The 1,140,635-nt window shown below is 46.8% G+C and overlaps 2 protein-coding genes across 3 annotated transcripts; both read right to left on the bottom strand.

The window, feature by feature from the left end:
• Positions 1–254,708: 254,708 nt before the first annotated feature.
• On the bottom strand, positions 254,709–745,840 carry BTBD8 (BTB domain containing 8). Of its 2 annotated transcripts, XM_069232349.1 has the most exons (18): positions 745,569–745,840; positions 662,163–662,360; positions 632,216–632,487; positions 631,028–631,145; positions 585,370–585,459; positions 582,314–582,394; positions 548,556–548,652; positions 544,486–544,574; positions 542,749–542,851; positions 532,435–532,617; positions 468,739–468,876; positions 432,520–432,649; positions 358,734–358,795; positions 338,150–338,837; positions 306,636–306,723; positions 297,086–297,225; positions 257,124–259,244; positions 254,709–255,574 (listed from the first exon to the last, which is right to left on the bottom strand). In XM_069232349.1, the coding sequence occupies exons 1-18, from the start codon at positions 745,706–745,708 to the stop codon at positions 255,105–255,107; spliced, it is 5,208 nt and encodes a 1,735-aa protein (XP_069088450.1). In that variant the 5' UTR covers positions 745,709–745,840; the 3' UTR covers positions 254,709–255,104. The 2 variants fall into 2 exon arrangements, with proteins under 2 accessions (XP_069088450.1, XP_069088451.1); XM_069232350.1 differs by lacking the exons at positions 548,556–548,652; positions 585,370–585,459; positions 631,028–631,145; ... (1 more) ...; positions 662,163–662,360; positions 745,569–745,840.
• Positions 745,841–862,680: 116,840 nt separating this feature from the next.
• Positions 862,681–1,075,233, bottom strand: LOC138293939 (bromodomain-containing protein 4-like). The gene is made up of 7 exons (XM_069233214.1): positions 1,075,015–1,075,233; positions 1,073,289–1,073,321; positions 1,060,399–1,060,540; positions 1,050,815–1,050,948; positions 1,039,875–1,040,050; positions 1,011,216–1,011,396; positions 862,681–863,948 (listed from the first exon to the last, which is right to left on the bottom strand). Exons 1-7 carry the CDS (start codon positions 1,075,231–1,075,233, stop codon positions 863,880–863,882), a joined length of 954 nt encoding a protein of 317 aa, XP_069089315.1. The 3' UTR covers positions 862,681–863,879.
• Between the last annotated feature and the right edge of the window lie 65,402 nt (positions 1,075,234–1,140,635).

Here is a 1,140,635-nt window from a genome sequence, read left to right as displayed (position 1 = left end):
TAGAAACACAATAGCTCCAAATGGGGCTATCATGGCGTCATTGACGGAGTCGTTCCAAACAATTCGGCACCACAGGTGCCGCTCACGGAGGCACGCGTACCCCGAGGTTCAGTACGTTTGGAAAATGAAGAACAAGGACGTTGTACGGAGTCAGAAAGAGGCGTTGCTGGAGTCGGTGCGGCATCAGTCCCTTGAGGCGTCCAAGGAAATGAGGCATCGGTTCCGTGCTGCGAGGCAGGTGGAGGTGAGGTGCCAGTTCTGTCTAGATGCCGGGGGAGATGAATAAATTAGCCAAAATACAGTGGACATTTTGTTTTTTACAAAGAGAATGGGAAAAAAGGGCTGCAGAAGAAGGCTTGTGGTTTTTCCCCTGAAAATGGCATCAACAAAGGGTTTGCAGTGCTAAAATCACCAGCTTCCCAGCTTTCATGAACAGGCAGACTTGAATAAGAAAACCCAATTTTTCAACCCAATTTTGGCATTTTACTGGGAAATACCCAATTTTTACGATTGTTTGTGCTTTCAGTTTCCTTCCAGTCAGTGACAGAAATGGGTGTGAAACCAATGCTGGATCCCAGAAACCTAAACATTTCTGAAAAGTAGACAAGATTCTGAATTCAGCAATGGGTAATTTGTGTAGATCCTACAAGGGTTTCCTACAGAAAATAACTGAAATAAAAAATATCGAAATTGAGGTGAAAAAAACAGCCATTTTTCTCTGTGTTTTACTCTGTAACTTTTTCCTGCGATGTCAGATTTTTTTAAAGCAATATACCGTTACGTTTGCTGGACTCTTCTGGTTGCAGAGATATATTGGGCTTGTAGGTTCAAGAAGAACCCTAGGTACCCAGAGCCAATAAATGAGCTGCACCCTGCAGTGGGTTTTCATTCTATACCGGGTATACAGCAATTAATTTGCCGAAATATAAAGAGTGAAAAATAGGTATCAAGAAAACCTTTGTAGTTCCAAAATGGGCACAAGATAAGGTGTTGAGGAGCAGTGGTTATTTGCACATCTCTGAATTCTGGGGTGCCCATACCAGCATGTGAATTACAGGGCATTTCTCAAATAGACGTCTTTTTTGCACACTCTCTTGTATTTGGAAGGAAAAAATGTAGAGAAAGACAAGGGGCAATATCACTTGTTTTGCTATTCTATGTTCCCCTAAGTCTTCTGATAAAAATGGTACCTTGTGTGGGAAGGCCTAGTGCCTGCGACAGGAAATGCCCCAAAACACATCGTGGACACATCACATTTTCCCAAAGAAACCAGAGGTGTTTTTTGCAAAGTGCCTACCTGTGGATTTTGGCTTCTAGTTCAGCCGGCACCTAGGGAAACCTACCAAACCTGTGCATTTTTTTAAAAACTAGAGATTTAGGGGAATCCAAGATGTGGTGACTTATGGGGCTCTCACCAGGTTCTGTTGCCCAGAATCCTTTGTAAACCTCTAAATCTGGCTAAAAAAACACTTTTTCCTCACATTTCTGTGACAGAAAGTTCTGGAATCTGAGAGGAGCCACAAATTTCTTTCCACCCAGAGTTCCCCAAGTCTCCCAATAAAAATGATACCTCACTTGTGTGGGTAGGCCTAGTGCCCGCAACAGGAAAAGCCCCAAAACACAACGTGAACACATCACATTTTTCCACAGAAAACAGAGGTGTTATTTGCAAAGTGCCTACCTGTGGATTTTGGGCTCTAGCTCGGCCAGCACCTAGGGAAGCCTACCAAACCTGTGCATTTTTTAAAACTAGAGACCTAGGGGAATCCAATATTCGGTGACTTGTGGGGCTCTCACCAGGTTCTGTTACCCAAAATCCTTTGCTAACCTCTAAATTTGGCTAAAAAAAACACTTTACCCTCACATTTCGGTGACAGAAAGTTCTGGAATCTGAGAGAAGCCACAAATTTCCTTCCACCCAGAGTTCCCCCAAGTCTCCCAATAAAAATGATACCTCACGTGTGTGGGTAGGCCTAGTGCCAGCGACAGGAAATGCCCCCAAAACACAGCGTGGACACAACATTTTTCCACATAAAACTGAGGTGTTATTTGCAAAGTGCCTACCTGTGGATTTTGGGCTCTAGCTTGGCTGGCACCTAGGTAAACCTACCAAACCTGTGCATTTTTTAAAACTAGAGACCTAGGGGAATCCAAAATGGGGTGACTTGTGGGGCTCTCACCAGGTTCTGTTACCCAAAATCCTTTGCTAACCTCTCAACTTGGCTAAAAAAACACTTTTCGCTCACATTTCGGTGACAGAAAGTTCTGGAATCTGAGAGGAGCCACAAATTTCCTTCCACCCAGCATTCCTCCAAGTCTGCCGATAAAAATGATACCTCACTTGTGTGGGTGGGCCAGGTGCCTGCAACAAAAAAAGGGCAAAAACTTGTAGAGATTGAGGGGATAGCACAGCGAGTTGATAAGCACATATTCTTCTTTTATATATCTTTAGGCTGACTCTGCTTGGGGGACCCACACAAGTGAGGTGTCATTTTACTTGGGAGACTGAGGGGAATGCTGGGGAGTAGGAATTTTGTGCTGGAGCGGTAATCCTACAAAGAAAAGTCAGGAAAATATCCTGTTTAAGCAAATTTTGAGGTTTGCAGAGGAGTCTGGGAAAGAAAATGTTGGGGGATCCACGCAAGCCACACCTCCCTGGACTCCTTGGGGTGTTTAGTTTAAAAAAATGTCTGGGTTTAGTAGGTTTCCCTAGATTAAGGCCGCACCCAGGACCCAAAACATAGGTGACCCACCCCCCAAACTCAGGCAGTTTTGTAATATATCACTTTGATGTGTCCACATACGTCTGTGATGTGCCAAACAGTAAAATTGTGAAAAGAAACGCACTTAGGTTATGTGAAAAAGACCCCTCACCCACCAACCAAGTTGGTGGCATGCTTCATCATCGGGGGCCCACCCGAGACACCTAGCGTGTCACAAGTGTGCTGCGACACCTGATTACAGCAGAGCAGGTTTTGTCATTTTTACCACACATACTGGTTGGATTTGGCACAAGGGTGAGTGATGGTTCAGTAGATCAAATTTTATTAACAAGAGATTTCGCAAAAGTGAAATGCACTGTTAAGAACTGAAAGGCCAAAAAACTGAACCAATGACTCACAGTTTGTGAGCTGTAAAGCTGTGTCAAGGCACCAACCGTTTTACAGTCCATTCACACACCATTCATACATGACATGCACAAGACCATTCACACCGCCAGCCACGGGCCCAGCACATGACAACACTCGCATCGGCAGACAGCGCAACTCAAGGGCCCATTACTTACATACAGCCACATGCCTGATACAGCAGTCACACTAGTCACACTAGCTGATGGGAGTGTGTGGACTGACGTTTGGCTGGCACCGCCAGCCAAGCGCCACCCCACGCACACCGCCAGCCAAGCGCCACCCCAAGCACACCGCCAGTCAAGCGCCACCCCACGCACACCGCCAGCCAAGCGCCACCCTACGCACACCGCCAGCCAAGCGCCACCCCAAGCACACAGCCAGCCAAGCGCCACCCCAAGCACACACCCCCAGCAAAACACCACCCCACGCACACCAACAGCCAAGCGTCACCCCTCACACACCGCCAGCCAAGCGCCACCCCACACACACCGCCATCACTTTTTATGTTGTTTATAAACAACAAAGAAACCACTAACTAATTATAAAATAAAACATACTCTACATTTCTTAGTGGGCAAGTCTTTTTTGGGAGTGGGAGGAATGTGATCTGGAAAGTGATGATATTTCAATCTAGCCACATCCACCACCACTTCTACTCTAGGAACTCTTGCCAGTTCCACCACAATAAGGCTCTCTATCACTTAAACAAATTTCATCCTTTACTCAGGTAAACAATCCTTGAACACAATAAAAGCATTAAACGTTGCCAAATGAAATAAATGTAGGGCCAACTTTTTACACCAGATGTAAGACTTACGAAGAGCAGTGTAAGGTTCCAACCTCTGATCTACTCTATCAACACCACCCATGTGCCTATTGTAGTCCAAAATGCACGCAGGTTTGCGCACTTCGGAAACCTGACCCCAAACAGTCACAGGGGAAGTACTCTCATCATGGATGGTAGATAGCATGTACACATCCCTCCTGTCTGAAACTTTCAGATCTAGCAGCTCATTATTCGGCAAGGCACTGCACTGTCCCCTCTCAAGTTTTTTACAGACAAGCTCCCTTGGATAGGCTTTCCGGTTAGAAAGGATTGTGCCACAAGCAACAGTGTCCACTCTAAACAACTCCTTGAACAACTGCACTCAGTGTAGAAATTATCTAAGTACAAATGGTGACCTTTGTTAGTTCCTACACAATTTTTTCGCTAACTCCAAAAATGGGAAGACAACCAGGAGGGTCAATACTGGAATCCCTACCAATGTAGACGCGGAAATTATATATGTATCCTGTACTACTCTCTGACAGCATATACAATTTAATTCCATACCGTGCACTCTTACTAGGAATGTACTGCTTAAAAACTAAACGCCACTTGAAAAGGACTAAAGACTCGTCCACCCTTATCTCTTTACCTGGAACATAGACCTCTGAAAAACGATCTACTAAATGATCAAGGACAGGCCTAATCTTAAAAAGACGGTCACAATCAGGGTGACCTTGTGGCAAGGATAAAGAACTGTCTACAAAATGCAGCATACGAAGAAGAAGCAATAGCGATTACATGTCATAGTTGCAGGAAATATAGTCGTTGCCATCAAGGGACTAGTGGACCAATAAGAAGCCAGTGACGGCTTCCTTATCAACCCCATCAAAAAAGTCAAACCTAAAAACTTTTTCATCTCTTTCATATATGTGGGAACCCACTGAGTAGCTCTAGTCTGAGGCCTAAGTCTGGCAGTGTTGTCCCTCAAATATTGCTCCGCATACAAATTAGTCTGCTCCACAATCTCTTCCAAAAATTCATTGTCCATAAACAAGTGAAAGAAATTGACAGGCAAAAGATTTTCCGTATTGACTCTACACCCTGGGAGACCAGTAAATGCAGGTAACTGTGGTTGCTCCATGTTTGGGGCAATCCAAGTGTCAGGTCTTCTAATGGGAAACCCTTCAGCCCCAGGCTGCTGCACCCTTGGCACATCAATGTCCTCCTCTAAAACAGGCCCTTCATCTGCACTGAGAGTGGCTTCCTCATCAGAAGAATCATCTCGGACAGAAAACTCACTGGCAGAATTTCATCTCTCACTACCTCCTCTGCCTCAGATGCAGAGTCAGTCTCATAATAATGGTCTGAAGACGACTCAAAAAGCATGCAAACAACCTGCTGAGCGGTCACTCTGCAGCTAGCCATGATCCTTACTAACAACAAATGGATTGCCAACAACAACCAGCACTAAAATAAGTAATAAACAAAGTGTAGCTTTATCACAAAGAGTTATGTACTAAAAAACTATACCACTCAGTTGCCTGAAAAAGCTACTCACCAGCAACTACTCTGCACAAGACACAGCAATCACCAATGATATCCCACTAAAAAGAAAAAAGAAGTAAGCAAATTAGACATATGACAAAACAAATATCATTGTGCTCAAATCTAAGGATAATTTCACACACAATCCTGCATTTAGTTCACCACCAACAAACATGTCATTCATGCATGTCAACAATACCCCTTTGGAGTAAATTGCTTTTACTTACCTAAAACATGCAACTATGCCAAAGCTTTGAACTAGAACAAAAAGAAGAAATAAACTGTTATAATCACAAATACAACTACTTCGCCAGTTGACAAACACCCTGCCACCAAGAACTTAGAAATTGTCCCTGGTGCCTAAGTGGCTTCAAGGGGCAGATGGGCCTAAAATAAATATGCCGATCTGCCCCCAAAGGGGGGCAGAAATGGCCAACAGCTCTGTACCCTGTTTGGGGGGGCGACCCTTGCGAAAGGGGGCGCCCCCAGCACAAAACAACTAAGGGGAACAAAACAAATGAAAAAATTCCCTCACATCTTAGTGGCTTCTGCCCCCTTGGGGGCAGATAGGCCTTAAAAAAATAGGCCGCTCTGCCTCCATGGGGAGCACAAATGGCCATCCGTAATGTGCCCCCCTTTGGGGAGTGACGCTTGCCAAAGGGGCCGCCCCACCCACAGAAAACACACACACAAGATCCCTGGTGCCTAAGTCGATGGGCCTGAAAAAAATAGGCCAATCTGCCTCCAAGGGGGGCAGAAATGGCCAACAGCTCTGTGCCCCCTTCGGGGGGGGGGCGACCCTTGTCAAAGGGGGCGCCCCCAGCACACAAAAAACAAAGGCAACCAAAAAAAAAAAAATATCTGACATCTTGGTGACTTCTGCCCGCTTAGGGGCAGATGGGCCTAAATAAAATAGGCCGATCTGCCTCCAAGGTGGGCAGAAATGGCCATCATTAATGTGCCCCCTTTGGGGGGCGACCCTTGCCAAAGGTGCCGCCCTCCCCACACACACAGGATCCCTGGTGCCTAAGTGGATTCTGCCCCCCTTGGGGGAAGATGGGCGTAAAACAAATTGGCCGATCTGCCCCCATGGGGGGCAGAAATGGCCAATTCTGATTTTCCCCCCTTTGGGGGGAGCAACCCTTGCTCAAGGGGTGCCCCCAAACACACACAACACACACCACACGATCCCTGGCGCCTAGTGGGTTTCGACCCCCCCGGGGGCAAGATCGGCCAAAGACATGGCTGATCTAGCCCCAGGGGGGCCGAAACATATAAATATGTATTGCCCCCGGGGCAGCGACCCTTGCCTAAGGGGCTGCTGCCCAAAAACATAAGGAAAATATAATCCCTGGTGGTCTAGTGGTTTTCGACCCCCCCCCGGGGCCAAAACAGGATTTTAAATTGCCCCCCAGGGGAGCGACACTTGCCCAAGGGGGCCGCTCCCTGAAATAAAACGAAAAGAAAATCCCTGGTGCCTAGTGGGGATTCTTGCTCCATGATCGTGGGTGTGGAGCAGGAATCCACTGAAAACAGGCACAGGGGGAAAGGAAAAACTCTTTCCTTTCCCCCTGTGTCTGTTTTCCACCCCAACCGCCCCCCAGGAGAAGGACTCGCCTCTTTTGTGTCCTCTCTCCACTCTCGCTGGAAGCAAATGGCTTCCAGCACATCCTCTGCAGCTTCTGATGACGTGGCACGCTGACGTCATCAGATTGCCGAGGGGAAGGGTCGGGTGGAAAGGGTAGCGATTCCCCTTCCATCCTCGGCTGGGGGTGTGGGTGGGAGGCCCACAGGGGGAGCGCTAGCGCTCCCCCCATGGGCAGGGTGCAGGACGAGCTGGTCTCATCCAGGGCACACGGCAACCGTGTGCCTGGACGAGACCATCTCGTCCACGGCATGGGAGGGGTTAAATACCCAAAAATGCCTTTGAAGTAGGGGAGACTTCAAAGACTGGTTTTGAAGTGCACAAGTTCCCCTTTCAGTGCAGTCCTGTCTGCCAGGGTACCAGTAGGGGGTTTGGCAGTCCATTATGTGAGGGCAGGCCATTAGCCATTGAAATGTAAGTGTCAGACCCTCCACCCGTTCAGCCCAGGAAGACCCATTCAATATGCTGATGAGTGCAGGTCTGACTGAGTGTCCTGTGTTTGCGGTTGTCTGGGTGAAATGCACAAGGAAACTGTCAACCAGCCCAGATGTTGATTTGAGACAGGCTGTAAGGCACAGATGGTTTTTAGGTGCAGAGAAATGCTCACTTCCCAAGAGTGGCATTTCTAAAATAATAATATAAAATCAAATCTCACCAATAAGCGGGATTTTCTATTACCATTCTGGCCATACTAAATATGACCTAGGTACCCCTTTCAGATCAGAATCTACCACTCAAAAAGTATATGAGGACAGTCATAATGCTAGTCTATGAGAATGAATTTAGGACATATAAAACACATAGGTACATGCCCTGCCTTTACCTACATTGCACCCTGCCCTATGGGTTACCCAGGGCCTACCTTAGGGGTGACTTATATGTAGAAAAAGGGAAATGTAATGCTTGGCAAGTACTTTTAAATGCCAGATCGAAGTGACAGTGAAACGGCACACACAGGACTTGCAATGGCAGGCCTGGGACATGGTTAAGGGGCTACTTATGTGGGTGGCACAATCAGTGCTGCAGACCCGCTAGCAGCATTTAATTTACAGACCCTGGGCAAATGTAGTGCACTTTACTAGGGACTTATAAGGAAATCAAATAGGCCAATTGGGGATAAACCAATGTTACCATGTTTAAGAGAGAGGGCATAGACACTTTAGCACTAGTTAGCTGTTGCAAAGTGTGCAGTCCTAAAACCACCAAAAAAGTGTCAGAAGGCAGGAAGGCAAAACGTTGGGGGATGACCTTGTATTGCTGGCCCCAGGACTGCATAAACAGTCCAGCGGTTAGGTACATACCTACGTCAGGCTTCTGTGCAAGACCATAAACATGTCACCTGTAAAAATATCTTATGACAAAGGGCATTATAGGGGGTTCCAGCCAGAATTTCCATCTATGCTGCATGCCGGTTTTTGGCAGACCTCAGCCTTTGAGTCTCTGCAAAGCCTGATCTGCAGACCGAAGGCCTGACCTTGTACTAAGGTTGTGGGGTGGGTTGTGCTTCTCATAGACACTGCATTAACAGATTTGGCTTACATTGTCATGCTTTTGCTAACAGGCTAGAGATTAGGCTTTCAGGTAGGAATTGTATATGCATATCATTGCAATATGTTGGAGTTGTTCATATTTACATCTCTGATTTTCACAATCCTGATTTCGATATTCCTTATTATCCTAGTCATTGCAGCTCATGCATTTTATTGTAGATTGCAGTTTTTCAATAAATGTATTGAAAACTATCCTGCAACTCTTTTCTTGCCTATGTGTGTTTAACAGACTTGTATGTGGAGAGAAAAGGGCATGGATTGTTCACCATGATTTCCCTGAGGGGTCTTCAGAGTTCCATGCACAAGGCTGCCACAAATCACCTTTATCGGTTGGGTTTGGATGAGGTGCTCCTAGAGAGTCTGGACAGTTTAGCCGACAGCTGCCAATTGGTGTGCGAGTGACTCTGTTGCCTGCAAGCAGAGGTGCCGCCGCCCCAAATCTAGCAGCCTCGTTGATATGCAAGAGTCCTTATGACATCTGTGGCCTAGTGGTTAAGGTCTCAGACCCTGACACAGAAGGTTGAGTGCTCCAGTCTAGGTGTGTCGGCTGTCATTTCTCAGCTTTAAATTCTTTTCAACTTCAAATATTTAAGGTACATGCAGAAAGGTGATCTCATTCTTTGAGCTTGTCAAATAAATGTTTTTCAATTTGTCAGATCATTTCTCATTCTAAGTGGTGTGGGGTTGGGCAGTTATAGGAGGGTTGGCCGCAGGGGCCTGGCCCGGCTAACCCCTGCTGCGTAAGGCCAAAGTTCATCCCCCACGGTAGGTTTTGGTGGTTAAAGGGGGGTTGGCCAGAGGGCCTGGCCATGAGCCAGGAGAAGCAGCCAACCCCGCCTCGCATGGCTGAAGGCTGTGCGTGGCGCAAGGTTGGATGATTATAGGAGGGGTGGCATTTGGCCAGTCCCTGCAGCCAACCCCTGCTGCACAGATGGTGGTTGGATTAACGTATAGCAATTAAAATTACTTTACTTTAAAAAAAATAGTAATTCACTGAAAAAAAAACAAAATTACAGGGAAGTTATAGTTAGAAGAAAAAAATAGAAAAAAAATACAGAAATTCACTTCAAAAAACCAAAGGTATCCTTCATTAGGATTTCCAGTCCTATCCCAGTAATTGTGTGTTAGAAATTACCATCTTGCCTGGCATGTTACCCCCATTTTCACTGTATGTATGTTTGTTTTTGCCTTTGTGTCACTGGGATCCTGCTAGGCAGGTCCCCAGTGCTCATAGTGTATGCCCTGTATGTGTTCCCTGTGTGGTGCCTAACTGTATTTCTGAGGCTCTGCTAACCAGAACCTCAGTGTTTATGCTCTCTCTGCTTTCTAAATTTGTCACTGCAGGCTAGTGACTAAATTTACCAATTCTCATTGGCACACTGGTACACCCATATAATTCCCTTGTATATGGTATTTAGGTACCCAGGGTATTGGGGTTCCAGGAGATCCCTATGGGCTGAAGCATTTCTTTTGCCACCCATAGGGTGCTCAGGCAATTCTTACACAGGCCTGCCACTGCAGCCTGAGTGAAATAACGTCCACGTTATTTCACGACCATTTTTCACTGCACATAAGTAACTTATAAGTCACCTATATGTCTAACCCTCACTTGGTGAAGGTTGGGTGCCAGGTTACATAGTGTGTGGGCATTGTGGCACTAGCGAAGGTGCCCCCACATCGTTGAGGGCAAATTCCCCGAACTTTGTGAGTGCGGGGACACCATTACACACGTGCACTATACATAGGTCACTACCTATGTATAGCGTCACAATGGTAACTCCGAACATGGCCATGTCTAAGATCATGGAATTGTCCCCCCAATACCATTCTGGTATTGGGGGGACAATTCCATGATCCCCCGGGTCTCTAGCACAGAACCTCAGTACTGCCAAACTGCCTTTCCGGGGTTTCCACTGCAGCTGCTGCTGCTGCCAACCCCTCAGACAGGATTCTGCCCTCCTGGGGTCTGGGCAGCCCTGGCACAGGAAGGCAGAACAAAGGATTTCCTCTGAGAGAGGGTATTACACCCTCTCCCTTTGGAAATAGGTGAGAAGGGCTGGGGAGGAGTAGCCTCACCCAGCCTCTGGAAATGCTTTGATGGGCACAGATGGTGCCCATCCCTGCATAAGCCAGTCTACACCGGTTCAGGGGTCCCCCAGCCCTGCTCTGGCACGAAACTGGACAAAGGAAAGGGGAGTGACCACTCCCCTGACCAGTACCTCCCAGGGGAGGTGCCCAGAGCTCCTCCAGTGTGTCTCAGACCTCTGCCATCTTGGATTCAGAGGTGTTGGGGGCACACTGGACTGCTCTGAGTGGCCAGTGACAGCAGGTGACGTCAGAGACCCCCTCTGATAGGCTTTTACCTCTCTTGGTAGCCAATCCTCCTTTCTTGGTAGCCAAACCTCCTTTTCTGGCTATTTAGGGTCTCTCCTCTGGGGTACTCTTCAGATAACTAATGCAAGAGCTCACCAGAGTTCCTCTGCACTTCCCTCTTCAACTTCTGCCAAGGATCGACCGCTGACTGCTCCAGGACGCCTGCAAAACCGCAACAAAGTAGCAAGATGACTACCAGCAACATCTTAGTGCCTCATCCTGTCGGCTTTCTCAACTGTTTTCTGGTGGTGCCTGCTATGAGGGCTGTCTGCCTTCACTCTGCACTGGAAGCCAAGGAGAAATTCCCTGTGGGTCGACGGAATATTCCCCCTGCTAACGCAGGGACCAAAAGACTGCATCACCTGTCCTCTGGGTCCCCCCCTCATCCTGACGAGCGTGGTCCCTGGAACACAGGAGCTAGATCCAAGTGACCCCCACAGTGCAGTGATCCTTCAGTCCAAGTTTGGTGGCGGTAAGTCTTTGCCTCCCCACGCTAGACTGCAAACCTGTGTACTGCGTGATTTGCAGCTGCTCTGGCTTCTGTGCACATCTTCGAGGATTCCTTTGTGCACATCCTAGCCTGGGTCCCCAGCACTCCGTCCTGAGGTGCTCAACCCTCTGAGTTGGACTCCAACGTCGTGGGACCCTCCTTTTGTGACTCCGGTTACATCAAACTTCTAAGTGCCTGCTCCGGTACTTATGCGGGTGCTGCCTGCTTCTGCGGGGGCTCTCTGAGTTGCTGAGCGCCCCCTCTGTCTCCTCCTCAAAGGGGCGACATCCTGGTCCTTCCTGGTCCCCAGCAGCACCCAAAAACCTCTGCCGCGACCCTTGCAGCTGTCAAGGCTTGTTTGCGGTATTGCTGCGGGGAAACACTTCTGCAACATCCAGCACACCGTGGGACATCTTCCATCCAAAGGCGAAGTTCCTAGCCCTTTTCTTGTTGCAGAATCTTCGGCTTCGTCCACCCGGAGGCAGCCCTTTTGCACCTTCATCCGGGGTTTCATAGGTCTGGGGTCCATTCGTGAGTCGCATTCCACTTTTGGAGTATATCGTTTTTGTTGCCCCTAGACCTATGTTCACCTATTGCATCCTATTGTGATTCTACAGTGTTTGCACTACTTTTCTTACTGTTACTTACCTGTTTTGGGGTTGTGTACATATAACTTGTATATATTACTTACCTTCTCAGTGAGGGTACTCTCTGAGATACTTTTGGCATATTGTCATAAAAATAAAGTACCTTTATTTTTTTGTAACTCTGAGTATTGTGTTTTCTTATGATATTGTGCTATATGATATAAGTGGTGTAGTAGGAGCTTTGCATGTCTCCTAGTTCAGCCTAAGCTGGTTTTCCAAAGCTACCTTCTATCAGCCTAAGCTGCTAGAAGCACCTCTTTTCTACTAATAAGGGATAACTGGACCTGGCACAGGGTGTAAGTACCACAAGGTACCCATTATAAGCCAGGCCAGCCTCCTACATTGGTGGTGCAGCGGTGGGATAAGTACTTGTAACTGCTTTACCACTTTGTCATTTGGTACTTTTCATAAGAGAATCATATACCAAATAGTTCAGTATATGTACACTTAACCAAAAAAGTTTACTTTTCTATTCTAAAACTTTTTAAAAAGTTCTGAAAAGTTTTTGAAAACTTCTAAAAGTTTTCCCAAAGTTTGAAAACGTTTTTCTTTCTGTGCTTTCTAAAGTTCTAAAACTTTTTCTCTCACTATCCTTAAACATATACTATCATGTCTGTTGTAAAGCCCACTCCCAAAACTGTTAATGCAACATATGAGAGTTTAAACTGTAAAAGTTTGAGGGGTCTCTGCCTGGATAGAGGTTTGAGTATAGGTAAGAATCCTACAAAAGAGTTTCTCTTTAACATGCTCATTGTAGATGACCAGAACCAGTCTGGCACATCTCAGGAGAGGTTAGAAAATGGGGAAGCTTCCCAGTCAGACTCAGAGGAGTTCCATGAGGAAGCTGAGGAGGGTTCTTACAAAGTCCTGCCCCCTAGCAGGGCACCTAGTGACACTGGTAGTGTTAGAGGGTCCCCAACCAGTAGGGCACCTTTCACCTCTGGAGGCCAGGTTACTAGGGTCCAGACAGTTAGGGACAGGTCTCCCTCTGAAACTTCCCACATTTCCTCTGTGTCCCAACACACCCACCCTGAGGATAACTTGATGGAAAGGGAACTCAGAAAGCTGAGGGTGGAAGAGACCAGACTGAAGCTTAAACAGCAGCAGCTGGCCTTAGATAGGGAATCCCTAGACATAGAGAGGGAAAGACAGAGGTTGGGGTTAGTTCCCCATGGTGGCAGCAGCAGTATTTCTGATGGCAATCCTGTTAGAGAGCAAGATTCCAGGAATCTGCACAAGATAGTCCCCCCTTAGAAGGAGGGGGATGACATTAATAAGTGGTTTGCTGCGCCTGAGAGGGCCTTTATGGTACAGTTGGTCCCTCAAAGGCAGTGGGCTGCTATTTTGTGGCTATCTTTCACTGGAAAGGGTAGGGATAGGCTCCTTACTGTCAGAGAAAGTGATGCCAATAATTACAAAGTTTTGAAAGATGCACTCTTGGATGGATTTGGCTTAACCACTGAACAATACAGGATTAAGTTCAGAGACACCAGAAAAGAGTCTTCTCAAGACTGGACAGATTTTGTGGACTGTTTAGTGAAGGCCTTGGAAGGGTGGTTGCATGGCAGTAAAGTTTCTGACTATGAAAGCCTGTATAATCTTATTCTGAGAGAGCATATTCTTAACAATTGTGTGTCTGACTTGTTGCACCAGTACCTAGTGGACTCTGATCTGACCTCTCCCCAAGAATTGGGAAAGAAGGCAGACAAATGGGTCAGAACAAGGGGGAACAGAAAAGTTCATACAGGGGGTGACAAGGATGGCAAGAAGAATGATGGTAAGTCTTCTGAGAAGGGTGGGGACAAAAGTAAACATTCTGAGTGTTCATCAGGCCCACAAAAATCCTCTGGGGGGTGGTGGGTCCAAATCCTCTTCTAATAATCAGAAAAAGCCTTGGTGTTATTTGTGTAAAGTCAAAGGCCATTGGGCAAGTGATTCCACTTGTCCAAAGAAAAACACCAAACCTCCCACCACCACAACCCCTGCTGCAAATTCTAGTGCCCCTAGTAATAGCAGTGGTGGTGGGAAATCTACTACAAATAGCCAATCCAAGGGTGTAGCTGGGCTCACTATTGGCAATGTAGTTGGGGTTGGTCTTGTCAGAGGAGACCACAGACGCTGTTTTAACCTCTGATGGTGGCATTGATTTTGCCACCTTGGTTGCTTGTCCCCTTAATATGGATAAGTACAAGTAACTTCCCCTAATCAATGGTTTGGAGGTTGAGGCCTACAGGGACACAGGAGCCAGTGTAACTATGGTGATAGAAAAACTGGTCCACCCTGATCAACACCTACTTGGTCAGCAGTACCAAGTGACAGACGCTCATAACAACACTCTTAGCCACCCCATGGCTGTTGTGAATCTCAACTGGGGAGGGGGGGTTACTGGTCCAAAGAACGTTGTGGTAGCCACTGATTTACCTGTAGATTGTCTACTAGGAAACGATTTGGAGACATCAGCTTGGGCAGAAGTGGAGTTGGAGGCTCATGCAGCAATGCTGGGCATTCCTGGGCATATTTTTGGTTTGACAAGGGCTCAGGCCAAGAAGCAAAAAGGACAGGGAGACTTGGATCCTGGAACAATGGACCAAGTGCTCCCTAAAGTTAGGGGTAGAAAGGGTAAATCCCTACCCACTATCCCTCCCCTTCTACAGATGATTCCCCTTTGGAGGAAGAGGAATCCTCTCCCTGTACAGAACCTAACCCAGAGGAGCTGGCAGCAGACACTGCTGAGCTTTTGGGTGGAGGGGGTCCTGCCAGGGAAGAACTGAGTGTGGCACAGCAAACCTGTCCCACATTAAAGGGTCTAAGACAGCAAGCTGTCAAACAGCAGAATGGGGATGTCAGTGACAGTCATAGGGTATACTGGGAAGACAACCTCTTGTACACAGAGTCAAGGGACCCAAAACCTGGAGCTGCCAGGAGATTGGTCATTCCCCTGCAGTACAGAGAGTTTCTTCTCACCATAGCACATGACATTCCTTTGGCTGGGCATTTGGGCAGACGAAAACTTGGGAAAGACTTGTCCCCTTGTTTCACTGGCCTCATATGTCAGAGGACACAAAAGACTTTTGTAAATCTTGTGTGACCTGCCAAGCCAGTGGCAAGACTAGTGGCACTCCAAAGGCCCCTCTAATTCCACTTCCAGTGGTTGGGGTGCCCTTTGAAAGGGTAGGGGTTGACATAGTTGGCCCCCTTGACCCTCCAACTGCTTCAGGCAATAGATTTATCTTGGTGGTAGTGGACCATGCCACAAGATATCCTGAAGCCATACCTTTAAGGACCACTACAGCTCCTGCAGTGGCAAAGGCCCTCCTGGGAATCTTTTCCAGGGTGGGTTTTCCTAAAGAGGTGGTGTCAGACAGAGGTAGCAACTTCATGTCTGCATACCTAAAAGCAATGTGGAAGGAGTGTGGTGTTACCTACAAGTTCACCACCCCTTACCATCCACAAACAAATGGTCTGGTTGAGAGGTTTAATACAACTTTCAAAGGTATGATAATGGGACTCCCTGAAAAACTCAGATGCATCTGTATGGACACATTTTTAATTTAGGATTAATGTAACTTTTTGTGTGGGTGTCCATTATTATGAAGGCAGCTAAAATAAAAAGAGTATACAGGTGTGTTTCTTTAAATTTCTTAAAACACCACATTATACACATATGCATTGCATAGCGTGAAATATTGCTTGAATTAAAAATGCACAAGTCCAGAGCTAATGTGAACAGAAAATTCATAATGTAACATGTGAAAAAGACACTTACCTCTGATTCTGGCGATGACGGGGTTGATTTGCTTTGTGGTCAAGTAGCAGCAGCAAAGGTAGGACGATCGGGTTTATGATGGAAAGAGAAGTAGGAAAAAAGGATGCTTACAGAAGCCCCATTCTACCAACAATATGAACAAATTAAGTTCCCTAATGGACTATTCTGAAGACACTTGGGTGGGCACTTCATTAATATGAAGGCAGCTTGTACCAAATAGTAAATGAAAAAAGATTATACAGGTGTGTTTCTTTACATTTCTTAAGCGCCCAAATTGCACATCAGTGAAACATTGCTTGCAGGAGTGAATAAAATATTCAAAAGTTCAGAGCTATGGAAAACAGGCAATTTATAAAGTAACATGTGAAAAAGACACTTGCCTTCGATTCTGGAGATGACGGGGTTGATTTGCTTCATGGTCAAGTAGCAGCAGCAAAGGTAGGACGATTGGGCTCATGATGGAAAGGGAAGTAGAAAAAAAATGAAAGCTAAGTTTCGACCTTATATCCCTTCCAATCTGCCAACTCAGGTGTGGAGCTTTCCCCACCACAGTTATGTTGGTGGGAAGGCACACTGTGATTGGTCATGCGGACAAACTAGCTGTGGTCCTACCGACAGCCTCTTTTCCCTATGGCGCCATCGACGCAGGTATAAATTCTGGCGGGACGAGGACGGACTATCGTCTATAGGACCGCCAGCATCTAAATAGAGCAGCGGACCGCCAAATAGGTAGACGGATTATTCGATGAAAAGGCGGCAGAGAGACCAAATCAGACAAGAGCTAAATCAAGCCCTTGGATTTTACACACACAAAACCATAGAAATTCACCAGTTTTAGTTATCTGATCTAACTATAATTTACACCCCCACAATGCACTGCTTATGACCGCACATATTATATTACTCTTCATATGGTCAGTGACATCACTGATGACATCGCAGTATCACTTATGACATCATCCAGCAAAGTAAACTTCAATATACTTCATAAAATATAATTTCAATTTTTTTTAAACATAAAGAAGACACTGGTGGGAGATGTACAGCACAGAACTAGCTGTAACCTTATGAAGTACTATATTCAGTTGTCACAGAAGAGACAGTTCTTACTGGATAGTCCTTTCTCTTCTGAACCATTACTCTAAACACTAATAACCAAAGTAAAATGTCTAATCCTATAAGTTAGTCTATTGAAAATCACAACAACACCATTTCTAAATCTAGAAAGAGATTTTAGAGGAAATGTCAGATATACACAAACCACTATCACATACAACCAGTCGAGAGGTCTTAGAGGACAGGCCACTGTGTCACAACCCACTAGTCAAATGATTCTTCATTCTGGACAAAGGGGAGAGCAGTGAGGTGAGTTTGTTGTAAATCACTACTACACTGAACCATCACCCTAGAGGAAGGTCTGAGTCAACAGATGAATTTACTGCAATCTCGTACTACAGTCATTCATCACAAAAAAGAGGTCTAAGGAAATAGGTCAGTATGTTTTAAAACAGAATTTTACTGAGCCATCACTGTGGAGTGAAGTCTCAATGAACAGCTTAAACTGCCAGTAGGTACTACAATACACATATATCAGCCGGGGCATGTGTCAGTTTAGAGGCCAGTTCACTGATAAAGAGCATGTCCACCATAAAAATGGGATTATAGATCAGATGACATTTCAGAAATAGTATCACTTATCACTAGTACAGAAAGAATAGTCATTTAACGTATGCAGTACCTTAGTATAGAACTAAGGCCCTCATTACAACCCTGGCGGTCGGTGATAAAGCAGCGGTAATACCACCAACGGGCCAGTGGGAAAAAAAAAAAGGAATTTTGACCACAGCGGAAACTGCCAACACAGACAGCCACTTTAACACTCTGACCGCCACGGCGGTAGCAACAAGCACCGCAGCGGTAACCGCCAACAGCCAGGTGGAAGACAATGTACCGCCCACATTATTACAACAAGCCAATCCGCTAGCTTTTCCGGGGCAGTACAAACGCCATCAAAAGCACGGCGGAAACAGTACACAGAAGGAAGAACAACAACTCACCTCTCAACACTCAAGGAAGAATCACAACGCCATGGAGCCCGAACTGCAGATCTTCCCCATGCTGGTACAACTACTCCTACACCAGGAACACGAACGCCGGCGAAGACGACCACGGTGAGTACCGCACCTAGCATACAAGGGACGTGGGGAGGAAAAAGAGAGTGACACACACATGCAACACCCCCACCCCCACCACCATACGCACAAACAGATGCAACAACATTACATATCCACCCCGTACCTCTCAGGAATAACGCAAGAACAAAAGGAAGTGAGTAAAGCCAGTGTAATAATTTATATTTTGAGAAATAAGTCCTTAAAGCACAAAACAGTATCTACATTATATACAAATGGAGGGACAATGCCCAGTCCAAAATGGCCGTGGCACACAGGGCCATAACACATAGGCAAAGGCCACACTTGCCTCCTGCCTCAATACGGAGAGAACACTGCTGGGGCATCAGGTCGAAGATATACAGGCACCTCAGGGGGAAGGGGAAGGAGGGGCACCTCAGCCGGAAGATGGTGAAACACCACTGCTCATGGAGGGGGCTAAATGCCCACTGCTTGGTCCTGGGGACTGCAAAGCCACAGTCTATCTAGTGGGTGGTTTGCCCACTTCTTGGTCCTGGGGAGTGCAAGGCCACAGTCTCTCTAGTGGGTGGTTTGCCCACTGCTTGGTCCTGGGGAGTGCAAAGCCACAGTCTCTCAAGTGGATGGCTTCTCCACTGGTTTTGGAGAGGGCCTTGTGCCCAGTGTGCTTCATCCTGGCAAGGAGGGGATGAGTGGATGGCTTCTCTGCTGGCTCTGGGGGGGCCTTGTGCCCAGTGTGCTTCATCGTGGCAAGGAGAGGGTGAATGGATGTCTTCTTCCACTGGTTCTGGAGGGGGCTTTGTGCCCAGCGATGCAGATCCTGGATGGTGCAAGGTCACAGTCTCTCACCTTGGTGTCACACCTACAGTTGTTGCAGGGGCCAGGACGCACTACAGCCCATGTAGGCTCCACTACACACTGCCCATAGGCGGGGATGGCTGCCCAGTGGTGGCAGTTGCGGGGCTAGCGGCGGTGCTGCCAGTGGTGGGGGGAGGCTCTAGCTCTTCTCCTGCAGCCTCGGACGGCTGCCCACTGGGGCTGCTGCTGCCTCTGGCAGTGGTGCTGCTGGTGGTGCAGGTGGCGGTGCTGGCGGCGGTGCAGGTGGTGGTGCTGGCGGCGGTGCAGGTGGCGGTGCTGTCAGTGGTGGGGGGAGGCTCCAGCCCTTCCCCTGCAGCTGTAGACGGCTGCCCACTAGGGCTGCTGCTGCTGGCAGTGGTGCAGGTGGCGGTGCTGTCAGTGGTGGGGGAGGTTCCAGCCCTTCCCCTGCAGCCTCAGACAGCTGCCCACTGGGGCTGCTGGTGCTGGCAGTGGTGTTGCTGGCAGTGCAGTTGGCGGTGCTGGCGGCGGTGCTGTCAGTGGTGGGGGGAGGCTCCATCCCTTCCCCCGCAGCCTCGGACGGCTGAAGTGCCATGGCTGGTGTTGTTTGCCCAGATGCTGCTCCAGCACCAGGCACCAGATCCATCCGGCCTGCGGCGACTGTACCTTTTTCCTTGCCCTTGGCAGCTAGTGTTCCCTTCCTGCCCTTGGCAGCTGGTGGTGCCTCCTTGCATCTGCCAGCTGGTGTTCCCTTCCTGCCTTTGGTAGCTGGTGGTCCCTTTTTTGCCCTTGCTAGCTGGTGGTGCCTCCTTCCCCTTTCTAGCTGGTGGAACCTTCTTGCACTTGCTAGCTAGTGGACCGTTCTTGCACTTGCTAGCTGGTGGACCGTTCTTGCCCTTGGCAGCTGGTGCAGGCACACTGGCAGTGCTGACGGGTGTCTCCTTGGAGCCTCTCACACCTGCAGTAGCTGCAGAAACTAAAGTGCCCGTGGACTGGGTAGCTGAGGTGCTGGCCTCGGTTCTGCCCACCCTGGCCCAAAGTGAAGGACGGGGGGTGAGGGGCAGGGAATAAGTGAAGGGTGGAGAGGAAAAGCCTTTTAGGGACACTGGGGCTGGAAGAGGGTGAAGGTTTGGGAGTGGAGGAAGAGGGAGTGGTTGTAGGAGGTGTCTTGTCTGCTGTGTTTGGGTGCAGGTACATGGGCTGGCTGCTGTCTTCAGGTGGATGGCTGCTGGGTGTCTGAGTGCTTGCATTTGTGTACTTTGGGAGGAGGGGCACAGACACAGTGGGAGAGGACACAGGGGACTTGTGCATGGATATGGGGGTGGTGACTGCTAGAGAGGGCTGTATAGTGATAGGCGTGATGGTGATGGAGGTAGTGGATGAGGATGTAATGCATGCAGGTGTGAGTGGAGACACTACTGGGAGGGAGGAGGACAACGAGGAGGAGGGGGACACAGTGGAGGCAGTGGATGTTGGCGTATCTGAATCTGGATGGTGCTTGTGTGAGTGCCTGTGGGATGAAGTGTGGTGCTTGTGTTTGCCTGAGCCACTTGTGTGTGTTGATTTGGGTGCATGCTAGTCTGAAGGTGTGCTTGGGATAGGCTGGGGTTGAAGGGATTGGGACTGGGTAGAGGAAGTTGGAGGTGGGAGGCTAGAGACAGGGACAATGGCTGCCATAAGGGAGTTGGCCGGAGCCGGTAATGATCTCTGTTGGGCCGCCACACCAGAGTGAATGCCCTCCGGGAGTGCATTTGTTTGTTGCAAATGCCCGGCCAGCCCCTGGATGGCATTCAGTATGGCTGACTGCCCAACAGAGATAGATCTCAAGAGGTCAATAGCCTCCTAACTGAGGGCAGCAGGGCTCACTGGGGCAGGGCCTGAGGTGCCTGGGGCAAAGGAGATGCCCACCCTCCTGGGTGAGCAGGCACGGGAAACATGCGGAGGGGCTGCTGGAAGGGCTGTACCTGTAGTTGGGGTGGGCACAGAGGTGTCTGCCACCGCCAGAGAGGTTCCATCGGAGGAGGTGTCGCTGTCCGAACTGTCCCCTCCAGTCTCCGCTGTGGTGCTCCCCTCGCCCTCCGTCCCACTGGTGCTCTCACCGTTGGTGGATTCGGCCGCATGGGCCATGTGGGATGCAGCTCCCTCCGTCGCCGGTGCCTCTGCTCCTCAGCCAGATGATGCTAATGCACACAAGGACAGGGTGACAAAACAAAAAGGGGGGGGGAGAGACAGAGGATACACTTGGTCAATGCCAGCAACACCACCACCGTTGGCGTACACAACACACAGGGAACAGCCCTATGCACTAGGCCATGCACTACCAGTTACAATGCTAGTCACCAGGCTATGGGGTACAATGCCTAACGCCAACAGCAGCACAGCTGAAACCCACAGGACCCTGCCCAGTAGTAGATGCCCACTAGCATTTGTGGGGTACGAGTGCATCTGAGCCTGCCCATCATGGAAACTACCATGCCTTGTTCGTCCTGGCCTAGGGGCACCCACAGACCCATATCCCCCACCCAGATAACACCTCAACACGCACAATTTCATGATTCTGAAACTGTAGTCACCCCCTTGTGGCTGCTGTGATGCCTTCAAGTGCCCATTCAACTCCGGATAGGCCACCGCCAGGATGCGGAACATCAGGGGGGGGTCAGGGTACGATGGGCACCCCTTCCTTGTTGGGAGGCCATCCCCAGCTGGCCCTCCGCTGTCTTCCTTGCCCAGCGGCACAGGTCCTCCCACCGTTTGCGACAGTGAGTGCTCCACCTGTCAAAGACCCCCAGAGTCCAAACCTCCTTGGCGATGGCACGCCAAATACCCTTTTTCTGATGGGTGCTGACCTGCAGAAAAAGATACAAAGGAAAAGGTATTAGTCATACCGTCCGGCCTGTTACACTCATGGCCCACCATATCCCTCCCATCCTCTTAAGCACAGATATTGCCCACCATACATGCAGCACTCTGCCCAGGGCCCCTCAGCCACCCCCCCACATGAGGTTTACACACACAGCACTCCATACATTCATGCCCCATGCATCGTGCTCACAGTGTACTCCCTGTTGGTCTGGAGGACCATAAAGTAAACGGTACTGGGGTAGGACCCCATCCACTAGTCTCTCCAACTTCTCGGAAGTGAAGGCAGGGGCCCTTTCCCCAGATACTCGAGCCATGGTCGCTTCCAGACACAGGTCACAGCAGCACTTGCAGTGCAGGTCCTCTCATGCTGAAGGTCAGGTAGCAAGTGAGTGAACAGATAGAAAATGGCAGTCACGTCCGCGGTGGTGCGTACCATCACCGCCGGCGTACATCACCATTGGCTCCTGGAACCCTTAGGACCCAATGATAACCAATGAGGTGTTGCATGCCGGTCATCGACCATCTCCAGCAACGGCGCGCAACATCAACGGAATTACCTAAATTCCACTTGCTCGGAGGTCAGGCGGACGACATTTCAGGGGGGAACAGGCCATGGCACCTAACTGCGTCACAGCAGACATAGGCACATCAACGGACCTACACGTTCACATACTGTTTCTGTAACAAAATGCAAGGCATTTTACTCTGAGGATATCTTTGAATATGACCATCTGCTCACCGTTTTTCACCCTAGAGTTCAACCGCTGAGAATGAATAGGAGATGGAGACATACCCCCGTGTACAGACCCCTGGTGGACCTGGCGACAATGGAGGACAGGCACATTATCCTTACCTACCGACTTGATAGGGCCACAATCCAAGAGCTGTGTGCCCAATTGGAGCCAAACCTGATCTCAGCTATCCGCCACCCCACTGGTATCCCCCCTCTTGTGCAGGTCCTGTCAGTGCTCCATTTCTTGGCAAGTGGGTCCTTCCAAGTGACAGTGGCCATGGCAGCAGGGATGTCACAGCCTATGTTCTCAAACATGCAGACCAGAGTGTTGTGTTGTCATCCCTGATGAAACACATGCGCAGCTACATCGTATTCCCCCAGGTGGAGGATTTGGCCACAGTGAAGGCTGACTTCTATGCACTGGAACATATCCCCAACATCAAAGGTGCTATTGATGGTACACATATTGCCTTTGTCCCCCACAACGCCCCCCCAGAGAAACGAACAGGTGTTCAGAAATCGAAAGAGCTTTCACACTCTGAATGTGCAGATAGTGTGCCTGGCAGACCAGTACATCTTCCATGTCAATGCAAAGTATCCTGGGTCTGTGTATGATGCCTTTATCTTGAGGAATAGCAGCATTCTATGTGTGATGTCTCAACTCCAGAGGTACAGGGTGTGGCTAATAGGTTAGCCCATAGTCCCCACCCAATGTCTGTTGGTATATGGGTGTGGGGTTGGCCATAAGGGTGAGTGTCTGGCTAACAGGTATCCCTCAATATTTACAGGTGACTCTGGTTACCCCAACCTCTCATGGCTACTGACCCCAGTGAGGAATGCCAGGAGAAGGGCAGAGGAACGTTACAATGAGGCAGATGGACGAACAAGGAGGATCACTGAGCGCACCTTTGGCCTCTTGAAGGCCAGATTCTGGTGCCTCCATCTGACAGGTGAATCTCTGTGCTACTCACCCAAGAAGGTGTGCCAGATCATCGTTGCATGTTGCACAACCTGGCGCCAGGTGCCTTTTCTGCAGGAAGATGAGGCTGGAGATGGTCGTGTGGCAGCGGTGGAGCCTGTGGACAATGACGAAGAGGAGGCAGAGGAAGAGGATGTGGACAACAGAAGAACTGTAATTCAACAGTACTTCCAGTGACACACAGGTAAGACACTGTAACTTCACCTTCCATTGCAGTTTTGTGTTGGACATTGTACATGGCAGCCGGATTTTCCAAATTCTATGGCCACTTACTATACCCTTTGGCATCTCTATTTGCAGATATCTGTGCCCCACTCTGGCTCCTGGTGTGTTTACTGCTGCCCACTACAGGTCATACCTATGTATACACAACTGTACAGTTGAACTGCAATGTTTACAGCTTGTTAAACAAATACGTATTTCAATCAATTGACAGACTCCATACTTGTATTTGTTCCAAGGGTGTTTATTTATGTCTTAATAAGTGGAGGGGGTATTGCAATGGGCTGGGTTGCTGATGGAGGAAAGTCCAGGATAGAGTCCAGTCTATTGGTATCACAGGTGCAGTGTCCAAGGGGGCATAAGAAGTGGAGCAATGGCAGTTCAAGGTGGACAGGGTGACCTAGTGGACACAAGGGTGACATTCAGGGGAGTCTTATTTCCTGGTGGGTTCTCTGGCTTCTGCCTGGATCGCAGGGACCTCTTGCAGGGTGGTTCTCCTTCTGCAGGAGGAGGGGTGCTGGTGGTCCATTGTTCCTGTGGCGGGGCCTCCTGTCCACTAGCGTCAGCGGAGGTGGAGGGCTGTTCACCTATGTGGCTAGTGTCAGGGGCCCGTTGGTGTGCCACTGCCTCCCTCATGGTGTTGGCCATGTCTGCCAGCACCCCTGCAATGGTGACCAGGGTGGTGTGGGTGTCCCTCAGGTCCTTCCTGATCCCCAGGTACTGTCCCTCCTGCAGCCGCTGGGTCTTCTGCAACTTGGCCAGTATCTCCTGGGAATGGTGGTATGCTCCCAGGATGTTGGTGAGTGCCTCGTGGAGAGTTGGTTCCCTGGGCATGTCCTCCCCCTGTCGCACAGCAGTCCTCCCAGCTTCCCTTTTGTCCTGTGCCTCTGTCTCCTGAACCGTGTGCCCACTGCCACTGACCCCAGGTCCCTGATTGTCCTGTGTTTGTGGGGCTGCCTGGGGTCCCTGTAGTGGTGGACACACAGCTGATTGACGTGTCTTGGGGACGGAGGGATGGGCCCGCTGGGTGGGTGCTGTGGTGGTGTTTCCTGATGGTGGTGGGTTTGTGGTGGTATGGGACTGTGCCAGGGTCACCGACTGTCCAGAGCTCCCTGATGGGCCAGGTTGGTCATTCACATCAAGGAGTGCAGAGCTGCTGTCATCACTGTGGGCCCCTTCCGGGGGGGCAGGGGGGGGGTAGGTACTGGGTGTTGCTGGCACCTCCTCTCCAGTGACGTTGTGTGGGGGTCTTGTGGCTATATGAAAGCAGTGTTATTGTTACTGCATGTGACATCTTGTGCCTGGGTATGTTCCCCCCTATGGTTGTTATTACCAAGGCAGCTTTGGCTTGTGTGAGTTGTGATTTGGTTGGCTAAGTGATTGTCACTAGTGTGCATGCTGTGGTGATGGGTGTCCATGCAGGGCTGTGAGTGGTGTCCATGCATTTGTAGTGCATGCAGTGCTGGTTACTGGGATGGGTGGGTTGTGATGGTGGGGTATATGTGAGGTGGTGGGGTGGTGAGGGTATGTGAAGGCATGCAGGTAGGGGGGGTGAAAATAGTAAAGATTTGACTTACCAGAGTCCATTCCTCCTGCTACTCCTGCCAGGCCCTTAGGATGCATGATTGCCAAGACTTGCTCCTCCCATGTTGTTAGTTGTGGGGGAGGAGGTAGGGATCCATCGCCAGTCCTCTGTACAGCTATCTGGTGTCTTACAACCACGGAATGCACCTTCCCCCGTAGGTCGTTCCACCTCTTCCTGATGTCATCCCTTGTTCTGGGGTGCTGTCCCACGTCGTTGACCCTGTCCACGACTCTCCGCCATAGCTCCATCTTCCTAGCAATGGATGTCTGCTGCACCTGTGCTCCAAATAGCTGTGGCTCTACCCGAATGATTTCCTCCACCATGACCCTTAGCTCCTCCTCAGAGAACCTGGGGTGTCTTTGTGGTGCCATGGGTGTAATGTGAGTGGTGTGTGTGAGGGTGTGTGGGGTGATGTGTTGGGGTGTGTGCTATGTGGTGCGTGGATGGTGTATGGGTGATGGTGTTCTGTGGCTCTGGTTCTGTGGGTGCTACTGGCCTGTCTCTCTCTCTGTTGTAAATTGTCTGTAGTGGTAAAGGTTTGTAGGTAATTTGGGTGTGTGTTTTATAGTGGTTTGTGGGTATGGTGTGCGTATGTGTGTCAGGTGTGTGTAGTTTGAATGGTCCAATGTGGTGGTGTTTTGTTAGTGTGTGTGTACTTTGAGTGCAGCGGTATATACCACCAATGGTTTACCGCAGTTGAATGCCCGTCGCGGTGATTCGTGGGTCATAATGCTGTGGGCGTATTTCTGTTAGCGTAACGGTGTGGGTTTTGGTACCGCCAGTTTATCACTGACCTATAGGCTGGTGGACTTGTGTGTGTGTCTGTATAGTGGTGGATTTCTATGTGTGGGTCATAATACGCGTAGCGGTATACCGCTGCAGACGCGGTATGTTGGCGGCAGTCAGCATGGCGGTAAGCAGCACTTACCGCCAATGTCATTATGAGGGCCCAAGTCTCAAAAAAATATACGAAACAGACTCACTGGTTGATGTCATCAGTGATGTAATTTGAGATGTCATGAGTGATGTCATTGGCCATGTCATGAGTGATGTGTTATGTGAGATCATAAGCAGTTTACTGTGGGGTCCTAAGTTATAGTTAACTATAACTGCTGAATTCCATTGGTTTTGTGTGTGTAAAATTTAAGTCTAACCATAATGCCCATGTAACCTTTATTTTTTCAGTGAATTCCTCAGTTTTTAAAAATTGTATTTCCTAACTATAACATCCCTGTAACCTTTGCTAGCAAATATACATATACAAATTTATATGTATGAATATATACTGGCGGTCACTAGTTGGAACTTATAGTTATGACCTAGTTTCCATGGGAAGAACGTTTTTTGCTTTCTAAATAACTTTGGCGCAGCTTGATGAAACTTGATGACATTTCCTAAACTAATAAGACAGTCGGTTTAATTGCTATCTTGAAAGTTTCAGGGTGAGCGGGCCGAATAAAAGAGGGTGTCCCAAAACCCATTTATCCAATTAATTTTCATATAGGATATTTAGACATAACCTACAGGCCGAATCACTGAACGGAATTATACCAAAATTGTCAGGAAGCTAGATCTTGGTGCTCAGATTGTACTTTGTGTCATATGGTGTGAATCAGTTCAGTATTTTTTGAGATATTAAAGGTTAAAAAATATAGATATCTAGGGATGCGGAGGATTCACAGATCTGACTGTCCTCGTGCTGATATCTCATTGGCTGCCACCACTTCAACCAAGAGGTTACTGGTGGTTGACTGACGGGCCTGGCCACAGGCCAGGCCATGCGGCCAACCCCTGGCGGACACCATCAAAGGCCGTACGTGGCGTGGGGATGGGTGGTTATAGGGGGTTGAAAAAAAACATAGGAATTAGCTTTAACAAACAAAGTTTAGAGGGACGTTATAGGTAGGAAATGGCATTTAAAAAACATAGAAATTCACTTAAAAAAACAAAGGTTACAGGAACGCTATAGCTAGGCTCACTTTTTAAATGTACAAAACCACAGAAATTCAGCGGTTAAACAGCCTCCTAGAGACACCAATAAAATACTCGTCCCAATCCATGCCAGCCTCTCAGAGGTGAGCCTACTACACCTATGCTTCATGTCTCCAAGTCTAAAGTTTTCTATGACAGAACAGGAACCATACATATTGCATTTTAAATGAAACAATGAAGAAGACGTGCATAATTCTGATTTGTTTTAAGAGCTAACATATATGAAATGGACAATTCTTTCTCGCTGCATCCTTTTGAATGGGTGTAAGTTAAAAAGGCAAAAAGTCTGACTTCAGAGAGCAACAAAAAACCATGAGTAGCTGGTTGGAATTCTGTAACATTCTTCTGTGAAAAGAGGTGATATTTGTTGAAGAAAAATGTGTGCGCGTTTTGCACACTGCCAAATTAGGTGATATTTTATGAATGCTTGCAAATAAATTATTTTGTTTATCTTAATTACCATATGAAGTAATTACTTTTTGGATGCATATATTTACAAATTTACAAACCTTATTAAGTTAAGTTTGGTTTGGAATCACTTGGATAATGTAACCAAAAACAATCATTTATCACATTGCATAAACTCAACAAAAAATCGAAAGAAAACTTGCATTTGCCAAGTGATAATACCTAGCAAACCTTTATTCACATCTCAGCTACTCATGACCATACATACATATGATGTCACAGATGACATTCATTATTGTTAGAAGCTGACCTGGTTTGTAGTGGGTACCAGAGGTACTTCTACCTTGTTCAAGGTCCAGTGTGTAGGAAAGTACCATCTTGCCTGGCATGTTACCCCCATTTTTTTACTTGGGTGTCAGTTTGTTTTTGCCTGTCTCACTGGGATCCTGCTAGCCAGGACCCCAGTGCTCATAGTTGTGGCCTGAATGTGTTCCCTGTGTGGTGCCTAACTGTGTCACTGAGGCTCTGCTAATCAGAACTTCAGTGCTTATGCTCTCTGTCTTTAAAATTGTCACTGCAGGCTAGTGACCATTTTCTCCAATTCTAATTGGCACACTGGAACACCCTTATAATTCCCTAGTATATGGTACCTAGGTACCCAGGGTATTGGTTTTCCAGGAGATCCCTATGGGCTGCAGCATATCTTTTGCCACCCATAGGGAGCTCAGACAATTCTTACACAGGACTGCCACTGCAGCCTGAGTGAAATAACGACAACGTTATTTCACAGCCATTTTACATTGCACTTAAGTAACTTATAAGTCACCTATATGTCAAACCCTCACTTAGTGAAGGTTAGGTGCAAAGTTACTAAGTGTGAGGGCACCCTGGGACTAGCCAAGGTGCCCCCACATAGTTCAGGGCAATTTCCCAAGACTTTGTGAGTGCGGGGACACCATTACAAGCATGCACTACATATAGGTCAATGCCTATATGTAGCTTCACAATGGTATCTCCGAATATGGCCATGTAACATGTCTAAGATCATGGAATTGTCCCCCCATGCCAAATCTGGTGTTGGGGTGCCAATCCCATGCATCCCGGGGCTTCAGCATGGACCCCGGGTACTGCCAAACCAGCTCTCTGGGGTTTTCACTGCAGCTACTGCTGCTGTCAACCCACAGAAAGGCTTCTGCCCTCCTGGGATCTGGGCAGCCCAGTCCCAAGAAGGCAGAACAAAGGATTTCCTCTGAGAGAGGGTGTTATACCCTCTCCCTTTGGAAACAGGTGTTCAGGGCCTGAGAGTAGTAGCCTCTCCTGGCCTCTGGGAATGCTGTGAAGGACACAGATGGTGCCCTCCTTGCATAAACCAGTCTACACCGGTTCAGGGATCCCCCAGCCCCTGCTCTGGCATGAAACTGGACAAAGGAAAGGGGAATGACCACTCCCCTGTCCATCACCACCCCAGGGGTGGTGCCCAGAGCTCCTCCAGTGTGCCCCAGACCTCTGCCATCTTGAATGCAGAGGTGTGAGGGCACAATGGAGGCTTCTGAGTGGCCAGTGCCAACAGGTGACGTCAGAGACCCCTCCTGATAGGTGCTTACCTGACTAGGTGGCCAATCCTCCTCTCAGGGCTAGTTAGGGTCTCTCCTGTGGGCTTCTCTTCAGATACCGAATGCAAGGGCTCACCAGAGTTCCTCTGCATCTCCCTCTTCGACTTCTGCCAAGGGTCGACCGCTGACTGCTCCAGGATGCCTGCAAAACTGCAACAAAGTAGCAAGAAGACTACCAGCGACATTGTAGTGCCTAATCCTGCCGGCTTTCTTGACTGTTTCCTGGTGGTGCAAGCTCTGGGGGCTGTCTGCCTTCCCCCTGCACTGGAAGCCAAGAAGAAATCTCCCGTGGGTCGAAGGAATCTTCCCCCTTATAACGCAGGCACCAAACTTCTGCTTCACCGGTCCTCTGGGTCCCCTCTCATCTTGACGAGTGTGGTCCCTGGAACACAGGAGGTAGATCCAAGTGACCCCGACAGTCCAGTGGTCCATGTGTCCAAATTTGGTGGAGGTAAGTCCTTGCCTCCCTACGCCAGACAGTAATCCTGTGCACTGCGTGAACTGCAGCTGCTAAGGCTCCTGTGCACTTTTGCAAGAACTCCTTCGTGCACAGCACAGCCCAGGTCCCCAGCACTCCATCCTGCATTGCTCAACTTGCTGAGTTGACCACCGGCTTTGTGGGACCCTCCTTTGTAGTGTTGAGACGATTGCCGTGTTCAGTTTTCTTGAACCCGTGTTCAAGTGCTTCTGCGGGTGCTGCCCGCTTCTGCGTGGGCTCTCTGTGTCGCTGAGCACCCCCTCTATCTCCTCCTCCAAGGGGCGACCTCCTGGTCCTTCCTGGGCCTGGGCAGCACCCATTTTCTTCAACCGTGACTTCTGCAGCTAGCAAGGCTTGTTTAAGGAGAAGTTCCTGGCATCATCCGTTGTTGCAGAATCTTCAGCGTCTTCCACCCGGAGGCAGCCCTTTTGCACCTTCATCCGGGGTTTAGTGGGCTCCTGCCCCCCTGGACACTTTTGTGGCTCTTGGACTTGGTCCTCTTCCTTTACAGGTCCTCAGGTCCAGGAATCCGTCTTCAGTGCTTTGCAGTCAGTTGTGGTCTTTATAGAATCTCTTATCACGACTTCAGTGTGTTTCTGGGGAAATAGGGAGACTTTACTTCTACTTTTCAGGGTCTTGGGGTGGGGTATCTTGGACACCCTTAGTGTTTTCCTACACTCCCAGTGACCCTCTAAACACTACACTAGGCCTGGGGTCCCTAAGTGGTTTGCATTCCACTTTCTCAGCATATATTTGTGTTACCCCTAGGCCTATTGCATCCTATTGTATTCTACAGTGTTTGCACTACTTTTCTAACTGTTTACTTACCTGATTTTGGTTTGTGTGTATATTTTGTGTATTTTACTTACCTCCTAAGGGAGCATATCCTCTGAGATATTGTTGGTACACTGTCACTAAAATAAAGTACCTTTATTTTTAGTAACTCTTAGTATTGTGATTCTTATGATATAGTGCTATATGATATAAGTGGTATAGTAGGAGCTTTGCATGTCTCCTAGTTCAGCCTAAGCTGCTCTGCTACAGCTACCTCTATCAGCCTAAGCTGCTAGAACACTACTAATCTACTAATAAGGGATAACTGGACCTGACACAAGGCGTAAGTACCAACAGGTACCCACTATAAGCCAGGCAAGCCTCCTACACAGTGACCTGCCTTAGTGAAATTTAGGTAGTGTCTAGCAGCTTAGGCTGTCTAGCGGTAGCTGTAGCAGAGCAACCAAGGCTGAACCAGGAGACATGCAAAGCCCTTGCATTACCACTATATTCAGACAGTACTGATACACATGAAAGACAATACTCAGTGTTACCAAAAATAAAGGTACTTTATTTTAGTGATACAAGGCTAAAAATATCTTAGAGGCTATACTCCCTTAGGAGGTAAGTAATACACATAAAATAGTAACCAAATAAGGTAAGTACACAGTCAGAGAATAGTGCAAATAGTGAAAATCTCAATAGGTTGCAATGGGCCTAGGGGCAACACAAACCATATACTAAAATAGTGGAATGTGAATGTCGGTTCCCCCCGTAGGCAAGTGTAGTGTGTAGAAGGGTGCTGGGATTGTAAGAAAACGCCAAAGTTAAGTAAAATACCCCACCCCAGAGCCCAGGAAAGCAAGAGTAAAGTACAGCAAGTTTCCTAAAACACACTAGAAGTTGTGGTAGAGAACAGTGCAAGAATCAGAAGAGACTGCAAGACACCAGTGATGGATTCCTGGACTGAAGACCTGTGGAAGAAGGGGACCAAGTCCAAGAAGCACTGAAGAGTCCAGGGAGAACAGGAGCCCCTGCTAACCTGGATGAAGGTGCAAAAGGAGAACCACCAGTGAGAAGACACAGTCAGTATTGCACCAAAGAAGATAGATGCAGGTTCCTGGGTGCAGAAGATGTCCCACGCTGGATAGATGAATGCAGTCTGGTTTGCGTTGTGGGATTACATTAACAAGCCTTGGTAAATGCAAAACTCATGTTTCGCACAAAATTGTGCTGTTCGGGCACAGGAAGGACCAGGGCGACTCTACCCAGGAAGGGGAGACAGATGGGGCTCTCAGCAACTCGGAGAGCCCTCAGAAGACCAGGCAGTGTGCACAGGAGTCCCACAGCATGGGGACAAAGGAGTTGCAAATGGCGGTCGTTGCACCACTGCACAAAGGGATCCCACGCCGCCGTGGAACAACTCACAGAGCTGAGAGTCGCAGGATAGAGTGCTGGGGACCTGGGCTGCGCTGTGTATGAAAGATTTCTTGGAGAAGCACACAGAAGCCCTGGGAGCTGCAAAACACTTGGTGCACAGGGGTACTGTCCAGCACGGGGAGGCAAACTCTTACCTCCACCAAATTTGTTTATTGGCTTTCAAGTATAGAACATTGCATACGCAACACATCAAAATATTAGCATTACATTAAGAGACAGCTTACTCCATGTGCAGCGGTAAAAAAAAACTTAAATAGAAAATACAACTTTGTTTCCCCACAGCTGGCTCATAATACAAGAATCAAACGGTCCCAGGCCCCGTTACAGTATAGTCCCGGTCCTATATATCCATCTCCACTATAGGTTCGCCCCCATGCACTCAGTTCAAGTTCAGAACCTTCAAATAAGTCGGACATGTCAATTCTGAAAACTCCCCAGACAGAATTTGTAAATATGGTTGCCACAGTTCTTTAAAGTCCCCACCCCGCTGCTGAGAAGTCAGGGTAAGTTTTTACAGAGCAAGGATAAACCAGAGCTTGTGTAACCAAGAAACTACTGTCGGAATCTGGTCAGTCCCCCACACTGCTAACAACAACTGTATTGCAGCATTTAAAGCTAAGCCCATCTCAGGGGGAAAGTGAGACGGTTAGGAAGGCCCAACAAGATATACGCAGGGAATCTAGAGATCTGAGTGTTAAACGCCGTGTCGATAATGTCTATTATGTTCTCCCAATACCGATGTAATTTGGGGCAGTGACATAGTAAATGAACAAGCGTCCCCCTCTCCCACACCCCCTCCAGCAGAGACTAGATTTAGCGGGATCCCAAGCATGGATCCTTGTTGGGGTGTAGTACCAGGAGGAGGCCACTTTATAGGCTGTTTCGGTGCCTGCTGCGTTGTAAGCTGTGTGGTGCGTCCTATAGAAAACACTCTCCCATTCCTCTTCCGATAGGTCTCTCTCCAGTTCCCTCTCCCATCTCAGTTGACTCTTAGTCTTGGGCGGACGGGCCTCCCCCCGCAGGAGAGTGTAGAGCTCAGAAATCGCGCGCTTATTGTCCTTTTTCAATAGAATCCATTTTTCAAACGGTGTTAACGGCCTGTCTATTAATATCCTATTGGCTGGAAGCAGGGCCCAGTGTTGTATTTGGTAATACATCATCCTGTCAGCCTCAGTCAGGCCGAACGTCTCCCTCAGCTGGTCAAAGGGGATCCCCCCCTGCTCATCAAATAAATATCCCACCCTTTTACAGCCCCCCTCGTACCACTGACGCAGTGTCTCTAACTGGAGGCCCAGACCAAAATCAGGGTTCGCACCCAGGGGAGTCATTGGGGACGGGAAGGTCGTCAAGCCCACCCTGCCGGCCACCTGATCCCACACCTTCATCGAAACCTCCGTGACCGGGGATACATACAGCCCCGCGCTCTGTGACGGCACCTAAGCCAGGGTTCCTTCCATATATGAGAGCTAGCCACTGCCTGGTCCATGAAGCACCAATGTTTCTTGGAAGACGGCTGGCTCCATTCCAAGAGAAAACGCAACTGTGCTGCTTGGAAGTATCAAAGGAAGCAGGGGACCGCCAACCCGCCCTCCTGCTTAGGGCGGTACAGGACCCGTCGCGGTATCCGCGTTGCTTTCCCTTCCATATAAATCTTAGAACCGCTGTTTGGAGGGTCGCTATCGTTCGCGGCGGGGGCTCTAGCGGAAGCGCCTGAAACAGATACAATATACGTGGCAGGATGGTCATCTTAACTGCCGCCACCCTGCCCAACCAAGACAATTTGAGTCTCCCCCATTTCTCTAAGTCACGCTGCACCTCCCGGATTAGTTTCGTGTAATTCAGCGACGCTGTACGGGCAACCGTGGAGCCCAACTCAATCCCCAAGTATGGAAGCCCAGAGGAAGACCATTTAAAATGGAATCGGGCCTTCAGGTCCCTTTCATGTTCATCACTGATGAACTTGCCCATAGCCTGCGATTTTTGCATGTTCATTCGGAATCCCGATACCTGTCCAAATTCCTCTAATACATCCATTAGCAACGGCAATGAGGTCGCGGGATCCGCCAAAGTAAGAATGACGTTGTCTGCATATATCGATATGAGATGCTCATCCCCCCCCAAACTTCACACCTGTGATCTGAGGGTTATCCCGGAGCCTCTGCGCCATAGGCTCCATATAAAGCACAAACAAGAGGGGCGAAAGGGGGCACCCCTGCCGAGTCCCCCTTTGGACAGGGAATGGCAAAGAGAGTGTCCCATTAACTCGGACCGCCGCCCGAGGCGCCCGATAGATGGAGCGAATCCATGCCATGAAACCTGGGCCCAGTCCTAGCGCTCTAGTACCCTGAATAAATATGGCCAGTAAACCCTATTGAACGCCTTTTCAGCATCGATAGATAGAAAGAGCGCTTCCCTACGAGAGCGCTCAGTCTTGTCCAGTAGATGAAGCAATCGCTTGGTATTATCACTACACTGCCTATGCGGTATAAATCCCGCTTGGTCGGGATCCACAAGACCCAGATTGCAATAGTTGAGACGGTGTGCCAAAATGCCAGTAAATAATTTGGAATCAATATTCAGGAGGGAGATCGGCCTATAAGAGGCGCAATCCTCAGAGTTCTTCTCTGGCTTCGGAATAACCACGATAGTAGCATCTAACATGCTAGGTGTGAGGGTGCCAGAGTGACGAAAGGAGTTAAAGAGTCACACTAGAACGGGAACCAGCTCCATACAGAAGGATTTATAAAAAAGCACAGAGAAACCGTCAGGGCCAGGTGACTTCCCAGTCCGAAGCCGTGCGATTGCTGATTTAACCTCCTCTGCCCTTATATGTTGATCTAACGAGGTCGCCTCCCTCTCAGTCAAGGGAGTAATTGCTATACCCTCTAAGAAGGATTCCGGGGTTAAGGTGCTGGGCTCCTCAGCCCCGTATAATCCTCGATAGAATTCCGCAAAAGCCTCCGCTATTTGGTCGCTCGTATGCACTTCTGCTCCCGAGGGAGAGCGAACCAGTTTTATCATTGACGTTGCGCGCTGCGCTCTCAACCTATGTGCCAGTAGCTTCCCGCATTTATTACTTCCCGCATAGTACCTATGTTTAAGGCGGACTACCGCACACTCTGCCCTGTCCCAGTCCAATCTCTGCAGCTGCTTCCTCACTTTCTCAAGCTCTCGCCATGTTCTAAGTGCGCCGGTGTGCTTATGTGAACGCTCCAACACCCTCACTCGCTGCTCTAAGTCCTCCCTGAGTTGTCTCCTTGCCTTATTGTCCCTAGCAGAAAGCGACATCACTTCGCCCCTCAGCACAGCCTTCAGTGCCTCCCACAGCGTCGTAATGCTTGTTGCCCGATCATCATTAAAGCTGAGATAATCTATTATTACTCCCCGAATCGCCTCTAACGTAGCGCCATTCTGAAGCATCGAGTCCCTAAAACGCCACCCCGATATGCCTACCCGCTCCGTGTTCATATGAATCTCAACTGTAACCGGGGCATGGTCTGACAGGGCTCGCGGCCCAATCACCGAGTCCCCAATCCGGGAGAGAAGCTCCTGCGTTGCCAGAAAGAGGTCCAACCTAGCGTATGTTTTAGATGCTGCTGAATAAAAGGAATAGTCTCTTAACGTGGGGTGCACGCTTCTCCACACATCCACCAGACCACATTCACTCAGCCACTGACGACCAGCCTCTGACAAAGACCCCGTCTGCCCGTAACGGTGAACTGAACCGTCCAGGTCCCCGTCCATCACCAAATTAAAATCGCCCCCCAGCAGAACGGCACTATCAGGGGATTGGAGCAGCAGAGTCAAAGCCTGTCTTAGAAATATTTCTTGCTGGGAGTTAGGTGCGTATAGGGAAGCAATTGTGAAGGAAAAAAACCCCAGTCTCAACCTCATAGCTAAGAGCCTCCCTGGAACCTCGTGCAATATTGATATCACTTCCCCGGGGAATGAGCGTGCCAGAAATATCGCCACCCCTGCATGCTTTGATGGTAACGAAGACCAGAACTGCCTGGGGAACCACTTAGAGCGCATACGATAAGTATCTTTTGAGACTAGGTGCTTCTCCTGCAGAAGGCATATATGACTCTCCGATCTCTCCAAGGCAGACAGGATAGCTAGCCTCTTGGTGGGGTTATTGAGCCCCTGAACATTCAAGCTTAAACATTTAATAATCATATCCTATAATGAGGGCAACAAGCAACAGAGAAGGGAGCAAGCCAGAGGGCCACCTCCGCATACAAATCTAGACCCCCTACCACACCCGGGCCTGGGAATATCTCTACAAAGAGTCAATATCGCAGGGAAACCCAACAGCATTCAACTAACACGCACAACAGGTGCATAGAACACAGAAGTCCTCGATCGTCCATCTTCGCGAGGTAAAGTCTCCACGGGGCATTATATCCAACCATGTCTAGTAACCAAGTCCATCGCCCCCGCCACCCCGACCCTCTTCAAGAAACAGCATGTTGTTAGCAGAGCGGCCAAAAGCAGACCGGGGCTACCCATCCTAGGCTGAAGTTCCGGCAGCCACGCTGTTCAAAACAGATTCTCTCTCCGTCCTCAGCTCTGAGGCCGTTGGGCGTTGCAGCTTCCTTCTTTTCTCTTTCCACCGCCAACAGGGAGGACCCCCCGCATGCAAGGTCGCTTCCCCGTTCGCCTCGCGGCCTATGTCCTCCAGACCCAGAATATGGATGGCTTCCAAAATGGATTTCACCTGCCGGAGCTGATCCTCCCGGCAGAAGACCAAGCGGAAAGGGTGGCTCCAAGAGTACGACACATTGTGCACTCACAAGTGACCCGTGATCGGTTTGAATTCTCTCCGCCTCTGCAGAGTCCGCAGAGATAAGTCATGAAATAATTGGAGTTCACGCCCTCAAAAGAGTACCTGCTGAAGATTGCGGGCCCGCTGTAGGATCTTTTCTTTAAGAACAAAATTATGGAGACAGGCTAGGATATCCGGAGGGCGGTCTCCAGGGCCACCAGCACGTCCGACCCGATGAACCCGATCCAGGGCCACCTCCTGTGTCTCGTCCGGGCCAAGCAGAGAGCGAAACAGGCCCGCCACATAGTCCCCAATGTCCTCCTTTTCAGCACCAACCGGAGCCCCTCTTATACGAATATTTTGTCTCCTCGAGCGGTATTCCAAGTCCTCGACTGCTATCTGGAGGAGGTCCTGCTGCTCTCGGAGGCGGACTACCTCCTGTTGCAGGCCCGCCACTTCTTCACCACGAGGGATCTCACCATCTTCTAGCTGCGACACTCGGTCTCCCAAGGAGGTGACCTCTCCTCGCAGCTCCTTCACCTCATGCGAAATGTCCCTACGCAGCTCTTGGATATCGCTCCGGAGCGAGTCAAACAAGGAGATCAAAAAGCCCTTCGTAACGGTAGAACTCTGATCTGGGTCCATCTTCACCCGACTCTCCAGGCCCTTCGCCGCAGGTAAGTCCTCCGCCATGCTCCCCGATGTCAAGCGTGCCCCCGTAAGCATTTCTTTCACTGAGCGCACACGTTTGGATTTAGACATCGCCATGGCACGCTGGCCTAATCTCGATTCACCGGATCAATCCTACAAGGCCTCCAAAGTGTCCGTCTGAGACTGATCCCCAATTACCGCCGTGTCAGAGACCGCACCTGGGTCCCACGCCTGGCAGCCACCGCTTACAGTTATCCGCTTCAACTGCCTCTTCCACCGTATATGCGGGCCGCACTTAGTTGAGCTTCAGGCGATGAGGTGCAGCAGTATTGGGGCAAAGCAGCAGGGCCCCCCGTCTTCTCTCGGGACCATGATCCTTTACTCAGCCCCATTTATGTGCGCCAGGGTGGGGGGCACCAACCTCCAGCCCCCGGTCCAATTCCTCATATGAGGGCACCCCCCTCCTCCAAAGTGCTCTGGCTTTTCAGGGCCAAGGCCCTCGCCGCGATTCCGCCACTCCCAAGGCCAAGACTGGGCCTTCCAGGCCCTCCGACCCCCGCCGCCGAAATCCAATGGCCGCCGGGGGAGGGCCCACCGCGCGGCCCAGGTCGTCTCCCACGCCGCTCTGCGGCCCTGCTGCGGCTCCGAGGCCGATCACCGTTCTCCCCGCGGGAGCGACGCGGTTCCACTCAGGGCCACCGCCGGGTGCCAACAAGCCCATGGGGGTGCTCGCAGTTCTGGGGGGGCCTCCAGGCGTCCCCCCACCGGGCCGAAGAGCAGGTTTGCGGGTCGAGGTGGCGGAGCGCGGACGGGCACGTCCTAGCGCGCCGCCATCTTGGACACGCCCGCAGGGTCACTTTAGTCCACCATCTGTGCTCCAGGATCCACACTCGTCGTCGGGAGAGGGGACCAGGGTACCGGTCGCCGCTGCAGAGAGATGCCTGCTGAAGCAGGGAAGTGACTCCGTCACTCCACAGGAGATTCCTTCAATTGTTCTGATGCAGGATGAAGGCAGGCAATCATCAGAGCGTGCACAACATGGAAACTGTTGCAGTTGCTGGCAGGAGCTGAAGTTACAGAGTTGCAGTAGCTTTCTTGGATACTTTGTTGCAGCTGTAGAGTTCCTGGAGCAGTTCTATGGTTGATCCGATGGTAGAAGGTGAAGCAAAGGATGGAGAGGAGACCTGCTGTAGTCTTGCAATCCAAATCTGATGAAACACCCACAGGAGAGACCCTAAATAGCCCTCAGAGGGGGATTGGTCACCTTACCAGGTAAGGACCTATCAGGAGGGGTCTCTGACATCACCTGCTGGCACTGGCCACTCAGAGCAGTCCAGTGTGCCCCCAACACCTCTGAATCCAAGATGGCAGAGGTCTGGGACACTCTGGAGGAGCTCTGGGCACCACCCCTGGGGTGGTGATGGATAGGGAGTGGTCACTCCCCTTTCCTTTGTCCAGGTTTGTGTCAGAACAGGGGCTGGGGGTCCCTGAACCGGTGTAGACTGGATTATGCAAGGAGGGCACCCTCTGTGCCCTTCAAAGCACTTCCAGAGGCTCTGGGAGGACACCTCTCCCATGCCTGTAACACCTATTTCCAAAGGTAGAGGGTGTATCACCCCTGTCCCAAAGGAAATGCATTGTTTTGCCTTCCTGGGATTGAGCTCCCCAAGCCCATGGAGGGCAGAAATCTGTCTGTGAGGTGGCAGCAGCTGGGGCTGCAGTGAAAACCTTAGAAGACTGGCATGGCAGTACTTGGGGTCCATGGTGGAACCCCCAGGGTGTATGGAATTGGCTCCCCAATACTAGAATCAGATTGGGGGTACAATTTACGATTCCTAGACACCTCGCATGGCCATATTCAGAGTTACAACTGTGAAGCTACATTTATGTATTGACCTATACGTAGTGCACATTTATAATGGCATCCCTGCTCTCACGAAGTCCAGGAAAATGGGCCAGGGTGACGTGGGGGCACCTCTGCTAGTGCAGGGGTGTCCTCCCACACAGTAACTTTGCACCTAGCCTTCAGGGTCTGAAGGTTAGACATATAGGTGACTTATAAATTACTTGGTGCAGTGAAAATGGCTGTGAAATAGTGCTTACTCTATTTCACTCAGGCTGCAATGGCAGTCCTGAAGAAGTGTTTGTATGAGCTCCTTATGGGTTGCAAAATAAATGCTGCAGCCCATAAAGATCTCCTGTAACCCCAATGCCCTGGGTGCCTAGGTACCATATACTAGGGACTTATGAGGGGGGTCCAGTATGCCAATTTGGAGTGGAACACTGGGTTACCAGTACGTAAGTACAAATTTGGAATCAGAGAGAGCATAAGCACTGGAGTTCTGGTTAGCAGGACTCCAGTGATACAGTCAAGCATACTGACAAAACAGTAGAACTGATATATATGTCATAAACTATTGAGCACTGGGGTCCTGACTAGCAGGATCCCAGTGAGGCAGTACAAACACACTGACAAACAGGCCAAAAATGGGGGTAACCATGCTAGAAGAAAGCCACCTTCCTACAATTATGTTACAAGTCATGTCATAAGTAATGTAATTTATAATCTCAACTGTCACATAATATGTGCTGCCATCAGAAGTGGATTGTTGGTAGGTGGTATATGTCAGACACTACATTATAATAAATGAGGTTTTTGGTTGGTTATGTGAACTGTAATATAATGGATGATGTAATTTGCAATGTCACATTTGATCACATTGGTGAAAGTTGAATTTTAGACTTTGCATTGTAACTGTAAAGGCCCTTCAACTGAAGTTTTTAGAAGCATTTATTTTGATTCTCATTAAGAAACATTACATGTCATACTTTCCTTTAACAAAGGTTTTGCAATGACACCCTTTAGTCGTTTGCCAAAGCAAAAACCTTCTAAGAAGTAACTCTGGCCATGTGCACTGTACTGTGGGCATGATATGTCAATCAGCCATGTCCCTGTGTCTTGGGTACCCACTGTGCATGGTCTTTAGCTGTGTGCAGCATATGTTTGGTGCAGGACCTGGTCTGCAGGCAGATGTCCACACACTTCACTGCACATGGACTTTAGTAGGGTGCAGAGGGAATGTCGTATCCACAGAAAGGATGCAGAAGGCCTTGGGCCTTTTGTAGAGGACTGGGTACAGAGTCTGGATTTCTCAAAGGATACTCTAGTGGCAGCGAGAGGTACTGAAGCCTTTTCTGACTCCTTACAGACCATAACTAAAGGTCTATGTTACTGTAGTCAGCACTAGCTTTTACTAGACGCCACCCTATTGAGTTAACACAAAGTCTGCAGTACCCTTTATATTTTTTTTACTGAAAATTGTTTTTCTTATTCTGCTATAAGACAGGCCTCACAACACACTTCAGAAAGAAGGGGAAAGATCGGGGGCTGTGTTCCCTACAGGGATACCTTTAATGTAATTTTACCCTTTCTTCTCGAATGAGGACCTCTTGCAAGAAAGAGGTGTATTTGCAATTCGTTATCTAGGAAACGTTCGCTTTACAAAGTAATAAAACTACATGGGTTGAGTGCTCTAGAGGGCAGGTACTTGGGTTTGTTACTGGGTAAACTTAATTTAGTGCAACGCTGATAGACAATCACAGATCTCAGAATTTCCTCAATGAAAAGTTGCTCAAAAAAGAAGGTAGATCAAACATGCCTGCTTCATTGTCTTTTCCAAATCAACATGGAGACAGTGAGTGGGGGTCAATTACGGCCATCTTCTGGTGACAGTTCCCATAGGGCTTGAAGCAGAGGAGTTGAGAACAGCCTGAAAGAAAACCGTAAAAATGAAAAAAATAAAAGTGCAAAACTCATTGGTTTGAAATTCTAAGTTTGTTATTATTAGAAAAAAAGGAACTGATCTTATTGGCAGCTGGGATGTTTTATGGACTTGCTAGATTCTTCCCAGTGCTGTCTCACGGACCAACGCTTGGAGCCGAACCACATTATGCCAGTGAATCCACACTGCACAACAAAATGTCCAAATCCAGTTTGACGCCTAGCAAGAGAGCTCATAAAGGGAATCTACACGAAGGAGTATTCTTTTGTAGGATAACTAAGACCTATCTCGTGATTAGCATTTTCAATGACTTCACTGTGTGGTGTACAAGGCGTTTACGTGCTCCAAACCACCTTTATATTGCAGAGAATGACTTTAGGCCAGGGCCGGGAAACACTCTGGTGCTCGCACCAGAGGTTTTCCCTCTATAGGCACAACCTCAGACTGCTGAGGATGGGCTTCCCCTGCAGCACTGAAACCATCACTCTTGAAAGTGAAAGTAGAGTGAGCCAAGACGTAGACAATTGGCTCCTTCTCATTTCACTGTGTTCAGGGCTCTGGGACAGGGCTCAGGCTTCCCAAGCACTGATCACAACAGAAGCGGAATGGATGGAAAAGGTAAAATATTCAGGGTTTGTTTTAACAATTAGAAAAATGGGATGGGGGCTGCTCTGTCATGGCAAATGCTATATCGCTGACACTAGAGCCAAAATAGTCTTTTTGCTCCATCCTTAAGGCCAAGTACAGAAAGTCCACTAGGTGCCAGGAAAATAATTTAAAAAGGAATAGGTGTATGGTTTAAACAAGATGGCAATAGACGGGTACTCCAATCACTCTGCCTCGGCAAAGGATCGAGTGAAGCATCTCATCAAGTCTGATGACAGGCCTGCAGTGGTTTGGGGGTAGACGAGAGTGCCCAGAAAATCTGGGAAAGAATGCAGGAGGAGAGAGCCAAGTGGCACAGAAAGGCAGTCAATATGATCAGCATGGTGCTGAGCAAAGAGCACTGAACGCTCCTGAATACAGAGTCCCAGACAGGAGCTGCAACCTGAGGAGGCATGCAGGAGGCCACACACACGTGGACATCTATGAACGATAAGCAACAGAGGTAGCACCACAAACGGTGGTGTAAGCCCATGAAAAAAAGCAGAACAGGGCTGTAGGAGGCTGGACTGGCTTGTAGTGAGTACCAAGGGGTACTTGCACCTTGCACCAGGCCCAGTTATCCCTTATTAGTGTATAGGGTGTCTAGCAGCTTAGGCTGATAGACAATGGTAGCTTAGCAGAGCAGCTTAGGCTGAACTAGGAGACGTGTGAAGCTACTACAGTACCACCTAGTGTCATATGCACAATATCATAAGAAAACACAATACACAGTTATACTAAAAATAAAGGTACTTTATTTTTTATGACAATATGCCAAAGTATCTTAGAGTGTACCCTCAGTGAGAGGATAGGAAATATACACAAGATATATATACACAATAGCAAAAATATGCAGTATAGTCTTAGAAAACAGTGCAAACAATGTATAGTTACAATAGGATGCAATGGGGAAACATAGGGATAGGGGCAACACAAACCATATACTCCAAAAGTGGAATGCGAACCACGAATGGACCCCAAACCTATGTGACCTTGTAGAGGGTCGCTGGGACTATTAGAAAATAGTGAGAGTTAGAAAAATAACCCTCCCCAAGACCCTGAAAAGTGAGTGCAAAGTGCACTAAAGTTCCCCTAAGGACAAAGAAGTCGTGTTAGAGGAATAATGCAGTAAAGACACAAACCAGCAATGCAACAACTGTGGATTTCCAATCTAGGGTACCTGTGGAACAAGGGGACCAAGTCCAAAAGTCACAAGCAAGTCGGAGATGGGCAAATGCCCAGGAAATGCCAGCTGCGGGTGCAAAGAAGCTTCTACTGGACAGAAGAAGCTGAGGTTTCTGCAGGAACGAAAAGGGCTAGAGACTTCCCCTTTGGTGGACGGATCCCTCTCGCCGTGGAGAGTCGTGCAGAAGTGTTTTCCCGCCGAAAGAACACCAACAAGCCTTGCTAGCTGCAAATCGTGCGGTTAGCGTTTTTGGACGCTGCTGAGGCCCAGGAGGGACCAGGAGGTCGCAAATTGGACCTGCAGAGAGAGGGGACGTCGAGCAAGACAAGGAGCCCTCTCTGAAGCAGGTAGCACCCGGAGAAGTGCCAGAAACAGGCACTACGAGGATGCGTGAAACGGTGCTTGCCGAAGTTGCACAAAGGAGTCCCACGTCGCCGGAGACCAACTTAGAAAGTCGTGCAATGCAGGTTAGAGTGCCGTGGACCCAGGCTTGGCTGTGCACAAAGGATTTCCGCCGGAAGTGCACAGGGGCCGGAGTAGCTGCAAAAGTCGCGGTTCCCAGCAATGCAGCCCAGCGAGGTGAGGCAAGGACTTACCTCCACCAAACTTGGACTGAAGAGTCACTGGACTGTGGGGGTCACTTGGACAGAGTCGCTGGATTCGAGGGACCTCACTTGTCGTGCTGAGAGGAGACCCAAGGGACCAGTAATGCAGCTTTTTGGTGCCTGCGGTTGCAGGGGGAAGATTCCGTCGACCCACGGGAGATTTCTTCGGAGCTTCTGGTGCAGAGAGGAGGCAGACTACCCCCACAGCATGCACAAGCAGGAAAACAGTCGAGAAGGCGGTAGGATCAGCGTTACAGAGTTGCAGTAGTCGTCTTTGCTACTATGTTGCAGGTTTGCAGGCTTCCAGCACGGTCAGCAGTCGATTCCTTGGCAGAAGGTGAAGAGAGAGATGCAGAGGAACTCGGATGAGCTCTTGCATTCGTTATCTAAAGTATCCCCAGAGACAGAGACCCTAAATAGCCAGAAAAGAGGGTTTGGCTACTTAGGAGAGAGGATAGGCTACTAACACCTGAAGGAGCCTATCAGAAGGAGTCTCTAACGTCACCTGGTGGCACTGGCCACTCAGAGCAGTCCAGTGTGCCAGCAGCACCTCTGTTTCCAAGATGGCAGAGGTCTGGAGCACACTGGAGGAGCTCTGGACACCTCCCAGGGGAGGTGCAGGTCAGGGGAGTGGTCACTCCCCTTTCCTTTGTCCAGTTTCGCGCCAGAGCAGGGCTAAGGGGTCCCCTGAACCGGTGTAGACTGGCTTATGCAGAATTGGGCACATCTGTGCCCCACAAAGCATTTCCAGAGGCTGGAGGAGGCTACTCCTCCCCTGCCTTCACACCATTTTCCAAAGGGAGAGGGTGTCACACCCTCTCTCAGAGGAAGTTCTTTGTTCTGCCATCCTGGGCCAGGCCTGGCTGGACCCCAGGAGGGCAGATGCCTGTCTGAGGGGTTGGCAGCAGCAGCAGCTGCAGTGAAACCCCAGGAAGGGCAGTTTGGCAGTACCAGGGTCTGTGCTACAGACCACTGGGATCATGGGATTGTGCCAACTATGCCAGAATGGTATAGAGGGGGCAATTCCATGATCATAGACATGTTACATGGCCATATTCGGAGTTACCATTGTGAAGCCACATATAGGTAGTGACCTATATGTAGTGCACGCGTGTAATGGTGTCCCCGCACTCACAAAGTTCAGGGAATTGGCTCTGAACAATGTGGGGGCACCTTGGCTAGTGCCAGGGTGCCCTCACACTAAGTAACTTTGCACCTAACCTTTACCAGGTAAAGGTTAGACATATAGGTGACTTATAAGTTACTTAAGTGCAGTGTAAAATGGCTGTGAAATAACGTGAGCGTTATTTCACTCAGGCTGCAGTGGCAGGCCTGTGTAAGAATTGTCAGAGCTCCCTATGGGTGGCAAAAGAAATGCTGCAGCCCATAGGGATCTCCTGGAACCCCAATACCCTGGGTACCTCAGTACCATATACTAGGGATTTATAAGGGTGTTCCAGTAAGCCAATGTAAATTGGTAAAATTGGTCACTAGCCTGTTAGTGACAATTTGAAATAAATGAGAGAGCATAACCACTGAGGTTCTGGTTAGCAGAGCCTCAGTGAGACAGTTAGGCACTACACAGGGAACACACACATATAGGCCACAACCTTATGAGCACTGGGGTCCTGACTAGCAGGGTCCCAGTGACACATAACAAACATACTGAAAACATAGGGTTTTCACTATGAGCACTGGGCCCTGGCTAGCAGGATCCCAGTGAGACAGCGAAAACACCCTGGCATACACTCACAAACAGGCCAAAAGTGGGGGTAACAAGGCTAGAAAGAGGCTACTTTCTCACAAGGGCAGCACCCAGCAGCTGAGCAACCGCCCAGGACTATGTCAAACAGAGGCCTTAGAGAAGGACTGGACAGTAAGTCACAGATTTGATATAAGAGCAGAGAGCAGTGGGCTGGAAATAGTTAAAACTGACAACAGATACTCAGCCTTCTCAGCTTTCAATGTCATAAATTGGGTTGTTGGTTGACTCGGGTCTGAGCCCAGTAAGCAACAGCCACAGTCCCTCACAGGGTGAACCATAAAAAAGTCATTAAATTAACCATATGCTTAACCATGGCTAGCTTGGCACAAAAAAATAGCAAGGCTTAACTTAGAGGAAATGCATAAAATATGTATGCAGCACAAACACCAATAAAGTGAAAACACAACACTACAAAAATCCCAAACCAAATTAGAGAAACAGAGTAAGTTTTAATAAATTATTTGACACAGAAACAACAAAAATCCAATCAGTAGAACCATAGTTATGTCTTTTTATATATTGAAGTGCCAAAAAGCACAAAACGCCTTTGGAAATGGCCCCCTCTGCATACTAGTTTTTGCTGTATTTCTGATTGTTGACCTTAGGACACTGTTAACCACTGCTAAAGTGCTTGTGCTCTCTCCCTAAACCTTGCCTTGATTGGAATATACCCAATTGGCATATTTAATTTAGATGCAAGTCCACTGTAGAGTGGTATAACACATACCCAGGGCCCGTAAATTAAATGTTTCTAGTGGGCCTGCAGCACATATTGTGTTACCCACTTCAGTAGTGCCTTAACACTGGTCTGAGGCCTGCCATTGCAGACTGCAGGTAGTGTTCCACTGCCATGTCGACTTGGCATTTAAAACTTTGCCAAGCCTTAAACTCCTCTTTCATTACATATAAGCCACCCCTAAGGTAGGCCCTAGGTAGCCCATAGGGCAGGGTGCTGTTTAATTAAAAGGTAGGACAAACACTTTTTAGTTTTAAATGTCCTAGTAGTGAAAAACTCCCAAATTCGTTTTCTCACCACTGAGAGGCCTAATCCTCCCATAGGGTAACACTGGGGAATCCCTATTAAAATTAATATGTTGCAATTCCTAAACCAGAGGTGGTAGATATATAATGTTTGGGATCTATGAACTTGTAATGATAACCCCTCTTTAATGGTAAAAACTCTCTTCAAATGGTTAAATTGGATTTCTCTTTACAAGTCTGAAAACACCACTTTTAGAAAGTTGACATTTTTCTTCTCTTAGCCCTCTGTGCCTGCATGCAGCCTGTCTTAGGTCACATGACTGAGTGTAACTGACTGTTCAGATTTTGTAAATTCACCCCAGACAGTCACACAATAGTTGGATTAGCAGAGCCTGAATCTGCCATTAACTGACTTGATTTGGGGGAGGTGGGGCGGAGCTAACCACAGCCACCTTTACAGCTGAATAGGCTGGTCTCTGCCACCATACAATAGGCTTAACGACCAAATATTGTCCACGCAGCCAGCTAAGAGCCAGCTCAGAGGAGGAAGGAAACACCTGGAACTTCAGAGAACCCTTCTGGAAACTTCTCCCAACATAATGGAGCAGGGTACCAGGGTATAAAAAAAAGGGCTCCTCAGTTCACTACTGGACCTGTGGAAGGACTCTGAGGACTGCCTGCTGCAGTGACCTACTGTGTACTCTGCCAGACTGCTGCTGGACCAGAAAGGACTGCTTTGCTGCCTGGAGCCTGCTTGGAGCTTTCAGAGGCCAGCCTTGCTGTGAAGCCCTGCATCAACACCTGCACCCAGGACTTCACAAAAATTACTCCAAGGGCTAGTTTAGTTGGTCTCCTGTTCTGAGCCTCAGGGACATAACAGGCTCCCACTATCTTGAACCCGCACCTGGACCCAGCCTTCGTGAATCTTTAGCCCCCCCCCCCAAGAGGTCTCCTTCCACTCCCTCCTGGACCCTTGGTTGTGGTGCTAAAGGTATCCAGGTGGCCATTTTCTAAAACGGAGGACTTGCTATTTTGAACCTCAAACTTTAAAAAGGCATAACTCCGGTTCTACTAATTGGATTTTGATGGTTGCTGGAGTTCTGTCAGAGTAGTGTGAAGAATAGGTCAGGCTTTGCAGACAGCCAATGCTGCATCCCTATGCTATAGGTCCCCCACACTGGTCGAAGCTTTAGTGCAAAGGGTCAGGCTTGATGGTGCTTCGCCTTGACTCGCTGTTAAAGCAGCAAGGTCTTGGTGCGAACGAGCCCATCTGCTGTCGATAAGAGCCCAAAAGCTTGAATACAGCTCTCTGAGCCACATCAAGGGTCCAGGACATGAAGGTCACCAGTTGGGGCTCAGGAACTCAATTCATCTGGGTTCAGATGCTGGTGCAGGGTGTTGCAGAGTCTTTTATGTCCCTGGAGCTCAGATCATGGAGCCAACAGACTAGCCCTTGGAGTCACTCTGATAGCCCTGGGTTCAGGATGAAGTTGTAGGTCCAGTTCTTCTTCCCCAGGCAATAGGGCACAGGACAGAAAGGCAGAAATTCAGCAATGCTGCAGCAGTTCAGTAGTCCAACAGAGTGGTAGTCCTTTCAGAAGCACAGCAGTCATCCTTCTTGGTAGAGTATATACAGGTCCAGAACTGTATCGAATAGTTGGTGTCTGTTAAGTATATATATATATATATATGATATGTTTTAAATAATATGTGTATTACCTGGTGGCGGTCACCACTAAGCAGCGCTAGTTAGGACCTAGTTTCTATAGAAAGTGTGTTTTTGTTTTGCTATATCCTTTGGCACCGTTTTATGAAACTTTACAACATTTTCTCAAAAATGACGACCCTCACTTCAGCATCTGTCTCGAACGTTTTGGGTGATCCGTCAAGCAGGGCCAAGAAAAAAGGGGGGTCCCAAAATGCTTTTCCCATAAGGAATTTGAACTGGAATAGTGCCACTGGACGGAATAACACAAAATTTGGCAGAAAGGTAGCTCTTGGTCCAGAAAGCAACCTTTTTGTTATTTGTTATTTCCGCTCAGTAGTTTATGAGTAATTAATGAAAATCCAAATTTGTCTATATAGGGACGTGATGGCTCCGCAAAACCCTCCCGATCTCATGCTGGGATGTGATTGGCTGCCAACATTTCAACAAAGAAGCGTTGGCAGCCATGTTGAGACTCAGATTCAGCCAAGTCCCAGAAAAAAAGATAAAAAATAAGAAAAAAGGCCACAGTAGCGACACCATGGTCCTAACTATAACTACCTAGTGGCAACACTAGGTAATTACCTACTTGCGGTCGCCAGTAGGTAGTTATAGTTAGGATAGTTTTTTGACTTGCCTACATCTTTGGCACCATTTGACAAATCTTCACAAAATTATCCCCAAAAAAGTGCCCTGGTGATTCTTGTTGCGCAAGGAAACTTTTGGGGTGATCCGTCAGGCAGGGACGGAGAAAACCAGGAGGGGTTGGTCAAAAAAGTTCTGTTTCCATGTTAATTCCCATAGAACATTGAGACCGACTACAGCCCGAACCACTGGATGGAATTATACCAAGTTTGGCAGAAAGCTAGCTTTCAGTACGCAGATTACACTTTCGCTTATTTGGTGTAAATCCGTTCAGTAGTTTATGAGAAATTAAAGAAAATCCAAAATTGTATATCTGGGATCGTGAACATATCGCCAATATTTGCAAATTTATGCAAATGCGCGCATGAATAGAAGTGCTGTAATTGGCTGGCCACAACCTGAGCAGAAAGTTGTGGCCGCCATTTTATGTTATGGGAGACCGTCCCTGGGGCTGAAAAACAAAATGAAAAGTAGAATAAGGGATCAGAGAGAAGTTACCCTGACCCCAGGAGTGTGATAATGGGGTGCCTGAGGGTCAAATAATGGGTATAAAATGATTTTTCTTCATCATGCGCAATATTCATGATTAATCAAGAATAATCATGAATAAGCAAAAAACATTTTTTTTTTATTCACACTAATTCATTTACTCATACATGCACTCAGCAACTCATGTGACCACTCACACACCCACTCAGATCCACGCATAGACTCCTAAACCCACTTTCAGACCCAGACACTCACACACCCACTCACAGAGGAACTCAAACACTGATGCACCCACTCACAGATCCACTCAGACCTTCATGCACCCAGTCATAGACCCAATCAGACGCTTACAGACCAACTCAGACCCTCATGCACCCACTCAGACACTGATGCATCCACTCACAGATCCATTCAGACCCTCATGCACCCACTCACAGACCCACTCAGACACTCATGCATCCACTAACAGACCCACTCACACCCTTATGGACCCACTCACAGACCCACTCAGACACTGATGCACCCACTCATAGACCCACTCAGATCCTCACCCACACACCTTCACACCCAGGCAGACACTCTCACACCCAGAGCACCCTCCCACACCAATTCTCACACAAAGAGAGACAGACTGTTCGGCTGTGCATAGTGTGGGGTTGGGTGGTTATAGGGGTTGGATGCAGGGCCAACCCCCGCTATGCATGGGGTTGAGTGGCTATATGGGTTAGGCTGCTCTGGCCTGGCCACAGGCCAGACCCTGTGGCCAACTCTTGCTGCACATGGCCAAAGGCTATGCACAGTGTGGGCCATGCACAGCAGTGGTTGGATTAACATATACTAATGAAATTACTTTACGTAAAAAAAAAACATGGACATTCAATGAAATAAACTAAGGTTACAGGAATGTTATAGTTAGGAAATAGAATTTCAAAATTTTAGAAATTGACTTAAAAAAAACAAAGGTTACAGGGACGTTACAGTTAGGTTCTGAATTTACTTGTACAAAACCACAGAAATTCAGCAGTTATAGTTAAAGCTCTTTGAAGTAACTATAACTCGCACCCTAAGGTAACTATAACTCGTGCCTTTACCATGACTTGCTGATTACCCCACAAATTACAGCACTCATGACATCTTTGATAACATCATTGATAATGTCACTGTACCATCTGCAGTAAAATTATTGATCAGACAACTGTGCATGGCGGGGGCGCAAGTTATGGTTACCTTAAGGCGCGTCGCTCCCCGCCAGTAGCTGTTTTTTGGGAAAGGGGCAGGCCCACGGGGTGATGATCAGTAAGGTGAAGTGCACAGCACTCCCCCTCAGAGTGCATGTGTGTTTGGTCAGCTGTCTTGGGTGGGCTAAACACACATGCACAGTAGGCTCTCACTCTGCCTAGGAGCGCCCTAGCTGGGTGATCCCAGCCAATCCTGATGCTGCTCTAAGCAGCGTCAGGATTGGCGCAGGGCAGGCTGGGAGCCTGTGCCTGCAGAGGAGCGGCACAGAGGCGGAGACTACATGTTTTTAAAAATGATTCTTAATTTAATTCCCCCCGTGCCGCCCCGCCACTTCTGCTTGTCGCAAGCCGCAACTGATGATGACACTTTACTTGGTGATGCACACATGATAAATATTCACTTAAATCAGATTTTCACATGTTAATTTTTGCATACATGACAGTTTTAATAGTAAAACTGTATGTATGTGCAAATTTAGTGGTCATTTCAATGGAAAACGTGTTGTCTGTAAATGAGTGTGCTACTGCACAATGCTTTTGTTACAGGAGAAAGCAGAAAAAAAATCGCCCACCCCCTGTCCAATAACACTAGATGAGCTATGAAAGTTTGTCATTCTAAACAGTGGGTCGTGATTCTCAAAAGTTTAAAATACTGCATTACATAAAAGAATAGGCTGGCTGACGAGGATGTAAATGTCCGGTTTTTAAACAACATAGAATACTTGTACTGAGCATGTCTAAGCATGTTATTCACCAACTATGAAAATTACGCACGGGGATAGATTTGACCAGAATAGCACAATCTAGTTTATAGAGAAAGCTGGGATTCAAAACACATTTTATGATTTCACATTTAGTAACATATTCTGTCAATTGTATTCCTTTTTTTTTTTTTTAAATAAACAATTGTTAAATAAGAGTAATTAGTAGTGTGAATATAATGTGTCCTTGCTTCATAGAGCAGTGCTTCTCATATGCCCCATCTCTGTGCATGGGAACCACCCAGGAAGATACCAAAAATATAGTAAGCAGCTCTCATTGATGAAATCGTAGTTATTTTGAGAGGAGTGGGGGAGTTAGAGGGCACAGTGTTTCATTTATTTATACCTTCTGTGATGTTACATGTTACTAGAAGCCCCTTTTGTTTGGGAAACTGTTGCGGGGGTGGTTTTGCACGCATTGGTTAATTGAAGAAAATTAGTTTCCCTTTTCACTGGCAATGAAGTGTAGGTTCTGCCTGTCTGCTCGTGGCTGCCACCGACTTTACCTGGGGAAGAGGGAGTTGAAGGTTTGTTTAGGAGTGAACTTCTACTGGAGTCTTATATATGGGCCCAAGGCCAGGAAGGCATACAACCCTCAATTCTTGTGTCTTCGTGGAGTAACACGCTGCAATGTGCCCCCCACCCCATGAGAACTATCCACACCTATTTGGGAAAGAGGTGTGGGCTCTAGCGTTGAGAGGGGAATGCTTGTCTGCCGACATCATTAGCACCATTCCATGCTCACTGAGAGATAACCCTAATGTACATTTCTGCGGGAGGAACTTCATTGACAAATTAATTTTTGCTGGTAATATGGTGGGACACAGTTTAATACGTTGGCGGTGCTGCAAATATTTGAAGAAAATTTGTATGAGACCAATTATTGGGTCAAGCCCATCGCAGTTAGGGCAAGTAGATAATTCAAGTCACTAGACCTGCAGGACTGGGAATATTTTTAAGATCTTTTGAGGCCTGCTTTTCATAAATGCAGGGCCTTATGAGGCATTCCAGCACCCAGAGCCATATTTTATGAGCAGCCTCGCCACTTGTCCAAACGTCTTTTCTTTTTATAAATGTGCAGCTTCATGCCGCATTTCATCTTTTTCATACTCCTTGCCCTGGCCCCTCCGTTAGAACATCTGGAGTGTACTGCTATCTGGGCCATGCCAGGCCAACCCTACTCTGGCACTTGTCTTGTCCTTCCTCCATCTGCGTGGGTGGGATGATGTTGGCTGTGGAGTGAGACGGCGCTGATCTCTGTTCCTTTTTCCAAGGAAGATGGGGGTCCCCCACACCACTGTTGATTGTATCAGGTCCAGGTGGATGGGGTCCTTGGAGCCAGGGTCTTTTCTAGGAAGGGGGCCCCATGCACAACCACTCCCCTTTACCAATTTGCAATGGTGAAGGAGTATCGCCCCACTGGCTGCGCCAGCAGCTGAAAAATAAAACAATATTTTCATAATGATTTATTTTTCAGCTGCTGTGACAGCCAGCATGTGCAGGGAGGGGCAGGTCTGGTTCATGGGATGGAGGAGGAGTGGAGTCAATGCACTGAGTGTGCATGTACTGACATACACACTTATGTCTCTCCAACCCAGCTATGCAACACAGCCAGGTTGGCAAAACTGCACAGACCCCAGTTCACTGTCTGAGTGGCAGACCAAGCCGCTTAGACCAATACTGATGCTGCTCTTGTCGTAGTTGGGCTCTCGCTCCAGGCAAGACCGCTGGTTTAGGGATGACAGCACTTGTTTGTAGACAACTAAGCCACTCCTACAACAAGTTGCAACTGTCGGCAAGTACCCTCCCAGCTCACATGCAGTACCTCACCAAAAACCCAAACAGTAAAAGGTGATTTCTGGCAGTCTTATGCATGGACTCTAGATAAGACCTTTCAGGGAGGTTGTGGTGGAACAGAAATAATCTTTTTCTCACGTTAGCAACAAGTCTCACACAGGCAATGAAGGAGATGCAGGAGAGCTTTCAATAGTTTTAATGAACAGTAGAAGAAGCATAAGAGTTGTGAATACAAAGCCCCCACCATCTTGCAATAAACATGAGATGTAGAATCCCTAGCACAGAGAATCTAATCTCGAACCTAATGAGAGCTGGGTATGATAAACCCAATCTGCTAGTACCATGTCCATGAGAAGCACCCCCCCACTCTCGTTACCTTGGAATGAGGTCTTTAGGTCACACTCCATGGTGATACAAAGGTTGAGTTCTGCAGCAAGGTGATGTGCAGTATAGAAGGCATCTGGAAGGAATCCTCTAATGACCATGTCTATGTGAGATGTATTTATACAGATCATGCAGGACCCGTGATGCAGGTATGTTCCCAAACAACTGATAAGGAGGAAGACTTGTGGTGGCAATTGTATAATCAATCCCCAACAAGTGTACATTATGTTCCTCTCACACGTAAGTGAGAAAGGGAAATTATGTTAATACCTATGTACATCCCTGATCATGACGCCTTCACACAGTGGTACTGATAATGCAAATCAAAACATTTCTAAAGCTATAAACAATGGCAGCCATCTTAAAAGAAATAACAAAATAAATGAACTAAAACAGAGCAAGCTAAATAGGTTAAAAGTCACTAAGAGACGGGGTCACAGGCAGGTAAGCCAAAGGTCTAAGCTAAACTCCTGAGTCCCAATAAAAACTACATTGGATTCACCACATCCTCTCCATTGCCGGAACATGGATGCTAACACGCTATTGAGGGTGCATGAGTCCAAGCTAAAATGCTCTCAGCTAAAAAACAGGCTAAAATGTAATTAAGAACTAGGCAAAAAACATACAAAGAGATAAAGGGGGTCATTCTGACCCCGGCGGTCTAAGACCGCCGGGGCCAGGGTCGGCGGGAGCACCGCCGACAGGCCGGCGGTGCCCCGCAGGGCATTCTGACCGCGGCGGTAAAGCCGCGGTCAGACCGGCAACACTGGCGGTCTCCCGCCAGTGTACCGCCGCCCTTTGGAATCCTCCAAGGCGGCGCAACTAGCTGCGCCGCCGAGGGGATTCCGACCCCCCCTACCGCCATCCAGTTCCCGGCGGTCTGGCATGGGCACTGCAGGGGCCCCCGTAAGAGGGCCCCCACAAGTATTTCACTGTCTGCTTGGCAGACAGTGAAATACGCGACGGGTGCAACAGCACCCGTCGCACCTTCCCACTCCGCCGGCTCGATTACGAGCCGGCATCCTCGTGGGAAGGGAGTTTTTCCCTGGGCTGGCGGGCGGTCTTTTGGCGACCGCCCGCCAGCCCAGGGAAAAACTTAGAATACCCTCCGCGGTCTACTGACCGCGGTGCGGTATTTCGGAGGGGGGAACTCTGGCGGGCGGCCTCCGCCGCCCGCCAGAGTTAGAATGACCCCCAAAATGTCAACCATGACAAGCACAGCAGTTAAAATGCCAATCAAATTAATAAGGTAATATAGCATTAGGCTTTTAAACTTTAAATAAGGCCAATGGTCAAATCATTTAAAAATAATCATGATTTTGAAGAATGTCTCAGAAGTCTTCAAATGGAACTGCATCGAGGAAGGACTCCATATCGTCAGATCCATCACAGTATTGGCAGACGGATCCACGGAGCTGAAGTGTGCAGGAGCCTCAAGCACAGGATCACCGGCGAAGTCAGCACCATTCATAGTGCCTGATGGAGCTAAATAGTTCACAAGCCCTGGCTCATAAGTGGCCTCGTAAATCAACCTCAGTCTCATGGGGCATGACCGTGAATGAACCCTCATCAGGAACATAGGCAGTTCAATCCACAGGAGGCAATGGCTGAATAGAAATACACACCGAAGGTAAACACTCGAAAAGGCACCAGGTGCAATGAAAGACAGCTTGTACGCACCACAGGACTGGTCGGCACAACAATGAGCAATCATGCTCCAATTCTTCCAGCAACGGAACACCAAAGCACTGTACCATCCAATCACGACACAGCTGGGCTGGTGGTAGTAGCTCCATTACTCCGCTTTGCTGAGAAAGCACAACCACTGCGTAGTAGGAATTACAGCAACAGTAACATGCCAACCAGTGCCAAAAGTCACAGGAAAGCCGTCAAACACTCTTGAAGAGTGAATGGATATCTGATGGAATGACTCTGAAGTCAGTCTGGAAGATGGAAACAAATCCATATCCAACAGCCTTAAAGAAATGTACAAACCCTGCAGCGCTTGAGGCGCTGACAATTCTGAAGGCCAGCTCTACAAAGTGCTTGAGGAAGTTGGTATTTAATAGGGATTGTATCTCGGCTGATAATTTCACTATCTGGAGAGCATACGTCTCTCTGGCCGATATCAACGCCACTTGTTTTTGGAACACTAGTACTTTTAGTCTACTCAGCTTGTCATAATTTACATTATCAGTATCAATGTGTGGCCACATTTCTGCTGTTCTTATCTCTTGTGTAGAATAAAACATGTTCACAACAAGTTACAATTTGTGACACCAAAATTGCGTAGGCAATTCCTGGTCTCATTCCACAGCAACTCTGTTCATTCAGGACCACATAACTTCCGTTCGAACGTATATGAAATGCTGGACGAATCAAAGGGACAGGAATACCTTTTAGAAAGCAGGCCAAGTTTGTACCCCTGAATTGAAGAAACTGTGAAGTGACACTGGTTTGCAGATCATTGAATGACTAACAGTAGTCTCACATTCGCTTCTGCTTAGAAAGACCTCTGTTTCGCCAGTCAGACATTTTAACTCAAAAGGCAACTCCTACTCTTCTTTTATATAGCTAGCTCCTAGTCGCTTGTATCTGTCCACAGTAAAATGTTTCATTTTGTAAAACAAACGAAGGGTGGAAATAGGCAGAATTATAACGCTATGTACAGGCCATACTGTTGATGGTGTCTCTGCTACGGTGAAAGGCAGCTTTTCTAACTTTTCTATGTTGAGCATGGTGCAACTTGTTTACGTTTTAGCCATTATCTCTTGCTCCCTGGTGAAATCAAAAGCAGCAAACAAGTAACTTGATATATTTCCATGGGATGCTGCCATTTATCAGAATCTGCAATGTCCAACCCAACTGCATGATGAAAAGCAGCTGACTTTGTCCATGTTGTAAAAGGCACGTCATTCTGAATGACATCAATCGCTGAAGACATTATGGGCCATATTACGACCCTGGTGGTCCAATGACCGGCAGGGTCGTGGTGGCGGTTGGACCGCCACCAATGAAACAGTCTGACCGCTACATTATGACCGCGGCTTTAGCGCTGCAGTCGGACCCCCAGCACCACCACTTTTTGTCGACACACCGGTGTGGCGGTGCTGGCAGTCCTAATATGCCAGAGCAGCGCTGCCCTGGGGTTTACGACTCCTTTCACCTTAGAGGTGCCCCCTGCAAAAGCTAACCCTAACTGGCAGAGTTGCTGACTGGTTCCATCCAGCTGCCACTCCAAGTGGCCAAAATACAAACCTGGGAGAGAGCCATGGCTCTCTGGTGTGTAAGACAATGCCCTTACTGGGTTGAGGAGCTTACACCCCCTCCCTCAGGAACGTGCAACACCCTGGTGGTTAGCTTCAAAGGGCTACAGCTCCTGAAACCAGAGCCCCAGGCCTGCTCTAGCAGCAGAGGACTTCCCCCCCTTACAAAGCCCCCCATTTGGGCAGGAGCAAAGGTGGGAAACCAGACAAAAGGTAGCCTAAGGGCTTGCATGCGAAGTGGACCCTCTATCTCATTTTTCGCTATCTTGGAATGGAGTAAAACAGCCAATCAGGTTTAGGGAAGTGACCCTTCCCACAGGAAGTGGTCACTGTAGAGGGTGTAGCCACCCAAGGTTAAGTGTCCCATTGGACACTATCAGGTTCCCCCTAAAATGCCCACTAAATTCAGTATTTAGTGGGCTCCCATAGACCAAGTTTTCAGATTGAACAGGAAGCCCGCAGCAAAGAACCCGCCAGGACAAGAATCTGTGCTGCACCAGAAGAGGCTCCAAGACCCCTGCTTGCTGCACCAGAGTCCCAACAATTGCCACTGCGGAGGAGTTGACCACTGTACCGACCTTAAAAGCCCCAGAGGACCTCCAGGCTTGGCAAATAGCCTAAATCTCCCTCCTGAGTGGAGGCACCAATCAAGAAAATCAAGAAACCTACAAAGGACCAACAAACCAATGAAGGTCACTTCACTGAATCGGCGATATCTCTGTGACCGACAACCACCCGGACGTGCCCCACGTCTGTGCCAAGTCTGGTGGCACTGTGCCCTCTAGTGGCTGAGTTACAGCAATACCATGGGTACTGGTCAGCTGACAACGGACCAGCAGAAAACCAGCTCCCCTAGAGCTGAAAAAAGAATCAGGAGGAAGCCCCATTCGAGGGACTTCAGGAACACCCCGGACCTTCGACCAGAGTGCTCCCATTGTCCTGTAAGCCACCCTCAAACAGACTCACCTCCTGCTCCATTAGACTCCGATGTGCACAGCATCCAAGACCTCCAAAACACCCTGCACCTGGCCGCCATGGGCCTTGCATCGCGGGATCTGATGTGTGCCCATCCCCTTGCAACCTCAACAGCCCAAGGGGACCCCAAGGCACCATCTTTAAACCTGTAAACTAGCCCATTTTCCAAGTGGCCCCTCCAGGTGGCCCTGTGCCAAGAACCTCTCCAACGCTGCTCCTGCGGGAACCGGGAGTCACCCGTGACTCTCCAGTGGCACAGTGTGCCCACTGACCACTCCGGCCACCCTGCAAGAGGTGAGACTGGTAACCCAACTGTGTGATTTTAAATGCATTTTTAAAGGTGACTGTGCATTGATTCCAATGGTGTGTAATTATGCACAGAAAGACTAACTTTGCTAAAACTTTAAAAAGTCATAACTTGAAAAGTACTTAACGTATTCTAAGGATCTTGGTCTTAAAATTTATATAAAAGTCTGAAGTATTTTTATAAACTGTGGTCTTGAGTTATTCATTGAGTGTGTGTGATGCATGATTGGATTTGTGAGTACAGCAAATACTTAGCACATCTCTTGGATTAGCCTAACTGCTCGACCAGCTACCTTAAAAATTGGAGGTGGTCTAATTTTTACCTCTGGAAACCGTGTGGTTGCCTGAACCCTCTGCATAGTGTGTTTGGTTTTGCACACTGCATAGAGGGTCAGCCTCCAACAGTAGGAATATTTTTTAGGGTATGCTTCTGGAAGAAGTTTGCCCTTAGCCGAAGCTTTCACGGCAACCTGAATGTCATTATCCAATCTCGTATGAGAACGAGTCACTGCAGCAACAGAAGCTGTAGCTACTGCATATTTGGCCGCTTCATCAGCAAAAGTGTTTCCAATAATGTATACCCCTACACTTGGTGGCCCAGTGTATGTACTACAAGAACATCTGGTAGTTTATCCTTAAGATCAGCCACCCTCCCACACAGAGTTCTGTGTTTGGTGGTGTTCCCCTTTAAATCTCTGAACCTGTTTACCGCTGATTCAGATAATCATTGTAGGACTGGACACAGAAGTATGAATCACACACAATCAATGTGACTGTCCTGGATCCGTATGTTCCAAGATAAGAGCTTTAAGCTCAGCCAACTGAGCTGTGAAATCCCTCCAGGGTCTGCGTGTAGGTATGTTGAGGGTGGAATATACCATCCTTCATCACTCCGCTCACAGCTGCACAAGCAGCTGAGTATTGAAGGTTTGTACCTACAGCTGGTTGTGCTGAACCATCTGTGTGAATGACAGTGTGATATCTGTCAAGTGGCAAGATATAAGGAGGAGAGGGATACTCCTGTTCGTATTGGAGAAATTTTTTTGTTTTAAGTTTTGGATCAAAAATGTAATCAACATCAGTGGCAGTCAGGGAAGCTGCTCACTGAATCCAACGTGGATATAATGCTTTAGTGTTAGGAACGCTTGATTTGGTGACAGCCTCTAAGGCCAGCACCAAGGTAACGGCAATAATGCGTTTCCCTTGGGCAAGTGGCCTCTCCTTAATGACAGCTATCTGTACAGCAGTCAGAATTTTTCCGGTGGGTGCAAAGCGTTGTTCTGCGTTTGAGTACACTTGTGACTTATATGCTATAGGCACCATGTGGCCCTCATTAAAGGTGACATAGGTGAACCTGATGGCACCAGCAATTATTCTGATGACCAAATTTGTTTTGCCGTGACGTGTGTGTAAGTGTTCTAGCATGTCTTGCTGTAATCCTCTAGGGATGCATGTGTTTTCAACTGTCCAGTGTCTGCTTGAGAAATCTGGGCAAATTAAATCAGAGTGGGTCGATGCGTTGTGCATAATCTGGAATGTAAATTCTGCCAAAGTTAAAGAAACCAAGTAATAACTGCAGTTTCTTGATAGTATTTGGTGGTTTACGTTAAACACAGTTAAAAAGTGCAGGGCCAGACTCTTGCCCTCATCTGATAGCTCATATCCCAGGAACAATACACTGAGAAAGACTATTTTAGTTTTCTTGAAATTGAATTTGTAGCCAAGGGCTGCGAACCCTAAAACGATCCGATCGACCCAAGCAAGATGAATGTTGAGGTCGTCATCTGTGAGATGTCATCTACATAGGACAACACCTCAGGATCAATAATCATGCAATAGTGATGTTTCACGGGCTGAGAACAACTCTGGGCTGTACTTATAGGCCTGTGGCAAACAGCAAATGTGTTTTTGAGAGCCAAATGAGAATGCACTAAGGTCCTTTCATGTGCTACATTTTGGCAGAAAAACTCTTTGAAACATTTTGTATTGAGTATGTGCATGTGCAGTTTAGTATCTGTAATCTAAGACTATTCTATATGAATGGGCTGGTTTTGAAACTGGAATAATGGGTTACTCATTGCAGAAACACAGGGATCTGTTACTCCCTGGTACTCGATTTGAGTGAGGATCTCCCTCATTGGAGCTTTAGCCTTGTTTCTAGCAGGATAATGGGTTTGAGGCTGCGGTGTAGACCTGATAGGTATCACGTGGCAGGGGGAGTCCATATCCTACCCTTCATGGTTGAGGTATAGCACAGATGCCTGCGCCAAAGCTGAGTCAACAGCATGGGCTTCTTTTACCACCTCCGGAAAAATGACATCTTCCCCAGGTGGGAGCTTGCAGACATGTTCAGGTGGCCAGTCTCTTTCTGCTAATAGGATAGCACAATTAAGTTCTTCCCAAAACATTACACTAATAGTGCACTCTGTGTCTCCCTCAATATGGATATTTAAATCATAAACCCTGTCAAGGAAGGAGAAGGCACTCTTCCGCAGTCTCGACTGCAATAAAGTTGCTAGTTGCTGTCGCATCCAGATTATCTTTCAGACTCTCTCTGGCGACATAGCACGACTTCTGATGCGCTGTCCAGCAGGTTCACTGCCCACGGCTTGTTCTTCATCAATGTTCTCGAATTTGCTGGCATGTTTCATTGAAATTGCTGCCACCTTTTTCTTTTTAAATGATGGCTTTTGTTGTGGGGATTTGTTGTCAGAGTCACCAGATCCTCAGGGTCTGTGCACGTTCCCAACACGTCTACCACTGAACAGCTCCAAGACTCTGATAGATAAATCACAGAGGCTAAGAGAGTTCAAGAGTGGAAGAGGGGATTAGGAAGGGAACAGCTGGGAAGGAGACCTTTAGTAAGAAAAAGATTAGAACACACAATATGAAAATTATATCTCCTGAAATCAATACTAGACTATGATTCTAAGCATAGTCATTCTGAAAACATGAACAATCTAAGAATTAAGTTTAAAATGACTACGTTTCAAGATGGCCGGATACCTGTAAAGGAATCAAGATGGATTAAATGAAAACTTTCTTATTCAAGTACTTTCCTTTACATGAGAATCAGAAAAACATTCTGACTAAATTTTAAACCAGTCATATAAATCCTTTTTTGAGAATGCATACTAGGACCATACAATATTGCATCTAGAAACTCTGACCTTCTGTGTACTCTTAAAATGTTTCTACACAAATTGCGCATATTGTAGATTTATATATAGTAAACACCATAAAAGGATTGTGCACCATGAATAACACAATATGGATTCAGGAAACCAAATCACATAACTTGTCACCTCGAAGATTACCTGATAAATATCTTAGAATAGTGGCATTCAATAAGCAACATGAATTAAACTCGAGGAGAGAATTGTGCGTCTTGCCGATTCGAATGTCACCATGTAAAATGCCAAGAAATGGTAGCACGCAATGAATATCAAAGTCAAATCATCATTAAATGAATCGCGCGTCTTGCCGATTCGTAAACCACGATGTAAATGCCAAGAAATAACAGCTCACAATGAATAACAAGATCAAAGTACAATGAAACGAATCGCGCGTCTTGCCGATTCTTAAGCCACCATGCAAATGTCAAGAAATAACAGCGCACAATGAACAACTAAATCAAATCATTATGAAACGAATCGCACGTCTTGCTGATTTGTAAACTACCATATAAATGTCAAGAAATGGCAGCGCACAAGTAATCTGTTAATCATTGAAGAATTAAACCAAGAATATGAAAATTCTCGATAACGGTGTCCGGACAGTCCAGCCACCGTCTTACCGCCTGGAACAATGATCACAAATGAAGGATGAAGGGCAGAAGCCTGGAAGATCCAATAGGCCGCTGGGACAGGAGTTCAGGAAGAAGCTGTTGCTCTGCACCGGGACCTCTGAATAGTGAGCACTTGGAGCTGGGCTGGCTCCTTTTTAATCAGTCTTGGCCCAGCCCACAACCACACCCAGGCATGTTGCAGGGAAAGTCTCTAGAAGGCCCTGGAAAGGGACCACACCCTAACATGCTCTGAAAGCCTGCAGCAATACATTGCAAATGAACAGCATTTGTAAGCACTTTAAAAATAAGTCTTCAGGATTGAACTCTGCAATGCAAAAGGTTAAACAACAACATATCAGCACAATGCATAAATGACGTTGTTTTGAGAGTGCTGGGTTTTTGCATTCTGGTCGCCAATAGAGCGCGCACTGCCCTGGTGTTGACATTTGTCTTCTTTCTTGTCTGAACACCGCTGTAAGTCTTCCTTCTGTTTCACGTAGTCAGGACGATGCTCTGACCAGCCCACTCTCTCACTCTGTCTATCGAGTGTGTCCTGAAAGAACGAGAGGGATGTGAATCAGTATATCTCTCAGGAGCCTTTAAAGTGTCTCTATTTCTGAAATTATATCTCCTTTCGGAGCTCTTCAGATGCAGAGAGTCTGCTCTCTGACTACTTCTGTCTTTATTTTGTTTTTGTTTATCCCAGTATTTTTTAGAACCCTCTTGTGTTTGTTTAGTACTCTCCTTAGGGGTGAGACTCTAAATTTCAGGATTCTTCGGCTTGAGTTCCAAACTATCCCGTTCTATACTAGTATAGGTTTCAGGAAATAATTTTCAGTAGTTGATGCTCCTGGTCCAACTGTGGAATCTCCCGGAGCCTCTGGCGTATAGCCAACGCTATCGCTTCACCGTTAAAGTTACTTAGTATTATTGAGGAGACTGTGTCGAAGTTATGCATCAGTTTCATCCCCAAATCTAAGGCTGGAGCAGCCGATGATTATTTTGATTTTGTTTTAACACTTCCAGTAAATTGGCAAGTGTCGGGTAGCATGCATGGTAGTGTAAACTGAAGCAAAGACTGTACCCTATGTGGTTCAGTTGTCCACTGAGGGAATCATTCCGAATGGCAAGTACATTGTGAGAATTCTATGTTTATCTTGGGCTCCTGTATGGGGAAACACTGGTTTCAGCTGGATAATTCTTTGTGCTATCCAGAACGGAATCTTCTCACATTCTGTGGGCGCTTTGCCCATGATGGAATGTATTGTTTGTGGGTTAATCCCAGTAACGGCCAATTGGTGACCAGCTGGTGCAGCCTGTGCTGGGGCAGTTTTCAAAGTCCGCATAATGAATTGTACTAAGGCCCACATTTATACTTTTTTAGTGCTGCATTTGCGTAATTTTTTGATGCAAATACTGCGCAAACGTAAACAATACAATTGAACCAATTTTTATGTTCTTGATAGGAAAGCGATATTTCTAGATACTGATATGCTTGGTACAGCTGTGGTACGTTTGCTATTTTGTATGTGTGAAATATATATGTTGTCTCATCTTCCTCAGAAAAGGTGACTCAGGAATAGAATATTTCTGTATGTTAAGCTTCATGAGCTTCCACTATAAATGTGACATCCCCGTCCTCATCCATTAACCCATGGGTTATTAGATGTTGTGTTAATGCGTGTCTGACATTTTCCGGAATATCCATGGTGTTAACCAAGTTGAATAATAGGTGCAGAAATGGAACACCAAATGGGGAGAAATCCTTTTAACCAGTCAGGTGCCTTGGACGAGGTGACCTCGTCTAAGGCACGGGAACTGGGTGGAGCGCTAGCGCTCCCCCCGTGCTTCCCACCCACCCGCCCAAGGCAGAGATGGAAGGGGAATCCCTTCCCCTTCCAGCCCCTACCCCGCCACCCGCCACCCCCGTGACATCAGCGCGCGAGCTGATTCGTCACAGGGCCTCCCCCATCGCATCAGCTTCCAGCGCGATCGAAAGAGAAATGATCACGTGGGGGAGGCCCGGAGAGAAATGTATTTCCTTCTCTTTTAAGTCTCTCCGAGCGTTTCAAAAGCCGGATTGCTTGCAATCCGGCTTTTGAAACGCCCACTAGACACCAGGGATTTTTTTTTTTTTTTGGAAACTGTCATAAGGGAGCGACCCGTTGGGCAAGGGTCGCTCCCAATGGGGGGCATTTTTTGGAAGGCCCTTTCTGCCCCCAGGGGGGGGGGGGCAGAAACCTCTAGGCACCAAGGATCATTTTTTTTTTACAGATGGGGAGCGACCAGGGTCGCTCCCTTGGAGGGGAAAATTGTAGTTAGGCCATTTCTGCCCCCTTTGGGGCCTGATCGGCTGATTTTTGCTATGCCAATCTGCCCCCAAGGGTGGCAGAAACCACTAGGCACTGTTTTTTTTGGCGCCAATGTCACGCAGGGGGAGCGACCCCGTAGGCAAGAGTCCCTTCCGGGGGGTGGGGGTAAATTTATTTTAGGCCATTTCTTCCACCCCTGGGGCTGATTGGCCGATTGTTATTAGGCTGATCTGCCCCAGGGGGAGCAGAAACCTCTAGGCGCCAGTGCAAATTTTTTGGTGTGTTTTTTTGTTTGTTTGTTTTTTTAGAGATGGGGAGCGACCCATTAGGCAAGGGTCGCTCCCTGGGGGGTAAATTGTATTTAGACCATTTCTGCCCCCCTTGGCCGATTTTAGGTCAATCTGCCCCCAAGGGGGCAGAAACCACTAGGCACCGGTGATTTTTTTTTTTGCGTCAATGTCACGCAAGGGGAGCAACCCAGTAGGCAAGGGTCGCTCCCGGGGGAGGGGTTGGGGGCGGGGGCAAATTTATTTTAGGCCATTTCTGCCCCCCCTGGGGCCGGCTGAGGTAGAGGCCAAAATCCACAGGTAGGCACTTTGCAAAAAACACCTCTGTTTTCTGTGGAAAAAATTTGATGTGTCCACGTTGTGTTTTGGGGCATTTCCTTTCGTGGGCAATAGGCCTACCCACACAAGTGAGGTACCATTTTTATCGGGAGACTTGGGGGAACGCTGGGTGGACGGAAATTTGTGGCTCCTCTCAGATTCCAGAACTTTCGGTCACCGAAAAGAGAGGAAAAAGTCTTTTTTTAGCCAAATTTTGAGGTTTGCAAAGGATTCTGGGTAACAGAACCTTGTCAGAGCCCCACAAGTCACCCCATCTTGGATTCCCCTGGGTTTCTAGTTTTCAAAAATGCGCTGGTTTGCTAGGTTTCCCCAGGTGCCGGCTGAGCTAGAGGCCAAAATCCACTGGTAGGCACTGTTTTCTGTGAAAAAATTTGATGTGTCGACGTTGTGTTTTGGGCCATTTCCTTTCATGGGCGCTAGGCCTACCCACACAAGTGAGGTACCATTTTTATCGGGAGACTTGGGGGAACGCTGGGTGGAAGGAAATTTGTGGCTCCTCTCTGATTCCACAACTTTCTGTCACCGAAATGGGTGGAAAACGTGTTTTTTTAGCCAAATTTTGAGGTTTGCAAAGGATTCTGGGTAACAGAACCTGGTCAGAGCCCCACAAGTCACCCCATCTTGGATTCCCCTAGGTCTCTTGTTTTCAAAAAGGCACAGGTTTGGTAGGTTTCCCTAGGTGACAGCTGAGCTAGAGGCCAAATCTACAGGTAGGCACTTTGCAAAAAACACCTCTGTTTTCTTTAAAAAAATGTGATGTGTCCACGTTGCGTTTTGGGGCATTTCCTGTCGCGGGCGCTAGGCCTACCCACACAAGTGAGGTACCATTTTTATCGGGAGCCTTGGGGGAACGCTGGGTGGAAGGAAATTTGTGGCTCCTCTCCGATTCCAGAACTTTCTGTCGCCAAAATGTGAGGAAAATGTGTTTTTTTAGCCATATTTTGAGGTTTGCTAAGGATTCTGGGTAACAGAACCTGGTCAGAGCCCCACAAGTCACCCCATCTTGGATTCCCCTAGGTCTCTAGTTTTCAAAAATGCACAGGTTTGGTAGGTTTCCCTAGGTGCCGGCTGAGCTAGAGGCCAAAATCTACAGGTAGGCACTTTGCAAAAAACACCTCTGTTTTCTTTCAAAAAATTTGATGTGTCCACATTGCATTTTGGGGCATTTCCTGTCGCGGGCGCTAGGCCTACCCACACAAGTGAGGTATCATTTTTATCAGGAGACTTGGGGGAACGCTGGGTGGAAGGAAATTTGTGGCTCCTCTCTGATTCCAGAACTTTCTGTCACCAAAATGTGAGGAAAATGTGTTTTTTTAGCCAAATTTTGAGGTTTGCAAAGGATTCAGGGTAACAGAACCTGGTCAGAGCCCCACAAGTCACCCCATCTTGGATTACCCTGGGTTTCTAGTTTTCAAAAATGCGCTGGTTTGCTAGGTTTCCCCAGGTGCCGGCTGAGCTAGAGGCCAAAATCCACAGGTAGGCACTGTTTTCTGGGAAAAAATTTGATGTGTCGACGTTGTGTTTTGGGCCATTTCCTTTCGTGGGCGCTAGGCCTACCGACACAAGTGAGGTACCATTTTTATCGGGAGACTTGGGGGAATGCTGGGTGGAAGGAAATTTGTGGCTCCTCTCTGATTCCACAACTTTCTGTCACCGAAATGGGTGGAAAACGTGTTTTTTTAGCCAAATTTTGAGGTTTGCAAAGGATTCAGGGTATCAGAACCTGGTCAGAGCCCCACAAGTCACCCCATCTTGGATTCCCCTGGGTTTCTAGTTTTCAAAAATGCGCTGGTTTGCTAGGTTTCCAGGTAGGCACTGTTTTCTGGGAAAAAATGTGATGTGTCGACGTTGTGTTTTGGGCCATTTCCTTTCGTGGGCGCTAGGCCTATCCACACAAGTGAGGTACCATTTTTATCGGGAGACTTGGGGGAACGCTGGGTGGAAGGAAATTTGTGGCTCCTCTCTGATTCCACAACTTTCTGTCACCGAAATGGGTTGAAAACGTGTTTTTTTAGCCAAATTTTGAGGTTTGCAAAGGATTCTGGGTAACAGAACCTGGTCAGAGCCCCACAAGTCACCCCATCTTGGATTCCCCTAGGTCTCTAGTTTTCAAAAATGCACAGGTTTGGTAGGTTTCCCTAGGTGACGGCTGAGCTAGAGGCCAAATCTACAGGTAGGCACTTTGCAAAAAACACCTTTGTTTTCTTTCAAAAAATGTGATGTGTCCACGTTGCGTTTTGGGGCATTTCCTGTCGCGGGCACTAGGCCTACCCACACAAGTGAGGTATCATTTTTATCGGGAGACTTGGGGGAACGCTGGGTGGAAGAAAATTTGTGGCTCCTCTCTGATTCCAGAACTTTCTGTCACCGAAATGTGAGGAAAATGTGTTTTTTTAGCCAAATTTTGAGGTTTGCAAAGGATTCTGGGTAACAGAACCTGGTCAGAGCCCCACAAGTCACCCCATCTTGGATTCCCCTAGGTCTCTAGTTTTCAAAAATGCACAGGTTTGGTAGGTTTCCCTATGTGACGGCTGAGCTAGAGGCCAAAATCTACAGGTAGGCACTTTGCAAAAAACACCTCTGTTTTCTTTAAAAAAATGTGATGTGTCCACGTTGCGTTTTGGGGCATTTCCTGTCGCGGGCGCTAGGCCTACCCACATAAGTGAGCTATCATTTTTATCGGGAGACTTGGGGGAACGCTGGGTGGAAGGAAATTTGTGGCTCCTCTCCGATTCCAGAACTTTCTGTCACCAAAATGTGAGGAAAATGTGTTTTTTTAGCCATATTTTGAGGTTTGCAAAGGATTCTGGGTAACAGAACCTGGTCAGAGCCCCACAAGTCACCCCATCTTGGATTCCCCTAGGTCTCTAGTTTTCAAAAATGCACAGGTTTGGTAGGTTTCCCTAGGTGACGGCTGAGCTAGAGGCCAAATCTACAGGTAGGCACTTTGCAAAAAACACCTTTGTTTTGTTTCAAAAAATTTGATGTGTCCATGTTGCGTTTTGGGGCATTTCCTGTCGCGGGCGCTAGGCCTACCCACACAAGTGGGGTACCATTTTTATCGGGAGACTTGGGGGAACGCTGGGTGGAAGGAAATTTGTGGCTCCTCTCTGATTCCACAACTTTCTGTCACCGAAATGGGTGGAAAACGTGTTTTTTTAGCCAAATTTTGAGGTTTGCAAAGGATTCTGGGTAACAGAACCTGGTCAGAGCCCCACAAGTCACCCCATCTTGGATTCCCCTAGGTCTCTAGTTTTCAAAAAGGCACAGGTTTGGTAGGTTTCCCTAGGTGACAGCTGAGCTAGAGGCCAAATCTACAGGTAGGCACTTTGCAAAAAACACCTCTGTTTTCTTTAAAAAAATGTGATGTGTCCACGTTGCGTTTTGGGGCATTTCCTGTCGCGGGCGCTAGGCCTACCCACACAAGTGAGGTACCATTTTTATCGGGAGACTTGGGGGAACGCTGGGTGGAAGGAAATTTGTGGCTCCTCTCTGATTCCACAACTTTCTGTCACCGAAATGGGTGGAAAACGTGTTTTTTTAGCCAAATTTTGAGGTTTGCAAAGGATTCTGGGTAACAGAACCTGGTCAGAGCCCCACAAGTCACCCCATCTTGGATTCCCCTAGGTCTCTAGTTTTCAAAAAGGCACAGGTTTGGTAGGTTTCCCTAGGTGACAGCTGAGCTAGAGGCCAAATCTACAGGTAGGCACTTTGCAAAAAACACCTCTGTTTTCTTTAAAAAAATGTGATGTGTCCACGTTGCGTTTTGGGGCATTTCCTGTCGCGGGCGCTAGGCCTACCCACACAAGTGAGGTATCATTTTTATCGGGAGACTTGGGGGAACGCTGGGTGGAAGGAAATTTGTGGCTCCTCTCTGATTCCAGAACTTTCTGTCACCAAAATGTGAGGAAAATGTGTTGTTTTAGCCAAATTTTGAGGTTTGCAAAGGATTCTGGGTAACAGAACCTGGTCAGAGCCCCACAAGTCACCCCATCTTGGATTCCCCTAGGTCTCTAGTTTTCAAAAATGCACAGGTTTGGTAGGTTTCCCTAGGTGGCGGCTGAGCTAGAGGCCAAAATCTACAGGTAGGCACTTTGCAAAAAAACACCTCTGTTTTCTTTAAAAAAATGTGATGTGTCCACATTGCATTTTGGGGCATTTCCTGTCGCGGGCGCTAGGCCTACCCACACAAGTGAGGTATCATTATTATCGGGAGACTTGGGGGAACGCTGGGTAGAAGGACATTTGTGGCTCCTCTCTGATTCCAGAACGTTCTGTCACCACAATGTGAGGAAAATGTGTTTTTTAGCCAAATTTTGAGGTTTGCAAAGGATTCTGGGTAACAGAACCTGGTCAGAGCCCCACAAGTCACCCCATCTTGGATTCCCCTAGGACTCTAGGTTTAAAAAATGCACAGATTTGGTAGGTTTCCCTAGGTGCCGGCTGAGCTAGAGGCCAAAATCTACAGGTAGGCACTTTGCAAAAAAACACCTCTGTTTTCTTTAAAAAAATGTGATGTGTCCACGTTATGTTTTGGTGCGTTTCCTGTCGCAGGCGCTAGGCCTACCCACACAAGTGAGGTATCATTTTTATCGGGAGACTTAGGGGAACATAGATTAGCAAAACAAGTGTTATTGCCCCTTGTCTTTCTCTACATTTTTTCCTTCCAAATATAAGAGAGTGTGTAAAAAATACATCTATTTGAGAAATGGCCTGTAATTCACATGCTAGTATGGTCACCCCGGAATTCAGAGATGTGCAAATAACCACTGCTCCTCAACACCTTATCTTGTGGCCATTTTGGAAATACAAAGGTTTTCTTGATAGCTATTTTTCACTCTTTATATTTCAGCAAATAAATTGCTGTATACCCGGTATAGAATGAAAACGCACTGGAGGGTGCAGCTCATTTATTGGCTCTGGGTACCTAGGATTCTTGATGAACCTACAAGCCCTATATATCCGACAACCAGAGGAGTCCAGCAGACGTAACGGTATATTGCTTTCGAAAATCTGACCCTGCAGGAAAAAGTTACAGAGTAACACGTAGAGAAAAATTGATGTTTTTTTCACCTCAATTTCAATATTTTTCTTTTTCAGTTGTTGTTTTCTGTAGGAAACCCTTGGAGGATCTACACAAATGACCCCTTGCTTAATTCAGAATTTTGTCTACTTTTCAGAAATGTTTAGGTTTCTGGGATCCAGCATTGGTTTCATGCCCATTTCTGTCGCTGACTGGAAGGAGGCTGAAAGCACAAAAAATTGTAAAAATGGGGTATGTCCCAGTAAAATGCCAAATTTGTGTTGAAAAACTGGGTTTTCTGATTTAAGTCTGCCTGTTCCCGAAAGCTGGTAAGCTGGTGATTTTAGCACCGCAAACCCTTTGCTGATGCCATTTTCAGGGAAAAAAAACACAAGCCTTCTTCTGCAGCCACCTTTTCCAATTTTTTTTAAAAAAATGAAATTTTCACTGCATTTTGGCTAATTTCTTGGCCTCCTTCAGGGGAACACACAAAGTCTGGGTACCTCTAGAATCCCTAGGATGTTGGAAAAAAAGGACGCAAATTTGGCTTGGCTAGCCTATGTGGGCAAAAAGTTATGAGTGCCTAAGCGCGAACTGCCCCAAATAGCCAAAATAAGGCCTGGCACAGGAGGGGGAAAAGGCCTGGCAGCGAAGGGGTTAAAGAGTTCAAGCTTGAACAACCTACAGCCTAGTTAGGTGCTCCCTGTGCAGCTGAGGATGATTTTCCTTAAGAACACGAACGTCTCCGTATAATGGTACTTAGGATTCCTGCTGTGTTTGAGACAGAGATACTCAGGAAACCCGTAAATTAGTGCAAAAACACCATTGTTGGTGGGGCCATGTCGTAGTTGGACTCTCGCTCCTAGGTGAGACTGCTGGTTTAGGCATGACAGCACTTTTGTATGTAGGCGACTAAGCCACTCGTACAAGTAACAACTGTCAGCCCAACCCTCCCAGCTCACAAGCAGTACCTCACCAAAAACCCAAACAGTAAAAGGTGATTTCTGGCAGTCTTACACTTGGACTCTAGATAAGATCTCTCCGGGAAGTAATGGTGGAATGGAAATTATTCTTTTGTCTCATTAGCAACAAGTCTCATTCATGCACAGGTAATGAAGGAGATGCAGGAGAGTTTTCAATAGCTTATTGAAAAGACTGCAATCTACAATAAAATGCATTAGCTGCAATGATTAGGATAATGACCAATAAAAGAAGCATAATTGTGAAGATGAGAGTTGTGAATACAAAACCCCCACCATCTTGCAATAAACATGAGATGTAAAATCCCTAGCTAAGAGAACCTAATCTCTAACCTAACGAGAGCTGGGTATGATAAACCTTATCTGCCAGTACCATGACCATGAGAAGTGCCCCTCAGCCCTTGTTACCTAGAAATGAGGTCTTTAGGTCAGACTCTGTGGTGATACAAAGGCTGAGTTCTTTAGCAAGGTGATGTGCAGTATAGAGGGCATCTGGAAGGAATCCCTCTTATAACCTTGCCCGTGTGAGATGTATTTATACAGATCAAGTAGGACCCCTGACACAGGTATGTTCCCAAACAACTGATATGGAGGCAGACTTGTGGTGGCAATTATATAAACAATACCCAACAAGTGTACATTATGTTCCTCTCACACGTAAGTGAGAAAGGGACATGATGTTAATACCTATGTACATCACTGATCATTACGCTGATAATGACGCCTCCACAAAGTGGCACTGATAATACAAATCAAAACATTTCTATAACTGTAAATGATGGCAGCCATCTTAAAAGAAATAACGAAATAAATGGACCAAAACAGGGCAAGCTAAGTAGGTCAAATGTCACTAGGTGACTGGGGCACAGGCCTGCAAGCTAAACATCTAAGGTAAACTCCTGAGTCCCGATAAAACTAAATTGGACTCACCACACTCTGATGTTAGGTATAGCATGAGAGCAGGGTTAGGATTGCGTGGGGGGGGGGGGGAGCCTGTGCTGTCTCAGGGACTGCTGGGACACCAACATCATTGAGGGTAAAGGATCGAGGTGGCTGGCAGACGCGGCAACAGAAACAGGTACAGTTGTTTAAAATTATTATTTTATTTCCCCCATACCCACCACTTGAGATTTGCAGTGGCTGCAACTGGCTTTCACTGAACCACGGGGCTTGGTCCTTCACATGGAAATAGAAAGAATTTGTAGCAAAGTGGGGCCAAACTTCTAGGCCTTTCTAAGGCCCCCGGAGGCAGATTTTGACAAAGGAGGCGTTGTCCTCCTAGTGGCGAGCGCAAGCCACCAGCAGCATTATCTTCAGGCCTCCTGGCCTCCAAATTTTACTTTCCTCGTGGAGCTTGACTTTTAATGCTCCTGTACTTTTTCTAGGCTCCTGGTACCTGCTTTCACCCAAGGGCTTCTTCAAAAGCTCCTCCACATCCCAACAGCAGAGTACCCTCTCTGCTGCACTCCCCAGGCCCTTTCACTTTGGATGTTTTGCAGGGCACCTGTGTGTCAGGAGCAGAGTCAGTGGCCCCTCCCCGGATGTAAGACACCCAGCTGCAGGACCAGTCCACAAAAAAGAACCATGGGAACCCTCCTGGGTTCCTCCCATGTAGGTCCACCCCTCTACTGTTCATCAAAGGGGGCCATTGCCACTTAAGTAGGTGGAGCCAGGTGGAGTCTTTCCAACTGGATATTCCTCCAGGATCATCGCTCCCAAGTCCAGTAAGTCCCAAGTTCCTCTGCCTGGGCAGGTGTTAAGGGGGTGGAAAGTTCTAGAAGGTAAGCACCTCTTCCCAATACTGTGGTGTTGCATCACGTCGCCCCTTCCCCAACCCTTCTTGACAGCATTCTGATACATTTAGGCATGGCAGCCTGAAGTAGTCTATGGAAAAGCCTTCTTGGTGAGCTTCAGTCACTTCCCCAACTGACACAGCTGACTGCTCTTTTCCTACCAAACCTTCAAAGGAGAGTACTGCCTTTGTTTGACTCAAGAAGCCTGGCCTTCCTCCTTCGTTTCTGTGGGCTTGGCTTGCCCACACCAGGTGCAGTGTGAAGAGATAATTAACACATGTGTATCCCCCCTCCACCCCTTCCTTTCCCAGTAACTTAGTCAAGCACTGTCAAATAACTTTATTATGTGTGGAAGCCTTTAACACTCCTGCTGGCCAGCAGCGTAATTAATTTAACCCACAAAGGGGACGAAGGCATGAAATCCTATTATAAGCTGAGTCAGGGAAATATAAAAATCTTTAAAGTGCCATAAGGAAGACAGTTATGACGAAAGTGACAGTGGATCTGCACTCGGGATACAGTACATATTTTTAAATTGTACCATGGCCATATTTTGTGTAAATGTGTAAATCAGTAAAGCACACAGATCTTTCAATACTCACTGCAGATGTACACTGTTAGACCTGACACATTTGGGTGGTGGTCCCCCAAACTTTTTGCCTTCACCCCTCCTGTTTTGCTGGATTCGTTTTTGTTGGCTCTAAGACTAAATGCACTATACCACTGCTAAACAGTGCTAAAGTGCTTGGGCTCGCTGCCTAAAATGTGATAAAACACTGTAAAATTGGCTTACATCTGACTGGCACATTTAATTTACTTGTAAGTCCCTACTATATGGTACCAACAGTACCCAGGGCCTGAAAGCTACTAGTGAACCTGCAGCACCCACTGTGCCTCTCACTTCAGAAGCCCTGTAGCTCAGTTTTTAACTGCCATTTTAACCTGGCAAAATAAAGCTTTTGCCAGGGCTAAACATTCTTATTTAATACTTATAGGCCACGCCAAAGGTAGACCTTAAAAGCTCCAAGGGCAGGGTGCATGATTTTTAAAAAGTAGGACATGTGGGTGTAAGTTTTACATGTCTTGTTAGAGAAAAACTCCTAAAGTCGTTTTTCACTATTGCAAGGCCTGTCTATCCCACAGGGTAACATAGGGTTGCCTTGTGGGATAAACAAAGGGAGCAGATAGGAAAGCAATGTTTACACTCAGATGAATTTGAATTTAAAGCCCTTTTTAATGGCAAGTTCATATTCAAAGTCACTATTCTGAACATGGCAAATTTAGAAAGTAGGCATTTTCTTGTCTTAACCATTTGTACCTTCTGCCGGTATCCTGGCAATATGACTGTGAATGGCTCTGCTGTTGGGATGTGTGACACAAATAGGTACTACATGTGGGTAGGGTGGGCCATCCAGGCAGGATTCCTCGTGACAGAGTTGTGCCCTGTCTCTTGCTATTTCAAAGGGATGTGCTGCCTGAGCCCACAAAGGAATATGATCCAGGCCTAACCTGCCTTTTGTCACCCCCAACTTCTTGAAACCACAAAGGGAAAGGAAAGAACTTTCAAGGACCAGATGTGGGAGTAGTATAGGGAACTCCCACTTCAACAGTAGGTACCATGTATAAATATAGGACCTCCTGATCCACCTATCAGATCACTACTGGACTGCCCCAAAGTTCTATTTAATATGGTCAGGGAACTTTCGATCCTAACAAGACATCTTCGGCACCACTGATGTGGGAAAATACCTGCAAAGAACTGGCTAACTTTTTTGTTTAAAACCTGGCTGATACTATGAGGGTCATTCTGACCCTGGCGGCCGGTGGCCGCCAGGGCCACCGACCACGGGAGCACCGCCGACAGGCTGGCGGTGCTCCAATGAGCATTCTGACCGCGGCGGTTCAGCCGCGGTCAGAAGCGGAAAGTCAGCGGTCTCCCGCTGACTTTCCGCTGCTCATTGGAATCCTCCATGGCTGCGGAGCGCGCTCCGCAGCCATGAGGATTCTGACCCCCCCTACCGCCATCCAGTTCATGGCGGGAAAGCCGCCATGAACAGGATGGCGGTAGGGGGGGTCGCGGGGCCCCTGGGGGCCCCTGCCATGCCCATGCCAATGGCATGGGCACGGCAGGGGCCCCCGTAAGAGGGCCCCAAAATGTATTTCACTGTCTGCCTTGCAGACAGTGAAATACGCGACGGGTGCAGTAGCACCCGTCGCACCTTCCCACTCCGCCGGCTCGATTACGAGCCGGCATCCTCGTGGGAAGGTCGTTTTCCCCTGGGCTGGCGGGCGGTTTAACTGGAACCGCCCGCCAGCCCAGGGGAAAACTCGTAATACCCGCCGCGGTCTTTTGACCGCGGCGCGGTAATTTGGAGGGCGGGATCCTGGCGGGCGGCCTCCGCCGCCCGCCAGGGTCATAATGAGGCCCTATGTCTGTTTTTCCAGAAGCTCTATCGGCTGATATGCTGGCCCTTAGATCCACCTCCAATACAGGGAAGGAGGAAGCTAGCTCAGAAGGTACTAAAAGAACAAGTTATTTTCCTTCGGTAACGCATTATCTGGTAGAGACTCTATCTAGCTGCAGATTCCTTACCTTTGAATTCTCTGGCGTCATCTTCAAAACCGGAATCTTTTGCTGAGCAATATCCTACGTGTGGCATCAGGTGGCGCCATTCGGATCTGGTGCGTCATCCAGCTCTGCGTGGCTTCGTCAGCGTCGCTGGAGACATCTGTGATGTCACGGTCACCTATAAAGGTGCCACCCCGGCGCGTGTACGTCATTTCTTTTATCCACAAAACTTCCATGCCAGAAGCACAGAGTAATGGATAGAACCAACATTTTGCCTGTGAAAAACTAGGGCCCTGGCAAGGTATAACCCCTAACCCTACTAGACATATCCGCAGAGCGGGAAGCGTGGGTGGGTGTAAGGAATCTGCAGATAGATAGAGTCTCTACAAGATAATGCGTTGCCGAAGGTAATTAACTTGTTCATCTGATAGAGACTTCTAGCTGCAGATACCTTACCTTTGAATAGATACCCAAGCCATAACCTCCTGGCGGTGGGCTGCCGATACCTCTACTCACACTAAGAAGTCCTGTAGGACTAAACGGGCAAAGTACCCGTCTCTCCGTACCTGAATGTCCAGGCAGTAATGTTTTGCAAACGTGTGCAAAGATGCCCACATTGCCGCCTGACAAATCTCCAGGACTGGAACGCCCCGAGCTAACGCAGTGATGGCAGCTTTGCCTCTGGCAAAATAAACCCTTAAGCCCTCAGGAGGCTGCTTCCTGGCCAACGTGTATCAGATCTTGATGCAGAGAATGACCCAGCACAAAATGGTTTGCTTCTGCACTGCCTGATCCTTCTTTGCTCCAACGTACCCCACAATGAGTTGGTCATCCACCCAGAACTCTTTTGTGCAGTCAAGGTAAAACAACAGCGCTCTTTTTGGGTCCAGTAGGTGGAGTCCCTCCTTTTCCTTAGAGGAATGCGGTGAAGCAAAGAAGGTGGGCAAGGTGATGTTCTGACCCAGATGAAATGGGGTCACCACCTTGGGGAGATAAGAGGCACGAGTCCTGAGTACCACCTTGTCCGGATAGTGAGATAGGGTGGCTCTGATGACAGAGCTTGCATCTCACTCCCTTCCCTCTCCTAAGAAGGCTGTCTTGATGGTGAGCAGCCGGAGGGGACAGTTGTGCAAAGGCTCAAAAGGATCGCACATCATAAATGTGAGGACCAGTTTAAAGTCCCATTGGGGCATAGCAAGGGGTGTAGAGGGAAACATATGTACAAGCCCTTTGAGGAATCTATCTACAATGGGGGATTTAAACAGAGAAGGCTGATCAGGCAGCTGAAGAAATGCGAATAAGGCAGAAAGATAACCCTGGAGAGTCCCCAAGGCAGAACACTGCTGGGCAAGGGAAAGTATGAAGAGAAGAATTTCAGAAAGAGAAGCAGAAATATACAAAGCGTTTCCAATGGCAGGCATATACCGTTTCAGTGGAGGGACGCCTGGCTGACAAAATAACTTTACAGACTTTGGGAGGAAGGTCAAAAGCCATCAATTGCAGCTGCTCAAGCTCCACGCATGAAGGCGCAGAGTTGACAGGTTCTGGTGGAGAACCCTCCCCAGCTGCTGTGACAGAAGATCCTCCCGAATGGGCAGCCTGATCAGAGGATTGATGTTCATTTTGAGACGCTCTGGATACCAGACTCTTTGTGCCCAATCCGGAGCCACTAAGATGACCTGGACCCAGTCATAATTGATCTTCTTGAGAGCTCTGGGCAGAAGTGGTATGGGCAGAAAAGCATACCGGAGGTCTGAATTCCACTTGCGATGAAAAGCCTCACCGAGCAATTGCCACCTTGGAAACTCCAATACGAAATACTGCTGCCATTGCGCATTCTCTGCGGAGGCAAACAGATCTAACCAAGGCTCTCCCCACTTCTGAAAGAGGCCTTGCATCACCTCTGGATGGAGATACCACTCGTGATCTGCTAGGCACCGACTGCTGAGTTCGTCCGCCCTGGCGTTCAGAGATCCTGCCAGGTGTTGTACCACCAGGGTTATGCCCTGCTGTTCCGGCCATGTCCAGAGATGCACAGCCTCTTGACAAGGGATCCACGACCCCACACCGCCTTGCTTGTTGCAGTACAACATAGGGTAGTGTTGTCTGTGAAAACCTGCACTTGCTTTCAATGCCTGTCAGATCGCCCGGAGCTCCGGCACATAAATATGGAGCCAGGATTCCGCCGGAGACCAGAGGCCTCTGATCTCTGCCTCTCCCAGATGGCAGCCCCATCCCAGAAGTGACGCATCTGTCACTACTGTAAGATCTTGCTGGGGAAGGGAGACAAATCTGCCTCTGACCCAATCGCAGCTCACTAACCACCACTGCAGGTCTTTTGCAGTTCCCTCTGAGATCTGAACCGTGTCGGTAAGATTTCCCTGATGCTGTGTCCACTGGAACTTCAGGTCCCACTGCAGAGCCCTCATATGTCTTCTGGCAAGTTTGACTAACAAGATGTAGGAAGCCATGAGCCCCAACAGCCTCAAAGTCTGTCTCACCGAAATCCAAGATAGAGGCCGAAACATCAGTATCACAAGTTGACTATCATGGACTCACTGCTCAGGAGGATAAACCTGAAACTGCACTGTGTCCAGAACAGCCCAGATAAAAAGGGAGCTTCTGATGGGGAGTTAGGTGTGACTTCAGCATGTTTATAGTGAACCCCAGCAAATGCAGGAGGTCTGCCATAGTCTGAAGGTGGGTAATGAGAGCCTGGGGCGTAGAGGTCTTCAACAGCCAGTCATTGAGGAAGGGAAAGACTGAAATCCCTAATCTGCGCAGATGAGCTGCCACCACCGTCATCACCTTGGTGAACACCCAAGGGAGACTGGTGAGACCGAAGGGGAGCACGGTAAACAAAGTGCTCGGGCCTACCTTGAACTGCAAGAAACACCTGTGGGCGGGAAGGATGGGGGTGTGAAACTTCCCTTAAATCCAAGATAGGGCAAAGACCCTTGTTCTTTTTTGGAATCAGAAAGTAGCAGGAATAACAACCACTGCCTACTTCTGACATTGGGCCCCTTTCTATGGCTCATTTGGCCAAGAGTGGCAAAACTTCCTTGCGGAGCAAGATTAAATGATCCCCTATCAGCCATTCTTTCAATGGTGGGATAGAGGAAGGGAAAGAGTGGAAGGGAAGGAAATAGCCCTTCTTTATGATCTGCAAGACCTACTTGTCCGATGTTATGGACAGCCAGTGAGGGAGATGAAATTGAATCCTCCCTCCAACTGGACAGCAGGAGGGCTTGGGCGTTGTGTTTACGGACCTCAATGCCAGGCTGGAGGAAGAAAACATCTTCTTCCCAAGTTGATCCAGAAGAAAACATCTTCTTCCCAAGTTGATCCAGAAGAAAACATCTTCTTCCCAAGTTGATCCAGCCTCTTGGATTCCCTATCTGGGGGAACAGAAGGGAAGGCATCATGGGATGTGGAGGATTGGACCACCAAGCTCTCCGGGGTGAGGTGTTGGGTGAGGAAACTAGGATCGGTATGGGATGGTCGATGGCGGCGGCCAATTGTCCTATTTACAGGAGCCCATGTACTGGGTTTGGACCAGTTCCCCAGCAGGACATCAGTAAGTGCCGCATTAAAGGGAAACATCGGCTCCAATATAGCAACCCTGGGCTAAAGCACCTCTGTCAGGATGTTAGTCCTGGCCCGGCACTGTAGGCAAGTCCAGGTCCAAGACCTTAGCTGCTCTACGCACCACCATGGCATAGGACGCTCCCTCCTCCATAGCCACAGAAGGAGGTGAGAGCATACCAGCATCTGGAGAAGTATCCAGTCAGATGGCTTCCCCTAGATCCTCATACCATTCCTGCTTCTCTAATCCATAATCGAAAGGGTCCTCAGACCCCTCCCATTCCTCACCTGTGCATGGCTGTTCAAAATAAGCCTCAGGCACTGATCTGGGCCGTTTTTGCACAGTCAAAGTCAGAATTGGCGTTGCATGACTTTGTTGCGTATCATCTGGAATGAGGATGGGGCTCCCACCACTGGTGGGTACTAGCGGTGGGGGGATCGTCAACGTTGCACCCGGCGCCAGAGGATGCCAACTGTGTGGAACTGCTGCCAGTCCAGATCCAATATCGATCCCGGTGTCCCCAATGGCACTGAGGCTAAAGCAGTGGTGTCGAACCCGATGGGGCCCCTGCTGTCCCCGCAGGCTCCAAAGACCCAGCGCGGGAGCACCTCACTCAAAAGCGACGCGCATGGCTTCGAAGAAGTCTTTAATTTCACCGGGGGTTGCTCCGGCTCCCAGGTAAGGGGGGAGATGCAGAGTCGGGCCTGGCATTGGCTCTGTGGAACCGTGACGCCTCATCAGCCGACGGGCATGGCGAAGTGGAAGTCTGCTTGGACTTCTTCTGCCTCTTCCCTGAGTGCCCGAGGACCTCGAGTGCGAAGAAGAGGACTTGGGACTCTTGGAGCAGTCGTGCGACCTCCTCCTCGAGCGGGACTGTGACCTCCTAGGAGTCACGCCAACCGAAGTTGACTCCAGGGCTGCCATGAGCTTTAGAGACCACTCCCTCAAAGCTTTTGGGGCCATGGCCCAGCAGTCGGAGCACAACTTCGAGTCGTGGTCTCTATCGAGGCACCAGTGACATACCTGGTGGGGGTCCATCACCGACATGGCATGATTGCAGGCACCACACGACTTAACCCTGTCTTCCTAGAGGACATCTCCTCGCACAGACACAAAAAAGTCTTTGACAAAACGGTCAAAAAACAGGCTTGCCAAAAAAGGCAAATGGTAGCTCGATCCCGGACCTGTGCTTAACCGGCATGGAAGGAAAAGAACTGACGTATGTGTGCCAGAGTGATGCCTTTATAGGCAACCGTGATATCACAGATGGCTCCAACAATGCTGACGAAGCCACACAGAGCCGGACGACGCACGCAATCTGAACGACGACACCCGATGGTGCGCGCAGGGTTTTGCTCAGCAAAAGAGTCCAGATTCGAAGCTGACACCAGGGAATTCATAGGTAAGGAATTGGCATCTAGAAGTCTCTATCAGATACCTATCCCATTTGTGGCTGGAAGTTCAGGAACTGAAACAGTGGGCTCTGCTGGATTTTCCCCAATTCTTGGTCATATTGAGGTCAATTAAATCAGGATCTCCTGTAGAACCTTTCCATCCTTCTAAGCTAAGCCTCTTAGATCCTTAGGTATTTCAAAGACTGGTTAAAGTGGTCAATTGCTCACTAAAAGAGGGACATATCCCAGAGGCCTGAGAACATTCAATGGTTCTTCCTCTCCTGGAAAAAAAGTCTTGACCCCACTATTTGGGCAAATTTTAGACTAATCTCCTTGTTTCCCCATCCTTACAAACGTTTTGGAGAAAGCTGTCAACTCGCGGCTAACTGCCTTTGGGGAAAATCATTGTGGTCTGCATCCATCGCAGTCGGATTTCTGGGCTGGAAACAATACGGAATCCCATCTCCTGGAGGTCGCAGAACATCTCAGATGGAATCTGGATGAGAATGGAACGGCCACACTGATCTTACTTGATCTTAGTGCGGCATTTGATACTGTGTCCCATTCCATTCTCCTGGTAAGGCTTGTGTCTTTGGTTCTGAAAAGTACGGCGCTAGCATGACTGACCTCATTTCTTGAGAACTAATCATTTTAGGTCTTTTGCAGTATTAAATAAAAGGCACATGAATTAAAGCAGAATATTCCTTAGGGCTCGGCACTGAACCCAATGCTTTTTAACATCTATGTGCGCCTCCTTACCGAGTTGATGGACAGCTGTGGTCTGACTTTGTACTCGTATGCGAATGACACTCAGATCATCTTCGCTTTGTCGTCCACACAAGGTAGTAGCTCTAGCACCCCAGAACTAGGCCTGAGTGGGATCTCTGTGTGGATGAATTAAAACTCTCTAAAGCTGAATGGAAAGAAGACAGAGGTGATGGTCCTGGGGAAGAACCCCAGTTATGGGGCCCTCAGCACTGGCCCGATACTTTGGACCTCCTTCTGGACCTCTGAGTGAAGGGAATGAACCTTGGCTTCTGGTTAAATGTAAAGCTAATGATGAAGCCCTAGGTAGGCAAGGTAGCTTCCACCTGCTTTGCAGTTTTGAAGTGGGTTAAAAGAAATCACTGGATTGCTACATCTTTCTGCTCAGAAAACAGTGATCCAAGACCCTCATCCACTCTAGAGTTGATTATGGAAACATAAAGATAAGAAGGAGGGGGGGGGGGACCGGGAGATTGAACTGGTCCAGTGTACTCTCTCCCAACAATAGTACAACAACGAAAGTACACTGTTCCACGTAAGAAAAACTAGGGAGACCTGAACATTCAGGAGCGAAAACCCTCAAGCATCACAGTGGATGACTAGCATCATCATCGGGTAGTGCTCCACGCCAGGCTGGCAGTGCAGGGCCTGACGGGTTCCCCAACAGGGGGGCAACAAGCCGTTTTGTTCTTGGTAGTGACTGGTGAGTTCCAGCTATCTTAAGCGAGCATGTCTGCATTCAGGCACCAGCGCACAGAGGAGAGAACAAAAAAATGAAATAAAATTGGTTATTCATCACTACATATTTCATAATTTTAATCAATAGTCAGGGATGAAACCAAGATTAAAAACAAGGGAAAGTAATAAATTGAGTATCAATGCTCAATTACTTTCAAAAGCAGTAAACTCAGAGGGATATCACTCTGGAAATCCCCCTACACTAGGTCAACATGTTTCGCGTCGAGCGGTCCTTACGGATCCAATGACGCTTCATCAGGACCAAAATTCACAAGAAACGTGAGTCAGCTCTTCTCCTAAACAACAAAAATTATTTAACAATGTAAAAGTTCAAAATGTGTAAGCCGGTCACTTACATTGAAGTATACAAGCTTAGTCGTTGTCAGGTCGCCCTAGAAGAAAAAGTAAAACAAACACCAAAATATACCCAAAAGTGGTCACAGGTGTAAACATGCGAATGAGTGCATCATGAAAAATACTGTAGTGGCAAAAGACCAACAAAACACATGGGCTTACCGCCCCCAAGTTGAGATCAGGCTCCTTGGTAAGTACGTTCCGAGGACTCGGACAGTTACTAAATATAATAAACATAAAAACATCCACAAATATTATTGTGAAGAATCTGTCATGTAATCAGTTTTAACCAACCCTTGTTAAGGGGGTGTGTATAGTAATAGAATACAGGTCAAAACAGTCATTTTATGGAAAAATGTAAAACATTTAACAACCAAGCAGTCTTTAAAGTAAAATGCTGGTATAGACCATAATATATAGTAATGTTGATCGAAGTGGTGTCAAAACGGTAATTAACCTAGTGGATAGAGGATAATTGTCAAAATAAGTACATAGACGCTAAGAAAGTGACTCACTAGGTCGCGGAGCCGCTATGGTAACGTTAAAAGGCATCAATATAGTAATTACCCCTGTGTTGAAATAAACCATGGGTAAAAGATCGCTCCGTCGCCAGCCAAAGAAAAACAAGCCGAGTACTTACTAGTCCCGTTACCGGTCCGGATTATGGACCTACCCTCCGTGAACGCCGAACCGCAAGACAACGCGGTGTACGCACACAGAGCGCTTTAAAGGAACCGTGGCCCGGAAGTAACTCCGTGGCCACGGTACAATTGCGACTGAGCGCGTCCCGGTGCAAGGTGCTCGGGCGCGTCCCAGGATAACAAAAATAGAAAAGGGACTAAAGTAGTCGGCCATATTGGTTGTATAAGATAACAATTGAATTCTCATGAAGCATCAATGAGAGGTTCGTACACAGAGAGAATATAGAATTATAAGAAAAGATCCATCCTTTTACACAGAGAAACTCTGTTAGTCATATAAAAACATATGTTAGTCAAAAGTCGAAAATTAAAGTCAGTTCTTATACATCATGACACAATAAGTACAAAAGGTCATAGTACAAAAGTAAATATTAAGTCAGGTATACTGAATACTGGAGTTAAAGGTTATTAGGCAAGAGTAGTCCAAGGGATATCATCATTGAGACCCTGTATATTGGTACTCAATTTGAGATCCCATCTCTGTTCTACCCTGAAGAGGTGTCCTGGGTTGTTGGATCGGACACTGGGCGTCTCCAATACCACCCACCAAAGGTCATCAGGAGAGTGTTTCACCGCCAGAAAATGTGCACTAAGTTTAGTAGTGATTCTGTGGCATCGGATGTTGCTTTGATGTTCGTTAATACGGTACTTGACAGGCCTCGTTGTCTTACCAATGTAACGTAAACCGCAAGGACAAGTGATCATGTAGACGCAGTTCCTTGTGTTACAGTTGGTATGTTTCTTGAGATGCCATGCACCTATCGGATCAAGGTTAATAATTGATAGGTGTTTAGTAAGGAAACAGACATTACAGTTTCCACAAGGATGATGACCTGCAACACGAGGAGATCCCATAATGTCTTTTGAGTGTAGGTATTGGATAGTGGACGTGGTCGAGTGCGAATCACTATGTCCTTGATGTTGGCTGACCGTTTAAAAGCAACGAGAGGTTTAGAAATTTCACACCCTCCACTGGTAAGAATGGACCATCTTTTATTGATCAGTTTCTTGATTGAGTTAGATAAAGGAGTGAAAGTGGAGACACATGTTATTCTGGTTTGAGGTGTTTTGTCAAAAGTTGTAAGTAAAGTATCCCTATTGTTGTTTTTGGCCCTCTTCCGTGCTAGATTCACAGTTCTGGAAGGATAATGACGGGCCAAGAGTTTCCCTTGAAGAGCATCAGCCTGGCGTTCAAATTCTTGAGAGGAACTACAATTCCGTCTGAGCCGTAAAAATTGGCCTACGGGTAAGTTATCTCGTAAAGACTTTGGATGGTGACTTTCGTAGAGTAAGAGGGAATTGCGGTCAGTGGGTTTGTGGTAGATAGTGGTGGACAATTTGCCATTGTGGATATTAATCATTAAATCAAGAAAATGTAACTGCGAGGCAGATACAGTGGTTGTTAACTTCAAAAAGGGGTCAAGAGTGTTGATCCAGGTAGTAAAGTGGTCCGCTAGTCAGAATGTCATCTATGTAGCGACGCCATAATGTAACATGGTTCTGGTAGGGGTTGAATGGCGACAAAATGAATTTCTTTTCAAAATCAAACATATATAAACAAGCCAGGCTCGGGGCAAAAGTGCTGCCCATAGATGTACCACGGACTTGATGATAAAACTGATCCTCAAATTGAAAGAAATTTTCAGTTAATGCCAATCTGGCAAGGTGCATAATAAAGGTAACCGGAGTTGAGAGAGCATTTGGTGATTCTTGAAGAGCTGATTCAATAACTTGCAAAGTGGCCTCCTGTGGAATGTTGGTATATAGTGCCTCAACATCCATGGTGATTATTCCTTGTACAGTGCCAGATTCGTTGACAGACTCAATCAGATTCAGGACATCTTTGGTGTCCTTCAGATATGTCGAGGAATTTTTAACGAGTGTCTGTAAAAAATGATCGCAAAAAACAGATAGTGGTTCTAAAACTGACCCAATCCCCGAAACAATGGGACGCCCTGGAGGGGGTGTAATGCGTTTATGAATCGTGGGTAGGCAGTAAAAGTAAGGGACGCGGGGATGGGGAGTATCAAGGAATTCTGCCTCTTTGGGTGAAATCCAAAGATTATTCCTAGCTTCTTCAATAAGAATCCTAATCTGAGTCTGTAATCTAGTGGTGGGGTCATACTTAATCTTAGCATAGTAGGTTGAATCACTCAACAAGCGTAAACATTCGTGCTTGTAATCAGTGGAATTCATAATCACAATAGCACCACCTTTATCAGCCTGTTTGATAGTTATTAGGGGATCAGATGCTAGAGTGAGTAGAGCCCTCTTTTCTTTATTCGGAAGGTTGATGTATGGATGTTTAGGACATAGTTTATTGAGGTCAGCTAGTACTGCTTTCTCAAAGGTGGTAACTTCACTGGGCATGACCACTTGTGGTGGGACAAAAGTCGAAGGTCTCTTGAGACCCGAGTCGCTTGGTGTAGGTACTATTGTCTTGTCCTTGAAGAAGAAATGTAACCGGATTTTCCGGAAAAATTGAGCCATTTAATGTGTAGGCGGAAGAAATGGAAGATTATGGAAACACCATATACTTGGGGCCGAGAATGCTGTCACCTGGTGCTCGCAAACAGTACGAAATGCGACTGTCAGGCTACTTTTTCGTCTTCTGAAATATGCGTTGGTCTCTCATTTGCTTAACAAAATTCACTGGCTGCCCATAAACAAAGGCATTCAGTTTAAAGCTCTGCGCTACATACACAGGACTAGATTGGGCTCTGCCTGCGGTTCATTCAGGAACTAGTGTCACCTTATCAGCTCACTCACATGCACCAGTCATCTTCCCAGTCCTTCTACAAAAGGTCAAGAAATCACCAAACACGCGTGGGGGAGGGGGCTTTTTCACATATCTGGGTCCAAAGCTTTGGAATGATTTCCCAGAGTCCTTGTGGAGCTGCCCTTCTCTTACTGCATTTTGCAAGGGTTTAAAGACCTGGTTGTTTTAGTTTCAGTGTAGAGGCTGCACTTTCTCTACTTGGGTCGAGCGCCGGGAAACACTTTGAAGTTGTAGAAATAATAATAATAAAAATAATCATACAATAAAACTGGAGAAGTGCATTTTTGTTGCTGATACCATAGACCAGTGGTTTCCAGCCGGGTTTCCAGTCCGCGAAGCCTCCTCAGGGGGTCCATGACTACTTAGAAAATTAACATTAACAGATTAATAAAGTGTATATAAATAAAGTGGCTAAATGCACAATTTACATTTTTAAAACGTACTGTAAATGTCAAGGAATTTGAAATTGGAGGCTACAAATTAAATTAGTATCATCAGATTGATTTGTGGGAGCTGTGCCGGTGCATTAAACAGAATATAGTATGGATGATGTGAAGCTTCAATTGAATTTCGAAAATCTCCAACCTTCCTTTAACCCCAAGGGTGTCTGGGGCGAGCTGGTCTCGCCTGCACCCGGCCCATGGGGGGAGCGCTAGCGCTCCCCCCGTGGGCTTTCCTCCCACATCCCCGTTGGGGATGGAAGGCCAATTTTTGCAAGGCCAATCTGCCCCCAAGGGGGGAAGAAACCTCTAGACACCATGGATTGGTGTGTGTGTCTGTGTGTGTTTTGTTTGGGGGGGCAGCCTCTTGGGCAAGGGTCGCTACCCATGGGGGCACGTTACTGTTGGCCATAGATTGGCCTATTTTTGGAAGGCCCAAGGGGGGCAGACGGCCCACCAGAGACCAGGGAAGATTTTATTTTTCAAAATAAGAGGTTGGGGGTATGGCCATACCCCCACCTCAAATAAATGGGGCCAAGGTTGTTCTGGCCAGCAGACTGGGCAATTACCCCCGATCCACAACCCGGGGGGGGGGAGGGGAAGGGGTCAGAAAGTCTACTAGATGCCAGGGAATAAAAAAAAAATAATGGGGTGGTGGCAACCAACCAGTATGGGCCTGGTTATGCCCCCACCCGAACTGAAGGGGCTAACAGTCTTTCAGCTCTCCCTCGCACAATAAAACATCTTATCATATGGCAAGCAAGAGGACATTTGATTATTTTGGGTTTTGGTTCTACATTTGGGCCATGAGAGTTTGGTAACTCTTAAAATCGTCCCATTTGAATGGTGAGGGCTGCCATGTATAAAAATCCTGTGCTTCACATGCACCCTGCACCATTTCCTTACCCACAATGCCCTGCAAACATCAAACTTTGCTGGAAATCACACATTTTTCCCACATTTTTGTGATGGGACCTTCCAGAATCTGCAGGAATCCACAAAATTCCTACCACCCAACATTGTCTCATCTATAGCGATAACAATTCTGCTGCACTTGTCAGCCTAAAAATGTTTTTTTTCAAACTGCCCTTTTGGACCTGCTTTGGGTCCACCTCAATTTCAACATGTTTTTGTCTCTTCCATGTCACAGGCAGTTGGCCCACCTACACAAGTGAGATATCATTTTTACCGGGAGACTGAGGGGAACGTTCGGTGGTAGGAAATTTGTCCCGGTACGGTGATCCCACACAGAAATGTGGGGAAAATGTGATTTTTTTAGCTGAATTTGAAGTTTGCTGAGGATTCTGGGAAAGAAAACATTGGGGGATCCACGCAAGTCACACCTCCCTGGACTCCCTTGGGTGTCTAGTTTTCAGAAATGTCTGGGTTTGGTAGGTTTCCCTAGATGGCTGCTGAGCCCAGGACCAAAAAGGTAGGGGCCCTCCCCCACCGAAAAAACAGGTAGTTTTGTATTTCATAATTTTGATGTGTCCAGATAGTGTTTTGGGGCATTTCCTGTTGCAAGCACAGGGCCTACCCACACAAGTGAGGTACCATTTTATTGTGAGACTTGGGGGAACGCTGGGTGGAAGGAAACGTGTGGCTCCTCTCAGATTCCAGAACTTTCTGTCACTGAAATGTGAGGAAAAGTGTTTTTTAGCCATATTTTGAGGTTTGCAAAGGATTCTGGGTAACAGAACCTGGTGGGAGCCCCACAAATCACTCCATCTTGGATTCCCCTAGGTCTCTAGTTTAAAAAAATGCACAGGTTTGGTAGGTTTCTCAAGGTGCCGGCCGAGCTAGGTAGGCACTTTGCAAAAAAACACCTGTTTTCTCTGGGAAAATGTGATGTGTCCACGTGTTTTGGGGCATTTCCTGTTGCGGGCACTAGGCCTACCCACACAAGTGAGGTATCATTTTTATCGGGAGACTTGGGGGAATGCTGGGTGGAAGGAAATGTGTGGCTCCTCTCAAATTCCAGAACTTTCTGTCACAGAAATGTGAGGAAAAAGTGTTTTTTTTAGCCAAATTTTGAGGTTTGCAAAGGATTCAGGGTAACAGAACCCCATCTTAGATTCCCCTAGGTGTCTAGTTTTAAAAAACGCGCAGGTTTGGTAGGTTTCCCAAAGTGCCAGCTGAGCCTGAGGTCAAAATCTACACCTAGGCACTTTGCAAAAAACACGTCAGATTTCAATGTAAAAATGTGAAGTGTCCATTTTGCGCTTCCTGTCACAAGCATTAGGCCTACCCACGCAAGTAGGGTACCATTTTTATCAGGAGACTTGGGGGTACCCAGAATAGCAAAACAAGTGTTATTTCCCCTTGTCTTTCTCTACATTTTTTCCTTCAAAATGTAAGATAGTCTGTAAAAAAGACATCTATTTGAGAAATGCCCTGTAATTCACGTGCTGATATGGGCACCCCAAAATTCAGAGATGTGCAAATAACGACTGCTTTTCAACACCTTATCCTGTGCCCATTTTGGAAATACAAAGGTTTTCTTGATACCTATTTTTTACTCTTTATATTTCAGCAAATGAATTGCTGTATACCCGGTGTAGAATGAAAACCCATTGAAATGCAGATCATTCATTGGCTCTGAGTACCTAGGGTTCTTGATGAACCTACAAGCCCTATGTATCCCCGCAACCAGAGGAGTCCAGCAGATGTAACGGTATATTGCTTTCAAACATTTACAGGAAAAAGTTACAGATTAAAATGTGGAGAAAAATTGGTGTTTTTTTCAACTCAATTTCAATATTTTTTTATTTCAGCTGTTATTTTCCGTAGGAAACCCTTGTAGGATCTACACAAATTACCCACTGCTGAATTCAGAATTATGTCGACTTTTCAGAAATGTTTAGCTTTCTGGCATCCAGCATTGGTTTCACGCCCATTTCTGTCACTAACTGGAAGGAGGCAGAAAGCACAGAAAATCGTAGAAATTGGGTATGTCCCAGTAAAATGCCAAAACTGTGTTGAAAAATGTGTTTTTCTGACTCAAGTCTGCCTGTACCTGAAAGCTGGAAAGCTGGTGATTTTAGCGCCACAAACACTTTGCTGATGCCATTTTCAGGGGAAAACAAACACAAGCCTTCTTCTGAATCGCTTTAAAAAAAAAAAAAAAAAACTCTGGGTACCTCTAGAATCCCTAGGATGTTAGAAAAAAAGGACGCAAACTTGGTGTGAGTAGCTTATGTGGGCAAAACGTTATGAGGGTCTATAAGGAAATGCCTCCTTGGCATGATTACCCCCTGACTTTTTGCCTTTGCTGATGCCAAGTTATGATTTGAAAGTGTGCTGAGGCCTGCTAACCAGGCCCCAGCACCAGTGTTCTTTCCCTAACCTGTACCTTTGTCTCCACAATTGGCACACCCTGGCATTCAGGTAAGTCCCTTGTAACTGGTACACCTGGTACCAAGGGCCCTGATGCCAGGGAAGGTCTCTAAGGTCTGCAGCATGTCTTATGCCACCCTGGGGACCCCTCACTCAGCACAGACACACTGCTTGACAGCTTGTGTGTGCTGGTGGGGAGAAAATGACTAAGTCGGCATGGCACTCCCCTCAGGGTGCCATGCCAACCTCACACTGCCTATGGCATAGATAAGTCACCCCTCTAGCAGGCCTTACAGCCCTAAGGCAGGGTGCACTATACCATAGGTGAGGGCATAGGTGCATGAGCACTATGCCCCTACAGTGTCTAAGCAAAACCTTATACATTGTAAGTGCAGGGTAGCCATAAGAGTATATGGTCTGGGAGTCTGTCAAACACGAACTCCACAGCACCATAATGGCTACACTAAAAACTGGGAAGTTTGGTATCAAACTTCTCAGCACAATAAATGCACACTGATGCCAGTGTACATTTTATTGTGAAATACACCCAGAGGGCATCTTAGAGATGCCCCCTGAAAACATACCCAACTTCCAGTGTGGGCTGACTAGTTTTAGCAGCCTGCCACACACCAGACATGTTGATGGCCACATGGGGAGAGTGCCTTTGTCACTCTGTGGCCAGGAACAAAGCCTGTACTGGGTGGAGGTGCTTCTCACCTCCCCCTGCAGGAACTGTAACACCTGGTGGTGAGCCTCAAAGGCTCACCCCCTTTGTTACAGCGCCACAGGGCATCCCAGCTAGTGGAGATGCCCGCCCCCTCCGGCCACAGCCCCACTTTTGGCGGCAAGGCCGGAGGAGATAATGAGAAAAACAAGGAGGAGTCACTGGCCAGTCAGGACAACCCCTAAGGTGTCCTGAGCTGAGGTGACTCTGACTTTTAGAAATCTTGCAGATGGAGGATTCCCCCAATAGGATTAGGGATGTGACCCCCTCCCCACCGGGAGGAGGCACAAAGAGGGTGTAGCCACCCTCAAGGCTAGTAGCCATTGGTTACTAACCCCCCAGACCTTAACACACCCCGAAATTGAGTATTTAGGGGACCCCAGAACCGAGGAAGATAGATTCCTGCAACCTGAAGACAAAGAAGGACTGCTGACCTGAAGCCCTGCAGATAAGACGGAGACACCAACTGCTTTGGCCCCAGCCCTACCGGCCTGTCTCTCCACTTCGAGAAAAACAGCGACGCATCCCCCAGGGTCCAGCGAACTCTGAAGCCTCAGAGGACTACCCTTCATTAATAGGACCAAGAAACTCCAGAGGACAGCGGCCCTGTTCCACAAAGACTGCAACTTTGCAACAAAGAAGCAACTTTTAAAGACCACACGTCTCCCGCCGGAAACGTGAGACTGTCCTCTGCACCCGACGCCCCCGGCTCGACATGCGGAAAACTAACTCTACAGGGAGGACTCCCCGGTGACTGCGAGCCCGAGAGTAGCCAGAGTTGACCCCCCTGAGCCCCCACTTTGACTGTCAAACCTGTGAAACTAACCAATACTGACCTTCCCCAGGAACTGTTGAATTTTGCACAGTGTCCAATTTTAAAATAGCTTATTGCCATTTTTGCTAAAACTGTACATGCTATTCTGATGATTTAAAGTTCCTAAGATACCTGGGTGAAATACCTTTCATTTAAAGTATTGTTTGTAACTCTTGAACCTGTGGTTCTTAAAATAAACTAAAAAAATATATCTTTCTGTATAAAAAACCTATTGGCCTGGAATTGTCTTTGAGTGTGTGTTCCTCATTTATTGCCTGTGTGTGTACAACAAATGCTTAACACTACCCTCTGATAAGCCTACTGCTCGACCACACTACCACAAAATAGAGCATTAGAATTATCTCTTTTTGCTACTATCTTACCTCTAAGGGGAACCCTTGGACTCAAGTGCATGCTATTTCTTACTTTGAAATAGTACATACAGAGCCAACTTCCTACAGGGTCTAAGTGCGAACTGCCCCAAATAGCCAAAAAAAGGCCTCGCACCTCAGGGGGAAAAGGCCTGGCAGCGAAGGGGTTAAAATTAAAATGTTTATTTATTTGTATTTAATTTGTGTATGTGTGATGGAATGCTTGCTTCTGTATCTTTTGTTATTGTTTCGCGTTTCAAAACATTGACAATGTTTAGGCCCCAGTAATGACTCAGTGGGGGTCCCCAGATTCCAATAATGATTTAGGGGGTGTCCTTAAGCCCCAGTAATGATAATGTGGGGGTCCACAGAAGTAAAAAGTTTGGGAACCACTGCCATAGACTATTTGGGTCACACAATTACTAGTAATGGAATAGTACCTAAAACAGATTTGGTTGATGATATTTGGAGAATGAGCTTGCCAACTTTGCAAGAAGAGTTAATGAAATTCCTGTGAATGACCGAATACTATAGTAAATTTGTTCAGAATTTTGCAGAATTGAGTGTCAACATAAGCCGCTTGCTAAGAAACGGTTGTGAGTTTGTTTGGGATATGGCGTGTTAGCAAGGATTTCTACAATGAAAAAAGGAACTCAACCAAGCACCCAAATTAAATAGTTTTGACCCAAAAACAAAATCAATATAAACAACAAATGATAGCCTTAAGGGACTAGGGGTTTTATTGCAGCAAAGTGATCATGATGGAATAAACACAATCATGTTCATTTCAAGAGGGTTAAGGGTGCTGAAACAAGGTATTCAATTATTGAAAGAGAGGCATTTGCAGTGTATTGGGCAATAAGGAAACTGAAGAAGTTCTTATGGGGAGGACGTTTTGAGCTCAGGACTGATCACAAGCCTCTTTTTGAAATATTAAAAAAAGGTAATGAGTCAGTGTCTAGAAGGATAACCAAATGGGTTGTTGCCTTGCAGGAATACAATTCTGAGGTAAAATACATTCCGGGGGGTGAAAGCAAAGTAACAGACATACTTTCTAGGTTGATATCTAGAGGTGACCATGAACAGGAAGAAAATGCTAAGTTTAATTAAGAAGCAGAGTTTGTTTGTGAGGTGGAATGTGGAGTTATTTCTGACGGAAGATGATGTGAAGAGTTAAAGTATAATCCGATACTGAATGAAGTAATACAGTTAGTGTTTACCGGGTGGAACGATAAAAAGCAAAGCTGATGGCTGTAAAGAATTTAGGAGGGTGAAAGATGAACTGTCAACTTAGCTCATGAATGCCATCAAGGTGTGTCAAAAAACAAAGGAAAGATTCCGCACCTCAAATTGATGGCCAGCAATGGACCTGCAGATAGGTAGAATAGTGTGTGTCTGCCAACCATGTGCAGCTAGTGAAAAATCTAGGAAACCAAGGGCCCAACCTATGATAATCAGAGAATGCCCGACAGATCCATGGAAAGAGGTGGCTCTGGACGTTTTGGGTCAAGTATATGGAGATGGTCAGGAGACATATGTAACAGCTGTAATCAACATGTATTCCAGTTGACAGGGGTGTGTTTCACAAAAGGAACAGAAACTAGACATGGGACAACATTTGTAGGAGGGAGAACTCCTGGGAAAAGAAGGGTTTTCCTGAGACATTACCTACTGATAATGGATTTCAGCTTGTATCTAAAGAGATGGAAAAATGTCTTGAGGAAAAGGGAATAAAACACAAAAAAATTGCTCTTTACCACCCTGAGACAAATTGAATGGTGGATAGTCTAAATAAAGTTCTTAAAGAGACTACAACGTTGGGAGAGGTTAATTCCATGAATTGGAAAAATTAGGTGAAATTTACAGAATTACACCACTTAGCACAACGGGTAAAACCCCATTTGAATTATTTCGGGGTAACACCACTGTAGAACCATCATGGGTCAATGAGTATCAGTCTGACTTGGGGAGGAATGCAACTAAGAAAGACTGGTGTGTAAGAGTAGAAGAAAAGGTTCAAAACAACAAGAAAAAACTGTGAAGAGGACAAAAGTATCTGTGGGTGAATGGGTCATGATCATAAATCCGATAAGAAAGGATGGGAGTGGTGGATTTTCCAAATCAATACAAGTCATTAAAACATTTGAAAACGCTGTCAGGACTCATGACCATTGTATACGGAATCTCAACAGAGTTGTTTTGTACCCAGGGAAATTAAATATTCCAAATGATAGGAAACCTGTTAAGCAAATGGGAGAAAGTGAAAAGTATGTCATAAGGGGTAAATCTCACAGAACAATACAAAGGCCATATTATTTGAAGGATTATGTTAGTAGTATTGCATGTTACGTAATGGAATATTCTATAAATCATTAAGAATGTCATTAAGTCATATGGAATTGTGAAGACAGAAGATGTGAGGAAAGGTGGGAGTAGGTTGGATTGGATCTTCCTCTTTCAATAAAATACTTATCCGCGCTGGCACCTTTCCTGATTGATGATTCTACATTACCCCATTTTTACATTATCAGTTTATAGTTTTCAGTTTAGCTTAATCGGGTGTGTAGATTTGAGACGTCATGAAATCATATTGGAATATGCCCGAAAAATTGCTACGGAATGAAGGGATGAGTCTGATTATGCATCCGCTTTAGAGCCTACGAGTTTTAGTTTCTCTGACCACTCCAGATAAGTAAAACTTCTAATAACCCAAAAATCATATAATGGGCGCTTGCCACTTTGCCCTGTTATGGGCATTTGTGTGTTTAAGTGATCGGATGTTGGAAAACCTCCCCGTCATTCCTGAAAGTACTGCACACTGCAGCATGAAAAAAAGCAAGAAGAGATCGTGCTATCACGCTAAACACGTCTGCACTTGCATTAAAGTCCCAAATTATTGTGCCGCTATCTGGGGGGAGGGCGAAAGAAACAGAGACGCCCTCGCGTAACCGTGCAAGAAAAGCGTCACATTGAGTCCGCAGTGTCCTTGCACTGTACATACCTCCAGAGCCGAACTGACAATAACGGTCGTCGTCCACTTTTCTTTTTCCTGCCCTTCACCCTCCGCCATTCAGAATCCGTTGCGCGGGTATGTTTTTTGACGCACACTCCTGTAAGGTTGTTGCGTCTGTGGTTGGTTGCCTGCAAACCGTAACCTCTGACACGCGCTAAAGTCGTTGGTTTGCTACAGGACTGGAGAAACGTAAGCAATAAACTATTTTCTTTCGCACCCCGCTTCTAACAGAAACTGTAAATAGTTTATGGCATGCATGCATGCAAACAGGACCGATTCAGGCGTGGGACTCCGGATTTTTAAAGCAAAAAAGCTTTCTTTTGCAGTGGCGGCCGGCAGCTTTAGGAGATAGGGGGGTGGGCGGGAAGCACACACACACTCATTCTTTCATCACACACACACGCACATCCATTAACCCCTTAGCTGCTGGGCCTTTTCCCCCCCCAGTGCTGAGCCCTTTTTTGGCTATTTGGGGTAGTTCGCGCTTAGGGCTTCATAACTTTTTGTCCACATAAGCTAACCACGCCAAATTTGCGTCCTTTTTTTCCAACATCCTAGGGATTATAATGGTACCCAGAGTTGGTGGTTTCCCCTGGAGGAGACCAAGAAAATAGCCAAAATACAGTGAAAATTTAGTTTTTTCCAAAAAAATGGGAAAAAAGGGCTGCCGAAGAAGGCTTGTGGTTTTTTCCCTGAAAACGCCATCAACAAAGGGTTTCTGGTGCTGAAATCACTATCTTCCCACCTTTCAGGAACGGGCAGACTTGAATCAGAAAACCAAATTTTTCAACACAAATTTGGCATTTTACTGGGACATACCCCATTTCTACTATATTTGGTGCTTTCAGCCTCCTTCCAGTTAGTGACAGGAATGGGTGTGAAACCAATGCTGGATCCCGGAATGCTAAACATTTATGAAAACTAGACAAAATTCTGAATTCAGCAAGGGGTCATTTGTGTAGATCCTACAAGGTTTTCCTACAGAAAATAACAGCTGAAATAAAAAAATATTGAAATTGAGCTGAAAACAACAGCCATTTTTCTTTATGTTTTACTCTGTAACTTTTTCCTGCGATGTCAGATTTCTGAAAGCAATATACCGCTTTGTCTGCTGGACTCTTCTGGTTGCGGGGATATAAAGGGCTTGTAGGTTCATCAAGAACCCTAGGTACCCAGAGCCAATAAATGAGCTGCACCCTGCAGTTGGTTTTCATTCTATACTGGGTATACAGCAATTCATTTGCTGAAATATGAAGAGTGAAAAAGAGGTATCAAGAAAACCTTTGCATTTCCAAAATGGGATCAAGATAAGGTTTTGAGGAGCAGTGGTTATTTGCACATCGCTGAATTCCGAGGTGCCCATACTAGCATGTGAATTGCAGGGCATTTCTCAAATAGACGTCTTTTTTACACACTCTCTTATATTTGGAAGGAAAAAATGTAGAGAAAGATAAGGGGCAATAACACTTGTTTTGCTATTCTGTGTTCCCCCAAGTCTCCCGATAAAAATGATACCTCACTTGTGTGGGTAGGCCTAGTGCCCGCGACAGGAAATGCCCCAAAACACAACATGGACACATCCTATTTTTTTTATAGAAAACACAGCTGTTTTTTCCAAAGTGCCTACCTGTAGATTTTGGCCTCTAGCTCAGCCGGCACATAGGGAAACCTACCAAACCTGTGCATTTCTGAAAACTAGAGACCTAGGGGAATCCAAGGAGGGGTGACTTGCGGGGCTCGGACCAGGTTCTGTTACCCAGAATCCTTTGCAAACCTCAAAAAGTGGCTAAAAAAACAAGTTTTCCTCACATTTCGGTGACAGAAAGTTCTGTAATCTGAGAGGAGCCACAAATTTCCTTCCGCCCGGCGTTCCCCCAAGTCTCCCGATAAAAATGATACCTCACTTGTGTGGGTAGGCCTAGCGCCCGCGACAGGAAACGCCCCAAAGCGCAACGTGGACACATCCAAATTTTTGGAAGAAAACAGAGGAGTTTTTTGAGAAGTGCCTACCTGTAGATTCTGGCCTCTAGCTCAGCCGGCACCTAGGGAAACCTACCAAACCTGTGCATTTCTGAAAACTAGAGACCTAGGGGAATCCAAGGAGGGGTGACTCGCGGGGCTCGGACCAGGTTCTGTTACCCAGAATCCTTTGCAAACCTCAAAAAGTGGCTAAAAAAACAAGTTTTCCTCACATTTCGGTGACAGAAAGTTCTGGAATCTGAGAGGAGCCACAAATTTCCTTCCACCCGGCGTTCCCCCAAGTCTCCCGATAAAAATGATACCTTACTTGTGTGGGTAGGCCTAGCGCCCGCGACAGGAAACGCCCCAAAGCGCAACGTGGACACATCCAAATTTTTGGAAGAAAACAGAGGTGTTTTTTGAGAAGTGCCTACCTGTAGATTTTGGCCTCTAGCTCAGCCGGCACCTAGGGAAACCTACCAAACCTGTGCATTTCTGAAAACTAGAGACCTAGGGGAATCCAAGGAGGGGTGACTCGCGGGGCTCGGACCAGGTTCTGTTACCCAGAATCCTTTGCAAACCTCAAAAAGTGGCTAAAAAAACAAGTTTTCCTCACATTTCGGTGACAGAAAGTTCTGGAATCTGAGAGGAGCCACAAATTTCCTTCCACCCGGCGTTCCCCCAAGTCTCCCGATAAAAATGATACCTCACTTGTGTGGGTAGGCCTAGCGCCCGCGACAGGAAACGCCCCAAAGCGCAACGTGGACACATCCAAATTTTTGGAAGAAAACAGAGGTGTTTTTTGAGAAGTGCCTACCTGTAGATTTTGGCCTCTAGCTCAGCCGGCACCTAGGGAAACCTACCAAACATGTGCATTTCTGAAAACTAGACACCTAGGGGAATCTAAGGAGGGGTGACTTGCGGGGCTCGGACCAGGTTCTGTTACCCAGAATCCTTTGCAAACCTCAAAAAGTGGCTAAAAAAACAAGTTTTCCTCACATTTCGGTGACAGAAAGTTATGGAATCTAAGAGGAGCCACAAATTTCCTTCCACCCGGCGTTCCCCCAAGTCTCCCGATAAAAATGATACCTCACTTGTGTGGGTAGGCCTAGCGCCCGCGACAGGAAACGCCCCAAAAGGCAACGTGGGCACATCCAAATTTTTGGAAGAAAACAGAGGTGTTTTTTGAGAAGTGCCTACCTGTAGATTTTGGCCTCTAGCTCAGCCGGCACCTAGGGAAACCTACCAAACCTGTGCATTTCTGAAAACTAGAGACCTAGGGGAATCCAAGGAGGGGTGACTTGCGGGGCTCGGACCAGGTTCTGTTACCCAGAATCCTTTGCAAACCTCAAAAAGTGGCTAAAAAAAACAAGTTTTCCTCACATTTCGGTGACAGAAAGTTCTGGAATCTGAGAGGAGCCACAAATTTCCTTCCACCCGGCGTTCCCCTAAGTCTCCCGATAAAAATGATACCTCACTTGTGTGGGTAGGCCTAGCGCCCGCGACAGGAAATGCCCCAAAACAGAACGTGGACACATCACATTTTTTCATAGAAAACAGTGCCTACCTGTGGAATTTGGCCTCTAGCTCAGCCGGCACCTGGGGAAACCTAGCAAACCAGCACATTTTTGAAAACTAGAAACCCAGGGGAATCCAAGATGAGGTGACTTGTGGGGCTCGGACCAGGTTCTGTTACCCAGAATCCTTTGCAAACCTCAAAATGTGGCTAAAATACCACGTTTTCCTCACATTTCGGTGACAGAAAGTTCTGGAATCTGAGAGGAGCCACAAATTTCCTTCCACCCAGCGTTCCCCCCAAGTCTCCCGATAAATATGATACTTCACTTGTGTGGTTAGGCCTGGTGCCTGCGACAGGAATAGATCACACAACGGTCAATGTTGGTCCTTACGTGAGGCAGCTGTTGACCCTGGGGTGATCCATTCTTGACACAGGCACTAGGTGTAGGCACTCAAGTGGGGTAGTGTTTTTATCAGGACAGGTGAGGAGTCACTGGGTGGTAGGAATGTTGTGGATCCCAGCATATTCCTGTAGTTTGTGTGACAGAAATGCGAGAAAAATAGAGTTTTTTTTCAACATTTCAGCTTTGCAGGGTATTCTGGGTAAGAAAACTTTGGGGAATCCACACAAGTCACACCTCTGTGGACTCCCCCGAATGTCTAGTTTCCAGAAATGTTTGGGTTTAGTGTGTTTCTCTATATGGCCGCCGAATCCAGGACCAAAAACACAGGTGCCTGCCTTACAAAACCAGTTTGTTTTGCCATAGACAATTTTGATGTTTCCACAATATGATTTGGGTGGTGGAATTTGGGGCTGAACTAAATTGGTGAGCTCCCAAGAGAGCACTCTCTCTCTGCTTGCCGCCGCATTCACCTGCTCTCTGGGTTGGCCTAACCCAGTTGCACGAACAGCTTGCGAAGGGACAGCAGGACTGTCCTCATCACCTCCCTCATAATGTACTGAAAGAGGAGTTTTCGAATGGGACTCCTCTGACTGAAAAATCACTCCCAGAGTCTGCGCCATTGTCCTATCCCTCAGATGCTGTCTCAGTATCTGATGTCTCAGTCTCTGATCCTATGTCAGAGCGGTCCTCTATAACCCAAGTGCAGGCAGCAGTCATCCATCAAGATGCCATCTCTGCTATTGGCTAAACTGTTGCTCTAAAACACTAGCCTACGTAGACAGTCACAAAATCGATGGTGTGTGTGAGATACGTGCAACAGTAGAGGCCACCTTACCTGCGCTTCTTCCCTCAATCAGCACGTACTTTCAAGACACTCAAAAAACACCTTGTCACATACCATTCGTCACAGTCTTTAGCACCTCCTGCGCCCAGTCCAACAATCATTATTGGTGCTCCCACTCCCTCCTCCTCGGATTCCCTCATTACCACCCAGCAAAAGTGCCCTTCATCTCTCCATAGACTTTACTAATGTACTCAGCTATTTACATAAAATACAGATGTGCTCTTTGCAGTAGGCATATAAACCTTCTGCGCTTCTTTATGGCACTAAAACTGCCACTAGACAAGTCGGACCCTTTTCCCCCCACATATTGACAAAAGTGATGTATATATGACAGCCAACCACCTGAAACTCAACTCAAGCAAAACCGAAATAATCCTCTTTGGCCCACACAAAAACACCTGGGACCCCCCATGGTGGCCAACCACGCTAGGCCCTGCACCCACCCCCGCCAACTACGCACGCAACCTCAGCATCATCCTAGACTCCTCCCTCTCTATGACCCAACAAATCAACGCTCTTACCTCCTCATGCTTCAACAAACTCCGTATACTGAAAAACATTCAAATGGATCCCCACAGAGACCAGAAAAACTGTCACTCACGCACTCATCAGCAGCAGGCTTGATTACAGAAACGCCCTCTACGCCGGCACCACTCTAAAACTCAAGTGCAAACTACACGCATCCAGAACTCAGCAGCACGACTCATCCTCGACCTCCGCCGACACGAACACATCTCTCCACACCTCAAATCCCTCCACTGGCTCCCCATTGACAAAAGGATCACCTTCAAGATCCTCATCCTCGCACACAAAACACTCCACAACACAGGCCCTGCCTACCTCAACGAGAGTCACCTTCCACACCCCCACACGAAACGTCCGCTCAGCTGACCTCTCTCTCGCCTTTGTCCCCCGCATCAAACACACCATCACCGGGGGCAGATCCTTCTCCTACATTGCACCCAAAACCTGGAACGCACTCACAGGCAACATTCGCAAGACCAAAAACCTACTTCTTTTCACGAAGGGCCTCAAAACCTGGCTTTTTGAACAGTGAACCTCCAAGCCCCTTTCCTTCCCCCTGTCCCCCCCCCGCAGCGCCTTGAGACCCTCACAGGTGAGTAGCGCGCTTTATAAATCTCTTTGATACAGATCTACCTATATATATATATATATATATATATATCTACATAGATATATCTATAGATATATCCATGTACCTAGATATATCTATCTACATAGATATATATATATATATATAGATATATACATATATATTTTTTTTAGTTGCTGTATGGTTTCCTTGGGGGCCAAAATGGCCCCCAGGGAAACCCTACAACATCTAAAAAAAAAAATTGCCCCTGGGGGGGCGCGATCGCGCCCCCCCCCACCCCCCCAGGGGGCACCTACCTTTTTTTTAATAAAAAAAATTATGCCGGGGGGGGCGGCCCGTTTTCCGGGGGGGCCGCCCCCCAAAAGTGAAATCCCTGGTGTCTAGTGGGGTTTAGCTGTGCTGCGATCGGGGGCCAGGAAACCGTTTCAGAAGGCCTCGTAAGAAAGGGGAGACTCTCCCCTTTCTTACGAGGCCTTTTCAAAATGTGCACAGCTGCGACCGGGGGCCAGGAAACACTTTCAGGAAGGCCTCGTAAGAAAGGGGAGTGTCTCCCCTTTCTTACGAGGCCTTCCCGAACGTGTAAAAGGCCGTTTTCCCCATGAAAGCAGGAAGCGGCCGCAAGGCTGCTTCCTGCTTTCATGGGGAAAACACCTTTGCAACGTCAGCGTGCCTCGCGGCGCGCTGACGTCACAAAGGGGCGGGTGGGGGGCGGGGGGAGACACGGTAGCTTCCGTGTCTCCCGGGGGGAGTAAAAAAAAAAAAAATAATCCTCGGGCGCGACGCACCCGAGGATTTATTAATGCCCTTCCTGGTGTCGGCCACTGGTCGTGACCCGCACCAGGGAGGGTGTGTGGGCATCGGCCAGTGGCCGACGCCCGCACTCAAGCCGTTAACAACACTCATAACATTCAAACATGCAGGCACGCACCAGACATTAATTTTAAAAGATCACACACACTCATTCTTTCACACACAAGCACGCACATTCATTAACAACACTCATAACATTCAAACATGCACACATGACTGCTGACCCCACCCCACTCTGTGACGAAGTGTCACTGATTGACACTCGCCCTGGGCGCTTCAGGACTTAAACCTGAAGCACCCAGGTCAAAGTCAATGGGTGACGCTTTCCTCGTCACCCAGGGGAGGGCCTCGAGGCACCTTTGCTGAGCCGAGGAGGTCACGCCCCTAGAAGCTGTGACCTTCTCAGCCCAGCAAAGTTCAGCTCAGGCAGCCAGGAGTCTGCGCAAATCGCGCATGTCTGCTCCTGGCTGTCTGACCTGAACATGAAGAGTGTCTGTCAGGCTGACCTTCGTTCAGCCGGACAGAAACTCTTCATGAGGGTCAAAAGGTGTGGCCCCTCCGCCCTAAAGAACGGGCCGCGCCTGTTCTTTTGGCTGTCTCCCGCTTGAAATTGTATGTGCTTTAATAGTAGTTAATGGAGGAAATATACTCTTCAGATTAATGTTTTTTTATTTCCCTTTTTCTTCTTCTAAAATTTTGGCATTTATGGGCATAGGTACTTGTAAACATATTCCCAGGGAACCAAGAAGTTTGGTCTTCGATGTGCCTAAGGCCCCCATTGATGACACCAGGGTGGCTTTCGTGTTTTTTTGGGGGAAAATGTGGTGAGTTTGGTGGTAAAGTGGGTGTAGGGGAAGCGTAAAATATTCACTATTGGCTGAATTGCACAATGTGAAACAAGAAAACCTTTGATTATTCCCGCTTTCCCCACTTAACCAAATTTCATAGGAATTGTTTTTATTTCACGTTCCCTCCCTTTTCTATATTATCACATATAGGAGGACCTTACTACACATGACTTCAGGATGTGTGCTATAAAAACCTTCTCCTGTGTTTGCTTTAATAAACTATAACGTTTTAATTTATCATAAAAACCCAGGACACCCAAGGAGTGCACATAACCAGCTTGCTTATCAGTCCACTATTGTTGTAGCTAGGAGGCTGTGGGGGAGGGGGCAGGGGGGATTCGGTGAATACATATTTCTAAATCCATGTTTGAAACTATCACTTAAAAATACTTATCAATGCACTGAGAATCTGATCTAATAAGGTGAAACAGTTATGCATGTTAATGAAGTACACTTTTTGAATTCTAAAGAGAATTTATCATATTTCTACACTGTCTTTAAAGATTAAGGTGTCCCTAAAGTTAAGCAGTGCAGGACATCCTAGTGACTTCTTTTCTTTCAGATGAATTAACCTTTGAACCAATGCTTGCCTTTTTAATTTAACATCTTTTTGATGTAAGTGTTGAGCCAAGTAACCAGCAGCCCAGTAGTGCTGTTGACCAGGAGCCACATTTACAGGTCAGGAGGGATGCATTTGGCCCCAGGCTGTACTTTCAATATCACTGGCTTACAGAGAGACAAACTTCTTTTGATTTACGGTCAGATTAATTTACCTGCTGGGACTGTTTTGAGCAGAATAATTAATGGCTTCTTTTTGTCACGCTAGAAATGATTTTGTGTTAACTGGATCATTAATATCAATTCTGGTTCCTACTGCCACATGACTCTCGTGAACAGTGCAGTACACAAGAGCCATAATTACTAAACTAGTGGCGGTTATTATTTAGCATGGAATTTCCGTTCTGGGGAAAAAGGACTACACCTTCCTGAAGTTCAAAAGAATTATTAAGAGTGAGAACTAATTAACATACTTGAACACAGCCCTGCCAAGTACCCTGCATCTGTAGTCAGACTAACACATATTAGTGCTTGTGTCCTCAACACTGCACTAAAATGCATTATTCATGCACTATGGGGTCCCTCTGATCAACCCACAAGCCTCGCTGTATGACTAGCTGCATTGAAACAGTAATTGCGCTGGCAATCAGTGCACTGTGCAGAGAACAGCTGTGTCTCACTTGTTTACAGTGGCACACTACATAACATAATCTAAATGAATTATGGTGCTGCATGGGCAAATTAAGGTTTATTAGATGCAGAGCCTCAGCGTGTACCACATGTTTCTTAACATAAACAGTTGTGAACCCAGCAAAGTGCCTCACGTGAATCTGGGGTGGGGGGCTGTGGTAGCCAAACCCCAATAATTTACTGAACCCTGATATTGTGATCACCCCAAAATTTATCTCTGGTGGATTGGCTCCCGATCTTGCGATACAAGTCACCACCCTCTTCAACATCAGGTTCACCAATTAACTTAGCAGAGTAATAATAGTAACTGGGATCACTTAACAACTGACTTGTAGGTCAATGAAAAGTTCATTTTATCACAAGAATTTCAAAATTAAGCATTACAGAGAAATTCAAAATATATGCCTTAGAGGCTCAGATACAGAGGACATAGTCAGAAATCAAAATTATTCTGGGTCCCAAAAAGCAACAAAAAGTCATGAAGACAGCATTTCTATTTGAAAGGAAAATGCTCTCTCAAAATAGAATCCATAAAGAGCAATCATCAGTACTTTCAATTTGGAACTCTATCTTGTGGATCTTTTGGCAACCAGTGAGTCACTTCAATTAGTTTCAGGTTCTGTTTGTATCTCAGGCTTCCCTTCTCTTTCTTTTACAAGTTATTTTCCTGGGAATATCTTCCTCAACTCTTTCTTTCTCAGCAACAGTCTTTGTCTGAGTTTCTTTACTCTGCCAGTAACTTTGCCTTGAACTCAGACTTGAACTTCAACTTTGATCACCTTTATCTTTGTAACTTTGATCTTCATCTGCAACATCTCACTGCTTGGATCGGGGATTACATCTTATTACTGCCACTCTTGGTTTTGTCTTTTGTATTGCAGACAGCTCTCCACTCTAATTTCTGTTTTCCAACTAGACTTAAGCAATTTCAGGTACTTTGCCAGAGTGTTCACTAACCTTAAATGTCACCGTTTCAGTTGCTTTTGCTCATTGTCTTTACTGTTTAAAAGTTTTCAGATTCTTCACCCCCTTTTTAATCAACGGTACAAACTTGGGCTTGGCTTTTAGTTGGTCTCTGTACTTCAGTCTGTGTGCTTATTTCTGGAGCAGCTGATTCATCCAATGTTTCAGCTACTCTCACTCTGTTTGTGTGACCAGCATGGATCCACTGTGGCCCATCAGTGCATTTCACAGCTGTGTTCATTGTCATAATTACTTGTTAGACCCATTCCGGTGCTCATCTAAGTAAACCTTGTGAACGTGCATTTGGATTACGATTCAGTCACTAGGACTCAATCCATGGCACACAATATACCTGGATTCTTTTGTTGCCACACTCACTGATGAGACAGATTTCACCATATCAGCCAGACCCTTTCAATAATCTAGCATGATGACATCCGTTATTGAAACTAGTGCAGCTGAAGGTACATATGCAAACCTGATTGCTCTAACCATATTGACAAATAGATTTTATTGCGATGTCAGGAGTTCTTCTCATCAAAACAAAAGGAAGGGCACCACTTTAAACAAGTCGAAGCACAGACCTTTGCCAGTTTGTTCTTGAGAGTGCAATCTGCTCTCCCTATGCCACCAGAAGATTGTGGCCGATAACTACAGTGAATTCTTTGATTGATCTCAAATGCTGTGCAGATTATTTGCAAGATTTCTTTTGTAAATGGGTTCCACAATCAGTGGTATTTTCCCAGTACTTTTTAAATATTTATATTTATGCACACCTTTTACATATAAATCCTGATAATTTTTTTCGTAGGCTAGGTTCCCCCATTTTCTTTTCTCAATCTCTAGGGCACTATCCTGCAAATCTCTTAGTTCACTCAAATAAGTCTGCATTGAATCCATAAAGAAATAGTTTGCATTTTTTGCATTTTGTCCTGAATCAATTTTCAAGTCTCCATTTTCACCCTACTGTGCAACCATCTCATCTTGTAACGCACAATATTTTGCCACATGGTCCGCATACTTGTTTCCAAGTGTGACAGTATCTTTTCCAGCTTTATGAGCTATACATTTAACAATCGCAATTTTTGGGGGCGTTTGTGCAGCTTTCAACAAATCCAATATGTAATCTTGATGGGGCTCCTTAAGATCTCATAAACCCTCTTTGCGACCATAGATGACCATAGTACTGGCCAACTCTACAACCATACTGGCGGTCTGTATAGATCTATCAATCATAAAACCTAATGGGGGGATTCTAAGATCCCCTTTCCGGAAGGGAAGACTTTTTCTATACAGAAGGAATGGGGTACACTCTCTCTAGTCAGGCTCATTCTACCACAAAGTATCCCATACCTGATCTATTTGTCCTGAGGTAAGAATCAACGTCTGTTTAAGCACCCTCCTGGCACAGGGAAAATATTTTTTCTTTATTAGACTCTCACCCACTCTAGTAGTAGCATGCTTCATCATCGGGACTCATTGTGGTCCCTAAAGTCCAGGATGGGCTTCACTGTGTTCCAGGGAACACTTACAATATTTTTCTTGCTGGGGTTTTAATATAGTTAAAAATACCTCAAACAGCCAAGGTATGCTGTTATTCGTAGTTGTTTGGGTATGGTTAAAATATTATTTACAAAGGAGTAAGGATGTAATTGTCCTAATATCCTACATTCTTCGACATGCTTCAAGCCCCTAAATCAAAGGCCACTTGGCTCTAGGGCTTTCATCAGTACATACAAGCTACATTGCCCTGGTGTATTTTTTCAGTCACTTATTCCAAGCCACACACTCATGCATGCGTAGTGGGGCTGTTGGTTGCCTAAAACACGCTGCATTGGCGTTGTGATTCTTGTATTGGAATAAAAATATATAGCACACAAATGATTGCCAGTGATGCCATAGTAAAATATTTGTCATCTGTCACACTAAATTGGTGTCCATTTTGATTGAGTCATGCTCTCCGCTCAGAATACACAGTCAGATTTGCATGCAGTCCTAAAGTGAAAATTCACTGTACATTGTCTCCAACTGTGAAATATGTTTAGCTTTAGCTCTGGTCTGTGATAATTTTTCTTGTATCTTGCTTTGTGATTCAAAACATATGGGTTAGGTTTTACAGGCACTCACAATTCCTTATGTGATTTCATTGAAATGAAGGATGCTACTGAAAATATGGAAAAAGGAGAAGGCCCACTTTTGCTGATACATGAATTAGGAGGAAAATGTGCAGAATCGTACATGGTTAGAAAAGAGTACAGGCCTAAAATGTTCATGATGTCCAAATAGAGAGCCAAGGATTGAGAGGATGCTGGGGTGCAAGGACAAGGACGAGCAGAAACATTTATTCATAATGCAGCTGGAAGCAGAAGGCCACAACATGAAAGCTTGAGCCATAACTTGATAACACACTCACAGGGAGGGCGCACATTCTGATCCACGTTCACAAGGGAAAGTGTACATCATAGTGGTTTTGGTAAGGGAACACAATGAGCTTTGATGCTTGAAGGCCAGCAACTGTACAAGGGAGGATAGACAGAAATGTTTCCAAGCGTGGAATTAGCTGAGGAAGAACATACTGATAGGCTTCAGAACGTGAGATCAAAATCACAGTGATTATTAGCAAATGTATCCATGACACGATATACAGCAAAAATCATAAGTGGATTAATGGCTCTATGCAGTTGCAAGTCATCAGCTGTGAGAATACAGTGTCTACATTTTTTTCATTTTTAAAAAAAAGGAACTTACCCTCTAGGGAATCCCTTATAGCCACATGGGAGGAGAGGGAGGAGTGGCCCTGTAGTCACACACTTATTATTTTCAGAAATCATGTTATCAGACATGGGGAAGAGAGAAGAGAAACCCCGTGAATAGAAACACACACAAGGTATATCCAACAACCGTTAGGAAAGAAATAGCCGTCTCGGTTGAAATCAAAGTAAAGCAGTCAGTAGCCAAAGAAAGGGTCACTTACTTTGTCAAGGGAAGCATGCTGGTATTTGACTTGCTTTCAATCCCACATCTCCAAGCAACTCCATAGCTAGTCATCAATTCGGTGCTGGTATTAGTATACCAGGCCGTTTGTCAAGCCGGGCACTATGTGCATATGCTTGATTCCATGGATAAAAGCCTGTATGTTCCTAGAATCATGGGTAAAGTAGTTCCTTTTCTACTCCGCTTAGAAGAGAACATGAGGGGACATAGGAACTCCTACAGGTATGTCTCGTAGTGGGGAGAAAAATAAAATGAAGAACTCGTTTGCTGTTATATTTACTACAGCTATTTGTAAACCCAGCCATTTGGCAGGCACAGCTGAAGCAGACAAATACTTGTATGGGTTTAGAAGCATGGGAATTGTAAATCCCAAGGGTCACATTTCCAGCCTGCTTAAAGGAGAGTATGAGGAGACATGGGAACTGTAGTCTCCTACAGGTGAATCTACTAATGGGGAGAAAAAGTAAACTCATTTGCTGGTAAACAAAACAAGGAAGAATAACTACTATTGATGCCCATAGAAAAAATTATGTTTAAATGGCTGAAGAAATTAAATGAATATAGATTGTCAAGACTACATCACTGGAGTAGCAGACAGGGGTTGTTTAATTTATCTAAACAGAAACCCTCTACACTCTCTAATCCCAGTAAAAAATTAATCCAGGAGACAAAATCTATTTGTTCAAACCACACACGGGTATTTTAATAGAGGGAACCAATATTCATATAAACTCATGATAATGAGTTAAGTTAGTTCCAGGGGATATCATTGTTAAAACCAAAGTTGTGAGTCTGCAGTCTATATAGCCATCATTGTTCCCTTTCAAGTAATGTCCTTGTCATGTTGTCACTCTGCATTATTTTTTCTGTAATAGTCCAGTGTATGTTGGTATCTTTATGTTCTTTTTTTTAATGTAAATTGCCATTAGTTTCGCAGAGGATCTTTGTCACCTAATATTACTAGTCTTCATCAATCCTTATTTAATTTTTTTTCAAAGATATCTCAACATAGCCTAATTTACCTAGACATTCGGTCATATAAACTGCATTATTAAAATGTCAATTAGCATGTTTACATTGTTCCCATGGTGTTGATAAACCCAAATCTAGAGTATTTGTATGGTCTTTTAGGGGGCAGACAGAACAATGTCCGAAAGGGTAATGGCCTTTAACCATGGGGAGATCCTAAAGGATATGCCGACCCTGTAGGAAGGATTTATTTAGGTCTGGTATGAACAATGATGTCTTTAAGGCTTTTATTCCTTTCAAAAGAGAAGAGTAGACTTTCAAAATGTAACTGATTACTGGGTACAATTTGTCAGTGCTTCAGAATAACTTTTTTATTTGGTTATAAGCATTACTATATGTGCTTACTCAGATGAGAGCTTTCATGTCTTCTTATTTGTTATGCAGTAGTATAGTTTCTCTTTGTTTGTTGCATGCCCTTTTGTTTGCCTTCTCAATGATATGTGATGGATTCTAATAGTTTCTAAGTGAGTATTTTCGCTTCTGCTTTGTAATCCTGGATCTCCGAACAATTCCTTCTGATCTAAAGGAATTTCATAACAGGGAGATCTTTCCTTAAAGCCCGGGGAGGCACGCTTTTGAAATGCAAGAGGCTGTTCTTATCAGTTGGTTTAGTGTAGAGTTTTGTTGAGAGAGTACCTCTGTCGGCTTGGATGGTGACATCAAGAGAGGAGTTCTCATGCTTGTTGTGGTTCAAAGTAAACTTCAGGAACTCATTGCAGTTGTTCACTGCAGTTGTTCAACCATTCCAGGTAGCTGATGGGTTTTTCTTCGTTCCCAAGCCAGGTGACTAATATGTTATCTATATAATGGCGCCAAAGCCATAACTCTTGTCCAGAGGGGTTGTGGGTCCAAATATGTTCTTTTGCGAACTAACAGATGTACAGGCAGGTCACACTGGGGGCTAAGGTTCTTCTCATTGATGTACCATGTTGTTGTAAGTAAATCTTATCTTCAAAAGCAAAGTAATTCTTGGTCAAATCTATCCTTGCCAATCACATAATCCAGTGAATTGGGATTATAAGGCTAGTGCCTCTTCCTCAAGAGGTTCTCAATAATACACAGGCTCTCTTCATGCAGAATGATGGTGTATAGGGCCTACACATCCAAGCACAGCATTATTTCTGCATCATAGTTTAAATCGGGCAGGATGTTCAATGAGTGCTTGGTGTCCTTAACATAGTATTCTGTCTCAGTAACTATTGGTTTTAAGAACCAATCCACAAATTGTGATAAAGGTTCCAAGACAGATCCAATCTGTGACACTATGAAGTGGTCAGGAGGGGGAATCCTTTGTGGAGATTGTTGGCAGAGTGTAGAAATACAGGATTCTTAGTTTAGTCATAATCAAGAAATCTGCTTCTTTGTGTGTAATCCAGCCTTCTTAATTTGCTTCTTCAACCAATCTTGTAATTGCTCCTTGTAAGTGTTTTGGTAGGTCTGTCTGGAGCATAGCTTTTGTAATTCCTTTTGCCTCTTTGTAGTGTCAAGCATGGTTCGCAATAGCCATCCTGGATTGGATAACAATTGCATTGCCTTTGTCTGTTTGTTTAATGAGCAAGTGTCTTTTTTTTTACTTAATGAATCCAGTGCACATTTTTCTTTTCTTGTTAAGTTGTGATACTCAATCTTCCTAAAATCTAGGTTTCATATATCTTTTACAACAGCCTCTTCAAAGGGCAGTACTTCTAGAGGAATTGAAAAGGTCAGATGGTCAAGAAAGGGTTTTTCTCAAGTTAGTAGACTATTGATTCATTGTTGTTTCTGGTTCATCCAGAAAAAAAGCCTTGACCCAATTTTTTGAAAGAATTCTGCCAGTTTGCATCAAAGTTGAAATTTGTTTGTAAATATGTAGAGAGCCCCAGTCAGTTGTTCATTTGATAGATTAACTACCAAATTTACTATCTGCTTGTCCATGGTTGCAGCTTTCTTGTCTTCCTCCTTAACTTCACTTCTTCCTGTTCTGGTTCTCCCTAGTGTACCAGTTTATCTCCTCTTCCACCACATCTCCCTCTCCATCCTTCTCTTCCTAAAAAAGGGTCAATTCTGTTGGGAATAAGATTGCGGAGGTGGGGCCTGACAGACCCTGCCAGTAGCACATTTGCTCGAGCATTGGAACTTGAAAAAACTGGTGTTGGTAATTCCTTCCTCTATGCCTAGCCTGTCTACCTCTGCTGCTGTGACTAGAATTATCATTGGACCACTCATTTAAGTCAGTCCAAGAGGACCAAGTATTGTTCTTGTCATAACCTCTGTGATTCTCTGTTCTTTTTGGTGTAATTATCTTTAACATATGGTTAAACCTTTTCCTGTGAGAATTTCCTAATATCCTTCTGGCCTTTGTTAACTTTGCTGTAAATCAAGAACTCTTTGTAATCTCCTAATTCTTTATTAAACTTCATCCAATTTCTTTTTAAAGAACCCCTTTTCACCTGTGAAGTCCTCACTGTTTTTTTTGCTTTATCAGCATGGCTTCGGATAACTGTTTAGCCGTGTTGATTAGTAGGGTCAACCAATCACGGGAACATCCTCAAGCAATCAAGGGCCAGTCTTTCTTAAATTGTTTGTCATTCGTTATTAACCAATAGACCTGACGGTGCTGCATTAAACCGTAGATATTCTGTCATAGCCCCATGTAGAAGAAACTTGACTTGATTTATTTCGTGTTCATTTAATTCCTCAACTTTTTCTCTGTCTGTGCTAAAGCCTTATTTTTGTTGGTCTCCCTTTTCAAAGGTGGTGCTGACAAGATTAAGTACGCCATTGAGTCCATATATGACAGGCCTATTTGCTCTGTCATGATTTTTTAATTTTTCCCTCACCCTCATGGATAAAGCAAAAGTAATTAATTGCTTAGGGCAAATATATTACTAAATCTAGATCCCTACAGCTATGCGCTGCTTTTTAAACTATCAATCATAAAACCGAATGGAGGTATTACAAGATCCCTCATTCAGAAGGGAAGAGAGACTTTTCAATATAGAAGAAATGGGTTACACTCTCCCTAGTCAAACTCACACAAAGTATCAGGTACCTGACCTATTTGTTCTGAGGTAAAGAATCAACTTCTATGTAAGCACCCTGCTGTCACAAGAAAAAAAAAATCTTTGTTAGACCCCCTTCATCTACTCTAGTAGTGACATGCTTCATCATCAGGTCTCATCCTGGTCCCTAAAAACCATGATGGGTTTGACCATGTTCCAGTGAGCACTTTGAATCTTTTTCCTGCTAGGTTCTTGATATATATAAAAATACCTCAAGCAGCCAATGTATTCTTTTTTTGTGGTTGTTTGGATATGGTTAAAAGATTATTTACAAGGAGGTAATGATATAATGGTCCTAATATCTTGCAACCGTCAACATGTTTCAGCCTCTAAATTGAAGGTCACTTGGGTCCAGGACTTTCATCAGGACATGCAAGCTACATTGCATCTGTGTATTTTTGTCACTCATTCCATGCAACAGACTCATGCATGCATAGTGGGGTTGTTACTCGCCTACAACACGCTGCATTGGACTCTTGATTCCTGCAGTGAAATAAGAATATAGATCACAGAAATAATTGCCAGAATAATGCCATAGTACAATAATTGTCACCCACTGCGCTAAATTGTTGTCCATTTGATTGCTTCATGCTTGATGCTCAGAACACACAACTCAGATTTTCATGCAGTGAAAATTGACTGTATCTGGCAAGTGGAAGTGCCCCAATACATGATCTGGGGCACTACATTGCATTATGGGCCGCTGACGAATGAGACCATGCCCATGGCCTCAGATGTGTTAGTTACTCCTTCCAACATGGTGGCTCTGCTACCCAGTCTAGCTACTGTGGGAGTCCCACACCTGAGATGTTTTTTGCAGACCTGCACCTGGTTTGACAACCCTTAAAATTAACTCCTCTTGTCTTATTTCTCACTTCCATCCTGGCAAAGAGGAGTAGGTTAAGGGTTTAACACTGCCTGGGACCACGTGAGTACTATATATGCATTGATACTGTATATACTCCATTTTATTTTTTCCTGAACATTTTTACTCAATGGCAATTTACTGTTCACTGGTTTTCTCCACCGCCACACCCGCAGTCCGCCTAGACCAAAAGGCCAATACTGAATTATCAAACAGGGTAAGATCCCTACTCTAACCTTTTGGGATACAGTTTGCGAGTGTGCTCCATTTTCTGTTGTTTCTTTTTACATTGTGTGTGCAGTGTTTGTCACAGTTGGTCACCTGCCTGGCCTGTTGTGTCTTTGTCCCCAACTATGAAATTTGTTTAGCTTTAGCAGTAGTTTGTGACCATTTTTCATGTATCATGTTTCATGATCGAAAACATATAGCTTAGGTCTTACATGCACTCATAAGTCCTTATGTGATTTCATTCAAATGAAGGGTCACCAAGATCATGCATCAGTAGCTAAAGCCAAACAATATATAGTGAAAATTATAAATGGACTGAAGGCTTCATGAACTTGCAGGGCATCAGGTGTGAGAACACTGTGTCTAAAATTTTTAAAAAGGGACATATCCATTAGGGAATCCCTTATAGCCACATAGGAGGAGAGGCGGGGCTGCCCCTGTTGTCACACAGTGGTAGGTCTTTGTCCATTGGAAGCAAAGGCCAAGCATGATCACTGCACCAGGTCCTCTGTCTTTTTCCAGTACATTTCTACTCTGTGGCAATTTACTCTTCACTAGCTTTCTCCGCAGCTGTGTGCGGCACGCTGCCTAGACCTACGGGGCAATACTGAATTACCAAACAGGGTAGGATCCCTACTTTAACCTTTTGGGATACAATACCCGAGAGTGCTCCATTTTCTATTGTTTGATTTTATGTTGTGTGTGCGGTGTTTGTCACAGTTGGTCACCTGCCTAGCCTGTGATGTTTTTGCACACTGTTCACTGTGGGGCGACATTGCACTCCTGGCATGTTGTGTCTATTCACAGACATACTTTATATACTAAGGACATATTGCGAATGCTGTAGGAAGTATCAACCCACACAGCTTAAGGTGACACCACTCATGAAGCAGTTTTCTCTTTCTTTTCTTCAGATTGGAACATCTTTCTGTGTACTGCAGGAGGTATAGCAGACACAGGTCTATTGGGGATACCCATTTAACACACCACATATTCCATTTAGTTTTAGGATGGGGATTCTTTCCTGGTCCTGAAGAAACACCTAAGATAAAGTTGAACCAGAAGGCGGGAAACATGCTCACCCTACAACACTCACTGTAAAGCTATTAAGGTCCATTGAGACCAGTTGGCGGCATTCCTTTTTGTTTTTGTCACTGCCAAGGGGACCACTCCATTAAAATTGATTAGGCACCCCTTAGACAGTTTTAATTCACTTAGCACCCAACTTAGCAGGCCAACTTACACTCACCATACCCTCAAGGACATTCATCATTGTGGCAAATCTAAAGACCACTGACAAAGAGCCGCCCTACGGGGCCTTTTGGGCATTGCAGCGCCGGCTCAACGAACAGCAGCCCGATGACGAAGCATGACACCCATTTGGGTGTGTGAGGGATCTACCTTCTCATTATTAGGATTCCCCTCCTTCCATAGGGTTCTAACAGATAATTTTTCACCTTTCTATAGGAACAGCTCCCCTTTTGTATGATTACAATGAGATAGGAGCACGGGTGCTGGACCTTCATTAGCTCCTAGTACCCCTTTGGTTCTTAAGACCAATTGTTACTGAGACAAAATCCTATGTCAGGGATACCAAGCACTTATTGAACATCCTAGCATATTTAGACTATCTTCCAGAAACATAAATAATGCTATGCTTGGATGTGGAGGCCTTATACACCAGAAGTCCACAAGAAGAGAGTCTAAGAGTTATTGAAAATCTCTTGAGGAAGAGGGAATCACCTTATAATACTACAATTCACTGGATTATGCAATTGGCAAGGTTGTCGTTGACCAAGAATTACTTTGCTTCTGAAGATAAGATTTATTTATAACATTGTGCTATGTCAATGGGAAGCCCCTTTGCCCCCAGTATGGCCTGCATATACACCCGTAGGCTTGAGGAAGAACATGTTTGAACTCACAACCCCTTTGGACAAGAGTTATGGCTTTGGCACCATTATATAGATGACATATTTATCATCTAGCATCAGAATGAAGAAAACAAAATCTGCTTCTGGAATGGTTGAGATACAATGAGTTCCTGAAATTTACTATGAACCAATAGAAGCATGAGATCTCATGCAGAACAGATTGGTCAGGTATGGGATACTTGGTGTTAGTATGTGTCTGTATATATATATTGTCACATCCAAATTCTCTGATAAGCAGCAAGCTCTAGTCAGTGCAACTAATTCTGTCACTTGTGCGGAAGTTACTTTTGGCAGAGAAGATTCTTCTAGAGTTTCAGAAATAGAACATACAACATAGGCAGCTCTCAATGCTCCATAGTCTTCTCTCAAGCAAGAACCATCAACAAGCCATGTCAGATCAGCCATTTCCAAAGCTGTCTCTTCAATGTTTGATCTTGACTTTGTACATAACTCGGGCACCTCCAAACAGCTGTGACCTGGTTCATCATCGATTTCATCATTTTCCCTATTTTCACAACTTTTGTCTCAAATAGGAAGCAGTGTTGCTGTGTTCAGAACATTGCATCTCCGAGTAAAAATGTTTCCTGCTGCAAGTATGATCTGCTCAGTTTACTGTTCTTTACATGTTGGGTTCCTGCTCTTGTCAAATGCATACTGCCTAAATGTGGAACACATAAAAATCGAAAGTGCCCATCCTTTCCTCTCATGACAGAAAATAAAAAACTTTAAATTGGCATCGGGGATCCCGAGTGCAGACGCATGACACTAACTCTCTTTAAGTTTCTTAAATGCATCAGTGCATTTATCATCAGATGGTAATGGATCTTGGACATCACTGCATGTCAACCTAACTAAAGGCTTTGCAATCCAGGAAAAGTTTGGAACCCACTGGTGACAGTATCCAACAATTCCAAGAAACATCTAAACCTCCCTCCGGGTGGTTGGTTGACTCAATTTCATAATTGTAGAAATGCGTTCCTTAGAGGCTTTTCTCACACTATTTTCAATATGGTCTCTGAGACAGAGGTCTTCTTTTTCACAAAACTTCATTTCAGTTGAGGAAACCTTATGTCAATTTTCAGCTAAATGATTTAACGAGGCAATTGTATTGAATTTACTGTCCTCTTTTGTCTTAGATGCGACTAGTAGGTAATTAATATATTGCACCAAGACTGAATTGAATGGCAGTCTCAAATTCACCAGATCTTTCCTCAAGATTTGGCTAAAAATCGAAGAACCATATACCCTTGTAGAATTCTGCACCACATGAGATTGTTATTCAAGAACTTAAATGGAAAAAGAAATTGTGATTTCTTACGCAAAGGAATTGAGAAGAACGCTTGGCATTTGTCAGTGACTGTATACTATTCTGCCTCTAGTGGAATCTGAAACAAAATCACTGCTGGATTTGGTACAATGGGCAACATGAAACAACAATATTATTAATCTTGCAAAGATTGTGTATGATTCTCCACTTGCAATTCAGCTTTTTAATTCCAATCACAGGAGAATCTCAAGTACTACCAAGTACTTCCTGGAGGATTCCGTGCACAGTCATTTTTTTAATCACTGGCTTCATTCCCTCTTCTGTCCGCCTTTATTATCTCGTTCTAAGAAATAATGCATCAGTTTTAATCTTAAATTTGAATGGTGATGCCCTTTTAATTAATCCATTCTCCTTCCCAGAAAAATCCCATACTTCATTCATCTCTGACAATATGAAATTCAGAGGCAGGTGTTCTTTGGTTAGAATTCGGAAAGACTTTATTCTTGAATTGTGTGAAGTTATTTTGAACATAGAATCCTCATCTTGCATCTCGATCGCAACACCATCCCGTGTACAATACATCATACAATTAATTTTGCAGAGCAAGTCCCTTCTTAATAAGTTCACAGGTCTTGAATCACACAAACTAAATTGGCAATTATTCTCCATCTGACTTATTTTAACTGGACTTTGAACTTTTCTTCCAGAGAGACGTAGGTTTGGGACTTCCACAGAACAAACTGTAGAACAAGTGGCCCCTGTATCAACCAAAAGTGAAACAGGATGGGCATTAACTTCTCTGTCAACATATGGGGCACTTTGGTCCAACCTAGGAATGGTCCAAGAATGCAATTCTCCTCCACCCTCGGGCACCATCATTATGAACTATTCCCTGTGAACTGATCATTCAGAATCAATGGATTCTGCTGATTGCCTGCACTGCACTATAAGACATGTTGTTCCTCATGTTTTGTTGCATCACTGGAGCTGTAGGCATTGAAGTTTGAAATTATATATGACTCCGCACATTCTGCTCAGAATTTTTCTGGAACTATCACATTATTTCTCTGTGAAACGTGTTCTGTATGCCCCTGAACCCTGTTAGGATTCTGTTGGTATTCCCTTTTACAGTAATCCTCTCACAGAAGTAACAAGCTGTATTCATTTTCATAATTTCAACACTCATATTCATACCGTCCAGTCTATCACCATCTTGCACCTGCATTTGATTCATTCCATTCATACCAGACAGAAAAATAATAATATTTAAACCCATTTAATTTAAAATAATCCACTTGCTTTGTTTTGAGAAATCATCAGCTTCTCCTTAATCTTTTTCAGCTTTGTTACTATATAATCACTACTATATTTCGCCAGTTTCACAATTTAATCTATATTCTTTGTCTGCCCACATAATTCGCTCTGCTGAATGTGATTGCTCATGTCTGGCCTCAAACAATTCACGAAATCAGACACAAAACCGCTAGCCCCATCCCTTTTGGGGATATTGGCTCCGTTATGTCTCTTGAAAATCTACATAAGTCTCTCATAAAAGGCATGCACTGACTCTCTTTGCTCGTGTGAAGCTTGGATATTATTCCAATTTATATTCTTTTCAGGAACTTGCCTTTCCAAATGCTCAATTCCTTGCTGGTTCTCGCTTAGACCATCCAAGTACAGCCTTATACTCAGCTCAGAAGTCACTGGGAACCACAGTCTCAAACAGCATATTCACATCAGCCCACACCACCTGGGAAATATGTTTTAATTTGTGCATCTCTTCGTACGATTTCCCTGGATCTTCTCTTAATTTTGGAAAATAATTAGTAAATGCATACAAATCAGCACGAGTCCATGGCACATGTACAAAATTCCATCCATGAACTTCTCCCAAAAGAAATGCCAAAACTGCTCCTGTCCCAACTTCTGTATCACTTATAACATCTCCTGCCCAACCTTCTGTCCCTTTTTCTCTTTTTTTGCATCTTTCTCAATATTTCTTCAAATCACTCCAATCTCTCGTTTTCTCAATTACATCCTTAGTATTGGCTCTCAACGTAATTTAACTGATCTCTTTAATTTCATAGAGTGTCAAATCCATTTTGTAATTTAATTTCACATTCTTCATCTTGCTATTAACCACTATTTCATCAATTAATTCTTCAGATTTACCATGTGCTTCATTGGCACATCTGGGTATTTCTTTAATCGGATATCCCATTTCATCAGCATTGTAGGTCAATAGTCTGTTTAAATCAATATTTCCCTGCAGCATTTCACTAAATTAAAATTTCCAAAATGGCAATGTTAATTTGCTTAGGAACTTCTTTAACAACAACTGTTTTTACAGGTGTGGTAGTTTGAGCCTGTACTCCCAATTCTGTATCCATACTTAAGCTAGGCATTATGCGTGTACTGGGCATAGGTCACTACCTATGTCCAGCTACATAATGGTAACTCAGAACCTGGGCATGTTTGCTATCAAACATGTCGGAATCATACCCTAATACTGTTGCAAGTATTGGAAGTATGATTCCATGCACTCTGAGGGCTTCTTAGAGGACCCCCAGCATTGCTACCACCAGTCTTACAGGGTTTTCCAGGCAGCCTAAGCTGCTGCCACCCCTCAGACAGGTTTCTGCCCACCTGCTGCTTAATATGATCAAGCCCAGGAAGGCAGAACAAAGTATTTCCTTTGGGAGAGGGAGGTAACACCCTCTACCTTTAGAAATAGGTGTGACTGGCTTAGGAGGGGTTACCTCCCCAATCCGCTGGTATGCTTTAAAGGGCACATTTGGAGCCCTCTGTGCATAAACCAGTCCACACCGGTTCAGGGACCCCCAGTCCCTGCTTTGGCACGAAACTGGACAATGGAAAGGGGAGTGATCACTCCCCTGTCCATCACAACCCCAGGCTTGGTGCTCAGAGCTCCTCCAGAGGGTCCCTGGGCTCTGCCATCTTGTTTCCAAGGTTGGCAGGGAACTCTGGGCGCATTTGAGTAGCCAGGCCAGGCAGGCAACTTCATAGCCCCCTCCTGATAGGTGCTTACCTGGCTCGGTTACCAATCCCCCTTTCAGGGCTATTTAGGGTCTCTCTTGGGTGGTTCCTCAGATTCGGCTTGCAAGATTCTAGCAGGATTCCTCTGCAACCCTCACTTCTACTTCTGGCCTCCAGAACTGGGACTGGACTCTCCAGGACCCAACAATCTGCCTCGAAGAAGAAGAACTATTCTGTAACATAGTTTCCAGGGCTCCTGACAGCAATTGCAACATTTCCACCTGCTGTGCATCCACTGAGGGTGGTGTGTCTTCAGTCTGCACTAGAAGAAAGAAGGAATCTCCCTTGGAGTAAATGAGTCACTCCCCTGCATCCACAGGCCCCTGCACAACGACACCCAGCTGCATGGATCTCCTCTCATCCTGAGCTGCATGGATCCTGCGTTACGGGTGGTGGTCCGGAGCAGTCCACTTGGTCCTCTCTGCCAGCTGTCCAACTTTGGTGGAAGTAAGCCCTTGCCTTCCCATGTAGGACAGTACTCTTGTGCTCCGTGTCTCTTGCAGCTGCCAAGGCTTGTTTGCATCTCCTCAAAGAGATCTTCAGGTGACATGTAGCTCCAGCACTCCTTCCGGCGACGCATAGCCCTCTGCGTGGTTATCCTGCAGCATGAATCCCTTTTTGTAGTGCTGTATGGGTTCCTTCTGCAACTTCTGTGTCCCCATCCTGTGGGACTCCTGTGGGTGCTGCCTCTGCTCCTGTGGGCTCTCTCTGTTGCTGAGGGCACCCTCTAACTCCCTCTCATGGGTTGAATCCTCCTGCGCCTTGCTGGTCCCCGGCAGCACCACTTTTCCATTAACCACGAATTTGCCTTTGCCACGGCTTGTTGGTGGAATTCCTGCACCGACACCCATCTGCAATCTTCACTTCAACGTGGGACATCTTCTGCATCCATCAGAAACTCTTCTCCGGCTCCAGGGCTGCAGTGCTGACCTGTTCTTCCTCACCGTCGACCAACTCCTGCAAGTACAGCTGGGTGGGTTGTCGCTCCTACTCCTCCTGGACTCCACTGTGACTTTTGGACTTGGTCTCTTCTCTCCACAGATCTTCTTCACCAGGAATCCACCACTGGTTTCTTGCAGTCTTGTCTGGGTGTCTTCTTTCCTTTTTTTTCCTCCTTTTGGGTGGTTTGGGGAAATTCCAGCGCTTTCCTGGGACCTGGGGGGGTACTGTGTTACTTACCTACATGGTTTTCTAGTACTCCCAGCTCCCCTCTACACATTCCACTTATCTAGGTGGTGGTCCTCTGTTCGTTTTCCATTTTTTTAGTATATGGTGTGGGCTCCCCTAGGGTCACTATTGGTTATCTATATTTGCATGGTTTTCTAACCTTTTTTATGCCTATTGCTGTTTTTAGTGTATTACTTACTTCCTGTTGGAGGGTTGCCCTTCTAGTATTTTGTCGTATTGTGTTCCAAAAATAAAGTACCCTTATCTTTGTACAACTGAGAGTTTTCTTTCATGTGTGTAAGTGCTGTGTGACTACAATGGTTTTGCATGAGCTTTGCATGTCTCCTAGATAAGCCTTGGCTGCTCATCCACAGCTACCTCTAGAGAACCTGGCTTCTAGACACTGCGTACACATCACTAAGAGGGAATACCTGGACCTGGTATAAGATGTAAGTACCTTAGGTACCCCCCACACACCAGGCCAGCTTCATACAGAAAGCTACTGCAGAAGCCTGCTCCTCATGCCACCCATTACGCCACACTCCCCCGAGATCTGGGCAAGCACTATTCCACCATTCTGTGACCTAATTGGAAGAGAAGGACCTCTGTCCTGGGAGGAGGCTAGAGCGAGCACACTGGGTGTGCTGTTCAGAGATGGCATATTCATACATCAGCTGCAAACAGAGTGCGAGTTGCTGGTGGGCCATTTCTTGGCCCAAGGTGCACTAGCAGTAGAGATAGGTCATTCATGGCATATCACTGACACAGAACCAGAGCAACATATGTTAGTGCACACACTCAACGTCATGGGCAGTGGTTGCAGACTTATCACTTAGCTCACCAGGGCACTGGCACACACCACTCACGACCTCTTATTGGAAACCTGCAGGTCCTGGGAGAGAGGTATAGGCCACAACTTGACATCCAAGGAATGGGATAGGGCACTTTACTACCGCAGAAAATATTACAAAACTTTAAGTTTCAATACACACGAAATAACATCCTTCATAGAGCGTGTCTCACACTGGCAAGCTTACACAAAAAGTTTGGATCCTTCTCTCTCTATCCCAGATGACGACTGCTAAATTGATGTACATTTTGTGGAATTTTTCAGCTGTTGAGACCCTATTGGGGAGGTTATAGATGTATTGCAGGAAGTGACGGGTTGTGACAATCAGCTCACACTGGAGGGGGGTGTTGCTGGACCTGTTTAAGTGGAAGGAAGCTCAAAGAGTAACCAATCTTTTCATAGACCTAGCGTTACCCATTGCCGTCGATCCACTGCTATGCACTGGAAAGCAGATACAGTACAGAGGCTGCAACACTTAAATGGGGCAAGGCTAAAGCAGTAGCACTTGGGCAAGAGGAGGCACAAAGTTTGCGCAGGATCCCCATAGCACCATCATGGGACATACTACTGCAGGACATACAAATATTTAAAGAGACACTGATTAGTTCACACCCAAAATGGAAAAGCAAAGTATACCATCACATTACTGAATGTTATCTTGACCTTACTTCCACGGGTTTTTCACTCTCTTTGTCATTTGGTCAAGCCACTAGGATATGCGGGATGCAGGCTGGGAAAGCATGGAAAACATCACCCAGGGAGGATTAGCATAGTCAGTCAAGAGGTCATGTGAATGGGGGATATTTTTTCAGCACAGCGGTAATGATCTTCTTGAGAGAGACTCCCACTGTCATGGCCTAAAGTAATTGCTTATGTAAACATGTTAGGGACCAATTTTTCATATTAAAATACTAACCTTGACGTCTCTGTACAGAACATGTGTGGGGTTCAGCTTGTTGTAGTATATTGCTATGTATCACCAAGATGATCATCAACAAAATTGGTTTAAAAAAAATAACAAAGACGGTGCGCATTAGCAGTATCATACAAGCTAGGGTGAATCTGCGGAGGCAGCAACAGATATAACCTGTTCTAAAAAGAGTCCGTTTAAGTGTGAAGTTCATAACCCTAGAAACCAAACACATCAACCCCCATCAGCTGTCAAGGTCTTTGCCAGGAGTCCTGAATTTGGAAGATTCAGCACTAAGGTGCCCAGGAGCCTTCTGTTTTCCATGTGCTGAACCATTCATTAATGCTGCCTTACAACCAGTTATACAAAGAGAATGGGTGTTTTGTGATCAGAGGAAACTGGCTGAGGGATTAGGAGTTTCCCTGAGATCAAGGATTGCCCTTTTCAAATAGAGGAGTTCTTCACCACAGATTTGTCTGCCTCAAAATAAATTTCCAAACTCTGGTGTCCTTCATAACCCCTTTTTCCACAGGTATGCAAAACCCGTTGAGAGTTGCTTTGGAGAAGAACTAGGACTGCAAAGAGATACTGACAGAGATGTTATGGCTATAATAGATGTGACCACAGAAAGGCAAACAAGTTATAAACAGTTACTGGGTTATAAAAACGTAGTGGAGCTGTGGAGAGGAGGTATGTCATGGAATACATGTTGCATTTGAGATATGCTGGATTGTAGAGAGCTACTGGGACTGTGGTGAGATGTGGAAAGGTTAACAGATGCCCACAAACATTGAGATACTGGTGATGTGTAGAGATGCTTTGGCTTTGAAGACATATTGAAGTTGTGATTATTAAATACTGCAATTCTCTTGAAAAGCTTGTGATGGGGGAAATAAAATAAGTTACTTACCTATAACTGTAGTTCTCCAGTATTGGACACTTTCATAGATTCACATGCTTGAATACTTCCCCGTCATTGAGATGGGAGTCCCCGGTGGAATATTAAAGCAGGACTGAAGATGTATGCACACAATACATGAAGTAGGCCTCAATACAATAACCCATCATAGTCGTTTTGTAAGATAGACCCAAACTCAAACTTAAACCAATCAGATTGCCTCACCCCTCTAGAACCTCCTGTGAGGAGCTGACTTCCCTCAGATTTCCCGAGCACAAGTGCTGAAATAACCCAGCACACTGAAAAGAGAGAAGGTGAGCTCCTCCGGGGAGGCGGGCGAGCTGCATGTGAATCTATGAAAGTGTCCAATACTGGAGAACTACAGTTACAGGTAAGTAACCTGTTTCTTACTCCAGTATTGGAACTTTCATAGATTCACATGCTTGAATAGAGTAGCAAGCAGTAAGTAATACATTTTCTGTACCAAGAAATACTGTCTATCTCAATCATTATAAAGAGTGTCATTAGACAGTTACACGCAGAGCAATAAAATAACGTTGCACCGCGGCATCATGGAGCGATTCAGCATCCAGGCAGTAGTGCTTCGTGAAGGCGTGCGTTGTCCACGTGGCTGCACGACAGATGTCTGGAAGGGACACTCCAGAGAAGAGGGCACAAGAAGTGGACACTGCTCGTGTAGAATGTGCACGAACTTTATTGTCCAGCGGTCAACCAGCTTTTTGGTGGCAAAAGGCTATGGCACTAGAAATCCATCTGGAGATGGTTTGTTTAGAGACAGGAAGCCCTCTCCTGGGCGCACTAAATGCCATGAACAGCTGACTGGATCTTCTGATTGAGGATGTCTGCTGCAAATAAACTCTAAGGCATCGCTTGACATCCAAAGAATGCAGCGATCTTTCTGCCCCAGTCTGGGGCTGCGGAAAGAAAGTCCTTAGGACCACTGGCTCGTTGATGTGGAAATCAGTTGGCACCTTTGGGATAAATTTCGGGTTTGTCCGTAGGATGACTGTGTCGTCTGTAAATCACATGAAAGGTTCTTGGATGGTAAAGGCTTGAATCTCGCTTACTCTGCGAGCAGATGGCAACGCTAATAGGAGCGCTACCTTCCAGGTAAGATACTTAATGTCTGATTCATGAATAGGTTCGAATGGCTCCTTCATCAACTGAGTTAGGACTGTATTCACTTGCCAAGATGGAGGAGGTCGTTTGGCTGAAGGAAAGGATCGGAATAAGCCCTTCAGAAACTACTTTATCAGTCGATGAGACCAGAGAGACGATTCTTTGGATGGTCGTCTATATCTGGAGATAGCAGCTAAGCGGACCTTAATGGTAGTATGGCCGAGACCAGACTTCGCCAGGTGGAGAAGGTACGGTAAAACCTGTTCTGGAGCAGATGTAAGAGGATGAACACCATTCGAAGAACACCATAAACAAAACCGCTTCCATTTTAATGTATATGTCTTATTGGTGCTATCTGCACGTGCTTTAGCGAACACTGTTTGACAGTCCCTGAAAATATTTAGATGGCCAGATTCATTGAACTCAGGAACCATGCACATAACCTGAGATGCCTGGGATTTGGATTCCTCACTTGGCCCTGACTGATGGTGACAGGTCCGGAATGGGTGCTAACTTGATTGGAGGACATGAGGATAGCAACAGAAGCTCCATGTACCATGGTTGACGTGGCCAAGCTGGAGCAATTAGAATTATCTGGCAGGGCTCCGATTTGATCTTGCTGATGACCCGAGGGAGAAGGAGTATCGGAGGAAAGGCGTAAGCATAAATCCCTGACCATGCTATCGAAAGGGCATTTCCCCACGACCCTGGTTGGGGATGCCAGCTTGCATAAAACAGTCATTTTGCGTTCTGAGACGTCGCAAAGAGGTCCAGGTTCGGTGCCCCCCACCTGCGGAAGACTGCATCCAGCGTTGATTGGTTCACTTCCCACTCGTGTGAAGATGTGCTTAGCTTGCTTAGTGAGTCTGCTGTGGTGTTGCTGACTCCCGGGAGATGTTCTGCTCGTATGTGCACTGAATTCTGAATGCACCAGGTCCAGATGATCTGAGCTTCTGTGGAAAGTAAGCGAGACCAAGTTCCACCTTGCTTGTTTATGTAGTGCATGGTGGTCGTATTGTCCTTCTGGACCAGCACCAACGAACCTCAGATTCTCAGTAGAAAAGCTTGTAGTGCAAGGTACACAGCTCTGAGTTAGAGGAGGTTGATGGGCAGCGTCGCATGAGAATTGGGCCATCTGCCACTGACTTGCATATCTTGGAGACATGCTCCCCACTCCTCCAGCGAAGCATCTGTCGTGATGGTGAACGGAGGGATTTGATTCAGGAACTCCAGACCTACTGTAATGTTTGCAGGCGTTGACCACCACTGGAGGGATTGGACCATCCTTGGTGTAACATGAATAATATCCCCGAATGACCCTTGTGCCTGCTTCCACTGTTTGTCGAGCCCTTCCCGTAGAGGGCGCATCCGAAGACGACAGTGTGGAACTAGGTTCATACAGGAGGACATCATCCCCAGTAATGATTTGAACCTCTGAACTGAAGGAGACTTTTTTCTTCAAATGGAGTCTGCCAAGGTCAAAAGCTTGAGTTGGCGTTCTTCTGCCAGAAAGCCTTTTACCATAGTTGTGTCCAATATAGCACCTAGAAACACTATCCTTCTGGTAGGTTGAAGCTGTGACTTGTCTCTGTTGAGAGTGAGACCTAGTTGTTGGAAAAGACGTAACGTGGTCGTGAGGGAGTGACGTAGAGCAGAGATATTCGGAGCCATTAGTAACCAATCGTCCAGATATGGGAATACCCGGTGCTTGAGACGTCTTAGATATGCAGCCACTGGGGCTAAGCACTTTGTGAAAATCCAGGGGGCGGATTTGAGTCCGAAGGGTAGCACTCTGAACTGAAAGTGCTGGCTTGCTACCATGAATCTCAGAAATTTCCTGTGCTTGGGGTGAATGGGAATGCGGAAATACGCATCATGAAGATCTAGGGAAGCCATTTAGTCACCTCTGTTGAGAAGCTGTAGTACGTCCTTCAAAGTCACCATTCGAAAGGATTGCTTTTTGAGATATTTGTTGAACTGCCTCAGATCCAGGATGGGTCTCCACAGACGGGGCTTCTTTCTGATGAGGAAGAATTGAGAGTAGAAACCTCTTCCTCGCCGCAAAAAGGGTATGACCTCTGTAAGGAAATGCCTCCTTAGCATGGTTACCCCCTGACTTTTTGCCTTTGCTGATGCTAAGTTATGATTTGAAAGTGTGCTAGGACCCTGCTGTAGGAGGCTGACCTGACTTATAGTGGGTACCCTGTGGTACTTACACCCTGTGCCATGTCCAGTTATCCCTTATTAGTAGAATAGAGGTGTTTCTAGCAGCTTAGGCTGATAGAAGGTAGCTATGGCAAAGCAGCTTAGGCTGAACTAAGAGGCATGCAAAGCTCCTACTATACCACTTATATGATATGCACAATATCATAAGAAAACACAATACTCAGAGTTACTAAAAATAAAGGTACTTTATTTTTATGACAATATGCCACAAGTATCTCAGTGAGTACCCTCAGTAAGAAGGTAAGTAATATACACAAGTTAGATGTACACAAACCCAAAACAGGTAAGTAAGATTCAGAAAAGTAATGCAAACAGTGTAGAATTACAATAGATTGCAATAGGCAGACATAGGTCTAGGGGCAACACAAACCATATACTCCAAAAGTGGAATGGGAATCACAAATGGACCCCAGACCTATGGGAGCATGTAGAGGGTCGCTGGGACTGTAAGAAAACAGTGGGGGTGTCCAAGATACCCCACCACAAGACCCTGAAAATTAGGAGTAGAGTACACCTACTACCCCAAAAGAGCACAATAGTCGTGATAGTGGGATTCTGCAAGAACAACAAACATCAGCAAGGCACTGAAGGTGGATTCCTGGACCTGAGGACCTGCAAGGCAAGGGGACCAAGGCCAAGAGTCACGATAGTGTCCAGGGGGGGCAGGAGCCCAGAAAACCCCAGATGAAGGTGCAAGGAAGCTGCCTCCGGGTGGAAGAAGCTTGGAGTTCTGCAACAACGAAGAAGACTAGGAACATCTCCTTTGGATGGAAGATGTCCCACGTCGCGATGAAGGTTGCAGAAGAGTTCCCACGGTGAAATACCGCAAACAAGCCTTGCTAGCTGCAAGGGTCGCGTAGAGGTTTTTGGGTGCTGCTGGGGACCAGGAAGGACCAGGATGTCGCCCTTTGGAGGAGGAGACAGAGGGGGCGCTCAGCAACTCAGAGAGCCCCCACAGAAGCAGGCAGCTGCCGCAGAAGTACCCGAACAGGCACTTAGAAGATTTGTGAACCGGAGCTGGCTCAGAGTCACAAAGGAGGGTCCCATGACGCCAGAGGCCAACTCAGAGGGTTGAGCACTGCAGGACGGAGTGCTGGGGACCCAGGCTAGGCTGTGCACGAAGGAAATCCTGTGCTCAGGAGCCGGAGCAGCTGCAAATCACGCAGTACACAGGTTTGCAGTCTAGCGTGGGGAGGCAAGGACTTAACCTCCACCAAACTTGGACTGAAGGATCACTGGACTGTGGGAGTCACTTGGATAGAGTTCCTGTGTTCCAGGGACCACGCTCGTCAGGATGAGAGGGGACCCAGAGGACCGGTGATGCAGTCTTTTGGTGCCTGCGTTAGCAGGGGGAAGATTCCGTCAACCCACGGGAGATTTCTTCTTGGCTTCCAGTGCAGGGTGAAGGCAGGTGACCCCCAGAGCATACGCTACCAGGAAACAGTCGAGAAATCCGGCAGGATGAGGCGCTACAATGTTGCTGGTAGTCGTCTTGCTACTGGTTTGCGGTTTTGCAGGTGTCCTGGAGCAGTCAGCGGTCGATCCTTGGTAGAAGTCGAAGAGGGAGATGCAGAGGAACTCTGGTGAGCTCTTGCATTCGTTATCTGAAGAATTCCCCAGAGGAGAGACCCTAAATAGCCAGGAGGGTTGGCTACCAAGAGAGGTAAGAGCCTATCAGAGGGGGTCTCTGACATCACCTGCTGGCACTGGCCACTCAGAGCAGTCCAGTGTACCCCCAACACCTCTGTTTCCAAGATGGCAGAGGTCTGGGACACACTGGAGGAGCTCTGGGCACCTCCCCTGGGAGGTACTGGTCAGGGGAGTAGTCACTCCCCTTTCCTTTGTCCAGTTTTGCGCCAGAGCAGGGCTGGGGGATCCCTGAACCGGTGTAGACTGGCTTATGCAGAGATGGGCACCATCTGTGCCCATCAAAGCATTTCCAGAGGCTGGGGGAGGCTACTCCTCCCCAGCCCTCCACACCTATTTCCAAAGGGAGAGGGTGTAACACCCTCTCTCAGAGGAAATCCTATGTTCTGCCTTCCTGGGCCAGGGCTGCCTGGACCCCGGGAGGGTAGAATCCTGTCTGAGGGGTTGGCAGCAGCAGCAGCTGTAGTGGAATCCCCGGAAAGGCAGTTTGGCATTACCCGGGTTCTGTGCTAGAGACCCGGGGGATCATGGAATCGTTCCCCCAATACCAGAATGGTATTGGGGTGACAATTCCATGATCTTAGACATGTTACATGGCCATGTTCGGAGTTACCATTGTGACGCTATACATGGTTAGTGACCTATGTATAGTGCACGTGTGTAATGGTGTCCCCGCACTCACAAAGTCCGGGGAATTTGCCCTGAATGATGTGGGGGCACCTTGGCTAGTGCCAGGGTGCCCACACACTAAGTAACTTGGCACCCAACCTTCACCAGGTGAAGGTTAGACATATAGGTGACTTATAAGTTACTTATGTGCAGTGTAAAATGGCTGTGAAATAACGTGGACATTATTTCACTCAGGCTGCAGTGGCAGGCCTGTGAAGGAATTGTCTGAGCTCCCTATGGGTGGCAAAAGAAATGCTGCAGCCCATAGGGATCTCCTGGAACCCCAATACCCTGGGTACCTGAGTACCATATACAAGGGAATTATATGGGTGTACCAGTGTGCCAATGAGAATTGGTAAATTTAGTCACTAGTCTGCAGTGACAAATTTAGAAAGCAGAGAGAGCATAAACACTGAGGTTCTGGTTAGCAGAGCCTCAGTGATACAGTTAGGCACCACACAGGGCACACATACAGGCCACATACCGTGAGCACTGGGGTCCTGCCTGGCAGGATCCCAGTGACACAAGGGCTAAAACATACCTAAATACAGTGAAAATGGGGGTAACAGGCAAGATGGTACTTTCCTACACCTGCTAACCAGGCCCCAGCACCAATGTTCTTTCCCTAAACTGTACCTTTGTCTCCACAATTGGCACAACCCTGGCACCCAGTTAAGTCCCTTGTAACTGGTACCAAGGGCCCTGATGCCAGGGAAGGTCTCTAAGGGCTGCAGCATGTCTTATGCCACCCTAGAGACCCCTCACTCAGCACATGCACACTGCTTCACACCTTGTGTGTGCTGGTGGGGAGAAAATGACTAAGTCAACATGGCACTCCCCTCAGAGTGCCATGCCAACCTCACACTGCCTGTGGCATAGGTAAGTCACCCCTCTAGCAGGCCTTACAGCCCAAAGGAATGGTGCACTATACTACAGGTGAGGGCATATGTGCATGAGCACTATGCCCCTACAGTGTCTAAGCAAAACCTTAGACATTGTAAGTGCAGGGTAGCCATAAGAGTACATGGTCTGGGAGTTTGTCAAACACAAACTCCACAGTTCCATAATGCCACACTTGAAAACGGGGAAGTTTGGTATCAGACTTCTCAGCACAATAAATGCACACTGATGCCCGAGTGCAGCATGTGTGGTGCTAGTATGGCTGATAATTCATTGAGAAATGCGCCCTGGTCCAAGATAGGGGTGTATACATTGATCAGTGTTATGTCTCGTCCACCCAGTCGGCCAGCAACCAATACATATCGCCTGTCCTGGTCTATTAGCGTGTTAGTGACCTGGAACGGAACCCCCGCCCTAATCCATATCAGGGTGCCCCTTGCATATGCCGAATAAGTAGTGTAAACCAGCGGACCCCTCCATCTCCTCTGCAGAGCTGCTCCCTCAGCGACCGTCAAGTGGGTCTCCTGCATCATCGCTATGTGTGCCCCTCGTCTGCGTAAATAGGAATATACCTTGTACCGTTTGGACATTTTATGTATCCCTCTAATATTCCAGGAGATTATTTTATATCCCTGCGGTTCAGCCATTGTAGGAGAGTATTGTCCAACCCACCCCATACCGCCGCCCTTCAACCAGATGACCTAGATCAATGCTTCTCGCGGGGATTGACTTACCACAGGTAAAGCTGAAAACATTTTCCTCATTAAACAACCAGAACACCCTTAACTCCCCTTCCCCAGGACAGGAGGCGGAACATTTCCCCATCCAAACTATGTCAAACATGAGTTAATTCAAGGTGGGCAGGTAGGTGATATCCCCTGAGCCAGCCAAGGAGCCGAGCCCAGGCCCAGGGTTATTTTAAATACCTTACTGCATGCCTCTGGAGTTCTAGAAGTTGTGATTTTCGAGGCGTTAATATAAGTTCAAATTCAATTAAATCAAATCACGGGCCTGTAGCGCGGGACGCAAAAGCCAGGGCCGGCAGTCATATAATGCAGTCTGATGTTCCTGGTGTCACTTCCGGGAGTTCCAGGCTTGTTGTATTCGATCCTGCCGATTCCTCATCGGAGTCCAATCCACTGGTGCCTCTAATCGTTCCAGTCGAGCGTGGGCTGCCCCCCCAACTAAAGGAGGCCACTGCCGCCGCAGCTCTGGTTCGCTCTGCTTGCGCCTCCTCTTGTGTGGGGGCCACGGTACTCCGTCTATGGTCTTTTGTGTTCCAACGTCTGCTGTGGGGTCTGTGTTCCCGAGTACTCCTCTCATCCACTGGGTCTCTGCGATTCTCCAGCCAGTCTCTCGCCTCCTGTGGCTTTTGGAAGAATCGCGCTCCCCTGCCATCCGCTACCCTCAGCATTGCAGGAAAGAGCATTGCGTAGGAGACATTCAGTTGCTGGAGGCGTTTCTTAATATCCGAATACGTTGCCCTTCGCCTCTGCACCTCACTGGAAAAATCAGGGAAGATACGAATCAATGAGTTTTCGAGTCATATTTCTCCAGTTTTTCTGGCCTGGGCCAGTATATGATCCCGATCTTTGTAATGCAGTAACCGGGCTATTACTGGGTGCAGCGCGGTCCCAGGAGGGGGAGCCCTTGCAGGGTCCCTGTGAGCCCTTTCCAGTGCAAAAAAGTGCGAGAGACCCTCTGGCGCAACTGCTTCAGCTATCCAGCGCTCCAAGAACTCAGGAAGATTACTCTATCCAATGTTTTCAGGAAGACCTATGATGTGGATATTGTTTCTTCTGTATCTATTTTCCGCATCTTTGGCTCGAGCCACAAGGATTTCTGTTTGTTTCTCTAATTTAGTTACTCGAACCTCTGCCGCCGCCAATCCAGGGCTGATGGTGTCTAGCGTTCTCTTCGCCGGCGTTACTCTCTCTGCTAGGCGGCACTGATCTTCTCGGAGCTGGCCCAGGTCGACCGCCAGTGAATCAATCTTTGTCTCAAGACTGTCCCTGGAGTTAGTGATGGCCTGCATAATGTTTACTAACGATGGGCTTTCAGGTAAGTCTCTGCTCTCGTCGGTGCGTAGTGTTTCTGCTGTGTTGGGCGGTTCACCGCCCCGTTGTGTCTCTGTCTCCCCTATCGTGTCCTTTTTCTTCCCAATTTTGTCCATCTTGAGTTGATTAGGAGGGCGCTATGCTTAAGTCTGCGTCTCCGGCTGCTTTAAGCTAGTGTCGTATGGGGGTGCTGCGCTGTTCGCCTCTTTGTGCTGCCCTCAGGAAAGGCACCACAGAGCTCTCATTTCAGTCAGATACTTGTTTCGGCCCCAGTCCTCCCCAAGATCTAAGTTTATGTACCAGTGTCCGCTGGTCTGCAGGGCTCTGTTCTGGATGATCCCAGGGGGGAGAGAAGCAGGGGGAGGCACGTTTTGCAATGTCCCCTCGGTTCGTCCGAGAACCAGCTGCTCTCACCTCACTCTGTCGCAACCCCAGCAGTCCCCAGGGCCCTTTGCAGTGACAAAGTATTATTTATTTGCGTTGTGCACCTCTGGCCTTAGTGCACGTTCAGATTCTGCCTCTGCTCTCCAACTAGCTCAGGCCCCACAGTTATAAGGCGGCGCTCCGGTGCCGTCGCCATATTGGGGTCAGGCAGGTGCTGCTCTTCGCTGTCTTCTTACTCCTATTATGCTCCCTTGAACGTCGAGGACCTTCAGCCTCAGCAGCGTCAGGGGCAGCCTCTCCTCTTCCCCGGGTGCCCCGCTGTGTAGGATCAATTTAAGAGGACTATCTCTCCTCAGGGCGTCGCAACTGCCATTTTTGGGTCAGGTGGCGTGCCCTCGACTCGGCCTCCTCCTACCGAGTCCCGGTGCCTCTGCTCCTGGGGCTGTATTTCTTCCGGCTCTCGCATCTCAGCACCGCAGGCCCTCTTAGAGGCTAGCTGCCGTCTGCGGATCGGCGGGTTAAGCAGACAGGATGGGCTGTTTGCGGAGGTCCCGACAGGAGCTCCGTCTCAAGGCCGCTCACTCCATGAGCGTCAGGCCACACCCCCCCCTTTCATACAAATGTGATACTTTGAACAAGAACTATTTAGGAACATCTAATTTGCATGCGTAATTAAACATAGGTAATGAGAAATAATAGCGCGACATTTGAACAAGAAGTGAAACTGATATACAGTGCACTACATAGAGCAGACCCAGACAAGGACCTTGATTATGTTGCACATAAAGGAACACTCAGCACATAGCTTCATTGTCGAGATCATTCATACATTTTTAAAAGCCACATTTTCCTGCCACTACAAAACAAATATGAATGCAGGCCGACTTTGGCATAGTCACGTCAGCTGACGCCTGGTTATGCTAAGTAAAAGACGTGTAAATAACGCACTATTTTCTATTGATCAAAAATAGTCTAACACCAGTCAACTAGACCTAAATTTTAGGATCTCATATATATCTTAATAGACTGGTCCTTCATAAATGGGTGATATCAGGCCTTGAGGGAGGTTGCAGCATACCTCTTAACTGACAGTGAGAGAACAGGAACCAGAATTTGTCAATTTGATTAGCAATTAAGAGATGAAAAAATATTTCAACCAACCCAAGTGAAAAAAAAATTCAATTACATTTTCCATTGAAATTGATGGAGGATTTTGTTTGAGTTGGGGTGGTGTGTCAGAGGGGGGAAAAGTGGACTTAAGATGTCAATACCCAATTGGTAATTGTAAGAAATTGTTTTTTTGCTTGAGAGGGGTAAATACCCTTCTCAAACAACAACTACAACCCTTGTCAGGATGGATAAAAAAAGTCACTGTATTAACCTATGCTTACCTCTCAGGTAGATTGGCACAGCAATCAGGCTTAACATAGAGGTAATGTATTAAGTATTTATCCAACATTCAAACAATATAGAGCATAAACAACACAAGACAAATCCCAAACCAATTTAGAAAAATGTAGCAAATTTCAATAAATCTGAGACCAAAATGACAAAACTTGAATCAGTAGTATCAGATATTTGCATTTTCAGTGCTTTAAGCATAGTGTCCAAAAGAACAAAGCACCACTTGTGATTATCCGGTCGTGCCAAGCCAGGGGAAAATCACTGGTTACGGATGACTGCAATTGAGCTTTCGCCGGACTCAAGGACTAGATGACTCCTACTGTAAAAGTTCCTTCTCAAAGTCTGACGCAAGCAGGCCAGTTTGTGGTACAGAAGGCTGTGAGAAGGAGGGTGCGTGTCACGGATGGTTGTTGCTGTACCATGAAGAGCAGGCTGGGTGTTGCAGACGGTCGTTGCTGTAGTGTGAAGATCCTATAGGGTGTCGTGGACGGTTGTTGCTGAAACTTTGCATTGGCTGTCACTACGGCCTGTTGATACTGTAGCACCAAAAGCAGATCTTGCGTCACTGGAGCACATATGGGTCACGAAGAGCTCAAAACATAAGGATATCTCCTGTTCTTCACTTTCACTTCACAATCTTGTGATTTAATTTTTAAAACAGTGCGGGTTAGGTTGGACATTGTTTTTACTGTCTAGGAAATCATGTGTGGCAAGGATTCCTGAGTTCAAGTTCCTGACCTGAAATGTGTGGGGCATCGGCAAAGTAGTTAAAACTCCATAAGGTTAATGCATATCTCCATAGGTGGGGCGTAATTTGCACTGTTGCAGGAAACACACCTTATAAAACCAGAACTTGGGGAAGTAGAAAGGATACCAAGAGTACATTTAGAGCACAGTGTACTCTTGTTTTAAGCAGGAGGGATGCTCATCTGAGGCAAATCAGGTATTTCATTCATTTTACAGAGCTTTTATACTTTGGTGGACGGAATACTCCGTCACAAAACATGACGTGACGGATATCCCGTCTGCCGTATTACAATGGCATTACATCCTATGGCGATCGCAATACAGTGGTGACAGAATATTCTATCCGCCAAAGTATAAATCAGATCCTAAGTTCCTAGCAAGTCCCACTTCCCTTTTGGTTTCGATCGTACATTTGCCAGTTGTACTGGAAGGAGACTTTATATTTTGGGGTGGATGAGGCACTGTAGAGATCTAGATCACCCTGAGAGGGGCAACACCCTGCTAAATTGCAGGATTATTGTAAAAGTTAATAGAAAACCAGCATAAATTAGATAGTTGATAAAAAGGGCTCTGTGCAACAAGGAGTACTCCTACTTTGCGGCTGTATATGAGTTATTCTCTAAACTGGACATGTTTGTTTGCTCCTAGTACCTGAGAGGGAACACAAACAGGCTGATAAATTGACATGAACGGGCATGAATAGATCTACTCCTACACCTTAGGTATAACACAATTTATTTTTTGCTATTCAGCCATTTCCAAGTGGAGATTTACACCTAGGTGTAAAGTTGTGGCTCCACCCCTCCAAGGAGGGGAGGAATGCTCTACAACTTGATTTAAAGACTAAAGTAACTAATATTCACTTTTAACCTGCTGATAGGCACCACCTGTGCGGAACTCTTTCTATGGAAAGTTTAGGGAAATGTAATGAAGTTTATTTTAATAAAAAAAATATATATATTATAAAATATAAATGTAACATTTTATTCTTTCAAGGTTAATTTTTCATTATTACAACACATTGCCTATATAAATTTATATTAAATTCTAAATATGTAAAATATAATAATTGAAATGTTTAAGTTAATGTAAAACTATTCAGGTTTAATTCAAATATTTGTAATAAAGCATTTAATAAAAAAAAAATAACTCTATTCAATTTTTTTAGCATAAAAAATAAATATATAATTTATTTGTAAAATTAGTTCATGTTATTTTAAAAGTCCTATGAGGTGTTAGTTTGGTTACATGTCTCTGTTTGTATAGTGCATTGCAGTGCCAGTGTTTGGCCATTTGTGATGCTTGACTTACTCCAAGGCAGGTGTAGAGTCCAGGTAAGCCTCTTTTGACACTATACTGTACTACATTTAGAAGTATTTTTTGTGATTTGCAATATTTGTAATCTTTTGTGGGTGTTGTATCAGTATGTTCTTCCCTAAACCACTGCTTAACTTTCCCTTAGCCCCAGCCACTTAGTAGTAATTATTGCCAGTTTCCCAGCACTCCCCTCACTCCCTCTAACATTTACTACAAAAATGGGGTCTATAGCTGGCAGTGGTTTGCACCTTGTCCAAGTAGGACCCCTCACTCTAGTCAGTGAGTCATACAGCTAAGCTAACCCCTGCTTACCCCCTAGCTCGGCACAAACACTCAGGCTTAGCTCAGAGGCAATATGTAAAGTATTTGTGCACACACACACACACACAGAAAACAACATAAAGTACTCCACACCAATTTACAAATGTAGTAAATGTTTATCTGAGTAAAACAAGACCACAATGACAAAAATCCAACATTCGCAAGCAAAGATATGAATTTGCAAAGATTAAATCTTAGTATAGCACTCAGAACACAATAGCTTCAGGTGGGGCTATCACAACGTCAATGACAGAGTCATTCCCAACAGTCAGATGCCACTTGTGAGGGAGTGCAGGCTGGTCACAGAGTCGTACAGACTTCAGGTACAGTACCTTCGAAAATGATGAGGAACCAAAGATGTTACATGGAGTCGGAGAAGTGAGGTGTCGCTGGAGCCGGTGCTGCGTTGGTTCCTTACTGCTACCAGGAAGGTGAGGCGTCGGTTTCTTATGGTTGCAGGGGAGGTTGATAAATCCAGCAGGTCAAGACCTGAGGCGTTGAGTTTGCAGTGTCGCAATCACACCATGGGGCTACAAGTGCTGTGGGAGAGTCAGATGTCATGGACGTCGGTGAGACATCACTCGAGACTCATGCTGTGATGGGACTTCGGAGGTGCTGAAGCAGTGTCTGGTCTGCAGCATCGGTCACGGTTGTTGCACTCAGCGGGGACCAGGGATCCGGTGCAGGCAGTGGCGCAGAGTCGGGCAGCAGTACCAAAATTCCAAAGTCGCTCTGGAGCCGATGTGCCTGTTTCTTCTTGGTTACACCAGAACTCACTCCCAGGGACGCAGGAGCTGGATTTGGCACCACTTATCAAGTCAGGACTCTCAGCAAGAGAGCCCAAGTTCTGACGGATACACCTACCTGTGGATTCCTCACCTAAAGAATTCTCCCCTCGCGCCAGCCTCGACGGAAATTTCTTCTAGCTCTGCACGTCGACGATGACATCACAATCGCCCGACTCCACGCGACGCCACATGACGTCATCTAGGCAATAAGAAGCCCTCGTCGACGTGCAGACGTCAGTTCCCTTTTTTCCGTGCCCAAATAACGGTTTTTCTTCGAGGCTCACAGGGAGCTACAGTTTCGAACGACGGTTGCAATGTCGCAGCCAAGGAAATCCGGCTTTAAACCATGTAACCAGTGCGGGAGTCGGATGTCAGTTACTGATCCCCATGAAAATTGCCTCTGGTGCCTTAGCTCCGACCATGAGGTCGAGTCATGCGGCTCCTGCCAGCGCATTAACCCTAAGGCACTCAAAGAAAGGGAGGCAAAATTGTTCTTGGCTCGTTCCAAGAAAAGAGAAGGAGAGGTGTCATCGGAGGGAGTCCTCTTCAAGATCCTCGAGATCTCGTCATCACCATGGTGACTCTCAGCGCCGTCACGGTTCCCGACGTGGGAGATTAGCCCGACCGTCACCCCTCCACCTCCTACGACCCCGACGTCACCCGGGTCGGTTTTCGAGGTCGAGCCTCCCCAGAGGCCTCTCCTAGTAAGGAGTTACCGGGCCCCTCTTCGGCATCTATGCCGGCGCCGGTGCAGCAACACTACCCAGCTTTCCTGACTCCGGGAACAGATCCTGCGGCGTTCTTGAACGCCATGTTTAAAATTTTTACTTCCATGGCGCCGGGTGGAGGTCAAGCAGGTCCGTCTGGCCCTTTGGTCTTTAATTTGGGCGTTCCGGCGTCTTACAAGTCGACGCCTTTCACTCCCTTTTTGCCTGCTGCACCTGAAGCGGCGCCGATGCCCTTGACGTCGCCGAGGAGACCTGCTACACCCGCTACGGCGCCGTTGGATTTGCCTCGGATCCAATCCACAGTCAAGGTTCCTGTGGAGCCGGAGGGTCCGGCGTCGGATGGATCCGAGGTTCGGTGCCGACGGAGATCTTCGGCGTCGGCCGACGCCTTATCGACGCCGGGTCTGGAGTCAAGGCTTCGATCTAGACGTCTGGCTTTGCGCCTGTTGGAGGAGGAAGAGTATAGCAGGCAACACCTGGAAGAGGGTGAGGTTTTGGAGCCTTCTGGTGACTTTCAGGGTCTTGATACAGCGAGTGGCATAGATACCTCCCCGGAGTGGGATCTAGCTTCCCCTGGAGAGTTCACTGAGGAAGCTGCATCTTTCCATGCTGTAATTCGGAAGGCTGCGGACTTTTTAGACCTTCCCCTTCCAGCTGCAGAAGTTAAGAGAAACCTGTTGACGGAGGTTTTGCATCCAACATCTGTAACTGCAGAGCCTCTCTTGCCCTTTAATGAGGCACTCCTGGATCCTATTAAAGACATCTGAGGGAAACCTGTGTCTACCGCTGCTGTCAACAGGGCGGTGGCTCGTCGCTATCGGGCGGCACCAGGTGATCCTGTGTTTCTCTCCAAACACCCGACACCTGAGAGTTTAGTGGTTCAGGCCTCCTGTTCGTCCAGGTCCTCTCCTGGTTCGTTTCCCGGAACACCTGCGGACAGGGAATCGAAGAAAATGGACCATACTGCTAAAAAGGCCTTTTCTTCTTGTAGCATGGCCTTAAAGTCATCCAACGCGAACTGCATATTGGGCCGTTATATCCATGCCCTTATGGAGGAAGCGAAAGGCCACCTGAACTTGCCCCAGGAAATGTTGCAGTTACTGGCGGACGCTCAGGCGGCAGCAACCCAGGTGATCCAGTCGGGATTGGACACTTCAGACTCGGTGGCTAGAGCTATGGGCACGACCTTAGTTTCTAGGCGACAATCTTGGCTACGTTCATGTGGCTTCTCGTCTGACATACAGGCGACTCTTCTCGATCTACCCTTTGATGGCGAGAAGCTCTTTGGAACAAAGGCGGATTCGGCTCTGGAACGATTTAAGGAAAGCAGAGCCACTGCAAGATCACTGGGGCTTCAATCATCTGCCTCATCCTCCTTTAGAGCTTATAGGAGGTTTAGGGGATTTGGACGTGGCTCCTCCTTTCGTGGCAGATTTCAAGGACCACAACAAACTGCATCCACCCTGCCATACAGATCTTTCAGGGGCAGGGTCCGGACAAGAGGAGCCACCCAGCAGCACTCTGCCTCTTCCTCTTCCTCGGGAGGGGTGCAGCAAGGAAAGCAGCCGTAGTCCTCCTCCACTCCCTGTCCACTTGTCTCCGGTAGGGGGGAGACTTGCCCATTTTCTTCCGATGTGGGAGGTTATAACATCGGACTCCTGGGTCATCGACATTGTGAAGAAGGGGTACGCTCTTCCCTTTCGGGAATTCCCTCCTCCCTTCCCTCCCCGCCCATCCTTCTGTTCAGAAGACCATCTTCTCCTATTACAACAGGAAGTATTCTCCCTATTGGCAAAAGGCGCAATAGAGTTGGTTCCAGAGCAGGAGAGGGGTCAGGGCTGTTAATCAAGATACTTCCTGATCCCCAAAAAGGATGGTCGGTTGAGACCGATTTTGGACTTGAGGGCTTTGAATTGGTTCCTCTGGCAGGAAAAGTTCAAAATGCTGACCCTTTCGCAGGTTCTTTTGGCGTTGAACGAAGGAGACTGGATGGTGTCTGTCGACTTGCAGGACGCATATTTTCATATTCCGATCCTCAAATCGCACAGGAAGTATCTCCGGTTTGTGGTGGGATCGCAACATTATCAGTTTGCGATCCTCCCGTTTGGTCTTACTTCAGCACGTCGAGTCTTCACAAAGGTGATGGCGGTGGTAGCGGCAGAGCTCAGAAGAAGGGGGATAGCGGTATTTCCCTATCTGGACGATTGGTTAATCAAAGCCAAGATTCTGGAGCTCGTGCGGCGACATCTCCAGTCGACAACTCAGTTGTTGTACGACCTGGGTTTTTCAGTCAATATACCCAAATCTCACCTGGAGCCCTCTCAACGCCTCCTGTTCATAGGGGCAGTATTGGACACGACATTGAATCGGGCCTTTCCTCCGCCCCATGGGGTCCAGGAAATTCAGGCGTTGATTCCAATGTTTCGAAATGGAGCGGTAGTTCCAGTCCTCAAGGTCCTTTGTCTGCTCGGTCTGTTCGCTTCTTGCATACTGTTGGTCACTCATGCGCGCTGGCACATGAGGGCTCTTCAGTGGTGCGTCCGCAGGCAGTGGTTTCAGCACAAAGGGGATCTCGAGGAGTTGATAAAGATCTCCAGAGACACTGCAGTGGATCTTCAATGGTGGGCAGCGGTCGACAACCTGTCGTTCTCGCTGCAGTCACCAGTGGCCACAGTGGTAACGGATGCTTCCACTCTAGGCTGGGGAGCTCATCTGGGGGACCTGGAGGTCAAAGGCCTTTGGTCTCCGGTAGAACAGAGATTACACATCAATCTGTTGGAATTGCAGGCAGTACGTCTGGCTCTCAAGGCCTTCCTCCCTTCCATTCGCGGTCAGTCAGTCCAGATTCTGATGGACAACACTACCGCGATGTGGTATATAAACAAGCAGGGAGGAGTGGGGTCGTATCTTCTTTGCAGAGAAGCTCTTCAACTCTGGTCCTGGCTTCAGGACCACAGGATTTGCTTGGTAGCACATCATTTGGCCGGAGCTCTGAACGTGCGTGCGGATGTTCTCAGTCGACGCAGCTCGGTCAACCACGAGTGGCGTCTTCATCCAGATCTGGTTCTGTATATCTTCCAGATGTGGGGATATCCACAAATAGATCTGTTTGCAACTCAAGAGAATGCGCAGTGCCCGCTGTTTTGCAGCCTCCAGTATCCGGTGCAAGAATCTTTGGGGGACGCGTTTCACATGTCCTGGAAGGGTCTGTTGCTTTACGCGTTTCCCCCCATACCTTTGATTCCTCGAGTTCTGAGGAAGATCCGCCAAGACCGAGCCCAAGTCATCTTAATAGCTCAAGATTGGCCAAGAAGGGTGTGGTATTCAGACCTTCTCCAACTCTCTCAGTGCCCGCCGCTCCATCTCCCTTACAGGGTGGACCTCCTCTCGCAGTCGAAGGGGCAGATTCTACACCCCCACCTCCAGAGCCTGCACCTTCATGCCTGGAGATTGAACGGGGCAATCTGAGTGCTTTTTCTCTCCCACCAGAAGTGGTGGATGTTATTTTATCGGCCAGGCGACACTCCACCAAATCAATCTATGCAAGTCGTTGGGCTAAATTTGTATGCTGGTGTGGAGAGAACAGAATCGATCCCTTAAAAGCTTGTTTATCTGACATTGTCATTTGCTCTTTGTCTGGCACAAAAGGGTTGTGCGATTGCCATAGTCAAAGGTTATTTATCTGCGCTATCCGCTTTTCTGTGCCTTCCTAATCAGCCATCCTTCTTTAAATCTCCTATTGTTTTAAGGTTTCTAAAGGGACTCAGTAACAAATTTCCACCAACACCATTTGTTATGCCTCAGTGGGACCTTAATTTAGTTTTAGCGTTTTTAATGGGGTCCCCTTTTGAGCCAATGCATTCTTGCTCTTTACGGTTGCTAATTTTCAAGACTGTTTTCCTCGTGGCCATAACATCTGCCAGAAGGGTCAGTGAGCTTCAGGCTCTTAATGTTGAGCCCCCATACCTTTCTTTCTTTAAGGACAAAGTGGAGTTAAGGACCAAGGCGGCTTTCCTTCTGAAGGTTGTTACACCCTTTCACCTGGGGCAGTCAATTACTCTCTCTTCCTTTTATCCTCCACCTCACCCATCCAAGGAGGAAGAGAGGCTCCACCGGCTGGATCCACGAAGAGCGCTGAGCTTCTACGTCGACAGGACGAGGGAGTTCAGAAAAGATGGTCAGCTCTTAGAGAACGCTATCCAGGTGGGTCATTTTATGTATTAAGATTTGTTATTCTTTGGCGAAGAAAGAACCACCTGTGGGGCTTCGTGCCCATTCCACCAGGGTTAAAGCAGCTTCATCGGCTTTGGCTAGAGGTGTTCCTGTGGCTGACATCTGCAGGGCAGAGACCTGGGCATCCCTCCATACTTTTGTCAAACATTACTGTTTGGATTCTGAGGTTAGGAGGGATGGCCATTTTGCTCGCTCAGTGCTGCAGGATTTCTTGGTTTGACCATTCGGCCACCCACCTCCGGAGGTAGTACTGCTTTGGGACTCTATTCTTTAGGTGAGGAATCCACAGGTAGGTGTATCCATCAGAAGAATAAGTTACTTACCTTCGGTAACGCTTTTTCTGGTGGATACAGTAACTACCTGTGGATTCCTCACGGTCCCACCCACCTCCCCGTTGCCTGGCTGGTCATACTGAGAAATCCTTGGGTGAGCATCCTTGGTCTTGTATATATGTATATATCTGATTCATGTATATAGTTGTAATATCTGTATATACATTTCCTTTTCAAAATTAGATAGTTCAAGGAAAACATGTTTGGACTTGACTTATATATATTACTCTTGTACTAAGTAATTATTACCGTTATTTCACTTTATTTTGTTATAATAAATGTTCTATTTTCATTCAATTGAGATGAATATGTTCTCTTTAGGGTCAACCTGTTCGCCTCTATGGCACGTAAAAAATGGTGATAACTGACGTCTGCACGTTGACGAGGGCTTCTTATTGCCTAGATGACGTCATGCGGCGTCGCGTGGAGTCGGGCGATTGTGACGTCATCGTCGACGTGCAGAGCTAGAAGAAATTTCCGTAGAGGCTGGCGCGAGGGGAGAATTCTTTAGGTGAGGAATCCACAGGTAGTTACTGTATCCACCAGAAAAAGCGTTACCGAAGGTAAGTAACTTAGGGCCAGATGTAGCAAACTTTTGCGAGTCGCAAATGGCCCGAATCGCTATTTGCGACTCCGCAAAAATCGGAAATGGGATGCAAAAATCCCATTTCCGACTCGCAAAATGCGATGCGATCCGTTACCGACTCGCCAAATTTGCGACACCATATTGCGAGCCGCTAATAGGAAGTCGCAATTTGTGAGTAGCAAACCATATGCAATAGCAACTCGCAAATTTCGAATAGTCGCAAAAATCCCAGTTTGCATGTCCAATTTACCACTAACTCAGAGCAGGTGGTAATCATTACCAAAGTATAAAAGGGGACCCAGAAGGCATCTGGGTTACACAAGATGGCGGAGATATACCTGATAGCAATGAGGAGGAGAGCCCACGCAGCCCAGCAGAGGAGGACGAGGAGCGAGAGACAGGAGAAGATTTACAGAACAAGGCAGACTCTTTTCCAGCAAACTGAGGAGGAAATATATGACAAATACAGACTTAGCAGCGCAGCTATACTAGATCTAATAGAATTACTCAAACCACAGCTAGAACGCCAGAGTGTGCGCGGCTGCGCCATCCCTACACATGTGCAAGTGCTATGCTCACTGCACCTCTTGGCCTCGGGGAACTATCAGGGGGTCATTGCTGTGGCAGGTGGGGTATCCCAAAGTGCACTATCAAGGTTCCTCAGGGCATTCCTAGATGCCTTACTCACACACATGTCCCGATACATATACCTACCCAGGAATGAGGCAGAAATTAACAGCACCAAGTTAGACTTTTACCGAATTGCCAACTTTCCCCATGTCATAGGGTGTGTAGATGGGACACATGTTCAAATCTGCCCTCCTGCAAACCTGGAATATCTGTTCCGCAATAGAAAGTGTACCCACTCACTCAATATTCAGGTGGTATGTGACGCCCATTATGTCATCACTGACATGGTTGCTAAATTTCCAGGCAGTACTCATGACTCCTACATTTTTAGGCACAGTGGGATACACCAACGCCTAGAACGTGGGGAGTTTGGAGACGGATACCTCCTAGGTAGAGCTGCATGCACCTTGTAGACATGCACACAGATCAATGTGCAAACCAACCACGACTTGCTAACAGTGTACGTTTTGTGCCCAACAGGTGACAGTGCATATACACTACGGCCATGGATACTGACTCCGTACTTAACACCCAGCAATGAATGTGAGAGGCGATACAACAGTGTCCGTAAGAGGACCAGGAACTTGATTGAAAGAACCTTCGGACTGCTGAAAGCACGGTTCAGATGCCTCCACCGAAGTGGAGGTGCCCTCCAGTATACCCCCATAACGGCTTTCAAAATAGTTGTCGCATGCGCTATCCTGCACAACATTGCCACCCGACGTGGCCTACCTCTCACCCCTGCAGACCCGGAGGATGAAGGGCAAGAGCAACCACATCGCCATCATGGGGATAGGAGCATCGCAAATCAAGGTAGACTGAGATGGGAACACATTGCAACCCAATACTTTGGAAGGTACGTGCCAACTTCTACCATACTCACCAATAGAACAAACACTCCATGTGTTAAGTGTAACGAACAAATGATTTAATATGTGCAAAAACCAAACTATATACAAGGAAAAACTGTTCAGGAACTTCAAATGACCACCTGGCATGGGACACATTGCCATCATGTGCCCCAACATCAGGCACAGTGTTTAGCTCACAGCCTACGGCGGGCTCGGCCAGCCTGGCTGGTACCAGGTTGCTCAGCAGTGCTCTGCCTTGTACTCCCACTCCGTAGCACCCTGGTGTCACCAGCAGAGACACTACTGACAGTGGAGCCCTCCTCACTGTCTTGTGGGGTGTCACCTGTACCCCTGGACACCTGCCGTGCCTCCATAAGGTCTATTGCATGGGTGATCCGGCCCAGTCCCCGTGCCACATCACCCGCAAAGTGGCCCATGTCAACCTGAAGGCTGACTGTTCTCCTTGACAGCCCTATTGTGTTCATTGCCAGTCTGACGATAGAGGAGGCCATCCTGTCCAGCCTTTGGAGCAGCTGGCGGTCCCTGCGCCGCGCACCCTCACTCTGCGTTAGCAGTCCAGCCACCAGTTCGCGCATTGACAGGGCTAGGTCACCAGTGTTGTTCCCAATGACCTCCAGTTGTGCATGCACCTGCTGCATGCTGTTGGCATGGTTCCTCTCGAAGCGCTGCAGAACCCCACTAATCCACCCTAACTGTTGATTTTGCAGGCGTTGACCCCGTAGCAGTTGGGCCTCCGTGGGTGTTGTGGATGGAAGCCCTGACTCTGCCTGCTGCCCTGCTCTCCTCATCCTGCGTCGCCTGCGCACCGGTGGAGGCCCTGTGATGTCTGATGTGGCACTCCGGATTGTACCTGGTGCAGGCTCCAAGACCACTGTTGCAACAGGTGTTGCCAGAGAGGGGATGGTGTTGGTGGTGCAGGTGGGAGTGGTGGCTGGTCCTGTTGTCTCCTCTTGGGGCTGGCTGACCATTGGCACCTGGCTGCTTTGGCTGGTGGGGGTGTCTTGTGGGAGACCTGTGGGACATGGTTGAAACACTGTCAGTGTCTACTATCTGTTAAACACTTCCTAATAAACATTTGCTTATGAAGTGCCTACTTGACTACATTGCCCATAATGCATCATTCTGGTGTTTGCTACTCTGAAATGGAGCTATCTTGGTTGTGCATGCCCCTGTGTACATGGTGGTTGGGGGTATGGCATTGATGGGGGTACAGGCATATCACATGGTACTCACCGGTTGATGGTCCGGGCTCAGAGGTGTCCAGGGCTCCAATTCCAGTAACAGCCTCTGGCTCCAGGGTCTCCTTAACCCTTTCCTCCAGGGGTGTGGGTGGTGGTATGGAAGATGGTCCCCCTCCTGTGCCTCTCATCTCCCGGAGCCTTTCTGCCACCCTCTCCTTGGTCCGGGAGCGGAGGTCGTACCACCTCTTCTTTAGTTCATCCACACTCCTGTGGCTGACACCCAGGGAGTTTACCTACTCCTGGATTTCCTGCCAAATTCGTTTTTTGTCAGAGTCTGGCACATTGAGGGCTGCCTTCCCAAAAAGCTCATCATGGTGCTGACAGCACTCATCTGTGAGCACCTCCAGCTCCTTCTCTGCAAACTTGCGCTTTCTCTTCCTGGGAGTGTCAGCCATGGTTGCTGGTGCTCTGTTAGCTGTGCTGCAGTTAAAATAGTGTGTGGTCCTCCCTCCTCCCAGGTGTATTTGTAAACTTCCTGGCTGTGATGTCATCATCATGTGCCAGGAAGTGTTTTCCTGAGTGTTCTGGAGTGGTTTCTGGAGTGTTCTGCAGCACCTGCTTTCAATTTTCAGCACAGTCGCTATTTGCGACACCCACTCGCAAATTGCGAGTCCGTTTTTTGCGCGGTTTCAAAAAGCGACCTCGCAAACAGCGGACTCGCTATCTGCGGTGCGACTCCGGGTGCGAGTCGCAATTTGTCCGCGCACTTTCTACCTGCATTCCAGTTAGTGACACGGAAATTGCGAGTCGCTAATTTTTTTGTACCTACATCTGGCCCTTATTCTTCTGGAGGTTCTGGCAGATGAAGTCATTGATGTCCCTGAGACTTCTTAACAGGAGGCAAGCTCAGCCCAAGCCCATGGAGAACCTTTGGAAGCAGGATGTAGAAAGCAAAGTCCAGTCCTTTCACCCCCAGGACAGAAGCAGCAGACCAGCACAGCAAAGCAACAGGCCGAGTGGCAGTCCCTCCTAGATCACTCTCTCTTCTTCCTGGCAGAATGTCCTCTGTCCAGAAGGATTCCAACTTTGGTGGCCAGAGGCAAACTTTAAAGAGAAGTCTTTGTAGTGCACAGGACCCTACCTTTCCCTGCCCTGGCCCCAGACACACTCCAGGGGTTAGGAGACTGCTTTGTGTGAGGGCAGGCACAGCCCTATTCAGGTGTATGTGTCAGCTCCTCCCACCACTCTAGCTCAAGAAGACCCATCAGGATACGCAGGGAACACCTCAGCAGCTCCCTTTGTGTGACTGTCTAGAGTGAATACACAAACAGCCCAACTGTCAAACTGATCCAGAAGTGTATTCAGCAGACGGGCATAGGCACAGAATGGTTAAAATGCCCACTTTCTAAAAGTGTCATTTTCAAACTTCCAATTCAAAAACCAACTTCAACAAAAGATGCATTTTTAAATTGTGAGTTCAGAGACCCCAAACTCCTAATCTCTATCTTCTCCTAATGGGAAACTACACTTAAAAGATATTTCAAGGCATAGTCCTTGCAACAGTGAAAAATTAATTTAGCAGTATTTCACTATCAGGACATGTAAACAACACCAGTACATGTCCTACCTTTGAAATACACTTCACTCTGCCCATGGGGCTGCTTCGGGCCTACCTTAGGGGTGACTTACATGTAGTAAAAGGGAAGGTTCAGGCCTGGCAAGTGGACGAAATGGCGGTTTAAAGCTGCATATGCAGACGCTGCAGTGAAAGGTCTGAGACATGTTTGCAGGGCTACTCATGTGGATGGCACAATCAGTGCTGTGGGCCAGCTAGTGCAAAAAGAAAACTAGTAGCATTTGATTTTCAGGCCCTGAGCACACGTGGTGCACTATACTAGGGACATACTAGTAAATCAAATATGCCAATCATGGATAAACCAATCAACAGTACCATTTAGAGAGTACTTGCACAGCAGCGGTAAAGTGCCCAAAGTCCTAAAGTCAGCAAAAACAAAATGCAGCACACAGTCAAAAATAGGATGTCAGAGGCAAAACGTTTGGAGATACCCCTGCATAAAGGTCATTTAAAAAAAAATGAATACCTATGTGAGCAGAGCTCTCTATACAGAAAAGAAAGGCAAAGAAAGAGATCTCCACCCATAAATTTGTAGATGCATTTTTTAGCAAGTAAAGAGTTCTGCTAGAGCACTACTTAGTGTACTTCAAAATGTAGTTAGTGAATCGGACACACTGAATACTTTGTAGTATTACTTTAAACCACAACCCATTGTTGATAACTTAATGGTGACGTTAACCATATACATGTACCTGACCTGGAGACATCAGGCCATTACACTGGATGATGTAACATTTAGTGGGACGATAAGGGAGTCAGATGTCCATTACGTTCTTACCAATACTGACACAGTGAGGGATGCATTGGTGGTTAAGGAAGCATTTAAAATGTTTATGAAGGAGATATGAATTAAAACAACCTACTGAATTGCCAAAGTCCTAATCAATGAAATCTGAGTCGTAGAACGTAAGTTAAAACATCTCAAAGCGATGTACTAAGTAATGCAGCACTCATGAATTACCACAAGAAAATGCAATACATCACACAATTAAAACATTTGATTATAGAACATAAAAGATCGAGCAACACTCAGAAGGAAAAAATTGGGCGACTGTTGGCTTGACTTGTCCAATCTGACACTGAGTAGCTTTTGATAGCAGCCCCAGAGGCATCAGATAGGGCCTGGGTATGCTCTCAGCCTGATGTTAACATAGTACTTGTGAAATATTTCACAACACTATACTCCTAGGAACATACTGTACAATGTGCTACATTATGTGAATAAGGTGGCAATGCTGGAGTACGCACCATGTCCCCAGCCAGACGAAACAGCTGGGGCTCTCAATCACCTTGCAAGAGGTTAAGTGTACCATTAAACAGTGAGCCCCCAGAAAGACACCAAGTTGGACCTCATGGTACCACAATTACCTGAACTGTACACAGCAGCATAGGACAAGGGTTGCCTTGTCCTCCCACAACTAGAGGGCTACTGTAACCGTAGTATCTATGCCCTGGAGCGATCCCTTGAATGTCACCTTTACTGTTCAATTTTAAACCTGGACAGTAACATCTTTAGCAAACTCTTAGCTTCCAGACTGCTGAAGCATGATTTGTTTCATTGTTACTTGAACTGATTTGCCCCTGGTAGGAGCAGGTCTTCAAACAGACAACTGTTTCATGCAATCCATAGCAAGTTTACCACTGACCATGAGGCATCAGCTGGCTCTATCAATAGAGACATCGGGATTCCCATGGTCATTCTGGAATTTATACAGTTACTTTAGGTAGGTTGAACTGCTATAGTCTGCTAAAGGGGGGACTCCTTGTCTTCCTTTCTGTTTGCTTCTGCAGTGGATCTACTGGTAAATATTATTAGGAGCGATGGGACTGACATTGTATTGTACTACAGAATATCAACCACACAAATATGATCATATAGAAATATTGTTTAAAAATATTGTGGAACTAAATCTCGACCTTTATGGATGTCTATGTAATATACAAAAATATCAATTACAAGTCTATTGTAATTACAAATACTGAAAATAACAGTAGTGAGTAACAAAATATAGCGAACCACAAAGAGGACTATGAAACAACATATTGAAACCATACAAAAAGTTTTTAAAAAACACATAAAACACTGTGGTCTCCAATGTCATTACAATATTACAGAAAATATATCAAACTTGTATACCAAATAAAAGTCCCCATAATATAATGGAAAACAAATCATTTTATTCAGATTTCACAAAAATGAGTGCCTGCTATAAAAGGAAAGCCACAGAAATATTAAAATAAGAAGAAAACCAGTCATATTCAAAAGGAAAACAGTTAACAAATCAGAACACATTATCAATTACTAAAATAGTAAAAATAGAACATATGCCAAGTTGTAAATATACCTGCCCCCTGACTAAAGACGTAATGCTGCATGAGAATAATATACTGAAGCTTCACTCGTAGTATAATTACTGAAACTATTTAAACATCATTATTACAAAAAATCTAACTAACCAAAACATATTTGTATTACCTATTATATATTACACAACACAAACATCACCAACATATTTTACAGAGAAAAAGAACCAAGGAAGAAAAAGTACAGCTATACAAGAAGGCTTCTATACCAAAAATGGTAGGGAAAGTGAGAAAAAGTAATTTTAAAACTAAACAGTATCTATAACCGTACAGTAATATAATTAAAAGTGATCAAACAGAAGTATCACATATAACTAAAACCCTTCTCATTGCTTTTGAAACTGCATACAGAGCCCAAAATGTGTAGTGAGCTGATTGCTACCACAGCTGAAGAAGAGAAATCCCTTTTAACTTTATTGGAGGTGTCTACAAGTTCCATTGCACCATCTATATGCATTTAAAATCCACGTCAATGGACAACTTCCCCCGCTTGTAGTGTAAGGCACGCAACATTTCACAAAAGAAGAACAGATATCAAATGTTGAACTAAATACATTTTTAGAAATAGACACCCCCACCAATTCACACTCACATAATGAAGATGGGGATGCATGAAAAAAAGGCTTTGATTGTGGTCATCTTCACTGCTGTGCAGAAAAAACATAAAACAATTTCCCCCAACCCAAAACATTTCTAAGTGTACCCACAAAAAATGTAAGTTGAAAAACAACTGTAAAATACATACATTTACATTACAAATCACTTGCTAAAACTCCTGATACAATTGAAACATAACATTCAATAAATACAGTGAAATTAAGTACCACACACTAAATATACATCTGGACACCTTTACACACAATAAATAATCCTCAAAATTTCCAGTTAATGTAAAAATGCAAGTTAAAACTAAACTTATGTTTTCTGACGAGCTGCACTCCCACTTCTGTTGCTTCGACAACTGCTGCTCAATGAAGACAATGAAAAAATAATGTCCCATATCAATAATGATAAAATATAATACCAGTTTCCTTGAAATTGAAACTACTTTATATATATAATTTAGTGTGAAAAACATTGTTTTGCGTTTTCAAAATGTTTTAAAAAAAAGTATAGATACTAACAAAAATGCTTATTATTTTCTGTAACTACATTTAGAAATATGCCTAGAAAAATGTCATTACATTCTGAACAATGTAAAATAATTACATTTAATGTTAAAAAACTTTAACATGTTTTTAATTTTTTTTTTTTACAAAATATCAATATTCATATTAAACCTGTCCACTAATTCTGATCTAAAAATATGTTTAATACATTTAAAAATGTCATCCTTTTACATTCTGGAATTTTTTTTATTTGTATTTCTTTATTTTTTTTAAAAAATGGCTTTAAAGTAATACTTTATATGTTATAAATACATTTTGAATGCTAAGTTAATTTGTTATATAAATGCATAAATACATAATAAGTACAATTGTTTTGTTTATATTAATTAAAAAATATTTCTTATTAACTGAAAAACTTTAGAAGATTTATATTTTCTTTGTAGTTATATAACTTAAACATTAATAAAATGAGATTTTAACTGCTTCGCTGCCATGCCTTTTCCCCATCCTGTGCCACACCTTTTTTTGGCGATTTGGTGTAGTGTGCGCTTAGGCCTTCATAAAGTTTTGTCCACATAAGCCATCTATCGCAAATTTGCATCCTTTTTTCCAATATCTTGGGGATTCTAAAGGTACCCAGAGTTTGTGGGTTCCTCTGGAGGCCAAGAAATTACCCAAAATTCAGCTAAAATGTGGTTTTTTTGTGAAATTGGGAAACAAGTGCTGCAGAAGAAAGCACGTGGATGTTTTCCTGCAAATGGGATCAACGAAGAGTTTGCAGTGCTAAAAAAAACATCTTTCCAGCTTTCAGGAACAGGCAGACTTTTATCAGAAAACCAAAATTTTCAACACAGTTTTTCTGCACAATTTTTTGTGCTTTCAGCCTCCTTCCAGTTAGGGACAGAAATGGGTATGAAACCAATGGTGGATCCCGGGCAGCTAAACATTTCCGAAAAGTAGACAAAATTCTGAATTCAAGAAGGGGTCATTTGTGTAGATCCTTCAAGGTTTTCGTACAGAAAGTAACAGTTGAAATAAAAAAAAAATGAAATTAAGTTGAAAACAACAGCCATTTCTGTCTCTGTTTTCTCCTTTAACTTTTTCCAGCTATGGCACATTTTTTAAAGCAATATACTGTTATGTCTGCTGGACCCCTCTGCTTGTGGGGATACATAGGCCTTGAAGGTTCATCAAGAACCCAAGGTACCCAGAGTTAATAAATGAGCTGCACCTTGCAATGGGTTTTCATTGTATACCAGGTATACAGCAATTCATCTGGTAAAATATAAAGAGTGAAAAATAGGTATCATGCAAACCTATGTATTTCCAAAATGGGCACAAGATAAAGAGTTTAGAAGCAGTGGTTATTTGCACATCTCACTGCCGTACATTCAGAAGGAAAAAATGTAGAGAAAGACAATTAGCAATAATACTTGTTCTTCTATTCTTTGTTTCCACAAGTCTCCTGATAAAAAAGGTACCTACTTATTTGGGTAGGCCTAGTGCCCACAACAGGAAACGCCCCAAAACGCAACATAGACACCTCACATTTTTCCATTGAAAACTGACCTGTTTTTTGGACAGTGCCTAGCTTTAGATTTTGGGCTGTAGCTCAGGCTGCAGTTAGGGAAATCTACTAAACCTGTCCAAAACTAGACACCTAGGGGAATCCAGGTTGGGGTGACATGTGGGGCTCTCACCGGGTTCTGTTATCCAGAATCATTTGCAAACCTCAACATTTGGCAAAAAACACGTTTTTTCTCCCATTTCGGTGCTGCAAAGTTCTGGAATCTGAGGGGAGCCACAAATTTCCTTCCCCCAGCATTCCCCCAAGTCTCCCGATAAAAACTGTACATCACTTGTGTGAGTAGGCCTAATGCCTGCAACAGGGAAGGGCCAAAATCACAACGTGGACACATCACATTTTCATAACAAAAACAAACACGTATTTTGCAAAGTTCCTAGCTGTGGATTTCGGCCTCTAGCTCAGCCGGCACTTTGAGAACCCTACCAAACCCACATATTTTTCAAAACTAGATACCTATGGAAACCCAGAATGGCTTCACTTGATGGGCTCTCACCAGGTTCTGTCACCCAGAATCCTTTGCAAACCTCAAATTGTGTCTAAATAACACTTTTCCCTCATATTTCAGTGACGCAAAGTTCTGGAATCAGAGGGGAGACACAAACTTCTTTCCACCCATTATTAAGCCTCCCAATAAAAATAGTAGCTCACTTGTGTGGGTAGGCTTAGTGCCCGCAACAGGAAATGCCCCAAAATGGATTGTGGATACATCAAAATAATATATTACAAAAGTACCTGTTTTTGCAAGGGGGGCACCTGCGTTTTGGGTCCTGGGCATGGCTGTAATCTAGGGAAACCTACCAAACCCAGACATTTTTGAAAACCAGACACCCAATGGAGTCCAGGGATTTGTGGTTTGCTTGGATCCCCCAACGTTTTCTTACCCAGAATCCGCTACAAGCCTCTAATTTACCTAAAAAGGCACATTTTCCTCACATTTCTATGTAGGATCAATGCGCCAGCACAATTTCCTACCACCCAGCCTTCCCCTTGGTCTCCTAATAGAAATTATACCTGTTGGCAGAAATGGCCACCAGTTATGTGCCCCCTTTGGGTGGCAACCCTTGCCCAAGAGCCCACCTCCACACAAAAAAATAACACAACAATCCCAGGCACCTAAAAAAAAATAGGCCAATCTGCCCCTGAAGGGAGGCAGAAATGGCCATCAATGTTATGCCTCCTCCTTTGAGGAGTGACCCCTGCCCAACGGGTCACTCCCCTACACTGAAATTGACGAGCAAAAATATCCCTGGTGCCTAGTCGGCATTCCTGCTGCCTGATCGTGATGCTGAAAAGAGACATTGAGGGAAAGGAAAAGCAAAAGCCTTTCCTTTCCCCTGATGCCTCTTTTGGACAAAACACACCCCACCTTCTCCCCCCCCCCCTCCCCAGCTGCAGGAGAAACTCACCTGTTTCTCCTTGAACGCGCTGGAAGCAAATGGCTTCCAGCTCGTCCGGCAGCCTGTAATCATGTCAGCGTGCGGTACCCCGGGCAAAGGGAGTTAGGGGGTGGCAGCAGAAGCGCTTCTACTGCCATCCCTGCCCAGGAGTGTGGGTGGGAGAGCTACGTCCAGGATACCAAAGTGATTAAGAAGAGGACACATATGTACTATTTTAACCGCAGATCCACAAACATAGGGTAAAGTGTCGAAAATGAGGGGAGGGGCAGGTTTAGTATTCTAATTGCGGTGCAACTCACATTGGAGATAGTGTATAAAACTGGGTAAAATGCTTAAATCTGGGTGGGTGATTTAGACTACACCAACCCCTACAACTTGGGAGAAGTGATTAAAACTGAGGTGAGTGAAATATATTATTATAGAATCTAGTCCCATTGAGATAGTGGTTAGCATATAAACCTGGTTTGGGGGTGGGGGGCAAATTTACTATTCTACCGCTATCCCTTCTAACATTAGAGAAAACAATTAGAATTGAAATGAGGAGTGTTCAGCTTCACCACTATAACTCCACCTCCACTTACACTGGAAAAAGTGCTTAAAAATCGGTGGGTGAAAAGTACTAATCTAACTCCACTCATACCACACTGGAGAAAAATTGTGAAGGACATATTTACTATGCTAACTTTAGTCCCATGAATACTGGGGAAAGTGCATATATATTGGGGGGCAGATTTACTATTTTAACTCCAGTTCTAGTAAAATTGGGGAAATGCATAACATTTTGGGGGGGGGGGTAGATGTATTACTCAGATTTTAATATACTTCTAACCAGATTTCTAACTCCAAATCCACAACTGATCTAAAAAGTACTTTAACTTGGGTGGAAGAGATGTACTTTTCTAGTTCTAGCATGACTAATATTGGAGATGGTGCTTAAAATTGGGGTGAGGATGAGATGTACTATGCTAAAGTCAGTCCCACTAAAGTAGGGGTGAGTGCATAAACCAAGGGGGTGGCGGAGGATCAGAATTCAAGCCTTACTAACATTATGGTTAATGCTTAGAATTAGAAAGAAGAGTGGTTAGAATTACTATGCTAACTACACTCCCACTTACATTGGGGAGGTCAGATTTACTATTCAAATTCCAGACCTACTAATAGTGGGGAAACGGCATTACATCTAGAAATCATATTTACTATACTAAGACTAGTCTCACTAATATTAGGGAAAGAGTGTAAAATTGCGGCATAGGGCAGATATAGTATTCTAAATTCAGTCCAATTAACTGTGGAGAAAATGCTTAATATTGGGGTGGGAATAAAATGTCCTCTTCTAAAACCAGTACCACTAACAAAGGGAAAAGTGCATAAAATGGTGGGTCAGATTTAGTATTTTATTTCCAGTCAAACTAACATTGGAGTTGCTGTTTAGAATTACAATGAGAGGTAGTCAGGTTTACTGTTTTAACTCCATTCTCACTACCAGTGGGGAGAGTGCATACAATTGAGTTGGTCAGGTTTGCTATTCTAACTCTGGTCCTAAAACATTTTTTGAGAATTCATGCACTGAGGATTAACTATCTTTACTAACATAACTCTACTAACATTGAGGAAAGTACAGAAATGTCTAAAACCATCTGCGGAGTCCCCCAGGGATCCTCACTCAGCCCCACCCTCTTCAATGTCTATATGGCTCCGCTCGCCAACATACTCCGATCCCACGGCCTCAATATTGTCTCCTACGCAGACGACACTCAGCTCATCCTTTCTCTCACGAAGGACCCCGCAACCGCCAAGAACAACCTCCACACCGGACTCCACGCCATCGCCAACTGGATGAAAGCAAGCCGCCTCAAGCTGAATTCAGAAATGACCGATATCATCATCTTTGGCCCCAGCAGGTCAGCATGGGACGGACTCCTGGTGGCCTGCCATTCTGGGGTCGTCCCCAACGCCCACCACCCACGCACGCAACCTCGGCTTCATACTAGACTCTTCGCTGTCCATGACCCAGGAAGTCAATGCCATCTCGTCCTCATGCTTCAACACCCTTTGAATGCTCCGCAAGACCTTCAGGTGGACTCCAGTGGAAACCGGAAGAACAGTCACCCACGCCCTTGTCAGCAGCAGACTGGACTACGGCAACGCCCTCTATGCGGGAACAACTGCCAAGCTCCAGAAACAAATCCAGCGCATCCAGAACGCCCCAGCACGTCTCATCCTCAACCTCCCTCGCCACAAACACATCTCAGCCCACCTCAGAGACCTCCACTGGCTACCCGTCAAGAAAAGGTTAATCTTCAAACTCCTAATCCACACTCACAAAGCTCTCCACGACACCAGATCGGCCTACCTCAACAATCATATCAACTTCCACAACCCGACACGCCAGCTCCGCTCCGCCAACCTCGCCCTCGCAACAGTCCCCCACATACACCGTACCACAACCAGCGGCAGATCCTTCTCCCACCTTGCCGCCAAAACCTGGAACTCCCTCCGTGCCAACCTACATGTGACCCAGGACCTCCTGACCTTCAGGAAGCTCCTCAAGACCTGGCTCTTCGAGCAGTAGCACACCACCTCCTTCCACCCCCCGTGCCTTGAGACCCTTCCGGGTGAGTAGTGTGCTTAACAAATTACTGATTGATTGATCAGATGTCAGAATTACAACTTAACTCCAGTTTCACTAACATTTGGGAAAGTGCTAACAATTGAGGTGTGTCATATTAACTATTCTAACTCTGGTCCTGAAACATTTTTGAGAGTTCATGCATTGAGGACTAAATATATTTACTAACACACCTCTACCAATATTAGGGGGACATGTTACTATTTTTAGTTATCTCATTATACATATTTTCTGCACAAAAACAGAACATTCAAAAACATATTTTTTAATAATGATTATAGTCCAATATTATTTATACATCAAATTATTTAGTAACTTTTTTAAAACATATTACATTTAAAACCAAATTTGTATATATTTTTTAAGTTATGTATTTTAAACCATTTAATATGAACAACCCATTCACATACTTATTTATTTTTAATTCACTTTTCCATTATGATATATTTGTATTTGGGTGATAAGGCATAAGGTGATAAGGCATTATCATAAAAATATATTTGTATTATTAAAATAATTGTATTTCAGTGTGGACTCACATACTCAAATCTTTGCGATGTCCATTCACCTTGATCTCTTTTCATGAATGTTGTAAGAATAAAGAAAATAACATGGCATATTCTAAAAGAGTGAGGGTTATTTTAATGATATAAGCAACTGAAGATCATGAGAAACTGAAAAAATAAATTGAGGATTTTGAAGAAGATATTGGAAAAAAAAAACAGGGAACAGATTGAACAACAAAAACAGGATTTGAAAAAAGAATAGACAAAAATTAGAATGAACTAACACAAATAAAATGTTGGACATGTTTTAGAGATGATCAGGATTGTATGGAATTTGGGGGCATATTTATACTCCGTTTGCGCCGGAATTGCGTCGTTTTTTTTTACGCAATTCTGACGCAAAACTAACTCCATATTTATACTTTGGCGTTAGACGCGTCTAGCGCCAAAGTCCATGGAGTTAGCGTCATTTTTTAGCGTGGACACCTACTTTGCGTTAATTATATGCAAGGTAGGCGTTCCCGTCTAAAAAATCGACTCCGAGGCATGTGCGTCGGGTTTATACTCCCGGGAGTGGGCGGGTCAAAAAAAAATGACGTACGGCCGCTTTTGCGCCGTTTTTTAGCGCCTGCAAAAGGCAGGCGTTAAGGGACCTGTGGGCTCTGAAGGAGCCCAGAGGTGCCCTCCCATGCCCCCAGGGACCCCCCCTGTCACCCTTGCCCACCCCAGGAGGACACCCAAGGCTGGAGGGACCCATCCCAGGGACATTAAGGTAAGTTCAGGTAAGTGTTTAAAAAAAAAAAAAATTGTGGCATAGGGGGGCCTGATTTGTGCCCCCCTACATGCCACTATGCCCAATAACCATGCCCAGGGGACAGAAGTCCCCTGGGCATGGCCATTGGGCAAGGGGGCATGACTCCTGTCTTTGCTAAGACAGGAGTCATTTCTATGGGGGTTGGGAGTGAAAATAAATGGCGCAAATCGGGTTGAAGCGAAAAAATTGCCTCAACCTGACTTGCCCCATTTCTTGACGCCCAAGCCCCATATCCCCCTACGCCGGCGCTGCCTGGTGTACGTCATTTTTTTTAAAGCACACCAGATGGCGACGGCGCCCGCATGGCGCTTCAGAATGGCGTTAGCCGGCGCTAATGTTTTTGACGCAAAACTGCGTTAGCGCAGTTTTGCGTCAAAAAGTATAAATATGGGCCTTGGTGTTTATACATTTGCCAAAGGGTTTACAATGTTGACACAACAAAAGCAAATAAAAACTTTGAATAAAAAATCCATACACAGAGAGAAACAAGTGAATCAGAAACTGACTTAAGTGAGGGGGAGGAAACTTACTAACACACACAAGAAACACAACCAAAATTAGATTACCCTATGTAGGCAAACACACAAGAGGAAAAGGTAGGTGATTGAAGAAATGGTGGAAGAGGACGAGAAGGACACCCAGAGCAGAAAGAAAAGAAATCGTACATGAAAGAGTTGTAAAAAAAGAGACCAGCCATAATATGAAAACTATAATTAATGAGAAGAGACAGACAGAATAAATCAAATGTCTGCCTTTGGCAACTCTATGGTTTTGTGAAGGCTCTTACTAATTGCTTGTCCTCAGTAACACTCTTTCTGGAGAGTATTCTTTCTAACTGCACATTCCTCAGCGTAGAATACTTCCCAGATACCAGACTGGATCCAGAAAACATTTGTCATTGCAGTGCTTTTGCGCACTGCTAGGTGGCAACATGCAGCTTCTGACTGACTCCACACCCCCCCAGAAGTCACAGAGCAGAGATGCAAATCAGCACCACCTTTGCACACTGAAGTCAGTTTCTTGTATTTTTAGCTTTCTGCACCCTCAGACATGGAACGTGAATAATTGTTGGTATCAGTGTGAGGAATACAGACTTGGAACCTTTTTTTTTTTTTTTTTTTTTTAACTCTTTGTTTTTAAATGTTGACATAATAACAATGCAAGGTTACAAACATATACCCGCCAACAGTTGTGAAAGACACTATTAGCCCCCACTGGAGCCCCATGTAAAACAGTATATTCCAAGCATACAAAATATCATCCTAGATCATGGTATACAAAGAGAGTGAGGTCTATGTGCCCCAGATTTTCAAGTGTTTTTTGGCACATCGTCTCTGTTTATATATTTCTGATGGATACAACTACCTGTGGATTCCTCACCTTATGATTCCTCACCTTATGAATTCTCCCATGCACCAGCATCCAACAGAAAATCTTCTTCCCAGCTCTCCAGGTCGACGACGACGTCACAATTGCACAGCTCCACGCGACTCCGTCTGAGGTCATCATGCCAATAAGGAGGTCCTCGCCGGCGTGCTGATGTCAGTTCCCTTTTTTCCGTGCCTTCAACGCTAACGGTTTTCTCCTAGCTCTCGCTACTGTTACAGGTGTTCCATCTTGCTTCTGGTTACAATCTTGTTTCTGGTTACAATGTCTCCTCCGAGGAAGTCGGGATTTAAGCTGTGTCGAGAGTGCGTGGGTCGCATGTCGGTCACTGACCCTCATGATGATTGCCTTTGGTGTTTGAGCTCCGAGCATGACATTGAGGAGTGTGCATCCTGCCAGAGCAGGAATCCTAAGGCTGTGAAGGAGAAGGAGGCCAAACTCTTTTTGGCTAAGGCAAAAAAAGGACATAAAAGCCATCACAGGTCGTCTTCTCACACTTCGTCGAAGAAGCACAAGAGGCGATGTTGTCATGACTCCCGGCGTAGTTCGGGTCGGAGCCGTTCAAGGTCCAGGTCTCCAGCTCGACGGCGCCGTGCGACATGGGAGGTTAGTCCGACTGTGACTCCACAACCTCAGAGCCCTCAGGCTTCTCTGGCGCTGTCGATCTTCGAGGTGGTCATGCACCCAGAGAGTCCTCGCTTTTCACCTGTTGCGTAGGATTCGGATGCTCAACAGGCACAGGTGCAGCATGGAGACCAGCAGTATCCTGCCTTCCCAGCTCCGGGAGCAGATCCGGCGTCATTTTTAAATGCCATGTTTTCTATGTTTAATGCTATGGCCCCTGCTGGTCCCACTGGTCCTTTAGCATTTTGGTTGGGCTCCCCGGTTCCTTACAAGGTGGTGCCGTTTATGCCCTTGTATCCGGCTGAGGGTGCTGGTTTGGCGCCGATGACGTCGCCTCAGAGACCTGCGGTTCCGATGATGTCGCCTTTTAGACCTGCGGCGACGGTGTTATCACTCTTTCAGTCGATGCTGATGATGGAGCCTCAGGTGCCCACGGCACCAATGGGATCCGCTCCGGAGCCATCTGTCAACCTTCTTCTCCTGGTCTGCGCCTTTCAGTTCTGAAGCCGGTGTCATCGACGTCGGCTAATTCTATGTCAATGCCAAGGTTAGAGCCCAGTCTGAGGTCGCGTAGAAAGGCTTTGAGACTTTTGGCCGTTAACTGTCCTTCATGATGATCGCCTTTGGTGTTTGAGCTCCGAGCATGACGTTGAGGAGTGTGTATCCTGCCAGAGCATGAATCCTAAGGCTCTGAAGGAGAGGGAGGCCAAACTCTTTTTGGCTAAGGCAAAAAAAAGGACATAGAAGCCATCACAGGTCGTCTTCTCACACTTCGTCGAAGAAGCACAAGAGGCGATGTTGTCATGACTCCTGGCTTTGTTCGTCTCAGAGCTGTTCAAGGTCCAGGTCTCCATCTCGACTGCGCCATGCGAGGTTAGGCCGACACTGATTCCACAACCTCAGAGCCCTCAGGCTCCTCTGGTGCCGTCGGTCTTCGAGGTGGTCGTGCCTCCTGAGAGTCCTCGCTTTTCACCTGTGGTGCAGGATTCGGATGCTCAACAAGCATAGGTGCAGCATGGAGACTAGCGGTATCCTGACTTCCTGGCTCCCGGAGCGGATCCGGCATCATTTTTAAATGCCATGTTTTCTATGTTTAATGCTATGGCCCCTGCTGGTGCACCGGCTGGTCCCACGGGTCCTTTATCATTTTTGTTGGGCTCCCCGGCTCCTTACAAGGCAGCGCCGTTTATGCCCTTCTATCTGGCTGAGGGTGCTGGTTCAGCGCCGATAACGTCGCCTCAGAGACCTGCGGTTCCGATGACATCGCCTTTTAGATCTGTGGCACCAGTGTTTTCACCCTTTCAGTCAACGCCGATGATGGAGACTCAGGTGTCCACGGCACCGATGGGATCCGCTACGGCTCCAGATGGCTCTGGATTAGACCGAAGTCAACCTTCTTCTCCTGGTCTGCGCCATTCAGTTCTGACGCCGGTGTCATCGACGTCGGCTAATTCTATGTCAATGCCAAGGTTAGAGCCCAGTCTGAGGTCGCGTAGAAAGGCTTTAAGACTTTTGGAAGAAGAGGAGTACCAGAGGCAGTTGTTGGAAGAAGGGGACATTGTGGAGCCCTTGGGGGAATATCCGTTGCCTGCTGCAGAGGTAAAAAAAAATATCTTAACTGAGGTTGTGCATTCTTCTTCTACTTCGGCAGATCCATTGCTTCCGTTTAATGATGCTCTTACGGAGCCTATCTTAGAGGTATGGAGGAAGCCTGTGTTGTCACCAGCTGTCAACAGATCTGTGGCAAGGAGGTACAGGGTGGCTCCTGGGGATCCGGGATTCTTGTCAAAACATCCTACCCCGGAGAGTCTGGTTGTTTAGGCCTCTTGTTCCACGCGGTCTGCCCCAGGCTCCTTCCTGTGATTCCGTCGGACAGGGAATCCAAGAGGATGGAGCAGTCGGCGAATATAACTTTTTCTTCTTGCAGTATGGCCCTCAAAGCAGCAAATGTTACCTGTGTATTGGGTAGATATGTGCACACCCTGATGGATTCAGCTAGGGTAATTGTTCCGGACATGCCCAGGAGGTGCATGGACAATTTGGAGAACTTCTGTTGGATGCTAAGGCCGCAGGAAAGCAGCTGGAGTCTATAGATTTGGTGGCCAGGGCGATGGGTACCTCTATTGCTACCAGGAAGCATGCATGGTTGAGGTCCTCTGGTCTTTCCTAGGATGTCCAGACTGCTCTCTTGAACTTGCCTTTTGATGGGGAAAAACGTTTTGGTGCTAAAGCTGACTCTGCCTTAAAGCGCTTTAAGGACAGTAGGGCCACAGCAAAGTCTTTGGGTCTGCAGGCTTCTACTACCCCTCTCAGAGGTTCAGGGGGTTTAGCGTGGAGCCGTTTACTGTGGGAGACCCCAGTCCACAGTCCAACAGTCTACCAGCCTCCCTTGTAGGTCCTTTAGAGGGCAGGGGAGAGTTCGGACAAGATGGGCCACCCAGCATCATCCTCTTCCTCTGGAGGACAACAACAAGGGAAGCAGTCCTAGTTTTCTGCCCATTTTCAGCCATACTTCTCCTCTGAGGGGAAGATTACGTCTTTTTCTCCACGAGTGGGAGTTAATCACATCAGACTCCTGGGCTCTGAACATTGTGAGGAAAGGATATGCTCTCCTTTTTCAGGAGTTTCCCCCTCCCATCCCTCCCTGTCTCTCATTTTGTTCAGAAGACTCTCTCCTGTTGTTGCAGCAGGAGGTTCAAATCCTGTTATCAAAAGGTGGAGTGGAGTTGGTTCCGAAGCAGGAAAGGGGTCAGGGTTGTTATTCAAGATATTTCCTGATTCCCAAGAAGGATGGTCGATTGAGACCTGAGGATTTTGAATTGGTTCCTCAAACAGGAAAAATTCAAGATGCTGACTCTAACACAGGTACTTCTGGCATTGAACAGAGAGGATTGGATGGTGTCTGTCCACTTGCATGATGCTTACTTTCATATCTCTATACTCAAGTTGCACAGGAAAGTTCTCCGGTTTGTGGTTGGGTTGCAACACTACCAGTTTGCGGTCCTTCCGTTTAGTCTTACTTCAGCACCTTGAGTCTTTACGAAGGTGATGGCGGTGGTTGCAGCAAGTCTCAGAAGGAAGGGAATATCAGTATTCCCTTACCTGGACGATTGGTTGATCAAAGCCAAGTCTACAGAGCTCGTGTTGCATCACTTGCAGATGACAACTCAGTTGTTCAGTCTGGGCTTTTCAGTAAACGTGCCCAAGTCTCACCTGGAGCCTTCTCAGCGCCTCCTGTTCATAGGGGCAGTACTGGATACAACATTGAATCGGGCCTATCCTCCGCCTCGGTGGATTCAGGACATCCAGGCGTTGATTCCAATGTTTCAAAATGGAGCGGTTGTTCCAGTTCTCAAGGTCTTACGCCTGCTCGGTCTGTTCGCTTCTTGCATTCTGTTGGTCACTCACGCACATTGGCACATGAGGGCTCTCCAATGGTGCCTCCGCAAGCAGTGGTTTCAACACAAAGGGGATCTCGAGGAGTCGATAACGATCTCCAGAGACGCTGCAGCGGATCTACAATGGTGGGCTGTGGAAGGCAAACTTTCTCAAGGAAGGCTGTTTTCACTGCCGCCTCCGGTGGCCACAGTCATGACAGATGCTTCCACTCTAGGGTGGGGAACTCAGCTGGGGGACCTGGAGATCAAGGGTTGTTGGTCTCCAGTGGAAAAGACTTTTCATATCAATCTGTTAGAATTGCGGGCGATACGTCTGGCTCTCAAGGCCTTCCTCCCATCCCTTTGCGGTCAGTCAGTTCAGGTCCTGACAGACAACACCACTGCGATGTGTTCTATAAACAAGCAGGGAGGAGTGGGGTCGTATCTTCTCTGCAGAGAAGCTCTTCGACTCTGGTCCTGGCTTCAGGACCACAAGATTTGTTTGGTAGCAAATCATTTGGCCGGGGTTCTGAATGTACGTGCGGATGTTCTCAGTCGACGCATCTTGGTCGACCACGAGTGGCGTCTTCATCCGGATCTGGTTCTTTACATCTTCCAGATGAGGGGGTGTCCGCAGATAGATCTGTTTGCTACTCAGGAGAACGTGCAGTGTCCTTTGTTTTGCAGCCTCCCGTATCCGGTGCAAGGAGCCTTGGGGGACGTGTTTTAGATGTCCTGGAAGGGTCAGTTGCTTAACGAGTTTCCTCCCATACCCCTAATTCCTCGAGTTCTGAGGAAGATCCGCCAAGATCGGGCCCAGGTCATCTTGATAGCCCTGGAGTGGCCGAGAAGGGTGTGGTATTCGGACCTTCTCCAACTCTCTCTGTGCCCTCCGCTCAGTCTCCCTTACAGGGCAGACCTCCTCTCGCAGTCGCAGGGGCAGATTCTACACCCCCACCTCCAGAGTCAGCACCTTCATGCCTGGAGATTGAACGGGGCAATCTGAGTACTTTTTCTCTCCTGCCGGAAGCGGTGGATGTTATTTTATCGGCCATGCGACACTCCACCAAATCGATCTATGCAAGGAGGTGGGCCAGATTTGTAGGTTGGTGTGGAGAGAATCAAATTAATCCCTTAAAGGCTCACTTGTCTGACATATTATTATTTGCTTTTGTTTGGCAGATCAGCTGTTCGCGGGATATATTGGAAAGAGGCAGGGCAGAGCGGTCCATAAAAGAATGATTTCCAGGTGGATCATTCTTTGTATCAAGGTTTGCTACTCGTTGGCAAAGAAGGTTCCCCCTGATGGTATTAGAGCCCATTCAACCAGGGCTAAGTCTGCCACTTCGGCCCTGGCTAGACGGGTTCCAGTGGTGGATATTTGCAAGGCAGCAACTTGGGCGTCCCTCCACTCCTTCGCAAAGCATTACTGCTTGGACTCAGATGTTAGGAAGGACAGCCATTTTTCACGATCTGTATTGCAGGATTTCTTGGTGTAACCAGTCAGGCACCCACCTCCGAGTGCGGCACTGCTTTGGGACTCTATTAATAAGGTGAGGAATCCATAAGTAGTTGTATCCATCAGAAGAACAAGTTACTTACCTTTGGTAATGCTTTTTCTGGTGGATACACTAGCTACCTGTGGATTCCTCACACAGGTAGCTAGTGTATCCACCAGAAAAAGCGTTACCGAAGGTAAGTAACTTGTTCTTATTGTTCCACTTTAACCCCTTGGGTGCCCTGGACGTAACGGTTACGTCCTGGGCAGCACCGTGCCCAGGACATAACCGTTACGTCTAGATAGGGGCCCACAGTGGAAGCACTAGTGCTCCCCCTGGGGGCCTGTCATCCCCCTCCCCGGGGCAGGGATGGAAGGGGAATTGCTTTCCCTTCTACCTCTGCCCCCCCCGGAGCCTCCTGTGGTGTCTGATGAAGTCAGTGCGTGATCGCAAAAGCATTTTTCCTCCGATCACGTGGAGGGGGCGAGAGAGGCATGAGAGGAGAGGAAAGGCCTTTTCTCCCCTTTCATGTCTCTCTCTGCATGTCTGCTGCCTGATCGCAATGCGATCGCGCAGCTGAAATGCCCACTAGACACCAGGGAATTTTGTATTTTTTTTCTTATTGAATAAGGGAAGCGGCCCCTTGGGCAAAGGCAGCTCCCCAGGGGGGCAGTTTATTTTTAGGCCATTTCTGCCCTTCCCCCCAGGGCAGATCAGCCTATTATAATTAGGCCAATCTGCCCCCGGGAGGGTGGGGGGGCAGAAACCGCTAGACACCAGGGATCTTTTTTTTGTTTCTTTTTTTTATGTATGTGAGGAGTGACCCCTTAGGCAAGGGTCGCTCCCTTGGGGGCAGATTTACTTTTAGGCCATTTTTGCCTCCTTTGGGGGCAGATCTGCCTATTTTTATTAGACCAATCTTTCCCCAAGAGGGGCAGAAACCCCTAGACACCAGGGATATATTTTGTTTGTTTCATTTTTTTAAGCACGGGTCACTCCCCTGGTGGGCAAATTGTATTCAGGCCATTACTGCCCCCCTTGAGGGCAGTTCGGCCTATTTTTCTTAGGCCAATCTGCCCCCAAAGAGGGCAGAAACCACTAGACACCAGGGATTTTGAATTTTATTTTTTTATATGTGGGGAGCAAACCCGTAGGCAAGGGTCGCTCCCCTGGGGGGGCAAATTGTCTTTAGGCCATTTCTGTCACCGTTGGAAGCAGATCGGCCTATTTATGTTAGGCCAATCTGCCCCCAAGGGGGGCAGACATCACTAGCCACCAGGGATATATATTTTTTTTGCATCAATTTCATGCACGGGGAGCGACCCCTTAGGCAAGGGTTGCTTCCCTGGGGGGCACATTTATTCTAGGCCATTTCTGCCCCCTTGTCTTTCTCTACATTTTTTCCTTCCAAATGTAAGACAGTGTGTAAAAAAGACATCTATTGGAGAAATGCCCTGTAATTCACATGCTTGTATGGGCACCCCGGAATTCAGAGGTGTACAAATAACCACTGCTTCTCAACACTATATGTTGTGCCCATTTTGGAAATACAAAGGTTTTCTTCATACCTACTTTTCATTCTTTATATTTCAGCAAATGAATTGCTGTATTTCCGGTATAGAATGAAAACCCATTGCAAGGTGCAGCTCATTTATTGTCTCTGGGTACCTAGGGTTCTTGATGAACCTACAAGCCTTATATATCCCCGCAACCAGAAGAGTCCAGCAGATGTAACGGTATATTGTTTTTAAAAATCTGACATTGCAGGAAGAAGTTACAGAGTAAAACGGTGAGAAAAATTGCTGTTTTTTCACCTCAATTTCAATATATTTTTATTTCAGCTGTTAGTTTCCGTGGTAAAACTTTGTAGGATCTACACAAATGACCCCTTGCTGAATTCTGAATTTTGTCTACTTTTCAGAAATATTTAGCCTTCTGCGATCCAGCATTGGTTTCACACCCATTTCTGTCACTAACTGAAAGGAGGCTGAAAGCACAAAAAATAGTAAAAATGGGTTATGTCCCAGTAAAATGCCAAAATTGTGTTGAAAAATTGGGTTTTCTCATTCAAGTCTGCCTGTTCCTGAAAGCTGGGAAGATGGTGATTTTATCACCGTAAACCCTTTGTTGATGCCATTTTCAGGGGAAAAAACAAAAGCCTTCTTCTCCAGCCCTTTTTCCCATTTTTTAAATGAAATTGTCGCTGTATTTTGGCTAATTTCTTGGTCTCCTTCAAGGGAACCTACGAGTCTGGGAACCTCTAGAATCCATGGGATGCTGGAAAAAAAGGACGCAAATGTGGCCTGGGTAGCTTATGTGGACAAAAAGTTATGAGGGCCTAAGCGCAAACTGCCCCAAATAGCCAAAAAAAGGCCTGACACATGAGCGGAAAAGGCATGGCAGCGAAGGTGTTAAAACAGAAATTCATACCTCTTTGCCAGATGGAGAGGGTGGGTGGGGGTCTGAGGATCTCCAGTGCTGGGCTATGTCCTGTTTGGCTATTAATTATCCCAAGCCTGCAAATATCCTATGATGTCTATTAGTGGCCTAGGTGTCCATTATCCTAAGATGTGCCACCATAGGGCACAGTGCAGTAGTGAAGTTTAGCACTTGTTCAATCTGAGTGTGGATAGAAAACCAGTAGGGCTTGATGAGGGGATAGGTCCAGATTATGTGGTAGAAGGTCCCTTTGGGATCTCTGCTTCATGTACAGCATGCCGATCTTGGGTGGACCATCCTCCACCGCCTCCCTGGGTTGTAGTATATTTAGTGGAAATAATAAAATGGAATCAGGCGGAGGTTTGCGTGTTGTATTTCTTTATTAGAGATTTGTAGAAGCAAAAATCGATAACAGAAATATTAACATATTGCTCCAATCACTTTCAACATATAATAGACAATTGTCCTGTACGTAGACCCAACCCCTTTACAGAAACAGAAACGTAGGAGACTAGAATCATGCAAATTTACAACATGACCAGGGACATACGTTAAGCATAGTTTCAACACCAAGATCAGCATTCAATAATACAGTGTTACTAACATTTCAACACAAGCAGACTTAGAGTTGTAGAATGATACGTTCATGACTCCTAACATATCTCCATGACAGTATTCACAAGTTATCTAGATTGTTAGGCCATTCTCCAACTAATAATTAATTAATGAATTACCCCCCATTTTCCCTCACCACATCGACTACCGCTGTGGGTGGTAGAAGGGGAACATCGCGGAGTAAGGTCGCTAATGGAGATGTCTATGGAAGGGGATGTGTGGCTCACGTAGAACCCAGATTCTGTAAGGCAGAGGCAGATGATAAAAAAGAGAGAATGAGGTTAGAAGAGGGACAGGCCGATCCCATAGGTCTGGGGAAGCGGGTCTATGGACATGCTGAGAGGGTCGAGAAGAGAGAGATAAGTGGTGAGATAACTGGACTGATCGCCCTGTCAAGCACACACTGGGTAGTATTGAGGTGTTAAAGGGCGCCCCCACTTATTAAGCAGATTTTGAGGTAGTAAGAATCATGTTAGTGGAAGGGTGAGAGCAGTTAGTGCTAGACTTGGAGCCCTAAGAATAGTGAACGTCTGATGTGATGCTCCACTGCTCAAGGATTAGTTTTGAGCTGTAAGGTAGAGGAGCCAGTAACAGAAAGGAGGATACAATAATAGGGACACAACATTCGTGAGAGGGAAGAAAGAGGGGAAGAGGTGAAACATAGTTATGAAACTATGAGAAGGGTACAGAGAGGAGAAGAAAGAAAAGAAAAGAAAAAAACATATATATATAATAATAGGACAAACAATAGCATTGAGAATAACAATAATGAGAACAGAGACATAAACAAGAACAGCAACAAAAACAAGAACAGGGGCATTGGCTGGGGCAGAAGGAGGGAGAGGGGATGGGAATGTAATGGGGAAGGGTGAGGGAATGTATTGTGGTGAGTCCTGGGGGAGTATATGTGTGATAATAACTGATTCGGAGGGGGGATGGTAGATATTGGAGAGGATGAGAGCCCTATGAATGGGTAGTAGAGGAGCATATCTTATCTTATCCACAGCAGACCATTGAAGGCTCAAATGAGATCACAAGAGAGGGTGCCATCAGCTCCCAATGGAAAGGCATGGTGGTAGCCCGGTGTGTGGACGAGTAGCCTCCTAATCTCTCTGCGCAGACAGGAAGGGTGCCCACATCTGAAGGAAAACATCTAGCTTGTCTTGGAGACCATAAATAAGTTTCTCATGTGTGGCTGTCTGGTACATAGCAGCAATCCATTCCCCATGAAGAGGAACATTAGTCGTTATGCCAGTGTCTCAGGATGCACACCTTAGATGAAGCATGCGCAGTATGTAGAAGACGTTGTTGTGGTCGTGTTAGGCAGCTTAACTCAATGGTATCATGTAATAATAAGAGGGAAGGAGTGAGAGAGGTCGGTAATGGAAGTGAGAGAGCGTAGTTTAAATATTACATACTTTAGATGTGAAATGCTTATATTTACCAATGCTGAAATAACAAGACATAAGGTATTATTTGTCTGAATGTATTCTAAACATACTTATAAGAGTGAAGAAATTATTGTACACATATACTAATGTCGACTATAAGAAATAATTGCTTGCATTATGATTAATTGAATATGTTAACATCTACTAAGATTGCGTTTATTAGAATCCATAAGTCTTAAGTTAGCATGAGCTGAAAACTTAGCTGTTAGCTGTGTAGCTCCTATATTAAAGCATGTTTTTCTGTTTCTCCAGTGTGCTGATTCGCAAAAGGCCATGACCCAGCATGTGTTCTTTTCTTTGTTTTATGTTGCAAGCGAGGATTCTTCTCACCCGCATGCTAGCTGTTTTAGTATAAGTTTTATACGTTTTTGCAACATTATTTGAAACATCCAAGGACAATCGACCATGGAAAAGAGAACTTTTGACCCGAAGAACGTGCCAGAGAATGAAGTAACCCCGGATGTGCCACCTACGAAGACGTCAATTATGAAGACCAATCAAAGTGTTATAAATTATCGTGGGGTGACAATTGCATTACTTAATGTATAATTTGATAGGTTAAAGATAGTGGGGTGTAGCGACTATCCAATAGAATTTTGGGGGAAGGTATTGCAAAAGAGGAATAAAAACCCATGACACAGGAGACTCGAGAGAACTAGGTAGGGAATGATATTAATTGTATCCAGAAACTCTGTCACTCTGTTTGGTGATTTGAGACTTGAATAAACCATCCTTATCAATAGACTGCCCCATTATACTTTTCCTCCTTATGAGAGAAGTGTCCCCTGTTCCTTAGACGAAATAGGTTGACGGTGATCTAACTGATGTCCTGAAGACGAAGACTGATCCTGTATGCTGACTCATTCCGAGGAGGGTAATTATGACAATTGCTATTGTAATTCGTCTTTTTGCTTTTCCTTTCTAGGTACCAACTGCTGTATTTTTGGATAGAGACCCTAGTCAGATGTTTTCTAAATTAGTGTTCTAAACTGTTTTGCATGAAGTCCAACATGCTGATGCTAATTAGTGGTTAGATTAGGCATTCACCTTGACGAACGTAACCAACGCGACTGACTTTGTGCAATGCTGAATTGAGACGTATATGAGGTTTTATACATTCTGATCTGTGTATCTCTTACATTAGTGCTTTTATGTTTGTGATCTTTGCATTGTCAAAATCTTATCACAGTTGCCATATCGTGACTATGCGCTTTTGCTTCATGGTTTTGAGATTAATACTCTTGCTATTAGATTGTAATCAATAGGGAATAAAATTCACAAAACTCACATAAAGGTGTGGTTATTCATGACTGAAAGGTCATGGTTGCGCCGACAGTTTAACCAATGTCTAAAGTGAAGTATATTGTGGTGATATATGTTGATAATATCATTGATATATTGCTTGACATATTGATCAGTTACCTCGTTCTACGGTGTCTCACCACTGGGTCAAAAGATTAATCGGCCTAAAACGAGTCCTAATGTGTATAAATTGACATAGAGGGACGCGTTAACAGAAGTAACTCTCTGAGGGTATGCCCTACCTTCTGCCACAAAGTGTGTATAGCTGGGCAATCATGCAGAATGTGAGGCAGATCACAATGATCATGAGGGCATCTCCAGCAAGAGGCATGGGATAATAATCCTGCCGAGCGCAACTTCTGAGGCGTCCAGTACCATTCGTACAGTGACTTAAATAGGCTGAATTTTAGGCAAGTTTCTCTAGCCCCCCCCGAGCCCTGGCCACTATCATTTCAGCCCAATCCTCCAATTCGTATTCAGTCTGAAGGCGTGTCAGGTGGAAGTTTGGAAGGGATTGCCAAGTGCCACAGACCATTCTGGCCTCTTGCCAAACGTTCTCCTAAATTTGTTGACCAGTCAGTTCTAAGTTTAATCAAAGCATCTGGGGTGTTGAGTAGAAGCGATTGTACACTCCTTTGGCATCTGAGTGAGCCTGAGGTAAGTTTTCTTTCCAGGGTTTTAAATTTGGGCACCTCCGTGAGTATTTCCTGATATGTTTCTAGGGTATGTTGAACCTGCAAGTATTTATTTAAAGAATTGTGAGTTGTGCAAGTGAAACTAATTTTTAAGGTGGTTAAAAGAGACTATGTGGTTCTTGTCCCAAAGGACCTCCAGTGTTGAGATCCCTATTCAGTGCCAGCCTCTAAAACCGCCTATCTGAGCCAAGTGTTGCAGCCATATTCCCTCCCATGTGGGGGGTGTTAGTATAGTAAATATGACTTCCAGATGTAATGCTATTTCCCCAGTATTAGTAGGTCTAGAATTTGAATAGTAAATCTGATCTCCCCAGACATTTAATATGTGTAAGTGCTGCACGTCAGCATAGGAAGGGGAGTCTGGAAATTTGGGGTACGTTGGCATGTGGGCGGCACCCATAGAGGACATTGTGTATACCCCACTGTTCTAGTACTTGGAGTTCCAGGTGCCAGGAGTAGTTCTTAGGATCTCCAAATAGGTAATCGTTGATCGAATTGAGGTGTGTTGTCCAGTAGTAGAGACCGAGGTCAGGTGCCCCAAACCCCCTGTGGTGGGGTACATTTGGCGTCGGAGACTGGGTTGTTTGGCATTATAGGCTCTAGGTGGATGGGAGCCCGAATGAGTGATTTTGTAGGACATATAGAAATCTGAGGAGGACTAGCATCTTACAGAGGATTATCGGCCTGAGAGATTCGGTGGTAGGGATGACCAAGAATCAAGGTCCGATCGGGTATGTAATAGGACTGGGCGATGTAGAGACTCCAAGCTTCTTGTGGGGCCCTGGCAATATGTATCCCAAGGTATCTGAATTGATTGGATGTAATCTGCAGTCTAGTGTCAGTTAGCCTTGGGGCGCACCTGTTAGGTGAATGTATTGTGTTTTTTTCTAATTAAATTGGAGTCCGCCTGCATCTCTGTAAATGTCTAACATGCGGATGAGGCACAGCAATTTCGCCTGGGGATATTGCATATAGAGGAACATATCGTCCGCATAAAGGGCAACCCGGTCTTTATGATTAGAGGGCCAGGTGAAGCTATGGACCTGGGTGTACTCTCAAATGCATCAGGCAGGCGAATCAGGGACTAGAGCGAAAAGAAGGGCGACAAGGGGCATCCCTGCCTAGTACTTCTTTGTATGGGGAATGGTGAGGATGGTGTCCCGTTAACTCTGACTCTTACACTGGGAAAGCCGTGAAAATCCCTGATCAATGTGAGAAATTTAGGGTGGAATTAATTTGTGTATCTGAAATAGGAAGGGCCAATGTACCATATTGAAGGCCTTTTTGTAATCTACTAATAACATAGCTGTTGGGCCTTAAACTTGCCTTAAACTTCTCTTGGTGGGATAGAGCCCTTTGGTGCTGCACAGGAAGTGTTAAATGCACTTACTGGGCATAGAGCCATTTTTGCCCTTGAGTACCAGTCTTTTAATGATGGTGGCAAGTCTCAATGCCATTGTTTTTGCCAGTAATTTTGCTTCTATATTTAAGAGAGAGATCGGCTGGTATGAGGAGTACAGGGTTGGCGGCTTACCGGGTTTGAGGATAGTAGTAATGGTGGCATTTCTAAGGTTGGGAGGTTGTAATCCAGTTTGACTTGCCTCTTGGAAGAGGAGCAGTAAATGGAACACCAGAAAAGAGGAGAACTTTTTAAACAATTCGATTTGGGGGCCTTTTGTCTGCAAGTGTTTTCAGGGTGAAGGGTTCCTCAAGTGCATTGCATTGAGTCTTTGAGAGGGAATATATGAGGAGGTCCAACACTATTGGGTGGATTTTTTCTAGCTGTGGACGGGCTTTGTATTTGTATAAGTTGTGGTAGTACACTGCAAAGGCCTCTGCTACCCCCCTAGAGTGGCGTGTGAGTTTGCCGTCAGGGGGGTAAGCATTCTCGGGAGGATATGAGGACAATCTTGACTCTGGGAAAGCCAGCAGAGTAATTTACCGGCTTTATTACCATACTGATGGTATTGGACAATAGACGCTGCTGTGTGGTGGTCTTCTAGTTTCTGACAGTGCTCCGGAGCAGGGGGGATATCGATTGATTGTTCTGAGGAAAGAATTTGGCTTTCCAGGAGTCTTAGCTCCTGTTCTTTTAGGAATTTGTGCCTGCAAACCGCTGTGCAAGTCCGCCCATTGACTATAGTCTTAAATGTTTCCCATATGGATGCCGGGAGAGTCACTGAACCTTCGTTTAAATCAAAGTAGTCTGTGATGAACTTCCTAAGGAAACCTACTACTAGAGAGGTGAGACTCTGAGGTGGTAGGGCGTGGCGAGGCAGTGATCCTTGTATCAAATATATTTTTCACATTGTGGTGGACTCCTGTTTTTTATAAGAAAGTCGATGCATTTCAGCCAAGTAACTTCCACTCTCTTCAGGACCATATAAGAGAGTGTAGGAGGCTGTCCTGGTTTGTAGTGGGTACCAAAGGTACTTACACCTTATACCAGGTCCAGGTATCTCTTATTAATGAAATGTAGTCAGTGTTTACCAGCTAGGCTGTCTAGTGGTAGCTGTAGCTAAGCAGCCAAGGCTGATCTAGGAGACATGCAAAGCTCTTGCAATCCCACTGTAGTCACACAGTACTCACACACATGAAAGAAAATACTCAGTGTTACAAAAATAAAAGCACTTTATTTTTAGTGATACAATGCCAAAGATATCTTAGAGACTATACTCCCTTAGGAGGTAAGTAATATACACAGTATATACACTAAAATGCAGAAATAGCTGTCAAAACAGTTAGAAAACAGTGCAAATATTGAAAATCACAATAGGTTGCAATGAGCCTAGGGGGAACATAAACCATATACTAAAATAGTGGAATGCGAAAGTCGGTTTCCCACCTAGGCAAGTGTAGTGTGTAGATGAGTGCTGGGAGTGTACGAAAACACCAAAGATAAGTGATAGAACCCACCACAGAGCCCAGGAAAACAGGAGTAAATCACAGTACATTTCCTGAAACACACAAGAAGTTGTGATAGAAGATTATGCAAGAACCAGAAGAGACTGCAAGACACCAACGATGGATTCCTGGACCTGAAGACCTGTGGAAGAAGGGGAGACCAAGTCCAAGAAGCAATGAAGAGTTCAGGGAGAACAGGAGCTCCTGCTAACACGGATGAAGGTGCAAAAGAAGAACCACCGGTGAGAAGACAAAGTCAGTTAAGCACCCCAAGAAGACAGATGTGGGTTCCTGGGTGGTGCATGATTGCAGTCTGGTTTGCGTTGCTGGATTCCGCCAACAAGCCTTGGCACCGCAAAGCTCGCGGATAGCGGAAAATGGGCCTGCCCGGGACCAGGAAGGACCTGGTGGCCTCTACCCAGGAGGGGGAGACAGATGGCACCCTCAGCAACTCAGAGAGCCCTCAGAAGACCTGGCAGCATGCACAGAAGTCCCACAGTACGGGGACAAAGAAGATGCAAATGGAGGCCCACGTAGCACACACAAAGGGATCCCATGCTGCTGGAGAACCACTCAGGAAGCTGTGCATCGCAGGATGGAGTGCTGGGAGCCTAAGCTGTGCTGTGCATGAAGAACTTCTTTGGAAGGTCACACACAAGCCTTGGCAACTGCAAGTCAAGCGGTGCACGGGGTACTGTCTTGCGTGGGGAGGCAAGCTCTTACCTCCACCAAAGTTGGATATCTGGACCTTGGGACTGTCAGGGTCACTTTAGTCCACCACCCTTGTTGTTGGATCCATGATTGTCATCTGGAAAGGGAACCCATGCCACTGGTTGTCGCTGCAGAGAGGTGCCTGCTGAAGCAGGGAAGTGACCCTGTCACTCTACGGGAGATTCCTTTGGTTCTTCTGGTGCAGGCTGAAGACTGGCAGTCCTCGAGCATTCACGACCTGGAAACTGTTTCAGTTGCTGGCAGGAGCGGAAGTTACAATGTTGCAGAAGTTGCCTTGGGTTCTTTGTTACAGTTTGCAGAGTTCCTGGAGGGTTCAGCTGCTGTTCCGCCTGTAGAAGATGAAGCAAAGGATGCAGAGTAGTCCTGCTGGAGTCTTGCAATCCGAATCTTAAGAAACACCCAGAGGAGGGACCCTAAATAGCCCTGAAAGGGGTACTGGTCACCTAACAAGGTAAGCACCTATCACGGGAGGGCTCTGACGTCACCTGCTGCACTGGCCACTCAGATGCTCCCAGAGTGCCCCACCACCTAGGAATCCAAGATGGCAAAACCAAGGGACACTCTAGAGAAGCTCTGGGTACCACCCCTTGGGTGGTGATGGACAGAGGAGTGGTCACTCCCCTTTCCTTTGTCCAGTTGCATGCCAGAGCATTGACTGGGGGTCCTTGAACCAGTGTAGACTGGATCAAGTAAGGGGGGCACCATCAGTGCCCTTCAAAGCATTTCCAGGGGCTCTGGGAGGCTACACCTCCCATGCCTGTAACACCTATTTCCAAAGGGAGAGGGTGTAACACCCCTCTTCCAAAGGAAATGCTTTGTTCTGCCTTCCTGGGCTTGAGCTGTTCAAGCAACAGGAGGGTAGAAACTTGTCTGTGAAGTGGCAGCAGCTGGGGCTACCTGGAAAACCTCAGAAGGCTGGTATAGCAGTACTGGGGGTCCATTGTGGAGCCCCCAGAGTACATGGGATTGAACAACCAATACTAAAATCAATATTGGGGTTCAATTCCCAGTTGTTAGACATCTTACATGGCCATATTCGGAGTTACCATTGTGAAGCGGGACATAGGTATTGACCTATGTCCAGTGCACGCTTATAATGGCGTCCCTGAATAACGAAGTCTGGGAAAATGGTCCTGGACGACGTGGGGGCACCTCTGCTAGTGCAGGGGTGCCCTCACACACTGGTACTTTGCACCCACCCTTCAGGGTTGGAAGGCCTGACATATAGGTGACTTATAAGTTACCTGGTGCAGTGTAATTGGCTGTGAAATGGTGCAAGCACCATTTTACACAGGCTGCAATGGCAGTCCTGTAGAAGCCTTTGCATGGGCTCCCTATGGGTGGCAAAAGTAATGCTGCAGCCCATAAGGATCCCCTGGAACCCCAATGCCCGGGGTACCTAAGTACCATATACTAGGGACTTACAAGGGGTCACCAGTATGCCAATTTGGGATGAAATACAGGGTAACCAGTATGGAGTGACAAATTTGAGGGGAGAGAGAGCATAAGCACTGGGGTCCTGGTTATCAGGACTCCAGTGACACAGCCAAGCATACTGACAAAAACAGTGAAACATACTGACAAGCAGGCCAACTACCATAAGCACTGGAGTCCTGGCTGGCAGGATCCCAGTGACACAGTCAAAACACACTGACATCAGGCAGAAATTGGGGGTAACATGCCAAAAAGAGGGTACTTTTCTACAGATATTGAATCCTGAAACTTCTCCCACTAGGGGAGGAGGAGCGTACAACTATATTACATGTTCCTAAGTCGCTTGGGGGGGGAATGGGGGACGCTTCACTGTGTCCAGTTGAAGCCCTTGGAGATGGCACCAACTTCCATGTGAGATCAGCTGCCTTGACTGAGTCTGCGGTCGATCATTCCACGACGGCAGCAAAGGAGTCCACCACAAATATATTTGATACAATAATCACCAGCCTAATCACATTATATGTGGAATACATCAACATCAGGCAATTGGTACACTGAATTTTGAAGTGGACTACCTTGGAGACGGACCCAATGCAAAAAGTGTAAATTTGAGCCACTTGTGCTTGTTAGGTGTATATATAAGGATGGTGTGTGTTGCATGAAATTTGTACTAAGTATGGAATTTACTCCGAAAGAATGGATATACTCTTTAAAAATAACTGATTTACAGCTAATTCCTTGGAGGGTTTGAAATTATTAATATGATGAAAGATACATGATGGAAGAATGAAATGTAAGTCCAGTAATAACTGAGGTATTGTTGCAAAAAAGCATATCATCTATCCCCCATAAATCATATATTTTTTGTGATTTTAGTACGTGCCCTAGACTTAAGAGGGTTACTTTGGCCACCCAATGTTGTATACATTATTTGTTAATAGTCATACTTATCAGACAGCGTACATAGAACCACCAACATAACTAATATTCTGCCTTATATAAAAAACATTTTAATATGTAGTAATACTAACTGCTAACCTTGCATTATGAAGCAACTCCGTTTCTCATGTAAGATGTCCAAATAGTCATGGCATAAGCTTCGACTCCGCTTACCCTTTTAATGTGTTTGGGTACACCCTTATTTGCTGTTTTGGAATAATAGGTGCTTGCCTTTTTCATTTGCAGCAAAATCTCTTCATTTGGTAGATAGTATGTATGACCTGCTTTCAGACACAAACATTGAGAATCACATTAATTTTAAGCAACAGACAAGCTCACTGAAAGATTCTGACTTAACCCATTGCTTGACTTCACTGTGAGTTATACCATGCTGCCTTTTCACAAGCACATCTAAACAAAAAGTAGTTCCCTTCAGTACAGGGGACTACTATGGTAACATCATTTTTTGAGACCAAAACATTCTTTTTGTCTTTAGGCATTATTATTTTTTTTAGATTGATGAGGGTCCAGTAGCTTCCCCAACAAAAACGTTTTGCAAAAACCTATGAAAGAACAATTCAAGAATTGCCAGGGCCAAAAGACTGGCGGCCATACCAGACCTATTAACTTTCCCAATACTTATTTTGTTTAAAGTGTCTGCGCACCCCAAGTACCAGGAAATGTGGTACATAGGAAAAATTCTCTTTTTTAATCCATTGTTTGAAACATTTAAAATTCAAATTTCATTTTGAAACTTGAGGAGGAATGAACGTAAAGCATATTTTCAAGAAACAGGCAATTTTTGAAAATGTGCTTACATTTTTTATAAATACAAAATACGGGAACAAACATACTGGGCCTTAGGTCGTACAGGCTGTAAGGGATCCCCCTAACCCTCTCAGTGAAACATCATTGTGAAGCCAATCTCACCAAAAATGGCCAGTGCATCTTGTTGACGGTGCAGCCATTTTAAATGATGGGATCACCTTAAAATCCAATAGGGTTATGGTACTGTCTGCATTTTATAGATGTGCGATCTACAGGGGCGTAGCTTCAAGGGGGGTGTTTGGGGTTTTACACCCCCTAATAAATGTATTCTCTTATAGTTTGGCCCAGGTGCTTTCTGTCGGGTATTGTGAGATGTCAGTCGGATTTCAGCAGGAATTTTTACATACAAAGACAAAAAAGTCTTCAAAAATATTGCTTACTTTACAAAATACTGGCGATCTAACAAATTCAGTGCTTCTTTAATGCAGGTTATTTTCCTTAAGTCATGCCGCATTGAGTCAACCATGCTGAGTGATGCTGGCCCACATGGCACAAAACACTATTTTCACCAATACACCAGAAGAGGTTTCATTTACAGCATAATGTGTGTGGCTGGTAATTGAATATTTTACTCCTTTTGCTGTACCTGCAACCAGTTACTCGTTCCATCCAATGTTGCCGTATCATCTGTTTTTCTGTACCTTACATATTACAGAACAAGTTCTGAGATGGGTTACATCTATAATTTATTTAAGCTTTACTTTCAAGATTGTGCAGCATTGTATCTTGTGGACTTAGGGCCGTATGTACGAACACATTTTCCCATAGACACAGAATGGGTAAAACCCTTTGCTACATCTGGCCCTTAGTGTTATTTTTCCCATGACTGCACGGATATGTGGATAGACAGGATTGAGTTGCTGCCTTGTTCCACTAGTAGACAACCTTGATGTCTGCGAAGGTGTGCACTTCAGGATTAAATCAGGAAGTGTGCCATATTTTGAAGGACTTGAATTATATCACCCCCCCCCCCGGACCAAAGAAGCAGTTCCTGTAGATTTGGGCTCAAATTATTGAACCCCTGTCTTCATTGGACCAGAGCATGATCCCTGGGGATTTTAACTTCCACTTGGAAGATAGTGAGGCTAAAGATACCGCCACTCTTTTAGATTTTATGTCATGATTGGGACAGACCCAGATGGTTAGTTTTCCTACTCATTTAGCAGGCCATACTCTGGATGGCATTTTTACCACATTTAACACTCTTATAATAGGGGATTGTAATCAACTAGACTGGACTGATCACAGCATTATCTCGTTTGGGGTAACCCAGAAGGGCTGTAATAAATTTCCTCACCATCATACTTTGACGTATAGAAAATGGGACCAGATAAAGAGGGAAGATCTTTCTGCCATCTTAAAGAGTACTCAGCTAGAGCGTTTGAAGGAATCTGGATTCTCTGTTTCTGATTTCAATACGTGGATTAACAATGCTATTGAGTTGGTGGCTCCCTTGAGGGTAGTCCATCGCACAGAGAGGGCAAGAACTCCTGCCCCTTGGTTCACCTTTGAGCTAAAGACTGTCCAAAGGGATTGCAGAAGACAGCAAAGGAAATCAAACTCTATCCTACTCTATTAGAAAGTATTAAACTAAGAGATATTAGAAATCAATATAAATTAGCCATTAGATAGGCTAAGACTGTTTATTTTTCTCAGAAAATTTTAAAGGCTTCAGATTCCCCTCATGAACTGTTTAAAACAGCCAAGACCCTCTCTACTCCCCCAGTACCTGAAAGACTAGACAACTCACAATCTCTTTGCGATAAGTTAGCTAGTTTCTTTATGGACAAGATCATCAAAATCCATTCTGAATTTCAGGACTCACTATTTCTGATGAGAGACCAGGATTCAGATCTCTATCCAGAGCAGCCTGAGGGCCCCACCCTAGAAAATTTTGCTCCACTAACTTCAGAACAAATCAAGGTCCTTTTATCTAGGACTCATTCAGTGTCCCCGGACGATCCTTGTCCTCCTAGGGTGTTACAGTGGATTTGCGACTCAGTTCTAGGGCCTCTGGAAAAGCTGTATGCTGAAGTGCTTGAACGGGGTGCCTATCCTCTGGAATGGAAAGAAACAATAATTGTCCCTATAAAGAAAAAACCCGGTGGTGACTCCGAAGACCTGAAGAATTAGCACACAATTGCTCTTTTACCTACTCTAGCTAAAATCTCAGAGAAACATTTAAATCAAGAGCTTACTTCTTACTTGACAACTCATGGATGTCTAGATAGTTCTCAACATGGTTTCTGGAAACATCATAGTACGGAAACCGCCCTGTTGACAACTACTGATTCAATCAGAAAACAGGGGGGCGCAAGAGGGGGTGGTATTTTAATCCTACTGGATTTATCGGCAGCATTCAATACAATCTTGCCCCTCAGATTAACGGATCGTCTTTATGAGGTGGGAGTGAGAGGACCACCCTTAAATTTACTTACATCTTTTTTTCAGATTAGATCACTATCAGTTAAATGTGGCGACTATAATTCGGATCCTTTTCAGCTCCCTTGTGGAGTCCCTAAGGGCTCCTCTCTTAGCCCAACCTTGTTTAATCTGTATGTTGCACCTTTAGCAGAATTGGTGCGCTCCTTTGGGTTTCAGGTGTCCTCCTATGCCGATGACACACAAATCATTGTCTCCTTTGGGAATAAGCCGCAGGACATTGCTAAAACATTTCAGGCTTGCATGCTTGAAGTTAAGAACTGGATGGATCGTAACTAGCTTAAGATGAACGGAGACAAGACTGAGGTTATTATCCTTGGGGCCAATTCATCTGTCTGGGATTCTAACTGGTGGCCATAGTCATGTGGGACACCCTCAGCTACAGTGAAAAATCTTGGAGTCATCTGTTACTCTGCCTTAACCTTTGCCACCCAGGTCAATTAAATTCCAATTCATGCATCTTGATCATTAAGATGCTTAAGAAAATTCTCCCTTTTATACCTCAGGATTTGAGAGCAACGGTAGTGCTAGCCTTGATTGGATCAAGACTGGACTACTGTAATGCTCTTTATTTGAACATCAATCAAGCCTCATTAAATAAACTACAGCTTATTAAGAATTTAAGTGCACGTCTGGGTTTAGACAAGTATGCGTCTGCCAAAGATAGTCTGCACAAACTCCATTGGCTACCGATTAGGAAGCGCATTACTTTTAAAACATTGTGTTTGGCTCATAAGTCCCTCTACTTACAGGGTCCTTATTCGCCTCTTCAATCTATCAAGTGGTACATACCTGGGCGGACCCTTTGATCAGCTGACCGGAAGTTAGTTTACGTCCTTAGGACTAAAAAAAGTAAAATGGGGGGACCAAGCTTTTTCTACAGCTGTGGTTAAACTATGGAACTCTCTCCCTTTGAAAATTAGGAACATCCCCTTTCTTCAGCTTTTTTGCAAACAACTCAAAACCTGGTTAGTTCAGTTTTACTTAAGAGCCATTGCTGAATTCTGGTCTCACTCCCTTCATAGTGCTTTGATACATACATACATATGTGTAAAATACCGCCCACGGCTGGCGCTTTGTACAGCAACATTTTACGCATGGCCTCACCTAGAGGTGGTATTAACGTGAGTGACAATTCAGTTTTTGGCAGCACAGAGGTGCTTCCGGCAATTCATTCTGATATCCTTGGTTTTGGTGAACAACGTTTTGTGCACTAAAGCGCTGCGTTGTGTCACTGCTTGTTTAGCTTCTTACGACTGGATGCGGTTATGTTAGGGAGCCAATGTATAGTGTTTATGTGACTAATGACTAGCAATGGTGGGTGTTTGTGAAGGTCCGTAATCAATGAAACTTTTTTGTATTTACATTTTACATGCAAACTTCACGGACTCGATTATACAGCTCCTTTGCACGATTGGCCCACATTTACTCTTGGTTTATATCGGTCAAAGATCTTCTCGAGTCCCAAATGGACTTGGATGAATGTTCCCTTATCCCGGAAAGATTCTTTATGGGGTCCAGAGATCTATCTTGTATAATGATATAAGTAAAATGATAAAGTTAGCATTTTATTAGAGGAGTACACTCGTTATCAACTGCAAGATGTGTAAAATACGGTATCTTTGGAGACAGTAGTTTAAAAAACACAGTGGTTTCTAGAATGATACCTTAATATCAAGTTGTAGGAAGTTGGCTCTGTATATACTATCTCAAAGTAAGAGATAGTGTGCACAGAGTCCAAGGGTTCCCCTTAGAGGTAAATAGTGGCACAATTGGATAATTCCAATGCTTTAATTTGTGGTAGTGTGGTCGAGCAGTAGGCTTATCAGAGGGTAGTGTTAAGCATTTGTTGTACACACACAGGCAATAAATGAGGAACACACACTCAAAGACTTAACTCCAGGCCAATAGTTTTTACATAGAAAAGTATCTTTTCTTAATTTATTTTAGAACCACAAGATTCAAGATTTGAAGTAAATACATAAAATGCAAGGTATCCACATAGGTAAGTAAGAAACTTTGAACCAGAGCAGTAACATACACAGTTTTAGTTAAAATGGCAATAAGCTATTTTAAAAGTGGACACAGTGCAAAAATTAACAGTTCCTGGGGAGGTAAGTATTGGTTAGTTTTTCAGGTAAGTAAGGCACTTACAAGTTCAAGTTCCTGGGCATAGGCAGCCGACCGTTGGGGGTTCAAGGCAACCCTAAAGTCACCACACCAGCAACACAGGGCTGGTCAGGTGCAGAGGTCAAAGGAGGGCCCAAAATACAGAGGCGCCTATGGAGAACAGGGGTGCTCTGGTTCTAGTCTGCCAACAGGTAAGTACCTGCGTCTTCGGAGGGCAGACCAGGGACGTTTTGTAGAGCACTGGGGGGGGGGGACACAAGTAGGCACACAAAACACACCCTCAGCGCACAGGGGCGGCCGGGTGCAGTGTGCTGAGCAGGGGTCGGGTTTTGAATAGGAACCAAAGGAGGGACCCTGGGTCACTCTTGCGGTGCAGGCAGGGCACAGGGGGGCTGCTCGGGCCAGCCACCAACTGGGCTAGGCAGAGCGTCACCTGAGGGTCACTCCTGCACTGGAGTTCGGTTCCTTCTGGCCCTGGGGGCTGCGGGTGCAGTGCTTGGTCCAGGCGTCGGGTTTCTTGTTACAGGCAGTCGTGGTCAGGGGGAGCCTCTGGATTCTCTCTGCATGCGTTGCTGTGGGGGTCCAGTGGGGTCGTCTTGGGCTACTCACGAGGTCGCAGTCACCTGGGAGTCCTCCCTGTAGTGTTGGTTCTCTGGAGCTGGAGCCGGGGGAGTCGGGTGCAGAGGGTGAAGTCTCACGCTTCTGGCAGGAAGAGTGAAGTCTTTAAAAGTTGCCAAGTTGTTGCTGTTTGTGAAAAGTGCCGCTGTTCTCAGGAGTTTCTCGGTCCTTCAGGTTTCAGAGCAGTCCTCTGAGGCTTCAGAGGTCGCTGGTCCCTGTCGGATGCGTCGCTGTGCAGTTTTCTTTGAGTCTGGAGACAGGCTTGTAGGGCTGGGGCCAAAGCAGTTGTCGTCTCCGTCGTCTCTGCAGGGCTTTCAGGTCAGCAGTCCTTCTTGTTGTAGGTTGCAGGAATCTGATTTCCTAGGTTCTGGGGTGCCCCTAAATTCTAGATTTAGGGGGGGGGGGGTGTTTAGGTCAGGAGGGCAGTAGCCAATGGCTACAGTCCTGGAGGGTGGCTACACCCTCTTTGTGCCTCTTCCCTGTGGGGATGGGGGGCACATCCCTAATCCTATTTGGGGAATCCTCCAAAACTAAGATGGAGGATTTCTAAAGGCAGGGGTAACCTCAGCTCAGGACACCTTAGGGGCTGTCCTGACTGGTGGGTGACTCCTCCTTGTTTTTCTCATTATCTCCTCCAGCCTTGCCGCCAAAAGTGGGGGCAGTGGCCGGAGGGGCAGGCATCTCCACTAGCTGGGATGCCCTGGGGTGCTGTAACAAAAGGCATGAGCCTTTGAGGCTCACCGCCAGGTGTTACAGTTTCTGCAGGGGGAGGTGAGAAGCACCTCCACCCAGTACAGGCTTGGTTCCTGGCCACAGTGACAAAGGCATTCTCCCCATGTGGCCAGCAACTCGTCTGGTTGTAGCAGACTGTCAGAAACTGGTCAGCTTAGCACTAGGGGTCGGACTGGTATTCAGGGGGCATCTCTAAGATGCCCTCTGGGTGCATTTTGCAATCAATCCCACACTGGCATCAGTGTGCATTTATTGTGCTGAGAAGTTTGATACCAAACTTCCCAGATTTCAGTGTAGCCATTATGGTGCTGTGAAGTTCGTATTTGACAAACTTCCAGACCATATACTCTTTATGGCTACCCTACACTTACAATGTCTAAGGTTTTGCTCAGACACTGTAGGGGCATAGTGCACATGCACATATGTCCTCACCTGTGGTTTGGTGCCTTAGGGCTGTAAGGCCTGCTAGACTTACCTATGCCACAGGCAGAGTGAGGAGGGCATGGCACTCTGAGGGGAGTGCCATGTCGACTTAGTCTTAATCTCCCCACCACCACACACAAGCTGTGAGGCAGTGTGCATGTGCTGAATGAGGGGTCCCCAGGGTGGCATAGTACATGCTGCAGCCCATAGAGACCTTCCCTGGCATCAGGGCCCTTGGTCCCAGGGGTACCATTTACAAGGGACTTATCTTGGTGCCAGGGCTGTGCCAATTGTGGGAACAAAGGTACAGTTTAGGGAAAGAACACTGGTGCTGGGGCCTGGTTAGCAGGGTACCAGCACACTTTCAGTCATAACTGGCATCAGCAAAAGGCAAAAAGTCAGGGGGTGACCATGCCAAGGAGGCATTTCCTTACACAAGTCAAGTGGCATTGGAAACTCTTTCTCTTATTACAATACACAGAGTTCAGTAAACATCATAGGGGTTCCAACAACATGTAACATCGCACATTAAAACGGTATGGAAGCAGCAGAAACAGTAGGACATGACAACCTGCCCCTGTGGGTTAGGCTTGAGGTCATCTCTCAGGAACATTTTGAGAAAATGGCATTTTACAGTACATTTCCACATAAACCGGCTGAAAAACATGATTTACAAGGAATTTAGAAGGGCACTAGCGAAATCTTCCAATACTTTGGAATCATGAAATAACATCACATCACGAAAATTCCCTCTGGTATCAAATGCACAATACAGCAAAATTACTCCCCCGATCTGCATGATGTATCACTCAATTGTGAGCTAGAAATATTATTTCTCCTAATAACAGGTTGTCTTTTTCTGACAATACAGTCTGTGGTACCTTTTATTTTTACGTTTCAAAAACTTGAACAGTTTCATGTTTCTCTTTTATCCACTCACTCCTGCTCCAGCTTCTATGTACTAGCAGCTAGAAGGATTTGGTTGATCATTTTCCCTTTCAGAGCATGGAAAGTAGATGATAGTTTTGGACAGTCTCAATAATACTTATGTCTGTAGGTTTATCCAAGGCTACAAGTATTGAATACATTGAGCAAATGATCACAGAAGCAATCAATCCCACAACATTTGAAAGCAGAAATCAACTGCCCATTCTTCTAACACTCTTCCAACAGACATCAGGTCTGAAGGGGTATATTTTCCAAGGACTTTTGTTTGAATGCAATACTATTAGAGTATCTTGAGCAGCTTTTATTTCCCCTAAACATCTGTCACAACAGTTATTAGCTTTAATCGAAAGATCTTCCAGTCATCTTTCAAAATGTGTATAGTCAGTTCTCTACACTAAGGGGGTCATTCCAACCCTGGTGGTGCTTCCCTGCCCATTCTGACCGCGGCGGTAAAGCCGCGGTCAGAAAAGGGGATCCGGCGGTTTCACGCCGGATTTCCCCTGTCTGGGCTGCCATGGAGATTCCGACCCCCTTCCCGCCACCCTGTTTCTGGCGGTTATTCCCGCCAGGAACAGGATGGTAGGAACGGGTGTCGTGGGGCCCCTGGCATGGGCAGTGCAGGGCCCCCCTAACAGGGCCTCAGCATGATTTTCACTGTCTGCTTAGCAGACAGTGAAAATCTCGACGGGTGCAACTGCACCCGTCGCACCCCTGCAACACCGCCGGCTCCATTCGGAGCCGGCTTCTATGTTGCAGGGCCTTTCCTGCTGGGCCGGCGGGCGCTCCTTTGGCGGGCGCCCGCCGGCCCAGCGGAAAAGCCAGAATGGCCTCCGCAGTCTTTTGACCGCGGAGCGGCCAAATGGCGGTGACCGCATGGCGGGCAAATCTTGGTGGGTCCTTTGAGGCCTATTCTATAGAGCAGGAACTGCATTTTGATTGGATCATTATGTTAGACAGTTGGTTATTAGGCGTCTCTTTTCCTAGGTGATGCAACAATAACCCAATACCAAATTTGTGCATCTCCAAAATCCTATTATCAGTCATGCATTATGTAGGAGGCTGGCCTGGCTTGTAGTGGGTACCAGAGGTACTTACACCTTGTGGCAGGTCCAGTTATCCCTTATTATTGTAGAAGAGGTGTTTCTAGCAGCTTAGGCTGATATAAGGTAGCCATGGCAAAGCAGCTTGGGCTGAACTAGGAGACATGTAAAGCTCCTACCACTGGTGTCATATGCACAATATCATAAGAAAACACAATACACAGAAGTACTACTAAAGGTACTTTATTTTTATGACAATATGCCAACAGTATCTCAGTGAGTACCCTCAGTATGAGGATAAGATCTATACACAAGATATATGTACACAAACCAAAATTATGCAGGTAATAGCAAGAAAAGTAATGCAAGCAGTGTAAAATTACAGTAGATTGCAATAGGAGCACATAGGTATAGGGGCAACACAAACCATATACTCCAAAAGTGGAATGCGAACCACGAATGAACCCCAAACCTATGTGAGCTTGTAGAGGGTCGCTGGGACTGTAAGAAAACAGTGAGGGTTAGAAAAATAGCCCACCCCAAGACCCTGAAAGGTAGGTGTAAAGTGCACCTACTACCCCCAGAGAGCACAGAAGTCGTGATAGGGGGATTCTGCAGGAAGATCAAACACCAGCAATGCAACAACAGTGGATTTCCGGACATGAGTACCTGTAAGACAAGGGGACCAAGTCCAATAGTCGCGACAGCTGAGGGTGCAAGAAAGCTGCCACCTGTTGGAAGAAGCTTGGAGTTCTGCAAGAAAGAAGAGAGCTAGGAACTTCTCCTTTGAAAGATGGATGTCCCACGTTGCGACGAAGCTTGCAGAAAGACCGCAAACAAGCCTTGCTAGCTGCAAGGGTCGCGGTAGAGGTTTTTGGGTGCTGCTGTGGCCCAGGAGGGACCAGGATGTCGCCACTTGGAGGAGGAGACAGAGGGGGTGCCCAGCAACTCAGGGAGCCCTCACAGAAGCAGGCAGCACCCGCAGAAGTACCTGAACAGGCACTTGGAAGAAAAGTGAACCGGAGTCCACCCGAAGTCACCAAAGGGAGTCCCACGACGCCAGAGGACAACTCAGAAGGTTGTGCACTGCAGGAAGGAGTGTCGGGGACCCAGGCTTGGCTGTGCACAAAGGAAATCCTGGAAGAGTGCACAGGAGCCGGAGCATCTGCAAATCACGCGGTACCCAGCAATGCAGTCTAGCGTGGGGAGGCAAGGACTTACCTTCACCAAACTTGGACTAAAGAGTCACTGGATTGTGGGAGTCACTTGGACAGAGTTGCTGAGTTCCAGGGACCACGCTTGTCGTGCTGAGAGGGGACCCAGAGGACCAGTGATGCAGTCTTTTGGTGCCTGCGGTTGCACGGGGAAGATTCCGTCGACCCACGGGAGATTTCTTCAGAGCTCCTGGTGCAGAGAGGAGGCAGGCTACCCCCAGAGCATGCAACACCTGGAAACAGTCGAGAAAGCCGGCAGGATGAGGGGATACAAGGTTGCTAGTAGTCGTCTTGCTACTTTGTTGCGGTTTTGCAGGCGTCCTGAGCAGTCAGCGGTCGATCCTTTGGCAGACGGTGAAGAGGGAGATGCAGAGGAACTCTGATGAGCTCTTGCATTCGTTATCTGGTGAGATCCCCAAAGCAGTGACCCTAAATAGCCAGAAAAGGAGGTTTGGCTACCAAGGAAGGAGGAATGGCTACCAAGAGAGGTAAGAGCCTATCAGAAGGAGCCTCTGACGTCACCTGCTGGCACTGGCCACTCAGAGCAGTCCAGTGTGCCCCCAACACCTCTGTTTCCAAAATGGCAGAGGGCTGGGACACACTGGAGGAGCTCTGGGCACCTCCCCTGGGAGGTGCAGGTCAGGGGAGTGGTCACTCCCCTTTCCTTTGTCCAGTTTCGCGCCAGAGCAGGGCTGGAGGATCCCTGAACCGGTGTAGACTGGCTTATGCAGAGATGGGCACCATCTGTGCCCATCAAAGCATTTCCAGAGGCTGAGGGAGGCTACTCCTCCCCAGCCTTCACACCTATTTCCAAAGGGAGAGGGTGTAACACCCTCTTTCAGAGGAAATCCTTTGTTCTGCCTTCCTGGGCCAGGGCTGCCTAGACCCCAGGAGGGCAGAAACCTGTCTGAGGGGTTGGCAGCAGCAGCAGCGGCAGTGGAGACCCCGGAAAGGCAGTTTGGCCGTACCCGGGTTCTGTGCTAGACACCCAGGGGATCATGGAATTGTCCCCCCAATGCCAGAATGAGGTGACAATTCCATGATCTTAGACATGTTACATGGCCATGTTCGGAGTTACCATTGTGACGCTATACATAGGTAGTGACCTATGTATAGTGCACGCGTGTAATGGTGTCCCCGCACTCACAAAGTCTGGGGAATTTGCCCTGAACGATGTGGGGGCACCTTGGCTAGTGCCAAGGTGCCCACACACTAAGTAACTTTGCACCCAACCTTCACCAGATGAAGGTTAGACATATAGGTGACTTATAAGTTACTTAAGTGCAGTTGTAAATGGCTGTGAAATAACGTGGACGTTATTTCACTCAGGCTGCACTGGCAGGCCCGTGTAAGAATTGTCAGAGCTCCCTATGGGTGGCAAAAGAAATGCTGCAGCCCATAGGGTTCTCCTGGAACCCCAATACCCTGGGTAGCTCAGTACCATATACTAGGGAATTATATGGGTGTACCAGTATGCCAATGTGAATTGGTAAATGAAGTCACTAGCCTACAGTGACAATTCTAAAAGCAGAGAGAGCATAACCACTGAGGTTCTGGTTAGCAGAGCCTCAGTGAGACAGTTAGGCATCCACACAGGGAACACATATAGGCCACAAACTTATGAGCACTGGGGTCCTGGCTAGCAGGGTCCCAGTGACACATAACAAACATACTGACAACATAGGGTTTTGATTATGAGCACTGGGCCCTGGCTAGCAGGATCCCAGTGAGACAGTGAAAACACCCTGACATATACTCACAAACAGGCCAAAAGTGGGGGTAACAAGGCTAGAAAGAGGCTACTTTCTCACACATTTGCACCCTATTTGCTGCCAGAGATCCATAGGTCATTTTGGTAATACATTTTTTGTATCCAAAACACCATCCTAAGAAAACATACTGTTTTATTAAAAAAAAAAAAAAAACAGCTTTTCATGTTTAATAAAAAAGACAATTGTATCCACCACACATCAGAATGTATTTTATAAATATTCACTCTTCTGTGAATTTTGTCAAGTTTCAAGTTTATTTTTATTTATATTAGGAACTCTCAAAGAGATCCACATAAACAATTAATAGATACATAACTTCCTACAAAAATTACACATATAAATGTTTAAAAAGGAAAAAAAACTCAAACACAAATTTAAAAACACCTAAAAAATTCTAAAATCCTGAAACAAAACATTTCGTTAGGAGCTGCATACAATGACTGTAGTAACTCTGAGGCAGAGAGTATGGACGACTGGCTGCAAATGGGTCTCAACCATTTGCGTCAAAATGGTGAAAGTGCAGTACAAATAAATAACACATGATTTAGATCTTAGACTTTAGATCAACAGTGGTGGCAATCCACTGCAGTACCCAACCATTTCGCCAAAACAGCATTCAGCAGAAGCAAATCTTGTGCAGTAGGATCCAGAACCATCTAACCCAGTAGTTCCCAAACTGTGCGCCGCGGCACCCCGGTGCGCCACCAAAACTAGATAGGGGCGCCACGGTCACAGTTGCTTTGTAGAGTCCATTAGGAATTACACCGACTTCTGGAGTGCTTGCCGGGTGTGCTGCGTCTCATGCCCACTGGGTGGTGCACTTGCTGCCTCTAAAAACTTCTAGTATGAAGTGTTCCTTAAAGTATTTTGTTTCATTCTACAAATATAGAGCAGTATCTCAGACTTGCCATAGTAGGAAGGGATGGTGCCAAGTTATGCTATTACAAGTGTGCGTGCAGTACACGGATTCACTTATTGTTACCTGACATTGTTTTTACCTTTTCCACCGCTTTGCTAAAAGGGTGAATATGGCACCTGTACTGACGCTATAAGACCCAAAATCACGAAATGGTTAGCCAGAATCTGTAATTAACACAATGCATGTTGTTTTTCAAAACAGTGACATTTTGAAAAATACCGCTTTTAATGAAAAAAAATGTGTTTGGTAGCAAACTACTACAGAATGTGGCAATAAATACAGTTTGACTATGTGTTTACAAATTGCAGGAGATAGGAATTTGCGTGATGCACTAACTGGACCAAAGGCACCCTTGGGACAATTTAAGATCTTTTTACTTTTTTTCTGTGCTTGCAATCTTGGAAAAAGTAAAAGCAGCAACATGTCATGGAAAACGTGTTTCAAAAGACAGGATTAAATTATGTGATTATTACTCTATGTGAGTGCAATGAGATTTGATCAAGTCATTAAAAGAAATATACCCTTTGGAGTACAGTCACTCTGAAGCTGGTGGGAGATTTTTGTTACGCGTTTTAATGAGGAGGTAACACAAAATGACAGGACCCCTGCAGAATATGAAGAGCGTCCACCTGACCTTGGCATATGTTCATTAGTCTTCAACTAAATGGGGACCCCTGAAGTGCCCCTCACCCTGTGCCGCAGGGGTCTGTACTATACCCAAGCTTATTTCTTGAACCAGACACCCTCCTCAAAGTGCCCGCTATGCCTTGGGTAGGAGTCTGCCTCCTACATCTGCTTCATATTAATTGAAAGCTGTGTGCCTGCCACAACAATGTAATAGAGGCGTGAAGCCATTGTAAATGGGCTGTGCAAAGTAACAGTACTTGCTATTGTAACCCATCAATACATCTGACGGGCTAACCTGAGCAGCTAAAGCACCCCAGATACCCTGTGTAATCTGAGACACGGAAATAAGTAAAACTCATTCAGTTGGTTGGCATTGCTTCACACCACCAGGCCCATATGTAGTCCGATTTTAACATGCATACAGCCCCTATTAAGTACACATTCTTAGACTAATGCAGGGATTCAATACTTTCTGTTCAGTTTTTTTGTAGTGGATGACCATTTGGCAGAACTATACTGTGTCCACGTTCACTGGAAAATATATATATGGCTTTAAGGCGTAGCTATCTCCATATGTATTGATGTACCCTTTATTTTGAATAATGGCCATGGAATGGACTTTAATGCCACCCAGAGTTTATCCGCTCATCACAGGTTATGGGAAATCATTCCACTTTCTATTAAGTACTTACACTGGAGTGCATGATGGGCTAGTTTACATCTAAAAAGTACCTTTAATCATCACCTCATATTCAGTGTATCTCCCATGTGTATTATATGCAGAAGAAAATATATTTTGCTACTTGCCTACCATTACCCTAGGGAAGACCATGGGTGCACGAAGTTCATGCAAACAGAATTTATTAAAACCTTTGGCACTATAATGCCTGGCCTGTTGGCTTTGCAATTGCTTGTGCTTTCTGGGTTATAATTAATGGTGCTGCATTATAAGTTTTCATATTACTGGTGTTCTGAACCTTGTATCTATATACCCATAATCTGGAATTTTGAAATCCCAGTAGTGATACTAGGTATATCCTTTCTTCCACTCTTCTAGGTAGCTATGCAAATGCCTACATAAGAGTTGTAGAGTTCTTAACAAGTTATGTCATATCTAGCAGTCATACTGGAATAGTCGCCTGAATTTGCTAATGGACTTCAGTTTGGTAGAATATTGTGGATGTTTCTTACATTTCAGTTTGACTGCATTAATTATCCAAAGGTCCTTTGGCTTGCTGGAAAGGGAGTAAAGTCCTGTATTTTTATCTCTCAACTTGTGTTATCACTTTAGTCCAAGCAAGGGACCGGATTCCATTTTGCAAAACAGATTCATGAAATCCATTTTTTGACCTGCAGTGCTGATCATTGGATATGAACTGATCACCCATTTGTTCATATGAGTAATGTGGGGTATGAGCTTGTAACCCAGTGGTTCCCAAACTCTGCGCCGCAGCAAATCAGTGCCACTGGCTGGTTTTGGCTGGATGTTGCCAGCTCGAGGCTTAAAGCGCATGAACAGGAAACAGATGCTGTTACTGAGTGGCCTATGGGTGCACAAATATTGTGAAAAGAGAGAGCAGACACATCCTTCCACTGCACGCACTATTCTCCATACCTTCATCCTAATTATTATCAAGGATTAAAACAGAAGTACTCCCAAGGCTGGGTTTAAAGCTCCCACCCCCTAACATCCCCCCACACCGCACCGCCAAACAAAGTCATGTAATGGGGAGCCGTGGCCAACATCCAATTGGTCAAGGGGGCCGCAGGTCAAAAAAGTTTGGGAACCACTGATCTAACCCAATGCGACAAATTCCATATAATGTAGGGTTGCACTTTTTTTTTTTCTTTTTTACAAAATGGAGTCTATTAAGTTCTGAAAGCCTCTCTTTTTCAGGCACGCTTCCTTCTCCACTACAAAACGTAGGGGCCACATAGCCTGTTTTAGAATGGCTTTTAGTTGCAGCAATGTTATAGCAGACACCAAATTACGATCTAACTCTAGCATCTCTAAGGCGAAAGAGAAGTTTCTACAGATAGTAAACCTTCTGTTATTATTATCCGCCCAGATTTATTTCTTCAACATGGACCTTAATGTGTCTTCCTTGCTCCTTGCAATGTATACAACCCAGCATTCCACCCCTGCCAGATCATGGGCAAACGCACTTCTCAGGCTCATCTCCAACCTTAGGGCCGGCACTGAGGGAGCAGTGTTAATAGAGGTGAGCTTGCCAAGGATTCTACCTTCCACCAAGTTCAAACAGCCCCATTTAGAAATGTCATTCAATTCCAGACCATAAAGGAGTGACACCGGAATGTTTGCAGGTAGACTGCTAAAACATGCAAAAAGTTACTCCTCCCAATTGCCCATCATAAAGTCCTAAACTTCATGCTTGGGAACTGGCTTCACACATATTATTTTACATATGGGCTTTATCACTGAGATTCCCACACATTATCTTCCCCAGGAAGGTGTATCATCTCACGATTTGTAGCTTTTGTGCCCCGATGGACCTTTGAAAATCGCAATATTTCAGTTTCTTTTTTCAATGGAAGCACATCATTTTACTTTTTGAGATGTTAATCTTTAGAAAATTGGCCTCTGCGTACTGTTTCAATGTCTGGAGACATTTATTTAATCTTTTCGATTTAAGGTCCAGGATTATTATATTGTCCGCATATAACAGACAAACTACAGATTTACCACCAACTAGCGGAGCAAAGCCCTCACTGTGAGATAAATGAGTAGGAAGATCTAAAATATATAACGAAAAAAGTAGTGAAGCTAAAAGACACCCTTGTTTTCAATCCATTCAGAATAGATATGTCTTGAGACAGGCCTCTAACACCACCTAATATAACCCTGCCCCAGGTGAAAAAATGTAGCGTGATAACTAGATCTAATAGCGTGCTCAGCATACCCAGGTTAGAGAGCTTTTCCCACAGCAACACCTGATCCACTTTATAAAATACAGTCGAGAAGTCTACGAAGGCTGCATAAACCACTCCTCTGTTCCTTTTACATATTTTTCATTATTCACTTGAAGGGCTGTTATGTTATCCAAAGTGCTATGTTTACTTGTGAACCCCGTTTGCTCCAAGGGAGTGATTTTATTTTCTTCCACCCATTAACTTAACCAGGACAGTAGACATTTGGCAAAAAACTGTGCCCACCGCATCAAAAAGAGCGATTTGACAGTAATTACCGGGAGGGTTTTGATCGCCCTTCTTAAAAAGTGGCACTATAAATACTTCCCGTCCAGGGGGTGGGGGTGGGGGGGTTTGTTTGTTTTTGAAACAGCTTTTAAGGAATTATATCTTTCACCAGGAGCAGGTGTCTTCCTTTATCACTGAAACTGGTAATTCATCTGGGCCCATCGCGGCAGAGGAACGCATACCTTGAATAGTCAATTCTATCTCTTTTTCAAAAGGGGAATCATAAAGAAGTAAATCACCTTTTGCAATGGGCCATTTCATCAACTCCACTGGGAGCATAAAGGTTAGAAATAAACTCAGTCCAGCAAACCCTTATCAATAACTATGTGAAATGACCTCTCTTCTTGACCTGCATCCTTCTGTGATCAAGGACCTAAAACACCTCGCCTTCCCTTTGTAGGAAAGTGCCCCTTTTGGCATGGTTACCCCCCCACTTTTTGCTTGATATTGATGCTCACTTGACTGAGAGGATGCTGGGATCCTACTAAGCAGGCCCCAGCACCAGTGTTCTTTCCCAGAAACTGTACCATTGCCCTCACAGTTGGCACATCCCTGGCACACAGTTAAGTCCCTTGTAAAAGGTACCCCATGGTACCAAGGGCCCTGTAGCCAGGGAAGGTCCCCAAGGGCTGCAGCATGTATTATGCCACCCTGGGGGGGCCCTCACCAAGCACATGCACACTGGCATTGCAGCTTGTGTGTGTTGGTAGAGAGAAAAAGGCAAAGTCGACATGACACCCCTCTCAGGGTGCCATGCCTATTAACCACTGCCTGTGGCATAGGTAAGTCATCACTCTAGCTGGCCTTACAGCCCTAAGGCAGGATGCACTATACCATAGGTAAGGGCATAGCTGCATGTGCAATATGCCCCTACAGTGTCTAAGACCATTCTTAAGGATGGACCTACATCCTGGAGGCAGTTTGAGTTAACCATACTCTAAGACCTCAGGAGCTGAACTGCAAGATTAAGTTGCCTGGGGTTCGGATGCCTGACTATGCCTTGTCTGTGTTGAAATTTATAGTCGGTGGGGCAGTTTCTCGTGGAGAACTACACATAAGTTGGCAGATGAGAGCCGCCAGGATGAGAGGGCGGGACGTTTGCCAAAGCTTCTGAACCACAAATGGAAGGAGTGAGAGAGATGAAAACATGTATGCAAATATCTTTGACCAGTTCATCCATAGTGCACTGTCCATGGACTGTGGCTGTGGCTGTGGGAATCTGGATGCACAGCTTTAGCATTTGGCGATTGTAGAGAGGTTATGTGGGGAACCCCCAACAACATAAGTACAGGAGTAGGACATACAGATGGAGTTCCATGTTGTCTGGTCAGAACAGGACTACCTTGCATTGAACCTGACAGAAGAAGGCATAGTGAACAAGCTGAGTGGCCAGCAACTGCAAATAAGTGATGTAGAAAGCCCCACTGGTGGGGTGCCACACGCCCTGAACTGTCATATCTGCTGCAGCGCCAAGAAATCCTACCTATTACTTCAAACGAAATACTGGATTTTGCGCTAGAGATCAATAGATCGACACAACATAGATTTGAGGGGATGTCGATAATGAATGACATAATCAATAACAATAGTCATCATATTCAAAGATTTGTATGCCAAACAATAACCACACCAGTTTATTAGGAGGATTTGTGAATTTATTTCTCTATATTAACAATGCTAATATCACGAAAATAACACTTAAACACAAATGATAAGCATAAAGGATCAATAATGGCTGATTAGAACGTCTTATATATCTGAGTTTAATCAAAACAGGCAAGCAAATAATCTCCAGTATCATAACACTGATTAATAACACCAAGATTGGCAACAAAGTTAAAGTATATATCAGGACAAAAAGATCAAAATATGTCAATACGAATCATGAGCACGTGAAGGTAAATTCCCAAATTAGCATTAACATGTTGGACTTCATGTAAAAAATAATTTAGAAATACAAATTTAGAAAAATCACACTAACTCGGGTTATTATATTTAAAAAAAACACAATTATTATGCACCAATTAAACAATAAGTTGCAGCTGGTACCTGCAAAACGAAAGAGACACATATATCAAGGCAATTTCATACATTACCCATAGAACAACAACATGAAGTCTACTTCAGCAAGGGGACACCATCAGGTAAGCCTTCAGAGAATCGGGCCCATCGACAGACAAACCCACATCACTAACATGACTTGAACCTCCATTTTGAAAAATAAGAATAAGAATGAAGAATGAACGAATCACGAACTAATTGCTCTCAAGCGAGTCTCTAGGAGGCTGGCCTGGTTTGTAGTGGGTACCTTGTGTACTTACACCTCATACCAGGTCCAGTTATCCCTTATTAGTGAAATGTATTAGTATTCTAGCAGCTTAGGCTGATAGAGGTAGCTACAGCAGAGCAGCTTAGGCTGAACTAGGAGACATGCAAAGCTCATGCAATACCACTTATAGTTAGACAGTACTTATACACAAGTAAAGACAATACAAGTGTTACCAAAAATACAAGTATTTATTTGGGAGACACAGTACCAAAAATATCTTAGAGGCAATACTCCTTCTGGAGGTAAGTAGTATACACAATATATACACTAGACACCAAAATTAGACAAGTAAATAGTCCTAGAACAATGCAAACAATAGGAAATGCTATAGAATGCAATGGGAGAAAATGGGTCTAGGGGCAACACAAACCATATACTAAGAAAGTGGAATGTGAATCACAAATTCCCCCCTAGACAAGTGTAGCATGTGCAGAATCGCTGGGAGAGTAAGAATACAGTAAAGGTAAGTAAATTACCCCACCCCAGAGCCCAGAAATGCAGGAGTAAAGTACTGCAAGTTTCCTTAGGACACACTACACCTCGTTTTGGGGATTTTGCAGCAGCCAACCAAGTCTGCAAAGAACAACTGCTGGATTATTGGACCTGAAGACCTGCAAAGGAAGGGGACCAAGTCCAGAAGTTGAAAGAAGTTCCAGGAAGGACAGGAGTCCCTGCCAACCTAGAAGAGGGTGCAAAAGAAGAGTCCCTGGTTAGTTGAAGACTGCAGAAATGCACTCTAGGAAGTTGCCAGCGGGTTTCTGCATGATGCAAAAGATGTCCTACGGCATGAAGATCGTTGCAGATGAGATTTAGTGTTGGAAGGCGCCAACAAGTCTTGGCTACGACAAAAGTGCACTTTTCGTCAAAATGGCGCTGGATGGACACAGGAGGGACCTGCGGGCCTCAACTCTGTGTGAGGAGGAAGAGGGGGCTCTAGGCACTTTAGAGAGCCCTCAGGATGCCAGCCAGCACCCCCAGACGCCGCAGGATCTGGGTTAAAAGGAGGTGCAAAACGCAGTTGAAGCGGCACAACAAAAGAAGGTCCCAGGCTGCCGGAGAACAACTCAGCGAGTTGAGCGTCGCGGGGTGGAGTGCTGGGGACCTGGGCCAGGCTGTGCACGAAGGAATTGCACAGAGGCCTCAGGAGGTGAAGAAGACACAGTACACAGGGGTACCATAGTTCTCGGGGAAGGCAAGGGCTTATCTCCTCCAAATTGCATCAGCAGGACCTCAGGACCGTTCTTGTCAATGATGTCCACCCTCTGTGTCCTTAGGAGCATGCTCGTCATTGTGAGAGGAGTCCCAGGGTCCCAGTTGTCGTCTTGGAAGATGCCTGCTTGGAGCAGGGGAGTGACTGTCACTCTACGGGAGATTTCTTTGGTCCTTCTGGTGCAGGATGAAGACAGGGAGTTCCCAGAGTGTGCACTCTGTGGAACCTGTTGCAGTTGCTGACTTGGAGCTGATGTAGACACTTTGTTCGAGTTACAGCGGTTCTTGGAGCAGGCTGCAGTTGATCCGAGGTCAGAAGAGTCTGAAGTTGTTGCAGAGGATTCCTGAAGGAAACTTCCAAGCAAAATCTGAAGAGAACCCACAGGAGAGACCCTAAATAGCCCTGAGTGGGGGATTGGCTACCTTATCAGGTATAGACCTATCAGGAGGGGTCTCTGATGTCTTGTGCTGGTTCTGGCCACTCAGAGCCCTCCAGAGTGCCCCCACACCTTGCAAAGCAAGATGGCTAAAGTCTGGGACACACTGGAGGACCTCTGGGCACCACCCCTGGGGTGCTGATGGACAGGGGAGTGTCCTTTGTCCAGTTTCCCACCAGTGCAGTGGAGAAGGGGTCCTTGAACCGGTGTAGACTGGTTTATGCAAGGAGGGCACATCTGTGACCTTCAAAGCATTTCCAGAGGCTGGGGGAGGCTACCCCTCCACAGCTTGTAACCCCCATTTCCAAAGGGAGAGGGTGTAACACCCTACTCTCAGAGGAAATGCTTTGTTCTGCCTTCCTGGGGCTGGGCTGCCCAGACCCCAGGATGGCAGAACCCTGTCTGTGAGGTGGCAGCAGCTGTAGCTGCAGTGCAAGCCTCAGAGAGCTGGTTTGGCAGTACTGTGGGTCCATGGTGGAGCCCCCAGGATGCATGGAATTGGCTCCCCAATACCAGATTTGGAATGGGGGGACAATTCCATGATCTTCAACATGTTACATGGCTATATTTGGAGTTACGATTGTGAAGCTACATATAGGTATTAACCTATATGTAGTGCACGAGTGTAATGATGTCCCTGCACTCGCAAAGTCTGGGGAAATGGCCCTGAACTATATGGGGGCACCTTTGCTAGTGCAAGGGTGCCCTCACACTTAGTACATTAGCACCTAACCTTCAGCAAGTGAAGGTTAGACATATAGGTGACTTATAAGTCACTTAAGTGCACTGAAAATGGCTGTGAAAAAACGTGTGCGTTATTTCACTTAGGCTGCAATGGCAGGCCTGTGCAAGGGTTTGTCTGAGCTCCCTATGGGTGGCAAAAGAAATGCTGCAGCCCATATGGATCTCCTGGAACCCAAATGCCCTGGGTACCTAAGTACCATATACTAGGGACTTATAAGGGGGGTCCAGTATGCCAATTGAAATTTGCAAATGTAGTCACTGGCCTACAGTGACAAATTTAAAAGCAGAGAGAGCATAAGCACTGAGGTTCTGATTAGCAGAGCCTCAGTGACACTGTTAGACACTACACAGGCATACACATTAGGCCACAAACTATGAGCACTGGGGTCCTGGCTAGCAGGATCCCAGTGAGACAGGCAAAAGACACCGACATATAGTTTTTTAAAAATCTATGAGCACTGGTGTCCTGGCTAGCAGGATCCCAGTGACACAGTAAAAACACACTGACACACACTCACAAACAGGACGAAAGTTGGGGTAACCATGCTAGAAAGAGGCTACTTTCTCACAGAGTCTTACCCAGATTGTTATACTAAACTTCAAAAATATAATGATTGGTCAGTACATGGGGTGGTTTACGATTCAACCAATAGTTATTTAATTTGATAACATAAAATACAGAGACAACAACGTTAGCCAGGGCACAATAATAAACAGTAACTTTTCCTCCTTTGTCTCGTCTGTAACTCCACTGTTCCATCTCTTTTAAACTTCTCTTCTCAGGAAGAAACTTTTCAGCTCGCAACATTTACTTACATCATCGGTATTAGTGACAATTTTGAACAATAGAACATTCAAACTCGTTTAATGACTTAATAAATCTGACCTTATAAGACATAGGTGGTCATTACAACCCTGGCGGATGGTGTTAAAGCGGCGGTAAGACAGCCAACAGGCCGGCGGTAAAAATTTAGCAATTACGACGGTGGCTGAAACCGCCAACAAAGACAGCCACTATAACACTCCGACCGCCACGGCGGTACAAACAAACAGCGCAGCGGTCACTGCCAACAGACAGGCAAGAGACAATGTACCGCCCACACTATTACAACCCACCAATCTGCCACCTTTTCCGGGGCGGATTCACCGCAGATAAAAACATGGCGGAAACAGGGTTCCGAAGGTAAAACGCTCACCTCTACACACCCCACGAGGAACGAGGACATAATGGACCCGGAACTCCAAATTCTCCCTGCGATAGTCTTCCTGTTCCTCTACCAGGAGCACGAACGCCGGCGGCGAAGACCACAGTGAGTACTGCACCTACGACACGGGGGGGAGGGAAAAAACAGGGAAACACACACCCAACACCCCCACCCATTACAACACACACACTAATGCATATTAATACATCACAGTTACACCCCCCACCCCCCCAGAAGAATGCAAAGACAATAGAAAATTAGTGTAACCATTGTAATATATTAAAATCAAGTAGGCAAAAATATATATATACACCATGTACAAAATATATACCAAGCATAGTAGTTCAGGTAGTGCTCCAATTAAGTCCGTGGAACACTGGGCCCACACGGTATGGGCGAGGCCCACACAAGATCCCCGACCATGACGGAGAGAACACTGCAGGGGCATCAGAGAGCAACAAAACAGGCACCTCAGGGGGAGGAAAAGGGGGGGCACCTCAGCCGGTTGAGTGCACTGCGCCAAATCCACGAGGGGGCCACATGTCCACTGTTCAATCCTGGGGAGTGCAAAGCCACAGTCTCTCAAGTCTATACAGTGGGTGGGTTGCCCACTGTTCCATCCTGGGGAGTGCAAAGCCACAGTCTCACAAGTCTCTACAGTGGGTGGTTTGCCCACTGTTCAATCCTGGGGAGTGCAAAGCCACAGTCTCTCAAGTGGATAACAGTCTCCACTGGTTCTGGAGGAGGAATGGTGCCCAGGAGTGCTTCATCCTGCTAAGGACAGAGGTAGTGGATGGATCTCTCCACTGGTTCTGGAGGGGGCATGGTGACCAGAGTGCTTCATCCTGCTAAGGACAGAGGTAGTGGATGGATCTCTCAACTGGTTCTGGAGGGGGCATGGTGCCCAGAGTGCTTCATTCTGCCCGTGACGGACTCAGTAGTGTCAGTGCCCTTGGCGCTCATAGGCCAGCGGTGCTTGAGGCGGCGGTGCCCTGTTCAGCGGTTCTTGAGGCGGCGGTGCCCAGTTCAGCGGTGCATGAGACGGCGGTGCCCTGTTCAGCAGTGCGAGACGGCGGTGCCCTGTTCAGCAGTGCATGAGACGGCGGTGCCCTGTTCAGCAGTGCATGAGACGGCGGTGCCCTGTTCAGCAGTGCATGAGACGGCGGTGCCCTGTTCAGCAGTGCATGAGACGGCGGTGCCCTGCTCAGCAGTGCATGAGACGGCGGTGCCCTGCTCAGCAGTGCATGAGACGGCGGTGCCCTGCTCAGCAGTGCATGAGACGGCGGTGCCCTGCTCAGCAGTGCATGAGACGGCGGTGCCCTGTTCAGCAGTGCATGAGACGGCGGTGCCCTGTTCAGCGGTTCTTGAGGCGGCGATATCCTGTTCAGCGGTTCTTGAGGCGGCGGTGCCCTGTTCAGCGGTTCTTGAGGCGGCGGTGCCCTGTTCAGCGGTTCTTGAGGCGGCAGTGCCCTATTCAGCGGTTATTGAGGCGGCTGTGCCCTGTTCAGCAGCTCTTAAGGCGGCGGTGCCCTGTTCAGCGGTTCTTGAGGCGGCGGTGCCCTGTTCAGCGGTGCTTGGAGTGGCGGTCTCCATTGCTGTGACTCAGCTGCTGGCGGTCCTTCATGGCCCAGAGGGGCTTTTGCTGGCGGTCCTTCATGGCCCAGCAGGGCTTTTGCTGGCGGTCCTTCATGGCCCAGCGGGGCTTTTGCTGGCGGTCCTTCATGGCCCAGCGGGGCTTTTGCTGGCGGTCCTTCATGGCCCAGCGGGGCTTTTGCTGGCGGTCCTTCATGGCCCAGCGGGGCTTTTGCTGGCGGTCCTTCATGGCCCAGCAGGGCTTTTGCTGGCGGTGGCCTCCTGGGCAGCTGGGCTGGTGCTGGCGGTGGCCTCCTGGGCAGCTGGGCTGGTGCTGGCGGTGGCCTCCTGGGCAGCTGGGATGATGGCAGTCTTCTCCGCCGTGCTGCTCTTCCCAGACTTGCTGACTTTCTTGTGCCCCTTCCCCACCTTGGAAGGTGTCACAGCTGACTCCACACTCCCACCTGTACTCCTGGGAGCGGCTTTGGTGGCTGGAGTCTTCCCCCTCTCCCGCCGGGCACTGGCCAACTTCTGATGCTTCACAGGTGGGGGACTATCTGTGCTGTGGCTCCGTGCCACACTGGCTGCCCTGGTGGCCGGTGCACTCCAGATTCTGGTGACTACAGGCACCACTGGTCCCAGAGATGTTGTGGCTGAGGTGCTAGTTCGGGACCTAGGAGACGGACAGGGTGGGGGAGGTGTGGGAAAGAGATCAAGGTTGGACAGGAAACGTTTTTTGGACAGACTGGGACGGGTAGCTGGAGGGGGTTTGGGGGGGAGGAAGAGGTTGTGGTTGTAGGAGGTGTTCGTTTGCTGACTTTGGGTGAAGGTGCATGCGCTGGAGGCTGTCGTGAGGTGGATGGCTGTTGGGTGGGTGTGTGCCTGCGTTTGTGTATCTTGGGAGGGGGCGTCACAGACACACTGGGAGAGGACACAGGGGACGTGTGAATGGTAGTGGGGGTGGTGATTGCACGTGAGCGGGGTGTGGTGGTGGGTGTGCTGGTGATGGTAGTAGTGGCTGTAGAGGTAGTGCATGCAGGTGTGAGTGTAGACGAGACAGGGAGGGAGGAGGGAGATGAGGAGGAGGGGGACACAGTGGAGGCAGTGGATGTTGGTGTGTCTGCATGTGTGAGTGCCTGTGGGATGTGTGGTGATTATGTTTGCCTGAGCTTCCCTTGTGTGTTGACGTGTGTGCATGCTGGTCTGTAGGTGTGCTTGGGATAGGCTGAGGTACAGGGGATTGGGTCAGGGTGGAGGACGTTGGAGGGGGGAGGCTAGAGACAGGGACAATGGCTGCCATCAGTGCTGAGGCCAGAGTTTGAACGGTTCAATGAAGGGCCGCCTGACAAGAATGAATGCCCTGCAGGAATGCATTTGTTTGTTGCAACTGCCTTTCTACACCCTGGATGGCATTCAAAATGGTAGATTGCCCAACTGTGAGGGACCTGAGGAGGTCAATGGCCTCCTCACTGAGGGCAGCAGGGGTGACTGGGGCAGGGCCTGAGGTGCCTGAGGCGAAGGTGATGCCCACCCTCCTGGGTGAGCGGGCACGGGGGTGAAGGCTGATGTCCTGCTGGGAGAGCGGTGCTGGAAGGGGGGGAGGCGGCTGTACCTGTAGATGGGGGGGGCACAGATGTTGCCGCCACCACAAGGGAGCTCCCATCAGAGGACGAGTCCGTGTCACTGGTCTCAGCTCCTGTCCCCGCCGTGAAGCTCCCCTCGCCCTCCGTCCCACTGGTGAAGTCTGATTCCGTAGTGTGGCCCTCCATGGCCATGTGGGATGCAGCCCCCTCGTGCTCCGGTCCCACTGCTCCTCCGCCTGATGATGCTAATGCACACAAGAACAGGGAGACCACAAAAAAGGGGGGAACGACAGAAGAAAGACATGTTGAGTACATGCATTACCGCTACCGTTGGCGGACACGACAGACACAGAAGCCCCCTGCACTACGCCGCACTCTTGAGCTCCACTGTTCAATTCCTGGGAAATGGCCTACTAGGCTATGGACGACATCTGCACACATGGATGACACAGGGGCATGACTAGGTGTAGTTGGCACTCTACAGAGGTGCTGTGGGGTGCCACATGGCCTGCCTTACGGAGGGACCTTGCCTACGGAACTCGCCCTGGCCTAGGGAAACCCCCAGCCCACCTCCCCCACCCAGACACCTCCACTGCGCGCAAAATCAGCAGAATGCGAGTGTACTCACCCCCTTGTGGCTGCTGTTATGCGCTCAAGCGCCCATCCAACTCCGGGTACGCCACCGCCAGGATCCTGAACATCAGGGGGGTCATGGTGCGACGGGCACCCCTCCCACGTTGGGAAGCCATCCCCAGCTGAGCCTCTGCCGTCTTCTTGCTCCAGCGGCGAATGTCCTCCCATCTTTTCCAGCAGTGGGTGCTCCGTCTGTGGTAGACCCCCAGGGTCTGGACGTCCTTGGCAATGGCACGCCAAATATGTTTTTTTCTGGTGGGCGCTGACCTACATGATTTGTACAGGGGGAAGAGAAAGTTATTACCAACTGCACCGTCAAAGTGATTGGCCCCCATCCCTACCCTTGCCATGTGGCACATGCACTCACCGTCGTTTCATGCACGCCGCACTCTCCCCCCTTCCTTCTTACATCCACCGCTCTCCACACAGGCATAGCCCATACAGCATGCTCCCAGTGTACTTACCTGTTTGTCTGGAGGACCGTAGAGTAGCGTGTACTGGGGGAGGACCCCGTCCACGAGTTTCTCCAACTCCACCGAAGGGAAGGCAGGGGCCCTTTCCCCAGACACTCGAGCCATTGTCTCTTCCAGACCGAGGTCACAGCAGCACTTGCAGTGTAGGTCCTCTCCTGTCGAAGATCAGGTATAGAGTGATTGAACAGATAGAAAATGGCAGTCACGTCCGCGGCGGTGCGTACCGTCACCGCCGGCGTACATCTTCATTGGCTCCTGGGACCCATAGGGTCCAATGTTAACCAATGCAGCATTGCGCTGCGGTCTTCGACCGCCTACTGCGACGGTGTACAACGCCAACGCAGTTACCTCACATCCCATAGTCCCACTTTACAGGTCAGGCAGCCTCCATTTCAGGGGCCCACATGCCTACAATTTCAACTGCATCACACATACCTAGGCCTAGACTCAACACACATACAGGACACTTTTTAGATTATGAATGGTGTTCTGTGTATGCTGTGGGTACGTACCTCTGAGTTGTTTGACTCTGTGCCCGCTGTTGTCCTTCATAGGCACCGTCTGCTGGGACATGTGAGGAGATGGCTGCATCCTCCAGTGTACCGACCGTTGGTGGACCTGTCGACAATGGAGGAAAGACATGTGATCATCACTTACAGGCTTGACCGTGCCACAATCCAGGAACTGTGTACCCAGTTGGAGCCAGACCCATCCGCCATCCCACAGGAATCCCCCCTCAAGTGCAGGTGCTGTCAGTGCTCCATTTCCTTGCAAGTGGGTCATTTCAAACAACAGTGGTCATAGCATCAGGGATGTCCCAGCCTATGTTTTCCAACGTGTTGTCCAGAGTGTTGTCTGCCCTGCTGAAACACATGCGGAGCTACATCGTTTTCCCTCAGGCGGAGGATTTGCCTACAGTGAAAGGTGATTTCTATGCCCTGGGACATATCCCCAACATCATAGGTGCCATTGATGGGACACATGTGGCTTTGGTACCCCCCCACAGGAGTGAACAGGTGTACAGAAACCGGAAGAGTTATCATTCGATTAATGTACAGACGGTATGTTTGGCAGACCAGTTCATCTCCCATGTGAATGCCATGTTCCCTGGCTCAGTGCATGACGCCTACATCCTGCGGAATAGCAGCATCACTTATGTGATCTCTCAACTCCAGAGGCACCGTGTGTGGCTATTAGGTGAGCACCTGGAAGCAATACAGTGGGAATGGTTGTCTGGGTCTGGGGTTATCCCTACAGGTTAGTGTGTGTCTAACAGTTGTCCCTCGCCATTTGCAGGTGACTCTGGTTACCCCAACCTGTCATGGCTACTGACCCCAGTGAGGAATCCCAGGACAAGGGCAGAGGAACGCTACAATGAGGCCCATGGGCGAACTAGGAGGGCGATCGAGCGGACCTTCGGCCTCCTGAAGGCCAGGTTCAGGTGCCTCCATATGACAGGTGGATCCCTATTCTACTCACCAAAGAAGGTGTGCCAGATCATCGTAGCCTGCTGTATACTTCACAACTTGGCTTTGAGACAACAGTTGCCTTTTCTGCAGGATGGCCCAGATGGCGGTGTTGTGCCAGCTGTGGAGCCTGTGGACAGTGAAGACGAGGAAGCAGAGGAAGAAGACAAGGACAACAGGGACTCAGTGATCCAGCAGTATTTCCAGTGACACACAGGTAAGAATACAGACCTGCCTACTACATCTACTTAAACACTACTGCCTCTCTACTGTTTGTTGTTTTCACCCAGTGTATGGTCACTGAGTTGTCACTTTCTCTTACGATTTCACAGATGTGGGTCCCACTGTGTGACATCTGCTTTGATTCCTCATGGACTAGAGCTGTGTGACATAGGTATGTTGACATTACCAATGAAAAAGCTTTTTGCCACAGTTATTGCTAATACAGTATTCCGAAATCACAGACTGACTCCAGATTGTTTTGTGCTTTAAGGGTGTTTAAGGTGCTCAATATTGGAGGAGGTTGTAAAATGGTGAGGGGTGATGGCGGAGGAATGTCCATGGCAGAGCCCAGTCTATTAGTCTCACAGGTGCATTGCCCATATGGGCATAGGAAGTGGAGCTGGGGCAGTTTAAGGATGGCAATCTTGGCAGGGGTCTTGGCATCGTTCTCTGTCTTTGTCCTGGATCTCAGGGACCGTTTGCGAGGTGGTTCTCCCTCTGCAGGGGGTGGGGTGCTGGTGTGGTGGTCCTGTGGCAGTGCCTCCTGTCCACTAGCGCCGGCGGAGGTGGAGGGCAGTTCATCGTCCAGGTTAGTGTCAGGGGCCCCTTGTAGTGCCACAGTGTCCCTCCTGGTGTTGAGTACTTCCTTCAGCACCCCTACGATGGTGCCCAGGGTGGAATTGATGGTTATGAGTTCCTCCCTGAAGCCCATATACTGTTCCTCCTGCAGGTGCAGGCGCTGGGTCTCCTGAAACTTGGCCAGTACCATTGCCATCGTCTCCTGGGAGTGGTGGTAGGCTCCCATGATGGAGGAGAGGGCCTCGTGGAGAGTGGGTTCCCTGGGCCTGTCCGCCCCCGTCGCACAGCAGCCCTCCCAGTTCCCCTGTGTTCCTGGGCCTCCGTCCCCTGGACCGTGTGCCCACTACCACTGCCCCCAGGTCCCTATTGTTGTTGGGGTGGTGGGTTAGCCTGGGTTCCCTGTAGTAGTGGACACACAGCTGATTTACGTGTCCTGGGGACGGAGGTATGGGCCCGCTGGGTGGGTGCTGTGCTGGTGTTTCCAGAGGGGGGGAAGCTCTGTTGTGGCCTGTGACTGGGTGTGGGGAACTGACTGTCCCGAGGTCCCCGATGGGCTGGGCTGGTCATCTAGATCCAGTTGGACAGAGGCCTCTACCCTCCCCCCACCCACCAATTCATGGACTTACCTGATTTGACATCCTACCTGGTCCTGGAATAAATCAGAACTCTACCCCCTCATGGATGCCACTGCACTCTGTGTCCTGGACTACCCCTTCACCTAGTGTGACGATTCGCCCCAATACTGGAAACAGGAAAACGGAGATGGTAATTCATCTAAATTCAACAATGAAAAAACTTACCATACAAGTCAAGAAGTGAATGAAGTTACTGTTGTCCATTGCCAGACGTATCGCTATTATCAAAATGGTGTTTTTTGTACTTATTTCAGAACATCCCAATCTCCCTCACTAATATTTTTTTTGCTACCCCGTGAGGCCTCCTCATTCAGCTGGTCTGGGCAGGACGTCACCCTCAAATTCGTTGGGAGGCCCTCAAATTATCATATGAGTGCGGAGGTGTAGGAGGCTGGCCTGGCTTATAGTGGGTACCCTGTGGTACTTACACCCTGTGCCAGGTCCAGTTATCCCTTATTAGTAGAATAGAGCTGTTTCTAGCAGTTTAGGCTGGTAGAAGGTAGCTATGGCAAAGCAGCTTAGGCTGAACTAGGAGACATGCAAAGCTCCTACTATACCACTTATATCATATGCACAATATCATAAGAAAACACAATACACAGAGTTACTAAAAATAAAGGTACGTTATTTTTATGACAATATGCCACAAGTATCTCAGTGAGTACCCTCAGTTAGAAGGTAAGTAATATACACAAGTTATGTGTACACAAACCCAAAACAGGTAAGTAATAGTAAGAAAAGTAATGCAAACAGTGTAGAATTACAATAGGTAATTACAATAGGTTGCAATAGGCAAACATAGGTCTAGGGGCAACACAAACCATATACTCCAAAAGTGGAATGCGAATCACAAATGGACCCCAGACCTATGGGAGCTTGTAGAGGGTCGCTGGGACTGTAAGAAAACAGTCAGGGTGTCCAAGATACCCCACCCCAAGACCCTGAAAAGTAGGAGTAAAGTACACCTACTACCCCCAAAAGAGCACAATAGTCGTGATAGGGGGATTCTGCAAGAACAACAAACACCAGCAAGGCACTTAAGGTGGATTCCTGGACCTGAGGACCTGCAAGGCAAGGGGACCAAGTCCAAGAGTTGCGATAGTGTCCAGGGGGGGGGCAGGAGCCCAGAAAACCCCAGATGAAGGTGCAAGGAAGCTGCCTCCGGGTGGAAGAAGCTTGGAGTTCTGCAACAACAAAGAGGACTAGGAACATCTCCTTTGGATGGAAGATGTCCCACGCCGCGATGAAGGTTGCAGAAATGTTCCCACGCAGAAATACCACAAACAAGCCTTGCTAGCTGCAAGGGTCCCGGTAGAGGTTTTTGGGTGCTGCTGGGGACCAGGAAGGACCAGGATGTCGCCCCTTGGAGGAGGAGACAGAGGGGGTGCTCAGCAACTCAGAGAGCCCCCACAGAAGCAGGCAGCACCTGCAGAAGTACCCGAACAGGCACTTAGAAGATTTGTGAACCGGAGCTGGCTCAGAGTCACAAAGGAGGGTCTCACGACGCCAGAGGCCAACTCAGAGGGTTGAGCACTGCAGGACGGAGTGCTGGGGATCCAGGCTAGGCTGTGCACAAAGGAAATCCTGCAAGAGTGCACAGGAGCCGGAGCAGCTGTAAATCACGCAGTACACAGGTTTGCAGTCTAGACTGGGGAGGCAAGGACTTACCTCTACCAAACTTGGACTGAAGGATCACTGGACTGTGGGAGTCACTTGGATAGAGTTCCTGTTTTCCAGGGACCACGCTTGTCAGGATGAGAGGGGACCCAGAGGACCAGTGATGCATTCGTTCGGTGCCTGCGTTAGCAGGAGGAAGATTCTGTCGACCCACTGGAGATTTCTTCTTGGCTTCCAGTGCAGGGTGAAGGCAGGTGACCCCAGAGCATGCACCACCAGGAAACAGTCGAGAAAGCCAGCAGAATGAGGCGCTACAATGTTGCTGGTAGTCGTCTTGCTACTTTGTTGCGGTTTTGCAGGCCTCCTGGAGCAGTCAGCAGTCGATCCTTGTTCGAAGTCAAAGAGGGAGATGCAGAGGAACTCTGGTGAGCTCTTGCATTCGTTATCTGAAGAATTCCCTAGAGGAGAGACCCTAAAAAGCCAGAGAAGGAGGGTTGGCTACCAATAAAGGTAAGAGCCTATCAGAGGGGGTCTCTGACAACACCTGCTGGCACTGGCCACTCAGAGCAGTCCGGTGTGCCCCCAACACCTCTGTTTCCAAGATGGCAGAGGTCTGGGACACACTGGAGGAGCTCTGGGCACCTCCCCTGGGAGGTACTGATCAGGGGAGTGGTCACTCCCCTTTCCTTTGTCCAGTTTCGTGCCAGAGCAGGGCTGGGGGATCCCTGAAACGGTGTAGACTGGCTTATGCAGAGATGGGCGCCATCTGTGCCCATCAAAGCATTTCCAGAGGCTGGGGGAGGCTACTCCTCCCCAGCCCTTCACACCTATTTCCAAAGGGAGAGGGTGTAACATCCTCTCTCAGAGGAAATCCTTTGTTCTGCCTTCCTGGGCCAGGGCTGCCTGGACCACAGGAAGGCAGAAATTTGTCTGAGGGGTTGGCAGCAGCTGCAGTGGAAACCCCAGAAAGGCAGTTTGGCAGTACCCGGGTTCTGTGCTACAGACCCGGGGGATCATGGAATTGTCACCCCAATACCAGAATGGTATTGGGGTGACAATTCCATGATCTTAGACGTGTTACATGGCCATGTTCGGAGTTACCATTGTGAAGCTATACATTGGTAGTGACCTATGTATAGTGCACACGTGTAATGGTGTCCCCGCACTCACAAAGTCCGGGGAATTTGCCCTGAACTATGTGGGGGCACCTTGGCTAGTGCCAGGGTGCCCACACACTAAGTAACTTGGCACCCAACCTTCACCGAGTGTGGGTTAGACATATAGGTGACTTATAAGTTACTTATGTGCAGTGAAAAATAGCTGTGAAATAACGTGGACGTTATTTCACTCAGGCTGCAGTGGCAGGCCTGTGTAAGAATTGTCAGAGCTCCCTATGGGTGGCAAAAGAAATGCTGCAGCCCATAGGGATCTCCTGGAACCCCAATACCCTGGGTACCTAAGTACCATATACAAGGGAATTATATGGGTGTACCAGTGCGCCAATGAGAATTGGTAAATTTAGTCACTAGCCTGCAGTGACAAATTTAGAAAGAAGAGAGAGCATAAACACTGAGTTTCTGGTTAGCAGAGCCTCGGTGATACAGTTAGGCACCACACAGGGAACACATACAGGGCACATACTATGAGCACTGGGGTCCTGCCTAGCAGGATCCCAGTGACACAAGGGCTAAAACAACTTACATACAGTGAAATATGGGGGTAACATGCCAGGCAAGATGGTACTTTCCTACACAACACCCCCCCCAAACGAAGGACGATAAGACTAGCCATGACCTGATGAGTCTTCATTGTCTAAGTGGAAATATCTGGAGAGTCCATCTGCATTGGAGTGGGTACTCCCAGGTCTATGTTCCACTGTATAGTCCATTCCCTGTAGAGATATGGACCACCTCAACAATTTAGAATTTTCACCTTTCATTTGGTTTAGCCAAAGTAGAGGTTTGTGGTATGTCTGAACAATAAAGTGAGTGCCAAACAGGTATGACATCAACTTTTCAGTGCCCAGACCACAGCAAAGGCCCCCCTCTCTATGGCAGACCAACGCTTTTCCCTAGGGGTCAACCTTCTGCTGATAAAAGCAACTGGTTGATCCTGGCCCTCAGATTTCTGTTGTGATAAGACTGCCCCTACCCCTACCCCTAATTCAGATGCATCAGTTTGAACAATTAATTTATTGGAGTAACATGGGCTTTTTAGGAAAGGTGCAGAGCACATGGCCTGTTTGAGCTCCTCAAAAGCTTTCTGACAGCTAGCTGTCCATAACACCTTCTTAAGCATTTTTTTGCTTGTGAGATCATTAAGAGGGGCTGCTATGGAGCCATAATTCTTGATGAATCTCCTGTAATACCCTGTGAGGCCTAAGAAGGCTCTCACCTGGGTTTCAGTTGTAGGGGGAACCCAATCCATGATTGTCTGGATGTTCCCCTGTAGTGGTGCAATCTGTTCTCCACCTATCAGGTGGCCCAGATAAACCACTCTCCCCTGCCCTATCTGGCACTTTGAGGCCTTGATAGTGAGGCCTGCCTTTTGCAGGGCCTCCAAAACTTTCCAAAGGTGGACCAGGTGCTCATCCCAGGTTGAGCTAAAGACAGCAATATCATCAAGATACGCTGCACTGAAAGCCTCCAACCCTTGCAGGAATGTGTTCACCGACCTCTTGCAGGTGCATTTTTCAAACCAAAGGGTATTACTGTGAATTGGTAGTGCCCTCCTACAGTAGAAAATGCAGTCTTTGGTTTAGCATCTTCTGCCAATCTGATCTGCCAATACCCTGCAGTCAGATCAAAAGTGCTAAGATACTTGGCAGAAGCCAGTGTATCAATAAGCTCATCTGCCCTGGGTATCGGGTGAGCATCAGTTTTTGTTACTTGTTTGAGCCCTCTGTAATCTACACAAAACCTCATCTCTCTCTTTCCATCTTTGGTGTGAGGTTTAGGTACAAGCACCACAGGGCTAGCCCATGGGCTTTCAGAAGGTTCAATCACCCCTAAATCCAACATTTTCTGCACCTCTTGTTTAATGCAGTCTCTGATATGGTCAGGCTGCCTATAAATGTTACTTTTGACAGGCAGGCTGTCTCCAGTGTCAATTCTGTGTTCACACCAGGATGTGGTACCTGGTACAAGTGAAAAGAGGTCTGGAATTGGCTTAGGAGATTGATGCAGTTGTCTTGCTGTTCTGCAGTCAGACAATCTGCTAAAACTACTCCCTCCACTAAGGCATCTGCTTCAGTGATGGAGAAGAGATCAGGGAGAGGGTCACTCTCTTCTTCCTGTCCCTCATCTGTTGCCATGAGCAGGGTGAGATCAGCCCTGTCATAGTAGGGTTTTAGGCGGTTGACATGAGTCACCCTAAGGGGACTCCTGGCAGTGCCCAGGTCTACCAAATAGCTAACCTCACCCTTTTTCTCAACAATTAGATGGGGTCCACTCCATTTGTCTTGGAGTGCTCTTGAGGCCACAGGTTCCAATACCCACACCTTCTGTCCTGGTTGGTACTGGATCAGAACAGCCTTCCGGTCATGCCATTGCTTTTGCAGCTCCTGGCTGGCCTGAAGGTTTTTACTGGCCTTTTTCATATACTCAGCCATTCTGGATCTTAGGCCAAGTACATAATCCACTATGTCCTGTTTAGGAGCTTTTAAAGGTTGTTCCCAACCCTCCATCACAAGTGTAAGTGAACCTCTTACAGGGTGCCCAAAGAGGAGTTCAAAGGGGCTGAAGCACACTCCTTTTTGGGGTACCTCCCTGTAAGCAAAAAGGAGGCAAGGTAACAGGACATCCCATCTCCTCCTGAGTTTTTCAGGGAGTCCCATTATCATTCCTTTGAGAGTTTTATTAAACCTCTCAACCAGACCATTTGTTTGTGGATGGTAAGGGGTGGTGAACTTGTAGGTAACACTACACTCCTTCCACATTGCTTTCAAGTATGCAGACATGAAGTTGCTACCTCTGTCTGATATTACCTCTTTAGGAAAACCCATCCTGGAAAAGATTCCCAGGAGGGCCTTTGCACTGCAGGGGCTGTAGTGGTCCTTAAAGGTATGGCTTCAGGATATCTTATGGCATGGTCCACTACCACCAAGATAAATCTATTGCCTGAAGCAGTAGGAGGGTCAAGGGGGCAAACTATGTCAACCCCTACCCTTTCAAAGGGCACCCCAACCACTGGAAGTGGAATTAGAGGGGCCTTTGGAGTGCCACCAGTCTTGCCACTGGCTTGGCAGGTTACACAAGACTTGCAAAAGTATTTGGTGTCCTCTGACATGTGAGGCCAGTGAAACAAGGGGACAAGTCTTTCCCAAGTTTTCGTCTGGCCCAAATGTCCAGCCAAAGGAATGTCATATGCTAGAGTTAGAAGAAACTCTCTGTACTGCAGGGGAATGACCAATCTCCTGGCTGCTCCAGGTTTTGGGTCCCTTGACTCTGTGTACAAGAGGTTATCTTCCCAGTATACTCTATGGCTGTCACTGACATCCCCATTTTGCTGTTTGACAGCTTGCTGTCTGAGACCTTCTAATGTGGGACAGGTTTGCTGTGCCACACTCAGCTCTTCCCTGGCAGGCCCCCATCCACCCAAAAGCTCAGCAGTGTCTGCTGCCAGCTCCTCTCGTTTAGGTTCTGCACAAGGAGGAAATGTATCTTCCTCAGAAGGGGAATCATCTGTAGAGGGAGGGATAGTGGGTAGGGATTTACCCTTGCTACCCCTAGCTTTAGGAAGCACTTGGTCAATTGTTCCAGGATCCAAGTTACCCTGTCCTTTTTGCTTTTTGGCCTGAGCCCTGGTTAAAGCAAAAATATGCCCAGGAATGCCCAGCATTGCTGCATAAGCCTCCAACTCCACTTCTGCCCAAGCTGACGTCTCTAAATCATTCCCAAGTAGACAGTCTACAGGTAAATCTGAGGCAACCACAACTTTCTTTGGACCAGTAACCCCCCCCCCCAGTTGAGATTCACAACAGCCATGGGGTGGCTAAGAGTGTTGTTATGAGCGTCTGTCACTTGGTATTGCCGACCAAGAAGGTGTTGTTGAGGGTGGACCAGTTTTGTTATCACCATAGTTACACTGGCTCCTGTGTCCCTGTAGGCCTGAACCTCAAAACCATTTATTAGGGGAAGTTGCTTGTAATTATCCATATTAAGGGGACAAGCAACCATAGTAGCAAAATCAATGCCACCATCAGAGACTAAAACAGCCTCTGTGCTCTCCCTAACAAGACCAACCCCAACTACATTGCCAATAGTGAGCCCAGCTACACCTTTGAATTGGCTATTAGTAGTAGATTTCCCACCACCACTGCTATTACTAGGGGCACTAGAATTTGAAGCAGGGGTTGTGGTGGTGGGAGGTTTGGTGTTTTTCTTTGGACAACTAGAATCAGTTGCCCAATGGCCTTTGACTTTACACAAATAACACCAAGGCTTTTTAGGATGATTAGTGGAAGAAGATTTGGACCCACCACCCCCAGAGGATTTTTGTGGGCCTGATGAAGACTCAAAATGTTTACTTTTGTCCCCACCCTTCTCAGAAGACTTACCATCCTTCTTCTTGCCATCCTTGTCACCCCCTGTATGAACTTTTCTGTTCACCCTTGTTCTGACCCACTTGTCTGCCTTCTTTCTCAATTCTTGGGGAGAGGCCAGATCCGAGTCCACTAGGTATTGGTGCTACAAGTCAGACACACAGTTGTTCAGAATATGCTCTCTCATAATAAGATTGTACAGGCTTTCATAGTCAGATACCTTACTGCCATGTAACCACCCCTCCAAGGCCTTCACTGAGCAGTCCACAAAATCTGTCCAGTCTTGAGAAGACTCTTTTCTGGTGTCTCTGAACTTAATCCTGTATTGTTCCGTGGTTAAGCCAAATCCACCCAAGAGTGCATCTTTCAATACTGTGTAGCTGTTGGCTTCACTTTCTCTAACAGTAAGGAGCCTATCCCTACCCTTTCCATTGAAAGATAGCCACAAGATAGCAGCCCACTGCCTTACAGGCCCTCTCAAGTGCAGCAAACCACTTGTTGATGTCATCCCCCTCCTTGTAAGGGGGGACTATCTTGTGCAGATTCCTGGAATATTGCTCTCTAACAGGATTGCTATCAGGAATACTGCTGCTGCCACCATGGGGAACTAACCCCAACCTCTGTCTTTCCCTCTCAATGTCTAGGGATTCCCTATCTAAGGCCAGCTGCTGCTGTTTAAGCTTCAGTCGGGTCTCTTCAACCCTCAACCTTTTGAGTTCGCTTTCTAACAAGTTATCCTCAGGGTGGGTGGGTTGGGAATGCTTTGACACAGATGAAATCTGGGAAGTTACAGAGGGTGGATCTGTCCCTAACTGTCTGGACCCTGGTAAACCTGGCCTCTAGGGAAAAAGGATGCCTTACTGTGATGGGAACCTTTCTCACTACCAGCATCACTAGGTGCCCTGCTAGGGGGCAGACCCTTGTCATAACCCTCCCCAGCTTCTTCAGGGGGATCCTCTGAATCAGACTGGGAAGCTTCTCCCTTTTCTAATCTCTCATTTGATGGGCCAGACTGGTTCTGGTCATCCACAACAAGCATATTGAAGAGAAACTCTTTTGTAGGATTCTTTCCTATACATAAACCTCTATCCAGGCAGAGACTCCCTAAACTCTTGTAGTTCAAACTGTCAAAAGTTGCATTAAGTTTTGAGAGTGGAATCTACAACAGACATGATAGAAAAGGTTTAAGGATAGTGAGAAGAGAGAAAACGTTTTAGAACTTTTGAAAGCACAGAGAAAAAAACTTTTTCTAACTTTTAGAAGTTTTAAGAAACTTTTCAGAACTTTGTAAAAAGTGTTAGGCTTGAAAAGCAAACTTTTTGGGTTAAGTGTACACACACTGAACTGTTTGGTATATGATTCTCTTATGAAAAGTACAAAATGACAAAGTGGTAGAGCAGTTACAAGTACTTATCCCACTGCTGCACCACCAATGTAGGAGGCTGGCCTGGGTTATAGTGGGTACCCTGTGGTACTAACACCCTGTGCCAGGTCCAGTTATCCCTTATTAGTAGAATAGAGGTGTTTTAGCAGCTTAGGCTGACAGAAGGTAGCATTCGCAGAGCAGCTTAGGCTGAACTAGGAGACATGCAAAGCTCCTACTATACCACTTATATCACTTAGCACTATATCATAAGAAAACACAATGCTCAGATAATAATAATAATAATAATGGTACTTTATTTTAGAGACAAGATGCCAAAAGTATCTCAGAGGATATACTCCCTTAGGAGGTAAGTAATATACACAAAATATACACACACGAACCAAAATCAGGTAAGTAACAGTTCGAAAAGTAGTGCAAACAATGTAGAACACAGTAGAATGCAATAGAGATAAATAGGCCTAGGGGCAACACAAACCATATACTCCAAAAGTGGAATGCGAACCACAAATGGATCCCAGGCCTAGTGTAGTGTGTAGAGGGTCGCTGGGAGTGTAAGAAAACACTAAGGGTGTCCAAGATACCCCACCCCAAGACCCTGAAAAGTAGGAGTAAAAGTTACCCTACTACCCAAGAAAGACAGTAAAGTCGAGATAGGGGATTCTGCAAGGACAACAACTGACTGCAAAGCACTGAAGACGGATTCCTGGACCTGAGGACCTGTAAAGGAAGGGGGCCAAGTCCAAGAGTCACGCAAGTGTCCAGGGGGAGCAGGAGCCCACTAAACTCCGGATGAAGGTGCAAAAGGGGCTGCCTCCAGGTGGAAGAAGCTGAAGATTCTGCAACAATGGAAGGTGCCAGGAACTTCTCCTTTGGTCAGAAGATGTCCCATGGCGTGCTGGAGGATGTAGAGTTGTTTCCACGCAGAAAGACTGCAAACAAGCCTTGCTAGCTGCAAGAGTCGTGGTTGAGGATTTTGGGTACTGCTAGGGCCCAGGAAGGACCAGGGGGTCACCCCTTGGAGGAGGCGACAGAGGGGCGCTCAGCAACACAGAGAGCCCACGCAGAAGCAGGCAGCACCCGCAGAAGCACCTGAACAGGCACTTAGAAGATCTGAGGACGACGGTCGACTAAGAACAACAAAAGAGGGTCCCACGACGTAGGAGTCCAACTCAGCGAGTTGGGCAATGCAGGATGGAGTGCTGGGGACCTGGGCTAGGCTGTGCACGAAGGAAGTCTTGCAAAAGTGCACAGAAGCCCGAGCAGCTGCAGTTCACGCAATACACAGGATTACTGTCTGGCGTGGGGAGGCAAGGACTTACCTCCACCAAATTTGGACAGAAGGGCCACTGGACTGTCGGGGACACTTGGACCCAGCTCCTGTGTTCCAGGGACCATACTCGTCAGGATGAGAGGGGACCCAGAGGACCGGTGATGCAGAAATTTGGTGCCTGCGTTGGCAGGGGGAAGATTCTGTCGACCCACGGGAGATTTCTTCTTGGCTTCCAGTGCAGGGTGAAGGCAGACAGCCCTCAGAGCATGCACCACCAGGAAAAAGTCGAGAAAGCCGGCAGGATGAGGCGCTACAATGTTGCTGGTAGTCTTCTTGCTACTTTGTTGCGGTTATGCAGGCATCCTGGCGCGGTCAGCAGTCGATCCTTGGCAGAAGTCGAAGAGGGAAGTGCAGAAGAAATCTTGTGAGCTCTTGCATTCGTTATGTGGTGAGATACCCACAGGAGAGACCCTTAATAGCCCTCAGAGGAGGATTGGCTACAGAGAAAGGTAAGCACCTATCAGGAGGGGTCTCTGACATGACCTGCTGGCACTGGCCACTCAAAGCTGTCCATTGTGCCCTCACACCTCTGCATTCAAGATGGCAGAGGTCTGGGACACACTGGAGGAGCTCTGGGCACCTCCCCTGGGAGGTGCTGGTCAGTTGAGTGGTCACTCCCCTTTCCTTTGTCCAGTTTCGCGCCAGAGCAGGGATGGGGGGGGGGGGGGATCCCTGAACCGGTGTAGACTGGCTTATTCAAGGAGGACACCATCTGTGCCCTTCAAACGATTTCCAGAGGCCAGGAGAGGCTCCTCCTCCCAGGCCCTCCACACCTATTTCCAAAGGGAGAGGGTGTAACACCCTCTCTCAAAGGAAATCCTTTGTTCTGCCTTCCTGGGACCAGGCTGCCCAGGCCCCATAGGGGCAGAAACCTAACTGAGGGGTTGGCAGCAGCGGTAGCTGCAGAGGAGACCCCGGAAAGCTAGATTGGCAGTACCCGGGCTCTATGCTGGAGACCCGGGGATGCATGGAATTGTCACCCCAATACCAGAATGGTATTGGGGTGACAATTCCATGATCCTAGACATGTTACATGGCCATGTTTGGAGCTACCATTGTGACGCTACATATAGGTATTGACCTATATGTAGTGCACGCGTGTAATGGTGTCCCCGCACTCACAAAATCCAGGGAATTTGCCCTGAACAATGTGGCGACACCTTGGCTAGTGCCAGGGTGCCCACACACTAAGTAACTTTGCACCTAACCTTCACTAAGTGAGGGTTAGACATATAGGTGACTTATAAGTTACTTAAGTGCAGTGTAAAATGGCTGTGAAATAACGTGGACGTTATTTCACTCAGGCTGCAGTGGCAGTCCTGTGTAAGATTTGTCTGAGCTCTCTATGGGTGGCAAAAGAAATGCTGCAGCCCATAGGGATCCCCTGGAACCCCAGTACCCTGGGGGTACCTAGGTACCATATACTAGGGAATTATAAGAGTGTTCCAGTGTGCCAATCAGAATTGGTAACATTAGTCACTAGCCTGCAGTGACAATTTTAAAAGCAGAGAGAGCATAAACATTGAGGTTCTGGTTAGCAGAGCCTCAGTGATACAGTTAGGCACCATACAGGGAACACATACAGGGCATACTTTATGAGCACTGGGGTCCTGGCTAGCAGGATCCCAGTGACACATAGGCAAAAACAAACATACATACAGTTAAAAGGGGGGTAACATGCCAGGCAAGATGGTACTTTCCTCTAATGATGTGCAAGGGTATTGCTCGAAGAAAAATCTCCAGATCCAGTCTGACACCTGGGGAAAAATTCTAAGGTAAGGAACCTGGAACTAGAATATGACTCTACCAGGTATATTGTTACCGAAGGTAAGTAACTTGTACATTTGTTTGTTTACTGTCAAAAGCCAACCATGCTAATGCCACCAGAGCACAGATTTGATTTAACCGAGTGGCACAGAAACAATGTATCCAAGATTCAAAGCCTAAGATTGCTGGTTACCATAAAAATGTTTTAATCACCCAGGGCAGCAAACTAAGCTGTAAGTTGCCTGGGTCAGCCAGAGCGGCAGAGTACAGCAAGACCGCAGTGTGCATGGGTTGCTTTTAATAATAATAATTCCTGCAGCAGTCATCAGCGCTAAAATGCATTAGTCTATCCCCTAATGCGTTGTACTTGGCAGGTCTGTCGCTATCGAGCACAGGCTTGAGCGTGTTTGCCATGGTCAACAGGGAAGGAGACTGGTAGGTTCCACGTCATTCCTACAGCAACATCTGGATCTAAAAGTTAGTGATAACTTGAGTCTGACAATGGGTGAAGGCCCACCTAATTATCACCCCCGCGAATCAATGAGTTGTCTGGTTCAACAAGCATTCCACTATGGGAAAGCTTTGAGCTAAGATAGAAAGCCACTTGGACCATGGACACAGAGTGGCATGACCCTCAACACTTGGTAAAGGATGAAGAGCAACTATGACATTGTCAGCCACATAAGAACTGATAGCTGTATATTGGCTTGGAAAAGTACTGAAAAAAGACACTTGTTGTTTACAAAACAGAAGGCTGGGCAAGATAGCATGGACTGATTGAATGAGCCACAGTAGCCTAATGAGGCAATTCTGGCAAAGCCTCTTTGCCGTTATTCTGGAAAACCAAGAAAGTATTGCTCTGTTTGAATGCACATGGAATGAGAAAGGTGTGGGGGAATTTCTCTGATACATTTGGAAAATTCACTAGTCACTACTTGATATTATAAAAATCTGCTCCCATCCCCTTGAAGCCAGAATGCTGCTTGAATTGGGAAAGACCAGGAAAACAATATGGCTGTCAGAGTACCCTCTCCACCTAAGTAAGGATTGAGGAGTGAATTCATCTTCTTTTTGAGTTCCAAGTTCTGAAAGGTATTCTCATGGTCGGGAAAGCTGGTCACCTGCTAATCTACATGGAGAAGAGAATCCAGGGCACACAGTTGTAACACAGGCCCCCTGCTGGCAGGTGTGGGGGCAACCATTTCAGGGTCCCCTCTACCGATCAGAAGGCCCCAATTCAGCCCAAGGCAATGAACATCTATGAGAAATGGAAAACTCAGGGACCCTTCCTCACATTGTTCAGAAGACCCCATCCTTTTAGGTTACGCCAACACACCTTTGCAAGAAGATCCAGCAAAGCAAAATTGGACTTAACGTTTGAAGCCCTGAATGGAACTTGAAAAAGTCTGTTTCTCACTTCAAGTTGTTGTGTGGTGCCCATGGAAGTGTCCATGAGAAGGTGGGGCATTTAGAGCATCAGAGCAACAGTCACAAAACCTTTGCTACAAGTTGACATGTCCTTTTAGCAGCGATTTTGGAAACAATGACTTTGGTACATGTTTTTCTGGATACAAAGCGTTTTTGTCACCTTTAAATTACCGGCCATTGCTTGTTTTATGGCAAAAAATAAAGGCGTCGCTGAAGCACAGGTCACCTAACGCAATAAAGCGTCTTTATCGTCAATATTTCCACTCACACTTGCGTTTCTTAAAAAGATGCAAAATGCAGTTCAAAGTAAATAATATATTACCAAATATCGTAACAAAATGTTGAATACTTAATTTGCAACATGTATAGCAGAAGTATTGTTTGTCAGTCACTTCTAAGGGTGCCAGTGATGTCACTGACCGCCTTAACGCTATTCTTACATTGACTGATCTAGAGGAGGCACTTGTGTTACTGGCACGACTCCTTGGCTTCTCACATTAAATATTTGACCTAGTAAGCGAAAACCAGCTAAGGGTTTCACAAATGACACATGGCTACGTGGCAGCTATGCGACTGCGTGTTGTTCAGTCGAGCCAATTTTTCAAAGAAAGGTTCGAGGGATAGTCAGTAAGCAAAGAAAAATATGTTTGAGTCCCAGCTAAGTTGTTGGCTTTGGGTAACATGAGTTTTCAGACAAATTATGAAAACGCGGACGAAATGAGACTGAAAAAGTAGAATTACATTATTTTCATAAATTGACCATTATCTAAAAAAGAGAGATACATGTTATAACAAAAACTGACTTTGTATAAAAAATATTTTCACTATTTTGTAAATTTCAACAGTAATATTGTGTTAGGAAACGTCTGGTAATATGGCACATGAAGAATGTATTCTAGTTTTTATAAATATATTCTTTTTTTTAAATCACCTATAGATTTCACATTCATTTTTTCAATTAAACACAAACATAGAAACCGCAAATTAGGAAATACCGAACGCCAATTAGAAACAATGCTTATGTAATGATGACCACATTTTAAACAACCTGTTTTGCTTTTTTTTAAGCGGCATTTGCAGCTCAAACAAAACCAACCATTTTTTACCCCTATCATAAGATCACAATTTCTTGCACAGGGATGCATTACCATTTTAATTAAAAATGCATTTTACACGTTTTCTCATACTGACCCAAAGTAAATCACAGAACCTCGATATCCATACAATCTGAGGAAACAGTAAAAGGGATGTTGCAGGGGCAAACGATTTGGCAACATCTTTATGATAGTCTGGACATAACATACATAAATGGTAGAAAGGGCATAGTACTGAAAGCGTGGATGTGAACCAACAGTACGCAAGGGGGTTAACAAAAAGAAATAAAGAAAAACAAAAATATTTGCTAGTAGTTTTTAGGATTTCATAGAAAAGTTATGAAGAAGGGCCATCGATTGATTTTTTTAAAATTATTTTTAAGTCAAATGTACCAGATGATGTTCATTTATTCCTGCTAAGTAGCAGAGGGGATATCATGAAGTATGTTACTGTATCCTAGGAAACAGCACATTACAAATCAGGTTAGGCGGATCCTTTATGAAGCAAGTGAATGCACTGCTAAGGATTTTAAACTACTGTTTTGGTATTTATATAGGGCCTACGACCCTTGACAGGAGGAAGAGCCTCAGCACAAAACACTAAATACTTCCATATAAATTCCATCAAAAATCATTTGGGTCTGATCCAGCGACAGGAGTTCGAGTCCGTGCAGACCTAGTGAACATGAACTTTGTTAAATAGTGTTAAGCTAGATTTTAGGACAACGAGGTCATAGAAAATCCCAAATATTCCACTGACTCTGTTGATGCCATACGCACAAAAATCGGGGGATGAGGGGAAACGTAGTAGGAAAAGGGAAGCACTCGACTGCTTCTGAAAAATCTTCTAGGATAAACAGGTTCAGCAGCTAATGGTGTTTTGATGTTAACAGGACACACAACACTAAGAAAAGTGCATGAAAGAACAGCTCACTTACCTTCGGCAATGTCTTTTGTTGTAGACTAACTGCAGAATCCTCACTTTCAAATATTCCCTGGGCATCAGACTAGATCCAGAAAATCTTGAGCAGCACCTCTGCTCGCTGGTAGTTGAGGTGGCGTCGATCGGCTCCACGTTGGCTTTGTCCACATCAGAAGTAACGTCGCAGTGACCGTATGAGTGCTACACCAGTGTGCCCACATCAGTTTCCCTTGTGGCAATTTCGACGCCAAAAACCTGCAGTCACGTAGAGCCAATATTAGACCAGTGTGCAGAGTCTAATGGGATGTTAGGACGAAGAGCACAGTTTACAGAGCGGAGATGATGGGAGGGTCAGTGAGGAATATGCAGTTAGATAGTCTGCCAGAAAAAGCGATACAGGAGGTAAGTAACTTGCTCTTCTGATAGTGACATCTAACCACAGAATCCTCACCTTACAATTGATACCCAAGCAATACCGCCCTGGAGGTGGGTCTGCAAACTGGCTTAAACCAGAAAAGCCTGGAGGGCAAAGTGCCCTTCTTGATGGACCTGACTGTTTAAGCAGTAGTGCTTTGTAAACGTGTAGAGTGATGCCCACATATCGATTTGACAGATTTCCAGGACAGGTACCCACATGCCAACTCAGTAGTAGAGGACTTGACCTGGTGGAATGGGTCCTCAAGCCTTCAGGAGGCTGCTTCTTAACTAATGAATACAATCTCTTAATGCCGAGTCCAATCCATTGAGAGAGTTTGTGTCTGTGCAGCTTTGCCATTTTTTGCTCCAGTGAACCCAATGAAGAGCTGACCGTCCACCCCAATGGCATTTGTTGCGAGTAATGTAGAACAAGGGGGCTCTCTTCTTGTCCAAGAGATGGAAGTCTCTCCTTCGTGGAAGAATGAGGTAGAGAACATTTTTTAGCCACAGTGACCGACATGAAATGGGATGACAACCTTTAGCAGGAAAGAGGCTTGCATCTAAAGGACTAGTTTGTCAGGGTTAAAGCTGGTGTATGGAGGGTGAACCAACTGAGCTTGAAGCTCACTGACCTTCCAGGCCAATGTAAGGGCCACTAGAAACACTGTTTTGATAGTCAAGAGCCACAGAGAACAACTATAGGGGATCGAAGAGGGAACACATGAGAAACGTGAGGACCAGACTGAAGACCAACTTGTGCATCATGAAAGGGGTATAAATGAAGAAGTGCTGCAAACCTTTCAGAAAATGAGTCACAACTGGTGACTTGAACAGGGAGGGTTGATCTGGCAACCTCAGGTAAGAAGAAATTGCTAAAAAGTACTCTTCAGTGCCCAGTTCAAGGCCTTGCCAGGCTAAAAAGAGAACAAAAAGCAACATATCCAAAAGCAGTGCAGAAAGGATGTTCACATGATGTGAGGAACCAGCACCAGTGTTTTTTCCCAAAATCTGTACCTTTGTTTCTGCAATTTGCACACCCGTGACACACAGTTAAGTCCCCTGTAAGTGCCTACCAGCTCCAAACCGAGATGGAGGATTCTGCAGGGGGGGGGGGGGGGGGCGTTAGTCACCTTGTGAGAAAGTAGCCTCTTTCTAGCCTTGTTACCCCCACTTTAGCCTGTTTGTGAGTATATGTCAGGGTGTTTTCACTGTCTCACTGGGATCCTGCTAGCCAGGGCCCAGTGCTCATAGTGAAAACCCTATGTTTTCAGTATGTTTGTTATGTGTCACTGGGACCCTGCTAGCCAGGACCCCAGTGCTCATAAGTTTGTGGCCTATATGTATGTGTTCCCTGTGTGATGCCTAACTGTCTCACTGAGGCTCTGCTAACCAGAACCTCAGTGGTTATGCTCTCTCTTTACAAATTGTCACTAACAGGCTAGTGACTAATTTCACCAATTCACATTGGCATACTGGAACACCCTTATAATTCCCTAGTATATGGTACTGAGGTACCCAGGGTTCCAGGAGATCCCTATGGGCTGCAGCATTTCTTTTGCCACCCATAGGGAGCTCTGACAATTCTTACACAGGCCTGCCACTGCAGCCTGAGTGAAATAACATCCACGTTATTTCACAGCCATTTACCACTGCACTTAAGTAACTTATAAGTCACCTATATGTCTAACCTTTACCTGGTAAAGGTTGGGTGCTAAGTTACTTAGTGTGTGGGCACCCTGGCACTAGCCAAGGTGCCCCCACATTGTTCAGGGCAAATTCCCCGGACTTTGTGAGTGCGGGGACACCATTACACGCGTGCACTGTACATAGGTCACTACCTATGTACAGCGTCACAATGGTAACTCCGAACATGGCCATGTAATATGTCTAAGATCATGGAATTGTCACCCCAATGCCAAACTACCTTTCCCGGGGTTTCACTGCAGCTGCTGCTGCTGCTGCCAACCCCTCACACAGGTTTCTGCCCTCCTGGGGTCCAGCCAGGCTTGGCCCAGGAAGGCAGAACAAAGGACTTCCTCAGAGAGAAGGTGTTGCACCCTCTCCCTTTGGAAAAAGGTGTCAGGGCTGGGGAGGAGTAGCCTCCCCCAGCCTCTGGAAATGCTTTGATGGGCACAGATGGTGCCCATCTCTGCATAAGCCAGTCTACACCGGTTCAGGGATCCCCCAGCCTTGCTCTGGCGCAAAACTGGACAAAGGAAAGGGGAGTGACCACTCCCCTGACCTGCACCTCCCAGCGGAGGTGCCCAGAGCTCCTCCAGTGTGCTCCAGACCTCTGCCATCTTGGAAACAGAGGTGCTGCTGGCACACTGGACTGCTCTGAGTGGCCAGTGCCAGCAGGTGACGTCAGAGACTCCTTCTGATAGGCTCTTACCTGTGTTGCTAGCCTATCCTCCTTCCTAGGTAGCCAAACCTCCTTTTCTGGCTATTTAGGGTCTCTGCTTAGGGGAATTCTTTAGATAACGAATGCAAGAGCTCATCAGAGTTCCTCTGCATCTCTCTCTTCACCTTCTGCCAAAGGATCGACCGCTGACTGCTCAGGACGTCTGCAAAACCGCAACAAAGTAGCAAAGACGACTACTGCAACCTTGTATCGCTGATCGTGCCGCCTTCTCGACTGATTCCTTGGTGGTGCATGCTGTGGGGGTAGTCTGCCTCCTCTCTGCACTAGAAGCTCCGAAGAAGTCTCCCGTGGGACGACGGAATCCTCCCCCTGCAACCGCAGGCACCAAAAGAACTGCATCACCGGTCCTCTGGGACCCCTCTCAGCACGACGAGCGTGGTCCCTGGAACTCAGCAACTCTGTCCAAGTGACTCCCACAGTCCAGTGACTCTTCAGTCCAAGTTTGGTGGAGGTAAGTCCTTGCCTCCCCACGCTAGACTGCATTGCTGGGTGCCGTGTGATTTGCAGCTGCTCTGGCTCCTGTGCACTCTTCCAGGATTTCCTTTGTGCACAGCCAAGCCTGGGTCCCCGACACTCTAACCTGCAGTGCACAACCTCCTGAGTTGTCCTCCGGCGTCATGGGATCTCCTTTTGTGACTTCGGGTGAGCTCCGGTTTACTCCTCTTCGTAGTGCCTGTTCCGGCACTTCTGCGGGTGCTGCCTGCTTCTGTGAGGGCTCCTTGTCTTGCTGGGCGCCCCCTCTGCCTCCTCACGCAATTGGCGACATCCTGGTCCCTCCTGGGCCACAGCAGCATCCAAAAACCCTAACCGCGACCCTTGCAGCTAGCAAGGCTTGTTTGCGGTCTTTCTGCGTGGGAACACCTCTGCAAGCTTCTTCACGACGTGGGACATCCATCCTCCAAAGGGGAAGTTTCTAGCCCTCTTCGTTCTTGCAGAATCCACAGCTTCTACCATCCGGTGGCAGCTTCTTTGCACCCTCAGCTGGCATTTCCTGGGCATCTGCCCAATCTCGACTTTGTCACGACTCTTGGACTAGGTCCCCTTGTTCCACAGGTACTCTCGTCCGGAAATCCACTTTGGTTGCTTTGCTGGTCTTCCTTGCGGAATTCCCCTATCACGGCTTCTGTGCTCTCTGGGGAACATAGGTGCACTTTACACCTACTTTTCAGGGTCTTGGGGTGGGCTATTTTTCTAACCCTCACTGTTTTCTTACAGTCCCAGCGACCCTCTACAAGCTCACATAGGTTTGGGGTTCATACGTTATTCGCATTCCACTTTTGGAGTATATGGTTTGTTTTGCCCCTATACCTATGTGCTCCTATTGCAATCTACTGTAATTCTACATTGCTTGCATTACTTCCTTTTGCTATTACTGCATATTTTTGGTATTGTGTACATATATCTTGTGTATATTTGGCATCCTCATACTGAGGTTACCCACTGAGACACTTTTGGCATATTGTCATAAAAATAAAGTACCTTTATTTTTAGTATATCTGTGTATTGTGTTTTCTTATGATATTGTGCATATGACGCCAGTGGTATAGTAGGAGCTTTGCAAGTCTCCTAGTTCAGCCTAAGCTGCTCTGCTATAGCTACCTTCTACCAGCCTAAGCTGCTAGAAACACCTCTTCTACACTAATAAGGGATAACTGGACCTGGTACAGAGTGTAAGTACCCCTTGGTACCCACTACAAGCCAGGCCAGCCTCCTACACACCTCAGCTCTGGATACCTTAGGAGTGGTCACTCCTCCCTGTTTTCCCTAATTTACCCGTCGGACTTGCCGCCAAAAGTGGGGCTTTGTCCGGGGAACTGTAACCTGAGTCTTGAGCCTTTGAGGCTCACTGTCAGGTGTTACAGTTCCTACAGGGGGCGGGGGATGAGGGTATGGAGCACCTCCACCCAGAGTAGTCTTCAGGCCTCAGAAAGACCATGCTGTCAGAAGAAATAAGTTACTTACCTGTAACTGTAGTTCTCCAGTACTGGACACTTTCATAGATTCACATGCTTGAATCCTTCCCCGTTGTAGAGATGGGAGTCCCCAGTGTAATACAGAAGCTTTGCCCAAGGGCATACACAGATTAAGTGCATTAGGCCTTAAAATTACAAACACATCCTAGTCGTTTTGTAAAAAAGGACCTAAATCTAATGTCAACCAATCAGATCACACCACCCTCTAGAACCATCCTGTGAGGAGCTGACTTCCCTCAGATTTTCAAAGCACAAGTGCTGCAATATATAGATAGTACTAAGGGAATGAAAGTGAGCTCCCTAGAGGAGGTGGGTGGGTTGCATGTGAAACTATTAAAGTGTCCAATACTGGAGAACTACAGTTACAGGTAAGTAACTTATTTCTTACTCCAGTATTGGAACTTTCATAGATTCACATGCTTGAATCAGAATAGTAAGCAGTAAAGAACACATTTTCGATATGTTCAACAGCAACATAGCATTCTATATGTGAAAGAGCGTGACAATATTCTCATAAGCTTTTCCAGCGGTCTACAGCTTGGAAAGCATAAAGGCACTACTTTTATAAAAAATGTGAGATAATACAAAACAAGCGGATGGAGGGAAGAAAATTTAGCTCACCTTCATTGGAATAGATATGAGGACTGCTTACCCAATGGCTGCATCTTGAAGCGACTCCGTGTCCAGGAAATAGGGCTGCGTGAAAGTATGAGCTGCCCTCCATGTTGCAGCACAACAAATGTCCTGTATCGACACACCTGTGAACAGTGCACAGCATGTAGATATTGCTCTGGTGGAATATGCTCACACACTCGTATACAATGGTCTACCTGTCTTCTGATGGCAGAAAACAATTGTGTCCTTAATCCATCGAGAAATAGTCTGCTTGGTCACAGGGTGCCCCGTTCCTAAAGGCACCAAAAGGCTATGAACAGCTGGGTTAGTCTTCCTAAAGGACGTTCTGTTCAAATACAATTTGATGCATCTTTTAAGATCGAGTGAATGCAGGGTATTCTCCGCAGTAGTTTGAGGATTCGGGAAAAATGACTTTAGCACTACTGGCTCATTAATATGAAAATCCGAAGGCACCTTAGGAATGAATTTGGGATTGGTGCGTAGAATCACTCTATCATTTTTTAATAGCAAGAAAGGCTCCTGGATAGTGAAAGCTTGAATTTCGCTGACCCTTCGTGCTGAAGTAAGGGCAACAAGGAGAGCCACCTTCCATGTGAGGTACGTGATATCTGCCCTGTGAATGGTTTCAAAGGGCTCCTTCATGAGCTGGCCGAGGACAATGTTAAGTTGCCATGCTGGAGGTGGGGCTTTCACCAGACAAAAGGATCTGAAGAGACCTTTCAAGAATTGCTTTATTAATCTCAGAGAACATAAGGACGGTTTGCCTGGTATTCTTCTATATCAGCAGATAGCTGCCAGATGGACTCTGATGGATGCATGGGCAAGCCCAGAACGAGCTAGCTGTAAGAAGTACAATAACATTGTTTCAGCGGCAGAGGAGAGAGGGTGTATATTCCTGGCCTCGCACCACAAACAAAATCGTTTCCACTTTAGGAGGTACGATTTATTCATGCTATCTGCCCGTGCTTTAGTTAGTATGTCCCTGCAATCACTTGGTAGGTCTAAGCGGCCAAATTTGTTGAATTCAGGAGCCATGCCGATAAGCTCAGAGACTTGGGATCCAGGTGCCTTACTTGTCCCTGGTTGATGGCGAGCAGCTCCGGAATTGGTCTGACCTGATGGGTGGACATGAAGACAGTAGAAGTAACTCCGTGTACCAAGGGTGACATGGCCACGCTGGAGCTATCCGAATTATTTGTCAGGGTTCTGACTTTATTTTCCCGATCACCCTTGTGAGGAGATGGATCGGAGGAAAGGCGTATGCAAAAATCCCTGACCATGCGATCGAAAATGCATCCCCCCATGATCCCTGTTGGTGATGCCAACTTGCATAATATTTGCATTTGGCATTTTGGGAATTTGCGAACAGATCCAGATTCGGTTTTCCCCACTGGTCGAATATTCCATCTAGTGTCCACTGGTCTAATTCCCACTTGTGAGGAGAGGTTGCTAACCTGCTCCACGAATCCGCAATGGTATTCTGCAGGCCCGGGACATGCTCCGCTGTTATGTGCACTGAGTGCTGGATACACCATTTCTAAATGGTCTGTGCTTCTCGAGATCAGCAGGTGGGAATGCGATCCTCCTTGCTTGTTGATATAGTGCATTGTGGTGGTATTGTCTGTTCTGACTAGCACCGTCGATCCTCGAAAGGAAGGCTTGCAAAGCATAATACACTGCTCTCAGCTCAAGAAGGTTGATGAGAAAGATGGTGAGAAGGTGGCCATTTGCCGCTCACCCGAAGGTCCTGCAGGCATGCACCCGTTCTGGACAGTGATGAGTCCGTCGTTACGATCATTGGAGGAATCTGTGGCAAGAAGTGCAGACCTTTTGAGATTTTTTCTGGAATAGTCCACCAATCGAGAGAGAGAGAAGCTATCATGAGTAATGTTATGTGGACCATGTCCTTGAAGGATCCTTGTGCCTGCTTCCATTGTTTGTCCAGCTCCTCTTGAATTGGACGCATGTGAAGTTGGCAGTGAGGAATGAGGCTTATACACAATGACATCATCTCTAGTAAGGGCTTGTACTGACAAACTGAAAAACCTTTTTCTTTGGAATCTCTTTGCTAGGGAGATTCACTTGTTTTGCCTGTCCAGTGTTGGTTAGGATTTGGCCTGTTGTGTGTCCAATACACCCCCTAGGAAGGCTAACTGAGTCGAAGGTTGGAACAATTATTTTTCCCTGTTTAGAGCAAGTACCAAGTCCTTGAAAAGACGTAGAGTTGCCTTGACTAACCTGCGTGATGACTGAAGGTCGGGAGCTTTCACTAGCCAGTCGTCTAGATAGGAAAAACTCTGGTACTTCTTTGTTCTTAGGTAGGCTGCGACTGGAGCCAAACATCTGGTGAAGATTCGTGGTGCTGAGCGCAGCCCAAAGAGAAGGACCTTGAATTGGAAGTGTCTGCTGTTCACAACAAATCTCAGGAACTTCCTGCGTAGTGGATAAATGGGAATATGGAAGTACGCGGTCTGAAGGTCCAAGGACGCCATATAGTCTGCTCTGTTTAGAAGTGGGAGGACCTCTTGTAGGGTGACCATTCCAAATGTTTGTTTTTTGAGGTATTTATTCAGCTCCTGCAAGTCTAGGATTGGCCTCCATAAGTGAGATTTTTTACGAATGAGAAAGAAGCGGGAGTAGAAACCCTTCCCTCTCTGGGAATATGGAACAACCTCTATGGCCCCTTTGCTCAGCATGGTTTCCATTTCTAAGCTGAGCAGACGAAGATGTCTTTCTCGAGCCTGGGATGGAGGCATTAACGGGGGAATCAGAATGAACTCCAAGAGGTGTCCAAATTGAATTATATCCAGCACACATTTGTCCTTGGTTATTTGCCGCCAGCGTTGAATATGATGTTTTAATATTCCATGGAAGACTGTAGGAGAAGAGTGGGGGAGAACCGACTGGAGGCAGTCATTGGCTACATGCAGTTTCTTTAGATTGTCGCCCCAGCTTGCTCTTGTGATAGGGTCTGGTGTAAGCAGCGGGAGTGACTGCCTTTGTTGAAACTGTGGTCTAGAAGCCTGGAATGTGGTAGAATAAGATGGATATCTATAGTGCTCGTATCCTCCACAAAATAGGTTGCCCTCTGCCCCTGGCTCCACAAAAAGGCACCTTCCTGTACCTGCAGGGTGCCCAATGATCTGGCTGTCTCTCCATGTCTGACTTTATAGTCCGAAGTGCGTCATCGACGTGCTTCCCAAAGTGCGCCTCTCCGTCATAGGGAAGATCTAAAATTTTTGTCTGTACTTCGGGTGAAAATTAGTGGCTGTGAGCCAGCCTTGACGTCTCAAGACAGCTGATCCAGCAAGCAGCCTAAAGCCCATTGCTGCGATATCAAGTGCGCAATCAATGATTTCCGACGAAGATCGGTGTCCTTCCATGAGCACCTTTTTTGCCTTCATCTTGTAACTCTCCGAGAGTTCTTCTAAACATTGAGACCAAAGCTGCCTGTCATATCTACCAAGGAGTGCAAGAGAATTTGCAGCTCTTACCACAATGGCAGACATTGAGGAAAAACACTTCGCAATGTTTCTAGGCATCTCCCCTCTTTATCTGGCAGTGTGGTCAATGGTATGGAAGGATTCCTGGAACGACGTTGCGGAGCTTGTGAAATTACAGAGTCCAGTTTCCAGTGGCCTGTGAGGCAAGCAGGAGCATCATCTGTGGACTTATATTTTTTGTCTAACCTAGGCAGCACTGCAGGAACAGTTGCAGGATTCTGCATTATCTTCAAGCCCTGGCTCCAAACATGATCAATTATCGGGATAGCCCTAACCATTTTACTGTGAGGCTCCTTGAAATCGTAGAGGAAACAATCCTGCTGAGTCGCAGGCATTGGTAGATCAAACTGTGTGGCTGCTCTTTCTAGCAGGTTATGAAAGCCACTGATATCCTCTGGAGGAGACTCCACAACAGGTGTTGCAGGAGAGGCAGGCGCTGGAATAATAGTCATCCAATTCGTCATTTATTGTATGGATCGCTCCTTCCTCAGCATCTTGATCCTAAGAGGCTTGCCCCTGCACAGGTGTAGATTTTGGAGAATGTTGAGGCCTAGGCGGGGTTAAATGTTGTGGTTGTTGAAACTGCTGAGGGGTTGGTGATATTGCCCGAAGTGTCGGCTGATGGGCCGATGTGGGCCTTGGCAGAAAACGTTCCCTATCATCTGCTAACATTGCTTGTAAAACCGCCACCAAGCCAGGAGGGAGACCTACCAGCCCCGGTTGTTGCTGCTCATAATAGTGTTGGTCATAGTAAGAGTCATCATCATTTGAATACTCCTGACATTTGACCCATAACTCAGAGGGACTGCTGGCCACCCCAAAAAGGCCATCTTCTTCTGAGTCATCTTCATCCAACAGATGCAAAGGTAGTAAGCTCGAGACCTTACTAGGAGATGTTATTGAAGGGGTCACATGATGCTTTTTGACTTTCCTTTGAGCAGCCTGAGCTAAGGTAGATTGTCTCTGTATCTTTGCTGTTATCTTCACCACCGACGAGAGATGAGATGTCGTCGACGGTGGCGGTGTCAGCAAAGTGATGGTTGATGGAGACATTGTCGACGAGAGCGCCAATGGATTAAGCATCGTCGACTGTGAAAGCGTTGACGGTTGAAACGTTGGCCACGAGGCCGTCAACGGTAGAAGCGCTGTTGACGAGGTAGTTATCGGTAAGGTCATCGCCAATATGTCTCAGAGTGAACACCACTTTGGAAAATCCAATGCACAGAAGTGCTGGCATTGCAGATTCTCAGTGGAAGCAAACAGGCTGAGCCAAGGTACTCCCCATTCTGGAAGAGACCTCAGGTCGGAGAGATTCAACTGGTGCTGCCCCCACTGGAACTTCAGATCTCACTGAAGAGCCTGAATATCGAGGACTCTGCGCTCTTGGGGATAGGTGCAGAATTGGACTGTACCCAGAATGGCGCAGATGAAAGGGAGCATCCGAGGAGGAATCAGTTGTGACTTTGGCATGCTGATAATTAACCCCAGCAAGTGGAAAAGGGTTGTCGTTGTCTAGAGGTGGGCAACAGCTGCCTAGCCCACCTTCAGCAACCAGTCATCAAGGCACTGAACAACTGGAAGCCACAACCTCTGAAAATGAACTGCAACCATCACCAATACGTTTGTGAACACTGAGGGGCACTGGAGAGGCCAAAGGGGAGCACAGGGAACTGGAAACATTTGTGGCCCACTGTGAATTGCAAGTTGCATCTGTGGGCTTGCAGGACAGGGATGTGGAAATAAGAGTCTTGCAAGTACAATGCTACCAGTCTCCAAGGTCCACAGCAGATGAGACCTGAGCCAAGATGAGCATCTTGGAATTTCTCTTTCTGTAGAAAGGCCTTGAGAGGCCACAGATCAAGTACAGGACAAAGTCTTAGATCCTTCTTCGGGACCAGAAAGTAGCGGGAATAATAATAATGCCCTACTTCTGGTGCAGGTGCCCTCATGATGACTCCTTTGGCTAGAAGAGCCTGAACTTACGCATGGAGCAAAGAGAAATGGTCCAACATCAGCCGTTCTTGGGATAGTGGCAAAGGCAGAGAGATTTCCACAAATGCAAGGGTGTACAATCTCAAGCAACAACTTGTCGGAGGTAATTACAGACCATTGGGGGAGCTGGTGCCGGAACCTGCTGCCAATAGGATGGCTGTGCTGGAGAGAGGGTGCAATAAAGAGGCTTTGAGGCAGTGGCAGATGGAGGGGTAGGAACCTGGACAGCACACTGGGTGTAGCTCTTGCATCCTCTTTGGAATCTGTGAGCTCGTCCACAGAAGATCTGAGCAGACGGCTTGGGTATGGCTGGAATCATGGACATCCATGCATGCCCCAAACACAGCAGTGTTTGGGACAAAAGGACTGTTGTTGGGACAGGGCAGTTAGAGAAAGCCCAAGAGACCTAGTGGTGACCAGTCTCTCCGAAAGCACTTGAGTGCGGTTTCAACTTTGTCACCAAATAGGTGAGGGCCATCGAAGGCCATGCCAATCAAGGAGGTTTGGCCTTCCCCTGAGAATCCAATGGACTGAAGCCAGACACGGCGAAGCACTGCAGAGGCAGAAGCTCTACCTAGGGAGACAACGGTCCACACCTGATGGTCAACTTCACTACATCCCGACCGTCACTAGAGCTTGTTTGAGGAAGGCTCAGCCCTCCTCTGGCAGCATCAGGAGCAGTGGTGCAGCAGAGTACCACAACACATGAGAGTATTGGCCCAAGAGGCATGCGGTGTTCAAGGATTGCAAGGCTAGGCTATTGGAAGAGAAAATGTGATTCCCATAGATGTCCAGCTTCTTTTCTTCTGACCCAAGGTCCTCTGCTGGAAGACCAAACCCTTCCTCCTTATCTCCCTTTTCAGGAAAAAAGGTTTATCCAGGGGCAGTAAGCCCAGGGCTTGGTAGGGCCTAGACAGCGGCAGCATTGATGTTTAGCAGTGCTGGCTCAGAGTCGGAAATTATGGTCTCATTGTCAGAAGCAGCTGAAGGAGTCGGGTACAACGCCAGATAGAAAAGAACTGGGATGGAAAACGGCACCCGTGCCGGCGGCATTTTCGATCCGGGGGAAGGTCAAGAGGGCCCAGCTAGCTTCAGGGGTGGATCTGACAGCAGTAAACCGTTCATTCAGTGCACCTCTCATCTCAATGGGGCCCCATGGCACACAAGAGGGAGTTGGTGGCCCAAAGATGGCATGCATGACGTTGTAGAAGTCCTTCAACTTAGCAGAAGTCGCTCCGGATCCAGGAATCTCTCCGAAGGTGGGGAAGGACATCAGCTCTGCAGGTGGAGTGCGGGTGCTGGGCCTTGAAGCACAAGGGAGGTAGGGAGAAGCTGAAGAAAGTTTCAGTTCCATAGTCATGGCGCAAATTGCAATTTTCCACTGAGAATGGTTGTACTGTGCATGTGAAATTAACACCGCCCAAACACGCACAACGTCCGGTTTTCCGCAGTTTGTCAACAAAAGCTGTTAGGGCTGCAAGCTTCCCTTTCAGATCACTTACCTCTTCTAGACCCTGTGTAGTTACTATTAAACTAGGTTGTACTGCTTCTGCATCGTTAATCCTCGGTTTTGCTTTCGGGGCAGTGGACCCCCCTTGACACATCCTGATTGTACACGGTTGGTTAATAGATACAACAGCAAAGCTGTTTGAACAAACTATGTTTGGCTCTAAGGGAATGGTGGAACACGGGGCAAAATCACCGTCATTAGCACTTGCTGTGTTGACCATCTGTGACTGGTCCGGGATTGGGGCAGACAAGGGGGACGTATATGCATTGACGGTACAGGTGTTCCTTTTAATTTTTCCTCCGAATATGGATGGAATCTTGGCCGGGAGGTTCTCTTTCCTTTTGCCTTTGACTTTTTCGTTCCCCAGTATCGACTCTACTTCTTCTTTTAGAATGTCAATATCCTCGAGCGGTGTTTCCTTGGACTTGGGCCCTGTGTCAGTAGTTGTCAATTTGGTGCTTATATGTTTTTCCCTGAAACAACTCTGTTGCTTTACGTTTACCTAATAGAATCAGCAGGATATAACGGGTGTGGTGCAGTTAGTGCTAAGAATAAGGATGCTGATGGTATTATAGACGCACAAGCAGATGAAAGGCTCACCTTTCTGGTCGATGTCCAACAATTCAACAGAACTCCTCACTAGGTTGATTTAAGGGGGGGGGGCCCAGACCAGGCTTGAACGGCCGTGGAAGGGTGCAGATGGGCCTGCCTCTGTCCTGGTATGGCCCGCACACGTCCTGCCTGACGGAGTAGACAACGCACTAAATAGCACTGCGGCACGAGCAAACAGCAGGAGGCCTGACAGAGTAGACAACGCACTAAATAGCACTGCGGCACGAGCAAACAGCAGGAGGCCCCTCCACCTCAGGGAACATAGTTGTGAGACTTTGAGTCCCCTTGCAGCAGTTTTGGCAAGAAGCATCAAACAACTTTTTGTACTTGTGCGACTTACCCGAATTCGAAGATACCGCCTTGGAGCAAGAAGAAGAGCATCCAAAGGAAAGGCTCCAGGAACGCCGGCAAACTCCCTTTGGAACTGGACCGAGAATGGTGCAGGGCTTTCTTCTGCTGCGGTGCCAGACGATTCATCAACCGCTCGCAGATCGCCTTGTACTAGGAGCAGGTCTTGGGGTTCTGGCCCAATCCCAGGCACCAGAGACAAACTAGTAGGGATCCGCCACAGATATTTGTCAGTGCCAATTCCCACAAGGTTTAAAACCCATAGGTTTTGGAGGGTGTAAGTCCTTAAGCACACCCAGAGCAGATGCTCAAAAAAGGGCTGATAAAACATCAAAAAGACAGAGAAAGAAAGGGGCTGATGTCAGCGTGCAAGAGAATATGGGAATTATAGTCTGCCCTATCTCTTCATCCATGTCTTTTGTGAACTTCCTCTCTGCTTATCACGCTTCATCCCTGTAGGAAGTTAGCTCTGTATATACTATCTCAAAGTAAGAGAGTGTGCACAGAGTCCAAGGGTTCCCCTTAGAGGTACGATAGTGACATAATTAGATCATTCGGATGCTCTATTCTGTGGTAGTGTGGTCGAGCAGTAGGCTTTTCAGAGGGTAGTGTTAAGCATTTGTTGTACACACACAGGCAATAAATGAGGAACACACACTCAAAGACTAACTCCAGGCCGATAGGTTTTTATATAGAAAAATATATTTTCTTAATTTATTTTAAGAACCACAAGTTCAAGATTTGAAGTAAATACATAAAATGCAAGGTACTCCACACAGGTAAGTTAGGAACTTTGAATTTGAGCAATAACATACAGTTTTTGTTAAAATGGCAATAAGCTATTTTAAAAGTAGACTGTGCAAAAATCAACAGTTCTGGGGGGGGGGGGGGGATTGCAGGGGGTAAGTAATGGTTAGATTGTGAGGCAAGTAGGACATTTACAAGTCTCAGTTCCTGGACATAGGCAGCCCACCGTTGGGGGTTCAAGGCAACCCCAAAGTTACCACACCAGCAGCTTAGGGCAGGTCAGGTGCAGAGGTCGAAGAGGTGCCCAAAACACATATGCACCTACAGGTTCCAGTCTGCCAGCAGGTAAGTACCCGCGTCCTCGGGGGGCAGACCAGGGGGTTTTTGTAGAGCACTGGGGGGGACACAAGTAGGCACACAAAACACACCCTCAGCGGCACAGGGGCGGCCAGGTGCAGTGTGCAAAGCAGGCGTTGGGTTTTGTATTGGTTTCAATGGAGGGACCCAGGGGTCACTCTGGCGGTGCAGGCAGGCACAGGGGGGACTTCTAGGGCCAGCCACCACCTGGGCTAGGCAGAGGGTCGCCTGGGGGTCACTCCTGTACTGAAGTTCTGTTCCTTCTGGTCCTGGTGGCTGCAGGTGCAGTGCTTGGTCCAGGCCCCTTGTTACGGGTCCCTTGTTACAGGCAGACGCGGTCAGGGGGTGCCTCTGGATTTTCTCTGCAGGCATCGCTGTGGGGGTCCAGTTGGGTCGTCTCGGGCTACTCACGGGGTCGCAGTTGCCGGGGAGTCCTCCCTGTGGTGTTTGTTCTCTGGACCTTGAGCTGGGGGTGTTGGGTGTAGAGTGTGAAGTCTCACACTTCCGGCGGGAAGAGTGAGGTCTTTGAAGTTGAAGAAAAGTTGCACGTTTGTTGCAGGTTGTTGAGCAGAGCCGCTGCTCACAGGAGTTTCTTGGTCCTGGGGGTCAGGGCAGTCCTCTGAGGCTTCAGAGGTCGCTGGTCCCTGTTGGATGCGTTGCTGGTTGCAGGTTTTTGACTCAGGAGACAGGCCGGTAGGGCTGGGGCCAAAGCAGTTATCGTTGTCCGTCGTCTCTGCAGGCTTGTAGGTCAACAGTCCTTCTTTAGTTCAGGTTGCAGGGATCTGATTTCCTGGGTTCTGGGATGCCCCTAAATACTAGATTTAGGGGTGTGTTTAGGTCAGAGAGGGCAGTAGCCAATGGCTACTGTCCTGGAGGGTGGATACACCCTCTTTGTGCCTCCTACCTGTGGGGAGGGGGGTACATCCCTAATCCTATTCGGGGAATCTTCCAAAACTAAGATGGAGGATTTCTAAAGGCAGGGGTCACCTCAGCTCAGGGCACCTTAGGGGCTGTCGTGACTTGTGAGTGACTCCTCCTTGTTTTCCTAATTATCTCCTCCAGCCGTGCCGCCAACAGTGGGGGCAGTGGCCAGAGGGGTGGGCATCTCCACTAACTGGGATGCCCTGTGGCGTTGTAACAAAAGGGGTGAGCCTTTGAGGCTTACCACCAGGTGTTACAGTTCCTGCAGGGGGGGGTGTGAAGCACCTCCACCCAGGACAGGCTTTGTTCCTGGCCACAGAGTGACAAAGGCACTCTCCTCATGTGGCCTGCAACTCGTCTGGTTGTGGCAGGCTGGCAGAAACTGGTCAGCCCCACACTAGAAGTCGGGTTGGTATTCAGGGGGCATCTTTAAGATGCCCTCTGAGTGCATGTTACAATAAATTCTACATTGGCATCAGTGTGCACTTATTGTGCTGAGAAGTTTGATACCAAACTTCCCAGATTTCAGTGTAGGCATTATGGAACTGTGGAGTTCGGGTTTGACAAACTCTCAGACCATATACTCTTATGGCTACCCTGCACTTACAATGTCTAAGGTTTTGCTTAGACACTGTAGGAGCATAGTGCTCATGCACATATGCCCTCACCTATGGTATAGTGCACCCTGCCTTAGGGCTGTGAGGCCTGCTAGAGGGGTGACTTACCTATGCCACAAGCAGGGTGAGGCTGGCATGCACTCTGAGGGGAGTGCCATGTCGACTTAGTCATTTTCTCCCCACCAGCACACACAAGCTGTGAGGCAGTGTGCATGTGCTCAGTGAAGGGTCCCCAAGGTGGCATAAGACATGCTGCAGCCCTTAGAGACCTTCCCTGGCATCAGGGCCCATGATACCAGGGTTACCAGTTACAAGGGACTTATCTGAGTGCCAGAGCAGTGGCAATTGCGGAAGCAAAGGTACAGTTTAGGGAAAGAACACTGGTGCCTGGGCCTGGTTAGCAGGGTCCCAGTCCCAGCACACTTTCAATCAAAATTTAGCATCAGCAAAGGCAAAAAGTCAGGGGGTAACCATGCCAAGGAGGTATTTCCTTCCAATCCCCATGCTGTCGACCTCTCTCCTGAATTCCTGAAAGTATGCCCCCGGAAAAACAACTGTGTGAGGTTGTTGAGGGTACTTGTTTATTCAGGTATCAAACATGACATTTCCAAATCAACCATGGGGAATGAGGCTGACTCCCAGGAGTATTGTCAGATATCTTAAGTGTTTCACTCAACCAGATTATGAAATTGTCCATGACATGCCCTGGAGTGTACAAAGAACTCTTCTTCATATTCACAAGACCCGCTTTCCATGGTGGAAGTAGTGGGGTTTTGCCCAGCAGAACCAGCAGATTTCACACAAGAGATGACTACTGCTGGAAGAATTCACCACTTGTCTGGTGATTTGAGACCCACAGCTACTGACCAAACTATCTCCAAATCCTCAAAGGTACCTACACATTTAGGGGCAACTTTCTTGTATTGAAAAGAATTTAGAGGAAAGCCAAACCTTGTCACAGTTTGCAGGCAGTAAAAGACTGATTTTGAAATTGACCAGTCTGTTGAATCAATGCAGTTCAAAAATAAACCACACCGTGACAGCCATGAATTTTGAAAATGCTAACAGGAAGGTCCTGTATTTGAAAGATAAAAGAATTTTATCCTTTTGCAAAGCGGTGGGTATTTTTTTTTTTAAGGAGAATGAAGTGTCCCAGCTTGATTCAATAGTCCACATGCACCAATAAGGCACTATAACGAAATGAACCAGGAAGTTCTACAATGAAATTCATGGAAATCATGGTCTGTGGCTTTTGGTCGTGTCAGATGAGTTAAGAATAGTCAGATATAGCAATTCTTGGTCTGAGCATCGATAGTACAATGAAAAGTATTATTCTTTAAGAACGAGTAAGCTTTGGCCACAAAAAATAATGGCCCACTTCATATGTCTACACAGACTGACCAGCAGTTGGAAGAAGAAGACAACAGCCCATAACCCTGGTTTTGCAGATTCTCATCCAGAATAAAGAGATCTAATGGAAATGGAGATAACCTTTTCTGTGTCAGTTTCTTGGATCTTCTTTTATCTATGTATATTTATCCATTTCTTAAAGGCAAGGACAATGTTTATTAAATGAAACATCAAGAACATGTTTCATATAAGTGCTGATAGTCCAAGTGCTATGATAAGTGGAAGTCTCAAAAGCCTCTTCCTTAGGAGATAAGCTGTCTGCCTTCCTGATGGTTTCCATTTCTAGAAGTGATCTTGTAATAGAAGTGGATGAAGAACAATGACCATTGGGGATGGTATGCATTGGCACACTTCATACACAGTTTAACAAATGATTGTGATCTGTTCAAATTGTACTTTCATCAACTGCTCCTTCATGATATTGTTGCCAGTGTGCTAAAACATCCTTGATGGGCAGCAGTTCTCAGTCCTAAATAGTAGAGTTTCTTTCTGCCCACGAGAGAGTTCTGGAGTACAATGCTAAAGGGTCAAGGACTTAAGTTTATGGGTATCTTTGAATTAACACTGTTCAAATGGCATACGACGATGCATTTGTTCCCATGATTACAGGTAGCTTAACATCAGGATGCCAAAGGATTGATGCAGATGTAAATGCAGCTTTCAGAATCTTAAAGGCATGCTCTTGATCTTCACCCTGCCAAAATGGCCGTTTCTTCTTTGTGAGTTCAATTATGGAGATTACACAGGTCCAAAATTCCTGAATAAAGTGACAATAAAAGATTTCTTTGATGTTCTATAGTGTCGTCCAATCAAGGACTGATGTCACTTTGGTATTATCCACAATGATGGCCTCTTCAGAGATCTAGAATTATAAGAAGTTAAGTTGAAGTATCTCACTAGAAAGACACTTTCGAATTTGGCATAGAGTGAATGTTGTTGAAGGCGGGCCAAGACTTCACTTACATTAACTCTATATTTTTGCAAAAACTTTAAAAATGAAACATCTATATATATTACCAACAAGGTATCCAGATGTTTAAAAAAAACATTTTATAAAAGATTTATGACTGTCAACGTGGCGTCACTTAACCAAATTGCATGACCAAATACTGATAATGTCAGTACTGTGTATTAAGAGCTGTTTTCCACTGAACACCCTATGACCATAACAGCGGTGTAGTTTCCTATTCAAATAATCCTGAGGTCAACAGCAACTCCCTCAATTTCTTAGGGTTTCTGTTTTTGTTTACAAATGATCCTAAGCAGGGAATAGACCGCTCCTGGTGTTCTTGTCAGGATAAGTTGTTGGATGTAACCTGCCCCTTGGCTAACTGGGCAAATCTGTGAGCACGTTCAATTCAGGTGCATATGTACTGTGCTTGGTAGGGTGCTATCGGCTGGCTGTGCTGTTTTCTCAGCCTCCGCCAAAGGTTCAGACTCTCGAGGTGGACAGGGACAGGACCAGTCTAAGTTTGAGACCTTCTATCCCACCAGGTCTTACCCCAGGCATCGGGGTGCAAGAGGACATGGCAATGGTTCCTTCAACACTGCCCAAAGCAAGTGTTCAGGCCTCAACAGGCTTTCTTATTGGGGGCAGGTTGGGGGAATTCTTCCACAATTGGCAACATCTCACTTCAGATGCATTGGTCCTTCAAAAGGTCAGGGATTTTCAAATGAAGTTCTTCAGGACCCCCTTCCAATCCCAGGCCCCAAAACTCACTGTTTGTTATCTGTTCAGGCAGCTTTCATGAAGGCTGAGATCAGCCAACTTTTGGGGAAAGTTCTACATCCACATGGTTTTCTGATCAACCTTTTCCTAGTGGAGAAAAGGGATGGGGGTCAAAGCCCCGTTATCAGCCTCAGAGACTTCAACAAGTGGCTGATTTATCGCTACTTCAAAATGGAAGGCATTCACCTTTTCAGGGATTTATTGCAGGTGAATAACTGGATGGTAAGTTTGGACCTCAAGGATGCCTACTTGACGGTGCCCATCTTCCCCCAGCACAGGCGGTTCCTGCAATTTCAATGGAACTCACAGATTTTCAAGTTCATCTCTCTGCCTTTCGGTCTGTCCTCTGCTCCTTGGTGCTTAACCAAGGTGATGAAACCAGTGGTGGAACACTTGAGGGCTCAGGCTCATTATCTACCTAGACGATATTCTCATCCTCAATCAGTGTCCACGTCGTCTCTCTGCTCAGTTACAGCTTTAAATTGACCTCCTGGAATCCTTGGGTTTCGCAATCAGTAAGCAGAAATCTTCTGATTCTGGCCCAGTCTACTCAGTTTCTGGGGTTCCTGATCGACTCGGCCAAGGCTACGCACAGTCTTCTCGAAAGCTCTCCAAAATCAAGCACGAGCTCAAATGAACCCTAGCCAACCCCACGGTTTCTCAGTGTCATCTGGTTCGGGCAGTGGGCCGTCTTTCATTTTCAATCCAGGCTATATTCCTAGGCCCCCCTTTACTAAAGGGAGTTGCAATGCTTAAATATCTTCCACCTTTGGAAAGGGCTGTCTTATTCCCACTCCATTACCCATTTTTGCTTCTCAGCCCGATCTAATGATAGAATCGGATGCCAGCGGAGACGGTTGGGGGCACGCTGTGGAGAATTCTTCACAGGAGGAAAATGGTCTTCCGCAGAACAAGACCTCCATATCAACTGCTTGGAGCTAATGGTGGTGTCTTTTGCGGTCAGATGCTGGACCGGGAACAAGGCCCAATGCTGTGTTCTTCTCAAGATGGACAATGTGATGGCAGTGCGCTATGTCAATCATCTGGGTGGGACGAGATCCAAGACCTTATCAGATCTGGCTCGGTCCCTTTGGAACTACTGCCTGGACAACCAGATTTCGTAGGTAGTAGAACATCTTCCAGGCAAGTCCAATCAAGTGGCGGACTGGCACCTCCGTCATTGGCAAGATGGCAGTCTGTAGAGACTTCATCAAGCAGTGTTTCGGACTCTACATACACGTTGGGGTCCTTTCTCGATCAATCTGGTTGCATCCTGGCTGGACCATCAACTAGAGAGGATTTCCAGCTGGCATCCGGATCCCAACGCAGAGGCGACCAATGCCTTTGTACAAGACTGGAGCAAGGAAACAGGTTATGCCTTTCCCCCATTCTAAATTATCGTGTGATTGTCCACTCAGGTATGTGGTCAGTAGGCGTACACTGTAGTGATTAGCTAGATTTTTAGGTCTAAGTATGGTTTCCTGTTCTGATGGAACTTTCTTGGGATTTTCCAATCCTTCCACCCCTTTTTCCAGATCTCCTCAGGGATCCCCAGGGCAATCAACATCACCTGGTTCTATCTCATTCCCTTTGCCTCATGGCGTGGCAGATTACAGGGAATGTTGGAAAATCCTAGGACTTTCAGAGGAGGCTCCAGCTTCCTCTTCAAGGCCTTGGGCAGATTCCACAAACAAACTATACCGCTCCGCCTGGTCGAGATAGTTGCATTGGTGTCGTCCACAACAATTGGATCCAGTGGGGGGCAGACATTGCCTGTATCTTGAATTTTTTGGCTTCTCTGCCCTCAGAGCTTTCAGCCTATAGGTCTAATAATACTTTCCAGTCCGTCATCTCTTCAGGCCACTTTCCAGTGGATGGACATCCAATCAGCGAGCATCCCCTTGTATGTAAACCTCCGAGGGGGATTAAGTTGTCGTCTCCACCTCAACCCAGTTATTTTAAGTTATGGGATGTAAATCGGTACTCAACCTTTTTCAGGCTTGGCATTCCAATAAATAATTGTCTCGGAAACAGCTGTCTGCAAAACAAGTGACTATTGTGTCTGATATCTTGTTGAAGGGTTTCGGATGTGAGAGTTCTGGACTTATCAGGTAGAGTATTTACTCCGGAAGTAGTGACTGTCTACATTTCTTGGAGAATAAAGTGCAACTGTAGGGTGGTTAGGGGGCTGGAGCTAGCCAGCGGAAAGATGGCCGGCACGCCGTGAGGCTCTGCTCCGGCGGGGGCCCAGTTTGCTAAATTCTCCAGCCAGGACGGAGCTGGCCGAGTGATGAGAGGGCGGCGGCGCCTGATGTTGGCGGCTTCTCCCGGTTGCAGCGGCGGCAATTGCGGTGCAGGAGGTCGGACCGGTCTCTTCGGGGCGCGGCGTGCTCCCTGCCGCCACGCAGGACTGGTCTGCGCTTTCCCCCGGGAGCCTGGAGGGCCTCCGTGGCATCGCTCATTGGGGTGCTCTGGGGGGCCATATCAGGGGTGGTGTCGTGCCGCAGGCCCCCACTTCTCCTCCATGATTGACATCCTTCTCTCGTCACGCCTGGGGATCGCGGCCGCGCCTTGAAGGCCTGGACCGCGCGGCCTGGAGGTCAGGTGGCTGCGCGGACGGCTTCGGGCGTTGGATGGCCCGAGAGCCCCTCCTGCCAGGAAGGACAGGTGGCATAGGTGGCCGCCTTTGGAGGGGAGTGTCGCTGGAGTCAGGGGGGTTCCGGGGAGTCGATCGGCGGTCAGGTCGGACCGTTGAGGGGGGGTCTCCACCCTCCCCCTCCTCCTCTGAGTGGACTTGGCTGGCCAGGTGGTCGGCTGCCGGTGTTGGACCTGATCTAATGGGGCCGGTGTGGAAAGATACAAGGTACGGCGGACTGGCGTGACTTTGACCCTGCCTTCTGGGCCCAGATTCTGGAGGTTGGTGAGGCTACTGTGTCCCCCTGCTGAACTGATGTGTGGGCTGCTAGTGTGACGGAGTCGATTGTGTGGCCTGGAGGACACACTCAGACGGTTGAACAGTGGAAGTGGTGGGATCGTGGCCGGGGCCCGGAGGTGCGGTGTTGGTGAAGGAAAAGTCCGGAGTGGGAACTGGTGTGGTGGTGCTCTGACCGGGTGCCGTTGGTACAGCGGCTTGTCTGACGCCGGACATTGGCGACATCATAGCACCGCTGGCACTGGATAAAGCTGATTAGCAGGTGCCTGGTGGACTTTGTGAAGGTGGACTGAATATATGGCCTCCATTCCTGGACTTCCAGGGGGGGTCAGTGGAGTGTGTTCGACGACGACCCACTGGTTGAGTGATGGGCAAGGCGGAGCAGAGACAAGCTAAGCTCTCCTTTGAGGGGGGCCGACGGAAGGGGGGTGCACCCGCATCCCAGTCGGAGGGGCCTGCGACGGATGAGGAGAATTCAGATGGATCGGTAAAGGCTATGTTTCTGGACCTCAAAACCAGCCTGGCTGGCATAGATGGGAAGCTAGATCACGTGACAGAGCAACTTGATCGCATCAAGACTCGGGTGGACGAACATGACGCCCGCCTTGACCAGCTGGAAGTGTGTACCTCTGTTCTGGAAGACACGCAGCGAGGTGAGAGTGAACAATTGCTGCGCCTGGAGAGGGTGTTGGAGGTCATCCGGGCAAAGAACGAAGATTTAGAGGCCTGATCGCGTCAGAACAATCTCAGGTTGATAGGGCTTCCTGAGTCCACAGACATGGGCAGAATGGAGGATTTTGTGGAGGAGATGCTGTCTGATCTTTTCCCCGGCCAGCTGTCCCGTTTGCTGGTAGTGGAGAGGGCGCATAGATCGCTGGGGCCGCGGCCCCGTCTGGAGCTCCCCCGTGTCCTGTCATTATTCAGCTCCTGAACTATCGAGACTGTGACTCGATTCTGCGACTGGCCAGGGAGCGCCACCCGGTGATTTATAAAAACATTGAATTGAACTTTTTTTCAGACTATACCCCAGGACGTTCTTGCCGGTGAAGCGCTCGCTGGCCCAAACTGCTGCTAGGTTCTCGCTTATATACCCGGCGAAACTAAAGGTGCAACATGGTGGGTCCCTTCAGTTCTTTACGGATCTGAAGCTGGTGGCGAAGTATGCCAAGTCTCTTCCTTGGAAGTCTGAAGCAGTGCCGGTGGCTGAGAGTGCCGCAGAGCGAGAGTCGCTGAGCGATAATGACTGATCATTACTGATTTTTTTCAGCAGAGAATGCGCCACTGCAACTAGATGTGAGATGCATTTCTTTTTGTGCTGCTAGTCCTGAAGACACTCCTTTTGTGCTGGGCCCCAGCCTGCCCTCCCTGCCTGATACTAGGCAGGTTGGGCGGCTCGCTTCCGCCCTCTGGATGAGTCCCCATTATTTGCATATTTGAGTAATTGTGGTTTTTGGGGGGAGGGATATGTCTTTGACTCGTTTGGGGGTCTGTGTGGGTGGGGGGGGAGTGGGTTCTTGGGGTTGTTGTATTGTGTGCTTTTTTGTTTTTCTTTTTGTGTTTTGTGGTTTTGGGAGATTGGCCGGGATGGAGGAGTGATGGAATTGCGCTGTATGTTCGCTGAGTAGAATAGATGACACAGATGAGAGCGTTTCTGATTCGCTGCTTAGCATGGAATGTGCATGGCTTGAATGATAGACGGAAGGTGCGCCTTATGTCGGCATACGTTAAGAGGCAGAATATAGATATATGCATGCTACAGGAGACACACCTGGTGGAGAGTACCTTGCATTATTTAAAGGCGGGATGGATTGGGGAATGCCACGGGTCTGTGTACTCGGGTTATGCTAGAGGCGTGGCGATTCTGATACGCAAGGGGTTGCAGTGGCGCACTCGCAAGGTGATTGTTGACCCATTGGGGCGGTATGTTCTGCTCAGCGGAGTGTTGATGGATAAGCCGTGTCGCCTCGTGTCGGTGTACGGGCCTAATTCGGATGATCCTGAGTTCTTTAGTGAGGTCTGGCGACTGATTGAGTCTCTGGGGGGAGGAACTGTGCTTTGGAGAGGAGACTTCAATGTGACCCTTGATCCCATTTTGGATAGAGAAAGCTTGGCCCGGACACAGCGTACTTCTGCTGCTCGCGTTTTATTTGCTATTATGGACAATACGTCACTGGTAGATTTGTGGCGGATGAAACACCCTGCGGTACGGGAAGGCACTTGTGTTAATTATGTGCATAACAGCTGGTCACGCCTTGAGCGTTGGATAGGCTCTCGCGATGTGGCTTTATGGAACCGCTCGGTCGATCATATGGCGCGCACGCTGTCGGACCGCGCCCCGGTGTGCGTAGAGCTGGAAATACCTGGCGGACCCGCTCAGGCCTATATGTGGAGGTTGCCACCTGGGGCACTTAGAGACGAGTTATTCCGTGAGGAACTGCGTCGTGATATCAATCTTTGAACAGAATATGTGCACGGTGAAGTCAGCTGGTACGCTGTGGGAAGCCTTTAAGGTGGTTGTAAGCGGGATATGCATTTCAAAGAAACACGGCGTGCTGCGGGCGTTGCGTCGTGAGCTGGCTGAGTTAGAGGGCCGGATTGTGGATCTGGAGGCTCGACTGGTGTTGGACTGGTCCGGAGACACACTGGCGACCTTGAGGGCTGCGTTCTCCGGGTATGAAGAGGCTTCTTTGAGAGAATTACATTTTTTGGGGAAATTTGCACGGGCCAGGCGATATGGAGAGGGTGATAGAGCCGGACGCACTTTGGCGAATTTACTCCGCAGGCCGTGGGCTAGTGGTTATGTGACTGAAATGGATGATCCGAGCGGGGAGCGAGTGGCTGGTACGTCTGAGGTTCTGAGGGTCTTTACTACCTTTTCCAGGATCTTTATACTGCTCCCTCTGCTGTGCCTGTGGAGGTGATTCAGGGATATTTCTCTGACATTAGCCTCCTCTGGTTTGACAGGGCGCACAGGGAATAATTTGATGCTCCTTTTACTATAGAAGAGGTGAAGGCTGCTATTCGGAGCCTCCCTGGAGACAAGGCCCCTGGGTTGGATGGATTGACTTGGGCATTTTATAAAGAATACGCAGACATTTTGGTGCCCTATCTGCTGGAGGTTTATGACGAGGCCTTGCGGAATGGAGTGCTCCCGGCCTCTCTGCGCGAGGCGCTTATTGTCACGATTCTCAAGCCTGGAAAGGCTGCAGTTAACTGTGATTCGTACCGCCCCTGTCGATGATCAACATTGATAATAAGACATTAGCCAAAATGATCGCGGCGCGAATGCGGCCTCTTATGACGAGACTGGTGCTGCCGGATCAGACGGGGTTCATCCCGGGGCGGTCCACGGCACAAAACTTGCGTACGTTTTTTGCTGTTGCTGGCTCAGTTCCCGTCGATGATGGGGCTGTGGCGGTGTTCCTAGATGCTACTAAGGCATTCGACTCATTGCTGTGGCAATATCGGTTTGCGCTCCTGGAGAGAGTGGGGATGAGTAGTCGTTTTGTGAACTGGATACGTTTGCTATATTCACAGCCAGTGGCTTGCTTACGGGTGAACGGATGCGTGTGAGAGCCCTTCAAGGTGGCGCGTGGAACTAGGCAGGGTTGCCCCCTGTCACCATTGCTTTTTGCAATTGCGATGGAGCCATTGGCAGCCTTTATGAGTCAGCACCACAGTGAGATGGGGCTGCCGTTTCACCAGAGAGCGATTCTGATTTCCATGTACGCTGATGATGTGGCGCTGTATGTGCGAGATCCTGTGCGAACCCTGGATGTGTTGCTGGATGAAATTGTCAGGTTCGGAGGCATATCTGGAGTGGCGATAAATTGGACTAAGTTGGTTGTGCTGCCTCTGACGTCTGGAACGGCAATGTGTCAGTCCCGCTACCCTATTGTGTGGGCGGACAGCCCTGTTAAATATTTGGGCATCTGGTTGAGCTGTCATGTTGACACGCTCTGGCTTGCCAACAATGGTAAGGCCATGGCCTGGCTGGACGACAGAGTCATGCCATGGCGCTCCTTGCCATTGTCCCTGACTGGACGGATTGCGGTGGCTAAGATGCTTGTGCTGCCCAAGTTTTTGTATCTGTTTCTCAAACTTCTGCTGGTGCTTACAGCTAGTTTTTTGCAGCGCATTCGTTCCGCGCTAATCCGATTGGTATGGGCAGAGGGTTAGCCTCGCATAGCCTGGAAAACACTAGTACTGCCAAATGGCCAAGTGGTCTTGCGGCCCCTGATCTAGAGCTCTATTATCTCTGAACGTAGGCTCTGCATATTATTGGATCAACCAGATACGCTATCTGCCACACCTGGCTCCCGAAAGCGATGCGGTGTGGCTGGATGGGCTCGAGCGAGTATTGGGCAATCTGGACAGAGCTCGCCCTCGAGGCATTGATACGGTGGCCTACACGGTCCGGGCTTGGTCGGGTTTGCTGAAGCGTTCTGGGATGAGTGTGCTGTTTGCACCGTCTATGCATATGGTGGAGGCTTGAGATGAGGTGATGTTTCAGGACTCGCGGCTGCGGAGCTTCCTACGGGACTTTGATTTGATAACCCTTGATGATTGGTTTGTTGATGACAGATTGATGTCCCCGGAGGAGATCCTGGGGGATAGACCGGCCACTGCTCTCCACTGTTTTTACGTGTTGCGGATATGCGCTATGCTGCGTGCTTGCTACCCCTGCTTGCCTGCGACCCCGACTTCTTGCCACGCGTTGGAAGTGTTGTGGAGTGTGCGGTCACCTGAGAGGCTTATCACTAAGCTGTATAGCAGTACACAGGGGCAGGGAGAGGGGGCGGGGCTGTCTGTAAGGATGAAATGGGCGGAAGATGTGGGTGAGAACATTGCAGAAGATGTTTGGAGATGTGCTGTACGCATATGAAGGAGTTGTCACCAAACTATAGATTGCGCCTTATACATTTTAAGTTTTTGCACCGTCTGTATTATACCCCTAGAAGTTTATGTGCTATGGGGCTGCAAGAGGATGATGTCTGTGTAAGATGCTGGGCCCCTGCTGCTGATTTTATGCACTTGCCATGGACCTGTCTGGCAGTATGTGCCTATTGGGGGAGGGTCTTTTGTGTACTTTCTGAGATGATTGGGCTGGAGATTCCTCAGTCTCCCTTGATGGCGCTGCTGGGAGGGGTGAATGAAGTGCAGACTACAGTGCGGCGTCTGGTTGGCATGATGTTATTGTTAGCTAAGCGCAGGGTGGCAATCTGTTGGGGCCGGGCCCGGTCTCCCCAGATTTCAGATTGGCTGAGAGATGCCGCGTTTTGCCGGGAACAATTAACAAATTACTGGGAGTTGACTCCGGTTGGCTCCAGGCCACGGGACATCTGGGCACCTCTTCGATCCTATCTTGAATCTGCGTCTGTCTGAAGAACCTGTTGCGGATGTGTATGTTGATATGATGAGTGCTGTTCCCTCTACAACGGGTTAAGATTGTATAGAACGGTTGCTGAGAGTGATGCTTGTTCCTCCCGGCGTTTTCTCTCCCTTTATTTTTGAGGTTTCGGTTTCCTTTTTTCTGCCACATGTTTGGTCCTGCCCTTGGACTCGATGACCTGTTAGGTCCTTCCGGCAGGGGCATACTGCTATATGGACATTCTACAATGTTTTTGGGCTCCCTCTGCTTAATCTACAAGAGTTACTGAGACGTGGGACATGACAAACGCTTGGAGAGCCGAAGATAGATTAAAAGTAACTGATTGATTCATTATTGTAAGGGCCAAGGTGGCATTTCATATTTTTGTTGTTTACATAAAATTATAAATAAATATTTTTTAAAAAAACAACAAAAAAAGAACTGTAGGGTGGTTTCTTACCTGGCATTCGCACAGTCCAAAGTTGTCTGTAGTCAGGACCTGTTCTCCCGGGGAGAACCAACTTCTCATTGCCCTTAATAAAACTCATAGACCAGTATCCTCGACTACTATTGCAAGGTGGGTTAGAAGGGCCATGGAGGAGGCAGGTATCGACATTTCCCAGTTTGGGGCCCATTCCATTAGAAGGGCGATGGCATCCAAAGCCTTCTTTTTAGGGGCTAGGCTGAAGGATATCCTCAACGCAGCAGATTGGTCTTCAGATTTAACTTTTCAAAGGTTTTATTTTAAACCAGTGATTAATCTGGTGACCCTGGTTGTTGACAAGCTTTGAACTAGCCCAATCCTCGCCTCAAGGCCCTGACACAGAATGAAGAATTTCCTAGCTAACGTAACAGAAAGTTTCAATTCTATTAAGGACTCAGGTGAGGATTAGCCCACCCAGTTTTGTACTAAGGTATTGAGCCCTCCCCATGCATGTCTCCTCAGAGGAATTGAGTTGGCCTGCCACACTCGAGCCGCACCGACTCCCACTGACCACGCAAGCAACCTAGGATTCATCTTGGACTCCTCATTATCTATGACCCAGCAAATCAATGCCATCTCCTCCTCCTGCTTCAACACCCTCAGCATGCACCGAAAGATCGACAAATGGATACCTACTGAAACCAGAAGAACAGTCATCCAAGCCCTCGTAAGCAGCAAACTGGACTACGGCAATGCCCTCTACGCAGGAACCACAGTCAAACTCCAGAAGAGGCTGCAACGCATCCAGAACGCCTCCGCACGCCTCATCCTGGACATTCCCCACCCTGCCATATCACAGACCACCTGAGAAACCTGCACTGGCTCTCAGTCGACAAGAGAATCACCTTCTAACTCCTCACCCACGCTCACAAAGCACTACACAACACTGGACCAGAATACCTCAACAGACGGCTCTCCTTCTACACGGCATCTACGCTCCGCCGACCTGGCCCTCGCAACCGTCCGACGCGTGCACAGAACTACAACCGGCGGTAGATCATTCTCGCACCTCGTCACCAAAACGTGGAACACTCTTCCCACCCACCTGCGCCAGACCAAAGACCTCCTTACCTTCAGGAAACTTCTCAAGACCTGGCTTTTCGAGCAGTAGCTCGCCCCCGCCTCTCCCTCCCCTCCCAGCGCCTAGAGACCCTCACGGGTGAGTAGTGCGCTTTACATATTCCTGATTGATTGTACAGTTTTACATTCGATACAATGTTTCTTTCTTATGGTTTTAATATTTATAAGGCATTTGTTCATTCCACTGGATTCAGATATTTAGCTAAGTTGATTTAATTGTTGTGTATTTCCCTATTGTTTTAATTGCTTGCTTCACAGGAGTATTCCCTCTGATTCGCTGACCTTTATTCTGTCTGGGGCACAGTCCACTAAACAGGAATGATCTATCTGCGTTTTGGCTGTGTTTGCAGAAAAAAAAGGGAATAGAATGTCTCGTTGAGAAGAAAAAGGGACATTGCAGACCCTGACTGGACGAACTGTTTTTTGTGTTTTCTCCCATTGTTTCATGGGAAATTTAGTTTATTCTGGTTGTGTTGCATTTATAATGGCTGCCGGATTGAATAAACAAAGACAGTAAAGCCTAATCCTTGACTTTGAGTCCTTAATAGAATTGAAACTTTCCATTGTGTTAGCTAGGAAATGTTTCATTCCTAATGTTGACCTATAAGAGGGGCAGGCCTCACAGTAATGAAAAACGATTTTAGGAGTTTATCATTACCAGGACATAAACAACTTAAGGTACATGTCCTACCTTTTGCTTACATGGCACCCTGTCCCATGGGCTACCTAGGGCCTACCTTAGGGGTGACATATGTAAGAAAAGGAGTAGTTCTGGGATTGACAAGAGGTTTTAGATGCCAAGTCGGGATGGCAGTGAGACTGCACATGCAGGCTCAGCAGTGGCAGGCCTGATACATGTTTACAGAGCTACTGAAGTGGGTGGTACAATCCGTGCTGCCGGCTAACTAGTAGCATTTAATTTACAGGCCCTGGGTATGTGGTGTACCACTCTACAAGGGCCCTACAGGTCAATTAAGTATGCCACTTGTAGATACACCAATGTTGCCATGTTTTTAGGGGAGAAACACATGCACTTTAACACTGATTAGCAGTGGTAAAGTGCTCAGAGTCCTAAGGCCAACAGAATTATACAGCAACAAAACAGGAGGAAAAGGCAATATGCCTGGGGTAAAACCACCCTAAGGATGCCAGGTCTAACAAACTGGGAAATGGAGAAAATAATGAAGGTGAAGGAAACATAAAAATGGTGCAGAACTAGCTGAAATAGAATGCTATACAGCAAACAGACAGATGCTATGCTGAGCATGGAATTCCTGACCCTGAAGTTAGCCAGCAGGCGGACTGACAGTCTAGTTCTTGACCTCAGATCCTCCAACCCTATGTTCCACAGCTTTCAATACACATTTTAGACAGCTCTCCTAGTAGGAGCCAGGGAATATGTGAAATGCAGTCTACTGCATCTCTTCACTCATGTCTTCTGTGACCTCCCATACAATATTTCAATTTCCATGACCCTGCTGTTCACTAGACTCTCTCCTGAATTCCTGATAGTCAGATGTCAGAGCATGAACAGTAAATTCCAAGCAGAGTATAAGCAAAGATAATACAAGCACAAAAAAATTGAAACGAAAATAGCATGACAACACACACATTCATGGGAATACATTACTCAACAACATCCATATACCTCAGACTACATATAAATCTCATCACATTAGCTGCTACTTTGGCAAACTACAACATAGAAAGACATGCAAACCTAAAACCTCAGTCGCACATATGTAAACACGCAAACACAGTGCCAACCCAGATACAAAGTCCACAATGAGGCTCGCACAACCACTTCAATAACAATAATGTTATCCCCTTTACACAAAGGTTCTTGAGTGGCCTGTAATCCACATTTGTGACAGTACTGAAAGACAGCTCATTTAGTAGGCTACATAGAATGGAATCAGGTTATTGTGGTTTAAGTAGTTGTAAAGCACAATGTAAACTTACCTTAACAATGTAATTGCTATTTAGGTAGTGCCACTGATGTAGTGGTACCTAAAGGTGGACCGCAAGGTAGACTGCATGTTAGTAATATACAGTCAACAGCACATAATGCACAATGCACTAACAATGCAACACACTGTACTGATGCAACCTAATACGTATTGGTTACAGCTTTCACTTACCTACCTGTTAGCTCACAGACACATGATCTGCTAAAGCGAGGCTCCTCCAAACTATTCTAAAACAACTGTAAAAGGACAACAGGATATCAGGCACACATACAAGCAGCATGACTCAACACAGCCCAGGACGTTCTCCAGGCAAAATGCACTGATGAAACTGTACGTTTTCCTGACCCACTGCAGGAGAGGGTACCAAGATAGAATAAAGTTGCTTCCTGGGGCAGTAGTGTGGTAAAAGCTACATATGAACAAAATTCTGATTAAGACATTGAAAAGCAAGACTGACAAGGAAGGCACATGACAGATGCTCAAGGCAAAGGCAAATACAGAATTAAATGTATTTCACTTGGATTGTGTAACAGTACCCAGCAGATCCCACAGTGACAGTGCTTCCATATCATATCAAATTAAGAAGGGTACCTGCATCATGCAAATAAGTGCATAGCACGATGCAGAAACTATCAATAATTCTTCAAAATACACCAATGCTACGGAACGGTTTTGCAAGTAAATAAACCAACTGTAAGACCTCAGTGACCAGAATACCCCCAGCACTGAATGGGACCCAAATAGCCCAAAATGTATGTTACAAGCACCTGGCAAAAGGCTTGCAGGAAATCCCAACACTGTGGTAGACCACCCGGTCATCCCTGTCCCACCAGAAAGCTCAGAGGGAGGCATTCAGCCACTCCCTCTGCTCCTTTCATAGCTCTTATCTGTGTGCTAGCTGTAGTGGGTGAGTGCAGTAAGCAAGCAACAGTGGCCCGGGTCCATGGCAAGATGGATGTAATTTTATGTTGAGTAGCAGCTATCAGGAGGCTGTCCCCAAAGATTCCACTACTCACTTTTTCTCTTTAACAGCTGTTATGTACCTGGCCAGTCTTTACCCAGACTGTCCGTGATGCACCGCCCCTGGTTAGTTCAAAAGCCCTGTGCTCGGTGGTTGTCCTAGTATGAAGTATGATTCTATGGCATAATGGGAGCCTTGCCAGAAGTTGTTTGTGGGTCTTCCAGACAGTGAACTGTGTCTCAATGGGGAAGTTGACTAGCATAAAGAAGACAGGCAACAAACCCCAAGTCATCTACTTGTTTACAGCATGAATTTGATACAGGAGAATGAATCTGTGAGCACCTGGTCGGATCAATGACTTGACCTTGTCAAGGTATGTCCCTTGCTGCGATCACTTGATCCATGTTACACCAAGACTGTGGTAGGAAGACCTAAGGCTGGACTTTAGATGGTAACTATTGTCACCTAAAGAGGTTAAAATATAGTCATGAGCATTTGACGTAGGCAGAATGTGGTGTTTGTGTGGTTCAGTCACCAAGCAGGACAGAGTCTCAGTATCTTTGCCTCTGCTGCTTTTTAATACTTGACTGGCCACGAGGATGACCGTATCATGCAACAAACCTAATAAATGTTAAGAACATGTGTAGAAGCAATAGGTTCGAACAGAACGTTAAAACTGATGTATCATTTGGTGTTGCAGTAGACAGTGCAACCACAAGGTTTCTTAGTCTGGGCGGAGGCTAAGGTCTTCTGAAAGGTTCAATTATTCTGTTGACACTATGCTGCATCATGGCACCCTTGTGGAGGGTTGAAGCTGGTATTCTTTTCTAAGCTGCTCTAGTAAATAAGCGTACTCACATGCTTAGAATCTTGTCATTTGCTTTGCATTGATGTCGCTGTGGCAGATGTCACTCATAATTCTTATTCCACTTTGCATTGTGTCTGATGTCTTTTTGTACTGTGTTTTAACTTTCTGGGTCTGCTTTGCTCCGAATACAAGCAACTTTTTTTGTACGAGGTCCTTTTGTGTGTTGTGACAGTTTCCCAATCATCTAGGTGTGTTTATTGGCGGGAAGGATTATAAAACTTCCTTGCTGCGTGTTTTACATTTTGCAGCTGTCATGCCTATGTCTTGTTCTGCAAATTAGGTGTTAACTCATTTTGCAGCACCGTGTGTACTAATGGATTGCAGGTTTGAGCTCAGACATGAACATGCAATCACTCCAATCTGATGGTAGACTCAGAACTTAGTCGCCATTTTTTTGGGCATAGATGGTGTTACGAACTGCTCTTTGGTGCTGCTAAATTTGTACTTTGCTCTTTGTGTAGCAAAGACTGCGCAGTGCGGTCCATGTGTAAATGTACATTCCAACTTTGCTATTTTGGGGGATTTGTTCTAGTTGGTGTTTTTGATTTTTTTCGAGTTAAAAAAAATAAATCTTGATTTTTACAACATTTCGTATGCTTTCCTTTGCAAACAGTAAATGCATTATTTATGTCACACATAGGTCACTTTTTAGGTTTTGGCTCTAGGCGTTTATCAATACAAAAAATAAACGAATACATAATAAATTATATTACATACTTAGAAAAGGTATTTCTGTCAGTCTTATCAGCCATTGCTCTGCTGAAGTGATAGTCGCGTATTTGACCAGCCCACCTAGAGTGGGCAATGGGTCAGGCCTATTCAGACACTGGTTGCATTGCCATTTTTATTCAAATCGTGTTTCATCCCACGGGACAGCCATTGGGTTTTTGGGCTGTCATTCAGTGAGAGGGACGGCATTTAGCCTCTTTACACTTAAATTCGCATGCAGCATCTAGAGCTGAAATATTTACAAACTAGCCTCAGTGCACTGTAGGTATGCCTAACAAAGAGGCAAAGAACATGTTTTGAAAGTTTTACTTTTTCTATGCCAGTTTACCGGTATGATTTGGTGACTAGACACCGTTTCACATGCACCAAATTATTTTTCAACATCTACATTTTTCAGGGAAGGTTGTAATTGAAATGTAGAATAAACAGCCTACATAATTAGAAACCCTGGCACAACTACAAATAGATAAATGAAATTCTTTTATTTCTGAAAATTACAAGTCATCCTGTGCAAACCAAAAATAAAAACAATCCTTATTTTGCATGAGGAGCAAAAAGCACAAAACAATGTGAAAACAATTCTAAATGTTAGTTTCATTACAAGTGTTGTTCAATCTAGGAACTGTAGAAAATCATGCTCATGTTATGCTATAGAAAAACATCAATTTTAATTTACTTAAATATTTAAAAATATATTTTACTTATAACAATAAATAACCAGTGTTTACCTTGGCATACCTACACACTGCGTCAAAGTCAAGATCACATTTGAAATTCTTTACATTTTGTTAAACTTAGTAGATGTATTTTCTGGTCAGGAAAGAATCAATAAGTTAAGTAAATTCCATTAGAGCATTGCTGTTTTAATGCTGAGTTTCCAGTTCAAGGATTGTCCACTCTCCATGTGGTGAAGAGCAATCATCTGGAGAAAAACTTGTCACTGTGACGCTTGTGGTTGAGTCATCTAATGGCGACATTAGTTCAGTCCATCTACCAAAAGTGTCAAGATGTGCTTTACCCTGAGGTTTGGTGTTATCTCGTGCCAAAAGTAGCGTTTGGCTGATGAGATATTGTGCCAAGCTGTAATCTGCAGGAACTGAGTTTTTTACATCTAAGTTAGAATCTTGTTCAGACAAAAGGTGTCTCAGAAGAGTCCAGTCCCTTTCTGCAAAGTGCTGATCCTCAAAACTGACACCCAAAATGTGTGCTCCATCCTCCACTCCTTGCTCAAAAGCATCTCCAACATCCATCTCATATATAGGAGAAAGGGTTTTTGAAGGTCGATTCTCAAACATGCAGGTTTGTGCCAATGTTTCACAATCATCTATGTTTCCTGAAATAATTCATAATACTATACAATGTAAGAATGTTATATTCGTCCCGTAGCACTTTGTAGACCAATATTTAAATTAATACAGTGATGGCAACATATAATTAAGATGGGGAAAAAGTAGACTGTTCATAGAAAACTTTGATTGAGGTATTAGTTTTCCACGCAGTAAGAACAAAAATGGCTATTTAAATTAAATGAACAAACAACATGATCACTTTTAATGAACACTATACCTTCCGCAATTTGATAAATTTCTGATACAGAAAATATTTAGTGAAGTGAAAAATAAACATGTAATGCACACAAAACAACCAAGCCCATTACAATGATCAGGCCAAGTAGAAAACGACTTAACCCGCTAGCTGCTGATATATTGTTCAGTAGCTCTACTAAAAGAACATGTGAAATTATACTTTTGATTACACCAGTATTTTTATTTTGCTTCTCCTGATGCAGCCTACAAGTAATTTTCTGCAAATCCCACAAATCTGTGAGATATTGTTATAACATTTAAAGGGCAAAATAATCTCAATGTCTTCAAAATACAGTAGACATTTCTAATTAAATGCTCCTGAATTTACTCAGCCATCCAAATGAACGAGCGGCAGAAGTCCAAGAAAAATAAACGTAACCGAGCAATCAGAAATGACCCCAAACAAGAAGTCAAAATATCAGCAGCTACACGGGTAAACAATAATCTGAGGTAACTAAAGCTACGCAAGCTGTACAGAGAAGGAACACGTTTATTCAAAAGATTACTTCTATTCTACACATGCAAGGACTACAACAGGCACCAACACACAAACAAAACAACACAACATGTACAGCTTTCGAGGCTACATAAATGTTCTAATTTGTTATATATATAGTTAAAGGTTTAGTTGTGAATTGTCATTTAATGTATTTATGACTATCTACTTTAAACTGCTGACAGTAAAAAATAAACATACTGTATGTAAACGTAGATACAATTTTGTGTAACAAACTAAAGCTTTTTCACATGTATTCATTGCTTTTAAATATATTCTCTTTTTTAGGAAAATCTTAAAGCTGAAAAAAGGTGAGCATGTGTACCTATAATCTAAGCTTAATTTATTCTGTAAAATATTTTTTGAATACGTTGGGACACAAATGTTATGGTTCTATAAACTATGCAGTGCTTTTATTTAATAGTTTAGCAGTTTAATACTACAGAAGAACTTACTACACTGGGTATCTGACAGATGAAATAAAGCACTGAGTATCAGTGGCAAAATAAGCTAAACATATCTTTGCAGCTTGTAAAGTTTTGAAGTTGAAAATTAGTAGTAGCCCCTTTTCTATGTCCAACAGAGACAAAGTCTTGAATTCTTAGTTGCATAAGAAATATTCTAATTTAAATGCTTTGAATCAAACTATACTTCCCAACAAAGCAAAATGTTTGCTATTTACTTGATTTTAGCAGCTTCACAAGAATTAAGCCTTTGGAAGATTAAGGGGAGCTCCAAAATAAATCTACCCAACAGATTGTTATTTTGTATGATGTAATGTTCCAATTACAGTACATTACCTTCAGTTAAAGAAGTATTGGCATTTTCTGTGGATGCTGCCTGGTTGTCTTTCACGTGCTCTTCCTGACTCTGCAACAGATTCCTACTGTGTTCTTTAACTTTGGCAGAATTGTTCTGCTGTCTGTCAGAAGTGGGGTCTCTTTTATTGAGTTCCAGATGGCACGGTCTTTCGTGACATTTTAAGTCGTTGTCTGAACGTCTATTGTGGTCCTTGAATTCCATAAATCCTTCATTTTTTCTACAGATTTCCGACTCTTCGTTCAGACAAAAAGTTTCGTCTAGAGGCAACATCTCTGTTGCTTTATTTTCCACTGAAACTGATGACACACCCAGTTCATCTTGCCCAGCAAGTACAGTACACTGAGAATCCGAACTACCTTCTGCACACTTTTCTGACTGGTCAAATTTTTCGTATTCCTGATGCTTGTATACTGGTAAGCCATGTTCTGTTTCTAGTGAATATTTGCAATGCAAGCTACCACGAAGTTCATGCAAAGCACCATCAAACACTTCAGGGGATGTTAATGAATCCAGGGAGCGTGGCAGTGGAGTTTGAGCTTCTCCTTCATCAGACCCTAGCTCTTCACATTCATCAACAGACAGTAAAACTGAACGCTTAAATTTTGTTGCTGAGGGAAACTCTTGACTTTCACCATCATTTTCTGTTGCATCATCGAAAGCTAAATTGACAATACCTTGGTAAGGCTGCACTATGATGTCAGAGGAGCAATGATCTAAAGTAGGATCAGCTTCCGATTTTTCATCTTCTGTTTCATCTGCTGATGAGGAGACTTGGTCAACTTCCTGAGGAAACCCTAGAGTGCCACAAGTAGGCTCTTCATTGTGCCCAGTGCCAGCCATTAATATGGTTTCTTGGTGGGGCCAAACATCGCGTTTCTTTCTTGGTCGCTCATCATCACTAGTTGAGTTTACTCTGAAGCAGTCGCCACAATTCTCTTTTTTCATTTTCACTTCTATTCTTAAACTGTTATCATATACCTTCAGCTCCTCAGGAGTACTTGTATCACTGCTGCTTCTTCCAAGAAAATCATGGCATAGCATAGTGCTGCATTTTGAAATTCCTCTTTCATTTGAACCATCATCATCTTGTGATCCACCAGCATCATAATCTTCTGACCGTGGCTTTATGTCATCAGAAGATGTGGTCGCACTTGCACTGTCAGATTCAGGACTCTCTTTGTGATGTAAAATACCTGTTTCAAGACCCCAGTCATCTACAAATGGCATTTCTGAGTGTTCATGATTTGCTAGGGTATCCGTGCTATGCATGCCCTTAGGAGAAACTTCACTCAGTACCTGTCCTGCAAGAGATTTTGAATCCTCATCTAATTCTTCCGAATCAAAATCCTGATCAGCCATAGCAGATCCATTTGTAAATGTACCATTAACAAGTCCTTCATAATGTGACTTACAGAGATTGCTTCCATCTGAAAACAATGTCAAAGCACCACCAATACTAGATGAAAAGCCTGTGCTATGACCATTACAATCATCATCATTTAATTGGCCATTTTGCTTGAGAAGATCTTGTATTTTTTCTTTGGAACTACCTACTCCAGGATCTAAAACTGTTTGTATAACCTTAATATTCAATACTGTATTATGGTGAACAGAAGGCAATGAAAGCAAATCAAGTTCTTCATCATTTGTCAGTAGTCCATTTACTGGCTCTTCTCCACACTGACCAAGTGAGTATAGATCAGGTGATGCCAATGTGTTAGGTTTAGGCTTCTGTCCTGAATTTGGAACGCATCCAACTTTAGGTATGTTGCCATTTTTATTCCTCTGGATGGATTCCCTTTGTACATGCTTCTGGGCAGGTGACTGGGGCTTTGAGGTGGGCTGCCCTGTAACAATTTTTTGTTTAATTTCTTTAGTCACTATATCCTTTTTTCTTGAAGACTGATGCGCCAAAGGAGGCATTACTGTTTTGCCATTGCTTTTGGCAGCTGGGGGGTGGGTAGACTTCTGACTGTTTTTCTTAGATGGCATGTGTCTCTCTGAAGATGCATTATCAACATGTTTAGAAGTAGTTTTTTCTCCATTTTGTTTGAGAGAGACTGTAGATTTCATTGAATTTGTTGTATCTCCGTGTAATCCTATTGGAGATTAAAATAACATTGCAATTAGGAATATGTGAGAAACACAAGAAGTGCATTTAATGAAAAATAAGGATACTGATTATAATGACTCTTTACTGTCATACTACTGTACATGCTGCTTAACATCAAGCTCAACTTAGAAATGGACTGCTATTGTAACAGCAAAGGATTCTTAAATATAGTCTCAATTAAAAATACACAAGAGCAGTACATTTGAATGATTTACATGCTCCCAAACCAAAGCTATCAGAAAGAAAATCCACATAATGAACAGTCACTCTGACTCTCAGTGCATGGTTCATGGGCATCTGAAGTCAAATTTGAGCCTGTGTATTAGTTTCGATGCAGTGTTAGAAATCTATGAATTACAAGATGATATATAGAATTACATGGCACTCTAAATTAAGCAGAGACACTATAGCACTGCTCCCCCACCATCTCCCTTTCAAGAACCCTTGCCAGTTCACTTTTTGCTAGGATTACAGAGCTAGAAAAAACAATGAATTGTGTCTTTCTTGTTGCTCCAAGGCTCCATAGCTCCTGCCTGACTTAAGAAGACATGTTCAACCAAAGACCGTCACAAGAAAACAAATGAATTCTTGGAACCAGAATTTTCAATATCCAAAGAAATCCACGAACAAGGACTATGTAACTCCCTTGCTGACTGCTTCACTTAAAAAAATCTGGAACAATACTTTGAGGATAAAACCAAATAGGACCTACAGCCCAAACCACACACTACCTCAATGCTTGAATCCATGTCTCAGAGCCATCTACTAGCCTCAGCCGTATCTACCAATGTATTCCCCAAACACAACCATGGTGCATCTGTATTACTGGCAGACCCCTGCCAATATATTAAAAGACGTTTGCATGAAGAGCTCAGCTATCTTCACAGCCAAAACTATTATAAACCACTCATTAGTGTATCTGCAAATTTGTAAGGATCTTAAAACTTCCTCCATCAAACCTATCTTTAATAAAACAGACTCTGACCCAAAGTTCCCATTTAGCCATCACCCAATATGTAACTGTCAACACACAATTATCAGTTGATATTAAAGAAACGTATTTACTCTCAGACATCAAAGCAGAATTCCACCCAATTGCGAGAACATAATCTGCAGTAAATGCAAAATGAGACAAAGTCAAAATTACAGAGGACTCTAATTGGGTAGCAGCAATCCCACTATTGAGTCATTTTGCTACCTTTGACAGTAGTTTATACCACTCTGCTCTGAAGTTTTGAACTGGTAAAAATCCAAGGTGCTGTTCTCTACTGGATTGATCCCCTCCTGATTAACTCCATCATTCTTTCTCTCCCAATTTTCTGCTCTGTCGTCCCTCTCAACCACTGGTAGCTCTCATGGATCCACCACTGTCCCACTCTTCTTTAACCTAAATCTCAGCCAACTACTGTGAGCTCAGCTCCCTCCATCAAACTCAACTGCTGTAACTATGCGGATGACAAAAACATAACTTCTTCTTTCAAGGAAGATTCCCAAGACGTTAGCCAAAAAAACACATCTGGGATAATGTAATAAATTAATCACTTACCACCCATCCACCATCTGGCAATAAGAGTTGGTGCACTGCCTGACCAATCATCCCAATTAAGGAACCTAGGTGTGGTCATAGATCCGAAAAAATCTCAATATCTCCGGTGATCCAAGTAATAAAGGGAACAATCTATATGGGGAGATACTGCTGTGAACTGTCCCCTTACTCAAAAATAAAGTAAAAGGTGCAAGCCACAATCAGACTAATATATTCCTTAGAGCATTCCATGAAGTAATTATTAGGAAGCAACTGAAAATCCAAAATACAGCTGTGAGATTTTTTAAAAATCATTGTTATTTTTTATTATAAAAACAAACATTGTAGAAGCCAGTAATGCACATAAAGTTCAGGCAAAGCATTTATGCCCTCATCTGATCGATGTAAGGGAAACTGTTTTAGGTTTTCAACATTAAGTGATGTTGTGAATTAAGGTCTTTTACTAAAATAAATCACAAACCGCAAGTAACATTACAGGTGGAGGAACAAACTGTGTTTACAGAGTGATAGACAAGCATTTTGCCTATAAGGCATGTGTACAATCTTGTGACAGATAAGTTGGGAGCGTGAGCAGTATATGAGCAGAATGACTCTGCAATAATTCCAGATATATAATGTCTGGCTTCCCTTTTAGAATTATATATTGATTGGGCAATTAATCTAGTACAGCTGCCAGACTATTTCCGAACCTCAATATCTGATAATGAAGGTCTCAAACTACATTGGGTGTCTTTAGCCAGAATGATGCCTTATGTGCAGAGATCATCATACCACTCAAGGCACAAGAGCCTCATTCACTCTGCAAAAACATCATACCTACATCAATTTAGAGCATTTCATCCCAGGTGTGGTTCACTCCTTTCTGTCCATTCCTTCAACACATTTGGGATTGGAAGAAACTCCTTATCAATCTAAACTAAGATAAGTTGTGGAAGCTTCTTCCTACAAGGACAAGAGTAATCTGCAAACACCTAGACTTCTGGGAAGGAGTTAACATCTGGCTCTTCTCATGTGCATAACTCAAAATGAATAGGTAACCACATGCTCTAATCTGTCTATCCTCACAATGTTATGCAACACAAAAAGCTCAAGCACAGTTTACTGCAGGACTATATTTAGAGCATGTCATCTCCGGGGAACATTTACATCATACAAGACTTTCCATACTGGTCAATATACAACCAGCACCCTGTTCAACACACAATTGTGAAAATGCTCCTAGGACTCTGGTGCAATACAAGTGCTTCGCAACCCAATCAAGCATCAGGATCACAAAACATTATATAACTGCTACATTACAATAGACACATTTCTATAATTTTCAAATACCAGGTTACAGATGGCAATTCAGCCTTTTTCTTTCACTTAGTGTGGCATGTGAAGACACACCACTCTGTCAGTATTTAGCATTCATACTCTCACAACAAGAATAACACCACATTCCATCAGAGATCTTTTTAAAGGTTTTAATGAATCACACGAACTGTGACCAAGTTTGCAAGGTGGAACAGAGTTGTTTTTCTGGTGTGATTGAATAAAAAAAATCATAAAAACAGGATCTTTTTATAAAGTGCAGCGTAAAGATTTCAATGCTAAATATTAGGTACATCTCTTCCAACCTCACCCTCAATGTAGTAAGTCATTAATGTTGATCTCCAGATTACAGTAGCCCGTGCCTCAGGGCAGAACTTCATGGGGACTTCTTGGCCAACGGCATCACAGGAGCACAGATACCTTAACATTGTAACATAAATTTGCGCAGTTTGAGCTTAACCAATTCTTTCACTATTATTTTTTCATCTGAGAGTAAACTCTTATTAAGCCAGTATTACTTGCCTCCAAAAGAGCAACTGATTGTCATTTGCAGATTCTTTATTAATTTACAGATCAGTAAATAAAAACAATATGGTGGAACGGAATATCTTAATTTCAGTGATTTCTTGCACATTGTAAGTGACTAGCAGCATAGGCTAACACTGTTGGGGCCAAATGCATTCACCAATTATATTCTTAATTTAAAATGGCATCTTGAATATTACATATTCTGGCTCAGAGCTGTGAGAAAGTAGCCTCTTTCTAGCCTTGTTACCCCCACTTTTGGCCTGTTTGTGAGTGTATGTCAGGGTGTTTTCACTGTCTCACTGGGATCCTGCTAGCCAGGGCCCAGTGCTCATAGTGAAAACCCTATGTTTTCAGTATGTTTGTTATGTGTCACTGGGACCCTGCTAGTCAGGACCCCAGTGCTCATAAGGTTGTGGCCTATATGTATGTGTTCCCTGTGTGGTGCCTAACTGTCTCACTGAGGCTCTGCTAACCAGAACCTCAGTGGTTATGCTCTCTCATTTCATTCAAATTGTCACTAACAGGCTAGTGACCAATTTTACCAATTTACATTGGCTTACTGGAACACCCTTATAATTCCCTAGTACATGGTACTGAGGTACCCAGGGTATTGGGTTTCCAGGAGATCCCTATGGGCTGCAGCATTTCTTTTGCCACCCATAGGGAGCTCTGACAATTCTTACACAGGCCTGCCACTGCAGCCTGAGTGAAATAACGTCCACGTTATTTCACAGCCATTTTACACTGCACTTAAGTAACTTATAAGTCACCTATATGTCTAACCTTTACCTGGTAAAGGTTAGGTGCAAAGTTACTTAGTGTGAGGGCACCCTGACACTAGCCAAGGTGCCCCCACATTGTTCAGAGCCAATTCCCTGAACTTTGTGAGTGCGGGGACACCATTACACGCGTGCACTACATATAGGTCACTACCTATATGTAGCTTCACAATGGTAACTCCGAATATGGCCATGTAACATGTCTATGATCATGGAATTGCCCCCTCTATGCCATCCTGGCATAGTTGGCACAATCCCATGATCCCAGTGGTCTGTAGCACAGACCCTGGTACTGCCAAACTGCCCTTCCTGGGGTTTCACTGCAGCTGCTGCTGCTGCCAACCCCTCAGACAGGCATCTGCCCTCCTGGGGTCCAGCCAGGCCTGGCCCAGGATGGCAGAACAAAGAACTTCCTCTGAGAGAGGGTGTGACACCCTCTCCCTTTGGAAAATGGTGTGAAGGCAGGGGAGGAGTAGCCTCCCCCAGCCTCTGGAAATGCTTTGTTGGGCACAGATGTGCCCAATTCTGCATAAGCCAGTCTACACCGGTTCAGGGGACCCCTTAGCCCTGCTCTGGCGCGAAACTGGACAAAGGAAAGGGGAGTGACCACTCCCCTGACCTGCACCTCCCCTGGAAGGTGTCCAGAGCTCCTCCAGTGTGCTCCAGACCTCTGCCATCTTGGAAACAGAGGTGCTGCTGGCACACTGGACTGCTCTGAGTGGCCAGTGCCACCAGGTGACGTCAGAGACTCCTTGTGATAGGCTCCTTCAGGTGTTGCTAGCCTTTCCTCTCTCCTAGGTAGCCAAACCCTCTTTTCTGGCTATTTAGGGTCTCTGTCTCTGGGGAAACTTTAGATAACGAATGCAAGAGCTCATCCGAGTTCCTCTGCATCTCTCTCTTCACCTTCTGATAAGGAATCGACTGCTGACCGCGCTGAAAGCCTGCAAACCTGCAACATAGTAGCAAAGACGACTACTGCAACTCTGTAACGCTGATCCTGCCGCCTTCTCGACTGTTTTCCTGCTTGTGCATGCTGTGGGGGTAGTCTGCCTCCTCTCTGCACCAGAAGCTCCGAAGAAATCTCCCGTGGGTCGACGGAATCTTCCCACTGCAACCGCAGGCACCAAAAAGCTGCATTACTGGTCCCTTGGGTCTCCTCTCAGCACGACGAGCGAGGTCCCTCGAATCCAGCGACTCTGTTCAAGTGACCCCCACAGTCCAGTGACTCTTCAGTCCAAGTTTGGTGGAGGTAAGTCCTTGCCTCACCTCGCTGGGCTGCATTGCTGGGAACCGCGACTTTGCAGCTACTCCGGCCCCTGTGCACTTCCGGCGGAAATCCTTTGTGCACAGCCAAGCCTGGGTCCACGGCACTCTAACCTACATTGCACGACTTTCTAAGTTGGTCTCCGGCGACGTGGGACTCCTTTGTGCAACTTCGGCGAGCACCGTTTCACGCATCCTCGTAGTGCCTGTTTCTGGCACTTCTCCGGGTGCTACCTGCTTCAGTGAGGGCTCTTTGTCTTGCTCGATGTCCCCTCTCTCTTCAGGTCCAATTTGCGACCTCCTGGTCCCTCCTGGGCCCCAGCAGCGTCCAAAAACGCCAAACGCACGATTTGCGACTAGCAAGGCTTGTTGGCGTCCTTTCGGCGGGAAAACACTTCTGCACGACTCTCCACGGCGAGAGGGATCCGTCCACCAAAGGGGAAGTCTCTAGCCCTTTTCGTTCCTGCAGAAACCTCAGCTTCTTCTGGCCAGTAGAAGCTTCTTTGCACCCGCAGCTGGCATTTCCTGGGCATCTGCCCATCTCCGACTTGCTTGTGACTTTTGGACTTGGTCCCCTTGTTCCACAGGTACCCTAGATTGGAAATCCACAGTTGTTGCATTGCTGGTTTGTGTCTTTCCTGCATTATTCCTCTAACACGACTTCTTTGTCCTTAGGGGAACTTTAGTGCACTTTGCACTCACTTTTCAGGGTCTTGGGGAGGGTTATTTTTCTAACTCACACTATTTTCTAATAGTCCCAGCGACCCTCTACAAGGTTACATAGGTTTGGGGTCCATTTGTGGTTCACATTCCACTTTTGGAGTATATGGTTTGTGTTGCCCCTATCCCTATGTTTCCCCATTGCATCCTATTGTAACTATACATTGTTTGCACTGTTTTCTAAGACTATACTGCATATTTTTGCTATTGTGTATATATATCTTGTGTATATTTCCTATCCTCTCACTGAGGGTACACTCTAAGATACTTTGGCATATTGTCATAAAAATAAAGTACCTTTATTTTTAGTATAACTGTGTATTGTGTTTTCTTATGATATTGTGCATATGACACTAAGTGGTACTGTAGTAGCTTCACACGTCTCCTAGTTCAGCCTAAGCTGCTCTGCTAAGCTACCATTATCTATCAGCCTAAGCTGCTAGACACCCTATACACTAATAAGGGATAACTGGGCCTGGTGCAAGGTGCAAGTACCCCTTGGTACTCACTACAAGCCAGTCCAGCCTCCTACAAGAGCTCACTGGAATCAATAAAAATACAACTTGTGGTGTATCAGGCTCAAGATACCACTTCATGTGTGGTGTTTGAGAGTGTCAGTGTCATGTAACCCCTGGATCCAGCAGTATGGGATGAAAGGTACCCATGTAATGCAGTGGCAAATGTCTTGTGCTAGTCATTTAAAAGATGTGTCTCCTGCAAAGTAAGTCAGAGCTTTCATTTGTTTTGTTCTATTAGCGAAGGTTTGAGCATTTCAGGTCACATACCACAACAATTCTGTATCTACTGTGCCACTGATCTTTGTGTGTTCTCAGTACATTGGCAATCCGTCATCCTAAATGCAAACAATCACCCAATGGTTTCTCAGCCTGCAATATAACCCTCTCATTCATCTACACCATAGGCTGTTCCACTGAACATCTAGATATTCATCTCAATTTCAATTCAAGCTCTCAGCTCCAAAGAGTTTAAACAAATCCGAGTGTTACATCCTAGGCTGCTAGGTATCTTTGCTGGGAAGGAAGAGGAACAAGGGGCAGGTGAGAACACATCATCTAATTCGTCGAAAGCGAAATGCATACCATAAGTGTATTTAATGCAATGTCTTGACATCAGAGCTGAAAGAGTTAACTTCACCACCATGCATGCATCCATGTACGTATGTAACAGATTTCATAGCTCATTTTTAACATGTCCAAAAGCAGCATTGCTTAGTGAGGCCTTCTGTAGTTAGTTTGGAAAGCCTTTTGATTAATGCCATATGGGCACACTGCCATCTCCCACCGCTAACAATACTAAAATGAGCGCTTCGCTCTCAGGGATAAGCCAATAAAATGGCATCCAAATAGGTTTTCAGAAAGGTACAGGTTACCTCCATATCCTCCAGTGCTACAAACTGATTACGAAGTCATGGTAGAAACCCATCTAAATATTGTCAAGATGCCCATTTCCTGCATCTCTGATGGCACTAGGCATGTTATCACTTTCTCTAGGGTTGGTAATGATGGGGTAAGGATGATCACCAGGAGCTGGTTGTCTTTGTTGAAATATATTGTGTGCCCAGTTGAATTCTGATAGCTGGAGATTGCTGTGTCTCATCCACGTTTTTACTAATTCTCCACTCTATAAAGCACAATATTAAGATCAGTGCTGAGACTTTTTAAAGCACTTCTGCCTTATTTATTTTGCCAGAGAATGAGTGATGCCTACAGGTAATTGTATGCCTATGGGAATCAGTTCAACAGAACTCTATCTAGAGAGCAGTTATTTATTAAAAAACAGTGGCTAGCTCACTTTCACTGGCACATGTTCACTGCTTTAGATATTGCATGCTTGGTAGCATGACTGGTTGAGCTGTTTTGCTAAGGGCACAGCCTGTTCTAGCAGGAAAAGATTTTTTCTAGTGTTTACACTTTTTTGGATCAGCAAATGTTCCAGCACAAACTGAACAAAAATAATATATGTGAGACTTGTAAACATATGTGGATATCTGCCACAAATTGACAGAAAACTCAAAAACTGCCATCTCCCTTTCCCTGCCAAAGTCTTGAAAAAAGTAATCAACCGACAATTCACAAAATATCTGTAAAAGAACCTTCTTCTAGACACCGCCCAATTTGTATTCTGTGCCAACCACAGCACCGAGACTGCCTTGATAGCAGCCACTGATAACATCAGAGCTTTCCTCGACAAGGGAGAAACAGCAGCTCTGATCCTCCTGGACCTCTCAGCTTCCTTTAACACCATTATCTCATCACATCCTGACAGAAGACTGAATCACATCAGTATCCAAGGAAACACACTCAAGGGGATCGCCTTCTGGAAGAACGCAGAAGGTCTGCCTACCTCCATTCACCTCCAAATCCAAGAACATCATCTTTGGTGTCCCTCAAGGATCTTCAGCCAGCCACATCCTCTTCAACACCTACATGACCCACTTGGCCAACATCGTCGGATCCCATGGGCTAAACATCATATCCTTTGCAGACGACACCCAGCTCATCCTATGCAGACGACATCCAGCTCATCCTCTCGCTCTCAGAAGATCCCGCCCACACAAGAACCAACTTCCACAGATGCATGACAGATGAAGGACAACTGTCTGAAGCTCATCGTGGACAAAACGGAAGTGCTAATCTTCGGCAACACCACCACCACCCCTAGGAACAACTCCTGGTGGCCCTTGGAACTAGGACCATAACCCTAACCGACTGACCACGCCAGAAACCGCAGCACAATTCTGGACAGCAAAATGACCATGAAGTGCCAGATCCATGCAGTCGCCTCTGCCTGCTGCTGCACACTTCGCATGTTACAAAAAGTTATCAAATGGCTCCCCCTCAACAGCAGATGTACCGTCATTAAGGCCCTAATCACCAGCCGATTAGACTACAGCAACGCACTCGACGCTGGGATCACAACACAACTTCTGCAGAGACTCCAGACCATACAGAACTCTGCTGCCAGACTCATCCTCCACATCCCCACATCACCCCCCCACTGCAAAAAAAACTCCACTGACTCCCCATACTAAAAAGATGCCAATTCAAGCTGATGATCCACACCTACAAAGCACTGCACAACCAAGGACCAGCCTACATCAGCCGCCACCTGAACTTCCATCATCCTACCAGACATCTACGGTCAGCCTCCCTCTCATTCGCAAGATCCCCCGCATCCACCAAATCATCAGTGGAGGTTGCTTCTTCTCCTACCTTGCGGTGAAATCCTGGAATGACCTCCAACTCTCTACTGACCTCCACCTCTTTACTGGAATTCCGGAGAGCACTTCGAGATTTTGCTGTTCAACTGAGTTACCTGAACCATCACAACCCTGAAGTGCCTGGATACCCCCTCGGTTGCTTAGTCGTGCTATATAAATCCACTTGATGGATTGATTGACTGAAAGAGCTTGGAAAAAACAGGTTATCACCAGCATAGCATCACGACCCCATGTACAAGAAGAATTTGTATAAATCGATGATCCTAAGTGTCGAGCCTTAAGATTGCCAAGACATCTCACATCATTGAGATGAGCTCCCCTCAGCCTCCCCAGAAGTGATATGCGCTTGTATTCCTACCTCACTACATCTGGTGAAGTTTTGCACCTCTTTTCAGGCTTGGTGAGAATACAATCCGAATTGTTAGTGTAGTGAATTCTGAGGTTAGCAGGAAAAGGTACCATGGTTTATAATTGCTGGTGCACTGTACCCACGCACAGCAGGAGAAAGCTTGGAAAAAAGAAAGCTGCGTGAGGAGTAGCAGGGTCGTGTAGACCCATGAACCACACCTTCTCACATGCGCTGAAGAGAAGTCTGTAGTGCCAATGCAATGAAGGCTAATGGAAGTCTTTTGTATTAAGGGATAAGGACTGAAGCATCCCTGGGCAGATGTGTAGAGAATATTCTTTAAGGTGCACACTGTGAGTTTATAATGTAATCTCAAAATATCGATTGTACTTACTTCAACTTTCAGCCCTGTCAATTGTCACTCATCAGGGGTTAGACTAACGCATTCTGGGAATTTTCTTGCATTGCTGTAAGGCCCCAGAATGCTCACGCAAATCAGGTGTTTCCGTTGACCAGTGTTGTCAGTGTCTCAGACTGCAACCTCTTGCTTTTTTCCTTTGGTTTAGTTTCCCCTTGTCAGAGGCAGCCAATGGAGTAGCTATTCAGAACCATGCACGTGATTGCACCCCCCCCCAAATGTGCCAAAATTCTAAGTTGGATGCTTAGGTCAACTCACTCAACAGGACAAGCACTTTACGTACTGCGCAGCTATTGTAGCTTCCTTCATTTCTAGGTTGAGCGCAAGCGTTCGACCTCGTGTATACTTTTAAGTATACTTATACTGTGGGCTTAAAGCGATTTCATTTGTTGGTTGCAGTGACCTTTAAAAATCCTTGCTCCTTAGTGGTCAGTTCTGCCTCTTTTTCCCTCCTTCTTCTCTTTCAGAGCACGGACCTACCAACTACTGTATAATTACACTTTGTCCTGTTTATCTCATTTGTAGGGAACTTTTTTTCAATTTGTGCCAGCTCGTCTTACACTGTGGGTGTGGGTTTCAGAGCAACCACGCTTCCTCAGGAAAGTCCTCCAGCAGGTCTTCCTTTCCACTTACCTCCCCCTGCAAACATAAAACAAAAACAGAGGGTGGCGTTTCCAAGGACAGCTCACTTGCTCTCTGTCTTGTTTTCTTTACAGGTTCATGCCTCTTTCATACAGCAATTGATTTTGAGCAAAAGCTTGAAACAAAAAAAACAAAAAAAGAAATCAAAACGCTGCCCTGGCATGCTCAGGCTGCATTGTGGCTGACGAGGGAGATTTTGAAACAAGTCTCAAGTGGTGCCGGCCCGTTGCCATTGCTTGCTAAGGGGTGCTCGAGGGGTACAGGTGCACGCCCTGTGGTAGCACCATTTTGTCACCCTTTACATTGGGGAGGTCTGAGGTGACCGTAAGCGGTGAGTGAGGGACCATCTCGAGCGGGTGAAATACTTTATCGAGGGTGGACTGTCTATGGAGGAAATGTTATTGTGGGTCTGTGTGATGAAGAAAAAGAACGCGTAGTTGGCGTTTTAGTCCGAAACCCGTTTCCATACCGGCTTCATTTCTTAGACTCTTAGTTGTGATCGTCAGACTATCTACGTTGTGAAAAGACCTGCTTTGATTATAGAGCTTTGTGAGCTCAGATTGCATGTTCAGATTGAGCTTGTAAGCAGCAGGGTGTGACTCCGCACATTTTTTAGCACTGGTATTTAGCACAGCAGAGAACGCCCTTTTAGGGGCCGAGTTTGCGCCTTAAGTTGTATACATGTTTTATTGTGCAGTTTTGCCATCCCAGAGGCCTACAGGCTCCCTCATTGAGAGTGAGACTTATGTACTTGGAAGTCGAAGTCAGCTCTACGGCACAGCAGGTAAAATATTGCATACTGGGAAGGACTAGAGCCTGATCTTTAAATGCACCTCTTTCCGGAAGTCTGCTTTGGACACAGTTTCTCCCGGAAGCTGTTGCTTCAGACTGCACCTCCGGGGGAAGCCATTCTACAGACTCATTTGATGAAGAAGCAGATTTGGACATATAGGGGGTATTGAAGTGCCGCCTCCCAACTTAAACTATTGTGTATTAGAAGCCATAGCTTAAAGTCTGAATTTGACTAAGCTGCACTTAGCATTCTTTTCACTGACTTCAGAGAAATCCTGCAGGACTGAACGGCCAAAGTAGCCGTCCCTGCGTCTGACGGTCCAGGCAGTAGTGTTCAGTGAACTTATTCAGGGATGCCCACGTAGCTGCCTGGCAGTGGTTGTAGCATTTGCTCTGGTAGAATGAGCACGCAATGGTCTTTTTTACACCACCAATCCTTTCTTCGCACCCACCTAACAACAAAGAGCTGATCGTCCACCCAAAAGTCTTTGGTACAATTTAGGTAGAATGCCAACACTCTTTTTGGATCCTGACGGTGGAGTCTCTCCTCTTCACGAGAAGGATGTAGGGATGCGTAAAAAGTAGGCAAGGTGATGGATTGGCCAACATGAAAGGGTGTGACCACTTTAGGGAGGAAAGAGGCCCTGGTATGAAGCACCAATGTCAGGATGGACAGAGATGAAGGGTGGCTTTAAAGAAAGAGCTTGCAGCTCACTCACTCTACATGCAGAGGTGATGGCTACAAGAAAGGCTTTTTTCAAAGTGAGAAGCCGAAGAGGACAATTATGAAGAGGCTCAAAAGGAGCACACATGTGTAAAGTGAGTACCTAGTTCAAATCCTACTGGGGCATTATGAACAAGGTAGGCGGAAATATGTGGGTAAGACTTTTGAGGAATCTCCCAACAATGCAAGATTTAAACAAGGACGGTTGATCAGGTAGTCCGAGGAAAGCAGAGATGGCAGACAGATAACCCTTAAGAGTGTCCAAAGCACAGCCTTGCAGGGCAAGAGAAAGTACAAACAAAACAACCTCATACAGAGGTGCAGATTTGTTGGTACACCATGCCATAAATTTATTCCAACGAAAGGCGTATAACCGTTTTGGTCAAGGGACGCCTGGCTGCCAAGATAACATTACAGACTTCGGGCGGAAGGTTGAAAGCTGTCAACTGCCGCTGCTCAGTCTCCACCCAAGAAGGCAGAGACTGAACAGGTTTGGGTGGAGAACCATCCCCTGCGCCTGTGACAGAAGATCCTCCCGAAGTGGCAGTGTGAGTGGAGGATCAATGGCCATGCTCAGGATACCATACTCTTTGTGCCCAGTCCAGAGCCACAAGAATTTATTTGACCCGATTGTTCTTGATTTTCTTGAGAACTCTTGGTAGAAGTGGTATTGACGGAAAAGTATATAGGAGGCTTAAGTTCCACTCGAGATGAAAAGCGTTGGCAAGTGAGTGCCGCCTTGGAAACTCCAACGCGCAAAACAACTGACATTGCGCATTCTCTGCAGAGGCGAACAGATCTAACCAAGGTTCTCCCCACTGCTGAAACAGACCTTGTGTCACCTCCAGATGGAGATGCCATTCGTGATTGGCCATGCATTGACAGCTGAGTTTGTCTGCTCTGGTGTTCAGAGAGCCCACCAGATGTTGACCCACCAGGGATATGCCCTAATGTTCCAGCCACGTCCAGAGGCGAAGGGTCTCCTGACAAAGGGTCCACGACCCCAGCCCGCCCTGCATGTTGCATTACCATATGGCAGTGGTGTTGTCCATGAACACCTGCACAACTTTCTTTTTGAGAGAGGGAAGGCATGCTTTCAATACAAGCCTGATCGCCCTGAGCTCCAGAAGATTGATGGAGCCCGCACTCCGCATGAGACCAGATGCCTTTGATCGTCACCTCTCCCATATGCCCGCTTCATCCCAGGAGTGATGCATTGGTCAGTACGGTGAGATCTGTTTGGGGGAAGGGATAGGGATCTGCCTCTGACCCAATTGCGGTTCGAAAGCCACCACTGCAGATCTTGAGCAGTCCCCTCTGAGATCTGGACCATGTTGGAGAGATTCTCCTGATGCTGCATCCACTGGAACCTCAGGCCCCACTGTAGAGCCCGCATATGCCATCTGGCATGTGTCACCAGCAGGATGGAGGAGGCCCAATAGCTTCATAGCTATTCTCACTGAAATCGAGGACAGAGGCTGAAATATTGGTATCATAGCCTGAATATCCTGGACTCTGTACTTGGGAGGATAGGCCTGAAACTGCACTGTGTCCAGAATAGCTTTGATGAAAGGGAGCGTCTGAGAGGGAGTCAGGTGTGACTTTGGCATGTTGATAGTGAACCCCAGCGAATGCAGGAGGTTCACCATAGTCTGAAGGTGGGAGATGACAGCCTGGGGCAAATTTTTCTTCAACAGCCAGTCGTTGAGGTAGGGGAAGACTGAAACCCCTAGCCGGCGCAGATGAGCTGCGACTACTGCCATCACTTTCATGAACACCCGAGGGGCTCTGGTAACACCAAAGAGGCACACATTAAACGGAAAGTGCTTGTGATCTACCACAAACTGCAAGTAACACCTGTGGGCAGGCAGGACGGGAATGTGAAAGTAGGCATCCTGAAAGTCCAGTGCTATCATCCAATCTCTGAGGTCCAGGGCAGAAAGGAGCCAGAGTGAGCATTCTGAATTTCTCCTTTCTGAGGAAGGGATTGAGGGACCGGAGGTCTAGGACAGGGCAGAGGCCCTTGTCCTTTTTGGGCACCAGAAAGTAGCAGGAATAATAACCACAACCTACTTCTGACACAGGGAACCTCTCTATGGGTCCCTTGGGCAACAGAGCGTAACTTCCTCATGGAGAAGTGGCAAGTGCTCCTCCGTCTTCTGATCATGGTCTGGTGGCATGCCAGGAGGAGTAGTCCTGAAGTGGAGGGAGTAGCCCCTTCAGACGATTTGCAAAACCCACCTCTTGGTCGTGATGGATTCCTAGTGGGGCAGGTGATGGCGAATCCTACCTCCAAATGATCCATGATGGAGCAACGAACTAGCAAGGTCTGGAGGCTGCAGCGGGGTGGGGTGGTGGCGCAGGCTCCCTCATCCACGGGGACGTTAAATCCTGTGTCCTCAGCCACGCAGCGGCTAGGCAGCATGTGTGGCACAGTGGCTAGAGGGAAATGGGCGTGGTTGGGTCCCCCTCCATAGCCATGAAAGGGGCAAAAAATGGACAGCGGGGTGAGGAGTAGCTGCGAAGCCAAGGGGGCATGCTGTAGCCTGTGACTCTTTAAAGCGCTCAACCTTTGCCTCCGAAGAGACGGGTGCCATTGAAGTGCATGGGCATAAGCGATTGCTGGACATCCCCCAAAAGGCCAGGCGTCCTCAACTAAGTGTGGCACCTTAAAGCCACTGTCAACAAAATCGATCTGCCTAGTGAGTCAGTCATGTCCAGCCCACTACGAACTGCAAACTTGGCTGCATCTCTCCCATCAGCAACAGCTTGGAAGAGAACGGTCTGGGCCTCCTCTGGGACCGGTTGCAGCACCTGCATGAACCCAGAAGGCATGCAGTGTTCACGCAACGCAGTGCCAGACTGGAGGAAGAGAATAACTTCTTCCCAAGTTGGTCCAGTCATTTTGATTCCGTGTTCAGGGGTGCGGAAGGTAACGCATCAGAAGAAGAAGCCTGGATGACCAAACTCTCAGGCATGGGATGTTGGGTAAGGAATTTAGGGTCGTTAGGCGCATGCATATGGCAGCGGGCAACTGTCCTGTTGACAGGAGCCCCTGTGCTGGGTTAAGACCACATCTCCAGCAGGACATCAGTGAGGGCTTCATTGAAGGGCTCAGACGTAGAAGCCCTGGGTTGAAGCACCTCAGTCAGGAGAAGCTTGGAAACAAGTTAAGTCAGACTGATCATGGCGCTCCTCAGTTAAATTGTCTTGAGAGAAGAGCGGCCAGCATCCATGCGATCCTCAATGGGCCCATGTACCTGACCTAGGAGGGTCTCCACATTCAGAAGTTTATGGTTCCAACGTAAGATTTCAGTTATTGTTTTGCTTTTACTTTTGACTGAGCCAACATGCACACACTGAAAGGAGTTGAAAAGATTCTCTGGAATGCATTTCTTAATCTAAGACATTTATTTTAGCTTTTCGCAAGGCTTGTGAAGGAAGGCTTGAATAGGCAAAAGTGTACCTTTAAAATGTGCAACAATGAAGTAAGACTATGTACAAATAATCTTCTATCTATAAACAGCAAATATATACATGCAAGGATACAAATACTTATGTTGTTACATGTATACATATTCATACACAATGAAAAGCAATTAATTAATAAAAATGCATCACGGTAAGGCCTGTCTGGTGCTCCATTTTTCTCCTGCCAGCAAGTCGGTGACCCGATGTTCACTTGCAACAAGAAAGAGAGAACTCTACCCTCACTGGAAATATATCAGGCATTCAATGTCCAAAATCCTGATTGATGTCTCTGAATCTCCCACTGTTGACCCGGGTCTCTTATATATTTTAAACAAATGAGGAAGGAGCTTTCTGGAAAAACCCCTCCTGCTGCGCAAGAAGTATAAAAAAAATGCTGTCTATTTTAGGTCAGGGTTGAAAGAAACAGGTTGGAACTGGCCAGTTTCCCAAGGTGTCTCTCCCAAGCCTAAGCCGTTCCTTGCGTACCATAAACATCAGTCTAGTACATCCTTATTGTGCTAACCGACTGACTCCTCCATGTTATATCCTAGCTCTTCGGTGAGAAATGAGAAAAGAACACGGAAAATAAAAAAGACGCTGCATAACATGTTTTGTACGGAAAACTACTCGTACTTTTAACGTGACAGTGAATCTAAGGCTAAGCTAAATACAAAATGGAGTCTGTAACTGGTGATCACTAATGTGACTGTGGACAGCTAAGCCAAGTGCAAAGTGGTGTAACACGAAGTCCGTGATCAAAATACAAATATCACTACAAGGGGTATTTTTTTTACTCTCTTAGTAAGGATTAGGCACAACAAACAGGTTCTGAAGAATCGCCACATGATCCATATAACTTTATTAGGTGGGAAACATGTTGACTGACTAGCCTCTCGTCTCACCATCACTAAATATGAGTCTCTCTCCTATGTAGCCACGGTAGGGAAAGAAAGCATGCCAGCATCAGTGAAGGGGTCAAGATCACTGGCTTCACCCAATTCCTGAGCCCAGCCCACATCAAGGTAACCTGGCTGGTATTCCAAAGGGTCAGGTGACCTCTCCATACTCTCGCCGTACCCATAGGCATGAGGGTCAGGAGCAAACCTGGAGCGCAAGGTTCCCGTTGAAGTGTGAATCGGCATCAGGTGACTTCGTTCCGTCGGGAATCAGAATGGGGTTGACGTCGATCATGGGCCCGAATGAGATTGGGAGCGTTGACTTCTTTACTGGTGCCGGGGAAGGTTGAGATGGCACGACCGGCATCGGTGTGGATCTGGTAACTGATCCTTTGGTACCCAAGGGAGTCACGGTCCAAGCCACTGACGCGGAACCCCAGAGGGCCCCCGCTGACCCTGCTGGGCCCCAAGACTGTCGAACTGCCCAAATATGAGGCACATGGCCTTGTACAACTCTCTGAGTTGGGCAAGGGTGGGTCCAGCTCCAGAGACTCTGGAAGGCACGGAGTCGACCCCAGAAGCAGGCTCTGAAGCCTAGAGCAACAACGCTCCTCCCGCGCTGCATCGTCTGAGCAACGGGGTGAAGCTGAAGAACGTTTGCTCTTCTTCAACTTCTACTTCTTGTGAACCAAATGCCCCAACGATTTGGAGTGGGATGAGTGGTGATGGCTCCGTGAGCTGTCTCATGACTGTCCTCTGGAGTGAGACCGAAAGCGACCCAGAGCCGAGCTGCAATGAGCTTTAGGGAGCCTTCCCTCAAATCCTTTGGATTCATGGGCTGTCACTCGGAGAAAGACTTTGGGTCATGGCACCACAAGCACAAGAGGTGAGGATCCATCACCGACATCATGCGGTGACAGGAGTCACACGGCTTGAACCCGGTCTTCCGGGATGACATGTTGACACACCAGGTGGTCAAAAACTTCAACAAAAAGTTGAAAAGTCAGTCAAAAAATGGCTGAGGGTAACTCTTCTCAAGATCTGCGCGTAGGCTGGCGCAGAAAGAAAAGAACTGATGTCAGCACGCCAGGGTGGCGTCTATATACAACCGCAACATCACAGCAACCACTACGCCAATGATGGACGTGGAGTCGATTGACGCCACCTGATGGTGCGCAAGGGTACTGCTCGAAGAAAAATCTCAGAATCCAGTCTGACACCTGGGGGAAATTCTAAGGTAAGGAATCTGCAACTAGAAGTCTCTATGAGATGTGAACAATGTATAGGACACAATGCCACAGACCTAAATTTACAGTGTGAAAAGTGAAAATCTGGGTTGCCAAAATACAGTTTGGTAGGTACATATCAATATATGAAAATAATGTTGCTCAGGTAACCTGATGGCAAATTTAAAGGTCACCTCTCAGCAGCAGTTTAGGTGTGCCGTCAATTAATAAAATCTACAAAAAAAAGTGATAGCTGGAATGCTTGAATTAATTTCAGCCGCTGGTAATTACTAAGAGCAGCATCGAAGCCTATCATCATTTTGCAACACCATGCCACCTCAGTTTTTATCCAGCCATATGCAAATCAGTCTGGACCCTACACCAACAGGAACACTCCAGCCTGAACTGCCAGGCCAGGTCTTCCCTGAACCGAAACACAAGCAACTCAGGACCAGATTCACTCTAGTTAGGACTCACCAGTCAGGTTTTGCTTGGTTCCAGTGACTGAGGTGGAATGATGTCAAAATAACGAATGACTCTGATGTGTCTACCTATTCTTGCCCACTGCAGCAAAACCAAAGTCATGAATATGAGCATCTTGAAATTCATTCCAGATTTCATATTCACATTCTATTTGCTTAGACATTCTGGATAAAAAGTCTGCAATAATATTCTCCTTTCCAGGAACATAAACAACTTGGCAATTGTAATCCTGCAATTTAACAGAAAACCTTACTAACATAGGATACACATTCACAGTACTCTACGTAGTAAGCATCTTCACTAAGGGTTTGTGGTCACATCTGATCATAAAAGGTTATCCCCAAACAAAAGCTCTAAAATGGTGGAATGCCCACAAACAAGCCAAAGTTACCTTCTCAATGATAAAATACTTTTCGTCTGTAGGTGAAATGGATCAAAATCATATGCAATAACCATTCTTTACCATTTTGGGTTAACACCACAATCTACCCTTTGTTGCTAGCATCAGTGGTAATATTGCTTCTAGCATCATGGTCAAACCCTTTCAAAGAAAGAACATTCTCAACAGAATTCATAATACTTTGAACACCCAAATCACCCTCAGCAGACCATACAAACTTAACCATATTCTTGAGAAGGTATCTAACATGGTAAATTTTCTCAGCAAAAATAGGTATATAGTTTGAACAGAATTCTGCCATCCCAATAAAAGTTCTGACCTCAACTTTTTGCCTGCAGGAACTTTAACACTTGGTGGTGAGCCTCAAAGGCTCAGGCTTCCTGTTACAGTGCCCTAGGGCACTCCAGTTAGTGGAGATGCCCGCCCCACAGACAAAGCCCCACTTTTGGTGGCAAGTTCGGCAGTAAAATTAGGTAAAACAGGGAGGAGTGACCATTCCAGCTAGGACCACCCCTAAGGTGTCCAGAGCTGAAGTGAGCCCCTCCCTGCAGAATCCTCCATCTTGGTTTGTAGGACAGGGTCCAATAGGGTTAGGAGTGTGCCCTCCTCCCCAAAGGGAGTGGGCACATGAAGGGTGTAGCCACCCTCAGGGACAGTAGCCATTGGCTACTGCCCTCTGACCCCTGTAACACACCTAAGTCTAGGATTTAAGGGCTCCCCTGAACCTAGCTCACCAGATTCCTGGCGACCTGAACAAGAAGAAGAAAGAAGCAAGAAGGAGGACTGCTAAGCTGACCCCAGCAGAGAAGACTCCAGACACCAACTGACTTGGCCCCAGCCCTACCGGCCTGATTGCAGCTACAGAAAACTGTTACAAAAAGGTGACATCCTGCAGGACCAGCAACCTCTCCAAACCACCACAGGTCAGCCTGCCCACCAGAGGACCAAGAACTCCAGGGTACAGTGGCCCTGTCCAGAAGACACCCTCCAAAAGGACTCCAGAACTGGCCTGCATTGGCAAGTCCTGCCCACTCTGCACCCAACGTCCAGGCCCGTGTCCAGGTGGCCCACCGGTCCAGAGCAGGTCCCCAGGTGATTCTGACCTTGTGTCAACCCTGGGTTGACCCTTCCTGGCCAACACGACGACACCTGGGGCCTAAATCCGGAGGACCCCCACCCCGCCAACCGTGAATGAACCAGACAAAGCTTTCCTAAAGGGTCCCCTGCACCCAAAGCCCCCTGGCCTTAGGGAACCCGACCACTGGGTCAGCAACGTTCTGCAGGTGGCTCTGTGGTTTCCCAGAACCGATCCCATGGACCCAGCCTACAGCATCTTTGTGACCCTCGGGGTCCCCCTATTGTTAAGCATTGGGAGGTCGACGCTGTGTTTGCATCCTGCACCAGGCCGCCCCTGTGCCGCTGACAGTGTGTGTTTGGTGCTGACCTGTTGCTCCCTCCCTAACCCTCCCCCAGTGCTCGCCTAAACCCACCCCAAGGTCTGCCCTACGAAGTTGCGGGTACTTACCTGCTACCAGATCTGTTTCCGAATGCCCTCAGTCTCCATAGGATCCCATTCTACATCCAATTGCAACTTTGACCTCTGCACCTGGCTGGCCCTGTGTGGCAGGGAGTGTAAGTTTGGGGTCAACCTGAACTGCTACCGGTGGACATCTTAACCCCGGAAACTGGAACTTTAAGTCAAGTATTTACCTCAAAACTGCACTAACACTTCCCACCCCCACCCCCAGGACTGTTCTGAAAATTGCGCTGTCAACTTTTAAAAGTGTAAGTGTTACTTGCCTGTAAACCATTTTCTTTGCCAAATCTAAACAAAGTGCTATTTATGCATATGTTTGATACTTACTTGCAAATGTACTTCCCTGCAACAAGAACCTTCTGGTTCTAGAAATAAAGTAACAAAATATATTTTTCCAATATAAATACATTGGCCTGCAATTAGTCATTGAGTGTGTGCCTCATTTATTGACTGTGTGTGTATAACAAATGAGCCTAACTGCTCGACCACACTTCCACAAAAGAGAGCATTAGTATTATCTACTTTAGCCTCTATCAAGCCTCTGGGGAACCCCTGGACTCTGTGCACACTATATCTCATGTTGATATAGTATATATAGAGCCAGCTTCCTACACACTCTATAATGATTTTCACCAGGTTTTTACTAGGTATTAACAGAAGGGTGATATCATGCCAGTTGTTACAGATGGTTAATGCCCTCTTCTTAGAATTTTTACAATTATTCCTTGGTTCCAGTCGTCTGGTACTTTCTTTTGTTCCCAAATTGATTTAAACAACGGTTGGAGGATTCTGGTTGATGCTTCAGGGTCTGTCATGAGCATTTCAGCATTCAGGTTGTCTTGGACAGGAGCTTTTCCAGTCTTGAGAGATCGGATGGCAGTGACTATTTCTTCTTTCTGTCATGGGGTGGTGTTCACATCCAAGTCTGTCTCTTGATTCTAGGATGTCCGCTTTGCTTGTTGGTACTGGTCTGTTCAGATTTCTTTGAAGTGCTCATCCCAGTGTACTTCCTGCAGTTTTGAGTAGTCTACCTTGTTTGTCCATGATAGGGCTGTTGTATGTTGCACAAGATTTACCACTGACTATCTTTAAGACCATTGCCTGTTCTCTACTGGCTGATTCCTCTGCTTGGCTGGAAAGGTTATCCATGTCAACTTGCTTGTCTGTCCTTGTCATTCTTTTGACTGTACTGGCATTTTGCCTTCAGCCACATCATATATGGGCTCCCTGATGTTCTGGACAGTAACTGTAGCGTCTATTTCTTAGTTCAGCTTGCGGGGAACTATAAGCAACTGTAGCTCTGTGAGGAATTCCTTAGCTGCCACCTTCTGTCTTGCCCTAGTAGAGCACATGATAATGTTCATAAAAAGCTGTTTGGATGGCAATTTGAGTATGTAAGATTGCAGTTCACAGTGATGAGATAGGTACATGTGTGTTTCGCAGTACCAACAGCCTTCTTGTCCTCTCCTGTCGGTGTGAGTCCAAACTGTGTAAGTGTAAGCAGTATAGTTAAGGCAGCATAGTCTTTCCTTTAAGGTTGGCTGTTCCGCACATGTGGACCTAAGTGAGTCCCACAGTGCAGTGTCACCCACCAGGTTTCTCTCAGTTTGAGTGAGTGAATTCTCATCCTTTGCAGATCCTTCTCTACGGCTCTGCACACTTTCACCACTGCATGAATGCAGTGACATCTTGCAAAGATTTTGAAGGCATCCTTCCTTTTGTTCGGGAAGATGCTGTGCCATCGTTCTCCTCAAAATAATAGTGTAACTTCTCAGTTAGGGTACAAAAGAATGCTGCATCCTCCAAAATGGAGCCTTGTAGATGCTACAAGGGGATAGGAAGAAGTCTAACTCGAAGACTGTGTAATTTCCACATGTCTGTCAAGGATCATTATTTAAGCCAGTACACTATATCTTCTGCATTACGGACTGTCTGGGCCTATGAATGTCCCATGTACTATGCACCCTCCTGGTGAGATGTTCTGACAACTAATTCAAGAACGTGTTTTTTTCTGTGTAGGGGGCATAAATGGTACTCAGTGAGACTAGGGCTCCTTCCAGCCTACCCTCCACCAGAACAAATCTGCCGTCCATGTCAGACACAAATGGACTGGATCTAAGCAATGCCTGCCTTTACCCAGATCAAGGACACAGACTGTAAAATCAGTGGAAAATATTTGGCCCGGGTAACATTTCTGAAGTCTGGCATTTTCTACTAGTGAAATGCGAGATTCTTGGAGGCAGGGTTATGTGAACCCCTACACATTAGGAGAGAATATAATTGTAGGACGCTGTCTCTGTATATACTATACCAAAATGAGATATAGTGTGCACAGTTTCCAGGGGTTCCCTAGAGGCTTGACAGAGGGTGAAAAAGATGATATTAATGCTCTATTTGTGGTAGTGTGGTCGAGCGGTTAGGCATATTACAGGGTAGTGTTAAGCATTTGTTGTACACAAACAAAAGCAATAGAAGAAACACACTCATTAACTTCACTCGAGACCAATAGGACTTTATATAGAAAAATATGTTTTCTTTACTTTATTAAGGCACCAATCCCACACCCTCAGCGGCACTGGGCGGCCAGGTGCAGGGTGCAAACAAGGCACCGGGTTTCCAATGAAACTCTATGAAGGTACCCCAGGGGTCACTCAGGTGCTGCAGGCGAGGTGCAGGGGGGCGTCTCGGACACACCGCCTGTCGGACAGAGAAGAGGGGCACCTGTTGATTGTTGCTGCACCAGGATGTTGATTTCTCCAAGGCCTGGGGGCTGCGGGTGCATTGGGTTCTTTGGCGTCTGTTATCTTCGTCAAGAGCAGTCGCGGTCAGGGGGGGTCCTCAGGATTCCTCTGCAGGCGTTGTCGTGGAGGCGTGGAGAGGTCAACCCGGGATGGGCACTTGGTCGCCGTCGCCTAGGGGTCCTCTCTGGTCAGTTCGGCCACCTGGACTAGGGTCGTGGGCGTCGGGTGCAGAGTGGTTAGCACTCATGCTTCTGGAGTAAGGTGGGAGTCCTTTAGAAGCAGTTTCTTTTCTTTTAGGCAGGGCTGCTGTCCAAGGGATTTTCTTGATCCTCGGTGAGGCAGGCAGTCCTCCGGAGGTTCTTCAGGGGTCGCTGGACCTGCAGGATGCATCGCTTTTCTCTTGCAGGTTCTTTGAAGCAGGAGACAGGCCAGTAGGGCTGGGGCTGAGTCAGTTGTTGTCTCCTTTCCTTCTTCTCTGCGGGGTTTCCAGCTCAGCCGTTCTTCTTGTGAGGTCGTCAGGAATTTGGTGAGCTGAGTTCAGGGAGCCCTTAAATACAGGATTTAGGGGCTTTTTAGGGGTTAGAGGGCAGTAGCCAATGGCTAATGATCCTAAGTGTGGCTACACCATCCTTGTGCCCACTCCCTTTGGGGAGGGAGGCTTATTCCTATCCCTATTGGTCCCAGTTCTCCAAACCAAGATGGAGGATTCTGCAGGGAGGGGTAGTCCTAGCTGGGGGAGGGGGGTCACTCATCCTTGCTTTCACTAATTATCCAGCCTAACTTGCTGCCAAAAGTGGGGCTTTGTCCAGGGGCTGGTCATCTCCACTAGCTGGAGTGCCCTGGGGCATTGAAACACAAGCCTGAGACTTTGAGGCTCACCACAAGGTGTTACAGTTCCTGCAGGGGCAGGTGTGAAGCACCTCCACCCAGTGTAGGCTTTGTTTCCGGCCTCAGAGCACAAAGGCTCTCACCCCATGGGGTCAGAAACTCGTCTCAGTGGCAGGCTGGCACAGACCAGTCAGTCCTGCACTGAAGGATTGGGTAAAATACAGGGGGCATCCCTAAGATGCCCTCTGTGTGTATTTTTTAATAAATCGCACACTGGTATCAGTGGGGGTTTATTGTGCTGAGAAGTTTGCTACCAAACTTCCCAGTATTCAGTGTAGCTATTATGGAACAGTGGAGTTCGTTTTGACAAACTCCCAGACCATAGACTTAATATGGCCACACTGCACTTACAATGACTAAGAATGGACTTATACATTGTAGGGGCATATTGCTCATGCAGCTATGCCCCGAACTGTGGAATAGTGCACCCCGCCTTAGGGCTGTAAGGCCTGCTAGAGGGGTTACTTACCTTTGCCACAGGCAGTATTTTGTGGGCATGCACCCTGAAGGGGATGCCATGTCGACTTTGCTTTTTTCTCTCTACCAACACATACAGTCTGCAATGGCAGTGTGCATGTGTTAGGTAAGGGGTCCCTTAGGGTGGCACAACACATTCTGCAGCCCTTAGGGACCTTCCCTGGTCACAGGGCCCTTGGTATCACTGGTATCTCTTACCACGGTCTTACCTGTGTGCCAGAGGTGTGGCAATTGTGGAAACAATGGTACATTTTTAGGGAAAGAGCACTGGTGCTGTGGACTGGTTCGCAGGATCCCAGCACACTCTCAGTCAAGTTAGCATCAATGTCAGGCAAAAAGTGTGTGTGTGTTGGGGGTGGGGGGTACTGCAAACAAGGAGCCATTTTCCTACAATAATGTATGTTTCTTATTTGTAGTGACCAGTCCCCTAATAGTCCAAGTAATAATGGAGAAGTAGCCTAGTGCTTAGGAGTTATGCCCAGCTCACCAACTGCTCTAGTTAAAAATGCAATGTTGCCAACACTGTGATAATCTTAATAGAAGGATAATGGCTGCAGAGTCCTTAGGAAACCATAACAACGAAAGGACAGATGGAGATCAACTTACAGTCTACAAAAGCTAAGATTACCAGTCAATACCAGGTGGGGTGTGTTATGCAATCAATATAAAACTAGACCACTGCCCACATACTCCTGTCTGTTGCATCTGTGACAGCCATGACAGCTGTGACAGCGGGAGGCAGCACCAGTGGGAAAATTTGTCAGGCAGGACCTTTGGCTTCCCCTGCAACAGTGAAAAACTACACAAGTGAGGGCTAGCAAGTGCCAACCATGAGCCAAGGAAGGGGACAAATATGGAAAACTGAAACCTCTTACCTCTAGATATAAGCCATGAAGGGATTGAGATGTGACACAGCTTGAAACAGTTCAGACCCATCAGGCATCCTGAAGGAGACTCCTCCTGTTACAAGAGCTTGCCAGCAGTATAAGTGGTCATCTCAGGAGGGACTCCCAAGTCATGGATATATGTCAGATGGGATGAGCTGATGTCACTGTGTGAGGTGTTGGACCAAGTGGAGGTTGAAGCTTGAGGCAGGTCTCTAAGAAGACTGCTGCAACAAGCACTGAGTGTCTACTGTCCTGAGTCTGCTCCTGTGAAGGAGCTGCTATTGGACTCAAGAGTCCACCTGGCTTTGGCATGTGTCTCCTGCGTTTAAGTCTGACTGACGTTCCCAACAGTGCAGCACGTCTGCCTGTGTAGAGGATCCTAGGCACTCAGCCCAATCCAGAGTCACTTCTGTGTGACAAAGTGCCTCTTTTGATATGGTTAGCCCCCCCAATTTTTGCCTGGTATATGATGTGATTTCAAAGTTGTAAGTGACCAGGGCCCCTGCTAAACAGGTTCCCAGGTGGACACAGCATGAAATCAGCACTGGTGACAGTCCTTGACATCAGAGGAATTCCTGATCAAGGACGCTGTGCTGCCTTGATCATATTAGGCTTCTCTGTGGTTTTTGACTCTGTATCCCACTCCGTGTTAGTGGCCCACCTGTCTCAACTTGGCTAAGAGATAAGGCTTTAACGCTACTGTTCTTGTCAGACGGAATTCAAACTGTGGCATGCCAAGTGAAAGAGAACTATATTAAAAAGTGCAAGCATTTTACCATCATGAAAAACTTCTGGTTGGCCTTATGACTCTATGCAACTTACTACTGCTAACAGCCTCTCCCTCAGAAATAGGTTTACATGGCTTGGGAATGGTAGCCTTCCCGAGCCACTGGTATGCTTTGAAGGGCACATTTGGTGCCCTCCTTGCATAAACCAGTTTGCACCAGTCCAGGGACCCTCGGTCATCGCTCTGGCGTGGAACTGGAAAATGGAAGGGGGAGTGACCACTCCCCTGTCCATCACCGCCCGACGGGGAGTGCCCAGAGCTCCTACAGGTGGCCACTTGATTCTGCCATCTTGAATCCAAGATGGGCAGAGGACCTTGGGAGCATCTGAGTGGCCAGGTTAGGCAGTGGACGTCACAGCCCCCTCTTGATAGGTGGTCACCCTGCTAGGTGACCAATCCCCATTTTAGGGCTATTTAGGGTCTCCCTCTTGGGTGGGTCCTCAAAATCAACATGAATGATTCCAGCAGGACTCCTCCTCCTCCTGCAACTCCAGCGACGACTCCACTCTGCAACATTGTTTCTCCGGCTCCTTCCAGCACCTGCAACATTTCCCTGGCTGTGCATCCTCTGAAGGCAGGAAGTCTTCAGCCTGCACAAGAAGTAAGAAGGAATCTTCCTAGGAGTGAAGGAGTCGCCCTGCATCCGCAGGCACCAACTGCAACGATGACCAGTTGCATGGATCCTCTCTTCACAGGAACTGCGTGGATTCTGCATCCTAGTTGGTGGTCTGGAGTGGTCGCTTTGGTCCTATCTACCAGCTGTCCAACTTGGGAGACGGTAAGCCCTTGCCTCTCCTTGCAGGACAGTACCCCTGTGCACTGCAACTCTTGCAGCTACCAAGGCTGGTTTGTGCCTCCTCCAAGGGATCTCCGGGCTCCGTGTAGCCCCAGCCGCTAGCACTCTTTCCTGCAAGGCACAGTCTCCTGCCTGCTGCTCCAGTGACGTGGGACTAGTCTTCAGATACTCTAAGTGGGCCTCACTGTGACTCCTGTGGCTGCTGCACCTCAGACTCCCCTCCTTGGGTTGAGCCCCCTGGACCTTGCTGGTCCTCTTCAGCCTTGCAAAACCTTCTTGTCTGACTCTTATCTGCCAAGGCTTGTTGGTGGTTTTCCATCACCACTGATTGACTGCATCATGACCGTCGACATGGGACATCACTTGCATCACTTCTGGAACTCCTCTTCTGCTGCACTGTTGGCTTTCTTCATTCTCCGTCCACCTGGCCCGGCATCCACAGAAGGGCAGGTAGCGGCTCCTGCCACAGATGGAAACTCCAAATCAAACTAGACTTGGTCCCCTTCCTTTGCAAGTCCTCTCTTTCAGAATCCACCTTTGGTTTCTTGTCTGGGTCTTGCACAGTCCTTTTCCAAAGCTTTATTTTTGGTTTTGGGGAAAACCAGGTACTTACTTTTACTCTCCTTGTGGCTGGGGGGCACCCTGGTACTTACCTTGTGGGGTTTCTAGTTCCTCCAGCTCCCCTCTACTGATTCCACTTCCTTGGGTGAGGGACTGCCTTTCACATTCCACTTTTTCAGTATATGGTTTGCCCTCCCCCATTTACTATTGCTTTACCAATGCCTATTGCTTTCCATGCTACTTCCGGATTGCTAGGGTGTATATAATTGTGTGTTTACTTACCTCCAGTTGGGGTATTGCCTATACAGTAGTTTAGTATTTGTGTTACCATACTAAAGTATTTTTAGTTTTGTAGAACTGTGTGGTTCTTTCGTGTGTGTAAGTGCTGTGCGGCTATAGTGATATTGCATAAGCTTTGCATGTCTCCTAGATGAGTCTTGGCTGCTCATCCACAGCTACCTCTAGAGAGCCCTGGCTTCCTAGACACTGCCTACACTTCACTAATAAGGGATACCTGGAATAAAAGGATAACACCACAGGTGCTCACCACACATCAGGCCAGGTTCCTACACTCAACTACATGGTCCAGGTCATAGTGACCACCTGAACTTGGGGCTCTGCCCTTATCAGTGGAATCTGCAAAAAATCTGGGAGTAATTTTTGACAATACTCTTTCTTTTACCACAAATAAGCCTCTGCTACTTGCTTCTGTAGCTTACTGTCTAGAGGAAAATCTTTCCTGTCATCTCAATTTCCGACTGTAATACAGAGACTGATTGCTTCGTGTATAGAGTAATGTAATTCCTTTTGCTTTGGTATTAATAAATCTCTGGGCTCAAGATTGTGGGTGTCACAGAATGTGGCAGCTCACTTCATTCCAAGCATAGCCAAACGCCACTTAATCTCAGAGGTGATAAAATGGTCTATGTTAAAATGTCTCTGAATTGCCCATAAAGCTCACCAGAAAAAAGGACTGGGGTTCATTGCTGTTAAGTTTACTTGGTATGTTCCACATGATATTTGAAATCTTCTAACAGAATATATCACTTCAATACTGTTTAATTGAAATGAATTCAAAGCTCTGCTACTGTGATAAACACTTTGAACTGTTTATTTTGAACCAGTAGGCTAAAAATAACAACCATCAATACAGCTTAAAAAAAATTCCAAGCATTACATTAAGCAAGTGTAATCATAGTGATTAACCCTTTTCCCCAAACCCTTAACTCTATACACATAACCATATATATTTATCCCCATAACCATATATCTTTACCCTTAACCATAATCATATAACTAAGCCCCTTTTATCCTATTCCATTTGCCCATAACCTCAATAATACATATCTCCAAGCCCATACCTCACACCCTTAACCCTGAATCTCATTCCCTTATCCCAAACTCCTAACCCCTAACCCCTAGGCACTATACCATTTACCCTATGGCTCTAACCCCATTTTTCATGCACCTATACAGTAAAGCCCTACCCACTACCTTTAACCCTATACCCATACCCTTAACATGTATACCTTAACTAGATACCCCAAGTTGTTATGCCAATACTCCAAAACCTTAGCTCATAACCCTACATCTGTTACCCCCAAACCGCCACCTTTAATCACAAACCCAGTATCCCTATACATTATACCCCAAACCTTTAACCTTATATCATTAATCACATACCCTTAACCTTACACCCAAAGCTACAACCCTATACCTTTAGCTCCATATTCCTACCGCTAACCCAATAAACATCGCTCCTACACCATTTGCCCTTAACCCAAACTGTAACATTTTACTCCTTTCACATTGCCTTTCTTCAATATATTTTTGGAACGGACACATACAGGACATGTTCCTTCTACAACACGTCTTAAAAGAACTAATAATTGTGCAGTGCCATCTTCACTATGGCCTTCAGCCTTCTGTTAAGAAGGTATTCAAAAGAGGACAAAGGCACTGTAGTGCTGTGTGATAGCCAATACTCCCCAGACCTCCAGGTACACAGTCACATGTTTAGATTTATTTATAAAGAAGTTGGAGACAGAATAATGTCTGGAAGTGCAGTATGCATGCACTAAAAATGCTAGCGGTAACACTGTGATTATCATTATGTTCAATCATCAGGTTTAGTGTAGACATCAAGGATAACGCAAATGTACAGAGATGGAGAGAAAACTCCAAGTAATATTTTAATTGGCAAATTGAGGACAATGTAAAATGTTTATGGGGTTCAAGACTGTGTAATGATTTTACTTAATATAAAACAAACTAAAGTATTAACTTAATCTCACTAACTTGAAATATATTTTAATTTAATTGACCAGGAAGGTTAAATTGCAGAATATGAAGTCTGGTACTGACTGTACTCACAATGGCACTCCATGCAGGGCACTAATTCACTTCTCATTCTTCTGATACTTGAGACTCTTATATAATATCAGATATTTGGAGTTTGCTTCATGAACATTTAAAAAAGCTACCATTGTTTTAGGCACAGCACTGTGTCTGCTGAGGAAGCTGGCGACTTCCAGCAACACAGTCCTTCATTAGATTATACATTGCTAGTGAGATCACCTTTATTACAAGGCACTCATCTTCACTGTCCACTGACATACGACACACAGCTTGGCTAGCTGAGAAAAGTTAGTAATAATGTTATAGATATTTGCAAGAAAACCTCCCCTACATACCCAACTTGTATCACTTTGGAGGAAGACCTTTCACAGCTCTTGCTCTAATTCTAGTAGGGTTCTTCTATTAGGTTTGTTGGCTTACCAACTGTGCTAGTGTATCATTTACTCAGGGTAACCGAGAGGTCTACATCTGCAAGAGCCCAATTTGATATTCTCAAAAATGCAACTAAAATGTAAAAGTACTGTTTACCCATAGGCATTGCTTTCACACATTTATTAGGACTAATTAAGGGGCCTTAATGTACAACTAAATGGAAGTTATTGTCCATGAATTGTTTGAGTGACAATATAGGTTGACACATTGTGTATAAATAATCCACCATGGTCCATCAGACCATGAATCAAAGCACAGAACATTTTACAATAAACATGTCAATATGTACCAAGAAAAGAAAGAAACTAATGCTCTTTAGTTTCCTTGAATCCTGATGGGCAAATCTTTCATGCTATGTAGTTTCAGTGATGTTTTTATTACAACCAAATATTCAAGGAACAATTCTGCTAAGCATGTGCAGAAAATCTGATACAGGCTAATCACATTTTGCTTAATATTCTACGACCTCAGGGGTACATGCACTACTTGATCTGTGACCGATCTGATGATTGTGGAGTTTTGTTGCTTGTGCTTTATAAAATGGCAATAAACACAAGTTTTAAAAAACATTTTGCTTCACATAATGTAAACATATTAAGTAATTACTGTAAGTGAAAGAGAAGTATTTTAAAAAGTGTGCAAACATTTTACCATCATGAAAACTTCTGGTTGGCCTTATGACTCTGTGCACCTTACTACTGCTAACAACTGATAAAGAGCTTATGCTATCTTCTTTAAACATAGTAGAATTGGCTTACACCAAAATGGAACATTTATGTACTTATGAATCCCTAGCACAGTGGTATTACACATACCCAGGATGTGTAAATTAAATGCTACTAGTGAGCCTGCAACACCTATTGTGCCACCTATACAGGGTTGCCTTGTTAAACATGTCTCAGATCGGCCACTACAGTCTGTATGCAGTGTTACACGCCAATTCGATTTGGCAATGTAAAATTTTTGCCAAGCCTAAAACTCCAATTTTAATATATATAAGTCACCCTAGAGCAGGGCCTAAACAGCCCATACGGCAAAGTGTACTTTTTGTAAGTTTTAAATGTCCTGGTAGTGAAAAACTCACACATTTGTTTTTCAATTCTGTGAGGCATACCTCTCCCATAGGAGAACACTGGCCTACCTTATTACATTTAATAAGTGATCAACTTTGCTTGGGAGCAGGTAGAAAATTCATGTTTGGTGTCTAGTAAATTGAAATTTAAAATCCTCCTTAAAGATAAAAACGGATTTAAGTCAGAATTCTGAAAATGCCACTTTTAGAAGTTGGCATATTCCTATCCTAATCATTTGGTATCTGTAGCTTATTTCCTAGGTCACATGATAAGGTGTAATTGGCCTGTGTATTCCTCCCAGACAGACATACAGTAGAGAGACTGGTTGTTGGCAGGATGGGCCATTCAAGGCAGGATGGGGGGGGACTCTGCACAGCCCTTCTTGCATCTCAAAGACACTCCTCACACACAAAGATGTTCACACTAGCTTCAAGTGCCTGCAAACAGCCTGGGACCAGAGCAAGGAGGCAGGAAATTCTAAATACTTCTGTTGGGGAGGGGGGGGAGGAGGGGGGGGGGGGGGGGGACGGTCCAGGCATCTCTTTCACTTAAATGGGGGCAGCAGGTATACAAATATGGCAGTTAATTCTCAACCTGTGGAAAGACTTTCAGAGGACTGCCCCAATGAATATGGTCTTCTGGGTACTTCAGAGGACCGCCATGCTGCCTGAAGCCTGGCCTTTGCCTTGAGAGGACTGCACTGCAACTTGAGACTTGCTTTCCTGCCTGTACCCAAGACTTCCAGGGTGACTCCAAGGTCAGCTGACTGACCTCCTATTCTGAGCTACAGGCTTACAACAAGCTCCAGAGGCCTCCCTGCAACTACTCAGCTGACCCTGCCTGGACCTGCAACTGGACCTGGATGATCCCTGCTGGCATCTGTTGGAGTGAGATCCTGATCCCCAAGGAATGCCTCCCCAGGTCCTTGGCAGGCATCAGAAAGGACTCCTCCTGGCCTAACTGAAAGTTCCACCAAATCCAGCACAAAGCAACATGAAGCCTAAAAAAGCCTCCTTGCGTAGCTGCAAGCATCACTGGAACTGACGTTGACAATGCCAAGCCTGGCAAAGCTACGCCGCACAGACCGCGCACCAAGGACTTAAGGCACAATCCGCAGGGGGTAAAACTTGGTTCTGTACCTGGCCTGTACTCCATCGCAGTCAGCCTGAACTGGTGACTTTGCCACAATCTTGTGTGACTAGATACTGGCGTTTTGATCATTTAAGAGGTATTTCTCACTTTAAACCTTAAAAATTCCTAAGACTGGTTCCACTGATTGGAGTTTTGCCATTTTGGTGTCAAATCATTTATTAAAATGTACTTGTTTTTCTAAATTGGTGTGGGATATTTCTGTATATTCACTTTATTGCTGTTTAATTCATTACTGTTTAAGTGATGCCCAGATACTTTACAAATTCCATGTAAGTTAAACTTGACTGCTTTTGTGCCAGGCTACCAGATGGTTAAGCGCAGTTTAATTTTGTGACTTTTTGTGGTTCAACTTGACAAGGATTGTGGCTGTTGCTTCAGTAGGGTTTCACCCACCTCAACCACCAACTCAATTTCTCAAAAAGACATTATACAATAAATTGAACTATAAAATGGAAATAATTTACACAGTTATGTCAACTGTTCGACAGCATGAGATGAATCAGAGTCACTGTGCCCCTTTGGTGGAGACATAATCAACATCTATACATCAAGAAAATGCTTCTGTCAGCAGAAATGTATACTTGTCCAATTAACGGGTGATTATTTTTAGTTTTGATAAAGGAAATTCAAGGTTTGCTCAGAACACACTGGTTCTTTTGACTTTGTATATTGCACGTCTGCAATTTGGGCAGGGTTCCTTCAGTAGGTGTGTGACATATTAGTTCCTACTAATAAAGGATCGCAACCCAATGATGTAAAAATGTGTAGGTGGTGGTTAATAGTCTTAATCTTATAGAACCTCCCTATTACATGATTAAAAAAAGACAAAGGATAGTATGTTTCAATCAGTGGGGGGATGCACTGAAACATACCACCCTATGTCTCCATTCTTAGTCATGCAATAGGGAGGTTCATAAATGAACTAGGACTAATGGTAGTAACCATCCCCTAGGCCTATGCTCTTTGAAAGGATTCAGTTCTCTGCATCACATGGGTGGGGGCAGAGGACTCCTAGTTTGTGTATTTACTATTCTTTGGAGAAGGGTCTCACCCATGTGTTAATGCAATATATTTGCTACAGTGAGTTCAAACCCAGATAGCAGGTCTTTGAACGAATTGTAAATTAGTACATTATAGATTTTGGAGGCATATTTGAAGACTTCAGATGAAAATGAGCTACATCACCTCACTCATAAGACATGACATTACAGCAGCCTCTGTTACTTTTTCCAATGATATTCATGAATGCTGCCAGAAACTTGAGGAATGATGTACCAGATCCATGGGGGCACCACCTCCAAAAGACATTATGTCTGATGTTGGTAGATAAGGTCTATATCTTCTGATTACATGTCATTCTCATTACTAAGCTAGCTACGATATTTCTGCATTTTAATTAGGTCTTGAAGAAATAAGGTATAAATGAAAGAGGTGAATACAGGCTGAAACTAAAAAAACACATATTTCAAATACACTCTAAAATATTGTCAGCAAAGATGGAAAGTAAAACCTCTAACAATGCCTAATTACTGTTAAGATTTCTTAAAAGCCTTCATTCTGAAAACAACGTCATGAAATTTAAGTGTACAACAACAAAACCTCATTAAGAGAGCACTAGTCCCTACAAAATATCAAAGAAAAACACACTGCAATATTATTGCAAATCAGCACAAAAAGAAGGCTATTTAATTGAGATACACAGAACACTTACAAGTCAACTGTATAGCAACCCATAAAAACAGATCAGGATCCAAGTGATTTATGTGGCACAATGAACAGTGCAACAGGATATTCTTTTATTATAGAAACATTGTTATTTTGGTGACTTCACAGCAGTTTACAAAATTGTTCATGTCTAACATTTATTTAAATGTTGTTTCTTTAGAAAATATGAATATGTAACACAATATTATGTAAATTCTGCTGTTAGACCTTACGTAGAACAAGCATTATCTTGACACTGGTGTAAATAATCCATAGTTATGATGTGGAGTAGTTAATTCATATGCTGATTCATTTCTTTACAAACCACAAAATGCAAATTACCAACCACTGAGATGACTTAAACAAATGTGCCTTAAGATTAATTGCACGTAATCTACTTGGACGCTACAAATATATGATCACATATGGACAGTTATAGCTTTGGTTATATGCAGGAGGCGGGGGAGCCACTGAAAACTTGGACCCGCCTCAAACCTGGAGCCTGGCTCTGGCTGGGCTCGAGGTCCTCTTGGAACCTCGAGCCCATAACAAGCCAAGCTTTCATATGCATTTGCCTGTCTACTGCCCATCAGGATGTGGCGTTATGGTCAGAGCTGCCGACTGTGGAACTGAGGAAGCAGGTTTGAGTCTCTGTGTTGGTTCAACATCCTGTGATTCTGAGCAAATCACTTAATCTCCCTCTTCGTATAAAGAATGCATGGGACTCTGTGTAATACAACTGGTGCTCATGTAAAGTGCTCCAATACCTATAGGTCGAGTTTGCCGTATATTTTAAAAACTGCAGGAAAATGCACTAAAAGGTGAAAACAGAGCCTTAACATTAGGAGAGACAAATAGATATCCATTTGCTGGCTGATTTGTACAAAGTATAACCAGAAACCCTGAATAAGTTGCAGTTTCCCTGCTTACATATTTTATTTCACCAAAACTCTTTGTCTTCATCATTGCATGTCAAAGCACTTTCAAATATCTGAGTTCTGACCACCAGTTGTAGAAAACTATCACTTTTGATAAGTACTTCTGAGTGCTATAATGTCCCTATTAATGTCAAACCTTCCACATATTAAGGGAATAAACTTTTTGAATTTTGAAGATGATATGGTATTTTACATGATGTATGTAGGAAGTTGGCTCTGTATGTACTATTTCAAAGTAAGAAATAGCATGCACAGAGTCTAAGGGTTCCCCTTAGAGGTAAGATAGTGGCAAAAAGAGATAATTCTAATGCTCTATTTTGTGGTAGTGTGGTCGAGCAGTAGGCTTATCAGAGGGTAGTGTTAAGCATTTGTTGTACACACACAGGCAATAAATGGGAAACACACACACTCAAAGACAATTCCAGGCCAATAGGTTTTTATATAGAAAAATATATTTTCTTAGTTTATTTTACGAACCACAGGTTCAAGATTTACAAGTAATACTTCAAATGAAAGGTATTTCACTCAGGTATCATAGGAACTTTGAATCAACACAATATCATGTACAGTTTTAGCAAAAATGGCAATAAGCTATTTTAAAACTAGACAGTGCAATTTTCAACAGTTCCTGGGGGAGGAAAGTTTTGGTTAGTTTTTGCAGGTAAGTATAACACCTACAGGGTTCAAAGTTGGGTCCAAAGTAGCCCACCGTTGGGGGTTCAGGGCAACCCCAAAGTTACCACACCAGCAGCTCACGGCCGGTCAGGTGCAGAGGTCAAAGTGGTGCCCAAAACGCATAGGCTTCAATGGAGAAGGAGGTGCAGTTCCTGCAGGGGGAGGTTAGAAGCACCTCCACCCAGTACAGGCTTTGTTACTATCCACAGAGTGACAAAGGCACTCTCCCCATGTGGCCAGCAACATGTCTGGTGTGTGGCAGGCTGGCAAAACTAGTCAGCCCACACTGGAAGTCGGGTATGTTTTCCAGGGGGCATCTCTAAGATGCCCTCTGGGGTGTATTTCACAATAAAATGTACACTGGCATCAGTGTGCATTTATTGTGTTGAGAAGTTTGATACCAAACTTCCCAGTTTTCAGTGTAGCCATTATGGTGCTGTGGAGTTTGTGTATGACAGACTCACAGACCATATACTCTTATGGCTACCCTGCACTTACAATGTCTAAGGGTTTGCTTAGACACTGTAGGGGCATAGTGCTCATGCACTTATGCCCTCACCTATGGCATAGTGCACCCTGCCTTAGGGCTATAAGGCTCGCTAGAGGGGTGACTTATCTATGCCATGGGCAGTGTGAGGTTGGCATGGCACCCTGAGGGGAGTGCCATGTCGACTTAGTCATTTTCTCCCCACCAACACACACAAGCTGGTAAGCAGTGTGTCTGTTCTGAGTGATGGGTCCCCAGGGTGGCATAAGACACGCTGCAGCCCTTAGAGACCTTCCATGGCATCAGGGCCCTTGGTACCCGGGGTACCAGTTACAAGGGACTTACCTGGATGCCAGGGTGTGCCAATTGTGGAGACAAAGGTGCAGTTTTAGGGAAAGAACAACACTGGTGCTGGGGCCTGGCTAGCAGGCCTCAGCACACTTTCAAATCATAACTTGGCATCAGCAAAGGCAAAATGTCAGGGGGTAACCATGCCAAGGAGGCATTTCCTTACAATGTATGCAAATATTGTAAGGGCTCGGCACATGCACGGGCTCCAAGTGTTGAACCAGACGCCCAGCTCTCCCCGTTAATTTGTTGGCTTGCCCACCTCTATTATGTACTGCCTATAGACAATAATTTAATTGTCAATCATTTTTGACATTCAACAAATTCTGTCTAATTGGCCTAAAGTAATAGGTCACCAATGGAAGTAAGGTGTTGCTTGGGCTTCTTCCACGTAGCCGGAAAAGGCTGTATGGATGGCAAACCACACTGGTTTTATTTTCTCAACTCTAAGCAACGAATTGAGAATTGATGTTCTTAAAAATAAAACTTGAGGGGGCTTACATTCTGGTTTTGCTACCAGCACTGGATCGGGGAAAAGGGTGGAGCTCACTGACTACGTTCTCCAAATTAGGTGCAAGGTAGATTTCTGGGCACATGGAAGGGATGATTACATCGTGCTATCAAATTAGATGCCTTAAATTGAACATAAAGACACAAACACTCAGGTTGCTACTAGTGTTTTGCATAAGTTATGCAGCACACTACACTTGTGACTGTTTGGTCTTAATTAATAGCGAGTGCCTTCTTTGGGCAGGCAAAACTTGCCTTCTCTTACAACTCCAACAAGACCAAAACACGTGGCAGGAGCTGTTTGACATCTGATAGGTTTGTTTAGGTGGTACTTTACCTATGGAAACTGTAAGACTGTACTATGAAGAGAAAAAATATATATTTTATTTGCACAGCATGGACAGCAGTCCCTAATCATATGCTTAAAGACTTTGCTATAAAAAAAATGTTTTAAAATTAACAAAAAGTTGTAAAGGCATTGACTTTTTCTAGCTCCAGTGGAAGACATCAAGTTAATGCTATGCTTTAAACTTCTGCTAGAAAAACAAACATTTGAGATGAACATATTTCAAGTATCAGTGTTGGTGGTTCTGCCCTCTATGGAAAGGAATAGGTCTCCTCCTAACGACTCAGAGCTACCCAGTTTCAGCACACAAACATATAAATCAAAGACACAGTAAGATATACCTTGCTTTTTGACAAGAGCAGGGGGTGCGCTCTTTGCTCTCTGCGGAGCACTTCCATTACCATTCATGTTTGATTTCCTCTTCTGTAAGATCTGTGAGTTTGGATCAATACTTCCTTTTCCATTTGATGTCTTTGTGATGCTAAAAGAGAAAATATTTTTGTTACATTTAACATTTTTGGAATGTTAACTTATTGGTACACATTTAATGTTAGTTTTAATTAGACAACAATTTACTCTTTTCTTTTCCTTGCTCATAAAGTACAAGTTACTTACCTTCGGTAACGATACATCTGGTAGAGATATAGTCTAGTTGCAGATTCCTTACCTTTGAATTCCCCCAGGCGTCAGTCTGGATCCGGAGATTTTTCTTCGAGCAGTACCTCTGCGAGCCATCAGGTGGCGTCGGTCGACTCCGCAGGCGTCGTGTTCGCTGTGATGATGTCACGTTCGTATATAGGCACCACCCCGGTGCGCTGACTTCAGTTTCTTTTCACGACTTTCCTTGCCAGTAGTGAGGAGCCATGGAGAACACTGAGTGGTGCGCCAAAACTAAGGCCCTTAAGGGGAAGTTCCTGTCCCTATAAATCAGTTCGCAGTGCGGGAGGATGGGCGGGTTGCTAAGGAATCTGCAACTGCAATATGTCTCTACCGGATATATCGTTACCAAACGTGATCAACTTGTACATCTGATAGAGACTTCTAGTTGCAGATTCCTTACTTTTGAATAGATACCCGAGCAATAGCATCCCCGGTGGAGGGCTGTGAACCAAGATCACACCAAGAAGTCCTGCAGGACCGACGGGCCAAAATAACCGTCCCTGTGGACCTGACTGTCCAGGCAATAGTGCTTGGTAAAAGTGTGCAGAGATGCCCACGATGCTGCCTGACAGATGTCCAGGACTGGAATGCCCTGTGCTGGCGTTGGGGTAGCAGCAGTAGATCTGGTGGAGTGAGCACGCAAACCTTCAGGAGGTTGCTTCGTAGTCAGAGCATAGCACATTTTGATGCATAACAGCACCCATCTAGAAATGGTCCTCTTCTGCACCACCTTTCCTCTTCTTTGCACCCACATATCCCACACAGAGTTGATAGTCCACGCGGAAGTCTTTGGTACGATCAGACAGAACACCAACACTCTTTTTGAGTGCAGATGGTGGAGTCTCTCCTGTTCATGTGAGCGATGTGGGGGTGCACAAACGGTAGGCAAGATGATGGACTGTCCGACATGGAAGGGTGTCACCACTTTAGATAGGAAAGAAGCCCTTGTGCGAAGTACCACTTTGTCAGGATGTATTTCCAAGAAAGGTCACTTAGATGAAAGAGCCTGGAGCTCACTTACTCTGCGGGCAGAGGTGATGGCAACTAAAAAGACAGTCTTGGTGGTTGAAAGCTGTAAAGGGAAGTTGTGAAGTGGCTCGAATGGGGCACACATAAGATATGTTAATACTAGGTTTAGATCCCATTGGGCCATGATGAATGGGATAGGAGGAAAAAGTTGTGTGAGGCCTTTAAGAAACCTCCCAACAATGAGAGATTTAAGCAGAGAAGGCTGATCTGGTAAGCTCAAGAAAGCAGAGATAGCAGAAAGATATCCCTTAAGGGTGCCCAGGGTCAAGCCCTGCTGGGCAAGGGAAAGAATAAAGAGGATGACCTGAGAAAGAGGAGCAGATAGAGGATCGACAGATCTGTCGATGCACCATGCCACAAATTTCTTCCAACAACAGGCGTATACGGTTTTGGTTGAGGGACGCCTGGCTGCCAAGATAACGTTACAGACTTCGGGTGGCAGGTCATAAGACGTCAACTGTCACCGCTCAATCTCCACGCAAGGAGGTGGAGGGCGGACAGGTTCGGATGAATGACTCTCCCCTGCTTCTGTGACAGAAGATCCTCCCGATGAGGCAGTCTCATCGGAGGAGCTATGGACATGCTCAACAGTTCCAGATACCAGACTCTTTGTGCCCAGTCCGGAGCCACCAAGATTACTTGGGCCCAGTCTTGCCTGATCTTCAGAACTCTGGGCAGAAGTGGTATGGGCGGAAAGGCGTACAGGAGACCTGAATTCCACTTGTGAAGAAAAGCGTCGCCGAGCGAGTGCCGCCTTGGAAACTCCAACGTGGAAAACAGCTGACATTGCGCGTTCTCTACAGAGGCGAACAAGTCTAACCAAGGTTCTCCCCATTGAAGGAAGAGACCTTGCGCCACCTCCGGTTGGAGACGGCATTCGTGATCGACCACACATCGTCGGCTGAGTTTGTCTGCCGTGGCATTGAAGGAGCCCGCCAGGTGTTGAACCACCAGTGAAATGCCCTGATGTTCCAGCCAAGTCCAGAGGCGAAGAGCCTTTTGACAAAGGGTCAACGACCCCACTCCACCTTGTTTGTTTCAGTACCACATGGCAGTGTTGTCGTCTGAAAACCTGCACTGCTTTCCCTTTGAGAGAGGGAAGGAGTGCCTTTAATGCTAGTCGAATCGCTTGGCGCTCCAGAAGACTGATATGGAGCCCGGTTTCCACCGGAGACCAGAAGCCTTTGATCTCCGCCTCTCCCATGTGGCCGCCCCATCCCATGAGTGATGCATCTGTCATTACAGTAAGATCTGGTTGGGGAAATAAGAGTGATCTGCCTTTGACCCAATCCTGATTAGTTAACCACCACTGCAGGTCTCTAGCAGTTCCTTCCAAGATCTGGACCTTGTTGGAGAGATTCCCCTGACGTTGCGCCCACTGGAACTTCAGGTCCCACTGCAGAGCCTGCATATGCCATCTGGCCTTTTGAACCAGCTGGATGTCGTGAGTCCCAGCAGCTTCAGAGTCATTCTCACCAAAATCCAGGACAGAGGCTGAAACATCGGTATCATAGCGCTAATATCCTGGACTCGCTTTTCGGGAGGATACACCCAAAACTGCACTGTATCCAGAACAGCTCAGATGAAAGGGAGCATCTGAGGAGGAGTCAGGTGGGACTTTGGCACGCTGATAGTGAAGCCCAGCAAATGCAAAAGGTTAACCATAGTCTGGAGGTGGACGACGACTGTCTGGGGGCGAGTTCACATTCAACAGCCAATCGTCGAGGTAGGGGAAGACTGGGACCCCTAACCTGTGCAGATGAGCTGCCACCACTACCATCACTTTTATGAACACCCGAGGGGCACTGGTAAAGCCCAAAGGGAGCATGGTAAACTGAAAGTGCTCGTGACCTATCACAAATCGTAGGTAACGTCTGTGGGCCTGCAAGACGGGAATGTGGAAGTATGCGTCTTGCAAGCCCAACGCTACCATCCAGTCTCAGGGCCTCCGGGATCCAAGGTAGATAGGACCTGAGCCAATGTCAACATTGTGAACTTTTCCTTGTTAAGGAAGAAGTTGAGGGACCGAAGATCTAATATAGGATGAAGACCCTTGTCCTTTTTTGGCACCAGAAAGTAGTGGGAATAGCAACCACGACCCACTTCTGGCAACGGAACCCTCTCTATAGCTCCTTTGGCCAAAAGGGCTTGGACTTCCTTGCAGAGAAGCGCCATATAATCCTCCGATATGCGATTGTAAGAAGGTGGCATGGCTGGAGGAGGTGTCTCGAAGGGGAGGGAGAAGTCCCTTCGGACAATTTGGTGATCCCACCTGTCCGAGGTAATGGCTTGCCACTGGGGGAGGTGATGGCGAATCCTGCCACCAACTGGTTCCTGGTGTACCCGCGGACTATGAAGGTTTGGAGGCTGAGGAGGGGGCGGGGTGGACTGGGCGACCCACTGGCTCCCTGATCTCCGGGGGCGTGGGATCCCGCAGACGCACAGGAGCTGTACAGCATGCGCAGGTCGATGGCCAGGGGGAAAGGAACGTGGCTGGGTGCCCCTTCCATAGCCACAAAAGGGGCGAAAGGTGGACTGCTGGGGTCTAGGAGCAGACGCAAGACCAAGGGACTGGGCCATGGCTCAGGAATCCTTGAAGCGCTGGAGCGCTGAGAGAAGCCAGATGTCGTCAGCTAGGCATGGCATCTCAATGCCACCGTCGATGCAACCGATCTGCCCAGGGAGTCGGTTGCATCCAGTCCACAATGAATCATGAACTTTGCTGCATGTCCCTCCCATCTGTCACGGCTTGGAAAAGGACAGTCCGGGCCTCCTCCGGAACTCTAGGCAGCACTTGCGTGACCGTATCCCAGAGAGTATGGGAATAGAGGCCCAAAAGGCATGTGTTCACGGCGGTGTTCATGGACCACAGTACTAGACTGTTGGGAGAAAAAAACCTCTTCCCCAAGTTATCCAGTCTTTTGATTCCCTATCCGGGGGTGCGGCAGGGAATGCGCCCGATGAAGAGGGAGCCTGGATGACAAGGCTCTCAGGCGTGGGGTGTGGGTGTGGCATTGTGGGTCTGTCGGTGCGGGCCAACGGCAGAAGGCAATCGTCCTATTCACAGGAGCCCCTGTGCTGGGCCTGGACGAAGGACCCAAAAGGACATCTGTCAGTGCCATGTTAAAGGGAAGACGAGGTTCTGATGTGGAAGACCCCGGCTGAAGCACGTCGGTTAGGATATTAGGCCTAACCTCCACAGAGGGTAGTTCAAGGTCCAAGACCTCAGCCGCCCTTCGCACTACCATAGAGTATGAGGCGCCATCCTCCTACCCACAGTAGGAGGAGAGAGCATACCAGTTGTCAGGTGAGGTGTCTACACCACTGGCATATCACCCAAATCCTGCACCCAGTCCATTTGGGAGTCAAGCTTGTTTTCTAAAGGGTTCAGCATCCCCTCCATACTCTCCCCGTATCCTTTCTGATAAGCATAAGGGTCTGGATCAACCCAGGGCCCAGGAGAGCCCATAGAGAATGGAATCTGCATCGAGCGACGTTGTTACGGCTCCGGGTCATAGGTTATGAGAATGGGATCATCATTGATTTTGGGCCCAACCGACGTCGGGAGCGTCGACGTCTGACCCGACGCAGGGGAAGGGCACTTTGGCGCGACCGGCATCAGGACAGATCTGAGATAGGATCCGGAGGAGCTCTCCGGAGCCGTGGCCGAAGCCCACAACTTCAAACCCGAGGGGGCCCCCCCACCAACTCACCTGTGCCCGAGGGTGCAGAAGGTGGGTCGGTCTGCCCAAAAATGAGGTGCATTGCCTCATAAAACTCTTTGAGCTGGGCAGAAGTGGCTCAAGCTCCTGGGAAGTCGAGGAAGTGCAGAGCGGACCCCGATGAAGGCTCTGAGGACAGAGGCCTAGAACATCAACACTCTTCCAGCGCTGCATCATACGAGTGGCGGGGTGAAGTCGAAGAACACTTATACTTCTTCAACTTCTTTTTCTTATGACCCGAATGTCCAGATGACTTCGAGAACGAAGAGATGTGGTGACTCCGCGGTCGATCTCAAGAACTTCCTCTCGAACGAGACAGTGACCGCTGCGGTGTCGAGTGTCGGGCTACCATTAGCTTTAGGGACCGCTCCCTCAAAGCTTTCAGGTTCATGGCCCGACACTCGGAGCACAACTTCGGGTCGTGATCGAGCTCCAGGCACCAAAGACACATGAGGTGCAGATCCACAACCGATATCATTCAGTGACAGGAGTCGCAGGGCTTAAAACTGGTCTTGCGGGACATCCCTCAACGCATCCACGACCTTGTCAAAAAGAATTTGACAAAAATGTCCTAGAAGTCAAAAAGTGAGTGAGGTAGCTCTCTCCGGTTCTGCGAGTAGGCTGGCGTGGAAGGAAAATAGCTGACAGCGCGCCACGGTGGCGTCTATATACTATCGCAAAATCATCCTGGCAAACACGACGCCTGCAGAGCTGACCGATGCCACCTGACGGCGCGCAGAGGTTCCTCTCAAAGAAAAATCTCCAGTTACAGACTGATGCCTGGGGGAATTCAAAAGTAAGGAATCTGCAACTAGAAGTCTCTATCAGATTTAAATTATAATAAAAAGTTTGGCTTCTGGGCAAACAAGGACGTGTTTTTACAAGAGGATCAATCAGCTACTCAGGATAACTTTAACTTATTACACCCTTACACATTAATATTAATAGTCACAGAGGAAATAATAAACTATAGAGTAATTGCACAATTCGAAGAGATAATGAACCAGTGTATCCTTCAGCAGCTATTTCCTCTCTTCCGGTACTAGTATCAACTTAATGGTACTGACATGCTACACTGCTATGCCTTCCTCAGATAAAACCTGCAGCAGGTAATGAATGTTGCTAATCAGTCTATTAGAGGGTATAGCTGTAATTATAAGTACATGCCTGTAAGTGCTGTTGCCACGTTATCCCAAAATGTCAGACTTATCCAATAACCTGTGTAAATACTGCCTTATGGCAGAGGGACACTTAGACTTAAATGGAGGGCACTACATTCAGATCGGAATACAAATTATAGCTCAACATAGAGGGTAATGGCTTCCTGGCGAGGAGTGTCTTGATTTTAACTGTAAAATATGACTATGTGGCTCGCCTATGTCTAAAGGTTAGTGAAGGTGTTAGTATCTACTGCAAAGTATAAGGTAAAGATGCAGAGCTAAACTATTTGGATGTAGTTGACACAAGAGTAGGAGTTTAATCAGCTTCATTACAATAGTGAGAGCATGGTGTATTTGCCAACTGAAACTCCTTTGGGAGCCTGCGAGGGCATCTTGGCCTCAGGACACAATCATCTAAGTGGAGATCGGATTTCGTGATTAAGAATTAGGCTGGATGGCGTTTCAAGCTTCACTAGACAGCAGGGTGGCATTACGTCAATCAATTCCCATTCCATCACCTCTATTAGTCTAGTTACAATGTAGTTATCTCTCTCAACATCACAAACTTTGATTTGAGGTTCTAGAAAACGCCATTGTTATCTGGTTTATTGACTGATGGCAAGTCAAAGGCACCCGGTGCTCAAATCCATACACAGCATTTTCTTAGAGAAGATCTGATTTTTTTTTTTTAAATCTGTTTATTAATCGTTATCATTGTTTACATGTGGTAGATCATGTCTCCATATTGTTACATAAGCTTATCATTACATTCAGTGAGTCACCGGTATGTGCATGACATATCAACAGATCTACTGTGTATTTCCGATGAGAAATAAAGCAAAAAAGGAGATAAGAGAAAAAAGGGAGAAAAAAAATAAAAATAAAGAAGCAAACAAACATTTAACAGTAACAAATGCCGCCATTTGTGAGTCACGTTGCTCATATGTGGTAAAGGTCTTGCCTATTGTTTGTGTAGCATTAGCCTGGGGGGGGGGGGGGGAGGGGCGGGGCAGAGGGGTCATGCAGTGAGGGAGGTGGTTAATGGGCTGGTGCCTGGGAGTGGAGGGGAGGGAAGGCCTGTAGTCTGGGTTCAGTTGTGGGGGTAGGTCATCTTATTTCCATTTTTTCTAGGTTTAATGACTGAGGGTGTATGAATGTTGCTATTCCTAGTGCAGGCACCTGTCCGATTCAGGGGGGTCGGGTATCATCTTTTTGTTCCAGCTGTTCTATGATGGAGTCCCATATGTCTACCCCTTTAATTACCACTCCACTGTCACTTAATGTACGTAGCACTTGTATTTCTGCTTTTAGTCCAGTGTGACATTTCTTGCGTCCAGCGGTGTATGTTTGGTGCGCAGGGTGATTTCCACTGTGTGGCGATTAAGCGCTTGAGTAGGATAAACGCGAGATCTGCGCATCTGTGTCTTTGTTTGTCTATACCTTTTCACATGCGTATTCCTAGCAGGCAGGACTCAGGGGTGGGAAGAAGCGGTAAACCCGACCATCTAGCTGTTTGCGTCGTTGCTTCCTGCCATATACGATATATCGGTGGGCAACTCCACGTCATGTGTATAAAGTCTGCCTCCGGTATTCCACATCTGTGGACTATCATAGTTAATCTAAAAACAATTCCCCACACTAAAATATACAACCTGCTTCTGCAGACTGCAACATTAAATAAAGAAACCACAGAAAAATATAAGATACAGAGAAAAATTTCAAAAATGTACACAGCAGAAAACCCCCTTTATCAGCGATATGCCCCCGTGATCATAGGCACCTGTCAAAGTAGAAAGTGCTGTTTATTGCTGAGACCTTATAGAGTATCCTTATATCAGGAAAATTACCAAAAATACTTCACCAAGGAACATCGCACCTGACCTTCATGGAAATCCTTGAAACCACCAAGGAATATCATCTAAGAACAAGGATTTAGAACAATAGAATTGCTTGTACAGTGATTTTGAGACCAGCATGAACTCTTCCTCGAACAACAAGTATATAGCGAGGACTACTAACCTCATAAAATTGAAAATACTGCCAAATCACACTGTTAATATGGAGAGAATCTTTACTTTTCTCTTTGCTACAATGCGTCTTCATCCTCTGCTCATTGTAAAGCATTCCTACACATGGCTTGAGTTGACATGGCATGAGCTACACAAATAAATGATAAAAGCTTCAAGACCCAGGTTCAATTGAGAAGCTAACAGCATAGAAGTCATACATATGATGTAGAATAGACATTATTAATATAAGATTAGTATGTCTACTTTTGATGCCCAAAGCTAAACATTAATAGCAGTGTGATATTCAGACACACAGAAATGAGCAAGGCAAAACATTTTACACTAATGAGATCACCACAAATCAAATATTTTATTTTTAAATAAAGCGTATCTAGATGGTTTACAGGAGGCCCTGTTTCAGTATTGTGGGGATTCAGAGCAGGAACTGTGTCATAAGCTTTTAAAACAATAATACTATTCTATATGGTTTAGAAAGGAATTTCAAGAAAATCTAATTGTGAAAACAACCTAAATCAAAACACATTGAAAGGTATAACAATAGGGGTGTTATTCCAAGTGATATCATTTGCAATAAAAGAAAACTGGAGTTTTAACTGCAATGTGTTGATACTGCCAAAACACAATTTATATTGTCTATGTACCAGCCAAGAATACTTCCTCATAATGTGATTCCATGAACCAGCAGTTCAATGTGTAAGGAGCCATGGGGGCTCATAACACAACCTTACAAAGGGCCCCCATCAGATAGTAAGATAGCCCTCCACCAAGTCTTTCCCTTCCTTTCAATCCATTTTAGAAACTATACTGCTCTCCTATCATCATCAACCAAATCCTGCTGGTATTTGCCTCATTATCATAAGCCTATAATTATATATAACCTAGCACCACGGTAATTGCCCACTCTCCTTCCATCTCTTTATTCTGTGGAGGTACAGAAGAGGGCAAAGAAGATGAAAGGAGGTGGATGATCAGCCTCCTTTGCATTTTGGAGATCTGTGGGAAGTGGCAAATCAACATCTGCCATTTATCACTTTCCTTGGGTCTACAGAGACTTATGTGAGGCAAGGTCATAGGCTGTTGTACCGACTTCCCAGTGCTTGGAGGTCACAGCAACAGGTTTCATGCTTGAGAACAAACCCATTTGGAAACCATATACAGTGTAAGATTTCTGAAAGTTTCAAAACCTATTCATTAACCTTTTTCCCAAATCTAGAATATTTCAAAGTGTTAAATAGTTTTTCAATACAAATTTGCAAAATTAACGTTTTTTTAAGGTAGGTATTTACTCACCTGCACGTTTCACCATTATATGCAGTTTCAGTAATCTTCTTTTTAGTTACTAGACCGTTACTCAACTTTGCAGTTGATTTTGACTTCACTGTTGACAATAAAAACAGACAGTGGCATCAGTAGTAACATACAGTGGTGAACTATTAAGACAGTAACCGACATAAGACAGGCAAAAAATGTTATTTTCTTCCAGAAGACAATGATTACAATGAAATTAAGGTAATGTGAATTTATTTTTTCTTCAGTGTCTGAAAAAGATCGACATTTCTACAATGATTACTTTTTGTGCTTTACAAAACAGGTTAAATTGAAAAGAACCATTTTATTTTTTACTGTTAGGTCACAATTGATTTAATAGTATAGGTAACTGAGATAACCACTCGCTGTTAAGGTCTGTGTGATGCCAAAATTGGAATCTCACCCAGACGTGGGTCCCATGCTCACTGTGCCACTGGATTCATGCTAGCCTGGCTGATGAGGGATGATACCCCAAAACCAGTCACAAGATACTTGTTTTCGATCCAGGGAGGACCTGGCCTGACAGTTTGAGCTGGACTGTTTCCATGGGGAGCAGGGTCAAGACTGATTTGCACATGGCCGGGTCCAAACTGGCCTTTGGTATAGGCTTGGAAACCAGTTTCAGCATTGTTTGAGAGGCTACCTGCAGTGCGGCTCCATCTGAGGAGTGCTATAAGGAGGCACCTGGTTTGAATGGCACTGGGGAAACACACACCAGTGTTATGCCTGCTGGATGCCCTGCAGTTTCCATGGGCCCTTGGGGGCACTACAGAGAAAATGAAACATTATGGGAGAGTGCTTGCACAGCCTATGTAAATACCATGACCTGCACTTCAAATTCCAAATACAATGGAGGAAAGGTCGGCACTACATCAGTTCTTCCACTGTGATGTTTAGAAACTTCAGATCAGAGGAAGACTCAGTTGCTCACGGAAGGGAGGGATTCCCCCAAGACCTACCGTGGATAAGGACCTCGGAAGAGGCATGGTATTGTCTCACCTGTGTGGCTTCTTGTGTTTCTCTTTTTTTCTTCTGATTTGGACGAGGAAGAGGGTGATTATCTAGCCCTTCCCAGCCCGAAATCTTAAAACCCCTTAGTACCCTAGAAACCTAAAAGAATGCCTCATTTGTTTCAGTGACAAAAAATAAATATATATATATATATCACTCAAAAAACAAAGGTTAAGGTAAGGTTATAGATAGGTGAATTTGTCAGTGAGAACGTTTAACATTTTGTAAGAAAAAAACATAGAAATTAATCAGTTATAGTTAGCAGCACTGAATATAACTTGTGTCCCCCTGCCATGCACTACTATGACCTCACATGACATCGCTCATGACATGTTCGATGACATCATTTATGACATCACTGATGTACAGGTGTATGTATTACGGTGTGTACATCGACTGGCCTCTCCTGTCAGACCTCTGTCTGGGATAAAAGGTGCATGTAGTAGGTCTTGTACATGAACTAGCCTCACTTGTCAAATCTTCCTCTCAGATGAAAGTACTGCCCTCTTCTGTCAGATCTCTGTCTCAGATGACAGATGAGCGTAGTAGACTGTGGATACAGACTGCCCTCTCAGCTGAGACTTCTCTCTTGGATTACAGTGGAGTATGGTATGCTCTGTCTAGGTACTGTCCTCCCTGCTTACACCCCTCTCTATGATAATGCACATGCATAGCAGGGTGTGGGAAAAGACTATACTCTACTCACAACTCTTACCATGTCAATTGGTGTAAATAGTAGCCTCTGATAAACACCATCTCCAGTAAGAGTCCTTCCCACAGTACCAAGTGTGCATACTACAGTGTATTCAAAGATCACCTACTCCTTTCTACTTTTCACAATCCTGTGAGATCGTAACTTTTGTTGAAAATAAACATTAACCATCTACCTAAAACAGACTTATCTGTTATGCACTTCCTGCGAGATCCTAAAAACTAGTTAAAAACAAAAAACATTTATTTTCTTCACAGTAGTTATCCCTTACACACCTCCTCTAAACTTAGGGGGACAGCATGCTTTTCTGCTGCTTCCTTATATAGCTTTTTTATCAGTTTCCACAACACCTCAAATTTTCCACAGTAAGCAGCAATAGCAACCATTTAATTTGTAACATTTCAATAGTCAGTCAATCAGAGCACTGGGTCTTGCGAGGATCTAGGGAGAGGGTGAAGGCTCACTGGAAAACAGGCCTCTCCACCAATCATAGGCCTCTATTTTTGAATTTGCGCTTTTGCTGGAGGTTCACAAAAGTCTTGCAAGCCGAACTGCCAAAATGTACAATTATTTTTTACCTTTAATTTCTCAAAAACAACTGAACTGATTTGCACCAAATCACAAAAAGTTCAATCTGTGGACCGAGATCTAGCTTCCTGACGAATTTGGTTTAATTCTGTTGAGCAGTTTTTGCTGTAGCCTTGGGCAGGAGGTTGTCCTGGTTTGTAGTGGGTACCAAAGGTACTTGCACCGTATACCAGGTCCAGTTATCCCTTACTAGTGAAATGTAGACAATGTTTTAGCAGCTTAGGCTGTTTAGAGGTAGCTGTGGCAGAACAACTTAGGCTGAACTAGGAGACTTGCAAAGCTCCTGCAATACCAGTATAGTTACACAGCATTTATACACAGTAAAAGACAATACTCAGTGTTACCAAAAATAAAGGTACCTTATTTTCGTGACACAACGCCAAAAATATCGTAGAGACAATACTCCTTCTGGAGGTAAGTATTATACACAATATATACTCTAGTAACCAAAATCAGGTAAGTAAACAGTCATAGAATAGTGCAAACAGTAGACAGTACAATAGATTGCAAAGGGCCTAGGGGCAACACAAACCATACACAGAAATAGTGGAATGTGAATGTCGAATTCCCCCCTAGGCAAAAGTAGTGTGTAGAGGGGCACTGGGAGTGTAGGAAAACACCAAAGGTATGTATAGAACCCCACCCCAGAGCCCAGGAAAGCAGGAGTAAAGTACAGAAAGTTTCCTCAGGACACACTATAAGTCATGGTAAAGGATTTTGCAAGAACCAAGCAAGACTGCAAGCAATAAACAATGGATTCCTGGACCTGAAGACCTGTGGAGCGAGGAGACCAAGTCCAGAAGTCGAAAAAGAGTCCAGGAAGGACAGGAGCCCCTGTCAACCTAAAAGAAGGTGAAAAAGTTAATTCTACGGTCAGAAGAAAAGTACAGAAGAGCACCACAGAAGATGGCTGCGGGTTCCTGGGCGGTGTAGGAGTTGTCCCACGTTGAGTTGTTGGAGGCAGGCTGTTTGCGTTGCTGGATTCCGCCAACAAGCCTTGGTTCGAGCAAGTATGCGGTTTGCGTAAAAAAGGAGCTGCCTGGACCCAGGAGGGACCTGGGGGTCTCAACTCGGACTGAGGAGACATAGGGGGCTCTCAGCACTTCAGAGAGCCCTCAGAAGACCAGGCAGCACCCACGGGAGTCCCAGAACCCGGGGACAAAGAAGATGCAAAGTGCAGTTGTCGGAGCACTATACTGGAGGGTCCCAAGCCGCCGGAGAACAACTCAGAGAGCAGTGAGTCACAGGATGGAGTGCTGGGGACCTGGGCTACACTGTGCATGAACTTTTGGAAGACAGACACAGAAGCCCAAGGAGCTGCAGAAGACGCGCGCACAGGGGGACAGCCTGGGTCACTTTGGTCCACCACCTGTGTTCCAGGAAGCACACTCATCGTCAGGAGAGGAGTACCAGAGTACCGGATGTCGTCGCAGAAGGGTGCCTGCTGAAGCAGAGAAGTGACTCTGTCACTCCATGGGAGATTCCTTTGGTTCTTCTGAAGCAGGCTGAAGACAGGCAGTCCTCAGAGCGTGCATACCTTGGAAACCGTTGCAGATGCTGGCTGGAGCTGAAGCTGCAGGTCACAGGAGTCGTCCTGGATACTTTGTTGCAGTTACAGCGGTTCCTGGAGCAGTCTGCGGTTGTCCAACGGTCAAAAGCTGAAGCAGAGGAGTCCTGGAGGAATCTTGCAAACCGAATCTAAGGAAACACCCAGAGGAGAGACCCTAAATAGCCTTGAGAGGGGGGTTGGCTACCTACCCAGGCATGCACCTATCAGGAGGGGACTCTGATGTCACCTGCTGGCACTGGCCACTCAGAGGTCTCCAGAGGGTCACCACACCTTGAAATCCAAGATAGCTAACGCCAGGGACACTCTGGAGGAGCTCTGGGCACCACCCCTGGGGTGGTGATGGACAGGAGAGTGATCACTCCCCTTTGTCCAGTTTCGTGCCAGAGCAGCAACTGGGAGTCGCTGAACCCGTATAGACTGGATTATGCTAAGAGGGCACCATTTGTGCCTTTCAAAGCATTTCCAGAGGCTCTGGGAGGCTACCCCTCCCATGCCTGTAACACCTATTTCTAATGGGAGAGGGTGTAACACCCCTCTCCTAAAAGAAATTCATTGTTCTGCCTTTCTGGGATTGAGCTGCTCAATCCCCAGGAGGGCATAAACCTGTCTGTGAGGTGTCAGCAGCTTGGGCTGCAGTGGAAACCTCAGAGAGCTGTTTTGGCAGTACTGGGGGTCCCTGGTGGAGCCCCCAGGGTGCATGGGACTGGCCACCAATACCAGATTTGGATTGGCGGGTCAATTCCATGATCTTAAGACACCTCACATGGCCATATTCGGAGTTACCATTGTGAAGCTACATATATGTATTGACATATATGCAGTGCACGCTTATAATGGTGTCCCCGCACTCACAAAGTCCATGGATTTGACCCTGGACAACGTGGGGGCACCTTTGCTAGTGCAAGGGTGCCCCCACACATAGTAACTTTGCACCTAGCCTTCACTAAATGAAGGTTAGACATATAGGTGACTTATAAGTTACTTAAGGTCACTGAAAATGGCTGTGAAATAGTGTGTGCACAATTTCACCCAGGCTGCAGTGACAGTTCTGCTGAAAGGTTTGTATGAGCTCCTTATGGGTGGCAAAAGAAATGCTGTAGCCCATAAGGATCTCCTGGAACCCCAATGCCCTGGGTACCTAGGTACAATATACTAGGGACTTACAAGGAGGGTCCAGTGAGACAATCAGAATTGGAATATGGAGTCACTAAAGTGTAGTGACAAATTTGGTAAGTAGAGAGAGCATAAGCACTAGAGTTCTGGTTAGCAGAACTTCAGTGACACAATCAAGCATACTGACAACACACACAGGCCACAAACTATGAGCACTGGGGTCCTGGCTAACAGAATCCCAGTGAGACAGGCAAAACACACTGACAAACACTCACAAACAGGCCTAAAATGGGCATACCCATGCTAGAAAGAGACTAATTTATCACACCTTGTCTAAATAAGTCTATGGAAAATGTATGGGGATTTTACGTTTTGAGACACCCATTTCACTTCGCCTCCGCTTCACTGAGCAAACCAAACTTGCCAGAAAGAAGCTGAGGTGAATGAACTTTTTTTGGTAAAGTTTCATGAAGATTTGTCAAACTGGCCCAAACTTATTAGCGAACCAAGAAATGCTCTTTCTACGGAAAAGCTGACCTAACTACAACTACCTACTCGTGACCACCAGTAGGTAATACACATATTTCTGTGCTGATGTGTATATATATATATATATATATATATATATATATATATATATATATATATAATGAACATATATATAAATATACACAATTAAATATTTATAGATATACATACACACATGTATGCACCTAAACGTCACCTGCGTGATACCTAGAAGCTGTTATCTTAAGTGGTTCCAGAGTAATCCTCAGTAGAGGATCCAGCAATATCTATAAAACACTATACTCAATCAAGGAGATAAGGACTAGATTACATACTAGGTTTATTGTATCTGAAGGGCAAGATGCCCATCTTTTCTGAAAATAAATAGGAAGTGTTAGACCTGGCAAGCTTTTTGCTGTGTCTCCCCTGTCTTTTTGCCTTCTGACCTCCTGTTTTTATGGTATACTAGACTCTGTTTTTGCTGGTTTATTGTCTCTGCGCACTTTCCCACTGCTGATCAGTGCTAAAGTGCAAGTGCTCCATCTGTAAATTGTATTGGTGATTGGTTTATCCATGACTGGCATATTTGATTTACTGGTAAGTGTAGGAGGCTGGCCTGGCTTATAGTGGGTACCTTGTGGTACTTACACCCTGTGCCAGGTCCAGTTATCCCTTTATAGTAGATTAGAGGTGTTTCTAGCAGCTTAGGCTGATAGAAGGTGGCTATGGCAGAACAGCTTAGGCTGAACTAGGAGGCATGCAAAGCTCCTACTATACCACTTATATCATATAGCACAATATCATAAGAAAACACACTACTCAAAGTTACTAAAAATAAAGGTACTTTATTTTAGTGACAATATGCCAAAGGTATCTCAGAGGATACCCTCACTTAGGAGGTAAGTCATATACCCAAATTATATGTACACAAACCCAAAACAGGTAACAGTAAGAAAAGTAGTGCAAACAATGTAGAATCACAATAGGATGCAATAGGTAGACATAGTTCTAGGGGCAACACAAACCATATACTCCAAAAGTGGAATGCGAATCACGAATGGACCCCAGACCTATGGGAGATTGTAGAGGGTCGCTGGGAGTGTAAGAAAACAGTAAGGGTGTCCAAGATACCCCACCCCAAGACCCTGAAAAGTAGGAGTAAAGTTACCCTACTACCCCAGCAAGACAGAATAGTTGTGATAGGGGATTCTGCAAGAACCACAAGCATCACAAAAGTGTCCTGGAGGGGAGGGGGGGTGGACAGGAGCCCACTAAACCCTGGATGAAGGTGCAAAAGGGCTGCCTCCGGGTGGAAGAAGCCAAAGATTCTGCAACAACTAAAAGAGCTAGGAACTTCTCCTTTGGATGGAAGATGTCCCACGGCGTGCTGGAGGTTGCAGACGTGTTTCCAGGCAGAAATACTGCAAACAAGCCTTGCTAGCTGCAAGAGTCGCGGTTGAGGATTTTGGGTGCTGCTGGGGGCCAGGAAGGACCAGGATGTCGCCCCTTGGAGGAGACAGAGGGGGCGCTCCGCAACTCAGAGAGCCCCCACAGAAGCAGGCAGCACCCGCAGACGTACCGGAGCAGGCACTTAGAAGATCTGAGGACAGCGGTCGACTCAGAGTCACAAAGGAGGGTCCCATGACGTCTGATTTCAACTCAGCGAGTTGGGAATGCAGGACGGAGTGCTAGGGACCCAGGCTAGGCTGTGCACAAAGGAAGTCCTGGAAAAGTGCACAGAAGCTGGAGCAGCTGCAAATCACGCAGTACACAAGGTTTGCTGTCTGGCATGGGGAGGCAAGGACTTACCTCCACCAAATTTGTGCAGAAGGGCCACTGGACTGTGGGAGGCCCTTGAACCCAGCTCCTGTGTTCCAGGGACCACGCTTGTCAGGATGAGAGGGGACCCAGAGGACAGGTGATGCAGTAATTTGGTGCCTGCGTTAGCAGGGGAAAGATTCCGTCGACCCACTGTAGGAAAGTACCATCTTGCCTGGCATGTTACCCCCATTTTTCACTGTATATATGTTGTTTTAGTTGTATGTGTCACTGGGACCCTGCCAGCCAGGGCCCCAGTGCTCATAAGTGTGCCTGAATGTGTTACCTGTGTTATGACTAACTGTCTCACTGAGGCTCTGCTAATCAGAACCTCAGTGGTTATGCTCTCTCATTTCTTTCAAATTGTCACTAACAGGCTAGTGACCAATTTTACCAATTTACATTGTCTTACTGGAACACCCTTATAATTCCCTAGTATATGGTACTGAGGTACCCAGGGTATTGGGGTTCCAGGAGATCCCTATGGGCTGCAGCATTTCTTTTGCCACCCATAGGGAGCTCTGACAATTCTTACACAGTCCACGTTATTTCACAGCCATTTTACACTGCACTTAAGTAACTTATAAGTCACCTATATGTCTAACCTTTACCTGGTAAAGGTTGGGTGCTAAGTTACTTAGTGTGAGGGCACCCTGGCACTAGCCAAGGTGCCCCCACATTGTTCAGGGCCAATTCCCCAGACTTTGTGAGTGCGGGGACACCATTACACGCGTGCACTACATATAGGTCACTACCTATATGTAGCTTCACAATGGTAACTCCGAATATGGCCATGTAACATGTCTATGATCATTGAATTGCCCCCTCTATACCATCCTGGCATAGTTGGCACAATCCCATGATCCCAGTGGTCTGTAGCACAGATCCTGGTACTGCCAAACTGCCTTTCCCGGGGTTTCACTGCAGCTGCTGCCAACCCCTCAGACAGGCTTCTGCCCTCGTGGGGTCCAGCCAGGCCTGGCCCAGGATGGCAGAACAAAGGACTTCCTCTGAGAGAGGGTGTTACACCCTCTCCCTTTGGAAAATGGTGTGAAGGCACGGGAGGAGTAGCCTCCCCCAGCCTCTGGAAATGCTTTCATGGGCACACATGGTGCCCATTTCTGCATAAGCCAGTCTACACCGGTTCAGGGACCCCTTAGCCCTGCTCTGGCGCGAAAATGGACAAAGGGAAGGGGAGTGACCACTCCCCTGACCTGTACCTCCCCTGGGAGGGGCCCAGAGCTCCTCCAGTGTGCTCCAGACCTCTGCCATCTTGGAAACAGAGGTGCTGCTAGCACACTGGACTGCTCTGAGTGACAAGTGCCATCAGGTGACGTCAGAGACTCCTTCTGATAGGCTCCTTCAGGTGTTGCTAGCCTATCCTCTCTCCTAAGTAGCCAAACCCTCTTTTCTGGCTATTTAGGGTCTCTGTCTCTTGGGATTCCTTAGATAACGAATGCAAGAGCTCATCCGAGTTCCTCTGCATCTCTCTCTTCACCTTCTTCCAAGGAATCGACTGCTGACCGCGCTGGAAGCCTGCAAAACTGCAACAAAGTAGCAAAGACGACTATTGCAACTCTGTAACGCTGATCCTGCCGCCTTCTCGACTGCTTTCCTGGTGGTGCATGCTGTGGGGGTAGTCTGCCTCCTCTCTGCACTAGAAGCTCCGAAGAAATCTCCCGTGGGTCGACGGAATCGTCCCCCTGCAACCGCAGGCACCAAAGAACTGCATCACCGGTACCCTGGGTCTCCTCTCAGCACGACGAGCGAGGTCCCTTGAATCCACCAACTCTGTCCAAGTGACTCCCACAGTTCAGTGACTCTCCAGTCCAAGTTTGGTGGAGGTAAGTCCTTGCCTCCCCACGCCAGACTGCATTGCTGGGAACCGCAACTTTTGCAGCTACTCCGGCCTCCGTGCACTTCCGGCGGAAATCCTTTGTGCACAATCCAGCCTGGGTCCACGGCACTCTAACCTGCATTGCACGACCTCCTAAGTTGTCCTCCGGCGACGTGGGACTCCTTTGTGCGACTTCGGGTGAGCACCGTTTCACGCATCCTCGTAGTGTCTGTTTCTGGCACTTCTGCGGGTGCTGCCTGCTGCTGAGAGGGCTCCTTGTCTTGCTCGACGCCCCCTCTGTCCCCAGACGCAATTGGTGACATCCTGGTCCCTCCTGGGCCACAGCAGCACCCAAAAACCCTAACCGCACGATTTGCAGCTAGCAAGGCTTGTTGGCGGTCTTTCTTCAGGAAAACACTTCTGCACGACTCTCCACGGCGTGGGGGATCCGTCCTCCAAAGGGGAAGTTCCTAGCCCTTGTCGTTCCTGCAGAATCTCCAGCTTCTACTGTCCAGTAGCAGCTTCTTTGCACCCACAGCTGGCATTTCCTGGGCATCTGCCCATCTCCGACTTGCTTGTGACTTTTGGACTTGGTCCCCTTGTTCCACAGGTACCCTCGACTGGAAATCAATCGTTGTTGCATTGCTGATTTGTGTCTTTCCTGCAGAATTCCCCTATCACGACTTCTATGTCCTTTGGGGAACTTTAGTGCACTTTGCACTCACTTTTCAGGGTCTTGGGGTGGGCTATTTTTCTAACTCTTACTATTTTCTAATAGTCCCAGCGACCCTCTACAAGGCCACATAGGTTTGGGGTCCATTCGTGGTTCGCATTCACTTTTGGAGTATATGGTTTGTGGTGCCCCTATCCCTATGTGTCTCCATTGCATCCTATTGTAACTATACATTGTTTGCACTGTTTTCTAATACTATTACTGCATATTTTGGTATTGTGTACATATATCTTGTGTATATTTGCTATCCTCATACTGAGGGTACTCACTGAGATACTTTTGGCATATTGTCATAAAAATAAAGTACCTTTATTTTTAGTATATCTGTGTATTGTGTTTTCTTATGATATTGTGCATATGACACTAGTGGTACTGTAGGAGCTTCACTCGTCTCCTAGTTCAGCCTAAGCTGCTCTGCTAAGCTACCATTATCTATCAGCCTATGCTGCTAGACACCCTATACACTAATAAGGGATAACTGGGCCTGGTGCAAGGTGTAAGTACCCCTAGGTACTCACTACAAGCCAGTCCAGCCTCCTACATTGGTTGTGCAGCAGTGGGATAAGTGCTTTGAGACTACTTACCACTTTTGTCATTGTACTTTTCATAATAGAAAAATATACAAAACAAGTTCAGTGTATGTACACCTAACCAAAACGTTTTGCATTTCTTTTCTCACCTCTTTTCTAAAGTGCTGAAAAGTACCTCTAAACTTTCTAAAAGTTCTTAAAAGTTTAAAAAGTTTTTTTTTCTGTCTTTCTAAAAGTTCTGAAAACTTTTTTCTCTTTTTCTATCACTTAAACTCTTTCTAAAAATGTCTGGCACAGGCCAAAATGTTGATCTGTCCAAACTTGCATATGACCACCTTAGCTGGAAAGGAGCAAGGAGTCTCTGTATAGAAAGAGGTTTGAGTGTAGGGAAGAATCCTTCCTTGGAATTATTGCTTAAAATGCTTAGAGAACAAGATAAGGCCAAAAGGGCCCCATCTGTTGAAAAAGTAGCTAATGGTTCCCAATCTGATCCAGGGACCCCCCTAGGAAAAGATTCAGGAAAGAAACTTCATAGCCTGCCCATTACTAGACAGTCTAGCATAGTTGGTACTGAGGTTGAGTCACACCATACAGATAGTGTTGTCTCACATCATAGCAAAAGCATTCATTCTCACCACAGTAGAAGTGATGTTTCTGTTAACCAAGCTGTTAGGGTGCCTTCTGTAAGGGACAGGTCTCCTTCTGTCCATTCTCATCATACTTCTGTTTCAAGGCATGTCCCTCCCACCCACCCTGATGACAGTGTTAGAAAGAGAGCTCAATAGATTGAGAGTGGAACAAACCAGACTGAAGCTCAAGAAGCAACAGCTGGATTTGGATAGACAGACCTTAGAAGTAGAGAAGGAAAGACAGAAGTTGGGTTTAGAAACCCATGGTGGCAGCAGCAGTATTCCCCATAGTCATCCTGCAAAAGAGCATGATTCCAGGAATCTGCATAAGATAGTTCCCCCTTATAAGGAGGGGGATGACATTAACAAGTGGTTTGCTGCACTTGAGAGGGCCTGTGCTGTACAGGATGTCCCTCAAAGGCAGTGGGCTGCTATCCTATGGCTATCATTTAGTGGAAAAGGTAGGGATAGGCTCCTTACTGTGAAAGAAAGTGAAGCCAATGATTACAAAGTTCTTAAGAATGCACTCCTGGATGGTTATGGCTTAACCACTGAACAATACAGGATAAAGTTCAGAGAGACCAAAAAGGAGTCTTCACAAGACTGGGTTGATTTCATTGACCATTCAGTGAAGGCCTTGGAGGGGTGGTTACATGGCAGTAAAGTTACTGATTATGACAGCCTGTATAACTTGATCCTGAGAGAGCATATTCTTAATAATTGTGTGTCTGATTTGTTGCACCAGTACCTGGTGGACTCTGATCTGACCTCTCCCCAAGAATTGGGAAAGAAGGCAGACAAATGGGTCAGAACAAGGGTGAACAGAAAAGTTCATACAGGGGGTGACAAAGATGGCAACAAGAAGAAGGATGGTAAGTCTTCTGACAAGGGTGGGGACAAATCTAAAAATGAGTCTTCATCAGGCCCACAAAAACACTCTGGTGGGGGTGGTGGGCCCAAATCCTCTTCTAATCAAAACAAAGAAAAGAAACGATGGTGCTATTTATGTAAAATAAAAGGCCATTGGACAACAGATCCCAGTTGTCCAAAGAAAAGCACCAAGCCTCCTACCACTACAACCCCTACTGCTACACCTAGTGTCCCTACTAATAGCAGTGGTGGTGCGAGCAAACCTACTAATAGCCAATCCAAGGGAGTAGCTGGGCTCACTTTTGGTAACTTAGTTGGGGTTGGTCTTGTTAGGGAGGCCACAGAGGCTGTGTTAGTCTCTGAGGGGGCTATTGATTTAGCCACCTTAGTTGCTTGTCCCCTTAATATGGATAAGTACAAGCAGCTACCCCTAATAAATGGTGTTGAGGTTCAGGCCTACAGGGACACAGGTGCCAGTGTCACAATGGTGATAGAGAAACTGGTCCACCCTGAACAACACCTACTTGGTCACCAGTACCAAGTAACCGATGCTCACAACAACACACTTAGCCACCCCATGGCTGTTGTAAATCTTAACTGGGGGGGGGGGGGTTACTGGTCCAAAGAAAGTTGTGGTAGCCTCAGATTTACCTGTAGACTGTCTACTAGGAAATTATTTGGAGACATCAGCTTGGTCAGATGTGGAGTTGGAGGCCCATGCAGCAATGCTGGGCATCCCAGGGCATATCTATGCTTTAACCAGGGCTCAGGCCAAAAAGCAAAAAGGACAGGGAAACTTGGATCCTGGAACAATGGACCAAGTGCTCCCTAAAGCTAGGGCTAGTAGAAGTAAAGCACTTCCTGCTATCCCTCCCTCTACAGTGGATTCTAATTCTGAGGAAGAAGAATTTCCACCCTGTGCAGAACCTACACCAGAGGAGCTGGAAGCAGACACTGCTGAGCTTTTGGGTGAAGGGGGGCCTGCCAGGGAGGAGCTGAGTGTGGCACAGCAAACCTGTCCCACACTAGAGGGTCTAAGACAGCAAGCTGTCAAACAAGCTAATGGGGATGTCAGTGACTCTCACAGAGTTTACTGGGAGGACAACCTCTTGTACACTGAAGCAAGGGATCCTAAACCTGGAACTGCCAGGAGGTTAGTGATTCCTCAGGAGTACAGAAAGTTCCTCCTAACTCTAGCCCACGACATTCCCCTAGCTGGACATCTGGGACAAATGAAAACTTGGGACAGGCTTGTTCCCTTGTTTCATTGGCCTAGAATGTCAGAGGACACAAAGGAATTTTTGTAAGTCCTGTGAAACCTGTCAAGCCAGTGGCAAGACAGGTGGCACTCCAAAGGCACCCCTTATCCCACTGCCCTGCCTGTGGTTGGGGTTCCCTTTGAAAGGGTAGGGGTTGACATAGTTGGCCCCCTTGACCCTCTTACTACTTCAGGCAATTGGTTTATCTTAGTGGTAGTGGACCATGCCACAAGATATCCTGAAGCAATTCCTTTAAGGACCAGTACAGCACCTGCAGTGGCAAAGGCCCTCCTGGGAATATTTTCTAGGGTGGGCTTCCCAAAGGAAGTAGTATCAGACAGAGGAAGCAATTTCATGTCTGCTTACTTAAAGGCCATGTGGAAGGAGTGTGGTGTGACTTACAAGTTCACTACACCCTATCATCCACAAACAAATGGACTGGTGGAGAGATTTAACAAAACTCTCAAAGGCATGATTATGGGTCTCCCTGAAAAACTCCGCAGGAGATGGGATATCCTGTTACCATGCCTCCTTTTTGCCTACAGGGAGGTACCCCAGAAAGGAGTGGGCTTCAGCCCCTTTGAACTCCTCTTTGGACACCCTGTTAGGGGTCCACTAACACTTGTCAAGGAGGGTTGGGAACAACCTTTAAAAGCTCCAAAGCAAGATATTGTGGATTATGTACTTGGCCTCAGATCAAGGATGGCTGAGTACATGAAAAAGGCCAGTAAAAACCTTCAGGCCAGCCAAGAGCTCCAAAAGCAATGGCATGACCAGAAGGCTGTTTTGGTTCAGTACAAACCAGGGCAGAAAGTGTGGGTCTTGGAGCCTGTGGCCCCAGAGCACTCCAAGATAAATGGAGTGGACCCCACACAATTGTTGAGAAAAAGGGTGAAGTCACCTACTTAGTTGACTTAGGCACTGCCAGGAGTCCCCTTAGGGTGCTCCATGTCAATCGCCTTAAACCCTACTATGACAGGGCTGATCTCACCCTGCTCATGGCAACTGATGAGGGACAGGAAGAAGACAGTGATCCTCTACCTGATCTCTTCTCTTCCACAGAACAAAATGCTCTTGTGGAAGGTGTAGTTTTGGCTGATTGTCTTAATGCTGAGCAGAAAGACCATTGCATAAATCTCCTGGGTCAGTTTTCTGAACTCTTCTCTACTGTGCCAGGTACCACTTCTTGGTGTGAGCACACTATAGATACTGGAGACAGCTTGCCTGTCAAAAGTAAGATCTATAGGCAGCCTGACCATGTCAGAGACTGCATAAAGCAAGAGGTGCAGAAAATGTTAGAACTGGGAGTGGTTGAGCACTCTGAAAGTCCATGGGCTTCTCCTGTGGTACTTGTACCAAAACCTCATTCCAAGGATGGAAAGAAAGAAATGCGGTTTTGTGTTGACTACAGAGGTCTCAACCAGGTAACCAAAACTGATGCTCACCCTATACCCAGGGCAGATGAGCTCATAGATACACTGGCATCTGCCAAGTATCTAAGCACTTTTGATTTGACTGCAGGGTATTGGCAGATCAAATTATCAGAAGATGCTAAACCTAAAACTGCATTTTCAACCATTGGAGGCCATTACCAATTCACAGTAATGCCTTTTGGATTGAAAAATGCACCTGCCACTTTTCAGAGGTTGGTGAACACAGTCCTGCAAGGGCTGGAAGCTTTTAGTGCAGCATATCTGGACGATATAGCTGTCTTTAGCTCCAGTTGGGATGATCACCTGGTCCACCTATGGAAAGTTTTAGAGGCCCTGCAAAAGGCAGGCCTTACTATCAAGGCTTCAAAGTGCCAGATAGGGCAGGGGAAAGTGGTTTATCTGGGACACCTTGTTGGTGGGGAACAGATTGCACCACTTCAGGGGAAAATCCAAACTATTATAGATTGGATTCCCCCTACTACTCAAACTCAGGTGAGAGCCTTCCTAGGCCTCACTGGGTATTACAGGAGGTTCATTAAGAACTATGGCTCCATTGCAGCCCCTCTTAATGACCTCACATCCAAGAAAATGCCTAAAAAGGTATTATGGACAGCAAACCGTCAGAAAGCTTTTGAGGAGCTCAAGCAGGCCATGTGCTCTGCACCTGTCCTGAAAAGCCCTTGTTACTGTAAAACATTCTATGTCCAAACTAATGCATCTGAATTAGGAGTAGGGGCAGTCCTATCACACCTTCATTCTGAGGGCCAGGATCAACCTGTTGCTTTTATTAGTAGAAGGTTGACCCCTAGAGAAAAGCGTTGGTCTGCCATTGAGAGGGAGGCCTTTGCTGTGGTCTGGGCACTGAAGAAGTTGAGGCCATACCTGTTTGGCACTCACTTCATTGTTCAGACAGACCACAAACCTCTACTTTGGCTAAAACAAATGAAAGGTGAAAATCCTAAATTGTTGAGGTGGTCCATATCCCTACAGGGAATGGACTATACAGTGGAACATAGACCTGGGAATAGCCACTCCAATGCAGATGGACTCTCCAGATATTTCCACTTAGACAATGAAGACTCATCAGGTCATGGCTAGTCTTATTGTCCTTCGTTTGGGGGGGGGGGGGTTGTGTAGGAAAGTACCATCTTGCCTGGCATGTTACCCTCATTTTTCACTGTATATATGTTGTTTTAGTTGTATGTGTCACTGGGACCCTGCCAGCCAGGGCCCCAGTGCTCATAAGTGTGCCTGAATGTGTTACCTGTGTTATGACTAACTGTCTCACTGAGGCTCTGCTAATCAGAACCTCAGTGGTTATGCTCTCTCATTTCTTTCAAATTGTCACTAACATGCTAGTGACCAATTTTACCAATTTACATTGGCTTACTGGAACACCCTTATAATTCCCTAGTATATGGTACTGAGGTACCCAGGGTATTGGGGTTCCTGGAGATCCCTATGGGCTGCAGCATTTCTTTTGCCACCCATAGGGAGCTCTGACAATTCTTACACAGGCCTGCCACTGCAGCCTGAGTGAAATAACGTCCACGTTATTTCACAGCCATTTTACACTGCACTTAAGTAACTTATAAGTCACCTATATGTCTAACCTTTACCTGGTAAAGGTTGGGTGCTAAGTTACTTAGTGTGAGGGCACCCTGGCACTAGCCAAGGTGCCCCCACATTGTTCAGGGCCAATTCCCCGGACTTCGTGAGTGCGGGGACACCATTGCACGCGTGCACTACATATAGGTCACTACCTATATGTAGCTTCACAATGGTAACTCCGAATATTCACCAAGTGACTTATAAGTTACTTATGTGCAGTGAAAAATGGCTGTGAAATAACGTGGATGTTATTTCACTCAGGCTGCAGTGGCAGTCCTGCGTAAGAATTGTCTGAGCTCCCTATGGGTGGCACAAGAAATGCTGCAGCCCATAGGGATCTCCTGGAACCCCAATGCCCTGGGTACCTAGGTACCATATACAAGGGAATTATAAGGGTGTTCCAGTGTGCCAATGAGAATTGGTAAAATTAGTCACTAGCCTGCAGTGACAATTTTAAAAGCAGAGAGAGCATAACCACTGAGGTTCTGGTTATCAGAGCCTCAGTGATACAGTTAGGCACCACACAGGGAACACATATAGGCCACAAACCTATGAGAAATGGGGTCCTGACTAGCAGGATCCCAGTGAAACATATCAAGCACACTGACAACATAGGGTTCTCACTATGAGCACTGGGCCCTGGCTAGCAGGATCCCAGTGAGACAGTAACAACACCCTGACATATACTCACAAACAGGCTAAAAGTGGGGGTAACAAGGCTAGAAAGAGGCTACCTTCCTACAGTAAGTCCCTAGTAAAGTGCACTAGAGGTGCCCAGGGCCGGTAACTCAAATGCTACTAGTGGGCCTGCAGCACTGGTTGTGCAACCTACATTAGTAGCCCTATAAACGTGGCTCAGACCTGCCACTGCAGTGTCTGTGAGTGCACTTTTAAAGTGCCAGTTCGGCTTGGGAAGTGTACCCACTTGCCAGGCCTAAACCTTCCCTTTTACTACATGTAAGGCACCCCTAAGGCAGGCCCCAGGTAGCCCCATGGCCAGGGTGCAGTGTATGTTAAAGGTGGGACATGTACTTATGTGTGTTACATGTCACAACAGTGAAATACTGTTACATTTGGTTTTCACTGTGCAAGGCCTATCTCTCTCATAGGTTAACATGGGGGCTGCCTTTAAATATTAATAAAGTGCAGATTCGCTTTGAGAAAAGATAGAAATGTGGAGTTTAGGCTCCTTGAACTCACAATTGAAAAATACATCTTTTGGTAAGGGTTGTTTTTAAATTGTGTGTTTGAAAATGCCACTTTTAGAAAGTAGGCATTTTCTTGCTTAAACCATTTAGTGATTCTGCCTGTTTGTGGATTCCCAGTCTGGGTCAGTTTGACAGTTGGGCTGTTTGCACCTCTCCCTAGACAGTGACACAAAGGGGGCTGGGGTGTAGCCCTGCATATCCTGATGAGCCATCTCAGCTAGAGGGGAAGGAGGAGTGGTCACTTACACCTTAAAGGACTGTGCCTGCCCTCACACAATGCAGTCTCCAACTCCCAGTGTGTTTCTGGGGACTGGCCTGGACAAGGAAGGATCTTGCAAACACTTGAGACTTTGCTTTGAAGTTTGCCAACTTCAAAGGCAGAAAGGGGTATAAGTATTGGTCCCAAAACCCCAGACTTTTAGAATCTTTCTAGGATCAAGAGGAACCTCTGCCAAGAAGAAGAGCTGAAGAGCTGGAGGGGGAGTACTGTCCCTTTGCTGTGTTGCTTTGCTGGATTGGCCTGCAGTTGCTGCTTCTGCCTTAACAGAGTACAAAGGGTGAACTTTGCTGTGTATCCTGCTTGAGAAAGTTCTCCAAGAACTTGGAGTAGAGCTTGCCTCCTGCTGTAAGTCTCAGAGACACCAAAGACGTAAGTTTCCTTGACCTAAAGCACTGGGAACTGTGTGTTTTGTGCTGTACAAGAAGAAAAACCACTGGGCTGCCGCCTGCACCATGACCTGCCAACACCGCACAGAGTTGCACTGCCCTGCTTCGCACCGCGACCCTGGTCTTAACAACGCTGTCATCAGATGACTTCACTGAGCCGTTGCCCGCACCGTGACCTGTGGGCCCTGCACTCTGGCATCGCCTGCTCACACTGCAGCCTAGGCATCCCCAGTGACGCCACTCCTGCTGACACCGGTGCCACTGCCTGCACCGTGGTCCTTGGACACCGCTACACGAAGCACCATCCTGTCTTGAATCCGCATCACCGGTCCACCAACAGCAGCACCATTGATTCCAATGTCATCACCAGGCATCCCTGCCTGCACCGTAGCCTGTGGACACCGTTTGTGAGGGTCACGAAGCACCGTCCCATCCCGCACCACTGGCTTGCACCTACCGACGACAGCGCTTTCGCATCGACAATGCCGCTGCCTGCACCGTGACCTGGTGACACTGCACGTCACACCGCCCTGCTTCACACCACAGCCCTGGTCTCACCGACGCCACTGGACACCACCACCGAGCCGCTGCCTGCGCCGTGACCTGTGGGCAATGCACATCGCATCTTCCCGCTTCGCATCGCAGCACTGACTCCATCCACGCCAACGGTCCTGACTTCATCAGCCCAGAGTTCGATCCGCAACACATATGACTACAAGGGGCCAACGACCGCTGCACCAACCTCTGGAACCGACACCCCAACACCAGCGACGCCACTCCCCGGAGCTCACCGCGAGGATCACAATGCCCTGCAATTCTAAAGGTACTGTTTGCGGGTCTTCCCGAAACCGTAGCTGGCCGGAGACACCGCAGCCGGCCTGAACTGTTAGTTTTGTTGATCAAAACGCCATGTTAGCCCCAGGTGGAGCTATGCACTTCAAGGAATTTTTTTGAGTAAATCGAACAAAATCCATATCTTTAGCACTGTATGCTGGATTTTTATTGTTTTGGTTTTGTTTGATACAGATAAATATTGGCTATTTTTCTAAAACTGGTGTGGTGTCCTTTTGTAGTGTTTTCACTGTTTCTGTGTGTTATTTGCAAATACTTTACACATTGCTTCTGAGATAAGCCTGACTGCTTGTGCCAAGCTACCAAGGGGGTGAGCAGGGGTTATCGGAGCGGGTATCTCCTTTATCCTGACTAAAGTGAGGGTCCCTACTTGAACACGGTGCAAACTGACTGCCAACTAGAGACACCATTTCTAACAGGAACTCAAACTGAGTTTTGGATCCAAAGTGTGGTTTCAACCTTTCTACACAGGCCAAACTTTTCTGTTGATGTTTTATGATTAGTGGTTGCTCCAGTGTATTTCAGGGTGAGAAGTGAACTTAATAAGACTTGCAGGACGGTACTATTTCACTCCTTCATGCCAAAGTGTTTCCTGACAAGCAGTCACCCGAGATGTTACTTGAGTCATAGTTTCTTAAAGTCCCCCTTATGCTACATAAAAGTGTATTGTAGGTCTGGAAAATGTAGCTAGTAAAATCAAACAGATAAAGGTTTAGTCAAAATAAACTTACACATTCATATAATCAACAGGAGGGGATGGTCGGTATAGTTTGCAGAAATAACGCAAAGAGCATTCCAGTTTAAAGTAATGCCTAAGCATGTTATTGCCTTCAGTCTGTACAGTAATGACGTGCAGATACTTTACTATGTTAGCATGCTGTAGAATGCAAAGAAACTGTAAACGCACTGCAGCGTGAGGATCGTATTTTAATGCAGACAAATTACTGTTTGGTTTCACCAAATAAATAGATTTTTTATTTTTTACTTCTAACCTTTATGCATGAAAAAGTTCATGACAGAAAAGAAATGAGTCGAATTTTAGAAATCTTCATGGATTAAACCCCTCTCTGCTTTGATGGGTTAGAGGTCAGGTACCTAACCTACAGTCTGAATTTATAAACAAGGCTAAGGGTGAATTAGCCTTGCAAAGCCAAGACAGTGAGCTCCTCGCCTGTACATATCACAAATTACAGCTTCATTGTAGTAGGAAGTGGAACAAGCACATAAAGTCCTAACTAGTGAGGTTGACAGGGTGTGTACTAGGATTCAAACAGTATGCCTGGCTATGAACAGAGGGTTTATCTACAATCTACAAATTTCATCACCTCTGTATGTTCAACCACTGTATTATATTTGATCCTCTTGGTGAAGCAACAGTGACTACGATCAAAGGTAGATCTGGGTTCCTAAGTAACATTGACAAGAAGCAATAATATAAGCACTACAGTTAATGCCAGGTTCTAACCTCAGTGGAACAAAAGGAATGCCTGGGAAAAGCTTAATGATACTCTGCGCCCTACAAGACCTTCTCATTCAGCAGCATATGAGAGACAGCTATACGACTCCACAGTACCCCGTAAATAGCTGCAGCTACTGCTTTCATTTGGTATACATAAAAGCATTTATAGAGAAAAGAGGGAGCATCCCTGATTTGGTAAGGCTCACTTTTTTTCATTACAACGTTGAAACACTTGTTTGAAAGGATGAATGGGTGGAACTGGAATAAACGTGGGTAACCTCTGTATGGTGTCCTAGAGATCATAGTCGTGACTGTGTCAATACTATGAAACATTAATTTTTTTATACTTACTTTCCAATCACTCTTGAAGAGAAAGCACACAAGGAAGTAAGTGTAATTTTCTATTTTTTATTCAGAAAAATGCAATCTTATCACTCTTTTCATCGTAGCGTAATTCAACAAGTCAAGGTCTTGGTTATGGCACATTTAGTCTTGTCTCAAGTTCCCTTCTGATAGGCTTTTTTGCCAATCCAAATTAATTCTGTGTTTTCTCCATTTTGCCTAAAGCATCTTGAGCTTAGTAGGTCCGGACTTACTCTGTCCCAAAAGTTAACAATTTCCATTGACAATTTAGGCATGGGTGTTAGGAATTACTAAATAACACCCACGGAGGGGATGAAGTAAATTAATTGGTCTATCCTGGCAACCATGTGATTGACTTCTTAAAACAAGGCATAATTTTAGCAATGTTAATTCTAGCATTTATTAGAACATTGGAATGTTAGGAGCTAGGCTGAAAACAATGGAGAGCTCTGGGCTTCTAACGGCTGGTAGAAGCCCGGAGCTCCAACATTGCAATGTTTTTGTTCACAGATATTGCTGTGAGCAAAGGCCTCACGGAGCTCAGGTAATTCCAATCTACCTCCTCCCCCCCATCCCTTCCCAACTCTTCGAGGCCTTTGTTTTATTATAATCTTTCTGTAAAATGAGGTAATCATGTAAATCATCAGTTCACATAAAATGTTTCTTTGCGTTCTAAGCTTTTTGTTTGCCAAACGCTTGCTTATAACACAGGCCAGAGCAAATGTCAGCAGGGGACTAAATCTAGTAGAACAAAGGACCAATCAAACTCACTGAAAAGCGTTTTCTACATTAACAACTCCATGTGTTACCTTTTCGCAGTCTCACTATTTCTAGAATGTTAATTAAATGCCTTGTATTGTTAAAGATGCATCTGGTACAAAGGTTCCAAAATCGGTTGTGTGAATTCATTTTGGCTGCCAATCTGATCTCTCTTCCATTATGTAAAACCCCTCTGGACTAGTCCTGCTCCTTTCTCTTCCACAAATAACTCCATGTAGGCAGCCAAAATGCCTCATTGAACCTGCAATAGTTGACTGTAGTCATTTGGTTTTACATTGGCAGTTTCTCTGTAACGTTTTTCAGTCTCTCTCAACAACATTAGGCAGTCAAAAAACAAATCAATTAGCTATACCTGTTCTAAGGAGTAGCGATCTTGCCATGGAAGGACATCAATAAAACTATCAATTGCTAAGACATGGCTATCACAACACAAATGGTAACCTGTTTATGATATAAACTGTATATAGTCTAAACAAATAGGGTTTGTGATCTCCTATTTCGTTCTGACTTGATAATGTACTATCACGAAAAGCTATGTTTACCGAAACTGTTTTCAGAATACTGAAAATGAGGAAGACTAAACAACTCAAATCAAACTTAGCAAAGCATTCAAGTGATAAACCCACTGCTCTGTGCTGCTCTTATACTCAGCATTGATGGTTTTAATTTTATCTAACTTATATAAGAAGCAGTGGTGGTGAGAGGGATAATCATTCTGAATCAAGTCTTTTGCTGCAAAGTACTTACAAATCACTGCTCTTCCCATTAAGACTTCATTTTTTGTCTAGACCAGTGGTCTTAACCTTTTCACTTCTGTGGACCCCCAATGAATCATTACTAGAATCTGGGGACCCCCACTAAGTCATTATTGGAAGCTGGGGCACCCGGCCTAAGCAATTTCTATGAGTTGAACTTCAAAATATGACACAAAAATTAAAAAAAAAAACAAGTAAATACCAAACAGAGGCTCACATATTGAAATATTTTGTTTAATTTGCACTCAAATATAGAAAAAGTTTTCACATTTTCAATTTTGCTTTTTTATATTTGTACATACAAAATGTATTTTGATGTATTAGTTTTATTATTATTTAATTTGGTAACAGTCGCAGACCCTCAGGAAAACACTGAGCAAAAAGGTGGGAAACTTGTATGCATTCTTTGCATCAAGAAAGTAAAAAATTGAAACTCCTTAGGGTAATTTCTGTGCAAATATTCCTCAGCTCCCAAATGTAGGAGGCTGGCCTGGTTTGTCGTAGGTACCTTAGGTACTTACACCTTATACAAAGTCCAGTTATCCCTTATTAGTGAAATGTAGGCAGTGTCTAGAAGCCAGGTTGTCTATAAGTAGGGGGAGGCAGAGCAGCCAAGGCTGAACTAGAAGACATGCAAAGCTCTTGCAATACAACTGAAGTCACACGGTACTCACACACACGAAAGACAATACTCAGTGTTACCAAAAATAAAGGTACTTTATTTTAGTGACACAAGGCCAAAAATATCTTAGAGGCTATACTCCCTTAGGAGGTATTATACATAAAATATACACTAGTAACCAAAATCAGGTAAGTAAACAGTCATAAAATAATGCAAATAGTGGAAATCACCATAGGTAACAATGGGCCTGAGGGGAACACAAACCATATACTAAAATAGTGGAATGACTAGGCAAGTGTAGTGTGTAGAGGGGTGCAGGGAGTGTAAGAAAACACCAAAGGTAAGTAAAGTACCCCACCCCAGAGCCCAGGAAAACAGGAGCGAAATGCAGCAAGTTTCCTCAGAACACACTAGAAGTCGTGGTAAAGAATAATGCAAAACCAAGCAAGACTGCAAGACACCAACAATAGATTCCTGGACCTGAAGACCTGCGGAGAGGGGAGACCAAGTCCAAGAACAGCTGATGAGTCCAGGAGTAACAGGAGACCCTGCTAACCCGGATGAAGGTGCAAAAGTGGATTCTCCAGTTAGAAGAAAAAGTCAGAAATGCACCAAAGAAGACAGCTGCGGGTTCCTGCTTGGTGCAAGAGATGCCCAACGTCGAGTAGATGGATGCAGGCTGGTTTTCGTCGGTGGATTCCGCCAACAAGCCTTGGCTCACGCAAGAGACACATTTGGCGGAAAAGCTGCTACCTGGACCCAAGAGAAACCTGAGGGTCTCAACTTGGGCTGAGGAGACAGAGGGGGCTCCCAGCACTTCAGAGAGCCCTTAGAAGACCAGGCAGCACCCCCAGGAGTCCCAGAACATGGGGACAAAGGAGTTGCAAATCACAGTAGTTGCAGCACTACACAATAGGATCCCACACCACTGGAGAACAACTCAGGGAGCTGAGCATCACAGGATAGAGTGCTGGGGACCTGGGCTATGCTGTGCACAAAGGATTCCTTGGAGAAGCGCACACAAGCCCTAGCAACTGCAAAAAAAGCAGTGCAAAGGGGTACAGTGTGGCTCGGGGAGGCAAACTCTTATCTCCACCAAATTTGGACAGCTGGACCTTTAGACAGTCAGGGTCACTTCGGTCCACCACCTGTGTTCAAGGATCCACCCGTGTCATCAAGAGAGAGGATGCTGAGTACCGGTCGTCGCTGCAAAGGTGTGCCTGCTGAAGCAGGGAAGTGACTCCGTCACTCCACAGGAGATTCCTTCGGTCCTTGTGGTGCACTGCCTGGAAACTGTTGCAGTTGCTGGCAGGAGCTGAAGTTACAGAGTTGCAGCAGCCTTCTTGGCTACATACTTTGTTGCAGTTGTAGAGTTTCTGGAGCAGTTCTGCGGTTGATCCGACCGTAGAAGGTGAAGCAGACGACGCAGATGATATCTGCTGGAGTTTTGCAAAACTGAATCTGAGGAAACATCCAGAGGAGAGATCCTAAATAGGCCTGAGAGGGGGATTGGTCACCTAACCAGGTAAGCACCTATTAGGAGGGGTCTCTGACGTCACCTGCTCGCACTGGCCACTCAGAGGTCTCCAGAGCATTCCAACACTTTGGAATCCAAGATGGCTAATGCCAGGGACACTCCAGAGGAGCTCTGGGCACCACCCCTTGGGTGGTGATGGACAAGGGAGTGGCACTCCCCTTTCCTTTATCCAGTTTTGCGCCAGAGAAGGGACTGGGGGTCCCTGAACTAGTGTAGGCTGGATTATGCAAGGAGGGTACCATCTGTGCCCTTCAAAGCACTTCCAGAGGCTCTGGGAGGATACCCCTCCCTTGCCTGTAACACCTATTTCCAAAGGGAGAGGGTGTAACACCCCTCTCCTAAAAGAAATGCATTGTTCTGCCTTCCTGGGATTGAGCTGCTCAACCCCCAGCAGGGCAGAAGCCTGTCTGTGAGGTGACAGCAGCTGGGGCTGCAGTGGAAACCTCAGAAAGCTGGTTTGACACTACTGGGGATCCATGGTGGAGCCCCCAGGGTGCATGGAATTGGCCCCCTAATACCAGGATCAGATTGAGGGTACAATTTCTCAATCCTAGACACCTTACACGGCCATATTCAGGGTTACCACTGTGAAGCTACATATATGTATTGACCAATGTAAGTGCACACTTGTAAGGTCATCCCATACTCATGAAGTCCGGTAAATTGGTCCTGGACAACGTTGGGGCACCTCTGCTAGTGCAGGGGTGCCCTCACACACAATAACCTTGCACCTAGCCTTTAGGGTTTGAAAGTTAGACATATAACTGACTTATAAATTACCTGGTGCAGTGAAAATGGCTGTGAAATAGTGTTTACACTATTTCACTCAGGCTGCAATGGCAGTCCTGAAGAAGTGTTTGTCTGAACTCCCTATGGGTGTCAAAAAATGCTGCAGCCCATAAGGATCTCCTGGAACCCCAATGGCTAGGTACCATATACTAGGGACTTATAAGGGGGGTCCAGTATGCCAATGTGGAGTAAAATATGGAGTCACTAGACTATAGTGGCACATTCAGAAACAGAGAGCATGAGCACTGGAGTTCTGAGTAGCAGGACTCCAGTGAAACAGTAAACATATTGACAAAACAGTAAAACATACTGACATATAGGCCACAAACTGTGAGCACTGGGGTCCTGACTAGCAGGAACCCAGTGAGACCGTAAAAACACACTGACAAACAGGGAGAAATTGGGGGTAACATGCCAAGAAAGATGGAACTTTCCTACACTAAAGGATGAGAAATAGGAAAATGTGGGCAAAAAACATTCACACCCAACGGAATTTAGATGTTACTTTTTGCTAAAAAAAATAAATAAAAAAAAAGCTAGATCCACTCTGCTACATTATTAGGTGGGTAAGAAGGAGAGAAAAGATTGATGCAAAAAAACAAAAGTCTGCAAACTTGTGAGTAGTGAGGTCTGCAAGAAAATCTGTTTACAAGCGCAGGGATAACCGATAAAAGGGCATAAATTGGGGCACACATAAAAGATACAAAATATAGGTCCCAGGAAGGAGAATAAACAGTTTCCGAACTTGTTCTGGAGACTTTGCCGGAAACCTAACACTGAAAACAAGTAAAATATAAAACTGTGTCCTGGATCCTATCCCTCTGCAATCCAAAATTGATGTTAGGTAGCTTGCACACTGTCTATATCGAGTTCATTTTTCAGACAATAACAGAAATTTCATGAGTGGAACGTTTTGTAGTGTAGGATTTCCAGCCTCTAAGTCTGACAGTACAATGGATAGGTTTGGATGATGAATCCTCCACCCTCAATACGCATGACCACCCCCTCCTAGGTAAGAGGGAGAGGAGATCTGTAGAGGCAGTGCTAAGCTCCAGTGGTTCTGAGAACCATGTTTTCAGCACCATGTTGAGGTTATCTGAATCACCTTTTCTCACAACATCCTAATCTTCCTGGCCACCACATCCAGGACCACACAGAGAGTGGGCAATCCTAGACCACCAAAAACACACCTTGCCAAGAGCCCTCCAGTTGAAGCTGCCTGAAACAAAAGTTCCCATTTTCAACTACTCCAAGTCATAAAAATGTCCATCCTCCGAAGAGCAATTATTTGACTAACAACCTTCAAGTGCAACTTCCATTTCAGAGTTGAGTATTTATTTAGCTAAGAGTATCAGCACGGAAGTGCGGAGGACGAACATTGTGATCAATGACCCAGAATAAGTTTAATTTCTTCACTCACTACAAAGATAGAAACCTCACCCATTGTTCTCTTGATAAATTGCTACGATATTGCCAGTGAACAGCTCTGCACTAAGAAGAGTAAATCAGCAAGTGGCCAGTGAATAGCTGAAGTTGTTTTCCTACAAATTCATAATTTAAGTTTCATAAGCATGACTCAACGTCATGTCCCCATCATTTATCATACACATGCACAGAGATGATCTATGATTGTTCTTTTCCCCATCATCTGAATTGGAACAGTTTGCCAGAGGAGATGCAGCTGAACACTTAAGATGTGAAAAGTGAATAATAAATGTCAGAAAGCGAGTTTGCCATGTTTGTTACACAAGAGCCTCATGATGGACATTTTGAGGAGGGGTGAAGTTTAATATTGGGATATAAATTGGGTTGTTGATTTTAGCTATGTGCAGGATAAATGAAATAATATGACTAAAGTTAGCAGTAGGTAACAACACTCATGCTTTGTTTTATAGTACCAACCCAGAATATAACACATTGATAGTTGATATACAGCAACAAAATTATGTCATCAGTCATTGAGCTTAGCCCATAATCGCACTAAATAAAAGAATGGTGCAGTTAAAACAAGCTTACCTCACCAGGGTCATTTTTGCAAAAATAAGGTGCTTGGGGAGCTATGGAATAGGTGGTATATCATAATATCATATTGAGAAACTGTCAGATATATACTTCGTGTCCTATAGATTGTTTACAAATATATTTTCCGATGGGGTGAAGGTTTTCTATTAATAACTTTTCTTGGGGAAAGACAGAAAGGTGATCAATCAACCTTTGCAAAGGGGCTTCCACTGAGTGGTAGGATGTGGTCCTGCATTTTGAGTAGGTTATGAACTGCTTGAGCTAAACATTTTTTTTGTTAAAATCTGCAGATAATGCAGCAAATGATGGTGCAAGTGTAGGCTATGTTCACTCCGGTTGTATGATGGAACCATGCATGCAGGAACAACGCATGCCTTAACAACGCCGTCGGAACCACGACTGTGTTGTTTCCACGCATGCCTTTACAATGAATTTCATTGTAAAAGCATGCCTAAGTAAAGGCATGTGTGGTTCTTTCATGAAACCCCTCCCGCCCTGAGGCCCAAAACTACCCCCACCCCTAATACTTAAACTACCCTGATGCGCCCACCCGCCCGAGCACTTAAAAAAAAAAAAAAAAACACAACTATCTCAACCCCCTCCCCTAAAAACTAAGGTAACCCGTCCCCCCACCAGCCCTGAACCCTAAAAAAACAAAAAAACTGCCCGACCCCCCATCCCTGACCCTAAAACTAAACTACCCCAGAGGCGCACCCACAGCCCTAAAAAAAAAAATATATATATATCCCGACCCAGCCCCTAAAAATTAAGTTACCCGACCCCACCACCCGCCCTGAGCCCTAAAAACAAAAAACAACTTAGACCCCCACTCCTGTCCCTACAAATGAAAGTACCCAGACACCCCCATCCACCCTAAGCGCCAAATCCACCCACCACTAAAAACTACCCACCAACCCTGCTCCAACCCCACTTCTCACTGCATCTTTCCCCAATCCTTCTTCCTCTTCTCCCCTCCCTCCTCCCGCCTTTCCATAAACCCTCCCCACCCCTTAAAAAATAAACAACCCAGCCCCCACCCTAAGCCCTAAATAAAAAAATAAAAAAACTCCCCCACTCTTGCTCCTTAAAAAAAAACAGACCCGCCGTCCTAAAAAAAAAAAAGAAGAAAATGCCAGCCCCAACCCTCCACCCACTCCAATCCTTAATACACACCCCAAATCCTGCCCCAGCTACACTTACCTCACTGCATCCGCTCCCGAACAATGCATTGCTTTTTCTGTGCCTAAACCACGCATCTGCGTAGTTTAGCACATGCATGGTTAAGGCACAGAAAAAGCCATGTGTTGTTCCGGGAAGCGTGGTAAATGTCAGCCTGGTTAAGGACGTTTCCCTTCACGGTCATATCACTGAGGGTGAGCTGATGGCTAACCCTCAAGTGAGGATCAAGCATGACCTGCTCTGGTAATATATAGAAGGATGCCTTTGTCTTTCCTTAAATTGCTTAAAATCAACAGTCCTTATTTTTAAAAACAATTAGTATGAAAACGAAATATCATTATGAACTGATTATTTTAGTATTATGATGCTACGTTATGTGACTGGTATATAAGTTGAATAATCCTTATGATGATTAGAGACACAGATGCAAAATGAAGTCTTATGAGAAAGAGTGTGCATTACTTAGGGTATTAAGACATTGTATTAACTAGACAAAATGTTCCATTTAGTGCAAAACGTGTTTTGCTTGGAAGTGAATGTTTATTATTATTCATGAATGTTAATTATTTATGCCAATTTGTCTTGAGGAGAGTGTAGTATACTTTTGTTGATGGGAGACTGGGAGCTGTTTTTCCTAACCATTTCTAAACAGTCTGTAGCCTCCCTGTGCAAATCAATTGCTTACATGGAGCTAGATACAAATGCTAGATAGCAAACATTTCATGACACATTTTCATGTATTGTCTCTTGTTCTATATAAAACCTTTGTTATGTTTGTTTTTTTACCTGTGCCTACTTCTTGTCCCTGTTAGGTTTAATTTGTATATTTCTTTGAATACATATATGTAAATAAGAGACTACATTGTTGTGCAGTGATTGTTCCAGGCAATTATTTATTGTGTAAACAGGAATAGTATTTGAAAAGGATTTGGCGATCGAGGAATATACTCGAGGGTTTCTCTGGAAGCAACTGCTTATAGTGACATTTTCTGACACAGCATCCGGGGGTTTATTTGGCGCCTCTTTAAGTGCGTATATGAACTGCAGTATGAAGCGCTACATAAAACACATGAATACGTTTATTTCCCACTATGTGTGTGTGTGGTTAAGTGAAGTCAAATACCAAGATCTTAGAAAGGGATCTTCCCCATTACAGCTGGCTCACCCCTCTGCTTTGCCTCTCAGTACAGGTCAGAAAGAATGGTGCAGACCTGTGCAAAGCACACCACTATGCGACGATCCAAGGAAGTACACAATATGGAGAATAGAAGGGCCGGGAAAAGCATACAAAATGGCTTTACTATTTCTGTTAATTTTTCTGAAGACATCAAAATCTAGACCCTCTACTAAGACACTGAAGCACCTCGAAGACAATTGCCTTCTGCTCCCTAATGGCTGCGGAGTACATCATGTGGCAGAAATCACAGACCAAAGAGGTAATGTTTTGCCCAAGACCCTACAGCACACATAAGAGTATGCCATGAAAGTTTTATCTTCTGTATTCAGTATAGGGCTTGAAATTAGATTCAGGTAGATATATGGCCTAGAGAAACAATGAAGAAAGTAACTAAATGATGGATGTCACGTGGAGCAATAACGTCTATGATGCTTTGCAGAAACGTTTCTGCCTCAGTAAAACCATGACCAATGTCCATGCATCGGAGGAAGGAGCTAGGGAACAACTATTAGTAATGTCTAATATGCCCAGGGTACAGCCACATCTTCCTTCCCCTTTGGATATCATACCAAGTGTTTAACATTCTCCTTGCTACTGGGGTTTGAACTCCACATTTCTATTAAATGGATACCACCGCAAGTATTTTTGAAAACATTCACATTTTAGGAAAAGCTATGATTATTCCGAAACTACCTGTAATAAGGGGGAAGATCCAGAGTACTAAAAATCACAGAGTTTTGAATAAATCATTTTCATTTATTTTACCATTTTCCAATTAATCATATAAATGGGCATATGCAAGAGTGAAGAATTATGTTGTACTCCCTCTGTTTATACTACATAGCCCTGACAGCTTCAATCACACATAAAGGGCAAAACATTAAGATATTTTTTCCAAACGTTCTTTACTGATTTCCTTTTTCCTTGGCCAACCCATGTTTCACTATTCAAAGACTTATTCTTCAGAGCCTGGCATTCAAGTTCATTAACATAATTCTAAAAAATATATATGTAATCTAAACTAGTATAGAGCTATGCGATTGAGGTGAGGTGTGTTGATTACCCTTTTCTAACATGTTCCGTGAAATACGTTCTCCATTCTTGGGATGTTTGCTATTGCAAAAATATAGCAAAAAGGTGATTTAAAGAACACACACTATTTCATAAAACATTGATTTTAAATAACCTGGAATATAATAGTGCCTATGAATAAGGGTGAGTAGAATGTATTCTGTGTTCACCGGTCATGTATTCTCAGACAGAACCACTACTCCCACCATCCAAATACACAACTGCAGACATAGTTAAACTCACACAGACATAGCAACGACCCCTGCTGGGTCCAAATGCCCCATATATTCCTGGATCTTATGGTGTCAATAAGGGTTGTGTAACTCCAACCAATGAGAACAACCTACCAGCGTAGTCCACATCTGATGGGTCAAAAAGCAGCCAATCAAAATGGCTCAAGCACAAAGTGTGCGGAATCTTCCTGAATAAACATTTCAAGAGCAGTACAGAATTCTGCACATAAACTGTTGGAATTCCTGTCCAATCACCTACATTGAGACACTCAGCAGTGCAATGTTGCTCTCTGAACCTTTCCCAACCTCAGATGGTCAGGGAGGCCCCAAATTTCTGAGTGGGTGCACTGAATGGCCTAAACTCAGGAACGGATTCTGATTGGTTGAAAGGAGTTACATTGCTTGTAAAACAGCCAGGTATTTCAGGTAATTATTTCTCCCATCCCTATTAGATATTCTTCTATATTATAATTTGCAACAGGCAAGAAAATTTTGTGAAAAGCCATCAAACTTCAACCCTGCAACTGAGATCCTCAGCTGTTATTTAGGAGGTAAAACATACCTGTAACATCTTCGGAACAGTCCGCGTTAGCTTTTGACACATTCCGAGTAAGAGGTGAACAAGCAGATCTTTTATTAGATGGCAATGTTTGTTCATTTCCTGATGCATCCTCCTTAGTGTCCTCTGAACACTCGCTTGAAAGGAGAGGATCTTGGCTCAAATTATCAGACTTTTTGTTAGTTTTAGAAGCGCTCATTGGTGATGCAGGTTTTTTCACGGCTGATTTCACTTCGAAACTGGAACTGCCAGAACCAGTTTTTGGTCTTGCTCCTACGTTTTTGCCTTCTGAAAGCTTGGTCCCTTTGACAGTTGTTAAATTTTTTCCTAGGCTTGGAGTCAATAGCTTTTCAGAATCTTGTTTGGGCAGTGAAGCTTCAGTCTTGCTGTTTAAGTTTTCTGTTTTGGGTTTCATAACAGTTTTGGATTTTGCGCTTGCAGTTGCAGTTTTGTCTAGGGATTTGTGATCTTTTGTAGCTCTTGACATTGCTTTTTTACTGTCATTACCCTTTACATTTTCAGGTTTTGACACTTTGCCTGAAGCATTTCTGTTAGGAGTTGCAGTATGTCCAGATGCTCCAAGAACATCTGATTTCATCTTTTCAACAGATGAACAATTGCAGCTGGTCCCCTTGCTTTCCACTTTGTTGCCACTGTGCTTTAGATGACTTGCCTTAGTGCATTTGTTTATCTGCAAAAAAGAGAATATCATAAGTAATGTAATATTAAGGCAAACATGCATTTTTCTTAATGAAACATTGTTAATGTCTAATTCGCCATGCTATTTTGCGCCTCAATAATTGGAATTCTAGTTATACTTGTTCAGAGAAGGCTATTTTGTGTGTGTTGTTTCCCTGAATTACACACTGGAAAAATGATCTCCGGTCACAAGTAGGGCAAATTCCCCTTCAACAGGACGAACCACAAAAAATAACTAACTACATTTAAATTACTTCACCCAACACTCACCATTCTCAAACCAGAAGTCCACAAGAAAAAGCTAATTTGTTCATGAAAAGCATCCCTTTATTTCAAAAGATATTTATCTTTCCCTGCATTAGTGTTGGGATATAGTCAAATGCTCTGGAGTAGCCACAACAGTGGTCCTAGCAGCCCGTTTCCACACAACATTGTGGCATGTGTAACAACATTTTGCAGCATAAAAAAACTAATAATGTGCCACACAATTGAATATCTAACTACTTTTGTTAACGCCTCTACCCGCACAGTGGTGTGCTGACATCAAAAAACAGATATGAAAACCTGTTCTCCTGCTTCGTTCACTAAACCCAAACTCTTCATCTAATAAACCCCAAAGCCCTGGCATTCAGCCACCCCCTCTCCATATGTCCTCCCCAGCCCCCAAATGTGCATAAACTTTGTTTACTACCCTTCACCGACAAACAAGCTCTATGGCTCGTGGCTTGCCTGCCTACACATTAACTACTTGATGCAAAATATATTCCTTGCTTCCTGCCAGTCCCTATCATGCCAAACAAGCATATACACACCTACTGTCCTTAACAAAAACTAGTTGTCTGCCATTCCACCTATCCATACAAGTTTGATACCTGTCATCCCGCTGCACTCCCAGCACAGATGTGTATCCTGCTTCCATCCCCAAACACACACCTGCCCGCTATACCCCTCCAAGCAATCTATAGATCTGATGTCCTACTCTTCCAAGCAAACTCATGGAAGGTACCTTGCTCCCACATACACCTGGAACTCTGCAGTACCAATACTCCTCCAAAACAGTAAATATCAGCAGCCCTTACCTCTCGTAGCAAATACCTAAACACCCGCTGGTCATTTTAAATACTGCTTGTAGAGAATTCACTGCAACTCATTTCTATAGATCACTAGCCCTTTGTCTTTCCTTCACCAATCCAAAGCTCCTATACATGTGTATTTTGATAACCTGCACTTCCATCTCTATGTATATCCTTGGCTTTTTTTTGTTTGAAATATATTTATTAATAATGGATCTTGGTAGAAAAATAACATGTTAAAATCAGATGCTGCAGCTAAAATAATTCAGATTCCATAAATATAAATAATATTTTTACACTGAATTAAAGTTTGGAATACTAACGAGGCAGCCAACCCTAGACTATGCTATCAAGAAACTGCTCTGGACGAAAGTTATGCCATGTGACGATCTGCATCTTTAGTTGGCCACTAGCTATTGCAATTTTCTGTTCAAACATGATATTCGTACATTTCTAACTATAATCACAGCATAAAAGATAAGATCTTGTGCATGGTCCCTCCTATCACCGAGCAAAACTGTAGATAGAAATTGACTTACCTTCTAGTCTCTCTTCTAATGAAAACAAAAGATGTTTGCCCAGTAGTTCTTTACAATGTGGCACATTATAAAGATTTACGTTGTAATACTTCGCCAAAGCAAAAGTAATGTACAGATCACACAGCATGCAAAACTGTTTTACTGGTTCATTGGACCATTTATTGGTTAAGTTTGGAGCCTAAATCCGATGATTGTTGGGTCATTTAGCCATTAGGCACTGATGGAATTATGAAACAGAGGGAAATAACTTATTAAGGATCAAGCACACTACCGGAATGGTTTAAAGGACTACTTCTTAGAGGAAATGACATTCGAGACAGAATCTAATCAGCAATTTTAAAATATTTTCACTGGAAACAGGTCTTTAAAATTGGGCCTTCAAACAGCTTGCTCAACTGGGATATGGCATAAGACTACCACCTTCTAAAATCTCCATCATTAATTATTATAGGTTGCACGGAGTTACCCCAGGTGGCAAACCCACCCTGCAGATCAGGCATGCCTAAGAATATCCTGATTCTGGACCAAACCCAAAAGCACACCTCAAGCATAGCTTCTTTAAAGTATGTAGGAATACCAAACTTAAATAGATCACATTGTCCACCCTCATAAGAATATTGATGCTTGCCATCAACAGTGCCCTGAATAAGGCTCAAATGTTTACACTTCGAAGCCCAAAAGTATAAAAGGAGATCAGGTATGGGATTTGCACCCTCAATGATACATTTTCTCAGTAAGGCTTCCTATACAATGCAAGTAGTGAGGGGTAAATCAGACATTCCTATACGTTCCCTGCTTGACTTCAAACCTTAGTGAATTAATACCTCTGCCAGATATCATTTGGTTCATTACACAGCATTTCGGTCCTTCCGAGAAACAACTTAATGAACCTGGTTCACCTCATTACTTCTTGTAGGTAAGCTTATACCATGCTCTTTTGTTTCTCTGCAATGTCTCCAGCATTTAATTACAAGCTAATTAGTTTATAGCGTCACCAACGCTTGCCAAACACCACTGCCCACTTGCCACAACAGTTGAACTGCAAAAGGTTTCTTGCTCATATTAGGTATTTACAAAATGTGAAACAGTTAACAGTTGGGTCCCGTTGCCTTCTGGTGTTGCAATGCCTTTGGATGGTAATGTAAATTTTAGTGTCTATGGAGTATCTCACTTATGAGATCATATTACAAGACGTTTATGAGATCAGCCTATGAAGGATCTCCTGGGAAGAAGGGGCGAAGGGAAAAAAATGTAGCTGTTTCAGCTGCTGTAAACAGAAACTTACAAATTAGATCACAGAGGTCATAAAAACATAAATCCCACTTAAGAGACCCAGATTTCTCCGAAGTTGAGTTCTCTGTTTACATATGCTTTAGACAGCTTGCACAGGTCAGGCGCTTTGTCAGTTGTGTGCCCAGCAGAAGGATCTGTGTCTCATCTCCATTTAATTTGAGACCACAGTAGTTCTTCCATGTGGCTACCTCTTCTAAGCATATGACCCCATGACTTGCAGATATAGCAGAGTATCCTCTGTGTATGAATGAAATTATAATCCTTTGGATTGTGTAAATTCAAACAAAAATGTCATGAAAAAAACAGTATTAGCGCAAAGGAGGAACTTAATACTCCACCTTTATATGGATGATTGAAATGATCAGCTTGACATTTTGTGCTTGTTTTTGAGAAATGACTGGAATAACCTCAGTCAGTGTCAGAGACCATGGCCTCCAATTTCGGTCATTTAGAGAGCCTAATGAATTCAATATTATTGAATGATGTAACAGTGTCCACAAAGATGAGGGGGGATCATCCTCATATGATGCTTATCAAATCATTCAACAATGACCTCAACATAATATAGCTTTCTAATGTCAAGGTCTGAAGCTATAGTGAGGTTCATCTGAACATTTGTACTTTTCCACAAATTTCTAATGCATTGTCATACCTTAATCACCTACATTATATAGCCAAAGAAGACCTGCCTGATCCCTTTGCAAGACCTTAGGATCTTGGATAGCCTTTTTTTGAAGGGGGTGGGGGTATCAGAATTTTAAGGTATGACAAAACACCCACACTCTCTTAAGTGACGGATTAACCCGTTTAGAGATCTTATACTAAAACGTTTGCCTATGGAATGACCAGGGATGGCAATGCAAGGGCAGCAGATTCCAAACATGTGAGGCTGATATTCCTCAACAGTGACATCTTACTCTCCTTCACTCACTGAATGAGAATGTTTGATCACTTCTCAGGTTATTCCAACTATTGATCCCTAGCCTACCCAAGCCTTGTATATCTTGAATCCTTTTTAGCAAAAAAGATATTAAAAGTTGAGATGAAGGCTGTGTAACCGATATGCATGTAAGGTTGGTAACAGCCTATACTAATTATTTAGGTTGCTTCTTGAGAAGAGCAGCTCTTTTGCAGATATGTATTGTAGGAAGGTAGCCTCTTTCTAGCATTGTTACCCCCAATTTTGGCCTGTTTGTGAGTATATGTCAGGGTGTTTTTACTGTCTCACTGGGATCCTGCTAGCCAGGGCCCAGTGCTCATAAGGTTGTGGCCTATATGTGTTCCCTGTGTGGTGCCTAACTGTATCACTGAGGCTCTGCTAACCAGAACCTCAGTGTTTATGCTCTCTCTGCCTTTAAAATTGTCATGGAAGGCTAGTGACTAATTTTACCACTTTTCATTGGCATACTGGTACACCCTTATAATTCCCTTGTATATGGTACCTAGGTACCCAGGGTATTGGGGTTCCAAGAGATCCCTATGGGTTGCAGCATTTCTTTTGCCACCCATAGGGAGCTCAGACAATTCTTACACAGCACTACCACTGCAGCCTGAGTGAAATAACGTCCACGTTATTTCACAGCCATTTTTCACTGCACATAAGTAACTTATAAGTCACCTATATGTCTAACCCTCACTTGTTGAAGGTTAGGTGCAAAGTTACTTAGTTTGTGGGCACCCTGGCTCTAGCCAAGGTTCCCCCACATTGTTCAGTGCAATTTTCCCGGACTTTGTGAGTGCGGGGACACCATTACACACGTGCACTACATATAGGTCAATACCTATATGTAGCGTCACCATGGTAACTCCGAAAATGGCCATGTAACATGTCTAGGATCATGGAATTGTCACCCCAATATCATTATGCTATTGGGGTGACAATTCCATGCATCCCCGGGTCTCCGGCACAGACCCCGGGTACTGCCAAACTAATTCTCCGGGGTCTCCACTGCAGCTACTACTGCTGCTGCCAACCCCTCAGACAGGTTTCTGCCCCCCTGGGGCCTGGGCAGCTCGGTCCCAGGAAGGCAGAACAAAGAATTTCCTCTGTGAGAGGGAGCTACACCCTCTCCCTTTGGAAATAGGTGTGAAGGGCTGGGGAGGAGTAGCCTCCCCCAGCCTCTGAAAATGGTTTGATGGGCACAGATGGTGCCGTCTCTGCATAAGCCAGTCTACACCGGTTCAGGGATCTCCCAGCCCTGCTCTGGCGCAAAACTGGACAAAGGAAAGTGGAGTGACCACTCCCCTGATCAGCACCTCCCAGGGGAGGTGCCCAGAGCTCCTCCAGTGTGTCCCAGACCTCTTCCATATTGGATGCAGAGGTGTGAGGGCACATGGACAGCTCTGAGTGGCCAGTGCCAGCAGGTGACGTCAGAGACCCCTCCTGATAGGTGCTTACCTCTCTCAGTAGCCAATCCTCCTCTGTGGGCTATTTAGGGTCTCTCCTGTGGGCTATTCCTCAGATAACGAATGCAACAGCTCACCAGAGTTCCTCTGCACTTCCCTCTTCGACTTCTGCCAAGGATCGATCGCTGACTGCTCCAGGACGCCTGCATAACCGCAACAAAGTAGCAAGAAGACTACCAGCAACATTGTAGCGCCTCATCCTGCCGGCTTTCTCGACTGTTTCCTGGTGGTGCATGCGCTTAGGGCTGTCTGCCTTCACCCTGCACTGGAAGTCAAGAAAGAATCTAATGTGGGTCGACGGAATCTTCCCCCTGCCAACGCAGGCACCACACTTCTGCATCACCGGTCCTCTGGGTCCCCTCTCATCCTGACGAGCGTGGTCCCTGGAACACAGGAGCTGGGTCCAAGTGTCGCCCACAGTCTAGTGGCCCTTCTGTCCAAATTTGGTGGAGGTAAGTCCTTGCCTCCCCAAGCCAGACAGTAATCCGGTGTACTGCATGAATTGCAGCTGCTCGGGCTTCTGTGCACTTTTGCAAGACTTCCTTCGTGCGCAGCCTAGTCGAGGTCCCCAGCACTCCGTCCTGCATTTCCCGACTCGCTGAGTTGGACTCCGATGTCGTGGGACCCTCCTTTGTGACTCTGAGTGGACCGTTGTCCTCAGATCTTCTAATTGCCTGTTCAGGTACTTCTGCGGGTGCTGCCTGCTTCTGCGTGGGCTCTCTGAGTTGCTGAGCGCCCCCTTTGTCACCTCCCCCAAGGGGCGACCTCCTGGTCCTTCCTGGGCCCTAGCAGCACCCAAAATCCTCAACTGTGACTCTTGCAGCTAGCAAGGCTTGTTTGCGGTCTTTCTGCATGGAAACAACTCTGCATCCTCCAGCACACTGTGGGACATCTCCTGACCAAAGGAGAAGTTCCTGGCACCTTCTGTTGTTGCAGAACTTCGGCTTCTTCCACCCAGAGGCAGCCCTTTTGCACCTTCATCCGGGGTTTAGTGGGCTCCTGCCCCCCTGGACACTTGCGTGACTCTTGGACTTGGTCCCCTTCCTTTACAGGTCCTCAGGTCCAGGAATCCGTCTTCAGTGTTTTGCAGTCAGTTGTTGCCCTTGCAGAATCCCCTATCTCGACTTTACTGTCTTTCTGGAGTAGTAGTCTCCTGGAAAGCATGAGCAACATCAGCCCCAAGCAACTTGTCACTGACTCTACCCACATCGTAGAACACATGCTCAACCCCATTTTTATATCCAGTAACAGAGTCAAGTACAACCACGTCTCACAGCTCACCTGGACCAACCACTACAGTGCCCACACTTCACCATCTCAGGACCTACCAAAACCGGCTCTGTACTCCCCAGCTCCACATACAGAAACTAGAAAAAGATATCAGAAGGCTAGTGGAGCAGCGCTCTCAACTCCCACCTCCCAGACGCAAAATCCAACCCATACAAGACCACAAAGAACTTCTCCAAGTGGATCACAGAATGCGCCCAAACAATCGCCACCTCCAAGCCAGCCAAATCCAAGGGACCCACCAGAAGAACCTGCTGATTCCCTGCAAAGCTGAAATCCTCCAAATGTCACAGCCTGCAACTAGAAAGGAAGTGGCGCGCCAGCTAAGAGACAGGCGGCCATATAACCTACAAGACAACACTCAACTAGTACTACCGCCTCCTGAAAGAAACAGTGAAGAACGCTCTAGCAGAATGCATAGAAGCCAGCACAAACAACAGCAAGGAGATTTTCGCCATTGTGAAGGAGTTCTCCAACCCTGCAGCTGCTGAGAATGACATCACCCCCTCCAAATAACTGTGTGACACCGTGGCATACGTTTTCCACAACAAGATCTGAGTCATCTATGAAAACTTCAAACCCCAACCCCCACTACTGATAGCATTATCCTGCTCACACCCACAAACACCAACCCTGAACACTTGCTCACTTCACTGGGACCCTCTCACAACTTAAGCCACAATCTCCATCATGAACTCCGTGCACTCGGGAGCACCCAGGGACTCCTGTCCCCACTATGCCTTCAAACTCGAGAACAAGACACTTAGCGGCAAGCTCAAAAAGGTCCTTAACACCTAGATCGCCTCAGCTTCGTTCCCTAAGGACTGGAAACATGGACCCTTCCAAAGAAACCACCGACCCAGCAGAACCAAAGAACTACTGGCCCATATCGCTGCTCCCCTTTCCAGCAAAGGTTCTCGAGAAGGCAATCAACCTTCAGCTCACTGACCACCTGGAACATAACCTTCTGGAGCCCTCCCAATCTGGATTTCAAGCCAACCACAGCACAGAGGCAGCCCTGATGGAAGCCACATTCAACATCAGGGCCATCCTGGACCCTGGCGAAACAGTAGGCCTCATCCTTCTGGACCGGTCAGCCACTTTCAACACCATCTCCCATCACATCTTAATCAACAGACTCCACCACATTGGAATTTAGGGAGACGCCCTCAAATGGATTGTCTCATACCACACTGGAAGAACCTAGAGAATCTGCCTCTCACCGCTCAACTTGGAACCCAAGAAGATCATCTGTGGTATCCCTCAAGGATCCTCCCTCAGTCTCACCATCTTCACCACGTACATGGCCCCGTTGTCCAACAATGTCAGATTGCAGAGACTCAACATCATCTCTTACTCAGACGACACCCACTTCATCCTCTCACTGTTAGAAAACCCCTCCACTACCAGAACCAACTTCCCACAGCTATATGATGAATGTCACCAACTGAATGAAGGAAAACATTTTCAAGCTCAACTCGGACAAGACAGAAGCCCTCATCTTTGGGAACAACACCTCACCATGGAACGAGGCATGGTGGCCTGTTGAACTCTGTCCATCTCATGCCCCAACAGACCATGCCCGCAACCTTTGGCAGCATCTTAGACAGCAAGCTATCTATGAAGAAACAGGTAAAAACAGCCTCATCCGCCTGCTTCCACACCTTACGCATGTGCCGCAAGATCTTCAGGTGGCTCCCAGTTAACATGTAGGGCCCCATCACCAGCAGGATGGATTATGGAAACACTCTACATAGGAATCACCGCACACCTCCTGAAGATACTACAAACAATAAAAAAGCTGCAAGATTCATCTCGACCTCACCAGATGGTCCTATATCACACCCCACTGCAAGAAGTTACACTGGCTCCAGATCCAGAAGAAATGTCATATCAAGATGCCAACCCAAGCATACAAAGCCCTGCACGATGAAGGACCAGCATACATCAACAAATGCATGACTTTCCACCAACCGACCAGACACCGATGATCAGCCTCCCTCTTCCGTGTAGACATCCCCCCAAATCTGCAGAAGCAACAGAGGACGATGCTCCTTCTCACATTTGGGGGGACAAGCTTGGAACGACCTTCTCCTGCACCTCAGGACCGCTTCAATGCTTGGGAAGAACTTAAGACCTGGCTTTTTGAATGAACAGATGACCACAAAGCAGTAAGCAACCCCAGCCCCTTGAGACCATCATGTGTGATTTGCCGTGCTTTACAAATCCTCAAAATATTGATTGAGAAGGCCAACTCTCAGTGACATGTCCATCTCTCTCTCCAGGACTCGGGAGAGGGTCTCCTCAATTCCACCCCAAAATCCCTGCAGCTGGGGACAGGACCAGACTGCGTGTAAGAAGTAAGCATCCAAGTCAGAGCATCGAAAGCAAGCAGGATGTGAGAGCATCCCCTCATGCAACATGCACCAGGGTGTGAGCTAAGAGGCATGCAAGTAGTACAGCTGGGTTAGCCGCAGCCTGAAGGAGACAGAGATCTTTTGGGGCACCAACCGCGTATCCTGCCAGTCCCTGCCCTCCAGAGGACCCACCCATCTCTGCTTAAGGGAAATTAATTCCTCCAGGGCATTAATAACTAGCGTGCAATAGATGCAGGATATCACTCCCTTACCGAGAAGACCCATAAGGTGCTGAATCTAGGACAGGTGGTGGATTCCCACAGGTGGTTGGACAGGGAAAGGCGCAGCTGTAGGTATTTGTGGAATTGGGAAAGTGCCAAGGAGAAGTGCTGTTGGAAAGAGTAGAGATGTCTGCCGAGAAATCCCTTAGGTGAGCCCAATCCTGTCCCACTCTCTGAAGCCATCGAGCCACACCGCGTGTTGCAGCCAGCACCCAATCCGCAAGGGAACAAACTGGGTGAGTGTTTTGTCCCACCCCGTGAAGCACAAAGGTGCCCGTCATATCCTGATGATCACCACAGGTAGGCACGGAAGATAACGGGGCACTGGGTTACCATAGAGCAGTCCCTATAGTTCCGGTTTCGGCTGCCTCGGGGGAGCAGCTGCACCACCTGGAAATCCTCCTCCCTCCTTGAACTGGACTACAACTCCCTGCCACACAGTCATAGGGGAGGACAGGCGAATGCAGCGACATGGCCCTGTCCGGAGCACTGCACTCACTCGACTAATCGCCATGGGCCACAGCCTCAATACTCACTGCGCTGGTACCAGGGCCTGCTACCTATGTTGATGACACCATGACTTAGGTTCACCTGAAATGCCTCACGCAGCCCAGTTCTCCATGCATCAGCACAGTCTGAGCCCTGGGCCTCTACCTCATCCTGGCACACACCCGACAGGGTCCTGCATACTCCTGGGAACGCACCTTGTGGGAGCTCTGAACCTGTCCTGGCCAACCTGATTAGGGCCTCCCTCCTTTTCCCTCCTCTGCTCCCTCTCCAGGAAGCCCCACCAGGGTGTGGGAACTGTGTGCTAAGCGCTCACTTCTGCTTGATAAAATCTGGAGAATACACTACCCAGAGCCACTAGTCACAGAGACCCCCAATCTGAAGTCTTACTATACAACTCACTCTGAGCAACTGAACCATGCTGCATCACACTGTGGGCCCCTCTTTAGCTTCTCATGTGCCTCACCTCTCCACCACCTGCCCTGCTCCTGAATTGGGAATCAACAGCCGGCTCTCACCTGGCTGCAGACGGCAGTAGGTGGGTCAAGACCACCTGACTAGAGGCTGCGTTGATCTTATCAACATGGGAAAAGACAAAGTGGGAAGACCACTGCCCACATCCTAGCCCTCATTCACCACCTCCATTGGACCAACCGATCACCTGGACCTGGGAACATCAACTGGAGGGGATCTGGATAAAGTCCTGCACGCGATACACACCTCACAAACTGCAGTCAAAGCGAAGATGGGGAGATGTGCATCTACATAGGGCTTCTCCGCCAAGACCTCCGCAATGCCTCAGTCTGCATTACTGAAACAGAAGGTCACATCTCTACAGCTGAGGATGAAGTTGCTGACCTCAGAGCAAAAGCAGCCCACCGCCTGACCTGTACGAATGAACTTCATCACCGCGCTGAGGATGCGGTAAACTGCTCCTGCCGCAATAACTTGTGCTTTGTGGGATTTCCTGAGGACAGGGAGAACTCCTGACCAGCTGGAACACTGGATTAAAACTTGGATGCCAGCAGACAAACTGTCCCAGTGGTTTCCAGTTAAGAGAGCCCACAGGGCACGGACACCCAACCCCTCCTCCCGGCGTGCAGAGGCGACCTGTGACTGCAAGATTCCTCAACTTCAAGGACAGCATCCTCAGGAAGGCTTGGGTGATCCCGGACCTCCACCTCTGAAATTCCTGCATACTCATTTTCTGGGACTACACACAGGAAGTCCAGAATAAGTGCTGATTTTATGAATCCGTCAAACAGAACCTCAGAGAATACAAGTTATCTTACATGCTCCTCTTCCCGACCTCACTCAAGGTTATTCATGAACACAAATTCCATTTATTTGACACCACAGAGGCAGCCTGGGACTGACTAACAGAGGAGAAACTGCTCAAGCTCAAGTCCTAACCCTCGCTCCTGACCAACTTACATTCACCGGCGCAGGAGCACCCATGGAACCGGCATCAAAAAAGGGTTCACCCCCACTGGCAGAAAACTCGTACCATGTCGCCTTCTTTGAGTGCTGGCTCCCTGACCCCACTGCCAGCACAGAGATCCACCCAGTCACTGAATGAAGGGAAAGACATGCAGATTCTGTCTCAACTCAAGTAACGGCTGACCCAGACTCCCTTGCCTCTTTAACACTGCTAATGGCTAACTACATCATGTCTCCGGTGCGGACACGGTTTAAAGATCATCAACATATGGCGTCTATAGCCTCTCTGAGTGCCCGCAGGCACTGTACTGTACTGATCCTGCTACCTGGATAGGACCACCACTCTACACCTGCCCTAGAAATGTTTTCGAGGTGAGATGCTTCTGGGAGGGAAGTGTGAGGGGTGTTTGGCGGGGGGATTGGGAGATTTGGGCAGGAAATGTGTGCAGTTCAGTTCTGTTGCTTGACTCATGTTTTCTGTTTTTAGGTGGTCACATCAGTCTGTCACTATTGTTTCCAGGGCACACACCATGTTCTCTAATGCTCGCTCTAAGTACCCTGTCCAATGCCAACTGCATGTAGTTCAGAGAACCTTCTTGTCCGCACCTAACGACACTTCTCACTTCAACATAATCCCATATAAAATTATGTCCTGGAATATCAATGGTCTTTTAGACCAGATCAAGCCCTCTGCAGTGCTTCATCTCACTCAACACTCCCTCCCCTCAGTCCTGTTGCTACAAGAAACCCACCTTGTGGGCGCTAGGTGTCCTATGCTGGCGCTCCAGGTCTACAACAGTCTACCAGACATGATACATCAGGGTTGCCCAAGTAGAGGTGATACTGCTGCAACGCAATTTCCCCATGAATGTGACTGGGACATGTTCAGAACTCACGGCCATTAAATCACACTAGCGGGCAAAGTCAAAGGACGTTCCATTACCATCCTTTGTCTATACACTCCCCCTACCACGTTTGAGCCCTTTTAAAAAAAAACTCTTTGATGTAGTCTCACAACTTCCACCAGGCATCACAGTCATTGGAGGTGACTTTAACGTTGTCCTAGACCCAACCATCGACTCTACAGGTCCTCCTTCAGACACCAGCCGTGGTAGCCTACTCCACAAATGGGCCACCTCCTTACGTATCTGTGACACCTGGAGACTAGACAACAGCAATATACGCACATGTCCACGGCTCTCCACACACAAGCCTAAATAAACATGCTCTTCATTGTCAGCACCAGAAATCCTCTCCGTGTCCCATGTTCAGACTCTCCAACGTGGGATATCCGATCATGACCAGATTCTCCTACTAATCAGCGTCTCCGACTCGGTTAGGTGCCCTATTTGGAGAGTCAATGCCTGGCATCTCCTGGACGATTCCTTTGTCACTAAATTGAAGCAAGAGATCATACACTAATTCCAGACTAACGTTGGGATAGTCCAATTGGCCAGCACTCTATGGGCGGCATGTAAGGCCACCATTCGGTGTTATGCTAAAAGTGCCCTTAAACGGGCAGAAAATGAACAACACCAACGTACTGTGCAAATTGAGGCCCAGGCTCTTCACCTGGGACACAACTTTCTCCCACTACCCACACCGCAACTCAGTCGGCAAATAACCTTGCTCCAGGAGGGGATACATCTCTTCTCCCTGGAAGCAGCTAAGCAGATATGGTGTGCCTGAACAGCGCATGTTTACGGTTGGGGCGACAAAAATGGGAAACTGCTGTCCTGGCTGGCATCACAACCACTAGGCTTCAGAGCCATACCTGAGACAGTTTACGACGAGGGTCATCCCCACCACACCTCCTTCGCTATTGCCCAAGCCTTTGCCAATTACTACTCCCCACTATTTGTGGCACACCCAGGCCTACCAACGGAAATAGCTTCCCCCCTCCTGGATGGGGTGCCACTCCCCTGCTTGTTTCAGTAGAGTGGAGTGTGGTAGAGTGGTGTGGATGCGAGTGCGGTAGAGTGGGGTGGTGTAGACTGGAGTAGGGTGTATTGGGGTGGAGTGGGATGGGGTGCATTGGATTGGGGTTAGGTAGATTGAAATTGGGTGGAGTGGGGCGGAGTTCCATAGATTAGAGTGGAGTCGAGATTGGATGGAGTGAGATGGATTGGGGAAGAGAGGATTAGAAAAGGGTAGACTGGAATGGATGGGGTAGGCTGGAGTTGGGTACGCTGAATAGGGATGATTGAGTGGGGTAATTTGGAGTGGTATAGAATGGGGTGGGGTAGACTGGAGTGGATTGGAGTGGGGTTGAGTGAGGTGGGGTAAAGTGGGGTGGAATAGATTGCAGTGGGGTGGGGTGAAGTAGATTGGAGTATGGTAGATGGGGGAAGTGAGGTGGGGTAGACTGGGGTGGAGCGGGTTAGATTCGAGTGCAGTGGGATGGATTTTAGTGAAGTGTGGTAGACTGCAATGTGGTGGAGTGGGGTAGGCTGCAGTGAAGTGGAATGTGTTACATTTGGGTAGAGTGGAGTCTGGTAGAGTGAAGTGGGATAGACTAGGAGTGTGGGGTAGATGGGAGTAGTGTGGGGTAGATTGGAGGGGGAGAGTGGAGTACATTGGATAAGGGTAGATTGGGGTAGAGTGGGTGAGATATATAGGGTAGATTGGAATGGGTAGATTGGGGTTAGAGTGGAGAGCAGTGGATTGGAGTGGCGGGGGTAGATTGGAGTGGAGCAGACTGGAGTAGGGTGGAGTGGGGTAGATTAGGGCGGAGTGGGTAGACTGGAGTGTGATAGACTGGGTGGATTGCGGTGGGATAGACTGGAGTGAAGTGGTGTAGATTGGAGTGTAGTGTGGCAGACTGGAGTTAAATAGAAGTGCAATAGTTTGGAGCGGGGTAGCTTGGAGTGGGACATACTCAAGTGTGGCAGACTGAATGGGGTAGATTGGAGTTGGGTAGTTTGGGGTGGAGAGGGGTAGGATAGACCAGAGTGGTGTGGAGTGGGTTAGAATGGACAGGAATGGGGTATATTTGATTGGCAAGTGGTAGATTAGAGTTAAGTGGAGGGGATGGATTGGGTAGAGTGGAATGGAGTGTGGTAGAGTGGAATGGAGTGGGTGGATTGGAGTGGAGTGGGTAGTGGAATATGGTAGATTAGAGTGGAGTAAGGCAGAGGAGCTGGATAGAGTGGAGCTGGATAGATTGGGGTGGAGTGCAGGCAGATAGAGTGGGGAAGAGTGGAGTTGAGTGAGGTAGACTGGAGTGGGGTAGATTAAGGTGGGGTACAGTGGGGTAGATTGAGTGGATTAGAGTAGGGTAAACTGGAATGGAGTGTGGTGGGGTAGGGTAGATTGGGGTGAGGTAGAATGGAGTGGGATGGATTAAAACAGAGTAGATTTGTGATGCGTGTGGTAGACTGGAGTGGGGTACATTGGAATGAAGTGGAGTGGGGTACATTTGGGCAGGGTGTAGTGGAATTTGGTAGATTGGAGTGGATTCAAGTAGATTGGAGTGTAGTAGGTTGGAGTGAGATACATTAGGGTGGGTGGGGTAGATTGGAATATGGTAGAGTGGATTGGGATAGACTGGTATCGGTAGGAGCAGAGTGGGGTAGATTTGAGTGGAGTGCAGTAGATTGGTGTGGAGTGGCGTAGGTTGGGGTGGGGTTGACTGGGTTAGATTGAATGGAGTGACATAGTGTGGAGTATTCATGGTGTGGTAGCACACTGCCGTTACAGAAACACATTTCAATTGAAATGACCATTAGATTCACAGCGAAGTCAGTTTTACTGCGCATAAACGATAATGTGTGCAAATGTAATCACCTAGAGTATTGGTGTGTTTTGATTGTATTCAAATATTTGTTTCCACCACACTTCAGAATTACAAAGAAAATGTGCTTCATTTGTACTAATTATGATATATTCTGAAACAACAGCAATGATGATTTTTTTTGCTCTGGGCTAGGAAAAAAAACATCCCTTCTCGTATTACATGGGTACTCAGCAGGATTGTCACACAAATTCTCTCACTTTGAAATCAGAGAAAGAAAAATAAACACCATGATCCCTGGAAGAGAGAGCCTGACATCTGACCTTGGTCTATGAATGCACAGCAAATGTAACAAGATAAGAACAAGTTTTAAAGGCCTGTTTACAGAGAGCGAGTTCATAGAAGAATACAGTAGACATGGTTCTGGCAACGGGTGGGACGAAGTGAACCTTGAGAAACTAAAGCAAATAAAGCTAGCAAACAAACAGAAAGCCAACAAGTATGAGTTATAAACTACAAAGCCAATGGTAATCAACAAGAGGAATGCATTCCTAGGTCAACTCTCTGAAAGGCTCCAAGATGTCTTTTGCAAACTAGACAGCTGTGCTGTCTGGTAGGCTTCGACCTAAAAAAGGGATGGGGACACATGTTTGAAGTGTGTTGCCTCTGAGCAGTGTTTGCAGTGGATGGGGAGGAGTGCCATAGCAGACCAGACATAAGGAGAGCTGCCTAAACTGTTACAGTTGTAATACCTTGTACAATTGCTATAGGACCTGGGTATTGGAAAATCTGTATCACTATTATCAGGATGTATTACTCTTGATTGCTACGCTGAGTAGTTGTCGTCATAACATTATGTTGTATTTACTGGAAAAACCCAATAAAGTTAATTAAAAATGTATGTGTGGGTGGGTGTAGGAGGCTGGCCTGGTTTGTAGTGGGTACCACAGGTGCATACCAGGTCCAGTAATTCCTTATTAGTGACATGTAGTCAGTGTCCAGAAGCCAGGCTGTCTAGAGGTAGCTGTAGGCAGAGAAGCCAAGGCTGAACTAGGAGACATGCAAAGGTCTTGCAATACCACTGTAGTCACACAGTACTCACACACATAAAAGACAATAATCAGTGTTACAAAATAAAGGCACTTTATTTTTGTGACACAAGGCCAAAAATACTTTTACACAATATATACACTAGAAACCAAAAACACAATAGGTTGCAATGGGCCTGGGGGAACACAAACCATTTACTAAGAAAGTGGAATGCGAAAGTCGGTTTCCCACCTAGGCAAATGTTGTGTGCAGAGGGGTGCTGGGAGTATGAGAAAAAAACAAAGGAAAGTAAAATACCCGACCCCAGAGCCCAGGAAAGCAGGAGTAAAACACAGCAAGTTTCCTAAAACACACTAGAAGTCGTGATAGAAGACAGTGCAAGAACCAGAAGAGACTGCAAGACACAAACAATGGATTCCTGGACCTGAAAACCTGTGGAAGTAGGGGACCAAGTCCAAGAAGCACTGAAGAGGCCAGGGAGAACAGGAGCCCCTGCTAACCAAGATGAAGGTGCAAAAGAAGAACTACCGGTGAGAAGACAAAGTCAGTATTGCACCAAAGAAGATAGATGCGGGTTCCTGGTTGGTGCAGAAGATGTCCCACACCGGATGGCTGAATGCAGTCTGGTTTGCGTCGCTGGATTCCGCCAACAAGCATTTGTAAAAGCAAAGCTCGCGGTTAGCAGATAACGGCGCTGCCCGGGTCCAGAAAGAACTCAGAGAGCCCTCAGAAGCCCGAGCAGCGCACACAGGAGTCCCACAGCCTGGAGACAAAGAAGGTGCAAATGATAGCCCACGCAGCACGACACAAAGGATTCCCACACTGCCGGGGAACCACCCAGGAAGCTGTGCGTCGCAGGATGGAGTGCTGGGGACCTAAGCTGTGCTGTGCATGAAGAACTTCTAGGAAGGTCGCACACAAGCCTTGGTAGCTGCAAGTCATATGTGGGGGGAGGCAAGTTCTTAACTCCACCAAAGTTGGACAGCTGGACAATGGGACTGTCAATTCAGTCCACCACCCATGTCGCTGGATCCACGCCTGTCATTTGGAGCGGGACCCAAGCCACTGGTCGTCACTGCAGAGATGTGCCTGCTGAGCAGGGAAGTAACTTCATCACTCCAAGGGAGATTCCTTTGGTTCTCTTGGTGCAGGCTGAGGACAGGCAGTCCTCGGAGTGTGCACAACCTGGAAAACGTTGCGGTAGGAACTGAAGTTACAACGTTGCAGACATTGTCTTTGCTTCTTTGTTGCAGTTTTGTAGAGTTCCTGGAGCAGTCAGCGGTTGATCCGTCGGTAGAAGATGAAGTAAAGGATGCAGAGGATCCTTGCTGGAGTTTTGCAATCCGAATCTTAAGACACACCCAGAGGAGAGACCCTAAAAACCCCTCAAAGGGGGACTGGTCACCTAACCAGGTAAGCACCTATCAGGAGGGGTTTCCGATTTCACCTGCTGGCACTGGCCGCTCAGATGCTCCCAGAGATCCCTGACCATCCTGATAACAAGATGGCAGAACCCAGGGACACTCTGTAAGAGCTCTGGGCACCACCCCTCGGGTGGTGAAGGACAGGGAAGTGGTCACTCCCCTTTCCTTTGTCCAGTTTTGCACCAGAGCAGGGACTGGGGGTCCCTGAACCTGTGTTCCTGGATTATGCAAGGAGGGCACCAGCTGTGCCCTACAAAGCATTTCCAGAGACTCTGGGAGGCTCCCCCTCCATGCCTGTAACACCCATTTCCAAAGGAACAGGGTGTAACACCCCTCTCCTAAAGGAAATGTATTGTTCTGCCTTCCTGGGACTGAACTGCTCAAGCCCTAGGAGGGCAGAAGCCTGTCTGTGAGGTGGCAGCAGCTAGGGCTGCCTGGAAAACCTCAGAAGGCTGGTATGGCAGTACTGGAGGTCCAGTGTGGAACCCCCACAGTGCATGGAATTTTGCAACCAGTACTAGAATCAGTACTGGGGTACAATTCCCAGTTGTTAGACAACTTACATGGCCATATTCGAAGTTACCATTGTGAAGCTAGGCATAGGTATTGACCTATGACTAATTCACACGTAAAATGGCCTCCCTGCACTCACGCAGTCTGGAAAAATGGGCCTGGATGACATGGGGGCACCTCTGGTTGTGCAGAGGTGCCCTCACACACAGGTACTTTGCACCCAGCCTTTAGGGTCTGAAGGCATGACATATAGGTGACTTATAAGGGACCTGGTGCAGTGAAAATGGCTGTGAAATAGTGCATGCACTAGTTCACACAAACTGCAATGGCAGTCCTGTAGAAGCCTTTGCATGGGCTCCCAATGGGTGGCAAAAGAAATGCTGCAGCCCATAGGGATCCCCTGGAACTCCAATGCCCTGGGTACAGAGGTACCATACGCTAGGGACTTATAAGGGGGTCCAGTATGCCAATTTGGAGTGAAATACTGGGTCACTGGTATGTAAAGACAAATTTGGAACCAGAGAGAGCATAAGCACTGGAGTTCTGGTTAGCAGGCCTCCAGTGGCACAGTTAAGCATACTGACAAAAACAGTGAAACATACTGACAAGTTGGCCATAAACCAACAGCACTGGGGTCCTGACTAGCAAGATCCCAGTGACACAGTCAAAACACACTGACAAACAGGCCACAAATGGAAGTAACCATGCTAGAAAGGGGCTACTTTCTCACAGTGAGCATGGGGGCACTTCAGACCCTTCTCTTCCCCATCAGGCAACCTAGGCAGCCCTCTCTACAACGAGGACACTATGCTGCCCTCTACTGCAGAGAAAGTCTATCGAATTGACAGCTTGACAGAAATTTATCAGGGGTGGCTCCTCCGCAGTGGTGGAGGGGGGTCGCCCCTGTGGATGAGCCAGCAGGTGCAGGGAGAGGCAGGGCTGGGCCCCGGGGAGGTGGGAAGGGAAGGGAAGGAGGGGAGAATGTACTAAGTGCACATGTATGTTTGGCCGGCCGTTTCAGGCCAGCCAAACACACATGCACACTTAGGTTTCTCCAACCCGGCTGTATACACAGCGGGGCTGGAGAAACACCACTGACCCCACGCTTGTGTCTGAGCGGCAGTCACTGCTGCTCAGACCAATCCTGATGTTGCTTACATGCTATGCTTAGCATGTAAGCAGCGCCAGGATTGCTGGGGAGCCTGTGCTGGTGTCCCAGAGAATGCTGGAACACCACAAGAGGAGCGAGGCAGCAGGAGATGGCGACAGGCAAAAGGTAAATATTTTTTTAATTTTTTTTTAAATGTTTCCCCGTCGTCCGAAGTCAAATATCCCAACTTTGACATATGCGGTGGCCGCCCTGATATGTATAGATGGTCAGGAAAATAGCACTTGGTTCCATTTTTCTTGAATGCACGCAAAGAGTTAGAATAATTTAAATAATTAATTTCCCTCTGTTTGGGAACACCTAGGAAGGTAACGTGCGTGTAACAAGGCCCCAAAAACGCAAAGTTCACTTATGAAAAAAAGAAAAGGTTACCAAATTCGTCAAAGCCCCCAAGTGAAATGGTAAAAGGTATTCTTTTATAACGTGCACAAAACGTAAACAAGTTCCTCTCAAATGGTAAATCTATATGTCCAGCTACCCAATTTAAGTGGGACATTTACTACAAGAACGATGTTTCTCAGAATAACTGAACATTCTGAGATACATCTTTTTCCTGACAAAATTAAGAGCACACATGTGCAGATTACTGGAAGGGCAAAACCTGTGCAGGCATTTAAGACATTTCAGGGATATTCTTGAATTTTGATGAATGTAAACTGATCAAAGAATTTCGCGTATCAGGAGATACTCTAAATCACACATGCAATGTTTAATTTATATGGTCACACATTTGCTAGTTTAAGTTTAGTAACAAATTATCAACTGTATTTCTGTAATACGTGGCCGTGATCAACAATGTATTTAAAACCATGTTTACCTGAGAACTACTGAATATAGGTTTTTTGCCAAGTCTTCGATCATCACCTTTGTCGACTGCAGCTGCAAAAAAAACAAAAAAAACATTAGATTGGGGAACTAGGTTGACATCATACAAATTTATGGACTATTTCGATATGGGCTTAAAATGAGTTATAATTTATACCAGGTATGTTCACAAGTGTAACAAAGCACAACTCCACAAATGAGTGAATAACAAAATGTTATAATTCCAGTACTCCTAGTTTACAGTGTCTTTCTCGTTACTAATTTCTGGGTAGGTTACTAACCTATTGTCAGGCCGGTAACGGGAACAATTATGTTTCTTTAAATATAGTGTTCAGCGCATTCAAGTCCAACGTCGATATTCAAACATCCTGGCCAACGGAAGCTAGACACAATGTGCATGCCTAGCATCTCAACCTCAATTCTGACTGATAAACTATCATTACAGTTAGGGACAAAAAACAGTAAAAGCTAAGATGGAAATGTGAGACAGGCATTGACAATATTATCCAGTCTATGAAAACCGGATAAATCGTTATAATAATAATGTGCTTTATATAACACTTCATGCCACTTTTTGGCCTTTTCTAAGAGATCTATGTACTGTCAACAAACGCCTTGTTAGTCTAAAAGGAGAAACACTAAAAGAGGCTGCACTAACTTGATGAGGAGGAGGAAGAGTGGTTACAATTATATGGGAACATAATATATAGGACCCAATTCACAAACAAAGTAGGACAATTACGGAAGAGATCTCGGACTATATATGTTTTTCCTAATTTCAGGAATTCACAAAAGTTCCTAGGAGTACACTTGGTATGCTGGGCCAGGCACATTGCAAACTGGATCCTATTCCCACTGCGACATTTCCTTGAGTGGACAACCCCACACAGAAGGAATCTGATCCACTGGGAAAAAGCACCTTTTTTTCCTCTTCGAGGAAAACATTTTTTCCCTGTGGGAAAAAGCCCTAAGACTATACCCCAACCAAATCTGGATGTGATACATTTCTCACCCCACCCTGAAAAAGGGATTTACGCCAGTTTTTGGCAGCAATACAAATCTGGGCTTCTTTGGGGTGGAAAGGGAAGGAAATGAGTTTGTGGATGCAGACAAACCATGTTTGTGAGCATTCACAATGAAAGGCCAACACAACTTTTGGAAGATATGTAGGGCAGGTGCAAAGCACCAGCGTATCTGATACAAAACCATAAAATAAAACTGGGTTACCGTTTTACACTTAATTAGTGATAATTTCAGGTTGGGACGAGCTAGAGAAATGCTGTTTACACTTAAATGATTGGTAATTTAAAACCCTCTTTACTGGTAAAGTCGGATTTTAAGTCAAACATTTGAAAAAAAGCCACTGGGATTGAAGCAGTCTGAATGGCTAGCCCCATATGATTGAACTAATCTTGGGAGTGATCCTCAGGGCTCAGGAACCATCATCAAGATCCTCAGTATGGTCAACTGGAAGGCCTCAAACCAGAGCAAGACCAGCAGAGGGAGGTAGAAACTCTGGCTTCACTTTTTAAATTAGGATAAATGCTGACAATACGCAAGAGCCCAGGATTGAGGAATGACATCACTGTAAATCTCAACAGTTTTATGGTGGGATCATTTCCTCAATCAATTAATAAAAAAAAATTATAGAGCGCACTACTCACCCGTGAGGGTCTCAAGGCTCTGGGGGGGGGGGGGGGAGGGGGTGAGGGGGGGGGTTACTGTTCGAACAGCCATGTCTTGAGATTTTTTCTGAAGAGTAGGAAGTCTTTGGTTTTGCGGAGGTTGGTGGGGAGGGAGTTCCAGGTTGTGGGGACGAGATAGGAGAAGGCCCTGCCTTCTTTGGTGCTTCGATGGATGTGGGGGACTGTAGCTAGTGCGAGGTCGGCTGATTGGAGGTTGCGGTTGGTAGTATGGAAGTTCACTCTTTCGTTGAGGTAGGTCGAGCCGGTGTTGTCGAGGGATTTGTGTGCGTGGATGAGGATCTTTAAAGTGATTCGCTTGTCTATGGGGAGCCAGTGAAGAGATCTGAGGTGTGGTGAGATTCGTTCGTGGCGGGTGAGGCCAAGGACGAGGTTGTGTTCTGGATTCTCTGGAGTTTGCATTTGAGTTTGAGTGTGGTGCTGGCGTAGAGGGCGTTAGCGTAGTCAAGTTTGCTGCTGATGAGTGCATGGGTGACTGTCTTCCTGGTCTCTAGGGAAATCCATTTGAAGGATTTTTTTGAGAGTACGGAGTGTTTGGAAGCAGGAGGAGGTTAGTGCATTGATTTGTTGTGTCATGGAGAGGGAGGGGTCCAGGATGATGCTGAGGTTGCGTGCATGGTTTGCGGGGGTAGTTGCAGGGCCTAGGGCAGTGGGCCACCTGGAAAAATATCCCATATGTTTTTGTTGGGGCCGAAGATGATGATCTCGGTTTTGTTGGAGTTTTGCTTGAGGTGGTTAGTTGTCATCCAGTTGGCGGTGTCGAGGAAGGCAGCATGTAGGTTGGTTTTGGCGGTGGTGGGGTTGCGGGTGAGGGAGAGGATAAGTTGGGTGTCATCTGCGTAGGAGAGGATGGTGATTCCGTGTGGTCGGAGGATGTTGGCTAGGGGGAGCATGTAAATGTTGAAGAGTGTGGGGCTGAGGGAAGACCCTTGGGGGACTCCGCAGATGATCTTGGTAGCGGTGGAGTGGAAAGGTGGAAGGCAGACTCTCTGGGTCCGGTCGGTGAGAAAGGAGGTGAGCCAGTCTAAGGCTTTGTGGCGAATTCCTATGTTGTGGAGGCGTGTGCAGAGTGTGTGGTGGCAGGCAGTGTCAAAGGCTGGGGAGAGGTCTAGGAGGATGAGTGCGATGGTCACGCCTTTGTCGACTTTGGTCCTGATGTCGTCAGTGCATGCGATGAGGGCGGTTTCCGTGCTGTGGTTCTTGCGGAACCCGGATTGTGAGGGGTGAAGAGTGTTGTTTTCTTCGAGGAAGTGGGATAGGCGGGCGCTGACTAGTTTCTCGGCAACCTTGGCGGGGAAATGGAGGAGGGAGATAGGGCGATAGTTGGAGAGGATCTCCGGGTCGGCTTTTTTTTTTTTTTTTTTTTAGGAGAGCGGTGATTTCCGCGTGCTTCCAGCAGTCTGGGTAGGTGGCGGAGTCGAAAGAGGAGCTGATTATGTCGCAGAATATGGGGGCGATGGTTGGGCTGACTTTGTTGTAGATGCGATGTGGACAGGGGTCGGGGGGGATTCGGAGTGGATGGAGTTCATGGTGATTTCGGTTTCTTCGTGTGTGGTGGGGGCCCAGGTGGTGAGTGTGGTGGGGGGGGTGGGTTCGTGATTGGGGGTTGAGTTGGGTGAGTGAGGGGTGTGTGCGGTGTGTGTGTGTGGTATGAAGCTGTTGTGGATGTCTAGGATTTTGTGGTGGAAGTGGTTGGAGAGGGAGTCACGTAGGGGCTGTGTGTGTGTGGGGTCTATGTTGCTGGCTTTGTGTTTGTCTAGCTCTTTAATGATGGTGAATAGTTCTTTGCTGTTTTGAGAGTTGTTGTCAAGGCGTGACTTGTAGTGAGCTCTTTTGGCGGTGCGTATGAGTTGGTGATGGGTGCGGATGGTGGCTTTGAGGGTGGAGAAGTTGGTTGTAGAGGGTTCTTGTAGCCATATTTTCTCCGCTTGGCGGCATTTGCGCTTGGAATCTTGGAGTTCGGGGGTGAACCATGGGGCGTTCTTGATGTTGCGGGTTGCGATGTGTTTTCTGAGGGGGGCTAGTGTGTCTGCGCAGGTAGTGATCCATTTAGAGAGGTTGTGTGCTCCTGTGTTGGGGTCGTTGGTGTGGGGGGGAGGTTGTGAGCCAGTTGGGAGTTCAGGCATTCTGCGGGGATCGTGTCTCACATGCGGTAGGGTGTGGTGTGTTGATGGTGGTGTGTGGGGGGGGTTTGGTGAAGGAGAAGTGGACGCAGTGGTGGTCAGTCCAGAGGTGTTCAGTGGTGTGGGTGTAGACTATATGTTGGCTTGAGGTGAAAATTGCGTTGAGCGTGTGTCCTGCTGAGTGGGTGGGTGGGGTGACCAGTTGTTTGAGTCCGATGTTGGTGAGGTTGTCTATGAGGGAGGTAGAGTTGTGGTCTTGAAGGTTCTCCAAGTGAAAGTTGAAATCACTGAGAAGGATGTAGTCTGTGGAGGTGAGGGCGTGCGAGCTGATGGTGTCAGTGATGGTGTCGCAGAAGGCGGGGCGTGGTCCTGGTGGTCTATAGATTAGTGTACCTCTGAGGGTGGAGTTGTTGTTAATGTAGATTAGGAAGTGCATGTGTTCTGTGTTGTCGATAGTGTCTTGGGAGCTGGTGGTGACTTTGATGGTGTCCCTGTGTAGGATGGCGATGCCACCACCTGGCCTGTTGAGGTGGTCTTTGCTTTGGATTTTGTATCCCTTGGGGGTGGCGATGTCGGGTTCCGAGGAGGGGTTGGTCCAGGTTTCCGTGAGGAAGGCGATGTCAGGTGAGTGTGATGTGATGAGGTCCCACAGTTCTATGGCATGTTTGCGAAGGGAGCGGATGTTGAGGAGTAGGCAATTGAGGTGGTTTGTGGTGGGTGGTGTTGGTGTGGTGCATGAGGGTGTTGTTGCGGGGTGTGTTCTGGTTGTGGGGTGGTGTGGGGCGGGGTTGGTTGGTGGGGGCAGAGCAGGTGAGTATTGCGTTGGGGGTGTTGTGTTTGTTGTAGGGGGGGTCGCTATAGTTGGTGTGTGGTGTGAGGGATGAGGATCAGGAGAAATGACAGGTGTGGCAGGTGAAGGGCCCATGAGTGTGCGTGGGCTGGACAGGGTGCAGGTGGGGCGAGGGCCTGGGTTGAGTGAGTGGAGGGTGAGGGGGGAGTAGATTTGTCTGAGGGGGCCAGGGGGACTGGTGCTGGGCACGGTCTTGGCGCAGACGGGCTTGCTTTGGCGCGTCCGCGCCTGCCATAAATGGGGAGGAGGGAGGGAGTGGCAGCTGGGAGGAGGGAGGGCTGGGTGAATGGGAGGGCTGGGGGTGGGGCCGCAGGGGCTCGCAGCGGTGGGAAAAAAGGAAAGACGGGCGGTGAGGAGGGGGGGCGGAGGCGGGGGGAGGCGGGAGGGGCCGCAGGGATGCAGTGGCAGGGCAAATTCAAAAAGGAAAGACGGATGGAGGAGGAGGCGGCGCAAGGAGTGACCTGCTTGCTGGAAGCAGGGTCAAGGGTTGCTCCTCGCTACCACGCCGCGGCTGCCATAATTGGGGGGGGTGGGAGGGGGTGGCAGCTGGGAGGAGGGAGGGATGGGCGAATGGGAAGGCTGGGGGGGGTGGTGCCGCAGGGGATGGCAGCGGCGAGAAAAAAGGAAAGACGGACGGTGAGGAGGTGGGGGGAGGCGGGAGGGGCCGCAGGGACGCAGCGGCAGGGGAAATTCAAAAAGGAAAGACGGATGGAGAAGGAGGTGGGGGAGGCGGGAGGGGCCACAGGGATGCAGCGGCAGGGGAAATTCAAAAAGGAAAGATGGATGGAGGAGGAGGCGGCGCGGGGTGGCGGCACGAGGAGCGACCTGCCTGCTGGAAGAATAGGATGTTACCTTCCTATCACACTGTTTGTGCTTTTTTGGGAAAATCCCTTGTTTTCACTGTCAGAGGACTTAAGAGGAGGAACAATTTGGCCTCCTGCACATTCATGGCCTTTAGGTACATTTAGGAATAACAGCTGCAGGCTGAGGAGTTGTTATTGGTTACAAGAAACCACAGATTTTAAGGGCTCCAATAAAGTTATCAATGTCAACAGGATTTAAACTCTGAGAACTTATTCGTCAACATTTTACATAATCACTCTCAAAACCCTTAGGAATGTCATCACTTAGACAATGAGAGCGCTCTGGACCTGCACTGAAGATGAAGACTGATGCCAAAGTGTCAATCTGTGCTTAATATGCCCCGGTGTCACAACTTGACAGGTGAAGCCATGGCTGAAGCTGCTTCAAACCACCTTGTGGAGCTGAAGAGCTACTGTTGATGACAAATGTTGACCAATCTCACACCTGGAGGATATTCATGAACTCAAGATTCAGCCGGAAGATGCATCAATTAGAATGTCATAGCAGTGGGAGATACATATTATTATTAAGCGAAAGATGAAAGCAAGGAGAGCTGTTTGCTTAGAACATTTCCCTCAGAAGAAGAGAACTGGAGGAAAACTGAACTTCTGTGAGTAGTTACAAGAGTTAAACATTGTGCGTCACATTTAGGCTAGGTGACATTTTTGGACTGAGGATCTAGGAAGGGTGACTGGTTAATATTCTTCCTGGAGAGCGGGCAATATGACACTGCATAAGAAAGAAGCACTGGCTATACTAATATGTTTGACTTTTTTGTATCTGTATAGCCAATTTCCCATTCTAAGCATTGTGTGCAGCACAGTCAGAAGAAGTGCAAGTTCTATTGGCTGACTGCACAATTTGCAGAGTCTTGTCAATCACTGGTCTTTTTCAAGGAGGCATCACTTACAGTACATTAAAACATGTTGGCACAAATGGATGCCACAGTACTAGCAAATCATCCTGTGAACTGCTAGAATCCAAGGGTGTAAATATTTTCACTGCTTAGTGCAATACAATTACTCTAACTAAACAGAAACATACCTCGAGGGTGAGGAAGAGAAAGATGGCCAGATGCACAGGAGCCCACATATGGCAAATTACTTTTAACCACTCTGAAATATGTTTGGAACCAACTGCAATTAAAAGTGATGCAAAGACCATATTAAAATGGTGTAACTTATGTGGAACTCAATTTGTAGTTTTGTTATGGTCCATGTTTTTATAATAGTTATTTACGTTACTGTGAATGTACATGTTAGTTTTTTTTGTTTATTTCAAAAATGTATGTTTGCAGTCTGAACAGTTTTTAAAACGTGTATGTCTTTTACCAAAATACTGTTACCTGTCCAAAATAGGGCCATAAGTTTTTTTTCTTTTTCACTTCATCCTTCATCCTTAATACAACTACCTAATTATGTGCTTTTTTTTTTACATGCAATCTTAGTACACAGATCACCAATGTGGCGCTCCGGCTTAGCAATCTTCATAGGAGTCAAGATATAATCTTTTTTTTATAGCATCAATTTTATTGATTTTAAGGTTTGTGAGAAATAGCACAAACAAAACCAAGCAAGGCATCCAGTTATTGCATCACCACTGGAATCGGGTCGCGTGTCTGTAAGCATCATTTCATCCAACATCAAAATGCTCAAAAGCCCAAAATAATCCCACAAGCGGCTCCATCTTTTGGAATGTTGATCGGGAAAACTCCTGTCCATGGCTGCCTGCCATTCTGATAGTTTGTTGGGGGCTGGCAGTGCAGAGACTTCCAATAGCGAGCAATGTTTCATTTGGCCAAGATTGTAGCTATTCCCACTAGTGTATGCGCCCCCCAGGGGTTCCTCCCAGATCATTCAGGATACCAAGTAGAGCTATTTCCATCGGTTTCAACAGAACCTTGGTAAGAACCTTCGCAATACCTTGCCAACATTTAGTAATATTGGGGTACAACCAAATCATATGAAAGAAATCAGCATCATGGTCTGAGCAAAAGTAGCAAGCTGGTGTAGAAAATGTACAAGTATACCATAGGTGTTGAGGTGTGAAGTAGGTTACAGGTAAATACTTCAGCTGGATCAGCCTGAGATGGAAAGAGATTGCATTGGTCCATGGGCCATCCGAGCATCTCTACAGTAAGCGTCACCCAGCGGTCTCACACAACTCTCCAATTTTTGTATATTAGCTTTGAGTGGGCCATACCTTGGGGGTTCTGAAATTACCGAATGGTGGCTTGCGAGTGTGTGGCACAGCTGCAAATATTTATGAAATTGAGTTTTAGAGAGTCTGAACTGGGTCTGCAAGTCTGAGAATGACTTCATACTTGACCCCTGCCAGACATTTCCAAGGATGGTAGTACCAATACGGTCTCATTTAGCAAAGCCCTCCAGTTGTAGGGCAGGTGAAAGTAATTTCCGCTTCTAAAGCAGAGTCTGCTGTGTAGGTCTCATATCCCAGAAAGTCATACATGGCGCCAACCGCCAGATTAGAAACAGCAGTCTGGTAAGCCCTGAGAGATGTTGGGGCATGGGCTCCCTGTATAACATACCCATAATATTATCAAGGCCAGCAACAGTTCTGCATGGAAGGGCAGGTCTTCCCACCCTAAACTCAGCCAGTCAATCACCAAGAGCTGCAAGGCTGAGTAATACAGTTGGATGCCTGCCATTCCCATCCACATCATACACTGATTGGCAACATTTATCTAGGGCAGTATGAGGAGGGTGGCCCGCCTAAAGAAACAGGCAGATTATGGCCCTTAGATTCCAAAACCAGGTGGCTGGAATTGCCAACAGTAGGTTTTCAAAGACAGAGAAAGCAGAGAGAGTCATCATTTTAAACAGGGCTATTTTGTTGAGGTTAAGGAGGAGCTGAGGGTATTGTTGGAACCCCTGTTTCATTTTTGTCAGGAGAGAGGTTGAGGCTCCAGGTCCGGCCTGGTTCTAGCTCAATGAAAGTAACAAGGTATAGTAACTTAAGGCCCTTTATTGGACTAGAGGCCTGCCAGGGTATGACGGTGTTGTTGCCTTTGGATGGGGTTAACAATGATTTGGACGAACTAGTTCAAGTCCTGAGACTTCCTCAGATAGAGCAAGGATCTGTGGAACACTTGGCCCTGGTACGTAGGGAATTGTCAATTACAATAGTAAATCGTCGGCGTATAGTGTCACACTATCTTCATCACCTCCCTCCCAGGGCAAGAGTTTTATTTGTGCACCACACCTACTCAGATGAACTAGGGCTTCCACAGCAAGGGCAAAGAGGAGAGGTGACAGGGGGTAGCCCTTCTGAGTACCTCTGCAGATTAGAAATGGGTCAGAGAGCACACTGTTAATCTGCACTTGAGCAGATGGATCTGAAGTAAAGAGGGTTGGGGTACCTTCAAAAATTAGGTCCGATCCCCATGTATTCAAAGAGCATCTAGGAAGGACCAGTCGACAAAGTTAAATGTCTTTTCGAATTCCACAAGAAGGAGAATGCAGTGCTATCTGTAAGGGAGGTGTAGGAAGTTGGCTCTGTATATACTATTTCAAAGTAAGAAATAGCGTGCACAGAGTCCAAGGGTTCCCCTTATAGGTAAGATAGTGGCAAAAGTAGATAAATCTAATGCTCTGTTTTGTGGTAGTGTGGTCGAGCAGTAGGCTTATCAGAGGGTAGTGTTAAGCATTTGTTGTACACACACAGGCAATAAATGAGGAACACACACTCAAAGACTCAACTCCAGGCCAATAGGTTTTTATACTGAAAAGTATCTTTTCTTAGTTTATTTTAAGAACCACAGGTTCAAGATTTACAGTTAATACTTTAAATGTAAGGTACTTCACTTAGATACTTTAGGAACTTTGAATGAAAACAATATCATGTACAGTCTTTGTAAAAATGGCAATAGGCTATTTTCAAAGTGGACACAGTGCAAAAATCAACAGTTCCTGGGGGAGGTAAGTAAAGGTTAGGTTAGGAGGTAAGTAAAACACTTACAAGTCTCAGTCCTGGGGCATAGGCAGCCCACCGTTGGGGGTTCAAGGCAACCCCAAAGTTACCACACCAGCAGCTCAGGGCCGGTCAGGTACAGAGGTCAAAGAGGTGCCCAAAACACACGGGTGCCTATGGAGAACAGGGGTGCTCCGGTTCCAGTCTGCCAGCAGGTAAGTACCTGCATCCTCGGGAGGCAGACCACAGGTGTTTTGTAGAGCAGTGGGTGGGACACAAGTAGGCACACAACACAGACCCTCAGTGGCACAGGGGCGGCCGGGTGCAGTGTGCAAAGCAGGCATCGGGTTTTGTATAGGTTTCAATGGAGGGACCCGGGGGTCACTCTAGCAGTGCAGGCAGGCACAGGGGGGGCTTCTCGGGACAGCCACCACCTGGGCAAAGCAGAGGGTCGCCTGGGGGTCACTCCTGCATCGAAGTTCGGTTCCTTCAGGTCCTGGGGGCTGCGGGTGCAGTGTTGGTTCCAGGCGTCGGGTCCCTTGTTACAGGCAGTCGCGGTCAGGGGGAGCTTCTGGATTCTCTCTGCAGGCGTCGCTGTGGGGCTAAGGAGGGTCATCTCTGGTTACTCACGGGCTCGCAGTCGCTGGGGAGTCCTCCCTGTGGTGTTGGCTTTCTGCAGGTCGAGCCGGGGGCATCGGGTGCAGAGTGTAGAGTCTCACGCTTCCGGCGGGAAACGTGAAGTCCTTGGAAGTTGCTTCTTTGTTGCAAAGAAGTAGCTGGTTTTGAACAGGGCTGCTGTTCACGGACGTTTCTTGGTCCTGTAGTCCAGGGCAGTCTTCTGAGGCTTTAGAGGTCGCTGGTCTCTGTCGGATGCGTCGCTGGAGCAGGTTTTCGAAGTTGGAGACAGGCCGGTAGGGCTGGGGCCAAACCAGTTGTCATCTTCCTCCTTCTCTGCAGGCTTGTAGGTCAGCCGGTCCTTTTTTCTTAAGGTTGCAGGAATCTGATTTCCTGAGATCTGGGGAGCCCTTAAATACTGAATTTAGGGGTGTGTTTAGGTCTGGGAGGGCAGTAGCCAATGGCTACTGTCCTTGAGGGTGGCTACACCCTCTTTGTGCCTCCTCCCTGAGGGGAGGGGGGCACATCCCTAATCCTATTGGGGGAATCCTCCAAACTCAAGATGGAGGATTTCTCAAGGCAGGGGTCACCTCAGCTCAGGACACCTTAGGGGCTGTCCTGACTGGTGGGTGACTCCTCCTTGTTTTTCTCATCATCTCCTCCAGCCTTGCAGCCGAAAGTGGGGGCAGTGGCCGGAGGAGCGGGCATCTCCACTAGCTGGGATGCCCTGGGGCGCTGTAACAAAAGGGGTGAGCCTTTGAGGCTTACTGCCAGGTGTTACAGTTCCTGCATGGGAAGGTGAGAAGCACCTCCACCCAGTACAGGCTTTGTTCCAGGCCACCGAGTGACAAAGGCACTCTCCCCATGTGGCCAGAAACACGTCTGGTGTGTGGCAGGCTGTCAGGAACTGGTCAGCCTACACTAGAAGTCGGGTATGTATTCAGGGGGCATCTCTAAGATGCCCTCTGGGTGTATTTTACAATAAATTGCACACTGGCATCAGTTTGATACCTAACTTCCCAGTTTTCAGTGTAGCCATTATGGAACTGTGGAGTTCGTGTTTGACAACCTCCCAGACCATATACTCTTATGGCTACCCTGCACTTACAATGTCTAAGGTTTTGCTTAGACACTGTAGGGGCATAGTGCTCATGCACATATGCCCTCACCTGTGGTATAGTGCACCCTGCCTTACGGCTGTAAGGCCTGCGAGAGGGGTGACTTACCTATGCCACAGGCAGTGTGAGGTTGGCATGGCACTCTGAGGGGAGTGCCGATGTCGACTTAGTCATTTCCTCCCCACCAGCACACACAAGCTGTGAGGCAGTGTGCATGTGCTGAGTGAGGGGTCCCTAGGGTGGCATAAGACATGCTGCAGCCCTTCCCTGGCATCAGGGCCCTTGGTACCAGGGGTACCAGTTACAAGGGACTTACCTGAGTGCCAGGGTTGTGCCAATTGTGGAGGCAAAGGTACAGTTTAGGGAAAGAACACTGGTGCTGGGGCCTGGTTAGCAGGGTCCCAGCACACTTTCAATTATAACTTAGCATCAGCAAAGGCAAAAGGTTAGGGAGTAACCATGCCAAGGAGGCATTTCCTTACAGGAGGGACACAATTTGCTCAGGCCAAGCATGAAGAAACACTGATCCGGTGTGATGAGGCTAGACAGAACCTGAAGAAGCCCATTCACAAAGGCATTTGCAAATATTTTAATCAATGAGTTAATCAAGGAAATAGGCCTGTAGAATAGGCATTAATCAATGGGTAGCTTACTTTATAAGACACCACTATGGTGGCTAAGAGCCTGATTTAGCTCTTGGTGGTCGCACAACTAAGCCGCATTGGCAGCGGACCCGAGAAGACCATCAAGTCATAGGTTTTCCACCCACCGTATTTAGATGTTACAGTCCTTCAGGCGGTGTACTGGTGGCAGTTCGCTGACTAAGGGAGGACACTGCGGGACCCAATGGACAGCGGACAATGACAGTGGCAATGGAACAGAGGTAAGTCTCTCACTCACACACACACTGTACCTTTGCCACATGTGCCCCTCTACACATGAAACAACACACCACATACACACCATTATCCATTGCCATTCCACCACAACACATACATGCCGCAAAAACACATAGAGAGACATCCGTAACACAACTTACACACTAGTGACGCTCCACCCACACAACCAACACAACTACACACCCATCTACACAAACACATTCACGCAACATTACAATCGCACACATCACAACGACCGCCATACAACAACACTCACCTGTATGTTACAGGCAGCAACACAACACACACAACATCAATGCCATGTGCAAGTGGCACATATACTGACAGAACCATAGCACCGACTACACCTCCCTTCATCCCAACCAGCCAATCACATTACATAAATACAGACACGCACTGACACACACACACACACAACTTGAAGCACAACATGACAGGTACAGGTCCGCTTGCTATGTGCACACATGGACACAATCAACACAAATGGACACACTAACAAGTGTGATTGTACTGTCATTCTGGTGCCAGCATTCATTTGCCACTGAATATTGACACCATCATGACAGTTGTGTATGTGTTCAATATGTGTTGTGCAGCAGTGTGCCCCCCATCCGTGTCAGCCCCACTCGTGTCCCAGACATATGCATGTCACAGAAGTTTACAAAAATTATTGTGACATGTATATGTCTGCAGTGGTCCCGTGTCATTTGCAGTGCCCCCCCCCCCCCACCAACATACACAGCCAATGCAGGTTGCCTACCTTAGAGTCCAGCGAAGCATGGGTTGGGCTTTCCCTGGTCAGTCCTGTGGCAGAAGCGACAGAGGGTGTTGTCCACTCGTACCCAGCTGGAAACAGACGTTCAATCAGGAGAAAAGGTGAGTTTGCACCCCTTCCCCCCAAACCGCCAACTCAGACTTGGAGGTCGGACTGCCACTTTTTACTTGGTGGTAAGGCACATCCAAATCTGCACGGCGGAAAGTGTGGTTAGGGTCCGCCATCAGCCACTCTTTACTACTGCGTCAAGGTGGCCGATGGAAATCCATGGTGGAGTCAGCAGGACTCAGGCGGGTTTTCACCTATGAGACCGCCAACATCTAAATCTGTCGGGCAGACCGTCAAGGCGATGGACAGGTTTTCAGTCTGAAAACCGACAGCAAGACTGATACCACTGACATCTAAATCAGGCCCAAAGGCAAGGTATAAAGGGAATGCGCCTTTGGCCTCAGCCTCCATAAAGAGGTCTAAAACTCGGGACACGAGTATTTCATAGAATAGCATTAGTTAGGAAAGTGTGTGTGTGTGTGTGTGTGTGTGTGTGTGTGTGTCTGTGTGTGTGTGTGTGTGTGTGTGTGTGTGTGTCTGTGTGTGTGTCTATATATACATATGTGTTTTATAATGAGTTTTATAATGCACACAGCTACCCAAAGGGTTTCCTGGCGCAGGTGGGCGCAAGGTAGGATGTGCAGATCAGTAGGTTAGAGAGAGCAGTTGATTTTAGAAGAGATAAATAGAAGCCAGGTCTTTAGGCGGTTGCGTAAAGACAGTAGGGAGTTGCAGTTCCTTAGAGCTTCATGCAGAGTATTCCAGAGCTTGGGGGCCAAGTATGAGAAAGAATGTCCTTTCATACGTGCAAGATGAAATCTCAGTACTGAACAGAGACTGATTGGAAGATCTTGGGGATCAAGTGGGCCGGTAAGGCCTCACCAGCTTCTGAATGTAGTTTGGGCCAACTCCCTGTTTGCCTTAAACATGTAGCAGAGAGCCTTAAACTCAATTCATTTAGAGATCCTGAGCCAGTGTAATTCTGGCAGCAGGTGAGACATTGAGGTTGATTTAGGTAGGTGAAGTAGCATTGTGGCAGCTGCATTCTGAACTAGCTGAAGGCGATGAATAGTCAACTTGTCAGTGCCCAGACAAAGCACATTTCCGTAATCCAGTCTAGCTATAAATAGCGCTTGGATTAAGGTCCTCTGAGCTGAAAGAGGGATTAGCTAGATTATCTTTTTTTTTTTGCCATTTGAGAATGGCAAAACAGCTAGCCGTTACATTTGTCACATGCAGTTTTAGGGTCAAATTATAATCAATAAGGACCCCCAGATTTTTCACCTTCACAGCCAGAGTAGGCAAAGGCCCTAATGAAGCCAGCCAATGTTTGGGGTCCCAGAGAGCAGCTTTTTTGCCCTCAACCAGGAACTTGTCTCCTTGAGACCAAGGAAGTGTCTACTCATCCAGCCCGAGATTTTCCTCAAGCAAGTAGAGGATCCAATAGGGAGCCATATTTAATAGATTGTGAAACAGTTAAGAAAGAGGTGAGATCCAGAGAAGGTCACTCACTTAGTGACGCACTGTGTCTTACTTCAGATAACAGATAGTTGTTTATCTCCTCAGGTGGGTTACACACCTTCAGAGCTAAGTCAGTCTCTGCTGACAAGGAGTCTATGGCTAGTTGTAAGTGGATCTTTTCCACTTTTTGAAAAAAGAGAGTAGCTAGCTTATCACACTGGCTCTGGGAAAGAAAAGACTGGTCTGCTAATACTTTCACTGTCTTAAAAAGAATCTGCAGGCAATTCTGAGCATTGGTGATTTTTGCTTTATAAAATATAGCATAGGTCGTTTTGCATAGGGTATGGTAGACTTTCAAACCCTTCCTGTATTTAGTCTTAGCCTCGTCGGAGTATGACTTCCTGCAGAATCTTTCTACCGCTTTGCAGTGTTTCTTTTCCACTTTGAGGGTATCTGTAAACCAGGGAGCAGGAGGGTGGATCAGGCCAAAGTTCATATCTTATAGGGCATCAACTATTTCTTCTATTGTGAGAAGCAAGTATAGATCTTTCATTTGGGAGAGTGTTGGCAATGGAAGGGGGATGTTAGCAAGGACTGACCTAGCCTGCTCTCCCAGGAAGTGCAGTTGCTGAGCATAGAGGGACGGGTAATAATTAGCAAACATTGCATCAATGTCAGTGGCGTTACACTGCCTTTTGCTTGAGGGGTACAGAAGTTCGGGGGCTATCCTGAAGGTTCTCTCTCTGGTGGCCAGCTAGACATATTCCTGTGTTCTTAAACCCTCCAGCAGAGACAGGTCTTTTCCGGAGAGATTTGTAGCAGCAATGCTCTGTCCAGCTCGTGCCAAATGTCTAGGGATGACCAGGTCAAATCCTGTTGCTCTAGTTCGAGGACTTGAGCCTGCAGATCAGCCATTAGACTTTGCCTGTCCCTTTCTTTGGAGGTCACTGGCAATGTCTCTGAAGGTGGCCTTCCCAGCAGCCCATAATGTACTTGCAGAGGAGACCAACCTGTGGGTAATATCAAAGTAGGATGAATTTCTTCAGCCAGATATCCAGAGCATTTGGTGTATACCAGGCACCATGCATTAAGGCAGCAGACAGGGCTTTGGGTTATGGCGGCATTCCCAAAGTGAACGAGGATCTGGGAGTGTTCAGAAATACTTTGTGGAAGGACGGTCGCAGCAGTAGGAAGAAGTAGGAAGTCAATGTGGAAAAATGTCTTGTGTGCTGCTCAAGTGTGGGTATACTCTATATCTAGCGGATGCAATACCCTCCAAGCATCACAAAGCTCCAGTGAGGACATCCATGTTATTAGCGGTTTAGAGCTGCCTAGTCTATTCACTGTGGGAGCTCCTGTGGAGTACTTGTCCGGGATAGGAGAGGCATTAATGTATCTCCCAATAACAGTGATGATCCGGGGGAAAATTAATCACAACAGTTTTACATGCTTCAGAAGTCAATTTGGGCATCTGAGTTGGGACACAGACACATAGGAAGTTATACTGAGCCCCTTCAAGGAGGCCCTCCACTCCAATATATCTGCTCTGAGGGTCAGACTTCATTGCAGTGACCACTAGGGAAAGAACATGTGGAGGAGTATTGCCACAACGTGGGACACTCTAGTGAGCCCACGCACAAAAGACTATCATACCCATCCATAGAAAGGATGATTTCAAGTCCCGTAAGTGTGTATCTTGCAACATGTGATTCATAGGCATAGTTCTTTGGCTGTCTTCTTGATGACAAACTTATATCAGTGCAATAACCAGATGGGACCAGACTAAAATGCGCATGGATGGAATAGAAATCTTTCCTAAGATAGCCAGCAAAACTGTTGCATCCAACTTTCCAAAAGTTCTCATGCCTCCAATCCTGGACTCAAATCAACTGACTGGGAAATGACAAGAAACTGGCACTATTATCCATTCGGTATATCAGAGTTTTAGAGCAGGAAGCACTTTTAGTCCTGTTTACTATAGACACTGAACGACTCACTTTAGAAACTCTGCCATTCCATTTATTCAATTTAAAATGCAGGTAAGCCACAGAGACTAAACAGAGGCCAACGGAAAGAAAACAGAACCATACACACTTCTTGGAAGGAGTCAAAGAGTGACTGCTATTGGCTTATTAATGCTTAGTACTTGGCACACACTAAAGTATACAAAAAAGTGATAGAGTGCTCACATTAATCTCACCCACTGGTAATTTCTCAGGCCATATTCCAATCCATCATTATTGTGCACATTATGTCACCTCAGTTGGCCCCAGCTATATACAAATCAGTGTTGACCCTGCCCCAATTAAGACAGTCCACCCCGAACTGCCAAGCCTGGTCTTCCCTGAACAGGAACATAGGCAACCCAAGAAAATGAGATATATTTTTATGGACATGTGTTCCTACCTATAACTACCCAGTTGTGACTGCCACTGGGTAAGATATATATATATATATATATATATATATATATATATATATATATATATATTCCTAACCAAAGTCCACTAAATAATGCCGAACTCTTGACGGGTGCATCCATTATGTGCAAGTGGCAGCACATTATTCATTTAAAACAAGAAGGAATGGAGCACTCACGGGTACTTTAAATCCAATTTATTGCGCCACAGACGCGTTTCAGCATTCTTTGCCTTTCTCAATGTGATTTGCGCAAAAATAGAAAAACAGTCACCTGAGCAGCCTTTAAATAAATTACTCCATGCTTTAAGTGAAAAGACAGATGACGGACTCGCATTTGCTTCTTCAAACCTTGTCATCACGGTACCGCCATCACTCTCTGTGTTGTACTCATTATTTCAAATGTAATGCCCGTGCTTTGATATTCTGCAGTAGAGGTCACCCCTTTAAATGGGTACAGGTAATTACACAGTGCCAAGTTTACAAAAAGCCCAAAGAAATAATGCTTTCCACTTTGCCCAGCAGTTCGAGTTTTTCTTACTTGTCAAGTTGATATATAACAGAATCAAACATCCCTCGTCCATGCAAATGTAAATATATATATATATACATATGTACAAATAAGTACTGCAACGACTACAGGCTTCCTGAGAGGAGGGAGGGCGCATGTGAATCTGCAGCACTACATGCCACGAACAGATGTACATTGGGTAAGTGACATATTCCGTTCGATGGCATGTGTAGCTGCAGATACACATGCTGTGCATTGACTAAAAAACAGTCCTCTCAATAAAGCGGTGGCTAGCCTGTAGGGGTTGAAGTGGTTTGAAATAGTGTCCTAAGCACTGCTTGACCAACATTGGCCTGTTGCTTTGATAATACATCCACACAGCAATGTTTTGTGAACGTATGTGGTGTGGACCATGTGGCAGCTTTGCATATGTCTGCCATTCGTTTGTTTCCTAAAAAATGCCACAGAACCAAACCATCTTTTGTCCTAGTGGATTGTGCTTTAGGAGTTATCAAAAGTTGTCTTTTTGCTTTAATGTAACATGTTTGAATACATCTCACCATCCATCTAACTAATCCTTGTTTAGAGATAGGATTTCCTTAATGTGGCTGTTGGAAAGCAACAAAAAGCTGTTTAGTTTTCCTAAACTCTTTTGTTCTGTCAACATAGTGCATTAGAGCTCTTTTAAGGTCAATAGTGTGAAGAGCTCTTTCAGCAGTTGAGTCTGGCTGTGGAAAGAAGACAGGCAATTCCTCTGATTGGTTAATATGAAAAGGAGAAACTACTTTTGGCAAACATTTCTGATTTGTCCTAAGTACAACTTTATGTTTGTGTACTTGGAAAAATGGTTCCTCTATAGTGAATGCTTGTATTTCACTCACTTTTCTTAATGAAGTAAGTGCTGCTAAGAAAACAACTTTCCATGTGAGAAATTGAATATCACATGAATGCATGGGCTTGAATGGTGGTTCCATTAATCTTGCGAGTACAATATTGAGATTCCATGCAGGAACTGGTGGGGTTCTTGGTGGAATAATATGCTTAAGTCCTTCCATAAAGGCTTTTATAACAGGGAGTCTGAAGAGAGAAGTATGTTGTATGGTTTATAAGTACGCTGATATAGCGGTGAGATGAATTTTAACAGAGGAAAAAGCTAAATTTGCTTTTTGTAAATGAAGCGGGTAACATACAATATATTGTGTAGATGCTTTAAGTGGATCTATATATTTTTGGATTGACAGTAGTAAACAAACCGTTTCCACTTGTTAGCATAGCATTGTCTAGTTGTTGGTTTGCGTGCTTTAGGACTTCCATACATTCTAATGGAAGGTGTAAATATCCAAACTCTATGACCTCAGGAGCCAAATCGCTAAGTTGAGTACACTGGGATTGGGATGCCTGATTTGACCCTTGTGCTGTGTTAACAGATCTGGTCTGTCTGGAAGTTTGCGATGGGGTACTACTGACAGATCCAGAAGTGTTGTGTACCAGTGTTGTCTCGCCCATGTGGGAGCTATGAGTATCATGGTGAGAGAGGTGTGACGCAGTTTGTTGACCAGAAATTGAATTAATGGGAGAGGGGGAAAAGCGTAAGCAAATATCCTTGACCAGTTGATCCATAGAGCATTGCCCTTGGACAGAGGGTGTGGGTGTCTGGATGCGAAGTTTTGGCATTTTGCATTTTCGCTTGTTGCAAAAAGGTCTATGTCTGGTGTTCCTCACATCTGAAAGTACTGTTGAAGTACCTGTGGGTAAATTTCCCATTCGTGTATTTGTTGCTGCATCCTGCTTAGTAGGTCTGCTAGCTGGTTGTGCTTCCCTGGGATGTATTCTGCAAGCAAGTAAATCTGATTGTAATTGTCCATTTACATATTGTTTGGGCTAGAAGGGACAATTGGGATGAATGTGTCCCCCCCTTGTTTCTTCAGATAATACATTGCTGTCATATTGTCTGTTTTTATTAAGATTGTTTTGTGCCTGATCTGAGGTTGAAAAGCTTTTAGGGCCAGAAACACAGCTAACAATTCTAATTGGTTTATATGATAAGTTAATTGTGTTGAGTTCCGTTCCCCCTGTATGGTTAGGTTGTTGAGATGAGCTCCCCAACCTGTCATTGACACATCTGTTGATATTATGGTCTGAGGCACGCGAGTCTGAAATGACCGCAGTTTTATTAAGTTGTTGTGATTCCACCATTGTAGAGAGTTGTAAGTTTGGCGGTCTAACAACACTAGATCCTGTAATTGAACCTGTGCTTGAGACCATTGTTGTGAGAGACACTGTTGCAGTGGTCTCATGTTTAGTCTTGCTTGCAGTACTATTGCTATGCATGCTGCCATCATTCCCAATAGTTTAATTGGAGTATCCCCTGAAGACTGGCTATTGGCCCTTTTCCTTGCAGCACTAACTACAATAGAGTATGGTGGTACCTGTTGGGTGATGTACACTGGGTCGGCTGGCGTAGGCTTATATTTTTGTTAATCTATTCTTGGGGTTAAAACCCTAGCCTTGACTGGTTCCTTAAATATATCTTCAGCATGTCTAAGCATACCAGGCAGCATTGGTAAACACTGGTAGCGTGAGTGGGAGGAGGATAATGTATTAAAAAGAAAATCCTCCTCCGGTAGTTCAACATGCATCTGAACCCCATGGTATGCAGCTGCCCTAGAAATTACCTTCGTGTAAACCTCTGATGGTGAAGGTTTGAAGGATAGAGATCTGGGTTATTTAACGGTATAGGATCTGGGTCATACAAGTCCCAGGGGTCCACTGTATCTCCCTGTGTGTAGGTGTGGGAGTGTGTTGGTGAGGGCAGTGGTGGTGGGGTAGTAGATGGTGGAGAGAAAGAAAGCTGTGGCAAATGTAGTGGAGAGAGCTGTAGAGGTGGTGGCTTCTCCTTTCTTTTAATTTTTTTTGCAGGTGGTGGAGCAGTATCCAGAGTCTCTTGAAACACCAGCATTCTTATGGTCTATGGAGGATGTGAAGTAATCATTTTTCCTGTCTCCTTATGGATGCGTATCCTTCTTTGTCTACTGTCCATACCCTCCAAAACTGGCTGGATACCAGAGTTCTCAGAATGATATTCAGATGGTTTTATGCCTTTAGAGGGTTGTTCAGTAGTTGGCTCTGACATGTGCTTTAGTAGGCTCAAAAGTCCTGTCTCTTCTGTGTAGAAGGCTTTTTTCTGCTCCGAAATGGTACCTAGATTTTCCGGTCCCGAAGATACCATCTGAGATTTCGGCTCCGAAGTCGGATGTTGAATTTTCGACTCCGAAGAGTGTGTACGTCGGCTCGGGAGTGGAGCTTTTAATGTGTTTGCTCGACCCTGGCACCGAAACAGGCGTGGCCTGTTGATGGGGTGACTTGGCCTTTTTGGGCACATGAACCTGAGGGTCGGTCACCGACAAATTTCTTTCAGGTGGAACCATGGCTTTCTGGCAGTGTTGCACCCAAGGTCTTAGTAGGTTTCTTGCTAGTGGGCATAGGGGCAGGTGTACTCACATGATGAGCCGCAGTGATCAGTTGGCTGTCTTCATCTGAATCTGCTTCAGAGTTGGTGTCCTGAATTGAAACAGCCGTGTGTGCCTGCTCTTCCTCTAAGTTCTTGGTGGACTCTGTATACTTCAACGCCATTTCGAGTTTTCTTGCTCTCTGGTTACGCAGTGTCTTTTTAGACCGAAACTACCGACAGGCTTCACAATCGTCCTCTAGATGTTCTGGAGAAAAGCAAAGATTACATAACACGTGCTGATCAGTGTAAGTGAATTTCGCGTGGCATCGAGGACAGAATCAGAATGGAGTTGATCCATCAGGGTATGACGTGGTAGGCCTGAACAGGCCCAAGTAGGGCGCAAGTGCCCGAAAGGGCGTTTTCTTGTTCCCAACTGTACTATTGGATCGATTGCAGATAGAAACACGATTGAAACAATACTGACAGTAGAATAAAGTTGATATAAAGTTTCTGAATCGAAAGTCTCGGAGCGAGAGGAAACATGGCCGAACCTTACAGCGGAAAGAAAATCTAACAAAGGAGTCAATGCCCATGCGCACTATCACTGAGAGGAGGATTCATTCGATCCCATGACTCAAGAAAATACTTCTTCAAAGAAAAACAACTTGTAACACTCCGAGCCCAACACTACATGGTGGACTACTATGCACAGCATGTGTATCTGCAGCTACACATGCCATTGAACACACACACACACATATATATATATATATATATATATATATATATATGTATATATATATATATATATACACACCTAGTTACTTTAAGGCATGGTTTATAGTTGCTTGAGATAATTGTAACTGGTGAATAGCTGTGGTTTTGTTTAACAGTATGTTTTAACTGACATGTTCATCTAACTATAAAGTCGCTTTAATCTTTTGTCTTCTTCACTGAATTTATAAGTTTTTTTTAATTATACAGTAAGATATTATTACATTACCTAACTGTAACCTTATTTTAACCTTTATTTTTTTTTCAGTGAAAGCCTATTTGTTTGTAAACATTTATAAGATGTTTATCACCGTATGCACCATGAGGTCTGGCGCCCACCCACCGCTGTGAATGGATTTTGGCCATGTGACTTGTGGAGTAAGGTGCAGGGCCTGGGCTGTGACCAGGTCGTGCACCCAACACCCTACAGGCACACAACCATCTTGTAAAATTTTTGTGTGGTTCCTGGATCTGCGGATCCACTGCGATACCCAATGTGACACCCTTGGGGATTTGCTGTGGATTTGTAGATCCAGAGCAAATGCCTAGGGGTGTCACACTAGGCATTGTGGGGTTTTGGCAGAATCCCTAAAAATGTTATAAAAAGTTGACTGGGGAGTCCTTCTTGGACAACCCACCACAAGGCCCAAGGTGCCCCTAACCCTGCTCCTCTAGATCTTATTTTGTGTTATTTGTTAGAACTCAGGGACCGAGTCCACGAGTCCTAGGATGGATGCTGCAATTTTTCCTTCAGGTTGCAGCCAGCCAATAACAACATCTGTTTGAGCTCCCAAATCCATCGTCGATCCTCTGTGGATCCTCCATGGTGTGAAATATAGAAAGATTTTGAACTTTAATTTCTCAAAATCATCTGAAGAGATTTACATCAAATCACAAAAAAAGTACACTTTCAGGGCCAAGATTCTGCTTCCTGCCAAATATGGTGGAATCACATTGAGCTGCTTTGGTTGTCGCTGTGTCTAAGTTTACCATTGAAAAATGAATGGGGAAAACCCGTTTTGGGACCCCTCTTTTATTCTTGGATCCTGCTTGATGGATCACTCTAGAAGAGAGCTGAGGTAGAAGAACATTTTTTTGTAAACTTTTGTGAAGATTCGTCAAACTGTGCCATAGTTATTAGCAAATCAAAAATTGATTTTCCAATGAAAACATGGTTCTAACAGTAACTACAGAGAGGCAACCACACTTGTGCGACTGTGTATGTATGCATGTGCATGTATTTTTATTCAGTGAGTAATATGTTATTTAATGCCATTGTTGAGTGCGGGGAGAAAGCATGCCTCATGAGAGCAGAAACCTCAAGTGTGCCACGTTTCACTTCCTTCCCTCAAAAATGGAAATAAACTGCATACTACAGAATGCACATATGTGGTTTATACCAGGGTATTTTTTCCTGTTTTTTTTTTATAAATATGTAATTATTTCACCAAAACCAAAGTGCAAGGGGTTACATTTGTGCAGTATGACAAAAATCACATTAAGTGCCAAAGGGTTAGATATCTATATCATGATGCACCAAGAAACTCACCTCTAAGGTAACAGGGCTCCCTGGTTAGCTTGCTATGGGTACAATCAAGTTTTCCACTCAGGATTCTTACAGGGATTCCATGGCACTTGAACTCTTATACAGAAGTCCTTACCCTTTCCCCAGACCAAGATTTGGCTGGATCACTCGGGGAGACATACTGTAGTAACAGGCACACTGTATGGTGAAACTGTAACTCTAAACTGCTTTAATGCTCCTCCCCGTAAGGTCAATCATTCGTAGACTGCGAGATTCGCCTACGGGGGGACATCCTACATGGCTTAGCAGAATAGGGTGGAGAATAGAATGGCGTCATGGATGTCAGACTGGACAAGGGCCAGATAAGGGGAAGGAAGGGGACCGGGGGGAGGGGTATCTGCACACCCAGCATCCAAGTTCTTCTCCTTAACAACCACACTAGGGCTAACGGATGTATGGTGAACCCATAACCCCTCAGAGCGAGGATACACATATCTCTCCATGTCACATAACTCACTGTAGGCTGGATTACATCTTTGTGACAGCTGGAGATTTACAAGGGATATCACAATTAGAAATATTGGCCAGAGGCTCGTCAGACCACTCCCCAGTAATGACAAAACTTAAAACGTGACCCGAGCAAACCCCTTTCAGATGACACCTGTCGCCATGGAATCTCAGTATACCCACATAAAGAACTCTCCTTGCCCAACATATTAATGAATACTACAACCTGAACACTGGGTCTGTCACGTCGGTCATGACGCTATGGGAAGCAGTTAGACCAGTCCTTCACTGCATTGACATTAGTCATTGTTCAGACGAGAAGCGGCACAAGTCGCAAAACAATGCGGATCTAGAGTTACAAATTCATGTCCTGGAGGCACGGGATAGCCTTCCGGTTGGGAATATTGCCTGAAGACACCTGGGCATGGCCCAGCAGCAGATTCACCAGTTGTTAATGGACGCGGACAAATATCTACGACAGGCATCACAAAGCTGCTTTTTGATATGGGGGGGAGAGGGGGGTGGGACAAATACGAGCCGACTACTCCACAGGCTCTGTCAGGACGGGGGGGGGGGATGAAGGGGAGGGACAAATCGAGCAGACTACTCCACAGGCTCTGTCAGGACACTGCTCCGACTCCTCCTTTTAAGTAATTCCAAGATATACAAGGGACCCTCATGGTTGATCCCAAAGGGATTGCACACAACTTTGCGACATATTTCCAGACACTATACAATCGAAAGGAAATACTTCCATATGATAAATCTTTAGAATTTGTAAACAACCTGCCCCTTCAGACACTCGCTGGTGATGCCCGGGCCCACTCAGACGAAGAACTCACCAAGGCAGAGATTCCATCAGCACTGGCAGGACTCCAGTCAGGGAAGGCCCTCGGTCCAAATGGCCTTCCCCCCCGGAGTTCTTTAAAACTTTCATGCCACAACCTAGGAAATACTACATGCAAGCGATACATGGTGCCAGTGCCATTGAACCCCCGCCCCTACCCCGCCAAAAGGAATAGAGACACCCCAAAATTGTTGTCTTCCACAAACAGAGAAGCCATGTCATTGTATCAACTAATCTCCCTCCTAAATGTTGAAGCCAAATTATTAGCCAAGACCCTCGCCAATAGATAACTCCCATATTTACCTGACCTAGTTCACCCCGATCAAGCAGGCTGCATGCCAGCATGGGCCAAGCGCCATAACATCCGTCAAGGGGCCATTGCCCTCACACTAGTGGTTCTCCTGGAGTGACTGTCGGTGGTGCTCCTGGCGGATGTGGACAAGGCATTTGACTCTCTAAGCTGGGACTATCTACTTGCCCTACTTCATCGTTAACATTTTGGTCCTCGATTCATCTCGTATGTGCGTATTGCACACAAATCTGACAGCTACAGTTCGGGTAGCGGGTTACCGATATAGAGAGGCACCCATCAGGGCTGCCCACTGTCCCAGTTACTTTTTGCCCTTGTAGTGGAACCATTGGCTGTATGGATCCGGTTAGATGCCCAAGTATAAGGATTCAAATGGAGTCCATATTGCTCGGACTGCATCACGCTTTAGGTCAATGATATCCTCTTTTTCCTGACTGACCCAGACACATCCGGCCCATGCATTCTACAGATTATGTGAATATTCAGAGAGATGTGGTTTAGTCATGAATATCTCTAAATTGATGATTTTCCCTCTTAACGGATACATTGGCATCCAATCATGTGCGTCAGGGGCACGGCTGCAGAGAGGGGTTTCAAGTATCTGGGCATATATGTTTTGTCCGATAGGGAATCGTCATGGTCCCTCAATAGAGAACCAGTATTCACTGTACTAAAGAAGAGGTAAGGGTATGCTCGCTTCTCCCTTTGTCGTTAACGGGACTCTTGCAACAATTGCAAAATTACCCTTATACTATCCCCCAGTCTTGGTTCCAGAAGGGAAACTCCCTCTTGTCTGGTTTTCTCTGGAACAATGGTGCCCACAGCATGGCCTTAACCACATGCTTCCAATCCACATTTATAGGGGGCATAGCAGCCACAGACGTACTCCTATTATTCTGCAGCACACAATGATCATAAAAGAATGGTGGCATGATCATCATCAAGACAATGCATGTATGGCCAAGAAGTGGGCAATGGCCAGCACACTCTTATTGGATTACCTCTATGGGGCAACCATGATCGCATCACTGCTTCCGGCCACACAGGTGGTGCTCCAGTTGTGGCGTACTGCCTGCGACGCATGGGTTGGTGGAGGCGGTTGACGGAGAGGACACCACTTTGGCAGGGCACAACGTTGTCCCAGGTATCCAGTCTGGAGGGCTTCAGAAAATGGAACCTTATAGGGATTTCCACCTTGGGCGACCTAATGTGGAACATGGTACTCAAATAATTCCAAGACTTAGAGCAAGAATTTCAACTGCATCAAAGTTAGATATCTCCAACTCAGGCACGCTATTACCCCCGTATCAGAAACTTAGATTCACTCATTGAATGTAATCCGCTGGAGTGTAAGCTTCTTTTGGTGCCCCGGGGAACCCACAGAATATCGCAGATCTACCGATCCTTAGTACTCATACCCTGTCGGGATGCTGGGAGGCGGATCTCAGGCTGATGGATGATGACAAGTCAGACGCCTCTCGCATTATCCCCGGGAGGTGGCCATTTCTGCTCATCTTCACCTCATACAATTAAAATACCTACGCAGGGCATTTTACACAAGACACTGACTATGGAGAATGGGACTTATAGCCTCCACGCAATGCTTGCGCTGCCAATCTGAAGAAGGCATCTTCCTACACACTGTCTGGAGCTGCACGGGGCTGGCACATTTTTGGAGCGGGGTTGCTGTGTCTCTATGGGAGGTACTGGCACGGACCGTGCCTCTAGATCTCAAACTAATTCTCCTTCGTATTACAATGGGCTTCAGCAGTGACAGATATAAGCGTGCATTACTACTTCTGGGCCTCACCACTGCCAAAAGTAGGACATAACCAAAGGTTGGAAGGCCAACAGCACCTCCTCCCTTGCTGCCTGGAAACATGGTCTTGACTTCACCATGGGTATGGAGATAGCTGTGTATCAGGCGAGAGGTTGCCCTCAAAAGCATCCAAAAATCTGGCAGAGGTGGGTGGACTATAGAGTCATCACTCTGGCTCCTGTGTAACCACACACCGATGCCACAGATGATGAAATACATACTTTTGGGCTGTCCACTAAATGAGGCAACATACAATTCTGCCATTAGTCTCTTATTTCTTCTGCTATTTATATGGGGCGGACACTCTGGATGGGTGGGTCATTGGGACTTATTTGTGCCAGCTTTTGGGTTTTGGTTATTGTACTGTTCCAAACTTTTTCATAAATAACCTCCGGCCGCTTTGGCTGAGGTAACTGTAAAATTCTAATAACAATTTAAAAAAATATATTTAAAAAAAAAAAAATCACATTACGGAATGGGTCCACGTGCAAAGTAACTAACATGGAATGTATGAGGCAGTAGACTGTTTTGCTCATGTCAAAATCATCTACTGTGATAATGAACTACAAATTGACCTCTGCACTGTAGTATTAAATGTGTGAATGTGTTTTCATTAGTACAGAAGTCCTAAATAGCATGTTACTCTGCCACATTTGCTGTCACTGACATTGCAGAAATACTCTCTCTCACACACACACATTTTTGGTGCTTTTATTTCACAAAATACAGTGCTATAAAAATCAACATAACACAGCAAACTGTGAACTACGGAACATACCTTAAGGTTGTTTGTAAAATAAGGATTGTTTTATCATAATGACAGCCCTTAAACCACTCTGCAAAGCTTTGACATAGGCAGTGCTACTATGATCATGTGGCATGAAGGGCCAAATTACGTAGTAAGGTCATTTACTTTATGCGATAAAAAATGCTAATTATGCTGCACGTTCTCTGGCAGTAATATTTTCATCCCTTTGAACAAGCAAAATTTTGGTGAAATCCGCAAATTATATGGCAAATATGGTAAATCAATAGCTATGCAGTAAACTCTGCTGCCACAAAATCGCCTAAATCCACCAAACCTCACTAGTCCCCATAATAAAAAAAAAAAAAATCATAACGGGTAAACAAAACCTAAACAATCTAACTCCTATAAGTGCTCTTTGTTAGCTACAGCAGAAAATAGCTTTTTTAAGCTAAGTTCTTTTCGGCCTTGTGGTTTATGAGGTCACCAAAACCCTTCAATGGTAATATTGTACCATATTACCCAGTTACCACTAGAAATATATATAACTAACAGTGGTGGCTGTGAAGTTATACATATGTCAGATTTTGTGTAGGAAGAGCGTTGTTTTGCTAATAACTTTGGTGCTGTTTCATGAATCTTCATTAGACTGTCCAAAAATGTTCATCCACTTTAGCTGCTTCCTGGAAAGTTTCAAAGTAATCAGTTAAGTGGGGGAGGAGGCAAAAAAAGGGGGATGGGGTCCTAAAGGGCTTCTTTACCCATGCAATTTTAATAGAGAAAATTTAGACAATGAAACAGAAAAAACAGCTGAAATGAATTACACCAAATTTGGCAGAAGGCTATATCTAGCAGAAAGCATGCTTTTTAGGTTGAGCGTTAGCGTGCAACCTCTTCTATACTTTTAAGTATACTTCTTTTGTCAGCTTCCAGCTATTTTATTTGTAGTTTCAGTGTAATTTAAAAATCCTTTCCTGCTAGTGGTCACTCATGCCTCTTTGTCCCTCCTCCTTCTGTGTGGGAGCAGGGACCAACTACTGTATAATTACACTTTGTCCTGTTTACCTGGTCTTTAGGAGACTTTTTTTTCTGTGTTTCCTGCTCCTGTCCAGGGAAGCTTCACTTTTCATTTGCAGAGCATTCTGTCTCTAAGCTTAGCTACAAACAAGGCTATAAATCAGGATGGTATCTTGGTCACATTTGGTCTTTGTGGGCTCTCTGCACCCTCTCTCAGCTGTCTGACTCCCGCCCTTCCTTGGCTTGGATTTTCTTTATCAAGTGTGCCTGCCTGTGTGCTGAGAGCAAGGGCGGAGGATTGCTTATAATTGCTTATAGCCTTGGCAACCAGCTCTACCAGGGCTCCGCAATCCTCAGAGACAGTGCCCACTTCTGCTCCATACTAGGATCCTACTCACAGCTCTATCAGTGCACCTCAGTTCACACACTCCAAGCCCTCAGCCACACCAGTGCCAGGAACCCACACACGCTGTCTGCCAGAGCACCTAAGTTCTTGCAGTTAGTACACTCTGCTGCTCCAGTACTGGGACCTCAGGTGCAGCTCCATCAGTGCACCGCAGTTCACATACTCAAAGCCCTCAGCCGTACTAGGAACCCCACACACACTATCTGCCAAAGCACCTCAGTTCTTGCAGTCAGTACACTCTGCTGCTCCATTACTGGGACCTCGGGCGCAGGTGCATCATGCACCGCACTTCACACACACACACGCACACACGCGCGCACACACACACAAATACTAGGTTCCACACTTAGCTCCAATAACATACCTCACTTCTGACCTTGTGGGCCCTTTACTATTCCAGTACTGCAGCCCACATACAACTCTTTCAGTGCACCTCAACCCTAACCTGCAGTGCCTCATTATTCCAATACTAAGAATTACACGGCGTCCCGTTTCTCATTCCTCACCCGCTGCCTTTCTATTATTCCAGCACCAGGACGGGACACAGCTCTGTCTATAACCCAATCCTGATATGAAGCACCCCAATATTGCTTTATTGGGGTTCACATTCAACACTGCTAATGCACCTCCTGCTGTTCTGCAGTGCCCCCTGCTGTTCCACACTCTGACTTCTGTTTGAGGACGTGAGGGAGCCAATTAAATCTATTCTTAGTTGCCATCTTTATTTGGGAGAGTCTGTTTTACCTGTCTCACTCCATTCTTTCCTTTACGCTGTTTACTCTCAATGCTTTCTTTCTGCCCCACTTTTCTCCTTCCAGCTTTTTAAAATCCACATGTTAACAGTTTCGCTGTTGCTTTCAGCTATTTATTTCTACTCCTCTCTTAATTTCCCTCTTCCGCCTGCTACCTCTTTCAAACTTGCAAAAACTTGGTTACTTCTTTCCTTGTTTCGTTCCTCTCTTTTTTCTTCATCAGGTGTTCATTCTTTCCCTATTTTTTCTCTTCCGTTCATTCTTTGTTTTTCTTTTTTATTTGCTCTTTTCTTTGACTCAGTATGCGTCCTTTCACTTTAAAAAAAATAAATAAATTTCTTCCTTCCTTTCTCTGGTGTTTTTCTATCTTTATCTGTCAATTCACGTTTTACTATGAATCCCTCTTTTCCAGCCTGCATGTGGAAGCCATAAGTTACTTGTCAGAACTTACTTGTCAGGACCCAGAGTATCAAAGTGGTTTTCCCATTCTGTTTCTGTGGGAAATGTGTCAGTACATACATGCCTTGGTTCTTTGGCTGCTTGTTTCGCTAACCATCCCTCTTTTTTTCTATAATGTTAATTTTTTGCTTTCTTTTCACAGTTCTTTCATTATTTTTAATTCTTCATCTTTCGTTCACTAGCTTCCTTCCCCTTTTTCTTTTCTATCACACATTTGCTCCTTCTTCTCCTAGTTTTTTTTATTTTCTCGGGCTTTCTTCCCCCCTACGTTTATTTCTTTGCGACCCCTTCCCTTTCTTCCTTTTGTCTGTTGTTTAACTTCTCTTTTTCTTCCCCATCCGATTTCTCTCCTGAGGCCTAGTTATCAATGGAGCAAAATGTGCAGTGGCACCGGGGCCCGGAGACCTATAAACCTCACTCAACTCTAATTACTGCTGTATCTTCCTTCCAAAATTTTAGTCAACCATTTTTCTTTCTTACTCCAGGGCCCATGACAATGTTGCTATGCCACTTGTCATCTCCATCTTTAATCCTGACTCCTCCTTTCCTTTCACTCTCCAATCTGTCCCAAATTATATGTTTTGAGCATTACACTCTAATCCCAAAAGTTTATTTCTGATAAAGGTTTATATGATAATTGTATACGTTTTAAGATAGAGGAAGAAGGAAAATGGAAGTGCTTAAATGCTGGGCCACTGGAATTATATTGCAGGAAAAGACAAAATTATGAGGCAGGGTTGACCAATTTATGTGGCAAGTAAAGTCCAGTTATGAATTTACAATGCCAATAGCTCTAACTCAAGAAAATGGGAGACCTATTGCATTGCAGATGCTTGTTGTGATTTGGAGTGAATGTGTTCAGCCATTTTTGAGTAATTACGGTTTAAAACATAGTGATATCAAATGATGTGGGGAAAAACAACAAAAGAAAGCATCTTGATTGGTCAGTCCTGTGGAACCGAGAGCTCTGACTGGCTAGCAGTAACATGAGGAGAAACGTTGCAGCTGCCATTACAGGACAGGGAGTGGTAGGCGTTTCCCAAACGGGACCAGATTCAGGAGTCAAAAATAAAAAATATATATATATATATTTATTTTAGTTCTTGTGATCCCATGGAAGCCAACGCAAAACCCATGGGAGTCCTTTGAGAATGGACAAAATGTGGGGTGGTGGTCAGCTGCCTATTGGCTACTCATGGAGGCGTTGGCCCTGTGCCCAATAAGATGTTACTTTACATTAAAAAAAGCAAAGAAATTCACTGAACAAACAAAAGCAGAAGAGGAGTTATACAGAGGTATTTTAATAATAAAAATAATAATTATATAACCAAACAAAACACCGAAATTCACCAGTTATAAGTAAATTACCTAAGAATAACTTGCAACTCTATGATGCACTTCGGAGGACATCCCGTATTATATCATCTAAAATCTATGGCGGTGCCATATCAGAATTTTCCTAACAAGGTCAGATGTATTACTAAGAGGGCTACCCACTCTCTTTTCCAATGAGTTCAACAGATAAAAAAAAGGAGTCTGAGCCACAGATAAGAATCTGATGGGGCACAGCCAGGTGGCCTGGAAAAGGGCTCCTGGGGCTCCAAACAGAACCCCCACAAACTCCTGACATTATGATGACATCCGCTAATGATTGATGCATGGATGAAAAAGAAGAACTGCAATAAATAAATTGAGCACATTACCATTTGTCCTAACCTGTGCACATAGAAAATATAACCGAGGGAAGATCTGCTGGCAACGCAGCACCAGGCCTGCATGTGCTGGTTGCAGAGTGAGGCAGTTGCAGACCCATCCACTCCGTCTTCCATCTTCCATCCTGATCTACTGGAACTGAGAACAGCCACTATAGAGTAGTTTTGTGAAAATTCCTAGAGGGGCAACCCTCATTGAGGCCGGATGATAACTGTCTGACAGCATGCTAGAGAGTGTCATGCCCAGCAAAATGACCAACATTGATGGTGCAAAACAGGGACAGGACACTGACAACAGTATAGGCTCAGTAAATACACCTTTCTATGCAACAGGCCCATTGAAGACTAAGACAACTGTAGTAAGATGATCCAGTACCATACTACGCTATCCCAGTGGAGGAAAACAAATTGAAAGAGGTACTTCAAGTGGTGAAAGAGACAATATCAACTCTGGAACAAATAATGAACAAATCTTCCTGCAAACCTGACCAAAAGAAAATCAAAGAAATGAACATAAGCAAACAATATCTAAAGTCAAGGCAGAGGTCACACAAATGAAATTCACTATGTCAAAGTCTTGGAGGGCACTAAAACGAGGTTGTGGGACAATATTTGAATGGTTGGGCTACTGGAGGTAGTTCAGGGACAAATTACTGAGTTATTTTTTTGGAGGAATGGATCATGACGGTGCCTAAGCCCAAGGGTCTACCTAACTTCTTCTCGATAGACGGTGCACCACACCTTGGTCCCTCCGACGAGGACAGCGGCGCCCCAAAAGCCATCACAAACTTCCCTGTTGAATTATAGGGATAGGGATGTTAAACTGGAGGCCACAAGGAACCTTACTAAATTCAATATGAGAATGCCACAATACACGTCTTCCTCAATTTGATGCTAGTGGTCCAGATCTTTAACAAGGTGAAGAAAACACTGTGCAAAGCGGAACTAAAGAATATTATGTTTTTCTCGGCCCACCTACTTTTACTGGTGGAGGGAACATAGTGTCATTTTACATTACTAGAAGTGGCAAAGGAGTGTTTGGGCAGTGTTAGATAAAGGACCTCTAGTTGGCAGTGGTTTGGACCCTCTTCAAGTAGGAACCCTCTCTCTAGTCAGGGCAAGGGAGTCACAGAGCTAAGATAAACCCTGCCTCACCCCCTTGGTAGCTTGTCTCGGACAGTCAGGCTTATCTCAGAGGCTTGTGTAAAGTATTTTCACACAGACACACACACACTCACAGAAACACACACACACACAAAAGTACTCCACACAAGTTTAGAAAAATAGACAATATTTATCGGAGTAAAACAAGGCCAAAACAACAAAAATCCAACACAGGTGAGATATCACTCTTTAAAAGCTGATACGAGTGTTAATCCATAGGAATCAATGATTGTATCTTTTTAGCACAAAGTACCTGAGATGTGTCAGCGACAAAGACAATGCGTTGGTTCCTTACTGCACAGGGGAGGTGATGCGTCCATTCTTTCATCGCAGGAGAGGTGATGCGTGTGTTCCTTACTGGCAGGGGAGGTGATGTGCTGATTCTTCCCTTCCAAGAAAGGCGATGCTTTGATTTCCAGACACGCAGCCCCGGTTTCTTAATGCAGTGCAGGGTTGATGAGAAATTGATGTGCTGTGTTGATGGAGCTGCGGGGAAACAGGCGCTGCGTCGGCTTTGCAAACGCGAGACAAGGACTTCATCGATTCTTCAGCGGCGGGACAGGCGCTGCGTCTATTTTTCTGCCACAGAACGTCGGTGCATGAATTTTCTTCTTCAGGTCACCAGCTTACACATCAAAGGGCCCAGGGACTGGAGTTGGCAACACTTGGCAAGTCAAGACTCAACAGAAGAGCCCAGGCACTGGCATAGTACTTGATGTTCCTGAGACTTCTTAACAGGAGGCAGGCTCAGTTCAAGCCCTTGAAGAACCTTGGAAAGCAGGATGTAGAAAGCAAAGTCCAGTCCTTTCACTACCAGGACAGAAGCAGCAGGCAAGCAAAGCAAAGTAAAGTAACAGGCAGAGTGGCAGTCCCTCCTACAGCATACAGCTCTTCTTCTTGGTAGAACGTCCTCTGTCTAGAAGGACTATAACTGTGGGGTCAGAGGTCCAATACTATAAGTGCGCAAACTTCAAAGAAACGTCTTTGTAGTGCACAAGACCCTGCCTTTCATGCCCTGTCCCCAAACACACTACAGGGGGTTGGAGACTGCTTTGTGTAAGGACAAGCACAGCCCTATTCAGGTGCAAGTGTCAGTTCCTCCCACCACTCTAGCTCAGAAAGACCCATCAGGATATGCAGGGCACACCTCAGCTCCCTTTGTGTGACTAACTAGAGTGAATTCACAAACAACCCAACTGCCATCTTGACCCAGATGTGTATTCCACAGACAGGCAGAGGCACAGAATGGCTAAGCAAGAAAATGTCCACTTTCTAAAAGCTGCATTTTCAAACTTACAATTAAAAAACTAGCTTTACCAAAAGATGTATGTTTAAATTATGAGTTCACAGACCCCAAATTTCACACCTCTATCTGTTCCCAACGGGAAATTACTCTTAAAAGATATTTCAAGCAATCCCCATGTCACTCTATGGGAGAGATAGGCGCTGCAATAGTGAAAAACAAATTTAGCAGTATTTCACTATCAGGACATGTAAAACACAGCAGTCCATGTTCTACCTTTTAAATACACTGCACCCTGTCCTTTGGGTGCCTTGGGCTTACATTATGTAGTAAAAGGGAAGGTTTGGACCTGGCATGTGGGTGCACCTGCCAGGTCAATGTAGCAGTTTAAAACTGCCCACAGACACTGAAATGCCAGGCATGTTTACAGGGCTACTCATGTAAGTGGCACAAACAGCGCTGCAGGCCCACTAGAACTGGTTAGCAGTGGTAGTTTCCAGAGTCCTAAAGCCAACAAAAACAGGTCAGAAAAAATAGAAGGAGTGCTGGGATGGCTGGAGAATGAGACAATCATGTGGAGAAGTCAGCTCACATGATCTACGGACCAAGAAGAAAGCAGAAAAGGTGGACAAAAATGACAAACAGAATAGACACAGTGAAATCCTGCAGCAGACTACAACACCTTGAGTGAGCCTTGGGGAAAAGTTATCATAGTGAAACAATAAGAAATGTGGGATACAGAAAACTGAGAGGCAGGACAGTGCATCTAGTGGTGAGGAATGCGTAAACTGATTGCCAACAGAATCTGCAAATGTGAAGTGGAAACAATTAAGTTTAAATGATGTTTAAATTGTTGTTGAAAATGTCATACTTTGGCAGAGGTGGGACGTTGTTGAGCCGCAGCAAGACGGGACACATCAACATCGTGGTAAGTTAAGACCTTGATGCACAAATGAATCAGATTTACATTATAAAAAAGGATACTATTTTCTAATAAGGGAGGAGAAGTGAACAGAATCGGGCTCCAAACTCACGCTTTATGCCCTGCACCAGTCCCAACTGTAGGATACCAGTGTGGGCAGTATTACAGTGTTTTTCTTAGGCTAACTATTTGAAATGTTGAAGTGAAAGGCACATCGTACCTAGGGGCAATGGGATACTTTGGTCTCTTAGTGCGTACTTGTGTAGTGGATTCAAATGTTATTTATGGATTTTTGCTTATGTATATAGGTTATTTGTCTTCATCCTTAATGAGGTGATGCAGAAATAAGACTCACACCAAACCTAAAGAATTTACCCACACATTGGGGCTACATGATATATGGAGGAAAATGCATAGCATAGAGAAAGCATACATACTCATTCTACTCAGAAGCACAAAGACCATACTCAAGGATAGATTATTTCTTTCTGATTACTACTTACTCCAACAGATTTAACACATCCTCCTTTTTGACAAGAGGTGTGTCTGACCACCCCCTTAGTGATTACATTATTCATTCACCACACAAAACACAAGGTGGAGGACGGGCAACTGGCTCTTGGCACGTAACAAAACAGGAGCTTGTGAAGGGAGGAAAAAGACAACTAACGACCACTACTTTCAAGAAAACATAGGATCAGACCACAGTTGAGTGATATAGTCGGAGGCATCCAAACCAGTGATAAAAGGCAATTTGATATCTAACACATTAGGCATAAATAGGAAAAGACTCAACATATTCAAGGGCATGGAACAGGAGACAAACTCCAAGACAGCAAATTTGCATGATCCCATCACTAAGAATATAAGACAATTTCAGGCAAAATCGAGGAATACAGCACAATACTATCAAATGAGGCAGAGAATACTTGTCTTACCCCACAAAGGCAACTTCATGGCGTCAGAAACAAGGTAAGAAACCTACTAGCATGACTACGCAAGAAAGAAGTTAATAAATGACATATGCATAAGATCAGGACAGATAAGACCATACAGAAGACAAGTGACCAAGAAGTCATAGAGACATTCGCAGGGCATTTCAGAAGATTCTATGACACACAAGTAACAAGTGAGGTACAGGACCTGATGGGAGTTTTGACTCACTGCAGACTATGACATATATTAGCAGCATAAGGCAGGAAGTTGAACAATAAAACTTTGGAAGTGGAAACCGCAATCATTCAACTTCCATCAGGAAACACAATGATATCCACTGACCTGCCGATAGAAATCTAAATGCAAACAGTGCACAGTGTTGTCCACTGTATTCCGGATATGTTATTGGAGGCCAAACAAGGGGCTTACTACCAACAGACATGAGAGCAGCATTCACATCCTTGCCTCATGAGGAAGGAGAAGAACAAATGACTGTTCATTATATAGTCCTAGATCTTTGGTGAATACAGTCAGGGTTTCTACTAGGTAGATCAACTAGGTTAAACCTACAAATGTCACACCACAAACTGTCATATGCAGATGCAGTCACAAAGCATAGCATTGCTAGACACAAAGAAAGCATTAAACTCCATTAAATGGCCCTACATGTTTCTGGCTTTGGAAAGGCTCAGGATAGGTTCACGCTTCATTTCGTGGTATAATGTACTATATCATGCCCCACTGGTGAAAATAAGGATTAACAGAACCCATTCTAGAACGTTTCCAAAACAGAGGGATGCGATAGGAGTGCACACTAGCGCAATTACTATTCACCTTGGAGAAATAGCCACTAGGGGAATGGATAAGCCTTAGTGAGGCGTTGGAAATGGTGCAGTAAATGGGGATGAAAGGATCTCACTACATGCAGATGACATTATGCTACACATACCTAAGCCACATGAAGCCCTGGACAGATCAGAAAAAACAATCAAAATAAATCTGAGATACTCTGAATTCAACATAAATTGGTATAAATCATTATTGTTCCCTTCCAACGGGCAGTCACCACCGGGACAGCTCCTGATGCCACTGAGAGGGTAGCGGTCACACTAAGGGGATGATTTAGAGTTTGGTGGACAGGGTACTTTGCCACAAATGTGCCAGAGTAGTTTGTCCGATAAATTTGCAGTCCGCCGACCGCGTTTATAGACAGGCAGACTGTAAGCTTTCCATCAATGGAGCCCCAGTTGGCTCTGTCAATAGAAATCTTCCTCCGATGGCATAATGGAGTAGGAGTCGTTAGAGGAAGGGCATTACAAAGAAACTCCTTATTTAGGAAAAACCTGGTTGTGAGGAACATAAATAAAAAATAATGAAACCCTCACCCCGGGAGAAAACTCATTCTGCAGAGGTCATTTGTTTTTTGTTTTTCAAAAACACCAAGAGTTGTACCATTAAGGTAACTGCTGTGAAAGGCAGTTCCTTTCTTGTTACAGAGATGACTGCTGGGCTGGTGGTGATGTCTACATTTGACATACAGCTGTGATGGAGGAGATAATGTCCTCGACCCCCCGACAGACTATATTCTGTCCATCTCTTAATCGGTCCCTAATTATTTGGGTTTGTGGATCTCGTAAGATGGAGAGATTTTATGCGGACAGTTTATCCCCACTGCTACAAATACTGGAAAAGTAGGTGTCCAAATAGAAAAAATTCTCCATCTCACCACGGGCAAGGTCACATTACTTAAAATGATTTCTCTCTGCTGCATTTACATCTCTCAGAATTCATTGTGTGGAATTCCCAGTAGATACTTTAGGACATTAGATAACTTAGGGTCTCAACCAAAGTTCCTAGTTATCTCTGCGGGAAGATACGAGGACTAAATTTAACTATACTGTCTGGGATCTCCCCAGGGATAACCGGGATCACAAGTTATATTGTGAAGAACATGTGGACCCGGTACTAATGGGTCCAATTCTGTATGCTTTAGCCCCTTCCAGAGGAAGAAACGAGAGGAAACTGCAACCATTTACTGCTTGCTTGCAGCAGGTGACCAATGTTGCAGGAGTATTTTTCTCAGCAAGGGGGGTTTGGTCACGGAAGGGGCAGGAGGGTAGAGATCTTTTCACTTCAGCTATGGGGTGTTTTTTCTGTTTCCACAAGCTGATGTATGAAGGCAGGCCAGGGCCAGGTGTGGCTGCTGCCCACAGGACCTCAGGTGTCAAGGTCCAGTGTCTCCAGTGTTGGAATTATCAGATCTGAAATTCGAGGACCCATTACTACTGTCACCATAGACACCAGAAAATATATTTTTGCCTGGAGTGATTGTGCACCCCTCCCTTCCCGTCCCTCTGCGGATACCAACTATGCATCTCATTATGAGATCTTTGGCCATGTTTCCGAAAACAACAATATAACCGAGCCTCACAACTCACCATGGTGATTCCAGAAGGATGAATTGGCACTGCATATAGATAAGCTATACCCTTGGAAGGACGGAATACTTTCATGCTCTTTGTAGAGATAAAATGAAAGGTAGAATACCTTCAGTGACAAAACAGGTACTTCATACCTGGCTCCAAAGCAACAACATATGGGCTGGGAGGGGAAACTTTTTCTCAAAATCCAGTCATGCTGTGGCACCATACTACTGAAACTAATTAAACTTGAAAAATTGAAGGGATGTGACCAATAGGGACCTTCATTTGGCAATCCGATAAACATCAGAAAATGAGAACAACAGAAATATATTGGAAATGCTACATTCTAAAAATTTGATGGAAATTGATAATGCACTGCAGAGAATGTCTTTGTGTGCACTGCAACAAGCTATAGTTTAGAACTTGTATGAGGGTGATATCTGGCAACGAAAATGAATAAACTATAGTTAAACAAATATCAGATGATGAATCTTTTTGTTTTACATGGTCTGTTACATCTAGTATTAAAAAGCACATATCTTCTAATCAGGGAACTTGCAGGGACATATGACAAAGCTGGACTAATTAGACAGGACCAACGTCAAAGTCCTCATGGTCCATTAGGAATTTTAAACATTTATGATGGAACATACAAACGTCAACTTTGGGATTCAGGACAGAGGAGTATGTGCAAAAGGATAGATAAAAAGGTATTAGAGAACCAATATAGGGCCGTTCGTAATGTGCTAAACCTGGCATCAACAGAAATCTTTCTCAAATGTCTGAAATCAGCTCAATAGGAGAGGGATTAAATATAAATATGCTGCAAAGAGACAATGAAAAAATTATTTTCTCCTTACTGCGACAAACCATACCATTCTTATGCTTTGTTAAAATATTGAGATACCTGGCTACAAAATGTGGTTGCTAAAGTTATGGACATAGTGGAGTGTGGAACAAATAGCATTCATGTTAGCTGAAAAGAGTAGACCGGTGTTTCTCAAACTGTGGGTCACACGCTGATTTTTGATGGGTCGCTGAAGTCAAAGCAATAAATAAAGATGCCTTTCAATTTTGTATTTATCTTGTCACATTTGCTGTGCTTCAAAGACAGACGTCAAATGTTAGTCTATTTATTTTGACAAATTTGTCTGATTTGTTTTTAACATGGAGAATGGTGCTTACAAACTCCCCTCACTTTGTAGTCAAAGAAAAGTAAAGTGAATTACATGACAATCTCGTACAGAGTGTGTGAAAAGAAAGGCTGTGGGATGTCATTTTTGCAACACAATAAAATATAAATACATGTAAGTTAAGTGTACATATTCAGCAGTTAGGAGACCCAACCTGAAGCTAATTGTTTGTAATTCTGAAGTGTGACAGAAACAGAGATTTTAATAGAATCAGAACAAATCAATACACTTTACTTGGTGATGCACACATGATAAATATTTACTGCTTAAGTAAAACTCTAGACATGAGTTATGCAATATATACTTCCAAAACTCATGTCCGGAGTTTTATCTAAGCAAGCCAGATTAATTTCTAGATAAACCGACACTGAGTGTCTCAGCTATGAAGAGACCAGGAATTCTACTCTCTCAATACAGCGAGTCAGGAGTTTCCGAACCATTTGTAACGGATAGTGTGCTATCACACAACGCTTTAGTTATGTTAAAAAAAACTTGTCCGTCTCATTTCCATTAACTCTAGGTGGGTCACGCAAGTTTGTCGTTTGAGAAACTGAGCCGTGGTTCTGAAACTTTGGGAAGCACTGGGGTAGACTGTGCTAGAAAAGTTGAGGGGCAGTGCTCCTCTTCCTGGGCCCAGACTGCAAGAGCGTGATCTGTCCAGGAAGGTGGAGTGTACTCCACTTAATAGATTTGGAAGTGCTTGAGGGAAGGCCTCACTAGGCTTAAGGACTTGGTGCTAAAACCGATTACCAATTTACAAACTGTAAACTCTGATAATGCATTATTACCTGTCAAGTTATTCTAACAAGGTCAGGTGGAACAGATCAGTCAGCTAGCTGGGGGAGGTTTTAATGTCTATGCTTTAACATAAAATTTAAACTCACCACTTGTGGTGATGTTTACTTGGGAAAGCCTCAATAGAAATTACTGAAATGGAAAAGCAGGGGATTAGTTCCACTACTTTGCATTTACATTATCACCCAGAGGTGCACTGATCACGGCTTAATCCCGCTCTTCCACTCATGGTCCCTAAGGTATTATGTAATCAGTTAATGAATATTTGGAAAGCGTATAGAGAAGACATACAAAATATACCCACAAACACATTATGAAGTATAAATAATGATATATAAAGAATATCAGCACATAAGAAATTATAAGGGAAGTGACCCTGCAATGCCCGTACAGTATCTGACACAAGACTGTGCGGAGATCTCAGCAGTCACGGAAGTAAATTTACCTATAAAGATAGAATGATTCTCCGTAAGGTTAAATTCAAGGTAGTGCCTCTGATGAAGTTGGACCTTGCATAAGTTGATTCTAGGAAGTGAGGGGGTGCCACTGTCATTCAATTCGAAGCTCCAGAAATAAAATAAATAAAACAAATTCCATAATTTGTGAACAGAGGAGTCTGGACTTGTTCCTGTTCTGGGTGTGAAGTTTTATAATTTCTTTTGAATTCATTACTTAAATTAGTGGAACTAAAATAGGCAAAACTGACAAAAGAAAGTGTCTGTTTCACATGTGGAAGGAGAATATATTATATTTTCTGTTGCTTTGTTCCTAACATAATGTATGAACAAGCCCTTGACTAACTCCTAATATTTCTCAACAAGCAAGTGAGCTTCGAAAATCCACCACCTACCATACTTTGGTCATGCCTCTCTCTAAATTCATGGGTGCATCATGAAAGATGATGATCAGTTCCCTAAAGCTGGCCGGTTTCAGAATATAACATAGTTTAATGGTTAATTGGGACTATTATGTGTTTGTTAGCACCCATGAATCATTATTTAATGCACTTTTACTTTGTCTTCTATGTCTAGTAGAATCAGATGATTAATTAATACTGAAACTGAATTTTTGTGATAATAATTTGCACCAACACCTAGGCCCTCATTAGGAGTTTGGCTGCCCGACAAACTCGCGCAGGTCATGAGACCGCCAGTGCGGTCTCCTTTCCACTAGCCCTATTATGAGTTTCCCACTGGGCCAGCAGGAAACTCACAACATTGACGCTGGCTTGTAATATGGCCGGTGGCAATACTGTTGTGTGTCGGGTGCACCAGCACCTGTCGCGCAAAACACTGTCTGCAAAGCAGACAGTGATTTGCACGATGGGGCTGGCCAGGGAGGCCCCGGTTTGCCCATGTCAAGTGCCTGAGCAGTACAGGGGCACCCCTTGGGCCCTAAGCACCCAGTCTCTGCCAGCATTTACAAGGCAGTGAAACCGCCATGTAAACGCTGGCAGAGAGAGGGGTTATAATCCCCAGGGCAGTGCTGTCCTGGCGGATTGGGACTGCCAGCACCTACTGGCGGCCGAAAAATGGTGGTGCCGGCGGTCCGACACTGGCACTTTCGCCATGGTCATGATGTTGTGGTTAGACCGCCGCTTTGCTACTAATAACCAGAATTTAATTGGAACATTTTCTTGTAATGCAACTTTAAATGATTTATATGATTTTAATACAAATTCTGTTGTTTTCTAATATTTTAACTCTTCGAACAATCGGTTCTGATATGGTTTCTGAATTATCAGAGTGTAGTCTAGACAGAGTATGGGATAAGTCATGCCTCCGTCATGTGATCAATAAGCAAAATTGCAAAAGGCTTCCCATTATTGCTGACCACTGAGCTGTGCCTGAGGCTTATATGGACAAGTAGAGCTCCCACCTAATAACACTGATGTTTTAAACCAGAGTTGCTAAAAGGATTCTTCTTGTGAGCACTTGCAAATTCCCAGGAATAATTTCAAGAAGTTACTTCCGAGCACTGATTCCTAAAGCTAAAGAAAATCTCTATTTGCATAATATTTTTCAAATCCTGATGCTACTACCGATTCTAGAAGTGACCGTCAATTATTGTCCGAATAGTTGGTACTCAGGTGATTGAGACAGCAAGTCATTTTGTTATTTACACAACTTATCTGATTCTTTATACCAATCAGGGTGATGGTATATGGAAAGGGGCAACTTTAATGTTTTCTAATGTTAGACTAGGTGAGAAGATATATGTTGAATGTGAACCTTTCATTATCACAATTTACTACAATGCTCCCACATTAAGCTTGTTCTTTACCCTCCTGTTTAAATACTCTGCAGCTAGCATTCATTGGTAAATTAACAATGGGAAAAAACATAATGGTGGGCTTATGTTAAGCTGGAAAGTCTCCAGAACTTTCCCCAGACAGAGTTCTGTCCAAGTCACAGGATATGATCAGTCTTGAGGAAATTCTATTGGGAATTTTAATGAGGGCTCATTAGCTTTGCTAATCCATCTTAAACTCTCAGATGTCTTCGACCCGACAGATCAACTTGACCCTCGTGGACTGCTATGGAGAGTGGTGGGACATCAGAGCATAGTATGAGACAGTTTCACTCTATATATTCTAACAGGCATCAGAGGGTGAGCGTGGGAGAATGCTTTCGACACAGTGCTGGTATCCTATGAAGTATTCACTTTAGTTTCCCACTGGTATTGTTCTACTTAACACCTATACAAGAACTGTCATGATATAGCTGTGGAGTTTTGACATTGGTTTGCCAGTCCTATGCTGATGATATACTGGTATACTGGTATACTTGTGAATCTTCTACCTGGGGATGAATCAAGTCTTTGCAGTTTGGAAGTGATGAAACATGCATGTCCCAAAAATAACATACCAAGTCTAGGTATGTTCCAGACATCTGCTCAAAAACAAACATGATAAACTTGATTGCACAATTGTTCTTTGTCACTGTGGTAACCATCACGACCAAGGTAAAAAGTGAGGTGTCTGGAGACGACAATGAATCCTCACGTCAGTACAATGGGGGAAAGTACAATTAATTTGAAGACCTTGGAGAAAGTGATTCAGTTTATTCCTTCAGAAAGCCACAATGGGCACTGACAAAATATTTGTTAGCCTGCGCCAAAGCAGTCTACAAACATACCATATTGCACCACTGACTCTCAGTAAAGAGTCTAATTACTTTTAAAACATACATGATTTGGACCAAAATGAGAACATTATTAGCTATGTTACTAACAGAAACATAGGTTTTACAGCAGTGATACTTAACCTGTGGTGCTCTTGAGGACCACAAGAACTATTCAAGGGGTCTGTTACTGTTTTACAAAATTAAATAATAATACAATTAGTATATTAAAATTAAGAAAGTATATACAAATAAAGAAGCAAAATTGAAAATGTGAAAATGTTTTCTATAATTCCTTGTGAATTAAACCTATTATTTCAATATCTGAAACTTTGTTTAGTGTATACTTGTTTCTGTGTTTTTGTGTAATGTTTTGAGGTTCAAATCATAGGCATTGCTTAGGCCGTGGCTCTCTGGCTTCCAGTGACTCAGTGGGAGTTCTCAGAGCCCACTGATGATTCAGTGGGTGTCCACAGAAGTCAAAATAATCTTATCTGTTAATGATCTTTCATCCCAAATGTACTGATGGAGCAGAAATAATTTTTTCTGTTATTTTCCCAAGAAAAATTTATAATTTGGTTGTTTTAAACATGAAATGCACCCAGGACTTCCTTTTCAATTTTTTTCAATATTAACTCTAGTTCTTACTTATGACCTTGAAGATGTGTGACGTTTTATTACGGATCCCTGATATATTCTGCAACTTAATGTCCAGGTGGTATTTTAGCCATGCTGCACACTGCATGGTTTTTACTACTTTAAGGATAGAATTATAGGCCTATTTATGCTGCCTATTTGCACCTTTACCTGATGTTTTTAAAGTTCTTCTATAGGTGTACAGAAACAATATATTTACATTTTTTTGCTTTACAAGTCAATAAAAATGCAACAAACCAGAGTTTAGTTTATAGAGCCCTAGTGAGGGCAAGGCACAAGTAACAGAGGGAGGTGTGGAGATGTAAACATAGCAGAGTGGTGTGTACATACTCTAATGGTGAAAACTCCCAATTCAACATGAACCTGCTTTGTCCTATGAGATGAATTTACAACAAATTTCTGGATAACTTCTTTTCACAGCATTTGTATTTGAAGGCATGCGTCATGCATATGGTAACCGTCAAATAACAGCTAGAAGGTTGTCACAGATGTACCAATATACACAAGGCATAAGAATTTAATATTAGGCAGGCAATACAAGACGTTTTCCAAGATACCGAAGGATGACTCTATATTTTAGGTCTGCAATACAGAATGCTTTTCAGATCATAGAAGGGGATGTTGTATTTTGGTGTCAAAAATTTGAAAAACTCACAAGTTACTAATCTAGAGATGGGAACGTTAGATGACAGTGAGCAGAACAAGGAGCTACTAGAAAACCACAATGGTATAAACAATATTTTAAAACACTTTTACACAGGTTTAAATTCACAGTTGTTTAGGCCAGATTACAGCAAACATTGCTTGCTCAAGCAGCTTTGACTCATTTGACTTAAGTAATTTCAGATTAAGTATACAAGTAGGCTGGCTGATTGGTAGTGTGAGAAACTGGGTTGGAGTGGGGTCCTTCTCAAGCAACAGCCACAATTCTTGTCAGGGTGAACCATAAAAAGTTAATAAATCATCTTGTGGTTAACCCTATGGTAGAAAAGCAGTCAATTAAGTTAACTTAAAAGCAATGTGTAAAGTATTTATGCAGCACTTCAAACAGTAATAAAGTGAAAATACAACACAGGGAAAATCCCACGCAAACGGGGTACCCTATGGAACTCTACAGTACAGATGCTGAACGGGGACAGCAGAACCACACAACAGTGTTTCAGATATGGAAAGACGCAACAAAGCCTATAGGATGGAAGGAGATTTTCACCCTGGAGATGCCCTTGTGAGACTCGTATGTGCTTATGGATCTGAAAAACCTGACCAGCTTCTGACAGTGGAAGCGGATAGGTATTTCTAAGTTGGGGGACTTCTGGGGGCAGAAGGGCATGGTGTACTTTGAAGGACTCCAGGCGCAGTTTGGGGCTATTCAGCTCCCAAAGATTCAAATACATCAAGGTAAAACACACCCTGACACAATGCACAGCACACATGGAAAAAATACCTGACGAAACTGCATTAGAATACAACATCATGACAACCCCACTGCAGAAACATGCAATCTTGCAGATCTGTGCAACTAGGAACAGTCTACAACCCCTGGATAAGTTGAAGAAATTAGACCTGTAGACAATCAAGGATACCGACTTAGAGGAAGCAGGCAGGTACCTAAGGGAGGTAGGGACTAGAGCAGGTTTCCAGCTCACACAGCTAATGATACTATAGAAAGCATACTACACACAGACTAGGCTCTGCAAAATGTATAAGATCCCAATGACAGATGTCTCGGGTTGCAATCAAAGAGGGACACTTGTACATACTTTATGAGAATACCTGGATTTAGGGGTCTTCTAATTGAGTATAAGGGGCTAAATGGAGTGGGTGATGGGCCGACCAATTGACTTGTCAGCTAAAGCGGTGTGTTTACGAATGTGGGGGGAGCAGACAATACCCAGGTATCCCCTCATGTTTTGCAATGTGCCGCAGATGGTGGATGAAAGGGATATCAAACACAAATGATGGACGGAATGCGGAACAAATCAAACATTCACTCCCAGTCACAGATCTGGGTTAAATCCATCAATTCTTTTGCTCACCATGCCACCCCAGTTTAGACCCAGCCATATGCAAATCAGTCTTGACCCTGTTCCCCAGGGGAACAGTCCAGCCCGAACTTCCCAACCAGGTCCAACCTGGACTGGAAACAAGCAGCCTGGAACAGTTTCAGGGTATCACCCTTCATCACCCAGTGGCATAGTGAGCCTGGGACCCACATCTGGGCATACCCGGCGCACTTATAGACTAAACCCAGATCAGTGACTGGGGTGAATGTTTGATTTGTTCTACATTCCGTATATCATCTGTTGTTTTTGCATCTGTCTCCCTAAGTGGGAAGGGTATGCCCAAACTGGAATGGCATGGCAAGCAAAAGAGCTAATGGATTAAACCCAGATCTGTGACTGGGGGTGATTGTTTGATTTGTTCCCCATTCCAGCCATCATCTGTTTTTGCATTTGTCGCCCTAAGTGGGAAGGGTATGCTCATACGTGGGACCCGTGCTTGTTATGCCACCAGATTCAAGCTAGCCTGGCTGATGAGTGGTGATACCACGGTCCTCCCTGGACTAGCTTGTTTCTGGTCCAGGGAGGACCTGGTTTGGCAGTTTGGGCTGGAGTGTTCCCACGAGGAACAGGGTCAAGACTGATTTGCATACGGCTGGGTCCAAACTGGAATGGCATGGCAAGCAAAAAAAACTGATGGAGTAAATCCAAATTTGTGACTGTGGGTGAATGTTTGATTTGTTCCGCATTACGTCCATCATCTGTTATTGCATTTTCTTTTAAAAGGGATACTATGCAGGTATGGGGAGGTGGCACAGTACCATGAACAATTAAATGGGTGCCTAATATGGTTTGGTATTTACAAGTGAAGAGAACTGGGTAACATGAATGTGGGAGTCAGAAACAAGTCAATAACATAGGGGGCCCTAAAGGAAGAGATACGAAAACAGGAGGATAAAAAGGGGCTGGAGAGAACTGGCTCTCATTGCAATTAATAAATGGAAGGGAGGCATGGGTCACTAAGCTGATGTTATGCAGTCAGATGAGATGTGGGGTTGGGGAGGCAGATGGATTTGTGCTCTGGGGATACCCCCAAGATACCAGAATTATTTACCATATTGTGTACTACCAAAACCAATAAGATGTTTAAAAAAATAAATATTCCACACTAAATTAGAAAAATAGAGTAACATTTAATAAATTGACACCACAACAACAAAAATCCAATCAGTAGAACCAGAGATATATTTTTTTGAAGTTTTAGTGCAATCAAGCGTCTAAAAGGTCAAAGCGTTAACCGTGGACATCTTGCCATGTGACACCAGGGCAAAGTCTGACTTCAAACAGATTTTGAAGAAAAATGCCTGAGAAGGTAAATTTCAGCAGGGCAAGGCAACCAGTGGTGTCTGAGGAGAAAGTGTTGTCGGGAAGCTGCTGGATGGAGCTGTAGTGAAGATTTCTATGTTTGGACTTGGACTTAGTCTCTTTTTTGGGAGAGCCAACTTGGAATAAGAAAATTAGTTACTTACCTGTAACTATAGTTCTCCAGTATTGGAATCTTTCATAGATTCACATGCTTGAATCATTCCCCGTTGTCGAGATGGGAGTCCCCGGTACCTTAGAAAAGACAATGTCCCAAAGACATAACAGGTATAACATAATAAACTCTACATTTTCACAACCTATCCAAGTCCTTACGTAAAAAGGACCAAACTTGAACCTCAGCCAATCAGAGACCACCACCCTCTAGAACCCTCCTGAGAGAAGCTCCAGCACCTCAGATTTTCTAAGCACTAGAGCGCAAGTCAACGGTTGAACAAGAGATATTGAAGGTGAACTTCCCCCGGGAGGTGGGTGGGCCGCATGTGAATCTATGAAAGATTCCAATACTGGAGAAGCATAGTTACAGGTAAGTAACTCATTTTCTTACTTCAGTATTGGAACATTCATAGATGTGCATGCTTGAATCAGACTATAAAGCAGTATTCAGAGCACACTGCATTGATTCTACATCCTCCAACTTAATCAGAGATTACTGAGCTGTTCTTAATAGCATGAAAAACATTATCTTCCATACATATAATATCATTAATTTGTACACATACTTAAATGTTATGAAAAGAACAAATGCAAATGAAACATAGCAAACTTAACCCATGCAATGTGCGTAATAGAAAAGAAGGATGGAGGGAGGCAATGTGAGCTCACCGTTACTGGAACAGATGTTGCTGACCAATCGCTACATCTCCCTTAGGAATGGCATCCAGACAACAGTGCTTTGTAAACGTGTGAGTAGTCTTCCAGGTGGCTGCTCTGCAAATGTCCTGCAGGGGTACCCCCACAAACAGTGCCATGGACGCTGAGACAGTCCTCGTAGAATGTGCCCTTACTGAGGATTGTAAAGGCTTTCCAGCTGCTCGGTGGCAAAAGTTTATAGCAGCTACTACCCACCTGGCTATGTTTCTCTTGGAAAGGGCCTGTCCCTTCCTAGGGGCACTATATGCAACAAACAATTGAGTAGTCTTTCTAAAATTATTGATTCTTTAAAAGTAAAATTTGAGATGTCTTTTGATGTCCAACAATTGCAGAGCTCTCTCTGTCGGAGATGTTGGGTTCGGAAAGAAAGATTTTAAAACCACTGGTTGGTTAATATGAAAGTCTGATGGCACCTTTGGAACAAACTTGGGGTTCGTACAAAGTATCACTCTATCCTGTTTAAATTGGAGGAAAGGCTCCTGGATGGTCAACGCCTGGATCTCACTGACCTGTCTAGAAGAAGTAAGGGCTAGTAACAGAGCCACTTTCCATGATAAGTGCTTCAGATCCGCTCTGTGTATCAGTTCAAATGGGTGTTTCATGAGCTGAGAGAGAGAACCGTGTTGAGTTGCCAAGACTGTGGAGGAGGCCTGACCGGCGGAAAAACTTGAAAGAGTCCTTTGAGAAATTGTTTGATTAATCTAGAAGACCACAGAGATGGTGACGTACGTCTGAAGCGAGATATCGCAAAGTGCACCCTAATGGATGCGCCAGGCCTGTGGACGCCAGATGGAGGACATAGGGCAGTATTCGCTCCGGTGTTGATAGTGGAACAATCTGCTCCTTCTGACACCACAAACAAAATCTCTTCCATTTCAAAGAGTACGATTTGCATCCCAAAATATCTCGACACTCAGGACGAATGTTTAAATGGGCGAACGCATTGTGCTCAAGAGCCAGGCTGATAATTTGTGTGATTTGGGGTCCGGATGTAAAATCTGGCCCGTTCCTTGTCAAGAGTTGTGGTGAAACTTTCAGCGGAATGTGAGTGGCCTCCAAGAACAGGAGGAGTTCTGAGAACCAATGTTGGTGGGACCAGCACGGAGCTATCAGGATGGTCCTGCAATGCTCCCGTCTGATCTTTGCAAGTACTCTTGAGATTAGATAAATGGGAGGAAAAGCGTAGGAAAATATTCTGCGCCATGCCATCGAAAGCGCATTCCCCCCAAGAGCCCAGATGGGGAACCGAACTTGCATAATAGTGGTATTTGGTGTTCTGCTGGGTTGCAAAAAGATCCAGTTTGGGTTTTCCCCACCTCCAGAAGACCTGGTCGAGCACCGCCTGGGGTTCAGCTCCCATTCGTGACAGGGGGACGTCAGTCTGCTGAGAGTGTCTGCAGTCTCGTGCTGCCTTCCTGGCAGATGTTCTGCTCGTAGACTGATGCCATTGCGAATGGACCAATCCCAAATCTTCTGCAATTCCCGACATAGTAGGAGAGACTTTGTTCCCCCTTGCTTGTTTAAACAATGCATCGCTGCAGTATTGTCCGTCCTTATGAGAACTTTATTAGCCAATTGTCTAAGTAGGGGAAAATTTGCATTTTTTTCTTTCTCAAGAAAGCCGCTACTGGAGCTAGGCACTTTGTAAAGATTCTGGGGGTGGACTTCAGGCCGAATGGAAGAACTTTGAATTGGAAATGGCTGCCGGCTACCATGAAACAGAGATATTTTCTCTGGGCAGGTGAAATCGGAAAATGAAAGTAAGCGTCCTGTAGATCCAGAGACGTCATATAACCTCCGTGGTTCATACGGAGAAGAATATCTTGCAATTTGACCATGCGAAAGGTTTGGCGTTTGAGTTACTTGTTTAGGTCCCAGAGATCTAGAATGGGATGCCAAGATTCCCAGTTTTTGCGCACCAGAAAGAAACAGGAGTAAAAACCTTTGCCTTTCTCTGAAGAAGGAACTCTCTCTATTGCTCCCTTTCTGAGCATGGTCATGACCTCCAGCCGGAGTTGTTTTAGATGCTTCTGCAAGAAGGTATGAGGAGGACAAGAAGGTGGGCGCTGAATGAACTCTAAAGTATGGCCAAATCGAACAATGTTTAAAACCCACTGATCCGATGTTATTTGTTCCCACATCTTGTAGAGATGTGATATCCTTCCTCCTATTTTCCGGCTCTGTGGTAAGGTTGTAGCTGAAGCCTGAAACTTGTCATTGATGTCTAGCTGCCTCTCTGCCCTGACGCGGTCTTCCCCTAGGAGGGGGTCTGGAATAGGACGCCTGAGGTGTATTGAGGCAGAAACTGCTGCGTAGCATAGGAGGGGTAACAAAAACTCTGGTAACCCCTCAATATGTCGAGATTCCCTGACTTCAGAGGCACGAAAAGGCATTTTCCTTAAATGAAGTGTCCCTAAGGACCTTGCAATGTCTGTGTCTGATTTGATGGCTTGCAAGGCCTCATCCACATGCTTGCCGAACAACGCCTCTACATCAAAAGGAAGGTCCAACACCTTGTTCTGAACCTCTGAACGAAAGGAAGTTGCCCTCAGCCAGCCGCAGCACTGCTACACCAGCTAGCTGCCGAAAGGCTGTTGTTGCAATATCCATAGCAAAGTCTATCACCTCAGCCTAGGTGCACTCGTGCTTCAAGAGGATTTTTTTCACCTCTGCCTTAGAGTTTTCTGAGAGGTGGTCCAGATACGGGGCAATATTAGCCCACAGCTGCCTGTCATACCTCCCCAGGATTGCCAATGAATACACTGCCCACACTATTAGGCCAGACATGGAAGAGAAACGCTTCCTAATGTTGTCCAGTCTTCTCCCCTCTGTCTGGAGGAGCTGAAAGTGGCGTTGATGGATTTTTGGACCGCATATGCACTGCCTGGGTTATAACGGAGTCGGGTTACTAACAAGACATGGAGGGGCATCCTCTGGGGCCTTATACTTTTTGACCAACCTAGGCAAGACTGCCGTCACCGTAGCTGGATTCTTCAATACTTTGTGACCTTCCTCCCAGATGTAGCCTACTATCGGTATGGAGCAGACACTCTCTTCATACGGCTCCTTTAAGTCATATAGGAAACAATCCATCTGTTTGGATGGCATGGGTATCGCAAATCTCTTTGCCGTCCTCTCAAGCAAATTATGGAAACCCCCAATATCTCCTCGAGGAGAATCCACCGGAGCAGGCGATGGAGAAGAGGGTGTCGGCAATATATAGTTGTCCCAATCAGAGTTGTCCTGCAATTCTCCTTCTTCCCTCTCTTCGGACGAAGAGTCAGTAACCTGCGTGAAAGACCTTTGAGGGGTACTTCTGGCTGATCTAGGAGATGATCTAGGTTGTGGCGCTGGAGTGACAGGCATTGATGGAGGAGGCGCCGTTTGAATGTCCGATTTTGGCGCTGATGGAAACCTTGCTTTGTAATCTGACAACATACACTGTAGATCAGATATAAGGGAACTCAGAACACAAACATGTCCTCTGGTACATATGTCCGTTGTCGCTGAGAATAATACTGTTGAAAATATTCCTCTCCATCCTCTTGACACTTAACATGAAGCTGTGAAGGGCTACGGACTGCGGGCTGCCCCAAACGGCCCATCAGCATCCAAATCTTTCTCCAGAAGATGAGTTGGGATTAAAAGTGTAACCTTGCTTGGGGAAGTAGCTCTTGGAGTGATATCTCCCCTCCCATACACAGTCTGCGTTTTGACGGTACCGTACACAAGGTTGTCAACGAAGTCATCTCCGATAACCCAAGTGCTTCAGTCGACTGTGTCGCCAATGACAGCGTAGACGTGGGGATCCTTAGTCATCGGTGGTGTCATCGACGGAGTCGTCATCGGAATCATCGTCGACATCTTCATTTTCAACGTTGGCGGCCTAGATTTTGTTACCGTCATCGTGGAAGAAGTCACCATCGATAGACTAGTTACTGTCGCTGTCAATGCAGCCGCCGTGTATGTTCCCGTCAACTACGATGACCTTGTCGACTGTGGAATCGCCGTTGACTGTCTATCTTCAGAAGTTGAAGAAGGCTTTCTGAACACCGTCAACACCTTTGGAGGAGGTGTAGAAGGCTCTGAGGAGGACTTTGGTGCCTCCTTTGATGTTGAAGTTCGATGCCTGGACTTAGAGGAGGATCTTTTTCCTGAGGTGAGGATGAGAGACTGCGGCCTTCACCAGACCCCTGTGAGGTCTGTTTAAAAGTCTTTGAGGGTTGTTTTGAACCCTTTTCAGAATGAGGTGATCTTTGCCTCTTTTGTGACTTCCAAGAAGACCATGAACACTCCTCGCTGTCAGAGTCCGAGACAGATATAGTGAGAAAATCTTCCTCCACAAGAACAAACTGAGTAGAGCTCAGAGGAGACTCCCTAGCACGATGTGCAGTAGAAAATCTGAGGTGCTGGAGCTTCTCTCAGGGGGGTTCTAGAGGGTGGTGGTCTCTGATTGGCTGAGGTTCACGTTTGGTCCTTTTTACATAAGGACTTGGATAGATTGCTAAAATGTAGAGTTTTTTATGTTAAACCTGTTATGTCTTTGGGACATTGTCTTTTCTAAGGTACCAGGGACTCCCATCTCGATGACGGGGAATGATTCAAGCATGTGAATCTATGAAAGTTCCAATACTGGAGTAACTCTGGTAATCCTGGGTTCAAGCAGAAAAGTAGGTCTCAAGCAGCAGGGCAGTTCTCTGAGAGTCCTCCGCAGGTCCAGAAATGAAGTGAAGAGTGAGCCTGAAGATTAAAATGTTATACCTGCTGCCAGCTTTGAAGTGGAAGAAACTTCTAGAGTTGCAATTTCTTTCCTCCCTGCCTTGGACCCAGGATGTCTGTGAGCAGAAAAAGGCTAGTGTGCTGTTCTTTATGTGTGGGCTGAGGCAGCTTCTTTGAAGTACAAGTGCGGCTGTGCAAAGCTCCCCCCCTCCCACCCTGCCAACACTCAGCCCCCGTTTTGTGTGACTGTCTGGGAGAAATGCACAAAGGCCAACTGCCAACTACAGCTAGTCGTTTGCTGGAACAAACAGGCTGTTGGCACCAAATCGTTAGGACAAGAAAATGTCAACTTTCTGAAAGCGGAATTTTCAGAATTGGGACCTCAAATCAAACTTTATCATTAAAGAGGGTTTGAAAATACAATTCCTTAACTATGACATTTTTAACCTGTTCCGAAATAAAAGTTAAAAACTTAAATGTAATATGGTAACCCAATGTTAGCCTATCGGAGAGGTAAGCCTCACAGCTGTGAAAAGAAATTATGAGTTTTTCACTACCAGGACATGTAAAACTTAAAATTACATGTTCAACTTTTAAAATACAATGCACCCTGCTCTATTGGCTGTTTTGGGCTGACCTTAGAGGTGACTTATATGCAATGAAAAGAGAGTTTTAGGCCTGGCAAGCAGTCCATTTTGCCACGTCTAACTGGCAGTTTAAAAGTGCTCACAGGTTGCAAAGGCAGGCCTGGGAAATGTTTCATGGGGCTACTTCAGTAGGTTACACAATAAGTGCTGCAGGCCCGCTAGTATCTTTTAATTTACCAGCCTTGGGTATATGGCATACCACTTTACTAGGGACTTATAAGTAAGTTAAATATGCCAATCAGGTGTAAGCAAAGTGTTCTTTATCTTTATTTTTCATTTTAAACCTAAAGCAAGCAAACAACATGCAAATACACATTGGGGTTAGTTGTAATCCTAGCAGATATATTTCAAGATAATTAAATAAATGAACACAGGTATGTGCACAAAACAGAAGCGGAGCATGAACAGCTGGCAACCACTGAGGGTCCATTGCTGCCCGTCCCACCCGGGCCCCGGCCTGTTCATTCTTGCTCTCCCACAGTGATTCCGGGGATATGTCGGACAGGATGGCCCATGAAGCTTGGTCATCTTCCGACTGGGTTTGTTTGTGCAACCTATCAGCGCATATCCATCAATTTTTCTCCACCTTGTCATCAGTACAGACCTACCGCATGCATCTCTCTTCATGAGCGCTCACTCTGCCATATCTCTAGTCCATTGGTGCTGCATGTGTCCCTCAGGGAAAAGCCATTTTATCGCCACCTTCCTCTTCGTAAGAACCATTCACAGCAATGTCATCCCGTACTCCATTTTTCAGTTCTTGGGGCATGCAAAGAGATTTAGCAGGCAATGCCTTGGGCTAAGTTCATGCTATAAGTGGGTAACTCACTGGAGCTGTCCATTACCCTCTGTTTCTAGCACAGGAGGCCGATCTGACTAGGTATTAGCCTTTTAGCCTAACAGGTGAGAGGTATGCCTGGTGCAATACATAGAATTGTGCTGTTTTTGAAGCAGGCATTGCTGGACACACCATTAAACAATGCACATGTTGTATCCCACTTTCTATCTGTTAATGGCTCAGCAAGGTCTTTATCCCTTAGCTCTAACTGGTGCTTCTCTTGCGTAAGGGCAGTATATAGGTGGGGTACTAAAAGACTAATGGATTCCATCTCCAAAAAGCACACTGTGCATGTGTGTGATATGTTCAGTGTGTTTGGGAAATCTGTTCAGATTTCACTGGCTCTCTTTGTGAGTTTATCCAACTGAAATAATGGTCCTGGGTCTATTGCAAAACCGGCTCTGCAATGTCTGACGGGCTCCCTAGAAGGGGGCTCTTTGCCGGAGTTCTTTAATAGTGATTGCCGTCATCGACTATGTTGTGGACAATGCCTATCTGCAGACACTAAATAATCAGGAGAGGAAATAACTAAAATTGGCTCTGAACCTCAAGTAACATCACCAATTTGTTCAGCTAGTATGAGGTGTAGGCCAAGATTAAAAACAAATTGAAAGTGAAGTATGAGGGGTCATGCTCAGTCACTTTCAGAAAAAATGAGAGGCCTGAAAATATCATAGAACTTCTAATCAAAGGTCAACATGTTTCGCGTCTCGTGGTCCAACCGGATCCACTGACGCTTCGTCAGGGCCAAAATGCAACTTCTCCTATAACCAAAAATGTAGATAATAATATGACACTCTAGTCCATAAACTAAGGAACAGTCACTTACTTTAAGCCAACTGTATGTCCGGTCAAAATAAAAAGTGCAGGTTGCCCTGTAAAACAAGGAATTATTTAAAATATATCAAAAACCGAATACTGTTAATTACCCAATATTTGGCAAACAGTATGAACACGTGGATGAGGTGCTCAGTGGTAGTGGGAACTGTAATAAAGGCTTACCATCCCCAATTGTGAAATGTGGCTCCTTGGGAAAGCACACGCCTAGGACTGATGCTGTTGCTGTCTAGAACAGTGATCATAAGTCAAATACCACATCAACAAAATATTCACAAAACAATTTATAAGCAGGAACCAAAGTCCTCAGCAACTATATAACGTCTGTACATAAGTCAAGCCAATGCAGAAATTGCACGGTAATTGCCACCTTCACTGAAACAGGTTTAAAAATTAGTAAAGAGGTATGTATCATTGTGTCTACGATCCTGTGGTTAGCTAATGCAGTATTGTCGAAATAGCCGTTGTAGGAGGCTGGCCTGGCTTGTAGTGGGTACCAAAGGTACTTACACCTTGTGCCAAGTCCAGGTATCCCTTATTAGTAGAACAGAGGTGTTTCTAGCAGCTTAGGCTGATAGAAGGTAGCTATGGCAAAGCAGCTTAGGCTGAACTAGGAGAAATGCAAAGCTCCTACTATACCACTTATATCATATGCACAATAAAATAAGAAAACAATACACAGAATTACTAAAAATAAAGGCACTTTATTTTTATGACAATACACCACAAGTATCTCAGTGAGTACCCTCAGTAAGAAGGTAAGTACTATACACAAGTTATATGTACACAAACCAAAATTAGGTAAGAGTCAGAAAAGTAATGCAAACAGTGTAGAATTACAATAGGTTGCAATAGGCAAGCATAGGTATAGGGGCAACACAAACCATATACTCCAAAAGTGGAAGGCGAACCACGACTGGACTCCAGACCTATGGGAGCTTGTAGAGGGTCGCTGGGACTGCAAGAAAACAGTCAGGGTGTCCAAGATACCCCAGCCCCAAGACCCTGAAAAGTAGGAGTAAAGTGCACCTACTACCCCAAAAGAGCACAATAGTTGTGATAGGGGGATACTGCAGGAACAACGAACAACAGCAGTGCACTGACAACGGATTTCCAGACCTGAGGACTGGCAAGGCAAGGGGACCAAGTCCAATAGTCGAGACAGTGTCCAGGGGGGGCAGGAGCCCAGGAAACCCCAGATGAAGGTGCAAGGAAGCTGCCTACGGTTGAAAGAAGCTTGGAGTTCTGCAAGAAAGAAGAGGACTAGGAACTTCTCCTTTGGAAGACAGATGTCCCACGTCGCGATGAAGCTTGCAGAGGTGTTCCCACGCAGAAATACCGCAAACAAGCCTTGCTAGCTGCAAGGGTCACGGTAAAGGTTTTTGGGTGCTGCGGAGGACCAGGATGTCGCCTTTTGGAGGAGGAGACAGAGGGGGCGCTCAGCAACTCAGAGAACCCTCACAGAAGCAGGCAACACCAGCAGAAGTACCCCAACAGGCACTTAGAAGAATAGTGAACCGGAGTCCACGCGAAGTTACAAAAGAGGGTCCCACGACTTCGGAGGCCAACTAAGAGGGTTGTGCACTGCAGGACGGAGTGCTGGGGACCCTGGCTAGGCTGTGCACGAAGGAAATCCTTGAAGAGTGCACAGGAGCAGGAGCAGCTGCAAATCATGTGGTACACAGCTTTGCAGTCTAGCGTGGGGAGGCAAGGACTTACCTCCACCAAACTTGGACTGAAGAGTCACTGGACTGTGGGGGTCACTTGGACAGAGTTGCTGTGTTCCAGGGACCACGCTCGTCAGGATGAGAGGGGACCCAGAGGACCAGTGATGCAGTCTTTTGGTGCCTGCGTTAGCAGGGGGAAGATTACAATGACCCACGGGAGATTTCTTTGGAGCTTCTGGTGCAGGGTGAAGGCAGGCTACCCCTAGAGCATGCACCTCCTGGAAACAGTCGAGAAAGCCGGGAGGATTAGGTGCTACAATGTTGCTGGTAGTCGTCTTGCTACTTTGTTGCAGTTTTGCAAGCGTCCTGGAGCAGTCAGCGGTCGATCCTTGGTAGAAGGTGAAGAGGGAGATGCAGAGGAACTCTGGTGAGCTCTTGCATTCGTATCTGAAGAATTCCCCAAAGCAGAGACCCTAAATAGCCAGAAAAGGAGGTTTGGCTACCAAGAGAGGTAAGAGCTTATCAGAAGGAGCCTCTGACGTCACCTGCTGGCCCTGGCCACTCAGAGCAGTCCAGAGTGCCCCCAACACCTCTGTTTCCAAGATGGCAGAGGTCTGGGACACACTGGAGGAGCTCTGGGCACCTCCCCTGGGAGGTACTTGTCAGGGGAGTGCTCACTCCCCTTTCCTTTGTCCAGTTTCACGCCAGAGCAGAGCTGGGGGATCCCTGAAACGCTGTAGACTGGCTTATGCAAGGAGGGTACCATCTGTACCCTTCAAAGCATTTCCAGAGGCTACCCCTCTCAGGCCCTTCACACCTTATTTCCAAAGGGAGAGGGTGTAACACCCTCTCTCAGAGGAAATCCTTTGTTCTGCCTTCCTGGGCCAGGGCTGCCTGGACCCCAGGAGGGCAGAAACCTGTCTGAGGGGTTGGCAGCAGCAGCAGCTGCAGTGGAGACCCCGGAAAGGCAGTTTGGCAGTACCCGGGTTCTGTGCTAGAGACCCGGGGGATCATAGAATTGTCACCCCAATACCAGAATGGTATTGGGGTGACAATTCCATGATCTTAGACATGTTACATGGCCATGTTCGGAGTTACCATTGTGACGCTATACATAGGTAGTGACCTATGTATAGTGCACGCATGTAATGGTGTCCCGCACTCACAAAGTCCGGGGAATTTGCCCTGAACGATGTGGGGGCACCTTGGCTAGTGCCAGGGTGCCCACACACTGAGTAACTTTGCACCCCACCTTCACCAGGTGAAGGTTAGACATATAGGTGACTTATAAGTTACTTATGTGCAGTGGTAAATGGCTGTGAAATAACGTGGACGTTATTTCACGCAGGCTGCAGTGGCAGTCCTGTGTAAGAATTGTCAGAGCTCCCAATGGGTGGCAAAAGAAATGCTGCAGCCCATAGGGATCTCCTGGAACCCCAATCCCCTGGATACCTCAGTACCATATAGAAGGGAATTATATGGGTGTACCAGTATGCCAATGTGAATTGGTAAATGTATTCACTAGCCTGTAGTGACAAATTTGGAAAGCAGAGAGAGCATAAACACTGAGGTTCTGGTTAGCAGAGCCACAGTGATACAGTTAGGCACCACACAGGGAACACATGCAGGCCACATACTATGAGCACTGGGGCCCTGCCTGGCAGGGTCCCAGTGACACAAGGGCTAAAACAACATACAAACAGTTAAATATGGGGATAACATGCCAGGCAAGATGGTACTTTCCTACAGCTGTACTGATGGCAAAGAACCTTATCAGCTAAAACATTATATCAGGTATCATCTAGTCCAAACCCACTGCTGTAGCGTGCAAAGGAGGAGGGGGCTATAAATACTGTCTAGTTAAAAAGGAAGGAAAAGGTCTATGCAAAATAGCCGGCTGCAGGGGAAATAATGTGGCCGGCGGACATGTCAAAATGAAATACTCACAGTTCAGCGAACAGTGCGTGCTGTCGGACCTACCCTCTGGCAGTGCTCCAGAATCTTGAAAGTGGAGCGCTGTCAGAGCAACTTAAGCACGGCGAGAGGCGGAAGTGGAAGTGTCTTCCGGCTCGCGTGAGTAATAGTGCCAGGAAAATAGAAGACCGAGGGAAACCCTCTCCGTCGGGGTATCAAAAGTACAAACACAAAAAGAGAACTAAAGGTGCCAATACGCACAGGGGGTCACAGGAATAGCCCATGCCTCGTTAGAGTATGGCATATTCAAGTAAAGTGTTTTGTTAAAACAGGGAGGCAACAATACACACATAATAGAAATTATTGAAAGCAGTCAAAAACAAATTACATCAACAATACTCAAGAGGATATCAGTCAAATTACTGTGAATAATATTGCTAGACCAAATAAAAATAAAATGGTTCACACAAAATTATGTACGACGTTCGAACATGAATTACTTATTTCAAAACTCCCTCATTATAGCAGTGGTTGATGGAATTTAAGTCAAAAGGGCACATATACGACAGATGAGTGTCCAAACCCCAAGGATCAAGTGTAATTTATGACAGGAGACTGATCCACGGTTTCTCGTCGTTCAGCCCATGCATACTAGTCCCCAATTTAAAGACCCACAGCTGTTCAATCCTGAATAGGGAACGTGAGTCATTAGATCGGATTCCAGGTGCTTCCCACACCTAATGTTACTCCGATATTCATTGATTTGTACTTTGACTGGTCTAGTGGTCATACCAATATAACATAGACAACAGGGGCAAGAGATCATATAAATACAGTTGGGAGTGTTACAATTAGTTAGTTTCTTGAGACGCCATCTTCCAATAGGATCTAAATCAAGTGTCTCCAGATGTTTGGTCAGTGGGCAAACGTTACACGGGCCGCATGGATGATGTCCCACGACTGGAGGGAGGTTCCACAGGGTCGTTTGTATGGAATTATCACGGTTAACTAATGGACGTGTATGAACTACCATATTTTTGATGTTGGCGGTTCGTTTGAATGCAAATAATGGTTTGGGGAGGCATGTGCCACCGCTCGCTAGGATAGACCATATTTTATTGATGTTATTTGATAATGGGGTATATGTTGACACACAAGTCAAGTGGGTCTGTGGATCCCTTTTAGTCATTGTCAGAAAAGCATCCCGATTGTTATTTCTAGCCCTTTTGCGGGCTAAATTGACAATTTTAGGTAGATAATGGCACTCATGAAGTTTGAACTGGAGGTCACTAGCTTGCATCGCAAAGACCCGTGGTGAACTGCAGTTGTGTCTTAAACATAGAAATTTGCCGAAGGGTAAATTGTCACGCAAAGATTTAGGGTGGTGACTGTCATAAAGGAGCAAACTGTTACCATCCGTTGGTCTGTGATAGGTGCGTGTAGACAGTTTACCGTTGCCAATGCTGATCATGAGATCTAGAAAAGGTAATTGTGTAGACGAAACTGCAGAAGTAAATTTTAGATAAGGGTCAAGAGTGTTGATCCATTCAGTAAATGGATTGACATCAGTTAAAAGACCTTGCCACACAATCAAGATGTCAATATATCGCCGCCATAACTTAATGTAATTCTGAAAAGGGTTTGTGGATGGCAGAATGTGCTGTTTTTCAAAATCGGACATGTAGAGACAAGCTAGACTTGGCGCAAACATACTGCCCATGGAAGTACCACGGACCTGGTGGAAATCTTGATCCTCAAACTGAAAAAAAAATTCAGTCATAGCTTATGTTGCGTATTGCATGATAAAGGAATTGGAGTAGCTAAAGGGGTAGGACCTTCAAAGAGAGCAGTTTCCACTACTTGCAGAGTGGCCTCTTGAGGTATATTGGTATATAAAGCCTCAACATCGAGGGTAATTATACCCTGTATGTCCCCAGTGCAATTGATAGACTTTGTCAGATTTAAGACATCCTTAGTGTCTTGTAAGTATGTTGAGGATCCCCTCACTAATGACTGAAGGAACTGGTTGCAGAATATAGATAAGGACTCTGGAACAGAACCAATCCCTAATACTATTGGGCATCCAGGTAGGGGCAGTCTACCCTTACGGATCTTCGGTAAACAGTAAAAGTAAGGGGTCCGTGGGTGGGCAGTGTCAAGGAATTCTGCCTCCTTATCGGAAATCCACACGTTGTTCCGGGCTTCCTCAATGAAGCTTCTTATCTGGGATTGGAGTCTAGGCGTAGGATCTCTGGCTATTTTGACATATTAAGTTGAGTCGCTCAGGAGGTGCATGCATTCATGTCTCTTTCTTCTTCTGAGAACCCTGATCTCCCTAATATGGATAATTTCCAGGGCCTCAGCTTTGACGATGACATGGGGTTTGCAATTTTGCAGACCCCTTCCATCCTCGGTAGTGATGGAACTGTCCCTGAACGCTGAGATACCATGGATCAGTCTCTCGTCATAAATTACACTTGATCCTTTAGGTTTGGACATTCATCCGTCATATGTGCGCTTTTGACTTAAATTCTATCAACCACTGCCATAATGAGGGAGTTTTGAAATAAGTAATTCATGTTCGAACGTCGTACATAATTTTATGTGAACCATTTTATTTTTATTTGGTCTAACAATATTATTCACAGTAATTTGCCTGATATCCTCTTGTTGAGTATTGATGATGTAATTTGTTTTCGATCGCTTTCAATAATTGCTATTATGTGTGTATTGTTGCCTCCCTGTTTTAACAATACACTTTACTTGAATATGCCATACTCTAACGAGGCTGGCTATTCACGGGACCCCCTGTGCGTATTGGCACCTTTAGTCCTCTTTTTGTGTTTGTGCTTTTGATACCCCGACGGAGAGGGCTCCCCTCCGTCTTCTATTTTCCTGACACTATCACGCGCGCGAGCCAGAAGACACTTCCACTTCTCGCCGCATTTAAGTAGCTCTGACAGCGCTCCACTTTCAGGATTCGGGAGCACTGCCGTAGGGTAGGTCCGACAGCACGGACCATTCGCTGAACTGTGAGTATTTCATTTTGACATGTCCGGCGGCCGCATTTCCCCTACGGCCGGCTATTTTGCATAGACATTTTCTTCATTTTTAACTAGACTGTATTTATAGCCCTCCTTTGCACGCTACAGCAGTGGGTTCGGACTAGATGATACCTAATATCATGTTTTAGCTGATAAGGTTCTTTGCCATCAGTACGGCTATTTCGACGATCCTGCATTAGCTAACCACACAATCGTTGACACAATGATACATGTCTCTTTAGTAATTTTTAGACTTGTTTCAGTGAAGGTGGCAATTACCGTATAACTTCTGCATTGGCTTGACTTATGTACAGACATTATACAGTTGCAGAGGACTTTGGTTCCCGCTTATAAAACTGTTTTGTGAATATTTTGTTGATGTGGTATTTGATTTATGATCACTGTTCTAGATAGCAACAGCATCAGTCCTAGGCGTGTGCTTTCCCAAGGAGCCACATTTCACAATTGGGGATGGTAAGCCTTTATTACAGTTCCCACTACCACTGGGCACCTACTCCACATGTTCACACTGTTTGCCACATATTGGGCAATTAGCAGTATTCGTTTTTTGATATATTTTAAATAATTCCTTGTTTTACATGGTGACCCGCACTTTTTATTTTGACCAGACATACAGTTGGCATAAAGTAAGTGACTGTTCCTTAGTTTATAGACTAGGGTGTCGTATTATTATCTACATTTTTGGTTATAGGAGAAGTTGCATTTTGGTCCTGATGAAGCGTCAATGGATAAGGTTGTACCACCAGACGTGAAACATGTTGACCTTTGATTAGAGGTTCTATGATATTTTCAGGCCTCTCATTTTTTCTGAAAGTGACTGACAATGACCACTCATACTTCACTTTTGATTTGCTTTTAATCTTGGCCTACACCTCATACTAGCTAAATAAACTGGTGATGTTACTTGAGGTTCAGAGCCAATTTTAGTTATTTCGTCTCCTGATTATTTAGTGTCTGCAGATAGGCATTGTCCAAAACATAGTCAATGACGGCAGTCACTATTAAAGAACTCCGGCTAAGAGCCCCCTTCTGGGATGCCCGTCAGACACTGCCGAGCCGGTCTGATGACGAGGAGCATTCCCAATGATGAAGCATGACATCCATTGGGATGTGTGAGGGCTCTTGCTCCTAAAGAGTTAGGTTTCCCTGCTTCTCTATCCTGGAACAGTGTACTTTATGGTTTTTTTGTGATTAACTACACTGGACCACTAATCTCCCTGTCCCTTCCTTGTCATTTGGTACCAATTTATAGTCTTTCTCCAGGTCCGTAAAGAAGATTATCCCTTGGGGTTCCAATGATCCCCAATCTTGGAGATACCTATGAGGTCCCACCTGTCAAACCCTGGCTGTGTGCATAGCTTGGCAGTGTCCCAGAAGAGGCGGCCTGCGTGATCTTTCCACCCCAAAGTCTTGAGCACTGTGTGTCAATTGGAAAGGGTCACTGCTGAGTCGGTAGGGACAAAACTTGTGACTTCCTTTAGAGTGCTCTGAGGTAACTTCCCGGTCTCATGACCATTTTATCCATGCAAAAGGCTGGCTCTCCGCTTCAGTAAAAAAAAAAAAAAATTGATTAACTATGGTTAGTTGTGCTGCCCAATACTATTTTTGCACATTCGGAAGGGCTATCCCACTGTTGTACTAGCTTCTCGTCAATTTCTTGAGAGCTATACGGGGTGGGCCTCCATCCCATAGTAGTGTTTGGAGTTCAGGTCTTGGAAAAAGGCTTTTGAGACTGGATATACAATATGTATAGGAAACTGGGAAGGGCCATCATATTGAATAGGGCTGCTTTTCCAAGCAGGGAGAGTGGCCGAGCTCTCCAGAGACTAACATCTCGCTTGAGGCGATCTAACAGGGTTAAAGGTTGCACGCTTAGAAATATCTGGGATGTGACATAATGTATATCCCAAGGTGATGAAAGCCTCCCCCGCTACTCGTGCCTTGCAGCCTCTAGATAAGCGAGGCACCTGGCCATTTAGAGAATAAATGAGCAACTTGTCCCAATTAACAGTGTAAACTGAATGTAACCAGTAGATATTGAAGATATGCATTGTCCTCGCCAAGGTGGTTGTAGGTTTGGAGATATACAGAAGAATATTGTCTTAGTAGAGAGAGACCCTATCTTCCCAACTGTCAGCCCAACGCAGGTCTCTGTAAAGTGGGTAAGATCTGATCCAGGTCGCCAAGGGTTCAAAGTCAAGGGCAAATATCAATGGGGAAAGTGGACACCCCTGTCTTGTCCCCCGTTGTAGTGGAAAGCAGGTAGACTTGGTACCATTCACTCTAATCTGGACCATTGGGATATTGTAGAAGAGTTTAACCCAAGATACAAACTGAAGGCCAAAACCTAGCCTGGTCAGTACTTCAAACAAGAAAGGTATCAGGTATTGTATGGTATCAAAGGCCATCAGGGCGCCCAAGGAGAGCACAAGGGGGGTTTCATGGAGATCGGCTGCCCAGCACCCCATGTAGGCGAAGGTTGAGAGAAGTGTTCCTTCTTAGCATAAATCAGGATTAGTCCGGATGAACTAGGGTACCAATTACCTGGGTCAACTTTGTAGCTAACATCTTGCCCAGGATTTTCACCTCAATGTTAAAAAGTGATATTGGCCTATAGGAGGCACAGTATTGTGAAGGTTTACCCTCTTTATGTATTACTATTATTGTGGCTTGTCTCTGGTCCCTGGGTATGCAGCTCTTCTCCTGGCTTTTATTTAACATTTGCAAGAGGTAGGGTGCATCTTAGTGGCAGGCAGGTTGTATAACTCCACTGGGAGGTCGTTGAAGCCAATTGCCTTCCCCAAGGTCAGGGCATAGATTGCCTGCAACACCTCCGCTTCACTGAGTACCTGGTCCAGGTCTTCCACGTCAGACTGTGTAAGCGTCGGGAGCTGTATATCAGCTAAGAGGTCTCTGCATCCCACTGCCACAGCACTATGTGACAATGAGTAAAGGGTTTTGGTAGTATGTTGAAAGCGCCCTGGCAATGCCATTTCTGTCATTCGCCCATTTTCTTTCACAATTTCCAGGATCCAGCAGCTTACTGCATTATTCTTGTCTAGCCAGGCCAAAAGCTTTCCTGCTTTATCCCCAAATTTATATAGGTGATGCCGAGTCATGCAATAGTGGACCCTAGCAGTGTCTCTGGCCACCTTCCAGTATTTGGCCGGTTTGATTGTCAGGAGATGTGCAGAGTCACTCCGTCCTTTGGCCGTGAGCTCTGCTTCTTTCTCAAGTATCTGTCTTTCTAGGGTCTCAAATCTTGCTCTCCGTTCTTTCTTATGTCTCACTATCAATGAGAGGCCCTGGTCCCCTATCACCATCTTATACACCCTTCCATAGGGACTGGGCTGACTTGACGGAGCGTTCATTCTCCTCACAGTATTTCTCAATGGCCTCCGACAGGTTCTTGAGACCGTGGGGGACCTTGAGGTACCATGGATCAAGCACAATATAATTTGGGCCTTAGCCATCCCCCAGGCCGTACACCGCCCATAATGGTGAGTGATCGGAGATTCCCATAGCCATAAGGTTGGCTGCTCGAAATCTTGGGATTTGGGCGGACAGGGTCAGGATGTGGTCAATGCATGAAAGTCTTCCACGGATATGTGTATTGTGATTAAGGGTTTGCCACACATCACCCAGGCCTAAGGCCTCCACGTAGCCTGCCAGAGCAGAGCTGGTGGTACCCGAACCTCTTGGGGGCAACAGTCTCTAAGATCACACATGATAAAATCGCCCCCATCATTAACCCACCCAATGGGAGGTGAAGCATAAGGGCACTAAGCTCTGGAAACACCAAGTCATGTAGCCTTGGTGGGATACAGACAGACATTAAATTGAGGACTTGGACCTCCCAAATACCAGAAATCTCCACGTATCTCCCTCGTGAGTCATTCCGTACATTATGTATCGTCAGGGACAGGTTATGGCATAGAAGTATGCCCACTCTCCTTGATCCAGAGGAGTAACCCCCCGGGTATCTATATTTTGTATCCCCATCTGTCAAGTGCTTTTTATGTATTCCCGTGGAGGTGCGTTTTCCTGAAGTAAAACTACATCTGGAGAGTAGTGCTTGAGGAACTGTGAAACCAACCCTCTTTTAATTCTATCACCCAGGCCATTGACATTCCAGGAAAGGATCTTGGGGTGAGAACTGTTCTAGGGTCTGCCGTATGTGTTTTACTGGGGGAAATAAAACAAATCAAAGTAAAAACATTACATGGTGATACATCAGTTCTGATGACTTTGTGCGGAGCCGAAAGGTGCTGGTTTCGAGGTGCGATGTACTGGGTTTCTCTGCGCAGTCAAGGGGAAGTGTCGGTCTCTTCAAGCTGCTGCGCGGCTCCGAGCATTGGGCACTCGACAGCGAGGCGTTGGTTCTGACAGCGATGTGCAGGTCCTACTACTGCGCCAGTGTCGATGCAGCAGTTCTGCTTCAAGCAGACTGTAGATGCATAGATTTAGCTGGTGCAAGTATCTGGGTCCACTTCCAGTGAACAAAGCACAGGAGCAGGGGTAGAGACTTTGATATCCCTGAGTCTCAAGCAACAGGAGACAAGCCAGCAAGCCCTTGGAGATCACTTCAGTTGCAAGTCAGAGTCAGACAGCATTAGGCAGAGGGGCAGCACAGCAGAAAAGCAGTCATTTCAGGTCAACAACAGTCCTTGATGCAGCACAGCAGTTCTTCTGACAGAATCCAATTGTAGGTCCAGACATGTCTGATTTGGTGGTACCTCAATAGAAGTGGAGTTGCCTTCAGGGAAGAGTCTTTTAAGTGCACAGAGGTCCTTTCTTCTTATCTCTGACTCCAGACTGTCAGTAGGGGGTAACCAGCCCTTTGTGTGGAAACAGGCACAGCCTATTCAGGTATATAAGCCCCCCCTGCCCGTCCTGCCCAGGAAGGGGCCATCAGAATGAAGATGAGTGCTCAGGCACACCTAACCTTCCTGTGTTTGTGCTGTCTAGAAGGTATGCACAAAGTATAGCTAGTACCCACCCCAGACATGTATTGGAGAAAGGCTGCAGGAACACAGAGCTGTAAGAGAATAGAAATGCCTACTTTATAAAAGTGCCATTTCTAAAATAGTAATGTGAAATCAGACTTTACCAGTAAAGAGGATTTATCACTACCATTCCAATGATATGAAACATAACATAGCTACTCTTCCGCAGTCAGGAATTACAGCTTAAAAGTGTAATAAGGAATTCAAAGAGTTAACCCATGAGAGGAGTAAGTCTCACAGTAGTGAAAAACGAATTTCAGTATTTTTCACTACTAGGACATAAAAACTTACAAATACATGCCCTCCCTTATACTTACCTAGCAACCTGGCCTATGGCCTACATAGGGCCTACCTTGGGGGTGCCTTATGTGTAATAAAAGGGGAGTTTAAGGCTTGGGAAGCACATGCACTTTAGCACTGGTCAGCAGTGCTAGAGTGCTCAAAGTTCTAAGGTCAAAAAAAGGATTCAGCAAAAAGATGAGGCAAGTAGGCAAAATGTTTGGCGGATTACCACCCTAAGGCTGACAGGTCTAACAATATACATTTGAGAGATTTATTTCCCTGTAGTCTAACAGCCAAGAGATCAGCTGACAGTGACCTTTTACGTCTGCATGCACCTCCCAGAAGCGGAAAGGGACCCCCGGTGCCACCCACACTGCACACCCCCAAAATTTGCAGAGCAATTTGAGCAACAGAACAGGCCCATTCATTTTTTAAGCTTTCCCACCTCTTTATCAGTCAGGTGTGTCTCTTGCAAGAAAACTATGCCCACTTTGTAGCTCGAAGGTGTGGACCCTGTCTCGTTTAGTGTAATTATGAAGTCACCTAACATTTCTGGATACTACTCATCGCCCAAGCCATGGTTTACATGAAAAAGAAGAAATGTCTTGAGGTACCATCTCGGAAAGGACCACCCTCCCTACTTCAGACCTCTTCGCCCACCCTCCACGCAGCATTCATTTGCTTGGTATGTATCTCCATTGCCCAGTTTTTCTAAATGGGCAACCTGAACAGTCCCTACAAACCCCCCCATGCCTCCACCATCTGGATAAACACCCCAAAGTATGTGCACCTCGAGGGTTGCCCTATCAATCTTCCACCACTTTGTGTAGCATTCCCACCCTCCCCTTTCAAAGAAGTAAACTGTATTGAGGTCATCATAAAAGCTAACCTCAACCACTAACAATATTACAGAACGGTCGGCCTCCACAGCCACAGTGCCGGAAGTACTTAGTCCCTGGGGTGAAGTGTTGGAACCCTTGAAGTGCCTATGCCTGAATGTATTATAGTGTGTGCATGAAAGAGGAAACCTGCAAAATAACCAGAACAAGCAGCCCCCACATCTCTCCATACCTTGGACTGCATCGCCTGCTTCAGTGGATAACCATCATGGTACAGCCATACTGAATGCAAATGACCAACTGATACCGAAGTACTTCTTTTGCACTAGTGATTGGTGCTTTTTTTTAAATGTATTGAAACAGCCCACATGAAGTCATAGAGATACCCTCAGATGAGGAAACACATGTTGGCTGAAAACTGGCTGAGACATGGTCTAAAGAAGTTGCTGAAGTAGCTAGGAATAAAACTGACAAAAGAACATTTGATTGTCAAAAGACTATACATGATTGTGGCGTGTGCCTTAAATCTTTTGTGTTTACTCAATGAAACAGTCAGTGAAACCCCATTAATTACATACCATAAATGGCATTCACTGAAAGACAAACTGGTGAGAAGCTATTTACTCGATGATAAGCATACTATGTGGCTTAGCTCTATAACTGGTGTCCATGCATGTGGACATTTCAATGGTGTATATATGGTAACAATATGTGTTAAATAGGATTTACCTGATCTAAAACAAAAATGTAAAATCAAACGAAAAATAACTTCCAAGACAGAATATGTCATCTGTGACACAGAGTGGTCTTGGAACAAAACGTTTGTAGGTAGCACCATTTGTTCTGTATAAAAAGGATTTGAGAACATACTGGGGCAACATCTAATAAAGATGGGCCACCTGGGATTGATTTACAGTATACAATGGGTGCGTATCAGCCAAGACATCTAATTTTGTACCAGGTTATTCTAACCAAGTTCAATTCACATTTTTAACGATGATAATAATTCACTAATAATAATTAATACTCTGGTATTGTTCTGTATTGCATACAATTCCTTAGAACCATGTGTAATATTATACTACATGCATGAAACCCAGACAGTTTCATTTATATTCATGATTATGATCAACATATTAAAAGGCATAAGATCTTACCTATTATCAATACTGCACAGTGCATGCAAGGAATTGCCTTCCTTGGCATGGTTACCCCCTGACTTTTTGCCTTTTGTGGATGCCAGTTATGACTGAAAGTGTGCTGGGACCCTGTTAACCAGGCCCCAGCACCAGTGCTTTCCCTAAACTGTACCTTTGTTCCCACAATTGGCACAGCCCTGGCACACAGATAAGTCCCTTGTAAATGGTACCCCTGATTCCAAGGGCCTTGTGGCCAGGGAAGGTCTCTAAGGGCTGCAGTATGTCTTATGCCTCCCTCGGGACCCCTCACTCAGCACATGCACACTGCTTGCCAGCTTGTGTGTGCTGGTGGGGAGAAAATGACTAAGTCGACATGGCACTCCCCTCAGAGTGCCATGCCCACATCGCACTGCCTCTGGCATAGGTAAGTCACCCCTCTAGCAGGCCTTACAGCCATAAGGCAGGGTGCACTATACCACAGGTGAGGGCATATGAGCACTATGCCCCTACAGTGTCTAAGCCAATTCTTAGACATTGTAAATGCAGGGTAGCCATAAAAAAGTATATGGTCTGGGAGTCTGTCAAAAACAAACTCCACAGTTCCAGAACAGCTACACTGAAATCTGGGAAGTTTGGTATCAAACTTCTCATCACAATAAATGCACACTGATGCCAGTGTGGGATTTATTGCAAAATGCACACAGAGGGCATCTTAGAGATGCCCCCTGCATGCCAGTCCGACTCCTAGTGTTAGGCTGACCAGTTCCTGCCAGCCTGCCACACACCAGACGGGTTTCTGGCCACATGGGTTGAGTGCCTTTGTCATTCTATGGCCAGGAACAAAGCCTGCACTGGGTGGAGGTGCTTCTCACCTCCCCCTGCAGGAACTGTAACACCAGGCAGTGAGCATCAAAGGCTCATGGTTGTTGTTACAGCGCCCCAGGGGAGATGCCCGCCCCTCCGGACACAGCCTCCACTTTTGGCGGCAAGTCCGGAGGAGATAATGAGGAAAACAAGGAGGAGTCACCTACCAGTCAGGACAGCCCCTAAGGTGCCCTGAGGTGAGGTGACCCCTGCCTTTAGAAATCCTCCATCTTGATTTTGGAGGATTCCCCCAATAGGAATAGGGATGTTCCCCCTATCCCCCACACACCAAGGAGGAGACACAAAGAGGGTGTAGCCACCCTCCAGGGCAGTAGCCATTGGCTACTGCCACCCACACCTAAACACACCCCTAAATTCAGTATTTAGGGGCGACCCTGAACCCAGGAAATCAGATTCCTGCAACCTACAACAAGAAGAAGGACTGCTGACCTGAAAGTCCAGCAGAGACGACAACTGACTTGGGCCCCAGCCCTACCGGCCTGTCTCCAGACTCAAAGGACCTGCACAGTGACGCATCCAGCAGGACCAGCGACCTCTGAGGACTCAGAGGACTGCCCTGCACCCAAACGACCAAGAACCTCCCGAGAACAGGGGCACTGTTCAGAAACAGCAAAAAACTTGCAACAAAGAAACAACTTTAAAAAGACTCTCACTTCCTGCCAGAAGCGTGAGTCTTCACACTCTGCATCCGACGCCCACGGCTTGAGTCCAGGACAACTAACAATGCAGAAAGGACTCCCAGGCGACTCCAACGACGTGAACACCCTGAGACGACCTCCCTGCACCCCCACAGCGACGCCTGCAGAGAGGATCCAGAGGCTCCCCCTGACAGCCACTGCCAGGTAACAAAGGAACCAGACGCCTGGACCAAGCACTGCACCCGCAGCCCCCAGGATCGAGAGGAACCACCTACCAGTGCAGGAGTGACCAGCAGGCGCCCTCATCCTAGCCCAGTTGGTGGCTGGCCCAAGAAGCCCCCCTGCACCCTGCCTGCATTGCCAGAGTGACCCCCGGGTCCCTCCATTGCTTTAAATAGCAAACCCGATGCCTACTTTGTACACTGCACCCGGCCGCCCCTGTGTCACTGAGGGTGTGTTTTGTGTGCTTGTGTGTGTCCCCCCAGTGCTCTACAAAACCCCACTGGTCTGCTCCCTGAGGACGTAGGTACTTATCTGCTAGCAGACTGGAACCGGAGCACCCCTGTTCTCCATAGGCGCCTATGTGTTTTGGGCCCTCCTTTGACCTCTGCACCTGACCGGCCCTGTGCTGCTGGTGCTGTGACTTTGGGGTTGCCTTGAACTCCCAACGGTGGGCTGCCTATGCCCAGGAGCCTGACTGTGTAAGTGCTTTACTTACTTGTAAAACTAACCAATACTTACCTCCCACAGGAACTGTTGATTTCTGCACAGTGTCCACTTTTAAAACAGCTATTTGCCATTTTAACCAAAACTGTGTGTATTACTGTTTTAAATCAAAGTTCTATGCTTACCTTTGTAAAGTACCTTGCATTTTATGTACTTACCTAAAATCTTGAATCTTGTGGTTCTAAAATAAATTAAGAAAATATATTTTTCTCTATAAAAACCTATTGGCCTGGAGTTAAGTCATTGAGTGTGTGTTCCTCATGAATTGCCTGTGTGTGTACAACAAATGCTTAACACTACCATCTGATAAGCCTACTGCTCGACCACACTACCACAAAACAGAACATTAGTATTATCTAACCTTGCCACTATCAACCTCTAAGAGGAAGCCTTAGACACTGTGCACACTATCTCTCACTTTGAGATAGTATATATAGAGCCAACTTCCTACAGCACGGTTTCATAAGTATATTAGTAGGATTTTACAAGACACAATCACATTTAGAAAGGAAACATCAGATTTAATTCCAATAAGCCATTTATGTCCAGTTGCAGTTTACAAGATGCAAAAATTATATTAAAGCAATTGCTTTTCGTTTAGCTACTATTTACAAAGCAAGACATTTCTGACAGAGGAAAGGCAGCATTGATGTCCATTGTTACAGCTTATCTCACCGAACAGATGTACACCTTGGATGGGATCGTGGGAGCCCACCGAAGACTCGAGACGATAATAAAAATCAGTAGGTAGTCTTTCGAAAGATAAACACTTATTTCCTTACTTGAAACAAAATACTTATGTATCGTTCCCGAATCTGACTTTACGACAAACCATTCATTCCTTGTGCCGGCTGAAAAAATGCAACTAATACCTACAGGTTTTGCCGATCATGACACTAGTATTCAGCACATCATGAGCTAAAATAGGCCCTTTCCTACTAAATAAATAAGTAGCCATGCTTCCCGTCTGTTGTGGAATGCAATTTATGTAACAGAACTTACAACAATTTACACACCAGGCCAAAAAAAGGTGTTAACTTAATACTCAATAAAATATTTCTAATTGAAATACATTATATTGCAAACGGCGAGAACATGTTTTGTGCAAAAGGTTATCTAAACTCTTTTCAATACAATCCACATTTTGATCCATGCATGTACAAATACTGCAGACACTGCGAAATTACTGTCTTCCTAAATACTTTGTAACGGCAGTGTATTTTGTGTGGATGCATATAAAGGATTATTCTACAAAGCGGTCTATTCGTTTGATTCTGATCTGTAAAATGATGTATGTAAATTTAAAAAATAAAATCTATCCACCCAGTACTTGTATGCAAACCCACTATAAATGGCTGTGCCTTCAAGGGTTAACCAGTTACGGTGTTGAGCTTTGTTCTACGAACCTAAAGAAAACAGCAGCATTCAAAAGTGGCAGGACAAAGCTGTGTGTTTATCCGTGGGTTTAATGTCGTGCGAGATACTGCAGCAGGCTTTAGAGCGCCATTCTTCGTTCACACCTACAGAATTCTGCAACGCACATCTGCAACAAAGGCACGTTTGTTTTATGCTGATGGTGTTCCAAGTCCACGCTGTTCCATTTCAGAGCCCACTGCTGGGCTCCCCCGAGCCTCCCACTCTGCAGCACACCAGCAGAATGAGAATTCAGTACCAGCAAATAGAAAAAAAAAAGCACATCACACCATTCACGCAAGATTTGAGCAAAGAATTAGAGGCTTTAGTTAAACGACAGGTGCAGTTATAAAATAGTCGTGAAATGCATCCGAGGTGTATGCAATTAAAAACCAAGCCCTCTCAGTTGTATAGCCAAAGATATTGCTACCCGTGACGCGCTGTTAATAATTCAGAGTATCTGCACTAACCGTTCTAACATACCTCTCTCCCGCTGTTTTTAGATGACACAGACACGCATTTCAGATGGGTTTTTTCCAGAGAAAAATATTGTCACAATGTTAGACACCGTTAAGAAAAGCGCTGCGTTGCTCATTTAAAATAGACGATCTTATAGTTTATAACGAGGCTAGATAAGTAAAGACGCGGATACCCCTCGCATTTTTGACATTTTAAAACATTTCAGCATTTGTATTCGTCTTAAAATCGCCACTTCTATTGGTATTAAGCCCCGCTATTTCACCCCAAAATATATAAACATTAGTTGCAAGCGGATAGTTAAAAATGCGCAGTGACTGAAGCGAGATCACATACCTGCTTGTATTTTCTGTTGATCATCCGGTCTCATCAGTTTCCAGCCCTGCGTGTGCCGAACAGCATAAAAAGACTGAACCAGGAAGATCCACAGCTTATCACGCAGAGCCTGGATCTTGCACGTAAAAGCCTGTGTTCAAGCAACAAATCAGCAGCTGGTGAGAGCCACGTTGTCATAGCGACCAGTCATTACTCCTGTCAAAATCTACTTACTCCCTAAACCAGATCAATGATGTCATCACTTAGATGCCATCACCACGCAGGTTCTACTATCAGATGCGACGCAGGAAGCTTTGTTGTGCTAGGCGCCCGTGTTTTCCCATTATGCAAGCAGACCACTCGTTCACGCGCTGTAGCACCTTCGCAAGCGCGCGCAGCCCCTCCTCAGCACTGCTTGCACATAGCCTATAGCAGCCAGCTGTCACCACAAGGTCAAACGTGAGGTGCAGACAACGGTACTAACCGAATGCGGCTGAATACCCCTAAACGATTCTGAAAAAGTACATAGAACCCGACTTATACAGGATGAGTTTGGTCGCTTCTGTGCAAGGCGAGTGTGTACTACACATACCCTTCAGTTTACAGTAACTGTGCCCAATGCAGTAAAAAAACAGGTGCAATAATAATAGCACAAGCAAAGCACGCGCGTTTGTAGTAGACACCTCAAATCAAAGGATTAGTCTGGAACACAGTTCATCCTAGTATACTATTAAAATAATATGTAATACTAAGACCTATATGTTAAAAAAAAAAAAAAAAACATCGTCAATACGGTGGCAGGTGTGTATTCTGGAATACGCGAGTGATGGCACTAACCCGAGCAGCTGTGGCTGATCTGGAAGCTACATATACCATGGCCCACAAACAAGGTGGCAGAGATGGGTTGTAGTTTTAGGTTGCCACCTCTCCATCTCGACAGATCACACATTTCCAGGTTTGTGCATTTCGCTCTCAAATTTTATGCCAAGACGGGAGGCTCCTATTATACCTTCTAATCTTGCTTAATAATATAGCAGCAGTCAAGAACTACAAATCCCAAAAGGCTCAGCAACAGGCTGACCAATGGGACAAAAGAACGTAACAATAGTAAGCACCAATAAGGTAATCAGACTATAGAGTACACACTTGACTGCAAGCAGCCCTCTTTGCTTGCTGCTCACAGTCAAGATACGTTCTGTTATTTCCCATTGAAATCATTATTTATACTGGTTATAGTGTAGTTTTAGGCAAAATCGAACAAAATAAACCATTCTGGGCCCCTCTACTCACGAATGTGCTTTATACCACAAACAGGGTTGAAATCCTCAGAAATCTATTATAATTCCTGTCTTTAAGAAGGGCAATAGAGGGCAATTAACATGCTACTGCCCAATTTCTCTTTTGGATTTCTCTGTTAAGATTAAATGGAGGGTGATTCTCCAGAAACTGGAAGATTAAGTGGGGAAAAAGGCTTCTTCTAGGAAGTACAGTTTGGCATTCGCATAGGTGTGGACACAGTCCCTTAAGTTGCTCTTGGTCACAATATGTATGTTAAAGACAGGGGAAGGAGCTTTTATGGACCTCTCTGGTGCTTTCGATCTCGTAGATAGGTGCAAATTATGGGACTTAATGGGTGAGTCAAGGGGAGAAGCCTCTTTGGTAGAACTTCTTAAATGTCCTCATTGGGACACATCTGCTCAAGTTCGGTATGGCCTTGATGGAGAATGTACACCCCCTTTTAAGACCAACACGGGGTCAAACAAGAATGTATACTGCCCCTTTTTTTTAAATTCCTTTATTACATTAACTCTCTAGACCAAGTGCTGAAGGTCAGAGGGAATGACTTGTCTATGATATGGAATCACCAGGTGCCCCGTCCTTCTCTGTGCAGATGACATAGTGCTTATTTCTCCCACTGCAAATGTCTTACAGCTACTACTAGATTCTTTTAATGAGTTTATGGGGGATTTGAATATAAAGGTTAATCATCTGAAATCGTACATCATGACTTAGGGACCTAGAAATACAGGCTCTTGCACGTTCACTAGCGAAGAAATTCCTATGACCCAGGTTCCAAATTTTAATTACACTGGGATCCTGATGGATTTCATTTTCAAATTAGATAAGCTTCTGTCTCAGAGGGCTCTCAAAATGGCAGGGGCAGTGGATGTAATTTTAAATTTGCTAGAAAACCTGGCCAAAAAGCCTATTAAATAATTAATCTAATTATATAATGCAAAGTGCCTTTCTCTGGGCACATATGTGGCTGTTCTTTGGGGCTATGTGGATTCAGGATGCCTACAAACCAAAGTACCTTGGAAGACTGTGTTGGAGCAGATATGCTAATATGAGAAATGTTAATGATTTGCGTGTGATTGCTAATGAGAAAATTAGATAAAGAAACTAATATTTGAAAATATTGTGTGTGAACAAAATGTGCCCACGGGGAGTCGTCACCATGTTTATTAACAAGATGCTAAATAATGGAAATTATTCATGAAAAGTGTATTATGTCATAATTGGATACATAACCTATGTTTTGTGTTAATTCGCATTCTTAACTTAGCCATACTAAGGGCCTGGTTTTCGCTGGGCCTTGCTTGCTTTAACGTGGAGGCACGACAAGGCATCCGGGGAATGGAACTGGAGAGAATGACCTTGAATTGTGCAGAGTTCAGAAGGCTCTGTTAGAACATTCGGCAAATGTACCCATAGACAGGAGATGATGAAGACAATTTGATACAATTATGTGTAGTATAGGCTAAACGCACTTTCCCAGGACTTGAACAATGGGAGCACTGACTAAAAGACTGAGCGCAACAATTTTGTTACCTGAAGAGCCGGATGATGTTCTCATCGACCGAAGAACCAATCAAACTAATGGAACTTGAATCCTGAATAGACGTGTGTATGCGGTAAACAAGAACTATAGGTTAGAGTCATAACTTCTGATAAGGTTGACCAATTAACAATTAGTGGGACGAACTGAGAGACACTAATAAAAAGTCATGACAAGGGGAGAAAAATCAGAGTGGAAGGGAGAGAGTTGATGACGTCAGGAGACGCTGTCCGAAGTGCTGATAATTGGGCTTACCTTCTGTGAGCCTGATTCTTGCTGACGAAGACTGACTTGTTGCTGATCCATCTTGGCTAGGTAGCTATAATAATGAGAATGACTAATGCGTGCTTTTTCTTCTAGGTACCAACTGCGCTGTTTTTTTAAATATTTACTCTCTTAGAAAGATTTTTTGCAAATTAATGTTTTTCCAAATTGTTTTCGCATGAAGACCCACATGCTGATGTTAATCTGGGTTAGGTAGGCTGACAAGGGTGACTTTGACGGTGACAATTGACTGACGAAATTGCTTTGCTGAATTACTATGTCATGTATTGAGAAACTATTAATCAATGTTGTTTGATTTTGCGTCCTTGGTTGAATAATGCTTTATGATGATTAATAAAGCTTGATTAACAATAAAGTTGAATAAAAGTTTTTTTAATAAGAATTGTAACTAATAGGGAATAAAACAGATTGATCTTTTGAGAGTGATGGAATTTCTTATAAGATAGGTTTTCATTAACGTTTGATATGGTTGATGGTGATGGTTCAATGGTCTACCACAAAACTGGGATACCCCATGCGATTCAAAAGGTTCATCCACCTATACGCGTCCCCTTGTAAGTTTACTTACTAAGGACCAGGTGCGCTAGCAGTTTTTGGTAGCAGCTTGATGGTTAGTTTCCTTGGGGAACTAGTTACATGGTGACTATTGGTTATGGTAGTAGTTTAAGTTATGTACAGTTGTTTGTATTTTATGAAGTTTGAATTTTGTTTTTCTGAAATGGCAATTGTAGCAAAGATGATGTCCCCTTAAACCTGGAAATGACTTTCCCAGATCCTGGATCCCGTTGGTAAGACTGGGTACGTTCTAGGTGTAATCTTGAAGTAGTATGAATGTAGTAGGGTGCGCTTGCAAGGCTTAAGCAGATCGCAGGTGAATTGTGATGTGTGTGAGGTATAGTAGGGAATCTGTGTACTCCAACTGAGGTTAGTAGGAGTGTCCGTACAATGTAGTATGAGAGTAGGGAAGTCGTCAAACTTCACATGTGTGCGGTGCTTCGTGCTAAAAAATTATCCACGTGGTTGTTGGTGATGTACGGACCCAGCGTGGTCTAAGACTCCGGAGTATATTGACAAGTGTAGGAGACACTTGGTTATATGTTGTAATCTGTCTGGTTTAGTAGGTTGATCGGGCATGGCCAACAAGTCAGTGTGCGTGGTAGTCGAGTAAAAAGTTTCAACTAGATTTGGTGAGTCCTATGTGCACCAGGACAGACCCATTGATCAGTTGAGAGTAAACTTTGCTGGTCGAATTTTGCTTGCAAACGTGGGGGACTGAGAAAGAGGAATAGCTAAAGAGCCAGAAAGAGCCATTAGTGAAAATCCGTAAGGTCCCTGAAGTGATTGTTTCACTTCCTGTAGTAAACCAGCAGGTTTGTTTTAGTTATTGTTTGGTAAAGGCGCTCACAGTAAAAATAGCATTAGTTGAGTGAATCGAGTTGAGGAGGATAAGCCGCAAGACGTTGTCAGCCGCTGTGTGTCTGTGTGACGTCAGAGTGTGCCACGCTGGGATAGGTTGGTTAGTATGAAGAGCTGCAACCATATTGGCAGCCGTCCGTGAGAGGCAATTGGTCGAGTAAACAGGTGAAGGGAATATCTGGAGTAAAAGTCATTTCATTTATTGAATTAATAGTACAGAAAACAGGCAAAATTATGTTTTTCAAGGCATTTAAGAGTGCAATGAGGGGTGATTCTTACATGAAGGCATCAGTGGGGGAACAGACCCCTCCATAGGATTCTCCGGTATATTTTGTAATAACAGAGAGAGGTGTAGCTCCGTGTCTTTGGTTAAAGCAATGGAGTAAATTGACAAAGAATCAAGGGACTTTAGCTTTTCCGGAACATGGAACGTTTAATTTAAGAATTTTGGATCAGTTGCGACTATCATTGTATGATATGAAGCCGTTACCGAGACCAACACAGTTCAAGGAAGCGGAAGCTAGATGGAATTGGGAGCAAAAGAGATGGAGGACTGCGACAATGAAAGAGGTTAAAATGTTCCCAGCAATTACTGAGGGAGATGAGTTAGAGAAGGGGCATAGTGCCAAGGAAGAAGAGAGTGAGGGAAAGAAGAAAAGGAAAAAGTCTTATGTAGACGATAATGACTCTGATGTTGAGGATCTCATTATCCAGTTGTTAAGAGACAGACCTCCACCTATGACAGCCTATGCAGGGGGTCCGGGTACTAATGCTACAGCCCCTCCTGCTACTCCTGGACAATCCCAGGGAGCCGTGGGAGCTGTACAAGCAGAAGAAGGACAGTTACCAGGGGTAGTACAGAGTACACCTGTTGTAGGAACTAGTACTGTAGCTCAGGCACAGTTGCATCCACCTTCAGTACAGATAATATATCCAGCTTTACCAGTTCTTGAGACTGTGCTGAGGGAACAGGTGCTTCTGAAGCCAATGTTGATTCAGACAGACCCGACACCAATGTTGTTACCCTCAGCACAGGCACAGGGTATGTTGAAGTTTACCCCTTTGACAGGAACCTCAACTGGTTTCACCCCAGTTATGAATAAACCAACTAGAGTCCTATACTGAGGAAGAGCTGAGGTATTCATGCCCGAGAATTACAAAAGAGGTGGGGAAAGTACATCAGATTTAGCGGAGAAACATGACACTGATCTTAAAATGACGAAGCAACTGAGACGAAGTTACAGATTTGATTTTGAGGCAAAGGATTTTGAACACATGAGATCAGCTGGAATGAAAGCACACTTGAGGGACTTATTGCAGAGTGCACTGATTTGGGAAGCATTAGAGAAGTGGGAAGGCAGATGGACGAAGAAAAAGTAGAAACGAAAACATGATTCCCAAGAAGGGGCAAAAGGAGTTGATAAAGGGGAATCAGTTAAAATGGTTCGGATGAGGGAAATTCAGGGGGGGTCAGTTTGTTCATGTCCCATGGCACAGAAGTGGCATACTGTCTTTTACGAATGATTATCCTAAGTTGAGAGAGAAGCCAGTTGAATGGTACCAACAGACAGAGATTTGTGAAGCTTTCTAAATGTTTGTGGGAAGATCTGAACACACTATTTGAGATAGTTGTTCCAGCTGACTTAGGGGTCGAGTGTAAGAGGGCAGTAGACTGGTCAACGAGTGAACCTGAGAGAGACAAGGTTACAGGTGCACTGTCACCCGAGGTAATGAAGAATTATTAGAAGGTGACTGAGTTCCTGAAAACTAGGATTTCTCCTAAAAACATTGATTGGCAGCAGATTGATAGAACAGTCCAGGAGTCTAAAGAGTCAATACATAATTACTATGAGAGGTTGTTGAAGGCTTTTAAGGAGTACAGTGGCAAGGAGGCAACAGAACCAAAAGAAATGCTGCATTTCATGTTTAGATTTGGTGAAGGTTTGAGACCAGAAGTAGGACAGATGATTAAGGGTCATTTGATTTGCTGGCAGGCAAAGCCGATTGATGAGGTGTTGCAGTATGATAACTACTGTAGTGATGAGATTGAAATGAAACAAAAGAAATTGAAAGAAAAAGCAATAGTGATGCAGATTAAGGCAGCCCAAACAGGAGCGCAAGGAGCTTTGGTGCCACTGATGCCGCTGCAACAGAGAGCTGTCATGTTTCGACCTCAAGTGAGGGACAGAGGGCGCGGAATGGATATGATGCGTGGTCCGGATCTAGGAACTGTGGTGGTACAGAATGACATGCAGGGTATGAAAAGGATGTTATCATGCCATTTGAGCGGAAATGGGGGGCACTGGAAACGGGAGTGCCCATTGATGGTGCAGGAAGGAGTGGTTCAGCAAGGTGATGTCAGTACAATTCACACTGTAAATATCCCGAAAATGAGGGGCATAGTTCCAAATGCTCAGAATCGAGGACAGAATTTCTTGCCTGTACAACAGTTGCAGGTGCCTCAAGCACAATTAGCTCCATTATCACCAGTACAGCAGCAGGTTTCTATGGTACCTAGACAGCAAATGCAAATACCCCAAGCACCGATGGAACAGCAACAGGTTATGCTTACTCAACAGGTCACAGGTCAGAGACAGGACAATAGTAACAATACAGTACCCATTTCACAGTGAGGATGAAATAAACGAAGGATGGATGAGTGACAGTTCGGATGAGGGAGCCTGTGTTCTTGCTGCGTCCCTAGAGGTAGATCCCTAGAGGTAGATCAGAAAGGGCCTTTTGTGAAAGAAAAAGTAATGGGACACAAGGTTTCTTTCTTAGTTGACACTGGAGCTACGCGCTCTACAGTGAGGAGTATAGAAGTACCGAACTTACCTCTTTCCGGCAGGACAATTCAGGTTGTGGGAATGGAGATTAGACAATTGACAAACCATATCACAGAACCAGTGCAAGTCGAAATTAGAAATTATTTGGGACTGCATAGATTTGTGGTGTGTGATTCAAGCCCCGTGTCCTTGCTGGGTAGAGATTTGTTGTGCAAGACCAAGGGGGTCATTACAACATTGGCGGTAAAAGCCGCTTACCGCCGTGCAGAAGACCGCCAATACACCGCCGCGGCCGCAGAATTCTGCCACAGCTATTATGACACACATCTCGGAATCCGCAGAAATTCAGACACCCACACAAGTCCGCCACACCAAAGGTCAGTGATTAACTGGCGAAAACAAATCCTCCACCGTCACGCCAACAGAAACACGCCCATGCTATTACGACCCACGAATCCACGCGGCGGTCTATCAACCGCGGTATTCCATTGGCGCTACACACCGCTGCGCTCAAAATACACAGACATCTCCAAAACACCGCCACATTGGACAATTCAAAATACACACACCTGATACACATACAAACACCACTCCCACACACCCAACACAATATAAAACACACACCCACATCACCCACAAACCCCTACGACCAAAAATTAGAGACGAAGGCGACAGAGAGAGCACAGCAATGGACAACCCTACCACACAGAGGCACACAACACCATCACCCACACAACATCCACGCACAAAACACCCCACACCACTACACATCACCACACTCATCACCACATACACCACCCCACACATCACCTACACCACCCCATGGCACGCCAGGTTTTCGGAGGAGGAGCTCAGGGTCACGGTGGAGGAAATCGTACGGGTAGAGCCACTGCTATTTGGATCACAGGTGCAGCACACCTCTATAGCTAGGAAGATGGAGCTATGGCGAAGAATCGTGGACAGGGTCAACGCAGTGGGACAGCACCCAAGAAATTGGGAGGACATCAGGAAGAGTTGGAACGACCTACGGGGGAAGGTGCGTTCCGTGGTCTCCAGGCACAACATCGCGGTTCAGCGGACTGGCGGCGGACTCCCACCTCCGCCCCCATAACTAACAACATGGGAGGAGCAGGTCTTGACCATTATGCATCCTGAGGGCCTCGGAGGAGTCGGTGGAGGAATGGACACTGGTAAGTCAAATCTTAACTATCATATCCCACACCCTACCTGCATGCTATCACACCCCCCCACCCTCACCCCCTCCCCTATCACTCCAACTCCTCACTAATGTACTAATAACACAAACCACACATCCCAACACCAAGCCCTGCATGACACAACAAAGCATGGACACCCATCACTAAAGCATGCCCACTGCACATACCCATAACAACCCCTAACCATCATCACACAAGCCCCCACACAGGAATGCTAGCACTGCGGTACACGCCCACCCACCCATTGCACACCATGACACACACACATGCAATAATCATGCTTTTATACCCCTGCAGGACCACTACCTAACGTCACCAGACAGGAGGGTCCAGACATCTCTACCCCACCCACAGAAGAGGCCCACAGTGATGACAGCAGCTCTGGCCAACTGCATCCAGATGACCAGCCCGGACCATCGTGTGCCTCGGGACAGTCTGTTCCCCTCACACAGGCACAGCCCAACACTGACCTTCCACCCTCTGGAAACACCAGTACAGCACCCACCCAGCGGGCCCATACCTCCGTCCCCAGGACACGTCAATCAGCTGTGTGTCCACCACTACAGGGAACCCAGGATAACCCACCACCCCAACAACAACAGGGACCTGGGGGCAGTGGTAGTGGGCACACGGTCCAGGGGACGGAGGCCCAGGAACACAGGGGAACTGGGAGGGCTGCTGTGCGACATGAGGCAGACAGGCCAAGGGAACCCACTCTCCACGAGGCCCTCTCCTCCATCATGGGAGCATACCACCACTCCCAGGAGACGATGGCTAAGGTCCTGGCCAAGTTTCAGGAGACCCAGCGCCTGCAGGAGGACCAGTATTTGGGCTTCAGGGAGGAACTCAGAACCATCAGCTCCGCCCTGGGCACCATCGTAGGGGTGCTGAAGGACATACAGAACACCATGAGGGACACTGTGGCACTCCAAGGGGCCCCTGACACTAGCCTGGACGATGAACTGCCCACCACCTCCGCCGGCGCTAGTGGACAGGACGCCCCGCCACAGGACCACCACACCAGCACCCCACCCCCTGCGGATGGAGAACCACCCCGCAAGCGGTCCCTGAGATCCAGGAACAGGACAGAGCACGATGGCAAGATCCCCGCCAAGAAATGAGACCACCCTGATTGTCATCCCACTGTCCCACTTTGTAACCCTGTCCATATTGGAACTGCCCCAGCTCCACTTCCTATGCCCATATGGGCAATGCACCTGTGAGACTAATAGACTGGACTCTGCCATGGACATTCCTCCACCATCACCATTTTACCACCCCCTCCAATAATTAGCACTTAAATAAACACCCTTGAACCACAAAACAATCTGGAGTCATTCTGTGATTTTGAAAATGTGTATTAGCTATGACAATGACAAAATCCGTTCTCAATAGTAATGTCAACATACCTATGTCACACATCACAAGTCCATGAAGGATGCAAGCAGATGACACACGTTGGTAACCACACCTGTGAAACTGTAATGGAAATGTACAACTCAGTTACCAAATACTGCTTGAAATTGAGACAGGATAGAGGCAGAAGTGTGAAAGTAAATGTATTAGTAAAGAAAGTGCTCTCACCTGTGTGTCACTGGAAATATTGCTGTATGACTGAGTCCCTGTTGTCAATGTCTTCTTCCTCTGCTTCCTCCTCATCACTGTCCACAGGCTCCACAGCTGCCACAACACCGTCATCTGGACCATCCTCCTGCAGAAAAGGCACCTGGCATCGCAAAGCAAGATTGTGAAGCATAGAGCAGGCGATGATGATCTGGCACACCTTCCTTGGTGAGTAGAATAGGGAATCACCTTTCATATGGAGGCACCTGAACCTGGCCTTCAGGAGGCCGAAGGTGCGTTCTATCACCCTCCTAGTCTGCCCATGGGCCTCCTTGTAGCGTTCCTCTTCCCTGGTCCTGGGATTCCTCACTGGGGTCAATAGCCATGACAGGTTGGGGTAACCAGTGTCCCCTAATAGCCACACCCGGTGCCTCTGGAGTTGACCCATCACATAAGGGATGCTGCTATTCCGCAGGATGTAGGCGTCATGCACTGAGCCAGGGAACATAGCATTTACCTGCGAGATGTACTGGTCTGCCAAACATACCATCTGTACATTCATCGAATGATAACTCTTCCGGTTCCTGTACACCTGTTCACTCCTGTGGGGGGGGGAACCAGAGCTACATGGGTCCCATCAATGGCACCTATGATGTTAGGGATATGTCCCAGGGCATAGAAGTCACCTTTAACTGTAGCCAAATCCTCCACCTGAGGGAAAACGATGTAGCTCCTCTTGTGTTTCAGCAGGGCAGACAACACTCTGGACAACACGTTGGAAAACATAGGCTGGGACATCCCTGATGCCATGGCCACTGTTGTTTGAAATGACCCACTTGCTAGGAAATGGAGCACTGATAGCACCTGCACTTGAGGGGGTATTCCTGTGGGATGGCGGATTGGTGACATAAGATCTGGCTCCAACTGGGTACACAGTTCCTGGATTGTGGCACGGTCAAACCTGTAGGTGATGATTAAATGTCGCTCCTCCATTGTCAACAGGTCCACCAGCGGTTGGTACTCCGGAGGATTCCACCATCTCCTCACATGTCCCAGCTGACGGTGCCTAGGAAGGACAACAGCGACCACAGAGTCAAGCAATTCAGAGGTATGTACCCACAGCTACACAGAACACAAAACAAATTCCAAAAAGTTGTCTGTATGTGTGTTGAGTCCAGGCCTAGGTATGTGTGACACAGTTGAAAATGAAGCCATGTGGGCCTTTAAAATGGCGGATGCCTGACCTCTAAACTGGGACAATGGGATGTGAGGTAACTGTGCTGGCGTTGTACACCATCGTGGTAGGCGGTCGTAGACCGCAGCGCAATGCTGCATTGGTTAACATTGGACCCTATGGGTCCCAGGAGCAAATGACGAAGTGCGCCGGCGGTGATGATACGCACCGGCGCGGACGTGACCGCCATTTTCTATCTGTTCAATCACTCGATACCTGATCTTCGACAGGAGAGGACCTACACTGCAAGTGCTGCTGTGACCTCGGTCTGGAAGAGACAATGGCATGTGCGTCTGGGGAAAGGGCCCCTGCCTTCAGTGCAAGGGAGTTGGAGAAGCTCGTGGATGGGATCCTCCCCCAGTACACGCTACTCTACGGTCCTCCAGACCAACAGGTGAGTACATAGGGTGCAAGTTGTATGGGCTATGCCTGGGTGGAGAGGGCTGGATGTAAGAAGGAATGGGGCAGAGTTCTGCAAGCATGAAGGAATGTGAATGCATGTGCCACATGGCAAGGGCAGGGATGTGGGCTACTCACTTTGACGGTGCAGTTGGTAATGACTTCTCTTCTTCCCCTGTACATGTCATGTAGGTCAGCGCCCACCAGAAGAAGGATATTTGGAGTGCCATCGCCAAGGACGTCCGGACTCTGGGGGTCCACCAGAGACGGAGCACCCACTGCCGTAAAAGATGGGAGGACATTCGCCACTGGAGCAAGAAGATGGCGGAGGCTCAGCTGGGGATGGCCTCCCAACGTGGGAGGGGTGCCCGTCGCACCATGACCCCCCTGATGTTCCGGATCCTGGCGGTGGCCTACCCGGAGTTGGATGGGCGCATGAGGCCATCACAGCAGACACAAGGGGGTGAGCAGACTCTCATTCTGCTGACTTTGCGCCCAGTGGAGGGGTCTGGGTGGGGGAGTAGGGCTGTGGACTTGTGAGACTGTGGCTTTGCGTGGTGCTGTCATCCGGCTGAGGTGCCCCCCCCTTCCCTTCCCCCGGAGGTGCCTGTTGTATTTCTATCTGATGCCCCTGCAGTGTTCTCTCCGTTTCTGGACAGGTATTGTGTGTGGGCATGGCCATGCATTTTGGGCCCAATGGTCCACGGACATTGAATGGTGCATACCTGCACTACTAATCGTGATGTATATTTTAGGAATGTGTATATATTTCTGTATATATTAGCTTACTGTATTTTGATACATTACAATGGTTGTACTCATTTCCTTTTGTCTTTGCATTCTTCCGGGGGGGTTGGGGATTGTTACTGTGATGTTTGGAAATGCATTGGTGTGTGTGTTATAGTGTGCGAGGGTCGGGGTGGGGGTGTTGCGTGTGTGTGTCCCTGACTTTTGCCTCCCCCCTCCCCTATGTCGTAGGTGCAGTACTCACCGCGGTCTTCGGTGCCAGTGTTGCTGATGTTCGTAGAGGAGCAGGAACACTATCGCAGGGAGTATTTGGCGTTCCGGCTCCATGGTGCCCTCCTTCCTCGTAGAGTGTGTTAAGGTGAGTGTTTTCCCATTGAAATGCCTGTTTCCGCCGTGTTTTTATCCACGGTGAATCCGCCCCGGAAAAGGTGGCGGATTGGCCTGTTGTAATACTGTGGATGGTACTTTGTCTTCCGCCTGTCTGTTGTCGGTGACCGCTGCACTGCTTGTCTGTACCGCCGTGGCGGTCGGAGTGTTAAAGTGGCTGTCTATGTTCGCGATTTCTGCCACGGTCATAATTCCCTTTTTTTTGCAGCCGGCCTGTTTGCGGTATTACCGCCGCTTTAACACCGTCCGCCAGAGTTGTAATGACCCCCCAAATGCTCTATAAATTGCACAGATGCAGGGATAGAAGTCCAAACAAATAGTGATGATGAGGAGGAACAGGTTTCAGCTATGGTGTTTAATGACGCTTATGAAGATTACTCATTGATTGAATTTTTCCCGATGTTCACTATGAAAGAGTTGCATGCAGATTTACAGGGAACCTTAAGGGAGGAAGTTTGGGACTTGACAGGAAAAGAAGTGGGATTGATTAAAGGAGTGGAACCTATCAAAGTCACTTTGAAGCCAAATGTTGAATTCCCGAAGCTTCCTCAGTATAACATGGCGCAGGATGTGTTGATGAAAGTGGCACAGATAATTGGAGACTTTCTGAAATAAGGAGTTCTAAAGGAGGTGTTGAGCAGCTCATGTAATTCACTGATAATGGGCTTGAAAAAGCCATGTGGAAAAGTAGGAGTTGTGGAGGACTTGCAAAAAGTGAATGACATGGTGGTTAAGTGTTGTCCGATTGTGCCCAATCCAGCAGTGATACTGTTTCAGATTCCATGCGAAGCAGAGTGGTTCACAGTGGTCGATTTGTCACAAGCTTTCTTTTCCATACCACTTCATGACTATAGCCAGTTTCATTTCAGTTTCAAATTCCTAGATAAAGTCTATAGCTAGTGTAGGCTTCCACAAGGGTATACGGAGTCACCATCCCTGTTCAAACAGATCCTGAAGAAGAATCTGGAGTCACTAGAATTACCTTGATAATCGACTCTTGTAAAGTACATTGATGATCTACTGATCGCATCCAACACAAGGGACGAGTGTAAGCAGGACTCGATTGCCCTGTTGAATCATTTGGGAGAATTCGGACATAAGGTCTCACCTGTGAAGTTGCAGTATAGTCAGAAATCTGTCAACTATTTGGGACATCAGATTAAGAAAGGATTGAGAAGAATCTCCAGAGAAAGGATAACAATGATTCTGCAGAGAAGTCCCCGGACTTCCCAGAAAGATGTACGCATGTTTCTGGGAATGGTAGGGTACTGTAGACAGTGGATTCCAAATTTTGCTGAGATAGCCAAAAGATGTACAGTGTTGAATCTGGCAACATTACTACCAAGTGTTACTGTTGAAATTGAAAAGGAGGAGGATATAGCGCATGATTGTCTTGAGGTGACTGAATTGTGCACAAAACCGAGGCCTGATATTAGAGATACTCGGTTAGAAGAAAATGATCAAATTGTCTTTGTCGATGGCTCATGTCTCAGAGATGGAACTGGCACCTTGAGAGCAGGATATGCTGTATGTACAATTACAGAAACTTTGGAGGCATCATGGCTTCCCAGAGTGTATTCTGCCCAGGTAGCAGAGCTGGTGTCTCTTACTAGAGCTTGTTATGTATCTACCAGGCTGCGAGTGACAATATACACTGACAGTCAATACGGATTTGGAATTGTTCATGATTTTGGTCAACTGTGGTCACAGAGAGATTTTATGATCTCCAGTGGAACACCAGTAAGAAATGGCAACCGGGTAAAAGAATTATTGTATGCAATTCAGTTACCTCAAGAAATTGCTGTAGTGAAATGCGGTGCACATCAAAAGACACAAGATTACATTTCCTAGGGAAATGGGTATGCACATCAAGTCACAAGGTTTTGCACATTGAACTGTATATCATTCAAGGATACGTGGGAATTGATGTCAGAAGAAGAGGCAAATTGTGTAAGTTTTGCTTTGAAAATAATTTATACTTTAGAAGAGTTAAAAACATTGCAGGAGAATGCAGACAAGGAAGAAAAAAAGCTGTGGTCAAAATTGAAATGTATACAAAGGCCAGATGAAAGTTGGGTATCTGAGGATGGCCAGATGGTATTGCCGAATAGTCTGTTGACTCAGATGGCTTGGTATTACCATGGTCAGGCACACAATGGAAGAGATGCCATGGTCAGGTTGTTCAAGGTTGACTGGTTTAATCCAAAATTCAGGCAAGCAGCAGAAGCAGTATGCCAAAGATGTGTGATCTGTCAGCATTTAAATGTGGGAAAAGGGACAGTGGTGAATTTGAGCCACATTGGAAGAGCAGGAGGACCATTCAGCAGAATGCAATTGGATTTCATTGAGATGCCTGTATGTGGTGGATTGAAGTACGTGTTGGTGATTGTGTGTGTTTAGTCAATGGATTGAAGCATACCCCACGTGTCAAAATGATAGTCTCACAGTTGCAAAGCTGTTGCTTAGAGAGTTTATACCACAGTTCGGACTTCCGATCTCTTTAGAATCAGACAGGGGAACGCACTTCAATAACAAAGTGATTAAGCTCTTATGAGCAGCATTGAACATTGAACAGAAGCTTCACTGCAGCTATCATCCAGAGGCATCAGGATTTGTGGAGCAGATTAATGGTAATCTGAAATCGAGAATTGCAAAAATGTGTGCTGCAACGAATCTGAAATGGCCAGATGCATTACCTTTGGTGTTGATGTCAATGCAAAATATACCTGACAGGAAAACAGGACTGTCCCCACATGAGATTTTCATGGGTAGAGAAACGAGGTTACCAGCAATACCAGCCAATGCTCTTGTCAATATTACAGATGATATGGTGTTGGACTGCTGCAAAGGTCTGGCAGATGTGGCTCGATCTTTCTCTCAGCAGGTACAAGCCTTTACCCTGCCACCCATCCATGACCCAGGTCACAACTTGAGAGCCGGAGACTGGGTCGTGATTAAAAAGCATGTGCGAAAGACTTGCCTAGAGCCACATTGGAGAGGTCCATACCAAGTGGTGTTGACAACAACCACAGCTGTGAAATATGCAGGACTGCCTAACTGGATACACGCAAGCCATACCAAGAGTGGTGAATCCTTTGGACCATGAAGAAGTGTTGTTGAGAGCACCAACAGCAGTGAATCAAGTAGTTCTTCCTGAACCAGAGCCGGAGCAGACTGAGCCTGAAGTGGATCCAGAGCTGGTGGAAGATGGATCAATTACCCCAGTGAGAGACGGGGGTGCAGAAGCACAGGAAGCAGAACAAGAAACTTATCCGATGGAAGTGACTGGAGAACCAAGTACAGGGAAGGTTCTCTCAGAAGCAAATGGTGACAAAGCACAAGGAGACCAAGTGCCAGAGCCTGAGGGGAAAGAGTTGAGGCAGATCGAAGTCAAAGTGATCTGACTCCTCCTGAACCCGCTGCAGGTCCATCAAGAGAAGGCACTACAGACAAGGTAAAGGAGAAAAGTCCGATCTTAAAGAGATTGATGACAGAAGGAGCAAGAAAAGGAGACAATTGGCCTGAATCTCAAATAGGTAAAAAGAAAGACTTGGTTATAAACAAGACAATAAAGGAAGAAATAGACACTATACGGAAAGAAGAACTAAGTGATGGAGAGTTAGCAGGTGAACCATAGTTGAAAAGAAAGAGTAGCAAGTTGAGGATATGCAGGACCTGAGTGGGCATTTGCCACGACAAGTGACTGGCAAAACGAGTTTATGGCCTTTTGCTTTGACAGAGAAGTTCTGAGTCAGTACTTTGATGCAACCTGAAGAAAATCTAGACTGAGTTGTTGAACTAAGCAAAAGACCAATTGAGAAAACTATTGAATTTAACCGGAAGAGACACTGATAACCTAATATGACATCTGAAAATCTGAATGTGACCAGCTGCTAACCGATTTTGACAAGGAAGAAAGAGGGTCTTCTTGAGTGAATCAGAAGCGAAAAGAAGTATATATTTTTATTTTTTTCCTGTTGCAATTTACTTAAAAATGAATTCTGCTTACTGATTTTTTACAGATCATGGCTGAGTTAAATAATAGCCCTATAAATATTAGGTATTGTAGATATCTGAATGTGGGAATGGCAATTGTGTGTGTAATGATGTTCATAATAATGATTGTGGGATTGCCTATTTACGAGATGAAAGAAGTTGCTATTGCTCCTGTTTACAAGACTACCACACTAACGGCTTTAGAGAGGTTTAAGATAGATGAACAATATTTGCATGATTATACTAATGCAATAGGAGAGTTGTCTTCTAACATCTTTTATCGATTGTTGAGTGAGTATGTGGAGGCGATGGATGTAAAGGATTGTCTTGTGTGCACGCAAATCCCTCCCTCTGTGGAAGAAGGTGTTACATATCATAGTTTGCCATTGACTTATGGCATAACTTGTAATTTGCTACTAACCAGATTTTATAATCAGGAGTATATTCAGTATTTTTACTCTAACCACGACTTGGTGTTTTCTTTTGTTCCGATTATTAGATATTTAACTAAGATAGCTAAGGATCATGATATAGTATTAGAGGATTCTTTGAGCCAACATTGACTTTTGGCACGGCTTATGCGCATCGTAACAATCTAACTTGCTTATTAACACCTATGGAGAAGAGCTTTATTGGGCATACTGACGATAGGTGGAAGGCACTGAAAGAGAAACTAGAAAAAGGATTAGAAAAAAGGATTTACAAAAATGATTATGCTTACACTGCTATTAAAACACAAGGGAGACTAGCTTTAGATGCACTACATGTAGGGAAGCTTTGTATATATGGGCCAAAATCACGCACTGACACTTTATTTGTGGGAACGAGTGAATGTAGGCATGTGTTTTTTTTCCAGAGTAAATGGGCATTTATGTTGAATGGTGCAGACCCTGTGATTCCTGGAATGTATTATATCTGTTGGCTTAATGCTTACTACCGTCTTCCTATGGGATGGTATGGGACATGGTATTTGGGAATAGTTTTCCCTAAAATCTATCAGATAGATGATCTGAAGAGGATACCGAAAGTGACTAAATTACATTAAATGAGACAAAAGAGAGAAACAGACTCTGTAATCGTAGGGGATATTTTTGGGACAATAATTCCTTCTGTAGGAGTTATACTGAATGCAAACAAGATACAAAAATTGTCTACTTTTGTGGATAATATGCTAACTAACTGTACTGGAACCATACTTTTGCTAAATACTGAATTGGCTGCGGATAGAGCTATGACGCTTCAAAATAGGCTTGCTTTAGACATAATATTAGCGCAGGATGGAGGAGTCTGTAAAATGATTAATGCAAGGCATTGTTGTTCTTACATACCTGAGAATGAAAAGGAGATAAAAGATTTGCTTACTAATTTAACTAATGCAAGTAAGGATTTGAAAGAATTAAAAGAACCAGGAGTTTGGGAAAAGGTTGGAAGTGGATTGGGATATTGTGGAAAATTGTCCAAGGAATGCTAATTGTGGTCACTGTTATATTAGGCTTATGGGGAGCATGTAAAATATGGCAGAAAATAACTTTAAAAAGGGATCAAAATAATCAGAGGAGGGAAGAACAACCCAGGAGAAGAATTTATAGAGAGAATACAAAAAGGAGAAATCAAAATGTAGCTGAAAGCAATTTGTGAAATGTTGACAAAGGAAAGGTGTGATGACATATTTAGTCATCAGAGGAGGGACTGTTGGAGCAGCTATACTAATATGAGAAATTTTAATGATTTGCGTGTGATTACCAATGAGAAAATTCAATAAAGAAACTAATATTTGAAAATATCGTGTGGGAACAAAATGTGCCCATGGGGAGTGGTCACCATGTGTATTAACAAGATGCTAAATAATGGAAAATATTCATGAAAATTGTATTAATATGTCATAATTGGATGCATAACCTATGTTTTGTGTTAATTCACAATGTTAACTTAGCCCTACTAAGGGCCTGGTTTCCGCTGGGCCTTGCTTGCTTTAACGTGGAGACACAATAAGGCTTCAGAGGACTGTAACTGGAGAGAAGGACCTTGAACTGTGCAGAGTTCAGAATGCTCTACTAGAACATTCTGCAAATGCACCCGTAGACAGGAGATGATGAAGAATTATGTGTAGTATAGGCTAAACGCACTTTCCCAGGACTTCAGAGTGGAAGGGAGAGAGTCGATGACGTCAGGAAACGCTGTCTGAGGTGCTGATAATTGGGCTTACCTTCTTTGAGCCTGATTCTTGCTGATGACTGATGAATAATGAGACTGACGAATGCGTGCTTTTTCTTCAAGGTACCAACTGCGCTGTTTTAAAAAAAATATTTACTCTCTTAGATAGATTTTTTCCAAATTAATGTTTTTCCAAATTGTTTTCGTATTAAGACCCACATGCTGATGTTAATCTGGGTTAGGTAGGCTGACAAGGGTGACTTTGACTTTGACGGTGATAACTGACTGACGAAATTGCTTTGCTGAATTACTATGTCATGTACTGAGAAATTATTAATCAATGTTGTTTGATTTTACGTCCTTGTTTGAATAATGCTTTATGATGATTAATAAAACTTGATTAACAATAAAGTCGAATAGAAGTTTTTTTATTTTTTTAAACAGAATTGTAACTAAAGGGGAATAAAACCAATTGACCTTTTGAGAGTGATGGTATTTCTTCTTAGATAGGTTTTCATTAACGTTTGATAGGGTTTATAGTGATGTTAATGGTTCAATGGTCTACCGCATAACTGGGATACCCCTTGTGATTCAAAAGGTTCATCGACCTATCCGCGTCCCCTTGTAAGTTTACTTACTAAGGACCAGGCGCGCTAGCAACTGTTAACAGTCCCTAAGTGTACTACAAACCTCATTACTCATGCTCGTAAGGAAATGCCTCCTTGGCATGGTTACCCCCTGATTTGTGCATTTTGTTGATGCCAGTTATGATTGAAAGTGTGCTGGAAACCTGCTAACAGGGCCCCAGCACCAGTGTTCTTTCCCTAAACTGTACCTTTGTTCCCACAGTTGGCACAGCCCTGGCACCCAGATAGGTCCCTTGTAAATTGTACCCCTGGTACCAAGGGCCCTGATGCCAGGGAAGGTCTCAAAGGGCTGCAGCATGTCTTATGCCACCATGGGGATCCCTCACTCAGCACATGCACACTGTCTCACAGCTTGTGTGTGCTGGTGGGGAGACAATGACTAAGTCGACATGGCACTCCCCTCAGAGTGCCATGCCCACCTCTCACTGCCTGTGGCATAGGTAAGTCACCTCTCTAGCAGGCCTTACAGCCCGAAGGTAGGGTGCACTATACCACAGGTGAGGGCATATGTGCATGAGCACTATGCCCCTACAGTGTCTAAGCAAAACCTTAGACATTGTAAGTGCAGGGTAGCCATAAAGAGTATATGGTCTGGTGGTTTGTCAAACCCGAGTTCCACAGTTCCATAATGGCTACACTGAAATCTGTGAAGTTTGGTATCAAACGTCTCAGCATAATAAATGCACACTGATGCCAGTGTGGGATTTATTGTAAAATGCACCCAGAGGGCATCTTAGAGATGCCCCCTGAATACCAGTCCGACTCCTAGTGCTAGGCTGACCAGTTTCTGCCAGCCTGCCACAACCAGACAAGTTTCTGGCCACATGCGGTGAGTGCCTTTGTCACTCTGTGGCCAGGAACAAAGCCTGTACTGGGTGGAGGTGCTTCTCACCCCCTGGCGGTGAGCCTCACAGGCTCATTCCTTTTGTTACAGCACCCCAGGTCATCCCAGCTAGAGGAGATGCCTACCCCTCCGGCCACTGCCCCCACTTTTGGTGGCAAGGCAGGAGAGGATAGTGAGAAAAAAAAGGAGGAGCCACCCACCAGTCAGGACTGCCCCTAAGGTGCCCTGAGCTGAGGTGACCCCTGCCTTTAGAAATCCTCCATCTTGAGATTGGAGGATTCCCCCAATAGGAATAGGAATGTGCCCCCCTCCCCTGAGGGAGGAGGCACAAAGAGGGTGTAGCCACCATTCAGGACAGTAGCCATTGGCTACTGCCCTCCTGACCTAAACACCCCCCTATATTTAGTATTTAGGGGTGATCCTGAACCCAGGAAATCAGATTCCTGCAACCTACATAAAGAAGAAGGACTGCTGACCTGAAAGCCCTGCAGAGATGATGGAAACGACAACTGACTTGACCCCAGCCCTACCGGCCTGTCTCAAGACTCAAAGAACCTGCACAGCAACGCATGCGACAGGGACCAGCGACCTCTGAAGCCTCAGAGGATTGCCCTGAACCGAAGGACCAAGAAACTCCCAAGAACAGCGGCACTGTTCACCAACAGCAACATTTTTGCAACTTTGAAACAACTTTTAAAGAACTCACTTTTCCTGCCAGAAGGGTCAGACTTCACACACTGCACCTGATGCCCCCGGCTCGAGCTCTAGAGAACTAACACCGCAGATGGGACTCCCAGGCGACTGCGACCTCATGAGTAACTTGAGACAATCCCCCCCTGCACCCTCACAGCGACGCCTGCAAAGAGGATCCAGAGGCTCCCCCTGACCGTGACTGCCTGGAACAAAGAATCCGACGCCTGGACAAAGCACTGCACCCGAATCCCCCAGGACTGAAAAAAAAACAACCTCCAGTGCAGGAGTGACCATCAGGCAGCCCTCTGATTAGCCCAGTCGGTGGCTGGCCCGAGAAGCCCCCGTGCCCTGCCTGCATCGCTTAAGTGACCCCCAGGTCCCTCTATTGCTTTCAATAGCAAACCAGACGCCAACTTTGCACACTGCACCCGGCCGCCCCTGTGCCGTGGAGGGTGTGTTTTGTGTGCCTGTTTGTGTCCTCCCCAGTGCTCTACAAAACCCCCAGTTCTGCTATCCGAGGACGCAGGTACTTACCTGCCAGCAGATCGGAACCGGAGCACCCCTGTTCTCCATTAGCACCTATGTGTTTTGGGCCCTCCTTTGACCTCTGCACCTGACCGGCCCTGTATTGCTGGTGCGGTGACTTTGGGGTTGCTCTGAAACCCCAACGGTGGGCTGCCTATGCCCAGGAAACTGAACTTGTAAGTGCTTTACTTACCTCAGAAACTTCACCATACTTACCTCCCCCAGGAGTGCTGATTTTTGCACTGTGCCCACTTTTAAAATAGCTTATGGCCATTTTAACCTATATTGTGTATGTTCCTGCTCTAATTCAAAGTTCCTTACTTACCTGTGTGGAGTACCTGACATTTTATGTATTTACTTCAAATCTTGAATTTTGTGGTTCTAAAATAAAATTAAGAAAATATATTTTTCTATATAAAAACTATTAGCCTGGAATAAAGTCTTTGAGTGTGTGTTCCTCATTTATTGCCTGTGTGTGTACAACAAATGCTTAACACTACCCTCTGATAAGCCTACTGCTCGACCACACTACCACAAAATAGAGCATTAGTATTATCTAATTTTGCCACCATCAACCTCTAAGGGGAACCCTTGGACTCTGTGCACACTATCTCTCACTTTGAGATAGTATATACAGAGCCAACTTCCTACAATACTGAAATAGGTCTTCCATAGATAGATGATAGAATTCAAATGTGCCACTCATTATGGTTGAAAACCTGGCACTCTTCCATACTAAACTTTCACGTCAAGTTCTTGCGGACTGTGTCAAATTAGATCATAGGGATCATATCCCCTGGCTAGCCTACATTAGAAGAACATTTAGAGAACTTGGTATTCCCAATATATGCTATTCACCTATTGAAATATATAATAAATTGAAGGCATTGGTTAAATCTCTTTTTCATAACCACTGGGCACAGACAAATACCAAGATCAAGGCAATGGACACTGTTGGTATATAGAGATTACATCTACTGAACAGATAGAACCTTATCTAGTTTGGACCTCTAACCGTGCACATAGATATATCTCACCTGTTTTAGGTTGTCCACAGTTAATTTCCTGCCAGCTTTCCCAAAAATGGGCACATGGTTCTCTACTTTGCCATGCTGTGACGATACTGGTCAGCAATATCGCATTCATTTTGTGTTTTCTTCAAAATTCTGCTTTTATGTCCCATTCTGCGCATAATCTTAGATATTGTTGGACTTTTTTGCTTATGCAGGGTCATCCGCAATCCTTTTGCCTCCTGCCTCCTATTTTTTCTGACCTGTTGCTGTTGGCTTTTGAACTCTGAGCACTTTACCACAGCTAACCAGTGCTAAAGTGCATATGCTCTCTGTGTAAATTTTATGTAATTGGTTTATCCATGATTGGCATATTTGATTTACTAGTAAGTCCCTAGTAAAGTGCACTAGAGGTGCCAGGGCCTGTAAATCAAATGCTACTAGTGGGCCTGCAGCACTGGTTGTGCCACCCACATAAGTAGCTCTGTAATCATGTCTCAGACCTGCCACTGCAGTTTTAACTGTAAATTCGACTTGGCAAGTGTACCCACTTGCCAGGCCTAAACCTTCCCTTTTCTTACATGTAAGGCACCCCTAAGGTAGGCCCTAGGTAGCCCCAAGGGCAGGGTGTAGTGTATGGTTAAGGTAGGGCATATAGTAATGTGTTTTATATGTCCTGACAGAGAAATATTGCTAAATTTGTTTTTCACTGTTGCAAGGCCTGTCCCTCTCATAGGTTAACATGGGGGCTTCCTTTAAATCTGATGAAAGTGTAGATTCCCATTGGGAGCGGATGGACGAGGAGTTTGGGGTCTCTGGGCTCACAATTTAAAAATACCTCTTTTAGTAAAGTTGATTTTAAGATTGTGTGTTTGAAAATGACACTTTTAGAAAGTGAGCATTTTCTTGCTTATACCATTTCTGTGACTCTGCTGGTTTGTGGATTCCCTGTCTGGGTCAGTTTGACAATTGGGCTGGTTGCACCTCACACTAGACAGTGAAATAAAAGGAGCTGGGGTGTAGTCTGCATTTCCTGATGAGCCATCTGTGCTAGGAGGGAGGAGAGGAATGGTCACTTACACCTGAAAGGGCTGTGCCTACCCTCACACAATGCAGTCTCCAACCCCCTGGTGAGTGTCTGGGGCCTGGCCTGGTCAAGGCAGGATTTCACATTCAAAAGAGACTTTACTTTAAAGTAGGCCTACTTCAAAGGAGAAATTGGGTATAAGAAGGGCACCCAAAACCACAGACTTTAGAAACACTTCTGGAACCAAGAGGAACCTCTGCCTGGAGAAGAGCTGAATAGCTGAGGAAGAAGAGCTGCCCTGCCAGGGACTGTGCTTTGTGGAGCTATCCTGCAGTTGCTGTTTCTGCCAAAATAAGAGGGCAAAGACTGTACTTTGTGTGCTTTCCATCTTGAGAAGAAATCTCCAAGGGCTTGATCTAGAGCTTGCCTCCTGTTGTTTGAAGTCTCAGGGACAGCAAAGACTTCTCTCTGCCAGCACCTGGAGTCTCTGGAGAGACTCCTACTCTGCCCTGTGGTGCCCATCCACTTCCTGGGACCCTGAAAGGAGAAGCTGGCAACCTAAAGACAAGAAAATCCACGCACAGAGCACCGTGGGGGGGAAAGATTGACGCAAATCCGATCTGCGGCTGAGAAAACGACACGCCACCGGCTCTGCAGCTGAGAAACGACGCTCGCAGGAAACGTGACCAAAGAATCGACGCACAGAGCAGGAGAAACGACGCGCAGCATCGCTGACGGAGGCTGGGAGATCACAACCTGCGCTGCAGGATTTTCGGATCATGGTACGGCTGGATTTTCAACTCACGTACCGCCGTGCGGAGTAATTTTTGACGCACACCAGCCTGTGCGGGGTTATTTTTGACGTGCACCAGGTACATTTTGACTCTAGCAGCGCTAGTGTGTGTTTAAAACTACTTAAACACTCGTTTTGCATTTTTATTGATAAATTGACTTGTGTATGGTGGATGTTTGTCATTTTTGTCTTGTTTTGTTTAGATAAATATTTCCTATTTTTCTAAACTGGTGTTGTGTCATTTTGTAGTGTTTTCATTAAGTTACTGTGTGTGTTGGTACAGATACTTTACACCTAGCACTGTGAAGTTAAGCTTACTGCTCTGCCAAGCTACCAAGGGGGTAAGCAGGGGTTAGCTGAGGGTGCTTCTCTCTTACCCTGACTAGAGTGAGGGTCCTTGCTTGAACAGGGTGTAACCTTACTGTCAACCAAAGACCCCATTTCTAACAGATATGTTAGGCCGAGCGTTCAATTTTTGCAGCGCCTGGACTCAAGAGTTAATATGTTATGCAGTAATCTGTTAAGTTCGACAAGCTCTTAGGATCAGAAGAGAGAAAAGGGTCTTGACTTTTATCAGCTCTGTACATTTACTCCTCAAAATGCAGCGAACTGTTATCTATGAACTACTTTTATAATACTTTTAAATGTCTTGTACTTTTTTTAATAAAACATTTTCTATATACAGGTTACTTCCTCTAGGCAGTGAAGTGACATTTTAAGCATTTTAAATATTCTTACACATTTCGTCTGTACTCCTTAATATGTATTATATTGTGTAGTTTCTCTTTTTAAGGCTAATTAGCCGAAAAAAAGTATTTTTCACTGACTGAAGAAGAGTCTCTGTAATGATCACCGTTTCTAAATTCCTCTAAAGTCAGTACTTGTGTCCATCTTCAGAATCTATTTTAGCTCCTGTTTGTTGAGCATTTGTTCCCTATTACCTCCCTCTCTGGGAATATGAGAACACTGATCAATTGTCACTTAATGTCATCTTATGGATGGGGCTGTCACATAATGCTCCACTACAGGCGCATTGAGGACTTTGCATTGGATATGACGCCGATGTTGGCAGAGTTGTACTTTTATTTTATGTATGGTTTGGCCAAGGTAGAGTTGCCCCCTATTGACAAGTGATTGCATAGACCACATATGAATTGGAAAAAGATTAAAGGGGTACTTCACTACTGGGAAGAGAAAAGGTCTTTGATTCTATGAAAAACGGGCAAACGCTACAGCAACCACATTTATAAGGCCAGTTATGAGGAGGAGGCCAAAATGATCCATCAGCGTTTCTGGTAATGGCTGGCCTGATAAGGATGATTTTTGAGTTTCATGCCTTTCTTATACAAGAACATCAGTTATTTCAGAGCAATGTCCCAGCTGCCAATACCTTCCAATGTTTTTGAAAGCTTTTAGATGCCTAAGTGGAAATGGGAGAAAGGGTAGTCACACATCAGTTTTTCAAAAGTGCAGGTGAACATCTGACTAGACGCATAGGTTACCTTCTAGCTACAAGTTTCTCAAGTAATAGCTCTGCTTCCCTGATTTGTGGTGGTAATTACGTCAGGTCCTTAAGAACAGATTGTATGGTAGGAATCCCTTAGTTAACAAGGGAGAAAACTGGAATATTTCAAGAAGGTGTTTCATTCAGTAGGTAAAGGTACAATGTCATGTAAAGCTTTGTTTTCTACTTTCACAAAGACGTCCAAAAATGGAATTTCATTTTGGTAACTTGTCAATGTGAACGTTAATCTGTTATAATGCAGGTCCAACCATTTCTGAAATAACATCGGGGCACTGCCATAATAACTGCCTTTATGTGCATTTTAGGTATGGTCCCTTTATTTCTTCAGGAAAGCCTACTGAGACTATTATCCTTTGAGTTTTATTTTAGTCTATATGTCGGAATCTCACATTTTTGTTGATTTCTACTCTAATTCTATATTTTACGTGTTCTTTTTTCTGCTTTGCCTCAGGTTCAATGATTGTTAAAGTCTTGATGATGATCCCAGTATATTTCTATGGGAATAAAACGTCAACCTGTAAGGGCCTAGGCGACTATATATAGAAATGAAATGGGTGGTGTTTTTCTTGTTCTTTAAAACACATTCTTGATCACTTTTTGTTACATGGGTATCACCCTTATGAGCATGTTTCTCAATATAGACCCACTGCATTGACACAAATGTTTTTTTTTTTTTTAATATCCACTTTCTATGCATAATTGATTAAAGTGAGTTTTTTGGTACATCTGTAGATACTAGTTGTTGTCAGAGATTGGGTCTCTAGTTAACAGAAGTACGCACTCTGTCCAAGTAGGGACCGGAATCCTAGTCAGGATAAGTCACAACACAACCTAAATTATCCTGTGCTCACCCTCCGATAGCTTGGTACAGAGCAGGTAGGCTTAACTTAGAAGGCAATGTGTAAAGTATTTATGCATTAACTCATACAGTAACAGTGAAACAACACAAAGTACTCCACACCAATTTAGGAAAATATATATTATTTATCTGAATAAAATAAGACCAAAACAACAGAAATCCAATATGCACAAGTCAAGATATCACTTTTTGTAGATTTAAGTCTTAATCCATAGGAATCAATAAATTTATCTCTTTAGCACAAAGTACCTGGGATGCGTCAAATAAACGACAGTGGGGGAGGAGGTGAGGCGTCGGAAAGTAAAGAGATGTGTTGATTTTTCCAGTGCAGCAAAGGTGATGCACCTATTCTTTCCTCGAAGACAAGGTGATGCGTTGATTTCCAGGCACACAGCCTTGGTTCCTTACTGCAGTGTGGGGTTTGATGACAGACTGATGGCCAGTGACGGTGCGTGGAAAATCTAAATGTGCTGTGATGATGAAACAGGCGCTGAATCAATTCTGCAGGTGTTTCATAGATTTTTCTGGCGAGGAGGATTTTCTCTCTTAGGTGATATCTTTGATGGCCCTGAGATTTCTTAACAAGAGGCAAACTGACAAGCCCTTGGAGATTACTTGTGGAGGGTGGGGAGGTAATGTCCTTTCAGCAGAGTCAGGGAGCAGCAGGGCAACAAGCTGGAGAGCAGTCCATCCAGAAAAGCAGTCCAGATGAGTCATTTGGGCAGTACTGTAGTCCTTCTGATGAAGTCCAGTTGTAGGTCTAAAAGTGTCCGATTTTAGGGGGTCACAGACCCAGTATATATAGCCAAATGTGCCTTTGAAGTGGGGGAAACTTCAAAGAGTGGTTTTGAAGTGCACCAGTTCCCCTTTCTGCCCAGTCCTGTGTGTCAAGAGATGCATGTGGGGGGCTATCAGTCCTTTGTGTGGGGTCAGGCCACTAGCCTTTGAAGTGTAAGTGAGAGCCCCTCCACCCTTCCTGCCCAGGTAAACCCATCAGTATGCAGATGCAGCTGAGTGCCCTGTGTTTATGGATGTCTGGGTGGAAAGCACAAGGGACAGCTGTCAACCAGCACAGACCAGACGTTGATTGGAAACCGGCTGTAAGGCACAGATGGCAGTAAATGCAGAGAAAGGCCTACTTTATGATAGTGACATTTCTAAAATAGGAATGTTAAATACAACTTCACAGGTAAGCAGGATTCCTCACTACCATTCCAGCCACACCAAACAGGACAGTGCCACTCCTTTCAGATCCGAAATCACCATTTGAAAGTATACAAGGGAATTTACAATGCTGCCCTACGAGAGGAGCAGCCTTCGCAATAGTGAACGACTTTGGGTGTTTTTCATAACCAGGACACGTATAACTTACAAGTGTATGTCCTGCTTTTTACTTACATAGCTGACTGCCCTATGAGCTACCCAGGGCCTATTTTAGGGGTGTCTTATAGGTATTAAAGGGGTAATTTAAGGCTTAGCAAGTAGTTTTTAATGCTAAGCCGAAGGGGAAATGAAACTGAACATACAAGACTTGCAATGGCAGGCCTGAGACATGGTTAAACGACTACTTATGTGGGTGGCACAACCAGTGCTGCAGACCCACTAGTAGCATTTAATTTACGGGCTCTGGGTACATGTAGTGCACTTTACTAGGGACTTATAGGTAAATTAAATATGCCAATTGGGTAGGAGCCCATGTTACCATGTTTAGGAGAGAGAGCACAAGTACTTTAGCACTGGTCAGCAGTGGTAAAGTGTGCAGAGTCCTAAAACCAGCAAAAGCGAGATCAGAAAAATGAAGGGAGGCAAGCAAAAAGTTGGCTGAAGACCACCTTAAGGCTGTCGGGTCTCACAGTTGTGATTTATCTTTGGTGAAGGGACCATTGTTCCTGATACACAAACTCATCCAAGGTTCATAATGATACTATGGTTCCCTTGTTACTCATAACATCTTCTTGCTGAAGATTATCATTGGGATCGCCAGCAGGAACCTCCCCCATCCTTTGCCTACCTCCCAGTCACTATCCTATCATCACCTTCATCCAGATATTGTGGTGTGGAAGGTACTGGGTGCGCCAGTGGAGCTGGGGGGAGCAAAGGGGAAGCAGAGGCTTCTGTGGCAGTTAAGGTTGCTGAGGTGGTGATGCCACTGCTACCTGGGCTAGTGGCACTAGAATATATGTTGCTGAAGATACTGAGGTGTAGGTGGACTGCTGGAGAAATGCATAATACTTCTGTGGCTAAGGCACCCGTTTTAGGATGTCTCAATCTTCTGCATGGTGTTAAAGATGGTGATAGGGACCTACATTAAAATTTGCTCTTGTTGATGCTGTCTGGCTTTGTAGGGACATTCATATCCTCAGTCATCGTAGTGATGCTGCTCATTGAGAGCCGCTCAGGATTCTCCTTGGTATGGCAATGCTCCATATTCTTCATCAGTGAAGTCATAGTTTTAATATATTGGACATTCAGCTAACTTTGCTTGTAGGGTGTATACAATGACTGCTCTCGGTCACTCAAGTCTGCTTCCACTTCCAGAATATCAACTGGCTTGTTAGTTTCTTCAACGACAAAGTATGAAGCCACTGACACACAAAATAGGAACCTACAGTGGATGTCTGAGACAGGGTTGTCAACAGTCTCACTGCAAGTTAAGAGTGACTGGCCAGTGGAATTGCGGTAATCAACAAAGTCTTTGTCATAGACCTCATAAGTGGAGTCACCCTCAACAAGTTCTTCATGGCCACTGCTGGGACAGTGGTCGATGGCAGAGGCAGTGTAGGAAGGTAGCCTCTTTCTAGCATTGTTACCCCCACTTTTGGCCTGTTTGTGAGTATATGTCAGGGTGTTTTTACTGTCTCACTGGAATCCTGCTAGCCAGGACCCCAGTTCTTATAGTGAAAACCCTATTTGTCAGTGTGTTTTATATGTCTCACTGGGACCCTGCTTACCAGGACCCCAGTGCTCATAGATTGTTGCCTGTATGTGTTCCCTGTGTGGTGTCTAACTGTGTCACTATGGCTCTGCTAATCAGAACCTCAGTGCTTATGCTCTCTCTGTATTTAAAATTGTCACTATAGGCAAGTGACCATTTTTACCAATTCTGACTGGCACACTGGAACACCCTTATAATTCCCTAGTATATGGTACCTAGGTACCCAGGGTATTGGGGTTCCAGGAGATCCCTATGGGCTGCAGCATTTCTTTTGCCACCCATAGGGAGCTCAGACAATTCTTACACAGGACTGCCACTGCAGCCTGATTGAAATAACATCCACGTTATTTCACAGCCATTTACCACAGCACATAAGTAAATTATAAGTCACCTATACGTCTAACCCTCACTTAGTGAAGGTTAGGTGCAAAGTTACTAAGTGTGAGGGCACCCTAGCACTAGCCAAGGTGCCCCCACATAGTTCCTGGCAATTTCCCCAGACTTTGTGAGTGCGGTACACCATTACACGTGTGCACTACATATAGGTCAATACCTATATGTTGCTTCACAATGGTAACTCCGAACATGGCCATGTAACATGTCCAGGATCATGGAACTGTCACCCCAATACCATTCTGGTATTGGGGGGGGGACAATTCCAGGCATCCCCGGGGCTCCAGCATAGAGCCCGCGTACTGCCAAACTAACTCTCTGGGGTTTTCTCTGCAGCTACCGCCAACCCTCAGACAGGTTTCTGCCCCCATGGGGCCTGGGAAGCCCAGTCCCAGGAAGGCAGAACAAAGGATTTCTCCTGAGAGAGGTTGTTACACCCTCTCCCTTTGGAAATAGGTGTTAAGGGCTGGGGAGGAGTAGGCTCCCCCAGCCTCTGGAAATGCTTTGAAGAGCACAGATGGTTCCCTCCTTGCATAAGCCAGTCTACACCGGTTCAGGGATCCCCCAGCCCTGCTCTGGCGTGAAACTGGACAAAAGAAAGGGGAGCGACCACTCCCCTGTCCATCACCACCCCAGGGGTGGTGCCCAGAGCTCCTCCAGTGTGTCCCAGACCTCTGCCATCTTGAATGCAGAGGTGTGAGGGCACAATGGAGGCCTCTGAGTGGCCAGTGCCAGCAGGTGACGTCAGAGACCCCTCCTGATAGGTGCTTACTTGACTAGGTGGCCAATCCTCCTCTGAGGGCTATTTAGGGTCTCTCCTGCGGGCTTCTCTTCAGATAACGAATGCAAGAGCTCACCAGAGTTCCTTTGCATCTCCCTCTTCGACTTCTGTCAAGGATTGACCGCTGACTGCTCCAGGACGCCTGCAAAACTGCAACAAAGTAGCAAGAAGACTACCAGCGACATTGTAGCACCTAATACTGCCGGCTTTCTTGACTGTTTCCTGGTGGTGCATGCTCTGGGAGCTGTCTGCCTTCACCATGCACTGGAAGCCAAGAAATTATCTCCCGTGGGTCGAAGGAACCTTCCCCCTACTAACGCAGGCACCAAACTTCTGCTTCACCGGTCCTCTGGGTCCCCTCTCATCGTGACGAGCGTGATCCCTGGAACATAGGAGCTGGATCCAAGTGACCCCAACTGTCCAGTGGTCCATCTGTCCAAACTTTGTGGAGGCAAGTCCTTGCCTCCCCACGCCAGACAGTAAATCTGTGTACTGCGTGAACTGCAGGTGCTAGGGCTTCTGTGCACTTTTGCAAGGAATCCTTTGTGCACAGCCCAGGTGCCCTGCACTCCGTCCTGCATTGCTCAACTCGCCGAGTTGACAACCAGCTTCGTGGGACCCTCCTTTGTAGTGTTGAGACGACCGCCGTGCTCAGTTTTCTTGAACCCATGTTCAAGTACTTCTGCGGGTGCTGCCTGCTTCCGCGTGGGCTCTCTGTGTTGCTGAGCGCCCCCTCTGTCTCCTCCTCCAAGGGGGGACCTCCTGGTCTTTCCTAGGCCCGGGCAGCACCCATTTTCTTCAACCGCAACATTTGTAGCTAGCAAGGCTGGTTTGCTGTCTTTCTGCGTGGAAACAACTCTGCATCCTCCAGCACGCTGTGGGACCTCTTCTGTTCAAAGGAGAAGTTCCTGGCATCTTCCGTTGTTGCAGAATCTTCAGCTTCTTCCACCTGGAGGCAGCCATTTTTGCACCTTCATCCGGGATTTAGTGGGCTCCTGCCCCCCCTGGACACCTTTGTGACTCTTGGACTTGGTCCCTTCCTTTACAGGTCCTCAGGTCCAGAAATCCATCTTCAGTGCTTTGCAGTCAATTGTGGTCTTTGCAGAATCTCCTATCACGTCTTTAGTGTGTTTCTGGGGAAGTAGGCTAACTTTACACCTACTTTTCAGTGTCTTGGGGTGGGGTATCTTGGAAATCCTTAGTGTTTTCTTACACTCCCGGTGACCCTTTACACACTACACTAGGCCTGGGGTCCCTAAGTGGTTCACATTCCACTTTCTTAATATATGGTTTGTGTTGCCCCTAGGTCTATCGCATCCTATTGTATTCTACAGTGTTTGCACTATTTTTCTAACTGTTTACTTACCTGATTTTGGTTTGTATGTATATTTTGTGTATTTTACTTACCTCCTAAGGGAGTATATCCTCTGAGATATTTTTGGCACATTGTCACTAAAATAAAGTACCTTTATTTTTAGTAACTCTGAATATTGTGATTCTTATGATATAGTGCTATATGATATAAGTGGTATAGTAGGAGCTTTGCATGTCTCCTAGTTCAGCCTAAGCTGCTCTGCTATAGCTACCTCTATCAGCCTAAGCTGCTAGAACACAACTAATCTACTAATAAGGGATAACTGGACCCGGCACAAGGTGTAAGTACCATCAGGTACCCACTATAAGCCAGGACAGCCTCCTACAGGCAGACTCTTAGCGGATGAGGTAAACATCAACAAGTAGATTGTTATCATAAGTACTGCAGGCAACTACAATAAGGTCATCAATGGTATTGCGGTCATCAACGCTGTCACTTTCATCAATGGGAGGGCTTCCATCAATGACACTTCAGATGGGAGCATAGAAACCAAGCGTGTAGGTAACATGCTTTCTTCCTTCAGCAGAATTTTAAGCATGATGATATACGTGGGGCCACAGAAGCCTATTGACCAGATTGGGCACCATGTCATAGGCAAAAACAAGTCCACTATCAGTAAGAATCGAAAGGATCATAACTACTATACTCTTAATATTGAGAAAATTAAGGTACCATGAAAATGATCACCCACCAGTAAACAATTTTATATTTCAAGACCCTCTGCGATTAGCACATAATTAAGATAGGACCACCATTTAAGAAGTTCATGTAGGCAGAAATCAAAGAGCCTGTAAAATAATAATAATAATAACAATTTGTAAAGCGCATAGCTACCTCGAAGAAGTACCCCAGAGCTGAAAGTCTAGCTATTGAACAGAGGACCCAAGGAAAGTCAAGAACCTAACTAAAGAGCCACATTTTAAGATTTTTCCGAAATACCAGCTCTGACTTTGATTGTCTGAGCTCCAATGGAAGAGAATTCCATAGCTTGGGAGCCAACAAGCTGAAGGAGCAGCATTCCATCTAAGCCTTCCTAACTGGAGGAATTTTCACCAGCAAAGCCTGTGAGGATCTCAAACACCTCAAAGGGCGGTGGAGTTTTATAAGATGGTGCAGGTAGTTAGTCCCTGCTTAATTAAAGGCCCAGCAGCAGTAGCAAAGAGCCTTGATGGACAGGTGTTTCTTTACAGGGAGCCAGCGCAATTTATGCAGGGCCGAACCCATCTATACCCTTCTAGGAAGGTTCAATAATAGACTAACTGCACAATTTTGTACACTTTGGAGCCTTGCCAGCTGAGACTGTGGAACTACTAGATATAAACCTTCAAAATAAACCCAAGATTACTAGTGCCTGGATAACTGTTTTTTTCTCTTTTGCAGCTTCAGGCAAGAGCCAGATGATTGTTTTTAAAGAATTTTAATACCCCAAAGCATTTGCTGGATAGGGTAATGATCTGATTCTTGAACGCATAAGGTCTACATCAAACAAAATGCAAAGGTTCTTGACCTTGGGCTTCAGCACCTGAGGGTAACCTAGTGCAGATGGGCACCAATTAGTGGTCGAGATGGAAATCCTCCCACCATCCCCCTCCCCACCCCCTCCAAATGAGGACCTCAGTCTTGCCTGCTTTTTTGGCAATTAAGATCCGTTCATAGGGCCATCTCAGACAGGCAAGTCCTCAAAGAGGCTGCAGTTGTAGCCTAGACAGGCCACCCTATTGTGAAGCCTGTCATCTTATGTAAATGAGGGTTTGCAACCTTTATGTACGAGCTAAAAACCTATAGTAGAGGACTAACCTCATTGACCTAACGAGTGCCATTACTCCTTCGAATAATAGAGCATGTAGGGTTTCAGGATTGATCAATGTAATGGCAGGACTGGATATGTGGAAGCCTTTGGGGTACATTCTAGTCATCTGGGACAACCAAGTAATCTCCCAGCAAGTCCAAACAAAGTCATCCCAAACACCACCTCAGAAGTACATATGTTTTCTGTACAATTACAACATATCACAATTTAGTAAATGCAGACTATCATTACTGCATCTGAAGATTAGTTTTCTTAAAGCAAAGCACTTTTATAATATTTCAGTTAAGCATTGCATGAAGTAGAATGTGTCACTATATCTGTGTTTCTGGAGGATGTGTGAATGCAGCCTAATAAAATTGCAGAATAACACGTGGTTTCCTGGCAGCCTTCCTCGTCAGCATTCAACTGACATTTGCTATTAATAATACACTTACCTGTTGAAGATATGAGTAATAAACAAGCCAGGCAAACATATTACTACTCAGAAAGATAACACTGCAACAGATGTCACGGATGCGGTGGGAAACCGTATGTTAATCCCTAAATATACATTTTTGAATATTCATGTCCTAACTGTAAATGGTTGAGGAAATTGTTTAAAAATGTCAAAATTAATATTTAATATAAGCTCGATAAATCTCTGAAGTGTGTTACTGTGCTGGAACAGAAGTAATCTATAGCGGAATAGACTATAGAAGCAGGTAGAAAATCTAGTTTACATATATCAAGTTTGAGTTAATTTACTTAACTGTTAAGGCTCGAGATCCCTTCACTAGAGTCACCTAAATTGAAACAGCTTTAGTATATGGTTTATTCACAAGGATTGTTGTCAATTATTGCATCCAAGATACCGTTCACTTTCAAGATCATTAATAAAAAGCCTAACCATATCCGGGGGTAAGAGGAATTGTTATCTTAAAGGTAGTATGCAGATGGGCTTTCTAGTGGAGCATACACCTCACTTGGCTCTTACATTTAGTCTCCCTTAGCATAAACACGTATTTTGTATCTTTTTTATTGAGTTTGAAAGAGGACGAGCATAGGAAAATTGTCTCAGGTAATAACAGCTAAACCATATACATTTCAGAATATTAGAACTATGCAGGGGGGGAATATTTACAGCTCTACTAACTTGCACTTCATCAGTCCCTACTGTTAATAAAATCCAGTAATCCTCATATTTATAGGCACCCCCACAAAAAGTGACTGCTCATCCTCCAACCAGAAGGTCTATATTTTTCTTTGGATGTTCTGTAGGCTTCCTGACTCTAAAAAAAGGAAAGAGGGTAAATTAACAGTGAATAAGTTACACAGAAAATTCAACCTGTGTCGAAGTGGGATGTAATGTCTCATAAGCTAGCTTTCGCTATTTGGCTGCTTCTTGTGGCTTCTCCTGCACTCTCTGCTCATTAACTCACTATGGGGCTCTTTGCTCTATAGCACCTTGTGCTCGCACATCATGACCTAGAGTTTGCCCTTAAGCTCTCCACTCTCCGACTCCCTACTCTTCTGTATTTTTTTAGGGTTTTGTTAAGCAACCCAGTCATTGATTTAGTATTAAGATAAACATGCAAACCTTTGTCAAAGCATAAGACAAAGTGACAAGGCTATACTTGCAGCATTGGCGAAACGTGCTGCACATCAAATCAGTCTTAGTGTAGAGAGGATACTGAAGAGCACTCCGAGTAGGGTAGCACTTGAGGGAATCGACGTGGGCCATATGTATGCTCGGGCTGCCCCGGTGATCTGGGAAAACCGATGTGTAGAAAGGTAAAAGGCAGGGATGAGCAATGCAAAAAATACTCGTCTGACTAGGAACCTAATGCAATAATCAAAAAAAATTACCTTTGTTTAGGTCAGGATTAGTTTAGTAAAATGACTTCTTTTAGTTTCTCAAATACCTTAAACCTTATGATATTTAATTAAGCCTGTTCACACAATAAATATCAATTCATTTTCTTGACAAACTATACAAGTGATGCTAAAATGGGGGGACTTACCATTTCATTTGCGGATACTAGAGCCATCAGATCATCCAAAGCGATGAAAAGCAAGCAGCTATTTTTAAATGAAATGCTTTTCTCAATTACACTAAAAATTTGTTCCAGGAGATAGGGCGTGCTGCTCATTCCTTGAGCCTAAAAATAAAATGAACACATGTTAACAAAGTCTGCCCTACAATGTGTGGCTGATTAGTTGCTATTTAGTAGAGAATCAGTGAACATAGTTGAGACGCCGTGGTTTGAATTTTTATAAGGATAATTTAGTGTTTATCCCATAGTTATAGGATGGCAGAAAACTCCAGATTGACTTTTGTTTTGTAAACAAATTTTATTGACGTTTCCAATAAAGTAACAAATTGGTACACTTACACTGAGCAATGATGATCGGACTTTCAATTTATCAGTACAATATACTACCATCAGGAGTGGCAATTATAAGCTATAGATGCATCCAGTGTAGTATTGTATGTATGTAATTCTGCTCACTCTCCTACTCCCTACTCTTTTGTAGTGATCCTAGTGCTAGGGTTGCCAAGCCATGCCAATAATGGCCCCACCTTGTCGCATTCAGTGTGTGCGCCAATCATATACTCAGTAGTCAAAGCAGCTGAGCTTTTCCGTGCAGACTGCCATTTGTTCCCTTGCCTCCAAAAGGTGGTGCTTCAGCTCAAGCCTCCCAGGCCTGGCCAGTTCCAGCTGCTTAACCACTCTTTACTAGGATTCAATTTCTTGCTGCACCCCCGCTACTTCAGCTATACAACACAACACCCTCTAATGAACATCTTAAAGACGACACATTCGAGCATTGGAAGGGTAACCGTGTCCTTGTCATCATTAAAATATTCCCGAATGGCCTCACCTTTAGTGTCCCAGAATATAGGATCTTACAGGACTTCAACTCGCAGCTGCCAGTCTGGTATGCAAGGGCGCTATCTGTCATTCTAATGTAAAAAATACCGGATTACGGTCAGAGACCTTCCTGCATAAGTATTCAACATTACAAACTGCTGTGTGGGACTCAAGGGTGCAGAGGAAAGTATCTAGGTGCACATGTAGCTCGCGCAATCCAGAGAAAAAGGAATATATGCATTCTCCAGGGTGCAATCGCCACCAGGAGTCTACCAGCATCCATTGATGCTGCTAGCTGGAAAACACTCCCACCAGGCGCTAGATCGGAGAGTCACCCAGTGAGGGATGAAAGCGATCCAGATCAGGGTCTGCAACACGATTGTAGTCTCCACCCAGATATTATTGTTTGTGTTAGGTTTGGGCAAGAACTCTCCCAGGCAAATGCTGAAATGCTGTGGTGTATAGCTGACCCCATCTCTTATTCAGGAATTTCTTCCAGTGATGGTAAGGTGGGTTTCAGGAAATAATGCTGTGTGTGCATCCCGTCTTTTCAGGTAAGCGTGGACCTTATATCTTTTAGACATGCTATTGAGGCCCCCGACATTCCAGCTCCACATGCCAGTGGAGTTGGGGTGTGGCAGCGATATGTGTACTCAAGTGGTAGCTCATTAATTCCATAAAGGGCACATCTCCAGACCCTAGGGAGGAGAGCTTAAGAGGACCAGCAAACCAACACCGAAAATCAACCCCTCAACATAACATATAAAACCCAACTCCTCTTCCTCAGGACAAGAAAACCACTCCCGATCCAAACCATACACAACTCACTCAACATATGTGCAATCATCACACGCACAACTAACCATGGATGGGTGGGGGGGGGGGGGCTTTGGGCAAGCCCGGTCTCCTCTACACCTCATGCCATCCTGATGGCTAATAGAATACAAGGGCCCATTGGCATTAAGGCTGCAACATAGTCTAGACTCTGGCCCTGTACATTACGGCAGACATACACTCTCATCTAAGCAGCATAATCCGCAAAAGGCAAGTTTTGCATCAGACAATGTCATTGGATGTGCCAGGTGTAATATGTGGGAGGGAGTGTTCTGAATCGTGAGTAGAGACAGAGGGCCTGCCTGAATCTGTGTCCCTTTCGCTGCCCTCTGCAAGCACAAAAGGGGCGGCGTGAGCCCCCCATTGAGCGCCAATCTCCTCGACCTCTTTCTGCTGTTCTTGTCGAGCCTGTGAGTGGGAGGGGAGCACCGCACTCTTCCCTTCACCATCTTTCCAGGGGGCTGTCAGGGGAGACGATTTATTGTTCCTTGAGGTGCTGTCCACACTCTGAGGGAGACTGTTAATCCAATCCCAGAGTTGTGAAGGGGAGGTAAAGAATAGAGCCTCCTCTCCATGCGTGTCGGAGTCCAGCAAGAAACAGCATGGCATAGGGTATATACCCAGTTCTCAGAGGTGTTTTTTTACATCGTAAATTTGTAGCCACCACTGGCCACAGTGGAGCCCCTGACAATGGGGGTCACTCTGGTACTCGATGGGCCCTCTCAAGGGCGTAAAACTGAGAGAGTCCCTTTGGGGCCACTTCAGCGCCAAGCCACGATTCTAAGAATACAGTCACGTTCGCATTGGGACCTTCTAAGCACTCCGGTAACCCTATGATGCAAACATTGTTCCTTCGGGCTCTATTTTGAATTGGCAATGGCTTGCATTAAAGTGTCTCCCACCCCTCCACGGGTCGTCCCCCCCCCCCCCCCAACACCTCTGCACCAGAAACCCAACGCTCAGGTAGTGGCTCCTTTTATGAGACATGTTCACTTGCATCTTTCTTTTTGGTGCATTTACCCATTGTGTAGTCTCGGTCTCCTCCTCAAGAGGGGTGAAAGGAAAGCACCACTCACCGCATCCAGAGAGAACAATGATCCCACAGGGTCAGATAAAAGAAGTGCAGAGGCACTCATGCAAATGCTGCTGCAACCGTCGTCACTTGGTTCCTTAGTACACTGGCGAAATAATGGTCGGTGACCACTAGTGTCCGTGCACCACCCTCAGAATCACCAGGAGCCCTTTCCAGCCACATGCGTAGGGAGAGCGCCTTTAATGGGCCTCTCTTGTAGTGAAGGCTCCGCAGTGTTCAGCACCGCTAGAATGTAGGAAAGGTATATAGGGAGGGACTCTGCTAATGAGTGTAGGAAAGAACCATCTTGCCTGGCATGTTACCCCCATATTTCACTGTATATATGTCGTTTTAGTCTATGTGTCACTGGGACCCTGCCAGGCAGGGCCCCAGTGCCCATAAGTATGTGCCCTGTATGTGTTCCCTGTATGATGCCTAACTGTCTCACTGAGGCTCTGCTAACCAGAACCTCAGTGGTTATGCTCTCTCTGCTTTCTAAATTTGTCACTAACAGGCTAGTGACTAAATTTACCAATTCACATACACCCATATAATTCCCTAGTATATGGTACTGAGGTACCCCAGGTATTGGGGTTCCAGGAGATCCCTATGGGCTGCAGCATTTCTTTTGCCACCCATAGGGAGCTCTGACAATTCTTACACAGGCCTGCCAGTGCAGCCTGAGTGAAATAACGTCCACGTTACTTAACAGCTATTTACCACTGCACATAAGTAACTTATAAGTCACCTATATGTCTAACCTTCACCTGGTGAAGGTTGGGTGCAAAGTTACTTAGTATGTGGGCACCCTGGCACTAGCCAAGGTGCCCCCACATTGTTCAGGGCAAATTCCCCGCACTTTGTGAGTGCGGGGACACCATTACACGCGTGCACTGTACATAGGTCACTACCTATGTACAGCGTCACAATGGTAACTCCTAACATGGCCCTGTAACATGTCTAAGATCATGGAATTGTCACCCCAATGCCATTCTGGCATTGGGGAGACAATGCCATGATCCCCCGGGTCTCTAGCACAGAACCGGGGTACTGCCAAACTGCCTTTCCGGGGTCTCCACTGCAGCTGCTGCTGCCAACCCCTGACAGGTTTCTGCCCTCCTGGGGTCCAGGCAGCCCTAGCCCAGGAAGGCAGAACAAAGGATTTCCTCTGAGAGAGGGTGTTACACCCTCTCCCTTTGGAAATAGATGTGAAGGCTGGGGAGGAGTAGCCTCCCCCAGCCTCCGGAAATGCTTTGATGGGCACAGATGGTATCCATCTCGGCATAAGCCAGTCTACACCGGTTTAGGGATCCCCCAGCCCTGCTCTGGCGCGAAACTGGACAAAGGAAAGGGGAGTCACCACTCCCCTGACCCGCACCTCCCAGGGGAGGTGCCCAGAGCTCCTCCAGTGTGTCCCAGACCTCTGCCATCTTGGAAACAGAGGTGTCTGTGCCACACTGGACTGCTCTGAGTGGCCAGTGCCAGCAGGTGACGTCAGAGGCTCCTTCTGATAGGCTCTTACCTCTCTTGGTAGTCAATCCTCCTTCCTAGGTAACCAAACCTCCTTTTCTGGCTATTTAGGGTCTCTGCTTTGGGGAATTCTTCAGTTAACGAATGCAAGAGCTCACCAGAGTTCCTCTGCATCTCCCTCTTCACCTTCTGCCAAAGGATTGACCGCTGACTGCTCAGGACGCCTGCAAAACCGCAAGAAAGTAGCAACTACTAGCAACCTTGTATCGCTTCATCCTGCCGGCTTTCTCAACTGTTTCCAGGTGGTGCATGCTCTGGGGGTAGCTTGCCTCCTCTCTGCACTAGGAGCTCTGAAGAAATCTCCCGTGGATTGACGGAATCATCCCCCTGCTAACGCAGGCACCAAAAGACTACATCACTGGTCCTCTGGGTCCCCTCTCAGCACGACGAGCGTGGTCCCTGGAACTCAGCAACTCTGTCCAAGTGACTCCCACAGTCCAGTGACTATTCAGTCCAAGTTTGGTGGAGGTAAGTCCTTGCCTCCCCACACTAGACTGCATTGCTGGGTACCGCGTGATTTGCAGCTGCTCCGGCTCCTGTGCACTCTTCCAGGATTTCCTTTGTGCACAGCCAAGCCTGGGTCCCGACACTCTAACCTGCAGTGCACAACCTTCTGAGTTGTCCTCCGGCATCGTGGGACTCCCTTTTGTGACTTCGGGTGGACTCTGATTCATTTTTCTTCTAAGTGCCTGTTCAGGTACTTCTGCAGGTGCTGCCTGCTTCTTTGAGTGCTCCCTGCGTTGCTGGGCGCCCCCTCGGTCTCCTCATCCAAGTGGCGACATCCTGGTCCCTCCTGGGCCACAGTAGCATCCAAAAACCCTAACTGCGACCCTTGCAGCTAGCAAGGCTTGTTTGCTGTCTTTCTGCTTGGGAACACCTCTGCAAGCTTCTTCACGACGTGGGACATCCATCCTCCAAAGGGGAAGCTCCTAGTCCTCTTCTTTCTTGCAAAACTCCAAGCTTCTTCCAACAGGTGGCAGCTTCCTTGCACCCTCAGCTGGCATTTCCTGGGCTCCTGCCCACTCTCGACACTGTTGTGACTATTGGACTTGGTCCCCTTGTCTTACAGGTACTCAGGTCCGGAAATCCACTGTTGTTGCATTGCTGGTGTTTGTTCTTCCTGCAGAATCCCCCTATCACGACTTCTGTGCTCTCTGGGGGTTGTAGGTGCACTTTACACCTACCTTTCAGGGTCTTGGGGTGGGCTATTTTTCTAACCCTCACTGTTTTCTTACAGTCCCAGCGACCCTCTACAAGCTCACATAGGTTTGGGGTCCATTCGTGGTTCGCATTCCACTTTTGGAGTATATGGTTTGTGTTGCCCCTATACCTATGTGCTCCTATTGCAATCTACTGTAACTTTCCACTGCTTGCATTACTTTTCTTGCTATAACCTGCATAATTTTGGTTTGTGTACACATATCTTGTGAATATAACTTATCCTCATACTGAGGGTACTCACTGAGATACTTTTGGCATATTGTCATAAAAATAAAGTACCTTTATTTTTAGTACTTCTGTGTATTGTGTTTTCTTATGATACTGTGCATATGACACTGGTGGTATAGTAGGAGCTTTACATGTCTCCTGGTTCAGCCTAAGCTGCTTTGCCATAGCTACCTTCTATCAGTCTAAGCTGCTAGAAACACCTCTTCTACACTTATAAGGGATAACTGGACCTGGCACAAGGTGTAAGTACCTCTGGTACCCACTACAAGCCAGGCCAGCCTCCTACAATGAGCTCCCCCCCCAGTCTACACAAACTGCCACCTGTTATTGTGGGAGAAGTGTCACACTAATCCTCCAATTGCTGTGGGAGAGATGGCCCTGAAAGAGTGCCTCTCCAGAATGGGACCGGTGGTCCAGGGGGAAGTGTCCGTATGGGCCCCAACTTTACAGTGTAGCTCAACGCTGCCAGGTGCCCCCGAGCTTGTGAAGAATGTAGGGTCCCCACAAGTTCACTGTGATAACCAGCCAACTGGGCAAAGTTGGTAGTGCCCCCCCCACCCCCCTGTCTCCAAGTGCCGAAGGTGTCAGGGCTCCTCAAATCAATGTGCAGCCGTACCCTATCCATTCAACTCTACCATAGGTGGTATGAGCAAGGCATCAGTTCCCACATATCTCCAGGCTGGTTAGAGATGCTGATGGTTGGTGGGTGCCAGGCAGTGTTCAAGGAACCCAGGAGCAAGCACCTGCTCTGTCCGAGTCGCCCTGTGAGGCCCAAAGTTCCCTTCGCCAATGTTCACAGGCAGTGCCACTTCGGGTAGGCTGTGAACTGCAGAGAAATGGTGCAGTTGAGTCCGTTTTCACCCAAGCACCTCAGCCAGCAGGTTAGTGAAGTGGGACGAATTGGGCGGGGGGCAGCAAGTATATTGTGTGCTGCCCTTCGCACCATCTGCCTTTGGGCCACAGGAAGCAGCCATGGCAGGCCGCCTCCCCTGCTGTGCAGAAAGGACGCCGCAAGCCGGTATTGTTGTGTCTCAGGCGGTCTCAACCACCAGCGCCTATACCCCCAGGGCCCCAATCCCAGCAGTCAGGCCCACTTGGCCGAGCCTCTACGTTCTTGCCCGCTTCTCCCTGCAGTTTCGACCTCAGCAAAAGGTCAGTCATGAGGCACCAGCTCATTTTAAGAAGCTTTGGCAAAGCCAATATGATTCACCCATGAAAGATCTACTGACTTTGTCAATAGTATTTTTTTTTTTAAGGTATGTTAAACAGCGGCACAATCTGCTGTGCAACATGGCTGAAAGTAAAGAAAATAGAAGCACTATGACACAATCAACACTGTCTGTGCCATGCTGCGTTTTTCCTCTACTTTAAGACATGTTGCAAAACAACATGTTAAAAAAAAAAAGTGGTAAAGCCATTAGATCTTGCATAGGTGAAACTTACTGGCTTTGCCAATGCTTGTTACTACAGCATCCTTGCAAATTAAATTTTTTTGACCTGCTCGACCCAGGCTTGAATCTCTGTAAACAGACTTGAATATGGAAGCTGGGGGGGGGGGAGGGATGGGGGCAAGGGGGGGGGAAGAGGGGTTTACTAATTTTACTGTACAAAAGGGTTACATTTGCTGTTAAAATGAGCAGGTCACTATCAAAGCCCACATTTATGGCTGCCATGAATGACGATGTGTAATTAAACTGACTTCAGCACTGTGTTTTGGGCAGTGGATACTGTTGAGGTAGACATATTTCACTGGATGATGGACTTTAATGAACAAAAGCAAAAATAAAAAGAGGATTTAAAAACAAAGGGGAAGATTTATCAATCTTTCAAGCAGCGCAACACAACAAGCCACCTTGCGATGCTGTCTTGTGGAAGGGCAGGAATGTGCCTTATTTAACATCATACAACGCATTCCTGTCTTTTCCTACTGATGGTGCACTTTTGGCTGTCTAGCGCCAATGCAGGCCCACATGTCATGTTGCAGGATGCCTGTTTTGTAGGCAGGATAGGTTTTTCGTCGACACCTTCCTGCACAAAAACAATCCTGAGAGGCATTTCCCTCTTTCTATGTGTGCTGCAGAAGAGGAAAAAACAACTGGGGAAGTGTAGCATTGTGACACATTCCCAGGTCTCTACTAATGGTAAATATGGGAATGGACCGACATCTTTAGGTGGATGCGTGGAAAAACCCATGATGCATCCATGGAACACCTCCCTGGCGCAGAGTAATGCAAGGCAACGATTTGTACTGCCTTGCGTTACTCTAGATTTAGTAAGCCTATCAGGCCATACAAGGTGGCCTTGTGTGGCTTGATAAATCTAACTTAGGTTTTGAGTTGCCCTTCTGTCCACTGCTTGGCGCAAGGGCATTGCAAAACCTTGATATGGGCCTAAATGAATTGTACAGCCCTTCGAGGCAGCTGTGTTGTAGGAAGCTGGCTCTGTATATACTCTCTCAAAGTAAGAGATAGTGTGCACAGAGTCCAAGGATTCCCCTTAGAGGTTGATAGTGGCAAAATTAGAGAATTCTAATGCTCTATTTTGTGGTAGTATGGTGGAGTAGTAGGATTATCAGAGGGTAGTGTTAAGCATTTGTTGTACACACACAGGCAATAAATGAGGAACACACACTCAAAGACTTACTACAGGCCAATAGGTTTTTATATAGAAAAATATATTTTCTTAATGTATTTTAGAACCACAAGATTCAAGATTTGAAGTAAATACATAATATGCAAGGCACTCCACACAGGTAAGTAGGGAACTTTGAATTAAAGCAGTAGTACACACAGTATAGGTTGAAATGGCAGTAAGCTATTTAAAAAATGGGCACAGTTAAAAAATCAACAGTTCCTGGGGGAGGTAAGTTTGGTTAGGTTTTGCAGGTAAGTAAAGCACAGTCAGTCTCCTGGGCATAGGCAGCCCACCGTTGGGGGTTCAAGGCAACCCCAAAGTCACCGCACCAGCAACACAGGGCCGGTCAGGTGCAGAGGTCAAAGGAGGGCCCAAAACAGGGGTGCTCTGGTTCCGGTCTGCTGGCAGTTAAGTACCTGCGTCCTCAGGGAGCAGACCAGGTTTTTTTTGTAAATCACTGGAGGGACACAAACAGGCACTCTCAGCGGCACAGGGGCGGCCAGGTGCAGTGTGCAAAGTTAGCATCGGGTTTGCTATAGGAAGCAATGGAGGGACCCGGGGGTGAATTAGGCGATGCAGGCATGGTACAGGGTAGCTTCTCGGGCCAGCCACCGACTAGGCTAGGATGAGGGCCGCCTACTGGTCACTCCTGCACTGGAGGTTGGTTCCTCTCTGTCCTGAGGGCTGCGGGTGCAGTGCTCGGTCCAGGCGTCGGGTTCCTTGTTACCAGGTGTAGGAGGCTGGACTGGCTTGTAGTGAGTACCAAGGGGTACTTACACCTTGCACCAGGCCCAGTTATCCCTTATTAGTGTATAGGGTGTCTAGCAGCTTAGGCTGATAGATAATGGTAGCTTAGCAGAGCAGCTTAGGCTGAACTAGGAGACGAGTGAAGCTCCTACATTACCACTAGTGTCATATCCACAATATCATAAGAAAACACAATACACAGATATACTAAAAATAAAGGTACTTTATTTTTATGACAATATTCCAAAAGTATCTCAGTGAGTACCCTCAGTATGAGGATAGCAAATATACACAAGATATATGTACACAATACCAAAATATGCGGTAATAGTATTAGAAAACAGTGCAAACAATGTATAGTTGCAATAGGATGCAATGGGGACACATAGGGATAGGGGCAACACAAACCATATACTCCAAAAGTGGAATGCGAACCACGAATGGACCCCAAACCTATGTGACCTTGTAGAGGGTCGCTGGGATTGTAAGAAAACAGTTAGGGTTAGAAAAATAGCCCACCCCAAGACCCTGAAAAGTGAGTGCAAAGTGCACTAAAGTTCCCCAAAGGACTTAGAAGTCGTGATAGGGGAATTCTGCAGGAAAGACACAAACCAGCAATGCAACAACGATGGATTTCCAGTCGAGGGTACCTGTGGAACAAGGGGACCAAGTCCAAAAGTCACAAGCAAGTCGGAGATGGGCAGATGCCCAGGAAATGCCAGCTGTGGGAGCAAAGAAGCTGATACTGGACAGTAGAAGCTGAGGATTCTGCAGGAACGACAAGGGCTAGAGACTTCCCCTTTGGAGGATGGATCCCCCACGCCGTGGAGAGTCGTGCAGAAGTGTTTTCCTGAAGAAAGACCGCCAACAAGCCTTGCTAGCTGCAAGTCGTACGGTTAGCGTTTTAGGATGCTGCTGTGGCCCAGGAGGGACCAGGATGTCGCCAATTGCGTCTGGGGACAGAGGGGGCGTCGAGCAAGACAAGGAGTCCTCTCAGAAGCAGGCAGCACCCGCAGAAGTGCCGGAACAGGCACTACGAAGAGGAGTGAAACGGTGCTCACCCGAAGTTGCACAAAGGAGTCCCACGTCGCCGGATGGCCACTTAGAAAGTCGTGCAATGCAGCTTAGAGTGCCGTGGACCCAGGCTTGGCTGTGCACAAAGGATTTCCGCCGGAAGTGCACAGAGGCCAGAGTAGCTGCAAAAGTCACGGTTCCCAGCAATGCAGTCTGGCGTGGGGAGGCAAGGACTTACCTCCACCAAACCTGGACTGAAGAGTCACTGGACTGTGGGAGTCACTTGGACAGAGTTGCTGGATTCAAGGGACCTCGCTCGTCGTGCTGAGAGGAGACCCAGGGTACCGGTGATGCAGTTCTTTGGTGCCTGCGGTAGCAGGGGGAAGATTCCGTCGACCCACGGGAGATTTCTTTGGAGCTTCTAGTGCAGAGAGGAGGCAGACTACCCCCACAGCATGCACCACCAGGAAAACAGTCGAGAAGGCGGCAGGATCAGCGCTACAGAGTTGCAGTAGTCGTCTTCGCTACTTTGTTGCAGTTTTGCAAGTTTCCAGCGCGGTCAGCAGTCGATTCCTTGGCAGAAGGTGAAGAGAGAGATGCAGAGGAACTCTGATGAGCTCTTGCATTCGTTATCCAAGGAAATCCCCAAAGCAGAGACCCTAAATAGCCAGAAAAGAGGGTTTGGCTACTTAGGAGAGAAGATAGGCTAGCAACACCTGAAGGAGCCTATCAGAAGGAGTCTCTGACGTCACCTGCTGGCCCTGGCCACTCAGAGCAGTCCAGTGTGCCAGCAGCACCTCTGTTTCCAAGATGGCAGAGGTCTGGAGCACACTAGAGGAGCTCTGGGCACCTCCAAGGGGAGGTGCAGGTCAGGGGAGTGGTCACTCCCATTTCCTTTGTCCAGTTTCGCGCCAGAGCAGGGCTGAGGGGTCCCTGAACCGGTGTAGACTGGCTTATGCAGAAATGGGCACCATCTGTGCCCATGAAAGCATTTCCAGAGGCTGGGGGAGGCTACTCCTCCCCTGCCTTCACACCATTTTCCAAAGGGAGAGGGTGTAACACCCTCTCTCAGAGGAAGTCCTTTGTTCTGCCATCCTGGGCCAAGCCTGGCTGGACCCCAGGAGGGCAGAAACCTGTCTGAGGGGTTGGCAGCAGCAGCAGCTGCAGTGAAACCCCGGGAACGGCAGTTTGGCAGTACCAGGGTCTGAGCTACAGACCCGTGGGATCATGGGATTGTGCCAACTATGCCAGGATGGCATAGAGGGGGCAATTCCATGATCATAGACCTGTTACATGGCCATATTCGGAGTCACCATTGTGAAGCTACACATAGGTAGTGACCTATGTGTAGTGCACGCGTGTAATGGTGTCCCGCACTCACAAAGTCCGGGGAATTTGCCCTGAACAATGTGGGGGCACCTTGGCTAGTGCCAGGGTGCCCACACACTAAGTAACTTTGCACCTAACCTTTACCAGGTAAAGGTTAGACATATAGGTGACTTATAAGTTACTTAAGTGCAGTGGTAAATGGCTGTGAAATAACGTGGACGTTATTTCACTCAGGCTGCAGTGGCAGGCCTGTGTAAGAATTGTCAGAGCTCCCTATGGGTGGCAAAAGAAATGCTGCAGCCCATAGGGATCTCCTGGAACCCCAATACCCTGGGTACCTCAGTACCATATACTAGGGAATTATAAGGGTGTTCCAGTAAGCCAATGTAAATTGGTCAAATTGGTCACTAGCCTGTTAGTGACAATTTGACAGAAATGAGAGAGCATAACCACTGAGGTTCTGGATAGCAGAGCCTCAGTGAGACAGTTAGTCATAACACAGGTAATACATTTAGGGCACATTTATGAGCACTGGGGCCCTGGCTGGCAGGGTCCCAGTGACACATACAACTAAAACAACATATATACAGTGAAAAATGGGGGTAACATGCCAGGCAAGATGGTACTTTCCTACACAACCCCCCCCAAACGAAGGACAATAAGACTAGTCATTCCCTGATGGGTCTTCATTGTCTAAGTGGAAATATCTGGAGAGTCCATCTGCATTGGAGTGGCTACTCCCAGGTCTATGTTCCACTGTATAGTCCATTCCCTGTAGGGATATGGACCACCTCAACAATTTAGGATTTTCACCTTTCATTTGTTTTAGCCACAGTAGAGGTTTGTGGTCTGTCTGAACAATGAAGTGAGTACCAAACAGGTATGGCCTCAACTTCTTCAGTGCCCAGACCACAGCAAAGGCCTCCCTCTCTATTGCAGACCAATGCTTTTCTCTAGGGGTCAACCTCCTACTAATAAAAGCAACAGGTTGATCCTGGCCCTCAGAATTGAGTTATGATAGGACTGCCCCTACTCCTAATTCAGATGCATCAGTTTGGACATAGAATTTTTTTAGAGTAACAAGGGCTTTTCAGGACAGGTGCAGAGCACATGGCCTGCTTCAGCTCCTCAAAAGCTTTCTGACAGTTTGCGGTCCATAATACCTTTTTAGGCATTTTCTTGGATGTGAGGTCATTAAGAGGGGCTGCAATGGAGCCATAGTTCTTAATGAACCTCCTGTAATACCCAGTGAGGCCTAGGAAGGCTCTCACCTGAGTCTGAGTAGTAGGGGGAACCCAATCTATAATAGTTTGGATTTTCCCCTGAAGTGGTGCAATCTGTTCCCCACCAACAAGATGTCCCAGATAAACCACCTTTTCCTGCCCTATCTGGCACTTTGAAGCCTTGATAGTGAGGCCTGCCTTTCGCAGGGCCTCCAAAACTTTCCATAGGTGGACCAGGTGATCATCCCAGCTGGAGCTAAAGACAGCTATATCGTCCAGATATGCTGCACTAAAAGCTTCCAGCCCTTGCAGGACTGTATTCACTAACCTCTGAAAAGTCGCAGGTGCATTTTTCAATCCAAAAGGCATTACTGTGAATTGGTAATGGCCTCCAATGGTTGAAAATGCAGTTTTTGCTTTTGCATCTTCTGATAATTTGATCTGCCAATACCCTGCAGTCAAGTCAAAAGTGCTTAGATACTTGGCAGATGCTAGTGTATCTATGAGCTCATCTGCCCTGGGTATAGGGTGAGCATCAGTTTTGGTTACCTGGTTGAGACCTCTGTAGTCAACACAAAACCGCATTTCCTTCTTTCCATCTTTTGAGTGAGGCTTTGGTACAAGTACCACAGGAGAAGCCCATGGACTTTCAGAGTGCTCAACCACTCCCAGTTCTAACATTTTCTGCACCTCTTGCTTTATGCAGTCTCTGACATGGTCAGGCTGTCTATAGATTTTACTTTTGACAGGCAAGCTGTCTCCAGTATCTATAGTGTGCTCACACCAAGAAGTGGTACCTGGCACAGTAGAGAAGAGTTCAGAGAACTGACCCAGGAGATTTATGCAATGGTCTTTCTGCTCAGTAGTAAGACAATCAGCCAAAACTACACCTTCCACTAGAGCATCTTGTTCTGTGGAAGAGAAGAGATCAGGGAGAGGGTCACTCTCTTCTTCCTGTCCCTCATCAGTTGCCATGAGCAGGGTGAGATCAGCCCTGTCATAGTAGGGTTTCAGGCGGTTGACATGGAGCACCCTAAGGGGACTCCTGGCAGTGCCTAAGTCAACTAAGTAGGTGACTTCACCCTTCTTTTCAACAATTATGTGGGGTCCACTCCATTTATCTTGGAGTGCTCTTGGGGCCACAGGCTCCAAGACCCACACTTTCTGCCCTGGTTGGTACTGAACCAAAACAGCCTTCTGGTCATGCCATTGCTTTTGGAGCTCTTGGCTGGCCTGAAGGTTTTTACTGGCCTTTTTCATGTACTCAGCCATCCTTGATCTGAGGCCAAGTACATAGTCCACTATGTCTTGCTTTGGAGCTTTTAAAGGTTGTTCCCAACCCTCCTTAACAAGTGTTAGGGGACCTCTCACAGGGTGTCCAAAAAGAAGTTCAAAGGGGCTGAAGCCCACTCCTTTCTGGGGTACCTCCCTGTAAGCTAAAAGGAGGCATGGTAACAGGATATCCCATCTCCTGCAGAGATTTTCAGGGAGTCCCATAATCATGCCTTTGAGAGTTTTGTTAAATCTCTCCACCAGTCCATTTGTTTGTGGATGATAGGGTGTAATGAACTTGTATGTCACACCACACTCCTTCCACATTGCCTTTAAGTAAGCAGACATGAAATTGCTTCCCCTGTCTGATACTACCTCTTTTGGGAAGCCCACCCTGGAAAATATTCCTAGGAGGGCCTTTGCCACTGCAGGTGCTGTAGTGGTCCTTAGAGGAATTGCTTCAGGATATCTGGTGGCATGGTCCACTACCACCAAGATAAACCTATTGCCTGAAGCAGTAGGAGGGTCAAGGGGGCCAACTATGTCAACCCCTACCCTTTCAAAGGGAACCCCAACCACAGGCAGTGGAATAAGGGGTGCCTTTGGAGTGCCACCTGTCTTGCCACTGGCTTGACAGGTTTCACAGGACTTACAAAACTCTTTTGTGTCCTCAGACATTCTAGGCCAATGAAACAAGGGAACAAGCCTGTCCCAAGTTTTCATTTGCCCCAAATGTCCAGCTAAGGGAATGTCGTGAGCAAGAGTTAGGAGGAACTTTCTGTACTCCTGAGGAATCACCAGTCTCCTGGCAGCTCCAGGTTTTGGATCCCTTGCTTCAGTGTACAAGAGGTTGTCCTCCCAGTAAACTCTGTGAGAGTCACTGACATCCCCATTTGCTTGTTTGACAGCTTGCTGTCTTAGACCCTCTAGTGTGGGACAGGTCTGCTGTGCCACACTCAGCTCCTCCCTGGCAGGCCCCCCTTCACCCAAAAGCTCAGCAGTGTGCTTCCAGCTCCTCTGGTGTAGGTTCTGCACAGGGTGGAAATTCTTCTTCCTCAGAAGTAGAATCCACTGTAGAGGGAGGGATAGTAGGTAGTGCTTTACTTCTACTAGACCTAGCTTTAGGGAGCACTTGGTCCATTGTTCCAGGATCCAAGTCACTCTGTCCTTTTTGCTTTTTGGCCTGAGCGCTGGTCAAAGCAAAAATTTGCCCTGGAATGCCCCGCATTGCTGCATGAGCCTCCAACTCCACTTCTGCCCAAGCTGATGTCTCTAAATCATTCCCTAATAGACAGTCTACAGGTAAATCTGAGGCAACCACAACTTTCTTTGGACCAGTAACCCCACCCCCCAGTTGAGATTCACAACAGCCATGGGGTGGCTAAGGGTGTTGTTATGAGCATCGGTTACTTGGTACTGGTGACCAAGTAGGTGTTGTTCAGGGTGGACCAGTTTCTGTATTACCATTGTAACACTGGCACCAGTGTCCCTGTAGGCCTGAACCTCATCACCATTTATTAGGGGTAGTTGCTTGTACTTATCCATGTTAAGGGGACAAGCAACCAAGGTGGCTAAGTCAATAGCCCCCTCAGAGACTAACACAGCCTCTGTGGTCTCCCTAACAAGACCAATCCCAACTAAGTTACCAAAAGTGAGCCCAGCTACTCCCTTAGATTGGCTATTAGTAGGTTTGCTCCCACCACCACTGCTATTACTAGGGGCACTAGGTGTAGCAGCAGGGGTTGTAGTGGTAGGAGGCTTGGTGCTTTTCTTTGGACAACTGGGATCTGTTGTCCAATGGCCTTTTATTTTACATAAATAGCACCATGGTTTCTTTTCTTTGTTTTGATTTGAAGAGGATTTGGACCCACCACCCCCACCAGAGTGTTTTTGTGGGCCTGATGAAGACTAAGTTTTAGATTTGTCCCCACCCTTGTCAGAAGACTTACCATCCTTCTTCTTATTGCCATCTTTGTCACCCCCTGTATGAACTTTTCTGTTCACCCTTGTTCTGACCCATTTGTCTGCCTTCTTTCCCAATTCTTGGGGAGAGGTCAGATCAGAGTCCACCAAGTACTGGTGCAACAAATCAGACACACAATTATTAAGAATATGCTCTCTCAGGATCAAGTTATACAGGCTTTCATAATCAGTAACTTTACTGCCATGTAACCACCCCTCCAAGGCCTTCACTGAATGGTCAATGAAATCAACCCAGTCTTGTGAAGACTCCTTTTTGGTGTCTCTGAACTTCATCCTGTACTGTTCAGTGGTTAAGCCATAACCATCCAGGAGTGCATTCTTAAGAATTTTGAAATCATTGGCTTCACTTTCTTTCACAGTAAGGAGCCTATCCCTACCTTTTCCACTAAATGATAGCCATAGGATAGCAGCCCACTGCCTTTGAGGGACATCCTGTACAACACAGGCCCTCTCAAGTGCAGCTAACCACTTGTTAATGTCATCCCCCTCCTTATAAGGGGGAACTATCTTGTGCAGATTCCTAGAATCACGCTCTTTTGCAGGATGACTATTGGGAATACTGCTGCTGCCACCATGGGTTTCTAAACCCAATTTCTGTCTCTCCTTCTCTACTTCTAAGGACTGTCTATTTAAATCCAGCTGTTGCTTCTTGAGCTTCAGTCTGGTTTGTTCCACTCTCAATCTATTGAGCTCCCTTTCTAACAATCTGTCATCAGAGTGGGTGGGAGGGACATTCCTGGAAACAGAAGTATGGTGCGAATGGACAGAAGGAGACCCATCACTTACTGAAGGCATCCTAACAGCTTGGTTAACAGAAATATCACTTCTACTGTGGTGAGAATGAATACTCTTGCTATGATGTGAGACAACACTATCAGTATGGTGTGACTCTACATCAGTACCAACTATGCTAGGCTGTCTAGTAATGGGCAGGCTAGGAAGTTTCTTTCCTGACTCTTTTTCTAGGGGAGTCCCTGGATCAGATTGTGAACCATTAGCTACTTTATCAACAGATGGGGCACCCTTGGCCTTATCTTGTTCTATAAGCATGTTAACCAATAGTTCTCTGGGGGGATTCTTCCCTACACTTAAACCTCTTTCTATGCAGAGACTCCTTGCTCCTTTCCAGCTAAGGTGATCATAAGCAATTTTGGACAGATCAACAGTTTGGCCTGTACCAGACATTTTTAGAAAGTGTTTAAGTGACAGAAAAAGTGAGAAAAGTTTTTTTAGAACTTTTGAGAGGACAGAAAAAAACTTTTAAAACTTTTAAGAACTTTTTAGAAAGTTTAGAGGTACTTTTCAGCACTTAGAAAAGAGTAAAAAGAGGAAATGCAAAACTTTTTTGGTTAGGTGTACATACACTGAACTTGTTTTGTATATTTTTCTCTTATGAAAAGTACAATGACAAAAGTGGTAAGTAGATGCAAAGGACTTATCCCACCGCTGCACAACCAATGTAGGAGGCTGGACTGGCTTGTAGTGAGTACCAAGGAGTACTTACACCTTGCACCAGGCCCAGTTATCCCTTATTAGTGTATAGGGTGTATAGCAGCATAGGCTGATAGATAATGGTAGCTTAGCAGAGCAGCTTAGGCTGAACTAGGAGACGAGTGAAGCTCCTACAGTACCACTAGTGTCACTTACACAATATCATAAGAAAACACAATACACAGATATACTAAAAATAAAGGTACTTTATTTTTATGACAATATGCCAAAAGTATCCCAGTGAGTACCCTCAGTATGAGGATAGCAAATATACACAAGATATATGTACACAATACCAAAATATGCAGTAATAGTATTAGAAAACAGTGCAAACAATGTATAGTTACAATAGGATGCAATGGGGACACATAGGGATAGGGGCAACACAAACCATATACTCCAAAAGTGGAATGCGAACTACGAATGGACCCCAAACCTATGTGACCTTGTAGAGGGTCGCTGGGACTATTAGAAAATAGTAAGGGTTAGAAAAATAGCCCACCCCAAGACCCTGAAAAGTGAGTGCAAAGTGCACTAAAGTTCCCCAAAGGACTTAGAAGTCGTGATAGGGGAATTCTGCAGGAAAGACACAAACCAGCAATGCAACAACAATGGATTTCCAGTCGAGGGTACCTGTGGAACAAGGGGACCAAGTCCAAAAGTCACAAGCAAGTCGGAGATGGGCAGATGCCCAGGAAATGCCAGCTGTGGGTGCAAAGAAGCTGCTACTGGACAGTAGAAGCTGAGGATTCTGCAGGAACGACAAGGGCTAGAGACTTCCCATTTGGAGGATGGATCCCCCACGCCGTGGAGAGTCGTGCAGAAGTGTTTTCCTGAAGAAAGACCGCCAACAAGCCTTGCTAGCTGCAAGTCGTGCGGTTAGCGTTTTTGGATGCTGCTGTGGCCCAGGAGGGACTAGGATGTCGCCAATTGCGTCTGGGGACAGAGGGGGCGTCGAGCAAGACAAGGAGCCCTCTCAGAAGCAGGCAGCACCCGCAGAAGTGCCGGAACAGGCACTACGAAGAGGAGTGAAACAGTGCTCACCCGAAGTTGCACAAAGGAGTCCCACGTCGCCGGAGGGCCACTTAGAAAGTCGTGCAATGCAGGTTAGAGTGCCGTGGACCCAGGCTTGGCTGTGCATAAACGATTTCCGCCGGAAGTGCACAGAGGCCGGAGTAGCTGCAAAAGTCGCGGTTCCCAGCAATGCAGTCTGGCGTGGGGAGGCAAGGACTTAACTCCACCAAACTTGGACTGAAGAGTCACTGGACTGTGGGAGTCACTTGGACAGAGTTGCTGGATTCAAGGGACCTCGCTCGTCGTGCTGAGAGGAGACCCAGGGTACTGGTGATGCAGTTCTTTGGTGCCTGTGGTTGCAGGGGGACGATTCCGTCGACCCACGGGAGATTTCTTCGGAGCATCTAGTGCAGAGAGGAGGCAGACTACCCCCACAGCATGCACCACCAGGAAAGCAGTCGAGAAGGCGGCAGGATCAGCGTTACAGAGTTGCAGTAGTCGTCTTTGCTACTTTGTTGCAGTTTTGCAGGCTTCCAGCGCGGTCAGCAGTCGATTCCTTGGCAGAAGGTGAAGAGAGAGATGCAGAGGAACTCGGATGAGCTCTTGCATTTGTTATCTAAGGAATCCCCAAAGACAGAGACCCTAAATAGCCAGAAAAGAGGGTTTGGCTACCTAGGAGAGAGGATAGGCTAGCAACACCTGAAGGAGCCTATCAGGAGGAGTCTCTGACGTCACCTGCTGGCACTGGCCACTCAGAGCAGTCCAGTGTGCCAGCAGCACCTCTGTTTCCAAGATGGCAGAGGTCTGGAGCACACTGGAGGAGCTCTGGGCACCTCCCAGGGGAGGTGCAGGTCAGGGGAGTGGTCACTTCCCTTTCCTTTGTCCAGTTTCGCGCCAGAGGAGGGCTGAGGGGTCCCTGAACCGGTGTAGACTGGCTTATGCAGAAATGGGCATCATCTGTGCCCATGAAAGCATTTCCAGAGGCTGGGGGAGGCTACTCCTCCCCTGCCTTCACACCATTTTCCAAAGGGAGAGGGTGTAACACCCTCTCTCAGAGGAAGTCCTTTGTTCTGCCATCCTGGGCCAAGCCTGGCTGGACCCCAGGAGGGCAGAAACCTGTCTGAGGGGTTGGCGGCAGCAGCAGCAGCTGCAGTGAAACCCCGGGAAAAGGCAGTTTGGCAGTACCCAGGTCTGAGCTACAGACCTGTGGGATCATGGGGTTGTGCCAACTATGCCAGGATGGCATAGAGGGGGCAATTCCATGATCATAGCCATGTTACATGGCCATATTCGGAGTTACCATTGTGAAGCTACATATAGGTAGTGACCTATATGTAGTGCACCCGTGTAATGGTGTACCCGCACTCACAAAGTCCGGGGAATTTGCCCTGAACAATGTGGGGGCACCTTGGCTAGTGCCAGGGTGCCCACACACTAAGTAACTTAGCACCCAACCTTTACCAGGTAAAGGTTAGACATATAGGTGACTTATAAGTTACTTAAGTGCAGTGTAAAATGGCTGTGAAATAACGTGGACGTTATTTCACTCAGGCTGCAGTGGCAGGCCTGTGTAAGAATTGTCAGAGCTCCCTATGGGTGGCAAAAGAAATGCTGCAGCCCATAGGGATCTCCTGGAACCCCAATACCCTGGGTACCTCAGTACCATATACTGGGGAATTATAAGGGTGTTCCAGTAAGCCAATGTAAATTGGTAAAATTGGTCACTAGCCTGTTAGTGACAATTTGAAAGAAATGAGAGAGCATAACCACTGAGGTTATGGTTAGCAGAGCCTCAGTGAGACAGTTAGTCATAACACAGGTAACACATTCAGGCACACTTATGAGCACTGGGGCCCTGGCTGGCAGGGTCCCAGTGACACATACAACTAAAACAACATATATACAGTGAAAAATGAGGGTAACATGCCTGGCAAGATGGTACTTTCCTACACAACCCCCCCCCCCCCACCCCCCCCCCCCCCCCCCCAAACGAAGGACAATAAGACTAGCCATGACCTGATGAGTCTTCATTGTCTAAGTGGAAATATCTGGAGAGTCCATCTGCATTGGAGTGGCTACTCCCAGGTCTATGTTCCACTGTATAGTCCATTCCCTGTAGGGATATGGACCACCTCAATAATTTAGGATTTTCACCTTTCATTTGTTTTAGCCAAAGTAGAGGTTTGCGGTCTGTCTGAACAATGAAGTGAGTGCCAAACAGGTATGGCCTCAACTTCTTCAGTGCCCAGACCACAGCAAAGGCCTCCCTCTCTATGGCAGACCAACGCTTTTCTCTAGGGGTCAACCTCCTACTAATAAAAGCAACAAGTTGATCCTGGCCCTCAGAATTAAGTTGTGATAGGACTGCCCCTACTCCTAATTCAGATGCATCAGTTTGGACATAGAATTTTTTAGAGTAACAAGGGCTTTTCAGGACAGGTGCAGAGCACATGGCCTGCTTCAGCTCCTCAAAAGCTTTCTGACAGCTAGCTGTCCACAATACCTTCTTAGGCAATTTCTTGGATGTGAGGTCATTAAGAGGGGCTGCAATGGAGCCATAGTTCTTAATGAACCTCCTGTAATACCCAGTGAGGCCTAAAAAGGCTCTCACCTGGGTCTGAGTTGTAGGGGGAACCCAATCTATAATAGTTTGGATTTTCCCCTGAAGTGGTGCAATCTGTTCCCCACCAACAAGGTGTCCCAGATAAACCACCTTCCCCTGCCCTATCTGGCACTTTGAAGCCTTGATAGTGAGGCCTGCCTTTTGCAGCGCCTCCAAAACTTTCCATAGGTGGACCAGGTGATCATCCCAACTGGAGCTAAAGACAGCTATATCGTCCAGATATGCTGCACTAAAAGCTTCCAGCCCTTGCAGGACTGTATTCACTAACCTCTGAAAAGTCGCAGGTGCATTTTTCAATCCAAAAGGCATTATTGTAAATTGGTAATGGCCTCCAATGGTTGAAAATGCAGTTTTTGCTTTTGCATCTTCTGATAATTTGATCTGCCAATACCCTGCAGTCAAGTCAAAAGTGCTTAGATACTTGGCAGATGCCAGTGTATCTATGAGCTCATCTGCCCTGGGTATAGGGTGAGCATCAGTTTTGGTTACCTGGTTGAGACCTCTGTAGTCTACACAAAACCGCATTTCCTTCTTTCCATCCTTGGAATGAGGTTTTGGTACAAGTACCACAGGAGAAGCCCATGGACTTTCAGAGTGCTCAACCACTCCCAGTTCTAACATTTTCTACACCTCTTGCTTTATGCAGTCTGGTCAGGCTGCCTATAGATTTTACTTTTGACAGGCAAGCTGTCTCCAGTATCTATAGTGTGCTCACACCAAGAAGTGGTACCTGGCACAGTAGAGAAGAGTTCAGAAAACTGACCCAGGAGATTTATGCAATGGTCTTTCTGCTCAGTAGTAAGACAATCAGCCAAAACTACACCTTCCACTAGAGCATCTTGTTCTGTGGAAGAGAAGAGATCAGGGAGAGGCTCACTCTCTCATTCCTGTCCCTCATCAGTTGCCATGAGCAGGGTGAGATCAGCCCTGTCATAGTAGGGTTTCAGGCGATTGACATGGAGCACCCTAAGGGGACTCCTGGCAGTGCCTAGGTCAACTAAGTAGGTGACTTCACCCTTTTTCTCAACAATTGTGTGGGGTCCACTCCATTTATCTTGGAGTGCTCTTGGGGCCACAGGCTCCAAGACCCACACTTTCTGCCCTGGTTGGTACTGAACCAAAACAGCCTTCTGGTCATGCCATTGCTTTTGGAGCTCTTGGCTGGCCTGAAGGTTTTTACTGGCCTTTTTCATGTACTCAGCCATCCTTGATCTGAGGCCAAGTACATAGTCCACTATGTCTTGCTTTGGAGCTTTTAAAGGTTGTTCCCAACCCTCCTTAACAAGTGTTAGAGGACCTCTTACTGGGTGTCCAAAGAGGAGTTCAAAGGGGCTGAAGCCCACTCCTTTCTGGGGTACCTCCCTGTAAGCAAAAAGGAGGCATGGTAAAAGGATATCCCATCTCCTGCGGAGTTTTTCATGGAGTCCCATAATCATGCCTTTGAGAGTTTTGTTAAATCTCTCCACCAGTCCATTTGTTTGTGGATGATAGGGTGTAGTGAACTTGTATGTCACACCACACTCCTTCCACATGGCCTTTAAGTAAGCAGACATGAAATTGCTTCCCCTGTCTGATACCACCTCTTTTGGGAAGCCCACCTAGAAAATATTCCCAGCAGGGCTTTTGCCACTGCAGGTGCTGTAGTGGTCCTTAGAGGAATAGCTTCAGGATATCTGGTGGCATGGTCCACTACCACCAAGATAAACCTATTGCCTGAAGCAGTAGGAGGGTCAAGGGGGCCAACTATGTCAACCCCTACCCTTTCAAAGGGAACCCCAACCACAGGCAGTGGAATAAGGGGTGCCTTTGGAGTGCCACCTGTCTTGCCACTGGCTTGACAGGTTTCACAGGACTTGCACAATTCTTTTGTGTCCTCTGACATTCTAGGCCAATGAAACAAGGGAACAAGTCTGTCCCAAGTTTTCATTTGTCCCGAATGTCCAGCTAGGGGAATGTCATGGGCTAGAGTTAGGAGGAACTTTCTGTACTCCTGAGGAATCACTAACCTCCTGGCAGTTCCAGGTTTAGGATCCCTTGCTTCAGTGTACAAGAGGTTGTCCTCCCAGTAAACTCTGTGAGAGTCACTGACATCCCCATTAGCTTGTTTGACAGCTTGCTGTCTTAGACCCTCTAGTATGGGACAGGTTTGCTGTGCCACACTCAGCTCCTCCCTGGCAGGCCCCCCTTCACACAAAAGCTCAGCAGTGTCTGCTTCCAGCTCCTCTGGTGTAGGTTCTGCACAGGGTGGAAATTATTCTTCCTCAGAAGTAGAATCCACTGTAGAGGGAGGGATAGTAGGTAGTGCTTTACTTCTACTAGCCCTAGCTTTAGGGACCACTTGGTCCATTGTTCCAGGATCCAAGTCACCCTGTCCTTTTTGCTTTTTGGCCTGAGCCCTGGTTAAAGCAAAAATATGCCCTGGGATGCCCAGCATTGCTGCATGGGCCTCCAACTCCACATCTGACCAAGCTGATGTCTCCAAATAATTTCCTAGTAGACAGTCTACAGGTAAATCTGAGGCTACCACAACTTTTTTTGGACCAGTAACCCCCCCCCCCCCAGTTGAGATTTACAACAGCCATGGGGTGGCTAAGTGTGTTGTTGTGAGCATCGGTTACTTGGTACTGGTGACCAAGTAGGTGTTGTTCAGGGTGGACCAGTTTCTCTATTACCATTGTAACACTGGCACCAGTGTCCCTGTAGGCCTGAACCTCAACACCATTTATTAGGGGTAATTGCTTGTACATATCCATGTTAAGGGGACAATAAACTAAGGTGGCTAAATCAATAGCCCCCTCAGAGACTAACACAGCCTCTGTGGTCTCCCTAACAAGACCAACCCCAACTAAGTTACCAAAAGTGAGCCCAGCTACTCCCTTGGATTGGCTATTAGTAGGTTTGCTCCCACCACCACTGCTATTAGTAGGGACACTAGGTGTAGCAGTAGGGGTTGTAGTGGTAGGAGGCTTGGTGCTTTTCTTTGGACAACTGGGATCTGTTGTCCAATTGCCTTTTATTTTACATAAATAGCACAATTGTTTCTTTTCTTTGTTTTGATTAAAAGAGGATTTGGGCCCACCACCCCCACCAGAGTGTTTTTGTGGGCCTGATGAAGACTCATTTTTAGATTTGTCCCCACCCTTGTCAGAAGACTTACCATCCTTCTTCTTGTTGCCATTTTTGTCACCCCCTGTATGAACTTTTCTGTTCACCCTTGTTCTGACCCATTTGTCTGCCTTCTTTCCCAATTCTTGGGGAGAGGTCAGATCAGAGTCCACCAGGTACTGGTGCAACAAATCAGACACACAGTTATTAAGTATATGCTCTCTCAGGATCAAGTTATACAGGCTTTCATAATCAGTAACTTTACTGCCATGTAACCACCCCTCCAAGGCCTTCACTGAATGGTCAACAAAATCAACCCAGTTTTGTGAAGACTTCTTTTTAGTCTCTCTGAACTTCATCCTGTACTGTTCAGTGGTTAAGCCATAACCACCCAGGAGTGCATTCTGAAGAACTGTAAAATTATTGGCATCACTTTCTTTCACAGTAAGGAGCCTATCCCTACCCTTTCCCCTAAATGATAGCCATAGGATAGCAGCCCACTGCCTTTGAGGGACATCCTGTACAACACAGGCCCTCTCAAGTGCAGCAAACCACTTGTTAATGTCATCCCCCTCCTTATAAGGGGGAACTATCTTGTGCAGATTCCTGGAATCATGCTCTTTTGCAGGATGACTATGGGGAATACTCCTGCTGCCACCATGGGTTTCTAAACCCAATTTCTGTCTTTCCCTCTCCACTTCTAAGGACTGTCTATCCAAATCCAGCTGTTGCTTCTTGAGCTTCAGTCTGGTTTGTTCCACTCTCAATCTATTGAGCTCCCTTTCTAACAATCTGTCATCAGGGTGGGTGGGAGGGACATGTCTAGAAACAGAAGTATGATGTGAAAGGACAGAAGGAGACCTGTCCCTAACAGAAGGCACCCTAACAGCTTGGCTCACAGAAACAGTACTTCTACTATGATGAGAAGGAATACTCTTACTGTGATGTGAGACCACACTATCTGTATGATGTGACTCAACATCAGTTCCAACTATGCTAGGTTGTCTGCTAGGGGGCAGGCTTGGAAGTTTCCCTCCCACATCTTTTGCTAGGGGTGCCCCAGAATCAGAGTGGGAACCATCAGCTAACTTTTCAACAGGAGTGCCAGCTGTGGCCTTATCCTGTTCAATAAGCATATTCACTAATAGTTCTCTAGAAGGATTCTTCCTTACACTTAAACCTCTATCTATGCAGAGACTCCTTGCTTCTTTCCAGCTAAGGTTATCATAAGCAAGTTTGGACAGATCAACAATTTGGCCTGTGCCAGACATTTTAGACAGTGTTTAAGTGACAGAAAAAGTGAAGAAAAAGTTTTTCAGAACTTTTGGAAAGACAGAAAAAAACGTTTAAAACTTTTTAAGAACTTTTTAGAAAGTTAGAGGTACTTTTCAGCACTTTAGAAAAGAAGTGAGAAAAGAAATGCAAAACTTTTTGGTTAGGTGTACATACACTGAACTTGTTTTTTATATTTTTCTCTTATGAAAAGTACAATGACAAAAGTGGTAAGTAGTTACAGAGCACTTATCCCACCACTGCACAACCAATGTAGGAGGCTGGACTGGCTTGTAGTGAGTACCAAGGGGTACTTACACCTTGCACCAGGCCCAGTTATCCCTTATTAGTGTATAGGGTGTCTAGCAGCATAGGCTGATAGATAATGGTAGCTTAGCAGAGCAGCTTAGGCTGAACTAGGAGACAAGTGAAGCTCTTACAGTACCACTAGTGTCACTTGCACAATATCATAAGAAAACACAATACACAGATATACTAAAAATAAAGGTACTTTATTTTTATGACAATATGCCAAAGTATCTCAGTGAGTACCCTCAGTATGAGGATAGCAAATATACACAAGATATATGTACACAATACCAAAATATGCAGTAATAGTATTAGAAAACAGTGCAAACAATGTATAGTTACAATAGGATGCAATGGGGACACATAGGGATAGGGGCAACACAAACCATATACTCCAAAAGTGGAATGCGAACCACGAATGGACCCCAAACCTATGGGACCTTGTAGAGGGTTGCTGGGACTATTAGAAAATAGTAAGGGTTAGAAAAATAGCCCACCCCAAGACCCTGAAAAGTGAGTGCAAAGTGCACTAAAGTTCCCCAAAGGACTTAGAAGTCGTGATAGGGGAATTCTGCAGGAAAGACACAAACCAGCAATGCAACAACGATGGATTTCCAGTCGAGGGTACCTGTGGAACAAGGGGACCAAGTCCAAAAGTCACAAGCAAGTCGGAGATGGGCAGATGCCCAGGAAATGCCAGCTGTGGGAGCAAAGAAGCTGATACTGGACAGTAGAAGCTGAGGATTCTGCAGGAACGACAAGGGCTAGAGACTTCCCCTTTGGAGGATGGATCCCCTACGCCGTGGAGAGTCGTGCAGAAGTGTTTTCCTGAAGAAAGACCGCCAACAAGCCTTGCTAGCTGCAAATCGTGCGGTTAGGGTTTTTGGATGCTGCTGTGGCCCAGGAGGGACCAGGATGTCGCCAATTGCGTCAGGGGACAGAGGGGGCGTCGAGCAAGACAAGGAGCCCTCTCAGAAGCAGGCAGCACCCGCAGAAGTGCCGGAACAGGCACTACGAAGTGGAGTGAAACGGTGCTCACCCGAAGTTGCACAAAGGAGTCCCACGCCGCCGGAGGACAACTTAGGAGGTCGTGCAATGCAGGTTAGAGTGCCGTGGACCCAGGCTGGACTTTGCACAAAGGATTTCCGCCGGAAGTGCACAGAGGCCGGAGTTGCTGCAAAAGTCGCGGTTCCCAGCAATGCAGTCTGGCGTGGGGAGGCAAGGACTTACCTCCACCAAACTTGGACTGAAGAGTCACTGGACTGTGGGAGTCACTTGGACAGAGTTGCTGGATTCAAGGGACCTCGCTCGTCGTGCTGAGAGGAGACCCAGGGTACCGGTGATGCAGTTCTTTGGTGCTTGCGGTTGCAGGGGGACGATTCCGTCGACCCACAGGAGATTTCTTCGGAGCTTCTAGTGCAGAGAGGAGGCAGACTACCCCCACAGCATGCACCACCAGGAAAGCAGTCGAGAAGGCGGCAGGATCAGCTTAACAGAGTTGCAGTAGTCGTCTTTGCTACTTTGTTGCAGTTTTGCAGGCTTCCAGCGCGGTCAGCAGTCGATTCCTTGACAGAAGGTGAAGAGAGAGATGCAGAGGAACTCGGATGAGCTCTGGCATTTGTTATCTAAGGAATCCCCAAAGACAGAGACCCTAAATAGCCAGAAAAGAGGGTTTGGCTACCTAGGAGAGAGGATAGGCTAGCAACACCTGAAGGGGCCTATCAGGAGGAGTCTCTGACGTCACCTGCTGGCACTGGCCACTCAGAGCAGTCCAGTGTGCCAGCAGCACCTCTGTTTCCAAGATGGCAGAGGTCTGGAGCACACTGGAGGAGCTCTGGGCACCTCCCAGGGGAGGTGCAGGTCAGGGGAGTGGTCACTCCCCTTTCCTTTGTCCAGTTTCGCGCCAGAGCAGGGCTGAGGGGTCCCTGAACCGGTGTAGACTGGCTTATGCAGAAATTGGCACCATGTGTGCCAATGAAAGCATTTCCAGAGGCTGGGGGAGGCTACTCCTCCCCTGCCTTCACACCATTTTCCAAAGGGAGAGGGTGTAACACCATCTCTCAGAGGAAGTCCTTTGTTCTGCCATCCTGGGCCAAGCCTGGCTGGACCCCAGGAGGGCAGAAACCTGTCTGAGGGTTTGGCAGCAGCAGCAGCTGCAGTGAAACCCCGGGAAAGGCAGTTTGGCAGTACCCAGGTCTGAGCTACAGACCTGTGGGATCATGGGATTGTGCCAACTCTGCCAGGATGGCATAGAGGGGGCAATTCCATGATCATAGACATGTTACATGGCCATATTCGGAGTTACCATTGTGAAGCTACATATAGGTAGTGACCTATATGTAGTGCACGCGTGTAATGGTGTCCCCGCACTCACAAAGTCCGGGGAATTGGCCCTGAACAATGTGGGGGCACCTTGGCTAGTGCCAGGGTGCCCACACACTAAGTAACTTAGCACCCAACCTTTACCAGGTAAAGGTTAGACATATAGGTGACTTATAAGTTACTTAAGTGCAGTGTAAAATGGCTGTGAAATAACGTGGACGTTATTTCACTCAGGCTGCAGTGGCAGGCCTGTGTAAGAATTGTCAGAGCTCCCTATGGGTGGCAAAAGAAATGCTGCAGCCCATAGGGATCTCCTGGAACCCCAATACCCTGGGTACCTCAGTACCATATACTAGGGAATTATAAGGGTGTTCCAGTAAGCCAATGTAAATTGGTAAAATTGGTCACTAGCCTGTTAGTGACAATTTGAAAGAAATGAGAGAGCATAACCACTGAGGTTCTGGTTAGCAGAGCCTCAGTGAGACAGTTAGTCATAACACAGGTAACACATTCAGGCACACTAATGAGCACTGGGGCCCTGGCTGGCAGGGTCCCAGTGACACATACAACTAAAACAACATATATACAGTGAAAAATGGGGGTAACATGCCAGGCAAGATGGTACTTTCCTACACCAGGAAGTCGCGGTCAGGGGGAGCCTCTGGATCCACTCTGCAGGCGTCACTGTGGGGGTGCAGGGGGGTCGACTCAGGTTACTCACGTCGTCGCAGTCGCCTGGGAGTCCTTTCTGCAGTGTTTGTTCTCTAGAGCTCGAGCCGGGGGCGTCGGGTGCAGAGTGAGAAGTCTCACGCTTCCGGCGGGAATGGAGAGTTCTTTCAAAGTTGTTTCAAAGTTGCAAAAACATTGCTGTTGGTGATCAGTGCCGCTATTCTCAGGAGTTTCTTGGTCCTTCGGGTTCGGAGGTCGCTGGTCCCTGTCGGATGCGTCGCTGTGCAGGTTCTTTGAGTCTGGAGACAGGCCGGAAGGGCTGGGGCCAAGTCAGTTGTCTTCTCCGTCGTCTCTGCAGGGCTTTCGGGTCAGCAGTCCTTCTTTGTGTAGGTTGCAGGAACCTGATTTCCTGGGTTCAGGGTCACCCCTAAACACTAAATTTAAGGGGGAGGGGGTGTTTAGGTCTGGGAGGCAGTAGCCAATGGCTACTGTCCTTGAGGGTGTCTACACGCTCCTTGTGCCTCCTCCTTGAGGGAAGGGGGGCACATCCCTATTCCTATTGGGGAAATCCTCCAAAACCAAGATGGAGGATTTCTAAAGGCAGGGGTCACCTTAGCACAGGGCACCTTAGGGGCTGTCCTGACTGGTAGGTGGACTCCTCCTTGTTTTTCTCATTATTTCCACCAAAAGTGGGGGCTGTGTCCAGGGGGCGGGCATCTCCACTAGATGGAGTGCCCTGGGGCATTGTAACCTAAAGCCGGAGCCTTTGAGGCTCACTGTTAGGTGCTACAGTTCCTGCAGGGGGGAGGTGTTGAGCACCTCCACCCAGTGCAGGCTTTGTTTCTGGCCTCAGACAGGACAAAGGCTCTCACCCTATGGGGTCAGAAACTCGTCTCAGTGGCAGGCTGGCACAGACCAATCAGTCCTGCACTGAAGCATTGGGTAAAATACAGGGGGCATCTCTAAGATGCCCTCTGTGTTCATTTTTAATATTTTTTTTAATAAATCCAGCACTGGCATCAGTGTGGGTTTATTATTCTGAGAATTTTGATACCAAACTTCCCAGTATTCAGTGTAGCCATATGGAGCTGTGGAGTTCGTTCTGACAAACTCTCAGACCATATACTTAGTATGGCCACACTGTACTTACACTGTCTAAGAATGGACTTAGACACTGTAGGGGCATATTGCTCATTCAGCTATGCCCTGACCTGTGGTATAGTGCACCCTGCCTTGGGGCTGTAAGGCCTGCTAGAGGGGTGACTTACCTATGCCACAGGCAGTATTTTGTGTGCATGGCATCCTGAGGGGGATGCCATGTCGACTTTGCCTTTTTCTCCCCACCAACACCCACAATCTGCAATGGCAGTGTGCGTGTGTTAAGTGGGGGGTTCCTTAGGGTGGCACAACACATGCTGCAGTCCTTAGGGACCTTCCCTGGTCACAGGGCCCTTGGTACCACTGGTACCTTTTACAAGAGACTTATCTGTGTGCCAGGGGTGTGCCAATTGTAGAAACAATGGTACATTTTTAGTGAGAGAACACTGGTGCTGGGGCCTGGTTAGCAGGGTCCCAGAAACACTTCTCAGTCAAGTCAGCATCAATATCAGACAAAAAGTGGGGGGTAACTGCAACAGGGAGCCATTTTCCTACATGTGTGCAGCTAGATAGAGGGAAATGCCCCCTTTATATAAATCTGAACTCTGGCGCTAATAGATAATGTATCCTGCCTCCTCAAGGGAGTACAAATGTGTCTCCCGTACTCCACTGTGAGAGTACATTTAACTCATGGAAGCTGTTCTCATTAGGCTAGCAGTAAAATAGTCTCCTTGTACAATGGTAAAAAAAGATGCTGACATTCTGCCACGGCATATTTCTATCCGTGACTGACATATATAAGCAATTATCAGGAGATAGCAGGATAGAATCACTGCCATAGTTTGGCTACCGAAACCATCTGCAAAGTTTCATAGTCCCACAGGGGAACCCTGTAACTATACCTACATTGCACAGTTGTGATATTAACGCTGAAGCTATGGTTAGGTCTCCTTAAAAAGCCTTTGTTGGTTTGCTCTGGGGCAAATTTTATTAGTCGATGTCAAGTCTCACTTAGCACTGAAAAGGCTGTTGTTTGTCAAATCACACATATAAAGACACCAGAATGTATTATGCCTCGAGTGTGAATGGTGCCATGGCTCTTGTAGTGGGAGCCATAGGGGTCATGAGGCCCCTCCCTACTCACAATAGTTATAATTAACATGTTACTCAGAGCAGAGCTGCATAGTGAGGTATGACATATTGACTTTTTATGTACAATATTTAGATACAAAGGTATGTAAGCAAAAGGAGAGCAAAAGTAAAAGTTGGCCCACCTAGCCTGTCCAGTGGTAATAACATGGAAACTGAGATTTGCCCTGCAGTTAATAAATTCTGAATCTGTGGTACTCTTTCTTAAAAAGGTTTTACTAGAAGAAATGTATTTTCAATTATATCTATCTATCATGTTTATGCATACAGCTAGGAACGTATGTGTGTGACGTGTGCTTGCTTTTGTGTTTTTATGAAGAACGTGGCTCCAGCTAGGGATGTCCGCCTGATATGTATTCTGTGCCACAACATTGTGCGACAAGCCAGAAGAAGATAGTGTTATTTGTGATGTAACAAGAGCCCACACTCGCACAGCAGCAGTACTTTCAGACCATCTGTACATACTCCATAGAGAATCATCACTCTTTTGGAATGGTAGTTTTACAAAATGCTCTTTTCCAATTATTTCAACTTGGATATTGTTCACAAACAACAAATTACTAATGCTTGGTCTTGTAACCCAAATTCCAATATAATCTGTGCTGGAGAGGAGCTGTATAGAAGGTGGAAGAGAAGGTGGAAGACTTTGCTCTGGGCAATGTTCATGAAGTCGTTTAGCTTACCGGGAAATATTTCAAGACCAAATGCCAGGGCAGGCAGGAATTTTGCCTTAATCACTGTAAGGAATGGACAACGGGTTGGACTTTGTAGTTATGCAGCCAAGGATTGAACTGATGCAAGTAGAGATGCCATTCTAGCTGTCAAGGTGTTGAGGTGATACGACCAGTGCTTCTGTAGCCAGACGCCAACATATTTATAGCTTCTGCTTCTTTCCCCACAGAACCATTTCTTTTTCCTGATTACCCGCTTGCCAAAGATGACTATCTTGGTTTTCTCCAGGTTTACCACCAGCTCATTAGTCATGCAATACTAATTGAAGGTGTTTAGCACTTTTTGGAGTCCTGTACCTGAAAAATTCAAAAGGACAATGTCATCTGCATATAGTAATGCTATTAAAGGGTGGTTGCCCAGTTTGGGGGGATGGGAGCTGGTGGTGTTCAGTTGTGTGCACAGGTCCGCCAAGTAAAAGTTGAAAAGCATCAGAGCCAGAACACAGCCCTGCTTGACACCTGTCTATCTGAATTTTGGCAGGCACTCTCCCATTATTGCCTACTTTCACCCCTGTCCAGTGTTCTGAGTATAGAAGCTATGTTCCTTTTAGCCGTTCTGGTGGGATTTTGAGGTTTGTTAACTTCCTCCACGGCCTGTTCCGGTCCACAGAGTCAAAATCTTTGGATAAGTCTATGAAGCAGGTATATAGGGCCATTTTCTTGTTTGTGTATCTTTCTGCAAGCATGGCTAGAGCTATCAGGTTGTCAGAAGTGCTCACCGGAAGCCGGTTGATTTAGGGGCATTAGATTGAGCTTGATTGCCCATTCTTTGAGTTCCTCCAGCAGGAGACCCGCAAATATTTTTGCGTCAATGTGAGCAGTGATATTAGTCGATAGCTGTTAGGGTTCCTGTAAGGGCACTTCTTGTAAATTGAATGAAAAATTGCCCCTTTCCAGGAATCCGGAATTGCTATTTCCATGCTGCTGGCGTTAAACAGATTGCAAAGTAGGCCTGCCCAGAGGGCAGGGTCATGTTTTAGTACTCCTGCAGGGAGGCCGTTTGGTCCTGATCTATGTATGCCTGCTTTGCTTCCCATACTGCCTTCTTGCATTCCTTTTTCAGTTCATGAAAAGTGCACAGGTGGCTGTTACCCAGCGATTGTCTCTTTAGGAATCTGGCTGTTTTATTTAAGCTGTTGTCTTTGTTGCTGTCTTAGTCCTGCATGAGCCATCGTTTTCTGCTCGACAGCGAGATGACCATTAGCGGTTGATTGGGCTCTAATTGGTTCCTTAGTGATGTCAACGTTGCCTCCCATTTTGTGATTATGTCCACCTGTTCTGTTTGATCAGATGGTAAGTTAGCTTTCCATGCCTCATATTTCTCCATACGCATGTTGGACCATCTTATGCGATGTAAGCTGCTTCCTGGGTCTGGTTTGCCTCTCCTCTGTAGTGCAGTAGCATGAAGATTATTTTTCGTTATTTTAATTATTTGTGAATGGTGGTCGATTTTGCATCTCACCTCTATGCTGAAATCATGGAAGTACTTGAAGATGTCCACTGTAGCAAAAGTGTAGTCTAGGGTAGAAGCCGATTTCTTAGAGGTGTGACTCGGGTTCATTGGGGTGTCTTTGGGGAATCTGCCATTTAGAGCCCTCAGCCCTAGTGCTTTTAAGAGTCTAACCAGGGGGTGGTCATATTTGTCCATGTACCTAAAGAGCGATTCTTGTAATGGAATACCAAGACACTGATCTAGGGCGCCTTCTCTGGAGCTTCTTTCACCATGGTTGGCCATGTTTAGGTTGAAGTCCCCTGTAATGATCCAGGGAGAGTTCCTGTATGCTGCTCTTAGGGATAACAATTATTTTTCAGTTGTGTCTAGCAGGTGCTGTTTATGCGTCATGTTAGGGTTGATGTAAATGTTTAATATTATGACGGACATGGATGTTTGTTCCAGCAACCAATTTTCAATAATGATAGCTAACATGTGAGCTGACTGCAGGACAATGCTCTTAGCATTGAAGGATTTGGGTGTGATTATGTAGGTTGAGAGGCCACCTTTTGGGTGCCCTTTGGGCTTAGCTTTTGCAGCCGGGCTTAGGAATTCTTCAAACCCAGCTAACAGATTTTCGGCTCAGGTTTCCTGCAGGCAGATGATATCGAAGTTGTTCAAAATGGATTCCAAATTGGGATCTTGAGTGATTTTACTGGCCCCTGCAATATTCCAGAATATGTGTGTGACCCCCAACTTGCTTTTAGACAGAATTTGTCCAGTTGGGATTATTTTGGCAGAGCAGATTCTAGATGTATCCTTGTGCTGCGGGATTTGTCAGGATTGAAAAGTGGGTGTGTTCCTGCTGACTTCCTTGTCTTGCAGTATCCCTTCCTGGCAATGCCTTGACCGTGAGACACCCTGGGCGATGGATATTGTGAGCTCTCTTGGTCTCATAGTGAAGGTGGGGTATGCCCCCTTAGCACATTGCAGAAAAGATCTCTGGTTGCCTGCCTGGGGATTTGTTGTCAAGAGGTCGTCCCTTTTTATTGTTTTGTTTTTGAGGGATTAGAAAGGAGGGGTATTTTGCTCTACTTGCTTCCTTTAGCTCTACATCCCAGTCTTTGAGTAACAGTACTAACTGCGCTATCTTTGTGCTGCTGAAGCAAACTTCGGTGCAAACACTTATTTCGCCCTTCCTTGGTGCTAAGAAGGCGACATATTGTAGATCTTTACTACTTATTAGTTCCAAGCCTTGGATAGTGCTGCAGATTCTCATAAGGTTGCCTCTGTTAAGGATGTCCCAAGGGCCCTGAGATTTGTAGGTCGGGAGAAAAATAAGGGTGTGGGCACCCCCAACGTTAGGGGGCAGTGAATGCTTAATTATTGATTTAGTTTTGCCTATTGTGGTGTGCAGGGCTGACGTAATTGCGGGGTGTGTGGCTGCCTTTTGTTCTGCCGCGATGGGCACTTGATTCTTGGTATATGCACAATGCTGATGAGCTGGAGGGTTTGCGTAGGACTGCGTTGGTCTTGGGGTCCAGGATGTAAACCGCTCGTAGGTGGGAATCACCAGTCTGCTTGCTTGTGCCCTCAGGGGCCATTTCGGGGAAGGATACCTGAGTGAGAATCTCAAATTGAACCAGCTGGAGCTGGCTCTTACAGTGCTCCCGATTCACTTGTACCTTTGAGCGGAGGATGGTTCTGTGATCTAATCCGGTTCAGTCATGCTCCCCCAAAGTTGAAAGCTGAGTGGTTGCTTCAGGGGGTACAGATTGCGGCTGGGCTTCAGGCCCTGAGCAGTTTGATTGTAATCCTGTGAGGTCACCTATTGTGATTTCCGAGCCAAGTGCCCCCAGGATCTTACGTCCTGTTAAACCTGTTCCTCCCTCTTCTTGTTGCCTTTTCCTAAACAGTGAGGATGGCTGCAGGTCTGTTGTGGACTGAGACTTTGAATCTCCCAGTTCAGCAGGAGCTGTGCACTCTTTCTTGCCTGTGATTTGCTTATGTTTTACTCTGTGGTTTCCTCTCGGTGGGGTATGATTGCCATGACTGGAATCCACTGAATCTCCTAAAGCTTGTACTGGGCTTGCTTCATCCTGTGCGGTACAGATAGATGTTCATTTTTGCGGGCTATTTGAACCTTGTGGGCGCTGTGGATGCTGTTTGACGTCTCTCCATTGAACCAACTCCTGTTTTAGAGCTGTCACTAATTTGGACATAACTGATGGTAGTTCTTGGAGTTTGTCCAAAACTGGGCTGCAGTGACACTGGTATGTCTGATTTACCAGGTCCTTGTCGGCCTCCATGTGGACTTGTGCTCTTCGAATGAGTGTGTTTAACCTGTCCAACATATTGTCTATTGCCATAGCGAGTGGTAGTTGCCAAACTGTGAAGAATTTGGATGTCTAATTTGTCTGTGTTGAAGATCGCTGCGTTAGTTATGGCCATTAGTGTGTTGTTTAAAGCATCCTGTGTGTCAGAGAATCTGTTGTTTTGTGCTGTTTTGAGTGCCTGTGCCCCATTAGTACGGGACTGATTTACGCTCTTTTCTACAGGTGTAGGGACAGCACCCTCTTCCTCTGCACATTGCTCCTCTTCTTTGTTGAAGACCTCCTCTAATTCTTCCTTTGTGAGACAGACCTCCCAGCGGGAGGAGGTTGAGTACTTTGCTGAGGTTGGTGATACTGGGGCCAGCTTGTCCAGGCTTCCTTTGGGGCTTCCTTCTATGCGATTAACCTTAGAGGAGAGGTCTTCGGGTGACCCACCTCTGCCTTTTATTACTATGATTGGGGATAAGGGGGGGTTCCCACTTCGGAGGTTGGATAGTGTGCTCAATTGAATTGTATTGGGCTATTTAAACTGACTGTGCACTTGGTGCACTTGGTATGGATAATTCCGGCATGGATTTTTGTGCTGCTTTACTTGGGGGATCGCCCTCCCAGGTTAATTGCACCATCACTGAAAGATCTCCAGTTGGGCTGTGGTCTTGAAACTGGTCCTCAAGGCCAGTTTTGTGGCTGACATTTTGCCCCAGTGGCGTGAAGTAGTCATTGATGCCTTTGCACAATGCACATATGTTTTGGCCTCTCTCTTGTACCTGCTTGTGCACTCCTTAAACTCCTTGGACTCGTTTGCCTTCTTGGACACTGCTTCTGTTGTGAATTGATGCCCCGAAGCGCGCGTCATCTTTCCCCCATTTGTGCGATTTGTGAACCCCACCTGTTTGTCTGGGACTGCCTTCTCTTTTCTTATTAGGTTTTGCACCCTGTCGTGGGCCATCAGGAAAAGGGAGCTGCGGGTTCTCATAGTCACTTGCTCTTCCCACACACTACTATGCTCTCTGCGTCGCACAGCTATACTTACCTGAAAAGTGTCTGTAGATAAGTCCTAGCTCCACACCCGTTGGGGAAAGCAGTTGATGGCAGGTGACGGTGGCTTATATCTTTACATCTTATTGTTGCACCTTGTTGCTATGTTATTGCGCCCTGCTTGTTTATCTGCTCTATGACCTTGTTCCAATGGCTGTTTCTTCTTAATGACCACTTAGTGTGCCCAGTGTTCGGGTTAGGAGTCTCGTCACTGTGGGTGTTTGGCTGTGGTTGTGCACTCAGCAAGCGGATCGCCTGGATGGGGGTTAGGGGTTGAGGGGGGGGGGGGGGTCAAACATGCCCTTTACTCAACCTTTACTCAAGCCAGCAGATCAAGAAGGAGAGAACGGCAAGCGGGTCTCACAGAAACCCCACAAGCCTCACTGGCCTGGCTGGGCTCCTTCTGTAGGGACCGGGGCGCACTCTCAGTGGCAGCTGGCTACGACTGCCATGCCAGCTATGACGTTGCTGCTTGTAGAATAAGCGGTGTGGCGGCATGCTGTGCTGGCATACCTAATTCCTGGAGGTGGACTACCTGTTAGCGCACCGCCCTTGGGCCTTTCTGCTGGCCTGCTGGGGCCTTCTGAGCCCTGCTGGGGGCCTACTTGGGCCTGCTGGTGTCAACCCAGTCCTGCTGGGGCTGATAGGGCTTCCCTGCCCTGTATGAGGTAAGGTTGGTGAGGCGCATTGGCTCTTTTGCATGAGTACCCCCAAGAGTGTTGCTGCTTGTCGATGGGGCCGGTGGCGAGCGGGCTTCACTGGTTCCCCCACAAGCCGCACCCAGACCTAGCTGGGCCGCTTCTGTGGAAGACTGAAGTGCAATGCAATGTCCTGCCTGCTGCCGGTGTGCCTCTTGGCCCTTTGGGCCTGCCTCCTGCTTCCACTCCTCCCTTGCCTGCTTCCTCACAGCCTCACTGTCCTCAGCGAGGAATGGAGGTTGGGGAGCAATGGGACAGTGATGGACTACAGCAAGCGGGAAGCTGGAAGCAGGGAGGATTGCATCCTCCCCGGCGTTGAGCGGCAAACTGATTGCTTCCGGGTCTCCTCAGCGCTTCCGGCTCAACAGAGCAGTGTCGGGTCCAACTCCTACGAAAGTATTCTTTCTGCTGTTTGGGGCATTTTCTGACGAAGTTGAGCTTGCAGACCCAGCCAGAGTTAGGACTAGCACTATTTGTACCAGCACTTTTGTCCTTCCAGGTCCCCAAGGATGCCCAAAGCAATGTTGTGTTTGTTCCATGGGCGAGTCGAGGAGAAAAACAGTATAAACTAGTGTGTCAGATGCTTCAAACCACTAGATGGAACAGGCCCCATTTTACACAAGAGCAGTATAGGTTTCTGTAAAGTGGACACACCAAAGGTTCTACAGTTACGGACAAGCAGAAGGGACAGAACATACACAGTGTAGGGGGTACTCCAGGAACATTTATTTTATAATGTATTCCTTTCAGTATACATTCGTCATTTGGTTAGTGTAGGAGGCTGGACTGGCTTGTAGTGAGTACCAAGGGGTACTTGCACCTTGCACCAGGCCCAGTTATCCCTTATTAGTGTATAGGGTGTCTAGCAGCTTAGGCTGATAGATAATGGTAGCTTAGCAGAGCAGCTTAGGCTGAACTAGGAGACGTGTGAAGCTACTACAGTACCACAAATGATTATGCACAATATCATAAGAAAACACAATACACAGTTATACTAAAAATAAAGGTACTTTATTTTTATGACAATATGCCAAAAGTATCTCAGTGAGTACCCTCAGTATGAGGATAAGAAATATACACAAGATATATATACACAATAGCAAAAATATGCAGTATAGTCTTAGAAAACAGTGCAAACAATGTATAGTTACAATAGGATGCAATGGGGAAACATAGGGATAGGGGCAACACAAACCATATACTCCAAAAGTGGAATGCGAACCACGAATGGACCCCAAACCTATGTGACCTTGTAGAGGGTCGCTGGGACTATTAGAAAATAGTGAGAGTTAGAAAAATAACCCTCCCCAAGACCCTGAAAAGTGAGTGCAAAGTGCACTAAAGTTCCCCTAAGGACAAAGAAGTCGTGTTAGAGGAATAATGCAGGAAAGACACAAACCAGCAATGCAACAACTGTGGATTTCCAATCTAGGGTACCTGTGGAACAAGGGGACCAAGTCCAAAAGTCACAAGCAAGTCGGAGATGGGCAGATGCCCAGGAAATGCCAGCTGCGGGTGCAAAGAAGCTTCTACTGGACAGAAGAAGCTGAGGTTTCTGCAGGAACGAAAAGGGCTAGAGACTTCCCCTTTGGTGGACGGATCCCTCTCGCCTTGGAGAGTCGTGCAGAAGTGTTTTCCCGCCGAAAGGACGCCAACAAGCCTTGCTAGTCGCAAATCGTGCGTTTGGCGTTTTTGGACGCTGCTGGGGCCCAGGAGGGACCAGGAGGTCGCAAATTGGACCTGAAGAGAGAGGGGGCGTCGAGCAAGACAAAGAGCCCTCACTGAAGCAGGTAGCACCCGGAGAAGTGCCAGAAACAGGCACTACGAGGATGCGTGAAACGGTGCTCGCCGAAGTTGCACAAAGGAGTCCCACGTCGCCGGAGACCAACTTAGAAAGTCGTGCAATGCAGGTTAGAGTGCCGTGGACCCAGGCTTGGCTGTGCACAAAGGATTTCCGCCGGAAGTGCACAGGGGCCGGAGTAGCTGCAAAGTCGCGGTTCCCAGCAATGCAGCCCAGCGAGGTGAGGCAAGGACTTACCTCCACCAAACTTGGACTGAGAAGTCACTGGACTGTGGGGGTCACTTGGACAGAGTCGCTGGATTCAAGGGACCTCGCTCGTCGTGCTGAGAGGAGACCCAAGGGACCGGTAATGCAGCTTTTTGGTGCCTGCGGTTGCAGGGGGAAGATTCCGTCGACCCACGGGAGATTTCTTCGGAGCTTCTGGTGCAGAGAGGAGGCAGACTACCCCCACAGCATGCACAAGCAGGAAAACAGTCAAGAAGGCGGCAGGATAAGCGTTACAGAGTTGCAGTAGTCGTCTTTGCTACTATGTTGCAGGTTTGCAGGCTTCCAGCGCGGTCAGCAGTCGATTCCTTATCAGAAGGTGAAGAGAGAGATGCAGAGGAACTCGGATGAGCTCTTGCATTCGTTATCTAAAGTTTCCCCAGAGGCAGAGACCCTAAATAGCCAGAAAAGAGGGTTTGGCTACCTAGGAGAGAGGATAGGCTAGCAACACCTGAAGGAGCCTATCACAAGGAGTCTCTGACGTCACCTGGTGGCACTGGCCACTCAGAGCAGTCCAGTGTGCCAGCAGCACCTCTGTTTCCAAGATGGCAGAGGTCTGGAGCACACTGGAGGAGCTCTGGACACCTCCCAGGGGAGGTGCAGGTCAGGGGAGTGGTCACTCCCCTTTCCTTTGTCCAGTTTCGCGCCAGAGCAGGGGCTAAGGGGTCCCTGAACCGGTGTAGACTGGCTTATGCAGAATTGGGCACATCTGTGCCCAACAAAGCATTTCCAGAGGCTGGGGGAGGCTACTCCTCCCCTGCCTTCACACCATTTTCCAAAGGGAGAGGGTGTCACACCCTCTCTCAGAGGAAGTTCTTTGTTCTGCCATCCTGGGCCAGGCCTGGCTGGACCCCAGGAGGGCAGCTGCCTGTCTGAGGGGTTGGCAGCAGCAGCAGCTGCAGTGAAACCCCAGGAAGGGCAGTTAGGCAGTACCAGGGTCTGTTCTACAGACCACTGGGATCATGGGATTGTGCCAACTATGCCAGGATGGCATAGAGGGGGCAATTCCATGATCATAGACATGTTACATGGCCATATTCGGAGTTACCATTGTGAAGCTACATATAGGTAGTGACCTATATGTAGTGCACGCGTGTAATGGTGTCCCCGCACTCACAAAGTTCAGGGAATTGGCTCTGAACAATGTGGGGGCACCTTGGCTAGTGCCAGGGTGCCCTCACACTAAGTAACTTTGCACCTAACCTTTACCAGGTAAAGGTTAGACATATAGGTGACTTATAAGTTACTTAAGTGCAGTGTAAAATGGCTGTGAAATAACGTGGACGTTATTTCACTCAGGCTGCAGTGGCAGGCCTGTGTAAGAATTGTCAGAGCTCCCTATGGGTGGCAAAAGAAATGCTGCAGGGATCTCCTGGAACCCCAATACCCTGGGTACCTCAGTACCATATACTAGGGAATTATAAGGGTGTTCCAGTAAGCCAATGTGAATTGGTAAAAATGGTCACTAGCCTGTCAGTGACAATTTGGAAAGAAATGAGAGCATAACCACTGAGGTTCTGGTTAGCAGAGCCTCAGTGAGACAGTTAGTCACTACACAGGTAACACATTCAGGCACACTTATGAGCACTGGGGCCCTGGGTTACCAGGGTCCCAGTGACACATACAACTAAAACAACATAGATACAGTGAAAAATGGGGGTAACATGCCAGGCAAGATGGTACTTTCCCACAGTTAGCTGACTACTTACCAAAACACGCCTGTTTTATCCTTTGCAAGTCATGCAAAAACATGTTAAAAAAGAAAATAGTGCAGGGGCTGGGAAGGGTGGCAAGCAACACCAGGTAGGATGGTGGGGAAGTGTGGGACAACGGACAGCAGGGAAGGTGAAGGACAAGGGACTACAGGGTGAGAGTGGGGAAAACGATGGTGGGAGGAAATAAAAAGTAGCTCCAGCATGGGATGAGCACTTCAAAAGGAAGAAGTACTTGGTCCATGCTCCACAGAAAACACAAACACACAAGGGAAGCCTGCAATGGCAGTGCAGGGTGAACTTCTGAACCCAGAGAGCACAGGCTCTCACTCTAGGGTTCCAGAATCTTGTCTGGTGGCGGCAGGCTGGTTGTGACCGGTCAGAAACCATGCCAGAGTTAGTTAGCTTTTGCAGGGGGCATCGCTAAGGTGGCCCCTGGGTACATTTTGCAATAAATCAAATGCTGGTACCAGTTTGGTTTTACTACTCTGAGTTGACTGATACCAAACAATCCAGGGTTCAGAGTGGCCATTGTGTTGCTGTGAACCTCGTACTGACCAGTGTCCAGCACATGCATTTAAAATGGCTGCTTTGTTCACTTACTATGTCCCAGGTTTGGCAAGGACACAGTAGGGGAATATTGCTCATGCATCTATGCCCACACATGTATTATAGTACACCCTGCCTTAGGGCTGCAAGGCCTGCCAGAGGGGTGGCTTATCTATATTGCATGCAGTGTGCAGCAGACAGGTCACCCAGGCTATGTGCCATGTCCATTTTGCATTTTGGGATTGCACCAGGACACTCAGCCTACAATGGCAGTGCTGGGTGCATTTGGATGCATGGTCCTTGAGGGTGGAACAATCTGTGCTGCTGCCCTCAGGAACCTACACTTAGTACACAATGCCCTGGGTACATAGGTACCATTTACTAGGGACTTATAGTACCTGCCAAAGGTGTTGTCAAAAATGTGCCACTCCATTACAACAGTTTTGGGAGAAGAGATTTTGGCCCAGTGAACCAGGGTAGCAGAGGCCCTGGGCACTAATAACTTTGAGACCACAACAAAACCAGGCAAAAAGTGAAGGCTAACCATGTCAAAAGAGGCTCTCTGCTGGTCACTGCAAACACATTGCCGGACAAATATCAGTCCACACACTCAAACAGCTGCCAGGCGATATGATTGTTGTGTCTGTCCTGAGGGCGTATGAAATCGATGGGGCCTTGAATGGCACTGTTTGTTGATGAGTGTTGCTGGGCCTGCGGTTGTCGGTTTGAATGATTTTGTGTGTGTCACGCATGAAAGTTATGTTAATGGCCTGTAAAGCAGTTGGTGCCTTGTTACAGCAAGCAAGCTGTGAGTCACTGTTTCAGTTTTTGGAACTTTCAGTTATTAACAGTGTATCATTTTTGTGAAATTTCTTGTGAATAAAGTTTACATTTTGATCCTTTCACTCACACGTGCCAAATCCAACCAGTATGTGGGTGTACTTGAGGAGTAGATGGTTGCACAGCAATATTTGTATTTTCTGTCTTTTTATGCCAGGGTGTATATTGTCTCTAGGGAAAATCTACCAACTCTAGATATTTTCGTAAACTAGACACCAGGGGGACTCCAGGGTGGCTTATGTGGATCCCTCAAAGTACTAGAATCTGCTGGGAGCCTTAAACATCCAGCCACCCACAGATCTCCTGATACAAATGGTACCTCGCCTGTGTGGGTGGGCCTAGTGCCCTCAAAAGTGCGGGGTTCAAGACGCAACAATGCAACATCAACAAAAGGAGTAGCTGCAGTTTTTAGGTCCGAGTTTGGCAGCCACCCAAGAAAACCTATCAAACCCGGGCTTTTCTGAAAACTAGACACCCAGGGGAGTACAGGGTGGTATGCCTCTTGTGGATCACAAAGAAACCTCACAATTTGACTAAAATCACACATTTTCCTTGCATTTATGTGGCATAATCTTCAAGAATCAGGAGGAATCCAAAGAATTCCTTCCACCTATCGTTTCCCTGCTTGTCCCAATACAAATGCTGCCCCACTTGTGTGGCTGGGCCTAGTGCTCCTGACAGGTACGGCTCAAACTAACATCAAAGGGAGTCCTTGCAAGGTTTGATCTGACCTTGGTTTGATCTGTTTTTTTGCGGGCACTAGGCATACCCACACAAGTGAGGTAGCATTTTTATCACAGGCCTTAGGGGAATGCTGAGTGGGAAGGAAGTGTGTGGCTCTCTGCAGATTCCAAAACTTTTCATCACAGAAAGTCGAGGAAAATATGTTTTTTAGTCAAAGTTTGAGGTTTGTAAGGGATTCTGGGTAACACTACCTGGTGAGAGCCATGAAAGTCACCCCATCCCGGATTCCCCTAGGTATCTAGTTTTAAAAAATGTACAGGTTTGCTAGGTTTCCCTAGGCGCTGGCTGAGCTGGCGCTCACAATCCATAGTTGGGCAGATTGCAAAAAAGGGTCAGTTTTCAGTGGAAAAATGTGATGTGTCCATGTTGCATTTTGGGCCTTTCCTTTTGTAGACACTAGGCCTACTGACACAAGAGAGGTGCCATTTTTACCAGAAGACGTGGGTGGAAGGAAGTCTGTGGCTTCCCTCATAATTCAGAATGTTCCATCACACAAATGTGAAAAAAAGGTGTTTTTTTTGTTCGAAGTTTCGCTAGGTGCCAGCTGAGCTAGGTCCCAAAATCCACAGCTAGGCACACTGCAACAAAAAGGGTCAGTTGTAAATGGAAAAATGTGATGTGTCCATATTGAGTTTTGGGCCATTTATGGTCACAGGCCTACCATGCACGTGAGGTGGCATTTTTTATCAGAAGGCTTAGGGGAACACAGAATAGTAGAACAAGTGTTATTACCAATTGTATTTCTTTACATTTCTGCCTTCCAAATGTGAGACTGTGTAAGGAAGACGACATTTTGAGAAATGCCCTCTAATTCACATTATACTATGGGTATCCACAAATTGAAATGTGGAAATAAACTGCTTCTAAACTCCATATCTTGTGCCACTATTGGAAATACATAGCTTTATTTGACATCTATTTTCAATCTTTATATTTTACCATATGAATTTCTTATACTGTGTACACAATGAAAAGCCATTGCAAGGTGCAGCTCAGTTATTGGCTCTGGGCACCCAGAGTTCTTGAAAAACCCACACATCCTATATACCCCTGCAACCAAAGGGTCTAACAGGTGTAATGGTATATTGCTTTACTAAATTGGTCATCATGATAAGTTATAAATGAAACGTTGTCACAAACAGATGTCTTTTTCTAATAATTCTCAATACTTTTTGTATTTCAACACTTAGGCCCTCATTATGAGTTTGGCGGTCCGAGGATTGCTGCAGTGGAGGTCGCACCACTGCGTGCCTGTCGGAGCAGACAGCCACAATATGACAATGGCAGTGTTCAAACCGGAACACAGCCATGTCACCGCCAGTCCTGCCAGTGCGGACGGGCTGCTGCGGCCGGTGGTAGGCATGCCACGGCGGGGGGTAGTAATCTCCAGGCCGGCAGGGTGCATGTGTCCGCCGACCATATTATGAGGTCACACACCACCAGGATTCCTGCCGCATGCAGGCACCTCAGGGACGTGGGGGGCTCTGAGGGGGGGAGTGGGTTTGGGTTTTGAAGGGGGATCCTTAGGTTTGGGTTTGGAGGAAGGGTCCTTTGGTTTGGGTTTGGGGGGATTAGGTTTGGACTTTGTGGGGGAGCCGGCTTGGGTCTGGGTTTAAGAGGGGTAACCTTGGCCTTTGTGGGGTGGAAGTCTTAGGTGGGGGAGGGGCATGGCTTGCACCAGGGGGACCACGGGAGGACTGGGAAATGGAAGGCAGAGGTTTGGGGAGGGGAACAGCACTTAGGGGGAACAGGGACTAGAACAGTGGGAGGGAACAGGGAAGTTTATTGGAGGAAATGTTTTTTAGGGGCACAAGGTTGGTCATGGGATAAACTTTTGGGAGTGGAGGGAGAGGAAGTGGTTATGAGGTGTGTACAGTGAGGTGTCAACATCAGGGCAGTGCACGCTCTATGGGCGACTAGAATGCAAAAACCCAACAATTTCAAGCTAACATAATTTATGCATTGTGCTGATATGATGTTGTTTAATCTTTTGCATTGCAGAGTTTAATCTTAAAGACTTATGTTCAGCATGCATATAAATACTGTTCACATGCTATGTACTGCTGCAGGTTTTCAGACTGTGTCAGGGTGTGGTCCCCTTCCAGGGCCTTCTAGAAGCTTTCCCTGCAGCATGCCTGGGTGTGGTTTGTGGGATGGGCCAAGACTCTATATAAGGGAGCCAGCCCAGCTCCAAGTGCTCACTATTCAGAGGTCCCGGTGCAGAGCAGCAGCAACTTCCTGAGCTCCTGTTCTGGTGGCCTACTTTGATCTTCCAGGCCTCGCCCTTTCACTTGGCTGGGTGATTCTTGATCAGGGCGGTAAGACGGAGGTCGGGCTGGGCCCCTGAATCTGTTCTCGAAGGATTTTGAGTTCTTGGGCCTAATTAGTATGATAAATCCATTTTGCTCTTGTGCGTGTAAAAGTGCGCTTGACATTTAATTACATTTACCTGCTGGTATTCGAATCGGCAAGACGCGCAATTCATTCCTCGTGCTTTAACCCTTGATATTCATTGTGCGCTACCATTTCTTGGCAGTTACATGGTGGCATTCGAATCGGCAAGATGCGCGATTCGTCTTCTTGTGTTTTAACCCTTGATATTCATTGTGCGCTACCATTCCTTGGCAGTTACATGGTGGCATTCGAATCGGCAAGACGCGCAATTCGTTTTCTTGTGCTTTAACCCTTGATATTCATTGTGCGCTACCATTGCTTGGCAGTTACATGGTGGCAGTCGAATCGGCAAGACGCGCAATTCTTTTCTCGTGCTTAATTCATGTTTTTCATTGTGCGCTACCATTCATTGGAAGTTACATGGTGGATACTCGAATCGGCAAGACGCACAATTCATTTTCTGTGTTTGAAAACATGGTGTTCATTATGCGCTACCATTCTAAGGCATTTACTTGGTGGTTTTCGAGTTGACAAGTTGTGTGATTTATTTCTCAAGTCTAATTTGTGTTATTCATGGTGCACAATCACTCTATGGTATTTTACTACCTATGTGAAAACCTGCAATGTGCGCAATTCATATTCCGGCAACTAGGGAGAACAAAGAAAGGCAGAGTTCTAGATGTAATGTTGTGTGTTCCTAATATGTTTTCTCAAACACGATTCATATGATGGTTTTAGAAATCATTCAGATTGTTTCCTGATCCTCATGCAAATGATAGTATTTGAATTTGAAAGTTGCATTTAACCTTTCTTGATTCCCTCACAGGTATCCAGTCATCTTGAAGCCTAGTCATTTTAAGTCTATGTTTAGATTGTCCATGTTTTTTCAGAATGACAATGCTTAGAGTCATAGCCTAGTATTGATTCATATGATGTAATTTTTATATTGTGTGTTTTAACCTTTTTGCTTTCTACAGGTCTCCTTCCCAGCTGTTCCCTTCCTAATCCCCTTTTCCTCACTTGGAATCTCTTAAACTCTGTAACAATTCTAATCAGAGTATTAGAGCTGTCTTGTGGTGGAAGTGTTGGGAACGTGCCCAGACCCCGAGGATCTGGTGACTCTGACATGAGGTGCATTGGGTGCAGGTGGGAGCATGGATGTCATGTGTGTGCTGTGTGACTGTTGGGTGGGTGAGTGTTGGCGTTTAGGTATAGTGGGAGGAGGGGGGAGGAGATGCAGGGAGATGGCAGGGTGGATGTGTGAATGTATGTTGTGGTGGTGTCTGCAGGTAGGGTGAATGTGCTGCATGTGGGGGTGTTGACAATTGTGCTGAGTGTGCATGTGGTGTATGGGGTGCATGTATGGAGGTCCGCTATTTTGGTGACAGTGGGAATGAGTGCACTTGTGGCAAGATCTGGGGGTGATGATGTGTTGACTGCAGGTATGAGTGGTGTGGTGTCTGCACGGGGGGAGGTAATGGCGGAGTCTGTGTAGGTAGTGAATGTTGTTGTGTCTGCATGTGTCTGTTGTGTCTGTGCATGGTGGTGGTGTCTTTTTGGTGCTTGTATTTGTCCCTGCGAACTGTGTCTGTTGATATGGGTGCATGTTGGAATGATGGTGTGCTTGGATGGGTGAGGGGAAAGGGCTGTGGGATTGGGAACAGGAAGTTGGAGGGGGGGACGGAAGAAGGAGTGACACTGGCTGCCGTCAATGAGGAGGTCAGAACCTGAAAGGATCTCTGCAGGGCAGCAAGGGCACCGTGAAATGCCTTCCAGGTAGGCACTGGACTGAAGCATCTGTGATGCCAGTCCCTGGATGGCATTCACAGTGGTTGACAGCCCCACAGAGATGGACCGCAGGAGATCAATAGCCTCCTCGTTGAGGGGAGCAGGGCTGATTGCGGCAGGGTCAGAGGTGCCTGCGGCAAAGGATAATCCCACCCTCCTGGGCGAGCGGGCACGGGCAACTGGGTGGGGAGCTACAGGAAAGGCAGTACTGGTAAGGGGGTGGCAGACAAGCATGGTGCTGGGATGGTCCCAGAAGAGTCTGCCACAACCAGGGAGTTCAGCCCATCAGAGGAGGAATCCGAAGATGTCGTCGATTCTGTCTCCCCTGTGGCACTCCCTTCGCCCTCCTTCCCACTGGTCCCCTCGGCTCCGCTGATGTCAGCCTCCTGGATCCCGTGAGCTGCAGCTTCCCCACTCGCCAGTGTCCCTTCTCTTTCACCTGATGATGCTGATTCACACAAAGATATAGGAGAGGGAGGGCGGGTGGCAGAGAAAGACAGGGTGCAATGGGTGAATACCAACACAACAGTCACACAGAGTAACAACATAATTATCTGCTGCTATGTCATAGCAGGCCATGCCCTCACCTTTACACGCTACAACAGTTGGACACCATTGGGGAAACTACAACAATGGTGATGTAAACTACTGATGGTGGAACAATAGCACTCATGTACTTGATGAGGGTCATACTAGTCACACTCGTCCAGTGCCTGGCAAATTCTCATGGTCATTTATGGAGACATATCCTGTATTCCTTACTCAACAGAATCCTGCATGGCTAGGTAGCATGCCCACTTATCCATTGACAAATAGCACTGTGACATCTGGAACTACTGTGCCTATCTACACATACAGTACATGGCAATTGATTGAGGACTCATTAATTACCTCTGTTACAGTGATGGGCTGATGTTGATGGCAATGCCCCGACACCTCAAGTGTACTGGTGGAGATGGTAGGAGCTGGGCTCTTAAACTTTGTTCAGGGTGACCTCACAAATCCCAAATTGAAAGCAAATGCCCTCATTAGTCACTGTCTGCTTGGGGAAAGAACACATCTTAGCAACCAATCCTACAAGGGTGGCTGATACCCATAGTTGATGTGCATCTACCAATGGAATACGCTACATCTTCCAACTAGTAGTCATCCCAAAGCCATACAAGCATTACATAATTGAGGTGCGAGTGTTTACTTACCCACTTGTGGCTGCTGTGCTGCCCTAAGCGCCCATCCACCTCAGGGTAAGCCACTGCGAAAATGCGGGCCACTAGGGGGGGCAGGGTCTGATGGGCACCCCTCCCTCATTGAGAGGACGTCTCCAGCTGGTCCAGCTCCAGCGGTCTTACTTGCCCATCGTCTCAGGCCCTCCCACCTCTTTCTGCCGGAAATGGACCCCCAGGGTCCGCACTTGCTTGGCAATGGTACACCAAATCCTCTTTTCCTGATGGTCGCTGACCTGCATGGGTGAGACAGACATAAGGACAAGGTCATGTAGAGTGGCATCACAGGGACAGCAGTGGACATCACACATCAGACACATCTCATGACCACACTCACATGTCATCACGCCACTAACGCTCAGACTCCTCACCCATCTCCATGCATCCACTCCATCTGCCTCATCCCAATGCCTTTCATCCTCACACACATCACTTTCAGACAGGACAGTGACATAGGACTCACCTGCTGCTCTGGTGCCCCATACAACTGTCCTTACAGGGGTAGGACCCAGTCCACAAGCTTCTCCAGCTCCTCCTGGGTGAAGGCTGGGGCCCTATCTTCTGCAGGACGTAGCATATTGGCTTCCAGAGTCAGAACACAGTAGCATACGCAGTAGAGGTCTTGCTTGCGCGAGTGTCAGGAGTCAAGTGAGCTATGCCACTGTATATGGTGGTCACACCCCCGCATACATGACCGTCACTGCCAGCGGTGATCACCATTGGCCCCAGTCTCCCATAGGCAACAATGTTATCCAATGAAGAGTAGCATGGCGGTTAAGACTGCCTACCGCCTTGACGACTAACGCTGGCGGAATGAGGTCACTTCCATATGTCCTACGCATGAAGGACAGGCGGCTGCCATTTTACATGTAATTAATGATTAGTAGTTGCATTTTAGGTGCGTCAGTGATGAAATATATTGACTACGGCATAGATTGACTATGTCCACACATTGAATACATCAACTTTTGACTTCTCCTATTCCCAGATACAGTGCAATGTTGATAATGAGACATGCCCCAGTGTACCGGCCCCTAGTCAACCTCACTACCCTGTAAGAGAGACACGTCATACAGACGTATCGTCTGAACCGTCAGACCATCATGGTGCTCTGTACCCAGTTGGAGCTAGATCTGTTGCCTGCCATACGTCATCCCTATGCCATCCCTCCCACAGTACAGGGGTTGTCAGTTTTCCACTTCCTTGCCTCAGGGTCATTTCAGATCACAGTGGGCTTGGCAGCAGGGATGTCTCGGCCGATGTTCAATAATGTGTTGAAGGATGTATTGTGTGCTTTGCTCAAACATCTGTCCTGCTACATCAGATTCCCCCAAAGTGCAGATTTGGCCACTGTTAAAGCTGCCTTCTACGATTTGGCACATGTCCCTCATGTGATTGGGCCATAGATGGCAACCACATTGCCAAGTGTACAGGAACCGGAAAAAAACTTTTATTCCATTAATGTCCAGGTGGTGTGTCTCGCTGACCAATGTACCTCCCAGGTTACAGCCAAGTTCTGATTCTGTGCATGACTCATTCATTCTGCGGAACAGCACAACTACAGAGGGACCAGGCCTGGCTCATCAGTATGTATCCAATAGTATGTGTGCCCCTGTAATCTCACTTCTCTTCACAATTTGCCCTGTGTCTCCACCGGTATTGAGATGGGTCCTACCTTTGTGCACAGAGGTGATTCTGGCTACCCTAACATTCCCTGGCTGCTGACACCTGTGAGATACCAGACTACAGATGTTGAAAACCGTTTCAATGAGGGCCATGGCAGGATGAGGCATGTCATCAAGAGGACCTTTGTGCTACTGAAGGCCAGATTCCATTGTCTACACGTCTCCAGAGGTGCCCTCCTCTACAAACCACTTAAAGTCTGCCACATCATTGTTGCCTGCTGCATGCTACACAATCTGGAACTGACACGTCACATTCCATTGCTGGATGTAGAGGAGGTGGGAGCTGGAACAATGGCTGATGAAGGGGACATAGAGAGTGATAAGGAGGAAGATGATGAGGATGCTGCTGACTTTAGATCAGTTAATTCAACAATACTGCCCATGAGAAACAGGTATATGTTAACTGTTTTGTATGTGACCTGTACTCCTGTCTGCCTTGTGACATAGCTTCTTCTCGTTTATGTCATTAATGGCGGTGTTGCTTGCAGCTCTCCCTCTGAGCGCGGGGGACATTTTGCCCATCAAAGGAGGTGTTACTGTTCAAATGTCAGTGCTATTTTCACTCTGCTGTTGTGTTGTATCACTTATGCAATTTATTGTCCATGTTCTATGTTCCCTGTACTGCTGTGTCAAATGCAATTGTAGTGCCAAACAGTGGTGTCATCAGTATTGCTACTTATCCTCACATTCCACAATGGGTGAATGTATAACCTAACTGTTACTGACCGTGGAGCATGCCTTTAGTTGAGTTTTGTCAGCTTTGAGGGAAGGACCATTGGGTATGGAAGTCTAGGAAATGTGGATATGACATGGGGATATGGTTTGAGATTCCTCCTGCCAAATGACACTAGGGATTTCCACATTGTACTGCAGGTGTGTTGAGTAGACAACATTGACTCCTATTGTGAAAGTTGTCCTTGTCTTGGTCTATTTTGCTAGGCATCTGTGTGGTGCAACTCTGGTTCCTGCCTTGCCTGTTGGCTCCCTTGACACATGTATCCAGAATATGTATGCTCTACTATCATCCTTGCTACATATTGCTCCCCTTCTGTCTATATCACAGACCTTTGCAGGACAATGGGTTGACTGTAATGACATGTTTTATAACAGAACATTTTACATATTACAAATAAAGATATGTAGGCAGTAGCTCTGCTCAAAAGGTGTTTAATTTGATTCACAAGTGCAATGGGTGAAGAGTGGGGTCATAGTGGGTGAAATCATCTGAGTAGTTGACCCAGCTGTAGGTAGTCCAGGTCCAGTATACAAGGGGCCCTGGGAAAATGGAGACATGACAGTCGACAGTCGACAGTCAACAGGGTGAGTCAGTGGCAGGTAAGGGAGAATGTTCAGGAGAGGGCCACTTCCTGGCAGTGACCTTGGTCTTAGCATCAGGTCCTGAAGGATGTCTGAATGGATGTCCTTGCATGTGTGGGGGTTCCACAGCTATAGGGGAAGTAGTGCTTGTGGTCTGCAGGTCCTCTGGCAGGGCCTCCATTCCACTTGCTGCCGCAGACGTGGAGGGCTCTGTTGGAATGTGGCTAGTGTAAGGGGCCTGCTGGTGGGTGGAGGACGCACGCAGGATGGTGGACAGTTCCTTGAGCACCCCTGCACTGGAGGCCATGGTGGCATTGAGGGTCTGCCACTGCTGCATGGCCTCCTGGTGGCATTCCCTCTACAGCCTCTTGTTCTCCTGCACGGTTGCAAGGATCTGTCCCATACATAGTGTTCTGTGAATGGTGGTATGCTCCCACGACTTGAGAGATGACCTCCTGACCAGTTGTTTGGTGTCGGTGCCCCATCCCTTGGACTATGGGTGCCTTTCCACTGCCCTTGGTCCACTGTGCCCCTGGCACAGTGTGCCCACACCAGGACTTTCATCATCTTGGGTGTGTGGCTCCGGTCCCTGTACTGTTGGGCACACTGCTGATTGAACTGTCCTTGGGACACAGGTTTGGGGATGAAGGGTTGGCTGTGCTGTAGTAGCCACATGGGTGGGGGGGCTCTGATGTGTCCGGGGGGGGGGGGGAGAGGGGGGACGGCTGGTGGACTCACTGGTTGTCCCAGAAGGACCAGGCAAGAAGTCAATATCCAGACATCCACTGGGCCTTCATCCTGGGGAGGGCTGTCTGTCTCTGGCATCCACTGCCGGGTGGCAGCGAGACCTGTGGGTGGAAAGGGAGAGAGTTACATTGTGGAGATGTACTTGTTCGTATCATTGTCTAATGCATGGAGTTGCTTGACTTTCTTCCCAATGACGGCAATGACAAATGCAGCACTGCAGACATTACATATGGGTGACGTATTGCACCATTATTTCCATTTTCCATTGAGGGTTGAGGATAGTGGATAGCATTGCTGTCGTTGTCATGTGTTGGAAAGCAGTGGAAGAATCTAGTTGGTGTGGCATGTGCTATGGTTTTCCATGGAGGTGTTCCACTGTGAAGTGGGACTGTGATCTTTTGATGTGTAGGGAGTGATGCATTGTGGGAGTTGTGCTGCTTGCCATTGTTATTGCTCTCTGTGCACAAGGGAAGGACTGTGTGGGAATAGTGGCAGTGGGGTGGTGTGGCATGCAGGAGAGGGACATGGGGTGATTCAGGAGTGCAGTTGTCTGATATGGGGTGGATTAGGGACTGATGAGTGGTGGGGACGCATTCTGAGCAGAAGTGGTTGGTGCCTGGGGAGTGTTGTTGACTTACCAGAGTCGAGCCCTCTGATGATTCCAGACAGGCCCTTAGGATGCTTGATGAGCAATACCTTCTCCTCCCACGATGTGAGTTCGAGGGGAGGAGGTGGAGGCCCACCACCAGTTTTGTTGATGGGAATCTGGCGACGCGATGCCATGGAACCCACCTTGCCCCTAAGGGCGTTCTACCTCTTACTGATGTCCTCCCTTGTGCGTGGATGCGTGCTCACGGAGTTGACTGTCAACGATACTCCGCCATATTTCTATTTTCCTGGCTATCGAGGTTTGCGCGACCTGAGATCCAAACAGTTGTGGCTCCACCCTGATGATTTCATCTATCATGACCCTCAACTCATCATCAGTGAAACGGGGGTGCTTCTGGTACATGGTGGTTGTGTTGTGGGTGCGGGTGTGTGTTGTGTGTGTAGGGTGCAGCGTAGAGTGCTTGGTGGGGGTGTTTGGTTTTGTGTGCTGGTGGTATCTGGTGTGGTGTGTGATGGGTGGGAAGTGTGTTGGTGCCTATGGTATTGATGTGCAGTGTCCTCCCTTGGTGTGCTCCTCGAAGACTCTTGCAGTAGTTGTGATTGCAAAGGATTGTGGGGGTGTGTGAGGGTGTGTTATATAGTACAGTGAGAAGGTGTGTGTGTGTGTCAGGTGTTGGGTATTCAGACTGTCCAATGTGTTGTTGGTTTCTGGTGGAGGTGATTTTTAGACTGCGGCGATTCGCAACGCCAATGGTTTTCTGCCATGCAATGGCCGCCGTGATGATTTGTGGCTCCTAATATGGAGGGTGGGATGTTGTTGGCGTGGCGGTGTCTGTCTCCTGCCCTCGTCAGCACGGCGGTTTAGGATTTGTGGCTGTCTTTGAGCAGTCTTCAGTTTGTGACGCGTAATACAGAGGTCACTGTACAGCCATCACTGGCAGTCTTTTGGCGCCCGCCAGCACAGCAGTCTTGCCAAAAGACAGCCAAACTCATAATGAGGGCCCTAGTTTCTTTGGTAAGACCTTGAAGGATCTACATAAATGACAGTGACTGAATTTAGAATTTGGCCTATTTTTCAGAAATGTATACCATTCCGGGATTCACTATGGGTTTCACACCTGTTTCCATCACAAAGCACAAAATTAGGAAAAATGGGCTATCTCCCATTAAAATGCCAAAATAGAGTGAAAATGTATATTTCTGAATCAGCTTGTTCCTGAAAACTAGGAAGATGGTGATTTTAGCACGGCAAACCTTTTGTTGGTGCTATTTGCAGGAGAAAAAAAATTGACACTTTCTTCTGCAGCACTTTTTTCCCCAAAACAAACACTATTTGGCTATACTTGGGCTATTTTCTCAGGCTCCTCCAGGAAAATCCACAAAGCCTGGGTACCTTTCGAATCCCCAGGATGTTGGAAAAAAGGACAGAAATTTAGCGTGGATAGCTTATGTGGACAAAATGTTACAGAGACCTAAGCACAAACTACCCCAAATAGTCCAAAAAGGCTCAGTACGGTGGGGAGGGGGTGGTTATGATGGGGGTTGTGGGGAACAGCCTATAAGCAAAAGGGTTTAAGAACTTTTGAAATGGTGTGTAAACCTCTGTTGAATGATACCTGTTTGTACATGGCTATAGGTGAATCCATAACAAAATTACATTGTTGAGTGGCAAGTGCACAAGGGGAAACCAGTTGAGGCTCCTTCACATCCTCACTATTAAACATCTATTTATAAAAATAGTGTAAGTTCCCAGCTAACACCCAGGCAACTCTGCTCCAAGTCCTACACATCACGGCACAAGATGCAGAAGTGGCAGGTCCACTGGAAGGGCTTCAGTGCAATCTCCCTGGGCCAAAAAGCCACAGCATGGGCAATCAATAGATCAACCTCTCCTTGCTGCATATGTGGATGTGGTACCGCAACCAGACTGGAAAAACTGGGCAGTTGAGGGTCCTGAATCTCATAAGCCACACAATATCCAATTGGTTAGGCTTCCAGAGTCATCAAATTAGAAAAAAGGAAAGGGTCACAAGTTTTTATGTGCTCATCAGTGCAGCGCATTTATCATTAGTATATCTGAAACCGCAAGTCATTTTCAAAGCGTTTTTCCTTTTGATCTTGAGAAATTGAAAAGTGGGTTGAAACAGAGGTCTAGTTAGTGCTTGGTACTTTGCCCCCCTACTCAAATTTTTAAAATTATGTTTTTGATTTTAATCAGCATTTTACTGAATTTTCGTGCTGCATACATATAAACACTAAGACATATTGTGACTGTGGCACGGTTGCACCTTTAAATAAACACAATACTGTTAAGTTGAACTGTATCAAAAATAACAAAATTCATTAAACTGAAGTTAAACTTTGAACAAGTCACTCCCCTCCACATTCTGGAAACAGTCTGCATGAACATAATTATGAAGGATCGGTCAGCTTCATAGTGATCTTACGTATGTGTAAGTACATATAGTCAATTGTATAGCTACAAGACCAGCTGGAGAGCCCAGGGTTTTGGGGTCAGAATCATGTTTTCAGTCTTTCATAGATATGTTATTAGCGGGTTCCACACTGTGAACATGTTTATCCTGCTGAGTTAAATAGAGTGTTCACATCTCAAGAGTCATAATGTGATTTCAAGAACCACTGTAGTACACTTGTAGCTGCCTCCCCCCGCACAACAATTTGCATTTTTGAAGCACCTAGCATGTGCGCCACTAACCTTCTGTCTGTATTAATCATATGATCTCACAATTATTGGAAATGCCATGGTGAAAGTCTTTCCATTCTTACTAGACTACTCTTCTCAAATCAAGAAATGTTTTTGGTGAAATCAAACCTTTGGCCTTTTAGTTTCCTCAAGGGATGTCTTATATACACGAGTGGCTTGGTACTTATACGGAGATGTGCAGCCTAGGGTCGGATTTGGAAGCATGCAATGAGTACTGTTTCAGTGGTCCCGAAGACTCCTTTACACATGGTAAAGGTCTTGATTTTTTTCGCTTCAAATGAGAAAAAGCTAGGTGGAAGTAGGGGAGAAAGGTGAAAAGAGAAGGAACGGAGCAGGTTGGGTTTTGGATCTCCATTCTAACCTCTAGGTAAGGAAAAATAAGAGCTTAACTGATTGGATCGCTACCCCAGTTCAGGAAAATATGATAGTAAACGAGTGTAATTATAAATAATGATCATGGAAGTATTTAAGATTATAATCAGGGACTCCATATCTCCTGTGGGTCTGCAACTCTTCGCTAATTTTTTCAAAGAATTCCTTACTCTCCAGAATAACAATGCCCTCTGTGCAGAGCAAGTCACTGTGAAGTTTTTATGTGCGTCTCTGGCTTGATTTCCCCCATTCAGTTATCCCTCACGTAGGTTTTGTGAAACAGATGAGAACAGCTTTTGGTATCCTCCTCGACACAAAGCCAATAAAACAAACAGATAATTAGTGTGGGTGTAAGCCCTATGTAGTAGTAAAGAGAAGAAGGAACTCTTGTAAATGGGGTGCATGAATCTTCATCCATCAATCAGCCCTAAGTCCTTAACTGTAGCCCTAGTTACTCCACATAATCAAGTTTTCAATATTGCACTGAAGAGCTAGATCAGTCAAAACCTGTGTACCACACCAAGTTAATATCCACCCCCTAAAATGACCTCCTTTTCCAACTCTCCTGGCATGCCTGTGAGTGTTAGGTTTAGAAACCTTCCTCGACAGAATTAGGTATATAGAGGTTAACAGTTTTGCTTTTGATGGTTGGTGAAGCTTGAATTTATCTTACCCACCTCGGTCCCTCCTCATCTCAACTTAAGAGGCTCGAAAGTCATGCTTGCATGATATTGTAATTCTTGATACTTTAGACTTGCTAGAGGCCCAGAATTGTTGTGGGCAGTGCCCATGTCTGCTGTGTAGCCTCGCTTTGAGGTAACTTCACACTTCGTGGTGTTTACTGGTAAAGTTCAGAGCGGCCACAGAAAGAGATATTAATGTGTATTAAATAAAGTTGTACAGCAGCATTTTCCCAGTCGGTTAAGTGTGGGAGTCGAGCTTCAACCGAAGAGTACACCCTCAAAATCTAAAGCCCCAAAACTATAAAATCATATTATGTTGATCGCCAAAGGGGCTCTTTGTCCACCTCTTTGATGAGGGCCTGAGCAAGATTACTCCACATGTATGATGAAGTAAAATTATAGTATAATTACAAATTTAATTGTGGTAATTTACATTATTGTCTTACATCTGGGTCCTCCCCGCAGGTAAGTTATTACCTCCGAAATTACCCAATTAGAACTGAAGCCTACTTTGATGGGACTTAACATTAGTGGCGGGGTCTCCCAGCACTCTATTCCACTCCTCCCAGTTTCTTTCTTCTATAGTTACGCTTTCAATGCTTTCGGCGTCGTAGCAGGGCCTGATCCTGGATGTTCTTTGGTCCTCATCCTCAAACTGCTTTGTCAGCAAATTTCTGTAGCTGCCATCTTCAAAATCTTTTTTCTTTTCTGTATTAACTTCCCTCCTTCCGCACGTATGCAGGCGGGTCACATATCAATCAAGGTGTGTCAAGCTACCAAACTATTGTTAAAGGTAAGTAACCAGGTTCTTTTACAGTGTGAACCTCCTCTAGATTCACACGTGCACTGATTTTAAAGAAATATCACCCTCTGGTGGAGGAAGGCTGTGGGTAGACCTACAGTCATTTTAGTATGCTTTCTACAATCCTTCTTTTTAGGTTGAGCCTAGACAATGCATATGCGCTGCTGCAAGACTTGTTGGATCGATTATAAGATTGCTCCCGCCTGCCGCTTACAATAGGTTAAAGGCAGAGTCGCTCTTGTTTTGCTGCCTCCTAGGTGGCTTGGCAGCCAGTACGTCACTTGCTGTACTTGGCTGCGGAGCCTCAGCCAAGTACAGTTTAATTACGCCTACAATGTTTTGCTGTTGTTTGGACGGACTATTTTTCTCTGTTTCCTGCTTCTCATGTTTGTCAGTATGTACTTGTGTTTACGTGTGCAGTTCAATTTCCGCATTTGCCCATCACTTGGTCCTTACTTTACATAACTAGTAATTACAAGTAGTTGCGTTGTGCTTGTGATTTGTACTTTTTTTGTTGCTTTATGTAGCATTCAATTGACCCAGGAATGAATCCTCAACAGCGGCTCTCCCAGCACAACAGGAGCAGGAGAGCCCATACTACAATATTCACTGCACTCAGGGAAACTCACCCAATAATGCTTTGCAGGCATTCCTTTTACAGCACATTCTTACCCATAACTCCTAGGGCAATGCGACCACCAGCAAAACATTCAGAACAATGTGCTCTTTCCGTTCAGGCCATCTTGTGGGTCACACAAGGGGAGAGGGGGCCCAAAAATCGAAACCTCTTCCGCCATTCAATGTATATGTAATTTCTCTTATTGCTGAAACTTTTGTTTTCACAGCTGGAGTGTGTGTTATAAGAGCCTTGTTTGTGATAACATTCTGACAGTCTTGCTCGGCCTGCAAATGTGTAATCCACTATGCTCTCCAAGAACTGAAGGATGAGAATTGCCCCAAGGCACTACTATCTCATTTGGCTCCACAGGAACATCTAGCCATGACCAGTAGTATTGCATCTTCTGCTAATGCACAAACACAGTCTATTTCTGACAAAGGTTTAATGTATGCACGGAAAACGTGCCACATAATGCTTTGCAGGCATTCCTTTTACAACACATGTTTGGCCATAACTCCGCCTGTGATGGCCCTAGGGCAATGGGACCACAACCAAAACATTCAGAAGGATGAACTCTTTCTGTCCAGGCCATCATGTGGGTCACACTAGGTTAGAGGGCTCCCAAAAATCATAACCTCATCCCACCATTCAATGCATTTTTAAACTCTCATAGCTGAAACTTTTTTGTTTTTACAGCTGAGAGGACTTTGTGTTATAAGGGCCTTTATTCAGCCTGCAAATGCGTAATGCACTATGCTCTACAAGGGCTGAAGGATGATAATTGCCTCAAGGCACTACTAACTCAGTAGCCTCCAGAAGGACATCTAGCCATGACCAGTGGTATTGCACCTTCTGCTGTTGACCCTACAGGGACATCTAGCCATAACCAGTGGTACTGCACCTTCTGCTGTTGACTCTACAGGGACATTCAGCCAAGGCCAGTGGTACTGCACATTCTGCTGTTGACTCTACAGGGACATCTAGCCATAACCAGTGGTACGGCACTTTCTGCTGTTGACTCTACAGTGACATCTAGCCAAGGCCAGTGGTACTGCACCTTCTGCTGTTGACTCTACAGGGACATCTAGTAACGGACTGCGGCACTGCACCCTTGTGCCAATGCCTCAATAGTTAAATGATATTTAAAGGCCTGCTAGGGGCTGAATATATGTTTACATGACCACGTTTCTTCCAAATGCTATTTTTAAAGTGGTACTCTGTAGGGGCTATTCAGAGAATTACAGTCTAATCCCAAGTATATGAAGGAATGCACACAGTTTATTTCTAATAAAGGTTTAATGTGCAGCATGGCTAAATATTTATAAGGTACCAAATGTGAGGTTGTCATTATCATTAACAACACCAAACGCTTTAATTCTCACTAATGGGAGACCTATTGCATTGCAAATGCTTGTTAAGTGTATGTCTATACAGTAGGGTTTAGTTGCACTGAGGTCCACATGGCTACCCTACAAATGACCTCTAAGGCAAAAACACCAATGAATGCTACAGAAGCTCCTTTTCCTCTGTTTTTTTTTTTTTAAACATTAGCATTTTTGTTTTTGCATGCTACAGAATTAGTGCAAAGAGATTTGATATATCAGTTATAAAATACATATCATGAAATATGTAACATATGCAGTTATCAACTAGTAGTTCCCAATGTCAGCCATTTATCTTATTCAAGGGAAATAAAAGAGAGCAGGATGATCAAGTCACTGGGCGATACTATGTATTCTACAGGTAAACTAGTGTATGATCATCTGCACGGTAATAACTTATCGGACGTAACTGGCATTGTAGTGATCCACACAAGACAATTCGAAAACTAAAATCAAACTTGGAATATAAATTTGCAACCTTGTGGGACTACAGAGGCTTTTGATAAAAGATTTAGACCTTTGGGTCTTTGTAGAATGAGTAATACTAATGTCACGGTTCATCAGGCACTTGGTGGGAGGAAGCAGGCTCAAGCTCATTGAGTCTTATAAAGGTACATTCCACTGAAAAGTCAGATCTACAATAAACATCATCTTTATGTGAATTACAGTCAGAGTGTGACTATTTCTGTATCAGAGCTATTGAGTCCATTGACACAGTGATTGTGCTGTGGGAGACACCCAGTCTTTATTACTGTATTTACAAACAAAAAGGCGAGATCAAAAACTTAAGCACTAGTTTTCTTAGCCTTAGGACGTGGAGGTAAGCAGAGAAAGCAACCCTCCAGGGTGCACAATTGAGTCCTGCTCACAAGCAAGAAGGGTTCGACAGTGATCCCTTTCAAAAACGGTCTAGTAACCAGGCAATCCTGCAATACCATATGATCTAACTCTGCACGTTCATGTGCTCATCTGGGGCGTGCAGAAGATGTTGTCATATACATCTTACTAAGCTTCTTAGAGGTTAGATACAACTTACAAATGTATGAATTGGATATATTTAAAACAAGTATTTCTGGACATTGTGTGGATTTAAGTGTTTTTTGCCAATCACTCCCACCCAGTTCACATCCTACATTCATGTCCCATTTCATCTTCAACTCATTGGGAGTAGGTTTAATGGCCTACAGAACCACATTATCAGTCTTTCATTGTCCGCTTTTCCCCCCTGTGGATTACACTTTGGGTTTCCATTGTAAATCACTCACTACTAGTTAATAATATAAATGAGTAGTCTGAACTATCTGTCTTGCTATTGTTCCTTTTGATACAGAGGTTCCATTTATTTGCATAGCATTTAATACAAAGAATGGTTGACTCTTTCTCATTGTTGTAGTTTATTGTACATAATACATAACTGCCCTACATCTAGTGTGCGAAGAGTTTTCTAAGATAGTGCAATTAGTTGCTGAAATATTGCAGGAAGATTGATAGACTGATTAATGTGAAAATTAAAACAATTTATTCAGAGAAGAAAGAAGTCACTTATTTTGGCCTGCACCACTATTGGTTGGTCCTTCTCCTTTACCAGGAAGGGTAGTTTTCCCTGTCTTGGTTGCTATCATTGACTAGTGAGTTGCTGGGTTCCTGAAAGTTGTGGTCCTGAAAAGTGCTATTGGAAAGGTGATCTCTTGGCCTCTCCCGCTTTTAGTTTTATCCCTTCTAAGGGGTGTCTTTGAAAACATACCATGATTGGCATCATCATTCTCCTTTAGTTTCTCCAGTGCTGCATGAACTGCATTTCCAAATAGATTGTCTTCTGTAAAGAGTATTAATGATGTTAGCTGGTAACTATGATTGGAAGCCAGAGATTCTAAACCAACTGTGTCTTCCAAGCATAGTGCCTGAGTACATCTGCCTGCTGGCTGAATCTGCAGCATCTAAGGAAGATTTTAAGCGTGTATTTGACAATGTCTTTCTCTCTTTTATTACAGTGTTGACCCTTTTTTATAATCCTTAGAAAGATGCTATATTAACTCCTCAATCTCATACTAATGTTGGTGGCCTTATCCATTGAAAGTGTGTTTGAGTTTGCAATATTCCATCTAGCTTTTGTAGGGGGTTGTAGATGCTTGTGCATATGCTCTCCTTCTGGCTGTACAGACAATAAAGGACACAGCAGTTACGCTACAGTTAATATACTTTAGAGCTCATGGAAAATGCTTATATTTCTATTCTACTCCAGGCGTCACTGCCTTACAGGATAAGGATGCTTTCAATGTATTCCTTCCCTGCTGTGTAATCCTCTAACTGTATTTCACATGGTCCTGCTTCTCTCACCACCTGTGTAAGATACATGCAAAGATAATACAGAAGAGCTGATTTTGAAGGTTAGGTGTCAATCTCCTTTTGAGGGAATCTGCCTCAGTTTTAAGCCAAATGTCACCTTTAGGGTCAGTGCCTACTGGTTGATGTACCAGAGTATCTTCTCCAAAAACAGGAGATGTTCTTCTTGTTCTACATGTTGATCCAGTGACACAAGGCATATATATTGCTCTACCTCTTGTTATGACTGCTGCCTGATTCATAGCTTATTTTGTAAACACTCAGTAGGTCATCAAACTATTTGTATTAGACCTGCATCCTTCTCCTTACCCTGATGAGAAGATTTTCTGAAGGCTTGTCCGCACTTATGTCTTTGACTTTTGACTTAGATGCTTTATTTGTTTACCCTTGGCTTCTTTGGCTGTCAAGTACTTTTCTTTTAGTGTGGAGGCATTTACTTCACCAATAAATCTGATCAAAATAGTATTTTTTCTACACCAATCTGGTGTACTGAATATCCACCAACACTGATACTTCGAAGTCTGACTCATCTTGTTCTCGGCAAGCCTCTTCAGTTTCCTCTTACAAAACTGAGTCTTCCCCCGATTGCAAACTCAAATCCTGCAGGGAAACCTCCTTTGCCTGAACCATCGCTTAAGGAACACACTTTTGCTTTTCTATAGTTTTCAGTATCTTAAGCTGAAAATCTGCACAAGCGCTGCACCTTTTAGTCACATGAGCCTTCAGAAAAACAAATTACACACCCTGTACGAGTCCATTCAGGTCACCTTGTGGTAGCATTTGGGTCAAAACCTAAATTATTTTACATCACCCCTTCCCTACATTTCCAAAGGGATCCAGAGGGGCTCTCTTAACAAAAACTCTCAAACTCACAGTGGATGAAATTCCTACTTTGGGTCGTGCTTGAGGTTGTGAAGGAAACTTCAAAGCCTTAATCACAGTTGTAGTAATAGACTGTTCTTAAATCGTGATGTTACTTGTTTTCATAATCTGCTTGCTGGCGACCTTCCAGTTTCCTAAATGAGGTAGTGTTGAAAATTCTCTATCTTTGTGTGTCTTTTACTAACTACTGCAGGGTGTGCTCTCCACTTCAGGTCTTCATCAGGCAGGCGGCCAGCCTGGCTTGGCTCTCTTCCTTGCAGGGCAAAGGCACTTGCCCTATGGTCTATCGGGTGTTCGGGGTGCGATGAAAATTTGCATGTGACATTTTATAGTGACTAGTAGGTACTAACGCCACCATGGACCAACTATTTGCATTAGAGTAGGTTTGGATCTCTTAACTTTCCACCTTAGTAGGCAGTAGTGTTTGGCTCCCCTGAAATGAACTTTTAAGCTATTGTCCAACATTGACTTGAAATTCTACTAAACTTCCAAATCGCAGCCAAACTCCCTTTTCAACAAACCATGAAACAATTTGAATCCAAAAAATGAAGGCCTTGTTCAAAATGGTATGTTTTTATTTCCAGGTCACATGCATCAAATTCAAGATCCAACCGGGCAGATAAATTGGAGAAAAGAAACACAATTTAGAATATTTCAACTCAGGTTTGAGCGAATTGATGCTCTCTGCTTTCCAGTTACAATTTCTTTAGAAACTTTTTTGCACAATCTTGAGTTATAACACTTACCACAACCCAAATAACCCCAGGCAAGAAAAATGCATGTGATCAAGTCTAGACCATGCTAGGAATTAAATTCATTAAATGGTTAACCAACTCATCAATTCCATTTCATAAGCTTATAATTTAAACCAAAACTGTTTTTTGCAGAACAAACTTTACTTGAAACCGTAACTTTACAGAATTAAGAGACATTTATATTGCAGCACAATGAGAATGTCATTTTACAAAGAAATCACAACATGATCAACTTACCTGTAACAAATTATAAAAGCTTTCACTTTTTAGAACTTGAGAAAAGTTGGCAACAATAAAAATGATACATTCTTCTTGTAGCTGCAAAGCCATAGTTAGAGCTGTTTCTGCCCATTTTACTCCTGGAAGACTGTTGATTAACTTGTCACTTTCCATCAAAAGAAATGCTGCATTTTTCTGGTTCTGAAGGTATAAAAGGAAAGTAATTACAAATATAAAAAATAGTGTTGCCACTTAAGGAGAGAACTTAAAATGTCTTCTGTCTGAAATGCTTCACTGTTTTCAAAGTGTGGTATTAAAACACCACATCATATATGATTGGCAATTACATATTCAGCATCAGCTTCAGAAAGAATAATAAAACATGTACATTGTTGGAGAGAACTACACTACATATCAGATACCAAGTATTCCTTCTTAGTTCTTCACTCTCCAAAAAGTAAGGTGGTAGAGCACTCAAAGCTTATTTTAAGGAGGTGATAAGGGTTTGCAACTCTGATACAATGGACAAATTACATTTGCCTTTTTAAATCCAATAGGCACAGTAACTCCTGCTAAGGCACATACTGGAATTATGAGCTGTGCAGTAAGAACCACAATCCTGTAGTTTTCACAAGGTAATTTTTTGGGTCAACCTCATGTAATATTTTGGTGGAAAAAATAAAAGTGCCAGTTATGCTCCAATAACTGTAATGGTTGCTATTTATCACACTAGATGAATTCTAATACCAGCTGAGTCAGATTTTATTAGGATCCATAAATATTCAATCCACCTCATATTCAATCATGATTGGGGACTACATAATACAAAAGGCCTGATTTCACAATGGGAAGGGGGCAAAATTCCCTAATCTGCTTGTGCAGAGATAAGAATTCTGTTAAATGATTGGTGTTAAATATCCCATCCTTGCAGCAGTGCCCTATCACATTTTAGGTGATCAAACCAGCTGATAATTACCAGGAGGAACTTCATGTGGTAAATCAAAATTAGGTGGAATCTGGTGTGGGGAACATCAATGTTGTATGCAATGTCTCATTTTCCAGTGGCAAGCTCAAAATAGAAGATAGTTACTGGAGCTAGTAAATACCACAAACCAAGGTGTTGGGATTATACTGAAGCAGAAAATACCTCACTCTTTCCTACTTAATTTGGAAACAGGCTCTAAGCACTGACAAGATCTGAGAGGTCGAGCCATTTTGTGTTCCGATAAAGGATTCCACACAGTTCAATAGTGCATTAGTGGGAAGTGGTTGTAAGTTAGAATAGTACTACAGCCCATGGGGCAATGTTATGCTGTGTGAGATAGAGTGCTCACTCTGAGCCGTCTATGTAAACCATTGTTTTGGGTCTCAGCTAGACAGCGCGCAAGCACTGTCTCAAAGAGACATGTTGTATATACTTTGTGTGCTTCAGCCCACCCATAAGCTTCCTATTTGCTGGCTCCATCATCGCTCTCCTAATCTTTCTCCTCATTTTTCCAGGGCATGCATTTGTCATGCTTCTTGCTTGGTTTAGTCCTCCCTGAAAGCACCGACCAGGTACTTTATAAACTGGTCATCATTTTAAGATCTCTTCAGGAACCTCTTTTCTCTTTCATTTGGAGCACTTGAGACAAGTGCTCATGGTATACCGAGCTCTGCTGTCAACAAGGCTGTAAGTCTTGTTATCTAGTCACATTTGCTGTGCATTCAAGGACCGAGATCAAATGTCAGATGCTGTTTTCTGTCCCAGTGTTGCTTGTGTTTTTTTTTTTTTTTTAAAGTATTCCGCGCAGTGTGGAGCGGAGCTCTGGGCTCTTGCAGCACATGCCTCACCCCTAGTGTTATGCAGCATCCTGTGGGTAACGGAAGCCTCTCCGACGTGCCTTAAATAAAATGGTCTCACTTGGAACTGACCATTTAAAAACCTAGTGCACAACATTAAGGCAGTCATTATGAACATGGCGGTCCGGACCGCCATGCCAGCGGTGGCGGTCCAGAGCGCCATATTATGTTAATGGCAGGGTCGCCACAGGCGTACAGCCCTGTTGCACGTCACTGCCCGATTTATGGGCAGTGATATGCACGACGGGTGCTGCTGCACCCGTTGCCCTGCTACATTGCGGTCGGCTCCATGTGGAGTCAGCATCAATGTACAGTCCCTGCATTCCTCTGGGCTGCCCGCAGGCCCAGCGGAATGTTAGTGATGTGGCCAGCGGGGTCTTCAACACGCAGGCGGTCTTTTGTAGACCGCCAGCGCCAAACTCTGTGGGTTTTCCTGTAGCACGTAAAGACCACTTCTTTATCAAGTATCTCTCATGGCTGATTTCATCGAGCACAGCCACTTTTCTGCAGCAGATGAAGACATTACAGGAACAAAGCTTTTCAACAAGTGCTATTCTCCAATCACTGAGTGGTGTAATATTGCTCCTATTGACATATTTAAGAAGGGAATCAAACAAAATTGACCTCTGAGTGTAATTGTTTTCTATTACAACTGGCCAAGCAGTTTCCGTTTAGGTACATTTGATGCATCTTCCTAAAGAACAAGTTACTTACCTTCGGTATCGCATTATCTGTAGAGACTATCTAGCTGCAGATTCCTTACTTTAGGATTTCCCGGAGTCAGTTTGGAATCCGGAACTTATGCTGAGCAATACCACTGCACACGACCTCGGGTGGTGTCGTTCGGATCCGCGTGGTGTCGTTGGCATCTTTGGAGCCGTTTGTGACGTCATGGTCGCCTATAAAGGCACCACCCAGGCATGCGTACGTCAGTTCCTTTTCCACTAACTTCCACGCCAGGAGTGCAGAGTAATGGATAGAACTGTGCATAAACTAGGGCCCTGAAAGGGACAATCACTGACCCTATTAGACTTGTCCTCAGAGCGGGGAGGCATGGGTGACTGTAAGGAATCTGATGCTAGATAGAGTCTCTATCAGATAATGCGTTACAGATGGTAAGTAACTTGTTCGTCTGATAGACCCATCTAGCTGCAGATTCCTTACTTTAAAATAGATACCCAAGCCGTAACCTCCTGGGGGTGGGCTGCGCAAGATCTTCTTTACAATAAAAAATCCTGTAGGACCGAACAGGCAAAGTGTCAGTCTCTACGTGCCTTATTGTCCAGGCAGGAATGTCTTGCAGACGTGTGCAACAAAGCCCACGTTGCTGCCTGACAGATATTCAGGACTGAAACACCCCGTGCTAGCGCAGTGGTAGCAGCCTTGCCCCTGGTAGAATGAGCCCTCAGAAGGCTACTTCTTGGCCAGTGCATAGCAGATCTTAATGCAGAGAACAACCCAATGCGAAGTGGTTTGTTTCTGCACTGCTCGACCCTTCTTTGCTTCCATGTACCCCACAAAGACTTGGTCATCCACCTAGAACGCTTTTGTGCGGTCATGGTAGAATGACAACGCTTTTTTTGGGTCCAGTTGGTGGAGTCACTCCTCTTCTTTAGAGGGATGCAGTGGAGCAAAGAAGATAAGCAGGGTGACATTTTGACCCAGTTGACATAAGGGCACTACCTTAGGGAGGAAAGAAACATGAGTTCTGAGTACCATCTTGTCTAGAAACATGGTGAGATACGGAGGCTTGGATGAAAGTGTCTGCATCTCACTCACCCTCTAGGCAGTTGTTAGTGCCACTAAAAAGGCTGTGTTTATGGTGAGCAGCCAGAAGGGACAGTTGTGCAGTGGCTCAAAGAGCACATGCATGAAAGAAGTGAGGACCAGATTCAAGTCCTACTGAGGTATGACAAAGGGCGTAGGAGGATACATACAAACAAGTCCTTAAAGAAACTTATTTACAATTGGGGATTTTAATAACGAAGGCTGATCGGCTGCTGAAGGAACACAGATAAGGTAGGAAAAAAAGCCTTTGAGAGTGCCCAAGGCAGAACCCTGTTAGGCAAGGGATAAGATAAAGAGGAGGATCTCAGAAAGCGAAGCAGAATGAGGATCAATAGATCTTTCTGTACTATAATATACAAAGCATTTCCAACGGCAGGCGTACACCATCTTAGTGGAGGGACGCCAGGCTGCCAGAATAACTTTACAGACTTCGGGAGGAAGGTCAAAAGCCATCAACTGTCGCCGCTCAAGTTCCACGCATGAAGGCGCAGAGTTGACAGGGTCGGGTGGAGAACCTTCCCCTGCTGCTGCGACAGAAGATCTTTCCAAAGAGGCAGCCTGACTGCAGAATTGATGCTTATTTTCACCAGGATTACTTGGGCCCAGTCATTGTTGATCTTCTTGAGAACTTTGGGCAGAAGCGGTATGGGCAGAAAGGCGTAAAGGAGGCCTGGACTCCACTCGCGAGGAAAAGCATCGCTGAGCAATTGCATCCTTTGAAACTCCAACGTGCAGTACTGCTGACTGCCCGTTCTCTGCGGAGGCGAACAGATCTAACCAAGGCCCGCTCCACTGCTGAAAGAGTCCTTGTGCCACCTCTGAATGGAGACACCACTTGTGAACTGCTAGGCATCAACAGCTGAGTTTGTCTGTATTGGCGTTCAGAGAACCTATCAGGTGTTGAACCAACAGGGTTATGCCCTGCTGTTCCAGCCATGTCCTGAGATGCAGGGTCTCTTGACAATGGGTCCATGACCCCACACCGCCCTGCTTGTTGCAGTACCACATCGCTGTGGTGTTGTCTGTGAACACATACACCATCTTCTCTTTTACACCAGAAGAAATGCTTTCAATGCCAGTCAGATCACCCCGATCTCTAAAAAGTTGATATGGAGTCTGGAAACCAGAGTCCTCTGATGTCCACCTCTCCCAGATGGCCGCCCCATCCCAGAAGCGACACATCTGTCACTACTGTGAGATCTGGTTGGGGAAGGGAGAGGAGTCTGCCTCTGACCCAATTGCAGTTCACTAACCACCACTGCAGTTCCTTCTGAGATCTGAACCTTGCCGGTGAGATTCCCCTGATGCTGTGCCCAATGGGCACTTTAGGCCCAATGCAGAGTCCTCATATGCCATCTGGCATATTTGACTAACATGATGCAGGATGCCACGAGGCCCAACAGACTCAGTGTCTGTCTCACCGAAATCCAGGTTGGAGGCCGAAACATCAGTATCATAACCTGAATATCCTGTACTCACTGCTCCGGATGATGAGCCCCAAACTGCACTGTATCCAGAACAGCTCTGATGAAAGGGAGCTTCCGAGAGGGAGTCTGGTGTGACCGGCATGTTTATAGTGAACCCCAGCGAATGCAGGAGGTTCGCCGTAGTCTGAAGGTGGGAGACGACAGCTTGGGGGGGTGAAGGAGCCTTTAACAGCCAGTCGTCGAGGTAGGTGAAGACAAACCCCTAACCTGCGCAGATGAGCTGCTACCATTGCCATCACTTTGGTGAACACCAGAGGGGCACTGGTGAGGCCGAAGGGGAGCACAGTAAACTGAAAATGTCCGTGGCCTATCTTGAACCACAAGAAGCCCCTGTGGGCAGGCACGGTGGGGATGTGAAAATATGCATCCTGTATGTCCAACGCTACCATCCAGTTTCCTTGGTCTAGAGCAGACAAGATTGGAGCCAGAGTGAGCATCCTGAATTTCTCCCTTTTGAGGAAGAGAATGACATCCCGCAAATCAAGAAAAGGGCAAAGACCATGTTCTTTTTGGGAATCAGAAAGTAGTGGGAATAACAACCACTAAGACTAAGTTATCCTCCATCAGCCGTTCTTTTAATGGAGGCATAAAGGGAGGGAAAGACTGGAAGTGCAGGGAATAGCCCTTCTGTATGATCTGCAAGACCAATTGGTCCGATGTTATGAACCGCCAGTGAGGGAGATGAAATTGCATCCTCCCTCCAACTGGATGCATGTGGCCTTGCAGAATCAGTTTAGGAGGACTTGGTCACTGTGTAGGAGGGGGGGCTGGGTGGGTGGTGGACGACTTCTGGCCAGACCCTCTGAAGGTACCACAACCTCATCCCCACACAGGAGGCTGACCTGACAGCAGACGGAGGCTGGTCTGTGGGTGGCGCGATACCCCACCCCTTCCGAAGTCTTGATAGGGGTGAAAAGCAGACTGTTGGCGAGGGGTGCTGAGAGGCCCAAGGACCTGGCCTAAGAATCCTCGAAACGCTTCAGCGCCGGGTCTGCCTTTTCACCAAAAAGGTGGGATCCATCAAAAGGCATGTCCATACGGTTTGCCTGGACATCCCCCTAAAAGCCAGATGTACGACTGTTTGTGAGAATGTGTCTTCCTTAGAGGCCTGTGAGTATTTTGTTTTTTTTCCCCTCTCACTTTTGAACATATTAAGCTGTACGGGAGGCCAAAGCGGTGCTCTCTGAACGAGTGGGTGTTGTTTTGGAGAAGGCCACTTGAGCACTCATCTGGAACATGAAATGCTTCGGGGGGGGGGAATGGGTGGCAGTTGTGTGTAAGGCGACAGTCGACTGCCAAAGTAAATCAACTATACCTGGAGTTAGCTAAAATAGATAGTCAAAGATGAGGAGTGAATCGTTATTACAGAAACTGATCAGGAGAGATTAATCCATATGAATATTAATATGATCTCCTGCAGGATCCTCTGACTGGATAGCAACAGCTATTATTCCAAGAAATAAGGTTATGAAACCAGTGCCTTGGAGATCATGATAAGAATTATATTTATGGCATGTCGTGGAATATTGCCAGCTTAAAAGGTAATTGGAAGTCTTTAACAGAAAAATTTAAAGGTATGGATCTTACAAACATTGTCATACAGAAAATATGAGTCGCAAGACATGTTCATGAATGATTTGTTATCATATAATCACCATGCAGTAAAGGAAGGATAAGGTAAGCCAACCAGAGGTCTTTTAATATTAGTGGCTCTAAAGAAAGCTATCAGGAGCAGGAGTATTATTAATTAATTCACCAATTCGAAAGCTGAGTGGTTGTAAAGAGACAATTTGGAGATAACACAGAGTGATACTGTAAGGAAATGCCTCCTTGGCATGGTTACCCCCTGACTTTTTGCCTTTGCTGATGCTAAGTTATGATTTGAAAGTGTGCTGGGGCCTGCTAACCAGGCCCCAGCACCGGTGTTCTTTCCCTAACCTGTACCTTTGTTTTCACAATTGGCACACCCTGGCATCCAGGTAAGTCCCTTGTAACTGGTACCCCTGGTACCAAGGGCCCTGATGCCAGGGAAGGTCTCTAAGGGCTGCAGCATGTCTTATGCCATCTTGGGGACCCCTCACTCAGCACAGACACACTGCTTGTCAGCTTGTGTGTGCTAGTGGGGATAAAACGACTAAGTCGACATGGCACTCCCCTCAGGGTGCCATGCCAACCTCACACTGCCTATGAAGTATAGATAAGTCACCCCTCTAGCAGGCCTTACAGCCCTAAGGCAGGGTGCACTATACCATAGGTGAGGGCATAAGTGCATGAGCACTATGCCCCTACAGTGTCTAAGCCAAACCTTAGACATTGTAAGTGCAGGGTAGCCATAAGAGTATATGGTCTGGGAGTCTGTCATGCACAAACTCCACAGCACCATAATGACTACACTGAAAACTGGGAAGTTTGGTATCAAACTTCTCAGCACAATAAATGCACACTGATGCCAGTGTACATTTTATTGTGAAATACACCCAAGAGGGCATCTTAGAGATGCCCCCTGAAACCATACCAGACTACCAGTGTGGGCTGACTAGTTTTAGCAGCCTGCCACACACCAGACATGTTGCTGGCCACATGGGGAGAGTGCCTTTGTCACTCTGTGGCTAGTAACAAAGCCTGTACTGGGTGGAGGTGCTTCTCACCTCCCCCTGCAGGAACTGTAACACCTGGCAGTGAGCATCAAAGGCTCATGCTTGTTGTTACAGCGCCCCAGGGGAGATGCCCCCCCCTCCGGCCACGGCCCCACTTTTGGCGGCAAGGCTGGAGGAAATAATGAGAAAAGCAAGGAGGAGTCACTGGCCAGTCAGGACAACCCCTAAGGTGTCCTGAGCTGAGGTGACTCTGACTTTTAGATATCCTCCATCTTGCAGATGGAGGATTCCCCCAATAGGATTAGGGATGTGCCCCCCTCCCCTCAGGGAGGAGGCACAAAGAGGGTGTAGCCACCCTCAGGGCTAGTAGCCATTGGCTACTAACCCCCACGACCTAAACACACCCCTAAATCGAGTATTTAGGGGCTCCCAGAACCTAGGTAACTAGATTCCTGCAACCTAAGACGAAGAAGGACTGCTGAGCTGAAAAACCTGCAGAGAAGACGGAGACACCAACTGCTTTGGCCCCAGCTCTACCGGCCTGTCTCCCACTTCAAGAAAACTGCAACAGCAACGCGTTCCACAGGGTCCAGCGACCTCTGAAGCCTCAGAGGACTACTCTGCATCTAAAAGGACCAAGAACTCCAGAGGACAGCGTCTCTGCTCCAAAGAAGAAACATCCTTGCAACAAAGAAGCAACTTTTAAAGAACACACGTTTCCCGCCGGAAGCGTGAGACTTTGCACTCTGCACCCGACACCCCCAGCTCGACTTGTGGAGAACCAACACTACAGGGAGGACTCCCCGGCGACTGCGAGCCCGTGAGTAGCCAGAGTTGACCCCCCTGAGCCCCCACAGCGACGCCTGCAGAGGGAATCCAGAGGCTCCCCCTGACCGCGACTGCCTGCTTCTAAGAACCCGAAGCCTGGTAAGGACACTGCACCCGCAGCCCCCAGGACCTGAAGGATCCGACCTCCAGTGCAGGAGCGACCCCCAGGTGGCCCTCTCCCTTGCCCAGGTGGTGGCTACCCCGAGGAGCCCCCCCCCCCACCTTGTCTGCATCGCTGAAGAGACCCCTGGGTCTCCCATTGATCTACATTGCAAACCCGATGCCTGTTTGCACAGTGCACCCAGCCGCCCCCGTGCCGCTGAGGGTGTACTTTTTGTGCTGACTTGTGTCCCCCCCGGTGCCCTACAAAACCCTCCTGGTCTGCCCTCCGAAGACGCGGGTACTTACCTGCTGGTAGACTGGAACCGTGGCACCCCCTTCTCCATTGAAGCCTATGCGTTTGGGCACCACTTTGACCTCTGCACCTGACCGGCCCTGAGCTGCTGGTGTGGTAACTTTGGGGTTGCTCTGAACCCCCAACGGTGGGCTACCTTGGACCCAACGTTGAACCCTGTAGGTGGTTTACTTACCTGCAAAACTAAAAAACACTTACCTCCCCCAGGAACTGTTGAAAATTGCACTGTGTTCAGTTTTAAAATAGCTATTTGCCATTTGTGTTAAAACTGTATATGCTATTTTGCTAATTCAAAGTTCCTAAAGATCCTAAGTGAAATACCTTTCATTTAAATTATTGTTTGTAAATCTTGAACCTGTGGTTCTTAAAATAAACTAAGAAAAGATATGTTTCTATATAAAAACCTATTGGCCTGGAATTGTCTTTGAGTGTGTGTTCCCCATTTATTGCCTATGTGCGTACAACAAGTGCTGAACATTACCCTCTGATAAGCCTACTGCTCGACCACACTACAACAAAATAGAGCATTAGAATTATCTTTTTGCCACTATCTTACCTCTAAGGGGAACCCTTGGACTCTGTGCATGCTATTTCTTACTTTGAAATAGTACATACAGAGCCAACTTCCTACAAATACTATAAAGTTGGTGTTTTTTTCACAATGCAAGAACTCCAGTAGTCACTGGCATCTAAGGAGAAAAGAGGTTGGGGGGAGGGAGGGGGTGTTAGTTATTGACATGCACTATTGCACCACAAGCAAAATAATCAAAATATTAAAAATATATTTACCTTACAAGCATGACACGTCCTCCTACTCACTGCACATCCTCGTCCTCTGCAGTCCAGTGTCCAGCGTGGGTCCCAGGCAACTCCCAGAACCAATATTTGTGCTGCTCTCATGCTTTTAACCAGCATGATAGAACCACCAGGATCAGAGGGAGCAGGCCTCTCTAGGCACTCCTGAGGGCACTGTAGGCCTGTACTTGCTCTAACCCAATTGGGTTAAAGAGATTTCAAAGTGAGCATGTCTTGCTGGACGTCGTTAGACGGACGGCCAAAGGGACATGTGCACTTAGAACTGAAGGGCCCAGGCAGTCCACCCTCTTCCCTGCTGCTGCCACTCAGCAGGCCCCACCCTGTCCTGATACTTGGTTCAGGATGGGTGAATGAAAAATAAAATGGTAATAATTTCATTTCATTACCATTTTGTTTTTCGTCTCTGGGGCTTTAGGGTGCATTTTAGTTGACGTGCGATGCTCCTCTGCTCTAATAGAGGAGCCACCTTGAAGAACTAATTGGTGAGTAAAGTAAACTTTAAACTGACAGACTGCAATATAAAAGACAATAACACAAGTATTCCGTTTTATGCACTTACCAGTGACTGAATCAGTGCTGTAAGGCAGTTTCTCTGTAGGTCAACAGGTACATTTGCAAAGCTTCTCTCACACCAACTTTTTCCAAAGTGTTTCACAATCCATCTAATAAATGAAACGGCAGACAGGCAACACATATATGATACTTTTACATCCACAGGCAAAGTATTCTGACTATCTGGGCTCTGAAAAACACCCTGTCCATCAGCCCCTCTAAATTAAATTTATTCATCGATAATATGATTATTTCACAATTTTCTTCATATTATTATGTTCTTCTACACTTCTGCCTCAGTTAGCCCCTTTTCTGGTCGATTTTAGCTTTGACCAACTCGGTCCTTGATTTATCACTATAACCACCATTCTCACCAATGTCAAACAATGTCCTTAAGTATAGTCCTATTTATTTGAGTTATAATCACTAACTGCTAAATCAGAGACCATCAATACTAACCACAGAAGAAAATATGATGCTTTTGCTTGATTTGCTAAATTGTCCTGATTTTCAGTCTCAGCACATTCCATTACAGAGTGGACAGGGAATGAGGCTTCCTAATTTATGAATTATTGAAGAAGACCCTGAGTAACTGAGAAATCTCAAAGCAACAAAGACAAACAATGCTTACCACGGAACTCGATGTTGAGCAGGTAAGAACTCTCAAAATAAGAAAAGGCTTCAAAGGCTAACCAAATTAATCAACCGCTCCACCATGTGTATATGTTTTAACTTCCACATTGTTTTTGTTTTATGAAGGGTAGACTCCATACTTTATAAATGAGGACATCCACCAAACAGTATCTTTTACTTTCTAAATAGATTTTTATCAAAGGAATATTTATACAAATATATACATTTGTTAACTCATATATTTCTTAGAAGGATACCACAACAAATGATTTTGTGTCATTAAATATTTACCCAATGGGTTGTCCTCAGTTGCGAGCTTAACCCCAAGCATTTTAAATTTACTCACGCGTACCTTTACTAATAAATTAAGATTCATCTGAGATGTAGCTATCAATTTATCAACACCTAGTTATCACACCCACAGTACAGTTGCATTTCTAGATTGTTCTCTTGATATATATCCTTCAAAAGGTGGTGGAAATGTATTAGTTCTCAAGCAGTCCTTCAATATCTATAACCGCTCCCCTTCGATTGTGGAGCAAGAAGAATGCCCTTTGGCCCCTTTGTGTTTTCTACTGACCACATCAGTAAACTAACTAAGTGTTCGATCTCAACCCACAGCACACAACACAAGAATAGTTCTTTAATAGGAGTTCTACATAACAAGTATGTCTATCTTGTTTTTTCTTTGGGTTCCAAGATGTCTAAACTGCAGGCATCTGTACAAAAATATTTATTTTCCTCTTTGTGCAATTTGCAGCTTCAACAGGTACCAAAAATAAAATTTGAATTATACATCCATCACATATTTCCTGATGACTGACGTACCCTTTCACTTCTGTTTGGTTGACGTTTCAAGATCGTAAATGGCGGCACTCTTAAACCCAATCCCTTTTAAAGGCAACAACATTCAGATTCCTTTATTCTGGTGGGTTTGCACAGCATTGTCAAGATGCCATACTTTCCATGTAGCCTGCCTCGCATTGCTGCCTCCACAGGGTTACTGAAATGTTCTCACATTGTAAACAGAAATTTAAGCTACTGGATAGCACAAACAGACAAAGAGAAAGAGTACATCGAGACACTGTAAAATAATTTTCAACTCAGTTACCTCATGCACGATCCATGAAGGCTCTCAATGCCTAGCGAATGAGCAATTACCAAGCATTCTGGAACCGATTGCTGCATCCCAGCGACTGGCTAGAAGTAACAGAAAATTGTGTTTAGATCTTATGTCACAGAGAACAATGTGCTATGCTGACATCTTTTCTCCAATTCTACACAATTCTTAGGCATTCATTGAACTATCAAAGCAATATGCAAGATTTAGGTAATAAGCCAATCGCTGTCATTATTTTGAACAACAAACAGGTTTTCTTTCCTAAGAGAAGAGTAACACGAAGGAAAAATCAGTGTTGTGTAAGGAGGAGTATGTGCTCTGTTTCTTAATTATGTATTGTATTCTCTCTTTGCTTCTGTAACTATCTGTCTATGCAGCTATCACTCACGTGTCTCTCAGCATACAATTTCATCACCTATGCAAAGCATTGTATTGCCATGCGGGCCCAAGACCACCCAATAGAAATAAATATACTAAATAAAATCAATAAAATAAGGGAGAAGAGGAGGATGAGATAGTGGTCACTCGTTATCTAATTCCAAAGTATGGTCGACACAAAACAGAACATAAGTGAATTCAGGTTGGGAAATTGGGCCAAGGTGGGAGCATAATGTACGTATCAGTCATTAAAAACAGATTTGATAAATGTTTGTAAAAGAGAATAGACCTATTTAATAACAGTTAGTGACAATGTTAGTTCACTGTGGTTGGAAGTTTTAAGAAAAAAGGTGGTGTGCTGAACATCGGCAATAGATATTAATAGGCCTCATTTAGCTAGAAACAAACAAAGAAGAAATATTAAGAAGGAGGCACAGAAATTCTCTAGTCAGCTTCAAAGCTACTATTTATATTGTAGATGCTATCCAGCCTTCATAAAATACATTTCAGCATTTCCTGCAAGGAATATATTTTCACAACCAAGCCTTTATGGCAAGAGATCCGTAACTAGAAGCCATATAAATCTCCAAGAAGGTCCCAAATAAAACGGGCACACCAGTTGCATGAACTGCCAGTAATGCGGGGGCTAGAAAAGGAGCGGGTAACCCTGGGACTAGAAAGGGAGAGGGTAAGCCCAGAGACAGCCAAGGATCAAACAGGATGTCTCATACATAACATGCACAACAGTTGCGTAATACTGCTATATTACTGGGGACTAATCAGCAGCCAGCAGGCATGAAATCACAATATGGGACAAACCTGAGAACTCTAATTCGTTGAAGTGGCTCATTAACACAACCACGCTGTGCGTCCTTGAGTCTCCCATCCTTTCCTTCCATTCTTTTAGAGATTATAGTGCCAAATTAAGAGTTTAATGGTGTAGGAAAATGCCACTGTTGCCATGGTCACCCCCCCACTTTTTGTCTAGTGTTGATGCCAGCTTTGATTGGAAATGTGCTGGGACCCTGCTAACTAGGCCCCAGCACCAGTGTTCTTTCTCTAAAACTGTACCTTCGCTTCCACAATTGGCACAGCCTTGCCACACAGTTAAGTCCGTTGTAAAAGTTACCCCTGGTACCAAGGGCCCTGCGGCCAGGGAAGGTCCCTTTGGGCTGCAGCGTGTATTATGCCACCCTCAGGGACCCCTCACTCAGTACATGCACACTGCTTAGCAGCTTGTGTGTGCTGGTGAGGAGAAAAGACTACGTCGACATGGCACTCCCCTCAGAGTGCCATTCCACAAACCACTGCCTGTGGCATAGATAAGTCACCCCCTATAGCAAGCCTTATAGCCCTAAGGCAGGTTACACTATACCACAGGTGTAGGAAGTTGGCTCTGTATATACTAACTCAAAGTGAGAGATAGTGCGCACAGAGGGTTCCCCTTAGAGGTTGATAGTGGTAAAATTAGATAATTCTAATGCTCTTTTTTGTGGTAGTGTGGTCGAGCAGTAAGCTTATCAGAGGGTAGTGTTAAGCATTTGTTGTACACACACAGGCAATAAATGAGGAACACACACTCAAAGAATTAACTCCAGGTCAATAGTTTTTATATAGAAAAATATTGTTTCTTAACTTATTTTAGAACCACAAGATTCAAGATTTGAAGTAAATACATAAAATCCAAGGTACTCCATACAGGTAAGTAAGGAACTTTAAATTATAGCAGTAACATACACAGTATAGGTCAAAATGGCAATAAGCTATTTTAAAAGTGGACACTGCAAACATCAACAGTTCCTGGGGGAGGTAAGTATTGGTTAGTTTCTCAGGTAAGTAAGGCACTTATAGGTTCAGTTTCCTGGGCATAGGTAGCCCACCGTTGGGGGTTCAAGGCAACCTCAAAGTCACCGCACCAGCAACACAGGGCCGGTCAGGTGCAGAGGTCAAAGGAGGGCCCAAAACACATAGGCACCTATGGAGAACAGGGGTGCTCCGGGTTCCGGTCTGCTGGCAGGTAAGTACCTACGTCCTCGGGGAGCAGACCAGGGGGGTTTTGTAGAGCACGGGGGGGGGGGGTCATTTGCTATACTTACCTGCTAAATGAATCTTGTAGTTCTAGAAATAAATTAACAAATGAAATGTTTTCTATATAAAACCTATTGGCCTGGAGTTAAGTCATTGAGTGTGTGTTCTCATGTATTACTTGAGTGTGTACACCAAATGCTTAACACTACCCTCTGATAAGCCTAACTGCTCGACCACACTACCACAAATAGAGCATTAGTATTATCTATTATTGCCTCTGTCAAGCCTCTTGGGAAACCCCTGGACTCTATGCACACTATATCTTATTTTGATATAGTATATACAGAGCCACTCCTACAAATGGGTATTAGAAGAGGACCAAAGGTATTGTTTATTTTTTAATTGTAGTGTTAGTCTTTTGTAAAAAGTAACTATACCATAAAGTACTTTTCCTCAAGCACTCCAAAAGTATAGCATCCTTCGTGGTTTTCTTTCCCAATTGCAAAAAGAGTAAAGACTTTGGGAATGGAGTAGTGTTCTTTGTATGAATAGACCAATTCTTGGAATGCCCCAGAGTTTTAACAGTAGGAAGGAGTTGGCGACTGACTGTTCACTTGACTGGACCATGCTGAATTATGGTGAGAAAATGTGCATTTGTGATACGATGTCACAAGAAGAATTTTGATGCTAGGTGACTAGTCCCACATATAATACATGAGGATATGGGGAGAGTGAGAAGACAGACTACTCACCACTTGATTAGATAAAGCACTGCGGTGGAGCAGTCAGTGAAAACAATTTCACACGTAGGCAGAGGAAAAAAGAACTCCTGGGCCAAAAATGTGGCTATTTGCTCCAGGTAATTTATATATAGAAATCTGCCCAGAAAAGCCTGTCTTATGGCGATGAGTCATGGTACCTAAAGTTGGCTTCTCACGGAGAGGAGTCCAGGGGCAGAGTAACTGTTCCGATAGGAGTCTTGAATGAGATCAATTGCATGCTAAAACTGCTATTCAGTATTATGTGTAACCAACTGTTACATGCTGCCCAACTGCTTTTTGCAAGATGATGGGTTAAAAAACATAGGTAACACCTAATAAAAGTCTGTAACTAGGTATCCATGAAGCACACAGCTTATTCGATAAACAACAGTCTGCCCAAGTCACAAACTTTGTCATCTCTTTCTGGGATATAGCAACAGAAGTTTTTCTTGTCCTCTCAGGCTAAGAGTTGTATTAGGATACTCTTGCACCCAGGCTGGTGAAATCAGTTGTTTCTGGGATGTTTTTGATAGGGGGCAGGGTGATTAGGAAAGAGCTAAAATTAATTTAAGCGGTGTTCTGTGAATGAATGACGTCTTCTTGAAAATCCTTGTGCAAACAAAGGTTTACAGTCTACTCACCCACAAATGGTACAATTAAAGTCCACCATTATGGCTTTTACTTGCACATAGGATAAGTTGCTGTGAAATCTTGTTTCCTAATGGGCGATAAGAGTGAACACAGCACATGGATGTTACTGTGCAAATTTTGCAGGCATTGTGGTAAAATGTGGAAGGGAATGTAGATAACCCAGTAAAAACACTACAGTGCAAAATACTGATGGAAGAAATGAAAAGCAATAGAAAACACTGTCACAATTTTTCATAAACTCACCTTATGGAAAAATTTGCAGAGGTCTCTCTTTAGGACATAAATAGCAACCTCTTTTAGTCCTTCCAATCCATACATATCAGCTATACAAAGAATCTGACTAAAAGAAAGGAGCAAGGTTCATATTTTGTCAGGAAAGAAATGTTAAAAAGAAAATGCTTTGTACCAACAGCCAGAAATGTAATGCATACCATTTTATTCAATAAGCTCAATACCTTCTATAAAAAAAGAAACACTAATGTTTTCTGCCAGCCACCTTTGTGCACTTCTTTCATAGCACATTGAAAGAGGGCAGTATTTCTCAAATTCCTGTGCCTAACCTAGGATAGAGTAGATCATTCTGAAATAAAACGTGCAGAAGGGATATGGCAAAATAACGTATTTGTAATTATAGTTATGCGACAGATATTTCGAATAAAGTCATGAAGATAGAACATTCCCTCATGAAGTTGGGACCCCGAAACACTTAGTACGTACAAAGGATTTACAAGTAACAGAGTCTAGCACTATATTTTAAATGCAATAATAACCTCTAAAGCCTAGGTGGGCTACTTTCTTTCTACAGTTTAATTTTAACAGATAAGACTGCATTGAGTGCACAATTTCCTGAAGGCTTTATGCAGAGGAGCCCTAAAGGCAAAAACTGAAGAAAAAATGTAGCATGAGAAAAAGAATGAAAAAAGCAACCTGAGCCAGCAGCTTTCATCCCCCAGCATGCCTTATACTGGCAGGTGCTTGAGTGCCATTGAAGCTTATGTCAATTTGTTAAGCGTAAAAACTTCCCATCATTGAATACTAGAGACAGGGAAAAAGGAGGGATGTTCATGAATTCAACAAAGATTTCTATGATGCAGAATTAATAACTGCCTTGTCTGCATCATTGGAACTTCACTGATATTCATGAACGTAACACATACTAGCAAGCATCCCTAAGAGAAAAGAGCAGCTTCTATACTCAAACATTACATGGAATAACCAAACATATTTTCAGTGGCAGCTTAACCTACTATCATGTCGATGGAAGGCTTTTAGTAAAAAAAATAGTGTTTGGGGAAAGTGTGTCTACATTTCGATATTGCTGCCATACAAATGTATGATGCGGGGTCAATTCTAAGCCGATCAATAATCACTGCTTTTCCTCAAATCAAAAGTGCACCGAGGTTGTCAGGTAAAGGGTTTATGGTTAATTGGCTCAAGTGAGTTGTGACGTTTCTGTGTTGAAGTGGAAGGGTTACTAAAGAAGACAAACAAGGATATTGGTTGATTCATGATAAAATCTGAGAACACTTTTGCAAGCAAGAAGTATGTGTTCTTATTACCACTCTACTAGAATGGAATCCAAGCATGGTTCTACAGCTGAAAAAGCATGTAGAGAACTTACGCCCACAGCAGACGTTAAGGCTAGAGAGAAAGCAGCATTTCATGAAAGATGGTTCAATAAAGCCATATGTATAGGCTAAAGCAGAGAGGTCATTAATTTAAATAAAGTCAGATTTAGCTTCCAGGGATGAGAAGGATGATCAAATTGGCATTGCACTCTGGACAAAAGGGTGTGTTTGCATGAAAGCTTATGTGGATGCACTGAAAGATAATGGAGAGGTCTGAAGACCACTACTTCTGTGGCCACGTTGGAGTAGTTAAGATCATCTTTGCTCTAAAGTATTGGATCTTTATCAGAGATGCTGTAATCAGGGAAAGTGATGGGAAAACATACAGAAATTGCCCACAGTACCAATTTCCCACACTCTGGAGGTGAAATCTAGTAGGTTATCATTTTGAATTTTGAGCAGAGATCTATGTGTGGAAATCCCCAATTTGAAAAGATGCTGAAAAGCATGTTATTGTTCAGGGCACTTTTGTGACTGTATACTTTGAATATGCTGAGAATATTTGCTTGGATGTTCTGCAAGTGTGAAAGGCCTGGCAATTTTAATACCTGAATTGACAGATTTCTCAATATAGAATACGTTTAGATTGGTTGGGCTTCTAGAGAAAAAGCCCTGGACCTGGTGCTTCCTTGCTTGTTGAGGTAGAGCACTGTGGACATGTTGTCTGTACTAGAATCCTGTCAATTGTTAGTGGTGGTAGAAAGGCTCTGAGAAGGACTGCTCTCCATTTTAGGATATTGAAATGGGTCATGCATTGCTTTCTGTAGATTGGATCCTCATTGCATCAATAAGGCATTTGTCAAGATTATTTGAGAAGGAAAATCCTGATGAAAAAGTAATAGTCTCAGTAGACTGCACCGCCATCGAATACACTATCTTGTTGGAGGAGATAGGGTGTGCTTGTCATCCCACTCCTTCAATTGAGAACATTGATCTTTTAGATATTCCTGTAGATGTTTAATATGGAGCCTTGCATTTGGTACAAGGTAAATGCTGGAGGTCACCAACCCTAGAAGGGAGGCACAACTGGCAGGCTGTTGGGTAGGTGGCAGTCTGAAATAAAATGCATTTCTGAGAGCTGGCAAACATCTTCTCCAAAAGAGACTTCTGTCACACTGTATTCAAGGTTTGCTCGTCAGCTTCAGGACATGTGCTGATGTAGATTTCTGAAGATTTAAATAAAGGCCCAGGCAGTAAAAATTAGTCACTGTCTTGCTAAAGTACTGTGTAGCTTTTTCTGCAGAGTGGGCTTTTTCACCCAGTGGTCGAGGTAAGTGTAAATTTAAATTCTCTGCCTGCGATGAAAGGCTGCTACGGGGATGGGTGGGTTTGTGGGGGAATCGAACAGGGCCATACAATATCAACCTTCCAGATCTTGCTCCGCATTCTCATCCATCCGAACCTTTTGGAGTCAATACTCCTTAGTTGTAGCCCATTCCACCAGATCAGCCATCCATTTTTCGCCAGATGGAGGAGTTTGGCTGACCCAATGAATAGCAATACGGCGCTTCACTAGTAACAACCCCAGCTGTGCAAACCTATAGGCCATTTTCCGCCCTTTATTGGGGAGAGGGAGCTATCCCAACACACAGTGTTGCATTGTCATGTCTATTTTAACTATGTTGACACCTCTCAGCACTCTATCTCGCACCAAAACGACTGCAGGGACCCACATAGCCAAGTAACATGGGCGAAAGTGGCAGGAGAGGAGAGTTTGTGCCGTAAATATTCTATACAGTCGCTGTGGCATCAGATACACCCTATGCATATAGTGCAACTGCATCAGTTTAAATCTGGCATTGCTTGAACCCTCCTGCATCAACGCACGTGCCCTGGCCCAGTCCACATCCTCCAATGGTAGCTCTAGATCAGCATCCCACAGTGCACGCACCCCTGAGATATCTACACAGCTATTCCTTTTCAGGGCAGAATACACCCGTGAGAGAAGCCCGAGCCGAGTCCAGGTCCAACAATACCAGCAATAAGTGAGACTCAGAGGGTTCTTCCAGGACGGAGGTCCATATCTCCTGAGCCGTGCTCAATATGCTAGCATAATCCAATAACTGTCCCCGCCCAACTCTAAAGTGTCTCACAGCCTTCTACAGTGGGCATGTAACAAATGTGCCATTCTGATACAGATCCCCACATTATCGCAGCCACCTGCTCGCCAACCTGTGAAGTCCATTGCCTCTGCGCTACACACAAAGGGGCACATCCACCATAATGGAAGCAGGCGCTCATAAGGCGCTTGACGGATCACCCGTGTGACCGCCCCCTCCCATATCTGAGCTATCTGAGAGACCACGAGTGGAGCGCCCTGGGGGAGGCCCAGCACCACTCATAAGGAGTGTCGGGAGTACTGTCCTGTCCAGCAGGGTTTTCTCCCAGTTAGGCCTATCATCGCACCAGATGGACGCATATTATAACAGACTGGCCATGTAATATTAAATGAAGATCCGGCACGCCCAATCTACAGTCCACCAGGTCGAGCTTCAGGACATCGAGGCGTACCATACTCCTCTTACTTGCCCAAATCAAGGACACCAACAGCCTGTCTATCTGGCGGAACAGTGTCAGCGGGAGCTCATAGAAAGAGTTCTGCATAACATATAAGCATCAAGGGAGGAGTACCATTTTACTAAGGGCGACCCGACCCATAACTGACAATGGGAGTGTAGTCCAAAATTGGACAGAGGAGAGGAGTCCATCCATCACTCTGCCCATGTTCAAGCTGTACTGTCGCCAAGGTGAGTGAGTCACCCGTATGCCTAGGTATCGAAATGCCTCTGTCTCCCACGTCAGACCCACCTGCGTGAGCTCTGTCACCTCCAAATCAACCAGGGATGCCACTGGGTAGAGCCCCGTCTTGCGCCTGTTAACACAGAGGCCCGAAACTGCTCCAAAATCGTCCATAAGGCTCAACAGGAGAGGGACCGAGCACTACAGATCAGTTACATACACCAAAGCATCATCTGCATGCAACGAAATAGTATGCACCCTAGCCCCCACAGTTATACCCCAAGCTTAGAGTCTCTCCCGGAGTTGTACCACCAACGGGTCCATCGCTAAAGCGAACAGGAGCGGGGACCGCGAGCAACCCTGCCTTGTACCTCGCTCTATAAGTAGGGGGCCAGACACCATCATCCCAGTACGCACCCTCACAGTGCCTCATACAACAGGCGGACCCATGACTGGAAGCTCGGCCCAATCCCCATTGGTCGCATCACCTCCCATAAGTACTCGCATGAGAAAGTATTGAATGCATTTTTGATGTCCAAGGCCACCGGTGCAGCTCGCAACTCAGAGCTACTAGTTTCTTGCATCACGTGGGAAAGTCTCCCAAATTCACATGCGTCCCCCTCCGAAGCACGAATCTGCATTGGTCTTCATGCACCAAGTGCATAACCACTCGTCGCAATCGCAGCACCAGTACTTTAGCAAGCAATTTTACATCAACATTTAACATCGACAATGGTCGGTAAGAACCGGGGTCAGTTGGATCCCTCCCCTGTTTTGGTATCATAACTGTTGACACCTCTCTCATATGTATAGGCAATGCCCCCTCCTATGTGCCTCGCCCTGCGTCTCTAATAGCTACGGAGAAGTGTGGCTAAGTATTTCTGAAAGAATACAACCGGAAGACCGTCGGGTCCCGGCGCTTTACCACTTGGCCTATCTCGCAGCGCCTCCTGCAACTTCTCTAATTGTATGTCTCGCTCCAGTTTCCCTGCTGCGCCTCAGTCAGCCCAGGAAGCTGGAGACCTACCAAGAACCCATCTATCAAGGTGCCATCAGTGGTGGCGAGGCATATACACCCCTCAAGTGGGCACGTAACAGAGAGTTAACCCATTGCTATCCCACTATCATTTCTCCAGCTGTCCCCGAAGGGATTAAATCACCGGTGGTGGCCTCTCACACTTTAGTAACCACACTAACATGCGCCCTGACCATTCGATCTCATGATGCAACCGCTGTCTATAATCCCTCTGCACCAGATTGACCAATCTGTTCCACGTTACCTCTATCCATCTATGCACCACCAGAAGACCCGAAGCATTCACAGCACCATCTTCTACTTGACTCTGCAGTAACTTCAGGGCCCCCTCCTGCTGTGTGAGCTCCTCTTCCATCTTCCTTCATATACCATACACTTTCGCTATGCTCACCCCCCTCACAACCACCTTTAGGGACTCCCATTCCACTCTGCGGGTGCGGGTCCAGGCCGTATTCCAATTCTCCCTGATGTAGCCCTGTAGCACAACCAACACATCTACCCTATAGTCGGGGTCTCCGAGCGTCTCAGGCCGCAGATATATTTTTCTTTATAAAACCTATTGGCCTGGAGTTAAGTCTTTGAGTGTGTGTTCCTCATTGATTGCCCGTGTGTGTACAACAAATGCTTAACACTACCCTCTGATAAGACTACTTCTCGACCACACTACCACAAAATAGAGCATTAGAATTATCTAATTTTGCCACTATATAACCTCTAAGGGGAACCCTTGGCCTCTGTGCACACAATCTCTCACTTTGAGATAGTATATACAGAGCCAACTTCCTACAGTGGGTTAATGTGTTTAGATTGACAGTAGTATCCAGCTTTAAGTTCCTAAGAATTTCCAAAAATTCTGAGGGAAGATTCAAATAACCAAACTCTATGACTTCAGGAGGCATATCGCATGATCTGGATGTCCGATTTGACCTTGCGTTTGAGTCAGAATTGCCCGCCTGCTAGGGAGTTTCTTTTGAGGAACTACAGACAGATCCAACAGTGTTGTCAACCAACGTTGAAGTGCCCATGTGGGAGCTACAAAGATCATGGTAAGTGTTGATTGTCTAATTTTGCGAACTAAAGACGGAATGAGTGTGTCTCATTTTGCGAAAGAGTGGGAGAGGCAGAAAAGCATAAGCAACTATCCCTGATCAATTCTGATAGAGCAATGCCCTTGGACTGAGGGTGTGGGTATCTGGACGCAAAGTTTTGGCATTTTGAATTTTCTGTAGTGGCAAAGAGGTCTATTTGTGGTGTTCCCCATCTTTGAAAGTACTGGTGAAGTACATGTGGGTAAAGTTCCCATTCGTGGACTTGTTGCTGCAACCTGCTGAGGAGGTATTCAAACTGGTTGTCCATTCTTGGAAGATATTCTGCCAGTAAGTGAATGCAGTGGTGAATTACCCATTTCCAAACTGTCTAAGCAAGAAGGGACAATTGAGAAGTATGTTCCCCTCCACCCTGGTTTTGTAGATAATACATGGCTGCCATGTTGTCTGTGTGGACTAGAACCACTTTGTGGGAGAGTTGTGGTAGAAAGGCCTTGAGTACTACAAAGACTGCCTCTAACTCCAAGTAGTTGATATGAAGTTTTTTGAATGGGATCCCACCAACCCTTGTAATGTGAGGTTGTTCAGGTGAACTCTCGAACCTGTCTGTGATGCATCAGTAGTAAGAGTAACTTGAGGCACAGGGTCTTGAAAGGGCCGCCCCTTGGAAAGATTGGTGGGATTCCACCACTGCAGACAGCGGCAAGTCTGGCAGTCCAACAATACTAGATCTTGATGATGACCCTGTGACTGAGACCACTGATAAGATGGACACTGCTCCAAGGTCGCGCACGTGTACCCTGGCATGGGAAACAATGGCAATGCAGGACGCCATCATCCCTGGTAACTGCATTATTGTCCTCATTGCTGAATGTGGTTTTCTTGTAGATGGGAGAGAAAAGCGAATTTGAGCTGTGCTCGGCTATGCCAATGCTGACTGAGCATTAAAAACTGCTCTCAGATAGGGCTGTATCTGTAAAGGTTGGAGGTGGGATTTGAGAAATTTGAGTGTGAATCCCAAGGAGTGGAGAAGGTCTAATGTGTGCTTAGTGTGACGCTGACTTTGTTGGATGGTACTGGCTTTTGAGCCAGTCATCCAAGTAGGGGAAGACATGGATGTGTTGTCTTCTGGGGACTGCTGCAACTACTGCTAGACATTTTGTGAAGACCCTGGGAGCAGTCGTGACCCTGAATGGTAAAACCTTGAATTGATAATATTTCCCCGCAATGACAAATCGGAGGCATTTGTGGTGTGCTGGATGAATTTGAATGTGAAAGTAAGCATCTTTGAGACCTAAAGCGGTCATGAAGTCACCTTGCTGTAATAGGGGAATAATATCTTGGAGAGTAACCATATGGAAATGCTCTGAGAGAACGTATAGATTGAGTGTCTGAGATGTAGAATCGGCCTTAGTGACCCATCTTTCTTTGGTATAAGGAAGTATAGGGAATATACTCCTAACCTTTCCTGTGAGAGGGGAACTGGCTCTATAGTCTCTTTGAGAAGAAGGGAGTGTACCTCATCTTTTAAAAGAGTAAGATGGGCATGTGAAGGTTTGTGAGGGTGAATATTTGCTGGAGTGGATAGGAGTTCTAGGTAGTAACCTTGACCGCTAATTGACAGAACCCACTGATCTGTGGTGATATTGGACCATTGTGGACAAAAATAAACTAGTCTTCCCCCTAGTAGTGACATGTGAGCTGGCTGAAGGTGTAAGTAGTCACTGGCATGGGTTAGAAGCAGACCCTCTAGAGGAGGATGCCTTTCCTCTACGTAGGAAGTTGGCTCTGTATATACTATTTCAAAGTAAGAAATAGTGTGCACAGAGTCCAAGGGTTCCCCTTAGAGGCAAGATAGTGGCAAAAGTAGATAATTCTAATGCTCTATTTTGTGGTAGTGTGGTCGAGCAGTAGGCTTATCAGAGGGTAGTGTTAAGCATTTGTTGTACACACACAGGCAATAAATGAGGAACACACACTCAAAGACAATTCCAGGCCAATAGGTTTTTATATTGAAAAATATATTTTCTTAGTTTATTTTAAGAACCACAGGTTCAAGATTTACAGTTAGTACTTTAAATGTTAGGTACTTCACTTAGATACTTTAGGAACTTTGAATGAAAACAACATAATGTACAGTCTTTGTAAAAATGGCAATAGACTATTTTCAAAGTGGACACAGTGCAAAAATCAACAGTTCGTGGGGGAGGTAAGTAAAGGTTAAATTAGGAGGTAAGTTTAACACTTACAAGATTCAGTTCTGGGACATAGGCAGCCTACCGTTGGGGGTTCAACGGAACCCCAAAGTTAACACACCAGCAGCTCCGGGCCGGTCAGGTGCAGAGGTCAAAGAGGTGCCCAAAACACATAGGCGCCTACGGAGAACAGGGGTGCTCCGGTGTAGGAAAGTACCATCTTGCCTGGCATGTTACCCCCATATTTCACTGTATATATGTTGTTTTAGTCTATGTGTCACTGGGACCCTGCCAGGCAGGGCCCCAGTGCTCATAAGTATGTGCCCTGTATGTGTTCCCTTTGTGATGCCTAACTGTCTCACGGAGGCTCTGCTAACCAGAACCTCAGTGGTTATGCTCTCCAAATTTGTCACTAACAGGCTAGTGACTAAATTTACCAATTCACATTGGCATACTGGTACACCCATATAATTCCCTTGTATATGGTACTGAGGTACCCAGGGTATTGGGGTTCCAGGAGATCACTATGGGCTGCAGCATTTCTTTTGCCACCCATAGGGAGCTCTGACAATTCTTACACAGGCCTGCCAGTGCAGCCTGCGTGAAATAACGCCCACGTTATTTCACAGCCATTTACCACTGCACTTAAGTAACTTATAAGTCACCTATATGTCTAACCTTCACCTGGTGAAGGTTGGGTGCAAAGTTAGTTAGTGTGTGGGCACCCTGGCACTAGCCAAGGTGCCCCCACATTGTTCAGGGCAAATTCCCCGTACTTTGTGAGTGTGGGGACACCATTACACGCGTGCACTATACATAGGTCACTACCTATGTATAGCGTCTCAATGGTAACTCCGAACATGGCCATGTAACATGCCTAAGATTATGGAATTGTCACCCCAATACCATTCTGGTATTGGGGTGACAATTCCATGATCCCCCCAGTCTCTAGCACAGAACCCGGGTACTGCCAAACTGCCTTTCCGGGGTCTCCACTGCAGCTGCTGCTGCTGCCAAACCCTCAGACAGGTTTCCGCCCTCCTGGGGTCCAGGCAGCCTTGGCCCAGGAAGGCAGAACAAAGGATTTCCTCTGAGAGAGGGTGTTACACCCTCTCCCTTTGGAAATAGGTGTGAAGGGCTGGGGAGGAGTAGCCTCCCCCAGCCTCTGGAAATGCTTTGATGGGCACAGATGGTGCCCATCTCTGCATAAGCCAGTCTACACCGGTTCAGGGATCCCCCAGTCCTGCTCTGGCACGAAACTGGACAAAGGAAAGGGGAGTGACCACTCCCCTGCCCAGAGCTCCTCCAGTGTGTCCCAGACCTCTTCCATCTTGGAAACAGAGGTGTTGGGGGCACTATGGACTGCTCTGAGTGGCCAGTGCCAGCAGGTGACGTCAGAGGCTCCTTCTGATAGGCTCTTACCTCTCTTGGTAGCCAAACCTCCTTTTCTGGCTATTTAGGGTCTCTGCTTTGGGGAATTCTTTAGATAACGAATGCAAGAGCTCATCAGAGCTCCTCTGCATCTCCCTCTTCGCCTTCTACCAAAGGATCGACCGCTGACTGCTCAGGACGCCTGCAAAACCGCAACAAAGTAGCAAGGCGACTACCAGCAACATTGTAGCGCCTAATCCTGCCGGCTTTCTCGACTGTTTCAAGGTGGTGCATGCTCTGGGGGTAACCTGCCTTCACCCTGCACCAGAAGCTCCGAAGAAATCTCCCGTGGGTCGACGGAATCTTCCCCCTGCTAACGCAGGCACCAAAAGACTGCAACACTGGTCCTCTGGGTCCCCTCTCATCCTGACGAGCCTGGTCCCTGGAACACAGCAACTCTGTCCAAGTGATTCCCACAGTCCAGTGACTCTTCAGTCCAAGTCTGGTGGAGGTAAGTCCTTGCCTCCCCACGCTAGACTGCAAAGCTGTGTACCGCGTGATTTGCAGCTGCTCTGGCTCCAGTGCACTCTTCCAGGATTTCCTTTGTGCACAGCCAAGCCTGCGTCTCTGGCACTCCGTCCTGCAGTGCACAACCTTCTGAGTTGTCCTCCAGCATCGTGGGACTCCCTTTTGTGACTTCGCGTGGACTCCGGTTCACTTTTCTTCTAAGTGCCTGTTAGGGTACTTCTGCGGGTGTTGCCTGCTTCTGTGAGGGCTCCCTGAGTTGCTGGGCGCCCCCTCTGTCTCCTCCTCCAAAAGGCAACATCCTGGTCCCTCCTGGGCCACAGCAGCACTCAAAAACCTCTACCGCAACCCTTGCAGCTAGCAAGGCTTGTTTGTGGTCTTTCTGCATGGGAACACCTCTGCAAGCTTCATCGCGATGTGGGACATCCGTCTTCCAAAGGAGAAGTCCCTAGTACTCTTCTTTCTTGCAGAACTCCAAGCTTCTTCCAACATGCGTCCTTGGGGGCAGACCAGGGGGTTTTTGTAGAGCACTGGGGGGGGGGGGGGGGGGGGGGGGGGTGGACCACAAGTAGGCACACAAAACACACCCTCAGCGGCACAGGGGCGGCTGGGTGCAGTGTGCAAAGCAGGCGTCGGGTTTCAGGTAGTAAACAATGGAGGGACCCGGGGGTCACTCTAGCGTTGCAGGCAGGCACAGCGGGGGTTTCTCGGGACAGCCACCACCTGGGCTAGGCAGAGGGTCGACTGGGGGTCACTACTGCGTTGAAGTTCGGTTCCTTCAGGTCTTGGGGGCTGCGGGTGCAGTGTTAGTTCCAGGCGTCGGATCCCTTGTTACAGGCAGTCGCGGTCAGGGACAGCCTCTGGATTCTCTCTGCAGGTGTCGCTGTGGGGGCTCAGGGGGGGGTCGTCTCTGGTTACTAACCGGCTCGCAGTCACCGGGGAGTCCTCCCTGAGGTGTTGGTTTTCTGCAGGACGAGCCGGGGGCGTCGGGTGCAGAGTGTAGAGTCTCATGCTTCAAGCGGGAACCGTGAAGTCTTTGGAAGTTGCTTCTTTGTTGCAAATAAGTAGCTGGTTTTGAACAGGGCCGCTGTTCACGGGAGTTTCTTGGTCCTGTAGTCCAGGGCAGTCCTCAGAGGTCGCTGGTCCCTGTCAGATGCCTCGCTGGAGAAGGTTTTCGAAGTTGGAGACAGTCCGGTAGGGCTGGGGCCAAATCAGTTGTCGTCTTCCTCCTTCTCTGCAGGCTTGTAGGTCAGCAGTCCTTCTTTCTTTAGGTTGCAGGAATCTGATTTCCTGGAATCTAGGGAGCCCCTAAATACTGAATTTAGGGGTGTGTTTAGGTCTGGGAGGGCAGTAGCCAATGGCTACTGTCCTTGAGGGTAGCTACACCCTCTTTGTGCCTCCTCCCTGGGGGGAGGGGGGCACATCCCTAATCCTATTGGGGGAATCCTCCAAACTCAAGATGGAGGATTTCTCAAGGCAGGGGTCACCTCAGCTCAGGACATCTTAGGGGCTGTCCTGACTGGTGGGTGACTCCTCCTCGTTTTTCTCATTATCTCCTCCAGCCTTGCCGCCAAAAGTGGGGGCAGTGGCCGGAGGGGGCATCTTCACTAGCTGGGATGCCCTGTGGCGCTGTAACAAAAGGGGTGAGCCTTTGAGGCTCACCGCCAGGTGTTACAGTTCCTGCAGGGGGAGGTGAGAAGCACCTCCACCCAGTATAGGCTTTGTTCCTGGCCACAGAGTGACAAAGGCACTCTCCCCAAGTGGCCAGCAACATGTCTGGTGTGTGGCAGGCTGGCAGGAACTGGTCAGCCTACACTAGAAGTCGGGTATGTATTCAGGGGGCATCTCTAAGATGCCCTCTGGGTGTATTTTACAATAAATTGCACACTGGTATCAGTGTGCATTTATTGTGCTGAGACGTTTGATACCAAACTTCCCAGTTTTCAGTGTAGCCATTATGGAACTGTGGAGTTCGTGTTTGACAAACTCCCAGCACATATACTCTTATGGCTACCCTGCACTTACAATGTCTAAGGTTTTGCTTAGACACTGTAGGGGCATAGTGCTCATGCACATATGCCCTCACCTGTGGTATAGTGCACCCTGCCTTAGGGCTGTAAGGCCTGCTAGAGGGGTGACTTACCTATGCCAGAGGCAGTGTGAGGTTGGCATGGCACTCTGAGGGGAGTGCAATGTCGACTTAGTCATTTTCTCCCCACCAGCACACACAAGCTGGCAAGCAGTGTGCATGTGCTGAGTGAGGGGTCCCTAGGGTGGCATAAGACATGCTGCAGCCCTTAGAGACCTTCCCTGGCATCAGGGCCCTTGGTACCAGGTGTACCAGTTACAAGGGACTTACCTGAGTGCCAGGGTTGGGCCAATTGTGGAGACAAAGGTACAGTTTAGGGAAAGAACACTGGTGCTGGGGCCTGGTTAGCAGGGTACCAGCACACTTTCAAATCATAACTTGGCATCAGCAAAGGCAAAAGGTTAGGAGGTAACCATGCCAAGGAGGCATTTCCTCACACTCTATCTTTATTATTTGCACCTCTGTAGGGACCTCTATTATAGCAATGGGTGCCTTGCTTGCTTTGGGTGGTGGAAGGCTCATTAGATGATGATTTGAAGTTTCCCCTGAATTGTGGGCGACAACAATTATCCTTTTATTTTGTGGTTAGTAGAGCCCCCCTAGGCTTTGCTGTTTCAGAATCCTTTTTGAGCTTTTCTATGTAGGTGTCAACCTCTTGACCAAACAAGTGTTCCCTTGTAAAAAAGCATGTTGAGAACTGCCTGCTGAATTAATGGCTTGAACCCTGAACATCTAAGCAAAGCATGCGTTCTAATGATAATACTGGTACTAATACCACAAGCTGTGGTGGTATCAGCTGCATCAGTGGTACACCAAATAGAGTTATTTGAAATAGTTTGGCCTTCAGAAACTATTTCCTGTCCCCTTTTGTGATGCTCCTCTGGGAGGTTCTGGCTAAGGTCCTCCATCTGATGAAGGTGCCTGAAAAATGGCGATATGCCAAAGATTGGCAGCTTGTGCAGCTACTCTCTTCCCTGCTGCATCTATTTTTTTGCTCTTTGTCAGGGGGAGGAGCATCTCCCATTGATTGGCTGTTAGCAAGTTTCTGTGCTGTGCTGACAACTATAGATTCAGGAGGTATTTGTGATCTAATATAGGGTCTGAGATATGTATGTATGTATGGAAAATGTCACTTACCCAGTGTACATCTGTTCGTGGCATGAGACGCTGCAGATTCACATGCTGTGCATTATCCTGCCATCTAGTGTTGGGCTCGGAGTGTTACAAGTTGTTTTTCTTCGAAGAAGTCTTTTCGAGTCACGAGATCGAGGGACTCCTCCCATTTCGGCTCCATTGCGCATGGGCGTTGACTCCATCTTAGGTTGTTTTCCCCGCAGAGGGTGAGGTAGGAGTTGTGAATATACTAAAAATGCCCATGCAATGGAGTAAGTATGTATGTACATAATGTGTATTAAAATAGTATATATTTACAAATGTACAAATTTCATCAACTTATAACAGCTACAGGCTCCCGGGGAGGTGGGAGGGCGCATGTGAATCTGCAGCGTCTCATGCCACGAACAGATGTACACTGGGTAAGTGACATTTTCCGTTTGATGGCATGTGTAGCTGCAGATACACATGCTGTGCATAGACTAATAAGCAGTAATCTCCCCAAAAGCGGTGGCTTAGCCTGTAGGAGTTGAAGTTGTCGGAAATAATGTTCATAATACAGCCTGTCCTACTGTGGCTTGCTGTGTTGTTAACACATCTACACAGTAATGTTTTGCGAATGTATGAGGCGTAGACCATGTGGCTGCCTTACAAATTTCTGTCATAGGTATATTTCCTAGAAAAGCTATTGTGGCGCCTTCTTTCCTAGTGGAATGCGCTCTTGGTGTAATAGGTAGATCTCTTTTTGCTTTAATATAGCAAGTTTGAATACATTTCACTATCCATCTGGCAATGCCTTGTTTGGATATAGGATTTCCTGCATGAGGTTTTTGGAAGGCTACAAACAATTGTTTTGTTTTGCGAAACTGTTTTGTTCGGTCAATATAATACATTAGTGCTCTTTTTTTATGTCTAATGTATGTAAGGCTCTTTTGGCTACTGAGTCTGGTTGTGGAAAGAAGACTGGGAGTTCCACTGTTTGGTTTAGGTGGAATGGTGATATAACTTTTGGTATGAATTTGGGATTTGTACAGAGAACCACTTTATGTTTATGTATTTGTATAAAGGGTTCTTGTATAGTGAATGCTTGTATCTCACTTACTCTTCTAAGAGATGTGATAGCTATTAGGAAGGCTACCTTCCAGGTTAAGTATTGCATTTCACAAGAGTGCATGGGTTCAAATGGTGATCCCATGAGTCGTGTTAATACAATATTAAGGTTCCATGAAGGTATTGGTGGTGTTCTCAGGGGTATGATTCTCTTTAATCCCTCCATAAATTCTTTGACACCTGGGATTCTAAAAAGCGAATGTGTAATCTGCAGATAGGCAGATATTGCTGTGAGATGTATTTTAATAGAAGAGAATGCTAGTTTAGACTTTTGTAAGTGTAATAAGTAACTTACAATGTCCTTTGGGGAAGCATGTAGTGGTTGAATTTGATTATTGTGGCAGTAGTAAACAAATCTTTTCCATTTGTTTGCATAACAATGTCTTGTAGTAGGTTTCCTAGCCTGTTTAATGACCTCCATACATTCTTGTGTAAGGTCTAAGTGTCCAAATTCTAAGACTTCAGGAGCCAGACTGCTAGATTGAGCGATGCTGGATTCGGGTGTCTGATCTGTTGTTTGTGTTGAGTTAACAGATCTGGCCTGTTTGGTAATTTGACATGAGGTACTACTGATAGGTCCAGCAGTGTTGTGTACCACGGTTGGCGAGCCCAGGTTGGTGTTATGAGTATTAGTTTGAGTCTGTTTCGACTCAGTTTGTTTACCAGATAAGGAATGAGTGGGAGAGGGGGAAAAGCGTAAGCAAATATCCCAGACCAACTGATCCATAACGCATTGCCCTTGGATAGAGGGTGTGGGTACCTGGACGCGAAGTTTGGGCATTTTGCGTTTTCTTTTGTTGCGAATAGGTCTATTTTTGGTGTTCCCCAGCATAGAAAGTAATCTTGTAGGATCTGGGGATGAATTTCCCATTCGTGTGTTTGTTGGTGATCTCGACTGAGATTGTCGGCTAACTGGTTTTGAATGCCTGGGATGTATTGTGCTATTAGGCGAATGTGAATTGCCGAATGCCAAATATTTGGAGCTAAGAGACACAGTTGTGACGAGTGTGTCCCTCCTTGTTTGTTGAGGTAATACATTGTTGTCATGTTGTCTGTTTTGACAAGAATGTGTTTGTGGGCTATCAGTGGTTGAAATGCTTTCAATGCTAGAAACACTGCCAACAGTTCTAAATGATTTATGTGCAGTTGTTTTTGTTGAATGTCCCATAGTCCCTGTATACTGTGCTGGTTGAGGTGTGCTCCCCACCCCATCAAGGAAGTATCTGTTGTGATCACGTATTGAGGCACTGGGTCTTGGAATGGCTGCCCTTGGTTTAAATTGATAGGGTTCCACCATTGAAGCGAGAAGTGTGTCTGGCGGTCTATCAACACTAGATCTTGTAGTTGACCCTGTGCTTGTGTCCACTGTTTTGCTAGGCACTGTTGTAAGGGCCGCATGTGTAGTCTTGCGTTTGGGACGATGGCTATGCATGAAGACACCATGCCTAGAAGTTTCATTACAAACTTCACCTGGTAGTGCTGGTTTGGCTGCATGTTTAATGCTATATTCTGGAACGCTTGTACCCTTTGCGGACTTGGAGTGGCAATCGCCTTTTGTGTGTTGAGTGTTGCTCCCAAGTATTGTTGTATCTGGGATGGTTGTAGATGTGATTTTTGGTAATTTATAGAAAACCCTAGTTTGTGTAGAATTTCTATAACGTATTGTGTGTGAAGAAGGCACTGTTGCTGAGTGCTGGTTTTTATTAACCAATCGTCTAAGTATGGGAATACGTGCATGTGCTGTCTCCTTATATGAGCAGCTACTACTGCAAGGCATTTTGTGAATACCCTTGGGGCTGTTATCCGGAACGGTAACACCTTGAATTGGTAATGCACGCCCTGGATTACAAACCTTAAGTATTTCCTGTGAGAAGGATGTATGGGTATGTGGAAATATGCATCCTTGAGATCTAACGTTGACATGTAGTCCTGTTTTTTGAGCAAGGGAATCACGTCTTGAAGTGTTAACATGTGGAAGTGATCTGATTTGATGTAGAGATTTAGCGTTCTGAGGTCTACTATGGGTCTCAACGTTTTGTCTTTCATTGGAATTAGGAAATATAGGGAGTAGACACCTGTTCCTTTTTGATGGTTGGGTACTAGTTCTATTGCTTGTTTTTGTAACAATGCTTGGACGACTAGCTGTAACAGATCTAAGTGTTGTTTGGACATATTGTGCGCTCTTGGGGGCACATCTGGTGGGAAATGTATGAATTCTATGCAATAACCATGTTGGATAATGGCTAGGACCCATGCGTCCGTAGTTATGTTTGTCCAGTTTTTGTAGTATGCAGTAAGTCTCCCCCCCACTGGTGTTAAGTGTTGGGGGTTTGTGACATTGAAGTCACTGTTTGGCTTGAGTTGTTTTAGGGCTTTGGTATTTCCACTTTGCTCTTGGGAATTGTCCACCCCTGTATGAGCCTCTAAACCCTCCTCTCTGGTACTGCCCCTGATAGTTTGTGAGGTGGAAGGCTCTGGGGTTTGAGTACGAAACCCCCCTCTAAATTGTGGCCTTCTAAAAGTGCCTCTGCTTTGTGGGGAGTAGAGCGTGCCCATGGCTTTGGCCGTGTCTGTGTCCTTCTTTAGTTTCTCAATAGCCGTGTCCACCTCCGGCCCAAACAATTGTTCCTGGTTAAAAGGCATATTTAACACAGCTTGCTGGATTTCCGGTTTAAAACCTGAGCTACGTAACCATGCATGCCTGCGAATGGTTACCGCAGTGTTGACTGTCCGCGCTGCTGTGTCTGCAGAGTCCAATGCAGACCTTAACTGGTTGTTGGAAATTGCTTGTCCTTCTTCAACAACCTGTTGGGCACGTTTCTGGTGTTCCTTGGGCAAGTGCTGTATAATGTGTTGCATCTCGTCCCAGTGTGCCCTGTCGTAGCGAGCCAATAGTGCTTGCGAGTTGGCAATCCGCCATTGATTGGCTGCCTGTGCTGCCACTCGTTTCCCCGCAGCATCGAACTTCCGACTCTCCATGTCAGGCGGTGGTGCGTCTTCTGATGATTGGGAGTTTGCCCTCTTTCTTGCTGCTCCCACGACCACCGAATCTGGTGTCAGTTGCTGTGTTATAAACACAGGGTCTGTTGGGGGAGGTTTGTATTTTTTCTCCACCCTAGGCGTGATAGCTCTGCGTTTCACTGGGTCCAGGAAGACCTGCTTTGCGTGCTTGAGCATGCCTGGGAGCATTGGCAGACTTTGGTAGGAACTGTGGGTGGATGCCAAGGTGTTAAATAGGAAATCGTCCTCTATTGGCTCTGCATACATTGCTACATTGTGGAAAGTAGCTGCCCTTGATAATACCTGCATATATGCAGTGCTGTCCTCTGGAGGGGACGTCCTTGTTGGGTAATAATCGGGACTGTTGTCAGAGACCGGTGCATCATATAAGTCCCATGCATCCGGGTCATCCTGTGTCATCCCCGTGTGTGTCGGTGACTGCATTGGGGTGTTGTTACCGGGGACAGCTGTGGTAAACGTAATGGAGAAGGCTGTGGCGAAAACCTTGGTGGTGGTGTTTTATCTCTTGCCACCTTTGCCTTTGGCTGCATTTCTGACTCCTGAAATAACAGCTTTCTTTTTTATTTTAATTGGTAGAAGAGTTTGTATTTTACCAGTCTCTTTCTGGACGTGCAGCCTCCTTTGAGTATGGTCTGGTTCCCCCATACTTATTTCCTGCTCAAATCTATGTTCTTGCATTTGGCTGGAAAGTCCGTGCTCTTCCGTGTAAGAACAAGTTACTTACCTTTGGTGACGAATTATCTGGTAGAGACTATTTAGCTGCAGATTACTTACCTTAGAACTCCCTGGCGTCAGCTTCGAATCCATAATTTTTCTGCGCGCACTTTAATTCGGATCAGAGTGCGTGGTCCGGCTCTGCATGGCGTCAATGGAGCTGTCTAGGACGTCACGGTTGTCTATGTAGATGCCACCTCAGCGCGTGTACATCAGTTCTTTTACCACAACTTTCCACACCAGAAGTGCAGAGTCATGGAAGAACTAACAGAATGTAGTTTAGCTTTTTCACTTCACTGTCTGAAGAATATATATATATATATATATATATATATATATATATATATATATATATATATATATATATATATACATACATACATACACATCCCCAGCGCGGGAAGGCTTGGGTGGGTGTAAGAAATCTGCAGTCTCTACCAGATAATTCGTTACCGAAGGTAAGTAACTTCTTCACCTGATAGAGACTTCTAGCTGCAGATTCCTCACCTTAGAATAGATACCCAAGCTATAATCCCTGGTGGTGGGTCTGAAGGATATATTTTATATTAGGAAATCCTGCAGGACTGAGCAGGCAAAATGCCCCTCCCTTTCTCACTTCGCTATCCAGGCAGTAGTGTCTCGCAAACGTGTGCAAGGAAGCCCACGTTGCCGCTTGACAGATGTCAAGCACCGGCACACCACAAGCTAACACAGTGGTAGCAGCTTTCCCTCTGGTAGAGTGAGCCCTCAAGCCCTCTGGAGGCTGCTTCTTGGCCAAAGTGTAGCAGATCTTTATACAGAGAACGGCCCAGCGCGAAATGAACCGTTTCTGTACTGCCCGACTCTTCTTTGCACCAACGTACCCCACAAAGAGTTGGTCATCCACTCAGAACTCTTTTGTGCGGTCAAGGTAGAACGCTAACGTTCTTTTTGGGTCCAGCCGATGGAAACCACCTTCGGAAGGAAAGCGGCACGAGTTCTTAATACTACCTTGTCAGGATATATCGTAGGAGACTGTGGTTTTGAAGATAAAGCCTGCAGCTCACTCACTCTCTTGGCAAATGTAATTGCCACCAAAAAGGCTGTTTTAATAGTGAACAGCCGTAGAGGACAGTTATGCAAGGGCTCAAAAGGAGCACACATTAGGAAGGTAAGAACAAGATTAATATCCCACTGAGGCATGACAAAAGGCACAGGTGGAAACAAATGCAAGCCCTTCAAAATTTTTTGTACTATAGGAGACTTAAACAAAGATGGTTGATCGGGCAAGCGTAGAAAAGCCAATAAGGAAGCAAGATAGCCTTTAAGGGTCCCTAAGGAGGAACCATGTTGGGCAAGATATAGAATAAACAGAAGGATATTAGAAACAGAAGAAGGAAAAGGAGCAATAGACCTCTCTGTACAATATGAAACAAAACGTTTCCATCAGCAGGCGTAAATAGACTTAGTAGAGGCACGCCTGGCTGTCAGAATGACATCACAGACTTCGGAAGGGAGGTCATAAACCATCAACTGTCGCCGCTCAACCTCCACGCATGAAACCGCAAAGTTGACAGGTTCAGGTAAAGAACCTTCCCCTGCTGCTGCAACAGAAGTTCCTCCCGAAGAGGCAACCTGACTGGAGGACTGATGCTCATTTTGAGAAGCTCTGGTTACCAGACTCTCCGTGCCCAATCCGGAGCTGCTAGGATAACTTTGGCCCGGTAGTTCTTGATTTTCTTGACAACTTTGGGCAGAAGTGGTATGGGCGGAAAGGCGTGCAGCAGGCCTGAACTCCACTCACAACGAAAAGCGTTGCCTAGCGATAGCCTCCTTGGAAACTCCAATGTGCAAAACTGCTAACATTGCGTGTTCTCTACAGAGGTGAACATATCTAACCAAGGCTCCCCCCACTGCTGAAAGAGTCCTTGCACCACCTCCGTATGGAGATACCATTCGTGATCCACTAAGCATTTTCGACTGAGTTAGTCAGCCCTGGTGTGCAGAGAACCTGCCAGGTGTTGAACCACCAGGGTTATGCCCTGCTGTTCCAGCCATGTCTAGAGACACAGAGGCTCTTGACAAAGGGTCCACAACCCCACACCGCCCTGCTTGTTGCAGTGCCACATTGCGGTGGTGTTGTCCGTTAACACCTGCACAACCTTCCCTTTCACAATAGGAAGAAATGCTTGTAATGCTAGTCGGATCGCCCAAAGCTCCAACAAGTTGCTAGAGCCTGGATTCCGCCAGAGACTAGTGACCTCTGATCTCCACCTCACCTAGATGGCCACTCCATCCCAGAAGTGACGCATCTGTGTACCAATCGCAGTTCACTAACCACCACTACAGATCCTTTGCAGTTCCCTCCGAGATCTGAACCACGTCGGTAAGATTCCCCTGATGCTGTGCACATTGGAACTTCAGGTCCCACTGCAGAGCCCTCATATGCCATCTGGCATGCTTGACCAATAGGATGCAGGAAGCCATGAGTCCCAGCAGCCTCAGTTTGTCTCACCGAAATCCAGTATAGAGGCCGAAGCATTGGTATCACAACCTGAATATCCTGAACTCACTGCTCAGGAGGATAGGCTCGATACTGCACTGTGTCCAGAACAGCTCTGATAAAAGTAAGCTTCTGAGAGGGAGTCAGGTGACTCCGCACATTGATAGTGTGCCCCAGCGAGTGCAGGAGGTTCGTCGTCGTCTGGAGATGGGTGACGAGAGCCTGGGGTGCAGGAGCCTTCAACAGGCAATCGTCGAGGTAGGGGAAGACTGAAAACACTGACCTGGGCAAATGCGCTGCCACCACGCCATCACCTTTGTGAACACCGGAGGGGCACTGGTGAGACCGAAAAGGAGCACGGTAAACTGAAAGTTCTCATAGCCCACCTTGAACCGCAGGTAACGCCTGTGGGCTGGCAAGATGGGAATATGAAAATACGCATCCTGCAAGTCTAACGCTACCATCCAGTCTCCTTGATCTAGGGCAGACAAGACCTGAGCAAGAGTGAGCATCATGAATTTCTCCTTCTAGAGGAAGAGATTGACGTCCCTTAAATCCAGGATAGGGCGAAGGCCAATGTTCTTTTTGGGAATCAGAAAGTAGCGGGAATAACAACCACTGCCTACTTCTGACATCGGGATCCTTTCTATGGCTCCCTTGGCCAAGAGAGCCGTAACTTCCTCACGGAGCAAAACTAAATGATTCTCCATCAGCCGTTCTTTTGTCGGAGGGATAGAGGGAGGGAAAGACTGGAAGGGGAGGGAATAGCCCTTCCGTATGATCTGGATAACCCACTTGTCCGTTGTGATGGAAAGCCAGTGAGGGAGATGAAATTGAATTCTCCCTCCAAAGGGATCGACGTGGTCCTGCAGAACCACACTAGGAGGTCTTGGGTGCAGTGGAGGGGGGCTGTGTGGTGGCCGACCTCTGGACAGACCCTCTGGGTCTGATGGTACCACGACCTCGACCTCTTCTGGGATGTTGTGAAGCCGGAGGACAGTGGCTAAACTGTGGCTGGCGTGGTACCACGCCCCTTCCGAAGCCTCGAAAGGGGCGAAAGACAGACTGCTGTTGTGCTGGTGCTGAAATCCCCAAGGATCTGGCCATAGCTCAGGAATCCTTGAACTTCTCAAGCATGGTGTCTGCCTTCTAACCAAAAAGGCAAGAGCCATCAAAAGGCATGTCCATCAAACTTGACTGGACATCCCTCGAAAAGCCAATTGAACGCAGCCAGGCGTGGCGACGTAGGGCCACTCACGATGCAATCTCTCTACCCAGCGAGTTGGTTGTGTCCAATTCATACCTGATCGAAAACTTGACTGCATCTCTCCCATTCTTGACAGCCTGGGTGAGAGTTTCCCGTACGCCCTCCGGGACCTGGGGCAGCACCTGTGCCACCGTATCCCATAAAGTATGGGAAAAACAGCCCAATAGGCAAGAGGTGTTTACGGACCTCAATGCCAGGTTGGTGGAAGAAAACATTATCTTTCCAAGCTGATCCAGCCTCTTGGATTCCATATCCAGGGGAGCGGAAGGGAAGGCACCACAGGAAGTAGAGGCTTGCACCACCAAGCTCTCCGGGGTGGGGTGTTGGGTCAGGAAACTAGGGTCGCTCGGAGCAGTCCTATGGCGGCGGCCGACTGTCCTATTCACAGGAGTCCCTGTGCTCGGTTTGGACCATGTACCCAGAAGGACGTCTGTTAGGGCCTCATTGAAGAGCAACATCGGCTCTGATGTTGTCACCCCTGGTTAAAGCACCTCTGTCAGGAGATTCGTCCTGACTGGCACCGTAGGCAAATCTAGGTACAAGACTTCAGCTGCCCTACGCACCACCATAGCATAAGAAGCTCCCTCCTCCGTAGTCACATTAGGAGGAGAGAGCATAACAGTATCTGGAGATGTTTCCAGTCCACTGGCCTCCCCTAGATTCTCGTACCAGTCATGTTCTAGGTCATATTCCAAAGGGTCCTCAGACCCCTCCCATTCCTCTCCTGTGCTTGGCTGTTCTGAAAAATGCTCAGACAATGATCTGGGCTGAATTGGTGCCGTCTAATTCGGAGTCGGCGTCATATGACACTCCTCCAGCTCATCCAGAATAAGGATAGGGCTACCACCGGTGGGCGCCGGTGGTGGAGGAAGCGTCTACGTCTGATCCGGCGGCAGAGGTGGTCGACTGTGAGGGACCTCGCCGGTCTGTATCCTGTATCGGATCCTGGGGTCCACAACAGCGCCGAGGCCGAAGCCGCCGAGGTCGAACCTGAAGTAGCCCCTGCTGACCCTGCGGTGCCCTAAGACCAAGCCAAGGGTACAGCCTACTCAAAAACAAGATGCATGGCCTTGTAAAATTATTTTATTTGAGCGGGGGTGGCTCTGGTCCCCTGAAAAGGGGGAAGACGCGGAGTCGACCCTGACGACGGCTCTGCGGAACCGCACTCGGAACGTCGACCTTCCCTAGATGCCTCATCGGCCGACGGGCGTGACAAAGTCGAAGCCCGCTTGGATGACTTCTTCTTGTGCCTCTTACCTGAATGATCAGATGACCTCGAATGTGAGGAAGAGGACTTGGGGCTCCAGGAGCGGTGCCGCGACCTCCTCCTACTGCGGGACTGTGACCTCCTCGGAGTCGCGCCTACCAAAGATGGCTGTTGGGCCGCAAGAAGCTTGAGGGATCAGTCGGAGCACGACGTGATCCTTCTCCAGGCACCAAAGGCAAACTCGGTGCGGGTCCGTCACCCTCATGGAGCGATGACATGCACCACACGGTTTGAACCCAGTCTTTTTAGAAGACATGACTATAATCTGTCAAAAATGTGAAAAAGCCTCAAAAGGGTAGCTCTGATCTGGATCTGCGCTTAACCGGTGTGGAAGGAAAATAAGTGACGGACACGTGCAGAGGTGGCATCTATATAGACAACCATGACGTCATAGACAGCTCCAACGATTATGACGATGCCATGCGGAGACGGACGACGCCCGCAGATCCGCAGGGTACTGCTCAGCAGAAAAATTCTGGATTCGAATCTGACGCCAGGGAATTCTAAGGTAAGGAATCTGCAGCTAGAAGGCTCTATAAGATCGGCTCTTTAAAAATTTCGGTGGCATGTCTAAGCTTACCTGGTAACCTGGGCAAAAACTGACTTTATTGGTAGTAGTCAGTTTATCGAATGGAAAACCCTCTTTAATAGGGTCAGTGTGCATTTGTAAGTTGTGATATGCAGCTGCCCATGTGATGACCTGCTGATATAAAGTTGCATCTTCAGGAGGTGCAGGGCATGCAGGGTATAAATTAGGGTTATTAGGTAATAAGGGATCTGGATCGTATGAATCCCATGAGTCAGGATCTCATGGAGTGTCCCCTCGCTGAGATGGTGGCGAACTTTGTAGAGAAAACCTGTGGCTCAACAATAGGTGGATAAGATTTTGAAAGTGGTGGGGGAGTAGGAGGAAGTACAGGAGAATGAGGTGGAAAAGGCTGAGGTTGAACTGGAGCCTTGTCCTTGGAGACCTTTCTAGGAGGAGAAGGAGCAGTGTTCAAGGTCTCTTGAAAAGTAAGTCTCCTCTTTATTGGGGAAGGAGGAGAAGCAATTATTCTTCATATTCCCTTTTGGATGTGGAACTGGCGCTGACGAGCGTCCATTATTTTGAGGATTGGTTCCATTGGTGAAGTTGCCTCCGAGGAATGGATGGAGTCTCCAAAAGACAGAATCTTCGGTTCCGAAGTTTTCAGAGCAGAAACTTGTGTCGGCTACAAAAAACATGTGAAAGGCTTCTTACTTGTAGCCGAAAAGCTCGGATCAAAGGGTCGACTCGACTGTGTGATGCTGCCAAGCTGGAGGTCAATGCCGAAGACGGCTTAGTCTTGGCTATTTTCGGTGCTGAGCCGGGAGGCGGGGCATTCAAATGTAACTTTTAGATCCAACCATGGCCCGAAGACAGTGGTGGAGTGATGACCTGTTTGTGGGGCTTCATTAGATCCTTTATATAGGAGGTCAAGACAGATGTACTCATGAGTAGTTGTAAGGAAATGCCTCCTTGGCATGGTTACCCCCTGACTTTTTGCCTTTGCTGATGCTAAGTTATGATTTGAAAGTGTGCTGGGGCCTGCTAACCAGGCCCCAGCACCAGTGTTCTTTCCCTAACCTGTATCTTTGTTTTCACAATTGGCACACCCTGGCATCCAGGTAAGTCCCTTGTAACTGGTACCCCTGGTACCAAGGGCCCTGATGCCAGGGAAGGTCTCTAAGGGCTGCAGCATGTCTTATGCCACCCTGGGGCACCCTCACTTAGCACAGACACACTGCTTGCCAGCTTGTGTGTGCTAGTGGGGATAAAACGACTAAGTCGACATGGCACTCCCCTCAGGGTGCCATGCCAACCTCACACTGCCTATGAAGTATAGATAAGTCACCCCTCTAGCAGGCCTTACAGCCCTAAGGAAGGGTGCACTATACCATAGGTGAGGGCATAAGTGCATGAGCACTATGCCCCTACAGTGTCTAAGCCAAACATTAGACATTGTAAGTGCAGGGTAGCCATAAGAGTATATGGTCTGGGAGTCTGTCATGCACGAACTCCACAGCACTATAATGGCTACACTGAAAACTGTGAAGTTTGGTATCAAACTTCTCAGCACAATAAATGCACACTGATGCCAGTGTTCATTTTATTGTAACATACACCCCAGAGGGCACCTTAGAGGTGCCCCCTGAAACCTTAACCAACTACCCGTGTAGGCTGACTGGTTTTAGCAGCCTGCCACACACCAGACATGTTGCTGGCCACATGGGGAGAGTGCCTTTGTCACCACTCTGTGGCCAGTAACAAAGCCTGTACTGGGTGGAGGTGCTTCACACCTCCCCCTGCAGGAACTGTAACACCTGGCGGTGAGCCTCAAAGGCTCACCCCCTTTGTTACAGCACCCCAGGGCACGCCAGCTAGTGGAGTTGCCCGCCCCCTCCGGCCACGGGCCCACTTTTGGCGGCAAGGCCGGAGGAGATAATGAGAAAAACAAGGAGGAGTCACTGGCCAGTCAGGACAGCCCCTAAGGTGTCCTGAGCTGAGGTGACTCTGACTTTTAGAAATCCTCCATCTTGCAGATGGAGGATTCCCCCAATAGGGATAGGAATGTGCCCCCCTCCCCTCAGGGAGGAGGCACAAAGAGGGTGTAGCCACCCTCAGGGCTAGTAGCCATTGGCTACTAACCCCCAGACCTAAACACACCCCTTAATTCTGTATTTAGGGGCTCCCCAGAACCTAGGAACTCAGATTCCTGCAACCTAAGAAGAAGAGAACTGCTGAACTGAAAAACCTGCAGAGAAGACGGAGACACCAACTGCTTTGGCCCCAGCTCTACCGGCCTGTCTCCCCCCTTCTAAAGACACTGCTCCAGCGACGCGTTCCCAGGGTCCAGCAACCTCTGAAGCCTCAGAGGACTACCCTGCATCTAGAAGGACCAAGAACTCCCAAGGACAGCGGCTCTGTTCACCAAAGACTGCAACTTTGCAACAAAGAAGCAACTTTGAAACAACACACGTTTCCCGCCAGAAGTGTGAGACTTTGCACTCTGCACCAGACCCCCCCGGCTCGACTTGTGGAGAACAAACACCACAGGGAGGACTCCCCGGCGACTACGAGACCGTGAGTAGCCAGAGTTGACTCCCCTGAGCCCCCACAGCGACGCCTGCAGAGGGAATCCCGAGGCTCCCCCTGACCGCGACTGCCTGCTTCAAAGACCCGACGCCTGGTAAAGACTCTGCATCCGCAGCCCCCAGGACCTGAAGGATCCGACCTCCAGTGCAGGAGCGACCCCCAGGTGGGCCCTCTCCCTTACCCAGGTGGTGGCTACCGTGAGGAGCCCCCCCTTGCCTGCATCGCTGAAGAGACCCCTTGGTCTCCCATTGATTTCTAATGCGAACCCGACGCTTGTTTGCACACTGCACCCAGCCACCCCCGTGCCGCTGAGGGTGTACTTTCTGTGCTGACTTGTGTCCCCCCCGGTGCCCTACAAAACCCCCCTGATCTGCCTCCAAAGACACAGGTACTTAGCTGCTGGCAGACTGGAACCGGGGCTCCCCCTTCTCCATTGAAGCCTATGCGTTTTGGGCACCACTTTGACCTCTGCACCTGACCGGCCCTGAGCTGCTGGTGTGGTAACTTTGGGGTTGCCCTGAACCCCCAACGGTGGGCTACCTTGGACCCAAACTTGAACACCATAGGTGGTTTACTTACCTGGAAAAACTAACAAACACTTACCTCCCCCAGGAACTGTTGAAAATTGCACTGTCTAGTTTTAAAATAGCTATATGTCATTTATGTGAAAACTGTACATGCTATTTTGCTAATTCAAAGTTCCTAAAGTTCCTACATGAAATACCTTTCATTTGAAGTATTACTTGTAAATCTTGAACCTATGGTTCCTAAAATAAACTAAGAAAATATATTTTACTATACAAAAACCTATTGGCCTGGAATTGTCTGAGTGTGTTTTCTTCATTTATTGCCTGTGTGTGTACAACAAATGCTTAACACTACTCCTCTGATAAGCCTACTGCTCGCCCACACTACCACAAAATACAGCATTATAATTATCTCTTTTTGCCACTATCTTACCTCTAAGGGGAACCCTTGGACTAAGTGCATACTATTCCTTACTTTGAAACAGTGCATACAGAGCCAACTTCCTACAGTAGTGCTGAGGTGAGAGGCTGACTTTCGATGTCATATTCAGCATCTGACTCCGAATCTTCTATAGAGAAGGCCTCCTCCTGTTCATCGTCCTCTTGTGCATGCTTTTCCCCAAAAATATCAGGAGTGTCATCTGGTGTCTTTGAAGCCATCTCTAATCAACGTGCTCTTCCGTCTCAGAGGGTCTTTTTGGATTGAAAAGACCCACAGGCATCGCAGTTTTCTTCTTTATGATCCGGGGACAAGCACAAGTTACACACCAGATGTCAGTGTGTGAAAATTTCGAATTACATTGAGGGCAAAACCAAAATGGAGCCCGTTCCATCAGCCCTGCATATTCCAACACCACGTTGAGGAGTAGGCCCGAGATGGGCGCTTGTGCTCCGAAGCAGAACTTCCCCCTGTAGGGAGGTAGCCTCTTTCTAGCCTTGTTACCCCCACTTTGGCCTGTTTGTGAGTATATGTCAGGGTGTTTTTACTGTCTGACTGGGATCCTGCTAGCCAGGACCCCAGTGCTCATAGTTTGTGGCCTATATGTGTTCCCTGTGTGGTGCCTAACTATCACTGAGGCTCTGCTAACCAGAACCTCAGTGTTTATGCTCTCTCTGCTTTTAAAATTGTCACTGCAGGCTAGTGACTAATTTTACCAATTCTGATTGGCATACTGGAACACCCTTATAATTCCCTAGTATATGCTATCTAGGTACCCAGGGTATTGGGGTTCCAGGAGATCCCTGTGGGCTGCAGAAATTATTTTGCCACCCATAGGGAGCTCTGACAATTCCTAAACAGGACTGCCACTGCAGCCTGAGTGAAATAAGGTCCATGTTATTTCACAGCCATTTTACACTGCACTTAAGTAACTTATAAGTCACCTATATGTCTAACCCTCACCTAGTGAAGGTTAGGTGCAAAGTTACATAGTGTGAGGGTACCATGGCACTAGCCAAGGTGCCCCCCATTGTTCAGGGCAAATTCCCCAGACTTTGTGAGTGCGGGGACACCATTATACGCGTGAACTACATACAGGTCAATACCTATGTGAAGCTTCACAATGGTAACTCCGAACATGGCCATGTAACATGTCTAGGATCATGGAATTGTCACCCCAATACCATTATGGTATTGGGGGTGACAATTCCATGCATCCCCGGGGCTCCAGCATACAGCCCGCGTACTGCCAAACTAACTCTCTGGGGTTTTCTCTGCAGCTAACGCCAACCCTCAGACAGGTTTCTGCCCCCCTGGGGCCTGGGAAGCCCAGTCCCAGGAAGGCAGAACAAATGATTTTCTCTGAGAGAGGGTGTTACACCCTCTCCCTTTGGAAATTAGTGTTAAGGGCCTGAAAGGAGTAGCCTCTCCTGGCCTCTGGAAATGCTTTGAAGGGCACAGATGGTGGCCTCCTTCCATAAACCAGTCTACACCAGTTCAGGGATCCCAGCCCTGCTCTGGTGCGAAACTGGACAAAAGAAAGGGGAGTGGCCATTCCCCTGACCAGCACCTCCCCATGGGAGGTGCCCAGAGCTCCTCCACTGTATCCCAGACCTCTGCCATCCTCAATGCAGAGGCGTGAGGGCACAATGGAGACCTCCGAGTGGCCAGTGCCAGCAGGTGACGTCAGAGACCCCTCCTGATAGGTGCTTACCTCTCTCTGTAGCCAATCCTCCTCTGAGGGCTATTTAGGGTCTCTCCTGTGGGTTTCTCTTCAGATAACGAATGCAAGAGCTCACCAGAGTTCCTCTGCACTTCTCTCTTCGACTTCTGCTAAGGATCGACCGCTGACTGCTCCAGGACGCCTGCAAAACCGCAACAAAGTAGCAAGAAGACTACCAGCAACATTGTAGCGCCTCATCCTGCCGGCTTTCTCAACTGTTTCCTGGTGGTCTTTGCTCTGAGTGCTGTCTGCCTTCACCCTGCACTGGAAGCCAAGAAGAAATCTCCCGTGGGTCGACGGAATCTTCCCCCTGCTAACGCAGGCACCAAACTTCTGCATTACCGGTCCTCTGGGTCCCCTCTCACCCTGACGAGCGTGGTCCCTGGAACACAGGAGCTTGATCCAAGTGTCCTCGACAGTCCAGTGGCCGTTCTGTCCAAATTTGGTGGAGGTAAGTCCTTGCCTCCCCACGCCAGACAGTAATCCTGTGTACTGCGTGAACTGCAGCTGCTAGGGCTTCTGTGCAATTCTGCAAGACTTCCTTCATGCACAGCACAGCCCAGGTCGCCAGCACTCCGTCCTGCAGTGCCCAACTCGCTGAGTTGGACTCCGACTGTGTGGGACCCTCTTTTGTTGTGCTGAGACGACCGTCATGCTCAGATCTTCTGAACGCCTGTTCAGGTACTTCAGCGGGTGCTGCCTGCTTCTGCGTGGGCTCTCTGTGTTGCTGAGCGCCCGCTCTGTCTCCTCCTCCAAGGGGCAACCTCCTGGTTCTTCCTGGGCCCTGGCAGCACCCAAAATCCTCAACCACGACTCTTGCAGCTAGCAAGGCTTGTTTGCGGTCTTTCTGCGTGGAAACAACTCTGCAACCTCCAGCAGGCCACGGGACATCTTCTGACCAAAGGAGAAGTTCCTGGCACCTTCCGTTGTTGCAGAATCTTCGGCTTCTTCCACCCGGAGGCAGCCCTTTTGCACCCTCATCCAGGGTTTAGTGGGCTCCTTCCCTCCCCCCGGACACTTGCGGGACTCTTGGACTTGGTCCCCTTCCTTTACAGGTCCTCAGGTCGAGGAACCTGTCTTCAGTGCTTTGCAGTCAGTTGTTGTCTTTGCAGAATCCCCTATCTCGACTTTACTGTCTTTCTGGGGTAGTAGGGTAACTTTACTCCCACTTTTCAGGGTCTTGGGGTGAAGTATCTTGGACACCCTTAGTGTTTTCTTACACTCCCAGCGACCCTCTACACACTACACTAGGCCTGGGGTCCATTCGTTGTTCACATTCCACTTTTGGAGTATAGGGTTAGTGTTGCCACTAGGCCTATTGTCTCCTATTGCATTCTATTGTGTTCTACAGTGTTTGCACTACTTTTCTAACCATTTACTTACCTGATTTTGGTTTGTGTGTATATTTGGTGTATTTTACTTACCTCCTAAGGGAGTATATCCTCTAAGATACTTTTGGCATATTGTCACTAAAATGAAGTACCTTTATTTTTAGTAACTCTGAGTATTTTCTTATGATATAGTGCTAAGTGATATACGTGGTATAGTAGGAGCTTTGCATGTCTCCTAGTTCAGCCTAAGCTGCTCTGCTATAGCTACCTCTATCAGCCTAAGCTGCTAGAACACTACTAATAAGGGATAACTGGACCTGGCACAAGGTAAGTACCACTAGGTACCCACTATAATCCAGGCCAGCCTCCTTCACCCCGACGTAGAACTTTGGCTCGAGTACGTTAGACTGTGAAAATGCGACCGAAATACAATACCATCGTTGAAAGATAAATAGAAAAGAAGAGTTCGGCATAGACCGAGACGAGGAATACCGAAGTGAGAGGAAGACATGTCCGAAACCTACAGCGGAGAGAAAACAATCTAACAAAGGACTTGATGCCCATGCGCAGTATCACAGAGAGGAGGATTCACTTGTTCTTGTGACTTGAAAAGATTCTTTGAACAAAAACAACTTGCAACACTCGGACCCAAATACTAGACGGCTGACTTCTGCAAAGCATGTGTATCTACAGCCACACATGCCATCAAACACTTCTTTAGCATGCACACTTAAATAAAACTATTAAAAAAAGATGGCACAGAGGTGTTCCTCTACTTTTACTGTGGTCTGTCCTGACTGATTATATTTGGGAATTAGAGAGATTTTGAAGCAAACATAAGGGTGGAAGGGTGCAAAGATACAGTGAGTAAGGAAAAGGCAGAAGAATGAACAGATACATGGGAGAATGGAAAGTTCAGGAGAGAGATGGATACGTGAGAGAGTGTAGGTGGAACTGAGAAAAAAAGGACAAGAAGTAAGGAGTGGAAAGAAACAACAGATTAGAAACGCAGAGGAGAGAATATCAAGAGAGCAAGAACAGTGGAGAGATATTGGGAAAAGTGGAGGAAGGATCAAAGTTGAAAAGTAGCAATGTACAGAAGAAGCAAGAGGAGGGGGAATGAGACATACAAAAAAAGAATGTAGAGATACAGGGAGACTGAATAAAGAAGAAACAAGAGCATAGAGATACAGGAGGAAATTGGGAGAGAATGCAATGGTAGAAGAGAACTAATTGCAGAGATGCACAAGAGAATGAGGGAAGCAGGAGAGATAGAAGAGAAGAGATGAAGGACACACAAATACGAGTCAAGTGACCTAGAAGAAAAAAGAAGGGGATGAATGGGAACCTCAGCGGGGAGTGAGGGGGGAGTGGAGATGGAAAGGGGTGAGATACAGAGGACACAAGAGGAGGGTGGAGTGGAGGTATACCAGGCAGAATGTAGATACACATGAAAAACAAAAGTATAGGAAAGTGAATATATGTTCAAAGGAAAAAGCGCAAAAGATGAGAGAAGGAAAAGGGGCAGAAAGTTAGGGAAAGAGTGGTGAACGGAAACAAGAATGGAGAGTGGCAGGGAAGTGTACAGATGGAAGGGGAATGGGTAAGAGCAAAAGTTTGAAAGGTGCATGATAAGAAAGGAAAAGCAAGATAGGAAGAGGAAGAAGATGTTCCGGAAGGATGCAGGGATATGGGGGTAAATAGGTATATGGAAGTAGAGACATAACTATTTTTAGTTCAGCAAGTGGTGGCACTGGGGTGTGAGTGTCCCACTGCATTGCAATTACTGCTATTGTTTTAACTAAATAACCAAGGTGGTGGGGCCTTCCCTTTGCCTGCATTTAGGTCAGTGGAATCCTTGCAATGTCACTGACCTGCTATGGACTTCTGGCCATACCGTCCAATGCAGATCCAGCTCTGAACCGCCAGGCTCCACTCACTCCACCCTCTGAGGAATTAACTGAATGTGTGATAGTTGTGCTTCTTAATTAAAGAGAGGATGTGTTTTTGCCACAGGCTTATCTGAAAATGTGCACTTGGGGAGCCTAATATAAAGTAGAATATAGTGAGCTTAGGCGAGTGCACATCTACAACTTCAACACCCCCAACGGTTTACCATTCTTTAGTCTGCAACTGTTGAGTACCACCCCTCTCATCAAAAAGAAATGAAATTAGTTAGTCCTTTGCTCTTGCACTCCTCCTAAATGCCTGGCTCTTCCCTTATACCACTTCACCTTCACTAATTGAGCCCCGTCCCTTTTAGCATCTTTACCAAACACCTATCATTGAACCCTCAATCTATCACACACTCTCCTCAGATACCTACAACTAGCTAAGACCCCCAAATTAGGGATGGGTGTCTAAGGTTACGGAGTCCCCCACTCCTCACTGAGCCCCACTTTAGCCTTACAAGCCTGCTCTCGACCTTGTGCATTCCTGCTCTTCTGTCAGCCAAGCTGGAGACTGTAGAACCAGACAACCACAGTTTAATCCGCAAACAATACTTGACTGAATTATGTGCTTTCTTGAAAGAAAAAAAAAAGTCTGATTTTCTCTGTGCCTCAGTTTCCTTATCCAAAACATTTTAGACGAGCTTGAAGGAAGTGTTGCTCACAGCATGCACCACACAAATGCTTCAGAACTTGCCTTCTTTCTTTAGTCCTAACTCCTAGAATCCATTCCACTTCTCAAATCTCATCTCATCAATTAATTCTCACCCGTTAAGCCCAGTCAAATTTTTTAATAGTTGTTTTACCCCTCCAGTATCATAACCACCATTGCTTTAGGGCCCAACTTATTATACTTGCACCCAATCATGTGCCATTGCTCTTCAACTGCTTCCTTCTTTAAGCCATGTTCCGTCTTGAGTTCCTATTTCCAGTCAAAAGCCCTACATGCAGTAGTATTATAGGACCTAATCCTTTATTCTATTCTTTTGTCCTGTTCCCTCCTTCCAGCACATGCTCAAGTTATGTTTCTCCTATTAATTGTGCCCTACCCTTCCCCAAGGAGTTATGAGTTGGCTATTCTTTTCATCATATAAACACTGAGTCCCATTTATTTCAGCGGACTCCTTGTCAAAGAGTCTCTTTAAAATGTAATGCCACAGTGAATGCAATATATGTCTAACAGAATCCTTCAATTGTTGTTACTCAGTCAACCTTTTTCTCACCAAAGTACGTTCAAGCATTACAGATTGATAGCTTCACATATTTTTGAGCTCAAAGCATAAGTTGAAATGATGTTGTAAAATGTACACATACCCAGGGTCAACTTTGCTGGCGAAATCTAGTGTTGCTCCATATATAAATTGCATCATAGCATTCATTTCTACTGGGCTCACCCTGAAAAATTAAAGGGATAGTGTTAAGTAGGTCATTATATTTATTATTAATGTTAAGAAATGCTATTGAATTTAAAAAAAAAAAAAAAATTGCAACAAAATCGAGTGCATGAAACACAAGTGTAACTAAAATACATAGAAAGTAAAGGGTATCATTGGTAGAACAAATTAACAAAGTGCCACCTACACTCAAACAAAAGTATAATTAATAATACAGTATGTGATCAAGACTAGTCATGGCCCATGACCAATACCAAAAAATATGATATAATTAAATCAAATAAAACATATTTGGACTGGTAAAGGAGGGAAAATAACTGGGAGAGGATTATCCCACAAAAACATAACAGGGTGAACCTGGAGTAAACTGCGTCCCATTCCTCAAAGTACAATTAGAAGCTGGATAGAAAAGATCAAATTGCAATCTGTGCCACTCACTCTTGCTGAAGTCAATCTCTCTTCAACAGTTGTGAATGGCACCCCACGGTACAGAAACAGCTCTGTGCTCAGAGAGACCAAAACAAATGTAGTTAATGTGAAGCACATGCAGAACCATATCAGAGCTTCAATTTACTGGGACCACAAGCTGCAGCGCCCATGGCAGCTTAGGAAGGAAGAGTGATGTGGGGGAGGAAGCAGGAGGAGGAGGAGCCCAATGGTGTACTAACTATGAAAATGAAGGAATCACTGGAATCTTTTGGCAAAGAGGAGACATTCATGCAGAGGGACAGCTGATCTGAGCCGGCACCATTCTTGTGATTCAGAGTAGCAGGACAGTGGAAACACAATTCTGTGGGTGGTGAGAAATTACTAAAAAAAAACAAAAAGAAAAAGAAAAAAAACAGACATTGGCCTAAGTGAGAGCTATTGGCTTTGACAGTGTCTTTTAGCTATGTTGCACAGCAGTGTGGTTGCTGATCAGCATGTCTAAAAGTTAGAGGTATGGTGTGGAGTAGAGTGGCGTACAGGAGAGTAGACTGGCACAGAGTGGAGTGACAGAGCACCATGGCGTAAAGTGGCATGGTGGTGGAGTGGGACAGAGTGGAGTAGCAACAAAGTGGTGTGGAATGGCATAGTGACGTCAAATGGAAAGGAGTGGCATAGAGTAGAGCGGCAGAGAGTGGAGTGGCTTAGGGTAGAGTGGCATAGTGATGATATGTAGTGGCACAGAGCGGAGTGGCGTAGCGTGGTAAAGAATACAACAGTGTAGAACAGAAAGGGACAGATTAAATTGGTATAGAGCGGAGTGGTGTAGAGTAGAATAGCGGAGAGTACCATGGAGTGACAGAGTGGACTGGTGTAGAGGTGAGTGGCACAGAGAAGAATGGTGAAGAACAGGGGAGCATTGAGTGAAGTGGCATGGAGTGGCGCAGAGTGAGACAGTGGTGAAGGATCAAGTGGCAGAATAAAGTGGCATAGAGTGGAGTGATGTGGTGGCATGGCAGAGTAGAACTGTGTGGAGTTTAGTGGTGCAGAGTGGCACTGTGTGGAGTGGTGTGGAGCAGAGTAGCATAGAGTGAAGTGGCTTAGAGTGGCACTGTATGGAGTGACAGTCAAGTGGTGTGGAGTGGCAGAGTAGAGTGGTGTGAAGTGGGAGAGTAGAATGGTGTGGAGTGGCAGAGAAGAGGTGTGGAGTGGCATAGAGCAAAGTGGCATAGAGGAGAATGGCCAGGAGTAGAGTTGTGTGGCATAGAGTAGAGTGACGTGTCAGAGTGCCACAGAGTGGCAATGTGTGGAGTGGTATGGAGTGGCGTAGAGCAGAGTGGCATGGAGTGAAGTAGAGTGGCATAGAGAGCCGCAGAGAGGCACTGACTGGAGTGGCGTGGAGTTTAGTGACATGGAGTGGTGTAGCGTGGAGGGGGCTGGCATAGAGTAGGGTGGGGTAGAGTAGAGCCCGATGGATAGAATAGAGTGGAGTGGAACAGAGTGTCTTGGCATGGAGATGCGTAGAGTGGAGTGGCACACAGTAGGGTGACGCAAAGCAGAATAATGTAGAGGAGGATAACAGAGTGGCATAAAGTAGCACTGTGTGAAGTGGAGTGGTGTAGAGGAGAGAGGTGCAGAGTAGAGCAGCACATAGAGAAGCATAGTGTGGAGTGGAGTGGCATGGAGTAGTGTACAGTGGAGCAGATAATAGGGGAGTGGTGTGGAGTGAGTGGCATAGAGTGGTGTTAAGTCTAGTAGAGTGGAGTACAGTAGCACAGAATAGTAGAGTTGTGGGTGTAAGTAAATAAAGCACCAACAGAGATGGCAGATCGGGTGTAAGCAACACAAGTTAGAAAATGCATGCCTGTGTTAAAAGTAGGAAAGCACACTGCACGTCCAGGAATAATACTGAAAGGCTTATAAAATAAATAAAATAGTGCCTTGCAAAAATAAGAGGAACAACACATGTACTTGGTCCATGCTCTAGTGGGGAGCTAACACAAGAGAAAGGGCTGCCTACGGAGCTAAGCAATCAAAGGATGGCAAATGAGTGACAACTAAAGGTATGCTGTAAGTGTGTTGTAAGCCCACTGAATAGTATACAGTATATCTCGCAGCACAGTGCATGCACCTTCTAGAAGAGACCTAAAAAAGAGCTTGCAGAAGACTAGAATTTTAGCGAATCCACTTGTCATCAGTACACCTGTTTGAGAACAGGCAGTAAATATAGACAGTAGACGCTAAAGAGGAAAAGACAACAAAACAGCTGTCATTCAACAGCTTGGACATCGTTGGATTTTGATCAGTCTGGAGAGTTGGAGGATTGATGAACAGCCATAGTTGATGCATCACTTTTACTGCAAACAATAAAGATATTGAAATAAAAGTCATATTACACGTGAATAGCAGTCCTTCAGTAGAACAGAGAATTACTGCACTGACTGAAGAATCAGTCTGAAACTGCATTAGACTATTATCACCGCAGATTCTCCCTCCCTCATAATGTTGTTCTCCCTGTATTCAGTGTGATATATAAAAAATATAACATACCCTTTAAGTGAGATTTGGCTTTGGGAGCTTTCAGCCCAACTTCCAGACAGCATAGCAGCAAAGTAACTGGATCGGGCACATAAGATTGCTCTGAAAGAAAAGAAAATAAATCAAATATTGGCTCCAAAGGACAGGGACATGAGTGTCCAGGCTTGGTCGGTGAAGGTCATATCCATGCCACATTGAACGAAAGACCACCAACTATGGAAATTATTCCCATTTAGATTTTAAGTGTGAAAATCTAGCATGGATACAGCTCTCCAAAGGTGGACACCCAGTGTAATGTAAGAACAATATTTCAGACAGTAAAAGTCACCAAGATAACCCCACAAAGAGATGGCTTCTCTCATTTGAAGACTGACAACAGTTTATACTGAATGACTAATGACAGGGTGGGGCCCACATACCCCCAGAAAACTGACAGAACGGGAGTTGGGGGAGGTGATATCTGGAAGAGCTTTGACCCCACCAATCGAGTGGGGCAACACTAAAGATCAGACTCATCTCCATTTTTCTGCTTCACAGCCATTGGCATTTCTGATGGATAATATCGATACAAATGTATAGAAGCTTTCGTTTGCTGTCTGCTATGCCGAATGCCAAGGTCTATTATTCACCGACCCACCCCCCATCTCATTCTCAACACTCCTCCACCCCTTCTTCCTTGACAAATTCATACTCCCACATCAACTATCTTTAATCCCTCACTTCCAGTCAGCTTCTTACCTAGAAAGCACATCCTCCAACATCTTTCCTACTCCACACCACTGTCTATCCTCTGAACAAATGAGCATGAAAGGGAGCGAGTAGCCTTCCCAGAAAAAGTGGAGGAGGAATAAGCAAGGCTGCAATATTCATGGCATCTTTTATTTTCCAACAAAGTCCACAGATATAGCATGGAGGAGACCAGCTCTGCAACTACAAGACAGCACTATTGCCGCTGTACCGCAACAGCAACCGGGCTTCAGAAACTTCAGTGCAAGGATGATGTGGAGAGAACATTCTTAAACTGGTGCATGGAAACTGATATAACAACGATACCTAACATAGTGATTGGGGTGGGGGTTCTGGAAAATGGCATCAAAAAGAACACTTTGTAAACAGGGGAACAATATGAAAACTGGCATGGAAAAGTGTACCTAACAATAGGAAAAATGGCATGACAAATGTAGGCTGCATTATGAAAAATGTAGAAAGTAACGCTGTACTTTTTAGGTCGAGCGAGCAAGTGCTTTGACCTGTTGTAAGTATTGTGGGCTTTTAACCAAGCCCAATCATGCCCATCACTTTCACTCGTTTGTGGGCTTGCCTTTCAAAAATTGCTCCATGTCATTGGTAATTGCTTTACGTTTGCCCCGCCTTGGGGAGGTTTCGTACCCCCCTGCAGACTGAACCTGTTACATGGATAACTGCACATCTGCCGAGCATGGGTGAACACTTTTTTTTTTGTCCCTCCCCTTCATGCTCCATGGCAGCCAGGGCCCTCACAGCGTCAACAGCGCACACTCCATCAGCAGTATTGGAGCGCTAGTCACATGGTTCACAGTGTTCCCTAATCAGTCATTTCTTTTGGCTCTCCTCTTCATGCTCCATAGCTTCCCCAAAAACACTTGTAATTGATAAATGCTTTACTAAAAACACGAATCCACAGCGCTGCTCTCCTGGCACAGCGGGAGAGCAGATACTACAATATTCACTGCACTCTGGAAAAGTTGCTCCATAATGCTTTGCAAGCATTCTTTTTCAAAACACTTATGCCCCTAACTCAGCCTGGCATGGTTACCCCCTAACTTTTTGCCTTTGCTGATGCTAAGTTTTTATTAAAAGTGTGCTGGGACCCTGCTAACCAGGCCCCAGCACCAGTGTTCTTTCCCTAAACTGTACCTTTGCTTCCACAATTGGCACAGCCCTGGCACTCAGATGAGTCCCTTGTAACTGGTACCAAGGGCCCTGATGCCATGAAGGTCTCTAAGGGCTGCTGCATGTCTTATGCCACCCTGGGGACCCCTCACTCAGCACATGCACACTGCCTCACAGCTTATGTGTGCTCGTGGGGAGAAAAAGACTAAGGGGGTCATTCCAACCCTGGCGGTCATCGACCGCCAGGGTGGATGACCACGGATGCACCGCCAACAGGCTGGCGGTGCTTCCCTGCCCATTCTGACCGTGGCGGTAAAGCCGCGGTCAGAAAAGCGGATCCGGCGGTTTCCCGCCGGATTTCCCCTGTCTGGGCTGAATCTCCATGGCGGCGCTGCAAGCAGCGCCGGCATGGAGATTCCGACCCCCTTCCCGCCACCCTGTTTCTGGCGGTTTTTACCGCCAGGAACAGGATGGCGGGAACGGGTGTCGTGGGGCCCCTGGGGGCCCCTGCACTGCCCATGCCACTGGCATGGGCAGTGCAGGGGCCCCCTAACAGGGCCCCAGCATGATTTTCACTGTCTGCTTAGCAGACAGTGAAAATCGCGACGGGTGCAACTGCACCCGTCGCACCCCTGCAACACCGCCGGCTCCATTCGGAGCCGGCTTCTGGGTTGCAGGGCCTTTCCCGCTGGGCCGGCGGGCGCTCCCTTGGCGGGCGCCCGCCAGCCCAGCGGGAAAGCCAGAATGTCCTACGCAGTCTTTTGACCGCGGAGCGGCCAATTGGCGGTTTCCGCTTGGCGGGCATGACCCCCTAAGTCGACATGGCACTCCCCTCAGAGTGCCATGCCCACCTCACACTGCCTGTGGCATAGGTGAGTCACCCCTCTAGCAGGTCTTACAGCCCTAAGGCAGGGTTAACTATACCACAGGTGAGGGCATATGTGCATGAGCACTATGCCCCTACAGTGTCTAAGCAAAACCTTAGACATTGTAGGTGCAGGGAGGCCGTAAGAGTATATGGTCTGGGAGTTTGTCAGACACGAACTCCACAGTTCCATAATGCCTACACTGAAATCTGGGAAGTTTGGTATCAAACTTCTCAGCACACTAATGCCAGTGTGCAATTTATTGTAACATGCACCCAGAGGGCATCTAAGAGAACCCTCCTGAATACCAATCCGACTTCTAGTGTAGGCTGACCAGTCCCTGCCAGCCTGCCACACGGGGAGATTGCCTTTGTCAATCTGTGGCCAGGAACAAAGCCTGTACTGGGTGGAGGTGCTTCTCACCTCCATCTGCAGGAACTGTAACACCTGGCGGTGAGCCTCAAAGGCTCACCCCTTTTGTTACAGCGCCCCAGGGCATCCCAGCTAGTTGAGATGCCTGCCCCTCCAGCCACTGCCCCCACTGGAGGAGATAATGAGAAAAACAAGGAGGAGATGACCACTGCCTTTAGAAATCCTCCAACTTAGTTTTGGAAGATTCCCCCAATAGGATTAGGGATGTGCCCCCTCCCCACAGGGAGAAGGCACGAAGAGGGTGTAGCCACCCTCAAGGACAGTAGCCATTGGCTACTGCCCTCCCAGACCTAAACACACCCCTAAATCTAGTGTTTAGTGGCACCCAGGAAAGCAGATTCCTGCATCCTGAAGAAACAAGAAGGACTACTGACCTACAAGCCTGCAGAGAAGGCGGAAGACGACAACTGCTTTGGCCCCAGCCCTACTGGCCTGTCTCCTGACTTGAAAACCTGCAGCCAGAGATGCATCCGACAGGGACCAGCGACCTCTGAAACCTCAGAGGACTGCCCTGGACTAAAGGACCAAGAAACTCCAGTGAGCAGCGGCTCTGCTTAACAACAGCAACTTCTTTGCAACAAAGAAGCAACTTTTAAAGAACTCACGTTTCCTGCCGCAAGTGTGAGACTTCACACTCTGCACTCAACGCCCCCGGCTCGAGATCCAGAGAACAAACACCACAGGGAGGACTCCCCAGCGACTGCAAGCCCGTGAGTAGCCAGAGACGACCCCCCTGAGCCCCCCACAGCGACACGTGCAGAGAGAATGAAGAGGCCCCCACTGACCGCGACTGCCTGTAACAAGGGACCTGATGCCTGGAACAAGCACTGCACCCGCAGCCCCCAGGACCAGAAGGAACCAAACCTCAGTGCAGGAGTGACCCCCAGGCGACCCTCCGCCTAGACCAAGTGGTAGCTGTCCCGAGAAGCCCCCCCCGTTCCTGCCTGCACCGCTAGAGTGACCCCTGGGTCCCTCCATTGTTTCCTATCTGAAACCAGATGCCTGCTTTGCACAAGGCACCCGGCCGCCCCTGTGCCGCTGAGGGTGTTTTTTGTGTGCTTACTTGTGTCCCCCCCAGCTCTCTACAAAAACCCCCCTGGTCTGCCCCCGAGGGCGCGGGTACTTATCTGCTGGCACACTGGAACTGGAGCACCCCTGTTCTCCATAGGCACCTATGTGTTTTGGGCACCTCTTTGACCTCTGCACCTGACCGGCCCTGAGATGCTAGTGTGGTAACTTTGGGGTTGCCTTGAACCCCCAACAGTGGGCTGCCTATGCCCAGGTACAGAGACTTGTAAGTGTCTTACTTACCTCACAAACTAACCTTTACTTACCTCCCCCAGGAACTGTCGATTTTTCCACTGTGTGTCCACTTTTAAAATAGCTTTTAGCCATTTTAACAAAGACTGTATATGATATTGCTGTTATTCAAAGTTCCTAACTTACCTGTGTGGAGTACCTTGCATTTTATGTATTTACTTCAAAATCTTGAACCTGTGGTTCTTAAAATAAACTGAGAAAATATATTTTTCTATATAAAAACCTATTGGCCTAGAGTAAGTCTTTGAGTGTGTGTTCCTCATTTATTGCCTGTGTGTGTACAACAAATGCTTAACACTACCCTCTGATAAGCCTACTGCTCGACCACACTGCCACAAAATAGAGCATTAGTATTATCTAATTTTGTCACTATCAACCTCGAAGGGGAACCCTTGGACTCTGTGCACAGTATCTCTCACTTTGAAATAGTATATACAGAGCCAATTTCCTACATGTTCCTCTTCAAATCAACAATTTTCACAGAATTAACTCATCCTACGTTAAAAAAGACATTGAAACCTCACTCACACTAAGTAGAGTTCATCATCATAGGGTGCGCCTCTGTGCAGTAGAGATACTAGAGGTGGGGGTCACATGAGCTTTTGTAGGATCCAGCACTGGTCCATACCTCTAACCAACTAACCATATATATATATATATATATATATATATATATATATATATATATATATATATATATATATATATATATGGAAAATGTCACTTACCCAGTGTACATCTGTTCGTAGCATGAGACGCTGCAGATTCACATGTGCCCTCCCACCTCCCCGGGAGCCTGTAGCCGTTATAAGTTGATTAAAATTAAACTTGTACATTTATAAATATAACACTTTTAGTCACATTATGTACATACATACTTACTCCATTGCATGGGCACTATTTCTATATACACAACTCCTACCTCACCCTCTGTGGGGAAAACAATCCAAGATGGAGTCCACGCCCATGCGCAATGGAGCCGAAATGGGAGGAGTCCCTCGATCTCGTGACTCGAAAATACTTCTTCGAAGAAAAACAACTTGTAACACTCCGAGCCCAACACTAGATGGCAGGATATGCACAGCATGTGTATCTGCAGGTACACATGCCATCGAACATATATATATATATATATATATATATATATATATATATATATATATATATATATATGGAAAATGTCACTTACCCAGTGTACATCTGTTCGTGGCATTAGTCGTGTTAAGACAATGTTGAGGTTCCATGAAGGAACTGGTGGTGTTCTTGGTGGTATAATTCTCTTTAGGCCTTCCATAAACGCTTTTATGACTGGTATCCTAAATAATGAAGTTGAGTGCGTAATTTGCAGGTAAGCTGAAATTGCCGTAAGATGTATTTTAATGGAAGAGAAAGCTAGCTTAGATTTCTGCAAATGTAGTAAGTATCCTACTATCTCTTTTGCAGATGCGTGTAAAGGTTGAATTTGATTATTATGGCAGTAATAAACAAATCTTTTCCACTTATTTGCATAACAGTGTCTGGTGGTAGGTTTTCTAGCCTGTTTTATGACCTCCATACATTCCTGTGTGAGGTCTAAGTGCCCGAATTCTAGGATTTTAGGAGCCAAATTGCTAGATTCAGCGATGCTGGATTTGGATGTCTGATCTGTTGTTTGTGTTGTGTTAACAGATCTGGTCTGTTTGGCAGTTTCATATGAGGTACTACTGAAAGGTCTAGTAGTGTTGTGTACCAAGGTTAGGTTGCCTTGCCCATGTTGGTGCTATTAGTATGAGTTTGAGTTTGTTTTGACTCAACTTGTTTACTAGATATGGAAGAAGTGCGAGAGGGGGGAAAAGCGTACGCAAATATCCCTGACCAGTTCATCCATAGTGCATTGCCCTGAGACTGATGTTGTGGGTACCTGGATGGGAAGTTTTGGCATTTTGAGTTTTCTTTTGTTGCAAATAGATCTATTTGTGGCGTTCCCCACATTTTGAAGTAAGTGTTCAGTATTTGGGGGTGAATTTCCCATTCGTGGATCTGTTGGTGATCCCGAGAGAGATTGTCTGCTAACTGATTCTGAATCCCTGGAATAAATTGTGCTATTAGGGGAATGTGGTTGTGAATCGCCCAATGCCATATTTTTTGTGTTAGGACACACAACTGTGTTGAGTGTGTTCATCCCTGTTTGTTTAGGTAATACATTGTGGTCATGTTGTCTGTTTTGACAAGAGTGTATTTGTGGGTTATTATGGGTTGAAATGCTTTCAGAGCTAGAAACACCGCTAACAGTTCTAAGTGGTTTATATGAAACTGTTTTTGCTGAATGTCCAATTGTCCTTGGATGCTGTGCTGATTGAGGTGTGCTCCCCACCCTGTCATGGATGCATCTGTCGTTATTACGCATTGTGGCACTGGGTCTTGAAAAGGCCGCCCTTGGTTTAAATTTATACTGTTCCACCATTGAAGCGAGATGTATGTTTGGCGGTCTATCAACACCAGATCTAGAAGTTGACCCTGTGCTTGTGACCACTGTGATGCTAGGCACTGTTGTAAGGGCCGCATGTGCAACCTTGCGTTTGGGACAATGGCTATGCATGAGGACATCATGCCTAGGAGTTTCATTACTAATTTGACCTGTATCTTCTGGTTTGGATACATGGCTTGTATTACATTTTGGAATGTTTGGACTCTTTGTGGACTTGGAGTGGCAATCCCTTTTACTGTGTTGATTGTTGCTCCTAGGTATTGCTCTGTTTGACACGGCAGAAGGTGTGACTGAGTAATTGATTGAGAAACCTAGTTTGTGTAGGGTTTCTATGACGTAATTTGTGTGTCGTGAACACTGTTTTTGCGTGTTGGTTTTGATTAACCAATCGTCTAGGTTCGGGAACACGTGTATTTGCTGCCTTCTGATATGTGCAGCTACTACTGCTAGACATTTTGTAAAAACTCTTGGCGCAGTTGTTATTCCGAATGGCAACACTTTGAATTGGTAATGTATCCCTTGGAATACAAACCTTAGGTACTTTCTGTGTGAAGGATGTATTGGTATATGGAAATATGCATCCTTTAGATCCAGTGTTGTCATGTAGTCTTGTTGTTTGAGCAGTGGGATTACTTCTTGTAATGTAACCATGTGAAAGTGGTCTGATTTGATGTATGTATTTAATATTCTGAGATCTAGTATAGGTCTTAGAGTTTTGTCTTTTTTGTGTATTAGAAAGTACAGTGAGTAAACTCCTGTGTTTAGTTCTTGTTTTGGTACTAATTCTATTGCCCCTTTTTGGAGCAATGCTTGAACTTCTAATCCTAGAAGATTTATATGTTGTTTCGACATACTGTGTGTTTTCGGTGGGACTGTTGGAGGGAATTCTCGAAATTCTATGCAATAACCATACTGGATAATTGCTAGTACCCAAGTATCTGTTGTTATCTCCTCCCAATGTTTGTAAAATTGGCTTAATCTTCCCCCCACAGGTGTTATGTGATGGGGATGGGTGACTTGTGAGTCACTGCTTATTTTGAGGACTTTTGGGGCTTTGGAATTTTCCTCTACCTCTTTGGAATTGTCCCCCTCTATATTGCCCCCGAAAACTTCCCCGCTGATATTGGCTTTGGTAAGTGGGCCTGGTTTGTGATGTTGTGGTTTCTGTAGGTTGTCCTCGAAACCCTCCCCTAAAAGGTGTTTTGCGAAAGGTGCCTCTGCTCTGCGGGGAGTAGAGTGCGCCCATGGCTTTTGCCGTATCAGTGTCCTCCTTGAGTTTCTCAATGGCAGTGTCGACTTCCGGCCCAAACAACTGCTGTTCATTAAATGGCATATTTAGCACGGCTTGTTGAATTTCTGGTTTGAAACCTGACGTGGGGAGCCATGCGTGCCTTCTTATTGTTATTGCAGTATTTACTGTCCTTGCAGCCGTATCTGCTGCATCCATTGAAGACCGTATCTGATTATTAGAGATACTTTGTCCTTCTTCCACCACTTGTTGTGCTCTTTTTTGGAACTCCTTGGGTAAGTGTTCTATCAAATGTTGCATCTCATCCCAGTGCGCTCTGTCATATCTTGCCAAAAGCGCTTGTGAATTGGCAATGCGCCATTGGTTTGCTGCTTGTGCTGCAACCCTTTTGCCCGCAGCATCAAATTTGCGACTCTCATTGTCTGGAGGTGGTGCGTCTCCCGAGGTATGAGAGTTTGCTCTCTTACGAGCTGACCGACAACTACTGAGTCTGGAGTTAACTGCGTTGTAATATAAACAGGATCTGTTGGCGGTGGCTTGTATTTTTTCTCCACTCTTGGAGTTATGGCTCGGCCTTTAACAGGATCTTGAAAGATTTGTTTTGAATGTTTTAGCATTCCTGGGAGCATAGGTAGTCTTTGGTACTGGCTATGAGTGGAGGTTAGCGTGTTAAACAAGAAGTCATCCTCAATTTGTTCTGAATGCAAGGTGACGTTATGGAAAGCAGCTGCCCTTGCGATCACCTGTGTGTAAGATGTACTATCCTCAGGAGGGGACGGCCTGGTAGGGTACGAGTCTGGGCTGTTGTCCGATACTGGAGCATCGTAAAGGTCCCATGCATCGGGATCATCTTGACTCATGGCAGTATGAGTCGGGGAGTGCATCAGTGGAGGAGTTGCTACTGGTGATGTGTGCACTGATGGTGGTGGAGAAGGTGGTGGAGTTGTTTTCTTTGCCACCTTTGCCTGTGGCTCCTTGTCCTTTTCGTGAAAGGCAAGTTTTCTTTTTATCTTAATTGGAGGAAGAGTGGTTATCTTCCCTGTGTCTTGATGAATGTGGAGCCTCCTTTGAGTATAGTCTGGCTCTACAGCTTGAAGTTCCTCTCTAAATCTATGTTTTTTCATTTGGGAGGCCACTCCTTGTTCCTCTGTATAGGAACCTGTTTTCGGCTCCGAGGCTGGATGTTTCGGAACCGAAACTTTTTCGGAGGTCTTTTTAGGCTCCAAAGAAACCTTTGTAATTTTCGGCGTGGTGGTGTCTCGATGCCGAATTTGTTCGGTGCCGCTGTGACGGTGCCGAAATTTCTCAGAGCCGATGTCTCGGGTCCGAGATTGCTGTGTGGCGGTATCTCGACCGGAGTCGGATGACTTCGACACCAGCGTGCCCTTTTTCGGTGCCTTGGCTCGGTCACCGCTTGTTTGGGTTAAGCCATGGCCTGTTGGCGGTGGCGTCCCCTGGGCTTTTGTTGACTTCTCGTGAGTCTTATGTTTCGACGTCTTACTCACGGTTTTCGGCGTTTCTTCGGCCTCGAGCTCTTCCGAGTCCGACTCTTGGATAGAGAAAGCTTCCTCTTCTTCCTCGAAACGCTCTTGTTCTGTCGGCGTCGACGCCATCTGCAGTCTTCTGGCTCTTCGGTCTCTTAACGTCTTTCTGGACCGAAACGCTCGACAGGCCTCACAAGTATCTTCCTTGTGCTCTGGGGACAAGCACAAGTTACAGACCAGATGCTGATCCGTATACGGATACTTGTTATGGCATTTTGGACAGAAGCGGAATGGGGTCCGTTCCATCAGCCTTGAATTCACACGTGGCGGGCCGACCAGGCCCCGACGGGGGATCGAAAAAACCCCGAAGGGCCACCGGAACTCTTCTAAATTCGGTGTTGATCTGTTGTAACTAACCCGATACCGAACGCAAACAATACCGACGTTTTTTCCGAGATTCTAACTAACTTTCCGACCCGAAACACGGAGCGAAAAGGAACACGTCCGAACCCGATGGCGGAAAAAAAACAATCTAAGATGGAGTCGACGCCCATGCGCAATGGAGTCGAAATGGGAGGAGTCCCTCGGTCTCGTGACTCGAAAAGACTTCTTCGAAGAAAAACAACTTGTAACACTCCGAGCCCAACACCAGATGGCGGGATGTGCACAGCATGTGTATCTGCAGCTACACATGCCATCGAACATATATATATATATATACACACACACACATTGGATTGAATGTGTGTGCGTGTGAGAGAGATAGAAGGTTTGGTATATGCTCTTAGATTTTGCCAATAAAACTGGTTCCCTGCATCCTGTGAACTTTTCTAGGTATCCTTGCCTACTTACAAATTACAGGCAGGCATTGGTATTTCTATGTAAATTTAACTGGACTTTTGTATTCTGGATTTGTGTTTTCATTACACTTACCTATTTTATGGATAGTTCAGCTTTAATCCCACCAGTTGCATATCTCTCTGTCTTTCCCTCGCTCTCTCTGTCATTCCCTCTCTCGCCTACCCTCTCCCTGCTTTCTCTACCAATCTCTCTCTCCCTCATCCCCTCTTCCCTCTTCTTATCCTTCTTCATTCAGTATGCCTACTACCATAGAATATGGACAAAGGATTCCCCACAGACCTGCCTCACAGTGTAAAACAATCACTGTGGAGGATCAAGGAAAACTTTATTTTTCCACAAAGTATTAACTTATCCATTCTGCTCATCTGAGGGCTGTGTGACTACCCCACCTAATGCTTGGCAGCCACAAGTCCATCCATCACCAGAAGAATCAGTGACACAATAGAAGCGTTGAAAACAGAGGTCCAGCAGATGAAGAACACTCTCTAGCACTGTGCTGATTTCAGAAAATGACCCTAAATTTCAGGGAAGGTTCACCAGGCACCTTCATCCAGTCTGGCACGAAGACCCTGGCCATGTCAGACTACATGTACATAAAATTTGAAACTCTCCAATTTAATGGGCCGAACGCCTGCCTACATGTCTGCAGATCTTGAGAAGACAGAGTGCAATTTACCAAACTCAGCTGCCAGGTCAAGAGAATATTCTTTTCCACAGCTTTGCAGACACCTGAGAATGACGATTGGTCTCTTCATGGTCGGTCTGGGTATGTCTTCTTTACTTCCCTACACCTCTCACTCTTCAACCTTTCTCACTTAGCTACTCCCCACTCTTTCTCCCAAACTGCCTCAAGGCACAACACCATGTGTTTATCAGAAACACTGTCTGCTCATGTTAACGATGATGCTGCCAGGATGTGAATCAGCATTTTGTCTGTGTATGCTAGGTGTACTTCCTTGGACATAAAACACACCACCCTCACCGACCCCCTTAAGTAAGTGCCACCCAACACATTTATAAGGCAAGTTTAAAACTACCTCACAATTCCAATGTAGGAAGTGACTGTTTCCCTTAACAAGAACACGAAATTAGTTTACATACATTTGTGCCTTTCAAAGACAAGCAGTTCTAATGGAGAGAAAAGCAACCCACCCAAGGAAGGCTGCCACCTAGAGTTGTGGTATTGATCCCACCTTCTGATGCAGTCCAAGCTTGAATTCACCTCAAGAACAGTGGTGATTAGCATCAGATCGTATATTCAAGCCATTAACAGAAAAAGCCCACAAAATAAGGCTTTTAGTTAACGAAAAAACTTCATCAATTCCCTGGATCAGTCATTCTCGACACTACCGCAGGCACACCCTGTTCCACGTTTGGCACCAGCAAGGAGCTAGAGGGGCATCTGATGCTAATGTTCAACCTCACTCTTCTAGTGATCCCACCCACAGATTTTTGGGTAGAGCGCTGTGCCTTTCGGCCATTTAATTATTCCCTCAATTACTCTGGCTGCAGGAATTGCCAAGATTGACAATCGGGCTTGACACATCTCTCAGCCCTTTTTTAACCTCATTGAAACTGCCCCTGTTTGCATTGTTCTGCCTAAGTAAAATAAAAAAAAGACAAACGCTTTGTTATAATTCATATAAGCTAGGGCTCCACATTCTTGCTGCACGCAGGATGGCATTAAGGCATAGTGCTAGGACTTGTGGAGGGACACCAGAGAGATAGAGAGTGCCCAGAGTCTTAAGGACTTGCTTCACGGAAAAGTTTGAGGCCAGCCCTCAAATAGTTTTGTGCCTTGACCAACAGCCATGTCAGGATTGCAAACAATGCTGTGACGTAAAGGCACTTTTGCATCACTCCTATACACAGAATATATTGTGAATCCACTGTCATTTTTCCTACAGACGCCTTTAGCTGTGTCAGTTTTGCAACCTCTTTCAATCACTGTTCCATCACACCAACCCTGCTGGATTTCTTCCTGAAGTCCACAAGTAGCAGATTAACCTCCATAATTGTTAGAAATTGGTTCTATAGTTGGCAGAGGTATGGCCCTGTCCAATTAGGGCCCACAATCCTAGTCAGGTCAAGTCAGTTACACACCATAAATTAACCTATGCTCACCCTTTAGTAGCTGGACACAGAGCAGGCAGGTTTAATTTGGGAGCCAATGAGTAAAGTACTTGCATAACACTTAAAACACCACACAAAAATGATCGACACCAGGTCGGAAAGACCGAGCTTAATGTAATGAACAAAAGAAAAATACAGCAAAAATCCAATAAGCTGAATTTGAGATATGAATTTTAAAGATTATCTGCACTAATAGTGCTTAGAAACACAAAGCGCCAGCCAAGGCTATCTAGTAGGGCTAGACCAGATGAAATCTGAAAAGGTAGGCTGACCACCTTGGAGCGTGGGTCGGATAAGGGGCCAACCATATCCCACTGAAAAAGTACCTTGGATGGAGGGATACGTCGATGTCCTAATGCAGGGAGCAGAGGACGCGATTCATCAGCGTTGAACCCTTCGGATGCAGGTGATGCGTTTGTTCCAATTTGTGCAGTCAAAGATTGTCTTCATCGAGCCACGCAGTTGTCCATGCAATGCCCTCGAACGGCGTTGCATTGCGAACCGCTTTGCGGTGAAAGCGATGTGTTGTCGTTGAGCCACGTAGCCTGTGATGCAAAGTCTTTATCCTTCGCGGCGGCTGCAATGAATCCGCGTAGAGGGAAGATGCCTCTATTCTGACCGACGCGAAGCATGGATTTTACAGTTGCAGCACTTTAGATCCACTTCCAAGGGCCCAAGTCTGGATTAACATCCCTCGGCAGGGCAAGACTTGCAGCAAGCAAAGTCCAGGTGCTGGCTGTAGATGAAAGGTGAGTCTTTGATGTCCCTGGGACTTCAGAACAGAAGGCAAGACAGCAAGACCTTGGAGTCACTCTTGTCCTGGGGATGTAGAAATGCAGGTCCAATCCTTCTCACTGTCAGGCAAGGAGGGCAGCAGGGCAGGCACAGCAGAACAGAAGTCCAGGAAAGTCCAGCAGAGCGACAGTCTCTTCAGCAACATAACAGTCTCTCCCTTTCCCCATGGAATGTCCTCAGGTCCAGAAGTGCACTAATTTGGTGGGGTCAGAAGATCAGTTCTTATACCCAGTGGTACCTTTGAAGTGGGGCAGACTTCAAAGAAAGACCTTTAAAGTGTGCAGAGTCCCTGCCCTTCCTCCAGACACACTACAGAGGGTTATGCAGCCCATTGTGTGGGCTCAAGACACAGCCCATTCAGGTGTGTCAGCTGCTCCTTCCCGTCATGCCCAGGATGGCCCACCAACATGCAGATGGCCACTCAGTCACACTTAATCTCCCTTTGTGTGTGGTTGTCTGGAGGGAATGCACAAGAGCCCAGCTGTGACCCACTGAGACATGTATTCAGAGACAGACAGAAGGCACAAGATGATTTAAAGTAAGAAAATCAAAATTTCTAAAAGTGGCATTTCCAGAATTACAATTTAAAATCAAACTTTACCATAAATTGTGATTCCAGAGACACCAAACTTGGGAGCCCCATCTCTGCCCAATTAAATTTACACTTATAAAATGTAATAATAAGGCAATACCAGTATGTGCAAAAACAGCAGCAGTTGATTCCAGCAGTAAAAAAAGAAGAAAAAAAAGCTCAAAATAAGCACTCTGGCAAAAGTTGTTTTAAAAACAAAGGTGCCTCAAGCACTAACAACCGTCTCTATCCGAATCAGAGGGCGAACAGCCATAATTGCAGTAATTCTTACTGCACTGGCCAGAACGAAGTCTTTTATCAATTTCAGGATCTTTCAGAAGGCTTATAAAAGGAGATGGAAATCCCTCCATGATGTGGTCACAAACAGAGCATAGTACAACAGCAAGTGCCCTTATGAAAGGGAAAGGCCAAAAATCCCATACCATCATCATCCCCGAGTGGGCTACTGGTCTTACCTGGCCCAATACCTAGCTCACCTTGAAGTATGGCTGCAAAAAGTCATATCACAGGAGCATGCACAAACCCATTATATGGCATGCACTCTCCTATGCTTTATCACCTGGTAGAGTCTCTGCGTCATTGGCCATCTCTCTGAGCCTCTCCTCCGGTCAGTGCTCCAAATGCTCCTAAGTATAGGTGGCAATCCCCTGCACTCAGCATAAACGAGAGCGAGTCCAGGCAGCCAAACCACTCGAGCATCTGCCCTGTTGGGCCTCATCAGACTCCAGGGTCGACTCCCCAACCCAAAGCAACAGGCTGTCAAGATAACGCCCCCATCATCCCAATCGAGGAGAGATTTGCAGAGAAGACAGGCACCCATTCCCCAACTGGGGCTCAGTCATTACTGCACAGGTCCTAGCTGCTTCACTTCCAGTGTCAGCCAGGAAGCACATGGGCGGTTGTAGTTCCATCAATTTTTATATGAATGGGGGCATTAGAAGGGAGAGAGATGGGAATGTATAGTAATGGCTCATATTCAAGTGAGATGAATCCCAGATATCAGAAATTCTGGTTTCAACGAAAGTCTCGAATGTGTCTCAATGTTATTGATAGGTGTAGTACTGTGTCTTTACAGCCTCAGAGTTGTGCAGCTTCTGATGGATATTTAAAATGTATTCTGTTTCCATAGGGGCAATGTTGCTACCTTTGGTGAAATATGCCATTTAAATTCTCTTCACAGCGTTTGATTGCCTTTTCTGTGTATTTTACATTAAGTCTTTGTCTCACCTGTGAGCAATGGATGTATGAAGGAACCACATATGCCGTAACAACACATGCCTTAACAACGCAGTTGGAACCATGACTGCGTCGTTTCCATGCACGCTTTTATGATAAATTTGATTGTACAACTGTGCTTAGTAAAAGGCATGTGTGGAAACAGCTTGCGAAAGGGCATGTGTGGTTCTGTCATGCAACCACCCCACCCACCCTGAGGCCCAATACTACCCCCACCCCTAATACCTAAACTACCTCAACCCCCACCCGCTGTGAGCCCTAAAAAAAAAAAAAAAAAAACTATCCCAACCCCCACCCCTAAAAACTAAAGTACCCCGATGACCCCATTCGCCCTAAACCCCCCCCAAAAAAATTTAAAATATCCTGACCCCTGACTCCTAAAAATTAAGCTAACCCAAAACACCCGCCCAGAGCCCTAAAACAAGGACCCTGACCCCTCCACCCCTGCCTCTGAAAACTAAACTACCCCGACACCCCTACCCATGCCCTAAAACCTTCCCTCTAATAAGTAAACTACCTCGACCCCCCACCCACAGCCCTGAAAACAAACTATCATGTACCTTCACCCCGCCCCATAAAACTAAACTACCTGACCCCACCACCCACACTGAGCCCTAAAAAATTTTTTTTTTTAAAATACCCCATCCCCCTAAAAACTAAAGTACTCCGACAACCCCCACACTCTACCGCTAAAAACTACCCACCAACCTAGCCCAAACCACACTTACCTCACTGCGTTCTCTCCTGATGCTTCCTCTTCTCTCCTCCCGCCCTTCCTTAAACCTTTCCCCACCACTTTAAAAATAAACTACCCAGCCCCACCCTAAGCACAAAAAAAAAATACCCAACCCCCCTACTCCCTGCCTCCTTTAAAAAAAAAACAAACAAAAAAAAAAAAACAATAGACCAATCTCCACATCCCACCCTCCCAAAAAAGAACCAAAGTTCCCTACCCTTTAAAAAAAAAAAAGCTGCATCGAACCCCGACCCACCCCAATTCCTTAATTCACCCCCCCACTCCTGCTCCATTTACCTCACCATGTCCTCCGTGTCCTCTTTCGAATAACACATGGCTTTTTATGAGCCTTAACCACGCATATGCGTAGTTTAGCACATGTGTGGTTAAGGCACAGAAAAAGCCATGCGTTGTTCCAGCAAGCGTGGTTATGCTTGCATGGCAAACATCCGCGTTAAGGATGTTTCCCGTGAGCAATTTTTACCACTGAATTTACAACTGATATTCTCGTTTCACGTTTGTTATTTCTTGATTCAATCTTAGGATGTGGAGCAGAAATCAGATGGACATTCATTGTGTTGCACTTCTCTCTGAAGTCTCCCTTCTAAAGTATTCGTTTTTAAGGGCAATTTGTCAGCTTCAATGAGATTTCGGTCAATGTCCTTCATGTTTGATTGCTGAGACTGTCAGGTAGTTTGTTTGTGAATCCTTTGTGCATATTCTATGGTAGTAAGCATGCCGAATGGAGGGAGTTAAGGAGACGGGAGAGAGGGAGGGGGGGAATAAGGAATAGAAAATAGTGCAGTAAGATGGGCAAGGAAAGGAGAGAGATGGAAAGACAGGGTTAGAAAGAGATATGCAACCGGTGGGATGAAACCTAGACCACACATAAAACACGGAGGTGCAATGGAAACGCAAATACAAAAATCCAATGAAATTTACAAAGGAATACCAGAACCTGCCTCCATTAAGCACAGCCACCTAGAAAAGTTCACCAAGGTGTAGGAAACTAGTCCTATTCTGCTGTGGGGGGAAGAAAGGGAGGGGGGGGGGGGGAACGATCATTTTTTAGCAGACCCACTCCTGGACAGATCTCATCCACTACTGGGAGACTACCCGGTCTACTGAGACGCACAAGCTTTTAAGTCCTGGCAAGAACATTGGAGGTGGTTAGACTCCTGAAGACATTTACACCCTAAAACTAGGGACTACATATTTTACTTGGCAATGCACAAGTTACATGTGTGCATTGACATGCTCCTGTGTGTCCTGAACGTCCATAGGGTGGTCCAGAACACAGAATATTTGCGTTGGACAGTCTCAGATCATAACCCGGTGTTACTATCTTTGAATCGGCACAGAGAGAGACCACGAATATAAGACTGGCATCTACGAGTGGAGACATTAGAGGACCCTGTGTTTCTACAAAATACAAGGTATTAAATCCGTATGTACTTTGCAGATAACATGGCTACCGCCTCCTCTCCTGTAGCAGAGAGGAATGTGTTTAAAGCATTCATTGGGGGGGGGGGGTGTACAGAGGTAATTGTGGGAGTACAACACAGGCTGGTGGAGAAGATTGAAACCCAAGAGAGCACTACGAACCATGGAACTGGTGTGGCCCAGGAAACCAGGCCTCAAACAACAGCTCCTGCATGTCAAAGAACAGCTCGCAGTGTGCACAGAAAAACAACGCTGCATTGACTATCGCACATATAGGTGCATGCCCGTGCTGAGCGGGATAAGGCAGGGACCCTGCTAGCCTGGCCAGCAAACCCCAGAGCTAGAAGCTTCCCAAACCTTGAAATAGAATTGGTAACAGGGGAACACCTCTTCACTCAAGAAGACAAACAGTAGGTTTGCAAGATACTATACCACTCTATAAGCTCCCCCCACCGACACTGCACCTACAACAGGCATTCAGATCCAGCAAACCTTCCTATGTGAACTCAGGCAGAAGGAGAGACCTTAGGGGAAGCCATAACAATTCAAGAAGTGTGTGGGGCCATTAAAGCCATGGCTCGAGGTAAAGTCCCCAGGACAGATGGCCTCTCAGTGGAATTCTATGGAGTCTATGCCAAAGAACTGGCACAGCGGTCAGTCACCCTTTGTGCGGCAGCCTGTGAGATGAGACACTTCATCATACCCACTAACAAGGTCCTGGTTATTCCACTGTTGAAGCTGGAACGCCCCTCATGTCGTTAGAGCATACTGTCTGTTATCCATGCTGAACATGGAATATACAATTCTTAACCCAATAATGGCATTCCACCTCTTGCTCCTAATGCCTAAACTAATACATGCAAACCAGGCCAGGTTCATCCCAGGGTGCAATACAGCAATTAATATCCGCATAGTACAGTCCTCCTATTAGTGCGCAATGTGGGTGAACTCTACCGTGAGCGATAATATTTAAACGACTCTGGTAGTACCTCTGCATTAACTTGCTGCAATCTCACCTGTTCCTGCTATTCCAAGACACACCTCCACCTCTGAACCTGTGTGGCCTGATCTGGGAGGGGTCCTGCCTGAAATATTTGGGAGTTAAGATCTATCCTAAACCCATCCCCCTCTAACCCCCTGGAATTTCACAGAAGGCAATGTTAGCACAGCACTTAGAGGGTTCCTTGCCAGCGTGAACTTCTGAAAACACCCTGACACTATCTATAGCTGGCAGAATAGCAGTAGTAAGGATAGTGGCACCCCCGCCATTTGCTATACTTCTTCTCTACTCTACCCATCATTATCCCTCATCGACTTTTCCAAGACCTCAGTACCTTGTTAACCGATCTTAACTGGGGATCGGGCAGACGCAGAGTGTCGTTAACCAAACTACGATGTCCCACTGTGGAAGGAGGCCTGGCAGTGCCAGATTTTGGGGTGTACTATCTGGCAGCAAAGCTCTGGTGGCTCACCCAATGGTTCTCTTCCCAATTGCCATGACAAGGTACTTGATGGAATGACCCCCCCCACTCCCAACCCATGCACTCCATATATCAAATTCTCCTGAACCCCAGGCGAACGCTCTGAGGAAAAGCCACAACCCTACAGGTTGCCCACCACTGCTGGCAACACACCCTCCAATGTATTCGCACCAGTAAACCAGGAATCTATATAGAGATTGGGAACTCCTGTCATTTGAAGACTTCTCCATGGCAGAGAGCCCAGGGGGGCACTTCCTCCTGCTTTGAGTAGTGGTACCGATGCAGCGCACCCTTTCGCTCGCTGGCCCTGCCGAACCACCTCCCTACAAGAGTTGCTAGGTCCTGTGCACTTCAACTGGCTGCATCTCAGCTGTGACTTGCTTGTATAAAGCCATACATTCCGATATTACAATACCTTTGCAGGAGCTGCGGAAGAAGTGAGAGGAGGACATTGCACTTCCAATCACTGAGGCGCAATGGACCATGATACTTGCCACTATATAGACAGCGCTTGACTTGAAATTAACTTCTATTTCTTGCATAAGGCATACATCACCCCAGTAAAACCATCAAACTCTTCTGAACGGCCTCAGTGGTCTGCCCCTGCTGTGGAGAACAGGGTGCTGACAAACTTCACAAATTATGGATATGCCTGAATTAAAGGGGGTGGTCGAGTGCATCAATGAGGTCAAGCAAAATTCCATCCCACGCGCTCCATTGCCATGCCTGCTAGGAGGATATCCACGCCCCAAACAGATGCGCAATCACTATTAGGTTTAGGGATCTCGCCCTGGTTCTGGCGAAGCGGTAGATCAGTGGTTCCCAACCTGTCGTCAGCGGACCCCCAGGGGTCCGTGGAACATTCCCAGGGGGTCCTCAGGTCTCAAGCGTTTTCTTTCAAAGAAAACGAAACGCCCATGCGCCTTCACAGCACATTAGAGCTGTGAATGACAGCGCAGGGGTGGCGGGACCAAAATATGATCAGACCAATCACCATTCAGCCTTAGGTACAAGCTGAAGGATGATCGCCCTTATTTTATTATCTGCCTGCCTCCGAGTCGCGCTCGTGCGGCAGTGTTTGTGTCCTCTTAGTTTTAGGCCCAACCCAGCACAGCCCACGAGTGTTTGCTGCCCCGTGCCCTCTCAACCTTTGATCAGGAATTCCTAACAGCTGTGCCTCTTGTTCTGAGGCTGAGATTAGATAATGGCTTTTTATTCATCTGTTTTTCATAATTATGTTTCTTTACTATCATGGATTCCCATTTTGATGCTCCAGCTTCTGATGTCCTTTTTTATTTGAATAGTTCACCTTGCTCTGACAGCATTTTCTTATCTTTAGAATAATTACGGTTTAATATTTAATGCATCCATTTATTGTCAAACACATTGGCATTGTGTCCTCTCACATAAATATGCAAAATAGATACAAAAAATAACCATATAAATAAATAGAAATGTTACAAAAACACTACATGTTTGGTGTCAAGGTCGCCTATCAAACGTGGCCTAATGTTAAAGAGCCTCCCACTTCAGTCAGTGACTTTGGTGTGAGATGTACACAAGTTGACCATGACTGGAAGAAACCTCCATCTGGTGGCCATGTAGTGATGAGTAGAGACAAAACAGGCCTTTTAATGTCAGTTTGGAAAGGAAAGGAAAAGGAAAAAGGAAAGACTTCTCATTGTAAAATATTTTTTGTAATGGAATTATAATTGTAATTATATAGTGCTTCATACCTCTGCTGTGCTGCTCAACTACGTACCTGTAGCATGCTACACCTGCAACCACCATTGGGCAGTGTTTGGTTGGGAAAATGTTGAGCAGGACCGGAGAGACCTTTTATTGTACCAGACATTTCCCCACTAAGCTGGAGGCTGTTGAACTCCAGGCTGCCCCTGGCACCTCAGTCGCTTTCCCAGCTCCTCAATATTAATTACAGCAGGCACGGGAGGCTTGGAGAGAGAGAAAGAGGGAGCGAGGGAGAGGGAAGGTAGAGAGAAAGTGATCAGAGAGGGAGGAGAGGAAAGAAAGGACTAGAAATAGAGAATGGATGGGAAGAGAAAGAGCTAGCATGAGGAGACCATGGACGTGGGTCTGGTTTAAACTTTTTTGCATGACTGCTTTTGATTTCTCAGTCTTGCCCTTGTGGTAAATTCCAGGTTGACTTGTGGGATTTCTTTTTGTGTCATATGTAAGTGCCCAGAGTAGTGCGTTATCCTTCCTTGCATCATAGTGCTTATGTATGTGATAGTAGAATTAAATTGAAAAATTGCAGAGAGTCACTTTACATAAATTTAAATGTAGCTCTAGAAATCAACCAAGGAGTAAGTCAGTGGCATGCACTGAATACAGTCTGAGCACATGTTCTATTATAACATACTTTTTCACAACATTCTGCCCATTTATATGTTGCCTCATGGGGTATGTTTTCATTATAATATTTTTCATAAATCTAATAATTTTAGAGTAGACCTTCTTAAATGGTAAATAGGGTAAAACCTGCTAATTCATAGTCATTCAACCTTTTTGTGCAAGGAAGGGTCACCCTTACTTGGCTCTGAAATGAGAATGTGGATGTGCTGTTATTGGTGAGAGCAGGAGGCTTGCGCCACTAAATAGACCACTGTATACATAAATGCCAGTAGACCTGATTCAGGCTGTCTCACACCTGGCATTGCCTTTGCTTCAATACTTAAATGTGGGAAATACATTCTCCCATATAATTTTTTTAACTAACCTACTTTCCTCTTCTAAAATGTTGGCATGTATGTGTATGTATTTAACTATTCTCACTTTCACATCAGCTGCTTATGCCACGTCCGCTGGCTGCCAGCAAACCATACACAAAACTTCTTTGACACTCTGGTTTAAATTGACTCTCAACCTCAACACAGTTACAGGCAGTGTGCTGCATACAAATTGACGTTCTGGAGTGTTCTCACCTAACTCCAACCTTGCTCATATTTTCCCCTACTATTGTGGGAACCTCTCTGAGCTGTCAACAATGGACTACTTCAACGATGGAGGCCAAATGAATGAGCTAGCTATGTTTAATTAAACTGAGAAAATGAAATTATCTTAAAGCTGCATTCGTAAGATTATCATATCCATGCATATGATTTGCTAGTGTCCTCTGTCTTTTCCACAAAAGCAGTGCTGATACAGTGTTAAAATCTTCTTACAGGCGCTGCTTGATCTCTAAATGTTACAGCATATGTAGTCTGGAAACCGCTGATGAGGGCAACCTGTAGTAGGTAAAGTAGTGAAGGTCTATTATGTGTGTTACCAAATAGCTTTGCTAGAAATTGATTTCATAACCGAATGTTGTGATTCAACAGACTTGTCATTTGTGGGTATCCTAAACAAACATAAGGACGATGGATCAATGGCTTAACCCTAAGCGGAAAGCCACTAAAGACCTCATTGATGGACCATCATGCTCAAAACAAAGTGATTTAAGACAAAAGAAAACGAAGTGTCGCAAATACGATGTTGAATATTTATCAATGGGTTTCACATGTTCAGGTTCAGAACATGAACAGCAACCACAATGCGTGCTATGTTATGAAATTTTGTCAAATGAGGCCATGAAACCTTCTAAATTACGAAGGCACTTGGAAACAAAGCATAAAGAACATGCTACCAAATGCACAGAATTCTTCAAAAATAAAGAGCAAGAGCTCTGACAAAGTAGAAAAATAATTAAGAAAACTGCAATAGGATCATTTAAGGAAAATGCTCTTAAAGCTTCATATGAAGTGTCGATGCTCATAGCAAAAGCTGGAAAAGCTCATGCCATCGCTGAAGAACTAATAGTACCTGCTGCTAAAGCCATGGTGAGTGCAATGGTTGGAGAGAAAGCAGCAAAAGATTTAGATTTGGTGCCATTAACTAACAACACTGTAAAAAGGCGAATTTGCAAAATGTCAGACAACATAAAAGAACAGTTGATTGAAAGGATTTGTAAAAGTCAGCATTATATCCTACAAGTAGATGAAAGTACGGACATAGCAAATAAATCTCATCTCCTGTGTTACGTTAGATACGAGTTTGAACGGAACATTATTGAAGCTTTACTGTTCTGCCGCTACTTGATACATACCACTGCTGAAGAGGTCTTCAGCACTTTCAATTAATTTCTGACATCCAATGGAGTTCAGTGGTCCAAATGCATAGGAATCAGCACAGATGGGGCTCGTGCCACGTCTGGGAGACCAACTGGACTTGTTGCACGAATAAGGGAAATTAACTCTTCAGTTGTATGGCATCATTGTTGCATTCATAGAGAATCATTAGCCACTAAGAAGATGCCAGAGGAATTAAAAAAGGTCTTGAATGAGTCAGTGAAAATTGTAAATTTTATCAAAGCTAGGTCACTAAATTCAAGACTTTTTGAGTAGCTTTGTCAGTCCATGGATAGTGATCATCGTCAGCTTTTGCTGCATACAGAAGTCCAATGGCTGTCACACGGTAGAGTTTTGTCTCGGCTTTTTGAATTGAGAAATGAAATCAGAGTATTTTTCACTGAACTGGAATCTCCATTTGCACTTGATGAGCACTTACATGACTATACTTGGTTAACCATGCTGGCGTATATGGCAGACATCTTCACTCACTTAAATGTACTTAATTTGAGTATGAAAGGAGTTGGCATCACAATTTTTAATGCCGAAGACAAGATTGAGGTAATGATAAAAAAAAGTTAGACTTGTGGGCTCGTCACTTATCACAAATAAATTTTGATTCTTTTCGAAACCTGAAGACGTTCTTGGAATCTGCAGATGATGAATTAGTAAAAGAAGTCTTGGATTTTTTTATCCAGCATCTCCAAGAGATGCGGTGTAGTTTTCGTCAGTGCTTTCCACTTCCAGATGAAAGCAAAAACTGGATTAAAGATCCTTTCAATTTAGATATTGACAATTTAATGGGGCTGACATCAGCTGAAGAAAATGGTTTGATTGAAATCTCCACAGATAGCGCACTTAAGCTTCAATTTAAAGAAAATTCTCGGGGAATTCTTGGCTGTATGTACGCAAAGATTATCCTGAATTAACCCACAAACCACTGAAGGTTTTACTACCTTTCCCCACCATATATTTATGTGAAAAAGCTTTCTCAGGTCTTATGTACTTAAAAAAAAAAAAATAATACAGAAATCGCTTGGAAAATGTAGAATCTGATCTGTGGATTCAACTTTCAGAAATAAAACCAAACATTGAAAAGTTAGTCACCGAGATGCAGCACTAACCTTCACATTAAAAGTTTTTGATTTTTGCATATTTTTCAATATAAAATAATAAAAGCTTTAGTAATTCAAGTATTTATTTGGTGTGTACTAGTTTGTGTATCTTTTGCGTATTACTGTTTTAATGTTTGAAATTTAAATCGTACAAATTGGTTGGGGGTCCCCGGCTTTCAGTAGTGATTCAGTGGGCGTCCTCGGGAGTCAAAAGGTTGGGAACCAATGTGGTAGATCATTATGCACTGGAAAAATCCAGGGGGACCAAGCTTGGTTAGGTGGAGGGAGGATCTTCACTGATGGAAGGGCTATGAAAGCGTTACATTGTTTCAGGAGGCGAAAAGGGGATGAGGGTCAATTGATAAGGCCAAAGCATGTGACCACCTATTGCCTGCATGAACCTGATTTAGATACCCCTGAACGGTCCCCAATTTCAGTGGAAGACCTAGAAGAGATGCAGGACTAGCCACTCTTCCCTTCCATACACTGCTGAAGGCGTAGGGCACTATGTGGACAGGGATCTAGCTTCAGGGTGGGGTTCAGGAAAAGGATATGCTCACTGACACGTCTCGGGCGGGGGCATGCACTGGGTGAGTACAGAGCGGTTCTTGGCTTGATTGGAGAGCTCTTCAATAATTCTCCTACAACGGGTCTTGTGCAGATGTTCTTTGATATGTTCACTGCAATTATGTGACTATGGCAGTATAATGTAAAGGAAAGTACCCTTCTTTTGGCACTGTTACCCCCACTTTTTGCCTATCAGTGTGCTTAGACTGTTTTCACTGGGATCCTGCTAACCAGGACCATAGTGATTGTGCTCTCTCCCTCCAATTGTGTTTACCTTGGGCCTTTGTGCACTCGATAATTGGCATACTAGTGTCCCTCGTAAGTCCCTAATATAAGGTACATGGGTACCCAGGGCATTGGGTACCCAGGGCATTGGGACAACAGGTGTCCCCAATGGGCTGCAGCATGTATTATGCCACCCATAGGAGCCCATACAAATTGTGTCTGCAGGCTTGCCATTGCAGCCTGCGTGAAAAGGTGCATGCACCCTTTCACCACAGGCCACTACACCAGGTCAATGTAACTCACCCCTATGGTAGGCCCTTCCTGCATCACAGGTGGTGGTCTGGAGTGGTCTTCTTGGGCTTTTCTGCTCACTGTCCATCTTGGGAGATGGTGAGCCCTTGCCTTTCCTTGGAGCACTGTACCCCTGTACACAGACTCTTGCAGTGACATAGGGTTGTTGTCTCCTGCTCCAAGGAATCTTCAAGCTCCGAGTAGCTCTGGCCCCCAGCACTTCATCATTGCAAGGACAGTCTCTCCTCTGCTGCTCCAGCGACATGAGACTCCTCTCCAGGTGTGCTGATTGGGCCTCATTGCAACTTTCTTTGTCTGCTGCCAGTGGGTTGCCTGTAGGGGCTATGACTGCTGAGGGTCAGCCCAGACTCCCCTCCAAGGGTCGAGTCCCCTGGACCTTCGTGGTCATCTGCATCCTTGCAATTCTTCTTTTGCCTCCTATTCCATTTGCCAAGACTGACCACTGACCATCTGCGACCCGGAGACTGATGTGGGACACCATCTGCACTGCCCAACTTCTCTTTAGCTCATGGACTACACAGCTGATCTTCATCTCTCCTCGTCAACCAGGATCTTCATCCACAGAAGGGTGGGTAGTAGCTCCTGCCCCGACTGGACCCTCCATAGAGGACTGGACTCTGCCCCCTTCTTTTGCAGGTCCTCTTCTTCCAGAATTCACCTTTAGGTTCCTGTGGTCTTGGCTTGTCCTTGCACAATCCATTTTCTAAGTCCTGCTGTTAGTCCTTGGGAAGATCAGGCATTTACCTCTGCCCTCCTGGCCGGTGAGGGTCACTAAGGTACTCACCTCTTGGAGTACCAAGTTTTCCTAGCTCCCCTCTAATTACTCCATATCCTTGGGTGGGGGACGACTTCACTTCGCATTCCACTATTTTAGTACATGGTTTGGCACTTCCCTAGGGCCCTAGCTATTTTCTACAATTCTAACCAATGCTTGTTGTTTCCTAGACTAGTTCCTAATTATTAGTGCACACATATATATATATATATATATATATATATATATAGACAGATAGATAGATGGATGATAGAGTGTAGAATGTACTTACCTTCAGTTTGGGGGGTGGCGGGGGAGGGTGTGTGGACTGCCTACAAGTAATCTAGTTCAGTGTTACTATAATAAAGTACCTTTATTTTTCCAACACTGTGTGGTTCAGGTGGGATAAGCTAATGTGCGACTGCTATGGTATTGCAAGTGCTTTGCACTCCTCCTAGATACGTCTTGGCTGCTCATCCACAGCTACCTCTAGAGAGCTGTGGCTTCCTAGACACTGTCTTCATTCACTAATAGGGGTTCCCCAGACCTGGTATAAGGTGCGAACACATAGATGTCCACCACACACCAGGCCAGCTTCCTACATAATGCATGTACAATTCCATACTGTCATACCGCACAGACCAGACATAAGTTGTTTGTGTTGTTGGAAAACATAATAACATATTATTTTTAAAAAAATGTAGGGAACTAGTTTTATTGGCAAAATCTAAAAAAGTATATATTGAACCTTCACACACAAACATTCCATCCAATGTACATATATATATATATATATATATTTGGTTAGAAGTATGGACCTGGTCACAATGGGCAACCAAGGCCACCTCTCATACATAATAGTTAGGGGTGCAATAGACATATAAAATAACTAGTAAGAAAATGATGGGAGCCCATACATTTCCAAGCACGTTTGCAAAGTCTTGCTCTCTGGTGGAGACGATTGAGGCAGGCCTTTTGACCAATCCATAGGTTTGGGAAACTTCACCACAGACCACTGCAAGCAGTAGCCAGTACCTCTAGAAGTCTAAGACCAGGAACTTCGAATGTGGTATACCGTTGAAGTTAATGTGGACCCAGCTTTCTGTTTTTATGACATATACAAGTTCTGCTGGTTTTCTATGGTAATTAATTTGTTGTTTGTCCCAATTGTACCATTAACACAGAGTTTCAGACAATGCGAGTTTACTGTGTCCATTTGTATTTATAGTAAGAACTCAGTGTGGAATGCTTTCTCATTTTATGCATTCTTTCAGTGACAGGCCGACGTCTGTACTGAATACAGTGGTTTGTTGACTAACTGTTAACTGTGGCGATGTTTCGTAGTACTTTGCATTTTTTGTTAGGATCAATTTTACGTGATAAGCTGTATCTAGTGGATGGGTAGGATTCAACAACCCTTGTATGTACACTTGATACTTATCCAACATGACAAACTATTGCGCTTTGTTTGTTTTTCACTTTAAATTAATGCCTGTCCGATTTGTCTGCCAAAAAAAAGTCGTTAAATTCTTATCACGTATCAAGCCAACATTGTTCCTCATCTGGTTTATAGCAGATGACAAATGTTTAAAGAGTAGGTAATTAGCATTTTTTTATCTCTATATGTTATATTTTTAAAATTTGCAGTTACACTAACAATATTTTACTTTCGTCAATAAGGCATAACGAAAATATAGATGCCATAGAAAAATCCAGCATATACATCAGCACTGTGAAATCGTATTTAGGACTGCACCATGAGGTCCCTGGTTGTGCTGGCCGACCAGAGCAAGGTACCATCTCTGCACCCATCGACATTATACAGAGAACAGCTTCTATTAATTAAGAGAAGTGAAAAAATTTAGCAAAATGTTACAAAAACTGTATAAAATTACAAGGTTAAGGCTAATGTGGTTTGCTAGTATCTTGTGTGACTTTTTTCCACACAAGCACATAATTTTGTTTAAAAAAAAAATAAAAAAAAATAAAAAATAAAAAGTCTTGCAAGTTACCAGCAATGGCTTGAGCAAAAATTGTCTCATTTTTTTCACAATGAGTCTCTTCCGTGCAAAAATTACATGAAATTACATAGCACAAAAAGTCAGTAATTATGCTAATTTTGCAAGCGCAGGTACATTTCTTCCAGGTCTAGGTTTAATACTCCCGGTGCTTGTCAGTTAAAAGGTGTGTCAGGATGGCTAACAGGCTTCCATTGGGAAGCTGCAATAGTACGATCTGCAACTTCGCCATCACCCAGAGCACAATTACATTTCCTTATGCCTTAATTTCAGTCTCTACCCAAAGTTTTGTTTCAGACATTCCAGTCCTCGATTTTCGGAGAGCAAGCTGCTTTCCAAGATAACCCTATTTGTCTCTTACCTATCAGCACAGCAAGATATATGACTCTACGTTCAATGGTTTAGGACATGTCAAGATTCTTAAGAGACAAGTTCCAAGGTTATTGAGATATCCCGCCTGTTAAGCCTGTCAATGACTGTGACAGTTTCCAAATATATCTTGATCTAATGAGACTTCCAATACCATATGCATGATACTAGCTTTTCCTACCTTGCACCTATAGCATTGGACCTGATGTGTCTCGGTGCAGTTTAGCAAAGAGTGTAAGGGTTGTGTATGTTTGGTGAAGATACCCGAATATACGTATTTGAAAATTTTCTGGATTCACTGACCATGAATCTTCTTTGACACTGGATTCCTAATCCGAAAATGTTAACTGTAAAGTAAATGAATTGAGTTCCTCAAACATTTTAGCAGGGATCTTTCTCAAACCTTATTTAGTTGAGCGACTGCCGATGCCTCACCAATGGGTGGTTCAATAAATTCACAATTCTCTGCTGTCCCCGCAGTGTGTTAGTTGACTGTGAGTGAGAAATGATCCAGCCACAATGCCATGGCTCATGTAATCAATTCCCAAAGTCGACCAGCTTTCTCGATTCATCCCCTTCACAGTTTTCTCAAATCCTGAAGCTGACCAGGACAGCAATTCCGGGATGCATCTAAGCTTCAGTTTCATTATTTTTAGATGCTGCACACAGCGCCCTCACAATGTACTGCTAATTAGCCCACAAATTTGATGAAAAAAATGTGCATGGCGGGGGTGCGAGTTGTAGTTCCTTGAGGTAACTAACTATAACTGGTGAATCTCTATGGATTTGTACGTTTAAAATGTGAGCCTAGCTACAATGTCCCTGTAACCTTTGTTTTTTTTCAGGGAAAAATATATGTGTACACACACACACACCTTGCCCAACCCCCGCCGTTTTTTTAAGAACCACAATCAATGCTTTTCTGATAGTGGAGGGGAGCCCACCTGACTTCCACAAAATGTTATAAGGTCCCTGCAAGAGCGGGGTCAGCATACCTTCATATGTGGCATCAAATTCTGTTGGCAACCCGTCAATATCAGGTGTTTTCCTATCACTGAATGATTTCATAGCATTTATTACGTCTTCAGTGTTGAAGGGTGCTTCTAGGTTTCTCTGCTCGCCTCTGTCTCAAGGTGAGTCTGAAAGATTTCCATCTCTTTTCTCAGATAAGTCTCTCCCAAAAATCCCAGTGTCACAATCTAGTCCCATGCCACTTCCTAGACAGTGAAAACGTGAGACCCGACAACCTTTAACACTTCGCGCTTCCTGGGACAAAGCAGAAGATATGCTACTGGCAGTTACAGAGCCTGCTGCTGTGCCTGCATCTTGGTGGAAGAATACATCGATGAAGGGAGCCTAAACTAGTCTGGCAACATTATAGAGGATTTAATAATGGCAACGAGAAGCATGTGAACGGGTAGGCTGCCTTCACCCAAAAAAAAACTTTTTGGGTGGACCATACATTTAAACCACGGCAACAAGGAGGAATGTCACTGTGCTCAACCTACTCAACAGTGTGTAATGCTCAAAGATAATTCTGAGCAGAAGGAAATCTTGAAGGTGAGAATAACTTCTTTAATTTGTGCCAATTGTTTGAAGAAAATGCTAGTTGTGCGTGAGGTGGCGGGCAAGACTTTGAGCGTAAGCAGAATCATTCATGACTCTTCCATAACAGAAGCAATTCAATGAACGTCACACACTTTTACACATGCATAACATGTCAGGTGAAGTTTTGAAATGATAGATCAATAATTTGAAGCCAACCGCATACAGAGACAGAGAGCGATGTGTATACAAAAGATTTACCACGATCGTGCCACTCAGTGACTGGTGAGCTCATGCTTGCAAGGAACAGCAGCATCAAAACACTAAGGGGGGTAATTCTGACTTCCGCCGCTGCAGGAAAAAAACTGCCAGTACTGCAGTTCTTTTGCCTGCCATATTACGAGTGCTCCGCTGGGCCAGCGGCTGAAAACAGCGTTTCCGCCCGCTGCCCCAGCAGAACACTCACCACAACATTGGCGCCGGCCCGTAATTCGGGCTATGAAATGCGCCATGGGGCTGTGCATGGGGCCCCTGCACTGCCCATGCCAAGTGCATGGGCAGTGCAGGGGACCCAAGGGGCCTACTGACGCCCCCATTCTGCCAGCCTGAACACCCCCATGAAAGGGCTGGCAGATGGGGACTCGTAATCCGGCAAGCAGCGCTGCCCTGGCAGATTACAACTGCCGGGACTGCCAGGCTACAGGCTGGCTGCAGCCTGGTGTTGGCAGTTGGACCGTCACAGTCAGAATGGGGCGGTCGGACCACCCTGTCTGCGGCGGTCCGTACCACCACCGTGGCCCTGGCGGTCAAAGACTGCCAGGGTCGGAATGACCCCCTTTGTTAAAAAAAGGAAAACATTGATAGACTTGGCAAAACTTACACTACATTAGGATAAAGAGAAAATCAAAGTATACCACTGGTAAGTTTTTGTTGGGACAGCATGATTAAAAGGGGATGAACTCCTATATTTGGCAAATCAACTTGACTTACAGTTAAACGTGTGTCTAACATTTACACTGCAATATACAGTTGTGAGGAGTATTCCACTATTGATAATGTTGAGAGTACAGTTGGATGATACAACAGAATGATTATGGACTTAGCTGGATGCTGGAGGAGTATTCTTGGGACATTACACATTATTATTATTACTTTAATTTAAGTCAGTTTAATACTTTCACCTATTATTCTAGCGTGTTGTGTTTGTTTAATAATTTAGCTCTTTGTAGTTAACCTGTACATCCTAGTGAAGGTGGTATTAGTTGGAAATGGCAGCAGCAGGTATGTCACAGTCCCGGCAATTTGCTTTCAAGTCAGGAGAACTTTTAATACAATGTAAGAAATGTCAGTGGCCATGCTAGAAAAAACATATTGAGGTACAAATCAGCACAGTTAAAGGGAGACAAAAAAATATTAACTAGAGGACAAAGCAGAGAAGAAATAGTTTGTATTTATGTTGCTTCTTTGAAAAGCCTTGCACATATGAACGAATTTGGAGATCTTACTGACTCCCTCATGAGAGATCATTTGGTGCATAATATCAAAAATGTAATGTTACTGGAGAAGCTCGTATTTAAAAAATGCCATTCTAAAACATGCTGCACCATTGTGCAGAGGTTATAATATATATCCTGGTAGGTAAAGGAGATGCGGGCTGGAACAGCATGTAGAGATCAGAGTGATGGGATCGGGACTGAACAAGGATACGTGTGAGGGCAACAGGTTAGCTGTACAAAACGTTGCTGGAGAGAATCCTAAAACAATTTAGAGTGCTATGAGGAATTCTAAAGTTAGGTGTTGTAAGTCTTGGAGTCCTGACTTTCAAAAAGTTAAAAATTGTTATGCTTGTAATTTGAAGGAACTGTGGCATGCAGGATCAATATCCTTGAATGCTTAAGAACACCAAAATACTAAATATAGTGGGCATGTCAGAGCTTGGCCAAAAATTAATACTGCTTATAAGTCCCTCTGGGAATGATGTGGGGAGTCAAGTTGATGGAGTAGTAAAAGGAACTGGATTTCCATGGCAGAATGTAAAATTGAAGAGGCTGGAAAGACTGGCGGTATTGGTTTATTTTGGTTCCCCTTTCACACTCACCCATGAAAAAAAGTGGGAGGTGATAGTTGGTGGCAGGAAACTAGTATTATCCCCTCCTGAAACCAATCTGAACGACTCTCGGAGTGTGAAAATTGATTTGACAAGCTTCAGTGTGATGAACGTAAATTTTAAAGGGAATAAGACTGTATGAAAGTTTTTTGTGGCCAAGCATGTAGATAGTCATTAGGGGTAGTGACACCAGAGAGACTTGAGGATTGTGCTTAGTTGTGGCCTACTGGGCACCAGGTGTTTCGGTGAGCTGGCAGGGTGTAGAGGCCGGTATTGTTGCTGGAGACCTGCTGGTCATGTTCCTACTTGCAGCACATCCAAATAAACAATGCAAAAATAAATGGTTTTAAAGCACCCTTCAACCATACTTTGAAAACATTTGTTTTTGCATGGTTTATTTAGAAGTGCTGCAAGTAGGAATGTGTCCATTAGATCCTCACTTCATTGAAACAAATCCCCAAGGGTGTCAGCCCGCTGAAACGCCAGGTAGACAGCCTGGCCCTTAACCCCAATTCCCCTAATCAGATCTTGCTGGTGGTTAATTTCAGACAAAATGAATACATTACAAGTGAGTTTTGTGAAGTCTTTATAAATTATTTGGGGCAATTAAAGAACTACTGAATGCCAAACCGGCTGTGCATAAGGTCAGGACAGTACCAAGCCTCATGTAGCAGTTTTTGAGATAGGAAAAAGACAGAGATTACATACATTTCTGGTTGACGAGGAAGAGATAAAAGCTTCGTAGTGATTGGGAACCAGTGGTTTTGAAGCCAAAGGAGAATGACACTGAAAAAAAAAGTCACGTGTCTTTTTTTGTTTTTTTTCTACATAAAGGTTTTTATTGGCATCTAATCAACATCTAGTTTCATTATGGGAGATCAATAAGATGAAACAGTAGCAGGATCATATCATAGTACAAGTGGACAATATTATACTCACAACAAACTCCTAGTCCGCCCCACGTGTTCGCCACCCTCACCCAAATCGAGTGGGACATTAATGATCTTACTGCCATATAATCGTTCAGTATTTTCCCTTTTATTTTTTTTAACACAAACTTTATTAGTTTTTAAATAGATGCATACAACTGTGGATAACCGTTGGTTTGTAATAGTGAACACCACAGTACATAAGCATTGCAAGTCGTAAAAATCATACAGTAAGTTGTGGTCATTTATTGTATCATTCCATCTGTACCGATAAGTGTAAACAGCCTCATTCCCTCCCTCCCCCCAAACTTCCATCTGTCTGCCTAGACGTTGACTGGAAATGTGTGGGTTGTTAATCTTAATAAAACGGAAGCAATACAAAAAATAATGTAGGGGCCAGTAGTGTCACCTTAAAAAATGTCTCATTGAGGCTGAACCTGTAGAAGTGTCTCATCCGTGCGGGAAGGGGGAGGTGTTGAGGGACGGGAGCGGGTATTACACTAAGTGAGGAGACAGAAGGGCCAAGAGTCCAGTCACTAGTGACAGCATGGATTAGTCCGGTTGGCCTATGTGGCATTCAGTGCTCTCCCTCTTCTGCACTGTTATGTCTGACATTTTTCTAGCAGGGCATCCAACTCTTACGATATCAGCTTTCGTCGTAGCCCTCTATATTCCTCACGTCGGAGTGCCATATTCTCTGCTTGGCCCCAATGCAGCATCTCATCTCACCAGTATTTTCCCTTTTAACGCCGTGACTTGGAGGTATAATCCAGTCCGTCGGCCTCCCATTGCGAACAGTTTGGATTTACTGCGATTAACTGAGAGCCCAGATATCTTCCCAAACTCAGTGAGGAGAGGCAATAGACCGGGGGCCAAATATTCCGGCTGACTCAGGAAAATAAAAACATAATCGGCGTACAGGAAGGCCACACGTGTGCTTCCCACCTACTGGTATGCCCCAGCATTCCTGAGCCTACAAGCCATTGCAATTGTAAACAACAGAGGAGACAGGTGGCAACCCTGCTTGGTACAGAGGTGCAGTGGGTACTGCCGACACACCATGCCTCCCACCCTCACTCTCGCACTTGGTTGTGCGAATAACAGCTGTACCCATTTCAGCAAGTTATCACCAACGACTACCTGACAAAGTACCCCCCCCCCACAGCTAGTCCCACGAGAGGGAGTCAAATGCATGCTCAATGTTGAGAATGGTCAACCCATATAGGCCCCTCTTGGTGGCCTAGGCATGCCCTATCAGTAACAGGTGTCATATTACAGAGGGTATTCCTCCAGGAATAAAGCCACATTGGTCTTCGTGAATAAGGTGGGAAATATATGGCAGGAGTCTGGTTACAAGGACCTTCCTCAAGATCTATGTACTGACATTCAACATGGAAAGAGGAGGATAAGAGGCAACCTCAAGGAGCTTCTCGGATACAGTACTTGCCCCACGTTGGTAAAACTCCCCTGGCAGACCATCGCCGCCAGAAGCCTTTGTTGTCCTTAATGTCGTAATGGTCGCCGTTATCTCGTCTTTGTTTAGAGGGGCATCCAAAGCATCCCCCCTCTGCCCTTGTAAGTGATTCATTTCCAAACCCACCAGATAGTTAAGCTGCTCCAATTCCGTGCAGAGGGGCTGTGGTGTATATAAAGCCTGTAAATGAGTCACGTATACCTCAAGTGTGCCTACAAGGTTTAAAAATCATATTCCCCGTTTTATCGCAGATGCCCGTTATAGGTGGAACGTGAGTCTCATCGCAAAGGAGAGTGGCAAGGAATCCAGCTGCCTAATCTCCCTCCACATGAAGGCGCTGCTGAGAGCTAGGTCGGGCAAATTTGTCAAGACAGTCCCATGCCTCGAATAGTTTGAGTCTACATTCTCTCTACTCCCAGAACCGCTGTGGCTGGTAAACCGACTGGGCCTCAAGTTTACTCAGTTTTAGTTCCAGGGCATCCAACGACTGACAGAGTTGGTGGTTTACTCCAAAGGTAATTTTCAAGCATTCCCCACAGAGTACCACTTTCATTGTCACAGGACAGAGTTCTGGAGGCCAGAGCTGCACGGTATAGGAAGAACATTTTGGAAGGATGCCAACAAGTCTTGGTAACTGCAAAACATGGGGGTACTGTCTTGCATGGGGAGGCAAGCTCTTACCTCCAGCAAAGATGGACAGTGGGACGTCAGGACCAACAGGACCACTTCAGTCCTCCACCTGTGATGCAGGACCCACGCAGCTCGTTAGGAGAGGGGATCCATGCAGCCGGTCGTCATTGCAGTACGTGCCTACTAAAGGAGGGGAGTGACTCCTTCGCCCCAAGGGTGATTCCTTCTCTTTTCTGCTGGCAGGAGCTGAAGATACAATGTTGCAGAAGTCGTCTTTGCTTCTTTGTTGCAGTTTGTAGAGTTCCTGGAGGGTCCAGATGCAGTTTCTTCCGTGAGAGGGTGAAGTAAAGGATGCAGAGGATTCCTGCTGGAGTCTTGCAATACGAAACTGAAGAACCACCCAAAGGAGAGACCCTAAACAGCCCTGAAAGGGGGATTGGTCACCTTAGCTGGTAAGCACCTATAAGGGGAGGCTCCAACATCACCTGCTGGCATTGGCCACTCAGATGCTCCCAGAGTTCCCTGCCAACTTGGAATCCAAGATGGCAAAAGCCAGGGACCCTCTGGAGGAGCTCTGAGCACCACCCCTGGGGTAGTGATGGACAGGGGAGTGGTCACTCCCCTTTCCTTTGTCCAGTTTCGCACCAGAGCAGGGACATGGGGGTCCCTGAACCGGTCTACACTGGATTATCCAAGGAGGGCACCAAGTGTGCTCTTCAAAGCATTTCCAATGGATTGGGGAGGCTACCTCTGCCAAGCCTGTAAGACCTATTTCCAAAGGGAGAGGGTGTTACACCCCTCCCACAAAGGAAATCCTTTGTTCTGCCTTCCTGAGCTCGAACTTTTCAAGCAACAGAAAGGCAGAAGCCTGTCAGTAAGGTGGCAGCAGCTTGGGCTGCCTGGAAAACCTCAGAAGGCTATAATGGCAATCCTGGAGGTCCTCTATGGAGCCCCCAGAGTGCATCATACAACCAATGCTTGCAAAAGCTTTGGTGTATGATTCCAACATGTTTGATACCAAACATGCCTTTGTTCAGAGTTACCATTATGTAGCTGGGCATCTACATGCATAAAATGGCATCCCCGCTCTAACGAAGTCTGGGAAAAAGGTCCTGGAGGTACCTCTGCTATTGCTGAGGTGCCCTCACACACAGGTACTTTGCACTCTGCCCTCAGGGCTGGAGGGCCTGCTATAGGGGTGACTTATAAGTGACCTTGTGCAGTGTTAATGGCAGTGAGAGGGTGCATGCACCTTTTCACGTAGGCTGCAATGGCAGCCCAAGGCAACCATACAAAAGGGAATCTATAAAGAGTGCAGAAGGACATCATGATGTGCATGAGCAAAAGGAGTCAGAGAAACCAGTCTTGCATTTAAGGAATATAAAGCTTGTAGTCTGTCACCTGCCCACTCCTCCATAAAGAGAGCCATGAGGTATCAATGAGGGCCGAGGGGGGTTGGTGGTGAAGGTTTTTCCAGTATCACCCTAAGACGAGAGCAAAGAGACCAACCTGCCCAATGGGGTAGAATGGGAAAATCACAAAGTTAAAACTTATGAAGTAACTCTCCAGCTGGGCAAATAAACAAATAGCACCGTCATAAGTGAAGTTCACAGGGAAGGGAAGGTGGGGGAGCAGGGGAAAGAGAGAGAGGTGCACAAGGGGGGTGGAGTGCCAGAGACTTCTAGGGACATCCCCAATGTGTAGAATGCCAGGGGCTTGGGCATCACAGGGTCTCTGTGTAGTGCATTTAGTCAAACAAGTAGATGGTTCGACATCCGGGCGGGCGGAAGCAGAGGTATTCCATTCTGGACATGTAATCAATCAGACACTACCAAAGCCAAGTGAATTTCTTGTCAGAGAGGGAAAGTTTATGAGACAGGTGTTCCATGGTTCGGATGTGTCACAGCTGTGTGAACCAAGACACCACGGGGCAGCTGGTGTTTTCCAGGCCAAGGCTATGAATTGTAGGGTATATTCCTAAAATTATTGTGCAATAATCTGCTGGAATCGGGACCCCCTCGGTGTTCTTTATAAGTCCTAGGATTTCTTTCCAAAAGAAAGTGAGGTGGGGACAGGACCACCAGATATGTTGGAAATCTCCAATTATTTTATTTATTTATTTAAAATATTTTTTATTATAAATATGAATTTAAACTTTAATAGCTATATACAGAAAATCTGATATACTTATGCTATACTAATATTTTGGTTTCGATAAAGTATCTAAATACAATAATTTAATACATGATATTGATTTTGCGATATTTTGGTATTGCAATAATTTTGTTTCTGATATTTTGCTATATATTCAATTTTATATTTTTTACTTGCAGCACTGTGCACATTTCTTGTTTGGTCATCAAAATGCAATCAAATGAGTCAGAATCAATGTTCTCTATACCAGGCAAAATCTGAGATCCCCCTCCTGCTTTCTGTGCAATGGAGACATTGTGTGCTCGAAGTCCTTCACAGTTCATCAAGGTGCAGTGATCCGGTACCTGATTCTTGCACGATTGCTGATGACTCAGAATAGGGTCATTTACTGGTGAATGCTGAGATCCCATTTCCTACTTAATTAGTTTATACATGTATGAAGAAACAGACGCAGTTACTAGTGTGGTACTTGGTGTTTTCCTGTGGACGAGGTATTATGATAATCTCATTATGATAATAAGTGAATGTCAGAACCCCTTTCACAAAGCCATGAGGCAAGCAGGTATTACTGAGCCCAATTGAGATCCCACTGAGGCATGACAAAGGGCAGGGTCACACATATTTACAAGCCCTTTAAGAAACCTATTTACAATAGGGGACTTGAAAAGAGAGGGTTGATCAGACAGCTGCAGAAAGGCTGACAGAAGAAAGATAGCCCTTCAGTAGCCCCATATTGGGACCTAGTTGGGCAAGAGAAAGAGTAAAGAGAAGAAGATCAGACAGAAAAGCAGCAAGAGGATCTATAGTCTTCTCTGTACAATATCTTACAAATCTTTGCCAACAGCAGGTGTACACCGTTTTTTTGTGGATGAACGCCTGGCTGCCAAGATAACGTTACGGACTTCGGGAGGAAGGTCAAAGGCTGTCATCTGCCCCTGCTCAGTATCAACACATTAACGTGCAGAATTGAAAGGTTCGGGTGGAGGACCCTCCCCTACTGCTGCAACAGAAGATCCTCCGGAAGGGGCAGCTTGATCGTAGAATCAATGCTCATTTCCAGAAGCTCAGGATACCAGACTCTCCATGCCCAGTCCAGAGCCACAAGGATTACTTAGATCCGGTCATTCTTAATCGTCTTGAGAACTCTGGGCAGGAGTAGTATGGGTAGAAAGGCATACATGAGGCCTCAGCTCCATTCGTGACGAAAAGCGTTGCCGAGTGAGTGCCGCCTTGGAAACTCGAATGCACAATTCTACTGACACTGCACGTTCTCTTTGGAGGCAAACAGATCTACCAATGCTCTCCCCACGGCTGAAAGAGACCTTGTACCACCTCCAAAAGGAGATGCCACTCATGATCTGCTGGGCATCAACAGCTATGTTCATCTACCCTGGCGTTCAGAGAACCTGCCAGTTGTTGAATCACCAGGGTTATGCCATGCTGTTCCAGCTATGTTCAGAGATGTAAGGCCTCTTCACAAAAGGGTCCACGATTCCACCACGTCCTGCTTGTTGCTGTGCCACAACACCTGCACTATCTTCCCCTTAAAAGAGGGAAGAAATGCCTTTAAACTCTACTCAGATCACCCTAAGCTCCAACAAGTTCATGTGGAGTCTGGATTCCGCCGGGGACTGGAGTTCTCAGATCTTCACCTCTCCCAGATGGCCGCCCCATCCCAGGAGTGACGCATCTGTCACTACTGTGAGGTCCGGTTGGGGAAGGGAGAGGAATCTGCCTCTGACACAGTTGTGGTTCATTAACCACCACTGCAGGTCCTTCGCAGTTTCCTCTGAGATCTGGACCATGTCGGAGAGATTTCCATGATGCTGCACCCACTGGAACTTCAGGTTACACTGCAGAGCCCCCATATGCCATCTGGCATGTTTTACCAGCAGGATACAAAAAGCCATGAGGCCCAGCAACCTCAGAATCAGTCTCACCGAAATTCAGGATAAATGCTGAAACATCAGTATCATAGCCTGAGTATCCTGGACTTGCTGCTTGGGAGAATAAGCCAAAAACTCCAGAACAGCTCCTATGAAAAAGAGCATCTGAGAGGGAGTCAGGTGTGATTTCCGCACATTTATAGTTAACTCCAGCAAATGCAGGAGGTTTGCCGTAGTCTAGAGGTGAGAGATGACATACTGGGGGCAAGCCCGCCTTCAACAGTCAGTTGCCAAGGTATAGGAAGACTGAAATCCCTGACCTGCGCAGATGAACTGTGACCACTGACATCACATCGGTAAACATCCGAGGGGTGCTGGTAAGGCTAAATGGCACTACGGTAAACTGAAAGTGTTGGTGGCCTACATTGAACCGCAGGGAATACATGTGGGCCGGCAGGATGAGGATATGAAATTATGCATCCTGCAGGTCCAGCACTACTAACCAGTCTTCTAGGTCTAGGGCAGGCAAGACCTGGGCTAATGTGAGCAAGTTGAAGTTCTCCTTTTTGAGGAAGAGATTTACAGTCAGTAGGTCTAGAATAAGGCGAAGACCCTTGTTCTTTTTTGGGTATCAGAAAGTAGCAGGAATAACAACCACTGCCTACTTCTGAAATCTGGACCCTTTCAATTGCTCTCTTGGCAAAGAGAGCCATAGGTTCTCTAGGAGCAGTGACAATTGACTCTCCGCCAGCCGTTTGAATGTTGATGGACTATGGAGGAGGAAAGGATTGAAAAAGCAGGGCATAGGTGTAGGAACATGGCTCCCTGTTGCAGTTGCCCCCCACTTTTTGCCTGATATTGATATTGACTTCACTGATAAGTGTGCTGAGACCCTGCTAACCAGGCAAAAATGTACCATTGTTTCCACAATTGGCACACCCCTGGCACACAGATAAGTCCCTTGTAAAAGGTACCAGTGGTACTAAGGGCCCTGTGACCAGGGAAGGTCCCTAAGGGCTGCAGCATGTGTTGTGCAACCCGAAGGGACCCCTCACCTAACACATGCACATTGCCATTGCAGATTGTGTGTGTTGGTGGGGAGAAAAAGGCAAAGTCGACATGGAATCCCCCTCAGGATGCCATGCACACAAAATACGGACTGTGGCATAGGTAAGTCACCCCCCTAGCGGGCCTTACAGCCCTAAGGCAGGATGCACTATACCACAGGTGAGGGCATAGCTGCATGAGCAATATGCCCCTACAGTGTCTAAGTCCATTCTTAGACATTGTAAGTACAGGGTGGCCATATTAAGTATATGGTCTGGGAGTTGGTCAAAACTAACTCCACAGCTCCATAATGGCTACACTGAATACTGGGAAGTTTGGTATAAAACCTCTCAGAATAATACACCTACAATATACACTGATGCCAGTGTTGGATTTATTTAAAAAAATGCACACAGAGGGCATCTTAGAGATGCCCCCTGTATTTTACCCAGTTTTTCAGTGCAGGACTAACTGGTCTGTGCCAGCCTGCCACTGAGAGACGAGTTTCTGACCCCCTGGGGTGAGAGCCTTTGTGCTCTCTGGGGCCAGAAACAAAGCTTGCACTGGGTGGAGGTGCTTCACACATCCCCCCTGCAGGAACTGTAACACCTAGCAGTGAGCCTCAAAGGCTCAGGCTTCTTGTTACAATGCCCCAGGGCACTCCAGCTAGTAGAGATTGCCTGCCCCCTGGACACAGCCCCCAGTTTTGGCAGCAAGTCCAGAGGAGATAATGAGAAAAACAAGGAAGAGTCACCTACCATTCAGGACAGAACCTAAGGTGCCCTAAGCTGAGGTGACCCCTGCCTTTAGAAATCCTTCATCTTGGTTTTGGAGGATTCCCCCAATAGTAATAGGGATGTGCCCCCCTCCTCTCAGGGAGGAGGTACAAGGAGGGTGTAGCCACCCTCAAGGACAGTAGCCATTGGCTACTGCCCCCCAGACCTAAACACACCCCTAAATTCAGTATTTAGGGGTGCCCTGAACCCAGGAAATCAGATTCCTGCAACCTGAAGAAAGAAGAAGGACTGCTGACCTGAAAGCCCTGCAGAGACGACGCAGACACCAACTGACTTGGGCCCCAGCCCTACCGGCCTGTCTCCAGACTCAAAGAACCTGCACAGCGACGCATCCAGCGGGACCAGCGACCTCTGAGGACTCAGAGGACTGTCCTGCACTAAAGGACCGAGAAACTCCAGAGAACAGCGCCACTGTTCAGAAAGTGCAACAACTTTGCAACTTGAAACAACTTTAAAGAGACTCTCACTTCCCGCCAGAAGCGTGAGTCTTCACACACTGCACCAGATGCCCCCAGCACGAGTCCAGGACAACAAACACTGCAGAGAGGACTCCCAGGTGACTCCAACGACGTGGACACCCTGAGTCGACCCCCCTGCACCCCCACAGAGACACCTGCAGAGAGGATCCAGAGGCTCCCCCTGAGCGTGACTGCCTGGTAACAAAGGAACCCGACGCCTGGCCCAGGCACTGCACTTGCAGCCCCAAGGACTGAGAGGAACCACCTACCAGTGCAGGAGTGACCAACAGGCGGCCCTCATCCTAGCCCAGTCAGTGGCTGGCCCGAGAAGCCCTCCTGTGCACACCTACTTTGCCTACTGCACCCGGCCACCCCTGTGCTGCTGAGGGTGTGTTTTGTGGGCTTGTGCGTGTGTCCCCTCCCCAGGGCTCTACAAAACGCCCCCTGGTCTGCTCCCAGAGGACGCAGGTACTTACCAGGAGACTGACTAAGTGCTTTACTTACCTGAGAAACTTAACCAAACTTACCTACCCCGGGTACTGTTGATTTTTGCACTGTGTCCAATTTTAAAATAGCTTATTGACATTTTCACCTAAACTGTGTGTACTACTGTTGTAAATCAAAGTTCTATACTTACCTGTGTGAAGTACCTTGCATTTTATGTACTTACCTCAAATCTTGAATCTTGTGGTTCTAAAATAAAATTAAGAAAATATATTTTTCTATATAAAAACTATTGGCCTGGCGTTAGGTCTTTGATTTCGTGTTCCTCATTTATTGTCTGTGTGTGTACAACAAATGCTTAACACTACCCTCTAATAAGCCTACTGCTCGACCACTCTACCACAAAATAGAACATTAGTATTTTTTAATTTTGCCACTATCAACCTCTAAGGGCAACCCTTGGACTCTGTGCACACTATCTCTCACTTTGAGATAGTATGTACAGAGCCAACTTCCTACAATAGGCCTTCCTAATGATCTGCAGTACCCATGTTTCAGATATTTTAGACTTTCAGTGGTGAAGATGATGATGTATTCTCTCTGCAACTGGGCGAGCATGGCCCTGCAGATCCAAACTAGGAGGGCTTTGAAGCTGCAGGTGCTGGGAGCTGTGTGGTAGAAGACTTCTGGCTTGCAGACCCTCTAGGTCTGAAGACACCACGTCCACGCAAGCCCTGGGTTAGGTGCGCAGGAAGGTGGCTTATGTAGGACTGGTATGGTGTCACACCCCTTCTGTAGTCACGAAAGGCAGATGGTGGACGAGGGGTCAGAGAGAGGCCCAAGGACTTGTCTGTAGCCAGAGTCCTTAAAGCGCTTCTGCACAGTCTGCCTTCTCGCCAAACAAGCAAGTGCCATCGAAGGACATGGGCATCAGATTTGCCTGGACATCCCCTGAAAAATCAGATGTCCTCAGCCAGGCGTGACACTTTAAGGCCACTGTCAACGCAACTGCTCTGCCCAGCAAGTCAGTTATATCCAAGCCACACCAGATGGTGAACTTAGATGTGTCTCTCCAGTCTTTAACTGCTTGGGAGGGTATGGCCTGGGCCTCCTCCGAGACCTGAGGCAGCACTTGCACAACCAGTTCCCAAATGGTATGGGAGAAACGGCCCAATAAGCATGAGGTGTTCAGTGAGCTCAGCGCCAAGCTAGTGGAAGAAAACAACTTCTTCCTAAGATGGTCAAACCTCTTGGATGGTGGGACATGGAAGCTTGGACTTCAAAGCTCTCAGGGATGGGGTGTTGACTAAGAAAGCTAGAGTCACCCTGAGCGGTGCCATGGCAGCGGACAATCGTCCGATTTACAGGAACCCCTATGCTCGGCTTGGACCAGGTTCCCAGCAGGACGTCTTTAAGTGCTTCGTTGAAGGACAAAAGGGGTTCAGATGTAGAAGCCCCAGGCTGAAGCACTTCCATCAAGATGTTCATCTTGACAGCCACTGAGGGCAGGTCGAGGTCAAGGTATTCTGCTGCCCTACGCACCACCACTGCATAGGATGATCCCTCCTCCGTAGCCACAGTGGGGGGGAGCAAGCCAGTATCTGGGGAGGTATCCATACCATTGGCCTCTCCTAGCTCCTCATACCAGTCTAAAGACCTTTCCAACTGGCGTTCTAAAGGGTCCCGTGACTCCTCCCACTCTTCACCCATGCCTGGCTGTGAAAAATAAGGCTCAGGCAATGATCTGGTACCTGTGGGCGCTGTTGGAATCGGAGTTGTGCGATGCTGTTCCAGCCCATCCGTTATAAGAATGGGGCAGCCACTGCTGGTGGGCACTGGGAGCATCGTCATTGTGACCAGCATCAAAGAAGGTCACCTGGGTACAACCAGCACCAGTCAAGATCCAGACTCGGATTCATGAGACTGCCAGAGCTGAGGCTGAATTCACCAGTGTGGATCTGGTTGAAGTCTCATCCAACCCTGCGAGGCCCGAAGCCACGCCAGAGGGGCTGACCCGCTTGAATGCACGATGCATGGGTTCGTAGAACTCCTTTATGTGAGTGGGTGCTGATCCAGCTCCTGGAAAGGGTGGGAGGTGCGAAGTCGAACTGGCTAACAGCTCTGCATAACCACGCTGATGTTCCCCGCTTGTCTTGTCAGCCGATGGACAAGGTGAAGACGAAGTCCTCTTGGACGACTTCTTCTTATGCCTCTTTCCCAGGTGTCCCAAGGGCCTCAAATGGGAAGAAGAGGACTTGGGGCTCTGAGATCGGTCCTGTGACCTCCTTCCCAACCAGGACCAAGACCACCTCGAAGTCATGTGTGCCAGTGTTGCCGACTGCCGGGCTACAAGCAGCTTCAGGGACTGCTCCCTCAAAGCCTTCTGCACCGTAGCCCGGGAGTCCGAGCACGACTTGGAGTCATGGTCTCGCTTGAGGCACCAGAGGCAAACGAGATGGGGGTCAGTGACCAACATGGCCCGGTGAGAGGCACCACACTGTTTAAACCCAGCCTTCCTCGAAGACATCTTGACACGCAAAGAAAAGACCCAACAAAAGTAAAAAAAAATGTTTTTTTTAAAAAGGCCTGTCAAAAAGCGACAGAGAAGTAGCTCTCTCCGGATCGACACTGGCGCAGAAAGAAAAGAACCGACGCCCACACACCTGCGTGGCTTCTATATATGTGAGAGCGATGTCCCATCTGGTGCTAATGAGGCCAAAGGAGCCGAATGGATCCACCAGACAGCGCACACCAGGAGATTGCTCAGCAAAGGTTTCCAGATCCAGCCTGGGGAAAATCAAAGGTAAGGAATCTGCAGCTACATGTTTCTAAGTTTCTATCAGATACATCCAATACATTCATTCAACAGGCACACACTGCACAGTACTGCATTATCCCATGCACACATACATCCAGCGCAGATACACCATTCACATGCAGCTCAGCACTACCCAAACTGATGTAGGCCAAGGGCAAGTTAAGCACATAGCACTGTACACTCCTAATGATCACTACACACCATACTGCCACCACTGCTCTTGTGCTGCTTAACTGCTGGTGAAGGCATTCGCCCTCTATCACTATGAAGGTAGCTCTTTAGGGTCCCTTCCTGGTCCAACAAGAACACAATCCGTTAAACAGGCCTGTCTCATCACGCACATGCATGATCTGTCATTACCTATGACAACAAAAATTAACATTAGGGATCCATGCATCAATACAGTTAGGGCAGAGGTGCAAGCCCATTGCCACTCGGAGAACTTTTCCATCCGAACAGTGACATGTTGTTGTTTTCCAGAGTAAAAAGTTGGGACAAACAAAAGTGTTTGTTAAAAGTTATTCAGTATAATTGTCTTGCCCAATGTCCTACCTCAGAGATGTTATAGGGTCAGAAGAAGGTGCCAGTCTTGTAATAACTCCTCCTCTTCTGAGTGAATTAGTCTATATTGATAATATAGACCATGGATCCATAAAAATCAAATGAGTCACAGTCCTTTGTGCTGAAGTGACACACAGCGGTATCGCTTTAATCTATAGTTTAAAGTATAGTGCAATGCTTACAAAAGTGTAGCTAATAACTCAAGACACTGATGGTTATCAAAATAGTACAGGATTTGTTGAAGTCTGTGCAGTCATTCATAAGACTAGGCCTCTTTGGAGTGCAGGTTTCCTATAAGAAAAGCATAGAACAAAATATAGAAATGCTTTTAAAAAAACTGTCAATAAATAAAATACAATAAAAACATACCTATGAGCTTGAAAATGATGTTCTCCAACACAAATGTCTAAATCTGGACAGTAACATTTGTTGTAGATGGAGAGTAAATCTTCACCTAGTTTTGATGCGGTTTCAAGTAGTAAATCATCTAAAAGAGAACACAGGAAAAAAATATCTTAAGAGAACGTCTTCAGTCATCCCATTATACAATATATCCTAATGGTGCAGTTATTCATAATGCTTTTTGATATTCCTCCCAAGAAAAAGTGTAAATTAAATTCAGAGTCCACCACTTAACGCTTGAGTAGGGCAAACCAAGATGGGCTACATCTTTGAAACTGCTAATACAACAGACAAAATTATAAACTATAAAAAGAGTGAACACTGAGTGCCTGATTTAGAGCTTGGCGAAGGGGGTTATTCCACCACTAACTTGACAGCTATCTCGTCCACTGTAATACAATTCCATTATAGTCTATGGAACTTGTGATACAGAGGATGGCATATACATCACGTTTATGAGGGAGTAACCCCTCTGCCAAACTCTAAATCAGGCCCTTAGTTTCCTAAAACCAAAACAAAGCCAAAATTCAATTACTTGATTATCCAAACACTGGATTCTTTTATGGTCTTCATTCTGCAGTTTTGCCACAGCTTAAAATAAGCATTAACAATGCAAATGTTTGATAATACTCCAAAGTTACAAATGTATCAATGTTCTCCTCATTTACATTGAATTTCTCAGACACCTACCTTTCCCTCAGAAATTTCCAAATTCATGGGGAACCTATGAATGGGGATGTAAACTAATCTTGTTTAACCTCCACACATGTAAATGAGCTCTATGCCTATGACACTTAAATACTTCTGGCTCTTTCAGTTAAATCCTAGTCACAAATCAGCTATGATCTTTACCATAAGCAAGTCAAACTTTACCTTGAAATAGCTTTGTTGTAGTAGAACATCTTACGCAAACAACTGGAGTCTTTATGTACTTAAAGGTAAATTCTCAAGCAGTTTACATCTAAAGACTTGATTAAGGAGAAGCAGAAAGCTCCACTGATGTATCCCTAATTGAGACCAAACTATGGTGTAGTATTGTACTAATACCTACAATAACAGAACACTGACATTTGCGGGAAACATCAAAAAACACCTCAGGCCATTTGATACAAGAAAAACAATCAGATCTTTGCATGGGAAAAAGAGACTGCTCACCTTGAAACACAGTACACCTATTTCCATGAAGGATTTCTTTTTCATTCTCGCAAAAAGAACCATGGAGATGACGTTGACCAGAATGTTTCTTAGAAGAATTATCATGCATTGATGGAAAAGGGGGATTTTCAATGTGTTGCACATCAGAGATTTCTTGGCATTCAACATTATTCAACGGGGTATCTTCCACAATTGATTTGGACCCTTTCTGAAGTGTGATCAGGAACTCTTCTTCAACCTCTTTAATATTTCTCTCCGAAGAATATACAATGCTAACCGTAAAGAAATAAAGTTCTTGTTGAGCCATTAAAAACCTTATACAAGTGTAACAAACATTCTATACATAATGTTTTATAGACATCCACATTTTCTCCGTTTTGCACACACAAAATGTACATTTGTGACCGAAATCAAACTTCCACAGTGCTTGTGTGCAATGGATTTCTAAAGCAGCAAATGATGGACTTTAAAAGCTACTTGAGGTTGGTTTTAAGACAAAGAGCAGAGAGCATTGAGAGGGGGCAGATAGTCCAGAATCACAAGAAGCTACAGTGAGGGTTTGGACAGGAACGAAAGCTGAGAATAGAAGGGATTATGGATGTGTCAAATGTGAGGAAAGCAGTCTCATGCTTGAAAAGGTGTCATCCTTAATAACCTCTGACCTCATACCCCTAGGCACCCAGCTACTGGCCTGCTCCGGTAAACTGAAGCCCTGAGGTTTGTAGCAGAGGGGACTTTTCACATTTATTTATTTTTATAGACAAATAATTGAAAACCATTACAAGCACTGACTTCCAAACAACTAGGAGATTACATTTTGGGCCTCATTTTGAGTTTGGTAAGCGGTGGAGGCTCCCTGCCAAACTCTTTAGGACAGAAACCCGACACTCCTGTTTTCCACCCACTGGCCTTATTACGAGTTCCCCGCTGGGCCAGTGGGCAGAAACAGCGTTTCCACCTGCTGTTTCCAGCCACTGGCCCAGCAGGAAACAGGTCACAACATTGACGCTGGCTCGTACTTGGGCTGGCAGCAATGTTGCGGTGCGTCGGATGCGACAGCACCCATCACGCTTTACACTGCCTGTAATTCAGGCAGTGAAGAACGCGACAGGGCTGTTTATGGGGGCCTTGTAATCTGACGGAAAGGGGACTTGTAATCTCCATGGCAGCACTGCTTGTAACACTGCCCTGGTGGATTAAGACCGCCGGTTATCGACCTGGCGTTCGGACCCTAGTGGCTCTGCCACAATCATAATGTGGAAGACGGACCGCTGCTTTGGCGGCGGTCCGACCGCCACCACGAGTCTGGCGGTCCCAGGAATAGTAATGAGCACCTTTGTCTACACTGGATCATTGCACTATATCAGGTCTTCCAATGGGTTCCCCTTTGTACTTTGCATCACTTTTCATATAGGTTTGAAAAACAGCCAAATCTTCTCAGATTTAGTCACAGAATCGTGGATGTGGGCTCTCAATTTCTCAGTACCAAAAAATTACACATTTTAGAACACCATACATGAAGGAGCCAAAGAGGCATAGGGGTGTAGAAATCTGCTCCCAGTATTGCCACCAGAGTGAGTTATCAATTTACACAGAGTGAGCTCTAAGAGGATAAACAAAGTCTTCCCCTGGAACATTCAACAGTACAACTCAAGTGGGAGTTGGATATCCATAATGTCTTGTACGTTTTGCACTACTGATTCCCAATAACCTCGGACTTTCGGACAGGACCACCACATAGGTTGCATGTTACCTCGTTGCCCACACCCTTTCCAAAACAAATCACAACTCCTGAAGATAGTTTTCAGCTAACAGTAGTAAAATGCCAGTGTGTCAAAAATGTATATGTGCTTTCTTTATGTTGAACGTAGTTAAATGAGTCAGCTGCTCTTGCTCATATTTTATCCCAGGTCTCATCCATTTTTTTAAATTATGTTTTATTGCCAATTATCATAGACATGTATGCACAAAATGTTCAATTACAAGTCATCAGTTACTTTTGTGTACAATTCTACTACGTAGCAATTTGTCAACGAATACTTCAAGCGGGCCAAGTGTTTTTCCAGAAAAGCGGAGTGAAAAACATAAATTAACTCCAAAAAGAACGAAAGAAACAAACGTTCAACTGCTGTGTCTAGCGCAGGATATCCCCACAATGCAACTAGGCACAAAAGCAGGGAGGGGGGAGCTCTCTGGCACAACAGTCATAGAATGGGCAGAAAGGGTGAGGGGTCATATTTACAATGAGGGGAACTGATGGCGCAGCTCAGGTCCAGCCACAACACTACAAACCCAACTCTCACTGTTAGTCCCCAATGTCGGTCATGGGGTCTGATGGGTGTTCCCACTCAACTACCATTTCAACACAAATGTCAGCTGGCAGCCTCCAACAAACTCCCCAGGCCTCCTCCCTTTTGCTAAGATCTTTGTTCTGCCTGTTCCCACAGTGGAACATCTTTGATCCATATTTCTATGTTAGGCCCCACAAAGTCTTTCCAGGCCATTGCTATCTGCCTTTTATCCAGGAATCTATTCCTAACTTTCTTAGGTGTGGTTTGTGGAAACAACCCCCAGTAGGCACACCTCAATGGTATTCTCAAGAGTTCTGTTCAAAGTAGTATTTAATTTGAGTAGGACCAGTATGGCTGCAGGAAGGGGCATTCCCAGGTCATATGACTAAAATCTGCACCTAACAGATTGCAGAGGGGGTACTTTCCCAGGTCTCTCCCGTACAGGATTCCTATTTTTGTGATGTTAGGCATGTTCTATGTGTGTAATTGAACTGTATGTATTTGAGGTGTGTATTATTGGAGACCTTGTCTGGGTATGCTAGCAACCTCCCCAATTCAGTGTCCATAAGGTCCCAACCTAACTTGGTATTCCACTGCGTGTGAAGGACAGCCAGTGGTTTCCAAGATTGCGCATTAAGCGCCTTGTAGAAGCAGGCGATTAGGGGGCCACCCAACCCCATCATTAATAATAATAGAAATACAGCATGAGTCGGGGTTCTGTAGCTCTCGTCCTCCATTATTCACGAAATGTTTGTGCGAACACTTCATACGTGAGGAACTGGCCAGGGATAGCAGTAAAAATCCACCAAGGGGATTAGGGTGCCCATGTGGAAGCAATCGCCCACTGTAACCACCCCTGCCTCAATCCACGCAGGCAGCTGTCTGGCCATGAAGAAGGACTACAGATCCCATGGGGCAACCCCACCAGCAGGAGCTCCACAGCAAACAGTGTTGGTCTGCAGCAGTTTACTACAGCCTTGCCAGCAACACAGAGCTCCTGAGAGGAGGGTTCCCAGCTGCTGGATCCTCAGTTTAGAGTTAAGTAGTTTGGCCAATAGGGCCCGCTGGTTCAGATCAGAGCCATTCTGGCCTAGTTCCTCCTGGCCGGACCCATCCAACCATTTAGTGATCCACTGGAGTTCTGCTGCCACAAAATACAATTCAAAGTCGGGGGCCTCCAGCTCTCCTTCAAGAGGTGAGCGGCAGAGAGTGTCGAGGGCAACCATGTGACGCACACTGTCCCAGGCCAAATCTCTGAGTAGGGGGCCCAGCTGTCAAAACCAGGCTTTTGATACCTTTACTGGAAGGTTTGTGAAATTATAAAGCAAGCTAGGGAGCATGTCTATCTGGGAAAGCACTATACATGCCATGAGGGGCAATTTAAGGGTCCTCCAAAAGGGTACACAGAACTTAACTAAGCGCAACACCACCTCCAGGTTGCCCCCCGCAGATCATCCAGTGCATGAAAATTATGGATGCCCAGATATTTAGAAGTATGTGATGCCCAAGCAGTATCAGGTGGGCACCCAGCTGTTCTGGGTGTGACACAAACCATTGAGAATAAGCAGGGTTTGGCTTGATTAACTCCAAGGCCAGAGTGGGATCCATACTCCTCAGGAGACGCAACGTGGGATCAGCGTCTTCCATCACGTTCCAGAGATAAATGAACGGATCACTGGCATAGAGAGATATGATTAGTTCTCTCCCCTCCACTACAATCCCCTTGCCTTGACCTTGTGCCTGGAACCACCATTCCGCCAGCGGTTCTACTACAATCGCAAAGAGGAAAGGCGACAGCAGGCATCCCAGTCTTGTTCCCCGATAAATATCATATTGGTCTGATATTGTACAGCCCGTTTTAACTTGAACCGTGGGTCTCGCACATACTATTTTCACCAAGCAGACCTAGACGTCTCCGAGCCCCATGTGAAGCATAACTGCCTACAGGAAGTCCCACCGGACGGTGTTGAAAGCCTTCTTCAAGTCCACCAACATGACCATAGCCTGTCGGTTGGTCTGTCCTGCACGGTGGTAAATCGTGTTGTAAATCCGGCGGAGGTTCATGGAGGTGTTCTGGGTAGGGATAAACCTGCTTTGGTCTGTATGGATCAGGCCTTGCATATGCTGCAAGAGCCTGGTAGACAGTGCTTTGTTAAGGATTTTTAAGTCCATGTTGAGCATGGACAGGGCGGAAGGCTGCAGTCAACACCTGCGGGAGTGGGGAGGATGACTTAAGTAATGATCACAAGAGCTTCCCTGGTAGTGTCTGGGAGCAGCCCGGTCTACAGTGCCTCTGCGTAGAGTGTCTCTGGTCTCAGCACCAATAACCCAGCGTATGTCACTTAGAATTCTGCCGGCAGCCAGTCTGGTCCTGGGGATTTACCATTTGCCATGCTTTCAATCGCGTTTGTGATTTCCAGTGCTGTAATTGGTCCACTCAGTCCCTCCAACGCTTCTGGAGGGAAGCTTTGAAGCTCCAGGTTATCAAGTAGTTCACCATGGGCCCTAGGGAGAGTGGGGGGAGTCTATCTACAGGGGGCCATACAAGGAGACATAATAGTCTCAAAACACTGTTAATTTCTGCAGGAATATAAAGAGCGTCATCACTCTAGGAGCGCAGCATCATGATTGGGGCACCTCGCCCCACCGGCCGGACTAGCCAGGCCAACAATCTCTCTGGTCTACCCTCTTCTTCGTGGGCTTTACTAGTCATTATAGTTATGGCAGCTGAGATGCTCCTGGGCTACGTTATACTGCTCCCTAGCCTCAACAATAGTTGGGCAGCAGTCGGATGAGACCCCCAGTTCATCATCCAGTGTATTGGGTGCACCATTAAGCCGCTTGAGCTCACGGTCACAGTCACAATGAATTCCCACCATTTGGCTCAGGTAGTGCCCAAGCACCACCACCTTGAGTGCCTTCCACTCCATCCGGTGACAAGGCAGTTTCCTGGTCGTGGCTCAATATTGCGTTATGGTCTAGATTGCGGTTTCCCTAATAGAGACATCAGAGAGAGGAAAAGTGTGGCTCTGCCACAATAGTATCGCAGGGAGTGGATCACATGAGTTGAAAAAATAATAAAAGCGGGCTATGAGTTAGGCCCAGGTATTCTGAGTGTGTGACGTAGCAGCACAGACCTCTAGAGCAGGCATAACGTTCTAATCTCGTATGCACTTGGTATACATTAGAATAGAAGGAGTAGTCCCTACCTGCGATGTGCTTTATGCACCAAGGGTCCTCCAGTTCCCTAAGTGTCAACCGGTCCCTCAAGCCTTCGGCCGTTTTATGGGCGAGAGACTCTAGCATCAGCAGGGTAGAGTGCTCTAGAGTGGTGTCCAACATACTACTGTATTGAAGTCAGCCTGAGTCTCATCAGGCATTGGATTTGACATTTCAGAAGGGAAAAAAATGGACCAATGGGATGGAAAGGTGTCAGTTTTTAGCACCAAGCAGTCTCAGGCTGATCTTTCTCCATTTCTCTACCAGAAGCACCAAGCTTCTCCTATTCCATTGGTGTTTAAATAGGGTGTCTTACGATTTCCAAGGAGCCTGCCGACCCAACCACCACAGTCTTGCCGCCTGCTGTAGATCCAGGAGATTGGCTACTACTTCTTGGCCATCCACTATTCCCCCACCATATATGCTGTGTGGGCCAGAAGGGCTGCTGTGACCTATAGCGCGCAAGCTCTGCCACAACCTCCAACCACTACCAGACGTTCTCAGGAATCGTAAAGAAATGTGAGCGGCCTTTGTGTATTATCTCTGCACACCAGGCTCCCAACAATTTAGTCCATCTTAGTCTGTTGGGGGGCTCTTGTTACTCTGTCCTTCCCCATATTAGCACCAGATGAAAGAATTAGTATGCTTACAGTAAGTAAGTATATACTATTGCGTGCTAACTCAGTCTTTTGATTTCTGCCTTGCCCTGACACAACATTATGCCTAGCCAATATGGAACTCCCAACGTGGGACACAGGTATCTAAAGTGCCGGGAGGCCACACAGTCCCTTCCAGTCAAAACCTGACACGTACTCTACCAACATGTGGCATTTAAATTAATATTAGGGACTACTACGGCCAAAGTTTGATCCAGTTGAGTACCTCAATTATACCACGATCCCGGTCCCTCGAGTCTTTGTCCCTCACACCGAAAGGGGGTCAGGAACTCACAGAAAATCAGGCAGACCATGACCAGTCAACACGACACAGCTCTCTATCTGTCGCCCATAGGGCTAGCGAGACTCCCAGGGTAGGCCGCAGGTTCGCAGCTCACCTCTTGTGGCACTTCACTCAGATTAACCACAGGGCTCATCTGCTAGGTCTGCAGAGATTAGCAAACTCGGCCAATGGCCACTTCACACCCACTGCTTCTGCCGAGGAGAAGCCAAGTCTCCCGGGCAGGGCATGCCTCTTGGCTGCATCCCACCTGAAAGGCAGATGGGCTTCCTGGTCATTATGCCATGTCAGGTCAGTAGCAGCCTCTTTAGTGTCTCGCCGCCCTTTGCTCTGCTGGTCCGACCAATCAACCGCTGTGCACAGACGCACAGCAGAGTCAACGCGCTGATCTGTCATAGCGTCTCCTATCGCAGCCCGTTCTCAGGAGCCCCAGCAGTGCCAAGCAGGATACCAGCTCCCTTGTCATCATCTGGTACTCCGGGACCCTCGCAGCGGTGTTCAGGGAAAATGTACCCTTGTTTCTTGCACGGACTATGAAGGATTTTCACAAGGGGTCCGGTAGTCCAGAACTAACGTGTCCAAACTGCCATCATGCCAGGCATGTCATGCTGTTTATCTTGAAAGTGAGGCTGGCGTAAAGGGGGAGTAAGTTCAGTTCCATCGGGGTTGATTAATATACACTTTCAATAGGAACTGACCAGCAACGCTTGGGTAATTAACCAGTGCTTTTAATGTTGGGAGACGTAAACATTCAGCTCATTTGCTTTCTCAAGTTCCCTTACAATCAGAAAAATGGCAGCTAGAAGGAATGCCTAATAAACCCAGATTGATAAACCCCGACTAGTGATGAACCCACACAAAGGGTAACAATCTATCGGCCTTATTACCTTAAAGTTATGACTACTACAAATTAGGAATCAGATTTCAGCCAATCGTGATGATCCTAATGTAATCCAGAGAGATTCCAATTCAATCCAAACTCTATTTCAGAATTATTATACCACCCTGTACAGCCCTCACGACTTTGTTAATACACTTCAAAATTGATACCTGCCTTATCTACATTTCTCGAGAAGTGGTAAAGTAGATTTCTCTCTCAGAGATTCATCTATAACAACCAACGAGTTTAGGGCTGCTATAGAACAGTTAAAAAAACTCAACAAGACCTCGGGTCTTGACAGGCTGTATCTTTTTTATAAGGCATTTATAGATATACTGGCTCAGCCATTGACAGAAATGTTCAATATGTCCTTGTCAACAGGTAGGGATAAGAAAATCATGCTGGAATCGATAATAAGGCTATTGTTGATACTAGAAAAAAAAAACATTTGTTTTGAGATATATATAGGCGAATTACCTTATTAAATTTCCATGTCAAGATTTTTACATCAATCTTAGTAGCTCACCTGAGGGGCACTTGGCCCATCTATTATCTAAAGAGTAATCTGGGTTCACTTAAAAACATGCACACATTTGATAATACCAGATTAGTGTATTCCTTAATAGATGCAGCAAAGAGGAATGGCACATAGATGGCCCTTTTCTTGCTGGATGCAAAGAAGGCAATCAATCGAATAAATTGGCAATCCATTCAAAAACTTCTCACAAAAACAGGGATGGGCTCCAACTTGAGCACGTTCATCATGGCGAACCTAAAAGGTCCAAAATCACTATTCAAAGTGAATGGAAAATATTCCCTAACAAGAACGCTAATTAGGGGCACTAGATAGGGATATCTGCTTTACCCATCAATGTTTTCGTTGTCCATGGAGCTCTTGATACAGAGAATAACGTAAATATTAAGGGCCGTTTGTTAGGATGAAGGGAATACATATTGGCACTTTTCACAGACAGTGTCCTTTGCTTCCTCTCGGAACCGAGACTTGGTACTACAGCTCTACATCGTTTCTCACGTTTCCGGCTTTAAAGTCAACTACACTGTTATTTGCCATAGGCATCTGTGATGCCAATTGCCTTAGCAAGAAATCGATACGAGCTGCAGGGTTCAAGTGGAATAAGAACTCATTGAAATGCTTGGACATCTATTTGATAAATTGCATGTTTACTTTATTCCAACATAACCTGCCACCTCTGCGAGACTCGCATCTACACAGATGGGGCAAGCTCGAGATATTCCGGATGGCCAGATTGGCAAGTGTAAACATTTTTTGTTTTTGTTTTTTACCCCGTCTCCTCTACATTTTACAAGCACTCCCTTTAGATTTTCGAAAGCTACGATAAACCAAATTCAGAATAAACTAATGTTCTTAATTTGGAAATACAAGGTCCTCAGAACTCCCCCATGTTGAAAGCTACATTTAAGCAACACAGTTGTGCCCAGCTTTGGAACTGAATCACAACACAGTGGAAAAGCTTTGGGTAACAGTTGCACAAAACCTTACGCTACTCTCCTTGTCCACTTTATTATCGTTATGGCAAAAGCATAGACCCTCTGAAACTGATATGACATTGGCAGTGGTCATAGTACTTGAGTATTAGGGAACTTTAACAAGGAAAGGTTGAGACAGCAGCATTCCTTTTTCCAAGGACTCTCATTACGTTTTACCTCGACTTTCTGCCTGGACAAGTAGATGCTGAGTTCTGTCGGTGGACAGTGGCAAGCCATTGCAACTGGGGAACCTTTTTGAAGAAAGGAAATTAGTTACGAGAGAGTCATGTATTGAACGCGTCCACTGAAGGCCTAACTATTTTTTTTTTAGACTGACTCAATTGTGACAAGGACTGGGCAACACTCAGATGCGAGGAACGGTGAGTAGAGAGCGACCCACCTTAGAGTCCATATCTTATGATGGAATATGGAGACTGTGACATCCTTGCTGTACATGCACATCACGCGATTGCAAGTTAACAAATCCACCAAATACACAAATAATTGGAATAGAGATTTGAACTGTTGCACCATGGATGAGACCTTGAGGTGGCACGGCTACGCTAGCCATCATGGCTAATTCGGGCTGGAGTTGCCTGGGGGCCCAGAGGCTCCTGCAATGCGCATACCTGTAGCTGAACACCAGGGTACCGGTTGGAGCCACCCCCTCTCCTAATCTCTGTAAGACAGCGCTCAGGGGCAACCCTTATATGGAGCAGGCCAACTTATGGCTGAGACGGACCTGTGCAGTGAGTCAAAGGGCTGGAAAGTTGACACACTACTGGGCGCAGGTGAGAGGATCGCTCCACACCCCCCGGGGTGCCCTCATGCCACGCTCAGGACACCTACCCTCCAGAAGCCCACCTTGGTAGATTCACGTTATTGGCAGATCCCCAGTGCGGTGGTGGGCCTAGGCGAACTTTATCTGGACAGGCTGGGGGCTGTGGAAGATGGGCCTCTGCTGGAAGCCGGGGCCCTGGGCCATCAAAGCACAGTTGAGAACCAAAGCATAAACTGTTGGGACCTCCAGAGAAATTCTGAGCGTCCGGCCGCCTTCCGGGGCTAAGTCAATAGGTTTGGCCCTTCTGTGTGCTGCTGAGGAGTCCTGACGTTTGTTGTGCCAGGGGACCTGCGTGGGCCTCTCTTGCTTGGGCTTCGCTCCTCTCCCTGCGTCATGCCTGGTGAGACTTACTGCACAATTTGGTTCTTACAACTCATAACTGGTCTTCTCACATTCGGATCCTGTACCTGAAATACACAGACGGAGGGAATTTGGGAGCAGCGGGGGAGTCATAGTGATATTCACACCCTCAGTTTGGTTAGGACCACTACGGGTGGTTAGGTGGGATATGGAGGGGGAGGGTATTGTCGACCTAGGACTCTCCCAGCGATTCCTGGTGGGATAACGGGAACCACTGGATAGCTCTCGGAGTAAATTAATTTGAATTGTTAACTATTCATATTTCTTTATTTTTTCCTTTATGTGCTCTCAACTAAGTGCTGCTTAGGAATCATGGGGAGAATTGATATATTTGTGTTTACCCAGGTGGTGAGGGGGGGGGGGGGCATTGTTTTTCTACACATGGTATCACCGGTATTCAATCAAAATGACAGAATATATCACACCACTACAGAGCATGTGAGCACAAGTCGCTCAGTCACAAAGTGGGCACATATTGCTTTGAGCAAGAGTGTCTCAGAAATTCTTAGTTCCACTGAGGTACCCAAGAAACGGATGGATGTGTAACTTCTTGCATGAAATGTTTATGGCCTTAATGGCTATACTAAACGATGGAGAGTCCACACAAGATGCAAATGAAAACAGAGGAGAAATATGTTTGCTGCAATGTACTTCTCAAATGCGAGAGCAGTAATAAAATGGGTGGCCACTGGGGTTCCACCCACCATTGCTATTCAAGAGCGGTTATAGAGGGCAGGTACATACTGGAGTATGGTCTACTGCATGGCGTAAAATCTGCCTGATGAACACATATGCACTTATTCAGGGGCATAACAGAGGCCCCCGCACCCACTGAAGCGTGGGGACACTCCCCAGGCTTACCCATATTGGATGGGGGACCCTCAGCCTCTATTGATGTGTGGGGCCCCTTCAGCAGATCTTGCAGGAGGAGCCCCCTCATGTTTTGTTACACCATTGCACCTAATGTGGATGACAGACAGTTTTACCACACATTGTATGACGCCAATACACCCTGTATAGGTATGCCAATACTCTGTGCAGGTGGCTTTAACTATGTTTTTAATGATGCCCTGAGTAGGCACCCGCCAATGCTGCTTACTAAACCAGGTATGACTGAGGCGCTAACAGCATGGGGATCACTGCGTGCTAATGGCAGAGAATATTCCCATTACTCCGTGGTACATAACACATACAGCAGATTCGACCATACGGTAATTAATCACACCCTGACACCAAAGATCAAAGATGCACATTACCAGATTAGATGTTTGTATGATCACTCCCACCCCCTAATAGTGTATAACAGAAAAATAAACACGCTAGTATACAGACATGTCACTTAAGCCCAGAAGCCCTCAAAGACCTGGCATTTAGAATGATGATTTGTATTGCTATTAGCACGTTATACATGGAAATGTCACTCAGTGTACACCCAGTGTACATCTGTTCGTGGCATGAGACGCTGCAGATTCACGTGCTGTGCATTATCCTGCCATCTAGTGTTGTGCTCGGAGTGTTACAAGTTGTTTTTCTTCGAAGAAGTCTTTTCGAGTCACGAGACCGAGGGACTCCTCCCTTGCGGCTCCATTGCGCATGGGCGTCGACTCCATCTTAGATTGTTTTTCCCACAGAGGGTGAGCTAGGAGTTGTGTATATAGTAAAGGTGTCCATGCAATGGAGTAAGTATGTATGTACATAATGTGATTAAAAGTGATATATATTTACAAATTTACAAGTTTTATCAACATATAATATACAGTTTATCAACTTAAACGGCTACAGGCTGCCGGGGAGGCGGGAGGGCGCATGTGAATCTGCAGCGTCTCATGCCACGAACAGATGTACACCGGGTAAGTGACATTTTCCGTTCTTTGGCATGTGTAGCTGCAGATACACATGCTGTGCATAGACTAGTAAGCAGTTACTCCCCAAAAGCGGTGGCTTAGCCTGTAGGAGTCGAAGTTGTTTGAAATAATGTTCGTAATACTGCCTGTCCTACTGTGGCTTGTGTTGTTAACACATCTACACAATAGTGTTTTGTGAATGTATGAGGCGTAGACCATGTTGCTGCCTTACATATTTCTGTCATAGGTATATTTCCTAGAAAGGCCATTGTGGCGCTTTTCTTTCTAGTGGAGTGTGCCTTTGGGGTAATAGGCAGGTCTCTCTTTGCTTTAATATAGCAGGTTTGAATACATTTTACTATCCATCCTGCAATGCCTTGTTTGGATATTGTATTTCATGCATGAGGTTTTTGGAAGGCTACAAACAATTGTTTTGTCTTGCGAAATTGTTTTGTTCTATCAATATAATACATTAGTGCTCTTTTGATGTCTAATGTATGTAAGGCTCTTTCGGCTACTGAGTCTGGTTGTGGAAAAAAGACTGGGAGTTCCACTGTTTGGTTTAGGTGGAGCAGTGATATAACTTTTGGTAAAAAGTTGGGATTTGTGCGTAGAACCACTTTATGTTTGTGTATTTGTATAAAGGGTTCTTGTATAGTAAATGCTTGTATTTCACTTACTCTTCTAAGAGATGTGATAGCTATTAGGAAGGCTACTTTCCAGGTTAAGTATTGCATTTCACAAGAGTGCATGGGTTCAAATGGTGGACCCATGAGTCGTGTTAATACAATATTGAGTTTCCATGAAGGAACTGGTGGTGTTCTTGGGGGTATGATTCTCTTTAGACCCTCCATAAATGCTTTGATGACTGGGATTCTAAATAGTGAGGTTGAATGTGTAATCTGCAGATAGGCAGGTATTGGTGTGAGATGTATTTTAATGGACGAAAAAGCTAGATTTGATTTTTGTAAGTGTAATAAGTAGCTTACAATGTTTTTTGCGGACGCATGTAGTGATTGAATTTGATTATTATGGCAGTAATAAACAAATCTTTTCCATTTATTTGCGTAACAATGTCTTGTAGTAGGTTTTCTTGCTTGTTTAATGACCTCCATACATTCTTGTGTAAGGTCTAAATGTCCAAATTCTAAGATTTCAGGAGCCAGATTGCTAGATTGAGCGATGCTGGATTCGTGGGGTCTGATCTGTTGTTTGTGTTGAGTTAACAGATCTGGTCTGTTTGGTAGTTTGATATGAGGTACTACTGACAGATCTAGTAGTGTTGTGTACCATAGTTAGCAAGCCCAAGTTGGTGCTATTAGTATTAGTTTGAGTTTGTTTTGACTCAATTTGTTTACTAGATACGGAAGGAGTGGGAGAGGGGGAACGCGTAAGCAAATATCCCTGACCAACTCATCCATATCGCATTGCCCTTGGAGTGAGGGTGAGGATACCTGGACACGAAGTTTTGGCATTTTGCGTTTTCTTTTGTTTTGAATAGGTCTATTCGTGGTGTTCCCCAGCTTTGAAAGTAAGTTTGTAGTATCTGGGTATGACTTTCCCATTCGTGGGTTTGTTGGTGATCTCGACTGAGATTGTCGCCTAACTGGTTTTGAATTCCTGGGAAGTACTGCGCTACTAGGCGAATGTGAATCGCCCAATGCCAAATCTTTTGTGCTAAGAGACACAGCTGTGATGAGTGTGTCCCTCCCTGTTTGTTTAGGTAATACATTGTTGTCATGTTGTCTGTTTTGACAAGAATGTGTTTGTGGGCTATTAACGGTTGAAATGCTTTCAATGCTAGAAATACTGCTAGCAGTTCTAGATGATTTATATGAAGTTGGCTTTGTTGAGCGTCCCATCGTCCCTGTATGCTGTGCTGGTTGAGGTGTGCTCCCCACCCTACCATGGAAGCATCTGTTGTGATCACGTATTGAGGCACAGGGTCTTGGAATGGCCACCCTTGGTTTAAATTTATAGGATTCCACCATTGAAGCGAGGAGTGTGTTTGGCGGTCTATCAACACTAGATCTTGAAGTTGACCCTGTGCTTGTGTCCATTGTGTTGCTAAGCACTGTTGTAAGGGCTGCATGTGTAGTCTTGCGTTTGGGACAATGGCTATGCATGAAGACATCATGCCTAGAAGTTTCATCACAAACCTCACTTGATAGTGTTGGTTTGGGTGCATGTTTAGTATTACATTTTGTAATGCTTGTACCCTTTGTGGATTTGGAGTGGCAATCCCTTTTTGTGTGTTGATTGTTGCTCCTAAGTATTGTTGTATTTGACACGGTTGTAGATGTGATTTTTGGTAGTTTATAGAGAACCCTAGCTTGTGAAGGCTTTGTATGACGTATTTTGTGTGTTGAAGACACTGTTGCCGAGTGCTGGTTTTTATTAACCAATCGTCTAAGTAAGGGAATACGTGCATGTGCTGCCTCCTGATATGAGCAGCTACTACCACAAGGCATTTTGTGAACACTCTTGGTGCTGTTGTTATCCCGAACGGTAACACTTTGAATTGGTAATGCACGCCTTGGATTACAAACCTTAAGTATTTCCTGTGGGAAGGATGTATGGGTATGTGGAAGTAAGCATCCTTGAGATCTAATGTTGACATGTAGTCCTGTTTGAGCAAGGGAATCACGTCTTGAAGTGTCACCATGTGAAAGTGATCTGATTTGATGTAAAGATTTAGTGTTCTGAGGTCTAATATGGGTCTCAGTGTTTTGTCCTTTTTTGGAATTAGGAAATACAGGATGTAAACACCTGTTCCTTTTTGATGGTTGGGTACTAGTTCTATTGCTTCTTTTTGTAACAACGCTTGGACTTCTAGTTGTAACAGATCTAAGTGCTGTTTCGACATGTGTGCTCTTGGAGGCACATTTGGTGGTATTTGTAGGAATTCTATGCAATAACCATGTTGGATAATGGCTAGGACCCACGAGTCCGGAGTTATGTGTTTCCATTTTTGGTAATAATCTGTGAGTCTCCCCCCCACTGGTGTTGTGTGTTGGGACGTTGGAGTCACTGTTTAGTTTGTGGGGTTTTTGGGCTTTGGAATTTCCCTCTTGTTTTAGGGAACTGTCCACCCCTATACTGTCCCCAGAAGCCTCCTCTTTGGTATTGGCCCTGGTATGTGGGTCTGGCGTGTGAGGTAGAAGGCTCTGTGGTTTGGGCCCGAAACCCCCCTCTAAAGTGTGGCTTCCTAAAAGTGCCTCTGCTTTGTGGGGAGTAGAGCACGCCCATGGCTTTGGCCGTGTCAGTGTCTTTCTTTAGTTTGTCTATTGCTGTATCCACCTCCGGCCCAAACAATTGTTGTCCGTTGAAAGGCATATTCAGCACAGCCTGCTGGATCTCTGGCTTAAATCTGGAGGTACGTAGCCACGCGTGTCTCCGAATGGTGACCGCCGTGTTTACTGTTCTGGCCGCCGTGTCTGCTGAGTCCATAGCTGATCTTATTTGATTGTTGGAGATGGTTTGGCCCTCCTCTACAACCTGCTGGGCACGCTTCTGGAACTCTTTGGGAAGGTGTTCAATGAAATGTTGCATTTCGTCCCAATGTGCCCTGTCGTATCTTGCCAATAGAGCCTGCGAATTGGCAATTCGCCATTGATTGGCTGCTTGTGCTGCCACCCTTTTGCCTGCAGCATCGAATTTCTGACTTTCTTTGTCGGGTGGTGGTGCGTCCCCAGAAGTTTGTGAGTTTGCCCTTTTCCGGGCTGCTCCGACTACCACTGAATCAGAAGTCAGCTGTTGCGTAATGTATACAGGGTCCGTAGGGGGAGGTTTATATTTCTTTTCCACCCTAGGTGTGATGGCTCTGCTCTTGACTGGGTCTTGAAACACCTGTTTGGCGTGTTTTAACATGCCTGGTAACATTGGCAAACTTTGGTATTAGTTGTGTGTTGATGACAGGGTATTGAACAAGAAGTCATCTTCTATAGGTTCTGAATGCAATGCTATGTTATGAAAAGTAGCTGCCCTGGAAACCACCTGCATGTAAGCAGTATTGTCTTCTGGTGGTGATGGTCTTGCCGGGTAGCAATCCGGACTATTATCAGAGACCTGGTGCATCGTACAGATCCCATGCATCTGGGTCATCTTGGCTCATCCCTGTGTGCGCTGGTGACTGCACCATTGGGGTGTTGCTATTGGGGACAGATGTGGTGAGGGCGGTGGCGATGGCTGTGGAGAAAACTGTGGTGGTGTTTTTTCTTTAGCCACTTTTGCTTTTGGCTGCATTTCCGCGTCATGGAATGAGAGCTTCCGCTTCATCTTAATTGGGGGAAGTGTACTTATTTTCCCCGTGTCTTTCTGTATATGGAGCCTCCTCTGGGTATGGTCTGGCTCTCCCATCCCCAGTTCTTGTTCAAACCTGTGGCCTTGTAATTGTGATGAAAGGACCTGTTCTTCCGTATAGGAGCTTTGTTTCGGCTCCGAGGCTGGGTGTTAAAGCACCGAAACCTTTTCAACAGTCTTTTTCGGCTCCGAAGAAACCTTTTTGGATTTCAGGGTGCCGATTTCTCAGTGCCGGATCTGCTCGGAGCCGGTATCTCGGTGCCGAGTATATTCGGAGCCGGTATCTCAACCGGAGTCGGATGTCTTCGGCTGCTGTGAGGCCTTTTTCGGTGCCGATGCTTGGTCACCGTGCTTTCGGGTAAATCGGCGGTGGCGTCCCCTGGGCCTTCAAGATTTTCGAGTGAGTTTTTGCCGGGGCTGGTTTACTCACGGTTTGTTGCTTCGTCAGCTGCTCACTCTCGGGCTCGTCCGAGTCCAAATCTGGAATGGAGAATGTCTCCTCTTCTTAGACATTGTGGTGTCCGGCCGGTGTCGACGCCATTTGAAGTCTTCGACCTCTCCGGTCCCGCAGCGTCTTCTTCAACCGAAATGCCCGACAGGCCTCGCACGTATCCTCTTTGTGTTTAGGGGACAAACACAAATTACAGACCAAATGTTGGTCTGTATAAGGATACTTAGCGTGGCATTTGGGGCAGAAGCGGAATGGGGCCCGTTCCATGAGCCTTGAAGACGCACGCGGTCGGGCCGACCAGGCCCCGCCGAGGAGTGGAAGCCCCGAAGGGCTGACAGAGCTCTTCTTTTCTTCGGTGTCGATGTGCTATCACTAACCCGATACCGAGCGCAAACAATACCGTCGAATTTTCTGATTGTTAACTAACTTTTCTGAACCGAAACACGGAGCGAAGAGGAACACGTCCGAACCCGATGGCGGAAAAAAAACAATCTAAGATGGAGTCGACGCCCATGCGCAATGGAGCCGAAAGGGAGGAGTCCCTCGGTCTCGTGACTCGAAAAGACTTCTTCGAAGAAAAACAACTTGTAACACTCCGAGTTCAACACTAGATGGCAGGATAATGCACATCATGTGTATCTGCAGCTACACATGCCATCGAACATATATATATATATACATACATATATACATACATACATATATATATATATATATATATATATATATATATATATACACACACACATATATATATATATATATATACATATATATACATATAAACACACAAAACTAGAACTCCATGCCCTCTAGAGCTAATGAGATGGAGGTATTGAAAGTGCTGTTGCTTGGAGAATGTATGAGTATGCAATACAGGATCAGGCAACAACTCAAGCATACCTTAATACAGACGGAGAGGGATCAGACTCTGATCTAGCTCACATGCAGGATGATCTTCCGGAGACTAATGCCCTTGTTAACACGAAACGTAGAGTGGGTGAAAACTGGGACACATTAGATAAATACAGCAGTAGAGGTTATAAGCAAAAATTACATATTGGGGCCAACAAATCAAGCAGCATCAGGTTAGCATAGTTACTTAAACAAAAGTGCTTCCCACCCACCCTCCAATATATCATGGTTAGTAAATCCAGACACCACCCACAAGGTGACCCAAAGAGCAATAAATCATACCTTAGTGCAATATCTAGCATTGGTTTATGCTTCAACGTCACCACTGCTGGAGACGATGCTTCATGGCTCCCTGGCACACCATCTATTACCAGAACTCATTCAAGATCAAATAGTTAATCTGGAATGAGACCTAGGCAAAGAGGGGTTGCTGGTGGCAATCAAGGACATGTCTACAGGAAAGATCCCAGGAACAGAAGTTCTGTCGCCAGAGTTTTATAAAATGTTTTGGGGATAGTTAGTAGACAAGCTCTGGGAAGTTTTCTGAGTAATCCAGACAACTGGGTGACCTGCTTAGTACTTTGATGGAGGCCACTGCCCTCATGTTGAAGCCAGGCACAGCCCTAGAACAGATGGGGGTCTAACAGTCCCCTGTCCCTGATTAACACAGATGGATCTCCCAGTTGGTACATCCCAACCAATGCAGCTTCATTCCCAGCAGTAACACGCTTATTAACTTGATACAAGGGAACGATGTGCTACATATGGCAGCTGACTCAAATCTAGAGGGTACCCTGGTGGCCCTAGATATAGACAGAGCATTCAACAAGCTGGGCTGGGACTATATGCTAGCAGTTTTAGAAAAAATTGGCTTTTGGCCCAAATTTAGAAGCTGTGTCAAGCTTCTTTATACAAAACTGTAGGAAAGTACCATCTTGCCTGGCATGTTACCCCCATATTTCACTGTATATATGTTGCTTTAGTGTATGTGTCACTGGGACCCTGCCAGCCAGGGCCCCAGTGCTCATAAGTGGGCCCTGTATGTGTTCCCTGTGTGATGACTGTCTCACTGAGGCTCTGCTAACCAGAACCTCAGTGGTTATGCTCTCTCTGCTTTCTAAATTGTCACTAACAGGCTATTGACCAATTTCACCAATTCACATTGCATACTAGAAAACCCTTATAATTCCCTAGTATATGGTACTGAGGTACCCAGGGTATTGGGGTTCCAGGAGATCCCTATGGGCTGCAGCATTTCTTTTGCCACCCATAGGGAGCTCTGACAATTCTTACACAGGCCTGCCACTGCAGCCTTAGTGAAATAACGTCCACGTTATTTCACAGCCATTTACCACTGCACTTAAGTAACTTATAAGTCACCTATATGTCTAACCTTCACCTGGTGAAGGTTGGGTGCTAAGTTACTTAGTGTGTGGGCACCCTGGCACTAGCCAAGGTGCCCCCACATCGTTCAGGGCAAATTACCCGGACTTTGTGAGTGCGGGGACACCATTTCACGCGTGCACTATACATAGGTCACTACCTATGTATAGCGTCACAATGGTAACTCCGAACATGGCCATGTAACATGTCTAAGATCATGGAATTGTCACCCCAATGCCAGAGACAATTCCATGATCCCCTGAGTCTCTAGCACAGACCCGGGTACTGCCAAACTGCCTTTCCTGGGGTTTCACTGCAGCTGCTGCTGCTGCCAACCCCTCAGACAGGTTTCTGCCCTCCTGGGGTCCAGCCAGGCCTGGCCCAGGAAGGCAGAACAAAGGATTTCCTCAGAGAGAGGGTGTTACACCCTCTCCCTTTGGAAAAAGGTGTCAGGGCTGGGGAGGAGTAGCCTCCCCCAACCTCTGGAAATGCTTTGATGGGCACAGATGGTGCCCATCTCTGCATAAGCCAGTCTACACCGGTTCAGGGATCCCCCAACCCTGCTCTGGCGCGAAACTGGACAAAGGAAAGGGGAGTGACAACTCCCCTGACCTGCACCTCCCAGGGGAGGTGCCCAGAGCTCCTCCAGCATGCCCCAGACCTCTGCCATCTTGGATTCAGAGGTGTGTTGGCACACTGGACTGCTCTGAGTGGCCAGGGCCAGCAGGTGACGTCAGAGACGACTCCTGATAGGCTCTTACCTGTGTTACTAGCCTATCCTCCTTCCTAGGTAGCCAAACCTTCTTTTCTGGCTATTTAGGGTCTCTGCTTTGGGGAATTCTCCAGATACCGAATGCAAGAGCTCATCAGAGTTCCTCTGCATCTCCCTCTTCAACTTCTGCCAAAGGATCAACAGCTGACTGCTCAGGACGCCTGCAAAACCGCAACAAAGTAGCAAAGACGACTACTGCAACCTTGTATCGCTTCATCCTGCTGGCTTTCTCGCCTGTTTCCTAGTGGTGCATGCTCTGGGGGTAGCCTGCCTCCTTCTTGCACCAGGAGCTCTGAAGAAATCTCCCGTGGGTCGACGGAATCTTCCCCCTGCAACCGCAGGCAACAAAAGACTGCATCACTGGTCCTCTGGGTCCCCTCTCAGCACGACGAGCGTTGGTCCCTGGAACTCAGCAACTCTGTCCAAGTGACTCCCACAGTCCAGTGACTCTTCAGTCCAAGTTTGGTGGAGGTAAGTCCTTGCCTCCCCACGCTAGACTGCATTGCTGTGTACCGCGTGATTTGCAGCTGCTCCGGCTCCTGTGCACTCTTCCAGAACTTCCTTCGTGCACAGCCAAGCCTGGGTCCCCAACACTCTAACCTGCAGTGCACAACCTTCTGAGTTGTCCTCCGGCGTCGTGGGACTCCCTTTTCTGACTTCGGGTGGACTCCGGTTCACTCCTCTTCTAAGTGCCTGATCCGGTACTTCTGCGGGTGCTGCCTGCTTAAGGGCTCCCTGACTTGCTGGGCGCCCCCTCTGCCTCCTCATCCAAGTGGCAACATCCTGGTCCCTCCTGGGCCACAGCAGCATTCAAAAACCCTAACCGCGACCCTTGCAGCTAGCAAGGCTTGTTTGCGGTCTTTCTGAGTGGGAACACCTCTGGAAGCTTCTTCCCCTTTGGAGGATGGATGTCCCACGTCGTGAAGTTCCTAGTCCTCTTCGTTCTTGCAGAAACCAAAGCTTCTTCCATCCGGTGGCAGCTTCTTTGCACCCTCAGCTTGCATTTCCTGGGCATCTGCCCACTCTCAACATTGTCGCGACTCTTGGACTTGGTCCCCTTGTTTCACAGGTACGAAAATCCACTGTTGTTGCTTTGTTGGTGTTGGTCTTCCTTGCAGAAACCCCCTATCACGACTTCTGCGCTTTCTGGGGGTTATAGGTGCACTTTACACCTACTTTTCAGGGTCTTGGGGTGGGCTATTTTTCTAACCCTCACTGTTTTCTTACAGTCCCAGCGACCCTCTTCAAGCTCACATAGGTTTGGGGTCCATTCGTGGTTCGTATTCCACTTTTGGAGTATATGGTTTGTGTTGCCCCTATACCTATGTGCTCCTATTGCAATCTATTGTAACTTTACACTGCTTGCATTACTTCCTTTTGTTATTACTGCATATTTTTGGTATTGTGTACATATATCTTGTGTATATTTGGCATCCTCATACCGAGGGTACTCACTGAGATACTTTTGGCATATTGTCATAAAAATAAAGTACCTTTATTTTTAGTATATCTGTGTATTGTGTTTTCTTATGATATTGTGCATATGACACCAGTGGTATAGTAGGAGCTTTGCATGTCTCCTAGTTCAGCCTAAGCTGTTCTGCTATAGCTACCTTCTATCAGCCTAAGCTGCTAGAAACACCTCTTCTACACTAATAAGCGATAACTGGACCTGGTACAGAGTGTAAGTACCCCTTGGTACCCACTACAAGCCAGGCCAGCCTCCTACAAAAACAATTGACCATTATTTGCTCTGGTGGCCTGATTTTAAATAGCTGGTTGGTGAAGAGAGGAACATGGCAGGGATGCACTCTCTATCCCCTGTTTGCCCTAGCAACTGAGCTCTTAACACTACACTTGCATTAACACAAGAAGTATTTAGGGATTTCCATAGGGATACAGCACATATTTTTATCAATGTATGCCAATTACACTTTGCTATTAATGACCCAACTGCTCATTTCAGTCCCCATATTGTTTGAGACACTAGGATTGGTAAAATTTCTAGAAAACAATACCGGTTTCACTGGCTGCATATACTAGACTACCAGCTCAGACTCTGCCCTACTTGTGTATGAAATGGGAAAGAGAAACATTTTGCTACCTTTGTTTGCAGATCACCCACACTGCTGACAAACAATATAATTACAACACGGGGAGGAGGAGATGGTCCTCTCTAGACTACGTGCCTCAGTGGAATTATGTAATACCCTGCCAGTCTTGATGAAGGACGTGGCTGCCCTGGTCAATATGGTGCTTCTTCCACACTCCTTGTACACACTACAGAACTATATGTGCCCGATCCCCAGGTCAACATTAAAGAATTGGATAGGGGTTGATATCACTGGTGTGGCCCAAAAAGAAGACCAGGGTACATTTAGCTCATTTAAAAAAGAGACAGACCAGAGGGAGGCCTAGGACTGCTGGACTTGGAACTCTATTATACAGCTGTTCAGCTTCAGCATGCAGCCTATTGGTGTGAAGAGAGTAGTGACAGGGAAAACCAACTGCTATAGGGCACCCTTGACATCCCGGCTTCCTCTGCACTTGATGCAAGACAGGAATTAACCATCACATACTCTGCAAGTGGCACGACTGGTGCCATCTGTATGGGAATTGGCTAAAACTGTAAAAATATGGCCGGACTTCTCAGCAATTCCACCTGTGTCCACTATGTTTGGGCGTTGTTTGAGACGGGATGGGGGAAACTGACATCACACCTACATAAAGCCCTTAAAACAGCCCTTAAAACAGACAGGATTCACCGATGTGACACTAAGGCTGTACATCATTACCAAATAATGTGCAGCTACAGTTATGACACTAATTGATGAATTGTCAATGTTTATTTTGCATATTTTGATTACAAAACTTAAAGAAAAAAAGAAGATAAGCAGGACCATGTGCAAGGCAACCCCCTACTGGCACCTTTTCATACCTAAACAAGAGATGATCTACCTCAAAAAGACCATGCCACGCCAGAAAACTGAAATATAACCAGATTGTACGCAAAACTAGTAAGAAAGGAGAGAACCAGAAGACAAGCAGTCTCCACTCTTACTCACAGGATCTGGAACATCCTCATCAACAGAGCTGCCCCAACCATTTCGCGGGTCAAAATCCAGCTGAAAAGCTGCTTCTTTAGACAGCACTACATCCCTAAAGAATAGGAATCTTGCTTCTCTCTAAATTATCTTGAATCATACGGCAGGGCTCCCAACCTTGTACAGCACTCTGCTGCCATCTTAGCAAGTTCATGCTCTAGAAATACTCTATATATGCACGTTATCGTATGCTGTTAGGTTGATTTGATGGCACAAATTATCACCTGTGAGGGTATTGAGGCGCTGGAGCAGAAACATAGGTTGGAAGGACCTCCTTGTTGAACAGTAAGGTCTTCAGCTTCTTGTGTAAATTGAGTAGCAAAAACGCAGTCCTAATCTGTTGAGGAAGTTCATTCTAGGGCTTAGCAGCAACGTAGAAGAAGAATCGTCCTCCTGACTTGATTTTGCAGATGCAGGAGATTCGTGCCAGGGCGATCAAGGCTGAACTTAGATGCCTGGTTGGATGGTAGAGGTGAAGTCTGTCATTGAGGTTTGCAGGTCCAGCATTGAGGAGGGCTATGTAGGCGTGGACAAGCAGCTTGAATAGGCATCATTGATGGATGGATAACCAGTGTAGTCCTGTGAGGGGTGATATGAGCACTGCTGGGGACGTCCAGAGTGAGCGATGTAGGAAAGTACCATCTTGCCTGGCATGTTACCCCCATATTTCACTGTATGTATGTTGTTTTAGTCCTTGTGTCACTGGGTCCCTGCCAGGCAGGGCCCAAGTGCTCATAGTATGTGCCCTATGTGTTCCCTGTGTGGTGCCTAACTGTATCACAGAGGCTCTGCTAACCAGAACCTCAGTGTTTATGCTCTCTCTGCTTTCCAAATTTGTCACTGCAGGCTAGTGACTAAATTTACCAACTCTCATTGGCCCACTGGTACACCCATATAATTCCTTTCTATATGGTACTTAGGTACCCAGGGTATTGGGGTTCCAGGAGATCCCTATGGGCTGCAGCATTTCTTTTGCCACCCATAGGGAGCTCAGACAATTCTTACACAGGCCTGCCACTGCAGCTTGCGTGAAATAACATCCACGTTATCTCACAGCCATTTACCACTGCACATAAGTAACTTATAAGTCACCTATATGTCTAACCTTCACCTGGTGAAGGTTGGGTGCCAAGTTACTTAGTGTGTGGCCACCATGGCACTAGCCAAGGTGCCCCCACATCGTTCAGGGCCAATTCCCCGGACATTGTGAGTGCAGGGACATCATTACACACGTGCTCTATACATAGGTCACTACCTATGTATAGCGTCACAATGGTAACTCCGAACATGGCCATGTAACATGTCTAAGATCATGGAATTGTCACCCCCAATACCATTTTGGTATTGGGGGGGACAATTCCATGATCCCCCGGGTCTCTAGCACAGAACCCGGGTACTGCCAAACTGCCTTTCCGGGGTTTCCACTGCAGCTGCTGCCAACCCCTCAGACAGGTTTCTGCCCTCCTGGGGCCCAGGCAGCCCTGGCCCAGGAAGGCAGAACAAAGGATTTCCTCTGAGAGAGGGTGTTACACCCTCTCCCTTTGGTGTGAAGGGCTGGGGAGGAGTAGCCTCCCCCAGCCTCTGAAAATGCTTTGATGGGCACAGATGGTGCCCATCTCTGCATAAGGCAGTCTACACCGGTTCAGGGATCCCCCAACCCTGCTCTGGCGCGAAACTGGACAAAAGAAAGGGGAGTGACCACTCCCCTGACCAGTACCTCCCAGGGGAGGTGCCCAGAGCTCCTCCAGTGTGTCCCAGACCTCTGCCATCTTGGAAACAGAGGTGGTGGGGGCACACTGGACTGCTGAGTGGCCAGTGCCAGCAGGTGACGTCAGAGACTCCCTCTGATAGGCGCTTACCTTTCATGGTAGCCAATCCTCCTTTATTAGTAGCCAAACCTCCTTTTCTGGTTATTTAGGGTCTATGCTTTGGGGAATTCTTCAGATAACGAATGCAAGAGCTCACCAGAGTTCCTCTGCATCTCCCTCTTCGACTTCTACCAAGGATTGACCGCTGACTGCTCCAGGACGCCTGCAAAAACGCAACAAAGTAGCAAGACGACTACCAGCAACATTGTAGCGCCTAATCCTGCCAGCTTTCTCAACTGTTTCCTGGTGGTGCATGCTCTGGGGGTCGCCTGCCTTCACCCTGCACCAGAAGCACAGAAGGAATCTCCCGTGGGTCGACGGAATCTTCCCCCTGCTAACGCAGGCACCAAAAGGCTGCATCACTGGCCCTCTGGGTCCCTTCTCATCCTGACGAGCGTGGTCCTTGGAACACAGAAACTCTACCCACGTGACTACAACAGTCCAGTGGCCCTTCAGTCCAAGTTTGGTGGAGGCAAGACCTTGCCTCCCCACGCTAGACTGCAAACCTGTGTACTGTGTGATTTGCAGCTGCTCCGGCTTCTGTGCACTCTCCCAGGATTTCCTTCGTGCACAGCCTCGCCTGCGTCCCCGGTACTCCGTCCTGCAGTGCTCAACCCGCTGAGTTGGCCTCCGACGTCGTGGGACCCTCTTTTGTAACTCTGCATGGATTCCGGTTCACAAATCTTCCAAGTGCCTGTTCAGGTACTTCTGCAGGTGCTCCCTGCTTCTGTGAGGGCTCTCTGAGTTGCTGAGCACCCCCCTCTGTCTCCTCCTCCAAGGAGCGACATCCTGGTCCTTCCTGGTCCTCAGCAGCACCCAAAAACCTCTACCGCGACCCTTGCAGCTAGCAAGGCTTGTTTGCGGTATTTCTGCGTGGGAACACTTCTGCAACCTTCATCGCGACGTGGGACATCTTCCTTCCAAAGGAGAAGTTCCTGGTCCTCCTCGTTCTTGCAGAATTCCAAGCTTCTTCCATCCAGAGGCAGCTTCCTTGCACCTTTATCCGGGGTTTCCTGGGCTCTTGCCCCCCCCTGGACACTGTCGTGACTCTTGGACTTGGTCCCCTTGCCTTTCAGGTCCTCAGGTCCAGGAATTCGTCTTCAGTGCACTGCTGGTGTTTGTGGTTCTTGCAAAATCCCCCTATCACAACTATTGTGCTCTTTTGGGGTAGTAGGTGTACTTTACTCCACTATCCCAGGTCCCCAGCACTCCGTCCTACATTGCCCAACTCGCTGAGTTGGACTCAGACGTCGTGGGACCCTCCTTTGTCACTTTGAGTCAACCGCTGTCCTCAGATCTTCTAATTGCCTGTTCAGGTACTTCTGCAGGTGCTGCCTGCTTCTGCGGGGGCTCTCTGAGTTGCTGAGTGCCCCCTCTGTCTCCTCCTCCAAGGGGCGACCACCTGGTCCTTCCTGGGTCACAGCAGCACCCAAAATCCTCAACCATGACTCTTGCGGCTAGCAAGGCTTTTTTGCGGTTTTTCTGCGTGGAAACAACTCTGCATCCTCCAGCACGCTGTGGGACATCTTCTGACCAAAGGAGAAGTTCCTGGCACCTTCTGTTGTTGCAGAATCTTTGGCTTCTTCCACCCGGAGGCAGCTTCCTTGCACCTTCATCTGGGGTTTTCTGGGCTCCTGCCCCCCGGACACTCACAACTCTTGGACTTGGTCCCCTTGCCTTGCAGGTCCTCGGGTCCAGGAATCCACCTACAGTGCCTTGCTGGTGTTTGTTGTTCTTGCAGAATCCCCCAATCACAACCATTGTGCTCTTTTGGGGTAGTAGGCGTACTTTACTCTTACTTTTCAGGGTCTTGGGGTGCGGTATCTTGGACACCCTGACTGTTTTCTTACAGTCCCAGTGACCCTCTACAAGCTCCCATAGGTCTGGGGTCCATTTGTGATTCGCATTCCACTTTTGGAGTATATGGTTTGTGTTGCCCCTAGACCTATGTCTGCCTATTGCAACCTATTGTAATTCTACAGTGTTTGCATTACTTTTCCTACTCTTACTTACCTATTTGTGGTTTGTGTACACATAACTTGTGTATATTACTTACCTTCTTACTGAGGGTACTCACTGAGATACTTGCGGCATATTGTCATAAAAATAAAGTACCTTTATTTTTAGTAACGGAGTATTGTGTTTTCTTATAGTATATATTGTGCATATGATATAAGTAGTATAGTAGGAGCTATGCAGGTCTCCTAGTTCAGCCTAAGCTGCTTTGCATAGCTACGTTCTATCAGCCTAAGCTGCTAGAAACACCTCTATTCTACTAATAAGGGATAACTGGACCTGGCACAAGGTGTAAGTAACCTTGGTACACACTACAAGCCAGGCCAGCCTACTACAAGCGAGATGTCGATATAGAGCGAGTTGTCATAGTCCGGTCTACTGGTCATGAGGGCCTGGATGACAGTACGTCACATGTAGGGAGCCATTTGAAAACGTTGCAGAGCATTCAGAGTATGAGGAAGCAGGATGAGGTCACCGTGTTCACCCTTTTAAGTCATCATTAGTTTGTCGTCCGGGATGATACAGAGGTTTCTGACTTGGTCTGTGGGGTTGGACGCTGGTCCCAGTTTCGCTGGCCATCAGGAGAAGTCCAATGGGGAGCTCTTGTTTCCAAAGATAAGGATCTCCGTTTTGTCCATGCTGAGTTTTAGGCAGTTTTCCCTCATCCAGTTGGCTACGTTGGTCATGCTGGAGTGCTAATCAATCAAGAGATATCTACTGCAACCGTTAAGATCAGGCTGGATTTAGGCAGAGCTATGTGGTTGTAGGGGGGGGTCACATCTCCACTAGAAGGCTGGGACTCAGCACAGGGATCAGGACTCCGACACAGCTGCATGCAGCTTCGTTCAGAGACATAATTAATGCTTCCTCCTGGTGGCTGCCAAATCAACAGACATGTCTTATTTCAAGAGCACTGCACTTACAAGCTTGAGCACATCAGTTACCAGAGCAATGACTAAGGCAGGTGCACATTTCTTTCTTTATAGCCTTTATTCTATGCCAAGCTACAATGTGCCCAAAGCCATAGGGCCAGAGCTCTGTGCAGTTACAGAGAAAAAATGACAAAAATATGATAAAAGCTAGGGAAGAACATCAAAAGTGTCAACTCACCAAGGCCTTAAAAACATAACACAAAATATGGCAACACACCAAGCCAGATAGAAATAAAAGGGGACATGGGAAGTCCTTCTTCTTCTGTGGCGCATTACAGTACATGTTTTACGCTTGGGGTTGCTATGATTGGTTTCCTCAGGATTTTGGCACCAAACAAAAATCCCCCCACAACAGTTTTACTAACACCACTGTTAATTACAGCTGCTCCATCATGATGTCCTGAACAGAAGATGCACTAATAAAAAATCAAGTATTAAAACTAAAAGACTAAAGCAAATCAGTGGCTAACTTATTAATGTAAATACTCTTGCTACGGCTTTGGCAAAAAATATAAATAAGTAAATACATAAATCACTTCACTTTGTGTTTTTGTCTTATAAGATAGTAGTGCAATTAATACACAAAAGCCATGTTTCTTCCTTGCCATATCCTTTGTTTCCTCTAGAACTCCAAGATTTTACTTGAGGTATTGAAGAACATGGCCATTTTTTCTTGAAGCGGCATCTTTTTAGTCGTTGAACTTTCCAAATATACACTTGCCACTGAATCTCAAAAAGCAGTGAAATCGACTTTGACACTGTACTTGGTGTTTGGCTTTCTATAAACTCTTTTTCAAATTACTTTAGACAGCTCCAATGTCGATTTTTCTTGAAGGGTCTGTATCAAAACATGAATGTATTATCCTTTTTTCTCCTTCAAAGAAAACAGGGAGTCACATACTGTTTCACTTAGAATAGTTCTCCTCAGTCTTTCACATTCATTTTTTTTCATTTGCACAGTGTAAAGTCTAAATTAAGCTAAATACACACATTAACTGAATGAGACTCTACATTCTAACTCTCTGATCTTGTAAGAAGGGCTGATTGAGCCTCTTAAGCACTGGGAACTGTAAGTTTGGGGTCAGCATTCTGCGTTTAGACTTGATTGCTCATCTCTAGCAAGGTATCACTCTGCAGGCATACCACTATCTCTGTACTTTGAGGTGACTGATATTCCTGGTTGCCATTCCTTCCACAGAAAATTTCAAAAGGTCTCACCTAGCTTTTTCAAAAGCACTGGACAGTTTGGACAGGAGCTCAACTCCTAAGCTGCAGTCTCGGCCACTAGTAATTCTAGATTTTGGTTTAATAGTTTCAGGTCCGCAGTTGTGATTAAACAGTCAGTGAACAATTTCTCATGGTTCAGAAGTTCTTAAGGATCTTTTGGGGCTAGGTGGTCAAATGATGAAGCATGACACTATAATGTGTGTGAGACCATCTAGTCCGTAAAGGGAACTCCCTCAAAGGCACAGCCACTTCCTACACCCATCCCTATCTGGAAAATACGCGCTTCCTGAACAGGGCCTAATAGTCCAGTTCCCTCCAGTTACACCCCACACCTTTTGTGTATTTACGATTTTCTAGCCAAAATGGGAGCATGTGTGGGGTAGAGCCACTCCTGACACTCTTGTGTTTCCCTAATGAAGAAAGGTTATACACATCAGACAGAGCTGCAGTCCCTCCGGTATTGGTCTCACTTGTCACGCTGAGACTGCTAATCAACCATCTCAGGGATGTTGATATTGTTTCCGTTCCTATCTCTTCCTCGATTACAGGGACTGTGGACCACTAATTAAGCTTTTTTATTTATCTTTTCCTTTATACTGAACTGGGTAGGCTGGCCTGCTTGGCGGAGTGCTTCATTTTTATATGTAACAGCACATAAGATTTGCACTTTGTTTTGCAATGAAATGTATGTGGTTTAATGAATGTAAAAAAACTATAATTAAGTGATTAAAAAAAAAAAAAGACAAAGCCATGAATGCCGTAAGGACACTGGGCTTGATTACAACCTTGGCGGAGGAGATTACTCCGTCCCAAACATGACAGATATCCTGCTCGCAGTTTTACAAGTTCCAAAGAATATAATGGAACTAGTAATAAGGCAGACCGGGTATCTGTCATGTTTGGGACGGAGTAATCTCCTCTGCCAAGGTCATAATCAGGCCCATTGTTTAGGTTTGCATTATGAGCTAGTGTAAACTAAACAAATACAGTAAAACAAGGTCCACCAAAGTTGAAAAACAGGAAAGTATATAAACCAATCAGACTGATCAGTGCAAATGTAAAAGTCAAAAACTTACTGAAGAAAAGTCCTAAAATCTGATGCTTCACAGTTCAGCATATTAATAGCTTTGGGACTGTTTGAGTTATCGAAGTCCTTTATGGCAATCCATATACAGAAATCTGGAACTCTAGCATGGAGCACTAACAGGTGGGCTCTGAATATTGCATGGCCAACCTGAAAGATGACATCAGCAAGGATTTCTTCTTTTAGAAGCCTGTCAAAAGAAAAACATTTATTGTGAAAACGCAAAAGACATCATTATCTTTGTTTGGCATATCTGTGAACACAGAGAAAACCTCCCAGAAAATCCCTGGGTTTGGGAGGGGTTCTCAACTGTGCATTACAGTGCCTGCAATGTGTTTGGGATGGTACTTCAACAAAGCAATACAGAGGTAGCATATTTTGTTCTCCTACTGCTCTCATTTAGGTCTTTGCTTATGTGTATTGGTATAAATTCATTGATATCTGTTAATCCATGTATCATTGTGGCTCTGTCTCTAATCACCTGTCTCTACAGGAGCCCAGTAAACATAGGTTAAACTAATAAGAATTAGCTTTACATAAAAAAAAAAAACATAAATTCACTGAACTAACACAAAGGTTAAAGTGACATTACAGGGAGTGCAGAATTATTAGGCAAGTTGTATTTTTGAGGATTAATTTTATTATTGAACAACCATGTTCTCAATGAACCCAAAAAACTCATTAATATCAAAGCTGAATATTTTTGGAAGTAGTTTTTAGTTTGTTTTTAGTTTTAGCTATGTTAGGGGGATATCTGTGTGTGCAGGTGACTATTACTGTGCATAATTATTAGGCAACTTAACAAAAAAAATATATATACCCATTTCAATTATTTATTATTACCAGTGAAACCAATATAACATCTCAACATTCACAAATATACATTTCTGACATTCAAAAACAAAACAAAAACAAATCAGTGAACAATATAGCCACCTTTCTTTGCAAGGACACTCAAAAGCCTGCCATCCATGGATTCTGTCAGTGTTTTGATCTGTTCACCATCAACATTGCGTGCAGCAGCAACCACAGCCTCCCAGACACTGTTCAGAGAGGTGTACTGTTTTCCCTCCTTGTAAATCTCACATTTGATGATGGACCACAGGTTCTCAATGGGGTTCAGATCAGGTGAACAAGGAGGCCATGTCATTAGATTTCCTTCTTTTATACCCTTTCTTGCCAGCCACGCTGTGGAGTACTTGGACGCGTGTGATGGAGCATTGTCCTGCATGAAAATCATGTTTTTCTTGAAGGATGCAGACTTCTTCCTGTACCACTGCTTGAAGAAGGTGTCTTCCAGGAACTGGCAGTAGGACTGGGAGTTGAGCTTGACTCCATCCTCAACCCGAAAAGGCCCCACAAGCTCATCTTTGATGATACCAGCCCAAACCAGTACTCCACCTCCACCTTGCTGGCGTCTGAGTCGGACTGGAGCTCTCTGCCCTTTACCAATCCAGCCACGGGCCCATCCATCTGGCCCATCAAGACTCACACTCATTTCATCAGTCCATAAAACCTTAGAAAAATCAGTCTTGAGATATTTCTTGGCCCAGTCTTGACGTTTCAGCTTGTGTGTCTTGTTCAGTGGTGGTCGTCTTTCAGCCTTTCTTACCTTGGCCATGTCTCTGAGTATTGCACACCTTGTGCTTTTGGGCACTCCAGTGATGTTGCAGCTCTGAAATATGGCCAAACTGGTGGCAAGTGGCATCGTGGCAGCTGCACGCTTGACTTTTCTCAGTTCATGGGCAGTTAATTTGCGCCTTGGTTTTTCCACACGCTTCTTGCGACCCTGTTGACTATTTTGAATGAAACGCTTGATTGTTCGATGATCACGCTTCAGAAGCTTTACAATTTTAAGAGTGCTGCATCCCTCTGCAAGATATCTCACTATTTTTTACTTTTCTGAGCCTGTCAAGTCCTTCTTTTGACCCATTTTGCCAAAGGAAAGGAAGTTGCCTAATAATTATGCACACCTGATATAGGGTGTTGATGTCATTAGACCACACCCCTTCTCATTACAGAGATGCACATCACCTAATATGCTTAATTGGTAGTAGGCTTTCGAGCCTATACAGCTTGGAGTCAGACAACATACATAAAGAGGATGATGTGGTCAAAATACTCATTTGCCTAATAATTCTGCACTCCCTGTATAGTTAGGTATAGTAGTACAAGTTACTTACCTTTGGTAACGATATATCTGGTAGAATCATATTCTAGTTGCAGGTTCCTTATCTTTGAATTTCCTCAGGCGTCAGCATGGATCGGGAGATTTTTCTTCAAGAAGTACCTCTGCGGGCCGTCATGTGGCGTTGGTCTATTCTGCGGTCCTCGTTGGCGTCGTATTCGCCGTGATGACATCCCGGTCGTTTATAGGGGCCACCCCAGCGCAGTGACGTCATTTTCTTTCCACGACTTTCCACGCCAGTAGCACAGAGCCATGAAGAACACTGAGTAGTGTGCCAAAACTAGGGCTCTTTAGGGAAAGTTCCTGTCCCTAAAAATCAGTTTGTAGAGCGGAGAGCATGGGTGGGTCGGTAAGGAATCTGTCTCTACCAGATATATCGTTACCAAAGGTAAGTAACTTGTACATCGGATAGAGACTTCTAGTTGCAGATTCCTTACCTTTGAATATAAACCCGAGCAATACCATCCCCGGTGGTGGTCTGCCAACCAAGATCACACCAAGAAGTCCTGCAGGAACGAACAGCCAAAGTAGCCGTCCCTTTGGACCCGACTGTCAAGGCAGTAGTGTTTGGTATAAGTGTGCAAACACTACCTGACATCGCTACCTGACAGATGCCCAGGACTGGAATGCCCCGTGCAAGCGCTGTGGTAGCAGCTGTAGCTCTGGTGGAGTGAGCACGCCAACCTTCAGGAGGTTGCTTTTTAGCCAGAGCGTAGCACATTTTGATGCATAAGAGCACCCATCGTGAAATGGTCATCTTCTGCACCGTCTTCCCCTTCTTTGCACCCACATATCCCACAAACAGTTGATCGTCCACCCGGAAGTCTTTGGTACGATCAAGATAGAACGCCAATGCTCTTTTTGGATCCAGGCAGTGGAGTCTCTCCTCTTCATGAAAACTGTCCGACATGGAAGGGTGTCACTATTCTAGGTAGGAAAGAAGCCCTTGTGCGAAGTACCACTTTGTCAGGATGTATGGCCAGGAAAGGTGGGTTAGATGACCGACTCTGGAGCTCACTTACTCTGCAGGCACAGGTAATGGCAACTAAATAGACAGCCTTGATGGTTAAGAGCCATAAAGGGCAGTTGTGAAGTGGCACAAACGAGACACACATAAGGTATGTTAATACCAGGTTTAGATTCCACTGGGGCATGATGAATGGGATAGGAAGAAAAAGATGTGTGAGGCCTTTAAGAAAACTCCCAACTTAAGGAGATTTAAATAAGGAAGGCTGATCTGGTAACCTCAAGAAAGCAAAGATGATAGAAAGATATCCCTTAAGAGTGCCCAGGGTAGAACTCTGCTGGGCAAAGGAAAGAATAAAGAGGACGACTTGAGAAAGAGGAGCAGATAGAGGATCGTCAGAATTGTGGATGCACCATGCCACAAATTTCTTCCAACGACAGGAGTATATGGTTTTGGCGGAAGGGACGCCTGGTAGCAAAGATAACATTACAGACTTCATGTGGCAGGTCAAAAGACGTCAACTGTCGCCGCTCAATCTCCACGCAAGGAGGTGGAGGGTTGACAGGTTCGGATGGAGGACCCTCCCCTGATGCTGCGACAGAAGGTCCTCGCGAAGAGGCAGTCTGATCGGAGGAGCCATGGCCATGCTCAACAGCTCGGGATACCAGACTCTACGTGCCCAGTCTGGAGCCAATACTATAACTTGGGCCCGGTCTTGCCTGGGCGGAAAGGCGTACAGGAGGTCGGAATTCCACTCGCGATGAAAGGCGTCGTAGAGCGACTGCCGCCTTGGAAACTCCAATGTGCAAAACAGCTGACACTGCGTGTTCTCTACGGAGGCAAACAAGTCTAACCAAGGTTCTTCCCACTGAGGGAAAAGACCTTGGGCCACTTACGGATGGAGATGCCAGTCGTGATCGACCACGCATCGCCGGCTGAGTTAGTCTGCTCTGGCATTCAAGGAGCCCGCCAGGTGTTGAACTACCAAGGAAATGCACTGATGTTCCACCCAAGTCTTGAGGCCAAGAGCCTCTTGACAAAGGGTCCACTACCCCACTCAGCCTTGTTTGTTGCAATACCACATGGTGGTGTTGTCTGTTAACAATTGCACTGCTTTCCCCTTGAGAGAGGGAAGAAATGCTTTCAATGCTAGTCAAATCACTCGCCACTCCGGCTAATTGATATGGAGCCCGGATTCCACCAGTGGCCTTTTATCTCTGCCACTCCCATGTGGTCGCCCGATCCCAGAAGTGATGCATCTGTCACGACTGTAAGATCTGGTTGGAGAAAGGAGAGGGATCTGCCCTTGACCCAATCCTGATTCGTTAACCACCACTGCAGGTCTTTAGCAGTTCCATCCGAGATCTGGACATTGTCGTAGAGATTCCCCTGATGCTGCGCCCACTGGAACTTCAGGTCCCACTGCACAGCCTGCATACGCCATCTAGCGTTTTGAACCAGCAGGATGCAGGAGGCCATGAGGCCCAGCAGCCTCAGAGTCATTCTCACTGAAATCCAGGAGAGAGGCTCGGAAACATCGTTTCATAGCCCGAATATCCTGGACTCGCGTTTCGGGAGGATATGCCTGAAACCGCACTGTATCCAGAACAGCTCAGATGAATGGGAGCATCTGAGAAGGAGCCAGGTGTGACTTCGGCACATTGATAGTGAACCCTAGTGAATGCAAAAGGTTCACTGTAGTCTGGAGGTGGGAGACAACTGTCTGGGGCAAGTTCGCCTTCAACAGCCAATCTTCGAGGTAGGGGGAGACTGGGACCCCTAACCTGCGCAGATGAGTTGCCACCACTACCATCACTTTCGTGAACACCCGAGGGGCACTTGTAAGGCCAAAGGGGAGCATGGAAAACAAAGTGCTTGTGATCAACCACGAATCGTAGGTAACGTCTGTGGACCGGCAAGACAGGAATGTGAAAGGATGGGTCTTGCAAGTCCAACGCTACCATCCAGTCTCCAGGATCCAGTGTAGATAGGACCTGTGCCAATGTCAAAATTTTGAACAACTTCTTTTTGAGGAAGAGGTCAAGGGACCAAAGATCTAATATAGGACGAAAACCTTTGTTCTTTTTCGGAACCAGAAAGTGGAGGTAATAGCAACCATGACCTACTTCTGGCTACAGAACCCTCTCTATATCTCCTCTGGCCAAAAGGGCTTGGACTTCCTCGCGGAGAAGCGCCATATGATCCTCAGATATTCGCTTGTAAGAAGGAGGCATGGCTGGAGGACGTGTCTCAAAGGGGAGGGAGCAGCCACTTCGAACAATCTGGAGGACCCACTTGTCCAAGGTAATGGATTGCCATGGGGGCAGGTGATGGTTAATACTGACGCCAACTGGTTCCTGGTGTCCCCGCGGACTAGGAAGGTTTGGAGGCTGAAGCGGCGGCTGGGGTGGACTGGGTGACCCGCTGGCTCCCTGATCCCTGGGAGCACGGGATCCCACGTCCGAGGCCGTGCAGGGGATGTACAGCATGCGCAGGTCGATGGCTGGGGGGGGAGGATGCGGTTGGGTGCCCCTTCCATAGCCACGAAAGGTGGACTGCTGGGGTCTAGAAGCAGGCGCGAGGCCAAGGGACCGGGCCGTGGCTCGGGAATCTTAAAAGCGCTTGAGCGCAGAGTCCACCTTGTCTCCGAAGAGACGTGTACCATCAAAGGGCATATCCATCAATGACTGCTGGACATCCCCCGAAAAGCCAGATGTTCTGAGTCAGGCGTGGCGTCCCAATGCCACCGTCGATGCAACTGATCTGCCCAGAAAGTCGGTCGTATCCAGTCCACAACGAATCATGAACTTCGCTGCATCCCTCCTGTAGGAAGTTGGCTCTGTATATACTATTTAAAAGTAATAAATAGTGTGCACAGAGTCCAAGGGTTCCCCTTAGAGGTAAGATAGTGGCAAAAAGAGATAATTCTAATGCTCTATTTTGTGGTAGTGTGGTCGAGCAGTAGGCTTATCAGAGGGTAGTGTTAAGCATTTGTTGTACACACACATGCAATAAATGAGGAACACACACTCAAAGACTTACTCCAGGCCAATAGGTTTTTATATAGAAAAATATATTTTCTTAGCTTATTTTAAGAACCACAGGTTCAAGATTTACAAGTAATACTTCAAATGAAAGATATTTCACTCAGGTATTCTAGGAACTTTGAATAACAACAATTTCATGTACAGTCTTTGTATAAATGGCAATAAGCTATTTTAAAAGTGGACACAGTGCAAAAATCAACAGTTCCTGGGGGAAGTAAGTAAAGGTTAAGTTCACAGGTAAGTGAAACCCTTACAGGGTTCAAAGTTGGGTCCAAGGTAGCCCACCGTTGGGGGTTCAAGGCAACCCCAAAGTTACCAAACCAGAAGCTCAGGGCTGGGGGGGGCAGACCACGGGGGTTTTGTAGGGCACCCGGGGGGGGGGGGGGGTCAGGGGGCACAAGCAGGCACAGAAAGTACACCCTCAGCGGCACAGGGGCGGCCGGGTGCAGAGTGCAAACAGGCATCGGGTTTTGTATAGGAAGTAATGGGGAGACCCGGGGTCTCTTCAACAATGCAGACAGGCACGGGGGGGGCTCCTTGGGGTAGCCACCACCTGGGCTAGGCAGAGGGTCGCCTGGGGGTTGCTCCTGCACTGGAGTTCGGTTCCTTCAGGTCCTGGGGGCTGCAGGTGCAGTGTTGGTTCCAGGCATCGGGTCCCTTGTGACAGGCAGTCGCGGTCATGGGGAGCCTCTGGATTTCCTCTGCAGGTGTCGATATGGGGGCTCAGGGGGGTCGTCTATGGCTACTCACAGGCTCGCAGTCGCCGGGGAGTCCTCCCTGAAGTGTTGGTTTTCCGCAGGTCGAGCCGGGGGCGTCGGGTGCAGAGTGGAAAGTCCCACGCTTCTGGCGGGAAATGTGAAGTCTTTAAAGTGGTTTCTTTGTTGCAAGAAAGTTGCAGATTGTAGAACAGGGCCGCTGTTCATGGGAATTTCTTGGCCCTTGGTTGCAGGGCAGTCCTCTGAGGCTTCAGAGGTCACTGGTCCCTGTTGGATGCGTCGCGGATGCAGTTTTCTTCGAAGTTGGGAGACAGGCCGGTAGGGCTGGGGCCAAAGCAGTTGTCGTCTCCGTCTTCACTGCAGGGCTTCAGGTCAGCAGTCCTTCTTCTTGTTAAGGTTGCAGAAGCCTAGTTTCCTAGGTTCTGGGGAGCCCCTAAATACTGAATTTAGGGGTGTGTTTAGGTCTGGGAGGGCAGTAGCCAATGGCTACTGTCCTGGAGGGTGGCTACACCCTCTTTGTGCCTCCTCCCTGTGGGGATGGGGGCACATCCCTAATCCTATTGGGGGAATCCTCCATCCACAAGAAGGAGGATTTATAAAAGTGAGGGTCACCTCAGCTCAGGACACCTTAGGGGCTGTCCTGATTGGTGGGTGACTCCTCCTTGTTTTTCTAATTATCTCCTCCAGCCTTGCCGCCAAAAGTGGGGGCAGTGGCCGGAGGGACGGGCATCTCCACTAGCTGAGATGCCCTGTGGCGCTGTAACAAAGGGGGAGAACCTTTGAGGCTCACCGCCAGGTGTTACAGTTCCTGCAGGGGGAGGTGAGAAACACCTCCACCCAGTACAGGCTTTGTTCTTGGCCACAGAGTGACAAAGGCACTCTCCCCATGTGGCCAGCAACATGTCTGGTGTGTGGCAGGCTAGCAGAAACTAGTCAGCCTACACTGGAAGTCGGGTATGTTTTCAGGGGGCATCTCTAAGATGCCCTCTGGGTGTATTTTACAATAAATTGCACACTGGCATCAGTGTGCATTTATTGTGCTGAGAAGTTTGATACCAAACTTCCCAGTTTTCAGTGTAGCCATTATGGAGCTGTGGAGTTCGTGTTTGACAAACTCCCAGACCATATACTCTTATGGCTACCCTGCATTTACAATGTCTAAGGTTTTGCTTAGACACTGTAGGGGCATAGTGCTCATGCACATATGCCCTCACCTGTGGTATAGTGCACCCTGCCTTAGGGCTGTAAGGCCTGCTAGAGGGGTGACTTACCTATGCCACAGGCAGTGTGAGGTTGGCATGGCACTCTGAGGAGAGTGCCATGTCGACTTAGTCTTTTTTCTCCCCACCAGCACACACAAGCTGTGAGGCAGTGTGCATGTGCTGAGTGAGGGGTCCCTAGGATGGCATAAGACAAGCTGCAGCCCTTAGAGACCTTCCCTGGCATCAGGGCCCTTGGTACCAGGGGTACTAGTTACAAGGGACTTACCTGGGTGCAAGGGTTGTGCCCATTGTGGAGACAAAGGTACAGTTTAGGGAAAGAACCCTGGTGCTTGGGCCTGGTTAGCAGGGTCCCAGCACACTTTCAAGTCATAACTTAGCATTAGCAAAGGCAAAAAGTCAGGGGGGTAACCATGTTAAGGATGCATTTCCTTACACCTCCCATCTGTTTTGGCTTGGGAAAGGATAGTCGAGGCCTCCTCCGGAACTCTAGGCAGCACTTACGCGCCCCTATCCCAGAGAGTATGGGAATAGCGGCCCAAAAGGCATGCGGTGTTCACGGACCGCAGCGTTAGACTGTTGGAAGAAAACAACTTCTTCCCCAAATTGTCCAGTCTTTTTGATTTACTATCCAGGGGTGCGGCAGGGAATGCGCCAGATGAAGAGGGAGCATGGATGACAAGACTCTCAGGCGTGGGGTGTTTGGTGAGGAATTGTAGGTCTGTTGGTGCAGGCCGATGGCAGCAGGCAATCGTCCTATTCACAGGAGCCCCTGTGCTGGGTCTGGACCAAGTACTCAAAAGGACGTCTGTCAGTGCCTCATTAAAGGGAAGAAGTGGATCGGAAGAGGAAGACTCCGGCTAAAGCACGTTTGTTAGGATATTAAGCCTAACCTCCACAGAAGGTAGCTCGAGGTCCAAGACTCAGCCGCCCCTCTCACCACAATGGAAAATGAGTGTAGGAAGCTGGCTCTGTATATACTATAACAAAATGAGATATAGTGTGCATAGGGGCCAGGGGTTTTCCAAGAGGCTTGACAGAGGTACTACTAACGCTCTATTTGTGGTAGTGTGGTCGAGCAGTTAGGCTTATCAGAGGGTAATGTTTAACATTTGTTGTACACACTCAAGCAATAGATGAGAACACACACTCCATGACTTAACTCCAGGCCAATAGGTTTTTATATAGAAAATTATTATTTTCTTTATTTTAGACCACAAGATTCAAATTACAGGTAAGTACATTAAATGTAAGGTACTTTGCATAGTGTAGGAAAATGCTTCTCTTGGCATGGTTACCCCCTAACGTTTTCCCTTTTGTTGATGCTAGTTATGATCAAAAGTGTGCTGGGACCATGCTAACCAAGCCCCAGCACCAGCACCAGTGTTCTGTCCCTAAACTGAAACCTTTGTCTCCACAATTGGTACAGCTCTGGCACACAGCTAAGTACATTGTAAATGGTACCCCTGGTACCAAGGGCCCTGTGGCCAGGGAAGGGCTCTAAGGGCTGCAGCATGTATTATGCCACCAGAAGGGACCCCTCACTCAGCACATGCACATTGCCTCACAGCTTGTGTGTGTTGGTGGGGAGAAAATGACTAAGTCGACTAACTCCCCTCAGAGTGCCATGCCAACCTCACACTGCCTGTGGCATAGGTAAGTCACCCCTCTTGCAGGCCTTACAGCCCTAAGGCAGGGTGCACTATACCTCAGGTGAGGACATATGTGCATGAGCACTATGCCCCTACAGTGTCTAAGCAAAACCATAGACATTGTAAGTGCAGGGTATCCATAAAGAGTATATGGTCTGGGAGTTTGTCAAACACAAACTCCACAGTTCCATAATGGCTACACTGAAATCTGGGAAGTTTGGTATCAAACTTCTCAGCACATTACTGTAACATATACCCAGAGGGCATCTTAGAGATGCCCCCTGAATACCAATGAGACTTCTAGTGTAGGCTGACCAGTTTCTGCCAGCCTGCCACACACCAGACATGTTGCTGGCCAGTTGGGGAGAGTGCCTTTGTCACTCTGTGGCTAGGAACAAAGCCTGTACTGGGTGGAGGTGCTTCTCACCTCCCCCTGCAGGAACTGTAACACCTGGCGGTGAGCCTCAAAGGCTCACCCCTTTTGTTACAGCGCCCCAGGGCATCCTAGTTAGTGAAGATGCCCGCCCCTCCAGCCACTGCCCCCACTTTTGGCGGCAAGGCTGGAGGATATAGTGAGAAAAACAAGGAGGAGTCACCCACCAGTCAGGACAGCCCCTAAGGTGTCCTGAGCTGAGGTGACCCCTACCTTTAGAAATCCTCCATCTTGAGTTTGGAGGATTCCCCCAACTGGATTAGGGAAGTGCCCCCCTCCTCACAGGGAGGAGGCACAAAGAGGGTGTAGCCATCCTAAAGGACAGTAGCCATTGGCTACTGCTCTCCCAGACCTAAATACACCCCTAAATTCAGTATTTAGGGGCTCCCCAGATCCCAGGAAATCAGATTCCTGCAACCTGAAGAAAGAAGAAGGACTGCTGACCTACAAGCGTGCAGAGAAGGAGGAAGACGACAACTGCTTGGCCCCAGCCCTACCGGCCTGTCTCCAACTTCGAAAACCTGCAAACAGCGATGCATCCGACTGGGACCAGCGACCTCTGAAGCTTCAGAGGACTGCCCAGGACTAAAGGGCCAAGAAACTCCTGTGAAGAGCGGTCCTGTTCAAAACCAGCTACTTCTTTGCAACAAAGAAGCAGCTTTCCAAGACTGCATGTTTCCCACCAGAAGCGTGAGACTTCTCACTCTGCACCCGACGCCCCCGGTTCGAGATTTAAAGAACCAACACCTCAGGGAGGACTCCCCGGTGACTGCGAGCCCGTGAGTAACCAGAGACGACACCCCTGGGCCTCCACAGCGACGCCTGCAGAGAGAATCCAGAGGCTCCCCCTGACCGCAACTGTCTGTAACAAGGGACCCGACGCCTGGAACCAACACTGCACTTGCAGCCCCCAGGACCTGAAGGAACCGAACTTCAGCGCAGGAGTGACCCCCCCAGGCGACCCTCTACCTTGCCCAGGTGGTGGCAGTCGCGAGAAGCCCCCCTGTGTCTGCCTGCACCGCTAGAGTGACCCCCAGGTCCCTCCATTGAAACCAATACAAAACCCGATGCCTGATTTGCACACTGCACCCGGCCGCCCCTGTGCCGCTGAGGGTGTGTTTTGTGTGCCTACTTGTATCCCCCCCCCCCAGTGCTCTACAAAACCCTCCTGGTCTGCCCCCGAGGACCCAGGTACCTACCTGCTGGCAGACTGGAACCGGAGCACCCCTGTTCTCCATAGGCGCCTATGTGTTTTGGGCACCTCTTTGACCTCTGCACCTGACCGGCCCTGAGCTGCTGGTGTGGTAACTCTGGGGTTGCCTTGAACCCCCAACGGTTGGCTACCTATGCCCCAGAACTGAGACTTGTAAGTGTTTTACTTACCTCCTAATCTAACCATTACTTACCTCCCCCAGGAACTGTTGATTTTTGCAGTGTCCACTTTGAAAATAGCTTATTGCCATTTTTACAAAGACTGTATATGATATTGCTTTTATTCAAAGTTCCTAAAGTGTCTAAGTGAAGTACCTTACATCGAACATGTTTACTGTAAATCTTGAACCTGTGGTTCTTAAAATAAACTAAGAAAATATATTTTTCAATATAAAAACCTATTGGCCTGGAGTAAGTCCTTGAGTGTGTGTTCCTCATTTATTGCATGTGTGTGTACAACAAATGCTTAACCCTACCCTCTGATAAGCCTACTGCTCCACCACTCTACCACAAAAGAGAGCATTAGATTTATCTACTTTTGCCACTATCTTACCTCTAAGGGGAACCTTTGGAATCTGTGCACACTATTTCTTACTTTGAAATAGTATATACAGAGCCAACTTCCTACAATGGACAATAAGTTAGACAAGGGTAGGAGATACCTACAGTCTTCACCCTGTGCAGAAACCCTACATCGAGAGCCCACACCCTGTAGCTACACTAGGCTCATTAGGTGGTGAAGGCACTACTATGCACAGCCTTCACCCTGCAACAATTTGCAGACAGCCGACCTCAAGGGCAATCAACCACACATGGGTGGGTACAGTATTCACTCCTATGTGCACAACTTCTCATGCAGAGTACACACATTCCAGATACTCAAGGCCACCTAAAAGAGTAAGCACCTTTTATGTACAATCTTTGCTCTTTGGCATAGATTTTACACACAGCAGACCTCTTGCGGGTAATCACCGACACATGAGGCAGGAAGTCTCTGCTGCACATGGTGTTCTGCCAGTGCACAAGCATTTACAGAGTGCTCACACACCCAAGACCCATTAGGAGGCCAAGCAGGTTGTAAAAGCTTACATTAATTAGCAGTATAGAGGCTATAGAAAATTAGGTTTAGCTCTACCTTGCTGAATACCTCCCAGTTAGATAAACGAATAACAAACAGTCACATCCACTGGATGAGGTCATCAGTGATGTCATCAATGTCAACAGTGATGTAATTTGACTTTATCGGTCATGTTATCAATGATGTCATTGAACATGTCATGAGTGATGTAATATGTGAGGTCATAAGCAGTGAACGGTAGAGGCTCAAGTTAGTTCAGTAAACTGTATTAGTAGGTATAGTTAGGTCTGCAATTCCATAGACCGAGCTCTTAAGTTTGACAACATCTTTGGTGCCGTCTGACGAATTTTAACCTCAGCTCCTTCCTATAAAGTTTCGGGATGATTTGTTGAGTGCCAAAATAAAAAAGGGAGTCCCAAAATGCAAAATCCCCGTTTATTTTCCATAGACTTTTTATTTTTATTTTTTAGAAGTATTACTACAAAAAATAATGAACGGTATTACAACAAATTTGACAGGAAGCTACCCACATCTTGGTCCAGAAAGCATACTTTTTGTGATTTAGTGTAAATATGTTTAGCAGTTTTTGAAATATTAGGCTCCAAAAATATTTGTATATCTGGATGATTCGTATCGAGGACTCACAAGAGTTCCTCAAAACCAAAATTTAAAAACAGAGCTTTCTGATTGGCTCAGGGAGCTTTTTTTTTTTTTTCTCTTTTTACCTTTGGCCCATCAGCTCCACAAGAAGAAAAAGGTTGCTGGCAGCCTTTGCAGGCCTGTGGGACTTAGTCCCCTCTCTTACAGTTTTAATACTAATGAAAAAATATTAAAATGAACAAAGGGGCAGGCTAGGGATACCCTGTCCCCTAGCCTAGTCACAGAGTGCTCGGGGACAGGGGCCCACAAGCCCCCCTTCCCTAAATAAATATTTTTGATACAAGGGAATAGGGTCGCTCGAGACTTCTGAAGGCTCAGAGATGGGGTCCACATGTCTCCCCATTATTAGTGTTGTTTGGCCTTGGTAATGGGGTCTCAGGAGCCCATTTGGGCTTAGGGAGGGGGGGTCACGTGCCTCCTCCCCTAAAATAAATGTTTTTGGCCCCATGGGATGGGGTTACCCATGGCCTCTACAGGCTTAGGGAGGGGTGGCATGTGCTCCCTAATAAATTCTCTTTTAGCTCCAGGGAATTGGGGTCTCCTGGGCCAATAGATGCTTGAAGAGGGGAGCTGTGCCCCCTTGTGATGCTATTAATTTTGTTTGACCAATGACTGTGTTTCACCACTGCGCATATTAGTTGCTCAATGTTCACCAGTAGCACATTATATGTTTTGTTCAGTTTAGCCGCCTATTGGCTTTGACATGGCATTAGCCATTACTTTCTGTATTTAGTTTAGCCGCCTATTGGCTTTGACATTGCATTAGCCATTACATTCTGTATTCTGCCTATTGGCTTTGACATGCTGTATTCAGTTTAGCTGCCTATTGGCTTTGACATGATATTAGACATGGCATTCTGTATTCAGCTTAGCTGCCTATTGGCTTTGACATGATATTAGGCATTGCATTTTGTATTCAGCTCAGCCGCCTATTGGCTTTGACATGATGTTAGACAGTGCATTTTGTATTCAGCTCAGCTGCCTATTGGCTTTGACATGACATTAGACATTACATTTGATATTTAGGTTAGCTGCCTATTGCCTTTAACGTGGAGTTAGACATTGCAGTTGAGAATCCAAGCTGTATTTTTCCAAGGTGTGTTTTTCCACAAGATGAACCAAACTGTTTTCTTCACACTAGACTAGACCTGATAAGAGAGAGTACATTTGGTGTTTTCCTTTCTGCTCAGGCTTGGGAAGAGGAGAAGTCTAGGAGATCTGGCCAGTCTCCAAAGGCTTGCGTAGTTTTCCAGAGTCTGAGAGGAGGGGGCACGCTTTTGTAAGGATGACTCGGGCTACAGAGATTTAGATTCGAATCTGCTGGACTTCGGGCTGGAACTTGGTGCCAGTTGCCAGTCTCCCGTGTGGGTAGATAATCTCTTTCTCGCAGTTGACCGGAGTCATCAACTTGCAGACCCCAGAAAGATGAAGCTGTAAATAGTTTCTCACACAGTGAAGTATTTGTTTTGCTTTGCATTATATATATAACCTGCTGTGTACATTGCAACTGAGAAGTACTGTGATATATTTTGTTTTCATTGCTGCAATACTTTTACTCATTTGAACGTGTGCTTGAAATCTATTAATTCATCTCTCACGAACTTGTGGGTGGGGAAGAATTAACAACAATAAAGGTCTTCTTTGAACTCAGAAGTGCATTCTTGATATGTTCTGTAAGCTCTGATACGAGATAAGTAGGAAAGCAGAACACCCCTCCCCCATCATAAAAAGAAAAACCCCTTGCCTTGATAAAAAAAAAAAAAAAAAAAAGGCCCAGTGGACCGTGTCCCTAGGGGCCACTAGGGGATAAACAAAAGGCCCCAGGGGATGAGATCCCTGAGACCAATGGTGGAGAGTGCAACACCCTTCCCCTGTCATGCACTGCTGATTTCCCAGCATATTAGATAACTCATAACATGTTCTACGACATGATAACATCACTGCAATACTTGAAATGACATTCATCGACCTCAGACCCTTCCTGAAAAGTTTTGGGGTGATCCATCAAGCGGGGGCTGACAAAAAGTGTGGGGTCCCAAAATACAAAATTCTCATGCACTTTCCACAGACTTTAGGCAGGGCTACAGTAAAAACTGCTGAACAGAATTGCACAAAATTTGGCAGGAAGCTTGATCTTGGTCCACAGACTGTAAATGTGTCAGTAGTTTGAGAAATTAAGGATAAAAAATAATCGTATATTTTAGCAGTCGGGCTACCAAGACTCTGGTGAGCCTCCCGCAAGAGCACAAATTAAACAAGCATTTGCAATGCAGCGGGTCTCGCATTATGTAGCGTTAGAGCTATTAGTGTTGTAAACGCCTAACTGGACTCTTCTTGCCACATTAAATGAAAAAAAAAAAAAGAGTGCGATTGCACTGCAAAATAAAGAGAAAAAGTAGCCCAGAAACCATCGGAAAACATGGAGCCTCGTATGTTTCCAGTAGTTTACCAGTGCTCTTGAGGAGGGCTAAACACTGGAAAAGGCATGACGTATGCATGCCTTTCACAAATCGAAACAAGCGGATTTTAAAAGGCAATCCCACAAACCAATGAAAGTGACTGACGTAGCATGGGCGTAGTTAAAATCCCCCTAAAGAGAGATTAGAAGAGGTATGGAGCGCTTTTGGCTCGCCCCTGAAAATTGAGCCCTATGATTGGTCAAGAGGAAAGTTTTCCCCCCCATGAACCTTCCCACTCTTGCAAGTGTAAGGTGCTTGTGAGTCCCGCAAGTGCTCTGATTGGCTGGCTTTTCGAATGGGCACCATTACCCTAAAAAAGACTTAATTTATCTTTCATAAAATAATATATAATTCATTTTTCTACCTAGATCACCATGTCTAATGTTCTATTTTGGTCAAAATTACAGTAAACCACTGTAATTACTTAATTAGAAATGCACAAAGTCAAAAGTGGTTTGCATGAGCGGAACAGGAAGTACAGCCCCTTCAGAGTCCATGCAGAGGTTTGCGCATATAGCTCCCACAAGCATTTCGTGAGAGCCATCACTTTTTAAAAAATGAGTATCCAATCATCTTTTATTCACTCCTCTATTGCAGATTAGAATTAATAATAACTGAAAACATGACAAAGAATGGTATACAAGAGATTACAATGAAATTTACAACTTTACGATCTAGCAAGTGCTCCACAAGCGTCTTGCGAGGCTCTTGTGAGAATGACACCGCAAAAAAAAAAAAAAAAAAGGATTACTGCTAATATGTCTCAATATCAGAGTTACAATAACTGAACAATACACAATCACTACAGAAATATTGAATATTTATCAGTTTAATACTCAGACATGTTTTAGAAACATTTTGCACACTGCAAACTAGATCCTGGTATGTTAGAATAAAAAAAAGCATCCTTTTTCAAAATAATGTCTCCAAACAATTTATATTATATAGTCATTCCACCATACATATACTCAGAACATAAATTAATTTAAACCCTAGAAATTAACTCATTGTAAAAAACAACGGTTAAAGTAACCTTTTAGTTAGGTGTAATAAAAATATCTGTATGTATATATATATATATATATATATATATATATATATATATATATATATAAATAAACCTTACAAATTCACTGAAAAAAATTTAAAAAACAAAGGTTAAAGTACCTTTATAGGTAGGTGAATTTCTCATTGACAACTAAATAAGATTTTTTTTTAAAAAGGCAGCACTAACTATAATTTTCACATCCACCATGTACTGCAGTTAGACTTATCAGAGGGTCGTGCAAAGCATTTGTTGTACACACAGGCAATAAATGAGGAACACACTCAATGACTATCTCTAGGCCAATTGTTTTTATACAGTAAAAAAAATATGTTCAGTTACTTTATTTTTAGAACCACAAGATTCAGTTTGCAGATAAGTATATTTGTAAGTATCAGTCATACGTATCAACACCACTTTGTTTCAATTTGGCAAATTAAACGGTTTTCGAGAAATCAACAAGTATCCATTTTAAAAGTTGGCACTACAATTTTCAGAAACAGTTCTGGGGGAAGAAAGTTAGCACAGTTTCAAGGTAAATACAAGACTTACACTTCCAGTCTCTGGGGGTTAGGATGTCCACGGGTTGGGGTTCAAGTTAACCCCAAACACAAACCACCAGCAACATGGGGCTGGCCGGATGCAGAGGTCAAAGCTGAGTTGATTTAACATGGGCTCCTATGGAGACTGGGGGCATTCGGAAGCAGGCCTGCTTGTAGGTAAGTACCCGTGTCTTTTGGAGGGCAGACCTGGGGGTTTAGAGGAGCACTGAGGGGGCCACAAGTCATCACCAAACACACCCCCTCAGCGGCGCAGGGGTGGCTGGGTGCAAACACAGCATCGGGCTCCCAATGCTTTCCTATGGGGGACCCCGGGGGTCACAAAGATGCTGCAGGCGAAGTCCAGGGGGTCGGTTCCGGGAAACCAAAGGCTGGACAAGGAGGAGGAGCGCCTGCTGGACCTTGCTGCACCGAAGGTTGGATTCCCCAAGGCCTTGGGTCTGCGGGTGCAGGGGTTCCTTTTGGTGTTGAGAATCTTTGTCCAGTTCTGTCGCAGTCAGTGGGGGTTCTCCAGACTTAGGCTGCAGGCATCATGTTGGACAGAAGGGGGGTCAAACCCTGGGTGGACACTAGGTCATTATCACCTGGGGATCTGCTCTAGTCGGTTTGGCCACGGACCGTGGGTGAGCTAGGTTGAAGGGAGCCCTTAAATTCTGGTTTTAGAGGCGTTATAGAGGTCAATAGTCAATGGCTACTGTCCCTGATAGTGACTGCACCCTGCTGGTGTCCTCTGCCTTTGGGGAAGGGGCACATACCTAACTCTATTGGTCCCTGTCCTCCAAACCAAGATGGAAGGTTTTGCAAGGAGGGGGTCACTTCAGCTCTGGACACCTTGGGGGTAGTCCAAGCTGAAGTGGTCACTCCTCCTTGTTTTACCTAATTTCCCTCCTGTACTTGCTCCCAAAAGAGGGGCTTTGTCCAGGGGTGTCAGTGGAGACACTATGGAGCTGTAGAGTTCGTAATGACAAACTCCAAGCTCATGAACTTTATACAGCCACACTGCACTTACAATGTCTAAGAATGGACTTCGAACATGTAGGGGCATACTGTTCATGCAGCTATGCCATCACCTGTAGTATAGTGCACCCTGCCTTAGGGCTGTAAGGCCCACTAGAGGGGTGACTTATCTATGCCACAGACAGTGGCTTGCGGGCTTGGCACCCTGAGAGGGGTGCAATGTCGACTTTGTCGTTTTCTCCACACCAGCACACACAAGCTGTTATGGCAGTGTGCGTGTGCTTGGTGAGGGGTCCCCTCAGGGTGGCATAACATGCTGGAGTCCCTGGGGACCTTCCCTGGCAATAAGGACCTTGGTACCATGGTGTAGGAAGTTGTCAAAGTAAGAAATAGTGTGCACAGAGTCCAAGGGTTCCCCTTAGACGTAAGATAGCGGCAACTGTAGATAATTCTAATGCTCTATTTTGTGGTAGTGTGGTCGAGCAGAAGGCTTATCAGAGGGTAGTGTTAAGCATTTGGTGTACACACAGGCAATAAATGAGGAACACACACTCAAAGACTTAATCCAGGCCAATAGGTTTTTATATAGAAAAATATATTTTCTTAGTTTATTTTAAGAACCACAGGTTCAAGATTTACAGTAAACATTTTAAATGTAAGGTACTTCACTTAGATACTTTAGGAACTTTGAATAAAAGCAATTTCATATATAGTCTTTGTAAAAATGGCAATAAGCTATTTTCAAAGTGGACACTGCAAAAATCAACAGTTCCTGGGGGAGGTAAGTAAAGGTTAGATTAGGAGGAAGTAAAGCACTTACAAGTTTCAGTCCTGGGGCATAGGCTGCCCACTGTTGTGGGTTCAAGGCAACCCCAAAGTTACCACACCATTAGCTCAGAGCCGGCCAGCTGCAGAGGGCAATGAGGTGCCCAAAACACATAGGCACCTATGAAGAACAGGGGTGCTCCAGTTCCAGTCTGCCAGCAGTTAAGTACCTGCGTCCTCGGGGGGCAGACCAGAGGGTTTTTGTAGAGCACTGGGGAGGGACACAAGTAGGCACACAAAACACACCCTCAGCGGCACAGGGGCGGCCGGGTGCAGTGTGCAAAGCAGGCGTTGGGTTTCGGATAGGAAACAATGGAGGGAACCGGGAGTCACTCTAGGGGTGCAGGCAGGCACGGGGGGGGCTTCTCTGGACAGCCACCACCTGGGCTAGGCAGAGGGTCGTCTGTGGTTACTCCTGTGCTGAAGTGCGGTTCCTTTAGGTCCTGGGGGCTGCGGGTGCAGTGTTGGTTCCAGGCATCGGGCCCCTTGTTACAGGCAGTCGTGGTCAGGGGGAGCCTCTGGATTCTCTCTGCAGGTGTCGCTGTTGGGATTTAGGGGGGTCGTCTCTGGTTATTCACGGGCTTGCAGTCGCCGGGGAGTCCTCCCTGAGGTGTTGGTTCTCTGAATCTCGAGCCGGGGGCGTCGGGTGCAGAGTGAGAAGTCTCACACTTCCGGCGGGAAACGTGCAGTCTTGGAAAGTTGCTTATTTGTTGCAAAGAAGTAGCTGGTTTTGAACAGGGCCGCTGTTCACAGGAGTTTCTTGGTCCTTTAGTGCAGGGCAGTCCTCTGAGGCTTCACAGGTCGCAGGTTTTCAACGTTGGAGACAGGCCGGTAGGGCTGGGGCCAAAGCAGTTGTCATCTTCCTCCTTCTCTGCAGGCTTGTAGGTCAGCAGTCCTCCTTTTTTCAGGTTGCAGGAATCTGATTTCCTGGGATCTGGGGAGCCCCTAAATACTGAATTTAGGGGTGTGTTTGGGTCTGGGAGGGCAGTAGCCAATGGCTACTATCCTTGAGGGTGGCTACACCCTCTTTGTGCCTCCTCCCTGTGGGGACGGAGGCACATCCCTAATCCTATTGGGGGAATCCTCCAAACTCAAGATGGAGGATTTCTAAAGGTAGAGGTCACCTTAGCTCAGGACACCTTTGGGGCTGTCCTGACTGGTGGGTGACTCCTCCTTGTTTTTCTCACTATATCCTCCAGCCTTGCTGCAAAAAGTGGGGGCAGTGGCCGGAGGGGCGGCATCTGCACTAGCTGGGATGCCCTGGGGCGCTGTAACAAAAGGGGTGAGCCTTTGAGGCTCACCGCCAGGTGTTACAATTCCTGCTGGGGGAGGTGAAAAGCACCTCCACCCAGGACAGGCTTTGTTCCTGGCCACAGAGTGACAAAGGCACTCTCCCCATGTGGCCAGCAACATGTCTGGTGTGTGGCAGGCTGGGAGAAACTGGTCAGCCTACACTAGAAGTCTCATTGGTATTCAGGGGGCATCTCTAAGATGCCCTCTGGGTGTATGTTACAATAGATTGCACACTGGAATCAGTGTGCATTTATTGTACTGAGACGTTTGATACCAAACTTCCCAGATTTCAGTGTAGCCATTACGGAACTGTGGAGTTCGTGTTTGACAAACTCCCAGACCATATACTCTTATGGCTACCCTGCACTTAAAATGTCTAAGGTTTTGCATAGACACTGTAGGGGCATTGTGCCCTTGCACATATGCCCTCACCTGTGGTATAGTGCACCCTGCCTTAGGGCAGTAAGGAAGGCCTAGAGGGGTGACTTACCTATGCCACAGGCAGTGTGAGGTTTGCATGGCACTATGAGGGGAGTGCCATGTCGACTTAGTCATTTTCTCCCCACCAGCACACACAAGATGTGAGGCAATGTGCATGTGCTGAGTGAGGGGTCCCCAGGGTGGCATAAACCAGGCTGCAGCCCTTAGAGACCTTCCCTGGCATCAGGGCCCTTGGCACCAGGGGTATCAGTTACAAGGGACTTACCTGAGTGCCAGGGTTGTGCCAACTGAGGAGACAAAGGTACAGTTTAGGGAACGAACACTGGAGCTGGGGCCTGGTTAGCAGGGTCCCAGCACACTTTCAATCAAAACTTAGCATCAGCAAAGGCAAAAGGTTAGGGGGTAACCATGCCAAGGAGGCATTTCCTTATGCATGGGTACCTTTTACAAGGGACTTAACTGTGTGCAAGGGTGTGCCAATTGTGGAAACAAAGGTACATTTTTTTTGGGGAAAGAATACTGGTGCTGGGGCCTGGTTAGCAGGATCCCAACACACACTCTCTCAAGTCAGCATCAACATCAGGCAAAAAGCGGGGGATCACCATGCCAAAATGGGCACTTTCCTGCAGTAAGCACAACATATCTCAGGAGAAAAAAACACCCATTACTGCTGCCACCACAGATAGAACTCACTTAGATGTTGAAAACAAGCATTTTATGCAACATTGAGCCTACAGCATACACGTTACACGTAGCATAGATCAAATTAACAATCAACTGCAGTGTTCAATATCTATATAATTGTTGAAAGAAAGCCAAAATAGTGAATGCCAGTTAAAAAAATATATATAGCCTACTATATACACCTTTAATCTGTTTCCAACCCATTGCACTCACTGAACCTATATTGAGAAGTAAAGTTAATAGGTGTAGAGAAGTGGTTTTGCCAGCTAACAAGATGGCCACAACTGGAGTTCACTCCTGCAGTCGCCACACAATCCTGTATAAGCCTACAGCTCCAAACAACCAGCTGGGAGTAAAAGTGCTATCCCCGAGATCCTGCCTCCACCGGAGGCCAGGGGAAAGTGAAGTAGACCCAGCCTGGCATGTGCACGCTGGACTGGAAAGCTACGTATCCTGTATGTGGCGGAGACAGGCCAGTGGGCGGGGACAGAGAGTGCAGCTGTGATCCTGTGCACCGTCTGAGCCCGCGGAGGGGCCCCGGACACTGAGCGCGGAGTTGGAAGCAGCGTTTTGGCGGCCCACGAGGGAGACCGCTTGCCCTGTATCAGTGGAGATGGCTGGAGTAATGGCCTTGCAATGAGGAGCTTATGCAATGCTAGGCCGACTGATGCCGAGGTGGTGGATGCCTAACTGTGTGCGTGGCTGTGGGGGGACCCAGGCAGGGAGCCCTTGTGAGGCGACCACAGGAGTCCTGCCAGGGAGTGCTGAAGAGAAGAAGCTGCGGTAGGTGGGGGCAGCAGCCCATAGCACGGTTAGGGGCCCTAGTGTTGGAGCCGTTGAAAGTGCTTGTGACCCCCTTGGGGGTGCTGTGGTGGTGGGGGACCTCCTCTGCTGCACTCATCCTCTGCCTGTGGTGCGCATTAGGGCTGCGTGGTGTCGGCGAGAACACCGATTGCAGGACTTGGTGTTTGGCCCTAGAGACTGGGTTTAGATGACCCCAGTTCCTGGGACAGGGTCATGCTCAGCAGACTACCTGACACCCTGCTGATCGAATGCTCCGTGCAGTGGGCGGGCAGACGTAGGGTACCTGCTGTGACACAGTGTGCCTACTCCAGCTCCTTTTGACAAGAAGATGGGTAAAACGGATAAGACAGATGAAATTGCAGTTTGGTCAGCGTAAAACCCCTAGACCCAGGGAAGGGCACACTGTAGATAACAGGGCTGTATCTGGGGGATCAGACTCTGATGGAGAACCCAACTTAAAGCACATCCTTACAACCATGCAGCAGAGCTTAGCCACCATAAATGGCAAAATAGATTCCTTACTCTACAGGATGAACAGGATGTCTGAGCACCTAAACATGCACAACAACTTGACAAGGCTGAACGCAGACTATCTCAGGTCGAAGATTACCAGAATACCATTGCCACAGGGCACTTTAAAATAGACAAGACGGCAATGCAAGTCAAAATCGAAGACTTATAAACTCGTTCCTGTAGGAACAATATACGTGTGGTGGGCACAACAAATCATGAACTTAGCTCCATCCCTCCAATCTGTTACGGCTTGAGAAAGGACAGTCCGGGCCTCTTCCGGAACTGTAGGCAGCACTTGCGCAACCGTATCCCAGAGAGTATGGGAATAGCGGCCCAAAATGCATGCGGTGTTCACAGACCGCAGCGCTAAACTGTTGGAAGAAAACAACTTCTTCCCCAAATTATCCAGTCTTTTTGATTCCCTGTCTAGGGGTGCGCCAGAGAATGCGCCAGATGAAGAAGAAGCCTGGATGACAATGCTCTCAGGTGTGGGGTGTTGGGTCAGGAATTTTGGGTCTGACGGCGCAGGCCGATGGTGGCAGGCAGTCGTCCTATTCACAGGAGCCCCTATGCTGGGTCTGGACCAAGTACCCAAAAGGACATCAGTCAGTACTTCATTAAAGAGTAATAGGGGCTCGTAAGAGGAAGACCCCGGCTGAAGCATGTTGGTTAAGATGTTAGGCCTACCCTCCACAGAAGGTAGCTCGAGGTCCAGTACCTCAGCTGCCCTTCTCACACCATAGAATAAGAAGCACCCTCCTCCGTAGCCACGCTAGGAGGAGAGAGCATACCAGTGTCAGGGGAGGTGTCTAGACCACTGGCATCACCCAAATACCGCACCCAGTCCATTTGGGTGTCAAGCTGGTATTCTAAAGGGTCCAGCGTCCCCTCCATACTCTCCCTGTATCCATACCCACAAGATTAAGGGTCTGGATCAACCTTGGGCCCAGGAGAGCCAGTAGAGAACGGAATTGGCATCGGGAGTGTCGACGTCTGACCCAATGCCGGGGAAGGTCGCCATGGCACGACCGGTGTCGGGACGGATCTGTGATTGGATCTGAAGGGCCCCTCCGGAGCTGTGGCCGAAACTGACAGCTTTGAGACCAAGGGGACCCCAACCGACTCACCTGTGCCCAAAGGCTCCGAAGGTGGGGAGCCTGGCCTCGTAAAATTCTTTATGTTGGGCGGCGGTGGCTCCGGCTACCAGAAAGTCAGGGAAGCTAGGAGCCAACCCAGAAGATCCGATCGACGGGGTCAAGTCAAAGAACGCTTGTTCTTCTTCGACGACTTCTTTTTGTGACCTGAATGTCCCAATGACTTGGAGGACGAAGAGTGGTGGTTACTCCACGGCTGGTCTCAAGACTTTCCTCTTGAACGGGACCATGAGCGCCGCGCAGTCGAGTGTCGGGCCGCCGTGAGCTTTAGGGACCGCTCCCTCAAAGCATACGGGTTCCATGGCCCATCACTCGGAGCACGACTTCGGGTCGTGATCGCGCTCCAGGCACCAGAGACACACGAGGTGCAGATCAGTCACTGGCATGGTTCGGTGACAGGAGTTGCAGGGCTTGAATGTCAAAGCCCAGCTCACCTGAGTCCTTGTTCAGTTCTGATGGAGGTTGAAGACAATCCGACCCCACCCTGAAACTGCTTGTTCCAGCACACTAGTTTTTAAAACAGTGCACTAAGAACAGAAGCTCAAGGGAAGGGGGGGAAGTGGATAAAATAAAATAAAGAGACAACACCGTTCTCGCGTTTCCACTGTTGAAGTGCTGCACAAATCTGCGGCCCTCTCTGACTTCTGTAGAAACTAGTGCCTAATGAAACATAAACAAAAAACAGATAAGTACAACCTATTCCTAACTGGGTTCCTGACTATCCCTTTATTTATTAAAAAAATTCTTCTAAAAGTACCTCTTGGATCCTGGTCTCTAGTTTCCAGGTTTGGAATGTGTTACTGCTCTGGGATGTGCTTTCTATTACTCTAAAGCTTCTAAAACATTAAACAAATACCGTTATCAGAATTACCAATATCAAACATTCATCTTAATATAACTAAAGCCTAAATTCCCAATAGCAGACTCACTTTTCCCATATTTCCAGAATCTTTTATAAAAGAAATACTGTACTTTTACGTCAAAATACAGCATGTAATTTGTGCAAGTCCTTGATTTACTGTTTGCTTCACAAAGTTCCGCAAAGTATTCTTGTAACAAAGAGTTTGAATCACAATGTTCGTGGAAGGTATCTTGTTTCAAATTGTCTATACACGAATCCAGAAATTGTTGTCAAAGTTCTTTCAGGTAATAAAAGTTTTGCACTTACTTGTTGCTGGCAAGAGATACTGATCAGTCTAACCTTGTCTTCTTTCTCTTTTGCAGGTTGCTTGTAGGAGAGAGGCTGAGGCAAGGAGGAACCGGAAACCGGAAGAAGGAAGAGCCAGCAGCTGCGCCCATTGAAGCCAATGAAAGTCTGTAGAGAGCAGGAGTGCCAGCGCCGAGGGATCTGTCCTCAGGTAAGCGGGAGGTAGACAAGCACAAGCACTGGGTGAGGCTTGGGGGCTGCCTTTCATAGACAGGGCTGGGTGTGGTCCTCACATGCTGCACATGTTCTTGAAAGGTGTGCAGAGTTTCAGTTATTATGCAAAGGAGTTAAATTAACACATGGCCTAGAGCGGAGTGTTTTAAAGAAGCCTTGGTAAAAGCAAGGCCCAATGTGTAAACAAAACAGCACATTAAACAACATACACAGAAGCCTAGGGGGGGGGGGGGAAGGTGAGATAACAAGAAAGGCTTTCAATAGTAAGTTTAAAAGGGAGCTATTACAGAACCCACTAGTGCAGTGAGAGGGGACATGCTCTTTGCTGTGCACAAACCCTAACATTGAATCCGGTCTTACGAGACATTCCTCGACGCATCCACAAACTCGTCAAAAATTAGACAAAAGTGTTGACGTAGTCAAAAAATGACTGAGGTAGCTCTTCTCCAGATCTGCGCGTAGGCTGGCACGGAAAGAAAAGAACGGACATCAGCGTGCTGGGGTGGCGCCTTTATTCAACATCACGGCGATCACAACGCCAACGACGCCCACGGAGTCGACCGACGTCAATGACGCCTGCGGAGTCGACCGACACCACCTGACGGCACGCAGAGGTACTGCTTGAAGAAAAATCTCCGGATCCAATCTGACGCCTGGGAAATTCTAAGGTAAGGAATCTGCAACTAGAAGTCTCTATAAGATGTAGTAATTTTCAGGGCTCCCATTTGTAGTTTTCTAGAAAGCACTAATCTGTGTTGTCTAAGGTACGGAGCACATATTCATGCTATTGCTCATTAGGTGTAGCTGTATAGGCTACACCTTTTGGCTTGCCAATGCGTGTTGTTATTAAATAGATTTGGTGCTGACTCTAAACAGAAAGATCAGAAATTCACATTAATCAAAAGTCAGCAGTGCTTCCACAGAAGAACCTCAACATGAATATTTGTTGACACAGAAAGTGGCTTATCTTACAGCCTCGTAAATGAACACACGAGGGGGCACGAGTAGGCTCCATGGGGAGAGTATTTTGCATTCGCTTGCTTACTTATAAACGCTCTCAGTTTGAAGTCACAAAAAGAAAAGTAAACACCAAGCTTCCTCTGAAGAAGGAGTCTGACATTTGTCCTTTGTATTTAAACACATAGCAAATGTGACAACAGGATTTAAGGGCCTGTTTACAGAAAGTGAAATCTTGGAAGGATTCAGTTAACAACGTTTGGGTAAGGGCAAGAATTAACTCAATCTGAACAGCTTAACACAAATAGGACCAGGAAACAGAAAACAAGTAAATGTGAATGTGTATTACGAACCACAAAGCCAATGGTAGGCTACGGCAGAATGCATTCCCAGGGAACTTTTTGAATGTCCCTAAAATGTCTTTAGCAAACCAGACAGCTGCACTATCAGATAGGCTTCACCCTAAAAAGGATCTGTTCACTATTACTGATCACTAAATGGAATGCTGCCACCACTGCGCTTGTGCTGCTTAACTCCTTATGAAGGTCGTAGCCTTCTACCACTATGAGCGTAGCTCTTTGGGTGCCCTCCCTGTCCAAGACTGCAGTCCGCGAGAAAGGCCTATGTCATGTTGCACACGCATGACCTGTTTGCCTATGATGATAAATAATAATAAATAAAAAATAAAAAAAATCAGCATTATGGATCCAGGCGACAGTACAGTTGGGCAAGGGGGGTAAGTACACGCCTCCAAGCATTCAGAGGACGTTTTTCACATTCACTGAAAAAACACACAGTTGAAAATCAGTTATGGTTAAGTGAACACAAAACCAAAAAAAGCTCTCAAGCACGGCAGGGGTGGGAATTAAGCTCGGCATTGTGCACACCACAACTGGGTAATTTCACTGCTGTAAATATTATATATATATATATATATATATATATATATATATATATCTGGGAATCTCATTATCTCCAAGTTTTGCAAACCTTACTATGGGATGGTGGGAACGTGAAATAGCATGGCAAGATCAATATCTGGGATATGCGAACAGGATTGTCTTGTGGCTTCGGTTTATTGATTATCTTTTCATAATATGGAATGGATCTAAGGAAGATTTCACATCATATTTTCAATTACTACATGATAACATCTATGGTCTTCAATTTACCTGACATCAGCTCAACACAAATACATTTTCTAGATATCAAAGTATTTGCGGAAAATAATCAATTGTATACAACGTTATATAGTAAAGAAACATCTACAAAGAGCATATTACATGGGACAAGCTTTCCCCCAAACCACTATTAAGAAGCATTCTGTTTGGGGAATTTCTGAGAACTAGAAGAAATTATTCTAATGATGCAGAAATGAATACACAATTTAGCCATGTTAAACAACGATTCCTCAAGAGAGGATACCCTAAAGTTAATGTAGAATTGGGGACATTAAAAGCCAAAGAGAAGTCGTCAGCAAACTTTCTTTGATAATAATGTCAAGATTCCTGAGAAACAAGAAGAAAATGAGGGACCACGACTAATATTAACATACAGTAAAGAAAGTAAGACAATTGAAAACATTTTCAAAAGATATTGGAAGATTTTAAGGAGTGATCAAGACTTGAAGCAAATAATTAGAACGAGACCACAAATAACTTATAGGAGATCAAAATCTTTAAAAGACATGTTGGCCAGAAGTCACTATGTAGAACATCCCAAAACAAGCTGATTAAGCAAAAGTGTAGCTGGGTTCTATAAATGTAACAAGTGCAAAGCATGTCAAATTGCGAAAAACATGAAATCTTTTGTGGATTACAAAGGAAGAGAACTACAGATTGTACAAAAATTGACTTGCAATAGACAATTTGTGGTATATATGACCCAATGTGAATGTGGACTTCAAAATGTGGGTAGCACAATCTGCCCACTGAAGAAGAGAATACTGGAACATACTAGAGCAATTCAACATCAAGATCAAAGTTATGCAGTGGCTAGACATCATAATAAATGCCTCACTACAGATTGGAAAAGTATATAATTTTTTGGTTTAGATCAAGTAAATAATAATGAACGTGGAGGAAATAGAACATTACTGTTGAGAAACCTTGAAAGCAAGTATATCACTCGACTCCGTACAAAAATCCCATTTGGGTTAAACGTGGATGAAGAACTTTTTGTACATTTATAATGAATCAACTATGCCAACAATGAATAGTTGAGGGGATTAGTACAATATTAAACTGAATGATTATCAAAAATTTAAAACAATTATTGGATCATTTGTGAGCAATTGCTAAGTTGATGTTGAAATTTATTCTGTAAAGGCACTTAGCCGACATTTAACAATTATTGTAATATACGATAAGCAGCAATGAAAGATCTGAAATGATTTATATTTTTCTATTTATATGAGATAACATCATAAGCAATATATGGTTTGATAATAGAGTAAGACAAGATTGGTGATAAACCTATCCTCAAAAAATGAAAAATGATAATATAAAAAGAAATACATACCGTATTTTCCGGCGTAAAAGACAACTGGGCGTATAAGACGACCCCCTACTTTTCCTGTTAAAATATAGGGTTTGGGCTATACTCGCCGTATAAGACTACCCCTCTTCCAACGCACACCAAATAAAAATTTAAAAACATCAGATTTGATTTTAATATGGTAATTTTAATTCAAATGCTTATGACATGCAGGTACGTAGTAGGAAAACTGTCACTTATAAACATAAGGCAGTTTGTCATCAAACATGTAAACATAAAACAGTGCAAGTGGATTAAACTTTTCCTAATTCACTCTAAAGCTGAAAGGAAGGATAAAACAATAATCCCATGGGAACTGCCATGCTGTTTGTTTTCTAAGCTGTCAACCAAACTGGAACTGATGATGATAGGAGGAAGATAAACAAACAGAGAGAGAGAGCAAGTGCCGGGCAAGATCCTAGGGAGTCAGCAACGCCCATCATAACTCCAAGCTATTTTTACAGGACTTGCTGGCTTGACAGTTTCTCTTTAAAAGCCTTCAAAATCCTCCTGTTCGTCATCTGATATCATAAGTAAATCAATTACATCTTGTGGTACATTTGTAAGGCAGTCATCGTATGGATCTAATTACGTATCAGATGGTATGGTCTCAGCTTCGGCTTTCTCTTCATCTTGCCACAAGTAGTCGTCCTCCATACCATCTAATGAATTTGATATGCAACACTTCTTGAAAGACTTGATTACTGTTTCTGCATCAATATCATTCCAGGCTTTTATGACAAACTTGCACAAAACATCCAACTGTGGAGCACGCATGTTTCCTCCTTTTGTGAATGACTTTTCGCCGCTAACCATCCACTCATTCCACTGTCCTCGAATGCGATCTTTAAATGGCTTGTTTAGGCACACATCCAGTGGCTGTACCAACGATGTCAATCCTGCAGGAATAACTGCCACATCTGTGTTTATTCTTGCCAGCCTTTGCTTGGTGCTGGGAGTTAAATGAGCCCTGAACATATCCCACACCAGTAGACTACGTTTTTGAATAAGTCCACCTGGTAGCCTGCTCCATACATTATCAATCCATAGCTTTACCCCTTCTTCATCCATCCAGCCTTTTTCATGTACATGTACAAAACAACCAACAGGAAACTTGAGTTTCGGCATTGTTTTTCTTTTAAAAATAATCATTGGTCTCAGTTTGGCACCATCAGCTGTGCATGCTAGTACCACTGTAAAACTGGACTTCTCATGTCCTGTTGTTTTAATTAAAATTGTTTTTTCACCTTTTGGATGGACAGTTCTATTTCCAACCATATCAAAATTCATTGGAGTTTCATCTTATCATATTACATATTACATATCGATGGAAACTATTTACTTTGGCTTCAAGATCTGCAGGTCATTTTTGTGCAATTTTCGTCTTTTGCCTCAGTACCAGATTATGCCTTTCAAAGAATCTAGTACACCAGGATACAGTGGCCTTAAATCTGTTGCTGTGACCTGGGTTAGATTTGGCCCACTGAAGGGCAAACAAACGTATTTGATTTCGTGTCACTATATAACCACTTTGGCGATGCTCATTCACCATGTCTGCTACATGTTTTTCGAGTTCTGGCCAATGTGGGGTGCCTCTTCTTAATGCACACTTACCCCTTGGCATACTCCTTAATGCTTTTTCATTTGCTTTCCAGTCCCGAACCATCTTTTCTGTTACTCCATATTGTCTTGCAGCAGCACAGTTATTATGTTCCATGGCAAAGTTTACAACTTTAAGTTTGAAACCGGCTTCATATTTCTTTCTTCTTGCTGGTGGAGCCAGGATGGGGTCTTGTCTGTTAGCCATTTGTATACTGTACTGTATGTACTGGTGCTGTACTGTATGAACTGGTACAGATACTGGTACTGGTGCTGTGCTGTGCTGTACTGTATTCACCACCACATGTATCTGCTCACCAGATAGACTGCCTTCCTTCAGAATCACCAAGTATACAACAACCAGCCAATCACAGAGAATGAATTTACATTTAAGATTGTTGAAACTGCAGTACAACCAAAGTTAAATGCGGTCAAAATATATATTTTTTTATAATACTGTCATATCCCAATCCAAAATGGCCGTTACTATATGGTAATTCCCTAATATGTGCCATGCGCGAGAAGAAAGAAACAGAAAACAGAAAACAAATCTTGTTTCTATGGTACCGTAATAGCGCGATTTGAATAGCCTGGGGCACGCGCAGGAACACGCGCCTGCCCAGACAACTGCCAGCGAGGATTTCGGCATACGGTAAGACCGATCTTACGGTAACTGAATCTTTGTGGGACGCGGAGCCCATGGTACGCTTGGAATTCATTTCCAAATGCAGCGTACGGTGGCTCAGCTACAGGGCGCCTGTCCCTGAAGTTTCAGCACGCCGTATACCGGCGTATAAGACGACCCCCGACTTTTGAGGAGATTTTCAGGGATTAAAAAGTCGTCTTATACGCCGGAAAATACGGTATATATAAAAATATGCAAGTATGTATAAGTATAACGTTCTCATGATGAAAAGTTGGCGATTGCAAAAATGGAGGCAACATATTTAAAATGCAGAAAATAACATTGGTTAGAAGTCATTTATATAGAAGTAATTATTGTAATGTAATTTGATTTTTTATTAGACATTCTTTCAACTTTAGGATTCTAATTTGAGTGATATTTCTCATTTTATTTTTAAAATTTCACTTTCATATATGCTTTTGTATAATGTCAAACTACCATAACTAGAATGCAATGCGGCGGTAACAATGACATCACTATTTAAGGGTGGTATGAAAAAAACTAATTTACCGTGAGCAAGACTAACGCGTTGGTGGTTGCTATTCTTAGCAATAAATCTGCCTAAAGGAACTTTGGAGTGCAGTGAATTACTTTTTGGACACAATGTGTATATATATATTTCACGAAAAAACAAAGGTTCAGGGACGTTATAATTAGGAAATAGAATTTAAAAAGCCCACAGAATGTCACTTAAAAAAACATGAAAGGTTATGGGATGTTATTGTTAGGCTCACATTTTAAACATGCAAAACCACAGAAATTCACCAGTTATAGTTAGAGTCACCTCAAGTGTAGGAAGTTGGCTCTGTATGTACTATTTCAAAGTAAGAAATAGTGTGCAAAAAGTCCAAGGGTTCTCCTTAGAGGTAAGATAGTGGCAAAATTAGATAATTCTAATGCTCTATTTTGTGGTAGTGTGGTCGAGCAGTAGGCTTATCAGGGGGTAGTGTTAAGCATTTGTTGTACACACACAGGCAATAAATGAGAACACACACTCAAAGACAACTCCAGGCCAATAGTTTTTTATATAGAAAAAATATTTTTTCTTAGTTTATTTTAAGAACCACAGGTTCAAGATTTGAAGTAAATACATAAAATGCAAGGTACTCCACACAAGTAAGTTAGGAACTTTGAATAAAAGCAATATCACATACAGTCTTTTTAAAATGGCAATAAGCTATTTTAAAAGTGGACACAACAGTTCCTGGGGGAGGTAAGTATTGGTTAGATTGTGAGGTAAGTAAGACACAAGTCTCAGTTCCTGGGCATCCCACCTTGGGGGTTCAAGGCAACCCCAAAGTTACCACACCAGTAGCTCAGGGCCGGTCAGGTGCAGAGGTCAAAGAGGTGCCCAAAACACACAGGCGCCTATAGAGAACAGGAGTTGCTCCAGTTCCAGTCTGCCAGCAGGTAAGTACCCGCGTCCTCGGGGGCCAGACCAGGGGGGGTTTGTAGAGCACTGGGGGCGACACAAGAAGGCACACAAAACACACCCTCAGCGGCACAGGGGTGGCCGGGTGCAGTGTGCAAAGCAGGCGTCTGGTTTCAGATAGTAAACAATTAAGGGACCCAGGGATCACTCTAGCGGTGAGACATGCACGGGGGGCTTCTCCGGACAGCCACAACCTGGGCTAGGCAGAGGGTCGCCTGGGGGTCACTCCTGCTCTGAAGTTCAGTTCCTTCAGGTCCTGGGGGCTGCGGGTGCAGTGTTGGTTCCAGGCGTCGGATCCCTTGTTACAGGCAGTCGCGGTCAGGGAGAGCCTCTGGATTCTCTCTGCAGGCGTCGCTGTGGGTGCTCAGGGGGGTCATCTTGGGCTACTCACGGGCTCGCAGTCGATCTCGAGCCGGGGGCGTCAGGTACAGTGTGTGAAGTCTCACGCTTCTGGTGGGAAACATAAGTTCTTTAAAAGTTGCTTCTTTGTTGCAAAGAAGTTGCTGTTGTTGAACAGAGCTGCTGCTCACGGGAGTTTCTTGGTCCTTTAGTCCAGAGCAGTCCTCTGAGGCTTCATAGGTCACTGGTCCCTGTCGGATGCGTCGCTGGTTGCAGGTTTTTGAGTAGGAGACAGGCCGGTAGGGCTGAGGCCAAAGCAGTTGTCATCTTCCGTCTTCTCTGCAGGTGTCAACACCAGGACAGTGTGTGCTCTACAGGCGTCTAGAATGCAAAAACCAAACACTCTCAAGATAATGTAATCTATGCATTGTAATGATATGTTATTGTTTAACCTTTTGCATTGCAGAATTCAATCCAAAAGAGTCATTTTTAAGGTGCTTATAAATACTGTACATTTGCAATGTATTGCTGCAGGTTTTCAGAGTGTGTCAGGGTGTGGTCCCTTTCCAGGGCTTGCTAGAAGCTTTCCCTGCAGCATGCTTGGGTGTGGCTGTGGGCTGGGCCAAAACTCTATAAAAGGGAGTCAGCCCAGCTCCACGTGCTCACTATTCAGAGGTCCCGGTGCAGAGCAGCAGCAACTTCTTGAGCTCCTGTTCCGGTGGCCTACCTTGACCTCCCAGGCCTCTGTGCTTCATTCTTCAGTGGTGATTCCTAGTCAGGGTGGTAAGGTGGAGGTTGGGCTGGGCCCCAGACTCCGTATTAGTTGACGCTCTAATTCTTGGGCCTAATTTTGGATGCTAATAACATTTTGCTCCTGCAAGTGTAACTGTGCATTTAAAACTTTTCATGGCATTTGTACGCACGCATTTGAAATCGGCAAGACGCGCTATTCTTTTCTTGAGATTAGATTTATTGTGCGCTACCATTCCTTGACAGTTTCATGGTAGCATTCGAATCTGCAACGTGCGTGATTCCCTCATTGTGTGTAATTCTTGATATTCACTGTACGCTACCATTTTCTTGGCAGTTCCATGGTGACATCCGAATCGGCAACATGTGTGATTCAACTCTTGTGTGAAATTCTTGGTATTGATTGTGCACTACCATTTCCGAGGCATTAAATGGTGGCATTCGAATCGGCAAGAAGCAAGATTCTTTTCTTGTGTGCCTTTCATGTTATTCATTGTGCGCTACCATTTCTTGGCAGTTTCATGGTGGCATTCGAATCGGCAACACGCGTGATTCCTTCCTTGAGTGTGAATTCTGATATTCATTGTACACTATCATTTCCGAGGCATTTAAATGGTGGCATGCGAATCGGCAAGACGCGCAATTCTTTCCTTGTGTATCAAATATGCCAATTACTGTGCGCTATCATTCTAAGACATTTCCTTGGTAGCATTTTGAGTTGACAAGTTGTGTGATTTATTTCCTTGAATATATATTGTGTAATTTCAATGGTGCACAATCCTTTATGGTGTTTAGTACACATATAAAAACCTGCAATGTGCGCAATTTATTTTTCCCATGCTAAAGAAAGTACTTGAATCTGAAAGTTCTATTTAACCTTTTCTTGTCTCCTTCCCAGTATTGGGTCATCAAAAATCCCAGTCAGTTCTAGAATTATTCTAGGGTTGTTTCATGTTTTCAGAAATGACAAAGCTTAGAGTTATAGCATGGTACTAATTTCATGAGATGTAATTTTGATGTTGTGTTTTAACCTCTTGCTTCCTACAGGTCTCCTTCCCAGCTGTTCCCTTCCTCATCCCCTTTTCCCCGCTTGGACTCTCTTAGACTCTGTGATAAATCTAATCAGAGTATTGGAGCTGTCTAGTGGTGGAAGTGTTGGGAACGTGCACAGACCCCGAGGATCTGGTGACTCGGACAGCAGGCTTGTAGGTCAGCAGTCCTTCTTGTTTCTTCAGGTTGCAGGAATCTGATTTCCTGGGTTCTGGGGTGCCCCTAAATACTAGATTTAGGGGTGTGTTTAGGTCTGGGAGGGCAGTAGCCAATGGCTACTGTCCTTGAGGGTGGCTACACCCTCTTTGTGCCTCTTCCCTGTGGGGATGGGGGGGCACATCCCTAATCCTATTGGGGGAATCCTCCAAAACTAAGATGGAGGATTTCTAAAGGCAGGGGTAACCTCAGCTCAGGACACCTTAGGGGCTGTCCTGACTGGTGGGTGACTCCTCCTTGTTTTTCTCATTACCTCCTCCAGCCCTGCCTCCAACAGTGGGGGCAGTGGCCGGAGGGGCGGGCATCTCCACTAGCTGGGATGCCTTGGGGCGCTGTAACAAAAGGGGTGACAGGTGTTACAGTTCCTGCAGGGGGAGGTGTGAAGCACCTCCACCCAGTACAGGCTTTGTTCCTGGCCACAGGGTGACAAAGGCACTCTCCCCATGTGGCCAGCAACTCGTCTGGCGTGTGGCAGGCTGGCAGAAACTGGTCAGCCTACACTAGAAGTCAGATTGGTATTCAGGGGGCATCTCTAAGATGCCCTCTGGGTGCATTTTACAATAAATTACACACTGGCATCAGTGTGCATTTATTGTGCTGAGAAGTTTGATACCAAACTTCCCAGATTTCAGTGTAGCCATTATGGAACTGTGGAGTTTGTGTTTGACAACCTCCCAGACCATATACTCTTATGGCTACCCTGCACTTACATTGTCTAAGGTTTTGCTTAGACACTGTAGGGGCATAGTGCTCATGCACATATGTCTTCACCTGTGGTATAGTGCACCCTGCCTTAGGGCTGTAAGGCCTGCTAGAGGGGTGACCTACCTATGCAACAGGCAGTGTGAGGTTGGCATGGCACTCTGAGGGGAGTGCCATGTTGACTTAGTCATTTTCTCCTCACCAGCACACACAAGCTGTGAGGCAGTGTGCATGTGCTGAGTGAGGGGTCCCCAGGGTGGCATAAGACATGCTGCAGCCTTTAGAGACCTTCCCTGGCATCAGGGCCCTTGGTGCCAGGGGTACCAGTTACAAGGGACTTATCGGAGTGCCAGGGCTGTGCCAATTGAGGAGACAAAGGTACAGTTTAGGGAAAGAACACTGGTGCTGGGGCCTGGTTAGCAGGGTCCCAGCACACTTTCAATCAAAACTTAGCATCTGCAAAGGCAAAACGTTAGGGGGTAACCATGCCAAGGAGGCATTTCCTTACATCAAGTAACTATAATCTGTGCCCTAAGGTAACTATAACTCACGCACCAGCCATGTAGTTTATGCATCAAAACTTTTACTGCAAATATTACATTGATATCAATGATGTTGTCAAAGATGTCATGAGTGCTGAAATTTGTGGGTTAATTAGTAGTGCATGGCGAGTGTGGGAGGCTGGCCTGGTTTTAATGGGTACCTTGGATACTTACACCTTACACCAGGTCCAGTTATCCCTTGTTAGTGAATTTAGTAGTGTTCTAGCAGCTTAGGCTGATAGAGGTACCTATAGCAGAGCAGCTTAGGCTGAACTAGGAGACATGCAAAGCTCATGCAATACCACTTATAGTTACACAGCATTTACACACAAGTAAAGACAATACTCAGCGTTACCAAAAATAAAGGTATTTATTTGGGTGACACAGTACCAAAAATATTTTAGAGACAATACTCCTTCTGGATGTAAGTATTATACTAGATACCAAAATTAGACAAGTAAATAGTCATAGAACAATGCAAACAGTAGGAAATCTTATAGAATGCAATGGGAGAAAATAGGTCTAGGGGCAACACAAGCCATATTCTAAAAACGTGGAATGTGAATCACAAATTCCCCCCCTAGACAAATGTAGTGTGTGCAGAATCGCTGGGAGAGTAAGAATACAGTAAAGGTAAGTAAATTACCCCACTCCAGAGCCCAGAAAAGCAGGAGTAAAGTACTGTAAGTTTCCTTAGGACACACTACACCTCTTTTTGGGGATTTTGCAGCAGCCAACCAAGTCTGCAAAGAACACCTGCTGAACCTGAAGGCCTGCAAAGGAAGTGGACCAAGTCCAGAAGTCAAAAGAAGTTCCAGGAAGGACAGGAGCCCCTGCCAACCCAGAAAAGAGGGTGCAAAAGAAGAGTCCCTGGTTAGTAGAAGACTGCAGAAATGCACCCTAGGAAGATGCCAGCAGGTTCCTGGGTGATGCAAAAGATGTCCCACGGCGTGAAGATCGTTGCAGACGAGATTTCGTGTTGGAAGGCGCCAATAAGCCTTTGCTATGACAAAAGTGCGTTTTTCATCCAAATGGCACTGGAAGGACCCAGGAGGGACCTGGGGCATCAACTCTTTGTGAGGAGGAAGAGGGGGCTCTCAGCACTTTAGAGAGCCCTCAGGATGCCAGCCAGCGCCCCCAGAAGCCGCAGGATCCGGGTTCAAAGGAGGTGCAAAACGCGTTGATGCAGCACAACAAAAGAAGGTCCCACAGCGCCGGAAAACAACTCAGTGAGTTGAGCGTCACAGGGTGGAGTGCTGGGGACCTGGGCCAGGCTGTACACAAAGGAATTTCGCGAAGAGTGCACAGAGGCCTCAGGAGGCGAAGACGACAATACACAGAGGTACCGTCATTCTCGGGGAAGGCAAGATCTTACCTCTTCCAGATTGCGTCAGCAGGACCTCAGGACAGTCTATGTCGATGATGTCCACACTCTGTGTCCTTAGGAGCACGCTCGTCGCCATGAGAGGAGTCCCAGGGCACCGGTCGTCGCCTTGAAAGGTGCCTGCTTGGAGAAGGGTAGTGACTCCGTCACTCCACAGGAGATTTCTTTGGTCCTTCTGGTGCAGGATGAAGACCGGGAGCCCCCAGAGCATGCACACCACGGAAACTGTTGCAGTTGCTGACTTGGAGCTGAGGTGGCTGAAGAAAAGTGTCTCTTGTAGACACTTTGCTGCAGTTACAGCATTTCTTGGAGCAGGCTGCGGTTGATCCGAGGTCAGAAGAGTCTGAAGTTGTTGCAAAGGATTCCTGAAGGAAACTTGCAAGCAGAATCTGAAGAGAATCCACACGAGAGACCCTAAATAGCCCTGAGAGGGGGACTGGCTACCTTATCAGGTATGGACCTATCAGGAGGGGTCTCTGATGTCACCTGCTGGCACTGGCCACTCAGAGCCCTCCAGAGTGCCCCCACACATTCCAAAGCAAGATGGCTGAAGTCTGGGACACACTGGAGGAGCTCTGGGCACTACCCGTGGGGTGGTGATGGAGAGGGGAGGGGTCACTCCAATTTCCTTTGTCCAGTTTCCCACCAGAGCAGGGGACAAGGGGTCCCTGAACTGATGTAGACTGGTTTATGCAAGGAGGGCACCATCTGTGCCCTTCAAAGCATTCCCAGAGGCTGGGGGAGGCTACCCCTCCCCAGCCTGTAACACCTATTTCCAAAGGGAGAGTGTGTAACACCCTGCTCTCAGAGGAAATGCTTTGTTCTGCCTTCCTGAGACTGGTGGAGCCCCCAGTATGCATGGAATGGGCTCCCCAATACCAGATTTGGAATGGGGGGACAATTCCATAATCTTAGACATGTTACATGGTCATATTCGGAGTTACCATTGTGAAGCTACATATAGGTACTGACCTATATGTAGTGCACACGTGTAATGGTGTTCCCGCACTCACAAAGTCCGGGGAAATGGCCCTGAACTATGTGGGGGCACCTTTGCTAATGCAAGGGTGACCTCACACTTAGTAACTTTGCACCTAACCTTCAGCAAGTGAAGGTTTGACATATAGGTTACTTATAAGTAACTTAAGTGCAGAGAAAATGGCTGTGAAATGGTGTGTGCACTATTTCACACAGGCTGCAATGGCAGTCCTGGGGAAGAATTGTCTGAGCTCACTATGGGTGGCAAAAGAAATTCTGCAGCCCATATTGATCTCCTGTAACACCAATGCCCTGGGTACCTCAGTACCATATACTAGGGACTTATAAGGGGGGTCCAGTGTGCCAACTGAAATTGGTAAATGAAGTTACTGACCTACAGTGACAAATTTAAAAGCAGAGAGAGCATAAGCACTGAGGTTCTGGCAGAGCCTCAGTGACACAGTTAGGCACTACACAGGCATACACATTAGGCCACAAACTATGAGCACTGGGGTCCTGGCTAGCAATATCCCAGTGACAAAGTAAAAACATACTGACACACACTCACAAACAGGCAAAAAGTGGGGGTAACCATGCTAGAAAGAGGCTACTTTCCTACAGTGAGGGTGTGAGTTATACTAACCCTAGGGCACAAGTTATAGTTACTCGAGGTTCTGTTCAGTCAGATACTGAATTAGCAATTGAGATGTCTTTAAATCGTATTCTTGTTACATTTGCTCTGTGTTCAGAGACAGAGGTCAAATGTCAGTTTCTTGCAATGCAAATATTTTTTCTTGTGCCTGCAGAGTTCCAGGATTTTGTAAGGTGAACTGTCTGACCTATGTGAAATGAAAGGCTTTTGGTATAAGGTTTTTCCTAACACACAACAATTATATAACTAAGTCAACTTTACAAACATCTCAAAATATATTTCAGTAGTTGTGCAAGACCATTTTTTGTACTTCTGTGTGATGAAAAAAATATTTTAATAGGATCAAAAAAAAGTCAGAACACTTTACTTGGTGATGTGCAAGTGATAAATGTTTTCTGAAACCCAATTTTCACAGATTATTGTTAATACACTATATAGTTTTATCAGTAAAGCTGCAAGTTAGTGGGAAGGTTTTTGGACATTTCTTGGAAAATTACTGTCTGTATCTGACCGTGCGCTACCACATCATGCTTTAGTGATATACTTATTTAAAGTGAGTTTTTAAACAAACTGAGAAACACTCCTGCCCTGATGGCAAAGCTATTAGTAAAGTAAGAGGCAAGTCATGCATGGATCATGTGTACCTTATATGTGGGCTAGATTTATTATACATGGAGCGAATGTTTATTGCATTTAATCAAACAAGAGAGGACCCAAACTCGCATATTTGAAGGTGCACTCATATGTGAGAATGAAGAAAAAGGTGATTGTAAAATACAATATTTGCCTAAGATCACACAATTTGAGACCCATTTCCGGGTAAAGTACATTACAGTTAGGTTGAGCAGGTCTAGTAACATTTTAATGATTTTTCGAGGCCTGGTCGCTGTAATCTTTGTTTTTTAAGTGAATTTCTATGTTTTTTAAAAACTCTATTTCTTATCTATAACGTTCCTGTAACTTTTGCTTTTTTCAGTGAATCACTATGTTTTTTTTTTTAACGTATAGCAATCTTCATTACTATATGTTAACCCAACCACACCCGTGCGCAGCAAAGGTTGCCTGCAAGACCTGGCCTGCAGCCAGATCCTGTGGCCAACCCCTCCTACCCACCCAACCCCAGGCTGTACACGGTCCTTTGGGAATGCACAGCAGAAGTTGTCTGTGGCCTCTCTGAGCTTGAGAGGGTGTATCAGGGGGTGAGAGTGGCTGTGAGAGTGTCTAACTGGGTTTGAGAGTGCATACATCAGTGCTTTAGTGGGTGCATCAGTGTGTGCACGGGTATGTGAATGGGTGTGTAGCTATCTGAGTGGGACTGTGAGTAGGTGTGTGTACTGCCATTTGTTAAATTTTGTTTTGACCAGTGACTTTGTGTTTCACCACTGCGCATATTAGTTGCTCAATGTTCACCAGTAGCACATTGTATGTTTTGTTCAGTTGAGCCGCCTATGGGCTTTGACATGGCATTAGCCATTGCTTTCTGTATTCAGTTTAGCCGCCTATGGGCTTTGACATTGCATTAGTCATTACATTCTGTATTCTGCCTATTGGCTTTGACATGATGTATTCAGTTTAGCTGCCTATTGACTTTGACATGCTACTAGATATTCTGCCTATTGGCTTTGACATGATATCATATATTCAGCTCCGCTGCCTATTGGCTTTGACATGATATCATATATTACATTTTGTATTCAGCTTAACTGCCTATTGGCTTTGACCCTATTGGCTTTGACATGATACTATACATTGCATTTTATATTCAGCTCAGCTGCCTATTGGCTTTGACATGATAATATAAGACATTGCATTTTGTATTCAGCTCAGATGCCTGTTGGCTTTGACATGACACTAGACATTGCATTTGATACTTAGGTTAGCTGCCTATTGCCTTTAATGTGGAGTTAGATCTTGCAGTTGAGAATCCAAGCTGTATTTTTCCAAGCTGTGTTTTTGCACCAGATGAACCAAGATGTTTTTCTCACAGTAGACTAGACCTGATAAGAGAGGGTACATGGGTGTTGTTTTTCTTCGCTTGAGCTTGGGAACAGGAGCAGTCTTGGAGACCTGGCCAGTCTCCAAAAGGCTTGCTCAGTTTCCCAGGTCTGAGAGGAGGGGGCACACCTTTGTAACGAAGGTAACAAGCTGCAGAGAGTCAGATTCGAATCTGCCGGACCTCGTGCTGGAGCTTGGCGCCAGCTGCCAGCAATCCCGTGTGGGTAGATGAATCTCTTTCTCGCGGCTGACAAGGGGTCATCAGCTTGCAGACCTTACAAAGATGAAGCTGTAAATAGTTTCCCACACGGTGAAGTATTTGTTTTGCTTTGCATTCAATATCTTATAAATATAACCTGCTGTGTATATTGCAAACTGATATATTTTGTTTGATTAACGTGGGCTTGAAAGCTACTAATTCGTCAACATAAAAATTGTGGTTAGGGAACAATTAACAACAATAAAAGTCTTCTTTGAACTCAGAAGTGCATTTCTGGTGTGTTATGTTAGTGCTTAGAAACTAGATAAGAGGAAAGCACTACAATTGGTACCAGGAGTGGGGTTCGATCATTAAGAGTTGATTAAGGGGTGTTGACGAGTTGGTGGATTTCTACGTGCACACTTTAAAAGTGTAATTGTTTGTGTTGTTTGGAGAATTACAGAAATTGTTTTTTGTTGTTTGGAGAATCACAGTAGCACGGCAGCCCATGTCTGAGAATGCATGTGTTGCTAAACTGCCCGATGGTGCTAGGAAAAACTGTGAATTGTTTTCTGTTTGGAGAATTACAGAAGCACGGCAGACCATGTTTGAAAATGCATGTGTAGCTAAACTGCCTGATAGTGCTTGGAGAAATAATTCCTGTTGTACATATGTAGAAAGTGTGTCTTTTGGAAGTAATGATGACAGAAAGGGCTGGATACCTTTATCTGCTTACAGAGAAATGCAGGAGAAATGTAGGAAGTTGGAACATGAAAATAGGAATCTACGTGAGCAAATTAGGCCGACTGAAAGTTATAAAAAGGCTGTTTTAGAAGAATCTTTCTTGTCCCATTCCAGTAATGAGGGGGTTAAGACAACTCCGAGCTGCACTGAGCTTTCATGTGAGCGAGGGTTTTTGGCAGCCAAAATGCATTCCTTAACTGATAACACAGACGACGACGAGAGAGCTCAGAATGTGATTTACGAGTTACCGTTGCAAAATGCCCAAGTAAAACAAAAGATTTTAGAGCAAGACCCGACTTTCATTAGCTTGTTTGATTTTTGGAAAAAGAATAGCCCTCATTTGAGTGAAATCCTAACACTTTTGTATATGGTCACTGTGAAAAATAATATGCAGCTGCGCGCTTGTGATTTGGCAAATGAAATAATGCAGACTTTAGGTTTCTGCGCAGTGCAAGAAGGAAATACTTATGTACATGTAAATCAAGAACAAGGAAAGAAAATAGTGCCCCTAGCTAGAATCATACAATGGATCTGGTACTTGCAAGACAGGGCTAGAGTACCACAGATAAAAGAGTTACCGATGAGTGCACCATTTGAATTCGTGTCCACTGAAGATAAAAAGCATGTTTCTTTTACTAATGATTAATTGACTGAAATGTTGTTTTATGGCACAGTAGAAGGAACAGCGTTGTATAATGTGTGTCCGATTTTAAAGCAAGAGCTACGTGAGATGTGTCATTTTTACGCTGATTTTTGGTTCATTGCTAATGTTTTAGCTGTTTGTTTTTACACATGGCTTGTACCTAACTGGTTCAATTACCTTGCAGATGTTAATGAGAAAAATTCAGAGAGAGAAGTGTACACCCAGAATTCTGCCTTAGTGGGGATGGCTAAGTGGGTGCCCCAGAAATGTGAACAGCTGAGAGAAAAAGCCACTTACAGGTGGGCAGAGATGAGAGAGATGCACATTCCCCTAGATTTGATAAAAACTGTGCAGCACGCACAAAAGCAATCTGTCATGCAAGCAGTCACAGAGCAGCTGGGGAGAGGAAAGTTACCAGGACAGAAATGGCAAATTGATCAGGTTTTAGGGAGAGTGATTGCTGCAAATTACCAAGGAAAAATCGAAATTATGCTGATACCTAGAAAAGAATCTGATTCATTCATACAAATTGGAGACAGAATGGCCCAAATTGGCAAAAATGCAGTGAATGGAGGTTTGGTAAAGAAGGAGTCCGTCCCAGCCCTTCTGACAGTGCAAGAAAAGGGAAGCTGTGGCGCAGCAGATAAAAACCTCAGTGCTGATGTGTGGGCTGAAGCCCTAAGTGATCCTCCAGAACCTGCAGTGAATATAACAAAGGGCCCCAAAAACGTCCTGCTGATTATAAAACAGGGAAAGAAAGAGGAAGGGTGCAGTTTAAATGAAAAATGTTATTTGCAAGAAAAGTCATACTTGTTTCTTTTGCAGATCCTACCACGTTTCGCCACTGTCCCTGAGTGTGCTGTGTGGTCCCCCTTCCAGTGTGTGCGTGTGGGGTCGGGGAAGGGACCGAACCCCCAACCTGAACCTGGCTGAGTAAAGTGCCAGCACCATGGATCCATTTTGCGCAAACTGCGCCTTCAGTTCAAGTTCAACTTGTTTGATTGCATTCTTCCACTGGAACTAAGCTGTGTTTTTTTTTTTTCCCTCTCGTATGGAACTATGACTTTTGCTTACCTTCCAGAAAACCTTTCAAGTGGACCGTGCACCTTTACATGAGTAGAACTCATGTCACATCAAATTGCTAACACTGTTGAATTAGAGACTCATTCAGAGTACAAATTGCTCAGTCTTTTCTGTGTAGATGTATCTGATGTGAAAGGTTATGAGATCAATGTGTCAATTCACTTCTATTGCTTTACAGGTATTGCTTTGATCATTCAAATCTGACTTGCTGATAATGTTTTTTTTTTTGTGCTGATGTTTTTTTTTTGTTTTGTTTGAAACGAGATATGTGAAACAAAAATTCACTGGTCAAAGGGCGGAATGTACTGCCATTTGTTAAATTTTGTTTTGACCAATGACTTTGTGTTTCACCACTGCGCATATTAGTTGCTCAATGTTCACCAGTAGCACATTGTATGTTTTGTTCAGTTGAGCCGCCTATGGGCTTTGACATGGCATTAGCCATTGCTTTCTGTATTCAGTTTAGCCGCCTATGGGCTTTGACATTGCATTAGTCATTACATTCTGTATTCTGCCTATTGGCTTTGACATGATGTATTCAGTTTAGCTGCCTATTGACTTTGACATGCTACTAGATATTCTGCCTATTGGCTTTGACATGATATCATATATTCAGCTCCGCTGCCTATTGGCTTTGACATGATATCATATATTACATTTTGTATTCAGCTTAACTGCCTATTGGCTTTGACCCTATTGGCTTTGACATGATACTATACATTGCATTTTATGTTCAGCTCAGCTGCCTATTGGCTTTGACATGATAATATAAGACATTGCATTTTGTATTCAGCTCAGATGCCTGTTGGCTTTGACATGACACTAGACATTGCATTTGATACTTAGGTTAGCTGCCTATTGCCTTTAATGTGGAGTTAGATCTTGCAGTTGAGAATCCAAGCTGTATTTTTCCAAGCTGTGTTTTTGCACCAGATGAACCAAGATGTTTTTCTCACAGTAGACTAGACCTGATAAGAGAGGGTACATGGGTGTTGTTTTTCTTCGCTTGAGCTTGGGAACAGGAGCAGTCTTGGAGACCTGGCCAGTCTCCAAAAGGCTTGCTCAGTTTCCCAGGTCTGAGAGGAGGGGGCACACCTTTGTAACGAAGGTAACAGGCTGCAGAGAGTTAGATTCGAATCTGCCGGACCTCGTGCTGGAGCTTGGCGCCAACTATCCCGTGTGGGTAGATGAATCTCTTTCTCGCGGCTGACAAGGGGTCATCAGCTTGCAGACCTTAGAAAGATGAAGCTGTAAATAGTTTCCCACACGGTGAAGTATTTGTTTTGCTTTGCATTCAATATCTTATAAATATAACCTGCTGTGTATATTGCAAACTGATATATTTTGTTTGATTAACGCGGGCTTGAAAGCTACTAATTCGTCATTCATAAAAATTGTGGTTAGGGAACAATTAACAACAATAAAAGTCTTCTTTGAACTCAGAAGTGCATTTCTGGTGTGTTATGTTAGTGCTTAGAAACTAGATAAGAGGAAAGCACTACAGTGTGTGAGGACCTGACTGGGGCTATGAGTGGGGGGTGTCTGTGTGTGTGTGTGTGTGTGTGTGAGTGAGTGAGTGAGTGAGTGAGTGAGATATTGAGATATATATATATATATATATATATTTTAAAAGAGAGAAAGAGGGACATGGCCAACCATCATGACCGGGAAGATGTAGTCCACAGAGGCTCTGGTGGGCACCCTACAGTTCATCCCCTATCTGATGCCATTAAAAATACTTTTGTCCTATCCCACTAAACAGTCTGCAACGCCATCTGCCTATTTCGGCCTCCATCCCTCCCTCAAGAAACACTGACGGAGAAATGTCGGTGTGCGGCCTCGGCCAGGAGCATCATGGCGGGCACAAATAGCCAGACACAGCATGGAGGGAAGCTGCAAGGAGAGTAGCTGAACCCTGGGACCATGCACCGAAGCCAGATGAGACAGCTAGAGACTACCAAAGACTCAATGGGGTAAGCAGTAAGAGGCCCAGTCCCTTTGAATGCAGAAATGCTAATTCTGGTGGACTGATTTGGGACACATTGACTTTGGGCTCCACACGTAGCGAGCAAAAATCTCTTCCTAAAAGGCTTGAATTCGGGGCTATACCTCCTCTATGCAATACATCCAAGGGCCAGGGTCTTTGAAAAGAGGGGGAGCCTCTATAACAGCGCTAAAGAACAAATTGCCTGATCTTAACATGGTACCCATCTAGGACCGAACTGCAATTGGTCGAACAAGAACAGACCACTACCCCCAGGACACCAGTGTCACAGTGACATTTTATTGATCTCCCCCACATGTGATAAGGAGGTTTCCCAAACATCGCAATGACTCTCTCTACAAGTAACATATTTAACACATTCCCTTTACTATCCAGTTGTTGGGACTGTGAGCTAGGTAAACCCCCTTCTTTGAAATCACTACAGTTGAAGAGGACAGGTACATTTGGACAAGAACTGCGACTGCCATCAACATAAACTTTTACAGTATGTCCATCCCTCTTCCTTGGGAGCCTCTTGAGAAGAAGCCTAAGCCTGCAGGTCCCAAGAAAGCATACAAAGGACAAAATTCTACTGTTAAACAGGCACCCTTCTCGCTCTCGATGATCTTGGCCTATCCACGCCAGTGCGGTCTATATGCAGCTCAAAAAAGATTCAAAATAATAGGGTGCCTACCTATTCCACCCCCTCAGAAGCGAGACCCTTGAAAATTGAGACCTCCTCAGACTTAAACATGGCTATCACCAAGGAGGAACTCTTCATTGTGTGAACTCTAAAAAGAACTTAGAGGAGAACTCAAAGTTGACATTGCCGCATCCTTAGAATCTTTCAAATTTGACGTCAACTCCCACATGGTTGCTTTACAGACCGACGTTGACTCGATTGGAACACGTAGTTTAGACTTGTAAACAAATTCACAAGATATAGTGTACCATCTAAACCCGCTAGAAAGCAACAAGAAACACCTCCACTCCCAAATGCACTCAGCCCTTCTTAAGTGTGAAGGCCTGGAAAAATACTTCCCAAGAGACAACATTCAGGTAAGAGGTCTGGAGGAAGGAATCGAGGGTCCAGATCTGTAGGCTTTTATAGTGGGCTTGTTCTCCAACCTACTGAGTGCTGAACACCGAGAGGTGCAACTGGGAAGAGTGCAGAGAAGGACCACGAACCCTGCGTGGGGGGAAACAACCTAAAGAAGTTCTAGTCAAACTTAGCCCTCATAAAACAAAAGAGCTGATTCTGCGACCGGCACAACAGCGAGACAAAATCACCTTCCAAGGAGCGACCTGTTCTTTATACCAAGATGTTGCCCCAGTGACTTTTGCGCGACAACTACAATTTCTACCAGTAACAAAACACCTGCGTTGAGGCCATGACAAATTTTGTTGGACTTATCCTTTTGGCATGGCTTTTGAGCTCAATAATAAACATCACCACTTCACGGAGCTAGACAATGCATCCTCTCAACTAGGCCTCACCATAACCACATTATAGGATCCTGAGATACATGTCAGAAAGTCTTCATCACGCCCGCCGAAAATTCCACTATTAGACAATGGCGCTCACATAGGAAGGGGAAGCGTGATGGCAAGAAATTAACCCTAGGACATCAGCCTATGCTCTTAGCCATGACAATGTTGCGCTTTTTTTTATTTACTTTTTTTTTTTACATCCTGACTGCCTAATTCTGGTGCCAACTGTACACTTTGCTGTCTCTCCTCTTTCTTGATTTGGTACATTTACTTATATCCTTGGCATTACCTCTCAACCCTCCCTTGATGCAGCTCAATTTGTATAGTGCTTTGCAGACAAACTAATATATGATCAGGCATCAATCCTCTCCTCCGTCTCCTTGCTGGGCTGATTTGCCGAAGGAGACATATTGAAGAGGGACTTTAATTTAATATTGGATCCCACCTTAGATAGTACCCACCTGCACAGGTCCCATGCCACAATATTTACCAAATATCAATTAGGTCTTGTAGACGCATGGAGGGCTTTGAATCCCGCCACATAAGACTACACTTTCTCTCACTCCCATAGAACTCACTCTCGATTAGATCATATTTTTGTCAGCCAACATCTAAGACACACCATTTTAACCACCATCATACATACCATTGCTATTTGAGATCATGCCCCAGTTTAAACAGTATTCGATTGTCATACTCCAAGATCTCCTTTCCATTAATGGTTCTTCCATCTTCTCCAATGCACTCACAAGAGATCTGCTTTTCCGGGATGAGCTCCATAAAATGATTAAAGAATATTTTCAGTTAAACAAAACTCGATACACCACTCTTTCTACAACCTGGGACACCTTTAAGGCAGTTCTCCAGGGGAAATGTATCTCCTTAATAAGCCCCTCTCACCTCCCCTTACCCAACAAAAAAAACAAGGAATGGCAGATGCTAGAGGCAGAGCTATGTCAAGCAGAAAAAGGCCCATAAAGCTACACCCACCCTCACTCTTCAGAGGAAAGTTAAGGCCCTGCAGGGTAAACTCCAAGCCATATTCGCCAGTAGAGTAGAATTGACTCTTTTGAGGCTTAAAAAGGCCACCTACGAAAGAGGCAACAAGATAGGCCCCCTTCTAGTGAGAGAATTGCAAATAAAAAAGAAAAAGAATACATTTGTCAAATACAAGATGAGACAGGGTCACTCACTACACAGAAGAGGGGCGAACTCGAGCCTTTCAAGACTTCTATAAAAAGCTTTGCACTTCCGACTCCATAGACACTAAAGAGCAGTTAACCTACTTGGCTGACTTTACTCTACCACCTCAACAACACCTTAGGCAGCCCCATAACAACTGATGCAGTACAATCAGCTATAGATTCTATCAAACTCCACAAAGCTCCTGGCCCTGACAGATTCAATGTCCAATTTTATAAGACCTTTAGCTCAATATTAGTTCCTCACTTACCAGAGCTCTTTAACCATATAGCGGATTCCCAGGCAGTAACGCTCTCAATGGGGGAAGCCCTGATTGCTGTTATTCAAAAGCCAGGGGAATTCTGTGCCTCCTATCGTTTAATTTCTCTCCCCAACCAAGATGCCAAATTATGTACAAAAATTTTAGCTAAAAGATTGGAGGACCTAATGCCGGAAATGATCCACCCAGATCAACCAGGCTTTATCACAGGGTGGCAAACCCTTGACAATCTAGGCCGAGACATTCATTTGACAGAGAAAGCTACGCAGAAGAACATTTCTGTACTCTTACTGGAGTTAGACGCCGAGAAGGTGTTTGACCGTGTGGATTGAACAGTTTTATTCCACACACTATGTCGATTTGAGTTTAATGAACGCTTTATTGCTATATACAGGCCACTTATGCACACCCCCGTTCTAGGGTAACGGTGAATGGAACCGCCTCTGATTATTTCTATCTCACTAGAGGGACGAGGCAAGGCTTTCCCCTTTCACCTTTGCTTTTTGTCCTCAGTATTGAGCCCTTAGCGGCCAATATACGAGCAACGCTGTAGGAGGCTGGCCTGGCTTATAGGGGGTACCTTGTGGTACTTACACCTTGTGCCAGGTCCAGGTATCCCTTATTAGTAGAATAGAGGTGTTCTAGCAGCTTAGGCTGACAGAGGTAGCTATAGAAGAGCAGCTTAGGCTGACCTAGGAGACATACAAAGCTCCTACTATACCACTTATATCATATAGCACTATATCACAAGAAAACACAATACTCAGAGTTACTAAAAATAAAGGTACTTTATTTTAGTGACAATATGCCAAAAGTATCTCAGAGGATATACTCCCTTAGGAGGTAAGTAAAATACACAAAATATACACACAAAAAACAAAATCAGGTAAGTAACAGTTAAAAAAGTATTGTAAACACTTGTAGAACACAATAGAATGCAATAAGGAGAAATAGGCCTAGGGGCAACACAAACCATATACTCCAAAAGTGGAATGCGAACCACGAATGGACCCCAGGCCTAGTGTAGTGTGTAGAGGGTCGCTGGGAGTGTAAGAAAACACTAAGGGTGTCCAAGATACCCCACCCCAAGACCCTGAAAAGTAGAAGTAAAGGTACCCTACTACCCCAGAAAGACAGTTAAGTGGAGATAGGGGATTCTGCAAGGACAACAACTGACTGCCAAACACTAAAGACGGATTCCTGGACCTGAGGACCTGTAAAGGAAGGGGACCAAGTCCAAGAGTCGGGCAAGTGTCCAGGGGGGGGGCAGGAGCCCACTAAACCCCAGATGAAGGTGCAAAAGGGCTACCTCCGGGTGGAAGAAGCCGAAGATTCTGCAACAACGGAAGGTGCCACAGGAACGTCTCCTTTGGTCAGAAGATGTCTCACGGCGTGCTGGAGGATGCAGAGTTGTTTCCACACAGAAAGACCGCAAACAAGCCTTGCTAGTTGCAAGAGTTGCGGTTGAGGATTTTGGGTGCTGCCAGGGACCAGGAAGGACCAGGAGGTCGCCCCTTTGAGGAGGAGACAAAGGGGGTGCTCAGCAACACAGAGAGCCCACGCAGAAGCAGGCAGCACCAGCTGAAGTACCTGAACAGGCACTTAGAATATCTGAGGACAGCGGTCGACTCAGAGTCACAAAAGAGGGTCCCATGACGTTGGAGTCCAACTCAGTGAATTGGGCAATGCAGGTCTGAGTGCTGGGGACCTGGGCTAGGCTGTGCACAAAGGAAGTCTTGCAAAAGTGCACAGAAGCCCGAGCAGCTGAAGTTCACGCAGTACACAGGATTACTGTCTGGCGTGGGGAGGCAAGGACTTACCTCCACCAAATTTGGACAGAAGGGCCACTGGACTGTCGAAGACACTTGGACCCAGCTCCTGTGTTCCAGGGACTACGCTCGTCAGGATGAGAGGGGACCCAGAGGACCGGTGATGCAGAAGTTTGGTGCCTGCGTTGGAAGGGGGAAGATTCCGTCGAGCCACGGGAGATTGATTTCTTCTTGGCTTCCAGTGCAGGGTGAAGGAAGGCAGCCCTCAGAGCATGCACCACCAGGAAACAGGCGAGAAAGCCGGCAGAATGAGGCGCTACAATGTTGCTGGTATTCTTCTTGCTACTTTGTTGCAGTTATGTAGGCGTCCTGGAGCAGTCAGCGGTCGATCCTTGGCAGAAGTCGAAGAGGGAAGTGCAGAGGAACTCTGGTGAGCTCTTGAATTTGTTATCTGGTGAGATGCCCACAGGGGAGACCCTAAATAGCCCACAGAGGAGGATTGGCTACTGAGAAAGGTAAGCACCTATCAGGAGGGGTCTCGTCACCTGCTGGCACTGGCCACTCAGAGCTGTCCATTGTCCAAGATGGCAGAGGTCTGGGACACACTGGAGGAGCTCTGAGCACCTCCCCTGGGAGGTGCTGGTCAGGGGAGTGGTCACTCCCCTTTCCTTTGTCTAGTCTTGCGCCAGAGCAGGGCTGGGTGGATCCCTGAACAGGTGTGGACTGGCTTGTGCAAGGAGGGCACCACCTGTGCCCTTCAAAGCATTTCCAGAGGCCAGGAGAGGCTACTCCTCCCAGGCCCTTCACACCTATTTCCAAAGGGAGAGGGTGTAACACCCTCTCTTAGAGGAAATCCTTTGTTCTGCCTTCCTGGGGCCAGGCTGCCCGGGCCCCAAGGGGGCTGAAACCTGTCTGAGGGGTTGGCAGTAGCAGTAGCTGCAGTGGAGACCCCGGAAATTTAGTTTGGCAGTACCCGGGCTCCATGCTGGAGAGCCGGGGATGCATGGGATTGTCACCCCAATACCAGATGTCACCCCAATACCAGAATGGTATTTGGGTGACAATTCCATGATCCTAGACATGTTACATGGCCATGTTCGTAGTTACTATTGTGACGCTACATATAGGTAGTGACCTATATATAGTGCATGTGTGTAATGGTGTCCCCGCACTCACAAAGTCCGGGGAATTTGCCCTGAACAATGTGGGGGCACCTTGGCTAGTGCCCGGGTGCCCACACACTAAGTAACTTCTGCACCTAACCTTTACCAAGTGAGGGTTAGAGATATAGGTGACTTATAATTTACTTAAGTGCAGTGTAAAATGGCTGTGAAATAACATGGACGTTATTTCAATCAGGCTGCAGTGGCAGTCCTGTGTAAGAATTGTCTGAGCTCCCTATGGGTGGCAAAAGAAATGCTGCAGCCCATAGGGATCTCCTGGAACCCCAATACCCTGGGTACCTAGGTACCATATACTAGGGAATTATAAGGGTGTTCCAGTGTGCCAATCAGAATTGGTAAAATTAATCACTAGCCTGCAGTGACAATTTTAAAAGCAGAGAGTGCATAAACACTGAGGTTCTGGTTAGCAGATCCTCAGTGATACAGTTAGGCACCACACGGGGAACACATATAGACCACAAACTGATGAGCACTGGGGTCCTGTCTTCCAGGATCCCAGTGATACATATCAAACACACTGACACCATAGGGTTTTCACTATGAGCACTGGGCCCTGGCTAGCAGGATCCCCGTGAGACAGTAAAAACACCCTGACATTTACTCACAAACAGGCCAAAAGTGGGGGTAACAAGGCTAGAGAGAGGCTAACTTCCTACAAACGCCTTCCATTCAGGGAATTCCTTTAGGTTCAGACGATCATAAAATATACCTATTTGCTGATTATGTTTTGTTCTCACTCACCTCTTCCCAATCCTCTATCCAGGCATTACAGGTCGAACTTAAACACTATGAAGCTATAGGTGGATTCCACTATAATCTTCACATATCTTTTTTGCTTGACCTAACTCTTCCTTTGGTGGAGATTACAGAGATAGCGTCCACTTCTCAGTTTCAATTGGCAAACAAAGACATCACATATTTGGATATAAAAATCACACCCAAAGTGACTGGTTTCTACAAGGCAAATTATCTACCCCTGTTGAGGCAACTAAAAATAGACCTTAAACAATGGGCCCCACTACATTTAACTTGCTTTGGCCGCATTAATGCGATCAAAATGACTGTACTACCCTGTATACTCTACCTCTTCCAGGGACTCCTGACTGAAGTTGAAAGGGATTTTGTTTTCAACTACTCGATCACTGATAAAGTTTATATGGTCCCATAAGGAATCTAAAACATTGGCTACATATGGATAGATCGATAGTGGAAAAAACAATCTGGGAAGTACTCTGGAAATCCAAACCTGACTGCCCATGCAAGCCACCACACTAAACATTTGGGATGTAGTAACCAAGACTAATGTTTTGACAACACTTTTTCCCCGTACAAACCTATCCACTTTAACAGTCTTTTAACTTGCTTTACTACCAGGTCCTTTTGACAAATGGCGAGAGGGTGGCTGCCATACTATATTGGATTTATCTCATGGGCGGGACATATTAACATTCAAATATTGTTGCTGCAACTTTAACCTACCTGTATCAGAAGCTTATCATTATGCTCAACTGAAACACTGGGTGGTACAACCTGAAGTAAGAAGGGCTGCCACTCGGGACTGCCTCCCCATCAAACAATTTGCACAAAAGGCAGGAACAACTAGAGGGTGCATCCCCTTCCTGAACTACCTCTTGAGATCAAGTATTTCCAACACTACTCCTCGCCATACTTCCTTATGGAACAAACATTGGGGATTAATATATAAGCTCGGCAATGGCACTCATCTGGCACGATATTGCCAGATTTAATCATTCACTAGGTTTACATGACGCACACTACAAGGTTCTTTATGACTGGTAATTATATCTGGGAAAACTCCGGAAAATATTCCCAAACACGACAGATCCCTGTGGGAGAGGATGTAGACTGCTAGGAGATTTTTATCATATGCGGTGGGACTGCCCAACTATACAGCCCTACTGGACAGAAAGTCTTACTCAAATAAAGGAAATCTTAGGAGATCACATCCCCTCCACCCCAGAAACTATACTATTAGGCCTCAGGGACCCATCCATCAAATACCAAACGCACAGAGATTGTTAAATCCTATAGCTATGCCTGGGAGCAGCCAAGATGACATGAGCATCTATGTGGAAGAAACTCAAGGTCTCTTCGATGTTGAAATGGCTTGGTCGCCTGTGGCATGCACTTATGCTGCAACGAATGACTGAAATGCTGTCAGATACCCGGATGAGCTTTGACTACATATGGGGACCCCTTGTACAATACCTGTTGCGATGTCTCTGACTTTTCTCTTGCCCCACCTGTACAACAGCAATACATCTCTTTGAGATATAGTTACTTCATTCTCTGCACTAAGATCTCCTACGCACTGGCCAAGAAGCAGCCTCCTGAGGGCTTGAGAGCACATTTCAACCGCGCAAGGATGCTACCACTTCGCTAGCATGAGGTGTTCCAGTCCTGGATATCTCTCAGGTAGTGACGTGTATTCTTGCACATTTCCGCAAGAGATTACTGCCTGGATAATCAGGTCTGTAGAGATGGACACTTTGCCCGTTCTGTCTTACAGGGCTTTCTAGTGTAAGGAGATCTGTCTGCAGCCCACCGCCAGGAGGTTATGGCTTGGGTATCTATTCTAAAGGTAAGGAATCTGCAGCTAGAAGTCTGTATCAGATGAGCAAGTTACTTACCTCCAGTAACGTATTATCTGGTATAGACTCTACCTAGCTGTAGATTCCTTAAAGCCACCCATGCCTTCCAGCTCTGCGGATATGTCTAATACGGTTTGTCCCTTTCAGGGCCCTAGTTTTTTGCACAGACAAGTTCTTTCCATGGCTCTGCGCTTCTGGCCTGGAAGTGCGTGGAAAAGAAACTGACGTACGTGCAGTATGGTGGTGCCTCTATAGGTGACCGTAATGTCACAGACAGCTCCAACTACGCCGACGATGCCACACTGATCTGAACACCACCACTCGACGGCGTGTGCAAGGGTATTGCTCTACAAAAGTTCCAGATTCCAAGCTGGCCCCAGGAAATTCTAAAGGTAAGTAATCTGCAGCAAGAAGTCTCTATCAGATTTATTTGTCACAAAACTGATCCTGCTACAAACCTTACCATTGAAATTGGCCTTATGTGATTGTTAGACCTGGCAGCTCTTGGCGTGGTCTCCCTGTACTTTTTGCTTCTGACCTCCTGTGCTGTAATTAAGACCCCATTTCTAACAGTGATACTAAACATGTCATGTTTATGTTATATCAATAAAAACAGTTTGGGGGAAAACAAATTCCCCCTGCCCCCTCAATCCCAGGGACCACCACCTCCCTGGGGCAATAATTACAATAATTATAATGTATAGGAGGGGTGACCCCCCCCCACCCCGCAGCCCCACGAACCACCTGCTCCCTAGGACAATCACTATAATATATGGGGGGGGGGGTTGCTGCGTAGTCCCCGTTGCCTGGGGGTGGCCACCACCTCCCCGGGGCTCTAACAAGTTAATAGGGAGGCCTGCCGCAGACCCCACAGGACCACCACTTCCCAGGGGCTAGAATGAAATGATGGAGTGGGGGCAGCACGGCCCTCCTCATGGAGTCACAGATGGTCCTGGGGACTGCCACCACCTAGGGCTGACTCCTGCTACCTCCCGAAGTGCCATCCCTCGGTAGGTAGCTACTTGCTAATGCTTGGTGGGAGCCAACAGCTCCTACCAAGCAAAAGCAAACATAACTCTACTTTCATCAAGCAGGAGCTGACAAACAGCTTCCCACTTGCTGAAAGCGAAGTTTCCATCTCTTTCCCTGCATGCAAATATGCATGCAGGGAAAGAGATTAAAATATAGCTTCAGCAAGAAGGAAGCTACTATTTAATGCAGCTCCCTGCTTGCAGGAGCAATGCCAGCTCCTGCAGGAGATTGAGCCAGCCGGGACCGCAGTTACCTTCAGGCTCCCTCAACGGTCCCAAATGCAACTGTATTTTCTCTGCAGGTACAGCTAGTAAAGTTAGCTTAAGAGGATGCACAAGGATCAATCATTTGGCCAAGTTACAGAAACACAAGGTCCCTGAAAACATTTCCTTGGCGTCCTTTAAACAGCTGTAGTGTAAGAGATGCACTATAAATGTAATAAACGAGGTAGCACTTACTAATTAGCCAATAGAAATTATTCCAGTTGGGTAGACATTTTGCACAAAATGGTGGCCTCTTATATAAGTACGCATGGCAAGATTCACTCTGGCACAATGCTTATCTCACAGAAATTAAACCACAACGGGAAGTACTTACAGATCTAAACAAAGCAGGTGTCCACATTGAAGCTCCACTTCTATAAAGTACTAATCATCTTAACTTTGTGCACATGAGCAAAGCAAGTGTTTTTTTTCTCTGCATTTCCACCTTGAAAAGTTATTTGTAATCCTTGATGTAGGGGTTTGCATCCTTGCCTTTTTCAAGTACACTATCTCATGTAGTCACTGTGACAAGTGAGTTATTTCTTGTCAACTCCTGCTGAGACCCAACCCCGCTGTGCACGGCCTAAGGAAAGAGTAACAAACACAACTGTGAAGCCAAGACCTTGGTATTGTGATTTTGGTTGCATGCTTATGAATATGATTTGGATTATTTCGTTAAATTATATTTTGTGTTAGAATATACAGGGTAGGAGGCTTAAATGCCCACTTGTGCATTGTACAGCTAGTTATTCAGGCAATGATGATTTAACCCCTCGCTTGTGAATGTTTTCACAATGGTACTGTATTTTATTCGACAATCATGTTTATTCATCAAATAAGGTTAGCCCACTGCAGCAATATTGGACACATTAGATGAATGCCTTTCAAACGAGGGGTTCACAGCTTAATCGTCATTTTGAATATAATTTTATTAACATGTGCAAGCTGGTCATCTTAGAATCCCTGGTGGGCCATTACAGATGGTATAAAAGGTAAAGAAATGACAGTAAAACAGACGTATGTTTATATTGGTCTTAAGCCCATGTAAGAAACTGATAACCTAATGCCATGTTTTTCTTGACTGAATTATATAACCTCAACAGCACTTAGCCTATATTATTAGAAAAATGATGGGTTAGACCACATTGAACTCCGCCTCTGGACTGCTGGGGACCCTCGTTGGCACTGTTGGTTGGCTTCACCACAGGTTATGGACATCAAGTGCAAAAGTCACTTCTGGTGTCAGGTTTCCAAAGTCCAGCAGCTGCAGAGTCTTTTCTTTGGATTTTGCTTCTTGTAGGGCAAGACTGTTTCCCACGGGAGACTAGAATCTTTATTGACGGCTGGACAAGTTGGCTTTTTTTAACAGAATTCTTTGAGGTCAGCAGGCAAGCCAGAGGGACTGGGTCCAGGTCAGTTGCTGCTTCCTTCCCTCTTCTGCAGGCACAACTCTTCTTTGTCTGGGTCTTCTTAGGGTGTTGAAATCTGAGTTCTAGGGTTCAGGGGTGCCAACTAAATACTCAATTTAGGGGTGTTACAGGGAGTGCCAGGCAGTAGGTAAAGGGCTGACCACCTTGAGGGTGACTATGCCCTTCTTATGAACCCTTCCGCTGAGAAGGGGGCTTAACCCTAAGCCAAGTGGCCTACTTCCCTCCAAACAAGATGGAGGATTTTCAAAAGTAGTGTCCACTTCAGCTCGTCCAACTTAGGGGTGGAACTGTCAGGCAGTGGGCACTCCTTCTAATTTAATTAATTTTCAGGCCTCTGCTGCCACCAAAAGTGAGGTCAGGACAAGGGGGCTGGTCATCTCCACCATCTGGAGAGACCTGGGTCGCATTACAAAGGCGTTAAGAGCTTTGAAGCTCCCCACCCTAGAATGTCCATCCTGCCTGGGAAAGGAAGTCACACCTCTGCTCAGAGAAGGCCTTTGTCTCAGGCCCTCGAGACAGAGAGCCCTCACCTTGAAGGGGGTGGGGTAGGTAGGGCAGAAACAAGTCTGTGGTAAATGAACTGTTCAGGACTGTAGGAAAGTACCCTCTTTTTGGCATGGTTATCACAACTTTTTGCCTGCTGTCAGTGTGCTTTAACTGTTTTCACTGGGATCCTGCTAACCAGGACCCCACTGATTATGCACTCTCCCTCTAAATTTGGTTGCTTAGGACCTTGCTCATCCCACAACTGGCATACTGGTCCCCCATATAAGTCCATAGTATATGGTACTTAGGTACCCAGAGCAATGTGGCACCAAGGATTCCCCATGGGCTGCAGCATGTATTGTGCCACCCATGGAAGCCCATGGAAAATGTGTCTGCACGCCTGCCATTGCAGCCTGTGTCAAAAGGTGCATGCACCCTTTCACTACAGGTCACTGTAAGTCACCCCTATGGTAGGCCCTCCTAGCTCTGACAGTAGAGTGGAGGTACCTGTGTGTGAGGGCACCCCTGCAAGAGCAGAGGTGTCCCTACAAACTCTAGCTCCATTACACTGGACTTCGTAAGTGCAGGGAAGCCATTTTACCCGTGTACTGGACACCTGTGTTCAGCTACATAATGGTAACTCTGAACCTGGGCATGTTTGGTATCAAACATGTCAGAATCATACCCAAATACTGTTGCCAGTATTGTTTAAATGATTTCATGCACTTTGGGGGTTCCTTCGAGGACCCCCAGCATTGCTCCCTCTGTGGTTTTCCAGACAGCTCGCGCTGCTGCCACCCCTCAGACAGGTTTCTGCCCTCCTGCTGATTGACCAGCTCAGGCAGAGGGTGGCAGAACAAAGGATTTCATGTGAGAGAGGGAGGTAACACCCTCTCCTTTGGAAATAGGTGTTACAAGGCTTGGAAGGGGTAGCCTCCCCATGCCACCGGTATGCTTTGAAGGGCACATTTGGTGCCATCCTTGCATAAACCGGTTTGCATGAGTCCAGGGACCCCTGGTCCCTGCTCTGGCACGAAACTGGACAAAGGAAAGGGGACTGACCACTCCCTTGTCCAGCACCACCCTATGGATGGTGCCCAAGGATCCGCCAGGGGGCCACTTGACTCTGCTATCTTGAATCAAAGGTGGGCAGGGGCCCCTGCGAGCATCTGGGTGGCCAGGTCAGGAAGGTTACGTCACAGCCCCCTCCTGATAGTTGGTCACCCTGCTAGGTGACCAATCTCCCTTCCTGTGCTATTTAGGGTCTCCCTCTTGGGTGGGTCCTCGGGTACGACATGTAAGATTCGAGCAGGACTCCTCTGCATCATTTACTTCATCTTCTGGTCACTAGGACTGCAACTGGACACTCCAGGAACCAATATTCTGCAACTACAGTGATAACTGCGCTCTGCCACATTGTTTCCCCGGCTCCTTCCAGCAGCTTGCAACATTTCCCCGGCTGTGCATCCTCTGAGGGCGGCGTGTCTTCAGCCTGCACAAGAAGTAAGAATGAATGTCCCTTGGAGTGAAGGAGTAACTCCCTTGCATCAGCAGGCACCAACTGCAGAGAGATGACCAGATGCGTGGATCTTCTCTCCTCTGGAGCTGTGTGGACCCTGCATCACATGTGGTAGCCTGGAGTGGTCCCCTTGGTCCTCTCTACCAGCTGTCCAACTTGGGAGACAGTAAGCCCTTGCCTCTCCATGCAGGACAGTACCTCTGTGCACTGTGACCCTAGCAGCTACCAAGACTTGTTTGCTCCTCCTTCAAGGGATCTTCAAGCTCCGTGTAGCCCCTTCCCTCCTTCCTGCAAAGCACCGTCTCCTGCCTGCTGCTCCAGCGACGTGGGACTCCTCTTCAGGTGTGCTGATTGGGCCTTACTGTGACTCCTGTGCCTGCTGCCAGTGAGTTGCCAGTGGTTGCTGCCTCCTCTTCTTGCGACTCTCCCAGCTGCTGAGGGTCACCCTGGACTCCCCTTCTTGGGTCATTCCCATGGACCTTGATGGTCCTTTTCAGCCAAGCAAACCTTCTTCTCCGTCTCTTTCAGTTGCCAAGGCTTGTTGGTGGTTTTCCAGCACCACTAACTGACTGCATCTCAACCGCTGACGTGGGACATCACTCTCGTCACTCCTGAGACTTTTCTTCATCTCCTATGCTGCACTGCGGACCTACTTCGTCCATGGCTGACCTGAATCCACAGAAGGGTGTGTAGTGGCTCCTGCCACAGCCAAACACTCCATAATGAACTGGACTTGGTCCACTTCCTTTGCAGGTCCTCTTTTGCTATTGCATTCTATGCTATTCACTGGTTGATAATATGTATATAACAGTGTGTTTACTTACCTCCAGTTGGGGGACTGCTTATTCAGTATTCATGTTACCTGAATAAAGTACCTTTATTTTTGTAACCCTCTGTGTTCTTTCATGTGTGCGAGTGCTGTGTGACTACAGATGTATTGCATAAGCTTTGCATGTCTCCTAGATAAGTCTTGGATACTCATCCACAGCTACTTCTAGAGAGCCCTGGCTTCCTAGACACGGCCTACACTTCACTGATAGGGGATACCTGGGCCTGGTATTAGGTGATAACACCATAGGTGCTCACTACACAGCAGGCCAGCTTCCTACAAGGACCTGTCAGTACACTAGTAGGTTATCAGGAGGCATCTCTATGCTGCCCCCGGTGTGCATTTCATAATAAATCTATCACTGGAATCGGTGAGTGTTATTATTCTGAGATGTTTGATAACAAACATCCCAGGGTTCAGAGAAGCCATCATGTCGCCAGGGACCTCGTAGTGACCACTGTCCAGCAGATGCATTTAAAATGGCTTCCCTGTCCACTTACTATGTCTAGGAATTGACAAAGACATAGTAGGAGCATTTTGCTCAAGCAAATATGCTCTCACATGTAATATAATGCACCCTCCCTTAGGGCTGCAAGGCCTACTAGAGGGATTACTTACATAGACTGCATGCAGTGTTAGGGGACATGGCACACAGGCTGTGTGTCATGTTGTGTTTTCAATTTTGGAAGCACCTTGTTACGCAGCCCCCAGTGGCAGTCTGCATAAGGCTGGTGCTGGGTCCTTCAGAGTGGCATGCACTGTGCTGCAGCTCTGAGGGGCCCTCTTCAGTCAGTACCCATGCCCTGGGTATGAGGGGTACCCTTTGCTAGGGACTTATAGGGTGTTGAAAGGTCAGGTCACTTGGGGATCAGGTGTCTTGTATTAGGGAAGGAACACAGGCACTGGGGACCTGGTTAGCAGGAATCCAGTGCACTTCAGTAAAAGTTGCATCTAAAAAACAGGTAGAATGTGTGTGGGGGGTATTGGGGCGTACTGCATCAGAACCCAGCTCCCTGCATGGTTACATTATATTTGGATTCATATTTTTCTATTAGCCAATTATTTATGATTCTGCTCACTTCGGCTATGATTGTCATTGAGTTGTGTCTGGTGCTGCAAAAATGAAATGTGCTTCCCAGGTTTTTCCTGACAGAATAGTCTTTCACCTATGGCAGCCTGCTACGTACCGCACATATTACATCAGTAATGACATCTTCTATGACAACATTTATGATGTAACTCAAAGATTTGCAATAAAATTATTGATGAGAAACCTGTGCATGGCGGAGGCGAGCGTTATAGTTACCTTAGAGCATGAGTTATAGTGTCTTGAGATAAGTAGAACTGTTATATTTCTATGGTTTTGTACCTTTAAGATCTGAACCTAACTATAACATCTCTACAACATTTGTTTCGTTTTTTGCAAATGTCTAAGATCTTTTTAATTCTATTTCCTAATTATAACATCCCTTACACCTTTGTTTTTTAAAGTGAATATACACACACACAAAGATAGTAAAGGTTAAAGTGAGATTTAGTTACGTAAAAACATAACATTTTAAACAGTAAAAAAACACTGAAATTCAACAGTTATGGGTAACTTAAGTCAGGTCATATTATCCATGGTGTTGTTGTGTAGCCATTTTATTTATAGCTTCATACATGTTATTTTAGCATACTAGGCCTGCCGCAGTGCACTTTAACCTACATATATTTTATTCAGCTTTGTTTAATTATTTTAACAATAGCCACATGTGGTCTTGTTTTATTTTCTCTATCTAGCTGTTCTTTGCCTAGGCCAGCACTGCATTCTTAAATTTATTTTTCCCTGTGCTTTTCTCAAGGCTGCAGTAAGATATGTTGCTGGTAAAAGTGGTACGTTTTGTCTCTAATGTTCACAGAAACATACACTCTTATGTGGGGATCCTTTCTTGGAACATCAGCTGTCTTATTATAAAAACACTACTTTGACCAATGTACGCTAGAGAAAGATTCCAGCCAGATGACCATGACTATATGCCGACTGCTGAGTGCTCCGCTGCAGCTGCTTATGTAGACTACAGGCCTCTTGCTCAGGTATGAGGTGTAAGGAAATGCCTCCTTGGCATGGTTGCCCCCTGACTTTTTGCCTTTGCTGATGCTATGTTTACAATTGAAAGTGTGCTAAGGCCTGCTAACCAGGCCCCAGCACCAGTGTTCTTTCCCTAACCTGTACTTTTGTATCCACAATTGGCAGACCCTGGCATCCAGATAAGTCCCTTGTAACTGGTACTTCTAGTACCAAGGGCCCTGATGCCAAGGAAGGTCTCTAAGGGCTGCAGCATGTCTTATGCCACCCTGGAGACCTCTCACTCAGCGCAGACACACTGCTTGCCAGCTTGTGTGTGCTAGTGAGACCAAAAACGAGTAAGTCGACATGGCACTCCCCTCAGGGTGCCATGCCAGCCTCTCACTGCCTATGCAAGTATAGGTCAGTCACCCCTCTAGCAGGCCTTACAGCCCTAAGGCAGGGTGCACTATACCATAGGTGAGGGTACCAGTGCATGAGCATGGTACCCCTACAGTGTCTAAACAAAACCTTAGACATTGTAAGTGCAGGGTAGCCATAAGAGTATATGGTCTGGGAGTCTGTCAAACACGAACTCCACAGCACCATAATGGCTACACTGAAAACTGGGAAGTTTGGTATCAAACTTCTCAGCACAATAAATGCACACTGATGCCAGTGTACATTTTATTGTAAAATACACCACAGAGGGCACCTTAGAGGTGCCCCCTGAAACTTAACCGACTGTCTGTGTAGGCTGACTAGTTCCAGCAGCCTGCCACACTAGAGACATGTTGCTGGCCCCATGGGGAGAGTGCCTTTGTCACTCTGAGGCCAGTAACAAAGCCTGCACTGGGTGGAGATGCTAACACCTTCCCCAGGCAGGAGCTGTAACACCTGGCGGTGCACCTCAAAGGCTCACCCCTTTGTCACAGCCCAGCAGGGCACTCCAGCTTAGTGGAGTTGCCCGCCCCCTCCGGCCACGGCCCCCACTTTTGGCGGCAAGGCTGGAGGGAACAAAGAAAGCAACAAGGAGGAGTCACTGGCCAGTCAGGACAGCCCCTAAGGTGTCCTGAGCTGAAGTGACTAACTTTTAGAAATCCTCCATCTTGCAGATGGAGGATTCCCCCAATAGGGTTAGGATTGTGACCCCCTCCCCTTGGGAGGAGGCACAAAGAGGGTGTACCCACCCTCAGGGCTAGTAGCCATTGGCTACTAACCCCCCAGACCTAAACACGCCCTTAAATTTAGTATTTAAGGGCTACCCTGGACCCTAGAAAATTAGATTCCTGCAACTACAAGAAGAAGGACTGCCTAGCTGAAAACCCCTGCAGAGGAAGACCAGAAGACGACAACTGCCTTGGCTCCAGAAACTCACCGGCCTGTCTCCTGCCTTCCAAAGATCCTGCTCCAGCGACGCCTTCCAAAGGGACCAGCGACCTCGACATCCTCTGAGGACTGCCCCTGCTTCGAAAAGACAAGAAACTCCAGAGGACAGCGGACCTGCTCCAAGAAAGGCTGCAACTTTGTTTCCAGCAGCCTTGAAAGAACCCTGCAAGCTCCCCGCAAGAAGCGTGAGACTTACAACACTGCACCCGGCGACCCCGACTCGGCTGGTGGAGATCCAACACCTCAGGAGGGACCCCAGGACTACTCTGATACTGTGAGTACCAAAACCTGTCCCCCCTGAGCCCCCACAGCGCCGCCTGCAGAGGGAATCCCGAGGCTTCCCCTGACCGCGACTCTTTGAATCCTAAGTCCCGACGCCTGGGAGAGACCCTGCACCCGCAGCCCCCAGGACCTGAAGGACCGGACTTTCACTGGAGAAGTGACCCCCAGGAGTCCCTCTCCCTTGCCCAAGTGGAGGTTTCCCCGAGGAACCCCCCCCCTTGCCTGCCTGCAGCGCTGAAGAGATCCCGAGATCTCTCATAGACTAACATTGCGAACCCGACGCCTGTTTCTACACTGCACCCGGCCGCCCCCGCGCTGCTGAGGGTGAAATTTCTGTGTGGGCTTGTGTCCCCCCCGGTGCCCTACAAAACCCCCCTGGTCTGCCCTCCGAAGACGTGGGTACTTACCTGCAAGCAGACCGGAACCGGGGCACCCCCTTCTCTCCATTCTAGCCTATGTGTTTTGGGCACCACGTTGAACTCTGCACCTGACCGGCCCTGAGCTGCTGGTGTGGTGACTTTGGGGTTGCTCTGAACCCCCAACGGTGGGCTACCTTGGACCAAGAACTGAACCCTGTAAGTGTCTTACTTACCTGGTAAAACTAACAAAAACTTACCTCCCCCAGGAACTGTGAAAATTGCACTGTGTCCACTTTTAAAACAGCTATTTGTCAATAACTCGAAAAGTATACATGCAATTTTTATGATTTGAAGTTCCTAAAGTACTTACCTGCAATACCTTTCGAATGAGATATTACATGTAGAATTTGAACCTGTGGTTCTTAAAATAAACTAAGAAAATATATTTTTCTATACAAAAACCTATTGACTGGATTTGTCTCTGAGTGTGTGTACCTCATTTATTGTCTATGTGTATGTACAACAAATGCTTAACACTACTCCTTGGATAAGCCTACTGCTCGACCACACTACCACAAAATAGAGCATTAGTATTATCTATTTTTACCACTATTTTACCTCTAAGGGGAACCCTTGGACTCTGTGCATGCTATTCCTTACTTTGAAATAGCACATACAGAGCCAACTTCCTACATGAGGGATGATGTCTTCCCAGGAGAACCTGAAGGGCAGAATTAGAGCTTAACATGCTGTGCTCTAAAATAGTCTAAGTAGGAGCTATTTTAATGATTCTAGTAACAATATGGTAGCGTTATTTTTATGCTTTACTCTCCTTGTCACAATTTTAATCCTGTCATGCTTCATCTTCCTAGTTATTGCAGTACACATTTTATTATCTAAGTTGCAGTTATTTCAATAAAACCTTATTGAACTTTATTTTGCCTCCGATTGTCCTTGCATATGTGAGACAAATGCAACTAAGAGAAACGGGTGAGATCTGAGTGACCACGATTTCCCTGAGGAGTCAATTGGTCAATTGTGTCATGTGCTCGGCTGCTCAACCATCTGTGCTCTAGGGTGGAGATGAGGCACTGATAGTTAGCCAGAACAAAAACCTGGATTAGGCCGATCAATCAATCAATCAATCACAATATTTATAAAGCGCGCTATGTACCCGTCAGGGTTTCGAGGCGCTGGGAGGAGGGGGGGGGGGGCGTGGAGCGCTGCTGTTTAGCGGTCGAAGAGCCAGGTCTTGAGGAGCCTTCTGAATGCGAGGAGGTCCTGGGTCTGGCGTAGAGGTGTGGGGAGAGAGTTCCAGGTCTTGGCGGCGAGGAAGGAGAAGGATCTGCCGCCGGAGGTCTTGCGCTGGATTCGGGGTACGATGGCGAGGGCGAGGTTGGCGGATCGGAATTGACGAGTTGGAGTGTAGAAGTTAAGTCTGGTGTTGAGGTAGGAGGGTCCGGTGTTGTGAAGCGCCTTGTGAGCGTGGGTGAGGAGTTTGAAGGTGATCCTCTTGTCTACCAGGAGCCAGTGGAGTTCCTTCAGGTGAGGGGAGATGTGACATCGGCGGGGTATGTCGAGAATCAGTCGGGCGAAGGCATTTTGGATACGTTGGAGTCGTTTGATGTCTTTGGTTGGGATGCCTGTGTAGAGTGCGTTGCCGTAGTCAAGTCTGCTGCTGACGAGGGCCTGGGTCACCGTCTTTCTGGTTTCTGTTGGAATCCACTTGAAGATTCTGCGGAGCATTCGAAGGATGTTGAAACAGGAGGAGGAGACGGCGCTGACCTGTTTGGACATGGTGAGGGCGGAGTCCAGGATGAAGCCAAGGTTTCTTGCGTGGTTGGCAGGGGTGGGCGGGGGTCCGAGGTCGGAGGGCCACCATGAGTCGTTCCAGGCCGAGGGAGTGCGCCCGAGGATGAGGACTTCCGTCTTGTCGGAGTTGAGTTTCAGGTGACTGTTGTTCATCCAATCGGCGATGGCTTTTAGTCCCTCGTGGAGGTTTGTTTTGGTGGTGAGCGGGTCTTTGGTCAGGGAGAGGACGAGCTGGGTGTCGTCGGCGTAGGAGATGATGCTGAGATGATGTTGGCGGGCCAGTTTAGCGAGGGGGGCCATGTAGACGTTGAACAACGTAGGGCTGAGGGAGGATCCTTGGGGGACGCCGCAGATGAGGTTGGTCGCTTTGGAGCGGAAAGGGGAGAGACGGACTCTCTGAGTTCTGTCGGAGAGGAAGGATGAGATCCAGTGGAGGGCTTTATCTTGGATGCCGGCTTCCTGGAGGCGGGTCAGTAGGGTGCGGTGGCAGACTGTGTCAAAGGCGGCTGATAGGTCGAGGAGGATGAGGGCTGAGGTTTCGCCGTTGTCCATTTGATGTCTGATGTCATCTGTGGCGGCGAGGAGAGCAGTCTCAGTGCTGTGGTTTCGTCTGAATCCGGATTGTGAGGGGTCCAGGATGGAGTTGTCTTCGAGGAAGTGGGTGAGTTGAGTGTTGACGATCTTCTCGATGACTTTAGCTGGAAAAGGGAGGAGAGAGATCGGACGGAAGTTTGAGATCGTTGGGGTCGGCTTTGGGTTTCTTGAGGAGGGGTTGGATTTCTGCGTGTTTCCAGCTGTCCGGGAAAGTGGCGGAGGTGAAGGAGAGGTTGATGATCTTGCGGAGTTCGGGGGCGATGGTGGCGTTGGCTGAGTTGAATACGTGATGAGGGCAAGGGTCCGTAGGGGAGCCTGAGTGGATGGTGTTCATGGTTGTTATGGTTTCTGCATCGTCCACGTGGGTCCAGGCGGTGAGGCGGCAGTCGTGGGAGGAGACGTCGGGGGTGGGGTCTGGCGGTGGACCGGTGTTGAAGCTGTCGTGGATGGTGGCGATTTTCTGGTGGAAGAAGGTGGAGAGGTCGTCGCAGAGTTTCTGGGAGGGCGGGATGTCGTTGGAGTTGGCTTTTGGGTTGGAGAGTTCCTTCACGATGCCGAAGAGTTCTTTGCAGTCGTGGGTGTTGTTGTTGATGCGTTCGGTGAAGTGGGCGCGCTTGGCGAGGCGGATCCGTTGGTGGTGTTCACGGTTGGCGTTTTTGAGGGTGGCGAGGTTGTCGGGTGTGCGTTCTTGGATCCATTTCTTTTTGAGCTTCTGGCAGATGCTTTTGGAGGTGGTTAGATCGTCTGTGAACCATGCTGGTTTTTTCTTTCCTTGGATTGCAGTGGGTTTCTTGAGTGGGGCAAGGGTGTTGGCGCAGTCGAGGATCCATTGATGGAGATTGATGGCAGCTGTGCTCGGGTCGGTTGCGTCGGATGGAGGGTTGTTGATGAGGGTGCTGGTCAGTTGGTCTTGGGTGACTTTGCCCCAGCGGCGGTGAGGAGGTAGCTGGATGCGGTGTTGCTCTGTGATTTTCTTATAGGTGAAATGGACGCAGTGATGGTCGGTCCAGTGGAGTTCGGAGGTGTGGCTGAAAGAGATGTGGTTGCTTGAGGTGAAGAGGGGGTCAAGGGTGTGTCCGGCGATGTGGGTGGGAGTGTTGACTAGCTGGTGGAGTCCGAGGTTGAGGAGGTTGGAGGTCAGTGATGCAGTGTTGGCGTCGTTGGCGTTTTCCAGATGGTAGTTTAGATCTCCCAGGAGGATGTAATCCGTGGAGGCGAGGGCGTGGGTGCTTGCGAGGTCGGCGATGGTGTCGCTGAAGGGGGCTCTTGGTCCTGGAGGGCGGTATATGAGGGTTCCTCTGAGGGTCGTGTTGGGGTCCGTGTGGATCTGGAAGTGGAGGTGTTCGGCTGTCTTGAGGGTATCGTCCGAGTGGGTGTGGATTTTGAGGGTAGCTTTGTGAGCGATGGCTATTCCGCCTCCGATTCCGTTGGTTCGATCTCTTCTGATGATTTTGTAGCCGTCCGGTATGGCGATGGCGATGTCCGGAGCCGAGGAGTCGTTCCACCAGGTTTCGGTCAGGAAAGCCACGTCAGGTGCTGTGGTGTCGAGCAAATCCCAGAGCTCGATGGCGTGTTTTCGTGCGGAGCGGGTGTTGATGAGGATGCAGTTCAGGTGTTTGGGGTTGAATATTTTAGTAGTTGGATTAGTCGTTCTGATGCAGGAGAAGTTGCAGGTGCGGCAGGAAAAAGGTCCTTTAGTGTGCTTCGGGGATGCCCGGAAGCATTCAGTGGAGGGGCCGGGGTTGAGAGCGCGGAGCTCGTTGGATGAGTAGCGGATGCGGGGGGCGCGGGGGCCAGGGGGGGTGGCGCTGGGCGCGGTCCAGGCGCGGACGGGCGCAGACGGGCTTGCCTCTGGCGCGTCAGCGTAGCGGACGCGCAGCGCCAGCCATTAAGAAGGGAGGGGGGAGGGAGGAGCAGCTGGGAGGCGGGAGGGAGCGGCAAATGGGGGCGCGAGGGGGGCGGGGCCGCAGGGAGGCGGCGGCAGGGAACGGGGACAAGGGGCAAAAACACTGAAAACGAGCAAAATACAAGCAGTTACAATAAGAAAAGCACACAATCAGAAATACAATAATGGCACAATACACGATCGGGGAGACAGCAATTCAGGGGGGCACAAAGGGGGCAGAGGCGCCGGCGGCGAGGCGCTGAAAAAGCGAAAAAGCCAAAAAACAACTTACAGGACGGCGGAAGCGGCACACGGGTCAAGTGAGCCGACAGGTGTCACCTGTAGTGGCTTCAGACTCAGTCCCCCATAGAGTAAGTGATTCTGCCACCCAAATTCAGTAGTCTCATTAGGATAATGAGAGCATACGCAACACTGCGCCTCCAACGTTTGGTCAAGTTCTCATTTTCCGGGTCCTCCCGAGTATCTCTGTCTCACTACATGCAAAGACACCTCAGTACTCTATAAGGAGACGTCTGTGGTATTGAGGATTTTCCTCCTCAGCTGAGTAGGGAGTACCTAACTGACGCTGTTGGTTGTTCAAGCTTGAACTCTAAAAGGATAATCCCCATTTGGTGTGTTTATCTCTGAACAAGATTAACCATTTATCACGGCGAACCCGCAGCAAGTAGCAATTGCAGTCAATATGCGACCACCCCTTACTGCACATTTATTGGCACATGGCCTAACGGCCCAGAGGGGTCCTGTCACATTTGTTGTCGAGGCTCATCTAACCTATGAACAGAATTTGTTTATTCTTGGGTCACATTTCCAGCAGCTGATGGGAACACAAATACATTTCATCACTATAAACCTGCGAACATACCTGCACAATATAGAGCATAAACATATCTAAAAAATACCTCTATCTCATCAAGAACATAATAATTAGCTTGATGGCGCCCTACCCCATACAATTCTATATGTTAGGTTAGGTCCTCTAATTAATGATGGTCCAACCTGGCCTTTATTGGTCACATATACACCTCACCCTGCTGCAGTGAATCTAACGGTAGCTGAAGTCCTTTGCCTATATGCTGAGCTTACGGTAATATACAGACAATTAGTACAGTTTGTAATGCAAACATTGAACACAAACCCAGCATGTGTTGCTCTGGCGCAACCACATGCAGCAACGCCGGGTATTAATCCTGCGACTGAACATTCAATCATGGGTAAAGTACCCACCAAATGAGAAGAGATTCAGTTTTGGTTACCTCAAAAAATAAAGGCACTGTGGAGCAGTATTTCCCTGTACGGGACCTCAGGATAAACATAGAATATTAACAATGTGCTTGCCATTTGGGATGGTTCCCACAATAGATAACTGTAATACATGGGGTACAGTATTAGCCACGCTCTATACTACTGCACACGGTACACCAACACTTGCCAATTTACCAGAAGGGTTGAAACAAATTCAAGATGAATACGGGGCTGCCCCATCCCTGGACTTGGGGATGCAACTAATGGGCAATTTTGCCACAGTATCTTCAATTATATTAAGTAACCTTAAAGGGGAAGCCGTTACACTAGCAGCGTGCATGCGGCTCCGGGACGTTACTCTGCAGGATCAAGCACATGAGCTGCCAAAGATTATCGCAGAGACCTACTCTAGTATTGGTCGAGATAGTCTGGGGGCCAGACCCACAAAACCACAGTTTCAGGGTAAATCTAATAAAGATTCTACCAAGCAAGCTCCTGAGGGTTCTAAAAAACGCTGGGAGGAAAAATAACTAACATCTAAAAAATGAAAGGAGGAGAATCTCCATATACGGAGACCCCACAAAACAGATATACTCTCAGAAATAGAGACAACATAAAAACGCCTGACAGGTATCAATATACTGATATACACCAATCTTGTTCCTTTCAGGACTCACCGGAAAAACGCTGTGAGAGAGGTGGGCGGTCAGAGCGAAGAAGTGAGTATGTGAAACCGAGACAGGAATCACAATGCTCTACAGAAGTTTCTGTTAAAAAAGAAGATAAACTTCCCCCCCAAAAAAAAACAATTCAAAAAGAAAACAGTGGCAGCAGTTGCAGTTCGTCATGCCACTTAAGAAGAGATTTCTATTGAAGAACAAGAAGTGGGCACTAGCACAGCTAGACAGCACGGCAGAGGTCACAATAGTTCCCCAGAAAATTCAAGAGCATCTGGAGGTGAAAGCAACTGATGACTTCTTCCAAGCTGAAACTGCAGACATGCATGTCTCCATGCCTGAGAGGGTGTACAAAGTAACGTTACAGTTAGGAGGAGACAATGAATGCACAGTCGATGCAATCTTTTGGGACCGCGACGTAAACATATATGATTATTCTATTCCTCAAAAGGGATTGGCTACCTGAATTTGTCCATAACTTGCCCACATGGGGAAGAGGTTATCAAACTTCCTTTCTCACCCCTTGTTCCCAATGAGCTCACAGAATCCTACACCATCTATTGGGCATTGGCACAGGCACTGCGTTATATCGCAACCACGTAGGGCGAGATAAATATTCCCCCTATCATGTAATTCCAATTAAACATCAACCACAACCACAGTATCCAATAAAACATTATGCTAACGCACCCGCGAGGGAAATCCTCACACATCTGGAGTACCAGGGCGTAATCGAACCCTGTGTCTCACCAATAATCCCTTATTCCCAGTAGCTAAACCGGACTATTTGTACAGAATAGTCTTGGCTACAGACACTTAAATAGTCATACACGCACATACGCTATACAAAACTCACACAGCACAGCACTCACGAGCAAACACAGTGCGCAAAAAAAATACAAAACACTGGATTTTTCCAATGGTTTCTTCTGCCAAAATAGAACACCTGAGAGTAGAGACCTAACAAGTTTCAGCGTACTAGGCTCCCAGAAAAAATTCAGTTGTTTACCACAGGGGTACAAGAACAGTCCAGGACTGTTCCCAGCTCATGTGACTTCAATATTGCATGACACTGAACCCGAAGCATTGTCCTATGCAGATTATATTTATCTCATGGATGATGAATTGCTGCAACATCTAAGACGGGTAGCCGCAGTATTGTAGGATTTACCGAATTTGGCTATAAATTCAACTTCAAGAAAACAAAAATAGCCTTCCTTAGCATCCTGGTTTTAGGATACGAGCTATCAAGTGAAGGAAAGAGCCTAGCGCCACAGTTCTTGGAAACAAATGCGTGCAGTTACAACCTCCAAATACCATTAAAAAAACTCTATTCACTATTGGATTTCCTAAATTTTGTCAGAATTTACATTCCAGATTATGCATCACACATAAAACCCTTATATGACTTAATACGTCCTGACTTTTCCAGTAAATTTTGGACAGTCGAACCCACATGCATTCTCAGAGCTTTGCAAACAGACATGCTTGTAGCACAACACCTACACACAAAGGACAATAAAAAACATCTGGTCATCAGAGTAACTGCTGGTGCCACTGGTTTCACCTCTGTAACTTTCAATGAGAGTAAGACAGTCCCAATTGCATACAAATCACATTTGTATTCAGCAGCAGAACAACGCTTTCCTCCCACTGAGAAAATTCTCACAGCTGTTCAGATGGCTGTAATTAAAGAAAGACCACTGGCCCAGGCGCAATACATTATTGTAGTATTTCCAATCCAAACCCCTGAGGCTGTTACCAAAGCCAGCATTCCAAACACTAAAGCATTACATCCACGTTGGATCCAATGGGGAACGTCTCCGACAGCCACTGATGTTGACTATATATTCGACCCAATGTTACAAACTCAAGAATTTTTGCAATATGAACTAGAATATCCAGTTCCGACAAATACACTGCCTATTGATCAATATCAAACAGTCATGTACACCGATGGCTCAGCACAACCAGCAATAGACACAAAGCATCAATACTCCGCTGCTTGTGAAGTCGTAAGTGGCTACTTGGAGGATAATAAATTTTATCCACAACATACATTCATGCAAACCCTAGGGGAATGCACTGCACAACTCGCAGAACAAAAGGCTCCTGTGGTGGCACTGGAACATACGGATCCTGCACAGCTAACACTGATTGTCTGTGATTCGTACTATTGTGTCCAGTTCTTCAATGAATACCTGCATTACTGACACCAGAATGGGTTCAGGGATTCTAAAGGCAACACCATCCAACAAAGACTTCTGTGGGGGAAAGTCACGGATCTGAAGGAAACGCTACCAAATGTCCATGTTGTACATACACTTGGACACCAGGGCGTTGGAATACATATTGCTGGAAATACACTGGCTGCTGAAGCAGCCAAATCAGCAGTAGCTACGGCTGCTGTTGCTGCAGTAACTCGTTCTGGAATGAAACCGGACAATGACATATGGGCTGCTGTAAAAGCCACGGCTGAAGGCATGCCCTTTCCAAAACCATTTCCTGCTAAATATTCCTACCGAATGGGAGGCTTCCTTGATGCAGAAGTAAGAATACCAGGCGTGAGAGTCTGAGTAATTCCCAATAAAGACATAAGACCAGAGTTGATTAAAGCAGCGCATGAGGGGATTGCATCTGCCCATGCTGGTGTGGCGGCTACAATATCACTACTGCAAGCACGTTACTGGTGGCCAGGTCTATAAAAACAGACCAAGCAGTATGTCATTTGTTGTGAGGGTTGCCAACCAATAAAGGGGTCCACCGTCAAACGCCCACCGCAGACACCCTTCCTAATTCCAACAAGCCATCACAATGTGTGCACTTGTACCATTGTGGTCCCCTAACACCGAACAGTGCATACAAATACATCTTAGTCACTGTTGACTCCTGCTCCAGATTTTTATGGGTGTGGCCACAATACTCAGCTGACGCTCGGACCGTTATTAAAGATTTGCAAGTCTTTGTCAACACATATGCAGTTGCTGCTTTCCACTCAGACCAGAGCCCTACTTTTGCCTCAAGGGCATTCAGGGACACCATGGCTTCGTTAGGGGTCCAACTCCATTACTTGTCTCCATTTCATCTTGAGGGAAATAGTGATTTAAAGCAATCTTTAACAGCCAGAGTATTAGATACGGGTCGTAGTTGGCTTAATCATCTGAATGGAGTCCAGAGGGCACTTAATAATCTGCCTAGAAAGTCCCTGGGGGTGTGGGGATTCTTACTTCATACGAGTGACTGTTTGGAACTCCAATGTATGTTCCAGATCTTGGTGGTCCTGGCGTCGAGGCGGCAGAAACAAGTTTTGACATAAATGAATGTGTCACTGTCTTGCAGGAATTACAATAGTTCTGTCACAATGCTTCTGCCCGTGCTGCCTCCGTAGGAATTAAGGATGTACCAATAACACCTATCGGCTGGATTCCAAAGGTTGGAGATCTCGTACGTGAAAAAGATGCTGTAAAAAAGGAGTTTGGTCCTTGCTATCGTGCACCAGTCCCAGTCCTGGGAATATACGGTACCAGAACTGTCATTCTACCACTGTTGCCTGGCGCTAAAGAAAACCGCTTTGTATCTATCAACAATGTCAAGTTACACCACGTGGCCGATCCTGAACAGCAGGCCAAGAGGAGCAGCCAGTAGATCCCGAATCCCTCTCACTACTGGCCGAGATGTCCCTCTACAAGTTTTGAGCAGTTACGCTGACACCTCTCCGAGCTTTGGGAGGGTGAACGTGATCTTGCATTGGCTCCCCTAACATCTATCGCAACAAATAGCACAGAAATTGCTTATCGATTTGACTCAACTTCTGCACAGACGGATAGCATCACTTACTGTGAACAACAGCGGGAGACCCCTACCAGTTCTCCTCCTACACATACAGCTCCAGTTTTTGCACAAACTGCTTCTGGATACTTCGCCGACGTCAACAACACTTTCTCTGACTCATTTGCCTCTTCTACATTTCAACTGCCAAAAACACACAAGCTGATAAACTGGCTTGAAACAAATTACTTTATTCTCCCTTGGAACTATCTGTGGCTTTGACTATATTAGCTTTCCTCCTTTGGATTGGCTTTATCATAATATTCTTTCTTTTGATACATGGTCATTACCTTCCTGAAAGATCGACAGTTGAATTGGTGGATGACGTCCTAAAACCCAATTTTTCTTATCACAAGGGCCGCAGAGACTTGCCTTTTGTGAACATTTCCGCTATACCAATTCCTGATGGGATCGTTTGGGATAAAGTCACATTTGATATATACAGCCCCACAGAGGTCATTCAAATACCATATGTGTTTAAACTTTTTATGAACGACGTAATAATACCCAGAGTTGTTTCCGATGACAGGGATGTGAAAAAAGTTGGTTCTATGATGACTGAATTTCAGTATTTTACTGTATTTGAAAGTGAGGATGTGTATCAATCTAAAGAGAAATTATGGTGACATGTTTTGCTATAATTATTATGGATACCATTTCATTCACAAAGCGAGTAGCCCAAAGACTATTTTTAATTACACACAATGGGAACATTGTCCAACTCCACCACAAGGGAGTTCTAAAACATATTCTGAAAAGTTTGCATATTTTTCTGGGCACAACGTCAAAAATGCTGAGTCATGTTATTTCAAATTGCCATTGATGAAAAATGTACATATACTATTGACAGATACGGAAGTCATCTATTCAGATGTTTTTGCAATACGTCCTTTGTCCTACATGAGTAATAACAATTTAAAAATGTAACCAAAAAAAAAAGTAACAATATAAAGAAGTGTCATTTTACAAAAGGCAGACCTACTTTTGTCAAAGGTCAGAACACCAAAATATAAAAAGGCAGACCTACTGATTTTATCAGGAGGCCAGCACATCAATATATACAAAGCAGACCTGATGGCTTTGTCAAAAATTCACCACAATAATTTATCAATATCCATAATCCAATTTATTCCTTATCAATACATACAAAGCAATGCTTAATAATTATTGTCAATTTTGTTTTAAATAAAGCATTTTAATCAAAACAACCTTAAACAGGGATGTGAGTCTTTCTTTAAGGCTCTTCAGGCCACAAAATGCAGCCACAGAACTCACCGCAAGGGGGTCCCCACACTCCAGTTGAACAACATACAGCTCCAGCTTAGAGTGCTTTAAAAAAAGATGGTAAGCTATCCTGAGGTCATGTATTCAATGAATCAAGACTTGCCTCAAGTTTTTTCTAAGTTCCTGGGGGTGCTGCTGTAAGCCATGTAGCCTACCACAACATCTAATAAAATACTTGGTGATGACCCTGCCCCACCTCCTGGGGTGATTATAATTGAAAAGGGCAGGCCTGTCCTATTTTATTTTTCCAGTGAGGGGACCAAAAAAAAAAAAAAACTGTTGTCGACCTCCCCACGTCCTATGGGGGGGCATGGGATCCCAACCCTGCTTCCAATATGTTTTTCTGTGATACTAGGACATGGGCAGGGAGTCGGCGAATCCTAAAATGGCTTCCAAACATCCCTGTAGATCAGTGGTTTCCAAACTTTTTAATGTTGCACCCCCCCCCAGTTGAAATATAAAAATCATTGGGCCCCCCCCTCAGAATCTTTCACAATTATTTCATAAAGATGGCAATGTTTAAATATGTCTAGACCTATTTAAACATTGCAGTTAAGTACTGTTAACATTTTAAATATGCTATAACATGCTTCTGCTTAAAACAAAGGCCTGTTATTGTCACCTACTGCGCTGGACTTCTCACCTCTGGATTTCGGATTGGCGAATACATACTCCCAGATAAGGGCGACCCCTTCTAGTAGCCACGGTGCCGCTTGACAGGCTACGCCAAAGCAGACCGTACCCTCCAGAAGGAGTCCCAGAGGGAAAAAACCCCAACACTGGGGAAAAAACCTCTAACAGGAACTCCTGAAGGAAAACAAGAAAAAACAGGGCTTGACCACAGGAAACAAAAATAGGCAGTATCCAGGGTAAAGGCAGGAAAAAAGGAACAGGCAAAAATATCCCAAGACAAAAGCAGGAACAAAGAACAGGCAAAAATCTCCCAAGGCAAAAGCAGGAACAAAGAACAAGCAAAAATCTCCCAAGGCAAAAAAGCAGGAACAAAGAACAGGAGCGAACAGCACCACCAGAAGGAAGTGTTTGCAACGCAAGGAGGAACAAGACTGACTGACTTATATACTGAGAAAAGGGAAGTGACATCACAGGAAAGGGAAGTAGTATAAAAGAAAAACAGAGCATGCTGGGACAAAACACGAAGAAGAAAAGATGGACACAACATGGATAGAGACAGGCAAAAGGACCAACAAAAAACCCACCACCAACAACAAAAGAAGAAAAAAGGCTACAAGTAAGTGTAGTGCGTCCGGATGCGAAATATATGCTTCCCAGAAAGCATAGTCAAAAAACGCGGGGAACGGCGCTCCGAATATCGGTAGCGCGTTCCACCCGCGAGGACAGAAAGAGACGCCGTGTCAGAGTGCGGCGTTACAGTAGGTCCCCTCCCCGAGGCACCAGGTTTGTCAGGATGATTGTCAAAAAACAGGCGAACCAAACGGGGAGCATGGACGGAGGAAGCATCCTCCCAAGACGGGGTACCCTTTCCAATGGACCAAAAACTGTAGCTTGCGTCGAAAAATTCAGGAATCACAGATCTCCTGGACTTCATACTCAGGCTGTCCGTTGATAGACAGAGGAGGTGGACGTTGGAACTGACGATGGTAAGGATCAGGAACAAAGGGTTTTAACTGGGACACATGGAAAACAGGATGAACCCTCCAGGTATGAGGTAAGCGGAGGCGAACAACTACAGGATTCAGGATGTGCAAAATTCGAAAGGGTCCATAAAAACGTGGTTTGAACTTATTGGTGGAAAACCGGGATGGTAGAAATCTGGAAGAAAGCCATACCTTGTGGCCCACTTGATACAAAGGTGCGGCTTGCCGATAACGATCCGCCTTTCGCCTTATAGCTTGTTTCGAAGCTAGGAGAGTTGTGTGAAGTAGGCCCTGGATTCGATGGATCTGTCGTGAAAAAGAAGTGACTGCAGGCACAGAAGAGGATGTTCGAGAAACAGTAGTGAAAGTCCTCGGATGAAATCCATAAGTACCATAAAAGGGTGTGGTCTTGGTCGCACTATGTATTGTGTTGTTATATGAGAACTCGGCAAGAGCAAGATATTCCGACCAATTGCTTTGTGTGGCATTACAGTAACATCTCAGATACTGCTGAAGTTCTTGATGCACTCGTTCAGTTTGCCCGTTCGTTTGTGGATGGAAACCCGAGGATAAAGAAATCTCAATGTTAAAGAAGGCACAGAAGGCTCTCCAGAAACGTGATACATATTGAGGCCCTCTGTCCGAAATGACCTCTTGAGGAAGACCATGGAGGCGAAAAATATCCCGTAGAAAAATGCGACTCATTTCTGGGGCCGTTGGTAGTTTCTTCAAGGCTGAAAAATGGGCCATCTTGGTGAATGAATCTACGGTCACCATGATTACTTGGTTACCAGAGGAGGTAGGTAGAGAGCATATGAAATCCGTGGATAGAGTACACCAAGGAGCGGAAGGAACCGGTAAAGGTCTTAATAAACCTGCCACCTTAGTTCGGGGTGTCTTAGTCTGGGCACAGACTGGGCATGCTGACACATAGGTTTCAGTGTCTGTCTTTAGCGAAGGCCACCAAAAAGATCGCTAAAGCAGCTCCTGGGTCTTCCTGATACCTCGATGACCGGCTATAGGAGAATCATGGCACATTTTTAGAGCTTCTGTCTGCACTTTCTTGGTAGGTAGGAAAAGAGCATGTTGATGATAGAAGTAGTTGTCCTTTTTCTGCAAAAAAGGAGTCACTTTATCCCATTCTGAAGCAGACAGAAACTGGTACTCAGATTGAATGCGTTCTTGAAAAGATTGAGTAGCTCCGATGATCCTGCTAGCCTCAATAAGATGTGGAGAGGAGTTCTGGGCTATGTCAGGATATCTTCGGGATAAGGCATCTGCCACTAAATTCTGGGAACCAGGTATGTACGTGATCACGAAATCGTACTGGCTAAAGAAGAAAGCCCATCGAGCCTGACGACTGTTGCGACACTGAAAGCTCCGAAGACACTGGAGATTACGGTGATCAGTCCTAGCTTCAAAAGGCTCTCTGGAACCCATCAGGAAATGCCTCCATTCCTTACAAGCTACTTTGAGAGCGAGTAGTTCACGTTCCAGTACAGAATAATTTCGTTCAGCCTCTGATAGAATATGAGACAGATAAAAGATAGGATGTTCCAATCCATCATTGTCTTGCTTCTGCAGCAGAACTGCTCCAATAGCTCTGTCTGAGGCATCAGTCACGACAATAAATTTCTTGGTATTGTCAGGATGACGCAACACGGGTGCTTGGGTAAAGGCTGTCTTTAATTCTTGAAACGCGCGTTCAGCCGCCTTGGTCCAAATTAAACCCTTCTTCAGGTTCTCTTTCTTAATTGTTTGTGTTATGAAACTTTGTAGGTGGGCAAAGTTATGAATAAACTGACGATAAAAGTTTGATAAACCAAGAAAACATTGCGTTTCTTTAATGGACGTTGGAGAAGGACAATCTAATATGGCACTGACCTTGTCAGGATCCATGGATATTCCGTGTTGATTAATACAAAACCCGAGATAGCTTACTTCAGATTTATGGAACTCACACTTCTCAGGTTTACAAAACAATTGGTTCTTCTTGAGTCTTTCCAGGACTTGCAGGACATGATCTACATGGTGCTCAGGATCACAGGAATATATCAAGATATCATCCAAATAAATGACTACATATTGATTGAGTACATCAGAGAACACTGAATCCATAAATCGTTGAAAAACAGAAGGGGCATTGGTCAGTCCAAAGGGCATAACACGATACTCCTAGTGCCCAAAAGGGGTACGGAACGCAGTCTTCCATTCATCTCCTTCCTTGATCCGAAGGAGATGATAGGCACCCCGTAAGTCTAATTTAGTAAATATCTTGGCTCCTTGAATGGCATCCAATATATCTCTGATTAAAGGCAGTGGATATCGATCCTTAATCGTTATTCTGTTGAGTTCACGAAAGTCCACTCAAGGACGCAGATCCTTAGGTCTCTTTGGTACGAAGAAGAGAGGAGCCCCAGCGGGGGATGTGGAAGGAGCAATCAAACCGTTGTGTAAGTTGTCTAAATATTCCCTTAGCACCTTCTTTTCTTGGTCTGTCAGAGAATACATTCGACCGAAGGGGACGACTTCATCAGGAATCAAAGGAATAGCACAGTCATAACTGCGATGAGGTGGCAAAATAGGATTACTAGGTTTCTGAAAAATCCTGATATATTCCTGATAACAATCTGGAACCCCCTGAATTATATTGATAGAGTTAGTGTTATCCTTAGTTGACTGACAGGACCTTTTTGGAGTCCAATAAGAAGTAGTGGAATAACAATTCTGTTGACAAAATGAAGACGTTAGGGATATAGTTCGTGTTTCCCAATTGATATAGGGGTTGTGTCGGGCTAACCAGGGAATTCCCAAAATCATGATGTGATTTGGTGAGGCTATGAGATCAAAGGCAACGTGTTCTTGATGCCCCCCAAATGTCAAACAAAGAGTAGGAGTTGAGGCCACCACAGGTCCTGAGGTTAACGGAGAGCCATCCACCGTGTGAACCTGCTCAGGAGTTTCTTTAGGAATGCGGGGAATTCCTTTACTCGTAGCCCAGGTCTCATCCAGATAGAGTCCACTGGCTCCACAGTCAAGGAGAGCCAGAAGATGTTCTTCTTGATCTTGTGAACTTTGTAACTTGACCGACAGGATAAACAGGGTGGACATGCTTTCTTTGGAGGAACATATTGATGGTACTTCAGCTCCTCCCGTCTCCTTCCTCCTTACAGGGGACGGGAGCTGGCGTTTCCCGCAGGCCTAGTGGGACGTACCGGACAACTACGGATCAGGTGGCCAGCCTTACCACAGTATAGGCAAAGTCCCCTTCGTCGTCGTTCCTCCCTTTCTGACTCCGTCAATGGCCCACAAACCAGATCTATCTGCATGGGCTCTTCATGGGGAGGTGGAGAGGCTTCAGATGGACTATCTTCCGTTCGCCGACTGCTAGCACGTAAGGTACTGGACTGGTATGGAGCTCTAGTTCTACGTCTTTCCATCTTGCGCTCTCGAAGTCTATACTCGATGTTCATAGATTGATCCATTAATTCTTTCAAAGAACAAGCTGGAGAAGAGTGTACAAGCTCATCTTTAATTTCTTCACGCAGGCCTCGGCGGAAAAGGGTTACGAAGGTGCGTTCTACCCAGGAGGTTTCAGCTGCCAGCTGTTTGAAGCGGGTTATATACTGCAGTACGTCCTGATTACCCTGCTGAATGTCACATAAGGCTTCTTCAGCTGCTGCTTCTACCCCAGGTCTCTCAAACATTTGTTTGAAAACAGTCAGGAAAGCGGAATAGTTCGCCAGGACTGGGTCATCTGCAGAAACCAGAGGAGTCGCCCAAGCAAGCGCTGGACCAGACAAGGCGCTGATCAGATAGCCCACCTTAGCCTTATCCGAAGAAAACTGGAGTGGACGAAAAGCAAAGAAAACCGTCAGGGCGTCCAAAAATTCCTTCATCTTTAAAGGATCTCCGGAATATCGAGGAATAGTAGTAGATACGGGTGGTATGTCCATTGATCGGGAAGACAAGACCTGTCGTAGCGCAGTGTTCTCTGCCCGTAACTGTTGTAACTCTTGGGCTTGCTGTTGGACAATCTGTAACATGGCTTGAGCATTTTCTGACGCCTCTCCCTCTGGATCTTCCATGGCGCTTTCGCAACGCAGAATCTTTTGGCGTTGCAATCTGTCACGTACTGCGCTGGACTTCTCACCTCTGGATTTCGGATTGGCGAATACACCAAGTCTTCTACAGGTCCTGGATACTCCCAGATAAGGGCGACCCCTTCTAGTAGCCACGGTGCCGCTTGACAGGCTACGCCAAAGCAGACCGTACCCTCCAGAAGTAGTCCCAGAGGGAAAAAAAAACAACACTGGGGAAAAAACCTCTAACAGGAACTCCTGAAGGAAAACAAGAAAAAACAGGGCTTGACCACAGGAAACAAAAATAGGCAGTATCCAGGGTAAAGGCAGGAAAAAAGGAACAGGCAAAAATATCCCAAGGCAAAAGCTGGAACAAAGAACAGGCAAAAATCTCCCAAGGCAAAAAAGCAGGAACAAAGAACAGGCAAAAATCTCCCAAGGCAAAAAAGCAGGAACAAAGAACAGGCAAAAATCTCCCAAGGCAAAAAAGCAGGAACAAAGAACAGGCAAAAATCTCCCAAGGCAAAAAAGCAGGAACAAAGAACAGGCAAAAATCTCCCAAGGCAAAAAAGCAGGAACAAAGAACAGGAGCGAACAGCACAACCAGAAGGAAGTGTTTGCAACGCAAGGAGGAACAAGACTGACTGACTTATATACTGAGAAAAGGGAAGTGACATCACAGGAAAGGGAAGTAGTATAAAAGAAAAACAGAGCATGGTGGGACAAAACACGAAGAAGACAAGATGGACACAACATGGATAGAGACAGGCAAAAGGACCAACAAAAAACCCACCACCAACAACAAAAGAAGAAAAAAGGCTACAAGTAAGTGTAGCGCGTCCGGAAGCGAAATATATGCTTCCCAGAAAGCATAGTCAAAAAACGCGGGGAACGGCGCTCCGAATATCGGTAGCGCGTTCCACCCGCGAGGACAGAAAGAGACTCCGTGTCAGAGCGCTGCGTTACAGTTATCTGTATAATGCTTCTTTTGGCTAGAGTCTGGCGCCCCCACAGGATCACTTGAGGCCCCCCTAGTTTGAAGACCTCTGCTGTATATGTTGACAGTAGCCAAGTCTCATATGTTGATCTGCTAGTTCTGCGGTACTACTGTGGCCCCAAATATCTTTACATTTCGAAATTTAATTTCTCAAAAATTACTGAATGGATTTATACCCAATCACAAAAAAACACAAATTCAGGGTAAGGCTCTAGCTTTCCGCTAAATTTGGTGTAATTCCGTTCAGTGGTTTTTGATGTTGTGGTGTTCAAAATTCATATTTGAAATTGCATGCGGAAAACGAGTTTTGCTCATACACCCCTTTCCCCGCTTTGACGAATCAACCCAAAACATTCCAGGAGGAGCCTCTGGCTGTAAGTGAAGGAGTGGGGTTTCCTGTGCTGTGAAGAAAATGGACAGAAACTTAAGGAAGCAACAAGCCTCCTCTCCAGGGTGCCTGTGACCTGGAGAAAATGTTACGGTCTGCAATCTGTTAGCCATCAAATGTAAAGGCTGCTTAGGAGCCGTCATGGGCTTTAATTAATCATGGTACTGGAAGTTTCATGGTGACCAAGACTTATTTCTTTTGAGCGGTAATGCCAGGGTGTTACCAGCGGAGTTCTGGACTGCATACTTTTAATGGAAAAATGTTTGCACTAGGTACACTCTGACTGTATATTACTGAAATCTATATTTTCAAGGCGTTTATATAAAATACTGTTTTCTGCAGTTTGTGTCAGCATATCTTCTTCTACTGTTTGTAATACAATTTTAAAATGATGGCTTGGATACTCACAGTGCTCTCTTAATACACGTCACTACGCCCCACTATTCCAACTAAGGTTCCTTTCTATAACTCTGGTTACACAAGAGGACATCAGCGGTGGTCGCATAAACAAGTTGAGGTTTCGGAACAGTAATGAGTACATTTTCCTTTGTTTAGTTTAACGTGCTCTTATTTTTTATTTTAAGTGTATTTTATATTCAGTTATTTAAAGATGAAAGACTAACAAAACAGTTACAGAATATTTTATTCGTTTTAACCACATTTTGGACTCAGCCCCCCATTGCACTTAGACTCACGATTTACATACTTTGTTTACGGACTTCAACTGCTGCTTGGTATAAACCTGGGTGGTTGTATGCGCACAGGTGACTAAGTGTATTGTCCTTTCTCTTTTCTGCATGTAATGCCTCAGAACTGTAGTAATGTGTGCATGTTATCTATACGCGTTTTTGTTAAAGTTATTCGATTACTCTAAGTCTTTCAACTTAACTGCTCATAACTAAAGTGATTAAACTTTACGACAGGGTTAATACACCAGAGCAGTGGAAAAGCCATCTTTCGGTAGATCAACACTTATTGAACCCTCAGTATGAACCGTCACAAGTCGAAGACATGCGAGGATCTTGCCAAGCTATCATTTAGCACAAGAGAAAGGAAATACCTGAGCATATCTCCTGAGAGCTGCTCGGCCAGCAGCCGCTTTAATCTTTGCCGCTCAGCAATCTCTTTCTCCTGGAAGCCTTTAGGGACTCCTCCTACACAGGCTCCCCTTTGGGCCGAACCCCCGGTGCACGCTGCCATTCTGCCAGAAAGCCTAACCTTTCCCGGTGAAAGAGTACTGTGATAAACCTACATGCCTGCTTTTGTCTTAAGCAGATCGAAGAGTAGGGGTAAAGGTGGAGACAGTCTCTTTCCAAAGAAGGTTCTTTTAAAATCTGATTGCTTCCGCCTTTCTTTTCGGTGTCTTAATCGAAAGCAACGAGAGCAAATCAGAAAGCTACTTAGTGTTAGCTGATAGGCTCTGACCAATGCTAGGTGGGGCTAGAGCGCTGCACCGTCAATTATAGCCTGCGATTGGTTCTAAAATACCAACCTCTGTCCCCGGAAGAATTGCTGTTTCATTCAAGGGATCGTCGCAGCAGCCACTCTTCGTACCTGGAACTAAAACAAAAAGAACGAGTAGAAGTTGGCTGGGCTGGACGCTAGTTACCTTTAATTTATCCTTTAATCTACGCCGGTGGATCTTCTGCTGTTCATTAAGATCATTTTCTGTGTGGCGTTTAGAAAAGCGAAAAAGACAGAAGCGTGGCATGCGGAGTATTTTGTGAGGAATTGAGAGCCAGCACGTAGCAGATGCAAAGGTGATCACAACGAGGCAAGAAACAGGCGCGAGAGGAATATCAGGAATTTGGACAGGGAAGGAGAGAAGCTGGGTTGTAAACCCCTCCAGACGGCCCATTCCCGCAATGATAACACCACAGTTGGATATGTGTTCGGGTTTCTGATTCACAATGGTACATTTGTGTCATACATCTCTTGCATCTTTGATAACTTTAAACTTGACAATAAAATTTTTGTTACATGCTGTTCATTCCTTTTCTTTCAATCAATCTCACGTTTGGTCCTTAGCCGTTATTCCTTTTTTAAGTAGGCGGGTACTCGTTTCCCTTTAGGCTTAACTCGCTACCTTGTTTAGTCCTTGTGTCCAGCTCTCCGGCGGACCCGGGCTGCGAGTGCTGTGTTTTCCGAGAACCTCAGCTGACTGCCTTACCCTGCCGTGAGGCATCCCAAGATAAGTAGCCCTGCCAGCCCGCTGCGTTGGGTGTGGCCTTTGTAGTTCTTATTATCTCTTCTTTCCGCCACGCCGCCCTTTGGGCTACCGCTCGAGGGCGGCTCCCCCACTTCTTTTGAGTTATTCGCAGCCGGCCAACTGCAAGGCGGCCCACAGGTTATTCCAGAAGACCTCCGTCCCCTGGCGGGACAGGTGTACCCCGTCCTTTGCAAAGTATTCCGGCCTCTGTAGGTTGATCAGTCCATGTCTGATGCTCTCCCAGCCGTTTTGGATGCAGAATTTTTTGGCAGCTACATTCAGATTTTTCCGTGACCTATCCAGCGCACCTGCTGACAAGGCCCCCCTCCATTTTTTTCTGGGGATGATTTCTGACCAAATCAAAGTCGCTTTTCCAAGTCACCTGGCTGCTGACCCAAGGTTTGACCGAATGCTTTCCATTAGCTTCCTCCGGCCAAGTTGTGCCAATTTGTTTCCCCCCAGGTGGATTATCAGCACGTCTGGTTCTGGGTGTTGTGAGGCCAAGAGCTCCCTGAGTCTGTCCTGAAATTGTTCCCATTTCATGCCCGGGAAGCCAAACCATTTCAATTTTGTTCGCCAAGGGCGTTTCACGCTCGTGGGACCGCCCGACTCCCACCATGCCCGTGTTCTGTGCACGAAGGAATGCCCGATTATCCATGCCGTTCTGTGTTCACCTGTGAGTGTAAGGGGAAAATGAGGGTCTAGTTGTTGCCGCTAGTACCTTTCCTCCTTGTGCTGATCCCTGATGTAGCCTTTATAGGCGTTGGAGCTCCATCTCCCGATTGCTTTTATGCCGAGCTCTGGCATGCCGTGGCGCGCTGCTGTAGTTGCTGCCCCTATCCTGAATGAGTGGGTGCCAAATTTGTTAGCGGGGAGCCCCACACTGGTCAGTGCCCTCCTGAGTAATGCTTTGAACTGGAATATACTCAAACAGTCTCCATTCTTGTGCTTCAGTAGTGCCCCTTGTCCCTCTGGACTTAGCTGTAGGAATTCCCGGGTGCTGCAGACGGGGCATAGCTCGTGGTCGTCTAGGCATTTCAGCTCTATTTTTACCCCTTTTCCCAGTTGATCGGTTTTTGATTTCCGTAGTAGGATTTGCATGTTTCTTTGACCTATCTGTACGTCTTGCCTCTGTATGCATGTATTCGTATGCCCGTTTTTGGCTGGGGCCACTAGCTCGCTTATCCTAAATGCCCCAAAAAAGGCCATTGTGAATGCTGCCTTGAATAGGGTGCGTTCGAAGTTGTTGTGGCAGATATTCCTGAGAGCTCCCACCAGCTGCTTCAGGGTACTGAATTCGATCGGGCGCCGTTGGTCCGTGCTGGGCCTTCCAACCTGCGCCACCCCTTCATCGCTGTCTTCATGTAATGGGTGTTTGAAGGGTCCCTGCCCGTTGTCAGTTTGCTGTAATATGCTACCGCTGTCAAGTGTGCTTGTGCCCAAGACTTGGTTTTCTTCTGCATGTAAGCCCATTTTATGAAACGTTCGACTGCTCTTTGGGACTCCTCGTGGTCCTTAAAAGACTGTAAACCTGTTACGGCTAGCACTCTGTTTGCGTAAGATGCACAACGCCTCGTTGTTTTGGGTGCCAGGGCGTGTTCTATAAATGCAGTTAGGTCCCCTCTACCAGGCCCCATAAGCTGGTGGGGAATGGTGTCATCTTCTCTGCTCCCGGGGCCAGGCTCCTGAATTTCCCCATCTGGAATCGAGAGAGGGCATCGGCTTTAGTGTTTACTGTGCCCTGCACGTGTCTCGCTCTTATGTCTAGGTTGTTTTGAAGCTGCATAAACACCATGTATCTCAGCAGTTTTAAAACGAATGCACACTGGGATGCCCCTCTATTGATGGCGTGCACGACTGCTTGGTTATCAGACCATAGGGTGAGTTTCATGTTTCTCAGTTGTTCCCTCCAGATGGTCAGGGACACTGCGATAGGGAATAATTCGAACAGTGTGATGTTCTTTGTGAGGCCGCGAGCTGCCCATGACTCTGGCCACTTCTTGGCGCACCACTTGTCCTTTAAAAGGGCCCGAAACCCAAGCTGCCCGCCGCATCGGTGTACAATTCGATCTGTCTGGCTGACACCCAACCCTCTCTCCAAATCAGTGTGCCATTAAAATCTGCTAGGAATGCCTGCCATGTCTGCAAGTCCTGTTTTACTCCTGTGGTCAGCCTGGCATGGTCGTGTTTCTTCTCTACCCCCTTAGTCAGCTGGGAGAGTCGCCTGGCGAATACCCTGCCTACTGGGATGTCTCTTGTAGCAAAATTGAGTTTACCTATAAGCTCTTGTAGTTCCCCGAGGGTGGCCTTCTGTTTGCCCAGTAACCTCTTGATGTTTCTCTGGAGGTCCTTAACTTTGTCTAAAGGTATGCTGGATGTGCCTGCTTTGGAATCCAGCTCTATTCCCAGGAAAACTAGTTTGGTGGTTGGACCTGTGGTTTTGTCCCCTGCCAATGGGACGCCCAATGTAGCTGCTAGGGCTTGGAAGGAATCTAGTAGCTCTTGGCATTCAGGCCCGCTGGGCTGGCCTAAAAATAGGAAATCGTCCACGTAATGCAGCTTAGCACCCTTTGGGTGTTGTTTGTGCAATGTCCATTCCAGAAATGTGCTCAATTTCTCAAAGTAAGCGCAGGCAATCGAGCAACCCATGGGCATAGCTTTGTCAAAGTAAGTTTTCCCTTCAAAGTTGAACCCCAGTAAGTAGTAGCTCTCGGGATGCACTGGCAGCAGTCTAAATATTGCCTCAATGTCTGCTTTCGCCATCAGCGCGCCCGTCCTTTTGTGCGCAATAAATCTACTGCATCATCCACTGAAGCGTACCCTACGGCGCAGTGGTCCGGGTCTGTACCATCATTCACTGACTTCCCTTCCGGGTAGGATAGGTGGTGGATGAGTCTAAATTTCCCTGCCTCTTTTTTGGGAACTACCCCTAAGGGAGAGATTATGAGGTCAGGTGGGATGGGGTACATTAGGGGACCCTCTACTCTCTCTAGTTCTATCTCTTTTTTAATTTTCTCTTTTATTATTTCTGGGTACTCGCTTCCAGAGCGCAGGTTCTTTGGTGTTGTGTTGTGGGGTTGTATAATAGACGGTATTTTAAAACCTTATTCAAAGCCTTCGCATATTAGTTTAGCATCTTGTTCGTTGCCGTATTCGTTTGCCAGTTGCCTCAGCCTGACTGTATTAATGGGGGACGCTGCTAGCTCCACATTCCTCCCCAGCCAGGCAATTGTGCTGGCGTGCCTATTTCTTTTTAACTTTCTCCCTCTTGGTGCTGCTCCCTCCCCTCTTTTGCATTCTGCTGCGGGCTGCCCTCCCCTGGATGCCGAGCATACATGTCTGAATTTGCAAGCTGAACCCCATGTACACTCGTCCTTTGCCAATTTGTAGCATACTGCCGCGGTTGGTCTGCTCGCCTGTTGCCCCTTCCACTGTGTGTATGGTTGTCTCTTGTGGTAGGGCCTCACCTTATCGTGCCTGCCTTTTTGGTAGCTCCAGCGAAAGGGCTGCTCGCCTTTGTTTGCCCAGCTCTTTGCTTCCCTCGCTATCATCATTTTATGCATGTATCCTGCCAGGTCCTCTTCGTCCCACTCCATATCTGGGTTTCCCTGCATTTTTAACCTAAAGCCTTTGTCATAATCTAGCCATGCATCTCCTGTGAATTGCCTATGAGCCTCGTGAATTTTTGATTCGTAGAGCCACAAATCTTTTGCGCAATGTGGGAATTTCTCAACTATTATACAGGCCATGATTCTAAATGCGTCCAACCAGTTGTCAAAATTCCTTTCTTTTCTGACTCTGTTACGTCCTCTCCTCTCTTCTTCCTTTTTGTCCACTGTGGTCAGATCTAGGCCCTCCACTTTTTAGCAGTGTGAATATGTCTATGAATTCTCTGCGCCATATCTTTTCTTTTACTGCTAGTGGGATCAGACTTGCTAGCCCTGGTGCCCTTGCCACCATGTATGGTCTCCCCAGGGCCCCTCTTTTGTACACCTCAGGGGCTTGTCCGCCCGCTGATGGGGTGCGCCGCCTGTGTGCATTCTTATCAGGGCCTATGTCCCATGCCTGGGTTGGTCTTGTTGGAGAGTTTGCAGGAGCTGTCTCCTCCCCTCCGCTATCAGGTGATGGGCTTCGCTCACGCGTTGCTTCTGCTCTAGGTACCCTTGACCCTCTACCCTTTGACCTGCTGGGGCCTGGGTCATCCCTGCATTCTGTGTCCCCAGATCCTTTCACCTTGTGCACCCCCCTCCCCCCGCTTTTACAAATAATAGCGGTGCCATTGATTTCAGACATTCTTGGACAATCATGCTGATTTGATCACCACTGTTCGCCTTCGCTTTCTTGCTGGGTCCCGGGGTCGCTGCTTCTGTGGGGTCGCCCGCTTCTCTCTTGTTCCCTTTTTTCATGCTTCTGCTCGTGTTTCACTGCCGTTTCTTAGCCTCGGTCTGTAGTTCCTTGCTTTCAAGTGCTGCGCCACTCGCTCCGTTGATGTTGCACTCTTCCTGTGTCTTCCCCTCGTCTGCGCCTAGTCCTTTTATTTGTTTCAGGTTCCAGTCCTTGCTGCGTGTTGTTGCCGCTTCTCTTGCAGCTTTGATGATTTCTTCAATATCAAGCTCCACAATTGCCCCGCTGTTCTCCATGGCACCTTGTTGCCAAGCCAGCTCACAGGGTCGTGTCACCCCGACTGGGCTGTCCCGTGTTGCTGCCTTGTGCTCAACACGGGTCGTGTCGCCCAAAGGGCTGTCCCCGGTCGCTGCCTGGTGCTCAACACGGGTCGTGTCCCCGGTTGCGCCTGTGGGTGTGGTGTGGTTGCAGCCAGGTCGCGTCACCCTGTTGGCTGTCCCTGGTTGCTTGACCTCCTGGCCTGTAGCTTGCCTAGCGTGTGGCTTGTGGTGTTGAGGCCCGGTTCAATTTGCTTTCAGTGGCTGTCTCTGTCTTAGTGCCTTCTTCTGCAATGTTTTCCTGCATCCCCCCTTTTTTTTTTTTTTGCTGTCCTTGTGCCTCGCTCACGTGCTTGAGAAAGAGCTGCTTATTTCAGGAGCGGCGTGGGGAGTCCTTCTTCCTTTTGCCCAGCGCGGGGGGGCGTGCTCCCTTCCTAAAGTTATTTTGTTTGCACGATGTATGCCGGGCCGCGTTGTCCTTCCTCTCACGGCCCGGGTAGCAGCCGCTGTCCTGCCTAGATCGCCAGAGTGTTCCCTGCTCTCTTCGCTGGTGCCGGGCTGCGTTTGCCTTCTTGCTGCGGCCCAGGGTAGGCGAGTCCTTTGTTGGGGGGGAACAGTGGGGGTTATGACGGGAGAACGAGCCGGTCCGCGACTCTTAAAACTGTGTGCCGGGATGGTGCAGCGCCAGGCGGTCCCTTTCCCGCTGCTTGCAGCCGCTGCGCCGCCTTCCTTACAGGGGCCTGCCGCGCCTGAGTGTTCCCTGGCCTCGTTGTAGCCGGGCCGCGTTTGTCTTCTTCCCGCAGCCCGGGGTAGGTGAGTCCTTTGTTAGGGGGGGTGTGGGGGGGTGGCGACGGGAAGAAGAGCCGGTCCGCGACTCTTGACCGCTGTCCACAGCCGCTGTCCCGCCTCCTTGAAAGGGGTCGTTGTGCAGTGCCGGATTCTTCGCTGCCGCTGGAGCCGGGCCGCGTTTGTCTTCTTCTCGCGGCTCGGGGGTAGGTGAGTCCTTCGTCTGGCGGCAGCGGGAGCAAGAGCCGTTCCGTGACTCCTCTCTGGCGGGGGCACAATGTGGAGTGCCTGCTGCGAGCTGCCTTGCTGTAGGTCTCTGGGGCCGGTCGAGTGGACCAAAGGACCTGTTCTGCTGACCTGGAAGGATGTTGGTGGGCCGCAGCTGCAGGGTGCGACGATCCTTGGTATGTGATGTCTTCGGTCCCGGTCTCTCACGATCGATGTGTGTCGTCCTTTCTTTTGCTGCCCAGTCTCTCTCAATCGGTGTGTGTCCTTTGGGCCGGGCAGCCCTTTATAACCCTCTTTTTTGCCCTCTGGGCATTTGGGTGAAATTAAAAAAATGCCTGCACCCCATTGGGTCACTTGTCTTTTCCCTACCCCCCCCTTTCCGTTTCCGCCAAATCCGTCCTGCTTGCGACATGGCCGGAAGGTTGGAGGGTGGGGTGCTTGCTTCTTTGTTTTGGCTCCCCTTTCTTCTTTTGTATTTTGTGCACCGTATTCGGCGCGTTTCTTGCTCGGGGCCGCGGTGTGGTTTCCGCTCCCCCCCCCCGAGCTCCCTATGGTCGCAGGCCTTCACCCAAAGCGGGAAGGGAGTTCCATAGTTTCAATGTGACACTGGCAGATTTGGATGGGGAAGAACAGAGTGGTATTGATTGGGGGGAGGGGTCACTGAGCATGGGGGGTAGCATTGAAAGTTTCTTAGTTTTTTTTTGTCTTCTGAATTTGTGGCCTCTACCGTTGAACTTGCGACATGGTCAAAGTGCGGCGTGTGGAGCTCCAACTAAGCAAAGGCTGGCACTATTTGTGTGACCGTTCCATATTTAAAGTGTGCGTGTGCCTTTTCGACCTTTGCCCACAATTCTACCACTCCCATAGTGATGGATTTAAGCTCCTTCATCTGTCTACGCCTCCTGGAGGTTTCTGCATTTCTGTACTTCGCCTGAAGTCGGACGCGGGACATAAACATGGCCCAAATGTTTGAGAGGATGATTTACTATTCGAAGTCCCCTTGAGTATGTAGGGGAGATATTTGTGAGCCTTGCCGTACTTTCAGCAAACGGGGAGGATATAGGTACAAGCATGTCAGTCTGTGCGCATGAAATAAACTAACCATAATACACAAAGTAACCTACAAACTATAATACCTAGAACTGACAATCATTTGTTGCCTCGGTATGGGAAGTTTTGTTTACAAGGTGCAAGGATTGCTTGACCCTGTGGAAAACTGCAATAATATATTCGCTAGACCCTCTCCCACTATATTAGTGCCATGCTTCAACATCAGGTATCAAATTGGTCCCTAAAAACCAGAAAGGGCTCAACCAGGAACCAGGGTACAGTTTGGATAATCTCCTGCCAGGGTCTTCAGGAAAAAATTGGAACACCTGGAAATCCTTTTATTTTTTTCTTCAAGCAGTGTCTTTGGCGTGTTTAAAAATAAATAAATAATGGGGGTGTTAGTGTGTGGATAATGACCCTTTCAATGACGTCAATTGGAAGAAAAAGGGGAGGGTAGCGAGCAGTCCCACAACCCCTAATCTCAAAGAATAAACACAACCAAGTGTGACTGCTCCAGAAGAGGAACCCTGATTACGGTTCTCTCATCACACCACCCACCTTTTGAGGATCAGTTGTGCCTTTTCTGGCCACTGAGGGGGTTATTCCTTTAATGGAAGAGGAAGCCTCACACACTTAGTAGTGTCATGCTTCATCGTTAGCTTCCTTTCACCAGCCTAGTCGGACAATGCCACTAAGGCGGACTCAACCACCTGACAACTTTGCGCTGGAGGGAGTTCTTAATAAGTAATTACTGGATAAAACAAGTATTTGCAATGCAATAGGTCTCGCATTTGGGAGAGTTAGAGCTATTAATTGGACTTTTCTTGCCATATAAATTGTTCAACCCTCCCTCATAATTTATTCCTTTCCTGCCACATAATTCCAGTGGGCCTGCATGTACCTAAAGCGCTTCCATTTACCTTCTTCCTCTATCTGCAGCAAAAAATGAAAATGTTGCCATTTAAAATCCTAATTTAAATCTGCCATGCTAATTACAATAGAATACATTTTTCACTACCCCACCATCAGAGTTGCTGGCTAACACAATTCCCAAAATTACAGTGCATATGGATGGACTAAAAGAAAGAAATGGATTGCTAATTCACCAAATATTAAACCTGAATCCAGCTTTCAGAACACCCACTATAAATATGCATGACATGAACTGATGCATAATTGATTTCAATAGAGATTACTTGCATGTTTGTTAATGATTTTGAAAATACTACTAGATTTGATTCCGTGGGAACAAGATCCAATTGCAAGGCATAAAAATTCTACAAAACAGTTTGTTAAGATGTTGTTTAAGACAGATAAGTGTGTGCACATAAATAACACCATATCACACCTTCTCCTCAAGGTTTCCATACTTTCTTATAAAGAAATAGTGTGATATTTAAGCCTCCAGCATAGTAGTTTATATATTGTATCTTTTAAAAAGTGTGCACATCATGGCAAGTATCAAACTGCTCCCAAGCACATGTGGTTTTCAAGTGAAAGGCCAATGAAGAAAGTTGCAAATCGGTAGTACACAAAGCGGGTGATGTGACTAGGTTCCTGGCAGCTAACTGGCACAGCTACCAATTAATGCCCATTAACACGAATCGGACGTGAACAGCTCTAAATATTGTTATCACGAATACCAAGAAAACAAGCAGTGTTGTCGGAGTGGTGAGGGGGATGGCACGGGGAGAGTAACTGAACTGCAAAGCTGAAGAACCACCTGGTAGCAATGGCTGACCACAGGAACCGTGTAACAGATAAGTGAAAACAGTCAAAATGCAAAATCTGCTGAAGGTATACAGTGTGCAATCCAAACACAGCATTACGGAGAGAGCAAAAAATAATAGTAGTAGCCCGTTTAAACCATAATAGGATCAATACAGAGTTATTTACTGAAACCTTACTTTTATTCAGTAGCAATGTGAGGCAAATGGTGGTTATGCAAAGTGCACCTATACCTCTGACCCAGTTTGCTTGCCTGACGGGAAAGGGAGTGGGTGACACTGATGGCACCCGTGAGATCTGAGTTGCACACAGATGTGACTGAAGTGGTTGCATTGACTTTTGAGGTGCACACTGACAACGCACAGAGGGTGGGTGTAATTCTGATACAGTCTGAGGGTTTTGTGATGCTCACTCATGATGCACAGATATGGGGGGTCGCACTCAAACTGCACAGATGTAGGCGAATTCCATGTGCAGTTCCTGTGTTTTTTTTTTTTTTACAGATGCATGCTTGGAACAAGCACTCCCCTCGCTTCCCCAGGGACCCTTTGTTGTGAAGCCTTTTTCTGTGTTGTTGCTTCGGATGGTTGCTCTGGTGCCCTTCTGGTGTGCATTAGTGAATTAGGGCATGCTTATGTTACACGCAGCCGTGTGGAAACCCAAGTGGAAAGAGAAGACAGAAGGCAAGATTTGCCGAGGCTTGATTGTTAAGAAAGGAAAAACAAAGAAATAGTGCTTGTGTTGCCAAAAGAAGCCCAGCACAAACCCAACACTACATAACATAAACAAGTTGTTAACAAATATACACGCAACAAAAGCAGATAGAAACAAGCTTATTAATCGTCTTTAATGTACACTTTAAAACAAGGCTGCAGAAAGGGGGAAGGATGGTACTGAAAGCAGATGCTGAGTCCTAGGAGTCTTGTGGGCTTTAGAACACTGACCCGACCTCAGAATGGAAGGGTGGGTGCTGGGGGAGGGCACACAAGAGCAGGAAACAAAACAAGAGGAAAGCATGCCTGTAGCCACTGAAAATACGTTTGAAGTGCAGAAGAAAAAAAAGTTCCAGAGCAGAACATAAAATAGAAAAAAGCAGAAGCAGAGAAGTCATGTGGCAATGCTCCAGGCGAGTGAACAAATTACAACAAGCACTTGGAATGCAATAGTCTCCTGTTTGCTTGAGTTAGAGTTCATAGCGTTGTAAATTACTGACTGGACTTTTATTGCCACACAGACTGAAAACAACAAGAGGAAGAGAGCTAGAGCGAGGGTGAGCTGTCCCTGGAAAAGCCCCCCTCTGATGTTGGTTTATGTGGACAGAGGGAGCTGGTGGGGAGTAGGGACTGAACACACACCCACAGTGCAAGGCAAACAGGCCAATACTGAAAGAAAAAGTCCCCTTCAGCAGAGATAAACAGGACATAGCGTAATTACACAGTACTTTGTGCTGCCCCCAAAGTGAAAAGAGACAGAACTGACCACTAGCAAGCAAGGATTTTTGAAGGACACTGCAAATAACAAATCAAAACACTGGAACTCACTCTATTGTATACTTTAGTATACAGCAGGCCGAACACTAACGCTCGACCTAAAAACGGGATCCAGACTGCTAAGTTAACAATACCTTGTACTGCCCCAGCATTTCACCTTTATTAGTGGGGAACACAGGTATTATTAAAAGCAGGAGGAGGTGACATCTCGACAATTATGTTTTGAGTCACCTATTGAACGGTCAACATGTTTCTACCCGTTTTTATAAGCCCCAACAGCTATCGGGCATTCATCAGGGCCATGAATCCCTACTTCCCCTTGTTACCTGATCTATTATTTTTCACAAATCTAGTTAGCAAGGGTACCACATGCAAGAGATCCTATCTTAGATCAGACTAAAATAACAAGGCCACCTTAAATTTAGGGAACTTGGGTTTCCTGTTCAGGAAGAGGGGCAACACTCTTTATAGACACTGTTACTTCAAAAGGTGCGTTGGGTCCATCGAACCTATTTCGACCCTTCACGTGCCAAACTAGATGACTGTACACCCTCTTCATCAGCAACATGTTTCAGCCTTAGCTTATAGGGCCTTGGGTTTTCATCAGAACATGGCTTATTTATGTCCTGGGAATTCTAATTTTATGTGGTCACTAACTAATTAAGTCAGGACATACAATTACTTGTAATACTTACAACATGCAAGGTAAAGGGTTACTCACCCTAAATCAACAGCTCCTTGTCCAGATTCCTGAAATTCAAAATTGCAATAAACAATATTGCTATCATGGAAAACCGTGCTTCTATCACAACATCACAATTATCCATTGTAGTGCCCAAGCACCACCATATAACTTCAAATGTGTTTGTATATCTTGATATGGATAAACTTGCATTCTTTAACTCTGCTATGCATGAGAAACAAGATGAAATGTGGCAAAAATGAATTCTCTGTGCTATATGGCAAGCATCATTGCAAACCGTGATGTAAAACACACTGACATTCTCTGTCACATAGGAGGGAGCACACGCCTCTAGTCACACTCTGTGTCATGATCGGGCAACATAAATAGGAAGGTAGTTCGGTGAGTCACACCAAAAATCCAACTGAACCCAGAAATTGGGTAAATACGCCTGTGCACAGGAGTCTGAGGGTAACTGGCTTAAGGGAGTTTAAACAGATGGGACCGAATTAGTTCATTAATCAAAAGGAGTGGGATGGTGTAAGGAAATGCCTCCTTGGCATGGTTACCCCCTTACGTTTTGCCTTTTGTTGATGCCAGTTATGACTGAAAGTGTGCTCGGACCATGCTAACCAGGCCCCAGCACCTGTGTTCTTTCCCTAAACTGTACCTTTGTTCCCACAATTGGCACAGCCCTGGCACCCAGATAAGTCACTTGTAAATGGTACCCTTGGTACCAAGGGCCCTGATGCCAGGGAAGGTGTCTAAGGGTTGCAGCATGTCTTATGCCACCCTGGGGACCCCTCACTCAGGACATGCACACTGCCTTGCAGCTTGTGTGTGCTGGTGGGGAGAAAATGACTAAGTCGACATGGCACTCCCCTCAGAGTGCCATGCCAACCTCACACTGCCTTTGGCATAGGTAAGTCACCCCTCCAGCAGGCCTTACAGCCAAGCTTAGGCCTTACTCCCAGCTAAGGCAGGGTGCACTATACCACAGGTGAGGGCATATGTGCATGAGCACTATGCCCCTACAGTGTCTAAGCAAAAACCTTAGACATTCTAAGTGCAGGGTAGCCATAAAGAATATATGGTCTGGGAGTTTGTCAAACACAAACTCCAGAGTTCCATAATGGCTACACTGAAGTCTGGGAAGTTTGGTATCAAATTTCTCAGCACAATAAATGCACACTGATGCCAGTGTAGAATTTATTGTAAGATGCACCCAGGGTGCATCTTAGAGATGCCCCCTGAATACCAGTTCAACTCCTAGTGCTAGGCTGACCAGTTTCTGCCAGCATGCCACAACCACACGAGTTTCTGGCCACATGGGGAGAGTGCCTTTGTCACTCTGTGGCCAGGAACAAAGCCTGTACTGGGTGGAGGTGCTTCTCACCTCCCCCTGCAGGAACTGTAACACCTGGCGGTGAGCCTCAAAGGCTCATGCCTTTTGTTACAGTACCCCAGGGCATCCCAGCTAGTGGAGATACCCACCCCTCCGGCCACTGCCCCCACTTTTGGTGGCAAGGCAGGAGAGGATAATGAGAAAAACAAGGAGGAGTCACCCACCAGTCAGGATAGCCCCTAAGGTGTCCTGAGCTGAGGTGACCCCTGCCTTTAGAAATTCTCCATCTTGAGTTTGGAGGGTTCCCCCAATAGGATTAGGGATGTACCCCCCTACCCCCAGGAAGGAGGCACAAAGGGGGTGTAGCCACCCTCCAGGACAGTAGCCATTGGCTACTGCCCTCCTGACCTAAACACACCCCTAAATGTAGTATTTAGGGGTGACCCAGAACACAGGAAATCAGATTCCTGCAACCTACACAAAGAAGGAGGACTACTGACCTGAAAGCCTTGCAGAGTCGACAGAAATGACAACTGACTTGGCCCTAGCCCTACCGGCCTGTCTCTAGACTCAAAGAACCAGCAATGCATCTGACAGGGACCAGCGACCTCTGAAGCCTCAGAGGACTGCCCTGAACCGAAAGACCAAGAAACTCCCGAGAACAGCGGCACTGTTCACCTACGGCAACATTTTTGCAACTTTGAAGCAACTTTTAAAGAACTCACTCTTCCCGCTGCAAGCGTGAGACTTCACACTCTGCACTCAACGCCCCCGGCTCGAGCTCCAGAGAACCAACACTGCAGAGAGGACTCCCAGGCGACTGCGACCTCGTGAGTAACCTGAGACGATCCCCCTGCACCCCCTCAGCGACGCCTGCAGAGAGGATCGAGAGGCTCTCCATGACCACGACTGCCGGGAAGAAAGAATACAACGCCTGGACCAAGCACTGCACCCGCAGCCCCCAGGACAGAGAGGAACCGAACTCCAGCGCAGGAGTGACCATCGGGTGACCCTCTGCCTAGCCCAGTCAAGGGCTGGCCCAAGAAGCCCCCCTGTGCCCTGCCTGCATCGTTATAGTGACCCCCAGGTCCCTCCATTGATTTGTACAGAAAACCCAATGCCAACTTTGCACACTGCACCCGGCCGCCCCTGTGCCACTGAGGGTGTGTTTTGGGTGCCTGTTTATGTCCCACCCAGTGCTCTACAAAACCCCCCTGGTCTGCCCTCCGAAGACACAGGTACTGTACTTGTAAGTGCTTTACGCACCTGAGAAACTTAACCAAACTTACCTCCCCAGAAACTGTTGGTTTTTGCACTGTTTCCACTTTTAAAATAGCTTATTGCATTTTTAACCTGAACTGTGTGTACTACTGTTTTAAATCATAGTTCTATACTTACCTGTGTGAAGTACCTTGCATTTTATGTACTTACCTCAAATCTTGAGGTTCTAAAAGAAATTAAGAAAATATATTTTTCTATATAAAAACTATTGGCCTGGAGTTAAGTCTTTGAGTGTGTGTTCCTCATTTATTGCCTGTGTGTACAGCAAATGCTTAACACTACGCTTTGATAAGCCTACTGCTCGACCACACTACCACAAAATAGAGCATTAGAATTATCTAATTTTGCCACTATCAACCTCTAAGGGGAATACTTGGACTCTGTGCGCACTATCTCTCACTTTGAGATAGTATATACAGAGCCAACTTCTTACATCCATCCTTTTCGGTCAGTAAGATATCATAAACGGTAATGACGCGATCCCAAAAAATGGCGTCCACTGTGCACTCAATATCCCCTTCTATCTGTATTTTTAGTTTATACACCCTATCAGGTATGGAGAACGTGCATGTCCGTAGTGTCGATTTGTAGGAAGTCATCAATTGCTTTCACCTCCAGATGCTCTTGAAGATTCAGGTGAACTATTGTGACCTCTGCCATGGTGCCTAGCAGAGCCAGGGCCCACTTCCTGTTCTTCAGTAAAGTTCTTATCCTGAGTGGCATTTCGTATAGCAATCGCTGCCACTTTTTTCTTTTTGAATTGGGGTTTTTGTTGGGGACGTTTCTCTTCTTTAACAGAAACTTCTGACGAGCGTTGAGTCCTTTCTTGGTTTCACATACTCAGTTCGCTGCTCTGACCACCTACCTCTCTTACAGCATTTATCCGGTAAGTCCTAAAGGGAAGAAGATTGGCATGTATCAGTATATTGATATATATTAGGTGTTTTTATATTAAATCTTTTTTTAAGATTATAGGGATTTTGTGGGGTCTCCGAATGTGGAGATTCTCCCCTTTCTTTTTTTTAGGTGTTTGTTTTTGTTTATCCCAGCGTTTTTTAGAACCCTCAGGTGCTTGCTTGGTAGAATCCTTATTAGATTTACCCTGTAATGGTGGTTTAATAGGTCTGGCTCCCAGACTTCCTCAAACAATACTAGAGTAGGTCTCAGTGATAATCTTTGGCAGTTTACGTTCTTGATCCTGTACAGGAATGTTCCATAGCCACATGCAAACTTGTAGTGCAACTGCTTCCCCTTTAAGATTACTTGATATAATTGAAGATACTGTGGCAACATTGCCTATTAATTGCATCCCCAAGACCAGGGACCGGGCATCCCCGTATTCATCTTGAATTTATTTCCGGAAGATTGGCAAGTGTTGGTGTACCATAGTATAGAGTGTGGCAAATACCATGCCCCAGGTATTGCAGTTATCTACTGTGGGAACCATCCCAAATGGCAAGCACATAGTGAGTATTCTATGTTTATCCTGAGGTCCTGTATGGGGAAAAACTGCTTCCAGCGCATTTATTTTTTGAGCTACCCAAAACAGAATGTCCTCCCTTTTGGTGGGTACTTTACTCATGATTGAATGTACAGTCGCAGGGTTAATGTCTGCCGTGACTGCATGTGGTTGCACTGGGGCAGCTCGTACTGGGTTTGTATTTAATGTTTGCATTACGAACTGCACCAACAGTCTGTATATTGCTGTAAGCTCAACATATAAGTGGCAAACCTATGCTACTGCCAAGGTGGCTGCATCAGGATGCGGTGTCTATGTGGCCAATAAAGGCCAGGTAGGACCATCATTAGAGGAGCCAACCTAACTTATAGTATTGTGTGTGGTAGGGTGCCATATACCAGTTATTATGGTCTTAAAAAGATAGAAGTATCTCTAAATATGCTTATGCTCAGAGTCTCTGGATCCTCTCCACAGGCGTCACTGTGGGGGTAGATGAGGGGGGTCCACTCAGGGTGCCCACATCGTCATAGTTTCCTGGGAGTCCTCTCTGCGGTGTTTGTTCTCCTGAACTCGAGCTGGGGGCGTCGGGTGCAGTGTGTGAAGTCTCACTCTTCCGGCGGGAAGAGAGAGTTCTTTGAAAGTTGCTTTAAAGTTGCAAAGTTGTTGCAGTTTTTGAACAGTGCCGCTGTTCTCTGGAGTTTCTTGGTCCTTTAGGTGCAGGGCAGTCCTCTGAGTCCTCAGAGGTCTCTGGTCCCGCTGGATGCGTCGCTGTGCAGGTTCTTTGAGTCTGGAGACAGGCCGGTAGGGCTGGGGCCAAATCAGTTGGTGTCTCCGTCATCTCTGCGGGGCTTTCAGGTCAGCAGTCCTTCTTTCTTCAGGTTGCAGGAATCTGATTTCCTGGGTTCAGGATGGCCCCTAAATACTCAATTTAGGGGTGTGTTTAGGTCTGGGGGCAGTAGCCAATGGCTACTGCCCTTGAGGGTGGCTACACCCTCCTTGTGCCTCCTCCCTGAGGGGTGGGGGGCAAATCCCTATTCCTATTGGGGGAATCCTCCAAAACCAAGATGGAGGATTTCTAAAGGCAGGGGTCACCTCAGCTCAGGGCACCTTAGGGGCTGTCCTGACTGGTAGGTAACTCCTCCTTGTTTTTCTCATTATCTCCTCTGGCCTTGCTGCCAAAAGTGGGGGCTGTGTCCAGGAGGCAGGCATCTCCACTAGCTGGACTGCCCTGGGGCATTGTAACACGAAGCCTGAGCCTTTGAGGCTCACTGCTAGGTGTTACAGTTCCTACAGGGGGGAGGTGTTAAGCACCCCCACCCAGTGCAGGCTTTGTTTCTGGCCTCAGAGAGCACAAAGGCACTCACCCCAAGGGGTCAGAAACTCGTCTCAGTGGCAGGCTGGCACAGACCAGTCAGACCTGCACTGAAGGATTGGGTAAAATACAGGGGGCATCTTCTAAGATGCCCTCTGTGTGCATTTTTGTAATAAATTCAATGCTGGCATCAGTGATGGTTTATTATTCTTAGAAGTTTGATTCCAAACTTCCCAGTATTCAGTGTAGCCATTATGGAGCTGTGGAGTTCGTTTTGACAAACTCCCAGACCATATACTTAATATGGCCACACTTTACTTACAAGGGGGTCATTTTGACCCCGTTGGTAAAAACCCCCTAACCCTGCGGCAACGGCCGCCAAAAGACCGTCGCTGCAGCTACCAGCAGTCAGCTGGATTATGACCACAGCCGGATTTCCGCCAGAAGGATGGGCGAAATCCAGCTGTGGCCATGCCGGCGTGTGGCAGTAAGGTGCCAATGCTGCCAGCAGCAGCAACACACAAGTAGACCGCCACAGACCGTATCATGACTGGTAGACGCTGGTGCTGGCAGCCGCCCTCGTACCGTCTCCTGCCGGAGGACCCCCTGACAAAAGGTAAGTCTGGTTCTCCAACAGGGGAGAGAGTGGAGGGTGTTTTGTGTGTGGGGGGGGGGGGGGGGCGAGGGGGAGTGTGTGAATGTGTGCGTATGTATGTTGTGTGAATGTTTGTATGTATGTTTGTGTGGATGTGTGCGTAAATGGACGTATGCATGCGTGGATGAATGTGGGAATGAGTGTGTGTATGCATGTGTTCATGTATGAATGAAAGTGCATGTAGGAAGGGGGGTCTGAAGGGGTGGGGGGAAACCTGGGGAGGGAGGCAGGGAAGACCTCTATCAATGACAGGGAAGGGATTCCCTGTCACTGATAGTGCCCACCGCCATGGTTTTCGTGGCAGTAAGGTTGCCACGAAAATCATGGTGGTAGGCGGGGTAATGATCCCGCAGGCGGCCAAGTGACAGCCACTGAGCCTCCAACCCAGCGGTCATTACCACATGGCAGTCGGTGTGGTACATTGGCAGTTTGGCTTTAGCGCCAATGTCTTAATATGGACATTGGCGTTGGCCTGTTGGCAGTACATTTCTCCATATTAACGCCGTCTGCCAGTGTCATAATGACCCCCACAATGTCTAAGAATAGACTAAGACACTGTAGGGGCATATTGCTCATGCAGTTATGCCCTCACCTGTGGTATAGTGCACCCTGCCTTAGGGCTGTAAGGCCTGCTAGAGGGGTGACTTACCGATGCCACAGGCAGTATTGTGTATGCATGGCATCCTGAGGGGGATGCCATGTCGACTTTGGCTTTTTCGCCCCACCAACACAAACAATCTGCAATGGCAGTGTGCATGTGTTAGGTGAGGGGTCCTTTAAGGTGGCACAACACATGTTGCATCCCTTAGGGACCTTCCCTGGTCACAGGGCCCTTGGTACCACTGGTACCTTTTACAAGGGACTTATCTGTGTGCCAGGGATGAGCTAATTGTGGAACAATGGTATTTTTAGTGAAAGAACACTGGTGCTGGGGCCTGGTTAGCAGGGTCTCAGAACACTTCTCAGTCAAGTCAGCATCAATATCGGGCAAAAAGTGGGGGTAACTGCAATAGGGAGCCATTTTCCTACAATTGACCACCAGAATTTGTCTGTAATCACCCATAAAAGAAGAGGTAATTGAACCATCTTTCTCACCTTGTAGGAGGCTGGCCTGGCTTGTAGTGGGTACCAAGGGGTACTTACACTCTGTACCAGGTCCAGTTATCCCTTATTAGTGTAGAAGAGGTGTTTCTAGCAGCTTAGGCTGATAGAAGGTAGCTATAGCAGAGCAGCTTAGGCTGAACTAGGAGACATGCAAAGCTCCTACTATACCACTGGTGTCATATGCACAATATCATAAGAAAACACAATACACAGATATACTAAAAATAAAGTACTTTATTTTTATGAAAATATGCCAAAAGTATCTCAGTGAGTACCTTCAGTATGAGGAGGCCAAATATACACAAGATATATGTACACAATACCAAAAATATACAGTAATAGCAAAAGGAAGTAATGCAAGCAATGTAAAGTTACAGTAGATTGCAATAGGAGCACATAGGTATAGGGGCAACACAAACCATATACTCCAAAAGTGGAATGCAAACCACGAATGGACCCCAAACCTATGTGAGCTTGTAGAGGGTCGCTGGGACTGTAAGAAAACAGTGAGGGTTAGAAAAATAGCCCCCCCCAAGACCCTAAAAAGTAGGTGTAAAATGCACCTATAACCCCCAGAGAGCACAGAAGTCGTGATAGGGGGTTTCTGCAAGGAAGACCAACACCAGAAATGCAACAACAGTGGATTTCCGGACCTGAGTACCTGTGAAACAAGGGGACCAAGTCCAAGAGTCACGACAATGTCGAGAGTGGGCAGATGCCCAGGAAATGCAAGCTGAGGGTGCAAAGAAGCTGCCACCGGATGGTAGAAGCTGTGGATTCTGCAAGAATAAAGAGGGCTAGAAACTTCCCCTTTGGAGGATGGATGTCCCACGTTGTGAAGAAGCTTGCAGAGGTGTTCCCATGCAGAAAGACCGCAAACAAGCCTTGCTAGCTGCAAGGGTTGCAGTTAGGGTTTTTGGATGCTGCTGTGGCCCAGGAGGGACCAGGATGTCGCCACTTGGATGAGGAGACAGAGGGGGCGCCCAGCAAGTCTGGGAGCCATCACAGAAGCAGGCAGCACCCGCAGAAGTACCGGAACAGGCACTTGGAAAGCAGTAAACCAGAGTCCACCCGAAGACACAAAAGGGAGTCCCACGACGCCGGAGGACAACTCAGAAGGTTGTGCACTGCAGGTTAGAGTGTCGGGGACGCAGGCTTGGCTGTACACGAAGGAAATCCTGGAAGAGTGCACAGGAGCCGGAGCAGCTGCAAATCACGTGGTAACCAGCAATGCAGTCTAGCGTGGGGAGGCAAGGACTTACCTCCACCAAACTTGGACTGAAGAGTCACTGGACTGTGGGAGTCACTTGGACAGAGTTGCTGAGTTCCAGGGACCACGCTCGTCGTGTTGAGAGGGGACCCAGAGGACCGGTGATGCAGTCTTTTGTTGCCTGCGTTTGCAGGGGGAAGATTCCGTCGACCCACGGGACATTTCTTCAGAGCTCCTGGTGCAGAAAGGAGGCAGGCTACCCCCAGAGCATGCACCACCTGGAAACAGTTGAGAAAGCCAGCAGGATGAAGCGATACAAGGTTGCTAGTAGTCGTCTTGCTACTTTGTTGCGGTTTTGCAGGCGTCCTGAGCAGTCAGAGGTCGATCCTTTGGCAGAAGGTGAAGAGGGAGATGCAGAGGAACTCTGGTGAGCTCTTGCATTCGTTATCTGAAGAATTCCCCAAAGCAGAGACCCTAAATAGCCAGAAAAGGAGGTTTGGCTACCTAGGAAGGAGGATAGGCTAGTAACACAGGTAAGAGCCTATCAGAAGGAGTCTCTGACATCACCTGCTGGCCCTGGCCACTCAGAGCAGTCCAGTGTGCCAGCACACCTCTGAATCCAAGATGGCAGAGGTCTGGGGCACGCCGGAGGAGCTCTGTGCACCTCCCCTGGGAGGTGCAGGTCAGGGGAGTGGTCACTCCCCTTTCCTTTGTCCAGTTTCGCACCAGAGCAGGGCTGGGGGATCCCTGAACCGGTGTAGACTGGCTTATGCAGAGATGGGCACCATCTGTGCCCATCAAAGCATTTCCAGAGGCGGGGGAGGCTGCTCCTCCCCAGCCTTCACACCTATTTCCAAAGGGAGAGGGTGTAACACCCTCTCTCTGAGAAAGTCCTTTGTTCTGCCTTCCTGGGCCAGGCCTGGCTGGACCCCAGGAGGGCAGAAACCTGTCTGAGGGGTTGGCAGCAGCAGCAGCTGCAGTGAAACCCCGGGAAAGGCAGTTTGGCAGTACCCGGGTTCTGTGCTAGAGACCCGGGGGATCATGGAATTGTCCCCCCAATGCCAGAACGGCATTGGGGGGACAATTCCATGAATCTAGACATATTACATGGCCATGTTCGGCGTTACCATTGTGACGCTGTACATAGGTAGAGACCTATGTACAGTGCACCCGTGTAATGGTGTCCCCGCACTCAAAAAGTCCGGGGAATTTGCCCTGAACGATGTGGGGGCACCTTGGCTAGTGCCAGGGTGCCCACACACTAAGGGGGTCATTCCGACCCTGGCGGGCCGGGGACCGCGGAAGCACCGCCAACAGGCTGGCGGTGCTTCCAGGGCTATTCTGACCGCGGCGGTAAAGCCGCGGTCAGAAAAGGGGAACTGGCGGTTTCCTGCCGGTTTTCCCCTCACCCAGGGAATCCTCCATGGCGGCGCTGCTTGCAGCGCCGCCGTGGGGATTCCGACCCCCTTCCCGCCACCCTGTTTCTGGCGGTTCTTACCGCCAGGAACAGGATGGCGGGAACAGGTGTTGTGGGGCCCCTGGGGGCCCCTGCACTGCCCATGCCAATGGCATGGGCAGTGCAGGGGCCCCCTAACAGGGCCCCATACAGATTTTCACTGTCTGCTTGGCAGACAGTGAAAACGCGACGGGTGCCACTGCACCTGTCGCACCCCTGCAACTCCGCCGGCTCCATTCGGAGCCGGCATCCTTGTTGCAGGGGCTTTCCCGCTGGGCCGGCGGGGGGACTTTTGGCGGTTGCCCGCCGGCCCAGCGGGAAAGCCAGAATGGCCGCCGCGGTCTCCTGACCGCGGAGCGGTCATTCGCCGGTAACCGCATGGCGGGTGGCGATCGCCGCCCGCCGCGGTCAGAATGACCGCCTAAGTAACTTTGCACCCAACCTTCACCAGGTGAAGGTTAGACATATAGGTGACTTATAAGTTACTTAAGTGCAGTGGTAAATGGCTGTGAAATAACGTGGACGTTATTTCACTCAGGCTGCAGTGGCAGGCCTGTGTAAGAATTGTCAGATCTCCCTATGGGTGGCAAAAGAAATGCTGCAGCCCATAGAGATCTCCTGGAACCCCAATACCCTGGGTACCTCAGTACCATATACCAGGGAATTATAAGGGTGTTCCAGTATGCCAATGTGAATTGGTGAAATTGGTCACTAGCCTGTTAGTGGCAATTTGTAAAGCAGAAAGAACATAACCACTGAGGTTCTGGTTAGCAGAGCCTCAGTGAGACAGTTAGGCATCACACAGGGAACACATACATATAGGCCACAAACTTATGAGCATTGGGGTCCTGGCTAGCAGGGTCCCAGTGACACATAACACACATACTGAAAACATAGGGTTTTCACTATGAGCACTGGGCCCAGGCTAGCAGGATCCCAGTGAGACAGTGAAAACACCCTGACATATACTCACAAACAGGCCAAAAGTGGGGGTAACAAGGCTAGAAAGAGGCTACTTTCTCACACACCTTTTGTTCCCAGAGAGCTCAGGGAAACTTACGCCATAGATTGGGCTAAGGTGGAGGCACTCGCATTCTATCACAATCACATAGGGTGGGATAAAGATTCCCCCTACCAAATAATATTAGATCCCAAACCCAACCTCAAGCCCAATACCCAATAAAGCATGAAGCTAGAGCACCCGTGAGGAAAATCCTCACACAGCTAGAGCTAGGGCATAATTGATTCCTGTGTTTCACCAATGAACAATCCGTTGTTCCCCGTAGCTAAACCGGACCATTCATATAGAATAGTCTAAGACTACAGACATTTAACTAGTCATACACGCACATTTGCCATACAAAATGTACACAGTACAGCACTTATTGACAATATAGTGCGCAAATAATACAAAACAACCCTGGATATTTCTAACAGGTTTTTCTGCCAAAATATAGCTCCTGAAAATAGGGACTTAACAAGTTTCAGCGCCTTGGGCTCTCAAAAACAAAGTTACCATCACCTAGAAAGGTATAAAAACAGTCTAGGATTGTTGTCAGCTCGTGTTACTTCAATTTTACACAACATTGACCCTGAGGCATTGTCCTATGTAGGTGACATCTACCTTACGGATGGTGATCTTGTACAACATGTAAGATGGGTAGCCCGCATTGTTGTGGAATTTGCCAAATTAGGCTACACATTTAATTTAAAAAAAAAATATATATATAGCTTTCCTTAGTGACCTTTTTTTGGGATACAAATTATCAGATGAAGGCAAGCGCCCCAATTTTGAGAAAAATGAGCACAACTACAACCACCAAACACTGTCAAAAAGCTACAGTCATTATTGGGCTTTTGTCAGAACATACATTCCAGATTATGCAGAACACATTGAACCGTTATACGACTTAATACTCCCTCACTTTTCAAGCAAATATTGGACAGTCAAACTCACATGCATTCTCAGAGCATTGCAACAAGACATGCTTGCAGTTAAATACTTACATACAAGATACAACACAATACTTTTGGTCATCAGAGTAATTGTTGGTGCCATTAGTTTCACCTATGTAACATTCAATTAATGCAATACCGTCCCTATAGCATACCAATCACACCTTTATTTCACAGTTGACTGCTTTGCTACCACAGAAAAAGTTCTGACTACTGTTCAGATGGCTGTCATTTAAGAGAGGCCTAAGGCCAGGGGAAACACATCATTGTTGTATCTCTGATCCCAGCCCTTAAAGCCATCACCAAAGCCAGAATTCCTAACGCTGAGGCACTACATCCACATTGGATTCAATGGGCAACGTCTCTGATGGCCACTGATATTGATTATGTTTTTGACCCAAAATTACAAACTCAAGAATTTACAATATGAACTTGAATACCTTCAACATTGCCTATTGAACAATTCCAAATAATTATATACACTGATGGCTCAGTCCAGCCTACAGTAGGCAATAAACATCAATACTCCGCCACTTGCATGGTCGTGAGTGGCTCCATGAAAGATGGTGAGTTCCATCCACAACACACTTACATGAAGACCTTAGGGCACTGCACTAGACAGCAGAGCTCAAGGCTCAGGTGATGGCACACACGGATCCAGAAGAGTTAAGTCCTTCAATGAATATCTGCATTACTGGCGCCAGAATGGGTTCAGAGATTCAAAGGGCAATACCATTAAACACCGACTCCTGTGAAGGAAACGCTAACCAGTGTCCATGTAGTACATACATTAGAACATCAATGTGTTAGAATACACATTATTGGCAATACCTTGGCTGATGAAGAGGCCAAGTAAGCAGTAGCCAAGGATTCTGTTGCTGGAATAACTCGTTCACGGACGAGGGTGGATGATGAAACACTGGATGCTGTGAAAACTTTGGCTGAACGCAAGCCCATGCCAAGGGCATATCCTGCTAAATATTCCTACAGCACATCTAGCCTCAATACTGCCCTAGTAGCCATGCCAAGGGTGGGTGATCATGTGATTCCCAACCAAGATCAAAGACCAGAGTTGATCAAAGCAGTGCATGAGCGAGTTTCTTCTGCCCATGCTGGTGTGGCGGCTACTATTTCATTGTTACAAGCACATTACTGGTGGCCAGGACTATACAAACAGACCAAGCAGTATGTTCTTTTGTTGTGACATCTGTCAGCAAATAAAAGGGTCTACCATCAAACGCCAACCACAGACACCCCTCTTCATTTCCAACAAACCTTTGCAATGTTTGTACTTGTACCACTGTGGTCCTCTGACACCTGATAGTGCATACAAATACATCTTAGTTGCTGTTGACTAATGTTCCCAATCTCTATGGGTTTGGCCACAATGCTCGTCTGACGCTCAAACAATAAAGATTTGCAAGTCTTTATCAGCACATATGCAGTTGCGGCTTTCCACTCCGACCAGAACCCTGCTTTTGCCTCAAGGGCATTTATGGACACCATGGCTTCATTAGGGGTCAAACTGTATTATTTGTCTCCATATCATTCAGAGGGAAATAATGTTGTTGAGCAAAGAAACCAAGATTTAAAGCAATCTTTCATAGCCAGAGTAAAAGGCATGGGTCGTAGTTGACTTAATCACCTGTATTTAGTCAGAGAGCACTTAATAATCTGCTCAGAAGGTCCTTAGGAGGGCATACCCCATATGAATGCCTGTTCAGAACACAAATGTATGTTCCAGATCTTGATGGTCCTGGCGCAGAAGCAGCATATACACCTTTTGACATAAATTAACGTGTCACTGTCTTGCAGGACTTACAACAGTTCTGTGACAATGCATCTGCCAGTGCCATCTCCTTAGTAATAGGGAATGCACCAATAACACCTAGCGGCTGGATTCCTAATGTTTGGGATTTAGTGTGTGAAAAAATTGCTGGGAGTTCGGTCCTTCCTATCGTGCACCAGTTCAGTCCTGGGAATACACAGAACAAGGACAGTTATTCTACCACCGCTGGCTGGTTCGAAATAAAACTGATTTGTCTCCATCGACAAAGTCAAGCTACACCATATGGCCGATCCTGCATTGCAGACCTAGAGGACTCCTGAGGAGTACCCGAATCCCTCTCACTACAGACTAGGATGTTCCTCTACAGGTTTAGAGCAGCAAGGCTGACACTTCTCTGAGCTTGGGAAGGGTGGAAAATGATCTTTCATTAGTCCCTTAAACTTCTTCTGCGATAAGTAATGTCAACAACATTGAGCGGTTCTACTCAAATTCTACACAAACGGATGGAAGAGTCTACTATGAACCACCAAGGGAGACTTCTGTCAGCTCTTCTCTTCCAAACACTGCTCCAGGTTTTGCACAAACTGCTTCTGGATACTTTGCCGACGTTAATGACACTTTTACTGACTCATCTGCCTCTTCTGCAACAGAACTGTCAAGCGCACATAAGCCGATAATTTGGCTCAATATTAACTATTTTATTCTTCCAAAGAACTATCTGTGGCTCTTATTGACTGTACTTGCCTTCCTTCTTTGGATTGGCTTTGTCAGTCTTTTTCTTACTAATACATGGTCATTACCTTCATGAACGCTCTACAGTTGAACTGGTGGATGAGGTCCTAAAACCACATTTCCTTCTTTAAGGTCCGCAGAGACTTGTCCTCAGTGAACATTTCAGCCATAACAATTCCTGCTGGGATAGTTTGGGATAAAGTACCCTTTGATCTATATGGCACGGCGGAGGTTATTCAAATTCCATATGTATTTAAACTTTCCATGAACGATGTAATAACACCTGGAGTTGTTTCTGATGATTGGGCTGTAAAAACAGTTGATTCTATGCTATCGGAGTTAGAATATTTTACTGTGTTTGAAAGTGAAGATGCTTATCCATCAAAAGAAAATTATGGAGATATGTTCTGTTATAATTATTATGGACATCATTACATTTACAGAGCAAGTACCCCAAATACTATTTTTACTTATACACAATGGGAACATTGTCCAACTCCGCCTTTGGGGAGTTCTAAAACATATTATGAAAAGTTTGCATATTTTTCTGGGCACAATGTTAAAAATTGTGAGTTGTATAATTTTAAATTGCCAGTGATGGTAATGCAACATATCTTATTAACTAATATCAAAATGATTTATTCTGATTCCTTTGTTTCCCAGTTGGTTATAGAAGGCTGTGAATATTGCCTGAAGTCAATTGATTTGACAAATGTATGGAGAACTAAACATTGGCAACTAAGAGGAGAGGAAGCTTTATTTAGAGCATGCCTGATACCTGTTCAAATGATGTTTTTAAATGAAAATGTACAACAGACAAGTTGTTTAGGCGTGGTAAAAATTAAGGACTTGAATGCACCCAGTATCCCTGCCCCTGCTAGTTGTTTACAAATGGCAAAAATACATTAATGCAACTGAAGATCAGCTCGATGAGAGGGTCCAAAATGGAACATTTAATACATCACTTTCACGTCCTGGTGGGTGGTTAATGTGCCCAGTAGACACAAATGATTGTCATGCATGTTTTGTAAACTCCACAGGGGAAGTTAGAACAAATAGGCCAGACCCTCGCTATGTGCCATCAAAACATTTGGGTATTGTAACAATGTACAGTGTAGGGCAATTATGCCAACAATGGTTAAAAAGTTCCTCACTAGAATCTGTTAAAGAACACCTCAGTCTCCTGTCTAACACAAATTTGCAGCATTTCCTGTTGGGCCACAGAAGACAACATAAAAAGAGTTTCTTATTTGCAATCTATAATGAAAGTCGGAAATTTTCCTAACAAGAAGCTGCTGCCTGGTTAAGGCAAATAGATCATGAAAACTTATAGAAAGCATTAGCCATTGTAGATAATTGGATTAACATCTTGTCCGACCGCATATACACTTTAAAAAACATTGTACCTTCTGCAATAGACATTGTGTAAAGCAACATGTCCTTTTTACAACATGGACAGAGCCAACTAAGGTCCATTATGCAATTGGGTTGGACACTACAGACATTGAATTCAGGTAGCATTCCCTGGCAACACGTTAGCGCAAGGGACATACTTTCAACATTCAAGTTGACCAGACAGCAACAAATAATGGCTAAGAAGGAAGTGACTTATGTTAAACATCGAGAAATTAGAAAAGTTGCCTTTTACTGTAGCTGAAATACCATCTGCTGAATGGTTAATACACTGGGTGGCTCTGCCTATTTCAACACGTCAACTGAAATCCTTCTTAAAACACATTGAGGAGCTTCCCTTTTCACACAGATGTTTCAATGTGATGAAAGAGGTCTTTCTTAGCAGCAGTGAATGTGATACTTCTGTGAGCCATTCAATGCTATGTAAGCAGCTGTCCTTGCACGGGGCATGTAATGCTTCAGTAGCGACTTTAGCTTGCTATTTGAAAGGAGTCCCAGCCCCCTTGATTAGACCTGCGTTCCAGGTGCTTTCTAATGGAAGATATGTGCTTCATAACAGTGAGAGCTGTTGTGCAATGTGAGCTAGAACTGCTTATGTCGTTATGGGTCTCCCAAATTGTCACCTGTTGCTGGAATGTTCTTTTTCCTCCTACACAATAGACGAAAGTAGCAAATATTTGGCCTCACATTGCTACTTCAAATGTGAATTTTGACAATCGAGCAGACTAAAGGTTATATTGTTTAAAAAACACGTAGTGCTTACATCTGGGCACAAGACCTATGCACTTCAAGTTGTAAGGTCATCTGCAGAAATACAATCCCTTTCACATACAAACTTTCCAAAGATACTTAGGTGACCTCATGGGACAAATATTTAACATATATCCAGTACTACTGGGATTGAAGATTTCTTTAAGGCTGTTGGTTCAGGTTTCATTCACACCTTCTCCTCTATATTTGGCTTAATACCTTCCGCCATACTGTAGGAATTTTGTTATCAAAATTAGATATAGTGTTCACAGAGTCCAGGGGTTCCCCAGAGGCTTGACAGAGGCAAAAATAGATAATACAAATGCTCTATTTGTGCTAGTGTGGTCGAGCAGTTAAGCTTATCAGAGGGTAGTGTTAAGCATTTGTTGTACACACACAAGCAATAGAAGAAACACACACTCAATGACTTAAATCCAGACCAATAGGATTTTAAATATAATTTTTTTTTTGTTAATTTATTTCTAGAACGACAAGATTCAGTTTGCAGGTAAGTACATAAAATGAAAGGTACTTTGCATAGATATAATCAGGACTTTGAATGGAATCAACAATGTATACAGTTTTCTTCAAAATGACAAAAAGCTATTTTAAAAGTGGACACTGCAATTTTCATCAGTTCCTGAGCGAAGAAAAGATAGAACAGTTTTACAGGTAAGTATTCAACTTACAGTTCTTATCTCCAGGCTTTAGGTAGTCCGTCATTGAGGGTTCAAGATGACCCCAAACACCCACCACCAACAACACCGGCACGTCGGGTGCAGAGCTCAAAGAGGAACCATATTAACGTAGGCTCCTGTGGAGAAAGGGGCGTACTCAGAATCCAGTCAGCCAGCAGGTAAGTACCCGCGACTCAGAGGGCAAACCAGGGGGCCTGGAGGGGCCCCAAGTAGGCACCAAACATGCACCCCTCACCCGCACTGGGGCGGCCAGGTGCAGGGTGCAAACAGGGCGCTGTGTTTTCAATGCAACTCTATGAAGGGACCCCGGGGGTCACTCTGAGGCTGCAGACGAGGTCAGGGGGCTTCTTGGGCAAACCACCGGCTGGACAGGGAAGTGGGCCACCTGTTGGTCGATGCTGCACCGGGGGTCTGGTTCTCCAAGGCCTGGGGGCTGCAGGTGCAGTGTGTCCTTGAGGGGCGGATATCTTCTTCTGGAGCTCGTGGTCAGGGAAGTCCTCTGGATTCCCTCTGCAGGCGTCGCTGTGGAGGTTTGGAGGGGTCCACCCAGGCTTGGCTCTTGCTCCCAATCGCCTGGGGACCATTTCTTGCTAGTTGGACTACCTGGACACGGGCCGTGGGCATCGGGTGCACAGGGGTCACGACTCACGCATCTGGAGTGAGGTGGGAGTCCTTAGTTGTAGGTTTCTTTTGGACAGAGCTGCTGTCCTCAGGAGTTCTTGGTCCTTTTGGGTGCAGGGCAGTTCTCTGGAGTTGGCATGGCCCTCTGGTACCTGTCCTTCAAACCAAGTTGGGGGATTCTGCAGGGAGGGGGTCGCCTCAGCTCTGGATACTTTAGTAGGGGTGGTCCTGATTGAGGTGGTCACTCCGCCCTGTTTTCCCTAATTTTCCCACTGGACTTGCTGCCAAAATTGGGCCTTGTACAGGGGGCAGGCATCTCCACTAGCTGGAGTTCCCTGGGGCACTGTAACCTGAGGCTTGAGCCACCTCCACCCAGGACAGGCTTTGTTTCTGACCACAGAGTGCACAAAGGCACTCACCCCATGTGGTCAGAAACTCGTCTGAAAGTGGCAGTTGGGGTAACATACAGACCAGTCAGTCCTGCACTGAAGGATTGGGTAAAATACAGGAGGCATCTTCTAAGATGCCCTCTGTGTGCATTTTTCAATAAATCCCACACTGGCATCATTGTGGGTTTATTGTGCTGAGAAGTCTGATACCAAACTTCCCAGTAACCAGTGAAGCCATTATGGTGCTGTGGAGTTCATAATGACAAACTCCCATATACTCAATATGGCTTCATTGCACTTACAATTTCTAATAATGGACTTAGACACTGTAGGGTCATATTGCTCATGCAGCTATGCCCTCATCTGTGGTATACTGCACCCTGCCTTAGGGCTGTAAGGCCTGCTAGAGGGGTGACTCACCTATGCCACAGGCAGTGGGTTGTGGGCATGGGACCCTGAGAGGGTTGCCATGTCGACTTTGCATTTTTCTCAACACCAGCACACACAAGCTGCCAGGCAGTGTGCATGGGCTGAGTGAGGGGTCCCCTAGGTTGGCATAATATATGCTGCAGCCCTTAGAAACCTTCCCTGGCCACAGGGCCCTTGGTACCATGGGTACCTTTTACAAGGGACTTAACTGTGTGCCAGGGCTGTGCCAGTTGTGGAAGCAAAGGTACAGTTTTAGGGAAAGAACATTGGTGCTGGGGCCTGGTTTGCAAGGTCCCAGAACACTTTCCATCAAAGTTGGAATCAACACTAAGAAAAAAGTGGAGGGTAACCATGCCGACAGTGGCACTTTCCTACTCAGACACTTAATAGTTTTGGGGGATTTCTGATTACTTTGGCTATAATAGTTGGCATTTTGCTGTTGCTATTTTTTGGTTGCAATGGCTCTCCCTTCACAACAAGGAGGACTGGAAGTGCTTCCACCAGTGCAACTGTGTTGTGAACGCATGATGCAGTATTTTGGAGCACCACTCCTGGAAGAACTGGAGTACAACTGGTCTCTGTCATTCAGGCAGGTTTTGGATTGTGTGCATCCCGTATTTTGATGCCTCTGGTGCCTTTTTAAATGTGCACTGAAAGTTTGTCTTTCTATGCAGCGCTTACTTTAATTGGACGCTGATCTGTTGATGTTCTTGTTGTTAGCTCATTACCAGACATGCACATTGAGGGTGTGTTTGCCACGGGAAGCTGTCTATGAGTTGCCCTTCGTGGCTCACGCAGCTTTTGACTTAACACTGGGGACAAAATGAAATGCTGCTGCCTCAGCTGGAGCTCAGGCTTTTGAACATAAGTGCTCTTTGTTTCTTCTTGGCAACAATTTGGTCATATTACCACCTGCCTAAGTGGAACATTTCCTTGCTTTAGTTGTCCCGGATGTGATTGGAGATTTTAAAAATGACATTGAAGTTTAAAATTTGCTTCTATTGGCGCCACTACTGACATTTTAAATTGACCCCTTCCAAATTTTACATGCTCAAGTGTCTTTTAACTTGTCATTATTGACATTTATGTATATATGTTTTAAGGAATAACACTTCAGTTGCTTTCATAGTTTAATATTAGTCTTTTTACCACCTTTGAACCAGCAAGTGGGGGGGAAGGTGTTGTAAAGCCATTTTAGTAATGTCTTTGGGCACACAATTTTAGCAACTAGGCCTGCCGCTTGTGTCCTTTAGTCCAGTTATATCTTATTCTGCTTCATTTTTATTAATTCAGAATTGGCCACATTCATAGTGCTGTTTTATTTTCTTTTTCTAGGTGTTCTTTTGTCTAGGAACAAACTGTGTTTCTTAGCACAACACTCTTTTCACTTTGTACTTTCCTCAGCGAGATCGGGTTGCCGGCAAAGTGGTACACTACGTCTCCAACATTCACAGAAACATAAAACATCCTTACATGGGGACATGTTCTCAGAACATAAGCTGTTTTACTATAAAAACACATCTCTGTCCAATGCACGTTAGAGGGAGATTCCAGCTAGATGACCACGACCGCATGCCTGATTGACTTTGCTACGGGTGCTTGCTAAGACTACCAGTTCCCTGGCCTACATGGGGATGGTGTCACTTTAGACAACAGGCTTCCTGAAGGGCAGATTAGGGCTTATGACGCCGGGCTCGAACATAACTTAGGTAGGAACTGCATATCTTACAAAGTGACAGTATGGTGGGACTCTTCTTGTGTTTCACTTTTCGTGTCACCATTTTGCTTCTAGTGTTTCATCATTCTAATTATTGCAACTCATGCCATTTTCTCGAAGACACAGTTGCTTCAGTAAATCTTATTAAACCATTTTCTGCTTCTGTTTGTCTTTGCATGTGTGAGACTAACGTAACTGAGAGAAAAGGATGATAGCTGATACACTGTGATTTCCTTGTGGTCATGCGCCCGGTTGACACAATTCATCCCTGCTGTTGGGTGGAGGTGTATCGCTGCTAGTTGTCTGGTAACGGATAAGGCTGACAGGTGCCACATGGTGTGGGATTGGACTCAGTTCCTCACTATTCAGGTGATCCTGCCACACAATTCCAGGTTCCTCATTAGGATAATGAGAGCCCACCCAACAACATGAGGGGTAGTACTAACATTTAGACTACATCAGTCCCCCCTTTATGGAAAATGGCCATCACAAGGTACTCAAATTCTCATTTCAGTGAGGCAGCTCAAAATTTCAGAAGCTTATCCTCCATCCACCTGAGGATACAATAATAGAACTTCTCCTAGTCTCCATTTCAATCTCTTCCTTTCTCTATTTCTCGCTCTCTTTTCCTTAAGTCTATTAATCAGTTTATATGGGCCAAGCGCAAAAAGGGCACACAAAGCTATAATCAAGAGGGGTCTCAAGATGGTTCCCATAATTACTCTTCCTAGGTTACCAAACAATCTACCAATGGCAGAAAAATCACTACCAATAGCTTCCCATGCACCTGTTGATGTCAGTCCTGTCAAATCCTTTTTCAGGTCAGTCATGTTTGCAGTGTAATTTCTTATCGTTTTACTATTATCAGATATATATGTGCAGCACTGTTGCATATGTAACATTTTGCAGACTACACCTTCTTTTGCGAGAAGAATGTCTAACGCAAGACAATTTTGCAAAACCATTGATCTCACCTTAATTAGTTCCATGTCCATTAACGATATGGCATCGGCAGTATCTATAGATAACTTATCTAATATTTTTGACAGCTTTCTAATCTTGTTATCATTCAAGGTGACACCTACCTATGGAATTATGACTCCAAATTGTCTCCTGTGATCTCTGAAGCACTAGCTCCTTTTGAGTCTGGAATTAGATTTCTCATCTTAGACTTGATCATTAAATTGGTCGACATGGTAAATCTGTGGAAGAAATACTCCCAGATAACATGTACAATACCAGCCTTTCGGCAGCTTGTAATAGCCATTTTTCCGCACACATGAAATAAACACCTGGTATGGCAGGATCTTGTCCATTCAGCATGAAAGTCCAAACACTTTTAAACAAAAACACGTCTACATTTACTAGTTCCAATAAAATGTGTGTCAGCTTTTGAGATAGGCCTATATATACATAGTTTCCCTACATGTTACCAGTCTAAAGCCAGGAATCCTGTATTTCCAGCCACTGAGTGTGTTGCATTTTTCCCCAAGTCTGTAAAACTACTCCTTTTGCTATTTCATTGCTCTTTTTCTCTCCTCAACCTGTCCAATGAACTCTTTTTCTACCGGGCTAAATATGCAGGTTAGATTAGTCTTGTTTGGATATACTATTCCAAATGTCAATATAGGTTCAAAGAAACCTCCTACCTGGTCAATATTTTTCACTTTGGCAATGCTGCTCATGTGTTTCATGATGGGTAGAATTGAAAACACCCAATCATAATTTGAATAGAAGTACTGATAATACTCATGCTGATACAACAATGTTCATACCATACTACAGGAAATTCCATAGGTTAGGGGTAAACTATGAGATGTGATTCCTTCACTTAGAGATGATGGCAATTGTGTACACACACAGTCTCTAGTTTCCATGGTATCTAAATATTCACACACAAGCTTATAATACACATTAGCTGACAGATCATCTCTAGCATTAGTGTGTAGGAATTTCTCATCTTTCTACAGGGGATCTTGTTTTGCAATGGGATTTGCTGAATTCGGGGCTCTTGTTGATATAACTTTCTGTGAATCACTTTCTAGGTGCAAACTCAATTCCATGAACAATAACTTAATCATGATTACTGTCACTACTACTAAACCTACGCATACGTATTTACATTTGCTACACCTATTGCAATTCAACTCCATGACTTCACCAACTTCAGATCAAAGGTCCGAATTCAAAAAACTAAACCATAAAATGCTCAGTGGCTATATTGTTTCACTAACACTTTTCAGTCCTTTTTATTTATGAGAAAAGTAATATTAAAATAACAATCTCTTCAAAAATGCAATTATTCACAAAGTTCCTTCATCTTCTAGAAAGTTCATCAAGAGTTTTTCTCTATTTCCAAATGGTCAAAGGCCTCTACTAAAAGTTCAAATGTCTCTAATAAAGATAAAGGCACAGCTTGTAATCACTGATAATTACTTCTTAAGTGTAATGTCCTCATCAAGAGGCAATGAGATTTCAAAAATCAGCTCCACCGCAACTTCAATCTCAAGAATTTTGCACTGGATTCCAATTGTCAGCACAAAAAGTGAATAATTCCTGCTCACAGTCATTGGCAACAAAATATGTCCATTCAGGTGCTGAGTATTTTTGACTCTGCACTCTTTCTCTTTGATCTTCTGTTTACTCGACTTTCAGCACCCCTGTCACTTTGACTTGACTCTTCAGTCTCCTTAACAATTGGCAGAGGCACTTGCACAGCTGGTACTGAATGCTTATTCAGGTACAACTCTTATCTAGCACGACTGATCCTTCATCAGCATCCAAGCTTGCATGAGTCAGCTGATTCTGTCTCAACCCTTCTATACCATCCAATGTTGACTCGCTCAGCACACCATTAGACTGACTCAATGCTGCATCAGCCACTTGTCCAGTCCTCACAGGTTGGTTAACCTCATCCCCCTCATTCACTGTAACCGACCCTTCTGGAACAGGTGCTGTTTCATCAAGGGGACCTAGAACTTTGCAAATGTGGTTCACCTGTACCCAGTTCGGGAGACCAGCACACTTCACTGCTGTAGTGGTAACGAGAACCACTTAGTATGGGTCTTTGTAACGTGGTTCAGAGCATGTCTTCCTTGCATGCTTCTTAATCATAACCCATTCGCTGGGACATAGGTCATGACAAAGCTCCTGCTGCAGCTGTACTGTGGCTTCTCCAACCTGATGAGACAAACCACGTCAGCCAGTCCTTTGCAGTAATCCAGTACCAAGCCATCTGTAAAGTTCACAAGTACATTTGCAGGTACTGCTGGCAATCACATGGCTCTCCCCATAATTTCATGAGGGGATAACCCAGTCCTTCTATAGAGTGTACTGCACATATTCATCAAAACAAGAGGCAATGCGTCTGGCCATTTCAGAGTCGTGGATGCATATACTTTCTCCAGTTTGGACTTCATTGTTCCATTAATCTGTTCTACAAGTCTTGAAGCCTCAGGTCTAGCTGCAATGCAATATTTGCTCAAACTGTAATACCCCACACAATAATGTGATGATCTCACTATTAAAATGAATTTGGTGGTCTGATTCCAATGAAGTCTGAAAGCTGAAGCAAGGGATCAACTCCCTAAGCAACAGCTTTGCTACTGTGTCACTATCATTTCCCTTGGTCGGGTAAACCTCGACCCAGACAATAACTAGGATGTACCTCAATCCATTGCACACAAGTAACTCTATGAAATCAAGTTGCATTCTGTTGAATGGTCCTCCAGATCTACCTATATGACTCAGGGCAACAACTGTGTGTTTCCCAACATTCATCTGCTGGCATGTGACATATCTGTGGCAGACGGCTTCTGCAAATAGCTTAAATCTGGGGTTAAGCCATGCCTGTTTGAATGTTCTGATCATTGTATCCCTACGTATATTTGCATGTCCATGATAATGTCTAGCCATAGGCAACAACAATAAGCTATTTGGCAAAACTGTTCTTCCATCACTCGAAGCCCAAACGTCATCCTCCTTTCTTTTGACACATCCTGCTCTAACCCAACTTTGCTGTCCTTCCTCTTTCACTTCTTCCTACAATCTTTTAACTTCTTTCTACATATCAATAGCGGTTAAAATGACATTTTGACTGGTCTCATCACTGTGATAATTTGCTTCACTCCCCATTAAAGAAGGTGCAGCTAAGTGCACAGTATCTGGTCACTTCAGCATATATATTACCTAAAGTCACATGGTCAGTAGATTCTCTTTGGGCAATGCATTTAACAACAGCTGTTTTTGCAGGCAATTGTAATAGATGCAATAAATTGTAAATATTAGCACGTTTCGGATAGGGGATCCAGAAGAGGTCATAATGTCTCTCTGGGTCAATAACTGTCTAAAATCATTAACACCACCAAGACTATACTGACTATCAGTGAAAAGGGTCATTTTAAGCTGTTCAGAAACACAGCAGGTTCTGATAAGAGCAACCAGTTTGGCTACTTGGGTTGAAAAGACTCCTTGAAGCCAGGAGGCTTCTATCACACCGGAGACTGTGCAAACTGCACAACCTGCTCTCTGGGTACCATCTTTATCTCTTAAATAGGAGCCAATAACAAACATGACAGACCAATTTTCATCTAGGGTGACATCTTTTATGTCATGTCTTGGTTTGGTGCACAATTAAGTCACATCAAGACAGTCATGCTCTACCTCATCCTTGCAGTCACCAACATTTTTATCAGGATTGGGCAGAAGTGTTTCTGGGTTCAAAATGTTACAACATTTAATGTTAACATTGGGAGAGGCCAATTTATGTGTTCATAAACCTGCAATTATTAAGTACTGTGTCTTTGTATGGGTCAACAGAATTTCCACTCAATGGGGAATAAAAAGGTTCAGGAGATGGCCCATAACAATGTCTTTGCCCTGTTTAATGCTGATGCTAAGAGTAGCGGCGGCCTATAAACAACCATGCAACACTGATGCTACAGGATCAAGTGTATCAGAAAAATAAGCTACAGGCTTGTTTGCATTTCCATTCAGCGATGTGAAAACTGAGAGTGGACATCCATCTCTTTCACAACAAAATATAGAAAAACATTTGTTATAATTCGGCAGTCCCAGAGCTGGGGCTTGGCATAAGCTTTCTTTCTGCTCTGTGGAGGCACGCATATAGTTGTCATCCAGTGGTACTGGATCCAACAAATCTTTGTGTGTCAGCCTCTGCAAAGGCTTAGCTAAAAGGGAAAAGTTTGGAATCCACTGGTGACAGTAGCCAAGCATTACCAGAAACATTTGGACTTCTTTCTGTGTGACAGTAGGATTCATTTACATGATTGCTGAAAATCTTTCTTGGGGCACCTTCATCACACCTTTATCAATGTGGTGACCTAAATACATTACTTCTTTCTCACAATACTATAATTTTGAAGGGTCAACTTTTTGTCTGTGTTCTCCTAAATGGTTCAAAAGAGCAATTGAATCTCTCCTGCTTGCTTCTCAAGTGTTTGACACAACTAACAGGTCATCTATATACTGGACTAAGGTTTAATAATACAGCATTTCAATGGATTCCAGATTCTTTTTCAAGATCAATTTGAAAATGGACAGTGACTCAGTATATGTAGGAAAGTACCATCTTGCCTGGCATGTTACCCCCATTTTTACTTTATGTGTTTGTTTTTTGCCTATGTGTCACTGGCATCCTGCTACTCAGGACCCCAGTGCCCTTAAAGTATGCCCTGTATGTGTACCCTGTGTGGTGCCTAACTGTATCACTGAGGCTCTGCTAACCAGATCATCAGTGTTTATGCTCTCGCTGCTTTTAAAATTGTCACTGCAGGCTAGTGACTCATTTTACCAATTCTCATTGGCACACTGGAAAACCCCTATAATTCCCTTGTATATGGTACCTACGTACCCAGTGTATTGGGGTTCCAGGAGATCCCTATGGGCTGCAACATTTCTTTTGCCACCCATAGGGAGCTCAGACAATTCTTACACAGGACTGCTACTGCAGCCTGAGTGAAATAACGTCCACGTTATTTCACAGCCATTTTACACTGCACATAAGTAACTTATAAGTCACCTATATGTCTAACCCTCACTTGGTGAAGGTTAGGTGCAAAGTTACTTAGTGTGTGGGCACCCTGGCACTAGCAAGGTGCCCCCACATTGTTCAGGGCAAATTCCCCGAGCTTTGTGAGTGCGGGACACCATTACACACGTGCACTACATATAGGTCAATACCTATATGTAGCGTCACAATGGTAACTCTGAACTTGGCCATGTAACATGTCTTGGATCATGGAATTGTCCCTCCAATACCAGAATGCCATTCTGGTATTGGGGGGACAATTCCATGCATTCCTGGGTCTCCAGCACAGAGCCCGGGTACTGCCAAACTAACTTTCCAGGGTCTCCACTGCAGCTACTGCTGCTGCCAACCCCTCAGACAGGTTTCTGCCCCCTTAGGGCCTGGGCAGCCTGGTCCCAGGAAGGCAGAACAAAGGATTTCCTCCGAGAGAGGGTGTTACACCCTCTCCCTTTGGAAATAGGTGTGAAGGGCCTGGGAGGAGTAGCCTCTCCTGGCTTTTGGAAATGCTTTGAAGGGCACAAATGGTGCCCTCTCTGCATAAGCCAGTCTACACCAGTTCAGGGATCCCCCAGCCCTGCTCTGGCGTGAAACTGGACAAAGGAAAGGGGAGTGACCACTCCCCTGACCCGCACCTCCCAGGGGAGGTGCCCAGAGCTCCTCCAGTGTGTCGCAGACCTCTGCCATCTCGGATGCAGAGATGTGAGGGCACAATGGACAGCTCTGAGTGGCCAGTGCCAGCAGGTGATGGCAGAGACCCCTCCTGATAGGTGCTTACCTTTCTCAGTAGCCAATCCTCCTCTGTGGGCTATTTAGGGTCTCTCCTGTGGGTATCTCACCAGATAACGAATGCAAGAGCTCACCAGAGTTCCTCTGCACTTCCCTCTTCGACTTCTGCCAAGGATTGACCACTGACTGCTCCAGGATGCCTGCATAACCGCAACAAAGTAGCAAGAAGACTACCAGCAACATTGTAGCGCCTCATCCTGCCTGCTTTCTCAACTGTTTCCTGGTGGTGCATGCTGTGAGGGCTGTCTGCCTTCACCCTGCACTGGAAGCCAAGAAGAAATCTCCTGTGGGTCGACGGAATCTTCCCCCTGCTAACGCAGGCACCGAACTTCTGCATCACCGGTCCCCTGGGTCCCCTCTCATCGTGATGAGCGTGGTCCCTGGAACACAGGAGCTGGGTCCAAGTGTCTTCAACAGTCCAGTGGCCCTTCTGTCCAAATTTGGTGGAGGTAAGTCCTTGCCTCCCCATGCCAGACAGTAATCGTGTGTACTGCGTGAACTGCAGCTGCTCAGGCTTCTGTGAACTTTTGTGAGACTTCCTTTGTGCACAGCCTAGCCCAGGTCCCCAGCACTCCGTCCTGCATTGCCCAACTCGCTGAGTTGGACTCAGACGTCGTGGGACCCTCTTTTGTGACTCTGAGCCGACCGCTGTCCTCAGATCTTCTAAGTGCCTGTTCAGGTACTTCTGCGGGTGCTGCCTGCTTCTGCATGGGCTCTCTGTGTTGCTGAGCGCCCCTTCTGTCTCCTCCTCTAAGGGGCAACCTCCTGGTCCTTCCTGGGCCCTGGCAGCACCCAAAATCCTCAACCGCGACTCTTGCAGCTAGCAAGGCTTGTTTGCAGTCTTTCTGCGTGGAAACTACTCTGCATCCTCCAGCACGTCGTGGGACATCTTCTGACCAAATGAGAATTTCCTGGCACCTTCCGTTGTTGCAGAATCTTCGGCTTCTTCCACCCAGAGGCAGCCCTTTTGCACCCTCATCCGGGGTTTAGTGGGCTCCTGCCCCCCCTGGACACTTGCGTGACTCATGGACTTGGTCCCCCTCCTTTTCAGGTCCTCAGGTCCAGGAATCCGTATTCAGTGTTTTGCAGTCATTTGTTGTCCTTGCAGAATCCCCTATCTCGACTTTACTGTCTTTCTGGGTATTAGGGTAACTTTACTCCTACTTTTCAGGGTCTTGGGGTGGGGTATCTTGGACACCCTTAGTGTTTTTTTACACTCCCAGCGACCCTCTAAACACTACACTAGGCCTGGGGTCCATTTGTGGTTCGCATTCCACTTTTGGAGTATATGGTTTGTGTTGCCCCTAGGCCTTTTGTCTCCTATTGCATTCTATTGTGTTCTACATTGTTTGCACTATTTTTCTAACTGTTACTTACCTGATTTTGGTTTGTGTACATATAATTTGTGTATATTACTTACCCCCTAAGGGAGTATATCCACTGAGATACTTTTGGCATATTGTCACTAAAATAAAGTACCTTTATTTTTATTAACTCTGAATATTGTGTTTTCTTGTGATATAGTGCTATATAAGTGGTATAGTAGGAGCTTTGCATGTCTCCTAGTTCAGCCTAAGCTGCTCTGCTATAGATACCTCTATCAGCCTAAGCTGCTAGAACACCTCTATTCTACTAATAAGGGATAACTGGACCTGGCACAAGGTGTAAGTACCACAAGGTACCCAGTCTAAGTCAGGCCAGCCTCCTACAGTATACCCTTGAAGAGTTCAGCACCATGCCAAACACACAACTGTTGAATTTAAATGGAAAAATGATTTGGCTTTCCTCACGCAGTGATATAAAGTTTTGGCAAAGATCAATCACAGTAAACCATTCTACTTCATAGATAATGTGTGTAGGAAGCTGTCCTGGTTTGTAGTGGGTACATTGGGTACTTACACCTTACACCAGGTCCAGTTATTCCTTATTAGTGAAATGTAGTAGTGTTCTAGCAACTTAGGCCTAAGCTGCTAGAACACCTCTATTCTCCTAATAAGGGATAACAGGACCTGGCACAAGGTGTAAGTACCACAAGGTACCCAGTCTAAGCCAGGCCAGCCTCCTACAGTATACCCTTGAGGAGTTCAGCACCATGCCAAAACACAACTGTTGAATTTAAATGCAATAAATGCAAAAATGATTTGGCTTTCCTCACGCAGTGATATAAAGTTTTGGCAAAGATCAATCACAGTAAACCATTCTACTTCATAGATAATGTGTGTAGGAGGGTGGCCTGGTTTGTAGTGGGTACCTTGGGTACTTACACCTTACACCAGGTCCAGTTATTCCTTATTAGTGAAAATGTAGTAGTGTTCTAGCAGCTTAGGCTGATAGAGGTAGCTATAGCAGAGCAGCTTCGGCTGAACTATGAGACATGCAAAGCTCCTGCAATACCACTTATAGTTACACAGTACTTATATACATGTAAAGACAATTCTCAGTGTTACCAAAAATAAAGGTAGTTTATTTGGGTGACACAAGGCCAAAAATATATTAGAGGCAATACTCCTTCTGGAGGTAAGTATTATACACAATATATACACTAGACACCAAAATAAGGTAAGTAATTAGACATGGGATAGTGCAAACAATAGGAAATGCCATAGAATGCAATGGGAAAAAATAGGTCTAGGGGCAACACAAACCATATACTAAGAAAGTGGAATGCGAATCACGAATCCCCCTTAGACAAGTGTAGTGTGTAGAGAATCGCTGGGAGAGTAAGAATACAGCAAAGGTAAGTAAAATACCCCACCCCAGAGCCCGGAAAGTAGTAGTAAAGTATTGCAAGTTTCCTTAGGACACACTACAAGTTGTGATTAGAGTTATTGCAAGAACCAAGCAAGACTGCAAACAACAAATGGTGGATTCCTGGACCAGAAGACCTGCAAAGGAAGGAGACCAAGTCCAGAAGTGGGAAGAAGTTCCAGGAAGGACATGAGTCCCTCCCAACCCAGAAGAGGGTGCAAAAGAAGAGTACCCGGTTGGATAAAGACTGCAGAAATGCAACCAAGGAAGATATCAGCGGGTTTCCTGCGTGATGCACTGGATGTCCGACGAAGACAAGTTGGATGCAAGTGAGTTTTTGGCGCTGGATTCGTCCAACAAGCCTTGGTTCCGGCAAAGTTGCGTTTTGCGTCAAAGTGGCGCTGTCTGGACCCAGGAGGGATCTGGGGGCCTCACCTCTGTGTGAGGAGGAAGAGGGAGCTCTCAGCACTTCAGAGAGCCCTCAGACGATCAGAGAGCACCCTAGGGAGCCCAGGACACGGGGACAAAGGAGGTGCAAAATGCAGTTGGTGCAGCACTACAAAGGAAGGTCCCACGCTGCCAAAGGGTCAAATCAGCAAGTTGAACGTCACAGGAGAGAGTGCTGGGGACCTGGGCCAGGCTGTACACAAAGGAATTTTGCAAATAGTGCACAGAGGCATCAGGAGGTGAAGAAGACGTGGTGCACCGGGGTACTGTCGTTCTCGGAGAAGGCAAGGTCTTACCTTCTCCAAACTGGGACAGCAGGACCTCAGGACAGTCTGTCCGAGAGCTCCCACAGAAGCAGGCCGCACCTGCAGAAGTACCGGAACAGGCACTTAGAAGATTTGTGAACCAGAGCTGGCTCAGAGTCACAAAGGAGGGTCCCACGACGTCGGAGTCCAACTCAGAGGGTTGAGCACTGCAGGGTGGAGTGCTGGGGATCCAGGCTAGGCTGTGCACGCCGGAATTCTTGGAGAAGTGCACAAAAGCCGGAGCAGTTGCAAATCACCCAGTGCACAGGTTTGCAGTCTAGCGTGGGGAGGCAAGGACTTACCTCCACCAAACCTGGACTGAAGGATCACTGGACTGTGGGAGTCACTTGGACAGAGTTGCTGTGTTCCAGGGACCACGCTCGTCAGGATGAGAGGGGACCCAGAGGACCGGTGATGCAGTCTTTTGGTGTCTGCGTTAGCAGGGGGAAGATTCCGTCGACCCACAGGTGATTTCTTCTTGGCTCCTAGTGCAGGGTGAAGGCAAGCAGCCCCCAGAGCATGCACCACCAGGAAACAGCCGAGAAAGCCGTCAGGATGAGGTGCTACAATGTTGCTGGTAGTCATCTTACTACTTTGTTGCAGTTTTGCAGGCATCCTGGAGCAGTCAGTGGTCGATCCTTGGCAGAAGTCGAAGAGGGAAGTGCAGAGGAACTCTGGTGAGCTCTTGCATTCGTTATCTGAAGAATACCCCAGAGGAGAGACCCTAAATAGCCAGAAAAGGAGGTTTGGCTACCAAGAAAGGAGGACTGGCTACCAGGAAAGGTAAGAGCCTATCAGAGGGGGTCTCTGACATCACCTGCTGGCACTGGCCACTCAGAGCAGTCCAGTGTGCCCCAAACACCTCTGTTTCCAAGATGGCAGAGGTCTGGGACACACTGGAGGAGCTTTGGGCACCTCCCATGGGAGGTACTAGTCAGGGGAGTGGTCACTCCCCTTTCCTTTGTCCAGTTTTGCGCCAGAGCAGGGCTGGGGGATCCCTGAACCGGTGTAGACTGGCTTATGCAGAGATGGGCACCATCTGTGCCCATCAAAGCATTTCCAGAGGCTGGGGAGGCTACTCCTCCCCAGCCCTTCACAACTATTTCCAAAGGGAGAGGGTGTAACAACCTCTCTCAGAGGAAATCCTTTGTTCTGCCTTCCTGGGCTGCGGCTGCCCAGACCCCAGGAGGGCAGAATCCTGTCTGAGGGGTTGGCAGCAGCTGCAGTGGAAACCCCGGAAAAGCAGTTTGGCAGCACCTGGGTTCTGTGCTAGAGACCCGGGGGATCATTGAATTGTCACCCCAATACCAGAATGGTATTGGGGGGACAATTCCATGATCTTAGACATGTTACATGGCCATGTACGGAGTTACCATTGTGACGCTATACATAGGTAGTGACCTATGTATAGTGCACGTGTGTAATGGTGTCCCCGCACTCACAAAGTTCGGGGAATTTGCCTTGAACGATGTGGGGGCATCTTGGCTAGTGCCAGGGTGCCCACACACTAAGTAACTTTGCACCCAACCTTCACCAAGTGAGGGTTAGACATATAGGTGACTTATAAGTTACTTATGTGCAGTGAAAAATGGCTGTGAAATAATGTGGGTACCTTGTGGTACTTACACTCTGTGCCAGGTCCAGTTATCCCTTATTAGTAGAAAAGAGGTGTTTCTAGCAGCTTAGGCTGATAGAGGTAGCTATGGCAAAGCAGCTTAGGCTGAACTAGGAGACATGCAAAGCTCCTACTATACCACTTATATCATATGCACAATATCATAAGAAAACACAATACTCAGAGTTATTAAAATAAAGGTACTTTATTTTTATGACAATATGCCACAAGTATCTCAGTGAGTACCCTCAGTAAGAAGGTAAGTAATATACACAAGTTATATGTACACAAACCCAAAACAGGTAAGTAAGAGTAAGAAAAGTAATGCAAACAGTGTAGAATTACAATAGGATGCAATAGGTGAACATAGGTCTAGGGGCAACACAAACCATATACTCCAAAAGTGGAATGTGAATCACGAATGGACCCCAGACCTATGGGAGCTTGTAGAGGGTCGCTGGGACTGTAAGAAAACAGTCGGGGTGTCCAAGATACCCCACCCCAAGACCCTAAAAAGTAGGAGTAAAGTACACCTACTACCCCAAAAGGACACACTAGTCGTGATAGGGGGATTCTGCAAGGACCACGAACACCAGCAAAGCACTGAAGACAGATTCCTGGACCTGAGGACCTGCAAGGCAAGGGGACCAAGTCCAAGAGTCGCAATGGTGTCCAGGGTGGGGGGGCAGGAGCCCAGGAAACCCCGGATGAAGGTGCAAGGAAGCTGCCTCCGGATGGAAGAAGCTTAGGATTCTGCAACAACAAAGAGAGGTAGGAATTTCTCCTTTGGATGGAAGATGTCCCACGGCGTGCTGAAGGTTGCAGAAGTGTTCCCACGCAGAAATACTGCAAACAAGCGTTGCTAGCTGCAAGGGTCGTGGTAGAGGATTTTGGGTGCTTCTGGGGACCAGGAAGGACCAGGATGTCGCCCCTTGGAGGAGGAGACAGAGGGGGTGCTCAGCAACTCAGAGAGCCCCCACAGAAGCAGGCAGCACCTGCAGAAGTACCGGAGCAGGCACTTAGATTTGTGAACCGGAGCTGGCTCAGAGTCACAAAGGAGGGTCTCAGGGTCTCACGACGTTGAAGTCCAACTCAGAGGGTTTACCACTGCAGGATGGAGTGCTGGGGACCCAGGCTAGGCTGTGCACGAAGGAATTCTTGGAGAAGTGCACAGAAGCCGGAGCAGCTGCAAATCACGCAGTACACAGGTTTGCAGTCTAGCGTGGGGAGGCAAGGACTTACCTCCACCAAACTTGGACTGAAGGATCACTGGACTGTGGGAGTCACTTGGATAGAGTTCCTGTGTTCCAAGGACCACGCTCGTCAAGATGAGAGGGGACCCAGAGGACCAGTGATGCGGAAATTTGGTGCCTGCGTTGGCAGGGGGAAGATTCCGTTGACCCATGGGAGATTTCATCTTGGCTTCCAGTGCAGGGTGAAGGCAGACAGCCCTTAGGGCATGCACCACCAGGAAACAGTTGAGAAAGCTGGCAGGATGAGGTGCTACAATGTTGCTGGTAGTCTTCTTGCTACTTTGTTGCAGTTTTGCAGGCATCCTGGAGCAGTCAGCGGTCGATCCTTGGCAGAAGTCGAAGAGAGAAGTGCATAGGAACTCTGGTGAGCTCTTGCATTCGTTATCTGACGAGAAACCCACAGGAGAGACCCTAAATAGCCCTCAGAGGAGGATTGGCTACCTAACCAGGTAAGAGCCTATCAGGAGGGGTCTCCGAGATCACCTGCTGGCACTGGCCACTCAGAGGTCTTCATTGTGTCCTCCCACCTCTGCATTCAAGATGGCAGACGTCTGGGATACACTGGAGGAGCTCTGGGCACCACCCCTGGGGTGGTGATGGCTAGGGGAGTGGTCACTCCCCTTTCCTTTGTCCATTTTCGTGCCAGAGCAGGGGCTGGGGGCTCCCTGAACCGGTGTAGACTCACTTATGCAAGGAGGGCACCATCTGTGCCCTTCAAAGCTTTTCCAGAGGCTGGGGGAGGCTACTCCTCCCCAGCCCTTAACACCTATTTCCAAAAGGAGGGGGTATAACACCCTCTCTCAGAGGAAATTCTTTGTTCTGCTTCCTGGGACTGTGCTTCCCAGACCCCAGGAGGGCAGAAACCTGTCTGATGGTTGGCAGCAGCAGTAGCTGCAGAGAAAACCCCAGAGAGCTGGTTTGGCAGTACCCGGGGTCCATGCTGGAGCCCCGGGGATGCATGGAATTGTCCCCCCCAATACCACAATGCTATTAGGGTGACAATTCCATGATCTTAGACATGGTACATGGCCATGTTCGGAGTTACCATTGTGACGCTATACATAGGTAGTGACCTATGTATAGTGCACGCGCGTAATGGTGTCCCTGCACTCACAAAGTCTGGGGAATTTGCCCTGAACAATGTGGGGTCACCTTGGCTAGTGCCAGGGTGCCCACACTCTAAGTAACTTGGCACTAAACCTTCACCAAGTGAGGGTTAGACATATAGGTGACTTATAAGTTACTTATGTGCAGTGAAAAATGGCTGTGAAATAATGTGGATGTTATTTCACTTAGGCTGCAGTGGCAGACCTGTATAAGAATTGTCTGAGCTCCCTATTGGTGGCCAAAGAAATGCTGTAGCCCATAGGGATCTCCTGGAACCCCAATACCCTGGATACCCAAGTACCATATACAAGAGAATTATATGGGTGTACCAGTGTGCCAATGAGAATTGGTAAAATTAGTCACTAGCCTGCAGTGACAAATTTAGAAAGCAGAGAGAGCATAAACACTGAGGTTCTGGTTAACAGAGCCTCAGTGATACAGTTAGGCACCACACAGGGAACACATATAGGCCACACACACATGAGCACTGGGCCCTGGCTAGCAGGATCCCAGTGAGACAGTAAAAACACCCTGACATATACTCACAAACAGGCCAAAAGTGGGGGTAACAAGGCTAGAAAGAGGCTACCTTCCTACACACACGTCAAATTAAGAAACTATTTAAACCAGTATTTATGTTCATGGTGTATAACTATTATCACCAGTATATTGTTATCATAGGACAATAGTTAGAGTACCATAGTACAAGGAGGTTCGCAAACCTTATCTTATTATAGTATAACCATGAGTGTAGGATATACCCTCCCTGGGATATAGCTATATTATAGCATTGTTATACTAGCGGTAGAGTTCAATAGTAGTCTAATAATCTATCATTGTCCTGTCCCAGGTCTCCAAGAGGGGGCCAGATTGTTGTTTTTTTTCCCCAGGAATAATCCTTCCTTAAATAAGCCAGATAAGTGGGGTGGGGTAGGTGCAAAAAGAATGTTATAGGGGAACGGCAGGTAATGGTGAGGAGAGAGTAATTCCGAATGACCTTCGTTTAGGGGATAAAAGCTGAGGATTAGGGAGGTCGTTCCATCATGATGTGGAAGAGGTTAGTATCCTGCTCTTGATATGGGGAGGGGGAACCTTAATATAGAGATCTAGGGGTATGAGGTGCAGAAGTGTAAGAACTCCTTAGTAATAGTAGTGTAGATAATGAGAACAGGTAATTCGTGGCGCTATGTAGAACAGAGATGGAATAATCAGGGACGAGGGGCGGAAATTATACAATGAAGGAGGGGTTTTCAGATCAGACTAGTAAGAGGAGAGGGGTAAGGCTATAAGTGTGCCAAGGAGGAAGAGGTAAGGGAGAAGAGGAAGGGAAGGGAAATAGGAATAAAAAAGAAAGGAGGAAAGAGGAGGAGGAGTCTAGATAAAGGTTGGGATATAAATAAAGAAGTTAGTGTTGATAGGGGTGATGATAGAAATAGTCTTAAAGATAATAATAGTGACCGAGGGGGGAAGAAAAAATCATATATAGAGGGATAAGAGGTGGTAGGGCTGGGGTCATAGGGCGGGCAGGGCGGTGATAATACGTACAAGGGGAAAGGGGGAGGTAGTAGGTTAATGAAGGTGTGAATGAAGAGGAAAGGTATACGGATAATGATGGAGGTGGGGAGATGATATATCCATGATAAATTTTAAGTGAGTATTTAAATGATGTCAGTATTGGATCGGATCAGGGGGAGATAAATCAGCAGGGAGTGACACTGAGTGAGTTAGTGGGGTGGAGGTGAGATTTTGCCTGTGTAGATTAGTTGTGGGCGCTTGAGGGGGGGAAGCTTCATTCGTTGATCCGGAGAGGAAGGGCGACCATGTTTGTAAGAACACATCAGTTTTATTCTGTAGGTCATATATAAGTCGTTCGTGGGAGGCCAACTGATACATTTCAGAGATCCATTCCACGTGAGAATGGACGGCAGTTGCACGCCTGTGTCTGAGGATACATAATTGTGCCGTGACCAATGCGGTGTGCAGTAGTCGGCCTTGAGGTCGGGAGAAATTGTATAACTCTCTAGTATCATGCAATAGTAGAAGGGATGGGGTGTGGAGTAGTGGCAGGGGTAGCACTTCCTTAAGGGTATTTCCTACTGACCGCCAAAAGGGTTGTATGGCTGGGCAATCATGTAAAATATGAATTAGGTCACATTGAGTGTGTGAGCATCTCCAGCAAGATGCATGGGGCAATAATCTTGCTGTGCATAGTTTCCGGGGGGTCCAATACCAATCATATAAGGTATTGAAAAGACAAAATTTCAGGCGGGCCTCACGGGCTCCTCGGTCTCTGGCTTCGATCAAGTCAGCCCAGTCCTCTAGGTCATAGTCAATCTATAGGAGTGTTTGCCATTTATTCTTAAGGGATTTAAGGAGGGGGAGTGAGAAAAAGTGCCGGTTCAATAATGCCTGTAGTCGGGATACGGCCACCTTCAGTTGACCCCACGTTTCCAGATATTGGAGTACCTGGGGGGGTGCAAGTCATCGGGGAAGGTTCCCTAGCCGTTGTACTAGACAGTGTTGAAGTTGAAGATAATGCTACAAGTAATGTTCAGGGAGATCGAATTCTTCCCTGAGTTCTCCGAACGTCTTCCAGGTATCTCCAGAGATGAGCTGATCTACCCGCATGATACCTTTTAGGTTCCAGTCTCTCCAGTAGATAGTCTTCCCTCCAATCTGAAACCCTTTGTTGCCCCATAACGGGGCTCTAACATGTAGATGGGGGTCTACTTTCAAGGAGCGATGTGCATGTCGCCAAGCTTTCCTCATAGCTTCAATTATGGGATTGGTGGATCATTGGTCCACCGGGCCTGTATTATATAGCATCTGGAGGCCGTGTGAGGCGCCTGTAAGCGTTCTTTCCACTATCACCCAAACGGGGGTCTCGTGCGTTCGGGAGTAGAAAGACCAGCTGCGAAAGATGTAATGCGGAACCATAATGTTCAATTGAGGGGAGGTTTAGACTTCTATATTCACGTCGGGGTAGTAGTGTGAATCTAGGTAGTCGTGGGTGCATGGATCCCCAGGCGAAAGCGTGGATACAGCGGTCTATCTCTCGGAGGAGAGCTAGAGGTATATGTAGGGGGAGCATGCCCAGGACATATAAGAATCTTGGAAGGGTTACCATTCGCACCGCCTGCACTCTGCCCCACATAGAGAATCCCAGCTGCTTCCACTTCTCAAAGTCTCGCTTCATATTGTTAAGTAAGGGGTCTAAATTGTCTGTCACTATTTTATCCAAACCTCTGTTTATGTCGATGCTCAGGTAGCGAAGACGTGAGTGTTCCTATTTGACCAGTAGGCCTTGTACAGAGGTGCTAACTGTTACAGGGGATAATGGTAGTGCTTCACTTTTATCTCAGTTTATCCGGTAGCCTGAGAGATGTTCAAATTCCGATAATACCTTTTCAAGGGCTGAGAGGGAGTTGGGTAAGTCAGTAAGGGTGAGTAGAATATCATCTGCATATAGATAGATGGTGGAGCACCCGCCTTGGATCGGGATTCGTGATATAAGATTGGAGCCCTGGATTACCGCTGCTAACGGCTCTGCAGCCAGTAGGAACAATAAGGGGGATAGCGGGCAACCCTGCCGAGTCCCTCTGTGGATCAGGAAGGTGTCCGAGAGAAAACCTCCACAATTTACCTGCGCTGTCGGGGAGTCATATAGTAGTCGTACTCTATTGATGAATCTATTCCCTAGTCCAAAACGTTTTAGGACTTCAAAAAGATACCACCATTCTATCGGTCAAATGCTTTCTCAGCGTCCAATGAGAGGGCAAGGGCTTCCTCTCGTGAGTCTTGCGCTGTCCAGATAGTGTGAAACAGCGTGCAGAGGTGGTTCCTTGAGGAGCGGCCCGGTACAAAGCCTACTTGAGTGTGGTGACTTAGGGAGGGGATGACTTTTTTGAGGCGTGACGCCAATATCCCCGCCAATATTTTGATGTCTCCATTGAGGAGGGAGATGGGGCGGTAGCTTCCACAGAGAAGAGGGTCCTTTCCTGGTTTGGGTAAAACTGTGATGGAGGCTTTATTGGAGTGAGGGTGTAGGGAACCTGTTTGGTCAGCCCCTTGGAATGCCTCATACAAGGCTTCCACAGTATCAGCTCCTGACCATTTATAAAATTCGGATGTAAACCCATCCTCTCCTGGTGCTTTATGGTATGATAAGTTGGCTATCGCCTGTTGGATCTCCACTTTACTAATATCACCCTCTAATAGCGCCCTACCTTCAGCCGTGAGACAGGGTATATTTGCTCTCTGCAGGAAGGCATCCAGGCGATCTGTGTCCTCGACCGTTTCTGGGGTATATAGGGCTTGGTAATAGCGGCCAAATTCATTCACAATTGTCTGCGGATGTGTAATAAGTGTGTTGTCTCAGTAATTATTTGCTGGTATGGCTAGTGCAGCTTCTCTTTGATGTAGTTGGGCGGCTAGTAGGCGACCCGCTTTCTCACTGTGTTCTTAGTGGCGGCCCTTCAGCTATTGTAATGCATATTCCGCCCGTGAGTTAGAGTGGGTTGAGCTCCATTTTAGCTTGTTCTAGTTGGCGACGGTTGAGTAAGGTAGGGGCTCGAGTGTTCTCCCTGGTGGCATGGGCAATACTATCTTCTAGTTTGGCCTGTTGATCCCTCCTTTGAGCATTGGCGATGGCAGCATCTCTCATTAGTTGACCTCTAATAGTGGCCTTTGCCGCTGCCCATAGTAGTTGGGGCGAAGACACTGAGCCCTTATTGTCCTTAAGGTACGTGGCTACATGTGTTTTAAGTTGTTCCTTTCCTTTCGGTATCTGGGATTGGGGTGGCGCCAGGGCTTACAGCCGGGTGTGATTATCCCGAGTTCTAAAGTTAATAAAACCGGGGAATGGTCAGACAGTGCGGCCGTGAGAATTTCAGACATTCGAATCGATTGCAACATCCGGTGATTGATCAGGAAGTAGTCTAGCTGTAATTGAATCCCATGGACCGAGGAGACAAAGGTATATTCGCGGTCGGAAGGATGTGATAGACGCCAGCAGTCTAGCAGACCATGATTGGAAAGGACATCATGTAGAAGAGCTCGGTCTGCATTGTTGCCTACATCAAGACCACTTGAGCGGTCAAGGATGGCGTCTTGAACAATGTTCCAATCTCCTTCTAGTATATAGTGTGAGGCACCAACCTGCGTTAATAGGCGATTGAGAGAGAGGAAGAAGGAGCGTTCAGAGCCTGTGGGAGCGTATATGGAGCCTATACAAATTGTGGAGTGGCCTACCATAAGTTTGGCGAGGACGTAGCGTCCTTCTGGGTCATGCCATGTTTTGAGTAGCCGAAACTGTTATGAGTGACGAAGGAGTATTGCTACCCCGCATCTCCTTCCTGTCCCCTGTGTTCCGTCATGCACAGATGGCAGTCCACTGAAAAGCACCTTGCCCACCCAGTCTCTACGGAGTTTTGGGGATTCTGCTGAGGAGGGGTGTGTTTCTTGCAGTAAGGCAATATCGGCATGTTTGAAGCAGAGATAGGACAGTACATTCTGCCGTTTAATGTAGTGGGTCATACCGTGTACATTCCAGGATAGGACTGTGAGTGGAGTTGTCGATCCCATGGGTGTGTGTAGGAGAGGCCTAGTCTACGAGATGTACCGGATTTCGTGTTTGGCGATAAAGAGAGAGAGGGGGGAAGAGTAGGGAGGGGGGTGTCAGGTGTAAAAGAGCTCCGCCCAAGCGTGTGGTGGTGAGGAAGCTGTGAAGAATAAAAAGTGTGGTGGAGGTAGAGCCCTCGGTCACAGAGGGGGAGGGGTTAGATAGGTGAGAGGACAAGGCAGGGGGGGATAGCGAGTATTATGTAGCGAATAGTATAGGGAGATAGGTGGGGGGAAAAAATAGTCCCTAAGTAGCCGGGAAGTGGCTAGTGTTCTAATAAGTGCAGGGGTGGGGAAGAGGGTGTATAGCTCTCGAAATAAGAAGCCGAGCTGAGTGATGTTGGGAAAAGGGGGAGGGAAAAGAACAGTAGTGAGAAGTAGCTCGCTACCGGAAGTCCTATTATACTGCAGGTCTGAACCTGTAGGGCCCGTGCGCCGAGAGGGTATTGTTACAGGGTGAGGATGAAGTGGGGGGGATTGATGGTTCATAAGTAGTCTTATAAGTCCGTCAGGAAACCTCCTTGTTAAATGAGTTTTGTATGATGGGGGGTGGGACACTGAAGGTTAGATATGAGGGCCTAGGTTTGGGGATACGGGGATGGTGAATCATGTGATATATCTTCGAGCATGGGCAGTGCATGGTATGTGCGTAGCCAAGTATTGCAGAGTGTTAAGAATTATAGCATGCAGAGCTGTATTCTGTGTGGGTGCCCAAGTAGATATTCGGAGGCTATAGACCCAGTGCTGTCAAATAGGGGTGAGGGCAGTGCTGTCATTGTCTCTATCTGGGGAAGCTAGTGCCTAATAAGCCATTTTAGCGGTTGGTGAATGTGGCCTCGCTAATCTATTGTCAGGGGCCAATTACAGGGGGGTTAGCCGCGGGGCTTCGTCTAGGGAGGTGAGGTAGGTCCCCAGGGACTCAGTGTGGCTGCTGGGGGTTTTTGTACTAGAACCCTGCGTACCCTTCCATCTATCATACGTGGAGGGGATGATTGGTTGATGTGGGATCGGCCTTCTCTTTAACCGGGTTGTGGAAGAATATTGAGGGGGGGTGTGCGGTGTGGGCTCGTCATAAAGGGGGGGGGACTTTTAACCTTGTAACGATTGTGTCAGGGAGACCTCATCATCAAAAATAAAGAATAGAATACGCAACAACAAATTAACATGAGATTTACCACCCCTGGAGTTTCCTCCATTTGTCCAATCATAAGTCATAACTCGGGCCCTGAGCTGCTATGGTAGTAGCATTGCCAATATATATCGAACGTTGCAGGTCTTTCACTTACAATAGGATGAGGTTGGGGCCCAAATCCGACCCAGATCCCCTCCCACCAAAAAGGTGGTCCTTGTAGGAGGCTGGCCTGGCTTATAGTGGGTACCTTGTGGTAATTACACCCTGTGCCAGGTCCAGTTATCCCTTATTAGTAGAATAGAGGTGTTTCTAGCAGATTAGGCTGATAGAAGGTAGCTATGGCAAAGCAGCTTAGGCTGAACTAGGAGACATGCAAATCTCCTACTATACCACTTATATCATATAGCACAATATCATAAGAAAACACAATACATAGAGTTACTAAAAATAAAGGTACTTTATTTTTATGACAATATGCCAAACGTATCTTAGAGAATACCGTCACTTAGGAGGTAAGTAATATACACAAGTTATATGTACACAAACACAAAATAGGTAAGTAACATTAGGAAAAGTAGTGCAAACAATGTAGAATCACAATAGGATGCAATAGGTGAACATAGGTCTAGGGGCAACACAAAACATATACTCCAAAAGTGGAATGCGAATCACGAATGGACCCCAGACCTATGGCAGCTTGTAGAGGGTCGCTGGGACTGTAAGAAAACAGTCAGGGTGTCCAAGATACCCCACCCCAAGACCCTGAAAAGTAGGAGTAAAGTACACCTACTACCCCAAAAGGACACAATAGTCGTAATAGGGGGATTCTGCAAGAACCGCAAGAACCACAAGCACCAGCAAAACACTGAAGACGGATTCCTGGACGTGAGGACCTGCAAGGGAAGGGGACCAAGTCCAAGATTCGCGATAGTGTCCAGGAGCCCAGTAAACCCCGGATGAAGGTGCAAAAGGTCTGCCTCCAGGTGGAAGAAGCTCAAGATTCTGCAACAACGAAAAGGGCTAGGAACTTCTCCTTTGGATGGAAGATGTCCCACGGCGTGCTGGATGTTGCAGCAGTGTTTCCATGCAGAAATACCGCAAACAAGCCTTGCTAGCTGCAAGGGTCGTGGTAGAGGTTTTTGGGTGCTGCTTGGGACCAGGAAGGATCAGGATGTCGCCCCTTGGATCAGGAGACAGAGGGGGCACTCAGCAACTCGGAGAGCCCCCACAGATGCAGGCAGCACCCGCAGAAGTACCGGAGCAGGCACTTAGAAGATTTGTGAACCGGAGTCACAAAAGGAGGGTCCCACTACATCGGAGTCCAACTCAGAGGGTTGAGCACTGCAGGACGGAGTGCTGGGGACCCAGGCTAGGCTGTGCACAAAGGAATCCTTAGAGACGTGCACAGAAGCCGGAGCAGCTGCAAATCACACAGTATACAGGTTTGCTGTCTGGTGTGGGGAGGCAAGGACTTACCTCCACCAAATTTGGACAGAAGGGCCACTGGACTGTGGGAGCCACTTGAACCCAGCTCCTGTGTTTCAGGGACCACGCTCGTCAGGATGAGAGGGGACTCAGAGGACCGGTGATGCAGAAGTTTGGTGCCTGCGTTGGCAGGGGGAAGATTCCATCGACCCACAGGAGATTTCTTCTTGGCTTCTAGTGCAGGGTGAAGGCAGACAACCCTCAGAGCATGCACCACCAGGAAACAGTTGAGAAAGCCGTCAGGATGAGGCGCTACAATGTTGCTGGTAGTCGTCTTGTTACTTTGTTGCGGTTTTGCAGGCGTCCTGGAGCAGTCAGCGGTCGATCCTTGGCAGAAGACAAAGAGGGAAGTGCAGAGGAACTCTGGTGAGCTCTTGCATTCGGTATCAGAGGAATAGCCCAGACGAGGGACCCTAAATAGCCAGAAAAGGAGGTGTGGCTACTGAGGAAGGAGGCTTGGCTACTGAAGAGGTAAGCACCTATCAGGAGGGGCCTCTGACGTCACCTGTTGGCACTGGCCACTCAGAGCAGTCGATTGTGCCCCAACACCTCTGAATCCAAGATGGCAGAGGTCTGGGACACACTGGAGGAGCTCTGGGAACCTCCCCTGGGATGTACTGGTCAGGGGAGTGGTCACTCCCCTTTCCTTTGTCCACTTTCACGCCAGAGCAGGGCTGGGGCATCCCTGAACCGGTGTAGACTGGCTTATGCAGAGATGGGCACCATCTGTGCCCATCAAAGCATTTCCAGAGGCTGGGGAAGGCTACTCCTCCACAGCCCTTCACACCTATTTCCAAAGGGAGAGGGTGTAACACCCTCTATCAGAGGAAATCCTTTGTTCTTCCTTCCTGGGACTGGGCTGCCCAGACCCCAGAAGGGCAGAAACCTGTCTGAGGGGTTGGCAGCAGCAGCTGCAATGGAAACCCCGGAAAGGCAGTTTGGCAGTACCCGGGTTCTGTGCTAGAGACCCGGGGATGCATGGAATTGTCCCCCCAATACCAGAATGGTATTGGGGTAACAATTCCATGATCCTAGACATGTTACATGGCCATGTTTGGATTTACCATTGTGAAGCTACATATAGGTAGTGACCTATATGTAGTGCACGCGTGTAATGGTGTCCCCGCACTCTCAAAGTCCGGGGAATTTGCTCTGAACAATGTGGGGGCACCTTGGCTAGTTCCAGGGTGCCAACACTCTAAGTAACTTGGCACCTAAACTTCACCAAGTGAGGGTTAGACATATAGGTGACTTATAAGTTACTTATGTGAAGTGAAAAATGGCTGTGAAATAACGTGGACGGTATTTCACTCAGGCTGCAGTGGCAGTCCTGTGTAAGAATTGTCTGAGCTCCCTATGGGTGGCAAAATGCTGCAGCCCATAGGGATCTCCTGGAACCCCAATACCCTGGGTACCTAAGTACTATATACAAGGGAATTATAAAGGTGTTCCAGTGTGCCAATGAGAATTAGTCAAATTAGTTACTAGCCTGCAGTGACAATTTTAAAAGCAGAGAGAGCATAAACACTGAGGTTCTGGTTAGAAGAGCCTCAGTGATACAGTTAGGCACCACATAGGGAACACATACAGGTCACAAACTTATGATCATTGGGGTCCTGGCTAGCAGGATCCCAGTGACACATATCAAACATACTGACAACATAGGGTTTTCACTATGAGCACTGGGCCCTGGCTAGCAGGATCCCAGTGAGACAGTAAAAACACCCTGACATATACTCACAAACAGGCTGAAAGTGGGGGTAACAAGGCTAGGAAGAGGCTACCTTCCTACACCACTTAGCTGTCCGATGGTGAGTGGACCTGGCGACGGGTTCGGATCCAGAGTTCCAGTCGGGGCTCTGGAAGATCAATGTCCTGGGTGGTCGCCCAATGATAGTTTCAAGGGGGAACGGGATTTGTCTCGGACCATGTCCTGGGTGTGGTCAATTACTGCTTGCAGGACATGTTCATGATTGTCTTGAGATTTAGGGGGACGTTCGTACATTCTGCCTCTCTTTTGTGAAGATGGACGCTGGGGTTGGGACCGCAAGTTTGTGGCAGTGAGGACGTTCCCAGTCTGGAAGGAGTCAGGGTCCATGTGTCCGGGTGAGGTGTCTAGGGGGTGTGAAGCAAGGTCACTCAGAAAGGAGCTAAGGTCTTCTGGCTCGGTGAAGTCTTAGGATTTGCCATGGTAAGTGATCCACATACGCGCTGGTTCGAAAAGGCCATTTTTAATGTCTAGGTTCCTGAATTGCGGTGGAGAGCCAGAAATGCCATTCGTTTTTCATTTGTCAGTCTGGAGAAATCCACAGCTACTGATCTCGTGGCCCTCCAGAGAGAGCCTGGACCTTATGTTTTGGCTGCTGAAATGACCTGGCGGGCTTGCTCATGTCATAGGAAGCAAGCTATGATAGGACGTGGTTTGTCGGAGGTGGCTTTATGGGGTGGGCCAATCCTGTGTGCTCTCTGGAACTCTGGTGGTGGTGAGAGCTCTATGCTGAAAAGGTCAGACAGAAGTGATTTGAGGAAGTCCTTGATATCAGATCCCTCTTTATGTTCCCAGACGCCAAAAAAGCGTACGTTGTCCCTGCGACTCCTATCTTCCAGGTCGGTGACCTTTGCTCGGAGGGATCTTAACTCTGCCTCCTGATAGGGTAATGCCGCTACTTGGTCTTCCACAGCTGTGAGATGTTGGTCTAAGGCATTCGCTGTCTCCCGGAAGCCGGCAATGTCAGCTCGGATGGAGGAGGAGGCCACAATTAAATGTCTAGACTTTTGAAAAATGCAATAAATTGTTTTCTAGCTCAAACAAAGCAGTTAGTTGCACAATGCTTCTTTTGAGTTGAGTCTGTCCCCCAGCCCTCTGAGATCATTTGACCCCGAACCCCCCCACCCCCCACTGCATTCTCCCCCCTAGGTGGGGCCACCCCCCAGTTTGAAGACCTCTGCCCTAAAGAAATATCTCACAGGGTCTACTAACCCTGTAAATATGGTTTGCTCCTGTTATCCATGGGGTACCATGTGATCATTTGTGTACCAGCAGACACTAGTCGTAAAATCCTAAATTAGTCCTACATGGGCCTGTTGGAAAACATTAGGATTTTCACAATCAAAAAGGTAATTTCTACAGGCTTCATCAAGTTGTTCATGAAGTAAAATAAGAATCTTACTGTGTTTGTAACCACATTTCAAAATCAACAAAGTAAGCCTGTAGATTTAAAAATGAACATAAACATGGCTGTGCTGTCGCTACCTTGGGAGACCCATCACAAAACTGAAGTGGACCTAAAGTATATATTAACATGACCATTGGCTCCCCTTCTGGAGACACCTAACATCTATTGTGGCCAGACCCAAAAAGGGATGTATGCACCGAACTCCATGGTATGGCACCTCTTAGAGTTAACATTCTAAAAACCTATTCCTGTTCTATTCGTTTAATACATAAAGATGTACAGCCACTTCCTCTGGTATTTGTCATGGAGTTCACAATGTAAACCTTCTTCCTATTGGATATGACATATTTCTCTACATGAAACCCCTTCCTATTGCAATTGTCAGAAGTCTCATAATGTAAATCACCTACCTGTGGTGTTTGGAAGCACCATTCTACTGTATTTGACCAATGGTCTGAGTTAACGTCCCTATCAATTTTAAGCAATGGAACTACTCCTTAGGCAAAGTAACATCTATTTTTCAAATCAAATGAGAAAATCAGTACATGGGTGGAGCCACAGTCCCTTTATCAGCATTGCTTATTAAAGCTCTTATTCTGTTGATCACATAAGGTCTGGCAATAACTCTGTAGTCAAGACAGATCAGAAAACGAACCTACAAATAAATCTGCTCATGCAGTGCGCCACAATATACCATTGCTCAAACATGCGCATGTTGTTGCCAAATTATGACTCAATGTTTACACAATCATTCTCTAAAAGGAGTTTGCACCCAATTGCACCCATCATTGGTGGTGGGGAGAGAACAAATAGAGAACATGTTTTATGTAGGATGGGGCAATAATTCCCTCATCTCAGTTTATGGGTTTGTGAAATAAAGAGTTTTCTGATTATATGGATTACCTCTAAATTAAATCATGGGATTAGGAAGTGTGACAATGTGGTAATCTCTATATTGGATTTAGCTTGCTTTTCTGCTTTTGTCTTGTAGAGACTATCTAGCTACATATTTAGAATAAGCCCCAGGTGTCAGACTGAATCTAGAAATTCTTGAGGAGACCCCCTGCACGCCAGAAGGTGGCATCGCTCAGCCTTGCATCAGGAAGGCTGGAAACAATGTGTTTGGTGCCTATATAGACCACCTCAGGACACTGGCATCAGTTTTTTTTGCGGCTTTTCCACATCAGGAACGCGGAGCCACGAGCAATGCCGATGAACTGATGTGCACCACTATGGACCTCCTACAGGTGACCCTATGTAGAAATCTGTTCCCAGAGCAGGGAGAATGGGAGGAGTGGTGGAAGTGCGGGGGATCGGTAAGAAATCTGCAGCTGTATCTTTACCAGATAAGGTGTTACTGAAGGTAAGTAACTTGTTCATCTAATAGAAACTTATAGCTGAAGATTTCTTATCTTGGAACAGATACCCAAACAGTACCTCCCCGGAGGTGGATCAGTGAGCAGATTGCCTTTTCAGTTCTGCAGGACTTTTTGGTGCAAAGTGCCCATCAAGACAAATCTGGCCATCCATGCAGTAGTGCTTGGCAGACGTGTGTAAAGACACCCACGTTGCTTCCTGACAGGGACTCCATGAGCAAACACAGCGGTTGTTGCCTTGGCTCTGGTGTAATGAGCATGCAAACCTTCAGAAGGTTGCTTTTTGGGCAATGCGTTGCAGATTTTTATGCAGAGCACTATCCATCGTGTGATGGTCTTTTTTGTTCTTTTTTTCAACAAAGCCTTTCCTTTCTTCGCCTTTACATGCCAAACACACTGTTGATCGTCCACCTGGAATTCTCTGGTATGATCAATGTACAACATCTCTTTTTTTGGGGCCAGATGGTGAAATCTCTCCTCCTCTTTAGAAGGGTGGGGCGGAGCAAGGAAAGTAGGTAAGATGGCAGTTTAGCCTACATGGAAAGAAGTCAGTACTTTTGGAAGGAAGGAATCACAGGTTTTCCAAACCAGTTTGTCTAGGTAGAATGTCGTGTAGGGGGTGCCAGAGAGTGCTTCCAGTTCACAGACTCTCCTTGGTGATGTTACGGCCACTAGAAAAGCCATTTTCATGGTGTTTAACAAGCGTGGACAGTGGTGCAATGGCTCAAAGGATGCACACATAAGAACCATTAAGACCAAAGTGAGGTCCTATTAGGGCATAATGAATGGTCTCAGAGTAAACAAGTGTTGTAGTTCCTTCAGGAAACAAGTCACAACAGGTGACTTAGAAGTATGGCCTGGCAATGTCAAGAAAGACTATACGGCCGATGTTAGAAATGGGATTTCTAGTGGGCAGAGGTATGTACCCTGTCCAAGTATGAACCACAATCCTAGTCAGGGTAAATCACAACATAACCTAAATTATCCTGTGCTCACCATCTGGAAGCTTGGCACAGAGCGGGCAGGCGTAACTTACAAGGTAACGTGTAAAGTATTTGTGCAATAACTCATACAGTGACACAGTGAAAACATCACAACAAGTACTCCATACCAGTTTAGCAAAACAGATAATATTTATCTGAATAAAATAAGACCAAACTACAAAAATCCAATATGCACAAGCCAATATATTAATTTTTAAAGGTTTAAATGAGTCTCAAGCCTTAAGAATCAGTGGCTGTATCCTTTTAACACACAGTACCTGAGATGCATCAAAAATAACGATGCACGAGGGCCGCAGAGGAGGAGATGGGTTAAAAGGTAAGGTGATGTGCCGTTTTTTTCCCATGCTGCAAGGTGAAGAGTTGATTTCCAGGAGCCCAGCCTTGGTTCCTTACTGCGATGCAGGAATATTTTGACACCCATGGACGATGTGTTGAAAATACAGAACGCGCTGATAGAAAAGAGCAGGCGCTGCGTTGATTTGGTAGGCAATGCAGCAATTTTCCAGTGGTGAGACCGGCACCAGTTTAATTTCCACAGGCGTGGCATAGATTTTTTGACAGACAGGGATTTTCTCCTCTTTGGAGAAATCTTTGTAGGACCTGAGACTTCAGAACAGGAGGCAAGCTCAATCCAAGCCCTCGGAGAGCACATCCAGGAGGGTCAGGCGCCAGCAGGCAGCAGGACAACAGCAGGAGAGCAGTCCTTTTCAGCAAAGCAGTCCAGCTGAGTCCTTTGGCCAGCTAGGCAGTCCATCCCTCTGATAGAGTCCAGCTGCAGGTCCCGAAGTGTCTGATTTGGTGGGGTCACAGACCCAGTATATACCCAAAGTGCCTTTCAAGTGGAGGAAACTTCAAAGGGTGGCTTTGAAGTGCACAGGTTCCCCTTTCAACTCCGCCTTGTCTGCCATGCGCCCTGTTGGGGGTTATCAGTCCTTTGTGTGCGTGCAGGCCGCTGGCCTTTGAAGTGTAAGAGACAGCCCCTCCACCCTTCCTGCCCAGGGAAACCAATCTGTATGTAGATGCAGCTGAGTGTCCTGTGTTTATGACTGGGTGGAATGCACGAGGGGAGCTGTCAACCTGCACAGACCAGACATGGATGTAAGGCACATATGGCAGCATGTCTAGGCAAATACCTACTTTCTAAAAGTGGCATTTCTGAAATAGTAATATAAAATCCAACTTCACCAGCAAGTAGGATTTCTTGCTACCATTCCATCCTTACCAAATATGATAAGTCTATTCCTCTCAGATCAGATATTACCACTTAAAAGCATATAAGGGAATCTCTAATAATGGCCTATGAGATGAGCAGAGTTTGGTGGGGGTTTTTCACTACCAGGACATGTAAAAGTACTCTGCCCTGTTGTTACCTAGGGCCTACCTTAGGGGTGACTTATATGTAATAAAATGGGACTTTAAGGTTTGGCAAGTAGTTTTAAAAGCCAAGTCGAAGTGGGAGTGAAACTGCACACACAGGCCTCACAATGGCAGACCTCGGACATGGTTAAGGTACTACTTATGTGGGTGGCACAATCAGTGCTGCAGGCCCACCTTTGGCATTTAGTTTACAGGCCCTGGGCAAATCTAGTGCACTTTACTAGGGACTTATAAGAAAACTAAATATGGCAACTGTGTATGAGCCACCATATTTTAAGGAGGGAGGGAGCACATTCACTTTAGCACTGGTTAGCAGAGGTAAAGTGCCCAGAGTTCTAAAGCCAACATATACGATGTCAGAAAAGGAGAAGGAGGAAGGTAAAAAGTTTGGGTTGACTCTTCACAGAGGGCCATTTTCCAACAGCTGGCAAGTAATCTTTAACAGTGCCCAGAGCAGAGCCCTGCCTGGCCACAGAAAGAGAAAACAATAAAACCTGGGATAAGGAAGTAGAAAGAGGGTCAGTGTTCTTGTATGCACATGTCACAAATTTGTTCCAGCGGCAGGTGTGTACCATCTTGGTGAAGAGACACCTGGTTGCCAAAATAACATCACAGACTTTACGAGGAAGGTTGAAGGCTGTCAACTGCCACAGCTCAATGTCCATGCAAGAAGGCAGAGGATGTGCAAGTTTGAGTGAAAGAGGGTGTGCAGGTTTGAGTGCAAGAGTCTGTCTTGCTGCTGCGACGGAAGATCCTCTTAAAAGGGCAGCCTGATTAATGGATGGATGCTGATGCTCAGGAGCTCAGGTTACTAAAGTCTCCATGCCCAATACGGTGCTACAAGAATGACTTCAGCCCAGTCGTTTCTGATCTTCTTGAGAACTCTGGGAATGAGTGGTATCAGTGGAAAGGTGTACATGAGGACTGAGCTCCACTCAAGATGAAAAGAGTCTCTGAGTGAGAGCCACACTGGAAACTCCAGTGCACCGAACTGTTGACATTGCACTTTCTTGGTGGAGGTAAACAGATGTAACCAGGGGTATTTGCAGTCTTGGAAGAGACCTTGCACCACCTCCAGGTCAAGACGCCATTCATGATCCGCAGAGAGCCCGCTAGATGTTGGCCGACTAGGAAAATGCCCTCATTGCCCAGCCAAGTCGAAAAACTTAGAGCTTCTTGACACATGGTCCACAATCCCACCCTGTCCTGTTTGTTACAATACCACATGGCAATGGAGTTTTCTGTGAACACCTGAATTGTCTTCCCTTGATTGGTGTAAGGAAGGCTTTTAATGCCAGTCAATTCACCCGTAGCTCCAGCAGGTTGATATGGATCTGGGACTCTGCCACAGTTCCCTGACCGCCACCTCTCCCAGATGGCCGCCCCAGCCCGTAAGTGATGCATCTGTCACTACAGTCATCTCTGGGTGGGAAATGGAGGGGGTCTGATGCTGAGTCAATCACAGTTTTTCAGCCACCACTGCAGGTCTTTAGTGGTTCACATCGAGATCTGGACCATCTCAGAGAGATTTCTCTGATGCTGTCCCCACTGGCAGACATCTGTAAAGTGTTGAGCAAGCAATCTAACCTGACATGCCGGTCATGGGGGTGGAATGAATAAAAGGAATTTTCCTGACTGGCTGTGGTCCATACATGCCATAGGGTACCAGTAGTATGTATGCACCCTAAGTTGTTGCCTCTGACTTTGTGAGAAACTGAACTCTGCTCCAGCGGCCAACACCCAACCGCCTAAATTGAATTGTTAACCTAGTAATAGGTACTCCCTGGCTACATCAGTATCAAAGAGTGAGTAGGGGGTGGAACTCTCAAATAGGCAGTGTTCTATCCCTATCCCACTGTTTGCTTCCCGAGGTCACTGGCCAGTCGGTAGAGCCTGCGAAAATACCTTGTAGCTCCGCTGCATATGTTTACAGGAAGCATTCTGTTAAGATGAAAAAAGTCAATTTTTACTGACATTTTTTGAACATTTTGTTGAAGCTGGTGTGCTAAGGATGTTTCCCCCCCTCCCCAAAAGTTTCAAACCCTGTAGTATCCGTCACAGGCAGATGTCAGTGGCAGACTCACACTTGCTTTGTCTGTGGTTCCTGGAGAAGGGCCATGACTATACAACCTGTGAGAACTGTTGCAACAAACTCAAGGGTGCTCAGGAATGTTCCCTGAAACTCCCCACCTCCCGATATTAGGCAACACCGTGACCACTCTCAATCCTGGTTGTGAGGAAGGTCAAAGGACTGCTCGTGGAGCCGCTCCCTTTGATAATCGTCCCAGTCCCACTCCAAGTCATTGGTAAGTTCCACAAGTGTAAGAAGTCCAAGAAATTAAAGTGCTCTTTAAATTCACTGTGCCGGTCTACATCTTCACATAAGGCGCAGGAACAACACAACTCAAGGCCTCACATCTCTGTGAACCCTGTGCCTGGGTCTGCTTCACACCTCCCAGAGTTTTCCAGAGCAGGTGTGACACCCGTCCAGTTCAAGGAGTTTTATGAGGCCATGCACCTCATATATGGGTGACCCGAACCCTCTGGAGCACCTTCAGGCCCCATGGGTTCAAGAGGAGCCCCTCCTGGATTCCCACTGGTGGGCCACCCTTGGTGCACGTCAGGCCCCATGGATCCAGTGCTGGATCCGATGTGGCTCCGCCCTGAAGCCACAACATTCTATGGAGCTCTTGCCATAGAAGGCTGACACCCCGGAGCAGCACTGGCCCCATCGTCATCTCTGACTCTGATACAGAGCCAAAGAACTGATGGATGCAAGTGGTTTGAACACCTCGCAAGACACTGACATTGTCCCTCTTCCTACCTTGGCTATGGAGGAGGGAGCTTCTTTTGTCATGGTAGTGCGGAGGGCAATGAGGTCCTGGACCTTACACTTCCATCAGTGGCAGGCAAGACTAATATCTTGACGGAGGTTCTTCAGCTGGAAGTTGCCCTTCCTGGAGCCTCTCCTTCCATTCAATGAATCCCTCACAGATATCTTCCTCTGTATGGTGGAGCCTTATCACAAAGCAAAAACAACAAGTGATGGAAGGAATGCTGAACATTGTCAAACACTCACCCCCAGTCATAGATCTGGGTTTAATCCATCGTTCTTTTGCTCACCATGCCACCCCAGTTTGGACCCAGCCATATGCAAATCAGTCTTGACCCTGTTCCTCATGGGAACAGTCCAGACCGAACTGCCAAGCCAGGTCTTCACTGGACCGGAAACAAGCATCCTGGGACCGGTTTCGGGGTTTCACCCCTCATCAGCCAGGCTAGCTTGAATCCAGTGGCATGGGAAGCACGGGACCCACGTCTGGGCATACCCTTCCCACTTAGGGCGACAAAGCAAAAACAACAAGTGATGGACGGAATGCTGAACATTGTCAAACACTCACCCCCAATCATAGATCTGGGTTTAATCCATCGTTCTTTTGCTCACCATGCCACCCCAGATTGGACCCAGCCATATGCAAATCAGTCTTGACCCTGTTCCTCATGGGAACAGTCCAGACCGAACTGCCAAGCCAGGTCCTCACTGGACCGGAAACAAGCATCCTGGGACCGGTTTCGGGGTTTCACCCCTCATCAGCCAGGCTAGCTTGAATCCAGTGGCATGGGAAGCACGGGACCCACGTCTGGGCATACCCTTCCCACTTAGGGCGACAAAGCAAAAACAACAAGTGATGGACGGAATGCTGAACATTGTCAAACACTCACCCCCAGTAATAGATCTGGGTTTAATCCATCGTTCTTTTGCTCACCATGCCACCCCAGTTTGGACCCAGCCATATGCAAATCAGTCTTGACCCTGTTCCTCATGGGAACAGTCCAGACCGAACTGCCAAGCCAGGTCCTCACTGGACCGGAAACAAGCATCCTGGGACCGGTTTCGGGGTTTCACCCCTCATCAGCCAGGCTAGCTTGAATCCAGTGGCATGGGAAGCACGGGACCCACGTCTGGGCATACCCTTCCCACTTAGGGCGACAAAGCAAAAACAACAAGTGATGGACGGAATGCTGAACATTGTCAAACACTCACCCCCAGTCATAGATCTGGGTTTAATCCATCGTTCTTTTGCTCACCATGCCACCCCAGTTTGGACCCAGCCATATGCAAATCAGTCTTGACCCTGTTCCTCATGGGAACAGTCCAGACCGAACTGCCAAGCCAGGTCCTCACTGGACCGGAAACAAGCATCCTGGGACCGGTTTCGGGGTTTCACCCCTCATCAGCCAGGCTAGCTTGAATCCAGTGGCATGGGAAGCACGGGACCCACGTCTGGGCATACCCTTCCCACTTAGGGCAACAAAGCAAAAACAACAAGTGATGGACGGAATGCTGAACATTGTCAAACACACACCCCCAGTCATAGATCTGGGTTTAATCCATCGTTCTTTTGCTCACCATGCCACCCCAGTTTGGACCCAGCCATATGCAAATCAGTCTTGACCCTGTTCCTCATGGGAACAGTCCAGACCGAACTGCCAAGCCAGGTCCTCACTGGACCGGAAACAAGCATCCTGGGACCGTTCACCCCTCATCAGCCAGGCTAGCTTGAATCCAGTGGCATGGGAAGCACGGGACCCACGTCTGGGCATACCCTTCCCACTTAGGGCGACAAAGCAAAAACAACAAGTGATGGACGGAATGCTGAACATTGTCAAACACTCACCCCCAGTCATAGATCTGGCCTGGCCTGGCAGTTCGGGCTGGACTGTTCCCATGGGGAACAGGGTCAAGACTGATTTGCATATGGCTGGGTCCAAACTGGAATGGCATGGGCAGCAAAAAAACGATGGATTAAACCCAGATCTGTGACTGGGGGAGAGTGTTTGCATTGTCAGCACTCCGTCCATCATTCTTTTGTGTTGTTAATGTCGCCCTAAGTGGGAAGGGTATGCCCAGACGTGGGTCCCGTGCTTCCCATGCCACTGGATTCAAGCTAGCCTGGCTGATGAGGGGTGAAACCCCGAAACCGGTCCCAGGATGCTTGTTTCCAGACCAGGAAAGACCTGGCCTGGCAGTTCGGGCTGGACTGTTCCCATGGGGAACAGGGTCAAGACTGATTTGCATATGGCTGGGTCCAAACTGGAATGGCATGGGCAGCAAAAAAACGATGGATTAAACCCAGATCTGTGACTGGGGGAGAGTGTTTGCATTGTCAGCACTCCGTCCATCATTCTTTTGTGTTGTTAATGTCGCCCTAAGTGGGAAGGGTATGCCCAGACGTGGGTCCTGTGCTTCCCATGCCACTGGATTCAAGCTAGCCTGGCTGATGAGGGGTGAAACCCCGAAACCGGTCCCAGGATGCTTGTTTCCAGTCCAGGGAAGACCTGGCCTGGCAGTTCGGGCTGGACTGTTCCCATGGGGAACAGGGTCAAGACTGATTTGCATATGGCTGGGTCCAAACTGGAATGGCATGGGCAGCAAAAAAACGATGGATTAAACCCAGATCTGTGACTGGGAGAGAGTGTTTGCATTGTCAGCACTCCGTCCATCATTCTTTTGTGTTGTTAATGGAGCCTTATCACAAACCTGCACAGAGGCTCCCGTACACAGGACAATTGCCCACCACCATAAAACATCGATCCTGGGTTGGTACGAGGAGATCAACTTAGCGTCCACCTCTGCCAAGGTTAGGGGCGACTTAAAACAGCCCAAACAACCTTTTGAGAGAGACAAAACAGTGGCGACACCGGGAGCAGTGCCGGGTTTAGAGGGTGGCGAAGCAGGGGGACCCGAGCCAAGCAGCCTGTTGGGATGGACGGCATTATGGCTGAACACTGGACAGGCTTTTGAGCCATAGATGCACGCTGTGACACCCTTACAAATTGCCTGGAATGGATGGGAGGTGTAGGAAGGTAGCCTCTTTCTAGCCTTGTTACCCCCACTTTTGGCTTGTGAGTGAGTATGTGTCAGGGTGTTTTCACTGTCTCACTGGGATCCTGCTAGCCAGGGCCCAGTGCTCATAGTGAAAACCCTATGTTGTCAGTGTGTTTGTTATGTGTCACTGAGATCCTGCTAGCCAGGACCCCAGTGCTCATACGTTTGTGGCCTATATGTGTTCCCTGTGTGGTGCCTAACTGTATCACTGAGGCTCTGCTAACCAGAACCTCAGTGTTTATGCTCTCTCTGCTTTCCAAATTTGTCACTGCAGGCTAGTGACTAAATTTACCATTGGCATACTGGTACACCCATATAATCCCCTTGTATATGGTACTGAGATACCCAGGGTATTGGGGTTCCAGGAGATCCCTATGGGCTGCAGCATTTCTTTTGCCACCCATAGGGAGCTCTGACAATTCTTACACAGGCCTGCCACTGCAGCCTGAGTGAAATAACATCCACGTTATTTCACAGCCATTTACCACTGCACATTAATAACTTATAAGTCACCTATGTTTCTAACCTTCACTTAGTGAAGGTTGGGTGCCAAGTTACTTGGTGCGTGGGCAACCTGGCACAAACCAAGGTGTCCCCACATCGTTCAGGGCAAATTCCCCAGACTTTGTGAGTGGGGGGACACCATTACACGCGTTCACTGTATATAGGTCACTACCTATGTATAGCGTCACAATGGTAACTCCGAACATGGCCATGTAACATGTCTAAGATCATGGAATTGTCACCCCAATACCATTCTGGTATTGGGGGGGGACAATTCCATGATCCCCCGGGTCTCTAGCACAAAACCCGGGTACTGCCAAACTGCCTTTCTGGGGTTTCCACTGCAGCTGCTGCTGCTGCCAACCCCTCAGACAGGTCTCTGCCCGCCTGGAGTCCAGGCAGCCCTGGCCCAGGAAGGCAGAACAAAGGATTTCCTCTGAGAGAGGGTGTTACACCCTCTCCCTTTGGAAATAGGTGTGAAGGGCTGGGGAGGAGTAGGCTTCCCCAGCCTCTGGAAATGCTTTGATGGGCACAGATGGTGCCCATCTCTGCATAAGCCAGTCTACACCGGTTCAGGGATCCCCCAGCCCTGCTCTGGTGCGAAACTGGACAAAGGAAAGGGGAGTGACCACTCCCCTGACCAGTACCTCCCAGGGGAGGTGCCTAGAGCTCTTCCAGTGTGTCCCAGACTTCTGCCATCTAGGAAACAGAAGTGTTGGAGGCACACTGGACTGCTCTGAGTGGCCAGTGCCAGCAGGTGACGTCAGAGACCCCCTCTGATAGGCTCTTACCTCTCTTGGTAGCCAAACCTCCTTCCTTGGTAGTCAAACCTCCTTTTCTGGCTATTCAGGGTCTCTGCTTTGAGGAATTCTTCAGATAACGAATGCAAGCGCTCACCAGAGTTCCTCTCCATCTCCCTCTTCGACTTCTACTAAGGATCGACCGCTGACTGCTCCAGGACACCTGCAAAACCGCAAGAAAGTAGCAAGACGACTACCAGCAATATTGTAGCGCCTAATCTTGCAGGCTTTCTCGACTGTTTCCAGGTGGTACATGCTCTGGGGGTAGTCTGACTTCAAGCTGCACCAGAAGCTCTGAAGAAATCTCCCGTGGGTCGACGGAATCTCCCCCCTGCTAACGCAGGCACCAAAAGACTGCATCACCGGTCCTCTGGGTCCCCTCTCATCCTGACGAGCGTGGTCCCTGGAACACAGCAACTCTGTCCAAGTGACTCCCACAGTCCAGTGATCCTTCAGTCCAAGTTTGGTGGAGGTAAGTCCTTGCCCCCTCACGCTAGACTGCAAACCTGTGTACTGCGTGATTTGCAGCTGCTCCGGCTCCTGTGCACTCTTTCAGGATTTCCTTTGTGCACAGCCTAGCCTGGGTCCCCAGCACTCCATCCTGCAGTGCACAACCCGCTGAGTTGGTCTCTGATGTTGTGGGACCCTCCTTTGTAACTTTGCGTGGACTCTGGTTCACTAATCTTCCAAGTGCCTGTTGGGGTACTTCTGCGGGTGCTGCCTGCTTCTGTGAGGGCTCTCTGAGTTGCTGAGTGCCCCCTCTGTCTCCTCCTCCAAAAGGCGACATGCTGGTCCTTCCTGGTCCCCAGCAGCACCCAAAAACCTCTACCGCAACCCTTGCAGCTAGCATGGCTTGTTTGCAGTATTTCTGCATGGGAACACCTCTGCAAGCTTCATCGCGACGTGGGACATCTTCCTTCCAAAGGAGAAGTTCCTAGTCCTCTTCTTTCTTGCAGAACTCCAAGCTTCTTCCATCCGGAGGCAGCTTCCTTGCACCTTCATCCGGGGTTTTCTGGGCTCCTGCCCCCCCGGACACTGTTGCGACTATTGGACTTGGTCCCCTTGCTTTGCAGGTCCTCAGGTCCAGGAATCCGTTTTCAATGCACTGCTGGTGTTTGTTTTTCTTGCAGAATCCCCCTATCACGACTATTGTGCTCTTTTGGGGTAGTAGGTGTACTTTACTCCTACTTTTCAGGGTCTTGGGGTGGGGTATCTTGGACACCCTGACTGTTTTCTTACAGTCGTAGCGACCCTCTACAAGCTCCCACAGGTCTGGGGTACATTTGTTATTCGCATTCCACTTTTGGAGTATCTGGTTTGTGTTGCCCCTATATCTAAGCTTGCCTATTGCAACCTATAGTAATTCTACACTGTTTGCATTACTTTTCTGACTCTTATTTACCTGATTTGGGTTTGTGTACATATAACTTGTGTATATTACTTACCTTCTTACTGAGGGTACTCACTGATAAACACACTAAGCTGCTAGAAACACCTCTATTCTACTAATAAGGGATAACTAGACCTGGCACAAGGTACCCACTACAAGCCAGGCCAGCCTGCTACAGGAGAGAGCATAAATAAGCAAAATATGTGACTGGATGGAGCAGAGGAATGCATATCCAGACTGGAAGATGTCACCGTCTCCGCAGTGAAAAGACTGGAGAAGTTGGAATCGCACATCAAAACAGTGGCCATCAAAAATGTGGACTTAGAAACCAGCGGGGGAGGGAATGCTGCAATAATCTTCATAGCCTGGGAATCATGGAGACAACAAACACTGGCTGCCTTGAACTGTTCGTTGAACGACTACTCTTCGAATTGCTGAAGGTGCCAGAGCTTTACATCCACCTTTGTCATACAATGCACCCCTAGATCCCACACCAGGTACTTCACTGCGTCTGATTGTTGCCCGGCTCCTCAATTATACAGAGAGCACTCTTCAGCACTATGACTGGCACATTAACTCGGACCGCTCCATTAATACAGATCCATAGTCTCCCTTTTCCCAGAATTTACTATAGCAGTTCAGGAGGCCCAATGCAAATACACCGGCACAACTAGGTCTCTGATACGGCATGCTGTATCCGGCCTGCTTCAGAGTGGATATGTATGGCAAAACCCGCTTTTTTGACAACCCAGCAGACATGTTGGCATTCTGTAAACAGTGCTGCAAGAACCGCACTGCCTCTGGGTGCAAAACACTGGACCGATTCCAACCGGACTCGCAAGTTGCTGCTAGTATGCAACTATTTCGCCAAACTGAGGTTTCTTCTTGCTGTCCATCATTGCTCATGACCTCTGTGTATATTCTATACTGTTTGTTGAATGATGCCACCTGCCATTCTTCGTTACTGTCCCAGACACCTAGACAATGACGTACTTACATGGCCCATCTATTGTCTTTAAACCAGATGAAAACTCCAACAACTAGGACCAACTGCCGCTGCATTGCTACTCCCCTATGGCATACACCACTCCATCTTTAGGGGATGTTTATTGTTGTTTTGCCTTAGTTGGACTCTCACTCCTATACGAGACTGCAGGTTTAGGGATGACAGCACTTTTGTTTGTAGGTGACTGATCACTCCTACAACAAGTGGCAACTGTCAGCCTACCCAGCTCACAGGCAGTACCCTCACCAAACACCAAAACAGTAAAGGGTAATTTATTGCAGCCTTATGCATGGACTCTCGATAAGACCTCTCACGGAAGTCGTGGTAGAATGGAAGTTACCAGTTTCTCCCATTAGCAACAAGTCTCAGTCACACAGAGGCAATGAAGGATTTCCAATATATTTATTGAAAATACTGCAATCTATAGTAAAAAGCATGGGCTGCAATGATTGGAATAAAGAACAGTAAAAAAAGCATAATTGTGAAGCTGAGAGTTGTGAATATAAAACCCCCCACCATCTTGCAATAATCATGAAATGCTAAATTCCTAGCAAAGAGAACCTAATCCCTAACATAATGAGAGCTAGGTATGATAAAACTAATCTGCCAGTACCATGTCCATGAGAAGCACCCACAACCCTTGTTACCTTGGAATGAGGTCTCTAGGTCAGACTCTGTGGTGACACAAAGGCTAAGTTCTGCAGCAAGGTGATGTGCAGTGTAGATGGCATCTGAAAGAAATCCCCCTAATGACCTTGCTTGTGTGAGATGTATTTATACAGATCATGTAGGAACACTGACAGAGGTATGTTCCCAAACAACAGATAAGGAGGCAGACTTGTGGTGGCAATTATACAAACAATTCCCAACAAGTGTACATTATTTTCCTATCACAGGTAAGTGAGAAAGGGGCATGATGGTAATATCTACGTACATCACGGATAATGACGCCTTCATACAGTGCCACTGATAATGCAAATCAAAACATTTCTATAAACTATAAACAATGGCAGACATCTTAAAATAAAAAATTAAATAAATGGGCTAAAACAGAGCAAACTAAGTAGGTTAAAAGTCACTAGGTGATGGGGGCACAGGCCTGCAAGCCAAAGGTTTAGCTAAACTCCTGAGTCCCAATAAGAACAACTAAAATTGATTTACTGAACCAAGACCCAACAGCCTTAAAGAAATGTACAATCCCTGCAATGCTTGAGGCATTGAATATTCTGAAGACTAGCTCTCCAAAGTTCTTGGGTAAGTTGGTATTGAATAGGAGTTTGTATCTCGGCTGATGATCTCGCTATCTAGAGAGCATATGTCTCTCTGGCCAATGTCAACCCCACTTGTTTTTGGAACAGTAGCACCTTTAGTCTGCTCACTTGTCATAATTTAAATTAGTAGTTTCAATGTAAGGCCACATTTCTACTACTCTTATCTCTTGCGTGAGGGGAATAAAACATGTCCACAACAAGTTACAACTAGAGACACTGAAAATTGCGTAGGCAATTCCTGGTCTCATTCCACAGCAGCTTTGATTGCTAGGGACCACATAACTTCCATTCGAAAGTGTATGAAATGCTTGACGAATCAAAGGGAAAGGAGCACCCTTCAGAAAGCATGTCAAGTTTGCGACCCCTGCATTGCAGAAACTGTGAAGTGACACCTGTTTACAGATCACTGAATGACTAACAGTAGTCTCACATTCACTTCCGTTCAGAAAGACCTCTGTTTTGCCATTCAACCATTTGAACTTGAAAGGCAACTCCTACTCTTTTATATAGCTATCTCCTAGCCACCCGTATCTGCCCACAGCACAATGTTCCAAACATTTTGTAAAATGAAAGGTGGAAATTGGCAGATTTATAATGCCATGTACCGGCCATACTGTTGATTGTGTCTCTGCTACAGTGAAAGGTAGGTTTTCTAACTTTTCTATGTTTAGCATACTGTAACTTACTTCCTTTATAGCCATTATCTGTTGTTGTTCCCTAGATAAATTAAAAGTAACAAACAAGTCACTGCGATTGATGTACCACCACTGGACGTGGCCATTTTTCAGAATCTGTAATATGCAACTGCATGATGGAATGCAGCCGACTTTGCCCATGTTGTAAAGAGGACATGTCATTCTGAATGCTGTCAACTGCAGAATACACTATGGGGGTCATTTCGATCCTGGCGGACGGCGGTGAAGCGGCGGTAAGACCGGCAACAGGCTGGCGGTCTAAAAAATGAGATTTTGACCATGGCAGGTACCGCCATGGCCAACCGCCGCTTCACTGTTCCGCCCGCCGGGCTGGAGACCTGGGTCTCCAGCCCGGCGGTCGTCACTATATACTGCCGGTGGTATCACAACCCGCCTGACCCGGCTTACCGCCATGGATTTCATGCGGTTTGGGACTGCCATGAAATCCATGGTGGTAAGCTCTATCAGTGCCAGGGAATCCCTTCCCTGGAACTGATAGGGGTCACCCCCACGCCGACTCCCTTCCCTACCCCCCGTAAAAGGACGGAGCGCTGCCAACGGTCATAATGGCCCGTGCGGAAGACCGCCAGCACTGGCGGTCTTCCGTACGGCGGTCCCTCGCCGGTCTTCGGAAAAGACCACCGAGGTCGTAATGACCCCTATGTTGTTATGTGTGTATTCAGTTGGAGAAAGTATTCATGCCATTACAGACAACAGCTAAATCCTTTTCCATATTTTCCTTATCTACCTGCCTGAAACGTGCAGCCAGTTCCATTTGAGAAAGCTCCCAGATCTCATTGTATAAGGCATCCATAATCATTTAGTGCATTCTTTCCTTGGACCGAGCAAGATATCTTGCAAGTCTACTTCCTCTGATAGGAGGCTTAGATGTTCTTTAACTGCTGCTAAGGTGTCACTGTGCAACTATTGTTGTCACTGTTTACTCACACTGTATGTGGTAAGTATAACGGAGTGTTGACTTAAGACATAACGAGGGTCCGACTGGCTAATTTTGAAACCCCCTGAGGAATTAACAAAACGCGCCTGACACCCATTTGTGTCTATTGGCCACAATAATCCCCCCACCCCCCTGGACTTGACTCAGCGTGGAATTATAGGTACCATTCTGAACCAAAGCATTTAGTTTCTTCTCTGTGACATTTAGGAATGTTTGCGAATTGGTGAATTTTACTGGTGTGGGGATACTGGGCGCATTAATTTCCTTTATTTTTGCTAACCCTAGGCAGGATGTTTATTGAACTGTGTAAGAATATCATTTGGACAGGAATAAGGCATGCTCTAAACAAAAGTTTCCCTAACCTGAATTTGCCAATCTTGTGTTCCCCGAACACTTTTCACATTAATAGTGCTCTTCCAGTATTCATGACATGCAACAGGAAGTCGGAAAACAAAGGAATCAGAATAGATTAGTTTGGTGTCTGCTAGCAAAATTTTCCTCATTTGGGATGGTGGTGGTAATATGACACTGCGTTTGTAGTGTCATGCCCCGAAAAATATGCAAATTTGTCTACATATATTTTGGGGCTCCCCACAGGTGGAATGGAGCAATGTTCTCACTATGTGTAATTAAACACTGATCTATGTCAGAAGCAGTCTCTGCAAACACAGCAGTCATTACTAGTGGATGGATCCACTTCCCGTGGAGGTTCATGGTAGACAATGTCGTCAGTTTGTGTTGCATTGAAGTTGTGAACAGCCACATATTGGACAGTTACTGTTGGTGAAGTGGTAACAGGAAGTAGCAGAAGCTCATTTTCTGTCCTCCCCATGCTCGAGAAGGCATTTGTAGCATTGTTGTACATGCTGGGATATTCAGAAGTGTTGCTGCTTCTTCTTTGAAGAGGTATATCCTGTTGGGTAGTGAGAGGGGCCCGGGAACTACCCAAGGGACCTTGGGGTCCACTGTACATTATCAGCCACATGGTGTAATTTGATATTGTCAATGTAGACAAACCTGTTCCCTTTTGAAGCTCACAGCGGTGGTAGGATGACACTTCTGGCGCCTTGCATCCCCAAGGCTGGAACTGGTGCTCTGTAGGATGGGCTGAATTCCTTTGTCACAGACATCTTCTCACGAACCAGATCCCCAACTTTAGGAATCCAGCCTGTAGAAGTTGTTGGTGAATCCCTTATTCCTAAGGTGGCAGAACTTGCGGATTAATTATCACATAATTGTTAAAGCTTCTGTAAGACGGTGAGACGTTCATTTATGTCAAAAGGTATGTCTACCACCACCTAACCAGGGCCATCTAGTTCTGAGACATACATAGGTATCCCAAAGAGGACCTCGTAAGGAGTGCATACTTCCAATGACTGTTTGGCAGATTATTCAGTGCTCTCTGCACTCCATGTAGGTGATGAAACCAACTGCGGACTAAACGTAATACTCTAGCTGTTAAGGACTGCTTTAGGTCACGATTCCTCCTCTCCACAATACTATTACCCTCAAGATGATATGGGGAAGTGTAATGGAGTTCAACTCTCTTTGTCCTCATGGTGTCTCTGAATGCCCAAGAGGCAAAAGCAGGGCCCTGGTCCGAGTGGAATACTGCAATCGCATCTGTACCAGCAAGTCTTTTATAACAGTTTGAGCATCAGCCGACCACTGTGGCCATATCCACAGGAATCTAGAACAAGAATCAACAGCGACTAAGATGTATTTGTATGCACCATCAGGTTGTAAGGGACCACAGTGGTTCAGGTACACACGCTGTAGTGCCTATTTGACACTAAGAGGGATGTCTGCGGTGGGCTTGATGGTGGGTTTGATGTTTGAGCCCTTTATTTGCTGGCAAATGTCACAGCAAAGGAAATGTTGCTTGTTCTGTTTGTATAGACCCGGCAACCAGAAATATTTGTTCAAGAGTGATATTTTGGCTGCAAAACCAGCATGAGCAGAAGCTACACCCTCATACGCTGCTTTGATGAGATCTAATCTCTGTTCTTGGTTGGGGGATCACTCGATCTCCCACCCCAGGAATTGTAACAAACATTCTGTGCACTGGTATGATATGAACATTTTGTATGGTATGCTTTTGGAAGAGGCTTGCCTTCAGCCGAAGCTTACATGGCAGCCTGAATTTCATTATCTAATCTTGTGTGAGAACGAGTCACTGCAGCAACAGAAGCCGTAGCTATGGCTAATTTGGCTGCTTCATCAGGCAAATTGTTTCCAATAATGTTGCTGGCCCAATGTATGTACTTCATGAGCATTTGGTAGATTATCCTAAAGAACTGCCACCCTCCTACACAGAGGTCTGTGTTTTATGGTGTTCCCCCTTGAGTCTCTGAACTCGTTCAACTGCCAATGATTAAGATAATCATTGTAGGACTGGACACAGTAGTACGAATCATCCACAATTAATGTATGGTATCCTGGATGGATATGTTCCAGTGCCAAGATAAGAACTGTAAGCTCAGCCAACTGTGCTGTGCAGTCCCTCAGGGTCTGCCTGTAGGTTTGTTGAGGGTGGAATACACCATCCTTCTTCACTTCACTCATAGCTGCGCAAGCGGCTGAGTATTGAAGTTTGGTACCTACAGCTGGTTGTGCGGAGCCATCAGTTTAATAAATAACAGTCTGGTATCTGTCAAGTGGCAAGATGTTAACGGGTGCGGGATACTCCTGTTTGTATTGGAGAAATTCTTGTGTTTGAAGTTTTGAGTCAAAGATGTACTCAACATCAGTGGCAGTCAGATGGTTGCCCATTGAATCCAATGTGGATGTAATGCTTTAGCGTTAGCAATGCTTGCTTTGGTGACAGCCTCCAAGGCCAGCATCGGGGTAATGACAATAATGCGCTTCCCTTGGGCAAGTGGCCTCTAAATGACAGCTATCTGTACAGCAGTCAGCATTTTTTCTGTGGGTGTTTTGCTTTTAGCACGTCTTGCTGCAATCCTCTAAGGATGTGCTTGTGGTCAACTATCCAGTATCTACTTTAGAAATCTAGGGAAATTAAATCAAGAGGGGTTTGATGCATTGAGCATAATCTTGAATGTAAGTTCCACCAAAGTTGAAAAAGCCAAGTAGTGACTCTAGTTGCTCGATAGTATTTGGTGGTTGCAATTGAGCACATTTTTCTAAAAAGTGCAGAGCCAGGCTCTTGCCCTCATTTGATAGCTTGAATCCCAGGAACAATATAATGAGAAAGGCTATTTTAGTTTGCTCAAAATTGAATTTGTAGTCAAGGGCTGCGTACCCTAAAACGATCCGATTGACCCTGGCAAGATGAATGTTGTGGAGAAGTGTGGCACAACGGTTAGAGCGGCAGACACCGATGCAGAGATCGGGACCAGGGTTCAATTCCCACCTCAGCGGCTCTTGGGCTCAATTCCCTTGGACCAGATATTTCTCACCTCAGTGCCTAATCTAATTATTGGGTCCCACTCTGTAACTCTGGGCAATAGCTTGCTTAATCTCCACAACGGCCCTCACAGCGCTTGGATGCCTGGCTTCACCCTCGGGCTGTCCAGGAGTGGGCGCCTCAGAGGGAAAAGCCAGGAGGGGTTCCACAGTGGTATGCGTACAGCGCCTTGAGACCCTAACGGGTGAGTAGTGCACTACACAAGTGCAAAGTTTATTGTTGAGGTTGTCGTCTTTGAGCTAGATGTATATAGGACAACGCCTCTGGATTAATATCATGCAAAATTTATGTTACATGGGCCAATAGCATTCCTGGGCTGTTCTTATAGCTCTGGTGCAAACAACAAAAACATTTCTGTGAGGCAAATGCACTCATGTCCAGACTGTCATGCGCTAAGTTTTGGTAGAAAAAAATGTTGGAAATATTCAATGTTGTTTTGTATTTTTTACGCACTATGTTGTTAATTAGTGGGGTGCTGTGTGCATTTTGTATTGCGTATGTGTGTATAGTTGTTTAAGTGTCGGTAATCTAAGACTATTCTATATGAATGGGTTATTTACTGCAGAGACATGGGCTCTATAAATCCCTGGTACTGGAGTTGAGTGAGAATCTCTCTCACTGGAGCTTTAGCCTAGTGTTTAACAGGATATTAGGGTGAGACTGGGGTGAAGATCTGATAGGTATTACATGGGAAGGAGAATCCATATCCCACGCTACGTGATTGTGGTATAGCATAGGTGCCTGTAGCCAAAGCCCAGTCAACAGCGTAGGCTTCTTTTACTGCTTCCAAAGATCTGAGAAAGAAGGCAAAATGACATCTTTCCCATATCTCTTTCTGCCAATAGGATATCACAATTAAGTTCATCCCAAAAAATTACACTAATGCTGTGCTCTAGGTCTCCCTCAATTTGGATATTTAAATCATAAACTCTATCGGGTGGGAGAACGCCCTATTACGCAGTCTTGACTGCAAGAAAGTCATTAGCTGCTTTTGCACCGATGAGGTTTCAGACTCCGACCACATATCGTGACTTCTGCCATGCTGTCCTGCAGGGTCACTGCCCAAGTCTTCTTCAGCAATGTTCTAAAGTTTGCTGGTATGTTTTATTAAAAGTGCTGCCACTTTTTTGTTTTTAAATTGTGGCTTTTGCTGTGGGGATTTGTCTTCTTTCTTGTCTGAAAACCGCTGTAAGTTTTTCTTCTGTTACACGTAGTCAGGAAGTTGCTCTAACCGGTGTACTGAAAGGAACGAGGGACATGAATCAGTATATCTATCATGAGCCCTTTAACTTTCTCTATTTCTGAGATTATATCTCCTTCTGGAGCTCTCTGGATGCAGAGAGTCTGCTCTCTGACTTTGTCTGTCTTTATTTTCTTTATTTTTAGAACCCTCTTGTGCTTGTTTAGTACCATCCTTAGGGGTAGTACTCTGAATTTCAGGCTTCTTTTGCTTGACTCCTAAAATATCCTATCCTATACTAGTATAGATGTCAGAAATAATTTTTAGTAGTTGACGCTCCCATTCCAACTGGGGAATCGCCCGGAGTTGCTGGCGTATAGCCAATGCTACTGCTTCCCTTTTAATGTTACTGAGTATTATTGAGGAGACTGTGTCGAAGTTATACATCCGTTTCAACCCCAATTCCATGGCTGGAGCAGTCCCGTGCTCATTCTGAATTTGTTTTACCACTTCCGGTAAATTGGCAAGTGTTGAGGTACCATGCGTGGTAGTGTAAATTGCAGCGAAGAGTTTACCCTATGTTGTGCAGTCATCCACTGAGGGAACCATTCTGAATGGTAAGCACATTGTGAGAATTCTATGTTTATCCTGGGGTCACATATGGGGAAATACTGCTTCCAGCTTGTTAGTTTTTTGTGCTATCCAGAACAGAATCTTCTCACGTTCTGTGGGCACTTTGCCCATGATAGCATGTACTGTTTGTGGGTTAATCCCAGTAACAGCCAATTGGTGACCAACTGGTGCAGCCCGTGCTGGGGCGGTGTTCAAGGTCCGCATAGCGAACTGTATTAATCATCTGTAAAGTTGTACAAGCTCTTTATGAAGTGTGCCTACCTCAGCTATTTGCATTGCCTGCACGCCAGGATGTGGTGTTTATGTGGCAAACATAGGCCATGTTGGTCCGTCATTACTTAAGGGACCTGATCTCATGGGTTTTATTAGATATGGTAGGGCACCATTGAAGCAATTTTGCTGTTCTTGATAGGAGAGCGGTATCTCTAGATATGGGTAAGCTTGGTACCACTGCAGTACATTCGCTATTTTATATGTGTTCTGCCATCTTCCTCTGGAAAGGTAACCCAGGAATAGAATGTTTCTGTTGGGTAGGCTTCATGAGCTTCCATGATAAATGTGACATCCCCACCCTCATTTGTTAAGCCATGAGATTCTAAGTTTTGTTTTAATGCGTGTCTGATATTTTCTGAAATGTCTATAGCATTAACCATGTTGAGTAATGGGTACAGAGAAGGAACACCAAATGGGGAGAAGTCTTTTTAAGAGTTCAAGCTTGAACAACCTACAGCCTAGTTAGGTGCTCCTTATTCAGATGAGGAGGATTATCTCTAAGGTGTCTCCGTATAATGGCACTTAGGGTAACTGTTGTGTGTGAGACAGAGACACTCATTGTAGGAAGCTGGCTCTGTATATACTATATCAAAATGAGATACAGTGTCCAGTCCAGGGGTTCCCCAGAGGCTAAAGTAGATAATACTAATGCTCTCTTTTATGGTGGTGTGGTCGAGCAGTTAGGCTTGTCAGAGGGTAGTGCAAAGCATTTGTTGTACACACAAACAATAGAAGAAGCACACACTCAATGAATGAACTCCAGACCAATGGTTTTTGTATAGCAAAAATATATTTTCTTAATTTATTTCTAGAACCACACGATTCAAGTTGCAGGTAAGTACTGCAATAGATTCATATTTCATACATATATCAATAGTACTTTGTTTGAAATCGTTAAGTTATACAGTTTTTGAAATATTGGAAATTATTTGTTTTAAAAGTTGACACTGCAATTTTTAGAAACAGTTCATGGGAGAAAGAAAATTTAGCATGATTTACAGGTAAGTACTCGACTTACAGTTCCAGTCTCCGGGGGTTTGGAAGTCCACAGGTTGGGGGTTCAAGTTAACCCCAAACACCCACCACCAGCAACACGGGGCCGGCCGGGTGCAGAGATCAAATTAGAGGCAAAATTAACATGGGCTCCTGTGGAGACTGGGGGCACTCGGAATCAGGCCTGCTTGGAGGTAAGTACCCGCGACTTCGGAGGGTAGACTGGGGGATTTAGAGGAGCACTGGAGGGGGGCACACGTAGGCACCAAACACAAACCCTCAGTGACACTGGGGCAGCCGAGTGCAGGGTGGAAACAAGGCGGGGGTCACCCAGTTGCTGCAGGGGAGGTCCAGGGGGTCAACTGGGGCAAACCAGAGGCTGGACAGGGAGGTGGGCCGTCTGCTGAACATAGCTGCACCAGAGATTGGGTTCCCAAGGCCTGTGAGCTGCGGGTGCAGTGGTCTTTTAGGCATTGGATAGCTTCATCCGGAGGTTTCGCGGTCAGGGGGGTCCTCGGGATTCCCTCTGCAGGCGTCATCGTGGAGGGGTGGAGAGGTAAACCCAGGGTGGGCACTTGCTCAGAATTGCTTGGGGGATCCTCTACCTAGTTGGTTGGGCCACCTGGACACAGGCTGTGGGCGTCGGATGCAGGGTGGTCAGGACACACGCTTCCCGTCCTTGGTTCTTGTTTCTTCTTTTTGGTCACAGCAGCGCTCCACAGGAGTTCTTGGTCTTTTTGGGTGCAGGGCAGTGCTCTGGAGCTTGGCAGAGGTCGCTGGTCCCGCTGGATGAGTCACTGTTCTTGTGCAGGTTCTTTGAAGCAGGAGAAAGGCCAGTAGGGCTGAGGACAAATCAGTTGCCGAATTCCTTCTTCTCTGCTGGGGGTTCAGCTAAGCAGTCCTTTTTCTTTCTTGTCAGGTTGTCAGGAACCTGACAACTTGGGTTCAGGGGAGCACTTCTATCCTGGATTTAGGGGCGTGACAAGGGTCAGAGGGCAGTAGCCAATAGCTACTGTCACTGAGGGTGGCCACACCCTTTTTCGGCCCACTCCCTTTGGGGAGGGGGGGCATAAACCTAACCCTATTGGTCTCTGTCCTCCATACCAAGATGGAGGATTCTGCAGAGAAAGGGTAACCTCAGCTCTGGACACCTTATGGGTGGTGCTAGCTAGGGTGGTCACTCCTCCCTGTTTTCCCTAATTTTCCAGGCTGACTTGCCGCCAAAAGTGGGGCTCTGTCCGGGGGGTGTGGGAAACTCCACTAGATGGAGTGCCCTGGGGCACTGTAACCCGAGGCTTGAGCCTTTGAGGCTCACCACCAGGTGTTAAAGTTCCTGCAGGGGGGAGGTGTGAAACACCTCCACCCAGGACAGGTTTTGTTTCTGGGCACAGAAAACACAAAGGCTCTCACCCCACGTGGTCTGAAACTTGTCTGAAAGTGGCAGGCTGCCACAGACAGGTCAGTCCTACACTAGCAGTTTGGCTAACATCCAGGGGCATCTCTAAGATGCCCTCTGGGTGCATTTTTCATTAAATCCCACACTGGCATCAGTGTGGGTTTATTGTGCTGAGAAGTTTGATATCAAGTATTCAGTGGAGCCATTATAGAGCTGTGGAGTTTGCAATGACAAACTCCCAGACCATATATCCAGTATGGCTGCACTGCACTTACAATGTCTAAGAAAGGACAGACACTGTAGGGGCATATTGCTCATGCACCTATGCACTAACCTGTGGTGTAATACACAGGATTACTGTCTGGCGTGGGGAGGCAAGGACTTACCTCCTCCAAATTTGGACAGAACGACCACTGGACTGTCAAGGTCACTTGGATCCAGCTCCTGTGTTCCAGGGACCATACAAGTCAAGTTGAGAGGGGACCAAGAGGACCGGTGATGAGGATGTTTGGTGCCTGCGTTAGCAGGGGGAAGATTCCGTTGACCCACAGGAGATTTCTTCTTGGCTTCCAGTGCAGGGTGAAGGCAGACAGCCCTCAGAGCATGCACCACCAGGAAAAAGTCGAGAAAGCCATCAGGATTAGGCGCTACAATGTTGCTGGTAGTCGTCTTGCTACTTTGTTGCGGTTTTGCCGGCGTCCTGGAGCAGTCAGCGGTCGATCCTTGGCAGAAGTCGAAGAGAGATGCAGAGGAACTCTGGTGAGCTCTTGCATTCGTTATCTGAAGAGAAACCCACAGGAGAGACCCTAAATAGCCCTCAGAGGAGGATTGGCCTCATGGTCTAAGGGAGTACATCCTCTGAGATACTTTTGGCATATTGTCACTTAAATAAAGTACCTTTATTTTTAGTAACTCTGAGTATTGTGTTTTCTTGTGATATAGTGCTATATGATATAAGTGGTATAGTAGGAGCTTTGCATGTCTCCTAGTTCAGCCTAAGCTGCTCTGCTATAGCTACCTCTATCAGCCTAAGCTGCTAGAACACCTATAATCTACTAATAAGGGATAACTGGACCTGGCACAAGGTGTAAGTACCACAAGGTACCCACTATAAGCCAGGCCAGCCTCCTACATTGGTGGTGCAGCTGTGGGATAAGTACTTGTAACTGCTTTTCCACTTTGTCATTGGTGCTTTTCATGAGAAAAACATATACCAAATATTTCAATATATACACATTGAACCAAAACAGTTTACTGTTCTGCTCTAAAACTTTCAACAAAGTTTCTGAAAAGTTGTGAAAACTTTTAAGTTTTTAAAAAGTTTGAAAGTTTTTTCCTCTGTGCTTTCAAAAGGTCTAAAACTTTTTCTCTCTCTGTCTTAAATCTTTTCTATCATGTCTGCAGTAGAGCTCACTCCCAAAATTGTTCAAGCAGCCTATGAGAGTTTAAACTTTAAAAGTTTGAGGGGTCTCTGCATAGAAAGAGGTTTAAACATTGGTAAGAATCCTACCAAAGACTTTCTCTTTAACCTTCTCCTAGAAAGTGACCAGAACCAGCCTGGCCCATCCCAGGAACAGGCGGCAGTAGGGGAGGGTGCCCAGTCAGATTCAGAGGAGTTCCCTGAAGAGACTGGGGAGGGTACTTTCAAAGACCTGCCACCTAGTGACAGTGGTAGTAGGAGGGGTCACACATTAGTAGGTCACCTTTCACTCCTAGAGGCCAGGTTACTAGAGTCCAGCCAGTTAGGGACAGGTCTCTCTCTGCCAATTCCCAAATTTTCTCTATTTCTAAACGTTCCCAACGCTGAGGATAACTTAATGTAAAGGGAACTCTGAAAGCTGAGGTTGGAAGAGGCCAGGCTGAAGCTTAAACAGCAGCAGCTGGCCTTAGACAGGGAATCCCTGGATGTAGAGAGGGAAAGACAGAGATTGGGGTTAGTTCCCCATGGTGGCAGCAGCAGTGTTTTTGATAGCAGTCCTATCAGAGAGCAAGATTCCAGAAACCTGCATAAGATAGTCCCCCCTTACAAGGAGTGGGATGACATTAACAAGTGGTTTGCTGCACTTGAGAGGGCCTGTATGGTATAGTTGGTCCCTCAAAGGCAGTTGGCTGCTATCTTGTTGCTATCTTTCACTGGTAAGGGTAGGGATAGGCTCCTTACTGTCATAGAAAGTGATGCTAGTAACTACAAAGTTTTGAAGGATGCACTCTTGGATGGATTTGGCTTAACCACTGAATAATACAGGATTAAGCTCAGAGACACCAGAAAAGAGTCCTCTCAAGACTGGACAGACTTTGTAGACTGTTCAGAGAAGGCCTTGGAGGGTTGGATGCATAGCAGTAAGGTGACGGACTATGAAAGAATGTATAATCTGATCCTGAGAGAGCATATTCTTAACAATTGTGTGTCTGATTTGTTGCACCAGTACTTGGTAGACTCAGATCTGACCTCTCCCCAAGAATTGGGAAAGAAGGCAGACAAATGGGTCAGAACAAGTGTGAACAGAAAAGTTCATACAGGGGGTGACAAGGATGGCAAGAAGAAGGATGGTCAGTCTTCTGACAAGGGTGGGGACAAAGATCTTCATCAAGCCCACAAAAATCCTCTGTGGTTGGTGGGTCCAAATCCTCTTCTAACAATCAGAAAAGGCCTTGGTGTTATTTATGTGAAGTAAAAGGCCATTGGGCAAGTGATTCCACTTGCCCAAAGAAAAACACCAAACCTCCCACCAACACAACCCCAACTGCAACCTCTAGTGCCCCTAGTAATAGCATAGCAGTGGTGGTGGGAAGTCTACTACAAATAGCCAGTCCAAGGGTGTAGCTGGGCTCACAACTGGCAGTGTAGTTGGGGTTGGTCTTGTTACGGAGACCACTGAGGCTCTGATGGTGGCATCGACTTTGCTACCTTAGTTGCTTGTCCCCTTAATATGGGTAAGTACAAGCAACTACCCCTAATTAACGGTGTTGAGGTTGAGGCCTACAGGGACACAGGAGCCAGTGTAACTATGGTTATAGAGAAACTGGTTCACCCTGATCAACACCTACTTGGTCAGCAGTACCAAGTGACTGATGGTCATAATAACACACTTAGCCACCCCATGGCTGTTGTGAATCTCAACTGGGGGGGGAGATTACTGGTCCAAAGAAAGTTATGGTAGCCACCGAATTACCTGTAGATTGGTTACTAAGCAATGATTTGGAGACATCAGCTTGGGCTGAAGTGGAGTTGGAGGCTCATGCAGCAATGCTGGGCATTTCTGGGCATATTTTTGCTTTAACCAGGGCTCAGGCCAAAAAGCAAAAAGGACAGGGAAACTTGGATCCTGGAACAATGGACCAAGTGGTCCCAAAAGCTAGCGGTTGAAAGAGTAAATCCTTGCCCACTATCCCTCCCTCTCCAGAAGATTCCCCTTTTGAGGAAGAAGAATCTTCTCCCTGTGCAGAACCTACAACAGATGAGCTGGCAGCAGACACTGCTGAGCTTTTGGGTGCAGGGGGGCCTGCTAGGGAAGAGCTGAGTGTGGCACAGCAGACCTGCCCCACACTAGAGGGTTTAAGACAGCGATCTGTCAAGCAGCGGAATGGGGATGTCAGTGATAGCCATAAGGTGTATTGGGAAGAAAACATCTTCTATACTGAGTCAAGGGACCCTAAACCTGGAGCTGCCAGGAGATTGGTCATTCCCTTGCAGTACAGAGTTTCTTCTTACCTTGGCACATGACATTCCTTTGGCTGGGCATTTGGGCCCGACGAAAACATGGGACAGGCTTGTTCCCCTGTTTCACTGGCCTCATATGTAAGAGGACACTAAAGAGTTTTGTGCCTCTTGTGTGACCTGCCAAGCCAGTGGCAAAACTGGTGGCACTCCAAAGGCCCCCTTAATTCCACTTCCAGTGGTTGGGGTGCCCTTTGAAAGGGTAGGGGTTGACATAGTTGGCCCCCTTGACCCTCCAACAGCTTCAGGCAATAGATTTATCCTGGTGGTAGTGGACCATGCAACTAGGTACCTTGAAGCCATCCCCTTAAGGACGACTACAGCTCCTGCAGTGGCAAAGGCCCTCTTGGGAATCTTTTTCAGAGTGGGTTTCCCTAAGGAAGTGGTGTCAGACAGAGGTAGTAACTTCATGTCTGCATAACTCAAGGCAATGTGGAAGGAGTGTGGTATAACTTACAAGTTTACTACTCCTTACTACTCCTTACCATCCACAAACAAATGGTCTGGTTGAGAGGTTTAATAAAACTCTGAAAGGTATGATTATGGGACTACCTGAAAAACTCAGAAGGGGATGGGATGTCCTGGTACCTGTTACCTGAACTCTTCTCACTGGTACCAGGTACCACTACCTGGTGTGAGCATACAATTGATACTGGAGACAGTTTACCTGTCAAAAGTAAGATTTATAGGCAGCCTTACCATGTCAGGGACTGCATTAAACAAGAGGTTCAGAAAATGCTAGATTTAGGAGTGATTGAACCTTCAGAAAGCCCATGGGCTAGCCCAGTGGTGCTTGTCCCTAAACCTCACAGTAAAGATGGAAAAACAGATGAGGTTTTGTGTTGACTATAGAGGGCTCAATGAAGTAACCATGACAGATGCTCACCCTATACCCAGGGCAGATGAGCTCATAGATACACTGGCTTCTGCCAAGTATCTAAGCACTTTTGATCTAACTGCAGGGTATTGGTAGATTAGGTTATCAGAAGATTCTAAACCAAAGACTGCATTTTCAACCATTGGAGGGCACTATCAATTTACAGTAATGTCCTTTGGTCTGAAAAATGCAAGTGCCACTTTTCAAAGGTTGGTGAACACAGTCATGCAAGGGTTAGAAGCTTTTAGTGCAGCATATCTAGATGATATAGCTGTCTTTAGCTCAACCTGGGATGATCACCTGGTCCACCTATGGAAAGTTTTGGAGGCCCTGCAAAAGGCAGGCCTCGCTATCAAGGCCTCAAAGTGCCAGATAGGGCAGGGGAAAGTGGTTTATCTGGGCCACCTGGTAGGTGGGGAACATACTGCACCACTGCAGGGGAAGATCCAGACCATTATGGGATGGACTCCCCCCTACAACTCAAACCCAGGTGAGAGCCTTTCTAGGCCTCACAGGGTACTATAGGAGATTCATCAAGAATTGTGGCTCCATAGCAGCTCCCCTTAACCATCTCACTAGCAAAAAGATGCCTAAAAAGGTATTGTGGACAGCTAGCTGTCAAAAATCTTTTGATGAGCTCAAACAGACCATGTACTCTGCACCTGTCCTAAAAAGCCCTTGCTACTCCAAGAAATTCATAGTCCAGACTGATGCTTCTGAATTAGGGGTTGGGGCAGTGCTATCACAGCTGAATACTGAGGGCCAGGATCAACCTGTTGCTTTTATCAGTGATAGTACTAAGTGATATAAGTGGTATAGTAGGAGCTTTGCATGTCTCCTAGTTCAGCCTAAGCTGCTCTGCTATAGCTACCTCTATCAGCCTAAGCTGCTAGAACACCTCTAATCTACTAATAAGATAACTGGACCTGGCACAGCAAGGTACCCACTATAAGCCAGGCCAGCCTCCTACAATGAGGCACAGTAGCCTCAGAGTCAGTCTCACCAAAATCTATGATTGAGACTGAAACATCAGTATCATAGTCTGAATATCCTGGACTCGCCAAACGGGAGGATAAACCCGAAACTGCAATGTGTCCAGAACAGGTCAGATGAAAGAGAGCATCTGAGAGAGAGTCAGGTGTGATTTCAGCACGTGTATAGTGAACTCCAGCGAATGGAGGAGGTCCAGCATAGTCTGGAGGTTGGAGATGACAGCCTGGGCCAAACTTGCCTTCAACATCCATCCGTTGAGATAGGGGAAGGCTGTAACACACATCCCCGCAGTTGAGCCGCAACCACCGCCCTCACCTTGGAGAACACCTGAGGGGCGCTGGTATGTCCAATGGGAGCACGATGAACTGGAAGTCCTCATCGCCTATCAAAAACCGCAAGTAACGTCGATGGACAGGCAGGAGGGGGAAAGTACCATCTTGCCTGGCGTGTTACCCCCCATTTTTTATGTATGTATGTTAATATTTGCCTATGCCACTGGGATCCTGCTAGCCAGGACCCCAGTGTTCATAAAGTGTGCCCTGTATGTGTTCCCTATGTGGTGCCTAACTGTATCACTGAGGCTCTGGTAACCAGAACCTCAGTGTTTATGCTCTCTCTGCTTTTAAAATTGTCACTGCAGGCTAGTGACTAATTTTACCAATTGTAATTAGCACACTGGAAGACCCTTATAATTCCCTAGTATATGGTACCTAGGTACCCAGGGTATTGGGGTTCCAGGAGATCCCTATGAGCTGCGGCATTTCTTTTCCCACCCATAGGAAGCTCAGACAATTCTTACACAGGACTGCCACTGCAGCCTGAGTGAAATAACGTCCACGTTATTTCACAGCCATTTTACACTGCACTTAAGTAACTTATAAGTCACCTATATGTCTACCCCTCACCTAGTGAAGGTTAGGTGCAAAGTTACTAAGTGTGAGGGCACCATGCAAAGTTACTAATTGTGAGGGCACCCTGGCAGTAGCCAAGGTGCCCCACATTGTTCAGGGCAATTTCCCCGGACTTTGTGAGTGCGGGGACACCATTACATGCGTGCACTACATATGGGTCAATACCTATATGTAGCTTCACAATGGTAACTCCAAATATGGCCATGTAACATGTCTAAGATCATGGAATTGTCCCCCGCCCATGCCAAATCTGGTATTGGGGTGCCAATACCAATGCATCCCTGGGGCTCCAGCATAGACCCCGGGTACTGCCAAACTAGCTCTCTGGGGGTTTCTCTGCAGCTACCACTGCTGACAACCCTCAGACAGGTTTCTGCCCTCCTGGGGTCTGGGCAGCCCAGTCCCAGGAAGGCAGAACAAAGGATTTCCTCAGAGAGGGTGTTACATCCTCTCCCTTTGGAAAGAGGTGTGAAGTGCCTGAGAGGAGTAGCCTCTCCTGGCCTCTGGGAATTCTTTGAAGGGCACAGATGGTGGCCTCTCCTCATAAGCCAGTCTACACCGGTTCAGGGATCCCCCAGCCCCTGCTCTGGCGCGAAAGTGGACAAAGGAAAAGGGGGTGACTACTCCTGTGTCCATAACCACCCCAGGGGTCGTGCCCAGAGCTCCTCCAGTGCGTCCCGACCTCTACCATCTTGAATGCAGAGGTGTGAGGGCACAATGGAGGCATAGGAGTGGCCAGTGCCAGCAGGTGACGTCAGAGACCCCTCTTGATAGGTGCTTACCTGGTTAGGTGGCCAATCCTCCTCTGACGGCTATTTAGGGTCTCTCCTGTGGGTTTCTCATCAGATAACGAATGCAAGAGCTCACCAGAGTTCCTCTGCATCTCTCTCTTCGACTTCTGCCAAGGATCGACCGCTGACTGCTCCAGGACGCCTGCAAAACCGCAACAAGGTAGCAAGAAGACTACCAGCAACATTGTAGCACCTCATCCTGCCGGCTTTCTCGACTGTTTCCTGATGGTGCATGCTCTGGGGGCTTCCTGCCTTCACCCTGCACTGGAAGCCAAGAAGAAATCTCCTGTGGGTCGACAGAATCTTCCCCCTGCTAATGCAGGCACCAAAAGACTGCATCACTGGTCCTCTGGGTCCCCTCTCATCCTGACGAGCGTGGTCCCTGGAACACAGGAACTCTATCCAAGTGACTCCCACAGTCCAGTGATCCTTCAGTCCAAGTTTGGTGGAGGTAAGTCCTTGCCTCCCCACACTAGACTGCAAATCTGTATACTGCGTGATTTGCAGCTGCTCCGGCTTCTGTGCACTTCTCCAAGAATTCCTTCGTGCACAGCCTAGCCTGGGTCCCCAGCATTCCATCCTGAAGTGGTAAACCCTCTGAGTTGGACTCCAACGTCGTGAGACCCTCCTTTGTGACTCTGAGCCAGCTCCGGTTCACAAATCTAAGTGCCTGCTCTGGTACTTCTGCGGGTGCTGCCTGCTTCTGTGGGGGCTCTCTGAGTTGCTGAGCGCCCCCTCTGTCTCCTCCTCCAAGGGGCGACATCCTGGTCCTTCCTGGTCCCCAGCAGCACCCAAAATCCTCTACCACGACCCTTGCAGCTAGCAACGCTTGTTTGCAGTATTTCTGCGTGGGAACACTTCTGCAACCTTCAGCACGCCATGGGACATCTTCCATCCAAAGGAGAAATTCCTACCTCTCTTTGTTGTTGCAGAATCCTAAGCTTCTTCCATCCGGAGGCAGCTTCCTTGCACCTTCATCCGGGGTTTCCTGGGCTCCTGCCCCCCCTGGACACTATTGCGACTCTTGGACTTGGTCCCCTTGCCTTGCAGGTCCTCAGGTCCAGGAATCTGTCTTCGGTGCTTTGCTGGTGTTCGTGGTCCTTGCAGAATCCCCCCTATCACGACTAGTGTGCCCTATTGGGGTAGTAGGTGTACTTTACTCCTACTTTTTAGGGTCTTGGGGTGGGGTATCTTGGACACCCCGACTGTTTTCTTACAGTCCCAGCGACCCTCTACAAGCTCCCATGGGATCCGGGGTCCATTTGTGATTCACATTCCACTTTTGGAGTATATGGTTTGTGTTGCCCCTAGACCTATGTTCACCTATTGCATCCTATTGTAATTCTACACTGTTTGCATTACTTTTCTTACTCTTACTTACCTGTTTTGGGTTTGTGTACATATAACTTGTGTATATTACTTACCTTCTTACTGAGGGTACTCACTGAGATACTTGTGGCATATTGTCATAAAAATAAAGTACCTTTATTTTAATAACTCTGAGTATTGTGTTTTCTTATGATATTGCGCATATGATATAAGTGGTATAGTAGGAGCTTTGCATGTCTCCTAGTTCAGCCTAAGCTGCTTTGCCATAGCTACCTTCTATCAGCCTAAGCTGCTAGAAACACCTCTATTCTACTAATAAGGGATAACTGGATCTGGCACAGGGTGTAAGTACCACAAGGTACCTACTATAAGCCAGGCCAGCCTCCTACTGACTCTTGGGCTTGGTCCACTTCTTTTACAGGTCCTCAGGTCCAGGAATCCGTTTTCAGTGCTTTGGTAGCAGTTGTGGTTCTTGTAGAATCCCCTATCACGACTATACTGTCTTTCTGGGGTAGTAGGGTACTCCTACTTTTCAGGGTTTTGGGGTGGGGTATTTTGGACACCCTTACTGTTTTCTTACAGTCCCAGAGACCCACCACAACCTCCCGTAGGCCAGGGGTCCATTCGTGATTCGCATTCCACTTTTGGAGTATATGGTTTGTGTTGCCCCTAGGCCTATGTCTACCTATTGCATCCTATTGTGATTCTACATTGTTTGTACTACTTTTCTTACTGTTACTTACCTGTTTTGGGTTTGTGTACATATAATTTGTATATATTACTTACCTCCTAAGTGAGGGTATCCACAGATACTTTTGGCATATTGTCACTAAAATAAAGTACCTTTATTTTTTGTAACTGAGTATTGTGTTTTCTTATGATATTGTGCTATATGATATAAGTGGTATGGTAGGAGCTTTGCATGTCTCCTAGTTCAGTCTAAGCTGCTTTGCCATAGCTACCTTCTATCAGCCTAAGCTGCTAGAAAAACCTCTATTCTACTAATAAGAATAACTGGACCTGGCACAAGGTGTAAGTACCACAAGGTAACAAACAAACATACACACAGTGAAAATGGGGTTAACATGCCAGGCAAGATGGTACTTTCCTACACAACCACCTACCCCCCAAAACGAAGGACAATAAGACTAGCCTTGTCCAGATGAGTCTTCATTGTCTAAGTGGAAATATCTGGAGAGTCCATCTGCATTGGAGTGGGTACTCCCAGGTCTATGTTCCACTGTATAGTCCATTCCCTGTAGAGATATGGACCACCTCAACAATTTAGGGTTTTCACCTTTCATTTGTTTTAGCCAAAGTAGAGGTTTGTGGTCTGTCTGAACAATAAAGTGAGTACCAAACAGGTATGGTCTCAACTTTTTCAGTGCCCAGAACAGAGCAAAGTCCTCCCTCTCTATGGCAGACCAACGCTTTTCTCTAGGGTTCAACCTTCTGCTGATAAAAGCAACTGGTTGATCCTGGCCCTCAGAATTCAGATGTGATAGTACTGCCCCTACCCCTAATTCAGATGCATCAGTTTGAACAATTAATTTCTTGGAGTAACATGGGATTTTTAGGACAGGTGCAGAGCACATGGCCTGTTTGAGCTCCTGAAAAGCTTTCTGACAGCTAGCTGTCCATAAAACCTTTTTAGGCATTTTCTTGCTAGTGAGATCATTAAGAGGGGCTGCTATGGAGCCATAATTCTTGATGAATCTCCTATAGTACCCCATGAGGCCTAAAAAGGCTCTCACCTGGGTCTGAGTTGTAGGGGGAACCCAATCTATAATAGTTTGGATTTTCCCCTGTAGTGGTGCAATCTGTTCTCCACCAACCATGTGGCCCAGATAAACCACTTTCCCCTGCCCTATCTGACACTTTGAGGCCTTGATAGTGAGGCCTGCCTTTTGCAGGGCCTCCAAAACTTTCTCTTGGTGGACCAGGTGATCATCCCAGGTTGAGCTAAATACAGCAATATCATCTAGATATGCCGCACTGAAAGCCTCCAACCCTTGCAGGACTGTATTCACCACCCCCTGAAAAGTGGCAGGTGCATTTTTCAGACCAAAGGGAATTACTGTGAATTGGTAGTGCAATCCAATGGTAGAAAATGCAGTCTTGGGTTTAGCATCTTCTGCCAATCTAATATGCCAATACCCTGCAGTTAGATCAAAAGTGCTAAGATACTTGGCAGAAGCCAGTATATCAATGAGCTCATATGCCCTGGGTATAGGGTGAACATCAGTTTTGGTTACCTGATTGAGCCCTCTGTAATCTACACAAAACCTAATCTCGCTCTTTCCATCTTTGGTGTGAGGTTTTGGTACAAGCGCAACTGGGCTAGCCCAGGGGCTTTCAGAAGGTCCAATCACCCCTAAATCCAACATTATCTGCACCTCTTGTTTGATGCAGTCTCTGACATGGTCAGGCTGCCTATAAATTTTACTTTTGACAGGCAGGCTGTCTCCAGTGTCAATTGTGTGTTTACACCAGGATGTTGTACCTGGTACAAGTGAAAAGAGGTCTGAAAATTGGCTTAGGAGATTGATGCAGTTGTCTTTCTGTTCTGCAGTCAGACAATCTGCTAAAACTACTCCCTCCACTAAGGCATCTGCTTCAGTGGTGGTGAAGAGATCAGGGAGAGGGTCACTCTCTTTTTCCTGTCCCTCATCTGTTGCCATGAGCAGGGTGAGATCAGCCCTGTCATAGTAGGGTTTTAGGCGGTTGACATGAATCACCCTAAGGGGACTCCTGGCAGTGCCCAGGTCAACCAAATAGGTAACCTTACCCTTCTTCTCAACAATTAGATGGGGTCCACTCCATTTGTCCTGGAGTGCTCTTGGGGCCACAGGCTCCAATACCCACACCTTCTGTCCTGGTTGGTACTGGATCTGAACAGCCTTCTGGTCATGCCATTGCTTTTGCAGCTCCTGGCTGGCCTGAAGGTGTTTACTGGCCTTTTTCATGTACTCAGCCATTCTGGATCTTAGGCCAAGTACATAGTCCACTATGTCCTGTTTAGGAGCTTTTAAAGGTTGTTCCCAACCCTCCTTCACAAGAGTAAGTGGACCTCTTACAGGGTACCCAAAGAGGAGTTCAAAGGGGCTGAAGCCCACTCCTTTCTAGGGGACTTTGGAGTGCCACCAGTCTTGCCACTGGCTTGGCAGGTCACACAGGACTTACAAAAGTCTTTGGTGTCCTCTGACATGTGAGGCCAGTGAAACAAGAGGACAAGTCGTTCCCAAGTTTTCGTCTGGCCCAAATGCCCAGCCAAAGGAATGTCATGTGCTAGAGTGAGAAGAAACTCTCTGTACCGCAGGGGAATGACCAATCTCCTGGCTGCTCCAGGTTTTGGGTCCCTTGACTCTGTGTACAAAAGGTTGTCTTCCCAGTATACTCTATGGCTGTCACTGACATCCCCATTTTGCTGCTTGACAGCTTGCTGTCTGAGACCCTCTAATGTGGGACAGGTTTGCTGCGCCACACTCAGCTCTTCCCTGGCAGGCCCCCCTCCACCCAAAAGCTCAGCAGTGTCTGCTGCCAGCTCCTCTGGTGTAGGTTCTGCACAGGGAGGAAATTCCTCTTCCTCAGAAGGGGAATCATCTGTAGAGGGAGGGATAATAGGTAGGGATTTACCCTTCTTACCCCTAGCTTTAGGGAGCACTTGGTCCATTGTTCCAGGATCCAAGTTACCCTGTCCTTTTTGCATTTTGGCCTGAGCCCTGGTTAAAGCAAACAAATGCCCAGGAATGCCCAGCATTGCTGCATGGGCCTCCAACTCCACTTCTGCCCAAGCTGATGTCTCCAAATCATTTCGTAGTAGACAGTCTACAGGTAAATCTGTGGCTACCACAACTTTCTTTGGACCAGTACCCCCCTCCAACCCCCAGTTGAGATTCAGAACAGCCATGGGGTGGCTAAGAGTGTTGTTATGAGCATCTGCCACTTGGTACTGCTGACCAAGTAGGTGGTGTTCAGGGTGGAACAGTTTTTCTATCGCCATAGTTACACTGGCTCCTGTGTCCCTGTAGGCCTGAACCTCAACACCATTGATTAGGGGAAGTTGCTTGTACTTATTCATATTAAGGGGACAAACAACCAAGGTGAAAAAATCAATGCCACCATCAGAGACGAAAACAGCCTCTGTGGTCTCCCTAACAAGACCAACCCCAACTACATTGCCAATAGTGAGCCCAGCTACACCCCTTGGATTGGCTATTAGTTGTAGATTTCCCACTACCACTGCTATTACTAGGGGCACTAGAATTTGCAGCAGGGGTTGTGGTGGTGGGAGGTTTAGTGTTTTTCTGTGGACAAGTGGAATCACTTGCCCAACGGCCTTGGACTTTACACAAATAACACCAAGGCTTTTTAGGTTGATTATTAGAAGAGGATTTGGACCTACCTCCCCCAAAGGATTTTTGTGGGCCTGATGAAGACTCAGAATGCTTACTTTTGTCCCCACCCTTCTCAGAAGACTTACCATCCTTCTTCTTGCCATCCTTGTCACCCCCCTGTATGAACTTTTCTGTTCACCCTTGTTCTGACCCATTTGTCTGCCTTCTTTCCCAATTCTTGGGGAGAGGTCAGATCAGAGTCCACTAGGTATTGGTGCAACAAGTCAGACATACAATTGTTAAGAATATGCTATCTCAGAATAAGATTATACGGGCTTTCATAGTCAGAAACTTTACTGCCATGCAACCACCCTTCCAAGGCCTTCACTGAACAGTCCACAAAATCTGTCCAGTCTTGAGAAGACTCTTTTCTGGTGTCTCTGAACTTAATCCTGTATTGTTCAGTGGTTAAGCCAAATCCATCCAAGAGTGAATCTTTCAAAACTTTGTAGTTATTGGCTTCACTTTCTCTAACAGTAAGGAGCCTATACCTACCCTTTCCAGTGAAAGATAGCCACAAAATAGCAGCCCACTGCCTTTGAGGGACCAACTGTACCATACAGGCCCTCTCAAGTGCAGCAGACCATTTATTAATGTCATCCCCCCTCATTGTAAGGGGGGACTATCTTGTGCAGATTACTGGAATCTTGCTCTCTAACAGGATTGCTATCAGGAATACTGCTGCTGCCACCATGGGGAACCAACCCCAACCTCTGTCTTTCCCTCTCTATGTCTAGGGATTCCCTATCTAAGGCCAGCTGCTGCTGTTTAAGCTTCAGTCTGGTCTCTTCAACCCTCAACTTTTTGAGTTCCCTTTCTAACAAGTTATCCTCAGGGTGGGTGGGTTGGGAATGCTTTGACACAGAGGAAATGTGTGAAGTTTCAGAGGGGGGCCTGTCCCTAACTGTCTGGACCCTAGTAACCTGGCCTCTAGGGGTAAAGGATGTCCTACTGTTATGGGGACCTCTATCACTACCAGCATCACTAGATGCCCTGCTAGGGGGCAGACCCTTGTAAGAACCCTCCCCAGCTTCTCCAGGGGACTCCTCTGAGTCTGTCTGGGAAGCTTCCCCATTTTCTAACCTCTCCTGAGATGGGCCAGACTGGTTCTGGTCATCTACAATGAGCATGTTAAAGAGAAACTCTTTTGTAGGATTCTTTCCTATACTCAAACCTCTATCCAGGCAGAGACCCCTCAAACTTTTACAGTTTAAACTCTCATATGTTGCACAGTTTTGGGAGTGGGCTCTACAACAGACATGATAGTATTGGTTTAAGGATAGTGAGAAAGAAAAAAAGTTTTAGAACTTTAGAAAGCACAGAAATAAAACTTTTTCAAACTTTGGGAGAACTTTTAGAAGTTTTCAAAAACTTTTCAGAACTTTGTTAAAAGTTTTAGAATAGAAAAGTAAACTTTTTTGGTTAAGTGTACATATACTGAACTATTAGGTATATGGTTCTCTTATGAAAAGTACCAAATGAATAAAGTGGTAAAGCAGTTGCAAGTACTTATTCCACCGCTGCACCACCAGTGTAGGAGGCTGGCCTGGCTTATAGTGGGTACCTTGTGGTACTTACACCCTCTGCCAGGTCCAGTTATCCCTTATTGGTAGAATAGAGGGGTTTCTAATAGCTTAGGATGATAGAAGGTAGCTTAGGCTGAACTAGGAGACATGCAAAGCTCCTACTATACTACTTATATCATATAGCACAATATCATAAGAAAACACAATACATAGAGTTACTAAAAATAAAGGTACTTTATTTTTATGACAATATGCCACAAGTATCTCACTGAGTACACTCAGTTAGAAGGTAAGTAATATACACAAGTCATATGTACACAAACCCAAAACACGTAAGTAATAGTAAGAAAAGTAATGCAAACAGTGTAGAATTACAATAGGATGCAATAGGTGAACATAGGTCTAGGGGCAACACAACCCATATACTCCAAAAGTGGAATGCGAATCACGAATGGACCCCAGACCTATGGGGGCTTGTAGAGGGTCACTGGGACTGTAAGAAAACAGTTAGGGTGCCCAAGATAGCCCACCCCAAGACCCTGAAAAGTAGGAGTAAAGTACAGCTACTACCCCAAAAGAGCACAATATTCGTGATAGGGGGATTCTGCAAGAACAACAAACACCAGCAGTGCACTGACAACGGATTTCCAGACCTGAGGACCTGCAAGGCAAGGGGACCAAGTCCAATAGTCACGACAGTGTCCGGGGGGGACAGGAGCCCAGGAAATCCCGGATGAAGGTGCAAGGAAGCTGCCTCCGGATGGAAGAAGCTTGGAATTCTGCAAGAAAGAAGAGGACTAGGAACTTCTCCTTTGGAAGACAGATGTCTCACATTGCGAAGAAGGTTGCAGAAATGTTCCCACGCAGAAATACCGCAAACAAGCCTTGCTAGCTGCAAGGGTCGCGGTAGAGGTTTTTGGGTGCTGCGGAGGACCAAGAAGGACCAGGATGTTGCCTTTTGGAGGAGGAGACAGAGGGGGCGCTCAGCAACTCAGAGAGCCCTCACAGAAGCAGGCAGCACCTGCAGAAGTACCCCAACAGGCACTTAGAAGAATAGTGAACCGGAGTCCACGTGAAGTTACAAAAGAGGGTCCCACGACGTCGGAGGCCAACTCAGAGGGTTGTGTGCTGCAGGACGGAGTGCTGGGGACCCAGGCTAGGCTGTGCACGAAGGAAATCCTGAAAGAGTGCACAGGAGCCGGAGAAGCTGCAAATCACGCAGTACACAGCTTTGCAGTCTAGCGTGGGGAGGCAAGGACTTACGTCCACCAAACTTGGACTGAAGAGTCACTGGACTGTTGGAGTCACTTGGACAGAATTGCTGTGTTTTTCAGGGACCACGCTCGTCAGGAAGAGAGGGGATGCAGTCTTTTGGTGCCTGCGTTAGCAGGGGGAAGATTCCGTCGACCCACAGGAGATTTCTTTGGAGCTTCTGGTGCAGGGTGAAGGCAGGCTACCCCCAGAGCATGCACCACCTGGAAAAGTCGAGAAAGCCGGCAGGATTAGGTGCTACAATGTTGCTGGTAGTCGTTTTGCTACTTTGTTGCACTTTTGCAGATGCCTTGGAGCAGTCAGCGGTCGATCCTTGGTAGAAGTCAAAGAGGGAGATGCAGAGGAACTCTGGTGAGCTCTTGCATTCGTTATCTGAAGAATTCCCCAAAGCAGAGACCCTAAATAGCCAGAAAAGGAGGTTTGGTTACCAAGAAAGGAGGATTGACTACCAAGACAAGTAAGAGCCTATTAGAGGGGGTCTCTGACGTCACCTGCTGGCACTGGCCACTCAGAGCAGTCCAGTGTGCCCCCAACACCTCTGTTTCCAAGATGGCAGAGGTCTGGGACACACTGGAGGAGCTCTGGGCACCTCCCCTGGGAGGTACTGGTCAGGGGAGTGGGCACTCCCCTTTCCTTTGTCCAGTATAGCGCCAGAGCAGGGCTGGGGGATCCCTGAAATGGTGTAGACTGGCTTATGCATAGACGGGCACCATCTGTGCCCATCAAAGCATTTCCAGAGGCTGGGGGAGGCTACTCCTACCCAGCCCTTCACACCTATTTCCAAAGGGAGAGGGTTTAACACCCTCTCTCAGAGGAAATCCTTTGTTCTGCCTTCCTGGGCCAGGGCTGCCTGGAGCCCAGGAGGCCAGAAACCTGTCTGAGGGGTTGGCAGCAGCTGCAGTGGAGACCCCGGAAAGGCAGTTTGGCAGTACCCGGGTTCTGTGCTAGAGACCCGGGGGATCATGAAATTGTCCCCCCAATACCAGAATGGTATTGGGGGGACAATTCCATTATCTTACACATGTTACATGGCCATGTTCGGAGTTACCATTGTGACGCTATACATAGGTAGTGACCTATGTATAGTGCACGTGTGTAATGGTGTCCCTGCACTCACTAAGTCCTGGGAATTTGCCCTGAACAATGTGGGGGCACCTTGGCTAGTGCCAGGGTGCCCACACACTAAATAACTTGGCACCCAGCCTTCACTAAGTGAAGGTTAGACATATAGGTGACTTAAGTTACTGAAGTGTAGTGGTAAATGGCTGTGAAATAACGTGAACGTTATTTCACTCAGGCTGCAGTGACAGGCCTGTGTAAGAATTCTCAGAGCTCCCTATGGGTGGCAAAAGAAATGCTGCAGCCCATAGGGATCTCCTGGAACCCCAATACCCTGGGTACCTCAGGACCATATACAAGGGAATTATATGGGTGTACCAGTATGCCAATGTGAATTGGTAAATTTAGTCACTAGCCTGCAGTGACAAATTTGGAAAGCAGAGCGAGCATAAACACTGAGGTTCTGGTTAGCAGAGCCTCAGTGATACAGTTAGGCACCACACAGGGAACACATACAGGGGACATACTATGAGCACTGGGGCCCTGCCTGGCAGGGTCCCAGTGACACAGGGGCTAAAACAACATACATACAGTAAAATATGGGGGTAACATGCCAGGCAAGATGGTACTTTCCTACACCTTACACTAGCAAAGGTGCCCTCACATAGTTCAGGGCCATTTCCCGGGACTTTGTGAGTGCGGGGACGCCATTATACACGTGAACTACATATAGGTCAATACCTATATGTAGCTTCACAATGGTAACTCCGAATATGGCCATGTAAGGTGTCTAAGATCATGGAATTGTCCCCCCCCCCCATTCCAAATCTGGTATTGGGGAGCCAATTCAATGCATCCTGGGTGCTCCACCATGGACCCCCCAGTACTGCCAAACCAGCTCTCTGAGGTTTGCCCTGCAGCTACGCTCCTGCCACCTCACGGACAGGGTTCTGCCCTCCAGGGTCTGAGCAGCTCAGTCCCAGGAAGGCAGAACAAAGCATTTCCTCAGCGAGCTGGGTGTTACACCCTCTCCCTTTGGAAATAGGCGTTACAGGCTGGGGAGGGGTAGCCTCCCCCAGCCTCTGGAAATGCTTTGAAGGTTCCCTCCTTGCATAAGCCAGTCTACACCAGTTCAGGGACTCCTTGTCCCCTGCTCTGGCGCGAAACTTGACAAAGGAAAGGAGAGTGACCACTCCCCTGTCCATCATGACCCTAAGGGTGGTGCCCAGAGCTCCTCCAGTGTTTCCCAGTCTTCAGCCATCTTGCTTTTCAAGGTGTGGAGGCACTCTGGAGGGCTCTGAGTGGCCTGTGCCAGCAGGTGACGTCAGAGACCCCTCCTGAAAGGTACATACCTGGTAAGGTAGCCAATCCCCCTCTCAGGGCTATTTAGGGTCTCCTGTGGGTTCTCTTCAGATTCTGCTTACAAGTTTCCTTCAGGAATCCTCAGCAACTACTACTTCATCCTCTGACCTCGAATCAACCGCAGCCTGCTCTAGGAACCGCTGTAACAGCAACAAAGTATCCACAAGGAATACCTTTCTTCTGCAACTTCAGCTCCAGCCAGCAGTTCCAAGTTGTGCACACTCTGGGGACTCCCTGTCTTCATCCTGCACCAGAAGGACCGAAGAAATCTTCAGTGGGGTGACGGAGTCACTCTCCTGCTCATGGAGGTACCTTCTAAGAAGACGACTAGTACTCTTGGACGACTCCTACAGCGACGAGGGTGCTCCTAAGGACACATAGGGTGGACCCCATTGACATAGACTGTCCTGAGGTCCTGCTAATGCAATTTGGAGGAGGTAAGACCTTGCCTTCCCCAAGAGCGACAGTACCCCTGTGTACTGCGTCTTCTTCACCTCCTGAGGCCTCTGTGCACTATTTGCAAAATTCCTTTGTGCACAGCCTGGCCCAGGTCTCTAGCATTCCATCCTGCGACACTCGACTCGCTGAGTTTTCTCCGGCGGCGTGGGACCTTCCTTTGTAGTGCTGGACCAACCACATTTTGCACTTCCTTTGTCCCCATGTCCTGGGACTCCCGTGGGTGCTGTCTGGCATCCTGAGTGCTCTCTAAAGTGCTGAGAGCCCCCTCTTCCTCCTCACACAGAGATGAGGACCCCAGGTCCCTCCTGGGTCCAGCCAGCGTCATTTTGACACAAAATGCCTATTTGTCGTAACCAAGGCTTGTTGGCGACTTCCAACACAAAATCACGTCTGCATCTATTTTCACGTCGTGGGACATCTTTTGCATCATGCAGGAACCCACTGGCATCTTCCTACGGTGCATTTCTGCAGGCTTCGTCCAACCGGGGACTCTTCTTTTGCACCCTATTCTGGGTTGGCAGGGGCTCCTGTCCTTCCTGGAACTTCTTTCGAATTCTGGACTTGGTCCCCTTCTTTTGCAGGTTTTCAGGTCCAGGAATCCAGCAGTTGTTGTTTGCAGACTTGGTTGGTTATTGCATTAATCCATATCACGAGGTGTAGTGTGTCCTAAGGAAACTTGCAGTACTTTACTCCTCTTTTTTGGGCTCTGGGGCGGGGTAATTTACTTACCTTTTCTGTATTCTTACTCTCCCAGTGATTCTGCACACACTACACTTGTCTAGGGGGGAATTCGTGATTCACATTCCACTTTCTTACTATATGGTTTGTGTTGCCCCTAGACCTATTTTCTCCCATTGCATTCTGTAGCATTTTCTATTGTTTTCACTGTTCTATGACTAATTACTTGTCTAATTTCGCTGTCTAGTGTATATATTGTGTATAATACTTACCTCCAGAAGGAGCATTGTCTCTAAGATATTTTTGGTACTGCATCACTGTAGGAAAGTACCATCTTGGCTGGCATGTTACCCCCATTTTTACTTGTGTGTCAGTTTGTTTTTGCCTGTCTCACTGGGATCCTGCTAGCCAGGACCCCAATGCTCATAGTTTGTGGCCTGAATGTGTTCCCTGTGTGGTGCCCAACTGTGTCACCAAGGCTCTGCTAACCAGAACCTCGGTGCTTATGCTCTCTCTGCTTTTAAAATTGTCACTGCAGGCTAGTGACCATTTTTACCAATTCTGATTGGCACACTGGAACACCCTTATAATTCCCTAGTATATGGTACCTAGGTACCCAGGGGATTGGGGTTCCAGGAGATCCCTATGGGCTGCAGCATTTCTTTTGCCACCCATTGGAAGCTCAGACAATTCTTACACAGGACTGCCACTGCAGCCTGAGTGAAATAACATCCACGTTATTTCACAGCCATTTTCACTGCACATAAGTAACTTATAAGTCCCCTATATGTCTAACCCTCACTTAGTGAAGGTTAGGTGCAAAGTTACTAAGTGTGAGGGCACCCTGGCACTAGCCAAGGTGCCCCCACATAGTTGAGGGCAATTTCCCCGGACTTTGTGAGTGCGGGGACACCATTACACGTGTGCACTACATATAGGTTAATACCTATATGTAGCTTCACAATGGTAACTCTGAATATGGCCATGTAACATGTGTAAGATCATGGAATTGTCCCCCCATGCCAAATATGGTATTGGGGTGCCAATCCCATGCATCCCTGGGGCTCCAGCATGGACCCCGGGTACTGCCAAACTAGCTCTCTGGGGTTTTCACTGCAGCTACCGCTGCTGCCAACCCACAGACAGGCTTCTGCCCTCCTGGGGTCAGGGCAGCCCAGTCCCAGAAAGACAGAACAAAGGATTTCCTCTGAGGGAGGGTGTTACACCCTCTCCCCTTGGAAATAGTTTTTAAAATTTTTGTATTTATTTATTTATGCATTTATGTTAACAACATACAACAGATGAACAGAAGAGCCCCCTCTACCCACACAGCATTAAATCAAGGCAGTTACCACTACATTGAATCACCAGATCTCCCAACGCACTGACTGTGCCGCATGACTCTGAAGGTTCTCTAGATTCAAATCAGATAGAGCCCGGTAACAATATCAAATGTCCATGCACATGCAGCCTACATCCGAACAGTCTCAGCAAGCCGCCGAGCCCAAGGGCAGGCCCCTAAACACATGTGGCAGAGAGGGAAAAACAAAAAACCAAGAGGAAATAAGGAAGGAAAGGCCGGGAGGAGCAATCAGTACCCTCAGTAATCATTGCAGTCCACTGCAGTCCATAGAAGTGAGGACAGCACTCAATATATCAGGATACAAACCCTCAAAACAGACTCTTCAGACAGACGCAGATTCAAGATAGGATCGGAGGGGTGCCCAGATATCACGTGGCCTGGAGCCAACCGGTGTCAGCTCCCAATAATTCGTCAATTACTCCTGGCAAAACGCAGCATCTCGCAGCCAATCTGAGACTTGAGGAGACCAAGCCCGGCCCCAACAAATTGCCACTCTGCGCTTAGCCAACAACAGCATGCCAACCAAGCGTCGCACTGTCGACTGTACTCCGCTCACCCCACCCAGCAGCGCCATTATGGGAGACGGAGAAATCTCCAGCCCAATCATCTCAGAAAGCACACACAAAAACCTCCCTCCAAAAGGCATACACTTCCGCACAATTCCACGCCAAGTGTACAAAATCAGCGGCAGGGGCCCGGCATCTTACACAGGCATCATCCGCTCGCAACCCCATAACGCACAAACTTCGAGGAGTATAATATAAGCGGTGCAGAAACTTAAAGTGCACAAGGCGCAGCCTATAATTGGGCTACAACTCCTTCATATGCACACAGCACGCCCTCCAGACATCATCTGCAATGTCCTCTCCCACATCTTCTGCCCACTTCATCCCTGCAGTCAGCCCCGCCCCCGCCCCTGCTCCTGCACACAGCCATACAGTTTCGTGATAAGCTTCTTCAGTGACTGCGCACTCCACAACACCTCCAATGCGAAGCAAGTCGGCGGAGTCGCAGGCAGGTTGGGGTACCGTGCACGCAGCATAGCACATATCCGCAACACATATAAGCGGTGCAGCGCATTGGCAGGTCCATCCCCCAGGAGCTCCCCGGGGACATCAATCTACCATCAACAAACCAATCTTCGAGGGAAATCAAATCTAAGGTCCGGAGGAAATTCCGCAGCTGCGAGTCATGAAACATCGCCTCATCCCCGCAGCCGCCACATGCATAGACGGCGCAAAAGGCACACTCGGCCCAGAACGCTTCAGCAAGATCGACCAGGCCCGGACTGTAGAGGCCACCGTATCTATACCACGAGGCCGAGCCCTGGCTAGGCTACCCAACACTCGCTCAAGGCCGTCAGGCCACACCACATCACTCTTCGGAGCCAGATGTGGCAAATAACGAATCTGTAGGATCCAATAATACGCAAAGTGGGCCTGCGCACCGCAAGTCCACCTAACTCAAATGGTAACATTAATGTTCTCCAGGCAATGCGAGGCTGACACCCCGCACAGACCAGACGAATCAGTACAGATCGGAGTCGCTGCAAAAAACCAGCCGTAAGCACCAGAGGGAGATTAATGAACAAGTACAGAACTTTAGGCAATACAAGCATCTTTGCCACCGCAATCCGCCCGGTCAGAGACAAGGGCAAAGAGCGCCATGCTGCAATTCTATCCTCTAGCCAAGACATAGCTTTACAGTAATTGGCAAGCCAGAGCGTCTCAACACCGCAGCTCAGCCAAAGTCCCAAATATTTAACAGGCCCATCCGCCCATATAATAGGATAACGGGACCGGCATGCTGCCGTTCCAGACGAAAGAGGCAGCACGACAGACTTAGACCAATTTATCACCACCCCAGAGATTCCCCGAACCTGACAATCTCATCTAATAACGCGTTCAAGTTGCGCACAGGATCACGTACATACAGCGCAACGTCATCAGCATACATGGATATCAGAATCGATTTCTGGCGAAACGGCAGCCCCCGCACACCATGGTGCTGTTGCAGATAGCCCGCCAGCGGCTCCATCGCAATCGCAAAAAGCAACAGCGACAGTGGGCACCCCTGCCTGGTTCCGCGCGCCACCGCAAAGGGCTCCAACACACACCCATTCACCCGTAAGTGAGCCACTGGCTGCGAGTATAACAAACGTATCCAGTTCACAAAGCGCCTGCTCATTCCCACTCTCTCAAGAAGCGCAAACAGATATTGCCACAGCAATGAATCAAACGCCTTCGTAGCGTCTAGAAACACCGCCACAGTGAATGAACCAGCAACGGCAAAAAACGTGCGCAGATTATGCGCTGTAGACCGTCCCGGAATAAACCCTGACTGATCCGGCAGCACCAGTTTCGTCATGAGCAGCTGCAACCGTGCCGCAATCATTTTTGCCAATATTTTGTTGTCTATGTTAATCATCGAGAGAGGGCGGTACGAATCGCAACTAAATGCAGCCTTCCCAGGCTTAAGAACCGTAACAATGAGCGCCTCGCACAGGGAAGCCGGAAGGACTCCATTCTGTAGAGCCTCATCATACACCTTTAGCAAATAGAACGCCAAAATGTCAGCATATTCTTTATAAAACGCCGGGGTCAGCCCATCCAAACCAGGCGCCTTATCTCCAGGAAGGCTTCGAATCGCAGCTTTAACCTCTTCCTCAGTAAAGGGAGCATCAAAATATTCCCTATGCGCTCTGTCAAACCAAAGGAGACTAATTTCAGAAAAATATCCCTGAATCACCTCCTCAGGCACTGCAGAAGGAGCAGAGTAAAGATCTTGAAAAAATGTGGTGAAAACCCTCAGAACTTCAGCCATACCCGTTACCCGCTCCCCTCCGATATCTTCCATTTCAGTCACGTAGCTGCTGGACCACTGCCTGCGGAGTAAATTCGCCAAGGTGCGTCCAGCTCTGTCACCCTCTCCGTAACGCCTGGCCCGTGCAAATTTCCCTAAAAAATGCAGTTCTCTAAGAGACGCCTCTTCATACGAGGAGTCTGCAGCCCTCAAGGCCGCCAATGTATCACCGGACCAGTCCTGCACTAGCCGAGCCTCCAGGTCCGCTATCCGAGCCTCCAGCTCAGCCAACTCACGCCGCATGGTACGCAACACCCCGTATTGCTTTGAAATACATATCCCACGTACAACCACCTTAAAGGCCTCCCAAAGCGTACCAGCCGATTGCACCGTGCCCGCATTCTTTTCAAAATATAAAGCAATGTCGCGGCATAGTACCTCACGAAACAGCTCATCTCTAAGTGCCCCGAGCGGCAACCTCCACATACAAGCCTGAGCAGGCCCACCAGGTACCTCCACAGCTCTACTCGCACCACCAGGGAATGATCAGACAGCGTGCGAGCCAAATGATCAGCCGATCGGGTCCATAAAGCCACATCGCGTGAGCCTATCCAGCAGTCAAGGAGTGACCAACTATTATGCACATAATTAACAGAAGTACCCTCCCGATCTGCAGGGTGCCTCATCCACCACAGGCCCACCAACGACGCATCCTCCATAATCGCAGACAAAACACGAGCGTCAGCAGTATGCTGCACCCAGGCCACACTTTCTCTATCCAGAATGGGGTTGAGCGTCACATTAAAGCCCCGCCCCCCCAAAGCACAGTTCCTCCCCCCAGCGACTCAGTGTAAGGAAATGCCTCCTTGGCATGGTTACCCCCTGACTTTTTGCCTTTGCTGATGCCAAGTTATGATCTGAAAGTGTGCTGAGGCCTGCTAACCAGGCCCAGCACCAGTGTTCTTTCCCTAACCTGTACCTTTGTCTCCACAATTGGCACACCCTGGCATCCAGGTAAGTCCCTTGTAACTGGTACCCCTGGTACCAAGGGCCCTGATGCCAGGGAAGGTCTCTAAGGGCTGCAGTATGTCTTATGCCACCCTGGGGACCCCTCACTCAGCACAGACACACTGCTTGCCAGCTTGTGTGTGCTGGTGGGGAGAAAATGACAAAGTCGACATGGCACTCCCCTCAGGGTGCCATGCCAACCTCACACTGCCCATGGCATAGCTAAGTCACCCCTCTAGCAGGCCTTACAGCCCTAGGGCAGGGTGCACTACACCATAGGTGAGGGCATAGGTGCATGAGCACTATGCCCCTACAGTGTCTAAGCAAAATCTTAGACATTGTAAGTGCAGGGTAGCCATAAGAGTATATGGTCTGGGAGTCTGTCAAACACGAACTCCACAGCACCATAATGGCTACACTGAAAATTGGAAAGTTTGGTATCCAACTTCTCAGCACAATAAATGCACACTGATGCCAGTGTACATTTTATTGTGAAATACACCCAGAGGGCATCTTAGAGATGCCCCCTGAAAACATACCCGACTTCCAGTGTGGGCTGGCTAGTTTTACCAGCCTGCCACACACCAGACATGTTGCTGGCCACATGGGGAGAGTGCCTTTGTCACTCTGTGGCCAGGAACAAAGCCTGTACTGGGTGGAGGTGCTTCTCACCTCCTCCTCCAGGAACTGTAACACCTAGCGGTGAGCCTCAAAGGCTCACCCCCTTTGTTACAGCACAACAGGGCATCCCAGCTAGTGGAGATGCCCACCCCTCCGGCCACGGCCCCACTTCTGGCGGCAAGGCCAGAGGAGATAATGAGAAAAACAAGGAGGAGTCACTGGCCAGTCAGGACAACCCCTAAGGGGTCCTGAGCTGAGTTGACTCTGACTTTTAGAAATCCTCCATCTTGCAGATGGAGGATTCCCCCATTAGTATTAGGGATGTGCCCCCCTCCCCTCAGGGAGGAAGCACAGAGAGGGTGTAGCCACCCTCAGGGATAGTAGCCATTGGCTACTAACCTCCCAGACATAAACACACCCCTAAATTGAGTATTTAGGGGCCCCCAGAACCAAACAAGAGAGATTCCTGCAATCTGAAGACGAAGAAGGACTGCTGACCTGAAGCCCTGCAGAGAAGACGGAGACACTAACTGCTTTGGCCCCAGCATTACGGGCCTGTCTCCCCACTTCAAGAAAAACTGCAACAGTGACGCGTCCCCCAGGGTCCAGCGACCTCTGAAGCCTCAGAGGACTACCCTGCATCTAAAAGGACCAAGAACTCCCGGGGACAGCAGCCCTGTTCCACAAAGACTGCAACTTTGCAACAAAGAAGCAACTTTTAAAGACCACACATTTCCCGCTGGAAGCGTGAGACTTTCCACTCTGCACCCGACGCCCCCGACTCGACCTGCGGAGAACCAACACTACAGGGAGGACTCCCTGGCTACTGCGTCCGTGTGAGTAGCCAGAGTTGACCCCCCTGAGCCCCCCCAGCGATGCCTGCAGAGGGAATCCAGAGGCTCCTCCTGGCCGCGACTGCCTGCTTCAAAGAACCCGACGCCTGGGAAACACACTGCACCCGCAACCCCCAGGACCTGAAGGATCTGACCTCCAGGTGGCCCTCTCCCTTGCCCAGGTGGTGGCTACCCCGAAGAGCCCCCCCCTTGCCTGCCTGGATCGCTGAAGAGACCCCTGGGTCTCCCATTGAAACCTATTGCGAACCCGATGCCTGTTTGCACACTGCACCCGGCGGCCCCCGTGCCGCTGAGGGTGTACTTTCTGTGCTGACTTGTGTCCCCCCCGGTGCCCTACAAACCCGCCTTGTCTGACCTCCGAAGTCGCGGGTACTTACCTGCTGGCAGACTGGAACCGGGGCACCCCCTTCTCCATTGACGCCCTGTTTTGGGCACCACTTTGACCTTTGCACCTGACCGGCCCTGAGCCGCTGGTGTGGTAACTTTGGGGTTGCCCTGAACCCCCAACGGCGGGCTACCTTGGACCCAACTTTGAACCCTGTAAGTGCTTTACTTACCGGAAAAACTAACAAATACTTACCTACCCCAGGAACTGTTGAATTTTGCACAGTGTCCAATTTTAAAATAGCTTATTGCCATTTTTGCCAAGACTGTACATGATATTGTGTTGATTCAAAGTTCCTAAGATACCTGAGTGAAATACCTTTCATTTGAAGTATTACTTGTAAATCTTGAGCATGTGGTTCTTAAAATAAACTAAGGAAAGATATTTTTCTATATAAAAACCTATTGGCCTGGAATTGTCTTTGAGTGTGTGTTCCTCATTTATTGCCTGTGTGTGTACAACAAATGCTTAACACTACCCTCTGATAAGCCTACTGCTAGACCACACTACCACAAAATAGAGCATTAGTATTATCTCTTTTTGCCACTATCCTACCTCTTAGGGGAACCCTTGGACTCTGTGCATGCTATTTCTTGCTTTGAAATAGTACATACAGAGCCAACTTCCTACACACAGTCAGTCGCCAGACCTCACTAAAAAAAACTCAGAACCATCCGAATTAGGTCCGTACACCGACACGAGGCAACACGGCCTGTCCAAAAGCACTCCACTGAGCAAAACATACCGCCCCAAAGGATCAACAATAACCCTACGAGTGCGCCACTGTAGCCACTTGCGTATCAAAATCGCTACGCCTCTAGCATAGCGTGAATAAACAGAGCCGTGACATTCCCCAATCCACCCCGCCTTTAAATAGTGCAGAGTAGTCTCCACTAGGTGCATCTCCTGCAACATGCATATATCTATATTCTGCCGCTTGTCATACGCCGACATAAGACGCACCTTCCGTCTGTCATTCAAGCCTCGCACATTCCATGTTAGACAACGAATCAGAGCCACTCCCACTGGTGTCATCCCCGCCTCCCACCAGACCTATAACACAGTACTGCCACTCCTCCATCCCGGCCAACCTCTCGCAACCACAGAACATAATAAGAAGAACATAAAAAAACATAGTACAACAGCTCCAGAATTCCCTCCAACCCCCACCCACACAGACCCCCCCAATCGGGTCGAATCCAAGGCCCTCCCACCAGAAAACACAGATACCCAAATATGCAAAGAAAAGGGACTCATCCAGAGGGCGGAGAGCTAACCACCCAACCCGTCCAGTAGCAGGACAGGGAAGGGCGGGCATGGGGCCCAGCAAAAAGGAGCGTCTTCAGAACGAAAGGCACAAAAAAAGTCCCACAGCAGAATGCAGTGGCACATACAACCGCCAGATGATGTCTATGCCAGTCAGTCATTATCACTTAGGGACTCCCGCTGTACAGCACGATCATCAGTGGGCGCCGCCTCAGACTTCCGAGGAAGAGACTTGGCATACCTCGCCGCCAGCTTCGGATCCGTTAAAAATTGAAGAGTTCCACCATGTTGCACTTTTAGCTTCGCCGGGTATATGAGAGAGAACCTAGCAGCCGTTTGGCCCAGAGAGCGCTTCGCCGGCAAGAATGCCCTATGCGCAGCCTGCACGCCAGGGGTATAGTCTGGAAAGAAACTCAGTTCAGTATTTTTATAGATCACCGAGCGGCGCTCCCTGGCCAGTCGCAGAATCGTATCTCGATAATTCAGGAGTCGAATAATGATGGGGCGTGGGGGAGTCCCAGGGGGAGGCCGTGGTCCTAGCGATCTATGCGCTTTCTCCACCACCAACAGACGGGCTAACTGGCCGGGGAAAAGATCAGAGAGCATTCCCTCCACAAAATCCTCCATTCTGCCTTTATCAGTGGACTCGGGGAGCCCAATCAGCCTAAGATTATTCCGGCGCGACCAGGCATCCAAATCCTAATTTTTAGCCCGGATGACCTCCAGCACCCTCTCCATGCGCAGCAAATGTTCACGCTCATCTCGCTGCATATCCTCCAGCCAGGAGATGCGCGCCTTCAGCTGATCAAGGCGGGAGTCATGATCGTCCACCCGAGTGTTGATTCAATCAAGCTGCTCCGTCACATGATCCAGCTTCCCATCTATGCCAGCCAGGCTAGTCTTCCAAGTCCAGAAACATAGCCTTGACCGACCCATCCGAAGGCCCCTCTTCGGTCGCCAGCTCCTCAGATTGAGCGGCAGGTGTTCCCCCCTTCCGCCGGCCCCCCTCAAATGACAGCTTCGCTTGACTCTGCTCCGCCTTCCCCATCACACAGTCAGCAGGCCGTCACCGGGCACACGTAACCAATATCCGTAAGTATCTGGGCAAGGAAACCAGCTATGCCGTCCACCGCCACAGAATTCACCAAGATCTCCACTAATCAGCTCTATCCAGCACCATCAGCTCCGATCAACCTCTAAAATGTCCAGCACCAGGCCAGGCAACATCACCAAAGGCAGAAGGTCAGAGCTCTACTGCACCATCCTCCGATCCCACACCAGTGTCCTCCACAGTCGGTCCCCTCCTCCACCACCACCACCACCACCGCCAGCCGGTCTAGTCGCAGCCGCGCGAACCCAGGCCCTCGCCGCAATCCTCCTCCTTCCGTTGCTCACCGAGCATTAACTGCGTTGTCCAGGCCGCACAGCAGACTCCATACCACATGCAGTCCCACAACAGTTACAGCAAGGAGATGCTGTAGCCCCAATGTCCTCCAGCGACCAGGCCCAGGGCACCAACGGCCAAATCGCACCAATCTGCAGCTCCACGCACCACACTGCGCCAATCCAGTCCAGCCACTAGCCAGCAGTGTACCGGCAGCCGGCCGTCGAGTCAAGCAGCACCAGCCGGGGGCCACGGTCCGGCCCGACCGCCGAACGGCCCCCCGGCACCAATAAGCATCAGCCGCGACAGCGGGCACAAAAATTACCGGCTCTGACCCCAAAAAAGGGCCCTCAGGCCGGCAGCGCCCGGAGCAGTCCGTGCGGCCGCTCCAGCATCCAGGCCGCGCGGGCACAGGCCCCCGAAGCGCGTCAGCGAGCCACAGGCGCAGCGGGGAAGAAGCAGCGCAGGGGGGCCACGGTCTGAGCCGACCGCCGATCGGACCCCCCGGAGTATTCCCCAGGTGAGTGCCCGCCCACTGGAGATTCCGTGTCCTTTCCGGGCCGGCGCGAGTCGGCCCAGCAGCGAGAGCTGCAGCCAAGGAGCATGCAGCGCCATGAGGCAGCCGGCCCCGCCGCCTCTTTCCTGGGAGCTGCTGCAAGTTCAGCCACTTCAGCTGCAGGGGGGGAATGACGCCAACGCTAGGCGCCCCCCCCGCTACCTCGTTACCCAGCCAGCTCCGTCCTGACCAGAGAAATGTGCGGAACGGGCCCCAGCCGAAGCATAGCCTCACAGAGTGCCAGCCATCTTGCAGGCTGGCTAGCTCCGTCCCCCCGGAAATAGGTGTAGGCTAGGGAAGAGTAGCTTCCCCCAGCCTCTGGAAATGCTTTGAAGGGCACAGATGGTGCCCTCCTTGCATAAACCAGTCTTTACCGGTTCACGGATCTCCCAGCCCCTGCTCTGGCGCGAAACTGGACAAAGGAAAGGGGAGTGACCACTACCCTGTCCATCACCACCCCAGGGGTGGTGCCCAGAGCTCCTCCAGTGTGTCCCAGACCTCTGCCATCTTGAATGCAGAGGTGTGAGGGCACAATGGAGGCCTCTGAGTGGCCAGTGTCAGCAGGTGACCTCAGAGACCCCCTCCTGATATGTTTACCTGGTTAGGTGGCCAATCCTTCTCTGAGGGCTATTTAGGGACTCTCCCGTGGGTTTCTCATCAGACAATGAATTCAAGAGGTCACCAGAGTTCCTCTGTAATTCCCTCTTCGACTTCTGCCCAGGATTGACCGCTGGCTGCTCCAGGACGCCTGCAAAACCGCAAGAAAGTAGCAAGACGACAACCAGCAACATTGTTGCGCCTAATCCTGCCAGCTTTCTCAACTGTTTCCTGGTGCTGCATGCTCTGAGGACTGTGCCTTCACCCTGCATTGGAAGCCAAGAAGAAATCTCCCATGGGTCGACTGAATCTTCCCCCTGCCAACGCAGGCACCAAACTTCTGCATCACCAGTCCTCTGGGTCCCCTCTCATCCTGACGAGCGTGGCCCCTGGAACACAGGAGCTGGGTCCAAGTGTCCCTGACAGTCCAGTGGCCCTTCTGTCCAAATTTGGTGGAGTTAAGTCCTTGCCTCCCCACGCCAGACAGTAATCCTGTGTACTGCGTGAACTGCAGCTGCTAGGGCTTCTGTACACTATTGCAAGACTTCCTTCGGGCACAGCCTAGCCCAGGTCCCCAGCTCTCCGTCCTGCATTTTCCAACTCACTGAGTTGGACTCCGACTTCCTGGGACTCCCTTTTGTTGTGCTGAGTTGACCGTCGTGCTCCGATCTTCTTAACGCCTGTTCAGGTGATTCTGCGGGTGCTGCCTGCTCTCCGTGGGCTCTCCGTGTTGCTGAGCACCCCCTCTGTCTCCTCTTCCAAGGGGCGACCTCCTAGTCCTTCCTGGGCTCTGGCAGCACCCAAAACCTTCAACTGCGACTCTTGCAGCTCGCAAGGCTTGTTTGCGGTCTTTCTGCTTGGAAACATCTCTGCATCCTCCAGCACGCCGTGTGACATCTTCAGACCAAAGGAGAATTTTCTGACACCTTCCGTTGTTGCAGAATCTTCGGCTTCTTTCACCCGGAGGCAGCCCTTTTGCTCCTGGCCCCCCTGGACACTTGCGTGACTCTTGGACTTGGTCCCCTTCCTTTACAGGTCCTCAGTTCCAGGAATCCGTCTTCAGGGCTTTGCAGTCAGTTGTTCTTGCAGAATCCCCTATCTCGACTTTACTGTCTTTCTGGGGTAGTGGGGTAGCTTTACTCCTACTTTTCAGGGTCTTGGGGTGGGTATCTTGGACACTCAGTGTTTTCTTACACTCCCAGCGACCCTCTACACGCTACACTAGGCCTGGGGACCATTCGTGGTTCGCATTCCACTTTTGGAGTATATGGTTTGTGTTGCCCCTAGGCCTATTTTCTCCTATTGCATTCTATTGTGTTCTACAGTATTTGCACTACTTTTCCAACTGTTTACTTAAGTGATTTTGGTTTATGTGTGTATATTTTGTGTATATTACTTACCTCCTAAGGGAGTATATCCTCTGAGATACTTTTGGCATATTTTCACTAAAATAAAGTACCTTTATTTTTAGTAACTGAGTATTGTGTTTTCTTATGATATGGTGTTATATAAGTGGTATAGTAGGAGCTTTGCAACTCTCCTAGTTCAGCCTAAGCTGCTCTGCTATAGCTACCTCTATCAGCCTAAGCTGCTAGAACACCTCTAATCTACTAATAAGGGATAACTGGACCTGGCACAAGGTCTAAGTACCACAAGGTACCCACTATAAGCCAGGCCAGCCTCCTACAGGGTACATCTGGGTGGTAGAAGAGTCCTTTAGTGCCTAAACTCTACCAATTGATTAGACTGTTGATACAGCTTAAAAGCCCTACTAGAGGCAATACCACAGAGTTTCAAGTGCTAAAATGCAGTTGGGCTAGACCAATTTAAGTGCTGGAGGTCCTTCCAGATGGGGGAAATTGGAGGGGGTTAGTGGAGAAGGTTGTTGCAGGAGCGACAGCACTGGGGGACTTGCATGGAGCCGTGGTACTCCTCCCGTTTGAAGAGTCCCAGGTGGAGTATGATCTCCATCCTGGCCATTTTTTGCTCCGTGGAGCTATAACGGCTGTCAACTGTAAACACTTGGGGTGGGCTTATTGAATTCCCCACCTCGCAAGAGTTGCACTTATATAGCAAAATCTTCATGGACCTTTAAAGCGGTCACCTGCCCATATAGGGCCAATTGGGAGGACATGATGCACTCCTAACCAACCTTTGTACCTGGTCGGAGAAAGACCTAGAGAATCCCATATCGGAGGGCAACTGGGCGGCCATATTAGAAAGAGTGCCCAAAATATCAAGAAACTAATTTTAAACTCATAAATTTACATGTACTGAATAGGACATACGTCACGCCTGGAAGACTAAATAGATGTTTTCATTTAGAAGGTGCAAAGTGTCCAAGGATCTGGGCAGGAGGGAGAGAAATGTATGCACATGTTCTGGTCCTGGCCGGTCCAGCGACTTATTGGGAAGAGGTCACTGACACGGTTGCTGATATTGTTGACAGGGATGTCCCATGTATGCCAAGCCACTGCCTTCTGAGTTGGTTCCCACACACCGCTAAAGCTAAAGTCACCAGTAAATTTCAGCACTTAGCCTTTACAGGGAGTGCAGAATTATTAGGCAAATGAGTATTTTGACCACATCATCCTCTTTATGCATGTTGTCTTACTCCAAGCTGTATAGGCTCGAAAGCCTACTACCAATTAAGCATATTAGGTGATGTGCATCTCTGTAATGAGAAGGGGTGTGGTCTAATGACATCAACACCCTATATCAGGTGTGCATAATTATTAGGCAACTTCCTTTCCTTTGGCAAAATGGGTCAAAAGAAGGACTTGACAGGCTCAGAAAAGTCAAAAATAGTGAGATATCTTGCAGAGGGATGCAGCACTCTTAAAATTGCAAAGCTTCTGAAGCGTGATCATCGAACAATCAAGCGTTTCATTCAAAATAGTCAACAGGGTCGCAAGAAGCGTGTGGAAAAACCAAGGTGCAAAATAACTGCCCATGAACTGAGAAAAGTCAAGCGTGCAGCTGTCACGATGCCACTTGCCACCAGTTTGGCCATATTTCAGAGCTGCAACATCACTGGAGTGCCCAAAAGCACAAGGTGTGCAATACTCAGAGACATGGCCAAGGTAAGAAAGGCTGAAAGACGACCACCACTGAACAAGACACACAAGCTGAAACGTCAAGACTGGGCCAATAAATATCTCAAGACTGATTTTTCTAAGGTTTTATGGACTGATGAAATGAGAGTGAGTCTTGATGGGCCAGATGGATGGGCCCGTGGCTGGATTGGTAAAGGGCAGAGAGCTCCAGTCCGACTCAGACGCCAGCAAGGTGGAGGTGGAGTACTGGTTTGGGCTGGTATCATCAAAGATGAGCTTGTGGGGCCTTTTCGGGTTGAGGATGGAGTCAAGCTCAACTCCCAGTCCTACTGCCAGTTCCTGGAAGACACCTTCTTCAAGCAGTGGTACAGGAAGAAGTCTGCATCCTTCAAGAAAAACATGATTTTCATGCAGGACAATGCTCCATCACACGCGTCCAAGTACTCCACAGCGTGGCTGGCAAGAAAGGGTATAAAAGAAGGAAATCTAATGACATGGCCTCCTTGTTCACCTGATCTGAACCCCATTGAGAACCTGTGGTCCATCATCAAATGTGAGATTTACAAGGAGGGAAAACAGTACACCTCTCTGAACAGTGTCTGGGAGGCTGTGGTTGCTGCTGCACGCAATGTTAATGGTGAACAGATCAAAACACTGACAGAATCCATGGATGGCAGGCTTTTGAGTGTCCTTGCAAAGAAAGGTGGCTATATTGGTCACTGATTTGTTTTTGTTTTGTTTTTGAATGTCAGAAATGTATATTTGTGAATGTTGAGATGTTATATTGGTTTCACTGGTAATAATAAATAATTGAAATGGGTATATATTTTTTTTTGTTAAGTTGCCTAATAATTATGCACAGTAATAGTCACCTGCACACACAGATATCCCCCTAACATAGCTAAAACTAAAAACAAACTAAAAACTACTTCCAAAAATATTCAGCTTTGATATTAATGAGTTTTTTGGGTTCATTGGGAACATGGTTGTTGTTCAATAATAAAATTAATCCTCAAAAATACAACTTGCCTAATAATTCTGCACTCCCTGTATTCTAGCGAAGAGAGAAATCATTAGAAACTGGAAGGTGACTAGGTTGGCCCTGGTTAACAGTCTGGTGAAAAGAATAGGAACAATGGGCAAATTATGAAAGTGCAGTGCTGCTCCAGGAGCCCAGAAGTGGGCGAGGATCCCTAAATGTGGCAAGAGCATGGGAGGCACTGGTGGAGAATGTGAAAAACCCTGACACCCCACCATCTGATGTATCGCCAGACACTCCCTAGAGAAAATTCACTAGCTGGGTAGATAGACTCCCACATGAGATGGTCAGAGAGGCAAATTAAAGAATGACACCCTACTGGATCATATGATTTAAGATTGAGTGGGGCTATCCACAACTGAGAGCTCTTACCTAGAATTTAACTTGACTTAATATGGTACAGGGGTGCAACAGATGGAAACGGGTGGGTGTTAATGGTGGGAGTCACTGAGTTGTCAGAGCAGCAGCTATGTTATGCATAGAAATATGACGGTGGGTCTAGTGTGCGTATTGTAGCTGCTAATTGTTTACTAATGATGAAGCTCAATAAAATGTGTTTAAAAAAATGAAACGCCATCATCGTAAAAAAAATACTATTCAACTGTGTCACTTTAAGAGAAAACAATGAAAAATCAATTGAGTCAAACCAAATACTTGAGAGAACTACAAAAATATGTTACTGCATTTATTACAGCACACGGTCTGTACATGTACATCTTTCACAGTTATACAAAAATAGAATTCAAAAGAAAATAATTTTAAAAAAAATAGTAAATGTTTGCCCGCTTATAACATTGGAGGTTTGTTGCATTTCTACTGCGGTTAATGGGGAATAGCACAAATAAAAAAAATGACTTTTTACAAACGTATTAGTTTGGCAATAAAATCATTATGCTATTATAGCAAACACGTACTTACCTTCCAGTTGCATTTATCAACACAAATAGAAATATTAGTTCGAAAAACACTTTGATAGCAAGTGACAAATTACAACACCAGACCCAATACCAGCGGGTCGGCCACATCAGGGACACAATTACAGGCATTATACCAGTAACTGGGCAATTTTCACCAACATTTGTAATAAACGACGTGCCACATTATCATTTGCCACTAACCGATCAGTGAGAGTAAAATAAAAGATTTACACCAACTGAAAATTGCCTTAACATTGGTTAGTCAGCGCAAATGTGAATGAAAATGTTTCCTATTACAAGTGCAACATTGTTCAGTAACCAATGGAATGCATATAACAGGTCGCCTAATACCTTATACCGAAATTTTCATTTGCTCCTGCCAAAAAAACTATATTTTCATATGCTTGTCCTAAATATTTTAATCTATCATTTAACACAACTGTTCAAAATATAATTTCAAGATCCACGGGGCAGTAGAGCCGTTCCTCCGCTTTCCAGTTAACTCTTCAAAATATTGCAGTAATGAGAAACTATTAAATATCAGGTTAGGTAAGCAAATGCGATTACCGCGGAGTTAAATAAACGCAGAAATACTGTACAAAATCTTACATAAATGACTGTACAGCATTTACAAAACAATATTTTATGAAAATAGATATTCTTTCTACACGCTAAACGGGGAGCTATTAAAGATTCAATAGATCTGTACAAGGCTGCTGGTGTCAAACTGACATTCAGAAATAACCAGGTGTCAATCTCCAAAGACACATCATATTCTTTTTATCCACTCGTATATCACCCTCTATTGCCGCATAATTTGCGCATATCGGACAAAGCAGAATGAGATCTTAGAGGGTATGTTAATTATCACACAGAGTCCAGTATCTTATTAACTCCAATTTACAGCTCCTTAGATATTACTGAATAAAATGTTAATCCTGTTCATGCAGTTATCTTTATCCAGTGACAAGCAGCATATAAAGTGCACAAATATCCAGTGCCTTGCAATGAGGTTAATTTCACCGAATGCATATTTTGTTGTAGTACCACACCATCCTCACAATCCAATGTTTAATTCCAAAAGATTGTAAGCAGTTTGTCCAAAGTCACTTCAGATTTTCTTCAAATGTTGCCATAATTTCACTTTGGAAATACATATTAATGGTGCCTGCCATCTGTGGGAAAAATAAAGCAAAGTGAACTGAGAAGCACCTAACAAGCATGTAAAAGTATTTATTACATTACACCACAAAAACCAAGGCGTCTCTAAATACAATCTTTCACCTCTTGTCCATGCAGCATCTGTTACCTAAATTATTAAACAGATATTTTTGACACAAAAATCACACCAAAGACTAGAGATGTGCCACTCGACCATTCACAGCCTCCGCCATTCTCACGTTCCTTTGCTTCATGTCCCTCCTTGTCAGCAGCTATGCCCTCTACTCACTTCACTGAGGACCTACTTAATTGAGAAATGTCCAGCTACCTTACGCAGACCTCAAAGCCTACAGTGGAACTGCCACAAACCGTGGCCCAAAGTGCACAGGGAGCTTTCTCCCTGTGGGCCAGAGCCACTGAGTGTTTTTCCTGTCTGAGAGAGAAACCCATTCCTCATACCCCTCCAGCTGGGCTTCTGTACTCTCCGTTTGGCAGTGATTTGTCTGGGAGTCTGAGCTTTCAGGGCATCCTGGGCAACCACCCCTCCTAGCTCTTCTATCACCAGTGGAAACTCATTACCCATACGGCAGTCTATAGGCATCTGGGGACTAACTATGACCCTTCTCTAAGTCACCTCCCCAGCCCACTCCAGGATACCAGGGCTATGGGGTGGACAAAGACCTGCCCCTAGGACTGGTTCACCCTACAAGCTTGACGGGTGTACTGCTCTGGGGAAACCAGCTTTTCCACTACTATGGTCCAGCTGGCCCTGGTGTCCCCTCAGAGCAGTGCCAGGGGCCTCATTCACTTTGAATTGGTGGAAGTAAAGACTCCTTCCACCCCCTCAGGGACCTGCAGTCTACCTTCTGAGTTCACTCCCCAAATAAGGGGCACTACGGCATGTTCTATCCCCTGACCCAGGGGAATACCTCCCCACTAAGGCCACATGGGCCATATAGGAGGCTGGCCTGGCTTATAGTGGGTACCTTGTGGTACTTACACCCTGTGCCAGGTCCAGTTATCCCTTATTAGTAGAATAGAGGTGTTTCTAGCAGCTTAGGCTAATAGAAGGTAGCTATGGCAAAGCTTAGGCTGAACTAGGAGACATGCAAAGCTCTTACTATACCACTTATATAGCACAATATCATAAGAAAACACAATACACAGAGTTACTAAAAATAAAGGTACTTTATTTTTATGACAATATGCCACAAGTATCTCAGTGAGTACCCTCAGTTAGAAGGTAACTACTATACACAAGTTATATGCACACAAACCCAAAACAGTTAAGTAAGAGTGAGAAAAGTAATGCCAACAGTGTAGAATTACAACAGGATGCAATACGGTGAACATAGGTCTAGGGGCAACACAATCCATATACTCCAAAAGTGGAATGTGAATCACAAATAGACCCCAGACCTATGGGAGCTTGTAGAGGGTCGCTGGGACTGTAAGAAAACAATCAGGGTGTCCAAGACACCCCACCCCATGACCCTGAAAAGTAGGAGTAAAGCACACCTACTACCCCAAAAGAACACAATAGACGTGATAGGGGGATTCTGCAAGAACCACAAACACCAGCAAAGCACTGAAGAGGGATTCCTGGACCTGAAGACCTGCAAGGCAAGGGGACCAAGTCCAAGAGTTGCGATATTGTCAAGGGGGGGGCAGGAGCCCAGGAAACCCCGGTTGAAGATGCAAGGAAGCTGTCTCCGGATGGAAGAAGCTTAGGATTCTGCAACAACGAAGAGAGCTAGGAACTTCTCCTTTGGATGGAAGATGTCCCACGGCGTGCTGAAGGCTGCAGAAGTGTTCCCACGCAGAAATACCGCAAACAAACCTTGCTAGCTGCATGAGTCGCGGTAGAGGTTTTTGGGTGCTGCTGGGGACCAGGAAGGACCAGGATGTCGCCCCTTGGAGGAGGAGACAGAGGGGGCGCTCAGCAACTCAGAGAGCCCCAACAGAAGCAGGCAGCACCCGAAGAAGTACCGGAGCAGGCACTTAGAAGATTTGTGAACCGGAGCTGGCTCAGAGTCACAAAGGAGTGTCCCACGACGTCGGAGTCCAACTCAGAAGTTTGTTTGGCAGTACCAGGGCTCTATGTTGGAGAACCGGGGATGCATGGAATTGTCACCCCAATACCAGAATGGTATTGGGGTGACAATTCCATGATCCTAGACGTGTTACATGGCCATGTTCGGAGTTACCACTGTGATGCTACATATAGGCATTGACCTATATGTAGTGCACGCGTGTCATAGTGTCCCCGCACTCACAAAGTCCGGGGAAATTGCCCTGAACAATGTGGGGCTAGCTTGGCTAGTGCCAGGGTGCCCACACACTAAGTAACTTTGCACCTAACCTTCACCAAGTGAGGGTTAGTCATATAGGTGACTTATAAGTTACTTAAGTGCAGTGTAAAATGGCTGTGAAATAACGTGGACGTTATTTCACTCAGGCTGCAGTGGCAGTCCTGTGTAAGAATTGTTTCAGCTCCCTATGGGTGGCTAAAGAAATGCTGCAGCCCATAGGGATCTCCTGGAACCCCAATACCCTGGGTACCTAAGTACCATTATACTAGGGAATTATAAGGGTGTTCCAGTGTGCCAATCAGAATTGGTAAAATTAGTCACTAGCCTGCAGTGACAATTTTAAAAGCAGAGAGAGCATAAACACTGACGTTCTGGTTAGCAGAGCCTCAGTGATACAGTTAGGCACCACAAAGGGAACACACACAGGGCACACTTTATGAGCACTGGGGTCCTGGCTAGCAGGATCCCAGTGACACAGGGAAAAACAAACATATATACAGTAAAAATGGCGGTAACATGCCAGGCAAGATGGTACTTTCCTACAGCCTTCACCCTGCACTGGAAGCCACAAAGAAATCTCCTGAGGGTCTAAGGAATCTTCCTCCTGCTAACGCAGGCACCAAACCTCTGCTTCACCGGTCTTCTGGGTCCCCTCATCTCGACGAGCATGGTCCCTAGAACACAGGAGCTGGATCCAAGTGACCCCGACAGTCCAGTGGTCCTTCTGTCAAAATTTGGTGGAGGTAAGTCCTTGCCTCCCCGTGCCAGACAGTAATCCTGTGTACTGCGTGAACTGCAGCTGCTAGGGCTTCTCTGCACTTTTGCAAGGAATCCTTGGTGCACAGCATAGCCCAGGCCCCCAGCAATCCGTCCTGCATTGCTCAACTCGCTGAGTTGTCCACCAACTTCGTGGGACGCTCCTTTGTAGTGTTGAGATGACCGCTGTGCTCAGATTTCTTGAACGCCTGTTCAGGTGCTTCTGCAGGTGCTGCCTGCTTCTGTGTGGGCTCTCTGTGCTGCTGAGCGCCCCTCTGTCTCCTCCTCCAAGGGGCGACCTCCTGGTCCTTCCTGGGCCCGGGCAGCACCCATTTTCTTCAACTGCGACCTTTGCAGCTAGCAAGGCTTGTTTGCGGTCTTTCTGCATGGAAACAACTCTGCATCCTCCAGCACGCCATGGGACATCGTCTGTGCAAAGGAGAAGTTCCTGGCATCTTCCGTTGTTGCAGAATCTTCAGCTTCTTCCACCCGGAGGCAGACATTTTGCACCTTCATCCAGGGTTTAGTGGGTTCCTGCCCCCCCGGACACTTTCGTGACTCTTGTACTTGGTCCCCTTCCTTTGCAGGTCCTCAGGTCCAGGAACCCGTCTTCAGTGCTTTGCAGTCAGTTGTTGTCCTTGCAGAATCCCCTATTTCGACTTTACTGTCTTTCTGGGGTAGTAGGGTAACTTTACTCCTACTTTTCAGGGTCTTGGGGTAGGGTATCTTGGACACCCTTAGTACTTTCTTACACTCCCAGCGACCCTCTAGTCACTACACTAGGCCTGTGGTCCCTAAGTGGTTCGCATTCCAATTTATTAGTATATGGTTTGTGTTGCCCCTAGGCCTATTGCATTCTACAGTGTTTGCACTACTTTTCTAACTGTTTACTTACCTGATTTTGGTTTGTGTGTATATTTTTTGTACTTTACTTACCTCCTAAGGGAGTATATCCTCAGATATTTTTGGCACATTGTCACTGAAATAAAGTACCTTTATTTTTAGTAACTCTGGGTATTGCGATTCTTATGATATAGTGCTATACGATATAAGTGGTATAGTAGGAGCTTTGCATGTCTCCTAGTTCAGCCTAAGCTGCTCTGCTATAGCTACCTCTATCAGCCTAAGCTGCTAGAACACTACTACTCTACTAATAAGGGATAACTGAACCTGGCACAAGGTTTAAGTACCATCAGGTACCCACTATAAGCCAGTCCAGCCTCCTACAGACACTATCTTCAGGCTGCAATGACAGACCTAGGACAAGTTTTAAGGTGCTACTTAAGTGGGTGGCACAAACCGTATTTCAGGCTCACTGGCAACATTTAATTTACAGGCCATGAGTATATGGTATAACACTCTACAAGGGAGTGACCACAAGCACTTTAGCACTGGTTAGCAGTAGTAAGGTGCACAGAGTCCTAAGGCTAACAAGTAAAAATCCAGCAAAAATTAGGAGGAAGGCAAATATTTTGGGGTTAACCCTGTAGAGTGGGCCATTTCCAACAGTGACTGATCCAGCAATCAAAGAAAGGCCAGAAAGTACCCTTAACCATGCCCAGAGCAAAGCCTTTCCAGGGCAGAGACAAACAAAAGAACATTAGACAGTTTGGTATGAACAGGATCAACCCATTGTCCTCCCACTAGAAGGTGAACTTAGACCAGAGGCCAGAGTAGATGGTCTTCATTAATAGCTCACAAGCAGTCACGATCACATCCACCACCTCTGAAGTGAGATTGACACCACTAAATTGATTCTGCTCAATCTCCACACATGGAGGGGTACAATGTGAAGGTTTGGGTGCAGGACTTTGCCCTTCAATAGTGACAGCCGGTCCTCCTGAAGAGGCAGCCAAAGTGGAGAACAGATGCTCTTAGCCAGCAGGGCAGGGTATCAGACTCTGAGACAAATGCAAGGCTACCAAGATGAATAGGACCTACACAAGCCCGACCTTTTTTCAGGACCCATGAGATCATCTGCATGGGTCAAAATGCATAAAGGAGTCAGGAGCCCAACCACATGTGAAACACATTTTCTAGAAAGCCTTGAGGAAACTTTAAGGTGCACATGTTGGACACTGAGCATTCTCTGTAGCAGCAAACAGATCCACTGAGAGCACGCCCCACTGCACAAATGTTTCCTGAGTTCCTTTGGGAACAGACGCCACTCGTTGTCAACGAGATGACTCCTGCTTAGTTTCATCTACTCTGATGTTCAGAGAACCTGCCAGATGACTGACTATCTCAAACTGATAGATAGTGTGCACAGAGGGCAAGGGTTCCCCTTAGAGGTTGACAGTGGCAAAATTTGATAATTCTAATGCTCTATTTTGTGGTAGTGTGGTCGAGCAATAAGCTTATAAGAGGGTAGTGTTAAGCATTTGTACACACACAGGTAATAAATGAAAACATACTCAAAGACTTAACTCCAGGCCCATAGGTTTTATATAGTCTACTTTTATTTTAGAACCACAAGATTCAGAATTTAGGTAAGTACATAAATTGTATAATACTTCACACAGGTAAGTATGGAACATTGAATTAAAACAGTAGTATACACAGTTTTGGCAAACAAGGCAACAAGCAATTTTAAAAGTGGACACTGCAAAAATCAACAGTTCCTGGTGGAAGTAAGTATTGGTTAGTTTCTCAGATTAGTAAAGCACTTACAAGTTCAGTCTCCTGGGCATAGGCAGCCCACCGTTGGGGGTTCAAGTCAACCCCAAACACCCAGCGCCAGCAACACAGGGTCAGTCAGGTGCAGAGGTCGAAGTAGGGCCCAAATAACATAGGCGTCTATGGAGAACAGAGGTGCTCCGGTTCCAGCCTGCTAGCAGGTAAGTACCTGCATCCTCAAGGAGCAGACCAGGGGGGTTTTCAGACAAGGGTGGTTTTGTAGAGCATCGGGGCGGGGGCTGGAGGAGAACCCACACTAGGACACAAAATACACTGACAGCAGCACAAGGGCGGCCGAGTGCAGTGTGGGAACAAGATGTTGGGATTTGTATTGAAAGCATTGAGGGGACTTGGGGGTCACTCTGGCGAGGCAGGCAGGGCACAGGGGGAGCTTCTCGGGCCAGCCACCGATTGGGCTAGGATGAGGGCCGCGTGCTGGTCGCTTCTGCACTGGTGGTTGGTTCCTCTTGGTCCTGGGGGCTGAGGGTGCAGTTCTTTGTCCAGGCGTCAGGTTCCTTTGTTACCAGGCAGTCGCGGTCAGGGGGAAACTCTGGATCCTCTCTGCAGGCGTCGCTGTGGGGGTGCAGAGGGTCGACAAAGGGTGTCCACATCATTGGAGTCACCTGGGGGTCCTCTCTGCGGCGTTGGTTCCCCTGAACTCGAGCCAGGGGCGTCGGGTGCAGAGTGCAAAGACGCACACTTTCAGAGTGAGGCGGGAGTCTCTTTAAAGTTGTTTTTTTAGTTGCTGTTTTTGGACAGAGCCGCTGTCCTCTGGAGTTTCTGGGTCCTTTAGGTGCAGGTCAGTCCTCTGAGTCCTCAGAGGTCGCTGGTCCCACTGGATGTGTCGCTGTGCAGGTTCTTTGAGCCTGGAGACAGGCCGGTAGGGCTGCGGCCAAGTCAGTTGTCTCTATGGGGCTTTCAGGTCAGCAGTCCTCCTTTCTACAGGTTGCAGGAATCTTATTTCCTGGGTTCAGGGTTGCCCCTAAATACTACATTTAGGGGTGTTAAGGACTGGGGGCAGTAGCCAATGGCTACTCTCCTTGAGGGTGGCTACTGTAGGAGGCTGTCCTGGTTTGTAGTGGGTACCTTGGGTACTTACACCTGGTCCAGTTATCCCTTGTTAGTGAATGTATTATTGTTCTAGCAGCTTAGGCTGAAGAGGTAGCTATAGCAGAGCAGCTTAGGCTGAACTAGGAGACATGCAAAGCTCATGCAATACCACTTATAGTTACACAGTACTTCTACACAAGTAAAGACAATACTCAGTGTTACCAAAAATAAAGGTATTTATTTGGGTGACACAGTACCAAAAATATCTTAGAGACAATACTCCTTCTGGAGGTAAGTATTATACACAATATACACACTAGACACCAAAAGGAGACAAGTAAATAGTCATAGAACTATGCAAACAATAGGAAAGGCTATAGAATGCAAAGGGAGATAATAGGTCTAGGGGCAACACAAACCATATACTAAGAAAGTGGAACGCAAATCACGAATTCCCCCTAGACAAGTGTAGTGTGTGCACAATCGCTGGGAGAGTAAGAATACAGTAAAGGCAAGTAAATTACCCCACCCCAGAGCCCAAAAAAGCAGGAGTAAATTACTGCAAGTTTCCTTAGGACACACAACACCTCGTGATATGGATTATTGCACAAACCAACCAAGTCTGCGAACAACAACTGTTGGGTTCCTGGACCTGAAGACCTGCAAAAGAAGGGGACCAAGTCCAGAAGTCGAAAGAAGTTCCAGGAAGGACGTAAGCCCCTGCCAACCCAGAAGAGGGTGCAAAAGAAGAGTCCCCGGTTAGTCAAAGACTGCAGGAATGCACCCTAGGAAGATGCCAGCGGTTTCCTGCACAATTCAAAAGATGTCCCACGGCAAGAAGATCGTTGCAGATGAGATGTCGTGTTGGAAGGCGCCAACAAGCCTTGGCTACGGCAAAAGTGAGTTTTTCATCAAAATGGCCCTGGCTGGACTCAGGGGGTAGGTTTGATTTTGAACAACAAGGAAGTGAGGCGAGATGCATTAATGAGAATGAAATACAGTGGAGAAAACTACAACATTTTGACTTGGAGGCATACTCGTACTGAGTTACGAGAGTGAAAGAGTATGTATATCATCCGTTTGAGATATTGCCCCATAGTCTTCGATATGTAGTTATCTAGAGATAATGGTAGTGATGGTAGCTGTTGTATATGCCTACAACGTTAAAAAAAGGATTCGGTTTTAGTCTTTCGTTACGTATTGGTTTTTAGATTGGAGGAGAAGAAATTAGCACAAGTGACAGATTCTGCTAAGCCCGAAGAAGGAGAATAGAGAAGAAAAAAACTGAGACAAATTAGGGTAAGTCTGGAGGAACATGTGGGTGATTGTTTAATACATAAAGTGAAAGCTGAGTCTGCACGTTAAGGTATCCTAAGGATTCGAGGGATATCTGTACTACTGTTCTACTTATACAGAACTGACCCGTGGCTGGAAATAGGGTGAAAATAAAGAATACCCCAAGAATAAGAACAAGCATTGGAAGGTTGTCCGGTGAGATTGGTATAATGTGATGCCTGATGTGATTGGAATATGTTTTAGAATGAAGGGTGGGATTGCTCATTACGAGATCCACCTATGTGATGTTTTGATAAAGAAAATATGGTGAATTAAATTCATGGGATCACGATGATAATATGATGCATGGGCACCTAAGGTTGGTGGTGGAATTGTGGAGCACTCATATATTGGGCTCTATATAGAAAGTAGTATGTGTTTGCTCTTAAATGTATTTTTTCCTTTATATGTCTTTAGTTGTGAATGATGAAAGTAGTGGTGTTGGGAGGATATCATATTGTCCTGAAGAAGGTGGTTACAAGAATTTGAGATATCACTGAAACGCGTTGACGCCTGTCAACCTGCTGAACCCAGTGGAACTGCCCCATAAAGATCTGGAATCATAATCTATGAGAGAGAACATACCCAATTGTGGACAGCACAAAACAATAGACTAGGGAAATGTCTGTGTTGTGTCTCCCATGTTGATGTGTCACTTGTTTGATTTATTTTCCTTTGTGTAATTTTCACAGAATTTATTTATGTGATTTTATAGACATTATTATATTCCTCTTTTATAGGTTTGTAGTTTTTATGGGAATTATTATTAACCTATTTTTTATACTGAATGTCCTTTATCGAAACTGAGCATTTATGGTGTTTGTATGTAGATTGTTGGGTTAGTAATGAATTAATGGTGTGTTGTCTTCAAGGTTTTTTTTCTCTTATTACTGGACCCAGGAGGGACATGGGAGCCTCAACTCTGTGTGAGGAGGAAGAGGGGACTCTCAGCACTTTAGGGGGCCCTCAGGATGCCAGCCAGCACCCCCAGAAGCCGCAGGATCAGGGTTCAAAGGAGGTGCAAAACGCGGTTCATGCAGCACAACAAAAGAAGATCCCACGCCGCCGGATAACAACTCAGCGAGTTGAGCGTCACAAGGTGGAGTGCTGGGGACCTGGGTCAAGCTGTGCACGAAGGAATTTTGCAAAGCGTACAAAGAGGCCTCAGGAGGCGAAGAAGACACAAAACATAGGGGAACTGTCGTTCTCGGGGAAGGCAAGGTCTTACCTCCTCCAAATTACGTCAAGAGGACCTCAGGACAGTCTATGTCGATGATGTCCACCCTCTGTGTCCTAGGGAGCAAGCTTGTCGCCGTGAGAGGAGTCCCAGGGTACTGATCATCGCCTTCGAAGGTGCCCGATTGGAGCAGGGGAGTGACTCTGTCACTCCACAGGAGAGTTCTTTGGTCCTTCTGGTGCAGGATGAAGACAGGGAGTCCCCAGAGCATGCACACAGTGGAAACTGTTGCAGTTCCTGACTTGGAGCTGAGGTTGCTGAAGAAAAGTGTCTCTTGTAGACACACTGTTGCAGTTACAGCGTTTCTTGGAGCAGGCTGCGGTTGATCCGAGGTCAGAGGATGCTGAAGTTGTTGCAGAGGATTCCTTAAGGAAACTTGCAAGCAGAATCTGAAGAGAACCCATAGTAGAGACCCTAAATAGCCCTGAGAGGGGGATTGGCTACCTTGTCAGGTATGGACCTATCAGGAGGGGTCTCTGACGTCACCTACTGGCACTGGCCACTCAGAGGTCTCCAGAGTGCCCTCACACCTCTGGAAACAAGATGGCAGAGGTCTGGGAACACACTGGAGGAGCTCTGGGCACCACCCCTGGGGTGGTGATGGACAGGGGAGTGGTCTCTTCCCATTCCTTTGTCCAGGAAACCTTTGTCCACCAGGAAACAGTTGATAAAGCTGGCAGGATTAGGTGCTACAATGTCGCTGGTAGTCTTCTGGCTACTTTGTTGCAGTTTTGCAGGCATCCTGGAGCAGTCAGCGGTCGATCCTTTGCAGAAGTTGAAGGGAGGGGTGCAGAGGAACTCTGGTGAATTCTTGCATGTCGTTATCTGAGGAAAAGCCCACTAGAGAGACCCTAAATAGCCCTCAGAGGAGGATTGGCCACCTAGTCAGGTAAGCACCTATCAGGAGGGGTCTCTGCTGGCACTGGCCACTCAGCGGTCTCCAGAGTGCCCTCACACCTCTGGAAACAAGATGGCAGAAGTCTGGGAACACACTGGAGGAGCTCTGGGCACCACCCTTGGGGTGGTGATGGACAGGGGAGTGGTCACTTCCCTTTCCTTTGTCCAGTTCAGAGCAGGGACTGGGGGTTCCCTAAACCGGTGTAGACTGGCTTATGCAAGGATGGCACCATATGTGCCCTACAAAGCCCTGAACTATGTGGGGGCACCTTTGCTAGTGCAAGGGTGCCCTCACATTTAGTAACTTTGCACCTGCACCTAACCTTCAGCAAGTGAAGGTTAGACATATAGGTGACTTCTACGTTACTTAAGTGCAGTGAAAATGGCTGTAAAATAAAATGTGCGTTATTTCCCTAAGGTTGCAATGGCAGTCCTGTGTAAAGGTTTGTCTGAGCTCCATGTGGGTGGCAAAAGAAATGCTGCTGAAATTTTTAGCATGTCAGTACTCTCTCTGACCCTATTTAAGTTGCTGCCACCGTTGATGGGAGCTAAACCCATTTCTTGTCTTTCCCTTTCTATGGTTAGGAGCTACTTCTCTAAGGCCAATCTTTTGGCCATCCTGGCTAACAGGAGGTCATCTTCATTGAAGCTGCCCTCAATGTTTCCAGAGGCATTGGTCTCCCCTGTGGAAGAACCATTATCTCTGATGATGATTTGAGGAGTCAGGTTTTCAGGGAACCTGTTCTCCCTGATTAGGACAGGAGGGGGGAATTCCTCTTCCTGTTCACCAACTTCCCCATCTGAAGGATTATCCTCAGAGGGGTGGTCCCTTTTGAATTCTGCCAAAAGCTCCTGCAGCTTTACTTTGGTAGGGTTGGACCCAGTTTTTATCTTTTTTAGCTTCCAGAGAGTCCTTAACTCTGACATCCTTAGATGCAGGTAAGGGGTGAGGTTGAGTTCCACCTCCATCTCATCTGTTCTAGACATTATCACTCTAAAAGTTGGGATTACTTTTTAAGAATCTAAAAACTACTTCTAGAACTTAAATCCAAACTTTTACAAACTTTTAAACTCTAAAAGAAATGCTAACAGGGACTTACACAAGGCCCTAGCAGGACTTTTAAACATTTTGAAAAATAGTTCAAATTGCAAAAATACGTTTCTAATGAAATTTTTTGGAATGTGGTCATGTGAATAGGTATTGGCTGAGTAATCCAGCAAATGTATAGTCAGTTGTTGTCTTTACAGAATCTCCTATCGTGACCTTAGTGTGTTTCTGGGGAAGTAGGGTAACTTTACTCCTACTTTTCAGGGTCTTAGGGGGGGGTGTATCTTGGACACCCTTTGGGCCTCATTACGACCCTGGCGGTCGGTGGTAAAGCGGCGTAAGACCGCAAACAGGCCAGCGAAAAAAAAAAATGGAATTATGACCGCAGCGGTCATCCGCCACTTCACCATTCCGACCGCCATGGCTGTGATGACCGCTGGGCTGGAGATTTCGGTCTCCAGCCCGGCGGCCGTCACTAGACCGCCAATGGTATCAGTACCCTGCATACCGCCATGGATTTCAGGTGATTGGGAACCGCCATGAGATCCATGGCGGTAGGCACTATCAGTGCCAGGGTATTCCTTCCCTGGCACTGATAGGGGTCTCCCCCACCACCCGCGAGTCCTCCACGCACCCCCCACCCCCTGCCACCCCCCAGAGGTGGCACAACCCCCCTCCCCACCCTCACCCCAACATGCACATATACACACCCCTACAGGCACACACCTCCAACATGCCCATACATGCACCCCTACACGCACACATACATCACGACAACACATACCCGCACACATACAAACAGACATGCACACCGACCAACCCGCACACATTTCCCATACACACAGAACCCCCCGCACGCATACAATCACTCACACCCCCCCTCTACACACTCACACACCACCATGCACGCACACTACACACATCACCCCCCACTCCCCTCCCCTAACGGACGATCAACTTACCTTGTCTGTTGGCCCTCTGGGAGGAGACGGGATCCATGGGGGCAGCTCCGCCACAAGCACACCGTCACCAGAACACCGCCACACCGAATCGTGGGATGTGATTCTGTGGGCGGTGTTCTGTTGACGTGGCAGTGGAGGTTAAGCAGCCTCCACTTTCCCGCCGACTGCCAGTATGGCTGCTGGCGGCTTTCCGTACGGAAAAGAACGGAGGGCTGCCAGCGGTCACAATACGCGGCGCGGAAGACCGCCACCACTGGCGGTCTTCAGCACGGCCGTACCTCGGCGGTCTTGCTAAAAGACCGCCGAGGTCGTAATGAGGGCCTTACTGTTTTCTTACACCCCCAGCAACCCTCTACACACTACACTAGGCCTGGGGTCCATTCGTGGTTCGCATTCCACTTTTGGAGTATATGGTTTGTGTGGCCCCTAGGACTATTGCATCCTATTGTATTCTACAGTGTTTGCACTACTTTTCTAACTGTTTACTTACCTGATTTTGGTTTGTGTGTATATTTTGTGTATTTAACTTACCTCCTAAGGGATTATATCCTCTGAGATATTTTTGGCACATTGTCACTAAAATAAAGTACATTTATTTGTAGTAACTCTGAGTATTGTTGTAGGAGGCTGGCCTGGCTTATAGTGGGTAGCTTGTGGTACTTACACCTTGTGCCAGGTCAATTATCCCTTATTAGTAGATCAGAGGTGTTCTAGCAGCTTAGGCTGATCGAGGCAGCTATAGCAGAGCAGCTTAGGCTGAACTAGGAGACATGCAAAGCTCCTACTATACCACTTATATCACTTAGCACTATATCATAAGAAAACACAATACTTAAGTGCAGTGTAAAATGGCTGTGAAATAACATGGGCGTTATTTCACTCAGGCTTCAGTGGCAGTCCTGTGTAAGAATTGTCTGAGCTCCCTATGGGTGGCAAAAGAAAAGCTAAAGCCCACAGGGATCTCCTGGAACCCCAATACCCTGAGTACCTAGGTACCATATACTAGGGAATTATAAGGGTATTCCAGTGTGCCAATCAGAACTGGAGAAAATGGTCACTAGCTTGCAGTGAGAATTTAAAAAGCAGAGAGAGCATAAGCACTGAGGTTCTGGTTAGCAGAGCCTCAGTGATACAGTTAGGCACCACACAAGGAACACATTTAGGCCACAAACTATGAGCACTGGGGTCCTGGCTAGCAGGATCACAGTGAGACATATAAAAGACACTGACATATACTCACAAACAGGCCAAAAGTGGGGGTAACAATGCTAAATGGAGGCTATCTTCCTACAATAGTGACAAATTTAAAGGCAGAGAGAGCATAAGCACTGAGGTTCTGATTAGCAGAGCCTCAGCGACACAGTTAGTCACTACACAGGTATACACATTCAGGCCACAAACTATGAGCACTGGGGTCCTGGCTAGCAGGATCCCAGTGAGACAGGCAAAAACAGACTTACATACATGTAGAAATGGGGGTAACATGCCAGGCAAGATAGTACTTTCCTACAAAGCCATAATGTAGTTGGACAACTCGTGTTGACAGGTGTCAACTACATACCTTAAGATGGCTTCCTGGCACTTATAAAGCCTAGGAAATGGAGTCTGGGGTTTTGAGGGGCACCTCTACTCATGCAGGGGTGCACTCACACTTAGAACCATGCCCCGACCTTGGGCTGAAGGGCCTACCTTAGGGGTGAATTACAGGTTCAGATTGCAGTGACCATGATAGAAGGCAAAACGTATTTCTGGAGTGTAAGGTTGTTGGAGGCTGGCCTGGCTTGTAGTGTGTACCAGAGGTACTTACAGCTTGTGCCAGGTCCAGTTATCCCTTATTAGTGTAGAAGAGGTGTTTCTAGCAGCTTAGGCTGATAGAAGGTAGCTCTGGCAAAGCAGCTTAGGCTGAACTAGGAGACATGTAAAGCTCCTACTATACCACTGGTGTCATATGCACAATATCATAAGAAAACACAATACACAGAAGTACTCAAAATAAAGGTACTTTATTTTTATGACAATATGCCAAAAGTATCTCAGTGAGTACCCTCAGTATGAGGTTAAGATATATACACAAGATATATGTACACAAACCAAAATTATGCAGGTAATAGCAAGGAAAGTAATGCAAGCAGTGTAAAGTTACAGTAGATTGCAATAGGAGCACATAGGTATAGGGGCAACACAAACCATATACTCCAAAAGTGGAAAATGCAAACCACGAATGGACCCCAAACCTATGTGAGCTTGTATAGGGTCGCTGGGACTGTAAGAAAACAATGAGGGTTAGAAAAAAATAGCCTACCCCAAGACCCTGAAAAGTAGGTGTAAAGTGCACCTACTATCCTAAGAGAGCACAGAAGTCGTGATAGGGGGATTCTGCAGGAAGAAGAAACACCAGCAATGCAACAACAGTGGATTCCGGACCTAAGTACCTGTAAGACAAGGAGACCAAGTCCAATAGTCGCGACAGGGTCGAGAGTGGGCAGGAGCCCAGGAAATGCCAGCTTAGGGTGCAAGGAAGCTGCCACCTGTTGGAAGAAGCTTGGAGTTCTGCAAGAAGGAAGAGAGCTAGGAACTTCTCTTTTGGAGGATGGATGTCCCACGTCGCGATGAAGCTTGCAGAGGTGTTCCCACGCAGAAAGACCGCAAACAAGCCTTGCTAGCTGCAAGGGTCGCGGTAGAGGTACCTGAACAGTCACTTGGAAGACGAGTGAACCGGAGTCCACGCAAATTCACAAAGGGGAGTCCCACGACGCCGGAGGACAACTCAGAAGGTTGTGCACTGCAGGTTAGAGTGTCGGGGACCCAGGCTTGGCTGTGCACGAAGGAAATCCTGGAATTCGTCGTGCCGAGAGGGGACCCAGAGGCCAGTGATGCAGTATTTTGGTGCCTGCGGTTGCAGGGGGAAGATTCCGTCAACCCACAGGAGATTTCTTCAGAGCTCCTGGTGCAGAGAGGAGGCAGGCTACCCCCAGAGCATGCACCACCTGGAAACAGTCGAGAAAGCCGGCAGGATGAAGCGATACCAGGTTGCCAGTAGTCGTCTTGCTACTTTGTTGCGGTTTTGCAGTCGTCCTGAGCAGTCAGCGGTCGATCCTTTGGCAGAAGGTGAAGAGGGAGATGCAGAGGAACTCTGATGAGCTCTTGCATTCGTTATCTGGAGAGATCCCCAAAGCAGAGACCCTAAATAGCCAGAAAAGGAGGTTTGGCTACCTAGGAAGGAGGATTGGCTACCAAGAGAGGTAAGAGCCTGTCAGAAGGAGCCTCTGACGTCACCTGCTGGCACTGGCCACTCAGAGCAGTCCAGTGTGCCACAAACACCTCTGTTTCCAAGATGGCAGAGGTCTGGGACACACTGGAGGAGCTCTGGGCACCTCCCCTGGGAGGTGCAGGTCAGGGGAGTAGTCACTCCCCTTTCCTTTGTCCAGTTTCGCGCCAGAGCAGGGCTGGGGGATCCCTGAACCGGTGTAGACTGGCTTATGCAGAGCATTTCCAGAGGCTGGGGTAGGCTACTCCTCCCCAGCCTTCACACCTATTTCCAAAGGGAGAGGGTGTTACACCCCCTCTCAGAGGAAGTCCTTTGTTCTGCCTTCCTGGGCCAGGGCTGCCTGGACCCCAGGAGGGCAGAAACCTGTCAGTGGAGTTGGCAGCAGCTGCAGTGGAGACCCCGGAAAGGCAGTTTGGCAGTATCAGGGTTCTGTGCTAGAGACCCGGGGGATCATGGAATTGTCCCCCCAATGCCAGAATGGCAATTCCATGATCTTAGACATGTTACATGGCCATGTTCAGAGTTACCATTGTGACGCTGTACATAGGTAGTGACTTATGTACAGTGCACGCGTGTAATGGTGTCCCCGCACTCACAAAGTCCTGGGAATTTGCCCTGAACGATGTGGGGGCACCTTGGCTAGTGCCAGGGTGCCCACACACTTAGTAACTTTGCACCCAACCTTCACTAGGTGAAGGTTAAAAATATAGGTGACTTATAAGTTACTTAAGTGCAGTGGTAAATGGCTGTGAAATAACGTGGGCTGCACTGGCAGGCCTGTGTAAGAATTGTCAGAGCTCCCTATGGGTGGCAAAATAAATGCTGCAGCCCATAGGGATCTCCTGGAACCCCAATACCCTGGGTACCTTGGTACCATATACTAGGGAATTATATGGGTGTACCAGTATGCCAATGTGAATTGGTAAATTTAGTCACTAGCCTGTTAGTGACAAATTTGGAAAGCAGAGAGCATAACCACTGAGGTTCTGGTTAGGAGAGCCTCAGTGAGACAGTTAGGCATCACACAGGGAACACATACAGGGCACATACTTATTAGCACTGGGGCCCTACCTGGCAGGGTCCCAGTGACACATAGACGAAAACAACAAATATACAGTGAAATATGGGGGTAACATGCCAGGCAAGATGGTACTTTCCTACAAAGGCGCATGCACCATTTCACACAAGCTGCAATGGCAGGCCTGTAGTCACAGTTTGCACAGGTCCCCAGAGATGGCTGTTGGTCCTGGCCCTTTTTGCAGGGTGATCCCCAAAGTTTTGCCTCCTTCCTCCTATTTCTTCTGACCTGTTTTTGTTGGCTTTAGGACTCTGGGCACTTTACCACTGCTTACCAGTGCTATCATGCATATGCTCTCTGAGTAAATTGTATTGGTGATTGGTTTATCCTTGATTGGCATATTTGATTTACTAGTAAGTCCCTAGTAGGAGTACACTAGATATGTCCAGGGCCTGTAAATCAAATGCTACTAGTGGGCAGCACTGGTTGTGCCACCCACATGAGTAGCCCTGTAAACATGGCTCTGACCTGCTGCTGCAGTGTCTGCACTTTTAAACTGCCAATTCCACCTGGCAATTGTATCTACTTGCCAGGTGGAAACCTTCCCTTTTAATACATGTAAGGCACCCCTAAGGAAGGCCCTAGGTAGCCCCATGGGCAGGGTACAGTGTATGTTAAAGGTGGGACATGTACTGGTGTGCTTTATATGTCCTAACAGTGAAGTACTGCCATATCAGTTTTTCTCAGTTGCAAGGCATATCTCTCTTATAGTTTAACATGGGGCCTGCCTAAGTAACTTGTGAGTGCAGTTTCCCTTTGGGAGCCACTAGAGAGTTGGAGTTTGGGGTCCCTGAACTCACAATTTAAAAATTAATCATTTAGTAAAGTTGGTTTTTAAATTGTCTGTTTGAAAATTCCACTTTTAGAAAGTGGGCATTTTCTTGTTTAAACCATTCTATGACTCTGCCTGCTTATCTATTTCCTGTGTGAGTCACGCTGACAGTGGGGCTGTTTGTTAACCTCCACTAGACAGTGTCTCAAAGGGAGCTGGGGTGTAGCATACATATCCTGATGGGCCATCTGGGCTAGAATGCAAAGAGGAGTGGTCACTTACACCTGAAAGGGCTGTGCCTGACCTCACACAATGCAGCCTCCAACCCCCTGGTGTGAGTCTATATAGGAGGCTGGCCTGGTTTGTAGTGGGTACCTAAGGTACTTGCACCTTATATGAGGTCCAGTTATCCCTTATGTAGGAAGTTGGCTCTGTATATACTATTTCAAAGTAAGAAAGTGTGCACAGAGTCCAAGGGTTCCCCTTAGAGGTAAGATAGTGGCAAAAGCAGATAATTTGAATGCTCTATTTTGTGGTAGTGTGGTCGAGCAGTAGGCTTATCAGAGGGTAGTGTTAAGCATTTGTTGTACACACACAGGCAATAAATGAGGAACACACACTCAAAGACTTAACTCCAGGCCAATAGGTTTTTATATTGAAAAATATATTTTCTTAGTTTATTTTAAAGAACCACAGGTTCAAGTTATACAGTTAATACTTTAAATGTAAGGTACGTCACTTAGATACGTTCGGAACTTTGAATGAAAACAATATCTTGTACAGTCTTTGTAAAAATGACAATAAGCTATTTTCAAAGTGGACACAGTGCAAAAATCGACAGTTCCTGGGGGAGGTAAGTAAAGGTTAGATTAGGAGGTAAGTAGAACACTTACAAGTCTCAGTCCTGGGGCATAGGCAGCCCACCATTGGGGGTCAAGGCAACCCCAAAGTTACCACACCAGCAGCTCAGGGCCGGTCAGATGCAGAGGTCAAAGAGGTGCCCAAAACACATAGCCACCTATGGAGAACAGGGGTGCTCCGGTTCCAGTCTGCCAGCAGTTAAGTACCTGCATCCTCGGGGGCAGACCAGGGGGTTTTTGTAGAGCACTGGGGGTGGGGGGGGGGGGGTGGGGACTCAAGTAGGCACACAAAACACACCCTCAGCGGCACAGGGGCAGCAGGGTGCAGTGTGCAAAGCATGTGTTGGGTTTTGTATAGGTTTCAATGGAGGGACCCGGGGGTCACTCTAGCGGTGCAGGCAGGCACGGGGGGCTTCTCGGGACAGCCACCACCTGGGCAAGGCAGCGGGTCGCGTGGGGGGGTCGCTCCTGCATCGAAGTTTGGTTCCTTCAGGTCCTGGGGGCTGCGGGTGCAGTGTTGGTTCCAGGCGTCGGGTCCCTTGTTACAGGCAGTCGCGGTCAGGGGGAGCCTCTGGATTCTCTCTGCAGGCGTTGCTGTGGGGGCTGGGTCGTCTCTGGTTACTTACAGGCTCGCAGTCGCCGTGGAGTCCTCCCTGAGGTGTAGGTTTTCTGCAGGTCGAGCCGGGGACGTCAGGTGCAGAGTGTAGAGTCTCATGCTTCCGGCAGGAAATGTGAAGTCCTTGGAAGTTGCTTCTTTGTTGCAAAGAAGTAGCTGGTTTTGAACAGGGCCGCTGTTCACAGGAGTTTCTTGGTCCTGTAGTCCAGGGCAGTCCTCTGAGACTTCAGAGGTCGCTGGTCCCTGTCGGATGCGTCATTGGAGCAGGTTTTCGAAGCTGGAGACAGGCCGGTAGGGCTGGGGCCAAATCAGTTGTCGGCTTCCTCCTTCTCTACAGGCTTGTAGGTCAGCAGTCCTTCTTTCTTCAGGTAGCAGGAATCTGATTTCCTGGGATCTGGGGAGCCCCTAAATACTGAATTTAGGGGTGTGTTTAGGGTCTGGGAGGGCAGTAGCCAATGGCTACTGTCCTTGAGGGTGGCTACACCCTCTTTGTGCCTCCTCCCTGTGAGGAGGGGGGTACATCCCTAATCCTATTGGGGGAATCCTGCAAACTCAAGATGGAGGATTTCTCAAGGCAGGGGTCACCTCAGTTCAGGACACCTTAGGGGCAGTCCTGACTGGTGGGTGACTCCTCCTTGTTTTTCTCATTATCTCCTCCAGCCTTGCCGCCAAAAGTGGGGGCAGTGGCCAGAGGGACAGGCATCTCCACTAATGGGATGCCCTGGGGCGCTGTAACAAAAGGGATGAGACTTTGAGGCTCACCTCCAGGTGTTACAGTTCCTGCAGGGGGAGGTGAGAAGCACCACCACCCAAGTACAGGCTTTGTTCCTGGCCACAGAGTGACAGAGGCACTCTTCGCATGTGGCCAGCAACATGTCTGGTGTGGATGCAGTCTGGGTGCATGTTACAATAAATTGCACACTGGCATCAGTGTGCATTTATTGTGCTGAGAAGTTTGATACCAAACTTCCCAGTTTTCAGTGTAGCCATTATGGAACTGTGGAGTTCATGTTTGACAAACTCCCAGACCACAAACTCTTATGGCTACCCTGCACTTACAATGTCTAAGGTTTTGCTTAGACACTGTAGGAGCATAGTGCTCATGCACATATGCACTCATCTGTGGTATAGTGCACCCTGCATTAGGGCTGTAAGGCCTGCTAGAGGGGTGACTTACCTATGCCACAGGCAGTGTGAGGTTGGCATGGCACTCTGAGGGGAGTGCCATGTCAACTTAGTCATTTTCTCCCCACCAGCACACACAAGCTGTGAGGCAGTGTGCATGTACTAAGTGAGGGGTCCCCAGGGTGGCATAAGACATGCTGCAGCCTTTAGAGACCTTCCCTGGCATCAGGGCCCTTGGTACCAGGGGTACCAGTTACAAGGGACTTACCTGAGTGCCAGGGTTGTGCCAGTTGTGGAGACAAAGGTACAGTTTAGGGATTGAACACTGGTGTTGGGGCCTGGTTAGCAGGGTCCCAGCACACTTTCAATCAAAATTTAGCATCAGCAAAGGCAAAATGTTAGGGGGTAACCATGCCAAGGAGGCATTTCCTTACAGACCCATACTACGCAATCCACAGGGCGTATAATACAAACGATGTAAGAACTTAAAGTGAATTAGGCGCAGTCTGTAGTTAGGGGACAGCTCTCTCATATCTTCGCCACACATCATGAGAAATGTCTTTGTCAATGCCTACCTCCCAGTGTACTTTAGCTTTAATATCAGTTGTCTCGCTCTGCATACAAGCATAAAGCTTGGTGATAAGCCTGCGCAGGGATTGTGTTTTATGCATGAGTTCCAGCGCTCAGCACACCGGCGGCATTGCAGGGAAACAGGGGTAGCGCGTGTGGAGCATAGCGCCAATTCTAAGTACATATAGCTGGTGCAGCGCAGTATCGCGCCCATCACCAATTGCCACCTCCGAGGGGATAAACAGCCCATCAGAAAACCAAGAGCGTAAGGTAGTTAAGCTAGACTCACGGAGAATCTCACGCACACGGGCATCTCCCGACAACTGCATGTCCGCGACATCCAGTACCGGCAGTATGAGCAAAAGGCTCACGCATGTTGGCACGCCGCAGCAGCGCAGTCCAAGCCCTTGCCGAGCAAGTCACAGTGTCGACCCCTCACGGTCTGGGTCTAATCGGGCTCCCAAGCACCCGCCGTAATCTATCAGGCCATACAGCATCATTTTCAGGTGCCAAATGTGTCAGATAACGCTTGGGGTGCAGCCAAAAATGTGCAAAGTGTGCCTGCGCACATTGATAATAGAGCTCTAAATCTGGGGCAGCCAAACCTCCCATCTCTAACTGAAGTGTCAGTTTTGCCCACGAAATTCTGGGCTGTCCACCAGCCCAGGCCAGCTTCACCAGCGCGGATCTATGCCGCTGCAGAAAATTCACGGTAATGACAAGAAGTAGACTGATAAACAGGTATAAAAATTTGACCCATCAGCGAAAGTGACAATGAGCGCCACATCTCCACCTTGTCTTCCAGCCACATAATAGCTTGCTGTAATTCGCTGACCAAAGCATAATAACTTCCCTGCTCAGCCAGACACCTAAATACCGCACCGGGCCATCAGCCCAAGCAATGGGATATTCAGAGGGGAACTGCGTTGTAGCGTCAGGGAGAGGCAGCACCACCAACTTGGACCAGTTGATGGTAATCCCAGAGAACCATCCAAAGCACACTATTTCATTAACAGGGCGCTGAGATGTCGATGCGGATCGCAGACATACAAGGCGATACCATCTGCATACATGGAAATTAATATTGGATGTTGTCGAAATGCCAGTCCCCTATGATTGTGGTGCTGTCTCAAGTGAGTCGCCAGTGGCTCATCGCTATTGCAAAAAGCAACGGATAGAGTGGGCAGCCCTGGCTAGTGCCCCTAGCTATCAGAAAGGGGTCAGAGATAGTCCCATTTACTCTCAACCGAGCAGAAGGTTGCGAGTACAGCAAGCGCATCAGTTGGATAAACCTGAGATTCAGTCCCATTCGAGCAAGCAGAAAAAACATGTACGACCAAGCAAGAAAGTCAAAAGCCTTGGTGGCATCTAGGAACACCGCCGCTGCACGGTCAACAGGGCCGATCGTGCTATATACCGTGAAATATGTATGGAGCTTGTGTAAGGTAGAGCGGCCCGGCACAAAGCCAGACTGGTCCGGCAGCACCAGGGACAGGAGCAAAGGCTGCAATCGAGCAGCAATCAGCTTCGCCAGGATCTTATTGTCTATACTGATTAATGAGAGGGGCCGATAGGAATTGCAACTGCACAGGTCCTTCCTGGGCTTTAAAATAGTCACCATAAGAGCCTCACGCAGTGATGCAGGAAGAGCACCGGTCTCAAGAGCTTCCGCATAGACCTCCAGGAGGTGCAGTGCAAGATTATCAGCATATTACTTATAAAAGGATGCCGTTAGGCCGTCCAGCCCAGGTGCCTTATCACCCGGTGGACTGCAAATAGCCTTGATCACATCGTCCACCGAAAAGGGGGCATCTAGATATGACCGATGGGAATTCTCTAACCACAACAGGCTGATATCTACAAAGTAGTCATTGGCCGCCACCGAGTCCAACGCAGGAAGTTCCGCATACAAGTCTGTGTAAAAGTCTCCTCAGTACCGGTGTAACGCTCACCAGTGGAATCCGACAGCTCTACAATGTAATTACTTGCCCATGGCTTATGAAGCATCTTTGCTAGCGTGTGGCCAGCTCTGTCTCCCTCACCGTATCTCCTCGACGTGGCGTGCCTCCCTAGGAAGCAAAACACACACAGCACCGCCTCCTACCTTGTCATCGTACTTCTCAGGATGGCCAAAAGGTCCCCCGACCAGTCCGCGACTAAGAGTTTTGCCAGTTCAACAAGCTGGGCCTCCAGATCTGCCAGATCCCGCCTCAGCACCTTCAACACTCCATGCTGCTTAGAAAGGCAGATACCCAGAATCACCACCTTAAAAGCCTCCCACATGGTTCCAGCCGGGGACACCGACCCCCGATTCTCAGCAAAGTAATGCACAATGGCATCACGGATCTCATCGCTAAATACCTGGTCTCTAAGAGCACAGTGAGGTAGCCTCCACATAAAGGCTCGCCAGGGGCCTCCGGGTACAGCCAACTCCAGCAGGACTGGAGAATGGTCCGACAGGGTACGCGCCATATGCACAATCGACTGCGTCCAGAGCTCAACATCCCTGGTACTGAGCCATCTGTCAATGCGGGACCAACTACTATGAACATAATTGACACAGGTGCCCTCCCTGTCAGTTCCATGCTTTGGCCTCCATGTATCCACCAAAGCACCCTCAGCCACCACAAGCGATAGAGCCTTAGCAGCCACTACATGCTGCGGCCGAGCCAGACTTTTATGATCCGCCACAGGGTCCAATATCACATTAAACACCCCCCTCCCTCCCAGCAAGGTACCGTGACCCAGTGAGCCAATCAGCTGCCATACCTCCCTGAAGAAATCAGGGTCATCAGTATTAGGGCCGTAAATCGATACCAGTCTACAAGGTCTATCCAGCAGTGTGCCATGTAGCATAACGTACCAACCATTAGGATCCACAAGTATCTTTTTGGTGCGCCACCCTAACCTTTTCCGATTCAAAATCGCACACACCTCTAGCATAGCTTGAATACGTCGCAGCGTGACACTCTCCAATCCAGCCAGCCTTTATCCGATTTTTGGTAGCCGCCACCAGGTGGGTCTCCTGCAGCATGCAAATGTCAATCGCATGGCGCTGCATATAAGCAGACAGCAGTCTCATCTTGCGCCCATCATTCAGCCCAAGAACTTCCAAGTGAGGCAACGCAGAGGCGTCATGCTTTTCCGTGCCATTGCAATAACCTATCTGAGCACGCATCCTCCCATACCATCACAGTTAAAGCTTCGGCAGCATGCATAGAGAGGAGCAGGAGTAAAGGAAAAAGGATAGAGGGAGTAAACCAGAAGCAGAACATCCCAGACCCCCACCCATGCCGACCCCCCAAATGGGTCAGTGCTACAGTCCCACCCATCCCCAAATACACATCCCAAAAAATTATAAAGAAGAGAGTATTTAGCATCAGTCTGTAGGAAGGTAGCCTCTTTCTAGCCTTGTTACCCCCACTTTTGGCCCGTTTGTGAGTATATGTTAGGGTATTTTTCACCGTCTCACTGGGATCCTGCTAGCCAGTACCCCAGTGCTCATAGTGGAAACCCTATTTTGTCAGTGTGTTTGATATGTGTCACTGGGACCCTGCTAGCCAGGACCCCAGTGCTCATAGTTTGTGGCCTATATGTGTTCCCTATGTGGTGCCTAACTGTATCACTGAGGCTCTGCTAACCAGAAACTCCGCGTTTATGCTCTCTCTGCTTTTAAAATTGTCACTGCAGGCTAGTGACCATTTTCACCAATTCTGATTGACACACTGGGACACCCTTATAATTCCCTGCTGCCTGCTTCTGCGTGGGCTCTCTGTTGCTGAGCGCCCCCTCTGTCTCCTCCTCCAAGGGGCGACCTCCTGGTCCTTCCTGGCCCCGGGCAGCACTCATTTTCTTCCACCGCGACTCTTGCAGCTAGCAAGGCTTGTATGCTGTATTTCTGTGTGGAAACAACTCTGCATCCTCCAGCACGCTGTGGGGTGTCTTCTGTGCAAAGGAGAAGTTCCTGGCATCTTCCGTTGTTGCAGAATCTTCAGCTTCTTCCATCGGAGGCAGCCCTTTTGCACCTTCATCCTGGGTTTAGTGGGCTCCTGCCCCCCTGGACACTTGCGTGACTCTTGGACTTGGCCCCCTTCCTTTACAGGTCCTCAGGTCCAGGAATCCGTCTTCAGTGCTTTGCAGTCAGTTGTTGCCTTTGCAGAATCCCTTATCACAACTTTAGTGTGTTTCTGGGGTAGTAGGGTAACTTTACTCCTACTTTTCAGGGTCTTGGGGTGGGGTATCTTGGACACCCTTAGTGTGTTTTTTTACACTCCCAGCGATCCTCTACACACTACACTAGGCCTGGGGTCCATTCGTGGTTCGCATTCCACTTTTGGAGTATATGGTTTGTGTTGCCCCTAGGCCTTTTGTATCCTATTGCATCCTATTGTACTCTACAGTGTTTGCACTACTTTTCTAACTGTTTACTTACCTGATTTTGGTTTGTGTGTATATTTTGTGTATTTTACTTACCTCCTAAGGGAGTATATCCTCTGAGATATTTTTGGCACATTGTCACTAAAATAAAGTACCTTTATTTTTAGTAACTGAGTATTGTGATTCTTAGGATATAGTACCTATATGATATAAGTGGTATAGTAGGAGCTTTGCCTGTCTCCTAGTTCACCCTAAGCTGCTCTGCTATAGCTACCTCTATCAGCCTAAGCTGCTACTACTAATCTACTAATAAGGGATAACTGGACCTGGCACAAGGTGTAAGTACCAACAGGTACCCACTATAAGCCAGGCCAGCCTACTACAAAGTCTGACTCAGAGTGCGCTTGACCGGCAGGAAAGCCTTACGAGCAGCCTCCACCCCAGGGATATAGTCAGGAAAGATTATCAGCTCAGTGTTGTTATAAATCACAGGTCTCTGCTCTCTGGTCAGTCCAAGTATGGTGTCCCTATCTTCATAGTTCAGTAAGCAAACAATTATACAGCGCACCGGTGTTCCCGGCAGCGGCCGTGGACCTAAGGACCTGTGGCCCTCTCCACCACCAACACCTGGCAGAGCTCACCAGGGAGTAGCTTAGACAGCATGGTTTCAACCTAGTCCTCCATACGCCCCATAGCTGTCGACTCAGGGAGGCCGAGAATGGGAATGTTACTACGGCAAGACCGGGCCTCCAGGTCCTCGTTCTTGTTGCAGATCACCTCCACCTCCAGCACTCGTTCCATGCACAGCAATTGTTCTCCGTCTCTGCTGCGTTAATCCTCCAAATTCGTGGTGCAAGATTCCAGCTGCTCAAAAAGGACATCATGGCCATCCACCTGTTCCTTTAAAAGATCCATTTGCTTGGTCAAATGGTCAAGCTTAGCGTTGATGCCAGCCAGGCTATGCTTGAGGTCTAAGAACATAGCCTTCACAGCGGAAGGTGAAGCCCCCTCCTCAGGCGGCAGATCATCCAACGGATGGACAGCGGCACCACCCTTCTTTTAACCCCCTTCAAAAGTGAGTTTACGCTGCTTATGGTTCGCCTTCCCCATCTTCAACGCCGTCTGTCAGTTTCGCATCCAACCAAGTACACGTTACTGCACCGGTAGAGGTCACCTGGAATGAAGGCTACCAAGGATGAAAGCACCATGCAGGCACGCACTCCCGCACTCCGGTCACATCACATCCAAGTCTGGAGAGGGAGACGGGAGGTCGGGCCCCAAAGTTAATCCCGCATTTGGCACCACGAGGCCAACCGCAGCTGTATGTTCAAACTGCAGCAGCCCAAAGCGACAATCCTCCTGCCCCCAGGGCTGCGCGGCTCGAGTCCCGCCACCTGACAGGCCCCGCTAGTTTTCTGCAGCTGGGCCCCAGTCAATGCCAAGGTGCTAGGCCGCAGCGCACCAGCCTGCCACCATCTCGCAACACGGGGAGGGCAGTCACATCCCCACAGCCCCCAGGCAGTAGCAATCTCCCCAAATTCGCCCAGGCGCGGGGGAGGTAGGCCAGAGGGACCGGCCACCAGCTCAATTTGAGGCCCACACCCCGCACGGGTGCCCGCAGCCTGACCCGACCGTCGAATGGGCCCCGCAGGGGTGGGGAGACAGGGCGCGGAGCCCACAAGGCCAGGGAGGCCGCTCTCAGGTTCCGGCTCCCGATATCAGGAGCGAAGAGAGGTGAAAAAGCCAAGGGGTCGCCCCCGTGCCACTCACCAAACAACTCTGGCTGCGAGCAGGCCCGCAGCGCCAGCCGAGGCCCACGCTCACCTCGAGCCCGACCATGCCTGCCCTGCCGTCCAAGCGGCGCGCTGCTGCAGTTCGCAGTCTCCCGGAGCCTCCCCGTGCCACTCCCAGTTAGGCACAGGAGTCGGGCGGCTGCTCCCAAGGAGAAGCAGGAGGATTAGGTCCCCCGCGGGGCAGAGCCTCACTGTGTGGCAGCCATCTTGCTGGCCGGCCAAGCCACGCCCCCCCATCCCTTATTAGTTAAATGTAGTCAATGTCTAGAAGCCAGGTTGTCTAGAGGTAGCTGTAGGCAGAGCAGCCACGGCTGAACTAGGAGACATGCAAAGCTCCTGCATGACCACTATAGTTACACAGTATTTATACACAATAAAAAACAATACTCAGTGTTACCAAGAATAAAGGTACTTTATTTTCGTGGTACAAGGCCAAAAATACCTTAGAGACAATACTTCTTCTGGAGGTAAGTATTATACACAATTAACCAAAAACAGGCAAGTAAACAGTCATAGAATAGTGCAAACAGCAGAAAATACAATAGATTGCAAAGGGCCTAGGGGCAACACAAACCATATACTAAAATAGTGGAATGCGAATGTCAAATTCCTCCCTAGGCAAATGAAGTGTGTAGAGGGGCGCTGGGAGTGAAGGAAAACAGCTAAGTAAAGTACCTGTAGCAAGTTGGCTCTGTATATACTATCTCAAAGTGAGAGTGTGTGCGCACAGAGTCCAAGGGTTCCTCTTAGAGGCTGATAGTGGCAAAATTAGATAATACTAATGCTCTATTTTGTGGTTGTGTGGTCAAGCAGTAGGCTTATCAGAAGGTAGTGTTAAGCATTTGTTGTACACACACAGGCAATAATTGAGGAACACACACTCAAAGACTCCAGGCCAATAGTTTTTATATAGAAAAATATATTTTCTTAATTTATTTTAGAACCACAAGATTCAAGATTTGAAGAAAATACATAAAATGCAAGGTACGCCACACAGGTAAGTAAGGAACTTTGAATTAAAGCAGTCGTACACACAGTATAGGTTAAAATGGCAATAAGCTATTTTAAAAGTGGAAACTGTTAAAAAAAAATCAACAGTTCCTGGTAAGTATGCTTAAGTTTCTGAGGTAAGTAAACCACTTACATGTTCATTCTCCTGGGCATAGGCAGCCCACCGTTGGGGGTTCAAGGTAATGCCAAAGTCACCGCACCAGCGACACAGGGTCGGTCGGGTGCAGAGGTCAAAGGAGGGCCCAAAGCACATAGGTGCCTATGGAGAAAAGGGGTGCTCTGGTTCCGGTCTGCTGGCAGGTAAGTACCTGCATCCTTGGGGAGCAGACCAGGGGGGTTTTGTAGAGCACTGCGGGGGGGACACAAACAGGCACACAAAACACACGGTCGGCGGCACAGGGGCAGCCGGGTGCAGTGTGCAAAGTTGGCGGCGGGTTTGCTGTTGAAAGCAATGGAGGGACCTGGGGGTCACTTAGGCGATGCAGGCAGGGCACAGATGGCTTCTCGGGCCAGTCACCGACTGGGCTAGGAAGAGGGCCACCTGCTGGTCACTCCTGCACTGGAGGTTGGTTCCTTTCAGTCCTGGAGGCTGCGGGTGCAGTGCATGGTCCAGGCGTCGGGTTCTTTGTTACCAGACAGTCGCGGTCAGGGGGAGCCTCTGGATCCTCTCTGCAGGCGTTGCTGTGGGGGCGCAGGGGGTCATCTCAGGTTACTCACAAAGTCGCAGTCGCCTGGGAGTCCTCTCTGTGGTGTTAGTTCTCTGGAGCTCGCTGGTTCCTGTCGGGTGCGTCACTGTTGCAGTTTTCTTCAAGTCAGGAGACAGGCCAGTAGGGCTGGGGCCAAAACAGTTGTCTCCGTCGTCACTGCTGGGCTTTCAGGTCAGCAGTCCTTCTCGTTTCAGGTTGTAGGAATTTGATTTCCTGGGTTCTTGGGTGCCCCTAAATACTAAAGTTAGGGGTGTGTTTAGGTCTGGGAGGGCAGTATCCAATGGCTACTGTCCTGGAGGGTGGCTACACCCTCTTTGTGCCTCCTCCCTCGGGGGGGGCACATCTCTAATCCTATTGGGGGAATCCTCCAATCTCAAGATGGAGGATCTCTAAAGACAGGGGTCACCTCAGATTAGGACACCTTAGGGGCTGTCGTGACTGGTGGGTGACTCCTCCTTGTTTTTCTCATTATCCTCTCCTGCCTTGCCACCAAAAAGTGGGGGCAGTGGCCAGAGGGGTGGGCATCTCCACTAACTGGGATGCCCTGGGGTGCTGTAACAAAAGGCATGCGCCTTTGAGGCTCACCGCCAGGTGTTACAGTTCTTGCAGGGGGAGGTGAGAAGCACCTCCACCCAGTACAGGCTTTGTTCCTGGCCACAGAGTGACAAAGGCACTCTCCCCATGTGACCACCAACATGTCTGGTGTGTGGCAGGCTGGCAGAAACTAGTCAGCCTAGCACTAGGAATCAGACTGGTATTCAGGGGGCATCTCTAAGATGCCATCTGGGTGCATTTTACAATAAATCCCACACTGGCATCAGTGTGCATTTATTGTGCTGAGAAGTTTGATACCAAGCTTCCCAGATTTCAGTGTAACTATTATGGAACTGAGGAGTCCGTGTTTGACAAACTCCCAGACCATATACTCTTTATGGCTACCCTGCACTTGCAATGTCTGTCACCTGTGGTATAGTGCACCCTACCTTAGGACTGTAAGGCCTGCTAGAGGGGTGCCTTACCTATGCCACAGGCAGTGTGATGTAGGCATGGCACTCTGAGGGAAGTGCCATGATGACTTAGTCTTTTTCTTCCCACCAGCACACACAAGCTCAGAGGCAGTGTGCATGTGCTGAGTGAGGGCTCCCCAGGGTGGCATAAGACATGCTGCAGCACTTAGAGACCTTTGATGGTCACAGGGCCCTTGGGACCAGAGGTATAATTTACAAGGGCCACAGAGTGACAAAGACACTCTCCCCATGTGGCCAGCAACATGTCTGGTGTGTGGAAGGCTGACAGAAACTGGTCAGGCTACACTAGGAGTCGGACTGGTATTCAGGAGGCTTCTCTAAGATGCCCTCTGGGTGTATTTTGCAATAAATTGCACACTGGCATCAGTGTGCATTTATTGTGCTGAGACGTTTGATTCGAAACTTCCAAGTTTTCAGTGTAGCAATTATGGAACTGTGGAGTTCGTGTTTGACAAACTCCCAGACCATATACTCTTATGGCTACCCTGTGTGGGAAAGTACCATCTTGCCTGGCATGTTACCCCCATTTTGCACTGTATATATGTTGTTTTAGTTGTATGTGTCACTGGGACCCTGCCAGCCAGGGCCCCAGTGCTCATAAGTGTGCCTGAATGTGTTACCTGTGTTATGACTAACTGTCTCACTGAGGCTCTGCTAATCAGAACCTCAGTGGTTATGCTCTCTCATTTCTTTCAAATTGTCACTAACAGGCTAGTGACCAATTTTACCAATTTACATTGGTTTACTGGAACACCCTTATAATTCCCTAGTATATGGTACTGAGGTACCCAGGGTATTGGGGTTCCAGGAGATCCCTATGGGCTGCAGCATTTCTTTTGCCACCCATAGGGAGCTCTGACAATTCTTACACAGGCCTGCCACTGCAGCCTGAGTGAAATAACGTCCACGTTATTTCACAGCCATTTTACACTGCACTTAAGTAACTTATAAGTCACCTATATGTCTAACCTTTACCTGGTAAAGGTTAGGTGCAAAGTTACTTAGTATGAGGGCACCCTGGCACTAGCCAAGGTGCCCCCACATTGTTCAGGGCCAATTCCCCGGACTTTGTGAGTGCGGGGACACCATTACACACGTGCACTACATATAGGTCACTACCTATATGTAGCTTCACAATGGTAACTCCGAATATGGCCATGTAATATGTCTATGATCATGGAATTGCCCCCTCTATGCCATCCTTGCATAGTTGGCACAATCCCATGATCCCAGTGGTCTGTAGCACAGACCCTGGTACTGCCAAACTGCCTTTCCCGGGGTTTCACTGCAGCTGCTGCCAACCCCTCAGACAGGCTTCTGCCCTCCTGGGGTCCAGCCAGGCCTGGCCCAGGATGGCAGAACAAAGGACTTCCTCTGAGAGAGGGTGTTACACCCTCTCCCTTTGGAAAATGGTGTGAAGGCAGGGGAGGAGTAGCCTCCCCCAGCCTCTGGAAATGCTTTCATGGGCACACATGGTGCCCATTTCTGCATAAGCCAGTCTACACTGGTTCAGGGACCCCGTAGCCCTGCTCTGGCGCGAAACTGGACAAAGGAAAGGGGAGTGACCACTCCCCTGACCTGTACCTCCCCTGGGAGGTGCCCAGAGCTCCTCCAGTGTGCTCTAGACCTCTGCCATCTTGGAAACAGAGGTGCTGCTGGCACACTGGACTGCTCTGAGTGGCCAGTGCCAGCAGGTGACGTCAGAGACTCCTTCTGATAGGCTCCTTCAGGTGTTGCTAGCCTATCTTCTCTCCTAAGTAGCCAAACCCTCTTTTCTGGCTATTTAGGGTCTCTGTCTTTGGGGATTCTTTAGATAACGAATGCAAGAGCTCATCCGAGTTCCTCTGCATCTCTCTCTTCACCTTCTGCCAAGGAATCGACTGCTGACCGCGCTGGAAGCCTGCAAAACTGCAACAAAGTAGCGAAGACGACTACTGCAACTCTGTAACGCTGATCCTGCCGCCTTCTCGACTGTTTTCCTGGTGGTGCATGCTGTGGGGGTAGTCTGCCTCCTCTCTGCACTAGAAGCTCCGAAGAAATCTCCCGTGGGTCGACGGAATCGTCCCCCTGCAACCGCAGGCACCAAAGAACTGCATCATCGGTACCCTGGGTCTCCTCTCAGCACGACGAGCGAGGTCCCTTGAATCCAGCAACTCTGTCCAAGTGACTCCCACAGTCCAGTGACTCTTCAGTCCAAGTTTGGTGGAGGTAAGTCCTTGCCTCCCCACGCCAGACTGCATTGCTGGGAACCGCGACTTTTGCAGCTACTCCGGCCTCCGTGCACTTCCGGCGGAAATCCTTTGTGCACAGTCCAGCCTGGGTCCACGGCACTCTAACCTGCATTGCACGACCTCCTAAGTTGTCCTTCGGCGACGTGGGACTCCTTTGTGCGACTTCGGGTGAGCACCGTTTCACGCTCCCTCGTAGTGCTTGTTTCTGGCACTTCTGTGGGTGCTGCCTGCTGCTGAGAGGGCTCCTTGTCTTGCTCGACGCCCCCTCTGTCCCCAGACGCAATTGGCGACATCCTTGTCCCTCCTGGGCCACAGCAGCATCCAAAAACACTAACAGCACGATTTGCAGCTAGCAAGGCTTGTTGGCGGTCTTTCGGCGGGAAAACACTTCTGCACGACTCTCCACGGTGTGGGGGATCCATTCTCCAAAGGGGAAGTCTCTAGCCCTTGTCGTTCCTGCAGAAACCACAGCTTCTACTGTCCAGTAGCAGCTTCTTTGCACCCACAGCTGGCATTTCCTGGGCATCTGCCCATCTCCGACTTGCTTGTGACTTTTGGACTTGGTCCCCTTGTTCCACAGATACCCTCGACTGGAAATCCATCGTTGTTGCATTGTTGGTTTGTGTCTTTCCTGCAGAATTCCCCTATCACGACTTCTATGTCCTTTGGGGAACTTTAGTGCACTTTGCACTCACTTTTCAGGGTCTTGGGGTGGGCTATTTTTCTAACCCTTACTATTTTCTAATAGTCCCAGCGACCCTCTACAAGGTCACATAGGTTTGGGGTCCATTCGTGGTTCGCATTCCACTTTTGGAGTATATGGTTTGTGTTGCCCCTATCCCTATGTGTTCCCATTGCATCCTATTGTAACTATACATTGTTTGCACTGTTTTCTAATACTATTACTGCATATTTTGGTATTGTGTACATATATCTTGTGTATATTTGCTATCCTCATACTGAGGGTACTCACTGAGATACTTTTGGTATATTGTCATAAAAATAAAGTACCTTTATTTTTAGTATATCTGTGTATTGTGTTTTCTTATGATATTGTGCATATGACACTAGTGGTACTGTAGGAGCTTCACTCGTCTCCTAGTTCAGCCTAAGCTGCTCTGCTAAGCTACCATTATCTATCAGCCTATGCTGCTAGACACCCTATACACTAATAAGGGATAACTGGGCCTGGTGCAAGGTGCAAGTACCCCTAGGTACTCACTACAAGCCAGTCCAGCCTCCTACACCCTGCACTTACAATGTCTAAGGTTTTACTTAGACACTGTAGGGGCATAGTGCTCATGCACATATGCCCTCACCTGTGGTATAGTGCACCCTGCCTTAGGGCTGTAAGGCCTGCTGAGGCGTGCCTTACCTATGCCATAGGCAGTGTGAGGTTGGCATGGCACCCTGAGGGGAGTGCCATGTCGACTTAGTAATTTTCTCCCCACCAGCACACACAAGCTGTGAAGCAGTGTGCATGTGTTGAGTGAGGGGTCCCTAGGGTGGCATAAGACATGCTGTAGCCCTTAGAGACCTTCCCTGGCATCAGGGCCCTTGGTACCAGGGGTACCAGTTACAAGGGACTTACCTGAATGCCAGGGCTGTGCCAATTGTGGGAACAAATGTACAGTTTAGGGAAAGAACACTGGTGCTGGGGCAAAAAGTTAGGGGGTAACCATGCAAAGGAAGGCATTTCCTTACAGTAATGACCTAGAGACCTCAGGTTGGGCTGAGGTAGAATTTAGGACCCATGCATCCATGCTGGGGGTATCCCAGAGGAATTGCTTCCTCTCATTTCAGGTGAAATGAAAATGCAAAGGAGAGAAAAAGGCCTGAAATCTCAGGATCCCTCTCCACTAACAGGGTATCAAAGTATCCCTTCCCCACCCTACCACTTAGGATACAATTTCTGCGATGGGAGAAACTTCTCCCGGGCTGAAACCTGTGCCAAGGGAGCCCTCAGCTACCACTGCTGGACTCCCAGATGTAAAAGTACCTCTCTGTGGAACCACTAAACCAGATGTGCAAAATTGCACTGTTTTAGTAAATTTGGAGAAACCCTCCAGCCCTCCCAGAGAAGCTGTAGTGCAGCAGCCCTGCACTACCTCTGAACACTTAAGACAGCAGCCCTGTCATATTGTGGAGCTTATAGGACAGCAGCCCTGCCCTGCTCCAACCCAAGACAAACCGCAACCATGTTCTCTCTTTCAGCCATATGGACAAACCTTTTGCCCAGCCATGGCTTTACTGAGACAGCATCCCTGTCTGTCACTCTCTTCCTTAGGATAGCAACCCTATCTTGACATAGGCTCAGTGGACCAATCTGTAGGAGGCTGGCCTGGCTTATAGTGGGTACCTGATGGTACTTACACCTTGTGCCAGGTCCAGTTATCCCTTATTAGTAGGGTTCTAGCAGCTTAGGCTGAGAGAGGTAGCTATAGCAGAGCAGCTTAGACTGAACTAGGAGATATGCAAAGCTCCTACTATACCACTTAAATCATATAGCACTATATCACAAGAATCACAATAATCGAAGTAACTAAAAATAAAGAAACTTTATTTTAGTGACTGTAGGAAAGTACCATCTTGCCAGGCATGTTACCCCCATTTGTATGTTTGTTTTTGCCCATGTGTCACTGGGATCCTGCTAGGCAGGACCAGAGTGCTCATAATGTATGCCCTGTATGTGTTCCCTGTGTGGTGCCTAACTGTATCACTGATGCTCTGCTAACCAGAACCTCAGTGTTTATGCTCTCTCTGCTTTCTAAAATTGTCACTGCAGGCTAGTGACTAAATTTACCAATTCTCATTGGTACACTGGTACACCCATATAATTCCCTTGTATATGGTACCTAGGTACCCAGAGTAGAGACCCTAAATAGCCAGAAAAGGAGGTTTGGCTACCAAGAAAGGAGGACTGGCTACCAAGAGAGGTAAGAGCCTATCAGAGGGGGTCTCTGACGTCACCTGCTGGCACTGGCCCCTCAGAACAGTCCAGTGTCCCCTCACACCTCTGCATCCAAGATTGTAGAGGTCTGGGACACACTGGAGGAGCTCTGGGCACCTCCCTGGGAAGTGCTGGTCAGGGGAGTGGTTACTCCCCTTTCCTTTGTCCAGTTTTGCGCCAGAGCAGGGCTGGGGGGGGGATCCCTGAACAGGTGTAGACTGGCTTATGCAGAGAGGGCACCATCTGTGCCCTTCAAAGCATTTCCAGAGGCCAGGAGAGGCTACTCCTCCCAGGCCCTTCACACCTATTTCCAAAGTGAGAGGGTGTAACACCCTCTCTCAGAGGAAATCCTTTATTCTGCCTTCCTGGGACCAGGCTGCCCAGGCCCCAGGGGCGCAGAAACCTGTCTGAGGGGTTGGCAGCAGCAGTAGCTGCAGTGGAGACCCCGGAAAGTTAGTTTGGCAGTACCCGGGGTGTATGCTGGAGACCCAGGGATGCATGGAATTGTCCCCCCAATACCAGAATGGTGTTGGGGTGACAATTCCATGATCCTAGACATGTTATAAGGCCATGTTCGGAGTTACCATTGTGACGCTACATATAGGTATTGACCTATATGTAGTGCACTCGTGTAATGGTGTCCCCCCACTCACAAAGTCTGGGGAATTTGTCCTGAACAATGTGGGGGCACCTTGGCTAGTGCCAGGGTGCCCACACACTAAGTAACTTTGCACCTAACCTTAACCAATTGAGGGTTAGACATATAGGTGACTTATAAGTTACTTATGTGCAGTGTAAAATGGCTGTGAAATAACGCAGATGTTATTTCACTCAGGCTGCAGTGGCAGTCCTGTGTAAGAATTGTCTGAGCTCCCTATGGGTGGCAAAAGAAATGCTGCAGCCCATAGAGATCTCCTGGAACCCCAATACCCTGGGTACCTAGGTACCATATACAAGGGAATTATAAGAGTGTTCCAGTGTGCCAATGAGAATTGGTAAAATTAGTCACTAGCCTGCAGTGACGATTTTAAAAGGAGCGAGCATAAACACTGAGGTTCTAGTTAGCAGAGCATCAGTGATACAGTCAGGCACCACACAGGGAAAACATATAGGCCACAAACTTTTGAACAATGGGGTCCGGTGTAGGAAGTTGGCTCTGTATGTACTATTTCTAAGTAAGAAATAGTGTGCACAGAGTCCAAGGGTTCCCCTTAGAGGTAAGATAGTGGCAAAAAGAGATAATTCTAATGGTCTATTTTGTGGTAGTGTGGTTGAACAGTAGGCTTATCAGAGGGTAGTGTTAAGCATTTGTTGTACACACACAGGCAATAAATGAGGCACACACACTCAAAGACAATTCCAGGCCAATAGGTTTTTATATAGAAAAATATATTTTCTTAGTTTTATTTTAAGAACCACAGGTTCAAGATTTACAAACAATACTTTAAATGAAAGGTATTTCACTCAGGTATCTTAGGAACATTGAATCATCACAATAGCATGTACAGTTTTGGCAAAAATAGCAATAAGCTATTTTAAAATTGGACAGAGTGCAAAATTCAACAGTTCCTGAGGGAGGTAAGTATTTGTTAGTTTCCAAGGTAGCCCACCGTAGGGGGTTCAGGGCAACCCCAAAGTTACCACACCAGCAGCTCAGGGCCGGTCAGGTGCAGTGGGCAAAGTGGTGCCCAAAACACATAGGCTTCAATGGAAATAGGGGTGCCCCGGTTCCAGTCTGCCAGCAGGTAAGTACCTGCGACTTCGGAGGGCAGACCAGGGGGGGTTTTGTAGGGCACCGGGGGGGACACAAGTCAGCACAGAAAGTACACCCTCAGCGGCACAGGGGCGGCCGGGTGCAGAGTGCAAACAGGCATCTGGTTCGCAATAGGTTTCAATGGGAGACCCAGGGGTCTCTTCGGCGATGCAGGCAGGCAAGGGGGGGGGGCTCCTCGGGGTAGCCACCACCTGAGCTAGGGAGAGGGCCTCCTGGGGGTCAGTCCTGCACTGGAGTTCAGTTCCTTCAGGTCCTGGGGGCTGCAGGTGCAGTGTCTTTACCAGGCGTCGGGTTCCTTGAAGCAGGCAGTTGTGGTCAGGGGGAGCCTCTGGATTCCCTCTGCAGGTGTCGCTGTGGGGGCTCAGGGGGGTCAACTCTGGCTACTCACGGGCTGGCAGTCGCCGAGGAGTCCTCCCTGTAGAGTTAGTTTTCCGCAGGTCGAGCCTGGAGTGTCGGGTGCAGAGGGGAAAGTCTCATGCTTCCAGCAGGAAACGTGTGGTCTTTGAAAGTTGTTTCTTTGTTGCAAAGTTGGAAGTTGGTTGAACAGGGCCGCTGTCCTCTGGAGTTTCTAGGTCCTTTTAGATGCGGGGTAGTCCTCTGAGGCTTTAGAAGTGGCTGGACCCTAGGGGATGCGTCGCCTCTCAGTTTTTCTTGAAGTGGGGAGACAGGCCGGTACAGCTGGGGCCAAAGCAGTTGGTGTCTCCGTCTTCTCTGCAGGGCTTCAGGTCAGCAGTCCTTCTTCGTCTTCGGGTTGCAGGAATCTCTCTTCCTAGGTTCTGGGGGCCCTAAATACTCAATTTTGGGGGGGTGTTTAGGTCTGGGAGGATAGTAGCCAATGGCTACTAGCCCTGAGGGTGGCTACACCCTCTTTGTGCCTCCTCCCGGTGGGGAGGGGGTCACATCCCTAATCCTATTAGGGGAATCCTCCATCTGCAAGATGGAGGATTTCTAAAAGTCAGAGTCACCTCAGCTCAGGAAACCTTAGGGGTTGTCCTGACTGGCCAGTGACTCCTCCTTGTTTTTCCTCATTATCTCCTCCAGCCTTGCCGCCAAAAGTGGGGGCAGTGGCCGGAGGGGCGGGCATCTCCACTAGCTGGGATGCCCTGTGGCGCTGTAACAAAGGGGGTGAGCCTTTGAGGCTCACCACCAGGTGTTACAGCTTCTGCAGGGGGAGGTGAGAAGCACAGGCTTTGTTACTAGCCACAGAGTGACAAAGGCACTCTCCCCATGTGGCCAGCAACATGTCTGGTGTGTGGCAGGCTGACAAAACTAGTCAGCCCACACTGGAAGCCGGGTATGTTTTCAGGGGGCATCTCTAATATGCCCTCTGGGTGTATTTCACAATAAAATGTACACTGGCATCAGTGTGCATTTATTGTGCTGAGAAGTTTGATACCAAACTTTACAGTTTTCAGTGTAGCCGTTATGGTGCTGTGGAGTTCGTGTATGACAGACTCCCAGACCATATACTCTTATGGCTACCCTGCCCTTACAATGTCTAAGGTTTTGCTTAGACACTGTAGGTGCATAGTGCTCATGCACCTATGCCCTCATCTGTGGTATAGTGCACGCTGCTTTAGTTTAGTTTAGTTTATAAGATTTGTAAAGTGCATGGCGACCCGAAGGCATCCCAGCGCTAAAAGCAGCAACGCACAAATAGGAGGGGGGATCAATGCTAATTACAGAATAAAAAAGTTTTGAGCTTTTTCCTAAAGAGGTGCTCGGAGGATTCATTACGGAGCTCCAAAGGAAGGGTATTCCAAAGGTGGGAGGCCTTACTGGAAAAAGAATTGTTGCCCCAGGCTCTCTTAGATCGAGAAATGTGTGCATACCTAAGAGAGGAGGAACGTAAGTTCCTAGAAGGAGTATGCAGGGAGATCCGTTTCCTTAGAGAGATGGGACCTTTACCATGTAGGGCCCTATGGACAATGCAGAGAGATTTAAAATGGATCCGTTCTTTGATGGGGAGCCAGTGGAGGGTGGGGATAGCCAATTTGGCGGATGAATATTTTGAGGAGTGAGTAAGAAGCCTGGCAGCTGCATTTTGCACTCTTTGCAGCTTCTTTATAACATAAAAAGGGGAGCTAAGGAACAGAGAGTTTCCGTAATCCAGACGGGAAAGAATTAAGGCTTGGATGAGAATTCTTCTGGCTGTAGGAGGAAGAAGAGAGAGAATCTTTCTGAACATGCGCATAAGACCAAAGCAGGTAGAAGAAACTTTACTGGCTTGAGAGTCCATAGTAAGCCTGGGGTCAAGCATCACACCTAGAGTTTTAACCTGAGATTTGGGGGGAGGAAGAGTACTGAAGGCATCTGAGAGCGAGGGAAGGGGAAGAGGGGGGGGGACCGTTGCCCAAAACCAGGACTTCCGATTTTCCATCGTTAAATTTGAGTTTGGACTTGGTCATCCATTTGGCGATGTCACTCATACAGCGGGAGAGATTGGTCACCGGCGAGTCTCCAGAGCTGGAGAGGGATACCACTAACTGGGTGTCATCTGCATAGGTGACCAAGGACAGATTATGAGGGGCAACTACTCTAGCTAAAGGTGACAAGTAAACGTTAAAAAGAGTGGGGCTAAGGGATGAGCCCTGGGGGACTCCACATGCCAAGGGGAAAAGGCCAGAAAAGAAGGTCCAGTCCAAGACTTGGAAAGATCTGTCTCTAAGGAAGGAGGAAAACCAAGAGAGGGCGGAACCTCCGACTCCTACATCCGATAGTCTCCGACAGAGAAGATCATGGTCGACCGTGTCGAAAGCTGCACTTAGGTCAAGCAGGATGATGGCTACGTGAGACCCTAGGTCTAAGAGCTGGCGGGCCGTCTCAGTTACTGAAAGGAGAGCTGACTCAGTACTGTGCAAGGCTCTAAAGCCCATTTGGGTGGGATGAAGAAGTTCATTGCTTTCGAGATAGTTGGTTAGTTCAGTGTTGACATGTTTCTCAAGGATTTTTGCGGAGATAGGGAGGAGGGCAATAGGTCTGAAATTTTCCAATAAAGTGGGGTCAAGTTTGGGTTTCTTCAGAAGGGGCTTAACCACAGCATGTTTAAATGACTGGGGAAGGGAGCCCGAGGATAAGGAGCTGTTAAGAATTTTAGTGAGAGGAGGAGCAATGGTGCCTGCTACCTGCAAGAGAGCAGAGGGAGGGGCGGGGTCCAGAGGGGAGCCAGATTTAATTTTGGACAGGAAATTAATGGTCACCTCCTCGGTGAGAGGGGGGAAGGAGGTTAGAGAGACTCCTACAGGAAGGGAGTCAGTGTCATTACAAATAGAGGGATAATTCATATAGACGGGAAACCCAGAGTATATACTGATGACTTTGTCCTGAAAAAAGGATGCCAGTCGATCACTGTGGGAGACGGAGGCTTCCGTCATAGGGGTAGAAATGGGAGGGGAGGTAAGATCTCTAAAAATTTGAAAAAGTTATTTCTGAGGACATGAAGAACATTCTATTTTTCCACCATAAAATGTAGACTGGGCAGTTTTAATATTGTAGTGATAGGTTCTGACTGATTGCTTGTAGATCTCTCTGTTAGAGAGACTGTAGTTTTTACGCCACAGTCTCCAAGTTTTTTACAGTTCTTTTTGAGTTCAAACAGGTAAGGGGAGAACCAGGGTTTAGATTTGTGGGGTGAGGGAACCACTCTGGTTCTGATGGGTAGAACAACATCCAAGGAGGATGAGATCCATTTATCAAAAGAGTCTGCAGTTTCTGGGGCAGATGAGTGACCGGTTTTGCTATAAGTCAAGAGGGCCTTACGCCATTCTTCCCGGTCCAGTTTTGACCAAATGCGTCCAGATGTGGTGGTGCTGGGGAGGTGCCCTTGGGTGGCATCATACGGGAAATTGAAAGTGAGAAGGGAGTGATCGGTCCAGAGTAATGGCAGGGGAGGGGCCATCAGCAAGTTGGCAATATTGCTGAATATAAGATCCAACGTGTGACCCTTCTGGTGGGTAGGGCCAGATACATGCTGAATTAGTTGGAGTGCTGCGAGAGAGGTTGCCAGTAATTTAGCCGAAGGGCAGTCGGAGTTGTCGAGATAAATATTAAAATCTCCTAAAATAGTTAAGTTGGAGAGATTGCAGATATGACTGGCTGCAACCTCCAGAAGAGAATCCAGGAAACGTAGCACAGGTCCAGGTGGTCGATAGAGCAGAATTCCTGAAAAGGTGAAAGTGGGGGACAAACATAGTGAGAACATTAGGCTCTCACAATCAGGAATATCTAAGGGTAAGGTGGTGCATTTAATAGTAGTTTTATGAATGATAGGCCCTCCACCAGAGGTGGTGGAATAGCTATCTAGATGAATCATGGAGTAAATGGAGGGCAGAGAGTTACAGATGTGTCCTGTAGAATCTTCATCGAGCCAGGTTTCAGTAAGAAACAGTACATCAGGCAAAAGATCTTCAAGGAGATTATAGATGTGTAGAGAATGAGCGGGGAGGGATCGGCAGTTAAGCAGCATCATTCTTGCTGGGTGGGGAGAAGGAATTTCAGAGGACGTGGAGGGCAGGGCGGTCCAACCACAGCGTGGGCAGGAAAGGAGGAAGGGGAAATGAAGGTCGCTTCAATGGGTGAGACAGGAATTAGAGGTCCTACAAGCCAATAGCTGCAAAGAAGAGTAGACTAACCTCATTGGGGAAAAAAGAACAGCATCTCTGGGCTCAGAATGCTCAGGACGCTCCAGGGCGCGGAGGGGCGCAGACGGGCTTGCCTTTGGCGCGCCAGCGGCGCGTCCGCTGCGCGGCCGGCTCCCCTCTGTCATTAAATACTGACAGGAGGCAGCCTGAGCCGGCTTAGGGGAGAGAAAAAGACTATACCGTCAACCTAACAAAATGGCGGTATAGAAATGTCCCAGACAGGAAGAAGGGTAAAAGAAAGCTGAGCACCCGGTAGCCACTAATCACGGGCTCCGGTGCTCAAACACGGCGTGAATAAAGAAACAGAAGTCAAAGGTAAGTTTAAAAGGCCCAGAGTGAAAGACCCATGAATAAAAAGTAATTATTTAAAAATCGTAATTCTTTAGGGCTGTAAGGCCTGCTAGAGGGGTGACTTACCTATGCCATGGGCAGTGTGAGGTTGGCATGGCACCCTGAGGGGAGTGCCATGTCGACTTAGTCATTTTCTCTCCACCAGCACACACAAGCTGGCAAGCAGTGTGTCTGTGCTGAGTGAGGGGTCCCTAGGGTGGCATAAGACATGCTGCAGCCCTTAGAGATCTTCCCTGGCATCAGGGCCCTTGGTACCAGGGGTACCAGTTACAAGGGACTTACCTGAATGCCAGGGTGTGCCAATTGTGGAGACAAAGGTACAGTTTTAGGGAAAGAACACTGGTGCTGGGGCCTGGTTAGCAGGCCTCAGCACACTTTCAAATCATAACTTGGCATCAGCAAAGGCAAAAAGTCAGGGGGTAACCATGCCAAGGAGGCATTTCCTTACAACTACCCTCTGATAAGTCTACTGCTCGACCACACTACCACAAAATAGAGCATTGGTATTATCTAATTTTGCCACTATGAACCTCTAAGAGGAACCCTTGGACTCTATCTCTCACTTTGAGATAGTATATACAGAGCCAGCTTCCTACAATTAACTAAGAGATTACAGGTAAGCTAGGTGATACCACCACCTGCTTTGGGACAGTAACTCCACCCCAACTAAGTTGCACTACAGCTAAGGGGAGAGACTGAGTGGAGTTATTGACATCAGTAACCTGGTACTTCTGTCCAAGGAGGCAGGTGACACCAAGTTTTCAGTCATCAAAGTAATACTGGCACCTGTGTCCCTGTAGGCCTGGGCCTCAACATCATTTATTACAATTGACTGCTTGTACTTGTCCATGTTAAGGGGACAAGCAGCCAAGGTAGAAAGGAGAAAGCCACTAGGTGTGACAGAAACAGTCTTGGGAGTTTCTATGATGGACCCAAAAGTGAATCCAACTACACCCTTTGTTTGACTACTGCCAGTAGTCCCACCACTATTCCCACTACTGCTAGGGGCACTAGAGCTTGATGTATTAGTGGTGGTAGGCTCAGAGGCTTTATCTGGGCAAGACTTATTCCCTGGCCTATGGCCTTTACCTCTGCACACATAGCACCAGGGCTTTTTATTGTGTAGAGTGAGAAGAAGAGGAAGACGGTGTATCCCCACCCCCAGAGGAGTGTTGTGGACCTGAAGAAGGATCTTTGTGTTTACTTTTATCCCCGTGCTTATCCTCTCAAGTGCAGCAAACCACTTTTGAATATCACTCCCCACCTTGTATGGAGGAACAATTCTGGTTAAGTTTCTGGAGCTAATGTTGTCCTCCCTGAACTCATGAGTCCTGAAACTTTCAATGCTGCTGCCACCATGGGGAACTAACCCCAACCCCTGCCTTTCTCTTTCTACAGCTAAGGCTTCCCTATCTTGGGCCAGCTGTTCCTTTGTCAGCCTCAGTCTAGCCTCCTCCAATCTCAGCTTTCCGAGTTACCTATCTAGGGAGTTATCCTCAGGGTAGGAGATTTGAGACCCTTCAGAGACTGAGGTGATGCGAGAATGGGCAGAAGTAGATCTCTCCCTAACTGGTGTAACCCTAGTGACCTTAGCCTCTAGGTGTGAAGGGTGCCCTATTTGTGTGAGACCTCTTCCCACTAGCAGCTACACTATGTGGTTTGTTAAGGGAATGATCTGTAGAAGGACCCTCCCCTTGATCTTCAGGACCCTCCCCTGAATCTACATGTTCAGAATCCCCCTCTACCTCCTCTTCTTGTTATACATGACCTTCAGGATGCTCCTGGTCACTTTTTAAGGTAAGAGGAGATTCAAGAGGAAATCCTTGTTAGGGTTCTTCCCAATCCCTAGTCTTCTTTCTAAACAGAGACCTCTCAGACCTTTATAATTAAGGTTTTCACAAGTGGTCTGGACAACCCTGGTGGTAGCCTCTATAGAAGACACAGTGAAAGAAAAAGTTAGAAAGAAGAATAAGAAGTTAGCAAACTATTTCACCTAACTTTTTAGAGGAAAAGAAAAACTTTTCAGAACTTTTGGAAACTTTTAGAAAGTTGGAAAAAACAATTTTGAAAGTGAAAAAATGACTGCTAGGTACCATTGAATATAGCTATAAGTATTGGAGTACACTCTTTTTGTGAAAAGCACTAGTACCAAAGTGGTAAAGCAAATGCAAGTACTTATCCAACTGCTGCCACCAATGTACAAGGCTAGCCTGGTTTGTAGTGTGTACCTAAGGTATTTACACCTTATACCAGGCCCAGTTATCCCTTATTAGTGAAATGTAGGCAGTGTTCTAGCCGCTTAGGCTGTCTAGAGGTAGCTTTAGCAGAGCAGCTTAGGCTGAACTACGAGACATGCAAATCTCCTGCAATACCACTATAGTTACACAGTACTTGTACACAATAAAAGACTATACTCAATGTTACCAAAAATAAAGGTACTTTATTTTAGTGACACGAGGCCATAAATATCTTAGAGGCAATACTCCTTCTGGAGGTAAGTATTATACACATTATATATACGCTAGTAACCAAAATCAGGTAAGTAAACAGTCATAGAATAGTGCAAACAGTAGAAAACACAATAGATTGCAATGGGCCTAGAGGCAACACAAACCATATACTAAAATAGTGGAATGTGAATGTCGAATTTCCCCCTAGGCAAGTGTAGTTTGTAGAGGGGTGCTGGTCGTGTAGGAAAACATCAAAAGTAAGTTAAGTACCCCACCCAAGAGCCCAGTAAAGCAGGAGTAATGTACTGCGAGATTCCTCAGGACACACTACAAGTTGTGATAAAGGATTTTGCAAGAACCAAGCAAGACTGCAAGCAACAAATGATAGATTCCTGAACCTGAAAACCTGTGGAGAGAGGAGACCAAGTCCAGAATTCGAAGAAGAGTCCAGGAAGGACAGGAGCCCCTGCCAACTTAGAAGAAGGTGCAAAAGTGGATTATCCAGTCAGTAGAAAAGTACACAAGAGCACCAAAGAAGATGGCTGCAGGTTCCTGCTTGGTGCAGGTGATGTCCCATGTCAAGTTGTTGGATGCAGGCTGTTTGGTTCACTGGATTCCGCCAACAAGCCTTGGTTCAAGCAAGAACGTGGTTTGCATCAAAAAGGAGCTGCCTGTACTCAGGAGGGATCTGGGGTCTCAACTTGGACTGAGGAGACAGAGGGGGCTCTCAGCACTTCAGAGAGCCTCAGAAGACAAGGCAGCACCCACGGGATTCCCAGAACACGGGGACAAAGAAGATGCTAAATGTGGTCGTTGCAGCACTACACTGGAAGGTCCCACGCCGCTGCAGAACAACTCAGGGAGCCATGCATCGCAGGATGGAGTGCTGGGGACCTGGGATATGTTGCGCATGAAGGATTCTTGGTAGAAGTGCACAGAAGCCCAAGGAGCTGCAGAAGACGCGGTGCACAGGAGTACTGTCGCAGCATGGGGAGGCAAGCTCTTATCTCCACCAAATTTGGACAGCTCGACCTTTGGACAGTCTGAGTAACTTCGGTCCACCACCTGTGTTCTAGGGAGCACGCTAGTTGTCGAGAGGAATCCCAGAGTACCGGTCGTCATCGCAGAAGGGTGCCTTTAGAATCAGGGAAGTGACTCCGTCACTCCGTGGGAGATTCCTTTGGGTCTTCTGATGCAGGGTGAAGACAGGCGGTGCTCAGAGAGTGCACACCTTGGAGACTGTTGCAAAAGCTGGCTGGAGCTGAAGTTGCAGGTCACAGGAGTAGTCCTGGATACTTTGTTGCAGTTACAGCGGTTCCTGGAGCAGTCTGCAGTTGATCCGACAGTCAGAAGCTGAAGCAGAGGATTCAGAGTAGACCTGGAGGAATCTTGCAAACCGAACCTGAGGAAACACCCAGAGGAGAGACCCTAAATAGCCCTGAAAGGGGGCTTGGCTACCTACCAAGGTATGCACCCTATCAGGAGAGGTGTCTGACGTCACCTGCTGGCACTGGTCACTCAGAGGTCTTCGGAGGGTCCCCACATCTTGGAATCCAAGATGGCTAACGCCAGCAACACTCTGGAGGAGCTCTGGGCACCACCCCTGGGGTGGTGATGGACAGGGGAGTGGTCACTCCCCTTTCCTTTGTCCAGTTTTGCGCCAGAGCAGGGACTGGGGGTCCCTGAACCGGTGTAGACTGGATTATGCAAGGAGGGCACAGTTTGTGCCCTTCAAAGCATTTCCAGTGGCTCAGGGAGGCTACGCCTCCCATGCCTTCAACATCTATTTCCAATGGGAGAGGGTATAACACCCCTCTCCCAGAGGAAATGCATTGTTCTGCCTTCTTGGAATTGAGCTGTTCAATCCCCAGGAGGCCAGAAACCTGTCTGTGCAGTCGCATCAGCTGGGGCTGCAGTGGAAACCTCAGAGAGCTGGTTTGGGAGTACTGAAGGTCCATGGTGAAGCCCCCCAGGGTGCATGAGATTGCCCTCCCCACAAATACCAGATTTGGATTGAGGGTTCAATTCCATGATCTTAGACACCTCACACGGCCATATTCAGAGTTACCATTGTGAAGCTACATATGTGTATTGACATATATGTAGTGCACGCTTATAATAGTGCCCCCGCACTCACGAAGTCTGGGGAATTGGCATTGGACAACATGGGGGCACCTTTGCTAGTGCAAGGGTGCCCTCACACACAGTAACTTTGCACCTAGCCTTCAGTAAATGAAGGTGAGACATACAGGTGACTTATAAGCTACTTAGTGCAGTGTAAAATGGCTGTGAAATAGTGTGTGCACTATTTCACTCAGGATGCAGTGGCAGTCCTGAAGGAGTTTTTTATGACTTCCTTATGGCAAAATAAATGCTGCAGCCCATAAGGATCTCCTGGAACCCCAATGCCCTGGGTAAATAGGTACCATATAATAGGGACTTATAAGGAGAGTCCAGTGTGCCAATTAGAATTGGAATCTGGGGTCACTAAAGTGTAGTGACAAATTTGGGAAGTAGAGAGAGTATAAGCACTGGAATTCTGGTTAGGAGAACTTCAGTGACACAGTCAACCATACTGACAACACCCATAGGCCACTGTGAGCACTGGGATCTTGGCTAGCAGGATCCTAGTAAGCCAAGCAAAACACACTGACAAATGCTCACAAACAGGCCAAAAATAGGGATAACCATGCTAGAAAGCATGACTGGAGTGAGGCCTGGGCAAGGCAGGATCTTGTGAACAACAGAGGCTTTCCTTGGAAGTTTGCCAACTTCAAAGGCAGAAAGGGGTATAAGTAGTGGGCCCAAAACCCCAGATATTTAGATTACTTCTAGAAACAAGAGGAACCTCTGCCAAGGAAAAGAGCTGAAGAGCTGTAGTAAGAGTACTGCCCTTTGCCTGTGACTGTCCTTTGCTGGGTTGGCCTGCAGTTGCTGCCCCTGCCTGATGGAGAACAAAGACTGGACTTTGTGGTATAGTCCTGCTTGTGAAGAATCTTTAAGGGCTTGGAATGAGCTTGCCTCCTGTTTTGAAGACTCATGGCCATCAAAGACTTCCTCTGCCAGCACTTGGACTCTTGGCTGAGACTCCTGCACTGCCAAGTGGTGTCCTGTCCAGTCCCTGGGCCCTTGAAAGGTGAAGCTGGCAGAACAAGGACTGAAATCCAAGCACAGGAAGCCATGCATGGAAAATTTTGAAGCACCACCTGCGACACGGCTTTAAAAATGACGCACCACCCGCCTCGCGGCTGAAATTGACACCACATGCATCGCGGCTGGAGAAACGATTCAACACCTGACTGCGGCTGCTGAAAACAACGCAGATCCCACGCAGTGTGGTTTTCCATCACCGGGCGGCCGGATTTCACAAACATTGTTGCTGGGCATCAAAATCATTGTGAACCTGGGCGTATCCGAGGCGGCCCATCTGGAAATCAACAAATCTCTCTCTTGTGGGAGAGAAAAACATTGCATCGCCTACCCGACCGGAGAAGAAATAACGCACGACTAACTTGCGAGTAAGGAATCGACACACCGCTGACTTTTACAATGCACGTTCGCCCATGTGGCTTTGTTTTTGATGCAAACCAGGTACTTTGTGTAAAAACAACGTTGCCATTGTTTTCTATGGAGTAAGACTATTTCAAAAACAGATATCTTGACTTGTGTATGTTGGATTTTTGTCGTTTTGGTCTTGTTTGATTTAGATAAATATTGCCTATTTTTCTAAACGTGTGTGGTGTCCATTTTGTAGTTTTTTCACTGTATTACTGTGTGTGTTGGTAAAAATATTTTACACATTACCTTTGAGATAAGTCTGAATGCTTGTGCCAAGCTACCAAAGGGGTGAGCAAGGGTTATCTAAATGTGTATCTTCATTGCCATGACTAGAGTGAGAGTACCTGCTTGGACAGAGTGCAAACTGACTGCCAAACAGAGACCCCATTTCTAAAAAATGGCCAATACATTGTGCAGCCCATTTGGGGACCCCTGGTATACCAATGCCCAGGCTACCTAAGTACCATATAGGAGGGGCTCACATGGATGTACCAGTATCCCAATTTTGGGATGTAAGTTACCATACAACTACATTTAGGGTAGAGAACAAAGACGCTGGGATCCTGGTTAACAGGATCCCTGTGTACTACAGTCTAAACACACTAACAGCAGGGAAAAAGTGGGGGGCAAATATGCCATAAAGGTTCTACTTTCCTATATAAACCCCCCTCACAAATGAAAGAGGATAACACTTGCCTTACCCAGGTGAATCTTCATTTTCCAAGTGGCAATATCTGTAAAGTCCCTCTGCGTGGGCAATGGTTACTCCCGGGTCTATGTTCCACTGAAAGGTTCATCCCTTGTTGTAGGAAAGTACCAACTTGCCTGGCATGTTACCCCCATTTTTACATGTATGTAAGTTTGTTTTTGCCTGTCTCACTAGGATCCTGCTAGCCTGGACCCCAGTGCTCATAGTGTGCGGCCTGAAAGTGTGTATCTGTGTAGTGACTAACTGTGTCACTGAGGCTCTGCTAACTAGAACTTCAGTGCTTATGCTCGCTCTCCTTTAAAATTGAAAATATAAGCTAGTGAACATTTTTACCAATTCTAATTGGCACACTGTGTAGGAAAGTAGCCTCTTTCTAGCTTTGTTACCCCCCACTTTTGGCCTGTTTGTGAGTATATGTCAGGGTGTTTTCACTGTCTCAATGGGATCCTGCTAGCCAGGGCCCAGTGCTCAAAGTCAAAACCCTATGTTGTAAGTGTCTGTGTGTGTGTGTGTGTTATGTGTCACTGGGATCCTGCTAGCCAGGACCCCAGTGCTCATAAGTTTGTGGCCTATGTGTGTTCCCTGTGTGGTGCCTAACTGTCTCACTGAGGCTCTGCTAACCAGAACCTCAGTGGTTATGCTCTCTCTGCTTTCCAAATTTGTCACTAACAGGCTAGTGACTAAATTTTCCAATTCACATTGGCATACTGGTACACCCATATAATTCCCTTGTATATGGTACTGAGGTACCCAGGGTATTGGGGTTCCAGGAGATCCCTATGGGCCGCAGCATTTCTTTTGCCACCCATAGGGAGCTCTGACAATTCTTACACAGGCCTGCCAGTGCAGCCTGAGTGAAATAACGTCCACGTTATTTCACAGCCATTTACCACTCGACTTAAGTAACTTATAAGTCACATATATGTCTAAACTTCACCTGGTGAAGGTTGGGTGCAAAGTTACTTAGTGTGTGGGCACCATGGCACTAGCCAAGGTGCCCCCACATCGTTCAGGGCAAATTCTCCGGACTTTGTGAGTGCAGGGACACCATTACACGCGTGCACTATACATGGGTCACTACCTATGTATAGCGTCACAATGGTAACTCCGAACATGGCCTTGTAACATGTCTAAGATCATGGAATTGTCCCCCCCAATACCATTCTGGTATTGGGGGGACAATTCCATGATTCCCGGGTCTCTAGCACAGTACCCGGGTACTGCCAAACTGCCTTTCCGGGGTCTCCACTGCAGCTGCTGCTGCCAACCCCTCAGATAGGTTTCTGCCCTCCTGGGGTCCAGGAAGGCAGAACAAAGGATTTCCTCTGAGAGAGGTGTGAAGGGCAGGGGAGGAGTAGCCTCCCCCAGCCTCTGGAAATGCTTTGATGGGCACAGATGGTGCCCATCTCTGCATAAGCCAGTCTACACCGGTTCAGGGATCCCCCAGCCCTGCTCTGGCACGAAACTGGACAAAGGAAAGGGGAGTGACCACTCCCCTGACCAGTACATCCCAGGGGAGGTGCCCGGAGCTCCTCCAGTGTGTCCCAGACCTCTACCATTTTTGAAACCGAGGTGTTGGGGGCACACTGGACTACTCTTAGTGGCCAGTGCCAGCAGGTGATGTCAGAGGCTCCTGCTGATAGACTCTTACCTCTCTTGGTAGCCAATCCTCCTAACTTGGTAGCCAAACCTCCTTTTCTGGCTATTTAGGGTCTCTGCTTTGGGGAATTCTTCAGATAACGAATGCAAGAGCTCACCAGAGTTCCTCTGCATCTCCCTCTTCACCTTCTACCAAGGATCGACCGCGGGCTGCTCCAGAACGCCTGCAAAACTGCAACAAAGTAGCAAGACAACTACCAGCAACATTGTACAGCCTAATCCTGCCGGCTTTCTCTACTGTTTCCTGGTGGTGCATGCTCTGGGGGTAGCCTGCCTTCACCCTGCACCAGAAGCTCCGAAGAAATCTCCAGTGGGTCGACGGAATCTTCCCCCTGCTAACGCAGGCACCAAAAGACTGCAACACTGGTCCTCTGGGTCCCCTCTCATCCTGATGAGCATGGTCCCTGGAACACAGCAACTCTGTCCAAGTGACTCCCACAGTCCACTGATCCTTCAGTCCAAGTTTGGTGGAGGTAAGTCCTTGCCACCCCACGCTAGACTGCAAAACTGTATACCGCGTGATTTGCAGCTGCTCCGGCTCCTGTGCACTCTTCCAGGATTTCCTTTGTGCACAGCCAAGCCTGGGTCCCCAGCACTCTGTCCTGCAGTGCACAACCTTCTGAGTTGTCCTCCGGCGTCGTGGGACCCCCTTTTGTGACTTCGCGTGGACTCCGGTTCACTTTTCTTCTAAGTGCCTGTTGGGGTACTTCTGCGGGTGCTGCCTGCTTCTGTGAGGGCTCCCTGAGTTGCTGGGTGCCCCCTCTGTCTCCTCCTCCAAAAGGCGACATCCTGGTCCCTCCTGGGCCACAGCAGCACCCAAAAACCTCTACAGCGACCCTTGCAGCTAGCAAGGCTTGTTTGCGGTCTTTCTGCATGGGAACACCTCTGCAAGCTTCATCGCGACGTGGGATATCAGTCTTCCAAAGGAGAAGTTCCTAGTCCTCTTCTTTCTTGCAGAACTCTAAGCTTCTTCCAACCGGTGGCAGCTTCCTTGCATCTTCAGCTGGCATTTCCTGGGCTCCTGCCCACTCTCGACACTGTCGCGACTATTGGACTTGGTCCCCATGTCTTACAGGTACACAGGTCCGGAAATCCACTGTTGTTGCATTGCTGGTGTGTGTTCTTCCTGCAGAATCCCCCTATCACAACTTCTGTGCTCTCTGGGGGTAGTAGGTGTACTTTACTACTACTTCTCAGGGTCTTGGGGTGGGGTATTTTTCTAACCCTCACTGTTTTCTTACAGTCCCAGCGACCCTCTACAAGTTCACATAGGTTTGGGGTCCATTCGTGGTTCGCATTCCACTTTTGGAGTATATGGTTTGTGTTGCCCCTATCCCCATGTGCTCCTATTGCAATCTATTGTAATTCTACACTGTTTGCATTACTTTTCTTGCTATTACTTACCTAATTTTGGTTTGTGTACATATATCTCTCAATGAGATACTTTTGGCATATTGTCATAAAAATAAAGTACCTTTATTTTTAGTAATTCTGTGTATTGTGTTTTCTTAAGATATTGTGCATATGATATAAGTGGTATAGTAGGAGCTTTGCATGTCTCCTAGTTCAGCCTAAGCTGCTTTGCCATAGCTACCTTCTATCAGCCTAAGGTGCTAGAAACACCTCTTATACACTAATAGAAGATAACTGGACCTGGCACAAGGTGTAAGTACCTCTGGTACCCACTACAAGCCAGGCCAGCCTACTACACACTGGAACACCCTTATGATTCCCTAGTATATGGTACCTAGGTACCCAGGGTCTTGGGGTTCCAGGAGATCCCTTTGGGCTGCAGCATTTCTTTTGCCACACATAGGGAGCTCAGACAATTCTTACACAGGACTGCCACTCTAGACTGAGTGAAATAATGCACACGTTATTTCACAGCCATTTTCACTGCACATAAGTAACTTATAAGTCACCTATATGTCTAACCTTCAGTTGCTGAAGGTTAGGTGGAAAGTTACTAAGTGTGAGGGCACCCTTGCACTTTATGAGTGCCGGGACACCATTACATGCGTGCACTACATATAGGTCAATACCTATATGTAGCTTCACAATGTTAACTCCGAATATGGCCATGTAGCATGTCTAAGATCATGGAATTGCCCCCTCCCATGCCAAATCTGGTATTCAGGTGCCAATCCCATGCAGCCCCAGGGCTCCACTATGGACCCTGGGTACTGCCAAACCAGCTCTCTGGGGTTTTCTCTGCAGCTACAGCGGCTGTCACCCCACATACAGGGTTCTGCCCTCCTGGGGTCTGGGCAGCTCAGTCCTAGGAAGGCAGAACAAAGAATTTCATCCATTTGGAAATAGGTGTTAAGGGCTGGGGAGGAGTAGCCTCCCCAAGCCTCTGGAAATGCTTTCAAGGGCACAGAAGGTGCCCTCCTTGCATAAGGCAGTCTACACTGGTTCAGGGAACTTCCCAGTCCCTGCTCCGGTGCGAAACTGGTCAAAGGAAAAGGGAGTGATCACTCCCCTGTCCATCACCACCCCAGGGGTGGTACCCAGAGCTCCTCCAGTGTGTCCCAGACCTCTGCCATCTTCGATCCAGATGTGTGAGGGCACTTTGGTGGCCTCTGAGTGGCCAGTGCCAGCAGGTGACTTTAAAGACCCCTCCTGATAGGTGATTACCTGACTAGGTGGTCAATCCTCCTCTGAGGGCTATTTAGGGTCTCTCCTGTGGGTTTTTCCTCAGATAACGACTTACAAGAATTCACCAGAGTTCCTCTGCACCTCTCTCTTCGACTTCTGCCAAGGATCGACCACTGACTGCTCCAGGACGCCTGCAAAACTGCAACAAAGTAGCAAGAAGACTACCAGAGACATTGTAGAGCCTAATCCTGCCGGCTCTCTCAACTGTTTCCTGGTGGTGCATGCTTTGGGGGCTGCTTGCCTTCATCCTGCACTGGAAGCCACGAAGAAATGTCCTGAGGGTTGACGGAATCTTCCCCCTGCTCCAGCAGGCACCAAACTTCAGCCTCACCGGTACTCTGGGACCCCTCTCATCCTGACGAGCGTGGCCCCTGGAACACAGGTGGTGGACCCAAGTGACCCAGACTGTCCAGTGGTCCAACTGTCCAAATTTGAAAGAGGTAAGTCCTTGCCTCCCCTCTCCAGACAGTAATCCTGTGCACCATGTGAACTGCAGCTGCTAGGACTTATGTACACATTTCCAAGGAATCCTTTGTGCACAGCCCAGGTCCCCAGCACTCTGTCCTGCATTGCTCAATTCCCTTAGTTGATCTCCGGCTTCGTGGGACCCTCTTTTGCAGTGTTGAGACGACCGCCATGTTCAGACTTCTTGAACCCGTGTTCAAGTGCTTCTGTGCCTGCTACCTTCTTGTGCATGGGCTCTCTGTGTTGCTGAAGGACCCCTCTGTCTCCTCTCCCAAGTGGCGACATCCTGGTCCTTCTTGGGCCCGGGCAGAACCCTTTTTCTTTACCCGTGACTCTTGCAGCTACCAAGGCTTGTTTGTGTTCTTTTGCCAAAGAAACAACTCTGCATCCTCCAGCACTCGTTGGGACATCTTCTACACGAAGAAGTTCCTAGTACCTTTTGTTGTTGCAGAATCTTCAGTCTCTTCCATTCGGAGGCAGCCATTTTGCACCTTCATCCGGGGTTTAGTGGGCTCCTGCCCCCCTGGACACTTGCATGGCTCTTGGATTTAGTCCCCTTCCTTTGCAGGTCCTCAGGTCCAGGAATCTGTTTTCAGTGCTTTGCAGTCTGTTGTGGTCTTTGCAAAATCCTTTATCACGAGTTTAGTGTGTTTCTGGGGAAATAGTAGTACTTTACTCCTACTTTCCAGGGTTTTGGGGTGGGATATCTTGGACACCCTTAGTGGTTTCTTACACTCCCAGTGACCCTCTACACACTACACTAGCCTAGGGGTGCATTCGTGGTTCCCATTCCACTTTCTTAGTATATGGTTTGTGTTGCCCCTAGGCCTACTGCATTCTATTGTATTCTACAGTGTTTGCACTACATTTCTAACTGTTTACTTCCCTGATTTTGGTTTGTGTGTATCATTTGTGTATTTTACTTATCTCCCAAGGGAGTATATCCTCTGAGATATTTTTGGCAAATTGTCACTAAAATAAAGTACCTTTATTTTTAGTAACCCTGAGTATTGCGTTTCTTATGATATAGTACCTATATGATATAAGTGGTATAGTAGGAGCTCTGCATGTCTCCTAGTTCAGCCTAAGCTGCTCTGCTATAGTTACCTCTATCAGCCTAAGCTGCTAGAATACTACTAATCTACTAATAAGGGATAACTGGACCTGGCACAAGGTGTAAGTATCATCAGGTACCCACTATAAGCCAGGCCAGCCTCCTACATTGGTGGTGCAGTGGTGGGATAAGAACTAGTAACTGCTTTATCACTTTCTCATTGGTGCTTTTCATAAGAAAACCATATTCTAAATACTTAGAAATATACACAGTTAACCTAAACAGTCTAAGTCTCTTTCTAAAAACTTTCTAAAAGTTTCAAAAAAGTTTTAAAACGTTTTTCTCTTTTCTTTAAAAGTTAGTAAACGTTTTTTCTCTCTTTCCTAAACTCTTTCTTGCAACTATGTCTGTAGAAAAGACCACTCTCAAAGTTGGGCAGACAACTTATGATAATTTAAACTTTAAAAGTTTGAGGGGTCTTGTAGGAGGCTGGACTGGCTTGTAGTGAGTACCAAGGGGTACTTACACCTTGCACCAGGCCCAGGTATCCCTTATTAGTGTAGAGGGGTGTCTAGCAGCTTAGGCTGACAGAAAAGGTAGCTTAGCAGAGCAGCTTAGGCTGAACTAGGAGACGAGTGAAGCTCCTACAGTACCACTAGTGTCATATGCACAATATCATAAGAAAACACAATACGCAGATATACTAAAAATAAAGGTACTTTATTTTTATGACAATATGCCAAAGTATCTCAGTGAGTACCCTCAGAATGAGGATAGCAAATATACACAAGATATAGGTACAGAATACCAAACTATGCAGTAACAGCAATAGAAAACAGTGCAAACAATGTATAGTCACAATAGAATGCAATGGGGGCACATAGGGATAGGGGCAACACAAACCATATACTCTAGAAGTGGAATGCGAACCACGAATGGACCCCAAACCTATGTGACCTTGTAGAGGGTCGCTGGGACTGTAAGAAAACAGTGAGGGTTAGAAAAATAGCCCACCCCAAGACCCTGAAAAGTGGGTGCAAAGTGCACCTAAGTTCCCCAAAGAGCACAGAAGTCGTGATAGGGGAATTCTGCCAGAAACACCACCACCAGCAATGCAACAATGATGGATTTCCTGACGAGAGTACCTGTGGAACAAGGGGACCAAGTCCAAGAGTCACGATCAAGTCGGGAGTGGGCAGATGCCCAGGAAATGCCAGCTGTGGGTGCAAAGAAGCTGCCACCGGATGGTAGAAGCTGTGGTTTCTGCAAGAACGACAAGGGCTAGAAACTTCCCCTTTGGAGAATGGATGTCCCACGTCGTGAAGAGTCGCGCAGAAGTGTTTCCGTGCAGAAAGACCGCAAACAAGCCTTGCTAGCTGCAAGGGTCGCGGTTAGGGTTTTTGGATGCTGCTGTGGCCCAGGAGGGACCAGGGTGTCGCCAATTGCGTGAGGAGACAGAGGGGGCGCCCAGCAAGAGAAGGAGCCCACTCAGAAGCAAGCAGCACCCGCAGAAGTGCCGGAACAGGCACTACGAAGTGGAGTGAACCGGAGCTCACCCGAAGTTGCACAAGAGGGTCCCACGAAGCCGGAGGACAACTCAGGAGGTCGTGCAATGCAGGTTAGAGTGCCGGGGACCCAGGCTTGGCTGTGCACAAAGGAAATCCTCAAAGAGTGCACAGGAGCCGGAGTAGCTGCAAAACACGCGGTTCCCAGCAATGCAGTCTAGCGTGGGGAGGCAAGGACTTACCTCCACCAAACTTGGACTGAAGAGTCACTGGACTGTAGGAGTCACTTGGACAGAGTTGCTGAGTTCAAGGGACCTCGCTCGTCGTGCTGAGAGGAGACCCAGAGGACCGGTGATGCAGTTCTTTGGTGCCTGCGGTTGCAGGGGGAAGATTCCGTCGACCCACGGGAGATTTCTCCGGAGCTTCTAGTGCAGAGAGGAGGCAGACTACCCCCACAGCATGCACCACCAGGAAAACAGTCGAGAAGGCGGCAGGATCAGCGTTACAAGGTCGCAGTAGTCGTCTTTGCTACTTTGTTGCAGTTTTGCAGGCTTCCAGCGCGGTCAGCAGTCGATTCCTTGGCAGAAGGTGAAGCAAGAGATACAGAGGAACTCTGATGAGCTCTTGTATTCGTTATCTAAGGAATTCCCCAAAGCAGAGACCCTAAATAGCCAGAAAAGGAGGTTTGGCTACCTAGGAGAGAGGATAGGCTAGCAACACCTGAAGGAGCCTATCAGAAGGAGTCTCTGACGTCACCTGCTGGCCCTGGCCACTCAGAGCAGTCCAGTGTGCCAGCAGCACCTCTGTTTCCAAGATGGCAGAGGTCTGGAGCACACTGGAGGAGCTCTGGGCACCTCCCAGGGCAGGTGCAGGTCAGGGGAGTGGTCACTCCCCTTTCCTTTGTCCAGTTTCGCACCAGAGCAGGGCTGAGGGATCCCTGAACCGGTGTAGACTGGCTTATGCAGAGATGGGCACCATCTGTGCCCATCAAAGCATTTCCAGAGGCTGGGGGAGGCTACTCCTCCCCAGTCCTGACACCTTCTTCCAAAGGGAGAGGGTGTAACACCCTCTCTCTGAGGAAGTCCTTTGTTCTGCCTTCCTGGGCCAAGCCTGGCTGGACCCCAGGAGGGCAGAAACCTGTCTGAGGGGTTGGCTGCAGCAGCTGCAGTGAAACCCCGGGAAAGGTAGTTTGGCAGTACCCGGGTCTGTGCTAGAGATCGGGGGATCATGGAATAGTCTCCCCAATGCCAGAATGGCATTGGGGTGACAATTCCATGATCTTAGACATGTTACATGGTCATGTTCGGAGTTACCGTTGTGACGCTATACATATGTCGTGACATATGTATAGTGCACACGTGTAATGCTGTCCCCGCACTCACAAAGTCCGGGGAATTTGCCCTGAACAATGTGGGGGCACCTTGGCTAGTGCCAGGGTGCCCACACACTAAGTAACTTAGCACCCAACCTTTACCAGGTAAAGGTTAGACATATAGGTGACTTAGAAGTTACTTAAGTGCAGTGGTAAATGGCTGTGAAATAACGTGGACGTTATTTCACTCAGGCTGCAGTGGCAGGCCTGTGTAAGAATTGTCAGAGCTCCCTATGGGTGGCAAAAGAAATGCTGCAGCCCATAGGGATCTCCTGGAACCCCAATACCCTGGGTACCTCAGTACCATATAATAGGGAATTATAAGGGTGTTCCAGTATGCCAATGTAAATTGGTGAAATTGGTCACTAGCCTGTTAGTGACAATTTGGAAAGAAATGAGAGAGCATAACCACTGAGGTTCTGGTTAGCAGAGCCTCAGTGAGACAGTTAGTCATCACACAGGGAACACATACAGGGCACACTTATGAGCACTGGGGCCCTGGCTGGCAGGGTCCCAGTGACACATACAACTAAAACAACATATATACAGTGAAATATGGGGGTAACATGCCAGGTAAGATGGTACTTTCCTACACAGTTACAAGTACTTATCCCATCGCTGCACCACCAATGTAGGAGGCTGGCCTGGCTTATAGTAGGTACCTGATGGTACTTACACCTTGTGCCTGGTCCAGTTATCCCTTATTAGTAGATTAGTAGTGTTCTAGCAGCTTAGGCTGATAGTGGTAGCTATAGCAGAGCAGCTTAGGCTGAACTAGGAGACATGCAATGCTCCTACTATACCACTGATATCATATTGCACTATAGCGTAAGAAAACACAATACTCAGAGTTACTAAAAATAAAGGTACTTTATTTTAGTGACAGTGTGTCAAAAATATCTCAGAGGATATACTCCCTTAGGAGGTAAGTAAAATACACAAAATATACATACAAACCAAAATCAGGTAAGTAAACAGTTTGAAATATAGTGCAAACACTGTGGAATACAATAGGAAGCAATAGTCCTAGAGGCAACACAAACCATATAATAAGAAAGTGGAATGCGAACCACAAATGGACCCCAGGCCTAGTGTAGTGTGTAGAGGGTCGCTGGGTGTGTAAGAAAACACTAAGGGTGTCCAAGATACCCTACCCCAAGACCCTGAAAAGTAGGCGTAAAGTTACCCTACTTCCCCAGAAACACACAAGTCGTGATAGGAGATTTTGAAAGACCACAACTGACTGCAAAGCACTGAAGACGGATTCCTGAACCTGAGGACCTGTACAGGAAGGGAACAAAGTCCAAGAGTCACGAAAGTGTCCAGGGGGGCAGGAGCCCACTAAACCCCAGATGAAGGTGCAAAACTGCTGCCTCCGGGTTGAAGAAGCTGAAGATTCTGCACCAACGGAAGATGCCAGGAACTTATGCTTTGCACAGAAGATGTCCCACGGCATGCTGGAGGATGCAGAGTTGTTTCCACGCAGAAAGACCGCAAACAAGCCTTGCTAGCTGTAAAGGGTGCAGTTGAAGAAAATGGGTGCTGCCCAGGCCCAGGAACGACCAGGAGGTCGCCCCTTGGAGGAGGAGACAGAGGGTGCGCTCAGCAACACAGAGAGCCCACGCAGAAGCAGGGAGCATCCGCAGAAGTACTTGAACACGGGTTCAAGAAAACTGAGCACGGCGGTCGTCACAACACTACAAAGGAGGGTCCCACGAAGCCGGTGGTCAACTCAGCGAGTTGAGCAATGCAGGACGGAGTGCTTGGGACCTGGGCTGTGCTCTGCACAAAGGATTCCTTGCAAAAGTGCAATGGAGCCCTAGCAGCTGCAGTTCACGCAGTACACAGAATTCTGGGGTGGGGAAAAAAGGACTTACCTCCACCAAATTTGGACAGATGGACCACTGGACTGTCGGGGTCACTTGGATCCAGCTCCTGTGTTCCAGGGACCACGCTCGTCAAGATGAGGGGACCCAGAGGACCGGTGAAGCAGAAGTTTGGTGACTGCGCTAGCAGGGGGAAGATTCTGTCGACCCACGGGAGAGTTCTTCTTGGCTTCCAGTGCAGGGTGAAGGCAGACAGTCCCCAGAGCATGCACCACCAGTAAACAGTTGAGAAAGCCGGCAGGATTAGGCGCTACAATGTTGCTGGTAGTCTTCTTGCTACTTTGTTGCAGTTTTGCAGGCGTCCCGGAGCAGTCAGCGGTCGATCCTTGGCAGAAGTCAAAGAGGGAGATGCAGAGGAACTCTGGTGAGCTCTTGCATTCGTTATCTGACGAGAAACCCACAGGAGAGATCCTAAATAGCCCTCAGAGGAGGATTGGCCATCTAGTCAGGTAAGCACCTATCAGGAGGAGTCTCTGACATCACCTGCTGGCACTGGTCACTCAGAGGTCTCCATTGTGCCCTCACACCACTTCATTCAAGATGGCAGAGGTCTGGGACACACTGGAGGAGCACTGGGCACCACCCCTGGGGTGGTGATGGACAGAGGAGTGGTCACTCCCCTTTCCTTTGTCCAGTTTCGCACCAGAGCAGGGGCTGGGGATCCCTGAACCGGTGTAGGCTGGTTTATGCAAGGAGGGCACCATCTGTGCCCTTCAAAGCATTCCCAGAGGCCAGGAGAGGATACTCCTCTCAGGCCCCTAACACCTATTTCCAAAGGGAGAGGGTGTAACACCCTCTCTCAGAGGAAATCCTTTGTTCTGCCTTCCTGGGACTGGGCTGCCCAGACCCCAGGAGAGCAGAAACCTGTCTGTGGGTTGGCAGCAGCGGTAGTACCCGGGGTCCATGCTGGAGCCCCAAGGATGCATGGGATTGGTACCTCAATACCAGATTTGGCATGGGGGGACAATTCAATGATCTTAGACATGTTACCTGGCCATATTTGGATTTCCCATTGTGAAGCTACATATAGGTATTGACCTATATGTAGTGCACATGTGTAATGGTGTCCCCGCACTCACAAAGTCTGGGGAAATTGCCCTGAACAATGTGAGGGCACCTTGGATAGTGGAAGGGTGCCCTCACATTTAGTAACTTTGCACCTAACCTTCACTAAGTGAGGGTTAGACATATAGGTGAGTTATAAATGACTTAAGTGCAGTGTGAAATGGCTTTGAAATAACGTGGATGTTATTTCACTCAGGCTGCAGTGGCAGTCCTGTGTAAGAACTGTCTCAGCTCCCTATGGGTGGCAAAAGAAATGCTGCAGCCGATAGGTATCTCCTGGAACCCCAATACCCTGGGCACCTAGGTACCATATACTAGGGAATTATAAGAGTGTTCTAGTGTGCCAATCAGAATTGGTAAAAATGGCCACTAGCCTGCAGTGGCAATTTTAAAAGGAGAGAGAGCATAAGCACTGAGGTTCTGGTTAGCAGAGCCTCAGTGAGACAGGCAAAAACAAACTGACACACAAGTAAAAATGGGGGTAACATACCAGGCAAGATGGTACTTTCTTACACCCACCTATGTAAATAAATCATGTAGAAGGGAGCTGGGAGTACTAGGAAACCACACAGATAAGTAATACAGTACCCACCAACGACCAGGAATGAAGGAGTAAAACAGTAGATTTCCCCAAAACCACCCCAAAGGATGAAAAGAAGAAAAAGAAGACACCCAAAACAACCTGCAAGGAACCAGTAGTGGAATACCGAAGACTGAGACCTGTGGAGAGAGGGGACCAAGTCCAGAAGTGTCTCTGGAGGCCAGGGGGAGTAGGAGATACTACCCACCCAGAGGTACCTTTTGGAGTTGGTCGACGAAGAAGGAAGACAGGTCGGCACTGCAGCACAGAAGCTGGAGAAAAGTTCCTGATGCATACAAAAGGTGTCCCACACTGAAAGCTGGATTGCACATGGGTGTCGGTGAAGGATTTCCACCATCAAGTTTTGGCAAAGGTAAACTCGCAGTTGGAGGAAAAGGGGTGCTGCCGGGGACCAGCAAGGTCCAGGAGGACTCTTCCCAGGAGGGGGAGTCAAAGGGGACCCTCCGCGGAGCAGAGGCAGCACCCAGAGGTGTCCCACAGGACAGGGACACAGAAGTTGCAGAAGCAGCCCACGCAGCACCACAGAACTTGCTCCCACATCGTCAGAGGACAACACAGAGGCTCAGAATATGCAGGAGGGAGAGTTGGGGGCTGCAGCTACACATCGCCTGAAGTGCCCCATGGAGGTGAAGCAAAGAAGCCTTGGCAGCTGCAATGTACGCGGTGCACAGGGGTACTGTCTTGTGTGGGGTGAAGTGTCACCCTTGGACCTCTCTTCCAGCTGTTGCACTTTGGTGAAGGTAAATCCTTTCTCCAGTATTGGGGTATCTTTCATAGATTCACATGCTTGAATCATTCCCCGTTGTCTAAGTGGGAGTCCCATGGTACATAGAAAGCAGTAGAAGAAAATCTCTTTTTTTTCATTGTAATCAATGGTAAAAATACATTTACTTTCATAGCTTATTAGCTTCCCTTAGAAAAGGCCCAAAGTTCAACCAATCAGGCGAGACCACCCCTTTAGAACCTTCAGCACAGAGGCTCAGTCTCTCAGATATTCTACCGCACGTCGTGTGTAAGAAAGTCTCCCTGAGCTCTGCTCAGTTTACCTTCTCTTCAGGAGATATTTTCCAGATATTTCATTCTAACTTATCAGCTGTACTTTGTCAGCATGTCTACAGATAAAAAAAGGTTTATTTAGACCTTGCAGCACCTGTGGTAAGCTAAGGCTTCATTGTGAGGACCCCCACAAGGACTGCATATACTGTCTTCACCCAGAGCATAATGTGAAAGACTGCAAGATCTGTAGAACATTTCCCAGCAAGACTCTCAGAGATAGAGAAACCAGGCTCCCTCTTTGGCTCCAGAAACGTAAGTCCAGAGAGTCTCCCTCTGATGAGGAAGACAGTGATACCTCAGTGGCCTCAAAGAAGAGGAAGAGGAAGAGATCTGTGGAGAAACCAGTAAGTCAGCCAAGAGACTACATTCTTTCAAGGAAAGAGCTGATGAATATCCATCAACTTCAAGGGAACATGGTGGTAAGGTTCGCTCTGAGCCGTCCATTCCAGCTACCACCTCTAAGAAGATTAAGAAATCATCAAGCTCCCTGCCACCATCTGCATCTAAGATCTCAACATCGTCGCCGGCAGGTTTTGCATTGTCGATGACCACAGCGATGGCAACATTTACAGCTCCGTCGATGCCTATGATCATTACTTCATCACCGTTGTCATCAACAACTATAACATCGGTGACTCTGAAGTATGGTTCTTCGGCTACCCAAGCTATTAGGATTTCAAAGAGACTACAGATGGAGAAGAAAGTAAGATCTCCATCATTGATGCGCACACTGTCAACATCAGCAGCAACAATTAAGCTGCAAAAAACCTCCTCGACGACGGTTCCATTGACGGCAGTATCGTCGACGACACGAAAATCTGCTTCACAGGCGTCGACGATCACGCCACCGACGACTTTACCAGCGATGACCACATCGTTGTCGGGTCAGGTTTCTGAGTCCACACCTATTGAGTCTGGAGGATCTTCTTTCTTGCCTTTGAGAATCCTGGCAATAAGACAAAAGTCAAGTCAACAGATTCTGTTACCCTCTCATAAGTCACCTAGTAAGGTATCGCTGGCACCTCCACAACATCTTTTTGATGACGTCGATGACGAGGAGGGGAGATATATACTCGGACGATGGTCTGCTTCCGGTCGCACGTAGCTCTTCTGACCTGCTAATAAAATCCCAAGACGAAGATGATGAGGCAGAGAGTGAACAGCTATATGTACGACACTCGTTGCAGGATCAGATACAACCAGGAGCTCAAGAGTTGCAACACGAGCAAACAATCCAAATGCCAATATCACTGATTGCCAACCTTCAACATATGATGCAGGATTATTATTCTAGGTTTCCTCCACCGGGTTCGACCGCTCCTGTGCAACCTCCGCCAATACCGTTGAGCCCTCCCAATCAGCCAACAGAGTCTGTAGGACCTAATCCACTTGCATTGTCCGGTCAGGGTAACAATCCGCCTTCGTCGGATGCCGAGCAAGAAGAGGGCGAGATACAGAACACAGAATCGCTTCTCCATGAATGGGACGAGTATCAGACTCAGACGCCATCCCCTTCTACACCACCACCGGTTGATTCTCCACCACAAGACATTGGTGGTTTCCATAGTGTGATGGAGACAGCAATAAAGGGGTTCCAACTGCCCATAACGTCTAAGCAGTCGGATTGTTTCCTCTATGATTTTAAGGAGGACATTAGGAAATCGGTTTGAGCAATACCGATTGTTGACTTTATTTGGGAGGAGGGCCCTAAAGTTATGCAGACCCCATCTTCAGTCCCAGCGGTGCTGCCAAGGCTGGACAAAAAGTACAAAGCGCCAGACAACTCACTAACCTTCTTAATTGGTCACCCCAAACCGGACTCAGTGATATCTCAAGCAGCCCAGCGTAGGTCCAGGAATCTGTCTTCCCGACTTGCTGCCATAGAAAAAGGCGGTGGTTAGATTCTATTGGAAAGACATTTTCAACTATGGCGGCCACCACGGTCAGAGCAGCGAACTTCCTGGCAATCCTGGAAGATACGACTGTCAGATGTGGTCAGACATCTCCAAGTTCATCGACCTCCTGCCTGAAGATAATAGAGCTGAAGTGCGTAAAATACTACAAGAAGGTGAGAAGATCTCTGCAGAGATTATAGACTGTGCTATCGATGTCTCATCTACAGGTTTCCGCCAGTTAGCCAGGGCTACTGTATTGAGACATCAGGGGTGGCTGAAAGCTACATCTTTTCATCCAGAAGTGCAACTGAGGATCCTAGATATGCCTTACGACGGGGAATTATTATTCGCAAGCATGTTGATGACGCCCTGCAATCGATAAAGGCAGACACAGAAACAGCTAGATCCCTGGGTACGCTACAATTTAAAAGGCAGCACTTTCGAGGAGCAAGAGGAAGGGGTCTTTATTCTTACAGGGGTGGATTACATCAATATCGGCACTATCAGCCCTACCAAAGTGAATTTCGCACCACCATTGGTCAACTGAAGGGGCACGCATATCGGCAACCATCAGCTGGATCCTTCTGTCAAACCAGAAGGGGAAATTCCTCTTACAAGGGCAGGGATGCAACGAGAAAGCACTGACCTCCATCAGTTGCCTACACCAAACCCCTATCCCAGCACTCTGATAGGGGGCCGAATTTCCAACTTCCTCCACCAATGGTCCCAGATCACATCAGACAGATGGGTTCTCGATATTGTCAGCAAGGGACACACACTAGAGTTTCATCAAGCTCCTCCAGAAGTGCCACCAGGAAGATCCCTACCTGCCCATCTAAAAGAACTCCTAGTACAGATTGCCATCTTGGTAGACAAGGGAGCAATAGAGATCGTACCGAAGCATCCGAGGGGAACAGTCTTCTACTCTCGCTTCTTCCTCATACGGAAAAAGACAGGAGTTTGGCGACCTATTTTAGACCTTCAGTCTCTGAACAAATTCTTAAAGAAACAATCATTTTGTATGATCAACCTCCAAGATGTACTACAAGGAGATTTCATGACGTCCTTGGATCTCCAGGACGCATACTTCCACATCCCTATTCATCCGTCACAGAAAATTCCTACGGTTCAAGGTTGCAGGCACACATTACCAGTTCAGAGCGCTACCATTTGGCCTCAGATCACCCCCATGAGTTTTCACCAAGGTTCTGGCCCCAGTCGCAGCCTACCTCAGGCAGTTGGGAATCCAGGTGTTCCCGTACTTGGACTGGCTAATAAAGGCATGAACGGCATCCAAGGCGGCCAGAGACACAGAAAAATGTTTGTCCCTCTCCAAGGCATTAGGACTAACAGTCAACTGATTTGGACATGCAGCGAGCAAGAGCTTTTGCTTCTCAGGACAGACGGGAAAAACTTCAAAACCTAGTGAGCCGTCTCAGCAGAAGAAGGTCCACTTCTGTCTGGACTTAAAAATCTTTTCTGGGGATGCTATCTTCGTGCATTCTGGTGATAGCAAACTGTCGCCTTCACATGAGAACACTTCAGCAACAATTGGACATTCAGTGTAAACAAACCGATCTTTCGATGATACTGTCCAAATAACCTTACCAGCGAGACAAGCCTTGAATTGGTGGAATGGCACCCCTCATCTCAGAAGGTCTCTCCTTCCTGAAAGACAAACCAGTGCACATTCTAACAACAGATGCATCTCTAGAGGGATGGGGTGCACACTTACATGACCTATCAGTGAAAGGGAGATGGTCCACCCAGGAATCAGCACTCCGCAGCAACATATTGGAATTAAAGGCAGTTTTCTTGGTGCTCAAGGCCTTTCTTGCCAAGATCAGAGGTTCCTCAGTGTTGATAAGAACCGACAATCCACAGTCATGCATTACCTCAACAAGCAGGGGGGTACAAGATCGAAGGCGCTGTCTCTTCAGGCACACAAACTGTGGCTTTCGGTTCTACACCATCATATAACAATCAGAGTGGAACACCTCCAAGGACTATCCAACACTTTGGCAGATGCACTAAGCAGAACACGGATGACCTGTCACGAATGGGAGCTCAACCAGGCAACTCTCGACCGCCTCTTTCTTCGTTGGGGCAGACCCAGTCTAGATTTGTTTGCGACAAGGGAGAACAAAAAATGCCAACACTTCGCAAGTTGGCAACCACAGAAAGGGTCAAAGGGGAATGCGTTTTTGATCAAATGGTCAGGGATTTATGCCTCCGCTTTTCCCCCGCTCCCACTCATCCCAAGACTTCTTCAAAAGATGAAGAGGGAACCTTGCCCACTACTATTGATCGCTCCCAGATGGCCGTGCCAGTTTTTGTTCACGGAGATGCTACGCCTCTCAGAGCAACCTCCCATTCGATTGAGACCAACAACAGATTCAGGGGCAGGTCCGTCATCCCAACCCGACCTCTCTTCGATTATCAGCCTGGCTCCTGAATTCTATGAGTTTGGCAGTCTAGATATTCCTTCAGACTGTCGAGAGGTGCTCACCTGTGCCAGAGCCCAGGCTATGAATAAGACGTACAAACTCAACTGGAAAAGATTCTGCATAAGGTGCAAAACCTCCAATATTCATCCTCTAAAATCTTCTCCAGAGCCGATACTTCGTATCTTTTGCAATTAGCAAAATCAGGTCTCTCACATTCGTCTATCAACGTTCACCTAGCTGCCATCTCTGTGGTCATCCAGGATAATAAAGCAATGTCTAAAAGGCTTGTCAGGATGTTTCCTCTGATTCAGTGCCCTCCTCCTACCTGGCATCTTAATATTGTTCTGTCCCAACTGATGAGGCATCCCATCGAGGCTATTCACAAAGCTGACCTGAAATATATCTCTTGGAAGATGGCACTCCTTCTGGCACTTACTTCGCGAAGAGGGTTAGTGACATACAGGCATTCACAATCTCACCACCTTTTCTTCAATTTAAATCAGATATGGTCATTCTGAGGACTAATCCAAAATTCATTCCTAAAGTTCCCTTGAGCTTTCATTTGAACGAACCAGTGATTTTAAAGACTCTCTTTCTGAACCCTCAAACTCCAGCAGAGCGAGCACTACATTCCCTAGATCTCAGAAGGTGTCTGAAATTCTACATCCAGAGGACTAGCAGCTTTCGTAAAGTTGATCAATTGTTCATTAGCTATGGTCAACTCTCTGAAGGGAATGCGGTTACCAAGCAATCCATAGCCCAGTGGATATCCTCCCCCATACAATTCTGTCACCAGCTAGCGGGAGGACCGCTAACAGCCAACATCAAGGCACACTCCACTAGAGCGGTATCTACTTTAGCAGCTCTCTTCGCAGGAGTGCCTCTAAACCAGATTTGCAGAGCGGCAACGTGGACTCGCAGCCATACCTTTACTCAACACTACTGCCTGGATGCTGCTGACAGGATGGATGCAGGGGTAGGACAAGCAGTTTTGCATAATTTATTTACATAGGCTGAGCCAATGATAATCTTTACCCATCATCCTTGAATGCTAATATTTCCAGACTGATATTTACCTTATATATAGATAAAGCATAGTAAGGAAATGCCTCCTTGGCAGGGTTACCCCCTGACTTTTTGTCTTTGCTGATGCCAAGTTATGATTTGAAAGTGTGCTGGGACCCTGCTAACCAGGCCCCACCACCAGTGTTCTTTCCCTAAACTGTACCTTTGTCTCCACAATTGGCACAACCCTGGCACCCAGGTAAGTCCCTTGTAACTGGTACCCCTGGTACCAAGGGCCCTGATGCCAGGGAAGGTCTCTAAGGGCTGCAGCATGTCATGCCACCCTGGGGACCCCTCACTCAGCACATGCACACTGCTTGCCAGCTTGTGTGTGCAGGTGGGGAGAAAAAGACTAAGTCGACATGGCACTCCCCTCAGGGTGCCATGCCAACCTCACACTGCCTGTGGCATAGGTAAGTCACCACTCTAGCAGGCCTTACAGCCCTAAGGTAGGGTGCACTATACCACAGGTGAGGGCATAGGTGCATGAGCACTATACCCCTACAGTGTCTAAGCAAAACCTTAGACATTGTAAGTGCAGGGTAGCCATAATAGTATATGGTCTGGGAGTCTGTCAAACACGAACTCCACAGCACCATAATGGCTACAATGAAAACTGGGAAGTTTGGTATCAAACTTCTCAGCACAATAAATGCACACTGATGCCAGTGTGCACTTTATTGTAAAAATACACCCAGAGGGCATCTTAGAGATGCCCCCTGAAAACATACCCGACTTCCAGTGTGGGCTGACTAGTTTTTGCCAGCCTGCCACACACCATACATGCTGCTGGCCACATGGGAGAGTGCCTTTGTCACTCTGTGGCCAGGAACAAAGCCTGAACAGGTGGAGGGGCTTCTCACCTCCCCCTGCAGGAACTGTAACACCTGGCAGTGAGCCTCAAAGGCTCACCCCCTTTGTTACAGCGCCCCAGGGCATCCCAGCTAGTGGAGATGCCCGCCCCTCCGGCCACTGCCCCCACTTTTGGCGGCAAGGCTGGAGGAGATAATGAGAAAAACAAGGAGGAGTCACCCACCAGTCAGGACAGCCCCTAGGGTGTCCTGAGCTGAGGTGACCCCTGCCTTTAGAAATCCTCCATCTTGAGTTTGGAGGATTCCCCCAATAGGATTAGGGATGAGCCCCCTCCCCACAGGGAGGAGGCACAAAGAGGGTGTAGCCACCCTCAGGGCTAGTAGCCATTGGCTACTATCCTCCCAGACCTAAACACACCCCTAAATTGAGTATTTAGGGGCTCCCAGAACCAAGGAAGAGAGATTCCTGCAACCTGAAGACGAAGAAGGACTGCTGACCTGAAGCCCTGCAGAGAAGACGGAGACGACAACTGCTTTGGCCCCAGCCCTACCGGCCTATCTCCCCACTTCAAGAAAAACTGCTAAAGCAACACCTCCAACAGGGACCAGCGACCTCTGAAGCCTCAGAGGACTGTCCTGCATCTAAAAGGACCAAGAAGCTCCCAAGAACAGAGGCCCTGTTCAACAAAACTGCAACTTTGCAACAAAGAAGCAACTTTTAAAGACCACACGTTTCCCGGCAGAAGCGTGAGACTTTCCACTCTGCACCCGACGCCCCCGGCTCGACCTGCGGAAAACTAACTCTACAGGGTGGACTCCCCGGCGACTGCGAGCCCGTGAGTAGCCAGAGTTGACCCCCCTGAGCCCCCACAGCGACACCTTCAGAGGAAATCCAGAGGCTCCCCCTGACTGCCTGCTTCAAGGAACCCGACGCCTGGAAAACACCCTGCACCCGCAGCCCCCAGGACCTGAAGGAACCAAACTCCAGAGCAGGAGCGACCCCCAGGCGACCCTCTGCCTAGCCCAGGTGGTGGCTACCCCGAGGAGCCCCCGGGTCCCCCCATGGATTCCTACTGAAAACCCGACGCCTGTTTGCACTCTACACCCAGCCGCCCCTGTGCCGCTGAGGGTGTACTTTCTGTGCCTGCTTGTGTCCCCTCCGGTGTGCTACGAAACCCCCCTGGTCTGCCCTCCGAAGACGCGGGTACTTACCTGCTGGAAGACTGGAACCAGGGCACCCCTATTTCCATTGAAGCCTATGTGTTTTGGGCACCACTTTGACCTCTGCACCTGACTGGCCCTGAGCTGCTGGTGTGGTAACTTTGGGGTTGCCTTGAACCCCCAACGGTGGGCTACCTTGGACCCAACTTTGAACCCTGTAAGTGATTTACTTACCTGTGAACTTAACATTTACTTACCTCCCCCAGGAACTGTTGATTTTTGTACTGTGTCCACTTTGAAAAGTGCTTATTGCCATGTTTTCCAAAACTGTACATGCTATTGTGATAATTCAAAGTTCCTAAGATACCTGAGTGAAATACATTTTGTAAATCTTGAACCTGTGGTTCTTAAAATAAACTAAGAAAATATATTTTTCTATATAAAAACCTATTGGCCTGGAATTTGTCTTTGAGTGTGTGTTCCTCATTTATTGCCTGTGTGTGTACAAGAAATTCTTAAAACTACCCTGTGATAAGCCTACTGCTCGACCACACTACCACAAAATAGAGCATTAGAATTAGCTCTTTTTGCCACTATCTTACCTCTAAGGGGAACCCTTGGACTCTGTTCACACTATTTCTTACTTTTAAATACTATATACAGAGCCAACTTCCTACAATATCTAACTATATCTGTATGCTATTATGTATGCATATATATTTATAGATATATATATTTATATAAAGATACGTAAAGAATGATGTTTCTTTATAGATATAGATGTTAACATCTTCTTGTACTGCTGATTATTCTGATTCAAGCATGTGAATCTATGAAAGATACCCCAAGACTGGAGAAGAAGATAAGTTACTTACCTGTAACTGTGGTTCTCCAGTGTTGGAATCTTTCATAGATTCATATGCGACCCACCCTCCTCCCCATGGAGGTTCACCTCTTTCGTCTATCTTGAATTCACTAGTGATGGAAAATCTGAGAGACTGAGCCTCTGTGCTGAAAGGGGTGGTCTCGCCTGATTGGCTGCACTTTGGGCCTTTTCTGATGAAGCTAATAAGCTATGAAAGTGAATGTATTTTTACCATTGACTACAATGAAGAAGAAAAAAAAAGATTTTTTCTACTGCTTTCTATGTACTGTGGGACTCCCACTTTGACAACGGGGAATGATTCAAGCATGTGAATCTATGAAAGATGCCCCAATACTGGAGAAAGGATTTACCTTCACCAAAGTGGGATAGCTAGTAGTGACTCTCCAGACTACCACCAGTGATGCAGGATCCACGCCACTCAGGATGAGGGGAGATCCATGCAGCCGGTCGTTGTTGCAGTCAGGTACCTGTAGTTACAGGTAAGTGATGCCTTCACCCCAAGGGAGATTCCTTCTTCTTCTTGTGCAGGCTGAAGAGTTGCAGTCTTCTAATGCTGCAAAGCTGGCAGGAATTCTGGATATAATGTTGCAGAAGAGTCTTCATCGTGGATCTGCAGATTGTAGGTTCCTGGAGGGTCCATTCGGGGTTCCGGAGCCCAGAATTCGAAGCAGAGGTTGCAGAGGAGTCCTGCTGGAATCTTGCAAGCCAAATATGAGGATCCACCCCGAGGAAGACCCTATGTAGCCCAAAAAGTGGGCTTGGTCACCTAACCAGGTAACTACCTATCAGAAGGTACCTTTGACGTCACTTGCCTAACCTGGCCACTCAGATGCTCCCAGAGTTCCCTGTCAACCTTGGAATCAAGATGTCAGAACCCAGGGACACTCTGGAGGGGCTCTGGGCACCACCCCTGGGATGGTGATAGATAGGCAGTTTCGCACCAGGGCTAGTACTGAGGGTCCCTGAATTGGTGCGGACTGGTTTATGCATGGAGGGCACCAAATGTGCCCTTCAAAGCAAAACCAGTGGCTTGGGGAGGTTACTTATCCCAAGCCAGTCACACCTTTTTCCAAAGGGAGAGGGTGTCAATTGTTCTGCCATCCTGGGCTTGATCAGAACAAGTAGCAGGAGGGCAGAAACCTGCCTGAGGGGCGGCAGCAGCTGGGCTGCCTGGGAAAACCCTGGAAGACCAGTGGTAGCAATGCTGGGGGTCCTTTAAGGAGCCCCCATAGTGCAGTGAATCATACTTCCAACACTTGCAACAGTATTGGGGTATGATTCAGACTTGTTTGATACCAAACATGCCCAGGTTCGGAGTTACCATTATGTAGTGGACATAGGTAGTGACCCGCACTCACGAAGTCCAGTCAAATAGAGCTGGATTTCATGAGGGCACCTCTGCTAGTTCAGGGGTACCCTCACACACAGATACCTGCACCCTGCCCTCTGGACTGAGGGCCTACTATAGGGGTGACTTACAGTTACTTGGTGCAGTGACCTGTGGTGAAACCAGGTGCATGCACCCGGTTCATGCAGACTGCAATGGCAGGCCTGCAGAACCCTTTGCATGGGCTCCCTATGGGTAGTAGAATAGTTGCTGCAGCCCCTAGGGATCCCCTGGAACCCCAATGCCCAGGGTACCTAGGTACCATAAACTTGGGACTTAAATGGGGGCACCAGTATGCCAATTGTGGGGAAATAAGGTTAATAGCAACCAGATTTGGAAGAACGAGCATAATCACTGGGTTCCTAGTTAGCAAGATCCCAGTGAACACAATCAAACACACAGGCAGAAAATGGGGGTAACCATGCCAAGAAAGAAGGCACTTTCCTACAACCCCCCACCACCCAAACGAAGGACAAGAAGGCTAACCGTGCCCAGATGAGTCTTCATTGTCTAAGTGGAAATATCTGCAGAGTCCATCTGAATTGGAGTAGTGACTCCCAGGTCTATGTTCGACTGTACAGTCCATTCCTTTTAGGGATATGTACCACCTCAACAATTTGGGTTTTTCATCTTTCATCTATTTGAACCATAGAAGGGGCTTGTGGTCTGTCTGAACAATAAAGGTAGTGCCAAACAGGTATGGCCTCAGCCTCTTCAAGGCCCAGACGACAGCAAAGGCCTCCCTTTCTATAGCTGACCAACACTTCTCTCTAGGGGTCAACCTTCTTCTGATAAAAGCAACTGGTTGATCCTGGCCCTCAGTGTTAAGCTGAGAAAGAACTGCCCCCAACCCTACCTCTGAAGCAGTGGTTTGGACAATTAATGTCTTGGAGTAAAAAGGGCTTTTAACACTGGTGCAGAGCACATAGCCTGTTTCAGGTCCTCAAAAGCTTTTTGACAGCTAGCTGTCCACAAAACTTTCTTGAGCATCTTTCTGGATGTGAAGTCATTAAGAGGGGCTACAATGGAACCATAGTTCTAAATGAACCTCCTGTAGAACACAGTGAGGCCTAATAAGGCTTTTACCTGGGTTTGTGTTGTAGGGGGAGCCCAGTCCAAGACAGGCTGAATCTTCCCCTGCAATGGTTGAATCTGGCCTCCACCTACCAGGTGGCCCAGATATACAACCTTCCCCTGCCCTATCTGGCACTCAGAGGTCTTGATAGTGAGGCCTGCATTTTGCAGGGCCTCAAACATTCCACAGGTGGACCAGGTGGTCCTTCCAGGTGGAGCTAAAGCCAGCTATGTCGTCAAGATAAGCTGCACTATAGGCTTCCAAACCTTGGAGGACTGTATTCACCAGCCGCTGGAAAGTGGCAGATGCATTCTTCAGACCAAGCGGCATAACAGTAAACTGATAATGCCCTCCAATGGTTGAGAATGCAGTTTTTGGTTTTGCATCCTGTGCCAATTTGATCTGCCAATATCCTGCAGTGAAGTCAAAGGTGCTTAGATTCTTGGCAGATGCCAGTGTATCTATCAGCTCATCTGCCCTAAGGATAGTATGAGCATTAGTCTTTCTGACTGTGTTGAGCCCTCTATAATCTACACAGAACCTCATCTCTTTTTTTACCATTTTGTGAGTGAGGTTTTGGTACCAGCACTACTGTGCTAGCCCAGGGGCTGTCAGAGTGTTCAACCACTCCTAGGTCAAGCATCTTTTGCACTTCAGCTTTGATGCAATCTATAACATGATCAGATTCCCTGTTATTTTTACTCTTAACATGCAAACTGTCCCCTGTGTCAGTGGTGTGTTCACACCATGTAGTCTGACTAGGTGTCAGAGAAAACAGTTCAAAGAACTGGCGCACAAGGTTCCTGCAGTCCTCCTTCTGAGACTCAGAAAGGCAGTCTGTAGGACCACTCCATCCACTGAGCCATCAGCTGCAGTAGTGGAGAAGAGGTCAGGGAGGGGGTCACTATTGTTCCTGTCCCTTATCAGTTGCCATAAGCAGGGTTAGGTGAGCCCTGTCATAGTAGGGCTTCAGGCGGTTCACATGAAGCACTCTGAAGGGGCTTCTGGGAGTGCCAAGGTCCACCAAGTAGGTGATCTCACCCTTTTTGTGTGGGGACCAATCCATTCATCTTTGAGTGCCCTGGGAGCCATAGGCTCCAGGACCCACACTTTCTGTCCTGGCTAGTACAGAGTTAGAACAGCCCTCTGATCATGCCACTGCTTTTGTAGTTCTTGGTTGGACTGAAGGCTTTTAGAAGCCTTTTTCATGCACTTGGCCATCCTGGATCTGAGACCAAGTACATAGTCCACAATGTCCTGTTTAGCGGGCTTGAGAGGTTGTTCCCATCCTTCCCTTACAAGTGCAAGTGGACCCCTAACAGGTTGACCAAACAGAAGTTCAAAGGGGCTGTAGCCCATTCCTTTCTGAGGAACCCCCTCCCTGCAGGCAAACAGGAGGCATGGTGATAGGTCATCACATCTCCTTCTGAGTTTTTCAGAGAGTCCCATTATCATACCTTTGAGAGTTTTATTAAATCTCTCAACCAAACCATTGGGTGGGGGGTCGTGAACTTTTAAGTAACACCACATTCCTTCCACAAGGTTTTGAGGTATGCATATATGAAGTTTCTACCTCTGTCTGATACCACCTCTTCTGGGAAGCCTACCCTAAAGAAGATTTCCAGGAGGGCTTTTGCCACTGCAGGAGCTGTAGTGGTCCTTAGAGGTATGGCCTCTGGATACCTGGCGGCATGGTCCACCACCACCACCAGTATAAATCTGTTTCCAGAGGCAGTGGGACGGTCTAGGGAAGCAACAATATCCACCCAACCCTCTCAAAGGGAACCCCAACCACTGGTAGTGGGATTAGGGGTGCCTTTGGGGTGCCATCTGTTTTGCCACTGGTTTGACAGGTGACACAGGAGCGACAAAACTCCTTTGTATCTTCAGACATGTGGGGCCAATGAAAGTGTGGAACAAGTCTGTCCCAAGTTTTGCTTTGCCCCACGTGACCTGCCAGGGGTATGTCATGTGTCGGTTTCAACAAAAACTCTATACTGCAGAGGTACTACCAACCTCCTGGTGGCACCAGGTTTGGGTTCCCTTGCTCCCTAGTATAGGAGATTTTCCTCCCAGTTCAACTTGTGGGTGCCACTGACATCACCTGCTTCCTGAAGGACAGCTTGCTATCTTAACCCTTCCGGTGGGAGTGGATTCCTCCTGAGAGGTGAGATCCTCACTGAAGGGTAGGGTAGAAGGCAACTTTTTTGCCTTTCCTACCCTTGGCTTTGGGAGCCTCTTGGGCCATTGTTCCAGGTTCAAAGACTACTTTTTCTTTTTGCTTTTTGGCCTGAGCCCTGGTTAAAGCATAAATATGCCCTGGCATGCTCAGCATTGCTGCATGAGCCTCCAACTCCACTTCAGCATAAGCTGAAGTCTACAAGTCATTCCCCAAGAGACACTTTACAGATAAGTCTGTGGACACTACAACCTTCTTTGGGACAGTATTACCCCCCCCCCCCAACAAGTTGAAATCAACCACTGTCATGGGATGGCTTACAGTGTTGTTGTGGACGTCAGTCACTTGGTACTGCTGACCAAGTAAGTTTTGCTCAGGGGACACCAGTTTTTCAGTCACCATACTGACACTGGCACCTGTGTTCATGTAGGCCTCTGCCTGCCTGAACACGATTTATCAAGGGCAGCTGCCTCTTCTTACCCATATTAAGGGGACAGGCAGCAAGGCTGGCAAAATCAATGCTCCCATCTGAGACTAAAACAGCTGCAGTTGTTTCCCTAACTAAGTCAGCCCCCACCACACTTTCTAAAGTGAGCCCAGCTACACCCTTGGAATTGCTATTGCTGCCTGACTCACCACTACTGTTGTTACTAAGGGCACTAGTGGTAGAGGTGGGGGCAGTAGTGGTTTGGTGCTTTTCTTAGGGTAGGAGCTGTCTCCTGGCCTATGGCCCTGGTTTCTACATATATAGCACCATGGCTTTTTATTGTGGGAAGAGGATTTGGACCCAACCCCGGAATAATTTTGTGGGCCTGATGAAGACTCGAGTTTTAGTTTTGCCCCAACCCCTCTCCTGAGACTTATCAGCTTCCTTTTTCTTTTCAGTTCTTCAGTATATGCTCTCTCACGATCAGACTGTTCAAGCCCTCATAGTCACTGACTTTGCTACCATGTAATCAGCCCTGCAAAGCCTTCACTACTGTTCAGTGGTAAGACCAAATCCAGAGCAGACTTTAAAACTGTGTAAATATCAGCATCCTCCTCTCTGACAGTAAAAAGCTTCTCCATACCCTTGTCAGAGAAAGTGATCCAAAGAATAGCAGCCCAATGTCTCTGGGGGACCTTCTGAACTTTACAGGCCCTCTCCAGAGTGACAACCCACTTCTGGATGTCATCCCCCACCTTGTGTGGGGGAAAGAACCTTACTAAGATTTCTGGAATCAAAAGAGTCCTAACTGACCCTAGGTTCCCTGAATTACAAGTTACTTACCTTTGGTAACGATATATCTGGTAAAGACATATTCTAGCTGCAGATTCCTTACTTTAGAATTTTCCACCAGGCATCAGACTGGATCCGGAGATTTTTTCTTCAAGCAATACCCTTGCGTGTCGGAAGGTGGCGTTGGTCGGCTCCACGGGTGCCATTGCCATCATAGTCGCCATCATGAAGTCGGGAGTAGTACATAGACGCCGCCTCAGCGCAGTGAAGTCAGTTTCTATTAACGACTTTTCACGCCAAAGCGCAGAGCTGCAAAGAACACTTAGGGGGTCATTCTGACCCCGGCGGGCGGCGGGAGCCGCCCGCCTGGAGGGAACCGCCAGAATACCGCTGCGCGGTCAAAAGACCGCCGCGGGTATTCTGGGTTTCCCACTGGGCTGGCGGGCGACCGCCAAAAGGCCGCCCGCCAGCCCAGTGGGAAACACCCCTCCATGAGGATGCCGGCTCCGAATGGAGCCGGCGGAGTGGAGGATGTGCGACGGGTGCAGTAGCACCCGTCGCGAATTTCAGTGTCTGCTGAGCAGACACTGAAATTCAAAGTGGGGCCCTCTTACGGGGGCCCCTGCAGTGCCCATGCCATTGGCATGGGCACTGCAGGGGCCCCCAGGGGCCCCACGACACCCCTCACTGCCATCCTGTTCCTGGCGGGCGGAACCGCCAGGAACAGGATGGCGGTGAGGGGGTCGGAATCCCCATGGCGGCGCAGCAAGCTGCGCTGCCATGGAGGATTCCCATGGGCAGCGGAAAGTCGGCGGTACACCGCCGACTTTCCGTTTCTGCCCGCGGCTGTACCGCCGCGGTCAGAATGCCCGGCGGAGCACCGCCAGCCTGTTGGCGGTTCTACCGCCGGGGTCAGAATGACCCCCTTAGATTGGTGCACCAGAAGTAATGCCCTGAATGGGGAATCCCTGTCCCTAGAAATCAGTTCGCAAGCGGGGAGGATGGGTGGGCAGTAAGGAATCTGCAACTAGAATATGTCTCTACCAGATATATTAATACCGAAGGTAAGTGTAGGAGGCTGGCCTGGTTTTTAGTGGGTACCATAGGTACTTCCTACCTTATACCGGGTCCAGTTATCCCTTATTTGTAGGAAAGTACCATTTTGCCTGGCATGTTACCCCCATTTGTTACTTGTGTGTCAGTTTGTTTTTGCCTGTCTCACTGGGATCCTGCTAGCCAGGACCCCAGTGCTCATAGTTGTGGCCTGAATGTGCTCCCTGTGTGGTGCCTAACTGTGTCACTGAGGCTCTGCTAATCAGAACCTCAGTGCTTATGCTCTCTCTGTCTTTAAAATTGTCAATGCAGGCTAGTGACCATTTTTACCAATTCTGATTGGCACACTGGAACACCCTTATAATTCCCTAGTATATGGTACCTAGGTACCCAGGGTATTGGGGTTCCAGGAGATCCCTATGGGCTGCAGCATTTCTTTTGCCACCCACAGGGAGCTCTGACCAATATTACACAGGAGGAGGCGGCAGCCGGAGGTGGGGCAGGAGCCCTTTAAATACATTCTTGCGCTCCCGCCCTGCGGTACGCGCTTACAGGAGGAGGCAGCAGCCGGAGGTGGGGCAGGAGACCTTTAAATACATTCTTGCGCTCCCGCCTTGGGGACGAGCGCGGGCGAATCCCGGGCCAAGGGCGGGCCCGTCCTTCGCCCGTCATAGACTGGAATAGGCTGGGCCCCCCCTCCAACGTTTCTGTTTCCCGTTTGGTGGTAAATCCTCTTGGAAGTTGTCAAAGGAGATGTGGGAGATCGACATCCAAAATGGGGAAGAGAAAGATCAATCTGCAAAAGGGGGAAGGTGGGCCCAGCTCCTTATGTCAGTCTTCTATTACCAGCTATTTATCTTCTGTGATTGGGGCTATTGAATCTGAACTATAGCAAGTTGAAGAAAGGATTGAGGCTGTTCGAAACACTGCTCAGCAGCCCCCATTGGAACCTATTGTCCATATAATTACTAATTCAAAGGATGGGTTACCTTCGTTGGCTTCGACCATCAACATAACACAATCTGCTCAATGTAATATGCCCCCATCAGTTTTACCTAATCTTTCGGTCCAAAGTGTTAATTCGTCCATGGAACGCTCCCCAACGCTTTCCCCACAATTGAAGAAGAGGAGGGCGGGTAAAAAGACCAAGAATATAAAAAAGACGTTAGGCTCGAAAAAGCGACCACATATTTTACCGGCAATTAGTCCCAATGAATCACTTGTTTTGGCTTCAACAAATGAACATCCTAAAAGAAATTATGCTTATAGCGACCCTTTTGATGTAATAGACTCCATACTTAAATCTTTTTGCACTACTCTAGAGGAGAAACTTACTATCATGATTACTAAAAAACTAGATTGTTTTTGTGATAACGTGCTTAGTACAGCTCCAAATTCAGGAGTACTAAGCAAGGGAATGGCACCAAGCCGGGATGTGGCAACAAAGGTAAACCAATTACCCATATTGACATCCCACGATGCCGGTACACTTATGGCCAGACCTTCGTTTATACCTGGCCTAGGTAATGCCGTGACCAGTTTGCCACAAGTAACTTCTAAAGAAGTCACTCTTCCTGGCCCAAAACGTCCATTATCTAATTCTATTAATCAAGCAGATGTCTTGCATCTACCTCCTGACTGTATTCCATATGTTTTGGTGTTATCAAATGTACCCCCTCTAGACAGTAAAAAAAAAAGAAGACACCCAAGCTCTGATTCGGAAGTCTGTTCATTGGCTGAAATCTAAATTTAAGGCTAAATATCATCCGAATAACAAGATCCTTATGGCACGTAGAGTGAAGCAAGTTGGCCATCGAAGAAATAGGGACCACGGAGATTGTGTCGTAATTAATTTTGCTAACCCGTGTTCAGTTGATCACCTCTTGGCAAATTCGGATTGTTCTTATTTCCCAGATAAATAGATACAAATCCACTCGTTATGTCATTTTTACGATCATTCCCTTTTTCCTCAATGTACCAGTGTTGTCTCTAGCTACCACAGCTCAGCTCCTGTTAGGAAATACGCGCTTGTAAATGTTCCCACTAGCAATTGTACTTTGCCCTTTAACTCTCTTGACGAAAATGATTGATTTAAGGTTATCGCTAGTCCGGGTCACAAAAATCTGTTGAGATTAACGACTGATGATGACCATGACGAACTTGTACAGGAAGTAAGAGTGAAGATTCTTGACAGCTCCCATTTAAACAATATTGATAGTTTGGTGCCATACTCGGGATCAAAGCCTCTATCTTTGATTAGTTGGAATATTGCGGGGTTTCGATCTAAAATAAACAACCCGGACTGGGTGAGTTTTATATCATCCTTTGACATAATCTGCCTACAGGAAACTTGGTCCCATGTAACGTTTTTTCTGGATGGGTATACAACTCTTTACCAGCCGGCAGAAACTTTTACAATGGGAAGAGCACGTGGAGGTCTTTTAATGTTCATATCTTTACGTTTACCATCACTGAAGGCTTCCTTAATTTGGTCCTCTCCTTATTTTCTGATTGTTTTATTATCTATTAGGGGGTGTAAAGGTATTTTGATCTTACATTTTTATAATAATGTACCACGCGGTCTCCTTAAAGGAACGTTGGAGGACGCTGTGGATTTTATTGATTCCTCTATTGAATTGCAGGACGAAGATTTAGTAGTCTTATGGGTCGGCGATTTTAATACCTCCTTATGTTGTCAGGAAAATTTTGAATTGTGTGCTATTCCTACTGAAGGCAGAGAATCATCAATTCATTTTACTCATACACCTGAAGGAGAAGCTTTGAACTCCTTCTTATGTAATTTTGATCTGGTTCATGTCAGGGAGAAAATGGCACTAGACTCTCTAAATGCTCCAACGTTTACAGGGAGTGCGAAGGGGAGCACCATTGATTTTATTCTTATTGGCTCCCCAGATTATCATTTAATCTGTGATTTCAAGATAATCCCTCATTGTGCCAGTGACCACAACCCTCTGTGTATCAAACTAGACTTAATCATAGACCAGGTTCCTAGGGATAAGGGTATGAGAAGAAATACTACTTTTCTCATAAACTCTGGTTTACACTTCAAGTGGGATAAAATAAACCCAACTATTTTTAATCAACAAATCATAAGATCTAGGTCTGACTCCATTAATATATGTTTATCTCAGCAGCATGACAGCGACCATATCGTTCAAGAATTTGAAATACTAAGTAATGCAATTTCACATGCCCTCGTGGTGGACAGGCCTACTATGTGCTTGCCGGGTCATAAATGGTTTGACTCTGCATGTTCTATTGCTCACAAAAAATTAAAAGATACCCTTAAATCAGTTTCTTCTTCCCGTCACTTAATTAAATCTGTCAGGGCTGAGTATAAGGCCACCTTGGAAAAAATTAAATCAGAGATAAGGTCTAAGGCATGGGAAGAGCTTCAGGCCGCGTCCGATCTGAAGGATTCCTCAAAATTCTGGAAAGTGGTCAATCATTCCTATTTTACGGATAGTAATACTAAGGATGATGATTGTTTTATTGTAGAAGAAGTGTGGTTGAACCACTTTAAGAAAGTATTTGATCCAGAAAATGATCTCCAGATCAGGGAGGATAATGTCAACAATCGGACTAATATAGACCCCAACACAAACGCCTTAGATATTTCTTTTGACCTACATGAGATCCTTGGAGCTATAAATCGCTCAAAACAAGGGAAGGCCCCCGGCCCTAACAGTGTCCCCATTGACATTTTTAAATCTATGTCTAATCTTCGGGCCCTCTAGTAACAAACTTTTAAGAAGTGTTGTTAAAACCAATATAGTCCCTTCTTCGAAACTGGCAATTATTATCCCTATTTTTAAAAAGGGCTATAGGCAAGACCCTTCCTGCTACAGACCTATATCTCTGATTGACTCCACAGCTAAGATTCTGGGTAGTGTGATTTTATCTCGCCTGGAGGATTGGGTGCTACAGACTCAGATTCTATCTCCATTTCAATTTGGTTTTCGACCCGGTTTGGGTACAGTTGAGCAAGTATTAAACTTGCATCTCATTCTTAACAAATATGTAATTGCCAAAAGGGAGCTAATTCATATGGCTTTTATTGACTTATCCAGCGCCTTTGACTTGGTAAACAGGGAGAAGTTGTGGCAAATCATGGAAACTCTGGGATGCGACGTGACTCTACTGGATCTCATAAAGCGCCTTCATATGGATTTAAAGGGGTCAGTTCAGTTTGGCCCATCGGGCCAGAGAACCGCCCCCATTTCCTCTTTTAGGGGAGTGCGACAGGGATGTATTTTGGCCCCCTTTCTTTTTTTTATATATATTAATGGGCTTTATGATTTTTTTATAAAAATGGGAAGGACGTGCCAAAGATGGGTCAGAGATTGCTCCCAGTTTTACTATATGCTGATGATGCTGTACTTATAGCACGTACTGCAAATGGTTTACAAGGCCTGTTGGATCTTTTTTTGGACTTCATGTTGGACTTAGATCTCAAAGTAAATTATTCTAAGACATTTGTTATGACATGTTGCCCCTGAAATAAAAAATCTAAAACATTTATTATGGGGGGCAATATCATTAATAAGATGAGGGATTTCTGTTATCTAGGTATGCATATAAGCTCTTCTATGCTTTGGAATACTCACCTAAAATTTAAGACTCAGCAAATGTCAAGGAATATTGAAGCGATTTTTCGTTTTACCCGTAAACTGGGCCACATGCGTCTTCTCAGATTATGTCGCTATATAACTCCAAGTGTGTCTCAGCAGCCTTATATGGGGCCGGAGTCTGGGACTACATTAAAATACCCACTCTCCAACGTACCGAGAATAAATTTATGCGCAGACTATTGATGGTACCTAAGTGTATAGCAAACATCATTACCCACAAGGTGGTGGGCCAATGCTTTTTAGAGGACACGGTCTCTATTGCCCCCCTTTTGCTGTGGATTAGATGTTGGACGAACCCAGCGGCAAGTCTTGTGCAGGAATGTATTACTGAATGCACACAGTTGGCTAACTCGAACAGGATCTCCTGGTTTTCGTACTTGCAATCATCTTTTGATAAGCTGGGGCTTAGGTACATGTATGAAGAACCGCAAACGCTAACTACAATTGCAAAGTCCCTGTTGAAAGCACGTTACTCTGAGCAAACTTTGCACATAAGACTTCATAGCTGTTTTAACTTGAAATCTTTAGATTCTTATACCCAGATTGCTACAGCTTTACATATTGAACCTTATTTGACTTGGTTTTCATGCCCAAAAACATATTCTCTTTTACCATCTTTTAGACTAAATTTGATTCATTTTAAGGTGGCCTTTCCCAAGCAGTGTATTTGGCAAAAAGATTTACCACCTTGCCCTTTCGATGCCAGTTCAAAGCAAAGCACTTCTCATTTTTTTCTCTTTTGTTCTCTTTATGCCTCCCCTAGAAAGACTTTCATTGTACCTATTTTACGCACTTTAAGACCAATTCATTTTAAGGAAGCTTTGATATATTTCCAGAAATTACTAAATGACAACATTTGTTTTCAGGTATTAATTTTTATTAGATCGTCTATTGTTATTAGGAACCGGTATTAACATCTTGTAATTTATTAATTTTATATCATGCTGATCCTTAAATCTTATTCTTATGTTCAAAATTTTATACCTTATATATGTGGTTTAGGATAGCTTTTATTCCAGCGGAAGAAAGGTTTTTATTATATTCTAGGGTATTTAACCAGCTTTTATTATTACATTGCACAAAACTAGTAAACGATTTGATAAGAACATTGGAATATCTGTGAAAGAGGAACTTGGACAAGATCATTCTGCCATCCTTTTTTCTTGGTAACATATGTAAGATGTATTTTACTTTTTTTCTATTTGCTTGAAATGTGATCTTTATTTGTAATTTTATGGCAATTGCCGAATAAAGTTCTTTGACTGACTGACACAGGACTGCCACTGCAGCCTGAGTGAAATAACGTCCACGTTATTTCACAGCCATTTTACACTGCACTTAAGTAACTTATAATTCACCTATATATTTAACCCTCACTTAGTGAAGGCTAGGTGCAAAGTTACTAAGTGTGAGGGCAACCAGGCACTAGCCAAGGTGCCCCCACATAGTTCAGGGCAATTTCCCCAGACTTTGTGAGTGCAGGGACACCATTACACGCGTGCACTACATATAGGTCAATACCTATATGTAGCTTCACAATGGTAACTAAGAATATGGCCATGTAACATGTCTAAGATCATGGAACTGTCCCCCCATGCCACATCTGGTATTGGGGTGCCAATCCCATGCATCCCCGGGGCTCCAGCATGCACCCCGGGTACTGCCAAACCAGCTCTCTGGGGTTTTCACTGCAGCTACCGCTGCTGCCAACCCACAGACAGGCTTCTGCCCTCCTCGGGTCTGGGCAGCCCAGTCCCAGGAAGGCAGAACAAAGGATTTCCTCTGAGAGAGGGTGTTACACCCTCTCCCTTTGGAAATAGGTGTTAAGGGCTGGGGAGGAGTAGCCTCCCCCAGCCTCTGGAAATGCTTTGAAGGGCACAGATGGTGCCCTCCTTGCATAAGCCAGTCTACACCGGTTCAGGGACCCCCCACCCCTTGCTCTGGCGTGAAACTGGACAAAGGAAAGGGGAGTTATCACTCCCCTGTCCATCCCCACCCCAGGAGTGGTGCCCAGAGCTCCTCCAGTGTGTCCCAGACCTCTGCCATCTTGAATGCAGAGGTGTGAGCGCACAATGGAGACCTCTGAGTGGCCAGTGCCAGCAGGTGACGTAAGAGAACCCTCCTGATAGGTGCTTACCTGACTAGGTGGCCAATCCTCCTCTGAGGGCTATTTAAGGTCTCTCCTGTAGGCTTCTCTTCAGATAACTAATGCAAGAGCTCACCAGAGTTCCTCTGCATCTCCCTCTTCAACTTCTGCCAAGGATTGACCGCTGACTGCTCCAGGACGCCTGCAAAACTGCAACAAAGTAGCAAGAAGACTACCAGCGACATTTTAGCACCTAATCCCGCCGGCTTTCGCAACTGTTTCCTGGTGGTGCATGCTCTGGGGGCTATCTGCCTTCACCCTGCACTGGAAGCCAAGAAGAAATACCCTGTGGGTTGACGGAATCTTCCCCCCTGCTAACGCAGGCAGCAAACTTCTGCTTCACCAGTCCTCTGGGTCCCCTTTCATCATGACAAGCCTGGTCCCTGGAACACAGGAGCTGGATCCAAGTGACCCAGACAGTCCAGTGGTCCATCTTTCCAAATTTGGTGGAGGTAAGTCCTTGCCTCCCCACGCCAGACAGTAATCCTGTGTACTGCATGAACTGCAGCTGCTAGGGCTTCTGTGCACTTTTGAAAGGAATCCTTTGTGCACAGCAAAGCCCAGGTCCCCACTACGCCGTACTGCATTGCTCAACTCACTGAGTTGACCACCAGCTTCATGGGACCCTCCTTTGTAGTGTTGAGATGACCGCCGTGCTCAGTTTTCTTGAACCCGTGTTCAGGTACTTCTGTGGGTGCTGCCTGCTTCTGCATGGGCTCTGTGTGTTGCTGAGCGCTCCCCTCTGTCTCCTCCTCCAAGGGGTGACCTCCTGGTCCTTCCTGGGCCCGGGCAGCACCCATTTTCTTTAACCACAACCTTTGCAGCTAGCAAGGCTTGTTTGCGGGCGTTCTGCGTGGAAACAACTCTGCATCCTCCAGCACGCCGTGGGACATCTTCTGTGCAAAGGAGAAGTTCCTGGCATCTTCCGTAGTTGCAGAATCGTCAGCTTCTGCTACCCAGAGGCAGCCATTTTGCACCGCCATTCGGGGGTTAGTGGGCTCATGCCCACCCCCCCGGACACTTGCGTGACTCTTGGACTTGGTCCCCTTCCCTTGCAGGTCCTCAGGTCCAGGAATCCGTCTTCAGTGCTTTGCAGTCAGTTCTGGTCTTTGCAGAATCTCCTATCACAACTTTAGTGTGTTTCTGGGGAAGTAGAGTGACTTTACTCCTACTTTTCAGGGTCTTGGGGTGGGGTAACTTGGACACCCTTAGTGTTTTCTTACACTCCCAGTGACCCTCTATACACTACACTAGGCCTGGGGTCCATTCGTGGTTCGCATTCCACTTTTGGAGTATATGGTTTGTGTTGCCCCTAGGCCTATTGCATCCTATAGTATTCTACAGTTTTTGCACTACTTTTCTAACTGTTTACTTACCTGATTTTGATTTGTGTATTTTACTTAACTCCTAAGGTAGTATATCCTCTGAGGTATTTTTGGCATATTGTCACTAAAATAAAGTACCTTTATTTTTAGTAACTCTGAGTATTGTGATTCTTGTCATATAGTGATAAGTGGTATAGTAGGAGCTTTGCATGTCTTGAGGTTCAGCCTAAGCTGCTCTGCTATAGCTACCTCTATCAGCCTAAGCTGCTAGACCACTACTAATCTACTAATAAGGGATAACTGGACGTGGCACAAGGTGTAAATACCATCAGGTACCCACTATAAGCCCGGTCAGCCTCCTACATTATTAGTGAAATGTAGTCAGTGTCTAGAAGCCAGGCTGTCCAGGGGTAGCTGTAGCTGAGCAGCCAAGGCTGATCTAGGAGACATGCAAAGCTCTTGCAATACCACTGTAGTCACACAGTACTCACACACATGAAAGAAAACAGAAAAAGGTACTTTATTTTTAGTGACACAATGCCAAAAATACCTTAGAGACTATACTCCTCTAGGAGGTAAGTAATATACACAATATATACACTAGAATGCAGAAATAGCTGTAAAAACAGTTAAAAAACAGTGCAAATAGTGAAAATCACAATAGGTTGCAATGGGCCCAGGGAAACACAAACCATATACTAAAATAGTGGAATGCGAAAGGTGGTTTCCCACCTAGGCAAGTGTAGTGTGTACAGGGGCGCTGGGAGTGTAAGAAAACACCAAACGTAAGTAATAGAACCCAACCCAGAGCCCAGGAAAACAGGAGTAAATCACAGTAACAAACAACAAGTTGTGATAGAACATTATGCAAGAACCAGAAGAGACACCAACTATAAGATTCCTGGACCTGAAGACCTGTGGAAGGAGGAGACCAAATCCAAAAAGAAGTGAAGAGTCCAGGGAGAACAGGAGCCCCTGATAACCTGGATGGAGGTGCAAAAGAAGAACCACTGGTGAGAAGACAAAGGCCCTCATTCTGACCTTGGCGGTCGGCGGAGAGGCGGCGGTCGGACCGCGAACAGACCGGCGGTCCAAAAAATGGCATTCTGACCGCGGCGGTCACCGCCGCGATCGACCGCCACTTCCCCACTCCGACCGCCACGGCGGTCATGACCGACGGGCTGGAGTTTGCACACTCCGGCCCGGCGGTCAACCCAAGACCGCCAACCGTATCATGACCCTGCTTACCGCCGCGGTTTTTGGTGGTCGGGAACCGCCATGCGAACCATGGCGGTAGGCACTATCGGGGCCAGGGAATTCCTTCCCTGGCACTGATAGGGGTCTCCCCCACCCCCCACTGCCCCCCACGAGTCCTCCCCCCACCCCCTCCACCCCCCTGCCACCCCCCAGAGGTGGTACGAACCCCCTGCCCCCCCCACCCCGACATGCACATACACGCACCCCGACATGCACGCACCCCCAACATGCACATATGCACACCCCCTACACACACACACATACACAACGGGGGCACATACCCGCACACATACATGCCGACATGCGCACCCGCCGAACTACACACATTGCCCAAAGGCACAGCAGCACCCCCCGCCCGCATGCACGCACTCACACACCCCCTCTACACACCCCCATGCACGCACACATCACACAACACCCCCCCACCCCCTCCCCTCACGGACGATCAACTTACCTTGTGCGTTGGTCCTCCGGGAGGCGACGGGAGCCATAGGGACGTGACCGCCAACAGAAGACCGCCAACAGAAGACCGCCACACAGAAATGTGGGTCGTATATCTGGGGGCGGTGTTCTGCTGGCGTGGCGGTGGAGGTTGACCAGTCTCCACTTTCCCGCCGACCGCCAGTGTGGCTGCTGGCGGTATTCCGGCGGAACGCTCCCATTGGTCGGAATACGCGCAGCGGCATACCGCCGCGGTCGGCGGTCTTTACCGCGGCGGTAACTCGGCGGTCTTGCGAAAAGACCGCCAAGGTCAGAATGAGGGCCAAAGTCAGTTAAGCCCCAAAGAAGACAGATGCAGGTTCCTGGTTGGTGCAGAATATGTCCCACGCCGGATGGATGATTGCAGTCTGGTTTGTGTCGCTGGATTCCGCCAACAAGCCTTGGCCCACGCAAACCTCGAGGTTAGCGGAAAATGGTGCTGCCCAGGACCAAGAGGGACCTGGAGGCCTCTACCCAGGAGGGGGAGACAGAAGGGGCTCTCAGCAACCCAGAGAGCCCTCAGAAGACCAAGCAGCGCGCACAGGAGTCCCACAGCACAGGGTCAAAGAAGGTGCAAATGGAGGCCCACGCAGCATGACACAAAGGGATCCCCCGCCGCCGGAGAACGACTCAAGAAGCTGTGCGCCGCAGAATGGAGTGCTGGGGGCCTAAACCGTGCATTGCACGAAGAACTTTTTCGAAGGTCGCACACAAGCCTTGGCAACTGCAAGTCACGAAGTGCATGGGGGTACTGTCTTGCGTGGGGAGGCATGCTGTTACCTCCACCAAAGTTAGACAGCTGGCCTTCTCCCGCCTAACGCTTCTTTTGCGTGATCCAAGGCTTGTTGGCAGAATCCAACAACGAAAACCAGTCTGCATTCTTCTACTTGGGATGGGACATCTAATGCACCAAGCAAGAACCCGCAGCTGTCTTTATTGCATTTCTGACTTTTTCTTCTAACCGGAGAATCCACTTTTGCACCGTCATCCGGGTTAGCAGGGGCTCCTGTTCTTCGTGGACTCTTTGGCTGTTCTTGGACTTGGTCTCCTCTAGCCGCAGGTCTTCAGGTCCAGGAATCTATTGCTGGTGTCTTGCAGTCTTGCTTAGTTTTTGCATAACTCTACCACGACTTCTAGCGTGTTCTGAGGAAACATGTTGTACTTTACTTGTGCCCCTCTACACGCTACTCCTGCCTCGGTGGGAAACCAACATTCGCATTCCACCATTTTAGCATATGGTTTGTGTTCCCTCTAGGCCCTTTGAAACCTATGATGATTTTCACTATTTGCACTATTGTATGGCTGCTTAATTACCAGATTTTGGTTACTAGTTTGTATATTGTGTATAATACTTACCTCCAGAAGGAGTATTGCCTCTAAGATATTTTAGGCCTTGTGTCACTAAAGTAAAGTACCTTTATTTTTGGTAACACTGAGTATTGTCTTTTCTTGTGTGTAAGTACTGTGTGACTCCAGTGGTATTGCAGGAGCTTTGTATGGCCCCTAGTTCAGCCTTGGCTGCTCTGCCTACAGCTACCTCTGGACAGCCTGGCTTCTAGACACTGACTACATTTCACTACTAAGGGATAACTGCACCTGGTATAAGGTGTAAGTACCTGTGTAGACTGGTTTATGCAAGGAGAGCACCATATGTTCACTTCAAACCATTTCCAGAGTCTCTGGGAGGCTATCCCTCCCAAGCCTATAACACCTATTTCCAAAGGGAGTGTGTCTAACACCCTCCTCCCAAAGGAAATGCATAGTTCTGCCTTCCTGGGATTGAGCAGCTCAGTCCTCACGAGAGAAGAAACCTGTCTGCGAGGTGGCAATAGCTTGGGCTGCAGTGGAAACCTCAGAGAGCTGGTTTGGCAGTACTGGGAGGCCATGGTGGAAGCCCCAGGGTGCATGTAATTTGCCCTCCAATACCGGATTTGGAATGGGGGGACAATTCCATGATCTTAGACACCTCACATGGCCATATTCGAAGTTACCATTGTGAAGCTACATATATGTATTGACAAATATGTAGTGCAAGAGTGTTATGGTATCCCACACTCACAAAGTCTGGGGAATTCGCCCTGGACAACGTGGGGGCACCTTTACTAGTGCAAGGGTGTCCTCACACACAGTAATTTGGCACCTAACCTTCAGTAAATGAAGGTTAGACATATAGGTGACTTATAAGTTACTTAAGTGCAGTGAAAATGGCTGTGAAATAGCATGTGAACTATTTCACTCAGGCTGCAGTGGCAGTTCTGAAGAAAGATTTGTCTGAGCTCCTTATGAGTAGCAAAAGAAATGCTGCAGCCTATAAGGATCTCCTGGAACCCAAATGCCCTGGGTACCTAGGTACCATATACTAGGGACTTTTAAGGGGGCTCTAGTGTGCCAATTAGAATTGAAATATGGAGTCACTAAACTATAGTAACAAATTTGGTAAGTAGAGAGAGCATAAGCACTGGAGTTCTGGTTAGCAGAACTTCAGTGACACAGTTAAGCATACTGACAACACACACATAGGCCACAAACTATGAGCACTGGGGTCCTGGCTAGCAGGATCCCAGTAAGACTGGCAAAACATAATGACAAACAGGCAGAAACTGGGGGGTAACATGCCAAGAAAGATGGTACTTGCCTACAATCAGTACCCCTGTGCACCACATCTTCTGCAGCTCCTTGGGCTTCTGCGCACTTCTTCCAAAAGTTCTTCGTGCACAGCGTAGCCCAGGCCCCTAGTACTCCATCCTGCAACGCACAGCTCCCTGAGTTGTTCTCCGCCAGCATGGGACCTTCCAGGGTAGTGCTGTGACGACCGCATTTTGCAACTTCTGTGTCCCCGCATTCTGGGACTCCCGTGGGTGCTTCCTGGTCATCTGAGGGTTCTCTGAAGTGCTGAGAGACCCCCCTGTCTCCTCAGTCCGACTTGAGACCCCCAGGTCCCTCCTGGGTCCAGGCAGCTCCTCTGACGCAAACCGCATATTTGCTTGAACCATGGCTTGTTGGCGGAATCCAGCAACGCAAGCAACCTGCATCCAACAACTCAACGTGGGACATCTCCTGCACCCAGCAGGAACCCGCAGCCATCTTCTTTGGTGCACTTCTGTACTTTTCTTCTAACCAGAGAATCCACTTTTGCACCTTCTTCTAGGTTGGCAGGGGCTCCTGTCCTTCCTGGACTATTCTCCGACTTCTGGAGTTGGTCTCCTCTCTCCACAGCTCTTCAGGTCTAGGAACCCATTGTTTGTTGCTTTCAATCTTGCTTGGTTCTTGCATAATCCTTTATCACGACTTGTGTGTCCTGAGGAAACTTGCTGCCCTTTACTCCTGCTTTCCTGGGTTCTGGAATGGGGTACTTTACTTACCTTTGGTGTTTTCTTACACTCCTAGCGCCCCTCTACACACTACACTTGCCTAGGGGGAATTCAACATTGGCATTCCACTATTTTAGTATATGGTTTGTGTTGCCCCTACACAATTGTAATCTATTGCATCTTCTACTGTTTGTACTATTCTATGACTGTTTACTTACCTGATTTTGGTTACAGAAGGAGTATTGCCTCAAAGATATTTTTGGCCTTGTGTCACTAACATAAAGTACCTTTATTTTTGGTAACACGGAGTATTGTCTTTTGTTGCGTATAAGTACTGTGTGACTATAGTGGTATTGCAAGAGCTTTGCATCTCTCCGAGTTTAGCCCTGGCTGCTCTGCTACAGCTACCCCTAGACAGCCTAAGCTGCTAGAACACTGCCTACATTTCACTAATAGGGGATAACTGGACCTGGTATAAGGTGTAGGTACCCACTACAAACTACGCCAGCCTCCTACTTTGGTGATGCAGCGGTGGGATAAGTACTTGCAATTACTTTACCACTTTGTTACTGGTGCTTTTCACAAGAAAGGTGTACTGCAATAGTTAGTAGTGAGAACTATATACAATTATACCTAGCATTTTTTCACTTTCAAAAAGGTCTTTCAAACTTTTAAAAACATTTTTACAAAGTTCTGAAAAGTGTTTCTTTTCCTCTAAAAGGTTAGGTGAAATAGTTTGCTAACTTCTTACTCTTCTCTCTAACTTTTTCTACCACTATGTCTTCTATAGAGGCTACCCCCAGGGTTGTTAAGACCACTTACGAAAGTCTGAATTTCAAAAGTCTGAGGGATCTCTGCTTGGAAAGAAGCTTAGTGATTGGGAAGAACCCTAACAAGGAATTTCCCTTGAATCTCCACTTACAAGATGGCCAGGAGCATCCTAATGGTCAGGTACAATCAGAAGGGGCGGTAGAGGGACATTCTACCCAGGTAGATTCAGGAGAGGGTGCTGAAGATCCAGGGGAGGGTGCTTCCACATATCTTTCCCTTAACAAACCTCTTAGTGTAGCTGGTAGTGGGAAAGGGTCACACACTGGTAGGGCACCCTTCACACCTAAAGGCCAGGTCACTAGAGGAACTCAAGTTAGGGTAAGGTCCACCTCTGCTCATCATTCCCATGTCACTTCTGTATTAGAAGTTTCCTACACATCCAACCCGGAGGATCAATCCCTAGATAGGGAACTCAGAAAGGTGAGGTTGGAGGAGGCCAGACCGAGGCTGCTGCAGCAACAGTTGGCCTCAGATAGGGAATCCCTAGCTGTGGAAAGGGAAATACGGGGTTGGGGTTAATTACCCATGGTGGCAGCAGCAGAAGTAGTTTCAGAAGTTCCAGTGTTAGAGAAAACACATTTGATTCTAGAAACCTGCACAAGATTGTACCCCCCTTACAAGGAGGGGATGACATTTACAACTGGTTTGCTACACTTGACAGGGCCTGTAAAGTTCAGAGGGTCCCTCAGGTACAGTGGGCTGCTATCCTGTGGTTGTCTTTCTCTGGCATGGGGAGAAACAGACTTCTTACTGTTAGAGAAGATGACTCCAACAATTACAATGTTCTGAAAACTGCACTCTTGGATGGATTTGGCTTAACTACTGAACAATATAGAATCAAGTTCAGAGAAACTAGAAAAGTGTCTTCACAGGATTGGATAGACTTTGTGGACTGTTCAGTGAAGGCCTTAGAAGGTTGGTTGCATGGCAGCAAGGTGTCTGATTATGAAAGCTTGTACAATCTCATCATGAGAGAGCATATTCTTAACAATTGTGTGTCTGATTTGTTGCACCAATATATTGTGGACTCAGATCTAACCTCTCCCCAAGAATTGGGAAATAAGGCAGACAAATGGGTCAGAACAAGGGTGAGCAGAAAAGCCCATACAGGGGGTGACGAGGACAGGAAGAAGAAGGATGGTAAGTCACATGACAAGGGTGAGGACAAAGATACAAAATCATCAGAGTCTTCATCAGGCCCACAAAAATGGGGGTGGTGGGTCCAAATCCTCTTCTCACAATCAGAAAAAGCCATGGTGTTATTTATGCAAGCAGAAAAGGCCACTGCGCAAGTGACCCCGCTTGTCCCAAGAGAAACACCAAGCCTACCACCACCACAACACAACTGCTTCCACTAGTGCCCCTAGTAATAGCAGTAGAGGTGGGAAAAACTCTACAAATAGCCAAACAAAGGGTGTAGCTGGGCTCACTTTTGGTAATGTAGTGGGGGTTGGTGTAGTCAGGGAGACCACTGAGGCTGTTTTGGTCTCTGATGGTGGCATTGACCTTGCCACCTAAGTTGCTTGCCCCCTTAATATGGATAATTAGAAGCAACTACCTGTAATAAATGGTCTTCAGGTTGAGGCCTACAGGGACACAGGTACCAGTGGCACTATGGTGATGGAGAAACTGGTTGCCCCTGAGCAGCACCTACTTGGTCATCAGTACCAAGTTACTGACACCCATAACAACACTGTTAGCCCCCCCATGGCTGTTATGAATCTCAACCGGGGGTGGGGGAGGGTGCTGGTAAACTGGTCCTAAAAAAGATTTGGTATCCACTGACTTACCTGTAGAGTGTCTATTGGGCAATGATTTGCAAACTTCAGCTTAAGTGGAGTTGGAGGCCCATGCAGCCATGCTGGGCATTCCAGGGCACACTTTTGCTCGTACCCGAGCTCAAGCCAAGAAGCAAAGAGGACAGGGAAACTTGGATCCTGGAACAATGGACCAAGTGCTCCCAAAAACAGGGTTAGAAAGGGCAAACCCTTGTCCACTATCCCTCCCTCTCCAGAAGATTCCCCTTTTGAGGAAGAGGAGTCAACTCCTTGTGCAGAACATACACCAGAAGAGCTTCAGGCTGACAAAGCTGAACTCTTGGGTGCAGGGGACCTCCCAGAGAGGAACTGAGTGTGGCACAGCAGACCTGTCCCACACTAGAGGGTCTAAGACAGCAAGCTGTCAAATAGCAAACTGGGGATATCAGTGACTCACATAGAGTTTATTGGAAGAACAATCTCCTTTATACTGAAGCAAGGGACCCAAATCCTGGTGCTACCAGGAGACTGGTCATTCCCTTGCAGAATAGGGAAATACTCCTAACTCTTGCACATGATATTCCCCTGGCTGGACATCTGGGGCAAAGTGAGACCTGGGACAGACTTGCCCCTCACTTTCACTGGCCTCACATGTCAGTGGACACAACATAGTTCTGTTGCTCTTGTGTCACTTGCCAAGCCAGTGGCAAAACTGGTGGCACACCAAAGGCCCCCTTAATCCCACTGCCTGTGGTTGGTGTGCCCTTTGAAAGGCTAGGAGTTGACACTGTTGGCCCCCTTGAACCTCCAACTGCTTCTGGAAACAGATTCATCTTAGTGGTAGTGGACCAGGCCACAAGATATCCAGAAGCCATCCCCTTAAGGACCACTACAGCTCCTGCAGTGGCAAAGGCCCACCTGTGAATATTTTCCAGGGTTGGCTTCCCTAAAGAGGTAGTATCAGACAGAGGTAGTAACTTCATGTCTTCATATTTAAAAGCAATGTGGAAGGAATGTGGTGTAACCTATCAATTCACCACACCCTATCATCCACAAACAAATGGACTGGTTGAGAGTTTTAACAAAACTCTCAAAGGCATGATCATGGGAAACTCTGAAAAACTCAGAAGGAGATGGGATGTCCTCTTGCCATGCCTCCCTTTTGCCTACAGAGAGGTACCCAAGAAGGGAGTGGGCTACAGCCCCTTTGAACTCCTTTTTTGTCACCCTGTTAGGGGTCCACTTGCACTTGTCAAAGAAGGGTGGGAGCAACCCTTGAAGCCCCCTAAATTTATATTTGTATTTGGTATTTATAAAGCACGTTCTGGCCGAAGCATCAAAGCGCTCGAAGGAGAGAGGTGAGTGACAGAATAAATTAGCCGGGGCACAACCAAGTTTTGAAAGTCATGTAGTTTTGTTCCTTCCTAATGAACGAAGGGAGTGAATTCCAGCATTTAGCCGCTTCCACTGTAAATGCCTTATCTCCTCATCTAGCTTTGTGAGTACGAGGAACCTGAATCAAATAGGAATTAGTGGATCTAAGTTGTCGGTTAGGCTTGTGCCAGCTTAGCCTGGAAGAAAGATAATCAGAACCACTTACCTGTGTGGCCTTATAGGTCAAACATAAGGTTTTAAACCTAATTTGATTCGCTAATGGTAACCAGTGCAATTGTTTCAGGCTACCACTAGCAGAAGCCGAACACGGAAGATCAAGTATGAAGCGAGCAGCTGTATTCTGAATTAACTGAAGTTTCTTAAGAGATGTCTTATCCAAATTAAGCATTAAGGCATTACAGTAGTCCAATTTTGACATGACCAATGCTAAAATAATTGTAACTCTCCACTCCCTTTGCAGGTAAGGAAGAATCTTTTTCAGCATTTTCAAAATCCAGAAGCTAGTTCTCCCCACTTGATTAATATGCATCTTGAAAGAGAGAATATTGTCAAAGATAACACCCAAATTTCTAGTAGCAACAATAGGATCCGGTAAGGTTCCACACTCTGAGGGCCACCAGCAACGGTTCCACAATCCCTTGGCTAAGACATAGGATTTCAGTTTTATCGCTATTAAGTTTAAGCCAATTTAGGTCCATCCATCTATTGACTTCTTGCATACATTTCTTAAAGCGACCAGCCACTTCCTCCCAATTCTTAGAGACAGGGATAATCAGTTGTGTATCATCCGCATAGGAAGTAGGCATAAAGCCAAAAGTCCTGATTAGTTTAGCCCAGGGTGCGACATATAGAATAAAAAGAGTGGGACTAAGTGAGGAGCCCTGGGGAACACGACAAGGTAGATGATATGCTGGGGAGGTGAAGTCCCCACAAGTTACCCTAATCAATCTATCTTTCAAGAAAGATTCAAGAGTACTTAAAGCCACATCCCTGATCCCAGCCTGGTGGAGGCGGGATATCATAATCTGAGGCTAGATAGTATCAAAGGCTGCAGATAAGTCTAGTAGAACTAGTATAGCACCATGTCCCTCATCCACCATTCGACGGATCCTATCAGAGGTGGTAATAAGCACTGATTCGGTGCTATGTGCCTGCCTAAAGCCTAAATCCTGAGGTGATTAGGAAATTGGCTAGTTCTTGATTAATGTGTTTCTCAAAGATCTTAGTCTGAAATGGGAGAAGAGAGATGGGACGTAAATTATTCAGATCATGTCTGGCTCCATCTAGTTTCTTTTTTAGTGGACTCACCACAGCGTCCTTCCAAGCAGAAGGAAAAATACCAGAGGTAACAACCTCTTGAAAAATTGTGGCAAGAGCTGTTTCGAGACCAGATCTGGCACCAGATGTAAGACATGCAAAGGACATGGATGTCTAGGAGAACCTGATTTAATCTCTAACATAAATTTTCAACTGAGGTAAAGGCTGGAAGTCTGTTAACAAGGGACAGTCTGTGTTTAAGCTGCTATCCACCGCCTCAGTAGGCCTGTTTATCTCTTCCAACGACTTAAAACTTGAATGAATTTGTAATTTTTTTATTTTTTTTAAAGGCCGCAACTTTATTGCAAAACTCCTGAGAATTTTCTATCTCCAATGGGGGAGTAGGAGTAGTCAGGGTGCTGATTACCTTAAAAAGTTCTCTAGGGGTGTTGGGAGCCTCTTTAATATTCTGATTAAAATATTCCGATTTGGCTTTGAAGCTTGCCTCTTTGTAAGTTTTTTAAATATTTCTTAAAATATTTCTCTCAACAAAATTGGGATGAAGCTTCGAACGCCACTCTTGCTGGTGGTATATAGTTTGAAGCATCTTAAGATCCTAGGTAAACCAAGGATGACTCTGTTTTTTATTTGCGCGTAAGGCAGGGGGCTTAATGGGTGCTAATTGGTCCATGGCCGTACTAATTCCCTTATTAAAACTATCTGTAGCTGACAAGGATAGGTTTTTTGTAGCCATCCAAGCTGCTTCTAAAGCAGGTTGTAGCTGTTCTTTCTTAATGCGGTTCCAGTGTCTAGTAGGTTGTCCTTTAAAACCAGGTTGCTGATATGCCGGAGTCTCACTAAAATTAAAAGCGAGTAAAAAATAATTTCTCCAGCTTAGCGGGAAATTGGTCAGTTGTAGCTGGTCTTTAGCACAGGCAAAAAATCCATCCAGCAGATGGCCAGCCACATGTGTAGGTAATGTGACTTTCAATTCCCAATCTAAGGCAGCCATACAACTTTGAAATTCTTCAATATGAGGGTTCTCAATATCATCAAAATGTAGATTAAAGTCCCCTAAAATTATGGCTCTAAACAAGACATTGTGGATTATGTGCTTGGCCTAAGATCATGAATGGCTGAGTACATGAAAAAGGCCACTAATAACCCTCAGGCCAGCTAAGAGCTTCAAAGGCAATGGCATGACCAGAAGGCTGTCCTGACTGAGTACCACCCAGGACAGAAGGTGTGGGTACTAGAGCATGTGGCACCAAGAGTTCTCCAGGACAAATGGAGTCGTCCACATCTCATAGTGGAAAAGAAGGGTGAGGTCACCTACCTGGTGGACCTATGCACTCCAAGAAGTCCCCTAAGTATACTTCATGTGAACCGCCTGAAACCCTACTATGATAGGGCAGACTTGACCCTACTCATTGCCACTGATGAGGGGCAGAAAGAAGAGAGTTACCCTCTAATTGGCCTCTTCTCCAACACTGCAGCTGATGGCTCAGTGGATAGGGTTGTCCTTGCAGACTGCCTTACTGCAGAGCAAAAGAAGGACTGCAAGAACCTGCTAGGCCAATTCTCTGAACTTGTTTTACTCACACCTGGTCAGACTACTTAGGGTGAGCATGCTACAGACACTGGAGACAATTTGCCTGTCAAAAGTAAGATTTATAGGCAACCTGACCATGTTAGAGACTGTATTAAATCTGAGGTTCAAAAGATGTTGGACCTAGGTATCATTGAGCAATTAGACAGCCTCTGTGCAAGTCCAGTGGTGCTTGTCCCAAACCTCATAGTCAAAATGGAAAAAGGGAAATGAGTATTTGTATCGACTACAGAGGACTCAATACAGTTACAAAAAAAGATGCTAACCCTATACCCAGGGCAGATGAGCTGATAGATACACTGGCACCTGCCTAGTATCTGAGCACCTTTGACTTGACTGCAGGGTATTGGCAGATCAAGCTATCAGAGGATGCTAAACCAGAAACTGCATTTTTAACCACTGGAAGGCATTATCAATTTAGTTATGCCCTTTGGTCTGGAAAATGCAACTGCCACTTTCCAAAGGCTGGCGAATACAGTCATCCAAGGTCTGGAAGCATTCCGTGATATTGCTGTATTTAGCTCCACCTGGGATGACTACCTGGTCCACCTGTGGAACGTTTTGGAGGCCCTGAAAACGGCAGGCCTCACTATCAAGGCTTCAAAATGCCAGATAGGGCAGGGAAAAGTGGTTTATCTGGGACACCTACTTGGTGGAGAACAGACTGAACCACTACAGGGGAAGATCCATACTATTTTAGACTGGGCTCCCCCTACTACTCAGACCCAGGACAGAGCCTTCCTTGGTCTCACTAGGTATTACAGGAGGTTCATTAAGAACTATGGCTCCATTGTTGCCCCCTCTTAATGACCTCACCTCTAAAAATAAAATAAAAAAAATGCCCAAGGTATTATGAACAGCCAGCTGTCAAAAAGCTTTTGAGGAGTGTAAGGAAATGCCTCCTTGGCATGGTTACCCCCTGCCTTTTTGCCTTTTTCTGATGCCAGTTTTGATTGAAAGTGTGCTAGGACCCTGCTAACCAGGCCCCAGCACCAGTGTTCTTTCCCTAAACTGTACCTTTGCTTTCACAATTGCCACAGTCCTGGCACTCAGATAAGTCCCTTGCAAATGGTACCCCTGGTACCAAGGGCCCTGATGCCAGGGAAGGTCTCTAATGGCTGCGGCATGTCTTATCCCACCCTGGGGACCCCTCACTCAGCACATGCACACTGCCTCACAACTTGTGTGTGCTGGTGGGGAGAAAATGACTAAGTTGACATTGCACTCCCCTCAGAGTGCCTTGCCCACCTCACACTACCTGTGGCATAGGTAAGTCACCCCTCTAGCAGGCCATACAGCCCTAAGGCAGGGTGCACTATACCACAGGTGAGGGAATATGTGCAAGAGCACTATGCCCCTACAGTGTCTAAGCAAAACCTTAGACATTGTAAGTGCAGGGTAGCCACAAAGAGTATATGGTCTGGGAGTTTGTCAAACACAAACTCCACAGTTCCATAATGGCTACACTGAAATCTGGGAAGTTTTGTATCAAACGTCTCAGCACAATAAATGCACACTGATGCCAGTGTGGAATTTATTGTAAAAAGCACCCAGAGGGCATTTTAGAGATGTCCCTTGCATACCAATCCGACTTCTAGTGTTAGGCTGACCAGTTTCTGCCAGCCTGCCACAACCAGATGAGTTGCTGGCCACATGGTGGCAGGAACAATGCCTGTACTGGATGGAGGTGCTTCTCACCTCCCCCTGCAGGAACTGTAACACCTGGCGGTGAGGCTCAAAGGCTCATCCCTTTTGTTACAGCTCCGCAGGGCATCCCAGCTAGTGGAGATCCCCACCCCTCCTGCCACTGCCCCCAGTTTTGGCGGCAAGGCTGGAGGAGATAATGAGAAAAACAAGGAGGAGTCACCCACCAGTCAGGACAGCCCTAAGGTGTCTTTAGCTGAGGTGACCCCTGCCCTTAGAAATCCTCCATCTTAAGTTTGGAGGATTCCCCCAATAGGATTAGGGATGTGCCCCCCTCCCCTCAGGGAGGAGGCACAAAGAGGGTGTAGCCACCCTACAGGACAGTAGCCATTGGCTACTGCCCCCCAGACCTAAACACACCCCTAAATTTAGTATTTACGGGCACCCAAGAACCCAGGAAATCAGATTTCTGTAACCTGAACCAAGAAGAAGGACTGCTGACCTGAAAGCCCTGCAGACACAACAGAGACAACAACTGCTTTGGCCCCAGCCCTACCGGCCTGTCTCCTGACTCGAAGAAAACTGCAACAGTGATGCATCCGATAGGGACCAGCGACCTTTGAAGCCTCAGAGGACTGCCCTGAACCTAAGGACCAAGAAACTCCTGTGAGCAGCGGCTCTGCTCAAAACAGCAACATGTTTACAACAAAGAAGCAACTTTTAAACAACTCACTCTTCCTGCCGGAAGCGTGAGACTTCACCCTCTGCACCCGACGACCCCGCCTCAAGCTCCAGAGAACCAACACCACAGGGAGGACTCCCAGGCGACTGCGACATCGTGAGTAGCCTGAGACAACCCCCCTGGACCTCCACAGCGACGCATGCAGAGAGAATCCAGAGGCACCCCCTGACCGCGACTGCCTGTAACAAGGAACCCGACACCTGGACCAAGCACTGCACCCGCAGCCCCCAGGACCAGAAGGAATAGAAATTCAGTGCAGGAGTGACCCGCAGGCGACCCTCTGCCTAGCCCAGTCGGTGGCTGGCCCAAGAAGACCCCACTGTGCCCTGCCTGCCTCGCTAGAGTAACCCCTGGGTCCCTCCATTGAATCCAATACAAAACCTGACGCCTGCTTTGCACACTGCATCCGGCCGCCCTTTTGCTGGTGAGGGTGTGTTTTGTGTGCCTACTTGTGTCCCCCCAGTGCTCTACAAAACCCCCCTTTCTGCCCTCCGAAGACGCAGGTACTTACCTGTAGGCAGACTGGAACCGGAGCACCCCTGTTCTTCATGGGCGCCTATGTGTTTTGGGCACCTCTTTGACCTCTACACCTGACCGGCCCTGAGCCGCTGGTGTGGTAACTTTGGGGTTGCCTTGAACCCCCAACGTTGGGCTGCCTATGCCCAGAAACTTAGACTTCTAAGTGCCTTACTTACCTGACAAACTAACCATTACTTACCTCCCCCGGGAACTGTTTATTCTTGCACCGTGCACTTTTAAAACAGCTTATTGCCATTTTTACTAACACTGTGTATTCTATTGCTCTAATTCAAAGTTCCTAACTTACCTGTGTGGAGTACCTTGCATTTTATGTATTTACTTCAAATATTGAACTTGTGGTTCTAAAAATAAATTAAGAAAATATATTTTTCTACATAAAAACAATTGGCCTGAAGTTAAGTGTTTGAGTGTGTGTTCCTCATTTATTGCCTGTGTGTGTACAACAAATGCTTAACACTACCCTCTGATAAGCCTACTGATCGACCACACTACCACAAAATAGAGCATTAGAATTATCTAACTTTGCCACTATCTTACCTCTAAGGGGAACCCTTGGACTCTGTACACACTATCTCTCACTTAGAACCAACTTCATACATTGGTGGATCAGTGGTGGGGTCTAAGACTGCATTTGCTGGACTACTCAGCCAATTCCCCATCACACGACTAAATTCCAAAAATTGTCATTAGAAACTGATTTTTTAAATTTGAGCTATTCTTCTAAATTTAAAAAAGTCCTGCTAGGGCCTTGTGCAAGTCCCTGTTAGCATTTCTTTTAGAGTTTAAACGTTTGTAAAAGTTTGGATTTAAGTTCTAGAAGTAGTTTTTAGATTCTTAAAATGGAATCCCAACTTTTAGAGAAATAATGTCTAACACAGATGAGATGGTGGTGGAACTCAACCTCCCCCCTTACCTGCATCTAGGGAAGACAGAGTTAAGGTAAAAAGATAAAGACTGGGTCCAACCCTACCAAAGTAAAGCTCCAGGAGCTTTTGGCAGAGTTTGCAAAGGACCACCCCTCTGAGGAAACTCCTACAGAGGGAGAGATTAGTGGCAAGGAGGATGACTCCCTCCCTCCTGTCCTAATTAGGGAGACCAGGGTCCCTCAAACCCTGTCTCCACAAGTAATAGTCAGATAAACTGGTTCTTCCACAGGGGAGACCAGTAACTATGGAAGCATTGAGGGCAGCCTCAATCAAGATGACCATCTGTTAGCCAGGATGGCCAAAAGATTGGCTTTGGAGAGACAGCTCCTAGCCATAGAGAGGGAAAGAAAAGAGATGGGTTTAGCTACCATCTATGGTGGCAGCAACATAACTAGGGTCAGAGAAGATACTGACATCCTAAAAATCCCTAAAGGGATTGTAACAAAATATGAAGATGGTGATGACCTCACCAAATGGTTCACAGCTTTTGAGAGGGCTTGTGCAACCAGAAAAGTAAACAAATCTCACTGATGTCCTCTCCTGTGGGAAATACTCAGTGGAAAGTGTAGGGATAGACTCCTCACACTCTCTGGTAAAGATGCAGAATCCTATGACCTCATGAAGGCTACCCTGATTGAGGGCTTTGGATTCTCAACTGAGGAGTACAGGATTAGGTTCCGGGGGCTCAAAAATCCTGGAGCCAGACCAGGGTTGATTTTGTTGACTTCTCAGTCAAAACACTGGATGGTTGGATAACTGGCAGTGGTGAAAATGATTATGATGGGCTGTATAATTTATTTATGACGGAACACCTGTTAAGTAATTGTTTCAATGACAAACTGCATCAGCATCTGGTAGACCTAGGTCGAAATTTCTCGCAAGAATTGAGAAAGAAGGCAGACCATTGGGTCAAGACAAGGGTGACCAAGACTTCCACAGGGGGTGACCAAAAGAATGGGGTCACAAAGCCTCTCCAGGGGAAGAGTGGTGAGACATCCAAGGGAAAACGTAAAGAGTCTTCTACAGGGCCCCAAAATCCTGCTCAGGAGGGTGGGTCCAAAGCCTCTTCACAATCCTCATTTGGGTATAAGGGTAAAAACTTTGATCCCAAAAAGGCCGGGTGTCGCATCTGCACTCAGCATGGACACCACACTGGAGACAAGGCCTGTCCCAAGAAAAGTCCCACAACTACTACTCCAGTTAGCACTGGAATAGCTAGTCTCCAAGTGGGATCAACAGTGTGCCCAGAGCAAATCAGGGTTCACACTGAAGCTACATTAGTCTCTGAAGATGTGGTAGACCTAGCCACACTTGCTGCCTGGCCGCCTAAAATGCAAAAATACAGGCAGCAGCTCTTAATCAATGGGACTAGAGTAGAAGCCCTGAGGGATACATGTGCCAGTGCCACTATGGTGACAGACAAACTGGTTTTCCCCAGGACAACACCTGGCTGGACAGACATATCCAGTCACAAACGCTGACAATCAGACTAAAGTCCATCCCATGGCAATGGTAACTTTAGAATGGGGAGGGGTCACTGGCCTGAAACAGGTGGTAGTCTCTTCTGCAATCCCAGTAGAATGTCTGCTAGGAAATGATCTGGAGTCCTCTGCATGGGCTGGGGTAGAGTTCAAAACCCATGCTGGGTATCCCTGAACTGGTGTGTGTCAGGACAAGGGCACAGTGCAGGGCTCAGGGTGAAAAAGAGGTGTTGGAGTCTGGAATAATGGTCTAACCTTCCAAGAGAAAAGGAAAGAAGACTGGGGAACCAGTTTCAACACAGCACAAGAAACAGAACCTCTCTTCCCAGGAAGATGTTCTATCCCCTGAGGGAACTGAGTCAATGGAGCTAGGACCTTACCAGGTTGAGCTCTTGGGCCCAGGGGGATCCTCAAGGGAACAGCTGTGTAAGGGGCAAGAAACTTGTCCCTCTCTTGAAGGCCTAAGACAGCAAGCAGCTGAGCAAGAAAAATGAAATGTCAGTGGAACTCACAGGGTCTGTTGGGAAGATGGACTCCTTTACAATGAGGCAAGAGATCCCACACCTGGTGCCACTAGGAGAGTGGTAGTGCCCCAGGAGTTTAGGAAGTTCATTCTGACCTTAGCCCATGACACTCCCCTTGCTGGGCATTTCGGACAAACCAAGACATGGGAGAGGTTAGGCAACCATTTCTACTGGCCCAATATGTCCCAGAAGGTAAAGGAGTTTTGTACCTCTTGTGTCACCTGTCAAGCCAGTGGTAAGACAGGTGGCATCCAAAGGCCCCCCTCGTTCTACTTCCAGTGGTGGGGGTCCCCTTTGAAAGAGTGGGAGTGGATATAGTGGGTCCACTTGGACCTCCCACAGCATCAGGGAACCAATACATACTAGTAGTAGTGGATTATGCTACTAGGTTTCCTGAGGCAATTCCCCTTAGGTCCACTACTGCCCCTGCAGTAGCCAAAGCACTCATAGGTATTTTTTACCAGAGTGGGATTTCCTAAGGAGGTGGTTTCTGACAGAGGTACCAAATTCATGTCAGCTTACCTGAAACATATGTGGAATGAGTGTGGGATGGCTTACAAATTCACCACACCATACCATCCACAAACCAATGGCCCTGTTGAGAGATTCACCAAGACATTGAAGGGCATGATCATGGGGCTCCCTGAAAACTCAAAAGAAGATGGGACGTCCTCTTGCCATGCCTGCGTTTCGCCTACAGAGAGGTGCCACAGAAGGGAGTTGGTCTTTCCCCCTTTGAACTTCTGGTTGGCCATCCTGTTAGGGTACCACTAGCTCTTGTAAAAGAAGGCTGGGAGAGACCTCTCCATGAGCCTAAACAAGATGTGGTGGACTGTGTACTAGGCCTATGTTCAAGGATTGCAGAGTACATGGAAAAGGCAAGCAAAAACCTTGAGGCCAGCCAACAGCTCCAGAAGATGTGGTATGACCAAAAGGCTGCTATGGTTGAGTTTCAGCCAGGGCAGAAAGTCTGGGTTCTGGAGCCTGTGGCTCCAAGGGCACTTCAGGACAGATGGAGTGGCCCTTACCCAGTGCTAGAGAAGAAGAGTCAGGTCACCTACCTGGTGGACCTAGGCACTAGCAGGACCCCCAAGAGGGTGATCGATGTGAACCACCTCAAACTCTTTCATGATAGGGCAGATGTAAACATGTTAATGGTTACAGATGAGTACCAGGAAGCTGAGAGTGAACCTCTCTCTGATCTCCTCTCCACTGACCCTAAAGATGGCTCAGTAGATGGACTGATCTATTCAGACACCCCTCTGGCCAATAGCAGGCTGACTGCAGGCAAGTCCTCCAGCAGTTTGCTAAGCTCTTTTCTTTAACCCCCGGTCAGACACACCTGTGTACCCATGATGTGGACACAGGAGACAGCATGCCTGTCAAAAACAAAATATTTAGACATTTTGACCAAGTTAAGGAAAGCATCAAAGTCCACAAGATGCTGGAGTTGGGAGTGATTGAGCACTCTGACAGTCCCTGGGCTAGCCTAGTGGTCTTGGTCCCCAAACCTCACACAAAAGATGGCAAGAGATAGATGAGATTTTGTGTGGACTACAGAGGGCTTAACTCTGTCACCAAGACAGATGCTCACCTCATTCCAAGGGCAGATTAGCTCATAGATAAATTAGGTGCTGCCAAATACTTGAGTACCTTTGACTTGACAGCAGGGTAATGGCAAATAGAAATGGCACCTGGAGCAAAAGAGAAAACAGCATTCTCTACACCTGATGGGCACTACCAGTTTATTGTGATGCCCTTTGGCTTAAAGAATGCCCCTGCCACCTTCCAAAGGTTGGTGAATCAAGTCCTTGCTGGCTTGGAATCCTTTATTGCAGCTTATCTTGATGATATTGTTGTCTTTAGCTCCAACTGGCAGGATCACCTGGTCCACCTAAAGAAGGTTTTGCAGGGCCTGCAAGCAGCAGGCCTCTCTATCAAGGCATCCAAATGTCAGATAGGGCAGGGAACTGTGGTTTACTTGGGACACCTTGTAGGTGGAGGCCAAGTTCAGCCACTCCAACCCAAGATCCAGACTATTCTGGACTGGGTAGCTCCAAAAACCCAGACTCAAGTCAGGGCATTCCTTGGCTTGACTGGTTACTATAGGAGGTTTGTGAACGGATATGGATCAATAGTGACACCCCCTCACAGAACTGACCTCCAAGAAAATGCCCAAGAAAGTGAACTGGACCGTGGACTGTCAAAAGACCGTTGACTCCCTGAAGCAAGCAATGTGTACAGCACCAGTTTTTAAAGCTTCAGCTTACTCTAAGCAGTTCATTGTGCAGACCGATGCCTCTGAGCATGGGATAGGAGCAGTCCTGTCCCAAACAAATGATGATGGCCTTGACCAACCTGTTGCTTTTATTAGCAGGAGGTTACTCCCCAGGGAGCAGCGCTGGAGTGCCACTGAGAGGGAGGCCTTGGCTGTGGTATGGTCCCTGAAGAAGTTGAGACCATACTTTTTTGGTACTCACTTCATGGTTCAAACTGACCACAGACCTCTCAGATGGCTAATGCAAATGAAAGGAGAAAAACCTAAATTGTTGAGGTGGTCCATATCCCTACAGGCAATGGACTTTGTAGTGGAACACAGACTGTGGTCTGTCCATGCCAATGCTGATGGCCTTTCCAGGTTCTTCCACTTAGAAAATGAAGACTCTCTTGGGAAAGGTTAGTCTCATCCTCTTTTGTTTGGGGGGTGGGGGGGTGTGTGTGTAAGGAAATGCCTACTTGGCATGGTTACACCCTGACTGTTTGCCTTTTGCTGATGCCAGTTATGATTGAAAGTGTGCTGGGACCATGCTAACCAGGCCCCAGCACCAGTTTCCTTTCCCTAAACTGTACCTTTGCTTCCACAATTGGCACATCATTGGCACCCAGATAAGTCCCTTTTAAATGGTAACCCTGGTACCAAGGGCCCTGATGACAGGGAAGGCTTGTGTGTGCTGGTGGGACAATAACTAAGTCGACATGGCACTCCCCTCAGAGTGCCATGCCAAACTCACACTGCCTGTGGCATACGTAAGTCACCCCTCTAGCAGGCCTTACAGCCCTAAGGCAGGGTGCACTATACCACAGGTGAGGGCATATGTGCAAGAGCACTATGTCCCTATAGTGTCTAAGCAAAACCTTAGTCATTGTAAATGCAGGGTAGCCATGAAGAGTATATGGTCTGGGAGTTTGTCGAAGACGAACTCCACAGTTCCATAATGGCTACACTGAAGTCTGGAAAGTTTGGTATCAAACTTCTCAGCACAATAAATGCACACTGATGCCAGTGTGAAATTTATTGTAAAATGCACCCAGAGGGCATCTTAGAGATGCCCCCTGAATACCAATACGACTTCTAATATTAAGCTGACCAGTTTCTGCCAGCCTGCCACAACCAGACGAGTTGCTGGCCACATGGGGAGAGTGCCTTTGTCACTCTGTGGCCAGGAACAAAGCCTGTACTGGGTGAAGGTGCTTGTCCCCCTGCAGGAACTGTAACACCTGGCGGTGAGCCTCAAAGGCTCACCCCTTCTGTTACAGCACCACAGGGCATCCCAGCTAGTGGAGATGCCCGCCTCTCTGGCCACTGCCCCCACTTTTGGCAGCAAGGCTGAAGGAGATAATGAGAAAAACAAGTAGGAGTTGTAGTGTGGTTAGTTTTACGTATCCTTTGCGCATTAGCTTCAGGCTTTAGGCCTTTGTGCACTTTGCCCTGGATGTATTTTATTCATTTGCTTGCAGCTTAGAGCCTCTGTGCACTTTGCTCTAAATGCTTTTTATTAGGCTTCGTACTGTTATTTTTCAAATAGCCAGTTCTACGGTCTTGTTTTATATTCCTATCACACTGTTTAGCCTACTTCAGCAATGGAGTTCTCCATAACACATTCCTGTTTACGCTGTGCTTCAGTCAAGGATACAGTCTGGTACATTGCCGATAGACGTGGTAGGAGTTTAGTCTTTGGCATTCCTGCGTAGGGACATTTTGTGATCACGCTGACATGTTAGTTATAAAATCACTTCCTTGTCCCAATACATGCAAGAGGGAGATTCCGACCAGGGAACCACAACTAGACGCTGACTGCCTTGTTGAAGATGCTGAACCAAGATCACAGGCCTTTGCTCAGGTATGAGGGCTGATGTCTCCCCAGTGATTCAGAAAGGCAAGTTAGAAGCTTAACATGCTGTGCTCGAAATAGATCAAGCAGAGGGAGAGTAGAAACTAATAGACACGATGATAGCTTTGTTCTTATGTTTTACTCTCCTGGTGACTATTTCAATCCTACTGTGTTGTATGGTTCTGGTTATTGCGGCTCACGCCTTATTATCTAAAATACAGTCGTTTTATTAAAACATTATATAAAACTTATACTGTCTTTCTCATTTGTATATGAGATCATACTGGAAATGAGAGAGTTGGTTCGGATCTGAGTGACCACGACTTCCCTGAGAAGTTCCAAAGATGTCATGCGCTCGTCTGCCCAATCATCTCTTCCCCGTGGGAGAAATGAGGCACTGCTATTTAGCCGGAGCAAAAACCGGATTTAGGGTGACAGCGTTCCTTACACGTGGGTCAGACTCAGTCCCCCACACCGTTATCGATCCTGCTGCCTAGAAATCCAGTAGTCTCATTTAGGATAATGAGAGCCCACGCGACATGGTGCCGCCAACGATTGGTCTTTTACAAATGGCGAATCCTAATGTAGTGAATGTAGCGCTCAATATGCGACAACCGCTCACAGGACATCTGATTGCACATGGACTGACAGTCCAAGGGGGTCCGGTCACTTTTGTGGAGGACGCCCATGCAGCCTATAGAACAGAACTTTTTTATTCTTGGGTCGTATTTCCAGCAGTTGATGGGGGTACAAACACTTTTCACGAATACACTGTTGCGAATGTCCCTGGACAATACAGGGCTTATGCATACTTAGAGATACCTTTATCTTATCAAGAACACCATAATTTGCTTGATGGCGCCCTCCCACACACAGTAGCTCAGGTAAGGTTAGGTCCACTGAGTAATGATGGTCCAACCTGGCCTTTGTTGGCTACTTATACACCATATCCTGCGGTTGCTAATTTGGCAGTGGCTGACGTACGTCGTTTATATATAGACTTAGCAACTACATACAGAAGACTGGTTCAGTTTGTCATGCAAGCATTGAATACTAATGCAGCGCGTGCTGCTCCGGCACACCCACAAGCAGTGGTTCCGGGTATTAATCCGGCCACTGTGCACTCAGTTATGGGTAAAGTACCGGCTAAACGTGAGGAGACTCCATTTTGGCTGGCGCAAAAAATTAATATGCTGGAAGCAGTATTTCCCCATACGGGACCTCAGGATAAACATAGAATTTTGACGATGTGTTTGCCGTATGGGATGGTTCCTCCGGTGGACCTTTGTAATACCTGGGGCACGGTGTTTGCCGCGCTCTATACTATGGCACACGGTACACCAACATTAGCTAATTTACCGGAAGTGCTTAAACAAATTCAAGATGAATATGGGGCTGCCCCTGCCTTAGATTTGGGCATGCAGTTAATAGGCAATTTTGCCGCAGTTTCTTCTATTATTTTGAGTAATCTCAAGGGAGAGGCAGTAGCACTAGCATTGCGAATGCGTCTTCGGGACGTTCCGCAGATTAATCAGGAGCGGGAACTTCCGAGAATAATAGCAGAGACGTATTCCAGTATTGGTCGCGATAGCCTAGGGGCTAGACCGCAAAAACCCCAATTACAGGGTAAAAATAATAAAGATAATGCTAAACAACAGCAGCCTGAGGGTGCTAAAAAGCGCTGGGAAAAGAAACAGCAAACACCTAAGAAAGATGGGGGACAGTCTCCGCAACCGGAGACCCCGCAGAATAGGTATAATCTCAGGAATAGGGATAATTTAAAGACACCTGATAGATATCGATATACTGATACACGCCAATCTCGTTCCTTTCAGGACTCCTCGGACAAGAGAAGTGAGAGAGGTGGGCGGTCAGAGCGAAGAACTGAGTACGTGAAACCAAGACAGGATTCACAACGCTCAATTGAGGTTTCTATTAAACAAGAAGAGAAACCGCTGCAACAAAAACAGCAATTTAAAAAGAAGAAAGTGGCAGCAGTCTCAGTTAGACATGCCGCTCAAGAAGAGAGTTCTCTTGACGAACAAGACATGGGCGTTAGCACTGTAAGACAGCGCGGCAGAGGTCACAATAGTTCGCCGGAGTCTTCTAGAGCATCTGGAGGTGAAAGCAACTGATGACTTCATACAAGTCGAAACGGCGGATATGCGAGTCTCTGATCCTGATAGAGTATATAAAGTGACTCTGCAATTAGAAGGGGACATTGACCGCATTGTACACGCCATCTTTTGGGATCATATGGTGAAATCATATGACGTTCTGCTGGCCGAACAAGATTGGCCGCCTGACTTTGTTCGCGACTGTCCGGTGGGGGAAGAGGTTATTACACCTTCCTTCTCACCACTTGTTCTGGGAGAACTAGCGGAGTCCTATAGTAAAATATGGGCTCTTGCACAGGCCCCCGCTCTATATAGAAATAATGTGGGGTGGGATAGACAATCACCTTATCATGTAACTCCAATAAAGGGCGAACCTCAGCCGCAGCCGCAGTATCCTATCAAATTTGAAGCAAGGGCATCGGTTAGGAATATTCTTACACAATTGGAGTACCAGGGTGTAATTGAGCCCTGTGTCTCGCCGATGAATAATCCCTTATTTCCGGTTGCTAAACCGGACCATTCATATAGGATAGTGGTGGATTACAGACATTTAAATGGTCATACATGCACATATGCAATACAGAATTCACATAGCGCAGCGCTTCTGAATAATATAGTGCGTAAAAAATACAAAACAACGTTAGATATCTCGAATGGATTTTTCTGCCAAAATATAGCTCCCGAAAGTCGGGACTATACCAGTTTCAGTGCGTTTGGCTCTCAGAAAAAGTTTTGTCGTTTGCCTCAGGGGTATAAGAATAGCCCAGGACTGTTTTCGGCTCGAGTAACTGAAATTCTGCACGAGTTGGACCCTGAAGCGTTATCATATGTTGATGACATATATCTGACAGACGATGAGATTCTGCAACATCTAAGGCGTGTATCACGCATTGTTGTGGGGTTTGCTGAAATTGGCTATAAGTTTAATTTTAAGAAATCGAAGATTGCTTTCCTCAGCGTCATTTTCCTGGGATATGAGTTGTCGAGAGAGGGCAAGAGCTTAGCGCCACATTTTTTGGAGAAATGTGCTCAATTGCAGCGTCCTAATACGGTTCGGAAGCTCCAGTCATTGTTGGGGTTTCTGAATTTTGGCAGAACTTACATTCCTGATTATGCCACACGTATAAAACCCTTATACGAGTTGATTCGTCCGAATTTTTCGAGTAGATTTTGGACGATTGAGAGTACACATATACTACGACATTTGCAGACTGATCTCTTAGCAGTTAAACACTTACACACACGGGACAATAAGACACATTTAGTCATCAGGGTGATACCTGGGGCTGTTGGGTTTACGTATGTCACCTTCAATGAGGGTGAGACAGTCCTGATTGCATACAAGTCCCACTTGTATTCTGCTGCAGAACAACGATTTGCACAGACTGAGAAAATACTCACTGCAGTACAGATGGCTATGATTAAAGAAAGACCGCTTGGCCAGGGCCAACGCATCATTCTCGTTTCCCCGATACCGGCCTTAGAGGCTGTTACAAAAGCGAGTGTTCCTAATTCGAAAGCTTTACACCCGCAATGGATACAATGGGCTACGTCTTTGACAGCCACTGATGTAGATTACATATTTGACCCTAAACTGCAGACTCAAGAATTTCTTCAATATGAAATGGAGTACCCAGTTCCTGCTGGCACATTGCCTACTGACCAATATCAGGTAGTCATGTATACCGATGGCTCTGCGCAACCAGCGGTTGGGACTAAACAACAGTATTCTGCTGCATGTGCGGTGGTGAGCAGCACTATGGAGGGGGAAGTGTTCTGCCCCCGACATACTTATACTAAAACCTTGGGAGATTGCACGGCACAGCTGGCTGAGCTCAAAGCTCTATTGTTAGCGTTGGAGCACGCGGATCCGGCGATTTTAACCTTGCTGGTCTGTGACTCCTACTACTGTGTTCAGTCTTTCAATGAATATCTACACTATTGGAAGTTGAATGGGTTTAGAGATTCTAAGGGCAACACCATTAAACACAAATTGTTGTGGGGTAAGGTTGCAGATCTGAAAGAAACACTTCCTAAGGTCCATGTTGTGCATACACTTGCACACCAGCGCATTGGGATACACGTTGCTGGGAATACTTTGGCTGATGAAGCCGCGAAGTCGGCAGTGGCTGTTGCCACTGTGGCCGCAGTGACTCGTCCGAGTTCCAAACCAGACACAGAGATTTCGGCTGCCATAAAAGCTACGGCTGATGGCACGCCATTTCCTAAAGGATTTCCTTCTAAATATAGTTACTGCTTGAGTAGTGCGCTCAATGCTGTTGTTAATATTCCAGGCATTGGTGTGCGTGATTTACCAAATAAAATTGAGAGACCTCGATTAATTTCTGCAGCACATGAGGGGGCGGTATCTGCACATGCTGGTGTGGCTGCCACGATTTCACTTTTACAGGCTTGTTACTGGTGGCCTGGTCTCTATAAAGAGACAAAGCAATATGTCCTTTGTTGTGACGTTTGTCAACAAATTAAAGCTTCGTCGGCTAGACGCCCGCAGCAGACGCCCCTTCTAATTTCAAACAAACCTTTACAGTGTGTGTACTTGGATCATTGTGGTCCGTTGACCCCAGACAGTGCATACAAATATATTTTGGTTGCTGTAGATTCGTGGGTCTGGCCACAACGCTCGGCTGACGCTCGGACTGTTATTAAAGATTTGCGCATCTTTGTCGATACATTTGCAGTTGCGGCTTTTCATTCGGACCAGGGCTCTGCTTTTGCCTCTAAGGCATTCAGGGACAGCATGGCTTCGTTGGGGGTCCAACTCCAATTCTCGTCTCCATTTCATCCCGAGGGAAATTCTGTTGTGGAGCGTTTAAATCGTGATTTAAAGCAATCCTTAACGGCCAGAGTTATAGGTACGGGTCGTAGTTGGCTAGCCCACCTGTATGGAGTACAGAGAGCACTTAATAACTTGCCTAGAAGGTCCCTGGGGGGTCGTACTTCATATGAGTGCCTGTTTGGAACACAAATGTATGTTCCTGATCTAGATGGTCCTGGTGTGGAGGCGGCAGATACGCCCTTTGACATAAATGATTGTCTCACTGTTTTGCAGGATTTACAACAATTCCGTGAAGATAACTCTTCTGCAAGTGCTGCCTCCTCAGGAATTAAGGATGAGCCAGTAACCCCTACTGGTTGGATACCCAGGATTGGGGATCTAGTGCGTGAAAAGGTTGCAGTAAAGAAAGAATTTGGTCCTTCTTATCGAGCACCTGTGCCTGTGTTAGGGGTTAGCGGCACGAGAACTGTGATTTTACCGCTGCTGCAAGGGGCCAAAGGAAATCGCTTTGTTTCCATTGATAATGTCAAGTTACAACATGTGGCCGATTCTGCACAGCAGACCAAGAGGGACACCCAGTAGTTCTGGAATCCCTCTCACTACTGGGGAAGAAGTCCCGCTGCAGGTGATTTACACCGACGCTGTTTCCTCTCCGAGCTTGGGGAGGGTGGAAGATGATCTTGTGATTGATTAGATCAAGTTGCTGTACGTTCTACTGATGTTTCTGAACATGTGGTTTATAGCGTGCCTAGGCGAGAGCCTCCATCTGCTTCTTTGTTCACAGTTGCACCTTTTGCAAGAACTGCCTCTGGCTGCTTCAACGACACTGATGAAGCCGTGTCAGGCTCCTCGTCCTCACTGTCTTCGGTCCGAGGTCCACGTAAGCTGCTGTGTTGGCTTAAATGCACATATTTTGTTTTTCCTTGGAACTATTTGTGGCTTTTTATGGCTATAATGACTATTTTTTTGTGGTTGGGATTTGTAGTTACTTTTTTTCTAGTAATACATGGTCATTTTCTTCCTGAACGATCTGATATTGAGCACGTGGATACAGTGTTAAAACCACATTTTTCGTCTCATATGGTTCGCAGAGACTTGTCCAATGTAAACATTTCTGCAATACCGATTCCGGATGGGATTGTGTGAGATAAAGTGATGTTTGATATATATGGTCCCACAGAATTGATTCAAATACCGTATGTTCTCAAGTTATCAATGAATGATATAGTTATACCAGCCATTGTTTCTGATGATTGGGATGTGAAGACGGTAGATTCTATGCTGACAGACTTGCAATATTATACTGTCTATGACGATGAAGATGCTTACCTATTTAGAGATAATCATGGTGACATGTTTTGCTACAACTATTATGGACACCACTTTATTCATAAAGCAAGTAGCCCTAAGTCCATATTTGATTATGTGCAATGGGAACATTGCCCAACTCCTCCACAAGGGAGTTCAAAAACGTATTATGATAAATTTGCATATTTTTCTGGGCATAATCAACAAAATGCTAAGTCTTACTATTTTAAAGTTACTCCGTATGCTAATAAGCAAATGTTACTGACCGATACTAAATTACTGTATTCAAATTTGTTTGTGTCTAAACTTTCGGTTGAGGGGTATGAATATTGGTTTAAGACTGTTGATTTAAAAAGTGTCTGGGGAACGAAAAATTGGCAAATGCAAGGCAGGGACACATTATTTAGAGCATGTATTATTCCTGTGCAGATGATTTTCCTCAATGACACAGTACAACAGACTAGCTGTTTGGGCTTGGCAACGATTAGAGAGTTAAATTTGCCTAGTATACCTGTCCCTCCCAAATTGAACAATTGGCAGCGATATGTTAATGCTACGTTTAGTGAGTTTACACACTGGGTCCAGAATGGTACGCTTAACACTTCATTGGTACATCCGGGCGGGTGGTTATTATGGCCTGTAGACACTAATAAGTGTCATCAACATTTTGTCACCTCTTCAGGGGGGTTCAGGACTAGTAGGGCAGACCCTCGCTACATTTCACCAAAACATGCTGATATCATAACTACATACAGCGTGGGGAAACTTTGTCAGCAATGGTTGAAGTCATCCACACTGGATGCAGTTAAATCACATCTCACGTTACTGTCTAATGATACTGACTTACAAGATTTTTTGTCAGGACCTAAGGTACCACGGAAGAAACGATTTTTATACGAATTATATAATGAGATTTGGAAGCTTTCACAACAGGAGGCAGCGGCCCGGTTGAGGTAAATTGATCAGGAAAACCTGATACAGGCTTTATCTGTTGTGGATAATGGCATGCATACCCTTTCTGACCGTGTTTACACAATTGACAGCATCGTTTCCTCTGCTATAGACATTATTAAATCAGATATATCTTCTTTATATCATGGGCAGAGTCAGACGCGGTCCATCATGCAGCTGGGTTGGACTCTTCAGACCTTGAAGGCAGGTCGCGTTCCGTGGCAGCACATTCGTGCCAGGGAGATCTTTGTCTCCTTTAATTTAACTCGTCAACAACAGCTGATGGCTAAAAAGGAAGCGACGTATGTCATGTTGAATATTGAAAAATTGGAGAAACTGCCTTTCACGGTTGCTGAGATTCCGTCAGCTGAGTGGTTGATTCATGGGGTAATTAATCTGCCTATCTCCACTCTGCAATTTACTTCTTGTTTGAAGCACATTCCGGTGGGTAGATATGAACGGTTGGGAGACAGTTACATACACGAGGTGTGGGAGCTTCCCTTTCTATACAGATGTATTAATGGTTTGAGGGAGGTTTTTCTTAGCGGTAGTGAATGCAAAACTTCTGTCAGCCATTCCATGGTTTGTAAACAGCTGTCCTTGCACGGAGCGTGTAATGCTTCGATTGCTAACTTAGCGTGTTATTTGAAGGGAGTTCCAGTCCCGGTTATTAAAAACACTTTCCAGGTGCTTTCTAACGGCAGTTACATTGTTCTTAACAGCGAACGCTGCTGTGGCATGCGTGCCGGAATAGTTTACGTTGTCGTTGTCACCAAGGCCGTTACGTGCTGCGGGAATGTGTTGTTTCCCCCCACTCAAATTAGGGAGGTAGCGGACAGCTGGCCTCATATTGCTACTTCCAAGTTAATTTCGACAAGTTGAGTCGACTGAAGGCTTTATTGTTTCAAAAGCATGTGGCCCTTACATCTGCTAGCGAGACCTACGCACTACAGGTGGCAAGGTCATCAGCGGAAATACAGTCCCTTTTGAATACTAACTTTCCAAGTCACTTTGGTGAACTTGTGGGACATATATTTAATGCGTCCAGCACTGCTGGAATTGCACATTTTTTCAAAGCCGTTGGTGTTGGTTTTGCTCACACCTTCTCTTCCATATTCGGTTTGATACCTTCTGCTATACACTCTATTTTCTGAAGCATTTTTGGGGGATTCCCGATTACTTTGGCTTTATTGGCTGGAGTCTTGCTATTGTTGCTATTTTTTCGCAATGGCTGTCCCGCCACGACGAGATCCTATATTGCTGCTCCCGTCAGCGCAGCTGTGTCATGAACGCATGATGCAGCATTTTGGAGCAACACTCTTGGGACATTTGGAGTGTGACTGGTCTCTGTCATTCCGACCAGTTTTGGATTGTGTGAAACCCGTGTTTCGGTGCCTTTGGTGCTCGTTTGAACATGCACCGGCTTTCTGTCTCTCACTGCATCGCCCTCCTGTGGTCGATACTGATCTGTTGATGTTCCCGATTAGGGCTCATTCCCAGACTTGTGCACTACGGTTGCGTTTGCTTCGTGAGGCAGTTTATGAGATTCCCTTCCTGGAGGAAGATGGTATTGTCTCGTTCATGGGCCCTGCACGGGGTGCCACCCTGAATGGTCTTGGGGCTTTGGAACACACCTGCTCCATGGTACTTTGTGGCGTGGATCTTCCGATATTGACATATATCGAAGTGGAGGAGCTCCTACGTTCTATTGCTTCTGTCTGACAATTGGATTTTTTTTTTTCGAGATAAATTGACATTATATTGAATTTGGCTTTATCGTCACATGTTTGCTAAATTTATGACTTTGTAGTCTTCTGACCTTGTCGAAATATATATATTTTTTATGTATTGTTTATATCTGGGGCATACTTTTATATTATTGGAACCACTTGCTACCGACAAGGGGAGGGTGTAGTGTGGTTAGTTTTACGTATCCTTTGCGCATTAGCTTCAGGCTTTAGGCCTTTGTGCACTTTGCCGTGGATGTATTTTATTCATTTGCTTGCAGCTTAGAGCCTCTGTGCACTTTGCTCTAAATGCTTTTTATTAGGCTTCGTACTGTTATTTTTCAAATAGTTAGTTCTACGGTCTTGTTTTATATTCCTATCACACTGTTTAGCCTACTTCAGCACTGGAGTTCTCCAAAACACATTCCTGTTTACGCTGTGCTTCAGTCAAGGATACAGTCTGGTACATTGCCGATAGACGTGGTAGGAGTTTAGTCTTTGGCATTCCTGCGTAGGGACATTTTGTGATCACGTTGACATGTTAGTTATAAAATCACTTCCTTGTCCCAATACACGCAAGAGGGAGATTCCGACCAGGGAACCACAACTAGACGCTGACTGCCTTGTTGCAGATGCTGAACCAAGATCACAGGCCTTTGCTCAGGTATGAGGGCTGATGTCTCCCCAGTGATTCAGAAAGGCAAGTTAGAAGCTTAACATGCTGTGCTCGAAATAGATCAAGCAGAGGGAGAGTAGAAACTAATAGACACGATGTTAGCTTTGTTCTTATGTTTTACTCTCCTGGTGACTATTTCAGTCCTACTGTGTTGTATGGTTCTGGTTATTGCGGCTCACGCCTTATTATCTAAAATACAGTTGTTTTATTAAAACATTATATAAAACTTATACTGTCTTTGTCATTTGTATATGAGATCATACTGGAAATGAGAGAGTTGGTTCGGATCTGAGTGACCACGACTTCCCTGAGAAGTTCCAAAGATGTCATGCGCTCGGCTGCCCAATCATCTCTTCCCCATGGGAGAAATGAGGCACTTCTAGTTAGCCGGAGCAAAAACCGGATTTAGGGTGACAGCGTTCCTTACACGTGGGTCAGACTCAGTCCCCCACACCGTTATCGATCCTGCTGCCTAGAAATCCAGTAGTCTCATTTAGGATAATGAGAGCCCACGCGACAGAGTCACCTACCAGTCAGGACAGCCCCCAAGGTGTCCTGAGCTGAGGTGACCCTGCCTTTAGAAATCCTCCATCTTAAGTTTGGAGGATTCTCCCAATAGGATTAGAGATGTGCCCCCCTCCCCTCAGGGAGGAGGCACAAAGAGGGTGTAGCCACCCTCCAGGACAGTAGCCATTGGCTACTGACCCCCAGACCTAAACACACCCCTAAATTTAGTATTTAGGGGGACCCAAGAACCCAGGAAATCAGATTCCTGCAACCTGAAACAAGAAGAAGGACTGCTGACCTGAAAGCCCTGCAAAGACAACGGAGACAACTACTTTGGCCCCAGCCCTACTGGCCTGTCTCCTGATTTGAAGAAAACTGCAACAGCGACACATCAGACAGGGACCAGCGACCTCTGAAGCCTCAGAGGACTACCCTGAACCTAAGGACCAAGAAACTCCTGTGAGCAGTGGCTCGGCTCAACAGCAGCAACATCTTTGCAACAAAGAAGCAACTTTTAAAGAACTCACTCTTCCCAACGGAAGCGTGAGACTTCACCCTCTGCACCCGATGTCCCCTGCTCGAACTCCACAGAACCAACACCACAGGGAGGACTCCCAGGCGACTGCGACCTCGTGAGTAGCTCGAGACAACCCCCCGGACCCCTATAGCGACACATGCAGACAGAATCCAGAGGCCCCCCCTGACCGTGACTGCCTGTAACAAGGAGCCGGACGCCTGGACCAAGCAATGCACCCACAGCCACCAGGACCAGAAGGAACCAAGCTTCAGTGCAGGAGTGACCCCCAGGCGACCCTCTGCCTAGCCCAGTTGGTGGCTGGCCAGAGAAGCCCCTCCTGTGCCCTGCCTGCACCGCTAGAGTGACCCCCGGGTCCCTCCATTGATTCCAATACAAAACCCGACGCCTGGTTTGCACACTGCACCCGGCCACCCATGTGTCGCTGAGGGTGTGTTTTGTGTGCCTACTTGTTTCCTCCCCCAGTTCTCTACAAAACCCCCCCTGGTCTGCCCTCCGAAGATGCAGGTACTTACCTGTAGGTAGACTGGAACCAGAGCACCCCTGTTCTTCATAGGCGCATATGTGTTTTGGGCACCTCTTTGACCTCTGCACCTGACCGGCCCTGAGCTGCTGATGTGGTAACTTTGGGGTTGCCTTGAACCCCCAACAGTGGGCTGCCTATGCCCAGGAACTTAGACTTGTAAGTGCCTTACTTATCTGACAAACTAACCATTACTTACCTCCCCCAGGAACTGTTTATTTTTGCCCCTTGTCCACTTTTAAAATAGCTTCTTGCATTTTTACTAAAACTGTGTATGCTATTGCTCTAATTCAAAGTTCCTAACGAACAAGTTACTTACTTTCGGTAATGCCTTTGCTGGTGGATACACTAGCTACCGGTGGATTCCTCACCTAAAGAATTCTCCCAATGCACCAGCATTCAACGCAAATTTTCTTCTCAGCTCTGCACGTCGACAAAGACCTCTCAATTGCCCGACTCCCACGCGACGCCGTCTGGCGTCATTGAGGCAGTAAGAGGTCCTCGGCGTCGTGCTGACGTCAGTTTTCACCATTTTCTACGTGCCTCTGAGGCGAACAGGTGACCACCGACAACATATATTTGACATGAATACATCAACCAAATATTTAAGATCATCATTTAATCAAAAACAACTGCAAAATATCAATTAAAAATAACTGTACAGAAATAGACATATATTTATACATATATATACATACATATATATATATATATGCAAATATATATATATATATATATATATATATCCATATAAATATACAATTGCCTCAATATATGCATATCTACAATATACAGATGCACACCTAAGGAAATCTTGTTATGACCACACAGGAAACGGGGAGGCGGGTGGGACCGTGAGGAATCCACAGGTAGCTAGGGTATCCACCAGAAAAGGCGTTACCGAAGGTAAGTAACTTGTTCTTCTGATGGATACAACTACCTGTGGATTCCTCACCTAATGAGCAGAGTCCCAAATCAGTACCACACTTGGTGGTGGGTGCTTGAATGGTCAAACCAAGAAATCCTGCAGCACGGACAGTGCAAAATGGCCATCCCTCCTAACCTCTGAATCCAAGCAATAATGCTTCGCAAAAGTGTGGAGGGATGCCCAAGTCGCGGCCATACAGATGTCAACCACTGGAACACCTCTAACCAAGGCCGAAGAGGCCGACTTAGCCCTGGTGGAATGGGCTCTAATTCCAACAGGAGGAACCTTCTTTGCCAAAGAACAACAGATTTTAATGCAAAGAATGACCCACCTGGATAGTGTTCTCTTGTGGACTGCCTTGCCTTTCCTCTTACCCACGTAACCGATGAAGAGCTGATCCTCCAGTCAAAACTCATTAGTCCTGTCGATGTAAAAGCTCAACGCTCTTTTAGGATCCAGTAGGTGCAGCCTATCTTCCTCCTTTGATGGATGAGGAGGAGGATAGAAGGACGAGAGTGTTATAGACTGCCCTACATGAAAGGGTGTAACAACCTTCGGCAAGAAAGCCGCCTTGGTCCTCAACACCACCTTGTCCACATAAAAGGAAGTGAATGGGGGCTTAACGCTAAGCGCTTGAAGCTCACTCACCCGCCTAGCAGATATAATGGCAACCAGAATAACAGTTTTCAATACTAACAACCTTAAGGGGCATGAATGCATTGGGTCAAACGGCGAACCCATCAGATATGTTAGCACTAAATTTAAATCCCAATGAGGCATAATAAAGGGAGTGGGAGGAAACCTATTAGTCAGGCCTCTTAAGAACCTCAAAACTATAGGGGACTTAAAGAGGGTTGGTTAGGAAGACACAGAAAGTCTGACAGTGCCGATAGGTAGCCTTTAACAGTCGCAACTGCACAACCCCCTTGCGCGAAGGATAACGCAAATAATAAAATGTCAGACAAGTGGGCACGTAAGGGATCAATTTGCTTCTCCCCACAAATTTAGCTCACCTGCTAGCATAGATAGATTTGGTGGAGTGTCGCCTGGCGGATAAAATAACATTCACCACGTCTGGTGGGAGAGAAAAGGAACTCATATTGCCCCGTTCAATCTCCAGGCATGAAGGTGCATGCTCTGGAGGTGGGGGTGTAGAACCTGCGACTGTGAGAGGAGGTCTGCCCTATGAGGGAGATGGAGCGGAGGGCAAAGTGAGAGTTGGAGAAGATCTGTACACCACACCCTTCTTGGTCAATCCGGAGCGATCAAGATAACTTGGGCCCGGTCTCAGCAAATCTTCCTCAGAGCCCGAGGGATCAAGGGTATGGGGGAACACATAAAGCAACTGGCCGAACCAGGACATCTGAAACACATCCCCCAACGCTCCTTGCACCGGATACTGGAGGCTGTAGAACGACGGGCAGTGCGCCTTCTCCCGAGTGGCAAACAGGTCCACTTGAAGAAACCCCCACATCCGGAAGATGTAAAGGATCAAGTCTGGATGGAGACGCCACTCATGATCGGCCAAGAAGTGCCGCCTGAGATTGTCTGCACTTAGTTCAGAACTCCGGTAGCGAAAACGGCCATCCTTGGGAAAGGTTGCAGCTCGCAGCCCACCATCGTAGATCCGCTGCAGTCTCCCTGGAGATCTTTATCGACTCTTCAAGATCCCCTTTGTGTTGAAACCACTGCCTGCAAAGGCACCACTGAAGAGCCATCATGTGCCAGCGTGCATGAGTGACCAACAGAAAACAGAATGCATGAAGCGAACAGACCGAGCAGACGAAGGACCTTGAGGACCGGAACTACCGCTCCACTTTGAAACATTGGAATCAACGCATAAATGTCCTGAATCCGTAGCCTGATTTAATGTCGTGTCCAGTACTGCCCCTATGAACAGGAGGCGTTGAGAGGCCTCCAGGTGAGATTTGGGCACGTTCACCAAAAACCCCAGATCAAACAACAACCGGGTTGTCATCCGCAGATGATGCACAACGAGCTCCGGAGATTTGGCTTTGATCAACCAATCGTCCACGTAAGGGACTACCGCTATTCCCTTCCTTCTGAGACTTGCTGCAACCATCGCCATCACCTTCATGAAGACTCGAGGTGCGGAAGTAAGACCAAAAGGAAGGACCGCAAACTGGTAGTGTTGCAACCCCACCACAAACCGGAGATACTTCCTGTGTGACTTGAGAATGGGGATATGAAAGTAAGCATTCTGCAAGTCGACAGACACCATCCAATCTCCTTCATTCAACACCAAAAGCACTTGTGCTAGGGTCAGCATCTTGAATTTCTCCTGTTTGACGAACCAATTCAAAACCCTAAGGTCCAGGATAGGTCTAAACCGACCATCCTTCTTGGGGATCAGGAAATATCTTGAACAACACTGACCCCTCTCCTGCTCTGGAACCAACTCCACTGCACCTTTTGATAAAAGGACTAGAACCTCCTGCTGCGACAACAGGAGATGGTCTTCCGGACAGAAGGATGGACGGGGAGAGATAGGAGGGGGAAACTCCCGAAAGGGAGGGGAATACCCTCTCCCCACAATGTTGATGACCCAGGAGTCCGATGTGACCGACTCCCACATACCAAGAAAATGAATTAGCCTTCCCCCTACAGGAGAAGAATGGGATGGAATGGATAGAGAACTAAGGCTGCTTCCCCTGTTGCACCCCTCCGGAAGAAGAGGAAGAGGCAGGGTGCTGTTGGGTGGCCCCTCTCGTCCTAACCCTACCCCGCCCTCTATAGGTCCTATAGGGGAGAGTAGTAGGTTGCTGGCCTGCTGGCTGGAGTCTACCCCGAAAGGAAGAACCACACTCAAACCCCCTGAACCTCCTAAAGGATCTAAACGGGGTGGTGGAAGAAGCCTGCAAGCCCAGTGACTTGGCAGTAGCCCTGCTTTCCTTGAATCGTTCCAAGGCAGAGTCAGCCTTTGTGACAAACAGCTTGTCCCCATCAAAAGGCAAGTCTGTAGGAAAGTACCATCTTGCCTGGCATGTTACCCCCATTTTTACTGTATATATGTTTGTTTTTCCCTGTGTCACTGGGATCCTGCTAGCCGCGACCCCAGTGCTCATAAAGTGTGCCCTGTATGTGTTCCCTGTGTGGTGCCTAACTGTATCACTGAGGCTCTGCTAACCAGAACCTCAGTGTTTATGCTCTCTCTGCTTTTAAAATTGTCACTGCAGGCTAGTGACTAATTTTACCAATTCTCATTGGCACACTGGAACACCCTTATAATTCCCTTGTATAAGGTACCTAGGTACCCAGGGTATTGGGGTTCCAGGAGATCCCTCTGGGCTGCAGCATTTCTTTTGCCACCCATAGGCAGCTCAGACAATTCTTACACAGGACTGCCACCGCAGCCTGAGTGAAACAACGTCCACGTTATTTCACAGCCATTTTACACTGCACATAAGTAACTTATAAGTCACCTATATGTCTAACCCTCACTTAGTGAAGGTTAGGTGCAAAGTTACTTAGTGTGTGGGCACCCTGGCACTAGCCCCACATTGTTCAGGACAATTTCCCCAGACTTTGTGAGTGTGGGGACACCATTTCATGCGTAAACTACATATAGGCCAATACCTATATGTAGCATCAAAATGGTAACTCCGAACATGGCCATGTAACGTCCAGGATCATGGAATTGTCACCCCAATACCATTATGGTATTGGGGGGACAATTCCATGCATCCCCGGGTCTTCAGCATACCGCCCGGGTACTGCCAAACTAAGTTTCCGGGGTCTCCTCTGCAGCTACTGCTGCTGCCAACCCCTCAGACAGGTTTCTGCCCCTCTGGGACCTGGGCAGCCCAGTCCCAGGAAGGCAGAACAAAGGATTTCCTCTGAGAGAGGGTAATACACACTCTCCCTTTGGAAATAGGTGTGAAGTGCCTGGGAGGAGTAGCCTCTTCTGGCCTCTGGAAATGCTTTGAAGGGCACAGATGGTGCCCTCCTTGCATAAGCCAGTCTACACCGGTTCAGGTATCCCCCCAGCCCTGCTCTGGCATGGAACTGGACAAAGGAAAGGGGAGTGACCACTCCACTCACCAGCACCTCCCAGGGGAGGTGCCCAGAGCTCCTCCAGTGTGTCCCAGACCCCTGCCATCTTGGATGCAGAGGTGTGAGGGCACAATGGACACCTCTGAGTGGCCAGTGCCAGACAGGTGATGTCAGAGACTCCTCCTGATAGGTGCTTACCTTTCTCTGTAGCCAATCCTCCTCGGAGGGCTATTTAGGGTCTCTCCTGTGGGTATCTCACCAGATACCAAATGCAAGAGCTCACCAGAGTTCCTCTGCACTTCCCTCTTCGACTTCTGCCAAGGATCGACCGCTGACTGCTCCAGGATGCCTGCATTACCGCAACAAAGTAGCAAGAAGACTACCAGCAACATTGTAGTGCCTCATCCTGCCGGCTTTCTCAACTGTTTCCTGGTGGTGCATGCTCTGAGGGCTGTCTGCCTTCACCCTGCACTTGAAGCCAAGAAGAAATCTCCTGTGGGTCGACGGAATCTTACCCCTGCTAACACAGACACCAAACTTCTGCATCACCGAACCTCTGCGTCCCCTCTCATCTTGACGAGCGTGGTCCCTGAAACACAGGAGCTGGGTCCAAGTGTCTTCGACAGTCCATTGGCCCTTCTGTCCAAATTTGGTGGAGGTAAGTCCTTGCTTGCCCACGCAAGACAGTAATCCTGTGTACTGCGTGAACTGCAGCTGCTCGGGCTTCTGTTCACTTTTGCAAGACTTCCTTCGTGCACAGCCTAGCCCAGGTCCCCAGCACTCCGCCCTGCATTGCCCAACTCGCTGAGTTGGACTCGGAAGTCGTAGGACCCTCTTTTGTTGCTCTGAGTCAACCGTCGTCCTCAGATCTTCTAAGTGCCTGTTCAGGTGCTTCTGCGGGTGCTGCCTACTCCTGCGTGGGCTCTCTGTGTTGCTGAGCGCCCCCTCTGTCTCCTCCTCCAAGGGGCGACCTCCTGGTCCTTCCTGGGCCCTAGCAGTACCCAAAATCCTCAACCGTGACTCTTGCGGCTAGTTTCTGCATGGAAACAACTCTACATACTCCAGCACGCCGTGGGACATCTTCTGACCAAAGGAGAAGTTCCTGGCAACTTCCGTTGTTGCAGAATCCTCGGCTTCTTCCACCCAGAGGCAGCCCTTTTGCACCTTCATCCGGGGTTTAGTGGGCTCCTTCCCCCACTGGACACTTGCGTGACTCTTGGACTTGGTCCCCTTCCTTTACAGGTCCTCAGGTCCAGGAATCAGTCTTCAGTGTTTTGCAGTCAGTTGTTGTCCTTGCAGAATCCCCTATCTCGACTTTACTCTCTTTCTGGGGTATTAGGGTAACTTTAATCCTACTTTTCAGGGTCTTGGGGTGGGGTATCTTGGACACCCTTAGTGTTTTCCTACACTCCCAGCGACCCTCTACACACTACACTAGGCCTGGGGTCCATTTGTGGTTCTCATTCCACTTTTGGAGTATATGGTTTGTGTCGCCCCTAGGCCTATTTCTCCTTATTGCATTCTATTGTGTTCTACAGTGTTTGCACTACTTTTTTTTAACTGTTACTTACCTGATTTTGTTTTTTGTGTGTATATTTTGTGTATTTTACTTACCTCCTGAGGGAGTATATCCTCTGAGATACTTTTGGCATATTGTCACTAAAATAAAGTACCTTTATTTTTAGTAACTCTGAGTATTGTGTTTTCTTATGATATAGTGCTAAGTGACATAAGTGGTATGGTAGGAGCTTTGCATGTCTCCTAGTTCAGCCTAAGCTGCTCTGCCATAGCTACCTCTATCAGCCTAAGCTGCTAGAACACCTCTAATCTACTAATAAGGGATAACTGGACCTGGCACAAGGTGTAAGTACCACTAGGTACCCACTATAACCCAGGCCAGCCTCCTACAATGGGACTCCCTGAAAAACTCAGGAGATAGGATGTCCTGTTACCTTGCCTCCTTTTTGCTTACAGGGAGGTACCCCAAAAAGGAGTGGGCTTTAGCCCCTTTTGACTCCTCTTTTGGCACCCTGTGAGAGGTCCCCTTGCACTTGAGAAGGAGGGTTGGGAACAACGCTTAAAAGCTCCTAAACAGGACATTGTGGACTAGGTACTTGGCCTAAGATCAGGAATGGCTACGTACATGGAAAAGGCCAGTAAAAACCTTCAGGCCAGCCAGGAGCTGCAAAAGCAATGGCATGACCAGAAGGCTGTCCTGACTCAGTACCACCCAGGACAGAAGGTGTGGGTATTGGAACCTGTGGCCCCAAGAGCACTCCAGGACAAATGGAGTAGACCCCATCTAATTGTTGAGAAAAAGGGTGAGGTTACCTAGAACTGGGCACTGCCAGGAGTCCCCTTAGGGTACTCTATGTCAACCGCCTAAAACCCTACTATGACAGGGCTGATCTCACCCTGTTCATGGCAACTGAAGAGGGACAGGAAGAAGAGAGTGACCCTCTCCCTGATCTCTTCTCCACCACTGAAGCTGATGGCTTAGTGGAAGGAGTAGTACTTGCAGATTGTCTTACTGAGATTCATCAAGAATTATGGCTCCATAGCAGCCCCTCTTAATGATCTCACAAGCAAGAAAATGCCTAAGAAGGTGTTATGGACAGCCAGCTGTCAGAAAGCTTTTGAGGAGCTCAAACAGGCCATATGCTCTGCACCTGTCCTAAAAAGCCCTTACTACTCCAAAAGGTTCATAGTCCAGACTGATGCTTCTGAATTGGGGGTGGGGGCAGTTCTATCACAGCTTAATACTGAGGGCCAAGATCAACCTGTTGCTTTTATCAGCAGGAGGTTGACCCCTAGAGAAAAGCATTGGTCTGCCATAGAGAGGGAGGCCTTTGCTGTGGTCTGGGCACTGAAAAAGGTGAGACCATACCTGTTTGGTACTCACTTTATTGTTCAGACACACCACAAACCTCTACTTTGGCTAAAACAAATGAAAGATGTAGGAAGTTGGCTCTATATACTATGTCAAAGTAAGAAATAGTGTGCACAGAGTCCAAGGGTTCCCCTTAGAGGTAAGATAGTGGCAAAAAGAGATAATTCGAATGCTCTATTTTGTGGAAGTGTGGTCGAGCAGTAGGCTTATCAGAGGGTAGTGTTAAGCATTTGTTGTACACACACAGGCAATAAATGAGGAACGCACACTCAAAGACAATTCCAGGCCAATAGGTTTTTATATAGAAAAATATATTTTCTTAGTTTATTTTAAGAACCACAGGCTCAAGATTTACAAGTAATACTTCAAATGAAGGGTATTTCACTCAGGTATTCTAGGAACTTTGAATAATCACAATAGCATGTACAGTTTTGACAAAAATGGCAATAAGCTATTTTAAAAATGGACACAGTGCAAAAATCAACAGTTCCTGGGGGAGGTAAGTATTGGTTAAGTTCACAGGTAAGTAAAGCACTTACAGGGTTCAAAGTTGGATCCAAGGTAGCCCACTGTTGGGGGTTCAAGGCAACCCCAAAGTTACCACACCAGCAGCCGGGGACCGGTCAGGTGCAGAGGTCAAAATGGTGCCCAAAACACATAGGCTTCAATGGAAATAGGGGTGCCCCGGTTCCAGTCTGCCAGCAGGTAAGTACCGGTGACTTCAGAGGGCAGACCACAGGGGTTTTGTAGGGCACCGGGGGGGACACAAGCAGGCACAGAAAGTACACCCTTAGCGGCACAGGGGCGGCCGGGTGCAGAGCGCAAACAGGCGTCGAGTTTTCAATAGGTTTCAATGGGGAGACCCGGGTGTCTCTTCAGCGATGCAGGCAGGCACAGGGGGGGCTCCTCGGGGTAGCCACCACCTGGGCTAGGAAGAGGGTCGCCCGGGGGTCGCTCCTGCACAGGAGTTCGGTTCCTTCAGATCCTGGGGGTTGCGGGTGCAGTGTCTTTTCCAGGCGTCTGTTTCCTTGAAGCAGGCAGTCGCGGTCAGGGGGAGCCTCTGTATTACCTCTGCAGGCGTCGCTGTGGGGGCTCAGGGGGGTCAACTCTGGCTACTCAAGGGCTCGCAGTCGCCGGGGAGTTCTCCCTGTGGTGTTAGTTTTCCACAGGTCGAGCCAGAGAGATCGGGTGCAGAGTGGAAAATCTCACGCTTCCGGTGGGAAACGTGTGGTCCTTAAAAGTCACTTCTTTGTTGCACAGTTGCAGTTTTGTGGAACAGGGCCGCTGTCCTCTGGAGATTCTTGGTCCTTTTAGATGCAGGGTAGTCCTCTGAGGCTTCAGAGGTCGCTGGACCCTGGGGGACGCGTTGCTGTTGCAGTTTTTCTGAAGTGGGGAGACAGGCCGGTAGGACTGGGGCCAAAGCAGTTGGTGTCTCCGTCTTCTCTGCAGTGTTTCAGGTCAGCAGTACTTCTTCATCTTCAGGTTGCAGGAATCTATCTTCCTAGGTTCTGGGGTCCCCTAAATACTCAATTTAGGGGTGTGTTTAGGTCTGGGAGGATAGTAGCCAATGGCTACTAGCCCTGAGGGTGGCTACACCCTCTTTGTGCCTCCTCCTGGTGGGGAGGGGGTCACATCCCTAATCCTATTGGGGGAATCCTCCATCTGCAAGATGGAGAATTTCTAAAAGTCAGAGTCACCTCAGCTCAGGACACCTTAGGGGCTGTCCTGACTGGGGAGTGACTCCTCCTTGTTTTTCTCAGGGGTACCAGTTACAAGGGACTTACCTGAATGCCAGGGTGTGCCAATTGTGGAGACAAAGGTACCGTTTTAGGGAAAGAACACTGGTGCTGGGGCCTGGTTAGCAGGCCTCAGCACACTTTCAAATCATAACTTGGCATCAGCAAAGGCAAAAAGTCAGGGGGTAACCATGCCAAGGAGGCATTTCCTTACACATCTTATTCAAGAACGCCACTGGATCTGCCCCTGGAGCCGGGAATTTAGGATACTGTGGCATCGGCGCTGGATATCCTTGTGGCGCCGGCTCCGTATACTCCTGTGGCGCCGGGGAAGGGTCTGCCTCTGAAAAAGCCGGCAAGACGTATGGACTCTGGCGAGACTCAACTTCATACACCGACGGCGCTGGTGAAGTCACAGGGCTCTGTGGCTGAGGCGTCACTGTCGGGCTGACCTCCCAGGACTTTCAACGCCGAGTCGAAGGAGACTTGGATCGAGACCGGCTCTTCTCCGACCGACGTCGTGCCAGGAGTCATGACGGCGCTGCCTCTTACGGCTCCTCGAAGATTTTGATGACGATCTCCGATGCCGCCGCTTCTCCTTTTTCTTGGACTTCGCCAAGAACAGCTTCGCTTCACGCTCTTTCAGCGCTTTAGGGTTCATTCGCTGACATGAACCGCACTAGTCCACATCATGCTCGGAGCTGAGACACCACAAGCAATCATTGTGCGGATCCGTAACCCACATACAGCCCCCGCATTCCCTACACGGTTAAAAAACGGATTTCCGTGGTGGAGACATGTTTTAACAAAGTATCAATCAAAGCAACAGTTGCTCCCTAGAGCCTGAAGAAAAACCGTTACTCGAAGGCACTGAAAAAAGGGAACTGACATCAGCGCGACGGCGAGGACCTCCTATTGCCTCAATTACGTCAGACGGAATCGCGTGGGAGTCGGGCAATAGTGACGTCCTCGTCAATGTGTAGAGCTGGGAAGAAAATTTCCGTCAAATGCTGGCGCATTGGGAGAATTCACTAGGTGAGGAATCCACAGGTAGTTGTATCCATCAGAATTACCTGTGTGGAGTACCTTGCATTTTATGTATTTACTTCAAATCTTAAACTTGCGGATCTAAAAATAAATTAAGAAAATATATTTTTCTATATAAAGATTATTGGCCTGGAGTTAAATTTGAGTGTGTGTTCCTCATTTAACCCCTTGTGTGCCCAGGACGTAACCATTACGTCCTGGGCACAGAGCCCAGAGGGAGTGCTAGCGCTTCGTCTGTGGGGTTCCACCCCACCCCCCAACACAGGGATGGAAGGGGAAGCCCTTCCCCTTTAACCCCCCCCGTGACGTCAGCGCGCAATCGTGCGCTGACAATCACAGAGGCCTCCTCCCATCGTGCTGATTTGCATTTCTCTTCCGATCACGTGGAGGAGGCCGGAGAGGCTTCAAAGGGAAGGAAATCTGGCTGCTAAAACGCCCACTAGACACCAGGGATTTTTTTTTTTAGGAAATTGCCATGAGGGAGCGACCCCTTGGGCAAGGGTCGCTCCCGGGGGGTCATTTTTTTAAAGGCCTTTTCTGCCCCCCCCCCCTTTTTTTGTTTTCTTTTTTTTTTAGAGGTGGGGAGCGACCCCTTAGGCAAGGGTCGCTCCCCTAGGGGGCAGATTTATTTTAGGCCATTTCTGCCCCCCGGGGGCACATCGGCCTATTGTTATTAGGCCGATCTGCCCCCAGGGGGGCAGAAACCTATAGGCGCCAAGGCACATTTTTTTTGTGTTTTTTTTTATTTTTTAGAGATGGGGAGCGACCCATTAGGCAAGGGTCGCTCCCCTGGGGGGCAAATTGTATTTAGCCCATTTCTGCCCCACTTGGAGGCAGATCGGCCTATTTTAGGTCAATCTGCCCCCAAGGGGGGCAGAAACAACTAGGCACCGGGGATCTTTTTTTTTGCGCCAATGTCACGCAAGGGGAGCGACACCTAGGCAAGGGTCGCTCCCCGGGAGGGGGTTGGGGGGCACATTTATTTTAGGCCATTTCTGCCCCCCTGGGGGCAGATCGGCCTATTGTTATAAGGGTAAGGGTCGCTCCCCATGGGGGCACATTACTGTTGGCCATATCTGCCCCCCATTGGGGGCAGATGGGCCTATTTTTGGAAGGCCCATCTGCCCCCAAGGGGGGGCTGAAAGCCCACCAGAGGCCAGGGAAGTTTTTTTTTCAAAAATAAGAGGGTGGCCTATGGCCATACCCCCACCCCAGATAAATGGGGCCAAAGTTGTTCTGCCCACCAGTGGGAAGATGGGGCAATTACCCCTGACCCACACCCGCGGGAGGGGCAGAAAGTCTACTAGATGCCAGGGAATTTTAAAAAAACAAAAAAATATTGGGGTGGTGGCTACCAACCAGTATGGGCCTGATTACGCCCCCACCTCAACTGAAGGGGGTAACAGTCTTTCAGCTCTCCCCCGCACTATAAAACATCTTATCCCACAGCAAGCAATAAGACATTTGATTATTTTGGGTTTTAGTTTTACATTTGGACCATGAGAACTTGGCTTACTCTCAAAATCGTCCCACTTGGAATGGTGAGGGCTGCACTTTATGGACTTTGGGACGCTGCCATGTAGAAAAATCCACAAGACCTAGACACATCTGAAAACTAAACATCTGGGTGATTCCAGGGTGGTGTGTTTCACATGCACCCACACCATTTTTGTACCGACAATCCCCTGCAAACCTCCAACTTTGCTGGAAATCACACATTTTTCCCATGTTTTTGTAATGGAACCTTCCGGAATCTGCAGGAATCCACAAAATTCCTACCACCCAGCATTGTCTCATCTATACCGATAAACATTCTGCTGCACTTGTCAGCCTAAAAATGTTTTTTTGCAAACTGCCCTTTTGGCCCCCTTTGTTCCCCCTCAATATCGATATGTTTTTGGCTCTTCCCTTTCACAAGCACTTGGCCCACCTACACAAATGAGGTATCATTTTTACCGGGAGACTGAGGGGAACATTGGGTGGTATGAAATGTGTCCCAGTGCGGTGATCCCACACAGAAATGTGGGAAAAATGAGATTTTTTGGCTAAATTTGAGGTTTGCTGAGGATTCTGGGTAAGAAAACATTGGGGGATCCATGCAAGTCACACCTCACTGGACTCCCTCGGGTGTCAAGTTTTCATAAATGTCTGGGTTTGGCAGGTTTCTCTAGAAGGCTGCTGAGCCCAGGACCAAAAACACAGGTGCCCCCCCCTGCAAAAACAGGTAGTTTTGTATTTGCTAATTTTGATGTGTCCAGATCTTGTTTTGGGGCATTTCCTTTTGTGGGCGCTAGGCCTACCCACACAAGTGAGGTACCATTTTTATCGGGAGACTTGGGGGAACATAGAATAGCAAAACAAGTGTTATTGCCCCTTGTCTTTCTCTACATTTTTTCCTTATAAATGTAAGGCAGTGTGTATAAAAGACGTCTATTTGAGAAATGCCCTCTAATTCACATACTAGTATGGGCACCCCAGAATTTAGAGATGTGCAAATAACCACTGCTTCTCAACACCTTATCTTGTGGCCATTTTGGAAATACAAAGGTTTCCTTGATACCTATTGTTCACTTTTTATATTTCAGCAAATGAATTGCTGTATACCCGGTATAGAATAAAAACCCATTGCAAGGTGCAGCTCATTTATTGGCTCTGGGTACCTAGAGTTCTTGATGAACCTACAAGCCCTATATATCCCCGCAACCAGGAGAGTCCTGCCGATGTAATGGTATATTGCTTTCAAAAATCTGACATCGCAGGAAAAAGTTACAGAGTAAAACATGGAGAAAAATTGCAGTTTTTTTCACCTCAATTTCATTATTTTTTTATTTCAGCTGTTATTTTCAGTAGGAAACACTTGTAGGATCTACACAAATGACCCCTTGCTGAATTCAGAATCGTGTCTACTTTTCAGAAATGTTTAGCATTCTGGGATTCAGCATTTGTTTCTCACCCATTTTGGTCACTAACTGGAAGGAGGCTGAAAGCACACAAAATAGTAAAAATGGGGTATGTCCCAGTAAAATGTCAAAATTGTAATGAAAAATGGGGTTTTCCAATTCAAGTCTGCCTGTTCCTGAAAGCTGGGAAGATGGTGATCTTGCCACCGCAAACCCTTTGTTGATGCCATTTTCAGGGAAAAAAAAACGAGCTGCCTTCTGCAGCCCTTTTTTCACTTAAAAAAAAAAACAAAAAAAAAACAAGTTCACTGTATTTTTGCTAATTTCTTGGTCTTCTTCAGGGGAGACCACAAAGTCTGGGTACCTCCAGAATCCCTAGGATGTTGGGAAAAAAGAATGCAAATTTGGCGAGGGTAGCTTATGTGAACAAAAAGTTATGAGGGCCTAAGTGCGAACTGCCCCAAATAGCCAAAAAAAGGCTCGGCACAGGAGGGGGAAAAGGCCTGGCAGCGAAGGGGTTATTGCATGTGTGTGTACAACAAATGCTTAACACTACCCTCTGATAAGCCTACTGCTTGACCACAGTACCAGAAAATAGAGCATTAGAATTATCTAGTTTTGCCACTGTCTTACTTCAAAGGGAAACCCTTGGACTCTTCTTCATACAGGGAGCTTAAGCAGGCTATGTGTACTGCACCTGTCCTAAAAAGCCCAAATTACCCTAAAATGTTATTTGTCAAACAGATGCTTCTGAACTGGGGGTTGGGGCAGTGCTATCACAACTAAACTCAGAGGGCCGGGATCAACCTGTTGCTTTTATCAGTAGGAGGTTGACCCATAGAGAAAAGCGCTGGCCAGCCATAGAGAGGGAGGCCTTTGCTGTTGTCTGGGCCCTAAGGAAGCTGAGACTATAGTTATTTGGGACTCACTTCATATATATTTCAGACAGGCCACTAACTTCTCTTATGGTTAAAACAGATGAAATGAGAAAACCCTAAATTGTTGAGGTGGTCCATTTCCCTACAGGGGATGGACTTTACAGTGGCACAAAGACCTGGGAGTAACTCCTCCAATGCAGATGGACTCTCCAGATATTTCCTCTTCGACAATGAAGACTCAACTGGGCAAGGATAGCCTTATTCTCCCTCGTTTAGAATGGGGGGGGGGGTGAGGAGGGGAGGGGGTGCCTTGTGTAGGAAAGTATCATCTTTCTTGCCATGTTACCCCTAATTTCTGCCTAATTGTCAGTGTGATTTGATTGTGTCACTGGGATCCTGCTACTCAGGACCTCAGTGCTTATGGTGTATGGCCTACATGTCAGTATGTTTTCCTGTTTTGTCAGTATTCTTGACTCACTGGAGTACTGCTAATCTGAATTCCAGTGCTTATGCTCCCTCCGTTTCCAAATTTGTCACTATAGTCTAGTGACTATATATTCCACTCCAGATTCTTATACTGGACCCCCCTTATAAGTCCCTAGTATATGGTACCTAGGTACACAGGACATTGGGGTTCCAGGAGATCCTTATGGGCTGCACCCTTTCTTTTGCCACCCATAAGGAGCTCATACAAACACTTCTTCAGGACTGCCATAGCAGCCTGAGTGAAATAGTGCAAGCACTATTTCACAGCCATTTCCACTGCACCAGGTAACTTATAAGTCACCTATGTGTCCAACCTTCAGTTCCTGAAGGCTAGGTGCAAAGTTACTGTGTGTTAGGGCACCCCTGCACTAGCAGAGGTGCCCCTACGTTGTCTAGGACCAATTTCTCAGACTTCATGAGTACGGGGACGCCATTATAAGTGTGCACTACATATAGGTCAATACCTATATGTAGCTTCACAATGGGAACTCCAAATATGGCATGTGAGGTGTCTAGGATTGTGAAATTGTACCCCTAATCTGATTCTGCTATTGAGGGGCCAATTCCATGCACCCTGGGGGCTCCACCATGGACCCCCAGTACTGCCATTCAAGCCTTCTGAGGTTTTCACTGCAGCCCCAGTTGCTTCCACCTCACAGACAGGGTTCTGCCCTCCTGGGACTTGAACAGCTCAATTCCAGGAAGGCAGAACAATGCATTTCCTTCATGAGAGGGGTGTTACACCCTCTCCCTTTGGAAATAGGTGTTACAGGCATGGGAGAGGTGTCCTCCCAGAGCCTCTGGAAATGCTCTGCAGGACACAGATGGTGCCCTCCTTCCATAATCCAGTCTACACCGGGTCAGGGACCCCCCCAGTCCCTGCTCTTGCACGAAACTGGACAAAGGAAAGGGGACTGACCACTCCCCTGTCCATCACCATCCCTGGGGTGGTGCCCAGAGCTCCTCCAGAGTGACCCTGGATTCTGTCATCTTGTTTTCAGGTGCTTACCTGGTTAGGTCATCAATCCCCCTATCAGTGCTATTTAGGGACTCTCTTCTCGGTGTTTCCTCGGATTCTGTTTTGGGAGACTCCAGCAGGAATCCTCTGCAATCTGGGCTTCAAGTTCTACCATCAGATCAACCAAAGAACTTCTCCAGGAACTCTACAACTGCAACAAAGTATTCAAGAAGGCTACTGCAACTCTGTAACTTCAGCTCCTGCCAGCAACTGCAACAGTTTTCAGGTTGTGCATGTTCCGAGGACTGCCTGTCTTCATCCCACACCAGAAGGACAGAAGGAATCTCCAGTGGAGTGACGGAGTCACTTCCGTGCTTCAGCAGGTACCTCTCTGTAGGGATGACCGGTACTCTGGGTCCCATCTCCTGATGACGAGCATGGACCCTGGAACACAGGTAGGGGACTTAAGTGACCCAGACTGTCCAAAGGTCCAGCTGTCCAAATTTGTTGGAGGCAAGAGCTTGCTTCCCCGAGCCAGACAGTACCCCTGTGCACCGCATGTTTTGCAGCTCCTAGGGCTGCAGTTGGTCTCTCCAAGGAATCGTTTGCGCACAGCATAGCGCAGGTCCCCAGCACTCCATCCTGAGTTTCTCTCCGGCAGCGTGGGATCCCTTTGTATAGTGCTGCGACAACCATGATTTACAACTCCTTTGTCCCCGTGTCCTGGGACTCGTGTGGGTGCTGCCTGGTCTTCTGAGGGCTCTCTCAAGTGCTGAGAGCCCCCTCTATCTCCTCAGTCAGAGTTGAGACCCCCAAGGTCCCGCCTGCTATCTTTTTTGGTGCATTTCTGTACTTTTCTTCTAACCGGAGAATCCACTTTTGCACCTTCACCCAGGTTAGCAGGGGCTCCTGTTCTTCCTGGACTCTTCAGCTGTTCTTGGGCTTGGTCTCCTCTCTCCGCAGGTCTTCAGGTCCTGGAATCCATTGTTGGTGTCTTGCAGTCTTGCTCAGTGTAGGAAGTTGGCTCTGTATATACTATTTCAAAGTGAGAAATAGTGTGCACCGAGTCCAAGGGTTCCCCTTAGAGGTAAGATAGTAGCAAATGTAGATCATTCTAATGCTCTATTTTGTGGTAGTGTGGTCGAGCAGTAGGCTTATCAGAGGGTAGTTTTAAGCATTTGTTGTACACAACCAGGCAATAAATGAGGAACACACACTCAAAGACTTAACTCCAGGCCAATATGTTTTTATACTGAAAAATAAATTTTCTTAGTTTATTTTAAGAACCACAGGTTCAAGATTTACATCAAACAGTTTAAATGTAAGGTACTTCACTTAGATACTTTAGGAACTTTGAATGAAAACAATATCATGTACAGTCTTTGTAAAAATGGCAATAAGCTATTTTCAAAGTGGACACAGTGCAAAAATCAACAGTTCCTGGGGGAGGTAAGTAAAGGTTAGATTAGGAGGTAAGTAAAACACTAACAAGTATCAGTTCTGGGGCATAGGCATTCCACCATTGGGGGTTCAAGGCAACCCGAAAGTTACCACACCTGCAGCTCAGGGCCGGTCAGGTGCAGAGGTCAAATAGGTGCCCAAAACACATAGGCGCCTATGGAGAACAGTGGTGCTCCGGTTCCAGTCTGCCAGCAGGTAAGTACCTGCGTCCTCTTGGGGCAGACCAGGGGGGTTTTGTAGAGCACTGGGGGGACACAAGTAGGCACACAAAACACACCCTCAGCAGCACAGGGGCGGCCGGGTGCAGTGTGCAAAGCAGGGGTAGGGTTTTGTATAGGTTTCAATGGAGGGACCCGGGGGTCACTCTGGCGGTGCAGGCAGGCACGGGGGGGCTTCTCGGGACAGCCACCACCTGGGCAAGGCAGAGGGTCGCCCGGGGGGGTCACTCCTGTGTCGAAGTTCGGATCCTTCAGGTCCTGGGGGCTGCGGGTGCAGTGTTGGTTCCAGGCGTCGGGTCCCTTGTTACAGGCAGTCGCGGTCAGGGGGAGCCTCTGGATTCTCTCTGCAGGTGTCGCTGTGGGGGCTCAGGGGGGGTCGTCTCTGGGTTACTCACTGGCTCGCAGTCGCCGGGAAGTCCTCCCTGAGGTGTTGGTTTTCTGCAGGTTGAGCCGGGGGCGTCGGGTGCAGAGTGTAGAGTCTTACACTTCCGGCAGGAAACGTGAAGTCCTTGGAAGTTGCTTCTTTGTTGCAAAGAAGTAGCTGGTTTTGAACAGGGCCGCTGTTAACGGGAGTTTCTTGGTCCTGTAGTCCAGGGCAGTCCTCTGAGGCTTCAGAGGTCGCTGGTCCTTGTCGGATGTGTTGCTGGAGCAGGTTTTCGAAGTTGGAGACAGGCCGGTAGTGCTGGGGCCAAATCAGTTGTCTTCCTCCTTCTCTGCAGGCTTGTAGGTCAGCAGTCCTCCTTCTTTCTTCAGGTTGCAGGAATCTAGTTTCCTAGGTTCTGGGGTGCCCCTAAATACTCAATTTAGGGGTGTGTTTAGGTCTGGGAGGGCAGTAGCCAATGGGTATTGTCCTTGAGGGTGGCTTCACCCTCTTTGTGCCTCCTCTCTGAGGGGAGGGGGGGGCACATCCCTATTCCTATTGGGGGAGTCCTTCAAAATCAAGATGGAGGATTTCTGAAGGAAGGGGTCACCTCAGCTCAGGACACCTAGGGGCTGTCCTGACTGGTGGGTGACTCCTCCTTGTTTTCCTCATTATCTCCCCTGGACTTGCCGCCAAAAGTGGGGGCTGTGTCCAGGGGCGGGCATCTCCACTAGCTGGAGTGCCCTGGGGCATTGTAACACAAAGCCTGAGCCTTTGAGGCTCACTGCTAGGTGTTACAGTTCCTGCAGGGGGAGGTGTTAAGCACCTCCAACCCAGTGCAGGCTTTGTTTCTGTCCTCAGAGAGCACAAAGGCTCGCACCCCAGGGGGTCAGAAACTCGTCTCTCAGCAGCAGGCTGGCACAGACCAGTCAGTCCTGCACTGAAGGATTGGGTAAAATACAGGGAGCATCTCTAAGATGCCCTCTGTGTGCATTTTTTAATAAATCCAACACTGGCATCAGCGTGGGTTTATTATTCTGAGAAGTTTGATACCAAACTTCCCAGTATTCAGTGTAGCCATGAAGGAGCTGTGGAGTTCGTTTTGACAAACTCCCAGACCATATCCGTAATATGGCCACACTGTACTTACAATGTCTAAGAATGGACTTAGACACTGTAGGGGCATATTGCTCATGCAGCTATGCCCTCATCTGTGGTATAGTGCACCCTAACTTAGGGCTGTATGGACTGCTAGAGGGGTGACTTACCTATGCCACAGGCAGTATTTTGTGTGCATGGCACCCTGAGGGGGATGCCATGTCAACTTTGCCTTTTTCTCCCCACCAACACACACAATCTGTAATGGTAGTGTGCATGTGTTAGGTGAGGGGTCCCTTAGGGAGGCACAATGTATGCTGCAGCCCTTAGGTACCTTCCCTGGTCACAGGGCCCTTGGTACCACTGGTACCTTTTACAAGGGACTTATCTGTGTGCCAGGGGTGTGCCAATTGTGGAAACAATGGTACATTTTAAGTGAAAGAACACTGGTGCTGGGGCTTGGTTAGCAGGGTCCCAGCACACTTCTCAGTCAAGTCAGCATCAATATCAGGCAAAAAGTGGGGGGTAACTGCAACAGGGAGCCATTTTCCTACACTTTTGCATAATTCTTTATCACGACTTCTAGTGTGGTCTGAGGAAACTTGCTGTACTTTACTCCTGCTTTCCTGGTCTCTGGGGTGGGGTACTTTACTTACCTTTGTGTTTTCTTACACTCCCAGCGCCCCTCTACACACTACTCTTGCCTAGGTGGGAAACAGACATTCGCATTCCACTATTTTAGTATATGGTTTGTGTTCCCCCTAGGCCAATTGTAACCTTTGGAGATTTTCACTATTTTATGACTGCTTACTTACCTGATTTTGGTTACTAGTGTATATTTTGTGTATAATACTTACCTCCTCAGGGAGTATATCCTCTAAGATATTTTTGGCCTTGTGTCACTAAAATAAAGTACCTTTATTTTTGGTAACACTGAGTATTGTCTTTCATGTGTGTGAGTACTGTGTGATTACAGTGGTATTGCAAGAGCTTTGCATTAGTTTAGCCTTGGCTGCTCCGCCTACAGCTACCTCTAGAGAGCCTGACTTCTAGACACTGCCTACACTACACTAATAAGGGATAACTGGACCTGGTATAAGGTGTAAGTACCATAGGTACCCAATACACACCAGGCCAGCATCCTACATTGGTGGTGCAACGGTGGGATAATTATTTACAATTGCCTTATCACTCTGTCACCTGGTGCTTTCCACAGGAAAGATCACTCCATACCTAGAGACAATAGATAGTACCTAATGCAGGAATCTAGTCTCTAAACCTCTTTCTGAGAGATTAAAGGTTTGTTAGGTTAGGTACACCCTACACCACCCTAACACATACCATGTCTGCAGCTAGACCTAACTCTGAGGTCATGCACTCTGATCCCAATTGCCCAACTGATCTCCGGATTGTGATGAGTTAACCATGGCAAGCCGAGGATAATCCCATATTGGGGAGCATGGATCACGTCAAGGATGATTTTCTCTTTATGTTTCTTTCTTTGATTCTTATCTTCACAAATCATCAATAAGGGGATAGTCTGAAGAGTTACCGGACCTCCAGTGAAGAGTTTTCCATTGACTGCCTGGATGATTTCTGGGGTCTTCTTTTCAATACATGGGATCCCCCATGCACAAACCAATTGAACATCAACAATGTTCCCAGTAGCCCCAGAATTGACTAGAGCTTTTTTGAAATAGATCTTTTTATTGACCTGAACTCTTATTTCCAGTTTAAGATGTCTATATTGTGAAGGATCCACGGTGACACCCAAGAGCAACCCTTCTCTGCATCTTGGGTGTTTTAGTTTTGGGGGAGCTAAAGGAATTGCAGAAGGAACATTTAGGGAAATCGGATTACTTCCAGAAGCCTGAGAAGAAGTACCTGGCCAAGACACACCTGTGGGACTTTGTTCCTTCTTCTCTACCTTATCTTGCAACTGACTCACTCTCTCTGCTAAGCTAGTTGTCAATTCTTTGGATGATACCACCTCTGCTTGGAGCTGGGTGATAGCCTTGACTAACTCGTCTAGCGTGGCCATGCTGAGAACCTACACAAGCCAGGAGGATAATAATTTGTGGGCTCACTATTCTGTCAGAGTCACCAGATCCTCGGGGTCTGTGCATGTTCCCAACAAGTCCACCACTGAACAGCTCCAAGACTCTGATAGATAAATCACAGAGACTGAGAGAGTTCAAGAGGGGATTAAGAAGGGAAACAGCTGGGAAGGAGACCTGTAGTAAGAAAAAGGTTAGAATACACAATATGAAAATTATATCTCCTGAAATCTATACTAGACTATGATTCTAAGCCTGCCTAGTCACTCTGAAAACATGAACAATCTAAGAGTTAAGTTTAAAATGACTAAGTTTCAAGATGGCCAGATACCTAGGAGGGCATGACCTTCTAGGAATTAAAGGGGCTGTATTCAGAGAGGAGGCTAGGCATAGGGAAGCATCCTAACAAGAGTCTGCTCTTTAGCCTCCTTCTTCAGGATGACCAAGAACATGCTAGTAGCCAGGAGGAGGAGGAAGAATGAGGTTCTAACCCCACTGAGTTAGAGGATAATCTTCTAGGCCCAGAGGAGAATTCTTCAAAGGATCTTGTTCCTAGCAGACCAACTAGTGTAGCTGGTAGTGGGAGGGGTAGTCACTCAGGTAGGGCTCCCTTTACACCCAGAGGAGAAGTAGCTAGGGTCACTAAGACTAGGGAAAGATCCACTTCTGCCCACTCTCATGTGACTTCAGTGTCTGAGGGGTCACACACTGCACAGCTTGAGGGGATGACTCTTTAGATGGAGAGCTCAGAAAGCTGCGACTAGAGGAGGCCAGGCTGAGGCTGCAGCAGCAACAGCTAGCCCTAGATAGAGAGGCCTTGACAGTGGAGAGGGAAAGGCAGGGGTTGGGGTTAGCACTCCATGGTGGCAGCAGCAACAGTTTCAGCGAATATAGAGTCAGGGAGGACTCCATGGATTCCAGAAACTTGCATAAAATGTATCCCCCATACAAGGTGGGAGATCACATCCATAAGTGGTTTGCTGCACTTGAGAGGGCCTGTAAAGTTCTTAGGTTCCCTCAAAGGCAGTGGGCTGCTATTTTCTGGTTGTCCTTCTCTGATAAGGGGAGGGATAGATTTCCTAGTAACTTTCCTAGTACACACACAGAAACGAGAAGAATTATGCAAAACCCAGAAGAGATTGCAAGACACCAATATTGGATTCCTGGACAATAAGACCTGTGGAAGAAAGGGACCAAGTCCAAGAAGCACGGAAGAGTCCAGGAAGAGCAGGAGCCTCTGCTAACCCGGATGAAGGTGCAAAAGGTGGACCACCGGTAAAGAAAAAGTCAGTACTGCACCCAGGAAGACAAAGTCAGGTTCCTGGAGGGTGCAAGTGATGTCCCACGCCGGATGGAGGATTTCAGTGGGGTTTACGTCATCGAAGTCCGCCAACAAGCCTTGGCACACACAACGCTTGTGGTTAGTGGAAAATGATGCTGGCGGGGGCCAGGAAGGACCAGGTGGACTCTACTCAAGAGGGGGAGTCAGAGGGGACCCTCAGCGACACAGAGAGCCCACAGAACACCAGGCAGCGCACACAGGAGTCCCACAGGACGGGGACAAGAAAGTTGCAGAAGAGGCCCATGCAGCACTACGACAAAGGCTCCCACGCCGCTGGAGAACCACTCACGAAGCTGTGCGTCACAGGATAGAGTGCTGGGGGTTGTGTCAGTCACCAGATCCTCGGGGTCTGTGCACGTTCCCAACAAGTCCACCACTGAACAGCTCCAAGACTCTGATAGATAAATCAGAGACAGAGAGTTCAAGAGGGGAAGAGGGGATTAGGAAGGGAACAGCTGGGAAGGAGACCTGTAGTAAGAAAAAGATAGAATACACAATATGAAAATTATATCTCCTGAAATCTATACTAGACTATGATTCTAAGCCTAGGCACTCTGAAAACATGAACAATCTAAGAGTTAAGTTTAAAATGACTAAGGGGGTCATTACGAACCTGGCGGTCATGGACCGCCAGGGCCGGGGACCGCGGATGCACCGCCAACAGGCTGGCGGTGCATCCAGGCCTATTCTGACCGCGGCAGTAAAGCCGCGGTCAGAAAAGGGAAACCGGCGGTTTCCCGCCGGTTTTCCCCTGGCCTGAGGAATCCTCCATGGCGGCGCTGCAGGCAGCGCCGCCATGGGGATTCCGACCCCCTTACCGCCAGCCTGGTTCTGGCGGTTTTGACCGCCAGAACCTGGTTGGTGGTAACGGGTGTCGTGGGGCCCCTGGGGGCCCCTGCAGTGCCCATGCCAATGGCATGGGCACTGCAGGGGCCCCCTAACAGGGCCCCACCAAGATTTTCAGTGTCTGCATAGCAGACACTGAAAATCGCGACGGGTGCAACTGCACCCGTCGCACCCTTTCCACTCCGCCGGCTCCATGAATGGAGCCGGCATCCTCGTGGAAGGGGGTTTCCCGCTGGGCTGGCGGGCGGCCTTCTGGCAGTCGCCCGCCAGCCCAGCAGGAAACTCAGAATTACCGTGGCGGCCTTTTGACCGCGCAGCGGTATTCTGATGGCGGTACTTTGGCGGGCGGCCTCCGCCGCCCGCCAAAGTCAGAATGAGGCCCTAAGTTTCAAGATGGCAGGATACCTGTAGGGGAATCAAGATGAATTAAATGAAAACTTTCTTATTCAAGTACTTTCCTTTACATGAGGATCAGAAAAACATTCTGACTAAATTTTAAACCAGTCATATAAATCTTGTTTTGAGAATGTATACTAGGACCCTACAATATTGCATCTAGAAACTCTGGCCTTCTGTGTACTCTTAAAATGTTTCAACACAAATTGCGCATATTGCAGATATATATATATATATATAGTAAACACCATAAAAGGATTGTGCACCATGAATAACACAATATGGATTCAGGAACCAAATCACATAACTTGTCAACTCTAATATTACATAATAAATATCTTAGAATAGTGGCATACAATAAACATGAAATAAACTCGAGGAGAGAATCGTACGTCTTGCCGATTCACCATGTAAAATATCAAGAAATGGTAGAACACAATGAATATCAAAGTCAAATCATCATTAATCGAATCGCGCGTCTTGCCGATTCGTAAAACACAATGTAAATGTCAAGAAATAACAGCTCACAATAAATAACAAGATCAAAGTACAATGAAACGAATCGCGCTTCTTTTGCCGATTCTTAAGCCACCATGTAAATGTCAAGAAATAGTAGCGCGCAATGGACAACAATGTTTAAACACCATAAAACAAATTGCGCGTCTTGCCGATTCTTAAGTCACCATGCCAATGTCAAGAAATGGTAGCACACAATGAATAACAAAGTCAAACCTTTATGAAACAAATCGCGCGTCTTGCCTATTTGTAAACTACCACATAAATGTCAAGAAATGGTAGCGCGCAAGTAATCTGTAACTCTTTTAAGAATTAAACCGAGAATATGAAAATTCTCAATAACGGTGTCGGGACAGTCCAACCACCATCTTACCACCTGGAACAATGATCACCAATGAAGGATGAATGGCAGAAGACTGGAAGATCCAAATAGGCCGCCGGGACAGGAGCTCAGGAAGAAGCATCTGCTCTGCTCCGGGACCTCTGAATAGTGAGCACTGGGAGTTGGGCTGGCTCTCTTTTATAGAGTCTTGGCCCAGCCCAGAACCACGCCCAGGCATGTTGCAGGGAAAGTCTCTGGAAGGCCCTGGAAAGGGGCCACACCCTAACACACTCTGAAAACCTGCAGCAATACATTGCAAAGGAACAGTATTTGTAAGCATATTAAAAATAAGTTTTCAGGATTGAACTCTGCAATGCAAAAGGATAAACCACAACATATCAGCACAATGCATAAATTACGTTGTTTTGAGAGTGCTGGGTTTTTGCATTTTTGTCTCCAGTAGAGCGCGTGCTGCTCTGGTGTTGACAGGTTGGAGCTAAAAGATGCACAAAAGACTTGGAGGAAGGATGCCCACAAGCCTTGGCAGCTGCAAACGACGCAGTGCACGGGGGTACTGTCTTGCGTGGGGAGGCAAGGTCTTAACTCCACCAAAGTCAGACAGCTGTAAGAGAAGACCGTCGGGACCACTTCAGCCCACCACCTCTGATGCAGGATCCATGCAGCTCTGCAGGAGAGGTGATCCACGGAGCCGGTTGTCATTGCAGCTAGTGCCTGATGAAGCAGAGGAGTAACAGTAACAGGTTTGGAATGGGGGGACAATTCCATGATCTTAGACACCTCACATGGCCATATTCGAGTTATCATTGTGAAGCTACATATAGGTATTGACCTATATGTAGTTCACGTGTGTAATGGTATCCCCGCACTCACAAAGTTCGGGGAATTGGCCTTGGACAGCATGGGGGCACCTTTGCTAGTGCAAGAGTGCCCTCACACTTAGTAACTTTGCATCTAGCCTTCAGTAAATGAAGGTTAGACATATAGGTGACTTATAAGTTACTTTGGTGCAGTGAAAATGGCGGTGAAATAGTGTGTGCACTGTGTCACGCAGCCTGCAGTGGCAGTCCTGTGAAAGGGTTTGTCCCCTTATGGGTGGCAAAAGAAATGCTGCAGCCCATAAGGATCTCCTGGAACCCCAATGCCCTTGGTACCTAGGTACCATATACTAGAGAGTTATGAGGGGGGTCCAGTGTGCCAACTGGAATTGGAATATGAAGTCACTAAACTAGAGTGACTAATTTGGAAGCAGAGAGAGCACAAGCACTGAAGTTCTGGTTAGCAGAACTTCAGTGACACAGTTAAGCACTACTGACAACACACACATTAGGCCACAAACTATGAGCACTGGGGTCCTGACCAGCAGGATCCCAGTGAGACAGGAAAAACACACAGACAGGTAGAAATTGGGGGTTACATGCCAAGAAAGATGGTACTTTCCTACAGGAATCAGCTGTTTAATTGGGGCATCTGGTATGCAACAAGGGTATATTGCCAAAGCCAGAATTAGTGCAAGCTGGAAACCATTGCAAAAACTCCTATGAGTAAGGATGGTGTGAGATCTTTCCTTGAACTTGAGGAGTTGTATGCAAAATGTGTACCAAATTTTGCTGATAGAACTTACAACATTAGACAACTTTTAAAAAAGGATGTGCATTTTACATGAAATCAAACTTTGCAGCATGACGAGGATACCAGAAACGCTGATTAAGTAGAGATATGTCTTTGAATGGATCAGATTCATCCCTCAATGTAGAGATCACCACAGATGCTATAAATAGAGGGTTAGGTGCAGTACTTTCCCATATTGAGGTTGGTGCAAGGTTACTATACTGGTGCACCCTGATCCCACACTAAATTAGAAGAGTGTTTTTCTGTAATTTAAAAATAAACGTTGGCATGTGTTTGGAGCGTGAATTATTTCAGACAGTTTGTTTGGGGGTGTGGAGTGTACCTTGAGAACAAATCACAAATCCCTCAGAAAATGTCTAACTTCCAGTGTTGTGACTAAGGCTGCACCACGCATTGTCAGCTGTCTTTGCATTTGTTGGATAATAATTACGTAGTGGAATATGCTCCTGGTGTCAAAAATTGAGTGGCAGGTTTTCAGAGCAGAGTTCTTTTGACTTGTTCTGATGATTAGGATGATGAATGGAATGAATGTTATGTAGCAGATATGTCCATTTCCAGTGCCATTTGAGCTGATGAATGTGAAACTACTTATAGAAAAGACAACCTATTGTGTATGATTAAGAACACCTCGCTTGGGGAAGAAAAGACATTCTAGCCCAGGAATTGATGAGTTTTTGTGAAATTAGGCATTAACGATCCATTCATGATACAGGATATGTGTTGCATGGTTATCATACCTCTTGTTACACTGAAAAAAAGGATTCTTAACATTAGTCATGAAGGGCACTTGGGCATTGTGAAAACTAAATGGAAGACCAAGGAAATGTGTTGGTGACCGAGTATGGACATTGAGAGATTTGTCCGTTCTTGTAGTGACGGTTTCAAAGCAGATAAATCACATTCATGCCACCACTGTGCCCACGGACTATATCTGCTACCCTATGGGATACTTTGTCTGCTGATATTTTGGGTCCCATGCATGTGCAAAATGAGAATTCCAAGTAGGTGCTTGTTTTAGTAGGCATTTTTCTAAATGGTCATAAATCAAAATTGTAAAAAAGGTTGGTGCTGTTACTGTGGGGCAAACTATGGATGTGGTGTTTTTAGGAGAAATATTGCCCAGAACAGTAATAATGGACAATGGTCCACAGTTTTATTCTAAGGCAGTTAGAAGTTTTCTGGGTATAAATGGAGAGAGACATAATTTACTTCAGTGTATTATCCAGAGGGCAATGGGAATGTGGAATGATTTAAGAGAGTCATCATGGATAGTATCCAAATCTCCATTAAGAAGGGACAACCGTGACTACTAGAGTTGCACAAGATGGTTTGGGTTTATCGCACTACACCCAATGTGACTGGATGATCGCCTTTTAAAATGTTTTGAGGGTGAGAACCTTAGACTAAAGACAATTTATATTGGATGTCATCTCAAAGACTTGGAGACTGGTCCCCAAACAGAATTAGAAATAACATCAGAAGTGCTCATGAAGCTTACAAGAAATACTATGATCAGAAACATGGAGTGTTCAAAATCAAGTAAAATGTTGGGGATTTTTTTAAAGTTCAAATTACAAGAATAAAGACTAAAGTTAGTAAAAATATACTGATCCCTTAAAGGTTTTAGAACTACACACAAACTTGGCCAAGTTGAGTGATGGGAAGGTGTGGTATTTCAGTAACTTGCTAACGTTTAGATTGGGTGATCAGGTAGTTTGTGATGAAGATGGAAGGACCAATTGGGTCAAGGTAATGGGGTCTTTATGAGTTTTGGATTCTTGAACAAGCGAGCCAAGAGCACAGCACAAAGTCTCCTCCTGGAGGTGAAGAACCGAATCCTGCCAGAAGTGAAGTTGTAATTAGCGATAGTAGGCGGGGAGCGAGGTGTGAGGAGTCGTGATGTGTCTGCAGAGTGTATGGAAGATGAGTATTGAGAGGAAGACACATTTTGGCCTCTCTATTGTGTGTGCCAGTAAGTTCGATGATTATGGTGGTCATTACGACCTCGGCGGTCTTTTCCGAAGACCGCCGAGGGACCGCCGTACGGAAGACCGCCAGTGCTGGCGGTCTTCCGCACGGGCCATTATGACCGTTGGCAGCGCTCCGTCCTTTTACGGACGGAGAGCCGCCAACAGCCATACTGGCGGCAGGCGGGGAAGTGGAGGTAGCTCCACCTCCACCGCCATGCCAACAGAACACCGCCCAGCGAATCACGTCCTGTGATTCGCTGTGACGGTGTTCTGTTGGCGTGGCGGTGTCGGCGGAGCTGCCCCCATGGGTCCCGTTCCCTCCCGGAGGATCACCGGAACAGGTAAGGTGATCGTCCGTTAGGGAAGGGGGGTGGGGGGTGTTGTGTGTTGTGTGCATGCATGGGTGTGTGTGTGTATGTTGAGGGGGCGTGTGAGTGCGTGCATGAATGCGGGGGTGTTGTGTGTATGTGAATGAGTGCGTGTATGCCTGCGTGCGTGTATGTGTGTAGAAATGTTGGGGATTGGGGTGGGGAGGGGGGTCCTGCCGCCTTTGGGGGGTGGCAGGGGAGGTGGGGGGTAGGGGAGGGAGTCAGGGTGGGGGTGGGGGGTGTTGGTGACCCCTATCAGTGCCAGGGAAGGAATTCCCTGGCACTGATAGAGCTTACCGCCATGGATTTCATGGCGGTCCCTAACCACATGAAATCCATGGCGGTAAGCCGGGTCAGGCTGGTTGTGATACCGCCGACGGTATAGTGACGACCGCCGGGCTGGAGACCCAGGTCTCCAGCCCGGCGGTCGTCTCCACCCTGGCGGGCGGAACGGTGAAGCGGCGGTTGGCCATGGCGGTAACCGCCATGGTCAAAATCTCATTTTTTAGACCACCAGCCTGTTGGCGGTTTTACCGCCGCTTCACCGCCGTCCGCCAGGGTCAAAATGACCCCCTATGTGTTTATTGGTCAATGTAAACGTATGGCTAGTCCGGGTTAATTATTTCTGTTTTTTATCTCCTTGGTTATGCTTTCCTACTTTGTGCAATATATGTTTGAGTAAAAAAAAAAAAAAAAAAAAAAAAAAAAAAAAAAAAATAATTGCAATGTTTTAATTTAAGATTTTCGTATTGTTGTGTTTTAAGTAGGACGATATGTTGCGAAGCTCATGAGCCGTCAGTGGAATGTAATGACGGTTCGAGAGGGGTAGCGTGTGAGCGCCTGGGGTATTCCATTGGCAATAGTTGAAGGGAGTTGAGGAGAGGTGTTGGCAAGTATGGGAGCAGGGGCTGTTGCTAACACATGATCTTACCTGACACCAAATCTGGCCTATCCTTCCTACAAAAGCATTGAAGAAAATGCTGCAAAAGCACAAGTATTATATTATCAACACAAAGGTAATTTGTTTAAAGCTTCATAAAGCTAAAACATAAAAATGTAATTACTTACTGCCTCTCTTCTGCGGCGTTCTTGCTCTCTTTTTCTGGCCAGGCTACGGTCCGTTTCCGCACATTGCTGAACAGTTTGCTTAACATCTTGACAGCCTTCTTTATTAGGTTCAGGAATTTTTTGAATTTCTCCCTCTGTCACTTGGGCTGTTATGAGTTTCGATGTTTTCTCAACCTGCAGCCTACAGTAAACACACAGATTCTGCTTGTCATTATTTGTAACACTAATAGTAAAAATAGCAAAATTCCTTACTAGCACATGCAATTCTAACTAGAGATATTCACTTTGTACAGAACACACGTGAATAATTAATTCATACCATTAACCCATCTCATCAAGGCAGTTTTCTAATTTTACATATTGAAGAAAGCTGATGCATTAGTACTGTCTGCAGGGGATGGACACAGTACCAACAGTTAAAATGGGGAACTATGAAGATAGTGTATACTGACAGCGCCAACGGCCCTACCTCATTGAATTTTAGCAACCAGACGGGGTTGTGACCAGCCACAGACCCTTTTAAATGTGACATTCACTTTTCTTGCCCACCAGATAAGGGTCCTGTAATTTGAAAAATAAGTCTAGTTAGGAATTTACTTTAACAGTATGGTTCATTTAAACTAAAGCAGTTTGCTGTTTGCAGATTGACCTTTGCATACAAAATGCCTATATATAAATCAAAATAACCCTTTGGAGCTGTAAATCCATTTAGCTATAATCAAATTGGAATGCGTCAGACTTTAACTTAGCACGTGAGCGTTTATTGGTGGCTCTCTACAACAATGATATGTGTAGAAAGTGATCTTGTATGGTTATGCACACTACCTAAAGCACAGCCATGCATGTTCAGTTCACGCACTGTCACTGGCTCTGGAAGTGGCATTGCGGTCATCTATATAGGTGCCACCCAGGTGCGCAGACCTCAGTTACTTTCACGACTTTCAATGCTAGGAGAGCAGAGGTATGAAGAGAACTGACGAATGTGTTTCCAAACTTGGGCCCTGAAAGGGATTAACCTTAATCCTAAAAATCTGTCCGCAATGTGGGGAGGCATGGGTGGGTGTAAGGAATCTGCAGCTAGATAATAGTTTTTACCAGATGTGTGACTGAAGGTAAGTAACTTGTTCATCTGATAGAGGCTTCTAGCTGCAGATTCCTTACCTTTCAATAGCTACCCAAAACACATCCTCCTGGCGGTGGGCTGTGGACAAATGTTTCTAAAATAGAAAGTCCTGTAGGACCGAATCAGTGAAATGCCCATCCCTGTGGACCTGACTGTCCAGGTTTTGGCAAACATGTGCAAGGACACCCATGTTGCTGCCTGCCATATGTCCACGACTGGACTCCATGAGCTAACGCTATGGCTGCAACTTTTCCTCTGGTTGAATGAGCTCTTAAGCCCTCAAGAGGCTGCTTTTTAGCCAGGGCAAAGCAGATTTTGATAAAGAGAATGACCAAGCGTGAAATGGTTTGTTTCTCTACTGAACAACTTTTTTTTTTAGCCCACAATGAGGTGGTCGTCCACCCGGAACACTTTTGTGCAGTCAAGATAGAACAACAACGCTTTTTGGGTCCAGATGATGGAGTCGCTCCTTTTCCTCAGTGGTACGTGGAGGAGCACAAAAAGTGAGCAGGGTGACCGACAGTCCCGAATGGAATTGGGTCACCAATTTCGAGAGGAAAACGGCCTGGATGCGAAGCATCACTTTGTCCTGGAACACAGTAAGATAGGGAGGCTTGCATTATAAAGCCTGCAGCTCACTCACCCTCCAGACAGATGTTATTGCCACTAGAAAGGCTGTCTTGATGGTAAGCAGCCAGAGGGGACAATTGTGCAGCGGAAGGGAGCACACGGGGTATGTGAGGACTAAATTAAGATCTCACTGAGGCATGGTAAAGGGCGTGGGGGAAACATATGTACAAGCTCTATGAGAAACCTAGTTACAGCAGCGGAATTAAATAAAGAGGGTTGGTCAGCCAGCCACAGGACAGCAGGCAGAACAGTAAGATAACCCTTAAGAGTGCCCACAGCAGAGCCCTGCTGGGCAAGGGTAAGAATGAAGAGAAGAATATCATAGAGAGAGAGGTAGAACAAGAGCCGAAAGACTTTTCACTACAATATTTTACAAATCTTTGCCATTGGCAGAAGTATACCGTTTTAGAGGAGAAACGCCTGCTGATAACATTACAGACTTCAGAAGGAAGGTCAAAAGCAATCAACCGCTGCTGCTTCATTTCCATGCAAGGAGGCAGAGAGTTGACAGGTTTGGGTGAAGAACCTTTCCCTTGCTACTTCAACAGAAGATCTTCCTGAAGGGGCAGACTGATCGGAGGATCAATGCTCATTTTCAGAAGCTCGAGATACCAGACTCTCCATGCCCATTCAGGAGCCACAAGGATAACTAGCGCACAGTTGTTCCTGATCTTCTTGAGAACTCTGGGCAGAAGTGGTATGGGAGGAAAGACGTACATAAGGTGTGAACTCCACCTGAGACAAAAACGTCTGAGTGATAGCTGCCTTGAAAACTACCACGCGCAAAACTGCTGACATTGCGCATTCTCTTCAGAGGTGAAAAGATCTAGCCACTGCTCTTCCCCATTGCTGAAAGAGTAATTATGCCACCTCCGAATGGAGATGCCACTTGTGATCCACCAACGGCCGAGTTTGTCCACCCTAGTGTTCAGAGAACCTGTCAGATGTTCAATCAACATGGTTATGCCCTGCTGGTCCAGCCATGTCCAGAGACGCTGGGCCTCTTGACAAAGTGTCCATGACCCCACCCTGCTTTTTGCTTTATTACATGGCATTGGTGCTGTCCGTAAACACCTGCACTAACCTCCCTTGACAGAGGGAAGAAATGGTAACCAGATCACACAGAGCTCCAGCAAGTTGATGTGGAGTTCAGATTCCACCGGAGACCAGATTACTCTGCTCTCCACTTCTCCCAGATGGCCACCCCATCCAACATGTGACGTCTGTCACTATTGTCAGATCTGGCTGGGGAAGGGACTGGAGTCTGCCTTTGACCCAATCAGGGTTCATCACCCAACTCTGCAGGTCTTTGCAGTACCAACTGAGATCAGGATAGGAGCCCATAAGGTCCAGCAGCCTGAGAGTCAGTCTCACTGAAATCCAGGACCGAGGCTGAAACATTGGTACCTTAGCCTGAATATCCTGGGTTGATACTCTGGAGGATAAGCCCAAAACCGCATTGTGTCCAGAAGAGCTTCAATGAAAGAGACCATCTAAGAAGAAATCAGGTGTGACTTCGGCGCATTTATGGTAAACCCCAACAAATGTAGGAGGTCTGCCGTAGTCTGAAGATAAGCAACGACAGCCTGGGTCAGGCCCACCTTCAACAGCCAGTTGTTGAGGTAGGGGAAGACTTAAACCACTGACCTGTGTCCTGCCATCACCTTGGTGAACAGCTGAGGAGCGCTGGTAAGGCCAAAGGGGAGCACGGTGAACTAAAAGTGCTCGTAGCCTAGCTTGAAATGCAGGTAACGCCTGTGGGCAGTATGGGGATATGGAAATTTGCATCCTGCAAGTTCAACGCTAACAACCAGTCTCCTTGGTCTAGGGCAAGACCTGAGCCAAAGTGAGTATCTTTAATTTCTCCTTTTTGAGGAAGAGATTGATGGTTTGGAGGAGTAGTAAGCTGGTTCTCTATATGGTGCACTGAAAAGAAGTACATCATGCAGAAAGTCCAATGGATCACCAATTGGTTTGCAGAGGCAAAAGTAGACACCACTAAAGCTCTATTTTGTGGCAGTGGGGGCGAGGCGTTAAGTCGTATCAGAGGGTAGTGCAAAGCATTTGTTGTACTCCCAAAAGCAATAAATGAGATACACACTCAAATAATAAATCTGAGACCAATTAAAAAAAATAACACTTCTTTTTAGATGTACTTTAAACCCAAGAACTTCATTATGAGGTAAGTATGTTTTCAAACAAATACTTTTTAGTTGCAAAAATCAACAGTGCAATTTTATAGTTCTTCAATGTGAACTTATGGGAGGAAAACAGTCAGAAAACAAGCTTAAACGGACTAGTCACTGGAGCAATCTTGTAGACTTAAGGTAAGTACTGGGCAGAGGTCAGGACCACACCAATAGGTCACTCAAGGCAGCACTGAGGTGGCCAGGTGCAGGACACGTCGGGTGCCCAATGTATTTTAATTGGGATTGGTCTCTGTGGATTTAAGCTGCAGGCTCCGGCTGGGAGCCAGTCGGGGGCACCCAACAGGTAGATCACAAACATGAGGTGCTCTGGGCCGTAGGTGTGCCCTTGGTCCAATTCTCCAAGACCCAGGGGCAAGGGAAGCAGCGGTGTCCTTTGGCGTTGGGTTTGCTTGTCCTAGAGCACTTGTGGTTGGGGGGTCCAGTGGTCTGAGGCTGCAGGTGTTGTTTTGGAGTTCAGGAGGGGTGAACCCAGAGTGGACTCTAGCTCAGAGTAGCCGGGGGACTTTGTTGACACTTCAACTCAGGGCAGTGACGGGTGAAGTGGTTGCTTTAGGTGTCGGGTTCTCTCACTGTAGTAGCTGCAGGTGAGGGAGGCCTGAGTGCAGAGGTTGCAGGCGACTTCCAGGAGTCCAGGAGGGGTGAAACCGTGATAGACTCGGACACTGGACAGCTGGGGGACCTTCCTGGCACCGGCAGTCCACTCCCAATTTGGTTGGTGATGGCAGGTGCAGTGGTGACTCCAGGCGCTGAGTCTTTGCAGTTCCAGACGCTGCAGATTCCTTCCTCTGAAGTTGTTTGGAGAGCAGGTCCGCTGCTCACAGGAGGCTTGAGTCTTTTTATTTTTTATTAAGTCAGGCAGTTGTCCTAGGTTTCTGGAGTTTCAGCAGCAAGATGAGGCATCTTTTGGTGCAGAGGCTGGCAGGGTTAATACCAGGTCCATAGCGCCTTCTTCGCTTTTGCAGATGCGTCTCTTCTTTGTCCTTTTCTTCTTAGGTCATCAGGATCGGAGTTCTAGGGTTCAGGCGTGCCACCTAAATACTAAATTTAGAGGCGTTACAGTGCCAGGTGGTAGCCAATGTGCTGACTACCTTTAAGGCGACTACACCCTTTCTAAGAATCAACAGAAACATTGCAGGGGACCTGTCCTGATGCACCCTGCCCTAGGGATGACTTACAACTGGCACGTGCAGTGGTAGGGGGAACTGGCACACAGGGGTATGTGACAGGTTGTGTTTTCAAATTTACCTGCACCAACACAGTCTGCAATGGAAGCACTGGGTTTGGTGAGGGATCCTTGGGAGTGGTACAACTGGTGCTGCAGACCTCAGGGACTTTCCTTAGTACACTAGGTACCAGGGGGTACATTTACTAGGAACTTACAGAGGGTGCTAGAGTGTGCCAATTGTGGAGAACAAGTGTGCAGTTTTGGGAAAGAGATCTGGCACTGGGGACCTTTTAAGCAGGGGCCCATTGTACTTTCAGTTCAAATAACGTCAGATACCAGGCAAAAAGTTGGGCTTTCCTACATGACCCCTTCACTCTCCAACCAAAAGAGGATGAAACTTAACTTTCCCGAGAGATTCTTCATCTTCTAAGTCAGTCAGGTAGCTAGTGTATCCACCAGAAAAGGCGTTACCAAAGGTAAGTAACTTGTTCTTCTGATGGATACAACTACTTGTGGATTCCTCACATAATGACTAGAGTCCCAAAGCAGTACCGCACTCGGAGGTGGGTGCCTGAATGGTCAAACCTAGAAATCCTGCAGCACGGACCGTGCAAAATGGCCATCCCTCCTGACTTCAGAATCGAAACAATAATGCTTAGCAAAAGTGTGGAGGGATGCCCAAATTGCGGCCTTACAGATGTCAACCACAGGAACACCTCTAGCCAAGGTTGAAGAAGCCAACTTAGCCCTAGTGGAATGGGCTCTTATCCCAACAGGAGGTTCCTTCTTTGCCACAGAATAATACAATTTGATGCAAAGAATGACCCACCTGGATATTGTTCTCTTGAGAACTGCCTTGCCTTTCCTCTTCCCCACATAACCGACGAAGAGTTGATCTTCCAGTCTGAACTCTCATCCTGTCGAAGAAGAAGCTCAATGCTCTTCTCGGATCTGGTCGGTGTAGTCTCTCCTCCTCCTTTGACGGATGAGGCGGAGGATAGAAGGAGGAAAGTGTAATGGACTATCGTACATCAAAGGGTATAACAACCTTCGGTAAGAAAGCAGCCTTGGTCCTCAACACCACCTTGCCCTCATTAAAGGAAGTGTACAGGGGCTTTACGCTAAGTGCCTGGAGCTCACTTGCCCTCCTAGCAGATGTAATAGCAACTAGAAAAACTGTTTTTAAAACTAATAACCTTAAGGGACATGAATGCATTGGTTCAAACTGTGAACCCATCAGAAATGTTAGTACTAAGTTTAAGTCTCACTGAGGCATAATAAATTGAGTGGGAGGGAACCTGTTAGTTAGACCTTTAATGAATCTCAAAACTAATGGGGACTTAAACAAGGAGGGTTGGTCAGGTAGACACAGAAAGGCTGACAGCGCCGACAAGTATCCCTTAATAGTCGTGACTGCACAGCCCCTCATCTCCAGGGATAGCGCAAATGACAAAATGTCCGATAAGTGGGCCCATAAGGGATCAATTTGCTTCTCTCCACACCAAGTCACAAATTTAGCCCACCTGCTAGCATAGATAGATTTGGAGGAGTGTCGCCTGGCCGATAAAATAACATCCACCACTTCTGGCGGGAGAGAAAAGGAACTCAGATTGTCCCGTTCAATCTCCAGGCATGAAGGTGCAGGCTCTGGAGGTGGGGGTGTAGAACCTGCCCCTGCGACTGCGAGAGGAGGTCTGCCCTGTAAGGGAGACGGAGCGGGGGCACAAAGAAATTTGGAGGAGATCTGAGTTCCATACCCTTCTTGGCCAATCCGGAGCTATCAAGATAACTTGGGCCCGGTCTTGGCGAATCTTCCTCACTACCCGAGGGACCAAGGGTATGGGGGGAAATGCGTAAAGCAACTGGCGGGACCAGGACCTCTGAAACGCATCTCCCAGCGCTCCTTGCACCGGATACTGGAGGCTGCAGAACGACGGGCAGTGCCCATTCTCTTGAGTGGCAAAGAGGTCTATCTGTGGATACCCCCACACCCAGAAGATGTAAAGGACCAGGTCTGGATGAAGACGGCACTCATGATCGATCGAAATGAGCCGACAGACTGTCCGCAGGTATGTTCAAAACCCCGCCCAAATGGTTTGCAACTAAGCAAATCCAATGGTCCTGTGTCCAGCACCAGAGCCGCAGAGCTTCTCTGCAGAGAAGGTACGACCCCACTCCTCCCTGTTTGTTTATATACCACATCGCGGTAGTGTTGTCTGTCAGGACCTGGACAGACCGACCGCGAAGGGAAGGGAGGAAGGCTTTGAGAGCCAGATGTATCACCCGCAATTCCAACGGATTGATGTGAAACATCTGTTCCACTGGAGACCAATGACCTTTGATTTCCAGGTCCTCCAGATGAGCTCCCCACCCTAGAGTGGAAGCATCCGTTATGACCGTGGCCACTGGACGAGGTAACGAAAACGGCCGACCTTGGGAAAGGTTGCCGCTCGCAGCCCACAATCGTAGATCCGCTGCAGTGTCTCTGGAGATCTTTATCGACTCCTCGAGATCCCATCTATGTTGAAAACACTGGCTGCGGAGGCACCACTGAAGAGCCCTCATGTGCCAGCGTGCATGAATGACCAACAGAATGCAAGAAGCGAACAGACCCAGCAGACAAAGGACCTTGAGGACTGGAACAACCGCTCCATTCTGAAACATTGGAATCAACACCTGAATGTCCTGAATCCGCTGAGACGAAAGAAAGGCCTGACTCAATGTTGTGTCCAGTACTGCCCCTATCAACAGGAGGCGTTGAGAGGGCTCTAGGTGAGATTTGGGCACGTTCACAGAAAAGCCCAGATCGAACAACAACTGGGTTGTGATCTGCAGATGGTGCAGCACGACCTCCGGAGACTTGGCATTGAGCAACCAATCGTCCAGGTAAGGGAATACCGCTATCCCCCTCCTCCTGAGTTCTGCTGCAACCACCGCCATCACCTTTGTGAAGACTTGAGGTGCTGAAGTAAGACCAAACGGACGGACCGCAAACTGATAGTGTTGCGATCCCACCGTAAACCGGAGATACTTCCTGTGCGACTTGAATATAGGGGTATGAAAGTAAGCATCCGGCAAGTCGACAGACACCATCCAATCTCCTTCGTTCAACGCCAAAAGTACCTGCGCCAGGGTCAGCATTTTGAATTTCTCCTGTTTGAGGAACCAATTCAAAATCCTCAGGTCCAGGATTGGGCACAAATGACCATCCTTCTTGGGGATCAGGAAATAACTGGAATAACAACCCTGACCCCTCTCCTGCTCTGGGACCAACTCGACTGCACCTTTTGACAAAAGGACTAGAACCTCCTGTTGTAGCAACAGGAGATGGTCTTCTGTACAGAAGGATGGGTGGGGAGGGATGGGAGGAGGAAACTCCCGAAAGGGAAGGGCATAGCCTTTCCCCACAACATCGATGACCCAGGAGTCCGATGTTATTGACTCCCACATATGGAGAAAACGCAATAACCTCCCCCCTACAGGAGACGCATGTGAAGGGATTAATGGAGGACTAAGGCTGCTTTCCCTGCTGCACCCCTTCGGAGGAAAAGGAAGCAGCAGTGTGCTGCTGGGTGGCCCCTCTCGTACGAACTCTACTCTGCCTACTGTATGATCTATAGGGGTGAGCAGTATTAGGTTGCTGTCCTGCTGACTGGAATCTCCCCGAAAGAAAGAGCCATGCCCCCTGAACCTCCTAAATGATCTTAAAGGAGTAGAGGTGGAAGCCTGCAAGCCCAAGGACCTTGCTGTAGCCCTACTCTCCTTGAACCGTTCCAAGGCAAAGTCAGCTTTTGTTCCAAAGAGTTTGTCCCCATCAAAAGGCAAGTCTAGGAGGGTAGATTGAACATCGGAAGAGAATCCCGACGACCTTAACCAGGCCTGTCTTCTGGTCACTATGGATGTGCCCATTGCCCTGGCCACTGAATCTGATGTGACTAGCCCTGACTTGATGACTTGAGTTGCCGCCGCCTGTGCATCAACCAAAAGGCTCAGAACCTTCTGTGACAACCCAGTCTGTGCAGTCTTGGCCTCCTCCATTAGGGCATAGATGACCCTGCCCAAGACACAGGTTGCATTTGTCGACTTCAGGGCCATACTACATGAAAAGAAAGTTTTCTTCGCGGAATGTTCCATTTTCTTGGATTCTTTGTCTGACGGGACCCTAGGAAAGGACCCGGGAGCTGTACGTGAAGAACATGAGGCTTACACCACCAAACTCTCCGGAGTCGGGTGTTTTGAAAGAAATCCTGGGTCCCCAGGAGCCACACGGTATCTTCTTGCTACAGATCTACTCACTGCTGCAGAAGACACAGGCTTTTTCCACACCTCCAAGATTGGATCCATGAGCGCCTCATTAAAGGGGAGAAGCGGTTCCGCCACAGCTGAAGCAGGGTGCAATACCTCAGTGAGGATGTTAGTCTTAACTTTAGCAGCGGGAAGTGGAAGGTCAAGGAAATCCGCTGCCTTCCTCACCACTGAGTGAAACGATGCTGCCTCTTCAGTGTACTCCCCCGGAGAAGCCAAATCCCATTCCAGGGAAGTGTCCAGACCACTGGCGGAGTCCAAGCCCTGTAGGTCCCCCAGGGGCTCTCCAATCACACCCTCTTCCAGAAGCTGTCTCCTATAGTCCTGCTCTTCAAGCAGTCGAAGAGCTTTTCTCCTGGAGTGCAGTCTGGCCTCAATTATTGGAGTCGACAAGGCGTTTATCGACGCCGAAGACCTTGGTTGGCGTCGATCATCGGATCCATCTGACACCAGATCCATCGGCGTCGTGGGTTGATGAACCACCCTCTCCGACGTCGTTTGAAGCTGAGTCGTCAGTGTCACAGGCCTTCTAGGTGACGCCACCGGTACTGGCGCCGAACCAGCACCTCCCACAGACCAGAAAGGCATGAAGGGCATCGGTCTGCACGGAGCCAGAACACCCAAGTCAAATGCCATAGGACACGAAGGTCCAGCAGATCCACCGCCCGGGGCCATGTGGGTGAAGATATTAAACATCGCATTTAAAAATGCGGCTGGATCCGTACCTGGCACCGGGAATGCCGGGTACTCCTGCGGCGCCGGTGCTTGAGGTGGAACCGGTGTCGGCTCGGGTACCTCTGAATGCGCCGGTGAGACATCCGGACTCTGATGAGGTTTGACCTCATAAACCGATGGCGCCGGAGAAGCAGGAGGTGTCGACGGTTGAGGTGTCAAAGTCGGGCTAACTTCCCAACCCGTACGGCGCCAAGCCAACGGCGACTTCGAGCGGGACCGGACAATACTCGACCGATGTCGTGAACCATGCTGGCACCCGGAGTTATGACGATGCCTCTTATGAGACTTTGAAGACTTAGAATAAGATCTTCGATGATGATGTTTCTCCTTCTTCGACTTCGCCAAGAATAACTTAGCTTCCCACTCTTTGAGTGCTTTGGGGTTCATCCGTTGACATGAACCGCACTCCTCGACATCATGATCGGAAGTGAGACATCACAAGCAATTGTTATTTGGATCTGTAACCGACATACGGCCACCACACTCCCTGCAGGGTTTAAACCCAGATTTTCGTGGCTGAGACATTATTAACTAAGTATCACTACACAGAGATACAGTTGCTTCCTGGAGCCTCGAAGAAATAACCGTCATTCGAAGGCACGGACAAAAGGGAACTGACGTCAGCACGCCGGCGAGGACCTCTTATTGCCTGGATGACGCCAGACAGCGTCGCGTGGGAGTCGGGCAATTGTGACGTCCTCATCGACGTGCAGAGCTAGAAGAAAATTTCCGTTGGATGCTGGCGCATGGGGGAACATTCATTATGTGAGGAATCCACAGGTAGTTGTATCCATCAGAAATGAAGTTTGTATCTCTGTCTGACACCACCTCCTCTGGAAAGCCCACTCTGGTAAAGACACCAACAAGGGTCTTAGCTACTGCATGGGCCGTAGCATCCCTCAAGGGAATTGCTTCAGGATACCTGGTTGCATGACCCACTACAACCAGTATAAATCTATTTTGTGATGCAGCTGGAAGGCCAAAGGGACCGGCAATGTCAATCCCTACCCTTTCATAGAGAACCCCAACCACTGGAAGTGGAATTAGGAGGCCTTTGGTTGGCCACCAGTCTTGTCACTAGCCTGATAGGCGGCACAGAAGTTACAAACCTACTTCACCTTCTGGGACATACCTGGCCAGTAGAAGTGGTTCCCCATCCTACTCCATGTTTTAGCCTGGCCAGGATGCCCAGTCAGGGGGATATCATGGGCCAAAGTGAGGAGAAACTCTCTAAACTGCTGAAGCATTACCACTCTCCTAGTGGCACCAGGCTAGAAGTCTCTGGCCACAGTGAATAAGAGTTCCTCCTCCCAACAGGTCCTGTGGGAACCACTGATATCTCCCTTTTCCTGATCGGCAGCTTGCTGTCTCAGGCCTTCAAGAATGGGACATGTCCTCTGTCCCTGGCATAGATCTTCCCTAGAGGATCCCCCTGGGCCCAAGAGCTCTGCGGCATAAAGCTCAAGCTCCCGGGGCTCAGTTACCTCTAGGGCTGACAGGTTTTCTCCCTGAGGAGAGGGAAGCTGCTCTGGTATCTGTTTTGAAAGTGTTACCCCAATCTTCTTGCCCTTTCTCTTGGTAGGTTGGGCCATTATTCCAGACTCCAACTCTACGTTTTCACCCTGGGCTTTGCTTTGTGCTCTGGTTTTGTTGCAAACCCATTCAGGTATACCCAGCATAGCTGCATGGGTCTTCCATTCAAACTCAGCATGGCCAGATCATTACCTAGTAGACATTGTACAGGTATTGGATGAGCTACCACTACCTTCTTCTGGCCAGTAACCCCTCCCCATTCTAAGGATACCATCGCTATGGGATGTACCTTAGCCTGATTATCAACACTGAGGACTGTATATATCTCACCAGTCAAATATTGATCTGAGGGTGCCAGTTGCTCAGTCACCATGGTGACACTGGCACCAGAGTCTCTCAGGGCTTCTTCCCTGATTCCATTAATACGTGGCAGTTGTCTGTATCTTTCCAGATTACTGCGCCCGACAGCCAGGGCAGCTACATTCACCCCATCCTCTGGGACTAGACTTGCCTCAGTAGGCTCACTGACATGATCAGAGCCTACCTGGAATCCCATCTGCAGACTTACCACTGTATTTACTGCAGGTGCACTAAAGGCATTATTTATGTGGGTGGGGACAGATCTGGTCTCCAGTTCAGTGTCCAAGAGCCTTGACCATGACACCAAGGGGGTTATTACAACTTTGGAGGAGGTGTTAATCCGTCCCAAAAGTGACGGTAAAGTGACGGATATACCACCAGCCGTATTACGAGTCCATTATATCCTATGGAACTCGTAATACGGCTGGTGGTATATCTGTCACATTTGGGACGGATTAACACCTCCTCCAAAGTTGTAATAACTCCCCCAAGTCTTTTTGGAATCCCAGTTTTGTCCTTTGTACACACCCTTAAGATTGTGAGAAGTCTCTCCTGTGCAAGTTTTTGGGGTACCTTTGTCTCCACAATTGGCACAACCCTGGAACTCAGGTAAATCCCTTGCAACTGGTACCCCTGGTACCAATGGCCCTGATGCCAGGGAAGGTCTCCAAGGGCTGCAGAATGTCTTATGCACCCTAGGGACCCCTCACTCAGCACATGCACACTGCTTCATAGCTTGTGTGTGCTGGTGGGGAGAAAATGACTAAGTCGACATGGCACTCCCCTCAGAGTGATATGCCAACCTCACACTGCCTGTGGCATAGGTAAGTCACCCCTCTAGCAGGCATTACAGCCCTAAGGCAGGGTGCACTATACCACAGGTGAGGGCATATGTGCATGAGCACTATGCCCCTACAGCATCTCAGCAAAACCTTAGACATTGTAAGTGCAAGGTAGCCATAAGAGTATATGGTCTGGGAGTTTGTGAAACACAAACTCCACAGTTCCATAATGGCTACACTGAAAACTGAAAAGTTTGGTGTCAAACTTCTCAGCACAATAAATGCACACTAATGCCAGTGTACAATTTATTGTAAAATACACCCAGAGGGCATCTTAGAGATGCCCCCTGAAAACATACCCTACTTCCAGTGTAGGCTGACTAGTTTTTGCCAACCTGCCACACACCAGACATGTTGCTGGCCACATGGGGAGAGTGCCTTTGTCACTCTGTGGCCAGGAACAAAGCCTGTACTGGGTGGAGGTGCTTCTCACCTCCCCCTGCAGGAACTGTAACACCTGGCGGTGAGCCTCAAAGGCTCACCCCCTTTGTTACAGCACCACAGGGCATCCCAGCTAGTGGAGATGCCCACCCCTCCGGCCACTGCCCCCACTTTTGGCGGCAAGGCTGGAGGAGATAATTAGGAAAACAAGGTGGAGTCACCCACCAGTCAGGACAGCCCCTAAGGTGTCCTGAGCTGAGGTGACCCTTACTTTTAGAAATCCTCCATCTTGTGGATGGAGGATTCCCCCAATAGGATTAGGGATGTGCCCCCCTCCCCACAGGGAGAAGGCACAAAGAGGGTGTAGCCACCCTCAAGGACAGTAGCCATTGGCTACTGCCCTCCCAGACGTAAACACACCCCTAAATTCAGTTTTTAGGGGCCCCCAGAACCTAAGAAACTAGATTCCTGCAACCTTAACAAGAAGGACTGCTGACCTGAAGTCCTGCAGTGAAGACGGAGACGACAACTGCTTTGGCCCCAGCCCTACCGGCCTGTCTCCCAACTTCGAAGAAAACTGCAACAGCGACGCATCGAACAGGGACCAGCGACCTCTGAAGCCTCAGAGGACTGCCCTGCAACCAAGGACCAAGAAACTCCTGTGAACAGCGGCCCTGTTCAACAACCTGCAACTTTCTTGCGACAAAGAAACAACTTTGAAGACTTCACGTTTCCCGCCAGAAGAGTGAGACTTTATACGCTGCATGCAACGCCCCCAGCTTGACCTGCGGAAAACCAACACTACAGGGAGGGCTCCCCGGCGACTGCGAGCCCGTGAGTAGCCAGAGACGACCCCCCTGAGCCCCCACAGCGATGCCTGCAGAGGAAATCCAGAGGCTCCCCCTGACCGCGACTGCCTGTAACAAGGGACAGACGCCTGGAACCAACACTGCACCCGCAACCCCCAGGATCTGAAGGAACCGAACTCCAGTGCAGGAGCGACCCCCAGGCGACCCTCTGCCCAGCCCAGGTGGTGGCTACCCCGAGGAGCCCCCACTGAGCCTACCTGCATCGTTGAAGAGACCCCCGAGTCTCCCCATTGCTTTCAATACAAAACCTGATGCCTGTTTGCACTCTGCACCAGCCTGCCCCTGTGCCGCTGAGGGTGTACTTTCTGTGCCTGCTTGTGTCCCCCCCCGGTGCCCTACAAAACCCCCCTGGTCTGCCCTCCGAGGACGTGGGTACTTACCTGCTGGCAGACTGGAACCGGGGCACCCCTGTTCTTTATTGAAGCCTATGTGTTTTGGGCACCTCTTTGACCTCTGCACCTGGCCGGCCCTGAACTGCTGGTGTGGTAACTTTGGGGTTGCCTTGAACCCCCAACGGTGGGCTACCTTGGACCCAACTTTGAACACTGTAATTGTTTTACTTACCTGTGAACTTAACAATTATTTTCCTCCCCAGGAACTGTTGATTTTTGCACTGTGTCCACTTTTAAAATTGCTTACTGACATTTTTGACATAACTGTACATGCTATTGTGATTCAAACTTCCTAAAGTACCTAAGTGAAATACCTTTCATTTGAAGTATTACTTGTAAATCTTGAACCTGTGGTTCTTAAAATAAACTAAGAAAATATATTTTTCTATATAAAAACCTATTGGCCTGGAGTAAGCCTTTGAGTGTGTGTTCCTCATTTATTGCCTGTGTGTGTACAACAAATGCTTAACACTACCCTCTGATAAGCCTACTGCTCGACCACACTACCACAAAATAGAGCATTAGAATTATCTCTTTTTGCCACTATCTTACCTCTAAGGGGAGCCCTTGACCTCTGTGCACACTATTTTTCCTTTGAAATAGTACATACAGAGCCAACTTCCTACAGTACCTTTTTAAGACTCTTAGGTTTTATCTTTGTTCTGGTTATCCTCTTTCTCTTTGGGGGGGGGGCTTTTGGCCTCCTTTTGTGGTCTCCAGTGGAAGCTTTGGTCACCCTTGTCTTGACCCAGTGGTCTGCATTCTTCCCCAACTCTTGAGGAGAAAGTAGACTTGGTCTACTAGTTACTGATGAAAACATCTCCTGTACACATTTACTCAACAGATGCTCTTTCATCAATTGTAGGAAGGTAGCTGTAGGAGGCTGGCCTGGCTTATAGTGGGTACCTTGTGGTACTTACACCCAGGTCCAGTTATCCCTTATTAGCAAAGCAGCTTAGGCTGAACTAGGAGACATGCAAAGCTCCTACTACACCACTTATATCATATAGCACAATATCATAAGAAAACACAATACTCAGAGTTACTAAAAATAAAGGTACTTTATTTTAGTGACGATATGCCACAAGTATCTCAGACGATACCCTCACTTAGGAGGTAAGTAATACACACAAATTATATGTACACAAACCCAAAACAGGTAAGAAACAGTAAGAAAAGTAGTGCAAACAATGTAGACTCACAATAGGATGCAATAGGTAGACACAGGCCTTGGGGCAACACCAACCATACATTCCAAAAGTGGAATGCGAATCACAAATGGACCCCAGGCCTATGGGAAGTTGTAGAGGGTCGCTGGGACTGTAAGTAAACAGTAAGGGTGTCCAAAATATCCCACCTCAAGACCCTGAAAAGTAGGAGGAAAGTTACCCTACTACCCCAGAAAGACAGAATAGTTGTGATAGGGGATTCTGCAAGAACCACAAGCACCAGCAAAACACTGAAGACCGATTCCTGGACCTGAGGACCTGTAAAGGAAGGGGACCAAGTCCAAGAGTCACGCAGGAGCCCACTAAACCCCGGATGAAGGTGCAAAAGGGCTGCCTCCGGGTGGAAGGAGCCGAAGATTCTACAACAACAAAAAGGGCTAGGAAAAGTCAGGGGAATTTGCCCTGAACAATGTGGGGGCACCTTGGCTAGTGCCAGGGTGCCCACACACTAAGTAACTTGCCACCTAACCTTCGCCAACTGAGGGTTAGACATATAGGTGACTTATAAATTACTTATGTGCAGTATAAAATGGCTGTGAAATAACGTGGATGTTATTTCACTCAGGCTGCAGTGGCAGCCCTGTGTAAGAATTGTCTGAGCTCCCTATGGGTGGCAAAAGAAATGCTGCAGCCCATAGGGATCTCCCGGAACCCCAATACCCTGGTGTAGGAGGCTGGCCTGGCTTGTAGTGGGTACCAGAGGTACTTACACCTTGTGCCAGGTCCAGTTATCCCTTATTAGTGTAGAATAGGTGTTTCTAGCAGCTTAGGCTGATAGAAGGTAGCTATGGCAAAGCAGCTTAGGCTGAACTAGGAGACATGTAGAGCTCCTACTATACCACTGGTGTCATATGCACAATATCATAAGAAAACACAATACACAGAAGTACTAAAAATAAAGGTACTTTATTTTTATGACAATATGCCAAAAGTATCTCAGTGAGTACCCTCAGTATGAGGATAAGATATATACACAAGATATATGTACACAAACCAAAATTATGCAGGTAATAACAAGAAAAGTAATGCAAGCACTGTAAAGTTACAGTAGATTGGAATAGGAGCACATAGGTATAGGGGCAACACAAACCATATACTCCAAAAGTGGAATGCGAACCACGAATGGACCCCAAACCTATGTGAGCTTGTAGAGGGTTGCTGGGACTGTAAGAAAACAGTGAGGGTTAGAAAAATAGCCCACCCCCAAGACCCTGAAAGGTAGGTGTAAAGTGCACCTACTACCCCCAGAGAGCACAGAAGTCGTGATAGGGGGATTCTGCAGGAAGAACAAACACCAGCAATGCAACGACAATGGATTTCCAGACCTGAGTACCTGTAAGACAAGGGGACCAAGTCCAATAGTCGCGACAGTGTCGAGAGTGGGTAGGAGCCCAGGAAATGCCAGCTGAGGGTGCAAGGAAGCTGCCACATGTTGGAAGAAGCTTGGAGTTCTATAAGAACGAAGAGGACTAGAAACTTCCCCTTTGGGGGATGGATGTCCCACGTCGCAAAAAGACCGCAAACAAGCCTTGCTAGCTGCAAGGGTCGCAGTAGAGGTTTTTGGGTGCTGCTGTGGCCCAGGAGAGACCAGGATGTCGCCACTTGGAGGAGGAGACAGAGGGGGCACCCAGCAAGTCAGGGAGCCCTCACAGAAGCAGGCAGAACCAGCAGAAGTACCTGAACAGGCACTTGGAAGAAGAGTGAAAGGGATTCTCATGACGCCGGAGGACAACTCAGAAGGTTGTGCACTGCAAGTTAGAGTGTCGGGGACCCAGGCTTGGCTGTGCACAAAGGAAATCCTGGAAGAGTGCACAGGAGCCGGAGCAGCTGCAAATCACGCGGTACCCAGCAATGCAGACTAGCGTGGGGAGGAAAGGACTTACCTCCACCAAACTTGGACTGAAAAGTCACTGGACTGTGGGAGTCACTTGGACAGAGTTGCTGAGTTCCAGGGACCACGCTCGTCGTGCTGAGAGGGGACCCAGAGGACCAGTGATGCAGTCTTTTGGTGCCTGCGGTTGCAGGGGGAAGATTCCGTCGACCCACAGGAGATTTCTTCAGAGCTCCTGGTGCAGAGAGGAGGCAGGCTACCCCCAGAGCATGCACCACCTGGAAACAGTCGAGAAAGCCGGCAGGATGAAGCGATACAAGGTTGCTAGTAGTCGTCTTGCTACTTTGTTGCGGTTTTGCAGGCGTCCTGAGCAGTCAGCGGTCAATCCTTTGGCAGAAGGTGAAGAGGGAGATGCAGAGGAACTCTGATGAGCTCTTGCATTCGTTATCCGAAGAATTCCCCAAAGCAGAGACCCTAAATAGCCAGAAAAGGAGGTTTGGCTACCTAGGAAGGAGGATTGGCTACCAAGAGAGGTAAGAGCCTATCAGAAGGAGCCTCTGACGTCACCTGCTGGCACTGGCCACTCAGAGTAGTCCAGTGTGCCACAGACACCTCTGTTTCCAAGATGGCAGAGGTCTGGGACACACTGGAGGAGCTCTGGGCACCTCCCATGGGAGGTGCAGGTCAGGGAAGTGGTCACTCCCCTTTCCTTTGTCCAGTTTCGCGCCAGAGAAGGGCTGGGGGATCCCTGAACCGGTGTAGACTGGCTTATGCAGAGATGGGCACCATCTGTGCCCATCAAAGCATTTCCAGAGGCTGGGGGAGGCTACTCCTCCCCAGCCTTCACACCTATTCCCAAAGGGAGAGGGTGTTACACCCTCTCTCAGAGGAAGCCCTTTGTTCTGCCTTCCTGGGCCAGGGCTGCCTGGACCCCAGGAGGGCACAAACCTGTCTGCGGGGTTGGCAGCAGCTGCAGTGGAGACCCTGGAAAGGCAGTTTGGCAGTACCCGGGTTCTGTGCTAGAGACCCGGGGGATGCCAGAACGGCATTGGGGTGACAATTCCATGATCTTAGACATGTTACATGACCATGTTCGGAGTTACCATTGTGACGCTATACATAGGTAGTGACCTATGTATAGTGCACGCGTGTAATGGTGTCCCCGCACTCACAAAGTCCGGGGAATTTGCCCTGAACGATGTGGGGGCACATTGGCTAGTGCCAGGGGGCCCACACACAAAGTAACTTTGCACCCAACCTTCACCAGGTGAAGGTTAGACATATAGGTGACTTATAAGTTACTTACGTGCAGTGGTAAATGGCTGTGAAATAACATGGACGTTATTTCATTCAGGCTGCACTGGCAGGCCTGTGGAGGAATTGTCAGAGCTCGCTATGGGTGGCAAAAGAAATGCTGCAGCCCATAGGGATCTCCTGGAACCCCAATACCCTGGGTACCTCAGTACCATATGCTAGGGAATTATATGGGCGAACCAGTATGCCAAAGTGAATTGGTAAATTTAGTCACTAGCCTGTTATTGACAAATTTGGAAAGCAGAGAGAGCATAACCACTGACGTTCTGGTTAGCAGAGCCTCAGTGAGACAGTTAGGCATCACACAGGGAACACATATAGGCCACAAACGTTTGAGCACTGTGGTCCTGGCTAGCAGGGTTCCAGTGACACAAACATATTGACAACATAGGGTTTTCACTATGAGCACTGGGCCCTGGCTAGCAGGATCCCAGTGAAACAGTAAAAACACCCTGACATATACTCACAAACAGGCCAAAAGTGGGGGTAACAAGGCTAGACAGAGGCTACTTTCTCACACCTGGGTACCTAAGTACCATATGCAAGGGAATTATAAGGGCGTTCCAGTGTGCCAATGAGAATTGGTAAAATTAGTTACTAGCCTGCAGTGACAATTTTAAAAGCAGAGAGAGCATAAACACTGAGGTTCTGGTTAGCAAAGCCTCAGTGATACAGTTAGGCACCACACAGGGAACACATACAGGGCATAATTTATGAGCACTGGGGTCCTGGCTAGCAGGATCCCAGTGACACATAGGCAAAAACAAACATACATACAGTGAAAATGGGGGTAACATGCCAGGCAAGATGGTACTTTCCTACAAGGAGCCCCTACCCACCAGGATGAAGGTGCAAAAGATGAACATCCGGTGAATAAGAAGAGTCAGCACTGCACCCAAGAAGGCGAAGTCGGGTTCCTGGAGGGTGCAGGTGATGTCCCAAGCCGGAAGGAGGATTGCAGTCTGATTTGCGTTGTCGGGTTCTGCTAACAAGCCCTGGCACACGTAAAACTCGTGGTTAGCGGTAAGTAGAGCTGCCGGGCACCAGGAAGGACCAGGTGGACTTTACCCGGGAGGAGGAGAGGGGGTCTTCAGCAACACACAGAGCCCACAGAAGCCCAGTCAGCACCCACAGGAGTCCCACAGGACTGGGACAGTCGCAGGAGAGGCCCACTCTGCACTACAAAAAAAGGCTCCATGCCACTGGAGAACCACTGAGGGCACTGTGTGTTGCATGAAGGAGTGCTGGGGGCTGGAGCTTTAAGATCCTTGCATAAATCAGCCTACATTGGTTCAGCAACCCCCTCCCCCCCAAGTCCCTGCTCTGGCTCGAAACTGGAAAAAGGAAAGGGGAGTGACCAATGTCAGGTCCATCACCACCCCAGGGGTGGTGCACAGAGCTCCTCCAAACTGCATCAAAGAAGCAAAGACAGCTTCTGCAACATTCTATCTTCAGTACCTGCAACTGTTACCAGGTCACGTATCCTCCGAGGACTGCCTGTCTTCAGCCTGCACCAGAAGGACCGAAGGAATCTCCCTTGAAGTGAAGGTGTCACTTCCCTACTTCAGCAGGCACCTCTCTGCAGCAGCGACCGGTGGTGTAAGTCCAGTGCTAAGTCCCTGGTCATCTTTCAGGAGAAGCTTTAAGAGGAACTCCATATTGGGGTTCTTCCCAATCCCTAAACTTCTTTCAATACAGAAACCCCTCAAAGTTTTAAAGTTTAGATTCTCATAGGTAGTTTTTACAGAAGACATTGAAAGAGAAAAAGTTTAGGAAAGTGCACTGCACCAGGTAAGTTATAAGTCACTTAGGCCCTCATTACAACATTGGCGGTAAAAGCCGCTTACCGCCGTGCAGAAGACCGCCAACACACCACCGCGGCTGCAGAAATCCGCCACAGCTATTATGACCCACAGCTCGGAATCCGCCAAAATTCAGACACCCACACAAGTCCGCCACACCAAAGGTCAGTGATAAACTGGCGAAAACAAAACCTCAACCGTCACGCCAACAGAAATACGTCCACACTATCACAACACACGAATCCACGCGGCGGTCTTTTAACCGCGGTATCCATTGGCGGTACACACCGCCGTGCTCAAAATACACACAATTTTACAAAACACAGCCACATTGGTCAATTTGAAATACACACACCTGATACCCATACACACACCACTCCCACACACCCAATACAATATAAAACGCACACCCACAAACCCCTACGACCAGAATCACCGAGAGAAGGCCAGAGAGAGACACCACAAACAACTACCAAGCATCCACAGGCACACAATACCATCACCCACAGAACGTCCACGCACCTCACACAACTAAATATCACCCCACTTATCACTACACACACACCACCCCACACATCACCCACACCACCCCATGGCACGGCAAAGACACCCCACGTTCTCTGAGGAGGAGCTCCGGGTCATGGTGGAGGAAATCGTCCCGGTAGAGCCACAGCTATTCGTAGCACAGGTGAGGCACACCTCCATAGCTAGGAAGATGGAGCTATGGCGAAGAATAGTGGACACGGTCAACGCAGTGGGACAGCACCCAAGAAATAGGGATGACATCAGGAAGTGGTGGAACGACCTACAGGGGAAGGTGCGTTCCGTGGTCTCAAGACACCACCTTGCGGTTCAGCGGACTGGCGGCGGACCCCCACCTCCTCCCCCACAACTAACAACATGGGAGGAGCAAGTCTTGGCGATTCTGCCTCCTGTGGGCCTCGCAGGAATAGATGGAGGAATGGACTCTGGTAAGTCAAATCTTAACTATTACATCCCCCACCCTACCTGCATGCTATCACATACCCCCACACTCGCCCTCACCCCCATCACTCCAACTCCTCACAAATGTCCCAATATCACAAACCACACATCCCAACACCAAGCCATGCATGCAACAACAAAGCATGGACACCCATCACCAATGCATGGCCACTGCACATACCCATACACCACCCTAAACCACCATCACACAAGGTCCCACACAGGAATGCAAGCACTGGGGTACACGGTCACCCACCTATTGCACACCATAGCACACACAGATGTAATAAGCATCCTTTTATACCCATGCAGGACCCCTACCCAACGTCACCGGACAGGAGGGTCCATACATGTCCACACCACCAACAGAAGAGGCCCACAGTGATGACAGCAGCTCTGTCCAACTGGATCTAGATGACCTGCCCTGCCCATCGGGGACCTCGGGACAGTCGGTTCCCTCACACAGTTACAGGCCACCACAGAGCTTCCCCCCTCTGGAAACACCAGCACAGCACCTACCCATTGGGCCCCTACCTCTGTACCCAGGACACGTCAATCAGCAGTGTGTCCACCACTACAGGGAACCCAGGCTAACCCAACACCCCAACAACAACAGGGACCTGGGGGCAGTGGTAGTGGGCACACCATTCAAGGGATTGAGGCCCAGGGGAACTGGGAGGGCTGCTGTGCGACGGGGGGGACAGACCAAGGGAACCCACTCTCCACGAGGCCCTCTCCAACATCATGGGAGCCTACCACCACTCCCAGGAGACAATGGCAACGGTACTGGGCAAGTTTCAGGAGACCCAGCGCCTGCAGGAGGAACAGTATTTGGGCTTCAGGGAGGAACTCAAATCCATCAATTCCACCCTGGGCACCATCGTAGGGGTGCTGAAGGAAGTACTCAACACCAGGAGGGACAGTATGGCACAACAAGGGGCCCCTGACACTAGCCTGGATGATGAACTGCCCTTCACCTCCGCCGGCGCTAGTGGACAGGACGCCCCGCCACCGGACCACCACACCAGCACCCCACCCCCTGCAGAGGGAGAACCACCCCGCAAACGGTCCCTGACATCCAGGACAAAGACAGAGAACGATGCCAAGACCCCCGCCAAGAAATGAGACCACCCTGAATGTCATCCTTCTGTCCCACTTTGTCACCCTGTCCATCCTCAAACTTCCCCAGCTCCACTTCCTATGCTCATTTGGGCAATGCACTGTGAGACTAATAGACTGGACTCTGCCATGGCCATTCCTCCACCATCACCCCTCACCATTTTACAACCCCCTCCAATATCGAGCATTTCAATAAATACCCTTGAAGCACAAAACAATCTGGAGTCAGTATGATTTCGAAATAGTGTATTAGCAATTACAGTATCAAAATGCTCTTTCAAATGTAATGTCAACATACCTATGTCACACAGCTCTAGTCCATGAGGAAAAACAGCAGATGTCACACAGTGGGACCCACATCTGTGAAATCGTAAAAGGGAAAGTGACAACTCAGTGACCTTACACTGGGTGAAAACGACAGACAGTAGAGAGGTAGTAGTGTTAAAGTACATGTAGTAGGCAGGTTTGTATTCTTACCTGTGTCTCACTGGAAGTATTGCAGGATCACAGAGGCCCTTTTGTCGATGTCCTCTTCTTCTGCTTCCTCGTCTTCACTGTCCACAGGCTCCACAGCTGCAACACTGCTGCCATCTGGACCATCCTCCTGCAGAAAAGGCACCTGTCGTCGCAAAGCTAAGTTGTGAAGCATACAGCAGGCCACGATGATCTGGCACACCTTCTTTGGTGAGTATAATAGGGATCCACCTGTCATATGGAGGCACCTGAACCTGGCCTTCAGGAGGCCGAAGGTCCGCTCTATTATTTGCCGAGTTCGCCCGTGGGCCTCATTGTAGCATTCCTCTGCCCTTGTCCTGGGATTCCTCACTGGGGTCAGTAGCCATGACAGGTTGGGGTAACCAGAGTCACCTGCAAATGGCGAGGGACAACTGTTAGACACACACTAACCTTTAGGGATATCCCCAGACCCAGACAAACATTCCCACTGACTTGCTTCCAGGTGCTCACCTAATTGCCACACACGATGCCTCTGGAGTTGACCCATCACATAAGGGATGCTGCTATTCCACAGGATGTAAGCGTAATGCACTGAGCCAGGGAATTTGGCATTCACATGGGAGATGTACTGGTCTGCCAAACATATCATATTCACATTCATGGAATGATGACTCTTTTGGTTTCTGTACACCTGTTCACTCCTGCGGGGGGTACCAAAGCCACATGTGTCCCATCAATGGCACCTATGATGTTGGGGATATGTCCCAGGGCATAGAAGTCACCTTTCACTGTAGGCAAATCCTCCACCTGAGGGAAAACAATGTAGCTCTGCATGTGTTTCAGCAGGGCAGACAACACGTTGGAAAACATAGGCTGGGACATCCCTGATGCTATGGCCACTGTATGAAATGACCCACTTGCAAGGAAATGGAGTACTGACAGCACCTGCACTTGAGGGGGGATTCCTGTGGGATGGCAGATAGCTGACATCAGGTCTGGCTCCAACTGGGCACACAGTTCCAGGATTGTGGCACGATCAAGCCTGTAGGTGATGATCACATGTCTTTCCTCCATTGTCGACAGGTCCACCAGCGGTTAGTACACCGGAGGATGCCGCCATCTCCTCACATGTCCCAGCGGACGGTGCCTATGAGCACAGAGTCAACCAACTCAGAGGTACTTACCCACAGCTTACACAGAACACAAATCATAATCAGAAATTTGGCCTGTATGAGTGTTGAGGCAAGGCCTAGGTATGTGTGACGCAGTTAAAAATGAAGGCATGTGGGCCCCTGAAATGGCGGCTGCCTGACCTGTAAAGTGGGACAGTGGGGTGTGATGTAACTGCGCTGGCGTTGTATACCGTCGCAGTAGGTGGTCGAAGACCGCGGAGCAATTCTGCATTGGTTAACATTGGACCCTAAGGGTCCCAGGAGCCAATGATGATGTAAGTCGGCGGTGACGGTACGCACTGCCGTGGACGTGAACGCCATTTTCTATCTGTTCAATCACTCGATACCTGATCTTCGACAGGAGAGGACCTACACTGCAAGTGCTGCTGTGACCTCGGTCTGGAAGAGACAGTGGCTCGTGCGTCTGGGGAAAGGGCCCCTGCCTTCACATCGAAGAAGCTGGAGAAACTCGTGGATGGGGTCCTCCCCCAGTACACGCTACTCTACGGTCCTCCAGACAAACAGGTAAGTACACTGGGAGCATGCTGTATGGGCTATGCCTGTGTGGAGTGGGGTGGATGAAAGATGGGGGGGGGGAGGGAATGAGGCGTGCATGAAACGGCGGTGAGTGCATGTGCCACATGGCAAGGGTAGGGATGGGCCAATGACTGTGACGGTGCAGTTGGTAACAACTTTTCTTTTCCCCCTGTACAATTCATGTAGGTCAGCGCCCACCAGAAAAAGGATATTTGGTGTGCCATCGCCAAGGAAGTCCGGATCTTGGGGGTCCACCACAGACGGAGCACCCACTGCCGTAAGAGATGGGAGGACATTCGCCTCTGGAGCAAGAAGATGGCGGAGGCCTTGCTGGGGATGGCCTCCCAACGTGGGAGGGGTGCCTGTCGCACCATGACCCCCCTGATGTTCAGGAACCTGGCGGTGGCGTACCCGGAGTTGGATGGGCGCTTGAGGGCATCACAGCAGCCACAAGGGGGTGAGTACACTCTCATTCTGCTGATTTTGCGTGCAGTGGAGGTGTTTGGGTGGGGGAGGTGGGCTGTGGGTTTCCCTAGGCCAGGGCGAGTGTGCTAGTTAGGTCCCCTTGTTCTGGCAGACCCTGTGGCACCCCACCCCACCTGTGTACAGTGCCAAGTTTACATAGTCAGGCTCCTGTGTCATCCATGTGTGCAGATGTCGGCCATAGCCTTGTAGGCCTTGTCCCAAGGATTGAACAGTGGAGCCCAAGTGCGTGGCGTAGTGCAGGGGGCTTCTGTGTCTGTCGTGTCCGCCAACGGTAATGCATGCACTCAACATGTCTGTCTTCTGTCGTCACCCCCCTTTTTGTGGTCTCCCTGTTCTTGTGTGCATTAGCATCATCAGACGGAGGAGCAGTGGGACCGGAGCAGGAGGGAGCTGCATCCCACATGGCCCTGGAGGGCGAGACTACGGACTCCGAGTTTACCAGTGGGACGGAGGGTGAGGGGAGCTCCACGGCGGGGACAGGAGCGGACACCAGTGACACGGACTCGTCCTCTGATGGGAGCTCCCTTGTGGTGGCAGCAACATCTGTGCCCCCCGCATCTGCAGGTACAGCCGTCACCCCCCCCTACCAGCACCGCCCTCCCAGCAGCCCCTCAGCCTTTGCCCCATGCCAGCTCACCCAGGAGGGTGGGCATCACCTTCACCCCAGGCACCTCAGGCCCTGCCCCAGTCACCCCTGCATCCCTCAGTGAGGAGGCCATTGACCTCCTCAGGTCCCTCACTGTTGGGCAGTCTACCATTTTGAATGCCATCCAGGGTGTAGAAAGGCAGTTGCAACAAACAAATGCATTCCTGGAGGGCATTCATTCTGGTCAGGCAGCCCTTCAGCGAGTTTTTCAGACTCTGGCCTCAGCACTGATGGCAGCCATTGTCCCTGTGTCTAGCCTCCCCCTCCATCTTCCTCCACCCAGGCCCAATCCCCTCTACCTCAGCCTATCCCAAGCACAGCTTCAGACCAGCATGCACACAACTGCACTGCATCTACAGCCACTACTTCCATCACCAGCAGACACACCACCAGACCCCGCTCACGTGCAGTCACCACCCCCACTACCATTCACATGTCCCCTGTGTCCTCTCCCAGTGTGTCTGTGAGGCCCCCTCCCAAGATACACAAACGCAGGCCCGCACCCACCCAACAACCATCCACCTCACGACAGCCTCCAGCGCATGCACGTACACCCAAAGTCACCAAACGAACACCTCCTACAACCACAACCTCTTCCTCCACTCCCAAACCCCCTCCAGCTACCCGTCCCAGTGTTCCCAAGAAACATTTCCTGGCCAACCTTGACCTCTTTCCCTCACCTCCCCCACCCCGTCCGTCTCCTAGGGCCCGACTCTCCAGGTCCCAACCTAGCACCTCTGCCACAACATCTCCGGGACCAGTGGCGCGCAGCTGGTATGTATCATGCTGTATTAGTGTGTGTGTTGTCATGGGTGGGGGTGTTGCGTGTGTGTGTCACTGTTTTTTCCGTCCCCCCTCCCTTGTGTCGTAGGTGCAGTACTCACCGTGGTCTTCGCCGCCAGTGTTCGAGCTCCTGGTAGAGGAGCAAGAAGATAAGGGCTGGCAGGATGTGGAGTTCGGGTTCCATGGCGTCTGGATTCCTTGTGGGGTGAGTAGAGGTGAGCGTTTTCCCTTCGAAGTCCTGTTTCAGCCGTGTTTTTGTTCACGGTCAATCTGCCCCGGAAAAGGTGGCGGATTGGTAGGCTGTGATACTGTGGGCGGTACATTGTCTTCCGTCTGTCTGTTGGCGGTGACCGCAAAGCTATTTGTTTGTACCGCCGTGGCGGTCGGAGTGTTAAAGTGGCTGTCTTTGTTGGCGGTTTCCGCCACGGTCGTAATTCCATTTTTTCCGCCGGCCTGTTGGCGGTCTTACCACTGCTTTAACACCGACCGCCAGGGTTGTAATGACCACCCTATTGTCTAACCTTCATTTACTGAAGGCTAGGTGCAAGTTACTGTGTGTGAGGGCACCCTTGGACTAGCAAAGGTGCACCCATGTTGACCAGGGCCAATTCCCTGTACTTCGTGGGGGACACCATTATAAACGTGCACTACATATATGTCAATACATATATGTAGCTTCACAATGGTAACTCCGAATATAGCCATGTGAGGTGTCTAAGATCATGGAATTAACCCACCAATCGAAATCTGGTATTGGGGTGCCAATCACATGCACCCTGTGGGCTCCACTATGGACCCCCATTACTGCCAAACCAGCTCTCTGAGGTTTCCAGTGCAGCCCCAGCGGGTGTCACCTCACAGACAGGGTTCTGCCCTCCGGGGGATTGAGCAGCTTAATCCCAGGAAGGCAGAGCAATGCATTTCCTTTAGGAGAGGGGTGTTCCACCCTCTCCCATTGGAAATAGGTGTTACAGGCATGGGAGGGGTATCCACCCAGAGCCTCTGGAAATGCTTTGAAGGGCACAAACGGTGCCCTCTGTGCATAATCCAGTCTACACCGATTCAGGGACCCCCAGTCCCTGCTCTGGCATGAAACTGGACAAAGGAAAGGGGCGTGACCACTCTCCTGTCCATCACCACCCCAGAGGTGGTGCCCAGAGCTCCTACAGAGTGTCCCTGGCATTAGCCATCTTGGATTCCAAGGTGTGGGGACCCTCTGGAGACCTCTGACTGGCCAGTGCCAGCAGGTGATGTCAGAGACCCCTCCTGATAGGTGCATATCTGGGTAGGTAGCCAATCCCCCTCACAGGGCTATCTAGGGTCACTCCTCTGTCAAACACACTGAAATCAGACAAAAAAAAGGGGGTAAACATGCCAAGAAAGAGGGTACTTTCCTACACAGGGTTATTAGGTTGCTCAGAGACACGAGGTCTTTGCAGGTAGAACCATAGGAAGAATGTAATATTAAAGTCACAGTAGTCTGTGATGGACAGAAAATGAGATGGTTAGGGCCCTAGAGGGGTCTCATAGAATAGGGCCGAGTTGTCATCTTAATTCTAATGTCATGATGTATCGGGCATGTAACACTCGTGGTCTTTTGTTGTATGTTCATAAAGTTGTGTAAAAACATAAATGAAGAAATTAAAGTTTAAAAAGTAGCAGTAATATAGTTATGCTGTAGTACCTACAACTTTCAAAACAGTTGACAATACTTGGTTTTGTCCCACGGGAAGGTCTTCTGTTCTGCTGGCTTACCCTGTCTGTTGCCTCTTCACCTCTTTAGCCCGCAGTGCTTTCTCTCGTTCTTCTTTTTCCAGTGCTGCTTTTCTGAATTGCTGGAAACTGTCACTAGATGATTTAATTATTGCAGGCATGGCAGGAACCGCTTTACAGAGACTTGTCCACGACAATGCACTCTTGACTTTTATATCCTAAAGAACACATTATCATTTAATCTACAGTACTGAACAAGTCAATTCATGTTATAACACACATTTACAAATGACAAAACCTCTGCTTTGTAACACTTTGCAAAGACCGCAGACCTAATTCCTTCTTTAATCCAACAACTCAAACCAACAGGTTGGTGAACTTTTAAAGATATCTTTAAGTATAGGGATTCATTAGTGTGATGAACACGCCTTTTGATCTCGCTCTTTACGTATAGGGTTCACACTTGCAATGTACCATGAGACAAGTATTTGAAAAGAACACCTATCTGAACAAACAGCAGATATATGTGTTCTTCACTGCATTGAGTAGAGTACAATTATCGCCACAGGAATACTGTCCGACCCTGCTAATTTGCTAGCCTTCACGTTTGTAACTTCTGACTTGATAGTATGGACAATACTTAGTTCAAGTTGGTCATGGATTAACTGGTAAACCGACTACTTTGAGGGCAGACCTCACTTTTGGTATAACCAAGTTAATGATAGTTTTTAGATGCTCAGCAGAATCCTAAAGTATGACACGGTTTGAAACGTAATCAAGACGTTATCTACTCCTTGACAGAACATTTTACTATCTTCTGAAGTAAAAGCAGAGAGATTTGCTGCACTTAGAAAAAAAACAAATGTTTTCCTCATTAATAACTAATTTCTTCTGTTTTTCTCAGGAAGGCACAAAGGCAATTTCTAATAGTCTTAGTAGGCTGTGGCATTCTGAATCAAATGAGCTAGTATTAAAGGACTGCCTACCCAACACCATGGTCTATTACGAGAAAGTGTAGCACCTTGTACCTCATGAATGTTCTGAACATGATTAATGTTCTGAACCCAATGACTGTACAACTCAAGAGTGAGGAAAACTTACCAATTCAACTATAGGTCTACCAGAAGGTTTTGACAATGTGGGCTACTTATGCATTTAGCAGTCATTCCATGGGATGAGAATATGCAGATTTTGATATATGAAGTCGGTGAGAGCGACCTTGATGATTCCCATCAACAGCCACAGCCACAACCTCAAGACCAAACTCTGTGCAGAGAGTAATTTATTGCACCAAGACAAAAACGTTATTGATTGGATGAGGAATTTTCCCATTAATGAAAGTGTATATTGTTGGCTGGTCAACAGAGAATCTTTCATAGAGGGCCACCTGCGGTTTCTCATGAATTAAATTACTTATGACGTACCCTCAACATTCATTTTAAGGGGGATAAACCCCGTAGGGATATGTTAGGTTTAAAGTAAATGCCTTTGTAAATCAATGATGCAGTCTTAAAGAAGCCTTTTTTAGTATGTTTTATTGCATTTGTTACATTTAGATAGCAGGTAACATTCAGCAGTCTGAATAAACCACATCAGGCAAGTGTAATTTGTGATCTCCAGCATTACAAAGTAATATATCTTTGTGATAAACAATGCTATGGGAGTTGTGTATGTTTCAGTTTTGAGCAATAAAATTAGACAACTAAAGAAGGCTTTTGCACAGAACCACCCTCCTCCAGTACTCTTCTTTCCAAACCATATTGCTCCATCTAGTGTTCCCAATCTTTGAAAATGTTTGCAGGCACCCTCTTCCTTCATATGCTTTCTTCTCTGCAGCGATACATTAGTACATATTTGAGCCCCACTTGGATCACTGATGGTGTATTTGGTTTGGACTACCCTATATCCTATTGAGAGCTCAATGAGCCACTATGAGACATACTAATTTCGCAAAACAATTTACTATATTTTGAGGGCGTCAGTTTATCCCGAATATTTAAAATCAAGATTTCTGTATCCAAGATCATGATAAATTAACATTTTTGACAACAGCAGGACATTGGCAATGGCTTCACTGAAGGGCAATAACGGTTCAGAGGATAAAGCCCCAGGCTGAAGGATCTCTTACAGGAGGTTAGTCCTGACTGCCACCAAAGTCAACTGGAGGTCCAGGAACTCAGCCAATCTTTGAACCACCATGGAAGAGGACACTCTCTCCTCCGTAGTCTCAGTAGGGGGAGAAAGCAAGCCAGTGTCAGAGCAAGTACCCAGGCCACTGATTTTACCCAGGTCCGTACGCCAGTCTAAAGGGTTTTGTAGCTGGTATTTTAAAGGGTCCAGCCACCACTCCCATTCCTCACCATACTTCAATCTATAAAAATAAGGTTTAGGATCTGACATGGGGAGCTGTGCGACACCAGTCCGGCTGTGTGCTGGGGTCGGCAATGATGATGGGTTTGATGCTACCCAGGGCGCGGGCGGCGTCAGGAGCGTCAACATCTCTACTGATGTCGGGGAAGGTCGAGGTGGTACAACTGATGCCGGTTTGGATCCAGGAACAGATCCAGAGGTACCCCCTGGAGCCGAGGCCGAAGTCATGGAACCTGAGGAGGGCCACATCCAACCCCAGGGGCCCAAAGGCACTCAAGCACGGTCAGACTGCCCAAAGATGAGGCACATGGCCACAAACTCCCTAAGTTGGGCAGGGGTCACTCCGGCTCTGGAAACTCGAGGAGGTGCAGAGCTGACCCAGATGCAGGTTCTGAGGACAGAGGCCCAGAGCGATGATGCTCCTTTTACCTCGTCTTGTCCGCCAACTGAAATTGAGAAATCAAAGAACACTTGTTCTTTTTGGACGACTTCTTTTGCCTCGACCTACCTGACTGTCTTGAGGACTTGGAGTGGGATAACAAAGAAGGGGGGCTCTGCAACCGTTGTCGAGACCTTCCTCTCGACTGAGATAAGGAGCAACTCAAAGTCAACTGCCAAGCCGCAAGGAACCTTAGGGAACTGTGAGAAAGTAGCCTCTTTAGATCATGGTTACCCCCATTTTGGGCCTGCTTGTCAGTGTGTTTTTACTGTCTCACTGGGATCCTGCTAGCCAGGACCCCAGTGCTCATAGTTTGAAACAGTATGCTTGACTGTGTCACAGGAGTTCTGCTAACCAGAACTCTAGGGATTATGCTCTCTATCTGTACCACATTTGTACCTATAGTTTAGTGACTCCATATTCAAATTCTGATTGGCACACTGGACCCCCGCCCATAAGTCCCTAGAGTGAGAAGGAATCCTCTTTCTAGCATTGTTACCCCCACGTTTAGCCTGTTTGTGAGTATATGTCAGTGTGTTCTTACTGTCTCACTGGGATCCTGTTAGCCAGGACCCCAGTGCTCACAGTGAAAACCCTATTTGTCAGTGTGTTTCATCTGTCTCATTGGGACCCTGCTAGCCAGGACCCCAGTGGTCATAGTTTGTGGCCTGAATGTGTTCCCTGTGTAGTGCCTAACTGTGTCACTGAGGCTCTGCTAATCAGAACCTCAGTGCTTATGCTCTCTCTGCCTTTAAAATTGTCACTATAGGCTAGTGACCGATTTCGCCAACTCAAATTGACACACTGGAACACTCTTATAAATTCCCTAGTATATGGTACCTAGGTACCCAGGGTATTGGGGTTCCAGGAGATCCCCATGGGCTGCAGCATTTCTTTTGCCACCCATAGGGAGCTCAGACAAATCTTACACAGGACTGCCACTGCAGCCTGAGTGAAATAACGCACATGTTGTTTCACAGCCATTTTCCATTGCACTTAAGTAACTTATAAGTCACCTATATGTCAAGCCTTCACTTGCTGAAGGTTAGGTGCAAAGTTACTAAGTGTGAGGGCACCCTTGCACTAGCAACGTTGTCTCCACATAGTTCAGGGCCATTTCCCCAGACTTTGAGAGTGCGGGAACACCATTACACGCATGCACTACATATAGGTCAATACCTTTATGTAGCTTCACAATGGTAACTCCAAATATGGCCATGTAACATCTCTAAGATCATGGAATTGTCCCCCCATGCCCATCTGGTATTGGGGTGCCAATCCCATGCATCCCCGGGGCTCCAGCATGGACCCCGGGTACTGCCAAACTAGTTCTCTGGGGTTTTCACTGCAGCTACCGCTGCTGCCAACCCACAGACAGGCTTCTGCCCTCCTGGGGTCTAGGCAGCCCAGTCCAAGGAAGGCAGAACAAAGAAATTCCTCTGAGAGAGGGTGTTACACCCTCTCCCTTTGGAAATAGCTGTTAAGGGCTGGGAGGAGTAGCCTACCCCAGCCTCTGGAAATGCTTTGAAGGGCACAGATGGTGCCCTCCTTGGATAAGCTAGTCTACACCGGTTCAGGGCACCCCCAGTCCCAGCTCTGGCGCGAAACTGGACAAAGGAAAGGGGAGTGACCACTCCCCTGTCCATCTCCACCCCAGGGGTGGTGCCCAAAGCTTCTCCAGTGTGTCCCAGACCTCTGCCATCTTGAATCCAGAGATGTGAGGGCACTCTGGAGGCCTCTGAGTGGCCAGTGCCAGCAGGTGACGTCAGAGACCCCTCCTGATAGGTGCTTACCTGACTAGGTGGCCAATCCTCTTCTGATGGCTATTTGGGGTCTCTCCTGTGGGCTTTTCCACAGATAACGACTTGCAAGAATTCACCAGAGTTCCTCTGCACCTCTCTCTTCGACTTCTGCCAAGGATCGACCGCTGACTGCTCCAGGACGCCTGCAAAACTGCAACAAAGTAGCAAGAAAACTACCAGCGACATGGTAGCGCCTAATCCTGCCGGCTTTCTCAACTGTTTCCTGGTGGTGCATGCTTTGGGGGCTGCCTGCCTTCATCCTGCACTGGAAGTCACGAAGAAATCTCCAGTGGGTTGACTGAATCTTCCATCTGCTCCAGCAGGCACCAAACTTCAGCGTCACCGGTAATCTGGGACCCTTCTCATCCTGACAAGCATGGCCCCTGGAACACAGGAGCTGGATCCAAGTGACCCCGACAGTCCAGTGGTCCTTCTGTCCAAATTTGGTGGAGGTAAGTCCCTGCCTCCCCACGCCAGACAGTAATCTTGTGTACTGTGTGATCTGTAGCTGCTAGGGCTTCTGTGCACGTTTGCAAGGAATCCTTCGTGCACAGCGCAGCCCAGGTCTCAGCACTCCATCCTGCATTGCTCAACCCGCTGAGTTGGCCACCGGATTCGTGGGACCATCTTTTGTTGTGTTGAGACTACAGCTGTGCTCAGATTTCTTGAACGCCTGTTAAAGTGCTTCTGCGAGTGCTGCCTGCTTCTGCGTGGGCTCTCTGTGCTGCTGAGTGCCCCCTCGGTCTCCTCCTTCTCCTCCAAGGGGCGAACTGCTGGTCCTTCCTTGGCCCGGGCAGCAGCCATTTTCTTCAACCGCGACTCTTGCAGCTAGCAAGGCTTGTTTGCAGTCTTTCTGCGTGGAAACAACTCTGCATCCTCCAGCACGCTGTGGGACATCTTCTGACCAAAGGAGAAGTTCCTGGCACCTTCCGTTGTTGCAGAATCTTCGGCTTCTTCCACCTGGAGGCAGCCCTTTTGCACCTTCCTCCGGGGTTTAGTGGGCTCCTGCACCCCCGGACACTTGCGTGACTCTTGGACTTGGTCCCCTTCCTTTGCAGGTCCTCAGGTCCAGGAATCCGTCTTCAGTGCTTGGCAGTCAGTTGTTGTCCTTGCAGAAACCCCTATCTTGACTTTACTGTCTTTCTGGGGTAGTAGAGTAACTTTACTCCTACTTTTCAGGGTCTTGGGGTGGGGTATCTTGGACACCCTTAGTGTTTTCTTACACTCCCAGCGACCCTCTACACACTACACTAGGCCTGGGGTCCATTTGTGGTTCGCATTCCACTTTTGGAGTATATGGTTTGTGTTGCCCCTAGGCCTATTTCTCCCTATTGCATTCTATTGTGTTCTACATTGTTTGCACTACTTTTCTAACTGTTACTTACCTGATTTTGGTTTGTGTACATATAATTTGTGTATATTACTTACCTCCTAAGGGAGTATATCCTCTGAGATACTTTTGGCATATTGTCACTAAAATAAAGTACCTTTATTTTTAATAACTCTGAGTATTGTGTTTTCTTACGATATAGTGCTATATGATATAAGTGGTATGGTAGGAGCTTTGCGTGTCTCCTAGTTCAGCCTAAACTGCTCTGCTATAGCTACCTCTATCAGCCTAAGCTGCTAGAACACCTCTATTCTACTAGTAAGGGATAACTGGACCTGGCACAAGGTGTAAGTACCACTAGGTACCCACTATAAGCCAGGCCAGACTCCTACATTGGTGGTGCAGCGGTGGGATAAGTACTTGTAACTGCTTTACTACTTTGTCATTGGTACTGTTCATGAGGAAAACATATACCAAATATTTCAATATATACACATTGAACCAAAACCGTTTACTGTTCTGCTCTAAATCTTTCTACAAAGTTTCTGAAAACTTTTAACAGTTTTACAAAAAGTTTGAAAAAGGGTTTTTTCTCTGTGCTTTCAAAGGTTCTAAAACTTTTTTCTCTCTCGGTCTTAAACCTTTTCCATCATGTCTGCGGCATATCTCACTCCCAAAATTGTTCAAGCAACCTATGAGAGTTTAAACTTTAAAAGTTTGAGGGATCTCTGCATGGAAAGAGGTTTAAGCATTGGTAAGAATCCTACCAAAGACTTTCTCTTCAACCTTCTCCTAGAGAATGACCAGAACCAGTCTGGTCCATCCAAGGGACAGGAGGTAGGAGGGGAGGGTGCCCAGTCAGACTCAGAGGAGTTCTCTGAAGAGATTGGGGAGGGTTCTTACAAAGACCTGCCATCTAGCAGGCCACCTAGTGACACTGGTAGTGGAAGAGGGTCACACATTACCAGGGCATCTTTCACTCCTAATGGCCAGGTTACTAGGGTCCAGACAGTTAGGGACAGGTCTCTCTCTGCCAATTCTCAAATCTCCTCTGTATCTAAACATTCCCAAGCCTCCCACCCTGAGGATAACTTAATGCAAAGGGAACTCAGAAAGCTGAGGTTGGAAGAGGCCAGGCTGAAGCTTAAACAGCAGCAGCTGGCCTTAGACAGGGAATCCCTGGATGTAGAGAGGGAAAGACAGAGATTGGGGTTAGTCCTCCATGGTGGCAGCAGCAGTGTTTCTGCTAGCAATCCTGTTAGAGAGCAAGATTCCAGAAACCTGCATAAGATAGTCCCCCCTTACAAGTAGGGGGATGACATTAGCAAGGGGTTTGCTGCCCTTGAGAGGGACTGTATGGTATAGTTGGTCCCTCAAAGGCAGTGGGCTGCTATCTTGTAGCTATCTTCCAGTACCAAAAGTATCTTAGAGATAATACTCCTTTTGGAGGTAAGTATTATACACAATATATACACTAGACCCCAAAATTAGACCAGTAAATTGTCATAGAACAATGCAAACAGTAGGAAATCCTATAGAATGCAATGGGAAAAAATAGGTCTAAGGGCAACACAAACCATATACTAAAAAAGTGGAATGTGAATGATGAATTCCCCTCTAGACAAGTGTAGTGTGTGCAGAATCCCAGGGAGAGTAAGAATACAGTAAAGGTAAGTAAATTACCCCACCACAAAGCCCACAAAAGTAGGAGTAAAGTACTGCAAGTTGCCTTAGGACACACTACACCTTGTTTTGCGGATTTTGCAGCAGCCAACCAAGTCTGCAAAGAACAACTGCTGGATTATTGGACCTGAAGACCTGCAAAGGAAGGGGGCCAAGTCCAGAAGTCGAAAGAAGCTCCAGGACGGACAGGAGCCCCTGCTAACCCAGAAGAGGGTGCAAAAGAAGAGTCCCCAGTTAGTGGAAGACTGCAGAAATGCACCCTAGGAAGATGCCAGCGGGTTCCTGCGTGATGCAAAAGATGTCCCACAGCGTGAAGATTGTTGCAGACGAGAATCTGTGTTGGAAGTCGCCAACAAGCCTTGGCTACGACAAAAAAAGGGGGCCTCAACTCTGTGTGAGGAGGAAGAGAGAGGCTCTCAGCACTTTAGAGAGCCCTTAGGATGCCAGGCAGCACCCCCAGAAGCCGCAGGATCAGGGTTCAAAGGAGGTGTAAACCGCAGTTGATGCAGCACAACAAAAAAAGGTCCCACGCCACCGGAGAACAACTGAGCGAGGTGAGCGTCGCAGGGTGGAGTGCTGGGGACCTGGGCCATGCTGTGCACGAAGGAATTTTGCAAAGAGTGCACAGAGGCCTCAGGAGCGAAAGAAGACACAATACACAGGGGTACCTTCGTTCTCAGGGAAGGCAGAGGCTTACCTCCTCCAAATTGCGTCAGCAGGACCTCAGGACAGTCTGTGTCGTTGATGTCCACCCTCTGTGTCGTTAGGAGCACACTCGTCGCCGTGAGAGGAGTCCCAGGGTACTGGTCGTCGCCTTGGAAGGTGCCTGCTTGGAGCAAGGGAGTGACTCGTCACTCCACGGGAGATTTCTTCAGTCCTTCTGGTGCAGGATGAAGACAGAGTCTCTAGAGCGTGCACACCATGGAAACTGTTGCAGTTGCTGACTTGGAGCTGAAGTTGCTGAAGAAAAGTGTGTCTTGTAGACACTTTGTTGCAGTTACAGCGTTTCTTAGAGCAGGCTGCGGTTGATCTGAGGTCAGAAGAGTCTGAAGTTGTTGCAGAGGATTCCTGAAGGAAACTTGCAAGCAGAATCTGAAAAGAACCCACAGGAGGGACCCTAAATAGCCCTGAGAAGGGGATTGGCTACCTTATCAGGTATGGGCCTATCAGGGGGGTCTCTGACGTCACCTGCTGGCACTGGCCACTCCGAACCCTCCAGAGTGCCCCACACCTTGCAAAGCAAGATGGCTGAAGTCTGGGACACACTGGAGGAGCTCTGGGCACCACCCCTGGGGTGGTGATGGACAGGGGAGTGGTCACTACCCTTTCCTTTGTCCAGTTTCCGACCAGAGCAGGGGAGAAGGGGTCCCTGAACCGGTGTTGACTGGTTTATGCAAGGAGGGTCATCTGTGCCCTTCAAAGCATTTCAGGAGGCTGGGGAGGCTACCCCTCCCCAGCCTGTAACACCTATTTCCAAAGGGAGAAGGTGTAACACCCTGCTCTCAGAGGAAATGCTTTGTTTTGCTTTCCTGCGACTGGGCTGCCCAGACCCTAGGAGGGCAGAACCCTGTCTGTGAGGTGGCAGCAGCTGCAGTGCAAGCCTCAGAGAGCTGGCTTGGCAGTACTGGGGGGTCTATGGTGGAGCCCCCAGGATGCATGGAATTTACTCCCAAATACCAGATTTGGAATGGGGGGACAATTCCATGATCTTAGACATGTTACATGGCCATATTCGGAGTTACCATTGTGAAGCTACATATAGGTATTGACCTGTATGTAGTGCATGCGTGTAATGGTGTCCTCGCACTCACAAAGTCCGGGAAAATGGCCCTGAACTATGTGAAGGCACCTTTGCTAGTGCAAGTGTGCCCTCACACTTAGAAACTTTGCACCTAACCTTCAGCAAGTGAAGGTTAAATATATAGATGACGTATAAGTTACTTAAGTGCAGTTAAAGTGGCTGTGAAATAGCATGTGCACTATTTCACGCAGGCTGCAGTGGCAGTCCTGTGTAAGGGTTTGTCTGAGCTCCCTATGGGCGGCAAAATAAATGCTGCCGCCCATATTGATCTCCTGGAACCCCAAAGCCCTGGGTACTTAGGTACCATATACTAGGGACTTATAAGGGGGGTCCAGTGTGCCAATTGAAATTGGTAAATTAAGTCACTGGCCCACTTTGACAAAGTTTAAAGGCTGAGAGAGCATAAGCACTGAGGTTCTGATTAGCAGAGCCTCAGTGACACAGTTAGGCACTACACAGCCACAAACTGAGTACTGGGGTCCTGGCTAGCAGGATCCCGGTGAGACAGGCAAAACACAATGACATATAGGTTTTTATCTATGAGCACTTTGGTCCTGGCTAGCAGGATCCCAGTGAGACAGTAAAAACACACTGACACATACTCACAAACAGGCCAACAGTGGGGGTAACCATGCTCGAAAGAGGCTACTTTCCTACACACTCAATGTAGGGTTCTAAACTGCCCAAAGACTCTCTTGATTTGTTTTACTGTTACACTATATTATTAGTTGATCCCTAATATGCTCATCCTTCATTGACCCACATAAACACTTGGCTGAAAATTCACATAATCTGGCTACAAATTAGTGTATACTCTTCTCTGCTTCTTGATGTTGAGAGTAAAATTTATACCTCGTCCAAACTATATTTTCTTACGTAGCATATCAAATTTCTAACCTGCGTTTTGCCTCTTTAAACACATCTGGTATAGACTGGCCATTGTCATCTACTGCATGTGGCAAATGCCTAAACTCTTGTTGGCCTTCATTACCTAATACACTTAATAACAATGCTTTTTTTCTTATTGGACAAAACGCTTCTCCATGTAATGTTTATAGGTAATTAGCAAACAATGTTCAATCCTCCCAGGGTATTGCTGGAGAGCCAGTGTGTGTTAGAAATGAAGGACAGCTTACTAGGGTTTTTTTTTATTCTCTTTTACCGCACTGAAACTGCTTTCCAATCGTCTACGCACTGACCAGCTCGTCGCCAGAAATGTTGTTAAATGATGCTTCACTCAAGTACACAGGAACATGGTTAAGTAAAAGGTTTACTCAAGCAGCAACGCACTGAGCGGACTCTTCCCAGCAGGCCAGTTATCAATTATCCAACTCGGAAAGTCCACTCTCCAAACCTATACAGAATTCTAAGGCACGAGGCAGGCGGCACGTGCCTCAGAATAACAACACTACAACAATTCTTTAAAAAGCGGTTATCTTTTACATAAGATCTGCTTTTCCATAGCAGGAATGTTGCATCTACGCGAACAACGTAAGCAGTATTTTAGGGTAAGAAGGTCAGAAACCAGCAAAAATATCTTACTACTTATAACTCTACCTTTTTAGGAGTAACTGGAGTTTCAGGATAAAATGTATTTTTATCTCCACCATCGATTTCCATTATAGAGGGTCCTTCTTGATGTGGGCAAAGCGTACGTTTCTCAACATCAACTGAATAGCTTGTATTTGACTCTGCAATAAAGAGAATGATTTTAGTTATTAAGACGTGGCCAATCATTTTAAAGGGAATTTCTACACGTGTAATGAAGCGCCTGGCATTTTTCTGCTTTATTTACTTGTTGTGTAAACCACAACAGCGCACACTACTGTAGCGGTTTCGGTGTTTTTTTTTTTTCTTAATAACATTTTTTGATTGAATTTTGAGTCAATGTTATAGCTTTCACGTTACAAGTACGGATCAACATTCACTACAATAAGATCATCATCAATTATAGACAATTATACGTATAAACACAGAAGTCCAAGAAGAAATAAACAATCTTTTGCAGAAACATAAAAGCAAGTAGATTAAACAAAATCTATTCTGGTATTATTTCACTGTGACGTCATTAATGAAGGATTAGGTGTTTGATACCAGAGCCATGCATCAATGTGGAGGAGGTTGCGAGGAACAGGGAGAGTGTTGCAATGGTCGTCGCTGTAGTGCAAAGATCAGGCCTGGCCTCATGGACAGTTATCGTAGCACAAAGATCCGGTCGGGCTGTGTGGACATTTGCTGCTGGAGCTTCACGTTGGTGGCACTGCAGGTTGTTGTTGCTGTAGCGTGAAGTGCAGATTTCGTGCTGCTAGTTGGCAGCAGCTGTAGCACGAAGAGTCATATTCACCGGAGCTTCGTTTTGACAGTCATGGCAGGTAGTAGAATCTCAGCATGAATGTTCCTTGTCGAAGAAGGGCCCTAATCTCAATATTTGACCACTGTTTACAGGAGTGCACTCTGATGCCAGCCAAGCACCCTAGGACTGGCAGGGACCTCACTTGGGGATCAGGAACTCATTCTAACAGAAGCCAGCATGGCTCAGGCAGGTCCAGTTGTAGCTCTAGTCACCTCGGCAGATGCAGGACAGGTCTCTGGAGCTTATGTCCCTGCAGGTCACACAGTGGGCAAGCCAGCTAGCCCTTGGAGTTACTCTGCTGGGCCTGGGTTCTAGGGTAAGGTCCAGGTTTCCTTCCTCAGGCAGCAGGGAGCCCTTCTAGTAGCAGGGCTGTCCTCCTTCTGAGTCTTCCAGAGGTTCAGGAATGATGAGATGAGTGGCTCAAGACGTCCAATATTTATACCTGGTGCCAGCTTTTGAAATGAGGGGGACTGCCTATACTACCCCCACATCTGGTTCTGGAAGGTTCTTCTCTTCACCTGTCAAGGCTCCAAGAAGTCTGGGATGACAAAACACTAGTGTCAGGTTCCATTGTGTGTGGTGCTGGAGGCAGACCTTTGAGATGTAAGCAGAGCAGGGAACAGCTCTGCCCCAACCATCCTGTCAACATCTAGTCTCCCCTTTGTCCCACTTTACCATTAAAACAATTTAAAATTACAATTAATTTGAATGTAAACCTCAGTTTCCGACCTGCTCCCATAGGCCTGAGATGCTTTAAAAGTATACTTTAATAGGTTGCACAATTAGTGGTGCAGGCCCACTAATAGCCTTGGATACGTGGAGTACCATTTACTAGGGACGTGCAAGTAAATTAAATATGCCAATTTGATGCAGGTTAATTGTACCATATTTTAGGGAGAGAACACAGGAAGCAGTGGTAAAGTGCACAGAGTCCAAAAGGCAACAAAACCGAATTTGGCAAAACAGGAAGGGTGAGGCAAAATATTTAGGACTACCACCTAAGGGTGTCAGGTCTAACATTAGAAAAGGATAAAAATCAGTTCCTATACCCTTCAACCATGAAATAATTTATTTTGTTGCTTACACCGACAGACATGGCTAATTCCTGCCTACAGAGCCTGCATTCCATGCATTCAAAGAAAAGGGCTGTTGGAATGTGGCCTCGTGCACGCCTCTGTGAAGTGCCAATATATTATTTTTATTATTATTTACAAATTACTGCCACACACAAACAGTGCATGGATGCCTCTCACTAAGTTCTAAATTAAGGCCCTTGTTGCAAATTTTGGCCGCTTTGCGCATTAAGCACCATGACGTTACACGTTGCTTGTAAGATAACTACAAGCGGCCAGGTGCATTATTTTCCTACCACCCTGAAAACTTAATAAAGCTGAAAAGTACAGCACACCTCTATTATAGTCACACCTGGCAACTCTGGAACAAAACGTAATGAAGTGCAAAAAGGCTGGCCACTGCAAAGAGACTAGCAGAAATAATTGCAAGTGTGAAAAATAGGCAGCAAGAAGAGCAAACGCTCATCAAAATCATGATTATCCTGAGATGGAAACCCCTATCTAAACAAATTTAACTTTTATGTTGTACCACTCTGTCCTAGTCTTCGTTGCGTCCTGTCTGTGCATATTAATTCATCTTTATCATCTTTCCTATAGCACTACCTCCTTGAGAAGCTTCCATCTGTGTTTCAAAGGCTGCTTTTAATGCTTTGCTTTCATCAGTTCACTCACAAGCCTTCCATATATAAGCTCTCTGGTCTCTTTTTATTTAGTCTCCCATACTAGGTGTTCATCTTACCAAGTTCTCTTGGTCTCACCCCCATTATCTCCCTCACATTTGAGCTTTGCCAGTGTTAACAGGTCATAACTTTGGAATACCTTTCCCACTTGCCCATTCTTGAACATCTCTTCAAATATTCAAAGCTCTTTTAGGTCTTGCCTAGAGACAGCTTTAGCACTAGCTGCAGGAGCTTTGTAAACAATAAATAACAGACCATAAGAGTCTTTCATTCAGCCTCTTTTAGCTAACGCTCCTTTGACGTGAATGAACCAAGAAGACAACCATTCTGTAACTGCCATATAAGTCACCATGAGTGGCAGTATTTGTAGGAAGTTGGCTCTGTATGTACTATTTCAAAGTAAGAAATAGCATGCACAGAGTCCAAGGGTTCCCCTTAGAGGTAAGATAGTGGCAAAAAGAGATAATTCTAATGCTCTATTTTGTGGTAGTGTGGTCGAGCAGTAGGCTTATCAGAGGGTAGTGGTAAGCATTTGTTGTACACACACAGGCAATAAATGAGGAACACACACTCAGACAATTCCAGGCCAATAGGTTTTTATATAGAAAAATATATTTTCTTAGTTTATTTTAAGAACCACAGGTTCAAGATTTACAATCAATACTTCAAATGAAAGGTACTTCACTCAGGTATCATAGGAACTTTGAATCAGCAAAATAGCATGTACAGTTGTGGCAAAAATGGCAATAAGCTATTTTAAAACTAGACACTTTGTGCAAATTTCAACAGTTCCTGGGGGAGGTAAGTATTTGTTAGTTTTGCAGGTAAGTAAACCATCTACAGGGTTCAAAATTGGGTCCAAAGTAGCCCACTGTTGGGGGTTCAGGGCAACCCCAAAGTTACCACACCAGCAGCTCAGGGCCGGTCAGGTGCAGAGGTCAAAGTGGTGCCCAAAACGCATAGGCTTCAATGGAGAAGGGGGTGCCCCGGTTCTAGTCTGCCAGCAGGTAAGTACCCGCGACTTCGGAGGGCAGACCAGGGGGGTTTTGTAGGGCACTGGGGGGTGGGGGGACACCAGTCAGCACAAAAAGTACACACTCAGCGGCACGGGGGCGGCCGGGTGCAGAGTGCAAACAGGCGTCTGGTTTGCAATAGATTTCAATGGGAGACCCAGGGGTCTCTTCAGCGAAGCAGGCAGGCAAGGGGAGGGCTCCTCGGGGAAGCCACCACCTGGGCAAGGGAGAGGGCCACCTGGGGGTCACTCCTGCACTGGAGGTCGGATCCTTCAGGTCCTAGGGGCTGCGGGTGCAGTGTCTTTACCAGGCGTCGGGTTCTTAGAAGCAGGCAGTCGCGGTCAGGGGAGCCTCTGGATTCCCTCTGCAGGTGTTGCTGGGGGGGCTCAGGGGGGTCAACTCTGGTTACTCACAGGGTCGCAGTCGCTGGGGAGTCCTCCCTGTAGTGCTGTTTCTCCACAGGTCGAGCCGGGGGCGTCGGGTGCAGAGTGGAAAGTCTCACGCTTCCGGCGGGAAACGTGGAGTCCTTTAAAAGTTGTTTCTTTGTTGCAAGTTGTAGTTTCTTTGGAACAGGGCCGCTGTCCTCGGGAGTTCTTGGTCCTTTTAGATGCAGGGTAGTCCTCTGAGGCTTCAGAGGTCACTGGACCCTGGGGAGCACGTCACTGTTGCAGTTTCTCTCGAAGTGGGGAGACAGGCCGGTAGGGCTGGGGCCAAAGCAGTTGGTGTCTCCGTCTTCTCTGCAGGGCTTCAGGTCAGCAGTCCTTCTTCGTCTTAGGTTGCAGGAATCTAGTTTCCTAGGTTCTGGGGGCCCCTAAATACTCAATTTAGAGGGGGGGTTTAGGTCTTGGGGGTTAGTAGCCAATGGCTACTAACCCTGAGGGTGGCTACACCCTCTTTGTGCCTCCTCCCTGAGGGGAGGGGGACACATCCCTAATCCTATTGGGGGAATCTTCCATCTGCAAGATGGAGGATTTCTAAAAGTCAGTCACCTCAGCTCAGGACACCTTAGGGGTTGTCCTGACTGGCCAGTGACTCCTCCTTGTTTTTCTCATTATCTCCCCCGGCCTTGCCGCCAAAAGTGGGGCCGTGGCCGGAGGGGGCGGGCATCTCCACTAGCTGGGATGCCCTGTGGCGCTGTAACAAAGGGGGTGAGCCTTTGAGGCTCACCACCAGGTGTTACAGTTCCTGCAGGGGGAGGTGAGAAGCACCTCCACCCAGTACAGGCTTTGTTACTAGCCACAGAGTGACAAAGGCACTCTCCCCATGTGGCCAGCAACATGTCTGGTGTGTGGCAGGCTAGTAAAACTAGTCAGCCCACACTGGAAGTCGGGTATGTTTTCAGGGGGCATCTCTAAGATGCCCTCTGCGGTGTATTTCACAATAAAATGTACACTGGCATCAGTGATACCAAACTTCCCAGTTTTCAGTGTAGCCACTATGGTGCTGTGGAGTTCGTGTATGACAGACTCCCAGACCATATACTCTTATGGCTACCCTGCACTTACAATGTCTAAGGCTTTGCTTAGACACTGTAGGGGCATAGTGCTCATGCACCTATGCCCTCACCTATGGTATAGTGCACCCTGCCTTAGGGCTGTTAGGCCTGCTAGACGGGTGACTTATCTATGCCATGGGCAGTGTGAGGTTGGTATGGCACCCTGAGGGGAGTGCCGTGTCGACTTAGTCATTTTCTCCCCACCAGCACACACAAGCTGGTAAGCAGTGTGTCTGTGCTGAGTGGGGGGTCCCTAGGGTGGCATAAGACATGCTGCAGCCCTTAGAGACCTTCCCTGGCATCAGGGCCCTTGGTACCAGGGGTACCAGTTACAAGGGACTTACCTGGATGCCAGGGTGTGCCAATTGTGGAAACAAAGGTACAGTTTTAGGGAAAGAACACTGGTGCTGTGGCCTGGTTAGCAGGCCTCAGCACACTTTCAAATCATAACTTGGCATCAGCAAAGGCAAAAAGTCAGGAGACATTTCCTTAAAGTATTGTACAAGTTACTTACCTTCGGTAACAAATATTTGATAGAGACATATGCTACTTGCAGATTCCTTACCTTTGAATTTCCCCAGGTGTCAGACTGGATCTGGAGATTTTTCTTCGAGCAGTACCTATGCACGCTGTCAGGTGGCATCGGTTGACTCCGCGGGTGTCGTTGGCGTCATGCTCGCCGCGATGACGTCGCAGTCGTATATAGGGGCCACCCTGTTGCGCTGACGTCAGTTTCTTTTCACCACTTTCCACGCCAATAGCGCGGAGCCACGAAGAACGCAGAGTGGTGTGCCAAAACTAGGGCCCTCAAGGAGAAGTTCCTGCCCCTAGAAATCAGTCCGCAGTGCGGGGAGGATGGGTGGGACAGTAAGGAATCTGCAACTAGAACATGTCTGTACCAGATGTTTTGTTACCGAAGGTAAGTAACTTGTACATCTGATAGAGACTTCTAGTTGCAGATTCCTTACCTTTGAATAGATACCCGAGCAATACCATCCTGGTGGTGGGCCTACAAACTAAGATCATACCAAAAAGTCCTGCAGGACCGAATGGCCAAAGTAGCTGTCCCTTCGGACCTGACTGTCCAGGCAGTAGTGCTTGTTAAATGTGAGCAGAGATGCCCCTGTTGCTGCCTGAGAAATATCCCGGACTGGAATGCCCTGTGCTAGCGCCACAATAGTAGCAGTAGCTCTGGTGCAGTGAGCTCACAAACCTTCAGGAGGTTGCTTTTTAGCCAGAGCGTAGCACATTTTGATGCATACGAGTACACATCTTGAAATGGTCCTCTTCTGCACTGTCTTCCCCTTCTTTGCACCCACATAACCCACAAAGAGTTGATCATCCACCCGTAAGTCTTTGGTACGATCAAGATAGAACGCTAATGCTCTTTTTGGGTCCAGACGGTGGAGACTCCTCCTTATGAGAGGGATGTGGGGGTGCTTAAAAGGTAGGCAAGGTGATGGACTGTCCGACATGGAAGGATGTCACTACCTTAGGTAGAAAAGAAACCCTTGTGCAAAGCACTACTTTGTCAGGATGTATGGCAAGAAACGGTGGCTTAGACGACAGAGCATGGAGTTCACTAATTCTGCGTGCAGAAGTGATGGCAACTAAAAAGACAGTCTTTATAGTTGAGAGCCTTAAGGACAGTTGTGAAGCGGTTCAAACAGGATACACATAAGGTATGTTAATACCAGGTTGAGATCTCATTGGGGCATGATGAATGAGATAGGAGGAAAGAGATGTGTGAGGCCTTTTAGAAACCTCCCAACTATGGGAGATTTAAATAACGAAGGCTGATCAGGTAACCTTAAGAAAGTAAAGATGGCAGAAAGATATCACTTAGGAGTGCCCAAGGTGGAACCCTGCCTGGCAAGGGAAAGAATAAAAAGAAGAACTTGAGAGAGAGGAGCAGATAGAGGATCAACAGAATTGTCAATGCACCATGCCACAAATTTCTTCCAATGACAGGCATATACAGTTTTGGTTGAGGGACGCCTGGCTGTCAAGATAACGTCACAGACTTCGGGTGACAAGTCGAAAGATGTTAACTGTCGCCGCTCAATCTCCATGCAAGAAGTTGCAGAGTTGACAGGTTCGGGTGGAGGACCTTCCCCTGCTGCTGCGACAGAAGATCCTCCCGAAGAGGAGCTATGGCCATGTTCAAAAGCTCAAGATATCAGACTCTTCGTGCCCAGTCCGGAGCCACCAGAATTACTTGGGCCCTGTCTTGCCTGATCTTCTTCAGAACTGTGGGCAGAAGTGGTATTGGCGGGAAGGTGTACAGGAGGCCTGAATTCCACTCACGACAAAAAGCAGCTGACATTGCACGTTCTCTATGGAGGCAAACAAGTCTAACCAAGGTTCTCCCCAGTGCAGGAAGAGACCTTGCGTCACCTCCAGATGTAGACACCATTCGTGATCGACCACGCATCGTCGGCTGAGTTCATTTCGACTTCTTTTTGTGACCCGAATGTCCCGATGACTTGGAGGACGAAAAGTGGTGATGACTCCACTGCCTGTCCCGAGACCTTCCTCTCCAACGGGACTGTGAGTGCCGCGGAGTCGAGTGCCAGGACCGCTCCCTCAAAGCCTTCGGGTTCACGGCCTGACACTCTGAGCATGACTTTGGGTCATCATCGAGCTCCAGACACCATACGCACACAAGGTGCAAATCCGTCACCTACATAGTTCGATGACAGGAGTCGCAAGGCTTGAATCCTGTCTTGCGGGACATCCCTCGATGCATCCACAAACTCGTCAAAAATACGACAAAAATGTCGACATAGTCAAAAAATGACTGAGTAAGCTCTTCTCCTGATCTGCGCTTTGGCTGACGCAGAAAGAAAAGAACTGATGCCAGTGCGCCGGGGTGGCACCTATATACGACTGCAACGTCATCACAATGCCAATGACGCCTGCGGAGTCAACGGATACACCACCTGACGCTGCGCAGAGGTACTACTTGAAGAAAAATCTCTGGATCAAGTCTGACACCTGGGGAAATTCAAAGGTAAGGAATCTGCAACTGGAAGTCTCTATCAGATTTACCTCTTTACATGAGAATCAACATAAATTGAGTGGAAGCACTGACAGGTAAGAGATTCTGGGGGTCATTCCGACCCCGGCGGTCCGGGGTAGCACCGCCAACAGGCTGGCGGTGCTCCGCCGGGCATTCTGACCGCGGCGGTACAGCCGCGGCCAGAAACGGAAAGTCGGCGGTATACCGCCGACTTTCCGCTGCCCGTGGGAATCCGCCATGGCGGCGCAGCTTGCTGCGCCGCCATGGGGATTCCGACTCCCTCACCGCCATCCTGTTCCTGGCGGTTCCGACCGCCAGGAACAGAATGGCGGTGAGGGGTGTCGTGGGGCCCCTGGGGGCCCCTGCACTGCCCATACCAATGGCATGGGCACTGCAGGGGCCCCCGTAAGAGGGCCCCACTTTGAATTTCAGTGTCTGCTCAGCAGACACTGAAATTTGCGACGGGTGCTACTGCACCCGTCGCACACCTTCCACTCCGCCGGCTCCATTCGGAGCCGGCTTCATCGTGGAAGGCTGTTTCCCGCTGGGCTGGCGGGCGGCCTTTTGGCGGTCGCCCGCCAGCCCAGTGGGAAACCCAGAATGACCGCCGCGGTCTTTTGACCGCGGTACGGTCTTCTGGCGGTCCCAGCCAGGCCGGCGGCTACTGCCGCCGGCCGGGGTCAGAATGACCCCCTCTGTCTCTTTTACATAGTTGAAAAAACTTGAATACACTAAGGATTAACAGAAGTGGTGATCAAACACTGCGGTGCTTACTACTTGTCCTACCACTGGATACACTCTCAACGGTCCCTGTTAAAATGTTCTGACACAGGCCACTTGGGAGAAATCAACCGTCGTGGTCCACAAGTGCCACCACAAACACCTGCCATAGCCAGTAAAGGGTACAACTTTATCTTGTAGTCCACGCAATAAAGGGAATGACAGGCCAAAAAAGAAAAGACACATTTACTGTCGCTATTAAACCGAGGTTGAGGTAACCCCAGAAAAGTAGAATACACAATGGATTCAAGAAAACCTAGAAGAAGCTTGACCTGTAGGATCCTGATGAGGACTGCGAGAGAACATGGCAAACACGGAAATAAATAAAGAAGCAAGGAAAAAAACTAAAGGTGTAGCGATCAACAGACATCAAACTGAGTACATTGAGTAATCAAATATTTTCTATAGATTTGCTTATATATGCATTAAAACAAGAGCCTCTTGTATGTTTGTGTATATGCCGGAACCTAGCACTATAAGTACGACCCGAAGCCAAAAGAATTTCATTTAGGTCGAATACAAACTTTTTTTTACTTTACAGCGCATGCCCTAAATGTAAAGAACTTAAAGAACAGAAGAAAGACTGAAAGAACGGATTGTTTTTAAATATATGCTCAGATCTTATACCCTTGCATTCAAGTCCTGATGGCATCACACTTATTTCATGCAGCAGAACGGATTAACAAGAACACAGTCATACAAACTTCGTTTTTAACTATACATACTTGGTTCAGATTTCAGCAGAGGGAGATGCCCAGAGATGTCAATGTTAAAATTATGTATTGGCTCTTCAGAGAGAATTGATTCTTTGTTTTCCTCCTTGATGCTAAATAAAGGTATCTCCTGGGGGCAAGGCAACTGAGTTGGCTGCAACAAAAGAGGAAAACAATACACTAAATCGCAGGATATTTATGCTTTGTTTAAATATTTTACGTAATGTTTGGAGCACATTTAACATGCATGCAGAGGGCAAAACAACTTATCAGTAATTATTATTTAAGCTGTAGGTTGCAAAAGACGTGTGCTTACCAGTAATTGTTAACGGTATATATGTGAACTCGTGTAGCACATAAGTAGCTACAAAGCAACGGCACTGTATAATAATGGGGTATTGGTGGGATTCAGTGCACCAAGGGATGTCATGGGAGGGTAGAGGCGAAGACGGGAGGGGTTTACGTAACTAATGAGGCCTCAGCGGTTACTGACCATCAATGTGTTTCTTTTAACCCTTGTCTCCACGTCCCACCAAAAGTTAACTATAACTGTAATCACATACCACATCACCCTTGGCATATCTACTTTAAATGAATAATGAAGTAGTACTGTCAGCTGGGAGAAGTCCTTGTACATTAGAGAGAAGAAAGCCTGCTTCAGTTACAGTTACTAGTGATACAGATGTAAATGCATAACAATTAAATGCTACTGCTCTCCTTTAATCATAACAACGGGTAATGCCCACTGAAGAGGGTGTACATCACCAGTGCTCCAAAGTTCACTCTCAGATTAGAAGTTCTAAAGAGCATGAACATTTCACCCCAGTGCAGGCCTTTTTCCACCAATGGTGTTTTAGCATCCAATTTATAAAGGGTGTTAGCAATCCATGAGTCGTCATGGAAAACTGGGGACAGCTTCGCACAAGAACAGTTTTATTTAAATTAGGCTTCACTTCTGTTTTTTTTTTTTTTAAGATGTTCCAAATACATTTGGGTAAAAAGCCTAAAGTTCTTGTTAAACCGTAATCCAACGAAAGGAACTCCTTTGTCACTCAGGAGGTGAGTAAACAATCTTATTCTTCTGGTACACAGCTTAGAAACCGCCAGCCATCAGCATTTTCCAACTGTCAAGTTTAGAAGTCTCCAACCACACCACTCACTGCATGACATCACCATGGCAGAACTCCCAACAACATATATTCTATCAAGACCACAACACACATCCTTCCCTTAACCCCTTCGCTGCCAGGCCTTTTCTCCTCAGGTGCCGAGCCTTTTTTTGGCTATATGTGGCAGTTTGCGCTTAGGACCTCTTACCTTTTTGTCTACATAAGCTACCAACGCCAAATGTGCGTCCTTTTTTCCAACATCCTAGGGATTCTAGAGGTACCCAGAGTTTGTGGGTTCTCTTGGAGGAGACCTAGAAATTAGCCTAAATACAGCTAACGTTTTGTTTAAAAAAATAATAATGGGAAAAGGGGCTGCAGAATAAAGCATGTGTTTCTTCCTCTGAAAATTGCATCAACAAAGGGTTTGCGGTGCTAAAATCACCATCTTCCCAACTTTCAGGAACAGGCAGACGTGAACCAGAAAACCACATTTTTCAACACAATTTTGGCATTTTACTGGCACATACCCCATTTTTAGAAATGGGTGTGAAACCGATGCTGGATCATGGACAGCTAAACATTTCTGAAAAGTAGACAAAATTCTGAATTCAGTAAGGGGTAATTTGTGTAGATCCTTGAAGGTTTTCCTAAAGAAAGTAACAGCTAAAATAAAACAATATTGAAACTGAGGTGAAAAATGAGCCATTTCTGTCCATGTTTTCTTCTATAACATTATCCAGCTATGGCAGATTTTTTAAAGCAATATACCGTTATGTCTGCTGGACTCTTCTGGTTGCGGGGATATATAGGGTTTGTAGGTTCATCAAGAACCCTAGGCACCCAGAGCCAATAAAGGAGCTGCACCTTGCAATGCTTTTTCATTGTATACAAGGTATACAGCAATTCATTTGGTGAAATATAAAGAGTGAAAAATAGGTATCAAGGAAACTTTGTACTTCCAAAATGGACACAAGATAAGGTTTTGAGAAGCAGTGATTATTTGCCCATCTCTGAATTACGGGGTCCCCACACTAGCATGTGAATTACAGGGCATTTCTCAAATAGACATCTTTTTTACACATTCTCTTACATTTGGAAGGAAACAATGTAGAGAAAGACAAGGGGCAATAACACTTGTTCTTCTATTCTGTGTTCACCCAAGCCTCCCGATAAAAATGGTACCTCACTTGTGTGGGTAGGCCTAATGCCCGTGATAGGAAACGAAACATGGACACATCACATTTTTTACATTGAAATCGGACGTGTTTTTTTGGAAAATGCCTAGCTATGGCTTTTGGCCTCTAGCTCAGCCGACACCTAGGAAAACATAGCAGACTTGTGCATTTCTGAAAAGTAGACACACAGGGGAAATCCAGGATGGGGTGAGTTGTGGGGCTCTCACCAGGTTCTGTAACCCAGAATCCTTTGCAAACCTCACAATTTGGCAAGAAAAACACTTCTTCCTCACATTTCGATGATGCAAAGTTCTGGAATCTAAGAAGAGCCACAAACTTCCTTCTACTAAGCATTCCCCCACATCTCCCGATAAAAATGATACCTCACATGTGTGGGTAGGCCTAGTGCCTGCAACAGGAAATGACCGAAACCAGTACGTAGACACATCAACATTTTCAAATACAAAACTACCTGTTTCTGATGGATACAACTACCTGTGGATTCCTCACCTAATGAATACTCCCATGGCGCCAGCATTCGACGGAAATCTTCTTACTAGTCTCTGCACGTCGACGAGGACGTCACTCTAGCCCACGCGACGCCGTCTGACGTCATACAGGCAATAAGAGGTCCTCGCCGACGTGCCGATGACAGTTCCCTTTTTTCCGTGCATTCGAAACGGTTATCTTCGAGGGAGCTACTGTTACCTTCGTGGTTACAGTGTATTGTCTGCTGCGGTCTTCTCTGCGGTAATAATGTCTCAGAGGAAGTCGGGTTTCAAGCCCTGTCGAGAGTGTGGGGGCAAGATGTCAGTTACAGATCCTCACTCCGACTGTCTATGGTGTTTGAGCTCCGACCACGACGTCTCGACTTGCGATTCATGTCAACACATGAATCCGAAGGCCCTCAAAGAGCGTGAGGCCAAGTTATTCATGGCAAAGTCAAAGAAGAAGGAGAAACATCATAAGAAGTCTTCTTCGCCAAGGTCTCACCGGCGTCATCGAGACTCCCGGCGCCGTAGAGACTCACAACGTCATTCCAGCAAGGAGTCTCGTTCGAGGTCACCTTCGGCTCGGCGTCGGAGGACTTGGGAGGTCAGCCCCACGGTCACGCCGCATCCATCGACGCCGTTGCCCTCTCCGGCGTCACCGACTTCGCCTGGTCAGGCGTCGGTGATTGAGGTGGTGCAGCCTCTTGTGTTTTCTCCGGCGTCGCAGACGTCGAGGCCGGCGTCGGGGTCGCCCTCGATCCAGGCACCCCAGTATCCGGCTTTTCCCACTCCTGGAGCCGATAGTACCGCGTTTCTTAATGCGATGTATACCATCTTTCAGCAGATGGCTCCAGGAGCTGCTCCGGCTGGTCCTTCGGGGCCCTTGGCCTTTTCGTTGGGTGATCCTGCGCCTCTTCGGCCGGCACCCTTTATGCCCTTTCTCCCTTTTGGGAATGTGGGCTCGGCGCCGGTGCCGGCGTCGGTGGCCGCTCCGGTGGCTTCGGATGTTTCGGCCCCGGAGGTTGCCCTTCCGTCGAAGTCAGGATTTTGCCCTGTGACTCCGGTTGGTCCATCGGCTCCAAGACCTCGTCCTCCGGCTCCTACCTCGGCGCCGAAGCTGCCTGTGGCGCCGGACGCGGCGTCAGATGCTTCTGGAGATCGGCGCCGTTCTTCGACGTCGGCGGAGGCCATGTCGACTCCGCGTATCGAGGAGAGACTTCATTCGAGGAGGCGTGCTCTCCGTCTTTTAGAAGAGCAGGAGTACCAGCGAGTCTTAGAGGAGGGAGAGATTGAGGACTCTGGAGACGGACTACATGGTCTGGATACAGCCAGTGGGCTGGACACTTCCCCTGAGTGGGACCTTTCATCTCCAGGGGAATATACGGAGGAGGCTGCTTCCTTTCATGCTGTGGTGAGGAAGGCATGGAGCTTTTTGGACCTGCCTTTGCCGGTGGCAGAGGCGAAGCAGAATTTGTTGACAGAGGTATTGCATCCGGCCTCTGCTGCAGCTGAGCCTCTCTTGCCATTTAATGAGGCTTTGCTGGATCCGGTGTTGGAGGTGTGGAAGAAGCCGGTGTCTTCCTCGGCCGTTCATAGGGCTGTGGCCAGGAGGTATCGAGCTGCACCATCTGACCCTGGCTTTCTCTCTAGACACCCTACGCCGGAGAGCTTGGTGGTGCAAGCCTCCTGTTCCTCAAAGTCAGCGCCTGGTTCCTTCCCGACGGTGCCTGGAGACAGAGACTCCAAGAAACTGGATGCGCAGTCCAAGAAAATATTTTCGTCATGCAGTTTGGCGTTGAAGGCCACCAACGCAACGTGCATTCTGGGGAGGTACATCCATGCTCTGATGGATGATATTTCGTCTTCATTTACGGAGCTCCCCCAGGGTCTCTTGGATGTGGTCTCGGACGCCCAGGCTGCCGCGACCCAGATTATCCAGTCTGGGCTGGACACGACCGACTCGGTGGCCAGGGCGATGGGCACGGCTGTGGTGGCAAGAAGACAGGCCTGGCTCCGAAACTCAGGGTTTTCTGCGGATGTGCAGTCGACCCTGCTGGACCTCCCGTTTGATGGGGACAGACTGTTTGGAGCCAAGGCAGATTCGGCCTTGGAACGATTTAATGAGAGCAGAGCCACAGCCAAATCGTTAGGACTGCAAGCTCCTTCTTCCTCTGCCTCTTCTAGATTTTTCAGGAGGTTTCGGGGATTTGGGCGTGGCTCTTCTTCCTCTTCCTTTCGGGGGAGGTTCCAGCAACCCGCCTCTTCCCTCCCCTATAGGTCATTTAGAGGGAGGGGGAGGGGTGGGGCCCGTACCAGAGGAGCCTCTCAACAGCACTCTGCTTCTTCCTCGTCCTCTGGAGGGGTGCAGCAGGGGAAGCAGCCTTAGGCTTCCACCGTTTCCCACTCACTCCTCTCCTGTAGGGGGAAGATTACAGCATTTTCTCCACAAGTGGAAGTCTATCACAACGGACACTTGGGTTCTCGGCATTGTGGGGAAAGGCTACGCCCTTCCCTTTCGGGAGTTCCCGCCCCTCATCCCGCCCCGCCCATCTTATTGTTCAGAAGAACACCTCCTGTTGCTAGAACAGGAGGTTCAAGTCCTCCTTTCAAAGGGCGCGGTAGAGTTGGTCCCAGAGCAGGAAAAGGGTCGAGGTTGTTACTCAAGATACTTCCTGATTCCCAAAAAGGATGGTCAGTTGAGACCAATCCTGGATCTGAGGATCTTGAATTGGTTCCTCAAACAGGAAAAGTTCAAGATGCTGACCCTAGCACAGGTGCTTCTGGCGTTGAACAAGGAAGATTGGATGATGTCTGTCGACTTGCAGGATGCTAACTTTCATATCCCGATACTCAAGTCGCACAGGAAGTATCTCCGGTTTGTGGTAGGGTCGCAGCACTATCAGTTTGCGGTCCTCCCGTTTGGTCTTACTTCAGCACCTCAAGTCTTCACAAAGGTGATGTCAGTGGTTGCGGCGGAGCTCAGAAGGAAGGGGATAGCAGTATTCCCTTACTTGGACGACTGGTTGATCAAAGCCAAGTCCCCGGAGCTTGTGTCGCATCATCTGCAGTCAACAACCCAGTTGTTGTTCGACCTGGGCTTTTCGGTGAACGTGCCCAAATCTCACCTGGAGCCCTCTCAGCGCCTCCTGTTCATAGGGGCAGTACTGGATACAACATTGGGTCGAGCCTTTCCTCCGCCTCAGCGGATTCAAGATATTCAGGAATTGGTTCCAATGTTTCGAAATGGAGCGGTAGTTCCAGTCCTCAAGGTCCTTCGTCTGCTCGGTCTGTTCGCCTCCTGCATTCTGTTGGTCACGCATGCTCGCTGGCACATGAGGGCTCTTCAGTGGTGCCTCCGAAGGCAGTGGTCTCAACACAAGGGAGATTTAGAAGGTACTGTCAAGATCTCCAGAGATGCTGCTGTGGAATTGAAGTGGTGGATTGCGGGCAACAATCTTTCACAGGGAAAGCCGTTCGCGCAGTCGCCACCAGTGGCCACGGTCATAACGGATGCTTCCACCCTAGGATGGGGAGCTCATCTGGGGGATCTGGAGATCAAAGGGCTTTGGTCTCCAGAGGAACAGGTGTTTCATATCAATCTGTTGGAGTTACGGGCTGTACGTCTGGCTCTCAAGGCCTTCCTCCCATCCCTTCGTGGTCAGTCGGTACAGGTCCTGACGGACAATACTACCACGATGTGGTACATAAACAAACAGGGAGGAGTAGGGTCGTACCTTCCGTGCAGAGAAGCTCTTCGGCTATGGTCCTGGGCAAAGGACCATCAGATTTGCTTGGTGGCAAATCATCTGGCCGGGGTCTTGAATGTACGTGCGGACAGTCTCAGTCGCCAATTCTCGGCAGACCATGAGTGGCGTCTCCATCCAGATCAGGTCTGTCTAATCTTCCAGATATGGGGGTTTCCTCGGATAGATCTGTTTGCCACTCTAGAGAACGCGCATTGCCCGTTATTCTGCAGCCTCCATTATCCGATGCAGGGAGCGTTGGGGGACGCGTTTCAGATAACCTGGTGCGACCAGTTGCTTTACGCGTTTCCCCCCATACCCTTGATTCCTCGAGTGTTGAGGAAAATTCGCCAAGACCGGGCCCAAGTCATCTTAATAGCTCCGGATTGGCCAAGGAGGGTATGGTACTCCGACCTTCTCCAACTCTCACTGTGCCCTACGCTCCGTCTCCCTCTCAGGGCAGACCTCCTCTCGCAGTCGCAGGGGCAGGTTTTACACCCCAACCTCCAGAGTCTGCACCTACATGCTTGGAGATTGAACGGGGCAACCTGAGTTCCTTCTCTCTCCCGCCTGATGTAGTGGATGTTATCTTAGCGGCCAGGCGACACTCCACTAAATCTATCTACGCTAATAGGTGGTCTAAATTTGTTATGTGGTGTGGAGAGAGACAGATTGATCCCTTACATGCTCATCTGTCACATGTTTTGTCTTTTGCACTGTCTCTAGCGCAGAAAGGTTGTGCAGTGGCTACCATTAAGGGTTATTTGTCGGCCTTGTCAGCCTTCATTTGTCTTCCAGACCAACCATCGTTATTTAAATCCCCTATTGTTCTCAGATTCTTGAAAGGTCTTCTGAATCAATATCCTCCAAAACCATTCGTTATGCCTCAATGGGATTTGTCCTTGGTCCTGACTTTCCTTATGGGGTTCCCTTTTGAGCCTATGCATTCTTGCCCCTTAAGGTATTTGGTTATTAAAACAGTATTCCTGGTAGCTATAACATCTGCAAGGAGAGTGAGTGAGTTGCAGGCCTTATCGGTTAAACCCCCTTATATAACGTTTTATGGGGATAAGGTGGTGTTGAGGACCAAGGCTGCTTTCCTTCCGAAGGTTGTTTCACCCTTCCATTTGGCTCAGACAATCACTTTGTCCACGTTTTATCCTCCGCCTCATCCTTCAAAGGAGGAAGAAAGACTACATCGCCTGGACCCAAAAAGGGCGTTGAGCTTCTATATCGACAGAATGAAGGATATCAGGCTGGAGGATCAGCTGTTTGTCGGATACGTGGGCAAGAGGAGAGGAAAGGCAGTCCACAAGAGAACACTCTCCAGGTGGGTTGTTCTTTGCATTAAAATCTGTTACTCTTTGGCAAAGAAGGATCCGCCTGAGGGCATTAGAGCTCACTCCACCAGAGCTCAGTCGGCCTCTTCGGCCTTGGCCAGGGGTGTTCCTGTGGTCGACATCTGCAAGGCCGCAACTTGGTCGTCCCTTCACACTTTTGTGAAACATTACTGTTTGGACTCTGAGGTCAGAAGGGACGGTCATTTTGCACGGTCAGTGCTGCAGGATTTCTTGGTTTGACCATTTAGGCACCCACCGCCGGGCGTGGTACTGCTTTGGGACTCTATTCATTAGGTGAGGAATCCACAGGTAGTTGTATCCATCAGAAGAACGAGTTACTTACCTTCGGTAACGATTTTTCTGGTGGATACATTAGCTACCTGTGGATTCCTCACGGTCCCACCCGCCTCCCCGTTGCCTTTTTGGTCTCTCCAAGCAATCCTTGAGTGTGCTCCTTTTGGTCTTCAAAGTTGCAATACATTTTGCATATATGATATTTGTATATATGTGTATATTTATATATAAATCTATATATATTGTGTATATACATGATTCGTATGTATAAATATATTTATTTAAAAAAAAAAAAGAAGGTTATATTAAATCTACAGCTATTTTATTGCAATGTTGTGTGATTTACAATATTAAGAGATGTTGCTTTGCTCTTTCATTACATTGGGTTATTATTATTCTCATGCACGTAAAAAATGTTGGTACTGTCATCGGCACGTCGGCGAGGACCTCTTATTGCCTGTATGACGTCAGACGGCGTCGCGTGGGCTAGAGTGACGTCCTCGTCGACGTGCAGAGACTAGTAAGAAGATTTCCGTCGAATGCTGGCGCCATGGGAGTATTCATTAGGTGAGGAATCCACAGGTAGCTAATGTATCCACCAGAAAAATCGTTACCGAAGGTAAGTAACTCGTTCATTTGTGCGGGGGCTGCGTTTTTGGTCCTGGGCTCAGCAGCCATCTAGGGAAACCTACCAAGCCCAGACATTTCTGAAAACTAGACACCCGAGGGAGTCCAAGGAGGTGTGACTTGCGTGGATCCCCAAGTGGTTTCTTACCCAGAATCCTCAGCAAACCTCAAATTTAGCTAAAAAAATAAATAAAAAAAAATCAAATTTTCCACACATTTCTGATTGGGATCACCGCACCGGCACAATTTTCCTACAACCCAGCGTTCCCCTCAGTCTTCCGATACAAATTATACCTCACTTGTGTAGGTGGCTGCAATGTCAGTCCTGTAGAAGCCTTTGCATGGGCTCCCTATGGGTGGCAAAATATATGCTGCAGCCCATAGGGATCCCCTGGAACCCCAATGCCCTGGGTACCTAGGTACCATATCCTAGGAACTTATAAGGGGGCACCAGTATGCCAATTGTGGGTGAAATACTGGATTAAAGTATGCAATACCCATAATTTAAGGCAGAGAGCATAATTACTGGGGTCCTGATTAGGAGGATCCCAGTAGACACAGTGAAACACACTGAGAAACAGGCCAAAAGTGGGGGTAACTTTGCTAGAAAGATGCTACTTTCCTACAGTAAGAAAATGGTGCGGGGTGCATGTGAAGTACACCACTCTGGACTCACCCACATGTTTAGTTTTCAGATGTGTCTAAGTCTCGTAGATTTTTCTAGATGGCAGCGTCCTCAAGTCCAAAGAGTGCAGCCCTCACCATTCCAAGTGGGACGATTTTGAGGGTTAGCCAAGCTCTCATGGCCCAAATGTAAAACCAAAACCCCAAATAATCAAATGTCCTCCTGCGTGCCATTGGGATAAGATATTTTAGTATGCAGGGGCAGAGCTGAAAGACTGTTACTCCCTCCAGTTGGGATGGGGGCATAACCATGCCCATACTGCTTGGTAGCCACCACCCCACAATTGTTTTTTAATTCCCTGGCATCTAGTAGGCTTTCTGTTTACCCCCCCCCCTCGGGAGTGGATCAGGTGTAATTGCCCTATCTGCCCACCGTTGGGCAGAATAACTTTGTACCCATTTATTTGGGGTGGGGATATGGCCATACCCGCACCCTCTTTTTAAAAAAAATATTTTTTACTGATTTCTGATGGGCTTTCTGACCCCTTGGGGGCAGATGGGCCTTACAAAATAGGCCGATGTGACAGAAATAGCCTAAAATAAATTTGTCCCCCAGGAGAATGACCCTTGCCTAAAGGGGTGCTCCCTTTGCGTGGAATTGGCGCAAACAATCAAAAACTCCTGGGGTCCAGTGGTTTCCGGCCTAAGAAAAATAAGCCAATCTCCCCCCAAGGAGCGAAGAAATGGCCTAAAATAAAATTGCCTACCAGGGGAGCAACCCTTGCCTAAGGGGTTGCTCCCCTTGCATGAAACTGACGTAAAAATAAAAAATCCCTGGTGTCTAGTGGACATTTCTGCAGCCCGATTGCCGTATGATCATGCTGCAGAAATGCTCAGAAAGACATCAAAAGGAAAGGAAAGGCTTTTCCTTTCCTTTGATGCCTCTCTGTTGTTCCGCCAACCCTCGATGGGAAGAGAAATGCAAGCATTTCTCTTCCGATCGCATGGGGCGACCTCTGATGAGGTCAGCGCACGATCACGGGGGTGGGTATGGCGGGGTGGTACGGGAAGCAATTCCCCTTCGATCCCACTTCCCCAGAGAGCTGGGTGGCAGACGTAACTGTACGGCACCCGAGTGGTGGTGCTGAGGATGTAACTGTAACGTCGCGGGCACCTAAGGGGTTAGTAAATAAAAAAATAAAAACAACCCTTAATAAGCAAAAACTAAACAGTTACAACAGAAACAAGAAAGATCATAACATATATGAGATTATAAAATAAGTTTTAAGGCATGCAATCTATAACAGAATTTAGCATATATACATCATATCTTTTCAGGAAGGCCAAGCTTTGTCTCCCTCATGCACATGTTAAACTTAATTACTGAATTAAGAGGTAAGGATGAACTCAACCTACATGATTGTCTCTATGCCACATTGGTGTTCTCCTTACTCTCTCACTAGATCACTGGGCAGAATCTTCTTCTGGTGCAGGGAGGCTATTGGACCAACTGTTGGTTGGTACTAATGTAACACTATTGTTATTGGGTAACTTAGGCCCTCACTACGAGTGTGGCGGTCTTAAGACTGCCACAATCGCAGTGGTGGTCTTACCGCTGAGGACCTGGTGGTAAAGACCGCTGCATTACTAGTCTGGTACTTTGGCCTAAGCCAAACCGCTGCCAGTCCTGCTGGTCCGGTCGGACCGCCGCTGCCGGCAGAGAGCCCCTTGGCCAGCGGCAGGCCTAAGACAGCCAGTCATATTAGAAGGCAGCAAACTGCCAGGCTTTTTGCGGTGGTCACCCCGACACGAAAACCCTGGCGTTAACACACCCGGCAACAGGAATCCCCATTCCTTTCACTGGCACATGCACCCCCACACGTCCACACGCTTGCAGAAACACCCTCCCACCCGACCGCAGCATATAGACACACACCCCAACCGGGGTGCATGTATACAAACACCCTCACCCGACCGCATGCATACAAACACCCCCACCTGATTGCATTCATACAAACACCCCCTCAACCGACCGCACGCATACAAACAACCCCACCTGACCACACGCATACATACACCCCCATCCGACCGCACACATACATACCCCCATCCGACCGCACACATACATACCCCCATCCGACTGCACACATACAAACAACCCCACCTGACCGCACACAAACACCCCTACCTGACCGCACACAAACACCCCTACCTGACCGCACACAAACACCCCTATCAGACCGCACGGATACAAACACCCTTACCCGACCGCACACATATAAACACCTTCACTCGGTCTCACACTGACATATACGCACCCCCACTCGCTCTGACACACGCACCCCTACTCATACTCACACTGACATACACACACCTGCAACTCATCCGCACACCTTCATATATGCACCCCCATCAACACACCTTCAGTCATGCACCCCCCTCATCAACACACCTTCAGTCACGCACCCCCACTCAACACACCTTCAGATACGCACCTCCACCCAAACACCTTCAGAGAGACACCCCCACTCATCAACACACTCCATGACATACACCCCCACTCATCCGCACACCTTCAGACACGCACCTCCACTCAACATACTTCTGACATACACCCCCACTCGCTCGCATGCACCCATACAAACACCCCTACTTGCATGCATCCCAATACACACACCTACTCACTTGCACCCTAACACACCCCCTCCGTTAACCATTCAGACACACACACCCTCCATGCACACATACATATACACACACATACACACACACCCATTCCGCTACACATACACGCACACACATGCACACAATACCCACTGTCCACCTACCTGTCTGGGTGAGGTGGTCATCCTGGAGGGGATGGATGTCAGTGTTTCCACCACCAGCGCTGCACCATGTTATGTCTCATAATACGGTGGGCAGAGTCCTTTTGGTGTGGCGATGCTGGCTGTGGAACTGCCTCTAACCGCCGGGTCAGACCAAAGGTGTCAGATTTCCACCCTTAAATGGGCTGAAATCCTTGGGTGAGTTCAAATACGGTGGCCTTCAGACTGCCAACACAGCAGTCTTTGGGTGCCCACGACTTCGCTGGTCTTTCCAAAATACAGCCAAAGTCATAACGAGGACCACAGTCTTCAATAAGCTTAACATTCTCCAAACATCTCTTGGATCCAATAGCGCCACATTTGTCCTCACCTCACTAATTATGAAAGAGCCCATAAATATGGAACACCCCTTTTTCAGTAACTATGGTTTCTTGACAAGAAAGCATCACTTTCCTTCAACCTAACACATTTTACATTTTTCCCCATTATCATATCTTGTCACAACTTGAGTGCTTCTTACTGCTATAATCAGCCAGTCTCTGGGCACCACTTGGTTTCTTGTTGTTCTGGATTGACCAAGGCAGGGGCGACCCTTTCCAGTAGCCACAGATGTGCTGATAACAGAACACCAAGCAGGCCCGTAACTCTCAGAAAGAGTCCCAGAGGTAAAATACCCAATAAGAGAAAAACGTCAGAATCAAGGACTCCTGAAAAAAGAAGAACAAAAGCACAAAAAAGAACTAGAACAAGCTGCAGGCGGAAAAATCTAAAATAACAGGATACGGGAGCGAGGAGCACAACCACAAAGCAAGTGTTTGCAACGCAAGGAACAGAAGACCAACTGTGCTTATATACTGACTAACAGGAAATGACATGCAAGAAGTATTGAAGACACCATCTTGGATTGGGAAAGACCACTTTCAGGTGAATGGAAAAAATTGCCATATTGTAGAAAGGTAATGAGCAAAGCATGCAGGAAAAGGAACACAGACTCTTGGGAAGAAGAAACATGGCTAAGGCAAGGAAAAGAAAAAAAGAAGAAAAGAGGAAAACAGCAAGAACAGGTAAGCAACTTAAGAGGATAAAGAGAGACGGCAGCGTAAACAGTGCCTAAAGGGAAAGGTTAGCCAAAAAGCGGACTGCAGCAGAAACAGCTGTCCGAGACACGGACCGCCGATCTGACTGCGGCCCGAAAGTGAGGCGCCACAGGTCTTTGCGGCATCACATATATTACTTTATATTTGTTTCAATAACTTTGTTATTGTTTGCAAATTTCTTCATCAGATAACAATTTAAAGTCCTGTAAATTTCTACCCACCTCCAGCCATGCAGGGGTGAGCTTTGAATTCGATAACCTTTTTTTCCAGAGAGAAAAGTATGACTCTAATATGACACAATTAGGAGAGACACAATGTTGTCACCAAGTTTCTTGTAACACATTTGTCAGTGTATTTCCGGGTTCCACAGCTCTTTGCACGCAACTCTTAACCACCCTGTTCATGCATTTTGCTAAAACATTAGCCTGTGGAGCATACAGTGCAATTTCTAAATACATAATAGCCAAACTATGCATAAAATCACACATTTCCTGAGAGTTGAACTGTACACCACAGTCTGTGACCAAATCCCAGGGAATACCCTCCCAAGTAAACTCTTACTTCAAACATTCTATCACCATCCTAGTAGTCACAGCAGTAACACGTTTGGTAACAACCCACTTGGAGATATAGTCCGGTAGAAGAACAAAATGTTCCTTTTGTGCCAACAAATCAAATGGTCCCACACAGTCTAACACTAATTCAGTCCAAGTCTCCAAGGGAATCTCCAGAGGTGGCAGAGAAGCTGTGTGTGTGTAATCTTGTTTTTGTTACTCTTAGCACACAGCCACCAATCCTTTGTCACATCTTCAACTTGTTAGTCAATACCAGGAAACCAGTTTCAATGCCTAAGTCTAGATTTCATCAAGTTCATCCCAAGATGTTCCTCATGGGCTAAATTAACTAACTTCTTCCGTATCCCTTAAGGTGGAATTAACCTTGAACCGCTACAAACTTTATCTTCACAAATATTAAAATCATCACATATATTCCAATATTTCTCTAGAACTGAAGAAAAAGTCTGGTCTTCTAGCCTATCCTTAATGATGAACTCTGACTTCTCTAAATGTTACACCCTCATTATACATATCCCTCCGCTCATGCTTGTTAGTAGCATCTTCATTGACACAACCAACCAAAGTCTTAACCTCCATCAAATTCTCACAATCAATAGGAATGCTGGATAAACAGTAATTTACACAATTCTTCACCTCTGTGACATATTACCCATGGAAGTTGTGCTCAGTTAACCCCTCTGCCCATCTTTTCAACCTGGGTGAATGATTATCATTAGTCTACGTACTGAAAACTCTAATGACCTCTGATCAGTCCTAGCCACAAAAGATATTCCCCACAAAAAGAACTTGAAATATTGGACAGTCCATGACACTGTTAATGCTTCTCGTTCAATCTTGGAATAGCTCTTCAGTTCCCAAATTGAACGCATGGCAAAAGCTATCACTTTATCCTGCTCATGAACCATTTGTGAGATAACAACATCAAAGGCCACAAAGACTGGCATCAGTAGTCAAAAAAAAAAAAAATCTTTGAAACAAATTAACCTGAAGTTGGAAAAAATCACCAATACGCTTCTTATTAGATTCACGCTTCTTAATAGATTCAAACGCTACAGTACACCACACTGACCATGTCAATTTTTCACCTTTCTTGGGCAAAGACTTTAAAGGCAAAGTTACACTGGCAAAGTTAGGAATATATTTTGAACATAATTCTGGAAGACCCAAGAAAGAACATATTTGGTCCTTATTAACAGTGCTTCTGCTAGATCACTCTTGGGGCTGATTTCTTCATTAGAAATGGTATGGCCCAAATATGTGACCAAAGTCACTCTAAATCTGCATTTGCCTTTCCTAAGTGTGAGTATATGCTCCTGCAACATGCCCAAACCGAACTTCAGAAGGGTATCATGCTCAATTTTGTCTTCTCTTGATAGCAGGATGTCATCCTTGGACACCAATGCTTTTGGTATGCCCACCAACACCCTCAACATCTCCCTTTTGAAACATACTGCAGTGAATGCTAATCCAAAAGGCATCCTGAGGAATCCAAAAGGCAGCCTGAAGAATCTAAAAGACCCCAAGGGAGTCACAAAAATGTTAACTGTCTTGACACAACATTCAGGGGAATCTGGCAATAAGCTGAGGGTAGGTCCATCACACTGAAAGGTTTTGCCTTACACCCAAAGTAGCTGAGGTGTCTGTGATACTGGGAAGTGGTTGCCTGTCCACCCAAATACACCTATTAAGGCCTTTGCAAATGAACACCATTCTGACTTTCTTCTCTCCATCCTTTGGTGCAGAAACGTCTGGGGCCAACCACTCAGAGGATTCAATCTCCTCAATGACACCTGCTTTGAGTAATTTTTGCAACTCATCCCTTAAGAGACCCAATATCAAATTTGGAACCCCTCTCACTTTATGAGCAACAGGGATCGTATTTTTTTTTTATAACAGTCTTGATCTCAAAATGTTTGGGCAAGCCCAAACCTCCAGACACTACCCCAACAAACTCTTTAAAAACATTAGAATTACAACTGGTAATATACAGTAAGAACATGTTATCAATAACATTGGGATTGAGAAAGATACCCGTTATGAATTGGGTTGCTGGTTGACTGGGTGTGAAACTTAGTCAAACAGCAACCACAATCCTAGTCATGGTGTCAGGCAACCCCTGAATGAACCTTTGCTCACCCTCTAGTATACTGACACAGAGTAGGTAGGCTTACCCTAGAGGTAGTGTGTTAAGTATTTTTGCAACACTTCAAACAGTAAAACAGAGAAAACACCGCACAAAATGAATCCACACCAGGTTAGAAACATAGATCTGAATTTAATAAATAAAATAAGACCAAAGGGACAAAAATCCAGTAAGTAGAAATTGTGTGATAAATTTTTAAAGAATAAACTGTAAAATACTGCTCAGAAGCGGGAAGTGCTAACCGAAGATATCTGGTCACACCGGACTGGAACACAGTCAAAAGTTCAGGCCGACTATATGGATCCAACCAGGCCCACTGAACCAAAGCACCTTAAATCCTGGTTGTGGAGTGTTGCATCAGTTCCAAACTATGCAATAGAGGAGATGTGTCAATTTTCTCCATGCAACAGCAGCAAAGCATTGGTTCCGAGATGCAACAGGGTTAGGGTGCAAGTTTCTCCTGCATCAAAGTCGAGGATCCAGGCGCCACGGCTTGCAATGTAAAGACCGGTGTCGAGGACATGTTTTGCAGTCAAGGTGACGTGTCTGTTCTGATGACAGAAGAGGCTGCGATGCTGAGATTTGGTGGTGGTGTCGAGGATGCAGTTGACCGGGATTCAAAGATGTTGCTCCAGAAAAAGGATCACAGTAGCAGTTCTGAAGGCAGTTCTGTTCCATGCAACAGTGGCGATTCTGCTCCCACAGCAGAGTACGAGTCGTTTCCGCAACAGCAAGCAACTTAGGCCTACTTCCAAGGGTACAGGGCTGGGGTGGCACCACTTGGCAGGACAGACTCAAAACTGGCAGAGTCCAGGTGCAGCACAGGGTGGCTGGAAGCGTTTTATGTCCCTGATGCTTTAAATTAGGAGGCCAGCCAGTAAGCCCTTAGAGTCAATATGAGTTTAAGTGATGCAGGTCCAGTCCTTCTCACCCAGGATGGGGAACAACAGGCAGCACAGTAAGGTAGGAGGAAAGCAATAGTCCAGCAAAGTGGCAGTCCTTTAGCAGCACAGTAACCTTCTTGGCTGAGTAGTCATAGGTCCAGCAGTGTATTGAGTTGGTGGTGTCAGAGTTCCAATACTTATACCCAGTTGGGCTTCTGAAGTTGGGTAAGACTTCAAAGACAGGCCTTTGAAGCGTGCAGAGGTCCTGCCCTAGCCCCAGGCCCACCACAGGGAGGTATACAGCCCTTAGTGTGGGGGAAGGACACAGCCTAGTCAGGTGTGAGGCTGGGACCAGCTCCTCCCTCCCGTCCTCCCATGATATCCCATCAAATCATGTCAACTCTCCCATTGTGTGTGGTTGTCTATGGGGAATACACAAAGCCCAGCTGTCACCCACTCCAGACAAGTGATCAGAAACAGGCAGCAGACATCAAATGGATTAAGTAGGAAAATCTCAACTTTCCAAAAGTGGCATTTTCAGAAATATAATTTAAAATTGTATTTTACCATAAGTTGTGATTTTCAATTGTGATTCTAGAGACACCAAAGTTGAAAAGTTTATCTCTTCCAGATTGTGACTTACAATATAGGATGTAAAAAGGTAATCACAATGTTGTCCTACAGGAGAAGTAGGCCTTGCTGTAGTGAAAAATGACTTTGGGGGCTTTTCACTACCAGGACAAGTAACACTTAAAGGTACATGCCCTACTTTTAAATACATGGTACGCTGCCCTCTGGGTTGTCCAGGGGCTACCTTAGGCTGATAGAGGTAGCTATAGCAGAGCAGCTTAGGCTGAACTAGGAGACATGCAAAGCTCCTACTATACCACTATATCATAAGAAAACACAATACTCAGAGTTACTAAAAATAAAGGTACTTTATTTTAGTGACAATTTGCCAAAAGTATCTCAGAGGATATACTCCCTTAGGAGGTAAGTAAAATACACAAAATATACACACAAACCAAAATCAGGTAACTAAACAGTTAGAAAAGTAGTGCAAACACTGTAGGACACAATAGAATGCAATAGGAGACAATAGGCCTAGGGGCAACACAAACCATATACTCCAAAAGTGGAATGCAATCCACGAATGGACCCCAGGCCTAGTGTAGTGTGTACAGGGTCGCTGGGAGTGTGAGAAAACACTAAGGGTGTCCAAGATAACCCAACCCATGACCATGAGAAGTAGGAGTAAAGTTATCCTACTACCTCAGAAATACAGTAAAGTCGAGATAGGGGATTCTGCAAAGACAACAACTGACTGCAAAGCACTGAAGATGGATTCCTGGACCTGAGCACCTGCAAAGGAAGGGGACCAAGTCCAAGAGTCACGCAAGTGTCCAGGGGGGGCAGGAGCCCACTAAACCCCGGATGAAGGTGCAAAAGGGCTGCCTCCGGGTGGAAGAAGCAGAAGATTCTGCAACAACGGAAGGTGCCAGGAACTTCTCCTTTGGTCAGAAGATGTCCCATGGCGTGCTGGAGGATGCAGAGTTGTTTCCACGCAGAAAAACCGCAAACAAGACTTGCTAGCTGCAAGAGTCGCGGTTGAAGGTTTTGAGTGCTGCTACGGCCCAGGAAGGAACAGGAGGTCGCCCTTGGAGGAGGAGACAGAGGGGGCGCTCAGCAACACAGAGAGCCCACACAGAAGCAGGCAGCACCCACAGAAGCACCTGAACAGGCATTCAGAAGATCTGAGCAAAACGGTCGACTCAGCACAACAAAAGGGGGTCCCACGGAGGTGGAGTCCAACTCAGCGAGTTGGGCAATGCAGGACGGACTTCTGGGGACCTGGGCTAGGCTGTGCACAAAGGAAGTCTTGCAAAAGTGCACAGAAGCCCTAGCAGCTGCAGTTCACGCAGTACACAGAATTACTGGCTGGCGTGGGGAGGCAAGGACTTACCTCCACCAAATTTGGACAGAAGGGCCACTGGACTGTCGGGGACACTTGGATCCAGCTCCTGTGTTCCAGGGACCACGCTCGTCAAGATGAGTGGGGACCCAGAGGACCGGTGATGCAGAAGTTTGGTGCCTGTGTTGGCGGGGGAAGATTCCGTCGACCCACAGGAGATTTCTTCTTGGCTTCCAGTGCAGGGTGAAGGCAGACAGCCCTCAGAGCATGCACCACCAGGAAACAGTCGAGAAAGCCGTCAGGATGAGGCGCTATAATGCTGCTGGTAGTCTTCTTGCTACTTTGCTACTTTGTTGCGGCTTTGCAGGCGTCCTGGAGCAGTCAGAGGTCTATCCTTGGCAGAAGCTGAAGAGGGAAGTGCTAAGAAACTCTGGTGAGCTCTTGCATTCGTTATCTGCTGAGATACTGTAGTAAAGTACCATCTTGCCTGGCATGTTACCCCCATTTTCACTGTATGTATGTATGTATGTATGTTTTAGTCCCTGTGTCACTGGGATCCTGCTAGGCAGGACCCCAGTGCTCGTAGTATGTGCCCTGTATGTGTTCCCTGTGTGGTACCTAACTGTATCACTGAGGCTCTGCTAACCAGAACCTCAGTGTTTATGCTCTCTCTGCTTTCTAAATTTGTCACTGCAGGCTAGTGACTAAATTTACCAATTCTTATTGGCACACTGGTACACCCATATAATTCCCTTGTATATGGTACTTACGTATCCAGGGTATTGGGATTCCAGGAGATCCCTATGGGCTGTAGCATTTCTTTTGCCACCCATAGGGAGCTCAGACAATTCTTACACAGGCCTGCCACTGCAGCCTGAGTGAAATAACGTCCACGCTATTTCACAGCCATTTTTCACTGCACATAAGTAACTTATAAGTCACCTATATGTCTAACCTTCACCTGGTGAAGGTTGGGTGCAAAGTTACAGTGTGTGGGCACCTGGCACTAGCCAAGGTGCCCGCACATCGTTCAGGGCAAATTCCCCGGACTTTGTGAGGTCACTACCTATGTATAGCTTCACAATGGTAACTCAGAACATGGCCATGGAACATTCTGGTATTGGGGGTGACAATTCCATGATCCCCCTGGTCTCTAGCACAGAACCCGGGTGCTGCCAAACTGCCTTTCCGGGGTTTCCACTGCAGCTGCTGCTGCCAACCCCTCAGACAGGATTCTGCCCTCCTGGGGTCCAGGCAGCCCTGGCCCAGGAAGGCTGAACAAAGGATTTATGCAGAGAGAGGGTGTTACACCCTCTCCCTTTGGAAATAGGTGTGAAGGGCTGGGGAGGAGTAGCCTCCCCCAGCCTCTGGAAATGCTTTGATGGGCACAGTTGGCGCCCATCTCTGTATCAGCCAGTCTACACCGGTTCAGGGATCCCCCCAGCCCTGCTCTGGCGCGAAAATGAACAAAGGAAAGGGGAGTGACAACTCCCCTGGCCAGTACCTCCCAGGGGAGGTGCCCACAGCTTCTCCAGTGTGTCCCAGACCTCTGCCATCTTGGAAACAGAGGTGTTGGGGCACAATGGACAGCTCTGAGTGGCCAGTGCGAGCAGGTGGCGTCAGAGACCCCTCCTGATAGGTGCTTACCTTTCTCAGTAGCCAATCCTCCTTTTTGGGCTATTTAGGGACTCTCCCCTGGGCTATTCATCAGATAACGAATGCAAGAGCTCACCAGAGTTTCTCTGCACTTCCCTCTTCGATTTCTGCCAAGGGTCGACCGCTGACTGCTCCAGGACGCCTGCAAAACTGCAACAAAGTAGCAAGAAGACATCCAGCAACATTGTAGCACCTCATCCTGCCGGCATTCTCGACTGTTTCCTGGTGGTGCATGCTCTGAGGGCTGTCTGCCATCACTCTGCACTGGAAGCCAAGAAGAAATTTCCCGTGGGTCGACAGAATCTTCCCCCTGCCAACGCCGGCACCAAACTTCTGCATCACCGGTCCTCTGGGTCCCCTCTCATCCTGACGAGCTTGGTCCCTGGAACACAGGAGCTGGGTCCAAGTGTCTCCCACAGTCCAGTGGCCCTTCTGTCCAAATTTGGTGGAGGTAAGTCCTTGCCTCCCCACGCCAGACAGTAATCCTGTGTACTGCGTGATCTGCAGCTGCTCGTGCTTCTGTGCACTTTTCCAAGACTTCCTTTGTGCACAGCCTAGCCCAGGTCCCCAGCACTCAGTCCTGCATTGCCCAACTCGCTGAGTTGGACTTCGACGTCGTGGGACCCTCCTTTGTGACTCTGAGTCGACCGCTATCCTCAGAACTAAGGGCCTGCTCCGGTACTTCTGCGGGTGCTGCCTGCTTCTGCGTGGGCTCTCCGTGTTGCTGAGCACCCCCTCTGTCTCCTCCTCCAAGGGGCGACATCCTGGTCCTTCCTGGTCCCCAGCAGCACCCAAAATCCTCAACCGCGACTCTTGCAGCTAGCATGGCTTGTTTGCAGTCTTTCCACGTGTGAACAACTCTGCATCCGCCAGCATGCTGTGGGACATCCTCTGACCAAAGGAGAAGTTCCTGGCATCTTCCGTTGTTTCAGAATCTTCGGCTTCTTCCACCCGGATTCACCTTTTGCGTGATTCTTGGACTTGGTCCCCTTTCTTTACAGGTCCAGGAGTCCGTCTTCAGTGTTTTTCTGGCAGTTGTTCTTGCAGAATCCCCTTTCTGATGGATACAACTACCTGTGGATTCCTCACCTCATGAATACTCCCATGGCGCCAGCATTCGACGGAAATCTTCTTACTAGTCTCTGCACGTCGACGAGGACGTCACTGTCTCGCACGCGACGCCGTCTGACGTCATACAGGCAATAAGAGGTCCTCGACGACGTGCGGACGTCAGTTCCCTTTTTTCCGTGCATTCGAAACGGTTATCTTCGAGGGAGCAACTGTTACTCTTGCGGTTACAGTGTATATCTTGCTGCGTACTCTTTCTCTGTGGAAATAATGTCGCAGAGAAAGTCTGGATTTAAGCCTTGTCGTGAGTGTGGAGGCAAGATGTCGGTGACGGATCCTCATTCCGATTGCCTTTGGTGTTTGAGCTCCGACCACGACGTCTCGACTTGTGATTCGTGTCAGCACATGAATCCGAAGGCCATTAAAGAACGCGAGGCGAAGCTGTTTATGGCCAAGTCAAAGGAGAAGCATCACAAGAAAAAGTCTTCTCCAAGACATCGGCGTCATCGAGACTCCCGGCGCCGTAGAGAATCTCGGCGTCATTCAAGGGAGGCTCGTTCCAGGTCTCCGGATCGGCGCCGGAGGACATGGGAGGTCAGCCCCACGGTGACGCCGCATCCTTCGACGCCGTTGCTCTCTCCGACGTCTCCAACTTCGCCTGGACAGGCGTCGGTGATTGAGGTATTGGAGCCTCAGGTGTTTTCTCCGGCGCAGACGCCGAGGCCGGCGTCGGGGTCGCCTCCGAGTCAGGCACCCCAGTATCCAGCTTTTCCCACCCCTGGAGCCGATAGTTCCGCATTCTTGAATGCGATGTATGCCATCTTCCAACAGATGGCTCCAGGGGGTGCTCCGGCTGGGCCTTTGGCCTTTTCTTTGGGTGATCCTGCACCTCTTCGGCCGGCACCCTTTATGCCCTTTCTCCCGTTTGGGAACGTGGGCTCGGCGCCAGTGTCGGCGCCGGTGGCCGCTCCGATGGCTTCGGAGGGATTGGCCCCAGGGATTTCCATCCCGTCGACGTCGAGATTTCGGCCTGTGACTCCGGTGGGTCCATCCGTTTCATCTGCTCTTCAGTCGGCGCCGAAGTTACCTGTGGCGCCGGATGCGGCGTCGGTGGCTTCGGAAGATCGGCGCCGATCTCCGACTTCGGCGGAGGTGTTGTCGACTCCGCGGATTGAGCAACGACTGCATTCAAGGAGGCGTGCTCTCCGGGTACTAGAGGAGCAGGAGTACCAACGAGCCCTAGAGGAAGGAGAGCTAGAGGACTCGGGTGATGGGCTGCGTGGACTGGAGTCGGCCAGTGGGCTGGACACTTCCCCTGAGTGGGACCTTTCGTCCCCGGGGGAATATACAGAGGAAGCTGCTTCCTTTCATACAGTGGTACGGAAGGCAGCTAGTTTTTTGGACCTGCCTTTGCCGGTGGTGGAGGCGAAACAAAACCTTTTGACAGAGGTTTTGCATCCGGCCTCAGCCGCGGCGGAGCCTCTATTACCTTTTAATGACGCTCTGCTGGATCCGGTCTTAGAGGTGTGGAAGAAGCCGGCATCTTCCCCAGCAGTTCACAGAGCCGTGGCCAGGAGGTATCGGACGGCTCCAACTGATCCTGGTTTCCTATCTAGGCACCCTACGCCGGAGAGCTTGGTTGTGCAGGCCTCCTGTTCGTCCAAGTCAGCGCCTGGTTCTTTCCCGACGGTGCCTGGGGACAGAGACTCAAAAAAGCTAGAGGCGCAGTCGAAGAAGATTTTTTCGTCCTGCAGTCTGGCGTTAAAAGCCACTAATGCGACCTGTATCCTGGGGAGGTATATTCATGCTCTGATGGATGACATCTCCTCTTCGTTTACAGAGCTTCCCCAGGGTCTTTTGGATCTTGTCTCTGATGCCCAGGCTGCTGCGACCCAAATTATCCAGACGGGACTGGATACCACCGACTCGGTAGCCAGAGCAATGGGCACAACTGTGGTGGAAAGGAGACAGGCCTGGCTCCGTAACTCGGGCTTTTCGGCGGATGTACAGTCCACATTGTTGGATCTCCCGTTTGATGGGGACAAACTGTTTGGGGCTAAGGCGGATTCGGCCTTGGAACGTTTTAAGGAGAGCAGGGCCACGGCTAAGTCGTTGGGATTCCAAGCTCCTTCTTCCACGGCCTCTTCCAGATTCTTCAGGAGGTTTCGTGGATTTGGGCGTGGCTCTTCCTCCTCTTCCTTTCGGGGAAGATATCAGCAACCTGCCTCTTCCCATCCCTATAGATCTTTTAGGGGGAGGGGTAGGGTCCGCACCAGGGGAGCCTCTCAGCAGCACTCTGCCTCTTCCTCATCCTCTGGCGGGGTGCAGCAGGGGAAGCAGCCTTAGGCTTCCACCATTTCCCACTCACTCCTCTCCTGTAGGGGGAAGATTACAGCATTTTCTCACCAAATGGGAGACTGTTACGTCGGACACTTGGGTTCTCAGTGTTGTGGGAAAAGGCTACACCCTTCCCTTTCGGGAGTTTCCGCCCCTCATCCCGCCCCGCCCTTCGTATTGTTCACAAGAACACCTCCTGTTGCTAGAACAGGAGGTAGAAGTCCTCCTTTTAAAGGGCGCGGTGGAGTTGGTCCCGGAGCAGGAAAGGGGTCAAGGAGTTTACTCAAGGTATTTCCTGATTCCCAAGAAGGATGGTCGTTTGAGACCAATTCTGGACCTGAGGATCTTGAATTGGTTCCTCAAGCAGGAAAAGTTCAAGATGCTGACCCTAGCACAGGTGCTTTTGGCGTTGAACATGGAAGACTGGATGGTGTCTGTCGACTTGCAGGATGCTTACTTTCATATCCCGATACTCAAGTCACACAGGAAGTATCTCCGGTTTGTGGTGGGATCGCAACACTACCAGTTTGCGGTCCTTCCGTTTGGTCTTACTTCAGCACCTCGAGTCTTCACGAAGGTGATGTCGGTGGTTGCGGCAGAGCTCAGAAGGAAGGGGATAGCAGTATTCCCTTACTTGGACGATTGGTTGATCAAAGCCAAGTCCCCGGAGCTTGTGTTGCGTCGTCTGCAGTCAACAACCCAGTTGTTGTTCGACCTGGGCTTTTCGGTGAACGAGCCCAAATCTCACCTGGAGCCCTCTCAGCGCCTCCTGTTCATAGGGGCAGTACTGGATACGACATTGGGTCGGGCCTTTCCTCCGCCTCAGCGGATTCAAGATATTCAGGATTTGGTTCCAATGTTTCGAAATGGAGCGGTAGTTCCAGTCCTCAAGGTCCTTCGTCTGCTCGGTCTTTTTGCCTCCTGCATTCTGTTGGTCACGCATGCTCGCTGGCACATGAGGGCTCTTCAGTGGTGCCTCCGAAGGCAGTGGTCTCAACACAGAGGGGATCTAGAGGGTACTGTCAAGATCTCCAGAGATGCTGCTGTGGATTTGAAGTGGTGGATTGCAAGCAACAATCTTTCACAAGGAAAACCGTTCCAGCAGTCGCCACCAGTGGCCACAGTCATAACGGATGCTTCCACTCTAGGGTGGGGAGCTCATCTGGGGGATCTGGAGATCAAAGGTCTTTGGTCTCCAGAGGAACAGATTTTTCACATCAATCTGTTAGAGTTACGGGCTGTACGTCTGGCTCTCAAGGCCTTCCTCCCTTCCCTTCGTGGTCAGTCGGTACAGGTCCTAACGGACAATACTACCACGATGTGGTACATAAACAAGCAGGGAGGAGTGGGGTCGTACCTTCTCTGCAGAGAAGCTCTTCGACTATGGTCCTGGGCAAAGGACCATCGGATTTGCTTGATAGCAAACCATCTGGCCGGAGTCTTGAACGTGCGTGCGGACAGTCTCAGTCGCCACTTCTCGGCAGACCACGAGTGGCGTCTCCATCCAGATCAAGTCTGTTTAATCTTCCAGAAGTGGGGGTTTCCTCGGGTAGATCTGTTCGCCACTCGAGAGAACGCGCATTGTCCGTTGTTCTGCAGCCTTCAGTATCCGATGCAGGAAGCGTTGGGGGACGCGTTTCAAATGACCTGGTGCGGCCAGTTGCTTTACGCGTTTCCTCCCATACCCTTGATTCCTCGAGTATTGAGGAAGATTCGCCAAGACCGGGCTCTAGTAATCTTAATAGCTCCGGATTGGCCAAGGAGGGTGTGGTACTCCGACCTTCTCCAACTCTCAACGTGCCCGCCGCTCCGTCTCCCTTTCAGGGCAGACCTCCTCTCGCAGTCGCAGGGGCAGGTTCTACACCCCAACCTCCAGAGTCTGCACCTACATGCCTGGAGATTGAACGGGGCAACCTGAGTTCCTTCTCTCTCCCGCCTGAGGTAGTGGATGTTATATTAGCGGCCAGGCGACACTCCACTAAATCTATCTACGCTAATAGGTGGTCTAAATTTGTTGCGTGGTGTGGAGAGAGGCAGATTGATCCTTTACAAGCTCATCTATCGGACGTTTTGTCTTTTGCTCTATCTCTGGCGCAGAAAGGTTGTGCAGTGGCTACCATTAAAGGTTATTTATCGGCCTTGTCAGCCTTCATATGTCTTCCAGACCAACCATCTTTATTTAAATCCCCTATTGTTATCAGATTCTTGAAAGGTCTTCTAAATCAATATCCTCCAAAGCCATTCGTTATGCCGCAATGGGATTTGTCCTTAGTCCTGACTTTCCTTATGGGGTCCCCTTTTGAACCTATGCATTCTTGCCCCTTGAGGTATTTGGTTTTAAAAACAGTCTTCCTGATAGCTATAACATCAGCAAGGAGAGTGAGTGAGTTGCAGGCCTTATCAGTAAAACCCCCTTATACAACTTTTTATGGGGATAAGGTGGTGTTGAGGACCAAGGCCGCTTTCCTCCCGAAGGTTGTTTCACCCTTCCATTTGGCTCAGGCAATTACTTTGTCCACGTTCTATCCTCCGCCTCATCCTTCCAAAGAGGAAGAAAGACTGCACCGTTTGGACCCAAAGAGAGCGTTGAGCTTCTTTATCGATAGAACAAAGGATTTCAGGCTGGAGGATCAGCTGTTTATTGGATACGTGGGCAAGAGGAGAGGAAAGGCAGTCCACAAGAGAACACTATCCAGGTGGGTTGTTCTTTGCATTAAAATATGTTACTCTTTGGCAAAGAAGGATCCTCCTGAGGGCATTAGAGCTCATTCCACCAGAGCTAAGTCGGCCACTTCGGCCTTAGCCAGAGGTGTTCCTGTGGTCGACATCTGCAAGGCCGCAACTTGGTCGTCCCTTCACACTTTTGCAAAACATTACTGTTTAGATTCTGAGGTTAGAAGGGACGGCCATTTTGCACGGTCAGTGCTGCAGGATTTCTTGGTTTGACCATTTAGGCACCCACCGCCGGGCGTGGTACTGCTTTGGGACTCTATTCATGAGGTGAGGAATCCACAGGTAGTTGTATCCATCAGAAGAACGAGTTACTTACCTTCGGTAACGACTTTTCTGGTGGATACATTAGCTACCTGTGGATTCCTCACGGTCCCACCCGCCTCCCCGTTGCCTTTATGGTCTTGCCAAGTAATCCTTGAGTGCGCTCCTCTTGATCTTTGAGGGTGCAATAGATGTATATATATAATATATTTATATATATATAGGTATATGTGTATATATCTTTATGTATATACTTGGTGTGTGTATATATTTTAAAAGAGAGAGTTTTATATATATATATATATATATATATGTACATAAAAAGATTTACAGTTATTCATACAATGTGGTGTATTTTTACAATATAATGGATGTTGCTTTGTTCTTTCATTGCATTGCCTGGTTGTTCTCATGCACGTAAAAAATGATTGGTACTGACGTCCGCACGTCGTCGAGGACCTCTTATTGCCTGTATGACGTCAGACGGCGTCGCGTGCGAGACAGTGACGTCCTCGTCGACGTGCAGAGACTAGTAAGAAGATTTCCGTCGAATGCTGGCGCCATGGGAGTATTCATGAGGTGAGGAATCCACAGGTAGCTAATGTATCCACCAGAAAAGTCGTTACCGAAGGTAAGTAACTCGTTCATCTTGTCTATACTGTATTTGTGGGCTAGTAGGGTAACTTTACTCCTACTTTTCAGGGTCTTGGGTTTGGGTATCTTGGACACCCTTAGTGTTTTCTAACAGTCCCAGCGACTCTCTACAACCCACACTAGGCCTGGGGTTCAGGCCAGCCTCCTACAATAAGGAAGCCATCACTGGCTTCTTATTGGTCTAATAGTCCCTTGATGGCAACGGTTAGAATTCCTGCACCCATGACTTGAAAACAGTATTTGTTTCTTCTTCAGATGCTGCATTTTGTTGACAATGCCACAAGATCACCCTGATTGTAACCGTCTTTCTAAGATTAGGCCTGTCCTTGATCATTTTGTAGATCAGTTTTCAGAGGTGTATGTTCCAGGCAAAGAAATAAGTGTGGACGAGACTTTGGTCCTGTTCAAGGGGCGTTTGGTTTTTAAGCAGTACATTCCTAGCAAGAGGGAACGTATGGAATTAAATCGTATATGCTGTCAGAAAGTAGGACAGGATAATTGTATAATTTCCGGGTCTACACTGGTGGGGATTCCAGTGTTGACCCCCACTGGTTGTCAGCCCACTTTTGGAGTGTGCGAGAAAATTGTGTGGGAACTTGGTAGACTGTTTAACAAAGGTCACCATTTGTACGTAGGTAATTTTTATACCGGGGTGCAGTTGTTTAAGAGGTTGTTCACAGTGGACACTGTTGCTTGTGGCACAATCCGTTCCAACCGGAAAGGCTATCCAAGGGAGCTTGTCTGTAAAAAGCTTGAGAGGGGACAGTGCAGTGCCTTGCGGAATGATGAGCTGCTGACTCTGACATTTTCAGACAGGAGGGATGTGTACATGCTAACTACCATCCATGATGAGAGTAATTCCCCTGTGACTGTTTGGGATCAAGTTGCCGAACTGCGCAAACCTGCATACATTTTGGACTACAATAAGCACATGGGTGGTGTTGATAGAGTAGATCAGAGGTTAGAACCTTACACTGCTCTTCGTAAGTCTTACGTGTGGAATAAAAAGTTGGCCATACATTTATTTAATTTGGCAACTTTTAATGCTTTTGTGTTCAAGGATTGTTCCCCTGGGTCAAGGATGAAATTTGTTAAGTGATAGAGAGCCTTATTGTGGTGGAACAGGCAAGGGTTCCTAGAGTAGCAGTGGTGGAGGATGTGGTCAGATTGGAAGATCGCCACTTTCCTGATCACATTCCTCCCACTCCCAAAAAAGACTTGCTCACTAAAAAATGTGGAGTCTGTGCCCGAAGTGGTATCCTGGGGGAGAGCCAGATGTACTGCCCCGATCGCCCTTGAAAACCTGGGCTGTGTGTGGTCGGCTGTATTAGGAGTTACCACACCCAAAAAAAACATTCTGGGAAATACTGCGAGCGTAAACTGCCTGTTTTATATTTTCAGATGTTCAGCTTCACGGTTGACATTTCTGTCATGTATTTAGTTAGAGCTTTTGTGTTTGTAGTTTTGTACTTATTTATAATTAGTAAGTGGTTTCTTTGTTGTTTCAAAACAAAAAAAGTGATGGCGGTGTGCGTGGAGTGGCGCTTGGCTGGCGGTGTGTGTGGAGTGGCGCTTGGCCGGCGGTGTGCGTGGAGTGACGGCTTGGCCGGCGGTGTGCGTGGAGTGACGGCTTGGCCGGCGGTGTGCGTGGAGTGGCGGCTTGGCTGGTAGTGTGTATAGGGTGGCGCTTGGCTGGCAGAGTGCATGGGGTGGCGCTTGGCTGGCAGAGTGCATGGGGTGGCGCTTGGCTGGCAGAGTGCATGGGGTGGCGCTTGGCTGGCGGTGGGCGTGGAGTGGCGCTTGGCTGGTGGTGCCAGCCAAATGCCAGTCCACACACTCCCATCAGCTGGTGTGATTGCCGTATCAGGCATGTGGGCTTATGTAAGTGATGGGCCCTTGAGTGGCTCTGTCTGTTAATGCGATTGTTGTAATGTGCTGGGCACGTAGAAACAGTGCATTTAATTTTTGGGAAATCTCTTGTTAATAAAATTTGATCTACTGAACCATCACTCACCCTCGTGCCAAATCCAACTAATATGTGTGGTAAAAATGACAAAGCCTGCTCCGCTGTAATCAGGTGTCGCAGCACACCCATGACACGCTAGGTGTCTCGGGTTGGACCCCGATGATGAAGCATGCCACCAACTTGGTTGGTGGGTGAGGGGTCTTTTTAACATAACCTAAGTGCGTTTCTTTTCACAATTTTAGTGTTTGGAACATCACAGAAGTATGTGGACACATCAAAATTATCAAATACAAAACTACCTGTTTTTGTGGGGGCACCTGCGTTTTGGTCCTGGGCTCAGCAGCCATATACTGAAACCTACCAAACCCAAACATTTCTGAAAACCAGACAACCAAGGGAGTCCAGGGAGGTGTGGCCTGTGTAGATCCCCCAACACTTTCTTACCCGGACTCCTCTGCAAACCTCAAAATGTGCTTAAAAAAGAATATTTTCCTCACTTTTCTTTGTGGGATCACCACTCTGGCAAAATTTCCTACCACTCAGCATTCCCATCAGTCTCCCAAGTAAAATGATACCTCACTTGTGTGGGTCCCCAAAGCAGTCAGCTAAAGATGTATAAAAGAAACATATGTGCTTATCAACTCGCTGTGCCATCCCCTCAATCTCTACAGGTTTTTTGCCATTTTCTGTTGCAGGCACCTGGGTCACCTTTACAAGTGAGGTATCATTTTTATCAGTAGACTTGGGGGAACGCAGGGTGGAAGGAAATTTGTGGCTCCTCTCAAATTCCAGAACCTTCTGTCACTGAAATGTGAGGAAAAAGTGTTTTATTTAGCCAACTTTTGAGGTTTGCAAAGGATTCTGGGTAACAGAACCGGGTGACAGCCCCACAAGTCACCCCATCCTGGATTCCCCTAGGTGTCTAGTTTTCAGAAATGCACAGGTTTAGTAGGTTTCCCTGGGTGTCGGCTGAGCTAGAGGCCATAATCCACATCTAGGCACTTCACAAAAAACAGCTCTGTTTTCTTTGGGAAAATGTGATGTGTCCACGTTGTGTTTAGGGCATTTCCTGTTTCGGGAACTAGGCCTATCCACACAAGTGACATACATTTTTTATCGGGAGACTTGGGGGAACGCAGGGTAGAAGGAAATTTGTGGCTCCTCTCAGATTCCAGAACTTTGTGTCACTGAAATGTGAGGAAAAAGTGTTTTTTAGCCAAATTTTGAGGTTTGCACAGGATTCTGGGTAACAGAACCTGGTGAGAGCCCCACAAGTCACCCCACTCTGGATTCCCCTAGGTTTCTGTTTTTCAAAAATGCACAGGATTGGTAGATTTTCCTAGGTGCTGGCTGAGCTAGAGATCAAAATCTACAGCTAGGCACTTTCCAAAAAACACGTCAGTTTTCAATGTGATGTGTCAATGTTGTGTTTCCTGTCGCAGGCATTAGGCCTACCCACGCAAGTGAGGTACCATTTTTATCTGGAGACTTGGGGGAACACAGAATAGCAGAACAAGTGTTATTGCCCTGTAGGAAAGCACCATCTTGCCTGGCATGTTAACCCCATTTTTACTCGTGTGTCAGTTTTTTTTGCCTGTGTCACTGGGATCCTGCTAGCCAGGACCTCAGTGCTCATAGTTTGTGGCCTATATGTGTTCCCTGTGTGGTGCCTAACTCTATCACTACAGCTCTGCTAACCAGAACCTCAGTGTTTATGCTCTCTCTGCTTTTAAAATTGTCACTACAGGCTAGTGACCATTTTCACCAATTCTAATTGGCACACTGGAAACCCTTATAATTCCCTAGAATATGGTACCTAGGTACGCAGGGTATTGGGGTTCCAGGAGATCCCTATGGGCTGCAGCATTTTATTCGCCACCTACATGGAGCTCACACCAATATTGCACAGGACTGCCACTGAAGCCTGAGTGAATTAACGTCCACGTTATTTCACAGCCATTTTACACTGCACTTAAGTAACTTATAAGTCACCTATATGTCTAACCCTCACTTAGTGAAGGTTAGGTGCAAAGTTACTAAGTGTGAGGGCACCCTTTCACTAGCCAAGGTGCCCCCACATAGTTCAAGGCAATGCACGAAGGATTCTTTGCAAAAGTGCACAGAAGCCCTAGCAGCTGCAGTTCACGCAGTACACAGGATTATTGGCTGGCGTGGGGAGGGCAAGGACTTACCTCCACCAAATTTGGACAGATGGACCACTAGACTGTCGGGGTCACTTGGATCCTATGTTCCAGGGACCACGCTCATCACGATGAGAGGGGACCCAGAGGACCGGTGAAGCAGAAGTTTGGTGCCTGTGTTAGCGGGGGAAGATTCCATCGCCACACAGGAGATTTCTTCTTGTCTTCCAGTGCAGGGTGAAGGCAGAGAGCCCCCAGAGCATGCACCACCAGTAAACTGTCGAGGAAGCCGGCAGAATTAGGCACTACAACGTTGCTGGTAGTCTTTTTGCTACTTTATTGCAGTTTTGCAGGCGTACTCGAGCAGTCAGCAGTCGATCCTTGGCAGAAGTCAAAGAGAGAGCTGCAGAGTGTAGGAAAGTACCATCTTGCCTGGCATGTTACCCCCATTTTCACTGTATGTGTGTTTGTTTTTGCCTATGTGTCACTGGGATCCTGCTAGGCAGGACCCCAGTGCTCATAATGCCCTGTATGTGTTCCCTGTGTGGTGCCTAACTGTATCACTGAGGTTCTGCTAACCAAAACCTCAGTGTTTGTGCTCTCTCTGCTTTTTAAAATTGTCACTGCAGGCTAGTGACTAATTTTACCAATTCTCATTGGCACACTGGAACACCCTTATAATTCCCTTGTATATGGTACCTAGGTACCCAGGGTATTGGGGTTCCAAGGAGATCCCTATAGGCTGCAGCATTTCCTTTGCCACCCATAGGGAGCTCAGACAATTCTTACACAGGACTGCCACTGCAGCCTGAGTGAAATAACGTCCACGTTATTTCACAGCCATTTTCACTGCACATAAGTAACTTCTAAGTCACATATATGGCTAACCCTTACTTTGTGAAGGTTAAGTGCCAAGTTACTTAGTGTGTGGGCACCCTGGCACTAGCCTAGGTGCCCCCACATTGTTCAGGGCAAATTCCCCGGACTTTGTGAGTGCGGGGACACCATTACACGCGGGCACCGCTGACTACTCCGGGACGCCTGCAAAACCACAACAAAGTAGCAAGAAGACTACCAGCAACATAGTGCCTCATCCTGCCGGCTTTCTCAACTGTTTCCTGGTTGTGCATGCTCTGAGGGCTGTCTGCCTTCACCCTGCACTGGAAGCCAAGAAGAAATCTCCTGTGGGTCGAAAGAATCTTCCCCCTGCTAACGCAGGTGTGAGAAAGTAGCCTCTTTCTAGCCTTGTTACCCCCACTTTTGGCCTGTTTGTGAGTATATGTCAGGGGATTTCACTGTCTCACTGGGATCCTGCTAGCCAGGGCCCAGTGCTCATAGTGAAAACCCTATGATGTCAGTATGTTTGTTATGTGTCACTGGGACCCTGCTAGCCAGGACCCCGGTGCTCATACGTTTCTGGCCTATATGTATGTGTTCCCTGTGTGATGCCTAACTGTCTCACTGAGGCTCTGCTAACCAGAACCTCAGTGGTTATGCTCTCTCTGCTTTACAAATTGTCACTAACAGGCTAGTGACCAATTTTACCAATTCACATTGGCATACTGGAACACCCTTATAATTCCCTAGTATATGGTACTGAAATACCCAGGATATTGGGGTTCCAGGAGATCCCTATGGGCTGCAGCATTTCTTTAGCCACCCATAGGGAGATCTGACAATTCTTACAAGGCCTGCCAGTGCAGCCTGAGTGAAATAACGTCCACGTTATTTCACAGCCATTTACCACTGCACTTAAGTAACTTATAAGTCACCTATATGTCTAACCTTCACCTGCTGAAGGTTGGGTGCAAAGTTACTTAGTGTGTGGGCACCCTGGCACTAGCCAAGGTGCCCCCACATCGTTCAGGGCAAATTCCCCAGACTTTGTGAGTGCGGGGACACCATTACACGCGTGCACTACATATAGGTCAATACCTATATGTAGCTTCACAATGGTAACTCCGAACATGGCTGTGTAACATGTGTAAGATCATGGAATTGTCAACCCAATGCCGGGTACTGCCAAACTGCCTTTCCCAGGGTTTCACTGCAGCTGCTGCTGCTGCCAACCCCTCAGACAGGTTTCTGCCCTTCTGGGGTCCAGCCAAGCCTGGCCCAGGAAGGCAGAACAAAAGACTTCCTCAGAGAGAGGGTGTTACACCCTCTCCCTTTGGAAAAAGGTGTCAGGGCTTGGGGGGGGGTGGTAGCCTCCCCCAGCCTCTGGAAATGCTTTGATGGGCACAAATGGTGCCCATCTCTGCATAAGCCAGTCTACACCGGTTTAGGGATCCCCCAGCATTGCTCTGGTGCGAAACTGGACAAAGGAAAGGGGAGTGACCACTCCCCTCACCTGCACCTCCCAGGGAAACCTCTGCCATCTTGGAAACAGAGGTGCTGCTGGCACACTGGACTGCTCTGAGTGGCCAGTGCCATCAGGTGACGTCAGAGACTCCTTCTGATAGGCTCTTACCTTTCTTACTAGCCTATCCTCCTTCCTAGGTAGCCAAACCTTCTTTTCTGGCTATTTAGGGTCTCTGCTTTGGGGAATTCTTCAGATACCGAATGCAAGAGCTCACCAGAGTTCCTCTGCATCTCCCTCTTCACCTTCTGCCAAAGGATCGACCGCTGACTGCTCAGGACGCCTACAAAACCGCAACAAAGACGACTACTGTAACCTTGTATCGCTTCATCCTGCCGGCTTTCTCGCCTGTTTCCTGGTGGTGCATGCTCTGGGGGTAGCCTGCCTCCTTCTTGCACCAGGAGCTCTGAAGAAATCTCCTGTGGGTCAACGGAATCTTCCCCCTGCAACCGCAGGCAACAAAAGACTGCATCACCGGTCCTCTGGGTCCCCTCTCAGCACGACGAGCGTGGTCCCTGGAACTCAGCAACTCTGTCCAAGTGACTCGCACAGTCCAGTGACTCTTCAGTCCAAGTTTGGTGGAGGTAAGTCCTTGCCTCCCCACCCTAGGCTGCATTGCTCCGTACCGCGCGATTTGCAGCTGCTCCGGGTTGTGTTGTCCTCTGGCGTCGTGGGACTCCCTTTTCTGACTTCGGGTGGACTCCGGTTCACTCCTCTTCTAAGTGCCTGTTCCTCTACTTCTGCGGTGCTGCCTGCTTCTGTGAAGGCTCCCTGACTTGCTGCGTGTCCCCTCTGTCTCCTCATCCAAGTGGCGACATCCTGGTCCCTCCTGGGCCACAGCAGCATCCAAAAACCCTAACCGCGACCCTTGCAGCTAGCAAGGCTTGTTTGAAGTCTTTCTGCGTGGAAACACCTCTGCAAGCTTCTTCATGACGTGGGACATCCATCCTCCAAAGGGGAAGTTCCTAGTCCTCTTCGTTCTTGCAAAACACCAAGCTTCTCCCATCCGGTGGCAGCTTCCTTGCACCCTCAGCTTGGATTTCCTGGGCATCTGCCCACTCTCGACACTGTCGCGACTCTTGGACTTGGTCCCCTTCTCTTACAGGTACTCAGGTCCGGAAATCCACTGTTGTTGCTTTGCTGGTGTTGGTTTTCCTTGCAGAATCCCCCTATCACGACTTCTGTGCTCTCTGGGGGTTGTAGGTGCACTTTACACCTACCTTACAGGGTCTTGGGGTGGGCTATTTTTCTAACCCTCACTGTTTTCTTACAGTCCCAGCGACCCTCTACAAGCTCACATAGGTTTGGGGTCCATTCGTGGTTCGCATTCCACTTTTGGAGTATATGGTTTGTGTTGCCCCTATACCTATGTGCTCCTATTGCAATCTATTGTAACTTTACACTGCTTGCATTACTTCCTTTTGCTATTACTGCATATTTTTGGTATTGTGTACATATATCTTGTGTATATTTGCCATCCTCATACTGAGGGTACACACTGAGATACTTGTGGCATATTGTCATAAAAATAAAGTACCTTTATTTTTAGTATATCTGTGTATTGTGTTTTCTTATGATTTTGTGCATATGACACCAGTGGTATAGTAGGAGCTTTGCATGTCTCCTAGTTCAGCCTAAGCTGCTCTGCTATAGCTACCTTCTATCAGCCTAAGCTGCTAGAAACACCTCTTCTACACTAATAAGGGATAACTGGACCTGGCACAAGGTGTAAGTACCTCTGGTACCCACTACAAGCCAGGCCAGCCTCCTACAGCAGGCACCAAAAGACTGCATCACCGGTCGTCTGGGTCCCCTCTCGTCCTGACGAGCGTGGTCCCTGGAACACAGGAGCTGGGTCCAGGTGTCTCCCACAGTCCAGTTGCCCTTCTGTCCAAATTTGGTGGAGTTAAGTCCTTGCCTCCCCACGCCAGACAGTAATCCTGTGTACTGCGTGATCTGCAGCTGCTCCGGCTTCTGTGCACTTTTCCAAGGATTCCTTTGTGCAAAGCCTAGCCTGGGTCCCCAGCACTCTGTCCTGCATTGCCCAACTCGCTGAGTTGGATTCCGACGTCGTGGGACCCTCCTTTGTGACTGACTGCTTTCCTCAGATCTTCTAAGTGCTGTTCAGGTACTTCTGCGGGTGCTACCTGCTTCTGCGGGGGCTCTCTGAGTTGCTGAACGCCCCCCTCTGTCTCCTCCTCCAAGGGGCGACATCCTGGTCCCCAGCAGCACCCAAAATCCGCGACTCTTACAGCTAGCAAGGCTTCTTTGCAGTATTTCTGCGTGGGAACACTTCTGCATCCTCCAGCATGCCGTGGGACATCTTCCGACCAAAGGAGAAGTTCCTGGCACATTCCGTTGTTGCAGAATCTTCGGCTTCTTCCACCCGGAGGCAGCCCTTTTGCACCTTCATCCGGGGTTTAGTGGGCTCCTGCCCCCACGGACACTTGCGTGACTCTTGGACTTGGTCCCCTTCCTTTACAGGTCCTCAGGTCCAGGAATCCGTCTTCAGTGTTTTGCTGGTGGTTGTGGTTCTTGCAGAATCCCCTATCTCGACAATACTGTCTTTCTGGGGTAGTAGGGTAACTTTACTCCTACTTTTCAGGGTCTTGGGGTGGGGTATCTTGGACACCCCTACGGTTTTCTCAGTCCGCGGGACCCTCTACAACCTACCATAGGCCTGGGGTCCATTCGTGATTTGCATTCCACTTTTGGAATTTATCGTTTGTGTTTCCCCTAGGCCTATTTCTACCTATTGCATCCTATTGTGATTCTACATTGTTTGCACTACTTTTCTTACTGTTACTTACCTTTTGGGGGTTTGTGTACATATAATTTGTGTATATTACTTACCTCCTAAGTGAGGGTATCCTCTGAGATACTTTTGGCATATTGTCACTAAAATAAAGTACCTTTATTTTTAGTAACTCTGAGTATTGCGTTTTCTTATGACATAGTGCTATATGATATAAGTGGTATGGTAGGAGCTTTGCATGTCTCCTAGTTCAGCCTAAGCTGCTTTGCCATAGCTACCTTCTATGAGCCTTAGCTGCTAGAAACACCTCTGTTCTACTAATAAGGGATACCTGGGCCTGGCACAAGGTGTAAGTACCACAGGGTACCCACTATAAGCCAGGCCAGCCTCCTACACAGAGGAACTCTGGTGAGCTCTTGCATTCGTTATCTGAAGAGAAGCCCACAGGAGAGACCCTAAATAGCCCTCAGAGAAGGGTTGGCCACCTAGACAGGTAAGCACCTATCAGGAGGGGTCTCTGACGTCACCTGCTGGCACTGGCCACTCAGAGCTGTCCATTGTGCCCTCACACCTCCGCATTCAAGATGGCAGAGGTCTGGGACACACTGGAGGAGCTCTGGGCACCTCCCCTGGGAGGTGCTGGTCAGGGGAGTGGTCACTCCCCTTTCCTTTGTCCAGTTACGCGCCAGAGCAGAGCTGGAGTGATCCCTGAACCGGTGTGGACTGGCTTATGCAGAGAGGGCACCATTTGTGCCCTTTAAAGCATTTCCAGAGGCCAAGAGAGGCTACTCCTCCCAGGCCCTTCACACCTATTTCCAAAGGGAGAGGGTGTAACACCCTCTCTCAGAGGAAATCCTTTGTTCTGCCTTCCTGGGCCAGGGCTGCCTAGACCCCAGGAGGGCAGAATCCTGTCTGAGGGGTTGGCAGCAGCAGCAGCTGCAGTGGAAACCCTGGAAAGGCAGTTTGGCAGTACCCGGGTTCTGTGCTAGAGACCCGGGGGATCATGGAATTGTCCCCCCAATACCAGAATGGTATTGGGGTGACAATTCCATGATCTTAGACATGTTACATGGCCATGTTCGGAGTTACCATTGTGACGCTATACATAGGTAGTGACCTATTGTAGGAAGTTGGCTCTGCATGTACTATTTCAAAGTAAGAAATAGCATGCACAGAGTCCAAGGGTTCCCCTTAGAGGTAAGATAGTGGCAAAAAGAGATAAATCTAATGCTCTATTTTGTGGTAGTGTGGTCGAGCAGTAGGCTTATCAGAAGGTAGTGTTAAGCATTTGTTGTACATATACAGGCAATAAATGAGGAACACACACTCAAAGACAATTCCAGGCCAATAGGTTTTTGTATAGAAAAATATATTTTCTTAGTTTATTTTAAGAACCACAGGTTCAAGATTTATAATCAATACTTCAAATGAAAGGTATTTCACTTAGGTATCGTAGGAACTTTCAATCAGCAAAGTAGCATGTACAGTTTTAGCAAAAATGGCAATAAGCAATTTTAAAACTAGACAGTGCAAATTTCAACAGTTCCTGGGGGAGTTAAGTGTTTGTTAGTTTTGCAGGTAAGTAAACCACCTACAGGGTTCAAAGTTGGGTCCAAGGTAGCCCACCATGGGGGGTTTAGAGCAACCCCAAAGTTACCAGACCAGCAACTCAGGCCCGGTCAGGTGCAGAGGTCAAAGTGGTGCCCAAAACGCATAGGCTTCAATGGAGAAGGGGGTGCCCCGGTTCCAGTCTGCCAGCAGGTAGGTACCCGCGTCTTCGGAGGGCAGACCAGGGTTTTTTTGTAGGGCACGGGGGGGACACAACTCAGCACAAAAAAGTACACCCTCAGCGGCACGGGGGCGGCCGGGTGCAGAGTGCAAACAGGCGTCGGGTTTGCAATTGGTTTCAATGGGGGACCCAGTGGTCTCTTCAGCGAAGCAGGCAGGCAAGGGGGGGAGGGGAGCTCCTCGGGGTAGCCACCACCTGGGCAAGGGAGAGGGCCACCTGGGGGTCGCTTCTGCACTGGAGGTCGGCTCCTTCAGGTCCCGGGGGCTGCGGGTGCAGTGTCTTTACCAGGCGTTGGGTTCTTAGAAGCAGGTAGTCGCGGTCAGGGGGAGCCTCTGGATTCCCTCAGCAGGCGTCGCTGGGAGGGCTCAGGGGGGTCAACTCTGGCTACTCATAGGGTCGTAGTCGCCGGGGAGTCCTCCCTGTAGTGTTGTTTCTCCGCAGGTCGAGCCGGGGGCGTTGAGTGCAGAGTGCAAAGTCTCACGCTTCTGGCGGGAAACGTGGAGTCCTTTTAAAGTTGTTTCTTTGTTGCAAAGTTGTTTCTTCTTTGGAGCAGAGCCGCTGTCCTCGGGAGTTCTTGGTCCTTTTAGATGCAGGGTAGTCCTCTGAGGCTTCAGAGGTCGCTGGACCCTGTGGAACGCGTCGCTGTTTCAGTTTTTCTTGAAGTGGGGAGACAGGCCGGTAGGGCTGGGGCCAAAGCAGTTGGTGTCTCTGTCTTCTCTGCAGGGCTTTCAGGTCAGCAGTCCTTCTTCGTCTTCAGGTTGCAGGAATCTATCTTGCTAGGTTCTGGGAGCCCCTAAATACTCAATTTAGGGGTGTGTTTAGGTCTGGGGGTTAGTAGCCAATGGCTACTAGCCCTGAGGGTGGCTACACCCTCTTTGTGCCTCCATCCTTAACCCTATTGGAAGAATACTCCATCTGCAAGATGGAGGATTTCTAAAAGTCAGAGTCACCTCAGCTCAGGACACCTTAGGGGCTGTCCTGACTGGCCATTGATGACTCCTTGTTTTTCTCATTATCTCCTCCGGCCTTGCCGCCAAAAGTGGGTCCATGGCGGGAGGGGGCGGGCATCTCCACTAGCTGGAGTGCCCTGGGGCGCTGTAACAAAGGGGGTGAGCCTTTGAGGCTCACCGCCAGGTGTTACAGTTCCTGCAGGGGGAGGTGAGAAGCACCTCCACCCAGTACAGGCTTTGTTACTAGCCACAGAGTGACAAAGGCACTCTCCCCATGTGGCCAGCAACATGTCTGGTTTGTAGCAGGCTGGTAAAACTAGTCAGCCTACACTGGAAGTCGGGTATGTTTTCAGGGGGCATCTCTAAGATGCCCTCTGGGGTGTATTTCACAATAAAATGTACACTGGCATCAGTGTGCATTTATTGTGCTGAGAAGTTTGATACCAAACTTCCCAGTTTTCAGTGTAGCCATTATGGTGCTGTGGAGTTCGTGTATGACGGACTCTCAGACCATATACTCTTATGGCTACCCTGCACTTACAATGTCTAAGGTTTTGCTTAGACACTGTAGGGGCATAGGGCTCATGCACCTATGCCCTCACCTATGGTATAGTGCACTCTGCCGTAGGGCTGTAAGGCCTGCTAGAGGGGTGACTTATCTATGCCATAGGCAGTGTGAGGTTGGCACGGCACCCTGAAGGGAGTGCCATGTCGACTTAGACATTTTCTCCCCACCAGCACACACAAGCTGGCAAGCAGTGTGTCTGTGCTGAGTGAGGGGACCCCAGGGTGGCATAATATATGCTGCAGCCCTTAGAGACCTTCCCTGGCATCAGGGCCCTTGGTACCAGGGGTACCAGTTACAAGGGGCTTACCTGGATGCCAGGGTGTGCCAATTGTGGAAACAAAGGTACAGTTTTAGGGAAAGATCACTGGTGCTGGGGCCTGGTTAGCAGGCCTCAGCACACTTTCAAATCATAACTTGGCATCAGGAAAGGCAAAAAGTCAGGGGGTAACCATGCCAAGGAGGCATTTCCTTACAACTATGTATAGTGCACATGTGTAATGGTGTCCCCGCACTCACAAAGTCCTGGGAATTTGCCCTGAATGATGTGGGTGCACCTTGGCTAGTGCCAGGGTGCCCACACACTAAGTAACTTGGCACCCAACCTTCACTAAGTAAGGGTTAGACATATAGGTGACTTATAAGTTACTGATGTGCAGTGAAAAATGGCTGTAAAATAACGTGGACGTTATTTCACTCAGGCTGCAGTGGCAGGCCTGTGTAAGAATTGTCTGAGCTCCCTATGGGTGGAAAAAGAAATGCTGCAGCCCATAGGGATCTCCTGGAACCCCAATACCATGGGTACCTTAGTACCATATACAAGGGAAATATATGGGTGTACCAGTGTGCCAATGAGAATTGGTAAATTTAGTCACTAGCCTGCAGTGACAAATTTAGAAAGCAGAAAGAGCATAAACACTGAGGTTCTGGTTAGCAGAGCCTCAATGATACAGTTAGGCACCACATAGGGAACACATATAGGCCACAAACTATGAGTACTGGGGTCCTGGCTAGCAGGGTCCCAGTGACACAATGGCTTAAACATACATACAGTGAAAAATGGGGGTAACATGCCAGGCAAGATGGTACTTTCCTACAGCTACCTTTCTACAAGGGCCAATTCCCCGGACTTCATGAGTGTGGGGATACCATTACACATGTGCACTACATATAGGTCAATATCTATATGTAGCTTCACAATGGTAACTCCGAATATGGCCATTTGAGGTGTGTAAGATCATGGAATTGTCCCCCCATTCCAAATATGGTATGGGGGGGGGCAATCCCATGCATCCTGGGGGCTCCACTATGGACCCCCAGTACTGCCAAACCAGTTTTCTGAGGCTTGCACTGCAGCTACAGCTGCTGCCACCTCACAGACAGGGTTCTGCAATCCTTGGGTCAGAGCAGCTCAGTCCCAGTATGGCAGAACAAAGCATTTTTCTTTGGGAGGAGGTTGTTACACCCTTTCCCTTTGGAAATAGGTGTTACAGGCTTGGGGGGGTAGCATCCCAGAGCCTCTGGAAATGCTTTGAAGGGCACAGATGGTGCCCTCCTTGCAGAAGCCAGTCTACATTGGTTCTGGGAGCCCCAGTCCCTGCTCTGATGCGAAACTGGAGAAAGGAAAGGGGAGTGACCACTCCCCTGTCCATTACCACCCTAGGGGTGGTGCCTAGAGCTCCTCCAGTGTGTCCCTGGCGTTAGCCATCTTGTTTTCCAAGGTGTGGGGACACTCTGGTGATCTCTGAGTGGCCAGTGCCAGCAGGCGACGTCAGAGACCTCTCCTGATAGGTGCATACCTGGTTAGGTAGACAATCTCCCTCTCAGGGCTATTTAGGGTCTCTCCTGTGGGTTCCTCTTGAGATTCACCTTCCAAGTTTCCACCAGGAATCTTATGCAACTCCTGCTTCATCCTCTGACTGTCGGATCAACAGCAGACTGCTCAGGAACCACTGTAACTGCAACAAAGTATCAAAGAAGGCTACTCTGACTCTGCAACGTCAGCTCCATCCAGCAACTGCAACAGTTTCCAAGGTGTACATGCTCTGCGGACTCCCTGCCTTCACCCTGCACCAGAAGGACCAAATAAATCTCTTGTGGAGTGACGGAGTCACTTCGCTGCTCCAGCAGGCACCGTCTAAGACGATGAACGGGCTCCTCCTGACAACGAGCGTGCTCCCTGGAGCACAGGTGGTGGACCCCTTCGACCCAGACTGTCCTAAGGTCCAGCTGTCCAAATTTGGCAGAGGTAAGAGCTGCCTTCCCGGTTTGTGACAGTACACCTGTGCACCGCATCATCTCTAGCTCTAGGGGCCTCTGTGCACTATTTGCAAGAATCCTTCAGGAACAGCATGGCCCAGGTCCTCAACACTCCATCCAGCATCGCATAACTCGCTGTGTTGTTCTCCGGCGGAATGGGACCACCTTTTGTAGTGCTACAGCAACCGCAATTTGCACCTTCTTTGTCCCCGTGTCCTGGGACTCCCGTGGGTGCTCCCTGGCCATCTGTGGGTTCACTCCAGTGTTGGGAGCCCCCTCTGCCTCCTCAGTCCGAGTTGAGGCCCCCCAGGTTCCTCCTGGGTCCAGTCCGCGCCATTTTGATGCAAACCGTGACATTGCTTGAACCAAGGCTTGTGGGACAAATCCAGCGCTGCAACTCGCCTGGATCCAACATTTCGACGTGGGACATCCTTGGCATCACGCAAGAACCGGCAGCCATCTTCTTTGGTGCTCTTCTGCAGACTTCTTCCAAACTGAGAATCCTCTTTTGCACCATCTTCTAGGTTGGCAGGGGCTCTTGCCCTTCATGGAATATTCTGCGACTTCTGGACTTGGTCTTCTCTCTTCACAGGTCTTCAGGTCCAGGAATCCACCATTTGTTGCATGCAGTCTTGCTTGGTTCCTGCAATAACTCTAATCACGACTTGTAGTGTGTCCTGAGTAAACTTGCAGTACTTTACTCCTACTTTCCTGGGCTCTGGGGTGGGGTATTTTACTCACCTTTGTGGTTTTCTTACACTCCCAGTGCCCCTCTACACTACATTTGCCTAGGGGGGAATTTGCGATTTTTATTCCACTTTCTTAGTATATGGTTTGTTTTGCCTCTAGGCCTATTTCTTCCTGTTGCATTCTATTGTATTTTCTACTGTTTGCACTATTCTGTGACTTTTTACTTACCTGATTTTGGTCTCTAGTTATATATTGTGTATATTACTTACCTCCAGAAGGAGTATTGCCTCTAAGATATTTTTGGCCTTGTGTCACTAAAATAAAGTACCTTTATTTTTGGTAACACTGAGTATTATCTTTCATTGTGTATAAGTACTGTGTAACTGTAGTGGTACTGCAAATGCTTTGCATGTCTCCTGATTCAGCCTAAGCTGCTCTGCTACAGCTACCTCTAACAGCCTAAGCTCCTAGAACACTGACTATATTTCACTAATAACGGATAACTGGAACTGGTATAAGGTTTAAGTACCTAGGGTACCCACTACAAACCAGGCCAGCCTCTTACACAGTGCTAGAGGTAGCATAGGAAAAGCCAGGAGCTGCAGCTGGGACCCTCAGAGAACCATAAATGAAGTCCATTAGCTACATGTAGGAAAGTACCATCTTGCCTGGCATGTTACCCCCATATTTCACTGTATATATGTTGTTTTAGTCTATGTGTCACTGGGACCCTGCCAGGCAGGGCCCCAGTGCTCATAAGCATGTGCCCTGTATGTGTTCCCTGTGTGATGCCTAACTGTCTCACTGAGGCTCTGCTAACCAGAACCTCAGTGGTTATGCTCTCTCTGCTTTCCAAAGTTGTCACTAACAGGCAAGTGACTAAATTTACCAATTTACATTGGCATACTGGTACACCCATATAATTCCCTAGTATATGGTACTGAGGATCCCAGGGTATGGGGGTTCCAGGAGATCCCTATGGGCTGCAGCATTTATTTTGCCACCCATAGGGAGCTCTGACAATTCTTACACAGGCCTGCCAGTGCAGCCAGAGTGAAATAACATCCACGTTATTTCACAGCCATTTTCCACTGCACTTAAGTAACTTATAAGTCACCTATATGTCTAACCTTCACCTAGTGAAGGTTGGGTGCAAAGTTACTTAGTGTGTGGGCACCCTGGCACTAGCCAGGGTGCCCCCACATCGTTCAGGGCAAATTCCCCGGACTTTGTGAGTGCGGGGACACCATTACACGTGTGCACTGTACATAGGTCACTACCTATGTACAGCGTCACAATGGTAACACCGAACATTGCCATGTAACATGTCTAAGATCATGGAATTGTCACCCCAATGCCATTCTGGCATTGGGGGGACAATTCCATGATCCCCCGGGCCTCTAGCACAGAACCTGGGTACTTCCAAACTGCCTTTCCGGGGTCTCCACTGCAGCTGCTGCTGCTGCCAACCCCTCAGACAGTTTTCTGCCCTCCTGGGGTCCAGGCAGCCCTGGCCCAGGAAGGCAGAAAAAAGGACGTTGTCTGAGAGAGGGTGTAACACCCTCTCCCTTTGGAAATAGGTGTGAGACTGGTGCTGGGGAGGAGTAGCCTCCCCCAGCCTCTGGAAATGCTTTGATGGGCACAGATGGTGCCCATCTCTGCATAAGCCAGTCTAAACCGGTTCAGGGATCCCTCAGCCCTGCTCTGGCGTGAAACTGGACAAAGGAAAGGGGAGTGACCACTCCCCTGACCTGCACCTCCCAGGGGAGGTGCACAGAGCTCTTCCAGTGTGTCCCAGACTTCTGCCATCTTGGAAACAGAGGTGTCTGTGGCACACTGGACTGCTCTGAGTGGCCAGTGCCAGCAGGTGACGTCAGAGGCTCCTTCTGAGAGGCTTGTACCTCTCTTGGTAGCCAATCCTCCTTCCTAGGTAGCCAAACCTCCTTTTCTGTCTATTTAGGGTCTCTTCTTTGGGGATCTCACCAGATAACGAAGGCAAGAGCTCATCAGAGTTCCTCTGCATCTCCCTCTTCACCTTCTGCCAAAGGATCGACCGCTGACTGCTCAGGACGCCTGCAAAACCGCAACAAAGTAGCAAAACGACTACTAGCAACCTTGTATCGCTTCATCCTGCCGGCCTTCTCGACTGTTTCCAGGTGGTGCATGCTCTGGGGGTAGCCTGGCTCCTCTCTGCACCAGGAGTTCTGAAGAAATCTCCCGCGGGTCGACTGAATCTTCCCCCTGCAATCGCAGGCACCAAAAGACTGCATCACTGGTCCTCTGGGTCCCCTCTCAGCACGACGAGTGTGGTCCCTGGAACTCAGCAACTCTGTCCAAGTGACTCCCACAGTCCAGTGACTCTTCAGTCCACGTTTGGTGGAGGTAAGTCCTTGCCTCCCCACGCTAGACTGCATTGCTGGGTACCGCGTGATTTGCAGCTGCTCCGGCTCCTGTGCACTCTTCCAGGATTTCCTTTGTGCACAGCCAAGCCTCGGTCCCCGACACTCCTTCCTGCAGTGCACAACCTTCTGAGTTGTCCTCTGGCGTCGTGGGACTCCCTTTTGTGACTTTGGGTGGACTCCGGTTCACTTTTCTTCCAGGTGCCTGTTCAGGTACTTCTGCGGGTGCTGCCTGCTTCTGTGAGGGCTCCCTGGCTTGCTGGGCGCCCCCTCTGTCTCCTCCTCCAAGTGGCGACATCCTGGTCCCTCCTGGGTCACAGCAGCACCCAAAAACCTCTACTGAGACCCTTGCAGCTAGCAAGGCTTGTTTGCGGTCTTTCTGCGTGGGAACACCTCTGCAAGCTTCATCGCGACGTGGGACATCCATCCTCCAAAGGGGAAGTTCCTAGTCCTCTTCTTTCTTGCAGAACTCCAAGCTTCTTCTAACAGGTGGCAGCTTCCTTGCACCCTCAGCTGGCATTTCCTGGGCTCCTGCCCACTCTCGACACTGTCACGACTATTGGACTTGGTCCCCTTGTCTTACAGGTACTCGGGTCCGGAAATCCACTGTTGTTGCATTGCTGGTGTTTGTTCTTCCTGCAGAATCCCCCTATCACGACTTCTGTGCTCTCTGGTGGTAGTAGGTGCACTTTACAACTACCTTTTAGGGTCTTGGGGTGGGCTATTTTTCTAACACTCACTGTTTTCTTACAGTCCCAGCGACCCTCTACAAGCTCACATAGGTTTGGGGTCCATTCGTGGTTCGCATTCCACTTTTGGAGTATATGGTTTGTGTTGCCCCTATACCTATGTGCTCCGATTGCAATCTACTGTAACTTTACACTGCTTGCATTACTTTTCTTGCTATTACCTGCATAATTTTGGTTTGTGTACATATATCTTGCGTATATAACTTATCCTCATACTGAGGGTACTCACTGAGATACTTTTGGCATATTGTCATAAAAATAAAGTACCTTTATTTTTAGTACTTCTGTGTATTGTGTTTTCTTATGATATTGTGCATGTGACACCAGTGGCATAGTAGGAGCTTTACATGTTTCCTAGTTCAGCCTAAGCTGCTTTGCCATAGCTACCTTCTATCAGCTTAAGCTGCTAGAAACACCTCTTCTACACTGATAAGGGATAACTGGACCTGGCACAAGGTGTAAGTACCTCTGGTACCCACTACAAGCCAGGCCAGCTTCCTACACTACACAAGATCAAATACGGCAGACGGTACAAGTTGCAAACTTCTTTTGTTAAACAGACTTCTAGGGATACCCAGAAATTGAGAAAGAGAGTATGAACATTTAAGCAGCAAGTTATCACATGAATCCAAAGTAAATACAAAGATGATGAAACAAAATGCTGTAACATGTATGCATGGAATTCAAAAGATCGCATCCTGCACCAGCACAAACTGAATACAAAGTATTATGAAAAGGGCTACAAGCATACAAAGGAGCAGAGGAGAAACAAGAAGACAAATCCTTAATTCCAAGTGTTATAGACTAGAGGGCAAAATCATTTAAAAAACTATACATTGTTCATATGCATCATTAGCTGATTGTAGCAACCGAGCCTCTCTGCTTTGAAGTGTGCACACTTAGCTAGTCGGAAACTGTGGTTCACCAAAGATTTCGCAGAAGGAACATGCTATAAAAGAACAGCACTGGGAATGTCAACAGCTCTGGCTTATTTATGTTGTAAGCAGTAACAGATCTTTGAAAGGATTGTTGAAAGAGAAGTAGTTTGGGTTACTTATTAAGTATGTAATTTAAGATATGTCAAGTATGGAAGGTTAGGTACAGAAGGTACTGAAATTGAATGTGGCATGGATGTAATTTCACCTAAATGGTAATGCCTTTCCAATATGTAAAAAGGCTTTGTCAGACAGACCACGTTAATCAGTGCCCTAGGTGACTGTGGAAAGGCTCTCAACAATTTGGAGGTTACACCTGGTAGATTTCGCACACAATAAACGACGACTTTTGAAGAGAATAGGAAAACCAGCTGGGGTTTCTCACGCCTCCTACCGAGTTATACTTATGCGTAGTAAGGGTCATTACAGTGCCCAAATCACTTTTTGCTAGGGACAAATAGGACATCAGCCCCACAGAAGCATACAGTTTGCCTTCTACTTGGGAACCATACAATAAAACTATATTAAATCGGCAGACAATTCTGATCCATAAGCCTGTCCAAGTCAGGACGATACTTTCTCACATAAACCTAACAAAATGTCTGCCACTACAGGAAAGCCAAACGCTGTTCCCTTGATTCTCGGCTCCTGCATTGCTCTTCTGAGCTGTGGTTGGTGGTTACTATTGTCCACTGATTTAATTAATTATTTCTTCATTCTTTGACGTGTGGTGATCATTCCTAGAATGAATGAGTGGCCGTCCCTAAAAAGTAAGGGCTCGCTCTATCAAAGAAGCATTGGCAAAGTCACCGAGGCTGGCCTTGGAAAGCTGGTGCAATGGATATTTTGTTAATGGCAAGCATATGCCACACAAATATTATGAAAATATGCTTCCCATAAATATTTTAAATTAAAAAAAATAACAATTCTTCATAGTTTAAATAGACTAGTACAGATGATTTTTCTGCAGGCAGGTGTAGAAACCCATTTTAGTTTTAATGGACCTCACTCGAGGAAATTATTCTCATTGGCACAAAAAATTTACCATTGCTTTGAATTACTCTATGGCGAAAACAAAATTTCAACATACAAGAATGACGAAAAAATATTTAAAAAAGGCTAAAATGGAAAGGAATAAGAACTGGCAAATTAAAGTATTGGCACACGGAATCAAGCAAACCGCTGTAACAATGCAAGAGAGACAAAGGCTGAAGTGGGTTGATGAAATTCCCCATGCTGTATGCTGTAGTAGTCACAGAGAAAATGAGAAAGGCAGTCAGAGGCCAATGAATGAAAAGAGCAGATGCAAAGCCCCTCTAATCATGTATGTGTTTATTTTTTATTAAATATTGTTTACTACATTATGTTGGCAGCAAAGCTACCTCCATGTCAGACCTAAAAATTAACCAATTGCAAGCGTGGTTAAGACTTGAGTTGTCGATATAAAAGAAAGAACTTGCATTTGCTCTTCCAGAGGCTACAAGCAGAAAGCAAACAAATTGAACAAAGGCAACTTGAGTGCTGGGTCCAGGAATAAGGGGCCTCTCTAACTATAAAAGTAGAACTGAAGGCCTACAACACATCGTAGGGTATTTAGATAAAGCATCTCTCTGCATTGAATGTTCTGCTGCAGACAATGTATGGCTTGGGTATTTCTCTGCAGTGCGACCTTCTGGTCTAGCCACTGTGCAGTATCCCGAATCTCTGTGCAGTGGGCGTCCGCCCCCCCCGATCCGACCAGTTCACGGATCTGGCATTTCTATGCAGAGGGAACTCCTAGTAAAGATAGCGTGTGGGATCAGGCACCGCTCTACATAGGGACAGTCTAGTCGAACTACCGGGGGTGTAGGATCAGGCATCGCTCTGCAGTTGGACCTCCCAGACTAGGCAGCACACGAGAATTTGCATCTCCTTGCAGTGAGAATTCCTGTTCCAGCCACTGAACTGAGCCTAGTTCAACTAATACCCACATTTGGTAGTCCCCAAACCACTATCATCCCTGTTCAATGCTGCAGCTGACCATATATCTGCCTGAAATGGTCAAGAAACGTCTAGCACCGAGGGAACCTGTAGCCTTGTTACCCCCCACTTTTGGCCTGTTTGTGAGTATATGTCAGAGTGTTTTTATTGTCTCACTGGGATCCTGCTAGCCAGGGCCCAATGCTCATAGTGAAAACCCTATGTTGTCAGTGTGATTGTTATGTGTCACTGGGATCCTGCTAGCCAGGACCCCAGTGCTCATAAGTTTGTGGCCTGTATGTGTTCCCTGTGTGGTGTCTAAGTGTATCACTGAGGCTCTGCTAACCAGAACCTCAGTGTTTATGCTCTCACTGCTTTTAACCACTTGTGTGCCCTGGTCGATGTGGTCTCGTCCTGCTAATGGGCCCTCGGGGAGCGCTAGCGCCCCCCGATGGCCAGGCACACCCCTCCCCCAGGCAGGGATGGAAGGGGAATCGCTACCCATTCCACCCCCGCCCTCCCTCCCATTACCACCCCTTGGCGTCTGAAGACGTCACTGCGCTTCAGAGGCCTTCCACCGGCGCTGGAAGCTCAGCTTCCAGCACTGGATCGGAGGAGAAATGCTTTGCATTTCTCCTCTGATCACGTGGAGGGGGTCAGAGAAGCCTGGAAGGAGAGGAAAGGCCTTTTCTCTCCTTCCAGGCTTCTCTGAACATTTCTGCTGCAAATGCCACTAGACACCAGGGATTTTTTGTTTATTTCAAAAAGGAGAGCGGCCCCTTGGGCAAGGGCCGCTCTCCAGGGGGGCAATTTATTTTTGGGCTGTTTCTGCCCGACACCAGGGACTGTTTTTTTCTCTTTTTTTTTTGTTTTATTTGTGGGGAGCGACCATTTTTCTAGGCCATTTCTGCCCCCCTTGGGGGTAGATTGGCCTATTTTTATTAGGCCAATCTGCCCCCAAGGGGGGTCAGAAACCACTGGACACCAGGGTTTTTTTTTTTTTAAATTTACTAAATAAGGAGAACGGCCCCTTGGGCAATGGGCGCTTTCCAGGGGGGCAATTTATTTTTTGGCTGTTTCTGCCCCCCTGGGGGCAGATCGGCCTAAAATTATCAGGCCGATCTGCCCCCAGGCGGGGCAGAAATCCACTAGACACCAGGGAAAATGTTATTTTTTTGTTTTCTTGTATGTTTGGGGAGCGACCCCTTGGGCAAGGGTCGCTCCAGGGGGGGGCAAATTATTATTAGGCCATTTCTGCCTCCCCTGGGGGCAGATCAGCCTTGCGATCTGACCCTGGGGGGGCAGAAACCACTAGACACCAGGGAATATATATTTTTGAGGGCTATTTGAAGTAAGGGGGGCTGCTCCTCTGGGGGGGGGGGGTGGGGAAATTATTTCTAGGCCATTTCTGCCAGATCGGCCTCCGGAGGGGGGAGGGGGGGCAGAAATCCACTAGACACAAGGGATCATTTTTTTAATTGTTTAAAAAAAAAAAATTATGTTTGGGGAGCGACCCCTCGGGCAAGGGTCGCTCCGCGTGGGGGGGGGGGGGTGAGTTCATTATTAGGCCATTTCTGTACCCCCTGGGGGGGCAGAAACCACTAAAAACCAGGGAATATTTTTTTGTGTGGGCTATTTCAAGTAAGGGGAGCGGCCCCTTGGCAAGGGCCGCTCCTCGGGGGCAAATAATTTCTAGGCTATTTCTGCCCCCCCCCCGGGGGCAGATTGGCCTAATATTATTAGGCCGATCTTCCCCCATGCGGGGCAGAAATCCACTAGACACCAGGGAAAATGTTCTTTTTTTGTTTTCTTGTATGTTTGGGGAGCGACCCCTTGGGCAAGGGTCGCTCCAGGGGGGGCAAATTATTTTTATGCCATCTCTGCCCCCCCTGGGGGCAGATCAGCCTTGCGATCTGACCCTGGGGGGGGCAGAAACCACTAGACACCAGGGAATATATATTTTTTAGGGCTATTTGAAGTAAGGAGGGCTGCTCCTCTGAGGGGCGGGGGCAAATTATTTCTAGGCCATTTCTGCCAGATCGGCCTCCGGTGGGGGGGGGGGGGGGGGAGGGGGAATCTGGAATCTGCAGTAATCCACACAATTCCTACCACCCAGCATTGTCTCATCTATACCGATAAAATTTCTGCTGCACTTGTCAGCCTAAAAATGTTTTTTTTCAAGCTGCCCTTTTGGACCCACTTTGGTTCCCCCTCAATATTGACGTGTTTTTGGCTCTTCCCGGTCACAAAAACGTGGCCCATCTACACAAGTGAGGTACCATTTTTATCGGGAGACTTGGGGGAACGCTGGGTGGAAGGGCATTTGTGGCTCCCCTCAGATTCCAGAACTTTCTGTCACCGAAATGTGAGGAAAAAGTGTTTTTTAGCCAGATTTTGAGGTTTGCAAAGGATTCTGGGTAACAGAACCTGGTCAGAGCCCCACAAGTCACCCCATCTTGGATTGCCCTAGGTCTTTAGTTTTCAAAAAGGCACAGGTTTGGTAGGTTTCCCTAGGTGCTGGCTGAGCTAGAGGCCAAAATCTACAGGTAGGCACTTAGCAAAAAACACCTCTGTTTTCTGTCAAAAAATGGGATGTGTCCATGTTGTGTTTTGGGGCATTTCCTGTCGCGGGCGCTTAGCCTACCCACACAAGTGAGGTATCAGTTTTATCGGGAGACTTGGGGGAATATAGAATAGCAAAACAAGTGTTATTGCCCCTTGTCTTTCTCTAAATTTTTTCCTTCCAAATATAAGAGTGTGTGTAAAAAAGACGTCTATTTGAGAAATGCCCTGTAATTCACATGCTAGTATGGGCACCCCGGAATTCAGAGATGTGCAAATAACTACTGTTCCTCAACACCTTATCTTGTGTCCATTTTGGAAACACAAAGTGTAAGGAAATCGCTCCCTGTTGCAGTTACCCCCCACTTTTTGCCTGATATTGATGCTGACTTGACTGAAGTGTGCTGGGACCCTTCTAACCAGGCCCCAGCACCAGTGTTCTTTCACATAAAATATACCACTGTTTCCACAATTGGCACACCCCTGGCACACAGATGTCCCTTGTAAAAGGTACCAGTGGTACCAAGGGCCCTCTGACCAGGGAAGGTCCCTAAGGGCTGCAGCATATGTTGTGCCACCCTAAGGGACCCCTCACCTAACACATGCACACTGCCATTGCAGATTGTGTGTGTTGGTGGGGAGAAAAAGGCAAAATCGACATGGCATCCCCCTCAGGATGCCATGCACACAAAATACTGCCTGTGGCATATGTAAGTCACCCCTCTAGCAGGCCTTACAGCCCTAAGGCAGGGTGCACTATACCACCGGTAAGGGCATAGCTGCATGAGCAATATGCCCCTACAGTGTCTAAGTCTATTCTTAGCCATTGTAAGTACAGTTGTGGCCATATTAAGTATATGGTCTGGGAGTTTGTCAAAAACGAACTCCACAGCTCCATAATGGCTACACTGAATACTGGGAAGTTTGGTATCAATCTTCTCAGAATAATAAACCCACACTGATGCCAGTGTTGTATTTATTAAAAATGCACACAGAGGGCATCTTAGAGATTCCCCCCTGTATATTACCCAATTGGTCAGTGCAGGACTGACTGGTCTGTGCCAGCCTGCTGCTGGGAGACGAGTTTCTGACCCCATGTGGTGAGGGCCTTTGTGCTCTCTGAGGACAGAAACAAAAGCCTGCTCTGGGTGGAGGTGCTTCACACCTCCCCCCTGCAGGAGCTGCAACACCTAGCAGTGAGCCTCAAAGGCTCAGGCTTTGTGTTACAATGCCCCAGGGCACTCCAGCTAGTGGAGATGCCCACCCCCCTGGACACAGCCCCCACTTTAGGTGGCAAGTCCAGAGGAGATAATGAGAAAAACAAGGAGGAGTCACCCACCAGTCAGGACAGCCCCTAAGGTGTCCTGAGCTGAGGTGACCCCTGCTTTTAGAAATCCTCAATCTTGATTTTGGAGGATTCCCCCAATAGGAAAAGGGATGTGCTCCCCTCCCCTCAGGGAGGAGGCACAAAGAGGGTGTAGCCACCCTCAAGGACAGTAGCCATTGGCTACTGCCCTCCCAGACCTAAACACACCCCTAAATTCAGTATTTAGGGGCTCCCCAGAACCTAGGAAACTAGATTCTTGCAACCTACAACAAAGAAGGACTGCTGACCTGAAGCCCTGCAGAGAAGATGGAGACACCAACTGCTTTGGCCCCAGCCCTACCGGCCTGTCTCCCCACTTCAAGAAAAACTGCAACAGCGATGCGTCCCCCAGGGTCCAGCGACCTCTGAAGCCTCAGAGGACTACCCTACATCTAAAAGGACCAAGAACTCCAGAGGACAGCGGCCCTGTTTCACAAAGACTGCAACTCTGCAACAAAGAAGCAACTTTTAAAGACCACACGTTTCCCGCCGGAAGCTTGAGACTTTCCACTCTGCACCAGACGCCCCCGGCTCGACCTGCGGAGAACCAACACTACAGGTCGGACTCCCCGGCGACTGCGACCCTGTGAGTAGCCAGAGTTGACCCCCCTGAGTCCCGCCAGCGACGCCTGCAGAAGGAATCCAGAGGCTCCCCCTGACCGCAACTGCCTGCTTCAAAGAACCCGATGCCTGGTAAAGACACTGCACCCGCAGTCCCAGGACCTGAAGGATCCGACCTCCAGTGCAGAAGCGACCCCCAGGTGGCCCTCTCCCTTGCCCAGATGGTGGCTACCCTGAGGAGCACCCCCTTGCCTGCCTGCTTCGCTGAAGAGACCCCTGGGTCTCCCTTTGAAACCAATTGCAAACCTGACGCCTGTTTGCACTCTGCACCCGGCCGCCCCTGTGCCGCTGAGGGTGTACTTTTTGTGCTGACTTGTGTCCCCCCCCGGTGCCCTACAAAACCCCCCTGGTCTGCCCTCCGAAGTCGCGGGTACTTACCTGCTGGCAGACTGGAACCGGGGCACACCCTTCTCCATTGAAGCCTATGCGTTTTGGGCACCACTTTGACCTCTGCACCTGACCGGCTCTGAGCTGCTGGTGTGGTAACTTTGGGGTTGCCCTGAACCCCCAACGGTGGGCTACCTTAGACCCAACTTTGAACCCTGTAGGTGGTTTACTTACCAGCAAAACTAACAAATACTTACCTCCCCCAGGAACTGTTGACATTTGCACTGTCTAGTTTTAAAATAGCTTATTGCCATTTTTGCCAAAACTGTACATGCTATTTTGCTGATTCAAAGTTCCTATGATACCTGAGCGAAATACCTTTAATTTAAAGTATTGATTGTAAATCTTGAACTTGTGGTTCTTAAAATAAACTAAGAAAATATATTTTTCTATATAAAAACCTATTGACCTGGAATTGTCTGGGTGTGTGTTCCTCATTTATTGCCTGTGTGTGTACAACAAATGCTTAACACTACCCTCTGATAAGCCTACTGCTCGACCGCACTACCACAAAATAGAGCATTAGAATTATCTATTTTTGCCACTATCTTACCTCTAGGGGAACCCTTGGACTCTGTGCATGCTATTTCTTACTTTGAAGTAGTACATACAGAGCCAACTTCCTACACAAAGGTTTTCTTGATAGCTATTTTTCACTCTATATTTCAGCAAATGAATTGCTGTATACCTGGTATAGAATGAAAACCCACTGCAGGGTGCAGCTCATTTATTGGCTCTGGGTACCTAGGGTTCTTGATGAACCTACAAGCCCTATATATCCCTGCAGCCAGAATAGTCCAGCAGACGTAACGGTATATTGTTTAAAAAAATCTGACACTGCAGGAAAAAGTTAGAGTAAAACGTGAGAAAAATTGCTGTTTTTTTATCTCAATTTCAATATTTTGTTTTTCAGTTGCTATTGTCTGTGGGAAACCCTTGTAGGATCTACACAAATTACCCCTTGCTGAATTCAGAATTTTGTCTACTTTTCAGAAATGTTTAGGTTTCTGGGATCCAGCATTGGTTTCACGCCCATTTCTGTCACTGACTGGAAGGAGGCTGAAAGCACAAAAAATCATAAAAATGGGGTATGTCCCAGTAAAATACCAAAATTGTGTTGAAAAATTGGGTTTTCTGATTCAAGTCTGCCTGTTCCTGAAAGCTGGGAAGCTGGTGATTTTAGCACTGCAAACCCTTTGTTGATGTCATTTTCAGGGAAAAAAAACACAAGCCTTCTTCTGCAGCCCCTTTTTCTTTAAAAAAAAAACAATGAAATTTTCACTGTATTTTGGCTCATTTCTTGGCCTCCTTCAGGGGAACCCACAAAGTCTGGGTACCTCTAGAATCCCTTGGATGTTGGAAAAAAAAGACGCTAATTTGGCGTGGGTAGCTTATGTGGACAAAACGTTATGAGGGCCTAAGCAAGAACTATTCCAAATAGGCAACAAAGGCCTGGCACAGGAGGGGGAAAAGGCCTGGCAGTGAAGGGGTTAAAATTGTCACTGCAGGCTAGTGACTAATTTGACCAATTCTCATTGGCACACTGGAACACCCTTATAATTCCCTTGTATATGGTACCTAGGTACCCAGGGTATTGGGGTCCCAGGAGATCCCCATGGGCTGAAGCATTTCTTTTGCCACCCATAGGGAACTCAGACAATTCTTACACAGGACTGCCACTGCAGCCTGAGTGAAATAACGTCCACGTTATTTCACAGCCATTTTTCATTGCACATAAGTAACTTATAAGTCACCTATATGTCTAACCCTCACTTGGTGAAGGTTGGGTGCCAAGTTACTTAGTGTGACGGCACCCTGGCACTAGCCAAGGTGCCCTCACATTGTTCAGGGCAAATTCCCCGAACTTTGTGAGTGCGGGGACACCATTACACACGTGCACTATACATAGGTCACTATCTATGTATAGCGTCACAATGGTAACTACGAACATGGCCATGTAATATGTCTAAGATCATGGAATTGTCACCCCAATACCATTCTGGCAGTTTGGCAGCACCCGGGTTCTGTGCTAGACACCCGTGGGATCATGGAATTGTCTCCCCAATACCAGGATGGTATTGGGGTGACAATTCCATGATCTTAGACATGTTACATGGCCATGTTCAGAGTTACCATTGTGACGCTATACATAGGTAGTGACCTATGTATAGTGCACGCGTGTAATGGTGTCCCCGCTGAATTTGCCCTGAACGATGTGGGGGCACCTTGGCTAGTGCCAGGTTGCCCACACACTAAGTAACTTCGCACCCAACCTTCACTAGGTGAAGGTTAGACATATAGGTGACTTATAAGTTACTTATGTGCAGGGGGAAAACGGCTGTGAAATAACGTAGATGTTATTTCACTCAGGCTGCAGTGGCAGGCCTGTGTAAGAATTGTCAGAGCTCCCTATGGGTGGCAAAATAAATGCTGCAGCCCATAGGGATCTCCTGGAACCTCAATAACCTGGGTACCTAAGTACCATATACAAGGGAATTATATGGGTGTACCAGTGTGCCAATAAGAATTGGTTAATTTAGTCACTAACCTGCAGTGACAAATATAGAAAGCAGAGAGAGCATAAACACTGAGGTTCTGGTTAGCAGAGCCTCAGTTATACAGTTAGGCACCACACAGGGAACACATACAGGGCACATACTATGAGCACTGGGGTCCTGCGTAGTAGGATCCCAGGGACACAGGGGCTAAAACATACATACATACAATGAAAATGGGGGGTAACATGCCAGGCAACATGGTACTTTCCTACACTTATGCAAGGAGGGCACCAATTGTGCTCTTCAAAGCATTTCCAGAGGCCAGGAGAGGCTACTCCTCCCAGGCCCTTCACACCTTTTTCCAAAGGGAGAGGGTGTAACACCCTCTCTCAGAGGAAATCCTTTGTTCTGCCTTCCTGGGACCAGGCTGCCCAGGCCCCAGGGGGGCAGAAACCTGTTTGAGGGGTTGGCAGCAGCGGTAGCTGCAGAGGAGACCCCGGAAAGTTTGTTTGGCAGTACCCGGGGTCTATGCTGGAGACCCGGTGATGCATGGAATTGTGCCCCCAATACCAGAATGGTATTGGGGTGACAATTCCATGATCCTAGACATGTTACAGGGCCATGTTCATAGTTACCATTGTGACGCTACATATAGGTATTGACCTATATGTAGTGCACATGTGTAATGGTGTCCCCGCACTCACAAAGTCCGGGGAATTTGCCCTGAACAATGTGGGGGCACCTTGGCCAGTGCCAGGGTTCCCACACACTAAGTAACTTTGCACCTAACATTCACTAATTGAGGGTTAGACATATAGGTGACTTATGAGTTACTTAAGTACAGTGTAAAATGGCTTTGAGATACATGGATGTTATTTCACCCAGGCTCCAGTGGCAGTCCTGTGTAAGAATTGTCTGAGCTCCCTATCGGTGGCAAAATAAATGCTGCAACCCATAGGGATCTACTGGAACCCCAATACCCTGGGTACCTAGGTACCTTATACTAGGGAATTATAAGGGTGTACCAGTGTGCCAATCAGAATTGTAGATTTAGTGACAATTTTACAAGCAGAGAAGCATAAACACTGAGGTGCTGGTTAGCAGAGCCTCAGTGATACAGTTAGGCACCACACAGGGAACACATACAGGCCACAAACTTATGAGCACTGGGGTCCTGGCTAGCAGGATCCCAGTGACACATATCAAACACATTGATAACATAGGGTTTTCACTATGAGCACTGGGCCCTGGCTAGCAGGATCCAAGTGAGACAATAAAAACACCCTGACATATATTCACAAACAGGCCAAAAGTGGGGGTAACAAGGCTAGAAAGAGGCTATCTTCCTACAACTAGGCCTGGGGTCCATTCATGATTCACATTCCACTCTTGGAGTATATGTTTGTGTTGCCCCTAGGCCTACTGTATCCTATTGTATTCTACAGTGTTTGCACTACTTTTCTAACTGTTTACTTACCTGATTTTGCTTTGTGTGTATATTTTGTGTATTTTACTTACCTCCTAAGGGAGTATATCCTCTGAGATACTTTTGCCATATTTTCACTAAAATAAAGTACCTTTATTGTTAGTAACTCGGAGTATTGTGTTTCTTATGCTATAGTGCTATATGATATAAGTGGTATAGTAGGAGCTTTGTTTGTCTCCTAGTTCAGCCTAAGCTGCTCTGCTATAGCTACCTCTCTCAGCATAAGCTGCTAGAACACTACTAATCTACTAGTAAGGGGCAACTGGACCGGGCCAAGGTGTAAGTACCATCAGGTACACACTATAAGCCAGGCCAGCCTACTACAGGAGGCAAGCTCTTACTGCCACCAAAGTTGGACAGTAGGACGTCAGGACCAATTCAGTCCACCACCTGTGATGCTGGATCCACGCAACTCGTCAGAAGGGGGGACCCACGCCGCCAGTCGTCGATGAAAAGAGGTCCCTGCAGAAGCAGTGGAGTGACTCCTTCACTCCAAGGGAGATTCCTTCGTTCTTCTGGTGCAGGTTAAAGACAGGCTGTCCTCTGAGGACGCACGACCAGGAAGCAGTTGCAGTTGTTGGCAGGAGCTGAAGATACAATGTTGCAGAAGTCGTCTTTGCTTCTTTGTTGCAGTTTGTAGAGTTCCTGGAGGGCCGAGATGCAGTTTCTTCAGTGAGAGGGTGAAGTAAAGGATGCAGAGGATTCCTGCTGGTGTATTGCAATCCGAATCTGCAGAACCACTTAAGAGAGACCTTAAATAGTCCTGAAAGGGGGATTGGTCAACTAAACTGGTACGCATGTAAAAGGGGAGGGCTCTGAAATCACCTGCTGGCTCTGGCCACTCAGATGCTCCCAGAGTGCCCTGCCAACTTGGAATCCAAGATGGCAAACCCCAAGGACCCTCTGGAGAAGCTCTAAGCACTACCCCTGGGGTGGTGATAGACAGGGGAGTGGTCACTCCCCTTTCCTTTGTCCAGTTTCACCCCAGAGCAGGGACTAGGGGTTCCTGAACCAGTGTAGATTGGATTATGTAAGGAGGGCACCAAATGTGCCCTTCAAAACACTTCCAGTGGCTTGAGTAGGCTATCCCTCCCAGGCCTGTAATAGAGGTTACTTACCCATCGGTAACAAATTATTTGGTAGAGACATATTCTAGTTGCAGATTCCTTACCTTAGAATTTCCCCCAGGCGTCAGACTGGATCCACAATTTTTTCTTTGAGCAATACTCTTGCGCGCCGGTAGGTGGCGTTGTTGGCGGCGTAGTCGACGTGATGACGTTGGGAGTAGCACATAAACACCGCCTCAGCGCAGTGATGTCAGTTTCTTTTAACGACTTTCCACTTCTGTAAGAAAGTACTATCTTTCTTGGCATGGTACCCCCAATTTCTGCCTGATTGTCAGTGTGTTTTGACTGTGTCACTGGGATGCTGCTAGTCAGGAGCCCAGTGCTTATGGTTTGTGGCCTACATATCAGTCTGTTTTACTGTTTTGTCAGTATGCTTGACTGTGTCACTGGAGTCCTGCTAATCAGAACGCCAGTGCTTATGCTCTCTCCATTTCCAAATTTGTCACTATATTCTAGTGACTACATATTTCACTCCAAATTGGCACACTGGATCCCCCTTATTAGTCTCTAGTATATAGTACCTAGGTACCCAGGGTATTAGGGTTCCAGGAGATCCTTACGGGCTGCAGCATTTCTTTTGTCACCCATAAGGAGATCATACAAACACTTCTTCAGGGCTGCCGTTGCAGCCTGAGTGAAATAGTGTAAGCACGATTTCACAGCCATTTTCACTCCATCAGGTCACTTACAAGTCACCTATATATATAACCTTCAGACCCTGAAGGTTCGGTGCATAGTACTTGTGTGTATGGGCACCCCTGCACTAGCAGAGGTGCCCCCACTTTGTCCGGGGCCATTTTCCCGGACTTTTTGAGTGCAGGGACATCATTATAAGTATGCACTACATATAGGTCAACACCTATATGTAGCGTCACAATGGTAACCCCCGAATATGGCCATTTGAGGTGTCTAGGAACTGGAAATTGTACCCCCAAATCTGATTCTGGTATTCGGAGGCCAATTCCATGCACCCTGGAGGCTCCAACATGGACCCCCAGTACTGCCAAATCAGCGCTCTGAGGTTTCCACTTCAGCCCCAGCTGCTGCCACCTCACAGGCAGGCTTCTGCCCTCCTGGGGCTTGAGCAGCTTAAATTCCAGGAAGGCAGAACAATGCATTTCCTTTGGGAGAGGGGTGTTACAGCCTCTCCCTTTGGAAACAGGTGTTACAGGCATGGGAGGGGTATCCTCCCAGAGCCTCTGGAAATGCTTTGAAGGGCACAGATGCTGCCCTCCTTGCATAATCCAGTCTACACTGGTTCAGGGACCCCCAGTCACTGCCCTGGCTCGAAACTGGACACAAAAAAAGGGGAGTGACCACTCCTCTGTCCATCACCACCCCCAGGGTAGTGCATAGAGCTCCTACAGGGTCTCCCTGGGATCTGCCATCTTGTTTTCAGGATGGTCAGGGAACTCTTGGAGCATCTGAGTGGCCAGTCCCAGCAGGTGACATCAGAGACCCCTCCTGATAGGTGCTTATCTGGTTAGGTGACTAATCCCCCTCTGAGGGCTATTTAGGGTCTCTCTTCTGGGTGTTTCCTCAGATTCGGCTTTGCAAGACTCCAGCACAAATCCTCTGCAACTTCTGCTTCATCTTCTACCATTGGATCAACCGCAGACCTGCTCCAGGAACTCTACAACTGCAACAAAGTATCCAAGAAGGCTACTGCAACTCCAGCTCCTGCCAGCAACTGCAACAGTTTCCAGGTCGTGCATGCCCAGAGGACTGCCTGTCTTAATCCTGCACCAGCAGGACCGAAGGAGTCTCCTGTGCAGTGACAGAGTCACTTCCCTGCTTCAGCAGGAACCTCTCTGCAGTGACGACCGGTACTCTGGGTCCCCTCTCCTGATGACGAGCCTGGATCCTGGAACACAGACGGTGGACCAAAGTGACCCAGACTGTCCAAAGTCCAACTGTCCAAATTTGGTGGAGGTAAGAGCTTGCCTCCCTGTAGGAGGCTGGTCTGGCTTATAGTGGGTACCTGATGTACTCACACCTTGTACCAGGTCCAGTTATCCCTTATTAGTAGTGTTCTAGCAGCTGAGGCTGATAGAGGTAGCTACAGGAGAGCAGCTTAGGCTCAACTAGGAGTCATGCAAAGCTCCTAGTATGCCACTTATATCATATAGTACTATATCATAAGAAACACAATACTCAGAGTTACTAAAAATAAAGGTACTTTATTTTAGTGACAATGTGCCAAAAATATCTCAGAGGATATACTCCCTTAGGAGGTAAGTAAAATACACAAAATATGCACACAGACCAAAATCAGGTAAGTAAACAGTTAGAAAAATAGTGCAAACACTGCAGAATACAATAGGTTGCAATAGGAGACAATAGGCCCAGGGGCAACACAAACCATATACTCCAAAAGTGGAATGCGAACCACGAATGGATGTGAGGCCTAGTGTAGTGTGTATAGGGTCACTGGGAGTGTAAGAAAACACTAAGGGTGTCCAAGATACCCCACCCCAAGACCCTGAAAAGTAGGAGTAAAGTTACCCTACTACCCCAGAAACACACTAAAGTCGTGATAGGGGATTCTGCAAGAAGAACTACTGACTGCAAAGCACTGAAGACGGATTCCTGGACCCGAGGACCTATAAAGGAAGGGTACCAAGTCCTGGAGTCACGCAAGTGTCCAGGGGGGGGCAGGAGCCCACTAAACCCCAGATGAAGGTGCAAAAGGGCTGCCTCCGGGTGGAAGAAGCTGAAGATTCTGGCACTAACGGAAAGTGCCAGGAACTTCTCCTTTGGTCAGAAGATGTCCCACGGTGTGCTGGAGGATGCAGAGTTGTTTCCCTGCAGAAAGACTGCAAACAAGCCTTGCTAGCTGCAAGAGTAGCAGTTGAAGATAATGGGTGCTGCCTGGGCCCAGGAAGGACCAGGAGGTCCCCCCTTGGAGGAGGAGGAGACAGAGGGGGTGCTCAGCAGCACACAGAGCCCACGCAGAAGCAGGCAGCACCCGCAGAAGCACTTGAACAGGCATTCAAGAAATCTGAACACAGCGGTCATCTAAACAAAACAAAAGAGGTTCCCACGAAGTCGGCGGTCAACTCAACGAGTTGAGCAATACAGGACGGAGTGCTGGGGACCTGGGCTATGCTGTGCCCAAAGGAATCGTTGCAAAAGTGCAAAGAAGCCCTAGCAGCTGCAGATCACGCAGTACACAGGATTACTGTCTGGCGTGGGGAGGCAAGGACTTACCTCCTTCAAATTTGGACAGAAGGACCACTGGACTGTTGGGGTCACTTGGATCCAGCTCCTGGGTTCCAGGGACGACACTCGTCAAGATGAGAGGGGACCCAGAGGACCGGTGATGCAGAAGTTTGGTGCCTGCATTAGCAGAGGGAAGATTCCGTCGACCCATGGGAGATTTCTTTTTGGCTTCAAGTGCAGGGTAAAGGCAGACAGCACTCAGAGCATGCACCACCAGGAAACAGTCGAGAAAGCCAGCAGGATTAGGTGCTACAATGTTGCTTGAAGTCGTCTTGCTACTTTGTTGCAGTTTTGCAGGCGTCCTGGAGCAGTCAGCTGTTGATCCTTGGCAGAAGTCGAAGAGGGAGATGCAGAGGAACTCTGGTGAGCTCTTGAATTCGTTATCTGACGAGAAACCCACAGGAGAGACCCTAAATAGCCCTCAGAGGAGGATTGGCCACCTAATCCAGGTAAGCACCTATCAGGAGGGGTCTCTGACGTCACCTGCTGGCACTGGCCACTCAGAGGCCTCCATTGTGCCCTCACACCTCTGCATTGAAGATGGAAGAGGTCTGGGACACACTGGAGGAGCTCTGGGCACTGCCCCTGGGGTGATGATGGACAGGGGAGTGGCCACTCCCCTTTCCCTTGTCCAGTTTTGCGCTAGAGCAGGGGCTGGGGTATCCCTGAACCGGTGTAGACTGGCTTATGCAAGGAGGGCACCATCTGTGCCCTTCAAAGCATTTCCAGAGACTGGGGGAGGCTACTCCTCCCCAGCTCTTAACACCTATTTCCAAAGGGAGAGGGTGTATCACCCTGCTCTCAGAGGAAATCCTTTGTTCTGCCTTCCTGGGACTGGGAGGGCAGAAGCCTGTCTGTGGGTTGGCAGCTGCGGTAGCTGCAGTGAAAACCTCAGAGAGCTAGTTTGGCAGTACCTGGGGTCCATGCTGGAGCTCTGGAGATGTATGGGATTGGCACCCCAATACCAGATTTGGCATGGGGGGTCAATTCCATGATCTTAGACATGTTACATGGCCATATTCGGAGTTACCATTGTGAAACTACATATAGGTATTGACCTATATGTAGTGCACGCGTGTAATGGTGCACTCACAAAGTCTGTGAAAATGGCCCTGAAGTATGTGGGGACACCTTTGCTAGTGCAAGGGTGCTCTCACGCTAAGTAACTTTGCACCTAACCTTCACTAAGTGAGGGTTAGATATATAGGTGACTTATAAGTTACTTAAGTGCAGTGTAAAATGGCTGTGAAATAACGTGTGCTTTATTTCACTCAGGCTGCAGTGGCAGTCCTGTGTAAGATTTGACTGAGCTCCTTATGGGTGGCAAAAGAAATGCTGCAGCATATAGGGATCTCCTGTAACCCCGCGTGGTGTGGCCTGATTTCTGCAGCAGGGGAGACCGGGGACCACCGGGGTCCCGCCGGCATTGGTGCTGTGGTCGGTCGGGCCTAGCTGGAGCCGCAGCGAGTCTGGGCCCCACCACCGACAGGGGACTTGGCTCATCCGAATGGGAGTGCCAGTAGACTTTATGGGGTATGGGGTCTAGTCGACCCCCGCCTATGCTGAAGCCACATGGAGAGCATGGCGGCCCGGGAGTGACCTGGGGCGCAGAGGCCGGGCGCCAGTGTGTGCGGATCCATGAAGTGCAGCGCTGCCAGTGGTGGGGTGGCCAGCCCCGAGGAGAGAAGCAGATGACAGAAGACGACAGAGAGGGAGTTCCGCTGGCGGCCGTCGAGATCAGAGTTGGCGGTATGACACGGGCGTGTGGCAGGGGAGTGCCGCTGCTCAGCGGGGCCTGAGTCGATCCAGATTTTGAAGAGGTTTTGCTGCCTGCCACCCAGCCCCCCTCTTGCCTGCCAGAGTTTGGTCCTGTGGTGATCTGAGTGCTGGTGCTGCATGCCTCCCGCTTGCCTTCTGGTGCCTGGGTCCTTGGACGAAGTCCCAGCTGCGTCTGCGATGCCCCGGACCTGGGTGGCTGATATGGGGAAAAACAAATCTAGTAAGCAGCCGCTGGTGTCGCAGCAGCGTATTGATCAATTCGCTAGGCATGTAACGTCTTGTGGGGCAGGCGACCCGGTGCTGGAGGCTACAGCTGCGGAAGGGGTGAATACGATCCTTCAGGCCATTCAGTCCTCACAGCTGGCAGTTGTGGCTAAGGTTGGTGAAGTGAAAGAGGATGTGGGCCTGCTGCGGCAGGATCTGTGGACATCGGTGGGTCGCATTAAAGAGGTCGAAGACCGGGTCTCCCAGGCAGAGGATAAGATTGCGTACCTCAAGGCCAAAGTTGCCCAGCTACAGACCCGCACGGGTGAGCTCCATCATAGGGCCGAGGATGCAGAGAATCGCTCCAGGTGTAATAAGCTGCGCTTTGTGGGTTTCCTGGAGGGAGTGGAAGCGACCCAAGTGATCGACTTCCTGGATCGCTGGATCAGATTGTGGGTCCCCTGCGCAGCGACTCTCCCCCTGGTTCACCACTGAATGTGCCCAGAGGGCTCTGGTGCCTTTGCCCCCGCCAGGTGACCGATGATTGCAAGATTTCTCAATTTCAAAGACCAGGACGTCATTCTTAGGGAGGCAAGAGACACCGGACATCCACTGTGACAACCACAAGATCCTAATCTTCCAAGATTACACCCCTGAGGTGCAGGCCGGGCCCCGCTCCTACGAAGGAGCCAAGCAAAAGCTTTGGGCAATGCAACTGACCTATATGCTCCTATTTCCCAGGCGCCTCAAGGTCCTCATGGACGGGAAATCCTCCTTTTTTGACTCGCCGGAGGCAGCGTGGGACTGGCTTACTGAGGAGCATTGGGCAGCCCGGACGGGGCCCCCCTCCCGTCTGGGGGCAGCCCTCTGGTGTCCGGCCACATAGGCACCCTGGGATTGAGGTAAGGGCGCAGGCGCAACTGGTCCTGCCGGAGAAAAAGGAGTGGCCCACATGGCGTGTAGGCGGAGGATGGACAATCGAGCCCGAGTCCCCTGGGGGGCAGGAGCACGAAAGACGGCCCGGGGGAAAAGAGACTTGTATCAACTGTGGAGTAGGATCGCCTTAGCCAATCTCCCTTGCTCTCCTGAGAATGACTTGCACGGACCCCATGTGTAAGGAAATGCTTTCCTTGGCATGGTTACCCCCTAACCTTTTGCCTTTTCTTGATGCCATTTGTGATTGAAAGTGTGCTGGGAACCTGCTAACAGGCCCCAGCACACAGATATGTCCCTTGTAAATGGTACCCCTGGTACCAAGGGCCCTGTGGCCAGGGAAGGTCTCTAAGAGCTGCAGCATGTATTAGGCCACCCTGGGGACGCCTCACTCAGCACATGCACACTGCCTCACAGCTTGTGTGTGCTGGTGGGGAGAAAATGACTAAGTCGACATGGCACTCACCTCAGGGTGCCATGCCCACCTCTTACTGCCTGTGGCATAGGTAAGTCACCCCTCTAGCAGGCCTTACAGCCCTAATTCAGGGTGTACTATACCACAGGTGAGGGCATAGTTGCATGAGCACTATGCCCCTACAGTGTCTAAGCAAAATCTTAGACATTGTAAGTGCAGGGGAGCCATAAAGAGTATATGGTCTAGGAGTCTGTCAATTACGCACTCCACAGTTCCATAATGGCTACACTGAAATCTGGGGAGTTTGGTATCAAACTTCTCAGCAGAATAAATGCACACTGATACCAGTGTGGGATTTATTGTAAAATACACTCAGAGGGCATCTTCAAGATGCCCTCTGAATACCAGTCCGACTCCTAGTGCTAGGCTGACCAGCTTCTGCCAGTCTGCCACAACCAGACGAGTTTCTGCAAACATGGGGTGAGGGCCTTTGTCACTCTGTGGCCAGGAACAAAGCATGTACTGGGTGGAGGTGCTTCTCACCTGCCCCTGCAGGAACTGTAACACCTGGCAGTGAGCCTCAAAGGTTAATGCCTTTTGTTACAGCACCCCAGAACATCCCAACTAGTGGAGATGCCCGCCCCTTCAGCCACTGCCTCCACTTTTGGTAGCAAGGCAGCAGAGGATGAGAAAAACAAAGAAGAGTCACCCACCAGTCAGGACAGCCCCTAAGGTGTCCTGAGCTGAGGTGATCCCTGCCTTTAGAAATCCTCCATCTTGAGTTTGGAGGTTTCCCCAGTAGGATTAGGGATGTGCCCACCCACCCCCCCTTAGGGAGAAGGCACAAAGAAGTTGTAGCCACCCTCCAGGACAGTAGCCATTGGCTACTGCCCCAGAGACCTAGAACACATCCCTACATTTAGTATTTAGGGGCGACCCAGAACCCAGGAAATCAGATTCCTGCAACCTACACAAAGAAGAAGGACTGCTGACCTCAAAGCCCTGCAAAGATGACGGAGACGACAAAGGACTTGGCCCCAGCCCTACCGGCCTGTTTCCAGGCTCAAAGAACCTTCACAACGACGCATCCGACAGGGACCAGTGACCTCTGAGGACTCAGAGGACTGCCCTGAAACCAAAGGACCAAGAAACTCACAAGAACAGCAGCACTGTTCAACAACAGAAACATCTTTGCAACAAAGAAGCAACTTTTAAAGAACTCACTCTTCCCGCTGGAAGCGTGAGACTTCACACTCTGCACCCGACATCCCCGGCTCAAGCTCCAGAGAACCAACACTGCAGAGAAGACTCCCAGGTGACTGCGACTTTGTGAGTAACCTGAGACAAACCCCTGCACCCCCACAGCAACACCTGCAGAGAGGATGCAGAGGTTCCCCCTGACCGCGATTGCCTGGTAACATAGAACCAGTCACCTGGACCAAGCACTGCACCCGCAGCCCCTAGGACCGAAAGGAACCAACCTCCAGTGCAGGAGTGACCAGCAGGCAGCCCTCTTCCTAGCCCAGTCGGTGGCTGGCTTGAGAAGCCCCCCTGTGTTCTGCCTGCATCGCCTAAGTGACCCCGGGTCCCTCCACTGCTTTCAATAGCAAACCAGATGCCAACATTGCACACTGCACCCGGCTGCCCCTGTGCCGCTGAGGGTGTGTTTTGTGTGCCTGTTTGTGTCCCCCCAAGAGCTCTACAAAAACCCTCTGGTCTGCTCCCCCAAGGACGCAGGTACTTACCTGCCAGCAGACCGGAGCACCCCTGTTCTCCATAGGGCCCTCGTGTTTAGGGCCCTCCGTTGACCTCTGTACCTGACCGGCCCTGTGTTGCTGGTGCAGTGACTTTGGGGTTGCCTTGAACCCCCAACGGTGGGCTGCCTATGCCCAGGAGACTGACTGTGTAAGTTCTTTACTTACGTCAGAAACTTAACCATACTTACCTTTCCCAGGAACTGTTGATTTTTGCACTGTGTCTACTTTTAAAATAGCTTATTGCCATTTTAACCTATACTGTGTGTATTACTGCTTTAATTCAAAGTCCCTTACTTACCTGTGGGAGTACCTTGCATTTTATGTATTTACTTCAAATCTTGTATCTTGTGGAATTAAGAAAATATATTTTTCTATATAGAAACTATTGGCCTGGAATTGTCTTTGAGTGTGTGTTCCTCATTTATTGCCTGTGTGTGTACAACAAATGCTTAACTCTACCCTCTGATAAGCCTACTGCTCGACCATACTACCACAAAACAGAGTATTAGTATTATCTAATTTTGCCACTATCAACCTCTAAGGGGAACCCTTGGACTCTGTACACACCATCTGAGATAGCATATACAGAGCCCACTTCCTACACTGGTGGATCAGCGGTGGGGTCTGAGACTTTGCATTTGCTGGACTACTCAGTCAATACCTGATCACATGACCAAATTCCAAAAATTGTCATTAGAAACAGATTTTTGCAATTTGAACTATTTTTCTAAACTTTTAAAAGTCCTCCTAGGGCCTTGTGTAAGTCCCGGTTAGCATTTCTTTTAGAGTTTAAAAGTTTGTAAAAGTCTGGATTTTAAGTTCTAGAAGTAGTTTTTAGATTCTTAAAAAGTTAACCCAACTTTTAGAGTGATAATGTCTTGCACAGATGAGATGGTGGTAGAACTCAACCTCACACCTTACCTGCATCTAGGGATGCCAGCAGTGGCGGCCCGTCCTTTAGGGCGGAGGGGCCACGCCCCCACCTTTTGCCCCTCATAAAGAGTGTCTGTCAGGCTGAACAAAGGCCAGCCTGACAGACTTCATTTTCAGATCAGACAGCCAGGAGTGAGCCATGCGCGATTTGCGCAGACTCCTGGCTGCCTGAGCTGAACTTTGCTGGGCTGAGGAGGTCACAGCTCCTATGGGCGTGACCTCCTCGGCTCAGCAAAAGTGCCTCGAGGCCCTCCCCTGGGTGATGAGTAAAGCGTCACCCATTGACACTCACCCTGGGCGCTTCAGGTTTAAGCCCTGAAGCGCCCAGGGCGAGTGTCAATCAGTGATACTTCGTCACAGAATGGGATGGGGTCAGCAGTCTCACTGACCCCATCCCACTCTGTGAAGAGGCTGGGACTGCTGCCTACCCTCGTTGGCTGACCATAGAGGCAGCAGTCCCCACCCTCCTGGGACCTGGAGGCTGAAGGTAAGTGTGTGTGTGTGTGTGATTGTGTGATGTTTTAAATTGAATGTTTGTTGCCCGTGTGCATGTTTGAGTTTTATGAGTGTTGTTAATGGATGTGCGTGCGTGTGTGTGTGAAAGAATGAGTGTGTGTGTGTGATCTTTTAAAATGAATGTTTGGTGCATGAGTGCATGTTTGAATGTTATGAGTGTTAATGGATGTGCGTGCGCGTGTGAAAGAATGAGTATGTGAATTTTTAAAATGAATGTTTGGTGCATGCGTGCATGTTTGAATGGTATGAGTGATGTTAATGGATGTGCGTGTCTGTGTGTGAAAGAATGTGTGCGTGTGTGTGTCTGTGTGTGTGTGTGTGTGTCTGTGTGTGTGCGTTTCCCGCCCGCCCCTCTCCATCCTAAAGCTGCCGGCCACCACTGGATGTCAGAGTTAAGGGCTCTCTGTAAGCTAAAAAAGATAAAGACTATGTCCAACCCTACCAAACTAAGGCTCCAGGAGCTTTTGGCAGCGTTTACAAGAGACCACCCCTCTGAGGATAATCCTACAGATGGGGAAGTTAGTGAACAGGAGGATGATTATCCCCCTCCTGTCCTAACCAGGGAGAACAGGGTTTCTCAAACCCTGACTCCACAAATCATAGTCAGAGACTGGTTCCTCAACAGGGGAGACCAGTAACTCTGGAAGCATTGAGGGCAGCCTCAATGAAGATGACCTCCTGTTAGCCAGGATGGCCAAAAGATTGGCTTTGGACAGACAGCTCGTAGCCTTAGAGAGGGAAAGACAAGAGATGGATTTAGCTCCCATCAATGGTGGCAGCAACATCAATAGGGTCAGAGAGACTACTGACATCCTAGAAATCCCCAAAGGAATTGTAACAAAATATGAAGATGGTGATGTTATCACCAAATGGTTCACAGGTTTTGAGAGGGCTTGTGCAACCAGAAAACTAAACAGATCTCACTGGGGTGCTCTCCTTTGGGAAATGTTCATTGGAAAGTGTAGGGATAGACTCCTCACACTCTCTGGTAAAGATGAATCCTATGACCTCATGAAGGCTAACCCGATTGAGGGTTTTGGATTCTCAACTGAGGAGTACAGGATTAGGTTCAGGGGGGCTCAAAAATCCTCGGTCCAGACTGGGTTGATTTTGTTGACTTCTCAGTCAAAGCACTAGATGGTTGGATAACTGGCAGTGGTGTAAATGATTATGATGGGCTATATAGTTTGTTTATGAAGGAACATCTGTTAAGTAATTGTTTCAATGACAAACTGCATCAACATCTGGTAGACCTAGGTCCAATTTCTCCCCAAGAATTGGGAAAGAAGGCAGACCATTTAGTCAAGACTAGGGTGACCAAGACTTCCACAGGGGGTGGCCAAAAGAAAAGGGTCACAAAGCCTCCCCAGGGGAAGAGTGGTGAGATAGCCAAGGGAAAAAGTAAAGAATCTTCATCAGGGCCCCAAAAACCTGCTCAGGAGGGTGGGCCTGAGCATCTTCACAGTCCTCAAATGGGTATAAGGGTAAAAACTTTGATCCCAAGAAAGTCTGGTGTTGCATCTGTACTCAGCATGGACACCAAATTGGAGACAAGGCCTGTCCCAAGAAATGTCCCCCAACAACTAGTACTACTCCAGTTAGCATGGGAATAGCCAGTCTCCAGGTGGGATCAACAGTGTGCCCAGAGGGAAATCAGGGTTCACACTGAAGCTACATTAGTCTCTGAAGGTGGGGTTGACCTAGCTACACTTGCTCCCTGGCCACCTAACATGCAAAAATACAGGCAGCAGCTCCTATCAATGGGACTAGAGTAGAAGCCCTGAGGGATACAGGTGCCAGTGCCACAATGGAGACAAACTGGTTTTCCCAGGACAGTACCTGGCTGGACAGACATATCCAGTCACTAATGATGACAATCAAACTAAAATCCATCCCATGGCAATGGTAACTTTAGAATGGGGAGGGGTCACTGGCCTGAAACAGGTGGTAGTCTCCTCTGCAATTCTAGTAGAATGTCTGCTAGGGAATGAATGGAGTCCTCAGCATGAGCTGAGGCAGACCTCTAGACCCATGCATCCATGCTGGGTATCCCTGAACTGCTGTGTGCCGAGACAAGAGCACAAAGCAGGGCTCAGGGTGAAAAAGAAGTGTTGGAGTCTGGAATAATGGCCCAACCTTCCAAGAGAAAAGTAAAGAAGACTGGGGAACTAGCTTCAACACAGCAAAAGAAACAGAACCTCTCTTCCAAGGAAGATGTTCTATCCCTTGAGGGAACTGAGTCCATGGAGCTGGAGCTTTATCAGGTTGATCTCCTGGGCCCAGGGGGACCCTCAAGGGAAAAGCTGTGTAAGGGGCAAGAACACGTCCCTCTCTTGAAGGCCTAAGACAGCAAGCAGCTGAGCAAGAAAAAGGAAATGTCAGTGGAACCAACAGGGTCTATTGGGAAGATGGACTCCTTTACACTGAGAAAAGAGATCCCAAACCTGGTGCCACTAGGAGAGTGGTAGTGCCTCAGGAGTTTAGGAAGTTCATTCTGACCTTAGCCAATGACATTCCCCTTGCTGGCCATTTGGGACAAACCAAGACATGAGTGAGATTAGTCAACCATTTCTATTGGGCCAATGGGTCCCCTAAGGTAAAGGAGTTTTGCACCTCCTGTGTCACCTGTCAAGCCAGTGGTAAGACAGGTAGCATTCCAAAGGCCTCCCTCATTCCACTTTCATTGGTTGGGGTCCCCTTTGAATGAGTGGGAGTGGACATAGTGGGTCCACGGGTATCTCCCACAGCATCAGTGAACCAGTATAAACTAGTAGTAGTGAATCATGCTACTAGGTACCCTGAAGCAATTTATAGGAGGCTGGCCTGGCTTATAGTGGGTACCTTGTGGTACTTATACCTTGTGCCAGGTCCAGTTATCCCTTATTAGTAGAATACAGGTGTTTCTAGCAGCTTAGACTGATAGAGGTAGCTATGGCAAAGCAGCTTAGGCTGAACTAGGAGACATGCAAAGCTCCTACTATACCACTTATATCACATAGCACAATATCATAAGAAAACACAATACTTAGAGTTACTAAAAATAAAGGTACTTTATTTTAGTGACAATATGCCAGAAGTATCTCAGAGGATACCCTCACTTAGGAGGTAAGTAATATACAAAAATTATATGTACACAAACCCAAAACAGGTAAGTAACAGTAAGAAAAGTAGTGCAAACAATGTAGAATCACAATAGGATGCAATAGGTAGACATAGGCCTAGGGGCAACACAAACCATATACTCCAAAAGTGGAATGCAAATCACGAATGGACCCCAGACCTATGGGAGGTTGTAGAGGGTCATTGGGACTGTAAGAAAACAGTAAGGGTGTCCAAAATACCCCACCCCAAGACCCTGAAAGGTAGGAGTAAAGTTAACCTACTACCCCAGAAAGAGTATAGTCGCAATAGGGAATTCTGCAAGAACCACAAGCACCAGCAGAACACTGAAGACGGATTCCTGGACCTGAGGACCTGTAAAGGAAGGGGACCAAGTTCAAGAGTGGCGATAGTGTCCAGGGGGGACAGGAGCCCAGGAAACCCCCGATGAAGGTGCAAGGAAGCTGCCTCCGGATGGAAGAAGCTTAGGATTCTGCAACAACGAAGAGAGCTAGGAACTTCTTCTTTGGATGGAAGATGTCCCACGGCGTGCTGAAGGTTCAAGAAGTGTTACCACGCAGAAATACCGCAAACAAGTCTTGCTAGATGCAAGGGTTGCGGTAGAGGTTTTTGGGTGCTGCTGGGGGCCAGGAAGGACCAGGATGTCGCCCCTTGGAGGAGGAGACAGAGGGGGCGCTCAGCAACTCCGAGAGCCCCACAGAAGCAGGCAGCACCCGCAGAAGTACCCCAACAGGCACTTAGAAGATTTGTGAACCGGAGCTGGCTCAGAGTCACAAAGGAGGGTCTCACGACGCCAGAGGCCAACTCAGAGGGTTGAGCACTGCAGGACGGAGTGCTGGGGACCCAGGCTAGGCTGTGCACGAAGGAAATCCTGGAAGAGGGCACAGGAGCCAGAGCAGCTGCAAATCATGCAGTACACAGGTTTGCAGTCTAGCGTGGGGAGGCAAGGACTTTCCACCACCAAACTTGGACTGAAGGATCACTGGACTGTGGGAGTCACTTGGATAGAGTTCCTGTGTTCCAGGGACCTCACTCGTCGGGATGAGAGGGGACCCAGATGACCGGTGATGCAGTCTTTTGGTGCCTGCGTTAGCAGGGGGAAGATTCCGTCGACCCACGGGAGATTTCTTCTTGGCTTCCAGTGCAGGGTGAAGGCAGGTGACCCCAGAGCATGCACCACCAGGAAACAGTTGAGAAAGCTGGGAGGATGAGGCGCTACAATGTTGCTGGTAGTCGTCTTGCTACTTTGTTGAGGTTTTGCAGGCGTCCTGGAGCAGTCAGCGGTCGATCCTTGGCAGAAGTCGAAGAGGGAAGTGCAGAGGAACGCTGGTGAGCCCTTGCATTCGTTATCTGAAGAATACCCCAGAGGAGAGACCCTAAATAGCCAGAAAAGGAGGTTTGGCTACCAAGAAAGGAGGATTGGCTACCAAGAAAGGTAATAGTCTATCAGAGGGGGTCTCTGACGTCACCTGTTGGCGCTGGCCACTCCGAGCAGTCCAGTGTGCCCCCAACACCTCTGTTTCCAAGATGGCAGAGGTCTGGGAAACACTGGAGGAGCTCTGGGCACCTCCCCTGGGAGGTACTGGTCAGGGGAGTGGTCACTCCCCTTTCCTTTGTCCAGTTTCGCACCAGAGCAAGGCTGGGGGATCCCTGAACCGGTGTAGACTGGCTTATGCAGAGATGGGCACCATCTGTGCCCATCAAAGCATTTCCAGAGGCTGGGGGAGGCTACTCCTCCCCAGCCCTTCACACCTATTTCCAAAGGGAGAGGGTGTAACACCCACTCTCAGAGGAAATCCTTTGTTCTGCCTTCCTGGGCCAGGGCTGCCTGGACCCCAGGAGGGCAGAAACCTGTCTGAGGGGTTGGCAGCAGCAGCAGCTGCAGTGGAAACCCCGGAAAGGCAGCTTGGCAGCACCCGGGTTCTGTGCTAGAGACCCGGGGGATCATGGAATTGTCACCCCAATACCAGAATGGTATTGGAGTGACAATTCCATGATCTTAGACCTGTTACATGGCCATGTTCGGAGTTACCATTGTGACGCTATACATAGGTAGTGACCTATGTATAGTGCACACGTGTAATGGGGTCCCCGCACTCACAAAGTCTGGGGAATTTGCCCTTAACGATGTGGGGGCACCTTGGCTAGTGCCAGGGTGCCCACACACTAAGTAACTTGGCACCCAACCTTCACCAGGTGAAGGTTAGACATATAGGTGACTTATAAGTTACTTATGTGCAGTGAAAAATGGCTGTGAAATAACGTGGACGTTATTTCACTCAGGCTGCAGTGGCCGGCCTGTGTAAGAATTGTCTGACCTCCCTATGGGTGGCAAAAGAAATGCTGCAGCCCATAGGGATCTCATGGAACCCCAATACCCTGGGTACCTCAGTACCATATACAAGGGAATTATATGGGAGTACCAGTGTGCCAATGAGAATTGGTAAATTTAGTCACTAGCCTGCCGTGACAATTTTAAAAGCAGAGAGAGCATAAACACTGAGGTTCTGGTTAGCAGAGCCTCAGTGATACAGTTAGGCACCACACAGGGAACACATATAGGCCACAAATGTATGAGCACTCGGGTCCTGGCTAGCAGGATCCCAGTGACCCATAACAAACACACTGACAACATAGGGTTTTCACTATGAGCACTGGGCCCTGGCTAGCAGGATCCCAGTGAGACAGTGAAAACACCCTGACATATACTCACAAACAGGCCAAAAGTTGGGGTAACAAGGCTAGAAAGAGGCTACCTTCCTACACTAACGACCAAAGTAGCCGCCCCAATGGTCCTGACTGTCCGGGCAGTAGTGTTTAGCAAACATGTGTAGGGACGCCCACGTAGCTGCCTGGCAGATATCCGGGACAGGAACTCAATGTGCTAACGCAGTGGAAGCAGCAGTTGCTCTGGGGGTATGAGCATGCAAGCCCTTAGGGGGTTGTTTCTTGGCCAAAGCATAGCACATTTTGAGGCAAATAAGTACCCATCGAGAGATGGTACGTTTTTGCACCGCCTTCTCTTTTTTCGCACCCACATACCCGACAAAGAGTTGATCCTCCACTCGGAAATCTTTAGCACGTTTAAAATAGAACGCCCATGCTCTTTTTGGGTCGAGATGGAGTAGTCTCTCCTCCTCATGTGAAGGATGTAGGGGTGCGTAGAAAGTAGGAAGGGTGATGGACGTTCCTACATGAAAAGGCGTAACCACCTTTGGAAGGAAGGAAGCCTTAGTGCGCAACACCACTTTGTCAGGGTGCACAGACAAGTATGGAGGTTTAGATTAAAGGGCTTGAAGCTCACTCATCCTGCGAGCAACAAGAAAGACGGATTTGGAGGTGAGAAGCCTTAAGGGACAATTATACATCGGCTCAAAGGGAGTACACATTAAGTAAGGACAAGACTGAGGTCCCACTGAGGCATGATAAATGGAGTAGGAGGAAATGAATAGGTGAGACCTTTAAGGAATCTACTCACAATAGGAGATTTAAAAAGTGAGGGGTGATCAGGTAACCTAAGGAAGGCCGAAATGGCAGATAAATACCCTTTAATGGTGCCAAAGTAGAGCCCTGCTGGCCCAAAGACCGAATGAACAAAAGAACCTCGGATAGAGGGGCAGAGAGGGGATCGATAGATTTGTTGGTGTACCATACCACAAATTTATTCCAACGACAGGCGTATACAGTTTTGGCGGAGGGACGCCTGGCTGCCAAGATAACATAGCAGACTTCGGGTGGAAGATCAAAAGTTGTCAACTGTCGCCGCTCAATCTCCACGCTTGAAGGAGGAGGTTGGACAGGTTCGGGTGAAAAACCGTTCCCCTGTTGCTGTGACAGAACAGGTCTTGTAAAGCGTTGGGTGGTGGAAGCACTGTTTATGAAACAACAACAAAAGGCTGGAATAAGAGCTTCCTGGAGTGGGATGGCTTACTTTGTTGAAGAAATTTACAGGAGTTTTGGTCTCTAACTCTGTCATCGGCACCAAGAGCACGCGATTTGTATGCGGCCATTTGGTGAGTAATATATACACACACACACACACATATATATATAGATATATATATATATATATATATATATAGATATATATATATACACACAAACATATATATATATATATACGGGCCATTTGGAATTTGACATTTTTTTTACACACGCTGTCCCAGTGTTTCCGGTCCGGTGTTTAAGATTTTACATCTACAGGATTTTGATTACACATATTTTTGGAACTTGATTTTCTCCTTGAATTTTTACGTTTTGATTTTTGCATTTGGATAATTCATTTTTCAGTATGGGATTGACTTTAAATATATGACTGTCATTCTACAGGCTTGTAGATTGAAGATTTGGTTCAACAATTGTTCCACCTGGCATACCTTCAATATTGTGTACTTAATTTATAAATTTTTTAACTATTTAATATAATATGGCCAATCGGAAAGCTCTGTGGGAACAGGCTGATACCACTTTATTTGATAGTGCTCCTGGAACATCAGCTGCCTCGAATTTATTAACATGCACCGCAGCCAATATTATTTTTGAATTGGAAAAGGCAAGAATCTTAGAATTGAAAAAATGGTGGGAAATGACCTCATTGACCAAATATATAGAAAATGGTCGTGTACCACGAGGTCTAAGAATCTTAATATTACCCACCCTTGGAGATATAGATCCTGATCTTTTGGAACAATGGAGAGTACATACATCTGAGTGTTCAGTTAAATTGATGGACACCTTGATTATTCAATCTAAACGACACATGGAAGAACAAACCCACAAGATTGAATTGTTAACCAAAGAATTAGAAAAAATGGGTAACTCTCCAGAGATACAACAATCATTGATGAAGATGGAAGAACGTATTGCCAAAAAAGAGGATGAAATTAAACTCCGTAAGGCCTCAAAATTCAATAGAGACAATAAAGATTATGAAGTAGGTAGAATTTACACATTTGCTCGTATATACAATACATTTAGAGCACAAGACAAAATTGTAGCAACAGATAGTTCTAATGTGACAGCCATTTCGGTGGATGATAGTTCTGACTTTAGTTCATCAGCTGACGAAGCCTCCGCAAATAAATTGGATTTTCACAGGGAAATGAGACTATTACAATCAGTTACTCCACAATCAATCAGGAGCAGAGGACGAAGTCGAGAAGGTACAAGACACAGAGGGGGAAGAGGCAGAAATCACAAATACCAAGACTAGAGGGGACTTTTCGATCTGACAATTCCAACATCATTGTAAATATTTCTAAAGCACAACTAACTTTGAATCAAGAACGTATTCTAAATTTAGGGCTAAGTTTTTGTCCAGACAATCATTGGGATTATGTTGACATCAGAATAGAATTGTATAAATATACACGTAAGTTGCGGTTGTTGAAACACTTTTCTAAAAAAACACGCGCCATTACATCAGGGCCCAATACTAATGAAGATATCCTTTCTGGGTTTCACATTAATGATGTCCCTGACCTAGTAGAAATTGAAAATTTGAGTTGTGCAGATGATACAAGTAATGAAACAGGTAAAGATAATGACATTTTGATAGATATGGGATTTGTAACTAATCAGACCATTCCAAGTGCATTAAAACCTTCCAGCAGATTTAATCCTCAATTACCCACGGGTAATATGATTGATATGTTCTATGAATTGGTGGTCGATGATATTGATCATTTTCGTAACAATTGGAAAAGTATAAAAATGGAAAAATCTCAGAGAACCAATTTCTTAGCCTCAGATTGGAAAGATCTAAATGAGCTCAAATCCAATAACACTATTGTCATTAAACCCTCCGATAAAGGAGGGAATATTGTCATCATGGATACAGATAGTTATGTGAAGGAGGCCAATCACCAACTTTCCAATAAACAACACTATAAAAAACTAACTACCAATCCCACCAGTGAATATCAAACCATCTACTGGGAGATGCTAGATATTTGGCATACTAATTATCTTATAGATCAAAATGAATATCTTTATCTAAAAGTTACATCTCCCAAAACTCCCTGTATCTACTTTCTACCAAAAATTCATAAAAATAAAAAACATCCCCCTGGCCGACCCATAGTCAGCATGAATTCGTCCCTCTTAGAAAATACTTCTCGTTACCTGGACCTCTTTTTATGTCCCTATGTAACCGAATTGCCCTCATACCTACGAGATACTAATGACTTTCTAACCAAGATTCATAACGTTCCATGGCAATCCAATTATTTATTGGTAACCATGGATGTGACCGCACTTTATACCTCCATCATGCATGATTATGGTATTCAAGCCTGTAGTCATTTTTTAGGCACTCGTAAAATTTAATTCCTTCAACACACCAATATGCTTGTAAGCATGTTAAGATTCTGTCTCACCCACAATGCCTTTTTATTTGGCAACCAGCATTATTTGCAAAAACAAGGGACTGCAATGGGAGCTTCATTTGCTCCCACTTACGCGAACCTCTACATGGGCTGGTGGGAGAAGGAGATAGCTTGGTCTGACTCCAATAGTAAATACATGGAACAAGTGATACTATGGGTCAGATACATTGATGATCTCTTTCTTATTTGGGATGGTGATGAAGGTTCTCTTGTACAATATGTTAGCATATTGAACAATAATGAGCTTAATATCCATTTAGATTTAAAATATAGTGCCCAAACTATAGAATTTCTTGATGTCCAGATCTCTGTACAAAAGGACAGTTTACAGACAACTATATTTCGTAAACCTACAGCCTGTAATTCAATTCTGCATGGTAACAGTGGTCACCCGAAAGCTTTGAAATGGAGCATTCCATATAGTCAATTTTTATGGGCTCGTAGAATTTGTTCTAATGATGAATGCTTTAACACTGAAATTGTCACCATGACACAGAGATTTCTGGAGGGAGGTTATCCCTTAAAGATTCTTAAAGATGCACATTTGAGGGTGTTGAACATGTCTAGAGAAAAACTTCTTTTTAAATCCGGAGGCACTAACAATGAGGATCAAGATGTTGGATTTCCGCCTAGACTTTTTCTCGAATTCAACTCTCAACACTCTCAATTAAATAACATCATACAAAAAAATTGGCATGTTCTTAGACATGATTCTGCCATAAAGGACAATATAGGTCCTCATCCGCATATAACATATCGTAAAACTCAATCATTGGGTGACCATCTCACCAGAAGTCTATTTAGCTCCAAAGCTAATTCATCTTGGTTAGCACAGAAAAGCCTTGGCTTTTGGAAGTGTGGGCATTGTAAATCTTGTTTATATGCACAAAATACCCACACATACACCACATTTGAAGGGAAAATGTGTGATATAACTGACCGCATCACCTGTGAAACTGAATATGTTGTATATGTGATTGAATGTGGCTGCCATAAAAAATATGTAGGCAGCACCATTCACAAATTGAAAGTCAGGTTTCTACAACATCTCAGAGCTATCAAGAACCATGACCCATCTTACCCTTTGACTAAACATTTTTGGGATGTACATGAAGGCAATTGCAGCTCTAACATTTTATGGCATTAAAACCATTGTTGCCCATCCCCGGGGGGGCAATAGAACTGCCCACTTAAGACAAATTGAATCAAAAATGATTCTACTCTTAGGCACAGAAAACCCCTGGGGTCATAATTTGGAATCAGAACTTCATGTACATCTGTGAAATTTTACATTTTTACATTCTCACAGCCCTAGATTAGAAATTATGAAATTCCTTCTGCATTGAAGATCCTTTCGGGATCCTGTTACTGATTAATAATACTTCCGGACTGGGACACAGTCCATTTTGTCATTTTATACATTACATCATCTATTTTGTTTAATGGTTTTACACTCATTTTATCACTTTTGCACTTTATTATTAATTTTTGAGGGAAGTTTTAGCGGTTTGTATATATATGTCCCTGTTGTTGGATTTGATGGAGTTCTCTTTTACATTCTTATACTAATAGTATTTTTGCCTATGTCATGGACATAATAATAACTTTTTTGATTGATATAACATTGATATTTGGAGGACTTTTTTACCATTTTTATGAATTGTGTAATTATTCATCTATAATTGAATTCAATACTGTCATTAAGATTAATTGAGATATTTATATGTCAGTATAAATTGTACAGATTTTTGGGTATTTATATCTATTATCCATATATCTGTTTTTTTTGCATATATTTTTTATTGTCATTCATCGATATATATTGGTTGGAATTATTCTGTTTATTTATAGCTTTTATATATATTGATTG

This window comes from Pleurodeles waltl, chromosome 4_2 (assembly GCF_031143425.1).
Source record: "Pleurodeles waltl isolate 20211129_DDA chromosome 4_2, aPleWal1.hap1.20221129, whole genome shotgun sequence".
Lineage (NCBI taxonomy): Eukaryota > Metazoa > Chordata > Amphibia > Caudata > Salamandridae > Pleurodeles > Pleurodeles waltl.
This window is presented reverse-complemented; position numbering and strand designations above follow the sequence as displayed.

What these genes read in the sequence shown, in the direction of transcription:
- LOC138293939 (XM_069233214.1), bottom strand. Translation starts at nt 1,075,233, where the DNA reads ATGCCAGTCTTTGTGGCCTTTGATGTTGTTATCTCACAAATGGTTCAT. An exon ending in TGACGTTTTTCTCTTATTGG is followed by an intron (nt 1,060,541 to 1,073,288) that starts GTATTTTACCTC and finishes CTTTTGTTGCAG; the next exon opens with CCAACTCAGTTGCCTTGCCC. An exon ending in TCTGCTGAAATCTGAACCAA is followed by an intron (nt 1,050,949 to 1,060,398) that starts GTATGTATAGTT and finishes TCTTTATTGCAG; the next exon opens with AGTCAAATACAAGCTATTCA.
- BTBD8 (XM_069232349.1), bottom strand. Translation starts at nt 745,708, where the DNA reads ATGGCAGCGTGCACCGGGGGTTCGGCCCAAAGGGGAGCCTGTGTAGGA. An exon ending in CAGCACTGATTCAGTCACTG is followed by an intron (nt 532,618 to 542,748) that starts GTAAGTGCATAA and finishes TTATACCTTCAG; the next exon opens with AACCAGAAAAATGCAGCATT. An exon ending in CAATACTTCTTTAACTGAAG is followed by an intron (nt 255,575 to 257,123) that starts GTAATGTACTGT and finishes GAATTATTTCAG; the next exon opens with GAAACATAGATGATTGTGAA.